The 872,875-nt window shown below is 41.0% G+C and overlaps 157 protein-coding genes, 33 long non-coding RNA genes and 10 other non-coding genes across 395 annotated transcripts; 112 read left to right on the top strand and 88 right to left on the bottom strand.

Moving 5' to 3' along the window:
- The first annotated feature begins 6,782 nt into the window (after positions 1 to 6,782).
- LOC124207974 (recQ-mediated genome instability protein 1-like) lies at positions 6,783 to 12,329 on the top strand. The gene is made up of 6 exons (XM_046605644.1): positions 6,783 to 7,308; positions 7,373 to 7,820; positions 9,783 to 10,441; positions 10,528 to 10,653; positions 10,732 to 10,821; positions 11,704 to 12,329. Exons 1-6 carry the CDS (start codon positions 7,042 to 7,044, stop codon positions 11,914 to 11,916), a joined length of 1,803 nt encoding a protein of 600 aa, XP_046461600.1. The 5' UTR covers positions 6,783 to 7,041; the 3' UTR covers positions 11,917 to 12,329.
- Positions 12,330 to 14,847: 2,518 nt separating this feature from the next.
- Positions 14,848 to 53,323, top strand: LOC124207975 (gamma-aminobutyric acid receptor subunit beta-like). Its single transcript, XM_046605645.1, has 9 exons — positions 14,848 to 15,317; positions 16,534 to 16,613; positions 18,497 to 18,564; positions 47,871 to 48,097; positions 48,190 to 48,272; positions 48,357 to 48,494; positions 48,603 to 48,887; positions 51,295 to 51,464; positions 51,558 to 53,323. Exons 1-9 carry the CDS (start codon positions 15,217 to 15,219, stop codon positions 51,807 to 51,809), a joined length of 1,404 nt encoding a protein of 467 aa, XP_046461601.1. The 5' UTR covers positions 14,848 to 15,216; the 3' UTR covers positions 51,810 to 53,323.
- LOC124207985 (vitelline membrane outer layer protein 1 homolog) lies at positions 22,505 to 23,395 on the bottom strand. The gene is made up of 3 exons (XM_046605657.1): positions 23,293 to 23,395; positions 22,992 to 23,235; positions 22,505 to 22,929 (listed from the first exon to the last, which is right to left on the bottom strand). Exons 2-3 carry the CDS (start codon positions 23,222 to 23,224, stop codon positions 22,611 to 22,613), a joined length of 552 nt encoding a protein of 183 aa, XP_046461613.1. The 5' UTR covers positions 23,225 to 23,235; positions 23,293 to 23,395; the 3' UTR covers positions 22,505 to 22,610.
- LOC124207984 (vitelline membrane outer layer protein 1 homolog) lies at positions 27,137 to 28,321 on the bottom strand. The gene is made up of 3 exons (XM_046605656.1): positions 28,194 to 28,321; positions 27,879 to 28,131; positions 27,137 to 27,815 (listed from the first exon to the last, which is right to left on the bottom strand). Exons 2-3 carry the CDS (start codon positions 28,118 to 28,120, stop codon positions 27,506 to 27,508), a joined length of 552 nt encoding a protein of 183 aa, XP_046461612.1. The 5' UTR covers positions 28,121 to 28,131; positions 28,194 to 28,321; the 3' UTR covers positions 27,137 to 27,505.
- Positions 28,732 to 29,652, bottom strand: LOC124207986 (vitelline membrane outer layer protein 1 homolog). The gene is made up of 3 exons (XM_046605658.1): positions 29,563 to 29,652; positions 29,240 to 29,489; positions 28,732 to 29,175 (listed from the first exon to the last, which is right to left on the bottom strand). The coding sequence occupies exons 2-3, from the start codon at positions 29,476 to 29,478 to the stop codon at positions 28,866 to 28,868; spliced, it is 549 nt and encodes a 182-aa protein (XP_046461614.1). The 5' UTR covers positions 29,479 to 29,489; positions 29,563 to 29,652; the 3' UTR covers positions 28,732 to 28,865.
- On the bottom strand, positions 29,922 to 31,117 carry LOC124207982 (vitelline membrane outer layer protein 1-like). 3 transcript variants are annotated; one of them, XM_046605652.1, is made up of 3 exons: positions 30,854 to 31,117; positions 30,545 to 30,794; positions 29,922 to 30,466 (listed from the first exon to the last, which is right to left on the bottom strand). In XM_046605652.1, the coding sequence occupies exons 2-3, from the start codon at positions 30,781 to 30,783 to the stop codon at positions 30,121 to 30,123; spliced, it is 585 nt and encodes a 194-aa protein (XP_046461608.1). In that variant the 5' UTR covers positions 30,784 to 30,794; positions 30,854 to 31,117; the 3' UTR covers positions 29,922 to 30,120. The 3 variants fall into 3 exon arrangements, with proteins under 3 accessions (XP_046461608.1, XP_046461610.1, XP_046461609.1); XM_046605654.1 differs by having other exon boundaries at positions 30,869 to 30,948; XM_046605653.1 differs by having other exon boundaries at positions 30,545 to 30,800; positions 30,855 to 30,907.
- LOC124207980 (vitelline membrane outer layer protein 1 homolog) lies at positions 31,873 to 32,880 on the bottom strand. Of its 2 annotated transcripts, none has more exons than XM_046605650.1 (3): positions 32,778 to 32,880; positions 32,416 to 32,662; positions 31,873 to 32,348 (listed from the first exon to the last, which is right to left on the bottom strand). In XM_046605650.1, exons 2-3 carry the CDS (start codon positions 32,649 to 32,651, stop codon positions 31,973 to 31,975), a joined length of 612 nt encoding a protein of 203 aa, XP_046461606.1. In that variant the 5' UTR covers positions 32,652 to 32,662; positions 32,778 to 32,880; the 3' UTR covers positions 31,873 to 31,972. The 2 variants fall into 2 exon arrangements, with proteins under 2 accessions (XP_046461606.1, XP_046461607.1); XM_046605651.1 differs by having other exon boundaries at positions 32,724 to 32,872.
- On the bottom strand, positions 34,233 to 35,127 carry LOC124207983 (vitelline membrane outer layer protein 1-like). The gene is made up of 3 exons (XM_046605655.1): positions 35,077 to 35,127; positions 34,765 to 35,017; positions 34,233 to 34,702 (listed from the first exon to the last, which is right to left on the bottom strand). The coding sequence occupies exons 2-3, from the start codon at positions 35,001 to 35,003 to the stop codon at positions 34,381 to 34,383; spliced, it is 561 nt and encodes a 186-aa protein (XP_046461611.1). The 5' UTR covers positions 35,004 to 35,017; positions 35,077 to 35,127; the 3' UTR covers positions 34,233 to 34,380.
- LOC124207979 (vitelline membrane outer layer protein 1 homolog) lies at positions 44,169 to 47,398 on the bottom strand. Of its 2 annotated transcripts, none has more exons than XM_046605649.1 (3): positions 47,275 to 47,378; positions 44,763 to 45,004; positions 44,169 to 44,692 (listed from the first exon to the last, which is right to left on the bottom strand). In XM_046605649.1, the coding sequence occupies exons 2-3, from the start codon at positions 44,990 to 44,992 to the stop codon at positions 44,308 to 44,310; spliced, it is 615 nt and encodes a 204-aa protein (XP_046461605.1). In that variant the 5' UTR covers positions 44,993 to 45,004; positions 47,275 to 47,378; the 3' UTR covers positions 44,169 to 44,307. The 2 variants fall into 2 exon arrangements, with proteins under 2 accessions (XP_046461605.1, XP_046461604.1); XM_046605648.1 differs by lacking the exons at positions 44,169 to 44,692; positions 44,763 to 45,004 and adding exons at positions 46,372 to 46,904; positions 46,976 to 47,214 and having other exon boundaries at positions 47,275 to 47,398.
- Positions 53,324 to 53,872: 549 nt separating the features above from the next.
- Positions 53,873 to 55,351, top strand: LOC124207978 (28S ribosomal protein S15, mitochondrial-like). The gene is made up of 6 exons (XM_046605647.1): positions 53,873 to 54,044; positions 54,124 to 54,304; positions 54,359 to 54,492; positions 54,562 to 54,757; positions 54,832 to 55,020; positions 55,159 to 55,351. The coding sequence occupies exons 1-6, from the start codon at positions 53,945 to 53,947 to the stop codon at positions 55,160 to 55,162; spliced, it is 804 nt and encodes a 267-aa protein (XP_046461603.1). The 5' UTR covers positions 53,873 to 53,944; the 3' UTR covers positions 55,163 to 55,351.
- LOC124207976 (SH3 domain-containing protein Dlish-like) lies at positions 55,277 to 59,283 on the bottom strand. Its single transcript, XM_046605646.1, has 7 exons — positions 58,909 to 59,283; positions 56,890 to 57,071; positions 56,515 to 56,818; positions 56,221 to 56,432; positions 55,964 to 56,153; positions 55,738 to 55,877; positions 55,277 to 55,624 (listed from the first exon to the last, which is right to left on the bottom strand). Exons 1-7 carry the CDS (start codon positions 58,955 to 58,957, stop codon positions 55,460 to 55,462), a joined length of 1,242 nt encoding a protein of 413 aa, XP_046461602.1. The 5' UTR covers positions 58,958 to 59,283; the 3' UTR covers positions 55,277 to 55,459.
- Positions 56,947 to 58,475, top strand: LOC124207988. Its single transcript, XR_006880218.1, has 3 exons — positions 56,947 to 57,083; positions 57,400 to 58,108; positions 58,198 to 58,475. It is a non-coding gene; the product is annotated as an uncharacterized LOC124207988 (long non-coding RNA).
- An 862-nt stretch (positions 59,284 to 60,145) lies between the features above and the next one.
- LOC124207973 (serine/arginine repetitive matrix protein 1-like) lies at positions 60,146 to 64,956 on the top strand. Of its 7 annotated transcripts, none has more exons than XM_046605640.1 (13): positions 60,146 to 60,346; positions 60,506 to 60,595; positions 60,681 to 60,809; positions 62,142 to 62,312; positions 62,384 to 62,994; positions 63,066 to 63,168; positions 63,249 to 63,393; positions 63,458 to 63,704; positions 63,767 to 63,844; positions 63,905 to 64,046; positions 64,119 to 64,265; positions 64,341 to 64,487; positions 64,651 to 64,956. In XM_046605640.1, exons 1-13 carry the CDS (start codon positions 60,323 to 60,325, stop codon positions 64,750 to 64,752), a joined length of 2,136 nt encoding a protein of 711 aa, XP_046461596.1. In that variant the 5' UTR covers positions 60,146 to 60,322; the 3' UTR covers positions 64,753 to 64,956. The 7 variants fall into 7 exon arrangements, with proteins under 7 accessions (XP_046461596.1, XP_046461592.1, XP_046461597.1 ...); XM_046605636.1 differs by having other exon boundaries at positions 60,174 to 60,346; positions 63,764 to 63,844; positions 64,116 to 64,265; XM_046605641.1 differs by having other exon boundaries at positions 60,174 to 60,346; positions 63,764 to 63,844; positions 64,116 to 64,265; positions 64,645 to 64,789.
- A 46-nt stretch (positions 64,957 to 65,002) lies between these two features.
- LOC124207971 (protein timeless-like) lies at positions 65,003 to 69,563 on the top strand. Of its 5 annotated transcripts, XM_046605633.1 has the most exons (16): positions 65,003 to 65,107; positions 65,186 to 65,256; positions 65,327 to 65,403; positions 65,476 to 65,836; positions 65,914 to 66,008; positions 66,081 to 66,145; positions 66,228 to 66,411; positions 66,474 to 66,677; positions 66,747 to 66,899; positions 66,979 to 67,063; positions 67,131 to 67,278; positions 67,338 to 67,516; positions 67,576 to 68,336; positions 68,396 to 68,639; positions 68,700 to 69,204; positions 69,283 to 69,563. In XM_046605633.1, the coding sequence occupies exons 4-16, from the start codon at positions 65,737 to 65,739 to the stop codon at positions 69,386 to 69,388; spliced, it is 2,829 nt and encodes a 942-aa protein (XP_046461589.1). In that variant the 5' UTR covers positions 65,003 to 65,107; positions 65,186 to 65,256; positions 65,327 to 65,403; positions 65,476 to 65,736; the 3' UTR covers positions 69,389 to 69,563. The 5 variants fall into 5 exon arrangements, with proteins under 5 accessions (XP_046461589.1, XP_046461588.1, XP_046461590.1 ...); XM_046605634.1 differs by lacking the exon at positions 65,003 to 65,107 and having other exon boundaries at positions 65,164 to 65,256; positions 65,327 to 65,407; XM_046605631.1 differs by lacking the exon at positions 65,003 to 65,107 and having other exon boundaries at positions 65,164 to 65,256.
- A 330-nt stretch (positions 69,564 to 69,893) lies between these two features.
- On the top strand, positions 69,894 to 75,774 carry LOC124207990 (F-box and WD repeat domain-containing 11-B-like). The gene is made up of 12 exons (XM_046605660.1): positions 69,894 to 69,923; positions 70,040 to 70,133; positions 70,206 to 70,354; positions 70,416 to 70,541; positions 70,608 to 70,775; positions 70,872 to 70,982; positions 71,065 to 71,160; positions 71,275 to 71,567; positions 71,622 to 71,702; positions 71,773 to 71,905; positions 71,990 to 72,216; positions 75,385 to 75,774. The coding sequence occupies exons 2-12, from the start codon at positions 70,082 to 70,084 to the stop codon at positions 75,443 to 75,445; spliced, it is 1,497 nt and encodes a 498-aa protein (XP_046461616.1). The 5' UTR covers positions 69,894 to 69,923; positions 70,040 to 70,081; the 3' UTR covers positions 75,446 to 75,774.
- Positions 75,775 to 77,180: 1,406 nt separating this feature from the next.
- LOC124207989 (vitellogenin-2-like) lies at positions 77,181 to 83,154 on the top strand. The gene is made up of 13 exons (XM_046605659.1): positions 77,181 to 77,632; positions 77,720 to 77,865; positions 77,940 to 78,065; positions 78,129 to 78,266; positions 78,336 to 78,643; positions 78,720 to 78,912; positions 78,979 to 79,145; positions 79,207 to 79,410; positions 79,481 to 79,964; positions 80,022 to 80,295; positions 80,376 to 81,107; positions 81,179 to 81,972; positions 82,075 to 83,154. Exons 1-13 carry the CDS (start codon positions 77,569 to 77,571, stop codon positions 83,062 to 83,064), a joined length of 4,620 nt encoding a protein of 1,539 aa, XP_046461615.1. The 5' UTR covers positions 77,181 to 77,568; the 3' UTR covers positions 83,065 to 83,154.
- Positions 83,155 to 83,263: 109 nt separating this feature from the next.
- Positions 83,264 to 85,323, top strand: LOC124207991 (aldose reductase-related protein 2-like). Its single transcript, XM_046605662.1, has 7 exons — positions 83,264 to 83,844; positions 83,922 to 84,089; positions 84,167 to 84,370; positions 84,458 to 84,705; positions 84,782 to 84,947; positions 85,066 to 85,166; positions 85,232 to 85,323. Exons 1-7 carry the CDS (start codon positions 83,770 to 83,772, stop codon positions 85,281 to 85,283), a joined length of 1,014 nt encoding a protein of 337 aa, XP_046461618.1. The 5' UTR covers positions 83,264 to 83,769; the 3' UTR covers positions 85,284 to 85,323.
- Positions 85,228 to 86,307, bottom strand: LOC124207992. Its single transcript, XR_006880219.1, has 2 exons — positions 85,984 to 86,307; positions 85,228 to 85,909 (listed from the first exon to the last, which is right to left on the bottom strand). It is a non-coding gene; the product is annotated as an uncharacterized LOC124207992 (long non-coding RNA).
- Positions 86,308 to 88,313: 2,006 nt separating this feature from the next.
- On the bottom strand, positions 88,314 to 90,327 carry LOC124208005. 3 transcript variants are annotated; one of them, XR_006880222.1, is made up of 7 exons: positions 90,032 to 90,327; positions 89,860 to 89,949; positions 89,677 to 89,793; positions 89,523 to 89,611; positions 89,167 to 89,397; positions 88,985 to 89,106; positions 88,314 to 88,761 (listed from the first exon to the last, which is right to left on the bottom strand). It is a non-coding gene; the product is annotated as an uncharacterized LOC124208005 (long non-coding RNA). The 3 variants fall into 3 exon arrangements; XR_006880220.1 differs by having other exon boundaries at positions 89,167 to 89,339; positions 89,860 to 89,974; positions 90,032 to 90,317; XR_006880221.1 differs by having other exon boundaries at positions 89,860 to 89,974; positions 90,032 to 90,317.
- A 1,290-nt stretch (positions 90,328 to 91,617) lies between these two features.
- Positions 91,618 to 97,447, bottom strand: LOC124207994 (vitellogenin-2-like). Its single transcript, XM_046605665.1, has 13 exons — positions 97,288 to 97,447; positions 97,055 to 97,200; positions 96,855 to 96,980; positions 96,654 to 96,791; positions 96,277 to 96,584; positions 96,009 to 96,201; positions 95,776 to 95,942; positions 95,510 to 95,713; positions 94,957 to 95,440; positions 94,626 to 94,899; positions 93,814 to 94,545; positions 92,949 to 93,742; positions 91,618 to 92,846 (listed from the first exon to the last, which is right to left on the bottom strand). The coding sequence occupies exons 1-13, from the start codon at positions 97,349 to 97,351 to the stop codon at positions 91,824 to 91,826; spliced, it is 4,653 nt and encodes a 1,550-aa protein (XP_046461621.1). The 5' UTR covers positions 97,352 to 97,447; the 3' UTR covers positions 91,618 to 91,823.
- A 1,038-nt stretch (positions 97,448 to 98,485) lies between these two features.
- Positions 98,486 to 100,911, bottom strand: LOC124207998 (protein downstream neighbor of son homolog). Its single transcript, XM_046605671.1, has 6 exons — positions 100,721 to 100,911; positions 100,381 to 100,657; positions 99,895 to 100,318; positions 99,342 to 99,525; positions 99,064 to 99,277; positions 98,486 to 99,002 (listed from the first exon to the last, which is right to left on the bottom strand). The coding sequence occupies exons 1-6, from the start codon at positions 100,909 to 100,911 to the stop codon at positions 98,685 to 98,687; spliced, it is 1,608 nt and encodes a 535-aa protein (XP_046461627.1). The 3' UTR covers positions 98,486 to 98,684.
- On the top strand, positions 99,341 to 102,300 carry LOC124208003. Of its 8 annotated transcripts, XM_046605685.1 has the most exons (5): positions 100,222 to 100,348; positions 101,180 to 101,384; positions 101,455 to 101,596; positions 101,661 to 101,784; positions 101,850 to 102,300. In XM_046605685.1, exons 3-5 carry the CDS (start codon positions 101,562 to 101,564, stop codon positions 102,171 to 102,173), a joined length of 483 nt encoding a protein of 160 aa, XP_046461641.1. In that variant the 5' UTR covers positions 100,222 to 100,348; positions 101,180 to 101,384; positions 101,455 to 101,561; the 3' UTR covers positions 102,174 to 102,300. The 8 variants fall into 8 exon arrangements, with proteins under 8 accessions (XP_046461637.1, XP_046461641.1, XP_046461636.1 ...); XM_046605681.1 differs by lacking the exons at positions 100,222 to 100,348; positions 101,180 to 101,384 and adding an exon at positions 99,341 to 99,475 and having other exon boundaries at positions 101,655 to 101,784; XM_046605680.1 differs by lacking the exon at positions 101,180 to 101,384 and having other exon boundaries at positions 100,223 to 100,348; positions 101,655 to 101,784.
- A 13-nt stretch (positions 102,301 to 102,313) lies between these two features.
- On the bottom strand, positions 102,314 to 104,825 carry LOC124208000 (zinc finger protein 431-like). Its single transcript, XM_046605675.1, has 4 exons — positions 104,642 to 104,825; positions 103,964 to 104,513; positions 103,562 to 103,891; positions 102,314 to 103,461 (listed from the first exon to the last, which is right to left on the bottom strand). The coding sequence occupies exons 2-4, from the start codon at positions 104,486 to 104,488 to the stop codon at positions 103,225 to 103,227; spliced, it is 1,092 nt and encodes a 363-aa protein (XP_046461631.1). The 5' UTR covers positions 104,489 to 104,513; positions 104,642 to 104,825; the 3' UTR covers positions 102,314 to 103,224.
- A 348-nt stretch (positions 104,826 to 105,173) lies between these two features.
- LOC124207993 lies at positions 105,174 to 119,212 on the bottom strand. 2 transcript variants are annotated; one of them, XM_046605664.1, is made up of 15 exons: positions 118,024 to 119,212; positions 115,145 to 115,225; positions 114,359 to 114,424; positions 113,686 to 113,883; positions 113,436 to 113,568; positions 112,871 to 113,257; positions 112,314 to 112,793; positions 111,919 to 112,178; positions 111,544 to 111,689; positions 110,885 to 111,467; positions 110,434 to 110,804; positions 109,384 to 110,360; positions 108,894 to 109,303; positions 107,314 to 108,816; positions 105,174 to 107,242 (listed from the first exon to the last, which is right to left on the bottom strand). In XM_046605664.1, exons 1-15 carry the CDS (start codon positions 118,135 to 118,137, stop codon positions 106,340 to 106,342), a joined length of 6,612 nt encoding a protein of 2,203 aa, XP_046461620.1. In that variant the 5' UTR covers positions 118,138 to 119,212; the 3' UTR covers positions 105,174 to 106,339. The 2 variants fall into 2 exon arrangements, with proteins under 2 accessions (XP_046461620.1, XP_046461619.1); XM_046605663.1 differs by having other exon boundaries at positions 108,894 to 109,306; positions 118,024 to 119,211.
- LOC124207635 (endochitinase A-like) lies at positions 105,711 to 106,214 on the bottom strand. Its single transcript, XM_046605208.1, has one exon. It carries the CDS (start codon positions 106,212 to 106,214, stop codon positions 105,711 to 105,713), a length of 504 nt encoding a protein of 167 aa, XP_046461164.1.
- Positions 119,213 to 119,688: 476 nt separating the features above from the next.
- On the bottom strand, positions 119,689 to 125,004 carry LOC124207997 (E3 ubiquitin-protein ligase SMURF1-like). Its single transcript, XM_046605670.1, has 12 exons — positions 124,700 to 125,004; positions 124,249 to 124,396; positions 124,045 to 124,178; positions 123,738 to 123,971; positions 123,037 to 123,670; positions 122,683 to 122,974; positions 122,387 to 122,605; positions 122,055 to 122,233; positions 121,839 to 121,976; positions 121,257 to 121,440; positions 120,999 to 121,137; positions 119,689 to 120,921 (listed from the first exon to the last, which is right to left on the bottom strand). Exons 1-12 carry the CDS (start codon positions 124,752 to 124,754, stop codon positions 120,737 to 120,739), a joined length of 2,541 nt encoding a protein of 846 aa, XP_046461626.1. The 5' UTR covers positions 124,755 to 125,004; the 3' UTR covers positions 119,689 to 120,736.
- A 47-nt stretch (positions 125,005 to 125,051) lies between these two features.
- On the top strand, positions 125,052 to 127,178 carry LOC124208001 (cleavage and polyadenylation specificity factor subunit 4-like). Its single transcript, XM_046605676.1, has 9 exons — positions 125,052 to 125,769; positions 125,849 to 125,893; positions 125,963 to 126,166; positions 126,229 to 126,354; positions 126,415 to 126,478; positions 126,545 to 126,645; positions 126,718 to 126,857; positions 126,932 to 126,960; positions 127,046 to 127,178. Exons 1-9 carry the CDS (start codon positions 125,703 to 125,705, stop codon positions 127,101 to 127,103), a joined length of 834 nt encoding a protein of 277 aa, XP_046461632.1. The 5' UTR covers positions 125,052 to 125,702; the 3' UTR covers positions 127,104 to 127,178.
- On the bottom strand, positions 127,002 to 133,971 carry LOC124207999. Of its 2 annotated transcripts, none has more exons than XM_046605672.1 (6): positions 133,893 to 133,971; positions 128,889 to 129,016; positions 128,619 to 128,821; positions 128,370 to 128,552; positions 127,533 to 128,309; positions 127,002 to 127,456 (listed from the first exon to the last, which is right to left on the bottom strand). In XM_046605672.1, the coding sequence occupies exons 1-6, from the start codon at positions 133,910 to 133,912 to the stop codon at positions 127,241 to 127,243; spliced, it is 1,527 nt and encodes a 508-aa protein (XP_046461628.1). In that variant the 5' UTR covers positions 133,913 to 133,971; the 3' UTR covers positions 127,002 to 127,240. The 2 variants fall into 2 exon arrangements, with proteins under 2 accessions (XP_046461628.1, XP_046461630.1); XM_046605674.1 differs by lacking the exon at positions 133,893 to 133,971 and adding an exon at positions 129,073 to 129,181.
- LOC124208002 (charged multivesicular body protein 2b-B-like) lies at positions 132,988 to 134,175 on the top strand. The gene is made up of 5 exons (XM_046605677.1): positions 132,988 to 133,133; positions 133,231 to 133,322; positions 133,378 to 133,494; positions 133,564 to 133,851; positions 133,920 to 134,175. Exons 1-5 carry the CDS (start codon positions 133,100 to 133,102, stop codon positions 134,019 to 134,021), a joined length of 633 nt encoding a protein of 210 aa, XP_046461633.1. The 5' UTR covers positions 132,988 to 133,099; the 3' UTR covers positions 134,022 to 134,175.
- LOC124207995 (bone morphogenetic protein 1-like) lies at positions 134,161 to 153,246 on the bottom strand. 4 transcript variants are annotated; one of them, XM_046605666.1, is made up of 16 exons: positions 152,140 to 153,246; positions 148,189 to 148,383; positions 147,754 to 147,840; positions 143,998 to 144,175; positions 142,371 to 142,397; positions 139,349 to 139,566; positions 138,718 to 138,925; positions 138,440 to 138,648; positions 138,139 to 138,364; positions 137,874 to 138,073; positions 137,442 to 137,797; positions 137,254 to 137,338; positions 136,890 to 137,069; positions 136,685 to 136,814; positions 136,413 to 136,624; positions 134,161 to 135,535 (listed from the first exon to the last, which is right to left on the bottom strand). In XM_046605666.1, exons 2-16 carry the CDS (start codon positions 148,364 to 148,366, stop codon positions 135,243 to 135,245), a joined length of 2,787 nt encoding a protein of 928 aa, XP_046461622.1. In that variant the 5' UTR covers positions 148,367 to 148,383; positions 152,140 to 153,246; the 3' UTR covers positions 134,161 to 135,242. The 4 variants fall into 4 exon arrangements, with proteins under 4 accessions (XP_046461622.1, XP_046461623.1, XP_046461624.1 ...); XM_046605668.1 differs by lacking the exon at positions 134,161 to 135,535 and adding an exon at positions 135,969 to 136,050; XM_046605667.1 differs by lacking the exon at positions 142,371 to 142,397 and having other exon boundaries at positions 152,140 to 153,245.
- A 414-nt stretch (positions 153,247 to 153,660) lies between these two features.
- Positions 153,661 to 155,797, bottom strand: LOC124208006. Its single transcript, XR_006880223.1, has 3 exons — positions 154,664 to 155,797; positions 154,367 to 154,570; positions 153,661 to 154,268 (listed from the first exon to the last, which is right to left on the bottom strand). It is a non-coding gene; the product is annotated as an uncharacterized LOC124208006 (long non-coding RNA).
- A 1,385-nt stretch (positions 155,798 to 157,182) lies between these two features.
- On the bottom strand, positions 157,183 to 162,620 carry LOC124208007 (pseudouridylate synthase 7 homolog). Its single transcript, XM_046605687.1, has 8 exons — positions 162,017 to 162,620; positions 161,520 to 161,950; positions 161,275 to 161,455; positions 161,037 to 161,216; positions 160,771 to 160,977; positions 160,263 to 160,699; positions 160,020 to 160,177; positions 157,183 to 157,891 (listed from the first exon to the last, which is right to left on the bottom strand). Exons 1-8 carry the CDS (start codon positions 162,329 to 162,331, stop codon positions 157,515 to 157,517), a joined length of 2,286 nt encoding a protein of 761 aa, XP_046461643.1. The 5' UTR covers positions 162,332 to 162,620; the 3' UTR covers positions 157,183 to 157,514.
- A 135-nt stretch (positions 162,621 to 162,755) lies between these two features.
- LOC124208008 (pseudouridylate synthase 7 homolog) lies at positions 162,756 to 167,053 on the bottom strand. The gene is made up of 9 exons (XM_046605688.1): positions 166,458 to 167,053; positions 165,991 to 166,394; positions 165,745 to 165,925; positions 165,504 to 165,686; positions 165,231 to 165,437; positions 165,029 to 165,155; positions 164,747 to 164,963; positions 164,505 to 164,662; positions 162,756 to 164,165 (listed from the first exon to the last, which is right to left on the bottom strand). The coding sequence occupies exons 1-9, from the start codon at positions 166,929 to 166,931 to the stop codon at positions 163,216 to 163,218; spliced, it is 2,901 nt and encodes a 966-aa protein (XP_046461644.1). The 5' UTR covers positions 166,932 to 167,053; the 3' UTR covers positions 162,756 to 163,215.
- An 885-nt stretch (positions 167,054 to 167,938) lies between these two features.
- On the bottom strand, positions 167,939 to 172,276 carry LOC124208009 (pseudouridylate synthase 7 homolog). 2 transcript variants are annotated; one of them, XM_046605691.1, is made up of 9 exons: positions 171,632 to 172,276; positions 171,142 to 171,545; positions 170,901 to 171,072; positions 170,658 to 170,840; positions 170,388 to 170,594; positions 170,181 to 170,307; positions 169,886 to 170,099; positions 169,636 to 169,790; positions 167,939 to 169,303 (listed from the first exon to the last, which is right to left on the bottom strand). In XM_046605691.1, the coding sequence occupies exons 1-9, from the start codon at positions 172,127 to 172,129 to the stop codon at positions 168,387 to 168,389; spliced, it is 2,877 nt and encodes a 958-aa protein (XP_046461647.1). In that variant the 5' UTR covers positions 172,130 to 172,276; the 3' UTR covers positions 167,939 to 168,386. The 2 variants fall into 2 exon arrangements, with proteins under 2 accessions (XP_046461647.1, XP_046461646.1); XM_046605690.1 differs by having other exon boundaries at positions 169,886 to 170,108; positions 171,632 to 172,234.
- Positions 172,277 to 172,787: 511 nt separating this feature from the next.
- On the bottom strand, positions 172,788 to 176,606 carry LOC124208010 (pseudouridylate synthase 7 homolog). The gene is made up of 9 exons (XM_046605692.1): positions 176,115 to 176,606; positions 175,728 to 176,026; positions 175,462 to 175,661; positions 175,200 to 175,398; positions 174,962 to 175,135; positions 174,648 to 174,890; positions 174,190 to 174,590; positions 173,828 to 174,003; positions 172,788 to 173,657 (listed from the first exon to the last, which is right to left on the bottom strand). Exons 2-9 carry the CDS (start codon positions 175,938 to 175,940, stop codon positions 173,002 to 173,004), a joined length of 2,262 nt encoding a protein of 753 aa, XP_046461648.1. The 5' UTR covers positions 175,941 to 176,026; positions 176,115 to 176,606; the 3' UTR covers positions 172,788 to 173,001.
- Positions 176,607 to 176,716: 110 nt separating this feature from the next.
- On the bottom strand, positions 176,717 to 181,012 carry LOC124208011. Of its 2 annotated transcripts, none has more exons than XM_046605693.1 (13): positions 180,409 to 181,012; positions 180,131 to 180,345; positions 179,845 to 180,037; positions 179,603 to 179,773; positions 179,430 to 179,546; positions 179,001 to 179,368; positions 178,788 to 178,942; positions 178,518 to 178,540; positions 178,271 to 178,457; positions 178,022 to 178,192; positions 177,874 to 177,954; positions 177,672 to 177,770; positions 176,717 to 177,492 (listed from the first exon to the last, which is right to left on the bottom strand). In XM_046605693.1, exons 1-13 carry the CDS (start codon positions 180,589 to 180,591, stop codon positions 177,197 to 177,199), a joined length of 2,259 nt encoding a protein of 752 aa, XP_046461649.1. In that variant the 5' UTR covers positions 180,592 to 181,012; the 3' UTR covers positions 176,717 to 177,196. The 2 variants fall into 2 exon arrangements, with proteins under 2 accessions (XP_046461649.1, XP_046461650.1); XM_046605694.1 differs by having other exon boundaries at positions 177,672 to 177,764; positions 180,409 to 181,011.
- A 48-nt stretch (positions 181,013 to 181,060) lies between these two features.
- LOC124208014 (protein MIX23-like) lies at positions 181,061 to 183,213 on the top strand. 2 transcript variants are annotated; one of them, XM_046605698.1, is made up of 4 exons: positions 181,061 to 181,168; positions 181,459 to 181,584; positions 181,681 to 181,965; positions 182,050 to 183,213. In XM_046605698.1, exons 1-3 carry the CDS (start codon positions 181,118 to 181,120, stop codon positions 181,939 to 181,941), a joined length of 438 nt encoding a protein of 145 aa, XP_046461654.1. In that variant the 5' UTR covers positions 181,061 to 181,117; the 3' UTR covers positions 181,942 to 181,965; positions 182,050 to 183,213. The 2 variants fall into 2 exon arrangements, with proteins under 2 accessions (XP_046461654.1, XP_046461655.1); XM_046605699.1 differs by lacking the exon at positions 182,050 to 183,213 and having other exon boundaries at positions 181,681 to 181,998.
- LOC124208013 (UPF0389 protein CG9231-like) lies at positions 182,369 to 183,671 on the bottom strand. Of its 2 annotated transcripts, none has more exons than XM_046605696.1 (4): positions 183,320 to 183,671; positions 183,113 to 183,213; positions 182,955 to 183,048; positions 182,369 to 182,874 (listed from the first exon to the last, which is right to left on the bottom strand). In XM_046605696.1, exons 1-4 carry the CDS (start codon positions 183,469 to 183,471, stop codon positions 182,664 to 182,666), a joined length of 558 nt encoding a protein of 185 aa, XP_046461652.1. In that variant the 5' UTR covers positions 183,472 to 183,671; the 3' UTR covers positions 182,369 to 182,663. The 2 variants fall into 2 exon arrangements, with proteins under 2 accessions (XP_046461652.1, XP_046461651.1); XM_046605695.1 differs by having other exon boundaries at positions 183,113 to 183,216; positions 183,321 to 183,428.
- A 4,401-nt stretch (positions 183,672 to 188,072) lies between these two features.
- LOC124208015 (UPF0389 protein GA21628-like) lies at positions 188,073 to 189,436 on the bottom strand. Its single transcript, XM_046605700.1, has 4 exons — positions 189,040 to 189,436; positions 188,854 to 188,968; positions 188,689 to 188,782; positions 188,073 to 188,612 (listed from the first exon to the last, which is right to left on the bottom strand). The coding sequence occupies exons 2-4, from the start codon at positions 188,957 to 188,959 to the stop codon at positions 188,414 to 188,416; spliced, it is 399 nt and encodes a 132-aa protein (XP_046461656.1). The 5' UTR covers positions 188,960 to 188,968; positions 189,040 to 189,436; the 3' UTR covers positions 188,073 to 188,413.
- A 1,352-nt stretch (positions 189,437 to 190,788) lies between these two features.
- On the top strand, positions 190,789 to 191,699 carry LOC124208016 (alpha carbonic anhydrase 8-like). The gene is made up of 2 exons (XM_046605701.1): positions 190,789 to 191,174; positions 191,248 to 191,699. The coding sequence occupies exons 1-2, from the start codon at positions 191,121 to 191,123 to the stop codon at positions 191,506 to 191,508; spliced, it is 315 nt and encodes a 104-aa protein (XP_046461657.1). The 5' UTR covers positions 190,789 to 191,120; the 3' UTR covers positions 191,509 to 191,699.
- A 4,669-nt stretch (positions 191,700 to 196,368) lies between these two features.
- On the bottom strand, positions 196,369 to 197,547 carry LOC124207637 (regulator of G-protein signaling 8-like; the record flags this gene model as incomplete). The annotated part of the gene is made up of 4 exons (XM_046605209.1): positions 196,369 to 196,848; positions 196,969 to 197,132; positions 197,199 to 197,326; positions 197,399 to 197,547. Coding segments are annotated over 4 exons (630 nt in total), but the record flags the coding sequence as incomplete, so codon positions are not given.
- Positions 197,548 to 200,980: 3,433 nt separating this feature from the next.
- On the bottom strand, positions 200,981 to 205,815 carry LOC124208020 (aminopeptidase N-like). The gene is made up of 18 exons (XM_046605707.1): positions 205,172 to 205,815; positions 204,891 to 205,093; positions 204,670 to 204,825; positions 204,428 to 204,601; positions 204,189 to 204,332; positions 203,815 to 203,937; positions 203,727 to 203,749; positions 203,629 to 203,666; positions 203,399 to 203,555; positions 203,227 to 203,308; positions 202,979 to 203,156; positions 202,729 to 202,912; positions 202,378 to 202,652; positions 202,115 to 202,305; positions 201,864 to 202,034; positions 201,646 to 201,789; positions 201,477 to 201,555; positions 200,981 to 201,413 (listed from the first exon to the last, which is right to left on the bottom strand). Exons 1-18 carry the CDS (start codon positions 205,442 to 205,444, stop codon positions 201,249 to 201,251), a joined length of 2,760 nt encoding a protein of 919 aa, XP_046461663.1. The 5' UTR covers positions 205,445 to 205,815; the 3' UTR covers positions 200,981 to 201,248.
- LOC124208033 lies at positions 203,849 to 204,287 on the top strand. Its single transcript, XR_006880230.1, has 2 exons — positions 203,849 to 203,970; positions 204,083 to 204,287. It is a non-coding gene; the product is annotated as an uncharacterized LOC124208033 (long non-coding RNA).
- A 779-nt stretch (positions 205,816 to 206,594) lies between the features above and the next one.
- LOC124208025 lies at positions 206,595 to 208,411 on the top strand. The gene is made up of 5 exons (XM_046605716.1): positions 206,595 to 206,735; positions 206,860 to 206,950; positions 207,014 to 207,179; positions 207,253 to 207,464; positions 207,534 to 208,411. The coding sequence occupies exon 5, from the start codon at positions 207,615 to 207,617 to the stop codon at positions 208,365 to 208,367; it is 753 nt and encodes a 250-aa protein (XP_046461672.1). The 5' UTR covers positions 206,595 to 206,735; positions 206,860 to 206,950; positions 207,014 to 207,179; positions 207,253 to 207,464; positions 207,534 to 207,614; the 3' UTR covers positions 208,368 to 208,411.
- Positions 208,382 to 209,470, bottom strand: LOC124208030. Its single transcript, XR_006880225.1, has 4 exons — positions 209,250 to 209,470; positions 208,949 to 209,192; positions 208,770 to 208,882; positions 208,382 to 208,704 (listed from the first exon to the last, which is right to left on the bottom strand). It is a non-coding gene; the product is annotated as an uncharacterized LOC124208030 (long non-coding RNA).
- Positions 209,471 to 209,611: 141 nt separating this feature from the next.
- On the top strand, positions 209,612 to 212,299 carry LOC124208023 (legumain-like). Its single transcript, XM_046605713.1, has 9 exons — positions 209,612 to 210,325; positions 210,398 to 210,495; positions 210,558 to 210,639; positions 210,715 to 210,800; positions 210,874 to 211,082; positions 211,145 to 211,338; positions 211,412 to 211,630; positions 211,705 to 211,869; positions 211,945 to 212,299. Exons 1-9 carry the CDS (start codon positions 210,080 to 210,082, stop codon positions 212,068 to 212,070), a joined length of 1,425 nt encoding a protein of 474 aa, XP_046461669.1. The 5' UTR covers positions 209,612 to 210,079; the 3' UTR covers positions 212,071 to 212,299.
- A 520-nt stretch (positions 212,300 to 212,819) lies between these two features.
- LOC124208021 (CDK5RAP1-like protein) lies at positions 212,820 to 215,560 on the top strand. Its single transcript, XM_046605708.1, has 12 exons — positions 212,820 to 213,187; positions 213,239 to 213,478; positions 213,543 to 213,664; positions 213,745 to 213,833; positions 213,904 to 213,957; positions 214,031 to 214,122; positions 214,191 to 214,393; positions 214,463 to 214,765; positions 214,830 to 214,979; positions 215,037 to 215,090; positions 215,155 to 215,232; positions 215,315 to 215,560. The coding sequence occupies exons 1-12, from the start codon at positions 212,917 to 212,919 to the stop codon at positions 215,435 to 215,437; spliced, it is 1,779 nt and encodes a 592-aa protein (XP_046461664.1). The 5' UTR covers positions 212,820 to 212,916; the 3' UTR covers positions 215,438 to 215,560.
- A 185-nt stretch (positions 215,561 to 215,745) lies between these two features.
- On the top strand, positions 215,746 to 219,178 carry LOC124208026 (transmembrane protein 242-like). 3 transcript variants are annotated; one of them, XR_006880224.1, is made up of 5 exons: positions 215,746 to 215,953; positions 216,402 to 216,712; positions 217,419 to 217,579; positions 217,972 to 218,270; positions 218,399 to 219,178. XR_006880224.1 is itself a non-coding variant. In XM_046605717.1 (4 exons), the coding sequence occupies exons 1-4, from the start codon at positions 215,857 to 215,859 to the stop codon at positions 218,054 to 218,056; spliced, it is 654 nt and encodes a 217-aa protein (XP_046461673.1). In that variant the 5' UTR covers positions 215,746 to 215,856; the 3' UTR covers positions 218,057 to 219,178. The 3 variants fall into 3 exon arrangements, 2 of the variants coding, with proteins under 2 accessions (XP_046461673.1, XP_046461674.1); XM_046605717.1 differs by having other exon boundaries at positions 217,972 to 219,178; XM_046605718.1 differs by lacking the exons at positions 217,972 to 218,270; positions 218,399 to 219,178 and adding an exon at positions 217,772 to 217,944 and having other exon boundaries at positions 215,749 to 215,953.
- On the bottom strand, positions 217,574 to 274,572 carry LOC124208022. 3 transcript variants are annotated; one of them, XM_046605712.1, is made up of 9 exons: positions 274,433 to 274,568; positions 261,418 to 261,592; positions 260,002 to 260,213; positions 230,468 to 230,642; positions 228,645 to 228,856; positions 221,814 to 221,975; positions 220,929 to 221,144; positions 220,596 to 220,854; positions 217,574 to 218,201 (listed from the first exon to the last, which is right to left on the bottom strand). In XM_046605712.1, the coding sequence occupies exons 2-9, from the start codon at positions 261,542 to 261,544 to the stop codon at positions 218,086 to 218,088; spliced, it is 1,479 nt and encodes a 492-aa protein (XP_046461668.1). In that variant the 5' UTR covers positions 261,545 to 261,592; positions 274,433 to 274,568; the 3' UTR covers positions 217,574 to 218,085. The 3 variants fall into 3 exon arrangements, with proteins under 3 accessions (XP_046461668.1, XP_046461665.1, XP_046461667.1); XM_046605709.1 differs by lacking the exon at positions 217,574 to 218,201 and adding an exon at positions 219,652 to 220,488 and having other exon boundaries at positions 274,433 to 274,572; XM_046605711.1 differs by lacking the exon at positions 217,574 to 218,201 and adding an exon at positions 219,652 to 220,488 and having other exon boundaries at positions 220,596 to 220,851; positions 274,433 to 274,571.
- LOC124208031 lies at positions 220,192 to 223,426 on the top strand. Its single transcript, XR_006880226.1, has 2 exons — positions 220,192 to 220,230; positions 220,649 to 223,426. It is a non-coding gene; the product is annotated as an uncharacterized LOC124208031 (long non-coding RNA).
- LOC124208034 lies at positions 236,433 to 237,363 on the top strand. The gene is made up of 2 exons (XR_006880231.1): positions 236,433 to 236,530; positions 236,738 to 237,363. It is a non-coding gene; the product is annotated as an uncharacterized LOC124208034 (long non-coding RNA).
- LOC124208024 lies at positions 249,365 to 255,285 on the bottom strand. 2 transcript variants are annotated; one of them, XM_046605714.1, is made up of 5 exons: positions 254,457 to 254,697; positions 253,248 to 253,409; positions 252,365 to 252,580; positions 252,032 to 252,290; positions 249,365 to 249,643 (listed from the first exon to the last, which is right to left on the bottom strand). In XM_046605714.1, exons 1-5 carry the CDS (start codon positions 254,628 to 254,630, stop codon positions 249,528 to 249,530), a joined length of 927 nt encoding a protein of 308 aa, XP_046461670.1. In that variant the 5' UTR covers positions 254,631 to 254,697; the 3' UTR covers positions 249,365 to 249,527. The 2 variants fall into 2 exon arrangements, with proteins under 2 accessions (XP_046461670.1, XP_046461671.1); XM_046605715.1 differs by having other exon boundaries at positions 252,032 to 252,287; positions 253,248 to 255,285.
- On the top strand, positions 249,573 to 252,818 carry LOC124208032. Of its 3 annotated transcripts, none has more exons than XR_006880227.1 (5): positions 249,573 to 249,712; positions 249,791 to 250,169; positions 250,260 to 251,458; positions 251,546 to 251,663; positions 252,085 to 252,818. It is a non-coding gene; the product is annotated as an uncharacterized LOC124208032 (long non-coding RNA). The 3 variants fall into 3 exon arrangements; XR_006880229.1 differs by having other exon boundaries at positions 250,260 to 251,422; XR_006880228.1 differs by having other exon boundaries at positions 249,791 to 250,125.
- Positions 274,573 to 281,383: 6,811 nt separating the features above from the next.
- Positions 281,384 to 288,079, top strand: LOC124208018. Its single transcript, XM_046605706.1, has 11 exons — positions 281,384 to 281,704; positions 281,784 to 281,970; positions 282,035 to 282,770; positions 282,833 to 283,301; positions 283,369 to 283,523; positions 283,585 to 285,789; positions 285,857 to 286,110; positions 286,178 to 286,502; positions 286,571 to 286,834; positions 286,908 to 287,129; positions 287,202 to 288,079. Exons 1-11 carry the CDS (start codon positions 281,515 to 281,517, stop codon positions 288,033 to 288,035), a joined length of 5,841 nt encoding a protein of 1,946 aa, XP_046461662.1. The 5' UTR covers positions 281,384 to 281,514; the 3' UTR covers positions 288,036 to 288,079.
- LOC124208028 (ATP synthase subunit O, mitochondrial-like) lies at positions 288,050 to 289,327 on the bottom strand. Its single transcript, XM_046605719.1, has 5 exons — positions 289,217 to 289,327; positions 288,920 to 288,964; positions 288,619 to 288,862; positions 288,440 to 288,552; positions 288,050 to 288,375 (listed from the first exon to the last, which is right to left on the bottom strand). The coding sequence occupies exons 1-5, from the start codon at positions 289,241 to 289,243 to the stop codon at positions 288,175 to 288,177; spliced, it is 630 nt and encodes a 209-aa protein (XP_046461675.1). The 5' UTR covers positions 289,244 to 289,327; the 3' UTR covers positions 288,050 to 288,174.
- A 1,060-nt stretch (positions 289,328 to 290,387) lies between these two features.
- LOC124208029 lies at positions 290,388 to 295,674 on the top strand. 3 transcript variants are annotated; one of them, XM_046605720.1, is made up of 4 exons: positions 290,388 to 291,471; positions 292,193 to 294,946; positions 295,022 to 295,164; positions 295,242 to 295,674. In XM_046605720.1, exons 2-4 carry the CDS (start codon positions 294,778 to 294,780, stop codon positions 295,413 to 295,415), a joined length of 486 nt encoding a protein of 161 aa, XP_046461676.1. In that variant the 5' UTR covers positions 290,388 to 291,471; positions 292,193 to 294,777; the 3' UTR covers positions 295,416 to 295,674. The 3 variants fall into 3 exon arrangements, with proteins under 3 accessions (XP_046461676.1, XP_046461679.1, XP_046461677.1); XM_046605723.1 differs by lacking the exons at positions 295,022 to 295,164; positions 295,242 to 295,674 and having other exon boundaries at positions 290,669 to 290,692; positions 290,862 to 291,471; positions 292,193 to 292,833; XM_046605721.1 differs by lacking the exons at positions 295,022 to 295,164; positions 295,242 to 295,674 and having other exon boundaries at positions 290,671 to 290,776; positions 290,862 to 291,471; positions 292,193 to 292,833.
- A 108-nt stretch (positions 295,675 to 295,782) lies between these two features.
- Positions 295,783 to 314,474, top strand: LOC124208017 (serine/threonine-protein kinase MRCK alpha-like). Of its 4 annotated transcripts, XM_046605705.1 has the most exons (27): positions 295,806 to 296,128; positions 296,211 to 296,318; positions 298,281 to 298,783; positions 299,431 to 299,702; positions 301,652 to 301,951; positions 302,343 to 302,486; positions 302,767 to 302,889; positions 302,974 to 303,182; positions 303,281 to 303,546; positions 303,628 to 303,788; positions 303,859 to 303,965; positions 304,035 to 304,869; positions 304,960 to 305,108; positions 305,186 to 305,292; positions 308,003 to 308,304; positions 308,392 to 309,021; positions 309,123 to 309,402; positions 309,492 to 309,745; positions 309,827 to 310,184; positions 310,277 to 310,462; positions 310,532 to 310,658; positions 310,742 to 311,036; positions 311,100 to 311,226; positions 311,319 to 311,430; positions 311,533 to 313,585; positions 313,648 to 313,789; positions 314,112 to 314,474. In XM_046605705.1, exons 3-25 carry the CDS (start codon positions 298,516 to 298,518, stop codon positions 311,741 to 311,743), a joined length of 5,823 nt encoding a protein of 1,940 aa, XP_046461661.1. In that variant the 5' UTR covers positions 295,806 to 296,128; positions 296,211 to 296,318; positions 298,281 to 298,515; the 3' UTR covers positions 311,744 to 313,585; positions 313,648 to 313,789; positions 314,112 to 314,474. The 4 variants fall into 4 exon arrangements, with proteins under 4 accessions (XP_046461660.1, XP_046461659.1, XP_046461661.1 ...); XM_046605704.1 differs by having other exon boundaries at positions 295,783 to 296,318; XM_046605702.1 differs by having other exon boundaries at positions 310,742 to 311,226.
- A 382-nt stretch (positions 314,475 to 314,856) lies between these two features.
- On the bottom strand, positions 314,857 to 317,212 carry LOC124208050. Of its 2 annotated transcripts, none has more exons than XR_006880263.1 (6): positions 317,021 to 317,212; positions 316,745 to 316,918; positions 316,509 to 316,658; positions 316,208 to 316,379; positions 315,833 to 316,142; positions 314,857 to 315,012 (listed from the first exon to the last, which is right to left on the bottom strand). It is a non-coding gene; the product is annotated as an uncharacterized LOC124208050 (long non-coding RNA). The 2 variants fall into 2 exon arrangements; XR_006880262.1 differs by having other exon boundaries at positions 316,208 to 316,390.
- LOC124208053 lies at positions 317,205 to 318,114 on the top strand. Of its 3 annotated transcripts, none has more exons than XR_006880268.1 (4): positions 317,205 to 317,457; positions 317,522 to 317,770; positions 317,830 to 317,901; positions 317,962 to 318,114. It is a non-coding gene; the product is annotated as an uncharacterized LOC124208053 (long non-coding RNA). The 3 variants fall into 3 exon arrangements; XR_006880269.1 differs by having other exon boundaries at positions 317,209 to 317,301; positions 317,503 to 317,770; XR_006880270.1 differs by having other exon boundaries at positions 317,311 to 317,770.
- A 374-nt stretch (positions 318,115 to 318,488) lies between these two features.
- LOC124208046 lies at positions 318,489 to 388,213 on the bottom strand. 29 transcript variants are annotated; one of them, XR_006880244.1, is made up of 18 exons: positions 388,133 to 388,213; positions 387,844 to 387,921; positions 386,843 to 386,886; positions 385,701 to 385,780; positions 385,441 to 385,524; positions 385,218 to 385,299; positions 384,956 to 385,003; positions 384,720 to 384,793; positions 384,495 to 384,538; positions 384,298 to 384,323; positions 384,034 to 384,119; positions 382,782 to 382,855; positions 382,494 to 382,590; positions 381,982 to 382,422; positions 381,728 to 381,920; positions 381,397 to 381,661; positions 380,966 to 381,307; positions 380,830 to 380,909 (listed from the first exon to the last, which is right to left on the bottom strand). XR_006880244.1 is itself a non-coding variant. In XM_046605747.1 (7 exons), the coding sequence occupies exons 2-6, from the start codon at positions 387,860 to 387,862 to the stop codon at positions 385,490 to 385,492; spliced, it is 228 nt and encodes a 75-aa protein (XP_046461703.1). In that variant the 5' UTR covers positions 387,863 to 387,921; positions 388,133 to 388,213; the 3' UTR covers positions 385,010 to 385,299; positions 385,441 to 385,489. The 29 variants fall into 29 exon arrangements, 2 of the variants coding, with proteins under 2 accessions (XP_046461703.1, XP_046461702.1); XR_006880239.1 differs by having other exon boundaries at positions 381,982 to 382,590; XR_006880237.1 differs by having other exon boundaries at positions 381,982 to 382,722.
- Positions 325,495 to 328,285, top strand: LOC124208039 (ran-binding protein 9-like). Of its 3 annotated transcripts, none has more exons than XM_046605732.1 (8): positions 325,495 to 325,838; positions 325,919 to 326,030; positions 326,097 to 326,525; positions 326,593 to 326,705; positions 326,773 to 327,016; positions 327,088 to 327,350; positions 327,418 to 327,578; positions 327,666 to 328,285. In XM_046605732.1, the coding sequence occupies exons 1-8, from the start codon at positions 325,664 to 325,666 to the stop codon at positions 327,909 to 327,911; spliced, it is 1,743 nt and encodes a 580-aa protein (XP_046461688.1). In that variant the 5' UTR covers positions 325,495 to 325,663; the 3' UTR covers positions 327,912 to 328,285. The 3 variants fall into 3 exon arrangements, with proteins under 3 accessions (XP_046461688.1, XP_046461687.1, XP_046461685.1); XM_046605731.1 differs by having other exon boundaries at positions 325,513 to 325,838; positions 327,415 to 327,578; XM_046605729.1 differs by having other exon boundaries at positions 325,522 to 325,838; positions 325,919 to 326,525; positions 327,415 to 327,578.
- Positions 328,523 to 330,522, top strand: LOC124208042 (minor histocompatibility antigen H13-like). The gene is made up of 7 exons (XM_046605738.1): positions 328,523 to 328,884; positions 329,018 to 329,116; positions 329,177 to 329,434; positions 329,495 to 329,678; positions 329,741 to 329,861; positions 329,927 to 330,115; positions 330,172 to 330,522. The coding sequence occupies exons 1-7, from the start codon at positions 328,705 to 328,707 to the stop codon at positions 330,230 to 330,232; spliced, it is 1,092 nt and encodes a 363-aa protein (XP_046461694.1). The 5' UTR covers positions 328,523 to 328,704; the 3' UTR covers positions 330,233 to 330,522.
- Positions 330,643 to 332,206, top strand: LOC124208044 (heat shock factor protein-like). Its single transcript, XM_046605743.1, has 5 exons — positions 330,643 to 330,895; positions 330,963 to 331,039; positions 331,097 to 331,409; positions 331,470 to 331,619; positions 331,702 to 332,206. The coding sequence occupies exons 2-5, from the start codon at positions 330,966 to 330,968 to the stop codon at positions 332,050 to 332,052; spliced, it is 888 nt and encodes a 295-aa protein (XP_046461699.1). The 5' UTR covers positions 330,643 to 330,895; positions 330,963 to 330,965; the 3' UTR covers positions 332,053 to 332,206.
- LOC124208045 (ankyrin repeat domain-containing protein 39-like) lies at positions 332,298 to 333,925 on the bottom strand. 2 transcript variants are annotated; one of them, XM_046605744.1, is made up of 3 exons: positions 333,341 to 333,483; positions 333,149 to 333,280; positions 332,298 to 333,071 (listed from the first exon to the last, which is right to left on the bottom strand). In XM_046605744.1, the coding sequence occupies exons 2-3, from the start codon at positions 333,240 to 333,242 to the stop codon at positions 332,638 to 332,640; spliced, it is 528 nt and encodes a 175-aa protein (XP_046461700.1). In that variant the 5' UTR covers positions 333,243 to 333,280; positions 333,341 to 333,483; the 3' UTR covers positions 332,298 to 332,637. The 2 variants fall into 2 exon arrangements, with proteins under 2 accessions (XP_046461700.1, XP_046461701.1); XM_046605745.1 differs by lacking the exon at positions 332,298 to 333,071 and adding an exon at positions 333,622 to 333,925 and having other exon boundaries at positions 333,252 to 333,280; positions 333,341 to 333,554.
- On the top strand, positions 334,542 to 338,660 carry LOC124208041 (tyrosine-protein kinase Src42A-like). The gene is made up of 7 exons (XM_046605737.1): positions 334,542 to 335,301; positions 335,367 to 335,628; positions 336,184 to 336,305; positions 336,683 to 336,846; positions 336,922 to 337,090; positions 337,175 to 337,669; positions 337,735 to 338,660. The coding sequence occupies exons 1-7, from the start codon at positions 335,151 to 335,153 to the stop codon at positions 337,944 to 337,946; spliced, it is 1,575 nt and encodes a 524-aa protein (XP_046461693.1). The 5' UTR covers positions 334,542 to 335,150; the 3' UTR covers positions 337,947 to 338,660.
- Positions 339,597 to 343,583, top strand: LOC124208038 (splicing factor 1-like). The gene is made up of 7 exons (XM_046605728.1): positions 339,597 to 341,043; positions 341,188 to 341,263; positions 341,837 to 341,989; positions 342,052 to 342,158; positions 342,224 to 342,378; positions 342,442 to 342,741; positions 342,804 to 343,583. Exons 1-7 carry the CDS (start codon positions 340,599 to 340,601, stop codon positions 343,506 to 343,508), a joined length of 1,941 nt encoding a protein of 646 aa, XP_046461684.1. The 5' UTR covers positions 339,597 to 340,598; the 3' UTR covers positions 343,509 to 343,583.
- LOC124208040 (copine-8-like) lies at positions 343,587 to 346,737 on the bottom strand. Of its 4 annotated transcripts, none has more exons than XM_046605733.1 (8): positions 346,245 to 346,524; positions 345,884 to 345,999; positions 345,098 to 345,812; positions 344,894 to 345,026; positions 344,496 to 344,823; positions 344,377 to 344,423; positions 344,234 to 344,317; positions 343,587 to 344,171 (listed from the first exon to the last, which is right to left on the bottom strand). In XM_046605733.1, exons 2-8 carry the CDS (start codon positions 345,976 to 345,978, stop codon positions 343,891 to 343,893), a joined length of 1,683 nt encoding a protein of 560 aa, XP_046461689.1. In that variant the 5' UTR covers positions 345,979 to 345,999; positions 346,245 to 346,524; the 3' UTR covers positions 343,587 to 343,890. The 4 variants fall into 4 exon arrangements, with proteins under 4 accessions (XP_046461689.1, XP_046461691.1, XP_046461690.1 ...); XM_046605735.1 differs by having other exon boundaries at positions 345,884 to 346,014; XM_046605734.1 differs by having other exon boundaries at positions 345,884 to 346,017.
- On the top strand, positions 346,543 to 347,448 carry LOC124208048 (glutaredoxin-2, mitochondrial-like). 2 transcript variants are annotated; one of them, XM_046605749.1, is made up of 6 exons: positions 346,543 to 346,623; positions 346,781 to 346,847; positions 346,929 to 346,976; positions 347,044 to 347,148; positions 347,215 to 347,260; positions 347,334 to 347,448. In XM_046605749.1, the coding sequence occupies exons 2-6, from the start codon at positions 346,794 to 346,796 to the stop codon at positions 347,381 to 347,383; spliced, it is 303 nt and encodes a 100-aa protein (XP_046461705.1). In that variant the 5' UTR covers positions 346,543 to 346,623; positions 346,781 to 346,793; the 3' UTR covers positions 347,384 to 347,448. The 2 variants fall into 2 exon arrangements, with proteins under 2 accessions (XP_046461705.1, XP_046461706.1); XM_046605750.1 differs by lacking the exon at positions 346,543 to 346,623 and having other exon boundaries at positions 346,708 to 346,847.
- On the bottom strand, positions 347,859 to 354,847 carry LOC124208035. The gene is made up of 10 exons (XM_046605724.1): positions 353,284 to 354,847; positions 352,527 to 353,201; positions 351,215 to 352,354; positions 350,973 to 351,132; positions 350,737 to 350,895; positions 350,195 to 350,310; positions 350,022 to 350,131; positions 349,784 to 349,951; positions 348,481 to 349,711; positions 347,859 to 348,426 (listed from the first exon to the last, which is right to left on the bottom strand). The coding sequence occupies exons 1-10, from the start codon at positions 354,575 to 354,577 to the stop codon at positions 348,161 to 348,163; spliced, it is 5,319 nt and encodes a 1,772-aa protein (XP_046461680.1). The 5' UTR covers positions 354,578 to 354,847; the 3' UTR covers positions 347,859 to 348,160.
- On the top strand, positions 350,374 to 350,445 carry Trnat-ugu. Its single transcript has one exon. It is a non-coding gene; the product is annotated as a tRNA-Thr (tRNA).
- On the top strand, positions 350,616 to 350,702 carry Trnat-cgu. The gene is given in 2 exon segments: positions 350,616 to 350,651; positions 350,667 to 350,702. It is a non-coding gene; the product is annotated as a tRNA-Thr (tRNA).
- On the top strand, positions 355,698 to 365,307 carry LOC124208036 (cadherin-86C-like). 3 transcript variants are annotated; one of them, XM_046605726.1, is made up of 19 exons: positions 355,698 to 356,279; positions 359,962 to 360,194; positions 360,379 to 360,623; positions 360,686 to 360,769; positions 360,847 to 360,981; positions 361,051 to 361,191; positions 361,258 to 361,381; positions 361,443 to 361,632; positions 361,733 to 361,823; positions 361,972 to 362,124; positions 362,215 to 362,373; positions 362,435 to 362,585; positions 362,667 to 362,842; positions 362,899 to 362,995; positions 363,061 to 363,385; positions 363,455 to 363,578; positions 363,645 to 363,775; positions 363,853 to 363,941; positions 364,011 to 365,307. In XM_046605726.1, exons 2-19 carry the CDS (start codon positions 359,978 to 359,980, stop codon positions 365,225 to 365,227), a joined length of 3,849 nt encoding a protein of 1,282 aa, XP_046461682.1. In that variant the 5' UTR covers positions 355,698 to 356,279; positions 359,962 to 359,977; the 3' UTR covers positions 365,228 to 365,307. The 3 variants fall into 3 exon arrangements, with proteins under 3 accessions (XP_046461682.1, XP_046461683.1, XP_046461681.1); XM_046605727.1 differs by lacking the exon at positions 355,698 to 356,279 and adding an exon at positions 359,303 to 359,852; XM_046605725.1 differs by lacking the exon at positions 355,698 to 356,279 and having other exon boundaries at positions 359,303 to 360,194.
- Trnag-gcc lies at positions 361,863 to 361,933 on the top strand. The gene has a single exon. It is a non-coding gene; the product is annotated as a tRNA-Gly (tRNA).
- On the top strand, positions 365,653 to 367,843 carry LOC124208049. 3 transcript variants are annotated; one of them, XR_006880260.1, is made up of 9 exons: positions 365,653 to 365,723; positions 366,044 to 366,111; positions 366,269 to 366,347; positions 366,525 to 366,610; positions 366,770 to 366,841; positions 367,058 to 367,102; positions 367,265 to 367,338; positions 367,520 to 367,563; positions 367,731 to 367,843. It is a non-coding gene; the product is annotated as an uncharacterized LOC124208049 (long non-coding RNA). The 3 variants fall into 3 exon arrangements; XR_006880259.1 differs by having other exon boundaries at positions 365,655 to 365,723; positions 366,047 to 366,111; XR_006880261.1 differs by having other exon boundaries at positions 365,655 to 365,723; positions 366,047 to 366,111; positions 366,770 to 367,338.
- LOC124208043 (serine/threonine-protein kinase/endoribonuclease IRE1-like) lies at positions 369,081 to 375,980 on the top strand. Of its 4 annotated transcripts, XM_046605742.1 has the most exons (12): positions 369,081 to 369,768; positions 369,830 to 370,347; positions 370,425 to 370,988; positions 371,056 to 371,185; positions 371,252 to 371,778; positions 371,859 to 373,218; positions 373,302 to 373,389; positions 373,456 to 373,946; positions 373,998 to 374,296; positions 374,411 to 374,751; positions 374,838 to 375,114; positions 375,217 to 375,980. In XM_046605742.1, the coding sequence occupies exons 1-3, from the start codon at positions 369,548 to 369,550 to the stop codon at positions 370,598 to 370,600; spliced, it is 915 nt and encodes a 304-aa protein (XP_046461698.1). In that variant the 5' UTR covers positions 369,081 to 369,547; the 3' UTR covers positions 370,601 to 370,988; positions 371,056 to 371,185; positions 371,252 to 371,778; positions 371,859 to 373,218; positions 373,302 to 373,389; positions 373,456 to 373,946; positions 373,998 to 374,296; positions 374,411 to 374,751; positions 374,838 to 375,114; positions 375,217 to 375,980. The 4 variants fall into 4 exon arrangements, with proteins under 4 accessions (XP_046461698.1, XP_046461696.1, XP_046461697.1 ...); XM_046605740.1 differs by having other exon boundaries at positions 370,425 to 371,185; positions 373,459 to 373,946; XM_046605741.1 differs by having other exon boundaries at positions 370,425 to 371,185; positions 371,859 to 372,563; positions 373,250 to 373,389; positions 373,459 to 373,946.
- LOC124208052 lies at positions 378,886 to 379,763 on the top strand. Of its 4 annotated transcripts, none has more exons than XR_006880267.1 (5): positions 378,886 to 379,129; positions 379,207 to 379,289; positions 379,382 to 379,470; positions 379,530 to 379,601; positions 379,665 to 379,763. It is a non-coding gene; the product is annotated as an uncharacterized LOC124208052 (long non-coding RNA). The 4 variants fall into 4 exon arrangements; XR_006880265.1 differs by having other exon boundaries at positions 378,920 to 379,005; positions 379,361 to 379,470; XR_006880266.1 differs by having other exon boundaries at positions 378,920 to 379,005.
- A 3,584-nt stretch (positions 388,214 to 391,797) lies between the features above and the next one.
- On the top strand, positions 391,798 to 392,658 carry LOC124207638 (amiloride-sensitive sodium channel subunit alpha-like). Its single transcript, XM_046605210.1, has 4 exons — positions 391,798 to 392,035; positions 392,107 to 392,227; positions 392,295 to 392,383; positions 392,451 to 392,658. Exons 1-4 carry the CDS (start codon positions 391,869 to 391,871, stop codon positions 392,656 to 392,658), a joined length of 585 nt encoding a protein of 194 aa, XP_046461166.1. The 5' UTR covers positions 391,798 to 391,868.
- An 837-nt stretch (positions 392,659 to 393,495) lies between these two features.
- LOC124208056 lies at positions 393,496 to 396,450 on the bottom strand. The gene is made up of 5 exons (XR_006880271.1): positions 395,548 to 396,450; positions 395,376 to 395,456; positions 395,222 to 395,309; positions 394,814 to 394,945; positions 393,496 to 393,704 (listed from the first exon to the last, which is right to left on the bottom strand). It is a non-coding gene; the product is annotated as an uncharacterized LOC124208056 (long non-coding RNA).
- A 104-nt stretch (positions 396,451 to 396,554) lies between these two features.
- On the top strand, positions 396,555 to 397,991 carry LOC124208055 (serine/threonine-protein kinase/endoribonuclease ire-1-like). The gene is made up of 4 exons (XM_046605754.1): positions 396,555 to 396,910; positions 396,975 to 397,272; positions 397,340 to 397,550; positions 397,631 to 397,991. The coding sequence occupies exons 1-4, from the start codon at positions 396,660 to 396,662 to the stop codon at positions 397,786 to 397,788; spliced, it is 918 nt and encodes a 305-aa protein (XP_046461710.1). The 5' UTR covers positions 396,555 to 396,659; the 3' UTR covers positions 397,789 to 397,991.
- A 161-nt stretch (positions 397,992 to 398,152) lies between these two features.
- On the bottom strand, positions 398,153 to 400,314 carry LOC124208054 (tyrosine-protein kinase Src42A-like). Its single transcript, XM_046605753.1, has 7 exons — positions 400,090 to 400,314; positions 399,778 to 400,012; positions 399,585 to 399,706; positions 399,345 to 399,520; positions 399,101 to 399,272; positions 398,524 to 399,024; positions 398,153 to 398,454 (listed from the first exon to the last, which is right to left on the bottom strand). Exons 1-7 carry the CDS (start codon positions 400,190 to 400,192, stop codon positions 398,243 to 398,245), a joined length of 1,521 nt encoding a protein of 506 aa, XP_046461709.1. The 5' UTR covers positions 400,193 to 400,314; the 3' UTR covers positions 398,153 to 398,242.
- Positions 400,315 to 400,786: 472 nt separating this feature from the next.
- Positions 400,787 to 401,603, top strand: LOC124208057. Its single transcript, XR_006880272.1, has 2 exons — positions 400,787 to 400,978; positions 401,036 to 401,603. It is a non-coding gene; the product is annotated as an uncharacterized LOC124208057 (long non-coding RNA).
- A 196-nt stretch (positions 401,604 to 401,799) lies between these two features.
- Positions 401,800 to 403,645, top strand: LOC124207639 (serine/threonine-protein kinase/endoribonuclease IRE1-like). The gene is made up of 6 exons (XM_046605211.1): positions 401,800 to 401,811; positions 401,965 to 402,236; positions 402,293 to 402,744; positions 402,814 to 403,018; positions 403,090 to 403,252; positions 403,339 to 403,645. Exons 1-6 carry the CDS (start codon positions 401,800 to 401,802, stop codon positions 403,438 to 403,440), a joined length of 1,206 nt encoding a protein of 401 aa, XP_046461167.1. The 3' UTR covers positions 403,441 to 403,645.
- A 72-nt stretch (positions 403,646 to 403,717) lies between these two features.
- Positions 403,718 to 405,319, top strand: LOC124208059 (serine/threonine-protein kinase/endoribonuclease IRE1-like). The gene is made up of 3 exons (XM_046605757.1): positions 403,718 to 404,405; positions 404,472 to 404,956; positions 405,024 to 405,319. The coding sequence occupies exons 1-3, from the start codon at positions 404,161 to 404,163 to the stop codon at positions 405,125 to 405,127; spliced, it is 834 nt and encodes a 277-aa protein (XP_046461713.1). The 5' UTR covers positions 403,718 to 404,160; the 3' UTR covers positions 405,128 to 405,319.
- A 339-nt stretch (positions 405,320 to 405,658) lies between these two features.
- Positions 405,659 to 408,362, top strand: LOC124208058 (mRNA-capping enzyme-like). Of its 2 annotated transcripts, none has more exons than XM_046605756.1 (8): positions 405,659 to 406,329; positions 406,483 to 406,634; positions 406,698 to 406,968; positions 407,030 to 407,288; positions 407,355 to 407,540; positions 407,635 to 407,735; positions 407,800 to 408,005; positions 408,081 to 408,362. In XM_046605756.1, the coding sequence occupies exons 1-8, from the start codon at positions 405,824 to 405,826 to the stop codon at positions 408,188 to 408,190; spliced, it is 1,791 nt and encodes a 596-aa protein (XP_046461712.1). In that variant the 5' UTR covers positions 405,659 to 405,823; the 3' UTR covers positions 408,191 to 408,362. The 2 variants fall into 2 exon arrangements, with proteins under 2 accessions (XP_046461712.1, XP_046461711.1); XM_046605755.1 differs by having other exon boundaries at positions 405,660 to 406,329; positions 406,689 to 406,968.
- LOC124208060 (beta-lactamase-like protein 2 homolog) lies at positions 408,347 to 409,826 on the bottom strand. The gene is made up of 6 exons (XM_046605758.1): positions 409,625 to 409,826; positions 409,417 to 409,480; positions 409,190 to 409,353; positions 409,032 to 409,128; positions 408,770 to 408,968; positions 408,347 to 408,709 (listed from the first exon to the last, which is right to left on the bottom strand). Exons 1-6 carry the CDS (start codon positions 409,677 to 409,679, stop codon positions 408,467 to 408,469), a joined length of 822 nt encoding a protein of 273 aa, XP_046461714.1. The 5' UTR covers positions 409,680 to 409,826; the 3' UTR covers positions 408,347 to 408,466.
- Positions 409,827 to 410,289: 463 nt separating this feature from the next.
- Positions 410,290 to 411,826, top strand: LOC124208068 (serine/threonine-protein kinase/endoribonuclease IRE1-like). Of its 3 annotated transcripts, none has more exons than XM_046605775.1 (5): positions 410,290 to 410,465; positions 410,540 to 410,639; positions 410,827 to 411,063; positions 411,127 to 411,602; positions 411,675 to 411,826. In XM_046605775.1, the coding sequence occupies exons 3-5, from the start codon at positions 410,834 to 410,836 to the stop codon at positions 411,779 to 411,781; spliced, it is 813 nt and encodes a 270-aa protein (XP_046461731.1). In that variant the 5' UTR covers positions 410,290 to 410,465; positions 410,540 to 410,639; positions 410,827 to 410,833; the 3' UTR covers positions 411,782 to 411,826. The 3 variants fall into 3 exon arrangements, with proteins under 3 accessions (XP_046461731.1, XP_046461729.1, XP_046461730.1); XM_046605773.1 differs by having other exon boundaries at positions 410,290 to 410,444; XM_046605774.1 differs by having other exon boundaries at positions 410,290 to 410,444; positions 410,572 to 410,639.
- Positions 411,827 to 411,940: 114 nt separating this feature from the next.
- On the top strand, positions 411,941 to 413,429 carry LOC124208069 (protein FRG1 homolog). Its single transcript, XM_046605776.1, has 7 exons — positions 411,941 to 412,166; positions 412,280 to 412,362; positions 412,424 to 412,549; positions 412,630 to 412,796; positions 412,864 to 412,974; positions 413,040 to 413,143; positions 413,209 to 413,429. The coding sequence occupies exons 1-7, from the start codon at positions 412,105 to 412,107 to the stop codon at positions 413,354 to 413,356; spliced, it is 801 nt and encodes a 266-aa protein (XP_046461732.1). The 5' UTR covers positions 411,941 to 412,104; the 3' UTR covers positions 413,357 to 413,429.
- A 15-nt stretch (positions 413,430 to 413,444) lies between these two features.
- Positions 413,445 to 414,997, bottom strand: LOC124208070 (DCN1-like protein 5). Of its 2 annotated transcripts, none has more exons than XM_046605778.1 (6): positions 414,838 to 414,997; positions 414,444 to 414,769; positions 414,229 to 414,373; positions 414,059 to 414,167; positions 413,795 to 414,002; positions 413,445 to 413,725 (listed from the first exon to the last, which is right to left on the bottom strand). In XM_046605778.1, exons 2-6 carry the CDS (start codon positions 414,655 to 414,657, stop codon positions 413,658 to 413,660), a joined length of 744 nt encoding a protein of 247 aa, XP_046461734.1. In that variant the 5' UTR covers positions 414,658 to 414,769; positions 414,838 to 414,997; the 3' UTR covers positions 413,445 to 413,657. The 2 variants fall into 2 exon arrangements, with proteins under 2 accessions (XP_046461734.1, XP_046461735.1); XM_046605779.1 differs by having other exon boundaries at positions 414,444 to 414,783; positions 414,838 to 414,994.
- A 272-nt stretch (positions 414,998 to 415,269) lies between these two features.
- LOC124208066 (putative neutral sphingomyelinase) lies at positions 415,270 to 417,626 on the top strand. Of its 2 annotated transcripts, XM_046605771.1 has the most exons (5): positions 415,270 to 415,751; positions 415,826 to 416,070; positions 416,160 to 416,552; positions 416,628 to 416,837; positions 416,913 to 417,626. In XM_046605771.1, exons 3-5 carry the CDS (start codon positions 416,163 to 416,165, stop codon positions 417,486 to 417,488), a joined length of 1,176 nt encoding a protein of 391 aa, XP_046461727.1. In that variant the 5' UTR covers positions 415,270 to 415,751; positions 415,826 to 416,070; positions 416,160 to 416,162; the 3' UTR covers positions 417,489 to 417,626. The 2 variants fall into 2 exon arrangements, with proteins under 2 accessions (XP_046461727.1, XP_046461728.1); XM_046605772.1 differs by lacking the exon at positions 415,270 to 415,751 and having other exon boundaries at positions 415,878 to 416,056.
- Positions 417,627 to 417,712: 86 nt separating this feature from the next.
- Positions 417,713 to 434,178, top strand: LOC124208063 (probable phospholipid-transporting ATPase IA). 8 transcript variants are annotated; one of them, XM_046605760.1, is made up of 29 exons: positions 417,713 to 418,262; positions 419,368 to 419,576; positions 420,903 to 421,001; positions 421,137 to 421,297; positions 421,370 to 421,581; positions 421,703 to 421,827; positions 421,890 to 422,031; positions 422,239 to 422,348; positions 422,417 to 422,789; positions 423,002 to 423,075; positions 423,214 to 423,417; positions 423,564 to 423,791; positions 423,875 to 424,027; positions 424,096 to 424,801; positions 424,862 to 425,096; positions 425,165 to 425,299; positions 425,356 to 425,472; positions 425,544 to 425,647; positions 425,893 to 427,610; positions 429,254 to 429,786; positions 429,852 to 431,286; positions 431,341 to 431,670; positions 431,732 to 431,823; positions 431,901 to 432,096; positions 432,167 to 432,649; positions 433,329 to 433,375; positions 433,453 to 433,544; positions 433,600 to 433,810; positions 433,882 to 434,178. In XM_046605760.1, exons 1-19 carry the CDS (start codon positions 418,229 to 418,231, stop codon positions 425,994 to 425,996), a joined length of 3,525 nt encoding a protein of 1,174 aa, XP_046461716.1. In that variant the 5' UTR covers positions 417,713 to 418,228; the 3' UTR covers positions 425,997 to 427,610; positions 429,254 to 429,786; positions 429,852 to 431,286; positions 431,341 to 431,670; positions 431,732 to 431,823; positions 431,901 to 432,096; positions 432,167 to 432,649; positions 433,329 to 433,375; positions 433,453 to 433,544; positions 433,600 to 433,810; positions 433,882 to 434,178. The 8 variants fall into 8 exon arrangements, with proteins under 8 accessions (XP_046461716.1, XP_046461717.1, XP_046461718.1 ...); XM_046605761.1 differs by having other exon boundaries at positions 432,167 to 432,618; XM_046605762.1 differs by having other exon boundaries at positions 429,254 to 429,458; positions 429,513 to 429,786; positions 432,167 to 433,375.
- On the bottom strand, positions 428,128 to 428,844 carry LOC124208071. Its single transcript, XM_046605780.1, has 3 exons — positions 428,710 to 428,844; positions 428,470 to 428,633; positions 428,128 to 428,401 (listed from the first exon to the last, which is right to left on the bottom strand). Exons 1-3 carry the CDS (start codon positions 428,794 to 428,796, stop codon positions 428,248 to 428,250), a joined length of 405 nt encoding a protein of 134 aa, XP_046461736.1. The 5' UTR covers positions 428,797 to 428,844; the 3' UTR covers positions 428,128 to 428,247.
- LOC124207640 (serine/threonine-protein kinase/endoribonuclease ire-1-like) lies at positions 429,527 to 430,452 on the top strand. Its single transcript, XM_046605212.1, has 2 exons — positions 429,527 to 429,786; positions 429,852 to 430,452. Exons 1-2 carry the CDS (start codon positions 429,527 to 429,529, stop codon positions 430,450 to 430,452), a joined length of 861 nt encoding a protein of 286 aa, XP_046461168.1.
- On the bottom strand, positions 431,164 to 431,235 carry Trnaa-ugc. Its single transcript has one exon. It is a non-coding gene; the product is annotated as a tRNA-Ala (tRNA).
- Positions 431,650 to 432,280, top strand: LOC124207641 (32 kDa beta-galactoside-binding lectin-like). Its single transcript, XM_046605213.1, has 4 exons — positions 431,650 to 431,670; positions 431,732 to 431,823; positions 431,901 to 432,096; positions 432,167 to 432,280. Exons 1-4 carry the CDS (start codon positions 431,650 to 431,652, stop codon positions 432,278 to 432,280), a joined length of 423 nt encoding a protein of 140 aa, XP_046461169.1.
- On the top strand, positions 433,346 to 434,001 carry LOC124207642 (32 kDa beta-galactoside-binding lectin lec-3-like). The gene is made up of 4 exons (XM_046605214.1): positions 433,346 to 433,375; positions 433,453 to 433,544; positions 433,600 to 433,810; positions 433,882 to 434,001. Exons 1-4 carry the CDS (start codon positions 433,346 to 433,348, stop codon positions 433,999 to 434,001), a joined length of 453 nt encoding a protein of 150 aa, XP_046461170.1.
- A 557-nt stretch (positions 434,179 to 434,735) lies between the features above and the next one.
- LOC124207643 (32 kDa beta-galactoside-binding lectin-like) lies at positions 434,736 to 435,405 on the top strand. Its single transcript, XM_046605215.1, has 4 exons — positions 434,736 to 434,765; positions 434,828 to 434,919; positions 434,984 to 435,194; positions 435,286 to 435,405. Exons 1-4 carry the CDS (start codon positions 434,736 to 434,738, stop codon positions 435,403 to 435,405), a joined length of 453 nt encoding a protein of 150 aa, XP_046461171.1.
- A 578-nt stretch (positions 435,406 to 435,983) lies between these two features.
- Positions 435,984 to 439,155, top strand: LOC124208064 (protein sel-1 homolog 1-like). The gene is made up of 8 exons (XM_046605769.1): positions 435,984 to 436,990; positions 437,058 to 437,384; positions 437,454 to 437,606; positions 437,672 to 437,900; positions 437,974 to 438,122; positions 438,181 to 438,346; positions 438,420 to 438,667; positions 438,733 to 439,155. Exons 1-8 carry the CDS (start codon positions 436,184 to 436,186, stop codon positions 438,985 to 438,987), a joined length of 2,334 nt encoding a protein of 777 aa, XP_046461725.1. The 5' UTR covers positions 435,984 to 436,183; the 3' UTR covers positions 438,988 to 439,155.
- Positions 439,156 to 439,263: 108 nt separating this feature from the next.
- LOC124208065 (serine/threonine-protein phosphatase 5-like) lies at positions 439,264 to 441,433 on the bottom strand. The gene is made up of 8 exons (XM_046605770.1): positions 441,213 to 441,433; positions 440,964 to 441,149; positions 440,581 to 440,906; positions 440,356 to 440,520; positions 440,044 to 440,292; positions 439,816 to 439,969; positions 439,592 to 439,745; positions 439,264 to 439,522 (listed from the first exon to the last, which is right to left on the bottom strand). The coding sequence occupies exons 1-8, from the start codon at positions 441,277 to 441,279 to the stop codon at positions 439,381 to 439,383; spliced, it is 1,443 nt and encodes a 480-aa protein (XP_046461726.1). The 5' UTR covers positions 441,280 to 441,433; the 3' UTR covers positions 439,264 to 439,380.
- A 28-nt stretch (positions 441,434 to 441,461) lies between these two features.
- LOC124208062 (DNA mismatch repair protein Msh6-like) lies at positions 441,462 to 446,026 on the top strand. The gene is made up of 5 exons (XM_046605759.1): positions 441,462 to 441,714; positions 441,783 to 442,947; positions 443,009 to 443,377; positions 443,432 to 444,001; positions 444,064 to 446,026. Exons 2-5 carry the CDS (start codon positions 441,820 to 441,822, stop codon positions 445,927 to 445,929), a joined length of 3,933 nt encoding a protein of 1,310 aa, XP_046461715.1. The 5' UTR covers positions 441,462 to 441,714; positions 441,783 to 441,819; the 3' UTR covers positions 445,930 to 446,026.
- A 2,910-nt stretch (positions 446,027 to 448,936) lies between these two features.
- On the bottom strand, positions 448,937 to 452,036 carry LOC124208073. 2 transcript variants are annotated; one of them, XM_046605783.1, is made up of 7 exons: positions 451,888 to 452,036; positions 451,678 to 451,823; positions 451,189 to 451,586; positions 450,949 to 451,117; positions 449,683 to 449,911; positions 449,504 to 449,622; positions 448,937 to 449,280 (listed from the first exon to the last, which is right to left on the bottom strand). In XM_046605783.1, exons 2-5 carry the CDS (start codon positions 451,816 to 451,818, stop codon positions 449,894 to 449,896), a joined length of 726 nt encoding a protein of 241 aa, XP_046461739.1. In that variant the 5' UTR covers positions 451,819 to 451,823; positions 451,888 to 452,036; the 3' UTR covers positions 448,937 to 449,280; positions 449,504 to 449,622; positions 449,683 to 449,893. The 2 variants fall into 2 exon arrangements, with proteins under 2 accessions (XP_046461739.1, XP_046461738.1); XM_046605782.1 differs by having other exon boundaries at positions 449,504 to 451,117.
- Positions 452,037 to 452,169: 133 nt separating this feature from the next.
- LOC124208072 lies at positions 452,170 to 455,943 on the bottom strand. The gene is made up of 5 exons (XM_046605781.1): positions 455,863 to 455,943; positions 455,560 to 455,740; positions 455,094 to 455,497; positions 453,464 to 455,022; positions 452,170 to 453,404 (listed from the first exon to the last, which is right to left on the bottom strand). Exons 2-5 carry the CDS (start codon positions 455,692 to 455,694, stop codon positions 452,374 to 452,376), a joined length of 3,129 nt encoding a protein of 1,042 aa, XP_046461737.1. The 5' UTR covers positions 455,695 to 455,740; positions 455,863 to 455,943; the 3' UTR covers positions 452,170 to 452,373.
- A 196-nt stretch (positions 455,944 to 456,139) lies between these two features.
- Positions 456,140 to 458,750, top strand: LOC124208075 (serine/threonine-protein kinase/endoribonuclease IRE1-like). Of its 2 annotated transcripts, XR_006880273.1 has the most exons (5): positions 456,140 to 456,296; positions 456,365 to 456,614; positions 456,685 to 457,934; positions 457,994 to 458,490; positions 458,562 to 458,653. XR_006880273.1 is itself a non-coding variant. In XM_046605786.1 (3 exons), exons 1-3 carry the CDS (start codon positions 457,675 to 457,677, stop codon positions 458,678 to 458,680), a joined length of 876 nt encoding a protein of 291 aa, XP_046461742.1. In that variant the 5' UTR covers positions 457,586 to 457,674; the 3' UTR covers positions 458,681 to 458,750. The 2 variants fall into 2 exon arrangements, 1 of the variants encoding a protein (XP_046461742.1); XM_046605786.1 differs by lacking the exons at positions 456,140 to 456,296; positions 456,365 to 456,614 and having other exon boundaries at positions 457,586 to 457,934; positions 458,562 to 458,750.
- Positions 456,683 to 463,087, bottom strand: LOC124208076. 2 transcript variants are annotated; one of them, XR_006880274.1, is made up of 5 exons: positions 462,633 to 463,087; positions 462,504 to 462,566; positions 461,405 to 461,901; positions 457,073 to 457,270; positions 456,683 to 456,968 (listed from the first exon to the last, which is right to left on the bottom strand). It is a non-coding gene; the product is annotated as an uncharacterized LOC124208076 (long non-coding RNA). The 2 variants fall into 2 exon arrangements; XR_006880275.1 differs by having other exon boundaries at positions 461,405 to 461,692; positions 462,633 to 463,084.
- On the top strand, positions 460,761 to 462,443 carry LOC124208074 (serine/threonine-protein kinase/endoribonuclease IRE2-like). Its single transcript, XM_046605784.1, has 4 exons — positions 460,761 to 460,913; positions 461,059 to 461,329; positions 461,401 to 461,891; positions 461,963 to 462,443. The coding sequence occupies exons 1-4, from the start codon at positions 460,892 to 460,894 to the stop codon at positions 462,091 to 462,093; spliced, it is 915 nt and encodes a 304-aa protein (XP_046461740.1). The 5' UTR covers positions 460,761 to 460,891; the 3' UTR covers positions 462,094 to 462,443.
- A 5,040-nt stretch (positions 463,088 to 468,127) lies between the features above and the next one.
- Positions 468,128 to 469,496, top strand: LOC124208077 (uncharacterized oxidoreductase TM_0325-like). The gene is made up of 4 exons (XM_046605787.1): positions 468,128 to 468,281; positions 468,350 to 468,507; positions 468,579 to 468,851; positions 468,927 to 469,496. Exons 1-4 carry the CDS (start codon positions 468,233 to 468,235, stop codon positions 469,254 to 469,256), a joined length of 810 nt encoding a protein of 269 aa, XP_046461743.1. The 5' UTR covers positions 468,128 to 468,232; the 3' UTR covers positions 469,257 to 469,496.
- A 298-nt stretch (positions 469,497 to 469,794) lies between these two features.
- On the top strand, positions 469,795 to 471,069 carry LOC124208078 (serine/threonine-protein kinase/endoribonuclease ire-1-like). Its single transcript, XM_046605788.1, has 4 exons — positions 469,795 to 469,916; positions 469,980 to 470,202; positions 470,274 to 470,764; positions 470,836 to 471,069. The coding sequence occupies exons 1-4, from the start codon at positions 469,895 to 469,897 to the stop codon at positions 470,955 to 470,957; spliced, it is 858 nt and encodes a 285-aa protein (XP_046461744.1). The 5' UTR covers positions 469,795 to 469,894; the 3' UTR covers positions 470,958 to 471,069.
- A 353-nt stretch (positions 471,070 to 471,422) lies between these two features.
- LOC124208079 (adenylyl cyclase 78C-like) lies at positions 471,423 to 477,418 on the top strand. Of its 2 annotated transcripts, XM_046605790.1 has the most exons (22): positions 471,424 to 471,670; positions 471,827 to 472,318; positions 472,431 to 472,642; positions 472,739 to 472,931; positions 472,989 to 473,216; positions 473,289 to 473,368; positions 473,439 to 473,588; positions 473,647 to 473,783; positions 473,847 to 473,940; positions 474,016 to 474,333; positions 474,395 to 474,730; positions 474,799 to 474,896; positions 474,972 to 475,176; positions 475,241 to 475,543; positions 475,610 to 475,867; positions 475,932 to 475,978; positions 476,041 to 476,114; positions 476,189 to 476,316; positions 476,383 to 476,500; positions 476,570 to 476,715; positions 476,787 to 477,135; positions 477,204 to 477,418. In XM_046605790.1, the coding sequence occupies exons 1-22, from the start codon at positions 471,655 to 471,657 to the stop codon at positions 477,242 to 477,244; spliced, it is 4,023 nt and encodes a 1,340-aa protein (XP_046461746.1). In that variant the 5' UTR covers positions 471,424 to 471,654; the 3' UTR covers positions 477,245 to 477,418. The 2 variants fall into 2 exon arrangements, with proteins under 2 accessions (XP_046461745.1, XP_046461746.1); XM_046605789.1 differs by having other exon boundaries at positions 471,423 to 471,670; positions 476,787 to 477,418.
- A 1,084-nt stretch (positions 477,419 to 478,502) lies between these two features.
- Positions 478,503 to 484,371, top strand: LOC124208082 (glutamate receptor ionotropic, delta-2-like). Of its 2 annotated transcripts, none has more exons than XM_046605792.1 (16): positions 478,503 to 479,058; positions 479,256 to 479,490; positions 479,551 to 480,080; positions 480,139 to 480,596; positions 480,663 to 480,889; positions 480,951 to 481,478; positions 481,545 to 481,743; positions 481,836 to 482,348; positions 482,426 to 482,532; positions 482,594 to 482,681; positions 482,742 to 482,900; positions 482,992 to 483,127; positions 483,194 to 483,414; positions 483,498 to 483,623; positions 483,687 to 483,835; positions 483,902 to 484,371. In XM_046605792.1, the coding sequence occupies exons 8-16, from the start codon at positions 482,157 to 482,159 to the stop codon at positions 484,128 to 484,130; spliced, it is 1,407 nt and encodes a 468-aa protein (XP_046461748.1). In that variant the 5' UTR covers positions 478,503 to 479,058; positions 479,256 to 479,490; positions 479,551 to 480,080; positions 480,139 to 480,596; positions 480,663 to 480,889; positions 480,951 to 481,478; positions 481,545 to 481,743; positions 481,836 to 482,156; the 3' UTR covers positions 484,131 to 484,371. The 2 variants fall into 2 exon arrangements, with proteins under 2 accessions (XP_046461748.1, XP_046461749.1); XM_046605793.1 differs by having other exon boundaries at positions 478,503 to 478,917; positions 478,976 to 479,058; positions 481,545 to 482,348.
- Positions 479,279 to 480,311, top strand: LOC124207644 (serine/threonine-protein kinase/endoribonuclease ire-1-like). The gene is made up of 3 exons (XM_046605216.1): positions 479,279 to 479,490; positions 479,551 to 480,080; positions 480,139 to 480,311. Exons 1-3 carry the CDS (start codon positions 479,279 to 479,281, stop codon positions 480,309 to 480,311), a joined length of 915 nt encoding a protein of 304 aa, XP_046461172.1.
- Positions 484,372 to 485,409: 1,038 nt separating the features above from the next.
- Positions 485,410 to 488,557, top strand: LOC124208080. Its single transcript, XM_046605791.1, has 9 exons — positions 485,410 to 486,014; positions 486,130 to 486,435; positions 486,527 to 486,701; positions 486,783 to 486,958; positions 487,033 to 487,207; positions 487,280 to 487,455; positions 487,536 to 487,707; positions 487,782 to 487,930; positions 488,084 to 488,557. The coding sequence occupies exons 1-9, from the start codon at positions 485,961 to 485,963 to the stop codon at positions 488,231 to 488,233; spliced, it is 1,533 nt and encodes a 510-aa protein (XP_046461747.1). The 5' UTR covers positions 485,410 to 485,960; the 3' UTR covers positions 488,234 to 488,557.
- A 341-nt stretch (positions 488,558 to 488,898) lies between these two features.
- LOC124208084 lies at positions 488,899 to 492,548 on the top strand. Its single transcript, XM_046605796.1, has 10 exons — positions 488,899 to 489,401; positions 489,461 to 489,977; positions 490,089 to 490,400; positions 490,475 to 490,643; positions 490,711 to 490,895; positions 491,024 to 491,192; positions 491,261 to 491,427; positions 491,488 to 491,644; positions 491,731 to 491,888; positions 491,972 to 492,548. Exons 2-10 carry the CDS (start codon positions 489,924 to 489,926, stop codon positions 492,110 to 492,112), a joined length of 1,512 nt encoding a protein of 503 aa, XP_046461752.1. The 5' UTR covers positions 488,899 to 489,401; positions 489,461 to 489,923; the 3' UTR covers positions 492,113 to 492,548.
- Positions 492,549 to 492,701: 153 nt separating this feature from the next.
- Positions 492,702 to 495,789, top strand: LOC124208083 (sodium-dependent phosphate transport protein 2B-like). The gene is made up of 10 exons (XM_046605794.1): positions 492,702 to 493,059; positions 493,118 to 493,397; positions 493,464 to 493,638; positions 493,700 to 493,840; positions 493,905 to 494,036; positions 494,105 to 494,296; positions 494,357 to 494,493; positions 494,589 to 494,694; positions 494,761 to 494,892; positions 494,952 to 495,789. Exons 3-10 carry the CDS (start codon positions 493,506 to 493,508, stop codon positions 495,704 to 495,706), a joined length of 1,728 nt encoding a protein of 575 aa, XP_046461750.1. The 5' UTR covers positions 492,702 to 493,059; positions 493,118 to 493,397; positions 493,464 to 493,505; the 3' UTR covers positions 495,707 to 495,789.
- A 501-nt stretch (positions 495,790 to 496,290) lies between these two features.
- Positions 496,291 to 498,305, top strand: LOC124208085. Its single transcript, XR_006880276.1, has 5 exons — positions 496,291 to 496,403; positions 496,703 to 496,812; positions 497,119 to 497,222; positions 497,384 to 497,711; positions 497,814 to 498,305. It is a non-coding gene; the product is annotated as an uncharacterized LOC124208085 (long non-coding RNA).
- A 463-nt stretch (positions 498,306 to 498,768) lies between these two features.
- On the bottom strand, positions 498,769 to 500,854 carry LOC124208088. Its single transcript, XR_006880277.1, has 5 exons — positions 500,714 to 500,854; positions 500,445 to 500,621; positions 500,215 to 500,358; positions 499,808 to 500,095; positions 498,769 to 498,960 (listed from the first exon to the last, which is right to left on the bottom strand). It is a non-coding gene; the product is annotated as an uncharacterized LOC124208088 (long non-coding RNA).
- Positions 500,855 to 500,879: 25 nt separating this feature from the next.
- Positions 500,880 to 502,153, top strand: LOC124208087 (thialysine N-epsilon-acetyltransferase-like). Of its 3 annotated transcripts, XM_046605802.1 has the most exons (5): positions 500,880 to 501,095; positions 501,209 to 501,323; positions 501,393 to 501,444; positions 501,529 to 501,737; positions 501,824 to 502,153. In XM_046605802.1, the coding sequence occupies exons 1-5, from the start codon at positions 501,025 to 501,027 to the stop codon at positions 502,013 to 502,015; spliced, it is 639 nt and encodes a 212-aa protein (XP_046461758.1). In that variant the 5' UTR covers positions 500,880 to 501,024; the 3' UTR covers positions 502,016 to 502,153. The 3 variants fall into 3 exon arrangements, with proteins under 3 accessions (XP_046461758.1, XP_046461756.1, XP_046461757.1); XM_046605800.1 differs by having other exon boundaries at positions 501,393 to 501,737; XM_046605801.1 differs by having other exon boundaries at positions 500,973 to 501,095; positions 501,180 to 501,323; positions 501,393 to 501,737.
- Positions 502,140 to 516,938, bottom strand: LOC124208086 (peroxidasin-like). Of its 3 annotated transcripts, XM_046605798.1 has the most exons (24): positions 514,727 to 514,804; positions 513,970 to 514,046; positions 510,945 to 511,016; positions 510,630 to 510,701; positions 510,392 to 510,463; positions 509,568 to 509,639; positions 509,411 to 509,482; positions 509,076 to 509,236; positions 508,749 to 508,866; positions 508,464 to 508,669; positions 508,181 to 508,324; positions 507,869 to 507,991; positions 506,254 to 506,862; positions 505,902 to 506,162; positions 505,393 to 505,837; positions 505,125 to 505,317; positions 504,838 to 505,041; positions 504,339 to 504,776; positions 504,020 to 504,263; positions 503,835 to 503,952; positions 503,558 to 503,769; positions 503,193 to 503,479; positions 502,947 to 503,120; positions 502,140 to 502,871 (listed from the first exon to the last, which is right to left on the bottom strand). In XM_046605798.1, the coding sequence occupies exons 3-24, from the start codon at positions 510,962 to 510,964 to the stop codon at positions 502,776 to 502,778; spliced, it is 4,341 nt and encodes a 1,446-aa protein (XP_046461754.1). In that variant the 5' UTR covers positions 510,965 to 511,016; positions 513,970 to 514,046; positions 514,727 to 514,804; the 3' UTR covers positions 502,140 to 502,775. The 3 variants fall into 3 exon arrangements, with proteins under 3 accessions (XP_046461754.1, XP_046461753.1, XP_046461755.1); XM_046605797.1 differs by lacking the exons at positions 513,970 to 514,046; positions 514,727 to 514,804 and adding an exon at positions 516,352 to 516,938; XM_046605799.1 differs by lacking the exon at positions 513,970 to 514,046 and having other exon boundaries at positions 514,727 to 514,791.
- Positions 516,939 to 521,088: 4,150 nt separating this feature from the next.
- LOC124208090 (chitin synthase chs-2-like) lies at positions 521,089 to 529,002 on the bottom strand. Its single transcript, XM_046605803.1, has 17 exons — positions 528,865 to 529,002; positions 527,614 to 528,018; positions 527,040 to 527,173; positions 526,446 to 526,690; positions 525,864 to 526,376; positions 524,855 to 525,795; positions 524,722 to 524,796; positions 524,157 to 524,661; positions 523,665 to 524,092; positions 523,442 to 523,609; positions 522,815 to 523,377; positions 522,537 to 522,748; positions 522,305 to 522,465; positions 522,060 to 522,248; positions 521,836 to 522,000; positions 521,517 to 521,766; positions 521,089 to 521,438 (listed from the first exon to the last, which is right to left on the bottom strand). Exons 3-17 carry the CDS (start codon positions 527,120 to 527,122, stop codon positions 521,263 to 521,265), a joined length of 4,674 nt encoding a protein of 1,557 aa, XP_046461759.1. The 5' UTR covers positions 527,123 to 527,173; positions 527,614 to 528,018; positions 528,865 to 529,002; the 3' UTR covers positions 521,089 to 521,262.
- LOC124208091 (protein cueball-like) lies at positions 528,099 to 530,899 on the top strand. The gene is made up of 7 exons (XM_046605804.1): positions 528,099 to 528,522; positions 528,898 to 529,122; positions 529,203 to 529,407; positions 529,470 to 529,725; positions 529,789 to 530,108; positions 530,182 to 530,497; positions 530,576 to 530,899. The coding sequence occupies exons 1-7, from the start codon at positions 528,453 to 528,455 to the stop codon at positions 530,672 to 530,674; spliced, it is 1,491 nt and encodes a 496-aa protein (XP_046461760.1). The 5' UTR covers positions 528,099 to 528,452; the 3' UTR covers positions 530,675 to 530,899.
- Positions 530,900 to 531,548: 649 nt separating this feature from the next.
- Positions 531,549 to 533,539, top strand: LOC124208092 (dipeptidase 1-like). Its single transcript, XM_046605805.1, has 9 exons — positions 531,549 to 531,753; positions 531,818 to 531,971; positions 532,052 to 532,184; positions 532,244 to 532,394; positions 532,456 to 532,525; positions 532,596 to 532,857; positions 532,923 to 532,998; positions 533,070 to 533,205; positions 533,274 to 533,539. Exons 1-9 carry the CDS (start codon positions 531,608 to 531,610, stop codon positions 533,400 to 533,402), a joined length of 1,257 nt encoding a protein of 418 aa, XP_046461761.1. The 5' UTR covers positions 531,549 to 531,607; the 3' UTR covers positions 533,403 to 533,539.
- Positions 533,540 to 534,170: 631 nt separating this feature from the next.
- On the top strand, positions 534,171 to 536,333 carry LOC124208094 (protein cueball-like). Its single transcript, XM_046605808.1, has 6 exons — positions 534,171 to 534,495; positions 534,563 to 534,746; positions 534,874 to 535,095; positions 535,163 to 535,367; positions 535,437 to 535,692; positions 535,765 to 536,333. Exons 2-6 carry the CDS (start codon positions 534,677 to 534,679, stop codon positions 536,158 to 536,160), a joined length of 1,149 nt encoding a protein of 382 aa, XP_046461764.1. The 5' UTR covers positions 534,171 to 534,495; positions 534,563 to 534,676; the 3' UTR covers positions 536,161 to 536,333.
- A 271-nt stretch (positions 536,334 to 536,604) lies between these two features.
- On the top strand, positions 536,605 to 538,599 carry LOC124208093 (protein cueball-like). The gene is made up of 5 exons (XM_046605807.1): positions 536,605 to 537,053; positions 537,112 to 537,333; positions 537,403 to 537,607; positions 537,669 to 537,924; positions 537,991 to 538,599. Exons 1-5 carry the CDS (start codon positions 536,981 to 536,983, stop codon positions 538,399 to 538,401), a joined length of 1,167 nt encoding a protein of 388 aa, XP_046461763.1. The 5' UTR covers positions 536,605 to 536,980; the 3' UTR covers positions 538,402 to 538,599.
- A 6,970-nt stretch (positions 538,600 to 545,569) lies between these two features.
- LOC124208096 (protein cueball-like) lies at positions 545,570 to 547,951 on the top strand. Of its 2 annotated transcripts, XR_006880278.1 has the most exons (8): positions 545,581 to 545,775; positions 545,868 to 546,089; positions 546,176 to 546,380; positions 546,485 to 546,740; positions 546,807 to 547,135; positions 547,210 to 547,519; positions 547,581 to 547,820; positions 547,883 to 547,951. XR_006880278.1 is itself a non-coding variant. In XM_046605811.1 (7 exons), the coding sequence occupies exons 1-7, from the start codon at positions 545,706 to 545,708 to the stop codon at positions 547,674 to 547,676; spliced, it is 1,488 nt and encodes a 495-aa protein (XP_046461767.1). In that variant the 5' UTR covers positions 545,570 to 545,705; the 3' UTR covers positions 547,677 to 547,868. The 2 variants fall into 2 exon arrangements, 1 of the variants encoding a protein (XP_046461767.1); XM_046605811.1 differs by lacking the exon at positions 547,883 to 547,951 and having other exon boundaries at positions 545,570 to 545,775; positions 547,581 to 547,868.
- Positions 547,952 to 548,365: 414 nt separating this feature from the next.
- Positions 548,366 to 550,467, top strand: LOC124208097 (dipeptidase 1-like). Its single transcript, XM_046605812.1, has 9 exons — positions 548,366 to 548,564; positions 548,635 to 548,788; positions 548,868 to 549,000; positions 549,081 to 549,231; positions 549,295 to 549,364; positions 549,429 to 549,693; positions 549,765 to 549,840; positions 549,910 to 550,045; positions 550,108 to 550,467. The coding sequence occupies exons 1-9, from the start codon at positions 548,419 to 548,421 to the stop codon at positions 550,327 to 550,329; spliced, it is 1,353 nt and encodes a 450-aa protein (XP_046461768.1). The 5' UTR covers positions 548,366 to 548,418; the 3' UTR covers positions 550,330 to 550,467.
- Positions 550,468 to 550,720: 253 nt separating this feature from the next.
- On the top strand, positions 550,721 to 551,712 carry LOC124208108. The gene is made up of 3 exons (XR_006880281.1): positions 550,721 to 551,220; positions 551,311 to 551,483; positions 551,569 to 551,712. It is a non-coding gene; the product is annotated as an uncharacterized LOC124208108 (long non-coding RNA).
- Positions 551,713 to 553,240: 1,528 nt separating this feature from the next.
- Positions 553,241 to 555,456, bottom strand: LOC124208107. Its single transcript, XR_006880280.1, has 3 exons — positions 555,170 to 555,456; positions 554,345 to 554,417; positions 553,241 to 553,919 (listed from the first exon to the last, which is right to left on the bottom strand). It is a non-coding gene; the product is annotated as an uncharacterized LOC124208107 (long non-coding RNA).
- A 100-nt stretch (positions 555,457 to 555,556) lies between these two features.
- On the top strand, positions 555,557 to 557,723 carry LOC124208100 (protein cueball-like). The gene is made up of 6 exons (XM_046605814.1): positions 555,557 to 555,876; positions 556,090 to 556,311; positions 556,398 to 556,602; positions 556,672 to 556,936; positions 557,006 to 557,389; positions 557,459 to 557,723. Exons 1-6 carry the CDS (start codon positions 555,807 to 555,809, stop codon positions 557,576 to 557,578), a joined length of 1,266 nt encoding a protein of 421 aa, XP_046461770.1. The 5' UTR covers positions 555,557 to 555,806; the 3' UTR covers positions 557,579 to 557,723.
- A 154-nt stretch (positions 557,724 to 557,877) lies between these two features.
- LOC124208105 lies at positions 557,878 to 558,831 on the bottom strand. Of its 2 annotated transcripts, none has more exons than XM_046605826.1 (3): positions 558,602 to 558,831; positions 558,253 to 558,511; positions 557,878 to 558,143 (listed from the first exon to the last, which is right to left on the bottom strand). In XM_046605826.1, the coding sequence occupies exons 1-3, from the start codon at positions 558,657 to 558,659 to the stop codon at positions 558,032 to 558,034; spliced, it is 429 nt and encodes a 142-aa protein (XP_046461782.1). In that variant the 5' UTR covers positions 558,660 to 558,831; the 3' UTR covers positions 557,878 to 558,031. The 2 variants fall into 2 exon arrangements, with proteins under 2 accessions (XP_046461782.1, XP_046461783.1); XM_046605827.1 differs by having other exon boundaries at positions 558,261 to 558,511; positions 558,602 to 558,827.
- Positions 558,832 to 559,360: 529 nt separating this feature from the next.
- On the top strand, positions 559,361 to 561,646 carry LOC124208098 (protein cueball-like). The gene is made up of 6 exons (XM_046605813.1): positions 559,361 to 559,602; positions 559,883 to 560,104; positions 560,179 to 560,383; positions 560,446 to 560,701; positions 560,780 to 561,190; positions 561,260 to 561,646. The coding sequence occupies exons 1-6, from the start codon at positions 559,533 to 559,535 to the stop codon at positions 561,362 to 561,364; spliced, it is 1,269 nt and encodes a 422-aa protein (XP_046461769.1). The 5' UTR covers positions 559,361 to 559,532; the 3' UTR covers positions 561,365 to 561,646.
- A 378-nt stretch (positions 561,647 to 562,024) lies between these two features.
- Positions 562,025 to 562,851, bottom strand: LOC124208110. Its single transcript, XR_006880282.1, has 3 exons — positions 562,701 to 562,851; positions 562,426 to 562,520; positions 562,025 to 562,218 (listed from the first exon to the last, which is right to left on the bottom strand). It is a non-coding gene; the product is annotated as an uncharacterized LOC124208110 (long non-coding RNA).
- Positions 562,852 to 562,926: 75 nt separating this feature from the next.
- Positions 562,927 to 564,990, top strand: LOC124208102 (dipeptidase 1-like). Its single transcript, XM_046605816.1, has 8 exons — positions 562,927 to 563,184; positions 563,249 to 563,402; positions 563,476 to 563,608; positions 563,680 to 563,830; positions 563,901 to 563,970; positions 564,037 to 564,374; positions 564,527 to 564,662; positions 564,735 to 564,990. Exons 1-8 carry the CDS (start codon positions 563,042 to 563,044, stop codon positions 564,867 to 564,869), a joined length of 1,260 nt encoding a protein of 419 aa, XP_046461772.1. The 5' UTR covers positions 562,927 to 563,041; the 3' UTR covers positions 564,870 to 564,990.
- A 52-nt stretch (positions 564,991 to 565,042) lies between these two features.
- Positions 565,043 to 566,968, top strand: LOC124208101 (dipeptidase 1-like). Its single transcript, XM_046605815.1, has 9 exons — positions 565,043 to 565,229; positions 565,298 to 565,451; positions 565,516 to 565,648; positions 565,725 to 565,875; positions 565,940 to 566,009; positions 566,073 to 566,334; positions 566,402 to 566,477; positions 566,560 to 566,695; positions 566,765 to 566,968. The coding sequence occupies exons 1-9, from the start codon at positions 565,081 to 565,083 to the stop codon at positions 566,891 to 566,893; spliced, it is 1,260 nt and encodes a 419-aa protein (XP_046461771.1). The 5' UTR covers positions 565,043 to 565,080; the 3' UTR covers positions 566,894 to 566,968.
- Positions 566,969 to 567,503: 535 nt separating this feature from the next.
- LOC124208103 (cell wall protein SED1-like) lies at positions 567,504 to 577,574 on the bottom strand. Of its 7 annotated transcripts, XM_046605819.1 has the most exons (9): positions 577,440 to 577,574; positions 575,549 to 575,760; positions 574,726 to 574,850; positions 572,829 to 572,901; positions 571,084 to 571,137; positions 568,750 to 570,436; positions 568,549 to 568,674; positions 567,877 to 568,480; positions 567,504 to 567,771 (listed from the first exon to the last, which is right to left on the bottom strand). In XM_046605819.1, exons 6-8 carry the CDS (start codon positions 569,152 to 569,154, stop codon positions 567,899 to 567,901), a joined length of 1,113 nt encoding a protein of 370 aa, XP_046461775.1. In that variant the 5' UTR covers positions 569,155 to 570,436; positions 571,084 to 571,137; positions 572,829 to 572,901; positions 574,726 to 574,850; positions 575,549 to 575,760; positions 577,440 to 577,574; the 3' UTR covers positions 567,504 to 567,771; positions 567,877 to 567,898. The 7 variants fall into 7 exon arrangements, 6 of the variants coding, with proteins under 6 accessions (XP_046461775.1, XP_046461774.1, XP_046461776.1 ...); XM_046605818.1 differs by lacking the exons at positions 574,726 to 574,850; positions 575,549 to 575,760; positions 577,440 to 577,574 and adding an exon at positions 573,311 to 573,580; XM_046605820.1 differs by lacking the exons at positions 574,726 to 574,850; positions 575,549 to 575,760; positions 577,440 to 577,574 and adding an exon at positions 573,131 to 573,211.
- LOC124208095 lies at positions 573,745 to 594,530 on the top strand. Of its 2 annotated transcripts, none has more exons than XM_046605810.1 (9): positions 573,745 to 574,804; positions 576,708 to 576,833; positions 577,462 to 578,645; positions 581,537 to 582,383; positions 585,813 to 586,175; positions 586,613 to 586,878; positions 589,579 to 590,245; positions 590,327 to 590,837; positions 592,892 to 594,530. In XM_046605810.1, exons 1-8 carry the CDS (start codon positions 574,786 to 574,788, stop codon positions 590,803 to 590,805), a joined length of 3,951 nt encoding a protein of 1,316 aa, XP_046461766.1. In that variant the 5' UTR covers positions 573,745 to 574,785; the 3' UTR covers positions 590,806 to 590,837; positions 592,892 to 594,530. The 2 variants fall into 2 exon arrangements, with proteins under 2 accessions (XP_046461766.1, XP_046461765.1); XM_046605809.1 differs by having other exon boundaries at positions 573,746 to 574,804; positions 589,444 to 590,245.
- Positions 594,528 to 596,903, bottom strand: LOC124208104 (ubiquitin-conjugating enzyme E2 W-like). Of its 2 annotated transcripts, none has more exons than XM_046605825.1 (7): positions 596,780 to 596,903; positions 595,965 to 596,056; positions 595,785 to 595,887; positions 595,660 to 595,711; positions 595,477 to 595,580; positions 595,333 to 595,408; positions 594,528 to 595,254 (listed from the first exon to the last, which is right to left on the bottom strand). In XM_046605825.1, exons 1-7 carry the CDS (start codon positions 596,819 to 596,821, stop codon positions 595,241 to 595,243), a joined length of 483 nt encoding a protein of 160 aa, XP_046461781.1. In that variant the 5' UTR covers positions 596,822 to 596,903; the 3' UTR covers positions 594,528 to 595,240. The 2 variants fall into 2 exon arrangements, with proteins under 2 accessions (XP_046461781.1, XP_046461780.1); XM_046605824.1 differs by lacking the exon at positions 596,780 to 596,903 and adding an exon at positions 596,124 to 596,708.
- Positions 596,904 to 597,596: 693 nt separating this feature from the next.
- Positions 597,597 to 597,716, bottom strand: Trnai-uau. The gene is made up of 2 exons: positions 597,679 to 597,716; positions 597,597 to 597,632 (listed from the first exon to the last, which is right to left on the bottom strand). It is a non-coding gene; the product is annotated as a tRNA-Ile (tRNA).
- A 626-nt stretch (positions 597,717 to 598,342) lies between these two features.
- Positions 598,343 to 598,463, bottom strand: Trnai-uau. The gene is made up of 2 exons: positions 598,426 to 598,463; positions 598,343 to 598,378 (listed from the first exon to the last, which is right to left on the bottom strand). It is a non-coding gene; the product is annotated as a tRNA-Ile (tRNA).
- A 782-nt stretch (positions 598,464 to 599,245) lies between these two features.
- On the top strand, positions 599,246 to 602,298 carry LOC124208112 (nose resistant to fluoxetine protein 6-like). The gene is made up of 10 exons (XM_046605830.1): positions 599,246 to 599,581; positions 599,655 to 600,135; positions 600,200 to 600,497; positions 600,568 to 600,868; positions 600,949 to 600,968; positions 601,046 to 601,239; positions 601,310 to 601,448; positions 601,524 to 601,719; positions 601,788 to 602,048; positions 602,112 to 602,298. Exons 1-10 carry the CDS (start codon positions 599,263 to 599,265, stop codon positions 602,156 to 602,158), a joined length of 2,256 nt encoding a protein of 751 aa, XP_046461786.1. The 5' UTR covers positions 599,246 to 599,262; the 3' UTR covers positions 602,159 to 602,298.
- Positions 602,299 to 602,364: 66 nt separating this feature from the next.
- Positions 602,365 to 602,497, bottom strand: Trnai-uau. Its single transcript has 2 exons — positions 602,460 to 602,497; positions 602,365 to 602,400 (listed from the first exon to the last, which is right to left on the bottom strand). It is a non-coding gene; the product is annotated as a tRNA-Ile (tRNA).
- A 257-nt stretch (positions 602,498 to 602,754) lies between these two features.
- On the bottom strand, positions 602,755 to 602,880 carry Trnai-uau. The gene is made up of 2 exons: positions 602,843 to 602,880; positions 602,755 to 602,790 (listed from the first exon to the last, which is right to left on the bottom strand). It is a non-coding gene; the product is annotated as a tRNA-Ile (tRNA).
- A 309-nt stretch (positions 602,881 to 603,189) lies between these two features.
- On the top strand, positions 603,190 to 606,199 carry LOC124208111 (nose resistant to fluoxetine protein 6-like). Its single transcript, XM_046605829.1, has 9 exons — positions 603,190 to 603,614; positions 603,687 to 604,176; positions 604,247 to 604,544; positions 604,617 to 604,917; positions 604,980 to 605,014; positions 605,080 to 605,273; positions 605,338 to 605,476; positions 605,548 to 605,743; positions 605,823 to 606,199. The coding sequence occupies exons 1-9, from the start codon at positions 603,287 to 603,289 to the stop codon at positions 606,107 to 606,109; spliced, it is 2,268 nt and encodes a 755-aa protein (XP_046461785.1). The 5' UTR covers positions 603,190 to 603,286; the 3' UTR covers positions 606,110 to 606,199.
- Positions 606,200 to 606,421: 222 nt separating this feature from the next.
- On the top strand, positions 606,422 to 612,099 carry LOC124208113. 9 transcript variants are annotated; one of them, XR_006880284.1, is made up of 10 exons: positions 606,422 to 607,087; positions 607,172 to 607,290; positions 607,406 to 607,566; positions 607,752 to 607,948; positions 608,018 to 608,130; positions 609,402 to 609,526; positions 609,578 to 609,900; positions 609,989 to 610,477; positions 610,589 to 611,172; positions 611,277 to 612,099. XR_006880284.1 is itself a non-coding variant. In XM_046605831.1 (5 exons), exons 1-4 carry the CDS (start codon positions 606,740 to 606,742, stop codon positions 607,920 to 607,922), a joined length of 663 nt encoding a protein of 220 aa, XP_046461787.1. In that variant the 5' UTR covers positions 606,428 to 606,739; the 3' UTR covers positions 607,923 to 607,948; positions 608,018 to 608,128. The 9 variants fall into 9 exon arrangements, 1 of the variants encoding a protein (XP_046461787.1); XR_006880290.1 differs by having other exon boundaries at positions 606,477 to 607,087; positions 607,152 to 607,290; positions 610,633 to 611,172; positions 611,277 to 611,561; XR_006880288.1 differs by having other exon boundaries at positions 606,478 to 607,087; positions 607,152 to 607,290; positions 609,989 to 610,500; positions 611,277 to 611,561.
- Positions 612,100 to 612,770: 671 nt separating this feature from the next.
- On the bottom strand, positions 612,771 to 614,704 carry LOC124208114. Its single transcript, XR_006880291.1, has 5 exons — positions 614,631 to 614,704; positions 614,315 to 614,564; positions 614,133 to 614,241; positions 613,792 to 614,048; positions 612,771 to 612,968 (listed from the first exon to the last, which is right to left on the bottom strand). It is a non-coding gene; the product is annotated as an uncharacterized LOC124208114 (long non-coding RNA).
- A 52-nt stretch (positions 614,705 to 614,756) lies between these two features.
- Positions 614,757 to 616,699, top strand: LOC124208116. The gene is made up of 5 exons (XR_006880292.1): positions 614,757 to 614,848; positions 614,912 to 615,157; positions 615,231 to 615,339; positions 615,424 to 615,680; positions 616,504 to 616,699. It is a non-coding gene; the product is annotated as an uncharacterized LOC124208116 (long non-coding RNA).
- A 673-nt stretch (positions 616,700 to 617,372) lies between these two features.
- On the bottom strand, positions 617,373 to 621,488 carry LOC124208124. 5 transcript variants are annotated; one of them, XR_006880295.1, is made up of 10 exons: positions 621,332 to 621,483; positions 621,149 to 621,225; positions 620,864 to 620,948; positions 620,462 to 620,799; positions 620,258 to 620,393; positions 620,061 to 620,206; positions 619,884 to 620,002; positions 619,307 to 619,795; positions 618,612 to 619,195; positions 617,373 to 618,507 (listed from the first exon to the last, which is right to left on the bottom strand). It is a non-coding gene; the product is annotated as an uncharacterized LOC124208124 (long non-coding RNA). The 5 variants fall into 5 exon arrangements; XR_006880294.1 differs by having other exon boundaries at positions 620,061 to 620,393; positions 620,456 to 620,750; XR_006880293.1 differs by lacking the exon at positions 620,864 to 620,948 and having other exon boundaries at positions 619,884 to 620,206; positions 620,462 to 620,750; positions 621,332 to 621,488.
- A 632-nt stretch (positions 621,489 to 622,120) lies between these two features.
- On the top strand, positions 622,121 to 623,603 carry LOC124208121 (inositol monophosphatase 3-like). The gene is made up of 5 exons (XM_046605837.1): positions 622,121 to 622,610; positions 622,669 to 622,828; positions 622,883 to 623,034; positions 623,093 to 623,207; positions 623,271 to 623,603. The coding sequence occupies exons 1-5, from the start codon at positions 622,263 to 622,265 to the stop codon at positions 623,510 to 623,512; spliced, it is 1,017 nt and encodes a 338-aa protein (XP_046461793.1). The 5' UTR covers positions 622,121 to 622,262; the 3' UTR covers positions 623,513 to 623,603.
- A 1,203-nt stretch (positions 623,604 to 624,806) lies between these two features.
- LOC124208123 (proteasome subunit beta type-5-like) lies at positions 624,807 to 626,146 on the bottom strand. Its single transcript, XM_046605839.1, has 6 exons — positions 625,924 to 626,146; positions 625,692 to 625,842; positions 625,565 to 625,627; positions 625,307 to 625,485; positions 625,017 to 625,221; positions 624,807 to 624,956 (listed from the first exon to the last, which is right to left on the bottom strand). The coding sequence occupies exons 1-6, from the start codon at positions 626,059 to 626,061 to the stop codon at positions 624,859 to 624,861; spliced, it is 834 nt and encodes a 277-aa protein (XP_046461795.1). The 5' UTR covers positions 626,062 to 626,146; the 3' UTR covers positions 624,807 to 624,858.
- A 24-nt stretch (positions 626,147 to 626,170) lies between these two features.
- On the top strand, positions 626,171 to 629,704 carry LOC124208118 (ATP-dependent RNA helicase Ddx1-like). Its single transcript, XM_046605833.1, has 16 exons — positions 626,171 to 626,408; positions 626,481 to 626,624; positions 626,684 to 626,785; positions 626,849 to 627,051; positions 627,120 to 627,362; positions 627,428 to 627,604; positions 627,675 to 627,812; positions 627,876 to 628,115; positions 628,174 to 628,360; positions 628,429 to 628,569; positions 628,643 to 628,795; positions 628,859 to 628,904; positions 628,971 to 629,142; positions 629,209 to 629,257; positions 629,317 to 629,388; positions 629,460 to 629,704. The coding sequence occupies exons 1-16, from the start codon at positions 626,393 to 626,395 to the stop codon at positions 629,588 to 629,590; spliced, it is 2,214 nt and encodes a 737-aa protein (XP_046461789.1). The 5' UTR covers positions 626,171 to 626,392; the 3' UTR covers positions 629,591 to 629,704.
- On the bottom strand, positions 629,695 to 630,905 carry LOC124208122 (exosome complex component MTR3-like). The gene is made up of 4 exons (XM_046605838.1): positions 630,620 to 630,905; positions 630,303 to 630,556; positions 630,087 to 630,233; positions 629,695 to 630,013 (listed from the first exon to the last, which is right to left on the bottom strand). The coding sequence occupies exons 1-4, from the start codon at positions 630,795 to 630,797 to the stop codon at positions 629,729 to 629,731; spliced, it is 864 nt and encodes a 287-aa protein (XP_046461794.1). The 5' UTR covers positions 630,798 to 630,905; the 3' UTR covers positions 629,695 to 629,728.
- Positions 630,906 to 630,973: 68 nt separating this feature from the next.
- LOC124208120 (beta-1,4-mannosyl-glycoprotein 4-beta-N-acetylglucosaminyltransferase-like) lies at positions 630,974 to 633,314 on the top strand. Its single transcript, XM_046605836.1, has 6 exons — positions 630,974 to 631,366; positions 631,432 to 631,524; positions 631,704 to 632,144; positions 632,217 to 632,690; positions 632,761 to 632,875; positions 632,940 to 633,314. Exons 2-6 carry the CDS (start codon positions 631,432 to 631,434, stop codon positions 633,296 to 633,298), a joined length of 1,482 nt encoding a protein of 493 aa, XP_046461792.1. The 5' UTR covers positions 630,974 to 631,366; the 3' UTR covers positions 633,299 to 633,314.
- Positions 633,244 to 636,295, bottom strand: LOC124208119 (basic proline-rich protein-like). The gene is made up of 7 exons (XM_046605835.1): positions 636,206 to 636,295; positions 635,830 to 636,134; positions 635,639 to 635,715; positions 635,493 to 635,574; positions 634,135 to 635,425; positions 633,906 to 634,070; positions 633,244 to 633,838 (listed from the first exon to the last, which is right to left on the bottom strand). The coding sequence occupies exons 2-7, from the start codon at positions 635,887 to 635,889 to the stop codon at positions 633,348 to 633,350; spliced, it is 2,166 nt and encodes a 721-aa protein (XP_046461791.1). The 5' UTR covers positions 635,890 to 636,134; positions 636,206 to 636,295; the 3' UTR covers positions 633,244 to 633,347.
- Positions 636,296 to 636,853: 558 nt separating this feature from the next.
- LOC124208117 (mRNA (2'-O-methyladenosine-N(6)-)-methyltransferase-like) lies at positions 636,854 to 640,874 on the top strand. The gene is made up of 10 exons (XM_046605832.1): positions 636,854 to 637,148; positions 637,300 to 638,141; positions 638,221 to 638,342; positions 638,410 to 638,564; positions 638,636 to 638,867; positions 638,933 to 639,195; positions 639,279 to 639,454; positions 639,553 to 639,827; positions 639,901 to 640,170; positions 640,238 to 640,874. Exons 1-10 carry the CDS (start codon positions 636,854 to 636,856, stop codon positions 640,500 to 640,502), a joined length of 2,895 nt encoding a protein of 964 aa, XP_046461788.1. The 3' UTR covers positions 640,503 to 640,874.
- Positions 640,672 to 645,109, bottom strand: LOC124208126. Its single transcript, XR_006880298.1, has 5 exons — positions 644,850 to 645,109; positions 644,598 to 644,682; positions 644,213 to 644,385; positions 643,549 to 643,697; positions 640,672 to 643,474 (listed from the first exon to the last, which is right to left on the bottom strand). It is a non-coding gene; the product is annotated as an uncharacterized LOC124208126 (long non-coding RNA).
- Positions 645,110 to 645,260: 151 nt separating this feature from the next.
- On the top strand, positions 645,261 to 648,178 carry LOC124208128 (neuropeptide CCHamide-1 receptor-like). Its single transcript, XM_046605847.1, has 5 exons — positions 645,261 to 645,668; positions 645,746 to 646,158; positions 646,231 to 646,312; positions 647,440 to 647,481; positions 647,556 to 648,178. The coding sequence occupies exons 1-5, from the start codon at positions 645,330 to 645,332 to the stop codon at positions 647,871 to 647,873; spliced, it is 1,194 nt and encodes a 397-aa protein (XP_046461803.1). The 5' UTR covers positions 645,261 to 645,329; the 3' UTR covers positions 647,874 to 648,178.
- A 389-nt stretch (positions 648,179 to 648,567) lies between these two features.
- LOC124208127 lies at positions 648,568 to 656,664 on the bottom strand. Of its 6 annotated transcripts, none has more exons than XM_046605842.1 (18): positions 656,467 to 656,664; positions 655,755 to 655,968; positions 654,888 to 655,207; positions 654,356 to 654,398; positions 654,129 to 654,266; positions 653,906 to 654,063; positions 653,643 to 653,784; positions 653,148 to 653,540; positions 653,031 to 653,068; positions 652,627 to 652,799; positions 651,551 to 651,641; positions 651,225 to 651,405; positions 650,958 to 651,158; positions 650,716 to 650,896; positions 650,473 to 650,634; positions 650,194 to 650,405; positions 650,024 to 650,120; positions 648,568 to 649,958 (listed from the first exon to the last, which is right to left on the bottom strand). In XM_046605842.1, the coding sequence occupies exons 3-18, from the start codon at positions 655,080 to 655,082 to the stop codon at positions 649,778 to 649,780; spliced, it is 2,586 nt and encodes an 861-aa protein (XP_046461798.1). In that variant the 5' UTR covers positions 655,083 to 655,207; positions 655,755 to 655,968; positions 656,467 to 656,664; the 3' UTR covers positions 648,568 to 649,777. The 6 variants fall into 6 exon arrangements, with proteins under 6 accessions (XP_046461798.1, XP_046461797.1, XP_046461796.1 ...); XM_046605841.1 differs by having other exon boundaries at positions 654,888 to 655,210; XM_046605840.1 differs by having other exon boundaries at positions 654,888 to 655,233.
- A 1,244-nt stretch (positions 656,665 to 657,908) lies between these two features.
- LOC124208134 (U-scoloptoxin(05)-Er1a-like) lies at positions 657,909 to 660,185 on the bottom strand. Of its 2 annotated transcripts, none has more exons than XM_046605856.1 (4): positions 660,024 to 660,185; positions 659,792 to 659,903; positions 658,735 to 658,881; positions 657,909 to 658,455 (listed from the first exon to the last, which is right to left on the bottom strand). In XM_046605856.1, exons 2-4 carry the CDS (start codon positions 659,856 to 659,858, stop codon positions 658,238 to 658,240), a joined length of 432 nt encoding a protein of 143 aa, XP_046461812.1. In that variant the 5' UTR covers positions 659,859 to 659,903; positions 660,024 to 660,185; the 3' UTR covers positions 657,909 to 658,237. The 2 variants fall into 2 exon arrangements, with proteins under 2 accessions (XP_046461812.1, XP_046461811.1); XM_046605855.1 differs by lacking the exon at positions 658,735 to 658,881 and adding an exon at positions 659,035 to 659,181.
- A 186-nt stretch (positions 660,186 to 660,371) lies between these two features.
- Positions 660,372 to 661,729, bottom strand: LOC124208133 (peptidyl-prolyl cis-trans isomerase-like). Its single transcript, XM_046605854.1, has 4 exons — positions 661,490 to 661,729; positions 661,004 to 661,223; positions 660,806 to 660,942; positions 660,372 to 660,739 (listed from the first exon to the last, which is right to left on the bottom strand). The coding sequence occupies exons 1-4, from the start codon at positions 661,712 to 661,714 to the stop codon at positions 660,668 to 660,670; spliced, it is 654 nt and encodes a 217-aa protein (XP_046461810.1). The 5' UTR covers positions 661,715 to 661,729; the 3' UTR covers positions 660,372 to 660,667.
- Positions 661,730 to 662,734: 1,005 nt separating this feature from the next.
- LOC124208129 lies at positions 662,735 to 666,811 on the top strand. 2 transcript variants are annotated; one of them, XM_046605848.1, is made up of 3 exons: positions 662,735 to 662,968; positions 663,046 to 664,536; positions 664,610 to 666,811. In XM_046605848.1, the coding sequence occupies exon 3, from the start codon at positions 664,654 to 664,656 to the stop codon at positions 666,361 to 666,363; it is 1,710 nt and encodes a 569-aa protein (XP_046461804.1). In that variant the 5' UTR covers positions 662,735 to 662,968; positions 663,046 to 664,536; positions 664,610 to 664,653; the 3' UTR covers positions 666,364 to 666,811. The 2 variants fall into 2 exon arrangements, with proteins under 2 accessions (XP_046461804.1, XP_046461805.1); XM_046605849.1 differs by lacking the exon at positions 664,610 to 666,811 and having other exon boundaries at positions 662,847 to 662,968; positions 663,046 to 664,250.
- Positions 666,812 to 667,101: 290 nt separating this feature from the next.
- LOC124208132 (ubiA prenyltransferase domain-containing protein 1 homolog) lies at positions 667,102 to 668,471 on the top strand. Its single transcript, XM_046605853.1, has one exon. It carries the CDS (start codon positions 667,426 to 667,428, stop codon positions 668,404 to 668,406), a length of 981 nt encoding a protein of 326 aa, XP_046461809.1. The 5' UTR covers positions 667,102 to 667,425; the 3' UTR covers positions 668,407 to 668,471.
- Positions 668,461 to 673,034, bottom strand: LOC124208135 (lysine-specific demethylase 8-like). The gene is made up of 10 exons (XM_046605857.1): positions 672,781 to 673,034; positions 672,614 to 672,718; positions 672,429 to 672,541; positions 672,255 to 672,373; positions 671,939 to 672,087; positions 671,853 to 671,875; positions 671,570 to 671,793; positions 671,409 to 671,504; positions 669,175 to 669,738; positions 668,461 to 669,110 (listed from the first exon to the last, which is right to left on the bottom strand). Exons 1-10 carry the CDS (start codon positions 672,901 to 672,903, stop codon positions 668,488 to 668,490), a joined length of 2,139 nt encoding a protein of 712 aa, XP_046461813.1. The 5' UTR covers positions 672,904 to 673,034; the 3' UTR covers positions 668,461 to 668,487.
- On the top strand, positions 669,878 to 671,353 carry LOC124208131 (torsin-2A-like). The gene is made up of 2 exons (XM_046605851.1): positions 669,878 to 670,075; positions 670,145 to 671,353. Coding segments are annotated over exons 1-2 (1,134 nt in total). The 5' UTR covers positions 669,878 to 670,074; the 3' UTR covers positions 671,278 to 671,353.
- Positions 673,035 to 673,215: 181 nt separating the features above from the next.
- Positions 673,216 to 675,606, top strand: LOC124208130 (solute carrier family 35 member F5-like). The gene is made up of 10 exons (XM_046605850.1): positions 673,216 to 673,508; positions 673,576 to 673,599; positions 673,663 to 673,803; positions 673,875 to 673,925; positions 673,991 to 674,107; positions 674,172 to 674,324; positions 674,390 to 674,726; positions 674,784 to 674,943; positions 675,013 to 675,249; positions 675,329 to 675,606. The coding sequence occupies exons 1-10, from the start codon at positions 673,371 to 673,373 to the stop codon at positions 675,405 to 675,407; spliced, it is 1,437 nt and encodes a 478-aa protein (XP_046461806.1). The 5' UTR covers positions 673,216 to 673,370; the 3' UTR covers positions 675,408 to 675,606.
- A 2,614-nt stretch (positions 675,607 to 678,220) lies between these two features.
- Positions 678,221 to 679,143, top strand: LOC124208137 (DNA replication complex GINS protein PSF1-like). The gene is made up of 4 exons (XM_046605859.1): positions 678,221 to 678,393; positions 678,460 to 678,524; positions 678,580 to 678,657; positions 678,728 to 679,143. Exons 1-4 carry the CDS (start codon positions 678,322 to 678,324, stop codon positions 679,095 to 679,097), a joined length of 585 nt encoding a protein of 194 aa, XP_046461815.1. The 5' UTR covers positions 678,221 to 678,321; the 3' UTR covers positions 679,098 to 679,143.
- Positions 679,144 to 679,385: 242 nt separating this feature from the next.
- LOC124208136 (protoporphyrinogen oxidase-like) lies at positions 679,386 to 681,628 on the top strand. Its single transcript, XM_046605858.1, has 4 exons — positions 679,386 to 679,583; positions 679,909 to 680,706; positions 680,772 to 681,228; positions 681,294 to 681,628. The coding sequence occupies exons 2-4, from the start codon at positions 679,911 to 679,913 to the stop codon at positions 681,469 to 681,471; spliced, it is 1,431 nt and encodes a 476-aa protein (XP_046461814.1). The 5' UTR covers positions 679,386 to 679,583; positions 679,909 to 679,910; the 3' UTR covers positions 681,472 to 681,628.
- Positions 681,629 to 682,095: 467 nt separating this feature from the next.
- On the top strand, positions 682,096 to 688,101 carry LOC124208138 (serine/arginine repetitive matrix protein 2-like). 2 transcript variants are annotated; one of them, XM_046605861.1, is made up of 18 exons: positions 682,096 to 682,274; positions 682,421 to 682,598; positions 682,661 to 682,785; positions 682,905 to 682,981; positions 683,049 to 683,174; positions 683,262 to 683,464; positions 683,529 to 683,678; positions 683,746 to 683,937; positions 684,599 to 684,721; positions 684,789 to 685,345; positions 685,415 to 685,598; positions 685,688 to 685,773; positions 685,831 to 685,924; positions 685,986 to 686,132; positions 686,196 to 686,569; positions 686,675 to 686,790; positions 686,852 to 687,239; positions 687,298 to 688,101. In XM_046605861.1, the coding sequence occupies exons 2-18, from the start codon at positions 682,447 to 682,449 to the stop codon at positions 687,768 to 687,770; spliced, it is 3,567 nt and encodes a 1,188-aa protein (XP_046461817.1). In that variant the 5' UTR covers positions 682,096 to 682,274; positions 682,421 to 682,446; the 3' UTR covers positions 687,771 to 688,101. The 2 variants fall into 2 exon arrangements, with proteins under 2 accessions (XP_046461817.1, XP_046461818.1); XM_046605862.1 differs by having other exon boundaries at positions 686,196 to 686,560.
- Positions 688,102 to 688,140: 39 nt separating this feature from the next.
- Positions 688,141 to 689,180, bottom strand: LOC124208141 (transcription initiation factor TFIID subunit 9-like). Its single transcript, XM_046605864.1, has 3 exons — positions 688,940 to 689,180; positions 688,737 to 688,873; positions 688,141 to 688,674 (listed from the first exon to the last, which is right to left on the bottom strand). The coding sequence occupies exons 1-3, from the start codon at positions 689,049 to 689,051 to the stop codon at positions 688,237 to 688,239; spliced, it is 687 nt and encodes a 228-aa protein (XP_046461820.1). The 5' UTR covers positions 689,052 to 689,180; the 3' UTR covers positions 688,141 to 688,236.
- Positions 689,181 to 689,208: 28 nt separating this feature from the next.
- On the top strand, positions 689,209 to 692,615 carry LOC124208140 (protein IWS1 homolog). Its single transcript, XM_046605863.1, has 11 exons — positions 689,209 to 689,334; positions 689,549 to 689,715; positions 689,780 to 690,034; positions 690,117 to 690,248; positions 690,311 to 690,662; positions 690,734 to 690,878; positions 690,945 to 691,157; positions 691,222 to 691,384; positions 691,983 to 692,100; positions 692,164 to 692,275; positions 692,350 to 692,615. The coding sequence occupies exons 2-11, from the start codon at positions 689,559 to 689,561 to the stop codon at positions 692,473 to 692,475; spliced, it is 1,773 nt and encodes a 590-aa protein (XP_046461819.1). The 5' UTR covers positions 689,209 to 689,334; positions 689,549 to 689,558; the 3' UTR covers positions 692,476 to 692,615.
- LOC124208339 lies at positions 691,711 to 691,877 on the top strand. Its single transcript, XR_006880426.1, has one exon. It is a non-coding gene; the product is annotated as a U12 minor spliceosomal RNA (small nuclear RNA).
- A 514-nt stretch (positions 692,616 to 693,129) lies between the features above and the next one.
- LOC124208142 lies at positions 693,130 to 694,737 on the top strand. The gene is made up of 4 exons (XR_006880299.1): positions 693,130 to 693,246; positions 693,697 to 693,799; positions 694,082 to 694,321; positions 694,387 to 694,737. It is a non-coding gene; the product is annotated as an uncharacterized LOC124208142 (long non-coding RNA).
- Positions 694,738 to 695,063: 326 nt separating this feature from the next.
- LOC124208143 lies at positions 695,064 to 697,224 on the bottom strand. 6 transcript variants are annotated; one of them, XR_006880304.1, is made up of 6 exons: positions 697,113 to 697,224; positions 696,914 to 697,049; positions 696,494 to 696,688; positions 695,899 to 696,419; positions 695,716 to 695,837; positions 695,064 to 695,492 (listed from the first exon to the last, which is right to left on the bottom strand). It is a non-coding gene; the product is annotated as an uncharacterized LOC124208143 (long non-coding RNA). The 6 variants fall into 6 exon arrangements; XR_006880303.1 differs by adding an exon at positions 696,780 to 696,853 and having other exon boundaries at positions 696,914 to 697,159; XR_006880302.1 differs by adding an exon at positions 696,780 to 696,853 and having other exon boundaries at positions 696,494 to 696,692; positions 696,914 to 697,159.
- LOC124208144 lies at positions 696,310 to 696,750 on the top strand. The gene is made up of 2 exons (XR_006880306.1): positions 696,310 to 696,440; positions 696,502 to 696,750. It is a non-coding gene; the product is annotated as an uncharacterized LOC124208144 (long non-coding RNA).
- Positions 697,225 to 697,341: 117 nt separating the features above from the next.
- LOC124208146 (ras-like GTP-binding protein RhoL) lies at positions 697,342 to 698,689 on the bottom strand. Its single transcript, XM_046605867.1, has 5 exons — positions 698,308 to 698,689; positions 698,043 to 698,157; positions 697,862 to 697,979; positions 697,763 to 697,803; positions 697,342 to 697,689 (listed from the first exon to the last, which is right to left on the bottom strand). Exons 1-5 carry the CDS (start codon positions 698,421 to 698,423, stop codon positions 697,525 to 697,527), a joined length of 555 nt encoding a protein of 184 aa, XP_046461823.1. The 5' UTR covers positions 698,424 to 698,689; the 3' UTR covers positions 697,342 to 697,524.
- Positions 698,690 to 698,833: 144 nt separating this feature from the next.
- LOC124208145 (ras-like GTP-binding protein RhoL) lies at positions 698,834 to 700,239 on the bottom strand. Its single transcript, XM_046605866.1, has 5 exons — positions 699,777 to 700,239; positions 699,460 to 699,574; positions 699,280 to 699,397; positions 699,164 to 699,210; positions 698,834 to 699,101 (listed from the first exon to the last, which is right to left on the bottom strand). Exons 1-5 carry the CDS (start codon positions 699,890 to 699,892, stop codon positions 698,943 to 698,945), a joined length of 555 nt encoding a protein of 184 aa, XP_046461822.1. The 5' UTR covers positions 699,893 to 700,239; the 3' UTR covers positions 698,834 to 698,942.
- Positions 700,240 to 700,860: 621 nt separating this feature from the next.
- On the top strand, positions 700,861 to 701,903 carry LOC124208147 (rho-related protein racG-like). Its single transcript, XM_046605868.1, has 5 exons — positions 700,861 to 701,073; positions 701,143 to 701,257; positions 701,339 to 701,456; positions 701,530 to 701,579; positions 701,653 to 701,903. The coding sequence occupies exons 1-5, from the start codon at positions 700,955 to 700,957 to the stop codon at positions 701,806 to 701,808; spliced, it is 558 nt and encodes a 185-aa protein (XP_046461824.1). The 5' UTR covers positions 700,861 to 700,954; the 3' UTR covers positions 701,809 to 701,903.
- A 373-nt stretch (positions 701,904 to 702,276) lies between these two features.
- On the bottom strand, positions 702,277 to 703,165 carry LOC124208148. Its single transcript, XM_046605870.1, has 3 exons — positions 703,053 to 703,165; positions 702,700 to 702,975; positions 702,277 to 702,631 (listed from the first exon to the last, which is right to left on the bottom strand). The coding sequence occupies exons 2-3, from the start codon at positions 702,969 to 702,971 to the stop codon at positions 702,403 to 702,405; spliced, it is 501 nt and encodes a 166-aa protein (XP_046461826.1). The 5' UTR covers positions 702,972 to 702,975; positions 703,053 to 703,165; the 3' UTR covers positions 702,277 to 702,402.
- Positions 703,166 to 703,361: 196 nt separating this feature from the next.
- On the bottom strand, positions 703,362 to 706,515 carry LOC124208149 (nuclear pore glycoprotein p62-like). Its single transcript, XM_046605871.1, has 7 exons — positions 706,210 to 706,515; positions 704,614 to 705,990; positions 704,364 to 704,547; positions 704,124 to 704,301; positions 703,886 to 704,061; positions 703,700 to 703,814; positions 703,362 to 703,620 (listed from the first exon to the last, which is right to left on the bottom strand). Exons 1-7 carry the CDS (start codon positions 706,295 to 706,297, stop codon positions 703,468 to 703,470), a joined length of 2,271 nt encoding a protein of 756 aa, XP_046461827.1. The 5' UTR covers positions 706,298 to 706,515; the 3' UTR covers positions 703,362 to 703,467.
- Positions 706,516 to 707,489: 974 nt separating this feature from the next.
- LOC124208152 (cytosolic non-specific dipeptidase-like) lies at positions 707,490 to 710,118 on the bottom strand. Of its 2 annotated transcripts, XM_046605875.1 has the most exons (10): positions 709,956 to 710,118; positions 709,643 to 709,783; positions 709,480 to 709,554; positions 709,314 to 709,413; positions 709,128 to 709,247; positions 708,904 to 709,059; positions 708,591 to 708,820; positions 708,330 to 708,528; positions 707,898 to 708,269; positions 707,490 to 707,831 (listed from the first exon to the last, which is right to left on the bottom strand). In XM_046605875.1, exons 2-10 carry the CDS (start codon positions 709,669 to 709,671, stop codon positions 707,688 to 707,690), a joined length of 1,425 nt encoding a protein of 474 aa, XP_046461831.1. In that variant the 5' UTR covers positions 709,672 to 709,783; positions 709,956 to 710,118; the 3' UTR covers positions 707,490 to 707,687. The 2 variants fall into 2 exon arrangements, with proteins under 2 accessions (XP_046461831.1, XP_046461830.1); XM_046605874.1 differs by lacking the exon at positions 709,956 to 710,118 and having other exon boundaries at positions 709,643 to 709,806.
- Positions 710,119 to 714,909: 4,791 nt separating this feature from the next.
- Positions 714,910 to 721,919, bottom strand: LOC124208151. The gene is made up of 8 exons (XM_046605873.1): positions 720,929 to 721,919; positions 719,317 to 719,902; positions 717,941 to 718,047; positions 717,502 to 717,624; positions 717,168 to 717,391; positions 716,798 to 717,089; positions 716,364 to 716,731; positions 714,910 to 716,290 (listed from the first exon to the last, which is right to left on the bottom strand). The coding sequence occupies exons 2-8, from the start codon at positions 719,456 to 719,458 to the stop codon at positions 715,909 to 715,911; spliced, it is 1,638 nt and encodes a 545-aa protein (XP_046461829.1). The 5' UTR covers positions 719,459 to 719,902; positions 720,929 to 721,919; the 3' UTR covers positions 714,910 to 715,908.
- Positions 721,920 to 727,728: 5,809 nt separating this feature from the next.
- On the bottom strand, positions 727,729 to 730,610 carry LOC124208153. Of its 5 annotated transcripts, none has more exons than XR_006880307.1 (6): positions 730,471 to 730,610; positions 730,062 to 730,397; positions 729,177 to 729,305; positions 728,265 to 728,927; positions 727,816 to 728,200; positions 727,729 to 727,755 (listed from the first exon to the last, which is right to left on the bottom strand). It is a non-coding gene; the product is annotated as an uncharacterized LOC124208153 (long non-coding RNA). The 5 variants fall into 5 exon arrangements; XR_006880309.1 differs by having other exon boundaries at positions 728,265 to 728,394; positions 728,628 to 729,305; XR_006880310.1 differs by having other exon boundaries at positions 728,265 to 729,305; positions 729,428 to 730,397.
- Positions 730,611 to 730,853: 243 nt separating this feature from the next.
- LOC124208150 (ichor-like) lies at positions 730,854 to 734,771 on the top strand. The gene has a single exon (XM_046605872.1). It carries the CDS (start codon positions 730,854 to 730,856, stop codon positions 732,828 to 732,830), a length of 1,977 nt encoding a protein of 658 aa, XP_046461828.1. The 3' UTR covers positions 732,831 to 734,771.
- Positions 734,772 to 736,113: 1,342 nt separating this feature from the next.
- Positions 736,114 to 739,504, bottom strand: LOC124208155 (inositol 1,4,5-trisphosphate receptor-like). Of its 4 annotated transcripts, none has more exons than XM_046605877.1 (7): positions 739,433 to 739,504; positions 739,035 to 739,265; positions 738,582 to 738,971; positions 738,119 to 738,512; positions 737,376 to 738,062; positions 736,859 to 737,306; positions 736,114 to 736,795 (listed from the first exon to the last, which is right to left on the bottom strand). In XM_046605877.1, the coding sequence occupies exons 5-7, from the start codon at positions 737,794 to 737,796 to the stop codon at positions 736,294 to 736,296; spliced, it is 1,371 nt and encodes a 456-aa protein (XP_046461833.1). In that variant the 5' UTR covers positions 737,797 to 738,062; positions 738,119 to 738,512; positions 738,582 to 738,971; positions 739,035 to 739,265; positions 739,433 to 739,504; the 3' UTR covers positions 736,114 to 736,293. The 4 variants fall into 4 exon arrangements, with proteins under 4 accessions (XP_046461833.1, XP_046461836.1, XP_046461834.1 ...); XM_046605880.1 differs by having other exon boundaries at positions 739,371 to 739,459; XM_046605878.1 differs by having other exon boundaries at positions 739,349 to 739,450.
- Positions 739,505 to 740,124: 620 nt separating this feature from the next.
- LOC124208157 (ubiquitin-associated domain-containing protein 2-like) lies at positions 740,125 to 742,283 on the top strand. The gene is made up of 8 exons (XM_046605887.1): positions 740,125 to 740,323; positions 740,424 to 740,554; positions 740,635 to 740,717; positions 740,806 to 740,955; positions 741,043 to 741,211; positions 741,291 to 741,518; positions 741,620 to 741,737; positions 741,835 to 742,283. Exons 1-8 carry the CDS (start codon positions 740,284 to 740,286, stop codon positions 741,981 to 741,983), a joined length of 1,068 nt encoding a protein of 355 aa, XP_046461843.1. The 5' UTR covers positions 740,125 to 740,283; the 3' UTR covers positions 741,984 to 742,283.
- A 3,462-nt stretch (positions 742,284 to 745,745) lies between these two features.
- Positions 745,746 to 751,655, bottom strand: LOC124208156 (GTPase-activating protein skywalker-like). 6 transcript variants are annotated; one of them, XM_046605881.1, is made up of 12 exons: positions 751,104 to 751,652; positions 749,619 to 750,091; positions 749,466 to 749,550; positions 749,174 to 749,362; positions 748,935 to 749,059; positions 748,763 to 748,873; positions 748,578 to 748,689; positions 748,201 to 748,502; positions 747,935 to 748,021; positions 747,380 to 747,538; positions 747,073 to 747,311; positions 745,746 to 747,009 (listed from the first exon to the last, which is right to left on the bottom strand). In XM_046605881.1, exons 2-12 carry the CDS (start codon positions 750,012 to 750,014, stop codon positions 746,868 to 746,870), a joined length of 1,947 nt encoding a protein of 648 aa, XP_046461837.1. In that variant the 5' UTR covers positions 750,015 to 750,091; positions 751,104 to 751,652; the 3' UTR covers positions 745,746 to 746,867. The 6 variants fall into 6 exon arrangements, with proteins under 6 accessions (XP_046461837.1, XP_046461841.1, XP_046461838.1 ...); XM_046605885.1 differs by lacking the exon at positions 747,935 to 748,021 and adding an exon at positions 750,563 to 750,768 and having other exon boundaries at positions 751,104 to 751,619; XM_046605882.1 differs by lacking the exon at positions 751,104 to 751,652 and adding an exon at positions 750,563 to 750,742.
- Positions 751,656 to 756,156: 4,501 nt separating this feature from the next.
- Positions 756,157 to 765,841, top strand: LOC124208158. 14 transcript variants are annotated; one of them, XR_006880312.1, is made up of 21 exons: positions 756,157 to 756,269; positions 757,301 to 757,484; positions 759,081 to 759,392; positions 759,492 to 759,550; positions 759,617 to 760,051; positions 760,124 to 760,613; positions 760,680 to 760,730; positions 760,789 to 760,848; positions 760,931 to 761,106; positions 761,169 to 761,337; positions 761,412 to 761,572; positions 761,628 to 761,788; positions 761,879 to 762,048; positions 762,999 to 763,228; positions 763,299 to 763,525; positions 763,599 to 763,756; positions 763,839 to 763,929; positions 764,218 to 764,539; positions 764,658 to 764,820; positions 764,884 to 765,100; positions 765,200 to 765,841. XR_006880312.1 is itself a non-coding variant. In XM_046605898.1 (21 exons), exons 7-12 carry the CDS (start codon positions 760,539 to 760,541, stop codon positions 761,778 to 761,780), a joined length of 903 nt encoding a protein of 300 aa, XP_046461854.1. In that variant the 5' UTR covers positions 756,161 to 756,269; positions 757,168 to 757,218; positions 757,301 to 757,484; positions 759,081 to 759,392; positions 759,492 to 759,550; positions 759,617 to 760,051; positions 760,124 to 760,538; the 3' UTR covers positions 761,781 to 761,788; positions 761,879 to 762,048; positions 762,999 to 763,228; positions 763,299 to 763,525; positions 763,599 to 763,756; positions 763,839 to 763,929; positions 764,218 to 764,539; positions 764,658 to 764,820; positions 764,884 to 765,100; positions 765,200 to 765,841. The 14 variants fall into 14 exon arrangements, 12 of the variants coding, with proteins under 12 accessions (XP_046461854.1, XP_046461844.1, XP_046461851.1 ...); XM_046605898.1 differs by adding an exon at positions 757,168 to 757,218 and having other exon boundaries at positions 756,161 to 756,269; positions 760,680 to 760,848; XM_046605888.1 differs by having other exon boundaries at positions 756,161 to 756,269; positions 759,081 to 759,199; positions 759,257 to 759,392; positions 760,680 to 760,848.
- Positions 765,842 to 768,210: 2,369 nt separating this feature from the next.
- On the bottom strand, positions 768,211 to 768,577 carry LOC124208160. Its single transcript, XR_006880314.1, has 3 exons — positions 768,537 to 768,577; positions 768,347 to 768,471; positions 768,211 to 768,269 (listed from the first exon to the last, which is right to left on the bottom strand). It is a non-coding gene; the product is annotated as an uncharacterized LOC124208160 (long non-coding RNA).
- Positions 768,578 to 769,048: 471 nt separating this feature from the next.
- Positions 769,049 to 781,148, bottom strand: LOC124208161 (protein timeless-like). Of its 3 annotated transcripts, none has more exons than XM_046605901.1 (18): positions 780,889 to 781,096; positions 779,286 to 779,548; positions 779,136 to 779,194; positions 778,921 to 779,059; positions 777,651 to 777,745; positions 777,521 to 777,582; positions 776,837 to 777,020; positions 776,488 to 776,778; positions 773,084 to 773,233; positions 772,888 to 772,990; positions 772,580 to 772,816; positions 772,228 to 772,513; positions 771,979 to 772,163; positions 771,137 to 771,912; positions 770,808 to 771,069; positions 770,345 to 770,740; positions 770,098 to 770,284; positions 769,049 to 770,021 (listed from the first exon to the last, which is right to left on the bottom strand). In XM_046605901.1, exons 4-18 carry the CDS (start codon positions 779,018 to 779,020, stop codon positions 769,742 to 769,744), a joined length of 3,594 nt encoding a protein of 1,197 aa, XP_046461857.1. In that variant the 5' UTR covers positions 779,021 to 779,059; positions 779,136 to 779,194; positions 779,286 to 779,548; positions 780,889 to 781,096; the 3' UTR covers positions 769,049 to 769,741. The 3 variants fall into 3 exon arrangements, with proteins under 3 accessions (XP_046461857.1, XP_046461859.1, XP_046461858.1); XM_046605903.1 differs by having other exon boundaries at positions 770,826 to 771,069; positions 780,889 to 781,090; XM_046605902.1 differs by having other exon boundaries at positions 770,826 to 771,069; positions 778,921 to 779,194; positions 780,889 to 781,148.
- Positions 781,149 to 781,528: 380 nt separating this feature from the next.
- On the bottom strand, positions 781,529 to 784,692 carry LOC124208170 (ras-related protein Rap-2c-like). Its single transcript, XM_046605915.1, has 3 exons — positions 783,984 to 784,692; positions 783,168 to 783,916; positions 781,529 to 782,763 (listed from the first exon to the last, which is right to left on the bottom strand). The coding sequence occupies exons 1-2, from the start codon at positions 784,278 to 784,280 to the stop codon at positions 783,668 to 783,670; spliced, it is 546 nt and encodes a 181-aa protein (XP_046461871.1). The 5' UTR covers positions 784,281 to 784,692; the 3' UTR covers positions 781,529 to 782,763; positions 783,168 to 783,667.
- Positions 784,693 to 784,781: 89 nt separating this feature from the next.
- LOC124208166 (phospholipid scramblase 2-like) lies at positions 784,782 to 787,384 on the top strand. The gene is made up of 8 exons (XM_046605910.1): positions 784,782 to 785,382; positions 785,462 to 785,752; positions 785,814 to 785,936; positions 786,013 to 786,230; positions 786,301 to 786,465; positions 786,535 to 786,625; positions 786,700 to 786,767; positions 786,856 to 787,384. The coding sequence occupies exons 1-8, from the start codon at positions 785,352 to 785,354 to the stop codon at positions 786,913 to 786,915; spliced, it is 1,047 nt and encodes a 348-aa protein (XP_046461866.1). The 5' UTR covers positions 784,782 to 785,351; the 3' UTR covers positions 786,916 to 787,384.
- A 3,875-nt stretch (positions 787,385 to 791,259) lies between these two features.
- On the top strand, positions 791,260 to 793,022 carry LOC124208168 (phospholipid scramblase 1-like). 3 transcript variants are annotated; one of them, XM_046605914.1, is made up of 9 exons: positions 791,260 to 791,415; positions 791,495 to 791,614; positions 791,692 to 791,799; positions 791,874 to 792,091; positions 792,167 to 792,283; positions 792,350 to 792,397; positions 792,463 to 792,556; positions 792,627 to 792,694; positions 792,757 to 793,022. In XM_046605914.1, the coding sequence occupies exons 2-9, from the start codon at positions 791,497 to 791,499 to the stop codon at positions 792,802 to 792,804; spliced, it is 819 nt and encodes a 272-aa protein (XP_046461870.1). In that variant the 5' UTR covers positions 791,260 to 791,415; positions 791,495 to 791,496; the 3' UTR covers positions 792,805 to 793,022. The 3 variants fall into 3 exon arrangements, with proteins under 3 accessions (XP_046461870.1, XP_046461868.1, XP_046461869.1); XM_046605912.1 differs by having other exon boundaries at positions 791,261 to 791,415; positions 791,689 to 791,799; XM_046605913.1 differs by having other exon boundaries at positions 791,348 to 791,421; positions 791,689 to 791,799.
- On the bottom strand, positions 792,976 to 794,315 carry LOC124208164 (programmed cell death protein 2-like). Its single transcript, XM_046605905.1, has 2 exons — positions 794,173 to 794,315; positions 792,976 to 794,111 (listed from the first exon to the last, which is right to left on the bottom strand). Exons 1-2 carry the CDS (start codon positions 794,263 to 794,265, stop codon positions 792,996 to 792,998), a joined length of 1,209 nt encoding a protein of 402 aa, XP_046461861.1. The 5' UTR covers positions 794,266 to 794,315; the 3' UTR covers positions 792,976 to 792,995.
- Positions 794,316 to 794,565: 250 nt separating this feature from the next.
- Positions 794,566 to 801,876, top strand: LOC124208163 (smoothened homolog). 2 transcript variants are annotated; one of them, XR_006880315.1, is made up of 16 exons: positions 794,566 to 795,250; positions 795,322 to 795,619; positions 795,684 to 795,803; positions 795,862 to 796,804; positions 796,868 to 796,990; positions 797,047 to 797,160; positions 797,220 to 797,429; positions 797,498 to 797,670; positions 797,767 to 797,885; positions 797,966 to 798,066; positions 798,142 to 798,464; positions 799,203 to 799,391; positions 799,457 to 800,719; positions 800,780 to 801,376; positions 801,445 to 801,504; positions 801,580 to 801,876. XR_006880315.1 is itself a non-coding variant. In XM_046605904.1 (14 exons), exons 4-14 carry the CDS (start codon positions 796,493 to 796,495, stop codon positions 801,132 to 801,134), a joined length of 3,282 nt encoding a protein of 1,093 aa, XP_046461860.1. In that variant the 5' UTR covers positions 794,566 to 795,250; positions 795,322 to 795,619; positions 795,684 to 795,803; positions 795,862 to 796,492; the 3' UTR covers positions 801,135 to 801,520. The 2 variants fall into 2 exon arrangements, 1 of the variants encoding a protein (XP_046461860.1); XM_046605904.1 differs by lacking the exon at positions 801,580 to 801,876 and having other exon boundaries at positions 800,780 to 801,520.
- Positions 801,877 to 803,184: 1,308 nt separating this feature from the next.
- On the bottom strand, positions 803,185 to 805,957 carry LOC124208167 (U5 small nuclear ribonucleoprotein 40 kDa protein-like). The gene is made up of 7 exons (XM_046605911.1): positions 805,537 to 805,957; positions 805,251 to 805,380; positions 805,014 to 805,187; positions 804,743 to 804,951; positions 803,613 to 803,816; positions 803,389 to 803,554; positions 803,185 to 803,317 (listed from the first exon to the last, which is right to left on the bottom strand). The coding sequence occupies exons 1-7, from the start codon at positions 805,612 to 805,614 to the stop codon at positions 803,265 to 803,267; spliced, it is 1,014 nt and encodes a 337-aa protein (XP_046461867.1). The 5' UTR covers positions 805,615 to 805,957; the 3' UTR covers positions 803,185 to 803,264.
- Positions 805,958 to 806,443: 486 nt separating this feature from the next.
- LOC124208165 (syndecan-like) lies at positions 806,444 to 810,593 on the top strand. Of its 3 annotated transcripts, none has more exons than XM_046605907.1 (4): positions 806,444 to 807,070; positions 807,869 to 807,989; positions 808,132 to 808,893; positions 809,395 to 810,593. In XM_046605907.1, exons 1-4 carry the CDS (start codon positions 806,978 to 806,980, stop codon positions 809,562 to 809,564), a joined length of 1,146 nt encoding a protein of 381 aa, XP_046461863.1. In that variant the 5' UTR covers positions 806,444 to 806,977; the 3' UTR covers positions 809,565 to 810,593. The 3 variants fall into 3 exon arrangements, with proteins under 3 accessions (XP_046461863.1, XP_046461865.1, XP_046461864.1); XM_046605909.1 differs by having other exon boundaries at positions 807,872 to 807,989; XM_046605908.1 differs by having other exon boundaries at positions 807,875 to 807,989.
- Positions 810,594 to 814,162: 3,569 nt separating this feature from the next.
- On the top strand, positions 814,163 to 814,235 carry Trnak-cuu. The gene has a single exon. It is a non-coding gene; the product is annotated as a tRNA-Lys (tRNA).
- A 399-nt stretch (positions 814,236 to 814,634) lies between these two features.
- LOC124208176 lies at positions 814,635 to 818,982 on the top strand. 2 transcript variants are annotated; one of them, XR_006880326.1, is made up of 13 exons: positions 814,635 to 814,745; positions 814,809 to 815,034; positions 815,103 to 815,181; positions 815,625 to 815,846; positions 815,918 to 816,202; positions 816,277 to 816,435; positions 816,503 to 816,578; positions 816,877 to 816,974; positions 817,039 to 817,360; positions 817,480 to 817,647; positions 817,750 to 817,959; positions 818,040 to 818,156; positions 818,261 to 818,982. It is a non-coding gene; the product is annotated as an uncharacterized LOC124208176 (long non-coding RNA). The 2 variants fall into 2 exon arrangements; XR_006880327.1 differs by having other exon boundaries at positions 816,293 to 816,435.
- A 2,989-nt stretch (positions 818,983 to 821,971) lies between these two features.
- Positions 821,972 to 825,616, bottom strand: LOC124208173 (pyrimidodiazepine synthase-like). Of its 12 annotated transcripts, none has more exons than XR_006880323.1 (9): positions 825,338 to 825,616; positions 825,153 to 825,258; positions 824,867 to 825,089; positions 824,663 to 824,801; positions 824,468 to 824,583; positions 824,261 to 824,393; positions 823,987 to 824,088; positions 822,494 to 823,890; positions 821,972 to 822,128 (listed from the first exon to the last, which is right to left on the bottom strand). XR_006880323.1 is itself a non-coding variant. In XM_046605921.1 (7 exons), exons 1-6 carry the CDS (start codon positions 825,474 to 825,476, stop codon positions 824,262 to 824,264), a joined length of 855 nt encoding a protein of 284 aa, XP_046461877.1. In that variant the 5' UTR covers positions 825,477 to 825,616; the 3' UTR covers positions 822,165 to 824,201; position 824,261. The 12 variants fall into 12 exon arrangements, 2 of the variants coding, with proteins under 2 accessions (XP_046461877.1, XP_046461876.1); XR_006880322.1 differs by having other exon boundaries at positions 822,494 to 822,740; positions 823,987 to 824,201; XR_006880319.1 differs by having other exon boundaries at positions 822,501 to 822,534; positions 822,616 to 824,201.
- A 158-nt stretch (positions 825,617 to 825,774) lies between these two features.
- On the top strand, positions 825,775 to 827,173 carry LOC124208174 (60S ribosomal protein L10a-like). Of its 2 annotated transcripts, XM_046605922.1 has the most exons (5): positions 825,775 to 825,912; positions 826,146 to 826,301; positions 826,513 to 826,661; positions 826,721 to 826,893; positions 826,949 to 827,173. In XM_046605922.1, exons 1-5 carry the CDS (start codon positions 825,908 to 825,910, stop codon positions 827,117 to 827,119), a joined length of 654 nt encoding a protein of 217 aa, XP_046461878.1. In that variant the 5' UTR covers positions 825,775 to 825,907; the 3' UTR covers positions 827,120 to 827,173. The 2 variants fall into 2 exon arrangements, with proteins under 2 accessions (XP_046461878.1, XP_046461879.1); XM_046605923.1 differs by lacking the exon at positions 825,775 to 825,912 and having other exon boundaries at positions 826,286 to 826,446.
- Positions 827,174 to 827,298: 125 nt separating this feature from the next.
- On the bottom strand, positions 827,299 to 829,700 carry LOC124208172 (F-box-like/WD repeat-containing protein TBL1XR1). 2 transcript variants are annotated; one of them, XM_046605919.1, is made up of 10 exons: positions 829,495 to 829,700; positions 829,220 to 829,365; positions 828,987 to 829,146; positions 828,643 to 828,914; positions 828,412 to 828,573; positions 828,166 to 828,348; positions 828,022 to 828,096; positions 827,664 to 827,957; positions 827,500 to 827,601; positions 827,299 to 827,443 (listed from the first exon to the last, which is right to left on the bottom strand). In XM_046605919.1, the coding sequence occupies exons 1-10, from the start codon at positions 829,550 to 829,552 to the stop codon at positions 827,417 to 827,419; spliced, it is 1,479 nt and encodes a 492-aa protein (XP_046461875.1). In that variant the 5' UTR covers positions 829,553 to 829,700; the 3' UTR covers positions 827,299 to 827,416. The 2 variants fall into 2 exon arrangements, with proteins under 2 accessions (XP_046461875.1, XP_046461873.1); XM_046605917.1 differs by having other exon boundaries at positions 827,500 to 827,957; positions 829,495 to 829,667.
- A 67-nt stretch (positions 829,701 to 829,767) lies between these two features.
- On the top strand, positions 829,768 to 833,513 carry LOC124208171 (intraflagellar transport protein 80 homolog). The gene is made up of 13 exons (XM_046605916.1): positions 829,768 to 829,950; positions 830,033 to 830,205; positions 830,271 to 830,551; positions 830,646 to 830,882; positions 830,949 to 831,073; positions 831,209 to 831,457; positions 831,517 to 831,887; positions 832,015 to 832,162; positions 832,236 to 832,407; positions 832,497 to 832,619; positions 832,711 to 832,850; positions 832,957 to 833,080; positions 833,243 to 833,513. Exons 1-13 carry the CDS (start codon positions 829,856 to 829,858, stop codon positions 833,288 to 833,290), a joined length of 2,286 nt encoding a protein of 761 aa, XP_046461872.1. The 5' UTR covers positions 829,768 to 829,855; the 3' UTR covers positions 833,291 to 833,513.
- Positions 833,514 to 836,310: 2,797 nt separating this feature from the next.
- Positions 836,311 to 848,608, bottom strand: LOC124208177. The gene is made up of 3 exons (XR_006880328.1): positions 848,520 to 848,608; positions 848,137 to 848,315; positions 836,311 to 836,480 (listed from the first exon to the last, which is right to left on the bottom strand). It is a non-coding gene; the product is annotated as an uncharacterized LOC124208177 (long non-coding RNA).
- Positions 848,609 to 849,111: 503 nt separating this feature from the next.
- Positions 849,112 to 849,991, top strand: LOC124208178. The gene is made up of 3 exons (XR_006880329.1): positions 849,112 to 849,323; positions 849,474 to 849,587; positions 849,818 to 849,991. It is a non-coding gene; the product is annotated as an uncharacterized LOC124208178 (long non-coding RNA).
- The last annotated feature ends 22,884 nt before the right edge of the window (positions 849,992 to 872,875 follow it).

Raw genomic sequence — 872,875 nt, forward strand, 5'->3', positions numbered from 1 at the left:
AATATTGTATTACCATCAACTTAATTACATCGGTAAATCGCATTAAGTGCTGCCGACCATGCCCGTCGTTTATTCCACGAACCGCACTTATTTCATGCTCACCCCAAAATGGGGTTATAATGTTACAGCTGTTACACAAAGGGCAGCAGCAGCCTTTTCATCTTGACACTCGCGCGAATGCGAATAGATTAATTTCCAGGTATACAAATGTGTTTTGTATATATATGTATGCCACTACATAAAAGCAGGAACCATTTCGAAGAAAAGTAGTTATTAAAGTATACAACATCTCTAGCAAGTAGAGTACCACTTGACACTTGCATAAAAGAACCCTATATCCTTTCGACGTCGGGCCAATGGGGCTGGCACTTAAAAAAAGCGAGCATTGGCAGCCGAATAAAAAAAAGAAGTATTTTATATCCTGAGCACATGTATATGCACGACGTCATTAGTGCTGTGTTATATGGTTCTTTCTTAATGGCATTGCTGGCCTTGCCCCGCGCCTTTTGACATTTGATCCTATATAGTGTAATCGTCTGAGCTGGGACTATAGAGATGAAGCAATATACATACATCTGCATTATTACATTGCGATTATGTATAGTCGGGGGTAGGAGCCTGTTTTTTCCTGTGGCGCGCTAATATAAATTATCTCTCGGCGCTGGAAAGAAGCTCGAGAGCATCAGCGGGAGGCTAGAGAGAGCCCTCAGTTATGCACGCTAATTAGTGCGCTATATATCCCACACTCCCGAAATATAATGACCGCATTGCGTGAGTTATATCCATTTCCCTTTTGTATTTTTGCCTGCCTTCGCTAGATGGCGATCGAATGAGCCGAAAAAGAAATAAAGAAAAAATTACTTTAGCCGAGCTAGAATAGAATGAAATGGAAATTGAATTACTTTCCATTTCGAAAATGAGGTGGGACAGCCCAGCGAGGGATCTTCGTCGGCGGCCCTTACAAGCGGAAAACATTCCCCCGGGTATATTTATTCTCTAAGCGCGGTTAAATTGAGTGGAATTGAATTCGACTAGACGGAAATACACTTGGAAATACATATCTAAGGTCTTGGAGGTTTTTATAGACCGTCGTCCTCCTCCACAAGGCTAAAACGGATAAGACCCCCCTCCAAAATAACCAACTTTTGGGGTTCTTTTGTTTTGTTTTACTATCAAAGACCATCTTAGAGAAAAAGTCGTCCTCTCTCAATGTTCATCCGGGGTAAACTTTCTTCTTCTTCTTCTGCTTGCGGGGTCCGAATCTAAACTCTCTTTGGTCCCTTGATGGGATTATAGGACGCGCGCAATGGGCTGGGCAGCAGCACAGCACAGCTATATATATGGGTGTTGCACTGCTGCTGCTGGTTCGAAACATGCCAGCATCAGAGAAAAGAAGAAGAAGAAGAAAAAAAACCATTTCGTGCTCCTGATTCAGGATGCTGATGCGTTCTTTGAACATAACCCGCACCAGCACCGACCAGCCCGTCTCTCAAGAGGATCGACTCGTCGGATGTGTGCGCTTAACAATTCTGTTGAATCAAAAGAAAAGAAGATATTACATAAGATGTATTCCGCAGCTCAAAGTTAGTATAGAATAGAAAGAATAGGCCTATATAATGCAAACTGCTTTGAAATTACATCAAATGTTGTATTTACGCGTTTGATGTGTAGACATATTTAGACGACGACCGCTTGTGCTTGAATTCCGCATAAATGTTATTATTTGACGAGTGATATCAGCTTCAAATTCTATACGAGGTTTGATATAGATGTATGAATGGTTGATGTTGTTATACGCTCTTCATCAATTGCTTTTCCTAGAAACGGGATTCACCAGCATAACGCAAAAAGGAAAAGAGAGAGAAAGATCAAGAGATTGATAGATATAAAAAGACTATTGCGGATGTATGAGCCAGCACGGGCTAATGAAGCGATTCACTATATTATATATAGCGCTCGGGGATTCTCTATATATATCGGTCGCATAGATATAAATGTCATTCCAAAATGGCGTCAGAAACGAACGTGATTCGGCTGAAACAAGTCCAAAAAGGCCTCAGAATACAAGAAAGATATGTAGCACTCTTTTAATCCATATTAATAAAGGACAATTTGTTTTGTATAGACTCGCAATATTCCGTTCCCATCGCTCTCCTTTCCATAGATTGGCTCTATACTCTCTCTCTTGTATATTCTATATATCTATGCTGAATCCCTGCTGAGATGCGCAGCGTGTAACACACATAGTATATATAGATCCCATTTCTATTCTATGCTGCATTGACGTCACCCCATCATTCGACACTGCCGTCGGTGGAGGCATTTGATTCCTGCAAAACACTATAAACCATAGCTGTATAACCTTTATTGATACGACGGCCGAACAGCATCAGCAGCATAGCCAAAGAAATATAGAGGAAAACATTTTACTTTTATAGTGCTGCTGGAGATAGTAGTATAATACTATACAGCATCTCTCTCGGCCAAGGCCCTATATGGATTCACAGACGCGCCGATATATATTGCTGCCTTTAGAAAATAGACCATCCGATATATAGGAAACGTTCATCCGTTATTTGTCTCTCTCTCTCTCTCTCCCTTTTTTTGTTGTTGGAAAGATATATATATATAAAAGAGAGGTCGACATCAGTACCATCTGGTTTATACTGTCCTATACACATCGCTGACGACAGGGAATTGCTTTCCAGCAGCCAGCAACCTCCCCTTGAAAACATATATAATATATAAAATCCAGCAGCAGCAGGACTATCACAGGCTGGTGGTGTAATAACTATTATCGATTTCCTTATATATTATAAGAAAAGCGATTATTATTTTTTCGGCTTTTTCGGTTCAAGTTATTACGTAATAATATCAGTGTCCTATATACACACCGGGGGTTACAAGTTTTTCTATATGCGGGAAATGCAACGATATACGCAATTGAGATGGATCGTTCATCAGTAGGCCTATTATTATAGGCCTACAACACACAGCACAGCCCGGAAGTCTCAAATTATACATGCATGCAGCAGCACCTTGTGTATATGTGTATTTTAATAATGCATCTAGCCAAATCAAAAAGCGGAGAGCTACATTAGAGCCTACGTCCCTTGGACTGCGCTTTGCTCTGAGCTGTTCCGCTGCTGCTGGGGGTTTTTGATTGAATTTTATGGCGATTTTGCGTGTGCTGTTATGTGCTTGATGACGGCCACCCACACACACACAGAGTGGGACTTTTTCTTTTGTCCTCTATGCTTATTTCCTACATATATATTCCGCCTTTATAAATTACGTTTCAACTAGGCAGCTGCTGCTGCTGCTGGCTATAGCACAGGATTATAATATAGCGGACGGTCGTGAGACACAAAGAGTTTTAGCCATATAGCGTGCAAGATGTTCAAAACGGCGCGCGGGCTGATTGAAACGCTCTGGCCCGCCGAGAGAGCTATATAGCTGATGCTATATCCTATATAGACTTGCCTTTTGCGCTGGCCCGGCCCATTTTCCTTTGTATATACATGTATAATATATATAGCCAAAAAGCAAAAGAGCCGATGATCGATGGAGCACACAGTCCAGCAGCAGCAGCAAACGTCTATATGGCCATATACACAAGCACCAGCATGTGTATAGGCTATATATAAGGCCTATAACATCACATATCTACAATTCTACATCCATAATCAGAGTTTATTCGTGCATTCAAAAAAGTTGACGGGACGATGGTGGATTCAGCGCAGCAGAGTCCAATATATTCTACTTCTTATATTTCGCTGCTGTGCATCACAGTCTACACAAATATGAAAACAATGTGAAATGAGTGGGCAGCGCGCCATCACCGACGCTGTGCTGTGCTGCGACGACATGTGGAATATATGAATATAGAGAGCGAGAGAACATGAGCTATACACACATAACTTTGAGGTATGTGTGACGCTGTTGTGTGTGTCGTTTCAATATACAAGAGTCGCGGGTTCGTCCTCCCTCGTCTCTTTTCATGCATATAAAAACTCTGATCAAAGCTCCACCCGGCTCCTGACTGACTCCTGACTGACTGGAGCGGAATAAGCTCATCACCATATGCTGTATACATGTATAGATGATGACGAAAAAGAACCACAGCTAGATAGCGAGAGGAGCGGTCTAGACACACTCTATATGCTGCGCGCTGTTTGGCTCCTGAATTTAGATAAGACCGCGGGGCGTGAAATCGAAGATGATTCACGCAGCTTGGCACATCTCCCTGACGCAAGCATCTCATATTTAGATTATTAATACATGTCCTGATAATCAGACTCTTATACTGCGTTGAACAGCAGATGGCTCCTAAGAAGAAACTTGATACTGTTATGGACGTTATAATTGAGCAGATAAGCTCCTATATATATATTTCTAGAACTGGTCTAATTCGTACGTAGTATTTAGGAGCCTGGCGAACTTGGTAATTTGACCAGCAGGGGACGGAACGAACGCTGCAGTCTATATTGCGTCAAAGATATGTGTGAGCATTTTGATGATGTGCTGCTACTGCTGCTCATTAACCGTCGATGCTAAAGTTGCTGGATGATGTTGAGTCTCGCCCCTCCGGCGAAACTTTCCTTATATAGGAGCAGAAGAGAAACATATAGACTCTCTCTCTCTCTCAATATGTAGTCTCTAGATATCAACGCCGAGACGAACGTCATGTCTTTTGTCTTGTCTCTAGCAGCAGGAGCTAGCTAGCTATATAGCAGGAGCGGCAGCAGCTGCAACTTTACCCGAAAAGTTCTCCATTGTGTGTGCTCCTGTTTGTTTGCCGTGAATATATATGTACATTTTTGTTTCGTCTGTGATAGTATAGCCCTGCTCCTTCTCGTCTAACTTTTTTCTTTTTCTCGGCCAGCACAGGGCCGGCTATCACATCACTACAACACTTTGGAGTTTACACGCTCCTATAAAGTGCCGGGCTCCATGCTATATCGGGGAGGGGGTATAAGGAAATGGAGCGTGTTGTAATATGGGAAAATAAAGGGACGACGATATATACGTAGCTGCCAATCTTCACTTTGCTTTTTCTCTTTTAGACCCTACTCGCTAATCACAGAGCAAAGCCGACACTAATCACTAAATAACCGGGACACCCAGCAGCACACAGCAGTAGTAGGCTATAGCTAGCGTTAAATCAATATAGATTGGCCTATGTTAGACACACACACAGGGCTCCTATATCGTTTTTCGGTGTATATATTCAGGAGCTGTGTGTTTCGTTTCTATTATATAACCAACAAACTTATTTTACTCCCACTTCTTCTTAGATTCATTCCATCATAGACATTCTCTACTGTGCGTTAGCTCTTTGTGCTGCTGTTCTATATATGGCGGAAAAGCGTCAGGAGCCCCGGTTATATATATATATAGTAGTATAGGCTCCTACGGGCTCCTATAGATATATAATTTATGTAGTAATGTCGTATACAGGCTGGGCGATTTTCTCCTACTTTTACAGCCCAGCAGTAGGCTATAGTGTGGAATTTATTTTCGGTATATATAGATCTATGGAGAAGGAGGAGCTTTTTATCTGTTGACGATATCTATAAAACAATAAATCGTTTGATCATTTCCCCTTTTGACGCCATCATATCACATGATTGTGAAGCTGAGAAGGAGCCACACACACACCAAGTGTGTAAAGACTCTCAAATGATGAACGACCCTCTTTCCTCCCTCCTTTTTGTGTCTATTCTTTCTTTCGCTCCTGACGATTTTACACGTCGCCAAGTCTTATCGCCGTAGGCTATACTCTGTTATTTTCTCCCCCTCGTGCGCCCTCGTGTTAGGAGCTGAAATAACAGTTTTTCTGTGTTTCTTTTCTTTTCGCTCTGCCTGACAATTCCATTTGCATCGTCCTCGCGTATCTTCTCTGGCGTATTGATTTCCCCTCGAGATTTTCTCTCATTTCCTTTTCTTTCCGTTAGGAGCCGGTTGTGTTTTTTTTTGTTGTTTTGGCAGGGAGCCGCCATTTTGAAGTCGTTTGTTTCGCGCTATACGGTGGGTGGGCAGCGTTGCCAATATTATGTCAGGGCACATTACAACCCCCTTTCTCTCCCTTTCACGGCTCGGTGCGATTCATACATTTATCAAGGCCAATCACGTAGCAGACGACCGACTCCACAGAGAATTCCCCACCATATAAATATTTATAACAAGAACTTGGTGGTGGTGGTGGTGGGGAATTGCATAAAATCATGTCGGGGCGGGTTGAGAGAGAGAAGAAAAAAATAAATTCAAAAGACCGCCGCCTTATGGTAATGTGTTGTTGTTGTTGTTGTTGTTATGAGAGCCCGTTTGAAAGGGAAAAGGGCTCCTCCTTATAACAACTTGATAAATTTGACGCCTTTATAGTGTTTGTATGGGTGTTGAGGTATAACGAGATGATTTCTATGCTAATATACGCCCCTTGCTTTAGTCTAGGAGCATCGCTGTAGTGTGTAAAAAAATCCATCGCCAACCTTTTCGTGTTCACGACACGCCAGAGAGATTTTTCCGAGACTCTTGTTATATATATATATAAACTTATAAAGATGGCGACACTCGAGGGAACGCTAGAGGCCATGTATATTCGTTGCGGTTGTATTTTATTTTATTTTCTTTCACACAACACTTGAATCGACCCCAAAAAAGAAATAGAGAGGCGAACACTAAAAAGGGATTTTGTTAGCGGAAAAAATCATTATTTATTATGACATTCCGCTAGATGGCTCTATGGCGTGTCTATTCAAAAATCCATCAAAAACCGTCTGCAGCTGCTGCATCAGCCACCAACAACAAAACGTAAACAACTCGACGACGTTCCTTTCACACACACACAAGTTTTTCTTTTTTTAACTGGAAAGGATTGTGTTGGGAAAATATATAAAGCATAATAATATTGAAACTGTCGAGCCGGAAGGGGGTTTGACACGCGGAGGAATTATTATTTATATTCCCTAGTTTTGTATTGTTGTCGTCGAGGTCTTGCGTGAGAAGTGTGTGGACTGCGGTCTTGTTTTGCATAAAACGATGAGCATGGATGATACGCGAAAGAGGGTGCAGGATCATTTGAAAAACAAATGTCGTGTCGCGTCGATGACGGTCCCACGTGAATGGATCGATGGCTGTGTGGCCTTCTACAGGAACTCACACTCCAACACCAATCTCAACGCTCTGCTGGAATTTGTGGCGCAGCAGTGGTTCCTGGTGGACTTTGAGTCCATCAAGCTCAGGTCGCTGCCCGTCAACTTGAGCAAGTCAGCCCTGGTCAACTTGAACGAGAACTATGTTCTTCAGGTATTCACCTTTTCCCCGATTCACATTCACGTGAGCCAAATGTAAATTTATTTTTAACAACTAGCTGATGTCTGTCCTGAATATCGGCCAGTCTGCCTACTCCCAGCACACCAAAATCACCCAGGGTCTGGACAACAACAGCGAGGTGTCAGCGGACAAGAAAATCCCTTCCAAATGGGAGCCCAAAGTCAGGAGGATGCTTCGACTGGAGCTCACCGATGGCAGTCAGAGCATTCAAGCCATAGAGTACAAGGCCATCAATCACCTGCACTTGGACTTGATTCCCGGGACCAAGATCCTCGTCAAGGGGCCAGTCGAGTGCCGACGAGGAGTGATTCTCCTCCGCCCCAATAGCGTCGAGCTGCTGGGTGGAGAAGTGAGTGATTTGGTGCAGAAGAACGCTCCCGAGAACGTCCTGGCCCGTCTCATTGGCAAGCCAGAGAACGCTAACCCGGTCTACGGCAGCTACACGGAGCAGACGGCGGCCATCAACGACGTCGAACAAGATGGAGGTATATATAATATTTCCCCTATTTATCCTGCCCAAGAAAACTTTTAGGTTAGCCTCATTTCAAATTAGTTTTCACTTCACGTCCGTTGAACGGTGAAATGCCACGACGGTATATTCTATAACTCGCCGCAAAACTTTCAACAGCTCAACCGCCTTCACGTGCGCACACGTTTAATCGACGGCCACTGCAAGTGGGCGGCAACGTGAGGGGCTGGTTAAATCCGTCCGTGGAGAGTTTCCGCCCGTCAAAGTACATATAGTGAGAGCAAAATCGCCAGGGGAGAGAGAAAACGGCGTCCTCCCCCAAGATAAAAAAAACTTTTGAGGTGGGCGGCTGGTCAAAAAGCTCTTGTGATGTGCCCAGGCAGCTTTTAAGTTGAGCAATTTCTTTTTAATATTCTTTTGACACGCAGAAGGAGAGAGAGAAACAATTCCCTCACACACGTACAATGACCCGGAATGTTTCTTACGCGATGATGATGACCTAATCTGTGGTCTTTTTAGGGAGGGTTGGTCATGGTGGTTTTCTTCTTCAGCCAAAAAAACAAAAGGAGGAGGATATATTCTTGACTTCCGGCCTGCCCCGGAAGTGTTAGCACTCGGTCATGGCTGCCAAACCTTTCACCCCCTCTAGAGAGAAAAAACAACAGAAAAACAAAGAAAAATAGACAAGAACTGAGAGGGGGGGTCTTGGGTCGATAATGAAGCTGAGCTGCTGCATCTCTCGCCATCCGCCCGGATCGGTGGTGCGGTGGTGGCCGTGGTAAAGGGTCGACAGTACATATACCAACACAAGCGGCGCGCGCGCTGGTGGTGGTGATTGATCGGACTAGAGTGCGCCGGCCCGGCAAAGATCTAACCTCCCCTCTCTCTCACGGACGACGACGGATATCCTGGCGGAAGAAAAGAAAAGAAAGAAAATGGAAAATGGATCTTGTTCTTCCATCATTTCCCCCACCCTCGCCCTGTCATAACTATCAGAAAAGTCAAGAAAGAAAAGAAAGAAAAATAGAAAAGGGAAAAGAAGCAAAAGTGACGAATGGATTTTTTAACTTGGCCAAACAATTCCAACTGGGCCGAACGGACGTCTTGTCCGCCCGTTTTTTATACATTTCACGAATTTTTATTTTATTTTTTGCTTGGCGACCCGGTTCAATCGATTAGGAAAGTGGGAGGAGACATTTTAAAAGAACCAACCCCCTCCCACCCAGCTCTTTGAAATTTCAAGTTGGACTACAACAACTAAACAATTGAGGATCGTTTTGTTGAGGCTGGAACTTTCACGATCTTTGATTGTTGGTGGGAGGAGCCCAACTTTTTGTCCCGAATCAAAGTAGGTAAGTCTCGAGCTATCGGGGGGAAGGAAAAACCGTTGCGGCAGGTTAAGTCCAAACAAGGATCGGTCCTTTTTTCAGCTTTTATCCCGATTGGTCTAATACTCGGAAAACAAACAAAACAGAGAAACTTGAAAAGGAATCAAACGGAAGAAAAAGGGGGCCTCGGCAGGATCGCAAAGTGGTGAGCACCCCATCTACTTTGGTCGAAAGTAGGTAGTAAAAAACCATCGGAAAACTTTTTCCCCAGGATGGAGTGGGGGAGCTATTGATATTGACAGTGAGACTGAACTGTCGAAAAGAAAGGATCTATTCAATTTGCTAAGAGTTTTTCATTTCCTCCGCATGGAGTGGGGGTACCACTACTACTACCACAGTCGATATATATCTAAAAGAAAACAACAACTTTGTGCGTTTCATCCAGGGATATATATATATAAAAGAGAGCTATAGAGAGCTAGAGTTGAGCCAGTCATTTCATTAGCGTTTGTTTGTTTGTGTGTGTCCTTGGCCGGAGTAGATGGAAACGTGATTTGGATGTCGTATGAGGATGGAGCCTGGGGCGTGTGTCGTTAGTTATTGCTACTTGTGAATGTTGATTTGTTATTTTTACGTTCAACAACAAACAGACGATGAATTCTCATCCGCCAAATGCAGCAGCAGCAAGGAGTCGAGACTGGCAAACGCCCACCAGCGCAAAGGTGGCGGCGGCGGCGGAGGCAATTGCGGAGGGCCAGCCAATCTCAATCACCGTCATCAAGGTCCGTCGAGCGTCACCGCCAGAGGAAACACAACAACCACAACAACAACCAACGTGAAAAGAGAGAAAAAAAGAAGTTTGGACGATTGCGACCAACAGCAGCACCCAGACGACAAAGCATCCGGCAGCTCTAGCTCCTATCCGCCGGCCAAGAAAATGGTGCAGAACGTGAAGAAAGAGGAGCAGGATCTTTTCCCGGATGATGACGACGATTACATTTTCCACACAGCGGTCGCCGTCGAAGAAGAAGAAGAAGAAAAGGAAGTGGACATGTTCCCGGACGACGATGATGACATCCTTTTCACGGACATGAGCGGTCCTCCCGCCGTCCCTACGGAGCCAACCACCGCAACAACAACAACAACAAGGACGAGGACAGAACAACAAGGACAACATCAAGTTAAAATCAGTGGGACTGCTGCTGCTGCTGCTGCCCACACAATTGAAAGGCCGTTCACATATTTATCGAGTCACCTCCGCAAGAGGGCCAGCAACGTCAAGTGTCAACAGGAATCCATTTGCGTCAAGGTTGGACAGGACATCTAACAAATTCAATCAATGTTGTTGTTTTCGACGTTTGTGGCTTATTTCCGTTGTTGTCATTGGAACCGTAGGGGTTCGTGTCGACCATCACGGGCAAGTTGGCGGCGACGAAATCGGAGACGGGCGTCAGCCATTGGCAACTATCGGCCGTCATCAACGATGGATCGGCCGGATTGAAAGTCGATTTCAGTCCACAAGTGAGTCGGAGTTTATTTCTACTTTTCAGATTTCCTTTGTATATCTGACGGATCTTTTATCTCCACTCCATTCACGAGGTCCTGGAGGAGCTGATTGGACATTCCCCTGCAGCGCTGAAATCAATGATGGCCGTCGTCGGTGACGACAACAAACGCCGAGGACTCGAAGTAAGTCGACTAAATAATTTCACCGCCCGTTCTTGCATCTACGTATGTACCACCGGATGATGCATAGTTTACTAGCCTGGGAGAGAATTGATTGGGATCCAGGGTCCTGGGCCAAAAAAAGAAAATAAGTTCCTGGACATGAAATGAAAATGGAGGGAGGATTTGCTCAGGCAAAACACAAGAAAACAAATAAAATCCATTTGAATAAATAAATCAAATGGACATGGTTGCTGATCCCCTTTTTCGGGCTCCTGGGTTGCATATCCTCCACTCATCCGCATTATTCCGGCCGGAAGAAATCTTGTTTTTTTTTTCTTTCCTTCCAAATGGAAATAATTTAGTAGTTTGGCTGATTAGGAGTCTCTTTTCCATTTTCTCAGGAGTCAGTCTATATGTACGTAAGGAGCCCGGAGTTGATTGTAAATGCAAAAAAGGGTGGGTGGGTGGGTGGGCTCGTACGTATTTTGTGAAAAGGAGAAGATCAAATAAGTCGAGGAGCCCAGCCGTAGCATTAACTGTTACTACAACAACAACGGGTAGTAGTACCACTTTCTCTGTCTGTCTATATCCTGTAGGGGCTGTGCGCCCTTGCCTATATCCCCGCCCGCCAGCCCGCCGACAACATGCGCCAGTGAGTGGATGGAATGGAATGGATCGCTGCACAAAGCTCCGCACTACAATCAGTACACACAGACACAAGTGGGAGTAGTAGGAGCCAGGGCTCCTGACTGGGACGACGGGGGGGGGGGGGGTTGTATAAATAGACACACACACACTGCCGCGCCTCCGGCTAATAAGAAACTTGTGAATTAAAAAATTGAGAAATTCCGGATGGGAATCTTATTAATTTTTTTTCATTTAAAACATCTTTTTATTTAAAAGGTTTTGGAGGAGGCCAAGCAGAAATTGATCCGATTGAATTGCCTGATGCACATCCGCTGGCCAGCAGCTCCTGATGATCCGGATTGTGCTAGCAACGTCAGTAGCAGTAGGAGCAGACAAGTCGGAATTCCGGCCACAAGCCATAAGTTGCCCGTCGTCTACCGTTTGGAGGACATCGAGCGCCGACATCTCGAAATGTTACAACTTTTGTGATTGGTTCAACACACACACACACACACACCCAGCCTCTACAGCCACCCACCCCAGCCAGCCACCCATCTCTACTAGCACTTAGCGCCCCGCGCTACGAGCTCTTCCATCAGATCATAATGGAAAGAAGAAGACGGAAGAAAAAAAGGAAGAAGGAAAACACATCAAGAATGGGAAGGCGACGACGATAGAAAAAAAAGAAGAGCTGCAGCTCCCTCCCTGTGTGTGTATCTACACACATAATGTGTGTGTGTGTGTACCTGCTGCTGCCAGAAACAGCTGGATCGATCGGTTTCGGCTCTCCCCGAGTTTCCTTCTCATCTTCTTCTTTTCCCTCCTTGTAAAAACAAAAAAAATTCGCCACCTTATACGAGACACAAGTGGGAGCGGCTGTCTAATATAATACTGAGACTACACACACTCTGGACGTTATCAGCGACGATTTTTCTTCATGATTCCGTTCTTGCACTCGTGGCTATAGTAAAAAAAAAGTCATCAGCAGAAGGCCACGTTAGTTGTGTCAAGCCCCTCGACTCTTTAGGTCCACTCGAATCCCCTCATTAAGGTGTGTGTCCGAGTAGTAGTAGTAGTACAAGTTGCCAGTGTTCCAACACAAGATACTACACTCTCTCACCTTTCTTTGTGTGTGTTGTAATGCCATCACTTGTAATTTTCAGACGAGAAAAGAAAGTTCTACCGGCCATCTTATTTTGTGTTAGTCTGGCGAAATTTTCGGGGGTAGAATTTGATGTTTCCGCACACAGGCAGGAGGAGATTGCGGGTCGATGACGCCTCGGCAAAAGTCTGATATATATCCTCTTGTGTGTGCTGCTGCTGCTGCTTTGTGTGTGTGTATGTCTAAACTATTGAAAACGATGGGACGGTCGTTGAGTGGGAGGGAGAGAAAGGAGGGGGCGGTGGGGATAAACATGTCATGTTATATATGGTTTAATGAAGAATCGATACTTGGCAAACGGGAAAATATCGTCAGACTTGAACTCCCCCACCTCCCCACGAGACTGTAGAAACAAACTTTTAAAAAATAAGCTTTTAAATTCCATAGGAAGACACACTCATAATTCATTCCACCATCAACTCCGAAGTAGAGGGAAAAAAGGTTCGACGACACTATCAGGGTATTTAAATATTACATAAAAATCCAAGCCTTTTATATAGAAAGGAAACCTAAGAAAATGGTTCTTCTTTCTTTTATGAGATGCTCTTGAAATTTATACGAGAAATAGTCACAGAAAAAAAGGAAAGAAAATCTTTCGTTTTTATAGTTGCAAAAGGAGGGCGGAGCTTTTGTGTTTTTGCGCACCGGAGCGCAGCTCGGTAGAGTATGTGTGCCCAGTCTTTTATTTTTGCTCTCCGTTTGAGCCATCAAATGTCTATAATCTTTTCTATATAGACAAAAGAAGGACTTTTCTTTCTCTTTTCTATATCTTTTTTTCCTTTTTGAAAAGCCCGACGGCGTATATAACGCGACATGCAACACACAAGCGCAAAAACATCCAACTGAACACCGCAGGAATGTTTGGCATGGGCACACACACACATATATATATCTAAATATTATTTCGTATATATACATCACACAGACGGCATTTTGTTAAATAAATATAACAAAATAATTTGGTTTTACTTTAAAAAAAAAGTTTTATTTGCGCAATGTCGCGAACGAAATGGAGCTGCTGGTGGCAAGGATAAATGGGATTTTTCTGAGATAGAAAAGTGGCCGTCCGGGTCGATTACTGTGGCGAAAAAACAAACAACTCGTATATATATCTGTGTGGTGCTGGTCCATTGTGATGAATTGCTGTTTGTGTGTGTGTGTGTGCCTTTCTAAATAGTCTTGTCTATCCATTTAAAGTTAATACCCTCTTTCACAGCTCTGTAGTAGAAAGACCCCTCCCCAAAGAAAAAAAGTTGATTGGAACCCCAGCAGCAACGTGAGCTGGAACATTTTGGCGAGTCCCAAAAAAAGCCAGGCTATCTCTTTTTCTTAGGATTCTTTATGGGCCTATATATATTCCAACTGTTATGGGGCAACTGTGTAGTATATTCTGTGTGTGTGTGTTGGAATCGACCTCGGACGATATAACAGCTCGAGAGAGAAAAGACTCGGCTCGGTCGTCGAAATGGTATACCTAATACTACTCTCTCAATCTTCTTCTCCTTGATATAGAGAGTGTGTGTGTGTGTGCGGGTGCCGACGAACGGAACCTTCTCTAACCGGCGTCACATCTATACAAAAGAGGCGGGGACATGTCGCATCGATCTGTCCCCCCCCCCCTCTCTTCACGAGCTTATTCAGCACACACACACATATATATAGTTTTTCTTTTTATCTATGGAGAACCATCCACAGCGACGGACCTATATAACACATCAACGCTATATGGCCTATTTATAAAGCTAGTTCATTTAGACGTTTTGGGGATGGAAGTAAAGAAATGGACTGATTGATTCGCAAAATTGTGTCGAGTCAAATGATCTTTGATTTTGGAATCAGTCGGCTGGATGTTACCGGGAAATTCCATCTGGCGGTTCATAATTAGACCCCCCATCGCTGATTCGACTGAACTATATCTTTCAAGTGTTCCTTTTTAAATAGATTTTTATTTTATTTTTTAATAACCTGATTTACATGTTACATCATAGAGAATCTTGGAATCGCCTGGTGGGCCATATATAGATTTACATAATTCCGCACAAGATCAGACCGCCGATTGATCTTTTCTATACACAAAGTTGGAGAATTATCCAGCAGAAAATAAAAAAAATATACCTGGGTGGAGGACAAAGTTTACATTTTATTTTTTTATTTCCTTTTCAATTCCCAACAGAGTCGAGAGGAAATGCAACTTTGTAGATCTATCGGAAACACACACAAAAAAGAAATGATAAAAATTGGACTGAGCAGAAGAGACGACCGCAGCGCAGAAGCACCTTGTCGAGTTCAAGTTTCTGCCACCAGTGGCGCTGGCTCTGCCCCGGGTAACGTCGGCGGCTAGACGTGCACGAGGCCGGTCAGAACGCTGGTGCTACCGCTAGGAGCAGGGAGCAACGGCAGTTGCTCACACGTTCGTGAGACATTCTAAAAGTTAAAAGATTTTTCATTTTCGTACGACATTTTTTAAATTCAGTGGTGGATCAAGTGCTAGGCAATTTTGAATCAAAGAAAATTGAATTATTACCAGTGATTTTTGAGTGGACATACGTGAGTGAATATACGTGACCTTATCGATTTCTGAATAAAACTGGTGAAATAAAAAGAAACAATTTAAAAGACGAAAGAAAATGTTGTCGATCGTGCAGCTCGTGTCGAAATGGACCGTCTTCTTATTGGGTGTCGTCGTCATTTTGACGCCCGGACCGACGTCGGCTGCATCCGACACTGGGTAACGAAATTCTTCTTCCTTCCATATTGTGTGTGTCTCGTTCGTTTGTTATTTCCACGTTTTGTCGAGCGTGAACGACAGTATATTATAGAATAATAAGCCATGTGTCCATCATCTAACCGCTAAGAAATGAGAGTGGACACGCTTCCCAAATCTCTCGAGGATATTATCGCGTCGAGAAAAAATCCAAGTGACACACGAGGCGTGTGAGGAGGGGGGGTTAGATATTTTTCTTTTTTCTGGGAGGATGGGTCATCAAAAAAAGAAGATGGCCGCTTTTCTTTTTTGAATTTTTGATTCCCCCCCTTTTTTAGGAGGGAACGACAACAATAGGCCAGTTGATGCACAGCATCTATTGTGTAAATTCAAATTCCATGGCCCGGGAAGAAACAAGAGCATCATTATAATAATGTATTATTAGTTGGGTACACACGATATTTCACAGTAAAGGGGAGAGCCGAGTAACAATTGTATTGCATATTATCTGTGTAGAAACAGCTGGCCACGTCACACGTACGTAACTATTTCCATCGTCACACACAATATTCGTGCGCAATTTCTCCTGACGTTTCTTGATATCTCAATGTGCCCGTCGTTCTATATAATATAGAACAAGGAAACCTATTTTACTTTTACCCCCCGACGACTTTTGATGTATCCTAGATGATGTATAGGAGCTGTAAGGAGCGTGTGTAGTAGTAGTACATTCCTTTTTGTTGATATCCCTCAGGACAAATGGCATCTCTCGGGATGGTGTCAGCATCACAGTTCCGTATCTTTTCACAGTTCTATCCTGTAATAATGTCCAACTTAAAATAACGGGTCCGTCTTTTATGTGCGTGTGTCTCAAAACAAAACAAAAATCTATAATGGACTTTAAATTGACAGATATACACACAGCCCGGGAGAAACTGAGTGTAAATAGTTATCGATTTTGTTACGCTGTGGAAATCTTGTCACAGACTAGGGAAAATTCCTTTCCAGTTGATTTTCATTCCCCGTGACGACGACAGTTTCATTTTGCTAGGAATATTTAATCGATAACAGAGAGACCCTGATGATGATGATGATGATGGTAAAACTCTGCTGCTCTCGACGACTCTCGCCAAAAACTTTTGGGCACTAATGACTTTCTCCCAACTTTGTGTGTGTGTTACCTTTTGCATGTAACCCCTTCTATCTTCTGCGACACGGCGGATTACACACCACTGCGCAGGAAGCATCATTATAACATCTCCGGCATCCTCAACGGACTTCAGATCGGCTATGACAAACGCGTTCGTCCCAATTACGGCGGTGAGTTTTTTCTATATCTTTTTGTATTCAACATTAAATTCTGTCCATATTTTTATTATAGTTGAGATTTTGTCTGCGCTTTTCTGATTATACGCTAGCTAGGATGTCGAGTTATTTATTACGGCCGGGGTAGAACGGTGTGTGTGTGTGTGTGTAATAATAATAATAACAATGATGTGGCGTAAGTTTTGATGGACAAACATCACGCTCCGGTGATGGCCACTTATTGTAGGTACCTACTGCTACACACATTATGGCCGCTCTCCTTCATTCCCTCCCTAGCGAATAATGCTCATATTCTCTGGCCGACTTCATCTTTTCTTGTTTTAATAAGAAGAAGAACAGTAGAGATTACTCTTTTTATATTTATTTTTTGGCTGGCGGAATGAGACTTATGGCCGTCGTCATTTGATGACTCTCAATTTAACCTCAATAAATAATAAAAAAAGCCTGATAGGGCGCAGAGGCAGGGTGTGGTATTATCAATTAAGGAGCCGGAGCTAAACAAACCGGAACAAATTAGACGTGTACACACACAGACAAGAGAGGCACACAAATCAATACAGCAACTATTTTCTTCTATAGATTTGCGCCCAGCTCCCGCCTTTTTTGTTTTAATATAATAATAACTTTTTTAAGCCGATGACATAGAAAACAAATGGCCGGGCTATTAAAAACCTCATCTCTCGCACACATACACACACAACCGTTTTCTCTAGTTGTGTATATAAATCTATATACCCTGTCGTGTTATTGATTTCCATCCCTCCTCTCTCTGTATGTGTGTGTGTTTGTTCTCTTCCGGCTGTCAGAGTTATGTACGTGTGTGTGTGTAGATACACACACGTATAATATCCGCCACAAACCGTGTTCCATTTCGAGATGTTTCGCCGATTATTCTTCCTTTTTTTTCGTCTGCTATTATTAAAAAATAGGAGGCTGATCCAGGAGCATGAGGTATAATAGGACATGTGCAATTATTGTTTGGGCCGGATAAGCTCTTAGCTATCCGCTAGAGAGCGAAAGTTTATGTTTACATCTATATAAATCGTTTCTGGGGTGAATCGGTTTACGTCTTAACCGAATTTCTGTAAGAGCCTGTGAAATGGCCCAACCCTCACAACCTCCTACTCGGCGAAAAGTGGATGAAGGCCAGACGGAACAATGGCTGGGCAATAGAGCAGCAGCAGCAGCACAGCTAGAGCAAAGTGTGAGAGAGCGAGAGCAGCAACTAAACCTAAATGAAAAATCAATCCGACCCAGCTTCTGTGTTCTCCCTTTAATGGTCCCCCCACCATCGTCTTACATCGAGAGAGATAGCAAAGGCTATTATCTCTACGTATAAAACAGTTGTATTTCTAACGTTGGATAGTAGTCGCTTCTCGTTGTTTGAGCTGACGCTGCGGTTTGGCAGCCTATTAAGAAAGCCGGCCGCAGCTGGGCAACATCATTTCACGGAAAGAAGCTCCGCAATTATTGTTATCAAAGAGTAATAGCCCTCGAGGTCCGATCCTAAAATCAATAACTCTCAAAGACGAAAGAAAAAAAAGATCGGGCAGGACCTTTTTTCTTTATTTTATTTTATTTTTTTTTGGAGGGAAGTTGGAAAAGTCTTAATCGGATCAAACCGTTTGCCTGGATCTGACAGCAGACAGACACTGGCGAATATTCCTTTTTTCTAAAGAATAGGAGAATGTTATTTGATGAAATATTGATCCGCATATTTAGAGAGAGAAGACCGCACAAACATCCCGACTCTTATTATTATTCCGCATTTATTAAAATTTGAAATGTCTGCGGCTACGCGATACCTTCAAAAAAATAAGAAAAATTATGACGAACTGAATTTGATCGAATCTTTTTATTATTTTCTCTTTTTACAGGAATTCCGGTGCAGATTCAAGTTTCGATGGGCATCATCACCATCAGTTCCCTGTCGGAAGTGACGATGGTAAGTCTGATCCTAGTCTATACTTTTCTCTCTCTTTTTTAAATTCATTTGTTGATTCTATTTGGATTCGGCGTCACGTGTCGTACGTTTTTTTCTTCTTTTTACAATGGCGCACACAGCTCCTATAAATGTGTATATTCGTTTTATGGCATCGGGCTGCCCTGAGGGGACGGAAGACTTGAAGCGAATATCGGATCGCGTGGGGGTCTCCGTTATTTTTAGTGGACTTACAATGGCAAAGTTGACAGAGTATATATACTGCACTATATATATATATGTGTATGTATGTATGTGAGTGTACGATATCGACGGAGAAAAATGCAGCATTGCTGGACGGTGGTCGCTGGAGGCCATCACACATCCATACAGAAATGCAATCGCAATAATAACCGTTGGCTAGCGAATGGAGTAGAGAAAGCGATCTATTCCATTATTATTATTTCCATTATTTAATATTACTATCAAAGGCCTCTGGTATAAGATTGCGCCCTATAGGCTACAACATGTGACGTTTGATCGATGACCCTGATCATTTCTTGTGCCACTTTTATTTTTTTTCCATTTTTAATATTCGGCGGGAATATTGAAATAAAAATGGGTGGAATTATTTATTAGGCATCTTTTTGTATATTGCCACCAATTTTTCTTTTGTTGGAGATTATTGTAAAAACTACTGCAGTAACAATTCAATCGATTGAGAAATTTCTGAATGGGGTTCTGTTCGATTTTTAACCTTAGCTGCAGCACGAAGAAGGAAACGGAGACCAGTGTTGTCTCCGTAATCACGTGATTTATCCACCCGCGTTTGCAGGCCGCAGATTCCCCCTGCGACCAGACGTGGGACCATTCAGTTCCATTCGTCCCGCAATTGGGTCCCGTCTCCTCTGCAAGCGTCTGGCCGCTGCTGCAGTTCAAATTGTTGGCCGTCGTGTCGTCGCCGGCTCCTCTGGGGCGACTCGACTTGTAATTGGCACCATGTCATGTAGCTGCCAGACGGGCACAAGAAATTTTCTCCCCCAATTTCCTTGACTGATGATGCGGGTGGAATGAAAAGAGAAAAAAGTCGACCGTTGGTAATTGAGATCCCCCCCAACATTTGATTCACATAACATTCGGCCTTGCAGTCGAGTAAATGCGATGGTAATGAGTGCCGTGTAGTTGCCACTTCGTTGCGATCGTTCGGTCAGCAGCGTGAATCCAATGATGGCTTTGCCGTCGTCGGGGCATTACTCGACTTTGCCCCAGTTTTCCAGGTGTGCTTTTTGACCACATTTGATTTCTTGTCAGAGTTTTAACAACTTGCTGTGTGGCGTACAGTGCAGCCAGACTTCCAGAAATATTTCCATCGGTTGAGTTTGAAATGTTGGTCACTTTTTTTGGCCGTGAATTTTCGATTGACGAAGAAATTTTGCGCCCTGATTTCATTTTTCGAATGAAAGCTAGACTTTCTTCCGTTTTCATTTCTAGTACAATTGCCTATCGGACTTGGTAGCCCAATAATCTGTTGCTTTCGTGGGTAGATGTACACTATTTCGTTTGCGCTTGAAAATTTTTCTCATCACTAGAGATGAATTAAATCAACTTAATTCATTTGAGTATGACTTCAGAACAAACTAGAAGTAATTTCCAATTGACTGTATTCGACGCTTTGAAATTGTTTACTATGAATTAACGAATTGTTGGTTCATCACACAGTTGACCGCAATTCGTTAGTTGTCTTACATCAGTGAAAAAGCACTTTGAAATAGTCAGCTAACCCCAAGAACAAGACCCCACAAGACAGAAGAACGGAAATGCATCAAAGAAAAACAAGTTTTGAATCGTCAAACAATAAGACTAATAAAACCGCTGTCATATTTTATCTTTCCCACCAATTTGGCCGCCATCCCGAGCAAATGAATGAAACGTTGCTGACAGCGTTGTTGCTCACCAATGTCTGTAGACCAATGATGCCGTATTCGCAAAGTTCCATTGATTTCCAATCGCCGAAAATGAAACCATCCCCTCTCATTTCGCTGTCTTGATCATAGTTGGGGTAGCAAGAGACACTCACATTGGTGACCACCGTGACATCTCCTCCTTCCTTAGTTTTAACACGAAGTTTGGATGCTCTAAGCGAACCCATGCCCGGGCACATGAATTGTCTGCCCCATTTTCCCGATCTAAAATCAGGATATCCACATTAGTACCTTATTTGATCATGCAATTTATTTGCACACTCACGATCCTTGAGCAGAGGAAATCCAACTACCCCCTGTGCATCTCAGAGAAATGCTGGTTACTGCACCGTCTCCTTCCTCTTCCTGAGTTTTCAATGAAAATCCAAAGGCAACTTGACCTTCGGGGCAGCGCTCAATTTCGCCCCAATCGCCCAAAGTGGCCGTAACCGTCGTCGGTAGAAGACAGCAGAGAACGGCCGTGAGAGCAACGAATTGCATCGGTTTACTCATTTCAGATCCGGCTAAAACCACAGAATAATTTAATACATGTAAATTAGTAAACAAGCAAAATCACTACTTACCTTCGTTATTAATCGGGAGTGATTGCCACCGATTGACGAACCAAGGGAACTGATGATTCTTTGCATTGATTCTGTTCCCCCTTTTATACGATTCACACAAGCTGGGGAAGAATAACCGGAAAGGAAGGTTGGGGCGTTTAACGCAAATTTTGCAACAAAATAAAGACGGACTTGAGTTTTTCAGGGTTAACTGGGCGATGGTTTTAACTGGGATGTTTCTACTTTGTTTGCGATGATGGAACCAGTTTTCTGGTTTTCCTCCCACTTAAATATGCTGATTGTTATGCTGCATTTGCAATCAAGGCTATTTTGGATGACATTGAAATTTACAGCAATAACATTTTTTTTTAAATTGTGCGACACTTGTGAGATGCGCTTTTTAAACTTTTCTTGTAAGTAAATAATCGTCATCAGCTGTGTACCTGTTTACATAATTTTCAGTTGTTTTGCCCATCAATGAAATAATTAAATTTTCATTGCCGAGGGAAGGTGACGAGGAGAATATTTTAATTGTACCAAAGTTGTGTGCACTCCTGGGCGTTTCCCCGCTTGACTCCTTTCCATTTTCGAAGTCCAATTGTATTTTAACGATATTGCCATCGTCGACCAGTGTCTGTTACCACCCGAATTATAGATACAATCTTCATCATACGTTCTGATTTCTCAATTTTTTTGTTTACTCCTCGAATCTACTCGCATCACGAAGGGAAAATTGGGTTTATTTTATATTGATATCCGGAAAACTAGATTCGTCATAGTCAGTTTACCTTTTTTTTTCGGTATAACCAACATTAAGAATTGATTCGTGGCTAATTTCCAAAGAGGTAGAAAATACCGACCGCGTTTTTGACTCGCGAATAGCCGGAAATGTCGAAAATTTTTGTTTTCGTAACGAACCAGTTGATTTTGTAAAAATCTTAGCGTCTTGTTTTTCTTCTATGTTTTGTTTTGTTTTTGTGTAGGACCCACATTTCCATTACACCAAATAGAATCTAAAAAAATTTAAACTTGCCAATTTTTAACCTGAAGTGCGTTGAGTAAAGCTAATTTACCCCAAACTTGGACGTTTTTCTCGCTTGACTTTCTTCCGTTTTTATTTCTAGTCCGATTGGCCATCGGACATGCATAGCCGCCCAAGAATGTGATCTCTTGCTAGCGTGTGTTATCTGCAAACAATTTCTATTGTGCTTGAAAGATTTGTTTTTAAATTTTCCTCTTTGGTTCATTGGCTTTCATGATTTATTATTGTTCTCGAATCTGATTGATCACGAAGAGAAGATTGAGGATTTCCATTATTTTTTTCCTTCTAAAATCTGAATAATCTTGATCGAGCAATTATCAGATATGATAATCTATTATGACTAGAGATTAATTAAACCAGTAATTCAGGATGACTTCAACAAGCTAGAAGTTATTTCCAATTGACTGTATTTGACGCTTTGAAATTGTTTATGAATGAACGAATTGTGGGTCCATCACATAGTTGACCGCAATCCGTTAATTGTCCAAGATACAGTGAAGTAATTCAACGCCGACCAACCCAACCCCAACCATCAGATTTAGAGCAAGTAAATGAAATGTTGGTGAGAGCCGTGTTTTTCAACACTTGGGTCTGTAGACCAATGATGCCGTTGCGGCAAAATTGGTCTAAAGTGTACATTTCTTCCCAACTGCCTTGATTGAGCCCGTCCCCTTCCAACTCTTCTACTTTCCCATTGCGGAGCAAGCAAAAGCATTTCAAATTGTTGACCACCGTGATCCCATTCTTGGGTTCAACACGAAGTTGGCACCGAAAAAGAAAACCGTTGTTCGGGCAAATAAAATTCTCACCCCATTCTCCCGATCTAAAATCAGGACATTCACATTAGTACCGTATGGTGAATCATGCAAATATTTACACACTCACGGTTCTTGACCAGAGTAAATCCAACTATCGTCTCCACATTTCAGGGAAATGCCTTTTAGAGCCGTGTCGTCGCCTACTCCATCACCTCTCCGAGCTTTCAATGCAAATCCTGTTGTCCGATAAATATAATTATGGCAATTCTCAACTTGGTTCCATTCGAGCTCAGCAGTGGCCGTAATCAGCATAAGTGAACAGCCAAGTAAAGCCGTGAGACAAACGAATTTCATCAGCATTTTAAATTAACCTAAAACCAAAAAATGATATAATACAGTAAATTATTGAAAGTAAAATCAACACGTACCTTTATTTATCGGGAGTGATTGCCACCGATTGATGAACCAAGGGAACTACTGATGATTCTTTGCAATGATTCTGTTCCCCTTTTTATACGATTCACTCGCAGTCTGGGGAAGAACCGGAAAGGGAGGTTAGGGCGTGTAACGCAAATTTTGCAACAAAATAAAGACGGACTTGAATTTTTCAGGGTTAACTGGGCGATGGTTTAACTGGGATGTTTCTACTTTGTTTTCAATGATGGAACCAGTTTTCTGGTTTTCTCCCACTTAAATATGCTGATTGTTATGCTGCATTTGCAATCAAGGCTATTTTGGATGGCATTGAAATTTACAGCAATAAAATTTTTTTAAATTGTGCGACACTTGTGAGATGCGCTTTTTAAACTTTTCTTGTAAGTAAATAATCTTCATCAGCAAAATCCATTCGCACTCCTGGGCGTTTCCCCGCTTGACTTCTTTCCGTTGTCATTTGTAGTCCAATTGCGCATTCCCTCATCGAGCAAGGAAAGAGTCTGTTACCACCCGAGGTATAGATAACAATCTCCATCATGCCCGCTGATTACCTTTTTAAATTTTCCCCTTTTTGTTTAATTCTACACGTTAAGGGAATCGAGCTATATCCTCGAATCTCATTGCATTACGAAGGGGAGATTGATGTTATTCTAATTTTGACATTCTCAAAGCCATTATACCCTATTTGATTCGTCATTTTGGAAGTTTGGGATACCAATAATTCATTTGAGTATGACTGAACGACTTCGTACTCTCTAATCGACGCTTCTTCACACTTTTGTCCGGTGGACAACAGAATTTCAAACGATAATGTAATGATGAAAGAGAAATGTATTTTAAAGAAAAAGGAAAACTCAATTTGATTTCAGCAAAGCTACAACCGTCGTATCTCTAATAATTGTACGTAATTCACCAAATCTTGCATCGGTTAAGATTGGCTTCTTAACGGGAAGCAGTTTCGGTTGCAATTGTTTCGCTTCTGCACGTAACTGGTACGAGAGAAGCACTTTGAAATGAATTGGAATGAATAAAACAAATTGTAGAATCAAGAATCATTCAGAAATCAATCTAATAAAACCGTTTGTTTTTCACGAATTTTGTTAATCTGTCGCTACGGCGCAAGTGAATGAAACGTCGTTGAGAGCCGAGTCGTCGCCTTCTCCTTGGTTTGCCTCCACTCGGGTCTGAATGCCAATAATGCCGTCTGGGCATGTACTTTTCCAATCTAGCCACTTGCCGTTACTGAGCCCGTCTCCGTTCAACGTGACGCCATCGCTGCATTTGCAGTTCAAATCGTTGGCCGACGAGTCGTCGTGGCTGGCTCCTTGCTTAGATTGAACACGAAGTTTGCACGATGTCAGCCAACTGCCTTCCGCGCACATGAAATTTTTACCCCAAATTCCCTTTCTAAAATCAGGACATTCGTTAGTTAGTATTTTGGTGAATCATGCAATTATTTGAACACTTACGGTCCTTCAGTTGAGTAAATCCAAGTGCCGCCTGCGCATTTGAGGGAAACGCTGTTTAGTGCCGAGTCGTCGCCAGCTCCTTGCTCTCTCTCAGTTTTCAATGAAAAACCAACTGCCACTTGATTTTTGGGGCATTTCTCGACTTTGCCCCAATCGCCCCAATAAATGGCCGTAATCGGCGTAAGTGAACAGCAAAGTACAGCCGTGAGAGCAACGAATTTCATCAGCATTTTGAATTTAACTAAAACCCGAAAATAATTGAATTCAAGTAAAAGTGTAAGCTAGCAAAATCAACACGTACCTTTATTATTATCGGGAGTGATTGCCACCGATTGACGAACCAAGGGAACTGATGATTCTTTGCATTGATTCTGTTCCCTTTTTATACGATTCACACAAGCTGGGGAAGAACCGGAAAGGAAGGTTGGGGCGTTTAACGCAAATTTTGCAACAAAATAAAGACGGACTTGAATTTTCCAGGGTTAACTGGGCGATGGTTTAACTGGGATGTTTCTACTTTGTTTTCAATGATGGAACCAGTTTTCTGGTTTTCCTCCCACTTAAATATGCTGATTGTTATGCTGCATTTGCAATCAAGGCTATTTTGGGTGACATTGAAATTTACAGCAATAACATTTTTTTTTAATTGTGCGATACTTGTGAGATGCGATTTTTAAACTTTTCTTGTAAGTAAATAATCGTCATCAGCTTGTGTACATGCGTACCTAATTTTCAGTTATTTTGCCCATCAATTAAATGATTAAATGTTCATCGCCGAGGGAAGGTGGCGAGGAGAATGTTTAATTGTACCAAAGTTGTGTAGATCCGTTTACACTCCTGGGCGTTTCCCCGCTTGACTCCTTTCCATTTTCGTTCCAATTGCGCATCAACGACATTGTCGACCAAGGATGAACTAAGCATAGTTAGACCAAGCATTGAAATGTGTATTAAACAAGTAAGAATCATCCAGTCTAATAAAACCGTCTGTTCTTCACGCGTCTTTTTTGTTAGACGGTTTTCCCAACAAGTGAATGAAACGTCGTTGAGAGGTCTCCTGCCGTTCTGGCACGTATTGGACCAATCTTGCCAAACGTCGTAAAACTCTCCGTCCAATATGTCGCCATTGCTGCACTTGCAATTTCTATTTTTGTCCGCCTTGTCGTCTCCGTTTTCCCGTTCAGCTTTAACGTTAAGTTGGCGTGATGTGAGTCAACTGTCGGACGGGCATTCAAAATTTTTACTCCGAATTCCAAATCTGTACATTAGCACGTCCTTTAATAGTGAATCCTGCAATTATTTGAACACTCGCGGTCGTTCAGTTGAGTCAATCCAACTACCGCGCCTGAGCATTTTGAGTGAAATGCTGTTTAGTGCCGGGTCGCCGCACCAAATCAAGGGAACTGACGAGCATTGAATGGATTCCCTCATGCACAATTTCCACAAGCTGGTGGGGAAACCAGGCAGGAAAGATTTGCGTGTCCAACACAAATTTTGAACGGCGGGTTTTCCACGATTTTTGAGCCTGTTATCAGATGAGTTCAAATGATGACAACTCAACATTTCATTGTGCGAGACTTTTGAGATGCGCTTTTCTACTTTTCTTGTAAGTCAAAAATGAAATTGCCATCAGCTTTTGTGCAAGTTCTGTAAAAACCATGTACTCGCCTGGGACATTTTTCCACTTGACTTCTTTCCATTTTCATTGTTGGTCCAATTTTAAATTGTATTTCTTCTCCGTATGTAAGTAGAAGAACTAAACCTTGTAAGCCATTTGAATGAAGTAATCAGGCTAGAATTGTCCATCAACAAGACTACTAATACTGTCTGTTCTTCGCCCGTCTGTTGCATTTTGCGCATTCACTTCCAATCCATCCACTCGCCCGACCAGAAATGTTTCCGAGATGAAGCGAAATTTTTCCGGACTTGCGCGTATTTTTCTGGTTTTTCCGGTTTTCCGTGATCTGTTCCGGTCAAGTGAACCACCAGAAAAAGAGACAAGAATCCCTTGAGGGTGGGGGTGTTGAGACTGTCGTGTCGTCTCCACTTCCTTGGTATTCTTCCACTCGAGTCTGTATGTGCAGTTTCGGCACTCATTAAACCGTTCCTTTGCAATCGCCCCAATGGGTCCTGTCTCTGTGCAACGCCGTTCCTGCACTGTCAGATCAAATTTGTTTGACGCAGTGCACAGCAAAGTACGGCCGGAGTATTTGCTTCCAGGAGTATTTGCCACTGATGAATTAAGGGAACTGACGAACATTTCAAATTGATTCTGACCTCTTTTATGTGCGATTCCCGTACGCTGGGGGGAAAGATTGGCGTGCCCAACACAAATCAGCTATTACCTACTATTTTTCTCTGTCCGGCTACATCGTGTTAACAGATCAATTTAAACTACACTAGCCGTATGAATAGCAGGGGTCAGATCAAATTAAATAATCAATGTCCAGCGTTTCAGTTGTAATCGTGTCGGCTCCGCTTCTGATTGACAGTGCGATTTGATTACAGCTTAATGAATTTTCGATTCCGTAAACAGTTGACAACAATAAATCCAACTGGTTATCCCTTCAAACGCTGCAGTGTATCACTCCGTAATGATGAACAAGCGCAAAGATAATCCGTTGAAATGTTTGTTGCTACAACGTGTAATAAAAGAAGTGAAAAATAAAATGAATTACAGAGAATCGCCCAGCAAATACTGTAAGACTGGGAGAAAACCGTAAGCTTGTTTTTCACGCGTCTATCTGGAATCACGCTTCTCCCAACAAATGAACTCGACGTCGTTGAGAGCCGTGTCGTCTCCACTTGCTTGTGGTTCTTCCACTCGAGTCCGTATAGCCATGAAACCGTCGCGGCACGGACTGGTCCATTCCTTCCAATCGCCCCAACTGGCCCCGTCGCCGCGCAACGTCTCTCCGTTGCTGCACTTGCAGTTCAAATTGTTGGCCGCCGTGTCGTCTCCGTCTCCCAGTTGAGATTCAACGCGAAGTTGGCATGAATCGAGCCAACTGCCGGCCGGGCAAATAAAATTGCTACCCCAGTCTCCCCAACTGAAATCGTGACATTCACATTAGAGCCTTATTAATGAATCAGCAATAATTTTAATTACTCACGGTGCTTGAGTGGAGTAAATCAAACTTCCACCTGAACATTTAAGGGAAATGCTGTTGAGTGCCGTGTCGTCACCCTCTCCTTGCGGTTTCTCAGTTTTCAATGCAAATCCAATCACCCATTCACCCAAGGGGCAGTACTCGGCTTTGCCCCAATCGCCCCAGAAAGTGGCTGTAACCTTCGTTACAGGTAGAAAACATCCAAGAACGGCTGTGAAAGCAAAGAATCTCACCGGTTTCACCATTGCAAATCCGACTAATTTGAATAGCAAAATATCTATTAGGGAATTTGTTATGAAGCGAAATTATTCCGTATACCTTATTTTTTAAATGTTACGTTTCCTTTTCGGGAGTGTCTGCCACTGATTGAAGAACCAAGGGAACTGAAAGTTCTTGAATTGGTTCTGACCAGTTTTATACGATTCTCACCAACCTGGGGAACAAGCACAGAGGAACCCAAAAAAGGAAAAAACATTGTATTAACATTTTAGATCGCCGAGGTTGTTGGGGCCTGTAGGCGAGGCCAAATGAAGAATAGGAATCGATTTACATTTTGACAAGTTTTTATCGCTTTTCTTTTTTCTGTTTCCATTTTTCTTTCTATTTTCTTTCCGATGCGCTGTGAATCCAGTGAAACCAGATTCCAGGATGTCTTTCCACTTGTCTAATTTTGAGTATTTCACGCTAGTCCGTTTTTTTTTTTATGTCTGAATCAAAGCTCAAAATATGCCGACCTTCTTATTTTTTAGGATATTTTTTTATTTTATTTTATTATTATTATTATTTGTTTTTGACTAATTGAATATTCAAACGATTTTCACATATCTGTCCAGCATTCAAGTTGGAATCCTGTCGGTTCGCTTGTGGTTGGTGCGATATTGTAAATCTTAACGAATTTTACACTTAGTTGTGATAGAAGAACTTGAAAGTAAAATGAATAAGAGAATCATACAGCAATCAGACTGATAAAACCGACTGTTGTTCACGCGTCTATATCATTGGACGATTTTCCCAGCAAGTGAATCTAAAGTCGTTGAGAGCCGTGTCGTCTCCAGCAGTTCCTTGTTTTCCCTCCACTCGGGTCTGTATAGTCACGATGCCTCTGGGGCAGTTGATCCATGCCACCCAATCGCCCCGACTGCCCCCGTCGCCAAGCAGTTCCAGACCGGTGTTACACATGCAGTTCAAATTATTGGCCGACGTGTCGTCTCCTGCTCCCTGCTTAGGTTCAACGCGAAGTTGGCATGATCTAAGCCAACTGCCAGACGGGCAAAGGAATTCCTTACCCCATTCTCCCCATCTGAAATTGGAGCATTTAACTGAAATTAGAGCTTAAGTGAATCTGCAATGATTGAATTACTCACGGTCCTTCAGTCGAGCGAATCCTGCTCCCGCCTGAGCATCTCAGCGCGATGCCGTTGAGTGCCGTGTCGTCACCGTCTCCTTGTGGTTTCTCTGTTTTCAATGAAAATCCAACCGCCCACTCACCTAATGGACAGAAATCAACTGGGCCCCAATCGCCCCAGAAAGTGGCCGTAACAGTCGCAGGTGGAAAACAGCCAAGAACGGCCGTGAGAGCAACGAATTTCATCAATTTACTCATTTCAAATTCGACTAAATGGATCATAAAATTGAATTAGTCAATTTGTCATGATGCGATAATATAACCTACCTTTTTTAATATTACGTTTTTTTTGGACGAGAGTGTTTGTTGTTGCTTGAGGAATCAAACGAACTGATGATCCTTTACCTTGTTTTGATCACTTTTATACGATTCACTAAAGTCGGGGAAAACTAGCCTTGCGTTGACAACACAAATTGTGCAACGTGAACGTGTTGCAACTGCTACCGGGGTTTCCCGGACCTATCGGCGTTTTCGAAGCGCTATGAAATGACGTTTACTTGGTTTTCCTACCGCAACTTTCAATGTTTGTCTAGATGTTTGTTTCCGCTTTCAATCTTTGCGGATTGATAAGTTACTGTTTTTTGACGGGAGAGTTTCATACTAATGAAGCCAAAAAGAAAACAAATAACACATAGGTCAGATAAAGCTAAATGACCTAAAAAAGCCAAGAACAGCCATTTGCATTTTCTTTTCTTGAATGGAATTTTTTCAAATTAAAACTTAAACCATTGAAAGTGCATTTCTAACCCACATCAAAATAATTTGAAAAATAGAATCAATCGGAATAACAGAAATCAATTTGAAATCGTCCACCAACAAAGACTAAGCAAACTATGCTCTTCACGCTTCTATTGCATTTAGCGCAATCTCCTGCAGCAGCAGATGATTGCGTTTGAGAAAGCAAGTGAACTGTACGTCGTTGAGAGCCGTGTCGTCTCGCTTTCCTTGGTGTCCCTCCACTCGGGTCTGGATAGCCATGATGCCGTTTTCACACGGACTGGACCATGCGTTCCAACCGCCCCAACTGGTCCCGTCGCCGTTCAACGTCTCTCCGTTGCTGCACTTGCAGTTCAAATTGTTGGCCGACGTGTCGTCTCCGGAACCTTGGGGTGGTTCAACGCGAAGTTGACACGATGTTATGTAGCTGCCGGACTGGCAAACAAATCTGCCACCCCAATTTCCCCATCTGAAATCAGGACAAATTCGCAAATTAAAGCAGGTCGTGATTTGGCGAATGCTGCAAAAATTCAAGTTTAACACTCACGGTCCTTGAGTCGAGGTGATCATCCTTCCTGATGTACATATGAGAGCAATGGCGTTGAGTGCCGTGTCGTCGCCACGTCCTTGCTCTCTCTCAGTTTTCAATGAAAATCCAGTGGCCCTTTCACCTTCGGGGCAGTGCTCAACTTTTCCCCAATCGCCCCAGAAAGTGGCCGTAACCGTCGCAGGTAGAAAACAGTAAAGAACGGCCGTGAGAGTAACGAATTGCATCGGTTTAGCCATTTAAACTCCGACTAAATGGATTGTAAAAATTGTATTAGTGAATTAATCATCATGCGACAATCTTACCTACCTTTTTAAATATTACGATTTTTTGGCGAGAGTGTTTTTTGCTGCTTGAGCAATCAAACGAACTGATTATCCTTTGCCTTGTCTCTGATCAGTTATATACGATTCACCAAAGTCGGGGAAAAACCAGGCTTGCGTTTTCAACATCAATTGTGCAACGTGCAAATGGGGAAAATGCTGCAACTGTCGGGGTTTTGTGGGACCTATCGGCGAGGTCAAATCAGCAGACTGTGAGAGGATGTACATTTCAGCAGGGTGTCCTTGATTTCGCTTATTTGTTTTCTCTATTTTGTTTTCGATGCGCTTTGGAACCAGTTTTCCGGTTTAATTTCCCGTTTCCGCTTCTTAAAATTTCAAATTTCACTTGAATCCCTCTATTTGTTGATGACGGTGTCTGCCACTGATTAACGACTCAAAGCAAAGGGAACTTTGAGTTGAAGTTCTTATTTTTTTATTTATTTGTTATATTCTTCACAAAAATAAAAACTTAATTTGTATTTTATTGTCAGTTTAGTCAAATCCAACTTAAATCCAAATTAAAGTTAGACCAAAGTAAATTTGTTACCCATCGAAATCGTTACGTACCTTCGTTTTTTTCCGGGAGTTGTTTGCCACTGGTCGATGAATGGAGAAACTGATGAACACTGAATTGATTCTCACCCCTTAAATACGATTCACGCTTGGTGGGGGGGGGGGGGGGGCGGAAAAGACGAGCGAAGATCGACGTACCTTACATTCGAACCGAAGGAAATTACAAAATGATTTAAGAAATTGAATTTAAAAATTATCTAGAGATTGTGAAATGTTTGGTCGGGCATACGTGTCCCATAGATTACAACATTTTGTTTTGGCAAAGGTCCTAACCCTGTTCTTTGCGGAACATCTTCTCTTGTAGAACTTGGCACATTTCCTTCGGGATATAGCCCGATTTTTTTGTTTAATTAATTTCCCATCAAACTACAAAACAACCTTTTCCTTCGCACATTTTTCTTTTGCGAAATGTCATTTTTTCAAACCAAAACGTAAACCATTGAAAAGTGTATTTCGTACCCATAGAATATAAACCCCTATATGTATAAAAAATAATTTAAAATTAGAATCAATTGGAATAACAGAATAAAATCTAGAATCGTCCAGCAACAAACTTTGCTCCTAACGCGTCTATTGCATTTGGCGCTCTCTCTTGCTGAAGCATCTGATCGCGTTTGCGAAAGCAAGTGAATGAAACGTCGTTGAGAGCCGTGTCGTCTCCTCTCCCTTGTGGTTTTTCCACTCGGGTCTGTATAGCCATGATGCCGTTGTGGCACGGACTGGACCATGAGTTCCAATTGCCCCAACTGTTCCCGTCGCCGTTCAACGTCTCTCCGTTGCTGCACTTGCAGTTCAAATCGTTGGCCGATGTGTCGTCGCCGAAACCTTGGGGCGGTTCAACACGAAGTCGGCACGATGTTATGTAGCTGCCAGACTGGCAAACAAATCTGCCACCCCGATTTCCCCATCTGAAATCAGGAAATTCGCAATGAAAGCTGGTGCTGCAAAAATGTTTAGTTTAAGTTTAACACTTACGGTCCTTGAGTCGAGGTTATCATCCTTCCTGATGTACATATGAGAGCAATGGCGTTGAGTGCCGTGTCGTCGCCACTTCCTTGCGGTCTCTCAGTTTTCAATGAAAATCCAATTGCCTGTTCACCTTCGGGGCAGTACTCGACTTTGCCCCAATCGCCCCAATAAGTGGCCGTAGTTGGTGTTTGTGAACAGCAAAGAAAAGCCGTGAGAGCAACGAATTTCGTCAGTTTACCCATTTTAAATCCAACTAAATAAAAATAATGATGATACAATGGTGAATTTTATTACCCATCGAAATCGTCACGTACTTTCGTTATCGAAAGGGTTTGCCGCTGATTGTTACAATTGAAATCGTTACGTACCTTTGCTTGTTTTCGGGAGGGTTGCCACTGGTCGATGAATCAAGTGAACTGATGAACATTGAATTGATTCTTACCCCTTATATACGGTTCACGTTAGGCGGAGGGGGGGACGTTAAAGTCGAGCGAGGAAGATTGACACGCTTGCCAGTTAAAATTGCGAAATGGTTTCATAATTACCAATGGACATGCATGCTGGGCATGCATCCGTTAGGATTACAAGTTTTTCGTTGGCCAGGTGCCCAACCCTGTTCTCTTGTCGTAACATCTCCTATTTTAGTTTGTTCATTTTAGCCGAAAAAGGGGGGTGTACCTCAAACAATTAGTAATTAGTAATTTTTTTAATGAGCACTATTTCTACTTACTTTTTTAAGGAAGTGTATAAAATAATTTAAAAATCGTACTGTGGGATCCCATATAAATTGTCAATTAAAAAGTAGAAAATAAGAAATGGGGGACTAAATTTGAATATTTTATTATTTTTAGTACATGTTATCAAACTTTATACGTCAATAAACGTGTGTTGCAAATTCAAATGTTTTCAAAATCAAAAATTGCAACACACGTTTATTGACGACTTGACGTATGAAGTTTGATAACATGTAATAAAACTAATAAAATATTCAAAATTAGTCCCCCATTTCTTATTTTCTATATTTTTAATTGAAAATTTATATGGGATCCCACAGTACGATTTTTAAATTATTTTATACACTTCCTTAAAAAGTAAGTAGAAATAGTGCTCATTAAAAAAATTCCTAATTACTTATTGTTTGAGGTAAAAAAGCTAAAATGACCAAACTATTTGTGCAACTGGACTTGTTGTACGAAAATCTTTGTGAGTTGGCAGATTGATTTCGGATATAGCCGATTGAATTTAATTGATTTCTTACAAAACTAAACATCTTTTTCGTAATGTGTACTATTGCGACGTTGTTTCTTATTTTGTTTTTCGATGTGATGCTGGAAACCAATTTCATGTTGGTCCTCCCCCATCTTTACAGTTTAGAGATTGATTTCACATTGTAAAATTGAAATAAATGAAATAATTTATTTCAGTATTTTAAGTTTTTGTTGTACGAGATTTGTGAAATGCGCTTTTACGTTTACTTTTCAAGTAAACAATTGAAGTGAGTAAAATAATCGCCCTCAGCTTGTGAGCAAACAACAATTTTTCCCCCCGTTCATCTACAATCACAAAGGGAAGGGAACGTTTTAAAATAGATAAATCAAATTCACCCGGGATCCCCCGCAAATCAATTTGTTTACTACATTTGAAATGTGGCTTGGAATACTTTTGAAAGGTCTGAACTAACCAGCCATTTTCAAGTCACATTTAATTGTCCTGCGTTCAATGCGCATTTTGTATAGTTGACCCATCAACCAGAGGTGCCGGTGTAACGGCAAGTCCTTTCAAACGATACATGTAGCATTTTGAAACATGTACAAACAAAGAGGTAAACCATTGAAACGTTTATTTCTACCCCATATGTTAGGAGAACTCAAAAAATATTATAAAATAGAATAGAAATTAAAAAAGTAAGTCTAGAATCGTCCAGCAATAAGGCTTATTAAAAAACCAACTGTTCTTGGTTTTGTGTTCTTCCTATTCAAGCGCCTCTTGTATTTTACGCTTGGGAAAGCATGTGAATGAAACGTCGTTGAGAGCCGTGTCGTCTCGCTTTCCTTGGTTTCCCTCCACTCGGGTCTGTATAGCCATGATGCCGTTTTCACACGGACTGGACCATGCGTTCCAATCGCCCCAACTGGCCCCGTCGCCGCGCAACGTCTCGCCGTTGCTGCACTTGCAATTCAAATTATTGGCCGCCGTGTCGTCTCCGTCTCCCTGCTTAGGTTCAACGCGAAGTTGGCATGATGTAAGCCAACTGCCAGACGGGCAACGAATTTCGCTACCCCAATTTCCCCAACTGCAATCAGGAAATAGACGATAGTACCTTGGTGAATCCTGCAATTATTTTTTATCACTTACAGTCCTTCAGTCGAGAGAATCTTACTTCCACCTGAGCATATGAAAGCAATGGCGTTTAGCGCTGTGTCGTCACTATCTCTTTGGTCTGGCTCAGTTTTCAGTAAAAATCCAATTGCCCTTTCACCTTGGGGGCAGTTATCGACTCTGCCCCAATCGCCCCAGAAGGTGGCCGTAGCCATCGTTGGTAGAAAACAGCAAAGTACGGCCGTAAGAACGACGAATTTCATGAGTTTAACCATCTTTTAAAATCCGACTAAATCCAAGTAAGTCACAGGTGAATTTTGATAGGGATAGAAAATGACTTAGACTTACCTTCTTTATTCGGGAGTGCTGGTCACGGATTGACGAATCAAGGCAACTGATGAACATTGAATTTATTCTCACCGCTTATATACGCATTAGGCTGGGGAGGGAGGGAGGGGGACGGAAAAGCGAACAAAGATCGATGTAGCCTACATGCTAATGAAATTACAAAATGATTTAAGAAATTTAATTTCAAAATGATTCAACGAGTTGCGAAATATTTTGTTGAAGACTCCATGTCCATTAGGATTCAAATTTTTACCCAACCCTGTTCTTTACGTAACATTTCTTGTACAACTTGTCCTTTTGTTTTGGAATATAGCCCGGTTGTGCTAAGTAATTTCCTACAAAACTAAATACCGGTAACATTTTCCACAGTATTCATTTTTTTTCTTTTTTTTTTCGATCTCGATACGAATCCAAATTTCCCAGTTTGTCAGTTGGATGGGACTTGAAAAATGCGCTTTTTTACTTTTTCGAAAGGAAACAATGAAGAAGTACATAATCACTTTAATCAGCTTGTGATACATTATCTACATTTTTCCTTTTATTTGTCTCTAAAGATCAAATTTTCAATCACACAGAAAAGATGTTGAGGAGAGTTATTTCTTAAAATAAGACAACTTGGGAAAACATGTGAGAGCAAGTGCAAAATAATCGTTGAGGGAAATGTCGCCAAATTTCACTTCTGTACCGTTCTTCTCGTTCATTTTTGAATTACTGAGTCAAAGATAAAAGTATAAAAGTAGACTTATCTACTTCGTATTTTTGTCAAAACCTCTGCTGCTGTCTATTTTCTTTGAGAAATTTAGTCGTTTTTATTAGCCTTTGTCTGTCGGACAGTTTAGTCGAATGTGTGTCGGTTCTGCTCGTGATCGCTGCTATTTGATAAAGCGTAACGAATTGTTGGTTCCGCCACCTACTCGACCCCCAATCAAGTCTGTTATCTTTAAAATTTGAAAACGATACAGTTATAGCATATTGAAATGAATGGACGAACAAAAAGTTATAGATTGAAAAGTTTATTTCTACCTCATTTATACTTGAATAAAGAAATCAGTCAGGAATTGCCCAGCAACATGAGGCTATAAATAGAACCGTCTGAACTTCACGCGTCTAATTCTGATTCACGTGAGAAGAAACAAGGGAATCTGGCTTCGAAGATATAAAACAGTTTGGTTTCCGCTTTGGTTTGAATGCCGACGATGCCGTTGCGGCAGGTCCTGGACCATCCTTGCAAATAGCCACCTTTGCTCCCGTCCCCTAGCAGTGTCTGTCCGTCGCTGCACTTGCAGTTCAAATTGTTGGCCGGATTGTTTGCCCCGGATCGTCGTTCCAGTTGTAATCGGCACGATGTTAAGAATCTGCCAGACCGGCAAAAATGTGGCTGACCCGAAATCCCAGAATCTCGACTAATGAAATCAAAACATTCGCATTAGATCCATAGTGCAAACCTGCAATTAAAGTTTAGTTGAACACTCACGTTCCTGGAGGCGAGGTAATCCTACTTCCGCGTGTACAAGTAAAAATAATAGCCACAAGTCTTTTCTCACGCGGACCCTCAAATATCAATTGGAATCCAATGGCCTTTTGACCTCGGGGGCAGAACTGGACTGGGCCCCACGATTGGGCCGTAACCGTCGTAGGTAGAAAACAGCTAAGTACGGCCGTGAGAGCAACTAATTGCATCAGTTTAGTCATTTCAAATCCAACAACTAAATCCAAATGAAAGTTAGACCAAAGTGAATTTGTTACCCATCGAAATCGTTAATTGAATTACCTTCGCCACTGATTGATGAATCAAGAGAACTGATGAACATTGAATTGATTCTCACCTCTTATATGCGGTTCACGTTAGGCGCGAGGGGGGGGGCGGAAAAATGAGCCAGAAAGGTTGGCACATAATGCCAATTACAAAATGATTTCAGAAATTGAATTACAAAATTATCAACAGATTACGAAATATCTTGTTGGGAACAATTAGGATTACCAATTCTTGTTTTTGGCCTGGTGCTCTACCCTGTTCTTTGTGTAACGTCTCCTCTCGTACAACTTGGCCCATTTGTTTCGAGATATAGCCCGATTGGTTTAGTTAACTTCCTATACAATGCTATTAAACAACCTTTTCCATCGCCCATTTTTTCCAATTCTTAAACGTAATTTGATGGGGTTATACGGAACCAATTTCCCAGTCGTCAGTTGGAATGGTACTTGCGAAAAATGCCTTTTTCTACTGTTCTCGAAAGGAAACAATCGAGCAAAGTAAATAATTACGTATTGATGAGATGCATCGTGTAAGCGATAGTGTCTCAAACTGCAAAAGAAACAACGAATGGGCCGGAAGTAAATTACCTAAGCCAAATAGCTGTATGCATCAATGCATGTATGAAGGTGTTTCATCGTTTTTTCAGCCTTTGTCTGTCCACCTCCACAGGTTTAGTTGAAATTGTGTCGATTCGCTCCTCTGATTGGTACGATTTGACACAGCGTAACGAATTTTGAGTTTCATACGCACTCGACCACCCATCCAGTCGGTATTTTTTTTTTCAACGATGCAGTGTAGAACATTGAAATGATGATCAAACAAAAAGGTTGCGGTTGCCCATTGAAAAGTATATTTCTACCACATTTCTACCCCATAAATTAATTAAAAGAATATTAACTAGAATAAAGAAATAAGTTTGGAGGCCAGTAAATAGAATCGTCTGTTCTTCACTCTTCTTCTTCTACTTCTTCTACTTCTTCTTCTACTTCTTCTTCTACTTCTTCTTCTACTTCTTCTTCTACTTCTTCTATCTCTGCTTCAGCACTTGGGCGGGAACAAGGGAATCTAGCGTCGTAGATATAGAATGGGTTTGGGCGTCTTCTCGTTTCGGTCTGTAAGCCCACGATGCCGTTGGGACAGCGAGGGGACCATGGTCGCCAAATGCCAGCTTGGCTCCCGCCCCCTAGCAGTGTCTGTCCGTCGCTGCACCTACAGTTCAAATTGTTGGCCGTCGTGTTTCTCCCGGGTCGTTCCAGTTGTAACTGACACGATCTTAAGTGTCTGCCAGACCGGCAAGTGCGTACGGGACCCGGAATTCCCCTACTATTGAAATCAAAACATTCACATTAGATCCTTGGTGAATCCTACAATCAAAGTCTAGTTGAACACTCACGTTGCTGGAGGTGGTCCTGGAGGCGAGACAATTGTACTTCCGCGTGTACAACTGAAAACAATAGCCACAAGCCTTCTATTTTGACGATTCTCGAACCACAATCGAAATCCAACGGCATTTTGACCTCGGGGGCAGAACACGACTGGGCCCCAAGTTTGGGCCGTAACCGTCGTGGGTAAAACACAGCCAAGAACGACAATGAGAGCAACGAATTGCATCAGTTTAGTCATTTTTAAATCCAACTAAATCGAAATCAAAGTTAGACTAAAGTGAATTTTGTTACAATCGGAATCGTTACGTACCTTTGCTTGTTTTCGGGAGGGTTTGCCACTGGAGAAACTGAGAAACTGATGATCACTGAATTGATTCTCTCCCCTTTTATACCATTCACGCTGGGTGGAGGGGGGGGGAGTTCGAAAAAGAGGTGCGGAGATCGAAGTTTATTCCAAGGAAATTACAAAATAATTTAAGAAATTTAATTTTAAAAATATCCGAAAATATCAACAGATTGCAAAATGTTTTGTTGGGGACATGTGTCCATTACGATTACCAAATTTTGTTTTGGCAACGAACCCAACTTTGTTCTTGGCGTACTCTTGTACAACCTTGTCTATTTAATTTGGGATAAAAACCCAATTGATTTAATTATTTTCTACAAACTAAAGAACCTTTTCCATCGCCCATTTCTTTCGTTTCTTAAATGTGTATGAATTTAGAGTTTTTAACTTTTTTTCTTTTATTTTTCGATCTCGATAGGAAAGGTATTCGAGACTTGTAAAAAAATTCGCTTTTCTACTTTTCTCGAAAGAAAACAATCGAATAATTAAATAATTGTAATCAGCGTGTGATCAATTATCTACATTCTCCTCGTTATTTGACACTTTAATTCAATTTATAATCATTGATAATTAAGATAACGAGGAGAGTATTTGTTAAAAATCAAATAATTCTGGAAAAATATTCGAAAGAATATTCGATTCCGCAAAAAAAGGAAAAGACGAATTAGTAAGATTTAAGCATGCTAATCAAATTGCGAAATGGTTTCAGAATTACCAAAGGGATTAAAACATTCTGTGCTGGGCATACATCATACATGTTAGGATTTTAAAAAATTTGTTGGTCAGGGGTATCCAACCCTGTTCTTGCGTTATCTCCTGTTGCACAGTTGGACTTGTTTATTGAACACAGTATTGAACTATTGATCGTTATACGTTCAGTTTTTGTTATTTTGAATCGACAGGCATTGCCCCTTCAGAGCAACAATAATTAGGGATAGATTAGATACATTGTGTTAGCGATAGCTGTGCTGTCACAAACTACGATAGAAACAACGAATGGACCGGAAGCCTAAGACAAAATAGATGTATGCATGTATGAAGGTGTTTCATCGTTTTTTAGCCTTTGTCGGTCCACATCCACCAGTTTAGTTGAAACTGTGTTGATTCCGCTTTTGGTCGGTATGATTTGACACAGCGTAACGAATTCTGAGTTGCAAACGCACTCGACCTCCTATCCAAATCCAATCAGTATTTGTTGTTAAGCATACAGCGTAGCACATTGAAATGATGAACAAACAAAATTATTGCCAATTGAAAAGTTTATTTCTATCCCATTTCTACCCCATTAGAAGAACAGAAAAATGTTGTAAATTAGAATAAAGAAATAAGTTTGGAATTTCCCAGCAACGAGGCCATAAATAGAATCGTCTGTTCTTTACTCTTCTTCTTCTTCTACTTCTACTTCTTCTTCTACTTCTTCTTCTACTTCTTCAATCTCTTCTTCAGCACTTGTGCGGGAACAAGGGAATCTAGCGTCGTAGATATAAAATGGGTTCGGGGTATTTCTCGTTTCGGTCTGTAAGCCCACGATGCCGTTGGGACAGGTAGGGGACCATCCTTGCCATACGCCATCTTGGCTCCCGCCCCCTAGCAGTATCTGTCCGTCGCTGCACCTGCAGCTCAAATTGTTGGCCGGCGTGTTTCTCCCGGGTCGTTCCAGTTGTAATCGACACGATACTAAGTATCTGCCAGGCCGGCAAGTGCGTACGGGACCCGCAATTCCCCTACTAATGAAATCAAAACATTCACATTAGATCTAGTGTAACTTGCAATTAAAGTCTAGTTGAACACTCACGTTGCTGGAGGTGGTCCTGGAGGCGAGACAATTGTACTTCCGCGTGTACAACTGAAAACAATAGCCACAAGCCTTCTATTTTGACGATTCTCGAACCACAATCGAAATCCAACGGCATTTTGACCTCGGGGGCAGAACACGACTGGGCCCCAAGTTTGGGCCGTAACCGTCGTGGGTAAAACACAGCCAAGAACGACAATGAGAGCAACGAATTGCATCAGTTTAGTCATTTTTAAATCCAACTAAATCGAAATCAAAGTTAGACTAAAGTGAATTTTGTTACAATCGGAATCGTTACGTACCTTTGCTTGTTTTCGGGAGGGTTTGCCACTGGAGAAACTGAGAAACTGATGATCACTGAATTGATTCTCTCCCCTTTTATACCATTCACGCTGGGTGGAGGGGGGGGGGAGTTCGAAAAAGAGGTGCGGAGATCGAAGTTTATTCCAAGGAAATTACAAAATAATTTAAGAAATTTAATTTCAAAAATATCAACAGATTGCGAAATGTTTTGTTAGGGACATGTGTCCATTAGGATTACCAAATTTTGGTTTGGCAAAGTAACTTTGTTTTTTGCGTAATTTCTCCTCTTGTACAACCTTGTTTATTTATTTTGGGATATAAACCCGATTGATTTAATTAATTTTCTACAAACTAAAGAACCTTTTCCATCGCCCATTTCTTTCGTTTCTTAAATGTGTATGAATTTGGGGCTGTTAACTTTGTTTTTGTTTTGTTTTACGATCTAGGAAAGGTATTTGAGACTTGTAAAAAAATGCGCTTTTCGACTTTTCTCGAAAGAAAACAATTGAATAATTAAATAATTGCATTCTCCTCGTTATTTGACACTTGAATGCAATTTATAATCATTGATAATGAAAAGATTTTTTTAAATCAAATCATTCTGGAAAACATTGAATCACTTCTTACCCCTTATATTCTATTCCGCATAAAACGGAAAAGACGAACGAGGAAGATTGACGCATGCCAATCAAATTGCGGAATGGTTTCAGAAATACCTAATAACGGATTTAAAAATTCTGTGCTGGGCCACATTACACTTAGGATTACAAATTGTTTGTTGGCCAGGTACCCAACCCTGTTCTTATGGCGTAATCTCCTGTTGCACAATTGGACTTGTTTATTGAACACATTGAACTATTGATCGCTTTACGTTCAGTTTTTGTTATTTTGAATCCATAGGCATTTTTACCCACGCAGAGCAACAATAATTAATTACGGATTGATGAGATGCATCGTGTAAGCGATACAAGCTGTGCTGTCTCAAACTGCTAGACAAAGTTAACTAATCAAAGACAAATAGCTGTATGCATGTATGAAAGTGTTTCATCGTTTTTTAGCCTTTTTCTGTCCACCTCCGACGGTTTAGTTGAAATTGTGTCGATTCAATTTTTGATCGGAGCGATTTGATTCAGCGTAACGAATTCTGAGTTTCATAGCCTTCTATCAAAATCCAATCAGTACTTGTTGATAAGCATACAGCGTTGCATATTGAAATGATGAACAAACAAAAAGGTTGCCAATTGAAAAGTTTATTCCTACCCCATTTCTACCCCATTAAAAGAACCGAAAAATATTATAAATCAGAATAAAGAAATGTGTTTGGAATTTCCCTGCAACGAGGCCATAAATAGAATCGTCTGTTCTTTACTCTTCTTCTTCTTCTATTTCTTCTTCTACTTCTTCTACTACTTCTTCTACTACTTCTTCTTCTACTTCTTCTTCTACTTCTTCTATCTCTGCTGCTTCAGCACTTGAGCGGGAACAAGGGAATTTAGCGTCGTAGATATAAAATGGGTTTGGGCGTCTTCTCGTTTCGGTCTGTATGCCCACGATGCCGTTGCGACAGCTAGGGGATGACCATCCTTGCCAAATGCCAGCTTGGCTCCCGCCCCCTTGCAGTGTCTGTCCGTCGTTGCACCTGCAGTTCAAATTGTTGGCCGGCGTGTTTCTCCCGGGTCGTTCCAGTTGTAATCGACATGATGTTAAGTATCTGCCAGACCGGCAAGTGCGTACGGGACCCGCAATTCCCCTACTAATGAAATCAAAACATTCACATTACATCCATGGTGAAACCTGCAATTAAAGTCTAGTTGAACACTCACGTTCCTGGAGGTGGTCCTGGAGGCGAGACAATTCTACCTCCGCGTGTACAAGATAAAACAATAGCCACAAGCCTTCTATTTTGACGATTCTCAAAATACAATCGAAATCCAACGGCCTTTTGACCTCGGGGGCAGAACTGGACTGGGCCCCAAATTTGGGCCGTAACCGTCGCAGGTAGACAACAGCCAAGAACGGCAATGAGAGCAACGAATTGCATCAGTTTAGTCATTTTTAAATCCAACTAAATCCAAATCAAAGTTAGTCTAAAGTAAATTTTGTTACAATTGAAATCTTTACGTTTACCTTTGTTTGTGTTCGGGAGGGTTTGCCACTGGTCGATGAATCAAGTGAACTGATGAAAATTGAATTGATCTCACCCCTTTTATACGGCTTACGCTGGCGGGGGGATACGGAAAAGACGAGAGGAGATCGACGTAGCACATTTTATTGTAATTTCAAAATGATTTAAGTAATTGAGTTTCAAAATTCTCCACAGATTGTGAAATGATTTGTTGGGGACATGTGTCCATTAGGATTACCAAATTTTTATTTTGGCAAGGTAATCAACTTTGTTCTTGGCGAAACTTCTCCTCTTGTACAATGTGGTCCATTTATTTTGGTTTTTAGCAACATTGATTTAATTAATTTCCTACAAACTAAACATCTATTTCCATTGCCCATTTCTTTCGTTTCTTTAATTTGAGGTTGTTTGACTTTTTTCGATGTTAATAAGAAGCTGCAGATTTCCCAGTTGGTCAGTTGGTTTGGTATACGAGACTCTTTGGAAAAATTTGCTTTTCTACTTTTTTCGAAAGAAAACGATCGAATAATTAAATAATTGAAATCAGCGTGTGATCAATTATCTACATTCTTCTCGTTATTTGACACTTTAATTTTATTTATAATAAAGATGTCCAGAAGAGGGTTATTAAATTTAAATAATTCTGGAAAACAGTGAACTTTGAATCGTGTCTCGTTTGATTTTGATTGTTTTTACTCTACGGGCCTTTTTAGTCCTTCCCTTCATCCGGTGAACAGCAAGTGGCAAATCTAACAAATCGTTATTCGTTGAAGGAAGTTTGAAGCTAGTATGAATGACTATTGAGTCAAAGATATTAAAGTAAACCTATACCTACTATGTATCTTTATCGGGACCTGTTGTCTATATTTTCTTGAGTTTGACTAATTTAGGGAATTGATTTTCCTGGCAAAACTCTCAACAGTTGGTAAATTTCCGACCATATTCGTGACGTGACAACATATTGTCCGGAAATGTCGCAAAAGTTAACTTTTTGTTGAGCGAAATATTATCCAGGTTGTCAAAAATCTTGCTTGCTTGCTTGCTTGTACTTTTATCTATCGGCGAACATCGACTTCTTTTGCAGAGTTTCTCTGGTGTTTCTTTAAAAAAAAAACATTTATGGAAACGTACGAAAAACAAGTTGGGCATATTCTCATTCAGGTGCAATGGAAAATTAGTCTCTCCAGGTGATCTCCCGCAAATCACTTTGAATCCCGCTTTTCAGCAATTTAAATTTAAATTGGAATAAATATACTTAATAAAAGTCACAATCCAATTGTTGGTTCCATACGCACTCGACCTCCGATCCAATATATCAATTGTTTCGATTGGTTTTGAAACGATACAGTGTAGCATATTGAAATGATGATCAAACAAAAAGGTTGCCCATTGAAAAGTATATTTCTACCACATTTCTAACCCATAAATTAATTAAAAGAATTGAAAAAGGTTATTAATTAGAATAAGGAAATAAGTCTGGAATTGCCCAGCAACGAGGCCATAAATGGAATCGTCTGTTCTTTACTCTTCTTCTTCTTCTTCTACTTCTACTTCTACTTCTTCTTCTACTTCTTCTTCTACTTCTTCTTCTACTTCTTCTTCTACTTCTTCTATCTCTGCTTCAGCACTTTGGCTGGAACAAGGGAATCTAGCGTTGAAGATATGAAATGGGTTTGGGGATCTTCCCGCAAAAGTCTGTATGCCCACGATGCCGTTGGGGCAGGTAGGGGACCATCCTTGCCAAACGCCAGGTTGGTTCCCGCCCCCTAGCAGTGTCTGTCCGTCGTCGCACCTGCAGTTCAAATTGTTGGCCCTCGTATTTCTCCCGGGTCGTTCCAGTTGCAATCGACACGATGTTAAGAATCTGCCAGACCGGCAAGTGCGTACGGGACCCGCAATTCCCCTACTATTGAAATCAAAACATTCACATTAGATCCTTGGTGAATCCTACAATTAAAGTCTAGTTGAACACTCACGTTGCTGGAGGTGGTCCTGGAGGCGAGACAATTCTACTTCCGCGTGTACAAATTAAAACAATAGCCACAAGCCTTCTATTTGGACGATTCTCGAACCACAATTGAAATCCAACGGCCTTTTGACCTCGGGGGCAGGACCGGACTGGGCCCCAAGTTTGGGCCGTAACCGTCGCAGGTAGACAACAGCCAAGAACGGCAATGAGAGCAACGAATTGCATCAGTTTAGTCATTTTTAAATCCAACTATATCCAAATCAAAGTTAGTCTAAAGTAAATTTTGTTACAATTGAAATCTTTACGTTTACCTTTGTTTGTGTTCGGGAGGGTTTGCCACTGGAGAAACTGAGAAACTGATAATCACTGAATTGATTCTCTCCCCTTTTATACCGTTCACGCTGGGTGGAGGGGGGAGGGAGTTCGAAAAAGAGGTGTGGAGATCGAAGTTTTTTCCAAGGAAATTACAAAATAATTTAAGAAATTTAATTTTAAAAATATCCGAAAATATCAACAGATTGCAAAATGTTTTGTTGGGGACATGTGTCCATTAGGATTACCAAATTTTGTTTTGGCAACGAACCCAACTTTGTTCTTGGCGTACTCTTGTACAACCTTGTCTATTTAATTACGGATAAAAACCCAATTGATTTAAGTATTTTCTACAAACTAAAGAACCTTTTCCATCGCCCATTTTTTTCGTTTCTTAAATGTGTATGAATTTAGAGTTTTTAACTTTTTTTCTTTTGTTTTTCGATCTCGATAGGAAAGGTATTCGAGACTTGTAAAAAAAAAATTCGCTTTTCTACTTTTCTCGAAAGAAAACAATCGTATAATTAAATAATTGCAATCAGCTTGTGATCAATTATCTAGATTCTCCTCGATATTTGACACTTTAATTCAATTTATAATCATTGATTATAAGTTTTCGAGAAGAGTAATTTGTAAAAATCAAATAATTCTGGAAAACAATCACTTATCATTCCTTATATTCGATTATCGATTCCACTTAAAACTGAAAAGACGAACTAGTAAGATTGACGCATGCCAATCAAATTGCGAAATGGTTTCAGAATTACCAAATGGATTAAAACATTCTGTGCTGGGCACTCCATACTCCATACATATTAGGATTTTAAAAATTCTTGTTGGCCAGGGGTATCGGTACCCAACCCTGTTTTTGGCGTAATCTCCTGTTGCACAATTGGACTTGTTTATTGAACACATTGAACTATTGATCGTTTTACGTTCAGTTTTTGTTATTTTGAATCCACAGGCATTTTACCCCGCAGAGTAAAATTAATTACGGATTGATGAGATGCATCGTGTAAGCGATAGTGTCTCAAACTGCAAAAGAAACAACGAATGGGCCGGAAGTAAATTACCTAAGACAAATAGCTGTATGCATGTATGAAGGTGTTTCATCGTTTTTAAATCTTTATCTGTCCACCTCCACAGGTTTAGTTGAAATTGTGTCGATTCAACTTTTGATCGGTACAATTTGATACAGCAAAACGAATTTTGAGTTTCATACGCACTCGACCTCCTACCCAAATCCAATCAGTATTTGTTGTTAAGCGTACAGTGTAGCATATTGAAATGATGAACAAACAAAATTATTGCCAATTGAAAAGTTTATTTCTATCCCATTTCTACCCCATTAGAAGACAGAAAAATATTATAAATTAGAATAAAGAAATAAGTCTGGAATTTCCGAGCAACGAGGCCGTAAATAGAATCGTCTGTTCTTTACTCTTCTACTTCTTCTACTTCTTCTTCTACTTCTTCTACTTCTTCTACTACTTCTACTTCTTCTTCTACTTCTACTTCTTCTTCTACTTCTTCTTCTACTTCTTCAATCTCTGCTGCTTCAGCACTTGGGCGTGGGCGGGAACAGGGGAATCTAGCGTCGTAGATAAATCCTCTTCTCGTTTTTGTCTGTAAGCCCACGATGCCGTTGCGACAGGTACGGGACCATCCATGCCAAACGCCAACTTTGTTCCCGTCCCCTAGCAGTGTCTGTCCGTCGCTGCACCTGCAGTTCAAATTGTTGGTCCTCGTGTTTTTCCCGGGTCGTACCAGTTGCAATCGACACGATGTTAAAAATCTGCCAGGCCGGCAAACGCGTGTTCGACCCGGAATTCCCCTACTAATGAAATCAAAACATTCACATTAGTTCCTTGGTGAACACCTGCAATTAAAGTCTAGTTGAACACTCACGTTCCTGGAGGCGAGGTAATCCTACTTCCACGTGTGCAAATGAAAACAATGGTCACAAGTCTTCTAGCACTTAAATCCTCAAATGCCAATCGAAATCCAACGGCCTTTTGACCTCGGGGGCAGTACTGGACTCGTCCCCAACTTGGGCTTGACTGGGCCGTAATCGTCGTGGGTAGAAAACAGCCGAGAACGGCCGCGAGAGTAACGAATTGCATCAATTTAGTCATTTTTAAATCCAACTAAATCCAAATCAAAGTTAAACCAAAGTGAATTTTGTTACAATCGAAATCGTTACGTACCTTTGCTTGTTTTCGGGAGTGTTTGATACTGGTTGACGAATCAAGTGAACTGATGAAAATTGAATTGATTCTTACCCCTTATATACTGTTCACATTAGGTGAAAGGGGGGGGGGGTATTGGGACGGAAAAGTCGACCTAGGAAGATTGACTTATAATGCTAATTCAAAATCATTTAAGTAATTTAATTACAAAATTATCAAAGGATTGCAACATTCCATGATGGGGACATGCGTGTTCATTGGGATTACCAATTCTCTTTTTTTGGCCAATTGTCCTCCCTTGTATTTGGCTTAACGTCTCCTCTTGTGCAACCGTGTGCAACTTTCAATTTATTTCGTACATGGCTAAATTGCTTCTATTGGTTTCATACAAGACTAAATTAAGTCCATCGCATCTTTATTCAATTTTCCAAGTTCCCAAAATATATCGTTGTTTGACCTCGTTTTTTCTTAGATTTGTACCCACTGCTTTTAATTCTTTTGATCTTTTTAGCCTTTTTTTTAAATTCAAACTGATTACGCAATAATAGTGAAATCAATAACTTCTGACTACGCGAGATTTATGAGATTTTTTTTTGCGCTTTTCTGCCTCACAGGATTTCACGCTGGATGTTTACTTCCGGCAGTTTTGGACGGACGACCGGCTTTCGTTTCAGCGCCAGAGAGGCGTCGAAATCCTGTCGGTGAGTACCGAGTACTTGCGCAACATGTGGGTGCCCGACACTTTTTTCCCCAACGAGAAAACGGCCTACCTGCACACGGTGACGACGTCCAACGAATTCGTCCGCATCCGTCACGACGGTGAAATTACGCGCAGCATGAGGTTCGATTATTTCATTATTCCAAAATGATATTCGTATCAAACATTATCTTGATTGTTTCTCTTCCAATTGTTTCGTTTTGGGGGCCTCGCAGAATAACCATCACGGCGTCGTGCCCCATGAACCTCAAGTATTTCCCGCTGGACAGCCAGCTCTGCCCGATTGAAATCGAAAGCTGTGAGTTTGAAACAAATGTTGATTTTTTTTTATTTTCACCAGATATTGGACGAATTAAGACTTTATTGATTTTTGAATTTTTAGTCGGTTTCACGACCAACGAAATTTGGTACAAATGGGTGGACAGCCCCAAGGCCGTTTCCATTTTCCCCGAGGTGGAACTGCCGCAGTTCCAGGTCATGGGCTACCGCAAACGTGAATACAGCTACAGTCTCACCACAGGTACGGTTGCTAGGCGACAACACTGCATCTCGTTGAATAATGAAATGGCGAGCTGAAATTCATTTGAAATTCCATTTTCTGTTTTGATTCCGTCCACCCCGCATCCAGGCAATTATTCCCGGCTGGCGTGCGACATTCAGTTCGTCCGCTCGATGGGCTTCTATTTGATTCAGATCTACATCCCGTCCAGTTTGATTGTCGTCATCTCGTGGGTCTCTTTCTGGATCAACCGCAACGCTGCGCCGGCCAGGGTCTCGCTGGGCGTGACGACGGTGCTCACCATGACGACGCTCATGTCGTCAACCAACGCCCAATTGCCAAAAATCTCCTACGTCAAATCCATCGATATCTACCTGGGCACTTGCTTCGTCATGGTCTTTGCTTCGCTCCTGGGTACGTACTATACACTACACCCGCTCACGCTCCCGCGTCCGCCTCATGACCTTTAAGCTCGTGTCTCACACAGTATCCATCACGTTGATCGTGCATGTGACTCTGAGCAATTTCATTGAATTATTTCCATATCGCCGGGTCAAAAAAAAGCCAAAACAAAAAGAAAACATATCCAATAAGTTTCTTTTTGTTTTGTTCTTTCGACTCTGCGGCATCCGACTTGCACAAACACGTCACGACATTTCCCGTTTCAGTCCGGGTGGGGGACACGTGTCTTTTCTCTTTTGCCTAGTTTTTCCATACATAAATCCTATTTGGATTTTGTTTTTTTATCAGCTAGTAGCTCCTCCGCCCGCCCGTCCATATATCAATTGATGTATTCGAATTGCCCGCCTTATCGCATCGAGTTTGATACATGTTAGACGGGTGAATATGTAGCTCACGTACTGGACATGACCAGCTGGAAACATGTTTCTATCCGCGCTGTGTGCACGAGAAAATTGGAAAGAAGCGTCGTCCCTGTGTAATGCGCCAGTATGACGCGTTGGCATATAAACCCACCCAACTGCGATGGACGTTGTTTAGAAACGGCGGACAGATTTATCAGAGGCCTCATTCAAAATTCCGCTGGCAGAGCTCCCCATCTCTCTTTCACCACCTTAATAATCAGACGGTGTGTGTGTGCAGTCTTATATATCTACATAATCCAGTCATCCGCAACAACAACAACAACATGGAACAACCTGGCCCAGCCTAGCGAGAGAGACGTGCTGTGAACAGAGTATCGATTTCTTGTCTTTCTTTCTTTTCTTTGCCTTCAAACGTCTCACACTCTCAATTGCTTCCTCATCTCGGCTACGCTGAAATATTGCGCCTATATTGCCTCGGGCTATCATTCCGCAAATCTTATTTATTCCATATTTTTTTCTTATATTTCGGGACTATATGCGCGCGTTGGCTCCTTTTTTAGCTGTAATAATAACCAAAAGTTACGAGTTTTCATCTTCTTCTTTTTTAATTCAATTTCGCCGGCGGCGTTAAAGTGGAGGAATAAGGCGTGGGCCGCTCCTTTCTTCTTTTTCTTTAGTTCAAAAAAAGAAGAAGATGCCGTCTTGTGAAATATTATTCTTCTTCTTCGCGCCAGCGAATAATAACAATAAACACGGCCCAAGATTCTCCTTTCAGGCGTGAGCATATAATAGCTATAACACACACACAAAAAGAAGAAGAGTCGCTGGTTCCTCTATGAAATCAAATAGCTCGCTCGCTCGCGCACACACAGGGAAAAGACTCTGCTAGGAGACGGGCTGGCAACAAAAATCAATGGAGCCGACGATATCGAACGCATGACATCATCATCAATTCAAACTGTTGTGTATAGTTTAGATGTCTCTTTTCTCTCTTTTACTTTCCGTCTTTTCTCTTCTCTTCTCTTGTCAAGTTTATTGCCGAGGCTTTTGTAGATGGGCGGGAGTTGAGGCTTTTCTATCTCTCGGCAACTGTTGATGGTTGATCAGTCGAAAAGATATTCCTCAGCCTCCAGGAGTAGGAAGAGTAGGAGGAGTCACCCAGCCCAAAATGGGGGCGGTGCCGAAATCCAATCAGCCGAAATGTCACGTAGATATTGAACTGCTTCGCTTTCTTCCGCTGACTGCTGCTGCTGCTGTGATCAACTTTGACGATCTATACAGCTACTACTCCGACTAGTATACTAGTGTACGACGACTACTACTACCCCCAGTGTATACTGCGAGACAGAATTGATGCTGGCCGTTTCCAAGGTGACGGCCGGGACTCGGCAATGTGTGTTGTAGCCCCAGCGGACGGCTGGAGCGCTCTACATTCTTTTTATTATATCTCCAAGAGAGAAGATGTGATATATATTTTGTGCTGTAGTAGACATCGCTTTTCTGTCTCTACACACACATCAGCGCGGCAGCATCTCCTCTAGCTCCGGCCGGCGATATTGGAGGGGGGCGATGCTTTTGATGTATATGACACATCATCATCTTCTTTTTTTCTCTCTTTTCCGGTCCATCTAATACAAGGCGCCAGGACTCGTCGGCCTCATTCATTCCTCTCTCTCTCTTTCTCAAATAAAGAATCATATATACTATCTACGACTCGTCGTGTTCTGGTAATAATCTAGTCTATGGCGACGTTGCTCAACGAAAGACGTCGGCGGTGCGGGAATATCATTTCTTTTTCCTCCAACGTGGTGAAAACGGAATCGTTGAATGGGTCGCAATCAGAAGCGGAAAAAGCGCGCGTGTTACACATACGTAAAAAAATGAGATGCGCTTAGATCTACTATGGTGCTGATGTGGCTGGGAATGTGATCAAATTTATTTTTTGGGATTGGATGATGAGGCTGGATTGTTCACCTTTTATTTTTCTTGTACTGCAGAATACGCCGCCGTGGGCTACATCGCTAAAAGGATCGAAATGAGGAAGAAACGCTACCAGAATTTGCAGAAATTGGCCGAGCAAAGACGGGCCGCCATGCAGGCCAGCAGCAATGCGGGATCGGGCGGTCTGGACGGCGAGACGGCCTCTTCTACCGTCGCCAAGTCGCACGTAAGAAAATTTGGAAATTTCAAAAAAAGAAGCGGGAAAAAAATTTGAAATTCAATTGTTTGAATTTGTTATTTTTGATCTTTGAAATTGCAGTGCAAGAACAACAAATCGGGTAGCAGCACGGTGGTGCAGGTGACGGCCGTGGGCGACACGGACGACCTGGCGCTGGTCAGCCAGGGCAAGAATTTGAACGTCATGTACGGCGCCTCGCCGTCGACCATCGACAAATATTCGCGAGTCATTTTCCCCGTTTGCTTCACCTGTTTCCACCTCATGTACTGGGTCATCTACCTCCACGTCTCCGAGGTCGACACCAAGGACCTCACCCTACACAATCCCAAATAATCATCACGCCAAAACCCCCTAACTCGGCGTCAATTTCTCTCATCAATCCAATCAATTTTAAGCAAATTAAAATATACTATATCATCGTTTTTTTAAAAAGGGAAGGCAGGTGCGCGGCCAGTGTAATTAACGGCCCCGCACCCTACCCGCTAAAATACGCACGAATCTAAAGCATCAAATGGCGATCCATTTTTAATTAAATACTATATAATTAATTAGTTAAAACCCCCCTCCCCTTAAAAACCATTCTCCTCCTCATCAATATGTAATCCTCTTCTCTCTGTAATCTTTTTCGATGATGACATTTTTAATTTGTTTTTCGTTAGATCTCGCGATTTACGCAATACGAAAAAATTGTAAGATAATATTTAAATAATACTAGACAGTTTATTGTATACATAAAAAAAAACATCTTTTCGTCGCTCTCTTACTTCTCGATTGAATTGAATAATTATTATATAATGCTAGCTAATTGATTTGAAAATCATTCGTTATTATATAATCATTTTTCTATGTAATATATTCAACTAACTATATATACTACTGCCTCATATAATAAAAGTATTTTTTTTATAATATCAAGTATATACAGGTATATATACTTCAGACTACTAATAATAATAATGATGTAATTATAAATTATATTGACATGAATCTCTTCGGGTTGTGTATTAATTATTATTATCGTATGTTATCTTGTTTACCAAAATATCCTCTCCCCTCAACAACATTTTATCTCTTTCATCAACTATTATTAAAAAATATCTATCTCTCTCTCTCACCATTTTACTCTACTAGTCATCCTGTGGCTACAACATCTAAATTTTTCATTTCATTAATTACGTAAAAAATTCAATTTTTTCTATTGACAACAAAACAAATTAATTTGAACCATTTCCAAAGTTCTTTCTTTCTCCACTTCCACTTGAAAAAAAACCCCAATTGAAAAATATAAAAAATGATGATATAGCCTACTACTACTACTATAATAGACAGACGATATATAATACTAATCATGTTTTTAAAAGTTATCAATTGGCTGTGTGTGTGTGTGTGTTTGTACATAATAATTTGTTTTCGTTCGCTGGATTTGTTGGGATCGCGTTTGTGTTTCCATAATTATGAAATGGACCTTGGGAAAACGGGTCAATGTAATTTAATATTCGACTGACATGAAGTGGATGAAGTGTGCAGGGCTCAACGCGTGTTGTGTGTGTGTGTGATATACAAGAAAGTCATCATTAATTATCAAAACGTGTGGGTGGGGTGGGGGTTTTGGTTTTAATGAAGATGAATAATAACCGGGGGGAAAAATAAGAGAGACATATATCATCATCTGAATGTTATTGGAAAATATGGCCGCTGATGATTACTGTATTTTACGATGTGACACACACACACACACACACATACATACCTTTATTACAACCTCCCCCCTTTTTTTTTGACTGATCGACTCGCTGCTATAGATGATATATAGTATGAAAGCAATAAAACTCTAAAAAAAACCAGAACAAATGTTGCAATTTATCGTGTTGTTTACTGTCGAGGAGAAAATTTGGCGCAACGGTTTCGAATGAAAAACGTGGAACTTCTTCTTTATACTGACAAGATGAATCATGGCCGTGTGTAGTTGTTGGTTTTTCCTTGTAATTTCGACCACATTTGCGGTTGATTCATTTGGAAATGAGCCCAGAAAATAGACGTCTTCATAAAGGCTCCGCACATTTATTCGCTTGGCTGGGATCAGAATTTTTCCCGAGATATATAAAAAAATAAAGAAAAAAAAACATTCAAAGGCTTATTAGTTATTACCCGTCATGATTCATCGTGTTCTCCCAGCTTGGAAGTCGGAACAGATGTGACCGCATGTAAAGACGGCTAGTTGGCAGACAAAGTGCCTAATTTGTTGTCGGACTCAATTTCTTTTGGTATACCAGCGGAGAGTCCTTTATATGCTCTGAAAGGGCTAATAAAAAGAGACAAGTAATTAATATTCCCGTTCTTTGATGAGAATGCGCAAAGCGGGTACAGATTCTAAGAGCGGCAACGCAGGACGTCAATTTTCGTCTGCTGCTTTGACTTGACTTATCCGGTCGATTTTTTTTTTATTTCTTTCCATTTAAGCCAAAATCATGTTCAACAGAATATTTACCACCGTAAAACCTTTCATGGTTGACACATTTGTTCACCAGCAATCTCCTTTGAAAGGCTCCAGCATTTTTAACATCCTGGGTATGTGAAATTTCTCTCGAACATTTCAAGTTATCATCAATACAGGCCTTAAAACTCATGCAACCCTTTTATTGTACAGGGATACAGTTGAGATCATATAATCCCAAGGTGAATATCGAGTGGGTTCCACCACCAAAAGTTTCTTGCTTAGATCCTTCAAAAAGTGGAGATAGAGGTACTCTACCCAAGTTGGATTTGAGCCGCCCTCAAACCCGATTCACTCGTAAAAGAACACCAGCTGAGTTTGCTGATCGTGAAGAGTAAGAACATGTTTTTATGTCTGTGTTACCTATTCTTAAAGCTCTTTCCATCAGTCTATCACCTGAGATCAAGAAAATCAATTCCCTTGAGTACGCACCTCTGAAAAATCAAATTCAGGCCATCAAGCAAGATGTTCTAAGGACGGTTCAGAGGCATACATTCGATTGTGCATCATTGGAATCTACAAGTAACTAGACACAAAAGAATTGCTTTTTATTGCCAAAAATGTTCATCAATTTGTTTTGGTCATTTTCAGTTGCCTGTCTGACCATCAGAATCCGCAATCAGCAGCGCCATACATCAGCTTGGAAAAGAGACAAGATTTCTCTCGTCACTTGCAAGGAGAACATTGAACGGCGCAACGCCCTGCTGAAACACCTCAGGGCGTACGATTACAAACGATTCGAATGGCTGTTGGAGAAACTTGACCTCGTCTACCATCCGCATCCCACGTAATTACCATCATTTCATTCCACTCCCCCGACTCCAATGACTTACAAATAACAATTTTTTTTAATGGTTTCAGTACCATGGAACCAGTCACCCGTAAAGGCTCCATAATGAAGCTGACGACTATTTACTGCGACAGGATGCGCAACAAACGTCTGGATGATTACAGGAAGGAATTAGAAAAAGAGAAACTGAAATTCGCCGAAGAAAAAGCCCAGCTAGAGAAATGGATTGAAGAAGAAGAGCAACAACTCGGTTTGAGAAAGTAACAAAAACATAAATCAATTGACTCTTAAAATTTAGTAAAAAAGAAAAAGAAACAAAAAATATACACCAATAGTTTTTGATTCAGAGATATTCATAACCGCCATTCTTTTTTTTTCTTTTTTAATAATAAATCCAGTTAATAATTGCTGTACAAGTTGACACGTGATATTAGTTGGGAGACGGAAGGAGAGAGATTGGAGAGGCATTATCAGCATGTAAAGTCATCGCACAATATGTACAACATTTTCTTTTTCTTTCGTCCACTAGAAGAACGTCCAGCACAGTCGGAGAAATGTCCAGCAAAGGGGGGAAATATTTCAAGAAATTAACTTAAAGAAAGAGTTTGTCGTCGAGTGAAATTATTAGGGAGTCAACGAACGACAAGGAGAGAGAGAGAGAAAATGAAAGAGAGTATTTTCTTTGATGTTGAGTATATGTTACAGGCTAGTCATGGCTGGTGGACGGGCGTAGGCTTTCGGAATGAAACCGTACTTTCTCGACTTTGGCGCAAATGCCCAGAGCCATCCGTCAACTGTTTGATTGTTCAAATCGGCGTAGACCCAATCACCCCTGCGAACCGACAGATCGTCAGGAGCTTGCGCCTATTGAAAGGAAAGTAATAGAATATAAGAAATCAGACCACAATGTTGTCAAACACTTTTTTCCCCTGAAGCCAAACAGTTGTTGTACAATTTCTTTAGAAAGAAAAACTCACTTTGTAGTCGTAGAGCATGACCAACTCGGTTCCGTGGTACCGCATGTCATCGGATCCCGTTGGCGATGTGGGCATGTTGTTGCTGTTGTTGAGATTGCTCATGGCCGGCACTGGACTACCGCACGCCTGAGTCACGTGACCTGTTGTTACGGAACATTCGATCGGGTTATTATTTCATTTTATTTTTTTTTTTTTTTTCTCCCAAAGAAACTGGTCCAGCACTTACTCTGTATGGCTTCGGCCGGATAGACGAATGCGCTGGGAACGAAACCTTCCTGGCCGTCACTGCGAACCACCCAATACCAATCGGGGTCTTCACGATTCAAAACGGTCACAAATTCACCCCGTTCGACGCTGACGTCATTTTCATCACGGGCGATGAACGTATACAGCACAATGTACCTCCCGGACGGATCCTATTCATTCAGAGAAAATTTAAAATAACGAATCAATTCAAATATTTTTTTAGATTTGATTATATACCTTGAAGAATGGGTGAATGTCTGGGTGAGAAAGTTGAGAATTGAGACTTTGGGTGGAACTGGATTGGACGTGCCGGCTGGGCTGTTGTTGCGGTTGCTGGCCGTGCATACTTTGGATGGGACTGTTGGCCGGCATGAGAGACTTGGTACCGTAGCTCTCATTATCCGATCCATCACCCAGCGCCAGGGTTCCCGGTGGGAAGAACGACGAGCCTTTGGAAAAACAACAAAAAATCGATTCCATAGAAAATTGAATTTCTAAAAAGAAATTTCTTTTACAAACAAAAAAACCTACGGGTACTGTTGATGGTTGTGTTGTGTTGATTGGTGCCTTCACCTCCGCCATTGTTTCCACTCACTCCGGCGCTCGTACTTCCTCCTCCTCCACCACCACCACCTGGACCGCCTGCGCTGCCGTTATTGATGTCCGTCGCGTTGGGAATGCCCAAATCTCTTGGCAACTTTTTCTTGACCGTCAACGTCATTTCGCCCAGGTGCGGCGTGTAAGGAGCGCAATACGAATGAGGAATGAAACCTTCGCGCTGATCCTCGCCAATGACGTAGACCCAATCGTTCTCCTGGTACAGCACATTCACCACCTGACAACCAGAAAATATTTCAAATTTAAAAAAGTCAAATCAAACATTTCAAATTGGAATTTCCAACTAACGTTTCCTTGTTTCACTTCCAGTTCGTCGTCGACGCAGGGCGTGAAATCGTGCAGGACGATCATTTTGCTGTCGGGCGACAGGCCGTTCTCCTTCTCGATTCCGACGCGGACCAGCGTCTCGATGGAAGCGCTGCCGGTGATGCGTCCCATTCCTGGCGGTCGGATCGTGTCTTTATCATCAGCTGCCGAGGGGGGTAAAAAAGAAAAAAAAAATAATGTTACGTACGGTGTCTGTGTGTATGAGATCATCCGTTATATTGCCATGTGCGTCTGGCAGTATGACACGATCTTCTTATGCATCTTTATATGGATAACGTGGGAAATATCCTTTTAGCTGTAAAATTCATCGAGCTATCTACAATTCATTTTCTTCCTCTTAATTTCTTTTCTCATGTTCCTATTTAAAAACCGTGTGAATCCGGGATGCTGTTGTACGTAATATTCTACCCCTCTCTCAACCGTTTTCTCTTTTTTTATTTAATTTCTTTCTTTTTTTTTCTGTTTATCCAGCGCAGCAGTTGCTTATTAAATTCCAATCTGCATCTTCAATGAACACTCGGAGGGGGGAGAGCGAATCGTCGAGGCGTGGCGAGAGAGAGAGAAAGAAGCTGCGTGGGTTTGAATTGTCTTTTACTAATACGGAAATCGGTTGGCTACCGTCTACCAACACAAAAATTTAACCACAACATTTTGTGTTTCAAGTACCACCACATCTCGTCGTGGTCACGCATCTTATATACCCCGACGTGACGAATGAGATGCTGGGCACATCCCTTTCAATGTCGTGAGGCCACCACACATCATAATAACAAGTCTCATATGGTGTGTCATTCGGCATCTGAGCTTAAAATACCCTCATCATCCAAGAGTCGCAATCAATTTCTTTCTCTTATCATCCCCCCCCCCCTCCAACGGAAAAAAGAAATGAGAAATTCAATATCGTGAAACAATAGGAGAATCGTGACCGTGAGTATCTTTTTTCTTCTTCATTCCCGTTGGAAAAACAATCGCAGTCGACTCGTTTCGTGGAATTGACCGATGAAGTCAGAAAAATAAAGAAAACATTCGATATTTTTTCCCATCGAAATTGTCAATATAGCAGCTAGGACAACAGACACACATTTTCCCAACTGTCAGGATCAACTGGGCGACGGCTGACTAACGGATGTGGGAAGCCTCCAAGTCACGAACATTTGACATGCGATGGAATTGGCATGGGGTATTTATTTTTCTTTCCAAACCGCATTCAAACTTGTTTATAAAAGAACTTTTTTTTCTAAAACTTAAAAAAAAATATTCGGTTAAAAGTTTGTTGGGGACAATTCTTCGCCCCGGTCGCACCGGAGGGAAATCAAAACCTCGAGTCGCGTGATTTTCGACCTAAAGTGGTTATAATAACAAACGATGGGCTTAATTCCAGTTGAAAAAAAAGTATCAACCATAAAATAGAAGATTATCATCGTGTAATTGAATTGAAAGGAGCGCCCGACCGCAAAATGATTCAAAATTCTTTTCAAAACGCACATTTCCATCTGTCGTTAAAAATAAAAAAAATTTTCCCCTTCCGTGGGCGGCGAATAAAAATGTTCCAGCATCTTAAGGAATTTGGTTTTTTTACCAGTTTTAAAAAGAAAAAGAGTTTTTGCATGGCTCGAGGCGTCGTCGTTTCAACCTGGTCGTTTCAAAAAAAGTTCTTTGCCTTTTCACTGCGTGTGTGAAAAAACAAAATCCCCCCCGAAAAAAAGAAACGGAAACGATAACGAGCACAGACTCGAAAAAAATAGCAAAAGGGGCTTTTCTTTTCTTTCTTTTTTTTTTTACCCTCCTTTCACGACAATTAAACATACGAAGAAGAATTCTCATGTATGTGTGTGGATGCTCCGAACGAAAAAACCTTCCCGAGAACAATGGCCGCCCTCCTGCTATATGCATATGCACGCCTATAGGTATCTAGTCCGTCTGCTGAACACTTTTTTTTCAACCTGGTATACGTCTGGAAAAATTGGACAAGTTTGTTACCTTTTTTCTTCTTGCCTCGGCGTATCCTCACTGGACACAAGAAAGCCATGACTCAGGTGTGCACCAGACACTCAACACACACTAACACACGCACTATTAACTCGAAATCGATTGGTAAAATGCACTTGATTAGTTTAATTTGTTTGACACAATTAGCAGGGCAATGTCGATTGTTGTATGTTCAGTCGTCAGGTGAGAATGAGAATTGACACAGCAGCAGAAAGAGTCAGCCTGGAAGAAGGCCTGGTTTCTGCTTCTGTTCCATGGCCTCCGCCAATACCCACTGGCACTGCACACCTTGAAAAACAGTCTCTGCTGGTAGATGGGAAGAAGAAGAAGAAGAAGAAGAAGCAACAACTTTACCTCCCAATCCCCCCTCTAACCAATTCCATCCAACCAGGTTTTCTCAAATACAGTTTGTTGCCTTTATGCTCCAGGGGCTCTTTTTCTTACCTTCTTCTTCTTCTTCTTCCTTCATTCACATTCTTTCCCTCTATATGCACCTTTATTATTATATACCTTTGGGCTCTTCTTCTTCTTCTTTCGCTGCTGCTGCTGCTGCTGCTAATTTATTTCTTCCCTTTTCTTGAGGATTGGAGTTTTTTTTGTTTGGGAAGGAAGAGACGCTTTTTACCTGTGCACACCGCCGCGTCTTATAGCCTAGCGGTCACGTAAAAGGTGCGCGCATGCCAGCTCAAGCTAAAAGGGATGTAGTCAGTCAACCAACAAGAAAGCCTTTTATTTTCTTAATTCATTTTTTTTTCTTCTTTTCAACCATTTCTGTCTGTGGTTGATTTATACTTTTTGATGGTTATCTTATTACACTTAAAAAAAAAAAGCCTTTGGGGACAAAGTTGCACCGGTCGTACAGTTATTTTATAAAGGCAAAGAGAGTTCAAGGAGCTCAAGTCTACTTAATAAGCAGTGACCGTTTGCTACCTACTCGCAGGATCAAATGACAAAACAGGTTCCTTGCAATTTTGGCTTCAACTGAAAAAACGACATTTTTCTTATAGTCAAATTAACCGGTTGGACGCGCCATGATTTCGGGATACATTATTTCGCGTCGATAAATTGAGAGGAAACCTTAGATTGGCATTTTCCCGTTATTCGTCCAATTGATTTTGTCATCGAAGAAAATTAGTTATGCGTAGCGTAACCCATATTTGATATGTTTTGTCCTTTTTTTCTTTCAGAAGCGCTGGCAGGAGCTGGCGCTATGCATATGCAGCAGTCGATTTATTTTTCTAAACTGGCAATGCTGTTTCCATTTTCCTGACTGAAGGGACAAGAGGGAAGGCGATCAATTGAGTTAGGGGTCCTCCATTTAAGACTTGAGTTTAGCCCGGCTTTATTCTCCCATTTATTTTTACTTTTATAGAATTACCTCGATTTGAGGTATTTTTCTTTCACAATGACTGATGCCGGTTTCTTCAGAGTAAGTGTTAATAATTACCCAAGTTAGAACTATTATTCCCTTGAATTGTTTGCAGCATCTCGACACGCCAACTCGGTCGTAAAATTCTTGCTTCATCAGTTGTGAAATCTGTTTTGTTAACTGATGGGATGCATTGTAATATTTGAATTCTTTCAACAGGGCACCTCAACTGAGCAAGACAATAGATTTAGTGACAAAGAGAAGAAGCTTTTGAAGACTATCAAATTTGCTGAAAATGTGACTAGAAAGGTAAATTATTGATCACCTGTGCAACTTTAACAACATCAATATGAGTTACATGTTAATATTCATTAATGCATGTTAAAAAATTCAGGTGGATATGAGCAAAGTTAAGTTGGAAACCATCAAACCATGGATCACAACCAAAATTACAGAACTTATGGGAGGAATTGAAGATGACGTCCTGGTGGAATATGTTTTTAATCAGCTCGAAGCTGACAAGGTAATATCCTTTTAATCTCAGCCGTGTAGATTTATCTTATGGGAAACATTTGCCACCAAAGCTTTTCACCAATCATTCTGCTGTTTATCTTATGCAATTTTTTTAATATCAGGCTGAAATAGCCATCACATACTAAGAATGATTGAACGTCAGCTCCTTTGCATCTGGTTCTTGTTTGTAATTTGGTTTAATGTGAAAGATAAGTTATGATTTAAGTTTTCACCACCCAGATGGCTTTGATTATATTTTGTCTGTGCTCATGCTCATCTCAATATCTTGTACACTTTTGGGTCCTGTGTTATGAAGACTTAATGTGGAATTGCATCAAAGCCTTGTTGTCACCATGTCACACACACCACCTTGACATGATGGATGCAAGGATTCTTTCTCGACCGAGACCTGGTCGCATTATTTCGAGGTCTTCTCTTCGAATTGATTCACCTTTCGGCCTGTTCCGTGGACGATTCCTCTTATCGTCGGCCACGATGTCTATGGATTTGGATTTCCAACGTTTCGCAGTCGACCGATGAAGGATTCACTCCTGCGAAATGATGGAATACGGCACGTTCTAAACCATCGAGTCATGAGAGGCAATTCTGGGATCGCCTTTCGCCCAGCCAATGCAACGCCTTCTCCCCCAGTTGATAGTTAACCGCACAGTCGACAACAGGGAAAACTCCTGTGTGGTTAAGTCGGGCTCTGATCGCAGTAGGCCTACTCAGGAATCCGTGTTGAGAAGCTGAGAAGAAGAGATCCTTTCGTCTCGGCCCAAAAAGCAGGACGGTACAGTCGACAGAGATAAGACTCCTGTGCCGTTCGCTAACGTGGTCGAAGCTGCTAGATTTGCCTGATAGATGACGACAGACCATCCCATCTTTAAAAATCACCTGATCGATCGCATCGTGGTGCCGGGGTAGCCATCAGGAGTAGGACTAGTCAGATGACGACCCAATAGCTGGGCGGTACAGTCGACAGGACAACTCCTGTGCCGCTCGCTTCGTGGTCGTCTCTTTGATACCGAGTCGCCGGTGTTTTTATGACGGATGGGAAACTCGGTTCTCCCTCAACGCCCAGATTGGAAAAAAAGAAATAAGAGATTTTTTTCTGTTGTCACTCTGGTCGAGCTCTCAGGCAAGAATAACAAACCAAAACAAACTACGTAAAACAGCTTATCCTTTTAAAGAGCAAACCCCTGAAAGGTATTGCTCGCTTAATCCGCCGAGATCATACCGAAACCTAATCTATTTGTGTCCGTTTACTTAAGTATCTCTTTTCCATTTCGGTTGTTTGATTTTTCTGTTATTTGTCTTTTTTTTTTCTTAAAACCTATAGAACCCTGACCCTCGTCGCATGCAAATCAATTTAACTGGATTCCTCAACGGCAAGAATGCCAGGATTCTGATGACTGAATTGTGGGATCTTCTACTATCTGCCCAAGAATCGTCTGCTGGAATTCCGGAGGTCTTTATGGCACAGAAGAAGGAAGAAATCAAATTAAGAAAGGTATGCAACCATCGGAAATAATTCGCGGTATTAGTTTTGTTTCTATCATTTTCGTCTTTATTGGTTTGCAGGAAGAACAAGATCGAATCCAGGAAGCAATCAAAAAGGCCGACCGGGATCGGCGCGCTGACCGAGAAAAGGAACGCAACGACCGTACTGACAAACGAGCTTCCAAAGATAGAAGCCGTAGCCCCAACAAGGACAGGGTGATCAAGAAGGAAGGAGACAATCCCCGCTCTTCACCTCGTCGTGACGGCCGACGTCCTTCATTGGAGCGTCGTTCTCCTAATCGAGGCAAGGCGTCGCCACCGCCTCGTCGTCGCTCACCTGCCAGATCGCCAGCAAGGCGCTCGCCTCGTCGATCTCCACGTCGATCACCTGTTCGTCGCTCCCCAGCTCGCCGTTCTCCTGCACGCAGATCTCCCGCTCGTCGCTCGCCAGCTAGACGATCACCCGTTCGCCGCTCTCCCGCTAGGAGATCTCCAGTTCGAAGGTCCCCAGCCCGCAGATCTCCTGTTCGTCGGTCACCGGTCCGCAGGTCGCCCGTTCGAAGATCTCCCAGGCGTTCACCTGTTCGTAATCATTCTCCTCGGCGTCCTTCACCACGCCGTTCGCCCGTGAGGAAGTCACCCGTTCGACACCGGTCGGCGGAACGTCGTCGCTCTCCGATTCAACGAGACAGGTGATTTAAACTGACTGAAATGTTGTTTTATTCGTTTTATATATTCAAAATTAATTCTTTTCGCCTGTCAGATCTCCTGATCGCCGTGACAAGGAACGTCCTCGTCGTTCGCCAGAGCCGAAAAAGGATGGAGCCTACAGCGATAAAAAGCCGGCTGCTGTCTCCGGTTTACAGGTAAAAAGCGTGTAACAAATTGCTTGTTGTAACTTTCCTCGTAAATTCAAGGCGACACCTTAATGATTTTTTATTTTCAGGCGAAATTGATGCAGATGGCTGGGCAGGATACTTCATCACTGGCCATAGTTTCCGCACCTTCTAAACGTCGGTCCCCGTCGGCATCATCCAAATCGTCTTCATCGCGCAGTTCCTCATCTTCGTCATCTCGTTCTGCCTCTCCTAGTAAATCATTGATCAGATTTAAAGGAAATTAGATTGCTTAAGTTAACCTTTATTACCATTCTAGTCCAGCGTAAAAGCGATAGTGTCCAGAACAAACGCAACTATCGAGGCCATCAAAGTTCATCTCCAGAAGCCCAACGTCGAGCCCAGCGTGGACCAATGGATCGTGGTCGAGGAGTACCCGATCGCCAGATGGAAAAGAGTCGAGATCGGGAGAAGGAACGGGATCGCTTACCTGCCCGTGATAAAGGTCGTGAGAGGGAACGTGAGAAAGAAAAACCACCAACAGCTGGTCTTCGTGGCAGTAGAGCGTAAGTAGCACATTTAAACATTTTATTTTCAAATTTTAATACTACATTATTTGCAATAGAAGAGGTGGATCCGGACGCGGAAGTCGCAGTCTATCTCGCACTCCTTCGCCGTTCAGAAAGGAAAATGATTCTCGTTTGAGGTATAACATTATTTTTTAATTGTTATTTCCCCCTTCTAAATTATGTTGTCAATCGTTCAGGACCCGTGGCCATTCTGAGAGCCCGATCCCAGATGTGAAACGTGATATTAAGAAGGACAAGCGCAAGGATGTTGAGAGAGATCAATCTCCTCCTGAGAAAATGTTGAAGAAGCGCAAGCCATCTCCTTCTCCAGTCAAAAAGGTAAAAACATTTGATTGCCGTGAATGTGTGTGAAGAACAATTTGTTAATTAATTTGGGTTTTGTTTTAGAAGAAGAGGAAATCGTCGTCTGGGTCTGAAGAGTCAGAAGTAGAAGAATCCGAGTCTGGAGAATCGTCTAGCGTTGAATCCACTCCGGACAAGAAGAAACGCAAGAAGGAGAAGAAGAAGAGGAAGGAAACCACATCAGAGTCGTCAGAGGTGAGTGCCGACTCTCAAATGAAATTGAAGGGTTGGAAATTTGTTTAAAAAAACGAATTTTTTCAATGTTTCCAGGAATCTGGCGATTCGGAAGAAGAGAGAAAAAAGAAGAAGAAGAGCAAGAAAGAGAAGAAGAAGAAGGAAAAGAGGAAGAAGGAGAAAAAGAAGAAGTCTAAGAAAAGTAAATCCAAAAGGCGTCATGATTCTGACGAGGAGTCAGAGGTGAGTGATTTCAAGTTTTTAATTAATAATTGTCAATCAAACGGGGAATGAGAAGTACTGTTTGGATTTTGTTTTAGTTGATTTTTTTGCATTTTGACAGTCTTGTTTTAGTTCGATGCGCATATAATTTTATCTGAGTGTCTTTTATCAACAATTGGACTAGGATGGCATAGTCACACCTTCGGCGGAATCGGAAGCTTTGGAACGACAGCTGAGAGAAAAGGCGTTGGAGTCGCTGAGTCGGCGTAAAGAGCAACGCAAGTGATTTGACAACAAATATGAATTGGACAGAATATTAAAAACAAAAGAACTTTTTTCATTTTTTTTTTTCATTTTGAACTTTTCTGCCTAGTAACGCCTAACGTGGAAGTTTGATTCATGTCGCCATTCGTTTAGTTTTCCTTAAACGTCTCCCCCATTTTCAAGAGTTTCGTGAACACTTTTTTAAAATAAAATTGATTGGAATGAATATCTGACACTATTTTTTTAGAATGTTTCTTTAGGAAAAAGTTATTATAATGTGGTGAAGAAGAAATCTGAAAGAAAATTCTGCCGGAGTAGAAATGGAGGAGAATATGTCATCGACCCTTTTTCCCCCTGAATCTCGTGTATACATTTTCGTAAGTTTTAAAAAGTACTTCAAGTTAAGACATTAGTTTAATTTGCTTGACTTAACCCTTCAAATGTTTTGGTGGAAGCATTGTTTTCGTATTGGTATAGACGTGCGTACGATTTTTGTGACGAATTTGCCACGCCTCTCTTTGCTGACGTAACTAAAATGAAATGTCATTGCCATTTAGCCCCTCGGAAGAATTTACAGCTTATCTCCTGCATTACAGATAGTGCTATGAACTCGATATGTGAGATAGAATTCGTCAGGAGAAGAAAAAGTGATGGAAGGACACAATGAGATAAGGTAGGTAAGAAGGAAGGAAATCAACTTCCGATGTTGTTCTGATTGCCTAGCAATTTCGTTAACGACTCGTAGAAGGTTATGGCTCCAAGGCAAAGCGCACAGCTGATGGTCTTCGTTAGTACCAGTTCATCACGGATATCATTTCCTTCTGTTGCCTTTAACCTTCTAAAACGTGACTTATGATGAGGACAGAACATCTCACTCCGGCAGTATTACAGCATCAGTCTTCCTGAGAGGTCAAGATTCGTGAGATATCCATAGAAGTGATTTTTTCAACTGGGAACTGCATCATTCCTAAGCACAGTTTTTTTGGCCAAGAATTTATTTGAAGAAATGGATTGGTTGACACTGAGTGGAGGCGCTCCGTCATGGATCCTTATCCCACTGGGGATATTTTACGAAAATCAATATTACACCAGTGACGAATGTTTAAGTGCGTAGGGAATATTTCCATCTTGTTATTATTTTCTTAGATGATAATGCAATAATTGAATATCTTGTGATTTCTAGCCTTTCTTGAAAATCTTACTAATCAGCTAAATTGCGATGATCCCAAAACTCATTCACGGCGGCGGGGTCTTGGATTCGTGGACATAATAAACAGGGTAAACTTGAAGCGTAACTTTGTAGTTTGTACCTAGGTGAGTACCATATCCCCAATCTTTTGTCTATTACAGGACCTAAAACACATCTTGATTTGCTGTAATAAGGATCAACCTAGAATCTTTCGTTCTACAGTAAAGTAAGCAATATAAATTTCTTCTTGTTAATTGATTCAACGGTGCGTGCAGTTATTCCCACCTGTTATTTTCATTCATTCAAAGGCTGTTTGTAGGAATAACTTCGCCTATCGAGTGTCTGGTTTTTGAAGACGCACCCAATCAGAGAGAAAAGTCACCCCATATCATGTGCGAATTGAATCAACTACTCTACAATGCCAAGGAATCTTTCCTCGATCCCAGGACTACTCGATCCCTAATCGATCATATCGTTCGTATTTTGGAAAATGTATGTTCTGACGTCTGACACCTATTCTTCGCTTTACATTTATAAACTTTTTATTATCCCAGCAACCAGTATCAACTGAAGATAGCGAGTCTGTTAACGATTCGTTGTTACTGATTCGAAACATACTGCACGTTCCGGAGCGCCCTTTATCGTCAATCTTTCAAAACTATTCGAACGAATGTTCGCAACAAAATCGGGTCGTATGGAACCTATTTGTCCAGGGGTTTGATCGCCTTCTTATTAATTTGTTGGCATCTTCACACAAGGTACCACAGATAACTTAGCCCTTTGTTTTTGGATTTACTTTAGATTTTGTTGAAACTTTTTTCCTATAGAATGACTGGGTAAAGACGATAGCGCAGCTGATTGCTCTCCTGTATAAAGATCGATCGGTCGAGAACATACAGAAACGATTGGGCGCGTTGAGTTCCATCGTGGCCGAATCATTCGACGATGATGGTGATGAGAGCAACACGTCGTTTTATAACGTACAATGACAACAATTTGAAATCTAAATTTGCTACTAGTTTCACCAGGTTTTCATACCAATTAAAATTTTATTTTCAGATCGATCCTTGCAATACATTTCAGTTTTTGACGAATCCCACGGCGGGCGATGTATTGAGAAATCCATCCGACACATCTTCTCCAGGTGGATTGAGTTACATAATGTGAGTTACTTTAGCAAAGAATCTTTTATTATTTAAATTATAAAATAGAAGAAAACTCTGAGATGGTCTGGAGCGAATCGCCACAAGAAAGAGAGTCAACGACATGGAATGCTATAGCGAATAAAAAGCCTGATAACAGTAGAGGTCACCAATTTATCTCTGTGTTAAATGAATCATCTAAATCGGGTATCAGGAGGTATTTGCGCATGGAAGTAAAACAGAAAGACAGTCTTGTTTAATGATGATTTATTGAAGGCGTATTAAAGATAATCGAGACGTGAGGAAAATTTCGTCTCCTAGGAAGAAACATAAGAGGAAAAAATTGAGAAAGCGCAGTCGCTCGGATCCTCACACGATGAAATTCCACTATACACCGACAGAGGAAGGCATTTTACAACTTCTGAAAATTTTCACCGTCGATTTCATGCTGAACGGTAACACAAATTAAAAATTCCCAGGTTATTTTAGTTTACATTCATCCCGATTTCCGCAGGGTACAACACACTCGTCTGCCAATTGCATCGAAAACTGCTGCAACAAGACGCCCTTCCGCTGGATAAATCACACTTCCTCTGGCTCATTACCTATTTCTTGCGCTTCACTTCTCAGCTAGAGATGGACGGGGAACACCTTAAAGATGTTATAACCATCGATGTCTTGTGCTACTTGACGTGGGAGGCTGTTTGCGAGACGGAAGAATTCCAGCTGAATTCGTTGCGGGCCGATGTCGACCTGAAACCTTCAATGCACAGATTACATCTGTGTGTAACTGCCATTCAAGAATATCTCCAAGCGGTGGAAACATATTCGCGCTCCGGGGCTGAAAACGGCCCGTCTCAAATGCATGAAGAGCGAATCAGTCAGATATGTGGTTACCTGCCAGCTATTCGTGATTTGTGCCTACTTTTCCTGCTCCAACTGCGTCATTTCGATCCTAGTATTCAGAGCAGATATTATCTGTGTGATATTATCAAAGCTAATCATGTGCTATTGCTGACACTGGAGCGGGCCACTCAGCAACCGGCAACTGGAACAAATTTCGATTTACGCCAACATTTACAACAATTTTGCACAAAAACGATAATAGCTCGTTACGCAATGGCTCTGGAGGATTTCAAAACAAATGGGCTTTTAGTCAACGACTGCATCTTCACCATGTTGCACCACGTCGGTTGCGATTTAGATCGAGTGGATCTTTTAATCGAGCCGGTTATTTTACGCACATTCAGCAAAATCTGGGAGGATGCTTTCAACGCAAGTTTCTATTTTTATTTCGCCTTTCTCTATTTAATTAATTTGTCTGTGATTTTTAGATTTGCGACGACTGGTACGATTTGACCGAATATGTTGCGCAGAAATACTTTCGAAAAATTCAGAGCAAACCCCATTATGAAACGGTTTCGCCACGCAGGAGCGAATTCCGGTCCATCGAATCCGAACATCAGCGAGTCTCATTTGATGTTCCAGCCGAACAGGCCGCTGGGGAAGATGATGCCGTTTTTCTTGAAATGCCTCGTACTGATATCGAATCGCTCATTAGTCAACTGATACAAACAGGTTCGTTAAAATTTTGTTGTTGTTAGACCTAAAGTTCAATTACCTCGTATTGGTCGATAGGGTTCCAGAAGCAATTGGACTGGATTCAGTCGTCCTTATTGACAGCGTGTTCAGCTCGTTTGGGGGCTTACGACGGCCAGGAATTCCGGCATCTAATTGCTTGTATCAGTCTTAAAATGAATTTGTCGTGTCCAATAGTTCCGTGGACGGAAGTGGAAGCATCCGCTCTGCGTTCCGAGCTTTTCCTCTTACTTTTACATCATATTGGCCTTATCCCACCCGCTCCTCATGCGTTTCTTTATCCTCGTATCCCTTTTGAATGGTCAGCCAACACTTTGTACAGCTTCGCTCTATTTTTTGGCCCGGTTCTTCAGCAGGAGGTTGACTTTGACTTGAAAAGGGTTAGCAAAGTTGAGCTACCGATTCCTAACTCGCCTGTTTTTTTGCCTATTCCTAATTTCCCTATCGATCAAGCTGGGTCTCCATTTCATGCAGCAGAGATCACCAAATGTGGGCATAATGGTTACCTCGACACTACCGATCAGAATCATCTGCCAATCGATAAGTAGGCTATGCTTTATTTTATTTTTTATTCCGTCTATTTCAAGTTTCAAGACTTTTAAATTCATCATTTGGAAAACAGTATTCGATCGACCAGCTCCCTTGAAGCCTTCAAAATGGACTCGAGTGAAGACGAAGAAATGGAAGACGAAGTTATTAAAGCATCCGCCTTATCAACGGAAGGATGAACGTGAACCAACTGTCTGTGTTGCAGACACATTATGGCTCTTGAATTATTTTGCGTTCTTTTTATTTTTCACTGTCCCCATGTTTGTGGTAGCCTACTGTTACTGTTGCTAAACCCAAATTGTTGTGAAAACATATGCATTTATGGAAAGTTATAAAATAAACAAATTCAGTAAATGTAAACCTATTCCTTCAAAATATTATGTCCCAAATCCCAAAATATGAATCGATTATTGACTCTTAATTCAGGAGGTTATTTGATATCTTGAATTTTGAGAATCTAAAAAGAATATTTTTTAACATGAATATAACACAAAGAGAACAAATTTTCGTAGATTTAGTATTTTCGTCCAGCCAGGTTCAGGTCAGGCTTCGGCTTTGCCGTTTTCCAATTCCCAATGACGGCAACGTTTTCAAAATAATAGCAGCAGAGCACCGCGCGCCCTCTGTCTTCGGCCTTCCTATTTCCGCTATTTACAATTTACCTGTGTCAGAGTGTCAGTTGTTCTTCTCCAGTTCTCCCTCACAGTCACAAAGGTGTTCGTATTCTCGTTTTTTAAGGTGTTCGAGTCTTTCAGAAGTCGCGATATCACGTGCTTTATATACAAAATTTGGTTAACCTCTTTTATTCTTGTCATTTTGATCAAAGTTAGATATTGGGTTGGGTCATATTGCCAAGGCTAATTCTGGGACTAATGTCGGAAATGGAAAATGAACAACATTTTGATGTCATCAAAGGGTTACACGGTGCATTTTTTTTAGAAAAATTGCTTTCGATGAAATTTTACTATTTTATTTGTTCTTATCATTTGATTGCAGTCAAACACTTGAATGATGTACTGGAAAAAATTTTCAAGTACTTGGATGCTGAAAGCCTACTAAATGCAGAACTCACTTGTAAAGCTTGGAAAGCAGCTGCTTCTGTTGTGAATCAAAAGAAACTGTGGAAGTTGTTGCTTAAAAAAAAGGTAAGATTTAACTTGTTTAATGGTTTGATGATTTTTAATTTGTCTATATTTTGCTTTCTAGATGTCATATTCACCGCTGTGGGAGAGAATTAACTATTGCCTAAAATCAAAATTCCTACAAACATCCAGATCCAGTGATAGTTTTTCATCCCGGAATATCTTCAACAAATTTGATTATACTGCTAAAGTAATTTTATTATTAGGCTAGGTATTAAATTGTGTTATATACCTGAATCTCTAAAAATCATATAAGGCTCTACAAAATAACTGGCTGAAAAATGACTTGACCAGGGACTATGTTGATTGTGATGTTGGATTGCGGAGGTGTGTCTTCCAGATGCGCAACAAATTCATTTCTTTGTGGGAACCCACCAGTGGTATATTTAAAATTTGGAACAGAGTTACATTGAAAGTGGAAGAGGTAATTTTAAAGACAGATTTAAAAGTGATGTTTGTGAGGTTTAATTGATTTGGTAAAGATAAGTCACTAAATCTATCAATGCTGGGTTTTCAACAGGTTTATCAGGGACCTCCACTTCAATTTGATTTAGATTTTGAATTGTATGAACATGCACTGATGTATTCATTGAATGGACATATTTACATAAGAAATCTCACCACCAAAACGGTGATTTAATAATTTCTTGAGAAATTTTATGTTATAAGAAAAATTGAATTGAAATTTTAACAGAACTTCAACATTTTTGTAGACAAAAATTCATAAACCTTTTGGATCGGATAATGGGAAATCGATAAGCTATTTTCGCATCGAAAACGGATATCTCTGTGCTACTGTTGGCCAAAAGGTAATAGTTTAAATTCGATGTGTTCTATTCTTTATTATTTTTCGAAAAATGTATGGCCGAAGGTCCTGAAAACAAAGAAAAACAAATAATCACACCTTTCAATTTTATCTCTAGAATCGCTTAAACTTCCGTAGCGATGTTGTTGTCTGGAAAATGAAATCTCCAACTGAAATTGAATGGGAGAATCCCAAGACAGTTCCATCCGTGAGAATGGACAACACAAGAATCTCAGTGGATAGCAACTTCATTATTGCTGCTCATCATGGAACGTCTGACACTATTTGTGACGTATATCTCATGTCAAAACCTCAGGGAAAACCAAAATTCATAAAACTTCCGGTGGGACGTCCTGAACTTTTATTTCAAGATGGTATTCTTCTCATGGTCACGAATGAAGGCGAAATCAAGTACGGTGTGAATTAATAATTCTCTTAATGAAATGTAATCATTTTGTGATTTAGAATCGTAGATGTGGCGACGAGTAACTCGAGAATTATTGCCAATATTGGGGTGGATTTTTCGGGACGCAGTAATTTCTTGAGGTATGTAATGTTTAAGTGCTCTTATATGTACCGGAAAGAATTTTTTAGAAAATATTTTGACAATCAATAGAATTCATTCTGGCTATATATTTGCCTTTTCCCTTGTTGGATGCTCACATGGATCTCGAATTCAAATTTGGGATTTCAAAAAAGCCACTGATCCCACAACGAATCTGCCTCTTCCGCCATTTTGCTCTCATACTGTAATTTATTAAATTTATGTGGCTACACTTATTATTTGCATGTTCCATAACTGTTTTTTTTTTTTTTTTTTTTTAAATTAAAAGGTGTATATGGAACCACCGCTGGTACTTCACGCTGACGCATTTGGAGTACTGACAGTGAACCGAGAAATTGGACCTGTGAATTCGCGCGATATCATATGGGCACTCAATTTTCTACCAATCTGCAATTTTTGCAAACAGGTTAAGAAACGTTTACCTAAATGTGCTTCATGTAAGTCGGCCAAATATTGCAGTTCCATTTGTCAGAAAGCTGACTGGAATCATCACAGGTATTTGTGCCGAAAAACAGAGAAAAATGTTCCCTTTACTTTGGCCTAAACTATGGGTTTGCCATTTGGTTAATGAAAGGAGTGGAGAGGTTTTCATGATTTGTGGATTTTTTTAAACTTAGTAAATCATGCTTTTCTATGACCAAGGTATTTGTTAATGTAGAGAATCTATCGCCGGAAAAATAAATAAATAATCGCACTTAAAATTTTTCGTTTCGTAGTTAAGCTTGTTCCCTATGTTAAGAATTGCGATCAATTGTGTAACTTTGGTAACCCGATTTTGTATGTAAAGTGTAAACCTTATATTTTATTTTGTTCAAAAAACGAAATATATACCTTCTTTAATTCTAATTGTTACTTTTGCTTGTTCTGTTTGTTCAACAATGTTTTTACAGAATGTCCCTAGAGTAAAGGATATTGAGCTAAAAAGTTACGGGATAAACTCGTCTGTTTTAACAGAGTGATAGAGAGTACTCTACTCTCTATCACTCTGGTTTTAATATTTGTGTGCAGTAGCGCTGAGTGCCTGATGGAAAAATGTTGAAAGTTTCCATGAATCCAATGGCTTATATGACACTCTGCTTATGAACTTATTTACTTCTTCACAAGCCGTTACAAATTTCTCTTTTATTTCTCGTTTTTAGGAAGTGACACTATTTTTAATAAACCTAGGTGACATGTAAAAAGTTGTAACTTGTAAAATAATAGGAGGGTTAAAAAAACTTATGAATTTTGAATTTCCATGTGGAGTCCTATTTACATACATTGGCAACGTCTTCCTCTTCCAAAAAATGCAAAACGCAAAAACGCCCTCTACTTTTTATATTCACCATGGTATTCAGTATTCAGTATTCAGTATTCACTTATTCAGTAGGATCTGCCGGCGTCTGCCGATCTGATAGGTTTAGCATATAGCGTTATAGTACTTATATCAGAACTTAAACTGAACTCGCCTTAAAAAAAAACCTTGTCAAAGTATAAACACGAAAACATAATTTGTATCTTGTATATTTCTATAATTGAAAACATTTTGATACAAGTTAGATACGTATTACCAAGGCTAATTTGGGTATACTAATGTCGGATAAAGAAAATGAACAACATTTTGATGTCATCAACGGGTTACACGGTGAATTTGTTTAGAAAAATTATTTGTAATGACATTTTTATTATTTGTGTTTCTATTAATTGATTGCAGTAAGACACATGAATAATGTAGTGGAGGAAATTTTCCAATACTTGGATGCTGAAAGCCTACAAAATGCAGAACTCACTTGTAAAGCTTGGAAAGAAGCTGCTTCTGGGGTGAATCAAGAAAAATTGTGGCGAGTGTTGCTTCAAAACAAAGTATGTTTTACCCTTACACAGTCCAGCTTTATTTCATAATTTTTAATTTGTCTATGTTTTGCTTTTACCTTTGCTTTTTAGATGTTAACTTCACCGCTATGGGAGAGACTTGATCATTGTCTACCATCAAAACTTACTCAACCTTCCAGTAATAGCTTGTCATCCCGGAACCTCTTCAACAAATTTGAGTTTACCGTTAAGGTAATTTTTTTAAAATTTATCAACTTTTATAATTAATAATTAACCCTGTAAATAAAATACAAGGCTCTCCAAAAAAACTGGTTGGAAAATGACTTAAACAGGGACTATGTTGATTGTGATGTTGGATTGCGAAGATGTGTCTTCCAGATGCGCAACAAGTTCATTGCTCTATGGGAACCCATCAATGGAATATTTAAAATTTGGAACAGAATTACATTGAAATTGGAAGAGGTAACTGTAAAGATGGATTATAAACAATATGTCTGTTATGGTTTAATTTAAAAAGCACTAAAACAGTTAACATGTGTTTTCAACAGGTTTATCAGGGACCTCCACTTCAATTTGATTTGGATTATGAATTGTATGAACATGCACTACTATATTCATCGAATGGGCTTATTTATATCCGGAATCTTACCACAAAAACGGTGATTTAATCAATTCTTTAGAAATTATTCCATTAAATAAGAATTGAATTGAAATTTGTACTTTAACAGCACTCGAATTTTTTTCTAGACAAAAATTTATAAACCTTTTGGATCAGATAATGGAAAATCGATAATTTATTTACGTGTCGAAAACGGATTTGTCTGTGCTGTTGTTCACCAAAATCAAACGGTAGTAGTTTCAGATTAATATTATTTTTTTATTGCGTGTCGAATAATCATTTACTTTTTATTTCCGTCTCAAGTTTCACATGAACTATCGTAGCGATGTTGTTGTCTGGAAAATGAAATCTCCAACTGAAATTGAATGGGAGAATCCCAGGACAGTTTCATCCGTTAGAATGGACAACACCAGAATCTTAATGGATAATAAATTCATTGTTGTCGCTCATCAAGGATCGTTTGATACTACCTGTGACGTCTATCTCATGTCAAAGCCTCAGAGAAAACCAAACTATATCAAACTTTTAGTGACACATCGCGAACTTCTGTTTCAAGATGGATTTATTCTCGTGATTACTGATAAAGGCGAAATCAAGTACAGTGCGATAAATTCATCTCTTGATATTGGCGTGTAATATATTTTATGTTTAAGAATCGTGGATGTGGCGACGAGTAACTCGAGAATTATTGCCACTGTCGGAGTGAATTTTTCAGGGCAGAGTAATTTCTTGAGGTAGGTATATAATGTTTAAATGATATACATTAGAAATAATTTTTGAGAAAATATTGTGACAATCCACAGGATTCATTCTGGCCACATATTTGCCTTTTCTTTTGTTGGATGCTCACATGGATCTCGAATTCAAATTTGGGATTTCAAAAAAGCCACAGACCCCACAACGGAACTGCCTCTTCTGCCGTTTTGCTCTCACAAAGTAAATATAATTAAATATCTATGGTTACAACTATTATTTGAATGTAACTAATCTGTGCATTGTTTAAAGTTGTTTATGGAGCCAGCAATGGTACTTCACGTCGACACATTTGGCGTTCTGGGGGTGAACCGGGAAATGGGACGTGTCAATTGGCGTGACATCATTTGGACACTCAACTTTCTACCAATCTGCAATTTTTGCAAACAGGTTAAGAAACGTTTACCTAAATGTGCTTCATGTAAGTCGGCCAAATATTGCAGTTCCATTTGTCAGAAAGCTGACTGGAATCATCACAGGGATTTGTGCCGAAAAACCAGAGACTATGAAGAGAAAAATGCTCCCTTTACTTTGGCTTAAATTATGGGTTTGCCGATTGGTTAAGCAATGGACTAAAGGGGTTTTCATGATTTATGGATTTTAAAATTTATTAAATCCTACTTTTCTTTCGACCAAGACATTTGTTAATCTAGAGAATGTATCGCCGGAAAAGTAATCGTGCTTAAAATTTTCCTTTTTAAGTAATTATGCTTGCACCTAATGTTGAGGATTGCGATCATTTTTGTCTCACTGCTGGTTTTGATTGTTGTTGTCGTTTGGTTTCCTTAGATCTAACCCGGATTTTGTACGTAATCGTATTTTATTTTGTTTTTAAAACGAAATAATATACCTCCTTCTTTTAATTGTTATTTAGTTGTTTTTGGTAACTAATGTGTTTACAGAATCTCCCTAGATTATAGGATATTGAGCTAAATATTTACGGGGTAAACTTGTCCGTTTTAATATTTGTGTTTAGTAGCGCAGAGTAAATGTTGGACGTTTCAACTAAAATTGAAATAATGGTGTTCAAAGTGCTGAAGGATTCCATCGCTTAACTTCTTCATAAACCGTTATCTCATTCAAGGTACAAATGATTGTTTTTTTTTTCTTGTGTTTAATAAGAAGTGACATATTTTATTATCAACAGGTGACATTGTCTCACTGGATCTTCTTCGGTCAGACGGATTTGTATTTGTGACTGCTCACCGATTATTCGTTCGACTGTATAATTTGCGAAATCAATATTTTTCACTTATTTCGCAATAGAGTTGGAAGCTTGCCTATTAGTGCGAATCAATTGAACAGAAAGCTGATTATGGCAACACTACAGATAAACGTGTACAGTAGAAGTACAGATAGAAGTGTACAGTAGGAGACTTTTAATCAACAGAAGAGAAGATGCTTTCAGCCATCAGTATGACGACAAGTCTTTGTGCGGTAAATATTAATATATTTCTTTTTAAAAGTAAATACTTAAATACCGTAAAGTGTGGTGCCTAAGTTGGTGTCTGATGAAAGGAAACTCAATTAACTTAATTAGGAACTTTTTTTTTTTTTTTTAATTTTTTTTTTGTTAAAATTGGTTATTAGAACTAATCCAGATTTAGTGGAGCTCTAATAATGCAAAAAACAAATTCTTTAAAAAAAATTTAATTTTAAGTATGATTAACTCAAGAGTAGATATATAAAGATGCAAAGTAATTGGTCAGAGGCTCAGAGTGTGTCCTCACATATTAAATTTGGTGGGCCTACAAGATACAACTGACCAAATCGTTCGAAAACATTTTATTTAAATTTTTTTTTTACTGATGCGCAGTTTTAAAATTATACGTGACTCAACAAGGTCTACGGAAGTTCGATAAAAATCTGTATTCGATCAAACTTCAAGGTCCCTTGCTAGTCGATCAGTGGTCTTATCGCAAATGAAACTGATGCAAAATGACACTTTCATGGCCATCTTAATTTCCATCAGCACCAGCCACAGCCCCTCAAAGATGGACTGCCGCCATATGAAATTGGTAATGAAAACAAATATTGTTGTTTTTTTTTTAAATAGCATACTAAGAAATAACTTTAACGTAAAATAATAATTAACATTAACATTTTTTTTGGTTCTGTTGTGAAGCGTAGGGATATTTCTGCGTCTTAGTCTGGTCGTAGTTAAATTGCGTAAATTAATTTATCGCTGTACTGTTGATAAACAATTTTGCGTATTTTTTTTTTTTTTTTTTTTTTTAGTTTAAAGTTCAAGGATCGTCTGTTAAATCCCTAGTCAGTGCATCGTTGGGGTCATGGCGTTCGATAGTACGTGCCGCACGCGAAAGAAATATAGCCAAAACATGTTCCTATAAATCTCAACAGATTGTAAGGCTGATTCGTAGAATTTACAACTTTCATTTAATTTTTAAGGTCGTAGTAAAATTTCAATCTCAGCAATAATAATTATCAATCACCCTTGAAGTTAATTCTTCGATCTGAAAGAACTTCACAATCCTTATAGTCGTACGTTTTACTTGCTTTCGTGCAAATAAAGCGTTTTCGAAGGCTAACGTGAGAATAAGATAGAGATCACATTACTTGTTACCAGCATATAAAAAGGAATAGAAATGGCATTCACATCAATTCACTGTCGCCAGTGATTCTTTAAGAGACTACAACACAGGATGTCACGACTGAGGCTGTTGGCCCTCGCTCTTCTCCTTGTTGCCGGCCAGTGCCATGCAGAAGGCAAAGAAAAATAATTCAAAAAATTTTGCGATTTAAAAAAAATTATGATTTACTTAAACTGTACTTTTTATTTAAATGTCTATTCAGGTTTGTTTGAGGATGGCCAAGAATACCAGTACAGTTACCTTACTTTCACTACAACCGGCGTTCGTGATCCCACTCCATCTGGCTCCTCTTTCGGCATCCGCGGCAACTTGCTCATCCAGAAACAAGCCGGAGAAGCCATCGTCAAGGTAGATATTATTTTTAAACATTTTCTCTGTCTCAAAATAGATTGTCTTATTTAACAATTTGTATTGTTCAATAGCTTTCAGATGTGACCTTAGGTATGCACAATGGCCCCGACACTCTTCTGTCAACCGTCAAGTTCTTGAAGAAGCCCGAATTGGTTTTGTTGGAGAAACCCTTCAAAATTTCTTTCCTCAATGGAAAGGTAAAACATCAACTCACAATTTTTTTATGAATTGTAAAAAATGTAACATCATGTTACTTTCAGATTACCGGATTCGATGCTGACGCTTCAGATGCCGAATGGTCCATCAACATCAAGAAGGGTTTGGCCACCAAGTTGCAAATGGACGTCGTTGCCGGAGAAATCGGCAAGGGCGACACTGCTTTCTTGCGTACTGTCGAGGTAAAGAAAAAAAGTTGTCCATTTAAATTAAAAACATTAACAAATGAATTTGATTGTGCACAAAATCAGGACACTGTCGTCGGTACCTGCAACACTACCTACTCGTTCGGAGGTTCCGAAAAGGGTCGCTTGATGCTGATTAAGCAACGCACTCAGAGCGAATGCACCAACGTTCCTCGTTTGGGTCATAACAGCTTTGGAGCCACCAATTGTGCTGGAAAATTGCAAGATGAACTCGTTGCCACCACTCAGCTTTACTACCAGCTTAGCCGTGGAGCAAGCAGCAACACTGCCAAGGCCCACATCATCTCATCTTTCGGTTACCAGGTTCTCCAATGGCACCCACCTGCAGGCTCTCCTTTCTACAACTTGGCCAAGTATGATCAAGTCGTTTTCTTGTGTTAGCTTCTTAAATAATTACTAACTATTTTGTTTAATTGTTCCATTGCGTAGCACTACTTTGGTTCTCAAGTCATCCGGCCCCATTGCCAAGCCCATCTCCGCTTCTGGTCTGACCAAACACTATGGCAGCCTTCGTTACACCCTCAAGCGCCCTATCCCCACACCCGAGGATATCGACTTGGCTCGTGAAGAGGATTTCTTGCACCCCGAGGAACCCCAATCCCAACAAGCTCTCCGTGCTAAGGTAAGCGATTAATAATTTATCTATTAAAATGTTACACTGTTTAATTGAAAAATTGTGATTCTTCAGGCTGTTCCCACTTTGACTAAGCTGAAGGAAGTCATTGGATCATCAGCCCTTGATGATGAAACTCTTTTGGATCCCACCGCTATGGCCGCCCTCCAGCTTTTCCAGGCAATGAGCTTGGAAAGTTTGAAAGCTGTCTGGAAAAATGTTGAAAGCGACGAGGAGCTCAAGTAATTTACATGAAATTAGATTTTTAAATTCATTTGATGCTGATGTCAAGTTATTGTTTAGGAACTTGATCACCGAGATGATCCCACTTACTGGCACCAACCCTGCTGCTTTGTTGATCAAGGAATTGGTTCTGGGTGGCAAACTCAGCGAGATGGAAGCTCGTCGTATGGTTGCTTTCCTCCCCTATTACTTGCGCATGCCATCTGAGAAATTGTTGACCTCCTGGGAGGATCTCTTGAAGGAGAGCCCCAGCATCAAGACCAAGTAGGATTGACGTTTAAATAACTTTGTTTAAATGATTTCTCTAAATGTTTGAATTGTAAAAAAAAATTAGGGAATTGAGAGGAGCCATCGCTTTGGCTTTCGGTCATTTGGTTGGCGTCACCTGCGGTGGCAACAAACTGCGTCCCTGCAAGACCGATACCATCAACAAGTACACCCGCATGTCCTATGAAGCCTTCAAGTCGGCAAAGACCCACCCCGAGATGATCGTTGCCTTGAGCACTCTGCGCAACACCAACTTGCTCCCTGCCATTGAGCGTCTTATTCCTCACGTCAAGAGCGGCTCCGTTCCTCACGCCGTCCGCCCCCACGTCATCTTCGCTCTGCAGCCCATCGCCGCAGTTAACCGCAACAAGTTCTTGTCTGCTGTTCTCCCGCTGATCCTCAATGCCACCGAGACCACCGAGATCCGTATCGCCGCCGTCTCTACCCTGTTCCGCGTTCAACCCACTTTCCTCGAGCTGCAACAGCTGATCGCTGGCGCCATTTGGGAACGCAATCAGGAAGTTCTCAACTTCATGATGACCACCTTCCGCGTAAGACCAAATCGAATAACAATAACATCAGTCAATTGATTTACTTTTCCTTTGCAGAACTACGCCGATTCCAAGAATCCTTGCATCAAGCCTATCGCCAACCAACTGCAATTGTTGTTGCGTCGCGTCGCCCACATCAAGACCAACTTTTTCCGTTCCAGCAACCGCGTCTTCGACTTCCATGACCAGAAATATGGTTTCGGTGGTGGTCTGCAACTTGCCACTATCTACGGTGAAGAGTCCCGCGCCCCCCTCATCATTTCTGGACGTGCCAACTATCGCGTTTCTGAATTCAACTACGTTCCTCTTGAGATCATGATTCGTTTGGAAGGTAAATTACTAAAATTAATTGGTGAGTTCTCTGTACAAAAAGTAAAAATCGTGTTCTTTCGTATTATTCCACACCACCAGGTGTTGAGGATGCCTACGTCCGTCTCTTCCGCAAACTGGATCCCAAGGACTTCAAGCTGGATACTCTGAAGGATCTTTTGCAAAAGACTATGAAGGTGGTTCCTCGCCAACAGGCTCCCATGAAGATGGAAATCTTGTTGCGCTCTCAAGGCTACACTTTGATGTACCGTCACATGGCCATGGAAGAAATAGCTGGACTGATGGAAGGAAAGGGATTGGTCGAGATGATCTCCCGTGGCTTGAAATTGACCCGCAGCATGGTCATGCTCGGCGGACAACACGTCAGCTGGAGGGCCAACGATGTCGGTCTGCCCGTCGGTGTCGGCCTGAGCACTCCTGGATTCGCTCGCCACCAGTTGGCATATGGCAACGTTAACCAGCCCAACAGGCTCGGCCGCTCCATCCTGGCCGATTTGGACGTCACCATGCAAGTCGTCACTTACATGGTCGCTTACAATCCTCTCGGAGTTTCCCAGGGAATCATCAAGGCTCGCGGATCCCGCGTCCACTTGCCCGCCAACATTTTGGTCGGATTCTCTCCCTCCGACAGCCAAGTCGAAATCAAGATGAACACTCCCACCGAAGAGAAACCCCTGTCCTACCTGTTCACCAGCAAGACTGCCGCTTTCATGTGGGGCAAAGACGATTCTAAGGCTCTTTCTTACCTCAAGGATACTTGCTCCGAGTGCGAACCCAAAGCTTTGGTAACCCGTGGAGAGCAATTCCGCAAAGGTAATTATTGAAAAGCCTTTATTAACAATTATTTGACGAATTGCAAATAATGAAATTCATTTTCTTAACAGGACAAGTCGTTCGTGAAAACATCAACGAACTCTTGGGCATGGAATCCCACGTCGAAGTTTACAACTGTGAGACTTACACCGGCAAGGCCTCCATCGCCAAGGTGATGTACGAATCCTTCAAGCCCTCGGAAATCAACTCGCACGGTAGCGTGCCCGGTTTCCTCGTCATGGGATTCATGCAAATGCGCAACTACTTCTACCAATACCCACCCACTGGCGCCTGCTCCATGAAGGCTGTCCTGCACAGGACTCAAGTGAACCCTGCTGAAGCTGTTGAAATCAAGTTGAAGATGGATTCTGCCGTTCCAAGTGGCAAGAAGGCCGCTCCCGGCAAGACTTTCAGCAACGTCAAGGGTGCCGTCACTTTGTTGGGCTCCCCCGAACGCAAATGGAACGTCGAAGTCAACATTGAGAGGGAACCTTTCAACGTTAAATCACAGGTCGCTGTCAAGATTGCCCGTCTTGCCAACCCTGGACTTAAGGTTCCCAGCCGCGCTCTTTGCGTCAACGTCAAGACCGCCTGGGCCAATCTTCCCGAGGACATTTTCGAGACCCCGTCGACTATTGAGCCCTCCGTTCAGCGTGAAGTTTCCTTCGTGTGGGGTGAGGCTCCTTCCGACCAGTGCCCTAAGGCCAACGCCAAGGACATCTCCACCATTACAGTCAAGGTCCAGGGTAACATCACTGAAGCTCAACGTGAAGCCGCCACCAGCCGCAACACCTATCCTTATGATCGCTGCGATTTGGACCGCAATGATGCCGGCCGCTCTGGCATCGTTGGCCCAATGACCCAGGTAATCAATCGGTTCATTTCATTTTATTTTGTTATTATTTGCCTTTTGAAATTACGTAATTTGAAGCAATGGATGATTCAAACGTCGTTTCCATCCTTTTAGGCTTGTTACGAAGCTGTCCTGCACTACGCCACTCCCCGTAGCTACGTTTTGGACATCCACTACGCCAACTTGTCTCCCCGTGGTCAGATGGCTCTCGCCCGTGTCGACACTATGCTGAAGGCCTCCTTGTTGCCCTACTGGAGCATGCATGCCCCTCATGGCCCTACTGCCACCGCCAAGAAGGTCATCGGTGCCGGTCACATTGAATTGAAGTTGGACGTTAACGAAGACGATGTTGATCTCCATGTCCACACCGATGTGATGCACAGCCACTACGAGAACGTGGATATCCTCAAGAACTTGGGCATGGCTCTGCGCAACGCCCGTCTGCCCATGTCGCAAATGTTCGCCATCAAGGCTGGTTTCGTCGGCATTTGCGACGTTGCCCCCAAGGCCGTCGTCACTTTCGACAATGTCACCATGAACGCTGACCTGCCCACCTGCTACACTCTCATCTCGGCCGACTGCTCTCCCACTCCTCGCTACGCAGTCTTTGCCAAGAAGACCACTGGCCCATCTCTTCCCTTGGCCGTCAAAATCTACGCCGGTGGCCACACCCTCGAACTGAACCCCGTCGCTAGCGGAGTCGAAGTTAAGGCCAACGACAAGGTCGTCAAGGTTGAAAACAACAAGCCCTACGTGTTGGCCGACAAGGACAACGTCATCCAGTACATTGTCGTCAGCAAGATTGGTGCCCGCTACTTTGTCCAGGTCCCAGTCCTCAAGTTGACTTTCCGTTACACTGGCGATGACATCACCAGCATGATCCCCGCCACCCACCGCGCTCAACATTGCGGTCTGTGCGGTGATTACAACGGCCAGTTCTCCCGCGAATTGGTCAGCCCGTCCGGCTGCAACGTCAAGGATGCCACCGACTTGGCCAGGTCCTACGTCTTGAGAGACAACAAGTGCAAGGAGAGCATCCCAGTTCCTCCCTGCGTCGCTGAGCCCATCAGTGTTGGTGAACGATACCAAAGTAGCCGTTTGTAGTCAGTAGTCACTCTCACGTTTTTTCAAGTTTTTTTTCTTTTTCTTTTCCTGTCGATTGGAATTTCTTAATACAAAAATGAAACCATTTCAGTTACATTTTTATATTTTACGACATTCAAATCGGAATTTTTTCCTCTTTTCTTTATCTTTCAATTGTTTATCATATTTACACATCCTCTGATCGCGCTTCTATAACCCCACTATCTTATGAAAACTGAAATACGTTTTGACGTCATCATCAGCCTCCGGCATTCTAATGTTGCAGTTGGGCAGATGTCTTCCTCTTTTCTTTCCTTAGTAGTGTGAATTCACATACAGCCCTAGGCAGTAAGCAAATGCTTGTAAATGAGAAAGTCAGAACGAACGTGAAGTTCGTGATCACGGTAAAGAAGAAATGGTAATTTTTCTTATTGTGCCCTAAGGCCGGATGTCGTCGTCACCACACCACTAGTGGGTGCAAGTCACGCACCGCTAGTGATAAAGTGCAGCTATTGGGAGCTGATGCAACCTGTAGTGAAGAAAGGAACCAAAATCTGTTGAGTCACATTACGTCAACATTATTTAACACAATTTGCCGTTCAAGAATGACTTGCAAGCTATCTTTCTCTATATAACGCCGCTGCATGCATACAAAAACTTATCAGTTCTCCTCAGTAACCCCTTTCGAGTCGTTGGAGTAAGGAAACGCACACCTTTATTTTTTAAATGTCGTCCAGCCAAAATCATATCACCTTTTGGAATGGGAATAAAATGCCGGTTGTTGGACTTGGAACTTGGCAGGTAAAAATTTTGATTTTTTTTTTATCCGATACCTATTCATAATGGTAGATTTATTCATGAAAAATTTTGTTTTCTAGTCTTCAAAAGAAGAGATTCAAAAAGCAGTAAATGCAGCTTTGGAAGCAGGTTACCGTCACATCGATACTGCTTACAACTACTTGAACGAAGACGCTATCGGAGAAGTACTTCAGCAATGGATTCAATCAGGAAAAGTTAAAAGGGAAGAGCTTTTCATCGTTACTAAGGTACTGCAATTGTTATTTGTTATTGAAAGTAGCGGGAAGAGAAGTTAATCGAATCTGACTATTTTCTGTGCATTTAGCTGCCAATGATTGGAAATCGTCCAGAAGACGTGGAAAAATTTCTGAGGAAATCTCTAAGTGCTCTTCGACTGGATTATATAGACCTTTATCTTATTCACGCACCAATCGGCTTAATTGGAAAACATGATCAAGATGTTTTCCCCCACGACGAGCAAGGATTTGCAATGATAGACATGCACACCAACTTGGTGGAATTGTGGAAGGTAAAATATCCAGCATAATTGTTTCACTTGTTACTAGTTTTCCAGAAAATCACAAAACGGTCATTTTCTAAACTTTTTATTTTTTAGTCGATGGAGAAGCAAGTAGACGCTGGTTTAGTCAAATCCATTGGTGTCTCCAATTTCAACGAGGAACAAATTAAACGTATTATCAACAATAGTCGCATCAAACCAGCAAACGTGCAAGTTGAAATGCACGTCCAATTTCAGCAAAAATCGTTGAGAGAATTTTGCCAGAAACATGGCCTAACTATTTGCGCATACGCTCCCTTTGCCTCACCGGGTCGCAATGAATTTTACTCTAAACTTGGCCTTAAGTAAGTAAATCACATATTTATTTATTTATTTTTAGTCAAATTCATTTTTTTTTTTTATATTTAATTATTTTTGCAGACCACCTGTTGTCATTCCGGATTTGTTTCAGCATCCAGTAATAGTTAAAATTGCCAATAAGCATAAAAAATCAAGCGCACAAATTCTCATAAAATACTTGACTGAACTTGGTGTATCCGTGATTCCTAAAAGCGTCTCGTCTGAACGAATTCGTTCTAATATCCAGGTAAAATCCCCATTGAATTGCGTATTTGTTTAATATTGTTTGAAGGTTACTTTTCTTAGTCTTTTTATTTACAATTTTGTTTGCAAAAACTTTAATTCTACTTAAATTTCATAAACAGATATTCGACTTTACCCTTTCACCGGTCGATATGGCACAGCTTCAAGAACTGGACCTAGGAGAGATGGGATTCACCTTTGAGTTTTCATCTTTTTTTAAAGGGTAAATTTAAACTCAGCAAATTCAAACCTTATAATTCCATTTAAGACATTTCTTTAAATTTAAAGAATGGACAAGCACCCAGAAAACCCATTCCCTCACCGCGCACCAAAGAATTAGTTGTATGACGGGACGTTTTTGAGAAGCTTCGAGATGAACACAAAAACGAACGAAGATTTATGAAACCACATTATCATATTATATATACATATAATAGATGGTCGTTTATGTTTATTACGTTGAAACATCGCATCATTTGTTGAACTGATGAATCTGAATTCTGAACTTTCAATTTTTACAGAATTAATTTTGAAACTTTCAAACAAAGGATGCAAACAGATTTGATCCTCTGCCTGCAATTAAAATATATATAGTTTGTTGCCAATCGGTAGCGACTCTTTGTGATCTTAGTACATTTGTCTATGGGATTCTTGATAATCTGATAAAGTTGTGGCATTACACATTACAGTTAAAGACTTAAGGAACGGCCTGGAGCTCTTGTGGGTCTACAACTGCCTTAGATAGTGTAGCAATCTCTTATTGAGCTCTGTTGGCTTGCATTGCTCGGTTACCGATGAACATGTAGTTTTTGTTTTATTCAAACTATGAGTGCAGTTGCAATCTTGCTTTAGCATTTGCAAATTGTGCGGCTGCGCGCTGCCATGTTTTATTATGTTACGCGACTTGCGTTGAACCCTTTGAACCAATAGGAGTCCAGCTCTCCAAGTTTCGATGGTCATCGAAACCTACAGAAAAAAAAAGATTTAAAACAGGTAAGACACAGTGCAGAATGGCAGAAATAAAGCTAAAAGGGTGATACCTAGAAGTAGCAGAAGACGATAGTTCGTCAGCAATCTGGAATCACTAACAGATGCCATAGACAAGGCACATAAGCGAATGTCAAGCTGCCTTCTTCATTTCATTGTTGAAGCATCATCACCTTGGGATTTCGTCTGTTGTGATGTGTGATGCTGCGGTAGTGGCTTTTTGGTGAAGACTTGATACAAATTTGGAGGGAAGAATATTACGTGGGTAACAAATTTATTTGCCTTTTATTGTTAGTTATATTTCAATTTCAATTAAGTGTCAACGAGCTAGAGCGGACAATCTTATTACTCGTCCGTGGATGCTAAGTGGTGCTGTCACTAGGTGGCTAAATATTTCAGTGTGTTTAGGGATTGAGCTATTCATCCCTAGTGTGTAGAGGGATTACTGTAGGGAGGGGAGGGTTACCATAGTTTTGATTTTTGAGACGAGAAACCTTGTTCCGTTCTTTTTCTTCCGAGACGCTGACAGAGAAGGTCACTCTAGTCATTACTGCTGGGTACTTTCATTCCTGAATTTGTTCTTCATAAAAAAAAAGGTAATTCCTACTCTAATTCTTTATGTTTTCTACAGTCAATTTACGGGTAACATGGCCTTAAATTTATATTAGTCAATTCAATGTGGCCATGTGTGTTGTACACTTTACTTAAAATGTCGTCTCTTGCTGAGTGTTGCACGCTTCGTCAGGTCAAAGTACTTTAGAACAGTACAAGTAATAATAATGTAGAGTAACTGAATGATCCTATGACTTTGTTTCCACATTAAAATTCTGTGATGAGGTTTCTGATAGAAAATTGAGCTGTTTTATTAACAATTATCAATAATTAGTAAACTAAAGTTACATGTCATTGCAAATATTTTCTCCGATTTGTCATGTGAATTTTGTCAATTTGAGAGATGCCCTTGAATTGAGCTTGCGAAGACATAAACTTTTATTAATAATGATTTGAAAAGTGTCTGTAACTAATCTACTATATTTTGTGACAGGTTGGTGGAGATTGTTCTCAATGTGGAATGCCAAATCAACAAGATAAGATGCCAAGCCTCTAATGAGGCCTCTACCATGTTGCGAGATGAAAATGTGCACACTAGGCAAGCTGAAATGGTAACATCTACTTGTAATAAGACAACTTCAGTGGGTTAGCATCTTGTTAAATTGTAGTCCATTCGTGTTCTTTGTTTAGAATTTACTCGAGTTGGGCCTAAAATTAATTGTTTAGAAGCAATTTGACAACTACTAACTGTTTCAAATAAGCATTTGTGAAAAGATTTTGATCACCTTGGGAAAAGTTACAATTTGGTTTATTTGAGAATTTTTATAAAACAGAACTAAAATTATTTTTTTTATAATTTTGAAATATTATTGGTTTATTAATGTACTCTTGGCTTTTGCTTTGCAGGTTTCATTGGTTAGAGAAATTTTGAGCTGTTCATGGTTGTGATGTTTGGTGTGGCAGTCATTTTCTGATTGAGAGGTGCACTGAAATGGATCTTCTACAGACTTGCAGTTCAGCATCATACTTCAATTTACCATGTTGGTGTCCATGCAGAGTTGAGCTGTTGTGCAAAATAATGGGTGTTGCCTGATGGCTTTCTGGCAATTTGTTGGTGTATTCTTCTGCTACCTGTATCCATGTTTAGGTAATGCTGGATGAAAAGTTGTATTCAATTAATTACTAATGCTCTATTCTCGTTTCAGATCAATTGAACGGCGCCGTTACGGACTTAATCCATTAGTGAAGCTAAGAAGAGATTGCTGAACTTAATTTGGTGCTGAACTTCAAGAGATTGATAAATTATTTAGGCTTAGAGATTTTTCAAATTCATATCTGTTCTCTCTTTTTCTCTAAGTAAACAATTTCCTCTTAGGTCGTTGTGTGGATGGGTAATTGCAATGAAATATTATATTTTCTGTGAGTAATCTCAGTTAAAACCATAAAAACTTGTGTACTGAATAACTTAACAACCATGACAAACCTGAAAAAATCAATAATTCCACCTTGTTATAAAATAATAAATTATTGAAATCAAAACTACTGACTACTGCATTTTTTTAAATCTTGAAACCATTGTACATATTATATTGTTCCCAAAAATTACTTCACAATCGAAATAATATCCAGCCCAAATTTTTATTAAATTTTAAAATTTGCCAAAAACAACCACCATTTATTTTTTTTACTAAGTCTTTTTCGCAAAAAATTGGCGATGTTCATTGATCCCATGTTTTTTGTTTATAAAATTAAAAACAATTTTTATTATTTTACAATTTTTATTTATTTTAACATAACCACATATATATTTTATGGCCCCCAGGGAGGGGGGGGCCTGTGACTTTCCCAACCGCGATAATAACATGTGCCGTTATTATTTTGTTGGTGCGGAAAGCCGGAATTTAATCTAGCAGTTGTCGACTGTATCAAAACTGACATAGAATCAGTTTGCCACAATCGTATACTGCCCAAGTAAAAACGCAAAAGACGACAGATGAAACCAATTCAAGTCAGAAACTCATCGGCAGAGCAAAACCACAAATAAAAGGGGATAAAAATATTTCAAATCAGCACCACGGATACCACTTGCAAAGAAAAAAACACAAATGAAAGCAGTTAAAATTTTGAAGTCAGCAATTTGGACAAATTCTGGCTCAGCTGCTTCGGAATAACTCCAGCACAGCTACTTCTGGATAACACTGGCACCACATCCTGCATACAACGGTTGAACTTTTCTTCATCACACCTTTCACCATCTGGCTGCAGCGTGGTTGTTAGACCTATTGAAGAAAATAAAAAAATTACCATCAGGAAACACAAGTTAACTGGACTCTTACGACAAAAGATAAGGAGTAAGACGAAACAGCATAGCTTAGATTTCTGCAATTTTAACGAAAGAAGTAATAGTTGGAAAGGTATTCAAATTTCTACAGTAGCAAAGCCAATTGATCTCTAGTGTCATATTAACCAAATAGTTTTAGGAAATCTGAAGAAAATAATTACTTTTGCTGTTGCATGGGATAAGACGTACGACTGGGTACAGGCAGCGAGACACACGAGGCACGACATTTCGGCAAATGTACAGGCATTTTCAATTCAGGTGGCAAAGTGGTAAGATCAATCACCTGAAAATTGACACATCGAAATTTTACATTCCATTAACCTAATTAATTGACAAGGAATACCTTTTCATTTTGGGAAACGTCACGACCGGCATCTCACTTCAGCTACGTCAAGGAACAAAATGGCCGAAGTGGGGCCTTGAAGACACTCGCGCCACCTGGTGGACATCAATTGGATTGCTTGCTTGCTGACAGCACGCAGCAGCTAAACTTGAATTCTTCACGCCTTTCACTAACTGGCACGAAATGAATCAAGTGAGGATGAATACCAGATTATTACTCAAACAGCTTTCCCTATGAGACAACACAAAAATTATTAACTTGGCTATTTCCGATCATTTTCCGTAACTTTTTCAACATAAAAATCCATAATAGTAACAAAAAGTATGAGGGGGTTTAAGACTACAAATACAACTTACAATTTTCTGAAGAAAAGAATCATTTTCCTGCCTGTGGCCGTAAGGCAGCAGCAATGTGTTGTCTGTGTTTGAGTTAGGGTTCCAACTAACTTTGGCATAGGAAATATTTCAATTAATATTCACATTCATGCAATAAGGTAAAGTTAGTTGTTACCTACTACTTGAATAGAACATTCAGAAAAACACAAATCTGGTCATGTGCCCTGTGTCTTTTCACAGGACTTCTCCCAAGTCACAAGTTGCTGCAATTAACCTGAAGATTACCCATGGCCTGTATTATGTCAAATAATAGATAGCATGAAATAAAAATTACAAATTTCTCAAGGAAGAAACATACTTGTCTGTCAATGCATTATTTGTAGAAAACATGAAAAAACAACATGTGTTGTCCACGCTGGGGTTAGTGATCTACCAACATCATTAGAAACTCCAGATTACCAATAGAATATGAACTAAAAATGTAAAGAGGTATTCAAAGAATTGTGTACTAAGCTATTATAGGTTTTTACCTTCATCAACAGGATAAAGCATTCAGCAGAACGGCGATTTTAATCAAAGGATTGATGGTAGGCTACTTGTAGTTTCAGTTGCCTTTCGCGTTCCTTCCTACACGCATGCTACACGTAATAATAGAAATATGTAAGGTGATCCAACACACATACGGAATAAATCACATTACAGACAAGTTGCACAGAAATAAACTTGAATTTACTGATGAATTCATCGGTAACTTTCATGGAAAAATTAAGCAAAACTTTTGACAACCACCCAACAATCCGCCATCACATGATAAACAAGAACATCTATGTCATCTATTGGACACCTTTGACACTTCAAGTCCCAAAAACGCGCCTTGTGAGACACAACGTAAAATTTTTGAATTCTAGTGATATTACGAAGATCTTAAAAAACATTATTGCTTTGAATTAAAACTATTACATATATGGGATATCAAAAATGTTTTCACCGCTGGCTATCGGGCTGCAGTTCTGTGTCTGCCATGTAACTTAAAGCAATTCAGTTCTTTAGCTACTTGTATAACTTGAACGGTGCACTTTTATTTGCTTAAACCTAGCTTGAAATCTTGAGAATAGTACAGAGAATAAAGCTCACTTGCTAGTTTTATGCAAATTTTCCGGAAGTATGCCGGAAGTAAGCGATAGCGCATTAACCATTGAGCTGCCGACAAAATAAACCAAATATTCGTGATCTCCGTGAAATTTGGGGTCGATTACGTGTAATTTCAACGAAATCCAAAATTTGGTCAAAATCGAGATTTTTCCTGAACTATAGTTCAGGAAAATTCTCAAAACCGGAAGTACGCGTACGTAGAAAAAAAAACATGAACTTTACCAAAAATTGGACGAGGATCACGAATATGTGGTTCTTTTGTGCGTCAGATGAGTATTAACTAAACTACTGACAGAAATGAGAAAACCGGAAGTAGAAAAAAAAACACAAATTATTAAAAATCTAACAAGTGAGCTTTGATGTGACAGAAACTGACAGCCATTACCCAAAATTTCCAGCGAGAAATTTCTTCAGAGATGTGCAAAGTAAACGTAATAAAACTGAGTGGAAAATGATCAAAGGCTATGCCGTCTAGCGTCAGGAAAAAGAAACGTTTATCAATAATAACATGAAAAAAATGTCCGCTCTAGCTTGTTGACACACTTAATTGAAATAAGTCAATAACTAACAATAAAAGGCAATTTGATACTCACGTAATATTCTCCACTCCAAATTTGTATCAAGTCTTCACCAAAAAGCCACTACCGCAGCATCACACATCACAACAGACGAAATCCCAAGGTGATGCTTCAACAATGAAATGAAGAAGGCAGCTTGACATTCCTGCCTTGTCTATGGCATCTGTTAGTGATTCCAGATTGCTGACGAACTATCGTCTTCTGCTACCTCTAGGAATCACCCTTTTAGCTTTATTCCTGCCATTCTGCACTGTGTCTTTTCTGTTTTAAATAATGCCTATTTTAATCAGTAAAATTTCGTTAGTTTTTGAAAGCACACAGCAAAGCTGCATAGCAGTTTAGCGAAGTTAACAGTTATTTTCCAGGCAGGAACCGAGCTAACAAAATATTTCCTGATTTGTTGTATTCAGGCATTCAATTCTGAGGACAGTTAAACAACAAAAAGGTCAACTACACACTCAAATGGATCGTCGAAAGTTAGACTGCAAATAGCTCTAAAAGGAAAGTCGAAAATTGAACATAAAAAGAAATGGTTTAAAAGTTGCTGACTCGTCAGTCATGTCGACAAGCATTTCGATGGACTATGTTCAGCTTAAGAACGGATAAATTTATCCATATGACCAACAATTCCGACGGAACGGGTCTTCCTTTCACCAACACTGATGGGCTCAGCGACGCAGGGAGGTACTGGGATGCTCTCCTTGCACTTGTTGTCTCTCAAGACGTAGGACCTGGCCAAGTCGGTGGCATCCTTGACGTTGCAGCCGGACGGGCTGACCAATTCGCGGGAGAACTGGCCGTTGTAATCACCGCACAGACCGCAATGTTGAGCGCGGTGGGTGGCGGGGATCATGCTGGTGATGTCATCGCCAGTGTAACGGAAAGTCAACTTGAGGACTGGGACCTGGACAAAGTAGCGGGCACCAATCTTGCTGACGACAATGTACTGGATGACGTTATCCTTGTCGGCCAAGACGTAGGGCTTGTTGTTTTCAACCTTGACGACCTTGTCGTTGGCCTTAACTTCGACTCCGCTAGCGACGGGGTTCAGTTCGAGGGTGTGGCCACCGGCGTAGATTTTGACGGCCAAGGGAAGAGATGGGCCAGTGGTCTTCTTGGCAAAGACTGCGTAGCGAGGAGTGGGAGAGCAGTCGGCCGAGATGAGAGTGTAGCAGGTGGGCAGGTCAGCGTTCATGGTGACATTGTCGAAAGTGACGACAGCCTTGGGGGCAACGTCGCAAATGCCGACGAAACCAGCCTTGATGGCGAACATTTGCGACATGGGCAGACGGGCGTTGCGCAGAGCCATGCCCAAGTTCTTGAGGATATCCACGTTCTCGTAGTGGCTGTGCATCACATCGGTGTGGACATGGAGATCAACATCGTCTTCGTTAACGTCCAACTTCAATTCAATGTGACCGGCACCGATGACCTTCTTGGCGGTGGCAGTAGGGCCATGAGGGGCATGCATGCTCCAGTAGGGCAACAAGGAGGCCTTCAGCATAGTGTCGACACGGGCGAGAGCCATCTGACCACGGGGAGACAAGTTGGCGTAGTGGATGTCCAAAACGTAGCTACGGGGAGTGGCGTAGTGCAGGACAGCTTCGTAACAAGCCTAAAAGGATGGAAACGACGTTTGAATCATCCATTGCTTCAAATTACGTAATTTCAAAAGGCAAATAATAACAAAATAAAATAAAATGAACCGATTCATTACCTGGGTCATTGGGCCAACGATGCCAGAGCGGCCGGCATCATTGCGGTCCAAATCGCAGCGATCATAAGGATAGGTGTTGCGGCTGGTGGCGGCTTCACGTTGAGCTTCAGTGATGTTACCCTGGACCTTGACTGTAATGGTGGAGATGTCCTTGGCGTTGGCCTTAGGGCACTGGTCGGAAGGAGCCTCACCCCACACGAAGGAAACTTCACGCTGAACGGAGGGCTCAATAGTCGACGGGGTCTCGAAAATGTCCTCGGGAAGATTGGCCCAGGCGGTCTTGACGTTGACGCAAAGAGCGCGGCTGGGAACCTTAAGTCCAGGGTTGGCAAGACGGGCAATCTTGACAGCGACCTGTGATTTAACGTTGAAAGGTTCCTTCTCAATGTTGACTTCGACGTTCCATTTGCGTTCGGGGGAGCCCAACAAAGTGACGGCACCCTTGACGTTGCTGAAAGTCTTGCCGGGAGCGGCCTTCTTGCCACTTGGAACGGCAGAATCCATCTTCAACTTGATTTCAACAGCTTCAGCAGGGTTCACTTGAGTCCTGTGCAGGACAGCCTTCATGGAGCAGGCGCCAGTGGGTGGGTATTGGTAGAAGTAGTTGCGCATTTGCATGAATCCCATGACGAGGAAACCGGGCACGCTACCGTGCGAGTTGATTTCCGAGGGCTTGAAGGATTCGTACATCACCTTGGCGATGGAGGCCTTGCCGGTGTAAGTCTCGCAGTTGTAAACTTCGACGTGGGATTCCATGCCCAAGAGTTCGTTGATGTTTTCACGAACGACTTGTCCTGTTGGGAAAATTAATTCCATAAATTGTAATTTGACAAATAATTGTTAATAAAGGCTTTTAAATAATTACCTTTGCGGAATTGTTCTCCACGGGTTACCAAAGCTTTGGGTTCGCATTCGGAGCAAGTATCCTTGAGGTAAGAAAGAGCCTTAGAATCGTCTTTGCCCCACATGAAAGCGGCAGTCTTGCTGGTGAACAGGTAGGACAGGGGTTTCTCTTCGGTGGGAGTGTTCATCTTGATTTCGACTTGGCTGTCGGAGGGAGAGAATCCGACCAAAATGTTGGCGGGCAAGTGGACGCGGGATCCGCGAGCCTTGATGATTCCCTGGGAAACTCCGAGAGGATTGTATGCGACCATGTAAGTGACGACTTGCATGGTGACGTCCAAATCGGCCAGGATGGAGCGGCCGAGCTTGTTGGGCTGGTTAACGTTGCCATATGCCAACTGGTGGCGAGCGAATCCAGGAGTGCTCAGGCCGACACCGACGGGCAGACCGACATCGTTGGCCCTCCAGCTGACGTGTTGTCCGCCGAGCATGACCATGCTGCGGGTCAATTTCAAGCCACGGGAGATCATCTCGACCAATCCCTTTCCTTCCATCAGTCCAGCTATTTCTTCCATGGCCATGTGACGGTACATCAAAGTGTAGCCTTGAGAGCGCAACAAGATTTCCATCTTCATGGGAGCCTGTTGGCGAGGAACCACCTTCATAGTCTTTTGCAAAAGATCCTTCAGAGTATCCAGCTTGAAGTCCTTGGGATCCAGTTTGCGGAAGAGACGGACGTAGGCATCCTCAACACCTGGTGGTGTGGAATAATACGAAAGAACACGATTTTTACTTTTTGTACAGAGAATTCACCAATTAATTTTAGTAATTTACCTTCCAAACGAATCATGATCTCAAGAGGAACGTAGTTGAATTCAGAAACGCGATAGTTGGCACGTCCAGAAATGATGAGGGGGGCGCGGGACTCTTCACCGTAGATAGTGGCAAGTTGCAGACCACCACCGAAACCATATTTCTGGTCATGGAAGTCGAAGACGCGGTTGCTGGAACGGAAGAAGTTGGTTTTGATGTGGGCGACGCGACGCAACAACAATTGCAGTTGGTTGGCGATAGGCTTGATGCAAGGATTCTTGGAATCGGCGTAGTTCTGCAAAGGAAAAGTAAATCAATCTACTGATGTTATTGTTATTCGATTTGGTCTTACGCGGAAGGTGGTCATCATGAAGTTGAGAACTTCCTGATTGCGTTCCCAAATGGCGCCAGCGATCAGCTGTTGCAGCTCGAGGAAAGTGGGCTGAACGCGGAACAGGGTAGAGACGGCGGCGATACGGATCTCGGTGGTCTCGGTGGCATTGAGGATCAGGGGGAGAACAGCAGACAAGAACTTGTTGCGGTTAACTGCGGCGATGGGCTGCAGAGCGAAGATGACGTGAGGGCGGACGGCGTGAGGAACGGAGCCGCTCTTGACGTGAGGAATAAGACGCTCAATGGCAGGGAGCAAGTTGGTGTTGCGCAGAGTGCTCAAGGCAACGATCATCTCGGGGTGGGTCTTTGCCGACTTGAAGGCTTCATAGGACATGCGGGTGTACTTGTTGATGGTATCGGTCTTGCAGGGACGCAGTTTGTTGCCACCGCAGGTGACGCCAACCAAATGACCGAAAGCCAAAGCGATGGCTCCTCTCAATTCCCTAATTTTTTTTACAATTCAAACATTTAGAGAAATCATTTAAACAAAGGTATTTAAACGTCAATCCTACTTGGTCTTGATGCTGGGGCTCTCCTTCAAGAGATCCTCCCAGGAGGTCAACAATTTCTCAGATGGCATGCGCAAGTAATAGGGGAGGAAAGCAACCATACGACGAGCTTCCATTTCACTGAGTTTGCCACCCAGAACCAATTCCTTGATCAACAAAGCAGCAGGGTTGGTGCCAGTAAGTGGGATCATCTCGGTGAACAAGTTCCTAAACAAAAAAATCAACATCAGCATCAAATGAATTTGAAAATCTAATTTCATGAAAATTACTTGAGCTCCTCGTCGCTTTCAACATTTTTCCAGACAGCTTTCAAACTTTCCAAGCTCATTGCCTGGAAAAGTTGGAGGGCGGCCATAGCGGTGGGATCCAAAAGAGTTTCATCATCAAGGGCTGATGATCCAATGACTTCCTTCAGCTTAGTCAAAGTGGGAACAGCCTGAAGAATCACAATTTTTCAATTAAACAGTGCAACATTTTAATAGATAAATTATTAATCGCTTACCTTAGCACGGAGAGCTTGTTGGGATTGGGGTTCCTCGGGGTGCAAGAAATCTTCTTCACGAGCCAAGTCGATATCCTCGGGTGTGGGGATAGGGCGCTTGAGGGTGTAACGAAGGCTGCCATAGTGTTTGGTCAGGCCAGAAGCGGAGATGGGCTTGGCAATGGGGCCGGATGACTTGAGAACCAAAGTAGTGCTATGTAACAGAACAAATAAACACAAACATTAAGATTATTTAAGAAGATAACACAAGAAAACGACTTGATGATACTTGGCCAAGTTGTAGAAAGGAGAGCCTGCAGGTGGGTGCCATTGGAGAACCTGGTAACCGAAAGATGAGATGATGTGGGCCTTGGCAGTGTTGCTGCTTGATCCACGGCTAAGCTGGTAGTAAAGCTGAGTGGTGGCGACGAGCTCATCCTGTGATTTACCAGCACAGTTGGTGGCTCCGAAGCTGTTATGACCCAAACGAGGAACGTTGGTGCATTCGCTCTGAGTGCGTTGCTTAATCAGCATCAAGCGACCCTTTTCGGAACCTCCGAACGAGTAGGTAGTGTTACAGGTACCGACGACAGTGTCCTGATTTTATGCACAATCAAATTCATTTGTTAATGTTTTTTATTTAAATGGACAACTTTTTTTCTTTACCTCGACAGTACGCAAGAAAGCAGTGTCGCCCTTGCCGATTTCTCCGGCAACGACGTCCATTTGCAACTTGGTAGCCAAACCCTTCTTGATGTTGATGGACCATTCGGCATCTGAAGCGTCAGCATCGAATCCGGTAATCTGAAAATAACATGATGTTACATTTTTGACAATTCATAAAAAAATTGTCAGTTGACGATTTACCTTTCCATTGAGGAAAGAAATTTTGAAGGGTTTCTCCAACAAAACCAACTCGGGCTTCTTCAAGAACTTGACAGTCGACAGAAGAGTGTCGGGGCCATTGTGCATACCTAAGGTCACATCTGAAAGCTATTGAACAACACAAATTGTTAAATAAGACAATCTATTTTGAGACAGAGAAAATGTTTAAAAATAATATCTACCTTGACGATGGCTTCTCCGGCTTGTTTCTGGATGAGCAAGTTGCCGCGGATGCCGAAAGAGGAGCCAGATGGAGTGGGATCACGAACGCCGGTTGTAGTGAAAGTAAGGTAACTGTACTGGTATTCTTGACCATCCTCAAACAAACCTGAATAGAAGTTGACGCAAACCGTTAGTTTCAACTAAATGAATAAAACTAAATTTTGTGTGAAATAAAACCAAGTTGAGTCTTTACCTTCCGCACGGCAGCTGCCGGCGACGAGAAGAAGAGCGAGGGCCAACAGGCTCAGACGTGCCATCGTGTATGTAAGCGTCCTGGAGGATCACTGGCGACAGCGACTTGAACTGGTTCAACATTCGTCCTTATATACTAGTGACTTGCTGTGGGATCCCGTCTTCTTTTTTGGGTTGGAAATCTTTGCATGGAAACAGCGTAGGCTCCGAGCTGATTGGTTTTCACAGTCTCGCATGGTGGTGCGATTCTTCGAAGACCAATAACTCAAGCAATGACATCCACCTAAACTCCCTCAATCCCCCCCCCCCCACCACTCCCTCTTCTCCCGCAGTCGGACAGATGGAACAACCGATCCCAAAACCTAGTTCATGGGAGGCAAAACGGGAGATGATAGTGACACTACCGAAATAAAGAACACATTTTGTATTTACTTGCATTTCGGCCATGTGCAGATCTCCTGACCTATTCCTACTCCCACTCCTCCCCCTATCCCCCCCACTGGCTCCTAAGTAAAATAATCTTATCAAGCTAAGCTCGTGGGTGTACTTAAATCCAGTGCTTTCGTTGTGACTGGCCAAATGTTGACATTTGACTTTGTGGCCAATTGACTGACGGCTCACATTGGAAGGAAAAAACGAGGAATCAGCACTATTGGCGGAAATCTCTTTTCAAACAAGGTACAAGGTCTCCAAAAGACACAAAGAAGAAAATACTCTTCAAGGTTAGGTGATAATCTCACTGCTGAGATGGTAAACTTGAGGGAACCAAGTAAACAAAATTTGAATGGCCCATTTAGTTGAAAATTGAACGAAGTGATTTTGCTCTGCTTTAAAGTCAACGAACAAATATATAATTTCACGATTTTGCAATCACAGGCTATTTCAGAGACGACATTTCTTTGCCATACTGAACTGATTTAATTACGTATTATCGCACGCAATGACCCCACAAGCACTCCCACGACTGGCTTGTTGAATCCTTGGACCGTGAACAGACTGAAAAAAGTTGTGATTATATAAAACCTTAAATTTCTAGCTCTTATTTTTACGTTATCGGACCACTTTTTGAATGTTGAATTCAAGCTAATGCGCAATCGATAAAAATTGCAATTAACTCTGATCAAACAAGAATTCAGTTATGGTCATAACTTGCGTTAATATCCCCTTCCAGAGTCAACGTCACATAACATTCGTCCAAATCATTGTTTTACTATCTATTCATTGCATTCGGCAATAAGTTCACATTTTATATGGTACCATTATGAGATCAGTCGTAAGATAACATGATTTGGCAAGATTTGATTTCTTGACAGACTTGTTATTCAACTGGACTGTAGAGTGAGCATGATTTAAAAACACACTTATTCGACGTTTTAAAAATGAGAAGAGATCTATCTCTTAGTTAAAGTAAAAACATCCATCTTGAAAGCGGATCTCGCTAGCGGATGGCGGGAGTTGTGATGAGCAAAACAGATCGAGGCTCGTCCGGTCAAGACCACAATCACTCAAACTTTCCTTACCGAATGCAGAAGTGGCGGCGGTCGAACTTTGGAATGATGCGAAGGGCTTGGTGCTGGATAGCGTAGTCCAGACAGCCGTGAAATCGCTGCTTTGCAGCAGTTTCATTAGCGATACCATCGAGTGGGGTAGGATCGGACCCTGAACTTCGATGGAGTAGAGATTTTCTCCGTCTTGCTTCAGAAAACCTTGTCGGGCCTTGGGTAGAAAAACAATATTGTGAAATGGTAGATTTCGAAATGCTTTGACACTCGGTTACCTTGAGGGGTCGGAGTGTGGCCTGATGGAAAGCGACGGGACTGAATAGAGTTGGAGGAATTCCAGTCAATGGGCCAGTGCTGGACAGACACAGTTTGCTGTTTAGAAGCCAGTTGAACAGTCCCTGCGTCTCAACACCTTCGATCAAAAGGAGCGAGTCCGCATAGGTGCCTTGGCTTGTTCCTTGCCCTCCATCCTGCAACCTTTCAGCCTCCCTACGAAAATGTTAACGACATTTGAATTTATGTTGAAAATCTGCAAATCATTAATTAGTCTCACAATTTTGATCTGAGATTTGAATGCAGGCCGATATCGTTGATCCAGTCAGCATCATCTTCGTCACAATCTTCGTCATCAAGATCGCCAACTTTGTCAGCTTCTTTGGTTTCATCATCTTCATCATTATTCACAGGGTTCGTTTGATCTTGACCACTTTTCTTCAACGGCATCGAGTATGAGATATCTATATTAAAATATCAAGATGAAAATGAAATTCTAGACACTTTCAAAAGTTTCTTCTTGTTTTTGTTTTCTTGTACTCGAATCGGAAACCACGATCGTAATACGATCTCCGGATGGTAACTGATACGTTCCAAGAAATCAAGTTTTATAAAGTCTTCTAGTACTTTCTACGAATTTTCTCTCTAGAAATCTCATTCAATTATGGAATATTCTTGATTCAAAGTTTTGCATAGTAAAAAGAAGAATAAAAAAGCAAACGTAATAGCAAACTAACGCTAAGAAAAAAAAAGAAAAAATGGATGTGTCATTCAATCCTGGCACACATGTGATTGATTTTATCCAATGAACTAAATATCGCTGTCCTTAATACCTTCTCGTCGCAAAACTTCTCGCATCCCACGCGTGGTAGGGGTTAATAGAGCATGGATTTCTGCAACTCCTCCTATTCCAGCAGCTCGAAAGAGAACGGTGAATTGATGAGTACAGACATAGAAGAATGGGCATTGCCTCGCGCGCAATAGTCCGAAAAGAGAGCGAAAGCTTTCACACCAGTCGTTGATCAGGCAATTTGACACGCTCGAGTCCATGCCGATTTGGACAGAGCTGGTGGAAGTGATAGGGGCTCGTGTGTCCCGAGGGAATAAAGATAACCAAGGCAGCCAAGGATATTGCCACAACAAGCAGCATTGATGAAATTGCGCATTTGTTGACGTGTCCAACGTGCTCCACTCGTCGGATTTGAGAGAGCTGACGCATCTCACGAAACCTGTGATTCCAGAAGCCTCCTCGGACGTCTGCGACGAAAAGCTGAATCATAAAATCTGGTATTTTTGTTGCTTGATATAGATAAACATACTTTGAGAGTAGAGCTGAAGGCAAAAGGTGATTTGGAGGTGAAGCGTACCCTGGTCTTTAAGGACCAATCAACAGGACACTGATCAACTTTCTGGCAAACAGGTGTTACTGCAGTGAATATTGACAGAGCTTGCGGTAGTTCCACAGCCAACTCTTTATTGGTATCAGCTTTTACATTGGGGGCATTTAACATGCTCATGAAATCTACATTGGCACTTGCATTTCTCTGGTCATCTTGAGTGACTGTAAGAAGTTTTGGCCTCTTGGCTGGGGAGCGTCTGTCAAGATGTGCAACAGTTAGACATTTTTTGACGAGAAAATACCATCATTTTACACTATACCTGAAAGGATTCTTTCTCTTTACAGAGGCAGTTGCTGACGAGGACGATGTGGGGGCCAAGGCTTCGTCATTATCTAAATTATTTGTTGCTGTCGTGGTGGATGCATGACTGAATCGTGCTTGGAGGGCTTTTTTCTTATCCCTCATCTGCCTCATAACTTCGTCAGGCTTTTTCCAAACAGACCCTGACATCTTTATTTAGTTTATTACCACAGATTTATAAGACTATTATTCAACACTTGATTGATATCTTGTCGGACGTTTCGTTCTACGAGTTGTGGACAAGAATTGAACACGAGCGCCATTTCTTCTGCTAAGTTCAGTCATCTGACGAAAGGCGGCTTCAAGCATTTTCAAAATCACCAAATAAAAATTTAATTAAAAGCAGCGGAAGCTTTAAGATATGATAGGAGACTGAAATAAATTAAAATAAATTTTTTTATGCGTTTTTACTTTTTAGTATTTCAATGGTTTGGGCGATGCGTATTTCATATCGGAATCTTATCCCCTAATAGCAGACAACTTCCCGTTGGAAATGATTTCACGTTTCATGACAAACACGAAAGTACGAGGCCTTAACGTTAAAAAAAGTTTAAGTTAAACTCGTGGTATTCCTTTGTCTCTGCTCAGCTCAGATCCAAAAGTATCTGAAAACCATATTCTGTGTCTGTATGCCTATACACTTTTGATATCCTGTTTAAAATTGAATTGAATGCATTTCTTTGTGTTTCCTAGGAGGTCATATGGATCTTTGAAGTCTTGTAAACGTATTACAAGTTTTTTTTTCGTAAGAAAAGGACAACGTCGAATTAATCGAAGGCTTTTCAATATCGTTTAATACTATGGACGAATCTGATTATAACAATGAGACTGGATGGTAAATCTGCTTTCCCATGCTTTCTATACAAACAATGTCAGTGATTCCTTACCATCAGTCACAGGAGAAAACGTCAACTCAGTGATGGTGATCCGGATGCATGTGACTTCATGCCACTGTCTAAAAGAATCAACAACCTGCATTTAAATGGTAGTAATTTGAACTCGGAAACCACACCATCATACACTGTAAGTTTTCTAGGTCATGGAGTACAATCATTGGCTAAATTCATATTCTGTGTTGTTTGCTTTAGCCTACTGGATCTTCCATCTGTGAATGCCGTCTGCAACCAAGCACTTCCAGCAGTGTGATACAATGTTCCTTGTGCAACCCCAATCTCTATGGGATCACTCGGCAAGCACTTCCTCTTCCAGACCTGCTGAACATTCCCAATGAAATGTCACGTGAAAGAACTCCCCAGCATCAACAGTTTATTCACGATGACACCTATTCACCAGACATGGATGTTCACTCCAACCCTCACTACTACACGCCCAACAAGCTGCTGTTTGATTTGCACATTGAGCGTGTCAAGAGGCACGGTATACTATTCAAGCCCAACAAGTACGACGGCTAGAAGATGTCAGTACTAATAATGTAACAATAATGTTTCGCTCTTTTCTGTTTCGTTTTTTTTTAAATCTCAATTTTATGAAATCACTTCATCTTCGCTAGTCGATTAATACACGAAATTATATTTCAGACTGAGAAGCGATATATCTTACAAATTGTGACACGTATATTTCAGCTGTCTCCTTGCTAATCGGCAATACACACATGAATAATTGGATGGAAAACAAATGACACGGGTACGTGCATTCACGTTCACTGTGAGAAATGAGTGTAAGGAGGATACCTTTTCGACATTGACTTTTTTACCAAAAAAGATCATCTTGCAGATACGGGGAAAAGTATAACATAAGAGGGGTATAAGTGAGGACAGGTGTGGCACACTAGGAAAGTACAATGGCGAAGTTTGCGTCCACAGGCGCTTTCAATTCAACAAAGACAAAACAAAAACCAAACGAAAAATTCTTGCAAACTTTTCTTCGCTGTGTTTTTTTGCAACAGAAATGGACAAAAAGCAAAAAAAAAAAGAGTATTATTATGCCAACGCTCTCGAAAAAAAGAAAAAACATCGTAAGTAACGCATGTGTGTGTGTGATTTCCAATTTTGGTCCCTGAATGTTTTCTTTTAAGTCCAGCTTCTTCTTCATTTCTTGCTTCTATATTTTTTTGCAATACATCAATGGAAGCTTTCCATGTATATAATAGGTGTGTGTGTGTGTGCTAGACTAGCAGTACTTCTTTTTCTGTATAAGGATTATTTCAATTTCACTTGTCGGCCAAGTTTCTAATCGACAAATGTCCCCCAACCCGACCCGAAGTTTAGCCGCCTCAAACGTTTGTGGTTTGTCCCTTTCTCTCCTTATCGGCACTAGTGTTATGAACATGACATTAAAAAACACAGGTAAATAACACAAAAATGAATCAACTGTTCAAAGAGATTATTGGACAGAATAGAAAAAAAAAAGAAAAACATATTTAGTCACTTTTGAATACTGTGAGGCCACCGACCACCGATCCTGCGGAAGGTTTGTTTGCTTTTACAGGCGTAAGAAAAACTCTCAATGCAGATGCGCCAAAACGCTCTGATGCTGCTGAATGTTGATGGTGGAATTGTTGTCATTGTTCTGTTGCCCTGCTTTCCCTGGCTGCTGGCCAAGCTCCTGCTTAATCCTCTTGGCCATATGGGAGTGAATGTGCTTGGTCAGGTGATCCTTGCGATTGAAACCTTTACCACATTCAGGACAACGGTGCACTTTATCAGTTCGATGAATAATCGAATGCCTTTGTAAGTGTTCCTGAGTAATAGGAAACAACATTCGTAATGTTTAAAAACAAATCCTGAGGTTATTAATAAAAGAAAAGTTTTAAAAACAAAAAAAGGGAGGAAAAACTCACGATTCGTTTGAATGTCTTGCTACATACAGGGCACGGGTGTGGGCGTTCAGTCATGTGCGAAGACCTATGTCTATCTAAATGTTCTTTACGTTTCAGAGCTGCACCGCAGTCGTTGCAGATGAACGGTCTCTCCGATCGGTGTATCGTGAGGTGAGTCTCGATGGCTTCCCGATTGTTGAAGACCGTGTGGCACTGAGGACATCCATAGAGCGTCGTTCCATCCAGAGCTGTCGTCAGCGCTGGCTGCAAACTCGTGCTCCTCCTCCTAGGCATAGGCACTCCAGGGATAGGATCACGTCTCTTTTTCTTCTTTTTGGCTTTCTTGGGGACCTGCAAAAGTTGAACGAGAGATGGTGAGGTGTGTGAAGACAGTTAGTTGTGAAAGTGTGACATTGTCATTACCTGAGACTGTTGCTGCTCAGGTGTTTGAACCGATGGGGAGTTGTCATTCATCATGTTCTGCTGCTGATCATCAGTCTGAGTGACGTGGATGAGCTCAGTGGGGTATTTGTACATCTGCTGGAAAGGGAATGTGGGTGGTCCAGAGAACCGGGACAGGTATTCATTTAAACTACTAATGTCCTGTTGGGCACTTTTATCTTGGTGGTGTTGCTGGTGAAACCTTTCGTTTTCCTCCGCCTCTGTTTCCACTTTTACAAACACATCATTCTGGCCAGTTTTGCTCAATAACGTATTGAGCATCTGGTTCTGGATCTGGAGGGTGCTGGACGTTGGAACATGGACATGCCCGTTGAGGTTGTGATGATTCAGTTGTGATGGGTCCACTGTGCTGACGGCTATCTGCAGGCCCTGGGACGATGGTATTGAAACAAACCCCTGGTCCTGGGCCTGCTGGAATTTCCCAACAGCGAAATGTGGGATCGTTGCCAACGTCGTCGGGAAGCCGCCAAACGGGGTGAAGCTCATCGTAAAACAATGAGCTCTCTATATACTGCACTCACAAGAGCCAAACAATGTTACGCATCGGTTTTTAAAATGGACATAACAAGAGACACACAATCTACCAATTTCTAGCAAAGCACTACTCAAAATCTCTGTCTACAGGTCAGCTTGACATACTATGCGTGGCAATCGTGGTTTTTGATCTCAAACAACTTGTCGATCTTGATCCCAGTTTCTTGTTGAAGAACAGATTTGCTTTTATTTCTCTCTCTCTCTCTCTTTAGTCTTTTTTCCAAACACCGTCAGGCGGGAGAGGGGGATCTCTCCTAAACTACAACGGGCGGCAAAAATGCTTTTCGACGAGACACTAGCGCCACCGTTGTACAACAATGGCGTCATCCGGCATCAACAAATTTCACAATCTTTTTCATTTTCACACGTTAATCCATCGTTTGACACGCGTTCTTCCTCTTGTTATCGAATTTGGCTCACGCAAACCGAAACGTTTTCACAATCAATCGCCATTTTTCGTTTGGCAAATCGGTGAATTTGGACACCTATTGTACGAATGGCGGGAGTTTCAAGCCGTCGACCGCCATGATGATATGTCCCCCTCTGCACGCCAAAATGACAATTTTTTCGTTTGAATTTTGTCTACGCCCCTCTGATTTATCTGGATAAAAAAATGAAGAAAAAGAGGCGAGACACATTTTGATTTAGTTATTAAAACCACCGTCATAAACTTCATTTTATTTCCTTAATGTGGTCAGGCACAGATGAATGTTGAATTATTTATTTTGTAATAAAAATAATAATTAAAAAAAAAAAAAATTGGGGATAAAAAAAAAACAAGCAACGGCAGCACGCACTAGTAAATAGAATTTGTTTTAAAAAAAGAGAAGCCAAATAAAACAATCCAAAAATCGTATAAAAATTAGTTTCGCAAATACACAAGTTAGTTTTGATACATTTTGTTTCTCTGTTGATATCAAATAATGAAATAATAATAAGCCACGTATCGATCTTGATTTCAGTGTTTTCCTTTTTCTTCGTTGGTAATCAAAAAAATACTTTTTTAGGATGTCCAGATTTGACATTGGGAAGGGGGGGGGGGGTAAATGAAAAGAAAAAATAAGAAATTCAGAAAATTGAAAATTTGTCAAATGATTGAAAAGGAAGAGATGATAACAACAAAGCCTCATCCCACACGGCGCATCAAAGGAAGATTTAAAAAGAGGAAAAAAATTCAGAATGAAATGTTGTTGGCTCTCGTAGTGGTGGTGCCAGGGGCTTTAAGCGAGGAAGCCTTGGTAGGTTTCAGGTAAGACTTAGCGTCGGTTGAGCTGCTGCGCAGTGAAGAAGAAGAAGAAGAAGAAGAAGAGGACGGGGAAGGCGGCGGAGGAACATTCAATGGCCTTCGGTGGTGGTTGGGGGGGCTGGACGTGTCCGGTTTGACGGGAACTAGGCGGGACGGATGGGTTGTGGCTGCCGCAGTACCTGCATTAAGGCGAGAAGAAGCGGACGACGAATAGGACGACCAAGTGCAAGTCGATGAAGAAGAAGACGAAGAAAGAAGAGGAGACGGACGAGTGGACGGAGGGATTTTAGGTGCTGGACGTCTATCGACAAAGCTAAACGAGTGGTAGTAGTATTGCGTAGTAGTGGTCATCAGATTAGTTGTTGTGGTTGTTGGTGTTAGCGGCAGGGCAAAGGTCATGAGGCCCTTGTCCGCTGCACTGAAGCAACTCATCTCCGAGATAGCCGGCCGGCCAAGTTTGACAGTCACCTTGTGCGTCACCGTTCTGTCCGTCGTCGGGGTTATGAGGGACGGGCGTCGTGGCGGTGGCGGCGCCAAGGTATGCGCGACTGGCAAGGTTAGTGGTGGGTGGCGCTCGATCCCGACGGGACCTGACTGGTGGACAGATCCTTGGGAGGGAGCACTGAGCGGGCCGTCAGTCTCGGAGCCAGCGATAAAAAACCCGACAGTCGGGGGCAGCTGGGCGAGCGGGTCAAGTCCTTGGAGCGGACGTAGTGGAAGCGGATCGACTCGCGCGGAGGCGACTCTCGCGACGGACTGCTCTTGTCGTCGCCGCTGCTGTTCTTCCGGCCCAGCAGGCTGCTGGACGGCAGGCCACTGGAGCCGCTGCCTCCTACGCTCGAGTGGCCGCTGAGGAGGAGCAAGTCCTCCAGTCGGTGGCGCAAGGCGGCCACTTCGTCCGACTGCAGGGTCCGCTCCGTCCGCAGGTACTGGCCCATGTTGCGGGCCATGGCGGCCAGATCCTCCTCGCGGGATTGCGACTCCCGCAGGCAAAACTGCAGCTCGGCCACGTCCTCCTGCAACATGAGCAACTGGCTCTCCTTGGCTCGGAGGAGTTCGGCCGGACTGGCGTCCGGCTGGTGGTCGACGCCGATCCCAGTGTCCAGGAAGGAGCGGAGCTGCTGGTTGCGCGAATCTAGATCGAGGATCTGCCGCTGGGAGACGGCCATCTGCTGGCTGAGCGACGAGACTTTCTGCTCCAGGGCCGCCGATTCCAGGCACTTGTGCGAGTACTTCTCGCTGAGCGACAGGATCTGCCGGCGGATCTCTTCCATCTCCTGCTCCCGGTTGGGCGTCAATTCCCGATGGGCGGGAGCCTGGCGGGCCGCCGCCTGGCTCAGAAACTCTTCCTTGAAGCGGGCGATTTCGCGCTGCACTTCGGCCTCGTGGGCTTTGCGCATCGCGTCCAGGGCGGCCAGGGTGGCCTGCGTCTCTTCCGCAAGGGCCCGCTCCTTTTCCACCTGAAAATGAAATTTCCATTGTAAAAACCAAATTTGCTGATCGCAAAGAATTCAACCAAATAAAAACCCACCTGGAGGCGGTTCAGATCCTGTTGGTGTTTCTCTTCCATCTGGGCGATGATGCGCTTGTGAGATCCTTCCATGGCCGACATGCCCTTCTCCGTCAGGGCGCGCAGCTGCTCGATTTCGGCCTGGTACTTTTGCCGGATCATGTCCTCGTTGATGGCCGACGACTTGGCGTTGTTCCCGTTGCCGTTCCGCTCAGATTCTCTTCCGCCGGAAGAGGGGGAAGAGGAGTCTTCCGGCTTGCTGTTGCTGCGGGGCTCGGCCAAATTGCGGTGCAGGATGGCGGCCACTTCGCCGCAATTGAGTGAGGCCGGGAAAAAGTCCGGGCTGCACATACAGTTGATGATGGCTTCCGTCTCCTGGATGATGCTGACGTTCTGGACGATGCTGGAATCGGATCCGCTGCTGGTGGCCAGCGGCTGGAACGGCGTCTCGCCCTGCAGGACGGCAATGTGGCCGTCGATCAGGGCCTTGTGGGCCACCACTTCGGCGAATTCGCTCAGGGCCGCTTCCAGATCGCCTTCCGGCGGATGCAGGAGCGACGACTGGCACTTCATTTGCTGGAGGCTCCGCTCGTAGGCGTTGCTCAGCAGCAGGACGGCTTCTTCCATCTCCGAGCGCAGGACTTCCTCCACCACTTGGCAGCGCTGCTCGTACTGGAGCTGCTGGGCCGGCCAGAGGAGCAGGGCGGACGCCAGACGCTCCTCGTCGGCCACGTCTTCGGCAAAGACTTCGGCCATGCGGGTCATCGCTTGCCGAACTTCGCTGTCCACCAGCTCCTTGTTGGCCACTTCCTGGGCTTCCAGCCAGGCCTCGCGGACCTTGACCTCTTCCACCAGCTGATTGTCGGCGCTGGGACTGTCGCCCATGCGCAGGGTCTCGTGGGCCAGCAGACGGGCCAGCTCCTGGAGCTTCTCCTCCTTGTACTTGGAGAAGAGGATCGACAAGTCACGCTCCTCCTCGGCCAGCTGCTGGGCCACTCGAGGCGGCAGCAGCGGAGGATTGCCGGCCAACTCGGACGCTAATTCCGCTCCCTGGTGAGAGCGGGAAGTGCTGGAGATGGCGGCGATGGCCGAGAGGCGCTCGGCCAGGGCGGAGCAGTAAGTGCCAAAACTGGTCGACTGGTCCAGGGCCGGCGCCGATCGCTCGCCGTTCAATTTGCGTTTCAACCAGCTGAGCTTGTGGATGGTCCAGTTGGCGTCGCGGAGCATTTCCCTCTCTTCCGGCTGCTTGGCGGCCGTCACGGTCGACAGCTGCTCGGCGATGGCCAGCTCCAAGGCCAGCTTCTCGGCCGCGATCTGGCTGACGGCGGCCGAGTCCAGTTTGCCCAGACTGCGGACCTGATCGCGCTTGACTTTCAGCTCAGAGAGACGGACCCTGAGCAGGTCCTGAATCTTTTCCACCTGCGAGGCTCCGTCGGACGTCGAGACGGCCACGCGGACTCCGTCCGGGTTCAGCAATTCCTGCTGGATGTTGCGGATTTTGCCGATGAGACTCTGGCCGTCCATCTGTGTCGAAGTAAATCAAACCAAATAAATGAAATTGGACCCGCTGGCCGTCACTTATAGAGCTGGACAATTATTACCTTGTTACCGTCGAACATGAGTTCCAGCTCGACGACGCACTGTTCCAGATCTTGAACAAGTTTCGAGGAGCGGGTGATGGGTCCGTCGTGGGTGACAGAGTGTTTGGCGGACAATCCCGTGCCGGCCGTCACCACTTTCAATGGGCTGGAACGAGGCGGTTTGCCCTGCGGTGACCTGCCGGGCAGCGAGTTTTTGCGCTCGATGGACGTCGACGACGATTTCCTGCCACCGCTGGGGGTGGGGGTGGTGCTCTGACGGCCGGCCAGTTGCTGTTCCAGTTGGTCGACTCGCAACAAGATCTTGACCGAGTCGCCGCCGCCGGAGACGGCGCCACCCTCCAGTGACTTGCGTCGCATCCGGAACGATTTGGTCGGCTCCTCGAATCCTTTTCGGGCCCTGGACGGCGGACCTTCTGCCGGAAAAAAACATTTTTTTTTTTATTTGTTGTTGAATGACGGACTGAAATTGTTGGGAAAAAAACAAAATTACCTTTGTCGGCAGAAGATGGAGTGCCCAGGGCGGCCATTTTGTGTTCCAGATCGACCAGCTTGTCCTCGACTTCCTTGGACAGCTGGAAGGATTCGCGGCCCTTGAGCGACTGGGTCCGCCTCTTCTCGCGGCTCTCCGACTTGGCCACCTTGATCTTGAGCTGGCGGACCTGCTTGTCGGCGGCGGCCATTTTGCTGGTCAGGTCCTGGACCCTAGCCGCCATGAGACTCAGCTGTGAGTTGTAGTCCGTCTCCTTGGCCTGCCACTGCTGCTTGAGGGCCATCTGGGCCACTTCAAAGCCGTCGACGGCCGACTGGGCCTGGCGCAGCTCCCGCTTGAGGGCCCGGATCTCCACCAGGGATCGCTCGAACCGGGCGCGCAGCTCCACGTACTCGTCGACCAGACTCTCGCGGTCCAGCGACTCCAGGTCCAGGTCGTAGTCGATGTTGCTCAAGTCGCTCAGCGAGTCCAGCCTGGGCAGACTCTTCTTGCTGCTGCCGCCCAGGAGGTTGCGGGTGCACAGCTGGAGCGGCAGCGGCATGGAGCCGCCCGTCGAGCTGCGGCTGCGTCTCAGAGAAGACGATCCAGCTGTTCCGGACCCTCCAACTCCGACACCAGCAGCGCCGCCACCTCCTACACCGGCCCGGTTGTCCTCCATCTGCCTGAGCCGGGCGAAAAGTCCCTCGTTCTCCTCGATTCCGCGCTGGAGCCGCTCCTGGGTCTGACTGAGGTTCTCCTGCGTGGCCTTGAGCCTCCGGTTGAGGACCTCCACCTCGTTGGTTTTGCTCTGCAGCTGATTGAGCGTGTCGTTGCGGCTGTCCAGGAGGGAGCGCAGCTCCTGGGCCACGTCGCGCAATTTGTAAACTTCCGAGCGTTCACGCTTGAGACTGTCACGCAGTTCGGCGTTCTCCGCCCGGCCGTTGGCCGAGTCGTCCCTCAACGACCTCAGTTCCGCTTCCTTCTGGTCCAGTAGGTTCCTGGACAAAAAAATAAAAACGGGCCGATTAGTATAAATGACGCCATTTGACTGATTGGGGTGGAGGGTCTTACTGGATGTCGATTAATTGGCGTTTGCTTTCGGCTTTGGTGGCCTCGAGGATGCCGGCCAATCGGTTCATTTGTTGCTCCTTCTCGGCCAGCCTGGCGTTGAGCGTCACCAGCTGCTGCTGGGCCTCTCTCTCTTGCTCTCGACGCTCGTTGAGCAAACGGGTGATTTCACCCTTGGCCGCGTCGAGTCGATTCTGGACGTGCCCGGCGCCGCCACCGGCCGGCGCATCCCCACCACCACCGTGTGACGAAGGCGGAACGGAAATCACCAGCCCAGCCGTCGGCGGGCTGTTGGTTCTCACCGACGACGGCGAAGCGGAACGGTGCCGGGAGCGAGATCTCGAGCTGGACCTCGATCGGTCCCGCTCTTTCACCTAAAAATAGAAAAAGTGGCCAGCAAAATGGCGCGTTAGAAAAACGGATGGATGGATGGATCCAGTTTCAATTCAATTACCTTGGACATTGGAGTTCGATTGAGTGGAGGCGACAGTGGAAGCGACTGAATGGGTTCCGGTCCGGGTGGATTCTCGTCGTCTTGGCCGTCCTCGTCTTCATCGTCTTCCGACTGGTGGACAATGACGTCACCGTCGTCGTCGTCGTCCAGCTCATCTTCGTCCTCGTCTTCGGTGGTCGATCCGTCGTAGGATTCCAGCGATTCGTCATCCGCCTCGCGGCGGGACACGGCGGCCGGATCGACGTTCTCCTTGACGGCCTTGAGTGCGGCGGCGGCGCTACTGGCGGCCGACAGCAACTTGGTGGGCAGGTGGGCCATTTTGCCTTGGTTGCAAGCGTTGCGCAGGGCCTGGATCCACTGGGTGCGGATGCCGGAGGTGAGGGCCGCCAGGGAGTAGAGCCTCTTGCCGTCGACGGCCGCCATCTGGAAGCCATAGCTCCGGCCAGAGTCCGTCTCGTCCACGCTGGCGATCTGGGCCAAATCGATCGTCTCGTCGGCCAATCCGGCGTCTTCCGCCGCGTGGTCGCGGTACAGCGACAGCAAACTGTACCTCAAAACGAACCAGTACTTTTTCCACTCTCCTCTGCCCAGTCAAAGAATTTGAAAAAAAAATTAATTAAATTAAATTAAATTCGATGAAATATGATGAAACAACTAACCCGTAAGATAAGCGGAGGAGCCAACCCTTTTTGAGACTGTCGTCCAGCAACGGGGCCGTCAATGTCAGCGCCGAGCGGCGGTCGGGTAATGGCGAGCAGAAGGACGTCACGGGGTCTAATCCGCATCCATCCGGATCTCCTCGTACCTAAATAAAATACAAAATTACATTATCAAATAAGGAGAAGAAAAAAAAAAACAAAAAATGTTGTCCGTCCTTCCCTCCCACCCCAATTTTCCTCATTGTTAAGCACCGCCCAGTCACCGCATGATGATGACGAACAATCCCACATCAATCAAACTGGGCAGAAATGGCAACAACAGCAACAAGAAGAAGGAGGAAGTTTTAAATTTGGAAAAATGTAATTTGAATTTACCGCTTCTCCGGGCGGATTGATAGTTTCGGGTTGACGAGTCGTTGTCGTTTGTCGTTCGAGGGCGGCAGCTGGGCGAACTGGGGAACTCTCGTACGACGACAATCCGCTGCGCAGTCGATCAGCCGAGGCGGACCCCAGTTCGTGCATGCTCATGGGTCGATCCTTGGTGGCGATGACGGGCGTTGCCGGCTCCGTCTTGTGAGACAACCCACCAGAGTCCGGCATGTCCTTGGAGCTGCTGTGTCTAGCTCTGGACGGACCTAATAATCACAATCAAATATCATAAATTCCAGCATAAAATTATCATTCTCCTGAAGAAAAAGGTTGCCCCCCCCCGCTTAAGGCCAGCCAGCTGGGCAGATTCATTTGTCTGTTGTTGTTGTTGCCCGACTTACTATTCATGTTAGTGAAAGCATGTTGCAAACTCTCCAGACTTTCGAAATGTCGGTTGCGCGGGACGTCGGCCATGTACAGATAAAACGGGCTGTGTGGGTTGGCGCTGATGACGGGCGAGCGTGGCGGAGGGACGGGGCTGGCGGCGACCACGGCCGTGGCCACCGCCGTCGTTGTCGACGATGGAGGAGGGACGGGCGGCAATAAAGCCGATCGCGGCCGTTCGGACGGAGTGCAGCTGCTGCCCAGTCCGGCGTTGTTCTTGCTGCCTATGGGCGCCGTCAAGGTCGAGCTGGGCAGAACCAGGGCGTAACCTTTGCCTGCGGCGCTGTTATTGCTGCTGCCGCTGCTGCTGTTGTTGCTGTGGCCGTTACTGTTGTTGTTCATGTTGTTGCCGGGCTGGATGATGAGGCTGCTCAATATTTCCGAATTGCAGCGGGCGCTTCGAGCCCCGCGGATCTCCCGGCGGATGACACGTCTCGCTGCCGGGCCAAACAAAATTAAAGAAACAAAAAATTAAGTCCAGCTGCCCAGTCAATTTTCGGTTGTTTTTAAATACTTTTGATTTTATCGTCAAAATCCTTGTCGACGATGACGATTTCCTTTTCGGCGGGCACAACTTTGGCGGGCAGAGGCGGACACGACGACGACGAAGTGGCGACGACGGCCGAGGGGACAGTACTGAGAGTCGCCACTTCCTTGACGGGAATAATGTCGTCTTCCTCGATGGAAATTCGTTGGTTGTTATTGCCACCGCTAGTTGAATTGCCGTTCCGGCCGTTGGTGTCCTTGACCGGCAGCGAATTAAAGTTCTGCAGGCCTCCCGTCATCGACGACGAAGACGACGTCGTCGTGTGCTGGGCACCGCTCCGCATCAGCGACTCCGTGTGGCTGTGGAAACGCGGTCGGGCCATCGGCGGCGTCTGGAACGGCTGGATCGAAACACCTGGCCGGCACACACCATAGAAGAGAAAAAACAAGTGGGAAATTTTTGTTTTATTCCATGAATTATCTTTTATCTCTTTCAAGTTTTATAGAGTCGACCGAGGTACGGTACAATTTTTCCCGTCAAGAGTCGGAAATGTTTTTAAGAAAAGATAAAAAAGAAGAAAATTCCATTTCACCTTTGCTGAGACAAGGCGAATTGGGAGCCGTCGACTGCTGGTGGTGGTGGTGGTGTTGTTGTTGTTGTTGCGTCGAGATAATCGTCGTGGCTTTGCTTCCGGGGAAGGTGGCGTTCCTTTTATGACGTCCGGTCTGTTCAAGATTCCAAGAGAAAAACAATTCAATGAAATAAAAGAGAAAAAAGGCGGTCGGTCAATCACACGGCCAATTTCCCATCAGACGGACGGGAGAAAGAAAAGGATGGCCCACCTTCATATTAGTCCTGGGGAACATGGAGAGGATGTCGAACCACCACTTTGATTCTTCACGCGACGTCCCCTTGAGAAAGTGGACCCGATCGGCCGCCGTCAACGCCAGGCTGAATGGGTGGCCAGTCACCTCCTCCGCCTCGTAAGACACTTCCACCACGCGATTCATGTCAATGATGGCCTGCGGCACAGTCTCCGGCTAAAACAAAAATAAAAAAAAGAGAAAAATGATGACGACGATGAAATTTCCATCGAGTTTGATTTATTTAGATTTCTACCCCTCCACCAACCCAAATGGCGAAAAATGGTCAGAGAGAGAAACCCTTGGTGAAAGAAAAAGATTACAAAGGTCAGCTGACATCATTCAGGCCATCAAAAAAGAAGAAGAACAAGAAGAAGGAAGACTTCAAGTGCTTTCCTTTTTTAAGTTGGGATTAATCAAGTTTTTTTTGCCCTTTTTGCCCGTCGAAAATGTTGTTGTTCTTTTTCAAAGCCTTACAAGTTAATTGGATTTGAGATTTTTGATTGACTTACAACAAACAAGGCTTCCCCATCCCACCTTTTGTTTTTTTGATAGAAATCTCTCCCAGGGAAAGAACAACAACAACAGCCCAAAATAATAATAACAATCATTTGAAGTGAGTGAAAAATAGAAAGAAAATTTCCCTCCTTACGTGTTCGTCCACCGAGTAGGTCAATTCTCCATCGTCGTAGAGGACGAACCATCTCCGCTGCCATCGCTAATGTGTCCGTCCATCATCAAAGGTACCAACAAGTAACAAAAAAAGATAAAGATGAGTTAACAACGGGACCGGTTTTGATTAAAAACAACAACAACAACATCATTGTGAAAATATCATTTTAATTTTCTATTCGTTCCATCATCGGGCCAAACTTTCTTCGTGCGAGGTCGCACAGGCCCAGCAAACTTTCGATTCGCCTTGCGGGCCCCCGTTGAAAAACCCCAAAATAAAAGAGCCGGAATAAATCAATTGAATAAAAAAGAAAAAAAACAAGTGGAGAAATGGGTGTCTATAAAAATCCGTTCCAAGGATGTTGTTGTTGCTATTGTCGGTGGTGGTGGGCGTGAATCGGCCAAAGTCCAGACGGTTGAAGGGGCGGACATGAATAAATTGTAGACAACAAACTTCTTTTTTTCTTCTTTGATTTCGGCATCCAGAAGAAGAAAAAAAGAAATTTCTCCACTACTTAACGACACCCACATACAACAACAACAACACCCACCACCCCACAGACACACTCGTCACTTGTGTTGTCTTTATTCATCGTGATTTCGTGACTGGACCTTTTTCTTTTTTATTTTTTCAACAACTGCTTTTCGCGTGTTCCAAATATCATTTTTGAGATTCGCTTTTGTAGGAGTTTTATTAATGTTATGGCTGGCATAATAAAATAAAATTCAAAAATAAAAATAAATGGTGGGCCGCCATTTTTCTTACCTTGGTCCGGTTGATGGGATTGGAGAAGTCCCAGTCGGGCGCGGCAAACAGGTAACCGCATTTGGCTACTTTCCGGCTCGCCTGGAAACACACAAAAAAAATAAATAAATAAATAAATTTATTATGATTTTTTTGTGTTAGATAACAAATGGAATTGTATCAATCGGAATAAATTTTAGACACACAGACAAAAAAAAAAGAGAAAATCGAGTTTCTTATTCAAATTAATTATTCATAGAAAAATGAAATCAGACACCACACCACCACACAGCAGATGTGGAAAGAAGAAAAAATGATGAAGGATATTATTATTACAAGAATAATATTCTGGTTGTCTTGAATTCTTCACGTATCAAGTTCTTCTTCTTCTATTGTTTTTCTTTCTTTTTTAAACTTTCGTATTTTATTTTAGAAATATATTTTTGGTCAAGCGCTTGTTCACAATAACAAAAGAAGAGCGCAGGCCCCGGCGTTTCTCTCTCTCTTTCTCTCTCTTTTCTAAATGAGGCGGAATAGACGTGGGAAGAAGAAGAAGGTAAAAATATAGAAGAAGTAAAAAGAAGACGCCGTTGCGTTCAATGACCGGACGGGACCTTTCTCTCTTGCTCGTGAGTGAACCTCACGGCGCTTTTTCACGTGTGTGTGTGTCTGTTACACGTCCCTCTCTTCTTTTTTTTTTCTGTTTGTGTGTTAAAACTCCCCCCCACTCGCAACTGAAAGATGATGACGTCACACACCGACCGAAACGATCGACAACCGCACCGAGTTGTTTCTTTTCCAGGGACTTTTTAAGGTGTTGGTCTCCAGTGACAAGATAACGACAGAAGCATTTTCTTCTTCTTCTTCTTTTCGTCTATATTTGGGGCTGTCTTTTACCTACTCCTCCTACTCCCACCCCAACAGAAAAAGAAAGATAGAAAGAGATATATTTTTATTTCGATTTTCTCGGTGAAACACACGCGACTCGACATGATGGGCAGGAAATTCTAGAATTTCAGTCTAAAATGAGAATCGATCAATCAACTCATCAGGAGGTGCGCTCACATGGCGGCAGCGGCAACGGCGGTACCTTCTTCTTCTTCTTCTTCTTCTTGGCGAGAGAGAAATGTTATTAAGCCTCCAGGTTACTTTTATTTATTTTTCTTTTTTTTTTTCTTTAAAAAAAAAAAAAAATAATAAATCCAACTGTATTATTATATAGCGCGTTGACCGAAACCCTGCATACCCAAATAAGGCGATAGCCAACAGACACTCTGGGTACTATTATAATACAACAGGTACACACACACTGGCCCCGTGTTATTTTCTGATGGAATATTCACACGGTTAATTCTTCTTTTTAAATTAAATTTAGGTTGGAAAAATGAAATCAATTTTTTCTTCTCCTAAATTCGACTTGATTATTTAACAAGGGATTTTATTTTTCTACAAGAGGGAGGCACGTGGAAAAAGAAAAACGACAATAAAAAAATGGAAAAAATAAACCCAGACTATTTTACTTTTTCAACCCTCTGAAAGGAGAGAGAAAAAAAGTTCCCGTTATTATCGACACGCTCGTAAAAGATTCAAAATGTCCGGCTCCGGGAGAGGAGAGAATCCGTTAACGTCTATTTAGTGCCCCTCTATATCTTTTTCTTCTTCTTCTTCTATGCGGTTAAGTAGATTTTCTCTTTTTTTAAAAATAAGAAAAAAGAAATGGAAACCCAGAGCGTGTGCGCCATTACCCGTTCAAGTCAAAACATTTTAAATATATTCTGGTCGAAATCTTCTCTTTTCCAAACCAAATTTGGAATAAATGAAATGGATATTACATCCCTCTGGCCGTGTGTGTTTGGGGGTATTTAGCCAGGGGGCCGGATGTCGGGTCTCCCGAATTACGGGAGTTTGTTACAAACGAAAAACGGAAAACCAACCACCAGCTGGTCAAATTTGTGCGTGTGGTCGGACCAATAACAACAACAACAACAACAGCTGGACGCGGTCCAATGACCAAAAACAGACGATTCAAGTCAGAAGAAAAAAACTTCTTCTTTTTTCCATTTGGAGAGATAATCCCGCACACGTTCTATTTCGGCTAGTCTTTCTTGGATACAGTCCCAAGGTTTTTATATTTTTTTTTAAGAATCAAATAAATTCTACCCGATGTGTACCAGAAAATCAAGACTTTCACTACAGGCCAGAGCCAGCCAGTGGGAGATACAACACAGACACTTGTGTGTGAGATGGGTGGCAGGGCCGCCGAGCTCTTTCTCTCTTTTGGGGCCACCTCATTCCCGAAAAGAGGCGGAGGGCACCTCCGCAGGCACCTGTGCAGGCGAACGCCGCCCCGTGCTCAACTCACGGCCGCAACCAAACCCCATTGACTGTCGTTATAACAAACAATGTCATTCAGCCAGACCGTCTTGAATGACCGGCCACCTTTTGCGACACCATTTCCAGTCCCGAAAAGAATCGATAATAACTCACACGTCTCTCCGGCCCGTACGACCATTCAATGATGTAATAGACATCTATTACCACAAGGAGGTTACGCAGTTCTGACGATAAGATGATGGGGGAGAGATGTTTGTTTGTCAACAGATAAGAATGACGGAAGAGAGTCTCATTCATCGGCAGAGGAAACGAAATGGAATGCGCCGTTGGGTTTATTTTTGTGTTGGTATGAATGAAACTGCAGATCTTTGGTGGGCCCTTTCCTGTTCGCTTGACTGTCTACGATTGTACACAACCTCACATGTGTGTGTGTACACACCCAGCACTTCCAAGCGGAAAGAGAGAGAGAGAGGAAGCAGCACTTTATGTTTCGCACCATCCACCTCATTCATCAGGTGAGGTGGATTCCACCTTGCCAGAGCCAAGAAATGAATGGTGATAGTTACCCGATTGTTCTCCAGGGCCTCATCGCTGTGCTCATCCTTGGCTTTGAAGCAGCTGGCACACTTGTTCTTGTTGAAAACGTTGGGAGCAAACTTCCTGCAGTCAGCTTTGGACATTTTCTCAGAGTTTCGATAGTTTGATGGGCTCGTTTTTTTGCACACACGAAAACGATTGGACGTGCCCTATATTTCAATTGGAAATATTCCTCCTGTCCGGTTAGGGCCAAATCGTGCCATCACCTTCACGGTAACCCGGTGCAGTCATGGCGTCATGTCGACATTTTTCCTTTTTCAAATTATGATCAAACAAAACTCACACACTCGCACACACAGTCAAGTTTCCACACCAAATAAAAATGAAAAAAAAAAAAAAACTTTCAAAACACACGAGCAGCAGCACAGCAGCAGCAGCAGCAGCAGCAACAATCACTAGGGGGACATAACCAGAAGAATTTCAATGCATTCTGCTTTGGGGCCTCTGGGGTATTTCTTCTCCATCAAACAATTCGGCGGCGGCGGCGTTGCCATAGTTATTCAAATTTTGTTTTTTTAATCCCCACAACTTTTCATTCCCCGCTGCTGCGATGTTGTGTTACTCTGCATAATAATAAGCGAACTCGTCTTGTAATCTCGCCGGGGGAAAAAAAGAAATGGTAATAATAATAATAATAAGATCCCAACAAAAATATAAACCAGTTGTTTCAATGTCGAATGACAACTTTTGATTTAGGGGTGGTCCGGGATTGGGTTCAGCAACTTTTTGAAAATGATTTTAAAACAAAAAATGTTTTTTTCTTTTCTGATTTCTGAACTTTTTAAAATGGCCGTGAAGGCCTCTCGTGACAGCTCGGGGGTCGACGAAGCACAGCACACATGATTTACTACTGCGAAACGATTGTTAAATAATCGAAGCGCAGCAGCAGCAACAGAGGCACAGTGAATCGTGTGTGTGTGTGTCAAGTAGAGTCGGGTAATGTGTGTGAAACACAAGACAATAGTCCCGCTTGATTCGGTCGTGAGAAACAAAACAAAAAAACGTTCCTTCTTCTTCCACTTTTCTTCCCAAAAAATGGAAAAAAAGAAATCGAAATAAAAATTTAAAAAATAACAAAAATTTTTTCACGAGGATGGAAAAGGGAAAAAAAACTGCACACCGTTCAGGTGCGGCGCTCACTGCCGACTGGCCGTGTTGGCCCGTTCGGGAGAAAGGAGAGTTCGGTGAAGGGAGGAACCCCACAGCACCACCGCACCGCCACCACCGCCACACACTCACGTAAACAGAGCCTAGAGAGAAATACATCTATAAGAGTTCTTATATACAATGGCTCTAGGCGACCAAAAGTCGAATCAAGAAGCGTATATACACCTTCTTTTTTAACTATCGATTCACGCCGGGCACAACCGAAAAAGAAACACAGTTGCGTGTGTGTGGGCTCAACCTGTGTAGCTGGACACACACACACAAGACAGCTAAGAAAATGGGCCCTGGCTAGACCATAACCACACACGTTAGTTTGTCTTCCGACTTCTTCTTTTGGTGGGGGGGGTTTGTTAACGACTGAACTTGATTTCACGCATGTGGGTAATCCGACCGTCCCCTCGGTCGTTCCACCATCAACCCCTAAAAAAAAAAAAAAAATTAAAAAAAAATAAAACACAAAACAAAAATGATATCATCACACGACGACGACGAAGACGTCGCATAAAATATGTATATTGAAATGGCTCTTTTATCTTCTCTCTTATTTTTGTTTTTTTTGTTTTTCGTCTTTTTTTGTTATGTTGTTGTGTAATGCTGCGGGATGTGTCGGATGCTTTTCGTGTCTGTGCGGGATGACATAATATGTAATGTGTCCGTATTCAAAAGGGGTGTGAAACATCAAAAGAAAACCAAAGATTTTCTTCTTTTTATGTTGGCGCGATGATTGTTTGCTTTTTTGGGAGGGACGTTTTTTAAAAATGATGAAGACGATGGAGGGGGGTAAATAACATTTAATAATTATGTCTTAAAGGAAAAAAAAATGAATTGTGGGCGAGCGCACACACACACAAGCCACCAAAAGCTGTTTTTTTTTTGTTTTCACAGGAGAACCGAGAGAGAGAGAGAGGCGGAACGATGATGGACGTACGAAAAAATAAGCGGCGGGTAAAAATTTGTGTTTTATCAATGGGGGGGTTATAAAGAGAGAAATACACACATACAATAGAGAGAGAGTACAATACATTTTACACGCAATAGGTGTGTGTGTGTGTGTGTGTGTGGAAAAGGGTAAACCGGGTCACAATAGTGTCCAGTTCAACGAGTAAGAGAATTTCAGCGTGACACGAAAAAATGGGCCCATGGACAAAAAAAAAGTAAGAAAAAAACATTTTTGTTCTTTTTTTTACGATGGTGTAGGGGTACAGAAAAGGGAAGAATAGACTACACACTGACGTATTTACACAGGCTGTGACCAGCTGTAAAGAGGGGGAGGGGGGTAAGGCGTTGAGCTAGAGGACCCATCACCGATTTAAATGTGTTTTTTTTTTGTTGTTGTTGTGTTAACTTTTTTCATTCTTGTGGATGGAAGGGATTTTTCCAAACAACACGGAAAAAAAGGTGGGAGTAAAAAGGGAGGAATAAACAAACGATATTTCTTCTTCTTCATATTTAAAGCCGACTCGAAAGAAAAAAAAGATTTTTTGAGGGGGAAGAAGAATAAAGAGAAAATATAAATCACTCGACGGCAAAGCCGCACGTCTCTTCGACGGCCTGCGTCAGCTTCTCATGCATCTTCTCGTAGGACGGGTAGGGCGGTAGGTCGAGCCGGTTGAAGCATGTGTGCGCCTTGGGTAGATTTTCACAAGGAGCGTCGATCAGGTGGATGGTGAAGAGGCGCGGGCCGGACGCCCCAGTCGAACCTGCAGAGAAAAAAGGGAATTAAAAAAAAAAAATCAAAATCCGGAAAGAAATAGAAGAAGAAGAAGAAAAGGCGGACCTTGAAGGGCTTTGAATCCTTGCAGAGGCACTCGCGATGATCCCGTCACAAACTGCAACAATCTGGCCCTCAGTTCCTCGCTGTAAGACTCGACAATCTGCCAGAACCACTGGACGACGGGCGTTTCGGCTGTGCAGTGCTGTAAGGGAGAGAGAGACCAAATTAAATTCCAAGGTTATCAATTCCAAAAACGGAAGATGACAGGACAGGACATCCATTGAAAATGGGACGGATGGGCACCAAGAAGTTGTTGCTCACCTTGAGTCGAGTATTGGCCTGCCAATCGGCCGTGTCTATCTTGCAAATGCCACCAATGAGAAGCTCTAGTTCCCGCTCGTCGAACGGTCGGAGCAGGTTGGCCGGAATCAGCTCGTGAAAGCCCTTCTGGAGCGAGAGAAACTGCTGTTCGATTCCCCTCATAAATCGGTAGGACACGTACAACCTGACGGGCGAGTACCCAATAATAATAATAATATAAAAAAACAGGAACACAATCAATTGGCTGGCATCAGCTGGAAACCCAAATAATCAAAAGTCTCGATAACGTCAGCTGCGAAACGTGACGGGACCTGGAAAGTCATCCAGACCACACCCCGCTAAGTTTCGAAAAAGAAACAACAAAAAACGTGAAAATAAAAAAAAGAGCCAAATACGGTCTTGACCGCGGGACAGTAGTCTTGTCCGTTAGGTCGGCCGCGCCCACATCATGATAATCAAGAAGGAAGGGGGGGGGGAGAACAACAAGAAAGAAGAAAGCTGGGAACTGATACGCCCCATAATGTTTGCTAGTTGTCATTTTTAATGAGTGTGGAAAAGAAAAAAAGAGTTGTGAGGCCATACCGCACGTATTCCCGTTTGTTCTCCTCGGAGACGATCAAATCACGGCCGTCGGGCTTGAGGTCGTGGACTTGAATGGCGCCGTAAGCATTGTGCTCGACCGAGAAAGTCGTGTCGATCACTCCGGTTATGTCACTTTCACTGCGGATCAAAAGAGAAAAGAAAAAGATTTCAGTCAATGAAACGGAATTAATTTTTTGAAAGAAAGAAATCACGTACAGCATCCAAGTCAAGGAGCGGTGGAGCTCGGGATCGACGTGAGTGATGTCATCGAGAACGATGGCTTTGTTGAGGAGCATTTTGTAAAAAGGTAAGGTGAAGCCACCGTCCAAATGGTGGCCGTGGAAGACGGCCAAGCCCATGATCCGGCCGACAAAGTGGAAGTAGGACAAGTGCTCCTGTGCAATTCCCCCACCCCGCCAAAAAGAAAAATAAAGAAAAATAACCATGAATCATCTCATTTTCCATTCCGGCAGCGCATGAGTAATCACTTATTTGTCAAACAAACAAACAAACAAACGAAAGAAAAATAAACAATGGCCATCCATTACCGGATTGACGCTGCTGTCGGGGTTGACGTGCAACGTGTAGTTATCTTCGCGTGAGTAACAGAAAAGACCGTAGTACGGGTTGAGCATCTGCTGCGAGAGGAGGTGAAGCCACTCGCGGGCAACGCCGCCGTAATCCAGCCCTTCCTCGCCGCGGAATTTCACCATCAATCTTTTGCGGAGATCCTTCGGGCGCAACTTCATGATGCTCCGATACGACTCCTGAATGACAATCAATCAATTATTCCCGTTAGTTTTCAATTCAATTCAATTCAATCAAAATCAAAAGTTGGCAAAACCTCGAAAATTTCAGTCCGAGAGACTTCCAGCCGGCAGTGTCCGGATTGCGGTTGCATCGTCTGCAATTCCGTCCGCAGGATTTTAATTTTGGCGACCAGGTCGCGCTTGTAACGCGGCAGAGCCTCTTCCTGTTTCTCGTCCGGCAGGGGAGTGGCCATCGGGGGTGGGGCGGACGTCGAATTGGCCACAGGCGCCGCGCAGGCCCCATTCTCCGACGTGGCGACGGCGTTGGGTGGTGGCAGGGTCGGTTGAGGTTGCGACGGGGCTGCACGATGGTCTGACCGGTGGAGACTGGAAAAAATTCACGTGATTAAAAAAAAAGGACGTCAATTTTATTATTTGAAATAATTTACTTGAGGAGATTTTGCAAGGCCAGTCCCGTAGAGAGACGAGGGTCGGTGAATTGCGTCGTCCGGTTATTGTGGTCCACGAAATAAATCCTGCCCGAAGGAGTGTGACGCATTTCCCAGCCAGGGGGCAGAGCGCCGGGCATGGGAAGATCGCGGAGGTCTCGTGGGATTCGCGGATCGTACCACGTACTGATGCCGGTCGTCACGTGATAAAAGTAAACCTGACCCTGGCCGGTTTTACGCATTTCGTAGCCATCCGGCAAATCGTTGGCCAAGGGCCGTCTCGACTGCTGTTGCTGTTGCTGCTGCTGGGTTGATGGCTGTTGTTGTTGTTGTTGCGGTTGCCGATGGCGGACAGATCGTCTTCTGAAAGACGATCCGGAAGAGTTGGACGACGACACCGCATCCAGACTGTGACTTTGTTGAACCGGAACCGCTGGATGTCGCTTATCACGTTCTCTGCTACTGTGACTGCGTCTGCTTTCTCGACCATTGCTGGCCGAAACTGAGCTGCCGCCGCTGCTGCTGGCCTGAGCCCCGCTGCTACTCTCCACGATGGGCCTGGTCCATTGACTACTTCTCGATTCCGGATTCACGTAATACCTACGGCCACTGGATGTCCTCCTTTCCTCCCAACCTGCCCATTATGAAGACATTTGTCAATAAAATTTTCAAAGTCATCAAGTTGTTGTTGTTTAATTTACCCTGCGGAAGGGGAGAGGTGACTGAAGCCGTGGCAGCTTCTTGAATGCCTGCAGGTGACGCAGGGCTGGCAACATTTCCCAGAGCGTCCACAACGGTTTGGACGACGGGAGTTGCACTGTTCTCGTGACAGCTTGACGAATTGTGCTGTTCTCTAGACAGCAAGGAAATAACTATTTGTCCCTTCACTTGATCGGTGTCGTTGGCGTTCGCGCGCGTCAAGTCAAGACGTTGATCTGAAAAACAAACAAACAAAGAGACGAAGAATTTAGAGGTGGACATTCACAAGACAGAATTATTTGGCATTACATCCTGTGTCTTTCAGGCGTTGAATGGCATTGGACATGATTCGAACACAACCAAGGAATCCGCCACCTTCCTTCTTGTGAATCTTCTTGTGGTTCCAAACACTGATGGTTATCGCATCTGACTTGCCAATGTACCTGTGGGAAAAGAGAGAAAAAACAGTCAGGCGTTGAAGAGTTGAATTGTCTGGTGGTGATGATGACTTACAGGTCAAAGTGCTGGTTCCACTTTGGGTCCAACGAAGACTTGCAGGTGTCTGTGCTGTGACATTGGCCCGATCCCTCAACACTGACTTTGGCAAATGGGTCAGGCAAACGGAACAGATCCTTCTTTGCGAGATTCTTGGCGCACAGTACTGGTGGTTTGAGAGAGACAGAAAGAGATAAACATCAATAAGACACGGTCATACCATCAAGACTTGTTATTTCATTACTAATCCTCTCCCCTCCATCTCAACCCACCCCTGGGGGCAAGAGGAAGTTTACCCTTTCTACAAAGACAGGAAACAGGGTATCAGATAAAATAAAGCCTGGAATGAGAGAAAACCAGCCCAGGAATGTTGCTTCACCGAGGAGGAATCAATGAAAATTCCGTTTGTGGCACACGATTGAAAAATTGGCCCAACATCAAAACAAAAGAGAAAATAAAAAACACTTACTTGTGAGTCGAATCTTAATGGCCCCATTTCTCCTATTGATCCCTGTGTGGGACATTGCTGGCGAACAGGCAAACTCTCCTCCCAATCGTAACACAGAACTGAGATTACACTTCAGACATCGAGAATAATAAAAAGTCACGTGCGGCTTAAACCATGCATTTAAGTAAGTCTAAATATATAACAAGAACAGAAATCCTTTGTCAAAATCAATTTGTTTTGCAGTCCAAAACGGGACTCGGTACACTTTTTAGGCAGCCATGTCAGCGAGCAATGGAAAACTGGCCCTCTAGCGGAACCACCAGGCAGCTACTGTAAATAATAAGCAGAGGCGAAACGCAATAAAATCAAAACAAGCAAACTTCTGTCTCGTGATTCTCGACCTTGTTTGTTTGTTTTGACCAAACAACGAAATTCCTTCCTCACCCTCGAATTCTCTGAAATAATTCCAAGTCTAGCGATTTACTTGAGAAATGAGAAGAATTACAGATAAGCTTATCTTTGCGGTTTTTTCGTCTAGTGAGCGGAGCTCGGCGTTCTTTCTGTAGCACTAGCAGTATTGTTCTATTAAGATAATTTTTGAAAAGACAATTGCTGATATTTCAATTCATTTGAATAGTAAACCTTTACACAAAGACACGAGTCCGAATAAGTGCAATCTGTGCAATGATGTGTAGGCCTAGATGACCGCACACAAAATCAATTGCCATCCTCATTTCTTTGCGGTACTGTTTACTAAACTTTAAAAGCTAAAAATTCCCATTACATAAAAAGCTGAATTCCGATCTACAAAATTTCTAAATTTAGTTTTGTTATGAAACGTTCTAAAAGCGTAAAAGAATATAACTAAAGATGCCGTTTAGTCTCACCTGCGGTAGCCCGGCTACCCTTCCTCTAAATTTGTGTCAAAAGCAAAATAAGCAAAAGTTGGTGTACATGTTGCTTGGTGCATGGGTAAATTAAATCGTTTTCAGCAGGAATTTTACTATAACTATTAAAATTAAAAATGGGCACCATGGATACCGTAATGGCGCCTATTGCCAATATCAAATTTGATATTGAAGTTGCCTTGGGTAAGAGAGAATCAAGATCTGATATCATCACCATATTTCAATTTGAATGAAACTAATGAACCAATATTTGTATTTATAGAGCAACAGCTGGGAGCCCAAAATCTCCCATTTCCCGGAATGGACAGTAAGTGAATTAAATGCATGTGCACATGGTTTCGACTTCTAATAATGTTTGGGTCTTTTAATTCTTCAGAATCAACGGCAATGGTGTGCACTCTATTCACTAAAGGTCAATGCCAGAGAGCAAGTTTTTGCCCATACAGACACCTCAGAGCAGACCGGACAATTGTATGTAAACATTGGCTCAGAGGACTATGCAAGAAAGGAGATCAGTGTGAATTTCTCCATGAATTTGATATGGCTAAGATGCCAGAGTGTTATTTCTACGCCAGATTCAGTGAGTTCCATATCTAGAGTTGATTTGATAAAACAGTTTTAATGTTTTTTTCTTTCTCCCAGGTGCTTGTCACAACAAAGAATGCCCTTTCTTACACATTGACCCTGAAACAAAGATCAAAGATTGCCCTTGGTATGATCGTGGTTTCTGCCGTCACGGACCGACTTGCCGACACCGTCATGTTCGACGTAATAACATTTTTATCGTTTCGTGAAAGAATCATTTTAAATATTGCTTTAATGTTTCAGGTGTGCTCTGCATGAACTACACAGCAGGCTTCTGTCCCGACGGCCCCGAATGCAAATTCGTCCAGTAAGAACAAAATAACTCGTAATATTATTGTCAGTTGGTGAAAATAACTGTGAATTTCTTTCTTAGTCCGAGATTTGAATTACCTCCACTTCCAGATGATATCAAGGGTGACAAGAGAAAGATGCCTCTAGTCTGCCATTTCTGTGGAGAAGTGGGACATAAAGCTGGTAAGAATCCTAACCTTGAATTACATAATACAAGTTTTTCGTCCCAAATTGATTTCATTTTGTTTTTCGTAGCTCAATGTCCGAAAATTCCATCAGAATCTAAGGACATTTACCGCACGCCCGCCGATGCCTCTACTCATGCAAATAACGCTTCCCAAGCCCAGAGAGATCGAACGAATTTGAGACCTTTAGATGAAGTCACCTGTTATAGAGTAAAAGAATTTATTTGTTCACATTCGCGATTTTTGAAATTACCCTTATTCACTTATCTTTTTGTTGTTAATAGTGTGGACTGCGCGGCCACTATGCAAATCGGTAAGATGAATTTATATTAATGAATTAGTCGTTTTGGGGCATTTCAATGTAATATCACTCATGCTGTAATTTTTATTTCAAACAGGTGTAACAAAGGACATCTGGCTTTCTTGAGTAACCAGCCAACAGAAGAAAGAAGTTAACGAAAATTACATTCATTTCCAACACTGTCTCTGTCCATTCAATAAATACAATTTTGAAATCTCTCTAAAAAAAAAGGAGTCAGAACACTAGTATATAATTATTTTTAGTAGTAGAACGGTTTTTGTGTGAGGAATCTTTAGATGTAGGTAGGGGCATTTGTGAGTGAGGTGGAGCAGGCAGCACATTTCTCTGCTTCTGGTGCGTTCACCAAAGTGCAATTGGAGCATTCACGTCCTCCGCGGAACAGAGGCTGGCTCTCAGGGCCCTTGTGTCTCGACTTGGAACACATGTCGCAAATTTCTCGATCGTCGGGATTCAGAAAAGTGCAAAACAGGCACTCCCATCCATTGAACTGAAAATTACCAAGGTTAAAAGGCTTTTACTCACACGCCACTAGATTTCCAAATTGTATAAATGCCATTGACTACCTTTGCAGAATTTAAATGTTGTCTAGCGGCTCTACCATTAACTTGGGCGGCTGCGGACTCTTTTGGCCTAGCTCCAACCGGTGATGATCCAGACGTGAAATATTGAGGATTGTTTGTTATTTTTGAAGGTGCAGTCTTTTCCGGCATTCGATCATAGTTTCCACCAAACATTTCTTTAACAGAAGTAGGAACGTTTCTCTCTTCTTTCAACTTGTTTACTCGATTGTCTTTCGATCTTTCGACAGTAGTGCTGCTACTCGGACAGTTATCTACGTCATCGTAGCAAAGCTGCTCCAAGCGATCAATATCCAATAGACTGTCAAACTTTGGTATGCTCTTCATCTCACGAACGAATGAGTTGTTCCAGACGTCGAAAGTTTCTGGGATGCCTTGTCCTTCAATAATCGACTTCGGTTCGAGGGATCTAGTTTGATAGTTAACAGGAATCGATGTCGGTTCTTCCACGGGAAGAGTCTTGGGCAGATAGATTTCTTTTTGTTCAGCAGAGAGAGAATAGTTGTAGGCCGGTTTCGCGTACTGCTGGTACATCATTTGAAAGGGGAAGGAACTTGGATACATTTCATGAGGTCCCAAATAAGAAGTGACAGGTGCTGGTGGATTGTAATTGTAGAGGTTTTCTTTTTGTGCGTGTTGGTACATCAAACCTCTTACGCAGTGATTAACTGATCCAACATAACTGTCGCGAAAATCAAATATGGATACCCATGAGCAGGGTCTTGGACTGACACTCAGTGCAGCATGGATCTCACAAAGAATCTGTTTTTAAAACTTGTATGTATTTAATGAAATAACAATTTTTAAATTACTCTAACTAACCTGAGATTCCACTTCTGCAAGAAGGCAGTCTCTGTGACTGATGACCACCCTATCATAGTCCAAGACACCTTGAACTATCAAGCGATTATACTCAATATCCAAAGTATAGCCCATTTCCATTAGAATCTCTTCAGCTCCTATCAACTGTTGCTCAATTTGGTATTTGAAGGCCCCACTGTATAACTATTACAATAATAATACTGTCAATAAAAATGAACGAACTGTAGGACTAGAAATTGCTAAGCTTACTCGAATTTCATTAAATTCTTTCCTCCAAGGCTGGCCAAGTAAATTAGCTGCATAAGTTGCAAGCATTTCCCATGCATGTCTAAATCGGTTTGGGCTAAATTGCTCACTCCGTCTAAGTATAGATGTGTAAAGTACTGCTTTGGTAGTGGGAGAGTAAAATCTTTGGTTAGCGGTAACCAAGCACAAATACTCCTTCATGTAGCCTAAATAGAAGAGAAAAAACAAATTCCAATCAAATGAAGTTAGATCTACTTCACGTTCGCAACTCACCCTTGAGTTTCCGTTTTTGTTCTATCCTTTGTGGACTTTCTTCAGTTTGAAGGCAACTCAAATGTAATTTATCAATCTGCAGCCACAGGTCATTAATAACTTCTAAGTTAACCATTCTGAAAAACTTCCTAAATGACGGAAAGGATATATTTTTATTTTTTTTAATAAGACGAGGAAGAAATACTTTTGCATCTGGGTCGGAGCTGTCTGCTGTATATCTGTTTTGCTTTTCCTGAATTCCGACGACAGAAGAGGTTTCGGCCCTTATTTGGATTTCATCCTTTTTTCAGCGGGACACTCAATCGCTAGTACAAGTCAGATAATTTCATCACACCGACCTTCGTTTTTATCAGTTTCTCCACACGGTATCTCGAACAATCGTAAAATCATGATACAACCATTAATTCTGTTATGTGTTGAATAGCTTGAGTCATCAGATAGGCTCGTGAAATTCACATTTATACCTATTTAAACTTCTTGAATAAAAGTTCTTATCCATGTATTACATATAAGAATCTAGCATTTGTGAATGTTACGAATCGAAAATCTATTTAGTATTTACCAATTCATTATATTTTACTATTTAAATGAAATCCCATTTAATCCAGCTCCTGAGTAAGAATCAGAGGGGTATTTGCAATGGTCACAGGGCAATGAACATGTTGAAAATTGCCTCATCTCTTTTGGTTGTTGTGGAAACCAGTAAGATCATTCCAGTCCATAAACGTTCGACCTTTTCTGGGTTAATAAACGTGAGCATCCGTATGCTAATTAACCACATCAGAATCAAAAGTATCGAATTACACACCTCTACGTTACCTAAACCATGCCTAAACCAAAACTAGAACAATCACGACCTGATTCTGACTCATTCTTTAAAAAATGTTGGCTGTCCCTTAGCTGCGTACGAAGCAACGCTTTCCATAGATAAAAGTTGTTGACTCACAGATGATTCGTTCAATGATGTAACAATAAAAACAATGCAGTGACCTTTACCAGAATAATATCAATATAGAGTATTTTGGGATGGGCAATTGTTTTATCTCTGCGCTACATTTCAGCGAACATTTTATATGTGACATTTGTATAGAACAATATATGTTCTATGGCCAAAACTTACTGTGAGTAGGTTGATTGTTACAGGATGGAAGAGCAATTGTTTGTTGTTTGTACCGGGATTATGCGTTGAGTCCACATGCATAAATTGTACACGACCGTACACGACAAATATTAGACATCAGTAAGTCACAACAGATAGCACATCATACGTTACACAACATCATGAGCCAGTATATAATGAGCTTTTGGCACGTGACAAAGACGAGATCCACGTGATTGTTAAACACATGTTAGGGTTAAGAGCGCACTAAAAGCCGACTAAAAGCTGTCGAAGGATAATAAGATTGGGTATCATACATTTTCAATTTTAGACTTTACATAATAAGTTTGGGTGATTCCATTCTCAATTTTAGACTGGTTCCAAAGTGGATATGGGATAGCACTTGGTTTTCTATAAATTTGGACCCGTGTACTAGCTTTTTTTTACTGGGATTGTACGGTGATATGTCACTTGCAGATTTAGCGGGAAATTGCTTTTACAAAGCTCACGTGACACGTGAACTGGGAAAGGCTATTGGCCTTTCTCGTCCCACGCAATCGACAGACATCACGCATGATCAATTTTAAGTAGCCATGGAGACCCGACAAATGGAGAATTACGACAGAATAACACTTTATATTGGCATTCTTCCATGCACAGACTGGGAATGCGAAAGTTAATTTGAAATGCTGAGACGATTATTAATTTTTGGCTAATACAAAAACCGCGTACCCCTATTGATAAATCTTTGATTCAAACATACACGATCAAATGCCAAACCTTTTCATCTATTGAAAATTCAAACCAGAAATCCCAATCAGTAAAATTTTAAATCGGAGATTCAAAAGCGCTGAACTATCGTAGGTGTAACACGTTGCCTATGCGAAAAGATTGATGAAAGAAACGGAAAAGTTCGACGTAGCGCTTTGGAGAATTCTCTACTTCGGGTGATGTAGAGCATCGGACCGATCACAACATGCAACAGGAGCATCTCCCTCACGTACGGAATGCACGCAATAAAAATGGCGTGATTGCAATTCAAGTGATCGATCCCAATTTGGCAAATAATGAGAGCCAAGAATGTTGAAGCTAGCGGCAGGGCACTCACGCAGAGAGAAGTGACTCCACACGCCAGAGTCACGCTCGCCTCCAATTCCAAACGACAAATGGTTTTGTTTGGCAAGTGAACAAAATACTCGTCCGGTTCGAGAGTCGTCGAATTTTCCCGCGCGTTATTGTGCTTTTTGCATTTCATTGATAATCGCGCATTGAACCGTAAATAACTTCTGGTTCGGATGTACACTGCGACTTGAGCGACGATGATCATTCCGACCAGGGCCAAATGAGACAGTGACACCCACTTCATAATATCTGGATTGACGATGCATGAAACCGAAATTTGGTGCCATCCCAGCCAATAGAAACTGGTATTGATGAGCAGCACCGAGATCCAAGATGTGACCAGCAACACGGCCACTCTAAAGACATTGACGTATTTGCGGTGTTTAATTGGAGCACTGATGGCGAACCAGCGGTCAACGGTGGCCAGCAATATCGTCACTAGTAGACTGGAATAGGGTGAACCTACCAGCAGTCCGTATAGTTGGCAAAATAGGGGAGTATTGGGTCGGAAAAAGAGCAGTAAATATTCGTAAGCGCTGATCAAGAGCGTTGAGAAACAGCAGCAGATATTTCCCAGGCAGAAAGCGTTGCGCGGATTGTGCAGTCGACGACTTTTTAGAATGACGATCGCCACTAATAACTGGATGGGAATTCCGACACAGAAAGTTACGCAGCGGAAGATAAAGCACATGGGATGAACGGTTGCGAAAAGGTCGGCCCGGAACTGGTGGTCACTTGGCCAAATCGATTGATGGCCATCGCTTCCGATTTCGGATGTGTTACAAATCACCTGGAACTCCATCGGCATTACTTCCAGATGTAGAATTCCTACTTCAACTGAGTATGTTGCACAAGAATATTACTTTAATACTGTTGCACAAAATACATCGTATCCTTTTGTGCTGCGCAGCCGCGATGGCCAGCATTTGCCCACGCTGAAACGATATGGCGCTGATAAATTAATTTCCCTTTTCACGAAACAACTCGCAACGTTAAACAAGTTATAAAGTCCATCGGGAAGTGCTACTGCTTTTGATTTCTCTACATTAGGTTTTCGCCTGCTGGTTCTTTTCTTTTTAGGATTTGTTTAAAGCTTAAAACTATTGTGCACGAATAATTTCGGATAGCTGTCAACTAATCCGACACGCATTTCCCCTGTGAACGAAGGAAAGTACTCATTCCAGGGGGTTATACTTCAGTGAAACTTGGCAATAAAAAATGTTTATAATCCGGACTCGATGTTCACGAATATAAAAAGTTCATTGGGTGAAAGCTTTTGAAAGGAGAATAAACTTTTGATCAGAGAGAATAAACGTCTTAGCGCAACGACAAAGTGATATTCTTGCTACCTACGCGTCTTTTAAATCTATTAGTGAAGACATACTTTGTATGGAGCTTGATCTCTACAAGGGTGAATGACTTAATACTTTTGCATTATGCCTACATTCGGTTTCTAATACCTTCTTAATGCATGCTGTTCTTAATTCAATAATGTACTACTGATTTGTGGAATCCAATCTCGCGCATGAAGAAAAAGAAAAGGCGCTCTAGCCAAGATATTAAGGATTTCATTAGCTCGCACATAAAATTCTTTGATTTTTTTCTTTTCTTTTTCTCCATTGATTGGATTGTCAATTTTGTACTAATGAGCGGATCAAATGAAGCCATATATACATTAATAGATCTGATGTCAAGTTGGCAACCAATCAGAAGATTTGAGTGGTCACGTGACATCGTTGACAACCAAACAAGCAGACGAAGCCAGAAATATTATGAATCACTTGAAATCGCTACTATTTCGCAATTGGGAAAAAGCAAGCAGCAGCAAAGTAACAACAGATTCGTCAGTAATCAGAAGTTGTCGAGTCCTTTTACTAGCGAAAAGCATTAATTAGCCAGAACAGATAAATCAGAGACTGTAAGATTGTCAAGTGTTTCTGTCAAGAAAAATATCGTTACGCTTGGTTGAGCTATAGTCGTTTACTACACAATGGATTTTTTCGCGAAAAAGCCAACCATGAAAGGTAAGGACTGCCCATTGCCTATTGATTTTCAGAATTCTACAATGTACTTGGATCAAATAAATAATCAAAATTTGACGTTGTTCCTTTGTTCATGTAGAGCAAATGCGGGATACAGATAGACAGCTGAGGAAAACAGGGAGAGAGATAGACAGAGACAGAAGAGAACTGGAGAAGGAAGAAAAGAAGCTGGTATTAAAACTTAAAAAAATATCCTGAATCAGAATTCCATAAATTTATTATATAGGAGATGGAGATAAAAAACGCAGCAAAGACAGGCAATAAGCAAGCTTGCACTGTTCTTGCTAAACAACTGGTTCAAATTCGTAAACAGAAAGAAAGGACATATGCTGCCAACAGCAAGGTGTGTATAATACTCTATTACCATGTCTTTCCTTGCCGCTATCAACAAATTCTCACTTATATTTCATAGATTACTTCAATAAATTCTCAAACAAAAGTCATGGGAGCCAACATGAAGTTGGCTGGGGCAATGACCACTGCAACTCAAAGTATGATGGCAATGAACAAAACCATGAAGCCTGAACAGCTGAGTCGCACAATGCAAGAATTTGGAAAGGCTTCCACCCACATGGAAATGAGCGAAGAGATGATGAGTGATGCCTTGGATGATATTTTAAATGAAAGTGGGGATGAAGAAGAAGGAGACTCAATCGTTCAGCAAGTTTTAGACGAAATCGGTATCGACATTTCCTCAAAGGTAATGTCTTATTCGACTATGAATTATTTTATTATTCTTACCTTGATTGCTGACGTATCATCTCACAGGTTTCCAAAGCCCCGTCTGCTCCGTCCAAGTTGGGTGCCTCATCAGCTGCTGACAGCGAGTTCGCAGAGTTGGAAAAGCAATTGGCTAAACTGAAGAGTTAGTTATTTGTTCGCAAGGTTGAACGATCTAACTATTTGAAAAACCTGTCGTGTTAAATTCTTTCTCGATAATATTAATATCCACTACTAATAGTTTTTGTTCATAGAAATACCGGAAAATAAATGAGCAAAAGCCTTGCAATTCAACTTCAACTTATATTTGTGATTGTACCATAACTTTCGTCACTATAGAAATGTTGATACTACCCATCAATGTTTTTTTTTTCGACTGTCAACAAATACGTCTTGCTGCACACGCGCATTTCCAAATAATTGCAAACTTTGACAACAATTTTCAATTACAGCATCATCATGGGCGATTATTCGATCGTCACATACACATTCACCTAACTGAATTATATAAGAGCATATATATCATCAAATCGTGACGTACGCGAGAGCGGGGGAAATTATTTATTATTATTAATTTTTTTTTTGTGTTTGCTTTTTATTTTTCAGGAGGAGGGAAGGTTTTCGGGGCATTTTTTTGGCACTTTCACACTTGTGTGCAGAATGTACAAAAGAGAACTCGTCGTCACGGTCATTGCAAAAACCCAAAACATATTGCACACGGTAGTAGTAGTAGTACACGATTGTCGACGAGTTTATTTTAAAACAAAACGGCCTTTTTGAAATGTTTTTCACGCGCGCAGCACTTGGGTTCACTCACACCAATAATTCATTGCACGCCACTTTTTCAAACTGATTTTCTTTAGTCGTCACGTTTGTTTAGAGATGAGCTGAAATCCGACGTATACACATTCAAACGTGATGCTGGGCGTGGGTATTTTTTCTCCAATAGATGTGAAATGTTGTCGTAAGAATTTTTGAAGTAACTATTATATATAAGAAAGAGACAGAGCGAAAATAAAAATTCAAGATGAGAGAAAGAGAGAGAAAGAAAAGTCAGAGAGGGAAGCGGATGAAAGAGAGAGATACAGAACCGAGGTGTACACACTGGCTTGCTTGAAGCGTTGACAAATAGATCGACCAGCGGCACACATGGGCAGCGACACATTTTTTTTTTTTATTTTTTATTTTCTTTTTTTCTTTTTTGTTATTAACAAAACAAAATATCTCGAGCAAATTTGTTTTTCTTTTAGTAGGTTTTTGGCCATGCCACAAGTTTTTGAAAATTTTCTTGAGTCTATTTATATAGATTGTATTCCAGTCGGAATATTTGTGTGTGTGTTTGCATTTCATTTAATTAGGAGATCGACGTGATCAGACGTTATCGCCGACGTCGATCGAGAGCGGAGGCAGACTCGTGTAGAGTTGAGCCGGCGGCGGCGGCGACGGGATGTCGGACGGGAGCGACATCGACGGACGCGACGACATGGTGTCGAACGGCGGCGGCGGTGCGAACGGCCGCCGCTCGTAGTTGATGCTGGGCGGCCTCCGCCGCTGCCTTCGATGGCACACGATACACAAAGTCATGAGCAGAGTCAAAGCACAGGCGCCCAGTGTCAACATCAGGAGCACCGGAGAAGATTCTTCGCCGCCCACCATAGCGGCACCTTTTACATATGTCAGAAATGAAAGCGTTATTGATTGATCCATCGATGGAATTTGAATGGAATTAAGTAATGATTTAAAAAAATAAAATTTGAGAATGAAATAGGTAAAATACAGTTATTTAAAAAATAATATAAAAGGTGATAGAAAAGCCAATAGTTAAGAAAATAGTACATTGGGATTTCATTCCTTGAATTGGTTTGGGGAGGCGACACCCATTGGCTTCTGGAGAAGGAGGACACTGGCTGGACCGGTAGCAAAATACAGACGAGCAACAGTCAGAGAGAGAGAAGAGATTTGAGGTCGAGATTTTTTTAAAAATTAAAAAAAAGCAGAGGGTTGTAGGAAAATATTCGATTGTAGTTATCAAAATAACGGAAATTAAAGTTGAAAAAATAAAATTGGGAAATAGTTTTTTTTTCTTTTTTTTTGTTATCGTTTCAGACAAGCAACTGAATGAAAACAACTGAAATCAAGACCAGGGTGTTTAGGGCGGGTTGATATCGGACGCCTCCACCTGAGAATTCCTCGCCAGAAAGAAAGAAAGAAAGAGAGAGAGAGAGAGATAAAAAGAAGGGAGAAAGAAGAGAAAAACAAGTGATCAATCAGTGTGTGTGTGTGAGATAGAGACATCCAAATTACACAAGGCTCTGGTGTGCTGAATATGTAACAAGTCAATTGCCATGCGAGTTATATTTTTCCTTTTTTTTCTTTGTTTTAAATCTTTGAGATAGTTTCTTGTGATTTTTAAAAATGATGTTGGAATGAAGGTACAAAGATATATAAATACAGTGTCTGTACAAATAATTATTCTTAGGAAGAAAGAGAGAGAGAAATAAAGAAAAAGAGAAATGAAATAAATGAAATGGAGAGACATACAGTGCTCGCCTTCGTCGGAACCGTCGTTGAGTCCGCAATTGGGATTTCCGTCGCATTCCAGCTGTTTGGCTATGCAAAAGGTGTTGTTGGCGCAGCGAAAGTACTGCCCGCCTTCGTCGCAGTCGTAGCCGCCGACCAGAGCCGGAGTTTTCACTTCCGTCCACACGGCCCGGAAGCCTCTACCGCCCGCCACTTTATCCGCCGTTGTAAACCTGAAACAATCAAATAACAAAATAAATTGTCACGTCGTCGTTACACGCCAACATTCTTACGTGATTTTCATGACGTTGCCTTCGGACATGAACGTTTCGTGCTCGGCCTTCAAATTCTCTCCGCAAATTTCCACCGGCGGTTCGTCCAGTCTCTTCCAAACGCGGACGGCGGCCGCCGCACATCCGCGAGCTGCGAAAAATCAATAAAAAAGGTGAAGAAAGAAAGAAAGAAAGATAAAGAAAGAGAAAGAAAAGAGGAACTTACTCTCCATCTCGCCCTCGATGGAGAAGGACTCAAAGTGAAGAAGGATGCGGTGATCCCGAGCTGAATGGATCTGCCACGAGCAGCTGAGCAGGCCCGAGCTACGATCATACTTCTCCGGGTACTTGGGACTGGTGAAGACACCGCTGGCGGCTCCCGGAACGCTCAGATTACTGCCGCAGTCTGCGTATATATTTTTTCAAATAAAAGAAGATAAAAAAAAGTAGAAAAAAACTTGCAACCGCAAGGAACAGCGCCGATCGAGCCTCGTATAAATTGATGGACGAGAACCAAAGGAAAGAAAAGAAAAAAAAAGTGTTTGGTTGTTTGTGGGTCCGCCGCCAGGGAATCCAGGAGAGAGACTCACCTCTATTGATCGAGTCGTTCTCGTCGAATGTGTACCTGCCCTTGAATCCATTAAAGACTCCTTCTTCGTCCGTGTGCAGGATCACCTTTAGAAATAAAGAAACACACAAGGAGGTGAAATGTTGTTGTTACTTTCGGTGGGGAAACAGTGTCAATTCAAAAATTGATTATTTCCCTTTTTTTTCTTACTTTCAGTCCGATGGATCCGGGATCAGATTCGACGGGTCCGGGGAACGAGTCGCCACAATAACGGCCGAGTAAGACCTCTCTGCCGCCGTAAAAGACATTGTAGATCTCGACCCAATCTTCTTGGCAGTAGGAGCCGTAAAAGACGGTCGTGTCGTTGGCGCGCACTTTGAACTGGTCAAAGTAGAGCCGGACATTCTCGTTGGATCCGGCCAGAATAAAGTTGTAGGTGCATGTCAGGTTGGACGGGTAGCGGGCCGGATGTCTGGGCGAGTTAAAGTCACCGCGTTTCTTGCTGGCGCTCATGTAAGTGAAATTACATCCGCCCAGCGGCGACGGAGTCCCGGGGATCGAATATTCTTCACGAAAATGATTGGGAAAATCAGTAAATCTTAACTATTTGACTGTTTTCTATTTGAAATGTCAAGGGTTTACCTGTAGCGAATAAGAATCGAGCTTTGAAGCCGGAACCCTGGCTCTGTCCACTGGAGAAGATCATGGACAGTCGCTGGCCTTCCGACCAGTACGGCGAGCTGACATTGTTGCTGCACAGCTCGTGGTCGTGTTTCTCGTACAGATACGTCACGCTAATGTCTTGACCTTTCAGGTAGATTCTCAGGAAGCCATCGGCGCACCTGGATCAAATTAAAAAATAATTAATTCATTAATACTTTGCCAATTGAATTAATTCTCTACTGACGTGTTATCGGCTGATGGGATGTCGAATTTTTCGAAATCCAGCCGGATGCGCTCAAAGTGCTGCTCGTCCTGCAGGCCGTAGACGTTGTACTTGCAGACGATGCCTGGACTGTAAGGAAACGGGTAATTGGGACTGTAGACGACAGCCGAGGATCCTTTGCGGCTCAGGATCGTCTGGTCGCACTCGGAGCCTCTGTCGTGTTTGCTATCCTCGCGGCTAATGAAATCTAAAAAATGAGAAAACAAGAAAATTCCCGTAAAGTGGGAAAAAGAAAGACGGGCGGAATCAAAAATTGTCTGACCAAGTTTGACGAAAGTCTCGCTGAATTCGAACTTTGCCAGAAATCCGCGGTTCTGCGAGTCGGCCGTCCGTTTGAGCGTCGTGAACGTGACAAGGAGGTGATGCTCGGTCGAGAAGATGACCACGTTGCGCTGCTGGCCGCAGTAGCGTCCAATCAGCGGGGCTTTGGCGTCCAACCCGTCGTAAACGTCGACGGCGTCCAACGGACAACTGCGCGGGGGGACCCACCACCAATCAGTCACCGTGTCAAAAATGAAATCAAAATTGTTGTCGACTTACTGAGGGCCTCCGTAGAAAGTGTCAAAGTCCCTGAATTCGAGCCGGATGCGCTGGCCTTTCTTCCCGACGAATTTATAGGCACAGGTCATGTCTTTGGGATAGACGCCCGGATAGGTGGGCGTCATGATGTCGCCCTGGCGTTTCACTAGGCCGTCGATGGTGAAGTTGCACGTCGTGCGAGGAACGGGCGTCCCCACTTGAAATTGATCTGCTCATCCCACCAAAAACGAATAAAAGAAAATTGTTAAATCCAATTACTTTTTGATTTCCCTTATGTCCGCCCGTTTAAAACTCAATCAAAATAAAAGCGGGGGAAACGTTTCTTGATTGAAAGGATTGCCCGACTATTTGGTTTGTATCGATTCCATTATTCTTGATGTAGGTCATCGGGTGCAGAGCCCCTGCCCATCCCTCAGGCGATACTTTGTCAGCCGGACCTGGACCACCCCCCACTGGCAAACGGAGGGGCTTAAGACACTTTATTGGCGCTCTGCTGGACTTTTCTATTTCCATTAAGGGGGTAGGAGGAGGCAGGAGGAGCTCTGCTAAACGGAGACAAATCGCCGCCGCCAACTTTGCCGGGCAGACTAGTGATCCGTGCTGGACAAGGCAAAAAGCTGCTGCTACACACCGTCTTTGAAGAAGAGATAGGTGCCCTGGAAGAGAAGGTCGTCGGAGGTGGTCGAATTCTTGTCGGTGAAAAATCCCAAAACGGCCGTCCGGTAGAGCGACACGCGCCGACGGGGCGGGATCTGACCGCAGTAGCGTCCGCCGAACGGCGAGTGGATCAAGTCGACGGGCTCCGAGTCGGGAATCTCCGTGTAAAGGTCGATGTACTCGTGACTGCACCTGCGGCAAAGACACACAAAAAATTAATCTAAAATAAAACCAACAACAACAAATCAAAGTCAGCAGTCTATTCGTTCATCTTTATTAAACACGGAAAAAGGATCGGGATGGAAGCAAACCAAAAACACAAAACAAACAAAAAGTTGATCCTTTTTTTTTTTGGTTTGAAAAAACCTAAACAGAATAACAGATGTGTGACGAGGGCTATCCAAATAGCTATACGACGACACACAATGTGTACAAGTAAAGGAGAGACAGCGATCAGCCATATTGAATGCCACATGAAAGTCAAACGGCCGCTCAACAACGAGAGAGAAAAGCGGCAGACATTATTTTTTCGACGTCAATATGTGAACGCCTGTTCCGCTTGTGCGGTTAGACAAACGCTTAGATGATTTCCTACCCGTCTGTTACTACATCAAAAAAACGGAAGGAGAAAAAGAAAAAGAAAATAAATAAAAGACAGGCCAGACAGACAGACGACGGGGCTGGTGGCGCGTGACAGGTTCCATCCCCCGTCACCATCTTGCGCTTCTTTTCTCTCTCCAGAGGGCCCTCACGTCCTCAGACATTCTCTCTCTCCCATTTTTTCTTCTTCTTCTTCTTCTTCTTTCAGCCCCGGCGCGATATCATAACAAGTTCCAACTGCTGCGAGTGACATCCGATGTCTCTATATTTACTATTATATAAGCTCCTGGAATTCCCTCGTTCAATGTTATTTAGAAGAAGAAGAAGAGAACAAGCAGCTGATTTCCTTTTAACTATTTTTCGAGATCTCTCCCAGGGCCTGTGTAGACTGGATCTACGATCCTGGAAATGAGTTCAACGTCTAATGGACAAGAAAAAATAAAAAGAAAAAAGAAAAGAAAAATCGGCCGGTCGTTTTGAGTGGATGGTCAATAAAGAAAAAATCAAATAAAAATGGGAGAGGAAACAAAAGAAACTGGGCGAGTGGCCAGCCGACGTTCGTTGTCCTCTTTAAAGCGAAAATCGGCCTACACAGTTAGGAGCAACAGTAGACATTTAAAGAAGAAGAAGAAAAGAAATAATAAAAAGAAGGAGCCTACAGTATAAAAATGTATAGCGCAGAATTATTGCCTTAGAGTCAGTTTTCTGTCTACTGGTTGGTTGGTTCAGACAAAAAGCCTGGCCGTGATCGTGATGGACGTCACAAACAAGAGGAAAAAGAAAAAGGGGGAAACGGCCCAAATGAAAAGCTGGATTGGTGGTTTTCAAGCCGACAGAGCCATAGCACACACACACACGAGTCTTTAGCCTCCCCCCGTAAACAAAAAATAAAAGAAACAAAACACAGGGCTAGGCCTTGCTCCTATTTTTGGTTTTTTCTATACTCGGTAGCTCGGTAGACGTCTATATAATCCCTGGGCATGTACATACAGGAGCTAGGAGCACAAACAAACAATCAATACTCGTGATCTATCAGCATTCGTCGGCCCTGGTGGCGGCTGCAGGAGGCAAATGCCCAGACTAACCTAACCCTCCTACTCACCGCGAAAAAAACATAACAAAAAAAACCAGAAGGAGCGAAAGAAAAGAGAAAACACCACGTGATGTAGTAGGGGAGAGCCAATCTGACGTTAATGTGGAACAAGATTTTCCCGTTCGAGTGTAACAAACTCAACCAGACAATAACAGGCGGGTATAGAATAGGAGCAAACAAGGAAGAAGAAAAAGAGATTTTTTCCCCCTTCCCGTTAGGAGCAGGGGAAAAAGAAGAAGATGCTCCTTAAATCTATACACTCTGTGTGTGTATATGCCTTGGAGAGTAGTATTTACCCATCAAAATCGACTCCCGCTTCGGGCTCTCCATCATCTCCGCCATTTTCTTTTCTTTTTTTCTAACTTGCGCATATCTACCCTGCGGCTATAAACCAAATTCGCTCAATTGGAAAAAAAAAAAGATGAATTAAATCAGATGAACTCGATGAAACAACAAAAGGAGAGAATAATAATTTACGGTTAAAAACTCGAGTCAACAAAGGAAAATAAAAAGACGACAGGCCCTCCCGAATAGCCCAAAAATAAGGAAAGATGATCTTTCCGGAGTGGAGGAGGCCCCCCAACATCATTGCGAACAGCGTCGGCGGGAAATTTAACGAGATGGTCGGGGGGAAACGAGTGGAGCGTGAGGCCGAGTATAGAAGCAGCAGTGTTAACACGTATAGGAGCCGCCCGCTCCTCTATATTATTACAGCTAGCAAATAAAAAGAGAGTGTGTGTGTGTGTGTGTGTTGGTGGGAATGTACGTATAGTACATGTTCTAGATTCCCGAAAAAAAGAAGAAGAAGAAGAAGAGATTTTGACAGTTCAATTTCAGTCGGGACCCTGCGATTTATGGATCTTGTTTCATCGGAGGGAAAATATTATTCTTTTTTTTTACTTTGTGCCGCCCCCTTCTTTTCTGACGTAACAAGACGAAGGCGACAGCCAACGAAATGGAGAACATCACACAATCAAAACACTCACACACACACACATAGAAAAGGAAAAGGGATGGAATGGAAAAATAAAATAGTGATGGAAACTTAAAAAAAGAAAAATGTACAAAAATAACTGCCCTTACACTATTTCATATCCCTGTGTCAAATAATGTGCAAATTTTTGATTCACTTTCCTGGTAGACAAATTTTTTTTTACATCAAATCATGGCGAAAATTTTTTTAAATATTTTGAACGACAATTTTTTCTTCTAATATGAAATCCCCCCCTCTCCCGGGAACAATACATAAAAGTTTTGTTTTTTTGTTTTTTTTTTTTTTTTTTTTTGGCTGGCAAAAACTTACATGGCTGTGTGTCCGGCGGTGGATCCACTGTGATCGGGCAGCAAGCAGCACACGCACGCACGCAAATAAAAAAACAAACAAAAACGAATAAGATCAAACGGAAAACCGAGTAGAACATAAAAAACGGGAGGGAAGAAAAAACAAAACAAAACAAACAACGCGGAAGACATGATGCGCAAAAAAGAATGAAAAAGATAGAAATTCTAAGTTTGAAAAAAAGAAAAATCAATCAAACTTTCTGGGATTGGGAGAGAGTTAGTAGTTGTTTGTTGTTGTTTTCATCAAGTAAAATATTTAAAAAACTGGAGTGTCGATTGTCGACTCGGGGGGATTTTGTGCATCGGCCTACTAGTATATACACCAAACTCGTTCAATAAATGATCAAAATGTTCATCAACTTCTACGACGTGAATTCTATCAAAACAGCTCAGACTAGAATAATATTTTTTTCCAAAAATACCGCCAAATCTAAACAAAAATTTAAAAATAACAAAAATGGGGCCAGGAAAAGAAAGATAGAAAGAAAAAACCGGGTTTTTTGGGTTGCCAAAACGAGACCGTATGTAATCCCGGCCCTGGAAGAACAAAATCGGTGATAATCCGCATTGATTTAGCATTTTCCGAAATCTGATTTGGGGGGGGGGGCAGTCGGGGGGCTAAATACAAATTGAAAAGGAACGTGTGTGTGTGTGTGTCTGCCTCGACAGTCGGAATAAATCCAGCGGATGGCGATCACTAGCCACCAGGCCTTTTGGTTTATTTACAGCTTAAAGCCTTTTTTTCTTTACGTATAGTGACGACTAGGAAATGTCATTGGGATAACAAAAGGAGGAAATAAAACTTGGATCGGAGACCCTTTCTTTCACTCTGATCAATCGAGACATCGTTAAAAGCTTCTAGCCTAAGCCGGATGTAATAACAGCTGACCAGCAGCTGACGTCTACACAAGGCGGGGAAAAAAATAAACTTTTGAAAAGTAATAAGACGCAAAACTCTCCACTATGTATACCCCACCCGCCCCATCGGTCTCACAGAATAATAATAATAAAAAAAAGGGAATCAAACAAAGTTGTTTAAGATTACAAGACTTCTTCTTCTTCTTCTTCTTCCTCTTTTGGACTTTTGCTCGTTTATCTCCCGAAAAAAGTAGCAAGAAAAAGAAACAAGAAAACTTCCCGTTGCTGACACAACAACACCACGCCCACCATCTGAAAATGTTTGCAAGTTTGCAGCACATTTGCAATTTAAATTTTTTTTTAAACTTTTTTACCCCCAAAAATTTTATTTGGGCACAAAATCCTCGAGGGTATTTGGGGACATCGAGTAAATCTCTTTATTGTTAAAGAAAATCCCTGAAAATGCTTTTTTTCCCCAATGGTCACCAATAGTCACAACCTCGATCGATTCTGTCCATCTTTTTCGCCAGGCAACCGAAAAATTGGAAAAACCCAAAAAATAAAATAATTTCGCCAAACTCAAATAAAAATAAAATAAAATAATTGATCAAAAAATAAAATAAAATAAAATGGGGTTTTGTGGTTTTGGTATGTGTGTGATCTGTTTTTGGGTGGTGATGGTGGTGGGTAAAGGGCTTGTGCGGTTGGTTGGTTGGTGTTGATTGTCTTACTCTGGGGGCGTGCCGCGTAGATTGAACATGTTGAAAGTCAGATGAACGCGCTCTCCCGGGGCGGCCACGAACGTGAACAGACATTGGCGCACGTGTCCTTCTTGGTTCTCCAACAGCGGCGAAGCGAACGTCCCGTTGCGAGACCCTTCGTTCGTGCTCACAAACGTCCGATCGCATTCTGAAATAACAGAAAAACATTTTTCAAGAGAAAAAAAGTAATTTAGTCGAGGGGAAAAATATTTCATCAATTAATTCCTTGAGTAAAATATGGCCAAGAATAGAACGACCAAGGAAGCCAGCTGTTATTTGTCTAGCCTCTCCACTTGATATGGAAATAACTGTAATAGCCAAAGGACCCTGACACAGAAAAAAGAAGAAATCGCAGTGACATGCCCTCCCTTTTATATTGCCTAATCATAAAAGAAAAAAAAAAGAAAAAAATTCATGAATTATGCATGCGACTGGTCGGAATCAGAAAATGTTTGTGTGTGTGTGTCGTCGCATTTGATATCCATCCGCATCTGTTGTCGAGGGAGGAGAAGATCAATTGAAACATTTCGGAAATAAAAAAGCCAAAAAAAGTTCTCCTTGAAAAAGGAAAATAAGAAATTCAGCCGACAACGACGACCATGTCAATGAAAAAGAAACGCCATCTCCTTTTTCTTCTTCTCCGCTGCCGCCGCTACTACTATTTTTTCTTTTTCCAGCTGTAAATCCATGTCGCTTTTATGGCCCTTAATGCTCTCTCATGGTTTAACAGTTCAGCGGCTATATACCAAAGCTTCTTTTCTTTGTATTTTTCTTGACTGTATACACACACACACACTGGAGAAGAGAGAGACTGTACTGTCTTCTTTCCTTTACACACATATCTATATTTTATCAGTCTTGCTCTTCTTTACATTCGGATAGGAGCGAGGACAACCGACACAGCAGCAGCAGCAGCCCAGTTTCAAACTTGCTGGGCTGACTGGCTGGCGTGTGTGTGTGTGTGGATCCGACGTAGGAAAATAAATCGATAAGGGCCGCCGCCGCCGCCGGAATAGAACGCCGCGCAGTAGCAACACCCTCAACTCCCCCATCATTGGACGATTGCTCAGTCCACAGTTGTGCTCCTGGCCACTTATTATGTATCGCCACTCCGGGTGGTCACCCCCCTCCACCCTCCTACTACTCCTAGTCCGGAATTCAATCAACTGTTACGTATATAACGAAGTATAACAAGTCAATCAGAATCTAAAATACACTCAACCAAACGAAATAAATTAGGCCTATTAATCAACTGGACGCTCATCTCTCGCCCCGGCCAACATAAAAAAGTGTTGGTCGTTTTCATTGATATCACGCAAAAAAAAAAGGAGGTTCCGGATATTATTTATAGCAGCCGGGCATATCCATCAGGGCGACACGAGAGTGGAGGCCCAGCGGCCGTTGTCCACATAAACTATCAAAACAAACAGCACACACACACACACACACACAAAAGTAGTCGAGAGAGAGAGAGTGACCAGTCCGCTGGAAAATGTAATAGTCAATCTTGGGGACGGACAGCCGAGAGAGGAGCTCCTATCTCTCTCCCTCTTTTTTATAGTTCATGGCTGTAACAACAGGAGCAGGATGGCCCGAAAAAGAATTGTTTTTTTTTTGTTCCGTTCGTTCCTTCTTTGTCCATCTAACGTCCTTCGCTCCTTAAAAGAATAAAAAGCTCCTACTTCTCCAATGTCCACCATCCAACCCCATCTTTTTTTTGTCTTTCCCTTCTATACTTTTTGGGGGCTCCTTATTCTTTTCTAGGAGCCTCTTGAGTTTCTCTCTGTCTACATTCTCTCTCCCAACAGACCCAATCTACCCCAAACTCCTTGGCCTTGGTGTTGTGTACTGGTGCAAAGAGCTCCCAGTTGGGTCCAATTCTCCAGCTCCTTTAGATCTTTTTTCCTACGCTCCGCTCCACTCCACTCGACGACGACGACGACGGCGACGTTAGACGACCTAAAATCAATAGCTTCACAGCAGCAGCGCCTTTAGTAGTACACAGTATGTGTGTCTCTCTCTCTGCTCTCCGTTTCTTATTGATGCTAGGAGCTCAAGGAGCGTTCCCCCATCTAAAAATACACTTCGGCGGACCCCCAAAGAAAAAAAAAGAAACATATGTTGCAGCGCAACCACCGCACAAAAGAAGAAGAAGAAGAAGCTTTACAACAATAACTAGTACCACACAACCAGTTTCATAACTACCAACTAGCTCCTAGCTGGACACCGTACCTTTCTTTTTCTCTCTCTAGAGAAACCACCCCCCAATAAACAGTGGCTATCATTTTAGACATGATTTAAGGAGCCTCAGCTGTTCAACTCTTGATCGATTGCCGTTCCACGCAGGATTCTTTTTATTTCTACTGTGTGTGTGTGGCTGGAACGTGTTCGGCCTTAGCAAAAAAAAAAAAGAAACCTAAGCTAAAGCTAATACGGAGCCAGGAGCCCCGAGGTCTTGTAAAGACAAAGGAGCCAGGAACAAGGAGGGGGAAAAAATAGGAGCCTTGTGATATTAAGGAGCAAGAAAATAGTCTTGGACTTGATTCATCATTCAAAAGAAAGAAAAGAAAAGAGAGAAGGAGCTGTTGGGAGCCAGGGCTTCAACAACTAATCCTATTTAGTCTCGATATTATTATTGTATATATATGTTTAATCTAATCAATCCTATAGCCTGGTAGACGCCAGGATATCCCATAACAGTATATATCCTTTTGTCCTCATCTTTCTTTTGGCCCTCCCCTACCAACAATGGGCTCCTTTCCTTCACTCTCCTATTACACAGCCAAACCCAATAAGGGGCACGTGTGTATAGAATAGGTCTATATGTTAACACTCGGCGAATTCTTGATCATATATACTATTTACACGTCTTCCCGCGAAAAAGTGATGATCCGCCATCTCCCAACAACCCCCGCCAACATCCTTTTAACACGCGCTAGTACAAAATACTAACGAGATCATTAAACCCCAGCGTTAGACTTTGTTCTGTTATTATTATTAGTACCTTTCCTTGTTGCAAACACAGTGTCGCGCAATTAGTGCCGAGCTAATGGCATCATTAGTCTCGACAACAATGAAATATTTTGCCTTTTTATTTTTTCCAGGAGCCTGGAAATCATCAAAATCAAAAGTCGTCTAATAAACACGGGTACAGTTTTTGCGGGCTCGTCTACATCGTAAAGGGGAAAAAGTGGATATCTATGCCAATCGATTGATACAGCAGTTGGCAACAGTCGTCGGGCAATGGCAAGAAAAAAAGGGAAAGAAGAAAAAATCCTGCGCTATAAAGCGAAAATAGGTCGTCCGTCGAGAGAGAGAAGAGAGAAGAAGAAGGAGCCGCGCGCGCAATAGAAAGAACATCCTCCTTGCCAGCGTGTAATATTATATGACCGTTCGCTTTGACTGCGGTGAAGATGCTGCAGCAGCAGCAGCGATGATCAATGACACACACACACAGAGAGAAGGAGAGCCGCTCGTAGATAAATGGATATAAATGTATAAGGAGCCCGACACAGAATTGGGAGAGGGGGGTTGTGTGTGTGTGATAGTTACAAAGAGCCGGAAGGAAATGAAAGACGACGCCAAAAAAGATTTTTGGCACTAAGACTAATAATCATCGTACGACTCGTGTGTGATCATCCTCCCCTTTCCAGCTTAGAGACTATCTGTAGATAGACGCCCATAAAACTATACTACAATGAAATAATATGCCGGAATTTGTCTTACTTAGTCCGTCGTTAGTGGTGGAGACGGAGATCTTGGTGTCGTCCAGCGACGTACCTTCCTCTTCCAAGTCGATAAACACGTCGTAGCCTGTGGTAGGATCGGATAAAAAAGAAAAAATCGAATAAATCAATGAAATGAACAACCAACCGGGTCTGACCATCCCCCCCGCTGGCCATTCATCAATCAAGAATGTAAGCCGGAATCTTTGACCCCAACTTGGTATTAGACTACGTACAGTACTAGTAGTCCAGGAGCTCTCAAAGTCAACTAACTCAGTCGTGTACAACAACAACAAAGTTGGAAACAATCACCACCCCCCCCACCGCTCTCTCTCCGCCTGGGCGGATGGAATGCGGACAATAATCCACCAGCGTTGTTGTATATATATTTAAAATGAAGATTTCCCTTTAAAACATTTAGAATTGATGTGTGTACCTTGAGCTGACAAGGAGCGAGGCAAGAGTAGGATGAGCAAGAGAGCTGTCATCAGCCGGAGACGAGTTGTTGTTGTTGCTGTTGTTGTTGTCGTTGTTAGTGAAGCCGGCCGTATTAGTTGTCGGCAAGGTTTGAAGCGGACGCGAATTTTCGACAAGTACTCTGACGAGACCTTCATGATGGCCGGTGCCCTTCCTGCGAAACCATAAAAGAAAAAGGAAAAAAGAATTTCAGAATGAACTCGACCCCGTCATCATCTCTCGCCACACACACACAAAAAAGTTGATGCTCAATTTGAAATGAAACAATTTGTGGGAGGGATGGAAGAAGAAAATGGAATAACACACATAAGGATGTAGTATGTAGTCCAGTCGAAAACTTGACTGGACTGCCAAAGTTTGTTAGTCGAGTAGGGACGGACGGACGGCCGGCGGGTGGTACCCCCCCGTGCTGCAAGGCTTGTTTCAATTGGACCGAGCATCAAGGAGCCAGGAGCCCAAGCCAAGTAAGTAAAAAAAAATAAATAAATAAATAAAATAAAATAGAAAATAGAAAAATAAAAACCTCTAACCCAAAAAGTAAAGAGCAACTCGGTGGGCAGGAGGAAGAAAAGCTAATGATGTTGTGTGTGCTGGCCCCAGCGCAGGGCAAGCAAGTCTCTATACGGGCTATTGCTGGCCGCTGTGCTACCCCACAATCTCTTTATTTTTCTGTTGGTTCTAGTTGGTTGGTTGGTTGTGTGTGTTTTAGTTTCTCGTGTCCTTGGACATCGGTGGGAGACTTGACATTGTATAACTATAGGAGCGTAAACCCTAGAGAATTATTCGAGCTCCTTTGGGCTGGCCGGCTGTTGGCTGGCTCCGGTGCGTGTGTCATTTCCATTTGCCACTACGCTTGTACGTTTTCTTCTTGGCGGGATTCATTTCGTCAATCTAAGAGATCTGCTTTTCTTTTTTTCTTATTTTCTACCAATCAAAAACGAAAAATGGCAAACCCATCAAAAAATAAATCAAAAGAATCTCTGCAAATCAAAGAGGAGAGAAACAAAGATATGGCAAGATTGTGTGTGTGGGCCGTCTTTGGCTATTATACGCAGAGCGGATCGATATGGGAGCGCTGTCAACTGCGCCCAGCTATACATCTGGCGGCGGGCGCGCGCGTGTCTCTAGTAGTAGTGTGTATCAATATATATTACACATCTATCGCGAAAAAAGAGCGACTATACACTTTTAATATATACAGGAAAACCCTCCTCTCTGCCGCCCTTTTGGCTACCAATAAATCAAATCAACTCCCCAACATCCCCAACAACACCGAAAGAACAAAAAAAAAAGTAATAATAAACGCCGGAATTCCGCTAGTAGATGAGAGCACATCTTTCTTTTTCCACCCCATAGCGATTTGATATACTAGTTAGTAATAATCATCATCGCCCTACTTGTTTTTTGCGCGTGTGTGTGTCTTATCTTATACTACGACCCCCAACACACACACACGTCATAAGACAACCGAGAGTATTATTAATCCAGCAGCCGGATATTAGATTGAATGTGATTTACCAGTTTCCATCATTGAGATGGGTAGGGAAAAAAATGGAATCTGTCAGGGTTATTTTTTTGCTTGTTGTTGTTGTTGTTGTTATGAGGACCATCCATCCGCGTAGCGTCCTCCGCTTCAGCGGATCTCTAATTTCTCTCTCTCTCTAGTTTGATCTTGATCTTTGTTGCAATAACGAGAAAATACACTTGGCGGATGGGATGGATTATTTGCTGCTGCTGGTTTGATGTATCGATCGCCCGGCGCGCATCTTTACTCGGCCCTGGGAATATTTTTAGGGTCGCCAAGAAAATGATGCGCATTATGTAACAACAACACACAGCCAAAGGAAACCCAGAAGAAAATAAACGGGTTCCTCGTCGTGAGAGAAAAACCAGCTGGATGCGTTTGGCGAGTGCCCATTTATTTGGACTTGTTCCGCACATACATACAGAGAGACAAGGATCCTGGGGTTTTATCCGTGTGAATCTCAACAGCGGATCCTAACCTTCCTTTTTTTTAAAAAAATGGCGCCAAATAAATTTTGAAATTTAAAAGTCTCCTTAATCAAAACAGCGGCCCAGCCCAGTTGACACAAAGTTTGATCGGCAACAACTTTCTGATTAGAAATCCGGCAGCAAAGCAATTTTCCGATCCTGCACGACTGTCAATGGCCGGCCTTGTAGAGACAACAGGAGAGCAGAGCTCACACAATTGTTGGTATGTAATTAGTAAATCTCTCGTCTGGGAAACACAAGTTATATTGATGGATAGAAATGAAGAGCCCCGCCCATCTCACACAAGATGCGTATTTTTTAAAAAATTCCACCTAGACACGGCCTGAACTATTAATATCTATGCGCAGAAGGTGGCCCATCTTGATAGATGGAAAGATAAAGAGCCGAGTTGACTCTTTCAAAAAGAAGACTAGTTCCATCTTTTTCTCTTCGGCATATGTGACGTCATTGGCCCTCTCCCGCACCCCGGCAACCTCCTTCAGTCAATAAAAACGACATCTCCGCTCCTCTTCTTCTTTTGATATGTGAGATACACCTTCACTTGTACAAACGATGAGCCAGCCAAGAGCAGAGCAGAGTCTCTCTCCCTTTCCCCTCCCTTTTTGTCGTCAATAATTGGATTTGAGGCAGAGAGAGCAGAAGCACAACGGATGGTGGGATGTTGCCAAGGGACAGCACCGAGCACCTCCTAACCCATCCACACACACATGTCTGTTTCTTCCGGCCGGCACACAAGAGAGAGAGAAAACGACTTTCTCCCGTAACGGCCTACCCCGTTTTCACCAGGCCGTTGTCACGGCCAGGATATAACACACACACACAAAGTAGCTGATCGAAAAATAAAAGCCAAACACATCCAATTGATTCGTTTTTTTGGGGGGGAAAAATCTTCCGTGTCTTTGATTTATTTGTCGACCGGCAGGATCACTCGGCTGGGTTGTTGTTGTGCGGTTATTTTCGTGGTATGGGGTGGTGGTGGGGGGATCCTGTGTGGCCGGATGGATGATTAAAGGATCGATACAACGACACAATAACACAGCGCAACTCTGGCTGCTTTTATCCTAACCACCCGCCTCCTCCCAGTAGCGAGGGTGGGGGGGCCGTGAGTGAAAAGTTTTCAGGCCTCGTCTGCCTCGTTGCGGTTCTGTGTGTGTGTGGCGGCCCCGGCACACACAGGACTTTTGTTCCCTGTTTTTATCTCCAAAGGACCATACCCACTACTACTCTCTCTCTCTCTGCCCCGTGCAACTCCCGACGTTCTAACCCATTTCTTTTTTTTCTTTTTGGCGGTTTCTACCCGCCTTCGTCCGGATGGAATACCGGATGAGAGAACAAACGCTCGGCGTGACACACACGGGGGATAAAATGTCTACATGGGAAATCATGACCTCCCCCTATCTCTCTTTCTCAACTTTGGCTATTAAATGTAGACCAGTAAAAATATAAACTAAATACGAAAATAGCCAAACATTTGATTTTTTTGAATTTCGCGCGCAAAAATTTGAAAAAATAAAATCGCCTTTAACTGGAAATAGAAAGAACGCCAAATAATAATTTAAAAAAAAAATTGTGTTGGATCTCTTCTTTTCCTTCCGGTCGCTCAGAGTTACCACCCCCCGTTCCACCCCACCAGAAGAAAAAACGAGAGGAGGAAAGGAGGGAGAGGACGGCGCCCAAGGGATGGAGAGGAGAGAGAGAAAATCAATAGGACGGAGCATGGATGCTCAGTGGGAGAGAGAGAGACTGTACTACCAACTACAATCCAGCGGAGCAGCTGGAGAATCTCTCTCCTTTTTTTCCCTCCAACTCCCCCCAAAAGTCTCAAAAGATTTTCCGGAATGGAATCCACCTGCTGTACTCCCCCTCTCAAAGAATAACCCAAAAAATCGACACTTACCCGGGCAACATGCTGGACCGTAGGATCCACCGTCGACGACCGACTCGTTCAAAGCGGTCGCCGCCGCCTCTGCCCAACAACCGACGAGCCGCTCCTGTTCCTGCTCCTCTGGTTGTTGTTGTTGTTGTTGATTCCACTCAAACTGATGGCTCGCATCGATGGAGCCGATCGAGTCCGTCGTCGTCGTCGTCGTTTTCCTCCCGATCCGAGTCAACAACAGCAACAACAACTTTGCAACTTGCACTTTGCCTTGGCGGACGAAAATGGCTCCTGGCGGCTCCTCGATCCAAGATTTCCCATTCAAAACCGTTTCACTGGGCAAAGGTTTCCGTCATTTGAGACACTGAGACACTGGCCGACACATTGCCGGACGAGAAAATAAGGATCGGTACATGACACACACGCACGCACGCACACACAGAGACACCACAACAACAACAACTCGGCTCAGGACTTGTCTCCTGGTCGGTGGCGGCTGAGGGAATGTCGAGAGTGTTGCTCCTGAGCGATGGCCGAAGGTGTTGAGGGGCTGGAAAAAAGAAACACACACACACACTGGCGCGCACACACACTCACACACACACACACACGCACACACTCTCCACCAGTTATACAAGGAACGAACGACGACGACGCCGGGAGTAGGTGGCAAAGAGATGGTACGGGTGGTAGGGTGGTTAAGAGAAAAAGAGGTGGAAAAAGGTGGGTGGGGGGGGGGGGATCGACTTTGGAAGGAGTCGGGGAGGATTTCTTTTCAAATGCAAGTGGCGGTTGGATGGGGTAGGGGGGATATGCTGATCGGAGTATTTCCGAGACGACAGCAGCAGCAGCGGCAGCGGCGGCAGCAGCGCGGGAGTTGCTGGCTGGACTTTGACTGGGCTCTCCTCTTGGTGTAGCCAAAAGTTTGAGAACGGGTAAGGGGAGAGAAAAGAGGCAGAGATGGAGTGAGGGATGGTGTGAGTCTGTGAAGAATGAACGCGAGTCGCGCCGAGAGGATCGGCGCAGAAAGGAGGAGGAGCCAAAATATCCGAGAGAGAGAGAGATATAGACCAGCGGGGTACACGCACTTGACGTTTTGTGCCAACACACTGCGCCGGCGTTGGACCCTGGGCAAAAGAAAAAGATACGAAAAATTATTTGTGAAAAAAGGAAATTTTTTTGCTGGGCAGAGGAGAAAAAAAGATGCAATAGACTATATAATCCAGCTGATGTCAGCTGTAAATATTATATTTAGAGATAACACCGTCCCTGTTTGGGTTGGCAGACGAATATGACACGTCCACTCATTTCCTCTTGGGTCTGAATTATTATTTTTCTTTCCTTTTCTTTTCCAGCAGCTTTTTTTAAGGGTCGGACGTCTGCGATTGACCCGATTCTCTCCAATCGTTTGACGGGAAGAAAAGAAGAGGTCCGCGTCCATCCACTTTGATCGTTTCTCTATCGGAACCAATAAGGAGCCAAGGGTTAGTTTTGGGGTCGATCTGGGAATCTATCTAAGCCATAGTAAAGACTTACTTACTACCTGCTGCTGCTGCTGCTGGTGGTACCGTGGGCGGAGTATAACAACCTGGCGATGGCGCGTGGTATCAAATTGATGAAAGCTGTGGGGGATTTTCATTTTCGAGGGCTTCTTACGTAACCAGTTATCAAAAGATATGGGGGGAAGACTTGAAGAGATGCCCGGTCAATTCCTCTTGCGCAATTTCCATCCATTTCACGGATGAGATTGGCGTTTTTCTCTTTTTCAAGTTGATGATCTCCGCGATGAAAACGGACGTGAATTGATGGTCTCTCCCGGGCCATAATTAATTATTTACGTTTTACTTTGCGCGTCTTTGAAAAAAACTATCATCGATTTTACTCCTCCTCACCCGACCCGACGTGGAGGACTCGACGGGCTGCCAGTCGTTTCTCACCGAAACCGGTTCTAAATCAATTCCGGTTGACTGGGCGACGATCTACGTTGGGTTTTCAATCCTCATCATCCTGCTGCTGCGAGAGAGACCGGAACTCGTTGCGCGCGTCTGCAACCATATTATAGTTTCTCAGATATTGCCCAGTTACACACACTCTCGACCATTGCAACAAACTCCGGGTCCGGCTGGCGCGCGCCCTAGCCAAAAGAGCTCCTGAATAGAAAAAGAAAAGAAAAAAAAGGTCTTAAAACACACACAACGGAAAAAGAGATTGGTTTACGAGGAGATAACAAAGTTGATTGCGTTATTACCTACGAAGCAGACACACACATAGAGAGAGAAAGGCCGTCCGGAATGGGTGTGGTGGTGATGTAATGATATGATATATTTTTTGGTCCCGATTCCTATAGCCTGGTCTGTGTGTGTGTGTGTGTGTGGCTCCTGCTACTTAAGACACTACACAGAGACATGGGCGGCCATTTTGGTGGCAGATAGATAATGAAAGCTGCAAACATCTTTTGGCGAGACAAAAGGGGATAATAACGGAAACAAACGCCAAGAGAGAAAGATAGAAAGAAAAAGAAAAGAGGGAAAGTTGCCATCATTACCGGCGAGTCGAGTGTGTGTCGAATTCGATCCAAATGTCAAACCGAGTGGAAAGAGGGGACGGAATTGGCGAAAGAAGATCAATTCATCCAGACGTGGGGACCTCCTGAAACAAAACAAAACAAAAAAGCCAGCAGATATCCAAAGAAAAATATTGGCCATTAAAGCGCCAGGAGGAGTTGGCCCCCAGCGAATCCCCTGGAAAACAAAAAACAAAAGGGACGGTCGGAAAAATAAATGAAAAAGAGCAAAAACAAATAAATGAAATGATAAATCTCAAATAAAGAGTCATCGTCTTCCAAAGAGTTATTTGACTGCCAAGAGCCCCAGTGTGTGTGTGTGTGTGTATCTCCTAGAGAGAGAGAGATAATCTGGTGAAAGACAAGGAAGTCGTTGGTATTCGATCAATAAGTTCCTCTCTCTGCTGCTGCTGCCGACGACGACGACTACGTCAGTATAACATTCAGACTCCTCCTCCCTCCATCCCTTTTGACTGTGCAGAGGGTCGTCGCCAGGATCCTTTGGGTTAAATACAAAATAAGAGAAGGAAAATTGGGGAGGGTCTCTGTATCACTTTGGCGAAACGCGCGCCCCATCATCTAATGAAACCTTCCCCGCCGCCACTACTCCCCGGCAAACAAACAAATGGAAGAGATCCTTCCGCTCCTTCTTCTTCTTCTCTTTTTCTTCTTTCGCTCCGGCTCTATGTGTGTCTGTTTTCTCTGCTCCTGAGCTGATACATACGCATGAGTGAGACATGCGACAGGGCGAGAATATGCTGTGCCATCTCGACTGTTTTGCGAAGGGGGGGATCGTTGGTGATGTACGCAACTGGGCGCCTCAGTCGTTGGCCGCCAACAAAAGGGAAGAAGAAAAGAAACGAGCGCGCACAGTCGTCGTCGTAGAAGAAGAAAAAAAAGGACGGACAGGAAAAGTAACGAGACTCGTGCGTCTACACTGACGACACACACAAAAGGAAAAGAAAGAAAATGCTGCTGCTACAGTATAGTGTATACCGGGCGCAAGTATGTAAGACTCTCTCTCTTCGCAATCAACTTTGAAGGGTGCCCAGTTGACGGGCTCTGCCTAGCGACACGCTTCTTTTTTCTTTATTCTCGACTGCCAAAGAAAAGAAACTTTTTCTTTCCTTTTCTTTTTTCCGGCAGCCTTGTACACACACAAACACGTCGCGGGGAAAATCATATTAATAAAAAAAAAGAAGAGAAGAGTCGAATGGAAGAGAAGAAGAAGCAAAAGCCACGGCGTTCAACAATAAAAAAAAGTTTGTTCTTCTTTTTTAACAGAGAGAAAAAAGGATGTCCTTTACGAGGAGAGAAAAAAAAGGAGTTGGAATGTTGTCTAAATATTGAATCGGCCGAGGCTCTTTTTTCTACCAAGGGAAAAGAAGAAAAATAGAAGAGCAGCAGCACTCAACTCTTTTCGTCTCTTTAACGATATTCCAATGTAACTCCTTTTCACAGAGTGCAGGACGAGTGATGAGAGAAGGAAGAAGAAAAAAAAAGATTGGATCCAACTTCATCAGGGTCTCCTTGATTCAATACTAAAAGGGGCTCCATTCCACTAAAACAGCGATCCTGATTTCCACCCGCCAAAAAATCAACTGAAATGATTTCAAAAAAATATTTAAAAAACAAAATGACAGTTAAACTTGAACACCAAATCACCAAAATCTTGACGAAAACCCTTCAAAGGACATCATGTGCGAAGTGCATGGAGAAAAAAAGGGGGGGGGGAATTCCATACGTAATTCCAATGGCTCTCGGGTTCTTATTCTCTTTTATGGACGTCCGATACGCACGTCGACTCGCCGAGTGCCGGGGCTGGAAGCAGAAAAAAAAAATGAAATAAAAATAAAAGTAAAAAAAAGAAGAAGGAATATGCGTTCGTGTTTGCAATGTCGAGCTGTCACTTCCAGAGAGGGTGGGGAGGGGGATATGAAATCTCCACTCACTCTCTCCTCTATTCGCATGGCCGCTCTTTTGATGACCCCCGCATACACACAAGACTCGATGATCAAAAGAGAGATCTTCTTCTTCTTCTTTTCTTCTTCCTTTTTTTGGGATTTTTCTCTCTGGTCGCGTCCGTTCACCCCCCTCGCCCGTTTCCACCCAGAGAATGTGGCGTCGAATCACAAGCAGCAGCAGCTTCGGGAGATCCGCTTGATGGCTTCCATTAGAAATTCTTTGCTCTCTCTCCTCTCGCGTTCGCCCTTCCATCTCTCACCTCTCTCCCGTCTCTCCTCTGCGCGTTTCGTATTGACATGATTCCGTTCCAATCAGTGGACCATTATTTCGACCAGGATTTTCTATGCACCAGATAACACACACGAGCATCTGACCCGTTTGCACACCCTAGACAGGAAAAATAAAAAAAAAGAGGTAAGAATAGTTAAAAGAAAGTTAAACAAACAAATAACAAAAAAGCTTTTAAAGAGTCAAACTGTTAAAGGAGTCGAGAGTTTAGAATCTTTTTTTTGGGGGTGGGGGGCTTTAACAAGACGTGGGCGATGGACATGAGTGTATTGCTTTCTCAACCGAGACAGCTGCTCTCAGCCGGCTCAAACAATCATTCGCAAACGATTCCACGAAAAACCGCCACCAAGCAGGCAGTTCTGCACAAAATTTAACAAACAGGAAAACAAAAATGTGTGTGACAGGAGGAGGTCGCCAATTTTTCTTTTTCATTTTTGGCTCAGATTTTTTTTTAAATTTTTTGGGTCGTTAATAAACGGAAAAAAAAGGAAAGGAAAGAAAATAAATTCCGTGTCATGAAAAAATTGCGGGTTGAAGTTGAAAGGCGGGAGAAGCGGAGAGCCTCAAAGCTTCTTCTATTTTAATCGGACGTGATTCGCTCCTTTTTGATTTTCTTGGCCGCGGGATCTTCAATGCCGACTGCTGGTGGGTCCGCGTTCGGTTCCTTTTTGATTTTTTTGGTCGCTGGATCCTCAGATGACTCAATGCCGACTGCTGGTGGCGCTGGATCAGCGTCCGGCTCCAGTTTAATTCGCTTTTCTTCGGGTTCGCTGGAAACGGTTTCGGCTGCTGCGGCAGCGGTGGCGGCTGGTGCCGGATGTTTGGTGCCGCCAGCATCGTTGAGTGACGTCTGAAATTCGGCACTCATGTCCATTTTGATGATCTCTCTAAGGGCCATGGTGGCGTACGACGAAGCGGGCAGGCTGAATTCCAACACCAGTCCGAGGTAAGCGCCATCTATTACCATTTGAAAAATAAATATTTACAATAAAAGGGGGTCAAAAAGTCGCATAATGGCACAAAGTTTCACATTTCAGATTTCATGTTTCACGAGTGACACGGAAGCCAACACTATTACCGGCGCACAAAGGCCGGAAGGAGGAAGAAATCCCAGCCCGTGTTCCGTCATCGATTGGATACCAAGATCCCCAACCCACCACCCCGTCCCGTTTCAAAGACAACACGAGAGAAAGGCGAGTAGTGTAGGAGAAGGAACAGCCAGCCGGGCTCCTAGTTCCTAGCTCCGTGTTCTTTGCAACGTCAATAATGGGCGCAAGTGATGTGTGTGACGTCTTCTCGACGGGAAAATGAAGCATTTTGGCACTACACTAATGAAGCGCGGGCCAAGGACCAAGGAGGAGTCAAAAGGGCAAAAGTGAATGGGATTTGCTAGAATGAATGTCGACAATCTACTCTTACTCTCCTACTCTCCTCTATCCCCCCTCCCTCCTGTTCCTACTCGGCTCTTTACTCGAATTCCCCCATCGTTGGCGAGTCAACTTTCCATCTATCGCGACATTCATAACGGACAAACTTCTCTTGTCGTCCATTCCAATATCCGACCGGCACCAGCCCGTCAACAATCGTGCGCGCAGACAGACAGACACATAATATAGCGAACCCCCACACGACAAACCTCCTCCCCAAAACTCCTAGCTCTCTCTCTCTCTCTGCTTCCTCATTGGCTGCAGACGTTGATTTCCTCTCCTTTCGCTCCGACAGCCAACGCCGACACTCACAAAGGGCGACGGCGGTAACAACAACAAGAGTGAGGCAGTACAACACACAAACGGCCATTCATAATGCCTCGGCGCAATCATCCACACACACACACACACACACACACAAAAGGATTCTTCTACTGCTGCTGCTTTTCTAGCCGCCACGAGTCTCAGAAAAATAACCCGGTCCGGTTGGCTAAAGAAAAAACAACCTAACCAAATAAAAACAGCGCCAAAAAGTATTGATTTCTTTTTTTTCTTTTCCCTCCTTGTCGGGAGTGTCAAAATAGGCGAATACAAAAATGAAAATAAATTGTCCTCCGAATAAAAAATATTTAGAAAAAAATATGGCGGGCAAAAGAGATGGAAAAGTTGTCCACCCATCGCGCAAGAACCAACATAAATATTGTGCCGAAAATGTAAGAGCCACTTTGAATAGGGGAAAAGGGGGCGAGTTGAACAGAGTGGCGATCAATGCATTGGCTCCCTTATCTAGCTCAGCCTACCATCTACTACTTCTTCCATTCTTTATGACTTTTTCTTTTTCTTTAACTACCGTCGCTTCTTTTCCTTTCTTTTTTTTACATATTTAAATTGTGGTGATGCAGAGAGAAAAAAAAAGGAAAAATAATTCAACATGATGAACGTTTGGGGTCGTCTTCTCACTTTAAAGAAAGAAAAAGAAAGTCGGGTCGGAGGACTGTGTGTGGTTAAGCTGGGAAGCACCCAGAAACCTCCGAAACAAGATCACCGACCCAGTGGAAATCAATTCAACCACCACTACCGAGGCAACCAAAAAATATAAAAAGAAAAGGAGGACAAGGAAATTTTCATAGTCTTCTATCTTTCCGCGAGAGAAAGTATAGCGAGAGAGAGAGAAAAGAGGGACGGATATAATAATAAAAATGGGATTATTTAACCTCGTACAGACGCTTCAAGCGAAAGGAAATAAAGTGCAACCATAGGAGATGGAGAGAGCGACAAGAAGGGGAGGGAAAAACTAATAAACAAGTGGAGCTCGGTCGATCCATCAGCTCGAGATGAAAAACTAACTTAAACCCCGCAAGAAAAAGAAGAAAAAAGACAAGTCTTTCGCCCTAAGAATTAAATCCCAAAAGATTTTCCTCCTCAAGTTTCGATAACACCAGATAGGCGAGCGGGAGAAATGTCCCGATCCTTAAACTCATTTCTTTTCCTCATGTTTTCCTGCCTTCAAGGAATGAGGAGGAAGAAAGTAAAAAGCAAAGAAATTTTTGCTTTCCAGATGGATGGGAAACGTTCCACCGTAGCAAGTAAAACACAAGAGAAAAGGAAATGGCATAGCAACAAAAAAAAACCCTGCCATTGAGCCAAGGGGATGATACCTTTCACGGCGGCGGCGGCGGGAGGCTGGGTCTTTTCCAGTCGATCCCAGTCAGATGGGATCAGGCTCAGAGTAGGATCATCGTAACGTACGAATTTCCATTTCACATCGGACGGCTTTGACATCACGAGTCGATACGCTCCACCGAGATTGTAGGTTCTGTCAAGAATGCGAGGAAGGGGAGAATATAAAAAAGATTTAAGTTTGATATAAAAGGGGGAAATAAAATAGAAAACATATATACTTTGTGCTTTGTTTGAAATCCATCTCAGTCAAGCCATCCGCTTGAAGGAGCTCTGTATACCATCCGGCAACTTCGTTGGAGGGATACGTTATGTCAAAGCCAGGAAGTGGAAGAATAATGTCGTTGATCGTGTAGTCGTTTATGTTGTTCTCGTCAATGAACATGACTTTGCGCTGATTGCGCTGCGCTTTTGCGTTGGACTTTTCACCATCCGCTTCCTTCTCGCTGGATTGATCATTTGCAGGTTCCAGAGCACTGGATTCCTCGTTCATCAGTTCCATTTCCGCGTCGACTTCAGGATCGCAAGTGCCTGGAACGTAGACCAAATCGCCAACAATCGGTTTCGGACCGAACTTTGAAAGACGCTTGGAAACGACAGTGTTCCAGAGGAAACTCTGATAGGCGTGAATGTAAGTAAGTCGCAAGTTGCGAGGAATCTTAAAAATCAAATAAAAATATTAATGAAACAAATGGTAGAAGATTTTAGTTAACGTCAAGGGGAACGTACGGAGTTCAGGGCGCCGACGAGATCTTTGCCAAATTTCTTCAAATGTAATAAAAGTTGAGCTTCGATTGTTTGAAGGCTCCTTTTGATTTTCGAAAAGGCTTTATGAGCGTCCCTTGTGGATTTGTACTCGATACGCGCTTGTGTGAGGTCGAAATCGCGTTGAAATCTGCCGTTCAACTCGGGTGGCTCCAAAATTAAATCAATGGCCTGTAAAACATTTGAAATGAATACGAAGATCTGAAAAGCACCTTATAAAATTGAATTACTTTTTGCCACCGCCCTAAAATCAGCTGTTTTCCAATGAAATGCGTTGGAACATGTCGAGTTCCAAAGCGTTGGGACCCGTAATAGTTGATGAAACCTACTTCTTTCAGCGACTCGAGGTTTGCCAAAATTTGACTCTCGTCGCCAATTACATTTCTAAGTGCTATTATGAAACGATTACCCTGTAATAAATTATGATGATTATTAGATGAAAACAAAATGGATTCGGATGAGCGGTACCTTCAGATTTCCCAATTGAAGAGGTTGTTTGGTGAAGGAAAAATTCCCAACAGCAATCTTAGGGTTATTCCGTACACTGTTCAAAATCTTAAGAGGTTCTGTATTTTTCAACGTCACTAACTGACTCGTAATTGCTCTTTTATCTTTCGTTCCAGCAGTCATTAAGTTTCCGGCTTTCGTCCTAAAATAAAAGTAAGAATTGATTTTTTTTCGGTGAAAATGTATGAAGGATGGTAAATATTTACTTAAGCGCTCGAGCGATTGTGTTGACTGCTTCCATTGTGCTCAGATTTTCTTTATACAACACGAATTGAGTATAAATGCAGCCCATGCGCCGCTTTTCGTTACGACGTCTTTCTTGTTTTCCTTCCATCTTGAAAATTTTCATAATTGTTCTGCCATCAACAGGTCCTGAGTTGCTGGTAATATTTTCCTCTTCATACTTTGTCCTCACAGTTTTATGGATATTTTGTCTTTCCTCCTTACTCTTTTCTGTTACGTCAATTTCAACAGTTTTTGGATCCCCTGTTTTAACCATTGCTTCAATACTATTCCATTGGTCTGCTGTCAAAACATCAGAATCTTCCGCCGTTTCAGTGTCATTAGATTCAACATACTTAACAATAGTCTGATCTGTTAAATGAATAATGTTGCCAGCCATGTCAATTTCATGTACCTTTACGTTGAAAAAAAAAATGGATTAATATTGTTAATAATGCTATGGTATTTTTACTCATTTCACCTGAAAATCAGAGTAACGTTGTTTGAGGATAGCTGAAAAGCCTTGTCCTTTACAAACATATTCGGAGATGCCAACATCAATTTCCTTCCTTTCAGTCTTTACATATTCTCGTTCCCCACCATAATTGTGTTTTTCAGGGGTAGCTTTTGGGCTAGCAGGAGGAGTTGGTTTCTGCTTTGACGGGGCCTTCATTCGCAATTCCTGTTCTTGTTGTTTCTTCAAGTTATATTTGGCCATGGCCTCTAGGACATTTACTTTCTTTTTCATCGTCTGGCCCTTCGCTTCACTAACACTTTCGCAGTCATTGTCTTCCATTGTCAAAAATGTATATCAAGTTGAACAAAAATTCTGTAATCAATAAGGCAGAACACCGGTTTTTGAGTCAACGCACGTGTTGGCTACTGTGACACGCTAAACCGTTTTACAGAATACAGTCAAGATTCTACGAGAAAACAGCGAGTGAACAATCCAACTTGGTTATCTACATAAAATAACGAAGAGTCGAAAATTTAACCGAGAATAGATTTTAACAAATTTGAAACGAGCTCGTGAGCCATGCAGGCGAGTTCTCAGGGACAGGGACCACTTAAAACTCGTCTGCTGTAGACATTGTTGCCTAGTAGAACAACGTCGTTTACGCGGTACAAAAATCCGGTTCCGGTATTCCGGATCCGGACTACCTGTAAAACTGAAATAACAATTTATAATTTACAATAAATTTATGCAGGTACTTTTGGAGTTTTGGTCAAATGAAAATATATTTAACTTCAATTAGTTCTGAATTATCGAATTGGATATCAGTCATATCACAGCGTTAAATATTAACTTGGACCAGACAAGAGAAAGGGTTGATTGGGTTGGACCACATAAATTCAAATGACCACTTTCACAAATCTCCAAACAGAAGAAAATTAGGGTAATCGTGTTTCAAGCAGTTGTATAACACTTCCCGTTGAATAAGGCACCTTTTTAAAAGAAAATAAACAAGAAACATTTTCCATTTAACAAAATTAAACCGCTAAGGGTATTTTTCCATCGGCGCACAATTGCCAACTAACTTAAATTAAACTTCAGTGGAAACCAAAAAAAAAGGTAATAAATAATAATGATAAAGAAAAACTGGAAAAAAAAACAATAAGAAAGAAAATGACTTAAAGGTTTTCAAGTTCATCAAAACAGAGGACCTAAGACGAGTGCACTCAATCCTCTTGATCGGAAATGATATCGATATATATGATACTCTTAAACTTTGAGCCATTGCAGGACTGAGTGATTAACACTTCTTCTTCTTCTTGATCCGGATCTAACTTGATTTTCTTTTTCTCAGGTTCCTCACAAGACTTGGTGAATGCTGATGAATGCATTTGACAAATGCCGGACTCGACCTTAACATTAGTTTGGGGTTCCTTCAAGCATTCGTTTACTATGGATTGAGACTTTTGACAAGTGCGGGGCTGTAGAACAACTAGATTTTTCTGTAGCTCTAAAACAAAATCTGTTGCTATTGGTGCAGATTGTTTGCTGGTCCCCGGTTCTTCCTTTAATAGAGGTTTCTCAAATGGCTCTCTGGTTTCTGGTGTCTGATTTTCAATCGTGGCCGGCGTTCCTTTTAGTTCGAACTCCCGAGACTCGCTGGTGGATTCTTGATGTTGATTCTTACGTTGCTCCACCAATTGTTTACTGGCGACTGGTTTTTCGGCGATTCTGTTTGTTTGGAGAGGTTCCTCGAATGACTCATTGTCAATTGACGGTTGTTTTTCCACAGTGCCCGATTCGGGCTTGATTTCTCTGAGCATTTTTCCCTTGGATAATGGGCTGGCTGCTGATTCTAGACGGTTTTGATTTATGTCTAAGAAAGACTTGCTTGATTCTGATAGAGGTGGATCGGTCATGCACGACTTTTCCTTGGTTTCCTTAATCTGGTCTTCGACGGCTTCTTTGGTTTCTAATGGAGATGGGCGCTTCTGTTTAGGGCACACCTTGTTCAAACGAACTTGTTTTTTCAATTTGGTTTTCTTGCAACGGAATCCCTTGGATGATTTCCGTAATTCGGCTGTCATGTCCATCTTGAGGATCTCTCTCAGAGCCATAGTCCCCCAAGCGAAGGCCGGCAAACTGAATTCGAGTACAAGTCCAAGATATACGCCTTCTAAAATAGCAAAGACAAATAACATACTGATAGACAGCGAACAAGAATGTTGTAGTTGAACTGTAGAAGAGTTCAAAATATTTCATAAATTTCACACAAACAATTTGATTCCACTTCTATTTTTGAACCAGCAGCAAACGAGCACGTCAGCAACAGTAATTTCTGGACATAATTTCCCTATCTATTTATCTACCTACCTAACTTTCATTATAAAAAAAAAGTTTAATAATAATATTTTGATATTTAGAGTCCTGAAAATGTTTTTTATGCGAAACATTACAGTAAATAAACAGGAACAAAGCATAGCGATTTATAGAAACAGAGAAAATTGAAAAATACCTTGCGAGCTGACAGATGGGAGCTCTATTTGGTGTAGTCGATCCAAATCAGACGGAATCAACTTCTGGCCAGGATTATCGTAATGCACGAATTTCCATTCCAAATTAGAAGGCCTCAACACCACGGGTCGATAAGCTCCATTTTTAATACCATAAGTCCTACAATCATACACATAATTAACACATAACTGAGAAAAGCGGAGTGGTAAAAATCCATGTTTGATTCGAGGAAAAATTAAATACTTTAAACCCGAATTGAAATCCTTTTCCAACAGTCCATCTGCCAATAAATGGTCTTTATACCAGTCGGCAACTTCGTTGGCCGGATAAGTAATATTAGAACCAGGAAGCGGCAGAACAACGTCGTAGATGGTGTACTTATTAATGTTATTTTTGTCGATGAAAATGACTTCTCGTTGATTGTGCTGTCTCTTATTATTATCACGTCCGCCACTGTCGACTTCCATTTCAACCAATAGTTTGATGTCAAGGTCTATGTTATGGTAATATTTTGTTCATTATTACCTGGAGCATAAACTAGATCACCCACAATCAGTTTTGCACCAAATTTTGCAATGCGCTTGGAGACGATAGTGTTCCAGAGAAAACACTGATAGGCGCGAACAAAAGAAAGTCGCAAACAAAAAGGGATCTATAGACAAAAAGAAAATGTTTTAATACTGGAAGACAGCGTTTAAAAATTGGCGTCAATGTTTTCAATACATACAGCATTTACTGCTTTATCGAGATTTTCGCCATGGATTTGAATATTAGACAAAAGTTGGGCTTTTATTGAATTCTTTAGTGTATCCTCATCAAAAGTTAGATCGACAACTCTGGAGAATTTATACTCAATACAAGCCAATGTAATATTCTTAAACCGATTATCTCTGATCTTCAACTCGGGATGAGGCTGTAAAAATAAATCAACAGCCTAATAAAAAGGCAAAAAATGTTGAAATATCTACATAATTTGACAATGATTAATAATATGAATTACTTCTTGCCATTTCTGTAGTAGAAGCTGCTTTCCGATTAAATGTTTTGGGGCATCTCTTATTAATCCAAAGTGCAGGTTTTCATAATAATTTACGAACCCATTATCTTTAAGCGATCTGAGATTCGCCTCAATATGACCCTTATCACCAATTATTTTCCGTAGAGCGATGCTAAAATGATTGCCCTACATAAATTATGAGTAAGTTTTAAGGTAACATTGGTTACGAAGGAATTAAACTGACCTTCAGATCACCCCGCTGAAGGGGTTTAGGGGCGAAGCTGAAATTTCCAATCGAAATATTTTTGAGGGATTCTGTGAGACAAAGACCAATACAATCCTCCATTTTCATTGTCACTAGTTGACAGTTTGATTTTGATCTTCCAATGTTGTGTTCAGCAGTCATAAAGCAGTCTGAGCTTTTTCTGTAATTTACGACCAGGAAAGGAATAATGAAAGAAAAAATAAGTCAGGATTTCGATAAAAATACCTGAGACTTGTTGCGATATTGTCGATTGCTGTCTTTGTGCTTATCTTTTCTGCGTACATAGTGAATTGAACATAATCAAGTGATCCATCTTGGCGGCGAATCTCATCTTGCATATTGCAAATCTTCAAGATTAGTTGTTTACCAACATACACAGGCTCATGGACATGAAACTTCTCTTTCAGAATTTTCTGGAGATTGTCTCTCTGATTTTCACTTATATCTGTAATATCAATTTCAGTAGTTTTAATCTCTTCATCATCATCTGTTTTTAACATTATGTCATCAATGCTGTTTAATTGCTCAGGTGTTATGACAAACTCTCCCTTACAAGGAAAAGGTTTGATAAGAGGATTGTTCATTTTTGTTAAATGAACAACTGATCCATCTAAACTGATTTCATGTACCTATAAAAAGGACAAAATTTTAGTGCTGAACTAAATTTTCCTAACAATTTACAACATTCATACCTGGAAATCAGAGCAAGAGTGATTTATATCAGCAGAAAAGCCTCGTCCTTGAGAAATATATTCAGTGATGCCAATTTCAAAATCATTTTCCAAGTGTAGTTTGTTTTCACTTTTTGCTGCATTTTTCAGATGTTTCATTAGTAGTCTATTTCTTTTGTTTTCGTACTGCTTTACATTTATTGCTGTAAATTGTGACTTCCTTGTCACTAAGGGTTTGACAAACGATTGCTTCTCTAAACTAAGCTTCTTTCCTTTTCTTCCTTTAGATGTTTCATTTGATACTTCACCCTTCACTGACAATGCCGGGGAATCATTTAATATTACGTTTCCCTTCGACGGACCGGCTTTCGTTTCCATGGTATGCTGTTGCTGTTCTTGTTGCTTCAATTTGTATTTAGTAAGGGCCTCAAGGATATTTTCCTTCTTTGGCGATTCGTTTGATACAAAGACGATTTCACACTCCTGTTCTTCCATTTTGTCAGACTAGATGATTAAAACAGTTTTAGTATATTTCTTCATCTCCACGTGCCCACGACCCGAGTGGAGCACTTGGCCGAGTTTAACAAACTACAACAACAAATCAACAATTGAAATTTAGCAGACAACTAAACACAATGTTGTCAAATCGCTTGAATTCGCTCCCGTCATCAGGAAGGCGCTCCGCGGACCGCGGCCCGCGCTACTCCTGCAGACGTGTAGTCCTGTTTGCTGTTCCTGCCTTCTCTCCTCTCCCCTCTTTTTTTTTTTTTTTTTTTTTTTTAACTTTTTAGTAACTGTTTAAGATAGCATATCAATACAGTAAGTTACAGATACAGTAGGTCGACACAGGTATGTAACAATCGGTACGTGAGACCAACTAGACTAGCCGAGACAACTGGTTGTATTTTTTTAAAGGGTTCTGATCTTTATTAAAGATGTCCTTTATGGCATCAGGGCGCCTTATACAATTTACCACACTTAAATCTTTAAATGTGTTCTCATTACCTGACTTGCGCTGGAACCACCTTTCCCTTCCCTTCTCCCCTGCAGAAAAAAAATGGGGGACGGGACTTCAGCATCCGAATTCCATACCGGAACTCGTGCGAACAAGATGTTCTGGGTTGGATTTTACACAAAACTGTAAAATAAAAATAGTTTCCATAGTTCTACTATTTACTAGAAGCCTAATTTTTAAAAATAAAAAAAAAAAACGCTCAAAACTAGTGAGAAAAATCATACTTAAAATCATACTTTTATCTACATAAAATAACGAAAACTTATCCGAGAATAGATTCTAAAAAATTTGAAACGAGCTCGTGAGTCATGCAGGTGAGTTCTCAGGGACCAATTAAAACTCGTCTTCTGTAGCCATTGTTGCCTAGTAGTAGTAGGTCGTCGTTAACACCCATTAACCTCGCATCGCATGAAATCCGGTTCCGGTGTTCCGGACTACCTGTAATAGCACCTTTAAAATGTATACCGGTAATAAATGTATTAAGGGATTCTTGGTCTAATGACAATATATTTAACTTCAATTAGTTCTGAATTATCGCATAGGATATCAGTCATATCACAGCGTTAAACGAGGATTTAGGAATATTAACTTGGTTGGAGCAGACAAAAGATGGGTTGGCCCACAAAATTCGATAAATTCGAATGTTCACTGTCACAAATCTTCAAACGGAAAAAAATTATGGCAATCATGTTTCATACGGGTTGTGTTCAACACTTTCCGTTGAATAAGGCACCTTATTAAAAAGACGAAAAATTTCCATTTAAATGCTGCTGGGTAGTTTTCCATCGGCGCATTTTACTCCAATTGCCAACTACCTTAAATTCAACTTCAGCAGAAACAAAAAACAAATAAAATAACTTGGGCAAAAACTGTAAGAAAAAATTATTTTTCAAGTCTTTTCAAGTTCGTCAAACAGAAGACCTAGACGAGTGCAATCAGTCCTCTTGTTCGGAAATGAGATCGACATACATGATACTCTTAAACTTTGTGCTTTTCGAAGACGGAATGATTAACACTTCTTCTTCTTCTTGATCTGTGTCCGGATCTAACTTGGTTTTCTTTTTCTCAGGTTCCTCACAAGATTCGGCGAATGTTGATGAATGCGTTTGAAAAATGCCGGGCTCGACCTTAACATTAGTTTGGGGTTCCTTCAAGCTTTTGTTTACTTTAGATTGAGGCTTTTGACAAGTGCTGGGCTCTTGAACAATTCGATTTTTCTTAAGCTGTTTTAGTTTAGGTTTCTTAAATGGCTCCCCGGTTGTTGGTGGCGGATCATCAAGTGTTGCCGGCTCCAGCGTGATTCCTTTAAGTTGCGACTCCCGAGACTCAGTGGTTGATGGTGAACGATCTTGATTCTTACGTTGCTTAACCGAATGTTTATTGGCGACTTGTTTTTCGGTGATTCTTTTTGTTCGGAGAGGTTCCTCGAATGACTCATTGTCCCTTGACGGTTGTTTTTCGATAGTGCTCGATTTCAGCTTCATTTCTCTGAGCGTGTGACCATTTGATAATGGGCTGGCTGCTGATTCCGCACGGTTTCTATGTGTGTCTAATAAAGACTTGCTAGTTTCTGATTGAGGTTGATCGGCGATGCACGGCTTTTCTTTTCTTTTCTTCTTCTGTGGTTCCTCGAGCGCTTTGTTTGTTGCTAATGGCGACGGATGCTCCTGCCTAGGGCACACCTTGTTCAAACGAACTTGTTTTTTCAACTTGGTTTTCTTGCTATGGAATCCCTTGCATGATTTCCGTAATTCGGCTGTCATGTCCATCTTGAGGATCTCTCTCAGAGCCATAGTCCCCCAAGCGAAGGCCGGCAAACTGAATTCGAGCACAAGTCCAAGATATACGCCTTCTAAAATAGCAAATAAAAATAACATACTGATTGACAGTGAACAAACATGTTGTAGTTGAAGAGTTCCAATATTTCATAAATTTCACACAAATAATTTTATTCCACTCCTATTGTTGAACCCACAGCAAACCAGCAAATCAGCAACAGTAATTTCTGGACTGAATTTCCCTACCCATCTATCTACCCACCTACCTTCCATTCTTAATCTTAAAGTAATAATATATTTTGGTATTTAGTGTCCTCAAAACGTTTGTGAAGGTACACATTACGTTAAATAAACATAAAGAAAGCATAGGGACATGAAGCTATAGACAGAGAAACATAAAAAATACCTTGTGAACTGACAGACGGGAGCTCTACTTGTTGTAGTCGATCCAAATCAGACGGAATCAACTTCTGGTCAGGATTATCGTAATGCACGAATTTCCATTTTAAATCAGAAGGCCTCAACACCACGGGTCGATAAGCTCCATTAATACCATAAGTACTATAATCATAAACATAATCCAAAATAAAATATAACTGGGAGGGAAAGTAGGAGTGGCAAAAATACCAAAACTGTATGATCAAAGAATGAATTACTTTAAACTCAAATTGAAATCCTTCTCCAACAGTCCATCTGCCGATAAAAGGTCTTTATACCAGTCGGCAACTTCGTTGGCCGGATAAGTAATATTACAACCAGGAAGCGGTAGAACAGCGTCGTAGATGGTGTAATTGTGAATGTTGTTTTGGTCGATGAAAAGTACTTCTCGTTGATTTTGCTGTCCATTATAATCACGTCTGCCACTGTCACCTTCCATTTCAATCAATAGTTCGATGTAAAACTCTATATAGCGGATGTATAATGAGATTGTATTATTCTGGTCATTATTACCTGAAGCATAGACTAGATCACCCACAATCAGTTTTGCACCAAATTTTGCAATGCGCTTGGAGACGATAGTGTTCCAGAGAAAACACTGATAGGCGCGAACAAAAGAAACTCGCAATTCAAGAGAGATCTATATGAAAAAAAAAAATATATTTTAATATTGAAAGATGGCGTTTAAAAAATTGGCGTAAATGTTTTCAAAATACATACGTCATTTACTGCTACAGCGAGATTTTCGCCATGGATTTGAATACTTGACAAAAGTTTGGCTTTGAATGAGTTATTTATATGATGAGTCTCATCAAAGGTTTTATGGACAAGCCTTGAGAATTTATACTCAATACAAGCCAATGTAAGGTTGCTTAAATAGTCACCTGTGCTATTTAACTCGGAAGGCTGTAAAATTAAATCAATAGCCTAACAAAAAGGCAAGAAATGTTGAATCTACACAACTTGACGATAATTTAAAAATTGAATTACTTCTTGCCATTGTTTTAGTAGTAGCTGCTTTCCGATTAAATGCTTGGGAACGTCTCTTATAAATCCAAAGTGATTGTTATCATAATAATTTATGAAACCATTATCTTTTAGAGATCTTAAACTCGCCTCAATTTGACCCTTATTACCAATTACTTTCCGTAGTGCGATGTTAAAATGATTGCCCTACATAAATAATGAGCAAGGTTTAAGGACAGATTCGGTTAGCGACGGAATTAAACTGACCTTCAGATCGCCCAGCTGAAGGGGTTGAGGGACGAAACTGAAATTTCCAATTCCAATTGAAGTATGTGAAGCGAGACAAAGACCAATAGAATCCTCACTTTTCATCGTCACCAGTTGACTTATTGATCTTGCAAATTTGTTTTCAGCAGTCATGAAGCATTTAGAGCTTTTCCTTTAATTATTTCCGATCAACAACGGTACAAACGAAAGAAAAATGAAGTTAAGATCACGTTAAAAATACCTGAGTGTTTCGGCCATATTTCTGATTGCTGTCTTTGTGCTTATCTTTTCGGCGTACAAAACGAATTGAATATAATCAAATAATCCATTTTGGGGATGTCTCTCATCATGCATTTTACAAATCTTCAAGATTAGTTTTCCACAAACAGATACAGGTTCATGGACATAATAATTTTCATTCTCTTTCAGAATTTTCCTAAGGTTGATTCTGTCAATTTCTTCCATTTCAGTTATGTCAATTTCAATAGTTTTTATCTCCTCATTCGACTTCAACATAATGGCATCAATGTTATTTAATAGGTCATATGTTATGACAAATTTCCCATCACAAGTATTAGGTTTGAAAAGAGGATTTTTCATCTTTGTTAAATAAACAACTGATCCATCTAAACTGATTTCATGAACCTATAAAAATCATAAAATTTTAGTGCTTTTGGCGAAAAATTTTTTCAACATTCATACGAACCATACAAAAATTATTAATGCAATACCTGGAAATCAAGATAAGACTGATCTACATCAGCTGAAAAGCCTTTTCCTTGAGAAATATATTCAGTGATGCCAATTTCAAAATCATTTTTCATGTATGTTTTGTTTTCACTCTTTGCTAAATGTTGCACATATTCCAGTTGTAGTCTATTTCTTTCATTTTCATCATACTGCCATGGTAAAGGATTATACTGCTCTTTATTAACTTCTGTGATTTGGGACTTCCCTAAGGATTTGGCAGATGATTGCTTCTTCAAACTAATCTCCTGTCCTTTCTCTTCTTCAGATGTTTCTTTTGATACTTTAGACTTCACTGGCAATGGTCGGGAATCATTTATTGTTTCGTTCTCCTTTGACGAACCGGCTTTCATTTTTATGGCATCATGCTGTTGCTGTTCTTGTTGCTTCAATTTGTATTTAGCCAGGGCCTCAAGGATATTTTCTTTCTTCTTTTGCGATTTGTTTGATACAAAGACGATTTCACACTCCTGTTCTTCCATTTTGTCAGACTAGATTTAAATAATTTGTCTACTTCTTCTACTTAGTACTTGGCTACAATTTCCACGTGCCCATGACCCGCGACCCGAGTGGTCGAATTAACTAAACTAAGCAAGTATTCAACAATTGAATTTTAGCAGAAGCAGACAGATCTAAAAACATAAAACAATGTTGTCAAACCTTTAAATACCACCCATCCGATAAGATGGCGCACGGCGTTTTATTACTGTTTTTTTGTTATTTTTAATGTTTTTCCTCTCCTCTACTCCATTTTTTATTTGTACTTTTTTAATTTATGATATGCAAATCAATATGGTAAGTTACAGTCTACAGATACAGTAAGTCAAACTCGATTCAGTAAGTAAAGTTCGGACTTCGGAACTTGAGACTAACTAGCCGAGACACCAGGTTTTAACTTATATGGGATACAATTTTTATAATAGACGTCCTTTACGGCAACAGGACGCCTAATACCATTTACTACACTTTCCATTTCAATTCACATTACCTGACTTGCGCTGCCTTCCTTCTCCTCTGCAGAAAAATGGGGACTTCAGCATCCGAATTCCGCACCTGCTCGTGCGAACAAGATGTTTTTGATTGGATTTTACACACAACTATGAAAAAAAGATTTCCATAGTTCTGCTATTTACTAGAAGACTAGAAACTGAACACTTGTACAAAGAAAAATTATATGAGGTAATAATTCATTTTGTCATCTGTCGCAAATTTTTCAAAAAGTGAGTGAATAAAAGTCACAAAACATTTGCTTCAATAACACAATAGGCCAGCCAAATTGAAAAGAAAACCACAATTATTCCAGTTAGGAGGATCAATGGGATCATGTGGCATTGTCCACTTGTCATCTTGCTTATTAATCAGACGTGAGATCGACGAATATTATTTGCTTCTCAGATGCTTTTATCAAGGGGTTGCTAGTTTCTTCTTGACGCTGATGGCTCGTGCTTGGCTCTTCTTTAATTTTCATTTTCTCCACTACAAATATGGTCGGTCTGTCGAGGGCTATTGGTGCAGATTTATTGCTACAACTCGGCTCTAGCTCGATTTGCTTCATCTCGGCGTCTTCTAAGGATGCGCTGTCTTGACAAAGCGCTTGGCTCGTTTTACGTTTCAATTCAACTTCTTTGTCAGCATGATTTGCTACTGATACATTTGTGTTACTGATTTGCTGCTCTTCCTCCAATGGGGTTGTATGGGGGTCTTCGGCTTTAGAAGTAGATTCCATAGCTCTTTTCAGCTTCCTGTTTTTCCACTGGGATTCCATAGGAGTCTTGCTAGTTGGTTCTGAACGCTTTCGTTTTTGATCCCGCTCCGTTTTCTTCTCCAAGTACTTAACGTATGACTTGTGCCAGCAAGCAGCTCCTTTTTGGGGCATTTCTGCCAACAGGTCGGTGAGGGAGGTTTGAAATTCGGCACTCATGTCCGTCTTTGTGATCTCCCTCAGGGCCATACTGACATTGGAGGATGTTGGTAGACTTAACTCAAGTATGAGTGCAAGGTACCTGCCACCTGAAAATTTGGCCAACCATAAATCAAAGTTGATGATCAATATTCGTTCATGGTGAAAAATTCAAAGCGATCAAATGTTTTAATTGAACAAATGAAAATGCGTAAAATTAGTTTTGTCAAAAGTAGTGTTTTAACAAATAAAGAAAAATTATAAGACACAAGTTCATTACCTTTAACCTCAGAACAAAGTGGCTGAGAATTTTTCATACGATCCAAGTCGGAGGGTATTAGACTCCGTGATTTATCATTATAACGCTCAAATCTCCATTTCACATCAGACGGCTTCAAAATCAGAGGCCGATAGGTTGCTGAAAAGTTATATGCCAAATTTTCAAGAGCGAAGTCTCTATATCAACAAAGAATGAAATAAATTAATGAATCAGATGCCATCAAGATTTTCGACGAATGTGTACGATAACAACCGGAAGCGTGTTGATTGTTCAAACCGTAAAAGCCAAAATAAGAAAAACCACTAATTTTAACCCTTAATTTAATCAAATGCTCACATGAATACTAGTGAGAAAAATCATACTTGTCGCTTATTTCGAAATCCGTCTCCGACAGCCCATCCGCTAGTAAAAGGTCTTTATACCAACCGGCAACTTCATTGACCGGATAAAGGATATTGTAACCAGGAAGCGGTAGGACAATATCGTAGATAGTGTAGTTGTGAAGGTTGTTTTTACTGACGAAATTTAGTTTCCACTGATGACGACTATTGCTGGACTCGTCATCATCTCCTGTGTAATTAGACGATAGGTTGTTGGCTTCCACTTGAACGACGTTGTCTTCGCCGCCGTCACTGACTGGAACGTAAACCAGGTCACCTGCGATTGGCTTCAATCCAAACTTGGCGATACGCTTGGAAACAACAGCGTCCCACAAAAACCTTTGATAGGCTATTATGCAAAATAACCGTATTTTAGCAGGAATCTGTTGATAATGAAAAAATTTAAACATGAATCAATTTTATTGAACAAGAATACTTACCGTTTCCATAGTGATGTCTGAATTATGATTATTATGTGATTTCAGATTTAACACGAATTTACGCACATCTTCCACCCAAATCGGCCGTAACGACTTATCGAATATTTGTATATCCTTGCGGACTTTCTGTGGTAATGTGTAATCAACGAGGCGAGCCAGCGGAATATTGTGAAGTTGTTTAAATTCGACGGGTAGATCTGACATCAAGGCTGAAACAGGGAGCTCTGATAATAAATGAAAAACCTAAAGAAAGAACAGGGTGCAAATCACGGTTAATACGAATCAAACCTTTACAATACACTATAGTATCTCACTGTCTGCCATTCCTGCAACAACACATTTTTCCCGATTAACTGCATTGGTGCGTTAACATAGCACTTGTTTCCATTATAATTTATGAACCCCACATTTTTCAGCGACTCTAATTTAGCCACTATATGGTGCTTGTAGCCGATAACATTCCTTAGTGCCATGATGAAACGATTACCCTGTAAACATGAAGTAATTTGCGCTTTGTAAAATGTTTTGTTTTTCATTTAAAGAGTCTCTCACCTTCAAATGGCCCTGCTTAACCCGCTTATGGACTAAACGGAAATTTCCAACAGCAATATTTGATTGAGATTTCAATTCACGACAAAGCCTTTCCACATTAAAATTTTCATTTCTAATCGTGACCAGTTGACTGGTTATTGATCTTCTATCTTGACATCTGTCTATAGACTCCGAAGTCATAATTCTTTCCATTTTCAACCTTTAATTCGGAAAGAAATATTATGTTAACGAAAAAGAAAAATTTTAATTGGATGAATAATACTTGGGTGTTCCATCACTAATTTTTAGTATGAGTAGCGCTTCCATCATGGTCATGTTTTCTTTACACATGACAAACTCAGTTAACTTGTAGGGATTCAACCGTTTTCCAACGAGGTCTAAATATCGTCGTTTTTCTTCATATTCTTGAGTTAATGGTTCTGTTAAATGAACAACTTTTCCATCAATGCTGATTTCATGTACCTGTTTATTAAACAAAACATTAAATGTGAAAAAGAAAATTAATTAACTGTATTTCTTTCCCTTTACCTGAAAATCAAAGTAGCTTTGTTTCACAATAGCCGAAAAAGCATAGTTATGGGAAACGTATTCGGTTACGGCACTCTTTAAAGAAGATTTGTTATCATTTATGCGGCGATTAATACTTTTCTGAGATTCTTCCTTTTTCTTTAAATCTTTATTTTTATCTTTATTTTTATTTTTATTTTTATCTTTATTTTTATTCTTCCTTTGATAGAACATGTTGTGATTTGGTTTCTTTTCGATTCAAGTTCTATCAAATTTTTTTCCTTTGCTCCTTGGACCTTGGACCTTCAGTGTTTACCTTTCTACCGGTGGGGCGTTTCACAAACAGAACAAAAATTAAGCTTCAAAACAAGCTTGAAATTATAAAAATAATATATTTGCAAATTATACCTTGATATCGTCGATTGGGAGTTGGTGCTAGTTTAAACAAAATCACAAGTGAAGCAATCCGAGGATTTTGATAGGCTGTAACTTGCCACCATCAAACTTACATCGGCTCAACGCAACAAATGTACGAAATAATTACTTAAAGTTTAGCAGAAAGGATTCTACGCCGCTGCCAAATTATTATTATTATTTTTTAATGCGCTACTGCGGAATGCATTGTTCTATGTAGTGGTCTAATGGGTCTGGATTCGCCCTTGAAAAATGTTTTTTAGTCGAGCCACAAGAACGGACCGCAGGGACGACCCAAAAGAAAGAATTGGGATTACTTCGACCTTTTCTGTGTCCATCCCACCCCTTGAGCATCGCTTTTGCTTTCGCAATGAACAAAAAAGCGTATGTTAAAGAGGAAGGTGTACCTAGGTGAAAAGCCATCTGGCTTCCCTTTTTCGGATAATCGCATTGCGGAATCGATGAGCCACTATGAATGCGCTATTCTATTAGTATACACTGGAGTCTGGAGTTACAAAAATGATTTCTTACTCGAGTCGCAAAACAAAACAAAGAAAGAATCGGAATTCGAAAATTAATTTCTTAGTTATTTAACGTTCTCAGTTAATCTTCTTTATTTGAAAGAAATCTTCGTCAACACGATGCACTGATACGATAATTGAACAACGCATTTGACTTTAAAAGGCAACTTGAAGTGAACTGGAGTAAACTGTCTAATCGAACATAGCAAATGATATCTCTGGATAACCGTGCTGGATTCTCAACCGAGCACATGCGAAAATACTTTAACACACAAAGAAAATGGTTGGCATAAATGCGGACTCAAACAATCATCATCGATCCGCAAAATGACCATAGGTAAAATAAGACGGGAAAGGACTTCAACAACAACGAGATGCACAACGAGTCAGCATTTAACAGTTTGCACATTGCACAAAAAAACGAGGAATGTGGAAACTTCACCGTTTTTTGTAAAATTTCACGCGAAATGATTGGCTATTTCTATTCTTGGTTAACTATAGGCATTTAAATTGCTTACTTGATCTTTGCTGAACATAATCATTAAGTTGTTGTGTTCAACTTAAATCGCACAGCTTCATCAATCGCTTTCCCCGGGTTGTCATCGATGCTTCGCTTGATGATGTGATCTCGCTGGCGTCGACAGTTTCGTGAATTCTAGGCTTTTTCTTCCGGGATCCCTCCGAGTCTGAGGACTTCAACGTTGCTTGTGAAGAATGTTGGATGGGATCGTTTTGTTTCCCCAACACTGCACTGTTGTCTACCTTCATGATTTCTCTAACGACCATGGAGGCGTAAGATGACGGCGGTAGGTTGAATTCGAGAATAAGACCGAGATAATTAATATCATCACCTGAATAGAAAACTGGTTAGTCCTAGTAAAAATGTAGTAGTATCGCACAGGGGAAGTGTACTTCAGTGTGGAAAGAAAAAACATACTGAATTATACTTCGCGGAATATGGAAGACTGCGAATATTTGCCAGAGCTTTATTAAGAATGATTAATTAAGATTGAGAAAATAAGAAGCTTACCCGTTTCCAAATCCGTGAGAGCTGAAGCATTAGAACTCAATCCAATGCCGGAACCAACTTGACTAACAAGGCATTCAGCGTCTTTGACATTTTCTGCAACACGTTAACACACAATTTACAATTATACGATTTACAATTGCAACACCTTAAGAAATTAAATGCATTCGTTTGTAAGTACTCTTGGTAGGATGAAATGTTTTACCTTTGCGATGAACCTTCTTGGGTGTAAAATTTTCCTTTAGCTCCAATGTCTCTTCCATCTTTATATCCGATTGGTTTTTTCCTGTAAAGCCCAGAAAAATTACGATTACACATTCCCATAAAATAATAATATAAACGATATAACGCACCGTATGTTTTAAGAGGCTTCGGGCTTAGACAAGATTCCACGTATGTTTCAAGTGATCGGAGAGTCAGCGGTTGAAGAGCTTCAAAATCTAGTACAACTTCATCAGGATCCCAACCAGCTAACTTTGGCTCAAGTGAACGCAAAATATGGACTACTCGTCCAAGCTTTTTACCTATCAATCAAAATGTTACTTGTGATAAATAAATACAATAAGAGACGAACAACGACAACAAAGGAAAAATATACAGACCTGGAAGCAATCTGATGTTAGAACTCAATTGTTTTTTTTCGTCGTACGACATTGGTTTGGCGTCGCTATCGTCTTCCGAATCACCTGAAGGAGAAAGAACGGGTTTCTTCTTAACTGGCTCTGGTGACTCCAAGGTTTTTGGCATTGGGGAATTCTTTAGTTTTAGTTGACCACTCCTAGTAATCCTCTACAAAATCACGTGAAATGTAATAAGACATACACAAATTTGAAGGTGTTGATCTATTACCTTTTCCTGGTCCGTTTGCACCTCTGCGGAATTATTGTGATTCAGCAATGTGCAGTATGCAACAATATAATGGTCACCACAAATAAAACAACAGCAATTATAAGGACAATATTAAGAAAAGTTAATTAACGTCTATCTATATCTGTGCCTTTCATCACATTCTTAAACTCTTATCCTATGACACTCGGAATTCGATGAAATATTCCTTCATCACGCGCTATATTTAAACAGAAACAAAAATAGCGACCCATTTGGCTAGAGTGATAGTACCTGTCACTGCCGTGTGTAGGAACTGAGTCTTTTCCAGTCGATCCAAATCAGATAATATAAGCCTCTCCGTTGGATTAGTGTACCATAAAAATCTCCAGTTGAAATCGGAAGGCTTCAAAATCAGGTGACGGTACGCTCCAGAAAGGCTATGATTTCTGAAACAGGAAGATAACTCTTACAAAAAGATTTGGGCAAGTACTCGTAATTCAATACTTGGCGCTTCTTTCGAAATCCACCTCCGACAGCCCATCCGCTAGTAGAAGATCTTTATACCAATCGGCAACCTCGTTGTTAGGATAAGTTACATCGTAACCCGGAAGCGGTAACACAACATCGGCTATTGTGTAGTTCGGGATGTTGTTTCTGTCGATGGACACGATTGTTGGATTACTGCATTCCGATTGGTTACTGGAATTGCTTTCATCATTGCCCATTTCTTGAAGTTCGTCAACGCTTCGAGCATAAACTAAATCGCCTAGAATCGGCTTTACACCAAATTCTGCAATACGCTTAGAAACGATACTGTTCCAGATGAAACTTTGATAGGCATGAATATAAGAAAGCCGCATTTCAAAGGGGATCTGATTATAGAACACAATACATATTAAATATATAAAACGTTTAAAATGTAGATAAACGTACAGTATTCAAAGCGCCAACGAGATCTCCACCATGATTCTTCATGTAAGATAAGAGCTGGGTTTCCATTGAGTGCAAGTGCTCATGCCCCTTGAATACCTCTGCAATCAAATCGATAGCCTGCAAGAAACAGCGAAATGAGAACGAGTTGGTAGTAGAAGGCATTTATCTCTTACTTCTTTCCACTGGTTTAATAATAGTTGTTTTCCAATTAAGTGAGTCCTTGTTCCAAAACATTCAGTTCCATAATAATTTATAAAACCGTATTCTTTCAGTGACTTGAGATTCGAATCGATTTGAATCTTATCACCGTTAACATTCCTCAATGCAATGACGAAACGATTACCCTTGACATCGAAAGAGTGTTCCAAAAATTAAAGTTATTGTATGTATGTGTGTGAAGAAAAACATTTGTTACCTTCAGACTTCCTTGTTGGACTGGTTTGTCGGTAAAGGTAAAATTTCCGAAAGCTAACTTGGACTTGGACTTGGATTTCAAATCGCATTTCATTTTCGTTGGATCTAAATTCTTATTAGCAGTTACGAGCTGACTAGTGATTGTTCCTTTTTCATGTGTTGAACAGGCAGTCATGAATTCCGGTGAATGTATCCTAATTTAAACAGAAAAACATCACGTAATAACGCGTAAGAAAACAACAAGTAGAATAAGCACGGAAATCGCCATATCGTTATCGTTATCATACTTATTTTTCTTGGCGATTTTGGCAAGTACAAAATTTGCATCAACTGTTTCTTGATTTTCCATGTACAATACAAATTCAGTGTATGAAGATACATGTGGCACTGCATTATCTTGGGACTTTCTTCTCACTGAAAATCTTTCTTTTTTCTGTTCAGGGTTCAGCTGACTGAGATCTGTTAAATGGACAATCTTCCCATCCATGCTAATTTCATGAACCTAGTATATTAAACATTGAAAGATAACAATTAATATTTTAGTACAAAAATAGCAGCTGCCTACCTGGAAATCTGAATTACATTGCTTCAAATGAGCTGAAAACTGTTTTCCTTTTTTGGCGTATTCTTGTATACCAACTTGAGCTTCCGTCACTGGGCCTAGTACATTTTCATGATGGATTGTCTGATGGTTTTCTTTCTTTGTAGAAGCAGCTAAAGCCTTTTTATGTTTGTTTCGTTTTGCCATGGCTTTTAAGTAATGATTCTAGATGGTTTTCATCGCTATGAAGTTAGAATAACTTTGCTGGCTACTTCACTTTTCGAATTCTCTTGATAATTCGAAAGACTTCAATCCTTTTTTAATTGAACTATCCTAGAATTTCATAGTTACTTAAAATACAGAGAAAACGAGAAATATCAGTGCTGCCGACATTGATTGACCATGCTTTCTGATTTAGTGATTTCACTAAACGCTAGCCAAAACGCCTAAAGAATTTCTAACAACTAAAACAATGAAACGATGAATCCTGAATTTGATAGGAGAGTCAAGCAAAGTAAACTACTTGAACAATTTTTATCATAAAAGGAGACGAGCTTATAATAAATTCACAACATGAAATCTTCGTTTTCAAAAAGTTACTCAGCTCACTCTCAGCTCAGCAAGTCAGCATCGGCGTTGCCAGTTTCGTTTTTTTTCGAATTTCGATGATGACGAACACGTGTTTTCATAGCAGACGGCATTTTAGAATATCATTAACAGCATCTCGATAGCAATGGCAGAAGCCGGGGATAAATCAATTTGTTATGATATCTTACAATTTCAAGTATGATTCTAATAACATTAGTTTTTTCGTCTATTTTTTTTTGAACTGAGCGGTTTGTATGGCTTAATTCAAATTTTTGTTTTTCAGTATTAAAATCATAACAAAAAGCCAGCCAACACTAATGTCAACTTGAAAGTTGAAACTGTTATGTCATCACTTTGTTTGTGTTACAAATATCAAAAGTGGTCAAATCCAATTATTTTACAAGAAATTTATTGCCAATGCTTAAGTTTCTATGTTTAAAAAAAGTTATTTTTTGTTTCTCCTACTAATAAGATTGTATTACACAGGAAACCCTCAGAAGGATGAGGACGTTGGACGATAAGATCATTTACACTTTCAATACATCAATGCCAACAGACTCTTTTAAAGGGCAGTTCAATGCATCAGCTACTTGCAAGCATTTACACGATGAGGTATAACATTGTGTTGTGCATCGCAGGCAACTTTTTATTTGATTTAATTATTTGTGACGTAATTAACACTTCCTTAAATTTATTTCTGTCTTTCAGTTACAGAGTAATTATACCAGTAGGGAGAACAAAATCAAGCAGTGCATTGACGTGTTGGCCAGCGAGGTTCGTTCGCTTAAGCAGGAAAAAGACTCGCGTCCCGACAATATTCAATTGCTCAAACACTTGAGGAGGGAACAGACTTCCCTTCGCCTTCTACAAACCGAACTCGGAGTGGAGGAAGTCATCAAAGAAAGAACAATGAAGGTCTTTCACGAACATTGCCGCAATTATTATAAGCTTCCCGATGCCTCATCATAGCTTAAGAAGACATTATAAAAATCAGTTAGTCCAATAATAAAATTTTGTTTCGTAAAACAATGCGATCATAATTTATAATAACTTCTTATCGTGTCTATTGATTTTCAGTTATGTTGGATTTTTTGATGAACTTTCAATTCTGGGCTCAGGTTTGAAATCTTTTTGGAAACTCAGTCGAGTATTATTGACCTCATTTTCCCCCAAAAAATATCCTGTTTGTAGAATTGCAAATGGTTCTAGTCTGCTGGTTGAGCTGTTGACAATTTCTTCATATCGCGTGAGTTAGAATTTCAATAACAAAAGCTCGTACGTTAGACAACCACCAAGCTATAAAGTTTCAAGTTTTAAAAAAGCTGTCGATTCAGCAATTGACCAGAATGCGCGTCACAACGTATTTTTCAAAAAAATATTTCAACACCATTAATGATTTCTTTTCAACTTTTCAACTGTATTTAGAATACAACACAATTTACGGACAGAATGCAAATTCAAAAGTAGAGGGCCAAATAATGAGAGGACTCAATACTATATACCGATCACATCATCATACAACGTTGAATTTCCAGGCCAAGTGTTAAGAACAAACTATCAAAGACAAAACAGTTGGTCCGTATACATTACACCATTATTTAATTTTTTTTTTTTTAGATTTTTGACTTTTTTGTTGTTTTTTTTGTTTGTTTTTGCTATGGACATTATTTATATTAATCACTGAGAGTCGTTTAATGATGATCGTTTTGAATAGGATCGTATTTGTGAGCCTCGTTGTATCGTCGGTGCCATTCGGCGTTGTATTCGTTGATGTTCTCACCGCGATGGGCGGCGTTCTTGCCGCTGATGACCATCAGGAAAGAGCCGAAGATGGCAGCTCCGGCGACGATCAGATTCACCTTGATCCGGAAGTGGCTGCGAGCGTTCTCAATCACTGCGTTCCTGTTAGGTGCCAATAATGAAAGCAAATTGATTGATTTAATTAACCTATCCAATATTAATGATAGGTATAGTGAACTTACGAGACGAGAGAAGGAACTTCGGAGGTCTTCTTGAACTGGCCACTCCAGACGAGCAATCGCTGCTCAAAGGGGCTGACTTTGTGGGCAATTTGACCTTAATAATTCGCACACAAATGTATAAGCACCGGGCATTTAAATCTTGAATTAAAAGAACTTACCAAGTTGGGAGACTGGCGAAATGTATCGAGCAGAGTCGGACATGAGGCGCTTAGCAACAATGCTTGTCTTGGTGAGTTGAGATGCCATTTTGATGATGGAACTGAACGTTTTAAATTTTTTAAAAATATTAATTCACTTTTTATTTACAATTGTACTATTTGATTTATTCAGTTTGTCGTCGGAAAAGGAGAAAGTTCAAACAATACCTTTTTTTGAAAAAACGTTGGGAAATAACTTTCAAAAAAGAGAGTTTGAAGATGCAATAGAATTGCTTTGCGTTTGAGCTGGTTGGAGCTGAGAGACGGTTTGATTCGAATGAGCGAAGGGGCCGCCTTTTTATACGCCGAGTCGGTCCCATGTTGAGAATGGAGGTGGAAACGGGTGGATGGGGTGGGGGGGCCGCCACATGGATAGGCGAAGAAGGAAGCAAAACAGAAAGTCCCAAACATGGGAGGCGTTCCACAACAACAATAAGGGACTCGACGACTAAAAAACTTCAATGGTAAATAGACGAACGAAGGGAGAGAGGTGGTAGATCGGTCACGTACGCCACTCTCTGCCATGTGCACGAAAACACATTGACATTATCTAACTCTTATTTTTCTCTCCTACGTAATAGCAATACTATACTCGACGAGTGTGTCTACGTGTCCGGCCACATATCTAATAGATGCGTGCGGAACCTTGTCGGAAGATAGCTCTAGCAAAACAAACGGATAGACGGACGACCGTTGTGTCATCAGAAATATAGGTTGCCTGAGATAAGAGCTCGATTTGTTTGTCAACGACAGATCGAGGACGAAACTCTCAACCTCGGAAGTGGACGGCACTTGGAAATTTTATTTCAAGGCCCACAATTGTAAACTAAAAACATTTTTATACATAAATAGAATATCAAAACTGTGTGAAGGCCTTTTGAATTTAAAGAAATATTTAACTTTGTCCTTAAATAACTTTCTTTCCTCATATAGAAATAATTCATGAGTACAACGCGGATGGGCACGTGGGTATCAGCTGGGTATAACCAACCCTTGGACCCTTCAAATAAAACACGGAGGGGTGGAATCGAATTAAAAAGTAGGCCTAGGTGCTGCGCACTAACCTATACAACCACCCGCATTGTGTGCGAGTGAGAGAGATCGATAACCTTTCCGTCTGACCTACATAAACTACGTTTTATATTATAGGCTCATTGTCTGGATGTACTAGAGACGCGGCCTACCTTTGTCCGTCATCTCGTCCTGCCAAGTGATTAAATGAAACGAGTTATCGCTGGAATCTCCTACCAGATAATTTCAGGTATTAGAATTAGTAGTCTCGAGAGCTAATTAATTATTCCCCAAGTGTACTTCATTTGCATATCCGAAAAAATCTATTCTAAAATAAGTTGGGGAAATCCATTTTTCTTTGCCCTTCGTTCATCTTATTATCAAGTTCTACAACCGGATCGAAGAACATTCGAGAAACCAAAATTGTTGTTGTTGTTGTTTTGAAAACCACGCGAAAACCTGTTTCTGTTTACATCCAACAGTTCGCCGAATGGCCGGGAGCCCCCGAGGGCACTTTTGTTACACACGTGTTGCGTGCATGTGATGGAAGAACTGCGCAGTATATTTTGCCGGCACGACGAACTCAACGAACCTCCCGGGAGAGCAACAGCGCGCAGAAACCACCGACTAGAATTATCAAAATGCACATGGCAACCGAAATTGTTATCACCATTTAAGGCGCGTTGATTCTTAAATTTGTTTTTAAAAGAAGAAGAATTCAATGTGAATAATCTGAGAAGAAAAACAAAATAGCCGATGAAGGACAAACGGTACGTGGCCTCGACCAGATGAAGAAGAAGAAGGGAGTCGTCAGCGTGAGTGTTTTGTTTGTATACAAATTCACCGTGCCCAGCAGTACATTTATAATGGCTCCAATAGGAAACCAGTTTTTCAGATGGCCTACGTGCCGCTCAAAACGTTCGCCCAGCAACAGAGAGAAAGATACACGCTGTACAGTGCGTCGCGGTTGCTAGTGCTGCTGGCCTTATCGAAGACCGAAACAACAACTCACAGCACCCAGACTGACTGAATGTTTTTAATTTCTCTCTTCCCACCGGCATTCATCAGTTCGTTCCTCTTTGCTCCATTTTTCTACACATTGGGCAGAGAAAAAAAGCTCATGCTCTTTCGGGAAGCCGAAACATTGTCACTCTTGTACAACCGCCGATAAGAGTCAACATCTGTTGGGTGGGGGGATGTCTATAGGGGGAAATTCTATAGGCCTCCAGCTGAGGGTATTTTTGAAATGTGTGTAAAAGTCATTTTCCAACCACGACCTACTTCTTTTTTTTCGTTGTGCACTGGGAAGAAGAAGAAGCCGAGCTATACAGCAAGGGAGAAAATAGAATGTAGAGGGTTGCTTGAACTGCAGACGGCCTAAATCACGAACTCATTATATTTGTCTAGCTCCCCTACCATTTCTTTTGCCAAGGGAAACTTTTTGAAGGAGCTATAGGAGCTAAAGGAAAACAAACTGGCAGAGACCTCGAGGTCTTTCAACCTGTCCTTTGACACGCGTTCCTCATCTTGACATGTTTCTCCTAGTAACAGCAGCCGGACAGGCTACCAGAATACCAACAACTCTACACACAGTTGGCAAGGTAGATCGCTCCTATACAAACAAACAAATAACTCTGATTTTATTTTCTTCCTTTTTTTTAAAAAATGTGAATCAAAAGATAAGAAAATGGCTCTCCTTTAAAGCGGCTGTTATATTTATTTACTCTTGTAATCTTTTTTAAATAAATAACGTGTGTGTAACGGGCGGCACAGGAAATTCCATTTGTTTCCACGGTTCTCACAGTGTGTATCCAAGTGCGTGTTGTTTGTAAACACAACTTTGAACCCGATCAATCACGCGATAATATGCATGCGTGTAGAGTCCCCATCATTTAACGATTTCTGTAACGCAATAAGAATGTATTGCCATTAGATTTAAGGTTATTTAAATGTTTTATTCTACGATGACGCATATGAATATATCAAATGGAACAAAAAAAGGAGGGGCTGTGTTCTGTTTGCCAGTTGTTGTTGTTGTTGTTGTTGTTTTCGTTTGGAGTTTCGTTCCCAGTTTCACCTGGGACGAGCGGTTTCAGGTTTTCCCGTACGCAGCTGCGCTCAGACGTGCGTGTCAAACTTATTTTGGAGACAGCTCAGCTTTATAAGGTGACTCTCGAGTATGTGTGTATCTCCTACCAACTTTATTATTCAAAATAAATAAAGTTTCGGTCGGGATTCTTCATTTCAACCCCAAATCAAATTTGACTTTCCCTCGACGCAGATGAACGACGCACTAAATAAATAATAAAAATAATAACAAGGCACTTTGTTCTGTTTAGTTTTTTTCAGTTTTTATTGTTGGGTTTTGTCATTTTCTATGTACAAATTAATTATTCAAAAAGGCTTCGGTCGGGATTCTTCCCCCCTTGAACGCCAATAACCCAAAAGTGATGTAACAATGCACATGAAACCCCAAAATGATGTGGAATAATTGAATTAAATAAACACCCGAATTATAGTGACCCAAAATGTTCACCAATAAGAAATAAAAGACCGGCTCTCGTGCGATGGCGCAGTCGCGTGACTGGTTCAAAGAAAAACCTTCGACATTACCATAAATGACCACCGCACCAACATCCCCTCCCCTACAATTTGTCGTGAATAGTATATTTTTAAATAAAACGAGGGCGAATAACAGAGACTATACTACATCTACTGCCCGATTACATCACACATACGACTCTAAACGAAAGTTATTTAACCAGCAGTGAAAGTCACGTTTTTTATTCACGTGCGTCGTAGTAGTATAGATACAATACACTCCCGGACCTGCGGGATTTTACGTCTACTGCTGTTTCTGCTATAAACACATTTCTTGTTGATGATGGCGTCCTAAAAAAATCGCCTGGGGCGGTCTGGGGGGGATACAAAAAATAGTCGGTTACCACATAATACATACGCAACTGCGCAGCAGCAGCAACATCGAGTTGTTGTTGTTGTTGTTGACGGTGTGTGGGGTGACGGTGGTGTACGTGGTTGGCCCGGCCCCGCACACGTCTAGAGTGTCGGTGACTTTCTTATATGTGCACTCACTGTACAAATCCTCCAGTATCTGTACATATGTCTGGAGGGCGAATTCAGGTGTGCGTGAACAACACATTATCCAAACAGGATATGCGAATGATGGACGAATAGGCGGTGGCCAAACGAGTTTTCTTATTGGGCTGATATTTTTCTTTTGCTAAAAGTTTGGATTTTTTAAGGAGCCGTTGACTTTATTCGCCGTAGATGCGCATCTCATTAATTTTGGTTTGGTTTCTTATTTATCAACCTGAACGTTCGGTTAGCAACGAACGAAGAAGTATGTGTGCGGTTTTTTTCACGGACAAATGACCGGTGTATATCTGGTCTAATATAACACACCCAAGAAAGAGACAAATTCTTTTCTGTTTATTTTCTATGGTATTAGTTGCTAGGCCAACTCTCGACCAGACGTAAATGGAGTGGTTTGGCAACCACTCCCAATATAATCATGTCAATCTCGTTTTAATATGTGGGGGGGTATAGAGAGACGCGGGAGAACTGAAAAAAAAAATAATAAAAACTTGTTTACGTTCGTTGGGTAGAAAATGTACATAATCAAACGTCTGTTTGGCTCATGTGTGCTGTATAGCGCTGGCGGCTGAAATTCCAAACGGACGACGGGATATGTAAATGCGCGTTGCCAAATCCGCCAACTGTTATTACATCATCGACAACGGATGAAAACATTCAACATTTACTCGATAAGATGTTATCGACTGAAATATTTGTCATCATGATAATGATTTTGTAATTTTTCTAGAGTGCGTCAAAGTGTTGTGCTTCAAACCACGTAGGCTGTACACAAAATTAAGTAGCGACATATGCGTGAACTTGAACTTTCAACTGTTTATTTCAGATAATACGAAATCTTTCCTTGGAACAGAATTCTAAAGAGTCAAATGAGAGGACTCTCTAGTCTACAAAATAATACCAGTCACAACACAGATCGTTGATTAATCACTATTTAAAAAATAATTGGCAGAAGCAAATGAAGAACAAATTTGAGCGACTAAAATTCTAGGCTGGAATGGGGGGGCTATATAGCGATACACTATCACCAGTCACGACATCTAACAGTCGATTCATTGTCAACGTCCTCTTTTTTTTACAATTTCCGCTTGTTTTAAATGAACATTTTTTCCTCGTTATTAACCTAATAATATCAATTTAATGGGTGGGGTCGAACTTGTGAGCCTCGTTGTATCGTCGGTGCCATTCGGCGTTGTAGTCGTTGATGTTTTCACCGCGATGGGCGGCGTTCTTGCCGCTAATGACCATGGCGAACGAGCCCACCACGGCGATTCCGGCGATGATTAGATTGACACGAATCCGGTAGTGATTGCGGGCCCTTTCCATCGTGTCGCGTCTAATAAATCACGAAAAATTAAAGGCGTGAAAACGACGACAACGTGATAATAATTCAATGATAGTAGTACACTTACGAGACGAGAGATGGAACATCCGTGATCTTTTTGAATTGCCCGCTCCACACCAGCAATCGCTGCTCAAACGGGCTGACTTTGTGACTGATTTGACCTATATGTTACGTCATCAATTCAATTCTATTTCTCCTGTAATTTTAAATGACAAAATTAAAAATTATTTACTTAGAGCTGAGACCGGTGAAATGTATCTGGAAGATTCGCTGCCGGATGCTGACGACGACATCAGACGCTTGGCAACAATACTTTTGATCATTTTATTGGACGCCATTATTATAATCTGAATTTAAAAAAAAAAATCAGGAAAAATCCAAATTTAATAAGCCCAATCAACTTAAATGTATTAAATACCTTATATTCTGCTGAGATTCTTGAAATGGGAGATGGCACGTATAAACTGTTAGTTGCGCTGTTGAGGAATTGTTTGATTTGAAAAAGCCAAGCGCTCCGGCTTTTTATACCGCGCTTGACTGGTCAGAGTGTCGTGTTGCCTTGGAGAACCTCGCCAAAGTTGAATATGGTGATGCTGGTGAGAGGTGGGGACAACAACAACACTTTGACTTTGTCTGTCTGTCTCTGTGCTGTGTGTTTCTTACGACGACAAATAATGCGCATATAATTCCGCGGTGGAAATAACAACATGGCGGGCTTATTTTTCTCGATAGCGTTTTTTGGCACACTTGTATTCTGTTTGGCCATCACTAACCGGGCAATATAGACGACAACTTGGACACGTAGACTGGTAAACTGCGCATCCGTTTGTGGGTTGCAAACCCAAACAAAAAACAAACAAAAATTTCAGCCAAATCGCAAAAACAATTTCTGACGGTCGTCTAACATTTTTATGATCAAATCTGTCAGCCAGATGACAACCTTCCCATGTGATGACGTCTTACAAAATATGTCTATACCCAGTGACCCTTGGAAAATACTTATCTGATCCTTGGGAATCAGCTTTGGATGCTGGAATTGCGAGAAAATGTTGGCGGAGAACTTTTGGTTGCCAAGTGAGGGGATAGCGGATCAGTTGCAGATTGATGCCTTGAGGTCATTTGCTATTACGCGCATACCTTGGACTGCCGAGTTTCTAGCGTGTAACAAAAATCAGCGGCGGTGACCTAGAGACTGAGCTGAATATCAAACATCTCAATGCGCACGTTAATCAGCCAAAACGTCAGACCGATATGTGCGCTTTTTAGCGTGAATGAAATCAATACACTCCCGTGCAGAGAACAAGGGCGTGAAGGTTGGCATTAAATGAGAGTGATGAACAATTTAATTAAAGAGACCACACACAGCCGGTAGCGAGAAGAAATTTGTCGACAGGCGGTGATGTAAAAAATTAATAATAACTCTGATTATAAAAGGTGAAAGCTGCGCATTGTTATATTCGGTTTGTTCGTGTTACAGGCAATTGAAAGTAGGCCATCAAAATTGAAATAGAAGAGTTCAATAACCTTATAGAATTTGCATTCAATTAGTTGACTTTGAAAAAATATATAACTTTCTAAACCTGTTGTCCTTATAGCTTTCTTCCGACTGAATTAGTACAGATTTGTTTTTAAAATTTGCAGACCTACTCTTTAATTCGTGCGGTTGGCAATTTAATGGAGCGAGAAATCGTTAAAAAAAGGAACTTTTTGAGAACCTTTTCAGTTTAAAAAAATAAATGTCGCCCATTATTATGCGGATGTAATAAGCTGTTGTCATGAGTGACATTTATTTGAGGAAGATAGTCTCTAGTCAACAAATTTTGTCGACGAATATCTTCCACATGGGATAGAAGTCACGACGTCACTCAGAGAAATCGACCTCAATCTTTTGACCATTGACCAATGTGCGTGTACAAAAACGATTTCATGCCAATTGCTCAATCATTTTCAAACCCGGCGGCCTTCTATACGCAAACATCACCAGATCAAATATAGACGCTGGAGAATCCAAATTCAAAACATTCAAAAACTGCTCAAGGAGAAATGATATGCGAAATCATTTGAAAATGGTGCAACCAACAGCCGACCAAGTACATATTAATCTAAAGCCCATTATATTCGTACAAAAGTTGCGTGCGCTCCAGCACGTAGTTAGAACGATTATTTCCCGGCCAGCTGGGCACGCACCTGACGTACAGCAGGTATGTACAGTAGTATTTGCTGAGGGAAAATAGATTTCACGAACGGCCCAGCAGCGGTACCGCGATAGAGCTGCTGTATTTACTCGACTAGATCAAACAAATTTACTAACCAATTCCAACCAGATTTTCTATATTAAAAGCGCTGCTGAACAGATGCGCATCCGCGATTACCGGAACCGTATCAACCTGTAGCAATAATAAGGAATCGATCGATTATTGTTAGCGATACTGCAACGAGTATAAATTGACAGGTCGTTTGATGTAGAGGCCCATATAATATCTCCTGTCCAGCTCCAAAATGAAATTCTTCGCGATCCTAGTCCTGATTTTCGTGTGCCTCGCTGTCGCAACGGTAAGATAGAAATTAAATTGCTAAAATATGTTGAATTGAATTTATTTATAAATTATTTGACGGAATATAACAGGAGGCCCAGACGACGAAAAAGCCCAAACCGACGACTGCGCCCAAACCAACTGCTGGACCTAAGCCAACGGCTAAGCCTAAACCGACTGCTGGACCGAAACCGACTGCTAAACCCAAACCAACTGCTGGACCTAAACCCACCGCTAAACCCAAGCCAACGGCTGGACCCAAGCCAACGGCTAAGCCAAAACCAACTGCTGGACCCAAGCCAACAGCTAAGCCCAAGCCAACGGCTGCTCCTAAGCCCACCAAGAAACCATAAGCTGTAAGGCTACGGCAGCCCCCAAGAATAATTGAAGAGCTGACCGCCGCGAGAAGATCTAATAGAAATTATTGCAAACTATTAAAAAAATTGGGCATGATTATTTAACTGTTTCATTAGTTGGGAATAATTACATTTGCTGTTATTAATTGGAAAAGAATCAGCCTAAAATAAAATGATTTGCCCTAAAATTTGCCGTGTTTTAGCACGAATTAATTATTTGTCATGACGAGTTAAAATACAATTGCACAGCAGAAAGTTGGCTGATAAACAAATTCCTATTAATACCGTTGCGCAACACAGTATCTAGCCCAAACGGTGCCAAATTTAAACACTGTTCGATAGGATAACTTCCGGGCCGCCTAGTTCATGCTTCGATAAACGTGAAATTGATTGCCAGCCACTTCCGGAGGCAACAGTTGCGGATAAAAAATATAGGATTACGATTACCCTCAGAATTTACCACTGGCTATACTTATGGGTTATGTAAGCCCCTCAAACATAAGTCGTTATAAACACTGCGCTAATTAATCGAATAAATTTTATATTTTCCCACTGAGAAAATCGTCTAGATTCCCGCCAGATCTACCAGCTACATCAAAAACATGTTGGTGGGCTGATATAATTGAATCAGGAAAGTTTTATTTTAATATAAGTTGTTGCCGGTCGTCAGTTTTGATGAGCGCGTCGAAAGGAATAATTTAAACGTGTTGATGGCTTATGAGTATGATCTAATAATTTCAAATTTAACATTTTTTCAACGCGGGAAAAATTTTAATCTTCAATCGCGGGTAACTCGTTTTCGTTCACGGAATTTTAGCGTTTCCTACCGCAGTCATTAAGGTGGTGCAATAATAATGTCTGTGATTAATATGAACATTTTCATTGGTCATACGTTTGTTTGGTTCTTATAGCCACCAAAGAACAGTTTGCCCCAGGTTCGTCCGCTTTAAAACTATGTTCATTATGCTTTTAATTGCAATTTTCAAGTTATGACCTTATGAGCATTGATTGCAATTGAACGAACTGCCAGTTTCTTTGATTTATCTGAAAATCGAATGCATAGAAGTCTTTCCATGCAGTTAATAGCTGCGGCACTAATGCCACTCGTTTTAGGTTGATTCTTTTAGTTGATATTCTGATAATGAAATCAGTGAAAATTAGGAATAGGATAACTATTATTTGTTGTTCAGAATACCGGCTTGGTTGTCCATATCTAGCCAGCAATCAGATTCTTTCAGATTCCTCTGATAATAGCTTTTTGCTATAATAACAGACTCAATCATGAAGACAGATAATAGTTATCTCACATTAAATTATTAAGAAAATATGAGATTATATATCATCACTCAGTAGAAAGTGGGTTGACAAACACACTCCAGTTAATACCGTTACGCAACACACTAGCTAGCACAGCCGGTGTTAAATTCAGACATTTGTCGATAGGATTACTTCCGGGCCGCCTAGTTCATTCTTCGAAAAACGTGTAATTGTCAGCCACTTCCTGGCAAAAGTTGCGGCGCCTTCGGAATTCCCAAACCAACGGCTGCTCCAGCAAATGCTCCAGCTTATACGGGGGGCAACGGGGCTTTTGGCCACCATAAGAAATCATAAGCTGTGACGCAATGGCAGCCCCGAGCAGCCCTCAAGAATAATTGAAGAGCTGATCGCCAGAGAAGAGCTAACAGAAATAATTGCAAACCACAACAAATTGGGCATGATTATTTACCTATATCATTAGTTGGAAATAATTACATTTGCTGTATTAATTGGGAAAAAAAGCCTAAAATAAAATGATTGCCCTAAAATGTGTGTTTTTATCATGAATTCATTATTTGATGATAGTAAATTCAGCTTAATTAATAGAACGTACGAATGCAATATGGTATATTTGCTGTCTATTTGAACAAATGTGATCAGCAAATATCTAACTTTCCCAAAGCAAACAATTCAACTGAACATATGTTTCCTTTGGGAAGTCTGGGCGTTATTCTGGGGGTCTAACGCAGGCACGGTAATTCTCACGCAATATGCCAATCCAATAGTGTTTCTACCTGAAATTTGAATATCACACCACATAGAATAAAATGCCCAAGAATGATATTCCTATTTCTAAATCCGATTCTTTTACATTTTGGAGGATCTGATGGTTTCAAATAAAAACGTGCCAGAATTTAATTCGATTTCCTTATAGATAAAGATTTACTCTTTCACGCGAAAAAGAACCGCGGATCACGTCGCTCTTCTGTATAATGTTGGAACTCGTCATCCCCATCACGCAGATCCCGCTGTCCGCATCACGGAATAACTCTCGCGAATTCCGGGAACTGCTAGACGTTGGACGAGACTCAACTTCGTGAGCGAGAGGATCACGCGGGAAAAGCGCATAAGCCTCTTCACGAGAGCATCCAAAATCCGCCAAACCGCATTTCTCAAGCATTTCTGCACGTGCAATCCCTAATCCTTCCCCCATGTATATAAGACGGATGTATTTCAGTTTGATTATTCTTTAAATTTAAAACGCCATATAAATGAGACTGCGCAATTCAATCGAGATATATTTTTGTCTTTTCCTTGTAATAAACGATAGGCTACTACGCACCAAGCCCTCGTAAAGCGCTCGTGCGGGACGACGGCGGCGTTTATAAAAGAATTGAATCATCGTTTTAAAGGAGTCTATTAACCTTATTTTCTTCATCTTATTAATAGATCTATAGAGTGCTGCAAGCTGCAACACATTGCTGTTGCTACAGTATATATAGGTAACTATGACAGATGAACATGTCCCCGCTACGAGACGACGTCGTACACACATATATACAGGCCGGAGTCGCTTTAAAGTAGCGACGTTGACGCGTGACTAACCGGAGAAACGCCAGTCAACCGAATATAGTGGCGGACGGAAATAGAAACGATACACAAGGTTTATAGATCATCGCCATTTATTTGCGTTGTATCTTAGACATCCAAGTGAACGAGCCCCTCCCTTTCGCCAGCAAATCGATTTTCTTTTAAAAATCTTGAAAAAGATAACCAGAAATAAAACCCCGAACAGGTGCGCAGCATCCGTGACCGCCTATGCAGTACATTTCTTTATTTCGGTGGTGTGCGATATCGCAAAAACGTTTTCCTTGTAGTACAATGTATAAGCGGAGGCGGAACAATAGAGCTCTGCTGAAGCCTAGAATGCATGAAGCCCGCGTGACACGAAACTCACGTGATTGTGGCCTTATCCAAGATATAGCCAAGAAAGTGCTAGTGCTACCACTCAAAGGACAATCTTCTCTTTTTTTTCCTTTGGTAACATTTTATTTGAATGGGAGAAATGATTTCCAGCTTTTATGTACGTCACGCGGGAGTCTTTTTTTAAATCACGAAGGGGGTATAGGACTGCTGACATTTACATGTTTCTATTATACTTTTTTTCGTTTGTCTTTTTTGTTTGTTTTTATGCGTCGACTGCTATAGCCATAACGACCTGCATGAACAATGAAGTTGAAAATTTGTTTAGAAAAAGTTTCTTTTATGAATAGAAGCCTAACAAGTAACAACATTCGTGAACGCTATTCCCTCTTGGCTTCCAAGAGGTGGGGGTGTTATTGTTGTGGCGGGTTTCGGTCTAAAAGTATAATTATTTGTGGGTTTTGTGCTGATTTTTACTTTTAACTTGAGTGTGGTAAGAGGGATTTAGTAAAACTTGATGAGACGAATTATTTGATACTAAAATAATCCCGATCCATTCTGTAAATGTCGAGCGCGGGAAATTAAACTGCTTCTATTGGTTGAGAGCGGTTTGGAATTAGGGGAAGGGGTATATCGATATCTTAATCGTGAATAATTAGAAGATTAGTGTCGTCTGCTTTCACCATTTCCGAAATAAAATTACGAAAGTGTGGTCTGGTGTGGTCGTCGTGTTTTAACTCTTGTGGTCGCGTGTCTTTATGGAATAGCTAAAGACACATTCCATGCTGTTGAGCAGGTAAATAAAACCAAGATTATACAAATAGAATGATAATGGGAGGATAAGAAGAGTTAAACCTGTCTCAAATGTGTGAAATCTTATTAGTTTCTGACTAGAACATTTATCTTGTAAGCCCCCTTGTGTATGCATGGCAGTTTGTTTGCACTATTTAACCTGTTTCTTTGTGCAGATTTAAGGCTTGAAACAGCCACCAAAACATAAATGCAAGTTTTGCTTGTGCTGGACCTGGTATCAGCAACAATCTCAGTGTCATCGCTTGGGTATAATGAATTTCATAACTTTGATTAACCTGTGCATGACTTGAGCCAATACAGTGTATTAGAGTGAGACCTCAAGTTCTCTTGTTTCTTAAAATTTTGGGTTTACCCACTCACATTCAACTTTTCCTGACTTGTCGTTTCTGTGTAAAAGTTTTACGTAACTAATTTTTTAATTTTTTATTTAGATAAACAGCATCCAGTTTGAAAGGAGAAACTACCGATGTCGGCCGAGTATCTAGCTTCCCCTTTCTTTAAATCCCCCTGTCCACGTGTACACCCATACGAGTGTGGGTGTATTCACGAGACCCTTTTTCCTATCCCGCCTGTTTGGTGGATTCAACTTTTCAGAGGACCGAGCACTTTTGGAAGCCTGGCCGTATTTCCCAGGCTTAAAGGTAGGAAAAATTCATCTCTATTCTTCCTTTGTGACTATTTGGTGGCCTTGATTTCAAATCGTTACGAAGTAGGATTATAGATTATACCTGAGCTAGGCGGATGATTGCAACTATTTTCTCTTGTCGATTTTTGTAAAACTACTGGACCTCTTCGTTTTGACGAGGTAAAAATACCAGCCTGTTTCGCGTGTGCACTTGTTATAGTAGGGAAAGTCACGGTTTAATTTTATTGGAATTATTTATTTATCAAAACAAGTATACAAGTTAAATCTTCTAGAATATCTGGTAACACGGGAGCGATAGGAAAAAATGTCGGGACCCGCCCATCAGTCGTTTCACATATCTGTTTAAAAAACTTTGAATCATATGGAAAAAAATCACAGTTCGCCAGACTAGAATTGAAGGAAAATTGAAATGAATTCGAATGGCAAGTTGAGTTGATAATAAGGTATAAGGTAGCAAGACGGATGAGGATGTACAGATATTAGGAAATGGGAGAGAATCCATCGGCGGATTAGCAAGGTGGATAGTTTTCGGTGTGAACGAGTTCGAGGAAGAGTCCCGACTGGAGGAAACGAAGGTAAGAATCGCGTTCCATCATGTGCTGGATGCGTCTCTGGGCACGGTCAAACACATGCTCATCCGGATTGCCCGACTGGATGTTGTTCAAAGTGACGAGTCTCGTCTCGGCATCCAGATTGACCTGTTGATTAAAACAAACGAGAGTAAAGAATTAGTTTTCTGTCGAATGATAATGATGATTTGATTTGAAAAATAATTCAATTCAACTCAAATTTTAAGGGAGGGTTTGAATAATACGTACTTCTTTGGGTGCCTGGACGGCCACGAAATCTTTGTAAATCTGTTGCGCTTTGGCTGCCATCTTCTTGGGTTTGGTGTTGCGGTAATATTCGACGGCCAGCCAAAATTCCAGGTTCTCGTTGCTATATTCGCGGAGTAAAAACGCCCGGTAAAGTGACGATCCATCTGTAGAAAGAAAAATCAATCATTAAGTAAAGATTCTCATGTGGATTTGAGTGTAGATCAAATTACATTTAGATGTCATGAGAGTGGTGAAACATTCAGACCACTTCTTGGCCTCTTCCGGCAGCGGTCGAGTCGACAGAGGCGACTCTGAGCTCTTCCGGCTTAGAAATCCAAGGTGAACCCGCATTTCAGATCTAAAAGAAAATAATTTGAGAAAAGTTAAAAAACAAATTTCTATGACAAAAGATTTCGAAAAAATAACTGACCGTTTCTTTGATTTCAATTCAATTTTCCAAAAGATCGAGATTGAGAGAGAGATGAGATGTAGACTAGTTTGCACTGCGAAGCTGAGAAAGAGAGTGTACGTGATACACGAACAGTCCCGTTTATATAGGAGCAAAGATCGTGATCCTGGGTAGCAGCAGCATCAGAAACCAGACGCCATCGCGGGATTGGACAGATTGCTTTTTCAATGGGTTATATGTACATTGCGCGCGCATCTCTCGAGTGCTATCGAGTGCTATCAAATGATTTAATGAATCTTTTGAAGCTTTTGTTGACCGTCTAGCGAAATAACTCACGTCATCAACGTATAAGAAATTCTTAATTTCTTGATTAAGAATTTTTAAAAAAATATTTGTAGTAACATGTTTGTTCGGCGATAATTATCAGGCATTTTGATTTTGTTTGTTCGTGCAACATATTAAAAAGCTGCCGGGAACGTGTGTCGTTCACGAGTCTCGTGACGGCCATCAACTCCATTTGATTGAAACATGAATTTGTTTATTTATAAAACTGAGTGGGCAACGAAGGCCTGAAAAATTGATTTCAGTTGCTCGAGTAACTTGTAATTCCATCCCCAGAGTGACCAATATTTTGGGTCTTGCTGCGCACATAAGAGAATTGCGAAATCTCCCAGGGAGTAGACAAAGTCCTTCCACGTACGTCACTCACGTATTCGTCGCTAAAAGCAAACTGCATAATTAATTACGTGATTCTCAAAGTTCTCCATGAAGAGCAGCACTCCCAGTAATGGTTCTAAGCCTTTTGGTTTGCTTATAAATGCCAATGAAAATGATCACGAAGCAGGTTTAAACTTAATCGCGCAATTATTTTGTGCATTAAAATGGCAAGTGCATTGAAAGGTAGCGGGAGAAAAAGCTGCTCCCGGTAAACAGGAGCCAAGTCAAGTTCGTTGGCCCCGACCTTTATTGCCCTCTAGAATATAACTGGAAAAGAGAATTGAAACTCTTCCGTCGCAGCACTAAGAGTCAACAAGTGCCGAGATCGACGGACACGGACAGGAGTCTCGTGTCACGCTCTGACGACTCGGCAAGTCAACGCCATCCCGAACGTCGTAGTAACTTTAGACCCGTTTTTGTTATTTCCCTCCTCTTTTCGTATATAGACGACGTGTCAAAGTCGACAAATATAATCAAGTCCGGGATCACTCAAAGCTTCGCACGAGTGCTCTTTGCCATCTTTGGGCCGAACGTGTCGCTCTTACACGTTCGGCGAAAAGAAAAGGAGGAGAAGATTACGATCAAACATTTTCTCCAAAAGAATTGGAGATGAGAGCATCTCTGTTTACCAAGAAAAACGCATCCGCCAGCAACTGCTGCGCACACACAGCGGATAAGCAATCGATTTCCCGGCGGATTCAACGGTCTAGTTCAATTTATATTGTAAAAATAGATGATCAAATAATTCAGTTATAACAACTTTTTGAAAATGATTAGATTTGAGCAATGCCCGTCTTCTGCCAGTCCCAGTCGCCTTATAACTGAATTCGTTAGAAAAGTAATACAAGTGGAATATCACGTGGGTTTTGGGACTTACAATGAAGTTGGTTCTGTCGGACTCGTTTATGCTCACGTCGTTGTCATGGTGATAGCTATAGGCCGGAACGTGTCGCCCAAGTCTCGTGTCCCGAGTCCCATTCGCAGTTCCAACCATTCGCCGTGTACTTTTCCCCCTTCTTTGTCGTTATATTCAATATTGTAGGTATATATTAGTGCGTTCTTTGGAAACGGCTAAACTTGGTACCTTTTATGGCTATTATTATATGCATGTGTTAGCCCCCCCCCCCAAAAAGAGAGTGTGTGCTTGGGTGAGATGTGTACGTGCGTTACTGGGAGTTGGATGAGAATGGGGGGGATTGAATGTATAGCCGGATAAAAGTCTAGGAGAAAAGTACCCAAGCAACTAGGAATATATCCTGGCAACACTGTGGCAATTGGGTACTTCAATTCCAAGCCGAAGTGTCACATAGAGGTCTTCCAAACCTGTCAGGATCTTTTGCCTCTTTTTATCTTACCTGGGCAAATCGATAGACTAACTGGCGGAGTCATGGAGTGTGCCAGATGCGATGGCGAGTTTGATTCTATAACGACTTCTATATGTAGAAGCTGTAAAAACTTGTATCATTTGACTTTTCTACACAAAAGTCCGGCTCTTTTCGTAATAATCAAAACTTGGCTGTTAGACTTTTGGCGAGACTTTTGGTGTATAAGTTTCCAACTCGGCATCACGTACGCATTCACCTATGGCTACACACTCGTCGAAACTTTTTTTTTTTTTTGATTTTGTGACTAATGGTAAATGCATCGGCGAACGGAAATCAAACCGAGAGTAAGAAAAAAAAAAGGAGGGCAGCTGAACGTGAAAGGAAATGAGATCACGAGAAAGAGACGTGCATGTAGGAAACGGCTACACGTGTCATCCGCAGCTTGTACACTCGGCCATTTAATCGATTGGAAGCACTCACGGACAGCATGCCTTTTTATCCAAGTAGACACACAGGTTTCTATAGTAATGGCCAAGGTGTTTCTTGATTCCGTGTTTCCCTGGGTATTTCTTCAGTATTTACTCCTTTTCAGGGCCGTCTTTTATTATGGATGGAGGGCACTCATTTTAACGTGATTGCATTTAACTTGATTGTTAAAAATTTCGTCGGTTATCGATAGCGTTGCAAATCTAGTTTTGCCAATATCTAGTTCAAAGCTGGCAGAGGTAGACACAGACATAGCTTTCTTTATTACGTTTTTCCGAAAAAACCAAATGATTAAATTTTGTTTAATTTCATTTTTTCAAAACTAAATTTGCAACGCTAGTAATCAAACAAGTTGCAACTATATCCGTTACTATGCTGTTCAGAAACAAGAGTTTTTAAAATTGTTTGGGCTACATTCAGGTATGAACTTTTTGAACACTGGGATATAGAGCAGAGTTAGAGCATACAAGTTGCAATTTCCACGTCAACTTATGTATTTCATTTCATCAAGGAACATGGGAAATGCCGGGAAATAGTTTCATTTCACTTTCCTTGAGAGCTTAATTAGATTCGCAAATCAACAAAGCCGAGGTTAAGGCTGAATTTAAATTCACCAATAGTCCACCAAACTTCAATGCTGATCGTGAAGGAAGCGGTAGAAAGTCAAAAGGAATAGTAACAAAACTCGATAATGTTTCTATTCCATACATGCTTAAAAATGGCCGGCCGTTTTGGCTGAAAACCGGTAGCTGCATTTATCTAACTACCTGGCGTTGTTCGATCACGTAAACCAGCGTATAAAACGGCCCCCCGAAGGTGAAACTGACGTTTTACATTCCAAAGGTTGTTTGCACATGGAATGACAGCTGCTTAATTTATTCTAACCGGTTGCAATCTCGCCTTTTGTTAATTGAATCAGCCTTTTTGAACACTCCATTAGTGGTAATAATACAATTATTCTTTTTCCCTCCCAAATTCGGGACATCCTTCAACGACTGAAAATTGTCGTTTAATTTGCATGAGAGAATGTCCTATTTCGGGCAGTTGGCTGTCGTTCCATTGCGCACACGGTTCGTCAAAGTTTAAAGCTTTTATTGAATTTGAACAAATATGTAAATTTACGATACATTGAATAAGAGGTAAAGGGATAGCTCGTATGTTGTCGTTTGGGTGGATTATTAGTTTATTACGTAAGCGAAAGGGATTCTGATTGAACTTTGAACAATTCCCAGATATTTGGTCGAGGTATAAAAGGGAACAACTTTGGAAATCAATACAATTGTTTACCATATAAACAATTGAATATCGTTCTGGATTAAAACCAAATGGCATCATCAGGGTCTTCAGCTAAAGGTTTGATTTCGAAACCAAGAGTCCAGCAATTTAGTGACAGTAGGAAGACGTCGCTTTTTCCATTCCAAATTGATCCGAGTTCGCTCCAGCGCTTGTTGGACGGACCGAGTTGCAGTACCTAAATCACCTCTGCCTCCTTCGCTTAACGTCACCAACTGCAAACACAATTAAGAATTAATTGATGAGCACTAGACGCGTAACAATCTAATCAATCTTACATTCTTTAGATGTGTTTCATTGTCCAGCGTCTTGGATATCGCCTCTACTAAACGCCCCAGAATGTTGAGACTTGGGAATCTGTCAAATCAAGTCCATCCCAGTTAACGTGAGTCACAAGATCAAAGATTATTTTTATAATAATTGAGATCCGGGTTGTATTTAACTTACGCTTTAACCATTTCGTCCCAATGCAATAGGGCAAATTCGAAAACCATTGAAGATCCTAATGGATTTGTCGAGACGGATCGGAAAACGGTGGACGAATCTTGGCGACGGATACCGGAATTGGCATCCAAGGCCCACTCGAGTAACCTTATTACAATATTTCATTAAAAATAATAAAAACTAGGGCAATATCGGGAATTTCCATTTAGGAAGCAGCGTACGTGTTGAGAGCTTCCGGACTGTTTGAACAGCTGAGAGCGTTGAGGAGCATTTCTTTTTCGCTGGACAAGTCGGTGGATAGATAACGCTCCAAGGCAAAGTCCCATTCCTCGTCGCCACTGTTGGCAATGGCAGCGCAGGCGACTTCTTTTTTGTAGTTGGAGTTGACCCAACTTGAAAAGAAAAAAAGGTATCAAATAATGTTTATATACTTGACATATCTTGATAGCAGATGAGAAAAACGTCACTTTACTTGCTGTTGTCAGGCTGAGCCATCCACAACTTGTAGAGCGACGTGGCGTTGTTGACACATTCCGACACTCCGAGACGACACGCCCAAGAGATGATTTGATTGCGATTCAGAATAACCAACTGGGAATCGCCTTTACTCTCCTCAAAGCCAATTTGCTCGTAGGTAGGTAGAATCAACCATTTGATGTATTCCTGCGTGAATTGTGAACACTTGTGTTATAGTTTTCGCGGAATTTAACTGATGTTTTAGAATCAGATATATACCCGCAATTTGTCTTTGCTGGCCGTGTGGTAAAGCATGCTATCCAAATAGTTGAAGACCGTCAAAGCGGAATACCACGGAGCGAAATCTCTTTCGGCCCGGAGGTAACTGCTCAATTGGAGAGCGACGGAATACGGAAGCGAACCCATGCGCGCGATGTTCAAACTGTCGTCTATCAACTGAGATCGACTCAGAGTCGATACGGCACGGTGATCTTGAAGCAACTGCTGGATAATCAGTTTCCAGTTGGTTTCGTCGTAGTTGACGCGATAGTAACCTACATAGAGATATCACACAATTTGTCAGTTTTATACTAGAAATAGGCCGAAAATAGTCTCTGATGTGTACTCAACCGATTTGATCGACATTGAAAAGGACCCATTCAGTTGAGGTTGAAGGCAATTCGAGCTCGATGCCGTCTTCCGTGCCCATCATCCACGCCTGGAAAGTTGTGTTGAAATTGGTGGTGTAAGTGAGCGGAATCCACCACAGCGGGAAATCGGATGAATTTCGATCCCCGAGTAAATAAAATCGCTCCTGTTTTATCATGTAGAAGTTGTGTAAGTTCTATTTTTGGGGAAAACTTTGTCGTGTGTAATTTACCTGGGTCACAATCGCCGATTGGAAATCGTAGTTTCTCCTAACGGTTACAATCGGATAACCAGTTTGAAGGGACCAACTGTTCATAATGGTTGTGATATCTGATGGTAATTCTAGAGCCTCGATGGACTGATTGCTCATGGCCTTCCAAAGGTCGTCGTTGACAGCGCTCTGATATTTCCTGCATTTATTTAAAAATAAAGTATAAATTTTGTGGCCGTTTATAACTGTATATGTGTTGTCTTCCGAACTTGCTATCCAGGTAGAAAGTGAGGCCATGCTGGAATTTGCTCTGTCCAATGAAGCCGGCAAACATTCGAATGACAGCAGGACCTGGAGCGGTTTTAAATTAGAAACGGTATGTTTGAGTATAGTCAATCTATTTCCTCCCTTCGACTGTCACCTTGGCTAGCCCGCGCTTACCTTTTGAATATGGAATGGAGTCAAACAGCTCGTTAATCTCGTTTCTTTTCTTGACAGGAAACGACATGGCGTGCGACGACATGAGGGAATCGACTTCGAAAACTTTTTGGGTTTCGCTAATGGTGAACTGCTGACCTATTTGCAAACTAGGCTCCACCTGTCATGCAGAAATGTATGTCAACTCGGGTCAAAACTCAAAATGATTCCGGAAAAGTTAACGGTAAACCTACCACGTCCAATCCAACGTACATCAAATAGGAAGCGAAACCTAAAAAATATTTATCATTTGAAAATTATTGTTCTAATAGACATAATTAATTCATTCAACCTTCTTTGAGCCAGAGATCATCCCTGTCAAAAAACGATAAAAATTGATTGAATTGAAACAATTAACTACGAAGTCATTTCATCATTACCAAAAATCCATTGTTACTAGATTTCCAAACCATTGATGTGCCAATTCGTGGCCGATGACATGGGCTATTCTTTGCTTTTCGGCACCGGAGGACCGCACTGGATCATACAGCAATGCGGTTTCCCTATTACCACAAATAAAACAACTTGAGAAAATAGTACGTCCACTGTTTTGCAAGATTCTATTAAATCAAGCTTTAAACAATTGCAACCCGAAAGCTTGAAATCGTTGGCAAAGTATACACATCCTTGTGCTTATTTTCTTACAAGGGCTCAAAAACACGTTACCTTGAAGCTCCCACAAGCAGAGATCCCCAAGGCGGACGTGAAACCACCGGTTAAGAAACAAAAACCAAGGCTAAAAAAGGATACTGACCTGTAGGTGATTAGCCCCCAGTTCTCCATGCCACTAACGACGAAATCCGGAATGGCGAACATGTCCAACTTGGGAAGCGGAAAACTGATGTTGAAATAATTTTCAAAAAATCTCAACACCCTCGGGCCCAAGATTCGAGCGTACCTGCAATCAAGACAAAAATATGCGCATAAGCCTAAGTATAATCCTGATATTTCATCATTTGCCCATAAACATCCGTCTTAATAATAATAATATACTCTGTTTGTTTGCCAGCTGACGGCCTTGTCCAAGTGCGGAATTGTGTGTGATCCTGCAATTCCAATTCCGGCGAATCCAAACCTTCGAATTCCGAGACGATAAATGCCAAAATGTAAGTAGACATGGGTAAAGTTTTGTCAAACTCATCCCATACGTAATCCGGTAAATCCTCACTGATAATCAATCGATAAATGATTCTCAGTATTGTTTTCCCAAATATGTTATGTCATTATTCAGATACTTTGGATAAGTTCGCTTTATGGGCATGTTAGAGTGAGCTTTGCGAGATTTAAGTCGGCCCAGCGTGATTTGGAAGACGGCCTTCAGTCCCGGTTCGTCGAAACACGGGAACGCTCTTCTAGCGTCTGTCGGAGAGAATTGAGTCGTAGCCAAATACCTATAACAATCGAATTCAACTTAGTTCAATTCAATTATTTAAGAGCGCAGGAAAGTTTGTATTACTTTTTGATTCCGTTCTCCGTGTACGATGCCCGGTAGAAGCCGTTGAGTTTGTCGTTGAGTTGACCGATGAACCGGATTGAAAGCTTGTAATATTTACCCACTTGTAGCGTCTCGTTTTTGGTCCCAATAACCAACAGTTGTCGAGTTTTATCTTCGATGTAGGACTGGATAGGCACTCGCCTGGATTCAACCAGATCGTGAACCTGTTCGAATATCACCGAATATTGATTTTCCAGAAAATCATGTTTATACAAAAATGGGAAATCCCCGCTTTTATTTACCTGAAGACCTTCATCCTGAACGATCCTGATGTCGGCAATGTGAAGAACAATCATCTGCGTCGGTTCCATGCATTCCAAAAGAATGTCCACTTGGCCTGCGGTAGTGAAATTACCTTCTTCGATAAATGGCAAAAGACGGAGTTTGTAGTGTCGAGGTAAGACCCATCGGGGTAGTCGCCATTCGGTGTATTTGGGTATGGATCGTGGCTGTTTAATTGCTGTCACTTGAATCACTGTGATGGCCAACGTCAGTAACACTAAACGGAGCAACATGGCGAGTTATTAGTTGCTTTTGGGAGGCAAAACCAAATGAATCAAAAGTGGGAACTGGACTATTTCACGGCCTGTCCCTTCAAAACACTGGCGAGTTGTGGTGGCACGAGACTTTCTCTCGCTAGTGTGAACGATCGACCCCACAAGTCGTCGTGTATCCACCACACACACACCTGAGTGTGTGTGCTGTGTGTGTGTGTGTGTACTCTCTCTTCCTCTCAATTCCATTTCCCATGTTCATCTTTCTAGTTTCTCTGATCTGCCCTGCGGCCGATAACCACCCACTTTCTCTAGCGCGGAACGTCACATAAGGAAATGAAAGTGTTACATAACCCAATTAATTTAATCGAGATACACCGTATGAACTATAGGCTATTTATTCGTTCACCGCGCTTGGAAATTTCATTCAACAAGTGCTACAATTTTAAAGAAATGGAAAGGAAAATGTTTTTAACAACAATTATTTGGGCTGGAGAAGTCGTCTTCTCATCAATGTATGCCGCAAAGATCTCTAGTGGGACATCGCCACTAGGAACGGAATCCTAAAGATCCGGAATCCAGTAAAGGAGAGGCTTTCGACAATTCGAAGCCATGGGCGGCTTGCGCCTTTGCCTTGGAATTCACCTACTTTCATTTTTCCGATTGTTAAGTGGCCCTATTCCTACGTCGCATTATCAAGTACAATTTGAATATATTTATCATGCGGTTATGGGGGGAAACATGGGAGCTGTGTACAAGAAGAAAATCTGTCGGAAGTAGAAGACAAATGTACGGATCCGGCATCCTGTACGGAAGAGGCATTGAACGTGATTTACCTGTCAAATGATCATATTATTTTCATTTTTTTTTCTTGTTCTCAATTTCCTGTTTAATTTAATGAATACGTGAGCCGTATTATTTATAATCAATCATTCATCATCATTTCATTCATCTAATGAACTTAGTCTAAAACTGGGCGTTAGATGGCGCCACATACGTTCTTAAGCCCTAGCAGAGCTATAGATACCTGGTCAGTTCATGGCTGTGTTGGCTTCCCTATCCCGGTTTCAGGGTAAACGTAAGCCGATTTTCAGGGGGTTCTAGGGCGGAGCTTGTCAGAAGTTGTGAAGTGGTAAAAATGAGACAGCGCCATCTAGTGATAAGACGTTGACTTTCAAATAATACTTTCGGCGGCCATTTTCGTGTATTACGTGAAAGAAGCCTAACCATAATTTCTGTAAAAATGGTTGGCAGGTGTGCTGTTCCTGGTTGTAAATCAACATATTTCAAAGGAAATAAAAAAGAAAACGAGGTTACCCTGTTTGCAATTCCTAAAACTTCATTATCAAAATGGCGAGAACTAATTCCATGTAGTAATTTGACGAGCACCTCACATATTTGCTCCCGTCATTTTAACGAAAGTGACTTTCAAACAGGGATTGAAATTTTGAACGTGTTCCATCCTTTCAAACGTAGGATTCTTAACGCTGGAGCAATGCCCTGGAAACCAACATTTTCTGTTAAATGGTAGTAATATTGTATGTTCTGTACAATCTGTAATGCACAGAAAACGAACCATTTTCATTTTAGATACATCTAGTCAACAACTGCTGATTACTTCAAAGAGTGATTCAGTGGTGCTCGACAGCTACCACCAAAGCTGTCCAATATCATTGCATTATTTCTTGCCAAAGCTGCAGCCATCGTTCGAGATCCTTCTCACCCAATGTACCGTGCAATCAATAACTTTCTACTGGTATGTTCCTGTTAATTGATTGCAATTTCCTTCTCGTTTAAAACTTAAACGCCATTCCTTTCATTGTTTCTAGGTAAAATCGGCTATGGATGTGACCCAAGTTCCCGAATTTTTCGTCATGCTTCATAACACTGAACTACCTGAACAGAGGTCGCTTCAAAGGAGTTTTTTACTCAGCCTTCTTCGAAAAGTCGTCAGGACTATTTAGTGTGTGCTCGAAGAAGAGTCTTTCGAATCCTTCTCTCCTTGCAGCCATCCAATCTATTGTCCGACAAAACTGATAAGGTTATTTTTTTAGCAATTGAATTTTAGTTTGAGATTTCATCGAGACATTTTTCTTTATTTGATTTACAGCGGCTCATACTTGAAGTCGTACAATCTTCACTTCAGAATTCAATCATTACCTATGACTTGATTCAACATCGTGGCCTTATCATGTGGCTTGACAGCCTCTTGCTGACCGACACCGTTGCAGATGAAGCTAGTCAGATGGTGTCGGTGGTGACGACAATGTGGGACACGCTCTACACTCACATGCTGAAGAAGAGAGAGTCGAAAGAAAAGGACGACGAAGAAGCTATTGCAAAACTTGAACAGGAGGTCGAAATGATGGAAGCCGAAGACGAAGATACCGCCGACAAAACCACTAACAAACCCAAGATGCAGAATGCTAAAATCAGTAGCAGAAAACCTATTTGGAATTTACTTCCTATGCAGCAACAAGTTATTGCTCCCTGGATCATGTGTGAGCTAATGCAGTTGATGGTCAATTTGTGGCATGTACTCTATGAAGCTGAGCCAAACTATGCTACGTTTAACAAATACGCCCGAGTATTATGCTCCGTCGCTTCACACATTCACGAATCCAAAAGCATCATTCAAGCAGCTCAGGAGAAGGATTTGAAGACCGTCCGGTTTGTTACCCCTCCCTGCATGCTGAATGTTAAATTGATGCGACAGCTCGTTGAAGTCTCATCCCGCTTTGTGAGTAATCTTCCCGATCTAAAGGATCATTTGGCAGTAGTTGAAAGTTCCAAAAAGAAATCCTCGGCTTGCCCAACAGAACTTAGTCGAAACTGGGAACGAAGACACAGGTATATGCGAGAACTTATGGACCAAGAAGAGACAAATGTTTCAACCAGATATAATGTGCACAAATTATTGTCTTTAGCTGAATGTGGTGTTTGAAATAACAATGACAATTTTGTTTGCATACAAGGAGAACCTCGTGATACGATTTCTTTTATTTTTCATATCCACTACATCATATCTTTGCCATTTGATGTACATATTTGTTTCCCACTATAACGCAGCCAACTTAAATTTCTAGACGGGTTGTTTAAGGAGAGTGGTGTAACGTTCAATCTTTGATGCCAAACTCATGTCGATGTAGCGATCTCCAAGGACAACTACAAGTCCACCAACAATGGAGGGATCCACCTTGGTTGAAATCTTGAGACTGTCCTTTCTGCAAGAATCCAGAAAGAGCGGCAGTAACCTCTTTCAATGTAGCAGCATCCAAGGCCTTGATATAAGAATAGATTTTTTTAAACATGTAATTGTTTAATTTTTTTTAGATTTATATTTTACCTTGGCTGAGGTGACCTCACATACAACTTAACCTCTGAATGCAGCCATCATGTTAAAGAAATGGCCAGTGACAACATCCAATTTGTTAAGTCTTCCATTCTCAGCAAGGAGTTCTGTAATCATAGCCATATGAATAACAATTAGAATAAAGTGAAAACCAATAGAAAAGAAAAACTTACCAAGGAAGTTGCCTGTAACAGCACTCATTTTCAATTTCTTGGCAACTGAAATAAGAGCATCTTTCTTAAGTGATCTCTTCAAAGTGGGGTTGGCAATGAATTCTGCCAAACGAGAATCTTTGGCGATAGTTGCATGAAAGTCCTTCAACTCGCTTTCAACTTTGTCCAAAGATTTCTGTTTGGAAGCAGCAGAGTAGAGTGCTGAGGCATAGCGACCATACAACCCAAAAACTTGGACTGGAGCCTATAACAATTACACAATTAGGTTAAAATGTACCTGTACCACACTCACATGATTTACCTTCACCAACTGCTGGGATGATGAACTGGTGCTGAAGTTACGAGCCTAATAGTTGGAAAGTAAAAACATTCATTGAAAATAGTACAACATTTTATAAATTACGGCAAATTAATTTAGGATTGTGCGAAAACAACCGGCTATTCAAAATCGAATATAAATTCGGCTTGAAACTTAGAGGTTTGACAGTTGGATATTTCTACCTTTTTATTATGGAAAACCTTTTATTATTGTTTTTCACTTCTTGTAGAAAAGTAAGCTGTGATTGGCCAATGAGTTTTTCATAGACCCTTCCTGATTGGCTGGCTTCACGTAGTAGCTGACACACTCACTAGAGGCGCTCATCCATTTTTCCCAATCGGCTTACGTTTACCCTGAAACCGGGATAGGGAAGCCAACACAGCCATGAACTGACCAGGTATCTATAGCTCTGGCCCTAGTATTTTTTAAAAAATTCAAACTATTATTCTTTTAGAAAAATAACTTATCTCCTGGATAACTAAAATATACTAGTCTATAGGAGTCTGTAGGAGATTTTGCTGATTTAATTAGTAGCCTTTAGATTAGATCCAAAAAATAAAACTGCTGGGCTGCACTGCCAGTGCAGAGTGCAGCAGACTCCACAGCAACAACAACAGTTTTCGTCTGATAATTTTGTTATGCTATTTCGTCAGTTTGGTGTTGATAACACGTGAGGTAGGTGGTGCATTTTGTGGGGAGGATTTAATTTCGGGGCGTTCTAGAGTTTGACAGTTCGTCAAGTAATAATATCTGTTTTTGATTTTTCAATTGTTAACTTGCTGGCCATTCTCGGCACAAGTAAGAAGTTCAAAATGCGCTCTAGTGCATATGGTACGCTTCTTGCCTTTGTTTTGGTGTCATGTTCTGTTCTTTCAGTGGCTGCGCTGAGCAAAAGCAATCATAAGTTTTTGGGACGAATTGTGTCTCGAGCTGAAGAAACAGTGCAAAATATCGAGTCACTTTTCCACAAGGAAAAACCAAAAAATGTTACAGCTGAACCAAAACAGTGGGCGGTACTTGTTGCTGGTTCAAATGGTTATTACAATTACAGGCACCAGGTAAATATTTGTCTTGTAAGATGTTTATTTTCTTCCTGGAGTTAAAATGAGTGTGTTTAACTGTTTATGTAGGCAGATGTCTGCCACGCTTATCAAGTATTGCGACGTCATGGAATTCCTGAAGAAAACATCATTACACTCATGTATGATGATATTGCCAACAGCACAGAGTAAGGAGTAGTACTACATAACATTTTTAAACAATTAAATTATTATTTACTGGTGTTTTTAGAAATCCTACTAAAGGCATTATTATAAATGCACCAAATGGGGAAGATGTGTACAAGGGAGTAAAAAAAGACTATGTTGGAAAAGTAGGTTATTACGAATTATTGACATTTCAGTTTTAGTATTCTGATGAAATTATTGGATAAAATTTGTAATTCTAGGATGTTACTCCAGAGACATTCCTCAAGGTCATCTCAGGGGATATCAGAGGTTTAAAGGGTGTAGGAACAGGAAGAGTACTTCAAAGGTACTGTAGTATGAAATCTTTTTATATTTTTGTACTTTTATACAATTTTGTTCAATATTTTCATAATTGATAGTGGTCCAGCAGATAATATTTTCATAAACTTCGTGGATCATGGAGCACCAGGCTTACTGGCCTTTCCAAGCTCGGAGCTCCACGCTCGAACTCTGCAGGACACTTTGTTGGACATGTATCAAAGAAAACAGTTCGCCAAATTGGTTTTGTACATTGAAGCTTGTGAATCAGGATCCATGTTCGAAGATTTACTTTCAGATAATCTAAACAGTATGTGTGTTTATTTTTATTTTCCTTGATTTGCATTCATTAACTGACTAGTATTTTTCTAGTCTTTGTCACTACCGCCGCAAATGCGCATGAACATTCGTTCGCATGCTACTTTGATTCGGACCGGGACACCTACCTTGGCGATGTTTATAGCGTCATGTGGATGGAAGATTCTGAAAAGGAAGATTTAACAAAGGAGACGCTGTTCCGACAGTTTTCTATTGTTCGAAAAGAAACGAACACATCACATGTTCAGGTCAGATATTTGCTTAAAATCACGGTCAACTATGATGAGTGTATATTCAAATTGTACTTAATTTGCGACGTAGGAATATGGAGACTTAACCATAGGAAAAATGAAAGTGGGCGAATTCCAAGGCAAAGGCAAGGCGCCCATGGCTTCGAATGGTCGAAAACGTGTTTCTCCATTGTTGGATGCCGTTCCTAGCGGCGACGTCCCATTAGAAATCTTGCGTCATAAATTGAGAAAGATGAACTCAAGCCCAGAGTCTGCTGAAATCCAACGAAAAATTCGTGGCATTGAAAAGGTTGTATTATCTCGGGTGGTGTCAAAGACCTTTTCAATCAGATGAACACAAAGAAATATTTTTCCATCCCACAGAAACGTCAACATTTAAAAGATACTCTAAGGAAAATAGTGTTGAAGGCCACGGAAGATGAAACCAAGACGGAGTTCATTATTACCGGTCGACTAAAGTTAACCAATTTTTCCTGCTACGAAGAACTAGTCAACGCGTTCTCTCAGCGTTGTTTCCATCTTTCTAAGGTTAGTTAATTGTTTAGCTTTGCAACCGCATTAATTCCACAAACCTACAAGTTTTCGTTTTTCATCATACTTTAGAATGAATATGCATATCGCCATCTTTTTGTATTGGTGAATATGTGCCAGTCGTCCATTCCGAAAGAGGTTGTCATCCGCGCAATGGACGAAGTATGCGTGCCTCACAAATTCACAGGCATCATTTAAATAGCATTATAAGTTTCAAACAAGTATACTCTAACCCGCTTTAAACTTTTCGCTTCTCCTGCTGTCCCACTACAAAGTGCAAAATATTCTTGATTTCTTCCACATTCCAAATTGATACTCTTTATAAAAAATTTAATTTTTGCACAAAACACTTTTCATTTCAAATTTGATATTGTAGTAGTAGCATTTGCATTAAAATTTTTAAGCGATAATAAATAAGTAGCATATATTCGTATGATACATCTCGATCGAACTAGATGGGTCTTTTGGGACATTCCTCACGAAGGAAAAAAGTAAAAGTGAAAAATAAATTTTCAATACTTGCTATTACCAGAGCTATAGATGCCATCTATAGCTCTGCTATTACGAGGACGCGCGTGAAAGCTCCCACCCTTTTACTTGTGCTTGTAAGTAGCCTACCGGTACTGAAAAGTTAAGAAATTAATTTGCTGTGGAAAAAGGTTTAAAGAAAAAAGTTGCTAATTTCAACTGCGGACATTGGAGGACCAAGTCGACCAAAATTAATTGATGTTATGGCAATTATTTGTTTCATGGTATTTTTTATTCGGTCCACTAGGGAAGATTGACAGCGTGTGATAACTGATCTTTCATCTTGGATCTGTAACAGAGTAATAGATAATTTACTTGTCTGTAGCTTGATCCGCAATGCCGCTTCCGGCTTCCCGCTTGCGGCGGATCTTCATTTATTCCGGAATGTGTCATCATTTATGAAATTGGCAGCATTGGAAACTCAAGCAGACGAAATCTCAAATATGTTCACATTTTTAAAATAAGACACTGAAATTGTCAAAAGAAATCGTTTGACGAAAATCAAGTTATCTGAAAATGCAAGCACTTTTAAATAATGTTACTTGGAGTAAATTTAAATGTATTTTGAATGTCACTAATCTGAAAGAGTTGAGAAGAATTTGCAGTGGATCTCATTGTCTTGAGAAGCATGCTGCATCACCACGTCAATATATTAAGAAAGGACCTGGACTTGAATATTTTATATACAATAGTAAACAAATTTCAAGGGATAAACTGGATGAGAAAGTTACTTTAGAGAAACACCCATACCTCGATAAAGATTTATTTGATGGTTATGGCCTCAAAGGTAATTTCAATTGTATTTAAACTAACTGTATGTTGTCTAATCAATCAACAGTTTTTATTGAGGTATATGGCTGTCAGATGAATGTGAATGACACTGAAATAGTTTATTCTGTGCTTGAAAAACACAATTATGTCAAAGCATCATGTTGTGATGATGCTGACATTATTTTCTTGATGACCTGTGCAATTCGGGAAGGTGCTGAAAATAAAATTTGGCATCGCATTGGACAATTAAAAGGCATGAAACAAGAAAGAAAAAGCAAGAAAGTAGACTTAACTGTTGGAATTATTGGTAAGAAATCTTTGTTCATAAATATATGAATTATTGTTTTACTTTTCACTTGTCATGTTTTTAGGTTGCATGGCTGAGCGTTTAAAAGATAGTTTATTGGAAACAGGAAAAGTTGTTGATATAATTGCAGGACCAGACAGCTACAGATCACTTCCATATCTACTAAGCCATGCGTCGTCCCATCAAGTGATGCAACAGATTTTAAATCTTATTATTGACGCCCATCATGTACATAGCATGCTGACATTAATTTTGTTTCTTCTCAGGCTGCCATTGATGTAATTCTCTCTGTAGAAGAGACCTATGCAGACATTGTTCCAGTTAGATTAAACCCCAAATCACCATCTGCATATGTGTGAGTTTCAAGAGGATTTTTACATTTATCAAAGCACCATAACAAATTTTTAATTCTCTTGTATCTATAGGTCCATTATGAGAGGTTGCGATAACATGTGTTCATACTGCATTGTCCCGTTCACGTAATTCAATTCTCTATCCAGAATTATAGGTTAAGTTCGTGAGTGAAAAAATCTAATTATAAATTATTTATAGACGAGGCCGAGAGCGGTCGAGGGCTATTGATTCTATCTTAGATGAAGTCCGATGTTTATCCGATCAAGGAATCAAAGAAATTACTTTACTAGGTATACTTGTGTGACGCCTTTTCTTTTTTAGATTTCTCATTAGGTGTATATATGATAATTTATCCTAGGTCAGAATGTCAACAGTTATAGAGACACTTCAGAATCGATTCATTATAATGAGCCTACCAACTCCAAAGTCACAGTAAATGCGGATGGTTTCAAAACAATCTATAAAGCAAAGGTTGGTGGTCGTCGATTTGCTGATCTTCTGGACAAAGTCAGCCAAATTGATCCTGAAATTCGTCTGCGATTTACGTCACCTCATCCAAAAGTATGACAACTTTTTTGGGGTAGTGGAGGGGGGTTTATTTGTGTGTAACTAATGCATTCGGTGAATTAGGATTTCCCTGACGAAGTTCTTCATCTCATCAAAGAGCGAAAAAATATTTGCAAATCCTTGCATCTTCCAGCTCAGTCGGGAAATAATCGAATTCTTGATTTGATGCGACGCAATTACACTCGAGAAGCGTATTTATCTCTAGTGGAGAAGATTCAATCTATCTGTGGAAAAAACATAGCGCTAAGTTCGGATTTTATATGCGGATTTTGCGGGGAAACTGAGGAAGAATTTGAAGAGACACTAGACCTCGTCCGGCGTGTTCCATACAGCACCGCGTACATGTTCCCATACAGTACTCGTGAGGTAACAAACATTAAACCCTGCAAGTAAAATGTTATTCTTGATAAAATGTTGTTTATTGATGCAGAAAACCTCTGCTCACCGTCGACATCAAGACGATGTGCCTCTCGAAACGAAAAATGAAAGGGTCACACGGTTAAACCAAGTTTTCCGCCAAGGCGCTGAAAGGATAAATAAAAGTTTAATTGGATCCACTCAACTTGTTCTAGTCGAAGGGGTAGGCAGAGCACTATTCATTTACTGTTGAATTGAAAGTAATTGTGATTTTCTATAGGACAGCCGACGATCAAATCAATTTCTCGCCGGCCGTTGCGATGGAAATGTTAAAGTAAACTACTTATAATTTAGTTTCTCTGATTTTTGGTTTTCAATTGTTTCGTTACTTTCGTCAGGTCATTTTTCCGAAGGAGCCATTGATGGGAGATATTGACGTCGAAGAAGTCAAACCTGGAGACTACGTGGCGGTGAAGGTACTATTGAATATCTTATGTAGTAACTTTAGTTTTATGACTTTATCACAAAATAATCAATGCTGTTTATCCTCCTGTTTAGATTCATGATGCAACATCTCAAGTTCTTAAAGGAAGCGGGCTGTACAAAACTAGTCTATCTCAATTCGTCCACGATGCCTTCGTTCCAGATATAAATCCTTTCGCAGTTTCGACTCAATATTAATTCTGAAATGATGTACGCTGTGTACCGCAAAACAATTAGAATCGTTACTTTATTCAAGTGATTGTTCATTTTCTTTAAATATTGCGAGGATTATCTTTGTAGAATACAAATATCTTCCATTTCGTGATGTATTCTACTTATGTATTCCTTGGAAGTTGGTGCTTGTGAATGCTTAATCAAATGACTATTTCTAAATTTTCAGGCTATGTGCAGGCCAGCAGGCAGCTCAGCTCATCCCGCCATCCGTCGTCTAGTTCCTCCTCCTTCCAGTCCGGGCCGTCCCCCAAAAATTAAAATTACGGTTTGTTTATTTCTGTTAATCTGGAAACGCTGTAAAAAGTCTGTTTACAAGTTTACGTTCGTCTGAACTAACATATGAATTTTTCTCGGCCTTTTTGCAATATTCTCTATTTCTAGTCATGAGCAAAGATGAAACAAATCAGGATCAGATGATCTACAGTGACAAAGCCAGTTCAGCACAAAAGGAAAAAGATGAAAAAGCTTTCAAATTTAAAGGTATTGGCATATTATTCTGTCTTCTTCTAATATTGTTGTGAACGACTGTATACTGCTGTATAGCAACCGACAATATGTTTTTACTTAGATGTAGTTTTAATTTGCATCTTGTTGGCAAACAAAAATTCATTTCCTTTTTATCAAATTCAGAAGACACAAGTACACACATTTCCACTGTGGATATTACAGTGAACGTTCCTTGCATTGCATCTTCTGTGTTTTTAGAATCATTTTTTTTTCATTTTTTTGGCTTTAAAATGTTTCATTATAAATTTACTAGTCTTGTACCGAATGCACATTTCAATGCAGTTTTGTTCTAGGTGTATCGAAACTATATTCACCATAGTTGTAGACCATTTAGACCTAGTATTACGTTACATTTGTAAATAGTAATGGAAGATATTCAATTGCTTAATTTTTTTATTACTGTTTTGTCATGATGGAACAGCCGCGGCTTTCCTTGCCGGCGTGACTGGTGTCTCGATCCTTTTTGGATTTGGCACTACTCTCGCCGCGGCCAAGAAGAAGGATCCCCATTTTTTCGATCAAGGCCTGACTGGACGCATCGAAAAACCAACGACGGAGCCAATTTCCAGTGAAACGGCCACGGCAGTGAGAAGACGTGTCCCAGTATCGATTTCTTCTGTGGAGCCGGGTGCATCTTTAGCTATTCGAGCTCTTGGCTGGGGCACTCTTTATGCAGTGACCGGATGTTCTGTACTATTCTACGGCATCTGGAAACTTATGGCTGTTAATGATGTAAGTATAATGTTGTCTACTACAACAGGGAATTAAAAACAAAAAAACACCACTCGTAACTTTTCGCAGAGCGCAGGAATTTTCTCCCAAGTTTCAGTTGTTGATCGGCTTATTTATGTTTTCGAACTTTCTCTTTTCCCAATGGATTGCGTTGGTGCGTGGTCTTTCTTTGTAAATTCTTCGGGAAACAAGCGCCAAAGTTCGATTTAGAAACGGTTACAAATATTTCGACAGCAGATTATGTTTCTCGTTCCAAGTCGTTATTAGGGAATTTCTTAAATACTTTACCCGACTCATCAATTTAACAGGCATTCCTTTTTCTAGTATTGACAAGAATCAAAGTCGTGGCCATAGAACATATTTCATGATTTATGACATTTCCCTGTATTGATTTTGTCCACAGCAGTTCCCCTTTATTCGAAATAAACATACTGCACAACTGCAGTAGAAGAATAGATTTGTCAAGTGGATGAAAGCTCATGGGCTGGATTCAACGTTCATTAATCAAGTCATTTATTCCATTCGAGCCGGGTAACGAGTGCTATGCCAACGTGGTTTTCACTGTGCTAATAAACGGCTTCATTTTCTCCGTAGTTGTTAAGAACTTCCCACGCGCAAAGTTCATTCTGTTGTTTGTTAGTGCCCAATTTAAATTTTTTTTCCTTGTTTTAAAGATCCAACCAATTAACTTTATTTATTTTAACAGTTGAAAGAGTTTCGACTGAAAGTTGGTACTTGGCTTCCGGCTGTCCCACGGAACAATCCTCCTCAGGGTCGTACGGAATTCTCTGGTCTCAACGATTTATTGCAGTACATTATCGATGTTGACAAGGAGAAGAAAGAGGCGTCCAACAGAAATGATACCAAGTGAGTGTGTATGTGTATTACTTTTGTCTCATCCAGTCCAAATTCTTATGAATTGACGTCATCCACAACAAAGACATCTCTGTTATACTTTGAAAGTTGAACAAGATAGATATACGAGTTTTTCAGTAGTGATAACAAAGTTGTTTCTTCTTCTTTTCTTTCGTTTTTTTGTAATTTTTCCTTGGATTTTAGGTTAGATACAGTAGACGGATATAAACACTCAGATTAATCGATCAGAATATGCTCTTAGTGAATGACTGAAACCCTTTTTGAAACGAAACCGAAACATAAAATCAAAGGCGGAAGAAGAACATAAAAGACATAGACAACAGACATTTCAAATCGGAAATTTTAATTTGTAACATTTTTCTTTTGCCACTTTTAATCAATAGATCTTTGTACAAGTATATGGGCATTTCGGAAAGGTGCGATGAGGATGTACAAAAACATTGCGGTCCAAAGACCAGGGTACCGTGAAACGAAGAACAAAGCAGAAAGAGAAGGGATTATCGGTCCTGAAGAGGCATCTGAAGTAGAAGAAAATTAAGCCCAAAGATGAGTACATTCAGTGGGATGGAAGATCTCAGCGCAGACTGCCTCTGAACCGCCGCTGGTCGATCACCTGAGGACACACCAAACAAAACAAACGAAGCCAAGGATTAGATTCTCCAGCCGTTTCTAAATTATATCGGTACAATATCATCAAGACATTTCGGCGTTCTATCCGTGTTGGTCGATGGTAACCGTAATTCTAATGGAATTGAAACAGGGAAAAAATGAGCGGCAGCCGACTGAATAATTCAAGATGATTTCGATTAGATGCAGGTGAATTTTCAACTTTTATTGCGCTGCTGACTGAAAGCGTTTCCCTTTTCTTGTGTGACGCCGACCGACAGCGTCAAGTATACAGTAGCAGCCTTGATTTTGCACGAAGAAGTCCTGAAGAGAACCAACTTTTCCCATCTCGTCACTTTGACTTAACGTGGAAGTATCCCGCCACCACATTGACGTTCACCTTGGCCCTCGAGAAATGGCGATGAAAGTGAGAATGATTAGAAAATGACATGATACGCCCTAATGCAGGTTTCCTATATGGCGATTATGGTTTCATCTGATGAAAGGTATCCACCGAAAATGACATAAGATGCTTACAGAAATACCCAAGGTCTTTGCAGAGTGAAGTAGAAAATCGGGTCGTGTTGAGCGCAAGATTGTCGGGCGTCTATTTTCGTGACATCTTTTTTTCTTCTTCTAGGGGATGCCATAACCACTGGCATTGGGAGCTTCGTATACGATGGGCAGTTACGAGTATTAATACGCAAGTACGGCATTCAATCGATCCAACACGGACTGGACGCCAGTCGTGGACATTGCCGAGTTGAAGGTTCAATGTCTCGTCTGGGGGACGTTCCGTCGACGCCAACGACATGGAAAAAACTCGAAAAACTTTTTCATAAACTGCAACCCAATTTCATCGACCATCAAAGCTGAAGAAAGGCTGAAATAGCGATGAAAGGGGGGCAGTTTGGGAATTGACATCAACACGCCAGATATTCGACTGGAGAAATGCCAAACTTGCGGCACGCAAAAAAGCAATTGGAAAAAAGGGCCAAAGCGCAACGAAGATATGACAAGAAAAAACTCAAAAGGATTGAAAGGCCAACAGTTATTCCTGCCTACTACTTGAAAATGGAATTCCCCACTCTATTTTAAAATTGAGAGGCGGGAGTTTGATGCCGCGAAAAGATGCTGGATAGAATTTGAAAAGAAAGACGATACGGAAATGAGAAGAGATTTTCTTGTTTGTTAGTAATGGAGGTAGTTCCTGATCGATCAATCGACTTGCCATAGACGACGATCGAGCCGAAAAATTAAAAATGAGTTTTGTTTTATACATTCAGGTTTTATTTGCGCAGAATGGAATTGCAAACTGAAGGGAAAGTAACTGTCAACACAAAAATTACTCGCGTACTTTTATCTCTCGAGTCTTGAAAGTCAATTTAGTTCTATTCTCTTTTCCTCCATTTGGCCGTCGAGTGCTGCCCAAGTTATTCAACTCCTTTTGACAAACACTTTCCTTCGTCCCGTCTTCCTTGGAGGAGAGACTCGATCGAAAACTTGTCGTTTCTGTTTGCGATTGTCAAGAGTTTGCTGGCCCGTTTTCAGTTGCGCAAGTAAATGGAAATGCAATCCGATTTGGAAACAGTGGGGAGGATTGAACCGCGTAATTGCTTTTCATTCACAATGGCGATCAATCAGAAACGGTCGTACATGTTGTATGTTATACACCTGGACGTTATTTAAAAGAGCTGCTGTCGGCGTCACGACATCCATAATTACATCGGCACAAAAGACGGCGACGACCAGATGGCGTGAGAACGCAGACGGCCCTTTTCCAGGTATCTGGCAACTTTTCCTTCTTAACCGGCACACGAGTAAGTGGCCATGCAGAATATTTTGTGCAGCAGACAACTTTATACGTTATAGAATTTATTTGCTTAATCGGCGTTGTTATTTGTAAGAGACAAGGAAAGATGGCAGTGGATTCCAGCGAGAAGTCGCCCTAGTCTTTTTTACGCTTTCTTAGCAGAGAGAATTTGAATGTTCAACTTATTGGCGCCCGTTTTCACCTCCGTGAATGAATCAAAAAGGTAAGACAAACTAAGTAAACTAAGAAACACGTAACCCAATGGCCAATGGATTTCAGTTTACTTCGAATTCTAAATCTATTCAAGAAAATTGCCATTGCATGAATTTGACAGGCTCCTACTTTCCACATAATAGTTTTTTGTAGGGAATGTTTTGTTGTTGGGAATTGATAGCCATCAGTGGGGAAGCACGAAACAATTCCATCAGCAATTTTTGTTTGTCCCCGTCAATTTCAGATGCCAACGGAAATGGTAGACGCACTAGAATTCGATTTGATTTGTTCAAAAGTCCTTGCAACAACGTAAGAAATCGAATGGACATGAAACGGGTTCTATTTTCTATACATTGATCAATAGTTTTTATTCACCTTGTGAAACGAAGACGTTGACTGATGCGGATTTTCCTCTCCACGGTGCACAGGTATAGTTGCCGGAATCGGCTGGATCTGCTCGCTGGATCACCAAACGGCTCGTCCACGCCATCCAGTCGCTTTTGCCGGCGATGGATTCAGCAACATCTTCCAGGTAAATGGACACCAACCCCAAACCGGCCGACGATTTCCCGCCGTGAATCAGCGGCCGGCCGTTGTGAAACCAAACGAACGGCGCTCTGCCACCCACCACCTGCTGAAATGGAATCGACTCTTATAATTAGGGGGGGGGAGGGTTGAAATTGGGTGAATTATTTACGACGGACGTACCGCGGGTAACGACAACTGGTGAAGTGCCGTCTGTTCCCGGTTGGTCTCGTTGCTGTTGTTAATATGGAAATTGTTGGCTTCTGGGTAGAGTTTGCAATGCAGTTGGATGTTGCTCTCGGCTTCGACGTGGTGCTCACTGCCCTCGACGACCGACGCTACCGGCGCCCAGACTAAAAGTTCGACAAAGTGCGAAACTTGTCCCTGTCCGCCCGCTATCTGCGTCGGACGTCGGTTGGAAAAATAATAATTCAAATTCCGTCAATATAATTCACATTTCCTGTGTGACATTTTGTAATAATTCTAGAGTGTTTTGGCATTTGTTCCTTTTGTTTGATTACGAGGGGTTTCGTTCAGCGTGAATGAGTTATTGGTGGGATCGTCACGTTTTCATACACGGCCGAATCGTCACGCAATCTGAACGCCAGTCAACTGCTCTCAGATTCGTACACAAATGCACTTCCTTTTCTTCTTTTCTTTTCTCGCCTCTTTTACAACATCCAGCAGAATGGCGTGTCTCCCCATTCAGTTGCTCTTCCATTTATACATGTACGCATATACTCACTCTCCTATGTATTCAATGAAAAGAAAAACTTGAACTGAATCATGGATGGACGGCGTCGAACGGAGAGCCACGAACTGCTGGACCAGAATCAACTTGACGGGACGATTCATTAGAGCGTGAAAAAAATAAAAGGGAAAACCCGGTTGGCAAGGAAAGGAAGTAAAAACAAATAAACGAGTGGTGACGTCATGTCAGATTTTTTGTCTCTGATGGTCATGGATGACTGCTGGATTGTCAACAGGATCACGTTCTATACCAACACCCGTATCATCGAGATCCCAGTCGTATTTTCCCTTTTATTGATTCACGTTTTCTTTATTTACCTGACATTCATAGGTGCCGGAATCGTAGAGTTGCGGCGATTTGAGCATCAGAATCCAGTCGGGTGAGCCGGGCCGGTTGAGGACGCTGAAACGGCTGTCGGCCGTGTAGATGTGACTGCCGGACGACATGATGTGCCAATCTCTCCGCCGAATCCACGAAACCTGTCGCAAAAGTGACAACCAAATGGGGAAATTAGAATTCATTATTAGCCGCGTTTTATTCCATCAATCACTAATCAAATGTGTCGCTTTTGGACTCCTGAAAAGGGCAATGTGTCGGTGGCAATCCTGAACAGGACAACCAAAGCCGAGCGTAAAGTCCAGGACCACAAAATGTCATCAAATTGTATCGGCATTAAAATTGAACATTGTGAATGCGTGTTGGGATTCTGTGTCGCCTTTTGACTGGCGACAAAGTTTTGTCAAACTCACGCGAAATTTCACCTCATCTTCCGTTAACATTGGGAACCCGCAATAGGCACATATATGGAGGGTTATAGGTTATTCATCACTACGAGGATGACAGTCGTAATGCACCGGGAACATTTCCATAACAGACGACCGGTTGGTTTCTGGAACGAAAACAAAGTCGGGGAAACTGATGGCCTTTGCAAATTAACCATCAAGTCGCCGCAAATCAACAAAGTGGCGGTTAGAACTAAGTAACAAGTAGCACTCATCCAACTCCTCTTCTTTTTGGTTAAAAATTTAATCTCAGTGCAATTTTGAACTCAATTTTGTTGTTTTGGCAAAGCTTTTTAATTTTAGCTTTAAGATTATTTGGCTGTGGATTATTGCCGGCATCGTTCCACTCACCTCGTCCTCGTACGTTTTCGCCAAAGTTTTCTAAGTGCGTCGCATTTAATTTCTCCGATACAGCTATAGTGGACTTTGATATTCGATTATCTTTCCGGAATCCTTAAACTGTCATCTGCACATTCGGTGGACCCTCTTCCTTTCCTCTTGATAATTATTAATGATCCACCCACAACGTCTCAAGATTTTCAAGTTGCAAGTGAACAAGGGAGGCGAGAGACTTGAGACAAGCAGCTAAGAAGGAACTAAGAAAAAGGATCGTTAAATTATCAACTTGGAAACCGATTGGAGTTGCTCAGAAAAGGTGTAACAAAAAGAAAAAAAGATTTGATACGAGACGATTCTGCTGATTTGAAGTCAAACAAACCTGCAAGGTTTCAACCGTCACGTAGGAAAATTTAACCTTCTTGTCCATCAACGGCGTTGTCAAGGAAGATATACAGTGTACACCAATAACCAGATCCAAACAACGAAATCGGATATCGAGAAACAAGCAAAACACATCCGAGTCTTTTGAGAGCCTAGGAAACAGGAAGACGCCGAAAGGGAAAACTCGTGTCGTTGACGTCAACAACATGTTTCCCGTGATTGTAAAACAAGTAAAAAGATGCTGAACATGCAAATGTTGTTTCCAACGTTGTCGTGACAGTCTCATTTTGCGCTTCTTTTTTTTCTCCTCTCAATCTGTTAATTAATGCAACAAAGTTTCAATAACAGACGATGATTTTTTTTAAATATTCTCTCTAGTCCATATTATCTGTTATGAAATTGTACTAAATAAAACGGTTAAACTTTTATTGAATCTTTCATTTTTGTTGAGTCTAGGTATGAAAAAAAAGCGCGAAAATGAAAAAAAAATTGCGGTCTGGATTTAGGATTTAGGGGTCGATTTTTAATAAATTGTAATCGATATGTTAAACATTGCAAATTGGTAGATTCAAATTAGTGTCGTCTGCTACGTTTTCGTTTCAATTAGAAGTTTCGTAAAGGAGACCACAGGACACTGAGATTTCAAAGAAAAGCGGAACGATCACATTTTTGGACATGGATGCACCAAAATAAATTTTAAAAAATGTGGTCATGGTCATGTTAACTTTGTTTCGCAGCTATGGTATAGGAACAGTCCCATACCATGTCGAGGCTTTCCATGTGCTCCATGCTTTCCATGATCTCCATGCTGTTTGGCAGGTAAAAACTCAGAAAAAATGGATGACTATGACTATATTAAATAGAAGAGTTCTACTTGTTCCAAGTATGTCAATTGTTACTTCATGACTAGCATTATTTATCCCCTTGTCGATGCATGGCAGTTTGTTTGCACTACATGTAAACTTTTCCTCTGTGCAGATTTGAGTCCTGAGCCAGCCATCGTAACAGCAAAGTTTTGCTTGTGCTGCACCTCCAGTTAAATGATTTGACTAATGACAGGCGGTCATCAGCAACAATCACAGTATCATCACTTAGGTAATAATTTTCGTCACTATTATTAAACTGCATTTAACCTGCCAGATTTTTTGATGATCCTGTTGTGTTCAGATGACCTTGAATTCTTCTGTTTAGTAACAATTATTTTCAACTTTTCCTTGCTTTTTATTGTTTCTGTAAAATTTTTCGTAACTCATATTGTTGAAATTTTCTATTTAGATTAACAGCATCCCGTTTAATTGGAGAAATTTCCAGTGTCGACCGAGTTAAGGATCTCTTCAATCCCCCCTTTTTTTAATGTCCTCGTGTACGCCCATGTGAATATGGGTGTATTCACGAGGTTTTTTCCTATCCCTCATGGCGGATTCAACATTTCAGCGGATGGAGCACTTGTGGATGCCAGGCTTAAAGGTAGGACAAATTCATTTATATTTTTCTTTTTGAACTATTTGGTGGCGTTGATTTTAAATAATTGCGGAGTATGATTATTCCTGGGCCATGCAGTTGGCTGACAGTCTGACACTTTTTATCACGCTGTTTTTGTTTTTCTCAGTCAGAGTTAATTAAATAGTTCACGCGTGTAGAACGACTGCAGATCAGACCCGTTTTTTTAGCTCACTACTTTGACTGTGGGTAAATAATAAAAAATTCAGCAATATTTGAACTTGAAAGTCTCGAAGCAAAGTGCAAACTTTGCGACACAATTTTTTCTACAAGAGGGTCTTGCCGCCACACCGGAACTTCCTGGTTTAGTGCCAAGTTCTTTAACAGCCAAATATGACCTCATTTTGAATTTACCGAATTTTCAACGTGTTGCTTTTTGAAGAAACGGAACTGTAAAACACGCCTACTTTTGTTTGGAAATTTCCGAGAAAAACAAGAGTGATTTGTGACGCTTCTTGTTTTCCGACACTTCCGACTTTGCAGTGACGCCAACTGACCAGAAAAGGTAAAAGTACTAAAGTGGTGACGCATTGTCATCTATTATTATTATTTTTGTGGGCAACTTGACTCAATAGATGCGTCACGCTTTCATTTCCCGTTGAGTGTGTGAGCAAATACGAGAAAGAAAAGGATGTTGGCTGTAGGCTATCTTTAGAATGGTTTTAGTGGTTGCGGGACTTTTGACGACAACGTACACTTTCTCTGGCTTTTGGCAATTTTCTATCCAGCTAGACAACGCTATCGAGCATTGACGCAAGGGGTAGACAGGAAAAAGAAAGAAACGCTGAGCGTCGATCTCAATCGATTTTTTGAAAACCTAAAATTCTCTTTTCTTTGCCTAGCGCTTCCTTAGTTTCTCCTCTCCGACTCTTGTTGTTTGGCTTTTGAGCTCTTGAATTCTTTCTACCGATCCTTTTGATAACTTTGTTTAACATCCGCCACAAGAAGAAGAATCAACAATTGAGAAGAATCAGCTCTCAGCGTATTGTAGTTAAAAGTTGTTCTGACAGGAAGGATTGTAGAAGAAGAACAAATCGGTTCGACTTTATTCGTTCGAATTTTATATTTTGTAGGAGGGAAACTTTTTTGATTGTACCCAGAGTAATGGAACCTTTTGAAAGTCTTGCGTTGATGACGATGGCCTCCGAAACATTGGTTATTTGTTTAAGGCTTGTGCGTGCGTGCTGCGTGTTCCAAATAATTTCGCGAAGAAAAGTTTCGCACACATTTCATCTAAAAGTCCATTGCCGGGGATCTTAGAGATTTTTTTATTATCCCGATCCAATTAATTGCGATGAGCTGCCGGCCAAATCTTGGCCTCTTTGTTTTTGCGTCTCAACTGTCATGTCGTCGACTGCGGTAAATGAGTGAAAGAAACGGATGAAAAGAGTCGGAACAGCTGGAATCGTGCGGATATGGTGGAATATCAATGCATGGCCTCCAGCCTGTGTTGCACATAATAGCTCTAATCCATCAACAGAATGAACGGAATAGTTTCCCTGCCATCATTCCCGCAGTTATGACTCGACGTTTCATCTAATTGCCTTTTTTATTGCCTTTAGTTATGTACAAGTAAGTTGTCTCTACGCGAACCAAGCAAACTGCGGTTAAACATGGGCTCGTAGCCGATAACTTTTTCCAGACATGAATTAGACCTTTGAAACAATGCTACAAAGTTTTGTAACCGTCATCGACTCTTGTCTACCCCCTAGTGACTTCCAATAAATCCCTGGTTTATTTTTGTCGACGACAAATAATAACGGTTGAGGATGAGAAATGACTTGTACTCTTTTTTTTCTTATTCGCACTTTGATTAATTGTTACCATCAACTTCTAGTTGCTCTGGTATGACGTGACTCTGATGTTCTGATATGACAGAAATTACACGAAATGGAAAGTATATTATTTTATACTTTTTTCCTCGTTGTAATACTTGAGACATTTTACAAGGAAATGTTTTAGTGCCCTGAATAACTGAAATGTGTGTTCCGTGTTCAACAAGTTTTCGTTCACACACGTTATCGATCCGTGATGATGGTGGGAGTTCCTCTTTCTTTGTCTCGATGTTGTGTAACAACAAACAGGATAGAATTTATTATTTTCTTATTTGTTTCGTGTGGTAAATAAGTCTTTTTTGTCATTTGAATGACGGTCTGTCGGGTTGTTTGTTTAGTCTTTCTTATTTTAAAACGGTAAAACTATTGTCAATTTAAAACTCATTGTCAATTATCTGAGGTTTTCAATATATTTCCGCTCACTCTTTTTCCGTTCTCCCTTGATAGAACCATCTTAACTCCCATGAGCTGCAGGGAGGGGATTGTCATTGATCCTCAACATTTTTGATCTGTTATGTGTAGCTGATGTTGCCAGTTATTATCGCCATGGTTTTTTCTATAAGCTGCTGTTTGGTTTGCTGTATTTTGATGAAACGGATCTTGATTTCCACTCTTTAACCACTTCCGCGTTGTGAAGTTGTTAGAAAGTCGCTGTCCAACTTTAACCTTTTGCCTCGACTATCCCTTGACTTGACGCTCTTGTGACATACATCCGCCGCAGAAGATGTGTCGGAATTTTCCCCCAGCTCAAATGTAATACAAAAAAGGGCCTTAAGTCGCGTCCTGAAATTTTCGTGATTGGGATTCCTAGTACGTTAGCCCGTTTTCTGTTGTAATATCAAAGTTCATTAGTCTTTTTTCCCCTTTCTCTTGAGATACCTCGTAGTGTTATGCAACCCTTTGGCATTGAGAATTCAAATGAACATTTTCTTTGGCTCGTAGATGTACTAGAGTTTTCATCAGGAAACAGTACGTACTACTGATTAAAAGGAAAGAAATGTGATGCGAAAACAATGTTCTGTACTTCATTCGTGAGTATTTTCCGATGGGGCCAATGAACTTGTAACCGTGATGGCTCTTAATTTGCTCTCTTATGGCCACCAGGCCACCAGTCCCAAAAGTATCATCCGTCTCTGATTTCCTTTGGTCGTATCGTTTTGCCGTAAACTCTTATTCAAGTTACATCTCTACAGATTGTTTCATTTGGGCACGGGAAGTCTTTCCACGCGAATTTTAATGAGGCGCTTTGGGGCTTGTTTAATTTACTTTTCTAGAAGAAGAATTCTGCCAAATTTCTTTTTCTATTTTTTCCGTTTGTTATTGTTTTATGTTTATAGTTTTTATTTATTTATTTTTTTTAATGTTATCGGTCTCGTACGAGAATTGTTTGTTTGTTTTTTTTTGCTCACCACTGGCTTCTTCCTTGTTAAATAATCATTTCTCTGCTGATCGACTGATAATGAGAGGCAAATAATAAGCGATGTTTTCAGTTCGACTAATATTGTAGAACAGCAACAGCCTTTGAAGTTCCGTGGTTCACGGGGTAAACACAACATAGGAAAAACAACAACGTAGAAATCCAGGAAGGAAAATGAACATTGCGATCGATTTAATTCAATTTTGGCAGACGCCCAAACTTTTTAACAACAAAAAAAAAATCGATATCCTGAAGAAAGATAATGTTGTTCATTCTCCTGCCTTATCAGATTTAAAAGAAGTTCCTGAAAATTACCCTATCTAATGCGATAAAAAACAGATTCGAAGATTGGAAAAGTATGTTTATACAGTAGAAAACAAGCAAATTAGTGGAATTTAATATTTTTGAATGAGGAGATCAGATAATAGTCAAGAAAAATGTTTGCTCTCGGCCGATTAAAGCTTTTGATTTTTCATTTTCTGCGTTTGGATGGGTCCCAAGAAAACTGGAGTTTGTGTTTTAAAATGCTCTTAGTTTCTCCGGTGCCAGGCGACAAAAGGAATTGCGTGAAGGTCAAAGTCCGATATTGACGTGAGTGATGACGTTGCCACAACAACGACAGCAGCCGCTGGCAGCGAAAACATTATATGAGCAGTTTTCCCTATATTCCCTATATATATTATTCGATTTAGTTCCCAGATGCAGTTCATAGTAGGCTAGTGTATGTACTACTACACTTTACCGACATTCTCGATGGTCTATTCAGACATTCTCGATGGTCTATTCCGATAGGGCCGTAAGTGCCAAATGGAAATGGCGTTCCATTCGTCATGCCGATCGATTTCTCATTTCGTGGTCAAAAAGGAATTGGTGATGGGGGGTAATTATATTTACCGTTCGCTGTCCGAGGCTGTAGGCCTTGCACGGAAGGAGGACGGTCTCGCCCTGTAAGATGATCATGTGATTGGTGGTGCCGTTTTCCATCGTCTCAGGAAGGAGCTCCTCCAACTCGACGGCCACGCCACTAGACGAAAGGGGAGCGGTCAACGTTCGTGGATGAGCTGTTCCAGCAGCCACGACGACGACTTGCTTGTTGTTATCAACATCTGGAATGAATATTCAATGCAAATGGTCGTTGTTGAAATCGGACTGTTCTTGTTATTATTGTGTGCATTCTAAAGGAAAACTGTCAAATGTTGCATTCATCTCCGACATTCATGACGATCGTGTTGATCATTCGTCATAAATGATTTGGTTTCATTATTTACCACTAGAAATGGGTGCCTCACATTTCACATAGTGCTCTATTTCAGTAATATTCTTGCGCCTTCTGATTAATGTAGAAAAGTTCTGACACCCTTTGACGAATGGTGATTCATTAAAGTATTTGGTTATGAGACCAAATAATTCCATTCGTTTCATTTCCGTTGGCTCAAGACTCTTCCCAGAACTGACAACTTGTCGGACGATCAATGGGAGAATAACTTGAAAACACAAGCTGGATAAGACTAGAACCGCTTGATGTAAAACTTGTTTTTTTTTTCAACTTCAAGACATTTCAAACTATTTGAAATTTTCTTAGCATTTAAAAGTTATGTCCCCTCATTGATTTCTTCCGACTTTGGCAGATTTTGACATTTCGAATTCAAATTTATAGTTACTGATTACGCCAGAAATTTTATAAAATCTATTAAGAGAAGCATTTGAAATTCAGGCGGTAATATCGCACAATCGGGAATAAATGAATCCAGTGAGCATTACGGTTTTCATTTCACGGATCATTTTTGGTAGTCAGCGCGTGCTGATTATTCGTTGTGATCTTGAAAGTGCATAGATACGTAACGGTTGCATATTCATCAAGCAGATGAAAGCGCATCGCCGTATTTCTGTGTGTACTTTTCCACCGGTCCGGCTCGCTCTTCTGAAAGATCAAAGATTCAAAGTCAAAGTGACTTGCACTCCGAAACACAACATCAGCAGCAGATTGATTGGCCGTGAGGGTCAAAGTGATCCACAGCTGATTTCGTTGCACAATCCAACTGTTCTAGACAGCCATTTGATCTTTGCCACATTGAACGAAATAACTCTCCCTCGGGACTTTTCGATTCCGTTCAACAGTAGGCTCATTTGTCATTTGTTCCATGAAATATTCTCGGGCCTCCTGCATTTGAATGGATTTGCAATTGATTAAAGTGCCCATGTTTTTTTTGTGTATCGATATTATGCCTTAATAATTTTCTATTAATCTCATCTTTGAAAGAAAAAAATTAACTAGCATAGCCTTAATTTATTGTTTTCTTTGTGTCTTAAACTCTTAATTAATGAAGAAGAAATAATCCGATACAACGTTCATTCTAATCTTTTTGGATGATTTTTTAATATTTGAACGATTTTTATATTATGAAATATGGCTTGGACTCGGAGCGTGTTCGGTTGAATTTTTCGAGTCATTGGATAAAGTCCTGTAGAAGACCGATCCATCTTGGATGTTGGCTCAAAATGTTGAAGTATATGAAATTCTGGTGAATTCAAACATGGAATATTTTTTCTGCTTCGCAGAAAAACAGTAGGGCATTACTTATCATTTATGACAGATTTTTCTTATTCAAATATCGATTTGAATCTATTATTGCTTTGTGAGAAACGTCCGGCTTGATTCACGCAGGGCTGAAAAGGCCAAAAATAACACTTAAACTTAATTTAAACGGTCCTTTTACCTGTGGATATTTTGGTAAACGAGGGTTCCGCTGCCGTAACAGCAGAAATCTGGTGGAGCATGATGATGAAGAAACTGGACAGCAAAATGACGAGGCAGCTACAAATGAACCCGTTAGCACCAGCCATTTTGTAGTCCAGTAAGAGTTTGGTTGGAAATCGGTCACTACTCTTCTCCTAAAAATTGGAAATAAGAAATGGATTAGAATTGTAGAAATAGGGGAAAAGGTCGTGCGGATTTGATGAATGAATTAACAAATGAATAACCAGGAGATGAATCATAAAACCTTGATTAGATTTGTACTGCACCAATCACTAGAAACGATTCGCTTTTTACTCGGAATAGATTCAATTAGAGATGGAATAGGCGACTGTGCCCTCGCTTTCCTTGTTATTTCACATTCCAGCGCGATCCACCCATTTTCGACGTTGCTGGCGCATTTTCTGCATGTAGCCATGTCACAAAAATACGAGCGTAAAAGCGTTATCCTTCTCCTGCGCACACATCACGCCCGAGCTGCTAATACAATTATTTCTCTTGGTCCCCTGTTTCTGCCGCTGTTTGAAGGGCAATTCCAGTTGGATTTGCGCTTGTTACAGAACACAGACAGAGCTGCTCTTCTTATTATTCCTTTTTTGCCCACGAAAAAGATTTCATGAGAGTTTTAGATTCTGTTGGAAGGTCTTCTTTAGAGAGATTTGTCAGTCGTATATCTTGAACGTTGCGTATCAGTTTGGACTCGACTTCATTAACTTATTCAGCGTGCAAGGAATGTAGTATTTATAAGTTAATAGACGTGAAGGAGAAGGGCGGAGCGAGAATGTTAAGTCAACGTTTTAAAACGCATCCTGCGACGTAACGGAATTATTTAAAGTGATGGATGGAAAGGCGTAAATTACGGCATCAAGTCGTCGCTGCTTCGGAACTGTCATGAAATTTGTTCATTGTTTCCTCTTGGAGAAACAAATGCTGGAATTTGAGATAAAAATGGGAGGGGTGTCGTTCGTGTCACGTTAGGACGAAATTAGTGCGACGCGACTAACTCGGAGAAGTCGAAAGATCTTCCGTCGTCTTTTTTCTTGGTATTTTTGAGGGCATGGAACCCATCAATCTTTTAGCATCGATCTAATCTGGTTCAGTTCTTTTTCTTATTTCATTTCCATTTGATGAAAATTTTGTGCGCGAGACTAAATCAATGGTGTCAAGTTTGGACAACTCATTACCGTATTTTTTAAAATAACAATTGGACCAACGGATCAAATGTCAAATGAACGGAAGGAATCCATCTTTTTAGAAAATCTCTCCATAACTTAACAAACTGGTTCGATCTATCGTTGTTTGACATTGTACCTCTTCCATATTCTTCCTACTAAAATGGCCTTAAACTTTCCGCATTTCCTACATCTTTGTCAAAGAGACAGAAGGGCCAACAGCGTGCGCCGTGTCCTGGTGGCGATTATCAAAGTCAAAGGGAGACAGCAGAGAGATTTAGTTGGCCCCATCTGTGCACTTGTGTGTTATCGAGAACCTCTTGGGAGATTGTCTGTTGTCGAGCAAAAGGGAAGAGATAAAACCAAAACTTCTTTCATGTTGGACCAAAGGAGTGAACTGTCGGTTGAGACTCGTCGTACCTTTTTCCTCCCCCTATTTCCCATTGTATTTTACTGCAAAGCGCAATCCATCATTGCCTTTCACACACGTAATGTGTCGACGACGAGCAATTTCTTTTCCTTTGAATCGATTCGACTGAAAATGATGCGTAAATGGCCACCCAAGTTCCTCTCATCCCAAGTACTTCGATCGATCATTTTCGGCGGTGGATTTAGCAACAGCCACGAGATTCTAAAAAAAGATTCCAAAACACCCACACATCGCCAGACTTCTTATTGATAGACCCTGCGTATTTATACACGGCGGATGTGAAAAAGATTCGAGGAAAGAGACGACGATTTCCGGACGGCTTATTGTTGACTAGAATTTGAGCAGCTTCCAACCGACAGCCTCTCAGTCATCGACGAAACAAGTTCCAACATCCCACCACATCCGCCCAAGATCAAACGCCAGGATTTTGTTGTGTGTACAGGCCATGTGTCATCCATGTGAGGTGATGTCTTCGAGTCCGTGCCACTTTTTCTTCTTCTCTTCGATCGACACTCCCCCGTGGTCCTCCTCCTTCCACTCGAGTTTTGATCTATGCACCACCACGTCAGACCATAGACTAGACCGTATGAAATACAGGCAAGATTCTTTTTAAATGTTTAGTCTTTGTATTTGAGAGGAACAGGACTCGGATGGAAGATGAGGAAACCACCGATGAAGAAAGAATTCCACAATTAGGTCACGCTCCTATGTATACATCTTTGGCTTTAGTAGGAGGACTTTGTTTTCCTGTTTCCGCTTGTGTAATATATCACCGTAACGACTTCGATAGCCGAAATGAAAGTTATTTTTTTTCTCTTCGACAGATTTCTTTATTATGATTTCCGTTTCTCATCCACTAATCGATAACTGTAGGACGTTGGAATGCGTTAGGAATTATCTTTTTCAACATTTTGTTCGTCTTCACGAAACAATAGGATTTTTCGATTGCACCTTTCTATTTGTTTTCGTGAAAAGGAAATACAGATGAAAGGATTCTTATACGACAGTTATAGTTATAGTTATAGTTACAGTTACAGTTACAGTTCTCTTCAGTTCAGATCAAAAGCAACGTATTAATTAATTTAATTTATTTCAAATATTTGAAAATCATGACGGGAGAAATTTGTCGATTTTCAAATAGCTCGCGACCTATTTTGGTCAATAATAATTAACGGGTAGTAAATTTGTTCAAATTTTGTAATTTGAATTTCTCAGCTGCTGTCGTTGGACATTAATAAGTCGAAGAACAACTTCTTGTGCAGAGTAACGAATGAATTATAACTTTTGTTTAAATTCGTGTGTGCTCCGTTCGTCATATTGGTAATATTTCAGCAACGGTGTTTTTCTGCTTTTATCTCTAAATCTTGTTTCCTTCGAATTTTTGAAAGCAATAGAAAACGTGCAATGCAAATCTAAATAATGAAAAGGTTGCCTTTGTTAATTTGCTGGTTGTTGGTTGGGGTTTTCATATTTCTTGTCGTTTTTGTGCACGTTTCGTGGCTAGTATTTACAGTCCATGAACTATTGGATGCTCAAGTGCACACACATTTAGATCCGGAAATGTTTCTCTCTCATTTTTTTATCATAGACGTTCTCGATTTGAAGTTGGAAACATGCTTATCTGAAAGACTTGAATATGGTAAACCTCCTGTAAAAAAAGCAATGGTTGCCTTTGTTGAAACACCAATAGAAAAGATCGATGCTGAATGATGCATCGCTGATAATCATGTCAGCTGCTGCCGCATTGAGGCATCACGTAGGCCACACTTAACAATAGTCTTCTTACAATTCTCTATTACCGTTCACCATCAAGTTTCGGGGGGGAAAAAATATGTAGCGGGATCTCAGCCCCAACCGCCACTCGGTTGTTTGTTACGGTTGAACGACTTTGCAGTAACTGTGAGGCGAAGAACTTTAGTTGATCCTTTGCGTTATTTCTTTTTTCCTCCAGTAAATTTCAAATGATGACGCGCCACGGAGCAGCTGCAGCCCAGCCAGTGAGCTTGATCTTTGAAAGCCGATTAGAAAAGAGCACTAGGGTAGCGTTTGCAAAAAAGAAAGAAAAGGCCAGCAAGACATTTAAATCCCGGTTTCTTCTTTGCCCTGGGAAAGCCCAAATGTATAAACCCCACAGCAGCAAGAATAGCTCAATTTAAGTAATAGGCATACAACTGGATACCGGATAGAGACAACTCGAAACAGAGGTGCACTTCAGTTGCTCAGACACTACTACACTGAGCTGTGCGCGCAGTGTAGAGAGAGGGGGGGGGGGACAAAGCTCCACGGAACACACCGGATATTTGTTATTATCTTAAATCTATAGGCCAACTTTAGTCTAGCAATAAGTCAAGTGGATGTCGCACCCTAGAAACTGCCACTTGGGTCCCTGCGCAGTAATCCAATAAAGAAATGTTTGGGTTGTTGTATCGCGTGATGAAGATGTACGATGCTGATGGGAAATTTAACTTGACGTTTCAAGTTTTGAACGATGTATAGTAAGCCAATCCTCATGTTCTTTCAAAATGGTGAAATAGACGATGATTTGCTTATTGGACTATTTGGCTGATTCTGGCTCATAATTCAGAAATTGGAGATGACAAAAGATATGGCGGCTACGCACGAACCATCATTCGTGGTTCCCATTTCTTTTATTTTCTTCGTTTCGAGTCATTAACAAAAACTCGGCGTACACTTTCTTTCATCTCTGTCCTATTCAACTTTTTCCCCCCTCAGCCTTCTGTTTGACGCTCGAGCCTTGGACCAATCAATCTAATGAGCTGCTTCTTGTCTTGTTCCTCTCGTTCTTCTCTGTGACTTGAGCAAAGGCAACCCGAAAGAATAATGAGGCTGAAATCCCCGAAAAAAGACAAAGTTGCGATGCTTATCAGCCAAGAACGATTAGGCAGTAGCGGCATGCACATTACTACTCATCAACCCCTCGGCTTGCGCTATGGCCTGGCTGACTCCCCGCCCGCCTGAATCTATTGCGTTGCCCCTTTCGATTGCCACCAGCATTCCGTTTCCCCATGTACGAATGTTGGACAATGACTTGATTATTCGGAAACTTTTGAATCGGACCATTAAGAGACGACACAATTCGGTGGTGCCATCGCTCGTGCGCGCCATGGTGTCAAAATGGAGTCGGACGGACTGGATGTCGCCTGACAGCTACTCGCCCGTCTATTTAGGCATTTTGAGTTGTTTTAGTGCACGTATACGTCATGCATAAATCCAATGGAGGGGGGGGGGGGAATTGTGTCGGGAGTTGTTGTTGCTGCTGTTGCTGCTCTTGTGTTTGCCTCGCTGGAGGAATGTCGTTGTTTCGGTTCTCTCTTTCTCTCGTCCGTTCTCTCCTGCGCTCCTTATTTCCCCGTTTCGCCCGTTTTCCGGTGCGATAAGAAACTTCCTCTCCCTTTTATGGTCAGTCGCCTTCTGCTCGACCAACGCATTTGAGGAAGCAACCACCACTAGAGAGAAAAAAGAAAAAGAGTATCGTTTTGATGGAGGTCATTGGTGTTCCCGAAACGGGATTGGCTGCTCGTAATAAAATGGCCACTTGAATTTCTTTCGCCAAACGGATGTTTTGGCTTTAAAAATGAAGGGAGGAAACAGTTCTTTTCAGCAAGTCGTGTATGATGTTGTCCAAAGAAGCTCTTTGCCTAGGATGTATAGCATAGTGTAGTATAGTTTATGCTGTATTTTGGATTAGTTGGGGAATTTCAAATCCCAAAACCGGGATCCAACATGACCAGGGCAACCGAGAACGGGTTGTGCGTAGTACGGTACTACAGAGAGCCATTAGAAAGCCTTTTTCCGTTTCCACTTTGCGATTTTATTTTTTGGCTTCCATCTCTGAGACTGAAACGTAGCAGTAGATCTCTTGAGTAGAGCTGGAAAGATACAAGCTTGAGCGAAATTATTCGATACTAAACCGCTTATGATGACTTTATAAACTCGTTTTGACAGATGTCCCAAGTGTTTCCCTCCCATAGAACTGCCCTACTGCGTATCTCTGTTAAAGATGATGGCAGTTCAATCGACGAAGCTATAAAACGACTATCATTCCCTCTTGGCTTCCAAGAGGGTCCTGCAGGGGGGTGTTATTAGGGCGGGTTTTCGGTCTTTCTGCGGGTTTCATGCAAATTTTTATTTGGGTCTTGTTCGTCCAGGGTAGGCCTTATCAAATTTGTTGAGACGAACAATTTGATATGAAAATATTGTTCCTTCAACTTTAAGTTGAAGCTTAAGCATTTATCTTGTAATAAGCCCTTGTTGTTGATGTATGGCAGTTTGTTTATACTATGTAACCTTTTTCTTTTTTGCAGATTTGAGGCCAGAGCCAGCCATCATAACCACACCATATGCAAGTTTTTTTCTGGTGCAGGTGTTAACCGTCAGCAACAATCTCAGGATCATCGCTTGGGTAATGATTTCCTTTACTTTTATCGACCTGTGACCTACTAGATATTGCAATGCTGGACTAACCTGCATCAATGCCGTGTATTACAGTGAAACCTTTCATTCTCGCATTTATTAACAATTTGGGTTTACCCAGTGTTTCATTTTCAACTTTTCCTGACTTGTGTTTCTATCAGTATTTTTTCGTAATCCATATTCTATTTTTATTTAGATGAAAAAAGCATCCCATTGCATTGAAATGCAATCGAGTTACGGATCTCTTTCTTTTTCCCCTTTCTTGAAATGTCCTCGTGTACGCCCATGTGAATGTGGGTGTATTCACGAGGGTGTTCACCTTTAGCCCTTTCCCGTCTGGTGTAATTTATCCCTTCAGCGGATGGATGGAGCAACTGTAGATGCCTGGCTGTATTTCCCAGACATAAAAGGTAGGACAAAATTGATCTCTATTCTTCCTTTTGGACAATTTTTGATGGCGTTGATTATAAATTGTTACGTAGTCACGGAGCATGTTTATTCGTGAGCTAGACGGTTAAATGCAACTGTTTTCGCTCTCCGTTTTTGTTTTTATCTCAGTAAGGGTTCGCAGATCAGGCTTGTTTTGTTTTGTACCTCACGTTTTCTGTGGGTAAACATCGAATATCACATTCGAAAATATTTGAACTTAAAACACTTCAAGCAAAGTGTAACAAGACAACTTTTTTTTTTACCAAGAAGGACATTGGATGAATACCATTGAGGGAATTTGGCACGTGTACAGTTTCGCTGCATAAATTCGAATAAACTTTAACTCTGAAATTCGCAAAGCGTTTTAGAATGCAACCCGAGTTCAAACACCTCCGTTCAAAAAGAAAAACAAAAAAATGAAATGACGTGATGACAAGAGATTGGCTTTGCGCTTTGATGGCGTCGTGTTAGCTCTTGTTTGTACATCACTCAACTCTGATGTCATTCCCGTTTTTTCTCTCTCAGCCCATTTTGTCGGCAACAGACTGATGAAGGGAAGATCTAATACGTTGAAGTGGAATCAAAAGCAGAGAACCCGGGATCCAACGGAGCTATTTGTATTGCACATACATAAGCAATCGCGTTTCACGCACGAACGCTCCGCGCCCGTCTCTCCTCTCTCTCTCTCTCTCTCTCTCTCTCTCTCTCTCTCTCTCTCGTCTATTCACAATCTATAGATCACATTCGACGAAGAGAAGAGAGAACGAAAGAGAGAGATAGTGAGCTGGCGGGACAAGAAATAAAATGCAGGCCCAGAGTGTAAGAAGAAAAAAAAAGCTATAAAGCGAGCGCGTCTACATATACTTTACTCTACTTTACTCTCCGGTCCAAGCTGCTAACTAAATAAGATAGATCGATGACACCCACTAGTGTATGTATCCCGTGGGCGTTTCTTCGCTGAACGAAAATCGGATTCTCTTATCAAATCGGATTGGGTTTCTTATTTTATTTTATTTTATTCTTTTTCACCGGGGGAGTAAACACACACACACGCGATGGACTCTAACAACAACAAAAAAAGAAGTGGACGCATAGACCCGAGAAGTAACGGAGTGGATTTTTCTTTGTCATCGCCTCTTGTCAAACTGAAAACATTCGAAATGTTTTTTCTCTCCTTTTATTTTCTTTTCGGCACGTGGCTCTTTCTTTTCTCGTCTTATATACTTTCTAGGCTACTTTACGAACCCCAATACTACCCCAGTTTCGTCCTTTCTCTTGTTGAAGTTTGTTGTTGCGACAGATCAAATTTCATTTTTGATGTGTATAGGTTTGTTGGAGGGGGCACAGCCGGATCTCAATACGCGAGTGATCCACAGTAGTCGATGACGCGCATATCTCCGCGGAGATTGAATCCCAAACATTTTATCCCGCTATCACTTTTGACTCGATATTTGTTAAGACTAGGCCCTGTATAGACATGACGAGTCGTATTTCTGCTTATGGGATTTTTCTTTTCTTTTATTATTTATTATTTTCTTCCTGATCAGTTTCCGACGTCAACTTGATAGTTGATTGAATTCCGTCTCTCTTGTCTCTCCAGTATTATATAGGCCAATATGGTCGTTCGAAATTGCATTTATATGAAACCAGATTTTCAGGGGAATTAATATCTCTATCCTTCTGCTCTATATTGGCGTCTTTAATATGCAACAGCGACTTGGAATACATCCGGAATCAATCTTCCTGTCTCCCCCGTTTTTTATTCTTTTATTTTTTTGTTTCCACCCCCTTCGCCGTGACATTCTTTCCGATTCGCTTTCCGCATGGGCATATTCTTTTTTATTTCTTTTGACTCTGTCTGTCGACGAACGACCACGAGCGACTGCATCTGCCATGTCGTCATCCTGAATGATAACAATAGCAATAACTAGGACGATGGGCGGGGGTGGCGGCGACGTCTGCAGTGTGTGGGGCTTGTCTTTGGGGCGAACTCATCACGCATCAAGTTCATTAGCTTCCGGTTGCCGCTCTCGCTGGATGTATAAGGCAGGGGAAAAAGAATCTGTCATAAGTATATAGCCGGAGGAATATATGAAGCGGTTGAGGATGACCAGCGGGAAGGAAGGAAGGAAGGAAGGAAAAAGATTAACATGCAGAAGACGCTTGGAATGACAGCAGCAGCGAAGGGAATAAAGAAAAAGAAAAAAAAAAAGAAAAAGTGATGAAGCGACATGGTGGAGTCTTCCATCTCATTTGGCCAACGCAGTTCTCTGATGCCCCGGACTGTCTCTCACTCACTCGAGTCTCTGTGGAAATTTTCCGTTGCGCACATTGTGGACGTGGTCGAGTGTTCCACATTTTTTAAACGACGACTCGCCCTGCAAGCGAAAGTGGACAACTTTTCTCTCTCTTTTCTCTCTCTTCCAGCAACTCGAAATAGTTAGTCTTTGTCCGGAAAGAGTGAGGAGCAAAGAGTACAAGAGGCGCTCGACGATATGAGACGGCCAGCTGGTCGTTTGGAGACTATAAAGAGGACCACTCTTTCGCCATCAAGCCCTTTTTTTCCTTTTCTTATTTTTCATTCCGCAATGTCCAGGACTTGAGGTGAAAAATGGGTCGTGATAACGGATGAATGACGTTGGGTGCCATCACGGAGAAAATAGAGGCGAAGCAAAAGTGTTGGACCTGCTGAATCATGGATCCAATGATTTTCCCTATCATGGAGAGATCCTATCTACAGACCCCAGCCGACATTTCTATTACGTAGTGGACCCGACGGGGGAAAAACGATTGAACCGGGAGTCGTAATTTTTCGATTTTTTTTTTTTCCCCTGTGCACAGGTTATTTGTTGTTATGCAACAGCCTTGCCTATGCATGAGATAGCTCTGTTGCTGGCTCCTGGTTCGTCTTTTGTGGTGGGAATTTTGACAGTTGAGCAGTAGAAATGTCATTTTCGTTTCCTTGTGTTTTTAGAACTCCAGCGCTTGTCTACCAAGTTGGTTATGAACCGCCAAGACAAAGCTCAAGGGTCGCGTGTACTTTGTGTAGCAGTCAGTATAAACTCGGTCGACTATATATAGTCACATTGTTTCAGTTAATAGACTCTGAAAGGGACAAACCGCATCGACTCCCGCTCGCTTACATATTCCGCTCTCCCTTTCAATCTGATAATTATTCAAACGTCCGGAGAAAACAGACGACGGGCAAATGGATTCCATGAAAAAATGAGCAACCAGTTTGCCAGCTTCTTCTTCTATATGCGATGGCAAAGAAAGGAAATAAAAGATGACATGAATGAAACGCATAAAGTCTCGTCTGCTGGTAAAATGTGGTATTGAAGAATTCAATCAGTTTGATATTTATGTAAGTGCGCCATTTCGCGTACGACAAAAAGGGAGGAAGGAAACCGAGTCGGATCACGGCGACTGATGTTGCATAGACGGGCGGGGCTGGGCGGGGTTATACAATATAGCGCGGATGGTAGACGACACATCTCATTTCTTTCGTCTTTCGCTCCTCTCTCTCTCCACCGATGTATTCTTTTTTCTTTCTCTTTTGTCCGAAGCTTTCATCTCCCCCAGAGACAGTTCTCGTGAACTGCCAATCCCAAAGATATATATATCTATGCTCTCTCCGGTATGACTTATCCTATTAGGTAAGAGACTCACGTTTTTTCCTCCCTCCGCGTTGATTTCCCGAGTAAAAGCGTCATCAACTCTAGACCTCTAGACTATACTCTACGTATAGGTCTATATTTGATGCAAGTGCAATAGATCCTATTGGGGTTTATATGTACGAGACTCTAATATGATGTGCGCTATCTGTCTTTGCGAGTTGCGCGAGCTATTCGACGTTATTGCGTATAGTAATACAGCAGGGGGGGAAAAGTAATTTTTGAAGGTTTTAATCTTTTATTTTTTCGGAGAAGTCATTTTGATTTGAGCTTTTTTCTATGGCGTTATTGCGACAGATGATTTGTGATTTCGGGTTTTTTTTGTTGTTGTTTTTCCTTTTCTATTTCGTCCTTTTTATCTCGATAGATTCGGCTGTCGCGGCTTGTTTCTCTGCGTGTCACTCGACTAGACACGAACAACTGCAATCGTCCTGACTCGATCCGTAATCGAGTGGATATTACAGGCCCCTATATTTCCATCATTTCCGAGTTGACTCTTACTTTCAGTGCTCTATTCTATCGCCTCTAGACTCCCACACATAGACCTCAATTGATCTTGGTTCATACATCACAATTCTCAAGCAAAAATTTCAGATGAAACAGAAACTGTGTGAACTGGTTGTTATTCTCTCAATTCACGTACGTAATAACGCGAAACATTGCGGGATGAGGGGGGGGGGCAAAAAAAAAGAAAAAATAGGCCAGTGTGTCAGTCTTTCCTCATCCGTTGGGTATATAACTCGGTATTATATATACTGCAGCAGCAGAGACTCTATAGTCCTATAGATTTACGTCGGGGATTTACGGCAGTCGGGAGGAGAAGGATTGATATGAGACGCCACCAGACTCTTTCTCTCTCTCTCTCTCTCTCTGCGTGTTTGTATACATGCACCATAGCTATGGGCGTCGAGGGAAAATCTGCCGAGAGCCGAGAGAAAGGCCAGAAAATCATCGTCTTGGCGTGTTGCAAACGAGAAAATGAAGATAGCATCTCACGCTTTGGCTCTCAAGTCGAACCAGCCCAATCAATAACCAAGCTTGCGTGTGTATTATTATTATTATTACAACGTCTGCGAGTCAGAGCGCAGAGTTATTCCATCATCGTGTGCTGTTGCTGGCACTCTCCGACTTTTCACTCTCTCTATAAATGTGTGTTGTGCATCTTTTGAATTGGATTGAAATTGATGGGGATAAAGAACCCATCGGACCGTCGATAAGGGGGGAGGGACGTCGGGATTTTTCTCTGATGCAAAAATTCGTGCCGTGACGTCAATCGGCGATGATCGGCTTCTCTTTTTTTGTGTGTGCGTTACCCTGCGGTGAGATTCATGTGGTGTTTATGCAGCGGAGCACTTTGCCAGAGCACACGGCTAACTGCTTTCGATATTTATTATCATGGAAATTTTTTTTGTATGGAACTACTACAAGACTTTAACCAACAAGAAAAGAAAAGCTGCACATCACAACTAATTCTGCTCAAAATAAGAGCCTGGTTGTTCTTGTTTGTTTTCCCGATTGATTATTTATTACTGTTCACTAACGCCTCATTTCTCTGACGTCGTATCAGTCTTCTGCGCTCGAATAATTTCCCGTCGCATTCACAAGGATCTCGTTATTATGTGCGTTGCTGTTGTGCTGTGCATCAGTCTATTATTATATCGTAGACACTGTGTGTGTGTGTATGCAAATGTCAGCCGGTGGCTCCGGTTGTAATCAGCTGATTTGTTGTGTTACATTCGTCTTACATATCAAAACCGATAAGTCACTCGCCTATTTTGCATTTCGCTTGACGGGGGTTTTCTTTTTCTTTTTTCTTCTTACTCCTTTCGCTTGTTGCGTTGTTATTAGTCGAATGTGAGCTGCTCGCTACTCTTTCCCATCGCGAGTTTTGCGTATTATTTATTTGAAATGATGGGCCCATCAATACGAGACGAAGCTCGTAAGAAGAAGGCGACCGGAAATGTCGAAGCCGATTATTGCATTTTTCAGGAACAAGGAACTATTGATTTTTCAAGACGTTTAATGTCACCTTTCACCTTTTTTGTTTCTCTTGGAAGCTCAAGTGGAGACGTTAAATAGCCAATGAGTTTTTATTTGGAAAGGATTCATTCAAAAAAATGTTTAAATGGCTGTCATTTACGTAACGTTTTATTTTTGAGAATTTCGCGATATTTTTAAGTTTAGCAAAGAAAAAAAAAATTCTATCCAATCAATTTTCTACACCTTAAAAGCAATTTCATTTTTGTGCCATAAATAATCTACTGCTGTTCACTTACTCATTTGATACGCTGCAGCTCATCGTGATTAGAAGGGTCATTTCGTATTAATGAATCAAAAACGGTCCTCTGGTTTTACAAGACCGTCCAAAAGGTGAAACTACTTTCCAGGATTTCGGGAACTTAATCCATAATTATTAATGGCCTCTTATTGTTACGCTTTTAAGGTCCGGGGCTGGCTGCTAGTTCGTTCGCTTGTTTAAAAGATGAGAGTGTAGAGAGCCCCGTATAGCCACAATTGATTTGTCACATTGGATAGAAGAGCATTCTACGACTCGTCTATTTTTCATCTTCTCTTGTGTTTTCAGAAAACTGGCTGCCGAGTATATTCTTTTGTCGCCCTGTTGCATTGTCTCGCATTTATTTTTAACGACACTGTCCTGGGCGGCGCTTTTCCCTTGTCCCAGTCTATTACTTCACAAAAAGTTTGAGAAACTTACAAAACGAGAATCCATCTTTTAAACATTTCCAGAGATCTGAGTGGCAGCGACACAATGCGCGCCAAGTTTAAAAAAAAAAAAAATAATCTCTCCCAAACGCCACCGAAAACATCTCACGTCTAGTGAAAAGAAAGAAAACAAAACAAACTTTCACACACACACACACACACTAAAAGAAATGCGCAACAAAGCCTTTTTTTTTCTTACCTTTCTCTCTACTATTAAGAGATGAAGCTTGTGTGTACGGCCCCAAAAGTTTTGTCGTTTGACAATTCGAAATGTTTCAAAATGCTCGGCACCCACTTGCACTTTTTTCTTCTTCTGCTTTGAAATCAAAAAGGAAAAACTTTTATTTCAACTCAAATAATAACTGCGTGGGCCTGCAGGCATCGATTCACGTCAGTGTAGTCGTCGGACGTTTATTTTGGGAGGCTGGAAAGCTTTCAGGTGTTCACCCGTGAAAGCGGGGAAACGAAATTGACATGGTGATCCGTTTCAATGAAAATGCGGAACTGCACAGCAGAATAGGCGTAGTACTTTCTTTTATTTTAGCTCATTTAGATTCAATAACACACGATTTCAGTTTGCTAATTTAATCCGACTGTTATTATGTTTTCATAAAAAGAGTCCGATCGAATACCCGGCGTTGAGTATAGGATCTGGCACTGTTTACGGTAGTCTTTTCGAAGTAGGGCATGATTTGTCGCCTACATTTTATTCCTGCACAGCGCGCAAATGTCGTGGTGTGTTAACACAAGGGAAGACCACCACCACCACCAGCACCGTTGGGAGTAAACGAAAGAAGAAGAAGAAGAGTCGGTCACATGCAGCCGGGAGTGCGCAACTTGTAACTGGGTCGAGATCGCTGACTGAAATGCACAGACATTGCCGACATGGCCAAGTTCAATGGAACCGTGGCGACGGCAGAGAGAGAGAGTGTGTCGTGCAGCTGTAAGGCAAGAAGAGCGAAATAGGTGCGGGCCTGCGCAGTTATTTCAACCGGGCACCAAAAAAGGGAAAAGAAAGATAAAAGATGGAAATATTAAAAAAGGAAGAAAACAACCAAAGTTATTTTTGCACAACTGATGTGTGTGTTCTTATGCATATCGACATTTAAGCAGTTTTTTTTGTTATTGTTGAATGTCGAAGCTGGCGGATGTGTGCCGGATCGATACGCTCGAAAATGACGTCGTCTGTAGCGTCGGCTGTGTCGCTGCGCTGGGCACTTATTTTTTGGATTTCTCCGATTCCGGCTCGTTTGCAATCGACGACGGATGAGGAGTAGCAGACTTGAATGTTGGGTGACATTAGAATCGCTTCAGGCGACAGGCAAAGCGGAAGACGCGGCGGAGGGGGAAACAAGACATATATCCGTTCGTTGCGGGTCTCGCAAAACTCTCTTTGATCGGCTTCACTTATTTTGTCCGTTTTACTCGATGCGACGGGTCGTTTGATCCGCCGGCGGGCTTGTACACACGCACAAGATTGGTGTCTTTTGTACTTGTTATATATCCCCCAATTTCTAGATTTATTTTCTTATATTTTCTCGGCGAGTTTGACATAGTCGTCGAGCAGCCGTGTGTCGGTCGGCTGATTCGAATCGTTTCGGGTAATCATTCCATCGGTAGATTCCGCGAATGGCGAATGAGCTCATCGCTTCGGCCTCACGGCTCTTGACTAGATGCTGATGCCCAGCATCGCGGCCAATCTCTGTGAAGTTTGAACTTCAAAGAAGCTGACTGTATACATTTGCGAAACGATCGTGTCAGGGGCGTTGATTTGAATTTGCCCGTCGTGAGATGAACAAGGGCCGTCCAATGGAGGGGAGAAAAAAAAGAGAGCCGGGCCGGGCCGTCTCTCTTCTGCGAACTCGGCTGTCTTCATTTGTAGCTGATATGTATACGGCCGCAGCGGACCAAAGCGGAGATGAAATTCGATCTTTTGCTGCTCACTCGGCAACTTGAACTTGAGATATATCACGGCCCGGAATACCGTCCGGAAATGACGCACCATCATTCCGGATGGACCTTAGTATTGTTTGAATAACAGCAGCTCATGCAAACGTGTGTCGCTCGGATTTTCCTCATTAGTTCACACCCGCGCGCTGATGGCAGCCGCCCGGCTAAAATATTGATTCTTTTCCGCACACATCCGTCGAGTCCAAATGACGCCATAGAATATGCCAATTTGAACGAGACTTGTGATTTCCTTGCGTCATTGGATGTGTACACATCATTCGGCTTTTAATGTAATTGCCATCAAATCCAAGTGTTATTTTCCGTCCATCGAGGTGATCCGGAAAACTTCCGGCGGTCTTGGTCACGTCTATTCCATTGGGTATTATTGATGAGCTCTGCGAGGGAAGATGACACCAGTCACGGAAGATGGATAGCTGTGGCGGTACTTTGAGATTTATTATTATTATTTGTTAGAAAGAAAAACATAAAATTCTTTTGCGACACTGTTTAAAAACAATCCTCTTGTATAAATGTATTTCTGAATCTCTAAACGAGTTGTTGGTTCATTATTCCATCATTTTGTAAAATGGCGCCGTTTTCCACTCGTGACCGGCTTATGAAATTCGTGATCTGTCGAGGAGTTTCTCGTCTCTGTTATGTCTGGGCCGGAGGATTGAAAGAGATGGAGAGGGGGGGGGGCACCGAGTCCATGTGCGCCGTAAGAGGGGAGATTAAAAGTCCATTTAGATCCTTTGATATTTTGAACAACCTCTCCTATTTTGCCCAGCGTCACTTAGACTCACAGCTGCCGGCCCAGGGAGACGCCGCTTTTTTTTCCATCCAACCGATTGCCGTTTTGAGCAATTGCGCTCTGCTCTTTTTCGTCCGTCCAAACTGTTTCTTTCTCGCTGTCGGATTGATCGCCTTACCCATTGCATCAGATTGCCTTTGATCTTTTTTTTTACGTAAGTTTGACCGAATTTTTGGTGATGTTGGCCGAGTAGTTTTGCCGCTTTTAGATTTTCATTTCTAATTTGATTCGATCCCTAACGCACGGACAATTTCTCTCAATTAGTTTGATAGGCTTCCCGTGTTTTTCACGTAGGGGAAACCGACTTTCATTGATGGATGTGCATGTCCGCTGCGGATGAAATACCTCATCAACCATCATTTTTTCTGTTTCTCGGCCGCCTATTGTAAACGTTTTCTATGCCCACTAAATCTAGAACGTCATAGCGGGTGTAGGCTAGAACCCCTCAAACTTACGTAGGTCGTCCATATCCTGTACACGTGTTCACCATAGAATCATTTGCTTTAATTGAGACTCCCCCCACGACGGTAGATGGAGAAAGTCTAGTTGGTAGACGTGAGACCGCGGCCATGTTGAAATACCCGCCAACGTAATAGCCGCCAGTGTTCACAAATGCCTACAGGAGGAAGGATGCTGGCTAGAATAAACACATACACAGTATAATACAAGAGAGAGGGGGGAAATCTGCATATCTAACGTCGAGATCAAAACCTGGCGGTTTGCGTACAAACTCACAAAGAGAAGGAGAATCTGCTATATGCACACACTCCTATTTCTCGGTATAGAGAGAGAGAGGGATGGGGATTAATTTTCAATGAAGCAGAGAGCCTAGAGGCATCTACTAGGTCGATCCTATTCTGGCTTATAAGACATTTAGAGAGCGTTAGCATGTATGGATACGGGATCGGGGCGGCGGCTGCACAGGTTGAAATCTACACACAGCACCCCCCACAAAAGCAGCCCAACTTTTGTGGTTTGCCTCTGTGCCCTGATGTGTATATACTTGTGGCGCATAATGAGACACAGCGGAGGCTCTTAACCAAAATCTACCGAGAGGTTTATTCCTGCTCTCGTCTGTCCTAAAGCTTTTTAAAAAATGCGGGTTCTACTAGTACTATATTTTCAATGGATTTTCACTCTCTCGGGCGTGTGCTGCTGTATTCAAATCATAATAGGCATTTACCTATTCATATCCAGTAAATATGATAGAAGAGTAGAGCCCAGTATAGACCCTGTAACATGTTATAGTAGCTAGGATTTTTATTAAGACTCTCCAACTGAGCTGTTGATTTTATTTTTTGGATCGATTCCAGAAATTCATTTCAAAACGAAGAATCAAGCAAATGAGATGATGGCCATGCCCCCGGCGGCGGTGGTGGTGGTCGACTGGTGGCACTTTCATCCGCCAATGGATCGTAAATTGCACCAGTTTCCCCAGCAGCAGCCGTATATAGTACATAGAAAGATCCGACCGGTATCATCTCTTCCGCCGACAGCTCGTAATGACGTTGGCAGCTATCCAGAGCTGTTCTTTAAGACGCGCATTCAAACCTTTCTCCCGCCCGTCGAATGTATTTTACACATTGGAAGAGAGGAAAGCGATAAGCGGATAGCGCAGGGAATCCTATTTCGCATTTCGTTATATTTTCTTCAACCACATCAGCAAACCTTCCTTGCTGCTGCTGCTGCTATACTGCGTCCGGGGATTTTTCATTCCCGGCAACTTTCTTTTCTGTCTCGAATAAAAACCAAAACCCACCCCATCACGTTTCCATATTTATAGAGCTGCTGCACGATACATTGGAGGCGGAATGAATGCGACGCGCGGGCTTCTGGTGAAATCATTTGACAAATCAAAAGCACAGGACTATATACCGGAAAACACCATAGACGCAGCATCGTGACCGAGAGTGTTCTGCTGAAATCGATTACATCTTTTTTAACCTCGCTCCCATCTTTTCTTGACATTTTTGCAAAAGAAAGGGGTTGCTAGGCAATCGATTTGATACTCGTAAATTTGTGATGGATAGTTTGTTGCTGCTTAATAGGCCAGGCATTGTTAGGCTCTCTATCGCTGTTTGATATTTTTTAGTAGCCGTCAGTAGACTTTTGGGAGAGAAAGGTGAGTAAAATAATACTGGTTGTCCGGCAACAATCGCTTTCATGTCGTCTAAATTACCGTAGTCCAAGAAACTTGTTGCCAGCCCGTGTGAATTTCTAGCTAACTTATTACAGTGTGTAGGTCTGTAATCTATTTAACTTCAACATGGAATACTGAGAACTTAAAGTCAATATCCTGCGCTAATATATTTTGATGCATCTGATTAACGCATTAACACATATAGTGACTGAGCGTGTGATTACTTACTACCTACCCCCCCCCCCCCCCGGATGACATTGTTGTGCAGGATCCGCCAAAAGGTTGGCGGAGTATATATTTATGGAACGGAGGGAATGGATTACCGATGCTGTTTGTGACAGGAACTGACAGCACTTATTTTTCACTAATACTGCTGCAGCTGGCTACGACACGCTGGCGGAATTGCGATCCATCGCGCGGATTCATCGGCCGACTCCGTTGTCAGCCGGAATTGCAATATCCCGACAAATCACACGTGTTCTTTTGATTAAAACTTTTTCGCCGTTTCTTTTGGCAACCTGAAACATTGGCCAGCGGCAAAGTTCTCACTGATATTTCACCATCTAGTCCCCTCCGCTTTTATCCTTTTGTCTTATTTACTTCTGTCTCACTTCGTGTGGGCATTATATTCCAGCGAGGACCAAATGGAAGTTCAAAGGGAAGAGATCAACTCTTTTGAAGCGCTTTCTCTTCCAAGTGGTCGTCATGACGACGATAAGTCCGAAATATTTGATATGTCATGGAGTTGGGACTTCGCGGATGTGATGCCATGGACAACTCGTTGTGAATCTTCTCGGAGATTTAAAGAGGTGCTCCAAACGGGCCCTCATCTCGTCTGACTGGACGAGTATCGCTGACTTTGTGACCTGTGCCCACTAAATACAAGAATAGACTTCGTATTACCTTACTGAAGTACATACACGTCAGAAAAATTAACAAAGAACAGCCGCACAAAAATAACTGTCCCTTGTCAAAGAAAATAATTTTCCTTGTAATGACTAACTCTAGTTGTACACTCAGGGGAGAATTGTCTTTGCCGATGGAGACTGGACCCAAGTAACAGAGGTAGTGAAAAGAAAACAACACAGTACGGTGTACAGTAATTTAATATTGTTTTTATTTGAGTTAATTTTCATCGAGGAAAGAATTTGTACACATACGGGCACGATGAAACAATTATTTATCCTTAAAATGACGGCTGGTGTAACCGTAACCAAACGAACAAGTAAAAATTGTAGAAAAGCAGAAAGAGAAGGGATTATCGGTCCTGAAGAGGCATCTGAAGTAGAAGAAAATTAAGCCCAAAGATGAGTACATTCAGTGGGATGGAAGATCTCAGCGCAGACTGCCTCTGAACCGCCGCTGGTCGATCACCTGAGGACACACCAAACAAAACAAACGAAGCCAAGGATTAGATTCTCCAGCCAATTTTAAATTATATCGGTACAATATCATTAAGACATTTTTGCGTTCTTTCCATGTTCGTCGCTGGTAACAATAATTCTGATGGCATTGAAACAGGGAAAGAGTGAACGGCAGCCGACCAAATAATTCAAGACTATTTCGATTAGATGCAGGTGAATTCTCAACTTTTATTGCGCTGCTGAATGAACGCGTTTCCCCTTTCTTGTGTGACGTCAAGTATAAAGTAGTAGCCTTGATTTTGCACGAAGAAGGGAGCGAACCAACTTTTCCCATCTCGTCACTTTGACTTAACGTGGAAGCATCCCGCCACTACATTGACGTTCACCCTGGCCCTCGAGAAATAGCGATGAAAGTGAGAATGATTAGAAAATGACATGATACGCCCTAATGCAGGTTTCCTATATGGCCATTATGGTTTCATCTGATGAAAGGTATCCACCGAAAATGACATAAGATGCTTACAGAAATACCCAAGGTCTTTGCAGAATAAAGTAGAAAATCGGGTCGTGTTGAGCGCAAGATTGTCGGGCGTCTATTTTCGTGACATCTTTTTTTCTTCTTCTAGGGGATGCCATAACCACTGGCATTTGGAGCTTCGTATACGATGGGCAGTTACGAGTATTAATACGCAAGTACGGCATTCAATCGATCCAACACGGACTGGACGCCAGTCGTGGACATTGCCGAGTTGAAGGTTCAATGTCTCGTCTGGGGGACGTTCCGTCGACGCCAACGACATGGAAAAAACTCGAAAAACTTTTTCATAAACTGCAACCCAATTTCATCGACCATCAAAGCTGAAGAAAGGCTGAAATAGCGATGAATAAAGAGGGGGCAGTTTGGGAATTGACATCAACACGCCAGATATTCGGCTGGAGAAATGCCAAACTTGCGGCACGCAAAAAAGCAATTGAAAAAAGGGCCAAAGCGCAACGAAGATATGACAAGAAAAAACTCAAAAGGATTGAAAGGCCAACAGTTATTCCTGCCTACTACTTGAAAATGGAATTCCCCACTCTATTTTAAAATTGAGAGGCGGGAGTTTGGTACCGCGAAAAGATGCTGAAAACGAAATGCGAATAGAATTTGAAAAGGAAAACGACACGGAAATGAGAAGAGATTCCCTTGTCTGTTTGTAACGGAGACGGCCCCTGATCGATCAATCGACTTGCCATAGACAACGATTGAGCCGAAAAATTAAAAATGAGTTTTGTTTTATACATTCAAGTTTTATTTGCGCAGAATGGAATTGCAAACTGAAGGGAAAGTAACTGTCAACACAAAAATTACTCGCGTACTTTTATCTCTCGAGTCTTGAAAGTCAATTTAGTTCTATTCTCTTTTCCTCCATTTGGCCGTCGAGTGCTGCCCAAGTTATTCAACTCCTTCCTTTTGACAAACACTTTCCTTCGTCCCGTCTTCCTTGAATGAGAGACTCGATCGAAAACTTGTCGTTTCTGTTTGCGATTGTCAAGAGTTTGCTGGCCCGTTTTCAGTTGCGCAAGTAAATGGAAATGCAATCCGATTTGGAAACAGTGGGGAGGATTGAACCGCGTAATTGCTTTTCATTCACAATGGCGATCAATCAAAAACGGTTATACATGTTGTATGTTATACACCTGGATGTTATTTAAAAGAGCTGCTGTTGGCGTCACGACATCCATAATTACATCGGCACAAAAGACGGCGACGACCAGATGGCGTGAGGACGGAGACGGCCCTTTCCAGGTATCTGGCAACTTTTCCTTCTTAACCGGCACACGAGTAAGTGGCCATGCAGAATATTTTGTGCAGCAGACAACTTTATATGTTATAGAATTTATTTGCTTAATCGGCGTTGTTATTTGTAAGAGACAAGGAAAGATGGCAGTGGATTCCAGCGAGAAGTCGCCCTAGTCTTTTTTCCAGCAGAGAGAATGTTCAACTGTTATTTGCACCCGTTTTCCACCTCCGTGAATGAATAAAAAAGGTAAGACAAACGCCAAGTAAACTAAGAAACACGTAACCCAATGGCCAATGGATTTCAGTTTACTTCGAATTCTAAATCTATTCAAGAAAATTGCCATTGCATGAATTTGACAGGCTCCTACTTTCCATATAATAGTTTTTTGTAGCCTGGAAATGTTTTGTTGGGAATTGATAGCCATCAGTTAGGAATAAGCACGAAACAATTCCATCAGCAATTTTTGTTTGTCCCCGTCAATTTCAGATGCCAACGGAAATGGTAGACGCACTAGAATTCGATTTGATTTGTTCAACTCAAAGTCCTTGCAACAACGTAAGGAATCAAATGGACATGGAACGGGTTCTATACATTGATCGATAGTTTTTATTCACCTTGTGAAACGAAGACGTTGACTGATGCGGATTTTCCTCTCCACGGTGCACAGGTATAGTTGCCGGAATCGGCTGGATCTGCTCGCTGGATCACCAAACGGCTCGTCCACGCCATCCAGTCGCTTTTGCCGGCGATGGATTCAGCAACATCTTCCAGGTAAATGGACACCAACCCCAAACCGGCCGACGATTTGCCGCCGTGAATCAGCGGCCGGCCGTTGTGAAACCAAACGAACGGCGCTCTGCCACCCACCACCTGCTGAAATGGAATCGACTCTTATAATTAGGGGGGGGGGGGGTTGAAATTGGGTGAATTATTTACGACGGACGTACCGCGGGTAACGACAACTGGTGAAGTGCCGTCTGTTCCCGGTTGGTCTCGTTGCTGTTGTTAATATGGAAATTGTTGGCTTCTGGGTAGAGTTTGCAATGCAGTTGGATGTTGCTCTCGGCTTCGACGTGGTGTTCGCTGCCCTCGACGACCGACGCTACCGGCGCCCAGACTAAAAGTTCGACAAAGTGCGAAACTTGTCCCTGTCCGCCCGCTATCTGCGTCGGACGTCGATAGGAAAAATAATAATTCAAATTCCGTCAATATAATTCACATTTCCTGTGACATTTTGTAATAATTCTAGAGTGTTTTGGCATTTGTTCCTTTTGTTTGATTACGAGGGGTTTCGTTCAGCGTGAATGAGTTATTGGTGGGATCGTCACGTTTTCATACACGGCCGAATCGTCACGCAATCTGAACGCCAGTCAACGGCTCTCAGATTCGTACACAAATGCACTTCCTTTTCTCCTTTTCTTTTCTCGCCTCTTTTTCAACATCCAGCAGAATGGCGTGTCTCTCCATTCAGTTGCTCTTTCATTTATACATGTACGCATATACTCACTCTCCTATGCATTCACTAGAAGAAAAAAAACACGAACTGAATCATGGATGGACGGCGTCGAACGGAGAGCCAGGAATTGCTGGACCAGCATCGACTTGACGGGACGATTCATTAGAGCGTGAAAAAAATAAAAGGAAAACCCGGTTGGCAAGGAAAGGAAGTAAAAACAAATAAACGAGGTGTGACGTCATGTCAGATTTTTTGTCTCTGATGGTCATGGATGACTGCTGGATTGTCAACAAGATCACGTTTCTACCAACACCCGTATCATCGAGATCTCAGTCGTATTTTCCCTTTTATTGATTCACGTTTTCTTTATTTACCTGACATTCATAGGTGCCGGAATCGTAGAGTTGCGGCGATTTGAGCATCAGAATCCAGTCGGGTGAGCCGGGCCGGTTGAGGACGCTGAAACGGCTGTCGGCCGTGTAGATGTGACTGCCGGACGACATGATGTGCCAATCTCTCCGCCGAATCCACGAAACCTGTCGCAAAAGTGACAACCAAATGGGGAAATTAGAATTCATTATTAGCCGCGTTTTATTCCATCAATCACTAATCAAATGTGTCGCTTTTGGACTCCTGAAAAGGGCAATGTGTCGGTGGCAATCCTAAACAGGACAACCAAAGCCGAGCATAAAGTCCAGGCACAAAATGTCATCAGATTGTATCGCCATTAAAATTGAACATTGTGAATGCGCGTTGGGATTCTGTGTCGCCTTTTGACTGGCGACAAAGTTTTGTCAAACTCACGCGAAATTTCACCTCATCTTCCGTTAACATTGGGAACCCACAATAGACACATATATGGAGGGTTATAGGTTATTCAGCACGACGAGGATGACAGTCGTAATGCACCGGGAACATTTCCATAACAGACGACCGGTTGTTTTCTGGAACGAAAATGCAGTCGGGGAAACTGATGGCCTTTGCAAATTAACCAGTCGCCGCAAATCAACAAAGTGGTTCGGTTCGAACTAAGTAACAAGTAACACCCATCCAACTCCTCTTCTTTTTGGTTAAACATTTAATCTCAGTGAAATTTTGAACTCAATTTTGTTGTTTTGGCAAAGCTTTTTAATTTTAGCTTTAAGATTATTTGGCTGTGGATTATTGCCGGCATCGTTCCATTCACATTGTCCTCGTTTTCGCCAAAGTTTTCTAAGTGCGTCGCATTTAATTTCTCCGATACAGCTATAGTGGACTTTGATATTCGATTATCTTTCCGGAATCCTTAAACTGTCAGCTGCACTTTCGGTGGACCCTCTTCCTTTCCTCTTGATAATTATTAATGATCCGCCCACAACGTCTCAAGATTTTCAAGTTGCAAGTGAACAAGGGAGGCGAGAGACTTGAGACAAGCAGCTAAGAAGGAACTAAGAAAAAGGATCGTTAAATTGTCAACTTGGAAACCGATTGGAGTTGCTCAGAAAAGGTGTAACAAAAAGAAAACAAGATTTGATACGAAACGACTGCTGATTTGAAGTCAAACAAACCTGCAAGGTTTCAACCGTCACGTAGGAAAATCTAACCTTCTTGTCCATCAACGGCGTTGTCAAGGAAGATATACAGTGTACACCAATAACCAGATCCAAACAACGAAATCGGATATCGAGAAACAAGCAAAACACATCCGAGTCTTTTGAGAGCCTAGGAAACAGGAAGACGCCGAAAGGGAAAACTTGTGTCGTTGACGTCAACAACATGTTCCCCGTGATTGTAAAACAAGTAAAAAGATGCTGAACATGCAAATGTTGTTTCCAACGTTGTCGTGACAGTGTCATTTTGTTCTTCTTTTTTTTTCTCCTCTCATCTGTTAATTAATGCAACAAAGTTTCAATAACAGACGACGATTTTTTTAAAATATTCTCTCTAGTCCATATTATCTGTTAAGAAATTGTACTAAATAAAACGGTTAACTTTTATGGAATTATTTATTTTTGTTGGGTCTGGGACTCTGGGTATGAAAAAAAAAAACGAAAAAAAGCACAAAAGGGATGGAAAGCAAAACAAATTGCAAGAAAAATGGAAATCCTTTTGTTGGGTCTTGATCTGAATTCAGACCCAACAAGAGGGATGGAGATAAAAATCGATTGCGAGAAAATTGTTGATTTTGAATACTTTGATTCATTTGATTGCCGTCACTCTCGAGTCTCGAGACTTATTCATCTCCAACAAAACTAATAGAGGGGAATTCGTAACAGTAAGGAAGTGTCAAAGCGTGCGGAGTCGTATAATATTTAATCTTAAACGAATAAAAATTTATTAGTACCCGCTTTTATTGTTTTTTTGTGGTCTGGATTTTTTTTTGGGGGGGTATCGATTTTTAATAAATTGTAATCGATATCTTAAATATTGCAAATTGGAAGATTAGTGTCGTCTGCAGTCGTTCTCGTTTCAATCACAAGTTTCGTAAAGAAGATCAAGACACTTAGATATCAAAGAAAACGGAACCTTTGGGCATCACTTTTTTGGGCATGGATGCACGAAAATAAAATTGCAAATGTGGTCATCGTCATGCCAACTTTGGTGTCGCAGCCATGGTGTAGGACCGCAGCTTTCCATGTGCTCCATGCTTTTCATGCTGTTTGGCAGGTAAAAACTCTGAAAAGAAATGGGGTGACTATGGGAGTTTAAATAGAAAATCCTCAACTTGTTCCAAGTTTGTGAATTGTTACTTGACTAGCATTATTTATCCCCTTGTCGATGCATAGCAGTTTGTTTGCTTTGTATGTAACCTTTTCCTCTGTGCAGATTTCAGGCTTGAGCCAGCCATCGTAACAGCAAAGTTTTGCTTGTGCTGGACCTTCAGTCATATTATTTGACTGATGATCTCCTGTCATTAGCAACAATCCAGTATCATCGCTGAGGAAATAATTTTCGTCACTATTATTAAACTGCATTTAACCTGCCAGATTTTTTGATGATCCTGTTGTGTTCAGATGACCTTCAATTCTCTTGTTTAGTAACAATTATTTTCAACTTTTCCTTGCTTTTTATTGTTTCAAATTTTTCGTAACTCATATTGTTGAAATTTTCTATTTAGATTAACAGCATCCCGTTTAATTGGAGAAATTTCCAGTGTCGACCGAGTTAAGGATCTCTTCAATCCCCCTTTTTGTGAACGCCCATGTGAATGTGGGTGTATTCACGAGGACTTCCTTTTACCCTTCCCTCTTGGTGGATTCAACTTTTCAGAGGACCGAGCACTTTTGGATGCCTGGCCGTATTTCTCAGGCTTAAAGGTAGGGCAAATTCATCTCTGTTCTTCCTTTTTGACAATGTGGTGGCGAGGCGACTATTAGAAATTGTCATGTAGTACGGAGTACGATTATTCCTGGGTCATGCAGTTGGCTGAAACTGTTTTATCACGCTGGGTTTTTGTTTTTCTCAGTCAGGGTTCATTAAACAGCTCACGCGTCATCAGGCGGTCAGGCCTGTTTTTATCTCACAACTTTGACTGTGGGTAAACAATCAAATTCAGACATATTTGAACTTGAAAAGCAAAGTGCAACTTTGTGACACAATTTTTTTCTACCAAGAGGGTCTTGCCGCCACATCGGCAGTTCTTGGTTTAGTGCCAAGTTCTTTAACAGCCAAATGACCTCATTTTGAATTTACCAAATTTTCAACGTGTTGCTTTTTGAAGAAATGGAACTGTAAAACACGCCTACGTTTGTTTGGAAATTTCTGAGAAAAACAAGAGTGATTTGTGACGCTTCTTGGTTTCCGACACTTCCGACTTTGCAGTGACGCCAACTGACCAGAAAAGGTAAAAGGACAAAAGTGGTGACGCATTGCCATCTTTTATTATTATTTTTGTGAGCATCTTGACACAATAGACGCGTCACGCTTTCATTTCCCGTAGAGTGTGTGAGCAAATACGAGAAAGAAAAAGATGTTGGCTCTAGGCTTTAGGCTATCTTTAGAATCGTTTTAGTGGTTGCGGGACTTTTGACGACAACGTACACTTTCTCTGGCTTTTGACAATTTTCTATCCAGCTAGACAACGCTATCGAACGTAGAAGGGAGACGGGAAAAAAAGAAACGCTGAGCGTCGATCTCAATCGATTTTTTGAAAACCTAAAATTCTCTTTTCTTTGCCTAGCGCTTCCCTAGTTTTTCCTCTCCGACTTTTGCTGTTTGGCTTTTGAGCGCTTGAATTCTTTCTACCGATCCTTTCGATAACTTTGTTTAACATCTGCCACAATAAGAAGAATCAACAATTGAGAAGAATCAGCTCTCAGCGTATTGTAGTTAAAAGTTGTTCTGACAGGAAGGATTGTAGAAGAAGAACAAATCGGTTCGACCTTATTCGTTCGATTTTTATATTTTGTAGGAGGGAAACTTTTTTGATTGTACCCAGAGTAATGGAACCTTTTGAAAGTCTTGCGTTGATGACGATGGCCTCCGAAACATTGGTTATTTGTTTAAGGCTTGTGCGTGCGTGCTGCGTGTTCCAAATAATTTCGCGAAGAAAAGTTTCGCACACATTTCATCTAAAAGTCCATTGCCGGGGATCTTAGAGATTTTTTTATTATCCCGATCCAATTAATTGCGATGAGCTGCCGGCCAAATCTTGGCCTCTTTTTTTTTGCGTCTCAACTGTCATGTCGTCGACTGCGGTAAATGAGTGAAAGAAACGGATGAAAAGAGTCGGAACAGCTGGAATCGTGCGGATATGGTGGAATATCAATGCATGGCCTCCAGCCTGTGTTGCACATAATAGCTCTAATCCATCAAGAGAATGAGCGGAATAGTTTCCCTGCCATCATTCCCGCAGTTATGACTCGACGTTTCATCTAATTGCCTTTTTTATTGCCTTTAGTTATGTACAAGTAAGTTTTCTCTACGCGAACCCAGCAAACTGCGGTTAAACAAGGGATCGTAGACGAAAGCTAAACTTTATCCTGACATGAATTAGACCTGTGAAATATCACAACAAAGTAAAGCATTCGTCATCGACTATTGTCTACCCCTTGGTGACTTGCCATAAATATGTTTTTTGTCGATGACAAATAATAACGATTTATGATACTCCTTTTTTACCGTTCGCACCTTGATTAATTGTTCCCGTCGACTTCTAATTGCTCTGATGTGACTTGAAGAGGGGAAGAACATTTTATACTTCGTTTGTTTGTTCGTTGCAATACTTGAGACTTTTCAAAAGGAAATGTTGTAGCTTACCTATAATAACTGAAATATTGTATGTGTTCCGTCTTCCGTGTTCAACAAGTTTTCGTTCACACACGTTATCGATCCGTGATGATGGTGGGAGTTTCTCTTCTTCAGTCGATACCTTCGTTCTTTGTCTCGATGTTGTGTAGCAACAAACAGAATAGAATTCATTTGTTTGTTTTTGGTTGCGTGCGACAAATACGTTTATTTGAATGACGTTTTATCATTGCTTTTGTGTTTGTGCTGCAAACATAGCCCAAACAGTATGTTTAACTTGTCTCTTTTGACATGTAAAACTTTCTCAATGTCAATCTTCTTTTCAGAATTTCCGTTCTCGTTTTTTTTAACGCAAAATTCAGCATCTAAATACTTTAATAACCACATATTCTGGGCGAAAATGTAAATGTAGTATGTGTTACTCCTTTGATTGGGCCCATCAGCTGCAGAGTAGTAATTTTCTTGTTCCTAAACGACCTAAAGTACTCCCATATTATCTACACTTCTACAGTTGACTTTGACAGTAATTCCCTTTCAGCTAGGTGTTTTCTTTAAAAAAAAAAGTATTTTCAATTTATTGTTGAACTTGAAATTCAGTGTCCTTATTAACCTCTCGCTAGGCAAGTTGATCAAAAGTTACCGGCTGAACCCAACGAAATGGAACGTCAACTTTAACTTGACACTCGTCTGACATCCGCCCCATTAGGTGTGACGGAATCTTCTCCGAGCTGAGTAAAATGACAGGGGCTTAAAGTCACGCGTCCGTTTTAAATTACCGGGCTTGGGATTCCGTAGTCGTCTCGTATGCCGGCGTGCTGCATGCGTTTATTTCAAAGTTCATTAGTCTTTTAATTGTGCCTTTTTTGCTGAGACATCCCGCGTCATGTTATGCAATTCTCTAGAAATGAGCACAATGAGCATTTTCTTGGGTATCAGCACCACTGATTAAAAGGAAAGAAATGTGATGCGAAAACAATGTTCTGTACTTCATTCGTGAGTATTTTTCGATGGGGCCAATGAACTTGTAACCGTGATGGCTCTTAATTTGCTCTCTTATGGCCACCAGGCCACCAGTCCCAAAAGTATCATCCGTCTCTGATTTCCTTTGGTCGTATCGTTTTGCCGTAAACTCTTATTCAAGTTACATCTCTACAGATTGCTGCATTTGGAAGCGGGAAGTCTTGCCACGCGAATTTTAATGAGGCGCTTTGGGGCTTGCTTAATTTCTTTTTTTAGAAGGAGAGTTCTGTCAAATATTTATTGTCTGTTTTTCATTGTGTTTGCTTGTTTTTCCCAAACTTTTGCAAACAACAACGAAGAAATCGATATTCTGAAGACGGATATTATTATTGATTCTCCAACCGAGTGATTTTATACAAGAAGTTGCAGGATATATCTCCATAACAGTTTGGTGCAATTCAAAATTGTGAATGTGAATCGAGTAATGGTAAAGACATCAATCTGAAGTCAACAAGCAAGTAGTTTAGCTATCAGCTGATTTAAAGCTTTTGCGTTTCTATTTTCTGCGTTTGGATGGGTCCCAAGAAAACCGGAGTTTGTGTTTTAAAATGTTCTTTGTTTCTCCGGTGCAGGCGACTAAAGGAATTGCGTGAAGGTCAAAGTCCGATATTGACGTGAGTGATGACGTTGCCACAACAACGACAGCAGCCGCTGGCAGCGAAAACATTTTATGAGCAGTTTTCCCCTGATTCGATTTAGTTCCCAGATGCAGTTCATTCAGTAGGCTAGTGTATGTACTAGTACACTTTACCGACATTCTCGATGGTCTATTTCTATAGGGCCGTAAGTGCCGAATGGAAATGGCGTTCCATTCGTCATGCCGATCGATTTCTCATTTCGTAGTCAAAAAGAATTCGTGATGGGAGGGGAAATTATATTTACCGTTCGCTGTCCGAGGCTGTAGGCCTTGCACGGGAGGAGGACGGTTTCGCCCTGTAAGATGATCATATGATTGGTGGTGCCGTTTTCCATCGTCTCAGGAAGGAGCTCCTCCAACTCGACTGCCACGCCGCTAGACGAAAGGGGAGCGGTCAGAGATCGTGGATGAGCTGTTCCAGCAGCCACGACGACGACTTGCTTGTTGTTATCTACATCTGGAATGCACGTACACCCAATGGGCAATAATTGGTTGTATTAATGTTTATTAAAATCAAAACAGGTCAAAATTTGAAATTCGCGCCCATTCAAGGATTTAGATTAACACTATTTTTTATGTGGCGGCAAGTGCGTGAAATTCAAAAGGGGAACGTAGTAAACCATGAAATAAAATCATCAAACCAGCAGCCCCACAGAAATAGAAATTCGATCCTCTTCGTGTACAGGCCTTAATTTCGTGCAATCGGGAATAAATGAATCCAGTGAGCTCTAAGGTCTTTATTTCACGGATCATTTCTGGTAGTCAGCGCGTGCTGATTATTCGTTGTGATCGTGAACTTGCATAGATAACGGTTGCGTATTCATCAAGATGAAAGCGCATCGCCGTATTTCTGTGTGTACTTTTCCACCGGTCCGGCTCGCTCTTCTGAAAGATCAAAGATTCAAAGTCAAAGTGGCTTGCACTCCGAAACACAACATCAGCAGCAGATTGATTGGCCGTGAGGGTCAAAGTGATCCACAGCTGATTTCGTTGCACAATCCCAACTGTTCGAGACAGCCATTTGATCTTTGCCATATTGAACGAAATAACTCTCCCTCGGGACTTTTCGATTCTGTTCGTCAAACTGAATCAACAGTAGGCTCATCATTTGTTCCATGAAATATTCTCGGGACTCCTGCATTTGAATGGATTTGCTATTGATTAAAGAATAAAGAGCCCATGTTTTTTGTGTATCGATATTGCGCCTGAATGATTTTTCTATTAATCTCATCTTTGTGAAAGAAAGAAATTTACTAGCATAGCCTTAAGCTCGTTATCGTTTGCTTTGAACGATTTAATATTTGCAAATATTTGAAAGATTTTTATCTCACAAATTATTGCTCGGGGCATGGTTGGTTGAATTCTTTTACCCATTGGATAAAGTCCATCTCTTCCTGTGAACGATGGGGTGATCTATCATGCGCAAAAAAACTGTACTCTCCTCGAGTTCTCTTTGAAATTCTGATGGATCGGAAGACGGAACATTTTTTCTGCTTTTTTTTAACTCAATTGGGATAAACCATAAACCCTATCTTTACATTCTCTGATCTATTTTTTGTATTAAAATATCGATTTGAATCTACAGTGTGAATTTGTTTCACCCAGAAATCAGTTTACTTAAATATTAAGTAAGGCTAAATGTAAATACTCGGTCCTTTTACCTGTGGAAATTTTGGTAAACGATGATTCCGCTGCCGTAACAGCAGAAATCTGGTGGAGCATGATGATGAAGAAACTGGACAGCAAAATGACGAGGCAGCTACAAATGAACCCGTTAGCACTAGCCATTTTGTAGTCCAGCAAGAGTTTGGTTGGAAATCGGTCACTACTCTTCTCCTAAAAATTGGAAATAAGAAATGGATTAGAATTGTAGAAATAGGGGAAAAGGTCGTGCGGATTTGATGAATGAATTAACAAATGAATAACCAGGAGATGCATCATAAAACCTTGATTAGATTTGTTCTGCAACAATCACGAGAAACGATTCGCTTTTTACTCGGAATAGATTCAATTAGAGATGGAATAGGCGACTATGCCCCCGTTTTCCTTGTTATTTCACATTCCAGTGCGATCCACCCATTTTCGACGTTGCTGGCGCATTTTCTGCATGCAGCCATGTCACAAAAATACGAGCGTAAAAGCGTTATCTTTCTCCTGCGCACACATCATGCCCGAGCTGCTAATACAATTATTTCTCTTGGTCCCCTGTTTCTGCCGCTGTTTGAAGGGTCATTTCAGTTGGATTTGCGCTTGTTACAGAATACAGACAGAGCTGCTCTTCTTCTTATTCCTTTTGCCCACGAAAAAGATTTCATGAGAGTTTTAGATTCTGTTGGAAGGTCTTCTTTAGAGAGATTTGTCAGTCGTATATCTTGAATGTTGCGTATCAGTTTGGACTCGACTTCATTAACTTATTCAGCGTGCAAGGAATGTAGTATTTATAAGTTAATAGACGTGAAGGAGAAGGGCGGAGCGAGAATGTAAAGTCAACGTTTTAAAACGCATCCTGCGACGTAACGGAATTATCTAAAGTGATGGATGGAAAGGCGTAAATTACGGCATCATGTCGTCGCTGCTTCGGAACTGTCATGAAATTTGTTTATTGTTTTCTTTTTTGGAACAAATGTAGAAATTTGAGATAAAAAAACGGAGGGGTGTCGTCCGTGTCACGTTAGGACGAAATTAGTGCGACGCGACTAACTCGAAGAAGTCGAAAGATCTTCCGTCGTCTTTTTTCTTGGTATTTTTGAGGGCATCGAACCCATCACTCTTTTAGCGTCGATCTAATCTGGTTCAGTTCTTTTTCTTATTTCATTTCCATTTGATGCAAATTTTGTGTGCGAGACTAAATCGATGGTGTCAAGTTTGGAAAATTTATCCATTATTTTTTAAAATAGCAATTGGACCAACAGATCAAATGTCAAATGAACAGCAGAATTGTTAAGGAATAAATGGACTGAAGGAATCGCAATTGCTTTTTAGAAAATCTCTCCATAACTTAACAAACTGTTTCGCTCTACCGTTGTTTGACATTGTACCTCAGCCATTTTCTTCCTTCTAAAATGGCCTTAAACTTTCCGCATTTCCTACATCTTTGTCAAAGAGACAGAAGGGCCAACAGCGTGAGCCCTGTCCTGGTGGCGATTATCAAAGTCAAAGGGAGACAGCAGAGAGATTTAGTTGGCCCCATCTGTGCACTTGTGTGTTATCGAGAACCTCTTGGGAGATTGTCTGTTGTCGAGCAAAAGGAAGAGATAAAAACAAAACTCCTTTCATGTTGGACCAAAGGAGTGAACTGTCGGTTGAGACTCGTCGTACCTTTTTCCTCCCCCTATTTCCCATTGTATTTTACTGCGATGCGCAATCCATCATTGCCTTTCACACACGTAATGTGTCGACGACGAGCAATTTCTTTTCCTTTGAATCGATTCCGCTGAAAATGATGCGTAAATGGCCACCCAAGTTCCTCTCATCCCAAGTACTTCGATCGATCATTTTCGGCGGTGGATTTAGCAACAGCCACGAGATTCTAAAAAAAGATTCCAAAACACCCACAGATCGCCAGACTTCTTATTGATAGACCCTGCGTATTTATACACGGCGGATGTGAAAAAGATTCGAGGAAAGAGACGACCATTTCCGGGCGGCTTATTGTTGACTAGAATTTGAGCAGCTTCCAACCAACAGCCTCTCAGTCATCGACGAGACAAGTTCCAACATCCCACCACATCCGCCCAAGATCAAACGCAAGGATTTTGTTGTTGTGTGTGCAGGCCATGTGTCATCCATGTGAGGTGATGTCGTCGAGTCCGTGCCACTTTTTCTTTTTCTCTTCGATCGACACTCCCCCGTGGTCCTCCTCCTTCCAATCGAGTTTGATCTATACACCACCACGTCAGACCATAGACTAGACCGTATGAAATACAGGCAAGATTCTTTTAAATGTATGATCTTTGTATTTGAGAGGAACAGGACTCGGTTGGAATATGAGGAAACCACCGATGAGGAAAGAATTCCACAATTGGGTCACGCTGCTATGTATACGTATATCTCTGGCTTAGTAGGAGGATTTTGTCTGTTTTCCTGTTTCTGCTTGTGTAATATATCACCGTAACGACTTCGATAACCGAAATGAAATTTTTTTTTCTTTTCCACGAAAGATTGATTTATTGGAATTTTCTTTTTTCTTTGTCAAATCAATAACCGTAGCGTTGGAATGCTCTAGAAATTATCTTCTTTTTCTACATTTTCTTCGTCATCACGAAATAATAGGATTTTTATTATTGCACTTTTTATTTGTTTTGGTGCGAGCGAAACAGATGAAAGGCGTGTTCGAGATCAAAAGCAACGAATATCAATATTCAACGTTATTAAATTTTCTTCAAATATTTGAAAATTATGACGGAAGATATTTGTCGATTTACACACTTTTTTCGGCAATCATTGCTAACGAATGTTTGATTCTCCTTCTCGGAATAATAATGGCAAATTTGTCCTGAATTTAGGATCATGCGATATTTCTTGGAATGTGCAACAAAAAAATTAGTTGGCAATTGTTTCTGAAATCTACCTTGCCTCGATTTGAATTAAACAGCGTTATTAAATCTAGGAAAGACAATCTAGTCTTTTAAAATTTTTCCTGATGAAAGTTCTGATAAAAATCTACGTCTATTTTTTTAAGAACTAAAATAGATGGTCATAACCGTGCATGCCCACTATAGATCACAGAATCAAAGTGAAATGTCAAAGATATAAATTTGGAGGTACGACATCTTGTCAGACCACACTAGCCGCGGTTGCCGCATTGAACCGTTACGAATGTTGCAGTTCATACTGTATACCCTCGCTTCCACAGGTACGATTGAGTTTCAGAAAATATTGAGCTCGACGATAGACGATCGTCTGTAACGCGTGAACGGACGGCCAACCCAATTTTTTTTTCTTTCTTTTGTCTTTACTTTGGAATTAGATTTATAATGTTGGTGCCGGGCAGCAGCCCACCGTGATCGCCAGAAGCAGATTAGTAAACAGGTTTCCTTTTTTAAGGTAAGAAAAGGAAAAAAAAGAAAAAGTTTTCCAAATCTTTTGAAAGAAAAAAGAAACACAACTGCATAGCAACGTCAAAGAAAATAACGGGCGTAGACCATAAGGGGGAAACGACGAGTTGAGGTGAACTTGGAGTTTCAAAGACATTAAAAACGTTGCTGCAGGAGAAAGCAAAACGAAAGGGGAAACAAGTAGCACAGTTGTCATGCTCTGCCAAGTCAAGGGCTACTGTTCAATCCAATCAAACTTTTGTTGTCAATTTTTTATTTTCCTATACTCACTTCTGCCAAAATGGTCCAAAAAAAGACCTAGAACAGACTGGCGTTGTGTGGTTTGGTGAAGATAAAAGATTCTGATGGGAGAACTTAACTTGACGTTTCAAGTTTTGAACGATGTATAGTAAGCCAATCCTCATGTTCTTTCAAAATGGTGAAATAGACGATGATTTGCTTATTGGACTATTTGGCTGCTTTTGGCTCATAATTTAGAAATTGGAGATGACAAAAGATATGGCGGCTACCCACGGACCATCATTCGCGGATCCCATTTCTTTTGATTTCTTCTTTTCGAGTCATTAACAAAAACTCGACGTATACTTTCTTTCATCTTTGTCCTATTCAACTTTTTCCCCCTCAGCCTTCTGTTTGGCGCTCGAGCTTTGGACCAATCAATCTAATGAGCTGCTTCTTGTCTTGTTCTTCTCGTTCTTCTCTGTGACTTGAGCAAAGGCAACCCGAAAGAATAATGAGGCTGAAATCCCCGAAAAAAGACAAAGTTGCAGTGCTTATCAGCCAAGAACAATTAGGCAGTAGCGGCATGCACATTACTACTCATCAACCCCTCGGCTTGCGCTGTGGCCTGGCTGACTCCCCGCCCGCCTGAATCTATTGCGTTGCCCCTTTCGATTGCCACCAGCATTCCTGTTTCCTATGTACGAATGTTGGACAATGACTTGATTATTCGGAAACTTTTGAATCGGACCATTAAGAGACGACACAATTCGGTGGTGCCATCGCTCGTGCGCGCCATGGTGTCAAAATGGAGTCGGACGGACTGGATGTCGCCTGACAGCTACTCGCCCGTCTATTTAGGCATTTTGAGTTGTTTTAGTGCACGTATACGTCATGCATAAATCCAATGGAGGGGGGGGGAATTGTGTCGGGAGTTGTTGTTGCTGCTGTTGCTGCTCTTGTGTTTGCCTCGCTGGAGGAATGTCGTTGTTTCGGTTCTCTCTCTCTCTCGTCCGTTCTCCTGCGCTCCTTATTTCCCCGTTTCGCCCGTTTTCCGGTGCGATAAGAAACTTCCTCTCCCTTTTATGGTCAGTCGCCTTCTGCTCGACCAACGCATTTGAGGAAGCAACCACCACTAGAGAGGAAAAAAGAAGAAAAATAGTATCGTTTTGATGGAGGTCATTGGCTCGCCAAACTGGATGGCCGCTCGAAGATAAGATGGCGACCGTGACTCGTGTGCGTTTCCTGCGCCACCAAATCTGTTGACTTAAAAAAAGAAAGGAGGGCGAAAAAAAAGGCGAGTTTGGATGCTGCTGGTAAAAAAAGGTTCCATTCTAGTTCTATGTGGTCAAGCGAAAAGTCATCCAATCTTAAGTCTTTTGTCTTGTATATGTATTGTACATGTTCCATGTTGGATTCTCTTTTGCGCAAGCTGGGCTCTCAGTATGTATAGAATCACCCCCGGAGAAAGAAAAAGAAAGTGGGCCGCGCGCTCACTCTCTGTGCGGCTGCCGCCCGCGTCCTATTCATGTCCGGTACAGCAGAGTGAGGCTTATATCGTACTATGGAGAGACATTAGATCAGGAAGCATTTTCCTGTTGTCATTTTGTCCGCTTTCCTTTTCTCTTTCTCCTTGTGATTCTTGGTGCGTATCCTGCCGCCCTTGGTAGCCACCAATGATGACATCAAAAGAAAATGGTTCTAAAAGGAAAAAAGAAATTTAAAGACATATGGGAAATGCGTTTTCATCCAGTACACACGGATTTGTGTGTCGGAACAGATTCTGACCGTATGCAAATGCTCTTCAATCTTTTTTCTTTCAAAGTTCATCGACCGCTGAAGAAAATGTGTTTGTCACTACAACAGCTCTAGGGCTCCCTTGATTAAGTTATTGTTGACAGTAAGAATGATTGGATTGGAAGGGCAATATTTCCTTAACAGTCGACAGTTTACTTGCAACTTGTGTCTGCGGATTCTGACACTTTGATCGTTCCTAGATGTTATTATGACTTATTTCTCTTTTTTCTCTGTGGAAAACGATCAAACTTCTTCGGCGTACTGGATAACCCCCCATCTATCTGGAATTGTGTACTGTAGGCCGTTAGACGACGACATTAAACCTCCGCCGGAGTTTCTCGATATGTCGAATGACCGACTCCAACAGCATATTGCCATCCGCGATTTCTCGAGAATTTATCTTCTCCCTTGTTTAGCACTTACTCTTTGTTTGTTTGTTTTTTTGTTTTTTGTGTTTTTCACGACACGAAACGACACATGAATGCCGTCTGCTGGCCGGACACGATATAGCACTCACTTCTTCAATTGTTGTTGCTGTTTTTATTTAGTGTCGATACACAGTCACTTACCAGAACGCAAGTAGCCCGTAATTTAAAAAAAGCAAACATTTCTGTCCGCTTAACTAATCAAAATTAGATTTTGCGCAACTGAAATAATACAATAAAGTCGGAGGTCAGATAAGAGATTGGACGTTCTGATATTTCTTTGGGAGTACGAACTGATTCATCTCATCTAATATGTGGAAGTGGAATCAAAAGACAGCCCTCACGTCCAGCTATTTGTGTAGTATACATACATAGGCAATCGTGTTTCACGCACGGACGCGCAGAACCATCACGACGTAGAAGAAGGAAGGCCGGGCAACCAGAAATAAAAAGAGAAAAGGGCACACGGTGTATCCACACACAGGCCATTTACTAACTCAACTATGGCCACTAACTTGGATGGATCGATGACATTGGCTCCTGTTCTTGCTGCTGGGCTCTCCCGCCGTATTTTTGTATCGCGCCCAGAGGCTTCGCCCCTTTTGATATATACCGGACGGAGAAAAAATCCTATTCCGATTTTTCCTTTTTTCAAATCGTATAATCGGATTGGCTCTTCTACTTTTTTTTGTCCGCATGAGACTGCTGACTTTTTGTAGGCCTTTTTTTGGAAGAAAAAAAAGGGTTAGGACAGACGCAACGACCTCAAAACTGCGGATATTTTGTGTGTGTCATTGTTGTCAATTGAACTCGGCGCCATTTTCTCTTGTCGTCATCCGCTTCTTTTTTTAAAATTTGTTGAAAGCTTTTTTTTTTATTCTTCCACGTACCGTTAGATATATATCTCCAGTTATCTGAGAATTTCAAGTCATCAACTTTTGCTCTATAGCTGCACGTGGCTATGCGATGTCGATCGATGTTCTTTGAACTCTTGAAATTTCTCAATTGTTTGCCAAAACTCTTATTATTAGCGATTGATGCGCGCTGAATCGTTCCGGCGCTCCATTCATTGCCAAAGTTGACGGCGGAATTCTTTGCTCCTCTTTCACGCCATTCTCTTTCCGATTTCTGATAATTGCTTTGATTATTTTTATTATCAAACAAAGTTGTCGTCGGATTTTTCTAAATGAATTTTCAGTGGAAAATCTTTTGTTTGCTCTGTATACCCTCGAATTACTTTCGGGAGAAATGTTTATTGATCCCAGCTGTTTTTATTCCCTGAAGGCATCCGATATATACCCTAGACTGGTTCGCTCGCCTTGTTGTGTGCTGGACATATTTTGTTGTTGTTGTTTGTCGTTGTGTTTTGTCGTGTCTCTCTCCGAGTACATTATACGTCGTCATCTGAAATGATAACAATAGAAATAACTGGACGGCCGATGGGTTTTGGCCTTCGCTTCTTGTCAGCGGGGGGCAAATTCTCATTAAGCATCAACTTCATTAGCTTATGGTTCGGGGGACCCGGGAGAGGAGCCCGGTCTCCAGCTGATACTCTTTAGAAATGAGGAAGAGGGGTGGCTATCTGTCATCAAGGAAATCCAGCTCCAGCGGCTGCTCCAATCCACTATACAAAAGCTCGCGGTTGAGAGGAAACGTCGTTTGGTGGTGACCAGCGGTCGGCCAAAGAAAAAGATTCACATGCACAAGACGTGTGGAATGATATCAGAGCACAGCCGAGCGCGAATATAAAAAAAAGAGAAAAAAACAAAAGAAAGTGATGAAGCGACAGAGGGGTTAGGTCTTCCATCTCTGACTAACTTGTCTCTTTGCCGACCAACTTCAGGGTCCATAGACCCCACACTACGGTGGTCTCTGTGGGAAATTTATACCGCGAACCTTTTTACTTGGGGCGGGAGTCTTAAGTCCAGGATTTATACGTCTTAACATTTCGGACGTGGGCTGGTATAAAGTACGTTTGTGTAAACAAGGGCAACATCGTGTGGGTTCGTCTAGACATAACAAGAGAGTCGATCCCAGGTATAGATCTGACAATGTGCGGTCAGGGTTACACGCGAGAGACGCCCTACATCTTTCAGAGCTGCGCAGCCATCACCAAGGATTGTGTGTTGTACACGTCTTATACAATGAGTGCTAATACAATTAAGGAATTGAATTAGAATTAAGGGCTTCTTTTCTGGTTTTCTTTTGATTGCTGTACCTTTTTAATGTTCGCTTTTTCTGACGTCAAATGTGTTTTTGTTTTCTGACGTTTTCAGCGTGACATTGATTTGTTGGGGCCGTGAAAAAAAGGGTTTTTGGGTGGGGGCTCACGGTTGTCTTGGGGATCTCAAGGTTTTTTCTCTTTGGCACCTCCGTTGTTGTTTGCGGCCTCTGCTGGAAGCTTTTATCGGGCGTAACGAAGAAAGTGGAGCAACTACTGGGAGATTGTTTACAATATGTATGGCAAGCGCCCTTTTAGCCCCCGACGAAGACTCTTATACCCTGCTAATAAATACCCACCACCACCACCACCACCGTGAAGCCGGCATTCTCGTTCAATATTCTCCAACTTTCTCTCTTCTCTTAGTTCTTTTTTTCTTTCGTGAAGAAAAACGGGAATCTGCAGGCTTTATTCCCTGTCTAAAGCGCTGGCATCTCCAGGGTGACGGCTCTCTCGCGTGAACTGCCAATCTCAAGCCTTTCCACTCCTTCGGGATTGCTTATTAGGTAAGAACACGTTCACATTCACGCGGAGAAGAGAGGGGGGTCTTCTTCTTCCTCCCGCACTGCAGCAGCAGCATGCGTCAGGTATACCATTCAAGACGCTGCTGCTGTATTAAAAAATGAAAGGGCAAGTCAACTGCACACAATAGCTTTTCTCGGTGCGATATTAACAATGCATATTCATTGCCTATACAATAGCCCCTCCCGCCTGATTCTTCCTCTTCTTCTTCTCTACCTATAATATGCTAAATAAGGCCGCTCGTTTTTTCATTTTTCACGGCTCTCTGCTGTGAACTCTCGACTTGACATTTTCAATGCTGTTTAGATCTCGGCGCAAAAGTCTAGGTAATCACCTGAGTTATAGAGTAGTAGACATTGCGTCTAATCCAACTCTGGCACACCTTCTTCTCACCGTGTGTGCGAGATCCTGGAGGATCCGCGGGACTCACCCGCCGATCGATAAGAGTAGACGCAGTATAACGTTGCGAGCGTGTGTACATTTATACGAGGCGCACGTGGAAATTGGTGTCGGAGAAAGGAGGCAATATTGAATAGCTGTGCTGTTATAGACGACTGTGGCGGGTCAATCAATCAATCAGTCGTTGTGCTGGGCTCTGATTTCTTATTGATCCCTTTGTCATCACTTTTTTATTTTTTCTTGTTGAGATTTCTTTTTTTTTATTGGCCTTGGATTTCTTATTGATTAGCCCTTTATGCACTTGATTCACGTACTGTGTGCACGTATATAAATGTACGTGTAGTATATATAGAATCGGAGCTGAGTTGTGTGGACGAGGGGAAGCTGATGGCGCGGTCGTTCTTCTTGGATCGATTTTTCGCACGGCGGCGGCGGCGGGTGTTTCTTGCGCTGTTTAATTCATTTCCCGTTGAGCACTTTAAATTATTGATCGTCTTTCCCTTGAAATAATTATCCCAGATCAACGTAAAAGCCTCACCCGCGCCACTGTCAACTTGGTCGTTTTGAAAACTTTGCCCAGTTTAATGAAGTTGGAAACGTATCAGAAACTAAAGAAGAAAATGAGTTGGTGGCCCTTGTTTTATTATTACGCCTTGCACGACATCTCTTAATCTTTTAAGTGATTCGCCCAAGCTTTAATTTATTATTTTTTTTTACTTTGGTCGAGGATATTATTAAAAATGAAAGAAAGAAAAACAAAATAATTAAACGGGACACAAACTCCAAAGTGGGTACAAAACTTGCAAATGTTAATACACTCTGCATCTTTTTTGAATGATTTATACTTGGTATAGAAGACGGCTGTTTTTGTGGAGATAGCAGAAGAGCAGAGCGTAAAAACAACTAAGGGGAATCACCTAGAGTGGGCGTCGGGTTTTAACGTCACAACGTGACACGGCGGAATAAGAGTTGTTCAAAAAAATGGATGGTGGGGGGGCTCCCAAATGCCATTCGATCCTTGAATATTTCAGATGGCAACACCAATAAAAAAGTATTCCAAGGTTGTGCATACAGTCTACGTAGATTCTTGGTTTAGTATTTTCCTTTTTTAGCTGTAGGTGTTTTTTCATATATATAAAGGTGAAATGTTTTACAACCCGTGTACACCTTTTAGACGTTTGGGGGGTGGGCGCGCGCGCTAACAATGAAATATTGAGACAGGTATTCCGTGCTGCCGCCAATGTGTATTAGACTGTATAATCACGTAATATATCCTCGTCTTCGTCGTCGTCGTCTTCTCTATATACATGTTTATATATAGCTATAGTAGGGAAGACAGACTTGTTGTTTCCGGCTTATACACCTTGTTACGTAGTCTACACACCAGCTCACGCAAGACTTTAAGGTTGTTATTTCTCCCACACACATTTTTGCGAAAGAAAAAATCGATTGGATCCTGCTGGAAGGGGGGCTGTGAATAGCTGCGGAAGATCCTGTATCCCTTATAATGCCTGATGTTTCCATACATAAGTTATCATAATTTTGTGAAGGGATGATTCATTTCTCTGCGCTAAATATTGAATAGGTTCTTAGCGACTGTATGTGTGTGTACTCAAGTTGCTGGCGTTATTGAGTTTATTCCTGTGTACTTTGATGAACTCCGCATCCGCTGGGTGTGAATTATTGAATATCCCATCGAAATAGTACATTCATACTGTCTAGGAGATGTTGGTAATCGCCGAAATGAGTTCACTGCTCACAATAATATGCAAATCGTACTCAAACTAATGTCTGGAGTCTAGACCGTGACGTCAATCGGCTTATTTCCTCGCACGCACTTCTTTCCTCAACCAGAAAACAAACAATCAAACAGCAAAGGATTTAAAAAAAGTGAGCCGATTGTTTACTTTTGGCTGGTCGCACAGTGCGGACCGGTTGACCCTCTTGTCATTTTTTATTTTTCTCACGAGCTTGAATCAATGACGTAAGAAAACTCTGACCCATAATAACCATTTACGACGACAAAGTGTGCACGACATTTTATTGCTGGTCTCTATTAAATAATTTTCGTTAATATTCCGAGTGTGGTGGATGAAATAAGTTTGAGATTGCAATCACCGCGCGGTACATAATTAGGGAAACTTTTCTCGTCATGTGTACGTGCTTGAGTGATGGTCCGATTCTAATGGCAATGTTGCGGGTTGGAAACCCCAACCGACAACAATCGCTGGCGGTTATTGAACTCATTCTGTATAGAGTTATCGCTCATCTTTTGAATTGATTTTCGGAATTAACAAAAAAAAAAAAACTTTAAAAACTTGGGCGAAGCTTTTCAGATGTGACGCACTTTGCAATCCCGTCACCCAACTTTCCGCTTAAACGAACCGAAAACCTTGAACGAAACGAAGGAACCAACAAGCGGAGAGTTTCTGAGAAATGAAAATGCCATCACCAATGTGCAAGTGTCTCCCAGCGTTTGTCTGCGCCTTGCTATACGTACATCTCTCTTGTTTTGCGTGTTTTCGTTTCGCGTTTATTACATTGAAACAACTCATTTTCATTGTTGCCAAGTTTTGCATTTTCTGCTCATGTGCAGATCATGTCAAATGTCTATGAGGAAAGAGGGGAAGTATATTTGATGTAGACGTTTAAGAATCTTGGGTTTATAATTCTGCTGATGGCTTTTATTCATCTCATTATAATCTGTCAGTCGGGCGTGTTATACTATAGTTTCCCCACCGCGTCTAAAAATAGTAGATAGTCCACATTAAAAATGCGTAGCATGTCCACGTGGAATCCTCCCCATTTGTTTTAATGATTTGCGAAAAATAAAAATATCTTCCACTTTCGCAGAATATAAAAATTTTTATTTATTTTTTGTTAGAAAAGAAAGAAGAGATATACGTAGATAAGTATCTGCTAGCGCCCAAGAAAGCCGATTATTGAGATTTTCATCACGAAAAATTGGTGGAGGAAAAAAAGAAGTTTCTTCCGCTCGGCGACTCTCTTCTCTCTCTTTCCACTCGTTGATTCTCTGCGCACACACACTTGTGCGTGTGTGTATACGTTTCACCCGGCCATTTTTGAAGTATAATATTTTGCTTCAGTAATTCCTTGAGGGCTAAACAGATCACTCTTTTGATTTGATTCGCCATCGGTTTTTTTGTGTGTGCATCTTATAGGCTCGGGATATCCTTTCTCCCAAAATATTCTGACGTGAACGGGCAAATGTAAATGTTGAAAAGATCTTGTGGAGTTAGTGGGAAACCCGACAATTTGTGTTAAAAAAAAACCCCAAGTTGATGACGTAAATATTCTATATTCAATGGGGGTTCTTGAATAGGAGCTCCGCTATTTTCCAATCTTGTCTTTTTGCCTGCTTAACTTTCTTTTTATACCCCGAGTCTAAGTCGTTAGCGATTCTTTTTCTCTCTTCGTCATTTGCGTTGGGCTAAAATAACAAAAGTGGAGAAGAATAAGAAAAACTGCTATATTGCCAAGGCGAACATGATTATTCATGATCCTTGTGCGCATCAGGAAAAGACTAGAGAGGCGTACTCATCTGGAAAATCAACGTGAAGAAATATGGGACACACACCAACGATGTTTGGGAGTCAACTACATCAAAGCAATAATCAAATAAGTTTTGCGGGGCCCTCAGCCCAGATCCTGATTTTCTAGACTCCTGATTGTCGAATCTCTCTCTGTGTGCGCATGCTAGTAGTGTGTGTATATATATATATATATATAAGGCGGCTAGTCTACAGAGTTATATAAACAGAATGATATAGACTATGTCTTTCCTCCCTCCCATGACGTGGTTCAATATACATGGATATCCATTTATTAATATTAACGACTCGCGCCAACTTGTATCTCTCGTTACAATAGTTGAACCAAGTTTGGCAGGACCCAACGTCAGTCGGGAATTCATTTCCCAGGATCGCCAAATGTCACGGGCAACAATATCGGAACTTGAAGGTAATACGCCCGCTGCTGCTGCCCGGCCGGGAATTAATAAATGAACGCGGCTTACCTTTTTTCGTCTTCTATCGACACCCGCGTTGGTTTTTTCTATTTATTAGTTGTTTAAATTTTGTTTCAGGTAGAAAAGGATCGACGAAATTCAATGTGAACAATCACTTGTATTCATTTGTTGATTAGTTTGTTGTCTATTCAAAATATTGAAAAACCAAAGTTAACATTGACTCGATTCGACGCAGTTGTTGTTCACACGCACAAACGAGTGGGATCGAGTCTCGACACAAATCGATTAATTTTTTTTAAAATTATTATTTCTCAAACGACACTTATTTCTTTTCGTTCCAATTTGTGTTGTCCATCTGCGATAATTTGGCCGCTTGTTGAGTGACAGGAAGAACCAATAACGGGAAGTAGTAGAATTGTGTTCATGGTTCGTTTTTATCTTTTTCAAACCCAAATCAATTCACCTGCTCAACACTTTTAATAGATGAACAACTTAAAGAATTTGAACAAATTTTTAAAAGGGGAAGCGCGTAAAAACAAACAAACAAAATAAACAACCCAAAATAGACTGCGCGGAACGAACCGGCAAATAACAGGACTTAGGAATGGTCCGGTGCGCGCTGCCAACTAAGCCAAAATCGCCGACTGGAATGCACAGACCGTCAAATACTGATGTCAACATGCCTCGGACACGGGCAACAAAAAAACGGGAGAGAGAAAACCGAAAGAGACGGGCAAGAAAAGGCGTGGTGCCGAGTCTGCGCAATCCGCCCAAGGGGCGCGGAAAACAAAAATAAACGAAATAACCCCACACACCAAAAAATAATTAAATTCTAAACCATTTCGATTTTTATCTGTTTAATTAATTTGTTGTCGGCGAGTCGGGATCGAAAGTCGAAAAAATATCGCGACGGACTTGGAGCGGCTGCCGGCCGCCTGGTTGGTCGCTCATTCCCTGGCATCGCCGGATTCTGGCCTTTTTCAATTGGCGGCGGATGAGTTCCAGGTTGGCCAGCGTTTCGGCCGCTTCGGGCAACAGGCAGGTGAGGACGGCCCTGTGAAGGCATTGGCATTCGGTCCCCGTTTCCTCGTCCGACTCTTTGACGTCGGTCGAGCTCCGGCATTTATTTCCTCCTTCCGCTCTGTGATCTTCTTTTGATCCGGGCGGCGGCGGTGGTTCCGTTTGAGTCGGGGTTGACGTCACGGCGGGCGGGAACAATATCCTCGAAGCGTTTCGAGCCTCTTTGGTCTTTTTGTCAAGTGAAGTTTGAATAATTACGGCGGTCGAGGAGTCGGCTACTACTGGCGGGTGATTTGAATCCTTTTGAGCTGCCGGAATCGTGAGTGCCAATGCCGTGGCGTCTGATGAGACGTCGACCTCTGGGCGGTTGATTGTGCCGGCCATAGTTTCCTCTGAAGTAGGAGCTTCAAAGTTATTCCAGTCTGAATCGGTCGCCATGGGAGAATAAGGAATAGCGTCACCACCATTTTGATTTGAAATAGCCATCGGCCAGCCGGAACAATAAGCCGCCAGTCTTATGCCAGCCGGACTGCCACTGTCTTTATTGTCAATACCGGGGATACTGCTGCTGCGGAGTGGCGGCGACGCTATGCGAAATTCTGTTTGCTCGACGGGCGAAATACCAGCAGCAACCGGAATATTATCCGCCCTGGATGCCATTCCGACATCTTGTTGTGGCGGAATTGCCTTCAGGACGTTGGTCGACTCTGCTGGCTGATCGATAAGATACGGTCCATCATCCACGGTCACGTCCGATATTGTTTCATCCGCATCCGTAATCTCTTCTCGTTGGCCGGCCCGGCTCGTCGGAGGAGGAGAAAATGCCGATCCGGCAGTGTGGTCGTCATCCTCATCGGCCATCGAATCATCAGCAGCTGGAATCATTTCGTCCAAATGAGACTGGGCATCGGCAGCTATCGTTTCGGCCTCTGATTCCGGGCCGGCGGAAGAGTCGTCCAGCAGCGCCGCCTGCGGGGTCATCACGTCTGCTTCGCTTATTTGATCCGACCGGCTGGAAATCGGACTACTGGAAGCGACCGGATTGTCGATTTCATTAGATTTGTGCGTACAAGAAATTTCCGGAATCGCATCCGCGTTGACGGAGGGAAGAAGGTCAGCCGCATCGAGCACCTGTAAGGGGATTGCGTTAGTTAAACATTGTCCTACTACGTCATCCGGAATCGGATTTGCGGGAACAGCTGCTGGATCGTGGCCCTTAATATCATCCGCATTTGGGGTTGGCTGTCGAGATTCGCCGGATTGGCGGCTCGCTCGAGGCTGATGGATGGATGAAAGTGGCCCCCTCTTGGGTATTCTTCTCTTTCGCTGTCTGACAACGGCGATCGATAGCCTTTTACCGAATCGCTTCCGGCGCTCAAACGAGTTGTTTGGATGGAATTTCCCTTCACTTCCCGTCGTCGTCGTTGTCGCCTCCTCTTTTTTCCCCTTCCGTCCGGCTTTGCTCCGTTCTTTTAAGCTTTTTTGTCGCTGCTGGATGCAGATAGCCAGTTTGACGGGAAAGTGTGGCCATCCGCCGTAAGGATCATCTGCTGTCGCCTCTGCGTCTTTTATTTGATCGCTGGACATTTCCACGAATTCATCTTTGTCCAGCGAGACCTCCCAGGCCAGACTTTGGCGGTTGTTACTATTCCTGTGAATCCCGTCGTCGACGACGGGCTGTCCGGAATCTGATCGATCGCCTTCCTCTTCCTCATTCAAACTGTCCGTGTCCGGCTCATCCGGCACATTGACGAGCAATGAGACACTCCGCTTGAGGATTGTTCGAGGCGGATGATGACTAAGTTTTTGCTGTTGCTGTTGCTGCTGCTGGCGGAAGGCCCATAACTTTCGTTGTCTCACTTTGGCCACTTGGCGTTCCACCCAGCTCGGCCCGGATGGAGAGACACGCTGGAGAGTCGTGTCATCATCATCATCACCGGGATCATGTTGTTGTTGTGCATCTGTGATGATTTCCAATCTGGGCGATGGAGTCATTAGCAGCAGAGGCAGTCGCTGATCCTCTTCATTGGTGAAGGAACTCTCATTGCTGCCAGGCGCTTCCGTCTCCTCCGGAATTGAAACGACGGGCAATTGAGGCAATTTGTCTCCATTTCGGCAATTGTCGTTATTGGCTTCGTTTGCTTGTTGATTGCTGTCGAAATGAACGTGACGCCCGGCTTTGGCCCGCCAGGTGAGAGCCCGTCGTTTCAGGATGGATCGCCCGGCGACCAAGGAATCCCAGACCACCGGAGCCTGGGCGACTTGTTTATTAGCACCGGCTTTCTGACGTAGAATGTTGTCCAGAGGCTGGCGGATGAACCGCTCCCTGCTAACCAAACTTTCCTTTCGACGGCGTTCTAAAACCGTTTGAATGTAGCGCCATCGTTCGGCCGCCGCCGTCGACTCCCTCGCCGAAATTGATCTGCAAATTCAAACACCCCGCCCACCAAAAATATAAAAAGTAAATTTATGAGTTAAGAGGACGGTATAGAAATAGCACAAGTGCTGCAGCTACTACTAATAACCGCCAACATATCCGGAGGTTATTCACCGGAAATGCTCGCAGAGATGAGTGTGATGTGAGGAGTAACACGCGTCTAATATCCTAGTACATGGAAATCAAACCTTGCGGTTGCTGCTGAGCGTTTCACAAACTTGGCCAAGCGAAATCGAATTTTGCTACTCCTATATTTCCCTTGCGTAGAGTGTGGGTGGGGGATTAATTTTCAATGAAGCACACAGAGAGCCCAGAGGCATCTACTAGGTCGATCCTATCCACGGCTTATAGACATGCGAATAGGAGGAGAGCGTTTGATAGCGTATGGATCGGGGAGCGTTCAAAAAGGGCTGGCTGTTGCACACAGGTTGAAATCGACTCAAACATGCTCCCAACTTTACTTGCTGATGGAAACTCTAACTGGTATGCGTGTAATGAGACGGAGGAAAGCTTTTAACGAAAATCTATAGCCAACGGTTCCGGGCTCTTTTCATTAGAACCCCGTTTTGAATATTTCAGAGCTATTGATTTCATTCAAATCTTGGGAAAATCGAATGTATATGTAGGTACAGATATTCTCAAGCTGGCGAACCGTACCTGACTTTGGTTTTGGATTGGGCGGCTAACTGCCTGAGCCGTTGATTCCGCTGGATCGACTCCAGGCTACCCCACTGCCTAAATGAAGAAGACGATGGAAGAAGAAGAAGCGAATGCGCTGGAGATGATGATGAAGAAAAGCTGCTGACGTCGATGGAAGGCGACCTGCCGTAATCAAACGCGCCAGTCCTGCCACTGGTGCTGTTGATCCAACCGCCATTATCTCTCTCCGACAGTTCGTGTTGGTGGCCACTTGATTTGTATATATTTATAACAATTAAATTTTGTTGTTCCACGCATGTTCGAAGAAGAAAGCGATAAGCGGTTAGTTTCATTCCGCCCTTATTTTTTTGTCAAGTAATGAACCTGTCCTTTGCGTGTGTACACGAGCCTATACCTTGCATGTGACGCAATAATTAGATTCAACAATCATTTTGGAAAAGAAAAATGTTTGTACCAGACAGCCAGTTCCGGTTGATTCAATCAATTTCTCGCTTTTTGCTATCGTTACTTTTGATGTTTTCTGATGAAAGACAACATGTAATGATGATCGATTCTAATGAAGTGCATTCAAATCGATTTCAGGGTGGAAAATAATCAGGTTTGTTTCTCTGAGACACTCGGCCCCGTATGTGCCTGCGTAAGTTTTCGGTTGAATTCGTCGCCAAATGTCATCAGTGTGTATCGCACACAAAGTTTGGCTGCTCTCTATAATTCAACATGGAACCCATTTGCATTGATTAGACTCGCAGGGAGCGATCTATAACGAGCAGGTAAAGTAATGAAGGGCTGCACTATATGCGCACGTACCCAGGTACACAGGCACTTTCTCATCTACTCTTGTATATAGGGCACTAATTGATCAATAGGGGTTGTTATTATTCGAGGTACAATATGCTGGCCCTGGCACTCAGTTTTGCATATTACACCTACTCTACCTGTCGAGTATAAGTAGGTAGGTAAAAAAAAGAACAAGTTGTGACAACAAACTTTGTAGCTGGAGAAATCTACGTTTAGTTTCTTGTTCTTAATTTTGTTTGTGTTGTTATTAGGTGGTGCAGCACACAGAAACTGAAATGTATTCCATTTTTGTGCACGTAGTAGACAATTACCTCATTATTGGCGAGCGAGTGCTGCTGTGCTTGGTACTCCGAAGAGACGCGATCCAGGAATTTGATGCCCGGCTGCTCTGGATGATATTGTTGTTGTGCTGGATGGCTAAAGTCGGAGAGTAGAAGAGACAGAATGGATTGCCGTTATTGCTTGTGACAGTTGCACTCATACTGGGACTGCCGCAGATGGATGCGACATGCATCCGGCTGTAGTGCGATCCATCAACAGATTCATCCGCCGACTCCATTGTCGGCCCGTGTTGCTTTCGAACCACCACAACTACAACAACAACAACACAGGTTCTTTTCTGATTTTGATTTGTATTCGTCGTTTATTTCTTTTCTTCTTTTTCCTGTTGTCGTCGGCTGTTGACAATTTCTCTACTTTGGAATGTTATTACATTACCCGGAACACTGTGAACAACCGTCAGCTCGGAGACTCTTCATCGTTTTACAGCCACTAATGCGGATGGGCCTTGCTGCGTCTTTTGTTATCTCTGTGGACATTTCGGGCACTATAGTGAGGGTTCTAGGAGACGATCGACTCTTTTGTAGCGGTTTTCTTCCTCAGGTTGTTGTCATGACAACAATGGAGACAGACACATGTGAGGCCGCCGCACAGCAACATCCCAGCAGGGAAATGTTCACACGCACCTTTTCCTATTCCAATAACGCCCCAGCTCTTCAAACGGCGCTCAATACTTTGCGGTTTTATTCAATCTGCTTTCCTCCAAAATATAATCCTCAAATATATATATTTTTTTATTTTAAGGTTTCGCGGGACCGCAAATTCATTTTGCATTGCCAAGGGATTATGCAACACGGAAGCGGAAAGCAGTAAAATAACTTTGCTTTGTACGAAAAAGTTTAGTCGACTTTGGAGTAGTTCTAGAAAACTGTAATACGGGATCAAATTAGCTTCACTACTTTTGGCGTCATTAAAATGTGCAAAAGTTGTGTCAAGAATCCGAGAAACCAGTGAGTCTAAGGATTGCAATTTCGTAACGTTTTATCATTCGACTTCTTACCGTTAATATATGGACAGTACATTTAATATTTAACACTTCAGTCCCCCCCCCCCGAAAAAAAAAAACTTATTAAGACTATTGCTGACGTGACTAATCTGGATCAACCGTCTTCATTCTGTTCAACGGACCGTAAGCTTGTTATGTTAGACGTCGGCCTACACATGTTATCTCGTTCGTCTGTCCGTGTTTATTGGGAAAACTTATATAAACCAGCTGTGCGTGTTTGTTGATTGTTTTTTTTTGTTTTTACGAAGGAGATAATTTTGTAATATGCCACACGCAACGCGTCACATGTTGTTGAAACATCACGAACATATGCTTTCAGCTTATAGGGCGGGCATACAAAAAATTCATTACCATGATGAGCTGTAGATTATACCGACATCCATGGGACATGTGCCCATATTTTCTTCATTAGCACAGATATTAATTAATAAAAACTAATAACATCGTTAGAGATTATTCAGCTAGCTGTGGCAGCCTGCCTAATATATTTTTCCCCCCATACGACTGTCCATCAAGTCATTAGAGAATGATATGTCAAAATTCAGAAAAATTTGTATTAGGCTTCGTCTTAAAGTGTAGGGTTATTATTAATCAAAATAAAACCCTGTAAAAAACACATCTTCTCAAACTACAACCAATTAATTGAATTTTCGCGGTTTCCTTCCAATTTGGCAATTTTTCTTCCGAACCCGAAGAAACTAAACGGGCAATTTGGCAATGTTGTATTCAATTATTGACCGAGTCTGCTAGCAGCCGACGTTTTGAAAACAATCAAAGTCACACGTCTTCCGCACGTGGTTGACTTTTTTGAGATTTGACTACTAAAATATCACTTGTAAAGTTTTCCAGAGTATCATTATTTGTTCTATCATGTTGTCACCAGATAAAAGAAAAAATCCTTCAGAAGAAGATGGTGTTAATGAAGAAAATGAATCGGAAATGTACAGTGAAAATAAAGACACATTCACATCCAGCGTTCCAACAACAGCGTCTAAAAAACGCAAACGAGATTTGGCATGGTCAATTATGGAAGGCTTGTCAGGCCAAGATCCATTTGAAGGTAAAATGTCAATTTATTAACTCTGAAAATGTAATGATTGTATCAATCATATTAACGCTTTGTAAATTTTCGTTTATAGCCATAAAGGACTTCATTGTTGCAGCGGATGCATTTAAAGCTAGAGAGTTTGGGGCTGTTGACATTGTCAAGGATTTTCTACAAAACGGTGGTACAGGCAGAGAATTTCTGTCTCTCTTAGATATACCCAAGATTAAAACGGGTAATATTGTCACAGTTTTCATAAGTCTTGAAAAACTCTTTGAAAGGTAAGTAGTAGATACTTTCATAATTAATTTGATCAATGTTAAGTCTTTTTTTAATTAAAAATAGAATGGCGAGCGACCTAACCGAGTATCGTGATTTGGGCACGACAGTGGCCAGCAGCGTACTCAAGTCCCACATGGATAACATTTACAGGACCATGTCACCTAATTGCAATGCCTATCAAAACAAATCGGCTCTCCGGCTTCTTACTACAATGGTCACTCTTGGCCACTTGACAGCCCGCGCAGTGATCACGCGTGTAGACTTCTCAAATGAGAACCTCGTCGAGGCTAGTCAACGAAAATCCCTCCATGATTTGCCCGACGTGCGCTCCACCTTTGTTATGTTCATCACTTCATTCTTGATGGAAGAAGACTCTATGCTATTGCGTACCATTAGCGAGAATCCAGCCATTCTCTGGCCTGTCTTCTTACATCTTCGTACCGACACCATCGGTGTCGTACAGCTCTTCCTGGAAGCGCTCCGCGAAAAAGTTGTTATGAACTCGATGCTGAGCAAAACACTCAAGTTTCACATCTTCAAATCAAGCAATTTGCTGCAGCTGATGCGTCTTTTCTATTGGATTGGACCTCAGAAGCCCAAGAGAGTAGGTAGGCTAGATACCGTGGAAAACTCTCTTCCAGATGAATCCTTGGAAGAGGATAAAGTGACAGTCGCTGAACTGCTTCAAAATCTTTTGCTTTCCCTGACGACTTCACATAAATATGGTATCGCCTTCCCTGATTACAACCTCGGTGTTGACTCGATCACCAAGAACAACCTCATCCTTGAGATGCTACAGGTATCGTATCATATATGTTTAACCCATTACGATTTGAGGAACTAACGATTGTTTAAAATTAGAACTTGTTCAACTTCTGGGGCGGTGCTTCTCCGCGTATTGTTGAGATCCAGTCCCAGCTTGTTGTCAAGACAATAGAGAAATGCCCGGATTTGATGGATTCTTATTTCCGAAGCTTGGTTGCAGATCTGGAACAGATTCGAATGTCGGTTCCCTGGCTCAATCTTTGTGACGTTGTTCAGCAAATCATTAAAGTCCAGAATTTGACGATGGTCTTCAATCCGAAAGAAAAACACTCCGTTGCCCAACAGGCGATCCGTGCTGCCACATTGGTCGGTCCCCTTTCTCTTCCGCGAAACTTTTTCGTGAAAAGTTTGCTGATGGAGCATTCCGGAATCAGAGTGAATGCTGGACGGCTTCTTCAAACTGTCTTTGATAAGATCAACGAATTCCACACCATTTTAATGAAAAATCCGAAAGCAAGCGTTTACACAGATACTGAAAAAAACGATATCTTCGCAGCCTTCAAAAGTAAAACTAATATTTTAGTTTTTAACACAACCCTTGCTCAATGCAGCATTTTTATTTTATTTTTTAGAGAAAATTTCATGGCAGGTACCACAGGCATCAAAGTTGATTCAAATTTGTCGGGAGATGCCTACGTTTAAGGGTCAGGAATGGTACGTTGACTGTTGGGTTGTCCTGTTGGATCTACTGGTGAACTATGCCAAATTTGGTTGGATTACAGATGAAGTAAGTTTTTATTTAATTTGTAAGTAATGAAAAAGTGTGTTAACCCAATCTTTTCTTGCAGGATCAGTCCAATTTCCCGGCAACTGAAATGATTCAATCTGTAATGGAATGTGAAAAAGATTACTCTGTCAAAAAGGAGTCTCTGGACAGGCTGAAATTGTCCGTTTTTAACTTCGTCTTGTCGTTGTCACATCTACCAAAAATGACTGAAGACCAGTCAATACTTTTGGTTTCCCAACTTTCATCGTGTTTGGCAGGCGACAGTTTGTCTGAATTACGGCTGTGTGTTGGTTCGCTACTACTCAAACTTAGTCGACAACCAGAACTTGGACAACTTCATCTGTCGTCCGACGAGTTAAACATCTGGACGTCGACGCTGGAACGACATCCCAAAGCAACCCAATTCTTCGCCGAAGCATTTTCTTTCTTGTTGACATCATCCTCTACATTGAATGTCACGTTTGAATCTATGTTTGGTATTTCAAAAACCGAAAACCTGGAACCACCCTGCAGTCAACTCATTCTGGCAGCATGGAAATGCTTCACCCAACTAAGCGAATTCAAAGAAACAGTCGCTTCTTACATTTCGGCTGTAATGTGCGACCTATTACTTTGCCAAAAGGGTGAACTGGAAACATTTGCAAGCGCTTTATTAAAAGCCGCACCCAACAGCTTGTCATCGAGTCCTGCGCTGGAAAACTTTTTAAAATCGTGGACAAAAGAGAAGGAACAGGCTGATGTATCGACACTTGGGCTCGGCCCCACTTCCGTGATTCTCTACAGCTGCTATTTTCCCAACGATTTGGACTGGACCGCACTGAAGACGAAATGGGAAGACGAGATTGTTGCCAAAAGGAATCGATTGGACATCATTGAAGTAGCCCTCTACCAGTGTATTACTTGCCTGTCTGTGTCGGAAGCAAGAAAATCGGATCAATTGAACATTCTTGGCCTATTACGGGTCATTGTCGATGGCGAAGCCGAGGAATCAGGTTATCCACTTCACGTCAAGCTGCTTCAAGACCTTCGCACCCTAGAGTGGTTTGACCTGATGAACACTCGTGATTCTTTCGTCAAGGAATTCAATGCACTCGTTCAGGATTCTTTGAAATTGACTCAAGATCATCAGCTGGATCAAATGTACCAACGTAAATTAAACGACTCTATCGCTGCCGTTATCCAAGGAGAAGGATCCCTCGAAGAAATTGATGAAGACAGACTTTTGCTCTCGTTATCTGAATTAAAGATTAACGAAGTTGAGCCTCAAATCCGATCCCTTGTTCATCGGCTGACGTCTGCAGCTAGTGAGGTGTGCCTGAAATACTTGAACGTCTTCCTTCAGTTAGCTGGTCGACTACGACTAGAAGGTGTAATCCAACGGATTTCCTGGTCGGTGTTTTCAGAAGCTCTTCAACTATTTGTTTCTCTGGATGCTACTCCGGTTTTGAAGAAAGGCATTTATGATGTGGCCAGTGTCTGCCCGGAATTTCTAGATGCAACTGATGACTTCACGGCTGTTTTAACAGCCTGCCTGAAGTCCAAGACGGATTACACAAAATTCTGTCTCTTTTTGGTAACTTCTTCAAACCAGTTGTGCGCTGCATTCGGCCAGTGGTGTCTGGCACACAAGAAACGCTTCAAAGAGATCAACTGGAGATTGCAAATCATCCCAACTTATCTCAATAGTCCCAGCGCTGATAGCAAAGTTTTAGAGATGATCAATCGGAATATTTCGCCGGTCCTGAAGCAGCTTTTGACAAGTCGGACCGAATATCTTAAAGTTGCCAGCGAAGTCCCAAAATTTCCAGAATTTCTCAGCGCTCTGATCAACAAATGCTGGACAGCCGAAGAGTGTCGCGATTTAGCCACTGGCCTTTTATCAGAGACCAAGAAAAACTTCAGTTGCGGCCAGTTTGTCGAGGCAGGCCGACATGGCGCCCATTACGATCTTCATATCCAATTATGTATCCATGCAACTGTTCGTCAATTCAAATCCGAGAATCCGGAGCCTACTGAAGTTGAGCAGCTGGTACGAGAATTCGATTGGCTATCGAAACAAGCTCAAGCTGATCTTCCGACCTTAGCCAATGCCATAGTTGAAGATGCTATTTGGAGTAAATTTCTCAAGTATACTCTGCGTATCGGTCTTCGTGCGCTCACTGCTGAAGAGTCAACTCTTCCGACTTTGGCATTGCAAATCATGACCAACATTTGGCGTCTACTACTAGCCGGCCAAACGGACGAAGTAAAGGCAGCCGCCCTAAAGGTATTTTAACATTATTACGATGTTTGCCCTTCTTTTTGTTACAATGCCAACGTTTGTTTGAACACAGGTACATGATATGGTTATCAGCCATTCAGAATTCATGACTGTCATCATGGATGAGAGAGAGACTTATGTGGAGCAAAAGAAAGCACTTTTACATCTGTTGACTGTGCTGGTTCAAGTGAATCCGAAAATTTGTCAAGGTGGTCATGTCCCGTTGCTGTTGTCGTCATACCACGCCACTAGATCAGCGTCCGATCAACTCATTTTGGGATTGATGCGTACCTACGAGAAGAATGGCGTCGTTCTGTCGCCTTTCAAGTAAATATTTTCTCCCAAAATTGTGTGGCAAGACTCAATATTGATGCTCCATTTGTTTAATTTACAGACCCTATCTATGGGGACCGGCTGCCGCTGCCCATTATTCAATTCAGAGAGGTATCGCAACTCGGATTGCCAAATTGCCGGAAGCCGCCGAAGTGCTATCATTACTCAACAGCAAAAAACTACTTCATACTGCCTATAACTTCCCCATCGAACTAAAACTCAATGGCACGGAAATCACGCAAGAAAGTGAAGACTACGATCCGCGATTCATCTTGTTGTCGTTGGCTCATGTCCTCTCTACAGAGTATGAAGTCCAATGTGGCAAATTCTCTCAGTCAGGAGCCATATCGATATTATTCGCCACTCTCAGCAGTCCATGCAGCGAGGTATTTCGTAAATCACATTTTTTGTTGTTGCTTTATTTTTAATTTACGTTCCCATTTTGTGTTGACAGATGAGATCACTCGGTTGGCTCTGTTTGAGTCGGCTTCATTACCAGTTTGACAGTGCCACCGCTTGGCCGGAGCGTTGTTTGTGGCTTCACTTGATCAACTGTGTCCGATATGGCGCTGCTGATTACTTCAAAGAGCGATTCAGTGGTGCTCGACAGCTACCACCAAAGTTGTCCAATATCATTGCATTATTTCTTGCCAAAGCTGCAGCCATCGTTCGAGATCCTTCTCACCCAATGTACCGTGCAATTAACAACTTTCTACTGGTATGTTCCTGTTAATTGATTGCAATTTCCTTCTCGTTTACAACTTAAACGCCATTCCTTTCATTGTTTCTAGGTAAAATCGGCTATGGATGTGACCCAAGTTCCCGAATTTTTCGTCATGCTTCATAACACTGAACTACCTGAACAGAGGTCGCTTCAAAGGAGTTTTTTACTCAGCCTTCTTCGAGATGGCATCAAAAGTCGTCAGGACTATTTAGTGTGTGCTCGAAGAAGAGTCTTTCGAATCCTTCTCTCCCTGCAGCCATCCAATCTATTGTCCGACAAAACTGATAAGGTTATTTTTTTTTTACCAATTGAATTTTAATTTGAGCTTTAATCGAGACATTTTTCTTTGTTTGATTTACAGCGGCTCATACTTGAAGTCGTACAATCTTCACTTCAGAATTCAATCATTACCTATGACTTGATTCAACATCGTGGCCTTATCATGTGGCTTGATAGCCTCTTGCTGACCGACACCGTTGCAGATGAAGCTAGTCAGATGGTGTCAGTGGTGACGACAATGTGGGACACGCTCTACACTCACATGTTGAAGAAGAGGGAATCAAAAGAAAAGGACGACGAAGAAGCTATTGCAAAACTTGAACAGGAGGTCGAAATGATGGAAGCCGAAGACGAAGACACAGCCGACAAAACCACTAACAAACCCAAGATGCAGAATGCTAAAATCAGTAGCAGAAAACCTATTTGGAATTTACTTCCTATGCAGCAACAAGTTATTGCTCCCTGGATCATGTGTGAGCTAATGCAGTTGATGGTCAATTTGTGGCATGTACTCTATGAAGCTGAGCCAAACTATGCTACGTTTAACCAATATGCCCGAGTATTATGCTCCGTCGCTTCACACATTCACGAATCCAAAAGCATCATTCAAGCAGCTCAGGAGAAGGATTTGAAGACCGTCCGGTTTGTTACCCCTCCCTGCATGCTGAATGTTAAATTGATGCGACAGCTCGTTGAAGTTTCATCCCGCTTTGTGAGCAATCTTCCCGATCTAAAGGATCATTTGGCAGTAGTTGAAAGTTCCAAAAAGAAATCCTCGGCTTGCCCAACAGAACTTAGTCGAAACTGGGAACGAAGACACAGTTATATGCGAGAACTTATGGACCAAGAAGAGACAAATGTTGCAACCAGATATAATGTGCACAAATTATTGTCTTTAGCTGAATGTGGTGTTTGAAATAACAATGACAATTTTGTTTGCATACAAGGAGAACCTCGTGATACGATTTCTTTTATTTTTCATATCCACTACAGCATATCTTTGCCATTTGATGTACATATTTGTTTCCCACTATAACGCAGCCAACTTAAAATTTCTAGACGGGTTGTTTAAGGAGAGTGGTGTAACGTTCAATCTTGGATGCCAAACTCATGTCGATGTAGCGATCTCCAAGGACAACTACAAGACCACCAACAATGGAGGGATCCACCTTGGTTGAAATCTTGAGAGACTGTCCTTTCTGCAAGAATCCAGAAAGAGCGGCAGTAACCTCTTTCAATGTAGCAGCATCCAAGGCCTTGATATAAGAATAAATTTTTTTACATGAATTGTTTAACATTTTTTAGATTTATATATTTTACCTTGGCTGAGGTGACCTCACATACAACTTCACCTCTGAATGCAGCCATCATGTTAAAGAAATGGCCAGTGACAACATCCAATTTGTTAAGTCTTCCATTCTCAGCAAGGAGTTCTGTAATCATAAACATATGAATAACAATTAGAATAAAGTGAAAACCAATAGAAAAGAAAAACTTACCAAGGAAGTTGCCTGTAACAGCACTCATTTTCAATTTCTTGGCAACTGAAATAAGAGCATCTTTCTTAAGTGATCTCTTCAAAGTGGGGTTGGCAATGAATTCTGCCAAACGAGAATCTTTGGCGATAGTTGCATGAAAGTCCTTCAACTCGCTCTCAACTTTGTCCAAAGATTTCTGTTTGGAAGCAGCAGAGTAGAGTGCTGAGGCATAGCGACCATACAACCCAAAAACTTGGACTGGAGCCTATAAAAATTACACAATTAGGTTAAAATGTACCTATACCACACTCACATGATTTACCTTCACCAACTGCTGGGATGATGAACTGGTGCTGAAGTTACGAGCCTAATAGTTGGAAAGTAAAAACATTTATTGAAAATAGTACTAAATTTGATAAATTACGGCAAATTAATTTAGGATTGTGAGAAAACAACCGGCTATTGTCGCCAGCAAGCAGGCTATCTCTTACATAATTTATTTTTACGTTCATTAATGAAAAATAGCACGAAAGGAAACTGTAAGCTTACATAACATTGAAACGGGTTGATTACAAAGTATTATTCTCTATTTTAATAGTAAAACTTTAATTTTACTCACGAGCACTCCGAATTTGGTTGCGGCCATTTTTACAGGTTTCTTCTACAGTCAGATGTTGCCAGGTCGTGAAGGTCCAAATTGACGAAAATCCGAGAAGAAGAATTCCCGACTCACGCCGGTAGGTGGCCTCATTGATTTCTGTCAGCTGTAGTGGGAGTTTCATCTGACAGCATTTATCCCGAAATTTATTTGTCGCCTTACTTCAAACTTAGAAGAAATAGCGACATGGTATGTGTTTTTCCTTCATTATCAAGCTTTCATTGATTAATTTAAATTTAAATCCAGATTCGTTTTATTCTTATCCAAAACCGTGCCGGTAAGACGAGATTGGCGAAATGGTACATGAACTTTGATGATGATGAGAAACAGAAACTTATAGAAGAAGTGCACGCCGTTGTAACGGTTCGAGATGCTAAACATACCAACTTTGTTGAGGTACGATTCACCACTACATTAGACCTTGCAGCCATTAATGTTTTTGTTTCCATTTCAGTTCCGTAATTTCAAAATCATATACAGACGATACGCTGGTCTCTATTTTTGCATTTGTGTGGACATCAATGATAATAATTTGTGTTACCTAGAAGCCATTCACAACTTTGTCGAGGTGTTAAATGAATACTTCCACAATGTGTGTGAACTGGATCTGGTGTTCAATTTCTACAAGGTACCTTTCAAAAACTATTGTTTACCAAATAAAAAAAATAGATGGCTGACAAGTTCAATTTCTGACTACAGGTCTATAGTGTAGTTGACGAAATGTTTCTAGCAGGCGAAATCAGAGAAACAAGTCAAACCAAGGTCTTGAAACAGCTTCTGATGCTGAGTTCATTGGAGTGAATTTATACACACATTCTCATTTAAAAATTCCTTTAAACCCATCTGAATCGTTAGGTTGATGTCTTGATGATCGTTCGTCTGTGTATTTTTTTTGTGTTGCTACCGTGTACAAGTTGTTAAACTCACATCACAACTGTCATTCAAAATTATTTTCTGCACCTTACAAAATTAATCAAGTGGGAAATAATTTTCAGCATTTAAAAACATGGCTGTTCCATTTCACTATCCGAATCTGCCGCTATAGAAAGCTTATTATCAAACTTTCTAGAAAATGGAGCAACTTCGTGGTCGACAGAGAAAGCCTGCAGATATAATAACAAGATGACACATTTCGTAATAATTCGATCATCTCTTTGTGAAAATATTGTGTTGTTGTGCTCTTGTATACCACTATTTAAGACCAGAATTTTTTTATTGCCTTCTGTTTTAATTAGTGTCTTCCGATTATACATTCTCCCTTGTTAGTCTACATTCTCGACCCGTTACATTTTCAGCCGGCCGCGTTGAATGCAAATGGCCGTGTTTATTCTCAACAGATGGAGTCGTAATCAAAACGGAGAGCTGGAACCAATTATGATGTGATAACACGTTTGACTTATTTTTCCGTGTGACGAATAGGTGACGTTATGGGAATCGGTAAGTATACGAGATTGGGACATTCAGCCGATGACTCGATTGCTGCATTCGGATGGAACTGGTTAACATGCCTCCGGAGTCAACGTACGAGCTGAATTTGGCTGAGCCCGTCAGGTGGTTGCAATTTATTATCGTGTTTTCTTTTCTTTTTTTTCCGTTTCCAACGCAGGGGCGGAGTTTCTAAATTCGCCTCGGGTAGTGCCGGTTTTTTCTCTACCTGGACCAACCTTCAACAGAACCAGAACTGCGTAGTTAGAGGGTCCCCAATTCAGTTGGGTCGAGAAATCTCCCTAGTTGTGTTTGAGCACGAGACCTTGTTGGATCAGTCACATCGATTGAGTGTTTCCGCCGAGTGTTATCTCTGAAAAGAAGAAGAAGACAAATTTCACAGTGATCGGCCTCTTCCTTCTAACCTTGGTGTAAACGATTGAAGACCTACAAGTTTCGATTCCAAATTCGTGAAGGAACGACCGTGTCCTACCCGATTTGAAATGGCCACCAAATTAAAGGCGATGATTCCTCCTGGTACAGTTATTCAACGACCTCGTCGAGATGATGGACAAAATTTAATCCGGAAATCCGTCCGCACATCTCGTCGGCCTAAATTTTCCATCCGCTCGAAAAAATCAACTCAGAAAAAGTCGACAAAATGCAGCAAAGCGGATCACATTTCATCGTCGAACCCACCGGCTTGGGACGCATTCGAGCAAGCCGATCCGGCATCCGGTGAAACCGGCAAGAAATCCAAGAAGTCCAAAAAGAAGAGGATATCATTCAAGGTACGTACGATTTATCGTTTGAGATTTGATTTTGAAATTACGTCCGTTGATCGTCGAAACATTCGAGAGAGTCGCCCTAAGGACATTGGAAAGTGATCCGGTGGCGGACGCGCGTGGATCGAGCCAGTTGCCCTTCAAAACAGTTTGGCGCCCTTAAGCTATTCCTTCCCCTTTCTACTTTTAAACCCAAAGAGTTGTGCATATACAACAACAACACACGTGATGTTTTCGTTCGTTCACGCTCTGCTCGGCCATAACCAAGAAAAACTAAAATCTTTTTTTGGGAAAAGCAAAGTTTTCTTGTTCAGCCAGAAACAAACTCGAATCTTATTCACCGGTCGACTGTTCTCCAGTCGAGTCTTCTCGCCGTCTAATTGAAACTAAATTGTTGCGATGCATTCCAAAGAGGTAACGTACCACACACGCAACCTGACATTGTTCAAATGGTCAACAGTTTCCCATAGCGACTTGTCGTCCGATGCCGTTGCAGAAATACGTGACTATTTTGAAACTACTTGGCAGTAAGGACGCCGAGTCGCGTGGTAGCCATTTTCCAGTGTAAAAGTGTCACGTAGTCGCGTGTGTTATACGACGGCCTACTTTCTTTTTGTGTCTTGCTAGATGTGAACTATGTGTGTGACGAGTCAAAATGATATATACCTTAGCTACTATTTTTCTAACCCACACTCTGTTTTTATTTGTTGTTGATATTATTGCGCAGATTGTCAGGAAAGCTGGGCAGAGGATCGAGTGGCTGCTGAAGAAAGGAGCCAAATACTTTGGGATCGCTATTATTAAGGTCTTCAATCAACCCGGACTGTACACGGAAGAATCTCGTACGTGCGTCTGCTAAATTGAGAAATGCCTAGCGACAAAGAAAAACAAGTCTCTTCGGTTTTGATGAGATTGGAGACGGACGGTCTGTACAGAATTGCTAATTCCTTCTCTCTCTTCCTGATTTTCTAAGTATGTTTTTTATTCTAACCCATACAGCACGAAATCCTGTCAGGATTTTCGATGCCCATCAATCAGTTTGATTGAAGATTCTGTTTTTTTTTCTCGCTAAAATGTTGTGAATTATCCTCCTAAAATGTGTTGAATTGCCTTGTGAATTATGCGCCCGTGTTCTTCCCTTTTTTCCAACCGAAAACACACACACAAACGACGACGACATTCTTTTTTCGCCCTTTGCTGAATGAGGATTCCACTTTTATGCCAATGGTTTCCTCAAACCATTTTGTTTCTTTCAACATGTGTCCAGTTTATATATTTCCGATTGGTCGGATTGTGTTATGATATCCTTGTCGTCGAGATGTTGAAGGAAAGGGAACAAATTTTAAAATACAATTCAAATAATAACAATTTGACTCTTGATGTGATTTGTACCGAAACCTGCTTGTGTGTCATTCCCTTTTACGTGTTGAATTGATTGAAGCTTTTCTACGATGCCCTAAAAGTGAATATTTACTGTCTTTAAAAGGATTGAATTGCAAATTAGTGGTCCCGTCTAGACCCATGTCGGAAGGCGAAATTGATTGGCAGATTTCCTTTGCTTCTTTCCCGAGTCATTTTAAATGTTGACAACGTCGACAAGCGGATTCCTCTTGTTTGGATTGAACCGCCTTGGAAGCGTGCGTGACTCGTTTCGCAACTAGTTTTCTCACGGTTAATTTTCTCGCGGGTCTTCCACCTCCTGACGCTATCTAGCGATCGTCAAAGGAGACACTGAAAAAGTGCCAAATTCGGTTTTCAAGGTTCATCACTTTGTAATTTAGCCAAATGAAATCAATGACCAGACACGCCGGAAGTTTGCTGCTGCAATACTAAGCAGAATGGTGACGTAATTCTTGTTTAATTGCGAATCATCTGACTAGTTTGACAACTCTGACACCGCTGTAAAAAGGTAACCTATCCTCCTGCCACGATACGATACGGAGAACAGAGGGTGGACAACAAAAGTCGAAACTTGAAAGGATTTGGGCAATACAAAACGACAAAGTGTTTTTTAGTTTGAAAGAACAACAGTGGCCTGTCTCAATGTCACGAAGTGTCGGCTATACTGGTAACATTTTGTTTTAAACAATAATTTTAAAGTTCTTCTTAAGTTTGTTATGCACCCACAGTCTTAGACCCTGATACGTGTTCAGTATAAAATTCGATAAAATTCAAAGTTCGTGAAATGGAAATGAAAAGGAATTGCTTTAGACTGTCGCAATTTGTGGAGAGTTCCGGTTCTGTTGAAACACTTTTCAAAGAAGGCAAAGGACGTCATTGAAATCTGCTGGAAGTCAATTATTCACGGGAAATGGAACTGGTTTTCATGTTGCACTGTAATATCGATCGCGTGTCTTATTCACGATTTCGAAACGAAAATTCCGACTAGTTTGATATCATTTAATTCATTCCAAGAAATTCTTCCACGTCCAATTGAATCCAAAAGTTGTTCCACTCATCAATATAAAAAGCGCAGCCAAATTCCTTTGATGCGGTCTTTTCTTAAGATCTGAAACTGAAATTTGCCCTCCATTGTTGACGAATCAAAGAGCTTCGCATTCATCAATTACTGGTTCGTTAATTCTTATAGAAGTCCGACATCTAAGCAACGAATTGCGTCACGAACTAAGCAAGTAGACTGCCTTTAGAAATCTTATTTTACGTCCCACTCGGTGTTTTTAAAATAATACGATTTTTCTTTCCGTCAACACCACCTAGCGTCGATACTGTAAGGTCTTTTTAGGTGCGTCCTGAAGCGCCAAAATTTGATTGGCTTTTAGATGGGTCCGCACTTTCGACGTAACAGAGCGCCCCACCCGGGCGCTTTATGAGAAAGAGAATAAATAACAACCTTAACAACTGTCCCTGTGGATTGTTTCTTATCAGCTAGTGAAAGTATAAGGTTCAATATGTACTACTCTCTCCCATCTAAAAACATTGGAAACGCTATGGGTACGTGAGGCAGCATAACAATTCCGATGGGACCCCGCCCTTTTTTCGGGCCTAGTTCAATACACAGTGGTCGTCGATGGATGGACCTGTTCCGGCTTTTTTCAAGGTCTACATGCCTTATCAGAGGGTGTAATCTGTCTTTTGACCTCCGACGACCTTGCATTAGCCCAGTTCTTTTAGTTCATCTCTCTTTCCTCAAGAGTTTTTATGGGCAACAGAATTATTACTATGCGCCCTCTGTCCATCTTGACGTTAGTACGTGGTGTGGTATATAGGCGAAGTGACTTGACAAGTTTCTTTCCATCATTTCATTTGGCTCCGGAGCCTTGATCGCGTCAGTTCTAAAATTCAATTTGCATTATGGATATTTTTGGAAGTGCCTTGATTAGCCCATCCGTTTCGTGGGCAATCAATCGTAACATTGCCAGTTCCAGTAACCGGAAAAGAGCTCACGAATCGGACGATGAAGAAACAACCGAACCCGATCAGCTGGAAAAATCGGACAAGTATTCAAACTATAAAACCGGTGGTAAGTGATTGGAAAAATCTATTTTATTTGAGTTTAAACCAAATGTGAATTTCCCGCCTTGTTTTGCTATTTCAGTCAAGACACCATTAGTCAGCAAATCGTCGTCGTTAGGAGGTAAATTCAAAGAATTGTTTCGACGAGTTAACGGATCTAATGAAGAAGCTCAATCTCTACTGGCTAGTAGTCGATCGACAAACAAGCCAATCATTCCACGCGATGTAATTATTTCCTATTGAAATATCTCTATCCAAAAATTGCTAAACCCCCTGCTGATTTCTGTGTTGGCTTTTCCTAGAAAATCAAGATTGCCGGCAAGCGATTACGGAAGGCGCTTCATCAATCAATCAAATACATGGCAATTGGCATGGAGAATATGGGCACGATGATTTACATCTCGACCAACGTACCCAGTTCGATTTATTATAGTCGAAACAACGACAACTACTACCCAAACATGCCTTACTGCTAGTCGTCGGCATTCATTCATCAGTCAACAACTTTTTGATGCGTTTGTGGTGTAAACAATTATTTGTTTTGATGGGATATTACGGAATTCTCAGGAAATCAGCCTTGGACGCTAACGCCACCTATCCTCAAGCAGACGTACTCGATTAACATTTTTCGACGGAATTCCTTATTTTTGTCATATTTTTAACTAAAAATACCAAACAATCTGATGAAAACTCGTCACATCAGTCACGTAGAATAATACACGAAGTTTCCTTTGTTTTATACGAAATTCCAGCTGTTGGCTCGTTGGCAGATTAAATTGTGATCTCAGTTGCCCAAGTATATCCGACGGTTGCATTTAGCTCGGCTGGTCGCAGCCGAGTATACTTTATTTCCCTATGAGTGGAAGAGGTTGGGTGTTGCCTGTGTGTGTGTACCTCGTAGAGTTCTGTCAATGGCTTCGCGTGACGAAGACGAGCCTGAGATTCTGCCAGTTCTGTTGTGTTGGGACTGAACCCACCGCCCCGTTCAGCCCATGGTTTTTGCCATTTTCTCAAGTGATTCGAATGTTTTTTTTTTAAGTTTGTTTTAGTGTTTTAATTTGTAACTCCACCGTGAGGCAGAACGGGGCTCTTACTCATACGCCGCGCATACACACAGCCGAAAAAGAATGTCTAGACAAATCTAGAGGGAAAAAAACACAAGACGGAAAAATCTCGAGTGTGTTGAACGGTATTTCACTTCGTGCCTGTGTGCTGACGGCTTCATATTTTCTCTTTCGACGTGTTGGGTACACAATCAACTCCTTTTTTAGTGAGATTGCCACGGACTTTGGATCTGGCCGTAAGATGATGAGCTGATAAAAAGACAATTCACTTGGAACCTGAAGTGTATTGGCCAGCTGATCAAACTACGACACCAGGTATGGTATGCCAAGAGTTTCTTTTCAATGTCGACTACACTTATCACTTTTCCGTCCCAAACATCCCAGTCAAAACAGACAGGTCGGTCCAGACAGGCAAGTTATGGGTCTGGCATTTCCATTTTTTTATAGGGTGCTCAACAACATCCAACTGAACGACTGGCAGAGAGTGTGTCATGTAATCTAATCTGCTGATATACAGCCCCGTGGAGTGTTTACCATGAACATTATTACTCAGCCTGCGTGCTGCAGTCAGGAGAGCATTTGCAAAGCACCCACATCGTAACCAACAGATAGAGATGTGGGTGCTGCTCCTCCTAAAGGCCTCGTAATCAATATTCCTGGCTGTCGTGCCTGGCTGTGCCTGATGCCAACTTTTCTCTCCCCATTCGAGTTGTGTGATTGCCGATAGTGTGACGACAAAGACGATAGGCTGTCATTTTCTCTGTGTACGTAATGGAAAGTGTCTTTAAGGAAGTTGAAACGATTGGCTCGCCAGTGTTGATCATGTCTCCATAAGGTGATGCCAGAGTGTACACACACACACCAAGTGTGGTGTGTGTGTGAAAGGGGGAGGTGTAGGAAAATAACGAGAAGAGGTTGGTGAGAGGGTAGCACCTGAATCGTGACTTTGCATTCGGGAGGAAATAAAGAAAAAGAAACACACACACACAGAGCGTCGGGCCGATGCGGGGGAGACGGGCGGTTATGCGGAAGAGTTGGCTGGTTCCTTAGCTACGGATGATTTCTCTTTCTCTCTGTGTGTGTGTGTGTGCGTAGTTGTTACCCGGTTTGACTCGTTTCCCTGGCGTCGTCGTCAACACAAAAAAGAACTAACTTTTAAATGTGGGAAAGAAAGTAAAAAAAAAAAAAAATCTCTTTTTATTTTATTTCGATTTTTTGTACCGATTCCCGTCCGGAGAAGCGTAGCCATCGGAAAGAAATAACGGCCCCCCCCCCCTTCGAAAAATGGACGACGACAATTAAAGTGTTTGGCGATCAGGCGATATTTATATACGATGGGAATAAAGAAAGGAAAGGAATTTGTTTTGGAACTAGCTCCTGTTGGAATCTGTCAACGCCGATGCAATTATTGCACACGGGGGCTATTTATTTACTACACAACTAGAAAAGAAAGAAGAGAAACTGGACCGTGCAGACGGCCAAGAAAAAGAGAAAAAGTAAAAAACCCTCCGCCGTACCAACAGTGATGGAATGTCTCTTTTTGAAAAACTCTTGTCGACCCCCTCCATCTTTCCTCCTCCTGGCCTCCTCACCTAAGCACCAGTCTGGCCGAGGTAGTCATCCCGCAGGATAGCCAAAAGACAGAGAGTAGTATATATATATCTCTCTCTTACATCTAATATGTGTGTGTGTGTACATAAATACGAGGGGCAGCACACAGATGGGTCGGTCGTTCGGATGGCCCTGCCGAACTCCTCCCGGCTGCGCTAGGGGTTTAAGCGGGGAGGGAGTGAGATGTATAAATAAATCGGGTTGTCGGGTGTAGGTGGGAAGGCAATTCAAAAGGGAGGGTTGTGTGTGTGTGTGTGGGATAGATATTCTCCCTCTTGGTTTTTTTTTTTTTTTGAAAAAAAGAAAAGAAACTTGGCTGAAAAACGTTCAAGTTTTTCTTCTTCTTTCCTCCTTTTTCTTCCCATTCAGACGCCGCAAATGCTGGGGCCTTTTGGCCGGGGCGACGTCGTCCTCCTCCTCCTCTCCCGCTGCGTGCGTGTGAGAGTGGGAGAGAGAGAAACTGATCTTGTCTCCCTGTTTGTACGTAAACGAGGAGGGGGGTCGTAACTGGAAAAATGAAATAGCGGGAGGAACGTTCCTGCTGCTCGTTTTACAACCGAGTCTACTGGATAACATTTTCGATCTGTGTGTGTGTGTTAATTGCTCAACATTTTTAGTTTATTTTTGATTTCTAATTTTTCTTCTTCTTTTGATTTGATTTGGCAGATTCGAAAGCTGAAGCATCAAGGATGTGTCCAGTCAACTCGACAGTCGGCAGCAGTCGGTGTTGACGATTGCCATTTCCGTGACCGTTTGGCTCTTCTGTGTGTGTGTTGTGTGTGTGTGTGTTGAAATAGTGGGTGGAAAAAATTGACATCAGACGTCGTCGTCGTCGTCGACGGTCGAGATCAAAGGAGCCCAAAACGAGCGGAAGAAGAAGAAAACAAGTTTTGATTGGTTAATGGCTGCGGCGGCGTCGGCTGCAGCGTCGGCGATGGCGGCCGACCTGTCGCCGGTGGAGCGACGCCTCAAACAGCTGGAGCGGCTTCTGTTGACCAGCGGAGAGGATGGAGCCGTCACCACGGCCGCCACATCTTCGTCGTCATCATCGACGTCAACCATCACCATCAGCGTCGAGACGCTACTCGACGCTCTGCTCGTCCTCTACGACGAGTGTTTCACCTCGGCTCTCCGCCGGGAGAAAACCGTTTCCGACTTTCTCGAATTGAGTACGTCCATTTTCATTTTTGTTTAATTCATTCCCTCCTCCTCTGTTTATTATTTCTTCCTCATGTAAACGATGACGTCAAGTTCCAGCCGCTACACACCTGACTTCCCGTGCGTCACGCGTTAGTGAAAATCTACATATTAGCATAAAAGCCCAGTGTGTGTGAAGCCGACGACTCTCTTTTTTTTCTTTCTCCCCTCTCTCCACTTTTTCAGCTATGGGTGACGAAATATAAAAGAGAAAATAAATAAATAAATAATAACGAAAAGTACCGGAGAGAGAGGAAAAAGGGTTGGTGTAGTATAGAGGGATGGATGGGTGGGGTGTACGTGTTTTTTTTAAATATTTTGAACGACGGCCGGGAGAGTTGTTGGAGCGTGATAGTCGGTTGTAATCTACTCCATTATGCCTACACATTGTGTGATGTTGTTGTTGTTGTTTCGTGTAACAAACAAACAAAAGGCTTTGCGGGAGGAAAAAAGGAAGGAAGGGAGAGAATTGCGCCATCCGGCTGGTTACCAAATTTTATTTGGCTGTCGAGCGGAAGACACGAATCCCTACCCAACCAAAAAAAAAAGAACTAAAATTTGCATAATGTTAAAAAAATTTGAATTTGATTTCAATTAATTTGTTATTCATTTTGCGCAGTGAAACCGAGCGTGAGCCAAATCAAGAGCCTGCGACTGACGCGCGACGATTTCGAGCTGATCAAAGTGATTGGTCGCGGGGCTTTCGGCGAGGTGTGCGTCGTCAAGCTGCGGCACACGGAGCGCGTCTACGCCATGAAGATCCTCAACAAGTGGGTGATGCTCAAGCGGGCCGAAGCCGCCTGCTTTCACGAGGAGCGAGACGTCCTTGTGCGCGGGGATCGACGCTGGATCACCGACCTTCACTACGCCTTCCAGGACGAGAACAATCTGGTAAAACTAAATAACTAAAAGCGCAACAGATAATAATAAGCAACAACACCGACCAGGTTGTCCTTGTCCCATTCTCTTGCAAGGAACTTTTTTTAAAACTTAGTAGTTCGCCCGGCTGGCATTTTGCCCAGCTATTTTTTTGTGTTCAAACACATTATACAGCAAGGAAAAAAAAGGCCGGCTTTGTGATCTCATTGCTGACTTTCCCTTTTGATCGCGGTGACGTCTTTATCGTTCGAAAACAGCTCAAACAAAATGGCCAGACAACAGGGTGGTTGTTGTTTGGCTGGAATTTGGTTGTTGTGTTTTGTGGTGTCGATTCGAATTTTATTTTATTTGATTCTTTTCTCCCCCTTTTTTCATGGAGAGATCAAATAGCTGAGACACTCAACTCTTTGTCGTAATGAGGAGGAGGAGGTGGCGGTTGTCTGGGCTGGCCGCTCTTGATGAGATAATTTGAATTTTCCCTTTTTTTTTCTGAGCGTAACGCTTGACTCGGTCGCGTCGACCACTTCCGGCTGGTTGCCCGTGTGCGGTCTGTCGTCATCAGGGGGGAAAGAAGAAGAAGAAGTAGTCGGCAGGGTTTTGGATGACAAGAAAACCGTGTCCACACCAAATAACAGTTTTCTTTCTTTTCTTCTTTTTACTACAAATGGCAACAAGGAGGAGATGCTGGCCACAGGGAAAAAAACAAAAAAGAAACAAAAGTTTGAAGACCAGGAAAAACAAATAAAAATCAATAATTCCGTGAAACAACAACAACACCAACAACCCTAAAAAGAATCGACGAAAAGGAAACGCATTCCAGACATATTGCAGGGGCTTCTCCTTCCTTCTTTTCTCCCCAATTGCTGGAAATGAAACGAAAAACCTCATTTCTTCCCACTTGCACAGTGTCGGATGGTATCTAGGAGCCCAGCAGCTGGCCCTACTTCCTTCCTTCCTTTTCCTTGTGTGTCTGCTGAGCGGGGCAGCTGTTTCATCCTCTCCCGTTCGATTTGACTCCGTGGCCCCCCGACCAAGACAAATAAGACGATAGTCGATGCAATAAGGGCGTCTGCGTGTCTCCCGATGTGCGGAATTATTCGTCCCGAAAAGGACTCGCCCTTTTTTTTTGAAGTGTGCCAGAGAGAAGAAGAAGGAGCCGAACCTTGTTCAACCCCCCCTCTCTACTCGACTGCAGTGCGTGCGTGGTGTTTCTATTTACGGCTACATTTCTCTTCCGTCCGTCGGTCCTTGTTTCTTTTTTGGGGGGGACTGGCGCTTGGTCCGTGGAGCGTCAATATCTTTACACCACCTGGGTGGATGGGATGGATGTGTGTGTATGTTAGCATACATTGCACCATGGCGTCGTCTAGGCGAGAATCCTTCAAGCGGAAGCGTTTCTGCAGACACATTTTCTAGAAGAAGAAGAAGAAGAAATTTTTCTCTTTTGCGCTGGGGCGCCCGTAACTGGCCGTCACGCAACTTTTGTGTGACCGACCGCACCGCATAACGTGTGAGCACACACACACACAAAGTTTTTCTCTTTTCTTCTTTTTTTGGCCTTGCCCTTTCCATTTCGTCTGTTGGTAATTTTTGTGACGGACGGGCCAACGACTTGAGAGAGAGAAGGAAAAACAAATAGAGTCGGTGAAAGAGGATCGTAAATCAGGCAGTCAGAAAAATAGAAGAAGAAGACATGGGCTCTGTTTTTAGGCGAGGGGGGAAGAAGAAGCAAGAAGAAAGCGTAAATATTCATCGGGATGAGAGATAAAGTCATGCACAGAGATGGTAAAGGGGGGTTTGGGAGATATTCTTTTTCTGTCGATGTGATTGTAAATCATCTTCCTCGTTATTTATTACCGAACGTAAGAAACGATTGCAGTTTTGGCAATGCACCGGTCACGAAAGACTTGACCATTTTCATTTTGTTTTTGTTTGTTATTTTCTGTTTTTTTCTCTTGTAGTACCTGGTGATGGATTATTACTGCGGCGGTGACCTGTTGACGCTCCTGTCCAAGTTTGAGGATCGATTGCCCGAGGATATGGCCAAATTCTACCTGGCCGAAATGGTGCTGGCCATCGACTCGATCCACCGGCTGCGCTACGTCCACCGCGACATCAAACCCGACAACGTCCTCCTCGACGCCAACGGACACATCCGCCTGGCCGATTTCGGATCCTGCCTCAGACTCAGAGAGGACGGAACGGTCCAGAGCAACGTGGCCATCGGCACTCCCGACTACATCTCTCCCGAAATCCTGCGGGTGCGTAACCAAATGATAATATCAAAACAAATTTCCAGATTGGCCCCAGAATTTCACATCACATCCCCCGCCGTCGTTATTTTAAGGACGGACGACGTGGATGGTGGAAAAAAATGGCGCCGGCTTAAGTATTTAATGGCGCGTGTACGGTTGCCAAAAATCTCCTCTAACCGTCGAATTTATTTCGTGCACATTTCGCCCGTTTTTTCTTTTTTTATTTCTTTGCATCCGGGCCGTCTTGTGTGTGTGTGCGTCCGCGCTACACTTAATTTGGCATTGGCAGTTTTCCTTAGGCGTCTCTAATGGTATTTTCGTGTTTTTCTTAATTTTTTTTTGTTTTGTTTTTCTCTTTTTTTGGTCGGGTGTCGATGTGGGCGATGCTCGTTTCCAGGCGATGGAGGACGGCCAAGGACGCTACGGCCCGGAATGTGACTGGTGGTCGCTGGGCGTGTGCATGTACGAGATGCTCTACGGAGAGACGCCCTTCTACGCCGAATCCCTGGTGGAAACCTACGGCCGCATCATGAATCACAAGGTCCGTCCGTTTCTGTGTGTGTGACGAGTGTGTGTGTGTGTCTAATGTTTTCAACGCGATCAAATGACCTCTGACTCTGACAGCCGGATCGAATGTCCCGTATCCTTCATCCACTTTGACGACTCAATTCCACCAATGAGCTAATACCAACAACATCGCCCCCCTTTCATTTGATTTGTTTTTGTTGATTTTGTCTGCCCTTCATTTTTTTAAAATTAACATTAACGGGTTTTAAATTTCTAATTGGCTTTTTATTTTATTTATTTTTTAAAAATTTTAGAGCTGCTTCGATTTCCCAACGGATTCCGGCCTGGAAGTGTCTGAAGATGGCAAGGATTTGATGAGGAGACTCATTTGCAGTGCAGAGTATCGTCTAGGACAAAATGGCCTCAGCGATTTCCAGGCGAGTTTCTTTCTTTTTTAAAATTCAAATTTCATGTGAAAAGAGGATCGAATTTCAATGGTGTTGTCCAATTTCCGTTGCCAGAATCATCCTTGGTTTTCCGGCATCGACTGGGACAACATTCGCGACAGCACGGCTCCTTACATACCGGAAGTGAGCAGTCCGACGGACACGTCCAATTTCGATGTCGACGACACGGATCTCCGCAGCGCCGACGTCCTTCCGCCGACGGCCAATTCCGTCTTCAGCGCCCTCCACCTCCCTTTCCTCGGCTTCACCTATACCCAGGGCAGGTAAAAATGTCGTCGTCGCTGTCAAAAGTCTCTTTTTTCTTTTTCTGATTCCTCAGCCTGTCCGTGTATAACCGTCACACTTTAATCGTTGCCGACAGTTTGCTGACGGACATGAACCGGTTGCTCATCCACTCGAACGGAACCGGCGACGGATACACGCCCTCCGTCGCATCCACCGCCGCCACCGCTGCCGCCCTGACTCACGCAGCCGCTTCAGTCGCCTGCGCCGCCGCCCCAGCGGCCCTAAATGGCTCCGGCGATGGCCCAGGGAGCGGCGGCAGCAGCAGCGGCAACCCGTCCGGCAACAACAACGACGTCCGCCGATTACAGGACGAAGTCAATCAGCTGACGAAGCGCAACGGAGGTAATCCGTCTCCTATTCAGCTCCAATTTTGCTTTTATCAAACTCATCTGGTTCTTCTCGTCCGGCTGTGCCTTTCGTTAGAGCTGATGCAGCAGTTGTCCAGGGCGGAGCAGACGGGCAAGGAAATGTCGGCCCTAATGAAGAAAGATTTCGAGCTGAGCGAAGGCGAGAAAAGCCAAAAGATTAAGGAAATGGAAAAGAGTCAGCGCCAGTGGAAGCAAGAAAAAGATGAGCTCGTCAGGGTATGATCAATAATAAATATTAAAAAAACTGTGGAACGCTCTAATCGATCGGCCTCTCTTGTGTTCACAGGAGATGACCGACACGCAAGAAAAGCTGCGGCTGCAATCCAAGGAGTTGAAAGACGCCATCGGACAACGCAAACTGGCCATGACGGAATACACGGAAGTCTCGGACAAGTAAAAAAGAGAAAAAAGATGTGAACTGGATGGATTTGTTTTAAAAAATGGAAATTGGTTTGATTTTAGGTTGTCTGAACTGCGCCAGCAAAAGGCCAAATTGTCGCGTCAGGTACGAGACAAGGAGGAGGAGCTGGAAGGGACGCTCCAGAAGATGGACGCGCTCAGGAACGACCTGCGTCGGGCCGAGAAGCTGCGCCGCGACCTGGAGGCCAGGGCGGAAGAGCTGCAGGCCGACGTGGTGCGGGAGAAAAGGCTGCGCGAGAGGGCGGAAGAGCACGCCCGCTCCCTCCACGAGGACATGGAGCGGCTGCAGCAGAAGGCCCAGGCCGGCGAGGCGGCCATGAACTCGATGGAACTCAACCAGGAGCTTCTGCGGCTGCGATCCGAGCTGGAGAAACAGGAGATGCAGCACAAGGAGCTGGCCAGTCAGCTGAGCTCGCGTCACGCTGCCGAGCTGAGCGCCCTGAACGACCAGCTCCTGGAGGCGGATAACATGCGGGCCACCTACGAGAAGGAGTCGGCCCTGCTCAAGGAGAAGGTGGAGCAATCGAGGCAGGAGAGCGCCGTCGAGAACGAGGAAGTCATCGTCGAAGTGCGGAGGGCCCACGAGCGGGAGAAGCAGCTGCTGCTGGAGGACACGAAGCGGGTCGTGGCCGAGCTGGAGCGCTTCTCCGACTCTTGCCTCCGGCTGCAGAGCGAGAAACGGGCCATGGAGGAAGAGCTGTCGGAGCTGCGCAGCAAACAGGCCGCCGTGGCCCAGTGGGAGGCTCAAATCTCGGAGATCATCCAGTGGGTCAGCGACGAGAAAGACGCCAGAGGTTACCTGCAAGCCCTGACCAGTAAAATGACGGAAGAGATGGAGAACTTGAAGACGCAGGGCGTCGGCGGAACACCCAGCAACGTGAGACAAACGATCCGCCCCAAACATTCCCTCCCCTTTTAGTGGAATTCAATTTTTTGATCGATTCGATTTTTTTTTTGTAATTTGTAGGAAAAGAACTGGAAGAACCGGCGATCTCAGAAATTAGACAAAATGGAGATATTGAATTTGCAGAGTAGCCTCCAGTCAGAGATCCAGGCCAAGGAATCGATCCGGGAAGAGTTGACTCAGATAAGGGCCGATTTCATCGCCATGCAAAAGTAATTTCATTTTTTGGAATCAATCAATCAAAGTGAATTGGAATTTCATTTGGTGAATTTTGGAAAAAAAAAAATAGGGAACTGTGGGAAGTGAAACAGCAGCGGGAGGAACTGGCCCGCGAGCTGGTGCGGAAGGATTCGCAAATGAAAGAGATGCAACAACGCCTTGAATCCGGAGACGGATGTAAGTATTTGAGCAAATTGACAAGTTTCGAAATAGTGAAAGAGAGAAACCATTTATTTAGAGGATGATGAAATTGATTCCCCAAAAAACAATCCCCCCCTCTCACCGAAAAAAAAAATTATTTACCCAAAAATGGCAACCCCTTGTAAAAATCGAATTGTTTGAATTTTGTGCTGGATTGCGATTTTCTGAATCCGTATGAGGCTCGATACCCTCTCTCATCCCCCTTCGCACTCGATAATATTTTCATCTCCTTGTAGTGTGGCTCGACCCCAACGAAAACAAATGAGAATCGGTTGATTCTTCACTATCAAATCTTTTTCTTACAAAAGTTTGTTACTGTTGTTTTTAATCATTTTTTTTTTTCTTTCTAAATCTATTTCTTTTCTTTTTTTTACACCCTTCTCCTGGCACAGCCGTCCATTCCTTCCACACTGCACCCACCTGATGACCCCCCCCCCTCCCTCATTCGATACCTCCCGTCCTATTCCCGCACAAAAATATGCACAGCGAAAAAAAAAGAAGAAGAACAAACATTTAAAAGGCTTCTGTAATTTTGGTTTTTGACGAATTTTTTTAGCATTTCCCCCTCCTCAGCTCTTACCCAAGTGATAACCAGGTGTGTGATGATGATGATGATGCCGCTAATTGTTATGCTGATGCTTTTACGTACCGCGAATGGCTAATAATTCCATTTATGGATGGGAGAGCGGAAGGGGGAAGTTTAGTACCACCAGAAAAGCGTTTGTCCCTTTTATTTTAATTTCTTCCCATTTTTAATTTGTTCCCCCCAATTTTTGATTTGATTAGTTGAAAGAAAAAGCTTGCTTCCAGCAATAGTGACGGATCTCTTTATTTAGTTTTTCTATTTTTTGAATTTTTCAAGTTTTTTGGGTTTTAACGATCTAATCCTCTTTTTTCTCTTTCTTTCTTTTCTCCCTCCTTTATTCATTTTCCTTTTTCACACACAATTCTCTTCGGTTTTTTTCTTTTTCTTTTTTTAATTTCCCAAATTTTCTTAGTCAAAATTCCCGTCTTCCTAGGCTTGACCAGCTGCCTGTGGGGCTTGGTCGTCCTGCTGGTCCGTGCCTTCATGTAGACAATTTGACTGGGAAAAAAAACAAAACACAAACAGACACACACACAAAAAAAAAAGACTAAAAAAAAGAATTTCAATTTTCAATTTTATTTTGTAAAGAAAAAAATAGAAAAACGTTTATTACCAAAAAAAAAGACCCCCCATAATCAAGAGAATTTAAGCGCGCTGTGGCTCCACCTTTCCCTTTATTCTCCTCCTCCCACTCTTTCATCCGTAATGGAAAGAAGACAAACAAAACAAACATTACACACATCCACTCAAATTCCTTGTTCTCCAACTAGTCAAAAGGCTGGCCAGCTTTCAGCTATTTTCACCTTATCCAATTGATCAGACATGAAAGAAAAAAGAAAAAGAAAAATTCGCCTTATACCCAAACTCCTTCCATCCATCCATCCATCCGCCTTATCGTCTTCTTTTTCTATCCGCCAAAACCAAAGCCAATCTGTACTTCCTTGAAAAGCCTTGATTCTTCTTCTCCTATTCTCTCTGTCTGTCCGTCCGTCCGTCTCTTTTGTCTGAAAAGAAGAAAAAACAAACAAAAACCAAACAAACATTTTCTTTTACAAAACAAACACAAACCCAAAAACAAAAACGAAAAAAAGGGGGCTCGGCACTTCTCTTCTCTCCTGGGTCCGGATCGCCCTTCGGTGGTCCGCCGGTTCGTTGGTGCAAGCGACAAATCTGTACTTTCTCCTACACTTTCCGGTTGTTGTGTTTCGAGGCACTTTGATCACACTCGGAGGCGACACTTTTCGAAAAAGAAAAAATTCCGGTAAAGAAACAAATCAAGAAAAACCCCCAAAACAAAAAATCGCCAAAATCCAAAGCATCCATTGACTCCAATCCAAAAAGATGTGCTACTTATATTGATTATTTGATGCCATCATGTGCTGCTGCTGCTGCTACTACTAGTGCCTGTGTCTGTGCTGGATGTAATGGCTGATTGCTGGTCTCTCCCCCCCACATCCGCCTCTATTGTCCGTTTCCATCCATCCCACGCACTTTCTTTTTTATTATCCCGTTTTTCCCCACTTCCGTCCATTTGTGTCGTCGTCACATAGTGGGCATGAGCTTTTTCTTTTATTGATTCCACTCACTCCCCCCCCGCCGTGACTTGTGTGACGCACAATCCCCCCGGAATCCGGAATTATTCCGCCCCAAACAGATTTTTAAAAAACAAACTAATCGGCCCTCCCTTTTTTCTTTTAGCCGCTCCGCACCATTAACACACACACACACACCCAATAGCAAAAGAGAGAGAGATGGTGGGGCGGGAGGAAGGATCGAAAGATTTTTGTTCCTGAGGGCAGTGTTTTTATCTCACGCCATTTTGCTATTATTGATTCAATTTTCTTTCATTTTTAAATGATTGTTGGCGTACTGGACTTGGCCTCTACCACCTCTCAGTTTCCATCCGCACAATAATGCCGAGAAATCTTGACCACTTGTCCATTTACTTAAAGCAAAAAGAATCCTGACGGCTGTTGTTGTTTTCAATTATTGGAAAATGTAGTTTTGGTTGCGTTGTTGTTGATTTGCTCATTTGTTTTATTTTCTCTGGGTTTCCCCCCTTTTTCTTTTGTCTCTCTCGTCTCGTTTCTCTTTGGATAGTTTTGGACAGACCCATCTCGCAGATGTCGTTCCTGGAGCAGTTCCTCAAGGAGTCGTCCATCAGAGGGCGGGCGGCCTCGGCCGACAGCGAGGATGGCGACATCGAAGACAATCGGGCCCCGTCGGTGCTGAGCAGCAGCAACAAATCGGCCTCGGATCTCAGTAGCCCCGTACAAAGTGGCCCGTCGCACCACATCAGTCCGCTACATCCCGGGCAGCCGAGCCAGACGGACGGCGGCAACAACGGCGGATCGCCTTTCGGCCAGCGCAGTATGGACCGTAGCAGCGGACACATCATGCAGGTCCGTCTACAAAATTATTTTTTAAATCACCCGCTCAAATAATTTCAAACTTATTTTTATTTTTTTATTTCGGCGGACGGCCGACAGGGTTCCGGAATGGTGGACATGTCGCAGAACCAGCACATGTTGCAGATGCAGATGCAGTTGCAGCAGACGCTCAACTTGTCTCATCCGTCGCCGCAGTCCAACAGCAGCGCCGGATCGATGCCGCTGCTGCACTCTTCGCCGCTGACGAGCACCTTGTCGCTGCGCTCCAAGTCGCACCAGTTCCTGGTGCGCTCCTTCCCGTCGCCGCTCAAGTGCAATCACTGCACGTCGCTCATGGTCGGCCTCAGCCGGCAGGGCGTCGTCTGCGAAGTCTGCGGCTTCGCCTGTCACGTCTCCTGCAAGGACAAGGTCCCGCCGCTCTGCCCGCTGCCCACCGACCAGACCAAGCGGCCGCTGGGCATCGATCCCACCCGCGGCATCGGCACGGCCTACGAGGGCTACGTCAAAGTGCCCAAGCCGGGCGGAGTCAAGAAGGGATGGCTGCGCCAGTTTGTCGTCGTCTGCGACTTCAAGCTCTTCCTCTACGACATCTCGGCCGAACGCAACGCCCAGCCGTCCGTGTCCGTTTCACAGGTGCTGGACATGCGAGACGAGCAGTTTGAGGTCAGCTCTGTCCGCGATTCGGACGTCATCCACGCCAACAAGAAGGATATCCCTTGCATTTTCAGGGTCCGTCTCATTCACATTTACCAAAAACAAACAAGAAATTTGTTTCATTGTCTCTAATGTTTTTTTTTCTGGTTTCTTCTTTTCTTCCTGGACTTTTACAGGTGAGCACTTCCATGATGGACCCGCCCGGTTTGCGCAACCATTTGCTGATGCTGGCCGACACGGAGAGTGAAAAGACGAAATGGGTCGTGGCCCTCAACGAATTGCATCGCATCCTGAAGCGCAACAAATTGCCCAACCGGGCCGTCTTCAAGCCCAAGGAGGTCATGGACAATTCCATCACCCTGATCAAGACTGCCGGAAGTGGCGCAGTCATCGATACCGACCGTTTAGCCATCGGCACCGAAGAAGGATTGCTCTGCATCGACCTCGATCGCGAAGGTGGTGCCAACTCATTTGCCACGTTCCAGTCGGATTGTTTTTTTTTCCATTTTACTAATTCCTTTTATATTTTCTCTCTCTTGGAATAGAAATCGCTCGGGTGGGCGAGAGCAAACGCATTTACCAAATTGATTACCTGCCCGAAGAGCAGCTGCTGGTCGTCATCTGCGGTAAGCAGCATCACGTCCGGCTAGTTCCAGTTCGGGCGCTCGACGGTGACGACGTCGAGTGGATTAAAGTGGCCGATACCAAAGCCTGCATCAGTTTCACCACCGGCATCCTGCGCCAAGGACACGGCACCCAAGCGGCCGTCTATTGTCTCTGCGTCGCCGTCAAGCGACAGGTTGGTTTTTATCCGCGGCCCGCCCATTTAGTTTTTGAGTATATTTCAACTTTTTTTTTTGAAACGTGTCGTGTCGCCCAGGTGCTGTTGTTTGAGATCACACGGACCAAGGCGCGTCATAAGAGACTCCGGGATATCCTGTTACCAACGCCAGCCCAGTGCCTCAACGTGATATCGGACGGGCGGCTCGTTGTGGGCTACCCGTCGGGCTTCGCCGTTTACAGTCTGATGGGCGACCAGCATCCGATGTCGCTCGTCCAATCGGAGCATCCCAGCATCTCGTTCATTGCCCACCACCCGCTGGACGCCCTGCGGGCCGTCGAGATCAACAGCCAAGAATTCCTTCTGGTCTTTTCCACGCTGGCCATTTACGTCGACTACCAGGGGCGCAAATCGCGTGAGAAGGAGATCATGTATCCAGCCCCGCCTTTGGCCATCGGTACCATTTTTTCATCCAGCCGTTTCCAACAGCTCATTTCTAATCACGTGTATTTTATTTTTATTTATGTTTGGTTTTTGCGCAACAACCAGTCAACTACGACGGCCATTTGCTGATCTACTCTGAGACTCACGTCGATGTCATCGACTGTTTCACCGGTGACTGGGTCCAGACACTCAATTTGAAGCGCTGCCTCCCACTCAACCACAATGGCCTCCTGTCGGCCTCCTTCGCCACCGAACAGCCTTACGTCGTCTACTTGCGCAACATCAACAAAGGTATCAACTAGGATCCACTCGATCCCCGTGAAATTCTAATTTGTTTCTTTTCTTTGATCCATTCAACAGTTTGCGACGCCGTTAATGTCCCAGAGAGCGAAGTGACTTTGGGAGGTCAAAGCCGGGCGGGAAGCAATCAGCCACGAACGCGGAGGAGATTCTCTGTCCGCGAGAACAACCGGACGTCGAAACCAGCGTAAGGAATTGACAGCAGTTTTTTTCTTTCTCTCCGGCCGACACTGGATGTTATTTCCTGTTTTTATTTTTTCGTACTCGCAGGAACAACGATCGCCGTTCAAAGATGATCTCGGCGCCGTCCAATTTCAACCACATCAGTCACATGGGTCCCGGCGACGGGATTCAAATGCAGAGGCTGCTGGACCTGCCGCAGTTGGACAAGGTGGACCAGTTTGTGCCCCACCAGAGCGCCCAGCATCTACCCGGTGCCATCCCCCTTGCAGGCATGTCCACCAGTTCGAGTAATACCAGTATTACCGGATCACCGTCACACATGATGACGTTGCAGCAGCAACAACACCAGCAACAGCAGCAACAACAGCAAGGCATCCAAAGGGTAGGTTCCGGCAGTGTATTTTTTCGAGCTTCAAGTGCAATTGACCATGGCGATGGCCTCCAGGTGCGAAGCATGTTCCAGCAATCGGGAAGCAAATTAACTGCTCCTCGCGTTCCACCCCAGCCGGCCGATCCATCGCCTCCCCGTAGATCCATATCACAGTCAGGAAATTCGTCTTCCGTTCATAATGGTATAATAATTAAACTTTCTCTCACATTTTTTGCCAAAGTTTGATTGATTCGAATCGACTTTGTTGTTTTATTTACCGCCCAAAAAAAAAAGGTGTACCGTTACCGGGTTTGCCGCCCCGACGACCAGCTCCTCAGGCTCCGCCTCATCAGCGACCATCTTTACACATTTCTGGTCCGATCCTAACTTCCTCCACGCTAGCCAGGTATATATTTCAAAATTTAAGGCCAACTTATTGGCCAAGGTGTTTTTGCCTTGATTGCTTTTTAACGACGTTAACATGATTTCTTATTTCTCGTTTGGACAGGACTCCAGAGGGCAGTCAGATTACGCCAATGACGCCGAGTAGCGGTCTATCGGGCCAGCACGTCCCCTTTAGTTTCTCCACTCCGCATGATATGGCCACTAATGGCAGTCCACGTCATTCTATCGCCTCCAACAGTAGCGGGTTGAGTAACCCTCCAAGTCCGGGCGTAACGAGCCATTTACGTGACAGTCGGGACAGTTACGAATCGTGAACTCTGTCCACCACATTTTCTTCTCCGTAGAGGAATTTCACTTCTTCTTAACTTCTTCTTCTTCTTTTTCCACATCGAAAAATACTTAAGAAAAACAAAAAACCCCGGCGTACTATTTATTTGTCATCGAGTGACTTTTCGGGTGGAGTTGGGTTGTACTTAAAACGAGATGGGGAAAAAAAAGCAAACGCGTGACGCTATATTGTGATCGTATGGAATAGGCGTCGTATTCAAACAAAAAAAATGGGCGCCGCGTTTATCACCACTTGAAAATGCGTTGTTAGTTTTCTTCCGAGTTCATTTGGTTATTATTCTGATGATTATTATTTTGAAGTAACGAAACAAAAGAAGGGCGTGATTGATGTCGACTTTCGTCTCCCCTTTGATCGGCGCAATGAATGACGGAAGTTTGATTGTCGAATTTCACAATCAAACCATTCAAATTTTGCAAGGATGAGAAACCGCAACGTCACCGACTTGAACCACCTCCCCCCCCCCAACTTTCTCAATTTGTCGTCTGTCTTGTGGTGCTTTTTTATAGACTTATTCCTTCACGTCCTATTATTCTCAAGCGAATCAATCAATCGTCTAATCCCCGTGTACTTAAAAAATGCAGTCTTCTCCTCCGCCCTCAGACTCTTGACTCAGTTTCTTTTTTTTTAAATGGCATTTAAAATCTGCATTCATTTTTAAATTCGCCGACCTTTCATTCTGGAATGGATGAAAAGAAAAAAAAAAAAAACAAAACATTTTGTACACTTTTGGATGAGAAGAAGCTGGCCAATTGCATATTTTTTGTTGTTTGCGCCGCCATTCTTTCGATTAATTGGTTATTATTTTGTACTGTAATTTCTTTTTTTCTCCCTTATCTACGTCCCCAGGGTCTGTTGTACAGCCTTGTAATATCGCCCCAATTTCCCTCTACAATTCGCGACTCTATTATTACGATTTTTTTTGGTTTGTTTTTTTCTTTTGTCTTTATATTATGTCGTGTACGTAGAGCTGCCACCCGCCGGTGACTGTCTACTTATTCAACTGGGTCACCGGTGACTGGCGAGTGGGAGGGAAATCAAGACCTTCGTCATTCTTCGTTGCGAACACCTCCATCTTTTACCCCGATTCTCCAATTAATTTATCATTTTCTCAGTCTCGTCGACATCGTTGGCCATTTCCCTCGTTCACGCGGACCGTTTTTTCGTCGTGAACATTTTTCGTTTCCTGAATTTCTTTGGTTTCATCCATCCGCTTGACACTTAAGAAAACAACGCTGCCGCTCTATTATAATCCCCCCAGACCTACATACTGTGAATGTTTACGTGCTCCCCAATTAGGTCTTCTTTCATAGGAAATATACAATTTATCAAAGGTGGACTGTATTAACTCAGCTATTTTAGGGTCCTGACCAAAAGAAAAAAAAACAAAACAATCTGACCAAAAAGTCCTGGTTACAAAAAAAAACAAAAAACAAACCAGAAACCACAGATAAAGTCCACATTATCTCCACAAAACTCCAAAGACAGAAGAACTCCACCGACAATAGAACCCCTATTTGAAATAATTTTGAAATTTTCTTTGTTTGCGACAGTAGAACTCCAGCGACAGTCGAACTCCAAAGACATAAGAACTCCTTTTTTTTTATTATTAAAAATACCGACAATAGAACTCCCGACAGTAGAACTCCAACAATTTTTTAAATTTTAGTCCCGAAACTCCGCCACCTGGTGGACACATCTGAAAATGAATCAGAGTGACGTGGAATCGCCATTTTATTCCAAGACATTGAGCCAGGAGCAGCACGCCGTTGTATACTCAATCTTTAACATTTTGATGGAAATTAATAAGGTAATTCTTGTTTAGATCATTTAAGTTTACTGTGTGTAAAATATTGATGTATTGATTTACAGTAAATCTTGCCTATTTCCATTTGGGCAAATCATATGATCACATGGCTAGCTTCAGACTGCTGTCCTGCTAAAATGTCATCCATTGCTACGTGAAACGGCTGTATGTTTCATCCCATCCTTTGCTGAAATACTTAAAGAAGAAGTAATTTTTTTTCCACTTTCCAACTAGAAGGATAAAATTTTAGCTATTGACCAGATAGTAGATCCCTTTGCTTTAGTGTTGAATTTTGAGAAAAGTCAATTGGACCTGTTGTTTTATGTTTGCCATCCATTGGTTTGAACTTTAAATAGTTTTTTTTACTAGACTTCTATTGAAATTCTAGATCCCTTTGGAAAGTTTCTGAGACTTTACGAGGGGCCACATAGTTTTATTCCACTTCATTTAACTTTACTCCTGTCTTGGTGTTGTTTTGCACGAGAGATATTATCTGTTCATCTTAAGTAATTGGAAATTTGTCAAATAGGTTTCACAGCCAGGTGAAGTCTGAGCTTCTGCAATGCTGTCTTTTGTGCTCATGGTTTTGTTGCAGCCAGCTGACGATTGGTGTGATGAGCTACTGCATGCAGTCCATCGGTGGTGTGGTGAGCTGCTTCTATCCAGTCTGTGGTGCTGGTGTTATCCTGAAAGGTTGGCTGTTCCTGACAAGATTTTGGATTGTGGTGTTTGTGGTGGAAATGAGGACTACAGTTTTTCTTCATAAATAGTAAAAGTTATTGCAAACTGATATCATGGTATCCAAAATTCTTATCCATGTAATTGTGTTTGATTTTACGGTGGGGTTTGCTTAGTTATTGAAATAAAGAAAAATAAATGACATCAATATTAATTTGGTTTGGAATTGCTTATATTGTCCCACCTCCACCCACAATTCCTCCACTTTTTACAAACATAACATAACATAAATACATACACACATACAATTAGTTAACCCGTTGGCTGCCACGCCATACAACCCGTAGGTTGTTTTTCTACTACTCTACGCGCCACGTCAGAAGGATCCATGACCAAGGTGGGACTTGCCATTGCTGACAAGTCCGGGCTGACACGGTGATAGGAGAAGATGGAATGCACAACCTCTAGAATCCATCACCGTATCGACAAGGGGGAAGTCCCTATGGTGCATTGCCTAACAGGGCCTTTCGGCGAATCTGGGGCTGGTGCGACTGTCCCATCCCGCGGCATGTAAACCACGAGACCGAACAGCGCGGCCCGTGCTAAGGAGCTAGGGGAGAACAAAGGCGTGGCAGCCAACGGGTTAACTAACACAAACACATTACACATTACCAACAACAAATCCGCTGCGACATGTTGGATATACTGGCGACGTTTTGGTGTCAATCTTCTCGACGTCTCCTCTGCATTAACTGAATAAAGACAAAAAATTCTTATTAAGTGAACATGCCAATAAAAGTTACATAATACAGATAGAAACAATTATCAGGTTTTTTAGCTCAAAGATTTAAAGAAGCAATTTTTTAAACGTAAAATCAAGCTTGCAATATTGAGAACTGAACGCATAACAAAGCTCACTTACTAGTCTAAAAAAAAAAATTCCGGAAGTATACCGGAAGTAGCCACAGCGCCTTAACCATTGAGCTGTCGTCAAATTAAACCACATATTCGTGATCTCCATGAAAAATGGGGTCGATTAAGTGTGATTTAAACGAAATCCAAAATTTGGCCAAAATCGAGAATTTTCCTGAACTATAGTTCAGGAAAATTTTCAAAACCGGAAGTACAAAAACGTAGAAATAAAAACATGAACTTTACCACAAATTTAACGAGGATTACGAATATGTGGTTTGTTTGTGCGTCGAATGAATATTTACTGAACTACTGACTGAAATGAGTAAACCGGAAGTAGGAAAAAAAAGCAAAAATCGAAAATTTAACAAGTGAGCTTTGTTGGCGGAATAGTTATCGTCAGTACAACTAAAAAATTTCCACACAATAATTGCCGATAACTGTTTAAAGAGATGTGCAAAGTAACTAAAACTGACTGTTTTGACGGCTGAAAATTATCGAAAAGCCATCTAGCGTTAGAAACAAGAAACGTCTAAAAATACTTTGCGCGCAAGAATGGCCTGATTTTGGAATTACTACACAAACATAAGAGTTTAACGCTAGAAGATCAAAGTAGATCACTAGTAGATAATCTACGAAAATAAGTCAATTGTCGGGTACCTGGGCATCATCCGTGGAAAGTTACTACAGGTGTGTCTCGACAGACGGATGCGACCACTGAAGTGGCCTAAGTCATCGGTGAAGTAGGACAAGTTGAGTGGCAGCATAAGAAGCAAGAGAAGCCAGATGAGCGTACGTCGTGAAGATAAGGATGGAGCAGAACGTTGGTGGAAGTCCCTCTTCTGTCATGGACAAAAGCCAGCGTTGGCTTAAGGATCTCCTTGCCAGGACCACACAATTCCAATAAGAAACTGCGTTGAACATCGACATCGGCGGCCGAATCGCGATCTCAGAGATGTAACGAATAGTGCTGTAAAAAAATTGAGTTGGAAATTAAAAGAAAGCTTGAAAAAAAATAAGATTTTTGCGTCATACTAAAGGATTTTGGATCAACCTCTCCGACTCTCCACTAAAAAACGGCTGGCGGAGAAGTATGGCAAATGCAACTGCTACAAGACCAAATGTTGAACGGAGCTAGTAGTCAGCATACTTCCAGGATTCCAAACCATTTAAAAATGTATGAAATTGCAATAGCATATCACACAACCTTTTTGATTCCTAAGCAAAGAACAGAAAAAGGTTTTAACATTGCAATGAGGCCCATAAATACCCACGACCAAGGTGGAACCCAAAGTTAATTACATGATAAAGCAAGAACATAAAAGCACACCTTTACCTCAATCTATTGTAGACTTCCTATTACTCATTTCTTGTAGCTGTGAGATGGGAGTGGGAGATGAAGGGAATGGCAGCAATAGAATTTCATGACGCAACATCCCCATCAAAAGGGTTTAAAGGTGTAAACATTGTTCAGGCAAGAATGAACCTGTTAAACAAAAGGGGTGTGAATTTTGAGATTATTTTATTGCATTGATGGATGATGAGATATCAAAATCGGAAGGTTATGCTTACTCGTAACCATACATCCTATGCCACAACTTTTGGGCAAAACAGCTTGAAGTTTTGTCTAAAATGTGAGAGAATGATGCAGATGAAGCTGGGGGTGTGAGTCACAGAAGTGTTGAGCAATTTGTTCTTAAAATGGGGTCCAAATTTAATCTGATGACTAGACAGCAGGTAGATTTTCTAGAATTCCAAGTACAGTACACAATTAGTCAATTGGTCAAGTACACAGTGAGTAATAGAAAATTTGCTACTATGTAGTTAGGAAAATAAAAATAAGCTTACATGTAAATAATTGGTTGGTTTTGGGCAGAAAAACATGAAAATTCGAATACAAAAGATGACATAACTCGTTCACACATTTCGCCATTTTAAAAACAATACAAACACCATCTAGCGGCAAACTGGACAATCGTCTGAATTGTAAAAACAACCGCTAGATGATGCCAGTGCTGCATGCAGACAGCTGACAGCTGAAGTGTGGAAAATTGAAAGAATTCGAAAAGTGAAATCAATATTCAGCCTAAGTTAACAATGTTTTTGAACCTGAAAGATGAAAGAACTTGGTATTATGTTAACTAAATGTTCTAATGCATATTTACCAGTCCATTTGTCATCATTTACCACGTGATGACGACCATTGTTGAAGCTGGCCAGGAATTCTAAGCTGTCAACAATCCTGCAGCCGTAGTGTGTCTATACTAAAAGTGGAATCAAAAATTGTAATTACATAGCAATCTTACAAATTTTATGTTCTTGTCTTTCAGATGCATGTTTTGTAAATAGTGAATCTCAAATGAATCCAAGAACTTTGAGTCGTCATTACACTTTCTTTCCGATTTTGATAATGGGGAGCGGCAGTTTGAACACATCAACTAAATAACATTTTCTACATCTACAATCAATTGTGTTTGTCCTGAGGTTTTTGTTTGATTTTTCTAGGTGATATTGCAGACATACCATTTTGCAAGTACTTACCTACCTGAGCAGCTGAGCTCTTCCTTTCTGTGGTTCCTTTCAATTGATTCATTTGAGGTATTGCTTGCTGTCAATGCAATCTTATTTTAAAATTGACATTTAAATAATCTTTTCAGTTAAATCCCTCGCCACTGTTCCAGATCTTACCCACTAGTGGAATATGCAGAGAGATGTTCAACTTATAACAGGTATTTTCTTATTATCTTTTTTTTACTGCATTCTTAGTTAGTCATTTTATTTAATTTCAGGTTAGCCCTTCGCCATTGTGCTACAATTTGAAGAAGTTGACGGTTACAGAAGAGTTGGCTTTCGATCAATATCAATAAATTATGTAGATGTAGATAAATTACAAGTGTATATCTGGGCTCCCTTCTTTTCTGTGGGCCCGTTTCCCTAACTAACCACTAACCAACGCCCGCCGGTGGTCACTCACCCACTGTGATAACTAGGAAGATGAGGATGGCTCTGGTCGAACGGAGACTTGAAAGGCGCATGACTTGAGGAAAACTATTGGAGAGTGATGTGTCTAACCAGGATATTTAGTTTGACTAAACGCTCTTTAGTATTATTGGTCTTGCACATTTCTCTTCTTCCTTCTCCAGATATTGTTCTGGGCACAGTAATAATCTTGCTGCATACGAAATTGTTTGTTTGTAAGAATATTATAACAAAGAAAAACAACGGAAAAAAATTCAAATGAAATTGGCGGATAGTTTATTTTTAAAATTTTTTAATTAAATGGGAGTGAATGAATTGTTATGGATAAAATATACTATTTGATTATAAAATTTTTCTCGAGATTTAATAGTTAAATCGCACATATTTCCCCATTTTCTTTTTCCTCATCCTCTCAATCGTATCTCATGGTCAATCTTTTAACATATAAATGGTCAAGGGCATAGAAAAATAACAATTTAACAAATAATGGTTGCATTTTCGTAATCACCAAGGAACAGTCAAATGACCTTAATACTATCTTTCACCAGCATAGACGGCATTCATTGGACAGCAGCTATGCCAGTATAATCTGTAATCATAATAAAATTAATATTCAATTTCAGGCAATGTCAAAAAATGCTTAGAAGAGTTGAAATTCAACATTTCCATTAACAACTTTAGCAAATGATCATCGAAACACACAGGAAAAAAATTAGCTTCAGATAAGCATACCGCATACTGCAATAAGTCTATGAGGAAATGCATTCAGCCATTCAGTCACTTCACAATTTTTCAACATATAATTTTCTTAATTATTCTACAGTTGGCAAGATTGTTCCGACCAACAGGAACACAATCATTAGACCCCATTTAGAAGTTAATAAAAAATACCCTCATTTTACAGCAAGTTCAATGATAAATTGGACTAGAGAAGAAATGGCGGTAATTTGCCACAGTTCTCTACCTCTGGCGGACTAACTCTAGCGGTCGGCTACGGCTGAAACAAAACAAACAAACATAAAATTATAATCAAAATAATATTATTGACTATATAATAGTAACAGGTCAAAATTAATAACCTGTTCTATTTCTATAGAAAGAGGTTGCAGGAGAAGACATATTTTCGGCAACATGAAACACAATTTCAATCCAACAGGTCTGAAAAAAAAAAGTTTTGATTACATGCTTAGGCAAGAACAATTTAGTAGCATACTGATAACTCAGTCTGCTGCTGGAAATTGGTTGCATGCTTGTCATTCGGAAGTGCAAAATGCTGTGAATGGAAGAAATAATTTATCTCTAACACTATCAATAACTAACATGTCCGAACATATGAGAGGCAAGAATGGAACGCCATTCTAGCTGAAATACAGATGTTAAAATAAAACCACACCTATGTTTCGATCCCCCACCCCCATACAATAGTAACCTTTCTTGGGATGCAAAAAGGAAATGGTGCTTTAACAAGTCTGACGTAATACCGGGGGATTGGCGGACAGCTTTATTTGGCAGGACTTATTCGTCCATCCCCTCAACATCTTTAGTTTTCTCTGAATATCAACCAAAAAGATACTTGCTATTAACATGCACAAAAAACACTGATAAACAATTCACTTAATAACACTGAATTCACAATAAAAATATAATTTCAGTTTAATTACCTTAGCTATCATCTTCCTGCACAGATCCAGTAGATAATTTATACTTCGATAGTTCCTCTCCTGACTGATAAGACCAGACTGTTGAGTATCCAGTCGGCGTAAATAAGGCATCAACCAACGTAATGGATGCGTAGGACACGTGGGTGTACTTGTTGAAGGTGTCGGTTTTGCATTGACAGTTTATTGACGGCCAAGGTGACGCCAGCAACTAAATAATCGAAAGCCAAAGCGATAGCAACACTCAATCCCAATTTTTCACAATTCAAATATTAGGAGAAATATAAATCATGAAATATAAAATATCACACTCCTACTTGGTCTTGATGATGTTCTCCTTCCATAAATGCTCCAAAGAGGTCAACAAATCTCAGATTGTATGCACAAGCAATAAGGGAGGAAAAACCACACAATACTCAAAGAATTTCCCACTCAGAACCTCCACTCAGACTCCTTTAATAACAACAAAGCAGCGGCGTTGGAACCAAGAGATCATCTAAGTGAAAGAGTTCCTGAATTACAAATTAATGAACAGCATCAAATGATGTTTCTGTTAAGAGTAATCGAAACTTACATTAATTTCTTGTCACATTTAAGATTTTTTCAGGCAGTTTTTCAAACCAAGCTCATTGCCTGATAAAGCTGGATAGCAGTTATAGCAGTAATGGGCTCCAAAATAAAATGTCATCATTTGGAGCTGATAATCCAATGAATCCCTTTATCTTAATCAAAGTAAAACATCCTACAACATACAATGTTCAAATAAACAACAAAACATAACTCATTAACCACTTACCTTACAATGGAAAAATTGTTGAATAGGTTGTTGAACAGTTTCCTTTGGGTGCAAGAAATCCTCACTAGTCAAGTCTATTTCCTTGAGTGTGTTACAATGGCTGCCAAAGGTCTTGGCCAGACTAGAAGCAGGGATGGACTTGGCAAAATGGCTTTCTATGAGTTAAATACCAAACTTGTGATGTGTAGCGTACATGTATGAAAGACATATACATGAAATATACATAATAATCTCACAATTTACAACATTTTGAACTAGAGTAATTTCAATTCAAGGGATGTCAACCTTTAACTCTTTGTTTTTCAACGTTATCATTCCGCAATCAGAATTTGAATCAGCTCTGCACGGCATGGATCACCTCTCTTACTTGGCAAAAACGAATAATTTCTAAAACAATTACTAGTACGACATTCCCAGTTTCCATGAACTGAAACTTGAAGGAGCCATGGAGAAAGAGGTAATACAGTAATACGTAACTTGTTGAAGGCGGGGCAGAGGCGGGGAGTAGGGGTGATCAGCTGACTTCGAATCACATCACCTGGTGGCGAAACAACATCTTCCGGTAAAATCTTCACTTGTTCTGAGAAATTCGATGTGTGTTTTAGCCTATGTTTTTAGCAGAGGAACGTGTTGCTCATATATTGAGGGGTGGTGGGAGCAATAAATCATGCTAAAAAAAATTTTCTTAATAACTCCTATTGCACAGAAGGTGGGAGTAGAAATGATCCAGGATGATGCCTAATTTGATCTACGGGCTACGTATGCAATACGGGGAATGGCGTAGTGCAGAACAGCTTCGTTACAGACCTAAACAAATAGAACCAATGCCATAATTTCCGTTGCCTTATATTACGGAATTGTAATAAGCATATTACAGAAATAGATCGATCAATTATTTCGGTCATCGGGCAACGATGACAGAGCGGCCGCATCATTGCAGTCCAGATCGCAAGAATCATACGTCTAGTGTTGAGGTTTAAGTCACATTTGTCTTCTAAACCTGAGATTAACCTTTCAAAATTGTACTTATTATTATGTTCCGCGTTTAAAAGGGGAGTTGGGAATTTTTAGCCCTCGCATGCAAAATCTTCCTCTAGCAATACTTTAGTCCTTCATTCTACTGCAATACTTTACTTTTAATATTGATTAATAGAATGTAATATAATTAAATCAATGGTTTTAATATAAATTACTGGAAGTTGAATCTACATTCGAAAATATCATGTCATTGCCACTTTTTTTGCTACCGCTAACTTGAAAATATACACCGGTCGATAATCTAGAAATTCAAAAAAATTTGCTTTCTGGCTTAGGCTGGGATGATATTAGTGAAACACCATGGTTACAACGTCCTACTTTCAGAGACTGTGGCGACTGATTTCAGTACGATAGTAATTAGACAGTAATGAGCATTTCATGGCAACATTTTTCCTCTGTCTAATATACTAAAAAAGTTAACTAGTCTTGTCAAGCTTTAAAATATGAAACCTGAAATTTTTTTAGTAAAATATCAGGTTAATATGCTTAAGTCTACATAGACAGAAATCATGAAACAAAATGTTCCAATCCTTATCTTAATAAAAGTTCCAAATTTTACATATATGAAATAATGGAAATATGGGAGATTGAATTAACAAGCAATACGTGTTTGATAAGGAAATTATAAATGGTTGTAAAAATTACGTCTATTTTATGAAGTGCGTAGTATTTTTTACTAATGAATTATCTTTAACTGCCAACATAGCTGCTAACTATATTACACGCATTTGAAAAATAATATCCCCTTTAGCCATGCCACCGACCATAAAAGGCAGAAGTTTTTTAGAGCAAGGGGTTACAATTAGTAGCAAATGTAATGAACTCACCATTGTTGAAATAATGTTACCCCTCCCAAACTGAAGCAGCAAGATATTCAACAACATCCAAAGAAACCAGACAATCAGACAGTACCTAATAAATAAATGAAATCTATCAAATTGAACAAAATAACCTAATACTTCAACAGTAAAATTCCTCCTCAGTACAACGTTAAATATGCTTCACTTATTTAAAATTTTTCAGAAGGGGAAATAAGATATTTTATGTTCACATTTAACCCTAATTTGTTATCAAATGAAATTTCTTCATACCTGTCCGCCCCCCCCAGGTACCATTCAAATATCCTGTAAATAAAATAACTATTAGAACGTGAACTTTGTTTATGAATGTTGGTTTTAAGTATGAAAAATCTGGAAGTGCAATGGTTGGTCTGTCATTTTTCTCCGAGAGATTCCCACACAAAAATTCATCATTAAATTCAGACCCCACTGAAAAATTTAAAAAACTTACTCACTGTTGTACGGAAAACAGGAAAGCAACCAGCAAGCAATTACCTGAAATGAAACAATAAAAACATTAAATCCGAGAAAAAAAAGCCTAATGCACTGTTTTTAAATTTATCTTCAGTAATGAACGAGATAAGAGTAATTTCATGACACCACCGAAGTACCTCAAAACTCTAGCCTAGGTTCTCATCATATGAAACATGTTCTCTATATTGAAATGAACTCACCAGTAATTTCTGGAACCCCAATCAAGTCTGACTATAGCACAAATAACCAAAGCCAGAGGTTCACATCAAGTCACCTAGACAATTATAAAATGTTAGCAACTGAAAAAGCCCTATTCAAAATATCCCTCCCAATAATGATCAGAGTCAAAGATTATAATCATGAATTCAGGTGAAACACGGATGACTAAACACATCATTTGCAATAAGTAGAAAAACACCAAAAAAAGAATGCTCACCGAAGATAACGATGTCACCTTCTTCGGACCAAGTTCAGCAAAAAAAAACCTAGAAGTATGGAACTAGGTTAAATTACAGACGAAGAACTTGACAAATGCAATAGTTGTAGGAGGTTTATTCCAGGACGGCATGGCATATGCCCATTTCAGTCCAACGATGCAAAAACTTCCAGTGTAATGTAGGCACTAGTCGACCAGCACGTGTATAAAACAACGGCTGGAGATACCGCGCGCCATAAGTTGTGACAAAAATGTTGACTTACGACTTGTCCAAGAATACGAATGGCAGCCAAGGAAACTGTCCTTATACCACGACTGCCACATACCCCAAACCTGTTAAAATGTTATCAGATTAATTTTTATACTGCCAACATACTTGCTAACAATATTACACACATTTGAAGAATAATGTCCACCTTAGCCAAGCAACCAATCAAAGAAAGCAGAGAGGTCTCACAGGGCAAGGGGTTACACCTGGTAGAAAATGAACCCACCATTACTGAAGAAAAGTTACATCTCCCAAGCTGGAGCAGGAGGAAGCTCAACCAAATCCAACAAACCAGGCAATCTGATGGTAGCTGAATTGAAATACAATAAAAATCTATCAAAAGAGATAGAAGAAACCCAATGCTTCAGCAGGGAAGTTTAACCTCAGTAAAACCTTAAATATACTTCACATATTTTCAGATGGGGAAAGAAGACATAAATTGCGTAACTCATCATTATAACCAACTATACCACTTTAACTGTGAAATAATTACCATAGATTGTCCAATGTATTATCCAGCAATTACAACCATAGAAGGTGGGGATGAACCACTGTCCCATGGAGCAATTTGACCTATGTATAGAACAACATTCTAGCTTTAGTTGAGTAACATTAAAAAAGTATAGAATACAAGTCCAATTGTTTATCTGGTTTTTACGATATCAAGATCAGAGATGTGAAACTGAACCAGAAAGATATCATTTTCAGCAGAAGACAACACATGTTCAATTAAAACAAACACCGCCGTTTACTTACACCCCCTGAACGTTTTGCCTGAACCAGTTTGCTCCTTTCTTAATAATACCTTTAGTAACGAAGCAAACAGGTTCAGGCAAAACGTTCAAGGGGTGTTTGACCGTAGGCAAAAATGCAAACGTTGTAACCGTCCAACGCCGATTGGATAAGTTGTTTAATCTCTTCGAAAACTGTCTGTTGAGTTGCATCGGGATGATCCCACGCTCAATGCGTTACATTTTTGTTGAAAATGAAAAAAGATGTAACGCATAGAGCGTGGGATCACCTCTGTAGAACAACATTCTGGCTTTAATTAAGAAACATTAAAAAGGTATTGAATGCAAGTCCAGCTGATGTACCTGGTTTTTACGACATCAATGAACATATCACGACTAGAGATGTGAACTAAACCAGAAAGATACCATACTCAGAAGATCAACGCATCCTATCATCGACAACTACCACAGTTTCAATTTTGCACTTAGCATCCAACTTCCTGTTTGAATAGAGAAAATGCAGAGTTAGCACTAATTTATTAAAAAGCACACACATGGGTTTCATCAGATTAATCCATTCATCAAAATTATCAGAGACTCTAGTTCGGTTTAAATGGATATATCATCATGCACAGAAAAACCTAACATTCAGCTTTTTACCATATCTTTTTACTAAGCAATTAAGTTAAAAAGTATTGAATATATTACCATTTCCATTCTCCATATTTCATGTTCCTTACTAAGAGAAAGTACTACCGTGGTACTACATTCACTCATTGCTTGTTGCACGTGACTGTCATCATAGATGGTTGAACGTGCAGACGAAGAGAAGACTTCCTTTAGTTTTCCTCAAGCGGTCAAGCCTCAAGGCATGTTTCTGTTACAGTGTTACCCCCTATTTGTTTAAGGGATGATTGTCTTTTTCGATTTGAAATTAAATTCCCTTTAAAAAAATCTTTGAGAATAAAACAATTCACGTTCGAATTAATATTTTGAACGAAAAAATTATTCTTTAACAACAAAAATAGTGGTTGCCGGTTGCCGCTTGCCGGTTTGTTTAGTAGCGGCCAAGAGCCACCTAACGGCAAATATTAAAACCTCTTCAATTAGCCATCTAGCGAGTGTAACACAGTATTCTGACAAAGGTTGTCTGTTTTGTTTCGCTGATAAGTGATCGTGAATAAAAACGTCGTAGCATTGCTTTTTTGTAAAGAAAACTTACACAAATTGTCGAGTTTTTCGAGAGGAGTGAATTAAAAGTCTTAAGGCGAAATGGAGAACTCCTCTAGCAGCTGTGGATCAGCGACGTCTAACAGCTTGGATCGCCTTAAAATGCTTTATCCTTTCGTTAATGAAGAGGACACGCCACTGCCTCGCTGTTGGAGTTCTAAAGATAAATACAATTTCATTGGCCTGTCACAAAATAATCTTAGAGTTCATTATAAAGGTAGTTCTGAAAGAATGTCTAAATTTAAAGCATTTATTGGTGTATTTTGAGATAAATAAGACTTTTCTTATTCATGTTAGGTTACGGAAAAACACACAAAGATGCTGCAAGTGTAAGAGCTACTCATCCTATTCCATCAGCATGTGGTCTGTATTATTTTGAAGTAAAAATTGTCAGCAAAGGACGAGATGGGTATGCATTAGATGTATTAGTAGTAAAAAAATTTTCTCATTTTCATCTCCTCTTGGTTTTGTGTAGGTATATGGGAATTGGTCTGTCAGCTCAAGGAGTTAACATGAATCGGTTACCTGGCTGGGATAAACATTCTTATGGTTATCATGGTGATGATGGTCACTCGTTTTGCTCATCTGGTTCTGGTCAACCTTATGGACCAACTTTCACAACAAACGACGTCATCGGCTGTGGAGTAAATCTCATCGATAACACCTGCTTTTACACAAAGAATGGACACAATCTTGGAACGGCCTTTGCCGACTTGCCTTCAAACCTGTACCCCACCGTTGGATTACAGACTCCAGGTGAAATTGTAGACACCAACTTTGGTCAGTCTCCCTTTGTATATGACATCGAAGATGATATGAGAGAACTCAGGGCGCGTGTTGCATCCACCATTCTTAATTACCCCATTCCCGACAAACAAGGTCATTGGGAAGCTTCATTACAAAGGTAGATATGCAGTTAGTGTTCAATTTCTTTGTTCAATTTTCTCAATGTTTAATTATTCTTTTTTCAGAATGATAGCCACATATTTAGTACATCATGGTTATTGTTCAACGGCTGAAGCGTTTGCACGATCCACCGGTCAAGAGTTCGGTGAAGAAGTAGCTTCAATAAAAAATAGGCAACGTAAGTAACTCGTGTTTTAATTTGAATAAGAACTATAACAATTCTAACATTTCCCAATTTCTCACAGGAATCCAACGTCTGGTGTTGAGTGGAAGGATGGGCGAAGCAATTGAGACTACACAGACTTTGTATCCGACCCTTCTTGATTCTCGTCCCAACTTGTTGTTTTTGTTGAAAGTTCGGCAGTTCATTGAAATGGTTGGCGGGTCGGATTCAGAAGTTCGTTCAACAACCAACAGAAGTCCGAAATCACAAAATTCTGGTAGTCCAAGCATGAGCCCAAATTATGGTGGATTCGGAACTTCACAGGGGTACCTGAATAAAATGAATATGTTTATATATTATTCACTTAATCGAATTCATTTGTATTTATTTCATTCAGAGCTCACTCCAGTTTAAGGTCTCGGTCGAGATCACGAAGCTCGAGTCCCGGTCATTCTTCAGTACAAACATCAGTTATTCAATCCACTAAAGCTTTTTCTCAACATCTCAATGGGTCATCTGCAACTGCTGCGTCATCAGATATGCAGGAAGAAACGGACAATGACGTGGAAATGAATGGAGCCTCACAGAACGGTTCACATTCTGGTACTGGGGAGACACTGGTAGATCCTGGCGTAAAAGAAGACAGCATCCTTGAAATGGGTATTTATTAATATATTTCGTACAACATTATAAATTCTTAATTTCCCGTTCAATTCTGCAATAGAAGTTGATGTCGCAGGTCCTAGCAATTGCACACGACGCCAATTATGTGGTGGCAACCAGGCAGCGATGGAGAGGACACTTGACTTCGGCAAAGAGTTGCAAACCCTTAGTGTCACTCTTCGAAGACAACACGGAAAGAACGATGCCAATAAAAAGATGTTAAGGGTTAGTTAAGCTGCTTGTGTATTTTAATATATAGTAACAAACACTTTTTTTTTAATGTATGATTTCTATTTTATTTATGATTTTTAGGATGCCTTTAGCTTATTGGCGTATGCCGATCCTTGGAAAAGCCCAGTTAGCGAACAGCTTGACCCCGTCCAGCGAGAACCCGTTTGCGCTGCTCTCAACTCAGCCATAATGGAGTCTCATCACTTACCCAGAAGGCCCCCCATGGAGCTGGCCATTGGACATGCCAGAGAACTTTTGCGACTCATGGCCCAGAACGGTCTCGGCTCGTGCGCCTTTGCTAATATTGATCATCTATTGCAACCTTAGTTAATAATTTCATTCGGCCAAGAAATGTGCGAATGCGAACTGTGTTGTCTGATGTTTATTTTTGCGTTTTTTTTTCTGTCCTGCTGTTTCCCTCTTAACTGTGAATCCCAATCAACCAAACAAACTAAAAAATAACACTATATAAAAAAAAAGCTACAAAGTTTCTTTGTATACCCACATTACACATTTGGGCTGATTCATTCATTTCTGTTACACATTGGGTGGTAGATTCGTGTGTTTGAATCTGATGGTCTTCTCTCTCATCTCTCACTTTTGTTTATTTTGTATCGTTTCTGGCAGACATTGCCGTTGTGCAAATGTCTTTAAAGGTGTGTAGTACATTGACAACTAAAGAGTACACTGATCACGAAGAATTCGAACCATGTTGTCATCATTGAGTTCTGCAGCTTCTGCTGAAGATATTAAAATTCTTATCAAGGAATAGATAAATGTAACTTTTAAAATAAAAAATTTTGATGGTTTCTTTTTTCTTTAACTGCATTTTTTCACACGGGACAGGAGGAGTCAGCCAGAACTCTCATAAGTCGAAAGCAGAGTAGGCGGTGCATGGGCGGTGCGTCGTGCGTGCAAGGTAAAAAGAGATTTAAAGGTAGCTGGCAGCGTTGTATTGTGTATACGTCACTTTGATCTTCTCGTCTACATTCGGCTTTTCACACGTCACTTTTTAGCTGCGCGTGTTTCTTTTACGTTAAAGGAACTGACAGAAACTGCGAACAAGTGTCATATCTTTTAAGGACAAGATTCGAAACGTTTTAAGTAATCCTTCAAGAAAATGGCCGAGCCTGTCACCGAAGAAGTGCAAGAAAGCGTGAATGCATCCGCTAATACTACGGCTCGAGTGCCGAGTACACCGGAGGGAATGGCTATCGCATATGGAAGTTTAGTTATTATGGCACTCGTACCAATTTTGATTGGTGCTTTTCGTTCCGTTCGGCATCACAAAGAACAAAAGGTATAGTCAAACAGTTCCAAATAAATTCAAGTTATTGTCATCCCTAATCAAATATTTCATAGTTTCTGCGACTTTAGCAGTTTTGTGTCAGGGGCTGGTGAAACATGTACTAATATTGTTCGTCTTTTTCAAGGAATCTGGGGAGAAACCTGACACAATGACTCAGAAAGATGCTGCCATGTTTCCCATAATCGCTAGTTGTGCGTTATTTGGACTTTATATTTTCTTCCAGGTGAGATTGGTTAAAACACTTTAATCTGAAACAGCAAATCATACTAAATTTCCATTGCAGATCATATCAAAAGACTACATAAACTATCTCCTCACAGGCTACTTCTTCTTCCTGGGTATTTTGGCCCTGACACACCTGTTGAGTCCTGTTGTGTCTAAATTGATCCCAGCCTCAGTCCCAAACATTCCTTTTCACTTGCAGTTGGTCAAAGGCAAAGCACCTCAGACTGAAGATCTATTAAACTATGAATTCACTTCACATGATCTAGTTTGCATGGGACTTTGCTCAGGAATTGGAGTTTGGTACCTTCTGAAAAAGGTACAAAGAAGCATACTTTAAAATCAGCTCAAATAAATATTATATCTATTGGGAGCACAGCATTGGATTGCCAATAATTTGCTAGGATTTGCCTTTGCCGTAAATGGAATTGAACTTCTACATTTGAACAATGTTGTTACTGGATGCATCCTTCTTGGAGGTCTTTTCTTCTATGACATCTTCTGGGTATTTGGTACCAATGTCATGGTAACTGTTGCCAAATCCTTTGAGGCTCCTATTAAATGTAATTACATTTCTATTTTTCCCTGATGATCTATGTCTCACACATGCTATTTTAATTTTTAGTGGTCTTCCCTCAAGACTTACTTGAGAAAGGATTGGATGCCAACAATTTTGCCATGCTTGGTCTGGGTGACATTGTTATTCCAGGAATATTTATTGCCCTTCTGCTTCGTTTTGACAACAGGTGTTTTTCATCAACAAACAATATGTGCATGGCAGAAAATTATTTCCTCTTTCTTATCAATCTAGCTTGAAGAGGAAAACCAACTTCTATTTCAATGCCACTTTCTTTGCTTACTTCATGGGATTGGTGGCCACAATTCTAGTGATGCACCTTTACCGTCATGCCCAGCCTGCACTACTCTACCTTGTCCCTGCTTGTTTGGGAACACCTTTATTCTTAGCATTAGTTAGAGGAGACATCAAGACCTTATTCAAGTAAGTGCAATTGTTTTATAAGATGGAACAAAAATATTGATTGTTAACATTTTTAGGTATGAAGATCATCCGGCTGAAGCACTAGATAACAAGGTTGAAGTTAAAAAGAATGAGTGAGTCTTGCATGAAAGAAAAGATACCCCATTTTCATGAACGCACCAGAATCTTTCTTACAAGCACTCATTGGTTTATATAATTATGATTTTTTCATGGTGTTTGTTTTGTGTGTTTAATGTAGCCAATTAACTTGAGCTACCTGACAATAGGAAAACAATTTTCTGTTGACTGTATTCCACACTCTTAATGTGTATAACAACCATCACTTTATACCAACACGATACATAGATAAAGAGATTTTATGCCAATAGAGTTATGTCCATCTGGAATACATTGGTTGATTGGTATAATTGTAATATTATTGTACTTCAAACTGATAAAAGAAACAGAAAAAAGTTACAGGAGATTAGCCATTGTAGATCAGCTGTTGGACATGCGAACTCTGGGAAATATTTCCCGCCATGCCTTGAGGCAAGCCACTGGGGTTCTGCAACCATATTTTGTTCATCAAATCCCGACTCCTATGCAGTCGTTGATTTAAAAGACGTTGCTTTAACCAATTTTCTCCGCCTAGCGGACTATTCCCACAACTCCATTACCCGCCTTTTTTAACTTTTCCCCATTTTTCTCTTGACTGCCAAGGTGTCTAGTCGCTGACAGTCTTGCTCTGGACGTAATTCGTGTCTCCAAAGGTTTTTAAGTGCTTTTTTTCTCATCATTCTGGTAAGCAGTTGTTTCACCTTCATTTTACACAATAAATAACACCATGTGTATGAAATTGAAATTACAGAGGATGTCAAACAAATTTTCCACATTTCCCTACAAACTTTGGCAACTGATGAATGAGTGCACTGATGGCTCAATCAGGTAGACGTTTAATTAAATAACGAAGAGTTCGTTCAATCACACGTGTTTTTATCATAGATGGAATGATACCGGGGAAAGCATCGTTATAGACAAGACAAAATTTTGCGACAGCACCTGTGTTGGAAGAATTTTCAAACCTATCCAGTGGAGCAGTTTCGTTCGCCAGCTCAATATGTACGGATTTCGCAAAACTGCCAGCATTCATCAACACAGCCAAGAACCGTGTGTTTGCGAATGTCATATTACTACTTCTATTTCCTACACACACGAGCATTTTCGTCCGTGGAACTATGGTTCCTTAACTTTAGTCACACGTTCTCGCCAAAAAAGCAAATCTGGCTATTTAAAAACCGTCGCAGAGAACGCTAATGTAGGTTTCTTGTTACAAACTTTAAAGTATCATGACAGCATATATTCTATATTTCTTTAGGATATCAATGGCAATGCACCACAATCCCTACCGCTGTCGATTCAACATCTCGAGAACGAATCAAAGGGACTAAGAAATTGGAATGAAGCGACAGTGCCTACTGACATGCTGAAAAGGTCGGAATTCAATCGAGACATGCCTGAGACTGATGTAAGAGTTTAGCGTTTATTGAGTCTAATTATGCATTTGTTATTGTGCGAACTTGAAATGAATGGTACTTTTTTCATTATAGGAGAAAAACAGTGCCTACTCGATTGACCTAAGTGTTGACATCGATCATAGTGAACTTCGCTTTTATCGGGTTGAATCGCCAATGGATGTGACAAGTTGCAAAGAAATGCCATCTTCAAGCGAGATATATTGCCAAGTTCGGAATATTAGTGAGCTACTTCCTAAGAACGAGATGGACAGTCCATATCTATATTTCTCTCAATCCGATGATACCGGTAATCTCACTGACGTGTTACAGCCGATACCAAAAGTTGAAATTCCCGCCGATGATGGTTTCGAGTCGATGGAGGTTGATGTGGAAATTGAATTCTTGGATTGTTACGACAGTATCATCAATGATACTAAAAACTAGTGACAATCTATATCCGTGTTGTATTTTACCGTTTATAGTAACAGTTTTACCTTTCGTTTTCCTTAAAAAAACACAGCTATTTTATTGTAGAAGGTAGTATATTCTATTATACTCTAAAGAACATTTTTTTATTTCAATAAACTTATATACTTTATTCCCATTGATATTGTTACCAATAAGAACAGTAATTCTTTTACCTACATTTTTTTACTTAAGCTAAAACAAAAGATGGCAAAGAACCGCACTCAAGCGAAGGAAATATCTCTTGTATTTGTTAATAGCAACTTAAAAAAGTACACTGAAAAAGCAATAGACGATCCTTTAACAAAGATTATAGCATAGTACGCAGTTTCGTAGCTAGCTAAAAAGCGGTGAGATAATTTGGCAACTGATTACAAAATTAAACTACAGCTAAGATTTATCTAAAGATTGCTGCAAGTGAAAATTCAAGGCACGCAGAATAAACAAAGAAATTAAGTTTATCGAGTAAAACATGGGAAAAATCGACGACTTAAGAAATAAAGCACAAAGTGGAATGTTGAAAGGCACTTGATTGGTTTCAATCATTTACGTTTGAGAACAAAATTAAGCAGTTAGCAGCTGTTTTAAAGTGGCACTTGAACAGCAGTCTTTTGGTAAACGGCTACGTAAATCTGAAATATGGGCAAGCTGCGGATTGTGAGATATCAATAGTTGACATACATCTGTACGATTAGCTAACGCTGCTCTATGAAGTGGAGTACACCCATCAGAATCCTGTAATCCAGCATCTGCTCCATTCTGCAACAGAAATTTTACCACTAATAAATGTCCTTGTTGGCAGGCGCGATGAAGAGGTGAACTCTGATTATTCCGTGTAGAAAGATTAACATTAGCACCATGTGCTACTAAGTATTTTACAACTTCCAAGTGCCCAGCTCTTGAAGCATAGTGCAGAGAACTGTATCCTGATGTGTCAACTGCATCAGCATTCATCTTTTGCAGAAGCTTACTAAGACGGTTCAAATCCCCATCAAGTGCTGTGGGAACAAGATACAGAATACAATGAGGTTTTAGTTTTCATTAATTGGACAGAAGAATATAAACCAATTATTACCAGCAGACCACGGTCCTCTTTCAAAATCCATTTCTTCTAATGTTTGACTCGCAGATGCAGTGTGCTGGCAGTTGTGATGGGTGCATTGCTCCATGTTTTATCCTTTAATCAATCTCTGGGGCAGAATCACTCCTGTAATGATTGATTTAAAGTTAAGACTATTTAACACAGATAATTTGGTCAAAACTTTACTCTTCTTCATCAGATGGCTCAGGGCAAGGTTCTGGAAAATCTTTACGCATAGTCCACACACAACTATCAGGATTCACATGAAATGAGCTTATGACTCTGTATCCCAACACTTCTAATGCATTTAAAAGCACAACTGGGTGATGACGAAATGAAACTGTGTGCACATCACTCCCCTGTTCATAGGTAAACCGTTTCAAATCTTCCAAATCACAAGCTAAACAAAACAATATTTGTTGATTAAAATGTTTAAATTTATTATGTTAATTGAATCAAGAAAATACCTTTTAATCCAGAAATTCCTACTCTCCATCCTGGAGGGATTGGCGGTTGTCCAGCTACGCCGTTTTTGTTAGGGTTCAAATTTCCAGATACAATAACATAAGGCATTCGTCTTCTTCGTGAAAACCGAAGTTTTTGAAATCAACAGCAAATTTCTCTGGTGCAGTAAACTTCACAATAGGTAAACTTGAAAGAAATTTGAAACTGAACTGAAAGAAAACTTTGTCTTTTTCTTGGCTTGACACTTTGTCGTTTGTTGTCAGCAAGCAGTTGTTTCAAAATGGCGGAAACAACTGACGAACGAAATGCGTTGTCATTTCTGAAGAATCAATCAGGTAGAAAGATCGAATGAAGATAACGATAACCGTTGACCCAGTTGAAGAATGATAATGTCAAGTGAATTGCATTTTTTAATTATTGAAAAAAACCTGTATTATCAATGCTTGAAAATTCCTAATTTTAGGAAAAATTCTCATGAAATAAACGGAAATACCACCCGGACTGCAGAGGGGGAAAGCCGGAAAGGCAAGCTGAACACGGTACTGTAGTGTCCTAAATTTAAATTTGGAAATACGGAAGCAAGGTGTAGTGATAATCTGTTCGTGGAATCAACAGAAATAGATTCAAAGGTAGAAAACTAATTTGCCTCTTAAACATTCATTTGAAAGTCGCGGTCGTTTGATGAAACTTTCGAAGGTCCGATGCGTCAAGGCAAAGCTTCTTACGATCATGTTTTTTAATTTTAATCAATTATAAATATTTTAAATTTTATTTTTTTAATTGCCTCTTTTTTTGTATTCATCTTAAATGAAATATCGAATGTTAATTTTGAAAGAATCATCCTCGAAAATTCGATTCTAAATTTGTTTTCGCTCTAAATAGCATATATTGGTAGAGGACTCTGCTGATGCAACTACATGTTTACGTTTACTCTTTGTTTGACTCGTGGCCTAAAAGTATTGAGATTTGAGACTCCCAAGTCCTGGCGATTAAAAACATTGTTAGACCCATTTGAATATTTGAAATGAAAAACTGATATTTAAACTCCTACCGTCCTATGTCAGATAAAATAATGAATCGAGTTTTTTTCTATCGTTACTACAATTGAAACAGCCAATTAAAATTGTTTTCAAGTAAGTAGCGCCATCCTGTGAATCAATTCCGAAAGAACTCGTTGAAAAAAAAGGGAGGGGCCTACCGCTAAGCGTAGCCGCTAAGAGTCGCATAGTTTGTTGCCTCCGGTCTATAGGTGAATGGATATTTCTTTTTCTTCTTTTATCGAACACAAGAAGACTGTCAAGAAGTCATTCCGTGCAGTCGGGTTTATTATTTCGTGTCCGAATTGATTGAGAAGGAACTTGTCGGATTTCGTCATAATGAAACAACAACAGTGTCGACCAATTGTATTTGTTTTGGTGTAGGTGCTTCGGCTTCGTTTTTGTACTGGGTGTGTGTGTGAGTGAGTGGTGTTTCTGATAAAGAAGCACAGTTGACATTCTTGATTGTCGTAGACAGATAGTTGAACGACAAAATGGGGAATTGTTTCAGTTCGGATCGTCGTTCAGTACCAAGGGTTGAAGAGCCACCCATTGGTGGTGGAGTGGGGGGCCAATTTCTGCCGACACAACCTCCTGTTCCCAGCCTCACACCCAGCCAAAATCACATTGATCAACCATTTCCACGTAATTTCTCCATTTGTGTTCCAAATATTGTCTTGTTCTTTAAACGTGGAATTTTGTATTTACAGCAGGTCGAATCATCCCTGTGCCGTCACTTCCTGCTCCTCCAGACCTCCAAGATTCTCTGAGTTCAACAGCAAAGGTCTTTGTGGCATTGTACGATTATGATGCCAGGACTGATGAAGACCTAAGCTTCAAGAAAGGAGAACATCTTGAAATTATCAATGACACCCAGGGTGACTGGTGGTTGGCCCGTAGCAAAGCAACTAAACAGGAAGGCTACATCCCCTCCAATTATGTGGCAAAGCTCAAGTCTATTGAAGCTGAACCGTAAGTTTCGTCTATTTATTTTTAAAATTGTAAATGTATTCCAGTGAGACTAAGTTTTAAAAGAAAATAGTCAAAGCAAAAACAACAAAGAGAAACAAAACAGGAAAAAGAGGAATGTAAATTACCACCTGTATGTTCCTGTGTAAGATGCATGGCCTGGGGGGTTATTTACCTGCTCGGAGAAACAGGTAACAATGGCCTTTCCCATTCACCGGTTGAGGCCGTCTCAAGGACATTGGGGCAACACATTTGGGCGAGGAAATAGAGACACGAGTACATCCACGTTGAGTTTTCCCCTCAACGATGATCATATGTTGACAATATCTACACAATCTGAAATCGGAAACTCGAATACTATCTTGTAGGAACCAGTCCTCGGCTTAATCCAATCCCATAAAACAAGTCGATTTCAAGGCTATAGTAGGAAATGAAGGGAATCGCTTCTGGGCTGATTGACTTGTCTGCGTTCTATTTCTAAAAGTGAACACTTGCCTTAGCAACTGGCCACCTAACATCTGTTAATCTAAGAAAATACTTATTTATTTTATTTTATAGGTGGTATTTCGGCAAAATTAAGCGCATCGAGGCTGAGAAAAAACTGCTACTTCCGGATAACGAGCATGGTGCCTTCCTCGTTCGTGATTCAGAGAGTCGCCGGAATGACTATTCATTATCGGGTACGTTTTCATATTTTTGTTGTCGTTATTTTTTTCCCTTACTCTGGGCCGTAATCGATTTGAATGCCATTTCGGGATTGGTTCTTTCGCAATTCATGTTTACCATTCCTTTTTCTCAAAAACGAACGAGGCCGATGGCGTGTTACACAATTAACAGCGCTTGATTGAACACGTTTTCCCTTGAATTTCCGTGGGCAGTACGTGCGTCTTTGTCAATTATTTTTCTTTCGCGGTCACCTTCTTTTTTTTTCCTCTTTGGTATTGTCACGGTCACTTTGATTTTGTAACTTTAATGCTGGCAATTTGTTACCTAAATATCGGAATGATGCCGAAATAACTAGATGGCTTATTTCTGTAATTATCAATCACTTGTGCAGTTCGCGATGGCGACACCGTCAAGCATTACCGAATCAGACAGCTGGACGAAGGAGGCTTTTTCATTTCCCGCCGAACAACGTTCCGAACATTACAAGAACTCGTGGAGCACTATAGTGCTGATGCTGATGGACTATGTGTCAACTTGCGCAAACCTTGTATCCAGGTAAGAAACATGTGTTATGTGCTCGTCGTAAATCCCATTCTCATTGCAAATGTTTCTTCATCCTGCCAATTATAGATTGAAAAACCGGTGACGGCAGGAATGTCGTATAATACTCGCGACCAATGGGAGATCGACCGGACATCGCTCAAATTTGTGCGCAAATTGGGTCATGGACAATTCGGCGAAGTCTGGGAAGGACTTTGGAACAACACCACACCCGTCGCCATAAAAACGCTCAAGCCGGGTAATTCCGAACGGAAATTGCGCAAAATTCCGAAACGATTCAGAGAACAGATTTTGATTGTCACGCTATGAATCTTGATTTCAGGAACAATGGACCCCAAGGATTTCTTGGCCGAAGCGCAGATTATGAAAAAGTTGCGACACTCCAAGTTGATCCAACTTTACGCCGTTTGCACGGCCGAGGAGCCGATTTACATTATCACTGAACTCATGAAAAATGGTAGTTTACTGGAATTCCTCCAGGGTAAAGGACGTAACCTGAAACTAGCACAACTAATCGACATGGCCGCACAAATTGCTTCTGGCATGGCCTACCTCGAGTCGCAGAACTACATTCATCGTGATTTGGCCGCTCGCAACGTTTTAGTTGGAGAGAATAACATCGTCAAAATTGCCGATTTCGGTTTGGCGCGTATTATCAAGGAAGACGAGTACGAAGCTCGTGTGGGCGCTCGGTTCCCCATCAAGTGGACCGCACCTGAAGCAGCCAACTACAGCAAGTTCTCTATCAAGTCAGACGTCTGGTCTTTCGGAATCCTTCTTACTGAACTCATTACTTACGGACGCATTCCCTATCCTGGTGAGTCGAGTCAATTTGGTTGAACTCATTTTTCCAGTTTGCTAATCAATCAACATTTCGGCTAGGTATGACCAATGCTGAGGTGCTCCACCAGGTTGAGCACGGGTACAGGATGCCGGCACCTCCTAGTTGCCCACCTGCTCTCTATGAAATTATGTTGGAAACATGGCACAAAGACCCTATGAAACGGCCTACATTCGAGACGCTTCAATGGAAACTAGAGGACTTTTTTACCATTGAAGGGTCTGAATACAAAGAAGCCGCTGTTGCCTACTAGATCCGCTGCGGTTCCCTATTGAGCCAAAAGACTGGTGAACGATTAACCCACTCAATGTCATACACCCACAACACGTACTACACAAACAGCAATCGCGCACACTAGTTCTCCTTTTGTCTTGATTGACTTGGACTGCCTCTTAAAAAAACAACAACAAGGTTCAATGAAGAAAAGAAAAACGCAACGGTGCTCAGGCGTGTCTATTATTATTATTAATGGCATTACTTAAGAACTACTCCCCATATCCCAAGTAATATTTGATACCGTGTAAACCGCAACACACAATCACATTTTATTTTTATCTGGTTGGGATTTTTAGAAATGAAAAAAAGAGTGCATTCAAAATAATCATTATTTGATTATGTTCTCCCTTTTTCTTTTCTGTTTCTTTGCTCGTCAGTTTATTTAGCTTGGTTTGGCTCATTTTTAGCCTAACCGTTATGTACATTTCCATCCCGAGCATCCAATTGCTGTTGATGTGTATGTGGATGTGTGCGCTTCCACCCGATGTTTATCGTCACAGTTCTTTCTCTCTTTTTTTATGATTTAAATTGCCCTCGTCTCCTTATTATGATTTTTTTTGTTTCCCGTCAGTATCTCGTCTTCATTCGAACTTTACAGTCGTCTAGACTTTGTGTTTTCATCATTATCCCCTCTTGAATCCTTGATTTCCAGGAACAATTGGACAATAAAGCACTTGTTTTTTCTTTTAAATTGCAGTCGTTTGGTTGTCATTGTGCGCCAAAGTAGAATTCGGCCGTGGAACGAACCAAAGAGCTTACAACATGGTATTCATTCTGTCCTTAATTATGTCCTTATAGAAACAGTAGGGGAAAGAAAAAACGGGGCGTTTGTGGTTGCGTCGACACCGATTGTAGTAGATTTATTGTGAGCAAAGTTTTTATTTTCACCTTGGAACAATCGAAATCAGGACGCAATAATTTGATCAGGAATTGGAATGGTTGTGTGTGTCCAAATACTGGAAATTCGAACGTAAACCAGTTGAGATAACGTCTTTAGATTGAATAGCAGATGAGTCAAACTGACCGTTGACTTTCTGGTTTACGATTCCCATACAAGTCCGTAAAACATTATCGCCTCTGCTGGTTTTTGAACTCATGAGCAGTGGGAGGAGTCGAGTTTACAATTGTCATTGACCTGAGAACAAAAAGAAGAAAGATGGGCTTCGTTGTGGGATTTTGTCGTGACGCTGGGGCCGGTTCTTTTAGGAAAATTAATAAATAAAGAAGCAGTGCCATCTAATATTCGTGAACTGAAATACCGTTGGTTTCAGGATTTGTCAAAAAATTATTTCAAAGGTAAAATTTAGGTGGCGATTTCAGTAGAAGGAAGAATTCGCGACTGTTCCACATATGCCAATTCTTTCATGTAAACAGAGCGCGACCATGTTCAGGATCGCGCAACCTCTCGCCAATTTTCATCTCCAATGGCGGTGAGGCAAACGATGGTCTCCTGTTCCAATTATATTACTATGTAAAAAAAAGGAAAAAACTAGTACCCAAAAACCCTGCCGACGCTGGGAAGGGCTAGTGGGTGTTTCCATGAGAAATAAACTTGCCAAGTCATCAGCCTCAATTAACCACTATCGTTATGAAGGGGAAAAAAACGACTGATAATTATCGTCATTAGTTATCTAGAAAATGGCCAGTGTGGTTGTAGAATTGTGGAATTCCAGCTTGGGATTTTCCACTGGAACTCAATTGCAAACAAACTGGTGAAATAACTTCCTGCAACTAGGACATTTTTATCTAATCACCCTCATCCCATTTAACTAATAACGCTATTCCAAAACACAAAACAAGTGACCGAAATTCAGTCGTGACTTTTTCACCTGTGGAGCAAAGTAAATTACATGTGGCCTTCTTAAATGAGTGGTGAAGTCGGACTATCGAAAACCGATTGATGTGATGGGCCTACATGACACGCAACAGGATAGATAATTATAATTGACGTGATTTATCAATGATTTTTTGAAGCCATAGTGCCATACAAACAAGCAATGATAGCAAAGCCAAGCAAAGCTGATTACGAAACCCATTCAGTGTGACAACTGTGACACCTTTATGTTATATTTCAAATGAGTCTGTTAGATTGTGGTACCTATTTAAATAGATTCTTGTCATTGACATGTTAGATTGTCGTGGTTTAACAATTATACGACCACATCATTTGGAAATACGAAAAAAATTCTTGCACGACTTTGGCCGTTACTTAGCGGTGAACTTTAAATTAGTGATTGTCTTATCATTCATCATAATCAAACCTCTAGATTTTAGATTAATTTATGGTTACTAAAGGTTTTGTAACTTTTGTTGTTGGCACTCGGCAATGAAAAGGTTTTTAAACAAATGAAAGTGAAAGTGAATTACGATTTATAAATAAAGACCGAGCATTGCCACATTGCCAAGAACGAATCAAAATGCGAGTTAATCGATAAATTAAATTTTTCATTAATTTGACAATGTCGCGTCAGCCATCTTGGCGTCTCATCGCGTCGGGCAATAATTCGGCTCTCATCATTTCAATGTGCGCAAAGTTAGACGCATTCTATTTCTGACATTACGTGTTCGGTTAATTTCTGTCCGATTGTCCACGATTTCAATTGAATTTGACCATATTTTGCTATAAGTCATGCCGAGTAACGCTCATTCAACGGGTGCCAATACTACACCTCTGGGCAGGGTCAATCCAGCTCTCACCGGTGGAAGAAGACAAGCAACTTCTTCGCTTTTAAACCCGAATTATCTGAATTCGGATGATGAAGGCTCACACGGAAGCTACGAGCAAAAATATGAGCCAAAGTACGAAACAAAATACGAATCCAAATTTGATCAGCCATCTACAACTCCCAGCTACAGCTACCCCACATCATCTTCGTCCACTTCTGCCAGTGCCAACACCTGGAAACGTGGACTGGAAGATAGCAACAACTCAGATGACAATTCACTCGGTGGAGAGAAAAAGAAGAAGAGGCGTTCACGCTGGGGTGGAGATGAGAAAGAAAAGACCTTCATTCCGGGCATGCCAACTGTTTTACCAGCAAACTTGACAAAGGACCAGGAGGAGGCGTATCTAGGTAATAGTTCTGTGCATCTGTGTAACTTAATTTTTGAATATTGTGCATTCTCATCACTTGCGTACAGGAGTGCATATTCTGTCTTGTATGAGTGTATTAACTGATTCATCATAATATTGTGTGTATTGACTTGTGATTTTTCAGTCCAATTCAAGATTGAGGAGATAACACGGAAACTGAGGACTGGTGATTTAGGCATTGCTCCCAATCCAGAAGAAAGGTTTGATATATAAAGCCAATACTAATTCGTTTCTTTCCCAATTTTTCATAGTTAATCAAAATTAAATTGTTTATATTTCAATCTTTTTTTTTTTTAATTTGTCAGCTAGGCATAAAACAATTCATTCTTTTTTATCCATTGATTGATCTATATCCATTCCCTCCAAAGACCTTTCAGGTTCTTACAAATGAGCCTAGGTTGTGATGATTAATTGGTTGACATTTTAATCTTTTTTTCACCACAAACCGAAATCGTACTAATGCCGTCTGTTAGGTTCAGATGTAGGGAGCCTATAATTTGATTTTTTGAACCTTTACAGGACGTGCATTTATTTTCAAAGAAATATTCTAACGTTCAATATAGGCAATTTATACTTGCCATTTTTTAAAATTGCTTTTTATCTCGATTTTTCTCATTGCTCAGCTGGACGGATGGATAAAATTTCAGAACATTTAATCAATTGCAAAAATAATAACTTAATCAATTTACAATTATCCTCGTCTAAATTCAGAATAAGAAAAGATAGCTCATTTTCGTATTCCCTTTGTTCTTTTTTTCCTCCTTCATTTTCAGATCGCCATCACCGGAACCAATTTACGGGACGGATGGTAAAAGGCTGAACACCCGGGAGTACCGGATGCGTCGTAAGCTAGAAGAAGAGCGCCACTCCATGATCACCAAGATGATTTCCTTAAATGCTGACTTCAAACCCCCTGTAGACTACAAGTAAGATCATTTATCTTAGTTACCATGTCTGCCCTTACTTATCACTTTCCTTGTATTATTAGACCCCCTATGACGCGCGTCTCCGATAAAGTCATGATTCCGCAAGAGGAGCATCCGGAAATCAATTTTGTGGGGCTGCTGATTGGTCCACGTGGAAACACTTTAAAATGTAAGTTTTTTGTTTATTTATTTAACCGTAACATAACATTAAACCCGATCGTTATATTTTACCAGCTATGGAAAAAGACACTGGAGCTAAGATTATAATTCGAGGCAAAGGATCAGTCAAAGAAGGAAAAGTAGGTAAGCCTTTGCCAGGCGAAGATGAACCTCTGCATGCCTATGTAACCGCCAATAGTATGGAAGCCATTAAAAAAGCTGTCGATCGAGTGAGTATTTCCATCTTGAAGTAGAAAAAAGAACAATCAATGACGCTGTTTTTGAATTGACAGATTAGAAAGATCATTAAGGAAGCTGTTGAGGTACCAGAGGATCAAAACGATTTACGGAAAATGCAGCTACGAGAATTGGCCATGTTGAATGGAACGTTCCGCGAAGGCGAGTTTGGTCCACGGTGTTCAAACTGCGGTGCCACTACTCACAAAGCATGGCAATGTCCCGACAAGCCTAACGTCACGAACACCGTCATTTGCAACAACTGCGGAGGAACCGGTCATATTGCTCGAGATTGTCGAACTCCCCGTAATTCAGCTAATGCTGATGGAGCACCAGGAAATAAGATTGATGAAGAGGTAAATTTTGCAAAGCTTTAACGCAATCGAACATTTACTCATCTCCTACATTCTTTTAACAGTACATGTCTTTGATGGCCGAATTGGGAGAGGGTCCTCCACCGAAGAGTGAAGGATCGGGAAGCGGTACACGTTCAAGTTATCATGGAAGCTCTGGATTGTTTGATCGACAACAAGGACAACCTAGGGCCATCACTGCTGGTCCATCCATGGGTGGTGGTCGAGGTGGTGGTGGCGGCCCTCCACGTGGTCCTGGACCAAATCAACAACAAGGAGCTGCCAATCAATGGGGTCCTCCACAAAGCTATGGTCCGCCGGGTCCTTGGGGCACTCCGATGGGCGGTGGATGGATGGGTCACAGTGGCGGTATGTCATCCGCTCCTCCTCCACCAGGTACTGAAGGTGCTTCCTCTGGTTCACAACAGCAAGCGCAATCCAACATGCAACCGTGGATGGGTGGGGCTCCTCAATGGGGAGGTTGGCACGCCCAAGGCCCACCTCCACCACCCGGAGTGGCTCCGCCACCTGTGCCGGGTACTTCACCTGTTGCACCTGTTCCACCACCACCAAGAGGTCCTCCCCCTGTGCCAGGCGTGCCTCCGCCGGGATATTACAATTGGGGGCAACAGGCACCCCAACCCGCTTACGGATCTTATGGAGTTCCACCGCCTCCTCCAGGCCAATCGCAGCAGCAACCTCCACCTCTTCCCCCAGGTAGTGACATGTCAAACATGATGGGAATACCTCCACCACCACCCCCTCAGTAGATTTTCAGACAAACGTTTTATTGTGTACTGTGTTTGTCTCAATTAGGCGTAATGAAATTATTCAGAACTTCTAAACGGTTCCTTTGACTTGTTTATTTTTAAACACGTAAATTAATTTGAAAAATGTAATTGATTAGAATAGGAATAACGCCATCAATTTCAGTATTAGTGAATAAGAAGATTAATGTTAGAGGGCATGTTTGGCAACAACACTCACAAAACACTTAAGCAGCACGAAGCCAACATCAATTTCAGCATTGATGAGCAAGAAGAAAAACGTTAGAAGTTCTGTTAGGTAACCAAAAATTTGGGCAACACTGACAATAGATGAAACATGAATTTTGAGTATTTAAATATGTGATGGAAAGAAATAGAGAGCGATTTAAGAGAGATTAGGATCGGGTGGTAATCGAGTTAAATCGTAGCGTGGAGGGTTGGGGCTTATATTACGGGTTTTCATGTAACTGGTTAATTGGTCGGGAACTTCGCGCAATACTTCGCGAGCCAAATGAAGTCTTCCAACTAAGGGATTCACGTTGGCACTGAGAAATTGGCTAAATGGAACAAACTGGACAATATCCCGTTGAGCTTTGCGTCCCGACGGAGCAGTCAGCATGGCGTTATCAGAATCCAATCCCTCCATACCGCTGAAATCAGCACTACCTAAGTGAAAGGAAAAGACCAAAGTGAAATGACCCAACACATCGAGAGATTCAGTTATCTACCTATTCCAACGATGATAATAGACAACGGAAGGCTGGAAGCATCCACGATAGCTTCTTTAGTGTCATACATATCGGTGATGATTCCTAAGAAATGCCAATCGTTGGTTATATGTTTACTAAGTCAAAGTATGTGTGGACAATACCATCTGTAAGGATCAGGAGGACGAAATAATGTGAACCGTTTTGGTATCTTATTTCATAGAACAGATATAAAAATTTGTGATTAGTCAGTATTGTAAATGTCATGAAAAATCGAACTTACTGTTGAGCGAACTTAGTGACATGGCGAATGCAAGGGGCGAAATTAGTTGGTCCATAAAGTTGGACTAAGGGAAGGCATGCACGATAGGCAGCGATGATTCCGGGGACTCGATAGCAGTAAGGATTGGTCGGGTTAAAGTTAACGTGAAATTCATGCGAAACTCGGCCTATAGGAGGTAATCGAGCGCCAAAACCGATAACGGGGAATTGTTTGTCGGAGTCATAATCTTCAATTATTTCACCAACGGCAGACAGGGCCTGTTCGTACAACGTTGGACCTCCATGCAGATAATGCAGCGATGCAGGAGTGTTGGGATCGCCATTTGAAGCTATTTATAAACAAAAGAATTATTAGTACATAGACAATCGGTTTGCAAGCTTGATTGTTGCATTCACAACCTGTAAAATCGATTGCTACGGTGCAGTTAATTTCTGTGCCGCCTTGCAGGTAATCTAGGAAAGTATAGATAGGATTGATTTTACATTGAACAAATTCAAATGTGCCGGAGTCTTTATAATTCTTCTTCTTTTTCTAAAAATATTAAGGAAAAAATTAATTTAGTACAATTTAAAGAAGGTCTAGATTTTGAATAAATTCCAAACCTGATATCCAGGATTGACGCAAGGAATTGACATCGGTAGTGGACCATTCAGTAGTTTTTGGAGACTAAAAAAAGCTTCGCCAATAAAGCTATGGGATCCATTACGGTTCCAATCCCAGCATTGAAGTTTTAGAGTTCTCTCATAATCACCATTATTCAAATTTCTGACAGGAATAACAGCACTTTTCCAAACAGGATTCAGAGTGGTCTTGATGACCTCAGACTTGTGAACCACAACATATTCTCCATTTTCAGTTGACTTGGAAATGGTAACAAAAGGGTCAGATTTGCCAAAAAAATCCTTCTTATCTAATCCATGTGCAACCAGCTGAAATTCCACTTCTTCTTTATTAGATGAAAGCTCTTCAGCAGAGACAATTAGTGTTCCTCTCTCAAGGTTTGGATTGTGAAATTCTATCTTTTTTCTAATGATGTGTTGAGAAACTAAAGTTCCAAGGGTGATCTCAACCCATCCTAAGAAATCATGTTTACTCAAATCAGAGCTGGCAGAATCCACATCATAAACCTCAAATTTCAGTTTCTGTTGCTCTTCAAAACGGTACATCATCAAAACCTTCTTGGTGAAGTCAGGATTTCTGGAGTTGACAACCTTTTCTGTTCGACAGAACTCCTGCCATTGATTCAATCCAAATGGCTGTATGTACACCACAACCATGGGATCAGACTTGGACAAGTAATCCAAGTCAGGTAAATCCCTGCAAAAACAGAACATGTGTTAATATTTCAAGACAGCCAATCAAACAGATATAAATGATATGTTAACAACCTCCCAGCTAAACTAATTTCAATTTCCTTGCATAATCCCGCCGCAAAACCGCCCATTTGACTCATCATATCATTTTCTTGCTGGGCTGCACACATGTTTTCTACAACATCTATAGCCTAGATAAAATGATACTTCTTTTTTAAAAATTAAAAAATGTTGTCAATAGTCAATAGACACTTGTTACGTCGCGTCATCAAAATGAGAAATAAGGACAGAATACTCGACGTCATACGTGACTGACGCCTACTTTTTGGTCGTCATGCAATCGTCACATGATAACAAACGTTCATGATAATGAATTCAATAATTACACCACACCCAACTCGGAACGACAGGCAATGTAAAAAAATTAATAAATCACCTTGCAGAAAAAGTTAATTCCACTTGAGAAGTAGGGACATTTGCAACCGATCCCGGTTGAAAAATAGGGGCGGTCTCCATTTCAAATCTTGTAAGTGTTATTGTCTACTGCTTAAATCAGTTAAATGTTTCACACTAGGTTATACAGAATAATGAAAACACAGTAAACTAGAAATCTACTCTTGACCTACTATAGCACAGTAGTAAAAACTAAGTTCTTAACGCCATAATTACGTCACATATACGTAGCCACGACACTACGACTGCGTAGTGCGTACTAAATCTAGGAGTCTGCAGACGCAAGCACAAGTGAAGCTGTAGAGCAAACATAAAAGCCTCTTATTAAGTGTCGTCTGCTTAAGCTTTCGTCTCTATGCCAGGTAATGCATGCAACACAGCTCGCAGATATTTTGAGACCACTAGTTGAGAGTTGAAACACCCACTTCTCTGGTTATCCTGTCAGTTGATTTTAAGATTTTAAATACTTTGAGTGTCTTTGTTTTTTTAATTTGAATTGATGGGAATCAATTCTTCTAGTCCCTCTTCAGAAATGAGCGGTGCAGTAACTAATGCAATTCGGCAGAGAATCTCTCAAAACACTGTGGTAAGCAAGGCTGTGTAAAGCAAGAAAGTCAATTTTTGTTTTAGACGTCGTCGTCGTCGTAAACCAAATTTTGTTTTACAGGTAATTTATTCAAAAACGTATTGCCCATATTGCACAATGGCTAAAGAGGTAGGCCTACACTTGATGAACCAACTGTTTAAACCTTCAGACTGACAGTGTGAAATATTCTCTTTAGGTTTTTGACAAAATGCGCCAGCCTTATGACCTCATTGAATTAGACCAAGTGCAAGATAGTGAACAAATTCAAGATGCTCTTGGGAAGATGACAGGAACTAGAACTGTAATTACAATTTTAGAAACTTACAAAGTTTCGTAGCATTTTAAGTTAAATCTTTTATTTGAACAGGTTCCTAGAGTATTCGTCAAGGGTCAATGTATTGGAGGTGGAACTGGTGAGTTAGCGTTGAATTTGATGTGCTTTATAACCCAAATTTTCATTAACAAACAAATGTGTTCTTCTTTTAGATACTCAAAGCCTATACAAGCAAGGAAAACTCCAGGATATGTTAAAGTAAAGGTCTGATGGTTAGTTAATTGTGTTGGTATTGCTGGTGATCAATACATGCCATATTGTCTTATATAGCCTATGCAATTGTTTATTTTTGAAATTGTAATTTCTTTTACTACATGGTAAGTTCCTTAACTATCAAATCCCTCAAATTTAAACCATTTCCTGTTATCTAAAAAATTCATTTTATTGAAGTATTTTAGAAGTTCAACACTTGACATGCAGGGCTGTGTGACCATCTCGTATCCCAATCCCAGTAGCTGTGTTGGTAAATATTAAGTAGCTAGTATAGCCCTTCAAAGTGTCTCACGTTTAAAAAGACTAGGAAAACCTTCGTGATATTTTCATATGTAATTAGCTCTAGTACTACTAAAGCTTCGAGCATTTTTACCAGATGGCAGTGTTTCATTTAAAAAGTTGTCGCTGAAAGAAATTGTGAGACATTCATGATGGTAAAAGGAAGCAAGTTTATGTATCGAAGGTGATTTGTGAATGAATATATATTCAATTATTCATACAGGTGTGTATAATCCGATTGTTAAGCCAATTCAACAATTGCAATCATGAAACAAGCGCAAATAACATTCTCTCTCCTTTTGTCAACTGTGAACAAACGAAAAAAAAAATTAACGATTTTTAAAATGTAATAAGGACCGCAGGAACGTTGATGTCTGCCACCTTTTTATGCATATCATCATAATAATATTTATATTGTAGGTTCGGGCAAGTCTGGGGCATCAAATGCTGATTTGAACAACAAAAAATAAAAGAAATGGATTAAATATTATGGGGTTTTGGGGGCTTTTGGGAAGAAGAACTTTGATGGCTGTTTCAGCCAACTTCGCCGGCTTACTGCTGGATGTTGCTGTGGACTTGTTCGGCTGCGTAAATTCTCGTTAGTACTAGACCGCCTAGAAGTGGCGGGCGAAGAAGGAACGCTGCTCCCAGTTCCGGCAGACCAGGCCCCAGCCATCACCACGCTTCCTTCTTGTGATCTGCAGCTTCCGGTGTCTCCTGCTGCTTGTGGCTGTTGGGCCTCGAAGGTAACATCTACAAACAAACTTTGTCTGCACAACTTCTGGACAACTGACTTGGCTTCAATACCTTGAACAATAAGGGCTGGACCTTGGGGACTGGACTGAGATTCCTCTTCGACCAACGGCTGGGCGCGCTCTTCCGATGGGCACAAGGACTCGACTGACTGGATGGCACCCGGACCAACTGTTAGGAAGGCTTCGCGAGCTTGCTTCAATTTGAGCATCCGCTCCGGATTGGTTGTGGGACTCTTTGGCAAATCGGCCGGAACACTGCCCACCTGTCTTCTACCTCGATACTTTTGCAGGAGGTCGTCAATGGACGGATCGAGCGGGGATTTCCGGAAGAAGCTAGGATTCCGGGTGCACGGCGTCACCTGGCCGGTCGGCAATTGGAGTCCGCTTTGAGAGCGTAGCACTCCGCTGCCTTTCCAGCCAGTTGCCGAGCTGGCGGATGAAGACCCCGCCCTCTGAGTTTCAGTAGATGCGGGACCCATGGCTCCTGCGCTCAGCGATTTACTCAATTGGACCAAACAGTTGGGATGAAGGTGTCCGCCGTGTTCAAAAGGTAACGGACTATCGGCTGCTGCCGCCAGTGGCGAAGACTGGCCTCTATGTTCGATGACAATCGTCGGCGGAGGAGTTGACGAGCTGGAACGCTCGTCCGTCATTAAATCACATCTTGGTCGGAATTGGAAAGTCGGAGCGGAACGTTCCTTGCCGGAAGCCGTTACTCTTTGGTGATACTTGTCGATCATCCGCCGGATATTGGGGGCAGTATTGCGTACAGTGGTCACCGCCGTCGGGCGGGATTGATCCGGCGGATTCTCTTCTGTTGGCGTCGATGTCGACGAATTTCTCCTCCAGGAATCGGCCGGTTGGTCACGAGGCGTCCGACGCCACGGAACTCCGTCCTCGGCTCCCTCTTCCGCCAGCACCGGCTGGTAGAGGGTCGTCGAGGCTTTGTCGTCGCTGGATTCCAACGGAGCGAAAACTAAACGGTGGGTCTCGACAAAGACTTTCTTCCGGGCCGCGCTGCTCATTTCTGACGGCACTGGAGGTAGCTGGGGTAAAATAACCCGTGGAGTTGGGGTCAATTCCGGCTCGTCGTCTGAATTAGTCTCCAAATCGGAATCAAAGGATCGCAGACGCTCGTATTCTTCTTTGAGTTGATTGGCTTTGATGCTCAGCTGTTCAGGAAATCGGACGGCGGAAGACGGCTGCCTGACGAGTTCTCCTTGGTTTCCAGTCGCCGCCGGAAGCCTTTGAGGATGCCTCATGGAATTTTCCAAAGTCTGGGCCTAGACGGTAAGAAAAGGATTTTGAAATGTCGAACGTTTGAAAAAGGTAAAAAACAAAATTGATAATCAGACTTCTTGGAGGATTTCGGTGGTGAGCGTGTCTAGTCGTTGGAGGGCTTCCGGATCGAATGGTGGTGGTGTATCTCCGGAACTGGTGCCAATACCGCGCAGTTGTTGCATTTTATCCACCAAGTGCTGGACCAAGTGAACCTGCTGGCTGCATTGCCGTTGGTAAACCGTCTGAGAATTCATCCCATTGATTAACGTTCATATCGTGAAATTCATTTCATTTTTTAAAGGTAAATTTTACTTGGAGATGTTCTTTCTCGGATTTGAGTTGCTGGCCGCGACTTTCAAGCAAAACGATGCGCCTTTTCAAGCGATCAATAGTGGACGAGTTTCCCGCAGTAGAATTATTATCTATGAATGTAAATTTAGATATTAGAGGAAGTTAATGAATCGAGTATTCTAAACAATTATTACCTTCTTGGTCGGAAAGACAAGTTTCTTCCTCTTTCAATCTAACCATTTCCTCGGTTTGAGTGTTGGCTACACCCGCCATATCCCCATCGATTGAAGTCATCTGCAATTCCAGGTATCTGTGGTGAGGGAAAAACGTATTGCAAACGTTTGTATACCAGCTGATGTTTATAAATTTCAACGCCTCCTTAGCTCAGTGGCAGAGCACTAGTCTTGTAAACTAGGGGCCGTGAGTTCAATTCTCACAGGGGGCATTCCTTTTTATTTACATTTTTTAAATTTTAAAGCAAAGATAAGATGAAACTTGATATCTCTACATTTCTACAGGCGATCAAAACATTTTTAAAAAGAACCCAAATGTAAAATGTCGAGATAGCCATATTGTACAGGATAATTCTGAGCCTGGACATTTTTTGAGACACTGGCCTCTTTAGCTCAGTGGTAGAGCACTGGTCTCGTACGCAATCGCGCAGGTAACCAGGGGTCGTGAGTTCAATCCTCACAGGAGGCAAAAACTTTTTCCATCTCCAACCAAATTTACTTACTTGACAATTTCACCTTTAGCTCGCAGTCGGTCGAGAAGTGACAGATTTTCTTCCAGTAACTTGAAACTGGCTTCGGTTCTCACTGAATCGTTACGCTCAACTCTTGCCGGACCGGTTATCCCTACCTGGAACCTTGGTTGCTCTTCTTGTTCGCTCCGACTAAATAAGAAAAAGGTACGATACGAAATATTATCACTGGACTTAAACTGTATGTTACATCTCTTGTTTTAAATTACTGTATTGTTTGGCGGAGCTCTGCTGGAGCGATGCTATAGATAGGGGCTTGAGGTTCGACTTCCGGTATATCAACAACAGCTGCGCAATCCTCCGTAACGTCTTCCACCTCGACTAGGAGGGCGCCTGGTCCAGGTGTCGACTGGGCACCTTCTTCTTGATCTACAAACAATCGTCAGATCTCAGTTGCAACTCAACAACAAACAACATTTTCTACTGTTCTGTTTTGTTTATATTATCCTACCGGAGGCCAATCGACGGTCAAAGTCGGCCGTTGTTTCGGCGTCGTTGAGAGACAAGCTGGACGGCTGACTGTGTACACTGGCGCTAACAAGGTCCGCTATGCTGCTCTCGGATTTCGATCGTGAAATGGCCGACAAATTGCTCGGCCGGGCCGAAATGCTGGAACTGAATTCACCCACCGCCGGATGGTGGTGATGCAAATGATGGTGATGGCCAGGACTGAAGGCCCCGTCCAACAAAGCGATGGTACTCGCTTCCGGGCGGATGCCTTTCTGCTCCTCCCACTGGAAAAGTTTCTTGGTGAATTTGCGAGACAGTCCCTGGAACCGGAATTCACCCGTCGACGTCCGGATGCAAATTTCTCGCTGGGGACCGTGTCCGGGCTGTTTCATGGCTTCCCGGATCTTTTCCAGCCGGGATTCCCGCTCGATGTATTTCTCACGCTCACGTTCCAGTCGCAATTTTTCACGCTCAATCTTCTGCAGTTCCTTTTCCAGCCACTGGAGTTCCTTCTCCTTCTGCTTCTCGCCTCGGTGTTGTTGGACCTCGTCCGTCTTCTGGCCCGTCTTGACGTGTTTGCCACCCCGGCTGTGGTGGTGCTGTTTGCCGGATCCTTGGCGTTCCAGTCCCGGTTGATTGGTTCCCGCCGACAGTTTCCCGGCGGCCGCTTGTTGCTGCTTCATCCGCTCCCACTCTTGCAGCTTCCGGTTGAAATCGTGCGGAAGAATTTTGTGCAGCTCCTCGACGTTCTGGTCGGATTTGCCGGCCACCGCCTTCCGGATTTCCCATTCGGCCAATTTCTTTTTGAATGCCGGAGGCAATTTATCCGGCTCGCTCCTCCGCTTGCCAATGTCGTTCCAATCCGGACTGTCGGCCGCCGATTTCTTGCTGCTCCCGTGCTGTTGCGGAGTCGTCGGAGTGGGCGGAGTGGCCAAGGCCAGAGCGCCGGAATCGAAAGCCGGAGCTACGGACAAACCCGATTTGAGTCTCTCCCAGACTTCGACCTTTTTCCGGAATTCCGGCGAGATGCTGTTGAGCAACAAGCCCGGATGGTTCTTGATGGACGCCTCAATGTCGTGATTCTTCTTGCCACCGGGACTGTTTTCCCGGCTGGCCGTTCCAAGGTCGCAGAGTCCTCCGTCTGGAAAATACGAAAATACAAAAAAATGGCCGAACGTTATTTTTGAGAAAAGCTGAAAATAGAAAAATAGACGGCCAGAGAAAAGAAACAAAATCGTATCTGTCGTAATCATCACGGGACCCGCCAGTCGCCCAGCAGCAGCCAAACAAGAAGAAACTGTCGCCCGTCTTACCGGGAAATTCGTCAAATGTGAATGTTTGATGCTGGTTCGGTGTGGATGGAACGGACAGGGAATTCCTGGAACTCGTTTCGACATGACTGACGGCACCCCCTCCGCCGGGCGAGGTGCTGCTGCTGGCCAACGCCGACGCCGGGCTGTTGTTGGCCTTCATGAGGTCGCAATGCCATTTGGACGTCCACTCGTTGATGGGCTTCAGCTGACTCCGCAAACTCGAGATGAACGATCCGACGCTCTCGTCCGGATTGTTCTCTGCCGGATGCTGCTGGATCGTCGCTGGATGCTGCTGGACCAGCTCCTGATGTTCCATCAAGTTGTGGCTGCCATTTTTACTGCTCGTCTTTCGCCTGTTGGGAGACTCGGGTCCTTTCATCCTAATCGGATCCGGCGGCGGCGGTGGCATTTCCGAGTTGCAAAGAATTTGTGATTCCGGAATTCGCTCTGGCATGTGGCCGCCGCCGCCACCGGCGCCACTTGGCGTCAATCCTGTGGCGAAATTGCCGTCGCAACTGACGGTGCTCTGCCGGTGCAACCGTTTCATTTGCGGAAGAGATAAGACGTATCCGCCGCGCTGATGGACGTCCGATCCTCCGCCCGATTCCTCCTCACTGCCTTCGGCCAACAGTTTATTCACCTCCGGGCTGGATGCTCTCTTCTCCAGGTGGAAAACTATTTCAAAATTAGTTTTTTTTATTAGTTTAAATTTAATTCATTTAACTCTTATCAAATTGTAGGGTGTCATTCAACTTACGGGGTAGTTCCTGGGCGTCGGCAAAGGATTTCAGGATTTCCGACTCCAGGGGACACTCTGACAGGGAGGAAGAGGAGGTGGACGTTCGTGACGTGGTCGACCTCCTCCGGCGTCCCAGCCGGAAGATGGGACTAGGTGACCGGGCCATGGCGTGACTGGAACTCTCCGAGGCCAGCGAGTGCTGATAAGGACTGACTTGATGTCGGTTGTTGTGGCTGCTGTCCAGGGCACCCACTTCCTCCTTATCCGGAAGCTTTGAAGTGCTGCTGCTGGTCACTTTGCCGGCCGACGGACTACCACCGGATGACGTCGCCTGATGCTGCTGGTCGACATGGGCCTTCTCCCAGCGGAAAGCCTCCTTGACTCTGGTCCATTTGGAGACTTTGGTCTTGGGCCGGCTCCTGTTTCCAGGAGCCGTTTCGGGGATTTTGTAGCTGTCGGGCGACGGCGTCGTCGTGGCCGATGCATTGTTGACGTCATAATCGACTTCGTTTTCTTCTCCTCCGGCGGCGATGGGGGGCGGAGCCACGTTCTCGTCGAATCCGACCGATTTACTCCGCTCGCGGTACTTTAACAACGTGCTGCCCGGCTTCTTGAATTTCATGTGGTGGTGGCTCTTGATCTTTTTGCCCGCTCTCGACTGACGGTGTCCGCCACCGGAAGAAGAATGCTCGACACTTCCGTTGCTGTTATTGTCCATGATTCCGGCGTTCTTGTTGGCCGGTTCGACCGGAATCAATTCCGCCTGGTGCTGACTGATGATGGGCAAGATTTCACCGCTGTCGAGGCTGTCCAGCGAACGATCGGCTCCTGCATCCGCCTTGGTCGACATGTTGGAAGCGGAAGCGGCGGAATCGCTTCCGACAAAGAGATCCAGCTCCTGGTGCATTTCCTGGAGCGTTTTCATATCCTCCAGGTAGTGGACGCGCTTCTGCAGTCGACTGTTGGCGTCGCGCAGCTCGCCCAGCTGCTCCATCAACTTGCACAGGTTGTCCAAATGATCCAGCCCGGCCGGAGTGTCTGTAGTTTTGACAGACGTCAAGGACTTTGTCGAGCTAATAACGTCTGTATTATTAGCAGCAGTGCTATTAGCGCTAGTGCTAGTGCTGTTGGTTGTGTACGAAATGCTACTGGGCTGTTGCTGCTGCTGCTGTTGCTGCCCAGTTCGACGTATCCGAGCGGATTCACTGGTGGCGGCGGCTCCATTTTCGTCTCCGTGACGGAGCGAAACGAACATGTAATCCAGAAACTCTTTTTCCTGTTGCCACGCTTCTTCTGCTTCTGATGAATTCATTTTTTTCGTTTTTCCCACTTTTTAGTTGATTGAATCTGCTGCTGCTGGATCGGGGAGGAAATGGATGGATGAACTCACAGCATTGTCTATAGGATGTAGAGTTGAGCAGGATCGCCTGATCGACTCGACTGGAACACGGCAAAGAGAAGACTGTGGAAGCAGGCAGTTTGGGTCAGACCAAGGTCTAGCAAAACTGTAAGGTGTGTGTGTGTGTGTGTGTGTTGGGGGGTATGGAGGATTCCAAACGTCTCGGCTATAAATAGCCCGTCTATATCCGTCCGCGCCGGAATATTTTTTCTCTCCTCCTATAGACTCTCTTCTCCTTCATTCCCGCCGATGGCCGAGAGTAGGAGCCGCAGCAAAGAAGCCTGGAACATAGAAAGAAAAAGAAAAAAAGAGACGAGACTCACACCAAGACAACAAACAAAATTTCCAACTTTATAAACGTCCGTCTGGGGGCTAACTAGAGACCATCGATCCGACCGTTTGTCGCAAAAAGAATGGGCGGCCGGCCGGCCTGGATGGACGGCTGATTATTAATTGACGTCCGACCAGCCGCTGATTTTTTGACAACCAATCGGGGAAAATGATGACGAGAGCCTAAACAGAAACGAGGTCACTCGGAAAACGGCATCCGGCCCAAACATTGTATAATACTATTACATTTCCAGGGACCGTATATATATCCCAGTATAGTTTCACCTGGGATATATTAAATGTGTACGTATTGTGTCGTTTTTATTTCACAATTCGACCGATTGCCAAGTTTATAGGATCCTCTAGCTCTCTGTATATATACACACATCCCAGTGTGTGTGTGTGTGTGGATGATGGCTGAATCGCATGCTTCCGGCTGCTGGTTATATCCACCCGGGAGGCTATATACCATATACTGGATATTTCGACGGCAACATTTGAATTGCCATTGCGGGGCTTTTTTTTCGCTGGGGCAGCAGCAGCAGCAAAAGCGGATTAAGGCCGGTTGTATCCTCGTGCATCTTGGCCGTATCGAAACCTGCGTGACTGGCCCATGTCCTCCTATAACTTCGGAATACAATCGAAATCGATTGATGAGTGACCGGACTGAGAAACAAAAAGGGCCAACTGGGCTGTGGGTGAGTTACTTTGATCGTGTGTGTGGTGAGGCAACTTGATCCGCGCAAGTCCATCATCGATCGCCGGATTATAACCCCCCCCCCCTTTCCACCCCATAACGTCACATATTGTCGTAAGTCACCTGTGTGTGTGGAGGAGTACCATGTCGCTGGCGGAGGCAGACAGTCGGGCGACATCCGCATCAGCCAAAAAAGACACACTACTACTCGGCTGTGGCGGTGCTGGTGCTGGTGTTAAATAATCACAACATCCATCGAACCTTATTTTTGTGAGTTTTTCACAAAATTATTAGAGCGCTATCGTAATCTGGCGCTATATAGAATTCCCCAGTGTGTGCGTCTATACCGTTCGTGAGTGTTTTGATTTTTTGATGGCGAATTGAAAAAGAAAAAGAAGAAATTGGGTTTTCCTTTTTTTTTTCCATGCGCCTTGGTTATGCGTCGCTCGTTGACCAAGACCCTACGGTGATTCATCGTTTTTTTTCCTCAGCTGTATAACACACACACACGCTCCCGCGGGATTTTTTTTTCCCGTCTCCTCCTCGCATCTTTTCGCAACTGTCGGACGCTAACCAACACACATCCAGGTCAGTTATTTTTTTATTTTTTGTTATTAAAGCGTGATGATGAAACACGTACAAAGACTCCGCCCTTTTTTCTGATTATATCTGATGTCATATATCGGGTTGAGATGTTGACTGATTGATTTATATATCGAGAGAGAGAAAAGATATAAGTTTATTTCTTTCGGGGATGTTATTTGGTGGTTATTTTCTTTTTGTTTTATTCTTATTTTGGAAAACATACAAACTTGGCCGGAATTATTATTTTTTTTTGTGTTTCCTCCCTCCCCCCATCCGTAGCCACAGCACGCGTGTTGAATATGCTCTTTCGTGTGTCGGGTTCCCGAAACGCGTTCCAGCTTGCGAGTAGGGGGCTAATAATAAGTCACCAGGCCTGGAAATAGCCCAGCGGGTAGCGGAAAGTCTAAGAAGAAGAAGAAAAAAAATACTATTTTCCCTTTTTCTTTATTTTATTTTATTTCAATTTTTTAAAAAGAAAATAACCTGGACAACACAAATTCAATTTTTTAACCCTGGGCAAAAATGTGTGGTTGTCATTTATCAAACTACTCAAGTAAGTCGAGTAGTCTACAAGTATGAGTGTGCACACCCTTTTCCTTATTGTCAAATTTCTTATTTATTAAAAAAGTCGCTATAACTATGTGACTGGCCAACGTGTTGCGGTCGGCTCCCGACAGCCGACCGCCTCTAAAATGAATAATGAATGATGGACAATCGATATAGACCAACAAACTCTATTATGTACACAGCTGTGCGGGTGGATATGTGTATTTGTTGTCCGGTTTTTTCCCCAAGCTGAGCTATTCAGTAATGCACACAAACATATGGCCTCTGTTTGTGTGTACACACAAACGGAGGGGGGTGGTGGTGGCCTCCTCCCGGTCAAAACGGTTACCTGGGCGACGACAGCCCACCACTTGGATAACAACTGGACACGCACAGTCGATTCGGTTCACTATCGTTCGATTTCTCTTGTAAATGTTTGACGTTGGCGATGATTGTGCTGGGAGAGAGAGAACAAACAATTCACCTTTTTTGTTTGATGATTGTTATTAGACTTAGGAGGGGGCCCTCCTGAGAAACATTCCATCTCAATTTTTGATTAGGCATCATCCCTTTAGGGCCTTTTTTTGACGTCAATTCCTGGCCAAGAAAATGAGGCCGTTGATGACTTCCTTCCGTTTACCTTTTTCAACATTTTGAAGGAGAAAAACAAAACAAACTTTTGTGTTGACCTTAGGCTCCTAATGACGCCTCTTTCGTGCCTGGTCCTCATCAACGCCCTTATTCACACATGTGGCCCCAGCACCGTCATCATCATCATCGACTTCCGAAACTCCTTGAAGAGAAATAGAAGAAAATTGTAGAGAGAAAAAGTCGATGGCCAGTCGTGTGCTGTGCTGTGCCGTGCGCTCCTGAAATGTTGTTCTTTCGCCTTAATTGTCCTCTTTCGTCCCGCGACATTCTCCCGGAATGTTTCTTTTTAAACAACCAAGTGATTTATATATATATATATCTCCGTGTGTCCAGCTATATACAACACAAAGCAACACATCAGATAGAGAATAGCCAACGGTCTGTACATGTGTGACGGTGATCGCGTGCCCAGGTATATATATAATACATACAATAGAATCTAAACCCCCTTCTTTAGACTTTGGAGAGAGACCCCACTTCAACCGTTATTGATGGTAAACAATTCTTTGAAGCATAAGTTTTAAGTTTATAACCTTTTGTATTTTCTGAAATAGTCTTTTCTTTTTTTTGTCCAGACCGTCTGAGACGGACACGTTAAAAAGTACAGCGAGTTTTAATATTATAACGGCCATATAAGTCAAAACCCTATGGGACAAGTTTTACTATGGTTCCCAGTTTGGACGTCATCCGAGTCCCTCCTAAAGATATTGGAAAATGAAACTTAAAAAAAAGAATGAATAGGAGAAGTTCTCCGGACTGTGTTACACATATTATTCCGGAATATGTACGTATATGTATATACTGTAATAACAGCACGTGATACAGCATTTAGCGGACCTATTCAAAGGAAAGGAATACAAGTTACGACCGAAACCGCTGGACGGTTTTCCCCTATCGACGATAATCATAATAAAATCAGTAGCTATATAGCTCGGTGATATTATATAACTTTTTTTGAAAAATAGAAAAACCCGCCAAATTTTGAAATGGATTCAAAAATTCCATGATATTGTATTATTATCAAGTATGGAATTGCGGCACGAGGGAGAGAAAACGTTTTTCCCACGCAACAGGGAATTCCACACCATTTCGGGACAAGTGGATTTTATTTTTGATTAATATTAATGCGAGCTGCCTGTTTTGGGCAGGCCGCGATGTGATTGATAACGACACGCAAACAAATAAGGACGCCAGCGTGATGGGTGTGTGTGTTATAGAAGTATAGTAAATATAGTATAGAGTCGAATCGATCAGAGCTGTGTATGTGTGTGTTTAAAGGCGCGCAATGCGTTTAAACGGTTTTGACAGAGAAATGCTCAATCAACTTGGGAATTCGTTAAACGCGCTAAAAGGTCCCCGGGATTTTATCTTTTTCATTTCTGTCGCTATTTTCTCTGATGGGGGGATATCTCTTTCTCTTGTTTATTTTCAACTCACCAAGGAATGTGCGTTCGTTTATTCGTTTGTTAAACTTGGCTAAATGTACTCGAAGCAACCGGTAGGTGTCATCCCTTTCCAATCGTTTTCTAATTATGATTTCTTATTTGATTTCTATAGTTTTCAGTTTCATTTTTTAACAAAGCTTAGTGAACCAGTGCAAAAACAAAAAGATTTGATTGGATACATTTTGATGGTGAATTCTAGGAATAGGAGGATAGGTGAGCAAACAAAGATTATCTTACCCTACCACTTTCTCACCTTTTCCTCCCACTTTAAACATTTAAAGAAAATTGAGTTATATTCAAAGATGATTGCATACAAGAATAAACTAATGGCGTGTGGCCTTCTATAGCCAAATCAAGTGATGTATAGAACTATACAGCAATGACTGGTGACACACACACTGGTCGGTATAGCTAGCTCGACCAAAAGTTAACACTAGGCGGAGATTTATAACAATCGGATCGTCTCCATTTGACAATCCGGCGGGGGTGTGTTTGGTTGGTTCTTGCTGGAGAAAATTCCGGCGTGCCAAGGTCGTCCAACTACGTCGCCGTCGTCGTCTTTGTTTGTTATTTTCGTCTCCCCACCGCAATCCCGACACGCCATCCGCACGCGTAGATTTTCTTGCAACAACATCTCCCCCCCAAAAAGTTATGAGACAACCAAAATCGAAATCCACGGTCCAAAAGTGTCGTTATCGCAGTCCCGCGATCTATTTAAACAGTTATATATATTTCAAATTCCAAAAGTTAAACGCGTTTACAAAAGCTGAGAACCGTCGAGCTGGAAAAACGTTCAGCACGAGAGACTCGTTTTATACAACCGAAAAAGTGCGTGACAGTTTAAAAATAATTCGATCGTGTGTGACGTGTGTCTGCTGTTATCTCTCCCCCTGCACCACTTTCAGCCTGAAAACTTGAGCGTGAAAACACAACGGTGCGCATGTGTTTCAAGATGATTATTTAATGACCCAGGTCTGGCAACAAATTGCTGGATGAACGAGAGATACAATTCGTTGAAACGTTTGTGTTGGTTGCAATTGCAGACACGATCGGGCGGCCATGTCGACTGTCCGGTGGCACTTGTGTCTGGTCTGCGAGTTGTTGGTGTTGATCATCGCCGTGTCGGAGAACGTCCGCGCCAATTTGCCGACCTTCGACGAGGATTCCAGGATGAGGATTCTCCTCCTGCCGTTCGCCACTCGGGCCGGATCGACCATCTACCGCGTCCGGGCGTCCGATCCCGATTTCGACCATCCCCTCGAGTTCAGTTTCACAAGTAAAATAATTATAATTCTGTAGTTTTTTATTTTTCTGATTGATTTAAATCAATTAAATCATTTTTTACGTAATATTATTATTTCAATAAAACAAAAATTAAATTACTAAATTTTATTTAAAATCATTATTATTTTTATTCAAATGATTTAAAAAATCAATTAAATCATTTTGTACGACGCAAGGCCTGAAGCATCCGAAACTGTTGTCGCTGGAAATTCTTCCGTGCGGCAAACAGCATTCCGTCTGCGAGGCGAACGTCATCCTGAACGAGGCCGTCGAGTTGGACAAGATTTACGAATTGAGTCTGTCGGTTCGTGACACTTCGGGAGGCACAACGACCGTCTTTTGTACCATTCAGGTCACCAACGCTTCGTCGTCGGCCACCGACTCATTCCAACATTTGAACCAGTATCTCACAGTGCCTGAAGTATGCTTGTAAATTGCGTAATTATTGATGACCTGATAAATTTGATTTGCAATTCAATTCAGAATTTACCCAGAGATTCCGTGGTCGACTATTTTATCGCGCGGAAAAACCCCAATAATATTCGTGGCATCCGAGTGGAGCTAAGGGTATGTTTTTAAAATTACATTAATCGAATTAAATTCTTAATTTTTAAAACTAATAAAACTTTAATTGAATTATTTAGAAGACGAGGCAATCGTGGAATTTCCGGATTGCTGATAAATTAGCTGGATCGGATAGGACCAATTGTTCCATTATCCTTGAACAACCGTTAGATTTCGAAACTCAAACTGTTCACATCCTTCGGATTTTAGCAGTGGTAAATGGAATATGATTTTATTCATTTTGCGTTATTACATCTTTTTGAAATTGTTGCTGCAATTTTTAGAACGCCTATGTCGACAACCGACTAGACACTCGTAACGTGGTGGAAGTGGTCATCTACGTTTTTGTTATGGATATTCAAGATACCCCGCCCTTTTTCGTTAGGGCTCCGCCCATCACGGCCGTATCCGACAAACTTGAAATAGTAAATTAATCTAATTTTCCAACCAAAGTATTTCAAACTCAAATTGAACTGAATTGTTTCTACTAGGGTAAAGTTGTGCTGAGAGTTAAAGCTGAAGACGGCGATAAGGGTAATCCGCGTGATATTCATTACGTCATCATGGTCGATAACAATCCATTCGCCCCCTTCTTCTTTATGGAACCGCAAACAGGTAATCAGATACACTGTGCTATAATGATTAAGAGAAAGATTTGACAAATTGTGCTCTTCAGGTGAGTTGAAAGTGAGGAAGAAACTTGTTCCTCTGAACCAAATGGTGCGCTCAAAAGCACCTTTCCTACTAACAATAATGGCTGAAGAGCTCGGGAGTTTAATTAATGAGGCCAACACAACGACTACAGTTGACATTGCACTAATGGTTGAAGATGAAACAAACGATCCTCCTGAATTCAACTCGGACCGGTACGTTGTTTTCTATTTCTGATTTTTAACAAATTTGTAGTTTCTCCACAAATTTCCTTTCAATTATTTATTTAAAAAAAATTGTAATGAATCACAATAGGTATGTAGCCCATTTGATGGAAAACTCACCTGTAGGAACTGCTCTGTACTTTGGAGACGGCCAAAACCCTCAGGTTACTGACAACGATCAGGTATACATACACTTTACTTAAAAAACAGGTTAGGTATATGCATCGATGGTTCAGTGGTAGAATGCTCGCCTGCCACGCGGGCGGCCCGGGTTCGATTCCCGGTCGATGCAAAACCTTTTTAATTTTCTTTTTTAAAATCTTTTTCAAGGGCCACAACGGAATATTTTCCTTATCGTTACTAGGCGATAATTCTACATTTGAAATTTCGCCTTCTGTGGCTGAAAATGCTGCCACTTTTACCATTCGCGTGAAAAATCCAGCTCTTATCGATTTCGAAAAGACCCAACAGCTTCGCTTCAAGGTTAACTATCCGTATTTAGCTAAATTAACGTTTAATCAAATTTTACATTTTCATGTTGAATAAATGTCTTTATATTTAATTCAATTTTAGGTTGTGGCGGAAGAAGTCCAGCACGGAAGCAACAAGGTCAGCACATCAGAGGTGATTGTGTACATAACGGACGACAATGACCACATCCCCGTCTTTGAGAAAGACACTTACATCGCCGAGATAGCCGAGCACTCGTCGCCCGGAACAGTGGTTATCCAAGTACTATCCAGTTCTGAACGAATGCTCATCAGCTCATTATAGAAAGAAGGTTGCTCAATAGGTCAGAGCCACCGATACCGACTCCGGTAAATACGGAACAGTTCGCTACACGCAGCTTCACGGCATCTTTTCAAAGGCTCTTGTCCTAGACCCCATTTCCGGATTGATCACCGTCGGCTCGGGAGTTTTACTGGACCGTGAAATTTCGCCAGGTGATGCGCCGCAAAGGCTTTAATCTCTTTTCACGGCTGACGCTTGGCGGAGCAATTGTAATCGTTGTTCGGTTTAAACAGAAATTACAGTAACGGTGGAGGCCAGAGATATGGAAGGAACTGGCCGTTCAGCTACTGTGCCCGTCATTATTCGCCTTTTGGACATCAACGACAATGCACCTCAATTCATTGGTCTTCCCTACGAAACCAATTTAACTCCCGATCTAAGCCGGTTAACTTCTAAAGTTGTTGTACAGGTATGAATTAATTATTCTTTTTTAAAAAATTGGAGTTAAAATATGTTAATTTATAGGCAGTCGATAATGATACCAGTCCGACTAATGGGGCGATCCGCTACGAAATCGTCCGAGGAAATTTCGAATCAAAATTTAAAATAAGCGAATTATCAGGTATTACTAAATTAAATTCAAATTTGCAAAACGGGAGAAATTAAACTTTTAAAAATGTTGTCCAGGTGAGGTGACTCTGATGGCACCATTGACATCGACCAATTTGCCATCGCTGATCCAGCTTCAAGTGCGGGCCTACGATTTGGGTGTACCTCATTTGCATGCAGAGACGGTCGTTCAAGTATTCACGCAAGAAGTTATCGCCCGCAGCATTCATTTTCTGGTGCCAAAACGTATGGAATATCTTCCGGAGAAAGCGGAAGACGTGAGAAGGATGGAAGTGTTACTGACGTTATTGACCGGAGCACCCACAACCATCAACAATGTCCAGCCGTACCTGGACGAACTTATCGCTCTCAGCGAAAGAATCGACAACTTGAATCAGGACAGGTACATAGCTAATTATTTTTTTTTAAATTAATAGCCATTAAATTGATTTTCTTAATTAATTAATTTCAGCCAAAAGAGCCGATTGATCGCCACGGTCCGTTTCCCTCCGCACGCGGCCATTGTCGATGTCCAGCGCATTCGTGACGCAATGATTTCGAACGAATTCGATTTGAACGGCAGCGGAGTTTCAATCGTAAGATTAGGGTTGAATTGATTTATTTTAAATCTATTTAAAAAAAAATTTGAAATTGAATTTCAGGAGAAAGAGTATCGCTATAAAAACAATCTTTTATTGTGGCTCCTGATTACTTTCATCCTGTTTTTCGTGGCCATCATGATTTTCTTAGCCATTTGCTGCTGTTGCCCTGGGTGCTACTGCTACAACGATCCGTACGTTACACAATTAATTGATTCAATATTTCTCCGTCACGTCTAATGATTCGATTTTGATTCCGGAATCAAAACAGGAAAAAGATGGGCCGTTTCGGCGGAGGCGTTCGGCCAGTTATGGTCGTCGATGGAAGGAGTGGCCAAGCTTCTGATTTGACAACTCCAGGTAAATACAAATTCAAATGGAAAACATATTTACATATTCATTTGTTAATTCAATTGTAAAAATTCAAAGGCCGGAAGGAAGCTTGGAGTGGAGGGAAAAGGATGAGTCAGGTCCGGCGAACAACTCGGCTGGGTACTTTACCGGAAGCCGAGTCTCACAGACGTCAATTCCGCATTCCCAACAACAACGGAGGGATGCAACACATTTACTCGGAAGAGACTGGAAACTCAATCAATTACGATCCAGCACGAGGTGGCCGGCACTACGTCGAAGAAAACGACATGGAATTCCTGGAGATCCAGCCGGAAGACTCTGCCAGTCATCACGGAGCCGGTGACAATGCTTTTTACTACCAAAGGATGGGCAATGCGGATGTGATGAAGCTGGACACGGCCATCCACCGCCACCGTCGCATCTCGACCGATTCTCAGTCGAAAGTCAGGCGGAGTAACAGCGAGCCCAGACTCAACGAGTCGGAAGTGGATCAAGTCGAGGCCGGCAACTCGTCCAAATCCATGATCAATTTCCCACATCGCTCATCCATCGAAGACCAGATGGGTAATAATATGAACTGGCGTCTGGCAACCGAGCCCCAACACCGCAACAGCCTCAACAAATACGTTCAAAGTCCCATCCTGGAGGAGACGGACAGCGCGTTAGAGCGGGAATTACAAACCGGATCGAGTTTCTACCTCCGACCCAAAGGTCTTTTCGATTTCCACCACAACGGCGGCCGACACAACGGTGGGCAGCGGCAGTTTCATCCGTCGGATGTGGAGAGGGGAGCCAGGCAGGCGTGGGACCGGACGGATTCCGGGAATGCCATGCTGAACGAAGGCAATGTCCAGCTCAAGCGGCCGGAAAGCTTTTCGAAAGAAATCAAAGAGCTGGAAAAAGAATTGCCTTATTTCAATAATCGATCGAGTTTTCTGCGTCACAAATTGAATTTGAATAAGAAGAACAACAAGAAACAGCCTAGAGTGACATCCAGCAGCCGGAATCCCATCATGGTGGATGGAGATGAGACGGAGAGTGCCAGTAGCAACGATCGATCCCAGCGCAATTCCGGCCGCAATGCGGCTTCCGTGTCCTACACGAAGCCCAACAAATTGTTAACTGAAGACGACCACGATTCCGGAATTGTTCTCAACCCTCAACAGCAGCAGCAGCTGGGTAACGGAAACAACCGCAGCCGATTTCTGGAGAAGAAATCCATTTTCACCATCGCTTACGACGAAGTCGCCACAACGAAAATTCCATCGGCCACAGACAATCTCCCTGCGTAACATTTTGTCCATTGTTTTGAAATCTCGTGTGTATCATTTGTTATATGTGGTTTGGTAAATGCAAAATATTTTGAATCGTTGTTCTACTTACTTTTTCATTTTGGATCCCGAATTCCCGACAATCCGTTTGAAATTTTTGAATTGGTGCCACAACAAAAAATATCGCTTCACGATCTGGCAACAACGCAAAAATGTTAAATCCCTAGATGTTAATTAAAAATATTTTTAATGTTATAAAAACGATTTAGTTAGTATAAAAATTCCACAGTAATTCTAAAACTTTTGTGTATTTATTGAAATTTACTACGGTCATGCCAAAGTAATATGATTCGGTAGAAAATGAGTCGGTAGCGAGCGTAAAGTGTAACTAAGTGTTTAGGGAATCTACAAGCAAGTCTTCGTCTGCACGTCAAAACCATGCTTTAGACTGTAGACATTCACCCATCAACCGCTTCAAGTGGCGAGTAATGGACACATTTTACTTGGAATGGAAATGGTAATATATTCAACATTTTATTTAAGCTAGCTGTTCACCGTAAAACACAACTAATACTTTATACTTTTGAATATGATTTTGTATACCATTAGCTATTCCGTTGCATGGTATGAAAAAAAAATGTAAATGTCGATGTGTTAGAAATTTCAAACCACGTGTCAACTTTTCGTGGCGTGGTTTGCAGTAAATGATGATATATCCATTTAAACCGAACTAGAGTCTCTGATCATTTTGATGAATGGATTAATCTGATGAATCTCATGTTAATGTAATATAATGTGTTATAAATTTGAGTTAACCCAGTAATTACTCTCTTCAAGCAGGATGCTGGATGTGAAGTGGAAACTTGAAGTTGGAGAAGATGCTGATAGGATGATTTAGTTAAATGGTAAGTTGAGCTGCTGAAAATGATATATTTCTGGTTTAGTTCACATCTCTGATCTTGATATGTTCATTGATGTCGTAAAAACCAGATACATCAGTTGAACTTGCATTCTCTACTTTTTAATGTTTCTCAATTAAAGCCAGAATGTTGTTCTACATAGGTTAAATTGCTCCATGCCTGGAATAGTGGTCACCACCACTACGGTTGTTATTGCTGGATGGTGAATTGGACAATCCATGGTAATTATTTCACAGTTAAAGTGGTATAGTTGGTTTTAATGATGAGTTACGTAATTTATGTCTTCTTTCCCCATCTGAAATATGTGAAGTATATTTAACGTTTTACTGAGGCTAAACTTCACTGCTGAAGCATTGGGTTTCTTTGATCTCTTTTGATAGATTTTCTTTATATTACAGGTACCATCAGATTGCCTGGTTTTTGTTAGATGTGGTTGAGCTTCCTACTGCTTCAGCTTGGGAGATTTAACTCAATTTTAATAGTGGTGGGTTCATTTTCTACTAGGTGTAACCCCTTGCCCTGAGATCTCTCTGCTTTCTTTGATTGGTTTCTTGGCTAAGGGGGACATTATTCTTCAAATGTGTGTAATATTGTTAGCAACTATGTTGGCAGTATAAGAATTAATCTGATAACATTTTAATAGGTTTGGGGTATGTGGCAGTCGTGGTATAAGGACAAAGTTTCCTTGGGTGCCATTCGTATTCTTGGACAAGTCGTAAGTAAAAATTTTTGTCACAACTTATGGCGCGCGGTATCTCCAGCCGTTGTTCTATACACGTGCTGGTCGACTAGTGCCTACATTACACTGGAAGTGTTTGCATCGTTGGACTGTAATGGGCATATTCCATGCTGTCCTGGAATAAACCTCCAATAATTTTTGCATTTGCCCAGTTCTTTGTCCGTAATTTAACCTTTGGTCTCATATTTCTAGGTTTTTTTTGCTGAACTCGGTTAGAAGGTGACATTGCTATCGTCGGTGAGCATTCTTTTTTTGGTGTTTTTCTACTTATTGCAAATGATGTGTTTAGTCATCCGTGTTTCACCTGAATTTATGATTATAATCTTTGACTCTGATGATAAATGGGAGGGATATTTTGAATAGGGCTTCTTCAGTGGCTAACATCTTATAATTTTCTAGGTGATTCGATGTGCATTTCTTACTTCGGTCATTTGTGCAATCGTCAGACTTGATTGGGGTTCCAGAAATTACTGGTGAGTTCATTTCAATATAGAGAACATGTTTCATATGATGAGAACCTAGGCTAGAGTTTTGAGGTACTTTGGTGCTGTCATGAAATTACTCCTTTCTCGTTCATTACTGAAGTTTTTTTTAAAAACATTTTATTAGTTATTTCATGTTCTCGCATTAAATGTTATTATTGTTTCATTTCAGGTAATCGTTTGCTGGTTGCTTTCATGTTTTCCGTACAACGTTGAGTAAGTTTTTTAAATTTTTCATTGGGGTCTGAATTTAATGATGAATTTTTGTGTGGGAATCTCTCGGAGAAAAATGACAGACAAACCATTGCACTTCCTGATTTTTCATACTTAAAAACCAACATTCATATACAAAGTTCACGTTCTAATAGTTATTTTATTTACAGGTTGAACGGTATCTGGGGGCACGTATGAAGAAAATATCCTTCGATAATTGTTTGAAAATGAAACGCCTTGTATGCGTCAAGTTACGAATACAAAATTGAGGTTAAATTTGGAATAGATTAATTGTTTTTTTCTCGAGCAAGACGGCAAAACTGATAAGTAAAGATAGATTCGACTTGGAGATAATCTTTTGTGACGTGATAAATTTACAAGATGATGGTAACTATGGAAATTATCGTTTAACGTATGAGCATTCATGGATAGCAGTGAATAGTTTTAACACAGAGAAAACAGTCTAGAACGGCACGTTGATTTAAGGCTTTCGGTGATGTAACATAAGTGTTTATCCGAGTTAACCTAGTAAACGATGGATATAAAGGTAACGTTTGATCGCAGGCAAGTGTTGGGTCGTGGTGCATTTGCCTCGGTGTTCGTCGGTAAATGGAGAAATATTGACGTCGCCGTCAAGAGGATTCAACTTCACGACCTACTTACTGACCGAGAGGAGACGGCCATGAAAGACCTTAATCATCCAAATGTTATCAAGCTCCTCGCGTTTGAAGAAGACTGTGATTTCAAGTATTTATCTTATTTCTTAGTACTTGGTAGTTCATTCAATACTAACATTTCTTTTTCATGTTTCCATCTCATCAGATATTTAATTCTGGAACTGAGTTTGGGAACGTTAGAAGATTATTGTAATGGAAAGTATACAGGTATTATGCCGCCCGAACCTGATGCGCTGTACCAGATGGCCGACGGATTGTCTTACATTCATTCCAGGAATCTAGTCCACCGCGATGTGAGCACTGGAAATGTGCTTATTGCCAAAAATGACCATCAAGTGGTCTTGCTGAAGATTTCGGATTTTGGTTTTTGCAAGCCAGCATCCAACACCGGAAGCTTCTCGATGAGCGAAGGTTCTAAAGGAACCAAAAAATACGTCGCTCCGGAAATGTTGAAATTGATGGATCAAAGATCGGGAGGTGAAAAGCCAAGGGGTAATGCGAGCAGTGACATTTTCTCTATGGGGTGTCTTTTCTTCACTTACCTTACCAAAGGCCTTCATCCTTTCTCCGACGGATCCATTCATACAATTCCATTGAACATTATCGACAACAGACAGTATTTAGAAAGTAATTCGATAATTTGATTCACTGTTATTGTAAGTGTTTATTAAAGGATATTTTTCTTCGTGAATTTTATAGGCTTGCATGAGAGACACGGTTATGCTTTACCTTTGATTAAAGGGATGATTCAAGCAGATCCTGAAATGAGACTGGGATTGGATAAAGTTAAAGAGCAATTGCTTCCGCTTTTACGTCCTTCAGCTGTCTGAACTATGTGATAGTGATATCAAGATTTCCAGAACAATAAATTCGATCAGAGTAATCACACATGCCAAGTTATAACTTCCAAAAGGTGACTAATTAGTCCACTAGTAACGAATTAGTGGTACTTTTTATTAACCGTGTAGATTGGGGGAAATTTTAAAGATAGTAAAAAGGGATTTAACTAGCGAATGACCACTAACGCAATAAGGATTTTTCTTAATGAAATAAAAAAATATTTATCGCTGTAAAAAAAAAGTTGATCCTTCCCTGCATTTTGCAAATGTGACAACGCTGTCATGCTCGTAGCCACTTGTTTTGTTTATTTTCTTATCACTTGAAATTCATTTTCTTCGTCAACTTGAAATTCCAAAAACTATCGCATATTTTATTATCTAAGTATTATTAGCTATTGTTCATACAGCCAGCAGTTGAAAAGCACATATTAAAGTGATTTCACTGTCTTTGGAGCCTTCCTTCAAAGTAAAATGGAGTATGGCGGTAAGTCAGTTACATTCGATAGGAAAGCCGTGTTGGGTAAAGGAGCTACTGCTGTCGTTTTCTCTGGCACATGGGGCAACCAAAATGTCGCTATCAAAAGAGGTGAATTGCCTAAATTGAACGTTCGCGAGGAAAGCATCATGAAAGCCATTGGGCATCATGAAAATGTCATTGATTGTTTTGGCATTTTGAAAGACTGCGATTTCATGTAATTTACTTTAAAACATTTAAATGGCTGTATACACAAATCATTCAAAATTTCTTTTCAGATACATCATTTTAGAATTGTGTGATTTTACAGTGGAAGAATATTGCCAAGGAGTTTACAAAGGAATTGTACCTCCTGATTATCAAGCCCTTTACCAGATGGCGGATGGACTACACTTCATTCACTCCAAGAACCTTGCCCATCGCGACATAAGCACACGCAACGTGCTTATCAAGTTAACTGGTGACAAGGTCGTGCTGAAAATAGCTGACTTCGGGGTTTGTAAAATTGCTTCCAATAGCGGCAGCCTGTCGATGAGTGGTGATGGATGCAAAGGAACACTCCCTTTTATTGCTCCCGAGCTGCTCAAACAGATGCAAGATGATAACTATCAAGAATCAAATGAAAATGGAGTAAGAGGGCACACCAGCAACGACATTTTCTCCTTGGGTTGCGTATTTTACCGATTTCTCACTAAAGATGGACATCCCTTTATAAAAGGCTCGGTGAAACTGTGTTATCTCACAAATAATCTGATTATTAAATTGAATATTCTCGATAACAAACAATCTTTGGAAGGTAAGTAACACAATTTGTTCGTATGAATTATTACAATTCTGAATTTTAAACAAAAAAAAATTATTCTGTGGTGCTAGGATTGAGTGAGGATCAAGCTTTTGCCAAAGCTTTGATAGTAAAAATGATTCATCCGGAAAAAAAAGAAAGACCCCTACTGGAAGCGGTAAAAGAAGAATTGTATTCACATTTAAATAGCATAGATCTGCATTCAAACTGCACTCCTTCTGTTCCATACTTAGTTGAAGGTGTTTAAATTCGCCATCACATATGTTCAGTTCTTTATGATGGGCTAAAGTCACAATTGTTCATTGTTTCAAAAGTTTAGGAAAATGCTGATTTGGTAAACTAATATCTTTTTGTGTTTGGCAAATTTTCTGTTTAACTTTTTTCCCTTCAACATAGTCATGCTGTCATGGCGAAAAAGAAGTTCACTTATTACACTCTTTATCGTTTGTATAGTAGTATAACATGGCAAAGGGTCTTGTAACCAATAACTTGCAAGTTGGGAGAATGAGTCTGTCCTTATCTTCTTTCGGATTTATCGCAATCGCACCATTCTCGGTTGCTACGTGAGTAATTAAACGTCAAAGTTTGGTGCTATGGTGCGTGAAGGAAGGCAAGGCATACGGCTTACAGACGAAGTAAGTTGTAATACAAATACAGTGTTAGGAACAGGAAGGGTTGCGTGTGTTTTTCCTGGAATGAAAGGAAACTGTAAAGTAGCCATTAAAAGAATTCAAAAAGAAAATTTCAACAAACTGGAGGAAAGTTGCATGAAAGCTCTGAATCATCCCAATGTCCTGGAATTTTTTGATCTTATAGAAGAACAACACTTTACGTAACTATATTACTTAATTGTAATTTTTCTCTTTACAATAAGAATTTATTTTCTTTATTTTGTCAGGTACATAGTCTTGGAAATCTGTGACGCTACAGTCGAAGATTATTGTCGAGGTGAATACAAGGGGAAAGTGCCAAGCGATCGCTCCGCCTTGTTTCAGATGGCGGACGGATTGGATCACATTCATTCGAAAGGTTTTGCTCACCGCGATATCAGCTCCAATAATGTGCTCATCAAGTTAACTGGCGATGAGGCCGTAATGAAAATTTCTGATTTTGGAGTATGCAAGCCGGCTTCCGAAACCAAAAGTTTTTCGATGAGTGGTGATGGTGTTAAAGGAACAATTCCATTTCTGGCTCCCGAGTTGCTCAGACAGATGCTAAGTGTTGAGAATCATCAAGATACAAATGAGGGTCGAAGTGGAGTAAGAGGGCACATCAGCAACGATATTTTCTCCTTGGGTTGCGTGTTTTACAGATTCCTCACTAAAGACGGACATCCCTTTATGGAAGGCGTGGTGGAAAGTTCTTTCAATAGCATAATCTCTAAGATTATGTCGAATATTCTCGAAAACAAACAATATTTGGAACGTAAGTTTATGTATTAGCAAAATTCATGATTAATTAAAATTTGTGAATTCAAAAACTAACCACAGATTTTTGCGTATCAGGTTTGGGCGAGACTCAAACTTTCGCGCAATCTTTAATAGAAAGGATGATTCAACCCGACAAAGACGAAAGACCTCAGATCAACAAGGTTAAACAAGAATTGAATTCTCACTTGCATAATTAAATCTATTACATGTGGTTTATATTCGATAAAACACGGCTAAGTAACAATTTGCGCCTGATTCAAACGGAAAATTGCTTTTGAATGAATATGGTATCTTTTTGCATTATTCATGCAATGTTCTAGTTACCCTAATTGTATGATAATGTATGATGTATTCATAATCTTATAACGAATAATTTTGATTACGAGTTACGACCATTGATTATATATCCTAAAAAAGGAAACAAAATTCACGAAATATCTTAACATTTATTTAAGCAGTTTTTTTTAATTCTTCCGCTAAAGTCTTCTGTCGCTAGATGGTGTGTTTGTCTGTTTGACTGTTTGTCGTCTGCTTGTCTTCATTGGATTTGAAGACTGGAAGAGAACTGTTATGTAAATTTTTACTGTGTGTGTAGGCTACTTGTCTAGCAAATTATAACTATTCAGTATTGAGATTCTGGTTTTCCATACCATTTAAACCAAAACCAAATATTACAGACCTGTGGTGACTAACTGACTAATGCTGGGTCTATTTTCCCAAAGCTGATTACTCGGCCGTGAAAGTCAACATTCATTCTTCGAAACAGTGGAAACACCACAGGTACAATAGTCTACTTGTGATTCCTTGCAGCTTGATGCAATTGATTAGTTTTTGAGGACGAGGTAACAGGCAACGTCGAAGCGTTAATAATGCGAAACATTCCTCAAGGGACTAAGTCTCAGCTATAGTTTGCCATAAAATATCATTTTAAAAACACGGGCATCAAGATCTGTGAATATGTTATTAGTCTCCTCAATCTTATGGGAAAAAAATATCACCATTCATTCATGCGGAACTTACTAAAATAAGATGTCATTCACAAGAGATTTTCAAAGAGTTTATGGGCCCCAAAATGTGTTTTTTATTTTTAAATTAACCCCCAGGTTCATGCGTGAACTCTGGCAAATACTACAAGTGTTTGCGTGGAAGATTATCCCGTTCATTTATGTTTATACGTTACCTTACGTCCCTACCCAGCTTAATCAGAGTAACCTGGTTTAACATACTAAGTGGGGCGTTTGTCATTTGTTTTGTGTTTTAAAATTGATCACATGGGAAACACTCGTAAAAATGTGTCGCCGTTTAACGAGTTGGACGTTGGTGTAATCAAGTAGTCTGTGGTGTAATGGTTTTTCATGTTTTCGTGGTCAGGTTTTGAGACGGTCTTACTTGCGTGTGTGTGTGAAGAATTGAAATGTAAACGTTTTTCTATCTGGTAAGGTAGTTATATTTTTTATTTTAATTAGTTTCGATGAGCTAGAGCAGGAATTGACAAATAGATGGTGATGATTGTGTCAGTGCAGGGCTAATCGGGGCTAATGGCGGTTCGTTGTCAAAAGTTTAGCCACAGCTATATTTCTTCATAGATTAACCAATTAATTTGTAGGTAAATTAGATTGATCCAATACTTCCGTGTTGGATAAAACCTTAATGTTTCTCATTTATTTTTCAGCAGGAGGAAACGTGTAAGGGGCATGCAGCCAACTGTCAACTATTTTGTTCAAAATCATTGTATGATTGTATCGCTGTCACCCAAATGATAAGGTGTCATGGAAAAAATGGCGAATTGATAGTCTACTCTGAAACCTCGTGGACACATCTGAAAATGATCAAAGGAAAGTACCTAGATAAAGAATTGTTTGTAAAAAACAATACTTTTCAGCCATTATCTAAAACAAAAGTATAGTAGTATAATTTCCTATTTCCAATTTGGTTGAAGGTCATGCGGTGGTGTAAGGTTGGGTGAGAATTGAGAAAGACACGTGTTACATCATTATCAAGCAGATAGAATTGCTGCAAGGCTTGAGTTGAGAGGTAAGGTTGAAAGAAAGTTTTCTATTTCCTATGAATTTGGTTGAAGGTCATAAGAAACATTACGTATAAATGTCATGCGGTGGTGTAAGGTTGGGTGAGAATGACACGTGTTTCATCATTATCAAGCAGGTACAATAGCCGCAAGGTTAAGCAATTTGGTTTTCATTTTGATTTTTGTAGACCCATCCCCAGCAACGTCATCCTGCAGAAGGAAAGGCCATTTTGCATTTCAATCGAAGGTCATGGAGATCATTACGTAGAACGTGTCATGCAGTGGTGTAGAGGTTGGGTGAGAATGGGGCGTTTTTCAACATTATCAAGAAGGTAGAAAAGCCGCAAGGTTTGAGAGGTGAGGGTGAGAAAAAAATCGTATAAAAGGAGAGAGAAACGGCATTAGAAATCAGTCAAGTGAGCATCTCCGACCCGACAACAACTGTATTATTTGTCACCAGTTGCATTCTTCCCGTTCGTAATCGTAGGTAAATATTCGTTTGTTTTACATGGAGTTTTGAATCAATTTTTTTTTTTTTTTTTTTGTATTTGTTAATATGCCACTAAGTGAATGGTAATGTTCAAATTATATTTTTTTCCAGTCAACTATAGGGTCGTTCTGCTGTTGGTAATCGTTGATGGATGGGTCGACCACTGGTGTACCTGTGTTTCCTGAGGATGGCGGGTACCAAACCGTAACGCCGTTGTCTTTCTACCGAACAACACTGAGAAGGTCGAATGTTACACAGCCACGTATGCTGCCCCAGTTTACTACACCGATGGGCACAAGTTTTACTCTACTTCAAGCTATTACCAAACAGAGGCTTCTGACTACACTAAGACCCCCGAGTATTAGACCACAAGCTACGATTCTCCACTACGCACGGCAATAACTTGAGTGCTCTATTCATCACGATCTGCAGTCAACAATTCGCAATCATGCGTAAATATGCTGTTTTTACAGTTTTGAATCATTTCATATTGTTGATTAATCATGCGTAAATCAAAATTATGTTATATTATCTTCAGTTATTTTAGTGTCGTGCTGCTGTTGGGTGTTATCGTGCTATCGTTGATAGCGGGTGGACCACTGCTGTACTGAACTCCACCGAAGTTGGGTGAGAACTACACGCGTTGCATCATTATCAAGTGGGTGCAATAGCCGTTAGGCTTTCAGGATGAGAAAAAGTCGTATTAAAGTTGAGGGAAAACGCGATGGAGATGAGTCGAGTGAGCATCTCCGACCCGGCAACAACTGAAGAACTATATTTGTCATCAACTGCATTCTTTAAATTCTCAATCATGGGTAAATTCTATGTTTTCAAATTGAGTTTATATCAATTCTACTTTTTCTATATTAACATGTCCACTTATAACTGAATATTAATGTTAAGTATTTATTGTTTAGTTGACTATGGCGTCGTTCTACCGTTGGTTATTGATTATTGCTGGGTCGACCACTCTTGTACCGATGTCTTGTGGGTATGGAGGATACCAAACCACAACGTCGCCGCCTAACTACTCAACATACGCAACAACCAGTTACTACACCGAGGCCCACAAGTACTACTCCGATCCCAGCTACTGCTACTATATCGAGGCAACAAAGTACTACACCATCAAGGCCACCAAGGCACCGTAGTATTTCACCACAACATACGCTGCTCCAGCTTACTACACCGAGGCTCCCAAATATTCTCCAGCTGTCTACACCGAGACCCCCAAATTAAACTCTGCACCCAACTACATGACCATCAATGAGGCGGCCAAGTATTGTGCGGTACCTACTTACTACTCAGCAGCAGTTCCATCGTACTACGTTGATCCGAATTACTACTCCGAGGTTTCATTTACTTCACCAAAATCTACGCTGCCCCCAGTTACTACACTGAAGCTCCTGTTTACTGCAACACCAAGGCACCCGAGTATTACACCACTACTTAGGTTTCTCCGACCTACTGTACCGAAGCTGCGAAGTATTCCACTGCCCCGAGCTACTATACCGTTAAGGGACTCGAATGTTACATCCCAACCTTCACTACTCCAGTTTTCTACAGGGAGGCTTTTACATACTAAATCCGAAATTTCTGATTTATTTATCTTGATAGTTAGCCTACTAGTCACTGGTAATCGTTGTTGATCTCAATGAGGAAATATATTTTTAAATGGAAATTTATCTTCTACGACTTATCTTAACACCCTCAAACCTTTTACGAAAGTTACGAACTGTAGTTCTCTATTCAAACTCAAATTGGCTTAACAAAATAATTGCAAATAATTATTGATTGTTCATAACAGTCGAGTCTTGAGTATCCGGAAATGATAGGCAATTGCCTAAACTTATGAGTTGAAAATATATACATCTCCTTGACATTATTTTATTACAAGTTATATACAACAATTACACAACTTAGAAAAGGAATTGCTTTGTTGTCCCACCTCCACCCACAATTCCACCACGTTTTACAGTCACACACATACATACACATATACACACATACACTTAAGTTAACCCGTTGGCTACCACGCCATACAACCCGTAGGTTGCTCTCTACTTCTCTACGCGCCACGTCTGAAGGATCCATGACCAAGGTGGGACTTGCCATTGCTGACAAGTCCGGGCTGTCAAGGGGGGGTGCATGGTGCATTGCCTTATTACAGGCGCCTTGCGGCAAGTTTTGGGCTTGGCGACTTTCCGACCCCGCGGCATGAACCACGAGACCGAACAGCGCGGCCCGTGCAGGGAAGAACAAAGGCGTGGCAGCCAACGGGTTAACTAACACATAACGAAATAATACCAACAAGACGATGATCCACGTTGATGACGAGTCTCGGTGCCGGTCGCGATTGTCCCTTTCCAATGCCAGAGCAGGGGCAACATCCAACGGAGATCGCTGACGATATTTAAAGACGAGAAATCCATCTTCTCGACGTCTCATCTGCATTACCTGAAAGACAAAAGAATTCTTATTAAGTGACAGGTTTTTTAGCTCAAAGATTTAAAGATGCAATTTTTTGAACTTAAAATCAAGCTTGCAATATTTAGAACTATACACAGAACAAAGCTCACTTGCTAGTCTCAAGAAAATTTTCCGGAAGTATACCGGAAGTAACCAAAGCGCCTTAACCATTGAGCTGTCATCAAATTAAACCACATATTCGTGATCTCCATGAAATTTGGGGTCGATTAGGTGTGATTTAAACGAAATCCAAAATTTGGCCAAAATCGAGAATTTTCCTGAACTATAGTTCAGGAAAATTTTCAAAACCGGAAGTACGAAAACGTAGAAATAAAAACATGAACTTTACCACAAATTTAACGAGGATTACGAATATGTGGTTTGTTTGTGCGTAGAATGAATATTTACTGAACTACTGACTGAAATGAGAAAACCGGAAGTAGAAAAAAAAGCAAAAATCGAAAATTTAACAAGTGAGCTTTGTTGGCGGAATAGTTATCGTCAGTACCACTAAAAAATTTCCACACAATAACTGCCGATAAATGTTAAAGAGATGTGCAAAGTAACTAAAAGTGACTGTTTTGAAGGCTGAAAATTATCGAAAAGCCATCTAGCGTTAGAAACAAGAAACGTCTAAAAATACTTTGCGCGCAAGAATGGCCTGATTTTGGAATTACTACACAAACATAAGAGTTTAACGCTAGAAGATCAAAGTAGATCACTAGTAGATAATCTACGAAAATAAGTCAATTGTCGGGTACCTGGGCATCATCCGTGGTAAGTTACTACAGGTGTGTCTCGACAGACGGATGCGACCACTGAAGTGGCCTAAGTCATCGGTGAAGTAGGACAAGTTGAGTGGCAGCATAAGAAGCAGAGAAGCCAGATGAGCGTACGTCGTGAAGATAAGGATGGAGCAGAACGTTGGTGGAAGTCCCTCTTCTGTCATGGACAAAAGCCAGCGTTGGCTCAAGGATCTCCTTGCCAGGACCACACAATTCCAATAGGAAAGAAACTGCGTTGAACATCGACATCGGCGGCCGAATCGCGATCTCAGAGATGTAACGAATAGTGCTGTAAAAAAATTGAGTTGGAAATTAAAAGGAAGCTTGAAAAAAAAATAAGATTTTTGCGTCATACTAAAGGATTTTGGATCAACCTCTCCGACTCTCCACTAAAAAACGGCTGGCGGAGAAGTATGGCTAAAAATGCGACTGCTACAAGACCAAATGTTGAACGGAGCTAGTAGTCAGCATACTTCCAGAATTCCAAACCATTTAAAAATGTATGAAATTGCAATAGCATATCACACAACCTTTTTGATTCCTAAGCAAAGAACAGAAAAAGGTTTTAACATTGCAATGAGGCCCATAAATACCCACGACCAAGGTGGAACCCAAAGTTAATTACATGATAAAGCAAGAACATAAAAGCACACCTTTACCTCAATCTATTGTAGACTTCCTATTACTCATTTCTTGTAGCTGTGAGATGGGAGTGGGAGATGAAGGGAATGGCAGCAATAGAATTTCATGACGCAACATCCCCATCAAAAGGGTTTAAAGGTGTTAACATTGTTCAGGCAAGAATGAACCTGTTAAACAAAAGGGGTGTGAATTTTGAGATTATTTTATTGCATTGATGGATGATGAGATATCAAAATCGGAAGGTTATGCTTACTCGTAACCATACATCCTATGCCACAACTTTTGGGCAAAACAGCTTGAAGTTTTGTCTAAAATGTGAGAGAATGATGCAGATGAAGCTGGGGGTGTGAGTCACAGAAGTGTTGAGCAATTTGTTCTTAAAATGGGGTCCAAATTTAATCTGATGACTAGACAGCAGGTAGATTTTCTAGAATTCCAAGTACAGTACACAATTAGTCAATTGGTCAAGTACACAGTGAGTAATAGAAAATTTGCTAAAATGTAGTTAGGAAAATAAAAATAAGCTTACATGTAAATAATTGGTTGGTTTTGGGCAGAAAAACATGAAAATTCGAATACAAAAGATGACATAACTCGTTCACACATTTTGCCATTTTAAAAACAATACAAACACCATCTAGCGGCAAACTGGACAATTGTCTGAATTGTAAAAACAACCGCTAGATGATGCCGGTGCTGCATGCAGACAGCTGACAGCTGATGTGTGGAAAATTGAAAGAATTCGAAAAGTGAAATCAATATTCAGCCTAAGTTAACAATGTTTTTGAACCTGAAAGATGAAAGAACTTGGTATTATGTTAACTAAATGTTCTAATGAATATTTACGAGTCCATTTGTCATCATTTACCACGTAATGACGACCAGTGTTGAAGCTGGCCAGGAATTCTAAGCTGTCAACAATCCTGAAGCCGTAGTGTGTCTATACTAAAAGTGGAATCAAAAATTGTAATTACATAGCAATCTTACAAATTTTATGTTCTTGTCTTTCAGATGCATGTTTTGTAAATAGTGAATCTCAAATGAATCCAAGAACTTTGAGTCGTCATTACACTTTCTTTCCAATTTTAATAATGGTGAGCGGCAGTTTGAACACATCAACTAAATAACATTTTCTACATCTACAATCAATTGTGTTTGTCCTGAGGTTTTTGTTTGATTTTTCTAGGTGATATTGCAGACATACCATTTTGCAAGTACTTACCTGAGCAGCTGAGCTCTTCCTTTCTGTGGTTCCTTTCAATTGATTCATTTGAGGTATTGCTTGCTGTCAATGCAATCTTATTTTAAAATTGACATTTAAATAATCTTTTCAGTTAAATCCCTTGCCACTGTTCCAGACCTTACCCACTAGTGGAATATGCAGAGAGATGTTCAACTTATAACAGGTATTTTCTTATTATCTTTTTTTTTTTACTGCATTCTTAGTTAGTCATTTTATTTAATTTCAGGTTAGCCCTTCGCCATTGTGCTACAATTTGAAGAAGTTGACGGTTACAGAAGAGCTGGCTTTCGATCAATATCAATAAATTATGTAGATGTAGATAAATAACAAGTGCATATTTGGGATCTCTTCTTTTCGGTGGGCCCGTTTCCCTAACTAACCACTAACCAACGCCCGCCGGTGGTCACTCACCCGCTGTGATAACTAGGAGGATGAGGATGGCTCTGGTCGAATGGGAATTTGAAAGGGTTATGATCTGAGAAAATTTTTGGAGGGTTATGAGTCTAATCTGTAATTTAAGTATGACTAATTGCTCCTTAGTAATATTGGTGACGCACTTTTTCTTCATTGTCCAGATATTTGTCTGGGCACAGATATTACCATACGAAATTAATTGATTGTTTGTGTGAATAACGGAAAATTTGTAAATAAATGGGTGTCAAGTTAAATAGGACACATTTGACTTTTTAATTTTCCCTCATCCACTTAATCGTGTTTGTTAATTTTCATTATACATTTAACATAAAACTTTCCTTCTTTTTTCTTTTAACATATACATGGTAAAGTGCGTATAAAGATAATAATTTAACAAATATAATAGTTGCATTTTTCGTAATCACCAAGTAACAGCCAAATGACCATAATTCTGTCTTTCTACAGCATAGATGGCATTCATTGGACAGCAGCTGTGCGAGGATAATTTATAATCAAAATTAAATTAATCTTCAGTTTCAACCTATGTCAAAAAATGTTTAGCACAGTTGAAATTCAACTTTTAGAGTTGACATCAAATAGTCATAAACACACAAGAAACATTTTTGCTTCAGATAGGCATACGCTGCAATAAGTCTATGAAGAAATGCAAATATTCAGTCACTTTGCAATTTTTCAGCATAAAATTTCCTTAATAATTCTACAGTTAGTACGATCGTTCCGACCAACGGGAACACAATTGTTAGACCCCATTTTTTAAGTTAATAAAAAATACCCACATTTTACAGCAAGTTCAATGATAAATTCGACTGGAGAAGAAATGGCGGAAATTTGCCACAGGTGTCTCTACCCCTGGTGAACAAACGCTAGCGGACGGCTACGGCTGAAACAAAACAAACAAACATAAAATTGTAATTAAAACAATATTCACTATATAATAGTAACAGGTCAAAATTAATTGCCTGTCCCATTCCTAGAAAGAGGTTGCAGGAGAAGACATATTTTCGGCAACATGAAACACAATTTCAATCCAACTGGTCTGAAAAAAAAAAGTTTTAATTACATGCTTAGGCAAGAACTAATTTAGTAGCATACTGATAACTCTGTCTGCTGCTGGAAATTGGTTGCATGCTTGTCATTCGGAAGTGCAAAATGCTGTGAATGGAAGAAATAATTTATCACTAACACTATCAATAACTAACATGTCCGAACATATGAGAGGCAAGAATTGAACACCATTCCAGCTAAAATACAGATGTTAAAATAAAGCACGCCTATGTTTCAATCCCCCCATACAATAGTAACCTTTCTTGGGATGCAAGAAGGGAATGCTGCTTTAACAAGTCTGACGTAATACGAGCCCACATTTAGTGGATTGGCGGATAGATTTATTTGGCAGGACATATTCTTCCATCTCCTCAATATTTTTAATTTTCTCTGAATATCCATAAAAAAAATGCTTACTATTAACTTACACACAAACTTTGAATAAACACAGAATAAACATACAATTTCTGTTTCATTACCTTTGCTATCGTCTCCCTGCACAGATATAGTAGATATGCTATACTTCAATAGCACTACTCTCCTGACTACAAATCTCCTTATTTATGGCTTTACGCCGACTGGATACTCAACAGTGTCTTATCAAGGCATCAACCAACGTGGTAATTCATAGGACATGCGGGTATAACTGTTGAAGATGTCGGTCTTGCATTGACGCAATTTATTGACGCCAAAGGTGACGCCAACTAAATAATCGAAAGCCAAAGCGATGACAATACTCAATCCCTATTTTTGCACAATCCAATATTAAGAGAAATATAAATCATGAAATATAAAATATCAAACTCCTACTTAGTCTTGATGATGGAATTCTCCTTCCAGAGATGCCCCAAAGAGGTCAACAGCTTCTCACATTGCATGCACAAGTAATAAGGGAGGAAAAACCACACAGTACTCAATGCATTTTCCACTCGGAACCAACTCCTTTATCAACATACCAGCAGGGTTGAAACCAATAATGAAGATCATCTAAGAGAAAAAGTCCCTGAATTACAAATTAATGATCAGCATCAAATGATTTTTCTGTTGGATTAATTGAAACTTACATTAAATTCTTGTCACATTTAAGATTTTTTCAGGCAGTTTTTCAAACCAAGCTCATTGCCTGGTAAAGGTGGATGGCAGCTATGGCAGTGGGCTCCAAAACAAAGTTTCATCATGAAGAGCAGATAATCCAATAACTCCCTTTACCTAAGTCGAAGTAAAACATCCTAAAATTTAAAATGTTCAAATAAACATTAAACACCAATATATAACTCATTAATCACTTATCTTAGGATGGAAAACTTGTTGAATAGGTTGTTGAACAGTTTCTTTTGGGTGCAAGAAATCCTCACTAGTCAAGTCTATTTCCTGGGTGTGTTACAATGGTTGCCAAAGGTCTTGGCCAGACCAGAAGCAGGAATAGACTTGGCAATGACATCCAATGAGTTAAATACCAAACTTGTGATATTTGAATCAGCTCTGCACGGCGTAGATCACCTTTCCTACTTGACAAAAACGAATAATTTCTAAAACACTTACTCGTTCAGCTTTCCAAGTTTCCATGAACTGAAACCTGAAGGTGCCATGGATATAGGAGCCAAGGAGAAAGAGGTAATAACTTATTGATGGTGGAGGGGAGGAGTTGATCAGCTGAATTCGAATCACGTCACCTAGTGGCGAAACGTCTTACGGTAAAATTTTCTCTTGTTACTGGGAAATTCAAAATGTTTTTTAGCCTAGGTTCGATATGAGCTATTCCGTGTTGCTCATATATTTAGGGCTGATGGGAGCAATAAATCATACTAAAAAAAGAATTTTCTTTAATAATTCCTGTTGCACAGAAGGTGGGAGTAGAAGTTACCCAGGAGACAGGATGATGCCTAGTATGAGCTACGGGGAATGGCGATCGTAGTGCAGAACAGCTTCGTAACAGGCCTAAAAAAATAAAATAAATGCCATAGTATCCATTGGCTTATATGGCAGAATTGCAATAAGCAATAACAGATATAGATCAATTAATTATATCCGTCATGGGGCAACGATAATAGAGCGGCCGCATCATTGCAGTTCAGATTACAGCGATCATTGGTGAAGGATAGGTGTGGCAGTGTGAAGTATGGTGTGAAGGGAGGTGTAGTGACAACTTCACGTTGAGATTTAAGCCACATTTGTCTTCTAAACCTGAAATTAACTTTTCATAATTTTACTAATTATTAAGTGCTGCGTTAATTAGGGGTGTTACAAATTTTTAGCCCTTTCCCTAACGTTCAATTTCTTCTAACCTAGTTGCTACAAGTCACCAATGAATTTTTCATATGATGATTGATGCTGTTTCTTTTCTTCTCAAGGCTTCACCTCTGTTTAACTGAACTTAATTTTCGTCATTGACTCTTGACTTGTCACAGCGCAAATAAATTTTTTTATTCAGACATAGTAGTATTTTCTTATCGTTATTATGAAACCCAAGTGAACGTAACATTAACCCACACTAGCTTCTGGCACAACAACGCCGATTTCAAATAAACGAAACGAGAAAACAGAATATGAAACAATCCACTTCTCCCTTACACGATATCTGAAATCCTGGTCAAAATTCTCCTCTAGCAATACTTCTGTATGTTCATTAATGAAAGTGGAATAAAAAAGTAATTAGACATCAATGAGCATTTCATGGCAAAATTTTCCCTCTGTCTAATATATAAAAACACTTAATCACTCTTTAAAAAATGAAACCTAAAATTTTTTAGTAAAATATCAGGTTTAGATGTTTAATTCCACATAGACGTAATCATGAAACAAAATGTTCCATCCCTATCTTCTTAATGCAAGTTCCATTTTACATATATGAAACAATGGAAATATGGGAGATTGAATTAACGAGCAAAACGTGTTTGATAAGGAAATTATAAATGGTTGTAAAAATTGGTCTATTTTATGAAGTGGGTAGTTTTTTAACTAAATGAGTTATCTTTAACTGCCAACATAGCTGCTAACTATATTACACATATTTGAAGAATATCCCCTTTAGCCAAGTCACCAATCATAAAAGATAAAAGGCAGAAGGTTCTCAGGGCAAAGGGTTACAAATTACAATTAGTAGCAAATGAACTCACCATTATTGAAATAATGTTACATCTCCCAAAATAACGCAGCATCATATTCAACCACATCCAACGAAAACCAGACAATCAGACAGTACCTAATAAATAAATGAAATCTATCATATTGATCAAAATAACCTAATACATTAATAGTAAAGTTCCTCCTCAGTACAGCGTAAATACGCTTCACTTAATTTTAACTTTACAGAAGGGGAAATAAGATATTCTATGTTCCCATTTAACCGTTATTTTTTATCAATTGAAATGTTTTCATACCTGCCCCCAGTTGCCATTCAAAATTCCTGTAAATAAAATAACTATTAGAATGTGAACTTTGTGTATGAATGTTAGTTTTAAGTATGAAAAATCAGGAAGTGCAATGGTTTATCTGTCATTTTTCTCCGAGAGATTCCCACACAAAAATTCATCATTACATTAAAATGAGACCCCACTGAAAAATTTAAAAAACTTACTCAACGTTGTACGGAAAACAGGAAAGCAACCAGCAAGCAATTACCTGAAATGAAACAATAAAAACATTAAATCCAAGAACAAAGAATAACTAATGCAGTGTTTATTAATGAAATTTCAGTAATGAACGAGATAGGAGTAATTTCAAGACGGCACCCAAGTACCTCAAAACTCTAGCCTAGGTTCTCATCATGTGAAACATGTTCGCTGTATTATAATGAACTCACCAATAATTACTGGAACACCAACCAAGTCTGACTATAGCACAAATAACCAAATCCAGAGATACAGATCACTTCACCTAGAAAATTATAAAATATTAGTAACTGAAAAAGCCCTATTCAAAATATCCCTCCCATAATTTATCAGAGTCAAAGTTTATAATCATAAATTCAGGTGAAACACGGATGACTAAGCACATCATTTGCAATAAGTAGAAAAACACCAAAAAAAGAATGCTGACCGAAGATAACGATGTCACCTTTTTCGGACCAAGTTCAGCAAAAAAAACCTATAAATATGAAACTAGGTTAAATTACGGACAAAGAACTACGCAACAGCAATAATTGTAGGAGGTTTATTCCAGGACGGCATGGCATATGCCCATTTCAGTCCAACGATGCAAACACTTCCAGTGTAATGTAGGCACTAGTCGACCAGCACGTGTATAGGACAACGACTGGAGATACCGCGCGCCATCAGTTGTAACACAAATTTCGACTTACGCCTTGTCCCAAGAATACGAATGACAGCCCAAGAAACTTCAACCCTATACCACGACTGCCGCATCCACATCCATCCACATCCCTATCAAAATGTTATCAGATTTATTCTTATACTGCCAACATAGTTGCTTAAAATATTACACACATTTGAAAAATAATATCCCCCTTAGCCAAGGAACCAATTAAAGAAAAAAGGATTACACCTAGTAGAAAATGAACTCACCTTTATTGAAATGATTACATCTCACAAGCTGGAGCAGCAGGAAGTTCAATCACATCCAACAAAAACCAGGCAATCTGATGGTACCTGTAATATAAAGAAAATCTATCAAAAGAGATCAAAGAAACCCAATGCTTCAGCAGTGAAGTTAAACCTCAGTAAAACGTTATATACTACACTTATTTTCAGATGGGGAAAGAAGACATAAATTACGTAACTCATCATTATAACCAACTATACCACTTTAACTGTGAAATAATTACCATAGATTGTCCAATATATTATCCAGCAATTACAACCATAGAAGGCGGGGATGAACCACTGTCCCATGGAGCAATTTGACCTATGTATAGAACAACATTCTGGCTTTAGTTGAGTAACATTAAAAGGTATAGAATACAAGTCCAATTGTTTATCTGGTTTGTACGACATCAATGGACATATCAAGATCAGAGATGTGAACTGAACCAGAAAGATATCATTTTCAGCAGAAGACAACACATGTTCAATTAAAACAAACGCCGCCGTTTACTTACACCCCCTAAAGTTTTGCCTGAACCAGTTTCAGTTTCGAACTGGTTCAGGAAAAACATTTAGGGGGTGTAAGGCAGTTTGACCGTAGGCAAAAATGCAAACGTTGTAACCGTCCAACGCCGATTGGATGAGTTATTTAATCTCTTCGAAAACTGTCTGTTGAGTTGCATCGGGATGATCCCACGCTCTTTGCGTCTAATTTATGTTGAAAATGAAAAAAAAAATTTAACGCAAAGAGCGTGGGATCATCACCTCTGATTCAGATCCAGCAGTTCCGCCTGTTGGAATATGAAAATATATTCGTTTAACACCATGGTAACAATGTCCTACGTGCAAAGACTGTTACGACTGATTTCGGTACACCTTTGCTTACCCACTGTGATGGTAACGAGACACATCAATGAGCATTTCATGGCAACATAATTTCCCCTCTGTCAAATATATAAAAACAGTGAACTAGTCGTGTCAAGCTTTAAAAAATTAAACCTAAATTTTGTTTAGTAAAATATTAGGTTAGGATGTTTAAGTCTACATAGACAGATTTCAATAATGAAAGAAAATGTTCTATGCTATGAGAGGTCTCAGGGCAAAGAATACACTTAGTAGAAAATGAAGTCACCATTTTTGAAATGATATTACATTTTCCAAGCTGGAGCCGCAGGAAGTTCGACCACATCCAACAAAAACAATCTAATGATCCTTATAAAATAAAGAAAATCCATCAAAAGAGATAAAAGAGAAATGTTTCAGCACTGAAGTTCAACCTCAGTAAAACATTAATATACTTCACATATTTTCAGATAGGGAATAAGCACTTAAATTACGTAAATATCATTAAAATCAAATCCCACTGAAATATTTAAAAACTTACTCGACGTTGTACGGAAACAGAGGAAGCAACCAGAAAACAAATACCTGAAATGAAACATTAAAAACATTAAATGCGAGAAAAAATAATAGCTAATGCAATGTTTTTTAAAATTTAATTCAGTAATGAACGAAAGGAGTAATTTCATGACAGCATCGAAGTACCTCAAAACTCTAGCCTAGGTTCTCATCATATGAAACTTGTTCGCTATATTGTAATGAACTCACAACCAACCAAATCTGACGACTGACAAAGCCAGAGATGCACATCGAATCACCTAGAAAATTATAAAATGTTGGTAACTGAAAAAGCCCTATTCAAAATATCCCTCCCATAAATTATCAGAGTTAAAGATTATAATCTTGAATTCAGGTGAAACACAGATGACTAAACACATCATTTGCAATAAGTAGAAAAACACCCCAAAAAGAACGATCACCGACGATAGCGATGTAACCTTGATCTCATCGAGTTGGGAGAAAAATCCTATCAAAAGACGCTTAAATTATTGGCCAATGACCTAAGCAAAAACAATAATTGTAGGAGGTTTATTCCAGAACTGCATGGAATATGGATGCCTATTAGTTCAACGATACAAACACTTCCAGTGTGATGTAGGTACTAGTTGACCAGCACGTGTATAGGACAACGACTGGAGATACCGTGCGCCATTAAGTGAAATAAAACTTCGAATTACTCCTTATCCAAAAATACAAATGACAACCATGTAGGAAGCACTAATTTCAAATGACAGCTTCATCTGCTGAGCTAGAAAAACAAGAAGCTAACCACACCCAACAAAAGGAAACAGAATACCCGAAAGCACCCAATTAATGAAGAAAACCTATCACAAGAGACGGAAGAAACCCAATGCTTCAGAAGTCAAGTTCTTCCTCAGTAAATGTCAAATATACTTCACATAGTTCAAATGGGGGAAAAAGACATTAACTAAATAATCCTAGTTTCAATCTTCAACCACACCATTTCAATTTCGTAACAATTACCTCTGATTGACACTTCCATTAGCCAAGAACCCACAATTAACTGCTTGTCCCCTTACTGCATCACCACTGCACATCCAACTATAATTGAAAATGAAAATTGAGTTAATTTTAAATCATAATAACTATCTCACAAAACAAGAATATAGCATCAGATTAATCCATTCATCAAAAAGATCAGAGACTCTAGTTCGGTTTAAATGGATATATCATCATGCACAGGAAAACATCATTCAGCTTTTTACCATGTCTTTTCACTAATCAATAAGTTAAAAAGTATTAAACATGTTACCATTTCCATACTCCATATTTCTCACTAGAAAAGTACTACTTTCACTCAATGCTTCTTGCACGTGACTGTCATTACAGAAGATTAGACGTGCACACTAAGACTTCCTTTAGTCCTTATTGAATCCCTAAACACCTATCAATTGAATCCCTAAACACCTATCACCACTCCTTGCGGCCACTGCCTACACTCAATTCAGATTTTTTCTAACCAATCAACAATCAATCACATTACATTTGACTTTAGTAAATTTCAAGAATTACTTTGCATCAGCTTGCCACGCAACGTTTCACCTAGGCAGCTGAGTGTTCAATAAAATATTCAATGATTTAACAATCCTATACTATAAAAGAATAAGCCTCTTGGGCGGAGCCAAAAAACTTGTGCTCACGCGGTGATTGGCTCCTAGAGTTTCTACCTGTTTTGGGTTCTTTACCCTCAAGGGAAAATCCTCGAGTTGCAAAAGGGGAGGCTGAGTCGCTGAAGGGGGGATCTAGCTAGGGTAGAAAATGTGGCGAAAGGAACACGGAAATTCGTTTTTTTTACCTACGATAGCTGTTAAGCGAAAATAACGTTTGTAAAAAATGAACTTCATATTTAACACTAAAGAAAATGTGTTCACAAAAAAATAAAGACTAAAATCGGCTTACTAACTTATAAATAACGAGACGGCAGTATGTGAATTTCACTCACCATGGTTTGAGCTACGGCAAAGTATATAAAGGGTGGCAGAAGCTCTCTTAGCCACTCTCACAACACAAGGAAAATTTGTGAGATTGAATCAGCATTTAAATTAAATTTCCTTATGGAACTTTAGGCCCGCTTTCAAGGAGAAAAAATCGCATAAATGTTTTAAAAGCGGATCTTCTTTGTCGTGGTCTAATACTATGGCTACTATATCTAATAAATCGCGAAAAATATTGTTACATAGAAGTAATAATAAAAACCCGAGAATTAACGGATAAGAAAAATAAAAGACAGAAGAAAACGAATTTTAATCGCGGTCAAACACATTGCAATTGACTCATTGCCACTCGGAAAAACGTGAGTGACGGGTAATATTAAGTGACGGGCAGACAGAATAAAAAGCGAGAAAAGAACGACAGACACCCCCCCCCCAGTTTGAGAATTAACAAATAAGAAAAAAAGACAAAAGAAAAGTATTTGATTCACCGATTCACGGGCAGGTAATAAGTGTGCAACACTATAAAACGTGAGTGACAGCTAGCTATTCAAAAGATATCAGTCTTAAGTTAAACTGGTTGATAACGCATCCGCGACTAAAACAGACCAAGATTTCGGGGAAAAGACGAATAGCTCTAACAGTAATATTAAGCGAGAGGCAGACAGTATATCAGGCGACGAATCGACGGGCAGGCAACGCATATTCGGTAATAAATAGACTACGGAAAAGAAATGAACAGGCTAATCAAGATACCACGCAATTCAAATAACTTGCAAATAAAAAAATCTTTACAACATAAAACGAATAAAAGAAAAAATGTGATAAAAAAACGGAAATGGTCTAGCAAGAAGAAAATTAACTGGCAACAAGGCGACAATGAGTTTGACGGGCAAGATGTCAACAGGGGGAAAACAATTTAAATCACTCTAAATCAAAATAAAACGTTAACGGATTAAAAAATAGAAGACAGTGAGTGACGGGTAACTAATCAAAAGACAACAATACCAGTCTTAAAATTAATTATAAAAACACGAGAATTAACGTATAAGAAGAAAAAAAAACAGAAGAAAACGAATTTGATTCACGGTCAAACACAATGCAATTGACTAAATTGCTACTCGGAAAAACGTGAGTGACGGGGGTAACTTATCAAAAGACAACAATACCAGTCTTAAATTAAACTGTTTGAAAACGCATCCGCGACTAAAACAGACCAAGCTTTCAGGGAAAACACGAATAGTTCTAACAAAATTAAGCGAGGGACAGAATATCAGGCGACGAATCGACGGGCAGGTAACGAATATTAGGTAATAAATAAACTACGGACAAGAAATGAACAGGCTAATCAAGATATCACGCAAAATACAAATTTAAAACTTAAAAAGAAAAAAAGTGATAAAAAAACGAAAATTGTCTAGCAAGAAGAAAATTAACTGGCAACAAAGCGACAATGAGTTTGACAGGCAAGATGTCAACAGGGGGGGGGAATTTAAATCACTCTGAATCAAAATAAAACATCAATCAAATCAATTGCAAATAAAAAAATCTTCGCAAATTAAAATGAATAAATGAAAAAAGTGATCAAAAAACGAAAAAGGTTTGGCAAGAAGAAAATTAACAAGGCATCAATTAGATTGACGGGCCAGATGTCAACAGGGGAGAAAAATTTGCGAAGCAAGTACGGAAATTTGTTAATTTTTCAAATTTACGACAGCTCTGAAGTGAAAACGATATTTGTAAAAATGAACTTTGTGGTTAAGACCATGAGGAATATGTTCATGAAATAATAAAACGGGAATCGGCCAACTAACTTATAAATAACAAGCAGGCAATGTGTGTATTTCACTCATCTTTGTTTGAGCTAGGCAAAGTATATGAAGGGTGACGGTGTTAGTACTAACTAACCCCCTCTTCTCTGATTCTGTGACGGAGAAATAGGGCCGCTTTGAATTTTAGATATTATTAGCTTTTGTTGGGCTAGCCCTTTAGCAAAAAGAAAATTACCTGGCAAAAGGAGAACGGCAAGGAGACAATGAGATTGACTGGCAATTTAACTGAAGGGCGGGGGGAATTCAATCATTCTGAATCAAAACGAATAAAATTAAGCAACTCCTAAATTGCAACATTGACCACTCTGTAAATAAAAACAAATAACTGCCACTAACTTTGGTTAGGTTATGTAAGATTAGGTTACATTAGGTTAGGTTAGGTTAGGTTAGGTTAGGTTAGGTTAGGTTAGGTTAGGTTAGGTTAGGTTACCAAGTGTAGTAGCTCCCAAACAACCATCACGGCGAAGCCGTGAATTCACATTCGATATCATCACGGCGAAGCCGTGAAATTCACGTTCGGGATCATCACGGTGGAGCCGTGAAATTCAATTTCAGGATCAGCACGGCGAAGCCGTGAAAATCGGCAAAAGATTAGGCTAGGATAAGTTGTAGGTTTATTTTCGAAGTAATTTGGAACGACGGGAAAAGTAAAAGTCCAAATAAATTCACAAAAAGTGACCCTTCCAACTAGCCCTCCTCTTCCCCTATTTATGATTCATAGAGAATGAGATGAAGCTCAAGTTTTAAAAATATATCAATCACTCTGAATACAAAATACCAAATACTAAAAACACGAATCCACGTGTTTCCGTTCTGTTAGCTTACACCTGGCACAAGTTACTAGTGCATTCTATAATTGTTAGATATGTTATGTTATTACTAGATGTTGTCAGAAATGGCTCAATAAGATTACACAGAACACGTCATGACAATGCAACTTGAATGACGATATATAGTGTTGGAAAGTTCTTCTCCCCGGCGCGTACCTCTGCGATCGATGTTAATTTCTCGGGTAAAATGATTGGGTTGGCTAAATCAATTGCTGTACAAAACAAATATCAGCTTTCCAAATGCATTAGAAGGAGGCATTTGGGTACGGCTCTATAATTTGATGTTGTTCGATCTCCAAATATTATTTGCGGTTTCACCAGCAACTTGGGTATGGCGAATGTTGATGGACGTTTCGGCTTAATTGAAAGCCTGCAGTCAACCGAGTAGGTTGGCCATGACGGTGGATGAAAAGCCATGCTGGGTAGGGACAAAGAGGAAGATTAATCAGAAGATTAATAACGAGGGCTTTTCAGTGTTAAAATTGTCAAAAGAATTTGCCAGAAACACATCGATTCACGGACTGAAATTCATAGCGCAAGACCACACTTCATTGCTGGAAAGGTAATTTTCAATTCATTTACACATTAAAATGGACGAAAAACTAAAAAGTGAGTTTTTCCTTTCGTTCATAGGATATTCTGGATAATTCTTTTTTTGGTTGGATTATTCTTTGCTTTATTCTTCGCTTGGAATTTATGGGATAACTGGGTACAATCTCCGGTCCTCATCACTATTCAAACAGTTAATTATCCCGTAAGCGTGCAGGAAATTTCACACTAAATGTATTTTACAGCTATACAAAATTTTGGAATGTTTCCAGATTAAAAGCTATCCTTTTCCAGCTGTCACGATTTGCAGTGTGAACAAAGTTTCGACTCGGGCACTCGGAGAATGGATGGCCACAGAAGAGTAAAAATGACAAATTAAATTAACCAATTTCCTGAGCTGCTTTTTCACTCCTGTTTGACTGATGCAGAGTGAAAGATTTCAAAGTGAATGAGATTCGTCGTATTTTGGAGATTATGTCAACCGGGTTGAATTGGGTCGAAAATGAGGGAGAATTTGCTGTTCTTGGTCCACTATTACTCAAGGCCAATATTAGCAGCAACGACAATCAGTACGAAAAACTCATGAAAAAGGTGATAGAAATTCCACAAGTCATCTATACTTATAATCCTGATTAAGGTTTTGATGCTAGCTATCGCCAAATTGTTCCAAGACAATCGTCTTCTGTTCGTGGGAGGGCCTAGAAGAGGACTGCACCGATTTATTTGTAACTCAGACAGCCGATGATGGTTGTTGTTGTTCATTCAACTCGGTGATCATCCAGCGCGATAGCGACACCTATTTAAACAATCGGTCAGTTACACAATTCACTTATTTCTATTCGTAAAATAATTTATGAATTTTAATTTAGGCAGAACCGACTTAGGCACGCCCGAACTAGTGGGGTACAAGCAGGACTCACCGTTCTATTGGACGCCGAACTTGACGATTACAATGTCACTTCATCTTCTATAGATGGCTTTAAGGTATCCATCAGTGGCAATATAATAAGCGGCTCTATGTTGAAAATGTTATTTGCACTGTCCTAGGTATCGATTCAAGACTCAATGGACTTTCCTCAGACCACACGGAAAGGTTTCCTTGCGAGCCCGGGATTTCAAATTAATATGGCTCTCACCGGTTACACCCAGAGAGCAGATGATCAGCTTAGGGTCATCGATCTTAAGAAAAGGTTATGCACCACCAGTCAAGAAATTGCTCTGAAATATTTTAAAAACTATACCCGATCGTATTGCCAGCTCGATTGCTTGACACGGTTCTTTCTGGCCGAGTGCTTTTGCGTCCCTTATTACTTTCCAGGTAAATTCATCTTCTCGCTTTAAGCTATTTTGCTTATAAAACAATTCAATCGGTTGGCGATGCGCAGTTCCGACTCGGCTACCAGTCTGCAATGTCTCATCTTATCCCTGCCTGCAAAGGATATCTGGTAAAAAAATTTACCTCATAGAGTTAGTGGGTCTAATTTGATGTTTCGTTTTGATTTTAAAAACATTTTGCAGAGGCCAAAAAAGAGATCGATTCAAATGTGTGTTACTGCCCTGACGTGTGCACCACCGTTTGGTATAAGAGCGAAATTTCTACCGGAACGTTTCCCAATTCGGTTTGGGAATATCCTCCTACCGTCATCGATCGGCCCCAATTTCGCAACATGAATAAAAGTGATCTGAAAATTTACGCCAAGTATAGTCAATCATTTTCTAAAATAGTATAATAAATAAATAGCTCTCAACTTATTCAGGAAAAATTTCGTCAAGTTAAATGTCTACTTTCAATGGGTTACTGGGTTGTGTTACATTATGAAGGAGCGGACGACATGGTCGGATTTTCTTTGTGAGAGTATTTGGTTATTATACTATAAATAGAGAACATTCCTATTCACTTAATTTTTATATTCCTATCATTTATTATAGCGGCTACTGGTGGACTGCTGGGCTTGGGTTTCGGCTTCAGTATCATCAGCGCGGCTGAAATATTTTATTTCTTTTTGGTTCGTTGGTGTTTTCGTTGGTACCAGTCTAAGAAACAGGAGCTGCCCTCATCACCGCCAGTCCCTAAACTAATTCACGTCCGGCCTTTTGCTACTTCAGCTCCGGCTTCAATCACTGGGGACAATTATATGATTTCCCAATCGCAGATGGATTCCGATCTGGCGGTAAAATAATCCATTTAATGAGTTGTTAAAGATGGTTGCAATTTGGTAACATCTATTTGAATTTTAGTTTGTGGACTCAAAAATCAAAGCTAACATGGAGCAGAGCCTTTCTCCGACTTGCAATTGCAATAATCCGCTATTGCGGCGTTGAACACAGTTGCAACCGGTGCAAAGCTACTAAAATCTGCAAATAGCCAAATACTTGGCATTTTCTATCGTAAAGTCTTTACATAACGAATCGAACGCGTATTGCTGAAGCAACATATTTTTAAGTTGGAAGGGTACCCTGTGCACGTATCCTATATACCTATAAAATATTATCGGATTATGTTTTACACTGCCAACAAAGTTGGTAACAATATAACACACATTTCAAGAACCCCCCTCCCCAACTAGCCTAGCCACCAGTCCACCACACCCGACCCAACTAAAAGAAATCAGGATACCCGAAAGCATCACCTCTGATTAACGAAAAAAAAAACCTTTCACAAGAGACGGAAGAAACCCAATTATTTCAGTAGTCAATTTCCTCCTCAGTAAAACGTCAAATAATATACTTCACATGTTTTAACTTAACTACATCTATAGCTTTCTAGCAATAAAATTTAATCAACAGTTACCTTTGCCGTGAAGTGCTTAATGAGCATGGGACGAGACGTACAGCAAGAGATGAAATATCGGTAAAATGGTCAGATGTGAGGTAACAGCATCAGACGATTTGGCCCATTGGAAATGATTTGCTGGATTATTACCTGTAAATTTAACACATAAATATTTCACATACTGCATCTAGTCTTTAAAAAAAACAACAGAATTACTATTTTCATTTTCATAAGGTAAAATGTTAAAGTAAAAAACTGTAACAAGTAGCAAGTTAGCAATAACACATTTTTGTAAAAGCCAGCTTAAATTTATAAATTGTATAATAATAATAGATATTGAAGAAAACTGAACTTCTTAGTTGCTGAGGGCTTTGCTGGATTTCAATTAAGTTTCGTACAAGAATAATAATAACAACACACCTTTACCTCTATGTGTTATTGAAGGTTTGTTGATGTACTTCCTATTGGGAGGCGAGAACTGCAGAGACTGGCACCCAGCATAAACGTTCACTACCTTGATCACACATGGGATACATCAATAAATCAGTGAGAAGAGATGAAATGTAAAGAATATGCTTACCAGCGAACAACTTCTAAAAATTTTGGCATGAAGAGCTCCAGATTGGTTTAGTAGTTCAGTTGAATGCAGATTTGGCAAATGCTATAACAGATGTTACATAGTCTGGTTAATTATCCTATACGTTTCCAACAAATTATGGCAACATCTGACATAAACAAAAGTGAATCTTTACAGAAATTAGGTAGAAAAGAATAGCTTCGCTTCATCGTTTGTTATTTGGCTCACACGGCATGGCCATAACGGCAATGGCCATTCATAAGGGCCTCTGTGGCTCTGTCAACAGTTTAAACCAAACTTTATTGAAGACACATATACATGATTTTCTTACATGTAGGGATAGAGCAGATTTTACTACTGGTCCTGGTATGAATCAAAAAGTTTTTTTACCAAGGTTGATATGCAAAATACAAAACAGGGGAGAGGCGGGAGCGGAACACACGTTGTGCTTTGATAACGATCGCCATGTCAACATCGTCTGCTAAACGAGTGAGTGAGCATTTGAATGACTCCACCCAAAATGGATTACAAATAGAAATAGATAATAGTTAATAGAACATATTATTTACATTTTTAAGTGATTACTAAAAAAAATATTTGTCTTGATGTTGTATAATATTGTTAGTTGTGAATTTAAACGCTAGTTGATGATTAACAGATTTCACGAAGCTATCGAACCGCACCATTTTCTCCCGATAGATGAAAATTTGTTTTTTGACAAAGCAGGAGGTAATAAACAGGTCGGATAAACGTCAAATGATCAAGGCATGTTAAGCAAGATTACAAGTTGCCCGACACGTTATTATCAACTCGTCCGCAAAAGATTCCAATCAATACAAAGTCGGTGCAATAAACCTTTTTAAAATTACCACCCCGTTTTATCTTTCGTTGTAAGTTTGAATTCTGTTAGCGGGCATCAGATTAAGGTTTCACATCTGGGTGTTGAAGGGCCGCATACGACAACCATATGAGTGGCGCAATATTCTCTTCGAAAATAACAATTGCACTCGAAATTTTATTGGGCAACCCACAAAATCTGAGATAAGGATAAAAGTGTGGATAGACGTGATCAACTGTATTATACACTCTGACGGCAACCGGGACACCGCAACTAGGTCGAGTTTGAACCGCAGAGCAGCCGCCCGCTGAAATCGTATTTATAATATAAAAATGATACGGTATTATCAGCCTTTTATAATATAGACGGTGGCGTCGCTAGCAACTCTCTACACGGTCTTGATTTTAATTTCCTATAGTTATTAGCTCACTCGTCTTTCACCACTAGTCATGGACAAAACCAAAATCGTCAGTGATAGTCTCAGCTATGACGACAATGAAATCCTCGGCAAAGGGACGGCCGGTTTCGTCTTTCGCGGCTCTTTTGGCCAGGACAAGAATCCCGTCGCTGTCAAACGCGTCCAGTTGGCCAGCCTGCGAAAAGATGAAGATTTCCAGAAGAGAGAAGAAGACGCTTTGGCCAGTCTAGACCATCCCAATGTCGTCAAACTCTTTCACGCCGAAGATGACTTAACTTTCAGGTAAATGATTTTGCATTTGTATGTATGGCATAGAAAGTTACTTAACCGAATTATTATGTAATAGGTATTATGTTTTGGAACTGTGTGCTGCATCCCTGGACCAGTGCTTCTTGCCGGACAGAGACCTCAGGAAATACAAGGGGGCTCTACCTTCTGACCAGGAAGTCCTTTTACAAATGGCCAAAGGTCTGCAGTACATTCACTCGATGAACCTGGTCCATCGAGACATCAAACCGGAGAACATGATGATCTCCATCACTCAGCCTGTGCACATCAAATTGGCCGACTTTGGTCTGTGCAAACCTGTGAATCAAAGAGGAACCTTCTCGATCAGTGGGATCAAAGGCACCCAATATTGGATGGTATTAAAAATTCAATTAATTCATATTTAAATTTTAGAGTGGATAAGTTTTTAAATACTATTGATAGGCGCCAGAAATTCTGGCATTGGAGGATCAACCTTATAGTAAAAACGATGTTGAGGGAGCCAACAAAGGTCGAGGTACAATGCGGAGCGACATATTCGCTTTGGGCTTGGTCTTTTTCACCTTTTTGACCAACGGATTGCACCTTTTCGGCTCCAAGAATTTAATCATTTCAAATGTGATGCGCGGCAAACCCAACCCGGCCAATCAGAGCAGTAAGTTTTGTCTTTTAATTATTTAAACAAATGCGCTAAATAATCAAATAATTTCACGACGATTACAATATGTAAATTAGGACTCGACCAGAATCATTTCGCCCGAGAAATTATCTCCAACATGACGAAATCGAAGCCAGAGGACAGGATTCCTTTAACTGAAGTTGTCAACATGTTACGACCTCAAGTTCATCAAAGTTCTCCGGCATTTCGTATTGAAGATTCTGAATCACTTTAACTTGATGATGCTAAGTGAAATAATGTCCATGTCATGTGCCATTCAGAATAAAAACCGTAGAGTAGCCATACGAAGATCAAAGTTACCGAATGAACAAAAACGACAGCACATCCCACACGCGCCCAAATTCAATTTTTAATCGTGTCAATTTCAATGATATGATGCATGGTAGTTTACATCTGATTACAAAATTCCAATTCGTCCGTATCGTTATTTAACGACCTTGATGTGACGAGAAATCGACCGTATTAAATGTAAAACATATCAATAATTTAGCGTCGTCATAACTCGATAAGATAGTCCATTATCTAAATTGGTTTTGAATATGCTAATTTTCCATGAACCGCATTGTAGTTTATACAGCTTAATTACAAAATTCCAATTTATTAGAAACGTGTTCCATTACAACATCATCGATAACACATGTCAGACATTCGGGAAAATATTAATTCGTTCAAAAGATTTCGTTCGTCTCCTTGTAATTGTGTCCATCGTTGAACAGCAAGTCCTCGAACATGGATTTCAAAGCGTCGAAAGTCGGCCGTTTCATCGGATCGTAATCCCACGTTTTCAACATAATCAAGTACCAAGACAGCGGACATTTGTCCGGCATGGGCATTCTGTAATTCATCTCAATCTGCTGCATGACTTCGCTATTAGACATTCCTGGAAAAAATCAAATAATGAATTTAATTACGTTAATTGATTATATAAGGTTATCTAAGACAGATATACCAGGGTAGGGAATTTGGCCGTAAGTAATCAGTTCACTGAGCAGAATGCCAAATGACCAAACGTCCGATTTGATGGTGAATTTGCCGTAGTTGAGTGCTTCCGGCGCTGTCCATTTGAGTGGGAATTTGGCACCGGCCCGGGCCTCGTATTCCTCCTCGATGATGACCCGGGCCAGTCCGAAATCGGCGATCTTGACGATGGCGCCTTTCTGGCCGACTAAAACGTTCCGGGCCGCCAGGTCGCGATGGATGTAGTTCTGCGACTCGAGGTAAGCCATGCCCGTCGCTATTTGGATGGCGTAGTCGTTGAGCTTCTCCAGTTTAGCGTGACGGCCCTTGTTACCCCTGAGGTAGTCCAGCAAGCTCCCGTTCTTCATCAGCTCGGTGACGATGTAGATAGGCTCTTGGGTCGTGCAGACGGCGTACAAACGGATCAATTTGTCGTGCTGGATTTGCTTCATCAGCTGGGCTTCGGCCAGGAAATCTTTGGGCGACATTGTTCCTGTAAAATATGTTTAATTATTCATTTCTGTCCAGGTAAAAACTCAAAGTGATATAAGAATTAATTGTATATGTACCTGTTTTAAGGCTTTTGATGGCGACGGGCACCCTTCCGTTCCACAGGCCCTGGTGAACTTGACCGAACTGACCCTGCCCTAAAAGACGTTCGAATTTGAGCGACGATCGTGAAATTTCCCAGTTGTCGTACGTGTCGTAAGACAAGGTAGACGTCAGAGGTGCTCCAATCGCCTTTTAATTAGATTTAATAATAATAAAAGTGAACTAATAATTTTAAATGAATTATTCTTTATTATATCATACCTTCTTACAACAAGGCTTGCTGAGAGGAATAACGAGTCCTTCTGCGTTGCCGGAATAGTGTTCAATCAACAACTGTAGCGTCAAAAACGTCCGTCTTCGGGTGACGTAATAGACTGTCTCGTCGTTAACGAGAGTTTGCTTGACGCGGTAGTGCCTCACTTCTTGATTGAATCGGACTGCAATTATGCAAATTGTTTCGGTTATAATGCTCATTTAACAAAATATATAATTCTAAATTACTTGAAAGAGAATAATCATTTAAAGCGCTTTCAGATTCACGAATGAGAAAGGAACCATCTTTGTTCACCGTTTGAAGCAACAATTTTTCGGCATCAATTCTTTGAATTTTTCCAAAATACCATCTGTTGGAAAATAATGAGCATTTAGTAGATTTTTTCTTTGTGCTGTATAAGATTTGATGTTTTTATATTACGGTTCGGCTTCGACAGATTTCAATGGGGCTACGTAGTTGGACGGAATGTAGCCTTCCATTCCGGAGATTTTATTCCGGGCCCTCCACCAATCTGTGTCGCTTTTTTCAAGGATTTCCAAAAGATCGTCGGTTTGAAAGGCCAAATCGCCATCGGTTCGGGTTTCATAGTCGTAGAGAGCTATGCAAATCAGCGCAGCCGGTTTCTTTTCAACGGGCTGAACATTAATATTGTAATCTATTATTGGAACAAAACAATAAGTCATCAATGTTATTTCACGTTAAATCTAAAATTTAATTTGAAACATTTCTTGCCATTTTGTGCAGCTGGAACAATTTTGTCAGATGGTGTGACGTGAGAATGGGGTGGACTATTCGGCTCCCAGCAGTTGTTGCCTGTGCTATTAGAATTCCCCATGTTATTTTAATTTTGCACTGTGAATTATATCCAAATCTATAAAGACATGACTGGTATTTGTCTCTCTCAAACGTCTAATAAAATAATGCTACTTCAACTCAAATCAAATTGAGAAAACGTATCGCGCATTCACATATACTCCCACCGAATTTCACATTCTATAACCCTTTGTGGTTTTGTTTTCCCCAAGATGATAATGTCGTACGTTAATCTAATCATTACCGCCACATCCGCAATAATCCACATATACCAGCCAGCTTTTTTTATATGACTTATTAACTCTAAACTAATAAATCTAAACTTTATACATAAAATTACGAAACCAATGAGAATGGAGTTAACAGGATGTTCACATTCACATCATAGTGAATTTAGGTGAATAGGGTCCTTATACGTATCCTGGATAGAATTTTGATGACATTCGTATTGACGTACATCCGATAAACCCGAAGGTTGATTGTTTTAACGACCTGGATGTGACGAGAAATTTACCACATTAAATAATAAACACATCAATAATTCATCAAGGGTTGAATATTGACGCCGAGTCAAACGCGCGTCACACAACTTGATAAGATACTTCGTTATCTAAGGTGATGTTTAGTTTGTTAAATTTAGCGTAGACGATACGCAGGTGAAAGATAAAAAGAGACTTGCGTTAAGCAACAACCGAAAGTTCCAACTTCCAAGTCAAACTATGCGGATACTGGCCAGTTGACTTATTGACAGTTTAGATATACCTGGGCGATAGTTGGCGGTGAAACATATTCCTATAGCGAAAGGCAAGTAAATATTCAATTAGAATAAATCTATAATCATTTCAATAATGAATGCACTTTGAAGGATTCCGGAAGGTGGTAACAATTCAATTTGAAAATATGACAATAATTACTAAGAAGACAACGAACCGTGTGGAAGATTGTGAAGAGCTGGATGACGTGATCGGCGATTGCGAAATTTTCTTGTACACCAAACCGGCGGAATTCTCTTCCATCGGCAACTTCCTGTTGTCCATCACAAGGAACGAAGACAACATTTATTTCCAGAAATGGTTTCTCGTCGCTCGTTTCTCACGCGACGGCCGTGTCTACACCTTTGAAGCTGTCGAGAACGACTCCGGGCGGATGGAGGCAATCCGGACGACCGGAAGCGTTCCGGCCGATCCGAAGGAGAAACTGGCCATCGGCACAGTTCGCACCTCTCCGCAGAAGCTGCTTTCCTTGGCACAGAAGCATCCGTACAACGGGACCACAACACCCATACTAGCCACCTTGAAAAAGTGCCAAGATTGGCTGAACGAATTCCTACGAATGGTTTCGCCATCGCTAAATTTACCTTAATCTTTTTTTAAAAACGTATATACACAATTCTATGTAAAATGATGCATAATAAACAATTCTGAAAATTGAAACGTTTCTAAGATGACTAATACCCTTGGGAGAAATGCTTGGTCAAACGTTTGAAAAATGTCCGACTATTTCTTCTTAGTAATATTCTCTGGATGCTCACTTGTTCAGACACAGTCCATCCTTCGTTCAGGTTAGACGTACAGCTTTTTGATTCTCAGCCGATTGCTGTTGAAAATCAAGTTGCCCTAACTGCTGAGTATGGACGTTAAGGTGAGATTTGTCTTTCATATTAATTGGTTAAAATGTTAAGGGGATACAATTTTGTCGTTAATTTGTTTGCTTAACAAATGCAGAACTAACATTTAGTCGAGTGATAATATTTCGTACAGAGATAAGATTCATTCTAACGGTAATCTCTGATAGGTTGAAATTAAACCGGAACCAGCCGAGGAGGTGGTAGTGACGGCACAGCCGGAAGTGGATTGGTTCGTTGATGTTTCACCAAAAAGTGTGCTCGGTAGAAATGCCACCGGCACTTCGTGGGTCTTTCGAGGAACTTACAACAACCAACAAGTTGCCATCAAACGAGTGGGAATCGATGAAGTAGATGAGACGAAGGAGAACGTTTTGATCAGCCAACTTGACCACAAAAATGTCGTCAAACTGCTTCACGTGGAAGAAAACAACTTGTTCAAGTATTGTATTTGAAGTGTATGGAATTTGTGGAATTAGTATTAACTGTTTCGCTTAGGTTTTTCATGTTGGAACTGTGCGCTGCTTCTCTTCAAGGATTTTTCGATCAAGAGTACACTGGCCATATGCCGACAGATGTTGAGGTTCTCTGCCAATTGTCCAGTGGACTGGATTACATCCATTCCAAGGGGTTCATCTATCGTAAAGTCAAGCCGGAGAACATTTTAATATCGTTGACGACCCCTGTCGTTATGAAATGGGCCGATTTTGGTCTCACGAAAGTTACAAAAATTTCCGATTTGTCTTCTGAGAGTTCTAGCAGTGAACCTCAATGCTGGATGTCACCGGAAGTTCTCTCCAATGGAGACGGAACTTGCGCGGATTCGAAAGAAAGTGACATTTTTTCAGCTGGATGCGTTTATTTTTATTATCTAACGCGTGCTCATCCGTTTGGGAAAAAATCGGTCGTCAAGAAGAACGTCATGGAGGGTAACCCCATCAGCGCTGAAAGTATAAAACTTAATTTTTTTAATGTCCTGATTGTTGATGTAATCATATTTTAATTGTAAATTGAAACAGGACTTGCAAATGATCACTTCGCTAAGACTGTCATTTCCGGAATGATTTCCAAAGAACCGGCACAAAGAATCACCTTGGCGGAAGTAATTGATGGATTGAAGCCAAAGCCAATTCCGCCGGCAGTCGTGGTTCCACCCACTCCACGGTACGTAACCGCGGCGGACATTACTCCAATTTCGGGACTGGAAGAGGGAGTGAATTCCGGGTAAGAGCAAGATTAAATTTAAGTTGATTGTAATTTATGTTTCCATATTTTCTCGGTTCCCATCTGTTAAGGACGATTCGTGCCAGAGTTGTTTCACAGCCAATAGTCGATCATTGGCAAAGAAATATTGGATTTAACATGAAGTTTTTCACTGTGCATCTCCGGGATGACACTGGTGAAATTGAAGCCAAGGCTTTTGCAGATAATTTCCAAAGGTTCCATGAACTCTTTCAAGTAAGTTGTACGAGTCACTTTTATATGAGTTGTTCATCATTCAGTTTTTAATTGCCTTTGTACTAACTCTTATATAATATTTACAGGTCGGCAGAGAATACGCCATCAAGAGAGCAACATTGAAGATAAATCGTTACGGAAGGAAAGAATTATCTTTGGTGAAGGCGACCACTGTACAACGTGTATAGTAGTCCTTTCGTGAATAACAAAATTATTGTTGTTTTTTAACAAGTGTGAATCCAGAATACTTCCTCTAGTGAGTAGTGAGATTCTAGATTTAATTTTCACAGAGGAACTTAAGTTAAGGGATAGAATTGTACTTGTCATTGTGAAAACCAGCTCTACTGGTGCTTACATTTATCTTAAATCTTTCTTGAAAGCAAATTTGGCTTTAAATTGGCAAATTGCGTACAAAGAATTGATTAGTAATCGATTTTGAGAATTGATAGTGATAATCGATTTTTAAGTTGACGTGTAACTCCAACGCAAACATCGTCTGCTATGTTGGTTTTGAGCATGTGTTTGTTGAAACGTTAAGTGAATAAAAACTGCTGATGAAAGAACACCACCAAACTACTTAATTTTTAATTTACATTTTTTATTCATTTTTCAATATTGTTCACTTTGTGCCTCCTGGGAACAGTTTTCACAACTTAAAAGACGCTGACAACAAAAGTCGACCGAAACGTTTTCAAACCTGTTGCTCTCAAAGCAATTAAGCACGATACCTGTGCCATGCTGCCACACCGGTTATGAAAAACTGAGGCCGTTTATATAGGCCTATATTGCCGTACCGTTTATATCAGTGGTGTTAGTAACGGAAAAACCAAGATAACGAACAAAGATTTTCGTATCTTTCGTGGGCGATTATTATTTCATTCAGTCAATCGTGGGACTGGAGAGTAGAAATGGGGGAAGAATTGGTGTTCCTCAACGACAATGAAATCAGTTTCTGCCGAAAGGATATCATAGGTAGAGGTGGTAATGGATTGGTTTTCCATGGCAGTTTTTCAGGGCAAGATGTGGCTGTGAAGCGGATTCAACTGATTGACGCCAACTACGAATTAAATTCGAGAGAGTTGCTCAATTTGCGCCAACTCAAGCATGACAATATTGTCGAGTTTATTCATGTCGAGGATAACGACGATTTCAGGTATAATAAACTTTTAAAGATAATAAATTAAAACCTTAATCATCTCACATTCCTAAATACATCTAGATTTATTGTTTTCGAGCTCTGTTATGCAAATCTCCGCGAATACTGCAAACCTGTTTACACAGGTCAAGTGCTGTCTGATGAGTCAGATCAGTTAAAGGTCCTATTACAACTTACCCAAGCTCTCGAGTATATTCATTCAAAGGACATCATCCATCGTGACATCAAGCCAGAAAATATTTTGGTTTCCAACAAGGATTCTGTCAAGATGAAATGGGCTGATTTTGGACACAGCAAACTGACCAACGAGCGCGGCTCTACCTCAATGAGCGGGCGCCGTGGAACGAAAGCTTGGTTGGCAAAAGAAATCATTCCATTCTTTTACAATGATGAATTAAGAGGGCGGTGCTCCAAAAACAGTGATATTTTTGCGGCTGGATGTGTGTTTTTCTACTTTTTAACCAGAGGAATCCATCCTTTTGGTGAAGAAAATCGGTTGGATAAAATGGAGCAAAATATTTTAAGTGAAAACATAGTAAATAAAAATGGTAAGTTATGACCAGCGTAACTTTTTTCTCCGTTTATTTTACTTCAATAAAATTTTTTTACTTCCAGAATTGAACGACGGTCATGCTGCCAAAAAACCTGTCATTCAAATGATGGAAGACCGATTGGATTTGGCGAAAGTTATCGAATGTCTCAATGCATCTCTTTCTTAGATGAATTTCGACCGCTGAGGGTAATCATTGTGTTATCATCATTATTATTCCATAACATCCACCATCTAGTGCACAATTAACTTCCCGGTGAAGGGAACCACTGTAAAATGAATGTGGTAATTACACATTTATTGTGTGTAACCTAAGGGTGAATACTGAATACAGAATACTAATACTGAGTACATAATTTCATCCCTAATTAAATAACATTGAGTGTTCAACTTTTACGGGAAAGAAAATTGGTTGGATACAGTCGGGCAGAACATTTTACAAGGCGAAAGTTTTCGAATCTCGTCGATGAATGTCGACCACTGTAAGTACTACATCGACAAGAACTCTAATTGAATTTTTAGTTGACCCTTAAAAATAGAGCCATTCAACTAGCACATCAAATTTCAATTTATAGACCTCTTAATTGAGGTGTATTGGGGGTTTCTCGGCATATTTTGCACCACACAAGAGACGCATACCATTTCTTTTAAATCGAAAAATCCGCCCGCCTATAAAATGCGCCATCTATGAGTGCACATTTAATTTCACTCATTGTCAGTAGTCGTTGAATCTCCAGCGGGTGCTCATTTTTTACGTCGTAAAGTTTAGCTTTAGAAGTGAAAACCTATACGTCACGAATGGAATAACATAAGTCACCCTAAATCTACAGGTCGATATTTACAACAATCTTCTGATATCGACAAAATGAGCCGCAAAAGGAATCTTGACAATGGGCCAGGCCCGATTCCTCAACGGTGGCTGCACTGTCCTCGAAAGGCCTTTTCAACAGTGGGAGAGAAATTTTTAGCATTCAAAACTCCACTAGATGCAAGATACGATAATCAAGTCGACGATGAATATACTTTTCACCCTGAAATGGTATTTTCATCAGCCAAGAATATGAAGTTGAAACTTGGGCTCTGGATTGATCTTACCAATACCAGCCGGTTCTACGACAAGAATGTAGTAGAACAAAATTCATGTAAATATGTTAAACTCAGCTGCAAAGGACATGGTGAAACTCCCAGCCCTGAAACAGTGAACCTGTTCATCAGGTTATGCACACAATTCATCTCGCAGAATCCTACACAAATTATCGGCATCCACTGTACCCATGGCTTCAACCGGACTGGCTTTCTCATTGTTTCATACTTGGTACAGGCCATGGACTGGTCAGTGGAAGCTGCAGTCAATGAATTTTCTAAAGCAAGGTAACTATCACCAATATTTAGTCTACAGATCAATTAAATCAGCCTGAATTTTAAAAAAAAATGTTTACGAAGATGGGCTCTTGTTTCAATTACTATTTACCAATTTGTTTATTTTCTTTTAACAAACACAAATTTGTTTCTTCTCAATAATAGACCTCCTGGAATCTACAAGGAAGACTATATCAGAGAACTATTTACTCTTTATGGTGACATAGATGACGCCCCACCTGCTCCTGCCTTGCCAATGTGGCATTGCGAGGCTGACGATGATACCCCCAGCAAAGAAGAACCAGAAGCTGTTGATGGTATATTTTATTAAAACTATGCTCTTAACCTAAGAGTCATGTTCACGATTAAAGACAACGAAGATGATGACCAAGCCGGCGGCAGTACGGGTGACAAGAAGAAAAAACCACGACGAGAAGTGGCTCAAGCCAAAGCCATATTCATGGAAGGTATCCCCAACGTCAAGCCGGTTACTGATATGGAGATTACAACCGAAGTGCAAAAAAGGATCAAAAGTCTCACGGGGTTCAAATCATCTGGATTCCCTGGTTGCCAGCCAGTTTCCATGGATAGAAGGAACATCCAACTGCTGAAAAACCCCTACATGGTGTCATGGAAAGCTGACGGCACCAGGTAATTGATCTCATATTTATAGTCTTACGGTATCTCTAAACTTTTTCACGTTCGGATGCAGGTATATGATGTATATTATGGGACAAGGACAAGTCTACTTTATAGACAGAGACAACGCAGTGTTTCAGATCGAGGGTGTCTCGTTCTTCTCTTCACATGATGGCAAGCGTCATTTGGTTGACACGTTAGTAGACGGTGAGATGGTCATTGATAAGGCTGACGGGATGCGCCATCCGCGCTATTTGATTTACGATCTCGTCTCTCTGGAAGGGAATCAAGTTTTGCAAGAACCCTTTTCGATCCGCTATCGTACGATCATGGTAAACAGTGTTTAAATTTATTCCATGGATTTTTCTTTTTGATTGATTGAATATTTTTAATTCCAGAAGGAAATTATTGAACCTCGAGTGGTTGCCATGAAATCGGGACGGATTATCCGAGAACGTGAGCCGATCGGCATTCGACGTAAAGATTTTTGGGATGTGCCAGCTACCTCCGCTCTTTTAGGAGAGAAGTTTATGAGAAAACTTGGGCATGAACCTGATGGTCTCGTTTTCCAACCTATAGAAGAGGTAAAGAAAAAACAAATCTGGATGTTACCTATGGCAACAAAATCATTTTAAATTTAACGTTAATTGCCAACATGTTGTGTGTTTTTATGATTAGACCTATACACCAGGTCAGTGCCCTTCCGTCTTGAAGTGGAAACCACCTTCTCACAATTCTGTTGATTTTCGACTGAAAATTGTTATCGAAAACCGTCCTGGGTAAGTTCGTTATCTCTCTGTAAAATAGACTTGTAGTTGAAATTAATTAAAAATTTTTTTTTAGGATGTTGCGAGAACGTCTTGGTCATTTGTTTGTCGGAGGGAAGAATGACACTCCCTTCGCGATAATGAAAGCTACCAAGGAGATGGTTCCCCTTGACAATAAAATTATTGAATGCCGATTTGAAATGAACAACGGCAATGGAAAATGGGTCTTTATGAGACAACGAACGGACAAAAGCTTCCCCAACAGTTTTAATACTGCTACAGGTAAAATCAAGTGCCATCGTTTTTATATCGGAAATTCTTCTTGAACACGTAAATTGGAAAAAAAAATATTTTCAGCTGTCTGTCGAAGTATCAGTGAACCGGTTACCAAGGAGATATTAGAGGACTTTATTCTAAATCTGAGGGGTATGCCTCCTCCTCCTCCGCCCCAGCGAAGACCGCATTAGCAGCTAATCTTCGTGGTCACCTTTCTTCCTCAATCATGGTCCTCCTACACTATTTTCCCTTAAACGTCGCTCAGTTTCCCGCCAACTGTTTTATACATTCTAGAAGGTGTTCCGAGGTGCGACTTTCAAATTAAACAGGGAAAGACAAATAAATGGTTAATTTAACCCTGAAGACAAGGTGCTTCAGTCTATTTTGTCTCTCATTAATCACTTTGAGTACATGCACTGTAGAAAGTTGAGTCAATAATAGGGCTATATATTTCTTTGAACAATAGATCAAATTGTACTCCACAGTATCGCAAGTTTCTTAACTTTACCTTCTTTTTCCAATTTCTTAAGATGTAGCTCAACGTTCCTCTCAGCAGCAAGATAAAGACTTGAATCTAAATTTTCATAAATACCCTTGACAATGTCCATGGCAGACATTTTATTCCCATGGTTAGACGAAAGGTATTCTAAAATCTGCCTCTCCCTTTCGTTTCGATGATGGATATAGTACTCTATTCGTTGAATGGGATCCTAAATACAACACGAATAGAGTGACAAACGAACAGAAAGTTATTATAGATGTAGGCTCACCTCAATCGACGGTCCGTGTCCAGGATAAATTTTACTTGGATTAAGGCCAAGTATGGTTTTCAGTGAGTTCATGTAATCGTACAAGTCCTCAAAGACGGCAGTCCCTTCACCCAAAATACAGTCCCCACTGAATAAGGAATTCTCTTCCTTCAAATGTAGGATAATGTGGTCAGTGCTGTGACCAGGTGTGTGGTACACTCTAGGGAATGAACAACATTGTATTATTTCACTAAGCATCCCATGTAATAGTGATAAGACTTACTTTAAATTGGCTCCTTCAACTGAAACTTCCTGTCCATCTGTTAATTTTTCAAATTCTGTTGGTCTGTCCTCAATGTGAAACTTTGAGACTTTGCAGTCTGATAAAAAAAATTTTTTGATGTTAGAATTGGATATTGGGAAATACAATTTGTAAACAACCTTTGTTGATTGATTGTTGGATTTTTTCCACACCCCCAACATGATCAGGATGCCAGTGGGAAACTAAAATGTGATCCAAGGTTGCTTGCTGCTCCTTTAGTACTGACTGAAGCAAATCAAAGTATTCTGGTACCTGTCCATCTCCTGTGTCAAGTAGTATTCTCCTGTATATGTGAAAATGGCGCTAAATTTTACAAAGAAACAGATGTTGACATACTGGCACTGACCGTTTTCCAGTTCCAATCAAATATGTGTTAGTTCCTTGGAGAGTAAAAGGGCCTGGATTGCAACCTATTTAATAATTTTTAAACTCTATTATACAACTATGTGAAAAATAAATGAACGGCAAAGGTGACGGAACAGAATGATGTTTTTAATGTTTGATCAAACAAGTCTCAGATGAGGCATACACATAAATCTTTAAATAAAAATTACCTAAAATATGAATAACACGGGGAGAAAGCTGAGAAATTCGCGGAAGAATGTTCATTGCATATGCTGTTTATAAATGGAGCTAGCAAAGAATTTTTGAAGTTGTTATCTTGGACGTAAAACCTGACGTAAGACCAGACCAGTTTCAAATGGCAGAAGACAACAGTGAAAATTAGATCGACTGTCTGCTCCGAAAATAAATACAAATGCGCGGTTGCGTAATCAATGGGCCGATATAAACTGGAAGACTGAAAATCTGAAATGCTGAGAATAACGGATGAACAATTTGAATCAATATTTTACTGAATAATGAATGAATATCAATAAAAATTACTGTATTGTAAGACCTATTAACAAATGAACATATAATGAGTTTATTTATTTCCTTCTGCGCTGTTTTACGTAGCGGGTTTTAATCTAGATTATATGTTTGATAAACGATATCACATCATTTCTCGTTATCGTGACCATTTCTTTTGAAGTAATAATACAAATATTCAATTAGGTAGGCGCAGGAATGAAAGTCGTGCGACATGAGCCGCCGGGTGAGCCGCATTATTGGACTTCGAACACGCAGCTATAGTGATCACGCCAAAATAAAACTGCCATACAAGTTATCCAATCCAAATTGGACACGCCTTTTACTCATCAGATAACGCAGTGTTCAAGCACAGCGGGGACAACAGTTTGGTATGATTGCTCAAGAATATTAGATGTTGCGTATTTGCTATTCAAGTTTTTTCTAACTAAGTAGCCGGAGAGATCTGCTAAATCATAAAGGAGAGGCAAACACAAATTCTTAATCTCATGAGACAAATTTTTGGTATGTATTCATGGCAGATAGGTAGAGTTGACTAAGTTTATGTAAATGCAAACGTTGGATGTAGTAAAGAGGTTTTTTTTTCTTCCGTTTTCTAGGAATCTGTTATCCCCCCCCCCCTGCACAATAGGAGTGAAAATCATATCAGCGTCTTATCAGTGCCATATCATAACCGCTGGTCATACTCATACATATAAGGTGAGAAACGTAACTTTTTCATTATATATGTTATCTATTTTTTTTTTAATACTCGTCAGGAAAATAGCGTAAGGTTTTTAGAACAAGAGTTTGTTAATAATTAATAGCATTTCAATTAATTAATAATAAACAAAAAATAGCATATCCGATCGATATTTCATAATTAATAACTTCTGTAACTGGATAGGCAAGAAATGCAGTATCCTCATCTTAAAAAGGCTGCTGCTTCTCAAATTTTGGGAAGAGGAGGTTTTGGAATCGTATACGAAGGAGAGCATAACAATGCAAAGGTAGCTATTAAACGGATAGAACTTTTGAGAACCGAAGACCATGTTAGAAATTCTACAGAAGAGGAAAGAATGATGCGCTGTGATCATTCCAACGTTCTGAAGGTTTTTGCTGTTGACCAAGATGGCGATTTCAAGTAAGAATTTCATACAAGCTGATACTTTAGCATATTAAAGCATCAAATTATAAAAAAAAATAGGTACATAGTACTGGAGCTCTGTCAGACCACTCTTCATGACTACATCATTAGGAAATATACCGTATCGACGATGCCTTCAGAACTAGACGCTTTGCATCAAATGGCTTGCGGTTTGCAACACATCCATACAGTAGCAGGACTCGTTCATCGAGATATATCGGCTCAAAATGTCTTGATTCAAAGTCGTGAAGGTTTCCCTACTGTGTTGAAAATTTCAGATTTTGGATTCTGTAAACCGGCAACAGAACGAGGAAGTTTTTCCATAAGTAAAAGTGGAACAGGAACTACTCACTTTATTGCTCCGGAGCTGCTCATTGATAATCAACTAAGAGGTCAAAGAGGAACCATCGCCTGTGATGTATTTTCACTTGGCTGTGTTTTCTATCGTTTTCTGACAATGGGACGACATCCGTTTTCAACAGGAGACGAGCTCACAATCACTTTAAATATCCGTGAGGGAAATCATAATCTAAACGGTGAGATGTTTATAAATTTTTCCAATGTTGGGCGCAGATGTTTCATTATTAATTAATTCGTTATTAATAAAGGATTAAACGAAGATCATTTTGCAAGAGAAATCATCAAAGAAATGATCCAACTAGAACCCAGCAAACGACCAAATATTACTGCTGTGGTTGATCGCCTGTCTGCTTAATAAAATAGATCGAATAAACTTGATGTTCAAAATTTTTACCAAAAATTCTAAAGGATAATTTTTAATAAAATCGCTGATAAAAAATAAAATCAGAAAATATTTCATTTTCATTGAAAATTCGAATGGCGCAAATTTTAGTGGCAACGTCGCACCTGATCATCACAACACCCAACGGCACAACTAGTTTGGCCTTCGTATGATTTTACGTCGTCCTCAAACGAAAAATAGACGTAAAAAACAATTCGTGAATTTTCATTTGACACTTGTCTTCTATTTTATTACGCGTTGATTAAAGTTAGTGCCGAAATTTTCGGTTGAAGATAATGGCAGAGTATGCTGCGGTTCGATCTGGAAAACTTAAACTGAAAGGGCATAAAGATATTAAGTAAGTTGGCTTTTCTAATTTATTTTACTTTCTATTTTGTTCATCATCATGTGCATCTATTTCAAGTACATTTTGGACAATTTGAGTTTATTTTACAATGATTTGTTTTCAAGGCCAGCCAAGAAGCATAAATCCAAAAAGCGCACCCATGAGGAAGCTATCGCAGCTTCAGACAAAGATGATATGATAAAGCATGGTATATTTTATAAATTAAAAATACATTTTAAAAAATATCCTCTACAGCATTCTTTTTTTAGGTGGCTTTTGGAATGTACAAAATTTTTCTCAGATTTCAGGGGCATTAGCAATTGAGTTTGGTGAAAGATGCTACATCAAAGCATTGGACAATGGTTTATTTGTACTGGGTCCACCACATGATGAAGGTAGCCTACTTTAACTAATTACTATATAGTATTTTTTAGTATTTTACATGTACCAATAATGTTGTATGGTTTCTTTATAGGAGATTCTCCTTCACCTGAGGAGATTTTCACAGCATTCCCTGTGGGTGAAACAAAGATAACACTTAAATCTGGATATGGAAAATACCTTGGCATTGACAAAAATGGTATAGTTGTTGGACGATCTGATGCTGTAAGTGCGTTGGAGCAGTGGGAGCCCGTTTTTCAGGTAAGCTCAACAAATTAATACAAATCTGAGAAAAATAAGATTTTAAAAAATATTTCGGGACAATTAGGACGGTAAGCTTGCATTACAAGCCGCCAACAGTAAATTCGTGTCGGTTTCGCCGGATGACGACAGTTTCTACGCACAGAGTATCACCGCTGGACCAGATGAAATCTTAAAAGTAAGAACACTAAACAATCGTAAAAGTTTATGATCAGTGTTAACATTTGAGACTTTGTTGCACAGTTACGCTGCAATAAGGATTTGGAAGCAGACATTGAAAGCAAGAAAAAGAATAAAGGACCTATTGAAGAAAAAGGAAGTGTAGAGCAAATTGAGATAAACTACGTGTAAGTTTTATCCTTCTTTAATATCCGTTATTCCAACACAAGTTTAACGATTGAACATTTAACAGGAAGCAATTTCAAAAATTTCAAGACAAGAAAATGCGGGTTAATACCGAAAGCCGCGAAGTTCTCAAATCTGCCAAGGCCGAAGGGTATTTACACGAAGTCTTACTAGACAGGCGAAGCAAGATGAAATCTGATCGAATGTGCAAATGAACTAGTAAAACTATGTGTTTATGACGATGCTTATTTTCAATATTGACGTAATAAAATGGGACTTTAAAAAATACTAGATTGAAAAGAGTAGAGCCTTATTTTGTATTGTGTTTCAAATCAAAGTAACAAATAGAAAAAACGTGATTTTTTTTTTATTGAATTTTCGGCAAATGGTTGTGCTCCACTCACTGGAGAGTGATGAATCTGGGCTGGCAGCTCGAAAGACAGCAGGCTTTAAAGCCCCTCCCAAGAATAGGAAGGATATGGACGATCAGAGCATTGAAATTTTCTAAGAAGTATTTTATTGAATGTTCGATTCTCCCCTGTTCACCTTGAGCCATTCTACAAATTCGTCTAGCATCACAGGCCCTAAATAACAGAAATCAATAAATGAAGTTTAAATGACATAAATAAGTTTGTCACTGAATTCCAACTCACAAGCTCCATCAACATCGTAGTTCTTCAGATCTACATCCACCGCGCGGGAAAACTCAAGAACGTTGCACCACTGGTCTTTGTTCAGAACACGGTATCGAGATTGATCTAAAAACTGGAAGAAGGAATTCAAAAGTGACCACTGCCTTCCAAGCAACAATCCCAACATTGCTTTGGCAGTCTCAATGTCTAAACTTCTTTGATCCTTGTCCTAAAATAATATGAGCATAACACACTAGAATGAAATCAAATAAACAACAAAGTTACCCTGGAAAAATCAAAGGCATATCGGTAGATTGATTTAAAGTGGGAACTGTCAAGCAGTAGAGAATGAAGGTAGTTGAGTTTTGCTTGCAACTTTGCTAATGAATCACACCTATATCAACAATAAACCAATTAACTTTAACAGCTAAGGACATGATATTTTCAAGATTTACTGTAAATCTGTGAGTCCAAGAAGCCATTCTTGCAATGTGAAATATCCCATTTGTTTAGCTCCCATTTTCCATGACAAGACTAGCAATGCAATGTTCTCTGGCTCAACATTCAGGTCCCGGCAAAACATTTCTACACCTTCAGGCCCTGCAAAGTAAACAAATAAATTTAATTAAAGGGTTTATTAAGGTCACATTTATGACAAATAGTTAGTTACCAATAGTGTCTGGTGAGCTTGGAGTGCTGTACTGGCGAAACCAGGCAATACATTTTTTTTGGTTGAATATAGTGGGTGCCTCTTCTGCTCCCTTAGTTCTAGAGCGATTTACAGTGCTGTTGCTGCTAGTTTTTGACCGTTTTCCAAACAATGAGCTTACATCCTCGCCCAGATCCATTTTCCTCTTGGTACTGTTGTTGCTATTGCGAGGCATCACACTTCCCTAATTCCTTTTCGCCAGCTTATCGAGGCGAGAAAAACTGATCACCGAAGTCCTAATCAATTGAAATTGAAGGTTGGGCATACAGACGAGCTTCGGGTTCGTCCTTGAAAAGGTTAACTAGTTTGGATTATTAAGGCCAATAACTATTGCAAAACTATTTAGATCTAGTACAATCAAGAGCGGTAAATGTTGTGGCGGACAAACGTATCCCAACTTGAACTTCTTTCTTCTCAACGTTGAGTTTCTAGTTAGACACTAGACAGTTTTCCTGGCGACATGTAAAACCTCTTTAGCTTCCCCTCCTCTAGTACCCTTACTGCTTAGCAAGAATCGATTACTTAAGTATCGATTCATGACCAGCTGTTTCTTGTTGAGAGAGAAAAACAAAAACATTTCTGAGAATTAAATAAAAATAACCTTAGCAATTAATTTTTTTAGGTAAGTTTTTAATTTGTAATCTCTAAATTTTTGAAGTGTTTTTGCATACTGCACAGCAAGCACTAGTATAACACAGTTGTTTTCAAGTGATCCGATGATGACGTAGGCCTATTTAGGTCAATGAATCAAAAATTCTCGCCCAAGAATAACATATTCACATGACAATAGTCGTCTTATCATCCGAAAAGCGGACACGATTTTGGAAGTCATGCAAAAGTAAGTGTAGGGTGGGAGCTGATTTGATCATGAAACGAATCAGTGCTAGTTATTTTCTTAAGAGTAATGAGGAAGAAGTCGGGGAATCTATTCGACTCGACACTCGAGATGTCGTTTTAACCGCCTAGCTAGTGCAGCAATAAAAGTGTTTGTGCCCCGTGCAATGCTAGAAAGACTTATTAGACTATTAAAAACGGTTCTTAAATAACAAATACGAATCGTGACTAAGTGTGTGTGTGTTGCGCATTTTGGTGATTACAAAAATCCTAGCTCAGCTTTTTGTTTGGCTAGAGCTAGATCAAAGTAATTTGTGTTAACAGACTATTGTATTGGTAAATACAGTGTTACAAACGGGATCATTTTTCATTTAATGGGGAATACATTACGGCATAAAAGTGATACGTTTTCTTCTCCACTTCACACTTTTCCTAGTATTTGCTATATTAAATTATATTTTAGTGCACAGAGCGAGTTTAACGACATTGGAATTTTAAAAACTTTACAGGTCAATAAAACGTCTTGCGAAATCCCTCGATAAACTTCATTAGTTCATTTTAGCTAATTTGACTGGGCCGCCAAGGAATCGATCTATCTTAGAATCGATACCTACACAGCTGATTTATTTGTTGACATTTGAAGACGTGTTTTCACGTGTTGCACAACTTGGCACAAAGAAACACAAACATCAGTATTTATTAATACCTTGACTTGATCCTCATAGATTGAATAATTTGATGCAAGTGAACTCAGGTTAGTCTTCTGGTTTCAACGCTTGTATAACGTGCACAAAAATTACGGCTGTTACTGACTGTCCTAAACTGTTATCTCTTCTTTATCAGATAATGGAGGTGACTGCTTTGACTCTCAATTGCTGGGGCATTGCCGGTGTTTCGAAAGATCGAAGAACTCGTATAGATGCCATCGGAAGTCATCTGCAATTAGGCCACTATGATTTTGTTTTCCTGCAAGAGGTTTGGGTTGAAGATGACTTTCAAGCGATAGTAAAACAAGTTGGCAACATTTTCCCGTACAGCCACTACTTTCACAGTGGTGTCATTGGTGGAGGAATATGCATTTTGTCCAAGGCGAAAATAATTGATGTGCTTTTTCACGCTTGGTCCTTGAATGGATACATTCATAAAATTCAACATGGGGATTGGTTTGGTGGCAAAGGTGTTGGTCTATGCACTGTTGTTTACCATGGCATGAAAATCAATCTTTATGTCACCCACGTAAGCATTATCATTTAATTTACTATTTTTAGAAGTGTGCTAATATTGACTCAATTTCCCTTAAATATTTATCAGCTCCATGCAGAATACAATCCGGCAAATGACGAATACTGTGCCCATCGCGTAGTGCAAGCATTTGAGACCTCACAGTTCATCCGTTATACCCGGAACAAAGCTGACTTCTGCATCCTCGGTGGCGATTTAAATACCGAACCGGAAAATTTGGCATACAGGCTCATATGCGATCATACTTCGTTGAAAGACTTGTACCTCTCGACCGGAAAAGTATTTCATTTTTCGATATTTGTTTGTAGAATCCACCCTAAAGATCTTACTTAAATTCTTGTTGTGTATTTACAGCCGGAAATCGAAGGTATGACCAGCGAAACACCAGCCAATTCATACACAGCATCGGAAAGCTTACGGGCCTGTCCAAATGGCAAACGCATCGATTTCGTCATGTGCAGCTCGAGGAAAGGCCTTCAGATCGAGACAATCGACGTCAACATTCCACTGCCACCCCGCATTCCAAACTATCCTTTCAGTTATTCCGATCACGAAGCAGTTTGTGCTAAATTTCGAATCCTAGAAACCCAGTCCGTTTCCGCCAACCAGAAATGGAGCAAAGACACGTCCATCTCGTCGTTAAAGGAAGCCTTACAGGTGTGTGACGCTGCGCTGAGGAATATTGCCAACGACAGACGCAACTATTGGCTGGCTTTCGGTATATTCGTCGTCCTTTTGGCCGCATTGCCGTTCACGTATGACGGCTCACGCATTGTCCACTACACCTTGACGGTCACCCACTTGCTGCTCACTCTAGTCGCTGTTTTTTGCCTAATCATGGCCACCGTATGGAACCGGATCGAGCGACACGGCATATTAGCTGGTAAACTTGCCATAGTCACTCGAATCCAAGCCCTCGAAGATTCCTAAATTCCCGTAATGTATTTCAGTATTAAAGTTACGAAATAATGTATATTACAATTACGAAAAATTCGACGGTTATATTCCAAAAAACCCAAAACACCCATTTTAAATACAAGTTATTCCTGCCAATAGATGGCTCTGTCACTTGTTGCGTCCCTCAAATCGACGTTTTTCCAACAGATGGCGCATGGCAGAATGATAATCGCGTGCTGAGAGGGCGTACACATTTTTCTTGTTCCGTTGGCGAGAGAATAGTTTCGTCGGCTGCACAGTGCTCTCTCCGTACATGTAGGGTTCAACTCTTCTCTCCACACACACACACAACGAGAGAGATTTTAACTTTTTCTGGGCTGCTGACCTTGCCAGTGAGCACTCGATGGATGTGCTGCTGCAGCAGAAAGAAGAGCTCACCTGTTTTAAGCAAACAACATTAACTGCTACTGTGTATCAGCCTCGACTTTGTACCACCGTGACAGCTGATTGAAAAACAGCCGAAGCAAAAGGTTTTTCAATCCCAACTGGCGTAATGCAGTTCGAGAGTGAAGGCCAAACTGACCGACATTTTTGAAAAAACAACAACACACATTTCGACCGTGTGTGTGTGTGAGTGTGTGTTTTTGTTTTCGTGAGTGAGTCAGCACGTCGTAAAATTTAGTTTGTTTTGTTCAAGTGAAATAGCCTCGAGATTTTTCACGGCACCCAGAATTCGACGTTGCACACAATTTCTGCGCCATTGAAAAGAAGAAATGGGGACTTTTGGCATCATCACTCGACTCAGCGGTAACGATTCCTCGATCCTATTTTGAATTTCAAATGTTATGAACCTTATGTTCGTCTTATTTCCCTCCCAGCGATTGTTTTCCATTTATTTCCCCAATCGTTTCGTCATTATAATCTTTGGCTTCATTGGGCATCCCCTAGAATATGCTTTCATCTTTCCCTCGTATTATTATCTCAGCCCAACAATTGATTCTTCTTTCTCCCATTGATTGTATAATCCTTGCTCTACCCTGGAGCTATTGTATGCAAGTAGTGTATCCCAGTGCTTAAAGTATTGAATGGCCGACTAGGTCGGTCGGTCGGTCGGTCGTTGTAGAAAATGCATCTATTGATGGCTGGTGGTGGTGGTGGTGAGTAAGACTTGGTACATTTTCCGGGCTTTCCCCACCCCTTCAACCGTCGTCTCCTTCCGTATGTGCCTGTACATACAAGTAAGATCTTTGCTGCGTTTCGTCAAGAGAAAATTATTGACCGGCAGCCGACGCTTGCGCTCTTCCATCTCTTCCAGCTCCACTGCGTGGGGTGGTTTCCGCAGAGCGCCCGCTCAAACGTATACCATGTCGGTACGAGTACTACACACACTATATCCAGTGAGGCCATGAAAGAATAAGAAGGAAAAACTACACACACACACACACTGGAAAGGGGAAAAATCCCAGGCCCCGTCGACTGGCATGTTGTTGTGTGTTGCACCTATTGCTCGGCTCATTTCAAGGGAGGATCGACGACGGTGACGACGGCTCCTGAAAAAAAGGGCCTCCTTTTGCCTCCTGTCAACCCTATCACACCACCGCCTGTTGCTGAATAAAAGAAAGGAGCTGCTGCTACTGCAGTATACTTTCTGGGCTCGTATTTTCCGATTGGCTGCTTGCTGCTGCTGTTGCCTATTTTTAACCTTCCAGTCAACATCCCATTTGACGAGTGTTGAAGTTTCTTTTAGTTTTTTTTTATTTGTGGCCCAATGTTTGTGTTGTTGTAGTCGGATTTGTGCGATGATTCATGTGCGTTGGGATCGTGGCAAGTCTCACGTTGTCCATCATCTCCGTCGGATAATTTGATGATCACTAAACTGACCGAGTGTTGTGTTGTGCTATGCGAGTTACAGAGGAGGAGGACGACCGGACATCGGGGGCTACCGAGGCGGCCGAATGCATCGAATTGCGAGCCATCCGCGTCCAGGTGACTGGCCAGCGGTTCTGCAGCAACCGGGTTTCGACGGCCAAGTACAACGCCCTCTCCTTCCTACCTTGCTTCCTGTTTGAACAGTTTCGACGCTACTCCAACTGCTTTTTCCTCTTCATCGCCCTACTCCAGGTAAGAAAACCAAATTTCATTTTATCACCCAGAAAACAGCGTTTTTTTTACCATAACACGTGTGGGTATATGGTGGGGAAAATGGCTGGAGGCAAATCCTATTCGATCATGCAATGCCGAACTCAACGATATAGGAAATTGATCGTGTCGTCGATGTGAATAGGGAATAGAGCGCAGACAGGCCGTGATCCGCCGCGTTAACAGGGCAACAAAATAAAACCCTACCAAGTGTCGTGCACACCTTAATCTCATTGATTTTTTCCTTCCAGCTCCCACCGTCTGTATAAAAGCGAAAGCTGTGTGCGGAAGCGTACCGTATAGCGACCCTATAGACCCTCGTATATAAGATTGCCCAGCTCTCTACTCTAAAAAAGACAATCGAGGCCCTGGAAAAATAAAATAAATAAAGTTGCCCAGTTGTTGTGTCTCTTGGAAAAACGGGGAAAGTGGGGGATGAAGGGAAACAAACGAACCGTTGGTGTAAAAAAGTTTCAGGCTCGGCTTGGCTGAGTGTGTCTGTGTGTGTGTGTGGAGGGAAACAAAATCGATACGTATTAGCCCTTGTTGCTGGTAGATATACTATATATATATACCGGTCGTCAAGTGCCTATCGGTTCTCGAGAAGGGCAGGACAAAGTTCATGAAAAAGTTCAGCGAACTTCTTATATTCTTTCTTTTCATTTATTTATTTAGAGAGAGAAAAGAGAGAAATGACTATAGAGCAGAGAGGTTATAGGCTATATAGCTCTTGTTTGTTTCTTGGAATGGGTGGATCGGTTGATGATTCTTTTAGCGGTAGGTCTAATTAAGGCACTAATGACCAACAGGGAAAAACCCAGGATACCACCCCGTGGCCCTTTGGCAGCTGGAAAAGTAGAAGCTGCTGGGCACACGACCTTTTTTTATTATTTCCTTCTGTTTTTATTGGTCGGTTATTATTATAGCATATCGGTTTGAGTTATGCCGTTGTTGGCAAAGGGCGAACAATGGCACAGTAGCCACAGTCCACATACACACAGAGAGATAGAAAGAGAGATTCCGTTTATTTTTGTTGCGAGTTTTTTTCGGGAAAACTTTCAGCTGAATGCGTCCAAATTTCCGTCGTCCTCTACTACACTCGGCGTGACCTATCTGATTGATCTGTGTCTGGGATGTCTGCGCGTCTGCTATAGCTCTCTTTCACGACATTTCTTTTTTTTTTTCTTTCATACCTCTTTCATCTCCTTCATTCTGTCACCCTTTATCTGATTGTGATTTTTCTTTTTTCTCTATTTTGTGTGTGTTTGTTTCGGCGGATTTTTTCGCGTCGTCGTCGTCGTATGGCAGCAAATTCCTGATGTGTCACCAACGGGTCGATACACGACGCTTGTCCCGTTGTTGTTCATTCTGGCCGTGTCAGCCACCAAGGAAATTGTCGAAGATGTCGTAAGTATTATATCGTGTGTAAACAGTGCCTGCAGACACATTTGTAATCACATTTATACCCCCCTCCCGTTCTTTTCTTAATTCAATTTGTTTGCTGCTGCTGCTGCCTTGTCCGATGACTCGGACAAACAACAGAAAAGACACACAGCTGATCAGGAGACCAACAAGAGGCAGGTGGAAGTCCTGCGGGATGGCCAGTGGCTATGGATGACATGGCAACAAATTAACGTTGGAGATGTGGTTCGAGTCAGAGCTGGAGCTTTCTTCCCGGCTGATCTTATCCTGATTTCTTCGAGGTACAATCTTTTTTTAAATTTTCCGTTCCATTGAATTGATTGAAAATCCATTGTGCCTTTCTTTTATTTTAGTGAGCCGCATTCGCTGTGTTACATCGAAACGGCCAATTTGGATGGGGAAACTAATTTGAAGATCCGCCAGGCTTTGCCAGCCACTGCCAAACTGTTGAGTGTCACGGCTCTCAAGGATTTGCAAGGCACTCTGCATTGCGAATTGCCCAATCGTCACTTGTACGAATTCACCGGCACGCTCAGACTCGCCAATCACGAGCCGCTTGCTTTGGGTAAGGTTCCAATTTTATAACTCACATTATTGTTGCTAAGCAACTTATTGTATTATTTTCGTCACCGCGACTAGTAGACTACATAAATGACCTTTTTTCGGCTTTGTGTGTGTCATCACAGGTCCGGATCAATTGCTGCAGAGAGGCGCCCGTCTCCAAAACACAAAATGGGCCACCGGAATCGTTCTCTACACCGGCCACGAGACGAAATTGCTGCAGAATTCATCCGCCGCCGCTCCCTTGAAGGTTTTTCCCATTTATTTTTTAGACTGGTGAATTTTTATTAATCAAAATTTTTCTGTTTGCAGAGATCGACTGTTGATCAAGCGGCCAATATGCAAATTCTGTTGCTCTTTTTCTTGCTGGTCCTGCTCTCTTTGCTGGCCTCGAGTTGCAATGAGATTTGGGCCTCCAATTTTGGCTTCCAACATTGGTACCTTGGATTAGAAGGTAAATGAGACAAGACCAGACAAACTGTAAACAAGTTTTGTGTTTATCCTGTTCGATCCAGCGGAGAAAAGGTTTCACTATCGATCCGTCTTTTTCTCCCTCCCTTTCGTTCATGTCTAATTAAATTCTTGATTGTGAGCAAAAGATAATTGATGATTACTCACGTCCGCCCCCCTTTCACTTTTTTTCCGGCTCATTGTTATTCAGATCTGCCGACGGCCAACTTTGGCTACAATTTGCTGACGTACATCATTCTGTTCAACAACCTCATCCCCATTTCTTTGCAAGTCACCATCGAGATGGTCCGGTTCATGCAGGTACTAAAAATGTCACGATTCGCCAATTCCTTTGTTCATTAGTTGACGATTTGTTTATTTTTGAAAAGGCCACGTTCATCAATAATGATTTGGAAATGTACCACGTCGAGACGGACACGCCAGCCTGCGCTCGAACTTCCAATTTGAACGAGGAGCTGGGCCAGGTCAAGTACGTTTTCTCGGACAAGACTGGCACGTTGACGCAGAACGTGATGGAGTTCCAGCAGTGCTCAGTGGGTGGCACCATCTACTCGGCCAAGAGCGACGTGGTGGTCAACAGTTCCGGCATGGCTTCGTCGATGGTTCAAGACTTGACGGCCAAACATTCGAACGCCCCCTACATTCGAGAGTTCCTCACTCTGCTGGCCGTCTGCCACACGGTCATACCGGAGAAGGATGAAACCAATCCCGAAATCCTCCACTATCACGCCGCCTCTCCAGGTCTTGTCATCGATTGACTTTTATTTCTTTTGATTCTTTTGTTTTCTTTTTTAATCCGGCCACCACTACTATAGAGTTGATCACGTTCTCACTTACTCACTCACGATGATTGTTTTTTCTATGGAACTCGTCGTCCCTTTATTATTATTTCCCGCTCTCTCTCTGTCTCTCTGGTCATGTCCGTCCGCGTGACTCTTTTTTTTATTTATCAGATGAAAGAGCTCTGATTCAAGGAGCTGCTCGATTGGGATGGGTCCTGTCGTCACGCACACCAGAGACATTAACGGTACGTTAGCCCCAGCGGCATTGATTTTTACGGCGGGGATCTATTCCTTTTTTTATTTTATTTTTTTTTAAACGGGAAAAATGTCACCACGGATGGGGGAATTGATGTCCGGGTCATTGTTGATGGGTTGCCATTTAGATCACCGCCGAGGGGATGGAACATCGTTACCAGCTACTCCACATCCTCGAGTTCACCAGCGACCGTAAACGCATGTCGGTCATCGTCCGGACGCCCTCCGGAAAGATTAAATTGTTTTGCAAAGGAGCCGACACGGTTATTTACGAGAGATTGGGAAGCGCCGCTCCTACGGGACCTCAGCAACATCAACAATACATCAGACAGGTAATCTTTTTCCTTTTCTGTGTATTTTCTTTTATGTGGTTTTGCTTGTTCTTGTTTCGCATGGGATTCTTTATTCCGGCCTATTTTGTTTTTCTTCGTGTTTATTGATCGTGTGTGTTTTTGTTGGTTTTCGCTTTTACAAACAGGTGACGACCAATCATCTGGAAGCGTTCGCTCGGGAGGGTTTGCGCACTCTGTGCTGCGCAGTGGCCGAAATCCCGCACGATATTTACGAGGAGTGGAAGCACACGTATCACCGGGCGTCCGTCTCGATGCAGAACCGCGAGGAGAAATTGGCGGATGCGGCGAATTTAATCGAAAACAATTTGGTTCTCCTGGGTGCTACGGCCATTGAAGACAAATTGCAAGAGGAGGTAAATGTTTTATTTTCCTTATCTCACTGGGTGTCATTTTTAACGCTCATTTTCTTTTTTGTGCGTCATCTCCAAATAAAAAGGTTCCGGAAACAATTGGCGCGTTACTTGAAGCGGATATCCGCATGTGGATGTTGACTGGCGACAAGCAGGAAACGGCTATCAACATCGGTCACGCCTGTCGCCTCCTCAATTCCAACATGGAATTATTGGTCATGAATGAGGAATCGCTCGATGTAAGTTATTCCAATTGCATTCATCCGGCAGGATTACTTTAATTAATTTCATCACCATTTCCCATCAGGGTACGAGGGAAGTGATTGGCCGATGGTTGAGCACCCGCTCCGAGGGCAGCTCGCCCCTGAGCACGACCATGGCTTCTTCGGCCGCCCTGGTCGTCGACGGACAGACTCTGAAATACGCCATGAGCTGCGACTTGAAGAAGGATTTCCTCCAGTTGTGCCTGCAATGCCGGGCCGTCATTTGCTGTCGGGTGACGCCCAGTCAGAAGGCGGAAATCGTCGAGGCCGTGACGATCGAGACGCAGGCGGTGACGTTGGCCATCGGCGACGGAGCCAACGACGTCGCCATGATTCAGAAGGCCCACGTCGGCGTCGGTATATCGGGCATGGAGGGTCTCCAGGCGGCCTGCGCATCGGATTACTCGATCGCCCAGTTCCGCTTCCTGCGCCGGCTTCTCCTCGTCCACGGCGCCTCCAATTACTACCGCATGTGCCGACTGATTCTCTACTCCTTTTACAAGAACATCACCCTGTACGTCATCGAGCTCTGGTTCGCCCATCACTCGGCCTGGTCGGGTCAGATCCTCTTCGAACGATGGACCATCGGTCTCTACAACGTCCTCTTCACTGCCGCCCCACCTTTAGCCCTGGGACTGTTTGACCGGCGTTGCACGGCCGAGGTCTCCTACAGGTACCCGCAGCTCTACAAACCCTCACAGTCTGCCCAGCATTTCAATGTCAAGGTTTTCTGGTTCTGGATGTCGAAAGGTATTTGCTCTCATACTTTTAGTCCTGCTCAGATGTTCATCTTTTTATCTTCCCTTACAGCTTTGATCCATTCCGTGTTGCTGTTTGGGCTACCGCTGATGGCCTTTGGTGAGGACATTGTCTGGTCCAACGGAAAGGATGGAGGCTACCTCATTCTGGGCAACGCTGTGTACACCTATGTCGTGGTCACGGTCTGTCTCAAGGCCGCACTGGAGACTTATTCGTGGACGTGGCTTTCCTTATTGGCTATAGGAGGATCAGTTCTGACATGGTTCCTCTTTTTAGCTTTCTACAGGTGAAAAACCACTTAACAAATGGCTAGATTTTTATTCGATTGACTTTTAATGTTTCTTTTTTTATTAGTCATTTTTGGCCCAGCTTACCACTCGCTGCCAACATGGCCGGAATGTCCCACATGCTATTGTCGTCGCCCGTCTTTTGGTGGGGACTGATCCTTGCCCCAGTCACTGCCCTTATCTCCGATTTCTCCATCAAAACGTAAGGTTGAATTTATTCTCAAATTCAAACACTTTTAACTTGACATTTTGTTCTAGCCTGTGGAATACCATGTTCAAGTCATTCACTGACCAAGTGTGCGAAAGAGAGATCAATTTGCAGCGATCCGAGTCGGGAAAGCTGCTGGATAGTCAACGGAGAGATTCCAGGACCAAGTAAACAATTTTTAAGACTAGTAAAAATGAATCGCTTTTTCTAATATTTGATGTGTTTTGTGTGTATTTAGGTTGGTTGAGACTGCCCGGCTGATGCGCAGCGTTCGAAATGTGTTCCGGCGGCCGAACGCCTCGTCGGACGGAGCTCGCGGCCAGACGGAACTCGAACTTTCTCGTAAATTTTCCTAAATTTATTTCAACTATGATTTAAGCGCTATTTATATAAAACCATTTGTTTTTTTTTCTCCTCATAAGCACAAACAAGAACCAAAGTTCATGCACGGGTTAACTTTTTCCTTGTACAAAGATAACAAAAATTCGGGTCCCCTTTTTTCTTTAATACAGATAACCATTGTTCATTTGTCCGTTTCTTTTTGTTTGTGTGTGTGTTTGTTTTTCTCTTTTCTTCTTGACTTTCAGACGGTTACGCTTTCTCGCAAGAGGAACACGGAGCGGTGCGGCAAGGGGACATGGTTCGAGCCTACGACACCACTTTGCCTTCGAGGTCAATGGACAAATTGTAAAAGAAACAAACCAAAAACATTATCAAGACTGAAACAAATTCACCGCCCCCATCCTCACCACTCACACAAAAAAACCGGAAGAAGAAATGCAAACACATTCAGATTTATTCATCAAACAACAACAAATAGGATCGTCCCCCGCCACAGCCCAGTTTGTTGACCCGGTTATATAGTTGTTTATTACCGCGGGGACCTACTTGTTCATTCATTTTTACCCAAATCGTCGAAAAGACAAAAGAAAAAAGGATAGAAGACGATACCCGCATTTAGTAATTTTGCTGTGCTGTTGGCCTCAGTGTCGGCTTCGTGTTGTACACAATAATCCCCCCCACCACCACCACCAACACTTTCCTGTGTCTCCTTTTTACTTGCAATTCTTCCTCATCCGGGGGATGAAGGGAGGATTGAACTCGGAGTTCTTTTTATTATTCGTTTTTTCTCCTGCGCCATCTGTGTTAACTGTGAAATATCTCTTCGTTTGTGTCGTCGATGATTTATTTTTTAAAAAAATTACGTGTTTAGGTTCCTACTATCCCCTTTTTAAAACACATTTCCTGTCGTTCGCAACACACACACACACACAACTATACACCCAGAAGAAAAGGAAAACACGACCCCCCGAAGTCGATGGATAGGACAATGTGATGATCACCACTACCACAAGAACAACAACAAATTCATCCCAATTCCAATAATGATGAATTTCAACAAATTCTAGTCAGACTGAATTGATCAAGTTCAAAAATAATTTTCAATTGCATTGGGTTTTATAGTTCCTTTTTTTTGGTTCCTTCAAATCTTTGGTAGTATATTTCGATTACGTCAACTTGTTGTCTCTCTGCCTTTTGTTTCTTGCCAATTCAATTCGCACCCGAGTCTTTTTTTTTAATGATTTCGATTTTAGTTTTATTTGAATTAGGTGATTTTTTAAGAAACTACTGTGTCATTCGTATTCGTCTTCCTGCCACGTTGGACTTTCATCGCGGGTCATCACTTTCACTTATTTAATTGGCGTGATTTAATTTAATTCATTTTTTTTTTAAATTAATTTATGATTTCATTATTGGGTCTCATTTCTTGGAAATTATTCATTGGTCTCTCCTCTCTCTCTCTCTCTTCTATTTCTCTGGTCGCTCTGCCTCTTCATTTCTATCGGCCCGCCCTTTCCAAACTTTATCGACGTCTTTCTATATTCCATATACTATTGTCATTATCATATTATACATGTACCGGCTGAAACTTGTTGTCACGTTTTCCATTACAGATTGATGAAAAAAAACTGATCGCCCAGTTAGAACCAACGCTAAACTAACATTTTATTTTCATTGGGAAAATGCCCTCAACTTGATTTTTCAAATTTCAGACAGGCAAAAACTATTCGCTTCCGCATTCCATCCGGTTTGAGAATAGCAAATTCTTCTTCCAAGACGTCGCATTTCAAGCCCTTCTACCAAACTGTTTACCGACTACTTCAGCGAGGTTTAATTTCTATTTTACGTCTAGTTATTTGGCTAGTCCAGTGATTCCTGTTTTATCTTTCATTTATTCTAGATGAATCTCGTTGAGCCGACCGCTATTCGTCCTCCCGCGGAATTTGAACCGGAAAATTCCAAGGTAAGCGTTGCATTTCTTTTCGTAATTTTTTATTTTCTTTTATCAGTGATAAATGATTAAGAAAGTGGCGTGTGATCACTTGTCGTTCTGACGGTGCAATATGTTTTGTGACATTGCATGTTTTGTAACAAATATTTTGTTTCGAAATCTGTTTGCGTCGCTTATGAATGGCTGTAGAGATTGGTAGATTATCATTCTGGGAAAATTTGTGCGCATACCAATAGGTAGCCTACCTATGGCTGGATGTCACGGCAGGGTGGGTTTTACGTCATTCTTCCGGCTCGTATGTGACCATCACATGATGAGATAAACTTTATTTTATTCAGTTTCATTTGCTATTTCATTTGGGTTGCACTGTATTACGCCAGCACATTCCATAACACATGGACCTGTGTTATCTGTGAAACTGGTTGCCTAATTCATAGAGACCTAGTCTCTACTCAATATTTTATGTTACCGCCGAGCACATTCTAAATGCATGATAATGACGAAATAGATAGCTAGGCAAATAGACAGATAGAGATAGAGTGATGAATGTATAATGATGAGACAAAATTTTAACACACGCGAAAACTCTATGAAAATATTTGTGCGAATAACAGTTTTGATGTCTGTGGGAAATGGGAAACGGCAGCATTCACGATTGATTGATGATCCGACCAAAGAAACAAAGAAGGAACATGACCGATGCTGCTGGTGCCGCTGTTGAAGTGGTGGAGGACGGAATGGATTGAACCGATGGGAAACATTTTTCAGTAAATTGTCCATCACTTCTAGCAATAGATTGAAATCTGTCCGGTTAACAACAAAAAATATTATTAGTAGCTATTTGATTTTTTTTAAAATGATATTTGTATACCCTTTGAAACACTGGCCACAATTGGCCACTGACTTTGCACATACGGGTTCACCTGAGCTGTACATTAGCGACTGGCGATTAAATATGCTTTCGCAAGGTACGCATGTTTCGCAAAGGTTGGAGGAGCAGTAAAATCCAACCCCACATTCCCGGTCCTCATAGCACTATTTGAAAAATTGAAGATCTTTAGTCTGTGCAGCCATCGTTAAGGTAAAAGTAACAACTGTGATTACAACTTACCCTTCCAACTTGTATTCCTTGGGTAGACGTCATTTGACACAAAATTAAAAAAGAAATACTTAAAATGGCATAGCGTAGGAATTGCATTTTGAAGGAGAAAAAATTATGTCTAATTATGGCAAAATTTTCGTTACAAATGATATCCGCGTATGTTATCAATGAATTTTATGTTATCTATATTTATGTTATCTATCACGAAAATGTTTTTATTCAACTCACCGTTGAATCATCACTTTTTTAAAACCGCGTATAATTTTAAGCCGCAGTAAAAAAAAAATAATTATAATTTCATTAAAAAATGCCCTCAATCTGTACATAATTTTATTGCAGCTACTGATGAACTGTCATTTACATTTTTTTAGACTTAATTAGAAATGGTAATTTGTTAGTTTTAAAATGCAATCATCCAGTTCGGTTTCAAAGTGAAGGATGCGGTGAATAAGGGTAATAGCTATTAAAGGCCATAAATTACGATCTCGTATTATGTTTAAATTTTCCTGTAGTTAATTCTAATTATATTGCTTTTATCCCATGTTTATTCCAGATTGTTCCATTTCGCAATTCATCTTTCTATGGAATTTTTTTCAAATGTCGTCACATTTCATCCCTGGAAATTACGACGTAGTATTAGTTAACCGAGAATTTTGTTCACATATCTCGATGGATAACGTTCGACGAGTATAAGAAAGTGGAACAACGCTGCTATACCTATTCAGTAACAAACAGATAGGTGCGCTGTAAAGATATAGGTATCTACCTGGTCCAAGTGTTGTTAACTAATTATTCTAAAGCTTTTTCCCCAGAGAAAGGAAACATCATGAGTGACGGAGCCAAAAGAAATGTTTCTGCTTCAGACGTTCAACTGGATCGCAGCACCATCATCGGTAGAGGAAGAAGCGCAATCATCTTTGCCGGAACTTTTGGCAATATTCAAGTCGCCATTAAACGAGTCATGTCTACGGACTTGCATCCACAGTGGGAAAATCAGCCTGTTGACGCTTGTTTCAATAAGATAACGGCCCTGCAACACCCCAACGTTTTGAAGATTACTGGTATCTATGACGACGAACACTTTCGGTAAACATCGTTAACTTTATTTGCTCTCAACAACCTAATTTTAAAAATTCCCTAAATTTTTAAAGGTATCACATCATGGAGCACTGCGCCGCCAGCCTTTTCGATTACTGTTGCAACACGTACAAAGGAGAAGTTCCCAGTCAGTCGGACGGACTTTACCAGATGGTCAGCGGATTGCATTACATCCATTCGCAGGGATTCATTCACCGGAACATCAAACCGGAGAACGTTCTCATCTCACAGTCGATCCATTTGAAAATATCGGATTTCGGACTGACTGCTCCGATTTCCGCCCGGGCTAGTTTTTCAATGAGCAGCAGCACCAGGACATCTCCCAACATGCAGGCGCCTGAAATTATTCAAAGTGACGAAGATTATTCCAGTGTGGAAGAGAGCGAAGCCAAACATAACGTGGCCAGCGATACCTTTTCACTGGGATGCGTTTTGTTCACTTTTCTGACTAAAGGAGGTCACCCGTTTCTCAGCGGAGGATCTCGCCATTTTATCGCCATCAACATCATCGAAGGGAAATATGGTTTCTCTGGTTTAGATGAACAGCATTTTGCTATACCCATCATCGAGAAAATGATCAACAAAATCCCGGAAGAACGAATTCAACTAGATCAAGTTTTAAAGACGTTAAAACCACACATTAGTAGTGACTAACAACAACTAGGGTTGTCAACGGAGCAATCTTCTCCTCTCTCCCACATGGATGAAAGATTTGTTCGGAAGAATCCGAAATTTCTAGTAAACCAGAAAGTTCAGTCCCCTTGGAAAATGGAGAATGAAGGGCAAGTATCATCGCCTTCCTTTCCTGGAATTTTATTTGCGCTGATTCACGAATTCATCGTGCACCGAATATATTTAGATTTCCCTAGCGGAATGGAGTTGGTTGATACGTTGGCAATCTTATTACGAATATAAATTAAAGAAGTAAACCTAGTTCAGTTATCAGTTCGGTAATACACTGTTTCTTCTCAAAATTGTCAACTATTATTCATTTTTTACTTCACCAGCTGTCAAATATTCGAAATTGGCGCTCAATTCTAATTTCCTATTTGGGTTGTATTGGTGACGTTATGATTTGCTGACATGCGGACGTGGCTCAGCTGGATAGCTTCAGCTTATAACTTACAGGGCAGAGCGTTCAAGGCCTATGATGATCAAAATATGTATTCCGTCTGATATCAACTGATTACAAAATGGATCCAATTCCTGAGGCAAAATGTAAATTTTTTTTCAAATTTCTTATTTTATTGTTGTCTAATAACTAATAAGGGGTTTCAGTTCATCAGACTGCCATATTTTAGTAGATCTAAAAATTGAATAAATATGAAAGTACATCAAAGCTTCAACAAAATCAAATTAAAAAGCTGGAGGAATGGAGGATCGAACTCCAGGCTTTTCGCATGCAAAGCGAACACTCTACCACTGAGTTACACCCCCGACATTTCCAACAACTGCAAACTAAGGAAAATTCGGATACACTTTGTGTTGGTAATTTCATCATGTCACTATAGTCGTGTAAGTGGATTCATTTCCGTTATTTAGAAATGTGACAAGAAAAATGGATTTCCCATTTTCAAGCCATGTTCAGTTTTATCTCATTGATTTCCGCTCTACTTCTACAACCGCGGATTTTCCTCATTATAACGCTCCGATTAACTGCCGAATTTTTCGTGGTATTCAACTAAACTCGCATCATATTTTTACTCAAATATTCCATATCAAACATTTCATGGTTTCCTGGGTCGACCGCTTTTGTATCAACGCTGAGGTTAAATTATCGTCCGAGTTCTGTTCGTTCTGCTGTTCTGTTCGTGTTCTGTGTACAAGATCAGCGCAAAGGCTAGCAATAAAATGACATCCATTTTGAACCCGGTAATTAATGATAATTTTCTTTTGTAAATTATTGTTTGACTATCTTTTTACTATTTTATAGATCATTCCGTTTTGCGTTAGTTTGCCTGGAAATAAACTTAATACCGGCCATGACGTAGTTGTTGGGGGCGAAGCATTTTATGGGGCCCAAAGGTAATTCAACTTTTCTGTATAGGTGTTATTGGCGCAGCTTCAAGAGTAAGATATTGGCATTTGTACATAATTTGCAGGTTCTCCATCAACTTTATCCAGTCCAGCTCACAAACTCGTTTGTTTCATTTGGATTTCCGCTTTGATCAGAATGAGACTGTCCTCAACTCAAACTATCCGAATGGATGTTGGGCTCAAGAAGAGCGCACGCCTTTACCTCTCATCTTGGGAAAGAAATTCAACATCGAAATCAAGTTCTCGTCTGATCGTTTTGTGGTAATTAATCCTATTAATAATTTAAAGTAAAAGAAAAAAATTAAATATCCGTTCTTTTTTTCTTGTATAGATAATAGTTGATTTCCAGTACCACTGTGATTTCGTTTATCGTTTCGACATGTCTGAGGCCGACGCGTTGCTGATTGAAGGCGACGTCAATATGAACTCGATTCAGTTTAACTAACGCCATTTTTTTTATCGACACCTGTCAAATAAACGATCGGTGAAAAAACTATACTTTTGATTGTTTAAAGAGTTATTTTTCCTTTATCGCCTTATTCATTCATTGAAAAAAAAATATATTTGCCTGCGCCATGCCACCATCAGGCCATCTATAGTTATTCATGTTCATGACTCAAGGGGATTTTGGCTAGACTACTCACCAGACGTTTATTCAGGTGGGCGTTTAATCGCTTTGCCATACCTTGCATTCTAGAACTTTTGTGCAACACCCGCCACACGTGCTGCGGCCAAAAAGGGCTCGATTTTTCACCAGTTTGGGACTGTTCGTCGAATAGAAAGGTTCGTCTCTGGTTACATTCTCCTTTTGTTGGTAATGTGATGACGTAATCCGTATTTTTCCTTTCGAGTCATGCCCTAGTTATGTCTATGAATTGTTTGGCGTCTGTCTGTGTAACTCTCAGTGATTAGCCTTAACACATTTGACAATCTTTCTTGTTAAACCATGTTGGCTAAACAAGATTATTGGGTGGTAAAATTTTTTCGAGTTGTAGCTTGATAACTGATAAGGTGCTTAAACGGCAATTGAGGTTGCATGCTAAGAAGCTTATTGCATTACGGAAACATTGTCGTTAAAAACTTAAAAGTAAGAAATGTGATTTGGTATGTAGGTCAAAAGTTTCGAAAAAAAAATTTCAGGGGTTGAATACGTAAATTAACTTGAATTGGCCACTTCTCTTGTCGTTCGCACCAGGCTATCCTTGTTAGATTTCCTTTTGTCTTGACAGGTAAAATCTCAGTCAGTCCCAACCATAGGTTTCTTACGGTGTTTTATGGTTAGATAAACTTTCTGTGGTACTTTGACAGGGATTTCAGTATCCATGTGTTGCAATATCCATTGAAAATTATGGGGGACGTTTTTATCTCATTTCCGTGGGGGATTGATTACCAAATGGTGCAACACTTAGCGATGCTTGTGTTAAAAATCGATGTGGTTGCTGTGCTTGGACTTCATTCCACAAAGTTTTACTGACTTGTCGTATCCGTTCTAGATCGTCTGGCCAACAAAATGAGTAAAACCATTTCTATCAAGTACCCGGTAAGTTTTTTAAACAAACTCAAATTCAAATAATGTTATCTTGTTGAAATAACAATTTTTGTTTATCAATTTGGCAGGAAGTTCCACTTGAACATTACATTTCCGATGGCAAACTTGAAGTTGGCGATAAGGTTGAGCTAAAGGGTGAACCTTTGGAGAATGCCGTGAGGTATTTAATGCAATCTCATTACATTGGGCATATGAGTTACTGTTGCAATTAACAGGTTTTCCGTCAACTTCATCGACAGCTCGACCGAGCAATGCATCTTCCATTTGGACTTCCGATTTAATGAGGAAGAACCCTATATAAGGACTGTGGTTCGCAACACCAATTTCCCTTATGGCACCTGGGGTGAGGAAGAGCGTGCCGACAACCCGCTTCAAAGAGGAGAGAACTTCAAGATTCAGATCAAAGTCTTGGAGGATCGTTTTGACGTATACAAATCTAGCACCTTATTTTAAATAACTAACACCTTGGTTAATTGGAGCATTTTGTCTCGCTATAGGTTGAAGTGAACGACGCTCATAGTTTTGACTTTGTTCATCGTGTTTCGCTCGGCAACGCAAACGTAATCAACATTAAGGGAGACGTCAAGATTAAATCTGTTAAGATTAAGGAGTGTTGATCTAGTTGTATCTTTAAAATATCAGAAGCTAAAGAAACTCAAGTATCTTTGCTGCCTCTATTGCTTTTTGCTTAAAGTTGTTTTGGGAGTTGTAATAACATTTTTCACTGGTGTAATGTTTGAATTATTCAAAACATAAACATCCCAAAATGTCTAGATGGACAATTTTCGCTTAAATATGGTCTGGGATTTTTTTTCTGTTTTCTTTAAAAGATGAGTGAAAATATCATTAAATGGTATGACTAAGAGTCTGGCAATGTCGACTGTTTTGGTAGTCATTGCCCACGCCTACATGGGGATTTGCCGGCACCAAAATGTTGCACAAGTATACAATAGTATTTCAAGATATTTTCAGTTGGTCGGTGCATACATTTACTCTTAAGTGTACTGTAAAATTTTTTAGATTATCCTTGAAGTGTAAATACCATACTTACGTTAATCCCAACCATCACCCCATTTTCAGTTAATGCGCAATTTAAATTACTTTCTTAGTTATAGGCTCCAGCCTACATATGTAAAAGAGATAACTTTATCTTTACATACGCCTCCGGTGTGGTTAAAGGTTTGTGTTAATGGACTTTATGACTTTATGACCGCTTTCTGGCGCAATATGCATTAGATTAGAGAATTTAAAAATGGTACAAAAGTTGCGCTTCCAAACGATTTTGTCTCACTTCCGAAGTGTTTTTGAAACTAGCATCTAGCACACACTGTTGAGGTCCTCTCTACTTGAAATGTCTAGAACCATTTCGTTGAAACATCCGGTAATTTTCGTGAAAGAGTGTCTGTATTTGTAAAATTAATTTTTGAATTCTTGAACTTACAGGAGGTTCCAGTCGCTCATCAAATTTCTGATGGGAAACTGGAGATTGGAGACAAAGTTGAACTCAAGGGCGAACCTCTTGAACATGCTGAACGGTATTAGTTATCCAATTTGATTGTGATTAAGCATGTACTAATTTTAAATTGTTGTTGTACACAGGTTTATGGTAAATTTTGTCGATAAATCCACCCACCACTGCATCTTCCACTTGGACTTCCGTTTCAACGAAGGAGATGCGTATCACAAGGCAGTGGTTCGCAACAGCAATTACCCACACGGTCATTGGGGTGCGGAAGAGCGTTCCGACAACCCACTGCAGAGGGGAAAGCCATTCAAGATCCAGATCAAAGTCTTGGCAGACCGATTTAATGTAAGCACCTAGCAGTTTTCCTAGTAATCAATTGCATACTCGGTGTGTGTGGTGTCAGCAAATAATTATTGGAACTTGATTGTTTCATTAGGTCGAAGTTGACGATAGTCATCATTTCGATTTCAATCACCGCGTTTCCCTCGGCGACGCTGACTTAATTGAGATTCAAGGGGACGTCAAGATCAAATCTGTTAAGATTAAAGAATGTTAGCTCATGTTTTCAGCAATTGCTGAAAATAAGATCTGGCTGAATGTTTTGTTGTTTTTTAAGAACGTACAGCCTCTTCTTTGTTTTACAACTTCACCTTTGACAGTGAAATATACTGTATGGTTATCTACAAGAACATGTCTTATGTGTTTTACGATTTTTCTTTTAAATGTAGGTAAAATTTCAGTAAATAAAATGTAAGCTTCTTGAGAAATGATGTTGCTATCGGTGTTAGGGTTCGTGCAAATTTTAATTTTTAATTTATTGTGTGTGTTTAATAATTAATTATTTATTTAAAAAAATAGATCGTAGTGGTGCTGTTCCACAACAGTGCGTCATCATTTGCAGCCAAACTCCGTATTCATGTTTTAGTGTTTTCAAGCATTTACGAATAGTTCAATAAAAAGGCCAAACAATTTATTTTATAATCGACTGTTCTTGACTACACAGGTAACCTCTACGTGTTTGTTTATTTGTTTATATAATCAGGTGTCGCAATAACTCATAATGCACACGATCTACGTGATTGAATGTACCGCCTACAGCTGGACGTTTCTGATTGGTCAACGTCACATAGCGAAATGTAGCAGACAACAAACGTCATCACTAGCAGATTATACACAGCAGCGTACAGTTGATATATTGTTCCGAGTTTGTCATCGGATTAATTGACCAAAGAAACCGATAACCTCTAGTTTTAACTAAAAACTGGATTTTCAAAAGGTTCATTGGAATGTTAATGTAATTTGTAGGCTTTCCTCCTAAACCACTTGCTTGAAGAATGTGGCTAAAGTTTTGGATAATCGCCTTAGTGATTGGCTCACTTGTCATCGCCGAAGAAGACGGTACAATAGCCGAGGAAACCGGTTCTGATATTGAAGCAACTGGAGAAGAGAACCAAGATGAAACTGAAGCAACAACTGATAGAGTGGAGACTTTCAGTGCTGATATAAATTTTAATTCGTGGAGTGAACTGTATGACTATTTGAAAGAAATCGAAGAAGCCACAAGTGAAAATACTGAAGATGCTGTAGAATCTGCTGTCCGATTGCAACTGATGACAGATGGAGATGCCCTGACTTTAGACGGGGAGAATAACGAAGAGGGGGAACCTGTCATTGTTCATGGAACAATCAGTGATGTGATACATGAAGTCCCTGCACCTGACCTAAGCCAAAGCAAAGTACTGATTGGTGATGAAGAAGATGCTCAAAAATCTGATAAATCTAAAATTATTACCACTAAAGCCGACTGGACTTTTATCCAACATACTTTGAAAACATTGGATGAGAAAGAGACTTCTGTTGCACCCAATCCTGAAGATGAAACTTTAGATGAAGATCTTACTGAAGAAGAACGAAAAGGAAAAGAAATCTTTGAGAAGGGTAAACAGATCACTACTCTGACACGAGCCAACCGAAAGCTAGCCCACAACATGTTCGTGGAGGCTGCCGAATTGGGATACATCCCGGCAAAAGAACGAGTTGCCTGGTCACAGTTGCTGGGATCGAATTCTCTCGAAGAGCTCCCCATTGCAAGAAAAACTTTTGAAGAGCTAGCTGATTTAGGAAAGCCAGATTCTCAAACGGTATATTTACTTTTAGCCTTGTTTTCATATTCCCAATATTGACTACTATAATAATATTTCTATTTAGGCAATGGGATTTTTATACGCCACTGGACTGGGAGGTCTGGAATCCAATGGAGCCAAAGGTCTACTTTACTACACTTTTGGTGCCATCGGTGGGTCGTCGTGGGCTCAAATGGCTTTGGCTTACCGATACTGGTCAGGTATTGGTGTGACCCCAAGTTGTGAGAAGGCGTTGGACTTTTACCGTCGAGTGGCCGCTGGAGTAGCAGATGAGTTAACTCTTTCTGGTGGTACAGCGGTGCATCGCTTGCGTTTGCATGATGAAGCAGAGAATCCAGGTCAATCGTCAGGCGTCCTGGATTCAGATCTCATCAGTTATTATCAACTTCAAGTGAGTCAAATTTATTTATTTTGAATCTCTCACAAAATAAATAATAACTTTCATTACGTATTATTACAGGCAGAAAAAGGAGACGTTAAAGCTCAGCTGGGATTGGGGCAGCTACATTATCAGGGTGGTCGCGGTGTCGAGCAGGATCACCAACGAGCTTTGAATTACTTTTTGCGAGCAGCCGACGCAGGTGATGCTCACGCCATGGCTTTCCTCGGCAAGGTACATTATCTGAACTAAATTTCTAATCAGAGTTTTTAAGGATTGATTTGTTTGTTCCATTGCAGATGTATTTAGAAGGAAGCGAAGCAGTTCCCCAAGATAATGCAACAGCCTTTCAATACTTCAAAGCAGCGGCTGAGCGTAATAATCCCGTTGGCCAGGCTGGACTCGGTTTGATGTACCTTCATGGTCGACACGTTGAAAAGGACGTCAATAAAGCTTTCCAGTATTTCAATTCTGCTGCTGACCGAGGATGGGTGGATGGTCACCTCCAACTCGGCAACATGTACCTCGGTATGCACATACGCTTAGTTTAGAATATACATATATGAATTAGGATCTTTATTTGACATTGGATGTGTCATAGCTGGATTGGGTGTCCGACGTGACTATAAGTTGGCAATCAAATACTTCAACTTGGCTTCACAAGCCGGCAATACTTTGGCAATATATCAGCTAGCTCAAATGCATGCCGCCGGGACTGGAATGATTCGCTCGTGTCATACTGCTGTAGAGGTAGACTGTGCCATCTTAGCAATCTGATCTTTAATTCAATTCTCTTATTTCTCTGCAGCTTTTTAAGAACGTCGTCGAACGAGGAAAATGGGCCGATAAGTTAATGGAAGCCTACTCCGACTATCGGGACGGACACGTCAACGAAGCTCTGATTAAATACATGTTGCTGTCCGATCTGGGCTACGAAGTGGCGCAGAGCAACGCCGCTTTCATCCTCGACCGCAGTACGTCTTTAACGAATAGTAGTATAATTGAATTGCTTTCTAATCTCTTGTTGTTTTCGTGGGTTTCTTTCAGAGGAGAGTGATTTGTTCAACGTCAACGAAACGATGGTAAGAGCATTACAATACCTTGGACGTGCAGCTTCTCAAGGCTACGCTCCTGCTCGTGTTCGTCTGGGTGATTACTACTATTACGGCTGGGGTGCCGATGTGGATTTTGCTTCAGCAGCTGTCCACTATCGTATCGCCTCTGATCAATTGCACAGCGCCCAAGCCATGTTCAATTTGGGATACATGCATGAGCAAGGATTGGGAATGAAACAGGTATAACTAACTCTTCATTTTAACTTGCGTAGATGTATTTTTATTCTTCTTCTTGTTTCATTCAGGACATCCATTTAGCCAAAAGGTTTTACGATATGGCCGCCGAAGCAAGTACCGACGCCAAAGTGCCCGTTGCTCTTGCCCTTGCCAAGTTGTCGGTTCTATTCGGCCTTCGTTACATGACAGAGAATGATTGGCAGGACCTAACAATTTCGCTGGACCCTGCCACTTATTTAGGCCCTGATTGGGACTTGTACCTCATTACAACATTGCTCGGACTGCTCGTACTGGTCGTTTACCTGAGGAGACCTCAGCCTTGAGAAGGAGAGAAACTGTGTAACATCTTTTCTTTCTTTTCATTTTGATTTTGAAAACAAGTAAAACTATTGGGGGGTCTTTGTAATATATCGAAATCTTTGTGAATCCGCAAGACACATGAGCGGTTGCGGTCGCGGGTCCAGTTCAATAAAATCCAACAGTGAATTCGATATTTCATATCTTATCTAAAGCCTGGAATGTTGAGAAAATGTCAACGACTCGTGACTAAAATCCTTTATTCAACAAAGTAATGCAAGTAATCAACTAAGTAACCTAAATAAGTAGCCTGTTTTGTTTTTATTTTTTTTGTTTAATCTGTGTTTGTGGATTGTACATAATAGTGCACCTAAATTTCTCCCTTCAAAAGGGTCTGGAAGATTAGAAGTTACAGTAGATCAACCGAACAGACTCATCATTGAATTGGCGTACGCCATTGGCTTCACATCCGGGTGGGGGACGGCCTCGTAAGTTGTAAAGTGGGGCTTCATGTCCTTTCCGTTCATTGTAATGAAAGCCCCTTTGTTACCCATGGTATCACTAGTGTGGGAAAATCAAGGAGAATTAGCCTATGAAATACTTAAGTTTAACTACTTTAAATGGACCCACCAATAGTTGGGAGCAGAGAAAACGGTGATGCATTTTCCATCGTGAGCTTCCTCGTAGCCGTCTGACTTGACTTCGTGACTGCGAACTATGTAATCTAGATGATTATGCTCCAAGAAACGGGCGGTAACGTCCGGTCCAAATTGAATTCCCACACCTGCATATTTAATGTTAACGGTTAAATTTTTCTTCGTGCAAATGGAATTACATCTAAAGTTGATGCTCACCTCGTTTAGACGGAGAACGACCCTTCATCGGCTGAGGATCAGACCAAAGCAGTTCGCACATGATACCTTCTTCGGGTGGTTGACGGTTGCGATCCGTTATCCGGATGTCTTCCAATGAAATACCGTCCCGCGAAAATAGTCCACCGTGCATAACCTTTTCAAACGTACGTTGGCATAAATTAAAATGAAAAGATGAAAGGTGAAGAATGTAACAAAAAAGAAACCTACCAGGACTCGCTGATTAAGACAATGGCACAAAGGAAGCCAATTGTAAACTTCGGTGAAGAGCTCAGCCATTTGTGACGAATACTTTGACTTGACTTCGCCTTCAAACCCGTACATTTGGTTCATTGTTTGGCTCTCGTGATTACCACGCGCCATAAAAAAGTGATTTGGGTACAGCAACTTGAACCCAAACAAGGTAAAGATGCATTCTACAGAGAACGAACCCCGATCTACGAAGTCGCCATTAAAAAGCTACAAAATCAATGATTAGCTGTGCATCATTACTTTTTATTTTAGTGACTGAAAGATACTCACGAATGGGTTTTCGGTTGACGGGAGACCATTGAGTTTGAAAATGTTCATGAGATCATAGAACTGACCATGAATATCCCCACATACAGTAAACTTGCTGTCTTCAGGTATGGTTACATCAATAAGCGATGGTTGAGCTTTGAACAATTCTGCCACCTCTAACAGAATCTGGAAGAAAAGCTTACATTAAAAACCAAATATATCTTAAAAACAATTTAACAACAATACCTGGAAGGCATATTTCCTGTGAAGTTTCTTTTGATCCTTATATGCATCCATAAGTTCTTGCATGAATTCTAAAGTCACTCTTCCATTCACCAGGTGAGGGCCAGTATAAGTGCTCTCAACAGCCATGGAATCAATGTTAATAGATTCTGACACTGATTTCTTCACAGTATCAACAGCAATTGCTCTTTCAAAAGCTTGTTGCCTAACAATTTTGCTGCATTCGTTAAATTTCAATTTAGCATCTTTATCATTTGGTCGGGCTTTAAACACAGTTTCGTAATCTTTCAGGGCTAACTTAGTTTTCCCCAAAGCCATGTAAGAAGCGGCTAATAAAAGAAAAAAAATTATGATGGGTTCATCTTAATGAAATGTTCTTAACCTACCTCTTCTATAGTAACCTTTGACATAGGTTTTATCCAGGCTGATGGCCTTCGATGCATCTTCTAAGGCATAACCAAAGCACTCTGTCCTTAAATAGGCAAAACTCCTGTTGGCATACAGGACAGCTGAGGTAGGATTGCACTCAATGGCATTGGAGTAGAGCGTTATGGCTTTGACGTAATTTTGCTCTAAAAAGCCGAAAAATAATATGTAATTATTGCACAATATTCCTAATTGTTGAAATGGATTACTTTTAAAACATTCATTGGCTTCTTCTTTGAGGGCATCAGCCTTTTCCAGATTCATGTTCTGTTCCATATTCCTTAATAAATTTGCAAAAAACAACAAATTGATATAATTCTCTTACGGGGCTTTGAAATGGGGGATGGGTTGATCGTGAACGTTGCCAGTTGCGTGAACACTAAATTTTCCGTCACGTGTGTCAAAAATCCAAAAAGGAAATTTACATTTAGGTTGCTGAACCAGATTTATGTTCTGCTATCAAATATCAATAACTGTGAACTGACTTACTGAGTGGGCAATGCAATTTACATGTATATTTAAAAAAAAACCTTATAAAAGTTTTAATTTAAAAACATAAAATTATTTCTTTACTGTTTTACGCGTAATGTATGATTTAAGTGTTATAGAAATAGTTGAGCTATTATATTGACAACCTCGCAACATACTGCTGTTCTCATGTTATTGTGGCGGGACAAACTCGTGGTTTAGACAAAAAAAAGTGAAAAAAAGGTAAGTTTTTTTCGTTTTAAATTAATGGATTTATGTCCTCGAAACTGAAAAACTATTTTACAATGTAGTGATTTCGAACGAAGACACAATTAGGGACGCCTTAGAATGTCTAAGTCATCCCAGAAAAATACAATATTCAATTACTTCGTGAAATCTCCTACTGCTGCTGGGAGCACTACTCCTTCACGAAACACTAATGCTGCATCAGCTTCTTCTCCAACATTTGCGAGCCCTTCAACAAAAACGACACCTAGTCGTGCAGCCTTGACTCCTTCCAATAAAGATACACCTAAGCTGAAGATTAAACGAGGGTTGTCCCAAACTCCTATACCACAAAAAGAAGGTTATGAGCTTGGCAGTCTTGTTTGGGCAAAACTTGATGGTTTTCCATGGTGGCCCAGCCTTGTATGTCTCCATCCTGTAAAGAAAGTAGAAAAAGAAGGTGGAAAGATACATGTACAGTTTTTTGACAATCCACCCACAAGATCGTGGATTCACATGAAATTTGCAAGACCTTATACAGGAAGCCAAAATTTCAACTCACTTGGTGTTAGTAAACCTAAAGACAGTGATTGGAATAATGGATGTAAAGAAGCAGACAATGCTCTTCCAATGTCTGTAGAAGAGAGATTGAAATTAGTAGTTGAACTACTTCCATCTGATGAAGAGAACAGCATAAGTGAGGAGTCTACACCAAAAACTGCTACTAAAACATCTAAGAAAACTGAAGGACCCAAACCCAAGAGAAGAAGAATTTTGGTACCAGGTGACAGCGATGAAGATGAAGCTTCAGAAGAAGAATACAAGCCAATGGCTGTTGACAGCAGTGAGTCTGAAGTTGAAGAGAGTCTAATTGAAGAAGATCAAGAAAATCCTATTTCAGAGGAAGAAGTAGAGGAGGAGAGTCCCGTGAAAAGGAAACGTAAATTACCAGTTGCAAATACGAAAAGTGCTTTAAACACCCCATCTAATTTGAAGTCATTCGTCTGTGATTCGCCTTCCACCATCAGTAACAGTACCAAAAAGAAACTGTCTGACTTTAGTTGCAGAGATGCTGATAGTGCAGTCTGTGATAGTCAAAGTGAAGGAAGACAATTCTCACATCTGACTTACGAATTTTTGAAGCCAGCCAATATTCGTGATGGTCAAAGGCGCCGTCCAGATGATCCTGATTATGACCCGAGATCTATATACATTCCCGATTCGTTCAAACAAAGTCTAACTCCAGCTATGGTAACTTACAAAATTACCCATTAAAATTTCTACATTACATAATTATTATTAATTTCAACAGCGCCAGTGGTGGGAAATGAAAACCAACAATTTTGATGTCATCCTCTTCTTTAAAGTTGGCAAATTTTATGAGCTGTATCACACAGATGCCCTGATCGCTGTCAATGAGTTGGGTATTATCTTGATGAAAGGAGATCACGCTCACTGTGGATTTCCTGAACGAGGCTTCGCTAAGTACTCCTCCCAACTAATCGAAAAGGGTTATAAAGTAGCTCGGGTGGAACAGACAGAAACACCAGAGATGATGACGGAACGATGCAAGCGAATGTCTCGTCCCACTAAATTTCACCGAGTCGTAGAGCGTGAAGTATGCCAGATTACGTCACGTGGAACTCGAACCTACAACGCGATTGAAGGAGACAACTGGGAGGTAGTATTTTCACAGCACTTAATTGGACTCTAAATAATAACTATGTGGTTTTAGGTTGAACACCATTTCTTAATGGCGCTGTGGGAAAAGAGTGGATCAGAGGCAGCTGGTGGAAAAGTCGAATTTGGTGTGGCATTCGTTGATACATCAATTGGTAGTTTTCAACTAGGCCAGTTTGAAGACGATCGCTATCGTTCCCGTCTTTCGACGTTGCTAACCCGTTATAATCCTGTGGAAATCATCTCAGCCAAGCGCGGAGTCTCAAACGATACTACCCAGGTGTGGAACGCTGCCTGCCCTAATGCTCTTCATGAGATGGTCAGCTCCAACGCCGAGTGCTGGGATCCAGCAAAAACTCTCCGCTCTCTAGCCGAAAGTGATTACTTTAAAGTGAATGGAGACCTTGATTGGCCGGAAGGCATTCGCCCGTTGCTCGATGACAGCAGTAGCCTTGGCTTGGCTGCCAAAGAGGAGTCTGAACTCGCCATTCGAGCATTGGGAGCCCTTCATTGGTATCTGAAAGAATGTAAACTGGACCAAGAACTGTTGTCTCGCCGTTCATTCCAAATTTACTATCCGATTGATGAAGAGCCTCAAGGAAATGCCATTTTTGGTTCCCACATGGTAATATAAAATTCTTTATTTGAAAATTATAGTCACATTAACTCCATTTGTTTTATATGAAGGTGCTGGATGGGATGACATTACGCAACTTGGACGTTCTAGTAAACTCTTCCACGGGTACCACAACAGGATCTTTATTGGAGCGACTCAACCGCTGCAACACAGCGTTTGGCCAACGGATGCTTCGTCATTGGCTATGCGCACCACTGTGCCAACAGGAAGCCATCGACGATCGACTGGACGCAGTCGAGTATCTTTTGAGCAACACAGCAGCAATAGAAGAGGTTAAAAAGATTCTAAAGTCTCTTCCGGATTTGGAACGATTAGTGAACAAAATCCACAGTCAAGGCAGTTCACTCAAAGCTAAGAATCACCCCGACAGCCGTGCTATTTTCTTTGATGCTCCTATTTACAGCAAGAAAAAAATAACCGACTTTTTACTCACATTGGAAGGCTTCCGGTCGGCCCAAAAAGTTGAAGAATACTTTCGCGAATCCACCATTATTTCGAAGCTGCTCAGGCAATCGGTGAAGCTAGCGAGTCAAGGCGGGGAATTTCCTGATATGGACGAAGAACTGGAGTTTTTCCGCCTTGCTTTTGATCATCAACAAGCTGCCAAGGAAGGCACGATGGTTCCTCGACCAGGTGTTGACAAGCAATACGATCAGGCCTTGGAGCGGATAGCCGAGGTTCAAGCAGACGCCGAGAAGTATCTACTTGATCAAAAGCGTCACTTTGGAGGAAAAGTATCATTTGTTGGTACCGACAAGAAGCGTTTTCAACTGGAAGTTTCTGAAGCAGCTGCCAGTCGTGCGAATCATAAATATGAATTTCAAGGTCAGCGCAAAGGATTCAAACGATACTACACTAACGAATCTCGTGTTTTGATTCAACAAATGTTGACGGCTGAAGAACAGCGAAATTCGGCCCTCAAGGATATCAGTCGACGAATTTTCGAGCAGTTTGATAATCACCATTTGCTGTGGGAGAAAGCAATCAAGTGTTTGGCTGTTCTAGATGTTGTCTTGGCTCTCACGGCTTTCGCTGCTGACCAGAAAGTCTGCCGCCCTCGTATCATTCCTCCCGGAAGCAACCAGCGTCCCTTTTTGCGGCTGATCCAAGGACGCCATCCAGCCCACTCCCAACAGTTTGCCAACAGCGAGTTCATTCCAAACGACGTCACCATTGGATCTGGCGTTGTGGAACAATCCGATTCCCAGGTCGAAGCCGATCATTCGCTCACCTTAGTGACGGGCCCAAATATGGGTGGTAAATCGACGTTGATGCGTCAAGTTGGACTTTGCGTCATTCTGGCTCAGATGGGATCATTTGTCCCTGCTGAAGAATTTGAGCTGACTCCAGTGGACCGACTCTTTACGCGTTTGGGAGCCAACGACCACATTTTGGGTGGAGAAAGTACCTTCTTTGTTGAACTGAGTGAAACTGCTGCGATCCTGAAGCATGCAACGCTACATTCGCTTGTCTTGCTGGATGAGCTTGGCAGAGGCACTGCTACCTTCGATGGAACAGCTATTGCATATTCTGTTGTGGATCACTTGGCTCGCCGTCAATGTCGCACTTTATTTTCTACTCATTATCACAGCTTGGTCCACGACCTTACTTCTCACCCTCAAGTTCGTTTAGGCCATATGGCGTGTATGGTGGAAAATGACGAAGAGGTGGACGACCCTAGCCAAGAAAACATAATTTTTCTTTACCAGTTTGTTGATGGAGCTTGTCCCAAGTCTTATGGATTCCACGCGGCACGACTGGCTGGACTTGAGAGGAGCATCATTTCACGCGGCTTCCAACAGGCGAAACGTATGGAATCAAAAATGTTGTCTGTTCAATTGTTTCGTGATCTGTTCGAAAAACAATCTCCTAAGTTACCTGTCGATTTCCAGCCGAATTGGAATTGTCTTTTGTAATGGTTGGTATTCACAAAGTTTCGTTTTCTCTGTGCTTACCTACGTACTTAATTATCCCAGGTTTATTAAAATAAATCAGTGTTATTAAGCGTTTAAATTAAGTTTAATTAAATTATTCGTTTATCGCTTTCCAATTAATTACTACTGAAAACGAAAGAACGAGTTAAACTTGTTACAGATTTTACCTTGTATGATGATACCTGTTCGATGCTTTAATCAATGCATTTTCTTATCGCACCTGTTTTTTTTTAAATTTTAAGACAAAAATTGTCAAAATTCAAACACCAGTTGCCGTAGTGAAAGTAATAATAATGGTATATCAAGATCATTCCGGCCATGGCAACGTCAATTCAAAGATGTCAAGCCACAGAACTCAAACACGGGTTGCCGATCAGAAAGAATCATCGCCGATGGAAGAAAGGAGACTGCAGGGAAGTAAAGCTGAATGTTGTTCGCATACTTCGCTTTTTATTTTTAGGCTATATTTTTAAGAAACTATTTTTTTTTTAATCTTCTCAAATTGTTTCACTTATTTTCGTAGATTATATTCACTAATAATTTAATGGTTTTAAACTCTGTGTCTGTGTAATAATTTCTAAATTAGGCCCTTTTTGCGAGTCACAAACGAACTCACTGTTACTTTTGGTACGTTTCTTTTGGCTAACGATGGCTTTTTTATCATAGCTCTGATCATTTTCAGCTGTCAAATTAGTAAGGGTTTCAGCTACTTTGCACATTCCTGTAAAAATGTATCGGCAGTTGTTGTGTGGTAACTTTTTGGTGATGACTGATAACTATTCCACCAATAATGCTCACTTTTTAATTTTTCGATAAATTTCCTTTTTATCTACTAAATCTATTTCACGGAGATGACGAATATTTGGTTTTTATTTTTCCTTCCGTGGATGCTAAGTGCTGTCACTAGGCGGCTAAATTTTTCTGTGTGTTTAGGGATTGAGCTATTCATCCCTAGTGTGTAGAGGGATTACTGTAGGGGGGGGGGGGGAAGGTTACCATTTTGATTTTTGAGACGAGAAACTCCATGCCGTTCTTTTTCTTCCGAGACGCTGACCGAGAAGGTAATCGTCGGGTACCGTCGGTAATCTCTAGTCATCATTGCTGGGTACTTTCTTTCCCGACTTAGTTCTTCATAAAAAAAGGTAATTCTACTATAATTCTTAAAGTTTTCTACGGTTAATTTACGGGTTACATGGCCTTAAATTTATACTAGCCAATTCAATGTGGCCATGCTTGTTGTACACTTGTTTAAAATGTCGTCTCTTGCTGCGTGTAGCACTGTTCGTCACATGTCAAAGTACTTCAGAACAGTACAAGTAATAATGCTGAGTAACTTAATAATCTTAAGAATTTATTCCCACATTAAAATTCTGTAATTGAGTTTCTGATAGAAATCGAACTTTTTTTAAAATTACTAATTATCATACATTTGTAATCTAAAGCAACATGATAGTTGCAAATATGTTCTGTGATTGGATTTGCGAGTAAGTTCAGTCGAGAGATGAACTTGAATGATGCTTGCGAAAACATGCATTTTAGTTAAGAATAATTAAAAGATTTCTTTTACTAATCTAATTAATTTTTGACAGGTTGGTGGAGATTTTTCTCAACGTGCAGAGCCAAGTCAACAAGATGCCTCTTATGTATCATGTTGTGAGATGAAAATGGGAAGAAAACAGGAAATCTGAAATGGTAACAATTTACTTGAAAGACACTTGAGCTGGGTTTTGCATTTTGCTTGTTTGAATTGTAGTCTGTGTGTTCTTTGCTTAGAAATAACTCGAGTTGGGCATAAAACTTTGATTTAGATGACATTTTACAATTACTAACTGCTTCAAATAAGGGTGTGAAAAGATTTTCATTAGTTTGTGAAAAGTTACAATTTTCTTTAACTCCAGCTCAAGCAGAAGAATTTCCACTTCTCTATTTGGTTGAAAATGTTCTTGGTTAACTAATGTTCTTTTGCTTTTTTAGATTCCTTTTGGTGTTGAAGCTGTTAATGGTGGTGATGCCTGTTGTGCAGTGGTGTGGAAGGCATTTTCAGATTGAGAGATGAGCTGAAATGGATGTTTGGCAGACTTACCGTTCAACATAAAACTTCATTATACCATGTTGGTGCCCATGCTGTGTAGAGCTGTTGTGTGCAAAATAGTTGGTGTTGCCTGATGGCTGTCTGGCATTTCGTTGGTGTGTTCTTCTGTTACCTGTTGAGGTAATGCTGGATGAAAAATTCTCTTCAATTATTGACTTGTAACTAAATCTCCGTTCTCGTTTTAGTTCAATCGTACGGCGCCGTTCCAGACTTGATCCATTGGTGAAGCTGAGGAGTTGCTGAAATTCAAGACTGATGGATCATTAGATATTACATAAGTTAAAATTGCAAATTATTGACCCTTTTGCCTAAGTAAACAAAATGTCCTCTGTTGCCCAGTTGTGTGAAAACCAGGGGTGTCATGGTTGAATGGGGAATTGCAATGAAGTTTGATATTTTCCTTGAGAAAGAAGTTAAACCACAAAGATTCTTATACTCCGATGAACTTTTTCAGCCTCGAAACATTTCGCTCTCAATATTACCTCGTAACAAAAATAAATTGCTGAACCAAAATCATTTTCTGCTGTACAATTATTATCAATCTACACTTAATTTTAATCAATTATTTTACAATAAAAAATAATGTCCAATTATCCAGCCCAAATTTTTATTAATTTTTAAAATTTGCTAGAAACAACCACCATTGTCTTTTTCGCAAAAAATTGGCGATGTACATTGATCCCATGTTTTTTGTTTATAAAATTTAAAACCATTTTTTATCATTTGACATTTTTTATTTATTTTAACACAACCACATATATATTTTATGGCCCCCAGGGAGGGGGGGGCCTGTGACTTTCCCAACCGCGATAATAACATGTACCGTTATTATTTTGTTGGTGCGGAAAGCCGGAATTTAATCTAGCAGTTGTCGACTGTATCAAAACTGACATAGAATCAGTTTGCCACAATCGTATACTGCCCAAGTAAAAACGCAAAAGACGACAGATGAAACCAATTCAAGTCAGAAACTCACTGGCAGAGCAAAACCACAAATAAAAGGGGATAAAAATATTTCAAATCATCACCACGGATACCACTTGCAAAGCAAAAAACACAAATGAAAGCAGTTAAAATTTTAAAGTCAGCAATTTGGACAAATTCTGGCTCAGCTGCTTCGGAATAACTCCAGCACAGCTACTTCTGGATAACACTGGCACCACATCCTGCATACAACGGTTGAACTTTTCTTCATCACACCTTTCACCATCTGGCTGCAGCGTGCAGCGTGGTTGTTAGACCTATTGAAGAAAATAAAAAAATTACCATCAGGAAACACAAGTTAACTGGACTCTTACGACAAAAGATAAGGAGTAAGACAAAACAGAATAGCTTAGATTTCTGCAATTTTAACGAAAGAAGTAATAGTTGAAAAGGTATTCAAATTTCTACAGTAGCAAAGCCAATTGATCTCTAGTGTCATATTAACCAAATAGTTTGAGGAAATCTGAAGTTAATAATTACTTTTGCTGTTGCATGGGATGAGACGTACGACTGGGTACAGGCAGCGAGACACACGAGGCACGACATTTCGGCAATACAGACATTTTCAATTCAGGTGGCAAAGAGGTATTATCAATCACCTGTAAATTGACACAACGAGATTTTATATTCCATTAACCTGATTAATTGACAAGAAATACCTTTTCATTTTGGGAAACGTCACGACCGGCATCTCACTTCTGCTGCGTCAAGGAACAAAATGGCCGAAGTTAGTCCTTCAAAGACACTCGCGCCACCTGGTGGACATCAATTGGATTGCTTACTTGCTGACTGCACGCAGCAGCTAAACTTGAATTCTTGACGCCTTTCACTAGCTGGCACGAAATGAATCAAGTGAGGATGAATACCAGATTACTCGAACAGCTTTCCCTATGAGACAACACACAAATTAATTACTTGGGCATTCCCGATAATTTTCCGTAACTTGTTCAACATAAAAATCTATAATAGTAACAAAAAGTAAGGAGGGTTTCGTCTCTGGTTCGGCTGTTATCTTCATAATCATTTCGCCATCTTTCCAGGCTTCTGCTGTCCGTTTAGTCAAATCAAATGCATGATGAATGCCAAGTTGACGATGGTCTTTATACCAACGGTCACCTCCAACGCGTTGAATCATCGAGTTCACAACGTAGTTGTATGTAAATGGAGTATAACAAATGCTGCCGCACATATCGCCAGGTTGACTCCCGAACATTTCGCGAGGGAACGCAGTATCAAAACATGCATCTTCTAGTTTATCTAAAAAACGATTCAACGTCGGAGAGGAGGAAAGTGAAATGTTCCGAAAACTGGGAGCATTTCGCCAGCAAAAATCCAAAGGACGCACTAGATTCCGTCGTATATTGTCGATTGTGGATGCTCCTAATTCTACACGGTTGGTCAATCGAAAACCATATATAGTAGGGATCATGCTGAGTGGGCAACAAAGAGCTCTTTCAACGTATTTTTCCGCGGTGTCTGCAAGATACGTCCAAACAATCGATTCAGTAAATAGCAAAGCTGCTGGGTGGTTTGCCAATATTCGGCTGCAAACAACAATAATGTTAGCTAGCCCAACGTGATCTGCGAGGTTGGAACAATCGATGACATCAAAACGTTTAGCTGATCCAGCGTAGCAAAACTCCAGGGAATCTTCCAAGTGAAAAAATACTTCAACATTTTCAATTCGACTCGATAAGAAAGCAAAAGTCTCTTTAGTATTTTCTGGCAAGATTGGGTCATCATATTGCTCTTGACTGAAGTATCCAGCTCTTCTTTGGTCAGAGGCAGGTAGCTATCGAAAGGAGATGATAAATAGTGGACTTTCCATTCGAGTGACGTTGGGTCTAGAAGTGTTGGATTAATGCATACGCCAGATTCCTGATTGATTCTGCAATTTCCAGATTGAAAATAAGAGTGGGCTTCACCTCTGACCACTCTTTCTGTAGAAGCTTCACTGTCGACACCAAAATGTTTTTCGACGTGACATCAGCCAACCAATCGATGACTGTAGAAACGAAATGCACAGGATTCTTAGATCTCTCCCGGAACTCTCCTTCCGACATGCTATCCATGCCTTTTAAAATAAAGTGAATCCTATAGAGTATAAAGCACAATATGTAGCAAACATACTATTTTCAATATTTGTTAGCTTGTGACTATCATACCTCTCTTTATGTATTTTTTTCATCAGTAGTTCTGATTCCGATCGATTTTGTGAGGCAGTAGCATGCCAAGAACTCCAAACTTTCTTCAACTTTTGCAAATGATTGCTGTCAGGAATATGAACATTTTCTGGGAGCTTCTCATTCAACAGGTCATTCAGAACTGATAGAAATCTTTTCTGTGTGATTTCCGACCAATCTGTGTTATACCACACATCCCAGATAAATGAAAAATCATCAGCTTCATCCGGATTGAAATAATTGGCTGAAACGATTTTCAACACCATAATGTTGCGAGCCAAAATTGATGGAAGAGCATCATTAAGATGAATATGTTGTGGGTGTTTAGTAGTTATTACGTGAAAAGTTTTTCTTAGGTCTCCACATCCCAAAAAGAGAATCTGTGATGAAAACAACCAAATTCATGTAAAACATTTCAAACGAAGAAACAGAAGGCACCTATAAACACAAGGATTTAGTAATATATCTCACCTTAGTTATACCAGTGTTGTCATCACTTTCATGAAAGTTGTAATCTTTCAATAGATTCCTGCCTCGAGTATTGCCAAAAGGATAATAAAGACGGGGAGATTTGCCTAGGACAGGAGAACCACGTGATGGTGTTCTTAACATTTTTGCTGCAAAAAAATCCAGTGGTAATATTTTTCAGCTTTCATAAACCTTATATGGTTAGTTCGTTACCTTCTATGTACTTAGCACGTGATGAATAGCGAAAAACTTAATTTAACGATTACGATATCAGTGGGGCGTGTGCAAAACGATCGAATTAAGACATAAAAGTTCAGACGACGTGGCTCCCACACACACAGCTGATCAGTCCGGAAGTAGTGGTGGGGGTGGATTCTGGATTGGCGCTCTTTTTGAAATTTACTAGGACGAAACGATAAGAACCCGTGTTAGTTGTTATGCCAATTTAAGTCAGTGAACCGCTTTTGCTTTTCCCTATTTAAGAACAAGAAAAAATTTACCATTCAAATTATTTTATTTGCTTCAGTCTAAGTATTCGAAAACACAAAAACAGATTATCTTGATTCAACTTGAAAGGAAAATGCAACAACTTAAGCGAATCCACTATGGGGTTTTCTAAATAAAGAAAGAAAAAACTCGAAAAAGCCAGTGGCTCGAAATTCCGTCTAATAAGGCCATTAATTTGATGTTTTTATCCCATTAAACTTTCTTACACGCTTTTTTATGCTGAGCCCAGTGTTGACGTTGGCATTCTACGCTGCAATAAACAGCAGTTCGGCAACGGCTGCATCGTTTCAAATTCTCTGGCACTTTACTACAAGCATTGCAGCAACTATTATCATTTCCTCTTGCAGTCGATCTGGTTGAAGTGAGGGCATCGGAAGATTCTACTTCGTGAAACGGACAATCGATGTAAAGAGGTGAAATGAATGTGGCCATCCACGGACTATCATCTCCAAGAGTGACATTCTTTTTCTGCCAAATGCTGGGTACGATCTTGGTGGAATTGAGTCGCAAGACAAATCGTAAGAACTGCGACTGTTCCACATTTTCAATTTCAATTGTCATCATCTTCTCGGGGTCGTAATCAGGAAACACTCGCGAAAAATTTTCCGCATATTTCTTCTTGTTCCATTTACCATCCGTAGTCAGTTTTTCTGCTAATCGGAAGTCAAAAGCGGAAACCAAGAGAGCTGGAGAGCCATTTGGAGTTGTAAGAGCAGGATGATGGACTCGAAGATACCAGTCAGGTATTGAAGCATTTATCCGCTGAATGCGAACACAATGAGAGGGGTTAAAAAACAGAGCTCTTACAACATCACGAGCAATGTTCAAAGGGGATTTATCAAGCAAAAGGGAAGGATTCTCCAAATGACGGAAGTTGTACTGGCTCCTCAGGTGAATATCCAAGGTATGAAAACTAGGGCTGGACAAAGTGGTTTGGAAGTTTTCTTCTTTCCAAGGTTTCAGTCTTTCTGGATCGAAGACGTTGTCCAAAACACACGAGTTGGCAGGTCGGCATTCACATGGCCAGGGCTCCCACAATGCTTTCTTCAGCACTAAATTCACATAATGATCTTTGCGATGAAGAGTGGCGTGGATGTCGTCGACAAGGATCGGGTATGGAAATGACAGCGACAATGGCTCAATGTTATCCGGTTGGGCCAGTGACAAAGTAACTTCGTGGCAAGATTCACAGGGAGCCCTATGATTTGTTGACACTTGTAAGCCTTCAATTAGAAAAGAGAATTAACAGGATTAAAACAAAATCAAACTTGAATAAATTTACCTGAGACATTTTTAGCTGCGACATTTATTTTCAATTGATACTGATCCTCGGACTCGAAACAGCTATCGACCTTCATGTGCATTTCTTCCGAACGAGGAGGTTCAAGCTGGGAATTCTTAGGAACAAATGGGTAGGGAAGACTCCATTCCTCCACTTGCATTGATTCAAGCGACTCCAACACGAAAACATCTGCTCCGTTAACAATATCCATAACGAATGCAAGGTGTGTTTTTTCAAGGCCGTGATCGGGAATCAAGAGAAAGGAAACAGAAATATCTTCAAATCCGGTCAAGGTCTTCTTCATTACAAGTTGAAAATTGTCGATGTAATGGACATCTGGTCCGAATAAATCACAGCGGTTTCTATACGCAGATTTCGGCATAAGGATCACTCGAAGTAATGCGGTACCATTCAAAGAAGCCAATTTTTTGGAGGACACAGCAGGAATACTAGCTGATAACTTGAGGATCTTCTGGCCATTCTTCCAGGCATCCATTGTTGTTTTAGCTAACTGGAAGAAAGGAAATAGCTCCATCTTGGTGTCCTTCAGAAAATGGTTTCCTCCAAGCCGTTGAATCATCGAGTTCACTACGTAGTTGAATGTTTGTGGGGTATACAATACCATGCCACATCGTGATCCAGGAGGGACAACGCCCATGATACAAAAAGGGAACTTGACGTTAAAACAAACGTTCGCTAGCCGATCGAGGCATTCGCCCAACGCCGGGGAGGGTAGCATTACGATGTTGCGAAATGGAGGTGGTTTTTGCCAGCACAAAGAAACAGGTGGCGCCATTGGACTTCGCAAGTCGAAAATTGCAGGTGATCCTAGTTCGACACGGCTAATCAGTCGCAATCCATACATGGTGGGAATCATGCTCAAAGGACAGCAGAGAGCTTTCTCGACGTAAAGTTTCACAGACCATGACAATGTGGCCCAATTCATGGTCTCGGTGAACAACACTGCTTCCGGGTGATCCGACAATTTTTCGGTACAAGCGAGAATCAAATTCGCTAATCCAAGGTGATCCGCAAGGTTCGAACAGTCAATTACTTCAAATTTGTTGGCATTTTCAGCATAGCAAAACTCTAGGGCATCTTCTAAATAGAAGAAGACTTCAAAGTTTTTGTCCTTGATAACTCGCTGTCGAAAGGAAGACAAAAGGTTCTTGAGTATTTTCTGGCAGGAACGAATCATCATCTTGTTCTTGATCGAAATGTCTAGTTCTTCTTTAGTAAACGGCAAGTAACCACCAAAAGGACTCAATGAATGATGGTTTTCCCAGCAGAGCGTTACGGGATCTAGCATCGTTGGGTTAACACACACGACGGTGACATCACTTTCAAGTCGACAACTGCCTCTTTTATAATAGCGCTTGGCCTCATCGCGAATATTTTGCCTTACAGACTCCTTCAACCCTTCGATCCCAACATTTCTTTCCAAGTGAGCAGCTATTCCATCTATCGCTATCGAAAAAAAATCGGTATTTGTCACCTTAGCTTCTTCAGCTAATTCTCCTGGATACATTTTGTCCCATCCATGGCAAACAAACGCTTTCCTAGAAATTTCCCAAATACATTTTACAGATGGGTTAATAGGTAATTTTGAACTATAGTAAGAATATGTCACCTTTCATCATCAATTTTCTTCATAAATAAACTTGCTTTAGATCCAGATTCTGATGAAATTAAGAGCCAAGTACTCCACACTTCCTTAAGCATCTCAAATTGACTCGTTTTTGGAATTGAGACATTTAAAGGCAGCAAGCCATTCAGCAGGTCCTTCAAAATTTGTTGAAATTTTTTGCGAGTGATTTCTGGCCACTCAAGATTGTACCAGATGTCCCAGAGGAAAGCAAAGTCTTCTTTATCTTCAGGATTGAAGTCAAATGCTGATATTATTTTCAATATAACAATGTTGCGAGCTACTACTGTTGGACTGAAATCGTTTAAATGAATTTCCCATTTGTTGGAACTTTTATTGGTTGCCATCTGGAGAACATTTCTCAGGTCCCCACTGCCCAAAAAGAGGACCTAAATTCAAAAATGTAAGTAAAACCAATATGAGAAGTAACCTTTTATTCGCTAGGTGTTACCTTCATTGTTGAACTGAGGTAGGATCCACCTATTTCACAACTGAAATCTTGGAAAACATTTCGACTTCTAGTATTACCAATAGGGTAGTTCATAGGGGAAATTTCAAGTAAGGCACGCCGAGCAGTAGTCAACATTTTAGCTATGATTGGTTACGTTCGTTCAATTAGACGACCTATGTGTCTGCATACAAAAATTCTTATTACAGAGGTCTGATGCACACTGATGTCGCAGTTTTTTTACTTTAACTCTAGTTAATGGTTAATTTGTTTAGCAAAAAAATGAACACGATCTTTGAAACCAACCTTTAATCTTTAACGAAGAGCATGGACAAGGACAAGCAGACGATGGCTGGGTGTTGCCATGACAACTTGCCATGACGCATTATCGTTATTCGTTACGCCCGCCCACTACCCCTTTTCACTTTCCTATTTATGTGAGCCTTGTGAGGTAGGGTGTTCTATCCTTACGTTGATTAAATTTTTTAAATATGGAGTGGATTATATCACACTACAATGATCTACTAAAAATTATATTAAAAACAGAAGGATTGCCTAATAAATGATATGACAGATAAGATTATCTCTAAAAAAGGTGGAGTCTCTTGTCTTCCAAATAAGTTTCAGTGCCTTTTCCCCACAGTTTATGCCCAGTTCATTCTCCTGCGCATAAACGGCGTAATTGAATCACTTTGCCTCACTATTCAAGCTAAAAGATATTGAAGCAAATATATTCTTAGGTAAGTGTATATGGTTCGAAATATGGGTCTGTTTTGGCAAGATTATAATGCATTTGTCTTACCTGTAGGAAAATAAATATCAATGGACCCACCAACAATCGTAAGTTATGACAGGAATAAAGTATTGGGCGTGGGTATTTCCGCACAAGTATTCGCTGGCCAATTTAATGGAGAGCAAGTTGCTGTCAAAAGGATTCTCAAAAGAGCAGATTCCGATTTGGACCAAGAATTTCAAAACCGAGAAGAACAGACCATGAAGAATCTAAAACACGAGAACGTTCTCAAACTGATAGATGTCCAACAAGACATGGACTTTAAGTAAATAATATAATTTAAGAGCTTTGAATAAATTAAGTCTGCTTCAAATTTTATGAACTATCTGTTAAAGGTATCTGATACTGGAATTATGTATTGCAACAGTCAACGATTACATCAAAGGAAACTATAAAAGGGAGATGCCCACCGAGATCGATGCGTTGATTCAAATGGCAAGCGGATTGGCTTACATCCACTCCCAATGTTTGGTCCATCGAGACATCAAGCCGGCCAACGTGTTGATTTCTCAATCGATTGTTCTAAAAATTTCCGATTTCGGAGTCTGTCGGCCCGTGACAAGTTCCGGCAGTTTCTCGATGACTAGTGGCCCAAAAGGCACCCGCATCTATTACTCGCCTGAATTCATCGAATCCGAGGGGAAAAGCAAAGAAGATAAAGAAAAAATCAGAGCTAACGTGACGATCGACATCTTCTCGCTGGGCTGCCTCTATTTCAGTTACCTCACAGAAGGCTGCCATCCGTTTGCCAAAAATGGAGGATCGCCCGACGAGTTTGGAACTATCTCCAACATCCAATCAGATATAAAGGTTCTCGACAATGGAAAGTTGTCACCGAATCATTACGCATTCGCCGTGATTGATGGAATGACGAAAAAAAATCCCAACGAGCGCTGGAAATTGGATGAAGTCCTAAAGATTCTAAATAACGAGAAAGAAAAGAATTAATAAATTTTATCATTTTCGGGATGTCCAGTGACAAGATTTCAAAAAAAAAAATAAATGTTTAATTCAATAAACAGTTGAAATAATTCACAACAAATTAAACTAAGTTTTTAGATGCAACAGATTCCTTATAAGTTACAAATTTACAAAGCATAAAGTTGCCAGGCTTTGAAGACAAATAAACGATGCAACAATAATCGTCAAATAAAAAGATTGCAACACGCTTCGACACGATAAAGTGATAACGTCATTTGAGTTGGTCGCACGAGATAAAATTCTGTCTAATCTTAAATTTGTTACCGAGTTCAGTAATCGTCGCTTCAGCTCGACTCTATAGTTTGTTTAAAACTACTTGAACGGTTTTGCTTAAGGTTGTTCGAATGTTGTCAGCAACAACAGAGAATGAACCATCCACCCCAAAACTACTTGGTAAAGGGGCTTTCGGTATTGTTTACGAAGGAAAATGGAATGGAGTGAAAGTTGCCATCAAACGGATAGACAAGACGGAATTTCTAGCGTCTGATGGATCCATCACCAACGCTACAACTGCTGGACAACGAAGTGAGGAAGAGGTCATGAAAAAACTGGACCACCCTAACGTGCTCAAACTACTTCACGTCGAAATCGATAAGAATTTCAAGTAAGTGAGTTATTCTTTTTTACAAGGTCTTATTTGATAAAACTCATTTTGGATTATAGATATTTCTATCTTGAATTGTGTCTGGCCACCATTGGAGATTATTGCAAAGGAAAGTACGCTGGGCCCATGCCACCGGAAGCAAATTCTTTACATCAAATGGCCAGTGGATTGGCTTACATTCATTCAATCGGGTTAGTGCATCGAGATATAAAAGAGGACAATGTTCTTATATACAAATCGGCCGAAGATCGCATCTGGCTCAAGATTTCAGATTTCGGCTTGTGTAAGCTAACATCGGCTAGTGGTAGCTACTCGATGAGAAGTGGCGTCAAGGGAAATCAAAAGTTCTTTTCGCCCGAACTCCTTCAACTAGCCGACCAGCAAGCTAGGAGTTTCGATAGCGTAGTTCATCAGAGAAGTAACGTGTCGTCCGACGTCTTCGCGCTGGGCTGTCTCTTTCACAGTTACTTGACTAAAGGGAAACATCCTTTCTCCGATTCACGAGGATCATTCTTTATCCCGATTAATATTCTCGAAGGAAAATTCCACCTCGACGGTAAACGTTATCGACATTTTTCTTTTACATCAGTTTTAGATTATTATTCAACGGATATTTTGTTTGGGCAGATCAAATCAACACGACTTTCCGGCTCGTAATCACCGGAATGATTATTCTTAATCCTGAAACACGCTGGAGTTTGGATGCCGTCGAAGTACAATTAAAACCTCATTTAATAACAAATTGATCAATTTAACCAATTAGCACCGATTAGGAATATCGTGCACAGATAAAAATACAAACTTTCCCTATTACAAAATGGCAAAATAATTTCGATTCGTTTTTTTTTTTTTTCAAATCTTTTACTACGCTTAATTAAGAAAGAGTGAGAAAACGTTCTCTCAGAGCAGAGAACCGACCTAGAAGTAATTTAAAATTTGGTTTTATTTCTACATTCCCAAAGACTCAATTTTTGACGATTTCATTTGGGCATGGTCTATTAACTAAATTAAGTAAGTAGAACATGATTTAAGGGTATTTACTATTGGGTAAAGGTTTAAGGTAAATTAGAACATGGGATCATTGAATGTAGATTTGGCAAATGCTACAACAGATGTTGCAATGTCCGATTAATTAAATTATGTTTCAAACAAATTATAGCAAAATGCATTTGACATGCAGAACAAAACGCTAAAGTAATTTTTTAAAAACTTAGAGTGAAAACTAAATGATATCTTCACAATTACTAAATAACGAAAATTGGCTACCATAGGCTAATATTGGAAATTGGATATATATAATAATATTAACAAGACGGTAATGTGTGAAATATAATTTATATACCGGAATGTCCTAAATGTTTAATGTTGGAATATTTTTGTAAAATGCAAATTTAAACCATTGAATAAGGGAATGGGTAGGTGAGTTGGATAAGTCGTCGCTTGATGGTCAATGACATCTTGAGACCCGAGTTCGATTCCCCATGTGAGTAAAAAATACCTATACCCGTTATCGCCAGATGGCGATCCTGATGTAGGCGATCGAAGTGTCTAGCCAACAAGGAACTAGTTCCTTCGTGCTTAAGGTGAAAGATTCGCTCTTTCAATAACCGGATTGATTTAACCGTAAAATCCCATCGCTAGAGTTGGGTTGTAGGCCTCATCAATGTTTCACGGAGTCATGAACCGTTTGACATTGAAAAGAAGGTTGTTCAATTTACGCTAGAAATATCTGCTTCGTTCGCTGAGCTGAATTCGGCTTTCAAGTAGCGACTGTAACTACAGTCTCTAATATCTATAGCCAGAAGGTACCGGTGTTTCGGCATACGGCTACTTGTTCGACTCACACTCGACTGCACTATGGACTTATTGACATGTAGCACAGAAAGTATGTTTACTAGTTTCGGTGTTCTGCACTTGAACTTAATAAACCTGCTTGCTCTCTGCTTGGAAGGAAGTTTTCGGATTCAGGAAATCAGGAAAAATAACATTCACTTTATAACAACAGATTGTTGATGATTATAAAATCATCAACAGCCAGAAGGTACCGGTGTAATGGAACATACGGCTTCTTGCTCGACTCACACGACTGCACTATAGACTTATTGACATGTTCCCTTTTTGGTTTTTATCATAAATATTTTAAGAATAAATACTAACAAAATGTTTTCGACTACTTAAAAAAATTTTGTTTTTTAAGCAGTTAAAATTTTTAAGATAAGTCCAAGGAGAATCGAAGGGGAAAGAAGACGACAAATCCGACCTCGACGTATTATTATTAAGATTTTCGGCGGAAAATGAATGTATAACGAGAAAAACAAACCGCAGTTCAAAAATGTAAGAAACCTCCATTTTCCGTGCTTCACAACTCACAATTCCGGCTGTGCCGAAATTTCCATGCAATTTCTCGAGTTCATGATAAGGAATTCATCCAAACATGGCGAAGACGTCAAACAATCAAACGAAAATAAGACCACTTTCCGGCTCGTAATCACCGGAATGATTATTCATAATCCACACACGCTGAGGTCTAGATGCTGTTGAAGTACAATTAAGACCTCATCTAACAACAAATTGATCAATTAAAAAAAAAAACGTAAAATAATTTCGATTCGTTTTTTAAATCTTCAATTAAGCTTCGTCAATATTAAAGGAACAATATAATACGTGGACTATTAAGAAAGAGTGAGAAAACGTTCTCTCAGAGCAGAGCGTGCATTAAATCTAAACTGTAAAATAAGAAGATAACCTTTTATCTGCTCACATTTCACCGTTGAACAAACCCGCCTTATAAAAACCAGATTGTTATCAAAATAGGGGAGGAGATAAGTATATATTCCTATTAAGATGAAAATGTAAAATGACTAAGTTAGTTCTTTCTCCTGTGTTGTGGCACTTGTGGGAACGACGGTGAAAATAAAGACGCAACTACCTGCAGCACTGGATAGGCGGAAACAAGAATGGAAGCATCCGCATATCAAGGTACGAAAGAAAATGTTTACAGTTCTGTCAAGCCTTAGCAATGACGTCTGAAAGTCCACTGAGTTTTGTAAATTGTTACGTCAATAATGATTACACGGCGAGCTGTTTGAAAAGAAAAAAGTTTGTAACCACTTCGATTCCATAGACGGACAAGTCCCAGCGGCTGCAGTACTGCCCGATCTAGAAGAAACCGTCAAAATTGACATCAAGAAAAACAAGCTGCTTGGTAAAGGCAAATACGGGTCGGTTTTCGAGTGCACTTTTAAAGGAACGACTGTGGCCGTCAAGAGATTGCAACTACTCGATTGTGATGATGCTGCCAAAACAGAGAGAATGCGGGAAGGGAACGCCATGACAAATTTAATACACCCTAACGTTCTGAGACTCATTGCAGAGCAAGAAGACGACAATTTCAAGTAAACATAGATATCGCAGACTTTCCATTTGATATTAACCCATTAACTAAGAGTTTCTTGGAATAATTTAGATACCTTATTTTGGAGCTTTGCGTTGCGACGGTCGACGATTACATTCGAGGAGATTATTCAGGCCAGATGCCTGCCGAGGTCGATGGGTTATTTCAAATGACCAGTGGATTGGCTTACATTCACTCCAAACGCTTCGTTCATCGAGACATCAAGCCGGCCAACGTGTTGATTTCTCCGAGATTTGTCCTCAAAATCTCCGATTTCGGGTTCTGCAAGACCGTGACCAATTCCGGAAGTTTTTCGACCAGCAGCGGCCTAAAAGGCACTCCAGCCTACATGGCCCCGGAATACCTGGAAATGAAAGGCAAAAGCGAAGATGAAATTAAAGCAATCAGAGCTCGTTTGTCGCTCGACATTTTTTCGTTGGGCTGCGTTTTCTTCAGTTACATCAAAAAAGACAGACGTTGTCATTTGTTTCAAAACCCGAAAACCAAAGATTTTTTCTCGATCATTTCCAACATCGTTAAAGGCAAAAAGTTTTTAGAGGGGGGTGAGTGAATCTGTAATTGTTCAAAGAGTATTAATTGGTTAACGTTCTCTTGGTATTTGTTTTTCTTTCAGAAATTGCTGGAGATCACTACGCATACAAACTTATTGACGGGATGACCCACAACAACCCCGAAATGCGTATGGGCTTGGATAAAGTGATCAGTGCACTGCAGCAACTGCTACCCTCACAAGAACAAGAATAAAATCATATAAGCTGCTGCTGTAATCAAATCTAACGTTTTAAAAAATCTGTTTTTGTTAATCTACGAGCAGTTCTATTATTAACCATATACGTACTTGGTGCTGAGTCAAAGAATAACGCCTTCAGTTCATCGACCATTAAGTACTACAGGTAGGCCTACAGGGCCGTTTCCACTCAATACATGCACAACAGAGGCAGTATTGACATGACTGTTGGCATGCATCTGATCTAACGATTTTGGTAATACCGGAACCATTTGCGAAGATTATGGCATTGCTTATTGCTAGCCTATAAGCAATTATGTATTAAATACTCCTAAAATTGCAAATACATTTGCAGGACTTCAAAGGGCACTCATGTTTTTCTCCAGATTTTATCTTAGGACTAGATAAACTGTATGGGGATACTTACAAAATTTTAGTAACAGTTGTCAAGCTTGTTTGAATGGATGAGAGAAGATTGTGAAAGCAGAGACTGAATTTGAGAATCAGAAATGTATGTGGTGAAAGGTAAGTTTTTAATTTAATCTTTGGACACTACCTGAATAAAACCTGCTTATCACAGAATGAGAGACCAGAAAACAAGAACACAAGAAAAATACTTGTGCAGCTGTGACGTGGGATTGTAAAATGCCTTTAACAATATATCTTCATCTGATTTGAGAGCAGAACAAGATTTTACCTTTCAGCCCAATAAAATTACATTTCTGACAAGGATACCAAATTGTCTATGCAAGGGGAAACTACTTTGAACTTACTTCAATCAAGGGAAGAAAACTAGGCCTAGACGCTAGATCATAATAATCCCAACAAAGACATAATCGACAGTGGCACATTTTCAAATGTTAAGGAAATGTGTGGAACTTGTCAAAGAGGAATACAAATGATGTCAAATAGTGTTTAAAATTATACCAACAGCCATAAATCATTGACACTTTCCTGTTCCCAAGCTTTAACAAATCTTCTACACAGTACGTCCTACATCAATTGGAAGTTGGTAAATTGGTTGGAAATTACCTTTTTCAGTTCAAAGCACAAAGCTTGAATAGATGCAATATACTATTTGGATAACTACGCCCACAGAATAACAGATTGAATAACACAATAAAATGTTATTTCAGTACTTTTTCAGGGTCAGGGTTGTACAGTCAAAGTGTCTAGCCATATTCTACTGCTACTTGCTACGTCATGAAAAAGCTCATGATGGCGCGGACGAAGACAACGTTTGCCAAAACCCAAAGCGTTTTGGCTAATTATAGGCTATGGTCCGACACAGCACACAGCCATTCACAGGATGTGTGACGTTCAGTCCAGTCCCAGGCCGCCAGGGGACTTTCAGGCCAGTAAAAAAAAAATTATTTTGAATGTGATGTATGAAAGAATGAATGAATACATAGAGTCTGAATAAAAAAATGCATAATTTTTTGCTCGTGCGAGATGTTCGGGCTCGTGCGAGATGTTCAAATCAAGGGTCGTGCCAGAGCCAGAGCCATTAGCCCGTTACTTAGGTTCATAAAAATGCCGCCGCATACAGATGGCGTTTGGTTGTTTGTTTTCCATGTTGTTTTCTTTGTTTTCTTAACTTTTCAACAACCAAACGCCACCTGTATGCGGCGGCTTTTTTATGAACCAGAGTGGAAAAAAATTGTTTTCAGCGAACTTAAACAATGAATAACTTAAGAGCTATTAAATATTTTTCAAAACGACTTTTAAATTAAATTTAGGAAAATTGATATCTTAACTAATTTTGTACAAAAGATCAACATTTTAGAAGAAATACATGACTAGATATAATGAGTTTACGGAGGGACTATCCGCCATTAAGGTCCCTTGTAAACACCTTTTGATGATTTCATAAAATTTGAGGCATAGTCCCTCACAGTATATTTAATTACTGAAACATCGTTAAAGCTATAACATTAAAATTGGATCTCTGATCAATAAAAAGACGGGGAACATTTATTAGCTGTAAAAAAATTATTTTTATTTCTTATCACAATTCTAATACATTTTCTAATTTTTACATTTTTTTTCTATTTTTTTTATAGTAAAAATTATTATTTCTGAGGAGGGTTTTTACAACAAATATAAAATTATAGTAATAACAAAGCTCATGAAAAACATTTCGTGTTGCAATTTGTTCCCGGTAAACCCCCTTTTTTCATATCTTGACTCCACTATTGACTATACGCTCCAACAAAACTGACAGTTTCTGTTTCACCCATCGATCTCCCGCAGTCCATCGGCGTTTCAGTTAGCGTATCCTTCAACATCGTCATCACCCCTTCGGATCATGAACAACTTGCTGAATGGAGTTCTAGGTATGATATATCTCGGTGCCTATCCGGGAAGATACAGTGGAACTCCGTCAACGGGCTGTTATCCCAGTTGCCCAAACTGTTCCGTTAGTTCCATACTCATCCGATGATGATCGTGAAGACGTGGAAGATAACGAACAGTACAACTGGCATTTTTGGGATTCAGCATTGAGGAAGTATGGAAATTATGAAAAAATGAATGCAGCAACTTAACAATTTAAAATGCTAGGCTACTTATTACAAATCCAATCAATTTTCTGATGCATTTCACTCTCTGTAAATAACCAAAATTTATTAACTTTATAAATCCAATGTCCTGACATTTTTTGTTTGAAGAAGAAGAACAGCACTTATTTATGTAACTATATTACTGGCGTTACCCCCAAAGTTCATTTTATAATTTTACCTATTCCGGGTTATTATGGATTATTATTCCATTAAACCATTATAATTAGTGAATAGACGGATGTGCAAAGGGTAGAGCGAGCTTGGAGGGGGGGGGGGTGAAACCCAGAGTAAGCATTTTGCATCTTGCTTGACGATAATGTTGGAAAGTTCTTCTCCTCGGTGTACCTCTGCGATCGATGTTAATTTATCGTGTAAAATTAGGAGGCGGACTAAATTAATTGTTGTACAAAAAGTCAAATGAAACAAATAGCAGCTTTGCTTTCCAAATGCATGAGCACTTTGAGCAGGTGGCCTTTGCGTACTTATAGGTTTACTTGGGTGGGGCAAAACAAATAGAGGAAGGGAAGCCAAACGTTTCGGCTAAATACAGTAGGGCAGCAGCCCAGAGCCCGACAGCCATTCACAGATTTAACCCCGTGATAGTAGTTCGCTTTCTACCAACTTTGCCGTTAGATAGCGTTTGCAATCAAAGCAGAAAGCACGTTATTAGTTCTGCGACGCCAGCGAGATAGGGTACGGAGCTGTAGCCTATGAAAAGCAAGGGACAACTATCGCCCTCACAGCAGCAAAATCAAAAGTGGCGCCATTGCCCAAAAAAGCATTGCTGACCATCCCTCGGATCCAACTGCTGAGCAACCTGATGGCGTCAATACTTATCAAGTATATCCGAGACCAACATCGGATAGATCATAAAGCGCACATCTGGTCTGATTCACAGATCGCCACATGTTGGATAACAGCCGCCAACAAAACCCCTCGAAGATCAGAGATTTCGGCGCAGTGATCCATTTCTGCGAAGGGACACAGAACCTGGCTGACCTTCTCTCACGAGGCGGAGAATGGAAAAATGTTGACTGATAGACTTGTCAATCACCTTCTTCTTTGGATTGCCCTGACCTGATTCAAGCATTTGATGCTTTACTTGTTCAAATCGATTCTGAAACTGAAAGACTCATGAAACATGAAGCCAAGAAGACGGAAAGAATGAAGATTATTGAGAAATGTATTTCCCCATTGAAATAATTGAATTGAAAAATTATATTAACACTTCAATATTTCTTACAATTATATAGCATTAATGGAACCAAGTTCTTGGTAGCATGGAGTGGGTTTACGCAGGGTTTACGTGGAAAGAAAGATATGACATTCCAACGAAAATTATAGAAAGCTGGGAAGAGGAGAAACTCTTGAAAACTCCGAGTCCCAAAAAATGAATGCAGCAACATTCTTCTAAATCCTTTCAAAATTCAGACTACATTTTTCTTATCATCTTATGCATTTCACTCTCTGCGCAGTCAATAACCAGATTGTTTCTCTTTTTATAAATCCCAACGTCCTAAAATTGTTTGGTCCTCCAGAAGAACTGGTTAGAGTGGGAGCGAGTGGAGAGGGAAATTCTGCAAGGGAAAATAAACATGCGCCAAGGGGAGGAGAAGCTGATGAGGAAAATGCGCAACAACGTAAACCAGGAAGTATTTATGTTTTCTTAATGTTTTAAACGCAAACTTACTGATTTACGTCGGCGTGCATTTTCCTCAACATATTGTCATTGTATTTGATTTCATTTTGTGTTAATTTTTCTAAATGTTTCTTTATTATTCTTTTAATGCTAGGGCCACCTTATCCCGCTTTTTAGCGGATGAGTTGACTCAATGAGTCAACATAGGCGGTCGCTTAAGGAAAGTTGGCGCAGGTGAAGGGGCGGTTGTCAAAGATGGGGGGAAAGGAAAAGGAGTTATGCTGCATTGAATTTTAAAATGTTTTGTTTTTGTTTTACGTTTGTAACCCAGTTAGTCTTCGTTCCATTTCTGACTTGTAATATATTTTTTTCAGGATGACATGCCAGAATTGGAAACCATCCCTCAATAATGGAACAAGAAGACCAACTGGGTTCCAAAGTTGGATTGCGAACAAAATGAAGAACGCGACTGGAGATATTGGAGCTGGGACTGCGAGGAAGAAGAAGAAGAAAGCACGTTAGACTTGAAATTGTCACTACTAAAGCACGATTTTTAAAAGATCTAAGTTTTGGCGATTATTCTTCCGTGAATCGTCTCGAATTACAAAAATGGCGTCCAGTTCAACACATTGTGTCGATATTAAGACTACTGAGGTCCAACGAATTTTGAAACGCAGGTAAGGTCTCGCGTTCATCATAAGTGGTACTCTTTGAGTCTTTAAAAAATAATTATATCTGAAAACAAGGGAAAGGAATGGTGCTTTCGAGTACAAGGTTGAGTGGAAAAATCGATTTCGCATACCATGTTGGCGATCACCTTCTACTTTGGATTGCCCTGACCTGATTCAAGCTTATGATGCTTTACTCCTACGAAAAGAAACTAAAACTGAAGGAATCAGCAACATGAAGGCAAGATGATTAGAAAGATGAAGATTATTGGAGAAAGGTAATTTCTCATTAATTGTAATCAATACATTAATACTTCAATTTGTATTTCAATCATATAGCATTGATGGCAAGTTCTTTGTAGCATGGGAATTTGCCAAATGGGAAGAAAAAGAAGACTCCGAGTCCAAACAAATGAATGCAGCAACTTAACATTCCGCTCATTACAAATCCAATCAAAAATCCAGACTATTTGTTGTGATACATTTCACTCGTCTATTATAAATTTTTTCGGCATTGGCAGCACGAAAAACGAGCAAATTTTAATTAACTACGAACGACGAGGCTGACCATACGAAAGGACTGCTGCGGCCAGACTGGCGAAAACGAGGCGAAATTCCTTAGGCCTCGAATTAGGGGTAGGGTGACATAAAAACAATAGAAAAGGGCGCGGTGGAAGGGGCGAGAAAAGCGCCACCTAGAACATGTAAATGGGAGAGGGATGGGACAAAACAAGTTTTGACTTGTCTTGACTTCCGGCGAGACAAAACAGAAAAATAAATAAATGACGATCGGGCGCCAAATTTCAAATCACGACTCCGTCGTGAACAGAACCAAAAAGCATTGACATTGTCCATAAGAAATGAGCGGTGACATGAAAAAAATATGTCTTTTTAATTTTTATACAAAAACAAAATGTTTTCGCGTGACTTTAAAACATTGGTTTTCAAGCAGTTGTTGAAAGATTATATGAGATTATGTGATAAGAAATTAAGGGAAAGAAGACCTGCTGCCTCAGTAAGTATTTCACATTTTTGAGTCAGTAAAAATTTCGGCGGAAAATGTATGTGAAACAACAAACCCCCACCTTTTCCTTTTTCACAAACTCACAATTTTGGCTGTGCTAAGCAATTTCTAAAATGTTGTTCCACTTTTATCGAGTTCATGATAAGGACTCCAACGATATGGCGAAGACGTCAAACAATCAGACAAAAACAAAGCCAGTTGAACGCTTTTTTCTTTAATCACTCTGCTTCTGCTGCAATCACTGTTTACAGCAAACAAAATAAGATGACCGAACGTTTGGAAAAAAATGTACGCAAAGTTGTCCTCATCACAGGTAGGCCTAAATCATCCATAACCGTAAATTGTCACAATTAATTCGAAAGTAAAATTTTCATCCTGCAGGATCGAGTTCGGGGATTGGTGCGGCAGCGGCAATCCAGTTTGCAACTTTAGGCTACCGGATGTCTTTGTTCGCCATGAATGTACCGGTGGACGAAGCTGGACTGGCCGACACAAAAGATCGATGCCTGAAAGCCAATCCTGAACTCACCTCAGATGACGTAAGTGGCGATCCCATTTGCATATTAGTAAACGTGTATTGAAAATTGAAACTTATACATTTTGCAATCAGATCCTAACGATGACTGGCGATTTGACTGTAGAGAAAGATTGCCACCTGTACATCGAGAAAACGTTCGAAACTTTCAAGAGAATTGACGTCCTGGTGGCCAACGCGGGAATCGTCAGCGGCAGTCGACTGGAAAACCTGAAAATGGAAGACTTTGACAAAGTGATGAATATCAACTGTCGAGTGGTTGTCCTAATGAATAAATTGGTCATCCCTTATCTGGCCGAAACCAAAGGAAATATTGTCAACGTATCTAGCGTGGCCGGATTGCGTGCGGTACGTGCAATATCCTGATAACAAATTCCGACAAATTCTGAATAATTGATTTGAACTTTGATTGTTAAAATATAGTGTAACGATATGATTGCGTACTGTATGAGTAAAGCTGCCGTTGCCCAATTAACTCGTTGCGCCGCTTCCGAATTGGCTTCCAAAGGAATTCGGGTCAACGCCGTTTGTCCGGGCCTTATCGACTCCACCAGGATCTTTCAAAACGCCGGATTCTCGACCGAGTTCCACGACTTGATGATAGAACGCGTGAAATCCTCCCACCCTCTCGGTCGAGCCGGAACCCCGGAAGAAGTTGCCAAATCCATCGCTTTTCTGGCCTCCGAAGAACAGGCTTCATTCATGACTGGAGTCACTTTGCCAATTGATGGGGGACGTTGTGTCTCGTCATAATGTTAGCAACATTTTTGTTAAAATAACAATGCGAATGGACACGCTAAAAATTTTTAAAGATTCCGCTTTAATTATAGCCTCGTTGATTATAAGAATGTTTAGTCGGATGCTGGCATCAAATTCTTTTCAAAAGATTTTGATTCTAAAACTCGGGTTCGTAGTTCGTTACTCTATTACTAGCCAATTAACAACGGAAGCTGTTTCTTCATTTTAAAACTTCTAATATACCAGGACAACATATCGTGGACATTTGTACCTTGACTATCTTTTCTTTTAACCGTCAGAATTCTCATAACGGAAATCAGTCAGGGTCCTCTGGGCCGATCAAGAGCATTACTTCAAAATGAATGATGCATACCGGTATTCCTAGGAAAAATGTATATTTCACATTTGAAAATTTCAATGGAAGCTTTCATCATTCTTTTCAATTCCTGCCCAGCCATAGCTCCAAGTTTATAACTTTGCCTTTATCAGTAAAGTTCAGCTAACAGATTAAAACGGACATAGATAAGAAATATTTAACTGATGATAACGTTACTGATGCACCAACTGAAGCGTCCCCTGCTACACTGTTCAGTTACCGTGGCCAGAGTGTGTAAGGTTTATTTTTTTATATTAACGGAAAAAAAATAAGAATAATGGAAGAATCTTTAGAACAAGGCAAGTTTTATACGAATATTCTCTGAGCTCTCGAGTAAATGACCAAATTGTATCCAAACACAGTTCAAACAGCGCCGATCATGACTTTTGAGAGGAATAAAATCCTGGGGCGAGGCACCTTTGCATGCGTCTTTTATGGAACGCTCAACGGATTACCAGTGGCCGTCAAAAGAATTCAACTCCACGATCTGGAAGAATCAATTCACAGGGAAGAGACGGCGATGAGACAATTAGACCACCCGAACGTTCTCAAACTCCTTCACGTCCAAGAGAACGAAGATTTCAAGTAAGTTGCAAACTGATAACGAAGTCTAACTCGTGACCAAACGTACCCATCACCTCTTAAATGAATAACAGATTTCTCGTGCTGGAGCTGTGCGAGGCCACTATCGACGATTACATCCGGAGGAGATACATGGCAGACAACATGCCATCCGATTGCGACGCCCTACATCAAATGGCCAGCGGCGTCCAGTACATTCACTCCAAAGGATTCGTCCACCGGAACGTGAAGCCGGAGAACGTGCTCATTTCAACGTCTGGCGTCCTGAAAATCGCCGATTTCGGTTTCTGCAAACCCTTCCGGCCGTCCGGAAGCTTCTCGATGACGAGCAGCGGTCCCAGGGGCACCCGGATATACTGCGCCCCGGAATTCCTGCAGCTGGAAGGCAAAAGCAAAGAGGAGAGGGACACCATTCGATGTGACGTCTCCATCGACGTCTTTTCACTGGGCTGCATGTTCTTCTGTTACATCAAAAAAGGTGATCACCCGTTCGCCAAACCGGGATCGCCAATCACCTACGCCATCGCCAGCAATATCGTTTACGGAAAGAAATACTTGCACCTCGGTGAGCAGTCTATTAATAAATTTAATGCGAATGATTTGAGAATAATTGATTTGTGACTGGTTTTGGTTTAGCATTAATGCCGGATCACTACGCCTACGAAATGATTGACGGAATGACGCAAACTGTCCCGCAGGATCGCTGGACGTTAGAACGAGTAATTGAAACTTTGACAACACACTTGACCAATACTTAGACAAAACACGAGCCAAAAATACAGAGAAAATAAAAATCTAGTGTTTTTTGTTCATTTCAATCTGAATTGCATGTCGTAATTTAACTGCAATAAATACCGGAGAGACTCTGCACTTTTTTTTCAAGGTTTTCCACCATGTTGAAATGTTAATAGCGGCCAAGCGGAATTTTTCAAAACCGTTCAAAACAATTGGAAGCCATTAAAACAAGGCACACCCACATCTTACTGACAATCAAATAATATAATATGGGGTGATATAAGGATAACTCCTCGTCATTTTATATTTTCCTTCATTATATTGAACTTAAAGAATTTGTACTGTAGCTATAAATCCCAGCAGTGTTATTAAGATCTTATAGCCTAATAAATCACATATTATAAAAGAATAATGATAAAAGGATAAAATTATAGATTCGAAACTATGATAACTGGTCGTGCAGCTTAGTTGATAAGGGCTGATATTATAATATTCAACATCAAATCATACGTATACTGTTCAAATGTTCATTTACTTGGACGGGAATAGGGAAACAGATATGCCCCCCTTCTATCGTTACAAAGTCAAACTCCAAAATTTATTTTCCCCAGTCTTTTTTTTGATCGGTGATATGTGACACTGCGCCAGCAACTTTCCTCGTATGCTGAGGCCTATATAACTGTTCAATAGACACTCTGCATCCTTGCAGTGCACTCGAAAATGGACTCGTTTAATGGTAATCATCCTTTTTCTATTAATTTGATTCAACAAAAATATTTATTTCCTCATCAAACTTATTCAAAACTCGTTTTTCTTCATTGTTAAAATATGATATCAAATAATGTCATCTTACATTCATTATTATTTGATTCATTATATCGTGATTTTAAAGCCGAGTCACGTGTTTCGATCGCTTCGGTAACGGCTCGATTCCAACCAACCGGCGGCGGTGTCCAAGTGTACAACGTCCTCTACTTGCCGTCGTTGCAAAACGTGTTGAGCACCAGTTTCAAAGACGCCTCACTCGAGTCGACTTATCAACGATATTCACACTGGCAGCGCCAGAAATCGCTGATTGTCGTCAACGCCATTGACGTTGTTCTCAAAATCATCACCGCCGTGCTTGTTGTAACGCACCAACTCGGGAATTCCCCCGGGACCCATGTCAAATGTCCTACGTCGTCCGAGTGCTACTACAACAATTCGTCGGGTTCTAATCAATCACAAGGAGAAGAAGAATTCCCAACTAAAACTGTGATTTGTGCGTCTGGTTTGATTCTATTGAACCTCGTGATTTTTTCGCTTACCGTTTGTTGGAAAAGTTTCGCTCGTAATTACCTTCACCTGGCCGCCCTGGCCACTTGGCTCCTCATGAACTTTCAAGGTAAAAAAGTTGAGAATTAAATTCAAAATTTGTTTTTTTCGCGCCAGTTTATCACATAAACAAAAGTATCTGGGTGTTAATCCATTCCATTGTTTTTATGTGTGTTGATTAGTTTTTGTAGGTCTGGCCTTTGAAGAAATTGGTGGCACCGGTGTGCAACTTACCTCGCACATGGTGTGGTACATCTTATTCATCATATTCGCCACTTACGTCATGTTGCCCTTGCCACTTTTATGGGCCGTGTTAGCGTCTGGAGCTTCAGTTGTTATCCATCTTATCACTTTCCTTGTGTTGGTCATTATTAATCCGTCGTCTCCTTGGGAGGTAATGTATAAAGATATCCTTGTTCAAACAATAACAAAACACAAATCCTGTCGACTGCTGTCAATCAAATCCAATTATTTCATCCATACTCGACAGAACGAACACTGCATTGCGGTCAGCAGCTGCGCCGATTTGGTCCTCTACATCGCCATGAATTTCGCCGGATTGTACGCCAAATACCTGACGGATCGGGCCGGAAGGAAAGCCTTTGCCGAGACGTGGCGATCCTACGAAATTCGTTTAAAAGCAGAAAGGGAAAATGAGAAACAAGAAAAGTTGCTATTATCAGGTCTGTGCTGGATGTTGAAGATTGAAAATTTCGTATCTGAACTGCTGTTTTTTACAGTGTTGCCACCATTTTTGGTTGCCGAGATGAAACGATATTTCGAGCAAGAGGACAAAGTTGATGTCAATCGCAACGGGAGCGTCGTCGTTCCCAAAGTGGTGGAAGCTTCGATAGCGGCGGCCGTGGCCGTCGTCGCCTCCGATCCCGTCCCGCAAACCTTCCACAACATTTTCCCTCACCATTTCGACAATGTCTCCATTCTTTTCGCCGACATCAAAGGATTTACAGGTGAGTCTTTCACAAAATTAAAAAAAATGGATATAACTCAATTTTCATTTCATTTTTAATTCTATCAAATAGAATTGGCTAGCAAATGCACTGCCCAGGAACTGGTTCGAGTGTTGAACGATCTCTTTGCCGAATTCGACCGAATCGCCCAAGTATAAATTTTTTGTTGTTTATTTTTTATTACGTCATTATTTTTAACCCAATAAGTTTTTATACTGAAAGGAAAATCACTGTTTGAGAATCAAATTGCTGGGCGATTGCTATTACTGCGTTTCTGGGCTACTAGAAGCTCGATCCAATCACGCCGATTGCTGCGTCAAAACGGGACTGGAGATGATTAAAGCCATCCAATTCGTCCGCCAGAGAACTCAGGTGTGTTATTGTATTCAATCATTATAGACACACCCATTTGAATCATTTAAATATGTAGGTGGAATTGGACATGAGGATCGGCATTCATTCTGGCTCCGTTCTATCCTGCGTCCTTGGCCTCCACAAGTGGCAGTTCGACGTTTGGTCGAATGACGTCACCCTGGCCAATAAAATGGAATCGGGCGGCCTTCCCGGGTAGGTTAAATAATTCAACAGTTATTGATCACCTATACACACGTGTGTTCATGTTTCATCCAGGCGGGTTCACATATCAAAGGCCACGCTGGATTGTCTCGTTGATACTTACGACGTCGAGCCAGGCTACGGCGCCACTAGGGACACTTATTTAAAGGTTAAAAATAGCCAATAAGGAATTATTAATTGCGAATCATGACATGCGGTGCTACCGCTCATTGTGGACATGTAGGAACACAAGGTGGAGACTTACTTGATCGTCGATAAGCAACACGTGAAGCAACGGCTCAAACCTAAACGACAGAGTCTTCGTCAACTTGTGCTGGAACGTCGGTCCAATACTTCTTATTCGAAATTTGACATTCAAAGGGACAAAGAAGAGGAACTCAACACAATCATAAGGAATCAAACAGCTGAGAATAGCCTCGTTCCAGTTGCTTCTATTAAAAGACTGTCCGTAGAAGAAGACTCGATCATCTTGGACTCTAACCGACCACTGCCCAGCTTCAGGATCACTATTGACGACGTTAAGACTACTAAATCTGACAAAGTATGCATCCTTTCGCTTGATTTATTATTGAAATTAAATTATTTAAAAATTTTTTGAACAGAATGAAGACCAGATTTCGATTGGCGACATCTCCGATGACGATGAGTCTCCACATCACCTGCAACTTTGCGGTGCGCCATCGTTGACCTCATTGTCTTCCGCCAGTGAGTTTATTCCGTATCCGATGAGTTCCTCATTCCGGAAGGATCGCCTTTCCGTCGACAGTGGCAGCTCTCAAAGAGTCTCGATTGAGATCCCTGTACAAATGTTGAGCCTTCAAGAGGAAGTGGATCAAATCATCGATGATTCAATCGAAATGGATTCCATCAAGCAGATTCGTGACCAACATGTCCATCCTTTGACTCTACAATTTTTGCTGCCCGACATGGAATCCACCGTAGTTTTAATTAGTACTCTTATATAATTATTACTATTTTAATTGTAATTATTTCATGCTGTTTTTAGTTCAGCAATAAGCGGGAGAACATTTACAAATCTAACGCCTTCAGCGTCTTTATTATTTGGATTCTGCTAGCCGCTTCATTACTCATTGCAATCCCGATGTAATTAATACCATTTAAATTAAGTATAATAAAAAAAGAAGACGATTTCTAATTTATTTGGGGGATTGAATTAAGGACGGTGGGTTTATGGGTCACCGCAGCTTCGGCTACCATCATTTTGACAGCGGCAGTCATTTTGGCGGTGGCAGAAGAACTACCTTGGTTACCTGCCATTTGGATGAAACGAGTTTCCAATAAATTGACAGAAAACCGGACCCTGCGCAACTTGTACATCTGTTTCATCGTTGGCATCATCTTCTTAGCCACTATTATTAATATGGTAAAACTAAAACCAAATTCCACATAGCATTCTGCGCTTATCCTCTTTTGTTAATTTTTTCCAGGTTTTATTTGCGGACTACATGGCACATCTACAAGTGCCGGTCTACCACCTGGAGAGTCAAAACAATTTATCAGAGGCATCTCGATCGAATTTTACTATTACTTCCGCTTTGAATGATACCATTGTAAAAGCGACGTGTCTGCTACCTCAGTATCAGATGTACACCTGGGTATTGGCTATGGTGTGTCTGGGTACATTTCTCAAATTGAGTTACATCATCAAATCAACCGTTCTACTTGTGATGGCCATCGTTTACACGATTCTGATGACGGTAGTTTACCCGGAAGTCTTTGGTGAGATTCAGGTAGACGTTTTCAATTATTTTCTATTTTTTATTGAATTAAAAAAAGGAGGTTTTATGTATTTCCAGGGAGACTTTGAGATGTACGCGACGGAACGATGGTCTATGCTGGTCCTGATCCTCCTCTTCTTTTACGTTGTGGGTTACCAGTCGCGTTTGGTGGAAGTCAATTCTCGGCTGCACTTTCTCGGCAAGCAGCAAGTCGATCAAGAGTTGAATGACATTTCCGAAACGCGGAAATACAATACCCAATTATTGAAAAACATTCTACCCGACCATGTGGCGAATTATTTTTTGGCAACCGAATCCAACCAACGGAAAAACGATGCAAGTATTTCTATTTGATTGATCTTCTTTTTGTCATTTGAATAACGCGCCCTTTTTTATACAGGATCTGTTCTCGCAAGCTAAAGACGGTGTAGGTTGCATGTTTGCCAGGTATTGATTATTCATTACTCAGCCTAATTAATTATCGATTATTTATTACCTTGATTTTATAGCATCCCCAATTTCAGCGATTTCTACTCGGAGGATTTAGGAGAGGAATGCATCCGCTATCTCAACGAAATCATAAGTGGGGTCATTTTATTACTGTCAGATTTCCATTTCACGCGGACTATAATTAATATTGAAAATTCCAATAATTAGTTGATTTTGACGAACTGCTAGACGACAGCCGGTTTTCCTCTGTTGAAAAAATCAAGACCATTGGCTCTACTTACATGGCCGTCTCCGGACTCGTCAATCAAACCGAGTTGGACCCATCAGCTAATAAAGTAAGCCATAATAACCAGCTTACAGATATTAAATAAATAATTAAAGCTAAATCCTGATTTTACCAGGGAAACCAGCACGATGAATACTGGCATCTTACAGCTCTGACTGATTTCGCAATGGCTATGAAGGACCGTCTGGACGAATTTAATCGCAATTATTCCAAAAATTTCCAACTGAGAGTTGGTGAGCTTATTAATGTGTAATACGCCTAAAAATTACTAACGGTTTATTTTACTCACTTCAAAATAAAAGGTCTAGCTGTTGGTCCGTTAGTGGGCGGAGTGATTGGCGCTGGTAAACCCGTGTTCGACGTTTGGGGCAACACGGTGAACGAAGCCTCGCGTATGGATTCAACCGGTCAAATGGGCAAGATTCAAGTCACCCGTGACGTCTACCAGGTAATAAAGATCATTAGAATAAAATGAATCCTTTTATTAAAAAATAATCCTGTGATATTGTTTCGAAACAGATTCTGTCTGAACGAGGATACAAGCTGCAGTCGCGTGGTTTCGTTCAAGTCAAAGGCAAAGGTCAAATGGAAACTTACTTTGTATTGGGCAAAGAAACGAGTTCGACAACGGGAATCGTCCGACAGCAGCCGTCCGTCCGAAGTTCATGGGCCGCTTTCGTCTACAGAATGGCCTCCCGAAATCACTCGACAACTGCGAGGGCGACAACTCGACGAGAAGTCGGCCCAACTGCTGCTGCCCAAAAAACCGCATTCTCCCGATTGAGAACTTTCCCGACTAGACCACCCCGCCCACACACGACAAAGCCTCATTCAGGCGGGTTCATTAAGGCTGGCCTTCATCCAAAGGGTAGGGAGAACACTAGCCATGTTGTCTCGCCTTTAACCAGACCATTTTCTGCACGATAACATTCTTAGAACTTGGAAAGCTTCTGCCACCAATCGCATCTTCCAAATAGTCGACTTGACCGAGATCCAGTTAAACCGGAGTTGAGAGCAGGCCCTGGACATTCTTCGCCATCGAATAACGTTGGGGTGAAATCAAACAGACGACTTTATTCCAGGATCGCACGTTGAAATGCTTAATATTTATGTGTAAATGAATAATTGGGTTGATAAAATCAAGCATGTATAGTGTAGCGCCTATTTTTATTTACACTTGGTTATTTTCCAGTTCGTTTGAAATCTCGAATGTGTTATGTGATAATGTGAGATCTTATTGTGGCGGTCTTAAAGTAATTATCTACGTGGTAGGCAGGCTCAGTGTAATTTGATAAACAATAGATACTAAAATAATCCCGATCCGATCAGCGGATGTCGAGTGCGGGTGAGAAAACCGCTTTGATCGTTTTTTAAACGGTTTAGATTTACGCGGGAAGTTGAGTCGATTTTTAAGCATTTCAATCGATATCTTAAATTTTGATTTAGCGTCGTCTGCTAAATTTTAATAGTGTGTCATTCAAAAATGTGCTCGTCTCGAATCGTCGTCTCCAACTTGGCTCGTGGCTCGTTGCTCGTTGCTCATCTTTACAGAATCACTGTAAGACACAATCCATGCTGTTGAGCAGGTAAATAAAACCAAGAATATAAATAGAATGATTGTTGGAGCTTAAATAAAAGTGAAACCTGTTCCGAAGTTGTGAAATGTTAGTTCCAGGCTACCATTTATCATGTTAGCCCCCATTTTGATGCATGGCAGTTTGCTTGCAATAGAACCTTTTTCTTTGTGCAGATTGAGGCCTGAAATGGGCCTGATCTGAGCCAGCCATCATAACAACATGATAAACCCATGGTATTACCCTGTCATGAGCAACAATCTAACTATCATCGCTATAGGGTGTGATGTTTTGTGTTACTTTTGTTCTTGCGGCATGCTAGATACTTTTACTGATGCATGGCTTTCATTAATGCAGTATTACATGAAATTACCCGCTGTCTCAATTTTAACTTTCCTAATAACTATTGTTTCTGTCAATATTGTTTTGTAACCCATTTTTTTATCATTTATTTAGATAAACAGCATCCAATTGGATTGGAAAAATTCCCCTTTCTTTAAATCAACTCTGTCCTCGTGTACACCCATGTGAGTGTGGGTGTATTCACGAGGACCCCTTTTTTCCTATCCTGGCTTATTCATTTTTACTGCGGATGGATGGAATGGAGCACTTGTGGATTCCTGGTCGTATTTTCCAGGCTTAAAGGTAGGGCAAATGCATCACTATTCTTCCTCTTTGACTGTTTCTATGACGTATAGTACGGAATACGATTATTATCTGATTCGTGCTGGTTGGAACTCTTTTCAGTGTATTTGTTGACTCAGTTAGGGTTCATTCAAAAACTCAATTGTGAAACGACTGCAGATCAGGCCCTGTTTTGTGCTCCACAACTTTGTTTGTGGGTCTAAACAATCAGATTCGCAAAATATGTTAACCTTTAATCAATTAAAACAAGCTTAAGTATGGCCAAGAGGAACCTTCCGCCACACCGACATATCTTATCATCGTGTAAGTTAAATTAAGCTGACGACAACGGTTATAATGTATAACTGGCAACAGATTACACAACCACTGATTCGTATTCAAGATATCGGGAAGGAGGGAGGGCGGAGAGGCGGTTTACAAAGACCAAGAAGGTAACCTGATAAGCTATAAAAGTGTTCATTGCGCCAATACGGTTTAATTTAAACAGAGATCGATGTGGCGAGAATACTTTGGCACATCGTAACAATTGTCTCCCGTGTTTGGTTCAGTCCCGAAAGCTTCTACACTTCCAGGTAAATTGTTTAAGACAACAATCAATTTATCCCCGTTTAGTTTTAGCTTTTAGTAGCGAATGTGTGTAAAAGTCATAGTAAAAGAATATGGAACTGTATCATTTTTTTTTATCAGACTGATAAAAATCAAATGCTGTTGCTTTAAGCAGCTTGTACTGGTTGTTCACTCGCTTTCTGTTTGTCTTTGCAAAATATAGACGGACGTACCAACGGAGCTGTAATGCTGCAATATGACAGGAGCAAAATTCTAGGGAACGGCACATTTGCTACCGTCTTTTGGGGCACTTGGAATGGAGAGGCCGTGGCCGTCAAACGAATCGAAATGCACAAATTGAATAAAAGATTCAAAGACAGGGAAGAGGTAGCCATGCGACAAATGAACCATCAAAACGTCCTAAAACTCAAGGAAGTACAGGAAAATGAGGATTTTAAGTATACAATTATTTACATTATGTCTCGAATGATTTATAATCATTTCTCTAAATAATCTAGATTACTAATTCTAGAACTCTGCATTGGAACGGTGCGTGATTACGTCAACGACGTTAACGACGAGAAAAAGTTCAATCAAAAGATGCCGATCGAGGTTGAAGCGCTGATACAAATGACCAATGGGCTGGCTTACATCCATTCCCAGCATTTTGTCCATCGTGATATCAAACCGGAGAACGTCTTGATATCCTCCTCGTATGTGTTGAAAATCTCTGACTTTGGAGTCAGCAAGCCCACACAGCCGACCGGAAGTTTCTCAGTGACTAGTGGCCCTCAAGGAACGAAAACTTACTTTGCTCCGGAATATCTGCGACTAGAGCATCAAGAATCGCAGGAAAGAAAAAACATCAGAGCGGACAAATCGATCGACATCTTTTCTTTGGGCTGCCTCTTTTTCACTTACATAATGAGAAAGGGGCCGTACGCTCACCTGTTCGCAACACCAGGAATGCAGTTCAATTCCAAAGAAAACTACGACATTGACGTCACTAATAATATTCTCATGGACAAAAAGTTTCTAGAAAAGAACGGTAAAATTTAATTAGCCAACGTTTTAGCGGTAGTTTCAATTATTTGTTTTGGTTTAAGGACTATCAAAGGGACACTACGCGTTTAAAATGATTGACGGAATGACCAAAGCCAAGTCTGAGGATCGCTGGGGCTTGGACGAAAAGAAATTTGGTTCCAACTCTCAGACAGTTATTGAAACTCTGAAACTAGAACAACGACGTCAAAATGGACCGAAGCAGACCGTAGTGTAGAGACCCAACATAATTTTTTTTAAATAACAATTCAACTCGCATAATCTGAAAATATAATAATTCAGTGGCCTCACAGTGTGCTATCTTAATCTAACGTTTTATCACCTATCATGCTTAAAGGTCAAATTTAGATGTACAATTGTAAAGCCATCCCTATTAGATAAGATTGATATCTAGTCGTAATGCTTTCTAATCAGATGACATCGGAAAGGAGAAAACGGAGGAATAAACGGTGCAACGTTGTGCGGCTCTGAAACAAGAACATGGAAACATCTGAATCTGCAGGTAACTTTTACCCAATGTAAAAACAAATAATTCATCCTAATGCGAGTGATTTGTTTACTGGACTAGGGATTCAAGGAAAAGTCTTACAGTATGACAGACAAAACATGTTGGGGAAAGGCACGTTTGCAGCCGTCTTTTCGGGCACTCTGGATGGACAGCCAGTCGCCGTCGAACGAATTCTCCTGTACAATTTGAATAAAAATTTCAAAACCAGGGAAGAAGCTGCCATGAGAATAATGGATCACCCCGAACGTTCTGAAACTGCTGGACGTTAGAGAAGATGCCGATTTCAAGTGATATTTATCAATTCTACTCTGAATAATTTTCTATTATGACGTTATTCTATATTTGTAGGTATTTGATACTGGAAATTTGCATTGGGACTGTCCGCAATTACATTGACGGTGATGAAAAGTTTAGCGGTAAAATGCCGTCCGAGATTGAAGCTTTGTGGCAAATGGCCAACGGGCTTGCTTACATCCATTCCAAAGATATTGTCCATTGAGATATCAAGCCAGACAACGTGCTCATTTCTTCCTCGTTCGCTCTTAAAATCTCCGACTTTGGTGTCAGCAAACCCACCCAACCAACCGGAAGTTTCTCTTCAAACAGCGGCGCCAAAGGAACCAGGATTTACTACGCTCCGGAGCTATCTGCGACTGGAAGACAAGACCCTCTCCCCGGAAGAGAAGAAAACCATCAGAGCGGACAAATCGATCGACATCTTTTCTTTGGGTTGCCTCTTTTTCAATTACATAACCAGAAAAAGCCCTTACAATTATGTGTTCGCCACGCCCAAAAAGCAATACTACTCCATTGACGATTTCACCAGTGACGTCACCACCAACATCCGCAATGGGAAAAAATTTCTAAAAGACAATGGTATAAGTTGATGCCTTCATTAAAAATGGTAAACTGTTTAACAATTTCTTTGCTTTTAACTTTCAGGACTACCCAGTGGGCACTACGCTTTTAAAATGATTGACGGAATGACCAAAGCCGATTCCAAAGATCGTTTGGGATCGAATGAAAAGAAAACTAGGGTCTAACCCTGAAACAGTAATTGAAATTCTCAAGAAAGAAAAGAAAGAAATGTGACACCAATTGAAATAAAGCAAAAATAAGAAGAGAAATGCACTCAAAACAAGTACCGTAACCTTTTGACCTTTGTTTTAAAATTTTTAAAAAGTAAATTTTACAATGAGCGACCTCACGAATGCATTATGTTTGGATATATAGAACAATCGTAACCCGGGAAACGTTGCGTGCCATCCGTGCGGCGGACTCGACGGACCCGGCTTCCACATATGTGTGCGTCACACTGTATACCTGTCTCCTGTCCCTTAATAAAATACTCTCATTTATGAGATGGGCTTTCAAATGCCCTGAGAGATCATGAAAAAATTACCATTCAGCCATACCCATAAGGGTATTTCTGAATTCAAGTAATCGATAGGCAGCCATGTACAGGGAACGCAGGCCCTCGAATAGAATTCCCTGGAAATAGTGGACAGCGGAAAATCAAACGGATAACTTGATCGACAAATTCGTGGTGGTCAGATGCTTGACGGAAACCAGCACGTGAAAATGAAAGCGACAAGGGTGTTCCCAGTGTTTTACGTGCTGCTACATTCCCTCGTGATTGCGAGTTGTGATTGGAAAGTTGGAGGTGTCCCCGAAGGTACTGCCAGTCAACTGTCAAAGCCGCGCAATCATTTACAAGGAAAGGAATTGCAAATCGTTGCAGGCCATGTAAGTTCATTTGAAAATCTGTGACAATTATTCTACTGCTAAATCAATCGATTATAAGATACTAAATAATTCGATAGTTTCCACCACCGATTGTAATTTCAAGAAATTCTTCCGGACAAGTAATTGGATATTCTGGCGTGTTGGTTCACCAACTCCTCTACCTCTCCCAGAGTTTAAAATTCACGTAAGTAAAATCATTATCAGATTGCGATTAAATTTGTTAAGTGATTGGTGAAAATGTTTAGGTACAAAATATTTCCAGCGGCGGTTAACACAAATGGAGTCAAAATCAACGGAACTTGGAATGGCATAATAGGAACTCTTCTAAGAGAAGTAAATATCAAAATGTATTTTCGATTGCGTGCATATTAAAATACCTGATTTCTTTTCCAGGAAGCCGACTTGGGTCTAGTGCCGGTAGCTATTTCTCTAGAACGGTACCAAGCTATTGACTTTTGCGGATTGGTTGGTGGGGACTTCACCGGCCTTTTAGTCAAATATCCTACCTCTGCCGTTTCCTATACTGCCACCATCGACGTGTTCACTATTGGAGTAAAACACCCAATTAATTAACTAATTGAATTTCTCTTTCACTTATACAGTTATACTAACAATTTTTTTAAACAAATTAAAATGGCTGTAGACCTGGTTCGGATTCATAATATGTGCAACCGTTATTGCCGGATTTTATCTCATACTGACCTTCATGGCCAAAAAATTACTCGAGTCTCTGGCACTTGTCGAACGTATCGCAGCAAACGCCAGAGTAGTTGCAAACGGTAACTTTTGTTAGCGCTAAAATTGTAATTTTAAAAAGTTTTCTGTGTGTTGTGTATGTATCGAAGGAGGAGGCTCTCGATTCGGCCAGTGGTCGCAACACCTTCTACTCTTCACCTGGAGTCTGGTAGCTTTCGTCTTCGTCAAAACCTACACTTCCACTTTAACGTCCCATTACTTGTCGACGATCTACAAAAGTCCGGAAATCAATACCTTTGCAGACCTGGCAGCTTCCACAACCTACAAGGCAACCGTCGGAGTCGGATCAATCCAAGAAATTGATTTATTGGTTATTTTCATACCTCCTAAAGTGGAACGAGATTTAGTGCTTATCGTTTTAATTTTTGTTGTGGGATTAATCCTATTTTTAAGATGGCGAAGACGGGGGATCTGAAACGCGTTGCTGACAATCTGAGCAAGTGTCCAGATTGCAGGAAATTCAGCTTGGACGAACTGGCCTTACCCGTTTTAGAGAAGGATCACTATGTTGCGATAACGGTATAAAATTCTTTAAAAGATATATTGCTGCTCAGAATTTACTTACGATTTGTTTGCCATTAGCCAACGAAAGTTGGAAGAGCTTTAATGCAAAAGTATTCGTCCGAGAGAGGCCACTGTCGCCTCACAATGGCGAAAGAATTATTTTCGTGGAAGCCCATGTATTTTGCTGTTCCAAAATCCAGTCCTTATCAGGAGGAAATTAATCGAGAGTAATTTTATTATAATTAAGTCATAGTTCTTTATTTGAATAATTTCAGAAACGACATCTGGTTTAGGTCCTTATGGTTTCATGCTGCTGGACTACACGATTATTGGTATTTTAAGCTTGAAAAGTTTCCACGGAACTGCCAGCTGAATTACAACAACAAAGGAGTCGTGACGAAAAGATCCAGTAGAAGCCGACTTAAACTTCAGCAATTTTACTTGCCATTTTTAATTCTTTTCAGTGGTTTCATGCTGGCCATCGTCCAGTTTTGTCGCGAAAGATTTATTCATTCGCGATAAGGACTTATTTTCCTTTACAAGATACTTAGATAGTATGTATATCGCAACACTCCGTTATTTTTAAATACTATAAAGTAAAAAGGACTACATAAAACTTTAATAGTTGTTCTTTGATCATTGTGTAAAATTCAAAATATGTTAATTATTATTTCTGTATACATCATCAGTTTAAGCCTTATATTGTATATACGCTGGTACAGGTTGTTTACTGGGCTTAAGTTGGAGTCAAATAAAGACAAAAGGAAGGATGAAGTTGTATTCTTCTTTCGATTTTTGAAAATTTACCACCCTGACAGCCCCCTCCCCAAGTCCACCGTTCAAAGTATAGAGGGTACTGGTGTAGCAGAAATCGCCGAAACAAACAGACGACGACACCACCATTCCAAGGCCATTCTTTTAAACGTGGTCTGGCTCACTGGCTGGGCTGTTTTGATGTAATCAGTAAAACCGTAAAACCTAGCAATCGCTTTGAAGTGAATGGATAAATTAGATATGTACCAATACATAAGGTATTTTAGCTTTAGTTGTTGATTATTAGTTTAGAGTTCTTTTTGCCTTATTTAGATTTGTTTTCCATATTAAAATATTCTGATTCCGATGTTATTCATGCATATCTCATCACCAGCACGTCCAGTTGTTCCTGAGACTGCACCTCCTTGTGTACATATACCTACTTTCTCTACTTACGGAAAAACAAGACCTAGAATGTGCTTAAACATGATGAATCTAGGCTGGCAGCTACGAATGTCAAGGTATGAGGATTACATTGGTGTATTTTTACGCAGTCATGTTTCATGATTCTGGAACAGGTGTCATTCTTGTGAGGATCTTCAAAAAGCTATTCAAACAACTGCATCTCAGTCATGAATATTTCAAAGGAATGGTGTCCATCCATCAATTCAAAGAAACAAGATTATGATGTTGAAACTAACCTAAGCTTCTATAAGGGAAAGTATTATTTTTCTAGATAACATTCAGTTTTTGAGATCTCAATTTATGCTTTTTGCTTGCAGGACTGCAACAGATATGGTATGCTCATCGCTCAAGTTTCCCGAAAGAATTAAGAGAAGATGAGAAAAATTTCAAGCTTATCCAAAATATTGTGGACCAGTCGTGAGTCAGTCAGTCATGGAAACTCTTGAAAGGTAAAGTTGTTCGATCTTACCATGTTGGAACCTAAATCGTAACGCTGGAATTGTGCATCATACCGTCTTTCCTAGTAACAGGTTCCTTCCGCTTCCCTTGAACAATGTACTGGATCTTCTTCCGGCGAGTCACATTTAAATGTATTAGTCACCAAAAACATTTTCAAACACTTTAACGTCGCCATAATCGGAAACTCACACAAGGCGAGTTCCGGTGCATCTGGCTTTCGTTTCCAACGCAACATGTTTGCGTTTCGTTGAAGAAAGTCCCACCTTTTTCAGAATAAGTCACTGGAAACTTTTCTGATGAGAAGTGAGCGATAGCGAGTGACGCACAGCGCGCAGATCCCACATCTGTCGACGCAAGTGTCCATTCAAAGAAAATAATTTCTAAACCTGCAAGACGCACGAGACATAACGCGCGTATTTTTCTAGCAAGTTTGAAAGCTCCGAAATCGCTCAACCGTTAATTAAAACAGACTTCCACAAAATTCAGAGCTGGCGCTGTACAACTTTGCGTTTACGTTATGTATCGAGAAAAACTGAAGCAGCTGCTGCATCCTCTCTGCGGTGTGAAATTTAGAACACTTGCTTCAGCACTTGAAGGTGGAACTTCAGCTATATAAATGACCATTTAATTGACGTTGGCAACTCATAGCGCGACCTGGCACTTACTGACGAGGACATGAAACTAAACGCAATTTTTGTCGCAGTGGCCGTTTGCTTCGCCATTATCGGGGTAAGTTTACTTGTGATTTAATAAATGTTTTAAGGTGAATTATGCTATATCTTGTGCTTTGGTATTATTTTATTTGATGGCGCAGTTGTAATATTCTATGTGTAATGTTAAATAGGAAGCGGCCGTAACAACAACGAAAAAAATGACAACGAAAAAAACAACGACAACGATAAAAACATCTACACCTCCGCCAGCAAACCAATCGTATAAAGTTTGTAGTGACACTAATTCAACTTCGGCCAGTGGGTCCGTTCAACCTCTAGCTGGACTAACACCGAATACAACAGCACCAAGAACCTGCAACTTTAACATTAACGCACCGGTCGGCCAGCAAGTTCAGTTGATCTGCTGGGCCGTCAGTCTTTCTACATTGAAGTTGAGCCAAGCTGGATTTTCACCAGTAGTAATAAATTCACTGACAGTAAGCGAATCATTTTACATTAGTAGATATCTGTAAGAATTATGATTTTAAGTGACAGTAATTTTAGTAATTTCTGAATTTTCTAATTTAGTTTAACGATGTCATCGATATTTTCCAAACCGGTGACTACATCGTACCAAACAGGGTTTACACCTCTAAACAAAATACGTTTTCTATGACATATCGGGTCGTCAATGCAAAGGACTTCTTTAATTGTACTTGGACAGCAATGACAGCGCCAGCGTCAACAGGAACGAACTTCAGATGTAACAATAATTCTAAATTTATTTTGTTTTGTTCCCATAGGAACCATATAGTTGATGTCCTTGTATTTCATCACATTTCAGGGTGTCGTGATGAGCAGACATCAGCGTCCAATGGGGCCATTTCAACCGTTCAAGAGACAAATACTAATGACGATTGGTATAGAGTGTGTCCTTTCTTCATCAATTCTACGCCTGGTCGTCTAACGCAGATGTCTTGCTCGGCAGTCAGCGCTAAATCACTTTTACCTTTTACAACTGTAAGACAATTTATCTCAATAATAGATTTGTTTATAAATCATATATAAATAATATATCTTAAACAAACTTTAAGTTCGAAGGAGCTTTCGTTAGGAGCTTTATGACGTGGCTACCGTACGGTTCAGTGAACAGGTTGACTGCAAGTGGAAGTCGAGCAGATTTGCTCGTTCGTTATTATAAAACTGACCAACTTAATTGTCAATGGAAATCGATAACCCCATCCTCTACGACTACATCAGACGCCAACCGTAATAATGAATTGCAAGACATTTTGGCCAAAATGTTCATTGATTAACGACAGTTGTTGTACTTTAATTCAGTTTGCCTTCGTGGACCGTCGAGAGACTCAAACGGAACTATCCAGCAGCTAGGTAATCTACCGTTATCAGCTGGACAATCGAAGTGGTGTCTTTTCTCTATCATCGTACCTGCCGATAAGAAAGTTCAGGTGTCATGCTCCGTCGTCAACTTGGTTTCACAATACAGTTATTTGATGGTGAGTAATGAATTAATGATCGATAAAAGACCACTACCGTCTAGAACATTCACGAAAAAGATTTTGGCTTTAAATTAAAGTTTGACGGAGTTACCGAAGTACCTACTCCCTCTACTGGCTTGTTGCCTACTTTGAACAGGATTTATACTTCGATCAAGAATCGAATAGACGTAGCGACTTCTTATATGAATGGAGACGAGTTTACTTGTAAATGGAACACAGTAACAATCTCAGCGACGACGCCATTTACTCGTGATTACAATTTTCAATACGGTTTTGTTCATCAAGATTTGCCTATAAAAAGTTTGTTTATATTTCAATTTCAGTTTGCGTTCAGGGAGAGACAACGGTGGCAGGGTCAATTAAATCAAATGCGGTAGAAACGGCTTCTTCTAGAGCGTGCCGCTTCAACATCAAGGCACCTTCGAGCAAGCGCGTCAAGATTAACTGTCCGACCGTCAACAGCCCCGATAACGTAAAGCATTTTCTTTTAAAAAAAATGGGATTAAAAATGTTGAACTATGTGTGCTGGCTTCTGCCGTAATAGTTGAAACATTACTACATTTGGAATTAAGACAAAAGTAGAAAAGGAAAATCTAATTCTTATATGTTTTAACTTGATTTACAGATGTTATTGCAATATGATGCGTTCGGTAACAACAATACCCTGGCATCGCCGATGGTCGCCCAAACCAGTTATACATCGAATAGCAATGAAATCGTGCTATTCGCAATTATGAACTCAGTCATGTTGAATTGTACGTGGACATTCGTTTAAATTGCGATGAAGACTGGACGTGCGTTATCATCTATGAATTGCGCAGTTTTGTGTTGACCTTTCTCAATTTCTTCGTTGGCAAGACTTTGTTAAAAAAGAAAAATAACAAAAAATTTTAAAACACTATAATCAATAAGACGACCGTAAAGATGAAGGGAAAACTATTCAAATTGATGTATTTGATTTGTTACTCCCTGATGAGAAATTCTTTTCGACAGGACGTACTGATTGATATAACCAATTTACCAAATCAATTTTCGTCAATTTAATTTTCATAATCATGGTACAAGGCATTGAGTTCAATATATACTTGTTTATCAAACAGCTATAGGTTCTTTTTCTCGAAAAATGGACGTACGCTCCTATACCAAATAAGAATGCCTAATATTATAATTTTTTACAATCAGTCAAAATTAGTTAAACAGTTGAGTCATAATTTTATAGGGTTGCTGTGAGTGTTTCTACAATGTTGTGCTGACTAAAGAGATGTCGCAGTTATTCTGACGGTCTGACCTCAATAAACGAAAAAGGTGCAACGCACATGCGTAATACTAGCATATAGTCGTCGTGGAATTGAGCGCATGTGTATTGAGTTTATGTGACTCATTTTTCAAATTTTCGTTGCACATGCTTTAGAACGACTATGAACTAGTGCAGCACTAACCACATTTTGTACAAGCTGTGCGTCTGGTTCGAAACGAGAGTTCCACTCATCTCGTTGGAAAACTCATGTCATACAGATTTACAGGCAAATGGATTTTTATAACAAGATTTCATTGGCTTGTATGTGGCAGTGCCACGTATGAATATAGTTAACTATCCCACTTGTCGCTATAAAAATTTATTATCTGAGCATTTCTAGTCGTCCTTCGTGGCAAAGGAGGAAAACGACTAAATCGAACCAATTTTTTCTCCCCCCTCCCCAAATTTAAGTTCTCTTTTGAAAACCCGCGCGATGAAAATCCATGATGGCGGCTAAATTGGCGGGAATGGGTGAGGAATGAAGCAAGATGGTCGTCGCGCGAATTTGATATAACAAAGACGTTTGACCTTCAGTCAGGAATGTTTTTGATACTTCCGAATTTATGATTGCATAGTTCACCCAACATATACTTTTACTGTGTGTGTAGCTTAATATTAAGTGTTTCACGATCAGTCGTAATTAAAAGTGAGTTATAATTTATAAACTCGTAATTGGTCATTTTTAAAAGCTTTAAATGTTTCTAGTGCTGAAAATGGAGCTGTCACTATGCTATCACTGGTCGCGACTATTTCGACCTCAAACGGGAAAGTGGCAGCGCAAATGCGATATACCTACATTTGTCATCGTGAAATCCTTCTCATGGATTGGATTTGTATCTGTTTCATATTCAAATTTGCTTTAGTGCATGTATTAGAAGCCCCACCAAAGCATTATTCTACTGTGAATTAGTGTAGCACTGCAGTGTGATTACAGCCAGACCTGCTGTAAGTCAACCCAAGCTCTGCGTCTGTTTCAAAACTACAGCTCCACCCAGGTCTGTCGAAAACTATGACATATCATCGAAACTGATCTGGGAATGCAGTTTTCCTCCAGCTGATTCTACTAGGTTCCATTTTCAATGCAATATGTGAATTTAGCTATATACCTTGCTGTTTCACAGACAATACTTCAGAGCATTTCTTGCCACTCTTTCGATAAGGTTCCAGAATGAAGTTGTCCCTGATGTTCTTCTTCATCGTTTGCTTAGCAGTCATTGCTGTGGTAAGAATTTGTTCCACAAAGAGAATGTATAAGACTATGTATTATTATCACGACTCGTAATGCTTTTGTCTTTTTCTAAAAAATAACGTAACGTTTGACCTGAATCTGTAGAAAGCTCAGACAAAAACAATTCTGAAGTTAACGACGACTAAGGCAGGCGTGAAACCTGTTACCACAACAGCTTCCCCGGCTATAAAATCCTATAAAGTTTGCCGTGACACAACTTCAACAGCGGCTAGTGGATCCATTCAGCCCTTAGACGGGCTAACACCGGTGGCAACCGGACCACCGAAGACCTGCAATTTCACCATCACCGCACCTACAAACCATTCAGTTCAGATGTCTTGCTCGCTTGCAAATCTGACTGTTACATCTATTTTCTTCAATGCTTCATCCTCATCCACATTTTCAAGTTCATTGATCGTAAGAAATCTAAAATTTAGAAACGTAACTACTTAAGCGACATATGTCGATTAACGTCCGTGTGGTTTTTTTAGTTGGACGGAATCCTCGACATTTACTACAATAATATAATCGTACCAAATAGGGTATATACTTCGTACAAAAACCAAATGACTGTAAATTATCGAGTGCTCAACGCAACAGACAAATTTGATTGCAAATGGACAACAATTAAGGCGCCCACGACAACGAGAGATTTCAAATGTGATTTATAATTTGTATCCCTTGGCAGTTCTCAATAATGGCCGAAATATTTGTTTTAAATTTTTAGGGTGTCGAGATAGTGAGACGGATGCAACCAATGGATCCATTCAAGCTATACGTGAAACTTTGAATGGAACAACTTACAAGAACGTAGCTAGACTTTGTCCTTTCTTCATCAATTTACCATCCAATGGTCAAATCCAGATGTCTTGCCCGTTCAATTCCTCATCTCAGAATTTTCTTCTACTGACAGTAAGAAATAATTATATAACTACGTTTCTGTAATAGTGTGTTAAAATTATTCAGATTTGACACTAATTATAATTATAATGATCATTACTAGGCCTTTATTTTTTTTTATGTTTGGTTCGTTAAAATAGTTCAGATCTGCCAGTGATTTTTATTTCTTTCAATCTAAATTCAACAAGACCGCTACAAATAGAAATCAAGTAGATTTACTGTCGTTGCGTAAAATTACCGATACTGATACTCCAATTAGTTGTAACTGGACCACGACAGCATCCACCACAGCAACTACAAATTTCAAGTGTAATCTCTATCCTACTTATTTAAAACCCAAAACAATGCATGGCACTTTTTTTAAATTCAATATTTAGACTGCGTTCACGTACAATCAACGGCCAAAAACGGGACCATTTCATCAATAGCTAAAACGACTGACTCAAACATTACTTGTTTATTCTCCGTCTTCGCTTCCCTTGGTCAGCGCATTCAGATCTCTTGCACAAATGTCAACTTATTACGTCGTGACAGTAGTCTGATAGTAAGTATATTAAAGTTAAATTTACAAATTAACAGGTTAGCAACACTCACACATTTTTAGTTATCTGAAAACGGTGAAATCGTTGCAAGGCCATCCTTGAACGATGTTTACATGACAATTACCAATCGATTAGATGTTATATCTATGTTAAGCAAAGGTGATTCGTTTCGATGTAACTGGACGACGGTAAAAATCCCGCCAACGTCTAATTTCAAATGTAATATTTCAGCTGCAGCACTTTAGAAATGCTTTGTCTGTTCTAATTAAAAAGTGTTTTGAATATTTCGTGTCTTCTATGTTTAGTATGCCGAGATGGAGAGGCAAAGGTAGCCCCTGGATCAATTACACCTTTTATTAATACAATAGTAGGAGGAGAACCTAGGATATGTCGCTTTACCATCGTCGCACCTTTGAATAAACGGGTTCGATTGTCTTGCCCGGTCTCCAGCATTGATATAACAGTGAGTAAATCTATTCTTTTCTATTCAGAGCACTTTTCCTGTTCTTTTGCAATTTCAATATGTAAATTTTATCTTCATTATAGCTGTTTGAATTCAACCCCTTCACCTCAATTATCGATATATCTGTCGTCAACAAGGTTTATACATCAACGAGAAATGAAATGAACCTGTTATCGGTAATAAGGAACTCATTTGAGTTGAATTGCACTTGGAAGTTCGTGTAAGCATATTTGTATAACGGTCCTGGAATGTGTGTTTCCCTCAATAATTGTCGGAAATGAATGACGGGAAAAAGAGAAGAAAGCGCAGAAAAGATTTATTGTCAAAGTAAACGACTATATCCCAACCCCGAAATTTAATACCTTGCAGGCCGTAAAGATTGATTCACCCAATATTCCTTCAATTAAATTTTCTTCAATTTAATTTTCTTCAATTTAATTTTCTTATTCATGGTACAAGGTTTTCCCTATTTCAATAGTGTAGCTACCCTCTATGTGAGTTCAATACGCTTATTGTTTGTTATGAGCAACAATTACTGTTTTTCCTTTAGATTTTCTTTCTCTCCAGTAGCTACATAGTACATACGCAAAATATTATGCTGTGACACAAGTAAGGAAATATTTAATAATCACTTGGGAATAAAATAAGCCATATGCCTAAGCAAAGTCTTATTTTGCTTCTTAACAACCTGTAACTTTTGAAAATTTCAATATTCCTCAAATTATGTATGCTATGAAGCATGGGCATACTCAACATAGATTTGACATGGCTTAATCACAGAGTGTCATAATTCGTCTTTTCCCTAGCTTATTAGGCTGCTGTTGTTACTCTTTCAACATGACGTCGTTTTCTCCTGGACTATGAAGCGCCAAGTTGTGCGATGAGCAGATCGAGTGCGAAGGATTTTCTGAAGACGTCGTCATTTTATTCCATTCGTTTCTAGAAACATTTTAAATTTTTAACTGCTTTTTTATAAAATTTTCTTTAAAAATAATTTTTACAGGCGCGGAAACCTTTCTTTAGTTTCAATATCAAAATAATTTCTCCGTATTTCTCCGTCGGTCGTTTTACCAATGTTTGTTCTTCTTCTTGGAAAGACTCGCTCAGACTCGTCAGTTTACCACCTAGCTGCTCCGCGCGCGCCAGTAAACGACGTTTTAGGACATTTACGGTAAGCTAAAATTCATTCTCAAACAATTCATTCTCAACTAACTTGCATCTCACCGTAGTTTGACTAGAAAGTGCGAGACAAACAAGAACACAATTTTGGCTTTTCTTCAAGGAATTAAATATCATTGTTGAACTCAAGATAACGGGGACGACAGGGACGAAAGGAAGGCAGGCTTTTGGTGTGTGGAAAATTTTGTACAACAACAAAGAATGAGGTTAAAAGGACGAGGGAGTATTTTTCTTGCACTGATACGAAAATATCTGATCGAATATCAAGTTGAAGGACTTCACTTGTAGAATTCACAAATGTGAGGACACACCTCTTTGCAGTTCACTCCTGTAAGCAAATTTTCATTTTTTAAATAACTCGATTGAAACTAAAAGAAAAATGTTGACACGGCGAAGGCTAAGAAAACAAAATTGGTGTCGAGGAAGAAAAATTGATTGATGGAGACGATTAGAGGCAAAACGTCTTACGGCACAATCAGCAGCAGCAGTGGTGCCGGCCCAAAAGTGGAGTCATGTGACGTCGATCCATGGGCGATCGTTGATCTTGTGGACGATTCCGAGAAATGGACAGGTATGGATAAATTTCAGTCTTTCTTAAATATGAAAATTTAAATGGTTCTGTGTTTTTATAGACATGACCACCAAAGAAAAAGTCTTGCATCTTTTGGGCATTGGACTCAAGATACTTGGTGCTATCGCCTTATTGTATTTCTTCATATGCTCACTTGACTTACTGGCCAATGCATTCCGTCTGAGTTCCGGTAAAACTGCTGGTAAGTGTTTTTCTTTTATAGTTAGTACTAAATCGAAAATGCTAAATATGCTTTTGTTTTACAGGTAAAATTTTTCAGCAAAGTGAACTGATGCAGAATCCAGCCGTTGGATTAATGATCGGAATTTTAGTTACAGTTCTCGTCTTGAGTTCTTCAACTTCAACTTCCATCATAGTAAGCATGGTTGGCGCTAATGGTAATTAAAAAATTATAGTTAAACCGCATAATCTTATGCAAACAAAATTTATCTCATTTTGAGCTTAGTTTTGACGGTAGGCATGGCGATTCCAATCATTATGGGCGCCAACATAGGAACTTCAGTAACCAATCTGATAGTCTCTTTCGCTGAAATCGCCAATAAGAACGAATTCCGACGAGCTTTTGCCGGGGCTGCTGTCGACGACATTTTTAATTGGATAACAGTGTTCGTCCTGTTTACTGTCGAAATCGTTTGTCGTAAGTCCTCTGATCCGTACATAATCTAATTTATTATTTATTTTGCTTCTTACTTTTAAGAACCTATATTCGGCATCGGTTATTTGGAATGCATCAGCGGGATTGTAGTTCGGAATATTTACAATTCGTCGTCCATAGGGAACGGAATTAACATTTTGAAAGCAATAACAGATCCTGCTGTGGACCTTATCGTACAGGTAAAATTCAAAAACGAAATTTGAATCAATATAAGTGAGGAGTTACTTTTTATTACAAATCCGAACTCAATTAATTGCAAATGTTCTTTTTACAGCTGGATCCAAACGTTTTAAAAGGCTGGGCTAGCGATGACCCAATGTATGAAAATTCTTCACTGATACAGCAGTGTGGTGGAAATATCACCGATCCTGTCCCGTGCAGTAATTTTCACGCGGCAAATATTAACCCTTTTATTGTTACATAACACGAATACTAATTTGATTCAGGCGGGATATTTGTATTCGAAAACACGGGAATGAAAGACTGGACAAGCGGATTGATTATCTTGGCCATTTCGCTTACCATTCTTTGCGGTAGCCTGGTATTTCTAGTGAAGATCCTTCATTCCGTGATGAAAGGTAAACATTTTCTATGCAAATTAAGTCAAGCCAGTAATTCATATGTTAAAAAATCGCAGGACACATAGCCAACGTCGTCAAACACGTTATCAATGGAGAGATTCCTTACGTTCCATGGCTCGCAGGTTACATAGCGATGCTTGTCGGAGCGGGGATGACTTTTGTAGTCCGGTCAAGCTTGGTGTTCACTTCGGCGCTGGATCCGCTCATCGGAGTTGGATTCATTTCCATTGAACGAGTCTATGCGCTGACGTTGGGCTCCAACATTGGTGCGACTACAACTGCTCTCCTTGCGGCCTTTGCGGCTTCACCTGACGCCCTGCACGACACCCTGCAAATAGCTCTTGTTCATTTGTTATTCAACGTCACAGGCATTTTGCTTTTCTATCCCATCCCTTTTATGCGGATACCCATTCCGATGGCCAAATTCATGGGTGACGTCACTGCCAAATATCGATGGTTTTCCGTTCTGTGTCTTGTCGGTTTGTTTCTCCTTTTGCCCGCCACCGTTTTGGGTCTATCTATCGCTGGCACTGCCACACTTAAGTGCGCTGGTATACCGCTCTTAATCGTCCTCATCGTGATCGTTGTCATCAATATTTTCCAAAGATATTGCCCGTCTTGCTTGCCAACCATCATGCGAAACTGGAGCTGGCTACCGGAATTTTGCCGATCGTTGGAGCCGTATGACCGTCAGTTCGCCAAATGTGCTTGCTGTAAACGATTCATAGACGAAGATGTTAAGACAAATAACATCGATTTCGTGGATTTAAAAGCTTCAGTTGCATTATTATCCGAGGTTAAGTCTGAATAAAAAAAAAACTAAGAAAAACTTCCGATAGTCGAAAATTGTCGTTGAAATAAAGTTGAACGTCACGTGCTATTGTGATTTTTGTAATGAAAGTAAAAATCACAGATATCCTTTCTGGATTCTGATACCTTGCTAACGCATATAAGCTGGCAATTTCTTTTTCCCATAAAAAAAAATGGGCAATACGGTAACTTTGATTGTTGGTCCAGATAATAATACAGGTAAAAACGAATAATAATGGAAGAATAATAGAATTATAATGTCTTGTCACAATTTTGTGATTACCTCTTCAAGTATTTAATTAATATCATCATAATTATGTTTCTACTGATCTTGCTAGATCATTAACCCTAATGTTTACTAATACTTATTAATTTGTTAATAAGTGTGTATACAATATTCGTGTGATCGTGTGACGCCGAAAACAACAGTTTATTTTTCCGTCCGACTCCCGACTAGTCGTCGTCCGTGGATTCTAAGGGCTGTCACTAGGTGGCTAAATATTTCAGTGTGTTTAGGTATTGAACTATTCAGCCTGTGTTGGTAGAGGGATGTAGGAGGGGGGGGGGGGTCACCATAGTTTCGACTTTCGAGACGAAAAATCCATTATCATTCTTTTTGTTCCGAGACGCTGGCCGAGAAGGTACTCTAGTCATCATTACTGTTGTACTTGTTTCTGAAATTGTTCTTCCCAAAAAAGGTAATTCCTGCTTTAATTTGAGGTTATCAAATGTAAATATTTTGTATGGGGGTTTAAGGGTTGATGGCTTTCAATTATTACTTGGTCACGTTTCCATGTGATATGATGTACATTTTCAAAATGGCGTCTCTTGCTGCATGATGCACGTTCTGTCACATGTAGAATTATTCAAGAACAGTACAAATAGTGTTGATTAGCTCTTGAATTCTAAGACTGAATTTTCTGAATTGAAATCCTATGATTTTGTTTCTGGTAGTAATTGAGTTTTTGTTTTTCTATGCACATCCTTATGGATTCAGCCTCTTTCATGTTTATGGCGCGTTGTCGCAGAGTTGTCATGAAGATGCATCTTAAGAGGGTCTCTACTATATTGGAAGACAAATGAGATAAAAAGTGGAAATCTGAAAAGGTAAAAAGTTCTCTTAATTTAAATCAGGTAGCATTCTTATTGTTTAAGATAAGTGACATTGTTTCATGCTACCATGACAGCTCTTGCGAAAAGTTGTTAGTTTGAATTAATCAGCGAGTTAGCCTGTTGCCTAAATTTTAGTCTTGATAAAGATAACTTCCAATAACTAGTTTTAATGAAGACAGCTTTTGTGAGAAAATCTGAATTAGCTTAAAATAGAAGGATGCAACTTTTTTAAGTGAACACAATTTTTTTTTGTATTTGAAAATGTTATTGGTTAATCAATGATGTTCTTTTCTTTTGTAGCATGCCTTTGTCACTTTGGTGTTGAAGCTGTTAGTGGTGGTGTCTGGTGTGCAGTGGTGTGAAAATTAAAGGCGATAGTAGGACGAGTGAGCATCTCCGACCCGGTAACAACTGCAGTATACTATTTGTCAACAACAGCATTTTTCCAATTTATAACCATAGGCAAATATTCATTTGTGTTACATGGAGTAATGAATAATTTTTTTTTCTATTTGTTAATATGCCACTAAGTGAATGGTAATGTTCAAATTATTTTTTTTTCCAGTCAACTATAGCGTCGTTCTGCTGTTGGTAATCGTTGATGGATGGGTCGACCACTGGTGTACCTGTGTTTCCTGAGGATGGCGGGTACCAAACCGTAACGCCGTTGTCTTCCTACTGAACAAAACTGAGAAGGTCGAATGTTACACAGCCACGTATGCTGCCCCAGTTTACTACACCGATGGGCACATGCTTACTCTACTTCAAGCTATTACCAAACAGAGGCTTCTAACTATAGGCGATGGAGATGAGTCGAGTGAGCATCTCTGACCCGGCAACAACTGCAGAACATTATTTGTCATCAACTACATTCTTTCAATTCTCGATCATGGGTAAATTCTATGTTTTTAGATTGAGTTTATATCAATTCTACTTTTTCTATATTAACATGCCCACTTATAACTGAATATTAATGTTAAGTATTTATTGTTTAGTTGGCTATGGCGTCGTTCTACCGTTGGTTATTGATAATTGCTGGGTCGACCACTGTTGTACCGATGTCTTGTGGGTATGGAGGATACCAAACCGCAACGTCGCCGCCTAACTACTCAACATACGCAACAACCAGTTACTACACCGAGGCCCACAAGTACTACTCCTATCCCAGCTACTATATCGAGGCAACAAAGTACTACACCATCAAGGCACCCCGAGTATTACACCACTACTTAGGTTTCTCCGACCTACTGTACCGAAGCTGCGAAGTATTCCACTGCCCCGAGCTACTATACCGTTAAGGGACTCGAATGTTACATCACAACCTTCGCTACTCCAGTTTTCTACAGGGAGGCTTTTACATACTAGATCCGAAATTTCTGATTGATTTATTTATGTTAAGTTTTTTCGTTCACATCTTGATAGTTAGCCTACTAGTAACTGGTAATCGTTGTTGATCTCAATGAGGAAATATATTTTTAAATGGAAAATTATCTTCTACGACTTATCTTAACACAATTGGCTTAGCAAATTGGCTTAACAAAAAACTTGCAAATAATTGTTGGTTGTTCATAACAGTTGAGCCTTGAGTATGTGGAAATGATAGGCAATTGCCTAACTTTTGAGTTGAAAATATATACATCTCCTTGACATTATTTTATTACAAGTTATATACAGCAATTACAAAACTAAGGAATTGTTTGTTGTCCCACCTCCACCCACAATTCCACCACGTTTTACAGTCACATACATACATACACATATACACACATACACTTAAGTTAACCCGTTAGCTGCCACGCCATACAACCCGTAGGTTGTTTTTCTACTACTCAACTACGCGCCACGTCAGAAGGATCCATGACCAAGGTGGGACTTGCCATTGCTGACAAGTCCGGGCTGACAAGAGGGGTGCATGGTGCATTGCCTGAAACAGGCGCCTCGCGGCAAGTTTTGGGCTTGGCGACTTTCCGACCCCGCGGCTTGTAAACCACGAGACCGAACAGCGCGGCCCGTGCAGGGGAGAACAAAGGCGTGGCAGCCAACGGGTTAACTAACACATAACGAATTAATACCAACAAGACGATGATCCACGTTGATGACGAGTCTCGGAATTCCATCTTCTCGACGTCTCCTCTGCATTACCTGAATAAAAACAAAACAATTCTTATTAAGTGACATGCCAATAAAAGTTACATAATAGTCACATAATACATATAAGTTCATTGATATGGTTTTTTTGCTCAAAACTTCAAAGGCGCACTTTAAATTGCTTAAAATCTACCTAACAATGTTGAGAACTGTACACATAACAAAGCTCACTTGCTAGTCTAAAAAAAAAAATTCCGGAAGTAGACCGGAAGTAACAACAGCGCCTCAACCATTGAGCTGTCATCAAATTAAACCACATATTCGTGATCTCCATGAAATTTGGGGTCGATTAGGTGTGATTTAAAAGAAATCCAAAATTTGGCCAAAATCGAGAATTTTCCTGAACTATAGTTCAGGAAAATTTTCAAAACCGGAAGTACGAAAACGTAGAAATAAAAACATGAACTTTACCACAAATTTAACGAGGATCACGAATATGTGGTTTGTTTGTGCGTCGAATGAATATTTACTGAACTACTGACTGAAATGAGAAAACCGGAAGTAGAAAAAAAAAGCAAAAATCGATAATTTAACAAGTGAGCTTTGTTGGCGGAATAGTTATCGTCAGTTACCACTAAAAAATTTCCACACAATAACTGCCGATAAATGTTTAAAGAGATGTGCAAAGTAACTAAAACTGACTGTTTTGACGGCTGAAAATTCGAAAAGCCCTCTAGCGTTAGAAAAAAAAACAACGTCTAAGTAACACTTCGTTAGCGCGCAATATAGCTAAAGCCTGATTTTGGAATTATTACACAGACACAGAGTTTAACGCAAGTAGATTATTACTACTACTAATTACTAGTAGATAATCTAAGAAAATAAGTAAATTGTCGGGTACCTGGGCATAATTCCGTGGAGAGTGACAGGCGGACGGAAGCGACTGGTCGTCAGTGAAGTACGACAAATTGTTAAGCAGCATAATAAGCAGAGCAGCTAGATGAGTGTGAGTAGCGAAGATAAGGATGGAGTAGAAAGTTGGTAGAAGTCACTCTTCTGTAATGGACAAAGGCCAGCATCAAGGATCTCTGTGCCAGGCCACACAATTCCAATAAAGAAACTGCGTTGTAGATTGACATCGGCGGCTGACTCGCGAAATCCAATGGCATACCACACAGCCTATGAATTCCTAAAGCAAAGAACAGAAAAAGGTTTTAACATTGCAGTGAGGCCCATAAATACCCACCACCAAGGTGGAATCCAAAGTGAATTACATGATAAAGCGAGAACATAGAAGCACACCTTTACCTCAATCTGTTGTAGGCTTCCTATTACTCGTTTCTTGAAGCTATGGAGTGGGAGATGCAGGGAATGTCAGCAATACAATTTCATGACGCAACAACCCCATCAAAAGTGTTCAAAGGTGTAAACATCTTTCAGGCAAGAATGAACCTGTTAAACAAAAGAGGCGTGAATTTTGAGATTATTTTATTGCATTGATGGATGATGAGGTAGTAAAATCAGAAGGTTATGCTTACCTGTAACCATATATCCAATTCCACAACTTTTGGGAAAAACAGCTAGAAGTTTTGTCTTAAATGTTAGAGGATGATGTAGATGAAGCTGAGAGTGTGAGTTGCAGAAAGTGTTGAGCAATTTGTTCTTAAAAAAGGGTCCAAATTTAATCTGATGACCAGACAGCAGGTACATTTTTTCTAGAATTCCAAGTAGTACACAATTAGTCAAGTACACAGTGAGTGATAGATAATTTGCTACTATGTAGTTAGAATAATCACAATAAGCTTACATGTAAATAATTGGTTGATTTTGGCAGTAAAACATGAAAATTCTAATACAGAAGATGACATAACTCGTTCACACATTTCGCCATTTTAAAAACAATACAACACCATCTAGCGGCACACTGGAAAATCCTTTGAATCGTAAAAACAACCGCTAGATGATGCCAGTGCTTCACACTGTTTCTGACTTTCTGTTTTCGTAGGTGATACTTGATAGTTTGTGGTAGACTAACCAAAATTTTAGATATTTTTCTTTGAATCCCAACCTAATTTCCGTTACATCATATATCCCTTTCCCTTGAAATTGTTCCCGAACATGATTAACTTTCTGAGAAGTTTCGGCCAGCGAGCATTTCGAACGATAAACCTACCCACAGTGCAATCTAAGTAAAGTACCTGTATATTTTTAGTTAATGTTTTACTGTTATTACAAACACTTGTTTTGTTTGAAACTACAAAATGAGAATTTAATTCCTACTTGAGTAAATGGTCTTCTACAGCCTCTACAGTACAGGATTACCAAATGACAGAAAACTTCCTGTTCTGAAGCTTGATGGCTATACACTTCGCAAAGTTGTGAAACAGGATTGTGAAGCGATTCACCATCTAGTTCAAGTAAGTATGTGAAACAAGTAACCTTGATGCATTCTTTTTGTACAGAATTGGTTTAAATTTCTGTTCTAGGAGTTGGCTAATTGTTTGAACATGCCTGATGCCCCCCAGATTAGTGCCAAAGGCATGCTAGTTTCTTACCACAAGCCAAAACTACTGAAAAGTAGACTTAAATTTTACGATTATTTAATTACAACCGATTTCTCAGCTCTAGAAGCCGATGGATTTGGAAGCCGTAGGTTTTACGAGGGATTCGTAGCCGAATCCCACAAACTGAAGCAAGTGGTGGGATACGCCATTTATTATTTCAGTTACTCAACGTGGCAGGGTAAGTCATTGTACATGGAAGACATGTACATCTGTCCGGAAGACCGGAAAAATCGAATTGCCATTTCCTTTTTCCACCTTATTTCTCAAGTAAGTTGACGACTTGGTCAAGGAAGCTAAACCTATTATATGGGTGTAATTAGTAAATTATAAAAATTTTGCATCAAATTGTACAGGCGGCATTAGCTGAAAACTGCATGCGGATGAACTTTTGCGGCCTGAAAGACAACAAACCAGCCGTCGAACTCTTCCAGTCGTTGGGTGCTGATAACTTAACCCTGAAGGAAGGTTGGCACTATTATCGCATTCCCCGTCATGGCATTGAAGAACTCGCACAACCATCAATCATCACCAAATTTAATCCTTGACTTAAAATCAAACATTTCCGTACATATTATAGCAGGGATATTATTTTTATGTGATTAGATGTAGTATATTCTCGCTAGTGGTTGTCTGGGAAGCATTTCTATCCCCAGTCAACTTGCAATAAAGTGAAATGAGCCAAATGTTTATTGATCCTTTGAAACCAAACATCATTCATTCACTCCACGCCAAACACAAATCATGTCAACACCATTAAGGCGACGTCGGAATTCTCGCAATCGAGTGTGTGGTTTCTCAACAACATCAAACAAAGAAATAACACGAGTGTGAAGCGCCCAATCTGCTATACACTACTGGAGGAGTGGCAAGAAGCGATGAAATGAATAACGCAATAACATTTGAAATACACACACACACACAAAAAAAACATTAAAACAACAGCCCCAGCTATATTTATATAAAGATGAAGGGAGAAATTTGAAAATTTCAAAAAAACAGGATTGGCATTTGAAAACATTTAGCTGCTGAAAAAAAAACTAGAAAAGACAAAATAACTCTTTCAACTGTTGCGATTGAAAAAATTCATTTCATCGCATCAACTTTTGGAATTGTTGAACTTTTTCGTTTTTTTGCGACCGTTGTTTGGTTCGTTTGATGAGTAGAAAATCACTGGAAAGTCGCTCACATTTCTCGTTTTTTCTTTTAATGTATACAAAATAAAACAACTGACCATATTACGCCACGCAATTCAAAGGTGGTTCACATCTTCCGGGGGAGCCTTCCGGTCATCACATCAACCCATCATCACTCAACGTCACACAGCGGGCAACATTCGCCTTCAACTTGGCGGGGGTTCTCGCAGACTGGGCATTGCAAGGTCGTGCAACGAATGAATCCCCCCTACAAACAAAAAAAAAAGAAAAACATTGCGTAAGTGATGAGAAAAAGATGTTAACAAAGGTAAACTCAACGGACCTGGCAGCTGCACTCGGTGCACTTGTCTTTCTCCCACGATTCTCCAGTTTTCCACGAGATGCCATCGCTGTCCTGGCAATTCGTTTGAGAATTCTTCGACCCGTGTTTCCTCCTGCTTGCCGCAGGCTTGTCAAGGCACAAATTCTCCACATGCTTCAGCTTCCTGGCCATTTTCTGTTTTGAAATGAATATAAGAGATGATGTTAAATAATACACGTGGAATTCTGATGATTCGGTGGTTTATACTTTAAGAGCTCGTTGCATTTTGGCCATCATGGCTTCGAGTCCTTCGATCCGTTCGTCCTGCTGTTCCGTTTGCTCAGAGTGGAAGACTTGGGGTTCCACTCGTCTGCGGGACGAAACGGGCTCCTCATCGCCCGGGATGGAATTGTTGTAAAAAGTATCGGAAGTCGATGACGTCAGCGACAGGATGGAAGCTTCTCCGTACGAAGGTTTATCTTCCGGGTACGAGTGATCGAGAGAGCGCTTCGTCCGGCGCGTAATAGAGTTGAATTGCCCAGCACTACTGCATTCTGAAATGAAATAATTTGAAATTCATTTTTAATGTAACCCGTTTTTTTAATTTTTAATTTGTTGATTTTATTAGTTACCATGGCAACACTCGGCCCAGAACCTCAAATCGACTTTAGGAATGTGACTGCATGCGACGAAATTTGGCGACTGAAGATTGGGCATCTTGAAGACGTTCTTCGTCACTTCGAGTATGTCGTCGCTGCTGTCGCAAATGACTCGACCCAGCGAGGATTGTTTGATCTGAGTCAGCTGTTCCGGTTTGAAAACGCCAGGATTTTCGTACCAAAATCTGGAAGCCGAATTGAACTTTCGATCAAGAATTTGATGGCGAAATATTTCGATTAGAAAACTAACCTGTCGCCGTCCCTCAGGCGACGGAATTGTTCGGCCAGCAAACACTGGAAAGTTGGGCCAACTTTAGCGCCATTGATCGGATTCTCTGCCATTCCTCCCACCCAAATATCCACGTTACCTGGAGCGGAATTTAAAATTGCAATTAAAGTTTAAATCCTCGAATTTAATTCGTTCAATCTAATTACTCGGATGGCCGTAGAGTTGTTGGAGTTTTTCCCTCAACACTTGACTGCCGATGTCGGCCTGAAGATCGTCAAACGTTTCGGCAACAGACAGTTTGCAGTGGCGACGCCAGTCGTTGTAGCCGGGCAGGGCGTGGTCTCGACCTCTTTGGATGTTGAGAGCCGCCAGATCTTGAGCCACCAGATGGGCAGGACGGAAGAGGCTCTCCGTCAAATTGGAATTGAGTAATTGATCAGACAATCGAACCTGTTCAAACAATATCCAGCCACATCAATTCAACTTGAACGCCAAACCGAGTGATTTCAAGTTTTAACAAATTACTTTGGCTGGCCCGGCGAAAAGACCTCGAAGGATAGGATCGACTCCGCCTTGTTCCACCAGTCTCCAGGGAGCGAAAAAAGCGTCCTGGAGTAGCAAGTGGCCCTGAGGGATGGGCAAGAAACTGGCGTTGAGCCGCTGAAGCACCGGCTGGATGAGACCGTGACCCATGCGGAGTGCGGCCGTTGCAAAGACGTTGGAAATGCTGGCGTCCGTTTGCGGATTGTATCCCTTGTAGTGGCCCATCAGGGCCATCCCTTCACGGCCGATGATGAGCGGCAGCCAATGCTCGTACGTGATGTGCTGCATGACGGCCCCGAGAATTTTCCGGCCTTCGTGGTAGAGCATGTCTCCATCCCAGTGCGGATTGATGACCCGCAATTCGTCGACGACCCGGTTGTGCTCCCGGAACCATAACGTGTGCATGACCAGCAACCCAGTCTAATTATTTAAAAAAACATTTAATTATTATTTTTTGTTGTTTTATCAAATTAAAAGTTACCTGTTCATTAGCACGAACGTCTCCGGCCAGGAAACACCCGATTTCACTTTCTTCCCTGTCGCGTTTGCAATCGACCGGAGTGTTGGGCGTGGCGAAAGGCAACAAGGGCCCACCCGTTTCGGTCAATAAGCCCCGTCTCAGATGGCCGCTGTTCCCGTGCAGTTCTCTCAATTCACGGGCCTCCCTGTCGGTGGACCCGTAGACCTTGACAGAACCGGAAGGTTAATAATAAAAGAGAAAGTTGAAGAGGGGAGGGGGGGGGGGAATAAAAAAATAAAAATAAATACTTGAGATGCATCGATGTAAGATGTCAGTTGATTGATCTGCTCCCTGGGCAGCATGTTGTTCAAAAGAACCGAAGTGGCGCCTGAGCCGCAGACGGCGCTGTTGCGGACGAATTCCATGCAGCGGTGATGGCGGATCCTCGGGTCGTTGGGCGGCACTTCGATGGGGAAACACGGGGCCGAATAGTCGCAAGACCTGGGCGGAAATGAAAAATCGATTGGCTATTTTTAAATCAAAATTCAGTCACGGGATTATAAACGGGGAATTTACGATCGGCAGTCGACGAATTCGCCAAAGCTTTCGGCGGACATTCCGGGCACGGCCAAATCGAGATCGTGATCCAGAAATTGACCCCACTGCATCAGCATGTGGGTGAAAACCTCGTCCGAAGTCGTTTGGGTCGTCGTGATGACCCGGGTCGAAACTAATCGGGCGCTGGGCTTGGTGAATCCGTGGTAGTTGGTGTTGCGGCTCCAGCCGACGGGCAGGTTGAACCCGTTTTCGTAGATGGGTTTGAGGATCCGCCGGAATCCGGAGTAGGAAGAGCCCCAGAGCGGCTGCTGGAAATTGTTGCAAGTGCCGTCAAACGTTCGGTACTTGGAATGGAAGCACATGTCGTTGCAATCCGGCTTCCGGCGGTGAGTCAGACAGCCGGAAGCGTTGGCTATGAGTTCCAGCTGCTGCGGACTCAGCGCATCCTCATAGGAGAATTCCCCTATCAAGAAATAATGGAATAAAATTAACTCTTGTTAAAAAATCCGGCCGGAATGTGTTTTTACGAGTGACGTTGAATTGGTGTCCGCTTTCAATGTGGCGGCGGACAACGGCCAGGGCTCGCTCGTAGACTTCAGCGGCCCGGGCTATTTCACGGGCCGTCGCCGTGGGGAATCGATTGAGACGGATGAGCTCGCTGTGAGTCAGCCGAGATGAGCGGTCGCGATTGAACAAAGCGGCGATCGTTTCATTGACGGCCCTATCGACAGCCCGGCGAGCCTCTTCGACGGCCGACAGGACCAATCGATTACTCACATGACGACGTTCTTCGAGTCCCAAAAAGAAAAAAAATTATTCAATCAAATTAATTCAGAAAATTCTGATGATGATATGCAAATGGGTTGTGAGACCCGATACCTCTGACCCTCATCCGGGCGCGGGCCACGACCACGCCCATCTCGTTCAAGGCCGTGCACTCGTAAGTGCCTTCGTCGCTGAGCTCGACGTGACGGAAGATGAGACTGCCGTTGCCCATCGGAGTGACGTGAGGTGATTGGCGCATGTTCTGGCCGTCCTTGCGCCAGACGATGGTCGGCGCCGGATTGCCATCCGCCAGGCAGATCATCTCCACAGAGTTGCCGGAAAGAACTTCGACAGAGTCGGGCACTCGGACGAAGAACGGAGCTCGACGACTGCCCGACTGGCTGGACTGCGAAGAACCACCGGATCTGGACGGACTAGGAGTGGGTCTGGCGGATGGAGTGACTGTCAACAGAGCTTCCGCTTCCAGCGTGGCCACTTGATTGGAAACTGTGCACCGGTATCGTCCCTGGTCGCTCAGCTGGACCCGCTCGATGCGGATGCGAGTCAATCCGATGGCCGTCCTGGCGTCCGGCACCAAAGGCGCTCCGTCTTTAGTCCAAACGAGTCCTGGCGCTGGATAACCGTCGGCCGAGCATCCCATCTCGACTGTTGCCTCCTCGAAGGTCGTCTGGTCACGTGGCCAGTCACTAAACACCGGTCCACCTAAACAAACAGGAAAAAATAAATGCCATCCACAAAACAAATCGATTAGTCAGTTCCGTCCGGCAACTTTTTTTTTATCTTTCGGGTTGTCTCTTGGGCCTTTGACAGAGAATAAGTGGCCGACCACAAGTTCTTGTTGGCTCTTTTCTTCTTCTCAACAGTCTTATTTTGTTTGACTAGCGCTTCTCCTTTTTTCCTTTAAGTGCTGGACTTTGCTCAGACTCTTTCCACCTCTCGGAAACGGACCTTTTGTGTTGAATAAACCGGCCCAGCGACCACTTTCACCACGAGTGTAAAAAGCTGCTAATAAAATGTTTTTCATTCTTCCTGTCCCGTCCCATCAAAGATTTGACAAATCTGATGGATGGATCGCATGGAGGAATGTATTCCGTCCACCATACCCATTTCAATAAATGAAATTTTCATCCAAAAAAAGAAAAAAAGGGAAAATGAAATTATTCACAGGTGTCCAACAGCCGCTGGATAATGGGGCAAAGGTGACCCGACGGCCTTCACTTGTTTTTAAAAACTTTGACACTCGTCTTCCTCCACACACACACAGCACGTAACACATAAGAAACAAAAAGTGAGAGTGGATAATCAAATACCTTCCCCCCCCCCAAGAGCGTTTTTTTCCCCTAAGGATTTTTCTTTCTTTCTTTTTTTAAAAACAAAAAAATTTATTCCGTCGCGTCCAGCGGCTCAGGTTCGTTGACTCATAACTGGACGGTGATGAATTTCTCGTTAGTATGCAGCAGCAAACCGTGAGCCTCATTTCGTTTGGTTGGATAAATATTAAAAAAAGAAAAGAAAGAAAAAAGGTTACTAGAACTTTAGACGTGTAAACATGCTAATGGAACGCCTTTGTAATAGGATGACGCATCCTTCTCTAGAGACCCGGCTGGCCGTCGTGAAAAATAAAAATTCGGATGGTATTTATACATTCATAACTCGTTTCTCGTTTTTTCTTCACCATATTTTTATTTTGGAGGTGTGTGTCACTTACTGAGGACCCTTAACTGGGCAGGTGCTGATATCTTGCCGAGGGAGTTGCCGCCGGTGCATCGATACGTTCCAGCGTCACGTTGCCTCACCTGCCTGATGACCAGTCCACCGCTGGCCAGCAATTCTGTCATGCGAAAGACACGAAAGAACAATTTAAAAAAATAAAAATTTCAACATTTGATAAGATCCGAAATGGATAGATGGAAAACATGTGAATGCCAAAACGCCCAGCACCGACTAGAAATAGTGTTATGGACACCACCGATAGATTTGTATATAGAGAAGAGAGCAAACAGGGTTAGAAATGTAATACCTGTTCTTTGGCGATCAACCGGCCCGTCGTTGAACGTCCAGGTGATAACCGGTCTGGGAAGACCGGTGACTTCGCAATCCAGCCGGGCCGACGAGCCGTCCTGCACGTCGACATCTTCAGGTGTCACGACAAATTTGGGTTTCACTGTTCAATCAAAAATCAAAGAGCCTTCGTGTTACACAAAAGAAAAATAAAAGCTCAAAATGGAAATGTCTAACTGACAAAAGGCAATTAGTCTAACCATTTCAAAGAGCTCGAGATATTTATCGGTTATACATCTCACCTTTAGCGGGATTGTGGACGCTAGAGCTGCTGGTACTGGCGGCCGTGATGGGTTTCATGTGGACGGAACGGGATTTGACTTCGCCGGCCGGACTCTTGGCCATGCACTCGTAAGAGCCCATATCGCTGTCTGTGGCATTTTCGATCATTAGAGTCCCGTCTTGAAGGACTTGGTATTTGGGATCCTGATCGGGACTGATTTCATTACTGTCGGGGAAATTAAAATTACAAAAAGTGGGGAAATTAAAATTTGTCGGATTGGAATTGTTTGGAGATAATCACTCACTTGTTGTAGAGCCACGAGATTTCCGGCTCGGGATCACCTTCCGCTTTGCAGGTGAAATAGACGGTCCCGCCGAAGGTGATTTCCACGTCGGTGGGCTCCTCGGTAAGGACTGGCTTTTCTGAGCAACACACAAAATAGGAACGAGCCAACGTCATCATAAATAAATCAAGCAATAAAAGAAACGCCCGTCCGTCTAACTATCAAATCCCGCCCAAAAACAGGATTTAAAATCAAAACAAAAATATTTTACATCTTTGTTTCTTTTTTGGTTAGAATTAAGCAAAAGAAATTCGATTTTTTTTTTAAAAAAAAGGGAAATTTTATTACTGCAATTGAATTCCTCGATGAGGGAAGTCACGGACCGGCCGACGAGCTGATCGGGCGACTGACAGATGGCCGCAGCCAGGGTCGTCCCTTGTTTCTCGTTGAGCATTTTGGCCAGCCACAAAATCTGGCAGTCACAAATGAGCGCGTTGCTATCCAATCGCCTGTTATTTAGGGGGGGGGGGGGAAACAAAAAGTTACTTTCCATATCCCTTTTGTAAAGTTGAATAGATGCGAAATAATAATAATAAGAGTTTCAAAGATGGAGTTGTATAAGAGGGAAATTTTAGATTTACGATCGAGATAATAAAGAAATGATTTTTTGTTTTTGTTTTTACAGTCTCTTGAGCGACTCCATGTTGTGGAAGGCACCGCTGGGTATGCGCTGTAGTTTGTTGTTATGCAGAAATCTAAAAAAATAAAAATAAAAATGATAACGAAGCGATAAACAATAAAGAAATCAATAAGGAAACCAAAACAAAAGATGGGACTCACAGTCGTTCCAGAGACGGGACGTTTGAGAAGGTCTCCGGGTCGAGGTGGTCGATCTGATTGAAATGGAGATACCTGCCAGAGATAAAAAACGAAAAAATAAAATTAAAAAATCCATTTTTCAACCAGACGCCAAATGTCATCGACTTTGTTTCTATCATTTCTTATCTTATCCAAACATCCATCAGTTCAGAATCCTGCGCATAGGAAATGATCCGAATCGCTTTATTTTTTCACGGCCGATTGTGTTGTGTACATAATAGTGTCCAAAAGAATTCTTTCAATTCTTCCTCACAGTGTACATTTATTTTGATTATCTTTCCGGTGATGAAGAGAAAAAAGGGTCCCCCTCTGCCCATCTATGGTCAGAAGCCTCTCGAAATTGTCTTTCTTTTTTGGAGAAAATAAAACCGATAACTAAGCCTTCGATAATCTTTTAAGACTCGACCGACCGACCATCAGGATGTGTACAGCCCCGGTTCCCCCCCTGGCCTTATACATGGGCATTTCTATCTAAACTCTTGTAAGTCTTGCTAGGATGAACCGAATTATTCAACCCCCATCAGCCTCCCCCCCGTGAAGGGGCCCCCAAAACCGAACCTGTGGGAGAGATTTCCGCTTGTTCACGCTCTTCTCTCCCTACCAGAAACAACACGCCACACACTGACGTCATTTCCAGCCAGAAGCTCAAAGTTCTTTCTCTACTACACATCAGAAATTCAAATGGCAGACGAGGTGGAACGGGAAAAAAGATGATGGAAGGTTATAAGACTTTTTTGGGTGGTGGTGGTGGTGGGGGTTCTAATCAAAACGGACGAATAACTTACAGCTGTTCCAACTTTGGCAAATCGTGAAATGTATGCTTGTCGATCTCCTTGATGCGGTTCTTGTAGAGGTACCTTTAAAGGAAGGAAGAAGAAGAAGAAAAATAGAAATTGTTACGGTCTGTTAAACATAACAGATAAGGCGCTGGCGGCCTTGTAAATGCAAATAAATCACGGCCAATAATAAAAAGGCTGGTACACACACTGCTGGTAGATGTATAAATTGTGTCTGGATACTTACAGGTATCTGAGCTCTTTGAGGCCGTTGAAGACGCCCTTCTGCAGTTGATTGATGTGATTATTGTTCAACAGCCTGTCGTATTGTTTTGTTGTTTTTCCAAAATAAAATTCCCCGGGAAAATACAAAAAGAAAAGAAAACACAAATGAGATTATCACTACATGCGTGAATAAATCGACGTGTGCTGTGTCCCAAGATAAATTATTGATTTCAATCAACATTCTTATGGGGGGTACACGCACAATCAAGCGACACAAGGGTCTAAAAGTTTTATTTCATTTTCTAAATTAAAGAAAAGAAACAACGAAAATTCTTACAGCGTGTTTAGTTGCTTCATGTCACGGAACGTGTCGGGTCCGATGTCCCTGATTCGGTTGAAACGTAAATCCCTGCGACACAAGAAGAGAAAAGGATCATTATATACCTGTGACTGGCAGAGTATAACTATGTACACATCCACGATAGAATCTCTTTTCATTCATTTTTATTACAGTTGTGTCGTCACTTGGTTTTTAAAAGAAAATCCCGGGCCAGATGGGGAGGGACGCCGTGATTGTTTGGTACAAAACAACACCACGCCCTGCCCCGTTGAGATCAAATCCCCTGGCCGTCGACTATATGTACGTAAGATTGAATGAAAGTTGATTGGACCCACCAAAAAAAAAACATCTTCACCACACACAGAGAGAGAGACATGTTGCGCAACATCCATGACAAGAGAAAATACATGGAGGAACAAAAACAGATTTTTTGGTTGTTTCTCCCCCTCGCCGACCGGCCAAAAAAGGGGTGGAGGGAACAGACAAATCGTCGGGAGGAAAGAAAAAAGAAAAAGAAAATAAAGTTTCATTAGCATAGGACTGCCCGTGTCCCCACCACTGGTCCCGCATTAGCATAATCCCGTATAATATTTAGTGGCGTGAGAATGATACGACACATACGAGCTGGGCTGGGAGAAGAACCCCAGCAGGTGATTGTAAAAAAAGGTAACCCCATAGAAAAAAAGAAAACGCAATCAAGTTAAGTTTAATCCACCTCTGAAAAAGACAAAAAAAAAATCACGCCGAGGGCCTTATAAACACTTTCCCTGTCACGAAAAACTCACGACGACGACAGGTTTTCGGTCAACGATTTTTGTTGTTTCCATCGGACGAAGAAATGCGTCAACGGCTCAGATCCTCTTTGTCGTCGTGTGTCAACAAACGCTGACCGCAGCTGCACGCAACCAGAGTCTATATTCCGTCATTTTGACGTTTTAAAAAAGATCGTCCGTGACTTTTCGGTCGGCCGACACGACTCGGACATTTTATTTTTTTTTTTTATTTTTTTTTACTTTTCCAAGGCGAAATGTCGCCGTGTTATTTGAACGGCTCGCCAAAGGAATTTTTCGTTGTACACCTTTTTGCGTTCACGCGGGTTTATCAAATTTTTTTCTTTCTTCGGGATTTAAAAGAAAACAAAATGAAAAATTTCTGGACGATTTTGGGACCCCAAAGAATTTTTTTTTCGCGTCAAGAGTTTTGATGATGAAATCACGCCGAAAAAAGAAAGAAAGAAAGAACTCGGCGTGAGACTGATGGCTATACAAGGCGCTGGCGGAGAATTTTATCTCGCCAGCGACTCCCTTTTTTCTTTTCTTTGGCGTTTTGGTGTTGATACTCGTCGGGGACCGGGGAGAAATTTTTGAGAAGTTGAAGTATCCCGCCGGTTTTGTTTTCTTCTTCCCGGATGATTCACAACTTTAAAAATAATAATAATAAAACAATTGTTATGGTGATGTCTTTGAAATGATTTCGACAAAGATGGACGCGTGAATAATAATTAAATAAACGATGAAACAATTCCTTCCTCAAATTTTTAAATTCAACCCAAAAGTGTGAACTCAAAAAATAATGCCTAGGGCTGTATGTCAGCGGCGCAGATTTGTCAAAATCAATTTTTTTCTTTTGGTATTCAAAATTTTCGACTTTTTCGTCGAACCAACCCCGTGGGGTTGCCATCAACTCGTAGTGCGGTAATAATCTTTTATTTCCCCATTTTAAAAATCTTCTACCCATTTTTCTTTTTAACGGTTAACAAACGAGCGAGCGAGAGTCGCTCGTTCGAGACTGTTGGTGTGTAGTAATGTAATTTTAAAGAGCGGCCGGGAGAATAAGGAACCCCTCGGTTCTTGATGCTTTTTCTCCCGAGTGTTAACGAGCTTGTTCTACCCAATCACCGGCCAGTTAAAGAAAAAGCAAAATAGAGAAAACCGTCTGCGTGTGTACGGTCTACGGTATGGGGAAAGAGAGAAAGAATAACACACACACACTCTTTTTAAAATGAAAGATGAAATATAAATTCCAAATGTTTGTTGTTCCACCACGTACATCGTCGACACGCCAACCAACCGGGGGAATGTGCTGTGGAAACAGTTCGTGGACAAACAACAACAACAACTAACCGAGAGATGGGCGGGTCGCGGAGAAATCAACAAGAAAAAAAAATGAAAACTCGGTGGTGTGCCCCTGTTGGCTGCTGCTGCTGCCTGACAGATATACTTGGGGTGTTATTCAAATATGGATACGCGAGTTGTTTTTGACGTTATTATACGTATATGGCCGTGTAGTCTGGCGCTATGAAGCTAACAAATCTATACGTGTGTGTATGTATATCTAACTGTAGATGTTGTATATGCCCTATCGTCTCCAAATGAACGGCAAGTGCTATATAAGGGGCTCGACTGGGACCGTCTGGGGCTTGTGACACGCAGACGAACCCTCGGGGGTTGTGCAGTAAGTCAAAAAATAAAATGTTTTCGTGTCACTGTGTGCTGTAACAGAAGGAATCACAGAGTTTGGGGAGCTTTTAAAAAGAAGGAAAAGATAAAAGAAAAATTCTGGCCATCAAGTTTATGAATGTAAAAGATAAAAGGCCGCCAAAAAGATTTTTCTTTTCAAATGGGGAGAGAAAATGGGCGTCACTACCTTTTTTTTCTTCATTTTTTACCCGCAATCGCCACCCCGGTCAACACGGAAACATTCTTCACGGACATAATTCATATTTTCTTTTTTTAAAAAAAGGTAAAATTGTCCCCGCCCCTCTCCCCCACCCTCCTTTTTAAACATTTCAAAAAATGTTGAATTGAAATTTCTTCAACAAGAAAATTTAACGAAACCATTTCGAGAAGAATAAATCACGAGTGAATTCACCTGTGGGATAACAATTTCTTACAACATAGTATCAAATAGAGACGGGAGAGAATCCGAACGTTAATGGCATTTCTCGGCAGTGGTTGGTGACCAGCTGGGCGCTTGAATCACCCCCAAAAGAAACGAATATCAAATACACACGATATAATACCTTATTTGTCAGCAATTGTACAAATAGAGAGAAAGAACAACAACAGCCAGTCAGTTGATGTTTGTCGAAGAATAAATCTGTGAGGGAAAAAATAAAAGAAAATAAAAAAGAAGAGGATATAACTCATCATCCATCCGATTTTGAAACGTGAGCGGCCACGGGGGAGCTGAGAGCGGCCGTGCTGTGATATGCTCCCCCGATAGGCCTCATAGACTTTTATAGACATGTATATAGAGACGTTTTCGTCTACCGAAAAACAACCTTAAACTACTACTGGGCTACAGGCTGCTGTGTGAGTGCACAGTGAGCCGTCATGAATCATCAGGGCAAACCCAAACTTGCTTGTAACACAACTCGGGGATCAAACAACATTCTTTGGAAAGTTATTTTATTTGATGAGCGTCACATTTTTGTTGTCTTATTATCTAGGCTTAGCTTGTTTAAGTATTTTACTACTGCCATCACTTCACATCATCAAAAGTTCTTTTCTTTTAAAGATATTATTTCATTTCCAGTGGAGAGAGCCCGTTGGTTTCAAGTTACAGTTACTTTTTTTTTTATTTAATATTTGTTTTGTAGAATTCAATTTTCTTTTGGACAGAAAATGTCGAGCCGAATTCATTTCGTCAAGTCAAACGTCGACATTTTCTTTGAAACAAAGGGGTAATAAAAAGTTTACTGCACCCAACCAATTTACTTTACTTTTTACTGAAATGCTTAACTACAATAACGAAATGAATAGGAATGTGGAACTTACTCATGATTGCCCCAAAATATTCGAAACTTTCTTCAGCACAGTCGTGAATAAAATACAAAGCGAGAGCCAAAAACCTCACGTGCTCCATCGCCGAACAATACTGACAAATGGCGGGATTGCGATTCGACCGGTGCTGTGTTGCAATTTCCAACAATGATTTAATTTCATTTTCATTTTCATAAAATTTATGTAATTAAATTCCTTAATTTGTTGACCATCCTTTAAAAATTCTTATGTAATTTGAAATACAAAATTGAATGCAACGTGGGCATTGGCAATGTGGTATGGAAGGGTTGAGAAATGGGAAGGGGTAAGAAGTGGCATCTGCCAATCACAAATCAGCATTCATAAAATTCGAACAGACAAGTATTTGAATGATCGAATGTGACATTTTGGTGCTACGCTGAAATGGGAATTGATTCAATCAATTTTAAAATAATACCCGAAAATGTTCAATTTTGTTTTCTTTTTTCTTATGGGTTTATTTTGATTTGAAGTGTGTTGGCATAGAGAAGGAAGAACACGTTCTCGTGATGATGTAAATGATGTTATTTTTGTTCCCTTCCATCACGGAATGGAAGTGCGCCTGCTGCCATGGCCCGTTTCGGCATCAGTTATTATAATATTCCAGGGCCATCAGCCCATCAAGCAAAAATGGTTATTCAAATATCCATCATCTCTTCGACGGCCTCTCTTTAAAAGCAAGATAAAAGAATCTAACTGGCAACCAACATTTTTTTCTCTTTCTCAATAGATAAATAAACGACCATTTCTATGCTGAGAGAGAAAAACCGGACAAAGTCACATGTGTGGCCACCGCAGATGGCCAATAACAGTGGCCAAAAAAAAAGGTGGGAATTTTGAAAACATTTCCAAATAAAGCAAGTTATATAGTCGGACTGAAAGAAAAATTTGCATATTCAGCTCGGATAAATAGTAGTCCATAGTGAAATAATCCGACCGGATATGGAGCGCGGAGGACGTTTCAAAAAGGATAAATCATTTGATGGACTGTGACTGTGTGTGTGTGTCGAGTTTGGCATTCATAAAATAAAAGAAGATGATCATTTCACTCGAAGTTGAAAGAATGTGCAACCTAACGACCCCATACATACACACGACCATATGCCCTACCAACTTTATTTCATCCGCAGTCAAGTCAAACAGGATGAATATTATTCTTTTCTTTTTTTAAAAAAAGAAATAGGTTATGACTTGGATATCATTTCCTCGGTGAAATGGCCGGTGATTGGTCACAGTGGAGATTTTGAAAGAAAAAAAAAGTGGGGAAGAGCTCTAGAATAATCTAAGCTCCGCCGTAAAAAAAATAAGAAACGTGTTACGAATGGACAATCAAATCTTTTCCGTATTCGTTCGAGTGGAGATTTTCACCTTTTCTCTTTCCCTTTTCAAAATAAAAACCTTCTCTCTCTCCTCATTGACCCGGTAACCGATATAACGCCTCGATTCACACACCACCCATATTTACACAGCAGTCGGGAAAAACTTGTAATTTTAAAAAAATAATTTCATTCGGAATGAAACTCAATTACACGGGTGGATGACTTGTTAGTTTTGTTGGTTAGAAACATTTGGGTGGTAGGGATATTCGTCTGTACACTTACAGGATGGTGGTGTTGGGCGGGACGGCCGGGACTTGATCCAGTTCGAGGAACATGCAGCGGACGGTCGAACGGAAGCAGAGACACCTGGACGGGCATCGAATTTCGGCGCTCACAGGAACGATCAAACCCATGGCCATCATCACGAAGACCATCATGGTACCTAACAACACCTTCGCCTTATTAGCGCACATTTTGTTTTGTCAATTGAACGGTCAGTTCGGTCGGGAGAAATGTTCACACAATCACGAAATTTGTTCAACACACCATAATTAAAACGACGACTAATAACCGGAGACCAGACCATCAACTTGTTTGTTCGACCGAAATATTTTAGACGCGTCCCAACAGCCCGGCGGTCGGAGGCAGACTGAAGAAAGTGAAGGGTCCTCCTCCTTCCCCAACACACGAACCTTTAGTCAAATGGCGCTGCTGGTTGTCTATAAGGTAAGGCAACACACCACCGAATCGTTTTTTCGAATTGCTGAACCCCAATGATGGCCCAAAGGGACAGCTAAGAAGGAAAGCAACTTTTACCTAAAAGTTTTGTTCACCCCTCAACTATAACTCTATGGATGGGTTTGTTCGGCACCCCACTAAACAAGGGTGAGGAGCAGGGATATGTAGCATGAGGAAAGGGGCCAAAAGTGTCGAATAACTGTCACCGGATGGGAAATGCGCATCAAGCAGCAGCACTTCAAATATAAGAACCTTTGACGGACACGTACACACACACACAAATGGCGAGGTTAAAATAACATTTATGTGCGGTGTAGCTAGATGTTATTTGAAACCGATAATATGCACTCGTCTCGTCGTCAACTTGATGTTGATATTTCAGCTAGGAAAGAGATAGATCACGTCCGTTTGTCCAGTCTGCTCGTCACGGTACCTCACCGGCATTTTTCTCTTTGCGGATTTGTTGGTGAGGCGCTAGATGTTATAGGCTGTATAATACAGGAATTGTTGATTCGACCGGATTCCTCCGGCGGATGATGGATCGTCCTCCTAAATAAAGCGCACGGAATTCTTTCGTGCGGAAGAAAATAATGCTGCACACGACATTAGATAATACCATGCAGTCAATTCCACAGCCTGCTTGGGTGTATAATATCGTTTGACTCCACAACAGTCTGAGACACTCCGGAAGAAAAACGATTGCCAATAACTTGCTCGTTTAAATTCTTCACGCTCGTGTCCCGAACTCTCTACAACATAACTTTTCCTTTGACACTGGCATCTTTAAAAAAAGAGTTTGGAAATGGTTAGTTTTTGGTTATTGTTCCACGTCTTTCTATAGGCTTTAAGACTTCTTCTGTACACAATATAAAAATAAAATAAAAAACCCCTTCTAGCTAGATGCTTTGATTGCATCTTATTTGTGTGTGTGGCGTCGCTTTTGATGATGGTTATCGTGACTCAGTCTCTCATTGTTAAGCATCGACGCTATAAATACACCAGCGACTGTATAGCTAGCTAACATCAAAGACGGAGTCAAGTTTTATATACTATAGTATTTAGTGTGGACTCTATTGGGTTATTATAATAGGTAAGTACGTGAATAAATCTCACTACGGGACAGTTCAATCAATTCCAACCATCTCTGAAATCTAGATGCACATCCCCGTGTGTGTACTGCCTATATATAATTCTTTTCTTATTTTCAATTTTTATGACTTAATCGAGAGATTATGATAATTTCAAACCATCGCGGGGCGGGTTTTTTGTGATTTAGACGCCATAGTGATTACGTATTCCACCAAACTCAATTTTTGGTTTATAACAGTTCGACTACACGATAGGTAGTATAGACCCAACGATGGCTTCTTCTTCTTACACAAGTTTAAAAAAAAAAAAAAAAAAAAACCTTCCGGAAATAACAGCATACAAAATACACGTTTGGTTACATCCATCCGCCTCCTCCCCCCTTTCTTTAACCGATAGCACGAGCCAGCGGGGGCGCGTGATGGCGGCGAGACTCTCAGAAGCCCTTTCTTTTTTCTCCCTTATTCTTATTCTTATTTTTTCTGATTTGGAGAGGGTAATATATTATTCAATAGATATAGCCCCGGCTTATCTAATCCGATACACAATGGGTTGCGCCGCCTATTATGTACATATATATACAGCCGAGAGAGAGAGAGAGTGAGTGAGACGAACACCCATTGGGCCAATTTTTATACGACTCGTTCGGTTGACTGTGTATGTACGTGTTTGACTATTTGTCTGGCGTTCGGTTTTTGGTCTATCTATCGAAACCATCGCAAGAGTTGATTCAACTTTGATAGTAGTTAGATATAGGCCGGGAAATAGTGAAGACATTTGTACTACAAGACGCGTATACCAAACAGATTCAAAAGAAACCAACAAGACTCTGTTGAATACAGCTCACACATATTTCTCCAGTTGACTAGCGGCCGGCTATAAAAGTGGCCACAAACAATCTCAATTCAAACGATCAAAAGAAAAATCAGAAAAGAAATTTTTCTTTCCATCCGCCCACTGAAAACTAAAAGCCATTCATCCCATCCGTAGTAAAAGGAAGCCCAGACTTAAATGACACATCTCGCCGATATCCACCAACTTTGTAATTTAATTCTTTATTCAAAAAGAAAAAGCGTTTATAGCCCGTCGTCTTGTTAGCGCACAGAGAAAAAAAAAAGGTCCAACAGCCCCAGTCTTTTGTGTATATGTATACATAAAAGGTTATTCACAACAGCAGCAGCTCCCTGGTTCGGGTTTATTTTTCAGACACTTTCAATAGTTTCTCCATGGCGTCTCTCCCGTTTTTTAACCCGCCGTTTGGGTTTTCGGTTACTTTTTTAACGAGTCACGACCGTTTTTTTTTTCTGAAGGGGGGAAACCGAACAATTTGATTTAAGAAGGAACTTTTGGTGTGGTGTGTGTGTGTGCAACAATCTATCGCAAAAGCAAACGCAGCTGAAAAAGAAGGATTTTGTTCGACCGATACACGGCGTGTGTGTGTTATCGGGAGCGTTACACTGCGCCACTCGACGCCATAAACCAAATACAATGGCCGGCAACATCAGGAGGATCGAGACTTTTTTTTCTTTTCTTTACACAGCAAATCACCTGTTGAATAATACATTGGCAGCGGCCAAATAGATTGTTCTGACGTGTTCTTTACCCGAGAGAGAGAGAGAGAATCAGCTGATATGTACATAACAAATCGCTGGCGTGCGTGAGCGTGAGGTTGTTCACCTCTCCCACTGCAAAAGTTCACCGATAAACTAACCGATAACGAAATAGAATTCGCTTGAATTAAAAAAAAAAAAAAACATTTTCGTCCATGTCAAATGTCAAGAAATATTGGGAGAGCTGATCAGCTGACAGCTGATGGGATAGGTCACTCCCGCTAGAGTACTTCCGGTCATTTTTCATTGCGTCAGCTCGACCATCTTTAAAAGTCTACTGCCAAACTCCAAACCAGCATCCGTCAGCAATCTCCCATCAACGACCGTGACTTTTGCGCTATCAATGCAAATTCCATTGGCGGAAGTGAGAAACTTGTGAAACTGAATAAAAAACAAGAAAGAAATAGATAAGGGCAGCATCTATTAAAAGTGAAAATCCCTGATGCTGGCTGGCTGGCTGGCCTTATCGAGAAAAAAGAAACTTTCGATTCGCTGATGAGGCCGGCACGTCTACGACAGATTCTCCTGCGATATTCCATGACGCTGTTTGAATCCACAATCAGCAAAAGAGAACACACACATGTTGGCTGCGAAAACATGATCATATCTTCTTTCTCTACGTATCCATTTCTATAAGAATGGACAATGGAGAGACTGGACGAGGTTGCAGCGGCCATTAAACCAAAGAAGAAGGTCCTTTTCAAGGTAAAAAAGAAATTAGACGAAAAGATACAACAACAACAACAACACGCCATAGCAGCACCGAATGGCGATTGGAGCTTGACACGGAAATGTACGACGCCGTTTTCAAACCCAAAAGTGCTTTTCTCTATTTCTTTCTTTTGGCCGGCGCATAGACTTTCTTCCGTGTTTCTTCCGTTGCTATGCAAAAACAACAAGAGACGAGTGTGTTGTACTTATAGTCACCTAAGAGTGAAGAATTTTTGTCCATAAATAGCCAGTGACTTTTGCTGCTGCTGCTGCTCTCCTACACTTGATTCGTGTGCGTGTCGGGTTCACTCGAGTCTGCGGGGGAGGGGATGGAAGCGCACAAGATGGATGCGAATTCCGGATGACAAACGGAAAAACCAAACCCAGCCAAATAACTCTCGCCGCCACCAACACCGTGAAACTACACAGGGAAATTGGGGAAATGTTTTTAAATCTTTTAGTGACTTTGCGACTGCGCTCCTTAAATACTCGCTCCCCCCTAAAGTTAAAAAAAAAAGTCCTGAAATGGGAGGGCCATCGATAATAAGATTAAGGATAAGGAATTAAGACACAACTGTGCGAATAATGGCGATGAAAAATTATTCGCTATGAAAGAATCTAAGGGGCAAATGAATTAAAAATTCCAAAATTATTTAGCTGTGAAACAGTCGCACTATAATGTTTCATTTTGGTATATAGTGTCTGTTTTCTTTTTTCGCGTGTACTTGTCGACGAGCAGAGTCAGCCAAAAAATGCTGCTGCGGGGGATCTGATTACGGACGTTGTGAGCAAATTTGTTTTACGGGCGACTTGCTACCACGGTGACACATTTCACACACTTTCTTCACGGTCAGTCACGCTATAAAATGACGCATTTCGATCGAACCATGTTCATTTCAATCATTCAACAAGAAAAAGGAAATGGAATATTTTGTTTAGATTAACGAAGTGAAAAATCTAATTATTGCGAATAATAATATTAGGTAAAATAAAGGTGAATTTAATAATAATGCTTAGTATGTAATTCCCCCGTGTGTTCGCCTGTTGGCTAGTCAGAATCCTCCTCCTGAGTTCCCGCAATGGCCATGCTGGACCGGCGTTTATTGTTGTCCTGGAAAGCCACGGACGATCTGCGGCGCATTTCGTGCAGGACGGTACTGCGACGGCCGACCATCTTATGGAGCGTGTCCCGTCGCATGGACATCCTGCCCCTCACGGCAGGATCTTGAAAAAAAAAAATTCATTTGAAAATGTTTCAATCCAGCAAACAACAAATTCAAAAAAGTTCATTTTTTCTCTTACCGTTCATATCGACGTTGGCTGCGATGGAATCGATTCGCTTACGGAACTGGGAATCCAGATTGCCCGTGAATTGCGGCTTCTTCTGCGATTCGGTTAACCGGTGGATGGTCTGGCGACGGCTGACGTGATCCTTCCTTTTATAATCGCCGTAGACACCGTAATGATCATCTTCACCTTTGATTTGCTGAAATTCTTTGGCGATTTTGACGGCGTTCTTCTCCAGGTAGGCGTCGTCGGAGACGTCTTCGATCTGTCGGGAAATGTTTTAGATTATTTGCTCACAAAAAAAACAAAACAGAAAGTTGGAAAAGAGACGCACCTTTTTGGTGCAGGACTTGATTTCGGTGGTGGCGATAATTTGGGAGAGCGTTCCGAAGCGATGGAAGAACATGGCCACAAACTGGATGATCATGACCGAAGCGAACATCAAGAGGAAGACCATACCAATGGGCTCGAGTTGGAGGTACGTCATCTCCACGTTGACCTAATTAGAGTCGATCGTAGAAATCGTGTTGATAATTGGTGTAATTGATTTATTCTTACCGTCGGCCAGCTGGGAGATTCGAAATATTCGTAGCTGACGTTATATTGAACGCCGAGCGGCCAGTTGAGATGGACTTTGTCCTTCTCCAGCGTCATCAAGAAGATAATCGTCACGTAGAGCGCGTTCAGAATGAAAAACGTAAACACGCTCTTGTTACGGAGGTCCTTGAGGGCCGCTGCGATTTTAGCCTAATCGTCAATCACAGTTAAATGAATGAATGAATAAATCGCAATCATTTAGTTACCTGTTCGGCCTTGTCCTCGTCGATGGGGTACAAATACTTTTCGAGCATGTCCTTCCAGAATTGAATTTCGTTTCCAGTCAAGAAATCGACGACACCGCGGACGAGGGCCTTGTCCTCCAGCCAATAAGGATTGACCAGATTGTCTCGCTCTTCTTTCATAACTAACAGATGGCACCACTCGTCAGCGGAGAAATTTTTTAAAAATTTGATAATATTATCCCAAATTATTTACCAATCATTTCGCTGCTTTGGCTGTCGCTGTCATTGTACTCTTCGTAAATGTCATTGTCTTCCATCTCGTTGACAGCGCTCAGATTGTTGGAATCCGTGGCGCTGGAAGTCGAAGCAACCGGAACTCCGCGGACGGAGCCCCGAACCGAACCGCGAGTCGATCCGCCGCGAGAGAAGCTCTTCCGCGGGCCGTTAAAGTTCGGATTGATGATCCTGAACATTGATTGAACAATTCAAAATTAATCAAAGAACGAACCATTTTTACTTATTGATATTCACCTCTCGATGGTGTCCAGCCGTTTGTTGAGGGCCGTCAGCGATTCGGAAATGCAAATGAGTTGGTGTTTCTCGCCGTTGTCCGGCTTGCGGTGGACGCAGCACATGATTTTGAAGAGTCCGGCCAGCGAGAACTCGAGCGATCCTTCGTCTTCCGGCTTGTTGCCCGACGTCTGTTGGAAGAAGCTCAACAGGGCGTTGCCCTTGTTCTTCTTTTGAGCTGCCGCCATGGCGGCGGCGGCGGATTCGGCGTTGTCGTCGGATTTCTTCTTCTTCTGGGGAGCTTCGCGGGTGCCCCACGAGACGTTGTTGAGGTTGCAAACCGAGTAGATGATGAGCAGCAAGTACATGGACGGCACCGTCAAGTAGTAGACCAATCCGCACGGCAGACACCAAAATTCCTGCGGGTGCAGTATGGCGGCCACGATGAAACTGGAAGCGGTGAACACCAAAAAGATGCCGGAAGGTGAGAGCCATCCGTCTTCCGATAATTGAAGGATGATGCCCACCATGACGGCCATCATGACAATCGAATAGGCGACGCTCATAATTTGGGCCACAAAGACCTTCAAAGGTACGAAAATCAGATTTAAAAATCTATTCGATTACATTAAGACAATGAGTATTTACCTGGAATTTGGCTTTGCATGTTAGACAGATGATGATAAACAACATGATGGGTACCAAGTTGATCCAGAAACTGGTCCAGTTGTCAACGTGGAAAGCCACGCTCCAGGAGCCGACAATCATCAGAAAAATGGTTCCAGGTCCGATAACAGTTCCGACCATCAACAAAATCTACAATGCGGATGTGATGAATAATTCTATTCGGAAATTTAAACATGGAACTTACGTGGTAGCAAATGTAAGGGAATGAAATGTTGTCATTGACTTTGGTGACGCTCTTGTAGTCGCCCAGGAGATCGAGAATGTTGGCCGTGGTGGACGGTACCCAGCGACGGCGCTGGTTGTAAAATTCGTCGAATCCTTCCGGACAGTGGGTGAAGGCGTCGCTGGCGGCGCAATACTCGACCCGGTAGCCGCGCTGAAGGAGGAGCGTGCACAGCCAACGATCCTCGCCCTGATCGTACTGGACGTAGTGACGGGCTTCGCTCGATTTCGTCGTGTACTTGGCCATGACGTTGTCGTCCATCAGACATTTGCCGCGGAAGAGCGAAAAGCATCCGGGACTGCAGAGGACGCAGCCAATCATGTGCTCAGTAGCCTTTTGAAGCCAATGGCCGATGGCGTATTCGAACATTTGATACCAGGCCATCAAACCTGTTGTGTCATTTTCAATTGCATTAAAACTATTAAATTTAAAATGAATTAATTTCTTTTTTACCGGATCCGACGGGATGGATGCGTCCGCAAGCAGCCGCCAAATTCTGATTCCTTTTCATCAAATCAATGAGGAGCTGGACGGCGTTGGGCATGAAATCAATGTCGCCATCGAGGGCCAGCAAATAGGTATTCTGAGCGATGACGGCCTTGCGATCAACCGAAATGGGCAGTTCCATGAGCTTGTGGCCCAGCAAGTAGTACATGTACATGACTTGACTCCATCTCTTCCTGTTCCGGATTTTCTGCTTGTCTTTCAAATGGCAAATGATTTTCGTTTTGCCCGGCAGGGTCCAAACCAAGCGGCCGCCGTAAGGCGTCGGGTACTTTTTGGGAGCGCGGATGCGCATGTTGGTCTGGTGGACGAACGAGGCCGCCTCGTCCATGCATCCGATCAACATTTTCACGTAAGAATTGACCACCATTTCATCTTCGTCTTCGTCGCTCAACTCGAAGGCGTCGTCAAAGAAGATGTGCGTCTCGATTTCGTAATAATCCGGATCGACTACCTGTTGATTGAATCATTTACGTAATTCAAATTCAAAATTCAAAATCAATCAATTTCATACCTTCAAGTACTGCTGGGCCAATCGTCTGGCGCACTGGTCGTCGTCCAAGTAGAAAATGGACTTCAAGAAGGTGACCTAAATAAATCAAATCAAATAATAATTCATAAAAATAAAATAATAATAATGAATTAACCGTCTCTTCGGCGTTTTCGTGCCACATGGTGGCGCAGGTGTAGATGCGGGTGATGTAATCGGTCGGATTGACTTTGTTGGCCACCGAGTCGGCGCTGCTCTCGGAATCGGAATCGCTGTGGTTCGGATCGATGGGTTTGTCGTAGCCGTACTTTTGGCTCAGCTCCACATCGGTCGAGTCGATCTGCTTGAGCTCTTCCGTCTCCACTTCGACATCGTCGTCCCGTCTCCGGTTCATGGCCATCGACTGGTCGACCAGGAAGGCGTTGTAGAACGGGTGGACGAAGAGTTTCTCCGTGGTTGCAAGTCGCCCGCACTTTGGCGTCCAGTTGTGAGCCGTGATCCAGGCTTGAGAAATGAGCCAAAAGACCCAGGCCCAGGCGTGTTGATTGGTCAGGGTGTCCAGGAGATATCCGCCGTCCGGGCACTCGAAGAACAAGTGCGGAGGGATGACGTCGGAGAAGTAGCAAGCGTTGCCCATTCTCAATCCGCAAAAGGTGATGAGCAGCGTGATGGTCGTCGGGACGGCCAAATTGATGGGCAGAGCGAAACCGACCAGTTGGATCCGGATCTTGCAGGCGAATTTGCCGGCAAGGAAACAAGCCAGAGCTGTTCCGGCCTGGATGCAGAAAACGTAGGCAGCCGTGTTTGGCAATGCGATCAAAGTTTCGGTTTGCGTCACCGTTCCGGTGGAACCGGTGACTGTGCTGGTCATGCGAGTCCCTTGATCGGGCAGCTGGACCTCGGTCACGTTGTACGGATGCTCATGGAACGCGACGTAAAAGTAGTCGAACAAATGATTCACCGATCCGACAACGATCCAGTCGATGCACAACATGGAAACGAAGAAAAGGAGGACCTTCCAGACGGTCAGGAACATGTAGCTGAAATATCTGATGGATTTCATGTTCTCTTTGATGCCTCCCAAATATTTGATGACAACTGGAAGAAATAAAATGAAATCGTTATTGATAAACATTTGCTGGGAAAAAAGGGCTGTTGGTTAATACCAAAGGGAGAGTCTTTGTCCACGTAATTCTCCCACCAGCCGAATGAAGTGAGCAGGAGTGAAAAGGGCAAGATCCAGACGGCATTGTTGGTTGCAGTCCAGCCAATTGCAGCCCATAAAAAGAGACCGCTCAGCTGGGCGACGACGGCCAAACCGTCGGCGGTGAGTAACAAGTTGCGGGTCCGGTCGCTGTGTTTCTCGTTGAAACGGGAGAAGATTTTCAAAATTCCCGGTATGAGGCAGACGCAATTGGTCAACATGACGGCCTCGACCACTTTGAGGTTGGGCAGGACCAGGTAGACGAGAAGAGCCAGGCCGATCACGTGAAGCGTTTCGAATGTCGTCAGGATGAGGAATTCCAATCCGGTGGGTTTCCTCCAGGTGCGGAAGAGGCAAATTCGAGTCGAACGGAACCACATGAATAATTCCGGAACGACAAAAGAGAAAAAGATGGCCCAGACCCAGCCGACTCGCTCTTCCATGCTGACGGACGCTTCAATTTCTCTTCCGGCTCCTATTTGATCCAGTTTCAGATATTTCAATCATTCATGACCGTAATATTATCGTGACAAATTCTAATTACGTGTGCTGCAGTATCCATGTTGAACGTCGGGTTTCTTGTCCGTGATTTTAATTTGTGACGTCATAAACAGGAGGGTGCCCTTAGCAATAACGGCGCCCGTTATAAAGATGAGGAAAGTCACGATGTAGGCAATGATTTTGGCGATTTTCGAAAAGGCCTTGACGGTGGCGGCGCTGGCCAAGGATCCCGTCGTGTCTTTGGGCGGCTTCGTCCGAAAGAGATCCCATCCTTTCCTTTCCTCTTCACTGTGATGGGAAAGGAGGAAAACAAATAAGAAAATTATAAACAGCCGATAATAACAGGGAAAACTTTGCAAAGGTCCAAGGAATGTAAACGTTGAATTGAGCAACTCATATGAGCTCCTAATCTCAGACGGAATTATATGACGCCTTTCGTGACATTTACCATTGCGATATCGGGGATAGTTGCTCTTATCATCTGTTAACAAACCCTCGGGTGGTCTCGTAAACTTTGATAACATGATTAATATACAAAGCTTGCGAAACAGGCACATTATATCAAATAATTGCCCTGGAACATGTGTAGGGGAAAGCAATTTCAAGTCGAATATTTTTAAAAATGGGTCATGCATACCTGGAAGGTCCATTGAGAGGATTTTCCTCTTCGTCGCTGAATTCAATGTCTTCTTCCATTAATTTGGAGGCACCGACGGACATTTCGTTGTCAGTGGATGGGGTGCCAGCCAATCAGACTACTGCTATTTTCTCCTGGAGGGAAAAAATAAATTTAGAAATGACGTAAACTACTTGTAAGATAAACGCTCGGCACAGGAATGACGACGAGCATATTGAAAAAGCCCCGAAATTGGAAAATTCTTTGTTTGCGCTGGACTGTGATAACAACAAAAGTCGATTAAAAGGTCTTGAGCAATCAACTGTCATAAAAATACTAACACGACGTACGTGTTGAAAACCTTGTCACATAAGCTATAACGATGAAATTGTGATTAAGGCATCTAAATTAAATTACTCGAATGAAAAATAACATTTCGTTAAGAAAATCAAATTATAAAGAGATTATCACAAATTCAAAAGATCAGTCAACATTTTACGCATTTGTAGTTGTGACATGTTACATAACCCAAATATTCCAAATAAGAAACAACTAAATGTGGTGCAATCAAAGAATGAAAAAATGAAACACTCACCTGTATGAGTAGATGTGCAGCTCTCTAATGACTCGAAAGGGAAGATGTGTTCGACTTATTACAAAAGTAGTCCAGAGGCAATGTCAAATCGACCTTGCTCTAGTAAGATACTTGACACCACTGAAAAATTGCCCTTGTAGCTCCCGACGTTACTTCCACACTAGCCTGTCCATTTGTAAGATAACGCGAAAAAATCCTTTGGCCGGGGGATTAATCTTCTCTGCGACGGTGAGCTCGGATAGGTCGCCTTATCTCATCGTCATCACAGTCTATATCATTCCATTTCAGATTTCACGCCTCGTCTGCGTTATAGATGTGATATGATGTGCTTAATCTACTGGAAAATTTTACACTTGGCCTTGTCCAGAGATCAGGGTACATTTGAATCCAGCTGATGTGCGCTTCCTGTCGTCGAAGAAAGGTACAAATACGATATTATTTGAATGCATAGTTAAGTGAATAAATTTTTGCTTGGCTAATAATAGGTGGAATTCTGTGATTGAATTGAATTCAAAATTATTAGTTAGGATATAAAGACAAAATAAGGCTATAATTTTGACCAGCTGTCTACACTCAACATGTTTTGGAAATATTCGTTATCAGAATATCTGCATACACAAACTGGCTAAAGATCAAGCATGTCTGGAGAAAATCGTATAAAGCTGACAAGCTGTTGCTTCGCTTGCCTTAGTCGATCTAGAGCAGCCAAGAAAGTGATTAACGCTCTAAAAAGTAGCTAAAAAGAGTTTTAGCAATCAACTTGGAAGGATTAACTTAATTACAGCTGAATCAGAAGAAAATAGGAAATCTGATTCAGATATTTTTTCAATACTTTTGAAATGTCATTAAAGACAATCTTGATGTGCTTTTCTTTCACGCTGGTAGCCGGCAGCATCCTCAAACACGATGGTAAGTAAAATCTTACATAATTTCTTACATAATGTTACATAGTAAAATCAACAATATTTTAAAAAATTGTAGTTCAATGTTGTGTGAAGAATACTAGAGTAACATTTAATCCAACTGACGTAGAAGTTATTAAATTGTACGACTTGGTGCGAATTAACTTTGCTATTTTTACGTAACTGATTCGTACCGATTCAAATTTCGGACATGCCTTTAGTCACGTACTCACCCCCCTACACGTACACATGTTACCCAAAACTCACGTATTAAGTACGTTCTTGGAAGCCAAGACCTTCCCAAAACACACATTATCTTATCTGTAAACAGCTGGAGAGTGTCACTCACGTATTAAATATCGTCTTCCGTAAACACGTACAGATCTCATCATTGCCGTTGGCGATCAGCTTGAAATCCTCGCCAATGGAAGTGAATCCCGAACGCTGACGTTGGATTCCTACAATGCGTCCAAGTTGTCCGCTCTCTCCTACGATGCCACAACAAAGAAACTTTTCTTCTCCGACCGGCGTCATCGTCATGGCCACATTTTCAGCGTCAAACTCGACAAAGAATCTCGTCAGAATCCTGTTGAAGATATCGTTGAAAGTAATTAAATATTCTTCATAATTAAATTAATTATTATTCGAAAAGTCAAATATATAACTACCTTTTGTTTGATGACGCAGAGAACAATAACGAAACTGTCGAGGGCTTGGCGTACGATTCTGTGGATCAAATGCTGCTCTGGACAGACGGGTTTAATCGATCCATTCGTCGAGTTCAAATCGATCACGACGGCATTCACGTAGAAGAGAATGCAGCTGTTGAAGTTGTCCACTTTTTAAACAGTGAAGAGAAACCACGTGGCTTGGTGATCGATCCTTGTACGAGGTAAGAATTCCATTAAGTTTTATTGCGATGACGTATAAGTAAATTCATTCTTACTTTTCCAGGAAAATGTATTGGACAAATAGGAACATGTCTCGTCCAACTATTGAGCGTTCACATTTAGATGGCAGTCGGCGTGAAATCCTTATCGAAGACGATCTGTTGTTACCGAACGCACTCGATCTGGACGTGACCGAGCAAATGCTCTACTGGGCTGACAACCATCGCAACGGTTATTTTCGTATTGAAAGGAGCTTCGTGAATGGAACTGCAAGACAAGAAATTTATCGAGGCATCGGTCAGTTCATCGTCAGTCTCACGGTATACAGCCATCGACAATTTGAATTTTCTCAACATAGATTATAATATGAATTAATGTAAAAGGTGGGATCTGATTACGTGTACTGGAGCGACTATGATCACAAGAATGTTTGGTCTCTACCAAAGGATGGCTCTTCGAAAAATCCTATAATCCTTCGAAAATTCACTCAACCAGCCATGGGTTTAGTGGTGTTCCGCCACGAGCCTCTGAACTGCAGCAGCAAATTTTTGTCTGCTGAAGTTGATCAGTCAATCGATCAATCTGATTTATCGATACATGAGCAGTCGCCATTTCTGCAAGAGTACGACGTTGCCGATTTGTGTTTAGGGTTTTGCTACAACAACGGGGAATGTGTTCACGTGAACTCTGATCTGCGATGCAGGTAATTAAAAAAAAACAAACCAATATGTAATATCTTAATTTACAAAATACCTTACGTTGTTAATTAATCGCAGTTGCCCAGTCGGATTCAGCGGAGAAAGATGTGAATTGGCCAGTGAAAAGTCCGATGCATGGCGGGAATGTGACACTATTGTCGATGACGAGCACAGCAGAGCCGAAATAACATCACTGATATGTTTGACCGCAATATGCATTATTCTGTTGGTAGGCGTCGTCATCCTCAGCGTTCAGTTGATGAAACTAACAAATAGCAAGCAACTCCGAGTGTTCAAAAGGAGAGTTTTGAAACATCGTCCTGATAAAACTGAAAACAGTATGTTAGTTGAAGATTTGGAGAACTGCTGCAACTCGTTTACTTTGTGTGAAAGGGTAATAGTAATTGCATTAAATTCTACAACAGTTTGCCAGATATTTAATGTTCTGATTGTAATTTTAAAACATTTTCAGTCGTGCCCACAGCAACAGGATTTAAACTCTGTTGCTAAGGAGAACAGTTGGAAAGATGGTGGCCGTGATTGTGCTACCTTGCTCAAATGTGAATATTGATGCTGCTCAAGAGCTAGGTTGCTCCACAAGTAAATGAATTTTTCGTGACATAATCATTCATAGCCTTGTTAGGGTCTAAATCACCATTGTAAACTATGATCATTCATTTTTTCCCCCTACTGTATGTGTTAAAATCGCACGTGGGAGTTGCTTACCGTTTTAATAATCGTTTTCGCTAATCGTTCGTGGTTGTATTTTAAAAATACAAAATCAGGCGACCTGTTACAAGGTTTAAATTTGTTCATAATTAATCATTTGCATATTGATGTACTCGTCCTATGTGGGTATGCAAAAGAAGGGGACCCGTCTGAAGGTCAAAATGTTTTTGTTTCGAAGTTAATCTTGTTTGATCTTGTCTCTATTTTCCTCGCCCATCCCCTAGTTTCGAGAAAGAAAATGGAAAACTGTCATCCGCCATAATGGATTTCCATTTCGCGCGTTTTCGAAAAGGAAGTTGAGTTTAGGGGGGGAGGGGAGAGAAATTTGATTAATTTAGATTCGTTCTCTTCCTTTCCCAAATTTGCATATTTTTATCTGATATTTAAATTTTAATTGAGAACTACCCCTGTTTTTCACGAAAGTATTCATATTGGAATATTGGATGACCTTCTCAAATGATTGTTAAATGATAGTTCTACTAATTCACTTGCAACTCTAATTTTCAGTACACACCAATAGGCTACATTTTATTTTATTTGAGACGTAATTTGAGTACAGTATCAAATGTCGAGACGCTTTTGTTTGCACTTGATTCCATAATCGTGTATCAAGGATAAAACAAAAGTGACTGAATATAGGACTTTTAACACAGTCTATCAAAACACACGTAATCTTGTTTTGAATATCAAACGCGTTATATTGACATGATATGTGAAAGATAGTTCGGGAATTTCCAAAACGAATCATTTGAGCTCTAGACGGTCGACAACTAAGATGAAGCTAATTTTCGTTCACCTCGTCATCCTGTTGGCGGCGGAGCAGATCCGGAGCTCTCCCACTCGTCGTTTAGACCAGTTTGCATTCGAAAAGTATTTGACTAGGGCAAGAGCTGTCCTGGATCGAGTTCCTCTTATTGATGGGTAAATAACAGAATTAAATTTATTTAGTTGTGCCATCTATTTAATGTTTTTCTCGCAATGACAGGCACAATGACTTCCCAATGACCCTGCGTGACTTTGCAAGAAACCAGGTAGGAGACTTGGACATTAATGACTTGACAACATCCGAGCCATGGGCCAGTTCTTCCTCGTCGCATACAGACATCAACCGACTGCGCACGGGCAAAGTTGGAGCTCAGGTGATTTTGCCAGCAACAGTGTTTCACAATCTCATTTGTTGATAATAATGTCCATTGTGATTTCTTTATCACATTTTCAGTTTTGGTCTGCCTATGTTGGTTGCACTACCCAATACAAAGACGCCATCTCCAAGACGTGGGAACAGATTGACGTTGTGCATCGAATGGTGGAGGCCAATCCAGCTACTTTCGAGTTTGTTACATCTGCACAAGGTCCGCACTTGCTAGTTTACAAAGTTTGGAACGTGAAAATTGATTTTTTATCATTACAGGGATCGAGGATGCTTTCAGCCAAGGAAAAATCGGAAGTCTCATCGGAGTGGAAGGTGGACATTCCATCGACAGCTCGTTGGCCGTTCTTCGCATGATGTACGACATGGGTGTTCGCTACATGACGATGACCCATTCATGTGCTACTCCTTGGTAATGGGTGAAATTTATCTTTATAGAACATTGAAAATAATAATAAAATCTCTTGATTTAGGGCGGATAATTCGCAAGTGGACAACCCAGGAGGCGTGGCCGTTCATGATGGTCTAACACCGTTTGGAAAGGTACGCAGATTTGTAATAAAAATAAAATTATTACGTAATTATTAAATTGAAATTGTAATTGCCACAACAGACTGTGGTTGCGGAAATGAATCGATTGGGAATGCTGATTGATTTGTCGCACGTTTCACGCAAAACGATGAGAGACGCGCTGGAAACAAGCACTGCTCCCGTCATTTTCTCTCATTCATCAGCGTACGCATTGTGCAACAACACGCGCAATGTTCCCGACGATATTTTGCAATTGGTGGTAGCAAACGGAGGCGTCGTCATGGTCAACTTTTTCCCGAGTTTCGTCACCTGCAGTTCGACGGCAACAGTTCAAGACGTCGCCAGTATAAACCCGTTTAATCATTTTAAGTTAAATTTAGTTAATAAAATAATTAATATGTAACTTTAGACCATATGGATCATATCCGAAACGTTGCGGGAGTTGATAACATTGGTATCGGAGCTGATTACAATGGCATAACTGAGTAAAGCTCCAACCTTTAAAAAGTGTTTACATTTGTAACTATTCACAGTTTACCTTTGAAAATGTCTACAGGGTTCCGGTAGGATTGAAAGATGTGTCCGAGTACCCGAATTTGTTTGCTGAGCTTCTTGCTCGCGGCTGGGCAGAAGCTGACCTCGAGAAAATTGCGGGACTCAACTTGTTGCGAGTCCTCAGAGGAGCGGAAGCGGTAGGACTTTTACTCCACTTTAAAAATCGATCCTTTCTTATCTAGAGTCTCTTTTATTTCTTCTACAGGTGCGTGATCAGATGGCTGCTGACGGAGTAAAGCCGTTTGACGAATGGATTCCACAAGCTGATTTGCCCGCCGAGTCCCTGCCCTGTAGCACCGGCCAGATCAAGTCAGTAAAGTTGACGACCGAATGAAAACGTTTCTACATTGTACCATTACAATAGAAAATGATTTCCCTACTGTTTTCACATTGGTTCCTTGGAAATTGTCGGGTAATGATTTTTCTAGTTTTAATTCCTCATTGGAATTTTAATATACAATTAATTGCAGACATTGCAGTTGTACTTTTTTCCTGATTATTTAGTTGCCCTTTTGCTGGACACCAATGTCTATACTCTATAGCATATTAATTCGTGTTTAACTTTTAGACTCATTAACACATCCAATTGCGTGTAAATAGGTTCTAGCTGCTTTTAGACGGAGGAGAAGATTCGGCAAGTGTTTAATGTTTAATCTACTATACTCTACTATTTATTTTTATTGATAAATGTTAACCTCGTTTCTCAAACTGAACCGTACATGGTTACACAACAGACCGTAATACGGCTGTACTCTTCTGACTTTGGGTGCCTAGAGCAAAGTTGGATTCCAGATTGCGTCCAACTAAACACGAGCTCTCGGTTCCATAGTCTATGGAAGTCAGATTACCAGTTTATTTTGTTTGTGTTCAGTCACCTACTTAAAAGTTTTGGCTAGCCGACCTTAGGCACCAATGTAATGGGAAACTATCGATTGAATGGGCGGGGGTACGCCTATAATCCGATTATTTCTTAGTGCGTCGTTCAAGTTGATAACGTTTGTTGCTTTAGGTCAGTTAATATCACAAGTTACTGTGCAATAATTAATTTAATTTCTCTATCTTTCACCAGGATCAGTCATACAAATGAAGTGAAAACTTTATTTAACTTGAAAATCGGGTTAAATCGTCTATTGCGACGGACGCAAACCGATGGGAAGGGCGTAAGTCTATCACGGTTGTATTTCAAATTTCGTAATCAATCTCTTTTGCGTGTTTACAAACACACGGATGTGATGGGTGACACCAGATTACATGTTCCTATACACTGTCCTCTAGGTTCAGCAAACCACAAGTGCGACTACTACGACTGAGGTTTAGCTGGCCATTTGACTGCGCGGGGTCGACGGTTTCTTACATAACCATCTCGGGTCAAAACTATCCAGCGCTATCCAGCTCATCACTACGTCGTTTCTTCGGCAGCCTGCGCAGTAAGCCTAACCTATATATACAAGAGCTCAGATTGGTCAGATTACTTGAATGAAAAGCAACACATAGGTTTTTTAAAAGCCACTCCACTCTCAGTCTCCATCAGTACGAAAGAAGAGAAAGTCGTCAGCCCAAAATCATCATTTTAATCCGTTGCGCTGAGAAGAAGATTTTTTTAAAAGAATGCTATTGAAAATCCATTTAATTTTAATTGTTTTCACGGCTGTGACTTTTGGCAGTGTCCAGCACAACAGTAAGTTTATTTTCATTTTTTACAATGTTATTGTATTTATATCTTTGTCTGGACTTTCGTTCATGAAATAGCTTATTTTGCAACATTTTTAAATTAGCTACTAAATTAATTTCGCCTTATTTTGTAGATCTTATCATTGCTGTCGGTGATGAGCTCGAATTTCTCACCGATGGAAATAATTACCGAACGCTGACCCTTAATTCTTACAACGCAACAAAGTTATCGGCCCTCGCTTACGATGCCACAACACGGAAACTCTTTTTCTCCGACCAGCGCCATCACTACGGTCACATCTTCAGTGTCAGTCTCGACAATGAATCCCACCGTCCCGTCGAAGATATCGTAGAAAGTAATTGGATACTTAAATTCATTATCAATTTTATTCTTTAACCTAAACATTTGTTATCGTATCACAGAAAACAATAATGAAACTGTCGAGAGCTTGGCTTATGATCCTGTGAACAAAATGCTGCTATGGACAGACGGATTGAATCGAGCCATCCGTCGGGTGCAGATTGATAACGACCCCATTCACATTGAAGAGAAGGACGGAATTGAGATCGTCCACTTTTTGGAAAATGACGCTAAACCGCGGGGATTGGTTTCCGATCCCTGTACAAGGTTCAACAAAATTTATCTAAACATTGATAACGACCGAATCTCATAGCGGTTTATATCATTTTCATTTAGGATGTTGTATTGGACAAACATTCATGATTCTAATCCAACTATTGAGCGTTCGTTTCTCAACGGAAGTCACCGTGAAATCGTTCTTCATTCCGACTTGTTACTGCCCAATGCCTTTGACCTCGATATTATGGAGCAGATGCTCTATTGGGCTGAAGACCTTCACAACGGCTACTTCCGCATCGAAAGGAGCTACGTGAATGGAACCGGAAGGCAAGAATTTTACCGTGGAATGGGCAGTTTTATCGTCAGTCTCACGGTAGTACAGTTAAACATTCATCTCTTCCAGTCCATCCAGATTGATTTATAATAATCTTATTCACGATGAAAGGTGGGCGAGGACTATGTTTACTGGACTGATTACAGTCACAAGAAACTCTGGTCGCTACGAAAGGACGGATCTTCAGAGAAACCCATTATCCTTCGAACATTCCGGTATCCAGCGACGGGTGTGGTGGTGTTTCGTCACCAGCCTCTTGACTGTAGCCTGGTGAAAATTCATCATCAGGCATACAGAGCGGATGGAGAGACATTAACCATCATTTTCTCGACTATTACCCTTCTCATGGTACTGGCAATGGCTGCCGTTTTAGTTATCCGATTGAAAGACAATATTAGGGGACCGTTGGTGCTGTCCAAGAAAAACGAGGGCACTTTCGCCTTCCAGAATTTAGAAAATGGCAGCAGCAATAATAATGTGTACACAGCATGTGAAAGAGCGATATGATATGACAGAATAATCCAGTATTCTTCATATTCGCTAAGTATATTTTTTCGTTTTTTATTATCATCATCTTATTTTGTACAAAACCTTGTTGTACTACTTTCTCTAAACGTAACCTATTAACTATCACATGACGAAATTTTTGTATCTTTTTATAGAATAATTTGTCGACTATTTTTGTTTTGTTTAATTATTTGAATTTCAAACACAGTTGGGGATTATTGCCTTTCGCGAAGTGGCGCCAAGTTTGAACTAGTTCACGGAAATTATTGTCTCATTTGATACAGTTGTCAATCAGAGCCCTGTTGAACACGAAATGATTCAAATTCTTGAAAGGTTACTGACTACCTAGCTATCAGCGGTTGTTTGAGCATCAAGCGCATTATTTCGTGATACCGGAATACTGTGTATACATGCAGTTGAAGGTATGTAGCGCTTTGAGCGACTTGAAGAAACCGCCCAAGAGAAATATACCCAGAACAAAACAAAAGTAATATGTAAGTCAAATCAAAGTTGCGGCTGATTTCACTAGTAGCCGGCTCTTTGATTATGGAGGCCACGGCATGAATTTACATATAATTGGTCGTGACTACCGCGGGTGTTCAAACCGGAGGCAAGAAGGGGGGTGCACGGAACGGGTCCACTTCAAATTGTTTTTGTTTTTTTTGTCTTCACTTCATCTAGAGCAGTCGCAAGAGTTGAGCAGTGAGAAATCCAACAGAGATAATAAACTATTCCATCGAATGAAGAGCGAGTTAAAACATCCAAGTGCTGCTGGTTAAAAACTTTTGCAATCGCAAATTTCATTTCTCACATTGCAAAAATGCAATTGGAAGTTTATTATTTTATTGTGTTAGCTTTCACGGTAGTGACCGTACGCAGTATCACGCAAAATGGTAATAATTATTTTATCTCCTTTTTGACGACGTAATTAACAATTTTCTTTAAATGCAGATCTCATAATTTCCGATGGTGATCAACTCCAATATCTCATCAACGGAAGGGAATCCCGAACGCTGACGTTGGATTCCTACAATGCGTCAAAGTTGTCCGCTCTCGCTTACGATCCTGCAGCAAAGAAATTATTTTTCTCCGACCTCCGCCATCTTCATGGACACATCTTTAGCGTCAATCTTGACGAACAGTCCCCTCATCTTGTTAAAGATATTGTTGAAAGTAATACCTTTTATTATTTATAAGGAAACGCTTATTGCAATTATAGATTTTCTTTAATTTGCTCAACAGAAAATTCTAACGAAACTGTCGAGAGTTTGACGTACGATCCTGTGGACAAAATGTTGTTTTGGGTCGACGGATTCAACCGATCCATCCGTCGAATCCGGATTGACCATGACAATGATCCCTCGGACGAAAAGACTGGCGTTGAGATAGTTCATTTTCTGAACGACGAAGATAAACCACAGGGAATAGTCTCCGATCCTTGCACAAGGTAAAAATTTAATCATACTAACATTTTCGCGGTTATTTATACTACCTTTTTCTATTTATAGAATGTTGTACTGGACAAACATTTACAATTCGCGCCCCGTGATTGAGCGTTCATTTATCAATGGAAGCCAACGCGAAATCCTGATTGAAACCGACTTATTACGGCCAATTTTGTTAGCGCTCGACGTGATGGAGCAGAGACTGTACTGGGCCGAGAGTCTCCGCAATGGATACTTCCATATTATGCGAAGCTTCGTGAATGGATCGGAAAGGGAGACAATTTATCGCGGACTGGGTCAAATAGTCATCAGTCTCACGGTACGACCGTTATAACCGTATAACCAGATTACATCATTCCTGCTTAATCATAATTCTCATTAAAAGGTGGGCGATGACTTCGTGTACTGGAGTGATTACAATCACAAGAAAATTTGGTGCCTGCGGAAGGACGGGTCATCTAGGAGTCCTTTATCTCTTGGAAGTTTTCGCAATCCTGCGTTGGGGCTGGTGGTGATTCGCCATCAACCTGTCAACTGCACTATGATGGCGGAGGAAGGTCAAGCCGAAAAATCGTTCGCTGAAAAATCAGAAATAATTACAATTGCTGTTTGTTTGACCGGCACTTGTCTCATTTTAATGGGGATTGTGGCCGCCCTTATCTTTCGAGTGTGGAAATCAATGGGCTGTCAGCGATTGGCATTCGTTTCTAACAAGAACAATGATGATACTTTCCCATTTCATTATTTCGACGACTATAGTAATTCTTATGCAATGGTTGAGAAGGCAACGCCGTAGTGCATTGAAATTTCATCCCAAGTCAAATAAATGTTTCATATTGGCTGCTAAAATTAAATTATCTATGACATTGTTTTCAAATAAAGTTTTAAGATTAGTGTTGTACTTGTAACCTCATTCTCTCTAAGATTGCTAATCATCCTGTACCGGAAGAAATTCCCGTTCATTACTTAAAAATACAAATGAAGGAACAATCTGTAAGATACCGTACACTTGACAAATCCGACCAGTTTATTAGTCTGAGTTTATTAACTATTTGTAAAATGAGCTCATTCATCATTCACTTTTACAAAGGGGAAAACCCACTGGAAAAAGAAACTGCCGCACCTGCACTATAAGTTTTAAAAGTCGGATATCACAGGTATAGAGTTGATAACAAAATCACGTGAACTCAATTCTGGTAATTACCCATTTGAACAAATATTTTTGACTTTCCCACAGTTGAGTTGAAAGTTTCGTCAGTCTTTTAGCGGTAAAACCGCCGAAAGGTCTGCTGCACAGGTGTCGCAATATAAAGTGAAGTTGCATCACCTTCTTTTACCCAGCAGCATATAAATAGAGCAACGCCGCTTCTTAGAATGAACTTTGCCGAGCGACGTTAGACTTGGATAGTCGCACACAAAGTGCAGTCTATAAAAATCAAGCTTTCACTGACCGGCTTTCGCGAATTATTCGACCGTGAGATCAATGAACGGGTTTTTTTGCGCAATCGGTCGTGACAGAAAAATTTTCTGCTACTGCAGTTCAATCGTGCGCAACGACAACACAAGTAACTACCTACCCTAGCGGCGGTTGTTGGTTGAAAACTGGTAATTTACCGGTGAAAAAAACCGGTAAATGGAATTTTACCGGTATAATTTACCGATTTTTTCCGTAAAGTAACCCCTTATGAGCGTAAACCCAACCGAGAAGTGCAGTTATAACACCGTGTTTTTACGCGCCTGAAAAATTTGCGATTTTGTAAAAAAGGCGTTTCTTTTACTCGAAAAAAACCCGTTTTTAAACTAGTAAAATAACCCCTACAGTTCGTAAACCCAACCGACTAGTATGGTTTTCTTTCGTAAGTTTTATTATCAATTACCGGTTACTTTCCCTCGAAATATACTTGATTTTTTAACGGGTAAATTAACCCCTTAAGAGCGTAAACCCAACCGACTAATACGGTTTTCTTTCCGTAAGTTTAATCTTCAATATTTAGTTTATTTCACTCGAAATATACCAGATTTTTCAACGGGTTAATTAACCCCTTAAGAGCGTAAACCCAACCGACTATTACGGTTTTCTTTCCGTAAGTTTAACCATCAATATTCAGTTTATTTTACTCGAAATATACCAGATTTTTCAACGGGTTAATTAACCCCTTAAGAGCGTAAACCCAACCGACTATTACGGTTTTCTTTCCGTAAGTTTAACCATCAATATTCAGTTTATTTCACTCGAAATATACCAGATTTTTCAACGGGTTAATTAACCCCTTAAGAGCGTAAACCCAACCGACTATTACGGTTTTCTTTCCGTAAGTTTAACCATCAATATTCAGTTTATTTTACTCGAAATATACCAGATTTTTCAACGGGTTAATTAACCCCTTAAGAGCGTAAACCCAACCGACTATTACGGTTTTCTTTCCGTAAGTTTAACCATCAATATTTGGTTATTTTAGCTCGAAAAAAACCGGATTTGTAAACTGGTAAAACAACCCCTATAGGTCGTAAACCCAACCGACTAATACGGTATTAATTCCGTAAGTCTACTACTACTCTAAATTGAAATTTGAACTAGAACTGGACTAAAGAATTAAAGTCGAAAAGTGTTGGAGGTGAAGGCTGTATTGAAACTACTACTCCGTTGTGGGTTTGAAAGCGACAATACCTGTATAGATTTCCATGACTTTATCATCAACGACGACATAAGTTTCCTCTGCGTCGGATGACTTGCGGCCCTTAACTTTCAGTACAGCTTTCACTTTGTTTTGATTCCGGTACGTCATCGACATCTGCTTCCGCAGGTTCTTCAGGTAGCTGCCAACTGTGGTGCTTGAAGGATCCGTTGGTGGGGATGACTTATTCCAAATATTTGCGGCGGCTGAGTTTTGGAAAAAGAAACAGTAGTAAATATTAGAGAATTGAGCGTATTTTTTCTGAATTAAAAAATCCCAAGCAAAGCAAAAAGTCGGAAACTTCTCGACTAGAGGTGCGCACTAGTCGAGAAGTCGAACAAATTTTTGCTTTGCGGGTCTGTTGCAACTTCAAAATGGTCTGCATTGCCATGTTACACTTACCTACAATCACAGCAAGCAAATTGTGTAATTGGCTAAGGCCAATTTCCTTCACCGTTTTCCACTCAGCATATCCTCGCCATTGGATGATGTCACACAGCTCATCAGAGACGAACACTCGGAATATCAGTTTTATAAATTTGTTGACAAGTGTGGCTGACTTGTACTTCATGGACAAGTGGCAAACCTGACAACGAAAGAAAAAGTTACGTTTGCAACCGGAAAATAGTGATCAAAATTGCATACCGCATTTACTGCTAAGGTCGTGCAGCCAAGTACGGTGTTAAGCGCTTCAATTTCTTGCAGTGATTTGCACGGGAGTTTTGGAAAAGCTTTTTCAAAGCCTTCTGTGTGTGCAGCAACGTTTTTTTTGGCATACTCGACTACGTTGCAGTGTTGGACTCGATCAAGCCGACGGTGTAATTTTGCAAACTGGTTGTCGACATGTTGTTTAAATTGGGCCAGTTGTTGATGCACGGCACGTCCAATAACTTCTTCCAGCGTTTGCAGATTTACGGAACTTGTCTGATCGCCTGAATGCGAAAAAGAATAATTAATCAACAATTCAAGGTTTAATTCGTCAATTGATTCGGTTTAATTATACTTTTTCATACCTTGATTCATGATGTTGCATAACGCTAGCATTTCACCATCGCAAATAACCACGTCTGCTAGTGGGTCAGCTTCTTTCACACCTGCAGCGGCAGCTCCCTTCTCAGAACCCGAATCGCTATCACTATCACCATCGCGGTTGTTCACACTTGATGAGTCGCCATCATCCGATTCTCCTGAAGTTGACTCTTCAAGCTGCGGCATAGACTGATTACTATCTTCATCGTCGGCGTGATCGGAATGATCGTATGTTGCCGGTAGAGGGTTAGCTTTGACGAATTTGGGAGAAATTGGTTGCGGAGCAACTTTCTCGGTGCTGTCAGCATCACCTGATAACGAAGTATTCGCCTTGGCGGCAGAAGCTGGCTTCGAAGCAGAGTCGAGTTTTTTTTTGTTGGTTTTTTGTCTTTTTGGCGTTGGTGACGCGGTTGGTTGCGGTGCTATAAGAAAGATATCTCGTTATTGACTGATGTTATGCAGAAAGAAAAACTAATTTGGAGCAATATATTGAAAGCGTGGGATGAAAGAAAACGATATACCTGGCAAGGCTCGTTTTTGTTGCAGATTACGTGTTCGCAAGCTTCTTATTTCCCCTTCTTTGGCTCGGCCAAGATTTGCATCTGAGTCGAACCACTGTGAAGCATCCGTCTCACCTCGCTGAAGTGCTGTGGCTTTTTTGGAAGCTTTAACCAGTCCCACTATGCAATGCGAATAAAAATAAAGTTAGTTAATTTTATAAAACCTGTGGATCCAACAAATACACAACAGGGTAACTTACACCAAGTTTCTTCTGTTTTGTTGAAAACGTGAGCAACATCGTATTCCATCCATGATGTCTTTGGCCAAATATGTTTCGAAAACTGTTTCTCATTCCACACTGCAGGGGTTTTGATTTGGGAGTTTTCTGGTGGAGGATAGAGCAAACATTTCAAATCAGTTGACAGCCATGTTTTGGGTATAACGCTGAAAACTTCGACTTCGCCATCTTCTGTTGTTTGGCAAGTTTTCACAACACAAAAAATTTTGGTCTCTCCAAGTTGAACTTTTTTGCTGGGTATCTCATCCAGTTTTTCATACGTGGAACTGGGACACCAATGTTCTCGGATTCTTCCAACAGCAAAAACATCCAGTTCATCGGGAACTTTCTTTAGGTTTTTCTTCGATTTCTGAGACGTCATGTTCAATTAAAAGTTCCGTTTGAACGGTAAAGTCAAACCAAAAGCTCACTAAGTAACGCACACTTCAATCGTTCACTTTCAAACCGTTCACGTTCACTTCAAATCGTCAGCACTTTTGCACGAAATTCGTCTGCAAATGGCCGCCAGCCAAAACGTGTTTATTGTAGATCGATATATCGTTTCTGCAGCATATCGATATACTTCACCGATGTCATGTATGTATGCATGAAAAAGCTTAAAAAGAAAAAAATATAAAGGGGAATTTCAGTCTCGTAATCATAATGAAAATCCATTTATTATAAAAACTACGCCAATAATAATTTGGTCAAACTGTAACAGATAATAAGACAAAGAATCGCATTCATATCCATACTCTTTCACTCTCAATCAACTTTAAAACCAATATTTAACATACTGTGCGTAGCTAACCAAAAATAAAGTAAACATAATCTTTGCAAGTAAAGTAAAGTATTGTAAGTAGAATAATAATAAAGAATTTTGCGTTCCCCTGATTTTAATATCTAAAAAAAAAATAGCAGCTAAAACAATCACCAACTCGAAGTAACGGTGGCCTTCAGTCAGCGGATTTCCTTCGTGGCCCAGTTAGACAGATACTTTGTCTTTCCCGTTTTAGATCGTCGTCCAATAGTCAGCATGTCGGTGATTGGTTCAGTGTCAACGAAAGGCAGCAATTGATGTCCAAACACAGAGCAAGGATCCCTGAGAGAAAATTATATTATATACAAGTACGGGCTAAATCAAAAATGATCCTGTACCCAATAAGACCAGCGACGGCAGAAATGGTTCCATCTCATTTCTCCCGTCTCTCGCAATCGTAGTTATGAAGTTTATCATGTGTGGAACATGGTGAACATGTGGATGTATTAGCTGGACATCATTTCCAATAGTTTCTTTGTCTTCCCCTTTGAGACCCTGGACAATTCCAGTGTATGCTTCAAGGCAGCATTCACGCAGTTCATTTAAATAATCCATGATGTCAATATCATTCTGCAAATAAACAAACATTAAAACCAAACCCTTTGAAATTAAACAAAATTGTAGTTACTCGGTTGACCTGGGCTTGAGATGCTTGGTGTAGCATGCCAATAACTAATTCAAGATACTTTTTGAATTCTGGGCTGATTGCCAAAGCCATTTCCTGAACACCAGCAGCACAGCACAATTTGGCTTGTCAATTTGATCTGTTGAACTGACTTCGGCAACAGAAATTGTCTCTTCTGCTGTGGCTTCGCCTGATTGAAGTACAGAAATGTCAACTTCGGCATTGTTGTTTGATAATTCAACAGCTACATAACACAAATAAATGTATTACTTTCAGTAAACAAATTAAAGTAGAAAAAACAGTACCTGATTCAATATTATTTGATTTGCTACTGCCATGTACTTTATTCCAATGGCGTCTGAATGACAGAAACTTATTACACTGCTGACCACACCCGGCAAACTTGCATGTTACGAATAATTTGGTGCTGAACGAATGATTCCAGTTATTGCGCGACTAAAAATTAATGGGGTTCTTCATATTTATGGAAACAGAGCAAATCAGACACATAACAGAAGATGTTTACATCTTTTCTTGGCTTGGTTAATGCTTCTTATTTGCATTGACGGTTGCTATGCACTGACAATGGGCAAGGTTGAGATAAACAGCAGTAGAAAACGCAACAGCGAACGCAATATAGTTCAAACTCTACAGACGAAAGAAAAATTCCGGGATTTGTAGTACTAGGCCTAAAGTGTTTTCTCTTATTATAGTTTCGATTAGCTTGCTCTTGCACTTCAACTTATTACATTCCATTCAATCATGAAACAATTCAATGGGAAACCTATCTATGAAATTGATACTGATTTCATTATTTACCGTGATGAAGCTGGAACTGGTTTGAAAAAAGAGACTATACCATTGGAGGCCATAAGTTTCGAAGATTATATTGACAACGGTATGACAAGGTTTTTGGTACATTTTGGGATCATGGATCATTGGGATACATTGGGATCATGGGATCATTAGAAATAACCGTTGGTTAACAGCATCAATATGGTTAAAAAACCAGTTACATAACCCTTTGCAAGTTGGTATTTAACAGTTTAAGTTGGTGTATATAACCGTTGATAAATTTAATGGAAATGGGTAAAAAACTAGTGGCAATAACAGTTGACAAATGCGGTTTTTTTCGCTAGTAAATTAAGAGTTGTATGAACCCCAAAACTACCCTTTGCAAGTTGGTAAAAAAACCTTTGGCAATCCCAGATGAAAACGGATGAAAATAACCTTTTCAAACGTTGGTTTTATATGGGCGCGGTTTACTTAAGAAAAACTAGTGTCTTTAACCTAAAATTTACCCTATACTTTCAAATTTAATTTGGTGTATATAACCGTTGGCTAACTGAATGAAAACGGGTAAAAAATTAGTTGCATAACTCGTTTAAAGTTAGACATAGTTTACCGGTAAATTACGAATTACTTGAACCCCCAAAAAATAAATTTGCGTCGGTAGAAACAACCATTGGCAAACCGGCAAGCAATGGAGAAAAACACATTTTTAAATTTTAGTTTCAAACTAGTCTAAATTACCGAGAAATTAAGGGTAAATTAGAACTTTACCCGACAACATTTGAGTCGGTAGAAATAACCGTTGGCAGAACCATGGGCAAACCGGATGGCAACGGATAAAAAAAAAGTTTTTAAGCGACAGTATTATGAAGGATTACATTTACCGGGAAATTTTTAGTTATTTAAACCTTAAATTTACTGGTCTAAAATACGGTTTCAGAACCCGGTGAAAACGGGTTGAATAGCGCTTTATATTTGTTAGTATTTCTAACCCGTCTACAACCGTTTATTAAGAGGTGATTTTTACACTTCTCTCAAAATAAAGTTTTGGGGTTAGAAATACTGGGAAAAAACTGAGTTTTAACTGGAAATATTGTGTCTGACTTGTCTTTGAAAAATTTTCAATAACTTTTGGGTAAAGGTTGTTTTTCCCTTCAAATTACCGAATTTTGGGCCGTAAAAAAAGGGTAATCACAACCATACCGACTTTCAACCGAGAACCACCGCTAGGGTAGTAGACGGGCTTTTGTTCTCGAACGATTTAGAGCACTAAAAACAGTGACACGAAACGATTAAACAATCGTCATCATCTCTTATTGATCAGTACAGCAACGTTTCCCGGAGCTGAATTAGTTGGATTTAGTTTCTTGGCTCGCAAAGAATGAAGTTTGGACGTCTACTCATTTTCGTGGCCTTAAAGCTAGCGGCCGTTGTTAGTGTTAAACAAGATGGTAAGTGGCTTCCGATTAAATCTAAATAAATTCAATTCAAATAATTACCACAAATATCTTGAGGTGTTATCATAATTTTGTATTATTTACAGATCTGATTATCGCTGTCGGCGATAAGCTAGAGTTTCTCAAAGATGGAAGCACATACCAAACACTGGCGCTGGATTCTTACAATGCGTCAAAATTTTCGGCCCTCGCCTACGATGCCACGACACAGAAACTCTTTTTCTCCGACATCCGACATCGTCATGGTCACATATTCAGTGTCAGCCTCGACAGTGAATCTCGCCGTAATGTTGAAGACATCGTAGAAAGTAATTCCATAATTATACGAATCTATTATACCATTCTATGGACGATTAGTAGTGTTGTGTTTAATGTTGAAGTTGTTGATTCATAGAAAAGAGTAACGAAACTGTTGAGAGCCTGACGTATGATCCAGTGGATAATGTTTTGCTGTGGACTGATGGATTAAACAAATCCATCCGTCGTATCCAGATTGACCATGACCGAGTCCACTCTGAAGGAAAGGCCGGTGTTGAGGTAGTCCACTTTTTGGAATACGATGCTAAACCACGTGGGTTGGTTTCTGATCCCTGCACGAGGTAAGAAATCATTTTCATTTCAATAATACTGATAGCTAGCAGCATAGTAGTGAGTTCGCAAAGGCATCTGTAGTGCATCTGACATTTTTATCTCGTTACTTTAGAATGCTGTACTGGACAAATATTCATAATTCTCGTCCAACTATTGAACGTTCGTTTCTCAACGGAAGTCACCGTGAAATTGTTGTTAAAACCGACTTGTTACTGCCGAATTCTCTAGATCTAGACGTGGTGGAACAGAGACTATACTGGGCAGAGAGTTTGCCTAACGGATATTTCCATATTGAAAGAAGTTTCGTGAACGGAACGGGAAGACACGAAATCTATCGGGGTACCGGGCAATTTGTCGTCAACCTCGCGGTAGGCTAAACTACCGATATCACATTTTTCTCTTATAGTCGATTAACCATTCCTTTAATTATTAAGGTGGGAGTTGACTATGTTTACTGGAGCGATTACGATCATAAGAAACTCTGGTTTCTTAGAAAAGACGGATCATCAAAGCGACCCTTAAGTCTGGGAACATTTCGTGACCCTGTCATGAGTGTAGTGCTATTTCGTCGTCAACCGATAGATTGCTGTCTGGTTTCCTCATCAGAAACTTGTCAGCCAACGAAAGAAGTTCTCGTTAAGAGCCAGCCTGTGGTAATTCTGGAATCGACGTCATCCAGACACGACGATGTTGATATTTGTACAGGTTTTTGCTATCACAACGGTGATTGTACTATTCTCTTGAATTCCGTTTTGCGCTGCAGGTAATGATCGTAATCATCCGAACAGGTTTAACAAATTTTTACAAAATTGTAGGCTCACATATCTCGTTTGTTAGTTGCCCAGCTGGATTCAGTGGCGATCGGTGTGAATTACTCGATGGGCAATCAGATGCGTGGTCATATGATAACCCAGAAGTAGAAGAAATGGACAGAGAAAATGAGACAATGACTCTTGATCAGATGTCATCGTCATTTGAAACGATAGCTAAAACATGCATACCCATCACTTGCTTCGTTTTAATAGCAATTGTTGCCATCGTCAAACTCCGATTATTCACTACCATTTTCAAGTCTCTGCGAAGAGATAACGACGACAATGCTGCGGTCGTACAAAATTTGGAAAATTGCTACAAAATGTGTGAAAGGGTAATGCATTCGCTTTCTGGAGGTTTTAAGCAATTAAATTGTTATGCGTTTTAATTTTTAGCCGTTTCCGCAACTTCAAGCCGTAAGCGCTCCGGTGCCGGACAATAGTTGGAAACAAAGTGGTGACCGTGCTACCTTAATCGAGAACGAATTTTGAAATGGGAGAAAAGCTCTCAGTGCAAGTTTTGTACATATTTTTTGGGTCGGTGAATTATTTCAACTGTTTATTCCGTACATTACGGTATAATTTGTGCACTAGTGCTGTAAAATGACGCACTCAATAATGGCGTCTATTGATTATGTAATTCCCCTTTTAAAAAATGTAAATCAAATTATTTTTTTAATTTTATCACTTCTTTGCAGACACGTTTCGTTTTCTTTTGATTCAATTGTTGAAGACAAGCAATCATCATACAATGCCAATTTACCATACAAAGCGTTTGGCTTGCAACACTTTTGAAACATATGATAGGCCTAGTAATCGATTATTTACTCGGCATTCTTTGCTCGGTTTTTATTGTAAGTCGACAGAGGTCCTGTTGTGTGCACTGTTTACTATTAGAAGTAGAACTACACAGTTATTTTTATCTTTTGTGCAATAAATGCGGATCAGACGTTATTTACGAGCGAGATCAAAGCATCTGAATCTGTAATTTGATCAACGAGTTGCTTATAACGTAACATTTCAGTTTCAGGGTTATAAAAAAATATTACAGAGTCATTCTTCGTCTTTGTAGACTGCCAGATTAAGTTGTTTTCGAGTGCTGATTGTGTGTAAATTACTGAAAAAAAATGTTGCAGACTTAACACACTTCCAAATCATTCGGGAGATTTTGCTTGCAAGTGACGGACGGAATAAAATACCACTAGAGACAAATTCACGTTGAAAGGTATACGAAATGAAACTGAGTTTAATTGTTTTATCACTTCTGTTGGTAGCGGAGGGGATCCACAGCTCTCGCTACCGACGCTTCGATCCGGCTACCAAAGAGAATTATTTAAAACAAGCTAGAGGTGTTCTGGAACGAGTTCCGCTTATTGATGGGTAAGGATGAAACAATTGATTAAATTTAAAGTGTGTACAAGTTTCTCATTTTATTTTAAATGAATTGCAGTCACAATGATTTTCCGTGGACTCTGCGTAATTATGCCAAAAATCAAATCGCAGCCTTGAATATAACTGACTTGACCAAATTGGAACCTTGGGCCAGTTCTCCATCGTCTCATACAGACATCAACAGACTGCGCCAGGGTCAAGTCGGAGCTCAGGTAATGTTAGCAACCCGAAATTATTGAATCCAAATTGAAGTTAAAGTGACACTTTATTTTGTATGTACACCATCTATAGTTTTGGGTGGCCTATGTGGACTGCAAGACTCAATACAAGGACGCCCTCGCCAAGACATGGGAACAGATTGACGTCATTCATCGAATGGTGGAAGCCAATCCCAGTACTTTCGAATTTGTTACATCAGCAAAAGGTTCCACATTGACGATAACTTTTCTTAACGCTAGCTGAAGCCTGAAGGATAGTTTTGACTTAATTTTTTTGACATTTCAGGGATCTTGGACGCTTTTAGCCAGGGGAAAATTGGCAGTCTCGTAGGAGTGGAAGGTGGCCATTCCATCGACAGCTCATTGGGCATACTCCGTATGATGTATGACATGGGTGTGCGCTACATGACATTGACCCATGCTTGTCCTACTCCTTGGTAACAATCTGCTCTTAATATAAGTTTGTTGCGCCATTCTAATCTGACGTTTATTGGCTTTAGGGCGGATAACTCGCAACTGGACAATCCAGGCGGAATGCCTGTCAATGATGGCCTCTCTTCTTTTGGCAAGGTATGACCCGACTTCATGTTATCTGGAAAAATAAAAGATTTATCGGAACTTTTTCGCTTTCAAGCTGGTTATTAAGGAAATGAATCGATTGGGAATGCTGATTGATTTGTCGCACGTTTCACGCAAAACGATGAGAGACGCACTGGAAACTAGCACAGCGCCCGTCATTTTCTCTCACTCGTCGGCGTACGCATTGTGCAACAACACGCGCAATGTACCCGATGACATTCTCAAGTTGGTGGCTCAAAAGGGTGGCGTCGTCATGATCAACTTTTATTCGGACTTCGTGACTTGCAGTATTTCTCCAGCAACTCTTCAAGATGTTGCAAGTATGTAAACTTGTTTTTAAAAGATAGTGTAAACTGGTTACTTATTGTAACTGATACTGTTTTATTATTAGACCACATGGATCATATCCGAAAAGTTGCGGGAGTTGATAACATCGGGATTGGAGCCGACTACAACGGTGTCTCAAGGTAAGATTTTTAAAATTTAACGTTATGCCTATAACCTTTGATTATCTTGTAATATTAAAATACCGATAGGGTACCAGAAGGATTGGGTGACGTTTCGAAATATCCGGACTTGTTTGCTGAGTTAATCGCTCGCGGTTGGACAGAAAGCGATCTGGAAAAAGTTGCCGGTTTGAATTTCTTGCGTGTCTTCAAAGGCACCGAAGAGGTTTGATAATTATTTTATTTTTTAAAGTTATTCTTTATTAATTCTAATTTTCATGTGTGCAGGTGCGAGATCAGATGGCAGCCGATGGTGTGAAGCCGTTCGACAATTGGATTCCGCAGACGGACCTGCCCGTCGAGTCTCTTCCGTGTAGCACCGGCGATTACAGCAACAACACATACACTAACCCTAACAATAATGCTGGGCGAACTGAATTTTCTTTTCTCTCCTTTTCCTGTCTCTCTTTAGTTTTTTACTCTTCAACTTTATTCCTCGGTTATCTTTAATTTGCCTATGAATAATTTGCAAGAGCCTAAGCAAATCTTTATATCTTCCATTCTTCCAGTTAGATTTTTAAGATTGTATCACTTGACTATGGAATATGGAATATTCATGATTTCATTAAACTTCCTTAACAAACTTTACACCTTCTTTAACTTTAAATATGTAAATAACATGAAATTTATTTAGAAAATATGTCGAGAATTTTTTAGGCAAATTACAAATAATATAGTGTGGAATGGATAGGTGAATTGGACAAGTCGTTGCTTTCAGATCAATGACATCTTAGGACCCAAGATTCTTCAGGTGATCAAAGTTAACTTTCCCAATTACCGCCAGATGACGAATGGCAGACTCTAGCCAACGAGGAGTGATATCCTTCGTGCTTAAGGTGAAAGATTCGCTCTTTCAATAACCGGATTGATTTAACTGTAATATCCCATCGCTAGAGTTGGGTGGTAGTTTTAGCTACAAGTTTCATGGCCATGGTTACGTGAAACGTAGTGCTGGTGTCAGATAGGTCAATAACCCGTTTGGCATTGAAAAGAATGTTCAATTTACGCTAGAAATATCTGCTTCGTTCGTCAATGAATTGCAAATTTCTTTTTCTACAGCTGAGCGTACGAAAATTCGTAACTGATGTGTGTGGTGTGTCGGAAATATCCACTTTTGGAATTGGCCATGGGCATGGAGAGATGGTTTCCTGTCTCCATATTAAATTTCCCATAAGGGGTTGTCCGCTTTTTTAACGATCAGAGGATTTTCCAGTGTGCCGCTAGATGGCGTTTGATTGTTTTGAAAATGACGAAATGTGTGAACGAGTTATGTCATCTTCTTTTCTGGTTTGTGTTTGAATTTTGCTGTTTTACTGCCAAAAATCAACCAATTATATACATGTAAGCTTATTGTGATTATTCTAACTACACAGTAGCAAGTTTTCTATCAGTCACTGTGTACTCGACTAATTGGTACATTTGGAATTGTAGAAAATGTACCTGCCGTCTGGTCATCAGATTAATTTGGACCCCATTTTAAGAAAAAATTGCTCAACACTTCTGTAACTCACACCCCCAGCTTCATCTGCATCATCCTCTCACATCTTAGTCAAAACTTTGAGCTGTTTTTCCCAAAAGTTGTGGCGTTGGATGTACAATTACAGGTAAGCATAACCTTCCGATTTTAATACCTCATCATCCATCAATGCAATAAAATAATCACAAAATTAATACCCTTTTGTTTAACAGGTTCATTCTTGCCTGAAAGATGTTTACACCTTTGAACACTTTTTGTGGAGTTGTTGCATCATGAAATTGTATTGCATTGCTGCCATTCTCTTCATCTCCCACTTCACAGCTACAAGAAATGAGTAATAGGAAGCCTACAACAGATTGAGGTAAAGGTGTGCTTCTATGTTCTCTCTTTATCATGTAATTCACTTTGGATTCCACCTTGGCGGTGGGTATTTATGGGCCTCACTGCAATGTTAAAACCTTTTTCTGTTCTTTGATTTCGGAATACATAGGTTGTGTGTATGCCATTGGATCCATTGGATTTTTCGAGTCGGCCGCCGATGTCAATCTACAACGCAGTTTCTTTATTGGAATTGTGTGGTCCTGGCAGAGATCCTTGATGCTGGGCTTTGTCCATTACAGAAGAGTGACTTCTACCAACTTTCTGCTCCATCCTTATCTTCACTACCCACACTCATCTAGCTTCTCTGCTTATTATGCTGCTAATAGTGCTAAACAATTTGTCATACTTCACTGACGAGTTAGACCAGTCGCTTCCGTCCGCTTGTCACTCTCCATGGAATTATGCCCAGGTACCCGACAATCGACTTATTTTCTTAGATTATCTACTAGTATTTAGTAGTCGTAATAATCTACTTGCGTTAAACTCTCTGTCTGTGTAATAATTCCAAAATAATTCCAAAATCAGGCCCTTCTTGCGCGCTTAAGTGTTACTTGAAACCCGAAAGTGAACTTTGTTCCATGTACAGTTCTGAGTATTGCTAGTTAGGATTCAAGCAAATAAAAGTGCTGTTAAATTTTTTGAGCCAAAAAACCTGATCAATGTTAGCTTTTTTCAAGTTTCATTGTCATTTCACTTAATAAGAATTGTTTTGTCTTTATTCAGGTAATGAAGAGGAGATGTTGAGAAGATGGACACCAGAAGGTCGCCGGTATCTGGAAAAAATCAGCGCGGATCGTCAGGGGAAAAGCTTTGACCACTTTGAGCAGCTTTTTCTTTATCTTCATTATTCGTGGACACCAACTGACAACGTAAGTTGAAATGACGATAGAATATTTTCGTTCGTAGTAATCTGACTGAAAGATGATTTTATTATCTAATTTAGATGTCTCCGGTTTCCCATCATGCGATCAGAGACACGATCGCTGTGGGTCCCACTACAAGAACTTCATGGCATATTTACGAGCGGTTCAATGCGGATCATCATTTATTGTTGGTATATGTTAGTGTTAGTTAACCCGTTGGCTGCCACGCCTTTGTTCTCCCCTAGCTCCTTAGCACGGGCCGCGCTGTTCGGTCTCGTGGTTTACATGCCGCGGGATGGGACAGTCGCACCAGCCCCAGATTCGCCGAAAGGCCCTGTTAGGCAATGCACCATAGGGACTTCCCCCTTGTCGATACGGTGATGGATTCTAGAGGTTGTGCATTCCATCTTCTCCTGTCACCGTGTCAGCCCGGACTTGTCAGCAATGGCAAGTCCCTCTTTGGTCATGGATCCTTCTGACGTGGCGCGTAGAGTAGTAGAAAAACAACCTACGGGTTGTATGGCGTGGCAGCCAACGGGTTAACTACTTGTATGTATGTATGTATGTTTGTTTGGTATGTCAGTAAAAAAGTGGAGGAATTGTGGGTGGAGGCGGGACAATAAATGCAATTCCTTTCAGATGTAATTTACACTTTTATTTATTTTTCATCTAATAATCATTAAGAATAAGATAAATCTGTATCATTCAGACCCATTTTTTACATAACTGGTAGGATCTATGATGTAACAAATTTACTTTGAGGAGTGACTGTTTAAGCGTTTACCTATCCGCCGAACTATTTGTTAAACATCTCGGGTCGATCTAGCCTTTAGAAACACTACAATTGTTGCTAAATCGGCTACATACATAAACGTTTATGTCTTTATTTAGTTAAACGACAGTGTGAGATCTATTAAAATTGTGCCTAACAAGACCAATAGCTGTTTAGCTTGCTTCCATACGCGAATATACTGAAATACACAAGAGCCAAAGATCCTTTGTTGGTCTGGTGGGTAATAGTTACAGGTAGTAAAGTTCTTCTGGAAAAGACGAGAAGAAACTGCTGCAGCTGAAGGCCATTCGGTCATTGCAAAAGTATTAGAATCAGCAGACATCATAACTCGCATTATTTAGAAAATAAGACTTTTGGGCCTGAATGAGGCGTACTCTCCATGAAAGGAAGGAGATTCCACCCAAAAGAAAAACGACCACAAATAAAAACAATCGAACCAAAATAAATATTAAATATTTCATTTCCATCTTGAGGATGGATCAGCATGGCTGCATCATCAGATATCTCATTTGAAGCAGCAGGTATCCTGTAAAAGAAAAAGTGATCTCACAAACAGAATTCAACATTTTTATTAGACACACAAGATTGTTTGAAATTCTAAATGATACCAAGGAGCTAAAAGTCAGCAAAAACAAAAGAATTCAAAATTGATTGTTACAGAATCTGATTGGTTACGGTTCCTTACTAATTCAAACTTTCCAATTTCAACACAACAAGTTATTGTGAATTTCTATTTTGAATAGTGCAGTTATTCAGAAGACTCTTTTCTCTAAGAAAGATTTACTTGTTAATTTTAGTGCAAAACAAAAAACTGAAGAATCTGCATATTTTCAAACCCTTGCAAGCCAAATATACCACCCAAGGAAAACTTTTCATGTTCAAACTTTGCCATTCAGTTGGAAAGACACAGCCTAAAATTGTGAGTACAAGTTTATTTCTAAGCAGCCTTACCTATATTATCCACCATTCAAATCAGTCATGTTTGGTCTTGATTTTTCAGCCATGAAAATGTGAATGGAAACACCTGAATGAAACAAATACAAATGAAAATTTAGCATTCAATTTTTTTGTTTTAACCAATGAACATTTGTAAGTATGGTTTGGACTCTTTGCGAGAGTAACATTTTTTGTTACAAAACAAATTCAAGAACATTTGAGTTCTAATGGAATGTATGGTTAGTAAGACCCAAAAATTATTGAAAACCCGTTTAATATTTCCACACCACTTTTACCACAACAATTTTCAAACAAGAAATCTGTAGTCCTCATTTCCCTAACGCCAACACCACAAAAATCTTAAGTGAGGAATCAAGAGCGTACATAGTTGAATACTTGAATGTAAATTTAGCATATGGCAAAATTTAAAAATATGGAACATAATAAGTGGCAGTAAGAGAATGAAGACGGACTATGCAAGTCTCTAAAAACAGCTAATATTTACTACAACCAAAAGAAGGTAAGAACAATCGAAGTAAAGTTAAATGTATGTAAACTACATACCCATGGTATTACCCACTAATTACTTACAACCATTTACGACCATTTATACCATGATGAATGACTACACCCCACAGCACGCGACAAGCCCAATTCCTTCGAAAAATCCCTTTCCCTCGAAACTCGAAAGAACGAGCCGAAAATCTGTAAGCTAGCCTCTAAGTATTTGGTCTTCAGGTAAAGCTTTCACAAGAACTACCACTTCCATGATAAAAGTTTGGCTTTGACAATAAACTGGTTTTCAGGCAAACAAATGAAGCTGAAAAATGTTCTACAAACCAGAACGGCACTCCGGGGATCTGTCAGCTGCTGTCGAATGTCGATTTTCGTCGAATGCCAGCAGCCATCTTGAAAGTTACGCGCAAGGCGCAACATTGCCATTTTCAGTTTTGCAATTAAAAACGTCCTCATCCCTCTGCAATTGTAATGACTCTGATGGAAATTTTTTTTAATTATAAAAAAGGTATCATTTCTTATTTTTTGCGAGTAGCATCTGATGTTGACCTAAATTTGGCCGTTCAAAGTATTAACACACAATTCGGTGTGCGTCACAGCAGTCTTGAACCGCAATTAATGTTGCGACACGATTTAGCGGATCCCAGTCATCCGAAATCTGAAAAGAAATCAGATACTTCAGCAGATGTCACAATATAAAACGATTACTTACACGCTGCGCACTATCAAGTGCGTAGTGTGAATCGCGTGCATTAAATTAGCCTACGCCGTAACACACAGACGTTACATCTCTCAAAAGATGACTTTCGTAGCTTTCATGTGAAATCGATCAGTGAACAGAGCGATCAGCGCTTTACAAGTCGTGCTAGAGTTTCAACAAGAAGGAAGAACAAACCAAAGTGAAAGCAGAAAATATCTTTTGCAGGCCCATACTTTATTCATTTAATTTAATTTTTAAAATATGCAGCTGAAACATTACGTAACTTTCCTTGCAATTGCAATTGCAGTGGTGCGCAGTCTCAAATACGATGGTAAGTGAATGGTGTGAGTTGAAACGGTCCTTTGCATTTTTTGGGTGTATACATTAGTTGGGTATCACTAGCCTTGTTTGGTAAACCTTTGCTGTGTTTGGTAATAATAATACGGTTTATTTTCTACGCTGAGTTTGCCAACGAAACATATTATAAGTCCACTGGGTCCTTGATCTTCCTGCTCCCCTTTTTAATATCATTTTTCGTATACAGATCTCATCGTTGCCGCTGGTGATCAGCTCGAATTTCTCACCGATGGAAGCGCTTATCGAAGCTTGACTCTCAGTTCTTATAACGCCACGAAATTGTCGGCCCTCGCTTACGACGCCACGACCCAGAAACTCTATTTCTCAGACCGACACCATCACTACGGTCACATCTTCAGCGTCAGTCTTGGCGATGAATCCAGCCGTCCCGTTGAAGACATCGTCGAGAGTAATCCATGATCCCATTATTATTACATAAGAAAAAAAGCTGTTATCCTAAAGTATTTGGATTTTTGTTTTGTCACACTCACATAGAAAGCAACAATGAAACTGTCGAGAGTTTGGCGTACGATTCCGTGAACAAAATGCTGTTGTGGACCGATTGGTTCAATCGATCCATACGTCGAGTAAAAGTCGCTCAGGAGCATATTCACATAGAAGAGAAGGACGGAATTGAGATTATCCATTTTTTGGAAACTGACGCCAAACCGCGGGGATTGGTATTCGATCCTTGCATGAGGTAAAAATCAGTCCAGGAGACTATGACGAAATTTAGTTAATAAAATAGTTGTTTTTTGGTTACTCCCAGGATGTTGTATTGGACCAACATTTATAAATCCCGCCCTACGATTGAACGTTCGTTTCTTAACGGGAGTCAGCGCGAAATCCTCATTCAAAACGATCTGTTTGTGCCCAACGCGCTAGACCTCGATGTGCTGGAGCAGAGGCTTTACTGGGCAGACAACCTCAGAGAAGACGACTACCACAATTTCCACATTGAAAGAAGCTTCGTGAATGGGAGCGGCAGAGAGAAAATCTATCGCGGAATTGGGCAATTCATTGTCAGTCTTACGGTATAAAATGCGTTTCGCTTTGGCATATCGAGTTACTTATTCAATTAAAATCGTTATTCAAACACAAAGGTGGGTGACGACTATGTTTACTGGACGGATTATCACCACAAAAACCTCTGGGCTCTACGGAAAGATGGATCCTCGAAAAGTCCCATGATCCTTCGAACATATTCCCGAAATCCAGCAATGGGTGTGGTGATATTCCGTCGCCAGCCACTCGACTGCAGCGCGTGTTTATCACCAGAATTTCACCACGGGTCTTCTGAAAGCAAAGAAGAAATAACTGCAGTAATTTTAAGTGTTATGGGCCTCGTCGTAATGGGAATAACCATCACTGTAATTGTTTGGTGGGCGAGTTTAAAACGGCTCCTCGCTCTGCCTAACAGGAATGAAGGCACTTTCGCTTTCCGTAATTTCCAGAACTGCAGCAGTGCTGTGACCATGTCTGAAATGGTATAATCTATTATCACTCTGCATACCTTCAAATTAATTTGTTATTTAAGTGATTGAATTTTTGGTTAGATAACAACACACAAGCTGATGACAAGCGAGTCGACGAAGGAAATCAGCGGAGGCAATGCTATACTACTCATGAATGATAACGACAACGATGGTGGCGCTTTATTGCAATACGAATTTTAAAATCCCAAACGCTCCGCTTAAACAAAAGATTTTTTTATACTTTTCCATTCCATTAAATATTTCCGCTTGTGATTGGACTATGTACAGTCGACGCATAATCTGTAATATTTTTGTGTACATCGTTCATTACACTGCCACGCCCTTACTATGGGAATGTGTAAGCATTTTTATAAACTTTGCGTCAGCAGTCCTGATTAGATGCGCATAAGCAATGGGCTCTTATATAATTTGCGGACAGTTAAAGAGCTCAAAAATAGGAAAACTACTGTGAAATGAATAAAAAAAACCGGATACGTATCGACGTTTTCTAATTGTAGATTTGGAATGAAGTTTGCAAGTTACAACATTGAGCGGAGACTTGGCGATTTCCTAGGCAGCATGAGCAATCACACACAATTCTTTATACTAAACTCACAGCGATTCTTTACAAAAACACACAAACCAAAGTACACATTAACCAGCCACCATTCGAACTAAAGGGAGAATCAGTGGCGTAAACAAAGACGTCAAGACTTCAAGGCCCTTTGAAGTCTTTTCATTTTGGCCGGTTTGTCCGGGCTTCGATCTGAAACGGAAACGTATACATAGTCGTCTTAGTAAATGTTCTTAAATTTTATCCGGTTACCAAATAACTATAAGCTTATTTAACAATCAACTCTACAGACTACTCTTACTTCGTTACCAAGATATCGACAATGCGTGACAGTCCAGCCGGTCTTTCCGTTGTGACCGAAGATGAATCTGTGAGGCAAGGCGCGTTAGTGTCGCATTTTTTACTGGCAGGATTGAAACCGTTTCCTGATGGGCAGAAAATGTCCGAAATGAGTCCGTCCTCACACATCCAGAAACGGTCGCAACGTCCATCGAGATCGGCCAGATCTATTTTCGGGCTGCCAAATGGACATTCAGGTTCTTTGGCATGACAGAGGAATGCTAGTGGTTTTAGGTAACGAATAACCATTTGAGCGCGTTAGAAATATTGACCCATAACTTTTGAAAAAAAAAAATTTGTTCGGTTGTTACCTGATAACGAAAGAACTACCAACAGACAGCAAACGTGATACTCGACTGCACTCGTCATTTTCTGTTTTGTTCCAGTCGGTTATACCTTGAAAAGTGAAGATAGCAACACCGAATGTTTCCTTTATATCTCATTGCCATTAGTACACAACCTTCACCCACTTTGGCCTTGTAACGATTTCAGGAACGAAAGATCATTAGTCAGAAATCTCGCAGGGAAAGTTGAAAGTTTGTAGGAATTGTCAACAAGTAAGGCCGGAGAAAGGTAAACAAACGACCAAGGTGTACGGTATACTATCCACAACATTAATGTTAAGATAAGAGTTCGATCAAATAAATGCCTCAAATGAAATTCTTTAATTACATAACATGAACGTCGTTCTACATGGCAACCAACGGAGACAAGGAATTCCCGGAATCCCTAAAGTTTATCCAAGTTTATCCGATTAAGAGTTAAGAAAACGATCTGCTCTAACTTAAAAAATAGTAGCCCACACTAGTCAGCTCCGCATTTAAGTATATATCAAATATCAAAAGTTATCGGTGGTAGTATACAGTTTGTAAAAACCGTTTCAATTTTCAAAGTGTTACGGATATTGTGGCGGAGGGCAAAATTCATATTTTTTCATTCGCGAGATTTCACAGTGCGCAGTAGAAAGACATTTACATAACGCCTTAACAGATTGCTTTCACTGCAAGTTACATGACTCGATCAAGGGCAAAAGGTTTCAAGGGATGTGCGCTTTAAATCAAACCCGGTCGGATCGGAGTGACGGAGTCAGTGCCCACAACGAAGAGGAGTCGCGCACAACCTAAACGAAGGCGAGCCGAATCAAGACACAACTGAAATCGAGTCCCACCTTTTTACTCGAAAGATATTCACAAAAATCGAATAATAATACTTTGCCTTTGTTCCAAATTATTATTACGAAAAATGAAACTGGAAGCGTTTGTTATTTTCATTTGGCTCACCTTGGCGACAGTCTCTAGCTACACTCACGACGGTAAGTGTTCACAAATTTCTCTAATTGTTGATAGCTCGGTTGATTTTAATCATTAGCTTATTCTGAACTGTGATTAAAGTAGATATTACGAAATCTGTTTTTAAATTCTATTAAACGCGGTTAAACGTCTCACGTTATTTTTGTATATGAATGCGAAAATGTCTACTTGGGTACTGTTTGATCCATGATCCCTTTATCAGCGTTGACATGGCGAATTTCTTGAATGGATTGGGTACATGATCTTACTGGTGCCCTTTTGAAATTGGATTGACGTATACAGATCTTATCATCGCTGCTGGCGACCAGCTTGAATTACTCAGCCAAGGAACAACGTACCGAAAACTAACACTCAATTCTTACAACGCCTCAAAGTTGTCGGCCCTCGCGTACGATGCCACAAACAAGAGACTCTTTTTCTCCGATATTCGTCACCTTGAGAGTCACATACTCAGCGTCAGTCTCGAAGATGAATCTCCTCGTCTAGTAGAAGAGATTATCGAAAGTAAAATTTGGCTAATTTAAATTAATGCGCAAGAAAAAGTTGCAATACATTTCTTTCTTTTTCTACCCTGACAGAAAATAACGATGAAACTGTTGAGAGTTTGGCGTACGATCCCGTGAATAAAATGCTGTTATGGACGGACGGATTCAACCGTTCCATCCGTCAAATTCAGATCGATAACGACGGCATTCACGCCAAAGAAAATACGTCAGTGGAGGTTGTCCATCTCTTGGAAAGTGACGCTAGACCACAGGCATTAGTTTCTGATCCTTGTACAAGGTATTCAAACAAATTATCTGACCTCAACTGCCTATTTAGCTGATTACCTGTTTCGTTTTTAGAATGTTATACTGGACAAATATTCACAATTCACTGCCTACCATTGAGCGTTCGCACCTTAACGGAAGCCAGCGTGAAGTCATTGTTCATTCGGACTTGTTACAGTTACACGCATTCGACCTCGACATTATGGAACAAATGATTTACTGGGCCGAAGACCTTCGCAACGGTTTTTTCCTCATCGAAAGAAGCTACGTGAACGGTAGTGGGAGAGAGGAATTTTACCGCGGTTTCGGTCATTTCATCGCCAGCCTCACGGTGTGTCAATAATCCTAATCATTTTCATTTTAAAAATCATTAGCCCCTTCATTTAATTGTTCTGGTATTATTCTTAAGGTGGGCGAAGATTACGTCTACTGGAGTGACTACGATCGCAAGAAGCTTTGGTCGTTACCCAAAGATGGGTCATCGAAAAATCCCGTTAACCTTCGGACCTATCGTAACCCAGCGATGGGCGTGGTGGTCTATCGTAACGAGCCTTTGAACTGTGATCTCATATCATCGCCAGAAGCCAGCGCCGCAGTTGTTCAAAAAACAGAATTAATCGAGAATCTGGATTCGTCCTCATCGACTGCTCTTCTGTTGGGGTTCAGTTTTGTCTGCCTCGCCATAATGGCGATGATGATCCTGCTCATCTTACAATTTCTGAAGTCAAGGGATTGCAAAGGAATTCGAGGGGCCAGCAAAACTGAGGACACTATCCCATTTCAAAATTTCAGCAACACTTTATTCAAAATGAATGAACTGGTAATATAAACACCCGGCTGGTATTTTGACAAAATTACTTATTCTTTCGTCTTTTTTCAATTTGAACAGTCGCAAATAGAACAGCAGCAAACTGTAAGTGTACCGATGCCGGAGAACAGCAGCGGCTTGAAACGGGACGATGACTGCGCTACTTTAATCAAATGCGAATTTTGATAACTGAGTCGATTAAAAGGTTAGAAAAATCCTGGTTCCTCAGCTGTTGTTCAAAGCCGTGTGTCTGGCTTCACTTATCGTTTCAAGCTAAAAGAAATTTATGTATATTATCAGTTTATTGATTTTTGTTAATCTGAAATTCATTTTAATCGTGATGTACAATTTGTCAAACTTCCTTGCTTTTGTTAACGATGGGCTATACAAAGTAAGTGATTCCCTTTTTTTATATGTTCAAGAAAGAAATTTCGAAAAAATAAATAAACTCAAAGCTTTGATATCTAATATTCTACATCTTTTACTAAAAACGAGGAGGTGCCGGTGTGGTGGCAGGTCCCTCTTGGCTCTCAAAATGTCCTAGTTGCACTTTGCTTGAAGTGTTTATAGTAAAAATATTTTTCGAATTTGATTGTTTACCCAGCACAGACAAAGTTGTGAGGTAGAAAACAAGCCTGATTTGCAGTCATTCTACATATTAGATATTTAAAATAATTGAAACAAAAACCCTGGCTGAGTCTGATAAAGACAGCAATCGAGAACACCAAGTTCAAGTCAACCGCCTAGCTCAGGAATAATCGTACTCCGTTCTATGTCACGATTTAAAAAATCTACGCCACCAAAAAGTAAAAAAGGGAGAGTAGAGATTAATTGTTTCTACCTTTAAGCCTGGGAAACACATTCAGGCATCCACAAGTGCCCCATCTGTAGAAAAGTTGAATCCTCCAGGCAGCTCCAGGTGGGATAGAAAAAAGCCCTCAGACTTGTGAATACACCCACACTTATGTGGGGTGTGTACATGAGAATAGAGAGGATATAAAGAAAGGGGAATGTCACCAATCAAACTTGATGCTGTTTACCTAAATCAAAAATAAACAATGGGTTACGTAAAAATCTTGGCAGAAAAAAAAACAAGTAAGGAAAAGTTGAAAATCGGACAGTGACCCTAATTGTTAATACACAGGAGAGTTTAAGGTTTACATGTAATACACTGCATTAATGAAAGTTATGCACAACTAAAATGTTAAGCAGGTCAGAGTTTAATAAAAGTAATGGAAATCATTTACCCAAGCGATGACACTGAGATTGTTGCTTTCAACAGGTCCAACACAAGCAAAACTTGCATATCTTGTGATTATGATGGCAGGCACAGGTCTCAAATCTGCACAAATGAAAAGGTTACATGTAGTGCAAACAAAATGTCATATGCATCGACAGGGGGCTTACATGACCAATGACAAAGTCAGGAACTTACATTTCACAAACTTGAAACAGGTTTATCTTCTATTTAAGCCCCATAATTCCTCCATATTCCCCATATTTGTATTCTTAGTTTATTTACCTGCTAAACATTGGTCGCATTGGTGTGGATTAAACGATTCGAGAGAAGACCAAAATTGGCACTGCACGACCACATTTTATAATTTTTACGACGAAAACGAGAGCAGACGACATATGGGACAGATATATGGACAAACAAAACAATGTCCAAACTCCAAAGAACAAACTGGCGGCAAATAAAGCGTAGATTTAAAGAGATGGATCCCCTCTAGTCTATACTTTGCGTGATTATTATGCTGATAGTAAATCAGTGATAGTCGGGGTATCTATAGCAAACGAGAGTTACAAACACTACTACGGTCCTGTAATTTATTGCCATTTCAATCACAATCCAGCTTCAAAATGAAAATTGTTTGGATTTTCCTAGTCTGTCTAGCAGTGGATCAAACCCTAAGCTTTCCTACTCATCAATTTGAAGAAACAAAATTTAAAAAATGCTTGGCTCGTGCTAGAATCATTCTAGATCGGGTCCCTCTTATCGATGGGTAAACACACGCTGATAATTAATTATTTGAATAAAAAATTGTATTTATATTCTTGTCGACGCAGGCACAATGACTTTCCCAACAGTCTTCGAAAGTACGCAAATAATCAGGTAGATGACTTGGACATTTACGACTTGACTACCTTGGAACCTTGGGCCAGTTCTTCCTCATCGCATACAGACATCAACAGACTGCGCCAGGGAAAAGTCGGAGCCCAGGTACAATTCCAGGAAACTAAACATGATAATTGGACACTATTAAGACATTTTGTTGTTATCTACCATCAAACAGTTTTGGTCGACCTACATCCCATGCGCCACCCAGTACAAGGACGCCATCCTAAAGACATTAGAGCAGATTGACGTCGTTCATCGATTGGTGGAAGCCAATCCAGCTACTTTCGAGTTCGTCACGTCGGCCCAAGGTTCCCCAAATTGATGATAATTGACACAAAATGAACGTCAGAATGTTTAACATCTATTTGACGACACACAGGGATCGAGGACGCTTTTAGCCGGGGGAGAATTGGCAGTCTCGTAGGACTCGAAGGCGGACACTCGATTGGCAGTTCCCTGGCCGTTTTGCGAATGATGTACGACATGGGGGTGCGCTACATGACAATGACTCATTTATGCAATACTCCTTGGTAACAGCGAGAGAAGCTACTTCTTCAAAGTCCAATTGATTCAATGCTAATTTGTCTTTCACATTATCAGGGCTGATCATTCGCTGTTGGACGATCCAGGCAACGTAGCCGTTCACGACGGCCTAACTCCGTTTGGCAAGGCATAGCAACATTTTTAAAAAATTATCTGAAAAACAATTTGAATGAAGAAACTATTCCTCTAACAGACGGTGGTGGCGGAAATGAACCGACTGGGAATGCTGGTCGATATTTCGCACGTTTCACGCAAAACGATGAGAGACGTACTGGAAACCAGCACAGCTCCCGTCATTTTCTCGCACTCGTCGGCCTACGCATTGTGCAATGACACTCGAAATGTTCCAGACGATATCCTACAGTTGGTAACTCTAAACGGAGGGATAGTCATGGTCAACTTTTTTACAATTTACGTCTCCTGTGGCCAAACTGCGACAGTTCAACAAGTTGCGGATCACGTCGAACACATCCGGAATATCGCCGGAGTAGATCACGTCGGTCTCGGATCCGATTTCAACGGCGCTGATAAGTATGTAACGTCAATTAAGTTCTGTTGTTTGAAAAGTTTAATCGAATCAAAGATTTACCTAATAGAAGTGGTTGTGTAAAACTTTTGTGTTTAGAATTTTATTTAAAATCAAAAGTCTATAGTTACAAAAGTTTGTGTTGTTTGAATCGCAGGACACCGGAAGGTCTTAAAGATGTGTCAGAATATCCAAACTTGTTCGCCGAGCTACTCGCTCGCGGATGGACAGAAACCGACCTGGAAAAAGTTGCCGGATGGAACTTGCTGCGTGTCCTCAGAGGAGCGGAAGCGGTTAGATCTCTGTTGATAATTTTCTTTACATTTCTGAATTGTCACTTACCTGGTCGTTTTAACGGGGTGCAGGTGCGCGATCAGATGGCAGCCGACGGAGTGAAGCCGTTCGACAATTGGATTCCGCAGACGGACCTGCCCGTCGAGTCCCTTCCGTGTAGCACCGGCGATTACAGCAACAACACATACACCAGCAATGCGATGTAGAATTATCTATAAATTTTATAAATTTTCATGTTATTTTGATCCACTATTATGTAACTATGTAAACAACAGTGGAATTTAGCCCACCGTATCGTACCAATACAAATAATCAGCTCGCCACCTATCCAAAACCTTGTGTTTTTTAAAAAGATCGCTTTTATCAGTTGTCACTTATTTAAGTGACGGACGACTTCACAAACTCATCACAACGAAAATGAACTGGTGCGTAATAGTTTTAGCCCTGTTGCTGTCAGCGCAGAAAAGCTGGAGCTATCCTTCAGCTCGATTCGAAGAAGCTAATTCATTTGAAAAGTATCTGGAAAAGGCCAGGACTGTTCTGGATCGTGTTCCGCTTATAGATGGGTATAAAGAATGAAAAAGTTTTCAAATAGTTCGAAAATTGCTAACGTTTTCTTTAATGGTATTCATAGGCACAACGATTTTCCTTACAGCCTTAGAAGGTACGAAAATAACCAGGTCGGTGACTTGGACATTAATGACTTGACAACATCCGAGCCATGGGCCAGTTCCTCCTCGTCGCATACAGACATCAACAGACTACGGCAAGGAAAAGTCGGAGCTCAGGTATAATTTAATGTCACTATACACAGGCGGAGTTGTGTTGACGTTGTTCACTTTTCCCTGATAGTTTTGGTCGGCCTACGTCTCCTGTTCCACCCAATACAAGGACGCCATTCTCAAGACTTGGGAACAAATAGACGTCATCCATCGAATGGTCGATGCGAATCCAACGGCCTTTGAGTTTGTCAAATCCGCCCAAGGTTTTGCTATTTAAAAAAATCCCATTAAATGACGTCATACAAGGGTTGAAATTTGTGTACAATACTCGTTGTACAGGAATTGAAGACGCGTTCAGCCAGGGCAAAATTGGCAGCCTCGTAGGAGTTGAAGGTGGTCATTCAATCGGCAGCTCCTTGGCCGTTTTGCGGATGATGTACGACATGGGGGTGCGCTACATGACATTGACCCATTCATGTCCTACTCCTTGGTAAAAAAAAAAGATGGCAAGTTGTTGCCCGCCAAATTTAAAATGCCAAAATCTCTTAATTTAGGGGAGATAACTCGCAGCTGGATGACCCCGGAAACGTTCCCATACACGACGGCCTCACTCCTTTTGGAAAGGTATGCTCAACTTAAGTCATACAAAATCAATAGCCACTTGTTAAAAATGATTACACATGGTAGGATGTGATAGCGGAAATGAATCGATTAGGAATGTTGATTGATTTGTCGCACGTTTCACGCAAAACGATGAGAGACGCGCTGGAAACCAGCACAGCTCCCGTCATTTTCTCGCACTCGTCGGCCTACGCATTGTGCAACAACACGCGCAATGTACCCGACGACATTTTACAATTGGTGGCTCAAAACGGAGGCGTCGTCATGGTCAACTTTTTCGTATCTTACATTTCCTGCGGTCTGACAGCAACAGTTCAACAAGTTGCAGGTTTGGACCCTTCCGCTTGCATTTCCCATTCACTTTCAAATTCATTTTCAAATTTAATTCGACCTAGATCATATCGAACATATCCGCAATGTCGCTGGGGCCGATCACGTGGGCATCGGGTCTGACTTTAATGGCGTTGCAAGGTGAATTAATTCAAAAGAGGTTCACTTACTTTAGAATAGATGTGCACGGTATTATTCCAATCTGAATGTAAACGTCTTCCAGGACACCGGAAGGACTGAAAGATGTGTCGGAGTACCCAAACTTGTTTGCTGAGCTTCTCGCTCGTGGTTGGGCGGAAACTGATCTGGAGAAAGTTGCTGGACTCAACTTGCTACGTGTCTTCAGAGGAGCGGAAGCGGTTGGATCTCTAATTCGTTTCTAAATTTGTGGGCTCTCTAAAATTCATGGATGTTTTGGCACCACACAGGTGCGCGATCAAATGGCTGCTGATGGAGGAAAGCCGTTTGACGAATGGATTCCGCAAGCTGATTTGCCCGCCGAGTCCCTGCCCTGTAGCACCGGCCAGATCAAGTCAATAAAGTTGTCGACAGAATGAAATCATTCTCCGATGTCATAATGGAACCCAGAATTAACTGTCAATTTAACATTTAACTGCAAGCAAATAAAGTCTGAAATAAAAAAAAGAACAGGACATTATCCAAAATTTAAACAGAGGGCGCAATATAGGTGCGGCCAATATTGGCAAAAAATATTAAGTCATTCTCGGAAAGAATTGTTACCTCTGGAAGAAAAAAAAACTTATTAACACCTATGGACAGCCAACTAAATGGGGGCAGCAGCTTTCCGTAAAAATGACTCACGAATACAGCCTGCAGAACTGTCCTGCAAACTGGTCAGGACTACCAACAATGGGGCATGCAAATTGGCAACGACCGATGGCTGAGCAGTGAGCAATATTACCCCAGGTCTCAGCCAAATGGCATCCAGAGAGGAGGTTACCATTCCTATAATGAGCCAGTGATTCAATGGACAGAAATAGAATTAAATGACCAAGACCATCAGCACATTTGTGATGACGTTAAGACAGGGGAAAAGGGGAGCATGCATTCTTCTGGATCTCAGCAATTTCTGTATACTGTCAAGTGCGCGAGTTTGGTGTAGAATTACCTATTCCCCGGCAGTCAACATACACGAAATTTTCGTCGGGTGGTAGCTAAAATTTAATTTATTATTTGTTGGGTAAATCGTTGTGGGTATTTAGATCATTTACAGCAGTGACAGCAGCCTCAGTAAATGAAATCAGTTTCTTCTTAATCTTTCGGCATGCGGGATTTCAATCGTAATTAATTATTACGAATTATTATATAATTGTAAGAAATTAGAATAGTTATTCAAGTGGTAATATGAATGACTAACTGAAGAAATTGAACTCCTGAATAAGAACGAATGTTATTTCCGACAATGTGGCTTTACCTGAAACGAAATAGAGAAATTTGATTTGGGATATCCAAAGTAAATTTCAATAAGATAGAGTTGTGAGAGACTTTGACGAAATATTTATCAAGAAATTCAACTAACCGTTGCACGACGCAGAAGTGGGTTAGTAACAAGGTTCGACCGTAGGACAAGAGCAAGGCTCAGTAGATGTAGTCGTTGATGGAGTAGTTTGTGTTGTTGGGTCGGTTGTAGTCGTTGATGTAGTCGTTGATGTAGTCGTCGATGGAGTAGTTTGTGTTGTTGGGTCGGTTGGTGGGTCGGTTGGTGGGTCAGTCGGTGGGTCAGTCGGTGGGTCGGTTGGTGGGTCGATTGTAGTCGTTGGTATAGTCGTCGATGGAGTAGTTTGTGTTGTTGGGTTGGTTGTTGGGTCAGTCGGTGGGTCGGTTGGTGAGTCAGTTGGTGGGTCGATTGTAGTCGCTGGTGTAGTCGTCGATGGAGTAGTTTGTGTTGTTGGGTCGGTTGTTGGGTCCGTCATTGTATCAGTTGTATAGGCATTCAGGGGTTCAGTAGTTGGTTCAGTCGTTGGTTCAGTCAAAAATTTACCCGCTGATTTAGTACTAGTTGGCGATTTAGAAGTTGTCGTCCAAAAAGGCGATGTGACTGTCAACTGTTTAGACGAAAATCGTAAATCGTCGATGGCAACAGCATCTTCTTTTTCTGTGCCGCAATAAGCGTAAAACACCAACTGCACACAGTGGTGAAACAACAATTAAAAATGGGCTTTATATCAATACTTAACGTAACAAGACTTACCGAAACATTAGAAGCTGGTTCACCTTCAAGAAGAACGGATTGAGATCGCCAAATCCCATTGGTAATGCTCGAGTAATTGTACAAACTGCTGAGCAGCCTTTCGTTTCCATTGTTGGACATGTATAACTACAGAAATATTTTTAAAAATTATTAATTCCCATTGGAAACAACATGGGACATCTTTCTCTGATGAATAATTACCTCGAGATTGGTGAATTGGGGCCATTTGGAACGTATCCAGAACGAGAAAGAGAAATCATTTTGGCATGCTGGAAGTCTAAAGGTCTGGCTCCGAAGAATTGCTACTCCAAACGAAGAAAAAGACTGCCCGCGATGGACTCTTAGATAATTTCTACCGGTGAGCGGTTGAGGCGCTACATTCTCAAACTCCCAGGGTGATGTCTGGTTTTCGATTTGCCATCGAACGCCAATCTGGGACTCATCAACCCACGGGAACACACCATTAATTTCGAAATCATTGTTTAACCGTTCCTTAGCCACTGCTGGATCGCTCTGGGGACACGGCGGACACGACGCAGCCGAGGATCCGCCAATCAGCAACTGTAGAAGCCTCACTGAAAATAAGAAGAAAATGAGTTTCAGCATGGTTGAAACCAAACGTTCGGAACTAAACTGGCATAATATAATAAAGCAACGCGTTACAAATGAACAAATCACGTACACAAAATTGAGCAAGAGTAATACAGCTTTGCTTTTTATCTCTGATAAAAACCAAGAGTCACGGAAAACGGTCGTTCAAAATTATATTACTTTAACACGACAAACGGGAATTTTGTCGAGGCTTATCTTGAAAGTAATAATTCAGCATTAATAATTAAACATTTGATTGGGCTAGACTTGGGACGAAAGTAGTAACACGCATAACTAACCTTTGAAGATGTCAGACGGTTGAAGGAATTGGCACAGATGTCCGTTTTTCAATTAAAAAGCCAAGAATGTTCTTTGAAGATTTCAACTAAACCGCTTTTCATTCATAACTACAAAACTAAATCGCGAACGATTACACAAGTCTTCAATCATCAGCTAGCGATTCAACTTTTATCAAAAAATGGTTGACCTTATGTCATCCAATCAATTTTAAAAAGATCAATCTCCCTCAGATGTCAAGATCGGCAATTGGACGATGTTTCACGGTGGACGAGAATCGCCCACAATGCCACAAAGGTTGCCCGAAGGATCACACAGAGACGACGCATTTGAATATTTCGTGAATGATTACATTCCTTACGTGTACCCCTTGACAGGACTCTTGGCCAAAACATATTCGCTGGACTCTCATTCAAAACATCCTCCCACATGCAACGACGGTAAACCAATAACGGGACACGGAGTCGATATCCAATCTTGTCGAACACCGGAAGACGACAGAATACACGTAGGAAGGGATTGCGTCAGAGACCACCCACCGTTTTCCCATTAGCTGTTTCCAATCTACTGAATCGAACATACGACATGAATATCTAATCGCGCCCAAAAGAGATTGACCTTGCACTTCAAAGTAGTTTAAAAACTCTCGGTAAAGATTTAATAGACTCCCGGAAAGACTGTCTTGTTACTGTGTCTTGTTTACGTCATCAGCCAAGAGGCGGGATTTTCAAATGCAACTTTTTTTTTTCCAATTGGCATTTTCTGTATTATTATTTTAGATTCCCTAAAAACAAGACTGGCACTGACAGTTTCATGTCAATTTTGGAAGTTGGCTTCAAATCGGAAAAAAAAGATGTAAACGGTCGGGGGTTTGACAACTATACAGCGAGAGAGAAATATATAGTTTTCATTTGTCGCCTGATGGCGGAGGTTTCCTGTACTGCTCCATGATCGACTGGATCTTCTCCCACATGACTTTTGGCTCGTCCACTCTCGGAATCTAAAACACACAAAAAACACACACGAAAAACAGTGGAAGAAGATATTATTCACGGGGTTGTGAAAACAAATTGCCGTCACCGAACGACCGCCATTGACGGGAATCTCCATCGAGAGAGAAAAAAAACATTGGGCAACGAGTCAAAAAACAAGTCGAAATCACTTGGGAATGATTAAGGTCAAACCATCCAACTCCTCCCTCCTCCCTTTACCAGTTTCCAATCTCCATCGTCAGCGCAGTTAAAAATAGTCTCCCGACATGATTTCTTATGAGTTTGAAAATGGTATAATGGTGGAGAAAGATCTCTTCTTTCTCTACCATTTTCCTTTTGGAATGATCTCCTGCCCAGATTCATTGAATATTATTATTGTTTTACGTCTGTGCAGCCGGCCTCTGCTTTTATCTCTGACTGGAAAAAATGCCCGTCCTGCACGGACTAGCCGGAACAACAATACACTCAAAACAATTTCAGAGTTCGGGAGTGGGTGGGAGGTTAGGTTCCGGTCTTGTGACACTGGAATGCCACCGGGAAGAGATAAACCAAGTTTGTTCTTCTTCTTCTCCATCCATCCTACCGACTCACATAAATGCTTTTGAGTCTGGCGCGTATATGTACGCATACCTAATAGTGTTAAAACCAGACATACCTGGTAGTTTTGACTGAGGTAGATTCCGGCGTAGATTCCAACACCGAACGTCAACTGTAAAGAAACAAATAAAATAAAACAAATTAAAACGATGTCGATGGTTAATTTTAAAAACGAAATTGTTTTACAGCTTGGTATCTAATGATTTATTATTAGGGTGCTCTAAAGGAATATGTGAAGATACAAGATAAAGCACACGGGGTAGGGTGGAGGAAAGAAAAAAAGAGGATGCGATCGGGTTTGGTGTGTCCCTTACTGCGCCACCTACTGCCAAATGTAAGGCGATAAAGAGGATCAGGGCCAGGTTATAAACAGCTGCCAGGATCGTCATGATCCGATCCAATCAGCAACGAGAGAGAGAGCGACGTGTATATAGAACTGAATGAGAGTGTTCCTGAATGGATGGACGCAATCGATTTCTTCTTCAATGTCCAGCTACCGTGAACGTGAAGATGTTGTTCATTTCCCCTCTCTCCACTCCTAATCTGATGAAGAGAACTGCACTCGTCGGCGATCAACTCGATTGGTGATGTAACAAACACACACACACAAACTCGAGTCGTTTCGGCACTGCGTAACGAAAACACACACACACACAGACACAGGGAGCAGCTGACACTTGTGTGTTACTCCTATCGGTCGGACGTCGAGAGATCCTTCCTTTTTTATTCCTTCTTCACAATCTCCAGGAAGAAAATGCAAAGAAAGCAACTCGAAACGACGCGGCTCGAGAGGTTTAGTTTTGAGCAAGTTTCCCCCCTGTGGGGTTTTTTGTTTGTTATCACTTTGACACTGTCAGTTATACAGCAGCATATAACACGGAAAACAAGAGCAGCAGCTATACGTACGGGAACGCGGAAGAAAGACGATCCCACAAGCTCCCAATGTTCCCAAAAAAAAAGGGGGAAATCGAATCGAATGTCAACAGCAGCAGCAACAAGAAAATGAAAATTCAATTGAATTGGACAAATAGAAAGGAGGGGGAGATGGCGAGAGTCAAACTGAATTGAAAGTAGCCGGAGAGGAGATTGGAATATATAATAAAAACCCGAGAAAGGAAGAGGTGGTGTAGACGTAAGAGAGCCGAGATGAAAGAAATATAAGTGACTCTCGCGTTGTTATAGGGACGGGCGAGAAATATACATTCACAAGAGATGGCGTCGCACCGTGCAGACACGACTTTCGTGCGTGTGTCAGCCCCACCACCACCACCACCACCCCGGCGTCTATAGTTTGAAAAAAAAAAAACCTCTTGAAAATCTCTCACACTCGGTCCTCGATGTGGCTATTTTTAAAACAGCGCGGTATGTGACGTTCCAGACCGACTATACTAGAGAAGCACACACACACCAAATAAAATAAGATTGAAAAAAATAAAATAAAAATAAATTTTTTTTAAGAACCGGGAAAGAAGAAGGGGACAAGAAAAAACAGGCGAGGGAAAAGAGGCCGAAAGTGAAGAGGTTCCGGACAAATATTCAACATCGCGCATAGTGGAAATGGGATGAAAGGACGCACCGGTTCGTATATACAAGACCCACAAGCCTTTCAGACAATCGAATAACAAAAAATAAAGTTTGAAAAACCCCTACCACCCACACACACACACACACAAAAAAAGTTTAGTTGAAATTTTCTATAGTGAGAAAAAATGGTGTTTTATTGTTAGTGATGAAGTACCGGGATTTAGAGCATCTGTGGTTATTCTGCATCTGGGTCAAGTGAGTAAACAAAATGCAACTTACAAGTCCACGAACCATGTTGAGTCCTTTCCAAGGGTTGAAAATGAGGGTTTCAATTGATGGACGGCTTCAAGCCCTGAAAACGGGGGAAAACAAAAGATGTGGTTGTTTAGAATCTGAGATTTCACAGCAAGGATTGACGCCACCACACAGAAACAAACAATCGAGTTCATTATGGGGCTGGCTGCCCACAGTAAACGGGTTAGGTCCTACTGAGATGGATACAAACCAAATGGGGGCAATGAGTGTTTAGGCAAGAACCCCTTCTGTCTTTGGCCGAGAAAGAAAAAAAAACAAGACCCAACCGCTAATTTAAGACTGCAAGGTTGAGCAAGGAAAATCGTGAGCAACCTTGTAGACAGAGTGCTTATGCAGTACAAAAACCTACTTTCAGGTTTTTCTCATCATGGTAAACATTTCAATTTTTGTACACAATTCTTCAACAGTTAACATTCAATTTTAAAAAATCCCGAGACATAATTTACCTCTGAATATTAATAATAAGCTGATGAAACGACGAAAGAAACAAAAAGAAAACACTTGTGATTCTTTCTTAAATTATTTCGTCTGCTTTGGAAGGTTGGCAGCGGCAGCGCTTCACGTCGGAATTTCATGTCAACTTTTCGGGTTGACAAGATTTTGGCTAAACGCCAGTTAAGTCTAAATCAGTCACCCTTTGAACACACACACACACTCGAGAGAGTCAGTTTCAACTCGTCCGATAGTCAATCTACATTCTAATCTCGTTCGAAATCCGTTTCTTTTTTTAAAGATTAATCGAGCCAATCAGCATGTGTTGACTTAATAACAGATGGCAGCACCGTCTGTTTTGAATGGGGAAATGATCAATTTCTCGCTCCTTTTTTCTTTTTCTTAAAAAAAAACCACCACATAACAGAGCAGCTAGCTGAAGTGGATGAAGAGCGGGAGGAGGAAGGCAAACTCTCCTATTTTATTATTTTTTTTGCAACGAGCGCCTGCGCTCGGGATACTCTCCAACCAATAACGAACGGGCCGGCGAATGGGGCGGAGAGAGGCGGACAGACGTCGGAGGTTCTCATCCGGGCAGCCCAGCAGCGCATGGAACACACACTACGACTAGAGGAAAATCCTACGCAAAGACACACACACAAAGATGACGATTGCCCAGTGAAATATCCAGTTGCGGGTGGGTTGTCGGTGTTGAACGAGCTCAAAATTGAACTCTCTCTCTCCAATCCATTTCACCGCTCCTCTAATCCCATCCGAAAAACTAAAATTAATTATTATTTTGTTTTAAATTCCACCTTTGCAATCATCCGGAAGGTTCATTAGACTAAACTACTCTGCTCTGTGTTTGTTCGGCTATTTTGATTGATCAATCATTTGCAGAATTTCGTGAAATTCCAGCCGGAATTGAAAAAAAAGGGAAGGTCTGTCTGTGTGTGCGTGAAGATTGTCGAATAATCATTATGTCGTCGCAATAAAAAAAGAAAAAAAGACGTGGGGGCCGTGCTGGGTGCCTGGCGCCGAGTGTCGTCGCGAGAATGCGGTAGTTGGTGCGTGTCGTCGTCGCCATTAGACGCGATTTGTGTCGTCTCAGTGAACAAACACTTTCTTCTCTCTCTGCTCTGTGTGTTATATAGTCTCCTTTTTGGCTCCTAATAGTGCTGCTGCCAGTGTGTGTGTGCTCTAGAGAGTGTGTCTAAAGATAATTAAGATCCTAATCCTCCTTCTCCCCCGGCCCCCGACTCTCCTGAAATGCAATCAAAGTGAAAGAGAAAACAAATGGAATTGATAATGCCGTCCTTCTGCTGCTGGCCATCATCGATAGTGTCATCGTCTTTGATCGAATTCATGTCCTGCTTTAATAGTGGTAGTGGTAGCGGTAGAAGTGGTGATGGTAGAGTGTCCGGCTTACCCAATAACGTTGTGTCGCTGATCCAGCTCTTGGTCCAGCGCTTTGATCACCCATCGACGAATGCTGAACTTCAATTATAGTAAATTTGTTTCTCCTTTTCTTTTCTTTTCACCTTGTCGCTCCATCTGGTAAAAAAAACAAAAATGAAATGTCTGGTTTATCGTCCCGCAAAACACATACAACCCAGCGGGTCTAACGATATTCCGCACGGTTCGCTTTCCATCATCACGGTCCGTTCGTTATTATCCCGACAAACGCTGTTGCTTCATATCCCCCCCACCCCCCGCCTTTCATATATCTCTATCTACGAAAAAGAAAAGAGAATCTTAAAAAGGGGAAAAAATGTGTTGCTCTGGCTGGCTGGCGCTGGCTCGACGCCATGAGACGACGGCAGCAGCGCCAATTCCCTCGACACCAGTTGGATGTGATGGCGTCTCCAGGTATTATCGCGTGCCCTACGACTCGGCCCGGGTATAGAGAAAGAGACTATATATCCAACAGCCCCCAGTCCACACATATCCGCCAAAAAACCCCCCACCGGAATTTTCGCTTGGGCTCCAATCTATTCTACAACAAGAAAGAGAAAACAATTGATATCGTCCAAGTCATTTTGATATCACAACGACGTCCGGTTATTGTCTAATATCGATCAGCGTAAATCAAAATCTCAAAAATCATTTGTCCAATTGAATTTTTAACTAAAATGAAAAAGGAATCTGGCCGATGTAATGGCGCCAGCAGGGGGAACAACCCTGGAGCCAACAGCAGTCAGGAGCTTTTGTGTGTGTGTTAGTGCGTGTGTGTGTCTAGTATATATATCTACCTCGATAGCTCCTAGGCAACGTGTTTGCTGCTGGTGTATTGATCGTCTCAGAAAAGCGACGACTCCCGTCTCTCTGTGTGAGCCCGAGCTGTATGCAAGAGCGCCCTTTGCGTGTGTGCACTATAGCCCGGCAGTTTCCCGGCATCCAGTCCGTTAGGGTGCCAGCAGCGACAGTCCATGAACGGCAGACTCTGCTCCTAATGTCTGATACCCTGGAAAACAAAAAAACCAACGTACATACGAGCTCCTTAAATATGAAAGATAATTATCCCAGTTTCCTAGTCGGATCGACAAAACCGCAAGGACTCGCTATTCAATTGTCAGTTGATGACATCAGAAAAGGACTTAAACTCCCACCTGAAAAATCATACACGAGCTTTGATTGAATTAGAGTCGGCCATTTACCTGGGGGGAAACCTGATGGGTCTCAACCCAAATAAAAATGTGCGAGGGTGGATTCAATGGCAACAGGCTCCACCGCTACAAAATCCTGAATCCTGAGAGCTTTTGATTCTTTTCTCTCAATAATACGTACCTACTTAAGAGCTCACCATCTCTTGTTGACATTCTTTCCGATCGCTTTCCCCCATGTAATTTTACATAATATCAAAAGAGAGAAAACAAAACATCTAGGCCCCCCCCCCCTCTTTTAACACACACAGTGGCTGTGCAGCAGCAGCTGTGGCTGGCGCTGCAGCAGATCAATAAAAGCGGCCCTGCTCTCGCTGGGCTTTTTAGGATATCTACTCTACACCCAGTGTGTGTGTACACTAGCGAGTGTCTCAGCAAGGGCTCTCTCTCTCCTACACACTATATAGTTCTTTTGATATGTACCTTATATAATACCCTGCAGCCAGAAAAAAGGAAACTGTATGTGGGGGAGCTATATGTTTGCCACTGTGTGTGTGTATATATCCCATCTCTGATCACAGAAAACAAAGGGAAAAGTTTCCATCTTAGAGATGGAGAGCTGGAACCATCTACTAATACAATCTATGGCAAGAGTGGACACACAATCTTGATAGCCTCTCTATACACAACACAAAAGATGTATAGACTGTACGATGGCGAGATCGATTGCTCAATTGAATCGGCTGCGGTTCTTCTTCTTTGTCCAACACAAAAGGAAAAATGTTTTGACTTTCTTTTTCTTCCGCAGATTGCCAGTCTGATCGAGGAATGAGCGACAATAAGTTGGGCAACAACAACTCGACGGCCATTGCATCCATTTCGACTTATTTGCCCGGCTCTACGCCTCCTTCACCAAAGACCACAGCCACTCAAGGTACGTGTACACAAGTCCCCCTCTCTCTGAAATAATTCGATAGTCACCCCCCTCCCTTACCTGACCACAACAGACGCTCGTGAATTATATGGCGGGAAAATTTTTTTTTCGAAATGGGAGAGAGAGTTGATGGCATGTAATTGAATTCTCCATCGATCCTACCGCCCAAAAGGGAGACCTCCCTCCTTTTCCCATATCCATCAGGAGCCGGAGGCTTTTTTTTTAATGGAGACGAACGATAGAGTCGTGTGATGTTTGTTTTCTGCTGGGCCGTGTGGTTAGTATAGTGGATGATGTGAATGATTGATTTAAGGGGAAAAGGATCATTAATGATGAATGTGAATGGGTGGGGAGGGGGGTGACCTCTGTATGTAGTTTCATCCATTGGGAAATGTAGTAAGAGAAAAGCCGGAAATGCTCATCATCCCCGCCCCTTCGACTGGACAAGGGGCAATATGTCGATTTATGGCCAACGATATCGATCCCGCAGGGCATTGATCCGTCAAAACGGACAAATAAATCCAGTTTGTCTATTTTGAATGATTATTTTTTCAAATTTCCCGCTTAAATTTAATCTAAATAAAATTCAAATTTAAATTGAATTACCTTCTTTTTTAAAAATAATAAGGCGGCCCGGCCAAAATGACGTCGACAAACTTTGCACCGTTGCCAGCGGGAGCCAACACGGCCAACCCAGTGACGCCCGTTGTCGTGGCTCCGACGACGCCCACGACGACGACGACTCCGACGGTGGCAGTTCTGGTCCCGTCCAAGATTGATCCGCTCCATCATCATCAAGCGGCCAACAAGGCCGCCAAAAGTGGCAGCAGCAGCAGCAAGTCGCCCAGCAAGAAGAAACAATGGCTGGCCGGCAGTGGCCAGCACCCGGCAGCAGGTCCCAGATCTTCCGTTCCCGAGAGGCGCTCGTCGTGGAGTCGCCGATCGCAGCGCTCCGAACGGAGTCACCATCCGCTGGATGGGCAGCAACAACAACAACCGTTGGCCAACAACAATAGCAGTGTCGTCATGGCCGTCAGCACGCCCAACATGTCGAGCGCCATCAGACGGGCAGGAAGGGCTTCCTCGGCCGCCGACGCCCACAGCGCCGCCGGAAGGGTTGGCTTGCTCTCCGGAAGTGATACGGACGGCGACCAAGACGACGAGGAGGAGCAGCGGCTCATGGCCGGAATGCGGATCCAAATGATGTCGTCACCAGGCGGCGGCGGAGCGGCCGGTGCTGGCCATCCAGGAGCACCGCTGCACCAGTATCACTCGCATTCAATGACTTCCCTTCCGCCGGAGCCGTTCATGATCATGCGGAGCAAAGCGCTCAACCGCCGGGTCAGCATCAACGTGGGTGGCGTCCGGCACGAGGTCCTCTGGCGGACGCTGGAGCGTCTTCCGCACACGCGACTGGGCCGCCTGCGCGACTGCAACAGTCACGAGGCCATTGTGGAACTGTGCGACGACTATTCGCTGGTGGACAACGAGTACTTTTTCGACCGCCATCCGCGCTCCTTTTCGTCCATCCTCAATTTTTACCGGACCGGCAAACTCCACCTGGTGGAAGAGATGTGCGTCATCGCCTTCTCCGACGACCTGGAATACTGGGGCATCGACGAGCTCTACCTGGAATCCTGCTGCCAGCACAAGTACCACCAGCGCAAGGAGCACGTCCATGAAGAGATGCGCAAGGAGGCCGAGAGTCTCAAGCAGAGAGACGAGGAGGAATTTGGCGAAGGATTTTGCGCCCACTACCAGAAATTGTTGTGGGATCTCCTGGAAAAACCAACGTCCTCTTTCCCCGCCAGGGTGAGTCCTGAAATTTTTTAAAAATTTTGAATACAATTAGATTAGAAATTTTAGAAAAATGTAATTCATGGCGGGATTTAGTATAGTGCATGTCCAGGGATGATTTAACGAGTTAATGGGAGCCTCCCTCGTTATTCACGCAAAGAAGGCGACCGAGTTAGGGGGGGGGGGACTAATCATGTCATTGTGAATAGGACATAGACAGCATATCTAATAGTGGCCTAAAGGCAATCACGACGAACGTGATCCAATCAAATATCCTTCTCTGGCGCCCAGGGACTTTTGGCTAGACGCTGGGATCTACTAAACCTCGGCGAGAAAATATATAGTATATACAAGGATTCGAAACCGTGCAGAGACTATAGATTTTGAAATAGTATCAAGAAAGAAAGTAAAATGAGATTATTATTATTATGGACTTGTTGGAGACACAGACAGTCGGTTGGTTGGACTTTGGAGGGCCATTGATCATCTGTGTGGGGGGAAACAAAAAGTATAGTTGTAGTAGTAGTAGGACACTAGCAGACGGCGGAATATTTGAATAATAAAAATGTTGCGTCATTTTTGTTCTCTTTGCTGGGTGCGAGGCTCTCTGCGGTCCTATAAATCTAATCCCGCCTCCCGCACAATATTTCTTTTATTTTTGGTTAGACTTGTACATATGTATATTTGGATTTTGTCAGACTACGTATATATATCGAATAGCCAGTTGTTGTTATTTGATTTAGAATTTAGGAAAGTGAAAAACAATCGGAATTTTTTGGATGTTTTTGTTTCAGTTTGGTAATTTTTCAGAGATGATAGTTTTTTTTAGATTTATAATTCTAAACGGACTGACAGACAATCAGTTTTTTGGTAAATATTCACATAGATGTGTGCTCAATATTTTGGTTAATTAGGGGAATTGATTTTTAAACAAGAAAAAACAGTCTGTGATAACGACGATGGTGTTATATATTTTTTTTTTCAATCTGTTTTTGGTTGTTTTCTCTGTGTGTCCGTGTGGGAACAAACAAAAAAGTATTAAAAAAAAAACTAATTTAATTATTTTTGGCTTCCCCCAAAAAATGGAAAAACAAAACAATTAATTCCTTCTCTTCATCCTTCTTATACTTTATCTCTTTCATTCTATCTCTATTTCTCCTCTCTATACGTCTGGTAAATAATTGGACGATGTTGTCGAGAGTTTCTTTTCTTAAATGTTGGGACGCATGGACAAACAAAAATCCCAAAAAAAACAAAAAAAAACATTTTCCAAACAAAAAAATATCGGATGGGCAAAGGCAACGACAGTGCTTTCCGTATGAATGCATCATCACGCGAGCTGGCTGGCAAACCAATAAGACCTCGCAAGAGGCCAACGACTGCGCTACAATTGCACCTGGTTGGCTAATTTTTATTTGTTACTCAAACAAATAAAAATTGTAAAAAAAAGCCTTTTTTTTTTATTAAATAGTTTGAGTTCCGCGGGAACTTTGTGTGGTTTAAAAAGAAAAAGGCTTTGTTTACCGGTGATGTAGCGCAGTTGTGAATCATCCCCCCCCCCTCCCACACACGGCTTCGAACGAAATGAGTGAATCACGAAAAAACAAAATTTACCTGGACTGGATAAAAATAAATCAATTAAAAAACGAACATTAAAAGACACGGAAATCTTCACTATATCAAAAAGCTCTATACGCTTTGAGACTGTCCCTGTGTATTTCTTTTCTAAACATTTTTAGACGCCAACATGTTTCGATTACCCATCGCGCAAAGTGATCGAAACACTTACTAGCTCCCGCCAACATCATCACAAATAAATGATGATGATTATCGTTTAACGTGTACAAACGAAAAAAGGAAAATAAAACATTTTCGAGGAATGAATGGAGAAAAATCCCAACCCCACCCATCAAATAAAACGAACATTATTTGCATAATAGCTTTGCATCATTGCACTTGATTGCACACGAGTGTGTGCAGCTCGGGAATGATTTGATTGGCATGTTTTGCACGATATAAATAATCCTTTCTGGACTGACTTTCCACCCCTGTATAAATAATTTTGATTGAAGAGCACGGAGCATGTCGAATGATTGGGAAAACAAAACAACTTCTTTCACCCTTTTCTTACATTTCTCTTTGATTCAAAATTTTTTCCATCAACAATTGTCATTAATTAAAAAAAAAATCGGCCAAAGAGTTTCAACTTAAGGTAGTGTATATACTTTTTTCACGGCGGGAAATTTTGATAGTTTGAAATTATTTCACCCAATTTTTAAAAATTTTTTTTTACTCGCATCGAATTTTTTTTTATGGTATGATATCAATTAAGAATTATATTTATCTAGTCGGGACACGAGAGGACCACTGAATACGACGCCAAAACAAAATTATTTCGAATTTTGCATGTCGATGCCGGAATTTTTCCTCATATTTTACAAATTTCAAATTATTACTTTAGGTAGTGATGAATGCTGAACGAATTATCTATTTTTCCGAATCCAAAAACGTTTTGTACATAATTTCAACTAACCACAAACAAACAAAAATTCCCATTTTTTTCTTATTATTCGTCTTTTTAACATTATTCACGATTATAACCGACTTAAACTACCACCGCTTTTTTAAACAAAAATCATCCCCCTGTTTTGGCTATCGACAGCAAAACTTTTATTTATCTTTTGTGACGATTTTTCTCCATTGGATTCGTTTCGATGTCAAAAAACCAAATTATTTCTATCCCCCGCGAAATTTGAAAAACTGTACTGGCCTTTAAAAATCAGAAAATTGATACCTCGGAGAGAACAAACAAACAAACAAAATCAACCAGATACAATTATCCGATGGTTGAAAAATCTAAACCGGAAAAAAACAACAAAACGAAAAAATTGGTCCGAATCGCGCAGGTCGTGGCCGTGATTTCGATCCTGTTTATAATCCTGTCGACGGTGGCCCTGACGCTCAACACTTTGCCGTCGCTGCAAGAGGAGGGCGAAACGGAGGGAACGACGATGGACAACCCGAGTCTGGCGACGGTGGAGGCCGTCTGCATCACGTGGTTCACGGCCGAGTACCTGCTGCGCTTTGCCGCCTCGCCCAGCAAGTGGAAATTCTTCAAAGGAGCCCTGAACGTGATCGACTTGCTGGCCATTCTGCCCTACTTCATATCGCTGCTGCTGATCGAGACGAAAAACAATTCCGACCAGTTCCAGGACGTGCGTCGGGTGGTTCAAATCTTCCGCATCATGCGGATCCTGCGCATCCTCAAACTGGCCCGCCACTCGACCGGCCTGCAGAGTCTCGGCTTCACCCTGCGCAATTCCTACAAGGAGCTGGGCCTGTTGATGCTCTTCCTGGCCATGGGCGTCCTCATCTTCTCGTCGCTGTGCTATTTCGCCGAGAAAGACGAGCCCGGTTCCAAGTACACCAGCATTCCAGAAACCTTCTGGTGGGCCGGAATCACCATGACGACCGTCGGCTACGGTGATATCTATCCGGTCACACCCTTAGGGAAGGTTATCGGAAGCGTCTGCTGCATTTGCGGAGTACTGGTCATTGCCTTGCCTATCCCCATCGTCGTCAACAATTTCACAGAGTTTTACAAGAATCAAATGCGGAGGGAGAAGGCCCTGAAGCGCAAAGAGGCCCTAGAGCGGGCAAAGAGGGAGGGCAGCATCGTCTCCTTCCATCACGTCAACCTCAGGGACGCCTTCGCCAAGAGTATGGACATCATCGACGTCATCGTCGATACAGGTATATAATAACAACCCCCCTACGCTTATTTCCCATTTTTCCGGAATTTTTTTTTTTTTCAAATGCGGATGCGCGGAATTTTTTTCTTCCGGCGATCGATAAGGAGATCTCCTATTACCCTTTGCCCTTTTGACGGAAGAAAAATATACCGAGGATCTCTCTATATAAAAGCTGGGCAGAGAAATATAGGCAATCTCGGCGCGTGTCGTTTGCTCGGGAATTTTTAAAAATGGATCAATAAAAAATGGCGGAAAATTTTTATTTTTTTAAATAAAGAAAAAATAAAATCGTTAAAAAGTCCTGCGTTAAATTTCGACTCGGAAAAATCAATTTTTAACACGACAAGTTTTTCTTTTCTATTTTACTTTGAATAACTTGATTAAAAGTTTTAGTTTTCTACACGTATAAATATTTTTCTACCATTTACATCTATTTTGTTTTTTCGCCTGCGGGGGCCATTTACCGCCGGGAGTGTGTGTGCGTGTGTTTTCGTGCGCGATCAATATAGGAATAGATGAGGAACAAGGGCGAGCAGGCAGCCAGCATCTTACATATACACACGCGAGCTCAACTGAATTGTGCACACTATACTTTCCCCCCCCCCCCATCGGCCATTTTGAATTTGAAAATCCCGCCATTTTCCTTTTCGACAGACTAGAGAGATATTGATGGCATCATCAACGCACATCATTACGACGTCTTCAAGTTATGCAACGATATCTACATCATTTGACGGCAGTTGACAAAATCTTAATGACTAGGCTATAAACATAACTTTCCAACCATCCAACGAATAACGTTCCCAATATTCATTATTTTTTCGTTTGTTTTAAAAAATATCAGAAATCGTTATAAAACAAAAGAAAAAGAAAAATCGATTCGACCAGAATCAATTTTCCTGTAGACTCAAACAATAAGTGGCTCTACCTTTTGTGTTTTGAGAGAGAGGGGGGTTGGACAGTTTCAAGAGCAGACTCCACCATCATAAATGTTGTCCTCGGCAGCCAAAATCCTGTAATATAAAAGAAAGCATCCATGTAGCAGCATACACACGCACCAATATGTACACACCTAACCTACAAGACCCTTTTTGATGATATCCGCCAGAGTACACAAGACACAAAAAGAGGAGCTGACTCTATCGTTTGCATATAGCATATATAGGAGCTGCTGGTTGCCTTTAAAGCTTATTGTGTGTCTCTTGCAGATGTCGGGATTTATATTGACTCGCTCCTTTCACGCTCCGAAAGAGGCCAACAGTCTCTAGCTCAATTGTGTAACATGCGCTCAAGCAGCTGATGCAGCCTCGTGTGTTATTCTCTTATTTCCCCCCTTCCTTCCGAGTCGTTAGTATAATGTTATTCTATTATTATTTACAAGAAAAAAGAGACTTTCTTATTACTGTACACACGACGGCTGTATTAGATATACAAGCCATAATAAAAGGTCTGCTGGCCTCAATCGATAAAAGATATACAGCTACAGCACAAGATTTCATAGATACGACTTACAGTTATGTGCCATTTAATATTTAATAGCTATGCACAAATAATAGAAATGGAAAACTTACGGAAAATTGTGATGAACAAATATCCACTGGTCAATCAACGCGGTCGGGAATGAAAAATGGCGCGAAATAGAAGCTCGAAATGATAGAACCTCCTCCATCGACGAACTAAACTAACAATGAGGGGACTTTTGATTCGACTGGAGCTTTGTTGCAATTTTCGACAATGATTAAATATAATTTCAATTTTCAAAGACACCACGTATAAATTTTGAAATAAAATTCCACGATTTACTGACCATTTTTTTCCACTATTCCGATTGAATTGTAAATACTTGTAAAATTGAATGCAGCGTTGGCGTTGAACACGTGGGAACGGCCGAACGGGGGAAGGGTGAGAAAATTTCACATTCGACGTCTGTGATTGGCAGTTGCCATTTCCCACCATTTTTTATTCGAACTTGACTCACCCCTCCACGTTGTCAAAGACCACGATGAATTCAATTGTTTTAAGTTTTTATCATTGAATCAAAATAATAAAATTATAGTCAGCAGATTTAAGTATTTTATCAAAAAAAAATTGTGGAATTCATTAAAAAAAAATTAAAATTAAATGTTATCATTGTTGGAAATTGCAACTCAGCTCCGATCGAATTCCCTTTGTTAGTTTGGTTCTTCGATGGAGGAGGTTGTCATCTCACGACGTTCCTTTTTCGCGCCTTTTTCACTCCCGACCGCCATGATGAACCGGTGGATAATTTCGACCAATTTGCAGTTAAGTTTTACCCTATCTCGTTGTATTTGTAAGTGTATTGAGTGATTTTATCCAGTTTTAATTTTTCTGTACTGGAAATGAATTCATGATCGTACAAAAATGGTTAGGTTAAAGTCAAGTAAAAAAGTGAAGTTAAAGTTAAGTGAATTGGCTGCACTTATTATTGATTAATACTGATTTATTGAGTGATTTTGTCCAGTTTTCATTTTACTGTACTGGAAATAAATTCAAGATAGTGCAAAAATGGTTAGACTAAAATCAAGTAAAAAGGAAAAGTTAAAGTTAAGTAGGTTGGCTACACTTTTAAGTAAAGCGTTGGACTGTAGATCCGGTGGTTCAACATCCGGAATCGTTTCATCATCATGGCCGAATGGGGGTAGACACATAATCCAGTCAGTCAGGCACCGTCGCCCCAATTCCATCAGTTTCTGCTGTCCAAAGTTTCCCGGAAGACATAATTCTTTATACTAGTCATTGGCAAAGAATTACCAACTAGAGATAATTAAGAAAATTCAATTCCTCATTATCATTTTCCACATTAAGAATTTAATCATCTCAGTCTGGTCTCGCCAATTATGAAATTCCATCCTCTTTGTTGCTGCTGGTGTCCGTCCCCGCATGTCAGCCGCCAACTTCCTTCCGGCCCAGTAAATACGAGACTGACGGAATATAAAAATTATTAATTATTTTTTTGTCGTTCAAGTTAATTGAATTTTCACTTGCAGGCCATCCATCCCCTCGCATAAATGCGCAGTTACTGGCCATTAATTTTCCAGGGTCTTTTTTTTTTTACTATCGTGCAGTAAAGATTAAACATTATTATGACGTCACATTATATGCTCACCCCTTAGGCAACGGAATTCAATTAGCTGCGCCACATCTTTTTTTTTAAACAAAATTCACCTCAGTTGCCCCGTTTGAAATTTCAATCCACCAAAGTGTTTGTAAATGTGTTGTCGTTCTCTACTCACTCGTCGTGACGACATCCAAACAAGAGAAATACCCCGAGGCTAGGGCGTGTTGGTTCACGCGGGAAATTTCAATCATCCGTGAAATTTCGTTTCCCCTCATTCCCTTTGAACTTTTTCCAGTTTGTTGTTGTTGTTGTGTGTCGTCTGTCGTGATTTGTGATTGGAATTCCCTTTAGGTCACAACATGTCGCAGACGGACGGGAACAGCATGGGCGGTGAGAGTGGGCCGGTTGGACACACTGGCACCGGTTGCTACAAGAATCACGACCACAGTATGATGTTGCATCCGCAACAACATCACGGGACGTCAACCGCCGCCACCACCACCAACCGGCTGGTACCGCTCAATGCTCCTGGCGGGCAGCGTCGAAACTCGGCCACGACCGGCGCCATCTCCATCGCCGCCGTCACGGCCCTACTCACGTCCAGTCCAGCCACCAACGTCAGCGGCATTGCCCAACACCAACCGCTGGCAGCTCCTTCGTCCCAACAACAACAACAACAGCAGCCCACCACGCCCAATAACTTGGTGGATTTAGGTACAACAGTAGATTTTACACTTTGCCGGGCTGGGCCGGCCTATCTAACAATACGGCCGATAATGGGTGGTGGTGGGTGGGTGGGTTTTCTGGAGCGGAGAGAAACTTCTCTTTTGTGTGTGTGGGGGGTCGGGTAGGAAACGAAACGAACGATGATGAGTCATTGTTCGCCTCACCCGAATAATGGACTCGCTCGGGAGTGAACGCGGGACTGTGCAGCCGCAATCGAATTCAAAAGAGGGTGGGGGAAACACTTGTGTGTGTGTGTGTGTTTGATCAGCATTCTTTCCATTCTTCCGATTTTTGACGTTGTCAGCGCTAAACGTTTTTTATTATTTTTATTTGAACGCGTGAGAATTTCCCGCCCAGTTAGCCAAATTTTTTATTCTTTTTTTTTTTAAATTTTTGATTGACTCGAATAAAAATGATTGATTTAGGTGATTCGCCGTGTTCGAGAAAGAGATTGTTATCGTTCAACGATCAGCCTCCGGCTGTGAATTCGGCCGCCACTCCCGTCATGTCGCCTCACCGGCCACCGCGTCGGGTGGACAACAATCACGGCGGTTCGACTACTACCCGTACAGGAGGTGGTGGTGGACCTCCTGGTAATTCGAGTAGTAGTAATAACAACTCCACCGCTACTGCAGCAGTGGCCGCCCTAGCGGCAACAACATCTTCCACATCCGCATTCCATCACTCGCCGGTAAAATGAAATTTCTTCTTTTTCTTTCTTTCATCCGCAACCTGATTTTTTTTCTAGATAGTACAGAGGTCATTGGTGTACTATTATTACACATTTATTGTTATTGGTTTATTTAGAAGTTAAAAGATTTCAAACAAAAAAGTTGTTTTATTTGACTGGATTTATTTTTATTTTTGGGGGGAATGTGATAGAGGCCAATGAGAATCTCGCATGTCCATTTGATTTTGAGCGGCAGCTCTGTACACGCCGTGATGCACGTCAAACCAAAGTCTTATTACGTAAATCATACTGTAGTGAACATATAATATAGTCTAGACGGATTTTGCCTACTATCATCTAGTCGCTAGATGTGCTCGACTACTGGCATCACTACGACTCTTGCATGCGCCTTTTGTGACACTTTTCGTTGGTAGTCATGTCCAGGGGAATTTCTCTATTTCCAGCTCTATTTCCAGGCGCCATGTTATACTCAGACCCCATGCACTCTATTACCCCCCCACCCGCCGCCATCCCGAGGGACCCACAACACGATTCGCAATCCGGAATCGATGGAAAAAACGATCAATAGAAGTGACATTAAACGCATGGAATTTTTATTTTTAAAATAATAATCATTCCGGCGAATGATGTGAATTTACTAATCACCCTCATAGGCCTATATGATCTAGAATCTCTAATTAGACCACCCCGAATGCAAACTCATTCATTACCCGATTATTATTATTACAGTGGCGCGCTGTGACACAAACTAATAAGGTGGATGACTGACCTTTACTTTCTTTTTTTCCTCCTCCCCACACTGATAGTCTTCTAGAACACAAACTAATCTCGGCTGATGGGTGTGGCTGGCAGATCGATCGCTTTATTGCGATTACATCAGTCTAACCTTTGATAGACTGAGAGGCTGTAAACGACGTCTGACCTTTAGCGACCCTTTAATCCGACAATCGCATCCCCCTTTTTCTCTCTTTTCTTGTTATATAGCGCAGAATTATCCTCTTACTCACCTTCTAGTATTCCCTTGATACAGGCCTTAGATCATCTAGTCTAGACCATTTGAATTAACCACATCATGAACAATTTTATTTTTTTGGAAATTTTAACTTGAATGATATTGTGTGTCTACAGGGCGCCCAAGTGAATCAAACCCAGAGGGCTCAACCGGTCGTCAGTGATTTATAAGAAAAAAATTACCGTGAAATTAGGCCACAAGTTAAAACGCACACAAAAACGACACGATTTAAAAACAATTCACCGGCACACAATTATTGACTTCAACGAACATATCAGACCGTCTGATCCCAAATTTTAAAACCAAAAATTCAAATTCAACTTTAACGGACCTCCCCCAAAAGAATTATCTAGAAAAACAACACATAGGTAACTACAACAATGTGCATTAAATTCATTCCAATAGTTAATAGAACCCCCATCAAAAAATAGTCTGAATTAGAATTCCCCTATCGAAATATTATTAGAATTTGAATAGATTAGCCATCACGCATAATTTTACTTTTTCGTTGTGTTGGTGGGAATCGTTGACCCCCTCGAAGAGCAATATAGCGATCGCCCCTAATAATGATTTAATTTAATCATAAATCAATTAAAAGAAGACAAAAGGAAAACAAGTTTTTACAGCCTTGCTGCTGCCTAGCTCTTTATTACATTGACGACGAATTGGGTTGGCCACCACCACATCTATGGGTTGATGGGTTGTATACAGTCGCCCGTCGTCAACGTCAAATTCAATTAACTCGACGATGATGAGAAACCGACTAAAGGTCTCTAGGTCTCTAATAACAATAAAAAGGGTTTCCCCCCGACAGTCCCCAATGAAGAAAGAAAAATTGAAATTTTTTTATTTCGGCTGCTGCTCGGCTATTATTTCGTTGCCATGACGACCAACCGCTTTCAGTGTCTTTTTTTAATATTTCCACCTTCACCGCATGTGAAATTTGTCGCCAAAATTTTGACCTCCTCCAAATAATCCATCACGGCATTGCCATTGTTGATTGCCGTGATTTTGGCAGTTGACCGCCCCCTCGGTTCGAATTCGACTCACGGCCGTCTATAACGCAGATTTAATGGCCTAATACATATAAGACCCAAAAGAGAGCTAGAATGAAACAAACAAATGATGGTCCCTCTAGCGCCCCAACAGTCCCTATAGCCGCAATCTTTCACACGATACGATATAGCTCTCTCTGCTCTCTCCTATATATCTCAGCCCTCGAGTCTCTCTACTATATACACATTCCCCGCAGGCCATATAAATATCTCTTCCTAAACGCACATACACTGGATAGTTTATTTTTTCTGTTCCTTTTTATTTTCAAAACAAACTTTTTCGGCTTTTTCTCTGTGTTGGAGCTATACCGTATCATATTTATTATTATTGGTACAAGAGTATATATATCTCTCATATATACATGATTTGATTTGGTACACACTCTACGATTTGATTCGGTTCTTTTTTCATTTGTTATTTCATTTTGTCGTTTGATTTGATTTTATTTATTTTGATATTTTTGGTTTGGTTCGGTTTTGATTGGATTTTTCGTGTAGGATTTGAATGAGTTTGTAGAGTCGCTACCGGGATTGAGAAAGCTCCAGCCCTATTCTTCTTCTTCTACTTGCTCGACTGCTGCTATGATCAATATGATGGCGGCTGGGCCGGCTACAACCTTGATCGAAATGCAGCCGTTGGGACAACAACAGCCAACAACAGGAGCTACCAGCAACAAATCATCGCCGGCCAGGTCGCAGAGACGGGCCAGACCCACCGATTTGGCCAGTTTTGACAGCTCAGATACCTGGGCCAGCTGCAATCCTTTTCCCAGCATCACCGACCTGGCCGGCTGGTCGCCACAGAGCGGAACAGGTCCGGCCGAGCGGGACACTTCCGAGCTGTACGTCAAACCGCTAGAGATGGGAAAACAACAGCAGCAACAACAGCAACAACATTACGGGACGGTTGACGAGACTTCCAGTTTACTTTACCAGCAAATCAACGAGCAGCCGGACGACGACTCACCCGTCAAACAGCCGTCCAGCAGCAACAAACCGCGTCCGAGATTCAAAGAAGCTTTCAGCTCGGACGACGAGGATTCCTCGTCGTGTTACCGCAGTCCGGCCAAAATCCCGATGGTCTCATCGTCAACTTCTTCTTCCAAGAACAAGGAAACTTCCGCCGGAAAATCTGGCGGAGGAGGAGGAGGACTCGTCAGTACGGTCAATAAAAAGTTCCGCCAAAAGTCGACCAATTCCGGCGGCAGCAGCGGAGGCAAACCTTCCTTCCTGACGGGCAAAGGCATCGCCTCGGCCACTCGTTTCCTCAACTATCGATTCCACAGTCTCCAAAGTGCAGGTAAAAGAAACAAATTTATATTTTTTCATCCAGATTTATCCGGAATTGAAATTTTTCTTTGGGGGGAAAAAACATTTCCAGATAATCGGGGACGCGCAAGTCCCGACCGGAAGAAATCCATTCTGAAACGGTCGAGTGATACGACGGGAGGTGGTGGAGGTGGATCAACTTCTGTGGGTTCGACGTCGGCCGGCGCCCTGTCGGATCACACGGACACGGAAATGGAGAAGTTGATCGGCGGCAGCGGAGGGATGGATGAGAGAGGCGGTGCCACGGCGTCGGAGAGCGGCTCGGAGCCGTTTTCTCCCGTTGTGGCTCAGCGGAGTAGCCGGGCAAGGATGACGGACGGATTGCTGGGAGGTAACAAGACGGGCCGGAAGCCTTCCAGGCCGTCTGGTACGCCGGATAGTATCGGTCACATCAGCATCAACATGGGCGGGGGGACGAACATGACGACGACGTCGTGCGCGCTGGAAGATTGGCCGTTTGCCGACTACTCGCCGACGGACGAGGCCATCACATCCGCTCCAGCCGGAGGAGGTCATCCATCCGCTACGTGAAAAATCCCTCGAGGACCGACACACGAACGGAGGTGAGAAAAAAATTCAAATTTTAATTTGTTTCCCCTTCCGCAAAAAAATTCCGGAATTTTCTCCCATCCGGAAGAGTGGCAATCAAGGATACATCGTCCTCATTAATTCCAATCTGTAAGAAAAAGAAAAAAAAAGTTTCTTTCCGGCGGCTCCTTCCTCGGTCGGTTCCAGCAATTTGCTCCGATGGGAGTTTTACATCAAAAGCGGATCGACTCCATAGTACCGCTGATGAGGTTCTCATCCGGCAATATCCTTCCTTCCCCAAAAAATAAAATCTTGGGCTTCTCTTATTATTCGGCTCCTTGACACTGGGGAAACTCTGAACGCGGGACGATATTACGTGTGTCTGTCCTCTACCACCCTCCCTACTTCAAACTTGGGCGGATGAGAGTCTCATTTGGGTCTTTGCTGCAATAGGAAGAGGGAAACTTTAAAGGAGACTCTAATTTGGCAATCGATCGGATCGATCGACGTCGTCGTCGGATCAAATAAGAAAGAAAAAAGTTTGGAATTGAAGCCAAGGCGCCTTAGTTCAGGAGCGAATGTCGTTCGATCACATTGACAGGAGCCAGCCACTGGCTGCGTGTGCTGGATGTTGATTGAATGGGACACAATCCAGGGTCCCCCCGTCTTATGGAAGGGCGGAGTAAAGAGGAGAAGATTCCCATCCATTTTCTTAGGGGACACACAAGTGAAATAGATTCGTGAAATTCTCGTCCTCCTACTCCTTCACCAAAAATGAGCTCCTATTACGTGTCCGTGATGAGGTACATTATGAGCAGGGTACAATCGATCCTGCGCCCAGGACCCCCCTATTGACAAACAACAGGAAATAATGAAGGCGGATATTTATTTTATTTTTTTTATTCGTGCAATTATTGACTAGGAGCCATTGAAAAAGATTTCTCCTTTTTAAAAAAAAGGGCGCGATATTTGAAATAGGCGAATTCCCCCCCCCCCACATAGAATAAAGTCACGTTCTCGCTCTCGATCTCGCCAGAAAGATCTAGAGAGAGAGAGAAATACTTGTGCATATAATAAAGCTCCTTATTCTTTTTTCTTGAAATACGTAATAGACGTCACGGATTGACGTCAAGTGCGTGTCGCAATGGTCAATACAACAAGAAGCTAAAAAAAAAAACGAATGTGCATGCAACCATGATTTTTGTTTTTTATTTCCTTTTAGGCCAGCTCACAAAAATTGCCCCCCAGCGCTAGAATAAAAAGAAATAAAGAGAAATAAATATTTGATATGTATACATATACATTCAACTCTGCTCTCCTTCCATGTAGTATCCCGAAGCAGAAAAAAAAACGCCTCCCAACCGGCTCCTTACTTGTCGTTGCCATAGCAGCTGGTGGGTTGGTATTGATTCACCCGCGGGAGTGAAGCTTGGAAAACTTGTGCAGAGTATATAAAGCACGTGCCTGAATGGATAGGAGCCGCTGCTTTTTTTTCTTTTTGCTCCTTTTTTTTGTTGGTTCGTGTGTGTCTGACGCGCGGTTGATGGGCTGCGATGGATGGGGCAGCATAAGGAGCCAAAGCGCCCCTATGGTCTAGCTCCTTTATAATACAACAAGGAGCCGAGGAGGGAAGGATGGAGAGACGTTTGTTTTTTTTCTCTGTGTGTGTCGGGAATTGTTGCGCCGTATAGCCAAAGGAAAAAGAAGCCGTTAGGAGACGTCTGGCTCCCCCCCAAAAAAGGAGACTGTATACACACACTGGGGGCATATAGAGCGACGCCATAGAGAAAGTCTCCTAACGGCGTGACAGTTAGTCGATACACGTTTTCAATGCGACCGATGGTGGTGGTGGTGGGTGGGTGTCTGCTGTTGCACGCCACCCACTTGGCCACCACTCGAATGGCCGAGGGTATGTGTGTACACACACACAACTGGCAAATAAACTAAGAAAGGCTTTCGAGTGTGGTTGGACAACCAAACAACAAGATGGGCCCTTTCCATTTCACCGGTGCCAAACAATTCCATGTTTTTGTTATTTTCCCGCCATTGTCTTTTTTGAATCATTTTCACGCGTTTTGTCTCTTTGCAGATTGACACACACAGAAAGTAGCCAACGTTTGGAAGAAAAAGGAAACGCTCAAATCGGTAACGAATCGAGAGAAGAAATTGGCCGAAAGGCGGCCCGTTCAAACCTCCCCCCCAGAACTTCAAAGGAAACGAATAACAAAAAAGGAGTGACAATCACACACACGCAAGCTATTCTACCACACACACACATATTATCGTCTATTGTGCTGTCCCGCGTCTATCTCTCTTGCGTAACAATGCGCAAAAAAAAAAAAAAAAACGAAACGTGACAACTTTTTTGTGTTTCTTCTCCCATTTTCGCCGAAGCAATACCAATAAAATGTTATGTACGTGTGTGTGTGTGTCATATGGAATTCTCCAATGTCTGTTATTATTATGTATAATAGTGGAAAGTGTTGGATATGATTCTAATTAACGGGGATTTTCATTCCAGAAAATGTGACGCATCAAAAACAAATTTCGACGTTCGTCGTCTAATAGTTCATTGTATTCTCTCTCCCGTTTCTTATATATTTAAATCATTGTGTGTCCACCAAAAATGTTTTAAAAATTGACAAAAAAAAAAGATTTGTAGAAATATTTCTCAACCCGCTCAGAGCTTCGATATTATGACGTCACACACACAAATGATTTTTCTTTCTTCTGCCGGGAGGAAAGTTTTATAATATCATGTTGGATAATATCGACAGTTTGGTATTTCGTGTATCATACAAGTTCTCTCTACTCCCCCCCCCCCCCCCAACAACAACAACAACTGTAATAGTGATGTGTGAGGTTTATCTATCTCTTGTCTTAAAAAAGAAGAAGCTCTCTAGTTGATTGGATGTGACTTTTATATATATTTCTCTTTCTTCTTCTCCATCTTTGTTTGATATATTTCCTAGGAATTTTCCTTCCTCCACACACACATGAAAAATATATATAAATATATTATTATAGATTGTCTGTTTTTAAATAAAAGAAAAACGTGTGTGTGTGTGTGGTTGGAGAGAGAAAATTCGTGTCAATTATTTATACCGGAGCTCGCACAGAGCTGTTATGTATACCAATCCCCCCCCTGCCCTCCTTATTCTTCTCTCTCTCTCTTTGTAATTCTATTTCAATTTCAAAATTGTTTCTTCGTTTCTCCTTAATGAATTTTAAAAAATGCAGTTCGGATTTTTGTAATTATTATTTTTTAAAAAAGGATAAAATAGCTCGGCGGATTTGTTTCTTCTCAGTGTGTACACGTCCGACGGAATACCGTGCAGCGCTCAATCATTTTAGATTTCCTCCTTTCTGATTTTATTAATTGATTTAAAAAAAAAGAAAAAACGAAAAAAAAAAGTTAAATTGTTTTTTTTTTTTTAAACCTTTCCCTTTTTATTACCCAGGAGAATTTGTTTGTCAAAAAACCTTTCTTCCTCTCCTTTTCTTCAGCTCATATCCGCTATATATACACTCCTCATATGACTGGCTATTTTAACATTAACATGAGTCATGGTGTGTGTGTGTATAATACGATCATTAATTGACGAATGACATTTTTTTTCAAGTCGCCCACCTTAATTAATCTCTACGTTTACCCAAAAGTATGTTTTGTCACGCCCTTCATTGCTGTTGTTATAGCGGAGTCTTAAAAAAAAGCTGTCGGAAACGAACTTTAATCTCTTCTTCTATTTCTTTCGAAACAAAAACATCACACAAGACACACACACACACACATCAAAAAATGTTCTCGAAAAGGATAATAAAACAGAAAAAGTCGATTACAAAATTTGCGCCCTACTACCCTCTGATTTTGAAACCATTTCAGAAATATACAATTCATTATTTACTTGGCTAATTCAAATCGTTTAGTTTTTTTGTCTTCCAAACGTGAAATGAAAAAGAATTTGAGTATAATAGTTGAAACAAATTTTATACGAGCGAAATATTTTTCGTTTAACATTTAAAGAATGGGTGGGGGTAAGATAAAACACAGTAGAAGGGGGGAAAAAGGCTTCGTAGATTTGATGTCGATTAAAAGTCGAAAAATCAAACGCCAAAAGTGTGAAACATTACACATCTGTAGTTTTTCGTGAATATTGCTACAAGTCAAAAATTGGAGAGTATCAACCGCATATTAATCAAGACAGAGAGGAACTGTTTCGTTATGCGAGGAAGTAGTAGGTCAATATCGGGAATGGGAAATCAACGCGATCGATTCGGAAGGGTGGAAAATTTTGACAACTGAAAAAAGAAAATCCATTTTTGTTTTCTTTCGTATTTTTTTGGCGACTAGATTGTCTCTGACGCGAGCATCGCCAGCGTGAAACAGGTTCTTTTTCTTTTCGTAGCGGGAATCGAGGGGGAGAGATATCAACCCGTTTTACACTTCTTCGTCTGGCAAATTGGGAAATGATTTATGGTTAAAAAAGATTAATAATAACTCGGGTTTAGGCGGTAGCCATTCAAACTCACCGTGGTACCACCATTTGGTTTTCTTTGGGTTCTTGCTGCACGTTTTCACGTACATACTGTCATCCGGTGGTCTCTTCTAACGGGTCAATAGTCGTGAATGAGTGATGGGTGAGAAAGATACTTTTTCACACAATTGAAACTGACCTTTTCTTTACAAGAGCTGAGCATTGAGATAATGGAAACACAGACCGAAAAAATGGACAGAGCCGGTGACCAGTCATCGGTCAATATACTGAGGCAGATGTGGCCTGAATAACCGAAAAGGTTGGAGAAAAGAGCCGCGGTTAAATTATTGACCATCTTTTAAGGGTTTCACGCTAGACAGACCGTTGCTGTAGACGTGCGGATGGACAGGGATCTCCGATCCGACGAAAACAACCTAAAGAGAGTGGTCTCAAATGAGTAAAACATACGTGTTGGTTTTGGTCAATTCGTTGACTGAAAGGTGTTACCTCGGGCGAATCGAAAGGGTACTTTGGTCCGAAACGAAACTGTAACTGAAACTGCTCCCCTTCGTAAATCGTTCCTTGAGCTCCATTAATACTCAACACCAACCTGGAAGTGAGATTTGAAAAAAATAAAGTGAAAAAAGTGTGATGCACTTGTCCAACAAAATGTCAAGTCAATCTTACAAGTCCAGGCTCTGGCCCACAGATTCTCCATCGATCACAACACCAGGAGGAGGTTCCTTGATCAAGGAGACAAGCTCCTTTTGCAGCCTTTTCTGTAATATTAAAAAAAAATTGAGTTTTATTTAGATACTGATCTATTCGGCAACAATCAGGGTTAACCTCTTGTCTCTGAAGAACACACGATTGAGTCAGGGATTTGTCACTCATATTCGCAGTGGGCACCAATAATGTGAGACACAACCACCAGCAAGTAATGCGAAAACTATACTCACCGATCCAAGAACTAACTTGCCACTTATGTAGCTTTCTCCTTTTATAGAAAGGAAATGTCACCAGTTTGACAGTACGCTGCAGGGTTTCACTTCACGTGAACCGTGCAAAGCCACACCAGACATGTGCCAAACTGACATGTGCCAATAAGTCAGAACTCTCTTCTAGGGTTTCATTTTCTCAGGTGACTCAATTGGGAAGAATAAGGAAGCAGTTGGTTGAATCTGTGCCATAACCGATTAGCAAGCTTCAAGAACACACACCATCTCCAGAGCAGTATAGCTATTTTTACCGCTAAAAAGACTTCCGAAACCTCAAACCGAGTCAAGAATATTACTTAAAAGAAAAGTTTTACTAGCAAAATGTCAAGGACAAGTCCAAATAATGATGAGATTGAAGGACAAGCTGACATGGCAACCGAAGGTTCCTCGAGTTTCATTTTCTACCAACTACGACTAGATAATTGCAGGCGGCTCTTTAACGTTTCGCCATTCTGAATACGTTCACACTTATTAAACTGAAGCATTTTTTTATTTAATATTTACCTGAGCAGGAGAACATGTGAAACGCGAGTGATGTGATGACATGTTTTGTTTTCTTCCTCCAAAAACGTCTGGGTATTTCGCAGACGCAGTTGTGCGGAACGCTGTGAATTGCGGAAAGCAGATGCGGAAGTTGCGAGTTCAACGACCGTGGAAACTGCCTGTAATAAACATTTATCGTCGTTTATTTCTTTTTACGTCGCAAATAAGATTGCCCTTCATCTCTGATTCAGCGAGTTTCTTTCTTTTCCAGTTCACACGCAGACAAAAAACAAACGTCAATAAGTTGGGGGATTCCAACGTTCACTGAACTTTTGTGGTTCGTGAGCGGAAACAATAACTACGCAAACGGGCCAAGTTGCGTCTTCCTTAACCTCCTTTGTCGTGCAATGTCACTGCTAACTGTCTAATTTGTGTCCCGCGTCAGCTAATTGGGACTGGGTACTGTACATCTCCTATATAACCTTAAGGCAGAAAGTTATCGATTGATGACATATGGTATTATAACAAAACTGAGACGTTGATGTTTTTTTAAAAAGGTGGGAGCCCTTATCTTTTACAAGTGACAACAAAAGCGTAACGGTAGTATTGTTTTCAGTTGGAGATATTTATGGCAGTTGCGAATCCTTTAAGGACTAACAAGATATAGTGACAACAGCAGTGTCATATTGACGTAACACATTATGCAATAGGTGTGAGTGACGCAAGTCGAGCGAATCGACGTTGTTTGATCGATTCTTCATTGTCTCGGCGACAGTAGTGGGAAACAACGAAGTATCAACATTTTTTTTTATTTATTTCGCAAATTAATTAAATAATTTTCTCCAGGCGAGGCTCGAACTCGCGACCTCGGCATTACTTTCAATCTTTATTTTGATGTTAGTTTTGCATATATTACTGTCTATAAGTACCATGCGCTAACCAACTGCGCCACTGGAGATGTTTTGAGAGGACCCAAAACTTAATTCAATTAATATTTTTCTGCAAACATTTGCCATTTTTGTTTAGTCAGATTGCATAATGCATTCTGATACACTGCGGATGTCTTATAACACGGTTTCTATTATGGCGCAAATAAAAAGTTTCCAACACAATTAAAAATGTACATTCTCTTGATTATCTCCGAGCACGACAGATGACATGGCTCAATCGTGTAGGGCATGAGCTTTCAGTTAAATAGCTCATATGTGCCGAGATCGAATCCGATAGAATTGCAAATGATGAAAAATTACTTCCAACTCACGACGGTCTTCTGAAAATACCGTGACGATAAGAGTATTCAATTTCTGAGGCAATTAAGGTTCAATTCAACATAAAAATAATTATTTAATTCGACTGTACATTCATTTAAAAAATCTCAGGATCGATATTACGCTAAGAATTAATTTGAAGTTATAGTCATTTTGAAAAAGGTTTGATTAGTCAAACTACAAACACTATTATCGATATCTAGCGATGGAGTTAGGTATAACAAACACTGCTCCAATCAATAAACCGCAATACACACATTTTGGATAACGAATATCAACATTTTTTAAAATTATTTCGCAAATTAACTAAATGAATTTCTCCAGGCGAGGCTTGAACTCGCGACCTCGGCATTACTTTTTATCTTTAATTTATTGTTAGTTTTGCATTTATTACTGTCGTATAAGTACCATGCGCTAACCAACTGCGCCACTGGAGATATTTTGCGGGTACCCAAATCTTAATTCAATTAATATTTTTCTGCAAACACTTGTTTATTTTTGTTTAGCCAGATTGCATAATGCATTCCGATACACTGCGGATGTCTTACACGGTTCTATTATGTCACAAATGAAAAATTCTCCAACACAATTAATAAAAATGTACATTTTTTTGTTTAACCCCGAGCACGACAGATGACATGGCTCAGTCGTCTAGGGCATGATCATGTAGAAAAATAGCTGAAATGTGCCGAGATCGAATCCGATAGCATTGCAAATGATGAAACACTACTCCCAACTCACGACGGTCTTCTGAAAATACCGTGACGATAAGAGTATTCAATTTCTGAGGCAATTATGATTCAACATCAATATAATGATTTAATTCGACTGTGCATTCTTTTAAAAAATCCCAGGATCGATATTACGCTAAGAATTAATTTGAAGTTATTTAGTTATAGTCATTTTGAAAAAATTTTGATTAGTCAAACTACAAACACTACTATCAATATCTAGCGATGGAGTTAAGTATAACAAACAGTGCTCCAATCAATAAACACATTTTGGATAACGAAAACTGAACGCGTGTGGAAAACAATTAATAGTAGGTGGTAAGGTTATCAGTGAATCACATCAGTGAGTCAAATGTTGACAATTGAAAAATTGAAATCATCACAATCTCATCCCTTTAGATTGAAGATGGATAATCGACACACCTATATAAACCTATTGGACTCAAACTGAAATTTACTCGTTAGTCTAACCTATACGACATAACGTTCTCATTTCATTCCCACTATGAAATATCTATTGATGGTTATTAGTTTCCTTTTATTATGGGTAGTAGAAGGACGGTCTCAGCACCTGACGAATCCCTTTTCATCGCTGACGGACGAGGATCGAAGCTGGAACATGTGGAGGAGAACCATCGACGAACAACTAGAAGAATCTGGGTCCGCTTTTGATTTAACTTCGCTACTTCACAACGTTTTCGTCGCGCTGAAATCTTCTTCATTTCCAACGGCTGTGGCTAGCAACATTTCCCAACAGTGTCTACAAGACAGTCAGTTGTATGTCCACAGTCTTTACACCAACCGGAGCCTATGGGCCTTGCAAAGTAAGTAACAAACAATTGTAATTTTCTTATTTTGAAAAATCTGCGACTGTAATTTGATGTTGGGTTTTAATAGTGAAGGAATCATCAGGACAATTGCCACCGGGATTGTTTGGTTCGTTTAATTTCCAAGCGGACGGACTGTTTGACGAATGCCAGGCCGTTAAGGCGCCCGATTTCGACGGGCAGTATTGTAAGGTCTTTTTCAAAACTGCGCCCGTCAACCAGTCAGAAATCGTCCCTCAAAAATCGACAGGTGAGGAACAAAGTGAGCGGAGCAACTTTATAACCATTTTCCAGCTGTTGGGCAGATTTCTGGGTACCGATCGAGTCGATCCGAAATTATCCGCGGCGGATGCTTATTCCCACCTCTTGCCCAGCGTCAGCTTCTGTTTACCATCATCCTGCAGTGCAGAAGATCTCGGCCAAGCCGTCGCTGAACTCATTGGCAGTTACGTCATAGCTAATAAATCTATCGTGACCATCACTGACGAGCAATACTGCTTTAAAGAAAGCAACAGTCCACCTGCTTTGGATGGAGCCACCATCACAGTCATGTAACAGTTGCCAATAATGAGATAATTAAAGATCTAATTCATTTCCTATACGGGTTATATGCAGAGTGGTTTTGAGTCTTATCGGTTTTCTGGTTGTGTCGGCAACAATTCACGAAGCCTGGCGAATGTACCGCGGAACGGATTTTGACGCCAAGAAGGATGGTACGGCCATTATTGCTCTGCATTGTTTCTCGATATTAAACAACGGACGTAAAATCCTGTCGATGAAAGTTCCGGTCTCATCCAGCGACAATTTCGGATGCATTCACGGCCTCCGCTTCTTTTCCACCTGCTGGGTCGTTGTGGGTCACACCTGGAACTTTATGATATCGAAAATCCTGAATCCGAAAGCCGCTTACAAGGTCGAACTTTGACAGATTGAATTTCTTGAATTCAATTATCTTATAGTTTTTCTATTTTGATCATAAGCAGGACGCACTGGGTTTTGGTATGCAGACCATTGGCAACGCCACCGTTTCGGTTGACACTTTCTTCTTGATGAGCGGCTTACTGGTGTCGTTCCTTTTGCTCCGCGAGCTGGACCGCAACAAAGGCAAATTCAACGTCGGCCTCTTCTACCTGCATCGATACCTGCGACTCACGCCAGTCTACGCCGTCATCCTCGGCTTTGTTGCCACTTTGATGGTCTACCTGGGCACCGGCCCCAATTGGTACAGCGTGACTTTCTACGCAGACGCTTGCCGCACCGCCTGGTGGAGGCAGTTCCTCTACAGTTAGTTCACAATCCAAAATTTTATTTGAATTGAAGGCGAATAATATTTTATTAATGCCCATATGATTTTATTTTGACAGTTAACAATGCGAAAACACAGGTAAAAATAAATTCAATTGACACTTGAATAGGAATTGTTATCAAACTAAATAATTCTTATAATATGAATTTGACCAGTGCATGGGACAATCTTGGTACTTGGCTATTGATATGCAACTGTTTATCCTATCGCCGCTCTTTATTTATCCGCTTTGGCGCTGGAAGAAATTCGGATTGGCTTGGCTGGCCTTCGTTACGCTTTTGTGTCACGCTGCCATCTTCGCCGTCTATGCCATTTACGACCTTCCTCCCACAGTTATCATCACACGAAGGTACTATCTCTAGAATTATTTAATGATAGTTATTTTCTACCGTAATTCCATCTGAATTATTTTGATCCAGCAATAAAGATAATGCAGTGTCGGAATATTACGTCCATTATTACCTGAAGACATGGGCCAGAGCGCCACCTTACCTTCTCGGAATTGGGGTAGGGTGGTATTTACATATCACCAAACAATCGGGAAATCGATTGACAAAGGTATAAAAGATTATTTCCATATCCCATAATGAAGGATTGCACTTATACAACATTTTTGAATGGGAAAAATTAAAGTCTTTAGTGGCCATTGGATGGACATTATCCGCAATTGTTGGACTTGCCATCGTCTACGGTCTGTTCCCCTACGTCGATCAGTTCAAAGTTCCCGAAATCAGTTCGGCTGTCAAAATGACTTACGGGCCGCTGCACAGAACGGCCTGGGCTTGCGTCATAGCCTGGATTATCTTGGCCTGTTCTCGTGGTTACGGAGGTATATTTTTGGATAAACATTTCCAGCGGATTTCGGAGTGATTAATATTGTCTAATTGCGCATATTAGGTTTCGTGAATCGGATCCTGTCGTGGAAGGGATTCCTACCGCTTGGCCGACTGACTTATTGCGTCTACCTGATCCACTATGACTATCTGAACGTGTTCTACGCCGCCGTGCGCAAGCAGTTCTATTACACAATGTTCGAACAGTTCACCACTTGTTTCGGCGTTCTCGTCGTCACGTTCGCCCTGGCATTTGTGGCGTCAGTCACTGTTGAAGCTTCTTTCCTGAATTTGGAGAAATTCATCTTCGCTTTTAAGCTCAAAGGTGATTTCACTATTAAAAGGCCGACCCGCTTCTATACTGAAATATTCATATTAAATCCTATAGGCAAATCGAAAGATGAAATCGAGCCCAAAGTTGACGGGAAAACGTAGGAGGAGCCCACGGGAAATTGAAATTGATAAATCGACTTTTATAATAGAAGAATCAAATCAAATGTCAATCTTTTTTCTTCTTATGAGCCACTACAGATTTACGCCAAGTCTTTTGTTTTTTTGTTTTTTTGAAATATAAGACCGGCTGAGTATATTCAATACAAATCTGAAATTGTTATGGTGCTCATATGGTTTATTCAAATAAATTCTCCAGGCGAGGCTCGAACTCGCGACCTCGGCATTTCTTTTATGCTATTTAATCTTTAAGTGATTGTTAGCTTTTTGCATTATATTACTGTCGTATAAGTACCATGCGCTAACCAACTGCGCCACTGGAGATGACGCTAGGAAAATATTTAGATATACAGAACAAATCAAAAGTAAATGCAAAAATTGTTTTGACAGCGCGGAACAATGCGCAAAAAAAATGCGGAATCACGAGTTGCCGTTTATGATTTAATAATATGAATATGGAAAATAGATTCAATGTCCTTTTTCTTAGAAGATTTGTGTACAAGTAGTGTGACTGTATTTTCATTCTTAAGTCTGCGTGTTCAATTAAAATCAGTAATTTGTTTGACGTATTTAAAATGAGATTCTCCAGGCGAGGCTCGAACTCGCGACCTCGGCATTACTTCTTATCTTATCTTTAATTCAATGTTAGTTTTGCATATTTTACTGTCGTATAAGTACCATGCGCTAACCAACTGCGCCACTGGAGATGTATCAAAGATTAAAATAAGATGAATGAATTCTCACTATATAAGGAAGAAACTGCCAACCATCTGAAATTTTCCCCACATATTAAAATTGTGTTGACCAGCCCAATCTCTCGATACTGACTGATTAAATCAATGCAATATCTGTGTTTTCATGAGATTATTCTTGCCATGTATGGAAGAAAATGCCAATCGCCTGCAACATCGGACTATGGATTATTCAATACGTTATACAGATAGCTGGATCGAGCCGTGCAGTATTGAACAGCGTGTGACAGATAGCCTAATAATACTAACGTCTGATAAGAGATGACCAATCTAGTGTCCAAATAAATAATAGATTTGGACAGACGTTGTAACTCCGGCATGGTACACGGTGTTTAAACAACACCAGTCTTTTTTCGTTACCATGGGTTCCATCCTGCGAACCGTTAGCTTTTTCCTGTTTTCGGTAGGATATTGCCAATCTCAACAGTTTCTAAATCCGAATTTCATCATTTCAGCCGAGAGTGAGCGAACCTTTGAGCAGTGGGGGAACGCCATCAACGAGCAACTAGAGCAGCAGCAATCTGGAGACAGTTATGATTTCATGTCGCTACTTCGACAGGTTTTTACAGCTCTGAAATCTTCATCGTTCCCCACTGCTGTAGCCAACAACATCAGTCAACAATGTCTAGAAGACAGTCAGTTCTACGTCAACAGCCTCTACACCAATCAAAGTCGGTGGGCCATTCAAAGTAAGTTATTTTTTAAATAGAAAATAATTATCATTAAAATTGGACCTTAATATTATGTCATTTATTTTTTAGTGCTGGAATCAACGGCGAAACTACCTACGGGGTTGTTTGGATACAACAACATTCACGCGGATGGGTTGTTCGACGAATGTCTGGCCGCTCGGGCGCCTGGATTCGATGGTCAGTACTGCAGTGTTTTCTTTCAACCAGTTGCAGTCAATCAATCGGAAATCCTTCCACCGGAATCTTTGTTTGACAACGCAATTGAGGAACGGAACAACTTGATAACAATTTTCCAGTTACTGGGTCGAATTTCGGGATCGGATCGGGTCCAACCCAAAGTGTCGGTGGCGGATGTCAACACTTATCTTTTCCCGAGTACAACCTTCTGTCTGCCGTCATCTTGCAGTGCGGAAGATCTCGGCCAAGCGGTGGCCGAGCTTATCGGCAGTTACGTCATCGCTAATAACTCTTTGGTGACAGTAACCGACGAACTTTATTGTTTTAAAGAAAACAATGATCCCGATCCACCTGCCTTCGACGGAGTCGTCATTACCGTCTTGTATAATTTATTTAGTCCGTATTTAACTATTCAACAACTTCTATTAATTTGTATGACATCATTTGAACAGGACAGTGTTCGGTATTGTTAGTCTTTTGATTGTATTGGCCACCACTCACGAAGGCTGGCGAACGTACTGCGGGACCGAATTCGATGCCGAGAAGGATGGAAAGGCCATTACTGCTCTCCACTGTTTCTCGATAGTAAACAACGGCCGTAAAATCCTGTCGATGAAAGTGCCTGCCTCTTCCAGCGACAATTTCGGATGCATTCACGGCCTCCGCTTCTTTTCCACTTGCTGGGTCGTCGTGGGCCACACGTTCATTCTTGCATCCAGCAGAACTATCAATCGAATAGCGGTTGTAGAGGTCAGATTCTTGGATATCTAATAGTCTGATTATTTGATTTCATTTGATTATTGCCTACGATTTATTTTGCAGGATTTTAAAACGGTGGGCATGCAAACTATTGGCAACGCCTCCGTTTCAGTTGACACGTTCTTTTTAATTAGCGGTTTGCTCGCATCGTTCCTCTTGCTCCGGGAATTGGACCGTAACAAAGGAAAATTCAACGTCGGCCTATACTACTTGCATCGATATTTGAGACTGACTATCGTGTACGCTTTCGTTCTTGGATTTATTGCATCTTTAAATGTTTACGTCGGTACCGGTCCCAACTGGTACGACGTGAATAAATATTCAAACGCTTGTCGTCTCGCATGGTGGAGGCAATTTCTCTACAGTAAGTTCCATGTTATTGATAATTATTTCACCTGATTTTTTTAATTGATTTGATTTGGACAGTTAACAACTTATTTCCTACGGATCCTAATTACGGTGTAAGATATTTAATTTCATGATATAACTGCCCTCAATGATTTTAAATCGTTATTCATGTCATCAGTGTATGGTGCAAACGTGGTATCTGGCTGTCGACATGCAACTCTTTGTCGTCGCTCCTCTGCTCATTTATCCAATTTGGCGATGGAAGAAATGGGGACTTGCCTGGCTGGCCTTTATTGCGCTACTTTGTCAAGCGTCCATCTTCTACGTTTATGCCAAATACGACCTGAGCCCTACAGCTTGGGCCACCAGAACGTAACTGCTGATCAAATGACTTTCATAATTATAATCAACACCTTTTTGTTTTAAAATAATTTAGCGATGATTGGGCCACGATTACTGATTACAATGATCACTACTATTTCAAACCGTGGACTAGAGCACCGCCGTATTTGGTGGGAATCTTGGCCGGCTGGTACTTGAGCATCACCAAACACTCTCCAACTCGACTGTCGAAAGTATATCCATTTATATACCTAACATTTTCAGAGTTTACGACCAGCATGTTTATGTGTTCATTTTATTCAAGTCTTTAGTGGCCATTGGATGGACATTATCCATAGCTGTTGGTTTGGCCATCGTCTACGGTTTGGCTCCCTATGTCGATGAGTCGACAGTGCCCGAGATTAGTCCAGCGCTCAAAATGACTTATGGGCCCTTGCATCGGACCGCTTGGGCTTGCGTCATAGCCTGGATTATTTTCGCTTGTTCTCGAGGATATGGAGGTAAATATGTTTTTTTTTTAAATATCTAATCAACAATCATTATCAAACTCCTTTTTTGACCAAACTGTTGACTTTGCAGGTTTCGTTAACAGGCTGTTGTCATGGAGGGGATTCATCCCACTTGGGCGGCTGACTTATTGCGTTTACTTAGTCCACTTGGATTACCTGATAATTTTCTACGCCGCTGTGCGTAAGCAGTTTTATTACACTTTGTATGAACAGTTCACCACTTGCTTCGGTGCTCTGGTCTTCGTTTTTCTACTGGCTTTTGTGGTATCCCTCACATTGGAAGCATCTTTCCTCAACTTGGAGAAATTCATCTTCTCTTCGAAGCCCAAAAGCGATTCATTATCAAAGAAATCTTAGACATGTCCCTCTTATTTGAGAATTTATATACTAAATGTAATTGTGAAACTATGCTGCATGCCTTCAATAAAAATGGATGTAATAGATAAAGGAAATGATCGACATTTGGATGCTAGGGAATATTCGTCTCAGCACCTCCTCCAGCCGGTGCTTTGCGATGCTATTTGAATTTTGAATTTTCGGTAACTGTTTCAATTTTGTTCGCTAGATGGCAGGCGAGTTTGTCTATAATCGAGTTTCATTTTTCATAAATTGGCAGCACCGCTTTTCTACGGAAATTCGTCTGCACTGTCCAAACACTCAAACAGAAACAATGTGTCGATGCTCTCTGCTCTGTCAGCAAACAGCATTTAGCTCAGCTCAGTCAGTGGTGGTTGGTTGCAGAAACGCAGTGTAGGCAGAACAAGCTGCCAACTTAGCATAGTATTGCATAAACGTTTTAGTCATTCAATTATTGTGAGCATTTAGCAAATAATTCCGTTCCCTTTTGTTTCTCAGACAATCGTATCAAAGTTACGGTGCCCCTTCCCCCACACGTGGCTCAAACAAAGCGTTCAATCAAGTAAGGCTGTTCCAATATTCCCGGACTACATCAGTGGATGAAATAAAGCATGGATTGTTTCACCTGCTATGAATGCTCAATCTCTCCATGCTGAAAAAAGAGTGAGTGCTACTAGAACATTTTATTGTGTCTTTATCGGGCTTAAGTTATCACCACTTAGCTTAAACTCAAATCGCACAACCATAAGTCTAGCTGTTCAAGTACATTGTGATACCATGAAGCCATCTGTGAATATAAAGTCAACACAAACGCTCAGTGTCAGCAACCACTACGTTCATAAACTGCTAGGTGCTAGCCACAATGTTTTGCCTGTAAAAGCAAGAATGCGAATTTCCAGTCAACGAGAGAATCACCATGGGTCACAGTTTCATATCAGAGAATCCATACAACACAAGAAAAACAATATTAGACTAGAAGTAAGACTTTGGCAAATCCTAATTGTGTTGACATTTTTGGTGACAATAATATTTTAATTGTCAGTTTCTTCAACATGCCTGTAGATCTTGGCAATTCAATCTGATCATGTGGCCTGAAACTCCTGTACACATTTTCCCAAATGTCGTCTCTTGCTTCACGTACGTTCGTTTCGTCACATGCAGAATTACTTCAGAAAGTAGAAGTAATTATGTTGGTCAACTCTTTAACCCTAAAGTTACATACACATTTAGTTATTTGATGGCTTTGTTTCTGACAAACAGTAATTGAGTTTTTATTTTTCTATTAAGTATTAACAGACTGGGTAAGTCTGAGCTTCTTCATTGCAGTCCAATGTGCAAATGGATTTGTTGCAGCCAGCTGGTGAAAGGTGTTCTTCTTGCAGGCTTGCTACCTTAAGGTCTTTAGGTTTTTAGGTTGTAGCTTTCATCACATGCAGAAACACTACATAACATTTGAAGTAATTAAATTGATCAACTTTTTGCTTTGCTTTATGCTGCTGACTTCTCAGTTAAGACTGTTTAAAAGCTTGCCAACTGTTGATGTTTGTAAAAGTAATTCATAGAGAGATTGCTTACTTTGACTATGTATCTGTCAATTTGTTATGTCACACATGATTTTTTGTGTTGAAATTGTGTCCACCAGGTGCCGGAGCCGGAGTGTCTGTTCGTGAGTGACGAAATACCGCTATTTGCTTTCGAGACAGGACAGAAATGTGTTGCTGACAGTGTTTTTCGAGGTCTGAGCCTTCCTCCCTATTTTTCTCTTTTACATTTAGAAATGATAAGGTATTTCCACGCCATTAAACCAACCTGAAGCGAAAGCGAATCATTCTTAAGCAAGTAAGTGAATCGTGGGAGTTGACTTTTCGAAAAGTCCTTTTTAATCTACCTTAATTAATTTTTTTAAAGTAATATGTCGAAGATCTGGCCTTTCTTCACGTGATCGCTGCTGTGTCATGAAAATGCGTCTTTGAGACTATATTGCAAGACTAAAATGTGATGAAAACAGGAAATCTGAAATGGTAATAATTTACTTGTAAGATAAACCAAATAGGTTAGCATTTTGTTCTTGATGTTGAAGACAAGTGACTTCTTATTTCGTGATTCAAATTAAAATAGCTTTTGTGGAAACTTTTGTCAGTTTCTAAAGAGTTTTAACTTTTTATATTGAACTGATATTTCCTTCATTCTTAAAAACTTGAAATGAAATCTTCATTATGTGATGATCTCTGGTCATCTTCTTGATTTTGTTTTCTCTAGTTTAGTGTACAGTACATTTGAAGTAAATTTTTTTATACAAAAAATCGCAAAACAAATCACAGGAAATATTTGCAACTGATGGGTAACTTTAGATTACCCATGTAATCTCATTGGATAAATGAGAGGATATTCTCTGTAATATCTCCTATCTCCATACCCCTGCCGTGACTTGTGTGTGCTCCATCAGTTTTTTTCGTATTTTTTAAATTAGTCGGTTGAGTTGCGTAAATTGGCAAAGCCGCTTTAATTTCCACGAAAGTTCGTCTGCTCACCAATGCTCCCCAAATGCAAAAGTCAAAACGGTCAAAACGTCAGAATTCTAAGATTTCAACCCCAATTTTCACGAATTGAATTTTCTTATCATAAACTTCCGACGTGCTGGCTGTTTTACTCGGTAGAATTTGGTGTCTGTCTGAGACGAAGAAAATTTTGAGACTATGTGGCGTCTTCTATGTACGCTAGAACTAGAAGGTGATCGTACTCGATCCTTTTTGTTGTCAGGTTTGTTTTATGAATCATATATTTAAATTTAAATGTGTTTATTAATTTCCTTAAAACCAAGCTGTAACTGTCAGCGATTGAAGACCAAAGAGTAGATTCCTTTGTTTAATTTTGGTGTAATTTTACGTAAAATCTTAAGATGTGGTTTGATGTGATTGAATTTTCATCGTTTACCCCATTTTTCGTATTTGGGTAAGCTTGTTCACCCTTAGACTCTGTAAAATCTTTTACTTCTTAACAAATTTAAGTAACTGCTTAATTCTACTTTAAAATACTTCGTTCATATGGTTCGTAGGCCTAGTGAACAGAAAGTTACCGACGACGAAAGTCCAGCAATCATGCATTCTTCCGACTCGTAATAATGAGTAAATGTTTCGTTTTTTTTTAACGTGGAGTTTCGTTTCAATTCAACTATTTTTTCTCTATGTGCACTCGTACGTTACTTAAAATGTTCTAAATTAAATTTTGGTATATTTTCAACATGTTCCAACTGATGCAGTGTTCATTAATTATTTTTAAAATACCATTGTAGATTTCAACCTGCAGACGTTTGCATATCCTTCACGCTTGAAGGTCGAGGGAAACATTGTGTAAAATTGTCAATGCGGCGGTGTAGAGATTGGGTGAGAACTGGACGTGTTTCATCATTTTCAGCAGGTACAATAGCCGCAAGGCTCAGCCATTTGGTATTGATTTTGGTTTTTGTAGACCCAACCCCAGCAACGTCAACCTAAAGAAGGAAAGGCCAGTTTGCATTTCCTTCACTTTCGAAGGTCACGGAGATCATTACGTAAAACTGTCAATGCGGTGGTGTAGAGGTTGGGTGAGGACGACACGTGTAACATATCAAGCAGGTACAAAAGCCGCAAGGTATAAGATGTGGGTCAGGGTGAGAAAAATGTCGTATAAAAGGAGAGAGAAAAGTCGACAAGGATCAGTCGAACGAGTATCTCCGACACGGTAACAACTTCAGCGCACTATTGGTCACCAGCTGCATTCTTCATCGTATCATCATCAGTTCGCAATCCCAAGTAAATATTCTGTTACTTGTTATTTAGTATCAATTTCTATTGTTTTTTAGTCAGTAGAATATTAATGTTCCAATAATTTATTGTTTAGCAAACTGTGGCGTCGTGCTGCTGTTGGTTGTTGTCCTGAAATACTACTCCACCGAGGCTTCAAAGTATTACACTACAATTTATGCTGCCGCGAGATGCATCACTAAAGAGCTCGAGTTCTACATCGTGATCCCATTCGTATTAAGCCATAACCATTTGGTATTAATTTGATATTGTTTGTTGTACACCCACCCCCAGCAACGTCCAATTAGCATGTCCTTCACCCTTGAAGGTCGCGGAGATCATTATGCAAATCTGTCAATGCGGTGGTGTAAGGTTGGGTGAGAACAGAAAGTGTTTGCTATATTATCGAGGAGGTATAATAGTCGTAAGGCTTAAGAGAGGGGTCAGGGTGAGAAAAAGTCGTATTAGTGGCAAGAGAAAAGTCAATAGGGATCAGTCGAGTGAGTATCTCCATCACGGCAACAACTGCAGCCCACTATTTGTCACCAACTGCCTTCTTCATTGTACAACCAGTTCGCAATCACGGGTAAAAATTCATCTTTATTTCGAGTCGTGAATCAATTTTGTCTTGTTTTCAGTTTATATTAGTAGTTATGAGTTTATATTCGATAATGTTCAAATCGTTTATATTGTTTAGTTCACTCTGGCGCCGTGCTGCTGTTTGGTGTCTTATCGTTGAAGGTTGGGTCGACCACGGGTTTACTGATGTCTTCTGGTCATGGTGGAGACCAAGCAACAGCAGCGAAAGAATACTACACCACGCCGCCGCCTTACTACGCAACGAAGTCAACATACGCAACATCTACTTACAACACCGAGGCCCCCAAGTGCTACACCACCAAGGCTCAAGAGTTACGCTACAAATAACGCTGCCCCGAGTTACATCACCAAAGCGCCTGAGTACTACATCCCCGAGGCACTACAACTGAGGCGGCGAAGTACTACGTAGCCTATGCTTACAACACAGCAGCTGCTCCTTCATACTACGTTGAACTGAAATACTACACCAAGGCTGCAGTTAACTACACCACAACCTACGCTACACCTAGCTACTATGACGAAGCCCCCAACTACTACACCGAAGAGGCCACATGTTACACATCAACGTACAGTGCCCCAGTTTACTACACCGAGGAACCCAAGTATTACTCTGCTCCAAGCTACTACCAAACTGAGGCTCCTGTTTACCAAGGCCACCGAGTATTATACTACAACCAAACGGTAAATATTGTTTCTACATGTTTTGTTTCACTTTATTATTTTTTTCTCTTTGTTAATATGATATTTCATATTGAAAATTGATGTTCATATTTTGTACCGTCTAGTTAACTATGGCGTCGTGCTGCTGTTGGTTGTATTATCCTTGATGGCTGGGTTGACCACTGGTGTACCAATGTCTCCTGGGTATGGCGGATACCAAACCGCAACGCCGGTGTCTTACTATACAACAACATACGCAGCAACCGGATACTACACCCCCAAGGCCCTAGAGTATTAATTACACCATAACTTATGAAGTCCCGAACTTCTACACCGAAGCTTCGAAGTTTAACTCAGCCCCGGGTTAAACCACCAAGGCAGCGGAGTACTACACCACCAAGGCAGCGGAGTACTACACCACCAAGGCAGCGGAGTACTACACCACCAAGGCAGCGGAGTACTACACCACCAAGGCAGCGGAGTACTACACCACCAAGGCAGCGGAGTACTACACCACCAAGGCAGCGGAGTACTACACCACCAAGGCAGCGGAGTACTACACCACCAAGGCAGCGGAGTACTACACCACCAAGGCAGCTGCATATACGTACTACGTTGAACCGGAATGCTAAACCGAGGCTCCAGTTTTCTATACTACAGCCTGCGCTTCTCCTAGGTACTATACTACCAAGGCAACTGAGTATTACACCACTTCTTACGCTGCTACCACCTACTACACCGAAGCTCCGAAGTTGTACTCTGTGCTGAGTTACCACACCATTAAGGAAGTCGAACATTACACCACAAACGCTTCCGCAACTTACTACATGGTGATTCCGAAATTTCTATTTGATTTTATTTAGATATGTCGGTTTTCTTCATGGTCATTGGTCATTGGGAATTAATTGTTGATCTCGATTGAGAAAATAAAATTTCTAATGCCGGTAATTCGTTTGTATGACTTGGTAGTAACTTCAAGCCTGTCAACGTTGCGGCAGGTGTCTATTGGTGTTGGACTTCTTCAAGGCCAGTATCCTACGTTGTGATTTGTCTGTTATGTTTTGGAAGTGATTACTGCCTTAATCGCTCTGCATACGGATTTGTTTTAGTGGTTCGACGTGAAGTTTCAAGGGAAAGTTACGAAAGAAACTTGTAAATGTTGATTTTTGCAAATCTTATATGTAAGTAAAAGGCAATCGGCTGATCTTTGTATAATGAAAGACTTAGAAGTTGAGGAAATTCCTCGACTAAACTTGGTATAAATTAAGAGACAATGAACAAAAAAATAAAAAGAATTGTGTTATATTGTCCCACCTCCACCCACAATTCCACCACATTTTACAGTCACATACATACATACATACACTTAAGTTAACCCGTTGGCTGCCACGCCATACAACCCGTAGGTTGCACTCTACTACTCTACGCGCCACGTCTGAAGGATCCATGACCAAGTGGGACTTACCATTGCTGACAAGTCCGTGCTGACAAGGGGGGACTAAGTGCATTGCCTGAAACAGGCTTGCCTTGCGGCAAATTTTGGGCTTGGCGACTCCCCGACCCCGCGGCTTTTAAACCACGAGACCGAACAGCGCGGCCCGTGCAGTGGAGAACAAAGGTGTGGCAGCCAACGGGTTAACTAACACTAACACAATAATACCAACAATACGATGATCCACGTTGATGACGAGTCTCGGTGTCGGTCGCGATTTCACCGAGTTTCGTTCGCACCAGGAGCAGGGGCAACGTCCGACGGAGACCGGTGACGATTGTTAAAGATGGGAAAATCCATCTTCTCGACGTCTCCTCTGCATTACCTGAATCAAGACAAACAATTCTTATTAAGTGACATGCCAATAACAGTTACATAATAGTCACATAATACATATGGGATCATTGATCTGTTTTTTTTTGCTCAAAACTTCAAAGGCGCGCTTTAAATTGCTTAAAATCTACCTAACAATATTGAGAACTGTACACATAACAAAGCTCACTTGCTAGTCTAAAAAAAAAATTCCGGAAGTATACCGGAAGTAACCACAGCGCCTCAACCATTGAGCTGTCGTCATATTAAACCACATATTCGTGATCTCCATGAAATTTGGGGTCGAATAGGTGTGATTTAAACGAAATCCAAAATTTGGGCAAAATCGAGAATTTTCCTGAACTATAGTTCAGGAAAATTTTCGAAACCGGAAGTACGAAAACGTAAAAAATATAACATGAACTTTACTACAAATTTTACGAGGATCACGAATATGTGGTTCTTTTGCTCCTCAAATGAATATTTACTGAACTACAGACTGAAATGAGCAAACCGGAAGTAGAAAAAAAAGCAAAATATCGAAAATTTAACAAGTGAGCTTTGTTGCTGGCATAGTAATCGTCAGTTATCACTAAATATTTCAAAAAAATAACTGCCGATAAATGTTAAAAGACATGTGCAAAGTTTCTGAAACTGACTGTTTTGACAGCTGCAAATTTTCAAAAAGCCATCTAGCGTTGGAAAAAAGAAACTTCAATGTTAAACTTCGTTGGCGCGTAAGAAAGGCCTGATTTTGGAAACTACTACACAGACAGAGTCTAACTCAACTAGACTATTGGTAGATAATCTACGAAAATAAGTCAAATGTTGGGTACCTGGGCATAATCCGGTGGTGAATGATGACAGGTGTGTCACAGCGGGCGGAAGCGAACACTGAAGTGATTTAATTCGCCAATGAAGCACAAGAAGCAGCGTACGTGGTGAAGATAAGGAACCGAACGTTGGTAGAAGTCCTTCTTCTGTCATGGACAAAAACCAGCGTTGGCTCAGGACTCACGATTCCATGAAGAAACTGCGTTGTAGATTGAAACTGGCGGCCGACTCGCGATCTCAGAGGACGTCATAAATAGTTCTGTAAAAATGAGTTGGGAATTAAAAGGAAGCTTGAACAAAATTAACTCATAGTAGCATGGTAAAAGGTGATAATGATGTTTACCTTTATCATTTGGGTGACGAATTCAGTAAGGCATTTGACTTTCATCAAGCAGATCTGGAAATGTACTAAATGAACTCACACTCTTCATGTACATTCACTGAAACTGGAACTGTAATTAGCAATTGGATAAGGAAAATTATTTATATTATTTACAAATTTACATATGAAAAACAAAACTCTACCTATCTCTCATCTGGGTTGCCTTCTGAGCGGCTGTAGAAACAGTTGTACACTCGACAAACATTCTGACACAGGTTACACTTGCAAGATTCAGAAAAGATCCACGGTCCATGCACAAGAACTTTTGTCTAATTCCACTGTATGTAAGCTTCAAATATGAGTTTCAGGCTTTTGACACTCATAAGGATCTAATAGGATGGAAAGTGACTGAGCACTAAGTCAACTTAATTGTTGGAATGACGGACTGACTTTCTAGAATTAGAAGAAATGGATATAATAGATAAAAAAAATAAGGAAACTAGGTCAAGATAAACCTACACCATAAACCTACAAACGAAGTTCAATTGAGTAATTCGGAATCACAAAAGGGTTCTATGAACGGTGGAGTTCTTCTGTCAGCAACCCTTATTTACTGACCGCTAGATGCCACTGTCTTCAATTGATTTTGTCATACAGCCTGCATCATGAAACATGGCGTTGTTGCTAACTTGCTATTTACTTATTTTTCTGTGAATTCTCAATTGAACTTCGTTTGTGTAAGTTTATTTTGACCTAGTTTCTTTATTTTGAAATATTACATCAATCTCTTTAAATTCTAGAAAGTCAGTCCGTCATTCCAACAAGTTGACTTAGTGCTAAAGTTGCTTTCCATCCATTAGATCCTTATGAGTGTCAAAAGCCTGAAACTCATATTTGAAGCTTACATACAGTGGAATTAGACAAAAGTTCTTGTGCATGGACCGTGGATCTTTTCTGAATCTTGCAAGTGTAACCTGTGTCAGAATGTTTGTCGAGTGTACAACTGTTTCTACAGCCGCTCAGAAGGCAACCCAGATGAGAGATAGGTAGAGTTTTGTTTTTCATATGTAAATTTGTAAATAATATAAATAATTTTCCTTATCCAATTGCTAATTACAGTTCCAGTTTCAGTGAATGTACATGAAGAGTGTGAGTTCATTTAGTACATTTCCAGATCTGCTTGATGAAAGTCAAATGCCTTACTGAATTCGTCACCCAAATGATAAAGGTAAACATCATTATCACCTTTTACCATGCTACTATGAGTTAATTTTGTTCAAGCTTCCTTTTAATTCCCAACTCATTTTTACAGAACTATTTATGACGTCCTCTGAGATCGCGAGTCGGCCGCCAGTTTCAATCTACAACGCAGTTTCTTCATGGAATCGTGAGTCCTGAGCCAACGCTGGTTTTTGTCCATGACAGAAGAAGGACTTCTACCAACGTTCGGTTCCTTATCTTCACCACGTACGCTGCTTCTTGTGCTTCATTGGCGAATTAAATCACTTCAGTGTTCGCTTCCGCCCGCTGTGACACACCTGTCATCATTCACCACCGGATTATGCCCAGGTACCCAACATTTGACTTATTTTCGTAGATTATCTACCAATAGTCTAGTTGAGTTAGACTCTGTCTGTGTAGTAGTTTCCAAAATCAGGCCTTTCTTACGCGCCAACGAAGTTTAACATTGAAGTTTCTTTTTTCCAACGCTAGATGGCTTTTTGAAAATTTGCAGCTGTCAAAACAGTCAGTTTCAGAAACTTTGCACATGTCTTTTAACATTTATCGGCAGTTATTTTTTTGAAATATTTAGTGATAACTGACGATTACTATGCCAGCAACAAAGCTCACTTGTTAAATTTTCGATATTTTGCTTTTTTTTCTACTTCCGGTTTGCTCATTTCAGTCTGTAGTTCAGTAAATATTCATTTGAGGAGCAAAAGAACCACATATTCGTGATCCTCGTAAAATTTGTAGTAAAGTTCATGTTATATTTTTTACGTTTTCGTACTTCCGGTTTCGAAAATTTTCCTGAACTATAGTTCAGGAAAATTCTCGATTTTGCCCAAATTTTGGATTTCGTTTAAATCACACCTATTCGACCCCAAATTTCATGGAGATCACGAATATGTGGTTTAATATGACGACAGCTCAATGGTTGAGGCGCTGTGGTTACTTCCGGTATACTTCCGGAATTTTTTTTTTAGACTAGCAAGTGAGCTTTGTTATGTGTACAGTTCTCAATATTGTTAGGTAGATTTTAAGCAATTTAAAGCGCGCCTTTGAAGTTTTGAGCAAAAAAAAACAGATCAATGATCCCATATGTATTATGTGACTATTATGTAACTGTTATTGGCATGTCACTTAATAAGAATTGTTTGTCTTGATTCAGGTAATGCAGAGGAGACGTCGAGAAGATGGATTTTCCCATCTTTAACAATCGTCACCGGTCTCCGTCGGACGTTGCCCCTGCTCCTGGTGCGAACGAAACTCGGTGAAATCGCGACCGACACCGAGACTCGTCATCAACGTGGATCATCGTATTGTTGGTATTATTGTGTTAGTGTTAGTTAACCCGTTGGCTGCCACACCTTTGTTCTCCACTGCACGGGCCGCGCTGTTCGGTCTCGTGGTTTAAAAGCCGCGGGGTCGGGGAGTCGCCAAGCCCAAAATTTGCCGCAAGGCAAGCCTGTTTCAGGCAATGCACTTAGTCCCCCCTTGTCAGCACGGACTTGTCAGCAATGGTAAGTCCCACTTGGTCATGGATCCTTCAGACGTGGCGCGTAGAGTAGTAGAGTGCAACCTACGGGTTGTATGGCGTGGCAGCCAACGGGTTAACTTAAGTGTATGTATGTATGTATGTGACTGTAAAATGTGGTGGAATTGTGGGTGGAGGTGGGACAATATAACACAATTCTTTTTATTTTTTTGTTCATTGTCTCTTAATTTATACCAAGTTTAGTCGAGGAATTTCCTCAACTTCTAAGTCTTTCATTATACAAAGATCAGCCGATTGCCTTTTACTTACATATAAGATTTGCAAAAATCAACATTTACAAGTTTCTTTCGTAACTTTCCCTTGAAACTTCACGTCGAACCACTAAAACAAATCCGTATGCAGAGCGATTAAGGCAGTAATCACTTCCAAAACATAACAGACAAATCACAACGTAGGATACTGGCCTTGAAGAAGTCCAACACCAATAGACACCTGCCGCAACGTTGACAGGCTTGAAGTTACTACCAAGTCATACAAACGAATTACCGGCATTAGAAATTTTATTTTCTCAATCGAGATCAACAATTAATTCCCAATGACCAATGACCATGAAGAAAACCGACATATCTAAATAAAATCAAATAGAAATTTCGGAATCACCATGTAGTAAGTTGCGGAAGCGTTTGTGGTGTAATGTTCGACTTCCTTAATGGTGTGGTAACTCAGCACAGAGTACAACTTCGGAGCTTCGGTGTAGTAGGTGGTAGCAGCGTAAGAAGTGGTGTAATACTCAGTTGCCTTGGTAGTATAGTACCTAGGAGAAGCGCAGGCTGTAGTATAGAAAACTGGAGCCTCGGTTTAGCATTCCGGTTCAACGTAGTACGTATATGCAGCTGCCTTGGTGGTGTAGTACTCCGCTGCCTTGGTGGTGTAGTACTCCGCTGCCTTGGTGGTGTAGTACTCCGCTGCCTTGGTGGTGTAGTACTCCGCTGCCTTGGTGGTGTAGTACTCCGCTGCCTTGGTGGTGTAGTACTCCGCTGCCTTGGTGGTGTAGTACTCCGCTGACTTGGTGGTGTAGTACTCCGCTGACTTGGTGGTGTAGTACTCCGCTGCCTTGGTGGTGTAGTACTCCGCTGCCTTGGTGGTGTAGTACTCCGCTGCCTTGGTGGTGTAGTACTCCGCTGCCTTGGTGGTGTAGTACTCCGCTGCCTTGGTGGTGTAGTACTCCGCTGCCTTGGTGGTGTAGTACTCCGCTGCCTTGGTGGTGTAGTACTCCGCTGCCTTGGTGGTGTAGTACTCCGCTGCCTTGGTGGTGTAGTACTCCGCTGCCTTGGTGGTGTAGTACTCCGCTGCCTTGGTGGTGTAGTACTCCGCTGCCTTGGTGGTGTAGTACTCCGCTGCCTTGGTGGTGTAGTACTCCGCTGCCTTGGTGGTTTAACCCGGGGCTGAGTTAAACTTCGAAGCTTCGGTGTAGAAGTTCGGGACTTCATAAGTTATGGTGTAATTAATACTCTAGGGCCTTGGGGGTGTAGTATCCGGTTGCTGCGTATGTTGTTGTATAGTAAGACACCGGCGTTGCGGTTTGGTATCCGCCATACCCAGGAGACATTGGTACACCAGTGGTCAACCCAGCCATCAAGGATAATACAACCAACAGCAGCACGACGCCATAGTTAACTAGACGGTACAAAATATGAACATCAATTTTCAATATGAAATATCATATTAACAAAGAGAAAAAAATAATAAAGTGAAACAAAACATGTAGAAACAATATTTACCGTTTGGTTGTAGTATAATACTCGGTGGCCTTGGTAAACAGGAGCCTCAGTTTGGTAGTAGCTTGGAGCAGAGTAATACTTGGGTTCCTCGGTGTAGTAAACTGGGGCACTGTACGTTGATGTGTAACATGTGGCCTCTTCGGTGTAGTAGTTGGGGGCTTCGTCATAGTAGCTAGGTGTAGCGTAGGTTGTGGTGTAGTTAACTGCAGCCTTGGTGTAGTATTTCAGTTCAACGTAGTATGAAGGAGCAGCTGCTGTGTTGTAAGCATAGGCTACGTAGTACTTCGCCGCCTCAGTTGTAGTGCCTCGGGGATGTAGTACTCAGGCGCTTTGGTGATGTAACTCGGGGCAGCGTTATTTGTAGCGTAACTCTTGAGCCTTGGTGGTGTAGCACTTGGGGGCCTCGGTGTTGTAAGTAGATGTTGCGTATGTTGACTTCGTTGCGTAGTAAGGCGGCGGCGTGGTGTAGTATTCTTTCGCTGCTGTTGCTTGGTCTCCACCATGACCAGAAGACATCAGTAAACCCGTGGTCGACCCAACCTTCAACGATAAGACACCAAACAGCAGCACGGCGCCAGAGTGAACTAAACAATATAAACGATTTGAACATTATCGAATATAAACTCATAACTACTAATATAAACTGAAAACAAGACAAAATTGATTCACGACTCGAAATAAAGATGAATTTTTACCCGTGATTGCGAACTGGTTGTACAATGAAGAAGGCAGTTGGTGACAAATAGTGGGCTGCAGTTGTTGCCGTGATGGAGATACTCACTCGACTGATCCCTATTGACTTTTCTCTTGCCACTAATACGACTTTTTCTCACCCTGACCCCTCTCTTAAGCCTTACGACTATTATACCTCCTCGATAATATAGCAAACACTTTCTGTTCTCACCCAACCTTACACCACCGCATTGACAGATTTGCATAATGATCTCCGCGACCTTCAAGGGTGAAGGACATGCTAATTGGACGTTGCTGGGGGTGGGTGTACAACAAACAATATCAAATTAATACCAAATGGTTATGGCTTAATACGAATGGGATCACGATGTAGAACTCGAGCTCTTTAGTGATGCATCTCGCGGCAGCATAAATTGTAGTGTAATACTTTGAAGCCTCGGTGGAGTAGTATTTCAGGACAACAACCAACAGCAGCACGACGCCACAGTTTGCTAAACAATAAATTATTGGAACATTAATATTCTACTGACTAAAAAACAATAGAAATTGATACTAAATAACAAGTAACAGAATATTTACTTGGGATTGCGAACTGATGATGATACGATGAAGAATGCAGCTGGTGACCAATAGTGCGCTGAAGTTGTTACCGTGTCGGAGATACTCGTTCGACTGATCCTTGTCGACTTTTCTCTCTCCTTTTATACGACATTTTTCTCACCCTGACCCACATCTTATACCTTGCGGCTTTTGTACCTGCTTGATATGTTACACGTGTCGTCCTCACCCAACCTCTACACCACCGCATTGACAGTTTTACGTAATGATCTCCGTGACCTTCGAAAGTGAAGGAAATGCAAACTGGCCTTTCCTTCTTTAGGTTGACGTTGCTGGGGTTGGGTCTACAAAAACCAAAATCAATACCAAATGGCTGAGCCTTGCGGCTATTGTACCTGCTGAAAATGATGCAACACGTCCAGTTCTCACCCAATCTCTACACCGCCGCATTGACAATTTTACACAATGTTTCCCTCGACCTTCAAGCGTGAAGGATATGCAAACTGGCCGGCCCGTCAAGATAGGAGTTACCTAAAATATTAATAAATTATTGCATTTTTATGAAAAAAACAAATGTGGTTACTTGTAAGTACCTTTACATTTGTTATGTGTGGTTGTCATCTAGGTGTTTGTCAAAATGGGAAACAACCGCCTCAATACTTCTTGCCTCAGATAAAATTGCTCACAAGTTTCAATGATGGGTTAATTTAATTCTGCCATGGCCAAAGTTGAAAGGAACTGTTCAAGCTGATGGTGCTGGCATGAGTAGTTCCACGTTTTATGGTCTTCGACGCCAATTTCTTCCTGGTTGCCATTTTCTTCGATGAAGATGTTTCTTGCAAGGAAGTATTTGCGCCCATGTCGGTCATTATCCAAATATTCCAGAAACTAATTAAATAGGAGAAATGAGAAACTTCGTTGAAACAACCAGAAAATGCTATGCAAAATCATCTTGAATTAAATGAAAAATTAAAATGGAATGGCCGTGCATAAGTAGTTACTTGCTGCAGACGAATTATTGAAAATCCAGTGTTACTTTTATGAAGCTGGATGCCGACTTACGCTCCACAATCATTTTTGAAGTAACTTAACCAGGGGAATGGAGAAATAATTACAATTAATATTAATTAAAATCAATTAATATCATCTCATTGGAGAGATGATAATAAGTAATTAAACAAATTCAATTTTTTCTATCAGAAACTTTATCAGAGAATTTTAATGTGGAAACGAAGTCCTAAATTATTAAGTTACTCAACATTATTACTTATACTGTTCTCAATTACTTTCACACTGCTTTCAGATGTGACGAAACGTGCAACATGCAGCAAGATACGACATTTTGAGGAAATCAGGAAATGTACTGCAAACCACATTCCACATGGAATTGACATGTATAAATTGAAGGTCATGTTACCAGTAAATTAACCATGAAAAACATTTAAATTAAGAATAAAAGCACGAATTACCTTTTCTTATGAAGATCAATTGACAATTTCAAGAAAGAAAGTAAAGAAAATACCCCGTAATGAGTAATGACTAACGTAACCATCGATAACCATCCTCGGATAGATAGAAAGACAATCGTCTCAGGTCTCAGCACTTTGATGACCACGCCCCCTCTAGAACACGAACACACTAGAGCTGAATAGTTCAATCCCTAAACACACTGAAATAATTTGCCACCTAGTGAGAGCAATAAGCATCCACGAACGACTAGAGTCGGACGGAAAATAAACCAAACATTCGTCATCTCCGGGAAATAGATTTAGTAGAAAAAAAAAAGAATTATCGAAAAATTAACAAGTGAGCTTTGTTAGTGGAATAGTTATTATCAGCCATCACCAAAAAGTTACCACACAATAACTGCCAATGACAAAGGCCCAGCAGTCCAGCACTGACCCAATGTCAATGATCTCCGTGCCAGGACCACACAATTCCAATAAAGAAACTGTGGATTGCGAAGTTCGCGTAGGAAATAAGTATTAAATCAAATATACTTGACTTCATGTGCATGGATATAGAAAACAAAACGGAAAATTAGGTTTCTATAATTCAATCAATTGTTATGTATCATTTTAAAAAGAACAATTGATTAATTGAACCTGTGACGAACTAAATGATTCGGTGATAGCAGAGTTTGATGACTCTGGTGATAGTGATTGTGATTTGTGATCAACATCCAACATATTTGAAAATTCAAGGTAAAAAAAAAAAAAAACATTAATCATGAACTGGCAACTTTTTCCCTTTACGACTTTACGGAACATTTTTTATGCGGACTGTTGACGTCCGCAAAACACCTGACGCTGTTTTGAAATTTCTGAAACTCGTCACTCACACTGGAGTTGAATGACTTCCTAAGTAAACTGTTTAGTGATTAGATATTCCTCTTCTTAAATGAATTTCGGAGGTACTATTCGACCCAATAATAAAGCTGTCGCCATCTTCTTGGTAAGTGTGGCGACGCTTTATTTGATTTATACTTGGAGAAATAGTGCAGCATTGGCAAAAGAATCGGCTTTTGGGAGTGAAAAAGTTAGCATTGGGGAGATATTATGTGCTGCAATTGCAGCAGCTGAGGCAGGTGGCAGAGAGGTGAAAGCTGTTCGAGAGAAAGGAACCGAGCTCAATGAGAAGAGTAAAGGCAAAACAAAAGAAGGTGTCAAGGATGTCTTGACCGATGGAGATATGAGATCACATCAAGTCATGTACAGTACACTAACCTCTTATTTCCCTCACATAAAAGTAAGGATTTATTATTCTCTATGAAAGTGGAAATTTATTATGTTTACTTTCTATAAAGGTAATTTCTGAAGAACATGATGAGAATAACATCTCCATGGAACCAGTCAACTTCAACAAGAAATGCCCTGCTCTCGAGCAAATATCAAAATTAGAATGGGCACCAAATGATTCCATTACAATTTGGATTGATCCACTGGATGCAACCAAAGAATACACAGGTATACAGACATCAATGCATTTTTTTGAAAGGGTAATATTCAAAACACTTGTAGAAAACTTGCTGGAGTATGTGACCACCATGGTATGTATTGCAGTAAAAGGTGAACCAGTTGTTGGAGTTATCCACAAGCCTTTTGAAAAGAAGACTTACTGGGCTTGGGTTGGTCAGGGAATGGCCGAAGAATTGCTCGAAATCAATAAAGCGGTAATCATCACTTCAGTTTAAATTTAAATTTGCTTTGATTTAATTTGTTAACATCCAGCCCGAGGCCGACAACGAATCCTTTATAATTTCGCTGTCACACACCGGAGACGCTGTTGAAAACCGTATCAAATCAAAGTTTCCTAACGCCAAAGTGGAGAAAGCTGGGGGTGCAGGTATTTAATCAATTCTAAACAGCTACGTCGATCAAGCGAATGTATACAAACATTTTTCTCCAGGTTACAAGTCGTTGCAGATTGCCAGTCGACACAATGCAGCGTATGTACACATGACACACATTAAAAAGTGGGATGTATGTGCGGGGCACGCAATTCTAAAAGCCTTGGGAGGTCGTGTCACCACCATGAAAAATGAACCCATCAAATATGGTAGTGGTGCAAATGATGAAGTCCTTATTAAGGATGGTCTGCTTGCCAGTTTACACAATGGTGATTTTTATTCAAAATTATTTAAAGAATAAATAATCAGTATAGGTTGCAAATATTCTGTGACTTTGTTTCTTTATTTGACCAATCAAACATTGATACTCAATACAATGAGCTTCTGCTGAATGGGGAAGTAATTGAGAGTTGATTATTGCTGATATGTGAAACATGAGTAAACCATCTTGATAAATAAGGATATTTCTCCTTTGTTTGTATGCTTTGGGGACCCTGTAAACATGAACATTCATTTAAAATATTATATCTGTTTAAGGATTTAAAAATAAAAGACTTACATAGAATTCTGATAGTCCCAATAAGACCTCAACATCTGCCTTTGAGAATTTGTTTCCAGCCAAGTAGCTTACATTCTTCAGGTGGCCATTAAGCTCCTATTTGTAAAGGCACGTCGTGAAAAGTTCAAACAATCATTACATTTAATTCTATTACCTGGAACACGGAAACAGGTAGGCCTGATGATTGGTGCGAGTTCACATGGTATCGATCCAACACAACTTTTCTGTACTCAAGCCATTGACGAATTAGCGCTTCTTCTTCCAGGGTGTATTCTTCACTAGATTCTGATTTCTTCACGTTCGGTTTCATGTTAAAAGTTATTTGGTGCTGTTAGACTTGTTTGACGTAGTAGTTGCTGGCTTTCTGCACGTTTTCGGCAGACGACAACTAAAAATCTAGGCAATAACAACTTAACAGCGTCAGACAGCAGCTCCTCTAGCGCCTTAATCCTGAAGCTGAATTCAATTATGCTTTGCTGTTTGCTCGTCTTATTAGTCGGCAAAAACGTCCTAAGTCGGTGTTTCCTTTTTTTCCCAACTCTGTGACAGCGTATTAGGACGCAATTAAGGAGAACTGAACCATACCTAATTAAAAGGGCCCCACTTTTTCTGGTATATTACTCCATACTCCTAGTTTGTCCGAATAAAACCAAATCAAATATTTCCGAAAAGCGCAAACAGAAACACCCCGATGCGTAAAATGGGGTCCCGTAAAATGAACTGAGAGAAAGATTTAGATAACGACGGACACGCTGTGACGCTGATCGTGAAACTAAATTCCTGAAGTAGAAAATAAATTACAAAAATTTTAAAGCGATCACTACATAATCTCATCAGCTACACGGTATAGCCCAGACAATCGAATTTTTTTTACAGAAAAGACTTTAGTACCTGCTGGCATAAAAATTATTTGTGAGATATGTTGGTATACGCTTCCTAAAGTAAATCAATTGTGAGTAAGAAGTCAAAGATATCCTTAGCATTATTTAACGTATATGCCTGTGTAAACTGTAAACCATTTCTAATTGTGGCTTGGGGATTCGAAAGTGAATTTTTATTGAGTCGTCCAGATTGCATGACGTTACAAGTTATTTTGAAGTTCTCTCAGCTTCTTCGTACTGATAATGAAGCTCCGTACAATCTTGTTCGGATATCTTGACCCATCCGGTGCTCTTAATGTGATAGACTAGAAAAAAACATGAATTGCTCAATGATAGTCTATTTAAATTGTACATGAAAAATTTACCTCGAATGATGCCACCACTGCTTGCATCACGATAAGTTGCGTGATAGATGGCCCTACGACCCAATTCATAAGCTTCTTCATCTGTTAGGTCAGGTTTGTAGCCAGAATCAAGCACACCATATGCATATAGAGATCCAGATCCAACAGAAAAGACCTGCCCTGGGGTCCTTGTTCCATCATTATCAACGTAATACAAACCAGGGCCCTTATAATTAATAAATAAAAGAACAGGATCACTGGATCAGTAAGAAAACGTAATTCGGTAACCAAATAGAATTTTGTAACTGCACCTTTTTATCCCATCCTGCAATCATAACTCCCATGCTTAGTCCCATGCCTTTGTAGTTGTACACCATGTTAACGAGCAGTTTCGATGCAGCGGCAACAGAAATGCGTTCTTTGTTACGAAGTTCATAAAGTCTGCACTGTTTTGAAAGAACACGTTCCCAATAAGTACAATCAGCAGCACCTAGTTTAGAATAAGATGAATATTACGCTATCACTTATAACATACCTACTCAATCATTATTATATGAAATTATTCATACCACCAGCCATTGTTCCAAGCAAAAAGTCATTGATTTCAATGATTTTTTTTACTGATCCAGATCCTAGGTACAAAAAAGAATTGTGATATTATTTTGATATTATACAACTAATATTGATCCCATTTACCAATGTACTGCCCCCCAGTTGCTCGAGAATCTACAGCAAGAACAATTCCTCCTTGATATTTAAACCCTAGTGTTGTGGTACCATGGTCATAGTTTATCTTCATTTCTCTGCCATGCTCATCAACAGGGTTCTTGCTGTAGGTGTTACTAGGCTAAAAGAAACAATGATCATATATGATAGTGAAATGAAACAGCACTCCAAATTGTTGAGAAAATTCAATGAAAAAACTTACACAACTCAATGGTGGCAAAGCTAGTTGACAAGGATTCCCAATAGTTTTAAACGACGACAATACATCTTCTAGCTCGTCGTGTTCAGTGGTTTTGAAGTTTGAACGAGAATTAATTCCGCAAATGTCAAAGAGAGCCATGACGATGCATAAAGAAATTTCAAAGTTTGTGATATACTGTTGTCGACTGCTATGTTTTACAGTGTTGTCAATCTCACCTTTTTGGTTTTCGATCTGATTCTGTCGTCTGTCGTCTGCTGATCGTCGTCTTGATCTATGATTTCGATTTCACCGGCATTCCCTAGGTGTGTGCTGTATCAAAACATTATATTAAAGACCCGTAAGACTCGTTTAACAAATCAGAACGGATTAGACTTCCGTGTCATCAGTGAATTCGAATAGCTTGCATTTTTTTTCGACAAAACCGAAAAGAAATTTCACGGTTGATTTGTAACTTGCTTACAGCTACAGGATGGCGGCCTTTGAAGGTAGGCCTAATAATACGTAAATTAAACCACGTGACAATACCTAAGATATCACTTATTCACGTTCTTCCATAGAAATGGGAGTTTTGCCACAAATCGCGAAGCGTTTAGAAGAGCTAGATTGGATGCTGCCCACAGATGTCCAAGCTGAAGCTGTGCCGATGATTCTAGGTGGAGGAGATGTTTTAATGGCCGCTGAAACTGGAAGTGGGAAAACAGGTAATTAAATATTATGTCATTAAAATATTCTTTACTCACTATTTATCTTCACAAACTAGGGGCTTTTTGTCTACCAATCATCCAGATTGTATGGGAAACAATTAAAGATATTCAAAGTGGAAAAGCTCCTACAGCATCTGGCAATAATAGCGCTGCTACAGGTGATTTTCTATAACAACCCTCAAGGAACTGTTGTAATTTAAAAGGAATTTACAAATTTGCAGAACCACAAGATAAGTGGATTTTAAGCACATACGATCGAACGCCCGCTATGGCCGTGAATCCTGAAGGAACATTGTGTCAATCAAGAGATGCAGCCTGGAGTGGTATAAGAGCTACTCAAGGTGTTGTTAACAAAGGGAAATATTTCTACGAAGCGACAGTTTCAGACGAAGGTCTCTGCAGAGTAGGATGGTCATTGAACGAGGTAAAGCAAGCAGAATTTTTACGTCTTCTATTATTTTTCTTTCACATTGGACTTTTTGCGTTTTGTAGGCTAATTTGGATCTTGGCACTGATCGTTATGGCTATGGTTTTGGTGGCACTGGTAAAAAATCCAATAACCGACAATTTGATGATTACGGAACCGCCTATGGATTGAATGATGTTATCGGCTGTGCACTTGATCTCGACAATAGAGTCATCTCGTTCTTTAAAAACGGCGTCGACCTAGGAAAAGCTTTCGACATTAATCCCGAGTTCAAGAACAAAGCTCTCTTTCCTGCCGTAGCTCTGAAGGTATGAGTTTATTGTCGTTTAACAATTTATGGCAACTTCTACAACGAATTACCTGTCTTTTATAGAATGCGGAATTAGAATTCAACTTTGGCCAAAAACCTTTCAAATTTGCTCCCCCTAAGAATTTTGTAGCAGTTTGTCAAGCAGCTAAAGATTGTAGAACTGTGAACTCGAATTCCGGAGTTGCAATGCCTGCTCAGGTGAAATTAAAAGCTAATGCTCCGCAGGCCATCATCATGGAGGTATTCAGTTGATTATGTAGTTGTGGTTTGTTGAACATTACTATCCATTTACTGTATGTTTTTGCTGTAGCCGTCTCGCGAGTTAGCAGAACAGACTTACAACGAAATTAACAACTTCAAAAAATATTTGGATGCTCCTGTTATTCGGACGATGCTCGTGGTTGGCGGTATCCCCATCAAAGAGCAGCTGAGCGATCTTCAGAAAGGAGTAACATTTTTTAAATTGTTCTGAAAATTTCTAATGGTTTTTATTAATTTGGTTACTGTACAGGTGGATATCATTGTTGGCACACCGGGCCGATTAGATGAGCTGATAAAAAGTGAAAACATACTTTTAACCCATTGCCGCTTCTTTGTTTTAGACGAAGCGGATGGGTTGTTGCAACAAGGTCAAGGAGAGATAATCAATCGCTTGCATTCCCGGGCACCGAAGATCACTACGGACGGAAAACGTCTTCAAATGATCGTTTGTTCTGCCACACTTCATTCGTTCGAAGTGAAGAAGATGGCGGTATTTAACTTAAGAAAATGTGGCAACAAACAAATGTTTTAATTGTTTTCTTGTTTAGGATCGTCTTATGCATTTCCCGACGTGGATCGACTTAAAGGGCGAGGATTCTGTTCCAGAAACAGTACACCATGTTGTGATTACAGTTGACCCTCGCACTGATATGTCATGGCATAATTTGCCTAAGCGCATACCGACGGATGGGGTGCATGCCAAAGACCGCCTAACTCCCACTTCTGCTACACCTGGTAATAAACTTGCATCGTCGATTTAATCAACATTTATCAAACAAAACTAATTCAAAATTGTTTTCTAGAAATGCTTTCGGAAGCCGTAAAGCTATTGAAGGGAGAATATTGCGTCCGGGCCATAACCGAACATAAAATGGACCAGGCCATTATCTTCTGCCGAACGAAAGTCGATTGTGATAATCTTGAAACGTACTTGAATTCTATCGGTATGATCAAATTTGCCACAATTGTCGCTTCTTGCATAATTCCCGTCTGATATTTTTGTGACTAATTTACTAGACAAGCAAAAATTCTCGTGCGTATGCCTCCATGCAGACCGGAAGCCGCAAGAACGTACCGACAATCTGGAAGCTTTTAAACAAAAAAAAGCCAAGTTTCTCATCTGTACCGACGTCGCTGCTAGAGGATTGGATATCCGCGGTTTACCTTTCAGTAACTTTTTTTTTTAAATTTATCTTTACAAGCTTTTGCAACCAACGTTTTCCTTTAAATTAGTGATGAACTTCACACTGCCAGATGATAAATCTAACTACGTTCACCGGTAAAAGGATACATTTTGGTTTAATATTTATTGGGCACTCACATTTATTTTGTTTGTCTTGGGTAGAATCGGTCGAGTTGGTAGAGCTGAACGAATGGGATTGGCCATTTCTTTCGTTTCCAATGTCCCGGAAAAAGTGTGGTTTCACGGCCAATGGTGTCCTTCGCACGGCAAAGGTTGTGCGAATACAAAATTGACCAATCAGGGAGGCTGTTGCATCTGGTATGATGAACAACAGGTAATCACTAAAATAGAATTTTTAACTGTTGATTACTAATCAAAATGATTTGCTATTATTTTTCAGTGTTTGGCTGAAGTAGAGGAACATTTGGGCATTACAATCTCGCAAGCTGGTACTTACTTATTTACGATCATGAACGAATAAAACTGTACTAACTAAATTTTACCTTAGGTACTGATATGAAAGTTCCAGTGGATGAATTCGATGGTAAAGTGGTGTATGGGCAAAAGAAGAAAGCTACAAGTAAGAAAACGTTTTCGTCTGCCGTTTGTTAAAATACTTTAAACAGTTCTTATTCAATTTTATTTCAACAGCTTCGGCTTATCAGAGTCACGTAGCTCAAATGGCGGGAGCTGTTCAAGAGCTGGCTGTCCAAGAAATGAAGGCTCAGTTACTTTTCCATTCATTCTCTAATAATGCTAAGAAAATTTTTGGATCTGTTTAATATCGATATTCATTTCGCTGATGGGCTTTCTTGTTGCTTGAACATTTTCTGATTGCAAATTCAAGCGTGTCTGTTCTTCTCAAGTCATGGAAATAATATAACTCTTGAAATTAATCAATAGTATATTAAGTTGAGAAATCATTCATCAACTTTTTCCCCTTCATTAGATAATATCTTCTCTACAGTTTCCTTTAAGCAAAGTTGAACAACAGGTTGAACTTTTAAGCAATACTCAGTGGCAAGTTTGAGCATCTGTTCAAGATCTTCTGTCTTTGATACACCTTCATGAACATAGGCAGCTACCTGATGAGTTGATGGCATAAAACCAACAGTGAGGTTAGAGTTGTTTTCATCATGATTAAGCTCTGGTTGCCATTCTTCATCTTTGGTCGGATCAAGCAAGAAGTGCTTGGGTATTTGTCTCTGGAAAAAGAATTTTGTTTTAAAGTAAAGAGGTTCTGAGATGGCTAAGTGAAGAAGAAAAACCAAGCCTTACCACTGATGTTCCAATCACCAAATCATACATGGGAATGCTGGCACTTGCTAGAGCTAGACTTGCACAGGTTAGAGCAGCTGCTAGAGGTGAACCATCATTTTCAATGACCATAACATTAACTTCGACTTGGGCTTTGGGGAATTTATGCTGAAAAGAAAAAGAAAACTTTCTATAATAATAAGGAAAGATAGGGAAATGTGGTGAGAAGGAAATTACAAGACAAACTGCTGCTTCCAAAGCTTCTCTGAGTATTCCACTCAACACAAGCTCTTCATTGTCTTGTTGATGTCCACGTCTCTTTTGGCACGAAAATGGGGCAAATTTGAATTCACAGAAGAGCTGGCCATTAAGACTGAAGTCAGATTTCTTCTGTACTTCACGTGGACCATACACACCACAAACCAATTTTGTGTTACCTTGCTCTATGTATGCAGATCCTTTTGCCTGACTAATAATTCCTGTCTTCAAAACTTGACAAAAAAAATAAAAATTAGCATTAAGAAGGGAAAAAATTTATAGAATCAGAATATTACATAGTTGTCTTGCATCAGTGGGCATTCGTTTGTCTTTACGAACTTTGGTGGAACCAATCAAAATTTTCTGTAAATCTGCTGACAAGGCGGACTCCACTTCGTTGGCATTTTTCTTTTCCAATAGTGTGTAACAGAAAGAAGTTTCAGGTCCTTGCAATCTTCTCGAATCAACCGGCATTGTAAAAAACACTTGATGAATCGATGTCAAAGTAAAACTAAATTTCAAACACGTTGATAAGTAAATTCGTCTGCTCTTCCAATTTGTCGATGTTGCCAATTTTCTTTAATCATCTTATTTTTTTTTTCAAATTTGTTTTCTTCGAAAATCCCAATTTTCGGCCGGCCAATGGCCCGGTCCCGGTCCCCGGGGCCGCCTCCGCTTCAGTTGAAGGAACCTCCCTCTACTTCACTCTTTTATGGGGAATTTCTAATGCCGCTGGTCTTTTTAAATTGTTCTTCAGTCGTCTTTGAACTTCTTTGACGTTTGGAACCTTCCGATAGTTCCGAAGTGAGTTTTCTTGCGCGGTTAGTAGATGAATAATTTCAAATGGTGTCGGCAAATTCGGGACTAAAGTCGAAATCCACCGTAAAATCTACACATAGTTGACGTTGTATGTGCCGTGCTCTTCTGTCAGTCAATTTGTTCTTATTCCTCGAAATAAGTGTGATGAAGAAAAGATTTTCAAGGCCGCTAGAGGTGTAAAGTCCTCGAGGGTTCAAAATAAACAAAACACGTAGTCCACGAAGGTATTGAAATAATGTAAAAAAATGGCAACTGACAAGACCTAATGTTTTTTTTTTGTACTATGCAGATGATCTCTCGAACCTTGAAAAGTTTTTGGTTCCACCTAAAGCAACACAAACGCGGATCTCGTCGTTGGATTGTCTCAATCGCCATACTTCAGGTTCACCGCCCTTACGATTATTTACTACCGTCGAGTCTTTTACCTGAGTCTTCCTTGTAATTTGTGATGCTTGAGAAAACGTGAAAATGGTTCCTTCAACAACTCCAAAACAGCGACAAAAGCTCGACGTTCCGTGTGGATGATTTCATGTCCTTTTTTCTTTGTTGTGCTGATTGTAGGTCGTCACGGTCCTCGTCTTCTTTCATTCATCGCCCAGTAATGTTTGGAGAAACCCTTTCGCTGTGCAAATTCAACCAGTTCAAAATGAATTGCAGACTTCCGTCAATTCTCTGCCGATGATTAGCTTCGATGAAAATCGAGTCGTCACACTGGAAGATGACGAGTTTTCGCACTTCCAGCCCGTCGGACTTGCGCCTCTCTGCTACTTGGAGGGAACATCTGTTTCTAAAACGTTGTCCAGCAATAGCTCCAAATGTCTGTGCCGGGCCAATTATTTTGGTCACGAATGTGGCATCCCGGCTGCCGTTTGGCACCGGACCATATCCAAAAAGTATCATAGATGGCCACTGAAGCCCCGAAAAATGCCAAGGAGGATAATTCATGGTCTCAATATAAATCATGAAATTGAATTTTTCCGTGTTCGACTTGAAGAATTGAAGGTAGTAAAAAAGAAAGCAATTAAAAAGTTAAATTCGATAATTTAAAAAAATGAATTCAACCTTAATGAACAGGATGCTGTCGACGTATACATTGTCTGTGAATCAAATTACACAGCCCACGGAGACGCCAAACCACTTCACTTGATGGATAAATTACGGTCGGGTTTCATGGGGGCATATCACTCAAAAATCGTTCACGTTCCATTGTACAAGTTCCCGCCGGAGGGTCGAGAAAACGGTTGGTTCATCGACATGTACTTGCGGACCTACATGGGCATTCACGGATTGAAGCGAGTCCACGGAGTCCGATCGGATGACCTGTTCGTTCTGCTGGATGCAGATGAAATTCCGACACGGGAGGTTCTCATGTTCCTCAAACTCTACGACGGATATCCAGAACCAGTTCGCCTTGCAATGCGTTGGTCTGTTTTCGGATTTTTCTGGAAACGGAAGAGGGGCAAACAAACTGGATCCATATTCAACTGGATAATGGATGTTGTAAAAGAAGACGACAATAACGCCGAAGATCTACTCGAAGTCACTGCGGTAAATTATCATGACTGTTTCAAGACATTTTTCAAATCTAGTACTGAAACATCCGCTTTATGTGACGCAGGTGAGCACAATGAATCTGGTGTGGAAAGTCTGTCAAAACAACACATTTCTCATTCGCAAAGACATGACCAACAATGCCGATTTCCAGGAGAGGCTAAGTCAGTATCGCACAGAAGGTATTAAATGGCAATTCATTTGATTTTAAAAAGAGAAAGATTTGACAGCTAGTTACCTTGACAGGTAACCGCGTTTCACCGTGGACATCGGGGACGAAACAAGCCTACGCTGGTCACCATTGCTCATGGTGCTACAGTCCGGAAGGCATTCGGACGAAACTGCTATCGGCACACGCGGACGATAAACCACGATGGGGTGACTTTGCTGAAAAACTCGACCTCCGATACATTTCTCGACTGATTCGGGAAGGTGAATGGTTCGATTCCTCTCGTCCATTTGTGATGGCTGACTTGGAAAAAGAAGAGCAGTACGCACCGAAATTTATGCTACAACACCCTCAGCAATTCAGTCAACTTCTCTATCCTCCTGACATGACAAACGAATTGTATTCTTCAAACTCCCATACTCTTGATTCCCAATAATTAATTCTTAAAAAGATGCGGTTTAAAAAGTCGACCAAGACAAAATGTTTTAAGGTGGTGGCTGGTACGCTGGATAGCGTGGTTGCTCATATCCTGGATACTGTTGCTGAGGCGGACCGGGTGGACGATATTGTCCATACGAGTTAGGCGGTGGCGGTCCCGGAGCAGGATAACCAGCTGGAGGGTAACCATGGGGCGCACCAGGCTGGGCATTTGGGACTGGAGGATAACCAGAAGGAGCTGGAGGACCATACGGCTGAGGCCCTTGAGGAGCTCCATAAGCCGGTTGCATAGGAGGATACGGTTGAGGTCCTCCAGGTGCTCCATACGGAGCGCCAGGTTGGTTGGGTGGAGGAGGGTAATGACCCTGTCCAGGTGCCGAGTAAGGGCCAGTTGGAGGCGGCCCGGGCTGTGGATGACCTGCTGGCGGTGCCCCATAGACTGGTTGCTGCGGTGGCAGAGGAGCTCCAGGTGGAATGCTGTTGGCATAGGGATATGGAGCTCCTGGCTGGGAATGCGGATAGCCGCCTGGTGGTGCTCCTGTTTTGAAGAAAGAAATAAATATATTTGAATACCATCATTTCATATCAAATAAAATCAAATTCACCAGCATAGTTGTAAGAAGGCTGGGGCTGCTGTGGAGGCTGCGATTGATTATGAGGTGGACCTTGGCTGTGAGGTGGTCCCGGTGCTTGATTATGAGACGGCTGTCCTGGATTGTGCGGAGGTCCTGGAGCAGGACTTGTACCTCCAGTTGCCGGTTGGCTGTACACTTTATTCGAGAAAATAAAATTTAGATACTTGTGAATAGAATATTGCAGGTTTTAGCTACTTACTCGGTTGTGCTTGGGTCGGTGTGGCCGGGCCCGGAGAACTTCTCTGTTGAGGATGTTGCTGCGGGCTCGGATGCTGCGGCGGATGCTGAGATGGATGTTGCTGAGGAGGATGCTGGGCAGGTTGTTGTTGCGGAGGATGTTGAGATGGATGCTGTTGAGAAGGATGAGATGGATGTTGGGGATGCTGCTGAGGAGGATGTTGGGCATGCGGTTGTGACGGATGCTGTTGCGGCGGATGTTGCTGGGGATGCTGTTGAGGATGTTGTTGAGGGGGATGGGCTTGAGAAGGATGAGGCTGGGATGGATGAGGTTGAGAAGGATGGGGCTGGGATGGATGAGGCTGGGATGGATGGGGTTGGGATGGATGAGGCTGGGATGGATGAGGCTGGGATGGATGGGGCTGGGATGGATGGGGTTGGGATGGATGGGGTTGGGATGGATGGGGTTGAGAAGGATGGGGTTGAGAAGGATGGGGTTGAGAAGGATGGGGCTGGGAAGGATGTTGTTGGGGAGGATGCGACTGAGAAGGATGGGGTTGAGGAGTATGTGACTGAGGAGCGTGTGGTTGTGGTGTGTGAGGTTGAGGGGGATGCGCCTGGGATGGATGTTGCTGAGGAGGATGTGATTGAGAAGGCTGAGTAGCACCGGTTGGCGGCGAGTAACTTCCCTGGGCAACAGAAGACGATGGTGGAGTAGGTCCGTTAAAGGCTGACGATGCTTGCGGAGCGGCCGGAGAACCAGGCATCTGATTTACTGGGGCATTTTGACCTTGCGGTTGTTGAGGCCCGTATGGAGCCGGTTGAGGATATCCGTACGGTTGTTGCTGTTGAGGTGGATAGTAACCCTGTTGTTGTTGTGGTGGTGCTGGTTGACCACCATACGGTTGATTCTGATAACCTGGCTGGGGAGCCGGATTGTAAGGCTGGTTTGGATACTGAGCAGGGGGCTGCCCACCATACTGGGGATACTGAGGCCCATAGCCTGGCTGAGGGGCAGGAGGGCGATACTGCTGCTGTTGTGGCTGTTGGCCATAAGCATGTGGTGACTGTGGACCGTTGTAAGGATATCCAGGCTGTTGAGGACCTTGAGGACCTCCCGGTTGCTGTCCAGCTGGCATCATTGGTGGTCTATAGGGTCCTGGTTGATTGGCAGTCGGCTGCCCACTGTACGAAGATACTGGTGGACCCCCGCCTTGTTGAGGATTGGGTGGAGCTGGTGATGCAGAATCTTGATTGTTTGGACCAGATGGTTGAGGTGGATTGCCAGGAGCATTTGGCATGCCTTGAGGTGGCTAAAAGATAAAGAATTTTATTTAAGACATAAATTGGATATTCTTCACACATAGTTTTAAAACTCACAGGAAGAAGTGTCTGAATGTTCTGAGCTGGATCAGCCACAGACGCCAAGTACACCAAGTTTCGATGAAGGATTTGCTCAACCCTGTAAGAAAAATGTGCAAATCATTTCACAACCAAGTCCCGCAAAAAACACAAAGGATACTTACTGCAGGCACTCATGTGTCTTTCCTCTAGCCTGGTAATCCTGAATTGTCGCTATGTGTTGACTGTTTTCATCCAGGAGCTGTAAAGGGGAAAATGCCGGTATAATAAAGAGACAACAAGAGACGAACAGAAATAACGGCTATTGGTGTGCGTGACGTTTATGACGTCGCAGTTGAATGGAAGTAATCCTTACCTTTTGGATCTGAGCAGGAGAAGGGGGTGGTCTCCCTCTTTGAGCAAACGTAAGCGACATAATTGTTTTATCCTCAACGAGTTGCCTTTAAACTCTTTAGGCAAGCGGAACTGTACGAATTATTCAAATTGACCAGGATCTGTCACACGCACAGCCAACTAAAAGAAAATCTGACGCCTCTATAATATTATAACCGACGTTGCCAATTCTTCCCATTTTCGGGCTTCTTTTCTTTGTCGCTAGAGAGCGGTTAAACAATAACGCTTTCTTTTGAATTTTGATGCAGCGCGGTGTTTCGTATCTAACTGAAATGATAGAAATCGAATCAAACAGTTATTCACCAATTAATTCGAATTTTTAAATGAAGAGAAATCACCGTTTTCTTTAGCCATCTAGCGTAATAAAAGCGTTGATTGTTCAAACATCCGCTAGATGGCCAATGCGAGTGCCACCATTTGGAAAACTTGCAAGTTTACAGATGGCGTTGAAGCGGCTCTGTTGGCTTGGTTCGAGTTCGCGTCGTTTTGCCCACGAAAAGCCTCGGCTGAGCTGCTCAGTTGTGTACCTCAGTTAACCGCCATTGCGCGTTCGATAAGGTGCGGCCAAAACTCTGCCGCTGCCCGTCACAAACCTTGTTCAACGTGTCCGTCTCTTTTCCCGCGTCTGTCCACCTTTCGCGATCCACAACCATCTTTCGTCACAAGGTTCACAATCATTTCGGCGTCCATTTCTCGTCAGTTCACCCCCAGGAAAGGGGCGTCTCTTCCAGTGTGTAGTGTGACTGCCGAGTGTCTTGTGCAGCGGCCATTTTCTTTGCCTTACGGAACTTGATTGAAAAGTGATCATCAACGTCATCACACACACACACAACACGAGTCTCGTCTCTATGTAGAGACTAGACGTGAAAATGCATTGAAAATCAGCTCACCCTCATCCAAAATAAGTGGCCACCAATCGCTGTGAACGCCACGGGACGAGAAGAAACAACAACAACAACAAACGACGACAAGGGTTGTTGCAAAACATGACCGACATCAGTGCCAGCAAACGAGAGTCGTTGCCCGGATGGGAGCCAGGATCGGTGGCAGCGTTGGCCGCCGTTGCTGCTGCCTCCTCGTCATCTGGTGGACCGTACCCGACTGTCGGCCTCTACACGAATCAGCCCGGGAGTAATAGCGGAAGCAACAACACTGGTGCTGGTGCTGGTGGTGGAAATGCTGGTCTCCCACCTCCTCACCTGCCGTCACCCTACTCGTCATTCTCTCAGCCGATTCCCTCCTCTTCCGCCTCGTCCTCCACTCCTTATGCGCAGCCTCAAGGTAAAATCCGCAACCGCCCCATTGTTTTTGTCTTGTAATCTCTGGCTTATGTAATCGTATTACCATATCCCGTTTATGGACGAAAGAAGAAAACTTATTTTCTATTTCGTGAATGTTGTTCATTGATCTTCTATTTTGTCTGGGAAATTAGGTTTGCCGCAGGGCTATCCTTATCATGCATTAGAGAGTTACCCCGGCCAGCATTTGGGTTACCCGTTAGCCCATCAGCCTCATCATCCTTACCACCACCACCACCATCAGACGCAACCGTACCCTGGACTGCCACCTCACAGCTCTTTGCCTCCGCAAAATTATCCGCCTCATTCCAGCATGATGGTCCATCCTTATCATCACCACCATCATCTTTACTCACCTCAACAACCTCCGGCGCCTAGCCAATCACCCGGATTGGGGTACACATTGCCCGTTCATCCGCAGCAGCAACAACACGGCGAGGTTCAACACCAGCCACCACAGCAGCAGCAACAACAACAACCGTCTGTAATCAGTCAGTCACAACCTGGTTATCCGCCGTTGAGCTATCAACAACCGCCGGCTGGAGGATCGTCCCAACAACAACAGGGAATCAGCATGCCCATCTCCACCTACATCCCACCTGTCCAGGCGTACGAGCCGCCACTGGAGAGGTCTGAGAATCCGCCTCAGATCCAGCGACCGACTCCGATCCTGGCCGAGCGAGAAGTCAACGCCAATCCGGGCGTCCATATGGTTCCTCAGACGCCGAATTCGGCGGTGCCCATGTCGTTCCACCTCCAGCAGTCGCAGCAAACGTCACCGGCTCCACCCTCTCCGGGTCCGTCGGGAATGATGACACCGGGAGGAGGGACCCATCCAGATCTGGAACACGATCTACCGCCGGAGCTCCTCCAACAAGGATGGAGGAAAATGTGGTCCAAAAGAGAGAACCGGATTTATTTCTGGAACAAGACCAATGGCGAGTCTCTATGGGAAATGCCTCCGCTACGACCGAACGTAATAAAATTTGTCGTGTTTCACGTTATCTCACGTTATCCATCATTCTCTCTAATCTCTTTCAAATGCCCAATTTTAGTACGATCCGGTTTCCGACCCGCTCGGCATCCAGCAACCCAACCAGCAGCCGGCAGGAGCCATCAAGCGACGTGCTTCAGACGATGGAATCGGCAGTCCTTTGGCTAAACGTTTCATCCTCTCGTAATAAAACCTATCCGTCCATTATTATCATTAACCAACTTATTATTAACGAATTCTATTTCATCAGAGGACCGTGGGATTTGGAGGTAGCTACCAACGCCGTGGTGTTTGAAAGGAGTCCACTAAGCTGGCCACATCCACATCCGGATATTGAGGCCTACCGGGCGACGTTGGTTATCAAACTCCGCCAAGCCTACCAAGAAATGTGCCATTCAAGAGAAGGTAATGTTTCATTTTTTTTAAATTAAATTAAATACCTTGTCTAATTAATCGTTTTGTCCATTTCTCCTTAGCCATCGACGCTCCTAGGGATTCGTTCAACCGCTGGCTACTGGAGAGGAAAGTAGTGGACACTGGAACAGATCCGCTCTTCCCTGGCCAGTGCCAACCGGAAGTTTCGCTCTCCATGTACAAGGAGATTATGAACGATCTGCCCATGAAGTTGGAACGGCCAAAGTTTACAGGTGATGCCCGGAAGCAGCTGTCTAAATACGCGGAAGCGGCCAAAAAGATGATCGAGACCAGGTAAAAAAAAGGCTTTGGTGAAATATGTGTGGCATAAGTCAATCATTTTGTTGTTTTGCTTGTAGGAATGTGAGTTCAGAAAGTCGTAAAATAGTCAAGTGGAACGTCGAGGACACGTTCCAGTGGCTACGGCGGACTGTGGGAGCCACGTACGACGATTTCCAGGAGCGGTTGGCCCACCTCAAACGCCAGTGCCAGCCGCACCTGACCGAAGCTGCCAAATCTTCCGTCGAAGGGATCTGCATCAAGATGAACAATCTCTCGGCCGAGTATGCCAAAAAGATACGAGACAAGCACAACGAGTTACTCAAAGAGAACGGACTGGCCGGTATGTTTGCAGCCTCGGCCCTTTTCATTCCACAAATTTCAATCTGACAGACAGACTTGATTTGATTATCTTTTTTATCTCAGATTTGGAACCCAATGTCAATCTACCGCATCCGAGAAAAGTTTGGTGTTATCCGGTCCTCTTTGCCCTGCCGTGTCCCCGATTGCCACCGGTTGAATTTCTGCCGGACAAGGACCAGACCTTGTTGCGTTACAAAGGTGATGCCGTCCGCATCAACAATCTCCATTTTCAAAAACTGGTATGACTGGATTTGGTTGTTGTTGTTGTTGTAAGCCCACCGGCTATATTTGGGAATCCTCTTATGTACATTTATTTATTTCTTTTATTTTTTTTCAGGAGCAACTGTATCGGTACAACTGCTTCGAAGACCGCAAGTTTGAGTGGTTTCTGCCACGCGTGTGGTGCTTACTCAAGCGTTATCAGTCGTACATGGGAGGGCAGACGAGCAACGAGGGCCAAGGCACTCAGGGCGCTCTGCCGTTGACCGTTTTCGAAGCTCTTTACAAACACTTTGGCGTCTCTTTTGAGTGCTTCGCCTCGCCGCTCAACTGCTACTTCCGCCAGTTTGCCTCCGCTTTCCCCGACACGGACGGCTACTTTGGATCGAGAGGGTAACAATAATAATAATCGGCGTGATTATTTCCGTCATCATTCAAGTATTATCTTTTTTAACTCTAAAAACAGGCCGATTCTTGAGTTCAAACCGGTGTCGGGATCGTTCGAAGCCAATCCACCGTTTTGCGAAGAATTCATGGACACGATGGTCACCCACTTTGAGCGGCTGCTAGCCGATTCGAGCGAACCTCTGTCTTTCATCGTCTTCATACCCGAGTGGCGTGAGCCGGCGCCACCTGTTCTCAAACGACTAGAAGAGTCGTCGTGGAAGAGACGCCAGGTGGTTGTGCCCACCTTCGAGCACGAGTACCGGCACGGATACCAACACCTCGTTCCAAAGTATGAAAAAAATAAGCGCCAATTTCGCCAATCATTTTGATGGTTTTAATTTTTCTTTTTCTTATAGAACCGAAATCAATGTCAGGGCGGCACACGGGACAGTCATCGTCTGGTTGCAGAATGAAGCTGGATATCAAAAGTGGGGGCCGACGGATGAGCGAGTGGACGCTCTCCTGGAAGCTTATCGGCCGGGCCGAGAAAGAGAGAGAGATCGACAAGAGCTGCTAAGTCCTCCGAGACCAAACCAGCCGCCTGATGGACCTATCGTTGGCATGGGCAGCATGTTGAACGTTAACGGTAGTTCCGCCATTGCCGGAATGAAACCCATTTAATCAAACTGGGTTGCTAAAAGCCTATCTCACACTCTCTCCCCCCCACTTTTAAAAGAGAAAGTTTCTTTTTTAAAAAAATACTATTTTAAACCAGTGTTTAAAGTTTAACTGAGAGATGGAATGATTTGATTGATTCAAATCCAAATTTGGGGTTTCTTCATTTATTATGGCGAATTGTTTTTGGTTTACCACTAAAACAAAGAGAATGCGTATGAAACATACGATTGTGCGTGTGCAATGTTATGGGAGCTTTTCTTGTGACCAACACTGTTTCTTTGTTTTTCATTTCGATATATGTTTGTTGTGATTCTTTTGCTGAAAGGGTATTTTATAAAGATGAAAATTTGAAACAATAAAATATTTTTTACCAAGTGTATCGTATTCAATGGTTACTAATGCTATAACGAACTGCAATCAGCTGTTGCTCGCATTTCCCATTGAACACAAAGTTGATTTTTGTCTAGTAACTGCACCTATGGATCATTACGATCATTTACAGTCGCTACGATAGACAGAGGTGTCCGTCAGAGAGTTCAAATCGAAACTTGTTAATGGAAAACTACTCGACACATGATAAGGAGTGGATGTATAACAAACTACGTAATCCTTTGCTTATGCGCTGTGTAAAGTCTGTAATAAGAAGTTTCTCTCGTCAATCTCAAGTTGTTGGCACAGCGAAAAAGTTGACGTATGTACAAGCAATTTGACTGGGGAAGATTGGAAAAGGATCGTGGCTGATGCAATTCGTCCTTTTTTATTACATCATCGTTGCATTCGATGAGTACCTATAGTTTTCTTAAAGTCCGTAACGCCCACTGAGAAGTGTTTAATGATATTTATCGATCGATCCCATGTCCATGAAAGTTAACACTTTCTGATTGGCTTAATTGGCCCGTGTTCGTGCACATAGTACATACTCAGACATCCTGAATAATTACGTGTAATTCAATGAAGCATCGTAATTATTCAGAAAGGTCAAAGCTATTACCTTACAGTCCAGTCTCAGAGAATATCTGTAATATTCCGTCTCTCCTACGATGTTAAACTAAGATTTTTGTTTTAAGTTATAATTACTGTCTTTGCATTGATTCTAATTGGCTTTTCTCACCTTACGATCAAGTCAGTCGGTACCGACAGCCCTCCATCAAATTGGGAATCTAGCGAGTCGCTATTCGGCTAAGATTGTGCAGGTAATGAAATTAAAAACTACTTCATACATGGTGAAGTTTTTAGTTCCTCCCTGGTTCAATTTCGACTATCGAACTCTATACCCTATAGAGTGCTCTAGGCTGCCGAGTTCCAGGAAGAGCCTACCCAATTGCTACTTTGTTGTTACAGTGCGGATGATCTAATCAAGGTTCATCAGAGTAGTATTGAATCCGGAAGGAGTACTGATGAAAACCACCAAAATTCCAGATAAAGTGAATAATCTACTTGGGAGGCAATTTCAGTTGAAAAATATCCCCCAGTTTTTAACTGTGAAATTGTCAACTTAAATATGAAGAAGTTTTTGAAAGGTAGAACTTTAATGATGGGAACTACTCCACGGCGAGGTAAATATAGCCCTCCAAATGTGAACCAATTAATCGTTTTCACCTGTGTGTCGCACCTGCTTGTAAACGTCCTAAAATATCATTCTGGTCTTCCAATACAATGGACTGTGTTGAACCAACCTAGTCTCGCGTGTATCACATTTGCGCGTGCTGTTTAATCCTCAATGCCAAGAGCTGAGCATCGCCTAGCAACTGTTGAGCGATAAAATAATAATAATCAAAAACAGGATCGTCCAGTCGTCGGCGACCACTTGGAGGACGAATGTGAAACCAAACACAATATCCGAGGAAACATTCGTAGACCTAAGCCAAATGGCAGCCTAAAATATTTTGGATATTGGATATGCAATTGTCAGACCTATTTTTGTATCTTGACTCTGGCGCACTCGGCAGTCGTCATGGGACAAATATTTTCCTATGCACAATGACGCAGGTGAACCAAAAGTGAAAAATATTTTTTTTTACAATCGCAGACAAAGAAGGAAACACTCACTGCCGATTTGATCCTGCGGAGAGATACCCTATGATCCCCAAGGAAGAACGCCAACGCTCTTCTCGGGAGTGTATGTCTGCAGTAGATTTTTTTAGAATCGACAAGAGGAAAAAACAAAAATAAATATTTGTACGTAACAGAAGCGCGCACGAGTGAGAATCAATAAAGTTCAAGAGAAGCTGAGACGACCGATTTTACACACGAAATAATTTAATTTGATAAACGGAGGGACTTTATTATTGTCACTGAGAACAGCGGCACGCGTTATGTTTCCAACGGCCAAGGCGATCCTGAAACTAAACCAAACCAATATCTGGTTCAATGTCAATAAACTGCGTCATTGACATTTGACGACGTATACGTTGTTTATTGACTTGTAAGGTCCCATATAACCCGTCAAATCTGCAAAGTGAATTTATATTCTTCTTTTATGATTTGGCCAGAAAGCGAATAAACCCATTTTCGATAAGAGCAACGATTTAATCTTTCCCAGATTCGTCCCCCCGCCGGGCATCTTCTTGTCAAGATTTCTCCACTGGAATAACAATTGAGAACAATCTGTGGATTCGTGGAAATTAATAAAGGAATTCGTTATATCAACTAACAAAAGAATGCTACGACGCAACAAACTAGTTGCTTAGCAATAACGTCGGAGCCAGCCAAAATGGCTAATGAAACTATACAATTTGTAATAATTTACAAATAAAATAGAATAAACTTGCCAATTACGTAGGATGCAGTGCAGTGAAAGTTGAATTCCAGTGAAGAACAATATGTATCGAATGAGAGAAAGATGAAATAGAATCTTGAAGTGGAATCGGGACCGTGAGCGCAATACGCATATAAGCGAGGGACGTACTTCACTTCCGACGTGCAGTATTTCGCCACTGCTCGAAACCAACGGACGTACATTACGGATGTAGATCCTTGTCCGTACGAAACGATTTCTTTTTAGTCGTAAGTTTGATTCTCTGATAATTTTTCTTGATATGTGACTCACGATTTATTGCAGTAGAAATTCAAGTGATTGTGCATCTTTCGTGATGGAATTAATCCAGCATACGCCCAGCTGTCGCCGCTTGACTATCAGTTGAATCGACGACGCAGCAATTTCATTAGTCGTCGGCCCAAAGGCGATTCCTTCGAATTCTAATTAAAAACAAGATTTGGTATGCAGCTACTACATTTTTTTTCCAAGTTATATAACCTAATATAGTAGGCCTATAGTATACGGCTTTTATTATTTTCAAACTAACGAATAAAGCTGATATGATATCATGTTGTTTGTCCAAGCCTATAAGAAAATTAATTATATCCCGGGGATCATCATTTAATTAAAAATTGTTTCTAATCTACGAGTAAGTTTCGGTGTGGCGGTAGCGATCCTTCTTGAGTCACCAAATTTACTAGCCGCACTGTGCTTCAAGTGTTTAAAGTTAAAATATTTTTCGAATTTGATTTTTTACCCACAGACAAAGTTGTGAGGTACAAACTGGGCCTGATCCTGACCTATAGTCGTTCTATTTAATGAACCCTATAACTGAGTCAACAAAAAGGCAAGAGAAAACAGGTTCTAGTCAATCGCCTAGCTCAGAAATAATCCTACTCTTTACCAACGCCAGGAAATAGTCCAAAAGGAAGAATTAGAGATATATTTTTCCTACCTTATTTAAGCCCGGGAAATACGGCCAGGCATCATCAAGTGCTCTATTCGCAGAAAAATGGAATAATCCACCAAGCTGGATAGGAATGAAAGGCGTTCTCGGAAGAAGAGATCCGTAACTTGCCCGATATCGGTAATAGAAGAAGAAAGCCAATCAAGAGGAATGTTATGTATCTAAATGAAAAAATAAAAATTGGATTACGAAAAATATTTACAGAAACAACAAGTCAGAAAATTTGAAAATGAGACAGTGGGTAAAGCCTATAATTGTAAATAAACCAGAGAATTTAGGGCCTCCACGTAATACACTGCATTGAAGCAAAAGTCATGCATCAATATGCAAATATCTAGCAGGTCGCAAGAATAAAAGTAATGAAAATCATTACCTAAGCAATGATGCTGATGACAGGTCCAACACAAGCAAAACTTGCATATCTTGTGGTTATATTATGGTAGGCTCAGGTCTCAAATCTGCACATACAGGAAAAGATTACATATAGTGCAAAGAAACTTCCATGCATCGACAGGGGGCTTACATGACCAATGACAAAGTCAGGAGATTACATTTCACAAATATAATGGAACAAATTCTAGCTCCCATGATCATTCCATTTGTAAATTGTTATAGTTTTAATTACCTGCTAAACAGGTGGATACATGGATGTGTAGTCAATCAGGGCTCAAACGACGACCACATTCTTGCAATTTTCTTGTTCTACTTTTTCGTGCAGTCACGTGTACCTTTCCAAATATGTGATTGCTCCGTTTTCTTTATAATCTTTAAAAACTTCCTCTCTATTTCAAAACTTGTAAACAAATCGAAAGCAGACGACAGTATTGCCATCTTTAAGTAATCGATTGAAATTATTAAAAATCGACCCCCTCCCCCTTAAATCAAAACCGCTAAACGATCAAAGCGGGTTTTATCACCCGCGCTCGACATCCGCTGGACGGATTGGAATTATTATAGTTAATCGTGGGGAAAATGTAGTTATTTGAGTCGATAAGAATAAAACTCACAGAATCAAGCCTCCACTAATGATCTCTTTCTTTGGAACATTTCCAGAAATTAATAGACTTGATGCAAAAGTAGTACCGTAGTTGAATTAACTCTCACGATGTTACCGGATGACGTCACCAACGAAATCGATCCAATCGAAGGAGAGACCGTTCAAGAGAGGAGCGGCTACATCGCTTACAATGAACGATTGGAGACATATATTGTACCGGTTGTGTTTGGCATCATCTTCCTGGTGGGCGTCGTTGGCAACGGTTCCCTCATGTTCATCTTGTGCCGTCACAAATCCATGCGCAGCGCTCCCAACACGCTCATTTTCAATCTGGCACTGGGTGACATCCTCGTCCTTGTCTGCTCCGTCCCGTTCACCTCCACGATTTACACGTTCGAATCGTGGCCTTATGGCGAATTCGTTTGTAAGGCCTCTGAATTTGCCAAGGCAAGTAGGACATCATTCAATGGCTGACACTTTATATATGTATGGTAAAATTGAAAATATCTTATTTATATGAACAGGATACATCGGTGGGAGTATCCGTTTTCACGCTCACGGTCCTCAGCTTTGATAGATACACGGCCATCGAGCGACGGGTCCCATTTCTTCGAGGTCCTAAACCGAAATTGGTCATCGCCATTTGCGTTTCTGTCATTTGGGTGACCTCAATCGGACTGGCCTTGCCGGCCGCCCTATTTTCACACTTGCTGAAGATTCCGCTCGGAAATGTGACGGAAGAGTCGGTCGAACAAACCAACGGGACGGCCATCGTCGATCACGGAGGAGAAATTGTCGTTTGTTATCCGTTTCCACAAGAATTCGGACCCGTTTATGCCAAGACGGTGGTCCTCGTTCGTTTTATCGTTCACTACTTCCAACCACTTCTCATCATCAGCACCTTTTATGCCATTATGACGCATCATTTACTCCGCAGGTTGATTCACTTATATAAATATTCAAAGTATCATCTAAGATTATTATTCAAAAATCTAAATTTTGCATCCAGCGTCCGGACCATTCCGGGCCAGGCAGTTTTGTCTACTGTTAACCATCACCGGCATCCTCCTTCCAATTCTTTATCTAACAACGTGCGTATAATATTCTAATTAATAATGCATCAAATCCATTTCCATCTCCATCATTCGCGCCATATGTTTAAGTATAAATTTGTACGTGGGCGCCGAACGGTACAACAGACGATGGTGTCGCACTTTCCGCTTATTCACGAACGCCTTTGAGGCTATGAGCGGGAATACTCCTTTTCATACTTAAGAGATTCAAGCTTATTCACCATACGTATCTTTTGCATGTATAACTCTACAATAAGTAAACTTGGCAATCACAACAGACGGCGCTATAGCCAATTGATTACGAATTAGGTACTCAACGCGCGTAATTTGTCTATTTTGTTTCTAATGGGATATCGCTTGTTATTTTTTTGTTAAAACAAAGGCCAACTTAATCGCCTGAAGTTAGCGCGGAGCGTTATAATTATTTTAATACTTGCTTCTTTACCCAGTTAAAGTATTGTCACGGCCTGGTCTATTGCGGGCTTCACGTTGCTGTGGCCGACCAGTACTGCAGTTTCACGGAGCTGGCTCCACGATTGCACGAGCCCAGCCTCCGCCAAAGCACATGCACTGCCGTCACTACAGACCGACGACAGTGCCCAACACCAGTCAAAAGGGGAGATCCACACACCAGTCAGGGCCAAACTCGTCTACCTTAAATCTACAGGGGGTCGTCTTTAAAGTAGAGGGCACCAAGGTGACCTTATGTCATCGTCGTCAGTCGTCCCCTTATCGTAATTTCCCAGAATTGTCTCTAAGCTCGACGTCTGTACTAAACTGTACGTGACAGTATTCAAGCTCTTCCAAAATGTACATGAAAGTCTATAGAAAGAGATCATTAACTTGGACTGTTAGATTATCTAAGGTAATGCATAGCATACGTAATGAAGAAAGAACTTGGGTAGAATATTAAAGTGCTGAAGCCTGGGCTGTAAAAAGAAAAAAAGATGTGCCATAACTTTAAAAAAAAGTATGATGATTAAAAATCGATATACATCTAACGTGTCGGTTTGACGTCAATGCTGAGACTTCGAGGAATTGCTGATGGTGTGACGTTACTGGATAGTCTGATGTGTTATTCGAGCGTTTCCTATTGGTTTTGTTTCCATTGATGATAATAATTGGCTTCTATTATTATCCAACAGAATCAAAATCGATCCCGCCGAAAAGTGGCCAAAATGGTGCAGGTATTATCACATTTCTATTTTTCTACTTTTGATTGGAATGATTTAAAACACGATTTTTAAATGTTTTATCTCAGTGTTTGGTGGTTCTGTTTGCCGTCTGTTTTCTGCCGATGCACATCTTCTTCCTGTGGTTCCACTTCGACTCCAACTCGCAGGACAACTACAACGATTTCTGGAACGGTTTCAGGATTTTCGGCTTCGTTTTGGCTTACATCAATTCTTGCATCAATCCCATCGCTCTCTACTGTGTCAGCACCAAATTTCGCAAGCATTTCAATCGATTGTTACCATGTCGTTGTAGTGGCGGCGACAGCAGAGTTGATTCCCGAAGAAGGATCCATGGCAACGAAGGCTACCCCCTTCACGAATTCCACGCGATTCCGTTCCTGTAAATCATTCAAAGATTACTGACGGTTTCAATGAAGCGTGACTCTTTAAGGTTATTTTAATCTATACTAACGTCGTTTCGTGCTCTCGACCTGCACGTGATGGATGGGAAAATCAGAGAAATAATGAAACAAAAGTGGCCAATTCGATTCACATTATACAAATTTAAATATACTATAGAGCCATCAGGGTCAACCAAAATCAATTGTGTCGTGTTTTATTCAGCAGCAAACAACTGTATAAAACCGTGACTATATTCCACAGACATTATTATGCATAATGGATCGGGAAAATACAATTGACAATTATATTTCCAAGGCCTCGCCATTAAATTTGGTAGAAAAATGTTATGTTGTTGCGAGGTCAATTTGTCGTAGCCTGGCAATTGATTTGGACAATTGGATGTTGCGTTGGAAGACTTGTTTAAAGTAAATCAATCGATTTCATCTCAAATGATTAAACTGTTAGGTAGTTACCAAGGATATATGGCGGTTTCCCATAGTAGCGGTTGTTAAGAAGAGATTTATCTTTTAAAACCTCAACCTGAATGTACATAACCGTCGAGATGACAACTTCTCAGGATCGATCAATTGAAGCTCGCGGATATTGATCGCGCAAGATCTAGTCTCTGCTATAAAGTCCTGTCACAAGAAATTCAAATTCCTCACAAATGTCGTTACGTCAAGAGCGGTTGAAAGTTGAATACCTGCCGTGGGGTCTAAACGAATCTTGTAGAAATATTTCAGAATTTTAATCTGTCTTTCTTCGAAGGCGGAATTCCGTTTATGAAGATTTTAAAATTCCAAAAAAATCAATTAAAAATATAAGAGAAATAATATTTAATGCTTAAAAATAATAGTTGCAATTTTGAATGTTTCAATAACTTGTTTTTTAAAAAAAGAATTTGAATTTCCCCAAGACCTTGTCATTCTTGTCACTTTCGCTCCGGGGGGTGAAGTTGAGTTAGACTTGTTTAGAATACTAATTATTGGGTTGCGCAACCCGAGAAGCCATTCACCGCGAACTTCAAAAACAACCCAAAAACACGTCGTGCAACGAATCCCGAACCATTTCTCAACTTAAGTTTTCCTCTTGATCTTGAATTCTCCGATGGAAATCTCCTGATTCACGACGGAACGAACGATACTTGTAGCAAAAGACTTTTGGTACAAAGATCGCCATAAATCCCAAAAGCTGTAACAACTTATAAATCGAGGTTGGCTGTTTGACATTTAAATAATAAAAAAACATGGACGATATAGAAGAATTTATAGCTGCTATCACCAACTTAAGGCGATATCGCGTAGCCGTGACAACGAAATGGATACGCACCATAATATTGCTGGCGGCCCCGTTCCACGTCTCTTTTCCGCCAAATCAGCCATGCAAGATCCCAGTCTTCAACCCATTTAATAAATCATTACATCGTTTATTCACGTGGCGATCTGACTGGCAAATGAGCAACATGCAAAGCACACCGGGTTCGCATCCCACGCTCGTCGATCAATTATTGAGGATAAACTGAGATTTCATCGATCTGCAAACGGCTTTAAATATATTGGTATTAGTAATTTAGGTAATAGGGTATAATACACAAATCCATTCGAGAAAATGGGGGAAATCCAGTTGTGCGTAATCTCAAAGTATACACGACATTTTATATTAAGAAATCCCATTTGTTTTTTTTAAATATTTTTAGAAGAACTTTAGCGGTCAATGAACTTTTCAAAAGCATCACAAAAGTGCAGGCTATTTCCATCAGTCTAATGATAATTATACATAGAATTATTACCGATTACGCATTCACATAATTTTAAGATTATATGTCGTCTCGCATCCGAACAAGGAATAGCGCTTTAAATACGAATAGCGAAATCAATTATGCTACCTTAAATAAATATAACCTGTTCTAAACGACGGCAATTTCCTCCTCGGTGGGTGGCAGTGTGTGAGCTGGAGAACTGGTTGAGCAATTGAAATCAACATAATTCTCATGGTGAGCTTCGAAATCTTCCAGAGAGCAGCGAAGTTGGTGAAACGTAGGCCGGTCATCAGGATTAGCGCTCCAACATTTCAACATTATTTGATAACTGTCAAATCAAAGTAGCTCAGTTTTTTAAATCCTTTAATCAAATATTTAGAAAAGTATAATTACAGTTTCTCGGAAACGTTGTCAGGCCTCACTAGGCGGTTGCCAGAGAGCAGATACGTCATCAGTTGAGCATCAGACACATTGGCATAAGGGAATCCGCCTGCAGGAAAATATATTTTTTAAAAATAAATGTTTCCCGCCAGACGTTTTCTGTGTAAAGATTGTAAAAGTACCTAAAGTGCATATTTCCCAGAGGACGACGCCAAACGCCCAGACGTCGCTCTGCGACGAGTACAAATTATCCGTCATGGATTCGAGCGCCAGCCATCGAAGCGGAAGCATCCGCTTGCGCGTGTTGACGTAGACACCGTGGCGCGATAATCCAAAATCGGAAATTTTCAGCACCCGACCTTCGCTCACCAACAAATTACGAGCCGCCAAATCTCTAAAATAAAATTATTTGACACAAAATTCAATTCTAATTTTCCATTTGATATCAAATATTAATATACCGATGAGTAATTCCCTTCAATTCCAAATGTTCCATGCCCCGTGCTATCTGTCGGGCGAAATCGTGCAACTCTTCCGTGTCTATTGTTCTGCTCGTCGGAAAGGCTTTCAAAAAACCGCGGTAGTAGTTGGGTATGACGTAGGAGGACGACGAGTGCGACGAACTGTGACAAAACCAAATGGCCCGTTTATAATTCAACGATGTTGTATACAAAATAAAATATATTATGACGCTGTGTAGTTACCCGGTTGAATGGGAACTCATCGAAGAGAAAATGTGGTTCAAATGGTAGGACTTTGAACTGTCTGAAGTGCTGTGTGTCGTAGACTTTCTTGGCGGTAGCAAAGCAACAGATGAACCTGATCCGGCTAGACTTGCGGAGGCGGTATCCTGCTGATGCTGGACTTTACTATCGACTGACCAAACTACAGATTGAGCATCCAAGAGTTAATACATATTCACGGAATTATAATAAAGCAAAATAACCTTTAGATTGATGATAAACCGTTCGCAAAGTCCTTAAATAATGCAGCAAATCACCGTAGGGGACGTATTCAAGGATCATCGAATACGGTTGAGTTAGCGTGACGCAAGCCAGCATCACAACAATGTTATCATGCCTACCGACGCGCTTCATCATGGCAATTTCGGCTAGGAAATCATCCCGTTCGTCTAAGCCTACTTTTTCTGTTAATATAAAGACAAGAAAATATTATAAGCTTATATAACATTGTGTAGCAGCTATGCCGAGACTTTTTATTTGTTTGACAGCCACGAGAGTGGGACCCGGTAGCCCGGATAGATTTTCCACCGTTGCTAAGTGAACCCGACCGAACGCGCCCTTGCCGATCTCCACGCCTAACTTTACTTGGCCAGGATCAATTTCGTAGTCGTCCGTGATTTTATTAGTCCCGAGTAAATGATGGCGAGGTTCCTGTCGAGTGTTTGGGGGAAAATGATATCCATTAGACTACTGCTAAATACAATCTATCATATCGGGCTCAGCATTTCGACAGCTCATGTTTTTTCCTCATTTTCCAGAGGACACAATGAGAAATTCACACAGGCTGCAGACTTACTTCCGACTCTCTATCGGCGTGCAGGACGTTCATCAAATGCTGGCAGGTACTGTTCGAGCCATTAGTTATCAAAGTCGTGCGTCTGCTATCCCTATACGAAATCGATCAAAATGACAGTTTCATCATTAAACAAAGTTCGCCCAACTTTTGTTAACACTCGGTTGTAGTACATTACGCAGTGAGTCTTTTAACGCTATAAAGCAGCCAAACACAGACGCTGTGTGTACATAAGAGAACGTAACATACACCACCACCCATCACGAAGTTAGATAATAGCTCAACTACATTTGCCAGCGGAAACTCCATCAAAAGTTTGCAAGACGGACGTGCAATCAATCGCCAGTTTATGATGATACCCAGCAAAAGATATAAAGTTGAGACAGCCATTATTCATCAACTAGTTTACAACAATATCTACCCAGAAACTATTAATCCCACTACTATCTACACACAATTCTTGAGGGAATGCTTCGTGATGGCGCTTTGGTTTGTAAGTTCTGCAGTAATATCGGTACTTTTTGGTATTGTTCTCTGCATTACAGGCTAATAATACACATAAAGTCGTTAAGCTTTTCCTTTGCTTCCGCTAATGAACTATTGAATCGATGCGATTATTGACTAACAACGTAGAAATGGTTGCATAAAAGAAGGTTGATTATTGATTAACGCTGGTATTTGCCTACACATTCGTTACATTATGTAACAGAACCTGTTATTGACAGTCGTTAAGTAAGCAAAGTTTCCTGCTTCTGGCAGAAATTCGATTGAAAGTTGATCGGCCATTTTCAAAGAAAACTTAAATATTTTTTAATTGCAATGAGAAACTACAGACGCCCATTGATCCTGTGCAATCTATTGATTAATGAGCAAGTTTAGAATGTACACTGCATGTCCCCACTCATTAGCACTAATCGACGGACACAAATAGAAATGCATTAACCATTAAACAAATCAAAACTATTCTATTAGCGCCTAGACAACTAGCTCGAATGCAAATTTTAATGTCGACGATTCAGTGTGTGCCACGGATCAATAATGCGTTCAACAAAGAAGATGTAAAAATTCGAAAATTAAACCTGTGAAAATTTTGCGGGGATCGCGAATAACGGGCGGGAGTATGGCTGCCAGTTGCAGCGGCGGCTGCCATCAGATGAAGCCGTCGAAGAAAGCGTTTCCAACTGAGAGCAATAACGAGGGCTGTGACGGCCAAGAAAACGGCACCGATGACGACAGCGCTCACCATAGTTTCCTTTGAGTCAGAAAACAACAAAAAAAGTGAACTCCATCAGGAAAGAAATAAAATTGGGCGCAATTTGCGCAACAACTTTGACATCAAAGGAATTCACTGAGCATCAACAATCGTCCCAATCACAGTTCAATAACAATTCTGGTAATATGTCGAGTCACTGGGTAAAACCCACATATAACAAGTATACGTAGTCATATAAAATCAAACCAAATGCATAGAGAATAAATATACCTTGTGCAAGTTTGGATTTTTATCCGACTTGGAATCTCCTGCGAATTGAATATGATTCAAATTTAAAAGTTTAGAAATAGACACGGTAAAAAATAATTGAGCTTCATTATTATTTACTATTCAAGTAAACTTCGGCAGCGAGACCCTCGCAGTGGTGGGAATCGTAAGCGACGACCCGCACTCGGTAATTGGAATGAATCTCCAAGTGATGGATCGTCTGCTGGAAAAGGTTCGGTCGTCCAGGATGCTCGACGTTGTGTCGGTATTCTCTGACCTTGCGATAGACAGGCCCAAGCCCCAGGACGTTGTCGGCCTTTTCCACTCGTGCCATCAAAGTGATATCGTCCTCCTCTTCCTCCTGCGTTGCGGCGGCCGAATACTTCCACGAGACCACATAGCTTCGCTCGTCATCCAGCGTCCCGGAAGACGTGGTGATCTCGTGCGTCGTCAAGTCTTCCGGTTTGGCTAGCCGCGGCCGCGAGCTGCAGCGACAAACTCCCTCGACGCAATCTATACTTTATTGAATCTATTTCGGTTATTTCCTGCCACGCGCGGATAAGCGAAATACAATAGATTTACTACTGTAGGAACGAATGAAAGGTACTGTATAACCTGGAACGGTAATGTTGACAATCTGTGGGCGAGCCGGAGGGATAATGGGCGACGCTTGAACCCTGACGGAATAGGAACACCCAAACTGGACGAGGTGATCATCCTTTTTCGTACCGCTTCCGATTTCCATGAATGGAAGTTCCTTTTTTTATTATTATTTCAAGCAGGCGACAGAAAAGAAATAAAAGAGTATATGTAAGTACATAGTAAAAACAAGGGGGTCAACACGGACCACGCCGGAATTAAATGTAAAAAGAGCTTACGCTGTACTCTACGTGATGAAAGAAATCCGTAAAGTGCTCGGTACACAGTGACGTGTCTACGATTGAAGAATGAGTAGGTGGAATCGACGGTCTAACTTCGACGTTGTACCCCTCGGGAGGTTCTCCTGTACAAACATTTTGGCGGAACGAATAAAACACTAAACCAGATCGTTTCAAAAACAAACGGGATTTTCCCAAAGATTTGAACACAAGATTTTATCACCAGTTGTGGGATGAAGCCAACGTATCACTAATTTGAGACGTTTGTTGGCTACAGGATCCGATGGGAATGAATATTCCAAAGTTTCACTGACGGACAACTCTACGGAGACTGTCAAGTTGAGCGGGGAATTGACGGGTCCTAAAGTATTTAAAAGAATGTTCAAAAGAAACAGTTCGGGAGAAAGAGATATTGGCTACATTCCACAACATTTTTGTGATTCGAGATACCTAGAATGGTAGAGTGGTCCAAGTCTTTGAGTCCCCCCATTTCCTAAAGGCAAACAATAATACAATTTCTCAAAAGTAATCGAATTTGACCAAATTGAAAAGCAACAGAGTTTGTAAAAGACGCTTTTAGCCTTGATCTCCTTAGCGGACAGCAGCTTGGATATACGTCAATGTTTGTCGTCAATGTTTGTCAAAGCCATCATCTTATCCATCTCCGGCTTACAACAAGCCCGCCTACCCCGAGCCGTTCTACCTCGGCCGGTAGGCCGTTATTTCTCGGCCGGTAGGCCGTTTATTCTCGGCCGGTAGGCCGTTCTACCTCGGCCGGTAGGCCGTTATTTCTCGGCCGGTAGGCCGTTATTTCTCGGCCGGTAGGCCGTCTACATTTACATACCGTAACATCAACACTGCAAGCCCTTATGGGTTTTAGAAAGTAAAGCGCAGTAGCGAATAAAAATATGGGAGTCCATCAGTCAATATACTTCAAAAATTAAATGTTTTAAAAAAATTCCAGGATAATCCGGAAACTCACGTGAAATCCCGTTGAATTAAGCGGCTCGGTGGTCACTAGAACTGGTAACGAACGCAGCTTTCCGATAATTAGTAACATGATTACAATCAAGAATTGCCAAAGACCCATATCCGTGTTCTCATTGATCAATGTAGTAGTAGTGTAGTAGTAGTATTTGTTAGAGCGCGGAACTTTTTCAAAAAAAGATGTTGGCATGAAGTAGTGTAAAGTGTTACTGGAGAAGCGGAACTGCACACTGATGATTTTACTCCGACCACCCAGGAGAAGTCGAGGCCCTGGGACTTGCGCACATCATTTTCCCAATGTTGACGAATAGGACACTGCTGGGAACGGTATAAAGATGGTACTGTAAGGGGGGAAATGATACTGTGTGTATTATTCGCTCTTGGATTCGGCAATTTTTATGATCCGCAAAGGCCAACAGAAGGATCGATTTGATCCGATCGAAAGAGGAGAGCTGTTTATCGTGAGCGGTAACCAAAATAGCCAGTCCATACCAAGGTCAAGAGCTTGTTATTTTACCATTTTCCCAATGTTGTACGATAACGAACGAAGTACCAGAGTGGTGCGGTCCCTCTTGAGTCACCAAATTTTCTAGCCGCACTTTGCTTGAAGTGTTTAAAGTTCAAATATTTTTAAATTTGATTGTTTACCCACATACAAAGTTGTGAGGTGCAAACCCGGCCCTGATCTATAGTCATTCTATTTAATAAACCCTGACTGAGAAAAACCAAAACAGCGAAGAGAAAACCAAATTCCAGTCAACCCGCTGTCAAGAATAATCCTACTCCGTAATACGTATAACGACTGATAACCAAAGCCACCAAATAACGAAATGGGAGAATAGAGACAGCACATTTATCCTACCTTTATGCCCGGAAAATACGGCTGGGCATCCACAAGTGTTCCATCCACAGAAAAGTTGAATGACGGAAAAAGGAGTTGTATACAACCACACTCAAAGGGTGATGTATACACGACACGATGAGAGAGGAGATTTAAGAAAGGGGAAGAAGAGTTCTGTAACTCGACCGGAATCGGTAGTTTCTCCAATTCTCCAATAAAACCGGATGCTGTGTATCTAAATGAAAAAATAAAAATGGGTCACGAAAAATTAGATTTACAGAAACAAAGTAAAGTAAAAGTAGAAAATGAGAAGCATTTAAATTTTTAATAAACAGGAGAATTCAAGGGTCCATGTTTAAGGTTGCTACACTGTATACTATTCAAGTCATGCATCATGTTTATCTATAGAAGATCACAGGAATAAAAGTAACGAAATTCATGACCCATGTGATGATGCTGGGATTGTTGGTGATGACAGGGTCAGGTGGTCAGTACCAGCACAAGGAAAACTTGAATATCTGTGGCTATTATGGCTGGATCATGTCTCAAATCTCCACGAAGGAAAAGGTTACACAGTGCTGGAAGGAAACAAAAAACTGCCATGCAACAGGAAGCTTTATAAATGATACATGCTAGTCAGCTAAGAAGTAACATTTCACAAACTTGAAACAGGTAGTCTTTTATTTTTAAAAGCTGCCATAATCATTAAATGTGTGTTCTTAGTTTTATTTACCTGACGAACAGCACGGAGTGGAGAGCATGGAGAGCCACGAATCACACGACGATCACATTTTTGTAATTTAATTTATTGCCATATTTTTCGTGCTAGCCACGTGTACGTTTCCAAAAAAAGTGTACTTTCCTTTGTAATCTGAAACCTTTTCTCTTTTTGAAAACTTTTAAACAAAAGGAAAGCAGACGAACTAATCTTTTTGCTTAAAGTATCGATTGAAAAATTTACAGACCCCCCCCCCCCCCTAAATCCAAACCACTCAAAAACAATCAAAGCGATTTCCTCAACTGCGCTCGACATCTGCTGAAGGGATCGAGATTATTTGCCTCAACAAATTAAACTGAGCCCCCTGCCACAGTCAAGATAAAAGTAAAAATTTGCACGAAAGCTCGCAGAATTAATTAGTTTTATTAGACAGCCAAGAAGGAAAAAACAAGAATTGTTTCAACATAAAAAGAAATATTTGCCATTGTTAGACGCAAGAAAGAAAATATTGATCAAAATCTGAATGAAATAATCTAAGCTTTTATCGATCGTAGTTTTAACTTTGTAGTTGATTCGGCGTCAGCCTTCAGATTTCAGAAGCAGAGTTTGCTTTGAAAAGGCAGTCCGTTGCCACTAAATATTTCACTTGCAAATTCAGAACTGGGACGTCCGAGAGTTAAACTACATTAGTAAATCTATCGCAAACATGCGAGACCGAACAGCGAACAGCAACAAATTGATACCATTTCATTCTTTTTGTCTTCTGCTCTGACTGCAGGAAAGTTAAATACATAAACAAATAGACAATTGCAAAAAATTGGCTTAACTTTGTCGTTGAGTGCAGCTATTCATTTCCTGTTAAGGACCCGATTGATGTTCCCAATTCAAACGGTAACTAAGTGCACATACACGGTGGTTTAGCGGCAGTTGACCGGCATCTCTATCATAGTTGTTAATGAAGAGTTGTTACTGTTTTGGAATCACGCCATGCTGTTTTGACGGCCGGCAGCAGGCACTCTTCAATCAATTACTTTTAAGCTTATTTTGTTTCCCCCTTCATCACCAACTCTTCGCACGCCTGGTATCGCTAGATTTGCAGGCTCTACTCTTTTATGCTAGTGGTTCACTCTCCTCCTACACCCGAATTGCATTTATTTTTGAAAAGAGAAAAAGGCGTAAACTTTGAAGAAAGGCTCTGGTATTGTGTCACGTAGTGTGGAGGAGGAAGCTTATAAATTCTTTATTTTCTTCTATAGAAGAAAGACTTTTGAGAGGAACTGTTTCAAAGTCTAGGACTTTGTTCTACTTCTCGGAAAATCCTAAAGTTTTTGCTTTGTATTTGAGTCAACACGTCCCAGCTATTTTCTGTCAACACAGTAGCAAAAACCTCCGGGTGACACACTGACTTTTTCTTCTTATTCTAGAATCCGCAACTTTTTTATTTTAGAATTCTCTCCTTCAAAAAGAACAAAAGTTTATTCAACCCATTGATCATGTCTTGTCTTTCAAAATAAACGCGAGATACCCGACGTTCAGAGTCGAGATACTCGTTTGTTCGTTCTACAATAAATGGAAGAACAAATTGTTATTGTTTTTAAGAAAAACAAATAGTACAACGTGCAGTGGACGGAAATTTCGTTGCAATATTAGAACTTGTAAACGTGTGGGATTCCAAAAGGTGGAATGATAAAGGCAATGCTAGTCACGATAGTTGGTCACTTCACCAACACATTTTAAAACATAAAAAAGGTCTTGAGAACTTGAAATTGTTGCACCATAATTTTGTTTAGAGCCGGTGGAATGTCATTGCACTGGAAATCAGTAATAACAGCGCCGACATCTGGATGAGCTTAGTTGGGGTCAAGCCGGTGGAACTGTTGCACCCGTCACCCGTACAGGTGTACACGCATGAGCGGTACTCACGTTGGTCACCCGGTCTCCGGACGTAAGTACAATAGTTGTCCAGGAAACGTTCTGAACAGAAGCGCTTGGCTCCCAGGTTACCTTGATGACGACCAAAAGAAACGAATTAGACTCCAAACGTGATTGTTTAAAGGAGAGAAAAAGCAAGGGAACAAGCAAGTGTTAACACCACAACGCAGCCCAAATCCACATTCAAAAACAGTTCTCATTCCACACAAAATTATAAAAAAGCGTTTAAATTTTGAATAAAAATCGATGATGAAAACAAGCCATGCCAATCTCACTCAACCACTACCTCATCGACCACACACACACACAGACATTAATGGCAAGCTTGTTCTTTTAACACACACAAAATACCAGAAAAAATTCCAGTCGTTTTGACGCAATACTGAGCATCTGAGAGTGGACATTCCGTCACACTGACATCAGTGAATTTGGGGTCAAAAAACTCTCCGCAAGTGTACTCGTCCTCTGACGAACACTGGTAGCAATTGAGAGATTCAGCTATATATAATGGAAAGATGAATGGTTAATATCTTCATTAATGGCACGGATCAGTTTTACTGTTGAACAAAATGGCTTGCACACTTTCTTATAGGGCGATTGGTTGGGTGCGAATCTTGTTGTTCCCTTACCTCAATGATTTACTACAAATACCTCCAAAAATGCCTGTCATCTTGACACAGTATCTAGGTTCTGATAATGTGTTACATGGCAAAGAGCGTAGGAGATCTCTACTGGTCAGGTCTTCACTGCAGCGGATGTCTACTGCAGAGTCACACTGATAGCACGACAAGCTACTAGCTATAAATGTTATGCATCGCAAAACTGTTAGTTATATTCTGAGGAAAAGCATATAGTATAGTCCAGGTGCAGTGACAGATGTGAACAGATCAGATAGATTCTTTTCAATTTGTCTTGTTGTCTGAACAATTGTTTTAACCAACAATAAGATTCGCAACACTTGCAAGCTTTACCACAAGAACAAAAATCTAATTGAGAGGTTATCCTCCATTCTAATTTTTCTTGTAATGTTATGTATGTAAATGTAGAGAACTAATTCTGAAAAAAAACATTAAAGAAGGAATAGCATTCTGCTAAAGCTTTTAATGAGGGGGTGCAAAAAGTTTCTAGTAACAAGTATCTGGAAATGCATATTGTCTTCTGAGAAAAAGTGCTTTAATGAAGGTAAAAAAAGGTATTTTAAAATCTTAGTTTACCATACAGGAAAGGAAATTTGATAAACAACAAGGAAACAACAAGTTTGTCCTCGAAAGCTGTTTCCTCATTGTTGTGCATTGTGCAACATACCACGATAGTTTTCACTGTATCCATAATAAAATTTGACTGTGTTCTAATATTATCTAATATGACTAGGAAACGAAAAATATGTCATGACGAAAATTTACATTACCGAGAGAAATGAGACTCAGTTGTAGAATGATTGCAAATATGTAACCAGTTGAGGTAGTTAACTTCATTTTTGTCTGAAATATTTTGTCGTCGGTGGAAGAAGTAAGCAGTTCCTACATTCAAAAGAAAAAAAAATATGCTTGAGTCTAGTGTGAACCACTTTTACCATTAGCCAACGCCCCAATACACAACGAATATATCGAAACATTATCTGATTTTCCCAGTAAACTTACACTGAACTGTGCTGATGCTGGTGAGAAAAGAAGTGACAAGGTTTCACAAAAATGCTCAAATATTCATATTTCCAATGGACACAAAGCTGTCTAGCCCAAACTTTTTTCCTCGTTTTGCCAACTGTCTCTCGTACACACAACGCATAAAAAAAGGGATGGGGTTTCCATAGCAACTTCTAGTCACCTTAGCTTTCTAAAGACGCCATCTATCGCACAGGTGTAGACGTTGATCAGACGAATTTCTATGACGCTTGGGTTCCTACGATTTTTAACGTTTGATTGACAGCTTCATGATCGTATGACAAACGTTATCGAGTAAGATATAAATAATTTCCAATAAATAGTATGCAAGGTTGATTATTGTATTATCGCCATGTATTGTTCAGATTAAACGGACGCCTCCATGGAGATGTTGTAAAGAGTACGACACGTAAAGGGAACGATTATGCCACAGTTTGTTTCACGACATTCATGTGGAATGATTTGTGTTGTAGCTAAGTAAAGGGAACCGGCAAAAAGGCGGATTACTAAGGTAAAAATTGAGGGTTAGCAAGGGGTAGGGTCCAGATTTTAATTAACACATAATGCTGAAATTTAAAGAGGGCAAAAGAAAGCCACGGCGCCGTTTTCGATAGGTCTGCAATCTACAGCTGACCGCAATCGAGGATCTTGACGGGCTTGACTGGTTTGCCGCTAGACGCGCCGCAAGCTTCAATCTAATGTAGAAAAAAGACCCAACTCAGTATGCAATTGTAAATTATCAAATCAATCTTTCATGTTACCTGTCTAAGAAGGTCCATGCCCTCGACGACTTGACCGAAAACGACGTGCTTTCCATCCAACCACGAGGTCTTGGCAGTGCAGAGGAAAAACTGACTGCCATTGGTGTTGGGTCCAGCATTGGCCATGGACAAGATGCCTGAAAACGAAACAGTTTAGCCTCATGGTCAAAAGAGTAATAAATTGTAATAATATGTTACCAGGTCCGGTGTGCTTCAGCTGGAAGTTCTCATCCTCAAACTTGTTGCCGTAGATGGACTTGCCACCAGTGCCATTGTGGTTGGTGAAATCTCCACCTTGGCACATGAATTGAGGGATGATACGATGGAAAGTGGATCCCTTGTAGGTCATTCCATTCTTTTCGCCGGTGCACAGAGCACGGAAATTCTCGGCTGTGCGGGGAACCACGTCAGCACGGAGCTGAAATGATAAAACAAACGATAAAAGATTAAAATTCAATGCACGGAATGACTCTGCATTATTTATAACACATGACAACAGACGTAACAAGTACCAACTAACGTTGAACAACAGATTCTGACTGCCCTGCACGTGGCTCATATGCCGCCATATTGGACCACGCCAAATGCGAGGGAGTCGAAAACGCCGGTAAGCACAAATACGAACTATTTATAAACTGTATGGGCTACGTTCCAACAAAGAATTAGACAAGATGAAATAGTTACCTCCATGACCAATCGGCCGATATTCTGGTTGTTGATGGCGACATCGAAGAAAACTTTTGGGTTGGCCATGATTTTTTCGGGTTTTTTGGCGAACAATCGAGAGGAGAAGACTGTAACACGCGCAGTAGTCAAGTGAGAGGACAAAATCGAAGAACGACTGAGGATAAGTGCCATGGCGCCAGTAGTGACGCCGCGTATGGGTGCAACTGCTTCAATTGCAGGCATTGGTCGAGCGAAGAAAAAAATGGCTACCCTCTGCCATCTAGTAGTCATTTTTGAAAGCTTGGTATTTTTCAAAATCTCAAATTACAAAAATGAAACAAAAGTTTAACGTTGAATTGTGTAAGGTAATGAAACAACTAAGAAAATTTTTGTATCACAAAACTGGGTTAACTAACATTTTACTGCAATTAAATCTGATGCCATTTTAGATCGTGACACCCGAACTGGATACACGCCGGATACAAGAGACGACAGTCCGGCCGACCCATCCGTGTCCTACTATGTAATTCTATTCTTGTAGAACATTCAAACCCATTAAGCAGACAAATTCACGGTTTACCGAAGACAGCATAACAGTTAAGCCACAACATTTCTACTTGATTAAATGAAATAACATAATGAGAAATATTTAAAAATAAGGTTAATGGAATTACTTTTTATAACATTGTGTGGACCACAATTAATCGATTGCATCTCTCGACCGTTATGTGTATATCTCAATACATCCACTTGACACGTCCGGTTTCTTGTGCCAAGAACTGTGAAAGAAATCACGGCCAGGTGAGTGGCGTTTTCCATCCGTGCTGGCGACAAATTTTGTTGTTTTCAGTATTGACTCCACCCTGCTGGTCGAGTGAAAGTATTTAAAAGATTTTAGTGATTTCCGCTTCAGCTTTATTGATCCAACGACATTTCCTGATTTTAAAAAATGAATGCCAAATATGGCGAATGAAAAATTAATTCGATCGTGAGCCCATACTAATTGTTAACACTAAGAATTCAGTTTATTCTTGTTTCAATCAAACTCCAGAATAATCAAACAAATTAATAATATGGTTTCCTATCTAGTTACGACAGGGCTTCTCCGCTTCACGCTCCTTTTGCATGCGCTAAAAATATTGAAATGTCCTTTCACTAGATGAAATGAAATCTAAACTTACACAATTCGCAGGTTGTTTTCAATGCCAAATGTTGTTATTGTTCAACACGCTCGCACGAAACTAGTTTTTTCAAACCCAAGGTTGTTCCTGTTTAAATCTTTATCGGCCATCCACACCCTTTTTACAAGAAAAATGAAATTCAAACTGCTCCATAGGAAGAAAAGAAGCTGACATGGGCGTTTCTTTATACTGTTGGAAAAGAATCTCAAGTGCGGCCATATAAAAGAACTTGGAAAATGTGTCACTTAAGTTAATCTAGCCAGTATCGTCAGAAGATCACGAACCCTCTCTCAGCGGTTTCGGCAGACTCGTGCAAGTATATATTAAAACCCATTTTTCATCCATCACATACCTTTTTTTAAAAAAATCTCTTTCTTATATTCCCGCCAACAGGATGAAGTCTTCAACTGATCTCATGATCACCATGGTAACGGCACTTTTCCTGGTTGGCGGAATCTCATCACTTCCGACCAAAAAGGCTGTGACGAGTGGCGGAATAACGACAGCCACCACCTTGAGCAAAGCCGAATTTACTCCGGCTGCTGATAACAAAGGTTACATCCGCGTGGTTCTCGACGACCCGCAATTAAAAGAATTGGCTGCCTACGCTACCGAGGAGATCCGATTACGTCAGCAATCGCCAGACCTCTCGCTAAAGGGTATTGTCTTTGCTTTGAAACAAATTTCCACGTCCAACAACTTCAAGGTGACTTTGGTGCTGGCCAAAACGGGCGAGAAACCTTCGCAATCTTTGCTCTGCAACGTCGACGTTGTGGTGGATGGAACCAACAACGAGCGGCGGCTGTCGAAAGCGGATTGCATCAGAGCCAACATTGTCAGCGGTATTCAATCAATAAGTTCAGACGGAACGTTTCAAGAGGACGCCGATCTGGCGGCGGCTATCTTCGCCGCTACCGAATTTAACCGTCAAAATAATTCATCTTCGCTAACCCTATTGCATTATACCGCTTCCGGCTCGTTGGAGATGATATCCGGCACGGAATATAAACTCCAGATGCAAATGAGCGACAAAAAGGACCAGGTTCTTTTGTGCGATACAAACGTCTTACCGAGAACGCCCAGGATACTGCACGGAGTAGAATGTAGCGCTTCCGCTGGAAGAACGGATAAGGACGATGTCGGATCTTATAACGCGGCTGACGTCAAGGATGCCGATGTTAAAGAGACGGCCGAATTTGCGGCCAACTCGCTAACGGAGCGGCAGGTTCACAAATTGAGTACTGCTGTAGCAGGTGCGGATGATTTGTTGAGCCTGGTGAAGGTTGCCAAAGCCTGGAAGAAACCTGTTCGCGGAATCCAGCGGAGACTTCGCATGACGTTGAGTAACGAAGGAATCACCGAGCCGTCATCTTATTGCTTGGCCGTCGTCTTTGAAGATAGATTGTCGGGAGAATATGAACTCGTCAACGGTCCCGGAACTACCGTCTGTTCGTCGACGCCACCTATTGCTTGAATTGAAAAGGCTTTAGCCAAAACATTAAAACTTGTTGCATAGTTTAAACCACCTTCTATCCTTCTACAGTGTAATAATTTCAAAAGGCTAATAACAAAGCGTGAATAAAATTGTTTAAAATTAATTTGTGGGCTTTCTTAATGAACATTACAATAAAATTTTGAAAGGGTGAAAAAGAAAGAAGGAAAATTGGCACACATATTCCTGGATGGCAATTCGTTTTCATGACGAACGACTTACGTTGGGTAAAACCAGGGTTGAACAGAATTCTTGGTATTATTACCCCCTTGGACAAACGATGATTTCCTAATATTCTACGTAATGCATTTCTTTCAGTTGGTATTGGAAATTCAGTTGCTTGGCTGACTAGAAAATTGGTGGCCCAGATTGTATCGTACTGACATCGAAAGGTGAGTTTTAATCTGCTGTTTTTAATGCTATTGCTATCAGAATAAGTTTATTAAGTGTTGCAATATTTTATAGAGATTCGTTTCGAGTTGCTCGACTGTTTCCCATAAACAAGCTCAATGGAGGGGTCTATTGCCAAGAAAAGAAAACTGAATCGAACGAAACCAGAGAGTTGGAACGATGTGAAATTCACTGATTCCAACACGAACGGTTCCAAAGAGATTTTTGAAGCTGTCAGGATGGGATCGAAGGATGTTTTAAAAAAATTACTGGCCACAAACGGACTAGATGTGACATCTAAACTTGCCCAGTCCTACAACGAAGAGGGTGAAACCCCCTTGCTGGTGGCAATCAAATGCAAACACTTGAATGTGGTCAAGTTCTTGGTCGAAGATTTGAAAGTCAATATCGGACAGATTGGTCGATTTTTCTGGAAAATGATGGATTATTCGGAAGTGCTGCCATTATTTGCATCAATTATCTCCGACCAGCTATCCATTATGCAATTCCTTTTTGCTGAAGAAATGAAGTACAAATCTACAATCAGTTTGGATTCAATTATGTCGAGCTCCATCCCTCGTCCGCAGAAAATCGACCAACTGGAGCTGATTGGCGCCACTTTTATCCTTTTCAAAAATGTTTCATCGATTTCACAAGAAGATGATGGAATAAATGACCCGGATGAACAGCAAGGAAGGATGTGCTGGAAAGAAGCCATGACCCTTCGCCTTTGTCCAGCGGACGGTGAGCCGCAAATTCCGAAGATTCCGTTCCAATTATCCGATCGTGGTCGCAAAGCTTTTGGAGATCTTGTCGAACCGATGACATTGGAACAAGTCGTGCAATCGCTGAAGAGTCCATCTCTTATCGGTGAGGCTTTCTTGGTCGCTATCCGATACCTCAGCCGAGCTGGTCTTTTCCCCAATCTCTTCATTCCTGATCGTTTCTATACGCATTTTCTGCGTGAGTATTATACGTGTTCTGACATTGGTTATGTGTTTAAACATGCCATGTATCTTTTGGAATTGCTGGAGCCCTGCAAATGGGAGGACGATTTTCTTGGGTCAACAAGTTCAATACTGCATCATTACAACAATGATTTCAATAATTTAAACTCGGCATTGGATACCATAGCCTCGGTAATCAAGAAAATGGGATGGAGTCTAGATTCGAAATTTGGTAGTGGCATGCTGGAGTGTATTCCGATGCCGACGGACTTCGACAATTGCATGTTTATCTTTCGCTTCTGTTGCAACCACATTAGGAGAGTGATCGCACAGTTTTGCCACGATGGCCAGCTTACCATTATAGCTCGTCGTTTTATCACAGATACAATGGAAGAAATCACAATTTTGCTGATTGAAATTTCCGGCTGTATTCTCATTTTGATGTCCCAGCTGACTGCGGAAGAAATTCAACAATTGCAGCAAAGCATCACGGAATTTATTCACCTGTGCGACCAGACGGGAACTTGTCGTTCTAAATTTTTTAACTATTTCTGCGTTTTGATGGCCAGTGATGGTGACCATTTCGAAAATGTTGGCGTTATAATCATCCAGCATTTTATAGACTCCGGTTTACTGGATCCCAACGCAGTGGATGACGAGGGAGACACCGTACTACACCATCTAATCTCTCGTCTACAATTTCACTGTGACACCGGCATTGAAAAATTCAGCTTTACGGCTCTAGTACAGATGTTGGATAATGGCGGCCAAATCGACAAAGTTAACAACGATGGCCAAACAGTTCGTGGTATTCTCGCACACTGGAAATCAGAACTAATAGCCAAGGATATTCTAATCATCCTGATGGTATTGACTCGGTGATTAACAGACCCGCACTTTTACCTCTGACCTCCTGCTGTGCCCAGCTAATCCGGAAGCGGCAAATTCCTTTCGAGAACTTGGAGCTTCCGTCATCTTTGAAATTGTTTCTTCGCCGTGGATATTAAAGTGTATTCCTCCTTTTAATTTTCTTTATGTTACTCAGAATTGGTGTATTTCCCTAGTGGAACAATTTTCCTTGGAATTTTTAATCATCATGTTTCACAGAATTCGTTGCGCAGACGTTGTACCCTTCCATTGTGTTGGATGATGGTTATAATTACTTTTTGAAATACATGAAAATCAAGATATTGGTCGTTTCGGTACTCCCGTAAAAAAAGTGATTGAATTCAGTAGAAAATGTGAAACTCGGGTGTGTAAAACTTGTCCGATTTGAAAGTTCGAGAAACCAGTCAATTGTCAGAGGTCGTAAAATTTTCTTTTTTTCAGGATGGCAAAATTGGTAAGAAGCCACCTTGTCTATGTCCAAACCAATTGATGACGACATGACGTAACGAGTTTAACTAGTTTTCTAAAAGTATTATGCTCTTTGGCTGATTGGCTCGGAGCTATAAATAATTAATTATATGTAAGAAAAGCGAATTTCTCTTCGATTTTATTTAAATAATTTAATGTATTATTTCTATTTTTCTTTTAAATAGATTTTGAAATAGGAAATTCAATCTTGAATTTTTTGAAGCTAGTCAGTGGTTACCATAGTTACTGCCCCAATGTAGACGCTTCTTGTTTTTCGTCAATTCGTGTCGCGTGTGTGTCACACTTTCTCTCGTAATTTTCAGTCTTAAAAATTTATGGTAAATTTGTAAATAAATGCAATTTGAAATCTCATTATAGCTGGCACCCTTTTTGGGTTCTTCTTAAAAAAACATTTGCATTTAATAAGGAAAAGTTCGTCATGTGGGAAAGTGTATGAACATTGAACATACGCGAAGAGCCGAAAATGTAATTTTCTAGTTCAGTGATTTCATCAACAGTGAAACTGAAGAAAAACAAGAGTTTATTGTCAAGTTGGTTCAGTTGAAAACAGACTCTAGTTCAGGCAAGATGCATTGTAAAGAGGAGGCAAGTCCTTCCTCCAATTCACCAAATTCTCTTCAACAAAATTTGAACAACTACTTCCCTACTTCCATCAAGCTGTCATCATATGTTGAAGCATTACGGCCATGGTCTTTCAGTGCTTCTCTAATGCCTGTGCTGTTGGGCTGTGCCATCGCTCACAAAACGACTGGTGAATTCAGTCCCATCGTCCTGGTTCTTACTTCTTTGTGTGCTCTCTCAGTCCACGCTGCTGGAAATCTAGTCAACACATACTTTGACTTTATCAAAGGCATTGATAACAAACAGAAAAGTGATGACCGTACCCTAGTTGATCAGCTCCTGTCCAAGGATGAAGTTGTCACTCTTGGTGCCGTTCTGTACGGATTGGGCTGTGTGGGTTTCATTGCACTAGTCTTCCTCTCTCCGGCCAGGATGGAACATTTGGCACTAGTCTACTTTGGTGGTCTTTCCAGCTCGTTCCTGTACACCGGTGGAATAGGATTCAAGTATATCGCCCTCGGAGACGTCATGATACTCATCATCTTTGGTCCCATCACCTTACTGTTTTCCTATTTGGCACAATCTGGTCAGACGGAATGGGCTACGATTTGGTACGCCATACCCTTGGCGCTCAACACGGAAGCAATTTTGCACAGTAATAATACGAGAGACATGAACACGGATCGGAGAGCCGGCATTGTGACACTTGCCATTTTGATTGGAACACCCGCATCAATCGTCCTGTTTGCCTGTCTCCTTTTCCTACCTTACATGGTCTTCGTGGTTCTGGCACTGCACTACTCCAAGTGGCTTCTTCTGCCTCTCATCACCCTTCCGTCTGCCTTCCGTTTGGAAAAAGAATTCCGCAGTGAAGATATGCGACACATACCGAAAAAAACGGCCAAACTTAATTTCTTCTTTGCGCTTCTCTATGTCTTGGCAATTGGTTTATGCCCTAGCACTGAATTGCCCCTTTTCTCACATTGAAAACGAGCTAAATTGTAAGTTAATTTTGTAGTTTGAACAAAACGATTAAACAACTCATGACCAAATTTTTCTTTATCTTCATCATTTCCACCAGAAACTTACAGAGAAACTTGTACTCAAAGATCGAATGTAGTGCCACATTCTGGGAGGTAAATAGAGCATGCTCCCGGGTTCTAAGATGGTCTCAACATAGGGGGCCGACGAGAAAAGCGGGAACCGTTTCAAATCTGGTTTTTCTACATCAACTTGACTGGTGTTGAAAAGTAGTTCTTGCTCATAAGGGTAAAGAGATGATGTCACTTGCTCCTCGTACAGGCGAATGTATTTGGAACCGACAACTTGACTGAGAAAGTTATGGTCAGGATCGTAGTGAAGAGGAGATATCGTCCCGAGCGGTCCAAACCAAGCATTCACGTTGATGTCATCACACGTACCGAGGTGGCAGTAATCTGGAATGACGATATCGTTCTTTAGCTGTGGAATTTGCTGGAAAAGCTGATACTGCGCTAAATATCCTGCCGCTTTATTCGGTTTCAAAATGTAGTCGTCAATGAATTCGTTGATGGTTGTAAGAGATTGAGACCAGGCGTCATCTGTGTACTTTGAACCAATTTCAATGGGTACTGTTCGATATCCAGCGACTTTTCTCAAATAGTTCACGCTCCATCGTCTCTCCTCCATAGCTGGCCAAAAATCCATCGCTCCTAGATTGCAAAAGAAAATGTTTTATTAACAGTAAATATTTAACAGCACATGTAATTTAAATACCTGTTATTACTACTGGTTTTTTGTTCATGATGTCTAGCAAAAATGTTTCTATGCTAGGTAATTGGACAGTTTCTATCAAGTTCTTTTGATTTAGTTCAGGATAGCATTCTTTGCCCTCTTCTTCTTTGTCTGTCTCCTTGAAGGTACTTTTAGTTTGGGATGACTCCCATAATTTCTCGTTAATATTGCTAGCAATACTGCTAAGCAAACCATCCAGTATTGGCTCCCCCATGATGAGCCCCATGTCACATGCTGCAATAGCGTCAGCTAGATGCAAGCTGGAATCTTCATCAAGTTTAAGATATACAAGTGTTTTAAAAAGTGAGATGTAAGAATACAATTGTCTCCAAGCTGGATCCACATCCTTCCACTGCCCAGTATGTAATTGCTCCCAGACATAGCTAAGCGCTGCATCTATTGTCAACAAAAGACTAGAACATTCAGTATTTATAGGTTGGGATGAAGAAGTAATGCACAGTTTCAGGTAACTTTCAACAATTTCACTGAAAAGTTGCAGTATGGATGGATTTAGCTTTTTTGTGTCTATTTTTTCTATATGTAGATCTTCCTTTGTAGAAGGAAACTGAACAAAAATCTCCTTCATTTTTTTTTACTGATAAACTGATCTTAGCCTACAGTCTCATTATGTTGAACTTCAGCAACTTCCAAAAACGCAAACTTGTTTTGAATTTGGAAGCAGACGAAAATTTTGACACAAGAAATGGCAGACGATTTTAACGGCATTTTTAAAAATGGGGATTCAGTTCAATATTTGTCTCGATGTCTCGACGTGGTTTCGGTTTTAATCTGATTACCAAGATCGTTATCACCTTTAAGTCCTTGCAGTTGACTGTTGTATTTGATTGCCCTAGTTTGATTTTCATGTGACGTTTTCTAACAAGTAAGCATATATGTTTCTTTGCATCACGTCACGTGGAACCTTCTAATTATTTGAAAAATAATTATCTAGTGAATTATAACGGTGAAACTATGACTTCTTCTCGAAGAAAATTGGCGTTGAAGACCCAGCCTGGAGATCTTTCAAAAGCCCTTATTCTCTACCAACCTTTCCCAGGAAAACTGAGCTTCGGGAGGAATTTAGCATTGTCGACTGACCCAGTGAAGGAGTGTAAGCCAGACATCCAACAATTAAAATCTCAATGTGAAACAAAAACCAAGAAACAGAACAATCAAACATGTGATAAATCTGATCCAAAGAAGCTCAGTCCTGGTAACAGGTTTTCATTGGGTTTTGTAGTGGTTGCAGTTGTGATATTTTCACTAATCAGCTCAATTATTAGGGATGATGATATATGTGAATCTTCAAATTCCATGACAATTGACCTCAAGTTACTGAGTAGTGAATTAAAAACTAACCTATTTGGGCAGGAACTAGCAGTTACAACCATTGCTAATGTTCTGGAGGAATTTCAGGTGACAGTTGAACAACTGACAGTGCTTGTCCTTTTGGGTGGATCTGGAACAGGGAAAACGTGGACAAATCACTTAATTGGCAATTCGTTGCCCGAACATGCGAATCAAGCGACATTACATCTCGGACCTTGGTCAAGTTCGCAAGAAATCGAGAGGGCTTTCAAGAGTCTGGAATGCTGCCGTTGGAATTTCTTCTTCATTGAAGATTCAGACTATGCGGACAATCAGCAGATTGAAACTGTGCTTGATTGGGCGGTTTACGTTAACCAGAATATATCATGTTCTCATCGAAAAATCGTTGTGATCCTGACGAGTAATTATGGCCAAAAAGAATTTGCCGAATTACTTTTACAAGAACGCGAAAATTCGGGTACGAGATGGACTATGAATCTCGTCAATCTTCAAGAGGCCGCTAGTAAGTTGACCTCCCCTCTGATCAATGCTTTTGCCCAACGGAGACTTCACTTCACTCCTGTTCCTTACCTGCCTCTTGAGAAGATGCAATTAGAGCAATGTATTCGCCAGGATCTGATGTTTAAGAAGAAATCGGCCCCTGTTGATGTGATAAATAAAATCACGCAACATTTTCAATTCGTGCCTCCCCAAAAGAAATATTTCGTCACTTCGGGCTGTAAAACTGTATCTACATTTGTCAATCTATATTCGTAACAAAGTCTGTAGTAAAGAGGAAAGGTTTTTATTGTGTGTTTATCGATGAATTCAGAATACAACATTCGAAACGTAATAGAATGCTTCGTTATCTCCCCCACAGATGAGAGATTCTCCGCAAACGTCGACACTGTTCACTGCTAAAGGTAGGGATGGCAGAATTTCTCTGATGTTCAGCTGTTGAGTAGCCAAGTCTCCGCTTAGCCAAAGATTAGTGGAGAGTCCATCTGTGATTCAAACGCATGCTATTGAAGAACCAATGACAAAAATTATGATTAAATGATTTTTTTACTTGAAACAGAAGTCTTTGCGCCCATTGGAACCCAATGCCAAACGGCTCCTGATTCGCTAGCGGTAAAAAGGTGATCCGCTCTTTCCGGGTGAAAGCGCAATTCATTCAAACAGCTGTCTGAAGCTTCCATGACCGTAACTGGGGTTTGGGCCTTGCGCATATCGTATACGGTGAGCATTCCATCATAGCCACCCACAGCCACTATGTGTCCTTGAAACGGATGTCTGTCCATGACTTAAAGTTTTAATTATTTATATTCTTAATAAATTAATATGTTTTTAACCTGTCCATGCTGGTTACCCCAACCTATTTCAATATTAAAATCAGATTTAAGTAAATATTTTATATGAGCTGACTGTTTTTGGTCACCTCTGAATCCTCGGCAAGTGAAGTTGACTGTACTGGTTTCTCCGTTGTGGATCGTAAATCCCATAGTTTGATCATGCCCCTCGAATTGCCCGTGAAAATCTCGTTTTGCGAGGTGAAAACAGCTGCATTCAAGCTGCAACTATCAGCATCTGAAAGTGCAATCACACATAACATGATTTTAGAACTATCCATAAGCTAGACCTAAGTTCCCCGGTCTCGACCGGGCCCAAGTTACTAGTCCCACTATAAAGAGGAAATTTCTCCACTAGGCATCAACACAGGCCAGTGGTAAGTTGGAGAAAAAAAGCAAATATACCTATGGTTTTATAAGGCTTATCTTGGTTCATTCTCATCAAGTTTAATTTGCCATCTTCTCCAATAGATGCTATCTCAGGAGATTGGCAGACAATACCTGTGGCAGGAGCTTTGTTACTCCTATCATGAAGATTGAATATATTATTTTGAAACTAAATTGAATTTGTGTAATTACTTGAAATGATGAATGTCCTTCCATTGATGAACTACTTCCAGCTTTTTGCCAATTCTCACCATCATAATAGTACCATTGCCCAAAGCAACAAAGAAGTTTGATGTGTCATAAAACTGGGGATGATAATGGGTTATTATGTATTGCACATGAATAATTAGTGAATTAACCAGTGTTCAGCAACTTACGGAAATGTCATTCACATCACTAGTAACAGGAATAGTGGACACTTGAATCGGATCATTATTCTGTTCATCTGGTGAAACAGTATTCCACAATGACACCTCATTTTGCTGTAGAAAAAAAGATCATATTTATTTTAAAAATAGTTAGTGATTCCATATATATATGAAACCTCATCATCCCAGCTACCGGCAACAAAATACTCTGGATTGGGACGGCCGAATGCAGCAGGCCGTTGCCAACGCACTTTTCGGATCTTTTTTGAAACAAACTTGGCACAAACTGTTTCAACCATTTCAATAAAAGAATGTTCTTTAAATAAACACAGATAAACCGAAGAAATTGAAAAACCGGGAATTGAAAACCGAGAAAACCACTGCAAGTGTTGATTTTCCTTTGAAACAAACAGACGACTTTTCAAGAAGAGTGAAAAAATCAAGAATGTTGCCAACTTTTATTTTTATGAATATGCAAATAATTTCAGTCAACGTATATTTTATGTATGGAAATACTTTAACTGATAATTAAACTAATAATGTGTAATTTTATCTCTATTGCAAAATCAGTTTAGGTTTTTGAAAGTTAAAAACGGCAACGTCTTTGTGTCATCAATACCATGACATTAGAGACGGTAGTGTAGGGAAAGTGTTGTGATTCTTGTGAATCTGAAAAAGTTTTACAAGCAAGAACTAGAATCGCGAATATTATTTGAATTATTCTCAATGTCTTAGATCATATACTGTTATCCAGTGCAAAATTACAATGGCCGTGGCACTTTCTGATGATGAAACGATTGTTGTTCCATCATCACTTTCTTTCATTTCGTGCACAAGTTTGTTGTCAAAAAGCCAACGTCTACTATTAGGGTTACTCCTGCTTCTTTTTGTCGATGTCATTTGGGTAACACGCAGTATTTTTTTCATTTGTTCATTGACCATTGCTCATTCTGATGTTTTCTATTTGGTAGGTACTTTCATCAGAGTTGACAAAAGTAAGGACTTGTACTAATAATAATTCAATACAAACAACTTTTTTCACCAATATTTTTTTGTAGTATATTTTTCAAAATGCAGAATATGACAAGCCCTTCTTTACTACCTATTTCAAAACAAGTTTCTTCATGATTTATTTGACTGGATTTATTTTTGCCAAGTCTTGGAGAGAACAGTGTGTTGGACATTCATCAGAGTATCAGGTTGTTTGATCAATATGAAACTTGACCAAGATTCTTTTCCTTACAGTTCTTTCTTATCTTTTATTTTACAGCAACTAAAGCAAGATGTGATAGAAGACCCAGAAGATCCCTCATCAGTGCTTGTGAGTTGCAATATTTTAAAAATATGTATATTAGAACAAATATGTTATTGCTGATGTTATTTCAGAGTGGACCGGTATTTGTTCCAATGAAAAGTGGTGAAGAGCCTGGACAACCTATTGTTATTAATGAAAATACTGAAGAGAGCAGTTCAAGATCCGTTCGATTCAATGGAGTCGTTGAGGTTCGTCTTTTGAGTACAACAATTTGTTCCGGAATTTTCAATCTGGAAATGGTTTCTTATTCAGGTCCGAGAGTTGTCACCCAATGAGGCTGTAGACGCTTTGATGGCTCGGTTATCGTATTCCGCCTCAATCAGAGCTGAAGTTGCCACTCGGCGGTGCGCTGAAAAGCTTTCGTCTTTGGAAACGATGAAAGTTGCGGCTACATTTTCGCTCTTGGTAATGGTTTAATAGTTTGAGGGTTTAAGAAAATGGAAAATTAACTTTGTTTCTGTATTTTGTAGTGGTTTTTAGGCAACTACAGCTATCAAGCTGCTCTGTCACATACAGAAGCTGGCCTTGTGAATGTATTATCATCCAGCAGCAGTCTGTTTACCCTCCTGCTTGCTGCTTGCCTACCTTCTGGCACGAGTGATCGATTCACTCTCACTAAATTCATCGCAGTTGTTTTCAGTATCGCTGGAGTGGTTCTGGTTAGCCTTTCAGATTTAAAAGTAGAGCAGTCTATTCCGGTGGGTGCAGGATGGGCCCTAGCCGGTTCTATGTGCTACGCTGCCTACTTGGTGCTTTTGAAACGACGAGTAGATCATGAAGATAAAATGAGCATTCCTATGTTTTTCGGTAAACCTTAGACATTATAAATCTGTAAAACAGTTTTTCATTTTCATAATCTTATAGGCTTCGTCGGACTTATCAACACTGTTGTCATGTGGCCAACCTTCTTTATCCTTCACGCAACCAAACTGGAAGTATTCGTGTGGCCGACTCAGCAACAGTGGCTATATATTGCTCTTAACGGACTTATCGGCACCGTTCTCTCAGAGTTCCTATGGCTATGGTAGGAATAATACCAATTATTTTGTACAATACGAGTTTTTAAATGATCTTTAATTTGCCTTTGTTATAGGGGTTGCTTTCTGACGTCATCGCTAATTGCTACCTTGGCCATGAGTCTGACTATTCCCCTGTCTATGCTGGCTGATGTAGCTGTCAAACACATTTCCTATCCCTTCTTGTTCTATATCGGTTCCATCCCAATGTTTCTCAGCTTTTTTGCAGTCACCCTTTTGTCACACTGGGAGGAATGGGATCCCGTTGCCCAGTTACTTAACCGGATCGTGGATTCCTGCCGCTCGCGTAATAGGTAAGATTTGCTTTCTGTTCATTTGATTTTGATTTTAAAAATTCCAGTATTTTGAACACGAATGTTTACATACAAATAGAAGCCGGTCTATGGACTACACTGACGACGGAGAGCAGCGCGAGTCCCTAATCGATCAACCCGAATCCTCCTCGGAATAATAACATTCCAACACTTCCGCTTGAAATGTTCTCAAGCTACCTAGTCAACATCTCGCCATCCATTTGTTACGCTCACGCATTTGAATCATTTGTCTCAATGACGCTCGGTAAGAGGTAGAAAGATATTCTCGACTGACACATTCCCTTCTTGCGTCTCAGTTCGATTAATTTGCACAGAATAGGACAAATTTCCCGATGATATGTTCGTAACTGATTACTTTCTTTCACAAATTATTGCCTGTTCATGGAGAAATCACAACCGTATAGGCCTACCGTCTATTTAAACGTTTGTTTCTGTTCACCCTCGTATATCGTTAGAAATACTTTTCCTTGACTCCCTAAACAAAGAATTCCCTCAATGGAAGTCTTAAATTCGACAACTTAAAATATATAATCTAAATTGACAAAACAGATTCAATTTTTTTTTTTAAAATTATTATTGTGACTTTCGATCACATTTTCATAGAAAATTTTCCTTCGTGACTACTGTGGTCCTGCTATGGTGTATTCTGATTAACTGAAATTGTCCTGCCACTTCACACAGAGTATTCTTTGAAGAGTCGTCGGGAGATCTTGTTGAGGCGAGTTTGTAAGGCCTATAGCCTACCGAACGAAATAATCAAGCACACTGTAGGTCTACAGTTCAGAACTATCTATCGATTTGCATATGTTTGTTAACATTTCTTGAACTGCTGGGAGCTTGGAAGAACTCTCATAATGTTAATATACAAAACGTATGTTCAATATTTAAAATTTACGTACCCCAACGACATGTGTTTCCTGACATGTGTAATTATTTTTCCCTTGCTTCAAACGATATCAAAATGTGCCGGCCAGGCGTCCATTTGGTCGCATTCGTTTACTGTATGTCCCAGACACAACAAAATGTCTTTTGGTTTGTATTCCATATAAGGTACTAGGAAGAACAACGACCTCCGCAGCCTTGACCGGTAGCTGCAGGGAAGACTATTTCCGTGGTACACGGTATCTGTCGTCTGTTGCCAAATTCAATTCCTCCTTCGTGTAACGATGAAAAAGAGAAAGTACTGTAACCTACTTTTTCACGCGGGAAAAAAGCAACAGGGGCGGTCTCGTGAGAGGAACTCGGAGCATGAGCTTCGCAGAATATTCTTTCTTTCGATCAGATGCCGGTTGCCTTTTTCTTGATGAACACAGCTTTGCATTGCGTCTCCTCGTGGTAATGTAAAAAAAAGTTTTCAAGCACTGTCTCATTTGATCTTTTGTAACCATTCGTTCGTTCAACTTTCCATAGAAACATTTGTTGTCGGTTTATTCCGTGCTCTTTCTCGGCCTTCATGCCTTTTTTTGTTTTTATTTAGTAGAAAATGGTGTTTAGATTTCTGAACACACCACTTGTTCGAACTGTTGTTAGATTCGGCAAAGTTATTGCAGTGGAGAAATTTCGGAAGATGTGGTCAGCAAATCAAAACCTGCCTACGAGGACCGATGCTGATGATGCAAGAGAAATGTCGCGTGACGAAAAATGGCTTGCTCGTATGAAGTGGTTTCACACTATGTAAGTAAACTTAATTTTTCAACCGTCCATAAATGACGTTACCCAGTTTTTCTCGATAATGGACATTAATAACATTTTAAATATCTACCTCTCCCCCGGTTAAGGCGTTCAAAATCCCGCGACACCCCCACATCATTTATGGACGGTGTTCTTTGACTGATTAACATCACGTTGTAATTTAACTCTTAACTTTTAATTAAGGAGCCCTGAAAGTGAGTTCCTAGAATAAAATGGTTTAGTTCAACCGTTAAACACCAAACAGAATCCAGTCCTGTCATCAAGCAAGTCATCCAGATGGGAAGTTGACAAAACCTGAAGATATCTAGCGTCACTTTCGAAATTTTTGTTACTGTTGTACCTTCTTCAATTCAATAACCTAACTTTGTTTTTGTTTTGTTTTCTTGTTTGTTGGTTTTTACCAATTCCCTGTGATGTTTTCTTTCAATTTTTTCAAAGTATTTTTTTAGAGTGTTTTCTAGTCCGTAACTGGAAATGTTTTTAAGTAGTCAAAAGTCAAGCCGTCGCGCTCGCGCACTTAAAACCATTTTTTCAACTAAACGCTTGAAAAGCTCTTAAAATAATGTGGCAGCCAGAGTTAGAATAACCCGCGAAAAGCAAAGAGTGCAACCTTTTTTCGCTCTTGCTCTTCAGGTAAATACCCGAACTCTGGTGCAGTCATTCTCAAATGCCACCAAATGTAAAAGCTTAAAAAACATTGGCATGTTTGATTCTGGTAGTTCAGCAGTCAGCTCGAAGGAAGAATAAAAGAAGAAGCTTTTTTCACACGCCTTCGTCTTTCCATTCTTCCCTCGGGCTGACCAAACATGCCGATGAGATATGGTAATTGTAATAGATTTAGATAAAACCTTCAGTTTATTCATAAGAATGAATATTACTCTCAGGGATAAATTATATTATCCACATATTACCCTAATTATGATATCTCTTCTCAAACCACCCCATTAGAAAATCTTCGGCCAAATCTATTCTGTTGAAATGCTTGAGATGACAAGACACGATTACACGCATTTGGTGCTGGATATAAATTATGGAATTTTGAGTTTTGTCGATTTTTTTTTTCATTTTTTTGTTGTTGTTTTGTCAGAGCCATTAACTTAATGTAACGTTAATGGCTCTGGTTTTGTTGGTTTAAATTAAATTAATTGCGCTTTTTCCGTAAGCGCGAATATTTATAAAAAACGCAACCATGTAATCATAGCTTTTGAGTTTCGTCGTTTCGTCTCGTCTGCTGATCATTTCCCGCCTATTCGTGACTGTGTCTTGTGTGTGCAGTTGTGCTTGTGCATTCCTTGCGATTCCTTGTTTAGATTGAAATTGAATGAACAATTAAAAGTATTTACGCATAAAAAATTCGTCATGTTTGCACAAAAAGGAGTGGAGCTGGTACAAGAACTGGAAAGAGCAAGAGATTTCCTTCCACCATTCAATGTAATTGTGTTTTAATATTTTGTGATGAAAGTAGTAAAACTTTTTTATTTTTATTTGCAAAAACAGGAAGATGGAGTCCGTCAGGTACTCGAGGAAATGAGAGCTTTGTTTGAAGAAAATCAAAGAGATGCGTAAGAAAATCCAAACATATAAAAGGGAATTATGTATACATTACTTGACTTTTAGGAGCTCTGCTGTTGCTGGAGAATCGGAATACATAACTTCAGTACACATCCGACACTGTGCACTGGAAAGAAACAAAAGGTAACCACTGAAAGTTTGAAGTGTTTTCATTAAAATTCCTAATTAAGTTTTATTACTTTTGAAATTTTAGATGCCTGATGGCCTACCTTTACAATAGACTTGAACGTATAAAAGAACACCGCTGGCATTTTGGCTCTGTCCTTCCATCAGATATCAAGGCTAACATTTGTGAGCCTGAAGCTCAGTTCTTTATTAAATATAGTAAATCCCTTGCTGCATATATGAAATCTATTGGTGAAGGAAGTTACTCACTTGATCTAACACAGAACTTGAAACCACCAAAGAATCTCTACATTCAAGTTAAATGCATTACTGAATTTGGAGAGTTTGAAACTGAGGATGGGGATATTGTTGTATTGAAGAAAAATAGCTTGCATCTCTTACCTCGTGTTCAGTGTGAGTTGCTTATTGCTCAAGGAATTCTTGAGCATGTTTCATGATTTTTTATTAATCTTTATTGATTACAGAATAAAATAATGTACAGTATACAATTTAAATAATTCAGAATTAACAACAATTTAAAGTAAGTAGAATTTATTTTAAATCAAACAACTCATACCATTTAATGAATTATAATTTTATTATCATTTTTCTTCCAGCATTAGTTTGATCACTTTGATCTTTTCAATTAACTAATTTATTTAAGTAACCCAAAAGTCAAATCAAGAAGTGTAGAAGAAAAAAATCGCGTTTAAAAAATGTCGCGCTTTGACGCGAGCAGACGATTTTGTTTCCCTCCGGCAACCGGCATATCTATTTATCTAATTCATTTTTTTCTTTTTATAAACAAACTGGAACTTTGCTATCGCTTCTTTGGATGAGCTATGAACTCACGTGGGGGAGGGTTATTGGGTTATTCTAGATTATTATAAAGACGTTGAGGAATAAGACTAATCGTTCTTTGTTTCCAGACTACTTTACTTAAAGTAAGTATATAATCCGTTGCTTACGTGAACAAGCGAATTACGAGAGTTGATTTTGTGATTTTTGACTTTTTGACAAATTTTTTGAATATTAATTGCAAAATCGAACAAGACTTTCACAAATTTCGGTTATGTAATGCATATTTGAACAATCTCACATGATTTGATTGCTTAAAAATGTAATAATAGTTGGGAAACCTTTATTATGGTATTTCATTTGACGTATTACAGTCAAACTACTGTAGTGTTATGAAGCAGTAAAACTGTTTCCATTTTATTGAGATATTCTGACTAATTTTTCTCAATTTCTTCACCAAATCTGTTACAGAAATGGCATCTTCAGGAACTGTAGCTGTCCTAGGCGGTGGCATCAGTGGTTTAGCAGCAGCATATAAATTGACACAAATTCATCCTGCTCCCAAGCGTATTGTTCTCTTTGAAGCAGCAAGTCGTTTGGGAGGGTGGGTACACAGCAGCAGGAATGAAGATGGTGTAGTGTATGAACATGGTCCACGAACCGTGAGGCCTGTTGGAGAGTCAGGAATGACAGTTTTAAACCTTGTTCAGGAACTTGGGCTTCAAGAACAAGTCATGAATGTTCAATATGGCCATCCATCCTCTCTTAATCGTTACGTTTACGTTGATTCGAAATTAGTCCGATTGCCTACCGAGTTATCTTCTTTATTCAAGACCGCCCCTCCCTTTCGCAAACCTCTGCTCGCAGCAGGCCTTCGTGACTTGTTTACTAGAAAAAGTTCCCAAAAAGACGAATCCATGTTTGACTTCGTTTCTCGTCGTTTGGGTCCTGATATAGCTGAATTCGCTATTGATCCTCTGGTGCGTGGGGTTTGCGCTGGAGACTCCAAAGAGATTAGCGTAAATTTCTTGCTGAAATCACTTAAAGATGCTGAACAAAAACACGGCCGTATAGTGGTTGGGATGATAGCAAATGCATTGCGCAAAACTCCACCTTCAACTCTTCCCATTTCGGATTTAGCAAAGAGAGCCAAGTCAGAACGATGGCCGGTATGGAGTTTGCAAGGTGGACTGCAATCACTCCCGGAAACTCTAGCAGAGAAAGCCGCAATGGCTGGAGTAGAGTTATTCGTCGAAGCTCCTTGTACAGGTATATAAAGTCAAAATAGATTCAATTTTGTGTCATCTTGAAAAATAATCTTAAACTTTTAACAGATCTAGAATTCCGAAAAGATGGAAGCTTTGTGGTGAGATGCGGTGAGGAAGAACTGCATTCTTCCAGGGTGATAAGTGCATTGCCGGCATTCAAACTTGCCGGATTGGTAGAAAAGGCTCATCCCAACTTAGCCCAGATGCTGAAATCTATCAATTATGTAACAGTGGGACTAGTCAATTTAGAATGGACCGGTCGAAAGTTAAACAAAGATGCTTTCGGTTTTCTCGTGCCATCGACTCAAAATTCACCGCTACTAGGTGTCGTCTTCGATTCGTGCAGTTTCCCTCAAGGCGATCGAACTATCGTGACTGCGATGATGGGCGGGAAATGGTTTAAAAGCTTATTTGGCGATGTTACCGAAGAGACATTGCTGAAGGTTGCCCTTGGACAAATGGAATCAGTGCTGGGCATCAGCGATCCACCTGTCCGTTCACAAGTTCATATTCTACGGCAATGGTAATTCGAGTGATAAAGTTGGCTTTTGATTTGATATTAAATCTTTTAATGACTTTTTATTTTAGCATTCCTCAATACGTTGTTGGCCATTATGATCGAGTGAAGGAAATTCGGCGATATGTTGACGACAACAGACTGGGCCTTGATTTGACGGGCGCATCTTTCGATGGTGTCTCAGTTAATGACTGTGTTCACAATGCGTTTAAAGTGGTCGAAAAATCGACTGCAAAGGTTTCTGTTTGAAAATATGTTAGTGCAATGAACCCTGCATGGCTCGAAGTAGAAGTTGGGGCTTGTCTTATCAGAAAAAGGTTATTGATTATCTCAATATTCAACGCTCATAAAGTTTAGCGAATGCTTTGTTATTGGGGACATTAAAATACAACAATGTATTTGTAAATTGATGTGTTTTAGTCACCTTATAAGTTATAAATGGTCACCCAACATGTTAAATTTTCCCTACAATTCAATTCCCTAGTAAGCACTAAGCAGTGTTTTATGCGTTATTCCTCCATTATTTCATCCAACCAAACTTTTGTTTTAAATTTCGATATTTGTTATGTGCGCACTGGTGCACTGTACTGCAGCATTCCATTATTTAGATAAACGAGTAAAAGACGAAGACCACAATTATAACAATTAACAAGTTGTAAAAGAAATTCCGAGGCGAGGAGCTACGGTTATGCAGATATGCACGAAATTTTGTTGTTACATTTTAAGAAATTTTTTATCCAAAGGTACATCTTTTATCTAATAGTTATATAGCTTCTCACTCTAATCACAGTAGTCTGTGCTCTAATCTATAAAGCAAAGTAATATAATTTATTAGAATCTGAAATCTGAACCACTTGCACCAGCTTGCACTTTCAAATTTCAAGGACGGCACAAACCGGCAACGTGGCATCATCCGTTCAATAAAATAGGGAATTTTTTCCGACAAGGGATTGCGGTTCTCTGCTTGCGTCCTTATATCAACTTGTGTGTTCGCGACGCTAACGTTTTCAAGTTATTTTTCATATTTTAGCCGACCATCGATAGTTGGAATTGTAAGTCGTTCGTTTAAGTCTATTATCTTACATTTCTCAGTTGTTTAGATCACCCATACACTGTTTGTAGTTTGGTGTGTAACTTTGAAGCTTGGATTGCGACACGAAAACACGTTCAAAGTATTGACGCCTTCTTTTCTATTTAGCTTCATTCCAACCATATTCAGGCATCATGGATCCTGAATTGGTAGTGCAAACTCTAAACTTCCATGGTCAACAACTGACAAAGCTTTGGGAAAATGAACGTGGAGCTGCTTCTCTACAAGTTGCCTCGCTGAGGGATCTTGATTATCAAGTTTATCAAAAACGTTCCAAAGATCTAGGGTATGCTTAATTCCTATTTCAAACTCTAAAGAGGTCATTTGACAGTCAATATTGTTTTGCAGATTCCAAGAGCGTGGGAAAAGGATTAGGATGCACCAGTTTATTGTAGACAAGGCTCCCCAGCTGTTCAAGGCTGAAAAGAAGCCTAAAGAGTCTGTCAATTCAGCATTACAAGCTCAAGATGAAGGCAATTGTTTTACATTTTTATTTTATTAACTTTCTAGTTGTGAATTCAGTTACCTGATGTTCAGGACAAAGGTCAAGGAATGGTTAAGTAACAATTTAATAAGAATCTAATCTTTATAGATTTCTTCCCACTGATGCCTCCTCTCGAGTCATTCTGCCATTTTGACAAGTCTGAATCGCGGACAAACTTCTTTGAAGTGAGTTTTTATAGTTTGGTCTATTTCCATGTGATTTTATCCTAATTTTATTTGTATCTGTTTTCAGTCCATCAAAATTGGAGATGTTCTAATTGGCCAAGTTCAACAAAAGAACTTTCATGGTCTCGTATTTCGTGTAGTTGCAACCGAGGATTCGACGATCTTACGTGATGTCCGGGAGCTAGCCATAAAAGTATTTCTTTTTTTGTCATGTTCCACAAGCAGTACCTTAACCAATGCAATGGTTCGATGGATATATTCAAACTTTGAACGTTTTTAGGGAAGTATCCAACCGGATCAATATGTGTCTGATCGTAAAGAGGGCGCTTTTAACACTGGGGACCTGATTCGCTGCGAAGTGATCGACTTTAACGCCGATAACGAAAAGCTTGTATGTGGAATGAAAGGTTTGCACCAACCCGCTGAAAGGGCTGATTTGCAGTTCGGCATTGTCACGAAGGAACAGTTGCCAAAGTCTTATAAGTAAGTTGAATAATTAGATAATAGTTTTAGTCGGGCAACACATTAAACGCTATCAAATATGTAGAGCTATGGTTGATCTCACTGGAAAATCATACGAAGAATGCCTGCAGAGCAACCGCACGTTCCGTAACCCTAGCGCAATCGAGCACTTGTCCAAATCGCTGGGATTAAATCTTGCTAGCGATGTACCAGATTCCTTCTTGAAAGGATTAAAGTAAGTTTTTCTCATTCTCACATTAATATTTTTTACAGGAAATTAACTTGTTTACTTGTCATTGTAGTGCTCCAATCGAGGCTAGTGATTACGCAGATGAACTCCGTAAGAGTCAGAATAGCAAGTGGGCTACTAAAAGCGTGGCCGAGGGCATCAAATACTTCAAGGCCGGACTGGAAACTGAGGCGTTCCAGTGTCTGAACAAAGCCCTGCACATTGATCCAGTAAACATCGAGGGACTCGTGGCACGAGGAGCTCTGTAAGTCCTACTTTCTATCTAGGGTTTGCAATATGGTCATGATTTATTTATACATAAATATTCAGTTTCATTGGGAATGACAATTAATCTACGTTATCATTATAATGCACAGGGTAAATCTTTGTTTCTACCATATTTAAAATCCAAGCTGCGACCGTTTTAAGATATTTTGCCCAAAAATCAAAAATGGATGTTATGTTCCTTTGTATAAATCGAGAGGGAGAGATAAAGAGAACAAATCAGGTTCAGCGTTAATTGAGACTGGAACTACCTGAAATTGACCGAAGCGTGTGTCAGTATCCGTCGTAATTCATGATTTAAATCTTAACAAAAATTCTATTCCTCGCCTAGCAAAGATTATCAGGTGATTAAAAGACAAAAGTGAATCATGATCAACATGGTTAAAGCAAACTTCGGGCTTTTGTTCCAACCCATGACAAGGCAGTCTTGATGGTTGTTGCCTTATTTTCAAGATTGATGAAGGAGTTTTGTGATTGTCTGTGAACTTGTGGTCATCAACTGCAGCACCACTACGTGTCCCTCCTTTGTTTCGATTGATGACTTAAATTTCAATAATTTAATTACTATGAAATCCGGTGGTGGATTTCTGGCGAGTATCAAATTTTCACCTTTCCCCCTTTGATTATTTCAATGTTTTCAGGTATGCTAACAGAGGCAGTTATGACAAGGCTATCACTGATTTCGAAGCCGCGCTGAAGGAACGCCCCAATCATGCGAATGCAACCAACTACTTGTCAGAGACGCTTGTTGCCTATGCAAAACAGTAAGGTTTAATTTTCCTCAATTCTTCAGAGTCGAATGTAACAAAGTTACTTTATTTTTCATTTAAGATACGAGGATGAAAAAAATGTTGACACGGCTATTCAGCTATATCAAAAGTGTTTAGGTGTCAATCCCAGTCACCCGGAAGCTCGCGCTTCTCTTCAACGCTTGTCTAAAAGCCGTCAGCGTCCAAACTTCAACATTGATTTTATGGATATGGAAAACGGTTCTTCTGCTAAAGCAACTGGTAAGGGAACAGAAGAAACAGAGCAAAAAGATGAAGGGCGTAAATCTCGTCGTCATCGTAAACGAGGAAAGCGTGGAAGTAGTAGTAGTAGCTCTAAGAGTGGAAGCTCATCGTCAAGCCGTTTCTCTTCGACTGGCTCTGATTCATCACGTGGCCGTTCACGATCTAAGAAGTCACGGCGTTCTAAAAAGGCTGCGAAGCATGAGCCTTCGCTTTCACCGTTCAGTAAAAAGATGGCTCAGTTAAATCCTTCTAACGCCGCGACAGTAGCTGGTGATGTCGGCCAAGTTGTACCCCCTAATCAAGCGACGTTTTATCCATCAACTGAGTACCCATCTATTTCGACTCAACCTCATCCTGTCCCACCACCTGCTTTTGGTAGGCTGCCGCCAATGTTTTAATTTACTGCAAAGTTTGTGTTGTATAATGTTCTCTTGTCGTTCTTAGGTGCTCTTGGGGGAAATCCTCCACCACCGGTATTTGCTGGTTATGCCTCTTCGAGTGGCGCTTCTGGTGCTCAAGGTCAGACTGTTGGCTACGAGAAAGAAGTCCAGAACTTTATCCAGCGTACAGCACTCAATGAAGAATACGAGAAAAAGGTTGAACTGTTTTTGCAACGCGTTGGTAAAGGGTAAGTGTGCATAGCAAATATTTTTTTTTTTTCGGATAGTTCTCTAATCACAGTAGAGTAACTAATTTTAAATTCTCTGGGTTGTTTAGAGGCAAGGACGGAGAGAAGAAGGAGGAGAAAGAGAAGGACAAAAAGAAGAAGAAGAAGAAAGATCGCAGCAAAGATAAGAAGAAAAGTAAGATAATTTACTACATTACATGAGGAAAGAAACTAAATTTTAAGTGTGTTATAGAAGACGGCAAGCGTGATAAAAATAAGGAGAAGAAGCACAAGAAAAAAAAGAAGGGTTCGGACGATGAAGATTCTGATAAACAGATATCACCCAAGTAAGTGAACAATCTTGATTAGTTTATAACAGAATGCTTGATTTCATTCATTTCCATTTAGTCTGTCTGGATTGGATGAACTTGGGGAACTCGAAGCCAAGCTTAGTGCTGTTTACAATAAGCTAACGGCTAAGGAGTCGTCAAAGAAGAAGAAGAAGCGCAAGAGGCACTCTTCAAATTCAAGCGATTCGTCTTCGTCATCGGGCAGGTAAAAAGAAATCCATCGAATTTTTAGGTCTTGTGTTCGTTTTCTCATTTTTGATCTGTTTAGTTCTTCTGATTCTGAACTGGAAAGGAAAAAGCGCAAAGCGAAAAAAGCATTAGAAGATCTTGCTGCTGCCGCTGGTTTATTACGTGGTGGCGAATCCAAATTGAATGTGAAACCCGAGCCCGTTCCGCCACCGTCTTATGTACCAACACCCGGAGCCGCAGGAATGTCGGCTTCAGCTGGAGGTGCATCTGGTGATGACGATGATTATCCAGGAAAATGGCGACCCATGGCGTTGAAGGTGAAGTTGGGTCGTGGGTCTGACGAGCCCGAAGTTGAAGAAAGTCGTATGGTATACATGAAAGAAGAGAAAAGAGCTCCGCCAGCTCAACAAGCACCTGTTGAACAAGAAGAGGAGATGCCGCCAGGTGACTTCAGTAATTAATATTTTTATTTTTTACGTTTGCCTTGATTCCATTTTTATTTTGTATCTTTTATTTTTTGAATTTTTGTTTAAAAATAACGTTTTATTGTTTAAATAGGGGAAGACAAAGTCTCTTTTAAGATACAGTCATTTGGATTGTTTGGCCCGGGTCCTCGTCAGGCACCGCCCAAACCAGTCAGTCCGCCAAAAACCAATGAGCAAGCTCAGTCGGAGGTTAGTTGATCAAAGAAATTTCAAAATAAGAATAAAGTTAAATCGCGATTAAATGTTATAGGCCAATCAAGAGAAAGAGCGTGGAAGCAGATCCCGTTCGCGGTCTCAACGCCGCCGCTCACGTTCGCGTAGCCAATCTCGAAGCCGAAGTCGTGGGAGGTCATATTCACGATCTGGTTCTAGATCTCGGTCTCGGTCTGGGTCTCGCGACCGCCGTAGACGATCACGATCCCATTCCGGCGATAGACGCCACCAAAATCAACGTTATCGCGGAGGAAACCGCCATCCGAATCAAAACTATCATCATCGTGGCGGACGCTATCCCCAACGTGGTGGCTTTCAGAACCGTGGTCGTGGTTGGAATAACAACTACAATAACAATCGTGGAGGATATAACAACCGCCCGTACAACAATCGACCTTATCATAATAACAACAACAACAATCAAGGTATTCAGTAAGGTTATTAAAATTTAGAGCTTTGTATTTACTTGAATATTTGATTTAGGAGGATATGATAATCGCCGCCACCGTGGTCGCAACAGAGGCGGCTATTGGCAACAGCAAATGCAACGATCGTATTCGCGTAGTCGAAGCCGTAGCCGCACTCGATCCCGTTCTCGCAGCCGCTCACGCAGCTACAGTCGCAGTGTAAGCCGCAGTCCATCTCGCAGCCGCTCCCGTAGCCGCCAGGACAACTATCGCGGTCGTGACCGAGATGCAAGAGATAACCGGGATGCCAGAGATACAAGTCCTCAAGGTCGTAATGATCAGGATCAGCATCGTAACGAACGAGAAAGTGGAGAAAGAGATGTACAGCAACGTAGTCCAGCACGTGAAGAGAAACCTGGTCCTGTACCCGCTCCAGTTGCCGCTGTGACAGCATCGTCGTCCCAGTCTGATCGTCGTAAAGTTGGAAGTAAATGGGACGATGGAGGTGGTGACGACGATGAAGACTTGGTCCCACCGGGCTGCGAATAGTTTTTCTACACGTGCAGTTAATACTGCAACATTTGATGAGCACATGGAATTCCTTCATTTTTTTTTCTCATACATTTTAACTATTCGCCCCCCCCCCATTTGCAAAGTTCAACACGATCAAGTCTGCATAGCAGTTTTCAACCCTATGATTTTACTTTCAGAAACCAAGCTGATTTTGTCTCGTCAGCCGTTCCATTGTGTTCCTCAGCACTCGTTGTCCCCCTTTAAGATTCCTTTTCTCGTGTCAAACATGTGTGCTAAGGTGATAAAACATTGAGTTGAACATCTTTCCTATGTACATCTGGAAGCCATATTACACGAGCAACGTTAATTCATTTTTTAAATACTTGGATAGCATGAAGAAAAAATCTTAAGTCGATTGATTTATTCAAGAATTTATCATTACTCAGGCAACGTAACGCGAGCTTGTAAGAAATTTAATGAAATAAGAAACCATTCCAATAATTCACGCAGCATCATAATCATCGTCCTCTCTTTCACGCTTCACTCCTCGAACATCAATTTCCATTTTCTCTGCTGGCTGATTGGGCTGAGCCGGAATATTGATCTGAATCTTTGGAACATTGGCGGGAGTATTAATTGCAGAACCAGTGTTGATCTTCACAACAGGTCGAGGAGTTGTGGGAGTTCCCGCATTAATCGTAGTGACCCGAACTGCAGGTGAACTCGGTCGGTGCACAGCTCTTGCCGCCCCCAGCATACCAATTCTAGATCCAGTAGTCGATCCACCACCAAGAGCCTTTGGTAATGTCTTTTTGATAGTTTTCAACTTGTAATTGCAAGCAGCAAGGCAATGACAGTCAGGTGGCAGGCGAATGCCACAGTGTGGTTTCACTGAAGGTAGAGGTGTGCTATTTTTTGATCTTGCAACTTCCATGAGAATCTAAATGTGAAATAGATGAGAATATGGCCAAATAACTTATTTCTATTGTAAATTCTGTATACTTCACGTGGTGGGGGAGAAGTGAAAGATTGTTCCATTTGCATTGAAACAGCAAGTTTGACATCGTCCAAATCAATCCCTTTTTTCTTAGCATGATTTGCATATGCCTTAGCGTCATCTAGGACAGTAGTCACATATCCTAAGATTAAAAACAGTTAATGAAAAGTCGTTCATAATCGTTCTATTTGACTATTCCTAGGCTTACGGTATATGAATTCCAACAGTTGATTGATAACCCTAGGCTCGTATTCAGTAATGCCCATATCTTTTAGGATAGCTTGAATTACTAGAGCATCACGGGGAATTTTTGTAGACATGGTCGTTAGATTTGAAATCAAACTGAGATACCAATAAACCAAATAAACCAACTATTATTGACTTGAATTCAAAAGATTCCTTCGAGGCTGTCTCATTTCACTTTTGTTAACAGAATAAGTTGGGCTGTCAACTTATCCTTCAGCCATCTAGCGTTAGCTTTGAGCATTTTTATTCATTTGTTTGTGTGCTGGAAGACGAGCACACAATAAAACCAAAAGTTTTAATCTTTCTCTTTTTTTTAAGATTTTAATTAATCCCTAACCGTCGATCAGTCAACACTAGGTAAGACATGCACATTCCAATGAAGATTATGATTCTGTGTTCTGGTTAAAGAAATTGAATTTATTTATTACGTTCAAACATCTTTTTTACCGGCATCACAACATTTCCTAATTAAAACGATATGTTCTATTAATCTCATCATAATTTAAGCAATATAGATTCACAACATTTGTGAATAAAGTTGAAACAATGGTACTTTTTCTATTCTAAACAGCCTTTAGAGGATGGATGACTCTTTGCACATGTCTGAGCCAAACATCAAAGACGATGCAGAAGATTCCAAGGAAGGAAGTCTGGGGAAGGATGGAAATGATTCAGTGTCAAGTGAACAGAAAGAAATAGAAGATAAAGCCAACAATTCCAATGTTTCTAATGATTATGGTAAGTTGAGTGAAGTTATGTTTATTTCTTATAATACGATGTCAATCTACTATTAAAATCACAGACAAAGCAAAAGATGATGATGGCTCTCAGTCTCCCCATTTGAAGAAAGGCTCTAGAAGTCGATCACCATCTGCTTCCAAATCACATTCAAGATCAAGATCTCGTTCTTCATCTAGATCAAAATCTGGGTCTCGTTCTCGATCAGGGTCACGTTCGTCACGCCGTTCGTCACGCCGTTCGTCAAAATCACGGTCTCGCTCTAAATCACGTTCAGGCTCAAGATCTAGAAGTCACTCTAAATCAGTTTCTCGAAAAGGTACTGTATTAGTTGCTAAAAATTTTGATGAGATTAAAACAATTATAATATTCCAAATAATAACTGGTGTTAAAATAAATAGGCTCCAGGTCACGTTCTAGATCTGGTTCTCGTTCGTCTCGTTCGAGATCGCGTTCGTCACGCAGATCTTCTAAATCACGTTCAAGGTCTGGTTCTCGCTCGAGATCCCGAAGCCGTTCAAAATCACGATCACGTAATAGTAGTTTTGGGTAATCCGATTCGTGTTTTGTTAATGTACAAATGTTTTCCAAAAAGGATCCAGGTCTAAAGGCTCAAGATCTAGATCAAGATCTTCGTCGGCGTCCAGCGTGAAAAGCAGGGGAGGTGGTACTCGTAAACGTAAACACAGTCGAAGTGGCAGTGACTCCGACGGACCTGGAAGCTCGAAGAAAAAAGAAAAGACGAAATCACGTATTGCTCGTCCAGCTGGAGATTCAAGTGATGAAGAAGGGGGTAGTCGAAACGAAAAAGACAAAAAAGTTTTGGACGATGTTTTTGGGGAATCTGGTGACGAAGCACCAAAAAAAGACGAAACTAAACAACCAAAACAGGATGATTCAGATAAGGGACAAGATTCTGAATCAGATAATCCAGATGATGATCAAAGGTAAAAAAAAAAAATCATGTGAAATTTTCGTTGTCATTTTTTAAATTCATTATTGATGTTTGTATTAACAGGTCAGAATTTGTTTCTGATTTTGACCTGATGATGGCCCGCAAAAAGGATGAAAAACGGAAGCGCAAGCGCAAAGACGTCGACATCATTAACGATAACGATGACTTGATTGCTCATATGATTCAACAAATGAAAGCTGCTTCTGAAGTAAAAATGGTCTTCGAATCAGTCATCAATAATATTAATGCGTTTTTTTAATGTTGCTGTGTAAAGGAGGATCGTGAGTTCAACAAAAATCGAAAACCAGCAACCAAGAAAATTTCTCTTCTTCCGACAGTTATTGCACAGCTACGGAAGCATGATCTACAGATGGCTTTCATTGAACACAACATACTTAGCGTTCTTACAGATTGGCTTGCTCCAATGCCGGATCGCAGCCTTCCGGCTCTGAGAATTCGCGAGCAAATTCTCGCTATGCTTCAAGAAGTAAATGTCCTTTATTTTCCTTTCTGTTCCAGACCCTAAATTAAATTACGTATTTTCAAACTAGTTTCCACCGCTGGATCAAGGGACGCTAAAACAGTCTGGAATTGGTAAAGCAGTGATGTACCTTTGTAAGCACCCCAAGGAAACCAAGGAGAATAAGGATAAAGCTGGAAGACTCATCAGTGAATGGGCTAGACCAATTTTCAACTTAACGACTGATTTTAAAGGTATTTCGAAATTTAATATATAGTTGGCAGCAATACGACTTTTCTTGGGGGGGGAGGGGGTATCAAATCCCTTGGGGTACTGCAAATATTGAACAACAAGTGCATACAAAATGGTTAATTCCAATTTTCACTTGCAAACCACAAACATTTTTACGGTTGCTTAAAATGAACTCTGTTGAGGTTATGATAAGGTATTTATTAGTATAAATTTGGTCTGCCTCTCTTTTGATTTCCTTTTAACTTGGAGAAAATACGACTTAACACTTTACCATCGTACTTGTCTAAAGGCAAAGGTATAAGGTCAGGGAGAAAAATTGCATTAACTTGTGCCTTAAACTAATGAGTAAGGAAAATAATAAGCCTTGGTAACGCTTGGCTACATACGTAAGCCACGTGCATACGGTGCTAATTTTTGGTGAGGTATAAGTCGTCCCTGGGTGAGTGCTCGCCTACTTTGCGAGTGCTCAATACTTGGGTGCTTACGATTTGCCTCAACTGCCATGAATAATCTAATTAAATTTTGTGATGCAAAAATAGTTATTTCAAATCTGAAACTACTACATTATGGTGATAACAATGATATCATTTTATTACATAGCTTTGAGTCGAGAGGAGCGGGAACAACGAGATCTTGAACAACTCCCTAAAGTTCGGCAACAGATTAATGAAACTGCAGCTTCTAAGGATATTTCCAAAGCCATGCAAGAAGAAGAAACGTAATCCAATTTGTGATTTCTACATTGTTTGTAAGTTGTTTATGTATAACCTTCTCACATCAGATCCGTGCGCCCTGGAGACCCGAACTGGGTGCCACGAGCCCGTGTGCCACAACCATCCACTAAAGATTACGTCAATCGTCCGAAGTGGACTTCAGAAGTTGATATGTCAAGAGTAAGAACAAATCAGATAATTCTCTTGTATTTCACATTTGAATTAAATTATGTTATGTTCTACAACTGTTATAGACGTCGAAGAAAACTCTGTCAAAGATGGAGAAACGAATTCAAGACTATAGCCGAATGAAAGGAGGAAAGAGTAAAGGCCCCAACAGTAGCACGCTCAGCATCGAAGGCCGTAAGATGAACTTGTAAGGATCCATATGAACTGATAAATCAAGAAACTGATAAATTCAAAAGCGTTGCGCCTCATTTTGACGAAAAGTGTGGTTGTATGACTTGTTTTTAGTATCTGTAAGAATACAATCGGTCAAATAAAAATTTAATTATTTTCATTTTTATTTTATTTCAACTCATTTTGAATTAGCCACAGTTTGCCCATGGTTGGCCGCCCAAACCACGCGAGTTTCCTTTAAGGTAAGACAGTGGTAAGCAATGAGAGCAATGATTTTATCAGTTTTTTGCGCAAATAAATTTGCATGCGTAGAAATCTCCGTCTCGCTACAAAAATTCACAACTCAAGGGAGAAACATTTATTTATTTATTTTATTTTTCACGATCACGATCGATCACGAAGGCTTTATCATACATCATATGATGGAATCATCATATTATCGACTGATTCCACCAATAATGCTCACTTTTTAATTTTTCGATAAATTTCCTTTTTATCTACTAAATCTATTTCACGGAGATGACGAATATTTGGTTTTTATTTTTCCTTCCGTGGATGCTAAGGGCTGTCACTAGGTGGCTAAATTTTTCTGTGTGTTTAGGGATTGAGCTATTCATCCCTAGTGTGTAGAGGGATTACTGTAGGGGGGGGGGGGAGGGTTACCATAGTTTTGATATTTGAGACGAGAAACCCCGTGCCGTTCTTTTTCTTCCGAGACGCTGACTGAGAAGGTTACTCTAGTCATCATTGCTGGGTACTTTCTTTCCCTACTTAGTTCTTCATAAAAAAAGGTAATTCCTACTCTAATTCTTAAAGTTTTCTACGGTTAATTTACGGGTTACATGGCCTTAAATTTATACTAGCCAATTCAATGTGGCCATGCTTGTTGTACACTTGTTTAAAATGTCGTCTCTTGCTGCGTGTAGCACTTTTCGTCACATGTCAAAGTACTTAAGAATAGTACAAGTAATAATGTTGAGTAACTTAATAATTTTAAGACTTAATTCCCACATTGAAATTCTGTAATTGAGTTTCTGATAAAAATTGAACTTTTTTTAAAATTACTAATTATCATACATTCGTAATCTAAAGCAACATGATAGTTGCAAATATGTTCTGTGATTTGATTTGCGAGTAAGTTCAGTCGAGAGATGAACTTGAATGAAGCTTGCGAAAACATGCATTTTAGTTAAGAATAATTAAAAGATTTCTTTTACTAATCTTAATTTATTTTTTGACAGGTTGGTGGAGATTTTTCTCAACGTGCAGTGCCAAGTCAACAAGATGCCTCTTATGTATCATGTTGTGAGATGAAAATGGGAAGAAAACAGGAAATCTGAAATGGTAACAATTTACTTGAAAGACACTTGAGCTGGGTTTGCATTTTGCTTGAATTGTAGTCTGTGTGTCCTTTGCTTAGAAATAACTCGAGTTGGGCATAAAACTTTGATTTAGATGACATTTTACAATTACTAACTGCTTCAAATAAGTGTCTTGTGTGAAAAGATTTTCATTAGTTTGTGAAAAGTTACAATTTTCTTTAACTCTAGCTCAAGCAGAAGAATTTCCACTTCTCTATTTGGTTGAAAATGTTTGTGGTTAACTAATGTTCTTTTGCTTTGTTAGATTCCTTTTTTGGTGTTGAAGCTGTTAATGGTGGTGATGCCTGTTGTGCAGTGGTGTGGAAGGCATTTTCAGATTGAGAGATGAGCTGAAATGGATCTTTGGCAGCCTTACAGTTCAACATAAAACTTCATTATACCATATTGGTGCCCATCCTGTGTAGAGCTGTTGTGTGCAAAATAGTTGGTGTTGCCTGATGGCTGTCTGGCATTTTGTTGGTGTGTTCTTCTGTTACCTGTTGAGGTAATGCTGGATGAAAAATTCTCTTCAATTATTGACTTGTAACTAAATCTCCGTTCTCGTTTTAGTTCAATCGTACGGCGCCGTTCCAGACTTGATCCGTTGGTGAAGCTGAGGAGTTGCTGAAATTCAAGACTGATGGATCATTAGATATTACATAAATTAAAATTGCAAATTATTGTCCCTTTTGCCTAAGTAAACAAAATGTCCTCTGTTGCCTAGTGTGTGAAAACCAGGGCATGCCAAAACCAGGGGTGTCATGGTTGAATGGGGAATTGCAATGAAGTTTGATATTTTCTATGAGGAAGAAGTTAAACCACAAAGATACTTATACTCCGATGAACTCTTACCGCCTCCAAACATTTTCGCTCTTAATCAACAATGTTATCTCGTAAAAAAAATAAATTGCTGAACCAAAATCATTTTCTGCTGTATAATTATTATTAAACTGCACTTTTTAAATATTAATCATAAATCAAATCATTTTACAATATTATTTTGTTCGAATTTCCTGTCCAAATTTTAATTAAATTTATAAATTTGCTAAAAACAACAACCATTTATTATTTTTACTAAGTCTTTTTCGCAAAAAATTGGCGATGTTCATTGATCCCATGTTTTTTTGTTTATAAAATTAAAACAATTTTTATTTTATTTTTATTATTTTTATTTGTTTTAACACAACCACATATATATTTTATGGCCCCCAGGGAGGGGGGGGCCTGTGACTTTCCCAACCGCGATAATAACATGTGCCGTTATTATTTTGTTGGTGCAGAAAGCCGGAATTTAATCTAGCAGTTGTCGACTGTATCAAAACTGACATAGAATCAGTTTGCCACAGTCGTATACTGCCCAAGTAAAAAGACAAAAGACAACAGATGAAACCAATTCAAGTCAGAACTCACTGGCAGAGCAAAACCACAAATAAAAAGGGATAAAAATATTTCAAATCAGCAATATGGGATATCACTTGCAAAGTAAAACACACAAATGATAACAGTAAAAATTTTCAAGTCAGCAATTTGGAAAAATTCTGGCACAGCTGCTACGGGATAACTCCAACACAGCTACTTCTGGATAACACTGGCACCACATCCTGCATACAACAGTTGAACTTTTCTTCATCACACCTTTCACCATCTGGCTGCAGCAAGAAGCGTAGTTGTTACACCTATTGAAGAAAAATAAAAAAATTACCATCGGGAAACACAAGTGTGTACACAGTTACACTGGACTCTTACGACAAAAGATAAGGAGTAAGACAAAACAGAATAGCTTTGATTTCTGCAATTTTACGAAAGAAGTAAAAGTTGGAAAGGTAACTCAAATTTCTACAGTAGCATATCTAGTCATATTAAGCAAACAGTTTTAGGAAATCTGAACAAAAAAATTACTTTTGCTGTTGCATGGGACGTAACGTACGACTGGGTACAGGCAGCGAGACACACGAGGCACGACATTTCGGCAAATGTATAGGCATTTCCAATTCAGATGGCAAAGTGGTATGATCAATCACCTGTAAATTGACACATCGACATTTTACATTCCATTAAACCTAATTAATTGACAAGAAATACCTTTTCAATTTGGGAAACGTCACGATCGGCATCTCACTTCTGCTGCGTCAAGGAACAAAATGGCCAAATTTGGGCCTTGAATACACTCGCGCCACCTGGTGGACATCAATTGGATTGCTTGCTAGCTGACTGCACGCAGCAGCTCGCAGCAGCTAAACTTGAATTCTTCACGCCTTTCACCAGCCTTTCACTAGCTGGCACGAAATGAATCAAGTGTGAGATGATCAAATGAATACCAGATTACTCGAACAGCTTTCCCTATGAGACCACACACAAATTAATTACTTGGGCATTCCCGATAATTTTCCGTAACTTTTTCAACATAAAAATCTATAATAGTAACAAAAAGTATGGAGGGTTTCGTCTCCTTCCAAGGTTGTAAATCATCGGCTTTCCATTTGTTGTTCCATCGTTGTCGACGATGGACGCATATAGGTCTTAAAAGTAAAGTTGCATATTAGTCTTGAAAGGTTTCTTCATAAGGTTTCAGCATCATTCTCACTCCCGACTTCAGGCAACTACTATAAAATGATTTCAGAAAAGTAAATATTGATAACAATTCAACTCAACTATCTAATTGACTGTTAGTTCTTACTTCCACAGTTTGGCTTGTTGAAAGTTTGAAAGCCTGAAAAAAATGGTGTGTGACAGGACCTATTGGGGAAGTGTCTCCTGTGCTAAACTGCTGTGCCAATCTCAAGAGTTGCTGTTTTTGCAATTCTAATTTGAGTCTGCCCAAGCTGCTGTGTGAAACTCGAGAGTTGCCATCACTATCAATATGAGATGCTTCCTGTCTTGATTCAAAATTAGTAGTAATAAGAGTTGGGACAAATAAAACACTAATTATTATTATATCCATTTTCCATTTAAAAAAAGTTTACCAAAGAAGTCAGATTGCCCGATGTAATTTATGTTCAGTTAACTTCTTGTTACTAATTTTAGAAAGATCTTGTTTCTATAGTTTATAATATACACGTTTAACGAATCCTAATACATTGGAACACAAAAAACGTACTTTTATCCGAAATGTCTTGGTACGTACAACCGTGGTTACAGCTCCTGTTCCAACACAGTAGTAGTGTAGGGACGATGCACTTTTCTTTTGCATGCAGAAGAATTTCATCTGTCCTCTCTAGGCTCTACTTCACTCACTTATAAAACAAAACAAATATTCCAAACATTTTAGCTAATTAAATGGACAGAAATGATCTTACAAGAAAAGTATACACACAGTCTGATCTCTGATGCTGATTATTCAATCAGCCAATAACAGCAACAGTGTTGCCAGCTGACATTTCAATCTGAAATCCTGAAATCCTGCTGAGTACTGACAAAAAACAAGTTTAGTTTTGTCGTTTTGTATTGTGAAAACCGAAAATGCAGTGCATTACATGAATTAATCCGCTGCACTTCAGAATTTGAAATGATTTGAAACCAATGCAATTTGAGTGGCAGTTCTACCTCAAAATGTTTATTTATCATTTTAGTCAGTCGGAAAATCAGTGTTCATATTCATATCAGTTGCATTATAACAAACAAACAGGATTTTTTCAATTAAATTACTGTCAAGTCATGAATTTTATTGTTTTGCACGATTACCAATTTATTTTTAAACATTCCTTCGCTCTAAAGAAGGCTACACTTGGGCGGTTTAGATTTCGGTTTATTCAGAGCAACTCGAGTGGCTTCTTCGAAAACTTGTATTACATTCTCTTGCGTTTTCGCCGAACACTCTAGAAAACTGTTGAGTTGAAATTTTTTGCTCAGTTCTCGACCCTCAGTGGTAGATACCTTTGAAAAAAACAAGAGCGTATACTATATACAATTTAGTAATTAACAATTAAATTTATTTTCTAATTCATACGCAATTTGATTGCCCTTCTTGCCGGATATCTACTTTTGTGCCTAATAAAAAGTTGAATGAGAAATAATAAATAAGCAATTTTTTAAATTTGGGGTTTACCAACAAGTACTATGGATGTGTGAGGGCAATAATGCTTCAATTCAGGGATCCATTTTGTGATGATGTTTTCAAAAGTTGACCGTATGTTTACGGCATAGCAAAGTAGGAAAACGTCCGTCTTTGAAAAGAATTTGTTATCGTCAACATCAGTGAAAGTTATCAAGCTGTGAAGTCTAATTACGTTAGGATAGGAAAGAATGCGAAGGTTTTTGTATTCTTCCTGGCCGGCAGTGTCCCAGAGTGTAACATTGTACGGAAATCCATCCACTTCAATTGTATCAGAAAAGTTGTCAAATCTAAAACAAAAAAAAAATGTTCTTAAATCTTTACGTAATATTGGAGACACAAACACAACTATGTAAATATTCACGATGCAAACGTTGCGCCATCTTATAAGGAGAAATTGAATTTTTGCAACAAGGTTAAATTGTCTAGTAGAAACTTACACAGTCGGAACATGTATTTCTGGAAATTCTTTCTTCGTGTACACAATGAGAATGCACGTTTTCCCCACCATACCGTCTCCGACTACGGTTATCTTTAAAGGCCGGATTCTATTCATTTCAGTTATAAGTGTAAAAAAAAAAAAACAAGCACGCGATATCAGCTGATAATGAAACTGATCAAACACACTCCTGTCTGAAGAGAACTAGCAAACTCTGCCGCTTGATTATTGAACAAATAAATTCAACGACAATTAAAAGTCAACCGACTGACTACGCCCGAACTGAGAAATGAAACTTGCAGCTTATCCGGTTTAGATAGTAGATGTGACGAAATAACTTGGGATACCAGAATTCAGGGTTTCCTTCCGCAATTCAAATATTGTGACTTGATTGTCGACGGCTGTTGCTTTTCAAAAACATCATTTTTTAAACATGCAAACTGATTTAAACTTATTGTATCAGAAGCCAGAATTGAACAGTTAAACAATTGTACACGGAAAAATTGAATCGGAGATTTTCAAGTGAATTTGGATCATCATTGAAATAAAATATATTTATCTATTAATGGAAATGTTAGCACAAAACCGAATTTGCGTCAACTGGTTCCAAACATATTTCCTGCGTTTCTTAGACTTTCAGAGGAGGTTGCAATTTCTAGGTTTGGTCTTTGGTTTGTTTATAGCTGTCCGAACAGCCTCTTGAAAGACTAGTCTCAAATTCTCGCCAGTCTTTGCAGAGCACTCGAGAAAAGGACCAACTTTCTTGCTCAGTTTGGCAGCCTCGGCATAAGACACCTGCAATAATCTAAACATGTACAGAAATGTAAAATTTCAATAAGAAATGCTCGATTCCATACGCAATCCTCATCTGTAGGTCCCTCTTTCCGGATATCAACTTTTGCTCCTACAAAACAGTCCAGTTTAATAATTATTAATTAATTTAAACGCGCTTCTTATTTTCAAATTGTTATACCGACGAGTACGATGGGCGCATTAGGGCAGTGGTGCTTCAATTCGGGAATCCATTTCGATGTGACGTTATTGAATGAAGTCCGATTGTTGACAGCGTAGCAAAGTAGGAACACGTCGGTCTTCTCAAAGATTAGCGTCATTATTATCAATTTGATAGATATTTAGTGTTGGTTAAAAATACATTAGGATACGAGAGAATGCGCAGCCTTTCGTAGTCTTCCTGCCCGGCAGTGTCCCAGAGCGAAACATTGTACGCGTGTCCGTCCACTTCAATTGTTTCGGAAAAGTTATCAAATCTAAACAAATAATAACCATGATAACAAATAAAACCGTATTTAATAAAAAAATAAACCTTTAAACCACATCAAATTCAACGTGACATCACTGCCCTTCTTATCTGGCAAAAGATTATACTTTTGACATCACCTTTATATGGCTGGACAGGCCGGCAACTTTTATAAATTAATTTTGTTCTACAAGAAATGTATATAAACTTACACAGTTGGCACGTATGTGACAGGGAAAACGTTCTTGGTGTACACAATCAGCACACACGTTTTTCCCACTGTGCCGTCGCCGACCACTGTTATCTTCAACGGTCGATCTCGAATCATTTTCGCCAAAAACTGTGAGAGAGCTTCAACCGTAAAACCGGAACCTAATGGTTTTACCAGTTTATCACGTTACATCCACAATGTGCACGAGATTCCGGTGGAAGTGTTGAAGAGACGGAACCAGCAACCACAAGGGGAATCTACACTTTTTAATCTCGATCTTAGTCAGTGTTAGTCACACGCTGGAATCAACTAGGAAATTCACCCCCACCAAACACTCAATTTTATGAAACGTCTATTCAAGTGGAACTCGCCTCAAAATGTCGTCAGTTGGCTAACTGTTTTTTAAAAGACGAATGCATCAAAAAGGACGGCCAGAGTTGTAGAATGTCCAGATAAGCACTATTTGATAAGACAAAACGGCCAAAGCATTTTCATGTCTGACCAAGCGATGAAGCAAGCGTCTAGGTTGAAAAAGTGGGCGGGACTTGTGTTATAATACACCGGCAATGATATAGAATGCCCGGCCCTGATGAAATATTACACCCTCGGCTTGCTCGGGGCAAAACAAAAAAAAAAATTAATTTGACAATAGTTGAAAACCAAAAAAAATAAATAGCCAATTTTGATCAAACCCTATCGCATTCCTTATGCAGAACCATGAAGCTATAGAGGGGGACAAGGTCTATAGTCTTCCAACGAAACCGTAAGTGGAAAAACAAACTCATCAACGGATGACTACGCCCTATCGGACAAGAGAAACATCCGTTGTTGACGCACGAAAGAACAATTTCTTTCTTCACTTTCTCTCAAAACCAACATTAGATTCAAGATTATTTTTATTATTTTTAGAAATAAATCAACAATAAAAAATAATACAACCCGTTTATAATTAACGAAACACGGAAAAGGAGCGATGGTTCTGACTCATTTGACGCACTTGAGGTTTGGGGCGGATCGACATTGTGCGCACTGTGGTTTTTTCCCTAACGCGGAAGGAATATATAAACCAAGTTCGACAAAGTTAACAATTTAGTCGAACTCAAACCGCCGTGCAGTCGAAAAAGGTTTGGTGAGTGTAGTTTTTGTAAAGATACCCAGCACGGATTTCGTCTGAAGCGGATGAAGATGTCGGAACGTCCAATCAAGGTCTTGTTAGTCGGTAGCGGAACAGTTGGAAAAACTAGCCTGTGCACGGTCTACACCAAAAAATGTTTCCCCTCCAAATATGTTCCGACAGTGTTAGTCTTGTATTGTTTGTATTGACGATTGTAGAGTCTTTAAAATCTTATTTGTTTACCGTTATACAGAATGGAAATAGCCTTCTCCACCGTTGTGATCAATGATGTGACACACAGATTGGCCATCTGGGATACAGCGGGACAGGAAGACTTCGACCGACTACGACTTTTGTCCTATCCTAATGTAAGATTAATTACCGCACATTTCCGGATATGAGTATATCTTTTAATTTTCGGTTTACCCATTATTGAATCGTTTACACAGACGGACGTCTTTTTAGTTTGCTACGCCATCGATGATCTCGATTCTTTTCAACACGTCTCGACAAAATGGATTCCAGAGTTACACAAACATAGCCCTGGCGTCCCAATCATTCTCGTTGGTAATAATCAAAATTTTTCGACTATTTGGCGTAATACCCTTCATAATTTAATTTTACAAATTTGCAATTCAAGGTACTAAATTAGACAAGAGACATAAAGGTGAAACGCTTGAAAGCTATTTGGTAAGTACTATTCAAATCTGCCGCAATTAAACTATTTAGAAAATTAAACAAGAATCCTATTAAATTATTCCAGGTTCCTTATAGTAGAGGACAAAGTTTGGCAGAGACCATCGGAGTTGCTCATTTCGCCGAGTGCTCAGCTTTGAATGGGAAGAATGTGTCAAAAATATTTAAAATTGCAGCTGCTGCTGCTTTAGGATTAGATAAGAAGTCTTGCTGCATACTTTAAAAAATGTTTGCGGTCTTAATTTTACGTTTGTGAACAGAATATTTTCATAATAATGCATATATTAGGTGTTGCAATAAATGGCTATTTAATATCAATTTGACACGGCGTGAAAAGAATTGATGGATGTCAACAGTCTTACCTTTCAATTTTGGTTTTCGGTCAATTTCCGGACTGAATTCACGTTCCGTGTAGTCGGTTTGTGGATGCTGGACGAATAAACATTTCACGATTCACTGAACAGCATCCAGTTTCATTTGTTCAGTCGTTTTCACACGCACACAGCAATTAACTTGGAAATATGACCCACACACTATAACCGATATAAACCCAATAGGACACGGGCAATCTGGTGAACGAATATCAACCACATAATTTCACTGAGCACAGAAAACACACCACTGTACACGAAACTTGTAGCATGGTGGATCGTGATGATATGACAAATTATGAAGAACTACACCTGGGTGGTTGGGGTAAAAAAATATCGTCGTATATTAATTTACACTTACAAGACCAGACCATGCACACACATTATACTGCAGATTGCACTGAATAAAAATCACTGATGAAATATTTTTAATTATTAATGACAAATTACGCGAACGTAGGATTAACGGGAGTTGTGAATTGAGGCATTAGCTGGGAGACGAAATCCATGGGCGTTTGTGATTGCATCTGCGTTGGGAAGTTCATCATTTGGTCGGTGTCGATCCCGAAAATGGACAACACTTGACGCAATACTGCCACGAGGGGATCGATGAATACCTGGCTGATAAAGTTCCACAAAGCTGTTGGAATCCTCCACCAAGCCGACATCAATTGGCTACACAATCCACAAAATAAAAATGTATCACACTCAACTCAGGGGAAATAATAAGAAAATCGTTTTACCTTTTGCCTTCACTCTTGTCGATGCCAAGACTCCGCTTCGTCACTTGAACCTTCTCTGTAGATTTCATCGATTCAGTCGCGTTGACAGTAGCGTTGACATTTGCATTGACAGTTCCATTAACAGTCGCGTTCACAGGAGACAGACTGGCTTTGGCCACCAACGAACCAACGGGCTGCACTTTGCTTGAATTGGTCTTCTTACTGCCAGCGTCTGCTGCCATAGTGACAGCCAGCACCAGTACAAATACCATCATCACTTTAGTTGCCGACATTTTTCTAAAACAATACAAATTCTTACGTAAGACAATATTCCAGCAAATAGACTTTAAATCAATATTAATTAAAAAACTTACCCTTTTGAGAGAGAAACTAGGAATGTGATACTTCTGAACGTTGAACACACACTGAATCGAAAGAGAGAAAAGTACGCCCCTAAATAGCCTACCTTCACTCTTCAGTCAAATGATCACCCAGCCTGCTGTCGCTAATGAATTAAGGATAGGTACTGAAATTACCGCCATTCTTTGTCTTGATGTTGTCTGCGAAATGACGTAACATATACTAACATAAGCCTTGGGCGTCTCACGTCAATTGTTTCTATAAATTTATATCAATCTAACCTGATTTTAATTAAAAAAAAGGCAAATCATTTGGCAATCTAATAAACTTAGTAAAGTGTATTGTAAGCTCACAAAAATTACAGGGGAGCATCAATTTGCAATTTCGGTGATCAATGAGGGTATGAAACATGAATGCTGGTTGGCCAACTTAAGCAAAACGAAAACTCCGGTCTTGATCTCTTCGCTGCTGTTCCAATCCACGCCCCACATCGTCAAGTTTGCGCTGGAGAGCTGTGCAGCTTGATTCCGCCCATTGGAGTGAGTCGGTGTGAGCGTTGAGAATTCGTGCTATTTTGGCAATCTGTCGAAAAATGAGAAGTAAACAAAAAACATGTAAAAACGTAAACACAGCTGGAAAATATATCATGTTTGAAATTTACCGGATCAGCTGTGGCTTCGTGTTGCCGACTAGCTGCGTTCATTCTCTCGATGATCTCCTTCAGATCGTCAGCCAATCGTCTCATTTGTGAATCGATATTCTCGGCCAACTGATATCTAAAGAAACATTACCAGGAATATTGTCGTGAAAACAATGGGAAAACTATTGTAAGCAAAAATCAAGTTACGTGTGATCGCGTTCAGTATCGTGTGGCATGTTGTTGACTTCTTGTTGCAAACTCTCTTCCAAGGGAATGAGCATCTCCTCAAGTTCACGCTGCTGGGCACGAACGAAATCCAATTCGGATTCCAAACGCACTTGATCTTTCTTAACTCTGTTGACGGAATCGCTCAGCGCAACAATCTAAAAGAAGTTGCTCTTTCAATGATGAAAAATTTCTTATTTATTCTTGTTTTCATTTGTACCTTTTCTCCGTTGGAGACTAAAAGACGATCCCATGCGGCTACCGAAGTAGCTTGATTCAAAAATATTTTCTCTTGTTCGTCCAAGTCAACTGACCATTTGTTAATGGATTCCTCCAATTGACGGAAGGTCAAAGCAGTTCCAGGAGTGCTGGTGGTGCTTGTCGGGGTTGCAGATGTCCTGTTATGATAATAATGAATGATTTCCAATTCTAAATATGAAGTGTTTTTCTAAGATCTTACGAGGTAACAATCGACGAAGTCGCAACTGGGGCCGTTGCAGCAGTGGATGCAGGCGCAGAAGTTCCAAAGCTAAACGACGGTGCAGCAGAAACGGCTGTAGTGGCCGGTGCTGTAGTTGCGGCAGCGAGAGTCGGAGCAGCCTTGGATGCATCGGCTGTTGACGTTGGGGCTCCAAATGAAAAACCTAGAAAAACCAAAAATTCCATGAAAATTGGTAAAAGGACAAGATAAATAAAACTGTGATGTTTACCTGTTGAAGGAGCAGCAGCGGTTGATCCAAAGTTGAGGGTTGGAGCTGGTTGAGTCGCAGTAGTAGTTGTCGGTTGCTGAGCAGGAAATGCTGGAGCTTGAGCCGAAGTGGTCGGTTGAGTAAGCGAAAAAGCCGACGGAGCAGCGCTGGTGGTAGTTGTGGCACCGAACGAAGGTAAAGTAGGTGCTGCTGTACTAGTGGTTCCAAAAGAAAGTGTTGCACCGCTTGGTTGGCTAAATCCTGGCAAAGTCGAAGTTCCAGTTGATCCTAAAGAAAAACCGCCAGCAGCTGGAGCAGCAGAAGTAGCTGGCTGACCAAAACTAAGTCCTCCGGTGGATGCCGGAGTGGTGAAACTATAGGCTGGAGGTGCTGCAGTCGGTGCAGCGGTTGTTGCTGGCTGATTAAAAGCAAAGGGAGTTGCAGCGGCCGTTGTAGTCGCAGCCGCAGCCGGTTGACCAAAATTCAGACCTCCACTAGCGGGTGCTGCAGCAGTCTGACCGAAACCAAAGCCTCCCGTGGAAGGGGCTGCTGCTGGCTGAGCAAAAGTCAAACCTCCGCTGCTTGGAGCCCCGAAACCTCCGGCCGTAGATGTTGCAGTCGGCTGGCCAAAACCAAAGCCTCCAGTCGAGGGCGTTGAAGCGGGTTGTCCAAAATTGAGGCCCGTTGAAGCCGGTGCGGCTGTTTGAGCAAAGCTAAGACCTCCTCCTGCTGGTGCGTTAGCCGCGGGTTGACCAAAATTCAAGCCTGTCGACGCTGGTGCAGTTGTTTGGCCAAAAGTGAGACCACTCTGAGTGGCGGGAGTTGTTTGTCCAAAGGCTGGAGTTGATGTTTGTCCAAATGCTGGCTGAGTGGATGTCTGTCCAAATGCTGGCTGAGTCGCTGCTTGGCCAAACGCTGGCGTTGAAGCTGTGGTCGAACCCAATCCAAATGGTGATGGTGCGGCTGAAGCCGGTGTTGGCTGTTGGCTAAATGAGAATGAAGGAGTGGTGGATGGTTGCTGAGCTCCAAATGCAGGAGCTGCAGTACTCTGCCCAAAACCAAAGCTAGGAGCTGCTGTAGAAGTGGCACCAAATGTTGGGGCTGGGGCTGCAGAGGCTGGCTGACCTAAACCAAACGACGGAGTTGCTCCTGCAGCTGTACCAAATCCAAAGCTTGGTGTTGCAGTTTGGCCGAAAGCTGGGGCAGCAGCAGCAGATGTTGTGGGTGCTCCAAAAGTTGATCCTGTTCCAAAAGAAATAGCTGGTTTTGCTGCTCCAAAGAGACCACCAGTAGCTGGTGGCTGTGCTGCGGTAGTTTGGCCGAAACTAAAGCTACTTTGTGCAGGTTGTCCAAATGTTGATCCTAAGGCTGGAGCAGCTGCAGCAGGTGCCCCGAAAGCTGTAATTACAAAAGAAAAAGCATGGTGCATTGGTTTAATTGTTTGTTCAACATTCCGAAAAACAATTACTTAACGTAAAGTATTCTGACTTTAAACCACATGAACCAATAAGATGATTTGACATGTATGACAGACTATTAAAGCTCTTTTTACGCTCTTTTTACTTACAAACAACAACTATCAAAATATAACTACTCTAATCGATCATCTATGTTTACCTGGGGCTGTTTGTTGCTGGGATTGAGCACCACCGAAAGCAAAACCAGTACTTTGCCCAGTAGAGGGGGTACCAAAGTTGAATGCCATTTCGAAGGTTTTTGCAGGTTAATAAAAGACGAAATCAAAGAAGCCTGCCTGATTTAAACTTCTAAAAGGTGGTTGCACAACAGTTATTGAAAAATGCCGATTGCTACAAGCACAGATTATTTCCGGCTGTCTTGTACAGAGTTCCACTGTTTCAGACGATTGAAATCATAGCCTACTAAATATCACGGCCACACATCTGGCTATCTCGCCGTTACCGAGAAGCTCCGCCTACTCCAGATCACGTGCTTGTCTGTGATTGGCCGTACCCCAAAATCGTTTCCATTTTCCACGGCTTCTTTCCAAACTTTTAAGTTCCTTGACGTCGTCTTGCATCCTGGTATGGTCAGAGTCGATATAATGTAAGCAATTGGTAGTCTAGTGGGTAGAGCGGTGGATTTCCATTAGAGTAATACTAGGTTCAAATCTGATCAAGTCATAATCAATTTTTCATAATTTTTTCTTGTTTTTTTCTAGATTTGTAAAGCGAATTAGATGGAATGCCTAGATTCTGTAAAAAATGCGAGTTTTTTCACATTTTTTAAAACAAAATCTGAAATCTGAATTTGTTTTTTTTTCTAAGTCCTTGCCAAAGCGAACAAATTCAGATTTTGTTTTAAAAAATGTGAAAAAACTCGCATTTTTACAGAATCTAGGCATTCCATCTAATTCGCTTTACAAATCTAGAAAAAAAACAAGAAAAAATTATGAAAAATTGATTATGTCTTGATCAGATTTGAACCTAGTATTACTCTAATGGAAATCCACCGCTCTACCCACTAGACTACCAATTGCTTACATTCAATCGACTCTGACCATACCAGGATGCAAGACGACGTCAAGGAACTTAAAAGTTTGGAAAGAAGCCGTGGAAAATGGAAACGATTTTGGGGTACGGCCAATCACAGACAAGCACGTGATCTGGAGTAGGCGGAGCTTCTCGGTAACGGCGAGATAGCCAGATGTGTGGCCGTGATATTTAGTAGGCTATGATTGAAATTGAAATTCGCCTATGGAGTCGACTACTTCACTAAATATGTGTTGAGCACCATCTAGCGGAGAAGAGTAGAGTTATCAATAATCAGGCGCCAATTGTAACTTTTTATGCAAATGCAATACACTCAAATATGCATTTTCAAAATGGGTATTTTTCCCAATTGTTTCATTAATGAAAAAAAATTCATTGACAATATCATTTGAAGTGATTATTATAAATTGTATTCAGATATATCACTGCAATATCACCCACACCACAATTCAAGGGGTGTAAACCAAATTCCATGGAAAATTTTATCAGAATAGAATAACAAACCAAACAATTAAAATATGGAAAATGGCTTAAAATTGCCCGAGGCAAGAACGGTGAGATGCAAATGATAAATCAGTGTTTGTATCAATGCGCAACATGGTAGAGATATGCAGCCAATGACTTGGTTCCTTCGATATAGTTACGAATATCAATCTTCTCGTTTTGGGAATGGGCACCATCGTCAGCAGCCCCCATCGGCAGCAGCATCACACTCTTGCCCGTAACCTCCTAAATGTTTTAAGTACATTGAAGTTATAACAAATTAAAACAAACTCAGAAATATAAATTTCATACCTGAAAGGTTAGAGTAATAGGAATAGAGCCACCTTCGCGAGTAAGATCAGGTTTACATCCATAGACTTCTTCCAAAGCTTTCTGACCAGCCAGATAGTGAGGATGGAAGGGATCAGCCATCCATGGCTTACCACTGTGGTGGTTAATCACCTTCATTTCATTGGGGCTCTCGCGCAACTTCCACATTTCATTGAGGTAATCATTTACCACTTGATTTACCTTCTCCGGTGTTTGATTTGGAACGATACGAATAGAAAATTTGCCAGAAACTTTCCTTGGAATAACTGTTTTAGCTCCAGGTTCACTAAAAGCCCCTTGAATTCCGTGAAGTGAGAGCGCCGGGAAGCGCCATCGATGCATCAGAGTTTTGGACTAAAATGAAATAATCAGCGGTTAGAGTTAAGTTATTTAACAATATTTGAGTTTCAATACCTTGTCAGTTTTGTGTAGCAAGTGGTTGCACCCAATATCTTTCTTGTAGTGTTCAAGATCGAAATCAATTGTGGCATAAGTTGCCAATTCTTCATCGGTGACGGGAGCTACATCAGCCATGATTCCAGGAACTAAGATCTGTCCCCTGTTGTTCACCAGTGTGTTCATCATGTAGATCAAATCCGCCATAGCTTCATGCCTAGTTAGCATATATTTAATTATGTATCCAAACTAAAGGCGAATGATTAGCAAAACACTTACACGGAGCCACCGAAAACGCCACTGTGCAGATCTTTATCAGCGCAAGCAACTTCGATTTCAAAATAGCATAGCCCACGCAGACCGTAGGTTAAGCACGGCTTGTTTTTACCGAGCCAGTAATTGTCGGAAATGCAAACAAAATCCACGCCACTCATAAATGCGTCTTTTTCTTTTTGCAATAGCTCTTCGAGACCTTCACTTCCCGATTCTTCCATGCCTTCAAAACAAAACTATGGGAAAATGAGAAAAAATAAACCCCACTGTCAGTTATATGATGAATGAATAAAGTGCTAATGAGTTGAGGAAATCTCACCTTAAGGTTGACTGGCAGATCTTGTCCTGTTTGTTGGAAAGCTTCAATGGCATGAATCCAACCAAGTACTGGGCCTTTGTCATCAGTGGATCCTCGACCATAAAGTTTACCATCTACTTCAGTCAAGACAAATGGATCTGTGTCCCATCCATCTTCCTGTACAGCATTATCACTATGTCAATTATACATGACAAACTAATCAAAAGCTGCATTTAAAAAACAACCTTGAGTGCTGGCTGAACATCCAGATGCCCGTAAACCATTACAGTTTTCTTGTTGGGATCATTCCCAAGTTTGCCGAAAAGAACAGGGGGTAGGTCTAAGATACTTCCATCATGCATTTTCTTGTGTTAAATCAAAAATAGTCTCAGATTAATTTATTTTCTTTGAAATTTATTTCATCCTTGTACCTGTTTGCCAACATCTTTTAGTTCTGTTGTAGCTCCAAGTAGTTCAAGTTTGGCTGCAACCCACTTGACCATCTTGAAGATTTCAGGGCGAGTTTCTGGCCTTCAATCAGACAACGATTTAGCATAAAGTTGTATTTAAATTTCTTCAATATGAAAACAACTTTACCATGCTGAAACAGACTTGATGGCAACTGCTTCATCCAAATTCTTTATGAACTTGCCTTTGTTGCTATCAATATAGCTGCAATAATAATAAACAGTACAAGTTTATCAACTTTAGAAAATAGTACCATACAACATTACGTAATAAGAAATATTTCGCAATATACCTGAAGACTGGTTTCAACGCTTCGGTCATTGTTCCGCTAGATGAGTAACTTTTAAAGACGACCGCAACAATGGAACGATGGGCGTTTAATGAAAACCGAATGAGATTCTCTGTGCTAGCAAAGCACTGTCAGAGCCTGTCACTGTAAACAAGTTTGGAATTTAGACTTGACAGACAGCTGATCGAATTTAGATATCGATGGTATTTCTATCGATTAACTTGGGGGCCACTAAAAATTTTAAACCCAAATTCACGTTAGGATAATTTAATTGCACAACAGACAACACCGAAATAGATTGATCGAGAACTTTTACTCTGAGCAATGTATAAATTCCTGGTACGAAGAAATTTGAGCTATATATATTTGCCCTTGCCGGAAGCAACGACGAGTTCACAGGTTTCAGCAATGCACAGATTCTCTCCAATCTTCTGACACGGAAATGTGCTACAGCACTTTGCTTGATATGCGTATTATAAAGAATGCTAATCCAGCATCATGCTATCGTGAATGTATTGAACTTTCTACGCAATTTATTCCGAAATAAATACGAAGAGCTCAATCAATTTCAACCAGCCATATTTATTCATCGACTATTATAATTTATTATGCCATACTGTTTAGATGACAGATGGATGCCGGAAGTGAGCAAACAGCTGATTTCCAATCCCGAAACTTGAATCATAAAAAATTCAGGAACCAAGGCTCAGAGATTCAAATTTATTTTACAAGTGGAAAGAGAGAAATAACGTCTCGACAATTCGTGACAAAATCAAGGACGAACATTTTTCACACAGTGTCACTCTGTCTCTTTTGATAAGTTTTATTTTTGTAGTCAACTAGTTACAATATCTTATCCATTTCAACACACCAAACTAAATTGATTGAAGACACTTGGTTATATATGATTGACAGCTGCTAGACATATTGTTATCTCCCAATAACCAATTGATAATTGAACGATTATCATATAGTACCTCTCTCGAAGACAAAATTTGAATACACATGCGTGCCAGTTATTTGGATGATGTCATACGAAATATCTAAAACAGTGAAAACGTTTGAGCGCCCTCTCTCCGATTAGTTAAGTTTCATCGGTTGAATAAATTAGAAAGATATATAGAAAGGCATTCCAGATAAAAATGAAAACACAAAAAAATAGGATATTCCATTCTGCACATTCACTGCTTGTTGTGTTGCCGGTCACGATGAAGGACGTTGCCACGCAATGCAACCGAATAATTTTGACCGCGCCGCTGGCGTCTAATGCATATAGTTATATATCTACTCTCTCGAGAGAGTAAAAAAAAAAGCTGTCCCCTTTGCAACGTGTGCACTGCTGTTATATGCGTGTTGTTCAATCTGCAAACAAAAGAAGGTCACACACACTTGTTATATATTTCAGAGTTTTTTAAACACAAAAACTCGTTTCATTTTATTTTGTGAGGGAAATTTGATACCTACGTTCAGGTGAGTTCGACCTTGTGTAGAACTGTTTGACTTGTTGTAATTTTAGACGTCAGAGATTCAGGAAAGGGAAGCTTTACAAGTGTAGCTCTAGGAATCCTCAAACGTGTTGCGATGAACGATACGAACTAGAAAAAAATAAAGGGCATGTACCTTTTTTATTTTCCCAAAAAGATTCAGGCAGCTTTCTTATCTCTCTCAGCTGTTTTGGTTCAACTATTTTCTTATTTTAAGAATCTGCTCCAATTCGTTTGGGAATTATAAATAGACACAGCGCGTTTTGGCGTAGAAATATTATCGCCGTTCTCATCTACACAAGAGTATCCTATATGATGTAGGTCATTAGACAGTCCGTGTTTTGACCTGTACATTTCAAATGACGTTCACAAACGACGGGGAAATAAATTGCTGCGGTTTTCTGTTGCTTTTTTTTTATTATTATTAACTAGACACAAGTACGGCACCGCATAGTTCCCGCTGATAGGCAATCGCTCACTCGAGATAATAATGCGTGTACACTGGAAGGTCTATTTTCGACTATGTACTGCTGCAGCCGGTGCGCGTTTCGTTCGAAGGAAACCGCCGGTGCGTATCATTTTGGTCAACCATCAACTGACCCACATAATAAAATTCGCTTAACACAAAATATTAACCGTTAGTGAAAAGATCTAAATTATAATATTTCAAACCTTCAAAAACAGCAGATGAAATGGCCTACTTTTTTTTTAAATTTGAGATTAACCAGAATATACCTTACCCGAGCTTGTAATGAATCGGTACACCGGTACATGTGTATTTCGACACAATTCTAGCTGCTACCCCCGACGGGGTGAGTCATATGGAAATTTTAGTCCGATGGAGAGAGAATTACTTTCGTTCCTCGTGGTTTTCCAGAACGAGTCGAGCATGTATAATATTGCTCTCAAACGTGAACACACATGTTTGACGATATTGCAGACTGTATAACCCAGTTGATTAGGAAATATCCCACCTTTTTTAACGCGCATCACATGAGATTGAACCACACAAAAAAGCAGCTCGTTAATGTATTCTTTATTTTTCAACCGCTATATACCTATACGATTGTTTAGGTACGCTCATCTTTTATGCCGAGGCACGATTGGCCAAGTCATCATTTATTGCGAGACGGGAAAAACTTTGTTGAGAACAAGGGCATTTGTCATCTGGGCAACATCAATATTTAGATCAAGGATCGGAAAATTCTACAAGTGTATACGTGTGCTGACGGGGTTTCACGATCAAATCGATCTGTTTATTTTTTTATTATTATTTTAAATTATTTCACGAATATCCGGGGCGTATAATTTTGTACCTTTCAAAAGAATTCTTTGTTGTATTTGAATTATTTCAGCTCATATAATAGAAATCGTTGTTGTTGTTGATTGTCCATCGAAAAATGGCGTACCCCAATTGTTCGTGGATTGTTAAACAACATTTTTATTTTTACAATCAATATTTTGAACAGTAAATTTAACCTCAAAGAACATTTCGAAATGCTGGGCTGCTGCTGTTGTTGTATATGATGAACATTATCGGTCCTATCGCGTTTATATGGCACCCAGTTTCCTTCCTCGTTTTGCGGTCAACCGACAGCATTGCACGTGAATATTATTTCCTTACAGCCAAATAATATGAGACTCTCTCTCTCTCTCTGTACACGTTTGCTAACTGTATCTCCCCGTCATGAAAAATTCTATCACGCCAAACAACAACAACAACGAAATTGCTCAATGCTGTGGGACCTAATTAAAACAGTTTTTTACTTCGTCCTTTTGTTTTGTTAATAATTCATTGAAATAAAGATCAAGGTGACAAGTTGATTGTCATGTCACACCACCGTAGACCCTCGGAAAAATCGCCGTATCACATGACACGGGCGGTCGTGAAATCCCACGGTGGATTACAGATTGTCGTCTTGATAATGAGCTAATTACGTAGAACAAGGTTACGTGTCAGCTGTTGCCAGCAGCTTATTAGCTTATACGTAGTATATATACACATTTCAACCGGATTGAACAACAATCAGAAAGGAATGTCGGATGAGGCACACAACAGCTGAAATTGTCTTTGCTGTACTTTTACGAGTTAGAGCCGCTTAACATTAGTTAAGTGGGGGACGATAGTTATTATAACGGATCCGTTTCGACACCGCAAGAAAATGACGTCGTTATTGGTCTGGAAAATGTAACTCAGACTTGTATATATTTCCTAAATGATGTGAATGATTTTTTCCTTGTTTCTGGAACGCTCAGACCAATATTTCTTTAAGTTAATCGTTCTTTTATTAGTTACTGAGCGCCCTGGATTCACCAAAAAAAAAGTCGTAACTAGAACGTGTGTGCATGCCATACTGAATTACATATCGCGTAATTCAAATCTAGCCGAATTTTTATAAACAGATGCTGGTAGTATCATAAGACAATAAAAATACCTTTCCACTGGAGCCTTGACACAACATCGCAACGCTATAAAGTAGTAACAAAAATATAAATGTTTCTCTCTTTTTTTATTTCGGTAGAATGACCAGCTTGGAATCATTTTTTATTTGTCGATATCGAAATTTCAAAAGTAAAAAGATACCGGGCAGCAGAAAATTCGCTGACACGTTTCCCTACCAGAAAATACACTTTTCCTTATCAAATCGTATAGAAATTTAAATTCAATGAATTATTCCACCGAAAAAAAGAAAGAATTAAGCTGTTGTGAAAGTTGGAAAGACTTTGTCGTTTTTAATTCAGCGCGTGTTGTTACACGAATTAAATGAAAGAACCACGGGGAATATTACCAGCAGCTAGATAAAACTTACACGTCATTAACATTGTTAAACGAGCTTTTTTTTCTGCGCTGAAACTGCCATTTTTGGGGGAAATGATCCAGTTGAATCGCGCGCTTGTTGTGGCCACCGCCACCGCTAAGAGGATTATTAAAATGCTCAGCAGCTTGACAAGAGTAGCGAAACTACATGGCAAATGGAACGAAGAATTTAGAAAGGGACACACAGACGTACACGTACCGGTGCTGTGTGCTGACCTACAGGAACGCACCTCGAAAAAATACAATGAAACTAGGCGTTTCCCCGACCTTCTCTTTTCTTTTAATTCATAGATTCGCCAACAACAGCAAAAAACGATTCAATTAAAATTGGGTTTTCCGGTACATAACCACATGCACGTCACCCGTGTCAAACCCCCAAACAGTTTGGAGGCTATCGGCCACTTTCGCCCATCGCAGCCGATGAGTTTTGGGACGTTTTTGAACGTGTCGTTTGTTTAATTTCTCCACAGTCCATTGCTCTGGCGAATGATAACCATAAATACAGAAAGAAAAGAGATTGGCGAGAGTCTAATTGATGTCGAAATCAAATTCCATAGCCTCATTCCTCGAGCAGAAAAGAGCCAAACCGAATCGGTTCTAAGGTTCTTTTTGATTATGACATAAGCCCGGCCAGCCACTTTCCTTTGACTCGACCATTGCCCTGGCGCGCGCCAGGGGAACCATGACGACCGAGCCCACGACAAGGTACATGCATTGAATAAGGTGTGTGTGTGTGTTTTTGGTAAAGGGGCGACGATCTGAGAACAATAGTTACCCACCAGCTCGAACTTTCACTCCGAAAAGGACGACGAGAAATCGAGAATCTAACGCAATTGGAGTAGTAGTAGTAGTAGCACACACGCATGAACGAGAAAGCGTACACCAAAAATAACTTTTGATCTATGCTTCTCTCCTTGACGCCAATGAAATTCCTTAACGAATGAAAAAAAAGTGAAATAATTAAGCAATTTGTTTTTAAATGTGCCTTATACGCACCATTGTATTCTCCCCTTCAAATTTGTTTTTTCTTTCGCGTCACTTGGATATTTTGTGTTTTTTTGGGAAAAACGTTAAATTATAATATGTATCGAACATACAGAGACAAGTGCAATTTAAAAAAAAAAGACGTTTGCCGAAATAACAAATTTTTAAGGCTTGTCGGGAAACGAATCGAGAAAGACGGGGCACTGCAGATATGAAATTCACTTTCAAAAAATAATCTTTTTGAAAGGAAAAATAAAAGAATTGAAAAAAAAAAAATGTGTGTGTGTAGAACCTGTGAGGGAAATTGATAAAGTCGTGGGAAAATCCTGGACAAGAGTATTATTTATGATACAGCAGCATCAGCAATCAAGATTTTGAAGAAGAAGAAGAAAAACCCTATGGACAAAAATTGGAATGTACAAAACAGCAACAACATTAAAATGGGAAGGACTCGAGAGAATTGACGATGCGATTTACTGCCGTAAATCTCTTAAGATTTTTTTAAAAAAAGATTCAAATTTTTTCGCTCTCCAACATTTTCAATTTAAAAAAAAATCACACGTGATGGATGATGATTGTCTTCCAGCAAAATATTAATTTTCAATTTAAATTATTTCCTTTTCTTTTGAGAAAGAAAAAGAAAAATTTCGATAAAAAAAAGTCGCCAGTCGTCCAGTGAGAGTGAGAGCTGAATACAAAAAGGAGAGAGATGGGTGTGTTGAACGCTAAATGACGAGTTACCATGTGAAAAGAAAAATAACGTTTCGTAACGGGAAAAATGTGTTTGGAAGGGGCTTGCGAAAAATTGAAAAGCCGCGTAAGTTCGAAGAAGAGTGGGGGGAGAAAAAGAGTTGCTCGAGTCCTGGACGGCGCAGATATACACATTATATAATAATTCAAAAATAAAAAAAAAGTAAAGTTAAAAACTGTTACAGACATTCGGGGGAATCCCTACATGTTGTTGTTTCATCTTCTTCTCCGTTTCAAAGATTGAGCGTGAATTCCTCGGCCATGGTGTAAGCGCCTTTGACCGTTTTGACGGTGCTGGCATCCGAGGCGGAAGACGAGGAAGAGATGACGTCCTTGTCGTCCGAGTAGCCGCTCTCGTCCGAAACGTTGTCGTGGTCTTCGCTGGCCAGCATGTGAAAGGCTTGACCGTCGTCGCAGGGACTGGGCACCAGATTGAGGCGACCCTTGTCGGCCAAATTGGGGCTGTGATCCGCCGATGAGCAAGGCGACGATCCGCTGAACGAGTCGCTCTCCAACAATTCCTCCACCGCCGAATCGAGACGCAATCGAAAGTCGATCTCCTCCTCGTCGTACAAGTACTCGTCCCGCGATTCAATGTACTCGGAAGTGGGTCGTCTACAATTATTTTTAATTCACACACTTGAGTTGTTGTTGATTGAACGACGACGGATGACAAGTGGGAACTTACCGAGCAACGCCGACGTATTCTGGTTGACTTTGCCGGCGGATGAGGGCCCGATTCTGTTGCAGTTGGAGCTCGGCCGCGTAGTCGTTGACGCTGGCGGCTCTGCAGGGGAGCGAGCGACGGGCTCGACGCGGTAAAATGGGCGGAGGCGATGAAGGTCTTCCGCCGTTGTCGATGACGCAATCGGCCGATCCGAATTTCTTGCGGGCCTCGGCGCTCATTCGCCTCAGCAAGGGAAGCCGGATCGGTTTGACCACGGGACAAGAAGAAGACGACGATGACTCACTGGATTGAACTGGGCTGGAAGGACCTCCGTCGACACAGGAAGTGCCTCCATCGGGCATCAGAGTCACCTTTACCTCCGCCAAATCCTATTTTTTAAAAAGAACCAACGTCATTTTTAATCCGCCCGATTCTTAAAGGTCTAAATGTCGTACCAAAAGTCCGTCGGGTGAGACGGCATCCGGCGAAGGATCGGACTCTGTCATCATCTTGGCGGGCAGGGAAGGTGTAGAGATAAAGCGTTCCTCCTCTCTGACCGTTTCCAACGAACTGCGGGTGGGCGAAACGGATTGGATGACTGTGTTGTTGCGCTGGAGCGTCGGTGCCGATTGGGTTCCGCGCAGGGCCAAAACGCGGAGCCAATCCTTTTCTTCCACTTCTTCCAATTCCGGCGATTCCTCGATCGAGCCTAATTTGGGTGCAGATTTACACCGTTCCACCGGAGGTCTGTCCAAAATGAAAAACAAAGTGGCTTTTATAGCAACAACAACAACAAGGTGAAATTAAGGTCAAGTATATATGTACTTGTAGTTGTTGATTCCGGGCGCTAGTAAAAGTTTTCGCTTTGGAATGGCGCTGGAATAGTCATCGTAGAGACAGGCGGCCACTGAAAGACGGGCCGATTGTCGGCACAGTTTCTCTCGTCGGAAATCGTGCAAAGCCTCGCGGAGTCGCTGCTCCAGCCGGGCCGTCAGCTGTCGAGCTTGTCGACCCGTCGTGCACAGCACAGCGTGACACCGCAACTCTTGCTGCGATAACAAACACAAACAAAATAGCGTCAAACGTTAATAATGGTCGTAATATACTGAAAAACAACAACAACAACCAAAAATGATAATTTGATGAAGTTTGTCTTTACTTTGAGACGGCGTCCTTCATGACGGTAGACCCAGGCAAAGATGCGCGGGTAGGAAGGCGGAGCCGAGCACCACGTCACGCGGTGAGACCAATATTCCGTCAGCCCATGCTCAGACGTTGTTGCCTAATAAATATCAAAATAAAAAGGTTTAAAAAGGGGGGGAAGAAAAAACAATTCGGGAATTGGCTGACCCCAATCAGCATCCCCAAAGTCACAAGGTGACTGAGCTCTCCACCGTGTTTCCCCCCCTTGCTCATTCAAAGTGAAAGTCTCTCTGTGACTTGGCATTGGCTCTCGCCTCTACTAAACAACTTTTATATTCGTACATTTTTACAAGACTGTAATCATTTCCAATGTGGGAGAAGAAGAAGAAGAAGAAGAAAGGAGAAACATTGGACTTTTTTGGCACGTACAAGAGTCGTAAAGGTTTTTTTTTTACCTGAAGACCAGAGCTGCAAACGGAGAGTCTCATGGACACATCGGGCCGGCTACTCTGGCAATAGTTCTTCCATAAAGTTGCCAACGGTTTATCGAGGCATCCTTCACCTACAAGCCAAACATCGACAAGACACCAGACAAAAAAAACAATGTTTGTGTAAAATAATCGATATCAAAAACAGTTAGCTTTGTTTTGTGGGTTAATGAGATAGAGCTTCACGTCTCTAGCACAACAACAACAACAACAACAACCGTAATATCAGTCGTTGTTGCCGGGGAGTTTTTGGTGCTCGTCAATAATAAGACGGACGGGAAAAACCTCCCGTTACGTGTCGTTGGTGGTTTTAGCTGCTGCCATCGAGAACTCGGCCACACAACAGTATTCTTCCGACTAGTATCGCCCGCAGAACCCAATAGCCCCCCCATCCGCCAATAATAAAAATAATAATGGACATTTCTGGATTTTGTTTGTGTGTGTGTTAACGCCTACGTTGGACTCGCACACAAACCTCGGTGGTGATGATGGGCGGATACCCCAAAGAGGATGAAACAAGACATCATCATCATCATCATTTCCCATCCGGTTGCCCCTGTCGATTATAACAATAACTTTCAAAAATAATTCCGGGCGAAAATTAAAAAAACGAACGTCATCAATAAAATGTGAGAGAATTCCGGAGAATCGAAAAACACACACGCCCATTGGACATTATATGCGTCGACATGAAAATTTTCCCAAATGTAAAAAAATTATTTTCTTTCGTCTGCCATTCCCTTTTTCGGTTATTTACGACGTCAATGCGAAAACATAGAAAAAAACACCTTTTGAAATTTCCCCTCGCAGGTGTACTATACTCGTGACCACACGGTGGCCGGGATTGGGCAATCGATCCGTCCATTGAATTGAATCCAAGTTCCCCCACACTCGCGTTCGTGAAAAGAAAAAGAATCGTTCGAATTGTTTGGCAGGCGCACAAGACGTTGTGGAGAAAAAATTGAATCGCTGCCATCTTTATTCATCGACAGGTTCCGAATGTGCTGGTCGTGAGCTAACAATATCCCGCTGCTTGTTCCCGATAGATTATGTGAAAAACTGGAGCGGGTGGTGGTGGTGGGGGGATTATTATGAAGTGCGCCATTATTTCTGCACCAGACAGAAGCACCAAGGAAAACATTATTTGGCGAAAACCGTCAAGGACGACACTCGTGTGGGTTCTTCACCGTTACGTTATAGACTAACTCCTTAAGGGCGTAGCCAGACAGCCAAACTACACCTAAGGGGGTACTAGAGAAAGAAAAATAGACACACGAACGGACCCAGAGCGCGCACAGAAAAATGAATACAAATAAAATCCATTTGTGTATGTGTGTGTTTACCTTTAGCCCATCCGGTGAGGACGTTGCCTAAATAGACAACTTTGAACGAAGGATCCGATTCGGTGATGACGGCCGTGAATCGCTTCTTCCACCAGCGAGGCATCAGCGAAGTTTTCTTCATCTTGGCACTCAACGTTTCCATTGAGAAAAGAACCGTCCACAGTTGGGCCAACCCCACCACTCCCGACACACACACTCACGAAAATCGGCCAGGAGCACACACGAAACGAGCAATGTTTGCTCTAGTTGCAACGCTGATGAACTGATGGGACCAGCGAAAACAACACACACACACACACACAGCTCACACTAGTGACGAGCGGGCGGGCGTTAGATTATTGCAGCATTCAAACCACGACCCGGTTGGGCGGGATTCGACAACAAACCACATCCGCGCAGGCGGCGGAACAACAACAACAACGGACGTTCGGCATTATCGACGCCAGCCGCATGACACGGTGGTGTCTCTCTCTGGTCCGATAAGAGAAGAAATTGATAGTCGTTACAGCAGCCGGACCAAAACAATTGGCGAATTTTTAAATAACGCGGCACGTCCAAAGTCACAGAAAAACCAGACACCACCAGCCTGCAATAAAACAACCAGAGAGAGAAATTAGTTGACAACAAATTTTTTGACAGTTTCCAACTGAGAAAAGTTGTGATAATTAGTTGATTTTCTGGGTTAGATAAGGAGACTTTCAACTGATTACATCGAAATGAGTCAGTGGGGGGAAAAGCCCCAGTAAACAAGTTGGAGGGATAACAACAACATTTGTTTTGTTAAAAATGGCCTGATGATATCTAATGTCGTGATCTGTGAAACTAATAACCACAAATATCTCTTTTCTGGTCCAATAGAAAAGTGGAGGGAGGTTTCTTCTTCTCACTTTTAACACACACAAAAACAAGTAAAACTACGACAACTGGTTGGCCAAAAAAATAAAATATCTATCGAGCTGTTTAGAAGCCTGTAACCGTCTCGGCCGGTCGACCCAACTGGCCTGGATAAATTTCTTGATGACATCCCGTCTTTTCTTTCTCTTTTTTCAAGTCATGCCTTCGACACCGTTACAGTTCGTTTCGCATCTTGTGGAAAATACACAAAACGGGAATACAATTTCGCAATTTTTACTTCAAGGACTCTCCTTCTATTCCCGACAATCATTTTTCTAAACTTATCTTGTCGTTTTTTGTTTTATCATTTTCTCAGTATGCCCTGCAACGCACATTGGTAGAAGGTCGACATCGCAGTTTCCCAGTTTAGTTTTTTTGTTGTTTGTGATAACAAACTTGCACTTTTCTAAACAATTTTGTTCCCAAGGAGACTTTTTTTTTCGTTCACAAAATGAAATCGGGAGGCGAAATTTTCTTGTCCGACTTGTTTTCTTTTCTCGTTGGCAATCGAATCAAATGGAAAATTTATTTTTTAAACTTTTATAAATTATTTGAGAATGAAACAAGGGCGACTTGAACGCGAGAGATGAGCCAGCAGAGCTCAAAAGGAAGAAGCAAAACACCACCGGGGGGGAATCAATGGCGTCTTTCTCTCTCTACTACGTCAGTGAGAAACACACACTAGCCACACACACACACACGAATAGAATCTTATTACCTTTCGAAGAACACTTGAAACAATTCAGTTGATACACTAGTATCCGATGCAATTGAATTCACACACACGAAATTATTGAGCAGATTTAATTCGACACGAGGCAAACTCGACAGCAGCACTTTTGCAAAAGGCACAAACGTAACACCACACACAGAAAACACAAACTTCGGCAGGTTCGGCACACACACCTGGCTTCTTACAAATGGTGGAATGTTGTCTGAGCTTGGGGAAGAGAGAGAGAGAGGCAAGCTATTGAGAAGCCCTGCCCTACCTGTCTAACTGTGCTTCAGGGCGGTTTGGAGGAGGAGGGGGGAGAAACAACGGGTGGAGAGGGGGGGAGACCAAACAACCTGTGCGTGTGTGTAGAGTCGAATTTCAATTTTTTGGGAAGCCGCTGGGGATTGATTGCAGCGCTCCTAGCAGAGAAAGGAACAACTAAGATGGTCATTTTGTTTTTTTAATTTTTTCTCAAGGAAAAATGGAAATGATATCAACGGATCGTGTTCCACTATTGGTAATTAGTTCGTTTATGTAGAATTTGATATTAGTGAGTGAATACACAAATAGTATATACAGGGTAAAATTAAAGTTGAATGCAATTTTCATTTTATTTCATTTTAAATGAAATTCAAATCAAGTATTATTCATTCACGGCCGCAACGGTGTCGGCTTGAGGTTTTATTTAAATTGATGACGTGTTGGAAAGATCTTTCGAGACATACGTAGAGAAAAAACGTCCTCCACACTTGCATGTAGCAACTGGTTTTTCTTTTCCTTTCAAGAATTCGTCTGAGCCTTTTTTGCTTTTTGTCTAAACTCAGGGCGAGATTCCAAGTATTCGATGCTAATGACGAATTTCAAGGAAACAAATGTAGATGGCGTCCCTTGAAAAGTCTATCCCGAATTTTTCGTGCTACTCATGCCGCAACAACTTGTTGTAACATGGCCACACTACAAGAAAAAAAGACAAAAAAACCGGCTTTCCGTCGAGGAAGTGTTACGCACTGGCAAAAAGCAGCCAACCTGATTGGTTCAGACGTCCCAAGGGCTTCCATTCCCGTTTCGAGATATCGATTGGCTTTAATCGGAATCGAAGAAGTCAAAAATCGATTTCCAGATCAACGCCATCTAACGTTGATTTTAACAAGTTTTCACTTTGACTCATAGATGGCGTGGGAGTAAGCGATTGCCCGCAAAAATAGATCTCGTTTGAATTTGTTCATTTCTGGGCGGCAGTTCTGCGGTTTGATTCCTTTCTTTTTAATGCGTTTCCGTGTGGTACCTACTACCAACCGCAACACTTTGGAGTACACTGTAATGAGTTTGTATCAGGCACCACCTGGCGCTTCAGCGCTGGATGACTAGCTCACATTTTTAATGAAAAAGAAAAGAAAAAGAAAAAAAAAAGTGTTTCTTCTATGTCGTCGTAGTAATTTTTGTTTTCTTCCCAAATGAAAAAAAAAAAAGACGTAACCGGCGCCAGATGGTCACGGAGAAACGACGGACGATGGCAGATACCAACAACTATTACGCACGAATGTATTACACACACGATGGCGCGCGCGTGCTCACGAAAAAGAAAAACAAACCAGGTAAAAAAAAATTGGGGAGGACGAAACACGAAACGAAAAAAAAGTGAAGTAGAGCATCGTATTTTTTTCTTTTCTTTTTTGAAAAAGTGAACTAGAATGCTAGACTGGCCGGGGAAGACGAGAGCTCGCAGAAATGTTTGTTTCATCCGACGAGTTACGAATAAATTCAATCGACGACGTCCATCCAGCCCACAAGAGTCGACCGCAAATCAAACAAAAAGTAGAAACGTGGAATAAACAAAAAGGTAAATGAAACATAAAACATGAGGGGGGAAAATGAGCGAAAAAAAAAGAAGATGGACCACATTTTATCTCTCGGCTTATTTCTTTACTTTCCGATTGGCCGAATAAATAATTTGATCCTTGGTAGTATTATGCACAAGCCGGTCCGTCCTCAAAAATTGACTTTGTCTCTCTCATTCCATTTAGAGAAAGAAGAAGAAGATAGCGATGACAAGCGACACAAGGGAGACAAAAGAGACTAACCCACTTTGATTGAAATCCATCAAAATAGGCGAAACAAGAAATAAAAGAACTTGCTCAAGCAAAAGATTTTTATTGTTTCGTCGAGACTCTATCAAAGAATTCGCCTTCTTCTTCTTCCGTCTATAAGCTGTGGCTCTCAGATCGTGATGAACGCGTTCACCGCTCTGATAAAATGTTGATGTACCCGGCGGTACCCAGTTGCTATAGTTTATACAGAGGAAATTATTCACGGAGAATGGAACAATAATCGTAACAATAATCCCGTTGTTTGGCTTATTATTCCATTCAGATCTCTGGTCCCTTTTTTTTCTTTGGAATAGATAAAAGAATTGAGGTTTTAATCCGTGGAATGTAAAAGGAAGGCAGTAGGCCTAATAACCGCTTCGGGGACACACTTGTTGAGGTGTGTAACATAGCCCACAGTAGGCTACAGAACTCAATCAACATAGCTGTAGGAAATTGTTATTAATCTAGTACTATTGTGTATAGCGCCATATTTCTTCTATTTCAAAATGGGGGGGAGATGCGTCTCAAGGTTGTAGCGTGACTATTATACAGACTATATACGCAGCGGTGCCGTTTCTTTTTGTTTTTACGATATGATACTAGGTTGGCCGTTTATCTAGGAACTTTTTGGTTTAGTTATATAAGACGATGGCTATCGGGCGCCCTAGAAAAGAAAAAAAGAACTATTATAGGGGATCTACTTATTCTTACATTATCGTAACCATCTCACCGAGAAAAAAACAAGATGATCGGTGACGTCAATGCCAGAACCGTCATGCTCCCAATCGCCAACCTTCTTTTAAAAAAAATTGAAATACACTAAAAAGTTGTTTATTACGCAAATTTTACGAACAAATTGAAATCCCCCTAAAGTTAAGTTAAAATTTGAATAATCAAATTTTTTTAAATTGAATTTAAAAAATTAAATTCTCGAAAATGTTTGTATCGAATTGGGATGAACCAATTAAGAATAAATTGGTTTACAAAGAAGAACAAGACAGGAAAGAAAAAAAAAAAAAAAAACGAGTTATCCAAAACCTCAAAAATTATAGAATGAGGTGTACAAGAAAAACTGGTAACCATCATCACACCACTGGGCGAATCATTTTCAAGACTATACAGTGTGTGTTGTTTCTTGCGTCTATGTGTATATACATCAGCGAAAAAATAGAAAAAAAAATAAACCGTTGCCGGCGTGCACTCATTCTCGCCCCGTCTATATAGTAAAGGAACAACAGCAGCAGCAGCAGCAGCAGCCAACACACAAACCGAAATGTAGGTCACTGGCCTGTTTTCCCGTTCCCCCCTTTTTTATATGTGTATATATACACACACACACCCGTTCTTATGGTGTTTGACTCCTTTAAGAAAAAAAAGGAGAACCAACCAAACCGCACACACACACACAGAAAATAAGGTGGGAGATCCCGATTGTGCGGGATCGACAATACTACAAAAAATTGTTGTTTTATTTCTTAGACACCGAGTGTGTTTTGTAAGAAATCAGCGATGGTAATTATTCAAATGGTTGGAAACAAACGTAACAAAAAAATTGCGCAACGTCAAATGACAAAATTTGGGAAAATCGCAATAACCCCGAAAAATGATTTCCTAACGATTGTGTATAACAGCCAGAATAATATACCGGTCCTGTCTATCGACATAAACCGAAGCTAAAAATGAAAAACAAGAATCGGGAATAGTCCAAGATTATGTCGAATCCCAAATAAAACAAGGACATCAGTAAAATTCTTCTTTTCCTGCATATTTTGATAAAATTAAAAATAAACCCGTCCTTCTTAATAGCTTTAGCTAAGTAGTTTGCGGAGATGAGACTGGCTCATTGGATATGCAAAAATAATAATAACGGGAACCGGATTAAAAATAAATTGAACATTTGTTTCTCTCTCTAGCTCCAAATGTCGGACGCTGGTCAAAATGATTTCAATTCGGAATGAACCAGCAGCAACAGAACGAACCCAGTGACATTTTCTCTCTCTCTCGGAGAAGAAGAAAGAGGAGCATCATCATGTAATACAGCGTGACACACTTTGAAGGAAGAAGAAGAAGAAAATCCGCCCGTTCTTTTTTATTCTTTCACGCGCGCGCGTATTTCAGGGTGACCCCGATTCTCCACACACATTTTTATGATTTTCTCGTCGAAAAGTGTGTGTGTATACGGCTCGCATCTGTTATTACACATTTCTACGGACGTCATAATGTATTAGATATTTACTGTAGTTGGTTGTTGCTGCTCCGACTACAATAAATAAAATTTCCTCCAATGTTGGATTAATTTTCACAGGTCCCAAATAGGAGGATAGACATAAACCTTATTATTAATATCTCACAGAGGATCCATCCTCTTTCCCCCTTAATCCGATCGTCTACCAGATGCGATGCACTCCGGCGGTGGTGGTGGATGCCAGCCGTCACATCGTTCTGATATGGAGGTCAACGCGATGTGGTGACAGGGTCGCTCATTTCGGTCACTATACACACACACATATAATCACATTGCCCTCAATTTTTTCGGGTTCCCCTATTTTTTGTGAATCTAAAAATCTAAACCCGAAATGAATTTTGTCAAAAAACGGTGATGGCGCAAAAATTTTGTGTTTGTTTCCCGGATTCTTTTGTGTTACACACAAAAAAATATTAAAAAAACCCCGGACGGATATGAAAAAAAAGAATTGCGGTCCGTCGGACGGTCTGGACTTGTCCGATTAAGGTCGAACCGTACAACTTCTGGGTCTCCTTCGGGATCCTGTCGTGTATGTAGAGTTACCCTCATTTACAGTCGAGTCGAGTGTCTGTGCCAAGAAGAAGAAAAAAAGACCGGTAGCTGCGGATTTGTATTGGACGATGTAGTGTAGTAGTAGTAGTACTGCGGTTGGGAGAAAAAGAGGCGGATTGGCGCGGAGGAGGAGCCCGAACGAACGAACCATTTTCGGTTGTTTGCCTTATTGACGGAACGAGCCGCTTTGGTTCAGGCTCTGCTGCAGAGTCTCCTTCTATTCTGCGCCTTCCTTAGCTCAACTGGGTGGGTAGGTAGTAGGACCTCCTCTAGTATCTAGTAGTACGTTTCGCCCGCTTTTTTCTTTTTTCTTATTTTTATTTTTCCGAGCTGGGGCTGGTGGAGGAAGAAGAAGCAACGGCCAGGCTCAGTATCTTCGACACCTGTCTGACGGACGGTTCTAACGTCGCGATCCTCTGGTGCGGACCGGAGGTATACAAATCCCCCCACCCCAACATTAATTTCGGCCAACGCCAATTACGACGAATAAAAGGATTTTCAAATGTTTTGACATCAAACACCAGAAATTTTCCTTTTTTTCCCAACCAAAGTGTTTTTATACCGAGTGCGCCAATTTCATTTTCGAAAAAAAACCAATTTGTTTGATTGAATTATTTTAAATGTCACGGATTAAGTGCGTGTGAGATACAACAACAAACTTGCAAGTGTGTCTGTGTGCCTTCTTTTGGATTATCAACCAGATGACTTGAATTACAAAAATTTTCTCGGTGAGTCTATCGTTCGTTCGTTCAAATTTCTTTGATTGAAATTACCAACCGGCGCAATTTGATTATTTCAAAGAAAATTAAAAAAATAAAAAGCTGAGAGATCCAGAAATGAGCCCAACCAAAAAATGTAATTCTTTTTTACTTCTTCTTCTTCTTCCACCTTTCCGCCCCAACCGACCCACCTTCTTCTTCTTCTTCCTTACTGCGTTTGTATCGTCTATACCTGAATAAGAGAGCCCGCGCCGCGAGTCGGGCGGGCGACTGACCTCATTTTCTATTTGGCTGCCTAGCAGCTACAAACTTCAAATAAGAAGAAGAAAAAAAAACTAACCAAGCCACCAGCCTTCTTTTCTAGTTTTGTGAGGAGAGAAAAGAACTAGACAGAACAAACCAGATTCTTCAGTTGTTCTCCTTTTTATGTTTGTCTTTCTTTCTCTCTTCGACAGAAACAAAATTTTACCCGTTCGAGAAATTGGAAAAATTCGTTTCGAATTTGGCGCTCAAAATTCATCCAATAATTGAAATGACATTTTTGAAGTAATTCAAAAAAGTCATTCACAAGTTTTTGTTATTTTTAGAAAAAAAGGGGGGGTGGGGAGGCTGGAAGGGGGGGTCAACCTCGAGGAACGTACCTGGTCTATCTTGTCTTAACCTCATTTTCACGGTTGCCATGCCAACAACCCCTTACACCGAGAAAGAAGAAAAAAGAACCCCCCTTTTTTTTCTTCCTCTACAATCGATTTCCGGGTTAAAAGGTCCAGCGCCCTTTATAATATTTACATACTACTACTCTCAAGGATTTAATTTTACTCCACCCTCCCATGTCCGAAAAAAAAAATCTACCGTGATCAGTTTCGGGAATTTTTCGCGACTCATTTCCTTTTTTTTGCGCATAAAAATTTAAAAAATGGAACGTCAGACAACAACAACAACCAAAAAAATGGGTAGTAACGTGCGTACACATTTTTTCGAATAGGAAATGTGGGACACGGCCTACCTTTTTTTTTTCCTCCTCCTCCTTCCTCCTCCTAATACCCCCGTTGGGTGAGACCAACTTCTCTTAGTTGGTTGGTTCGGTTTTTCTTCTTCTTCTTCTTCTTTGGTGCCTCTTGGGCCTAACCTACTTTTGTTCCTCACCACCACCACACGACTCACGGATTCAGGGGGCGGAGTCTGGTGGTTTTTATTTTATTTTTCAGGGGGGTCCTACACCGCGTTCTACTTGTAACATCAAAACAATAGAATCATCATGAAATGATTAGTCGCAGCCATTATTACCTTTTTCTTCTTTTTCTATTTCTGCTTCTTCTTGTCGCGTTTGATTTTTCCGGGGGGATTTTTATAACAGCGCCATCTAAGACGACAGGCAATTGTAGTGGAAAAGACGCGATCCGGCCGGATGTGGACACACATACCAAGAAGAATAGGACAGCTCACACACACACACACACACACTGCCTAGAGCTTTACACACACGCAGACACAGCGCGTGTGTTGCGCAACGCTGGACTGGGGGCTTATAGGAAGTTGACCTACTTCTTGGTCTTCTTCTTCTTCTTGCCAGTGTGTGGTGCAATCTCTCCTCTTGAATACACAGACACACACCTCGAAGAGTGTAAATTTCCAAGCTTTCCGGTCCAGAAGAATCTTTCTTTTAATTCATCTAAAATAAATAAAAATTTCTTTTAGTTAAAAGAAAAGGAAAAGGAAAAAATAAAATGTTTTACCGTTAGTTCAAATTGGAGGACATTGCAGCAGCAGCTATCGACGTCTTATGCAATTCCGGACACGACGGAAGTTGTAGTTTTCGATGCTGTCGACATTCTCATTTAGTGACCTACATTTCAACACTTCCCCCTTCAAAAAAAAATGGACAGTATTACGCTACACAAAAAAATAATACATATTTAAAAAAATTCAGAAAATTTAATTTCGCTGGAAAGAAGAAGAAAAAAAAAGAGAAAATTTTTACGGGAAGAAAAAAAAAACCGCAAGGCGAAATTTTTTGAACGACGCCGAAAAGATAATAACAATAATAATAAAAAAATATTTTTTTTACAAGAAGAAAAAAAAAACCAGGGCGTACATACTAAAAGGAGAGACGGAAAAAGAAGAGGAAAGCAAAAGTGCAACGAACTGCACAACGCTTTGGCCTACATTTTCACCACCAGGCGAAAAAAAAAAAGCTGCTGCTGTGGGTGGTGGGTGGGTGGGTTGTGCGTGAGCGAATAGACAATTCTTCTCTCCCGTTTTTCGTGCGTTCGATGCGCAGTCGAACAAAAAAGAGCTCCGGGCGGAATTCTCTCTCTCTCCTGTGTGTGTGTGTCTGTGTTCGGACAATTAAACCTGGAGACGATGACGATGTGCATCGCTGTGCTGCGTGTGTGTGTCTAACAAAAAAAAAATCACGTGACTACAAGAAGAGAAAAAACGAACATGATTCGACAACTTTTTTCAAAAAGAAAAATTGTCCAAATGAGGCCAATACAACGAGGCAAAAACGTGATGGACGTCCAACAACGTCCGTTTTTTATCTGCGTGCGTTCCACTTGCGTTTGGCCAATCCGACCGGAAGAAATTGAAAAGATTATTTTTTTTTCTTAATTTTCCCCCGCGAAATTTGAAAATTTTCTACTAACCAAACAAAACTAGGCTATGGGAGAGAAGGAAGTCTATGTGGTCAGACAACAACATTTCAGTCGTTGGCAAGGACGTCGTAGATCTTGGTTGGTAATAAATATGGCGACTCGACAACGTCCGATACGGATCTAGCCAGAAAGAGAAAAATTCATTTTAAAAGGAAAGAAAAATAAACGGACATGTACTAATAATATAACGGTTCCTTTCCCCCATCTATGGTCATATGTATATATATATATATCTTACCTACCTGTGATGAATTTTTCTTTCCTTTTCTTTATTTTTTTTCCCCCCTCATTCCTTAAACATCTACACAAGGGGGGAGGGGAGTGAGTCCGTTTCGTGACGCGCGTCGCCCGAAAGGCAAAAACGAGAGAGCAGCAGCGCCTCTCTCTGGTTCTGGTGACCCACTTCCCGGTTGTCGGGTTGACCTCAATTGCCAAATCCTTCCTCCTCCTACTTTTTTTTTTCTTTTTACCTTCCCACCCTTAAACCAGTGTGTCGACTCGTCGACGACGACGGATGATAACGGAATTCATGTTTCAATTCCCAATCAACAATTTTGTTTCGATCGTTTCGCTCTCGTGATTCCGTCCAATAGGCAAAACTCTCCTTCCAGTTTTTTCTTCAACAACTTTGGCTAGTTATGCATATCTGGGTTGTTGTTGTTGTTGTTGCGACTGGTTCCTTCGTCACGCACAAACCAGAAATGAAAAGAACTTGTTGTGTGTGTGGATGGAACCTTCTTTTTTTTTTTTCGCTGGGCTGAAGGAAAGAAAAATAAAAAACACACCTGGAGGTGGTTAAATATTTTTTCCGACGAGTCCTACTTTTCTCTCTACACACATGGACCTGTTTTTCCTTCCTCCCCTGGGGCACTATACCTGGTAGTAGTACAGTCGTAGTAGTAGAGTGTGTGTGTTTCTCTCTCTCTACACACACACACATCCACCTGCAGCAAGGACGATGTTGGTCGAGTGCCCAGGAAGAAGAAGAAAGTCTCTCTCCGCTCTCTCGTTCACGCTGTTGGGTTGAGGAGGTTTCTGTGGTGAGAAAGGGGAACATTTCATGAAATGTGGACGAAGCCAAATGGGTTGTCCTCCTCCTCCCACTTCGGTCGGTGGGGGGGCTCTCCATCCGTCACGGGCGGATGGATATGCGACCTACATTTTTGGCAAACACATCACACATCGTGTTCGTTTATTATTTCTTGTTATATCCTATAGAAGAAGAATAATATTTCTTGTATCCAAAATAGTTTTGATTTGAATTTTTTGTTTCTTTTTTTTTTACTTTACAGATTTGTTGATGACACGATTTTCCGTTCCATGTGCGTCGATTCTGATCCGCCGCCTGTGATTATGAAGGTGGCCCAGTGTTGTCCAGTAGCTCCAGCAACCATCCGGTGTTGCTGTAGCTAAAACTCCTCCCACCCAAAAATAAAAAGAACGAACGAAATTCTCGGGCGGAAAGTGACTTTTTCAGTGTTTGTGTTGGCCTGGGCGGAAGAAGACAGAAATAAAAAAAATTAGAACAAAACAGCTCCTCAAAACATTTCCAAAGGTTCCAAACCATAAACGACGGCGAGTTCATCAGGAGCATCACCACTACTACCACCACCTCTTGGTCCATCCGTTTGTTGGTCATTGGTCAGTAGTGGCAGCAGTTGCACCACAATGAAGCTGGAACCCCCCGTACCTGTTCCGGTCGACTCGATCCTCTCGTGGGGTTGCGGCGGAGGCGTAGGAGCAGACGACGACGACGACCTCCTCAACGGCAAGTTCAACTCGTGCGACATGGCCGACTCGACGACCGGAAGCAGTTTGCACGATCACCTGCATCACCATCACAACAGCAATTCCCTCTCCGGCGGAGGCAGCGGAGGTGGGCAGCATCACAGCATGGTCGGAGGCAGTTCGGGTAACATGTTGAGTTGCGGAGGAGGCAGCAGCCTGGCAGGATCCGGCGGCCCCATCAATCAGAGCAATAAAGCCACCTTGCTCTCCCTGGACAACCTGGACGGGCTCCTCCTGTCCGGCGCCACCGTCCTGACGACGCCAACGACGCCCGGACCCGGTCCTGGCGGAGGGCACAGCTTCGCAGAGTTGAAACCCTTGGCGCTTCCGCCATTCGAGTACGGAGGCGGCGGAAGTAACGGCGGCAACAATCTCTCCCTGGACGGCTCCCTAAACAGTTCCGGATCCAGTCACCATCACCACATGGGAGGAGGAGGAGGGACGCGAACGATCCTGGACATTAACCTCAACCTGTACAAAGCCAGTCCGTCTGGCAACAACAATAATAACAATAATAACAACAACAACAACAACAATAATAACAACAACAACAATTCGGGCAACAACCTCAACTACTACGGTGGCGGAGGCAGTGGTGAGCCCGTGTCGACGACCACGTTGGTCAACGGCCTGGTCAGCGTCGGTGTAGTCAAGGCGGAAAGTATGGCCGACTACCTGATGAATCCGGAAATCGACGACATCGCCGCCATCATCGGCAACGCCATCGCCGACAGCACAGTGGCCTCGGCGTCGGCGTCCACGGGTGGCGTCGGAGTCGGTGGCGGCGGAATGGGCGGCGGAGGAGTGAGCAACGTGGCCGGCGTGGGTCTGGGCGGAGTTGAAAGCCTGGGCCCGGACATCCGCGATCCCTGGGCAGATATCGACGCCTGGATCGAGAGCGCCTGTTCCACCGTCTACAAGCACGAGCCCATGCTGGAGAGTCCGGCCTCTTCGGTGACTTCGGGCACGTCGCATTCTTCACTGTCTTCCGTCAGTCCAGCATTCGCTCATCCATCGCAGCTTCCGCCCATGAGCTCCTTACAGCCGCAACAGCAGCCGCACAACAGCAGCTGTAGCGTCAGTTCCACCCTGCAGGCGCTCCTGAGTCAAGGAGCGGCGGCAGCCGGAAGCGTAGCCTTGGCTCACATGAGTCAAGATCCTTCCGGCGGCGGAGGCGGTCAGAACAACCTCTCGGTGAAAAGTGAGCCCTCCATGGACATGCCCCTGCTGCAGCGGCGGTTGACGGCCGGCCGAGAACCGAACCTGAACAACAGCGGAGGTAACAACGGGCCCATGGGCGGATTCGTGTCTTGTTCCATGGCTGGCTCATCCAACAAGGAGCTCCAGCAACTGCCACACACAACCTTCCACACGGGTCCCACTCTGAACCACGTGACGACGTCCCAGTTGCCCCATCTCGGCGGAGGTGGCGACTCGAGTGGATGTCACTCCAGCAGCTATCCAGCCACGGCCCGCCGGTCGACGGCTGTCAAGAGCAGCAGTAGCGGCTACAACAACAAAGATTTAAGCGATCTCGACGATCCCATGAGCGGCGGAGGTGGAGGCAGTGGTGGGACGGGCGGTGGCGGATCGGGTGGTCGGTCCAAGCACAAGAACCGCTCGGGCAAAGCCAAGATGACGACGGTGATGACGACAGACGGATCAGGAAAGGAGAAACCCGTTCACCGGTGCAATATCTGCAATCGGGGATTCCTCAACAAGTCCAACATCAAGGTCCACCTTCGTACCCACACCGGAGAGAAGCCCTTCAAGTGTGACGCCTGCGCCAAGGCGTTCCGTCAGAAGGCCCACCTGTTGAAGCACATGCAGATCCACAAACGGATTACCAGAGACTGACCTATATTTTTAGAATTGTTTTTTTGTTTCGAGGAGAAAACACAATCGAATAACTTACTGTATAGCAATCAAACATTATTCATCCCCCACATCATCAGGCATTGAAAGAGATTATACTTTTCGTTCATTCCTTTTATCCCTCCCCCCCCTTTCTCCAGAGATATATACCTAATATAAATGTGAGCAGTGTGTGACGATTATTCTTGAGATGTGTGTGTGGTGTGTGCACCAGGATGCAGAGACAACTCGTCAAATCAGGCTTCCCGGTTCCCAAACTTCCAAACAACTCATGAACGTGGTAGTGTACAAAATAAGTTTTTGAAATGGCTGTTGTGTCATGTCGTGTGTGTCCTTTCCGTCCGCCCACCGACAGCCCAAACGAGTTTTGGCCTTATGTAATTCATTCCTGAAACGTTGCAAGAACAAAAAAGTTTGAAAAAAAAAAGAATTCATTCGATTCAGGTCCTATAAAAAGAAAAACCAATTTAATTTATTTCCTTTTACCAAAACGTGTCACTTCCTTTTGCTCCCATTTCTCTTCTGATACGACCCATTCGGTTTCATTAAACATTTTTGTAACGAAAGAAAACAAAAAAAGACGAAAGAAAACAAAAACGTGACACGAAAAATTTGATACCCAGCCAGCACGAGTTGGAATCATCAGAGAAATTGTATCCCGCCACACCGGAAGAATTCTCGTCTGCTCTCTCGCGGTGCTGTCATGTTGCCCTAAAAAATAATAATTTCCAGAAAATTCACACACACACACACACAACGTTTTCCCTCCACTTTTTTTTTTTCTGAATTAAATCGTGTGTTTTTGTGTACATGTTCATTTTGCATATATTATATACAGAGTAAAAAAATAATAAGAAAACAACAATTTTTTGGTGTGGGTCTGACTGATGCGTGTGCTGTTTGTGTATGCTTTTTTTTCATTTCTTTATTCTCCCGATATTTTTTTTTTCCTTTTCCTTCTTCGTGACACTCGTGCAATTTCCGAACGATGTTCTCGAGTGACTCCTTATATATATATAATTTGCAATTATTATTATTATTTTTATTTTTTTTGGAAACGATAAAATACAGAAGTTGAACGTCTTTCACATCTCAGGAGGACTTCCAACATCGAACAACCAACACTTTATATTAAAAAAAAAAAAGAACAACAACCACAACAGCACTAAAAAGATTTATAAGTTCTCTTTCTCTTTCTTATTTTGCATAATGATTGTAATGGTGCTGTTAAAAGCTTTCTCGCCGAACCCCCCGTCCCACAAAACCCCCCCCCGTCCTCATGGTGTTCTATAAATATTATATACATTATATAAATATTATCTCTTCTTCTTTTTCCTCTTCTTCTCTTCTTTTCCCCCCATCTCTCTCGTAATCATCGGCACTTGTAACATGCACTGGTCACTGTGTTGAATGCGACTCGAAAACAAAAAAAAGACAGTTTATAAAAAATCCAATCGACGTCTCTATGCAAATCAATTCCCGCATTTGAACCGAAATTTAGAGAAACTTGGCACAAAACAAAATTAATTAATTGACTATATAGTAAAATGAAGAAGAAGAAGAAATTTTTTTGAAAAATTGGTCCGAAATTGATTTTTTGATTGGAATCGATAACAATTGGGGCTGGCCCTTTTTAGTTTCCTTTTCAGTGTATGTGACCCATTGTATAATCCACACACTATTTTCTCTCTCTCTCTTTCTATCTCTCTTATTTCCTCGAAAAAACAATTCTATTTTCATCCGTGCTCTAATAAGATCGGTGCTGTATTTCTCCGTATATCTTTCTATGCGGCCCTCCCCCCCCCCCCAAACCCACCCACACTCCCCCGAAAACGAGTTATTATCGATTTATATTTGTATAACACATTGTAATTTTTTTTTCGAAATAAAACAAAAAATGAAATTTTTTTCGTTTACAAAGAAATTGACATGTCTAATTCATTTAGATTTTCAATTAATCATTGAATACCCTCGAAAATGAATTAAATAATAAGATATTCAATTAAAACACACACACACACCCCAGAAGCAGTTGGTTGCTGCTGGTCGATGACCATATTTGTGTGTGTGCCGCGTGTGTGTGTGTCTATATGGGTTGACAACAACGAACGCACCGAACGAGGAAGAGAAACTTTCTAACTCGTAAAAAATTAGGGCGCTCATGGTTTGTTGCTCTCCATCGGGCTCGATTCGTCCTGTATAATAATATAATACATAACATATGGTTATCATTGGCGTGACAGTTGAACACAGAAAAAGAAAAGATAAAAAGATAATATTGTATAGCTGTCTGCTGGATGGATGACAGATCGTCAAAGAGTGAAACGTACCGGAAGGTCGGAGACAGGGTGGTGCGTAATTTGCGCAGTCGTGTTGAAAATTTTATCATCAAAGGGGGATTTATAACTGGAGACCTTTGGTCTCTTTTTTTCTTTCTTTACTTCTTCTCGTCGGTCTGCTGTTGTTCGTGAATGACCTCATTTCTTTTTTTCACTTGTATAGTCAGTTTCCTCGACAGGAAAATTTGAATTCAAGTTGAAAATCCGGATCGCTATATCAGCACAATGATCAATCAAGCGAGGAAAAGACCTCGATTTTATTTCCCAACGTCGAGAATCATTATATTGTGCCTCGCGCCTAGCGTCGCCAGTTTCCCTCCGGGACTTTTGGGGTTTAACTAACTTAAATGAGGGAGTGTGCTTAATACATTTTTGGGGGTTAGGGGTAAGGTTATATATAGGTTAAGTATTTTTTCGCGCAATGTAGGGTCGGTAGGGTGATTGCTTGGCGCTTATTATGGGGTGTAACTGTAATCCAGGAGCACGCCTAAGTATTTTTTTTTTTCGGTTACCTTTTGACCAGTTTCACAACTTGTATCATTTGGATCCCTATCATGTTGGAATTGAAGCCATTTAATGCACCTTTAGAAAGCCGGACTATCTAGGCAACAAATTTTGTTTTCTAATGAAGAGAGGGCAGAATTTTCTTCAACTCACTTATAGATTAGCGAAGTGTGATTTATGGATCAACTTAGTCGAGTAGCCTAGTGAATTTCTTACTGAAGCATTTTAAGTCGCATCCTAATTTATGCAACCAACTCCGCGGATTATCCTCCACGAATAACCAATTCCATTCGTCATCATTTTTCTAAAATCATTTCTCATGACCAAAATGTTAAGCTCTATGTAGTACCGCTTTTCTATTCGAAACTCGGTGTCGATGTATAGCTGTCACAAGCAGGGGTATGGAGAGAAATCGAACAAAGTTTTTATATAGCAAACCGCGATTGGTTGTATTAAATTCCAACTCTTAACACGTAGTTATACAATGCCAGGAATGAGGGAGCAACGCAATGAAGTGAAGCCATGATTTTAAGACAATAAGACTAGTTTTATCATATGAATGCCCTCATTCCAGTTCGCAAAAACGCTGAAATAAGAACAATTTAGAGAAACTGAGTTTGTGTTTCATAACAGTATTTGACACGTTTAATCGCCTTTCTCCAGCGAGAAGCATTTTCATCATTCTCCAATGGCGGCATCTCTTCTTCGGCTTTGGCTTCCTCACCACCAGCAGGGACATCATCTTCACCGATACCCAAACCCAATTTCATCATGTGGTAGATGCGAGAAGCATGGACGTCTGGCTCTTCCAGGGAGAAACCAGATGACAGCAGAGAGGTTTCAAACAGCAACATGACCAAATCCTTGACGGCTTTGTCGTTCTTGTCAGCCTCTGCTTTGACGCGCAGGGCTTCGACGATGGGATGGTCGGAGTTGATTTCCAAGTGCTTCTTGGCGGCCATGTAATCCATGGTGGAGGTATCCCTCAAAGCCTGAGCCTTCACTTCATGATACGCTCCATGTTGACGGTCCAGCCGTACTGGGAGGTGACGATACAGCAGGGAGACTTGAAAATGACGACCATCTCGACTTTCTTGTCCGTTTCTTGTGGCAAAAATAAAAGAATTTCAATATGGAACATGGAAATCTTACATGAAACTGAAATACCCGATGATGGAGAACATGAAGACTAGGATGAGAGCCAAAACGGCAGCGAGAACGATGGACCTGCCGTTTCGCGTCACTGAGCGGATGACGTTGAGCAGCGTCTCCTCGCGGTAGACGACGTCAAACAAAAGGACGGAGAAGAAGAACGAATGGGTGGTGCTGAGTCCGAGGAAGCAAAAGATGAGGTGAACGACGTGGTAGACAATCTCCGTGTCCGTGCAGATTTGTCTGACGCTCCGCTGGAATGTCCCGGCGTTGGCCATGATGCTCAGCAGATGGACGCCCTTCAACACTACCGTGGCGGTGCCAAGGAGCATCAGTGTGGGTTGAGGGCCGGCTGAGCAAATAAGCCGGAGGATGACTGTCATGACGAGAGTCCTAATAACCGACGGTTTGGGTAACGTGATGGCCACAGCGGTGGATAGGAGCATGACGGCCCAGATGAGACCTGAATTAATAAACAAAAAAGATCGTTGAAAAGATGGAAATGGGAGTCACTGTTTAAAGGTGTGCAGACCTGAGAGGTGAGTGCGAGGATCAGGAGCCGGTCCGTCAGTGTCAAACGGGTAAAAGAAGGCGACAATCAAGTTGATAATGACGGCCAAATTGAAGAGGATTTGACTCCAGATGGACATGTGCGAGCTGACCCAAAAGAGAAACGGCTGTCCGCGCAATTTCTTCTGCCATTTCATCTCGTCAAACATGTCGTCGACTCCTTCGAAGAAGGCGGCCACTTTCGATCCCTGGTCGTCGCGCTCCGCCGTGTGGAAGACGCGCACTTTCGTGTCGTTGGTCAAATACTCGCACATTTCCGGAATGGGGAAGACAATCTGCTCCATCGTCCGGTCGTGACGGACAATTTCGATTTGCGCCGTGTGATTGGCGTAGTACTGCAGGGCCGCATCACCACTGACTCCGTCCACTGGCGGCGGTTTCATCAGGGCGGCCAATTCTTTGTTGTGCTGCGCCAACTGGTGGCACAAAATGTAAATGTTGTGGCCGACTTCTTTGGGACTAGTCGCCTCTTCTCCACCGACCAAACTTTTCTGATAGGCTTAGCAGGCAACGTCCACTAATTGGTGAGGATTCATGTTGTACAGGATCCTTTCCGCGTTCTCGCTGTCGCCACGACTCTCCATGACGGCCAGCAACAACTTGGAGGCGTTGTTTTTCAACTCCAAAACAAGATCCATTCTCCGTTTTCCTAAATAATTGATCAAATAATTATTAGAATCAAATGGAATGAAAGGAAATTGTTACCTAATGGATTGATGTCGGTAAGAAGAAGAGCCGTGATGATGTCCAGTCCATTCGACTCGTGAGTGGCGATGCAGTTTTGGTTTTCGTGACAAGGTCCTTGGCAATATTCCGTCAATGTTTCCAGGGTTTGGTTGATGAGGGTGACGTTGTGCTCATTAATGTAGAGGCCGAGCAGACCCAGTTCGCCCGTCGTCGATCCGCAAATGCAGTCGAGGAACATGAGTGTCTCTGACACTAAATTGTAACTGTTTTTGTTGGACTGGGCCCGCAAAAAGTTCTGCAGGTCTCGATTGTGATTCTCACACAGCAACTGCAGGAAGCGGAAGACGGGCAGCATTACCAGAACCTTGGCGGACAACTTGGACTCCATGTCCGAATCAGTTGCCGTAGTTAACTTTAAGGGCGAATTAAATTTATTTTTGTAAGAATTTTAATAAAATCACGAATTCAAGTTTTGTTGTACCGATTTGGGTTGTTGTTGTTGTCTCACCAAGTCCTCCAGCGTCGAGTTGACACTACTCAACGTCGTTGTAGTCGAATCATCCAGCCTGGAGCTGGATACTACAAGTGGAGGACAATCTTGGTTCCTCTACCCATGGGTTCTCTGTGATCAGGCTTGATGGTGAAAGAACCACCAGCTGAAGATTCCCAAACATACTGCTCATCATCATTGTGCTAGGAATGAACTGTCACCTTGTCGGCAACCAGGTAAGCAGAGTAGGAACCCACACCAAACTGACCAATCATGGAGATGTCAGCTCCGGCAGAGAGGGCTTCCACGAAAGCTTTAGTTCCAGACTTGGCAATAGTACCCAAGTTGTTAACCAAATCAGCCTTGATCATGCCGATACCACTAAAGAGAAACAGAACAGTCAAATTCGTGTTCAAATAGGAGGAACTAAATTTCTCAACTTACGTATCCATGAGAGTGAGTCATTCTTGTTGGGGACAATCTTGATTTTAAGATCCTTGCCGCTGTCCAACTTGCTTGGGTCAGTCAGGGATTCATAATGGATCTTGTCTAGGGCATCTGAGCAGTTGGAGATCAACTATAGAAGGTGTTGATAATCAAGCTCATAAGCTGAGCAATCTTGGCCTGGAATGTCAAAGTCTCAGCTTCATCTTCCATTTGAACTTCTCCAGGCATCTAAAAAGGGAAAGGAAAATATTTCAGTAAGAAATGTTTGTCAATTGTGGTAGATTGCACTCACAAATTGAAATTCTACATACTATCTATGGACTTGAGGCATACCAAAAAATGTGTAAATAACCAATTTGTTTGTCTAAACCAGTAGTAAAACTGGTAAAACTTACTTTGCATTTAAACGTAAACAAACAAACCCGACGCTTTTCTGTTCACGTTTGGTGGGGATCTACATGTATACAAGGCCGCCGGGCAGTCGTAAAAACTGCTACCAAATTCGCTTCTTGTTAGGCCTGCAAACTATAGCTTTTGGGTTGACACACATCAAGCCGGGAAAGTGAGCCCGTTCGACTTTGAATCGCTGTGTAAAAAATACAGCTATTAGTATATCTTCATGTGATCCATTTTGAAGACCTTTCTTTGTTTAATCTCTTTCATACAAAAATTTTCGTGATAAGAAACACATTTACGTAAATTTTGTATTAATGTTTAGTGTCGTTTTGAATTTGCAGTTTGAATTGCAGCGGTGGCGTTTCGAAACTGAGCCCCGTTTGACTTAGAATCGCTGTTTTAAAAAATGAATATAGTATATCTTCGTAAAATGTGATCCATTTTAAAGAGATTTCTTTGTTTAATCTAATGCCTACAAAAATTTGCGTGATTGGTGACACAATTACGTAAATTTAAGTGTCTAATTACTGCAATTGAATTTTGCAGTTTGAATTGCAGCGGTGGCGTGTCGAAACTGAGCCTCCTTCGACTGTGACTAGAATCCCTACGGGAAATTATTGGTTTTAATTTATACGTCCTTCGAATTTGGCGCGCTGGGAATTCGATATTCCGCGCATTGAATCCGCGCATCTTGTAACAGGTTCCCATCTCGTCACCTGACGACATTTTCACTTTGTGGTCGTTTCTTGTTTACAATGGGTTGTTATTGATAAACCCAATCTCGTGTAAATTATTTTTTTCCTGGATTTCCATTGCAGTATAACCGACGAATATACATTTCTCTTCCGCAATGGCCACGTACGTTTCACAGTACTCTACAACTGGATTCTGTATGTTGACATTTATATTAACGTTTCCAGTTTGAAAACCAAAGGTGGTCAGTAATAAAGCCATCGTCATTAAAAAAATGGAATGTTTTCTCTCCAACAGACCGAGCACCGGTATCAAAAGGGCTGATGGGAGCTTTGTTCATCACCTGCACAGCCATCCATGTCCCTCTACTGTCTCATCTACGGCTGTACCTCATATGTCAACTGCCAAACACTTTCACGTCTGGCGAGGTATTTCCATCATCTGCTCAAAAAGCCAGCATGTGTGAGGAAGGTGAAAGTTTTTTCATTACACAGTCTTTTGCTAACAGGTGTGGAGGTTGTTTACATCACAAACAGCCTTTCTCGAAACAAAAGATTTAATTTGTGCAGCATTGCTTATATACTACTTCAGGTAATTCCCCTTTTCTGCATATAATATAGAATGAGTGCCCAAACCAACCATCAACCATCTCTGCTTCGTTTTCTTAATTTTTATGTAGAGTGTTTGAAAGACGACTGGGCTCCAAGAAGTTTGCTTCCCACTTGCTTGCCACTAGTCTCATTTCGCTTGGGCTGCAAGTACCAATCATTTTGCTCATCAGATCCACAGGATGGGCCTCATATCACCATGGGCATCTCCCTCCTGGCCCGTAAGTCTCCTGCATCACTTTTCCTTTTTACAGACACATGCAAAAACATCAAATGTTAACCATTATTTTTCTCTCCCAAAAATAAAGATATGGATTGATCTTTCCACTCTTTGTACCGTACCTGTGCGATATCCCGAGAATGACTCGTACACATATCCTTGGGATACCCATCACAGGAAAAACACTGACATATTTAGTAGGTCTGCAAGTGTGCAGCACCTCTTTCCCGACGGCTGTCTCGGCATTTTGCAGCATTGTAAGTGAATTTCGTTTTCCTCTTGGTCGCTTTCATGACGCTCGAGGCGTGACAGACATATATACTTTTACTTGCACAGGCTGCTGGACTGTTGTACAGATGGAACGTGTTGAGGGTTCAAGACTGGCTGGCCATACCCGATTGGCTAGCCCGGATAACAGACATGACCTTTGGCCGATTATTATCCTCATCACCACCCGCCGACGGGCCGATGGGTGCCACGTTGGAAATTCAACGCCAGGAGCAAATGGAGAGGCTTGAACATCAAATGTTGCTCCAACGATCCCGGGACGGACCTCCTCGTCAGGCAAATGAATAATTGTTTTTTTGATATTCCTATATACCCACGCCGAGTCCTCAATTTCCTTACGTATAATACCTGAGACGTGATGTTTTTTGGCCCTATAGAACACGGGGCAAGGCTACGCCGAGCGTCTCGTCGGTCCCGAAATGCAGTGGGGCGAGCAAGGTGCCAACGGACACCCACGGCGCCGCCGAGATTTCCCCAATATCTTCAATCCGAACGGTAATCGAATTTTTTTCCGTTTTCAAGAATGTCTTACCTATTCAACGTCCGTGTTTTCGTTCGGAATTCTTTTTTATTTTATTTTGGGCGTTGACAGAAGTTCGACCGAACGACCCAACACCACCGTCCGAAGAGAACGTGACCTTCTTGACGAGTATGGGCTTTAGCCGTGACCGTGTCATGCGAGCCTTACAAACGACTGGAAACAACGTCGAAGCAGCCACCAATTTACTCTTACAGGAATAGTAAATCGGAGAAAAGAAATTAAAAAAACAACGTCAAAAAAATTAATTCATTATTATTATTTTTTTCAAGTAAACATGAATAATAATCTTACCCCAACCCCCCACCTCTTTATTACTTATTGTGTCGATGTAATTCTATTTTTTTCCGATTCCCAAATTGTGAGGATATCATTGTTTTCATTTTTATTATGATAAAAGAAGAACCATTTTGTCGTGATTCGTCAATTTTCTTTTTTGTTTTGTGAGTTTTTGAAAACTGTTTGTTTACAGGGTGGTAAAACACAGAAATATCAAAATGCAATTCTTCTCTTAAATTCATCTAATTTTTTCTCCTTTTTTTTCTTTTCTTTTTGTGTGTCTAGTCTTAAAAGAATGATTACGCGATATCAAACAATTTTCTTGTCTGGCATCGGGTGAGAAGTGGAACAGCGAAGAGTCAGCAGTTCAGTTCCGCCTCGACACCGATTCCAGCGACGAGGAAATGGTTTCAGATAAAGAAGAAGAAAAAGAAGAAAAAAGGAAGCCAGCATGAAAGAATGATGAGGAACAATTCGACACTTTCTTTCGACTCCCCTCTTCAATCACCGCAGTCTATAGTCTCTCTCTTATCTACATCGGGCGGTTGGGGAAAAAAAAATTGGCCGGCCACGGTGCGATCGTCGAAGAGACCCGACGTCTCAGTCTGTCGAGCGGCGGGACCAACGGCCACGGAATACACAAATGACGTCAACCGACCGAGACCGAGCCATCATCATCATCCCCGAAAAAAAGCTACGGCGAAGGCAATGAGGTAATCGCTGCTTTTTGTGTTGTCCCGTTAAACTATTGGCTGGGCCAGCCCGCCGTCTCAACGGGAGATCGTTTTTCACGCTCAACAAGTCAAGTCGACGACGACCGATCTTTCAAGATGCTGGCCGTCGACTCGCTTTCTTGTTGTAAGAAAAATGTATAGACAACCATTCTACTACTCATTTATTAGACCGGATAGACTTTTTTTTTGGACAAAACGGGCCGACCCGGAATGATTTCAATCCGGTACGCCGGATTTTCCGGTTATTATTCTAAGGCGTTCTATTCATTTCCTTTTTTTTTTATTCTAAAACAAAAAAAGAAAATCGATAAAAACCCCCCCAAAAAAAGAGGAGAAATAGAAAAAGAAGGCCATGCTTGGTTTAGTCATCAAGGATGACCAATAATTTTTTCGTTATTTAGGTTACCGGCACCCCGCAGTTCCGTGTATACCTAAATGACTTTGAAGAAAAAATATAAGAATTGAAATGAAAATAATAATAAAAGGATGTGACCACACAGCAAACACACACACGCACACAGCAATTGAGGAAGGGTTCTATTTAGACGTTTGAATATCATTTAACTCTCGTTATATGGTGTTTGTAATCTACTCTAAGCAATTTCGAAAAATTACCGCGTCGGTTTTTTTTATTAGCGGCTATTGTCACGTCCGACTGGCAGCAGCAGCCAAACATTAAACGATCAAATGGACTCGAATGTTTCTTTTCGTCTACAAGAGCGGTGAATCATCCCTTTTTTCAAGAAAGAAAGAAAATAAAAACCAACCAAAAAGAGAAAAGAGAGTGAAACTGGGTCAATTATAAATCGTGATATAACCAATGCAACTAAGAGAGGCGTCAAATACTCTAAGGAGAGACTGCGCGGAACGTGACCTTCTTGTGTTTCTCGTGCACGGGGGTTCATCTGCCAAAAAATGATCAAACTCCGTAGAAACCTGAAACATGTGTAATAATAATACGGGCGTCCAAAATGTTGAGATAGAGAGAAATTTTCGTTTTTTCATTCTAGATCGTGATATGCCTTCAACAACAAGAGGAGGAACAGAGTCTGTAGATAGACGCAGATGTATATACCTATACCCCGGTTGTCCTCAATTCCATCTGCTGCTGCTGCTGCTGCTGCAAAAAAGAACGAAACAATTTCTCTTCCATGTTTTTATTGCTATTATGCTCAGCAGTTGTGTTTGTTAGTTACCAACTTTTGTGGCTTGTTGCGCGTCTTTTACGCTTCAAATCACAATATGCACGTCGTCCCTCTATACTCTAGACGCTGTGGCTGCTGGAATATTATTATTATTACTACTCAAAAGTAGGTCAAATGAGTAGTCATTATCATTAGCACGGATCGTAGCATCTCGGTAGTTATCGCACACGGCGCCCTCTGCTGATGTTAAATGCTCCAGCACCGCCTTGCGCAGAGAATCACAGCGTCTCTCATCCGCCCGTCTCTAATAATTATGAGCAACACACCAAGTAGTTAACACACAAAATTCCATGTCTGAAATAGGCTTACACATCCAGCAAACGAAAATAATAACCGTTAAAATATTTTTTAAAAAAAGGATAGAGCTGTGTGTATTTATATTTCACACACAAACGTGTCGTTTACTCTTCTCTCTCTTTTGTTTCCGGATGGTGGTTGAAACCCAAAAAATGTTTTCTTATAGCCAACGCCTTTTTCTTTTGTTTCACCGATGATTGATTCAATGAGGTTTCGTTTTATTTCTTATTTTTTCTTCCTGGTTAATGTAATGATTAACAAACCGCCAATCACCATCGATGTTGACTCGACATATTTTTTTGAAATAATCCAAAGTTGTTAACCTCTCCTATTCAGCAACGGCCATTATTCAGCTTGTTACTATTCATTCCAACGGTTCTTATTATTTTTCTTTGATACCCCTGCGTTGGATTATTCGGTGGGGGTCTGATTGATTACGAAATAAAAAGAATCAGCTCGCGGGATGATGGTGGTATAGTGTAGTAGAGTAGTATAGTAGAGGCGCCTTTTTGGATGGTAGTGGTGGTTAGCGAACGATTGTCTCGGGAAAGTTGGCAAGAGAAAGTGCGATGCAATCACGCCGCGAGGGATATGACAGGATTGACGAGTTGCTCGCGGGATTCACGATTCAAAAAAAAAAGAGAACAACAGTTGAGAGTCTCTCTCTTCTCTTCGTTCTGCTGAGAGACATTCATTCTGACAATGTTTCGGAACGGCTGTCGTGTCTGGCAAAGAAAAAAAGCTAGTATACACGCTCCCGGCGAATTATCCCGGGAATCTGGATCGCCAGCGATTCTTAGCGCGTCTCTCTGAACACAAATGCCTTGCACAATACGAACTCTTAGAAACGAATAGAAAATGACGTAACATTCTCTGAATCTTTCAAGATGAATTTTTGTATTGACTGAATACAGAGTGATACAATACAGACACAAAAGCCTTAAGTCTAATTTGCTTATAAGTTTTTAGAGAGTCAAAAAATGGTGGGTGTAGCAGCAGCAGAGGAATTATCGGGAATTATGTAATAAGAGAATCGTTGATCGAACGGACCTATTTTTGAAGTGACATTTAATTGCATTCAAATGTATACCAAATGCGAAAAAACAAATGAAATCACTCGGCCGTCTAATCAATATAACAAATATATATAGACCCATTACTACTTGTACATAATATCTAAACAATTAATGATTCAATCAGAATGTTTTTAGGAAAGCTTAGAATGTTTGGACAAGAGCAACGAGGCGCAACTCACGGCCGCACCCGTGAATAAATGCAACGTCAAATCAAAGAGGCGTAATAATATGAACTGTTCAGTAAGTTGTTGTTAAGTCTTCCAGCCAATCATCGTTTTATTAATTGAATGTGATTGATTAAATAGATGCGAGCACCAATAAGAGCAGGTTACGGATACAACAAATGGGGATGGAGGAATTTTTTAGTTTTTAAAAAAATGGCAATTTCAAAAGAGGAATTTTCTTGTTGGTTTGTTTTTCCAATAGTAAGAAAAAAAAGTAAAAACGATCGCTGGATACCGAAAATGTGTACCGATGACAATTCGTTAATTTTTTGATCGGATGAATTAATTTCTTTTTTTTTGTTTTTTTGTTTGTTGGTTGAGCCGTTTCCACTCCTGTTAGAGACAAGCGGGAGATTCGAACCACACACCACACGGGAATGTACAAGTTTAACATCGTTCAAAATATAGGACACACACACAAAAAAGTTCTTCTTCTTCTTCTGGTAAATTTTTGCTTGGCTATTCTTCTAGGCAAAAAAGCTTTTTGTAGGAGCACCCCCTATGGTAAAGATACTACGTTCAAAGTTTAGCACACTCGATTCTTCTTATTTACTCCTTCCAAATTCGTAAAATTATGACCGAAAGGGCAAGACCGTTTAACATGTTAAAGTTGACTAGTCACCTCTTCGTGGCGAGCGTGAAACCAGAACATGGTGGGGCTTTTTTTTTTTCAAAAAAATTTCGCGCTAGTTCTCGTTTAAGTAGAACACGTACACACGTACACACACATCATCGGAGGAGGGGGGGGGGGAACAAAGCAAGATGATGAGGAAGAATAAAAGAAACAAACAAACAAAGCTAAACCGGATAGAGCCAAAAATAAGAAAATTAAAAATGGGAGTACGTAAACAAACGTACTCGCACACACACATACACTATAGTAGATGATTAAGTACACATATTCCTGCCTGTTTTGTTTTGTTTGTCTTATTTTTTTCTTTCCTTTTTTTTTTTTGTTGGATACTTATAGGGATAGGCGACGATTGACACGACAGGTTCAACGACTAGTCTAGCATGTTACATGGAACGCTTAGTTTTGGTTCACTAGAACAAACATTTTTTCAAAAAACTAAAAAAAAGAAGAAGAAGACGAGGAAAGTTGGAAAAAAATAATAATAAACAGAAATCTAATTTTAGCATAAAATCGACCTGGATTTTTGTCTGTTGGAGTGTTGTTGTTGTTGTAGGATTTTTCTGTTGTTATGCAACGGCGTCCCAGTCGGTACATCATTTTCTACAAGTCGTTTCGTTGGGTTTGCCGCTTTTTTTCTTTTACAAGTTCTGGAAGCCGTAGACTTCCAGGACTCTAATCTCGAAATCGGTTGTGGAAGCCAGCGGCGGATTATTGAATGTCAAGCAGCCGTCGGTCTTGCCATAACGAATGTTTTCGTCGATCCAGATGGCTTGACCTTTCCTGTTGTTTTAAAAATCAATCAATCGAGTGTCTTGAATAGGAGATAACATTTAAATCCTATACCCTCCGCCAACAGTGATCATGTGTCCGTCGGAAGCCATAAAGAGTTCGGCAGCGTGCCGGACGCAGGACGGGCCGTCTGAGGATGAAGTGGCGCTGATGCCAACCCAAGGGTATTTGATTTCGTTGGGTACGAGAGTGAAGACAAACGTCTCGCCCGTTCCAAAATAGCCCTGACGGCCGCCATGAGAATCTTTGGAATTTCGTTCCGCCCACCGACTTGAGCAATAGGCTCCGAATACCTGGATAAAAGTCAAGATTATTCAATACAAAAACACGTTGATTAAACACAAATTGAATTTGATGTTACATCTTCAGTGGCAGTTTTAACGATGAGGATTGTTGGTTCGTGCTGTTCCACCCGGTTGAAGAACGTCGTCATACTGCAGCCGTGCTCCTCGGTGGTGTACAGCAATTCCGGCTGGTACATGGTGATCCGCACCGGAAGCCAAGACCATACCGTCAAGAGCTATAATGAAGGTTAGAGGCGGGAAAATCAACAATTTCAAATTAGCCAAATGTTTCGGTTGAACAAAAAGGCAAACAAGGTGTGCACAGAAACGACGAGGACGATACAAGACATTGTCATAATCAACTCACCGGTTATACATAACGAACTAAATGAAACCAAAAGAAAATAAAATTCAAATTGGTTAATAGAATCAAACAATAACAACAAAACGGTTAGAAAAAAAAAATAATTCTCATCCTCGTAGGTGCAACAACAAAAATAAAAACTGACTAGCAAAATGTCCAATCAGGCAACTCTGCTTGCGGGTGTTAATAGGCGGAGTGGGGATAAAAATCAAATGAGGATAAAAAACGATTACAAGAAATCGTGCCACCGACAGTGAATGGGACTCACGCGATCGTAGTCGGCAGCATGGGAACGAACGCCCTGAATCGGGAACAATCCCAAGGATCGAGACCTAAGACCAGGTGACCTGGAACCCTATCGAACCCCAAACACACCCCCACAACCGTTTCCAATAAGAGCCAATAAGAAAAAGAGAAGAAGAAGAATCGCCAACAACCACGTATTAACATTGTGTCTTTTCCGACTAGTCACCAAAAAACCTTTAGTGTTAAAATGGGAAGAAAACGAAAATGAAATGCCAAGGGGGAATTCACCTCTCGAATAGTCAGCGTGTGTGACATCATTTGGATGTTGACTTGAGACTGGCTGGTGGGCAAGACGTCGCTGGAACGCGACCGAGGCACCATGACGTTCTTGTTGTTGGGCATTGAGGCCGAGGCGGCCGCCTTCGATTTGAGATACATCTCCGTTTTGATGAAGAGTCGATCCATTTCGGACGAACTGAAATTTCGCACTCCGTAGGCCGTTCTCAGTAATTTCTCGGGGCTGCAAGGCAAATTGTGGCAAAAGTCCATCAACGTCGCCTCCACGATCGACTCTTTGTTCAACGCTGGCCCTGTGGAAAAAACCCCAAAATGTGCGTCATTGAGCCAACACTTCAAAAAATAATTGAAATGAAATAAACTTTTACGATCGTTGGGCGAAAGAGAGGTGAGATGCCGATGAAAAAGAATGAGAATGGCCATCCAAACACGGTACATGACTTTCCGGCCCTCGAACATGAAACAATCCATCACGCGGACCTATATTGCGTCAAATACGACATCAATTAAAAAGTTATTCATCAATAAACAAACGAAAATAATCGAATGATACCAAATGTTGGAATGGTAGCTCTTTCAGGATGCAATTCAGCCATTGCTGATGGATGGACTCGAGAATATTGTTCTCTCCCGCCTGTTTAGCGAGGTACGAAACGGCCGATTTCTAAAAAAGACACAAAACAAACATTAACATGTCCCATTTTAATGATTTGTGATGATGTTACAGCGTGACGTCGACACAAAATCATCGACGTTCTCCAGATAGTTTCAAAATGCAATTTAGTCTGCGTAATGAATTTCGTTTTCTTAGACGAGACCATCTGCGAGACGCAGGCGTAGCAGTCCTCCTCTGAAAGACAATTGCCAAAGAAATAACCAAGAAAAGTAAATATCCGAAACAGGATTTTCAAAAACTAATGAATTAATTAATTAGAGAAGTGTCGATAATTAAGAAAAAAGATACCGCTCATGTAATGGAGCAGGAGACAAGTGATGGGGTATAAACTGGGAGCGTACGTGATATCGGGGCACGAATAGGATATGATGTTGACGACACGCCGGGCCACCTGAATGCCCGTTTCGTTTAGATAGTACGACATCTGAAACGACGGCTCCACAAAAGTCGGCAGCGGCCCAGTCTTTGCCACCAAATCTGTCAGGGGCGGGTGAGAATAAAAACAAATAGAAGAGCGGTTAGATTATATTCTCCCGTAGATAAATCTATTCGCTATCTGCTATTAAACTAATCCGCATACCGTGAGTGCCGTAAATCTGTTTGACAGTGTCCCAGTATAAAGAATCCATCGTCGCCTTATCTTTGACGTGGATACTGCAAATGATCTGAAATGAATAAATTATATTAATAATTGGAGGGTTGAATGAGATTGCGGTTGTTCAAAAGGATATACCTGCCAGAGACGAGAGCGGACGCAATCGAACGGCAGCCACTGGTGAAAGCGGATGCAGTTTTTGAGTTCGCGGACTTTTCCCGTTTGAACGATGCGCTCCACCTCGTCGGCCGTCTTGTTATGCAGGTGCGATCGTCTTCTGACTCCCATAAACGATCCCCGGTTGGACTTGCGTCCCAGGGAACTTCTTCCGGGTGAATCCAGGACGGCCGTGCCCGTGATCCGTCCCAACTGGTCCACGTCGACGTACGGCTGGAAAGGGCAACGCCGAGGTGATGACGGCGAGCTGACGGAATGATTGTCCTTTCCTTCCTCGACATCGTTTTCGGCAGGTGGCTCGATCAGATTGGATTCACCTGGTCCCGGTCCCGAATAGCTGACCACTTCGCCCGTCATTGTGTATTTTCGACGAGGACAGAGCGGGAAATAAGATCCGTCGACGGCGAGTCTGTGCACACGAGGAAATGTGTCGTCTAGAATGGAAATTTCAACACGGTATTTAATTGATATGGATGCACATTCAACTCAAACACGTGACCCCGACGTGACACGCATCACGCAAACTTATGATCCAAGAGTCAAACGCACAACCATGAATTACTACACCGAGCGGAGTCTGCTGAGCTAGACAGCTGGATTTCGTCTGATAACCCCACCGAAACACGCTTGCAGCTTTTCACAGTAATCACTGGAAACCGGTTTTAATACAGACGCAATTTCTCCTGAATCACAAAAAAATTTGAAAACCGGCAAATTTTTTTCTGGAAAATCTTATCCCTTCACCGTGACAAAAAAATGTTGGGCGGGTTTTAAGAAAATGAAACCTGCACGCAAGAACGAATTGAAACTCTTGCTCAAACGTCACGTTTTTTTCTGGCGTACGTGCAGAAGCTATATAGAGATATCGTTGGCGGTGTAAAGAATACTTCAAAACATTAACTGACCTGATTGTTACCAAGTTAACGACTAATAGCACGTGGAAGACTGTACAAAGACCCCTTGGGGATGCTTATCACCAAACCCACAATGTTTGCCAACACAGATATACGTCAAATGGTGCAGAGGAAAGTGCAGTGGCTCTCCTCTCTGGGCCAGAATTAAACCACTGAATCCAATTGGTTGTTATTTACCTTATCTCGCACTAAAGAATCTGTAGATAGATTCAAAACTTTAAAACCTCCTATATCCCAACGTAGTTCAAACAAAGCCCAAGCCATAAACACAACTGAGACCGAGAGATTAAAATTGGCAAAAGAATTTGCTTGCACAATGGGCTAAGCAACTGCACTTGCATCACCTATATAAAGTGAAAGGGCCCCCGTAAAGCCTGCCCACCAGAGGCTGAGTTTCTAGAGCCTTGCTTAAAGCTGTACTTGAAGGTCAAGTGAAAATGTGTTAATGGCATTTTTAAGGCTTGCTCGAAACCAAATAGTTTTGTTACGTTCAATCAAAGCAGCCAGCATCACTGGAGAACGAAAGACTCACCTTCGTAAAAGATGTTGTGAGCTGGAACAATTTGAGAACGAGAAACACAGCTGTTGAGATTCCGATAGCTAAAGATGAAATGACCACTTGACAGAAACCCAAAAAGCCAGAGCAAAAATTGTGTGGGTGCGCGAGAGATTTGGCAATGATCAGCGATTATTAGCAACCAGCTCTCCTTTAAGAGTGGGCGACAGCAGCAGGGATCAACCAGGAGAATAGTGCCAACAAGACTTGGATAAAAATACGACCGACTTCAAAGGCGGAAAAGCTGGCGCTGGGCAGGTTGTATATCTATCGTGAATAACTTTGCACTGGCCTAGGAGAATGAAAGCCAAATGTTATGAGCTTTTCTCTAAGAGCTGCCAAGGATAAGACTGTCCCTCTCACCATTTAGAAACGTAAAAATTGACAGTTGCGTCGTCTGCTCGTGACGTAAACAATTCACGGTATCACGCGCCCTCATCGATTTCGGTTGGAACCGATATCGAGTCACGTTACTATAGCTACTCTCACAAACTCTCTATATTCTCAACGGTATCTTATTATTGATAAAATGTTGGTCTAATTTAATTGAGTTTGTTCAGGCAAATTGAATAAGAACTACAACTGCAACGTTAATTGTATACGTCTGATCCAACGAATAGGAATGTGCCCATGAAATTCTCGTATGCAAATTTCTTTTTTGTTTAAAGAAACCGGTTTTTTTCACTGTCTGTTAAACTTGTTTAAACGACAAGTCGACGAGGCCAGTCGAAATTATTTATCGTGAAAAGAAGAGACGAAGTTAATTCAATGTGAAAATAATAACGTCAAGGGCAGCCTAATTTTATTCAATAAATTTGTTAACATCATTATCACTATTTTCTATTGTAAAAAAAAAATTATTTTCAATTTACTCTGTAGATAAAAAGACAATGCCTCGGGTGATTTAAAAATTTTATTTCATTTTTCGAGCTTCCAGGGAATAAAATAAGGCAACTTGCCAATTGATCTGAGATTGGTTATTATCCGACAATGGTCTTTTTTTTTCTCCTTTTTTGTTTAGCACGTACGCACCTTCGGATTACCTTGCATTAAATGACAAGCAGAAAACTATACACATTCTGTAAATAAAAACCTGCAGCACGCCATAGTATGTTTATTGTTTTAAAAATATTAAAATTGGGTAATCATTATATTGTTGCAGACCGTAGGTTTTAATACCTTCCGGCTATAATAGGTTGCAATAAAAGAGCGCAAAAATCTATATATAATTTTCAATTGTGTAATCACCACATGATAATAATTCAACCCCATTTGAAAACCTTTTCCAATTTTAGATCGCTCTTTTCTGTGCTTCACCTTTCAGGGCTCCAAACGGGGACGTATGGAAATCGCGCTACTTATGCCAATGTTTTCCGTAATGAGTCTATGCTCCAAATTTGCGCTCTAATTGAACTCCGTCTATTAATACTGGCCCATTTAAAAGCGCTCGCCAGCAACTAACGTCAGCGTCTTTTCTTTTCTATGACGTCCGTACGTGATAATATAATCCCTGCAACTCTTTAAAAACTCACGACAGCATTATAGTCGGGAAACACAGTGGCAAGGCTGAAACTTCTATCTCCAGGGACACCACTCACGCCCGCTTCACGCCATTTTTGGGATATGGGAGCTGACAACAAAATATACTTTAAAATAGTTTCATTATTTCGCATTATTTCTGTAAGAATAAAAGTATGACCATTCCTGGGAATTTCATTACGTAATAGAATTCATTACTTGGCTCGACTAAAAAATTTCTTTTAAGTAATCTTTTGATCCTGTAACTTCTAGTTGACATCGCAGCTTTCAATTCTTTGTCGTGATGAAAGGGCTAACAAGTATTTTGCGCAATGAAATATTCAGAGATCTGCTGACGTCCGTTCTTAAGTAGTAACTCAAGTATTCGAAGACGTCAAACCACCTTAATACAGGTATTATATTATTGATAAAAAGCGGCTCAATCCAACGTGACAGCAACTGTATCATAAAGCTTATTGTGAATGTTTCACTCTGTATCTAATATTTTATGATGCCTTCATCTCCTGCAAACACAATGTTGCAAACAGATAAGTTTGTATATTGAATTGTGCACGTGCTGTGCGTACCGTAGGGTATCTGATCTAATTCATATCTCTATTCAATCTCCTGCTACATTTCTCAAGGCAACATTTTTTTAATAAAAAGAATCGAACAGATGAATAACCCGAGCGAAGGTCGTATGCCAAATACAATTCCCTTTTATAGAAATGGGCCCTAAATGGATATGAAATTCGGGAAGATGTCATATGTGGCTAATAGCATTTTTTTATAGTGTTCTTCATAAGGTTTTTGAGGAGCAATCAGCCTTTATCCGAATAAAAGATTTTAATAATTATGAGCAGCTTTTTATTTTTTGATAGCTCGGAACTACCTGAACTACGCAAGAAATAATTGCGCTAGCGTCAAATGGTCATAATTAACTAAGCGGATGAGTGATATCTCCCTTTTAAAAATAAGCTGAGGTGGAAATAGTCAGCTGGGAAAATTCGAACATCATGCAGGACGTAAATAATAAAGATTCTGTGCACACCGTTCATAAACATAGCTGAGAAAAGTTATTTTTATCATGTGCTTATTTGGGTTCTCCCCACCCTCTCCCACGGTCGTGGATGGCAGGAGAAGAATGGGAATTATTTTAAGAAATTAGCATTTCCCTTGACTGATATGGCGATGATAAGCTGGAGCAGGGTATAAAATACCATTCATGTCAGTCTCGTAGTATCGCTTTGGCCTAGCCCTTTAATGCCATAAAATGACAACTTCTCAATGTGCGCTAAATTAGATTTAATTTTAAATGTCTACATTTTGATGTAGATGTCTTAATGCACACTTTTCTTGCTTTTGTTGACGGTGGGAAAATGTTGTTCAAGATATTACGCACTTGTATAATATGCTGGCATCTTTAGAATGCAATCTGCTGCATTGACACTTATTCACGAACGTGATTTGTTTTTTAACCGCACCGGTAGTCGTTGCTGATTTCAGCGGTCTGCTCGGCGGTCTTCGCTAGTTTTGCGTGAGTACGATATCAGTTTCAGCGCTTGTTTTAATTTACAGGATAGTATCGCTTAAATCCAGGTAGTTGTTGACTTATTTATTGGCTTTTTAGGTTTTGCCAAAAAATTGCATCAATAAATTTCACAAGCCTTATCCACACGGAAATAAGTTATAAAGCAGAGTACAATTTCAAATTGGTCACTCTCTTTTTCGTCGATGGGTGGGCCGCATATATTCCACCCGGAATTGAAGGTCCTTCCCGGCGTCTATTTGCCTTGGATGCAGAATATCACACAGTCCGATAAATCGATTTTAATTTGAAACTACGTATAAGCCCGAAATGGGAAGGTAGTCAATAATTATCTACCTTCTGAATTCGCGCAAGCTGAGGAGAGCTTCTCGTAGGAGGGTCGAAAGGAAAGATTTCAAGGCTGGATAGGTATGCATAGAGCGGAATTATTGTCAACTGCCGGCGTCGCCCCTTATCTGGACTGTTACAACCTTCGCCAACTCTTTTTGGAAAAGTGATTCGTAGCAAAAAAACAGTTGGCGATGATCGACTGGGAATTTTTCTAACAATAGCCAACCTATACATATCAAAGTGTATATCGTCTTACCAAAGATTTAGACCCTGGCTAAATTCAGACAGCGATTTATTATTATTAACAATGTTGCTTTTATATTCATATACCTATTGTTTGTATTTCGATTTGTAGCCTATCTTGGCTTTAAATAGATTTCCAGTTCATCGCTCGTATAGGATTGCGTGCCGCAACTTTTAAGCAATGATTATATTCCCTGGGATATATTTATCTGTTATGCGAGATAACTTACAAAATACGAATGAGGGATTTTTAGACAATTATTCCGCTTGCGCATCTTCGTATTCTGGCCACAGAGTTTCCTCCTGCGCATCCTGAATACTAAATTTTATCATTTTTCACATACTATAGCGCTAAAATTGGAACGAACGCATTAGAAGATGAGAAATCAGACATACAAGAATGTCAGAAAACTCAATTGATGTAAGTTACAGTATAGCAAGTTTAAAACGCTTAAACGTAACTGCAGAAAAAACTATTACTTCCTCTGTAACTCGATTTAATTGACAATCGCCGGGCTATAAAACACATTGTTTTATACCACCCAGAACAATGGCTACAATTTATCACTGTAAATGAACCCAATAATACCCGTCATGAAAGAAGATATAAGATTACTTGAAAAATAAAAGAACGTCCGTTAGTTTTAATCGGTTATAGCATTATTCTCTCTAGTTGCAACACAATGGCTTTAATAAAATGGGCAATAAAAATCCCCCTTTGAGCGGATCTGACGTTGACAAATGGCAGTTTCAACAGGTCCGTTGGCCGAACAAGAGAAAGCTTTTCTTCGTTCTTTTGGGAAGAGTCAAATAAGTTGTCTACTGTCTGCGGACGGCAGCCAAAGTTACCGAATGTGTTTTGGTAAAAACTGGCTAAATTCCCCAATCCCCAGCATGCAGTGCTCAAGCGTGCGTCTTTTTTCTTTAATAATGTCTTGTATTGTTGTTTTTTTTTGCAACGAATAAGATTGCGACCAATATATTCATTTCCCACAAAATAAATACCGGTACTAATTAGATCTGGTCTCATTAGTTATTGAGGAAAGTCAGAAAACAAATTAAAAGCAACGTCTTGCATCTACTCTAGGGAAGGGAATCTAACTAGCAATTGGGGGAATCCCCCCCCCCCTCAATACGCCATCTAGCGAATTATAAAACAAATATGAAATGCTGCCATCTAGCCATTAAAAAAAAAACTATTGGGGAAAATTGGAAGGCTGTGCAGAGTTGCAACTGCCAAGTAGTAATTGTTTAATTGATTAAGCAATAGGCGCCAACGTCTTCCATTAATTTATAGGTCGTTGGCTGATCGTTACAAAACAAAAAATCTTCAATTTGCAATGAAAATGTGAGAACGGTATTGCTAATCTGAAACCTGGCAATGTTGCACAACGCGACAGACCGAAAAGAAAATGAGTCAGTCGATGAATCGTTTATGCAAATGCGAGTTGGAAACATGGTGCATGGTGGAAGATTAGAAGAACAATGAGAAGAACTCAGAGGTATGTGAAACTATAAATATTAAACCGCAAGAATGTAAGACTGTAAATTTAGGAATGCTGAAACATACTGTAGTTAGATTAAATGTGCATATAAGCTTCTGTAGTAACCCTTTGATGTAATTTTCAATTGTACGCTTGCACGTGTTACTTGAAGATCGTTGTTAAAGGTATTCGTGAATGGAATTGTAAAATCATATTCGTATCCATCACGAGTTGTAAAAATTGATCAGGTCCCAAGGAATATGGTGTTTCAGTCTGATGTAGTTGGATGATAGAATATGTTGCTGTTAATCTATAAAGATTGTACGTACAACAAAATGCTCATTGTGAAATGCTTGAATATTTCATCTCATCGCATAGATGAAAACTTTTTCCCAAGCAAAATGATCACGTACCTAGTTCCTTGTCATAGAAGTATGATGTCGATATTTAGTCCTTTGATTTCATGTTTCAAAGGTTATACCATCCACAAAGTATACCATCTGTCTAAAATGCCCCTTCGTGTAGTGATAGAATTGAGGACAAACAGTCATCGCTAGTTGAAGCAAGTTTCCCATACCAGAGAAGTGTGTTTGTTAGGCAAAGTGAAAATACGAAGATTTAAAAAAAAATATCTCATTGTGTTTGTCAGGAATAGTGGAATAACTGTCATTTCCTTTTTTGGATGTGGCTGTAAGATGTTTGATAATATCGTATGTATACGGCAACTTTTGTAGCTTAGTTGATGATATAGTCTACAGTATTTAATTGCCACGCTGGAGTCTCATGTCCTTATAAGAGAGATATTTGGGAAATGTTCAAAAGGCAATCCCTTACATCAAATTATGTTAATGCTGTAGAAAAACATAATTTGAATCTCACTCAATCATCCCTTAATGTTCCTTTGTTGTTTTCTTAGTGTGGTTTAGGGTTTTCATCATCATCTTTTTAGTGGCTGCTTCATTAGTTGGTATTTTTTAAAATGTATCTTGCTCATGTCATGTTGTTTTAGTTTCGATCTTGTTTAAAATATATTTGTTTGCTTGTTTTAGAAACCCTTTACAGCAAGGAAGAATTCAGCAAACAAGACTCTTCCTAGAAGATTTGGCCATTTTGAAGGTGCCAACCATTCTCAACTGTTTCCGCACTTTCACAGTCCATAATACGGAATTGGAAGACGGGGGGGGGGGATTACCGGATTACAGTGGACTACCAGCACCAGTACGTAGAGTTTCGGTATGTCATAATAACGTGCTTCGCATTAACTAAACTTACTTAATATTATTATACTATTAAAACGAAGTTTCATACTCAGAAGAGATGCTAAATATTCCCGCATTGTGCATCGTTTTTTAACATCAACGCATGTGAAAAAAATTTTAGTTACCTTTAAGCCCGTTAAACAAAGAAAACTGTCTGAAAAAAGAATCCTGAAAACTAAAGTGCTGATGATTCAAACTTTCATAGCGTATTACAAACCAGATACAGTACAAACTAGCTGATGAAAACCTCGTATCTTCATTTGGCCACTAGATGCTAGTACTGACCAGTTTGTTTTCAATTTTGCTGAAAAAAACTAAAGTGGATCAAACTTCCTCAATAATTTCTTCCGTAACGTACTTCATAGTCATAGATAATACTACATACAAAGATTGTTAAGGTAGTTTGATGTTGCAATTGACGTTTATGCTACAGCAACAGGACTCATTTTTCATAATCGTTAAAAAATTTATTTATTTCGCCAATCGATTGATTCTTTTCTCACTTCCGGTTTCAAATTAGTGCTCTAGTGTGGTAAATATTAACCTTACGTCAAATAGAACCATATTTTCGAGATCCGCGTCATGTATCCGTTTGATTTCATATGTTGATAGTAGATATCCAGAAATCGTCCCTAATCGTGAATTTTTCTGTACAGCGAAAATATCGTATTGAACTATGTCCATTCCGATCCCGAAAATAATGAGTATCACACATATATCACGTTTGAGGTTATCTACATAGTTGACTACCTTTCGTTTATTTCTGGTTTAGTCTCGGTCCTACCTCCTAAATTAAAATATTTTGAATTTCGACACTAGATGGCGGGGATGTTGTTTTTCTTTTGACACTTATTACATGAAGTACAGTGACGAGCTAATGTCGAAAGTTATGTTTGGAAGCTTCTGTGGTAGTTTTTTTGTACTGATTTTGACGGACCAAATTAAACATAATCTAAGCAAGGCTGTAACTTTGGTTCAATGTAGCGAGTATTGTAGTTTTATTGTTACAAACGTCTCAGTATTCTACAATTCCCGTATGTGTGTGTATGTGTAGTCTCATCAAAGATACATTCATGGATCATGAACATTCTTAGTTTCCACAAAAAGATTATCTCAGGTTAACCACACCTTCAGCTACCAAACATCAGCTCTATGGCCCAAGAATTGTGGATGAATCCAACATGTAAGCTTAATGTGATGATTTTACTATCACATCATGCGTATGAATGGGAATAAGTTATAAACTAGGTGCCTAAATTTATTTTACAGGTTCTCTCTTAAATGAGTATTGGTCCTTAAGAAGCAGTTAATGCTGATGGTGTTAACCAAGTAGTGATATATTATCACTTCTATTCATAATAGTTTCCCCAATAGAAAGTATGTGAAGATTTCCAACAGTAGATTGAGGTTCTCCTGTACTGCTACATTTGGTGTTGCCTAAAAAAGTAATTGAAAGTTGTTTGAGGACATTTTCAGTTAAGAATTTGACAACCTATATTTACAAAGAGTTTAGTGAATTCATCATGATTACATTCTTTTCAATACTTAATCATAATTATTTTCAATTTAGATTCTTCATTTCAAGGCCCCATGAATCTCCCATTTTTAGTTCCTCAATGAGTCTGCTTTTTATTTGGGGAGGTATTGCTTTCAGTCACCTCAATCTTGTTTGATTATATTAGGAGAGTGGTAAGTTTCTTATCCCTACAAAATCGAATTTGCTATTTTTTTTATTGCTACGTTGAGGAACCCATACTCGGCATTCTTTGTTTGGGATGCATCAGAGGGATTGTAGAACAGAATACGTACAGTTCCTCTACACGGAGCGGATTTGACATTTGAAAGCAATAATATAACTTCCTGTCATGGACTTTACGCACAGGTAAAATAATTTAAAAAAAACTTGAACCAAGAGAGAAGCATTACGTAATTACTATAAATTCGAAATCATCATTATTTACAAATTTTCTATTTTTAAAAGGGCTGGGCTGATCCAATGTTCGAAAATTCGAACCTATCCTCTCCCAGAATTTTCACGCAGTAAATATTTTACTTTAATTATTGGCAGCGTTTGGCAGTTTTAACGTGAATTAATTTTATTTCTAGGAGGGGTTTTTGAATTCGAAAACACGGGAATAAATGACTGAACTACCATCAATTGCGCACACTTGTCACCGTCGATTTTTTTATATACCTCGTAACTAAGGTTTTTAAATTGTTTTTTATTTTTTGTTTTCATTTTAGGTTTCGAAAAAATTCTATTGGGTTTAGCCCACCATACTTTGCATCGAGGTCAGCGCAGCCTGCTTTGCATCTGTTAAGCAACAGTTGTATCCAACAGAATCTTTAAAAAAACTCACTCGCATTCAATTTTTTACATCCGGTTCCATTTATTTCTATACACAGATGTGCCACCTACGAAAAAAAAAGATTAAAATGTAATGACTTCTCTAATAAAGACTGGTTCACTTTCCACAGAAAGCCAAACAACGTTTGACGCTCCCGCGAGAAGGTCCAAAAATGAAGTTAGCCATTGCATTGGTAAGAATTATTTTCGTACTACTACATTTTTGGATCTAGCTTCATAAAAATCTGGTATTTATGTGTTTATAGGAAGCCCAAACTATTACGTCTACAACGCCCAAATTAACAACCCTCAAAACAACTAGGACGACTAACGATCAACGGACGACTACTAAATCAACAACCCCCAAAACAACCAGGACAACTAAATTAACAACGTCAAAATCAACAACCCCCAAAACAACTAGGACGACTAAATCAACAACCTCCAAAACAACAGTAAAAACCACAACCGGCAAGACGACGCTTAAGCAAAGCACTTCAACGACAACCAAAAAGCCTGTTACCACAACTGCTTTGACTGTTAAATCCTATAAAGTTTGCCGTGACACATCTTCAACAGCGACCAGTGGATCCATCCAGCCCTTAGATGGTCTAACACCGTTGACAACGGTACCACCGAAAACGTGCAGCTTTTCCATCACCTACTGATCAACATGTTCAGATGTCTTGTTCGGTCGCCAATCTAACTTTCTTCACAACTTACGCCGAAATTTCCTCATATTCAAGTTCATTGATCGTAAGATAATTAAACGCAACTCAAGATGTTCGCAGCTGAAATCTCGTTAATGCCATTTACTTTTAGTTCGACGGAATCCTAGACGTTGAGCTATCGAACATAATCCTACCAAACAAGGTTTATGCTTCATATAACAATACAATGACTGTAACTTATCGAGTTGTCAATGCATCAGATAACTTTGATTGTAGTTGGACAACATTTCGGGAGCCCACGACAACAACCGATTATAAATGTGATTACTAGATTCATATTCCATTATTTTGCTCAACTTATAATATTGTCAAAGAATTCATAGCATATTTTTAATTTTTCAGGGTGTCGTGATGGTAAGACCACAGCAGCCAATGGATCCATTCAAACTATGCGTGAACCAATAGGAAATGATATAATCCCAGTTAGAGTTTGTCCCTTTGTCATCAATTCATCATCCAACAGTCAAGTACAGATGTCTTGCGCGTCCCAAACTTCTTGGGAATTTAGGCTATTTACAGTAAGAAATAGTTTGCCATGTATAGATGATCGTAATTTTTCAAATGTTCAACATTTTCTTAGTTTGACATCTTCGAAAACTTTTATAACTTTCGACCTAAATATTATAAGACGACATCAAATGGAAATGAAATAGAAATACTGCTGAGCCGCGTCGTTACCGATGCAGGCTTTCCAATTGATTGTAAATGGACGACGACAGCAGCCAGCGTAACGGTGAAAGACTTCAACTGTAATTTAAATTCAGATTAAGTCTTGCTTGGACTTATTATGGAATCCACTCTGCCTAATACTTTTTGATTTTAGACTGCGTTCACGTACAATCAACGGCTTCAAACGGTGTCATTACACCATTAACTAATGCGACCGACTCAAACATATGTTTGTTCTCTATTATTGTTCCCCTCTGTCAGCACATTCAGATATCTTGTACGGTCGTCAACCTCACCGAAGGCAGCTACATTTGGGTAGGTCTGTTGTTGTAATGCATTGCAATTTGCAATTCAAATTCATTTTTGTCAGCTGGGTGGGATCAATGAACTTGAAAGGAGTGGTGTCCCATCACCTGACAAGGTTTACACGTCAACAGGCAATCAAGTAGACGTTATATCGACGTATGTAAACCAAGAAGATTGGTTTCAATGTAATTGGACGACTATAACCAACGACGACTGATTTCAAACGTAATTTCAGACTTAAAGCAAAACAATTTTTTTTTTAACGGTTTGTCTTAATTTATTCGCGTTGCGAATATGTCGTTTGAGCATGTTTAGTGTGCCTAGATGGAGAGACAACAGAAGACCGCGGGACAATTCAACCATTTAATAGTAGGCGTAATGTAGCGGAAGGACAAAGTAGTTGTCGCTTTACTATAACTGCACCTATGAGTAAGCGTATTCAAATGACTTGCCTGACCAACGACGACTCAAGCCCTGATTATTGGGTTAGTGAATCTAAATGTCTATCTATGTCAACTTCACTGGTTGTTAAGCAATATTTGCAGTAACACAAAAACTTTCTTATCATGTTATAGAACCTCTTTGAATTCGTGCCCTCACTCTCGGTTATCGCTTCACCAATCATCGCCAACGCGACTTACAATTCTACGGGAAATGAAATGATCTTGCTAGTTCAATTAAAGGATTCATTTTGGTTTAATTGCACTTGGATGTTCATCTAACCATGTTTGTAACGGTTTTTGAACGAATGAGTCCTCCCAATTATTGGTGGAAAGAATAACGAGTAAAAAGAGGGTGGGGAAATCAATCAAGCGCAGATGTATAATTATGCCTCATCCTTTTTAGTACTTAGGTATTGCTTATTTACTTTATACTGTGCATTTTCCAATTTAATTTTCTTCAGTTATTTTTTAATGTTCATGGTGCAGGTATTTGCGATTGTAACCACCTTTACTTCTGCATGAATTCATACACTTCCTTTAAAGAGCAAAAGCTTCAAAAATAAGCATAAGTCTAACAAAACAACCAATTAAATAATAAGATACATTTGGTTTTAGTTAAAAATCAATTTTCTATTTATCAACGAATTATGTTCAAAAGTGTTGCTTTATTTACCAGTCATTCGTCATTCTAAGATCTGAATGTTTCTAGTTCTGATAAAAAGCCATTTTGTTTTTCTCTACTCAATAACCTTAAGGACAGCGGACATCTGGTAGTATAAAAACACTTGTTTCATTGTATGGGCTGTCCTTGTGCGTGTTTTTATTTATTTTTCAAAAATGCTTTTTACGTACACAGGCTTTCGGGATTGCCTCTAGATTCATGGACATATGTTAATTTCTATTTTTTACAACAGTTGTATGAATCTATTCCTCAGATAATGAGCTTATTCTATGATCATAATAATCCTAATTGATTGCTTTAATACTTACAGCTGTCGTAAGTTCTTAATTATAAGATGACTGCTGCCCGATCTACAAACCTACAAGTGCTACCCAGTCATGGTGAAAGGCCGGCAACCAATCCGGAAGACGGCAACAACAAGTCATCATAGAGATCGACTGAAACGAATGCAACAGCGTGTGAAAGAGGAACGGCTAAGATGGAGACCGTGCCGAGCTATATATTGCGCACATCTTTCCCCGAAAATTGTTCTAAGATGAGGTATTTAATCGCACAGAAAAGTTTCGTTTTTATATTTGTAACAGTAATTGAATACGATTTGCTTGTATAGTTGTGCCGACTGCAGTGTCCTGCTCGAGTGACCAGCTATAAATCCTAAGTAGCTGACCAAGCATATTGACTAAAAATCGTTCTGACGGCAAAGTTCGCCCTGGAAGAGTTACGGAATCATCTCCAACACGTCGGCAGATTAAAGAAAAGGCTCTTCTTATGACCCAACGACACCTTCATCCTTTGCCCTCACTGCTCCCACTCTATCTCCTTGAGAGACAAGTCAAGGTAAACTCAAGAAACTTTCAATTAATCCACCGGCAAAATAATATGATGGTGATGTTAATAATTTGTAATTCAGGAACTTGTTCGCTTAGATTCTCCCCATTAATTGCCCCAACCCTTGTTGATCAAGGAATGGGTTCTGAGTGAAGTTCGTCGTAGGATTGCTTTCCTCCCATAGAAACTGTTGAGCTCCTGAGAGGATCTCTTGAAGAGAAGCCCCAGCATCAAGACAAAGTAGGATTAGCGTTTCATATTTGATCATTTTCTATTTCTCTAAATGTTGGGATTGTAAAAAAAAAAAAAAAAAAAAAAATAGGGAAGTGAGAGGTGCCGTCACTTTGGTATTCGGTCATTTGGTTTGCGTCAGCTGCGTGGTAAAATGCGTCCCTGCAAGACTGACACCAACAGTAAGTACACTTGCACATCCTATGAAGTCTTCAAGTGGTTTCTCTAGTGTTTTCACACATTTAGGTAAATGATTGTTGGGTAAATGGTGATTGACGAATCCAACGAACTTATGGCATTGCTTCTGACCAGTTACATGTCGAACGATTAAGTTACAAGTCGAGGGTCTTAACTCTCGAAGTTCACGGAGATCATTACGTAAAACGTGTGATGCAGTGGTGTAGAGGTTGGGTGAGAACGGGATGTGTTAAATAACCATTTGGTATTCATTTTGAAATTGGTTTTTGTAGACCCATCCCCAAGAAAGTCTACCTGCAGGAGGAAAGGCCAGTTTGCATTTCCTTCACTATCGAAGGTCACGTAGATCATTACGAAAAACGTGTCATAAATTGTGTAGAGGTTGGGTGAGAAAGGGACGTGTTTCATAATTATCAAGCAGGTACAACAGCCGCAAGGCTTAAGAGGTGGAGGGAGGAAAAATATTGTATAAAAGGAGAGAGAAAAGGCTACAGAAATCAGTCGAGTGTGCATCTCTGACACGTCAACATCTGTTGCAGCGCACTACTTGTTACCAATTGCCTTCTTCATCGTGTTACCAGTTCCCAATCATGGGTAAATATTGTGTTTTTTTTTTTACTTAGTGTTGTATTAATGCTACTTTTTACTTTTGTAAATGTCATTAATTACAGAATATTTTTGTTTTAATTTATTGATTGTCTATTTAACTAAGGCGTCATGCTGCTGTTGGGTGTTGTACCATTGATGGCTGGTTACTGTTCCCCTGGCGAGATATCGGGTCCCTTTTATAAAGCATTAACGAAGAAATCAGTCGAGTGATCATCACACGGCAACAACTGCTTTTTTTGTCGTATTTAAACAATTCGCAATCATAGGTAAATATTAATTTATATTTCGAGTCAATTATGTCTCGTTTTTAGTTGTTATTAAATTCTTAGTTAACTAAGATGTCGTGCTGCTGTTGTGTGTTGTATCTTTCTTGGCTGGGACGACCGCTGGTGTACCGACGTCTCCTGGGTATGACGGATACCAAGCCGCAACGCCGTTGTCTTACTACAAATCAACATCAACGCACCGACGCCCCAAGTACTACACTGAGATGGCCGAATGTTCACCAACTGCGTTCTTCGTCGTATTACTAGTTTTCTATCATGGGTAAACAAAACATGAAGTTATGGATTAACTCTACTTTTTTCTATTTGTCAACATGCAAGTTATTATTGTATATTATGTTTAAATCGATTAATTGTTTAGTAAACTATTCCGTCGTGCTGCTGTTGGCTGTCGTATCGTTGATGGCTGGCGTATCGTTGATGGCTGGGTCGACCACTGGTGTACCGATGTGTTGTGGGTATGGTGGATACCAAACAGCAACGCCGCTGTCTTACTACACAACAACAACATACAAAACAACCGCATACTACACCACTATTCACCAGAGTATAACCCACAACTTATGATGCCTCGAACTACTACACCAAAGCCCCAAAATATAACTCTGCCCAGAGTTACACCACGGAGGCAGCGGAGTACTACACCACGGAGGCAGCGGAGTACTACACCACGGAGGCAGCGGAGTACTACACCACGGAGGCAGCGGAGTACTACACCACGGAGGCAGCGGAGTACTACACCACGGAGGCAGCGGAGTACTACACCACGGAGGATGCTGCCCCAGCCTTTTCTACCGAGGCTCCCAAGTACTACACCACCAAGGCACCCGAGTACTACACCATAAACTACGCTTCCGCAATTTGTTCCTTGGAGGTTTCTAAATGCTAGAGCCGAAATTTCTATTTGATTTTTTTTATATTGGTCGGTCGTCTTCATGGTCATTGGTCACTGGGAATTAATTGTTGATCTTAGATCAGAAAATAAAAATTCTAATGCTGGTAATTCTTTTGTAAGACTTTTGGTAGTAACATCAAGCCTGTCATAATTTCGACAGGTGTCTATTGGTGTTGGACTTCTTCAAGGCCAGTATCCTGCGCTGTAATATGTCTGTTTAATATTTTGGAGGTGACTACTGCCTTAGTCAGTCTGCATATGAACGTATTCTTATGTTTAGACGATGTTAGAAGGGTAGGTTACGAAAGAAACTGTTGATTTTGGTTAGTCATATAAGTAAAAGGCAAGTGGATGTACTTTGTATTAATGAAAGACTTGAAAGTTGAGAGAAATATATTTTAACAATTCCTAAACAAAACTTGGTATTAATAACTAGGTAAATTAAGAGACAATGAACAAAAAACGTATAAAAAGAATTGTGTTATATTGTCCCACCTCCACCCACAATTCCACCACATTTTACAGTCACATACACACAAACATACACTTAAGTTAACCCGTTGGCTGCCACGCCATACAACCCGTGGGTTGTACTCTCTACTACTCTACGCGCCACGTCAGAAGGATCCATGACCAAGGTGGGACTTGCCATTGCTGACAAGTCCGGGCTGACAAGAGGGGTGCATGGTGCATTGCCTGAAACAGGCGCCTCGCGGCAAGTTTTGGGCTTGGCGACTTTCCGACCCCGCGGCTTGTAAACCACGAGACCGAACAGCGCGGCCCGTGCAGGGGAGAACAAAGGCGTGGCAGTCAACGGGTTAACTAACACTTAACACAAACGACATAATACCAACAATACGATGATCCACGTTGATGACGAGTCTCGGTGTCTGTCGCGATTCGACCGAGTTTCGTTCGCACCAGGAGCAGGGGCAACATCCGACGGAGACCGGTGACGACTGTTAAAGATGAGAAATCCATCTTCTCGACGTCTCCTCTGCATTACCTGAATAAAAACAAAACAATTCTTATTAAGTGACATGCCAATAAAAGTTACATAATAGTCACATAATACATATAAGTTCATTGATATGGTTTTTTTGCTCAAAACTTCAAAGGCGCGCTTTAAATTGCTTAAAATCTACCTAACAATGTTGAGAACTGTACACATAACAAAGCTCACTTGCTAGTCTAAAAAAAAATTCCGGAAGTAGACCGGAAGTAACAACAGCGCCTCAACCATTGAGCTGTCATCAAATTAAACCACATTTTCGTGATCCCCATGAAATTTGGGGTCGATTAGATGTGATTTAAACGAAATCCAAAATTTGGCCAAAATCGAGAATTTTCCTGAACTATAGTTCAGGAAAATTTTCGAAACCGGAAGTACGAAAACGTAAAAAATATAACATGAACTTTACTACAAATTTTACGAGGATCACGAATATGTGGTTCTTTTGCTCCTCAAATGAATATTTACTGAACTACAGACTGAAATGAGCAAACCGGAAGTAGAAAAAAAAAGCAAAATATCGAAAATTTAACAAGTGAGCTTTGTTGCTGGCATAGTAATCGTCAGTTATCACTAAATATTTCAACAAAATAACTGCCAATAAATATAAAAAGAGATGTTCAAAGTAACTGAAACTGACTGTTTTGACAGCTGCAAATTATCAAAAAGCCATCTAGCGTTAGAAAAAAGAAACGTCCAAGTAAAACTTCGTTGGCGCCTGATTTTGGAAACTATTACACAGACAGAGACTAACGCAACTAGACTATTGGTAGATAACCTACGAAAATAAGTCAATTGTTGGGTACCTGGGCATAATCCCGTGGTGAGTGACTGCACAGCGGACGGAAGCGATCATGAAGTGGTCCAGAAACTCGCCAAGTCGCCAGTGAAGTAAAAAAAATTTGTATTTAGAAGCAGTGAAGCTAGATGATAAGCTAGCTGAGGATGCAGGGGGATGTCGCGAAGATAAGGATGGACGTTGGTGGAAGTCCTGCTACGGCAGCGTTCGGTCGTGTGTGTAAACAGCTCCCAAGATCTTGCTTGTTTTCGTGAGAAATCCTGACTTTTCGTGCCCCAAAGTGCGCCCACTCGTGCCTCTTCCGTCATGGACAAAGATCAGCATTTGCACAAGAATCTTCGTGCCAGGACAGCACGATTCCATAAAGAAACTGCGTGCTCTGTAAAAACGAATGTTTTACATTAATATTAGAAATAACAATGATAAAGCATATCAATCTTTACCTTTTCTAAGAAGCACACTGAAATGCTCATGATAAAAAAACCGTAAAAATGGAATCCACAGCAGGTCTCGCATCACACTCTTCATGTCTCTGAAACTCTAAGTGGAAATGGGACAAGGAAATTCTCTACGTTATTTACAAATTTACACAAATTTACCTTTAAGAAATAAAACTCTACCTATCTCTTAGCTGGGTTGCCTTCTAAACCGAAGTAAAAACAGCCATAACAAAAAACATGCTGTTGCAGGGTACACCTCCAAAATTGCGAGATTCAGAAAAGATCCTATGGTTCATGAGCAAGAATACCTATGTTTTATGAAAATCAATTGTAATGGTCTGGTAGCAGTAATGGGGAAATACCTTATCTCAATACATTTGTATTCCTCTATGTGTGGGCTTCAAACATGAGTTTTAGGCTTTTGACAGCATGATGATCTAATGGATGAGCGCTAAGTCAACTTGTTGGAATGACTGACAGTATGCATCTAAAATTTGAAGAAATAAGTTGGTACAGTATAAAAATAAGGAAACTAGGTAAAGATAAACCTACATATGATGTGAAAATCACAGGAATATAAGTATAAATTAGCTACAATTGGTTTCGCCCATTTCGCCTCGTTTCACGATGAAAGAACAACAAAGGCGACACTGGCGACATCTGGTAATGAGTTTTGAATCCTAATTGTTTGCACAGTCACAGCTCAAATTATCCATCTTCGGACGACAGCCAAAATAAGGGCCGGCTATTCCCCGGCGTGCAGTGCTCACGCGTGTTTCTTTTCCAGTGACCGAATCGTCTTAGCAACGAACAAGATTACGTATATACATAATACATATACTCGTTTCCTACAAAAGAGCCACTAAGATCTTGATTCTTTTATTGCTAGAAAACAAATCAATAAAACCGTCTTGAACCACAGTCTACACTTTTATAGAAATAAAGGGTATTTTATTTATTTCTAAAGATTGTTGACATGCAAAAGGGATGAACAGTCCCATCCGAGTGGTTCATGCATAATGCGAAAACCAATTTGTTCCAAAAAATGATGCGTAGTCAAAATGTTTCTGATATGATACACGTTTATTCTTTATGATGACTATACATGATTATATTAACACAGAATCCGACGAACGATTTGAATAAATGATGGCGTATCAACGAACGTGACGTTTGTCGTTCATCCCTTAATCACAGAGAGAAACAATCAGGTCACTATCGCGTAGAACACGAAACATTGGTGTCCGCCGTAATGAATATACTGGGATTATATATGTGAATCTACTTTCGTGTGGCTTAAAGTTTGTCCATCATGAAATATTACTTAAATCTTTTAAAATATGGGATAAATCACAATGGCCTGCAACATGCTCAAACCTTAACTCGTCGAACATTGACGTGTAGATATAATATTTGACACAGCAATAAAATTCTTAAGCAAGTGGAGGGTTTTTCCAAATACTGTTCTACTCTAGATTGAGGTCCGTTACCAACCAAAAAAGAAAACTCAAAAATAATAGACTGTTGAAAAATAAAGTGAACCGGTAAAAGTAAAAACTGAAATCAAATCAAATAATGAACTGAGCTGTCATAAAAGTTATCGTTGAATTGTTCAAAGAACGAAAATAATAAACGGACGTTGAAACGTTGAACTGCAGTTTGATCAAACTTTGTTCGATCAAATAGAATTCAATACCAAAACTTAATTGTTTCTAAGGAAAACTGGATAGATGAATGAGGAAAGAAATTTAATTTAATTAAACATCCCGGCCATCACGGGGCAAGGAAATTTCACTTCCAATCGCTGCCATTTCTTCATTGCTACTAGAGTCTCCACCTCCAACTGTGTTCATTTGCATCGCTGCCCAGTCAGGACGGACTTCTTCCATGGAAACAGATTCGTTTGACGAAACTGGTTCACCTTCTGTCATATTGCCCATTCCACTACCGGTACACGCGTTTAACACGGCATCCTCCATTTCTTCGTCATCGCTCGAGTCTGTTTTGTGAACTTCCAACGAACTAGTCGTGCTGATGCTGTTAAAAAAAAATGAATACGACGACCAATTATGAATAAATCCAGTCTGAAGCAATCAATTATTCTCCAAAGTACCTATCGAGCGGTCGATGACTGTGATTACTGATGCTGTGGCTACTATTGTGTCCGTGACTGGTGATTTCTGCTGATCGGAACAAAGATCCAGATTGTTCAACCCAATGCAGCCAATGATGGGGGACCGCCGACAGCGATGTGGACGGCCCGGGACCCAAATACGGTTGCCAAGTCAGTGGTAGGGATCCTATAAAACAACGAACAGTTTAGATAAAATAATTGTTGTCTTCAAAGTCATTAAACTGACCATCTACGGGCATCTCTGCGAGCGAGCTGGGAATGGGTAACTCGACTTTGCTGACGAGTGACAAATCGAAATCGACTTTCTGCTGATCGATGGGGCCAAAGGAGAGAGCAACGCTGAATATAGTATCAGTCGACCATTCCGGGGGGATACGAGGATACAGTCCGGCATGAGGGACGGGCGGAAGAAGGCCCAAGCGATGAAGCAGGAAGAGGAAGAGATCCGAGCGCAGGGCAGATGCTTCGACTTCCGTCCATGGAATGATCGGACACGACACCTTCATTTTGCGACTGAGACTGGCGATCGGATTACGGAATTCTTGGCCATTGTAGGTGCCCAAACGAGCAGAGCAGGAAACCAACAAGGAAGACTGAATCCAGTCGAGCTGTTTTTGGAATCCTAAACGTTAGACGAGAGAAACGTAAAAAAGATGGTTTCAGTATTCAAATTAATTGGCAAAACAAACCAGAATCCATAAGCTGACCCCTGAGTGATTCAATATCGGTGCGAGGAGTATCGAAAAATGGATCATCGTCTCCTGCTGGTGATGCCTGAGCGTCAAACTGTTGTTGGGCTTCAGTATCGGTAGCTGGCGAACCACCCTCTTGATCCGGCGATCCACTCACACTCCTCTGTGGCGACCCAACATCGTAACAGCCGCCGGTCTGGAAATTGCGCAAAAATTTCTGCACAACATATTCGATAAGGTCGTCCCAATCGTCACACATCTAAAAGTTAGAAACAAAAATGAGGTTAACATCGAACCAAAATAATTGGACAACTGTAAAGGCTTACATTGAATTCTTCCTCCCAGATTTTGCTGAAGGAACGCAAAATAACCGGTTCGCACAAGAGATCAGCTCGTCCAAGATCAGCTCCGATATGATGCAATACAGTCAGAATGCAGTCGTTGACAAAAGGGCCGTTGGTTTTGAAATCCTCGAGAGCGGTTCCGTATCGAGTGAGTATCGTCTTGGAGCAGAATTGATGCAAATGATCCCGCAAATCAAAGCTCGGCCCGTACGTCGACTGCTGGGCGGCTCGCTCGAGCGTCAGCAAAAGGACGTGATTGGCTGTGATGACGTCACGGAGATAACGACGACTCTGAATAATTGGATTGAAATGACGAAGTTGGAGCAGGAAAAGTTGACGGAGATCACGTATCGCCGGCAGGTAACCACGTAGCTGACAAATTCGTTCTTCGTAGCCTTGGGACGATCCATTCCCAGCGGCATTCTGTGAACTGCCAAGACGCGAATACGTTTCCAACGCTTGAAGATATTCGCGAATAGCGGTGACGCCCAGATGTAGGCGCCTCAGACAAGGTTTCAGGTCGATTGAAGGCCGCAATGAGTTCATTTCGAATTCCTCCGTCTCCCGGACAGCCTCCCAAGTCAGGTAGCATAAAAGATCAATAGTGAAGACATCTTTAAAGTGTTCCATATCCAACTCCAGCTGGGACGCGAAGCGTAAGAAGTAGGTTATGAGCCAGAGAAAGTGCGATTTGTCCAATGGAAGGTCGTCCTGTTGCAGCAGTTGCTGGTGCAGTTCGCCCACCAATGCGTTGTAACCTGTCGAAATAATAGCAGACGATGAGGATATTGCTTGACATATAATTAACAAAATGTCTCTCTCACCGTTGAGGAGAAAGTCGACGGTGAATTCTTTCAAAAGTTGTGAAATGTCTTCCTCGGTCGGAGTGTACTGAACGGCCTTCATCTTGATGTGACCCATCGTTCGACTGCGTTTACTCAATTTCTTTCTACGCTGTTCCTTCTCTGGAGGCTGAACTTTTCCCGTTTTGTGAGTAACTTTATTACTTCTAGGAAAAGAAGAAAAATGTTAGATTCTTCAAATATTTTATCTTCATTTCATGTTTTAACTACCTTTTATTGTTTGTATCCTCCGTTTGTTGGAGAGTTACAGTCGGCGTTCCACTAAAACTAGTTGAAAGAATTTCTTCCTTAATTATGACGGGAGTTTGAATTGTAGTCGGAATAACGGTTTCATTTCTTCGTTCCGAATTCTGAGAGTTGCCGTGACAACGTCGCTTGGAAGATTTTTCTTTGTGATCATCAGAATCCTTGGCGTGATGACTGGGATGTTGATTTCCAGAATTCTCCGAGTGGAAGCCACTGGATACGCTGTGCTGACTGGACCGTCGAGATTTGTCTATAGGTCACCACTCAAGTTAATAATCATCCCAATAAGAATTCAATATCTAGTGATGATCCTTACCCGACTGGCTGCTGTATTGAGAAGGAGCAGTGCTGGATGTGCTAGCAGTATCTCCTCCAGGTGCTCCAGAAACGGTCGAAAATTTGTGACCTTTACCACGACTTGATTTTCCAGTAGCCACTTGAGTCGTTGCTCCTGGCGACGTAGTGGACGCCGTATTTGTTACAACCGCCTTCTTTTCAATTGTCGTCATAGTTTCTGTTTGTGATTCGTTTTGATTTGCCTCGGAGTTTTCATCTGTCGGCACGAGGTTCAACGTTACGAAAAGCTGCTCAAAAAACAAGTTAAGATGCAATTCAATCATCTACCTTGAGGAGCTAGAGCGGAAGCTTTCCTCTGCGCCGAGTCGGACGAATCGGATGTCGGATCGGAGGACGAAGTCAGGATCTGGGGACTGTTGCACGGGCCGATCTGTAACGAGATCAATATACATCGGATGTAAATCAAGGCTTCTAATTAACTCGGCAACCGGATTTCGTTTCTTTTTTTGCTGCAATCACTTACGGGAGGCGATGTGTTGCTTTCGTCATCGTCTTCAGATGATTCGGACGTGGTAGGATTGATCCACGTGCCCAGCAATTTCTGCATGTTCTCCACGTGCTGATCTTTGTAGAAGAGAGCGATAAGCTGCACGATCGTCACCACCCACTCGTTCTAAAGCGTTTAAAAATAGTCCAATTTAAGCAAGAGACGTTTTAATGTCATCCAGAAATAACCCCAAGTCCTCAAAAATAGTCAAATGACGGACGTCACTAGTTCTTTTTATACAAACAACGGCCAGCGAGTTCGAAACTAGAGCCCCTTTTTGGCAACAAACTAAGGAAAATCGAGGAAAACCAGGTAGCCTTGACAACGACGCTCATTCATCTGTGAGCATCGCTCTAATATGTTGCTCTTTTGATAAATGCCGTTTTGTTACCGTCTCATTGCATATAAAGACCAGGATAGAAAAAAGGTGTAATTCTAGAAGAAGTTGGACGTCATCTGGCTCTCTTGGCAACGGTTCAGAGAGTCTGAGAACCTTACAAAGTTACAAGTCATAGCATATCGACGGATGTATATGTTTTTCGCCCACGGGATATCAAAAGTATGGCTCAGCTTACCGAGCATCAACAGCACATCAGTCAACGTCAAAGGACGGAAATACTAAACCTTTTTCTAATGACAAGACACGAGCGAGTTGAAGTGAGGTTGTTTATAAGCTCTCGTTTGCAACGTATTGATCCATCTTGTTGTTGGTGAACCAAAACGGTGGGAAACTTCCAGAAGGCTCTGATTTTCACAATCTCCATACATCTTTTATTCATCTTTACTGCTGAGCGTGAATATTATAAGCTGTTTGCTTGCCCAGTTCACAGAATCCATGTCTAGATTTAGACATCGTTTGGGCGTGATTGTCGTACGTGGGAAATAAACTTGGTCTCTACCATTTCTACTGGAGTTTTAGTCCCTTCGTTGCGTAACTCCAAGTACACAAAGCGAAGACTTATTTCTGGCACTCTATCTCGCTAGCTTGGAAATATATATCAATCCACCCCTGTGTATTTGAGCTAGAGAGCTCAGAAAATAGTAACACGTTGACAAAAAATATAAAGCAATATCAAAGAGTGGGGTTCGGCCGTTCGGGGGTGGAAGAACGTCATTTCTCCAAGTCCGAATATAGAATTCAATCAGACGTGCACTCGTGACTTGTGGAACCCATTGAAAACCTGTTCAATCACGACCGAGCGGTAACCAAGGATCAATAAGAAGAATTTATAGCCTTAGAAATGAGCGATCGACGTCATCAGTTGGTATTATTCCAGATTTAAAAGAAGAAGAAAGAAAAACATTCGCTGGATGATTTCTATTTCTCGCGAGCTGACGGGATGGAAGAGAGAGAACTGGCAAACAACATTAACAACAACATCTCTTTCGGCACGCGGCGACTGGCTCTCATCCGCCGCGTGCCCAAAGCTCCCAGACATCAGCCATTTCTCCCTGGTAAGGTAAGGGGGGAAAAAATCGATCGGTTTCCTAGAAAAGAGATCGTTCGCCGTTGGCAAACAACGCATTTGCTCTCCTAGGTGTACTCACCATCAGGGAGTGATCACGTGGTGCATCCCATCGCACACCCAAGGCAATCTCAATACCGGTAAAAAATAAAAAAAAAAAAACCTCTGGAACTGGAAACTTGTTCGCAGAATATCTGTAACTTTCGTGAACTTTCCTTTCATCATTAGTAATAAATCAATAACGGTATGAACAAAAGAAGGTAAGGTTAAACACTGCAAGCGGTATAATTAACCCAATATGAAACTCGATTCTAAAAGGAATTCGGGAACTGTAAACAATTGACTTTGACTACCTGGGAAATTTCGTTTCGGAAAATCGTGATTGAATTATTGCTACTATTGTTTAAAGAGGTTAAAAGCTTCCCAATTTCACTTTCTTGACTCGATAAATTGTGTTTGTTATGTCTGTTATGTAAACGTTCAACAAATCCTTCGTTATCAAATTCCAAAATAGTTTCCGGCGGTCAATATAATCTCCTACAGTGAACTTTAGAGGCTAAACGAGCTAAGCGAGTGTTTACAATCTACGAGAGCTATGACGTACACACACAAAATTAGATAAATATAACAGAAAAAAAAATTTCGATGGCCAAAAGGAAACATAAACAATAACAACGTAAACGAATTTCTTTTACGGAACGCGCTGTCGTAGCGCTCACGCTACTACTGGGCGGCCAAATTTTTTTAAGGTCAAGAGAAGGACATGATAAATAAATAGATTAAGGATAGCGCTGCCGACGACGACGACATCAACAAGACGAGATGGAAAATTGATCGCTCGACGGCCCAGTGATCGCATTAATGCGCAGAAGAAATCAAATCTTTTGCTCCCATTCGAAAAACGTACTGAAACCGATTCGATTGCTTGAAAATCGGTTCTCTGTTCTCAATCGTAAAATTTGGGGTAATGTTTTATAAGGGACACAAGAACGCCATCAGTTCATAAGAGACTTTAGGGATTCTGGACAGCTATGTGCTGGCTATCAATCAATAATAACTAACATCTTCATGAGACCATGAATCACAATTTCGAATTTCATGAAGATGGATAGTAGCGGAAAGGGAAAAACCATGTGGGTCGATAGATAGCGTCCTCGTGACTATCCAAAACGAAGGATCAATAGACAATTCGATAAATCAAGAGAAAATGGAATCTGTTTCCTGGTCTGCTTGGTGGAATATGGAATATGGATCATGCATTATGAAGAAAAAGTTTTCGTGTTGCAACCATTGTATGATCCAAAATTCAGAAGTCATCACAGTAATAATTGATCTTAAAAAAAAATAAGCCCCTCACTAACGAGAAAAGACATCATTAATTCCGACTGTTGCATTCGAGACAGCCATAAATTCATTAAAACTTTAGTTTTTCTCCCTGACAGCTATAGAAAAAGTTTCGGCATAAATAACGAAGGCTCAGTCAACATCAAGGAGCTTGCAGTAAGTTTATCCAGTGCCGAATCGACCTGTAGAGCTCTCCTCCTTTTCGCCGTGAGCTGTCCTCTTTTTTCTTTTCTATCTTACGCTCAATATTTAAAGAAGCTCTGAGTCCCCGTCTGTTGTCAAGCAGGCTACTGCGTCGCGCTGTCTACCAACTTCCCCACTTCGCCAGGGCCCCTTCACGCATGAGTGCATTATACACTCACACGATAATGGACTAACGTTTCCAGGGGGTTCTGGCAAATCAAACCATTTTTTTCGCTTCAAATTTTCCAGTAAAGAACCGTAAAAAGATATAAAAGTGTGCCATCTCGTTTTGCCTTAAAGTTGATGCGAAAGACGCATCGGTCCGTGTTATGAACAATTCCTGACAACCAGCCCTATAGCTTGCTGACGTATATGATCGATGCTTACCTTCTGAGAAGAGGCCAACAAGTTGATGAGAAGTCGATCGAGTCCTTGCGAAAAAAGGTTCCACAATAGGCGATTCTGCTGTGAACAGTCGGCTGTAAAACCGTGGCTGTGAGAGTGCGGGCCGAGATACGGCGTCTGCGAATTGTTGGAGCCCGGTTGAGCCGAAGCTGTTGCAGCTTCATTATCGCCGACCTCAGTCATGTTTGGGGGTCGTTCGGGAGCGTGAAGGATGTTCCGAATGAGAAGCAGCGAGTGATTTACCGACTCGCTGTCGTCACTCGACAACGGTTGCTAAGAGAAAGAAAACTTCGTCAGTTACAGGTGTCGGAGTTCTAGAAAAGAAATTTACCTTCTCTAAAAGACGATGAAGATGATCGATAACGGCTCGAGTGGCCCTGGGGTCAAGGAAAGCTTCTTTGGCATTGTAAAGAAGTTGGGTTAGCTCGTGAACGATGTGCTGCGAAGTCGGGCTCTGGTTGGAAGTATCCACGCAGACGAGACATTCGACGGGGACCGTTAGACCAACCAACAACCTAAGAAAACGTGAGTAAAACCAAGAAAATCAATTACAAGTTCATGTTACCTGCTGCCTGGTAAGTAACAACAACATGGTGATAGAGCAGCCACTCCTTTCTATAGAGAGTGCTGCTGTTCGCTACCATCCGTCTTGGCGAAAGCAGAAAGGAGAGACATGAAAGGCTGAAAGCCAGCCAAAACATCGTTCTAGACTTTTAGTAGAAAGACCAGTTGATTGAAAAGGAGCTACTACCACGGGTGACTGTCAATGTCTTTGGCAACTATAAAACATTGTGTACTTGGGAAACCAGCTCATTCTCTTTTAAAGCAGAATCTTTTGAACCGACAAACGATTCATCACCAACGAGGAAATTGGCAAATTGCAAGGAAAATTCAATTTCAAAGTCTCCCGTTGTCAGCCAGTTTTAATTACTTTTGTTCGGTCTCTTATTTCGCATGCTTTCGAGCTCTTTGTTTAATCATCGCGAAACATCGTCTATATAGTTCATTTCCTTACTTGATTGTAGAACAAAAGACGCTGGGTTGATCCTTACTGTTGATCAGGATAGGGATCAGATCCTGGTGGAAATCAAAATTATTCATTAAAATGGGTCATTTCGTTATCGATAGTGCTAATCTTCATTTACCTTATTTAGAATGTCCATGAAGCCGAGGGCACACCGAAGTGGACGAGTAGTTTGGTCTTCGCAGTTGAGTTTTTCAACGATTTCCTCAAGGTGAACTGGTGGCACGTGAAGTAGAAACAAGTGTTAGGTATAATAAAGTCTCATCCGCACAAAACCGGAGTTCTTATATTGTGAGGCGACGATCACTTGGTATCGATAAAAAGGGAGAAGAACTTAAAATCGAGAAGGATGTTTCGAACTAAAAAGAGTTTCTTCAACGATTTCAATGTTTGATCAGCCGAGGGAAACTGGCTAATCGCCGATAATTAATCAAAGATCTTCCTTTAACAAGGACAGCAGCACCAGTAAAATCGAAAAAAATTGCACGCATCTTTTTGAGCTATTTGGGGAGATATCTTGGAAGATTTACTGAAAAAACTGCGAGTGAGATTGTGTAGCAAAGATTTGGTATATCCGAAAGCGTAACCACTGGTCTGGAGGTAGATCACGGATCGACTGACGGCCAGAGAGGCGGTGGTCCTGGGTAGCTATGGTAGCAATCACACCCTTGACGCAGTCGTACCGAATCGGGGATACAGAATCCAAGGAAAAGTAATAAATTGGTCCTTCTACTTTCTTTAAAGCCCTGCCCCATTCTTTTAGAATGTTTTTAGGAGTTAAAGAAAAACACCACCACGTGGTGACAGGAAAATTGCGCAACAAAATTAGTCAAAGACGAAACACGATTATCTTTTTAAAACAACAAGAGAGTCCAGTCTTCCCTACGAGGCAAAGAGTCGATAAACATCTACAAGGGTCATTGAATTGGAAAGAACGAATCTGGAATCCAGTTTTTTTTCTCGAAAATGCGTAATGGTCTAGCTTGACTGCTGTTCTGAATGTCCTTATACGAGTAATGGGAGTGGACAATCATAACGCTGCGGACGTGACAGGAAGCATCTAACCAAGCCGTATTCTCATGTAATCGTTTAAGTTGGACAAATATTATTTATTGACATTGAAGAAGGTGGAAGGTCAACCTAACAACGATTGCTGCGTTTTACTTATTTAAGAGATGATTTCTTTCAGCTGACATAACCAAAAGATAAAAAGGTCATAAAAGTTTGATTTTGAGCTAAAAATGAAACTTTCTTTGAGACTAGGACAAGGTAAAAGTAGGGATTAATGCAAACAATGACTCACTGACGATACTGATTTAACAGTGAAAGTAAGTAATCAGAAATAACCTTAATGAGGTAAATAATGAAATTGTTAGAAAAGTTGTACTCACGCAAACAATCATCACTGATGTAATATTTGTTATTGTGGAGAATTCCTAATGGAATGAGAGACAAAGATGGGACACCACCACTCAATGTCAGCCAATCCATGCTAAGTTGGGGGTATCAATCGGTCAAGTACTGAAGAGGCTGTTTCAAATAGCAATCAGCTTTATTTAACCGCCAGGTATTTGCTTTGAAAGATGAGTAGACTTTTGAGTCCTACCAGAATTTCATCCATAAGTGTGCCAGGAGAAGGTAGCAATGGTGGACAGAGCAAAAACCCTGAACAAGGATCGATAACACGAAAATATTTAGTGACCTTACATAATGGAGGTAGTACAGGCGACACTGTTATTGAAAATCCATGTCTTACCTTTCGATTGGCGTGGCACTAAATAATTAAAGATGTCTGATCAAGAAGATTGAAAGCTGTCCCAAAACGCTCCTGCTGTGTATGGCGAGTCCCAATGGTGCTGTGTAATCCTATCTATCTTCTGTGACGATTTCAATAGCAAGAGCTGAACTTTTTGGCTTCTTGTTGATTTCCCTACCCTTCGCTTATTTGACTAACTCAACTTCGACTACTCGCCGTCGTGGCTAAAATGAAGCCCCTTCTTTCACGGAATTTTCTAGGAACTGTAAATAAAAAGAAAAGAATTTTCATTTTTGTTAAAAGTATTTTAAAAAATTGGGTTCTACTTCTACTATTACGATTTACAAGGATAGTTTAACATCATTATTTCCTCGTCCACATGTTGTTTTAATATTGACCGATAAATTGGCTACATTTACGTTTTACAAAGACTAGAGATGATTCATTTCCTCTTCAATTTTTCATTTCCTTGTTTCAATTACACCTTGTCGCTGCCGAATCTTAAAGACACATGGGACGGAAGGAAAAGTGCCGTGCGTCATCAATCAAAATCTCATATAAATGTTAATTTGTAAATTATTTTACTATTCCAATACATCCAAGAAGAGCCAATATATTCATGCGAAATATTGAAAGTAACGGGAAAAAACGGTAGGATAAGATATATCCACACACGCAGCGAGGTTGGCTGGGTGAGAATTGTCGATCAATAATGTCATACTAGCAGTAGTAGGGCGAGCTTTCCCCTGGTAAAAGGGAAGCCACGTGAATCGACATCACATGTTGTTCAGAATCTGTCCTTCTCTAACCAAAACCAGCTAGGCTTTATATTTTCTTTGTTATTTCACAAGGTCCCTTTTCCAAAGGTGGGTCACCATATCTTTTCTAACAACAATCCAACCCAATAAACTATACGCAAATGACCACCACTCGGATGTGATTTTTTCTTCAAGACATCTGTGTGCAAAAGGGGTGCGGCATCATCTGCCAATGATTAGAAGGACTCGCTAAATGGAACATCAGGGCCTATAAGTAGAGACGTCTGGGACCGGGGGTTTTTTCTATTGGTAGAAAGGTCGCTGATAAACAGACAAAGGACGACTTAAAAATTGAAACCGGGGCAATAATATTTGCCGATTGTAAAAATAAAAAAGAAATATCACCTCCGGTGGAATACGTACTCTTAATGAAGCCTTGCTGATTTCTTATCTCTTTACCATTTCAAGTGGAATGTATACGACAATGAAAGGTTTAAAAAACCGCGTTCTCTAACTAACTTTCTCTACTGCTCTATCTCCAAAATCCAAAACTGTGCACATGGGCGATTTTTAATTACTGAATATTAGTCTGGAAAATTGGATGAAACGGGCCGGCCGCCCGTCTATTTTAGTGCGCAATAATACCCGTGGATAAGTATCCTTTGGCACTGTGCAGTAAAGAGCGTCACGTGTCACCGCCGCATGTTAGCCTCTCTCTCTCTCTCTCCAATGTAACGTTAATTATTTCACGAATCTATACTCTATGCACTTATTCAGCAGAAACCACCAACCAGCAGATGACATTATGATTAGCAAAAGTTTAACTTTGAGTGCCATATACTCACTTGACATTCACGAAGCGACTGCAATTTGATCAATCTCCACTTAGGCTTGATTGGCGAAAGAAGTAGACACTTGTAAGTTTCGTCTAGAAGTTTCATCGAACATTGTCCCGCAAGGTGACAGTTATGTATCAAGCTCAACGTCTGAATTTGGCTATCGATGCCGGGAGCGCAATATACTCGACAACTCTTTTTTGGGGTTAACCGAATTATACCAAAAACTTTCGTCTGTTACAGAAATGCTCGGGATTGTAGAAAAAAAAAAAAACAATTCCACGAAATACGAACGAATTTAAAAGCGGCAAATTTATCCGAAAAATGGCGACGCCTTCACTTGTTCCTACGCTCGACTGAAACTGTACTCGCGCGTCACTCCAAATTAGTCGTGATCGAAAGGACCTCCAAATAAAACGAATAATCGATACATCCATCATCACGATTTTATTTTGTTTCGGAGAAAAGAAAAAGATCACCTAGAGCTATCTTTAATGTCGGCCTCTTTGATACGCTCCCGTTCCCTACTATTCCAGTTGTTATATAATAAAACGAACCGACGCCTATTATTTCCATGTCACGCTCTCGCGGGTCATTCCGAATAATTGAAAAGAAATCTGAATCACAAAAACACAAGGTTTAGAATATATACAAGGAAAAATACTCGATAGTGTATTTGCGAATGGATATGAAAAATTACCAACTCTGACAAGAGTATTGTAAATTATTATTATTTGTTTGCTGTCTATTTCACTCGTTTCATATATTTAAAAAAATCAGATGGGAAACTGATTGAAGGAGGAGAACTACAGTAGTACACAGGAGAAAAAGGGCATAAGTTTGGTATTTTTTTTTTCAAGGGTGTTATATAAATGAAGGCATCTGTTTTTTTCCGACCGAAATATGAAAATTCTTAATTTTTTTTTTCCTTTTTTGCTCTGTCTTTTGCTATGCTATGCGTTTTTAATCGTATTTTTTTGTTGTGTTTTTTTTTAATTATTATTATTCTTATTTTTTTTTTTCTTTCCATCAATCTGCCAGAATTTCGCCCGGGAGTTTGTTTTTTTCCGATAGAAAGTCTTTGCCAACACACACACACACGCAATCGCAATCACGAGAAACCAGAAAAAATTTATAATAATAATAATAATAATAAAGAAATTGGTATAAGAGAGAAAAGAAAAGTGAGAGAAAAGATATTTTGATGCTCTCTCTCTCTTTTCCATCTCTCTCTCTAACCAATCATGAAACAATTTTTCGTCGTGGTCTCTTGCAATGATAAGAAAAATCTTCAATTTTGTTTTAAATGGGGGGAAGAGGACAGCAGGTCGTACATGATGACGAAACGAGTTGGAAAAAATACGTTCACACATACACCAAAAAGGGGTTATCACATGATCATATAAGACCTGGCATTGCGAACAGGAGGAGGAAAAAAAAAAGGACAGCACGTCATCGGCTCTAAGACATTTCGAAGATGTGTGTAAACAAATTTGCTGATAATGAGTGGGGGAGGAGAGAAGAATGAAAAGAAGGAAAATAGATGAGCGTGACAGGGCAAGACTTGGGGGGTGTTTCTTTTTGCTTTCCCTTGAATCGGATTGCATCCAAATAAAAAATGACTTATATAATATGAATTCACGCAATCCGGGGGTCTTGATGAAATGTAAACTGCAAATTGGAAACGGACAATAAAAGGGAGATTTTAAAAAAGAACAAAGAATCCATTTTGTTGTTGTTTGTTTTTTTTTCCAAGGAAAAGTCTGGGAGAGGAGGAAGTTTCTGGTCCACTAGCATACACATCGTTGGCACTTGAGTCTCGACTGTTTGAAGAGTAGGACGAAAAAGAAAAAAAGGTTCGCATGCCGGACCGCGCGCAAAAATCTGAAAATCATCAAAAAATGAGAATAAACATTAATTAAAAGTGACAAGTAAAAGAGAGATGTTGGCAGCCTTTCAAGACGCATTTTCTTAACCAAGACACTATGGGGGGAAAACACCAAATGGGAATCATTCCAATTTAGCTTCATTCCTAGCCGGATTGTACCAGGCAGAAAGGAAAGGAGGGGGAGTTCAGACTTTGGAATGAGAACAATAGGTGTCGATTTATCTCTCGATCACCAGAAAGGACGATAAAACGAAAAAGGGCTGAAAGACTGTAAAACTCAGGCGCGGTTTGCTTTTTCACTGTTGCCTATCAGATGTTTGAAAGGCTACCTTATCGCTTCCTGTGTTAAAAAACACAAAAATTGGGAAAGAACTAACAAAAAAAAAAGAGAAAAACTCACCAGCCGATATATCGGAAACCAACAGATCCAGACATGAAGCCCCTCCACGTTCGAGGAAGTGACGAATAATATTTAAAAAAGGAAACAAATAAACAAAAAGAAGAAGAAGGAAAAAACTGAATGTACACAGCAAAACGGACAGCCCGGTCACGGATGAATATTTTTCTACTAGACTCTTTTTTTGATATGAAATGCCATTTCTTCAACGTGACACACACACGGGGGCCCCCGTGATGATGATGATAAGTTCTAACTCGTCGGTTTTTCTCTCTGGCCGAGCACACACATTTTTTTTTTTCTTCTTCTTCTTTCCCCCAATTTTTGTTCGTTGAAGGGGCCGCGCCCCCCGTCACATAGTTCCAACAGGCATTCACGCACACACACACACACACACGCCACAAATGATGAAACGCAGCTAAGATGAAGGGAGCACACGATGATGGAAGAATATATGAAGTTGTTTCGCCGGGGACGTATCAGACTCTTCTCTAAGATGTTTCTCAGAGAAGATTGCAACAGCAATAGGGACGCTTTTCTTTGGCTGGATTGCAGTTCATTTCGCGAACGATTTCGGCAAAAACTTCGTTGACGTTCATCTTGTTCCTGGCAGAAGCTTCAATGAAAGGGCAATTCCAAGCCTGGGCCAGAGCCAGGCCCTCCATGGTGGCTACTTCTCGCTGATGCTCCAGGTCAACTTTGTTCCCAACCAGCAACAATGGCACACGGTCTGTGCCCTTGACACGGGTAATCTGAAAAGGAGAGTCAAGAGTTGTGTTAGCCACTTCAATTCGATCAAGAGCAAATCTAAGTACGTACTTGTTCACGCATGGTCTTGATGTCTTGAAAGGTTTGGTGATTAGTTATCGAGTAGACAATAACAAACCCCTGCCCGTTCCTGATGTAGAGATCTCTCATGGAAGCAAACTGCTCGGTTCCAGCAGTGTCGAGAATCTCCAGTACAGAAGGTGAACCGTCAACCTCAATCTCTTTGCGGTAGAAATCCTCAATGGTTGGGTCGTACTTCTCCATGAAGCAGCCTGTCACAAATTGGACAGTGAGGGCACTTTTACCCACACCCCCAGATCCCAAGACAACAACTTTAAACTCCCTCATTTTCTGATTCTTGGCAGACTCCCAGAGATAATGAAATCACGATGAACAAAGAGTGCAGTCAAAGACTCGTCGGGCAACAGGCTGACACGTACTGATCCCGAAGAGATGCTGATGAATAATAAACACACACACAGCCAACACACAGAGCTTTTATAACCAAATCAAAATCTGACAGAAGCTTTTTTGAGAGGGGGGGGGGAAGAACTTGTTGTATAAACAATAAAGTTTCTTGTTGTTTGATTGAATATTTAGTTTTGTATCACAGGGGATAGCTACTTGACGAGCTTGTAAATGTTTTCAACCGACTGACGAAACTGCTGCACTAAAGAAACTCGAAAACTCAGAAACTCGGAACGACAAATGGTCTCCCCTTGAGGCGTGCAGACTACCAAGTGGGGATAGGAAAAAAAACTCTATACCCCACCCCTCGGTGCGGGGGGGGGGGGGATGGGTTTTATGCCGTGACGTCACAGCAACGCCGCTTTAATCAAATCTTGTCGTTATTTTGACATTGCAATTGCAACTATTTCATCATTTCAAGAAGCATACGCAAGGCTGGATTTTCTTTATGCATAAATTAAAGCATCAAGCAGCTGTCGTGTAATTTGTTTCAATAAAAACGATGGTATTTAGTTCGACTTCACAGGTGCTGTTCAGCCCTAGCCTGAGCCCAACCCAAAACAACAGAAGAAAAAAAAAAAAAAACCCAAAAAATTTCACAACACTAGCCATTTGTTGGAATTCATTTCCATTAAATTCTTCTCTTTTTTGGTTCCGTGGTGACTCATGGTTGTCTGACCACCGCACTGACATACTCTGGTAGTTCTAGCGTTCATTACTGATACTCGAGGCAGTAGTAGTAGAGTTGAGATAGACGTGTGTATTTGACCAATGACGTTGGACTTGTTGGATTGCTCAACAGTTCCGCTTCAGTGCCCGTCTACTTGTTCCGCTTTTTCACCCACAGCCGTTATTATTATTCTTTTTCAAGAGAACGACCGGAACAACCTGTTTCGTTTGCGGTTCCCAGTGTTCCACCTCGTTGGAGCTTAGCTTAGTTCAGTCTCAGATATGTATGAGCCGAATGCTCCTCCAAAAGGAGGTGAGTTGATTTTTTTCGGGTTGTTGGACTTTCACTTATGATAAGAGCAGATATTGATTTTGACATATTTATCTGATAGGTTATCCGCCAGCTCCAGGAGCACAGCCACCACCTTATTCTGAACAGGGAGTGTCATATCCCCCACCAGCACTGGGACATCCTGGATATGGTGGATATCCTCCACCTATAGTTGGACAGCCTGAAATTGGTTTTGCTGGTGGGGCTTATCCAGCATACCCTCAACCAAGTGCCCAGGCATACCCACAGCCATACCCATATCCCCAACCTTATCAGCCTCAACCAAATCAACCTTATGGAGGACCTGCTCCAGGACAGCCAATTGTTGTCCAACCAACAGCACAATCCACTGGTTAATAAATACTTAATTCATAGCAATTGATTAGAAAACTAAATTATTTTAATATGATCAGGTGCAGGAGAATGGATGCCATTGCAACCAGCATTTCAACAAAATTCAAACTGTCCACCTGGACTGGAATACCTGACTGCCATTGATCAACTGTTGGTTCACCAAAAAGTCGAACTTCTTGAAGGTACACATTTACTTGGTCATTATCAAAGCGCTGCGCGGTTCATTCTCACACTTTATTGTTTGTTCCGCACCAATAGCTTTTACTGGATTTGAAACTACCAACAAGTACACAGTGAAAAATTCGATGGGACAAAAAGTCTTTCGTGCGACTGAAATCTCCGACTGTTGCACCCGTCAACTTTGCGGACCGAACCGCGCATTTGATATGAAAATTGTCGATAACAACGATCATGAAGTCATTCATCTCAACCGGCCTCTAGCCTGTTCGTCTTGTTTCTTTCCTTGTTGCTTACAGGCAAATATCAATTGTTGTTGTTGGTCATCATCTTTCGCCTTTGACTCAAAACGTTTACGTCCACATTTAGACCATGGAAGTAACCGCTCCACCAGGCACTGTAATCGGTTCTATTCAGCAAGAATGGAGCATCATTAAACCCAAATTCAGCATTAAAGATGCTTCGGGAGAAACAGTGCTAACCATAGAAGGACCGTTCTGTACCTTCAGCATGTGTGGAGATGTGGAATTTAATGTAACAGCGAATTATACTTTGGTCGGGTGGGATGCAATGTTGATAATTAATCGCTGATATGAAAAATAGGTTTACTCTAGAGGCGGTGACAAAGTTGGCAAGATAAGCAAACAATGGAGCGGATTGGTTCGCGAAGCTTTCACCGATGCCGATATGTTTGGTTAGTTTCACTCTAGTCAACTCGATATGACAATCAAAAAGGAACAATTAATTTTTATTGGTTTTTTTTATTAGGTATAAATTTCCCGCTTGATCTTGATGTGCGTATTAAAGCCGTTATGCTGGGTGCCTGCTTTCTTATCGTAAGTGATCTCTTTGTTTAATCTGTAGTTGCTCATTTTGGGTTCGAATGGGATTAATATTAAAATCCTTGTTGGGAAATGTTTGCAGGATTTCATGTTCTTCGAAAAGTCTGGCGACAAAGAAACCGACCGGCCAGGGATGCTGTAAACAAGTTGTGGATACACAAAGGTCTGAAAGGAATCTTTCCGAGTTACAAAGAATCTACTTGCCATCAAATTTATTCACAAAAATTATTTATACAGTAATTGGTGCTGGATGGTTTCTTTTTTCTACAACCTTTAGAAATTTGCTTTTTTTTTCTTCCCTAATGATGTTTGATTGTGCTAAACTGGCTTTGTTAAAGACCCTCTTTCAACAGTCAAGTCCACTTATTCCACTTTATGCCTGGGTTGTACAAGACTATGTGCATAGAGCTCCATTTTCAGTCAAAGACTGGAAACCACCATTGCCATTTAATGACTAAATAGCCAATTTACGTACGTACAGTTGCCATCATTATATTTGTGTGTGCCACCTTATTAGTGTCATATTGTCCCGTGCCTATCCACTTCAAGCCAATCTTGTTTATAATTTTGGTGTAGTATCTAGTAAACGAAATAAGTTAATCCAGCAATCAGTGTACCAGTCCTTAATTCCTGCATAAATCAGAAGAATAGAAATCCAGACTGCGCGGGTGCGCGGATTGTTACACTGTGCGTAAGCCGTCGTGGTAAAACCCACTACGACAAGCGCAGGCCAATAATTTGCCAATCATTTGTCGGATTGCTCCACATTGTTCCGCTTCCGCTTCATTGCCTTTTAATTGTTCCGCTTTTTCACCGATCCAAGTTTGCGATTTTTCTATCGAACGACCAACCACCAAATCTAAAGAAACTGTGCTACAAAGCCTTTGGCTAGGAATTACGTAACTATGCCCCAGGGAAATCAAACTAACGCCGAGTTCCGATTACTAAGAAAAGATCGATTCTGAACGTGTTGTGATTATTAGTCAACACACCAACCCATTCAACAATCAACATTCAACAGGTCTTCCTTCTGGTTAGTTGATGAAACTTACATTTAATTATTATGGCATAGTTTGTCTTTTACTATGTGATAACGCTTCATTTGGCTGTTTTTATTTTATTCTTTTAAAATCGCCAGATCTGCTTGCAGTACAGCTGGAAGGCAACATGGCCTCCGACGCAACGATTCTTTTACAAGGTTATACCGAACAACTTGAACAAAGTTTTCCTTGCCTATATTTAGTAACCAGCACATATTGCCGTTTTTAATATAGAGTATCAAGCGGGAATATTAACTGCTCTACAACTATTACTTGCAACTATTTAAAATGTCCATAATTATTTGAAAAAAAAAAAACTGCAGAGATCAGCGGATCAGCCATGGCCAACAGAACCCTGTGGTTGATCAACCTCAATCTTTTGTCGCATCTAACGATCCTCAACAACATCTTTTGGGACCGCCAGGATCGTTTCTACCTGTACATGAGTGTACAAGGTAAAATTCAACTAAACTACAATAAGCGCTAAAGAATTGACTGGCAGCAGATCAGCATTGAAGGACAAATCCTTCCATGAAGATTGTCCTCCGGGTCTTGAACATCTGATTGAAGCCGATGAAATCGTTGTGAAAAATCCGAACGAGGTCTTAAAAAGTCAGTTTTAGTACATTGAATAATTGTTTCGTTATTTTCAAATGTTGCTCTTTTATCTAGAGGTTTCTTGTCTGGAAAATAATAACAAATAACGTCGTCAAGAATTCATTTGATCAGAAGATTTTTTCCACAGTCGAGGACAGTGGTTGTTGCAGTCGATTTTGGTGCTCCAATACCCGGTCTTTGGAATTGAAGATCATTGACAATTTCGGCAACGAAGTCATTCATCTGAATTGTCCACTGGCCTGCCAAAGTTGCCTCTACCCGTGTTGCTTGCAAGTCATTCAATTAATCAAATTTTTAGAACTTTTGAGTTTGGTCGCGAACGCAAACGGTCCAGAATTTCAAAGGGAATCGACAACTTTGGTATTTAATGCAATTTTCCACATATTGTTAAGCCAAATAATAAAATATCGTATTTCTTCATTTACCAATAAGGTATCACCTTCCCGATGGAATTAGACGTAAAGATGAAAGCTGTTTTGCTAAGCGCTTGTTTCCTTATCGTAAGATTTAATCAATTTATTTTAATATTCCAGAATTCACCAATTCTGATCTTTTCAGGATTTCCTGTACTTTGAGTCTGACAGAGAATCCGTGGGAGATGATGGTTATGAAGCAAACGATCTATTGAACGATAATAGTGCGTAGACACTATTCTAAACAGCCTTGGAGTTTCATATCCGCACTCCACTTGTCATTCGTTACATATTTAATATTCAAGTCATATGCACCTTAAAGGTGATTGATGCCTGTTTTTAACCAACTAATAATTGCCCCTCCATCAGAACAATAACCCAGAACCCACCGATTAAATCGCTCAAATTTTTTTAAAGTCAATTAAATGAAACCACTTTAACTTATTGGTTTGTTATTTTGTTCTGTGATATAGCGCGCTCCGTATTGTTGCTTCCTTGTTGTTATTTAAAAGCCAAGCTCGACTGACCACATAGCGTTGGCATAGTAAGTGAGGGTTGATATAATCAGACAACTGGCGCGTGTGTGTGTGTGGCGTCGGCGCTCAAGTTGACAGCAGCGAGGCTGTTGCACTGTAACTAGCGCAATGTCGTCATGCCGGATGTCACGTCGATAAGCTGAGCGCCAGCAACGGATATGCTCACAGTCCACCCGGGTGGCAGCAGCACATACATAGTAGATCCCGACGCCCTTGAATCCGAATAACACATGTTGATGAAAGATTATGTTATTTGTCTTTTTTCACCACAATATATTTTAAGTCAAAATAATTCGTTTGGAGGAAAACGGAATTTGATCTTTTGGCAACTACGACGCCATCTCTGTTTCCAATTATGTAGAAATCCTTTGGCAAACATATTACCTAATAACAAATGAACTGCCAAAAGGAAACTTACCGTGTTTATACTACCTGACTCATGTGGGGAAAGTTACACTCACAACAAAATGCGTGTAATCCATTTATGGTGGACATGGCCCCATTAGGGAGCTACTTCGGTGAAAAGGATTCATCAGCGGAGTCACTATGGAGCATCATTAAGGTTTAAAGACGCATCTGTATCCTCTCATTAGCTGGTAACCATGTAAACTCTCACTTAATATAAAAGATATAAGATAAGAATTTTAGTTTTACCGGTAGTTGGAATTGCAAGAGCTTATGCAATAATTCATTTACGGAATTTAAAACATTGAAAGAGAAATTGTGGTTTGGCAACGAATTTGAAAATGTCTGGTATTTCCATATATCCTTATGGCGTTATGGGCAATTTTTCAAACAGCGGATGCGCGGTTTCTCATTAAATTCGCCGGGGATTACACAATGAATTAATTAGCATCAGATAATGACGCCGCTAGGATATGTTTCCTTCAAAGCACGGTTTTTTTAAAAATAATCTAAAACTCGTCTAATTAATATCACATTTCCTTTAGTTTGTCTAGTCATTATAATTCATTTTTTTATCAGATCAATTAGCTTCATCATAATTAAAAGACCTATGCAATTAGCAACGGTGTTTGAAGATTCAGTTTCAGTTAGCGTCTTTTCTCAACAGCGATGTTGATGTATAGTATCAACTTTATCCCAGCTAAATTTAGAATGTTTTTGTCAACAAAACATTTTTTCCTTTATATAATCTACCGCCTCGAAGAAAGAGTTTGCAATTGTAAACACACTGCTTCTTTGTGAACGCCAAACGTTCGCAATCCGTCGCAATCCCGAAAGTTGATTTCCGCACCTATGCTATCCAAACTATTTTTGGGAAAGTTCTCCTCAACTATTATATTTAGTATAACCAGCTTATATGGCTGTTTTTATAAAGACGAATAAATATTTATAAGCTCTCCAATGCGCTTTTTGGTTTAATATTTTTAAGTAAATGCGTAGCAACTGCAATTTACGAAGTTTGTATTGTCAGGATTTCCTGAAAGAGAGTACGGAAAAACCTTGAATTAATAGTCTCAGATATTCAGCGTATGATTAAGTTGTGTTCGGTTGTGTTGCGAAACTTTATGACATGCGTCAATAATCAATTCAAGGCAGCTGCCGATGGAAATCTATTATACTTGATTTGCCCATTTTGGTATGCGATGAAAAGTGTCAAATAGACGTCATCGGATCCTTGGATGCGAGCCCTGCTGTGTGACTCAACTTTGTCAATAGCGACTTGTGACCACTTGAACTTTATCCTATATGCATTTTGATGATTCAAACACAATGATGACGTTAATATCACCATAAATGTCTCAATTTCAATAAGCAAAATTTTTTTTTATTGGTATAGTGTACACGAATGCACTTTCACTTTAAGATAACACAAATCATCAAGCGCAACCTGCTGTGTCCATGACAGTTTTCTTATCGGAAGGACCCACACGGACGTCACGTTTAGATAACGTGCAATATGAGATAAAGCGCGTTGTAAAAAATCAATTTCAGTTGCTGTGGTGTTTTTACAGGTGAATAGAGTTGAGCAGGTTACGTCTTTCAAGTGAAATCAATAAATACAGAATATCAAGTGAGAGTAAAAATCTAATTCTAAATTACTTTATTATACTTGCAGTTGTTTAAAATTTCCCTACTGTTGAAAATTGCAGAGATGAGCCACGATCAACAGTACCCTGTGGTCAATCAACCCCAAGGTTATGGCGCTTATGGTGCACCGACCTCGCCCAGTCCGCAACAACATCTAATGGGACCACCTCAACATGTTGGGGGTAAAGTACAACAATTATGCAATTTACGAACATGTTAAAGGATAAATACTAATTTTTTTAAATTTTGTTGACAGGAGACCAGCAATGGATGCCAAAGCCAAATGGAGGAAATTGTCCTCCGGGTCTGGAATATTTGACTCAAGTCGATCAAATCCTTGTACATCAAATGGTGGAGATCTTAGAAAGTCGGTAGAATAATCCTTAGAGACAAACACAACAAGTTCCGTTATTCCAATGCTATTATTATTCCGTGCCGCAGTGTTTACTGGTTTCGAAACCAATAACAAATACGTCGTCAAGAATTCAGTCGGCCAGAAGATCTTTTTCGCTGCCGAGGATAGCGGTTGTTGCGAGCGCTATTGGTGCAACAACCTCCGTTCTTTTGAAATGAACATCCTTGACAATTTCGGCAACGAGGTTATCCACATTCATCGTCCTCTGGCCTGCCAGAGTTGCCTCTACCCGTGTTGCTTGCAAGTCAGTCATTAATCAAATTTCATAACTTTGAATTTCGTCGCTAATTTAATTGCACAATGATTTGCGGGTTCATAGAAAATTGAAGTTTCGGCGCCTCCGGGTAACGTGATTGGCACCATTGAGCAAGAATGGTCCATTTTCCCGAGGTTTAAGGTTAAAGACGTTTCCGGTAACGTTGTTCTTAAGATAGAGGTACGCAACTTTTAAATCAGCAATTTTAAAATGATTTAATTTGTCGAGGATTATTGGAAATTTTAGGGGCCTTTCTTCCCATGCAGTTGCTGTGGCACTGATGTCAATTTCGAGGTAAACCTAAAATAGCACATTTCAATAAAAGGAAATGATCAACGATTTGATTTGTCTTTGCGTAGATATTTTCAAGTGACGGAGAGCAAAAAGTTGGAAAAATTTCGAAACAATGGGCCGGAATTTTAAGAGAAATGGTCACGGACGCTGACGTCTTTGGTATTATGCAATTTTCTAGATATTTTCTAATCAGCAAAATAATAAAATATAATGTTTCATCATTCATAAGGTATCAACTTCCCAATGGATTTAGACGTAAAGATGAAAGCCGTTTTGTTAAGCGCTTGTTTCCTCATCGTAAGAATTTCTTTAATTTCTTAAATTTCCACAACTCACCAATTATTATGATCTTTTTTCAGGATTTCATGTTCTTTGAGGACAAGCAAAACAGCCGCAATCAAAACTGAGTGCTCATTATTACTATACCTCTTTACAAACAACACGGGCATTTCTTTGTTAAGAGAGAAATACAGCACACCGTAATGCAAATCTAGTTTTAGAAATAAAGAAACAAGCTTAACCTAGAAAATCAGACATTTTACATGGTTATGTACACCTAGAGTCATCGATGCTAAAAATGTTGGTCAACTATAAGGCTTTAATATATTTCCGTTTGAACAATCAAGTATTCTTCACGCGGAACTCCGTTCCAACAACTTTTAGAACAAGAATAGATTAAAACTGTGTCCAATTCGATGCCAGGCGTTTGCGCTGCAGAATCTTCTATTGTCAAGCGTTGACCAAGATGGGGCATCAGCTGCATTTCGAAGACAAGGGTAGCATTACAATGTTGGCACTTAAAAAGGACCGGGTCTTCTTTGGCGAGCTGCTTGAGTAGAAGTGGGTTACTTGCTCCACGATTATAGCGGATCAGCTGCTCGGGACAGGCCTGCACTTGAGTGACGAACTTGTGTACCAATCGATCGCCGTGACTAGGGGGAACTTTCTCGTACACTTCGTCTACTCGACCTGGAGTACTTTTACTGCTCTTCTGCATTTGTTTCAAGTCGCAATTTTCCCGGCGTTGGTATTCTTCCCAAAGTTGTTTGGCTCGCTCGTCCAACTTTTGATCGGAGAGTACAGCAGCGTATTGCTCTTCAACCACATTGAGATAAAAGCTTGAGAATTCAGAGCCAGAAAAATCGGGAATAGGAGCAGATGGAGGTGCAAAGAAAGTTCTGATGTCAACAGTTGGCTGAGGAGGTAGATCATCTAACAGAACAGATTCTTCAACACCTTCTACTTCCGCTGTAGGGACATTCATCATATTATCACAAGTATCAGCACTGTTTGATGGTGCAGGATGTTCAGGGCTAGAACTGTCCATGTTCTGGATTGTTAGGGAGCCAATTTCAAGTTCATGCACAGTAACTTCATCAGGTCTGTCATTGATAGTGGTGGGGGTCCCAGTGCCACTCTCCATATTTTCGTCATCACCCCAGTCGTCAGCATCATCAATCCAAGTTGTGGTTGAGGCTGTAGTTGCTGTTTGTACTTTGGCAGAAGTTAAAGTGGTAGATGTATCAGCTACTTCATCCCGTAAACAAATCCATCCTTCCTTTTTGCTGTGGCATTGAGGAGCCAGGCAACAAAATTGGTATAATGTTCTGTGATTCGGGGAATCATCTAGAGGTGCATAAATTTGAACAGCAAGTAACATCTTTCTGTTGCACAATTTACAACCAGGATTTGGGTAGTCTCCACTTGCCCAATTCTAGGATACAAAATTATTTGTTATTATCAGTAAATTTATGATGAAAAAAGTAAGGATTTACCGGTTTTCCCCCAACTTTGTTGACTTGAAAGTTAATTATTGCATTATCGTCTTTACCGATAGGTTCATCTTCCATACCCAACAAATAGGTCATTTTCGAAATAAAATTGATATAATTATTTTATTTTAACAAACGATTCTTATCAAAAGAAAAAAAATTGTGACAGATTTCAAAGCAAAAATATGGATAGGGCTGAACAGAATCTTTCGAGTTCTTCGCAATGTTGTTGAATAAATTACTGTTTTGTTTTTTCCACAGTTTTATTTAGGATTCGTTTAATAATCAATAGACCTGGACAATTATAGAGTAGTGGAGCAAAGTAATAAGGAAGTGGAAACCGTGCGTGCACTCATTCTTATAATGATGGATCGAATGGTGAAGGTGACCTTATGGCCTACAAAGTTGCGCACACGCTCGCCGCTAAAGGGCTTATGTATAATCACTACCCGTGTTTTAAATGGCCAGTCACAAGCGGAGAAGAAAAGGAAGAAGAAGAAGAAAAGAGGAGGGAGAAACCTGATTTGAATAACACCAGCACAAAACGAATAAGACTCACGAAAAAGTTTCAGTCGCATCTCTGACAATGATGAAAACGGATCTGGTTGAATCAATTGTGCGCCGCTGGAACATTTTCCAGTCGATTATTATCATTTCCACATTCGTGACTGGAATAATTGCAACATGTCCCGATCCTCGTCTAATTACGCCGTGTCAATGCCAAACCGAGAACAATGTCGTCTCCATGGTTTGTGCTAACCTACAAAGTGTCCAACAATTAATGAAAATCTTTGAACCGCCGTACCCTGTTAATCAACTCTGGCATTTGACGGTGAAACACAGCCACTTGGATGACTTGGAAGCCAATCTCCTTGGTGACAAGTCATTTGTCGTCATTTTGTTCCAAAATGTGACTGGCGTGAGCAAGATTATGCCACACGCATTTGCCGCTTCCGTCGATAGACTTCGTGTCCTGACTTTCGACTCATCGCCGTCGCTCAACGTCCTTTCAGTTCAAGGAATTGCTGACTTGGAAAATCTTGTCGACTTTGAAGTGACAGCCAGCGTCGATCAATTGATAGTATGCCCTTCTGATTTTGGCCGGTTTAAATTCACGACCACTCACGGTTATTTCTCATTTGCATTTATTAGGATTTTCCTTCTTTACCCAACTTGCAATATCTACACCTTTATGGCAATAGGTTTTCTGTTCCACCCAATCTACCGCAACTGCCTAAACTTCACTCGCTCTGGTTGAACTCTGGCAAGTTGACAACTATCAAACCTCTTGATCTAGCTTTCTTGCCTAGTTTGAGAAAGATTGTTCTCTTCGGCAATCAATTGCGACAGTTGGATGCTGGAGATTTGCATTTTCTATCTCCGCGAGTTGATCTGGTAGACTTGAGTGATAACGACTTGAGCAGTGGTATTCATCCAAATGCTATCCAAGGTAGAAAACACATGATTTTAATTAAATTTCTGCTGATGAATAGCTAATTCAATCATTAAATTAGGGATTAGCTTTAGCACGATTATTGACTTGAAGAAAACTAATCTCACCCAACTGGAGGAAGCTACTTTTCGGCCGATTCTAAATGTACTCGCCCGTGGTGCAGGACATATCCAACTTCACGGTAAACTCAATTGATTCACGTTTGGCTTTCACGAATAATTAAAAACCTTTTTATGCAGGAACCATGCTACAATGCGACTGTAATTCTTTTGGTTGGCTTCTTCGCGAACCCAAGTTAATGGCCAAAATTTCGCAAACTTCCAAATGTTCTGATGGCGTGAATATTCATTTCAAAACCAGCCGCCTAAATTGCCCTTTGAACGAAACAATATCCAGCCAGTAAAAACTAAAATCACACACAACTTCCTCAATTAGAAATTTAACGTATTATTTTAAAATATATATAATTTTTTAACATTTATTTTCGCAGTAAGTTTGAATAACGCTAATAATATATTGTAAAGAAAAACAAATGACAAACAATTCTATTTCCGCATAACAAAAACAATGTGGCCAGAAACGGCTTCACCTGGGTTCGACGTGTGGGGTCGTTTAAAAACATAGGAGCAGCAAGCAAAGTTTTTTGTCCTTGTCCTTGGGTCTCTTGTTGCGTCTTTTCAAAGGAAAAAACTAAGATATTAAGCTTCAACGAAAGTTTTAATGTCAGTCATGTTGGATTAGCTGGAAAAATTGAAATTCTGTCGTGTTGTTTGCTGAAGAAAAAGTAACTCTGAGCACCGCAAATGTGGCTGGCTTTGCGGCTTACTGTTCACTGGTGAGGAATATTGAAGTTCAGTGGCGTGTGGAAGAATGAAGTGGGTTTCCGTGGCCTTTCTTCTGTCCATCGGCACAGTTGTCGCCAGACCGAAATCTAGTAGCACTGAAGGAGGAATAGTTTTAAATGACATACCCACAAGTTCAGGCTCTAGGTCGAGGATTGAGCAGCCTTACCTACGGCACGCCTTAACTAGTGACTTGAGAAGGACTGAAGGACAAGATTTCTGCCGTAAAACAGCAAAATGTCAGCCAATCAAAAACAACATTTGCTTGACAACGAAATTACCATATTCACAAACATCTTTGGAACTGGTTACCGATTCACACACTCAGGATGATGTTCAGGTTTGGCAACATGATTTGCATTGTCCTTTTACAGGTTTGGCTAATCCTTTGTTTTTCTTCTAGGATAAGCTCATGTTTTGGCAGAACTTGAAAAGTGTTCCCAAATGCTGGGCTGTGATTCAACCCTTTTTGTGTGCTCTCTACATGCCAAGATGTGAAAATGGAACAGTAGAACTTCCTTCTCAGGTACATACAAAATTAGAATAAGTATGTTCAATCACTCAATGACATTTTACTTACAGGAAATGTGCAAGGTTATTCGTAATCCTTGCAGAATTGTGGAACTTGAACACAGGAATGGCTGGCCAGATTTTATGAGATGTGAAGACACTGAAAAATTCCCTTCTGGCTGCAAAGTTTGTAATTATTATGTGCATTCATTTGCTATTACTAACGAAACTTTTTTCTCTTGCAGAATGAGGTGAGAGAATTGAAATTCAACATCACTCCAAAGTGCCAGTCTCCTCTGGTGGAAACGGACAATAGTTTGGCTTATGTTGAAGGAGTTGACGGATGCGGACTGCCTTGCACTTCCCCGCTGTTTACAAAGGAGGAACATGAACAAGTCCAACGATTCACACAGACTCTGGTCGCCATGTGCCTCACCACCAATTTGTTTGCTGTGGTAAGATAATAAACACGTTTAGAATATGGAGATAAATGAATCAATAATCAATCGATTGCTATGTGAAGTTTACGTTCATGATTGACTGGCGCTCCGCTTCACGCTACCCGGCCGTTATTATTTTTTACATGAACGTATGCTTCGCTGCCGCTTGTATCGGTTGGATTGCTCAATATATTCCCAGTGCTAGACAGGATATCATATGCCGGAAAGATGGAACAGCTCGTGTATCAGAACCAAGGTATGATGCCAACTCAGCTTAAGCCGCATTTCAATGTCTGTAGCAATTTTGGTTTTATGCTTTCACGATTTCGTTTGATTTATTTTTTTATTTTAGTGGCGGAGAAACGCTGTCTTGTGTTGTTATATTCATCTTAATCTATTATTTTCTCATGGCTGCTTGTGTTTGGTTTGTCATGCTAGCCTATTCGTGGTTCGTCAGCTTCCAAGCCCTGGGTAGAATTTTAAATTTTTTTTAACTGCCACCCCAAAAAGAATGAAGACAAAACTGAATGTCATCATTGAAATCTCTCTAGGTAAAATCCGTGAGAAAGTCAGCTCCAAAGCTGCTTACTTTCACTTGGTCTCCTGGTCAATCCCTCTGGTCCTTACAATTACATGCATGGCGCTAGCACAGGTTGAGTTTTATTTTAAACAAGGAATTTATGTGTGAACGTATTTGTTGATTTATATTTATTTATTTCCAACGCAGGTCGAAGCACAAAGTCCTCATGGAATTTGTTTCGTGGCCAACAGCAAAGTGGTGCGGTCTGGTTTCGTTCTGGCCCCTGTAATGATCTTGCTTTTCATTGGCCATGTGTTTCTCTACCGCGGTTTGCTTATTTTGATTCGTCTCAAACTGGGCAGCGCTGCCTCAATCTCCGCTTCCGCCAATTCCAAGTTACGCAACACCATCGTTCGACTCGTCTCGTTCTCAGCCTCTATTATCTGTGCTATCGGTTTGTCCATTTTCTGCCATGTTTACGAATTCGATAGACGAACTCAGTGGAAAACTTCCTTCCGCTCCTACATGGTGTAAGTAATTTTTAAAAAATTGTATCTAAGGATCTCCGCTTAAATCATAATACTTTTACTTGTAGTTAAATTAGCTAAGCTTTTCACGTTCCTTATCACTCTTATTTTCATGGGGTATTAATACTGGTTTTTATCATGGCGTCTATATGAGTACGGAATTTAAACTTGCTTTAGGTAGTCCTGGCTATCGCACCCAATTTCAACATGGCCTTGTAGTCTATTTATCCCCATAAAACTAGTGCGCAGCCGCTTTTCTATCCAATAAATTAATAATTCATTTTCAGATGGCACGTTTCTGTGCCACGTGCAGAAATTCGCCAACAACGCTAATAAGAGTTTCCTTCTAAATCCAGATCATTAACTGAAATTGAATTTTCTCTGCCAATCTTTCCTTATAAAAATTCAATTAATTATGAAACCAAACTATTTTTATCCAGACTTTTTTCAATTTGTACTACTACAAAAAAAATAATTATCTTTTCCTTCCCACGAAACGCTTTCATCCCCCCCCCCCCAAACTAATTAGTTCCAGCATATAAATGTCGTTTTATGTGTAGGAGGCTTGTTACCTCGAAACGTTTATAAGCCCCATAATTTCAAAATAGGTATTTTACGCCCCCGTTTTGAAGTAATCAAGTTGAATAATTTACCATTTCCCCTCAAACTTAAAAACAATAATTTTTTAACTAAAAGAAAAATTCATTGTGTTTTTTTCAACGTTCGTATTTGACATTGCAGATGCCTGGCCAATCAAAACACCTCTCGCATTCAGAATCAAGGCCTTGCCGATGACTGTGAATTGGAATCTCGACCGAGCATGACCATCACCCAAGTTCATTTGATTGCCGTCTTTGGAGCTGGTGTAGCCGTATCTTCGTGGGTCTGGACAAAGGCTTCCGTCCTGGCTTGGCGGAGGTGGTACCGAAGGTATACACACTTCTTGTTTACTCCCTGTCGGCTTGTTTGCATGTAAACATCGTTTTTATTTCCAGGACCTTCAACAAGAGACCGTTGGATGAACGCGTTCGCATTCGCAAACATAAAATCATTGCTCAGGCGTTTGCCAAGCGAAGAGATCTGAATCACATGGGCCGGATGTCTATCAGTATCCACAGTACGCACGACGATCCAGTCGGTTTTGGCAACCTTGATCTGAATAGCGCCGCTTCCAATGACGTCAGTTCTGCATGGGCTGCCGCCATTCCCAAATTCGTCACACGCCGTGGCGCTATCGTCGGCGCGGCTGGAGCCTTTGGACTGCGGCGCAATTCGCTGGATTCCGAAATAAGCATGAGCGCCGTCCGGCGTATTTCGGTCGAATCGAGAGCCAGTCAGTCTCGCCGTCACTCATTCGATTCACAATACTCGGTACATTCTCAACAAACGACGGATTTGGAGCGGCTCACTAGACTACACTTCCGCCATGGAGGTCGTAAACGTAATAATTTGCTCCGGGGCGGAAGAAAAATGGCGCTGAGACGCAGGGGAAGTATTACGTCTCAAGCTAGTTCGAAAGGGTCGCAAATATTGCCAGCCATTACTAAACTTGCGCTGAGAAATCGCCGAGGAAGTATCACTTCACTGGCCAGTTCTAAAGGCTCGCAAATCTTGCCGGCCATTACCAAACGTAGAAACCAATTACTTCCTCTTGGATCAGCTGGAGCGAGCACTGTTGTCCAGGTTCAACCCAATGACAAGCGGCAATCATCGCAAGTCGATCTGGAACGAATTGAGCGCTTCTCGCTCAACCTGCCGGGCGACGGAAGTAGCGACGAAAGTGACATCGATAATGGAGAATCATGCAAAGTTACTACGGTCCCTGTCACCCAGTCGACTCAAACTGCCGTGACGTGGAACGTGGCCACACAGACGTCGCCCAGTTTATCGACGCTTCGACCTATTTCTACCAAGAGTGCTAAAACAACAACGCAGTCTGTGTCTAAAGGCACACAGGTGACTTCATCTTCTTCTTCATCGTCACCATCATCCTCGGCATCCACTTCACCGGAAGCCGTCCGTAAATCGCTGCCGAAACCGTCGACATCGGCCCCAACGAACATCTCGAGCTCAAAGTGCCACAGAGAACGAGGTCAAGCCGATGGGTCACCCAATGGAAGCTCATCAGACGTATCGGATCACATATCAGCCAGCGGGCCTGGCCTAAGTTCGCCTTCGCAATCATTGCTCGATTATTTGCTGCCCATCAAATCGGAGAAGAAATCTGATGATCGACAACTCAACGGTTCCAAGAGCAGGTAAATATTTAGCACATTTGCATTCGTTTGCAAAATTGGCGTTGACATTTAAATTTTCAGTGGCAGGTCCAATAGGAACAGAAGCGCCCGCTCTCGCGGGGTCGAAGCAATTGAGTTGGACCGTTCGTCTATCGCCCGCCTTCTTGAAAAACTACGAGAGGAGGACCACAAAGCGGCGGTTGAAGCTGCCAATGCCGTTATCGATTCAGACGAACGTCCTAAACGCTCCTACGACAGGCGTCATCGCGTTGAGCGTAATCGTCGCTCACAATCTGAACGCCACGACGGCAATGAAATTGAATTAGATTGCTTGCTGAGCTCCAAGAATTCGAATCGCTCTGATCGATCCAGAAAATCCGGCAGTCGACGCTCCCGTTCCAAGCAAGAAACAATTGTCAATGACGATGTATCATAATGATCAAATCTTTTCTTAACTCCCTTTTCGGTCTTGACGATTCAACTTTATTTCCTTTTTCCTCTCCCGTATTCCGACATTTTATTTTATTCTTTCCCCATATACCTGAACGTGACAATCGTTGTTACCAACGACCTCCGTTTATTTTTAAAAGTTATGTGACTCAACTTTCTATGTAACTTTTTTTTATCTAAATCCAACAGAGGACGAATCTCATATGCAGCTAAAAATCAATCAATCAGGTAATGTGAGTCCCTTTGTTGCCTTTCAAACTCTGACTTTGGAATTCCATGCATTCTTCCACTTATAGATGGTTTTAACTTTATCGAACCGGATCTCTTCTTGGCAAATAGTGTCAATAAAAAAAAATGTAAGTGCCATTTGAATTGAACTTTGTCGAAACTACTTTTAGAATATCCCAGTGTAACCCAGTAACTTGAAATAGGAACACAATTCGAGCTGCCGATTTTTTCACGGCATAATCAAATGTGCGCGTTCAGCTGAGCTTTTTTAAATCATTCGATTTATACCACGGCTGAGTTGCTGCTAGCTGGAAGCGGAAATGGTGCATCCGCTCCTTTTGGCTACGACAATTTCATTTAGGTATATACTTTTTTTTTCCACGTGTCAAGTTAACGTGCTCTACTACAAGTACGTTGCCTTTGCTTTTGATGAAGTAGCAGCTGCGCACTAGTTTTCTGATGAACATTTTGGACTCATATAAAGGAAGTTTTTTAAATGAGGTGTTTGTCAAGAAGTTCAGTTGAATGGGGAATGTGAATTGACTTTCTATCATGTCTGAGCTACAGGTTAATACTAGTAGTCTATCGAATAATCAGCAGTGGTCTCACGATGAATCGCTCGACATGGATCTCACGATCACCGTTTCATCAGTGCTGTACATTGTCCGTTGGATAGCCGTTAGTTTGGGGTTGCCAATTCACTTACTCGTGGCTTTCGTCATCCTAAGGACTCGCCAACTACACAGTCCTCGGAACGCTTTCTGGCTTGGAATTATTACGTGTCATTTGTCTACTCTTATGATGGCCTCTTTGGAATATTTCGTACAAGTTGGCCAGTGGAAGTACTTTGTTATTTGCAGGACATACATCCTCCTTGTCGATACGCCCTATACAAATCTGCTGGTCAATCTATTGATGGCAACGGCCGACCGCTGGATCGCCATAAGTTATCCTATTTGGCATCAAAGACGAATCACCGTCGTCGGAGTGGTCATGTTTATCATCACGTCTTGGATTGTGGTGTTGCTCATGCAAACTAGTCCCTATTGGTTAGGCAAAATTCAGTTTCCCGTATGTTCCGTTGAAGTGTCTGTGGTGAAGTGGGTGACGTTTTCTCATTTCGTCCTGGTTGGCATCATAACTGTTGCGCAAGTCGTCGTGTATGTTAGAACTCGTCATTATTTACGCTTTAAAACGCTCCTACCGACAACAAACGCTGTACTCAAACCGGATGAGCACTTTGTGCATTTGCCAGATAAAACTATTTCTCGTTTAGAATTGGAAGCGAGCGTCACTCTCGTGTCTGGAATAGTTCCGCTAATTCTCTTCGCTTTGCCATTAACTTTTGTTTTCCTGGCCATCGTTATCTGTCAAATGAATCCACGCCAATGCAGCGATTCAACATTCACGGCACTCATTCCATACGTACGTGAACTGCATCTGTTGCACGCAGTCATTAGCCCTTTGCTCTACATTCTCAGGAGTACTGAATTCTCTAAAGCGCTAAGGAGGACACTTCCGCTATCTTTGTCACTGCGAAGACGTGACAGAACAATAGCACTCAGACACTTTTGAAACACCTTCTCGCAAGTCATCACTTGATCAGAGGATGGCACTTCATCCATTGATTTTTCTCACGTGCCGTTAACATTATTCGTACCTAGCTAACCTTTTCTTCCTAGTTTTTCCATTCATAATTGCATTTTCTTAACGTGATGATCTCTAAATGGACTCGAGAACGAGCAAACAATCCAATTAAGTTTTTTTTGGCCTTTAAATGTCGATTAATTTAAATGCAATTTTGTAAATATGCGTAAAAGAATTATTTGTTTATTCGTCCTCGATCCTTGCCATCGTTTCAACTGAAAAAAATTATAACCTTTCCTAATTAAGCGTCAATTTCGCCTAGGTAAATCAGCTTGTCACTGGCACCGGATGCAACTATGTTTCATTCAAAATAAAAAATCTGAAATTAATTGATGTCCTTGATGTTGATTTGCTGCGTAAATTACCAATAGGTTCCTTAGGATGAAATACAACGTCATTGACACTTCCGTTGTGACCAGGTAATTTGTAAATGATGCGGCGAGATGTAGTGTCCCAAATGTAAACGAATCGGTCGGCAGATCCCGCTGAAACTTTGGTTCCGTCAGGTGACCATGAGCAGCGAAGTAAATTCTATAACATTACACAAGGTATTAGAATGGATTGAGAAATTCGCCGGCATTGTATATACCTTTTCAAAGTTGTGAGCATGGCCAACCATCATTTTGATACAACGTTCTTGAGGAGCGAAAGGTCGTACATCCCAGACACGTAAAGAGTTGTCCATCGAGTTTGACAACACGTAAGATCCATCAGGACTGAGAGTCAAGCCGGTCACAGTGTCGGAATGGCCCTTCAAGGAGTAGAGGAGAGCATTTTTTCTCAAGTCCCAGACCTAAAAAGGAAAGTGTATGATTTACCTATCTCTCCATATTCACGTGAATAGCTCAAGGCCAGGACCAGTTGAAATATCGCAAATGCAAAACTACTTTTCAGGTTTTAAAATGAATATCTTCCAAAAAAAGGAGAAAACTTAACATGGGTTTAGTTCGAACGAAAAGATAATCGATAAAAAGTGAAAATTATCTATTTTTCAGAGTAAATTCTTCCTAAAGATGTCGCAAAATTGTCATAAGTATTACGGGGAAAAGTTTTGATCGATAATGTGCAACCATCTGACAAGCAAAGAAGTATCAGAATCCGCTTCCAGCGTTTCACATTTGCCTCAAACTGACAAAACACAAAAATGCGCATCTTCAGTAATTAGGATGGAATTAGGACATTTGACGAGACCCTACTGCTGAAATTACTTGAATTAATTTTAAAAACTTCGCCTACGAGCTTACATTAGTGAACCCATTCATATATCAAAGAGAAGGGGCCCTGGAAGTAAGGAAGGACTTGGTGACCTTATCAAGGTGAGACACGCGATAATCAGAATACCAAAGTTGAAATCCCTTGCACTCTTCAAGGAAAATGAACTCGATGATAGGGTAAGACAGAACTTGCACGAATATGGTTCAATATTAAGTAGAAAACAATCAACAATGTCGAAACTTTAGTTTTTACAACAAAGACAGAATATGACTGCAGGTCCTTCCTTTTTTGCCAAACTATTCTCTTGAAGCCATCAAGTAAAAATACTGAGAACTTTAATCAATTCTGTAAGAAAAATACTCAAGTTTGTGACTTTCTCCCACTCACACGGAATATGAAGTTCGCCGAATCGGTGGCTTAATTCAAATTCTTGGAAATTGGTCCCATAGTTTTTCTTCTCTCTCTCTCTCTCTCTATTACAACAATTGAATTTTGCGAACTCACCTTAACATCGTTGTCGATGCCTGCGGAAATGACTTGTTCGGCGGTATCGTTGAAGGTGACGGAAGTCGCTTGGTAAGAATTATCTAATGATACTGTCTCGGTTCTTTTTCTTGGATCCCAGACTTTGATGTTGCAGTCATCTGAGGCGCTGCAGAGAAGAGGAGGTCCTCTTCGTGCAGGATGAATAGCATTGACAAAGGAGGAGTGGCCTGTTGAAACAAATTGTTGTTGGGTTCAATTGCTAAATAATGGGACAGTGACAATGGTATACCTTTCAGTTTCTTGATTTTAGCTCCTGTTCTGGTGTCCCACAAACAAATGGTTTTGTCTGTACTAGCAGTGTAAATGGTATCACCATCGGTAGACAGCTGAAGATCCATTACTGCTCCGGTGTGACCAGACAACACAGCAAAGTTTTCACACTCTCCATAAACATTCCACAAAACTGTTGAACAAGAGGTTGATTATCCAAACAGTAGAGATGCTCAAATGTATATATGATGCTTACATATTTGTCTGTCGAACCCGGTGGAAACCAAAAACTGGCCGTCAGGATGGAACTTCAGGCTAAAGATATCTCCAGGATGTCCTGCCAGGAGCATTATAGGAGCCATGAGGCTAGACGTTCTTGCTGGTCCCTGTTTATTGAAAAAGTCAATATCACATTTGAATTCATCATAGCATCTACAACAACAAAACACACAAGCTGGTCAGCATGTGGTTGGATGCAATTCTCTTTTGTGATGCATTCGGCTCATTTAAAAGTTTATAAATAAAACACAAATAAATCAAACCTGTTGCAGGGCCACTTGACCCGAGGTGGCCGACACCAATTCATTATTGCTGGGATTGTTTACTGACACAAGCGCCATTGCTCCGGCTTCTAGACTTTTAAGAAAATTTTCAAGTTGTAGAAAAAAAAAGTGAAAAAGTTTTGACAACTACTACTGACGGAGCAGAAGCCTTTTCTTGCTAGATCTATATTTTATAGTGGTCGCCTTTTCCAAATCTTGTTGGAAACTTGGAAAGACTTTGGTATAATAAAAGAATAAAAATTGAGATGGGGAAAAGCTGTCACAGTGGTATATCGCTCAAGAATTTCCGAACCCTTTTTCTCTTTCTTTTTTTGGGAAAAAGAAGTTGTAACTCGAGGAATTTCATGAACACCCGCGCAGTCTTGGAAAACAATGGGTATTATTGGGGCCGGAAAACAGGCGAACCCACGATCGTAAAAAAAGAAAAGGAGTGTTAGAAGAAGGAGGGAGAAACAACAAACATTAAATCTCTCCCCTCGATATTTTCTTAAGTTTTGTGTGTCCGTGTGACTATAGAACAGAGGACCTTCTAGTTTTTTAACACTCGCAAGAAAACGACTTCACCAGTATATGTGATAGTCGCTATGTCTGGGATTTCTTTTCCATTCCAACGAAATTTGGTGCGTCGGAAAGAACAAAACTAGTCTCTCGAGATGAAGATATTTTGAGCGCTGAATCCATGACCTAAATTGAGTCATTCATTTTTTCCCAACATGATGAGGAAATGATGAGATTGATTTTTGTTTTTCCTTTTCTTTCCCGTGTGTGTGGTTTACATTCGTCCGTATAATTTCCACGTCTATGTTGTTGGAGGAGAAAGTGGGGAGGAGCTGAAAACTGCCGCCAGATGGCAGAGTTTTTGGTACCCAATGGCGGCGGAGGGACACAAAGAAAAATCCAGTCCCTTCAGTTTAATGGCGGCTCTCGGCTGGTGTGTTTGATGATCTGGGCGTGAGTTGGGATCTTTTAATCCATTTCGGCCTTTGGTTACATCGAGAAGTGTCTCGAAATCACGCCAATTCCCGGCAACTCTTTTTGTTCTGTTGATATTTAACATTCCGTCCCCGAATCGACGAGTAAAACTCGGCCATCGTTTTGGCTTCACCAGTGAACTGTGTGGTTGAGTGCGCGCCTGTGAGAGAGAAGAAGTGTGAAAGAAAGAAAGAAAATGCCCAGCCTGACCTGAGAGCATCACCGTCTGTGTTTAGAAAATTAGAAAAACGGACAAAAGGCTGCAACTATCCTAATTTATTCGACCACGTTCTCCACTTTTGTATTGAAATAACACAAAAATCTTGGAAGAAAACTTTAGAAACGGATATCCGGCTCTTAAAATAAATAATACTGAAAAAATCTCTCTCTCCACCCTCTCACACACACGTAAGGCAGACTCTCAAACGCTCAGGAAATTCTCTCAAAAATGAATCCCAGAATACATATGGCGATTTTCATCGCCTTTTTGGCTGCACATTCGGTTAGCAGTAACATCAACAGTGCATCATCGGTTGCCAAGGTAAGAATGCCACCACTTTTTATTGATCTTTTCACACATCTGGACTATCATAAAACTCCCACACCCTTGATTCCAGGCTCACAATTTTGTCACGACACATTTTGTTGGGTTTTGTTTTATTTTGTCGTTCTTTTTAAACTAACGTTTTGTGGAGAGAGAGAGAGATTACTTAATGATGTGGAAGTTTTGTTTTCTTGTAGTTTTAAAAAATTTCAGCTAAGTTGTTTGTGTTTGTCTCTCGAGTTCTGTTGATGACATTAGCATCAGCACCATCGAGAGGGTCTCCCATGAGCCCCTTAAGGAAATATGGCGTCTGATGTTCAAATCAAGACATTCCTCTGCGCTCGATTTTCCCGAACGGTTTTATTTTTTCCAAAAGAAAAAGAACCTTTTAACAATTTTGGCAGATATATGAGAAATTGCAGCTCTTTTATGTAACTGTTTTTCATTCTCAAATAGGAGAGAAACGAGAAAATTTGCATGTGCCGACCTTGGTCGTACCTCTAAGGTTAACCTGAAGTTTGAACATGAATGAATGTCCTTTGCTAGTAGTAATCTAGGCCATTGGAGGTCTCAAGGCTTTTTCCTTGCGAAAAACTAAACAAAACAAAAGAAGCTACGTACCAGTCAAGGATTAAGTCTTGATGATTTATTCATTTGACTCGTTGCGTCTCATGTTCATCCCCCGCCCAATTGAAATTCCCTCAGTTTCTAGAACCCCCCACGCCCACTAACATTTAAGAAGAACTGAATTATACAACGACACGTAATCTTCTTCTTCTTCTCGATTCCGTATGGCAGCAGCAGCAAGTGAGTGGGCTCAATCTGAAAGCTCTCGACGACTTGTACATTGACGACGAAGGTGACGACGACATCCAGCTGGCGGATGAAGCTTCCGGATTAGGTCCCCTGAAACCGGGTAAGAGGAGAAATATCTATCGATGAGTCGACTCTGTCTCCCTCTTTCTTGTTGTTGTTTCAGAGGGAACAGCAGTGCTCGGCGTTTTGTTTGTGCGATTCGTTTCTCTTTTGAAATTGAGTTTGATGGTTTATTGTTTCAGCCCTCGGGGTGGAAGACGAAGAAGAAGAAGAGGAGGAAGAAGAAGACGAGGAAGAAGTGGATGAATATGACGACAACCCTGCGCCGGTAGAGGCAGCCAAAAAGGCCAAGGACGCCGGAACTACGGCTACCGCTACCACAAACAGCGGCGGTGGCAGCAGTAACAACATGACGGCCGGTATCGTCAGCTCTAGCGACTACAAGGATGACGTTGTGGCACCACCCAAAGTGAGTCCCGTGGCGGCCTCACCAACGATGGGCAAACCTCCGGCGCCGGCCGTCGAGGACGATGAAGACGACGAGAACTTTGACGGGTCGGGCGGATCGGGCGCTGGAACCGGGTCCAACGTCGACGACGAGAACGAAGACGAGGACGACTACGACGACACGGTGACGGATGAGGAGGGTGGAGGCATCGACCTCGGCTCCGTCATCACGGAACCGGCGCCAAAAACAACGATGAAGCCCGAAAAGAAGCCCGAAGTGGTGGTGGTCGCACCACCCACCGCTCCTACTTCTCCTACCAAAGCGCCAAAGGAGACGACCCAGGCTCCTTCGTCTCCTCCGCCGCTGTCCGGCGGCCGAGATGAGAACCAGGTTCCGGCCGAACCGATGACAACTCCCGTTCCAGGGCCCGTCGATCCTTCCCAGGGCAGCGGTGGTTCCGTGGACGGCAATCGAGGCCATAACGACGTGCAGATTCTCGATCACAAGCCAGATGAGCGTCAAGCTTCGTTCTTTGCTCAGCCCGGAATACTCGCCGGTAAGTTGATTAAACACAGACGACGACGATGGTCCGAGTTCTTTGTTTCTGTCTTTACCCCATTTTGTTGTGTGCTGTTTTTGTTTTCGTTTTCTCCCATGGAGAGAGAAAAAGAAAAGAAGAACAGGCTGCGCAAAAAGGAGAGGAGGGGTCTCTCGAGTAATCTGGCCAGTTGTTGCCACCATTTGCTAGTTCTATCACCGAGGGATTTCCGCCTTCGGTTTTTCTTTTTTTTGATTTTTCTCCTTGTGAAGAAGAAGAAGAAGACCTAGCCCCTTTTGGGCGGTGGCCACATGGCCTATCACACACACACAGAAAACAAGCGCCAATACATTTGGGAATGTCTTTCGCCTTGTCTTTTCTGTGTGTGAATGTGCCGCCGTATAGTATCCATGTCTATGCGGCTGCTGTTGTTCTTGATGCTCCCTCCCACTCGACCTCTTTGATCCGTCCGTGTTAAGTCTGATAATCTCGAAAAATGTTTTCAACGTTTGTTTACAGCCGTGATCGGGGGAGCCGTGGTGGGTCTGCTCTGCGCCATTCTCCTCGTCATGTTCATCGTTTACCGCATGCGCAAGAAGGACGAGGGATCCTACGTCCTCGACGAGCCCAAACGCAACTCGCCCAACTCGAATCCGTACAATAAAAACAGTCGTGAATTTTACGCTTAATTTAACCAATGATATAACTACTATCCCGCCATTTTTTTTTCATTCTTTGGGTTAATTTTTTTTTAATCATTTTTGATTTTATGGCTCCCGCAAATCCTCCCAAAAGCTTCACACTTTTTTTTAACCTAGAATCTACTCCCGAGTTGATTATTTGAATAATTTTTTTTCATGTCTTGATAATTAATGATGAAGTGAAAACCAACAAAAAAGCGAAATCAGCGTATTATGTATAGTGCATCGTTGTTACCGCCACGACTAATTATTTCACCATGATTTTATTCTTTTTTTTTATTATTTTAATCCCTAATCGCATTCCGTACTCTTTATTTTGACTCAAATTAATCAGCCAGGAAGAAAGAAAAGAAAAAAGGAAAGAAACACACATAGAAATGCTCTTCTTCTCTTTGAACTTTGATGAATTTATTAATTAAAAGAAAAATAATTTTTTTTTCCTTTTTTTTTTTATTTAAATCCATACATTATTCATTTGCGGGCGAGAGGCGGGACTTGCCTACAAAAATTATTTACATCATTGAATTTCACCGGCACCACATTTTTCTCCCCCCTCCGTATAATTCAGTTACGTTGTGCCAATCATTTGAAGTATAATAACTCTCTTTCATTTCTCTCAGCTTAATTATTATTATTATTATCTAATTCTCTCCTTCCGTTTTCTAATGATGACACACTTGCACGGGATAATAATTTTTTTCGCCTGATTTTTCGTTGTCTGTCAAATCGAATTTTTTTTTTGTTTTGCCGTCACGTGGATGTATAAAAAAAAGTAACGAAACGTTGACTCTCCTCCTATCACAATATCTTGTAAAAGGAAAAAAAGAAACATTAAGCTAAATCCTTTCGTGTAATCATCAAATTCAGGAGAGAGTTGTATACATTTCGTTTGTATTTCTCTTATTATTTTTCAAAAAAAGACAAAAAAAAACAATTCGTCCTCATATGCAATAGTTAGGAAGTCGATCAAGAGATAACAAGAAAAAATAATAAAAAAAAAACCATGAAAAATAAAATCAGAATCATTTTTCTTTCTTTCTCTGTCGGACGATGTATATCAAAAAGTGAAGAAGTTGAAGAAGAAGAAAACAAAAAAACATTTGATAATTTTCTTTTCGGCGTATTCAGCATATTGTGCGTGTTGTTTTTTTTTCTTTGACAATTCCCCCTTCTCATCATCTTACATAATATTCTGTTCTCTATTGATTCTCCGTTGTGTCGCCCTCCTCACTTTGGCAATCTATCAAACCGACGCCGGAAGAAAAAGGAAAAAATAAGACATATGTCTATTTCTTCTTATCTTTCGTTCTTTTTATTATTATTATTATTATTTTTTTGTGTCCTCCCTGCCCTCTTACCTTTTTTGAAATGAAAACAAAATATAAAATAAAAAAATTTTGTCCTTACAAAAAACAAATTCAACAAAAACAGAAATATGTGAATCTCTTTCTTTCTCACTCATTCAATTTTTGAGTTTTTGGGTGGTGACGCATCGAATGAATAAGGCTCGCGTATGTACATCCCTCCCCCGACGAAAATAAAATAATAATAAATATATACAAGTTGATTGAATCAAGTCGTTGACAACGACGACGACTGGTATGGCTACTGATTGGGGCGGAGAGGAGCTCCTTGGTATATAAAAGGCATCGGCACAAAACCGTGAGTGATTCTGTTACGGAATATTACGCATTCTTATTCGTGGAACGTAACGCCAGTGCGCATTACCCCACACTCTCTCTCTCTACATGTGTGAGTCGATTTTTATTTATAACCTCAAAGGACTTCCTTTCGGAAGGGAATATCTTTTGAGTTTTTCGCTCCCGCTCCGGCGGCCTACCACATGAAAATGACTCACCGTTTTGATGTCGCGGGGATGGGAAATTTTTTTTTCTAAAGGAAGTCGGCAGAGATCGATGACGAGTTCGTTATAGTTTTGAAAAAAGAAAAAAGAAAATTTGGTTCTACACGACTTTTATTTAATCCAGGAGAAAGAAGAAGAAGAACCCAATTTCTCTCTTCATCATATTCGTAGATTTTTTTGATTTTCTCTTTTTCTTGGCTTTTGTCGTCGTTGGTCTTTGTATAGAAAAAGAAGAAAAAAAATGTCTTAGCTCTCTCCCGTTTGGCCAACTGCGTCATTGCATTCATGTATGCCGTCGGTCAAATTTGCATAATCAGAACGTGCAGACGGCGGCAGCGGCGGCGCCGAGCAAACTGCTCTCGTCTGTTCCTCATCATCTTAGTACAGTACATATGCGGACTTATTAGAACATGAGCCAAAGTGGAGATCCCGTTATATACGAGTCCCCGGGTGACAATTCCGGCCGGAATTCTCGGCCACCCCCTCCCTTTCTTTTCTCGCTCGTTTTCGACGCGCGTCAGCCCCAACACCTACACACACACAGACATATCTGAAAGTCTTCTTTTTTAAAAAGAGAAAAAAAGGGGAACACACGGGACTATTTAAACAGGAAAAAAAAGATACACGCATCGCATCGGAGCCAGTCAACAGCGCACGCAAACTATGAGAGATAACGTGACTGCCGGGTAGATTTGTCACGCCACAGAGAGAGAAGAGACAAGACGAGAAGGAGGAAATTTGTTTTAAAAAAGTGGGAAATAGACGAGAGGGCCCTAGCGCGAACTGGACACAGCGCCCAGAGGATGGACAACTGCTGCTGGCGCCAGTGCGTTGGGCGATGAGGAAATGTGTGTGTGCATTTTCTCGTTTTTATCTGTTCAAATGTTCCGATATTTCCCCGCGTGACACGTGGATGTGTGCTGTGGTGGTGGTTGTTTAGCCTTGAGAAATGCCACGACCATTATACACATCACGTCTTCTGTATTTATGACCAATACTACCATATATACATGTTCAAAAAGCCCGGGCTGGCAGCAGTTAGATATAGGCGGCAGCAGGGCGGCGTCGCTTAAGAAGAAAAAAAAACCTTGACCGATTGTCTGTTTGTCAGTCACGCACTTCGTGAATGGTTTCTTCCTAAAGAGGATCGTAGACCCGTCAGCTAAATTTAAACACGTCTCCAATCAAAGTCGAAAACTCTCTCCCCCCCCCCCATCTACTATACCAGCACCAACCATTGAATGAATAACCAAGTTTATATTTCCCCTAGATATATTTTTATCTCGTGAATTATTCATCTGCATTGGATTTCATCATCATTCTTTTCCATACATGCTTTGAAAACCTAAAAAATAAATCAAATACAAATCCCCCACCATCTCTTTAATAGATGACTGATTGTAGACAGTGGAGAGTGCGTATAACTAGTATATTCATAGCTCGATCTGATGAATCATAATTTAAGGGTGGTACGTATATACATACTAACATCGTCTATTTGGTGAGCCTCCTTGTGCACGTCCCTTGACATTTTCGGGATCGATGGATGTAATCATTCGCCAATCAAGAATCAGCCCGGGAATTTTTGGGTTGTTGTTGTTGGGGGAGTTACTGCTATAGTATATACTCGATTCACCGAGTCTATTTGCTGCTCCTATTATCACACAGTGCCTCCTTTATTTTGGATGTTTCTTCGGGAGTTCCTATATTTAGCCGAGAGAACAAACTTTTTGGATAGACCGTCAGGGCGTCGGCCTGACTATATATCCTGCAGCGCCCAGCGGACTCTTCTTTTTCTTTTTTTTTTCTCAAATAGATGAGCAAAGATGAAAGAGAGAGAAGGGCAGAGGGGAAAAAAAGATGAACATCCGTCGCCTTTCGCTCCTTATCGGAGCCGTTGACTCGGGCTAATCAGTAAAAATAACATGCGGACGGATGAGGCGCCACCACCACTGGCGCAAAACCCTAAGGGAGGTGCGAAGTATCGTTGAGGAACGTTAACTTTTTTTAATTTTTTTCCCCAAAGAGTGGGACGAAGCAAATAAAAACAAAAGGAAACCTTCCCACTTTTTTCTTTTGGTTTTGTTTGTTTCTGGTTTTTTTTATACCGGAAATCAATTTCTCTTGGTTATGTCGAGGAAAAGACAATAACTGTCTGATAGCGTTTATTATTTCATGATGGATTATTCTCCGTCTAGTCTAACGAGGCGTAAAGATATGTGTGTGTATGTGTGTGTATGCATGTACTCGATAGTAAATGCTGACGGACCAGGAGAAGAATCTTGTTTTGTGTGTTGGCCCGCATTGACGCCGTGCTTTTATTGGGCGCTAGGTGGCAGCATTTTCTTCGCCCGACAACTACAACAACAATTCAATCACGAATCCACCACACTCCCTCAAGTTTTCCAATGACATTTACTAAGTAACTATACTAAGGGTTGTTTGCCTCTTTATTGGATTTTCACTGTCATAGCAACAGAATATGATTGGCAGAATGCGAAAGAGAAAATCTATTTTGGTAGCAATTGGATTGGATTGAATTGGTTTTTACGTAAATGAAATGAGAGCGACATACTCGTCGGGATGAAAATACTATTCGGGGTTGATTTATGTAACAAAAAACTGTACACCACATTCTCCACATTGAACGTCATCATAAAACTCTCACTAACGAATATTTTTATAGTTTGTATTTATAAGTTAAATTCATACATGTATGTAAGCCTGGCTAGCTCAGTCGGTAGAGCATGAGACTCTTAATCTCAGGGTCGTGGGTTCGAGCCCCACGTTGGGCGATCCTTTTTTAAACCAATTTTTTGAATGGAAGTATTTATTTATCTCTATTTGTGTTTTAGTACAATAAACCAGGACTACATCTTTGTTATTGGTCTGCTTCGTTATAATTGAGCAGAATTTTTGTCAAAATTGTTTTGCCACTTTAAGCAACCTTTGTGACATTTATTTAATTATTTGTGTTTGATTATGCATTTAATATATTTTTATCCATGGGTTGATAGTCAGACATGTTCAAGCTGTTAACACTTTATTGTTGCTGTCCAAGTGTCCAGTCCAATGTGCAAGGAGCCAGCCAACAGCCACAGGACTAAATAACTAAATTACTCGTTTGAATGGATATTTTTAAAAAGTTCAAAATTATTTTATGTCTAAGTGCAATTTTTTAACGTTAGATGTCCTTCTATTGCAAGTGCAATTTTTTTAGGCAAGATGGCGGAAATCAATCACGCGATTTCACGAAAAGTAGGAACTAGGTCCGTATGCAAATTTGTTTAGAACTTGAATTTATGGTAAATTCAAATGAAAATATTCATTGAAGAGTGAAATATTTTTAAATTGTCTAATTCTAATAGGCCTGCGTTCCACCAATCCACACTTGGTGGTCGTCTTCGTTTGCAGAAGGAGCATAGCCATAGCTAATAACGTCGGATTAAAAGTTAAAAACGTAACAGTTAGACGTACTTACAGACTTGAAAACGAAATGACCTTAGGTGAATGTTTAAAATTGTGAGCGTTTTTAATAGTCTACTGAAACAACAGAAACAGCAGAAACAAATTGTCTAAAGATTCATGCATGGTGTAAGTTGAAATTTAATCTCTTGTTTTTTCCACATCTTCTATATTATGTCTTCTTATTTTATTTTAAGGATTGTGTTTTAGCTATTCTGTAGAATAGAGTTGCAATTATTGGCAGCTTGTTTTCCAAATGATTTATCAGCAGTCAAGGTAAAACAAAAAGCTGAAAATAAGTTATGATCGTTATTGTTGAGTGTAATTGAGACTTGGTTCAGTCAGTTGGGTTTCAAATTGTCAAGAGAACACCAGTTGGAAACCAAAAAAAATGATACCATGTTATTGTTTCCTACATACATTTATTTATTTCCTAATTAAAGTAGGGAACCTTCAGTTGGTTTTCACCTCATTGAAGTAAAGTTTACATTTTTAATGTTCTTAATGGTTCATTCAAGATCAAACAAAAATTTGATTCATTTTTTTGTTTGTTCATATCCCATAACAAATTCTTCAAAGGCTTTCGGGTTTCAACTCTTCCAATGCCTCTAGATTCATGGACATTTGTTTATTTCTTTTTTTACAACAGTTGTATGAATGTATTCTTCAGATAATGAGCTTATTCTATGATCATAATAATCCTAATTGATTACATGCAGCCGTCGTAATTCTTAATTATAAGATGACTGCTGCCCGATCTACCAACAAGTGCAGTACCCAAGTCATGGTGAAAGGCCGGCAACCAATCCGGAAGACGCCAACACCAAGTCATCATGGAGATCGACAGAAACGAATGCAACAGTGTGAAAGAGTAAGGGCTAAAATGGAGACCGTGCCGAGCTGTTGTACACATTTTTCCCCGAGAATTGTTCTAAGATTAGGTATTTAAATCGCACAGAAAAGTTTCGTTTTTATAGTTGTAACAGTAATTGAATACGATTTGCTTGTATAGTTGTGTCGACTGCAGTGCCCTGCTCGAGTGGCCAGTTATAAATCCTAGGTAGCAGACCAAGCATATTGACTAAAAATCAATCAGATCATATAGATGAACTATCATCAGCCCAATAAAAAAAATTCAATGGACGACCGACGGCAAAGTTCGGTTCGCGCTGGATGAATTACGGTATCGTCTCCAACTCGTCGACAGATTAAAGAAAAGGCTCTTCTTATGACCCAACGACACCTTCATCCTTTGCCCTCACTGCTCCCACTCTATCTCCTTGAGAGACAAGTCAAGGTAAACTCAAGAAAGTTCCAATTAATCCACCGGCAAAATAATATGATGATGATGTTAATTAATTTGTAATTCAGGAAATTGTTCACTTAGATTCTCCCCATTACTTGCCCCAACCCTTGTTGATCAAGGAATGTGTTCTGAGTGAAGTTCGTCGTAGGGTTGCTTTCCTCCCATAGAAACTGTTGAGCTCCTGAGAGGATCTCTTGAAGGAGAAGCCCCAGCATCAAGACAAAGTAGGATTAGCGTTTCAAATTTGATCATTTCTATTTCTCTAAATGTTTGGATTGTAAAAAAAAATAGGGAATTGAGAGGTGCCGTCGCTTTGGTTTGCGTCAGCTGCGTGGTAAAATGCGTCCCTGCAAGACTGACACCAACAGTAAGTACACTTGCATATCCTATGAAGTCTTCAAGTGGTTTCTCTAGTGTTTTCACACATTTGGGTAAATGATTGTTGGGTAAATGGTGCTTGCCACTGATTGACGAATCCAACGAACTTATGGCATTGCTTCTGACCAGTTACATGTCGAACGATTAAGTTACAAGTCGAGGGTCTTCACTCTCGAAGTTCACGTAGATCATTACATAAAACGTGTGATGCAGTGGTGCAGAGGTTGGGTGAGAACCGGATGTGTTAAATAACCATTTGGTATTCATTTTGATATTGTTTTTTGTAGGCCCATCCCCAGCAAAGTCTACCTGCAGGAGGAAAGGCCAGTTTGTATGTCCTTCATTTTCGAAGGTCATTACGTAAAACGTGTCATGGAGTGTAAAGGTTGAGTGAGAACGGGATTTGTTAAATAACCATTTGGTATTCATTTTGAAATTGGTTTTTGTAGACCCATCCCCAGCAAAGTCTACCTGCAAGAGGAAAGGCCAGTTTGCATTTCCTTCACTTTCGAAGGTCACGTAGATCATTACGAAAAACGTGTCATAAATTGTCTAGAGGTTGGGTGAGAAAGGGAGTGTTTCATAATTATCAAGCAGGTACAACAGCCGCAAGGCTTAAGAGGTGGAGAGATGAAACAAAATCGTATAAAAGGAGAAAGAAAAGGCTACAGAAATCAGTCGAGTGTGCATCTCTGACACGTCAACATCTGTTGCAGCGCACTACTTGTTACCAATTGCCTTCTTCATCGTGTTACCAGTTCCCAATCATGGGTAAATATTTTTTTTTTTTTTTTACTTAGTGTTGTATTAATGCTACTTTTGATTTTTTGTTAATGTCATTAATTACTGATTAGTTTTGTTTAAATTCATTGATTGTCTATTTAACTAAGGCGTCATGCTGCTGTTGGGTGTTGTACCATTGATGGCTGGTTACTGTGCCCCTTGCGAGATATCGGCTCCCTTCATAAAGCATAAGCAACAACGAAGAAATCAGTCGAGTGATCATCACACGGCAACAACTGCTTTCTTCGTCGTGTTAAAACAATTCGCAATCATAGGTAAATATTAATATTTATTTCGAGTCAATTCTTTCTCGTTTTTAGTTGCTGATATGAGCAGATATAACTGATAATTTATTTTCAAATTGATTAAATTCCTAGTTAACTAAGATATCGTGCTGCTGTTGTGTGTTATATCTATGTTGGATGGGACGGCCACTGGTGTACCGATGTTTCCTGGGTATGGCGAATACCAAACCGCAACGCTGCCGCCTTACTATACAACACATACAACACGACCAATTTCTACACCAAGGCTCCAAAGTACTACACCACCACGGCACCGGAGTACTGCACAACTACATTTCATGGGTAAATATTCGGTTACATGTTTTTAAGTATGCTAATTATTAAATATCCAATTTTATTTATTTATTCTTGTCGTATAATAGGAGAGCAAAGGCGAAAGAAATCAGTCGAGTGATCATCTCCGACACGACAACAGCAACTGCAGTGCAGTATTATTCACCAACTGCGTTCTTCGAAGCATTACTAGTTTTCAATCATGGGTAAACATTTTTACATGAAGTTGTGAATTAACTCACTTTTTTCTATTTGTCAACATGCAAGTTATTATTGTATATTATGAGGTTTAAATCGATTAATTGTTTAGTAAACTATTTCGTCGTGCTGCTGTTGGCTGTCGTATCGTTGATGGCTGGGTCGACCACTGGTGTACCGATGTCTCGTAGGTATGGTGGATACCAAACCGCAACGCCGCTGTCTTACTACTCAACAACAACATACGCACAACCACTATTCACCAGAGTATAACCCACAACTTGTGATGCCCCGAACTACTACACCGAAGCCCCAAAATATAACTCTGCCCAGAGTTACACCACGAAGGGAGCGGAATACTACACCACGAAGGGAGCGGAGTACTACACCACGAAGGGAGCGGAGTACTACACCACGAAGGGAGCGGAGTACTACACCACGAAGGGAGCGGAGTACTACACCACGAAGGGAGCGGAGTACTACACCACGAAGGGAGCGGAGTACTACACCACGAAGGGAGCGGAGTACTACACCACGAAGGGAGCGGAGTACTACACCACGAAGGGAGCGGAGTACTACACCACGAAGGGAGCGGAGTACTACACCACGAAGGGAGCGGAGTACTACACCATCACGTATGCTGCCCCAGCCTTTTACACCGTGGTCTTTAGTACTACACCATAAACTACGCTTCCGCAATTTGTTCCTTGGAGGTTCCTAAATGCTAGAGCCGAAATTTCCATTTTATTTGATTTCGATTGTCTTCATGGTCATTGGTCACTGGGAATTAATTGTTGATCTTAAATGGGAAAATAAAAATTCTAATGCTGGTAATTCTTTTGTAAGACTTTTGGTAGTAACATCAAGCCTGTCATCATTTCGACAGGTGTGTATTGGTGATGGACTTCTTTGGGGCCAGTATCCTGCGCTGTAATGTATTTTTCATATTTTAGAGGTGACTACTGCCTTAGTCGGTCTGCATATGGACGTATTCTTATGTTTAGACGATGTTAGAAGGGTAGGTTACGAAAGAAACTATTGATTTTGGTTAGTCATATAAGTAAAGGCAAGTGGATGTACTTTGTATAAATGAAAGACTTGGAAGTTGAGAAAAATATATTTTAACAATTCCTAAACAAAACTTGGTATAAATTAAGAAACAATGAACAAAAAACTTATAAAAAGAATTGTGTTATATTGTCCCACCTCCACCCACAATTCCACCACATTTTACAGTCACATACATACATACACTTAAGTTAACCCGTTGGCTGCCACGCCATACAACCCGTAGGTTATACTCTACTTCTCTACGTGCCATGTCTGAAGGATCCATGACCAAGTGGGACTTGCCATTGCTGACAAGTCCGTGCTGACAAGGGGGGGACTAAGGTGCATTGCCTTATAACAGGCTTGCCTTGCGGCAAATTTTGGGCTTGGCGACTCTCCGACCCCGCGGCTTGTAAACCACGAGACCGAACAGCGCGGCCCGTGCAGGGGAGAACAAAGGCGTGGCAGACAACGGGTTAACTAACACAAACGCAATAATACCAACAATACGATGATCCACGTTGATGACGAGTCTCGGTGTCGGTCGCGATTCGACCGAGTTTCGTTCTCACCAGGAGCAGGAGCAACATCCGACGGAGATCGGTGACGACTGTTAAAGATGAGAAATCCATCTTCTCGACGTCTCCTCTGCATTATCTGAATAAAAACAAAACAATTCTTATTAAGTGAAATGTCAATACAAGTTACATAATAGTCACATAATAAATATAAGTTCATTGATATGGTTTTTTTGCTCAAAACTTCAAAGGCGCACTTTAAATTGCTTAAAATCTACCTAACAATGTTGAGAACTGTACACATAACAAAGCTCACTTGCTAGTCTAAAAAAAAATTCCGGAAGTAGACCGGAAGTAACAACAGCGCCTCAACCATTGAGCTGTCATCAAATTAAACCACATATTCGTGATCTCCATGAAATTTGGGGTCGATTAGATGTGATTTAAACGAAATCCAAAATTTGGCCAAAATCGAGAATTTTCCTGAACTATAGTTCAGGAAAATTCTTAAAACCGGAAGTACGAAAACGTAAAAAAGATTACATGAACTTTACCACAAATTTGACGAGGATTACGAATATGTGGTTCTTTTGTACGTCAAATGAATATTTACTGAACTACTGACAAAAATGTGAAAACCGGAAGTAGAAAAAAAAAGCAATTATCGAAAATTTAACAAGTGAGCTTTGTTGCTGGAATAGTAATCGTCAGTTTTCACTAAATATTTCAACAAAATAACTGCCAATAAATATAAAAAGAGATGTTCAAAGTAACTGAAACTGACTGTTTTGACAGCTGCAAATTATCAAAAAGCCATCTAGCGTTAGAAAAAAGAAACGTCCAAGTAAAACTTCGTTGGCGCGTAAAAGGGCCTGATTTTGGAAACTATTACACAGACAGAGACTAACGCAACTAGACTATTGGTAGATAACCTACGAAAATAAGCCAATTGTTGGGTACCTGGGCATAATCCCGTGGTGAGTGACTGCAGGTGTGTAACAGCGGACGGAAGCGATCACTGAAGTGGTCCAGAAACTCGCCAAGTCGCCAGTGAAGTAAAACAAATAGTGTTTAGAAGCAGTGAATCTAGATGAGCGTGCGTCGTGAAGATAGTGACGGAGAAGAACGTTGGTGGAAGTCCCTCTTCCGTCATGGACAATAGTCAGCATTGGCACAAGAATCTCCGTGCCAAGACCATACGATTCCATAACAGAAACTGCGTGATCTGTAAAAAAAAAAAAAAAAGTTTTACATTAATGAAAATTTAACAATGAATAAAGCATATAAATCTTTACCATTTCTTAGAAGCACACTGAATGTTCATGATGAAAAAACCGTAAAAATGGAATTCACAGCAACCAACAGCAGTACTCCATGTTGAGATAAATTTCCTGATGCTAAAGAAAGTGTCATGAAGTATTGCATTAGCGTGGTGATGGGTGATATTGATGTTTACCTTTATCATACGGGTGATGAATTTAGTAAAGCATTTGACTTTCATCAAGCAGATCTGGTACATGAACATACACATGGCAGGTTTCACTTCACACTCTTCATGTTTCTGAAACTCTAAGTGGAAATGGGACAAGGAAATTCTCTACATGATTTACAAATTTACACAAATTTACCTATGGGAAATTAAACTCTACCTATCTCTTTTAGCTGGGTTGCCTTCTAAACCGAAGTAAAAACAGCCATAACAACAAACATGCTGTTGCAGGGTACGCCACCAAAAATGTGAGATTCAGAAAAGATCCTATGGTTCATGAGCAAGAATACCTATGTTTTATGAAAATCTAAATTGTGATGGTCTGGTAGCAGTAATGGGGAAATACCTTATCTCGATACATTTGTATTCCTCTATGTGTGGGCTTCAAACATGAGTTTTAGGCTTTTGAAAGCATGAGGATCTATTGGATGGAAATAATTGACTGAGCGGTAAGTCAACTTGATGCCTTGATGGAATGACCGAATGACTGACAGTCAGCTGACAGTATAGAATTTGAAGAAAAAAGTTGGTACAGTATAAAAATAAGGAAACTAGGTAAAAATAAACCTACGTAAGATACGAAGTTCAATTTGGTATTTCAAATCACAGGAATCTAAGCATAAATTAGCTACAATTTGTTTCGCCCTTTTCTGCCCTTTTCTATGGCACGAATCCATCACAAAAACAAAACAAAGTTTCGCCACAACGCCATCTAGCGATCAAATATGGAACTGCATACAAAAATTCCCTTTTCTTGCCCCAAAACGCGGAAATTTTCTTCGTTTATTCGTCAGTACGTGAGAAGAGAACTCAAATCACTCAAACTAAAAAAAGTGCAAAATTACAACAAGAAGATAAAACAAATAAATACTGTTACAAATTTTCCTGAGATTGAATGGTTTCCATAATTCCTAAAATCAGACCTAAAAGAATTATTAAAATAATATTAGCATACACTCGAAATTTAATATGTATGCAATATTAAGTTGTCATCCAATTTACAAAATTAAATTTTGATTGCCTAAATCTTACATAAAATAAGAAAATATTTAACATAAATTAACAAAAAGGGTAAAATGAGGCAATTACAGCGAATTACAGTCAGCTAAGGGACAACCTTTGCCATAATGCCATTCTGATAACGAACGTTACTAAAATTTACACAAAGTGCAAGGAAATTATTAAAATTTTCTTTCAGATATGTGTGAAAAAATTCTGAATTGAATTAAATAAATAGTTTATAAAATTGAAGATTATAAATATTAAAGATTCAAAAAACATTGCGCACTGAATACTTGCTCTTCAAGATGACATCCTAGAGCCTAGAACCTTTAAAGAGGCAACGTGAAACTTCAATAAGGCATGAGTGTTGAGCACAATCAACTAAAAACTTCAGAAACCAATGTTTACTTCATTCGTTGTTTTCACTGTCGGAACAATCTTTTTATATGGCAGTGCTTGGCTTTTGGAACTCCTTAGTCCTGCTCGCAAACATCTCAGAGCAGAAGACAAAGGAAAAGTAAACATTCCTGAAACTGGAGAAGAGTGTGGACTAGGAGATGCAAATTTCGAAATAACCTGCTCAAAAGCTCATTTTGACCAACAAAAATCTACTTTGGAAGATGCGGTTAAGGTCGCTAAAACGGAAATCGAAGAAAAGCGCATACTTTAGGATGACGCGAACTAAGAGGTTAAGAATTTGAAAGCGGACTTCGACCAACAAAAATCCAAATTAAATGAAGAAAAATACGCTTTGCTGGATGCGGTTAAGGTCGCTAAAACGGAAAACGACGTGAATTGTCGACTTTTAGAACAGGCTAACACGAGGCTGACGGAACTGAAAGCGAACTTTGATCAACAAAAATCTATCATCGATAAAGACAAATCCCTTTTGGTGGATGCGGTTAAGGTTGCTAAATCTGAAACTGAAGAAAAGTGTATACTTTTGGATGAGGCGCAAACATAGTTGACGAATTTGAAAGCGCACTTCGAAAATCAGAAATCCACCCTTAAACTTAAAATATCCGCACTAATGAATGCGGTAACCCTTGCTAAAGCTGAAACAGAAGAAAAGCACAGACTTTTTAGATGAAGCGAACGTCAAAATTGAAAATTTTAAAGCGCACTTTGACAGCGAAAAATCCATCCTCAATCAAGATAAATCCGCTTTAGATGATGCTGTTAACTTTGCTAAACTAGAAACCAGAGGCAAATGCAGACTATTAGATGAAGCACAAATCGAGTTGACTAAATTAAGAGCGCGATTTGACAACCAAAAAGCTATTCTCGAACTCGAAAAATCCGCACTAATGAATGCGGTTAACCTCGCTAAAACGGAAACCGACGAAAAGTCCAGACTTTTGGATGGAGCAAAAAACGAGTTATCCATCTCGAAAGCTCAATGTAATCAAGAAAAATCCGCGGTCATGGAAGTAGACCAAAAGATTCTGGAATTAGAACGATAATTAAACTTGTGCAAAGAAGATTTCAAAACTTTGGCGGAACAATCTCACAATAAAAAAGAACTGCTATTGAAATTAACCGATGAGAAAAATGAAGTTGCACAGTCTGCAGCCACTGCCCGACAACAAGCTGAAGCTCTTGTCACTGAACAAGCTGCAGCACTGACTGAAGCTCTGAAAACATTGAAACAAGCTGTAAGACGTGCGAAAGAGGAAGCACAATCTGATTTGTCAAGACCGGAAGATAAAGAAGATCCGGTTGGAATAAATGAAACTTTAGAGGAATGGTTAGTCAAACATGGTTTGTTAACTAGAGTACCTCCAAAGACTTGGATCCAATTACTGGAGCACTCTGGGTTTTTGATAGAAGAAAAGGCTTCGCATCTCCGAGAAAAAGCTGATAGTCTCTTCCATCATGATCCTGAAGCAGGCGACCACGCAAACAACCAGAATTAAGATACGTTTTGAAACAACCGTAGGGAAGAGATGCTTATTTAAAATGTTTGTGGTCTGAATACTTCCAGTTTAATCTTCCTGATTAAGCATTAACTGTATACTTTCCATTTTGGAATAAAAAAATTTGTCTTAACTACTTTATTTATTGATTTCCATGTCATATTCCGGATTCCCAGCTAGAAAACTTGTAATAAATTTTGCGTGATTTTCAGGAGAAATGAAACTTTCTTTGACCGCATCGTCTTCTTTCATGGCATCAAACCACTTTATCTGTTGTTAAAATTATTTTTGTATGATGAAAAATCACTACACACATGCTGTAATGGTCTTTAAAAATTATTTACCAAAGAAGGATAATTTTCCATTTGAACTTTTAGCATCCCATGGCTCAAAATAGGCAATGAAGGCAATCTCTCCATCCAAGGCCATATCATGTAATCTACAATCCCAGGATTCTGACCTAGAATCAAATCATTTTCATGAATTTATTTAAAAATAAAAATTAATAAAAAAAATTCAGCTAAATGAAATCTACCTACCTCCAAAAAATTTTATTTCTCGTTTTGCTAGGTCATCTTCGAAAATCTGTAAACCCTTGTGGATACCAACAATTGCTCCTTTCCAAGTGGACTCATCATCCAAACTACAGCGGTATAGTTTATATAAGTTACTATTGACCTAATGATTTGAGAATATGTATCATTTTCAAAGAAAGTATTTGAATAAAAACAATTTTTTAATACCGCATTGAACATTTCAATCAAAATCCTGTCTTGTGCCTTGCGAAAAGGATCAGTACTGTTCAGCATTGGTGAACTAGGATACACTTCATCAAGATAGTCGCAAGTGATTAAACTTTCAAATATCACTTTCCCATCAAATTCCAAGCAAGGAACTTTGCCAAGTGGATTTCTAGCAAAATACCAATCAGGCTTTGCAACCAAGTTTATATTTACAACCTCATTTCTGAAAAAAACAAAGACAAATGATGGAATAATTTTTGGGGTATTTACAAAAACATTGGCTTACGGAATTCTTTTGGCAGCTAAAACTAGTCTGGTCCGCTGAGCATATGGGCAGAATTTCATATTATACAATCGCATCAGACCTGGTGTTACTTCAGGACATTTTGAGCCTATTGTCAATCACAATGAAAATATCACACAATGTTGCTGGGATGTCATGTAAAGCAATTAATATCAAGTCAAGGTTACCTGGAGCAAGATGTTTGGTTTCAGAAATAGGAAAAAATACTCCACTCATGTTGTTGTTTGATCTAAACCAAGTTTTCGAACACAGAAAGATTTCAGATTTCTCTACCGCCCTCTTCGCGAACGTTCTAAGAATGGACATGAAACTTTAGCTGATAAGTAAGTTGTAAAGGCTATAAAGGCCGATTGTTTATTGATATTGGACTGCGCAATTTAGCTTTCTTTTAAATTCAGCCCGCCAGAGCAATACTACCGCTACCGGTACCTGAAGCTGCCTGAAGCATCCTGAAGCTGTCTGCTACTGCTTTAAATGTGGAAAAAGGTCACGATTACCTAAAAAGTAAAATATAAAAATATAACATAAATAATAATCGGAATTTTAAAAACCAATCCGTATATTTTAAACTAAGAATGATACTATTTCAAAATAACTTTATGACATTTCTTCTTTTGATTTGGCAACTATGAGGGAAAGGAAGAGAAGAAGAAGGACATAAAGATATCCGACAACATCTAAGTTCGGTCCTTCATTTGGAAGCGTTTGTTCCAAGGGACTTGCCAAGGCACTTCACCATGTCGTAAGTTATCGTTTTTAACGTAAAACATCTTTTAATTTTAAACTATTGTTTATTGTTGGTTGGATTAAGCGTTGAAGTAGCTGTTGGCAAACTATTGTATTATGTTAAAAGTCAAAATCCTGTGCTATTTAAAAAATTCATTAAAAGTCAACACGGTCGACATTTGGTTTCTCTGCATGGAATGGCGTGTTCGGTTTTCAATATGTTTGCATTCATTTATATTTTTTGCACAGGTCCAAGGTATCTCGTGATACGCTGTACGAGGCTGTCAACAACATGTTGTCGCAGTCTAAAGAGAAGAAGAGGAAGTTTACCGAGACTGTTGAAATTCAATTTGGTCTCAAGAACTACGATCCCCAAAAGGATAAGCGTTTCTCCGGAACCGTCAAGTAAGAACTACAAACCCACATTGTTGGGGAGTTGGACTTTAGTCTGACGATGACCCTCACCCAGGGTCATTTTAAATATGTGGGGAGGAATTTTGACGCAAGTCAATTTTCCAAACATTATGCAAGGTTTTATGCCTTGTGGTTGGTATTTGGAATGGCTTGGGTTTTAGTATAAGGTAGAGTCAAATTGTTAATTGTCATATCTCTTCAGGCTTAAGCACATCCCCAGGCCTGCTATGAAAGTATGCATCTTGGGAGACCAGCAGCATTGTGATGAGGCCAATGCCAACAACCTTCCTTGCATGGATGCTGAGGCTTTGAAGAAGCTTAACAAGAACAAGAAGCTTGTAAAGCAATTGGGTAGGTTTTGATACCTTTTTCAAGTGAAGCGTAACTAATCCATCACTTTCTTCATACAGCCAAGAAATATGATGCTTTCCTCGCCAGCGAGGCCCTTATCAAGCAGATTCCTCGTTTGTTGGGCCCTGGCTTGAACAAGGCTGGCAAGTTCCCTGGTCCTCTCACCCACTCTGATTCTATGGTTCAGAAGGTGGAAGAAGTCAAGGGCACCATCAAGTTCCAGATGAAGAAGGTATGTTGGTACAACTAGTAGATTTTCGACACGAACTAAACGTATCCATGTATAGGTCTTGTGTCTCTGCGTTGCTGTCGGACACGTCACCATGTCTGCTGACGATTTGGCCCAAAACATCCATTTGTCCATCAACTTCTTGGTTTCGCTGCTCAAGAAACACTGGCAGAACGTTCGTTCCATTCACATCAAGACCACCATGGGAGTTCCTCAGCGCTTGTACTAGTTGTACCACGCATGTGATTGTTTGCAAATAAACGTGAACAATTCGCGAAAGAAACTTTTGTTGTTTAAATGTCTTTAAAGTTAAATAATAAGATAAAAATAATTCATTAAAATATTTGAAAATAATTGTTTAATTTATAGAAATTAAAACCTTAAATAAACCTTCAAATTTATCCATATAAATTGAAATTTTTTATTTTGTTTTTCCTTAAATGATACAAATGATGTAATGAACCTTAAAGATAATAAGAATCATGAAACAACTGGAATTGCAGAAAATGTTGAAGCGTTGAATTATTTATTTTCGCAAGTCCAAAACAAATACCTAGAAATGAAAAAAAATTAAAACAAATCGAATGAGTTAGAAAAAACCAAACTTACACTTCCGTCAGAAGCACTTGCTCCAACTTTATCGCCCCGAGAATTCCAGCAAACTTCAAAAATGCCTCCAGTTCCTTTGTAACTGTGTAACAATTGCCCCGACTAAGAAAAATAGAATAAAGATGTAGTTTGTTTAGGTTTTCAACTTTGAAACTATTATGTACCTGAGTAGACCAGATGTGTACACATTTGTCAAAGCTACCAGATGCTAGGTATTTGCCATCGGGAGAAAATGCGACACTGTACACTGGTTCGGTGTGCTTGGTTAAGGTATGAATACACAACCCACGCTCGACGTCCCACAATCGAACGGTCGAGTCAAACGAAGCGCTAGCCAAAATCAGATTCATGTTTGGGTTATTTGTTCCAGGGCCGGTAGGACTCCATTTTATGGTGTAGATTTCCTTGTTGTGTGCTTGCAAATCATGAACACAAGTGTCTTGTTTCATGGACCATATCTAGGAAAAGGATCGGACACATTTGATTTGATTGTCTTTTGACAAGAATGAACTTGCACATTACCTTGAGCGTCATATCGTCAGAACAGGAAGCCAAAAGATTACCCTGAGGATCCCACTTAATAGCGTTTACTTCATTCTAGAGAAATAAAAAATATTCCTTTTTTAATCATTCACAAATTCGCAAGAGAAATTAGAATATTGTTACCGTATGTCCTTGGAAGGATTTGGTTGGCTTGTCACTGCCCAACTTACAAACATGAATACACTGGTCAGTGGAGCATGAGGCAAAACTGACATTCGACTGCCAATCTACGTCGAGTGCTGGGGCGGAATGGAAAGCAAACTGCTGCGTGCACTGGCCCGTTGAAGCGTCCCAAATGATGGTCGTCTAATGAAAGAAATACATAAATATCAACAGTTTTCGTTTAAAAAAATATAAACTTAGGTCTACTTTGTCGACTCCAGCACTGAGGATATAGTTGCCCTTTTTGTTCCATTTTAGTGCGAAAATAGGTCCTTTATGCTGTCCCAGAGTGCTAGCTAATCTTCCATCAGTTGTCCAAATGCGAGCATAACCATCGTAAGAGCCAGTTGCAAGAAGAGTTCCATCACACTAAAAAAAAAAGAACACTGTTATTACACAGCCAACTATTTGGCGCTTAAGGTATAAGAAATAACATACATTCCAGTCAAGTGAGGTGACATCTTTGTTGCTCGGAACTTCAGTTCCACCCTTCTGAATGCAATGCCTAAGAACAAGTTGAGTTGGTGAAGACGAGTTGTCATTCATGTTCCAAATCCTGGCAGTACTATCGCCAGAGCCGGAAGCCAATAAATCAGTTGTCGGGTTCCAAGCGCAGATGAAAACTTCAGATTCATGGCCACGAAGTACAGTTGATTTGCTGGCAGGTATCTCTACTCCTGTTTCCTCTTCCCGGCCTTCATTGGGGTTGGCTAATAAGAAATAGTTAAAGGGAAAATAAGTAAGCAGTTCAGGGGATCAAGGAAAAGTATTGACTATCTTACGATAGGAATGCATGGGTTCATCTCCATTGGAATTTGGTGGTTCTGTCTTTACCACTTGTGGTTTCTGATTGTTCTGCATTTGCTGTTGACGACTTGCAACAACATCAGGCATCACAGCATCAATGAGTGATAAGCTTTCCATGGGTCGTTCAGAACCATCCTGAAAACCAAAAATATAAAAGAGTAAAAATGTTGTGATAGACAAACTTTATCATATTTCAATTGTCACACACATCTCCAACACTGATCTCAGCTTCTGTGTATTGTAAACCCTTCTGGATGATGGAGAGAAGGGCTGCTGGCGGTACCAAAGCTCCATTGATGTTGGATTGTGAAATATGCGACTCTATGCCAAAGGTGTAAGCAGAATGCTGAAAACCTATTTGAAAGAAACGACGCAGTTGTTAAATGCACTTGTCGAAATACTGCATCCAGTAAAAACTCATCACAGTGACCATTCCCATGGACAGTCGACTTAAAAACCCAAACGAAATGGTGATGCTCTTACCGGATTCTTGCAAATATCGGTACACCAAGAAATTAACTTCATCACTTGAAAAACTCATTTTTTAAAACACAAACATAGTAGAGAAAAATTACTAAGTTATTTATCAAAGCGATTCTTTTTTCGCTTTTTTTTTGCAAGCTTGCAGGACTCGGCTTGAGGTTGCGCTAAAGAGCTTCTCCGAGAATCCTTCAAAGTCACCGTTAGCTAACGCCATCTATGACCAGAAAACCAAAATTGGATAGAAAAATAGTAACCGTAACCCGTAACAACCGATTTCAAGCACAATCACAAACACACGTTAAAAAGAAAAAACAAATTTACCACTTTCAAGTGTAACGCTACAAGCTACAAACGTGTAAGCATGCACTTACACGACAGAGCAGCCATATCGTCCGTTCTCCCGGAAAATATTTTGTTCATCGAATGGAATTCTCAAATCGAATACTTCACGTACAGGTTGGTATAGTAAAGCACCAAATCGGTCGTTTAATTTAACCTAACAATTAAATTAATTGTTTTCTCCTGTCAAACGCGTTAGTGATGATCTGAAAATACACTCGTGGGATGGCTCCGCCAAGGACAGTTCAGCCAAGACGATCACGCTGAATAAAGGCACTCACATTTTGGATATAGACTGCATGAATATCAGTCAGCAGAGCATCGACCAACGCAAAAGATCCAGTGAAATGTTTGCCATTGGAACATCAGATGGTAACAAGCTATTTTCCCCAATTATTTCATTTAAAAAAAAATTATTCGAACGTTTTTCTCCACAGGAAAATGTTACATAATGCACAAGTCGGGCCGAACGGAGAGGGTTATTGATGCTCACAAAGGAGCAGTCATGAATGCCAAATGGAATCACGATGGCACAAGCTTACTGACATCAGGCGAAGATGGCCAACTCAAGATATGGTCCAGAAGTGGAATGCTGAGGAGTACGCACACACAAGCGGATTCGCCCATCTACTCGGCTGTCTGGTCCCCATTCTCTACCGGTGTTCTCTACTCTTCCGGCAAACTGATGACCATCCAGTCCTTTGCAACCACCAGTAAGGTCAGATAAACATTTAGCGTATATCTCAACGAATAACTTGCCAAGAATTTGTTGTAATTTTCAAAACTAAATCACGATGAAATAACTGTACTAGACTCTGCAGTGGAAAGCCCACGACAGCGTTGTCCTAGTGGTGGCCTGGAGTTCGATATCGCATTTAATCGCTAGCGGTAGTGAAGATTGCCACTTTAAGATTTGGGATCCCGTGGGCCAGCTGTTGTTCAACAGCGACCCTCGACTCCATCCCATCACGTCGATCGCCTGGTCGCCAGACGGAGCCTTCTGCGCTTTCACGACATTTTCATCCGTCTGCGTCTCATCCGCTTACGGGGTATCTAAATCTTTCCGCCTATTATGCCTTTTAATTACTCACATGAAATGTTTGATTGACACACAGAGCGATATTCTCGAGGGCTCTATGGAGGGCGATGGAATTTCGAGCGTCTGTTGGTCACCGGAAGGATCCCAGTTGGTGGTGGGGAATTCGACTGGAAGAATCCAAATATCTCATCTGGTCAAAGGGTGTGTATATACGCAAAGTAAAAAATAAAAATAATCCATGCTCCGCTATAATCCATCATTTTCCGATTCGAGTTTTTGTTGGGGGGATTTTTAAAAACTTGACAGATTAATGAATGTTGAATGAAAATCCCATAGGGGGCTGACTTGGGGAAACTATCACGTGACCAAGATGGCTCCCAACACTCTGGAATTGCGTGATCATTTCAACGAGACGGTCGAGCTGCTCGAATTCAGAGACGACGTCCTCCTCTGGTCCTTCAACTACGGCCATTTCCTGGTGGCCAGCCAGACGCATTGCCTCATCCACAAAGAGAACGGCTGGAACAGTCCCATCACCGTCGAATTGCGGGACAAGTGTCCGCAGTTCATCAAACAAACGGAAAAGTAAATTAAAAAAAAAAATTTAATCAAATTGAATGAAACGACATGATTCATTGGCTCAGATATTTCCTGATAATGGATTGCGGCATCCTATACGTCTTCTCGTACGACGGAGCCCTGCAGGGAACGCCCAGGATCTCCAATCAGCGGCTGACGATGCTGACGGCCGATCACGTCACGGCCGCCAAAGAGGTGATAGCCGCCCGTAGTCCCAGCGACGGCAAATCGATCCACTGCTGTCACTACCGCACCGGCAAGCCCGTCTACGGCGACAAGCCGCTGGCCCACAGCGGAGGACAAGTGACCAAGCTGGAACTGGATCCCGGCTCACCGTCGGGGGATCAGCTGTTGGCGTTCACGGACACGGCCCGCGACCTTCACCTGCTTTCATTATCGTCGGGCCTCAACCGAGTCCGTTCTTCTCTCAAAATTGGTAGTTGAACGATTATACGAGTGATCAATCACCAGCAGCAGCCAACCCTGACCCAACCGAGTTCGCCGTTTTATTCTTCCGACTGATGTATAACTGTTTTTCCTTCTTTTCTTTTCTTTTTTGGCAGCTGGAGGTGTGACGTCGTTCGCCTGGAATTGCGATTGTTCCATGCTGGTTATGGTTAGAGAAGAGGAACTGTGTGTGGTGCCTTACCCGCCGGCCGTGCCCAACGATCCAGCATTACTCGAAAAGTTCACCATTCGTCAAAACATCCGGTACGTGTCAGTTGGTCCAAACCAAAAACCAAATATCTCGCAAATTTTAAAATGAATTCGAATTTTAAATCAGAGAATACGGAAAGCACGTTACGATCGAGAGCTTTACCGGACACCAGGTGACGCTGCAGCGTGGCGATGGGCTCACCTTTCCCGTCTACCTGTCGCCTTATCCGTCCAAGTTGCAGCAATTCGTGTCCAACGGCCAATGGGATAGCGCCCAGCGACTCTGCAGTTCCATCAAGGTAGTATATTTTTCCTAACGACAGATTGATGCCCAGTATCTAATATTCTAACACGTTGATACTTTGTCTTTTTGTACGCACGGATGAAGATGGAAATTCTGTGGGTCTGCCTGGCGGCCATGGCCGTGCATTATAAGCAGTTGGACGCCGCCCAGGTAGCTTTCGCAGCCCTTCGTGAGACGGATAAGATCCTCTACGTCGACGCTATCAAAGTAAAACATAGATTTGCGTGCTGCTTCTTCTCTTTCCCATTCACTCAAGTTGTAAAACGATTTTTCTTTTTTTCTTTTTCGAACCGTCTAGAAGATGAACAACGTGGCCATGATCAAGGCGGAGACGGCCCTCCTGCAGAACGGACGGACTGAAGCTGAAACTATCCTGCTCCAGGCTGGACTGCCTCTCAAAGCCATCATGTTGAATTTGCAGCTGTTCCAGTTCGAAAAGTGGGCCACTCCTCAGTTTTTTTATATTCTAATTTGCGCAACATCCGACTTTTTTTTTAATTGAACAAAAAACAAAAAAATCTTTTTCTTTTATCCAATTGGGCAGAGCTTTAGAGCTGGCGGTCAAGCACGATTCCAACATCGACGTGGTGGTCGCCTATCGGCGCAAATACCTGGAGCAATTCAGCTGGACCGAGACCATTCCCCGCTTCATCGAATACGCCAAGAAAGTAATATACGCGCACATACTACTACACTACTCGAAAATCATTAGATCGGATTATACAATTAATGATTCAATAACCCGGATATTATTACGTTACTATACTATTCTTATATAGCTGATGGGCAGACTGAATCTTACAAGATTTCTTTTGGGTCTCTGGCAATAGGTCGACATAGACTGGGATGCCATTGAAGAAAAGCTCATGGACGAATGATGATGATGATGACCCTGGCAGAGTGTAGAAATAATTCCACCACCACCAAGATTTACATACCAACTTGACTCTGCTGATGCCACTGCCCGTTGATGGAGCGTTGCATGCGCCAAAAGAATAGACAAACCACGCAGGCTCATTTTCTGACGAGTCACGAGTATTTACATGCAACAATACAAACGTTTGTGTGTGTGTGTAGTTTCTCCTACAACACAGAACCCAACATTTCCCGCAGCTCGTGCTTTCAATTCATCGGCGTCGTTTATATGAAGACATTTCACAAAAGAGCTAGACGGCCTCCGTGCGGTCGCCAGTGACCCACAAACAAAAATCGGAGAGAAAACGACCCTTGACAAACAAATACCTAGTTCCAGAGTTTAAACGAATTGAAGAAAACACTAAATATGTGTAGCCACAAAGAGAATCGTTAAATCAACCATATTAACTAGCTTTCATACGTACGATAAGTAAGCGCAATTAGATACTTCCTTACAACCGCTTTGACCTTAAGAGTTGAACCGCGTCTACTCATATGTTAGACATCGCTGCCTTCTTGGACGGCAGAGCAAAAAGGAAGAAAACAGAAACGTGAGCTTTCAGCTTAGTAAAGTGCACAGACAGACGAAGAAAAGCCAAAAACAACACACGTATAAATAGTCAACAATGACCGACGGAGCCGTTTTTAATAAACGGCGGAAAAGCCAAGCTCGCGCAAACACGCACAAAAACAAACGAAAATCATCAGAATCGTTTTCGGTTTGAGTAGATTTAGCTTTACCCAAACTTTTAAAATAGCCAATTCGGAATCTTTTTGGATTTCTGCCAACACACACACACACAGAGAGAGAGCTCACAGCACCATAACCGTATATAGCACATACACATCTTTTTGACTTGGTGAATGGTGATGCTGTGTTGCGGTGTTATAAAAGTGTGTGCGCTAGCAGCTATATAATGTCGGCCGTGTCTGCTGGACCATCGACTTTATTTCGTTGGGGACCTTGACCGGCCAAGAGTTATAGAGTAGAGATGGCCAGCTAAGACATTGTTTATTGCGCTGCGATTGCAATCGCGATTTATCTTCGGCTGGAGGAGCAGATGATGCGCGTCCATAGTAAGCGCAATCAATTTAACCGATAAGAGAAAATTACATCTTCGCCGATGTGGTGATATCTCCAACGGGGGTTGGTCGAGTGGTCAAAACCGGACAAAACGGATCTTGTAATTTTAATGGATTTCGGTCCATATGTTGCTTTGAATAAATTAGAAGAATAGCCAAAAACTATTTGAATTAATTTTCTCGGTACGATATTGATTTTGAAAAATGTTGGCTGTTGAAAGAAAAATATATCTAGGTCGTTATAAGATTGATGATTCTTATTTATTCCTTGGGAAAACAAAATAAAAATGTTTTTCAAATTTATGGAAAAGGCTTGTCTTTTTGTTTTATTTCTTTCCGGGGAAGTTGCGTATTCTCTTGTTTATGAACGCTGTAAGCTAGCTAGAGTAGAGACTGTAAAGGATATTATAAGGATCCCATCGCATAACGGAGCGATGGATCTCTCGTTAAGATTATTCGAATATCAGAAAATCGGCGCGGCGTGTCGAATTTGATTCATTCATCGAATGTGCCGCGATATAGTATCGACCCACAGGAAGAGAACACACACATATGGATATAATATATGCGGGTGAATATCGAAGCCAGCCAAAAGGTCTCTCACATGATTTATGCGGCTATAATGTACTATACGCAGCGCTGTATAGATTTCCCCCCTCCGTATTCAATTCCTTTTGGGTGTTCCTTTTTGGCCTCAATTATATCCGCCACAAAACTATCCGAGGGGGAAACAACAAAAATATAGTTATAAATAGAAATGTCTCATCCATGCATAGATTTCGACTTCCCAGCCCCTTGATTCTTAATTAAGCGGTGGGAGAAGATTCTTATAAGATCAAATGCTGTCGTACATTTTTTTATGCATCATTTCATCCAATGGGGTTGAACACAAAAAAAAATGAAAAAGGTAGGTCTTTTATTTTTTTCCTTATTAGACGTGAGTGCCGTTAGATCTTTTATTATTCAGGGGTGCGCGGGAAAAAAAAGAAATGAATCTCTACACGCCGTAGGTGTCAAAGAGTGTAGACGTCAGCAGCAGCAGAAATAATTGAAGTTTTAACAAAAGGGGAAAGAAAAATTTGTTGAAAAGAAAAAAAGACCATCGCTTTTTTAAAAAAAAATGTTGAACAACAAAACATACGGACGGCCGGCGTCCGGCGTGACTGCGGTAGGTAAAAGAAAAAGAGTCAAAAGAGAATCTTCACTGTTGGGCGCGCTCATCATCAATTTTTCGGTGCTTCTTTTTGATGTACTACTATATACTACCCCATACAGCTGGCGGGGTTTTTCTATATGCCTGGACCCTAGTAGTGGTCCGGCCTCATGTTGTTGTTGTTGCTGCTGCTGCTGCTCCAATCACGGTAATAATAGACCGCCTTCAATCGAGTCGATTTAGATTTGAACGTAGTACGTACGTACGTACAACCCAACCAGCAAGTCCCCTTGATGTATTTTTAATGAGCGCGTTATGTTTTCTTTTCATTCAAAGAAAAAAAAAAAAGGCTATTCCGCGTTCTGTAAGGAGCGAATTAGCGCGACTGACCCACTGGGTCCGTCTCTGTTTGCGTTTGTCTGCGGAAACCAGAGAATGCTGTGATATCCGCTTATCCGCTTGTCCGCTTTATCGTAATTCAAAGATTTAGCGAATTGGGATTGTTTAACATAAGACAAGAGTTGCGAAGTACAAAAACAGGCCTAATGTAGTTCGTTCCACAAATGAGTTGTTTAATGAAGCTCTAATTGAGTCAACACAAACGGCAAGAAAAAACAAAGTTCCAGTCAAATATGGCCTAGCTCAGGACTAATCGTACACCGTAGACCGTACTATGTAACGCCTGATAACCAACCCCACCAAACGATGAAAAGGAAGAAAAAAGATAAATTGTTCCTACCTTTAAACCTGGGAAATACGGCCAGGCATCCACAGTTGGTCCATCCATCCGCTGAAATGTTGAATCCACCAGGTGACATAGGAAAAAGGGCCTCAGACTCGTGAATACATCCACATTCACATGGTGTACACGAGGGCAGGAAAGGGGAATATCACCAATTAGATGGGATGCTGTTTATCTAAATAAAATTTAAAAAAAATGGGTTACGAAAAAATTTTGAGAGAATAAACAACAAGTAAGGACACGTTAAAAATGAGACACTGTAAACATACATTGTGTAAACCCTAATTAATCGCCCATAATCATTCTATTTGTATTCTTAGTTTTAGATTTACCTGCTGAACAGCACAAAGTATGCACTAAGCGATTCTATAAAGAGAAGCACCCAGAGTGAACATGACAACCACATTTTCATGCTTGTTGTTATTTTTCGTGCCAGCAATGTGTACGTTTCCAAAAAAGTGATCGTTTCCTTATGTAATCTTAAACGTGGTCTCCTTTCGAAAATGGTAAAAACAAACCGAAAGCAGACGACACTAATCTTCTAATTAGTCAAGAATAAGATATCGATAGAAATATTAAAAATCGACTCCCATCTCCCCCTTAAATTCAAACCGCTCCAAAAAAGGCTAAAAGCGGATTTCTCTCCCGCGTTCGACATCCGCTGGACGGATCGGAATTATTCTAGCATCTAACAGTTCGTCTCATCATCAATTTACACTGATCCCCCCTACCACCAGTCGAGATAAAAGTCTAAACTATTCGCCAGATAATTACTATAACGGCCGTAATAATAAGACTCCTGCATCAGAACCCCTTCTCGGAATAAGCCCAAAAGAGACTAAACATTGGCGTATGCTGGGCATCATCAGCAGCAGCAGTCAGTTAGAAACCGCGTTCGATTCGGTACGGTCTAGTGTCCAAGTGGAACACCAACGACTCGCAACAGGTCCTCCTCCTCCTCCCAACAGTCCCCACCCACACGACGTGTAAAACTATCCTTCCGCCGAACGAGAAAAAACGAAACTAGATTGAATATGATTACATAGAACGAAAGAAGAACGCAAAAAAAAAAAGAAAAAGAAACGGAAAAGATGATTGCGCTTTTGGGGCCGTGTTATTTCGGATTATTTACGACAGACTAACAGTCTCTTTCTCTGTTCTGTTCTCCAAGGAAAAAAATAAAGGCGTGACCGGGTCCCGGTGTCTATTATTGCGTACATGTATTATACGTACGAGAAAATTCCCGCTCTTTCTGCTGTGCCTCTACTCGACGTCAAACACTATTTACTGGACGATTGTGATCGTGGGCAATACGCCGCCAGCGCCACACATACTACACACATACACACAGAGAGAACAGTACATAATAAGAATAATGAATGATAATCTTCTTAGACTCTCTCTCCGGCCTGCGCTTATTGTGTTTGTGTGTGCGGATGAACTAGATTTTTTCTGATTACTTATGACTTTGCCTGTACTACCACTACTACTAACCCGCCCACACTCACATCAGCTTTGCATACAGTGACGTCACAGCAGAACCGGCTCTTTCAATAATGTTTCGTTTTGAGGTTTTCTGGCGAGTCGTTGTTATTTCTTCTGAGAAATCAACACATCAACTGATATATGTCTAATTCCAAATTCAAAAAGTTCTCTCTTCTTTTATTCCAGGTCCTGTTCTACATATTTCAAAGTCGGCCAGAGTGCACTCTCCGCTGTGTACGTACGTCCGCTGTCATGGCATGTAGCTAAAGTTAATCGACACGCCCTTGTTTCTTTTCTTCCGAGGATATACTCATTTGCCATCTTTTTTTCTTTTACGACCCCGACAGACAGCTGACAGCAGAGCCCGACAGTTTGAAGAGAAAAAAAGGGAAAAAAAGAGTCAATTTATTGACTGCTGTAATGTATATAGAGTATACACATCATCACGATAATAACGATATAATTGCTCCCGTAACTTGAGGAGGTGATTTCCCCGCTTTCGGTAATGAACGTCGTCGTCTCCATGGCGGATGTATAACATCTGCTTTCGGGCGCGCCGACTTGGGCCAGCAGCTGAAATTGTCCATTTTACAGAGACGATATGAGATACTACGTTCGACGGCCCTTTTTGTTTTTCCAGACAAAAAACATAATGGAAATAACTGCGTGTACATGTCGTAATTTTTTTTGGAATTTTTTTTTCCCCAATTCCCAGCATCTGCTGCTGGCCATCAACAGCCCAGCCCCGCTGCATGTTGTACACAGCACAGGTTGACCTCTGATGATCCCTGCAGATGACGTGATCCTTTTTTTCCTTCTTCCAACAGCAAGTGGAAAAAGAAGCGAATTGTGTCAGTAGTTCATCCGGACGTCTTTATATTTCTCTCTCTCGGGGTACACTAATAAAGAAAGGGAGAGACCCCTTCTTATCACGATAAACCCCCCCCCCCCCTTTTTGCGACCGTTCACTCCCGAAAATGTCCGTGTTGCTTCTGCGTCTTTTTACGACTATCTTCGACATCCATCCCGACAAGCCCAGTTATTCTTTTTATCTTGATTCATTCAGCACGTTTAGATATATATATATACAAGCTCAGACTATATTACTCTTATAAAATAACCTTTTAAAAACATTTTGTGTGTGTGTGTTCTTGGCTTGTCTTGTTTCATTCACTCAGAGATACATCTCCAAAACAAAAGCCAGAAAGAAAAAATTTTACATTTATTTTCCGTGTGTTTCTTATTTTATTTCAACTACTCACGCACCGTGTAGTCTAGTGTAGTGTATATACCTACTGGCTCGTCCGTTCTATCTGGCCGTTTGGGCGAGCTTTTATTCATCGCGTTCAAAGTGAAACGGAGAAAAAAGAAGAAGAAAAAGATGTAAAAAATAAATATAATTCTTTCTGCCTGTACGAATATATTGCCTTGCAGGGATATAACGAATTCATTTCGCCTGGGCTTTTCTCTCTCTCTCTCTCTCTTTGGGGCTCTAATAATATATACTTTGGCCGTGTCGGAATCGTGCATGGGTCATCACTCCAGGATTTCTTCTTCTTCGTCTTCTTCTTTTTGTTTTTTGAAATTTTGTTTTTCTTTTCTTTTGCATTTTCAATTCTGTTGGGTTTTCAGAGAGAGAAAAAGAGACTTCACCGTTTGCGTCATTATTTCGTGGACTGTTCGTTTTTATTTTTATTTCATTTTTCTCGCTGTGCGCATCATTCAAAAATACAACAAACTGAAATGTCGGTCAAGTCCTCGATTTTCTTTTTTTTTTTCGAAAAATGTTTTGTTTGAATTTTGAATTTTATCCCGCCGTTTTCCCTGGAACCATTAGATTTGAGTTGTGTCCGAGTCACGCCCTTGTTTATTCTTTCATCTCGACACACACACACAAGTTCTCCGCATCCACCTGCGCCACAATCAAAAATCACGCGTGAATTTATTAAATGCTGTTACTTTATTTATTTTTTCAAGAAAAAAATAAAAATAAAATTCCGCTATCGTCATCGCCCGATCGTTAATCCAATCGGCTTAATTCATTGAAAAATGTCTATTTTTTCTTCTTCTTTCGCTCTATACCTAAAAGGACTTGGTGCCTGGAATGTTTGGTTGGCCTTTTGGGTCATTGGTATTTTTTACCACTTCGATGACGTCAACAGAAAATAGTCATAAAAATCTTTTTTCTCTTTTAAATAAATAAAAGAAAATGGCGAAAATGTTTTTGTTGATTCGTAATCCAAAGTGTTTCTATACAAGAACTTGTCTACAGGAATTCAAAAAAAGGTAAAAGTTGAATGCCTCATCACAGCGATGAGCCACTCGACAAAGTTATTATTGATGGACAGCCAGAAATTTATCGTATTTAAAAAGTTAAAAAAGCTAGATATACGAGATGATGGACAGTATACAACAGGTGGACCACACCTGTACATATACATAAGACTAAATCAGCTCCAATCAGTATATGTAAAACCAAGCAATATAACCTGCCTATAGTTTCTTATAAGACACTTTGTCGGTTTGGGTTATAATATTTTTTAACGGTTTCGAATAATGGCGCCAAAAGTCACACACACACACCTATTTGCCCTTTTAAGGTGAACTGTGTCGATCAATCGCCCACCGCGAGGAATGCCGTCGCGACAGCTTTCCCTCCTATGTGGAGCTAATTTTTTATTCCAGGTTAGTTGGATAATGTCATCAGTGCTGCACATCACGTTGGCATACACAAACTAATCAGATTTCAATCGCACACAATTTCTGGTTTTTAAAAAAAACAATTTCTACTTGTTTTTTCGGTTGTGTAAAAATTGGGTTGATTGAGTCCCCAATACTCCCAAAATGGAGCTGCTGCTGCAGTGACTAGATTGACGATTGCCAACAGCACTCGCATGAATGTTTAGCTTTCTCGTCATTAAAACTAATTCACCTGAATCAAATGATGGGCCAATTATCTGTTAGATTGCGCACGCGGGAATAAAATCGTCGTCGTTCATATGGTTTTCATTTCAGGAATATTAATCAGGTTATATGTACGCGTCGTACTTGATATTATTTCAACTTGTCCACGATATCAACTGGCCCAGCCCGATGTAATTTCCCCTGCTGCTGTTGGCATACGTGCCACTTTTTCTTATTTTGAGCTTTTGTTTATTTCTCATTATGCTGAGCTCGCCCCCGAAAAACGTCCCACACGTAAAAGAGAAGCCGCCGGGGCTGATCGCTGATGATGACGACCGGTTGTATGCGGTCGTCGTTCAGTCGAAAAATGTCGATCACCGGAATTTGCGCAACCATTTCTCTTTCCGACGACGACCGTACCGGTTTTTCTTTTTAGGTAAAAAATAAAAATTACATATTTTAACATGAAGATAAAGTCGGCTGCTGTCGCCGTGGTATAGATATATCTACTGCTCTATTGCGGTCTACTTGTAATTTTTCGAAACATTACGGTGTTTGTACAATAGTTGATAGCTCGACTTCCTATCTATTTCGACATGTTTCTCTCCCCCCCCCCCTTGCGCGGAATATGTCCATATTATCATATAACTATAGTCGTCAAAAAGATCGTTATTATAGACATTGGGAAAGGTGCGCTGGGCCTCTATAAGGCCACGCCCGCCATCCATCTGGACGGAAGAACCCAGAAAAAAAAAATCCAGGGCAGAATTTGTCAGTTTTTTTTATTTTATTTTCCGCTAACAAATTGCAGAAATTGACGATCGGGAGCGCGCACAACCGACACGTAATTATAGATTAGACCGCTATAGGGCCGTGAGTGCGCCGGTGCGAGACGGACAAACCAATTGGTTTGTGTCTAACCAAGAGAAAAGGGTAATATAGCAGCAGCCCGCATTCACAGCGCACAGAAAAGAAAAATGGCATTTGGGTTTAACCCGATCTAATATACGAAACGGAAGAAGAATTTGGGATAAAACGTTTCAGGTGAGAATTGATGAGATATTGTCCTTCCCGAGTTTAAGTGGCAAACGGTGAGGCTTATAGCGTCGGCGCTATTTACTCCCTGATGTTGAATTCTAATTGGCCTATTGTTTTAACCTTTCAAACTTCCCCAGAGCCGGGCGCGTGATGCTCTCGCTGGTACCTCAGACTATAGCTGCTGCTGCTCCCCCTCACGCTAATGGGAAAAAATGAAACAGCCAGCAAAATGGGCCGCCACTTGCGTTTGTATTCCGCCGCTCGTTCAATCAATTAGAGCACAAACAAAAAACAAAAACCCGCCTGATCTCATAGATATAACTTATAGACACTTGCGCTTACATCATTTAGCCCACCACACACACACACACACACACAATGTTGCCATTTTTCTTTACAGTTTCAACTACCGCTGCTGCTGCTGCTGCTGCTGGTCTCTCTTACATACTTTACGCCGTGATTTAGTTGAGCTTTCAGGCACCCCCTTTGTCGTGATTAGAAACGATTCACGTGTCGGTGGATGATTATTTGATCGCGATTAAAAAACACACCGATAACTGAATAGAGATTCGTGTGCAGGTTGCATAACACAACACACACCTATACGGTCGGCAGCAGCAGCAGCAGCTTAGAGAGCCTGTGTGTGTGCGGTTGGGGAGATGATTGTGGAAAAGGTGTTACGTGATTTCTCTGTTGTTGCATGACGAATCCCATCGGGCCGGGAATGTCTGTCGTTCTCCGAGAACCTGCGCCCGGCCGGCCGGCGGAACGACGTGGTATGATTATAGGCGTCGCGCGGCCATCAAAATATGTTTGAATGAAACAGCAGAGCCGCAGCAGCAGCATCAAACACACACACACACACACAGGGCGCCAATTTATTTAATTTCGGCTTTTATGTAATATAGTCACCGGCCCTGCTATTTTGTATTAGGTAATTTCGATTCGGCATTGCTCTCAGTCACGTCACTACAAAAGGATTCAAAATAAAAAATTTTCGTTTGGAATTTGATAGGAATCAAAATAAAACGGTGGGATAGACAAAAGTGTGACAAACGGCCGACTCTATGAACACGAGGAATGTTTAAATTGGTCGATTCTCCCCTTGTTTACCCCTTCGTTAAAAGGGGGAGGAATTCTGGTATCATCAAGGGAGAATAAACAACAGAAAATGGTGGGGGGGTGGGGATGTTTTTTGTTTAAAAGCTGCTGGACCCGTTTAATGCAAAGTGTCTAGAAGATATGGGACTGGTCTCTGTCATTAGAGGCCGTAAAGAGCGAGAGGCGCAATTAGCCGCCTCACCCGTCTTGTTGCTGTTGTTGTTGAGGTTTTTCTCATTTTTCTCAAAAATTCCGAATCTCTGCCTCGTTGAACTCGTTTCTGTACCTCCCCTTACATGATCACAGAAGAACGCGAGCGGCCTCGAAATAGAATTTGTTCCCGTTCCCGCAAAAGAGTGCGAAAACAATTTATCGACCCATTGTCAGTCAATAAAAAAAAAAAATCATTTCATTAAGGTGTTTTTTTTTTGTTTTCGGACTAGATTTTTTTTTCTTTTTTGATACGGCGCGTTAATTTCATATATGCCCAACGGCGCGGGAACGGAAAAAAATAAAATTCATCACGGGGATTCGCCTGGTTAGTTATTACACCACCACACGTCATGTTGGCCAAACTCTGGCGGAGAATGTGGATTACACAAAAATCGACTCTATTTTATGATATGAATGGGAATTTCAATAAAGAACAACTGGACATTGTGCATTAGTGGTCATTTCACCAAGCTCGTTCCACAAGGAAAAAAAAGGGGAGAAAATCTCTTCGTGGAAAAATAATATCCGACCGGTAAATAATAATGTAAAACACCAAGTGTGTAGCGTTATACTCGGTGAAAAACTTGACAGGCAATAATCCGCAGTCGCAGTAATAATCAGCTACAAGTGAATAATAATCTTTTCCAAACAACAACAACAACAACAACAACATAAATATAAAAAAAAAAGAAGAAGGAAGGATATTATGCGGTACTGTACATATTCCGTTCGTTTTTCTTTTACTTTTTTTTTCGTGATTGTTATAAAGCCAAACTGAATGTGTGTGTGTTTATTCTACCTCTCTCTTTTTTTCCCATCGACGTTGACTGGGTTTCCGCCCCATTCCATCGAGTTCCCCGTTACAAACAACAACAAGAACACCACCGAACGGACCGGTCAAGACAACCAATCACTGCACAAACAGCCAAGCGCGGGAGGTATCCGGAAGGTGACAGTTTTATCCTCTCATTGTACATACTCTCCGAGGCAACTGCCACGTTCGATGGCCCATTAGTCCCAAAAGTGAATATTCCGTTTAGAATCAAATCTCGAAAAAGAAAAAAAATGTTTGGGTATTTCCATAAAACAAGTTTACAATATTGCGTAAAAAAATTAACATTCAACAATTTGTTTATTTTTGTGCGTTTTCTTTTCGGTTGGGTCACCGTGGGACCGTGTTCGCCAATATGACAAGAGCCCTTCGGCGGGCACTCTCTCAGCCTTTTCTCGTGAAAAAAAAAAAAAACATAACCAAAAGATAATAAAGAAGAATAAGGAAATAGTCTCTCGTCTATTGTCCACGTCATCCCAGCACTCCAACAATTCAAAAAAGAAGTTGTTGGCGCTCTTTTAGCGCGCGACCGATGGGGTGACAACGAGCACTCTCCCAACTCTCCCAACACTATGCCCAGTCAGCCGAATGGGCGCCATGACTGGGCAACCCACATTTTTTTCCCTCAACAAACTTGAGGCAATCTCCCATGTACACTAGTCTTAAGTGCACACCATTGGGCAGGGCCAAAGCACCGGACGAAAAAAGAAAAAAAGGAAAAAGAAATTCACGGCCCTTATCCAGCGGTCATCGGTGTAAATTTTCCCATGTTCTATGTTTATGTGTGTACACAAGAGAAGAAACTGACTATATCCATCCCGCTAGGAATGTGTCCCATGTACACATACTATATGCGCGTTTGTCTCTTTTTCTTCTTTATCTCTCCCCAAAGTCCAGTTGCTGCAACGTCCAGGGAAAAAGTCACCAAAGCGTGGCAGCCCAGTGACCGTATGAATTCAATAAAAACGGGAGTGTGCAGAGAGCCGCTGCTGCTATATAGACGATGGCAATCGCATCCGAAAAAAAAAGATATCGAAATAGCCACATCATATAATAATATTATTGCACACGATCGAGTGTCAAATACACAGCCATTTGTCCGTTGTATGGACAAATATTCGTGAATTTGTTATTTTTTATTTTTGTCAAGGTGTTTGGCTTATTATTCGAACCCGTTAGTTTTTGGGAAAACTGGACGGGAAATTCACGTTCTTCGGTGTGTGTAATATCCCGGAGGGGGAAATGTAGGGCAGTATGAAAAAAGAGTCAAACGAGGTACAGGTGGGAGAGAGAGAGGAATATATATCTGAAAATATATAATCCGGTTTAAAAAGAAATTTGTACATCTAAAAAATGATAATAAGAAAAAAAAGTCGAGTGCGCCAAAGAAGGCGGTACACCCCGGACTATATATAATGAGGATTTTTGCGGCATTATTATTTATATTGGGGACAGAAAGAGATTATTATTTTCTTTCATAAAATATAAAAGAAACAACAACAACAACTATAAGAAGAAGGGAAAAAAAAATCACGCGTGTCACGGTCTTTAACATTCTTTTTAAGAACCCTCTTCAAACTGCTTCTTATAAAAGAGGATCGACAGCCCCCTTTGGCGTTTTTTCGGGGTATAGTTGTTGCAACCCAAAAAGGTGGGCGGCTGTGTGCTGCCTCTCTGCTGGGCAAAATGGCCCCAAAAAGGTTTTTTCCTTTTAAAAAAAGAAAGAAAGAAAAACAACTCGTTCATATCTTGTCCAAATAGACCCCGGAGAGAGCCCAATGCTCCAATGCCAGTCAGAGGAGAGTGTTACGAGCCCAACTCTTTTTCAGACTCTGCTCGTGCATGAAACGGGCGTCTATCGGTCAAGGTCCCCTCCATTTAAAAATCCCGGCAACTTTTTGAAAAAGAAAATTCACACGAAAGCTGCGACCGACCCCCTGTCGACCGAACAACAGCTTTTCTCGCTGTGAGAAGATTTTTTAAAAAATAAAAAAAATAAAATAATTTTCCAAAGGGAAATGACTCGTCGGCATGGTGGCCGTTTCCCGATGGACGGACGGGGGTGAAAAAAGAAAAAAACTAAAATTCTTATTTGTTAAAAGCTAACACGTACGCACAGTCCCTCGACTATATGACGTGTGTTCATACTATCCTGGGTCAAAGTGTTTTTCGAGAGTAAAAGATCGTAAATTCTTTTTACACTTTTTCCCTGTTGTTGTTTTGCCTATTTTCTTGATTTTTTAACGATTAGTCCCTGAGTTTTTTGAGTGACAGTGTTCTGCTATCCGGTACCGCAAATTCCGCACAAGTTGATGTCGGCCGTTATGTGTAGACATGGCGGTGGAAAAAAAAAAAAAAAAACTTAAATTTTTTTAAAAAACTTTCGCGCGCGCGTTTAAAATTCTTATTTTTCGTTTAGCCGCAAAGAAACATCACCGCAACACCTCCTACTATTTCTTTCCGAAAGAGAGAGAGAGAGCGCACCGGGGTCACTCCAGCATAAGCGGCAACCATCCATTTCGGTACTTGTGTGTCGTTGGAGAGCGCCCGTTGGAGGAGTCTCTCTCGGGTGCTCATCGTTTTCAAATGTCAAGCCGCGCCCGTTTTTTTTTTCTTTTTACTCCAACAGGAAACGCACCGAAAAAATAAAAATGTTTCTTTTTAAAAGAATTTATATCTATGTAATCATCGGTCCGGGCGCTTACGGTATGTAATTTATCGAAAGGCGACACATAACACGCCGCAAATTCATTCGCCAAAAAGTGGCCACCTCCCCGAAAAGAAAAGAAAAAGAAGAAAAATGTCTAGAAACTTTTGGCCTCAAAAATATAAACTGGGTGTGTGTTGGTATAAGCAGTAACATAATAGTTTTCGGGCGAGACTGAATTGGCGGTCAACGGAAGGTCCGCACACACACACACGTAACAACTACACGGATACCGTTTATCGACCGTTGACTCGCCGATAAGAAAATAAAATAAAAGAAAAAACAGCAACCGGAAAACGGTTGTAATACCCTCCCACCTTATTGCCGTCCCCTTGGCGAGACTAATGATTTTGGCCATTCTACCGTTCATTCAGTTTTATTTTATTTTCAGGTTGTGCGGTGGATACAATAAGCCCCACCCGACAAGAAAAGGTCAGCTGATAATTCGCGATTTAAAAGTCCAAAATCAGCGACACTCGATCCATCCATCACTTTCCGCATATCATCTATTCCTCTGTGTTGTTATGTGACTGATTGATTAAACATGTCGCAGAAATCTTTCGTCTTCCTCAAACGGATTTTTCCATCTTTTCCAACAACAAAAACAGAGAGATCATCATATCACACAAGCGGAACGAAAAATCTAAATTACAATAGAATCTCATTCGGAACCAGACAAACTTTTATTTATTTATTCATCTTTCTTTAAACGTAATCTTTTTATTTTTTGGTGATGTGCGCAGTACCCCTTCTCTAAGAAAAAAGCATTTTGTGAATTTATATTTTTTTTTTGTTTCTTGGCAATATTTTCCTGTTATCCTCTTAAAAGATTATGGAAATCACCAAGCCGCTGCTTCTCTTTTAAGGGACCGGTACGACCGTGTGTCATCACGCCGAAGGATGATGGTTATATATGTGCCAAAGCGGCCCTTTTTTCTTTCTTTTCTTTTCTCTCTTCTTCTTCTGTTTATTCATTTCTCGTTTCTTTTCCGCCTTGTGCCACCCTTTTAACATATATTTTTCGCAAGTGTTTCTCTCCAAGACCGTAAAAATAAAAATGACGTCAGAGCATTTCGGCCCATCTCTCCTCGGTCGCAAACTTACATTTAGACGCTAATGGAACCGACCAACGTCTGAAATCTTTTTCCCGACTTAAAACTGACCCAATCCACTAAAAGGATCTAAAAAGAAAAAAAGGAACGAAGTACACGACGACGGAAGGATTGTTCAAATGTTGAAACGAGGAATTGCCGGTATGGCGGCAGTTACCTCTTGGTTTTAAAAAATGTTCTGGTTGCACTTTGAAGTGTTTAAAGTCAAAATATTTTTCGAATTTGATTGTTTACTCACAAACAAAGTTGTGAGGTTCAAAAGAAAACAAGCCTGATCTGATAATGAGTTGTTTAATGAACTCTAACTGAGTCAACAAAAACGGCAATTGAGAGCCTCACAGAACAGTTCCAGTCAATCACCTAGCTCAGGAATAATCGTATTCCGTACCACCGCCATCAAATAGCCAAAAAAGGAAGAATAGAGATGAATTTGTCCTACCTTGGAGCTTGGGAAATAACGCCAGGCATCCATATGCAAGTTCGTTCCATCCATCCGCTGAAAGGTTGAAGACACCAGCCGGGATTTAGGGAAAAGGGTGTCCTTGTGAATACGCCTAAATTCACATGGGTGTACAATACGAGGGCAGAATGTCACCGATCAAACGGGATGCTGTTTATCTAGATAAAATTCAAAAAAAATTGGTTACGAAAAAAATATTTACAGAAACAACAAGTGAGAACAAGTTAAAATGAGGCAGTGGGAAAACCCTTATTGTTAATCAACAGAAAAATCTACGGTTTCCATGTTGCATTTTATGCAAGTCATGCATCACTCAAATATCTAGCAGGTCACACAGTAATCAAAGTAACGAAAATCATTACCCAAGTGCTGATGTTGAGATTGTTACTGATGGCAGCACGAGCAAAACTTGAATGTCTTGTGGTTATGATGGCTGGCTCAAGTCTCCAATGATCTGCACGTAAAGGAAAAGGTTAATACAGTGCAAAGAAATGACCATGCATTGACAGGGGCATATACATGTTACAAATGCTAGTCAGTGATTAACACAAATTTGGAATAAATTCATTGTTCTATTGAAACAACCATAATCATTCAATTTCTATTCTTAGTTTTATATTTACCTACTGAACAGTATGGAGTGTGTAAGTATTAACTATGGAGCTAAGCGATTCTATAAAGAGACACGACCAGAGTTCAGTTCACACGACGACCACGTTTTTATTTCCTTAATTTTATTAGTTGTGCTATTTTCCGTGCCAGCCACGTTTATATGTCTCCAAACAAGTGATCGTTTTCTTGATAATCTTACACGTGGTCTCCTTTTCGAAACTGTGAAAGTGTGAAACAAAAAAAGCAGACGACACTAATATTCAAATTATCCATAAGATATCGATCGATAGAAATATTAAAAATCGACCCCCTCCCCCAATCCAAACCGTCAAAAAATTAGCATTGCTAATTAGAATATAAGTGTCGTCTGCTTCGTTTTCGTTTCAATTTCTCGATTTCAATATTTCAAAGTTTCGAAAAGGAGACCAGGATCGGAGACTGAGATTTCAAACTTGTTTGGACGTGGATGCTCGAAAATAAAATTACATAAATGTGGTCGTCGTCATGTCAACTTCAGTGTCGCAGCTCTTCATGCTCTCCATGCTGTTTGGCAGGTAATACTTAGAATAAAAATGGGTTGACTATGGGAGCTTAAATAGAAGAGTTATGTGAATTTTTACTTCCTGACTATATAGCATTATTTATCCCCAAGTCAATGCAGGCAATTTGTTTGAGCACCATGTGTAACTTTTTCCTCTGTGCAGATTTGAGGCCTGAGCCAGCCATCGTAGCGGCAATAAAGTTTTGCTTGCGCTGGACCTCCAGTCATATGATTTGACTGATGACCTCCTGCCATCAATCACTGTTTTATCGCTCAGGTAATCATTTTTGTTGCCTTTATTAACCTGTGTGTGACCTGCCAGATTTTTCAATGCATGACATGCATAAATGCAGTGTAGGCTATTACATGGTCACATGGAGACCTTCCATTCTCCTGTTTATTAACAATTAGGGTATACCTTACAACTGTCTTATTTTAAACTTTTCCTTGCTTGTTTTTGTTTCTGTAAATATTTTTCGTAACTCTTTGATGAAATTTTCCATTTAGATAAACAGCATCCTGTTTCATTGGAGAAACTTCCAGTGTCGACCGAGTCAAGGATCCCTTCAATTCCCCTTTCTTTAAATGTCCTCGTGTATGCCCATGTGAATGTGGGTGTATTCACGAGGACTTCCTTTTCCCTTATTCCGTTTGATGGTGGATTCAACATTTCAGCGGATGGATGGAGCAACTGACGAAGATGTCTGGCTGTGGATTTCCCAGGCTTAAAGGTAGGACAAATGCATCTCTTATTCTTCTTTTTTGACAATTTGGTGGCGTTTATTATCAATCGTTGTGGAGTTCGGAGTACGATTATTCCTGAGCAGTTGGCTGGAACTTGGTTTTCTCTTGCTGTTTTTGTTTTATCTCAGTCAGGGTTCATTCTATATCTCATTTGTAGAACGACTGCAGATCAGGCTTGTTTTTGTACCTCACAACTTTGTGGGTAGACGATTAAATTCAGAAATCTTTGAACTTGAAGCAGAGTGCAATTTGAACAATTTTTTCCACCCAAGAGGGTCCATCAAGTTCGTAGTATCACGCTGATCGTCGTGGTCAGTCAAGCTAAAAGTAAAACATTTGCACAACACCGGCAGATAAATACTTTTAGACCGAAACCCCCGTCATCTAATCAGACCCTCCGTGACCCTCTTGGAAGCCAAGAGAAGAAAGAATAAGACGGACAGTGTTTCTAACCCCGATTGCGTGAGTGTGTATGCGCAAGTGGTTAGCGTGCCAGCGCTTATCCGCGTTGAACCGAAACATCTCTTCTTCTTTAGATTCTTCATTTTTTTTTATTATTATTATTTGTTCTTTTGTCTGGAGTTGAGCGTGACCTGTACTCTCGGCTATCTTGATTTCACGTCCGCCTCTCTCTCTCTTGCCTTTTTCAAATATTTCCCGCCGTTCAGAATGTCAATGTGTTGGAAAAAAAATGTTGTTTGAATTATTCCATCGCTACAGAGTGCTCTCTACATACACAGCCATAGGCTGCGGGATAATATTTATTCCATTTCACATTTCTCCTTTTTACGCCCTCCTTTTCTCACGGCATTTTTTTACCCCAGCTTCAACATCGTTAGGTTCTCCTCCTCCTATAGAGAAGGGAGAACAAATTTATTGAACTGACGAGATGACAGCCGGTGTTAAAGCGCATCCCCTACAAAAGAAAATGTACGTGAAAGAATTTGTTTTTTCCCCCCTCGAAAAATAATTTTTGGTATTTTTTTATATTTTTAAGGATCGCTTTTTATGTCGCAATCGATCTCTCTTGCACGGGTGCGACCCTAAACTGATTTTCATGATTTTTTCTTTTCCTTAGGTTCTATACCCTTTTATTATTATTATTATTATAATAACGAAAAGGTTTAAAAGAAGAGAACGTCTTCATTATAATTTAGCTCTCATTTAAGGGGGGAGGCTTTTATAGACGTCCGTTTCTCCATCCCTCGTTTTAGCTCCCGCGTTTTTATTTCACGTTTACGACGAGACACACACACGAGTTATGGTTGGCGTGACGTAACGATCTTTATTATACATCCCCCATCTCTCCATCGTCCGCATCATCCCCTTTTTATCTTTCGTTTTTTTCTTTTTAATGAAGCGATATTCTTATTCCAGTTCTCTTATACTATACAGACATCCGTGAGTGCTGTATAGTAATAATAACACACGCGAGGAAATATTAAAGAAAAAGAAAAACGGGATGGTAGAGTACCCAAACACACACAAATGATTTGTCCGTTTTTCTTTCTCTCTCTAGCTTGGAATTTGTTTCTTTTTTATTGTTATATTTTTTCTTTAGATTTGTCTTACTCCCTCGTTTCAGAATACTTGAAAGAAACAACACACAAACGAAATAAAGTGACTCTTTATTTCCATGGCTTGTATTTTTTCCCCCCCGACATGACCCCCATCCCTTTTTAAAATAGGAAGAAAAAAGCTTCTTTGAAGATTATACGATCGCCGTGATTGCTACAGATATATAGTATGTATGATTGCCTCCCTTTTTCTTCCGTCGTAGAAAGACGTAATAATAATAACAGGCTTTTCGTCATAATAATAAAAGAAAAGAGATGCTAGGGACTAGAGTATAGAGAGTAGATACAGACTACTTACCCCCGTTTGTCTTTTATTATTATTAGATAACCGCCCGGGAAATTTCAAAAAAAATAGGCAATCAACCAAATTTGAAATTGCGCGTGTGTTTCTTTTTGTGTGTGGAATGTTTTCACGTGTGTGGGGGGTTGTACGTAACGTGCAAATAGATCTGTTACATACCCCCCTCCATAGCATGGCTGTTACTCTATTATGCAATAACGTCTTTTTGTTTTTAATGTCTAATATAAAACAGAACGCGGAATTTGCGGTATACAAATTTTCCTTGCCACCGATGATTTATAATATTTGCATCAAACACACCCGCCAAAAATTGGGGACGACATCTCGCCGCGTCACTTTTTGTTACACGTAATCATATATATATAACTTTGGGAGTCGATCAAAATCAGGGCGGGTGCCGAGAGAACAAGGGAGGAGGTGGCGAATACATACTACGTGACATGTGTGTGTGTGCCGCACTGGTTTGGTTGACGTCGTGTTATTATTCACAGGTTTTTCCACACACACAACACATTGTCCTCCACCACACATTTTTTTAAAAATGTCCCATTCAAAAGAAGTCTAGAAATTCTAGCCTACATATGTAGTACTATGCCGGGGGATCGTGGGGTACGTTATTATTATTGCATAAATCTGAGCTGCTGCTGCTGTGGGAATATGAGAGATGAGATGTGTATTATAACTATAGTGTGTGTCTAACAGCGTGTGGCCTCCTCCTCTTCCACGGGCCGTGTAACATCCGACGGTGCATCACACACATACTCGAGCTAGGAGGCCCTTCCCTTTTTAAAAAATCTCATAAAGATTGGCATCGCAACCGAGATTAAACACAAGAGAATGTAGGCTAGTTCACGCAGCTTGACTAGTCATGTGTGCAAACTCAGACACACTGCTATACTGACATGGCACTCGCTAGCTAGACGGGCCAAAAATGGTTTCGACATGACGCCATATCCATGTATCTCCCGGCTGGTCTATCATCTAGGAGACGAAACAAATGTAATATCTAACTGTTCATTTTTCTTTTCTTGGCGGTCGTGTGTGTGTGTTGAAAGACAATCGCAATAGAGAGATGTCAATGTTTCTCATCATCTCTATTTACACACGCCCCCGTTTAAGCCAATTTCTTTCTATGGGGGCCCCGCCAAAACGTTGCCATAGATCTCGCTGATGTAATAGTCGACCTGGATTTGTGTGTGCCTTACACACGCTCGGCTGTGCGGTTGATGGCGAATCAGAGCGGGTTGATTGACAATGGGCCCGATAGAAGAATGGAACTGTGGAGGCGCATGTGCTGTGTAGAGGAATAAGGTCATCGATCTAATCATCGAGCGTTTGTTCAATATAGGCGGCACCAGTTGGGCGCGCTACATTTCCAAAAGCTCTCCCAGCCGAACCAACAGTGATGTACAGACGCGAGTCTCTCATTTGGTTTCCCCTGGTGATAGGAAAAGGCCATTTCCGTAGCTTTTGTCCTTATTCAAATGCACCAGCCAATAACACACAGGAGAGTCTAATAATGTGTAGGCACTCTCTCTTCTTTGACTGCTGCTTTACTTCTTCCATTCTTATTCGTTATATAGAACTGCCGAGTGCCGACTGATTTGATGGCTCCGTGCGGTGTGTGCTTTTTCCCTAATGGCTCATTGTTCGCACCGAGAATGAACAACAAAAAAAAAGGGAGTCAAGAAACTTCTTTCGGTGCTGGGGGTATTGTAGATATATATCTAAGGTAATAGCAGCGCACGAACTATATAACATACTACCGGTCTATCTCTCCGGTTGTGTGTGTTTCTATCCGGTTTTCCTTTTTATTTTTGGGACACTTTCTGCGCTCGGTTGGCTCTCTATTTTTGTCTATTTTTATAGAACTCAATTTCTTATATTTTTTAAAAAATTTTTGGCCAGATTCTTTTTTGGTTATATGCGCGCGCGGTTGTGTTCAATTTTTTTTTTTGTTCAGGTGAAAAACATGCTGTCGGGTTGATGTGAACATGTAGGTCTATATGTACTTTGGTCCGCCGCCGCTGGAATGTCTTAACTGTTACATATATATATCTCACTGTGGGCTTGTCTCAATTTCTTTTTCGGGCGACCGAGATTCTCTCTCGGTCCACCTCAATTGATATGCCCGATCCGGTTTAGCACCTTTACGCTCCGTCTCTCATCACCTGCTGTATAGTATAGGATTTTTACCGTGATTTTCTTTTAGCTTTTCAGATTTTTGTCGAGAGGTTTTTTATAGTGTAACCTACGGAGCGTAATATACTTTATGGGAAAGAGAGTGTGTTAACCTATTAGCTTTCATCAGCCGATGCGCATTTCTCTCTCTCAGTTTTAGATGTGTGTACATCCCGCTGGTTCTTCCTCTTCCTTCTTTTTTTATTCGATCGAAAATTGGGTCGTTGATGAGAGAGAAAAGGCAATCACAAAATATAAAAGAGTCAGCCAGTGAATATAAAATGATCAAAATGTCATTTCGGTTTTTTTTTTTTTAAATTTTCCAAAATAGCTTATTATTATTTTTGTCGCCGGGATTTTAATTACTTTTATGTATAAACAAGAATGACATCGTTAAAAAAAACTGCGTGGAATAAAGAACAGGAACATTATCGAGCTATTTTGTTTTTTTTTCGGGGTTAATACTTTTTGGTTGTTGTTGCCTAATGTGTTATCGCATCAATTGCTGGCAAGTCTAAATATATGTACGTGCGCATATATGAACCAACTCAATTTCTGATGGCATCAGTTGTGAAATGGTTAAAAACTAAATACAGTCGCTGAAATTCCCACCGGATGAATCATTTTGTTTTCGGTTGCGTTTCCTATTGTATTTCCATTCAAGGATCGACGGAATAGTTTTGGCCAAAAAATAACCAAAAAACCAACGGGACTTTTGGATATTTTTTTTGGCGACTATACTATACGACTGTGACGTCATTTTAGGCAGCGCAATCGAATGGCGATGCGGATGAACGAACTTTATTTTTTGGGGGGATGGAAGAAATATTATTACATTAAGCGCTTTTGTTAGATTCTTTTTTTGGTTAGCAAAACATTTGAATATAAGGAAATAATCGCACATAAAAAAAGAATGTAATATCAGCCAGTCGTTGATGATGATGATTCGTATGGAATATTCGCATTTAGCATATCAGCAACAAACAAGTGTATAGACTTGTATAGAATCGAGCCAGAGACTCTCTGTTGGGCTATAATAAATGTCCATTTTCTTTTTTCTCTTTTTTCTCTGGCCAATTCTGGGAAAAGGTCAACTCTTAAAAAGAGACTCTCCACCATGCACGTACGGTCGTATATTTCAAGACAGTGCGCCGCTGTCAGCTTGGTATATTATGTGCATTAGTCCTTCTCCTCCGACGGAATAAGAATAACTAAAACGAAGAAAAGAAAAGAAAAAAGGCTGCTGTAGGCAAATATGTGTGTGTATGTGTGACTTGGTCGTTTTTTTTTGCGCTGGGTGCCTATATACTCTGTGATGTGAATGATGTCACGTCTAGCCAGAATAAGAGAGACGTGGATAGATAAACATGAGCATAAAACAGCATGACACCTTCATCATCAAGCGCCGCACAATAAGTGACATCGTTTCGACCGGCCCAAAAAAATTTGGCTAGACCAGCACACATGTCCTTATATGTGGGAAGAAATGCCAAAAGATATTTAATTCAAATGTTGGCACTCATTCTCTTTCCCCTATCCTACTATGACGGATATGGCACCCACAGCCTAGATTGTACATTCTCTTGTAACTTTAATATAGCCACGAAAGTCGCCGACAAAAGTTTTCTTTTTGGTCGTAATTATTCTGGCTCCTTCATTTGTTTCTCCGCCACTTTTTGATGTGTGTTTGCCCTTATTTAATTAAGTACGAGTTATATGTGTCTACCGATTACGTGTATGTACACCGCTCTATACCCAATGAGAATACCGGCAAGTGTAGAGGCTATTAATAAAAGTCTCTTGTGGGCTCTAAAAGGGTGAAGAGGTCAATCTTTTTTCTCCCCCCTTGCGTGTTGTATATCAGACGCTGGTGAAAGATGCCGACGTCATCCACAACAGGCGCGCTGCCGTTTTTCCATTCAATTATAAAATGAAATAGGAAGGAAACCCCACCAAAAAACAAAACAAAATAATAATTTCTGAATTTTTTGGACAAGGTAATTTGTGTGCAAGGGGAAAAAAAAAATCCCACTCCAATTCATTCTGACTGAGCCTGGGAATCAATAAAGTAACAGCACTTTACGCAATTTCATTTCTTTAAAAATGGCGGGCTTTTCGAAAAAAAAATGTCCGACATCAATTGTCTCTCTCCCGAAAAAAAAAAAAAATGCCACGTACTATAGCCGAAGAAAGTACCGCAATATGACACACAAGTTTATTGAGGGCCAACTGACAAAAAATAAAAAACTGTTAAAAACTATTAGAAAAACTAAAATTCCGAAAGAAAAGTGGGAAGGAGAGCCGTTCGTTTGACGTTCGACACAAGACAAAATTTCCTTTTGTTTGTTCCGCGTTCGCCGAGCTGATGGGTGGTGTATTAGCTACAACATGTAACACTGAACATTTCCGTCAGCCCCCACCGAAAAAAGGGTCCCCATATTGAACACACCGTGTAATCTCCGGCCATTTCAGAGTTGGTTTTTTTAGTAGATAGACAAATAACTGGCGACAAAATAATGGGCCAAAAAAGTGAAATAAAGAAGAGAAACAAAAGAATAATAGAAAAAATGTACGAATGTGACGCCCATCCAACGGAAAAAAGAAAATGGAATCTCGCTTATGTAACAAACGTGAATATCATACAAGAAATAAGCGCCTTATTATAAATAGGAGAGCCGTAGGAAAACTTGTAATTTGCTGGTTTGAAACTCATATATGCATAGATAGATATTATTATTGTTATTACTATCATGGAGAGAAAAAAAAACAAGCCCATCGCAGAGCCCACCAGTGTGTCGTCATTTTCTTTCTCCTTTTGGTTGTTTTCTTTTTATTAATCATTCAATTGAAACGGGTCTTCTTCTTCTTCTGCTAGTCGTTTGAAAGAGCTACCCATTTCCTTGTTACAATGTCTGATGTTGTGTAGTATAGCCGTCGCCTCTTTTGTTTGGCATCGATTATTCGATAGGAACCTGTTTGAAAGTGAATGACGTCTACCTGCCTAACATGTTCGATAGACGTGCCGGAATATTGTATAGACGTCATAAAACCAAAACAAGGTGCGTGGATATATGGCAGTTCAGCCGGACGTTATTTTTTAATGAGCGCATCCGGACGAAACATTTTTGGTTGTCTCTTTCCGGGCCGTCATCATCTCGAATGACTTTTGAACTTTTTTTTTCTATTTTTTTAAACGCTTCACCTATAACATATCCAGCGCGGATGAACCGTATCCGAGATGAAACGACGCGCCCCAATATTATTTTGTTTTTTTTCGGGAATTTCATTCGGAACTTTTTTTTCCGTTTCGCCAATGTGCCGTAAAGAACCGAAAAGAGCAACAGGTGGTCCGATTGTTTTACGCACGGCAGTCTGGAAGACTTCCGGACTCAATTTGTACCTCCCCCCCTCCCCTCCCAAACATTCTTAAAATAAATATCCAGGATCTAAATTAAAAGAAAGCGATTTCTCATTTTGTGTTTTTTCCAAAAAAATTTATTATTTCGTCCAATTTTATTTTCTGCGGGACTTGTGCGTGTTGAGCTCAGAGGCCTCTCTGCCGATATGCCGTTGCACACGTGTGTGTGTGTAGAGAAGGGAGGGGGGGGGGAATATAATATGTATAACGCGTGTGTCTTTTTTACCGAACCGGGTCAACACCTAGCCGCAAGGTATATTATACCATCCGAGCAAGAAACGGAGGGCTCTTCTATAGGGCTGGCTATATGCTTACATACATTCTCGTTCCGTTGCCAAAGAAATTATAGGTACACGTCCGTGCCCAGCACACAGCGGTCGGGAGAGAGAGAGGAAAAAAGGACCTAGACAACATAAGAGACGATGATAATGTTTTTTTTGTTTACCTGTTATATATGTATGTGTGTAAGAAACGCACCTGATTATTAAGATTAGACCCCCAAAAAATGGTTGCGTAAATTTTCTTACCGGAACTTGTGACAAGTGCAACCGACCGAAAATTGGCATCCAGGTATTTAGGACTCGTCCCGAAAAGAATCCATACATTTACAGATATGGAGGATATATTAAGATTGACCCGCGCAATTTAGATAGACTGTATATATACGATCTGTTATATTGTTTGGCTAGAGTCGTTTTCATTTTTAAGGATAGTATGGCACTTGTTGTAATACGAGTTAATTTCTTTTATTTCTACTTCAAACTGTTTCCTTTTGTCATTTTATGGACCTTAACATCTTTTTCTTTTTCACGTGTGTTCTATCCCGTTTAACGTGTTGATCGTTACAAGCACAAGTTGTTATGGCGAAATGGTATATTTGGGCCTTGGGCTATGCAATTGGGAAGAAAAAACGACAGGAACTTGTTCCTTTCAAGTCGAAAAGAAAAATGTAACAAAATGAAGCGTTACCGGCTGATTATTATAACAGCACTTTGGCACCGGAACCGGTTGCTGTGTTGCCTATTGAATGGGATGTACACCTATACACATCCCGCGCGTTCAAAAAAAAAAATAACACATAGCACCCGGTTTGTGCTGCTTGTAACATTCCAAAAATGTTTTCCACACCGAAAACATATTTTTATTTCCTTCCTTTTTTCTCTCTCGTCGTAACTGTAAAACGTCAAGTGTAAGTTTTTTTTGTGTTTGGCCCGAAGGAGAAGAAGAGAAACAAAACAAGGGCGCAAATTTCGCTACTGATAATCACACATTCCGGCGCTATTCCGGCCGTTTTTATTTTTTTTATTTGTTGTTCCGGAAGTGACCGAACGCTATAAATAAACATTATTATTATAAAAGGCCGTGTGTTGGTATATATATAAAATAGCCTGCAGGGTTGGTATATTTCTTAAGCGAGGGGCTACTGGTGTATGTGTATACGTGCCATATCCTTCACCTTTCATTTGATTCATAAAAGAAACGGTGAAAATGACCAGCAAAACGGAAGGGTTAATTTACTGCGTTTACTGCCTTCAGACTTTTCTCTTTTTAATGTTTTTTGGGGGGGATAAGAATGGGAAAAAAACAAAAGAATAAGAAAGGGGGTGTGTGTGAAGATAGGCAAAGAGATGAGCGTACGGAAGACTGGCGGCGGAATTCCTTCCTTCTCTCAAGATCGTAAAAAAATCAAATAAGAACGAAACTATACAGTCACGCTGCTGCTGGATCTTGTCCTATGTAGACGTGCAGCAGTAGTACATGTAGACTGTATATAGCCCTATACCCTTTTCGTCTGAGCAACAGCAGGTTGTTGTTTTTGTGCTGTGCCTGTTGTAATCTTTTTTTACGAGACATTTAATCTTCCGAGATTTTTACGACGTTGCTCATCAGACTCATTTTTTGAAAGACAAAAAAATTTTTCCTTTTACTCCTAGCGGCTGCTGCTGTATAGACGCTTCCGGTCCCGCGTTTAATATGACGTACCAGTTCTTTTTTTTCCCGGCCGTTTTTTTTTCCGTCTTATATTTTTCTAAATTCAATTTTTTCGTATACATCGATTGAATTGGGGGTGTATTACGTGTACACAGTATAGGCCCCGGCGATGATTTCCCCCCATCGATGACGCAACTTTTCTTTCGATTGGGCGTGAGCGTGAATCATCACCAGAGAGACCGACCGACCGAATGGAATAAACCAAAAATATAGCTTGTTCCCCTCTCTTATACTCTTGACGTCGTCATCATCATAATAATCATCACGGCAGCAGTCATCATCATCATCTTATGTACATCGTATGTACTCTATAGAGAGAATATAGCGTGACCCACATTTTTCCTTGGGCCGCGCGCGTTTTGGACGGGTGCTACTATAGCCGACGACCTCCGACCCCCCTGTTCACTTCTCTCTCTCTCTCCCCCTTTTCTTATTTTTATTTCTTTCCCCCTCCATCTCCTTTTGATTTCTTTTTCATCATCATCAAAACAGCGGCAGAAAAAACTTTTATTTTTTCCGGGTGGAAATGGGTCCGACGAGTTTAAATTGCCCGCCCCGTTTCATTCAACGGTTCGGCGCATGTGCCGCTAATTGTTCCATTTCCGCGCCAGACACACACACACGGAATGTTTCCTTCACGAGAAAATTGTCGACTACAGAAAAATAGACACACAACGGACCTGTCGCGCTTACATCACCCGAGGGCAACAATTGGCAATCGTCCAGAGGTCACGCGGGGAAGAATCGATCGTGAGCGATTGGCCGAGTCCAGCATTTTCGAGCCTGGTATAGACGAGAACTAAGATCTTTTTGTTTGGCGATTGACAACAGGCAACTTGTTATTCTTTTCCGGTTTGATGGCAGACGCGATGTGTAGTGTCGAATCGTGAAAAAACAAAAAGCCAAACATTTTGTTTTTCTTATGTGTGTGTCTCTCAGTATATATATGGCCATGACATAACGCAGTCGACCTGATTGGAAAATCTTCGTTTTCGTCTAATGGTTCAAAAGAAACAAGAAAAAAGATAACCTGTGTTTGTGAACAGAAAAGAAGAGCAGCCCAATAAAATTCCCAACAACCGCCACCAAAAAAAAAAAGAAATAAAAAGAAAACAAATTCGAAATGTTTCACGAAGAAGAAGAAGCTCGCGTTCATACGCGGAAGAAGAAGAAGAAGAAGAGAGAGGTGAATACATCAGTGTGTTGTTGGGTTGAGTCTTATTCTTTATGCAAGTGACCCACTTTTCCTGTAGAGGTTGGCCGTTGCGCCTTTCCACCTGCTCGCCCGCGTCCCTCACAGCCCTTTGACTTTTGCCTCTTCATATTTTTCTATAGCCATCGCTCTTTTATTTTAAGGGGGGGCTAGCTGGATAGAGGTGCAGCAATGGGAGAGAGAAAAAGAACATGGATGGTTCTCTCTGCATCTGGAAATTTATTGAAGAGAGACACAGCCATTTCTTTGGCTATTCTTTCTTCTATTTACCCGCTGGCCGCCGTGTGTGCTGTTGCTGGCGGCCGCATACCTTCACAATGAGCCACAACGTGTATATCTCTTTTCTTCTTCTTTCTTCCGTCATCTTTTTTCTATTGCCTTTTCTCTTTCATCCGCAGGGTTATTTTCAAAAAAAGATGAAATAAACCTTTGTTCCTTTGATTCTTTTTTTCAGGGGGTCGTTACATAATTGGCCGTGTTACAGCAGTAGACAAATGTGGCCCACATTCTCTTTTTAATTTTTTTATAAATCTGCGCAATTGCACAAATGAGAAGAAAAGCGGGAATCATCATATATAGAAAGGGCGGTGATATCTAATTCTTCATTTTGATTTGCATATGATTGGATGAAGAATCTGGAGGGAAAAGTCGTGCCGAGCAGATTCTTTTTTCTTGCGTTACACGGGGTAAAAACCTATATATCTATAGCTAATAATCATATCTCTGTGGCGATTGGGCGCAGATGAGATTTCCCAATTTGATGATGATGGGGGGAGCCAGCCCTAGATCATGATCTCTCGCCCGATCGAAACACTGGATAGAAAAAAAGTTACTTACAAAAGGAGCGCTGAAAAAGATCGTTATCGCTGGTTTTTCTCCTTTTTTTCCAGCTTGTACTATGTGCCATTATTTGTTTGAATTTCAGATAAGCTGATCGAGTGTATCGATCTTGCGCTCTCCTATGTATTATATTCTTCTTCTTCCACATCATCATCATCGTCTATGATGGACTCCAAAAGATTTGCCGACAAACGATCTGCCGTGTATTATTTGACATGAATGGCTCCGAGCGCACAGCATGTTGATTATTATTAGCCCATAGACCCAGAGTGTTGTTAATGTTTCTTATACCTTGGCTGAGCCAATATAATACGTATATATATTTTCAACTTTTCGATTCTATTCGCTATATCGTATTCATATGCAGTTTTGAACCCCCCTTGTTATTATTGGCTCGTGTCTGCTGTTGGTGTTGAAACATTTTCTACTTTTTGATTTGATTGGCGTGATGGTCGATCTCGTTCCGAATCGTTATTATTTCAAACATGGCGCTTCTTCTTCTTTTTGAATGCTACATTGCGCGAAAATGGGCGTTTCCCAATTGATTCCCGATTGAATTTTCATTATGACGCCATTCAAAAAGAAAATGAATCGAGACCAGATGAGCTCCGATATGATTTTTTGTTCTTTCAAGTCATCACGTTTCGAACGGTGTTGCTGGAATATTATATCTAAGGCGCTATGGAGCCTCGAGGCTAAAAATTCAATCCTGTTGCATGAATCCAGAAGAGCGTGTTATCCTCTTTCGCACCCAGCAAGTCGGTCTAAATGAAATGGTGGCAAGATTCAATTCCAGTCTAACCGGATCGTTGAACTGTGAAACCTTTTCAGAAAAGAATCTTGGCGCTCTATTGAAATTTCAAAAAAAGAATAAAAGATTGAAACAAACTATAAAATACCAAACATGTCTGGGTGTCTGTCTATATATTCGATTCTTGCTGGAGATATAAGGAAAAATTCAAACCCAGAAAACGAATATAAACTCAACCACCAAACATTTCCAAATTGAAATCTTATAGACGTTAGCTAACAATAACTGATGAGGGACTTTTTTTTTTATTATTTCATCTCATTCGTCTATAATGAGTCAAAACGTTGGGGGGTCTTTGAGTCCCCGGCTGACTCGAACGATTTTCAATGGCCGTCCAATCAGTAAAAAATAATAATAATAAACTTGAAGAGGAAAAAAGAAAAGAAATCAAGGGGAGAAATAGTTTTTGAAACGAGCGCTCCGTTAGATTAACAAGATGTCCGTTATATTAAATTCCCGTGTTGTGTGTAAAATACGGAAAAAGGGGGAATTGTTACCCCCGTAAGTTTGATATTGTGTACACCATTCTTATTACTTGCGGGGGCGTTGGTCTTCTTCTTCTATCTTCGGTCAACTGGGACACGAAAATAAAAATAATTATCTTATAGACCGCCGAGCAGTCTTATACATCCTAAAAGGACATAAAGCTGTCAGTTTCCTCTAGACATTTCTTGAGCCGATATTATATGACGTGAGCTATACATTAGATGTTGCGTAGAATCGAATGTATAACCCGGGAGGGATGTAATAGGAGGCACCCGTTGTGGTCTGCGCTCGCGCCGCTGTCATTTTCTTAGAATATTTTTTAAAAAACTTTTGTGTCTACTCGGTCGCCCACCCCTTCCTGTGTAGTGTGTGTGAGGTGTTACATACACGCACACATTCTTGGTAAGTGAACGAGGGAATTCACGGGATAAAAGGTATATACCGCTACCCCCGAACGAAAAAAGGAAAAATCAAAATGGTTCAACTGAACGAAAAAGGCGACCGATCGCCCGGTCGCCCACCCGTGTCCTCCACGGGCGATACGCTTTAGGCCCAGTCCGTATTATAGCTATACACTACATAGTGTACCTATGTACAGTACATGGAAAAGCAACCGTGAGAAAAGCCTCACCACTTTTACATGATTACGCATAGAGAAGACAATACGCAGCAGGTAGGACGTGCTGCCAAGCTATATTGCCCACCACGGACTATATGCTGGCGGAGTGACCATGTTGTAGTGTACAGCTAGACACTTGTATATTAGATCGGACCCGACGAGAAAGCATCGCCCTCCTATGTGTCCAGTCCCAAAAAGAAAAAAAAAAATAACATTTCTTTTTTTTGTTTTGTTATTTTTTCGAGGGTCCAATTTACAACAGTTAGACACTCAACTCTCCACCGGAACTTCTCCTTAGCTCTTTCATGTGACCACGACCGAAAACCCGCCCAGTTGAAATTCACTTGTGAAAAACAAGAAAGGGACACACAAGAAGAAGAACAAAAGAAAAACGACAGATAATAATTAGTCTCGTGATATTATCACAGGGTATACATGTCGTCTCTACTGACCTCCCCTCTAGGCAGTTTTATAAGTCATTAGTCGACTGTCATAGTTGCTTTTTTGATTTATAGTTTAGGTAGACGGAGAGAGGCCTAGTCTCATCAAAAATAATGGGGGGAAATTCAAACTGACGGGTCCTTTCACAAACAGAAAATCAAAAGGGGGAGAATATGATGATTTTGACGACGATGAGAAAACAAAGGTTGAAACAACTGTTCTTTTGTTACGTCTTTGGAGATATTGGAATGCACAAGGGCCGACCGAATCGAAGCTCTCTCGTCTAATTCATTCCTATTGTATAAACAAAAATAAAGAATAGATGTTTCTTTTTCTTTTTTCTAATTTATTTATTTTTGGCGGAGAGAGCCGAGCCGAGAGAAATGTAAGATTGGAGGGAGCTGATACATAACGAGCGCAGCCCAAGACGGGCAGCATTCTCCGCTTTGATGTAGATTTGTGAGGCTATATAATATTCTTTCTTTCTTGTTTTTTTTTTTTTTTGGGAAAATAGACAATAGCCACCAGCCATTTTGAAGCTCAAAGCAGTAGCCATCGACAATCCCCCCCCCCCCAAAAAAAAATAAGCGCCAAAATTGCGAAAATACAAAAATGGCGAGTCGTGAATAATAAAATCGACCCGCCATTTATTCCGTTAACTTTTTTAAATAAAATGGCCAGTTGGGCGAAAACGGGTCATCTCAGCTCGGTTGAATCGGGATAATAAGACGAGGAAAAACACATGAAACCATATTATCTAGAGCGCATGTGTGTGTGTGTGTCCATTGTCCAGGTATAAGCTAGAGAGAGATCCAGGTTAGAGAGAGATGACCGATAGAAATATCTAAACTGTATATACGTCAGATTACCATCGCCAGATCGCCGAGAGATAGATACAGAATTCAATGGAAGATTGTCAACAGTTGTGTGGGGGTATGTAGGTATCATGCCGGCCCATTGTCTCGTATACGTTTCGTGGTTTGATCAATGACGGACGACGACGGCCGCGTCTAGATTCTCTTGACTGGCATATCAGTTTGAATATTGGCCGAGTGACGAACGGTTTTATTTTTGGGGACATCCTTATACTTTTTTTTCCTTTCACGGTTGGCTTATCTATTTCTGTCCGTCCAAGTGCTGAAATAGCCCCAAAAGAAGATGTTGTTGACAAGCGGAAGACGCGTGACAAGTCGGCGGAACCATTGGCCGATATCAATGGCTCAGCACTTTCCTCTCGCTTTTATTTTTCCAAGAAGAAAATAATAAAGTTTGGGAGGAAACCAACGGACTATCGTTTTGTGGAACAACAGACGGGATATTATACGATCGTCTGTGTGTACATATTAGAGAGTCGTAAAAATTTTGTTTTTAATCGATTGTGACGACGATGCCAACCGGTCAAGTTGAAATGACGTCACAAACTGTTTTTTGTTTTTTCTCTTCTTTGGGTTATTGAGATGGGCTCGGTCATTCAAGACCAAACAGCGCATTTAAACGGTTTGGGGTCTATGCGTGTGAGAGAGAGTCAGTCCAGCTTCTCTCTACACACATTGCAGCATGGGTTATCCCATCCCGTTAGACTTGTAATAATAATATTACGTCGGAGACTTTTTTGATATTCTTTCAAAGACTTTGGCTCTGTAGTACTATATAAGACGGTCGTCTGACCGCGGGAATAAAATGTTCAAAGAGCTGCTGTTATAGTATATCGGGTTTGGTATCAAAATGTGAAGATCCAATAAAAAAGGAATACACGAAAGAAGCCCTAAAGCTTTGAAATAATCTTCCATTCTGCGTGTTCCACTGAACGAAAAGGAAATATTTCGATACAGGTGCTTCTGTGATGATGCTGCCCACTTGCTTTTTTTTCCCCTTTTCCTTCAGGCTGCTGGCCTGCTGGAACTGATGGCCCAGCAAATGCACACGGCGGGCCAGCAGCAACAGCAGCAGCAGCTCTATAAGAGAAAAGAAATAATAAAATAACAGCACTGACCCGCTTACCTATACGCGCGGTTCACTGCGATGGGCGACTGGCGGCATTCCAGAAACTGGAATTTTTTTCTTCTTTATCTTTCTCTCTTCGTATTATTATCACTTCTTCTTCTTCTTCTTCTGACTTGCCATCCCATCTTTTTATACTACCGTGCAAAAGTCACGTCTTCTATCGCAATGGCTCATCCCATTTTTTCCATTTTTTTTTGGCTAGTTGCCATCGCAATTTTCTTTCGCAGCGCATTCATCATCTGCGCTCTCTCTCTTTTAAAAATTGCAAGATGAAATTAAAAAAAATAAATTTAAGGAGCTGACAAATTGGATAATTTCAACCCCGGAAGTTGAGAGTTGTGGACGGGGTGGAAATATCCATCCATCCGGGCATCCGGAAAAATAAAAAAACCGCGTTCGTATATGGATAGAATTGATTGTGGAATGGGTGATATGCAAATATATCAATGACGACCTTGCCCGCTGGAAGGTTATAATATATTACTATTTGATTTTTCTTTCGGCCGCGGCTGTCAAGTGGCTAATAAAAAAGAAACGAATGAAATGGGCTAGATCCAACAAGTGCTCAACTCCCAAACAATTTTTCTTTCATCAGTTGGCTGCATTTTTCTCATTAACATGATACGCGATGGTATGCTAAAATCACCCGCCGGCGTATATATATATAATACATAACATCGCTGGATGATTATCTCTTCTCCTCTACAGCACACACAGAGCTCACTATACAGTCTATATACTTCTTGGCTGCTGATATGCTCGTTGGCGTTCGTTCATCATCCACTTGTCAAAAAATCAGCAGACATTCAATATTAATGAAGTGACCCACATTTCAAATTCAAACGTTGACTTGATTATCATATAAGGCTATATAAACACAGCACGGAATAAATTCTTTGAAAATAACAAATTTAAAAAAATATATAGCGAAATTGCCGTTGCTTCTAAAAAAGTCGGCTGATGCATAAATACTAACGAGAATTGTTGATTTGATTTATACATGTACCCCCCCCCCCCACGAAAAAAAAATGATGAATAAACATCAAAGGGGATGAAAAAAGGCACACCGCTACTACCCGCCATTTTTTAACGAACTTTTTGAACTCGGATGCGCAGTGCGGGAGGGCATTTTTGCGCTCAGATTATAATAGGGTCGAATGGCACGTAGTGGGTATACATACACACACACAATGCAACAAAGTGATTTGTCGGTATCTTCCCTCTCTTGTTTTGTGTGTTAAGTCCTCCTCCTATATACATCTCCTCCTACTTTCTTCTTCTTCATCCCTCTTGGTATATCTGTGTACATTTCTTTTGTGGCTCTATGTAATTTGTTGTTGGTTGTTTCTCCTTTTTGGTTTTTTTTCTCCGTCTATTTGATGTTTGATGACGTTACGTATTTTTTCCAACTCATAAACCTATTGGTTATTATTATTATAATGCGCTAAACAAACGCGAGTCTAGAACTCTAGATGTAATACTATTACAAGACTCTTTATTATATAGCGAGTGCTTCGTTTCACTCGGCCTGCGTCGCCTTTTGTTTATTTCTTCCATGAGATTATTATATCCTCCCTCTCGAAATGGCTGGTGAATGGCTGATATACTTTATCGTCTGGCCGTTCTTCTTCTATTACGGACAGCCACCCCGGATGGAAAAAAAAACTTAAAATAAGGCACGTAAAAAGAAGAAGAAGAAGAAGATGGTACGGAATGTTGTTTGATGTTGACGGCCCGACAAAAAGGAAAAAAGAAAACATCCGTTAAAAACCTACGAGTCCGTGAAACTGGAACGATTTCGCCAGTTTATACGACAATTAATACAGCCGAGCGACACAGTAACTAAATATCAAAAGACACAGACACAATGTGTACATAGTAGACGTAATATATAAACTGTATTTACACAGACGAGGTGAAAGACACCAGCCGCAAATTAGACACAGCGCAACTAGTAAAAAAGAGGAAACTAAAAAAATAAAACGAAATAAAAATTTTGGGGAAAACAAACAAACAAAATACATTTATTGATTTTTTAAATATTAGACACACTCGTTTTTGGGCAGTGTGGCTACTGGGTGCAGGTACACAGCATTAGACATAACAAACAAGAGAACAATTGAAAAAGAGAAGAAAAACCTTATAGCCCCGCCGCAAGTGTTTTGGGGTTAGCCGATCTGGGTGGTTGCTGGGGTTCAGCCCTAACGAGGGACTTTTTCGAGCACCAACAAGCGCCGAAGAAGAAGAGGTATCGTTTTTAAAGGGGGGAAAAAATAAATAAAAAATACAGCTAATCATATAATAATAATAAGCCTCTCGCTTGTGTCCTGGTGTGATGTGCCCAGCCGAGCACAACAGCATCGATCAGCAGCTAGCGCTCACCAGGACAATAAAGACGAGCGATGACACCATTCAAGCGCTCGTTCTCGATCTTCTTTTCTTTTTGGGCGCAAAAAATATTTCAATCAAAATGAAGAACACAGAGTGTGTCCCCTTGTATAGATTGGCCGGCCAGAATAAGATAATGAATGTACAAAATTTATTCCCTTTTTTGGGATGGGATCAACCTGTTCTACAGCTAGAGGCGAGGTCCATCTTCAAAGCTCTTTTTTTTTCGATATGATATGTATACGAAAAGCGGCTCTTTCATATTCTTTTTCTTTATGTAATAATACCACAGTTGATGGCGATGCAAATGGAGAGCCACCACCACCAGCACACACAGTGCACACACCGGTGTGGAAAAAAAAGGAATGTAGGTTATTAGATTGTTGCAACTGATGAGGTGATGCGCTCTTCTCTATTTTTTGAGCTCGTCGTGTTCTGGTACACTTTTTTTTCGCCTTTGTATTGCCGTGTGTGTGTTTCTCGGTTTCGTTTTCGAAATGTTGGCAGATAGAAAAAGGAAGACGACCACACCAAGTGTCAAAAGAAGAAGAAGAACGGGAGGCGTGTCTTATTTTTCCACCTGCTACTTGCCGAAAGAAAAGAAAGAAAAGTCACGATGATCTCGGTCTCGCCCTACTAAATAATTGACGAATGGTTTTCCATTGTTGCAATCATTTCTTTTGGTGGGGGGAGAGGAATCCGGATGGCCGCTGGCCATCACCATCACAACAATACGAAAAAGGAACGCGCATCAATTTAATGATGATAATAAGAGACCAAGCCAATGACGGCCGCGACCAACAACGAATTGAGGATACGAAAATTGGACCAATGTCACGGACGACATCTGACGATTTATGTGTTATCCGAGATATAACACAACCAAACGCGCCCGCTATAGTTTTTCTTTCTTTCAAATAAAATTGATAATAATCGATTCGAAAATGGCGCCCAATTGTGTATAATGATTGACCCGGTTCAATTTGTGTTTCTTTTTATTTCCCTGGTGTGGATTTTGGCTGGACCATCCAGCAGCAGCACGTGATGAGGAAAAAAAGAAAGTCTCCCGGATCTTTCCACAAATTTTCATTTGATCTCAAGAATTTGAATTTGTATTCAACTTCAAAAATGTAGTATATATTCCGAAACGGAATATTTTGATGGTCTCCGAAAATCAGCGGGGGCTATATTATAGACGTATAGTCAAATGAGTTAAACGACATTAACGATACGATTTAAAAGAAAAAAAAAATGTAAAAAAGAATATCTCAAAAGAAGAAGATAGGGCCTGGAATTATATTGCGGTGGTGGTGGCTGGGCCAGCGCGTCTAACGGCTTAGCCGCTTGGCCGTTACTACGTAATACCGCGCGTCACATCAAAAAAAGTTGATGATGAATGAGGCAACGAGGGCTCCCGCCCGAGAAACTTGTAAGAAAAAAATAGACTTGGCATCAGCAGAGGAATAACAAAATGAGAAGAGGCAAAAGTTGATGGAGCGGCGACGATACGAGGCGCTCGATGCGGAGATTCGAGTACCTTGCGCAACGTGATGGTAGTGGCCGCTGCTGCTGCTGCTGAGAGCCTCCTCAAGGGATTTTGAGAAGGAAAAAATAAGGAAAAAGAAAGAAGAGTGATAGGCACTGATTTGCTGGTTGGTCATGGGCCTTCGCTCGCGCCTCTAGACCCAACGCCGGGCCGTTAGAAGCGCGGCCCAGCGTGAAACCCAAACGTAAATGATCGTCTGTGCTGTGACTCTCTGGACTATGGCGCAACAAGTCAGACAGAGTCTAGAAATAGATATGCGCATATGCCGGCCGCCCCGTGTGCTCTGATCTTTTCCGGTCTGAAAGCCCAGCCACTTGTCATACTATTTCAGTGAATAAATGTTGCCAATTTATTGAAGGAATGATTTACTCATTTCTAGATAAGAAACGAACAAGGAAATCCAAAGAATCTAACGACCAAGGTATGTGTACATACAACCCCAAAGAAATCAAAACCAAAATATAACTGCAGTTGATTGGAGTCTCTGCGGAGAATGAATGAGCTCTTTTTCCGACGCCCACCTCTCTCGACCACACCGACGCCGGCCGCCAGCGGGCTGGCCAGCGGCTCGCCACCGGCCACACCGATAGGTGGACGAAATGATCCGGAAATTCCACGATCCTCCCCGCTCGTATTGTGTGTACAGACTATACAGAGACAACAACATGATATTATATTTCACCTTTTTTTTTTCTTTTTCAAATTAAAATAAAACCAAAAAAAAGAAAATGTGTGCAGGTGCAAATGCAACGGTATAGTGCCTCGTCCTCTAGCCAGTCTATAGAAGCAGCTCTCATGTGAACGAAATAAATCCGCAAGAAATTAAAAAAAAAAAGAGCCGGGCGACGACACCGACTTCCCCACGTCCCTTCAACACAACACCGTTTCTTTTTTATTTTATTTTTCTTCATGGCGTCTATCTCCTATCCATCGGATGCGCCCAGACTTCTTTTTTGACGGGCGCGAATTACAAAAAAGAAGAAAAGGGTCCCATAATACAATCAACCAGCTCACACCTTTCCTTGTGTCAGATTGAGCGCGGCTCTCCTTGTGTGTGTGGGGGCGGATCTTGAATCTATCTTTTTTTTAACCAGAGAAACGGCGAAATAATTTTTTCGAATAAGGAAAAATAATCCACCACCACTACCACCACCACCACTTTGGTTATGTCTCGTATCTGAAATCGCCTTGGCGTTGTATATTGCGCTGTTATTGGTTGAACTCTTTTCGCACTCGCAAGTCAGACAGCATTCCTGTGATTGCCCTGAAAAAAATAAATAAGTTTTGTGTTGCGGTCGTACAGTTATATACGAAGGTTATTGTCGAGGACATAGAACACGCGTTGCGTAAGCGGACCCGCGGCGCAAAGATACGGCCGTTTGTGTGTGTGTCCGGTACTCACGGAAGAAAAAGAAAAAAAAAATAAGGAGCGACGATATAATAGATGGTAATGGACGTCAAGTATCATCCCCGGCTCTATACAAATATGTGCTTATAGAAGAGAGAGAGAGAACTGCACGGGGGAATGTTGAAGATAATCATTACACACGGGGAAGAAGAAGAAAAAAAGGAAGAAATTATGGTCAAGCTTATAATGTTTCTGCCATCCATCCTCTCTCTTTTTCTCTATTCTACTATATGGCCTAACGGTTCAATAGCCACACGAACCCCAGCCAACGACCACAGGATGTTTATAGCAATATCCTAACTCTTGGATATATATCTATTTTTTTTTTTTGACTTTGCAAAATTGTCCGGGAAATTCTTCAAGCTGGTCGAACCGAAACGCATTTGAATTTTAATCGGCTATTGGTATTTTTAAGAAAGTATACTTGTATAGTCGGATCAACAGTAATATTTTGACAGCTTGTTCACCTCGATGGGGGCAACGTTCCCATCATATCGGACGGACCCAAGATTGGTGACGTTATCGCACATGTATATAAGCAATATCGCCATTTGGGTACGTTAAAGGGTCATCCGGCCACGATGGTTCTAATATGATTTGGCATTAAAGTCACCAGTATATGTTAGCTTCTATGTGTTATTTCTGTCTGACATTGTCCTTTATTCTTTTCTTCTATTTTTTTGTTCCCCCTCTCCTACCTGTTGAATATTCGTAACGTCGTGAAACAAACTGATAAGGGAAAGAAGAAAAACGGGGTATATCTTTTTCTGTAGCCCGTGAGAAACTGAAAAGAGCCCCAAAACGTCTACAACACGACGACATATGTGTATTATTGATCACTGAATATTACACAGCCATCGATCTATCAATTTCAAATGAAAAATACAATTCAAAAATCGAATGTTTCGGCGCCAATAGGTGTCACTTCCGCAAGAGGGTTGACCCCGCTTATCGTTCGGCGATTGTTTTACCCTTTGTTTCCCCTCCCGTGTCATCTTTAATTTGCTAGTTCTGTAATGGCGGCAAAGGTGACGAATCACGTTTCGCTTCTCCTGGTTTTGTTTGATATCTTTGGCACATGTAAAGCAGGTATTATTGATGTTTTAAGTTTCAACTTGCTCTGTTATGATTTATTTGATTGTGACCTGATAAATTCTAGAATTATTTCAATCCTGACTTTGGCATGTGGTGTCTGCAATGCATGTGTGTGTAGTGATTATTCACTCACTAAGGTATAAGCTATGCTGTTGTATCTTTTTTTTTAAATGTCTAATTGTATTCCATTCTTTTCTTTTAGAAAAGAGTTTGTTCTTTTGCATGGGATCATATCGGTCAAGATGGGAGGTTACCTGCACCCACCAAGGTAAACGAGATGTGACTACTCATCTTCATTCATTCCCTACTTCTAAAGTTAAGTACATCTAAACCGATAAAACATGACTGAATTCGCTGAGTGCAGTTACAAAAGAGATCTGAATCCTCCTGGCCTTGCGTGTGATCTATGCTGTGTCTCACCAAGAAAATCTGATGCGTCCCAATAATTTTGTTATTCACCGGTCGGCGGGACGCCTTCGACCGTGTGTGTGTGTGTGTGTG

This window comes from Daphnia pulex, chromosome 11, assembly GCF_021134715.1.
Source record: "Daphnia pulex isolate KAP4 chromosome 11, ASM2113471v1".
Taxonomy (NCBI): domain Eukaryota; kingdom Metazoa; phylum Arthropoda; class Branchiopoda; order Diplostraca; family Daphniidae; genus Daphnia; species Daphnia pulex.

Coding starts and splice junctions, on each gene's coding strand:
- LOC124207974 (XM_046605644.1), top strand. CDS start 7,042: ATGAGCATGGATGATACGCGAAAGAGGGTGCAGGATCATTTGAAAAAC. Junction 7,309..7,372: donor ACGAGAACTATGTTCTTCAG/GTATTCACCTTT, acceptor TTTAACAACTAG/CTGATGTCTGTCCTGAATAT. Junction 10,442..10,527: donor AGGAATCCATTTGCGTCAAG/GTTGGACAGGAC, acceptor TTGGAACCGTAG/GGGTTCGTGTCGACCATCAC.
- LOC124207975 (XM_046605645.1), top strand. CDS start 15,217: ATGTTGTCGATCGTGCAGCTCGTGTCGAAATGGACCGTCTTCTTATTG. Junction 16,614..18,496: donor CGTTCGTCCCAATTACGGCG/GTGAGTTTTTTC, acceptor CTCTTTTTACAG/GAATTCCGGTGCAGATTCAA. Junction 48,888..51,294: donor GGTCTTTGCTTCGCTCCTGG/GTACGTACTATA, acceptor CTTGTACTGCAG/AATACGCCGCCGTGGGCTAC.
- LOC124207985 (XM_046605657.1), bottom strand. CDS start 23,224: ATGCTGATGAAATTCGTTTGTCTCACGGCTTTACTTGGCTGTTCACTT. Junction 22,930..22,991: donor ATTTACTCTGGTCAAGAACC/GTGAGTGTGTAA, acceptor TCCTGATTTTAG/ATCGGGAGAATGGGGTGAGA.
- LOC124207984 (XM_046605656.1), bottom strand. CDS start 28,120: ATGGTGAAACCGGTGAGATTCTTTGCTTTCACAGCCGTTCTTGGATGT. Junction 27,816..27,878: donor ATTTACTCCACTCAAGCACC/GTGAGTAATTAA, acceptor TCACGATTTCAG/TTGGGGAGACTGGGGTAGCA.
- LOC124207986 (XM_046605658.1), bottom strand. CDS start 29,478: ATGAGTAAATTGATGAAATTCGTTGCTCTCACGGCCGTTCTTGGCTGT. Junction 29,176..29,239: donor ATTCGCTCGACTGAAGGACC/GTGAGTAATTCA, acceptor CTCCAATTTCAG/ATGGGGAGAATGGGGTAAGG.
- LOC124207982 (XM_046605652.1), bottom strand. CDS start 30,783: ATGGCTAAACCGATGCAATTCGTTACTCTCACGGCCGTTCTTTACTGT. Junction 30,467..30,544: donor ATCACCTCGACTCAAGGACC/GTGAGTGTTAAA, acceptor TCCTGATTTCAG/ATGGGGAAATTGGGGTGGCA.
- LOC124207980 (XM_046605650.1), bottom strand. CDS start 32,651: ATGGGTAAACTGACGAAATTCGTTGCTCTCACGGCTTTTCTTTGCTGT. Junction 32,349..32,415: donor ATAACCTCGACTCAAGGACC/GTAAGTGTTAAA, acceptor TCCTGATTTCAG/ATGGGGAAATCGGGGTGGCA.
- LOC124207983 (XM_046605655.1), bottom strand. CDS start 35,003: ATGGTTAAACTCATGAAATTCGTCGTTCTTACGGCCGTACTTTGCTGT. Junction 34,703..34,764: donor ATTCTCTCGACTGAAGGACT/GTAAGTGATAAA, acceptor TCCTGATTGCAG/TTGGGGAAATTGGGGTAGCG.
- LOC124207979 (XM_046605648.1), bottom strand. CDS start 47,202: ATGACTAAATTGATGCAATTCGTTACTCTCGCGGCCGTTCTCGGCTGT. Junction 46,905..46,975: donor ATTACCTCGCCTCCAGGAAC/GTGAGTGTTCAA, acceptor TGATTTCATTAG/TAGGGGAATTCCGGGTCGAA.
- LOC124207978 (XM_046605647.1), top strand. CDS start 53,945: ATGTTCAACAGAATATTTACCACCGTAAAACCTTTCATGGTTGACACA. Junction 54,045..54,123: donor CAGCATTTTTAACATCCTGG/GTATGTGAAATT, acceptor TTTATTGTACAG/GGATACAGTTGAGATCATAT. Junction 54,758..54,831: donor GTCTACCATCCGCATCCCAC/GTAATTACCATC, acceptor TAATGGTTTCAG/TACCATGGAACCAGTCACCC.
- LOC124207976 (XM_046605646.1), bottom strand. CDS start 58,957: ATGGCTTTCTTGTGTCCAGTGAGGATACGCCGAGGCAAGAAGAAAAAA. Junction 57,072..58,908: donor CCGAGGCAAGAAGAAAAAAG/GTAACAAACTTG, acceptor CCCCCTCGGCAG/CTGATGATAAAGACACGATC. Junction 56,154..56,220: donor ACATTCACCCATTCTTCAAG/GTATATAATCAA, acceptor CTGAATGAATAG/GATCCGTCCGGGAGGTACAT.
- LOC124207973 (XM_046605636.1), top strand. CDS start 60,323: ATGACTGATGCCGGTTTCTTCAGA. Junction 60,347..60,505: donor CTGATGCCGGTTTCTTCAGA/GTAAGTGTTAAT, acceptor TTCTTTCAACAG/GGCACCTCAACTGAGCAAGA. Junction 63,705..63,763: donor GGTCTTCGTGGCAGTAGAGC/GTAAGTAGCACA, acceptor TATTTGCAATAG/AAGAGGTGGATCCGGACGCG.
- LOC124207971 (XM_046605633.1), top strand. CDS start 65,737: ATGGATTGGTTGACACTGAGTGGAGGCGCTCCGTCATGGATCCTTATC. Junction 65,837..65,913: donor CACCAGTGACGAATGTTTAA/GTGCGTAGGGAA, acceptor TGTGATTTCTAG/CCTTTCTTGAAAATCTTACT. Junction 66,900..66,978: donor GCAACACGTCGTTTTATAAC/GTACAATGACAA, acceptor TTTTATTTTCAG/ATCGATCCTTGCAATACATT.
- LOC124207990 (XM_046605660.1), top strand. CDS start 70,082: ATGTCGGAAATGGAAAATGAACAACATTTTGATGTCATCAAAGGGTTA. Junction 70,983..71,064: donor GAAATCTCACCACCAAAACG/GTGATTTAATAA, acceptor ACATTTTTGTAG/ACAAAAATTCATAAACCTTT. Junction 71,161..71,274: donor GTGCTACTGTTGGCCAAAAG/GTAATAGTTTAA, acceptor TTTTATCTCTAG/AATCGCTTAAACTTCCGTAG.
- LOC124207989 (XM_046605659.1), top strand. CDS start 77,569: ATGTCACGACTGAGGCTGTTGGCCCTCGCTCTTCTCCTTGTTGCCGGC. Junction 78,913..78,978: donor AACAAGCTCTCCGTGCTAAG/GTAAGCGATTAA, acceptor GTGATTCTTCAG/GCTGTTCCCACTTTGACTAA. Junction 81,108..81,178: donor TGGAGAGCAATTCCGCAAAG/GTAATTATTGAA, acceptor TTTTCTTAACAG/GACAAGTCGTTCGTGAAAAC.
- LOC124207991 (XM_046605662.1), top strand. CDS start 83,770: ATGTCGTCCAGCCAAAATCATATCACCTTTTGGAATGGGAATAAAATG. Junction 84,371..84,457: donor ACTTGGTGGAATTGTGGAAG/GTAAAATATCCA, acceptor TTTATTTTTTAG/TCGATGGAGAAGCAAGTAGA. Junction 84,706..84,781: donor TACTCTAAACTTGGCCTTAA/GTAAGTAAATCA, acceptor TTATTTTTGCAG/ACCACCTGTTGTCATTCCGG.
- LOC124207994 (XM_046605665.1), bottom strand. CDS start 97,351: ATGGCACGTCTGAGCCTGTTGGCCCTCGCTCTTCTTCTCGTCGCCGGC. Junction 95,441..95,509: donor AGCCCCAGCATCAAGACCAA/GTAGGATTGACG, acceptor AAAAAAAATTAG/GGAATTGAGAGGAGCCATCG. Junction 93,743..93,813: donor TGGAGAACAATTCCGCAAAG/GTAATTATTTAA, acceptor TTTTCCCAACAG/GACAAGTCGTTCGTGAAAAC.
- LOC124207998 (XM_046605671.1), bottom strand. CDS start 100,911: ATGTCAGGGTCTGTTTGGAAAAAGCCTGACGAAGTTATGAGGCAGATG. Junction 99,278..99,341: donor TCAAATCTCAGATCAAAATT/GTGAGACTAATT, acceptor ACATTTTCGTAG/GGAGGCTGAAAGGTTGCAGG. Junction 99,003..99,063: donor CCACACTCCGACCCCTCAAG/GTAACCGAGTGT, acceptor TTTCTACCCAAG/GCCCGACAAGGTTTTCTGAA.
- LOC124208003 (XM_046605681.1), top strand. CDS start 101,562: ATGGACGAATCTGATTATAACAATGAGACTGGATG. Junction 101,597..101,654: donor TATAACAATGAGACTGGATG/GTAAATCTGCTT, acceptor CCTTACCATCAG/TCACAGGAGAAAACGTCAAC. Junction 101,785..101,849: donor AAACCACACCATCATACACT/GTAAGTTTTCTA, acceptor TGTTTGCTTTAG/CCTACTGGATCTTCCATCTG.
- LOC124208000 (XM_046605675.1), bottom strand. CDS start 104,488: ATGAGCTTCACCCCGTTTGGCGGCTTCCCGACGACGTTGGCAACGATC. Junction 103,892..103,963: donor CTGAGCAGCAACAGTCTCAG/GTAATGACAATG, acceptor CAACTTTTGCAG/GTCCCCAAGAAAGCCAAAAA. Junction 103,462..103,561: donor GCAAGACATTCAAACGAATC/GTGAGTTTTTCC, acceptor CCTATTACTCAG/GAACACTTACAAAGGCATTC.
- LOC124207635 (XM_046605208.1), bottom strand. CDS start 106,214: ATGAGTTGCTTCAGTGCAGCGGACAAGGGCCTCATGACCTTTGCCCTG.
- LOC124207993 (XM_046605663.1), bottom strand. CDS start 118,137: ATGTCCAAAGCTGACTGCAGGAAGTTTGCTCCCAACGTTTTCAACAAG. Junction 113,884..114,358: donor CCTACTCGGTGGACGAACAC/GTAAGGAGGGAA, acceptor TTTTTGTTTTAG/CCGGAGACTGTGCCGCAGGC. Junction 108,817..108,893: donor TCATGTTCGACGGTAACAAG/GTAATAATTGTC, acceptor ACTTCGACACAG/ATGGACGGCCAGAGTCTCAT.
- LOC124207997 (XM_046605670.1), bottom strand. CDS start 124,754: ATGTCCCACACAGGGATCAATAGGAGAAATGGGGCCATTAAGATTCGA. Junction 124,397..124,699: donor CATTAAGATTCGACTCACAA/GTAAGTGTTTTT, acceptor TCAAACCACCAG/TACTGTGCGCCAAGAATCTC. Junction 123,972..124,044: donor ACGCCTGAAAGACACAGGAT/GTAATGCCAAAT, acceptor TTTGTTTTTCAG/ATCAACGTCTTGACTTGACG.
- LOC124208001 (XM_046605676.1), top strand. CDS start 125,703: ATGGGCACCATGGATACCGTAATGGCGCCTATTGCCAATATCAAATTT. Junction 126,167..126,228: donor TTATTTCTACGCCAGATTCA/GTGAGTTCCATA, acceptor TCTTTCTCCCAG/GTGCTTGTCACAACAAAGAA. Junction 126,646..126,717: donor AGAAGTGGGACATAAAGCTG/GTAAGAATCCTA, acceptor TGTTTTTCGTAG/CTCAATGTCCGAAAATTCCA.
- LOC124208002 (XM_046605677.1), top strand. CDS start 133,100: ATGGATTTTTTCGCGAAAAAGCCAACCATGAAAG. Junction 133,134..133,230: donor GAAAAAGCCAACCATGAAAG/GTAAGGACTGCC, acceptor TTGTTCATGTAG/AGCAAATGCGGGATACAGAT. Junction 133,323..133,377: donor AGAAGGAAGAAAAGAAGCTG/GTATTAAAACTT, acceptor TTTATTATATAG/GAGATGGAGATAAAAAACGC.
- LOC124207999 (XM_046605672.1), bottom strand. CDS start 133,912: ATGATACGTCAGCAATCAAG. Junction 128,553..128,618: donor AAGAATTTAATGAAATTCGA/GTAAGCTTAGCA, acceptor TTATTGTAATAG/TTATACAGTGGGGCCTTCAA. Junction 128,310..128,369: donor TTGCAGAAGTGGAATCTCAG/GTTAGTTAGAGT, acceptor TTTTAAAAACAG/ATTCTTTGTGAGATCCATGC.
- LOC124207995 (XM_046605666.1), bottom strand. CDS start 148,366: ATGAAGGTCTCGTCAGAGTACTTGTCGAAAATTCGCGTCCGCTTCAAA. Junction 142,398..143,997: donor CTACGCGGCACGCCCCCAGA/GTAAGACAATCA, acceptor GCCCGATCACAG/TGGATCCACCGCCGGACACA. Junction 137,339..137,441: donor CCGGATCCATCGGACTGAAA/GTAAGAAAAAAA, acceptor TTATTTCTAAAG/GTGATCCTGCACACGGACGA.
- LOC124208007 (XM_046605687.1), bottom strand. CDS start 162,331: ATGGAAGACAATGACTGCGAAAGTGTTAGTGAAGCGAAGGGCCAGACG. Junction 161,951..162,016: donor AACGTTACTCTGATTTTCAG/GTGAAATGAGTA, acceptor TTCAACGTAAAG/GTACATGAAATTGACATGGC. Junction 160,178..160,262: donor GATTTCAAACAAAGCACAAA/GTATATATGTTT, acceptor CATTCTTGACAG/AACCTACAATCTCGGTGGAG.
- LOC124208008 (XM_046605688.1), bottom strand. CDS start 166,931: ATGGAAGAACAGGAGTGTGAAATCGTCTTTGTATCAAACGAATCGCCA. Junction 165,926..165,990: donor AATATCGCAACAAGTCTCAG/GTATTTTTATCG, acceptor CGTAAATTACAG/AAAAAGCTCAGACTGCTTTA. Junction 165,156..165,230: donor TCGATAAAGCAGTAAATGCT/GTATGTATTGAA, acceptor TTTTGTCTATAG/ATCCCTTTTTGTTTGCGACT.
- LOC124208009 (XM_046605690.1), bottom strand. CDS start 172,129: ATGGAAGAACAGGAGTGTGAAATCGTCTTTGTATCAAACAAATCGCAA. Junction 169,791..169,885: donor GATTTCAATTTGAGTTTAAA/GTAATTCATTCT, acceptor TTATGATTATAG/TACTTATGGTATTAATGGAG. Junction 169,304..169,635: donor CCCGTCTGTCAGTTCACAAG/GTATTTTTTATG, acceptor TTGCTATTTTAG/AAGGCGTATATCTTGGACTT.
- LOC124208010 (XM_046605692.1), bottom strand. CDS start 175,940: ATGTTCTATCAAAGGAAGAATAAAAATAAAGATAAAAATAAAAATAAA. Junction 175,399..175,461: donor ATTAGTGATGGAACACCCAA/GTATTATTCATC, acceptor TCCGAATTAAAG/GTTGAAAATGGAAAGAATTA. Junction 175,136..175,199: donor TTAAGCAGGGCCATTTGAAG/GTGAGAGACTCT, acceptor TCATGTTTACAG/GGTAATCGTTTCATCATGGC.
- LOC124208011 (XM_046605693.1), bottom strand. CDS start 180,591: ATGGCAAAACGAAACAAACATAAAAAGGCTTTAGCTGCTTCTACAAAG. Junction 180,038..180,130: donor AAAATCGCCAAGAAAAATAA/GTATGATAACGA, acceptor TGTTTAAATTAG/GATACATTCACCGGAATTCA. Junction 178,193..178,270: donor TAACATCAGATTGCTTCCAG/GTCTGTATATTT, acceptor TTTGATTGATAG/GTAAAAAGCTTGGACGAGTA.
- LOC124208014 (XM_046605698.1), top strand. CDS start 181,118: ATGGCAGAAGCCGGGGATAAATCAATTTGTTATGATATCTTACAATTT. Junction 181,169..181,458: donor ATGATATCTTACAATTTCAA/GTATGATTCTAA, acceptor TGTATTACACAG/GAAACCCTCAGAAGGATGAG. Junction 181,585..181,680: donor GCAAGCATTTACACGATGAG/GTATAACATTGT, acceptor TCTGTCTTTCAG/TTACAGAGTAATTATACCAG.
- LOC124208013 (XM_046605696.1), bottom strand. CDS start 183,471: ATGGGACCGACTCGGCGTATAAAAAGGCGGCCCCTTCGCTCATTCGAA. Junction 183,214..183,319: donor CAACGTTTTTTCAAAAAAAG/GTATTGTTTGAA, acceptor TAAAACGTTCAG/TTCCATCATCAAAATGGCAT. Junction 182,875..182,954: donor GAAGTTCCTTCTCTCGTCTC/GTAAGTTCACTA, acceptor GGCACCTAACAG/GAACGCAGTGATTGAGAACG.
- LOC124208015 (XM_046605700.1), bottom strand. CDS start 188,959: ATGGCGTCCAATAAAATGATCAAAAGTATTGTTGCCAAGCGTCTGATG. Junction 188,783..188,853: donor TTCACCGGTCTCAGCTCTAA/GTAAATAATTTT, acceptor CGTAACATATAG/GTCAAATCAGTCACAAAGTC. Junction 188,613..188,688: donor GATGTTCCATCTCTCGTCTC/GTAAGTGTACTA, acceptor GTGATTTATTAG/ACGCGACACGATGGAAAGGG.
- LOC124208016 (XM_046605701.1), top strand. CDS start 191,121: ATGAAATTCTTCGCGATCCTAGTCCTGATTTTCGTGTGCCTCGCTGTC. Junction 191,175..191,247: donor TGTGCCTCGCTGTCGCAACG/GTAAGATAGAAA, acceptor GGAATATAACAG/GAGGCCCAGACGACGAAAAA.
- LOC124208020 (XM_046605707.1), bottom strand. CDS start 205,444: ATGTTGCTCCGTTTAGTGTTACTGACGTTGGCCATCACAGTGATTCAA. Junction 202,653..202,728: donor TTTCAATGTCGATCAAATCG/GTTGAGTACACA, acceptor ATCTCTATGTAG/GTTACTATCGCGTCAACTAC. Junction 202,035..202,114: donor GCTCAGCCTGACAACAGCAA/GTAAAGTGACGT, acceptor TTTCTTTTCAAG/TTGGGTCAACTCCAACTACA.
- LOC124208025 (XM_046605716.1), top strand. CDS start 207,615: ATGTGGCTTGACAGCCTCTTGCTGACCGACACCGTTGCAGATGAAGCT.
- LOC124208023 (XM_046605713.1), top strand. CDS start 210,080: ATGCGCTCTAGTGCATATGGTACGCTTCTTGCCTTTGTTTTGGTGTCA. Junction 210,801..210,873: donor ACAGGAAGAGTACTTCAAAG/GTACTGTAGTAT, acceptor CATAATTGATAG/TGGTCCAGCAGATAATATTT. Junction 211,631..211,704: donor AAATTCGTGGCATTGAAAAG/GTTGTATTATCT, acceptor TCCATCCCACAG/AAACGTCAACATTTAAAAGA.
- LOC124208021 (XM_046605708.1), top strand. CDS start 212,917: ATGCAAGCACTTTTAAATAATGTTACTTGGAGTAAATTTAAATGTATT. Junction 214,394..214,462: donor TTACGTCACCTCATCCAAAA/GTATGACAACTT, acceptor TCGGTGAATTAG/GATTTCCCTGACGAAGTTCT. Junction 215,091..215,154: donor GTTGCGATGGAAATGTTAAA/GTAAACTACTTA, acceptor TACTTTCGTCAG/GTCATTTTTCCGAAGGAGCC.
- LOC124208026 (XM_046605717.1), top strand. CDS start 215,857: ATGAGCAAAGATGAAACAAATCAGGATCAGATGATCTACAGTGACAAA. Junction 216,713..217,418: donor AACTTATGGCTGTTAATGAT/GTAAGTATAATG, acceptor TTATTTTAACAG/TTGAAAGAGTTTCGACTGAA. Junction 217,580..217,971: donor TCCAACAGAAATGATACCAA/GTGAGTGTGTAT, acceptor TTTAATCAATAG/ATCTTTGTACAAGTATATGG.
- LOC124208024 (XM_046605714.1), bottom strand. CDS start 254,630: ATGTTGTTGACGTCAACGACACAAGTTTTCCCTTTCGGCGTCTTCCTG. Junction 252,581..253,247: donor CCGGCACCTATGAATGTCAG/GTAAATAAAGAA, acceptor CGTCCGACGCAG/ATAGCGGGCGGACAGGGACA. Junction 252,291..252,364: donor ACCAGTTGTCGTTACCCGCG/GTACGTCCGTCG, acceptor ATTCCATTTCAG/CAGGTGGTGGGTGGCAGAGC.
- LOC124208022 (XM_046605709.1), bottom strand. CDS start 261,544: ATGGCTAGTGCTAACGGGTTCATTTGTAGCTGCCTCGTCATTTTGCTG. Junction 220,855..220,928: donor ACCAGTTGTCGTTACCCGCG/GTACGTCCGTCG, acceptor ATTCCATTTCAG/CAGGTGGTGGGTGGCAGAGC. Junction 220,489..220,595: donor CAACGTCTTCGTTTCACAAG/GTGAATAAAAAC, acceptor ATCGAATTCTAG/TGCGTCTACCATTTCCGTTG.
- LOC124208018 (XM_046605706.1), top strand. CDS start 281,515: ATGTTGTCACCAGATAAAAGAAAAAATCCTTCAGAAGAAGATGGTGTT. Junction 281,705..281,783: donor AGGCCAAGATCCATTTGAAG/GTAAAATGTCAA, acceptor TTTCGTTTATAG/CCATAAAGGACTTCATTGTT. Junction 281,971..282,034: donor CTTGAAAAACTCTTTGAAAG/GTAAGTAGTAGA, acceptor AATTAAAAATAG/AATGGCGAGCGACCTAACCG.
- LOC124208028 (XM_046605719.1), bottom strand. CDS start 289,243: ATGGCCGCAACCAAATTCGGAGTGCTC. Junction 288,863..288,919: donor CATCCCAGCAGTTGGTGAAG/GTAAATCATGTG, acceptor TAATTTTTATAG/GCTCCAGTCCAAGTTTTTGG. Junction 288,553..288,618: donor TGTTACAGGCAACTTCCTTG/GTAAGTTTTTCT, acceptor TTATGATTACAG/AACTCCTTGCTGAGAATGGA.
- LOC124208029 (XM_046605720.1), top strand. CDS start 294,778: ATGGATATTTTTGGAAGTGCCTTGATTAGCCCATCCGTTTCGTGGGCA. Junction 294,947..295,021: donor TTCAAACTATAAAACCGGTG/GTAAGTGATTGG, acceptor TTGCTATTTCAG/TCAAGACACCATTAGTCAGC. Junction 295,165..295,241: donor AGCCAATCATTCCACGCGAT/GTAATTATTTCC, acceptor GGCTTTTCCTAG/AAAATCAAGATTGCCGGCAA.
- LOC124208017 (XM_046605703.1), top strand. CDS start 298,516: ATGGCTGCGGCGGCGTCGGCTGCAGCGTCGGCGATGGCGGCCGACCTG. Junction 303,183..303,280: donor TTCACCTATACCCAGGGCAG/GTAAAAATGTCG, acceptor CGTTGCCGACAG/TTTGCTGACGGACATGAACC. Junction 303,789..303,858: donor AAAAAGATGAGCTCGTCAGG/GTATGATCAATA, acceptor TTGTGTTCACAG/GAGATGACCGACACGCAAGA.
- LOC124208039 (XM_046605729.1), top strand. CDS start 325,664: ATGGAGAACTCCTCTAGCAGCTGTGGATCAGCGACGTCTAACAGCTTG. Junction 326,706..326,772: donor TTCAATAAAAAATAGGCAAC/GTAAGTAACTCG, acceptor AATTTCTCACAG/GAATCCAACGTCTGGTGTTG. Junction 327,351..327,414: donor AGACAGCATCCTTGAAATGG/GTATTTATTAAT, acceptor ATTCTGCAATAG/AAGTTGATGTCGCAGGTCCT.
- LOC124208042 (XM_046605738.1), top strand. CDS start 328,705: ATGGCCGAGCCTGTCACCGAAGAAGTGCAAGAAAGCGTGAATGCATCC. Junction 329,435..329,494: donor TTTGGTACCTTCTGAAAAAG/GTACAAAGAAGC, acceptor TTGGGAGCACAG/CATTGGATTGCCAATAATTT. Junction 329,679..329,740: donor CTTTGAGGCTCCTATTAAAT/GTAATTACATTT, acceptor TTTAATTTTTAG/TGGTCTTCCCTCAAGACTTA.
- LOC124208044 (XM_046605743.1), top strand. CDS start 330,966: ATGTCAAACAAATTTTCCACATTTCCCTACAAACTTTGGCAACTGATG. Junction 331,040..331,096: donor TGCACTGATGGCTCAATCAG/GTAGACGTTTAA, acceptor TTTTTATCATAG/ATGGAATGATACCGGGGAAA. Junction 331,620..331,701: donor GAGACATGCCTGAGACTGAT/GTAAGAGTTTAG, acceptor TTTTCATTATAG/GAGAAAAACAGTGCCTACTC.
- LOC124208045 (XM_046605744.1), bottom strand. CDS start 333,242: ATGGAGCAATGCACCCATCACAACTGCCAGCACACTGCATCTGCGAGT. Junction 333,072..333,148: donor AAGAGGACCGTGGTCTGCTG/GTAATAATTGGT, acceptor TTGTTCCCACAG/CACTTGATGGGGATTTGAAC.
- LOC124208041 (XM_046605737.1), top strand. CDS start 335,151: ATGGGGAATTGTTTCAGTTCGGATCGTCGTTCAGTACCAAGGGTTGAA. Junction 335,629..336,183: donor AAGTCTATTGAAGCTGAACC/GTAAGTTTCGTC, acceptor TTTATTTTATAG/GTGGTATTTCGGCAAAATTA. Junction 337,670..337,734: donor CGGACGCATTCCCTATCCTG/GTGAGTCGAGTC, acceptor CATTTCGGCTAG/GTATGACCAATGCTGAGGTG.
- LOC124208038 (XM_046605728.1), top strand. CDS start 340,599: ATGCCGAGTAACGCTCATTCAACGGGTGCCAATACTACACCTCTGGGC. Junction 341,044..341,187: donor CCAGGAGGAGGCGTATCTAG/GTAATAGTTCTG, acceptor GTGATTTTTCAG/TCCAATTCAAGATTGAGGAG. Junction 342,742..342,803: donor GAAATAAGATTGATGAAGAG/GTAAATTTTGCA, acceptor TTCTTTTAACAG/TACATGTCTTTGATGGCCGA.
- LOC124208040 (XM_046605733.1), bottom strand. CDS start 345,978: ATGTGTGCAGCCCAGCAAGAAAATGATATGATGAGTCAAATGGGCGGT. Junction 344,824..344,893: donor CGTAGCAATCGATTTTACAG/GTTGTGAATGCA, acceptor GTTTATAAATAG/CTTCAAATGGCGATCCCAAC. Junction 344,172..344,233: donor TATTATCATCGTTGGAATAG/GTAGATAACTGA, acceptor CCTTTCACTTAG/GTAGTGCTGATTTCAGCGGT.
- LOC124208048 (XM_046605750.1), top strand. CDS start 346,761: ATGGGAATCAATTCTTCTAGTCCCTCTTCAGAAATGAGCGGTGCAGTA. Junction 346,977..347,043: donor ATTGCACAATGGCTAAAGAG/GTAGGCCTACAC, acceptor TATTCTCTTTAG/GTTTTTGACAAAATGCGCCA. Junction 347,261..347,333: donor ATGTATTGGAGGTGGAACTG/GTGAGTTAGCGT, acceptor TTCTTCTTTTAG/ATACTCAAAGCCTATACAAG.
- LOC124208035 (XM_046605724.1), bottom strand. CDS start 354,577: ATGAATTCATCAGAAGCAGAAGAAGCGTGGCAACAGGAAAAAGAGTTT. Junction 353,202..353,283: donor CGACGCCCAGGAACTACCCC/GTAAGTTGAATG, acceptor ATTTTGAAATAG/TTTTCCACCTGGAGAAGAGA. Junction 350,896..350,972: donor GAGCTCCGCCAAACAATACA/GTAATTTAAAAC, acceptor TTTCTTATTTAG/TCGGAGCGAACAAGAAGAGC.
- LOC124208036 (XM_046605726.1), top strand. CDS start 359,978: ATGTCGACTGTCCGGTGGCACTTGTGTCTGGTCTGCGAGTTGTTGGTG. Junction 362,125..362,214: donor CCCAACAGCTTCGCTTCAAG/GTTAACTATCCG, acceptor ATTCAATTTTAG/GTTGTGGCGGAAGAAGTCCA. Junction 362,374..362,434: donor CCGGAACAGTGGTTATCCAA/GTACTATCCAGT, acceptor GTTGCTCAATAG/GTCAGAGCCACCGATACCGA.
- LOC124208043 (XM_046605740.1), top strand. CDS start 369,548: ATGGAGTATGGCGGTAAGTCAGTTACATTCGATAGGAAAGCCGTGTTG. Junction 369,769..369,829: donor TTGAAAGACTGCGATTTCAT/GTAATTTACTTT, acceptor ATTTCTTTTCAG/ATACATCATTTTAGAATTGT. Junction 370,348..370,424: donor TAACAAACAATCTTTGGAAG/GTAAGTAACACA, acceptor CTGTGGTGCTAG/GATTGAGTGAGGATCAAGCT.
- LOC124208046 (XM_046605746.1), bottom strand. Junction 387,117..387,278: donor AGGTTACATCGCTATCGTCG/GTGATCGTTCTT, acceptor ATAATTTTCTAG/GTGATTCGATGTGCATCTCT. Junction 386,887..387,066: donor GTCGTCAGATTTGGTTGGTT/GTGAGTTCATTA, acceptor GTTTCATTTCAG/GTATTTGTTTTCTGGTTGCT.
- LOC124207638 (XM_046605210.1), top strand. CDS start 391,869: ATGACGGTGGATGAAAAGCCATGCTGGGTAGGGACAAAGAGGAAGATT. Junction 392,228..392,294: donor TTCAAACAGTTAATTATCCC/GTAAGCGTGCAG, acceptor GAATGTTTCCAG/ATTAAAAGCTATCCTTTTCC. Junction 392,384..392,450: donor GAATGGATGGCCACAGAAGA/GTAAAAATGACA, acceptor TGACTGATGCAG/AGTGAAAGATTTCAAAGTGA.
- LOC124208055 (XM_046605754.1), top strand. CDS start 396,660: ATGGACAAAACCAAAATCGTCAGTGATAGTCTCAGCTATGACGACAAT. Junction 397,273..397,339: donor AAGGCACCCAATATTGGATG/GTATTAAAAATT, acceptor TACTATTGATAG/GCGCCAGAAATTCTGGCATT. Junction 397,551..397,630: donor CAACCCGGCCAATCAGAGCA/GTAAGTTTTGTC, acceptor TATGTAAATTAG/GACTCGACCAGAATCATTTC.
- LOC124208054 (XM_046605753.1), bottom strand. CDS start 400,192: ATGGGGAATTCTAATAGCACAGGCAACAACTGCTGGGAGCCGAATAGT. Junction 400,013..400,089: donor TGTTCCAGCTGCACAAAATG/GCAAGAAATGTT, acceptor TTCCAATAATAG/ATTACAATATTAATGTTCAG. Junction 399,521..399,584: donor AAATGATTATTCTCTTTCAA/GTAATTTAGAAT, acceptor GCATAATTGCAG/TCCGATTCAATCAAGAAGTG.
- LOC124207639 (XM_046605211.1), top strand. Junction 402,237..402,292: donor GAAGAAAACAACTTGTTCAA/GTATTGTATTTG, acceptor TGTTTCGCTTAG/GTTTTTCATGTTGGAACTGT. Junction 403,253..403,338: donor GGTTCCATGAACTCTTTCAA/GTAAGTTGTACG, acceptor TAATATTTACAG/GTCGGCAGAGAATACGCCAT.
- LOC124208059 (XM_046605757.1), top strand. CDS start 404,161: ATGGGGGAAGAATTGGTGTTCCTCAACGACAATGAAATCAGTTTCTGC. Junction 404,406..404,471: donor GAGGATAACGACGATTTCAG/GTATAATAAACT, acceptor AAATACATCTAG/ATTTATTGTTTTCGAGCTCT. Junction 404,957..405,023: donor AAACATAGTAAATAAAAATG/GTAAGTTATGAC, acceptor TTTTACTTCCAG/AATTGAACGACGGTCATGCT.
- LOC124208058 (XM_046605755.1), top strand. CDS start 405,824: ATGAGCCGCAAAAGGAATCTTGACAATGGGCCAGGCCCGATTCCTCAA. Junction 406,330..406,482: donor AATGAATTTTCTAAAGCAAG/GTAACTATCACC, acceptor TCTCAATAATAG/ACCTCCTGGAATCTACAAGG. Junction 407,289..407,354: donor TCCGCTATCGTACGATCATG/GTAAACAGTGTT, acceptor TTTTAATTCCAG/AAGGAAATTATTGAACCTCG.
- LOC124208060 (XM_046605758.1), bottom strand. CDS start 409,679: ATGAACATTCTTCCGCGAATTTCTCAGCTTTCTCCCCGTGTTATTCAT. Junction 409,129..409,189: donor CCAACAATCAATCAACAAAG/GTTGTTTACAAA, acceptor TTTTTTTATCAG/ACTGCAAAGTCTCAAAGTTT. Junction 408,969..409,031: donor GTTGAAGGAGCCAATTTAAA/GTAAGTCTTATC, acceptor TTCATTCCCTAG/AGTGTACCACACACCTGGTC.
- LOC124208068 (XM_046605775.1), top strand. CDS start 410,834: ATGCAGTATCCTCATCTTAAAAAGGCTGCTGCTTCTCAAATTTTGGGA. Junction 411,064..411,126: donor GACCAAGATGGCGATTTCAA/GTAAGAATTTCA, acceptor AAAAAAAAATAG/GTACATAGTACTGGAGCTCT. Junction 411,603..411,674: donor GGGAAATCATAATCTAAACG/GTGAGATGTTTA, acceptor TTATTAATAAAG/GATTAAACGAAGATCATTTT.
- LOC124208069 (XM_046605776.1), top strand. CDS start 412,105: ATGGCAGAGTATGCTGCGGTTCGATCTGGAAAACTTAAACTGAAAGGG. Junction 412,167..412,279: donor AAAGGGCATAAAGATATTAA/GTAAGTTGGCTT, acceptor TTTGTTTTCAAG/GCCAGCCAAGAAGCATAAAT. Junction 412,550..412,629: donor GGGTCCACCACATGATGAAG/GTAGCCTACTTT, acceptor GTTTCTTTATAG/GAGATTCTCCTTCACCTGAG.
- LOC124208070 (XM_046605778.1), bottom strand. CDS start 414,657: ATGCCTCGCAATAGCAACAACAGTACCAAGAGGAAAATGGATCTGGGC. Junction 414,168..414,228: donor CTTGGACTCACAGATTTACA/GTAAATCTTGAA, acceptor TTGTTGATATAG/GTGTGATTCATTAGCAAAGT. Junction 414,003..414,058: donor ATGCCTTTGATTTTTCCAGG/GTAACTTTGTTG, acceptor ATATTATTTTAG/GACAAGGATCAAAGAAGTTT.
- LOC124208066 (XM_046605771.1), top strand. CDS start 416,163: ATGGAGGTGACTGCTTTGACTCTCAATTGCTGGGGCATTGCCGGTGTT. Junction 416,553..416,627: donor TCAATCTTTATGTCACCCAC/GTAAGCATTATC, acceptor AATATTTATCAG/CTCCATGCAGAATACAATCC. Junction 416,838..416,912: donor TGTACCTCTCGACCGGAAAA/GTATTTCATTTT, acceptor GTGTATTTACAG/CCGGAAATCGAAGGTATGAC.
- LOC124208063 (XM_046605765.1), top strand. CDS start 418,229: ATGGGGACTTTTGGCATCATCACTCGACTCAGCG. Junction 423,792..423,874: donor AAGACAAATTGCAAGAGGAG/GTAAATGTTTTA, acceptor CCAAATAAAAAG/GTTCCGGAAACAATTGGCGC. Junction 425,097..425,164: donor CTCTTTTTAGCTTTCTACAG/GTGAAAAACCAC, acceptor TTTTTTTATTAG/TCATTTTTGGCCCAGCTTAC.
- LOC124208071 (XM_046605780.1), bottom strand. CDS start 428,796: ATGCAATTCCTACGCTATGCCATTTTAAGTATTTCTTTTTTAATTTTG. Junction 428,634..428,709: donor AAGGAATACAAGTTGGAAGG/GTAAGTTGTAAT, acceptor TTTTTCAAATAG/TGCTATGAGGACCGGGAATG. Junction 428,402..428,469: donor TGTGGCCAGTGTTTCAAAGG/GTATACAAATAT, acceptor TTAACCGGACAG/ATTTCAATCTATTGCTAGAA.
- LOC124207640 (XM_046605212.1), top strand. CDS start 429,527: ATGAGTGACGGAGCCAAAAGAAATGTTTCTGCTTCAGACGTTCAACTG. Junction 429,787..429,851: donor TATGACGACGAACACTTTCG/GTAAACATCGTT, acceptor AAATTTTTAAAG/GTATCACATCATGGAGCACT.
- LOC124207641 (XM_046605213.1), top strand. CDS start 431,650: ATGACATCCATTTTGAACCCG. Junction 431,671..431,731: donor TGACATCCATTTTGAACCCG/GTAATTAATGAT, acceptor ACTATTTTATAG/ATCATTCCGTTTTGCGTTAG. Junction 432,097..432,166: donor TCTCGTCTGATCGTTTTGTG/GTAATTAATCCT, acceptor TTTCTTGTATAG/ATAATAGTTGATTTCCAGTA.
- LOC124207642 (XM_046605214.1), top strand. CDS start 433,346: ATGAGTAAAACCATTTCTATCAAGTACCCG. Junction 433,545..433,599: donor CCTTTGGAGAATGCCGTGAG/GTATTTAATGCA, acceptor TGCAATTAACAG/GTTTTCCGTCAACTTCATCG. Junction 433,811..433,881: donor TCTTGGAGGATCGTTTTGAC/GTATACAAATCT, acceptor GTCTCGCTATAG/GTTGAAGTGAACGACGCTCA.
- LOC124207643 (XM_046605215.1), top strand. CDS start 434,736: ATGTCTAGAACCATTTCGTTGAAACATCCG. Junction 434,766..434,827: donor CCATTTCGTTGAAACATCCG/GTAATTTTCGTG, acceptor TTGAACTTACAG/GAGGTTCCAGTCGCTCATCA. Junction 434,920..434,983: donor CCTCTTGAACATGCTGAACG/GTATTAGTTATC, acceptor TGTTGTACACAG/GTTTATGGTAAATTTTGTCG.
- LOC124208064 (XM_046605769.1), top strand. CDS start 436,184: ATGTGGCTAAAGTTTTGGATAATCGCCTTAGTGATTGGCTCACTTGTC. Junction 436,991..437,057: donor GAAAGCCAGATTCTCAAACG/GTATATTTACTT, acceptor ATTTCTATTTAG/GCAATGGGATTTTTATACGC. Junction 438,347..438,419: donor CGCTTTCATCCTCGACCGCA/GTACGTCTTTAA, acceptor GGTTTCTTTCAG/AGGAGAGTGATTTGTTCAAC.
- LOC124208065 (XM_046605770.1), bottom strand. CDS start 441,279: ATGGAACAGAACATGAATCTGGAAAAGGCTGATGCCCTCAAAGAAGAA. Junction 440,521..440,580: donor ACAGGAAATATGCCTTCCAG/GTATTGTTGTTA, acceptor CTTTTCTTCCAG/ATTCTGTTAGAGGTGGCAGA. Junction 439,746..439,815: donor TCGTTCTCCGTCTAAACGAG/GTGAGCATCAAC, acceptor TTAAATATGCAG/GTGTGGGAATTCAATTTGGA.
- LOC124208062 (XM_046605759.1), top strand. CDS start 441,820: ATGTCTAAGTCATCCCAGAAAAATACAATATTCAATTACTTCGTGAAA. Junction 443,378..443,431: donor TTGAAGGAGACAACTGGGAG/GTAGTATTTTCA, acceptor ATGTGGTTTTAG/GTTGAACACCATTTCTTAAT. Junction 444,002..444,063: donor CCATTTTTGGTTCCCACATG/GTAATATAAAAT, acceptor TTTTATATGAAG/GTGCTGGATGGGATGACATT.
- LOC124208073 (XM_046605782.1), bottom strand. CDS start 451,818: ATGTTAAGAACACCATCACGTGGTTCTCCTGTCCTAGGCAAATCTCCC. Junction 451,587..451,677: donor ACAACACTGGTATAACTAAG/GTGAGATATATT, acceptor TTTTCATCACAG/ATTCTCTTTTTGGGATGTGG. Junction 451,118..451,188: donor AAAAAAATACATAAAGAGAG/GTATGATAGTCA, acceptor TATACTCTATAG/GATTCACTTTATTTTAAAAG.
- LOC124208072 (XM_046605781.1), bottom strand. CDS start 455,694: ATGTTGACTACTGCTCGGCGTGCCTTACTTGAAATTTCCCCTATGAAC. Junction 455,498..455,559: donor ACCTCAGTTCAACAATGAAG/GTAACACCTAGC, acceptor TTTTGAATTTAG/GTCCTCTTTTTGGGCAGTGG. Junction 453,405..453,463: donor CGCAGCTAAAAATGTCTCAG/GTAAATTTATTC, acceptor TTCTAATTGAAG/GCTTACAAGTGTCAACAAAT.
- LOC124208075 (XM_046605786.1), top strand. CDS start 457,675: ATGTTGTCAGCAACAACAGAGAATGAACCATCCACCCCAAAACTACTT. Junction 457,935..457,993: donor GAAATCGATAAGAATTTCAA/GTAAGTGAGTTA, acceptor TTTGGATTATAG/ATATTTCTATCTTGAATTGT. Junction 458,491..458,561: donor AGGAAAATTCCACCTCGACG/GTAAACGTTATC, acceptor TTGTTTGGGCAG/ATCAAATCAACACGACTTTC.
- LOC124208074 (XM_046605784.1), top strand. CDS start 460,892: ATGGAAGCATCCGCATATCAAG. Junction 460,914..461,058: donor GGAAGCATCCGCATATCAAG/GTACGAAAGAAA, acceptor TCGATTCCATAG/ACGGACAAGTCCCAGCGGCT. Junction 461,892..461,962: donor CAAAAAGTTTTTAGAGGGGG/GTGAGTGAATCT, acceptor TTTTTCTTTCAG/AAATTGCTGGAGATCACTAC.
- LOC124208077 (XM_046605787.1), top strand. CDS start 468,233: ATGACCGAACGTTTGGAAAAAAATGTACGCAAAGTTGTCCTCATCACA. Junction 468,282..468,349: donor CAAAGTTGTCCTCATCACAG/GTAGGCCTAAAT, acceptor TTCATCCTGCAG/GATCGAGTTCGGGGATTGGT. Junction 468,508..468,578: donor CTGAACTCACCTCAGATGAC/GTAAGTGGCGAT, acceptor TTTTGCAATCAG/ATCCTAACGATGACTGGCGA.
- LOC124208078 (XM_046605788.1), top strand. CDS start 469,895: ATGGAAGAATCTTTAGAACAAG. Junction 469,917..469,979: donor GGAAGAATCTTTAGAACAAG/GCAAGTTTTATA, acceptor ATCCAAACACAG/TTCAAACAGCGCCGATCATG. Junction 470,203..470,273: donor CAAGAGAACGAAGATTTCAA/GTAAGTTGCAAA, acceptor AATGAATAACAG/ATTTCTCGTGCTGGAGCTGT.
- LOC124208079 (XM_046605789.1), top strand. Junction 473,941..474,015: donor CTAGGGACACTTATTTAAAG/GTTAAAAATAGC, acceptor GTGGACATGTAG/GAACACAAGGTGGAGACTTA. Junction 474,731..474,798: donor TGCCCGACATGGAATCCACC/GTAGTTTTAATT, acceptor TGCTGTTTTTAG/TTCAGCAATAAGCGGGAGAA.
- LOC124207644 (XM_046605216.1), top strand. CDS start 479,279: ATGCTGCAATATGACAGGAGCAAAATTCTAGGGAACGGCACATTTGCT. Junction 479,491..479,550: donor CAGGAAAATGAGGATTTTAA/GTATACAATTAT, acceptor TAAATAATCTAG/ATTACTAATTCTAGAACTCT. Junction 480,081..480,138: donor AAAGTTTCTAGAAAAGAACG/GTAAAATTTAAT, acceptor TTTTGGTTTAAG/GACTATCAAAGGGACACTAC.
- LOC124208082 (XM_046605792.1), top strand. CDS start 482,157: ATGCTTGACGGAAACCAGCACGTGAAAATGAAAGCGACAAGGGTGTTC. Junction 482,533..482,593: donor TCCCAGAGTTTAAAATTCAC/GTAAGTAAAATC, acceptor GAAAATGTTTAG/GTACAAAATATTTCCAGCGG. Junction 483,415..483,497: donor TCCAAGAAATTGATTTATTG/GTTATTTTCATA, acceptor CCTATTTTTAAG/ATGGCGAAGACGGGGGATCT.
- LOC124208080 (XM_046605791.1), top strand. CDS start 485,961: ATGAAACTAAACGCAATTTTTGTCGCAGTGGCCGTTTGCTTCGCCATT. Junction 486,015..486,129: donor TTTGCTTCGCCATTATCGGG/GTAAGTTTACTT, acceptor AATGTTAAATAG/GAAGCGGCCGTAACAACAAC. Junction 486,702..486,782: donor AACAGGAACGAACTTCAGAT/GTAACAATAATT, acceptor ATCACATTTCAG/GGTGTCGTGATGAGCAGACA.
- LOC124208084 (XM_046605796.1), top strand. CDS start 489,924: ATGAAGTTGTCCCTGATGTTCTTCTTCATCGTTTGCTTAGCAGTCATT. Junction 491,193..491,260: donor AGCAACTACAAATTTCAAGT/GTAATCTCTATC, acceptor TTCAATATTTAG/ACTGCGTTCACGTACAATCA. Junction 491,889..491,971: donor TCTCCAGCATTGATATAACA/GTGAGTAAATCT, acceptor TCTTCATTATAG/CTGTTTGAATTCAACCCCTT.
- LOC124208083 (XM_046605794.1), top strand. CDS start 493,506: ATGGAGACGATTAGAGGCAAAACGTCTTACGGCACAATCAGCAGCAGC. Junction 493,639..493,699: donor CGATTCCGAGAAATGGACAG/GTATGGATAAAT, acceptor GTGTTTTTATAG/ACATGACCACCAAAGAAAAA. Junction 494,494..494,588: donor CTGTGGACCTTATCGTACAG/GTAAAATTCAAA, acceptor TTCTTTTTACAG/CTGGATCCAAACGTTTTAAA.
- LOC124208087 (XM_046605800.1), top strand. CDS start 501,025: ATGATTAACTTTCTGAGAAGTTTCGGCCAGCGAGCATTTCGAACGATA. Junction 501,096..501,208: donor CTACCCACAGTGCAATCTAA/GTAAAGTACCTG, acceptor GGTCTTCTACAG/CCTCTACAGTACAGGATTAC. Junction 501,324..501,392: donor CGATTCACCATCTAGTTCAA/GTAAGTATGTGA, acceptor TTTCTGTTCTAG/GAGTTGGCTAATTGTTTGAA.
- LOC124208086 (XM_046605797.1), bottom strand. CDS start 516,542: ATGTGCGCTAATAAGGCGAAGGTGTTGTTAGGTACCATGATGGTCTTC. Junction 508,325..508,463: donor CGTCCACAATCCCGCTAAAG/GTGAGATGTATA, acceptor TTGATTGAACAG/TGAAACCCAAATTTGTCGTG. Junction 506,163..506,253: donor CGCCCGGATGAGGGTCAGAG/GTATCGGGTCTC, acceptor TGGGACTCGAAG/AACGTCGTCATGTGAGTAAT.
- LOC124208090 (XM_046605803.1), bottom strand. CDS start 527,122: ATGTCCGTCGGTGCCTCCAAATTAATGGAAGAAGACATTGAATTCAGC. Junction 526,691..527,039: donor CCTCTCAATGGACCTTCCAG/GTATGCATGACC, acceptor TTCCCATCACAG/TGAAGAGGAAAGGAAAGGAT. Junction 522,001..522,059: donor AATCTCCCAGCTGGCCGACG/GTAAGAATAAAT, acceptor GACTCTAATTAG/GTCAACGTGGAGATGACGTA.
- LOC124208091 (XM_046605804.1), top strand. CDS start 528,453: ATGTCATTAAAGACAATCTTGATGTGCTTTTCTTTCACGCTGGTAGCC. Junction 529,726..529,788: donor AGTTCATCGTCAGTCTCACG/GTATACAGCCAT, acceptor TTAATGTAAAAG/GTGGGATCTGATTACGTGTA. Junction 530,498..530,575: donor CGTTTACTTTGTGTGAAAGG/GTAATAGTAATT, acceptor AAACATTTTCAG/TCGTGCCCACAGCAACAGGA.
- LOC124208092 (XM_046605805.1), top strand. CDS start 531,608: ATGAAGCTAATTTTCGTTCACCTCGTCATCCTGTTGGCGGCGGAGCAG. Junction 532,395..532,455: donor CATTCATGTGCTACTCCTTG/GTAATGGGTGAA, acceptor CTCTTGATTTAG/GGCGGATAATTCGCAAGTGG. Junction 532,526..532,595: donor GTCTAACACCGTTTGGAAAG/GTACGCAGATTT, acceptor TTGCCACAACAG/ACTGTGGTTGCGGAAATGAA.
- LOC124208094 (XM_046605808.1), top strand. CDS start 534,677: ATGCTATTGAAAATCCATTTAATTTTAATTGTTTTCACGGCTGTGACT. Junction 534,747..534,873: donor TGGCAGTGTCCAGCACAACA/GTAAGTTTATTT, acceptor CTTATTTTGTAG/ATCTTATCATTGCTGTCGGT. Junction 535,693..535,764: donor GTTTTATCGTCAGTCTCACG/GTAGTACAGTTA, acceptor TCACGATGAAAG/GTGGGCGAGGACTATGTTTA.
- LOC124208093 (XM_046605807.1), top strand. CDS start 536,981: ATGCAATTGGAAGTTTATTATTTTATTGTGTTAGCTTTCACGGTAGTG. Junction 537,608..537,668: donor GTCTCCGATCCTTGCACAAG/GTAAAAATTTAA, acceptor TTCTATTTATAG/AATGTTGTACTGGACAAACA. Junction 537,925..537,990: donor AAATAGTCATCAGTCTCACG/GTACGACCGTTA, acceptor TCTCATTAAAAG/GTGGGCGATGACTTCGTGTA.
- LOC124208096 (XM_046605811.1), top strand. CDS start 545,706: ATGAAGTTTGGACGTCTACTCATTTTCGTGGCCTTAAAGCTAGCGGCC. Junction 545,776..545,867: donor TGTTAGTGTTAAACAAGATG/GTAAGTGGCTTC, acceptor TATTATTTACAG/ATCTGATTATCGCTGTCGGC. Junction 546,381..546,484: donor GTTTCTGATCCCTGCACGAG/GTAAGAAATCAT, acceptor TCGTTACTTTAG/AATGCTGTACTGGACAAATA.
- LOC124208097 (XM_046605812.1), top strand. CDS start 548,419: ATGAAACTGAGTTTAATTGTTTTATCACTTCTGTTGGTAGCGGAGGGG. Junction 549,694..549,764: donor AACTCTTCAAGATGTTGCAA/GTATGTAAACTT, acceptor TTTTATTATTAG/ACCACATGGATCATATCCGA. Junction 549,841..549,909: donor GACTACAACGGTGTCTCAAG/GTAAGATTTTTA, acceptor AAATACCGATAG/GGTACCAGAAGGATTGGGTG.
- LOC124208100 (XM_046605814.1), top strand. CDS start 555,807: ATGCAGCTGAAACATTACGTAACTTTCCTTGCAATTGCAATTGCAGTG. Junction 556,312..556,397: donor CGTTGAAGACATCGTCGAGA/GTAATCCATGAT, acceptor ACACTCACATAG/AAAGCAACAATGAAACTGTC. Junction 556,937..557,005: donor AATTCATTGTCAGTCTTACG/GTATAAAATGCG, acceptor TCAAACACAAAG/GTGGGTGACGACTATGTTTA.
- LOC124208105 (XM_046605826.1), bottom strand. CDS start 558,659: ATGACGAGTGCAGTCGAGTATCACGTTTGCTGTCTGTTGGTAGTTCTT. Junction 558,512..558,601: donor GGTAGTTCTTTCGTTATCAG/GTAACAACCGAA, acceptor TAAAACCACTAG/CATTCCTCTGTCATGCCAAA. Junction 558,144..558,252: donor GTCGATATCTTGGTAACGAA/GTAAGAGTAGTC, acceptor TTTCCGTTTCAG/ATCGAAGCCCGGACAAACCG.
- LOC124208098 (XM_046605813.1), top strand. CDS start 559,533: ATGAAACTGGAAGCGTTTGTTATTTTCATTTGGCTCACCTTGGCGACA. Junction 559,603..559,882: donor CTCTAGCTACACTCACGACG/GTAAGTGTTCAC, acceptor TGACGTATACAG/ATCTTATCATCGCTGCTGGC. Junction 560,105..560,178: donor AGTAGAAGAGATTATCGAAA/GTAAAATTTGGC, acceptor CTACCCTGACAG/AAAATAACGATGAAACTGTT.
- LOC124208102 (XM_046605816.1), top strand. CDS start 563,042: ATGAAAATTGTTTGGATTTTCCTAGTCTGTCTAGCAGTGGATCAAACC. Junction 563,403..563,475: donor AGGGAAAAGTCGGAGCCCAG/GTACAATTCCAG, acceptor ACCATCAAACAG/TTTTGGTCGACCTACATCCC. Junction 564,663..564,734: donor TCCTCAGAGGAGCGGAAGCG/GTTAGATCTCTG, acceptor AACGGGGTGCAG/GTGCGCGATCAGATGGCAGC.
- LOC124208101 (XM_046605815.1), top strand. CDS start 565,081: ATGAACTGGTGCGTAATAGTTTTAGCCCTGTTGCTGTCAGCGCAGAAA. Junction 565,230..565,297: donor CGTGTTCCGCTTATAGATGG/GTATAAAGAATG, acceptor TGGTATTCATAG/GCACAACGATTTTCCTTACA. Junction 566,335..566,401: donor AACAGTTCAACAAGTTGCAG/GTTTGGACCCTT, acceptor AATTCGACCTAG/ATCATATCGAACATATCCGC.
- LOC124208103 (XM_046605819.1), bottom strand. CDS start 569,154: ATGCTGAAACTCATTTTCTTCTTATTTTCAGTGAGGCTTCTACAGTTG. Junction 568,675..568,749: donor CCCAATTCACCAATCTCGAG/GTAATTATTCAT, acceptor ATATTTCTGTAG/TTATACATGTCCAACAATGG. Junction 568,481..568,548: donor AACCAGCTTCTAATGTTTCG/GTAAGTCTTGTT, acceptor CACTGTGTGCAG/TTGGTGTTTTACGCTTATTG.
- LOC124208095 (XM_046605809.1), top strand. Junction 582,384..585,812: donor CGACGTCATCGTCGATACAG/GTATATAATAAC, acceptor AATTCCCTTTAG/GTCACAACATGTCGCAGACG. Junction 590,246..590,326: donor CCACAGTCTCCAAAGTGCAG/GTAAAAGAAACA, acceptor AAACATTTCCAG/ATAATCGGGGACGCGCAAGT.
- LOC124208104 (XM_046605824.1), bottom strand. CDS start 596,171: ATGAGTGACAAATCCCTGACTCAATCGTGTGTTCTTCAGAGACAAGAG. Junction 595,888..595,964: donor GTGGGCCAGAGCCTGGACTT/GTAAGATTGACT, acceptor TCTCACTTCCAG/GTTGGTGTTGAGTATTAATG. Junction 595,581..595,659: donor TCCGCACGTCTACAGCAACG/GTCTGTCTAGCG, acceptor TCGGTTATTCAG/GCCACATCTGCCTCAGTATA.
- LOC124208112 (XM_046605830.1), top strand. CDS start 599,263: ATGAAATATCTATTGATGGTTATTAGTTTCCTTTTATTATGGGTAGTA. Junction 600,136..600,199: donor GGAGCCACCATCACAGTCAT/GTAACAGTTGCC, acceptor GGTTATATGCAG/AGTGGTTTTGAGTCTTATCG. Junction 602,049..602,111: donor CTTCGCTTTTAAGCTCAAAG/GTGATTTCACTA, acceptor TAAATCCTATAG/GCAAATCGAAAGATGAAATC.
- LOC124208111 (XM_046605829.1), top strand. CDS start 603,287: ATGGGTTCCATCCTGCGAACCGTTAGCTTTTTCCTGTTTTCGGTAGGA. Junction 605,274..605,337: donor ACAGCTTGGGCCACCAGAAC/GTAACTGCTGAT, acceptor AAAATAATTTAG/CGATGATTGGGCCACGATTA. Junction 605,477..605,547: donor CTCCAACTCGACTGTCGAAA/GTATATCCATTT, acceptor ATTTTATTCAAG/TCTTTAGTGGCCATTGGATG.
- LOC124208113 (XM_046605831.1), top strand. CDS start 606,740: ATGAATGCTCAATCTCTCCATGCTGAAAAAAGAGTGAGTGCTACTAGA. Junction 607,088..607,151: donor AAAACAATATTAGACTAGAA/GTAAGACTTTGG, acceptor TTTAATTGTCAG/TTTCTTCAACATGCCTGTAG.
- LOC124208121 (XM_046605837.1), top strand. CDS start 622,263: ATGAATTTCGGAGGTACTATTCGACCCAATAATAAAGCTGTCGCCATC. Junction 623,035..623,092: donor TGCTCGAAATCAATAAAGCG/GTAATCATCACT, acceptor GTTAACATCCAG/CCCGAGGCCGACAACGAATC. Junction 623,208..623,270: donor GGAGAAAGCTGGGGGTGCAG/GTATTTAATCAA, acceptor ATTTTTCTCCAG/GTTACAAGTCGTTGCAGATT.
- LOC124208123 (XM_046605839.1), bottom strand. CDS start 626,061: ATGGCTCTCTTTGACATTTGCGGAATTAATTCTCGTTCAAACTTCAAA. Junction 625,628..625,691: donor AACTGGGGGGCAGTACATTG/GTAAATGGGATC, acceptor TTTTGTACCTAG/GATCTGGATCAGTAAAAAAA. Junction 625,486..625,564: donor GCTTGGAACAATGGCTGGTG/GTATGAATAATT, acceptor ATTCTAAACTAG/GTGCTGCTGATTGTACTTAT.
- LOC124208118 (XM_046605833.1), top strand. Junction 627,813..627,875: donor TGAGCGATCTTCAGAAAGGA/GTAACATTTTTT, acceptor GTTACTGTACAG/GTGGATATCATTGTTGGCAC. Junction 629,389..629,459: donor GCAAAAGAAGAAAGCTACAA/GTAAGAAAACGT, acceptor TTATTTCAACAG/CTTCGGCTTATCAGAGTCAC.
- LOC124208122 (XM_046605838.1), bottom strand. CDS start 630,797: ATGCCGGTTGATTCGAGAAGATTGCAAGGACCTGAAACTTCTTTCTGT. Junction 630,557..630,619: donor CACTGATGCAAGACAACTAT/GTAATATTCTGA, acceptor TTTTTTGTCAAG/TTTTGAAGACAGGAATTATT. Junction 630,014..630,086: donor TGGTGATTGGAACATCAGTG/GTAAGGCTTGGT, acceptor TTCTTTTTCCAG/AGACAAATACCCAAGCACTT.
- LOC124208120 (XM_046605836.1), top strand. CDS start 631,432: ATGATCTCTCGAACCTTGAAAAGTTTTTGGTTCCACCTAAAGCAACAC. Junction 632,145..632,216: donor TTCGACTTGAAGAATTGAAG/GTAGTAAAAAAG, acceptor CTTAATGAACAG/GATGCTGTCGACGTATACAT. Junction 632,691..632,760: donor ATCTACTCGAAGTCACTGCG/GTAAATTATCAT, acceptor TATGTGACGCAG/GTGAGCACAATGAATCTGGT.
- LOC124208119 (XM_046605835.1), bottom strand. CDS start 635,889: ATGTCGCTTACGTTTGCTCAAAGAGGGAGACCACCCCCTTCTCCTGCT. Junction 635,575..635,638: donor AAGACACATGAGTGCCTGCA/GTAAGTATCCTT, acceptor TTTTTCTTACAG/GGTTGAGCAAATCCTTCATC. Junction 633,839..633,905: donor GCCTTCTTACAACTATGCTG/GTGAATTTGATT, acceptor TCTTCAAAACAG/GAGCACCACCAGGCGGCTAT.
- LOC124208117 (XM_046605832.1), top strand. CDS start 636,854: ATGACCGACATCAGTGCCAGCAAACGAGAGTCGTTGCCCGGATGGGAG. Junction 638,565..638,635: donor AATGTGCCATTCAAGAGAAG/GTAATGTTTCAT, acceptor ATTTCTCCTTAG/CCATCGACGCTCCTAGGGAT. Junction 640,171..640,237: donor TACCAACACCTCGTTCCAAA/GTATGAAAAAAA, acceptor TTTTTCTTATAG/AACCGAAATCAATGTCAGGG.
- LOC124208128 (XM_046605847.1), top strand. CDS start 645,330: ATGTTACCGGATGACGTCACCAACGAAATCGATCCAATCGAAGGAGAG. Junction 646,313..647,439: donor CCAATTCTTTATCTAACAAC/GTGCGTATAATA, acceptor ATTATCCAACAG/AATCAAAATCGATCCCGCCG. Junction 647,482..647,555: donor AAGTGGCCAAAATGGTGCAG/GTATTATCACAT, acceptor GTTTTATCTCAG/TGTTTGGTGGTTCTGTTTGC.
- LOC124208127 (XM_046605842.1), bottom strand. CDS start 655,082: ATGCCAACATCTTTTTTTGAAAAAGTTCCGCGCTCTAACAAATACTAC. Junction 654,399..654,887: donor TTAATTCAACGGGATTTCAC/GTGAGTTTCCGG, acceptor GTTTGCCTTTAG/GAAATGGGGGGACTCAAAGA. Junction 651,406..651,550: donor ACGCCGATAGAGAGTCGGAA/GTAAGTCTGCAG, acceptor AACACTCGACAG/GAACCTCGCCATCATTTACT.
- LOC124208134 (XM_046605856.1), bottom strand. CDS start 659,858: ATGAAGTTAACTACCTCAACTGGTTACATATTTGCAATCATTCTACAA. Junction 658,882..659,791: donor ACTGAGTCTCATTTCTCTCG/GTAATGTAAATT, acceptor CATTATATATAG/CTGAATCTCTCAATTGCTAC. Junction 658,456..658,734: donor AACGACTGGAATTTTTTCTG/GTATTTTGTGTG, acceptor GTCGTCATCAAG/GTAACCTGGGAGCCAAGCGC.
- LOC124208133 (XM_046605854.1), bottom strand. CDS start 661,714: ATGCCTGCAATTGAAGCAGTTGCACCCATACGCGGCGTCACTACTGGC. Junction 661,224..661,489: donor TCGGCCGATTGGTCATGGAG/GTAACTATTTCA, acceptor TTATCATTTCAG/CTCCGTGCTGACGTGGTTCC. Junction 660,740..660,805: donor GCATGGACCTTCTTAGACAG/GTAACATGAAAG, acceptor TTTCTACATTAG/ATTGAAGCTTGCGGCGCGTC.
- LOC124208129 (XM_046605848.1), top strand. CDS start 664,654: ATGGAGGGGTCTATTGCCAAGAAAAGAAAACTGAATCGAACGAAACCA.
- LOC124208132 (XM_046605853.1), top strand. CDS start 667,426: ATGCATTGTAAAGAGGAGGCAAGTCCTTCCTCCAATTCACCAAATTCT.
- LOC124208135 (XM_046605857.1), bottom strand. CDS start 672,903: ATGGTTGAAACAGTTTGTGCCAAGTTTGTTTCAAAAAAGATCCGAAAA. Junction 672,088..672,254: donor TAAGCCTTATAAAACCATAG/GTATATTTGCTT, acceptor TTGCACTTTCAG/ATGCTGATAGTTGCAGCTTG. Junction 671,505..671,569: donor CGCAAAGACTTCTGTTTCAA/GTAAAAAAATCA, acceptor TTTGAATCACAG/ATGGACTCTCCACTAATCTT.
- LOC124208130 (XM_046605850.1), top strand. CDS start 673,371: ATGGCCGTGGCACTTTCTGATGATGAAACGATTGTTGTTCCATCATCA. Junction 673,509..673,575: donor TTTTTGTCGATGTCATTTGG/GTAACACGCAGT, acceptor TCTATTTGGTAG/GTACTTTCATCAGAGTTGAC. Junction 674,325..674,389: donor CGGCTACATTTTCGCTCTTG/GTAATGGTTTAA, acceptor TGTATTTTGTAG/TGGTTTTTAGGCAACTACAG.
- LOC124208137 (XM_046605859.1), top strand. CDS start 678,322: ATGTTTGCACAAAAAGGAGTGGAGCTGGTACAAGAACTGGAAAGAGCA. Junction 678,525..678,579: donor GAAGAAAATCAAAGAGATGC/GTAAGAAAATCC, acceptor CTTGACTTTTAG/GAGCTCTGCTGTTGCTGGAG. Junction 678,658..678,727: donor GCACTGGAAAGAAACAAAAG/GTAACCACTGAA, acceptor TTGAAATTTTAG/ATGCCTGATGGCCTACCTTT.
- LOC124208136 (XM_046605858.1), top strand. CDS start 679,911: ATGGCATCTTCAGGAACTGTAGCTGTCCTAGGCGGTGGCATCAGTGGT. Junction 680,707..680,771: donor CGTCGAAGCTCCTTGTACAG/GTATATAAAGTC, acceptor AACTTTTAACAG/ATCTAGAATTCCGAAAAGAT. Junction 681,229..681,293: donor GTTCATATTCTACGGCAATG/GTAATTCGAGTG, acceptor TTTTTATTTTAG/CATTCCTCAATACGTTGTTG.
- LOC124208138 (XM_046605861.1), top strand. CDS start 682,447: ATGGATCCTGAATTGGTAGTGCAAACTCTAAACTTCCATGGTCAACAA. Junction 685,346..685,414: donor TGTCCCACCACCTGCTTTTG/GTAGGCTGCCGC, acceptor TGTCGTTCTTAG/GTGCTCTTGGGGGAAATCCT. Junction 686,791..686,851: donor ATGAGCAAGCTCAGTCGGAG/GTTAGTTGATCA, acceptor TAAATGTTATAG/GCCAATCAAGAGAAAGAGCG.
- LOC124208141 (XM_046605864.1), bottom strand. CDS start 689,051: ATGTCTACAAAAATTCCCCGTGATGCTCTAGTAATTCAAGCTATCCTA. Junction 688,874..688,939: donor ACTGTTGGAATTCATATACC/GTAAGCCTAGGA, acceptor TTTTAATCTTAG/GATATGTGACTACTGTCCTA. Junction 688,675..688,736: donor CTTCTCCCCCACCACGTGAA/GTATACAGAATT, acceptor TTTCACATTTAG/ATTCTCATGGAAGTTGCAAG.
- LOC124208140 (XM_046605863.1), top strand. CDS start 689,559: ATGGATGACTCTTTGCACATGTCTGAGCCAAACATCAAAGACGATGCA. Junction 689,716..689,779: donor CAATGTTTCTAATGATTATG/GTAAGTTGAGTG, acceptor TTAAAATCACAG/ACAAAGCAAAAGATGATGAT. Junction 690,879..690,944: donor AAATGAAAGCTGCTTCTGAA/GTAAAAATGGTC, acceptor TGCTGTGTAAAG/GAGGATCGTGAGTTCAACAA.
- LOC124208146 (XM_046605867.1), bottom strand. CDS start 698,423: ATGAATAGAATCCGGCCTTTAAAGATAACCGTAGTCGGAGACGGTATG. Junction 698,158..698,307: donor GAAATACATGTTCCGACTGT/GTAAGTTTCTAC, acceptor TTTTTGTTTTAG/ATTTGACAACTTTTCTGATA. Junction 697,690..697,762: donor AAGAAGGGCAATCAAATTGC/GTATGAATTAGA, acceptor TTTTTTTCAAAG/GTATCTACCACTGAGGGTCG.
- LOC124208145 (XM_046605866.1), bottom strand. CDS start 699,892: ATGATTCGAGATCGACCGTTGAAGATAACAGTGGTCGGCGACGGCACA. Junction 699,398..699,459: donor GCATTCTCTCGTATCCTAAT/GTATTTTTAACC, acceptor ATCTTTGAGAAG/ACCGACGTGTTCCTACTTTG. Junction 699,102..699,163: donor GACCTACAGATGAGGATTGC/GTATGGAATCGA, acceptor AGATTATTGCAG/GTGTCTTATGCCGAGGCTGC.
- LOC124208147 (XM_046605868.1), top strand. CDS start 700,955: ATGAAGATGTCGGAACGTCCAATCAAGGTCTTGTTAGTCGGTAGCGGA. Junction 701,457..701,529: donor CGTCCCAATCATTCTCGTTG/GTAATAATCAAA, acceptor TTGCAATTCAAG/GTACTAAATTAGACAAGAGA. Junction 701,580..701,652: donor AAACGCTTGAAAGCTATTTG/GTAAGTACTATT, acceptor AAATTATTCCAG/GTTCCTTATAGTAGAGGACA.
- LOC124208148 (XM_046605870.1), bottom strand. CDS start 702,971: ATGTCGGCAACTAAAGTGATGATGGTATTTGTACTGGTGCTGGCTGTC. Junction 702,632..702,699: donor GACAAGAGTGAAGGCAAAAG/GTAAAACGATTT, acceptor TGGATTGTGTAG/CCAATTGATGTCGGCTTGGT.
- LOC124208149 (XM_046605871.1), bottom strand. CDS start 706,297: ATGGCATTCAACTTTGGTACCCCCTCTACTGGGCAAAGTACTGGTTTT. Junction 703,815..703,885: donor GATACTGAACGCGATCACAC/GTAACTTGATTT, acceptor ATGTTTCTTTAG/ATATCAGTTGGCCGAGAATA. Junction 703,621..703,699: donor ACGAAGCCACAGCTGATCCG/GTAAATTTCAAA, acceptor ATTTTTCGACAG/ATTGCCAAAATAGCACGAAT.
- LOC124208152 (XM_046605875.1), bottom strand. CDS start 709,671: ATGACCGAAGCGTTGAAACCAGTCTTCAG. Junction 709,555..709,642: donor GCGTTGAAACCAGTCTTCAG/GTATATTGCGAA, acceptor TTATTATTGCAG/CTATATTGATAGCAACAAAG. Junction 708,270..708,329: donor TGCTACACAAAACTGACAAG/GTATTGAAACTC, acceptor ATTTCATTTTAG/TCCAAAACTCTGATGCATCG.
- LOC124208151 (XM_046605873.1), bottom strand. CDS start 719,458: ATGGAAACGTTGAGTGCCAAGATGAAGAAAACTTCGCTGATGCCTCGC. Junction 717,625..717,940: donor TTTGCAGCTCTGGTCTTCAG/GTAAAAAAAAAA, acceptor GATATTTATTAG/GCAACAACGTCTGAGCATGG. Junction 717,090..717,167: donor CCCGGAATCAACAACTACAA/GTACATATATAC, acceptor CATTTTGGACAG/ACCTCCGGTGGAACGGTGTA.
- LOC124208150 (XM_046605872.1), top strand. CDS start 730,854: ATGAAGCTGGAACCCCCCGTACCTGTTCCGGTCGACTCGATCCTCTCG.
- LOC124208155 (XM_046605877.1), bottom strand. CDS start 737,796: ATGAAACCGCCGCCAGTGGACGGAGTCAGTGGTGATGCGGCCCTGCAG. Junction 737,307..737,375: donor TCCTCGCACTCACCTCTCAG/GTCTGCACACCT, acceptor TTATTAATTCAG/GTCTCATCTGGGCCGTCATG. Junction 736,796..736,858: donor TTCATGTTCTCCATCATCGG/GTATTTCAGTTT, acceptor TTTTGCCACAAG/AAACGGACAAGAAAGTCGAG.
- LOC124208157 (XM_046605887.1), top strand. CDS start 740,284: ATGGCCACGTACGTTTCACAGTACTCTACAACTGGATTCT. Junction 740,718..740,805: donor TTGCTTATATACTACTTCAG/GTAATTCCCCTT, acceptor ATTTTTATGTAG/AGTGTTTGAAAGACGACTGG. Junction 740,956..741,042: donor GGGCATCTCCCTCCTGGCCC/GTAAGTCTCCTG, acceptor CCAAAAATAAAG/ATATGGATTGATCTTTCCAC.
- LOC124208156 (XM_046605881.1), bottom strand. CDS start 750,014: ATGACGGGCGAAGTGGTCAGCTATTCGGGACCGGGACCAGGTGAATCC. Junction 748,874..748,934: donor TTTTGTGTCGACGTCACGCT/GTAACATCATCA, acceptor TGTCTTTTTTAG/AAATCGGCCGTTTCGTACCT. Junction 747,010..747,072: donor ATGATCACTGTTGGCGGAGG/GTATAGGATTTA, acceptor TTAAAACAACAG/GAAAGGTCAAGCCATCTGGA.
- LOC124208158 (XM_046605898.1), top strand. CDS start 760,539: ATGTCTTGTTCGGTCGCCAATCTAACTTTCTTCACAACTTACGCCGAA. Junction 760,614..760,679: donor CATATTCAAGTTCATTGATC/GTAAGATAATTA, acceptor ATTTACTTTTAG/TTCGACGGAATCCTAGACGT. Junction 761,107..761,168: donor GGGAATTTAGGCTATTTACA/GTAAGAAATAGT, acceptor ACATTTTCTTAG/TTTGACATCTTCGAAAACTT.
- LOC124208161 (XM_046605901.1), bottom strand. CDS start 779,020: ATGGATTGGCTGACATTGAGTGGTGGTGTCCCATCTTTGTCTCTCATT. Junction 772,817..772,887: donor TTCCGCTCTAGCTCCTCAAG/GTAGATGATTGA, acceptor TCGTGCCGACAG/ATGAAAACTCCGAGGCAAAT. Junction 771,070..771,136: donor TCTGGGAGGAAGAATTCAAT/GTAAGCCTTTAC, acceptor TCTAACTTTTAG/ATGTGTGACGATTGGGACGA.
- LOC124208170 (XM_046605915.1), bottom strand. CDS start 784,280: ATGAGGGAGTTTAAAGTTGTTGTCTTGGGATCTGGGGGTGTGGGTAAA. Junction 783,917..783,983: donor TCAAGACCATGCGTGAACAA/GTACGTACTTAG, acceptor TCTCCTTTTCAG/ATTACCCGTGTCAAGGGCAC.
- LOC124208166 (XM_046605910.1), top strand. CDS start 785,352: ATGTATGAGCCGAATGCTCCTCCAAAAGGAG. Junction 785,753..785,813: donor ACCAACAGCACAATCCACTG/GTTAATAAATAC, acceptor TAATATGATCAG/GTGCAGGAGAATGGATGCCA. Junction 786,768..786,855: donor TGGGTGCCTGCTTTCTTATC/GTAAGTGATCTC, acceptor AAATGTTTGCAG/GATTTCATGTTCTTCGAAAA.
- LOC124208168 (XM_046605912.1), top strand. CDS start 791,497: ATGAGCCACGATCAACAGTACCCTGTGGTCAATCAACCCCAAGGTTAT. Junction 791,615..791,688: donor ACCACCTCAACATGTTGGGG/GTAAAGTACAAC, acceptor TTTTGTTGACAG/GAGACCAGCAATGGATGCCA. Junction 792,695..792,756: donor TAAGCGCTTGTTTCCTCATC/GTAAGAATTTCT, acceptor ATCTTTTTTCAG/GATTTCATGTTCTTTGAGGA.
- LOC124208164 (XM_046605905.1), bottom strand. CDS start 794,265: ATGACCTATTTGTTGGGTATGGAAGATGAACCTATCGGTAAAGACGAT. Junction 794,112..794,172: donor ACAAAGTTGGGGGAAAACCG/GTAAATCCTTAC, acceptor TTTGTATCCTAG/AATTGGGCAAGTGGAGACTA.
- LOC124208163 (XM_046605904.1), top strand. CDS start 796,493: ATGAAGTGGGTTTCCGTGGCCTTTCTTCTGTCCATCGGCACAGTTGTC. Junction 797,161..797,219: donor AATTCCCTTCTGGCTGCAAA/GTTTGTAATTAT, acceptor TTTCTCTTGCAG/AATGAGGTGAGAGAATTGAA. Junction 798,465..799,202: donor TCCTTCCGCTCCTACATGGT/GTAAGTAATTTT, acceptor TTGACATTGCAG/ATGCCTGGCCAATCAAAACA.
- LOC124208167 (XM_046605911.1), bottom strand. CDS start 805,614: ATGGCGCTTGTGTCAGTAAACAATCCCAGCAATAATGAATTGGTGTCG. Junction 804,952..805,013: donor TAAAATCAAGAAACTGAAAG/GTATACCATTGT, acceptor TTGTTTCAACAG/GCCACTCCTCCTTTGTCAAT. Junction 803,555..803,612: donor ATGCTCACAACTTTGAAAAG/GTATATACAATG, acceptor GTAATGTTATAG/AATTTACTTCGCTGCTCATG.
- LOC124208165 (XM_046605907.1), top strand. CDS start 806,978: ATGAATCCCAGAATACATATGGCGATTTTCATCGCCTTTTTGGCTGCA. Junction 807,990..808,131: donor ATTAGGTCCCCTGAAACCGG/GTAAGAGGAGAA, acceptor TTATTGTTTCAG/CCCTCGGGGTGGAAGACGAA. Junction 808,894..809,394: donor TCAGCCCGGAATACTCGCCG/GTAAGTTGATTA, acceptor GTTTGTTTACAG/CCGTGATCGGGGGAGCCGTG.
- LOC124208173 (XM_046605921.1), bottom strand. CDS start 825,476: ATGTCCATTCTTAGAACGTTCGCGAAGAGGGCGGTAGAGAAATCTGAA. Junction 824,584..824,662: donor AGAAATAAAATTTTTTGGAG/GTAGGTAGATTT, acceptor ATTTGATTCTAG/GTCAGAATCCTGGGATTGTA. Junction 824,394..824,467: donor TGGAAAATTATCCTTCTTTG/GTAAATAATTTT, acceptor TTTTAACAACAG/ATAAAGTGGTTTGATGCCAT.
- LOC124208174 (XM_046605922.1), top strand. Junction 826,302..826,512: donor CGTTTCTCCGGAACCGTCAA/GTAAGAACTACA, acceptor ATATCTCTTCAG/GCTTAAGCACATCCCCAGGC. Junction 826,894..826,948: donor TCAAGTTCCAGATGAAGAAG/GTATGTTGGTAC, acceptor ATCCATGTATAG/GTCTTGTGTCTCTGCGTTGC.
- LOC124208172 (XM_046605917.1), bottom strand. CDS start 829,552: ATGAGTTTTTCAAGTGATGAAGTTAATTTCTTGGTGTACCGATATTTG. Junction 828,097..828,165: donor AATCCTTCCAAGGACATACG/GTAACAATATTC, acceptor TTATTTCTCTAG/AATGAAGTAAACGCTATTAA. Junction 827,444..827,499: donor CAAGTGCTTCTGACGGAAGT/GTAAGTTTGGTT, acceptor TTTCATTTCTAG/GTATTTGTTTTGGACTTGCG.
- LOC124208171 (XM_046605916.1), top strand. CDS start 829,856: ATGCACTTACACGACAGAGCAGCCATATCGTCCGTTCTCCCGGAAAAT. Junction 829,951..830,032: donor ATCGAATACTTCACGTACAG/GTTGGTATAGTA, acceptor CAAACGCGTTAG/TGATGATCTGAAAATACACT. Junction 830,206..830,270: donor TGCCATTGGAACATCAGATG/GTAACAAGCTAT, acceptor TTTTCTCCACAG/GAAAATGTTACATAATGCAC.